The 1,066,828-nt window shown below is 42.2% G+C and overlaps 2 protein-coding genes, 1 long non-coding RNA gene and 1 pseudogene across 3 annotated transcripts; 2 read left to right on the forward strand and 2 right to left on the reverse strand.

The window, feature by feature from the left end:
* Positions 1-53,000: 53,000 nt before the first annotated feature.
* On the reverse strand, positions 53,001-895,189 carry CACNA2D3 (calcium voltage-gated channel auxiliary subunit alpha2delta 3). The gene is made up of 38 exons (XM_055342619.1): positions 895,068-895,189; positions 894,261-894,342; positions 719,139-719,255; positions 647,141-647,200; positions 559,789-559,951; positions 503,919-504,050; positions 496,067-496,127; positions 495,819-495,969; positions 484,922-484,996; positions 441,507-441,596; positions 432,880-432,993; positions 345,857-345,935; positions 334,942-335,075; positions 290,643-290,660; positions 271,338-271,409; positions 269,989-270,069; positions 261,187-261,261; positions 236,731-236,814; positions 229,283-229,354; positions 228,966-229,027; positions 227,512-227,579; positions 223,659-223,704; positions 223,403-223,500; positions 221,273-221,366; positions 218,192-218,287; positions 211,429-211,550; positions 208,728-208,808; positions 143,913-143,974; positions 142,860-142,904; positions 134,182-134,244; positions 131,116-131,186; positions 118,846-118,921; positions 115,892-115,944; positions 114,323-114,378; positions 104,555-104,666; positions 56,319-56,431; positions 56,017-56,099; positions 53,001-53,375 (listed from the first exon to the last, which is right to left on the reverse strand). Exons 1-38 carry the CDS (start codon positions 895,187-895,189, stop codon positions 53,283-53,285), a joined length of 3,276 nt encoding a protein of 1,091 aa, XP_055198594.1. The 3' UTR covers positions 53,001-53,282.
* LRTM1 (leucine rich repeats and transmembrane domains 1) lies at positions 181,016-191,022 on the forward strand. Its single transcript, XM_055343216.1, has 3 exons — positions 181,016-181,022; positions 183,915-184,511; positions 190,589-191,022. Exons 1-3 carry the CDS (start codon positions 181,016-181,018, stop codon positions 191,020-191,022), a joined length of 1,038 nt encoding a protein of 345 aa, XP_055199191.1.
* A 17,609-nt stretch (positions 895,190-912,798) lies between the features above and the next one.
* On the reverse strand, positions 912,799-963,470 carry LOC129522082 (uncharacterized). Its single transcript, XR_008666889.1, has 3 exons — positions 963,322-963,470; positions 921,081-921,203; positions 912,799-913,113 (listed from the first exon to the last, which is right to left on the reverse strand). It is a non-coding gene; the product is annotated as an uncharacterized LOC129522082 (long non-coding RNA).
* Positions 924,735-924,812, forward strand: LOC129522621 (U4 spliceosomal RNA; annotated as a pseudogene).
* Positions 963,471-1,066,828: the final 103,358 nt, after the last annotated feature.

Genomic DNA, 1,066,828 nt, shown 5'->3' on the forward strand with positions numbered 1-1,066,828 from the left:
AATATACAAATCCTTCCCAATAAAAAACTAAGCAACAACAAGGGGTTATTTCTTGCTCATGCCATCCCTCCTAGTTGGTAAGGCTGGGGATTCTAGTCCATATGGGTGGCGTGGGATATTAGAGCTGCCACCATCTGGGGCATCATCACCCCAGTCACCTCGTCAAGGGAAGGGAAAAGAGAAAGGTACCGTGTGGTTCTTACAGGCTTCCACCTGGGAGTGACACACTTATATTCCATTGGCCAAAGCCAGTCCTTTGGCTCTCCTAACTTCTAAAAAGAAGTTCAGTCTTGCCGTATATCTGGAAAGAGGAGAATCACGATATTGTTGGCAGCACCAATGATCACAGTTGTTGTTAAGATGATATTTTATTTATAAAATATTTTGTGTTTGTCTCATTGTCATGTACCCAGTAAGTAACTTCTACTAAATGATAAATCAAATATAGGGAAACTTAAATATGAATATCTCAGCAGTCACTGTGGATAAAACTTTGTATTGGGCCTGAGTTTCATTTTTTAGAGAGAGTAAAAGCTTTCTGAAAAAGACAATGAAAACATTCAAAGATATTTTTAAATGCATCTGTAAAACAAGACCAATTCGTCTTGGCTTTTGCTCTTACTCCCAAATGCACATGAAAAACAACCGCCCTTTAAATTTTCATGGAAGTAGTGTTTGCAAATAACCTTTAGCTTTTTGATCTGAAGGCAGAAATGTCTGATTTAAGATGCAACTCAGATGTGTATGATAGTTTCTACGAGTTAAGGGAGGCCATGTGGAGGGCATCAGGAAGAGTGGGCATGGATGGATCAGAATGGCAGATTTCAAAGGACAGAAGTGAGGGACAAATACCAGAAAGGCCAGGAATTTGCTAAGAAGAGAAACATGATAGCGTTAATCAGCAAATAACCAGATTACTCTGGAAATGACTAACCAAATGGTGTGGTTTTTAAAAATTAAATCAGATTTTTTGCTATGTGTTGATGTATCTAAGAAATGGCCTTTAACTTGTACTTTGTCAGAAGATAATTATATCAATTGGAATTGCTTAGGAATGGAGATGGGGGAAACCTACCTTTATGGATCATTCTTTCTATGCCGGTCACTGTCTATGCCACTTTTAACCTGCACAGTGCCATTATCAACACCATTAACAGCACCTTATTTTACAAATACACAAAGAGTAGAAAAGTGAAGTTATGTGTCTAGAGCTGCCAATGGCACCCAGGACTGGCTGACTCATTCATCACCAGATCCCTGGGGGCAGGACTCTGACATATCCACCAGGACTGTGTTCAGGCTCCATTTCCAGACTTTGTTCAACTGCTTCATTCCATGTCCCCTAAGCTTCAGCCAGAGGACCCCTCTCAGAGCTCCTCAAGCCTAACCTTCAAAGTCTGACCTCTGTGCCCTTGAGAATGCTATTCCTCTTACCCTTTCTTCCTCCTGTGCCCCCAAATCTTATTTATTCTGAGTCCTTGCTCATGTGCTATCTCCTTCAAGTCTTCTATAGGAAGACTTAAAACCTTATAAATACAAGGTAAAGAAGGAATGAATGAATGAGTGAGTGAATGAATGGAGGGACAAATATTACTTTCCCATAAAGGCAATGCTCCATCCCTTCTTTCTTTCCATAGCTGTATCTCTATACTAGAGGCGAGTAGCTATTTCAGTTCAGTTCAGAAAACATTGATTAATTTCTTCTTATTGCAAAGCTCAGTACCCGGTATGGTGGAGAATACAACAGTGGATAAGACCCAGCCAAGCCCGTGCCCTCTAGGTGTTCACAATCACACAAATAGCTGAAACATTTTTGTGAAATGAGCTCGGATGCACTTGAGCGCCCTTGCCAGACTCTCAGCTCCTTGGGAGGAAGTACATATTCAGAGTGCGGGACTCAACTTCATGCCTTTTCTAAGAGAAATCTGACTCACATCCACATCCTTCATCAAGAGTAAAGCCCACTGCAGAATGACCCCATTCTTAGCCAAGTAGAGACCCGCCAGGCTCTGGGATGTATGGCCTCATCGCCCAGGATCGCGAATAGCCTATTGCGGCTTCAGCTGGTCCAAAATGATAAGGTTAGAAAACCAAACAATATCGTCCTGAGTGTTCATAAAAATAAGCAGAAATCAGAGAAGCCTTAACATTCTTAAGAGTTATCATTTATTATTATAACCTTGCTCATTTCAAGAGTGATCCCAGAACATTAAAAAAATTATAATAAAATAAGATGGCAACATAATACTACTATTTAAAATAAAATCATAGATTAATACCAGAAAACTCCAGACTATTCCATTTAATTTCATGTAGGGGAGTCTTTGAAATTAGGTTAAATGACTCCAGGCTTTTTATTTATAGAAGCAACTTGGCTGTTGGTCTGAGAAGTGAGAGATCCAAGTTTTCAAATAAACTCGAGTCGCAGAGAATTGTAAATAATGAAGAGCCTTGCGGATAAAAGACAAATCTTTTAAATACTCTATCTAATTGATAGGGAAAGCATTTCATATTAGATAAAAAACTAATAAAAAGATTTAAAGACAGGATGTAAAGATTGTAAATATAAACACACAAAACCTGCACCACTGTTCTGGTGGAAAGAGGGGGAAAAAAAGAAAAAAAAAAAACAAACAGGAAAGAAAGTTGCATTGCTATAATAATTTTAAAAAAGAAAAAGCAAAACCCCTCACCTCCCCAAGAGGAACCATAGAAAGAAGCTCAGGGTACAGCCTAACTGAGGGCCCAGCTAGCCAGTAGTGTCCCTTTGTTAGGATTAGCAAAAGGCGCCCCCTCTGGGTGCATACAGCACTTGGAACCCATGACTTGGCATCTGAAGAGACTTGATGCTAAGAAAAGGTATGTACCTCAGCCTCCCCAGGGATTGCAGGGAGGCATCCTTCAGGTCCTGAACTCCAGCCTTTAGCCCCGTTGAGGTTCGGAGTAAATCTCACCACTCACCCCACCTGCCCAACAGCATTCTGTGTAAAATATCTGGAGAAAGGCATTGGCCTAGAGTCTTCATTCCAGATTGTGAGCTAGTCTTGACTTCCCCCAGCTCAGTTTCTTCTGCAAAGTGAGAAGGTGATGCCCACTGGGACCTGTTCCTATGGGGGAATCAAATGAGCTTACTATTGCCATCCAATATGCAGGAATATGCATACACGCCTCATTAAATAAGCCAGGTCCTATTTATCTTTCAGGGAATAAAATGTTTTCCCTTTTTACCTCCGAATCCATTCTTATTGGTATTTTGAAGTGTATTCATTCTCACATTTGTCTTCATTTGTTTGTTTCTTTAAGTAAATATAATAATATAATAATAATAATCCAAAACACAGTAATGACTACCAGTGGCTGACCACTTTCCTGGGTGCCAGGCATTGTTGCCAAGTGCTTCCTATAACTTTATGGTCTCATGAATCTTCACATAGTAGGAATGCCATTTCCTCCATTGTACAAATACAAAAACTGAGATCCTAAAATTAAGTAACAAAAAATAGCACAACCAGGGTTTATATCTTCATCTTTGTGATTCAGAGCCTCTGCTCTATATCTGTTCATTGTAGAAAATCTGATGAGATAAACGAAGAGGGAGATAAAGATCATCCTTGCTGTCACTTCACTGTTACCATAATGCTGTTCAGCTTCATGACATTGCTATAACATTGTAGGATTCCTTTTAGTTATGATGTCACTAAAACAGAGAATGATTTTTTTTTAGGCAATTGAAGATATATAACTGTTAAAACTATCTCCCCCACCAGTTTAGGAAGAAGGGGGAAAGACTAATATTGTCTGCATTGTAATCACTTTCTCTTAGCTTCTGCAAGTGCCATTATTGTAATTCCTAACATCATTCCTAGAATCACTTATTCTTATTAATAATTGCAGCAATAACCATTCAGAATCTCTGCAGCTTTGGCAAAGGCAGTCAAGGAAATATATATTGTATTTAATTAAGTCTCTATTAAGAGTAAGTGGAAGGTGCTTCATCATGTACATAAGCCTGTAAGTACTCTCGCTTATCAGAGACTCCACTCTGGAGGTCTGTAGCTTCTTAGAGCTGACAGGCTACAAATTATACCCTGGACTTCCCTGCTGCTACCTTCAAGAAATATCACGGCAACTTGTGCACACCATACCTCCAAATGTTGGGCTCTATTTATGGAACCCATAATGTACAGTTCATCTTGCTTTAAAAAAAAAAACCTTCCCAGTATCAGAACATGGACATCCTTCTTTGGTTCAAAGTATCTGATTCCCTAGGTGTGAGCAATGCTAAGAGTTGCTCTTCAAAAGTCCCATTGCTCCTCCACTGTTTTGGTTTGCGGATGACCAAGACAATTTTTGAGAGATTACTATATGCCAGGTAGTGGACTGGACATTTAAAGATCACCTCCTTTAATGTTCAGACCAATCCTTTTAAATAGTTAATACCCTCATTTTATAAATAGGGAAACAATCGTAGAGTGATTAAGTGTTCTATTTTTCCTAAGCACACAAGAATTCTTGTCAGCTTGGCTTTAGTACATCTTTAACTACTAAAGGATACCAGCTCCCAGGTTAGGCAGCAGCCTCAAAGAACATAGGATGGCTGAGTCCCTCCTCTATCACCCCTTCTGGCTCCAGTGACTGAAAAATGGGCAGTCTCCAATAGCACTTTTTCACAGAAATAGAACAAACAATTCTAAAATTTGTATGGAACCACAAAACACCTTGTATAGCCAAAGCAATCTCAAGGAAGAGGAAGAAAGCTGAAGGCATCACTCTTCTTGATCTCATACTATATTATAAGCTGATAGTAATCAAAACAGAATGGCACTCTCATTAAAACAGACACATAGATCAAAGAAACGGAATAGAAAGCCAGAAATAAACCCATACATATATGAACAATGTATTTGTGCCAATGGAGACAGGAGTAATGGGGAATGAATAGTCTTTTCAATAAAGGTATTGGGAAAACTGGAAAACTGGACAGCCACATCCAAAAGAATGAAAATGGGCCCCCATCTTACACCATACATAAAAACCAACTCAAAATTGAGTAAGACTTGAATGCAAGGCCTAAAGCTTTGAAACCACTAGAAGGAAATACAAGAGGAAAGCTCTTTGGCATAAGTCTTGGTGATGATATTTTTGTATTTGAAACCAAAAGCAAAGGCAACAAAACCCAAAATAAACAAATGAGGCTACATCAAACTGAAAAGTCTCTGTAAAATGAAGGAAACCATCCACAAAGTGGAGAGGACAACCTATGGAATGAGAGAAAATAATTGCTAATTGTATCTCTAAGGGGTTAATATCCAAAATATATAAAGAACTTATATAACTCATTAGGAAAAAAAATTTGACTCAAAAATGGGTCAGCAGAGAAGCTGAATAGGCACTTGTACAAAGAAGACATACAAACAACCGACAGGTACATGAAGAGATTCTAAACATCATTAACCATCTGGGAAATGTAGATCAAAACCACAATGAGAGACCATCTCACACCTGTCAGAATGCATATTAACAAAAAGGAAAGAAATAACAAACGTTGGTGAGGGTGTAAAGAAAAGCGAATCCTCGTGCACTATTGGTGGGAATATAAGTCACTATGGAAAGTATGAAGCCTCCTCAGAAAATTAAAAATCGAACTACGATAGGAGTCAGCAATTCCACTTCTGGGCATTTATATAAAGGAAAGGAAATTACTGTCTCAAAAAGATCAGCACCCCTATGTTTATTTCAACATTATTTACAATAAGGAAGACATGGAAACAACCTAAATGTTGGATAAATGATAAACAACCTAAATATTGGATAAATGGATAAAGATACATCACATGATGTGAAATATATATAAAGAGAGGGAGAGAGGGGGTATTATTCAGCCATGAAAAAGAAGGAAATCCTACCATTTATGGAAGAAACAAGTGAAATAAGCTGGCAGAGAAAGACAAATATTGTATGATATCACTTGTATGTGGAGTTAAAAAAACTAAATCTATAGATACAGAGAACAAATTGGTGGTTCTCAGATACGGGGGTAGGGGGGAGCAAAGCAGATGAAGGGTGTCAAAAGGTAAACACTTCTGGTTATAAAATAAATAAGTCCTGAGATATAATATATACATCATGGTGACTTTAATTAAAAATACTATATTGTATATTTGAAAATTGCTAAAAGAATTTAAAAGTTCTCATCACAAGAAAAAACATGTGATGGATGCTAACTAAACTTATGTTGAAAATCATTTCATAATATACATGTATATCAGATCATTATGTTATATATCAAAAAATAACATAATGCTATCTGTCAATCATATTTTATCCAAAAATAGAAAGAGAGCATGAGAGAGAGAGAGAGAGAGAGAGAGTATTCTAATAGAACCATAATTAATCTATTGGTCAACTCCATTATCTTCGTATTTTACCATTTCAGATCCAAACCTTCATCCATTTCTCTGTGCCATGACCAAGAAGTATTTCGAGAAGTAAGAGAAGATTCACATGGAAATTGCAATCAACCCAACATAGTTTGTTGAACAATTAAAGGACCTGAAAATTACACAGAGTATTTGCTTCCCCTCTTCTAGAGTTATTTGCAATTGCGGAACTTCATCAGAGATTAGATATGAGTCTCTTAGGGAAAAGTGGCCGCTGACTCCATGGTCCACCCAGATACATCAAGGTAAGCTTCTATTGCATCTTCACTTAAGCTAGTCTTAAACGGAACAATGAGAGGGGTGTTGATCATGCTTGCCTGGTGTCACAGCACTCCCAGAGACAGGCAACACTTGGGTCCTTATGGGAAATTCAAATGCTTACTCTTCCAGCTGCACAATGGACATCCTTCTCACTCTGTCTCTGCTGTGGGATAGCTGAGAAAATGATACACTTGTCATCCTTACTTTCAAGGGGGAAAAAAAGTCTCTATTACAAGGCTATCTTATAGTTTTCCAATGTTTTCTCAAAGAAGGAAAAAGAGGACGTGTTGAAAGACACGGCTGCCTGTGGAACTGCTGAATAAATTTTGGCCAGTTTAGCAAGTCATGAAGCTAGAAAATATATTTTTTCCTGGTCCAAGGGAGAAAGAAACAGCTCCACTACTCCACTAGAGATGTGCTGGATTTGACAGACCAAGAGGAAACCTACTCTTGCTGCTTTGCTCTAAAGTGTTTCCATAAGCCCAAATTTCTGGGTGGTTACAAGTAATTTGCTTCAACTTAATTTCTTTCATTCAAAATTATGGAAAAAATGCCTGTCACAGGCAATGGAAAATAATTAAGACATTAGCTTCATGTTGGATGTTCAGACAGCAAAGACCCATTAGCTTACACGTCGATGCTGAACTACAATATTGTCAAACTTGCAGGAGTGACAGAGATTCTGGGAATGAGAGGACCAAATGAGCCCTTGTCCTGTTCCACTCTTTAAGTTCCTTGCCATTCTGAACTGGCCTTCCTCTTATCCATTACTCTGCTGCTATCTCTTGAGTGAATTGACTTTGCCAACTCTGAGGATCCTCCTTGGTAATCTATTCAATATGTGCACTCCCTTTGGAAGAAATACAGTAGTCTGTGTGCGTTTCCTATCTGCTCCTAATTTCCTATACTGTGAATTATGTCATCTAGTTTCTGTGCTGTTGCCAGTGGGAAAAGGCTGTCTAGATCAATCTGGTCAGACTGCCTCATAGCCCAAGAAACACCAATTAGATCACCGCAAAGTTGACTCACGCCCAAGAAGACCAACCCCAGTTTCCTCTAGTGCTCCTCGTTGTTTGAGCATTGAGCCCTATGGAAGGCTCTTGGATAAGTCATTTGACCCACAATACCTCTTCCAAGATCTAATGCTAGGATGGGTGAGATTTACACACATCTTGCAAAAGCAACTGAAATATGATGAGATAGTAAATCTAGGAAGAGATCTATTCAGATTATGGAGGATGAATTTTGGTTCAGGAGCTAAAGATTTTTATTTTTTGTTTTTGTTTATATGATTGATTTCAAGAATAATTAACATATACTGTTATATTAGTTTTAAGCATGCAATATAACGATTCAGCGGGAGGTAAAGGTTTTGAATTCTCACAGTTCTGAATTTAATCAGAGCAGCTGCAGAAGAGGAAAGCCCTGTAGCTTATAGACTTAAAGGTTAAAAGGTATGGGGCAATGTAATGTCCATATCTATACAATCAGTGAAGAGTAAAAGGACCTTCACATCAAATTACCTGCATAATTGTTTCCATCGTTTAGTTTGATGCCCATGGGCAAAGCACATAATTTGAAGCTTTTGAAAAGTATTTAATCCAATCTCATCCCTTGCAGAATCCAGTTAAAGGGACAGAAGATTAATCTCCAAGGCTCCCTCTGAACCTAAGATCCCAAAAAGTCACACCCACAGTTTGGTCACGCCATCCAGGAAAGTAAGAGCCTCTTTTCTACACCTCCCCAAATACAACCATGTTTTTTCAATTTCTTGCGCTTCCATTCAGAAGCATAAAATACTCTACATGTATCTGCTTTACAGAAATATCTGTTATATATATATTTTTTTGACTAACGGGAATGTACTTGACACAATATTTTTTTTACTTTTCTTTATTCATTGAATAACATACCTTAGATCTTTTTGAAAAAGTATGTATATCTTTTCATTGTTCTTTTAAAATTGTATGACATTCTATAATGTGACTATACTAATTTTCATAAATATTTGTTAAAAATCGAATCATTTTTAAAGTATTTCATGCACATGGCTACAGTGCACGGAATTACAGAAAGACACATAAGAAAAATTTGTGTTTCTCTACTTCTCCATACCCCCTGAATTCCAATCCTCAGATCAAATACTTATAGCAATTTCTTCTCTATAATCCTTAATTATATGATAACACAACTCTACCGTGTTGCTTCAACCTTGGATGTTTTCTCTTGAATCCCAGGGAACTCAACAACTTGTTTTTTGAACACCGACCTTATACCATAGAGCTATTTATCCTTTTCTCTGATGAGCTCCAATAAATTCCTCCTGGGTATCACCTGGACTTCCGTTTACTGCATAGTATGAGATGGAATGAGATCTGATAATAACAAAATGAAGTTTGACCAAACAAAAAAACAAACAAACAAACAAAAAAAACCCCAAGCTTGATTTGCAATTGGCTGGATCACAAAAGAGTAATGAAGAATAAAAATAATCATAATAACGTCAAAAACATTTAATATCATGGAAAGATAATCTTGATCCCTGCCTGTGGTAGGAAGAATATATATGAAGAATATATATATATATATAAATATATATATATATATATTTATATATATATATACCATATGCATGTGCATTGTTTTGTGAGTACATCTGCCTTAAGTAAACGAAGTTTTAAGTGTAAACAGTTAACACAATTTCGTTACCTTTTTGAAGCATTTCTTAATGTTTTGATATATTGCAGATCTCAAAGAAAGTGATCTGAGACTGTCTCCTGACCTCTTGGTGTCCAGGGAGAAGGTGTGCCTCCTATCTACCCTGAAGGGAATAAGAAAATAGCATGTAAAAAGATGCAGGCTGGAGGAGGGAAGCAGGATAGTGCGTTCTGTTAGGAAGGACAAATGCAAAGGCAGGGGAAAAGATAGCTATCACAGGCACACAGGACCTAAGTGGAGACCACGCTCTCTGGGGCAGTGTCAGGACAAGTGTGCACAGGTGATGCTGGAGATACAGGCAGGGCCCCTTGGTGTAGGTCCTTAGGGGCTGTGCTTCGAGTTTGGATTTCCCCCTAAGAGAAGTGGGGAGCCACGAAAGGTTTGAGCAAGGAGAAGGGGGAGCATGGTGGACAATGGAAGACACATCCTTGTTTCCTCTCAGCATTACTCCCTGGTTGTAAATCGATGTTCCCACTGGCTGTTCCTTCCTTCTTTATATCCTACCCCTCTTCTGGGAAATGCTTGTATTTTTCCCACTTTTTATGATGTTTTATTTTTAAAATTTTCAAACAGGAAAGTAGGGCATGAGGTAATGAACATCCACAAACCCAAGCATTTAGCAATGCTAACATTTTGCCATTTTGAGTCATCTACTTTTTTTCCTGAGACTGAAGTAAATTACAGATATGGAGATGTCTTGTCCAACAATAGTTCAGCATGCACCCTGAGGAAGGACGTTGTTCTACATAACTCCACATCGCTATTTTGCCTAACATGACTGACGATGACCTATTATCATTCAAGCCCTGTCTACGTTCCCATTTCCCTCATCCTTCCCACATATCCCTTACAACTGTTTTGTCATCTAAGATTCAAAGTCCTGTATCTTATTAGATTATTATTTCTTTTGAGTCTCTTTTAATCAGAACAGGTCCTCATAAGCACCCTTATTTTATGTTTCCCAGGACATTTCAACTCCTTAAAGAGACTGGGCCACTTGTCCTGTAGAATATCCCACCTTCTAGATCTCTTTAATTGGTTCTTGGTGGTGTTGATAAACTTGTTGCTCTCTCCTCTCTTCCTCATTTCCTGTAACCTGGTTTTAGAATCCTTGGGTACTTTTGCCATGAATAGTTCATCACTGATGCTTGGTACTTCCCACTGCCTTTCGTGGGGAACATACCATGTCTGGCATCCCTGCCACAACAAATGGCCAAATCAATATCTACTTAAGGCAATGCCAGTGATCATTCTTCCACTTATGAGCTGCAGATTGGTGCCATGTGAATGTCTAATTCTCCACCAATGGAGTACTTAAAGAATTTTGTAACCATTCTTCATTTTTATTTGAGTAGGGTTATTTCATAGGGGTTGCAAAATAGTCATATAGGGCCAGCTAATGTGGAAAACCTCTAGTGCTCCCCATTTTCCTTTCTTATAGTTGTGCCTCTTGGTATGTTATCTGGAAAGGGGGCACGTTCAAGGTTGTTGGGCCTCGTGTCCCTCGCTGCAGCCCATGTGCACGCATGCACACGCACGCACACACACACACACACACACACACACCACACCTAAGTAACTACTGAGACTGCTTTTCAATTATTGACAGAATTGCGCCAGACAGTGAGCTTTCAGGAGCAGAAAGTGTAAGAGGCAGCAGGAAGCATGGGGCCCCCAACAGGGCTCCTCTCTCATTCATGGCCCTCTCAGGAGAGTAGTCAGTTGCCTATCTCCTGTTTGTTTTATGGGGATCACCCAGCCGAGGAGGAATGGGGGAGTAAGAGGTTCATTCAGCCCTGAGTTTACAGCAAGGAAGGAGGTCCTAATTTGAGACCCCAGAGATTTCTCATGACAACTAGAAATACTGCCAGTCAAATGCAAAGGAAGCTAAACTGACAGATGGTTCTTCTTAATGGACTCCCCTCCCAGTGAATGTCTCTGCCTTCTACTCGAAAACACAGGCACTCGGCAGAGCCACCCAGCACTTTTCTTGTGAACGGGGACTCTGTTAATTAAATACTACTGCGCTTCCGGGAGACATTTTCTAGGCAATTATTGATTCCAGTTCAACCTGGTAGAAAGGTTCCCCACATTCTTGGGAGACCTCCCTGACATGGTAACCTTTCTCTAGTCTTTTTTCTTCTTTTACTATTTTTTTTTACCTTCTTTATACATTTGGAAATTATACAATCCTGTAATAAAACCAAAATGAAAATAATTGGGTTCCTCAGTGGATTCAAGTATTTGTTCATTTCCAGAAGTGGAAACATTTTATCATTTTAGCTGCTTTTATCCCCCTCTGCAAATTTAGATGGTATACCTATTGGCTCTATTTTCTTTAGTTCCTCAACCACTAAACAGTTACAAATACAGGGATGCAGCTCAGGGAGCTTTCATGTGGCTATTTTCTCTGGAAAACCACTGGCTTGGCATCTATCGGCTCAGCCTGTTGGTTTAATACTGTGTCTGCTAAGGTAACATTGTGGTTTAGCAAAGGGAAGGGGGGGGGAAGCACAGGGGGAGTGGAATGCCACACTATGGTGTAAAAGACTTGTTTTGAAAACCATTAAAGATGCATCCAGGTTCAGGAGGTCTTTGATTTCAGAGCCAAGGAATGGGGGTCAGACAGCTCACAAACCCCTGAACATCAGAAAGGCTATTTTGTGGGTCTTTGAACTTGTGCATTTCCCTGGGAAGAAGGGGCATGACTTTCTGCAGATCCTGAGAGGGGTTTGTGGGTCAACAAATGAATGAGATTCTCAATGTTCAAGAAAACACAGCAAAACACACGAAATGGGAAGAAACTAAATAACAGAACAAACTTTACCATATGACCTCCTCGGACTACAGCCCTGGTTTAGTCTGCTGAGCGTAATGAATAACACCTCCTTTCACTCTCAAAGAGTCCTCCTTTGGATGGCCTCCCTTTTTATAATCCTAGTCCCTGCTTTATTGGTGTAAAATTCCCACCCACCTCTGCCAACACCATCCTTTTCCCAGTACATCTGTTTAATGGGACTTTCTACTAAACACAGATTATGTCTTTTCAGCTAAAACTATCCTAGAAATGGTGATAATGGTCCAGATTATCAGATCATAAAATCCTGCAGGGTAAGTCTTGCCAGTACATGGGACACAGACAGAGCTATGGGAAGACTGTTCTATAATGTTGCCCTGCCCAGAAACCACCTCGGGTGGGGTGCAAGTCAGGATTGTCATGGGGCAGGTGAGGAATAGGGGAAGAGCAGAGAGAAATGAAGCCCTCTTCTCACAAAGGGTAGCACATCTAAACCCTTGCCACCATACCTGATACAATCTTGGGTTGTATGCAGGAGACTATAAAAAAAAGTTCTTAGGTACCAAGGCGTATTTTCTCAACTTTTTTTTTTGTTGTTGTTGTTGTTAATATATAAAGATATGAAAACATCCTATGGCACTCTCAACCTCTAGAAAGCCCTAGACCCAAGATTTTTATTCATTGATCCTTTTAAATATGGAGCACCTATGACGTGCACTGGGAATACATTGTGAACAAAGCAGATGTGGGTCCCTGCCCTCCCAGAACTCACGGCTGGTACTTGCGTGGGGCACACAGAGGTGTTTTAGAAATGCCCCCAATGTCAAGCCCTCAGCACAGTGTAGGCATTCTGTAAGCGGTCTTTACTAATGTTATCTGTTCCTGGAATTCTCACAGGCTGGCACTTCACTTTGAACAAACAGGTTAATATTACTTCGTTTTTTTCATGACCAGCAAGTAATTGCTATTCAATTGCTGTTGTCTCCTTATAAAATGAGAATCATCAGAAATCTACAAAGATTTTTTTTTTTTTGAGAACTACAAAGAATTGTCTTTGCTGTTGTTGCAGTGATACATTTAACAGGCTAATTTCCATCCTGTGAATGCTTAGATAGATTAGTTGATATACATATGTATTCTCCAAAAACTCAATTACCTGCATACACACATATAAAATAATAGAAACGAAGGGAACAGACGCCTACACATCTTTTTCATAAGGATTATCAACAATCAAAACCCTAGGTGGGTTTTTTTTTTTTTAAGAAAACATTCCAATTACTTAAAGAACTTGACAATTACTATTATCAAATAAAATAATTCGAGGATTTTCATTTGATGTTATTAGTAGTAACTGGTGCTGCTTCATTAACCCCTACCTTTAAAATCAGAGTGTCATTTTGAAAAATAGTTGGAAAAGGATTTTGAGAGGGCTGTTCCCAGCAATTTATCTCTCTCTTTGGAAATAGCCACTTCAATAAGAAGCCTGATCTGTAATGTGTTGTCTGCACTTGGTGAAAGCACTTTGCGGGGCGCAGATTTCACAACTCTCTAATCTCTGCAAACTGTGAGATCTTTCCCAGCCCAGTGTGATAAATCAAATTAATGTCTGCAATTACAGCCCAGGAAAACGGGAGACAATTGGTTCAGAATGAGCTGGCCCCTTTGCAAATCACAACCCTTTTATTTATTGTATATATCATGCTTGCCTCTTAGGCGTTTTTATTTGAGGTGTCTGTAATTAATGATATGGTTCATTAGTTGGAGAACAGCTCATGCATCTCTGCAACACAGTAGTTCACAGCGTCGTGGGATTTAACTGATTCCACATGGCCCCAAATATTTCCCTAATAAGGCCCTAGCGGGAATATTTTGATGTGTACATAGCAAATGACATATTTCCAACGAAGAGTACACAGTGGAGGTGAGGTACGCAGAACAGTGTTATTTTTGGCTGATACATAATTAATATCACAAGTTGCTTTTTTCCCCTTTGACTTCTATCAAACTCAGGTGATAGCATTTTAGGCTATTGATTAGAATGCTTTTGTGCTTGAGTTACCGAGAATAACACCTGCATCAGTGTGAGGGGGCTTAAGTTAATTGTGTTCCTTTGTACTAAATGCAGCCCAAACAGCAGGGAAAGAAGCCTAGCCCTGTCCCATGCTGGGAGAGGTCTCCCTTTGTTCTGTGGATCCCAGCTCTGGTTTCACAGGAGAATCACCTGCAGGGTACTCCAAAAACACACCATCACAGAGACCCCAATTTAATTGGGGGTAGGGCTCCTGACTTCAGTATTTTTTTTTTATCTCACCCTGTGTCAAGAGCCTGTGATGTATCTTGACCTTGAAGCCATCTTTTCAAAACATGAGCTGGATTAACCCTTCCTTGGTGGCTTCCCAGTATATTCCATGGCATGCAAGCCTCCTGTGCTCTTGAGACCCTAAAAGAAACGGCCTAGCCCCTGGCCTTGAATCCTACCCCATCCCACTACCTTGACTGTACTCTTTATGTGGCTACTTAAACTCACAGAATCCTAGTCCTCCTCAGACCTCCCCTCATGCAATCCCCTGTTTCTTGTGGCACAGCCCCCCCTTGTCTGACCTGAACATTGTTTGGGTCCCCACCGAAATATCACCTGGCAAAGACAACCTTGCCCCCCTCCCCGCCCCTGCAGTTCAACGTATGCCCCTGCCATTCTCCAGGCTGCCCCAGATTCTCCTCCTCGGCAGCCATACGGTACCGCTTGCACTCAGGATCTGTCTGTGACGCTCCATATAACATCCTCTCTCTCCTCCCAGAGCACAGCCTCTGCCCAGCCAGGGACCTGGCCTCTGGGGCTCACGGCTACACACTCGCCGGTCAGTGCTTCGTGCAGCAAAGAGAAGATGCTCACAAGCACTGATGCACCCATCGCTCGCATGAACGCCTTGATGATGGCTACGTAACATCAAGAAATGATGTAGAGCCAGAGAAATTGAACCCATGCTATGGAAAAACATACAAACTTCACATGAATGGTGATGATAGGGTTTAAATTGTGACTCCTTTATAAACATCCTGCTTTTTTTCCAGTAAGATTTACTCTCAGAGGGGCGCCTGGGTGGCTCAGTTGGTTAATCGTCCAACTCTTGATTTGGGCTCAGATCGTGATCTCAGGGTGGTGAGATGGAGCCCCTTTTGAGGCTCTGCACTAGGCTTGGAGCCTGCTTAGGATGCTCTGTCTCCCTCTGCCCCTCTCTCCCTTAAAAATAAAAGATTTACTCTCAGAAAGCCAAAAGGAAGGAAAGCTCTAATAGTTTAGAAAATCAATTGAATTTTAAACTCTTTGAGTTTGAAGGAATTTTAATGCAGTTGTTAGCATGTCAGCATTTCAACTGAGACATAGAAAAATGAAGATTTGTGAGAATGTGTTTTCCCTGTATTTCTCTCTCAGAACCACCCCCCCACTGCAAGTCATAAAACTTTTAAAACTAATTCAGACCACCACTTGAATATATCTCAGTGATATTTATAAAAATTTTATTTATTTATTATTTTATAGGCATTTTAATTTCATCCTTAATGGTCCTCCATTCTCCAAAGGGAATAAAATGACAAAAGAACCAACAGGAGAAACAAAGGATTAATTTAATATAAAAATAAAATATCTCAAACTCTGAGACTTTGGTGCTTCTCTGAAAATATGTGTGTATTTGTTTTTAGTAATGAATGCCTGTCCTGGTTACAGGAAGATAGGACCACAGTACCCTTCAGCTGAATTCTAGAGAAGGTTGCCTAATTTTTCAGGAAGAGGCAGGGAAAAACCTGGATTCTAGTATCACCTCTGCCAGTGACCAGCTGCATGACCCTGGACTGGTGCTGTTTGTCCCAAAGCAGAGTGAAGGGAGTCAGACAGAGTGACTATCAAATTCACTCCTTCATCATGTTTGGTAGTATTATTTGAGATAATTGTTCTCTCATGAGAAAAAAGGAAATCCCAGCTCTTCTGTTTCTAGTAAACATCAATAATGCACCAGGAATCGGGTGAGGAGAGAGAGACAGCTACCCTAGAACCTGGAACCCTCAGAGTGTTCGGGTTAGCCCTTGGTTGGGATGAACCTTGAGTTTCCCATCTATGAGACCATCCGGGAATAAGCCCTCAAGGAAAAGTCCTTCAATGTCACTTGGTGGCAAAATCTTTTCAAGAGCTAGGCCCAGATTTCTTTTCTGTCCCCAGGGAATCCAAAGGGCACTCTGGAATTCTTTTCATTAAAGTCCAAACCGAATATTTTCCACATTGCAGGTAGTCCATTGAGTGTCATGCTTTACCCGCATGCTTTAGCTCGACCAAATGTAATGTGCCTTCCAAACTTTGACAAAAAATAAAATGATCCCAAGTGATTTTATATCTGATCCCTTATTATTACAGCTATTTAGACAACTGTCTTGATCTTTGCAAAAAAGCATGACAAGCCAGAAATGTAATTACTCTTCTAATTTATATCTGGGGAAAGCAAGATCTCGAATTAATGATCACATCTACAGGAAGACCAGCTTCTCCAAAGTACTGCTCTCCATCTTCACCAATGATTCTCCTTTTCAGACCTGTATTTTTCCTTAGTGGCATAAATTGCTGTGTGTATCTATTATATTCATTTTCTTATTTTTTCATCCGTATCCCCTCTAGACCTGAGCTGTCCAACATAGTAGCCATCAGCCACATGTGGCTAGTAAGCACTTGAAATGTGGCCAGTCCAAATTGGGATATGCAATTCACGTTCAATGCACTGTGGATTTCAAAGACTTAGTAGCAAAATACACCTAATTAAAATGTGCCCATATCAATTACATATTAAAATGGTAATATTTTGAATATATTGCATAAATATAAGATACAGTTAAAATTAATATCATCTAGTTCTTTTTACTTTCTTAATGTTACTATTAGAAAATTTTAAATTGGATATGGGGTTAGCATTTGTGGCCTGATGGTTTAGAAAGCATGTTCTTTGGGTTCGGGGACCGGGTCTTATTCACGCTAGTCCTTGCACATCTACTCTCACACACTGTACACACACTGTATGCCAGTTCTAAGCTCAGGACCTGATACACATTCGATGCCCCTCCACCCCCCGAATGCAGCCACTGCTGGTTAAATAATGAAGCAATAGCCACATCAAATACCTTTGTAGAAATTCCATACAGATCCAAATCTGCAAGGTGTAAGCTGTTAATTAAAAACAGTTCAGGGGATCCCTGGGTGGCGCAGCAGTTTGGCGCCTGCCTTTGGCCCAAGGCGCGATCCTGGAGACCCGGGATCGAATCCCACATCGGGCTCCAGGTGCATGGAGCCTGCTTCTCCCTCTGCCTGTGTCTCTGCGCCTCTCTCTCTCTCTGTGTGTGACTATCATAAGTGAATAAAAAAAAAATAAAAAAAATAAAAATAAAAACAGTTCATTAAAAGCTTTAAACTCTTTATTTTAGAGTTTGCTTGAGGCTGCATCTATCAGATCACACTGTGTGAGATCTCTTCCATGGCATCTCAGAGTATCCGTAGTGATGCTCAAAGAACATGGCCAGAAAACAGGTACCCTGTGCACTTCTCTGCGTGTTTCTGAGAGTAGCCAGAGAAGACTGAGGAAGTCAAGGCTCTTGCTGTAGACTGACTATGGTTTTGGAATCTTGATAAGTTATGGCCCTGTCAGTATCAGAAACTACTAGCCAGGAAATCTCATTACTTTATTTGTTGTTGATCCCTTTGGCTTGTGACTTTGACCAGCCACTGACCCTTGGTGTTCTTGGTTTCCTCCACCATGCAGGACACATGACAATATATGAGTTATGTCCTTCCTTGGATTGTTATAAAGCTCTCCAGTGAAATGATAACCAGTACAAAGTAGTTTGAAAATATCAGAATTTTTGATACAGATGCAATGAAACACCGGGACACCTGCACCCTGATGTTTATAGCAGCAATGTCCACAATAGCCAAACTGTGGAAGGAGCTTCGGTGTCCATCAAAAGATGAATGGATAAAGATGTGGTTTATGTATACAATGGAATATTAATCAGCCATTAGAAATGAAAAATACTCACCATTTGCTTCGACGTGGATGGAAGTGGAGGGTATTATGCTGAGTGAAATAAGTCAATCGGAGAAGGACAAACATTGTATGGTTTCATTCATTTGGGGAATATAAAGGATAGTGAAAGGGAATAAAGGGGAAAGGAGAAAAGATGAGTGGGAAATATCAGAAAGGGAGACAGAACATGAGAGACTCCTAACTCTGGGAAACGAACTAGGGGTGGTGGAAGGGGAAGTGGGCAGGGGGTGGGGGTGACTGGGTGACGGGCACTGAGGGGCACTTGATGGGATGAGCACTGCGTGTTATTCTATATGTTGGCAAATTGAACACTAATAAAAAATAAATTTATAAAAAAATATCAGAAGTTGTAACATAGCAATGAAAAAGCAAAGAAAATAAAAATGCCTCATTTTGTCGATAGTAACTCAAAACCTTTTGGCATTCACAGAGGATATTCAGAAACTTCTTCTCAAGGATGAAAACAAAAATTTCCTTAGGGGAATCACACTCACTGAAATTTCTCTTCCTACGTTCCTGAGAAAATGTCTTTGAAGTTAATAAAGGAAATGTCAAGAGCACTCCCAGACAATTCTGATAGACACTAGCTGGGCAAGGAGTTAGCTGGTGCCAATGTAGATGAAACTGTGGGAAAACTCTTGAGCCAACCAACCACCTCACTGGGGAAGCCACTTCAGTGAGTTGATATTTGGATTCTTTACCATCTGCCCGTTATATATCTTTTACATGTAATCCAGCAAAGTGTAACAAATAAGAGTGTTTATTGCCTTGATGTTTGTTCTTTACGACTCATTTTAGACACACCGACAATGTAAATTTATAAGGAAATATTGGGTATAATTTTAACTACCCAGCTTTTTCAAATAAAATTGCAAACATGAAGACTGGTATGCTCTGCCTATGTACACATGTTAAATTTGGCAATAGATCCTGTTTCCAAGATCCTCAACATGTGTGGCAATTTTTCTAGTCTCAAAGCCAAATAAAAAATCAGGGAGAGGGAATAAATATATATAAATTCTTCCCATCATACAGATATTTTTTTGGCTTAAATTACTGTTTGTTAATGAGGATCTAATACCTATGTCTTCCATGAAAGAACATGCTTAATTTATATTCCTATCACTTTGAAGAAATGTTTGCCCCTCACCACCAGGTATGTGTATATAGTCCCTAGTCCTACCTGAATATCCCAGCAAGAGTAGAAATTATTTTCCCTAAGAATCCATGGCTTGCTTAGAAAGTTAACCAGACATTTGTCCTTCATAGATTTCAGATGTTTTGGTTGATATATTTCCTCTGGTGGAATTTCACCTAAAGTCCTTGAGTCACTCCCAAAGTTACTTTGTCAACTGACGGTGTTAGACTAACACTGATATTGTGTTCAAGTATCTCAACCTTCCTCTGGGGCAGCTAAAACATTTGACCGTTACTCTTTCAAGAGTGTAAAATTTTGCCTGCACCCTTGTCTTCAACAAAGGTCTTTAAGACAACCAAAATGATTTGAATATCATTGATATAATTCAAGGGATCCATTTCAAATCAGATGAGCAGGTATTGGATTAGACTTGGCGGTTCTCCAAGTCTCAGTGGCAAAGAGATGGTGAATGAGTGTTTTATAATCCAAACATTATTGCTTACCGAGTGGAATGTTGATAATATGCACTAGACAAGTACAACTGGAATGAATGTTTGGGGTGATAGCACAAATAAAACCAACTTCTGATTTTTCAGTCCTTTATTTCTACAACTGCCTTGTTCTTTATATAAATGCAAGACATGGTTTCGTAATTATTTATTCCATGGATGAATATAAATAATGCATTACCCTTCCTCAGAGCTGGTACCCAGCCCCTAGTAAATCTTACACTAGATGTGTCCTGTTTTCTAGTAACGTCTTGAACAAGTGGCGAGTAGGCCTCAGTCATCTCCAGCTGGGAAAAATGAAGATCCCTAAATCTGTTTTTTTCTTCTAGGTGGCTGGCTCAACCATTAGCTCTCATGTAATGTTTTTTTTTTTTTTTCCAGATTTGAAATCTAGATCACTTCTGACTCTTAGCCTGTGCACAGTAAATAGGATCGTTTTCTTATATCCCCCCAGGTTTTGTGATGTCCCCAGACCTGGACCTGAGTAGTGCTCTCTATTGCAGGTTCCTCCTTGGCTTGTTTCCTGATAATTCCAGGGCTGCTTCTTCAGGCATTGTTAATGGCTATTAACTGCCATCGTCCCCTGTGTCATTTTTGAGCCATTGGCCCTGACTGAGTCTCTCATTAATTCTGGGCCCTCTCTTCTCAGAGAACAGTGTGGCCTCCATTGTCCCTTTGGGCATGGCTTTATAAACTTGTGAGAAAGCTACTTTTCTCTTAACCTTTATTTTGGAGGCTTTCTCTTTGGGTGACGGTAATCCTATGATGAATATCTTCCTTTTGCTGAAGGAAACTGGCTTCTGGGCATGTGCCATTTGTCTCTGTTTCAAGGCCTCACACCCCTTTGCGGTAATCTTTTCCAACTGAATTGGCAGTGTTCTTATCGTCAATGAAAACAATAAAGATTAATCGTTGTTCCCTTCATGGTCTTTGGTAGATCATTAATCAACTGAGCTTCTGCATTGTGTAGCATCATTGGACCCAACCTACCTATTTCCATGGGACAGATCAATCATTACTGCTTAGTGAGTACACTCACTCTTCCCCAATGACGTGACTCACATGGCGCCATCTGCTCTGGGCCTGACTCTAATCTGAACGATTTATTTCATACGAACTTTTCCTTGCTACCTGATACGGAAAGAGCATGCTCTGGGAATGAATCAATGAGACATCCTCTACAGTGTCTGGCACAGGCCGATCTAATCTGGATTTGAATCTGGGTATGTGTCATTTAAGAGGACTTGTGACTGGCCCTTTCTATATGTACACATGTCACATCCCCCTTTCTGTTCATGCTTCACAACGCTGTGAGGTGTGTATACTAATATTGCGCCATTTTGCAGATGAGGCAGTGAAAGTAATGAAGAGGTAAGGCGATTTGCTCAAGATCACAGAATTAACGGTATTATGTCTGGGTATTGTTGACACAACAGCAATTTGCAAGGCATTTATAGCTGAACTTGGACCTTCCATAGATTAACCTATGTAATTAAGGCAGTCATATTGTTCTCATACATTCCTGACCTCCTTTTTCTGAAACTCCTAGAAATGGCTCTTTATTCTCCCCTTGGTTTTAATGGCTACGACCCTTCCCAGCTAAGGATACTAAACCAGCTGACTCTGAGGCATCTGCTCACAAAATTTTGTCTATTGCATTGGCCAGAGAACTTACGCACAACAGTTTCTCAGGACTTCAGGTTTCATAAAGTGTAATGAGCTTCAAGGCCCATTCAGACCCAATCGTTCATATACCATCAACATTTGAAATGGGCCCCAGCTCATGAGTGCCAAGAAGTCAAGAAGATGCTTGTGTGGGTTCCTTTAATCCTTTTTAATAAAAGTTTTCATCTGTGATCAGTTTAATGTTGTAAGTTTTTCTTCCTTTTTTTCAAAGTAAAACTGGTAATAAAAAGCAGAAATGTCATCCGGACAATAAACTCTGCTTAGTCTTCAAAATCACCCGGTAAGTTAAGGAAACAGTTAATGTATTAAACAGAGTGTAGGAAGTGGACATAAATTAACTAAGCTTCTGTATTTTGTTTTAACTTTAAACGATATTCTGAAGGCTGTAAGCACCCAGGAAAGAAAACAGCCTGGCAGGGGCCATTCCCCTTCCCCAGTCCCCCAGACACCCTGCATTCCAGGAGAACTTAATTAAAGTCTCTTGTGTTAATCTCACATTTGCCACCTTCACCCTGACTCTGTTGAAAGAAGTTCTGCCCCAATGATGGGTCAAGGCATGAGCAGGCATAAATTAAATGGTAAGCCAGCAGCTCCGGGTCAGAATAGGGGAACTTGGCCCAGGCATGCCTTTCAAACCCTGGGGATCCCAAGGTGCACCCTGTGCCTCTCTGGCCCCTGGGGCAGGAAATGAGGCCTCAGTGTGAGGAAAAGAAGAGCATGAGAAGACATGTGCAAATTTGGGAGCCTATGGCTCAGGCCACTTCCGGTGGGTGACTGAGGGGATGTGTGTAGGTAGAGACGTCCTTTCTGATGATGTCTCTTGGAAGTTGGGAACATTACTGAGCAGGAAGACAAAATTATCCTCCCCTACGCAAGAGTCTCATACATCTTGAAGTTCCCTTAGAAAACGGGCTGTGCCCTACCAGAGAGGCTTGTGTGTGTGTGTGTGTGTGTGTGTGTGTGTGTTTTTTAATTTGGTATTTATTTCACAAATAATACAGATTCATTGTTGAAACATTAGAAAACTCAAATGAACAAAAATTAAGTACATGAATACTACCTGATGTCTTGCCCACCCTCCCATTCCATGCAGATGACTTTTGTCAGCATTTTGCTGACGGCTTGTCATGTCTTTTTGCTTTTAAATGTGGGAGCGGGGAATACATACAGGCTCACACTCCTCTTCACACCATAGGATCAAATGTTTTAGATCCTTTTCCTCTTACTATAGCTTAAAACACCTTTCCATGTCAGCTTTTATGATTTGCTCCTAGTTTCTGTTAAAATGAAACTGGGAAGAGCAAACTTTCTCTTCACATTTGTGGATCTGCAGCCTGGTTCATCCAAGAGAGCAACTGAAGGCTGAATAGCACATGCCTAAATATTTTAAAGCTGTTATATGAAAATTATTTTGTACTCAAATCTTAATAAACATGACTTTATAAGAACCTGGAGTGCTGTGGTCAAATTTAGACTCGTCAGGCCCCTTGAGTTCGATGCTGGAACACAGTGATACAGAGTGAGCTGGCCCTGGTCCTGGCACCCCCTTCCCAGCCCGAGCTCTTCCTGTACAATAAGTGGATTCTCACACCCCTATGGTTAAATTCTGTCTACACTGCCTACAAGGAGCCAATCACTAGGCTCAGAGATGGGCATACTAGTGACCAAGGCTGACCTCAGGCAATGGACCTGGGAGCTCAAGGGCCCTTTCCAGGTCTTGTGCAGCTGGCATGTAGTCTAGAGGGAGGGGCACAGAGTAGGCCACCACATTGATTCGAGGCTTTCTCACCATGAAAGAAAGGTCAAGGCTGGCTGGAGGAGGGCCAGAGGAGGCCCCTAAAGTAAAGGGCCTCTGGCAGGGTGGAATTGGTAATCAGTATCCTAGTACGCTGTTTGTATGCTTGTCCAATTATTTCCACAGGTGAAAAGTGCATGGGTCATAGCAAAATTAAGACGATTTTAAGGCATTAGTAATGATGTTTTTGAAACAATTTTTCAGTATTTCAATTATTTTAGGTAGAAAAAGATTTCTGGAACATTACTCCTGTATGCAGCAATCTTGAGAAATTTATTCTAATAGTTTGTGGATTCTCTATATTTCTTTTATCTAGAAATTAAAGTAGCATTTTCTTTCTTTCACTCATTGTACATTTTAATTATTTTTCTTACTTCTTTACACTGACCATGATGTGCAGGACAAGCAGAACAGAGTGGTACTAACCAGTATCACTGTCTTTTTCCCCATCAGTGAAGAAAAGCTTTGAACATTTTGTCATTGATGACAATATGTCTTCTATGCCTTTTGCAGAGGCTAGACTGTACTTTTTCTTTCTATAATTTCACTTCATTAGGTGTTGATATCAAGTTATTCTGGCTTCATAATATGAGTTAGGGAGCATTCCCTCTCTATTCTCTGAAACTGTTTGCATTCCATGTTTCCGTCTGAGCGTCATTCTGGTGATCTCATTGGGCTTATCTTCCACTTTACTTTTCAGTTGTGTCTCACATGCTGCCAAGCTATTTATTTCAGTTAACCTATGGTTCTGTTTTCATATCCATTGATTTTATTTTGTCATTTCCTGTTTGCTGGCTATAATTTTCAGTATTACTTTTTCAACAGAAGCTCATCCTTGAGAATCCCATTATCTAAGGCTCCCTGGATTTATTTCTATTATCTGGTATTTCTCTTGGCTTTTTTATTCTAGTGTCCTGTATCCTTGCCCGGGATGAAGAATCAGACTAAGTCACAAGACCAGCCCAGATTCATGATGTGGAAAACATAGAATCCACTGCTTGATGGGAAGAGCTGCAGTCACATTACAAAGGACAAGGATAAGCAAAGCCATAATCCATCTACATTTTGATGGATTAATTCCTAATCCCTAAAATGAGTGGAAATTGATCTTGCTGGTTAATTTCTACTCATCTTAGAACTGGGTTACATTTCCCTATCATCCACTCTCATATTACCACTTATCCCTCCTTTGTCACATTTACCATTATTATAAATTATAGATTTACATTGAGAGTATCATTGATTAAGAGGCATCATCAACACCATCTTCTACATTAATCACATTTTTAATAAGCCACAAGGTGTAAGAAGGTAGCACCTGGACTGTGTTGCCCACTCTGTATCCTCTCCTGAGTCAGTGCATAATGTGTGCTAGGTGAAATATCACTAGAGTGAAATATAAAAATGAGTCTATAGCTTACCATGTAAGAAAGGTACCATTACATATTCCCATTTTCCAGATGACAAAACTAAGGCCCAGGGAGATTACAGAGCCTGTCAGTGATAGCTCTATAATCTATCTGATTATAAAATCAGTGCTGTTAGCCACAGTACATCTTGCTCCCATGACAGACCTCATGGGTTATTTGGTAAGTTGAACGTGGAGTATTTGGTAACAAGAAAACCCCACAGTCCAGAGCAGGCATTATCATATTAGGCTCATTTGTAGATTGGGATTGGATTTTTGTGAAAGATAAGCGATTTGAACCACTACTGGCTTGCCAACCATCACACAAACCATTTAAATGTTTCATTTTGTTTTACTAGGTAATACCAGCTGAGAGATACACCAGATTTATTACCTTTGTGGCACAGGGGGAAGAAAATGGCCAATTTGTCATCTCTCTCTCTCTCTCTCTCTCTCTCTCTCTCTCCTCTCTCTCCCTCTCTCTCTGACTCACAAATGATTGCATGTGGCAGAAGGCAGTTTACATTCAGAAATTTCCCTTTCACACCTGTCAGGCCAGTTTCTCAGGGCCATTAATCCCTACTGAACCACAGCCGCAGAAAGCAGGCTGCTCGTTCAATCTGTTCTCAGGATAAAGTCAGTGGGGACAAGGTGAAGATCGCAGTATGGCCCAGATGGCCAGTCAGAAGTCTACAGAACAGCTGCCTGGCCAGACTTGATCCTCAATATTTTGGCCCTGACAGAAATATTCGTTCACTGAGGTTTGGCATTGGAATCAAAAGACCAAGTATGAGTTGTGACCATGCCTTTTACTAGCTGGAAGAATTTGCAGAAAGTTACTGAACCTTCCTGAATCTCCATTTTATCCTGTGTAATATGGGGATGGATGATACCTAATCCATCAACCTCTGAGGGTTAATTTACAGAATCATAAAATATTGAGGCACTTGGTCAAAATGAGTGTTGTTTTAGCTGAATAGCATCACTTCCCTCTTCCCGAAGGAACAGTGCCCTGTGTCTTCTTTGGAGGAACATCATTCCTTGACAGTCAGGCCATGGGGTTTGGGTTGGCCTGCATGCATGGCTCCGGGGATAGGATGTACAATTCGGGCCTCGGCAATCAGGAAATTCTATCACCCTGACCACTCTCCAAAGTGACTGCTTCATAGACAGACAAATGGCCAAAGTACAATGAGAGTGAATCCTAGACTTTGAGCCCAGAAGAACGTGGGTGGTGAGCTGCTATCTGACCTTGTGCCATCCCATGGAGCCTGGATATGAAACCAGCAGAGAAGACAGAGACTGACGATGGATTGCAGCAAGTCCCATCAATATCATTTCAATTCCTGGATTAAGCCACACCTGAGGGCTGTACCTGGACTCTTCTATTAGTGAAGACAGTCAAGGCCCATTTTCAATGAAGTAGTGCTCATTGACCTTTTTTTGAAGGAAAAACAAGTGGATCTTCTTATCATTATCCCATTTCACAGAGAAAGAAACAGGTTCAGTGATGAGAGGCAGCCACTTGTATATCTAAGCACTTGGCAAAATGTGAACTGCCTGCACAATGACATTTGTCATTGCCAGGTCCTCCTCTCTTCTCTGCACCTGCCAGCTCTCTGTTCCTTCTGCTTTGCTTTCTTTCTCACCAACTCAGCCCACCTGATCTTCCAAGTGCAGCTCAAGTCCTTTTCTCTCAAGAGGTCCTCACTGACCTTGCCTCAAGATGTGTCCCGTGCAGGGCAGCCTAGTCCACAAATACACAGTGTTCTCTCTGACCTGTTCCTCTCTTGAAGTCTGGGCATCTTGAGAAGGTTACCCAAGAAGCTCAGACGCTTAAAGGGATGGGAACACTATCATGCATGGCTCCTGATGTTCAAATTGGGCATCTCTTCCAGCTGATAGATTGAAATGTATTGGTCACCAACATTAAAGTGGTTTTTAGCAAAAGGAGTTGATTAAAAGTCAAATCATGAAAAACACACAGTCTTAGTACAATAGGGAAGGTGTGTTCAGTCTGGTCTTTTCCTCTTTACCTTCATGCTATTTTCTCTTCCTGATGCCAGAGAAAGAGATGGTTGGCCTCTCTTTTGCTTTTTTTGGTGAACAACTGGAGTGTCCCGCCATTTCCGCGCTTTAAAAAATATTAATGGCAAAAATAAGTTCAAGGCAAACAGAGCTATAAAAAGAAACTATAAAACAACAGGAAGAAATAAAGGTAACCCTCTGACTTTGGGAGGGAGGGGCTTTCCTCAGCATAGGGACAAATGCAGAAATGATAAAGAAGCATAAAGTTATAAAGGGATATGTATATAGATTTGGTGCATAAATGAAACCACAATAAGCAGAAATAAATGACCATGACAAATATATGTGATAGAAGAGTAACTTTTCAAGCAACAAGTTCTTTAATCAACAGAAAAGGAACAAAGGACTTAAAAAGGAAATTGACATTGGGGGTGGAGGTGAGGACTATTGATGGCCAATCAGCAGAGTCAAAACATACTCATCTTCACCTGGGCTTTGATGAGCCTTTCTCTAATTGGCTATAGTCATTTTTTTTTTGTCTCTGAAATTGAGATAAAATACATGAAAATGATATCTTGTGAGGGTCAGAATGCAAAGGCATGAGTGTCCAAATATGTTCCTGTGAAGGGTGGTTGAACAGTAAATGTCAAGGTCAGAAATGGGCATGTATTCCCTATGATCCTGTAACCCTGTGGGAATTCATCGTGAGAGAATAATCAGAAAAGATTCCTACACAAAAATTTTATTTTTTGTCTCAGCCTTTTGTAATCTGAAAAATTGAAAATGACTTAAAAGTCCACCACTTTGGGGGCACTGAGTGACTCTGTTGGTTAAACGTCTGCCTTTGGCTTAGGTCATGATACCAGGGTCCTGGGATCAAGCCCTGTGTTGGGCTCCCTGCTCAGTGGGGAGTCTGCTTCTCCCTCCCTCGCCCCTCTCTCCCACTCATGCACACTTGCTTGCTGTCTCTCTTTCTCAAATAAATAAATAAAGCCATTTTAAAAAGTCCACCAGTTGCACATTGCTTAATTAAATTATGACAAATGGTCCATCTACACAAGAGATATGATTAACATCGTATCTCATATCATCATATCTCATATTAACATCATATAGAATAGATCTACATTCACTGATGTAGAAAGTTATGCCAAATATACTGATGAATGAGAAAAGGAAAGCCACAAAATCTAGAGGATCTCAAAATTTTTCTTTTTTCTTTTTGGATCTCAAAATTTTTAAGAAGTGATTCTATTAAATACTTGGAGGATCACAGAAACATATATAACAAGGTGATAATAGCATTGATCTGTAGATTGCAAGAACATAGGTGATTTTTGCTTTTGCTTTTCTGCATTTTCCAAATTTCCATAATAAGAGACTGACGTGCTGCCCACTGCGCTAAGGAGATCAAATTTCTGTAATCAACATGTTATTTTTTAAGGTTAGAAATATATATGTATATTTTAGATGTAAGCTGCATGCCTTTACATGTATCTTCACCAGTGCATCTGATGCCTGTGTCTGTTAGGTAGCATCTAATAAGGATTTATACACCATTGGGCTTGCATCACATGCCTGCATATGGGCCACTTGGGTTTCCTCTTTTCACCAGGACTGGTCTTTGGGGACACAAAGAGATTTGCTACCTATTCCATCCATCCACCAACTGGGCACTGGCACCATAAACATTGTCATTTCCCAAATGGAAGAAGGTATGGCTTTGAAGAGCGGAGCCTTTAATCAGACAAAACATCTCACTTTGCCCTAGTCATTAAACTGACTTCAGAGACAAAGGCCCAAGGCCTTCCATCTGTTCAGTTTGTATAAAGACAGTCAAACGATGCTGAATACTAGGGATACCGAGTGTTTATATTAGAAGTAATGAACTGAGAGCAGAGCATCTAATCCTTTCCCTAGCCAGGAGGTACTTCCAACATTTTAAAAGTCTTTTTAAAAGAGTAATAGAACTTTATAAGCATATTGGTCCTTTCATCTCCCAGAAAGTATACTCAAGGCATAATTCAGACCTTTACATTAGATCATATTAAGCCTAATTTGGTTCTTCAGCTCAACAAAGAGCCTGGGGGTCTTTAGGAAGTTGTAAGAGTCATAGAAGTTAAAGAACCTGACTTTTTAAACAAACATGCATCTTTCTCATATGATAATGAATGTGTTGAATGTACTGCCTGGGGGGTCTCGCCAACAGATTGAAGGGTGTGTGTAATTCCGGCAACAAAGGAGGTGGGGGGAGGGGAACACACCCAGCTGGATTCTCCCACTGGATTTCCATTGTAGTAGACCTCACCTTCCTCCTTTTAATTTTCTAGGCGGTGGTCACGCTGAGGCTGGTTTTGGCCAGCCAAGGGTATATGGCGTCTTATAAACCCCAAATTCCCAAGTGGGTTGCTCTGGGGACCTGACATTTGACTCTCAAACCAGGATGACTTTCATAATCTTGTTTCCAGCCACACCTGAGATCTCAGATGATAGGCATGGTCTGGGTTTTTTTAAAAGAAGAGTTTGATGGCATACTCCTTGCCAACAGTACATTTGTCACTTGTGGCCTAGGCTTTGATAAAGCATTGGGCATGAGCTCTGGTCAAAGGCCTGTGTTCAAAGCCTAGCACTCTCCTTACCTAGCTGTGTGTTCTGGGACAAGCTGCACAGCTTCTCTGAGCTTCAATTTCCTAATTTCTGAGGGGGAGCGACATGGTAATACTTGCCCAGCCTACCTCACAGAGTAGGAACAAATGAACTCATGAATGTGGAAATATTTGTGAACTGTAAAAAGCTATATATAATAACTTATAATGCCAGTTTTGCTGTTTTGCCAGCTTCTTATGTGGTCCGGTAGCAAGTCTCAGGTACTGGAAGGACAGTCATCGATGACCCACAGAGATGCTCAGAGCTGAGCCTGGGAACCTGCAAGAAGTGACTGTAGGAATGCTGTAAGGCTAAATCCACCTGCTGTTGGGGCATCAGCCACTTTGCAAAGCAGCAAACCCCTAGGACTAGTGCCTGTTTAATGGCCTAGAGTTTTGTTGCAACTCCTATTGCTCAAGTCTACCAGAGCTGGCTGTTCCTCCAGGACAGGGAAATCTTTCCAGAGAGATTCTGTTGGCTAATGCGATCTTCTGAAGGGGGCTTGGCCAGCAGCCACCCTCATCTGCCTCCCCTCCCCACGCTGACTCTGCATCTATTAGGATGAAAAATGGGGACGAGATGGGGCTTATATCATCCATAAGTTAACTTAGCAGGATCGAGATCATTTGTCTAGTGCACACAGTCTCGAGTCCAAGGGAGGGCTGCCATTGCTTTTACCAGTGAGGTCATCCTCCCTGTCTGCAGCTTTGACATCTAGCTAACCAGGGCCCTCACCACAGACTGTGTGTTAGCAGAGAAGATAGGCTTTCATCCGGGAGCAGCAGGCCAACTCCGAGTCTCCTTCCTTTTTCTCTGTTCTGTTCTCTAGTGCTATTTGATCTCTGCTCAGGCTGGGTCGATAAGGCTCTTAAGCCTCAGGCGGAGGCACCTCTCTTGGCCCTGAAATGTTCCCCAGGCAGGCCAGGGAACACATTTTCCTTTATAAGTCATTTTGAAGATTTGTTTTTCATGTGGTGTGGCTCACAGAAAGCTTTTCTTTCATGATGGGGCTGTTCATGACTCTCAAAAACACAAGATTTGATCAAAAGGGATGGTCAGTCATATAATGTCTGGTGGCACTATACTCAGAAACCCAAATGTGCCTCAACTAGAACAGTAAAGCTCATTACATCGGGAAGCTGAAAAGCTCCATGCTGATCTCACTATTATAGGTCCCAAGTTGGAGGGGAGATGTATGATCCTCCTACTGTGTGCCAGGCCATGCCAGTGTACACTGGAGCTTTCACAATAACCTTATCTGGTGGGTCCTCTCGGTCCACTTTTGAGACGAGGAATCAGAAGCCCAGAGAAGTGAAGTAGCTTGCCCAAGGTCACACAGCCAGAAAGTCGAAGCCAGATGGATAGCGCCCACACTCTGCACTGTTCTCCAATGTCGCTGGGTTGTCCACTTACTCACTTAGTTCCCACCCACTGAGTACTCTTCTATATCCTGGGAGTGGAGCTCTGAACAAGACTGTGTTCCCGCAGAAATGAACAAACCAAGGACATACGGAGACAATTTCTGATTGTTGGTAGGGATTTCAAAGCCCCAGCAAGGAAGAGATTTGATAGAGAAGGATGGATGGTTGGAGCAGCTGGAGAGAAAACAGAACCCAGATTAAAGAGTGAGAAGCCAGCCATGCCACCTTCTGGAGACAAAACCCAGCAATGCAGAGGCTCTGAAGATGGGACAGGAGCAGAAAGGAGGTGTGAGGGCTGCCAGGCCATAGAGAGCAGGGCTGAATGGGGAGAGAGGTCTTTGGAAGGAAAGCAGGAGCCCAGTTATGGGCTTTTGGTCTCCGATCGGGTGTCTGCATTTTATCCTAGGTGGGATAGGACACCATCTCGGGGGTTTTGGTAGGGGACTTATCTCATGTTCTAAAGAGATCACCCTAATGTCTGTAGGGATAATGGCTCTAGGCAGACAAGAGGGGACTAGGGAGACCAGGAAGGGATTTGGCAAACACCAGTGGCTGAAGAATTTATACTTCGCTCAATTAATTTCACACCTGTGACCTGCTTTTCCTCCCAAGGTATAGCTACATAGTCTGGATTCTGGAGTAGTGTCTGAAATCAGTATCCCCTACTTCACTGAACGCGAGGCATATTGGAAAAGCAAACGTCCTCCCTGGTTAAGGAGACTCACCATAGAGCCAGGCAGGGTGGGGGTGGCGTTTCTTTGTTGAGGTAACTGGGACTCCTGGTGAAATCAATTGGGATCTGAGGATTAGATGATGGGATGTGTCCTTGGTAATTTCCTGATTTTGAGGGTTTTATCATAGTGATGTAGAGAATGTACTTAATTGGTGAAAAGCCATTACTCTCAAATGGCTCAGAGAGAAAGTTCTTTGTACCCAACTTGCAACTCTTCTGCTACTTGTGATTGTTTTGAATTTTTTTTTTGATTTACATTTCCTCAAATCCAAAATTAAGCTGAATCTTAAACTGACAGATTGCAGTTTCACTTGCCTTTTTTCTTATTTGTAGGCTGCAGTTGTTTGATGAAAGAATTGTCACTTTCGGAGTAACTACGTGCTTTCTTTGATTTTTTTTTTTTTTTGTTTTATCCCATAGAATGGAGTTCACTTTACCACCAAAATCAGCTAAGACTTAAAAAGAAATTCCACGTGAAGTCAGGACGAGGATTACGTGGCAAGAATAAAGACTAAGGAACATATTATTAAATCTTAACATCATTAAACCTTCACACCCGGACAATTACCTCATGAAAACAAAAAAGAGCTTTGCAACTTTCAAAAACGATCATAACTTCTTTAGGACTGCAGAATGAAGCTGCCTGGAGAAATAGGTTCTGATTTTGTGGCCATGGAGAGGATTTCCTCTGTGAAGGAAAATAGTAAATTATTGTCTTGGGAAAACTGTACAAAGGTGGGAATAATTAAATTGTCAGTCTTTTGATACAAATGTGGAGTTACAAAGAGATAACTTTTGACAGTATTTACGAGTTGGCTACACCTAATTGAAAATAAAACAGCCATAATCAACTGCTTTACAATTTAAGTAAAAAAAAAAAAACAATAATTCAGAAGTGCATGTTTCTCTGACACTTTAATCGTCGGCATCTTGCTAACTCTTGTTAACTTTAACCACTTTATGAAATACTTTTAAAATTATATTGAATCATGCTAAATTACTTATATTTGTTGAATGCATATACCTATAAAATGGGAGACTTACTGGGTGTATATAGTTGAATATTTCCTTAAAAGATTATTTGGTGTAGAGATCTCCAGAGTTGGGGCTTTCATGGGTAAAAAGCAATTCAACAATTTAAACTAGAGAGAACTGCCGAAAGTTTATGATTTTTAATTTTGCCAACTGAAGGCATAAAGTATAAATGAATTACTATCTTTACACCTTTATAATCTCACAACAAAAGGTAGTCCTTTAAATGAAATACATTTAATTTTATAAAAACTTAAAACAGTTTCCTTCTTTTCTTTTTTCTTTTCTTTTCTTTTATTATTTTTTTAATTACTACTTTTTTTATTGGAGTTCAATTTGCCAACATATAGCATATCACCCAGTGCTCATCCCATCAACTGCCCCCCTCAGTGCCTGTCACCCAATCACCCCAGCCCCCCCCCCCCAACCTCCCTTTCCACTACCCCTTGTTCATTTCCTAGAGTTAGGAGTCTCTCATGTTCAGTATCCCTCTCTGATATTATCCCACTCATTTTCTCTCCTTATTTTCCTTTCAAAACTGGGGAACTGGTAGACACATTTTCATTTGCAGCCTTGATTGTCCAGTGAGTATGTTTACCATACTCCTGGTATGCATCAGCTACTTGATTCTGCAGATGGCATGGTTCATTGAGGCCGTCACTTAAGGGAAGACCAGGATCTTGTAGCCAGGTTCCATGAGTCCTGAGCCAGGGTGCTTGTTGCTACACCCAGCAGTTGGCTTTACATAGGGTCTACGGGTTAGATTTCCTTGGGCTACAATCAGCAGAAAAGTAACCTAAATTGGATTAAACAATAATAAAGTAAATATGTTGGCTCAGATAATGGAAAAATCCAAAGGATAGTTTTAGGCAAGGCTTAATCCAGGATTTCAGTTGCTTTATATTGTCATTAGCCATCCTAGCCATTCCAGAAGGTTCATGTGTGGCCACAGAAAGTCCTATTCTTAAACCATCAAGTCCAGGGGAATGGAAACTGCCTCTGTATAGTTCCCACACATCTTGGAAGTTACTTTCTTAGATGGAATCACATATTCCTTTTTAAGTCAATCTTTGGTGCTATGTGAGTGGGGGAGATTGATGGTTTAAGCCAATCAAGACTTGTTCCTGGAATTTAGAATTGAGTTAACTCCTCATAAACTACACAAATGACCATGGAAATGAAGTGGCTTCCAAAGGAGAAATCAGGATATTGTTTTATTTTTCAAAAAGTGAATGAATTCTGGAGAAAAAGATAAACACAGATGTATGTTACATTGGGTTAGGTGGAGACATTATTCTCAAGGAGTTCCTTGCATTAAAAAAAGCTTTTATGCAGAAGGACAGGGACTGTGTTCAGCTTGTTGATGGCTGCATCTATAGCACCTACAGTGGTATTGGCACATGGACAGACTTCAATCAAAATAATGGGAAAAAATTGAAAAACTAGAAAAGTACATAAAAATTTAACATAAAAAATGTGTTCATAATCCCTCAATCTAAACATAATAACTCTTAAGATGTTGGGATAATTCCTTCCTTTTTTTCTTCCTATGTAAAGATACATATAGTTACTCATACTCAGCAATATAATGTTTACTGGGATTTTATCTTGCTTTTATTTTTCTACTTAGTATTACACCATAAACACAGTCTGTCATGAAAATCACTTGAAAACACAACTTTTAACAACTGTATAACATTTGACTATAAGGATTTAGTGTGCATTATTAAAACAATTCTTGAATAAAAGATAAGTAGTTTGTTTCTAATTTTGCACCATTGTAAATAATGCCGCAAAGAACATATATTTACCAAATCTTTATGTGTCTTTAAATAAGTGTAATACTCATAATTATACATTTTCATAGATACATTGTTTTTTTTCCCACCTTGAATTCTCAGGTTTTTGCTGTTTGACTTAGTGTGCTGACAAGGGTCAGGAATAAAGACAAAAATTGGAAGAAGGGAAATGAGCTAAAATAATTTTTTAAATTGCACTTTTGCAAAAATTAACTCTTCATAAAAAAAAAGACAAGTGGGTTCTCAAGAAAGAAAACAAGGGAACACTGGGAGTTGTTGACCAGAACAAAAAACATTGGTTTTTGGAGAGGTGATGCAGGAGACTCTAAAATATGAGCACCAAAGAGGATTCAGTTTTGCTGTGTATTGCATGGTGTAGTTCTCCTTTGGCCATCTCTCCCAGAGGCTTCAAAAAGGCAACACGTTAGGATTCAGTGTTTTTAAAGTTGGACCTATTTTTCTTTTGAAAACCTGAATGTGAAAGATGAGAAAAAGGTGAGAATGGCACCCTCTGCAGCCACACCTTTTTAAATTAGATATTCAGAGGAAAAACAGCAGGAGAGGTATAGAAATGTATACTTCCACGAGCAGAGAGGGCAAATGTCCTGTGTGCTCTTTGGATAGAAGTTCTTAACTTTTGGGAAAAGCAAATATCCATATGAATTTCCTTCCAGGCATTTTGGATGACTTTTATTGACAGATGGCAAATTCTAAAGTGGGACATCATATGTTTCTTGTAGTTCTTGCCCATCCTGGTTTGGGCCAAGATCAAGAAGGAATGTCAAAAACTTATGATGGCTTCCATAGTTGGGCCGAGCCTGGACTGCACCACCTGATACACTTGAGTTCAACTATTTTTATTTCCTAGGGACATTTTGCATGGTTTTCCCGAGAAACACATCAAAGCAGCACTGGGAGGGGTTTCCAAGAATATGGTGTGGATATGTTCTACCAACTGTTCCCACAGTAAGATGAAAGAGGCGGGTTATGGGGAAAGTGTCCACCAGTTCTTCAAGAGCTCAGGAGCACTTTCACCTCAGTGTGCTGGTGCTGAAGAATATGACACAGTCTCTGACTTTATTTTTTTTTTAATTTTTTTTATTATTTATTTATGATAGTCACAGAGAGAGAGAGAGAGAGAGAGAGAGAGAGAGAGAGGCAGACACACAGGCAGAGGGAGAAGCAGGCTCCATGCACCGGGAGCCGGATGTGGGATTCGATCTCCAGGATCGCGCCCTGGGCCAAAGGCAGGAGCCAAACCGCTGCGCCACCCAGGGATCCCAGTCTCTGACTTTAAAGTGAACCACAGACGCACGCTGATAGAGTTCACCTTGATCTGTTTTTCTTTCACCTGATCTCTAGGAAACCCCAACAGGCCAATGAGACCCACATATTCTCTTGTTTTTGGAGAAGGCCAAGCAAGACAATGTATTCCATTTTACTGCCTAAGACCTCTGAGTCATTAAACTTTTTCCTAAAGTAAAACCTCAGCTAGGAATGTATATCCCCTTTTAATCTGAAACAGCTTTGCCTCAAGGCTTCCATCTCTAGACAAAATGCTTAGGTGCTCATGGAGTTCTTAGCTAGGACTCATCTTCCTGAGACTGTTTCTGAGCCTTGCTGGCCACTAAGTGCTTCTTGTAAAAAATGGTAAACGTAGGGCTCAGAAATGTTTTCCTTGGGGGGGGGGGAGGAAGAAAGTGTTGTGCAAGATAGACAGCTGAGCACACTTAATGATTGCCATATGTCAAAGGATTTTGAGCCTTTAAAATGGACTTGGGCAGTACTTTGCTAAGTGTTCCCATAAAACAGCTGTTTTTATAGGTTTCTGAGGTCTTAACAATGGAAAACATGGAGTCCTGATCTTTCTGTTACTTGTTCAGTTTTACCATTCCTTTGTTCCAATGACTTGGGACTATCTTCCTTTGGCACCAACCAGAATCTATCTGGATCATCCAATTATGGCCCATGAGTTACAATGAAGCATTTTTTTCTTGTGATATTCTCAATTTTATTTAGCCTTTAAAAAGTAGGGAAAATTGCCCTTTCAGTAAACTTTAGAGCCGTTGGATCAGAAGTTGATAAAAATCATGACCAAAATGAACAGCTTCTCTGGCTTCCTGGGTCCCTCTTCCTTTTCAGTGGGAACGTGAGGTGATTAATTTGATGATGAGGCAAAAACCCTTAGTTAGGAGGAACGTCCATAAATCACTTCTTTTATACCTAATCCTCAATCCTGAAAAATTCCCTGTGAAGCACTCCACACAACCAAAAATGTCTAAGTTGACTTCTGTATCTTAGAAAGAAGCAAAGATTCTTTTGATGTTCCCAAGAAAGAGTTTTGATTAAATTTTTCAAATCAGGAAAATTGAATGCTCTGCCCCCAAGCTCTCCTCATTCACCTCTTTGCAACTTGTAAACCACAGCTTTCCATCTCACAAAGACTAAGAAAGTTTTTTTTTTGTTTATAAAAGAGAATTCAACAAAAGTCTTTGTTCTCCTGAAATTTATATCCTGGCCTCAGAGACAGAAATAAAGGAGTAAACAAATAGGATCTCTGTGTAGTATATTGAGTAGATAAACAAGGGAGCATGCAAAAGAGTGATTACAAGGAAAGTTGCTCCTTAAGGTGGGGTGGTCAGCAGAAACCTCTTTAAGAAGCTGATATTTTTATTGACACCTGAAGGATGTGAGCCATGGGAAGGGCTTTCAAGATAGAAGGAACAAACAGGATAGGACAGAAGTCCAAAGTTCAGAAAGGGTTTGGCAAAGAATAAAGCACATCAGCATGGCTAGAGAGCCATGTGAGCAAGGCAGGAAAGCATGAGATGAGGATGAAGACACAGAATGGTGGGGCTCTGTTGAGATCCTACTGGGCCTTGCTGGCCATGGAAAGGAGTATAGGCTCCAGCAAACTCTAGGTAGTATTAAAGCCTTCAAGCTAACTTGAGTCCAGTCTGAATCTTTGTGCCTGGGATTTGGAAAGTCATATGCCAGTAAAGGAAATCTGTGCCACCAGAGGTACAAAAATGATGACTTTGCATGGAGAAGCAAAGGCATAGCCCCCAAACACCATTTACAATAGTCTCCTCACACAGCCCTTTCTGGATATGACCAGTGCCTGTCCCAACCACCCGGTCAATATCCCAGTGGTCTGTCTTCCATTGACTCTGCAGTGTAGATACCAAAAAATACAAAGCACATACAAAGCAAACTGAGTGCTAAATGAAATGGCAAGCTTTGCAAAGGATGAAAAATTTCTTGCGTTCCTTAAATGTTGAAGAATCAAGTTAGCCATACCCAAAGTCATGGACTAAGGACAATTGCAATAAACCAAGAGAGAAAACCAACCACACTGAGGGTTATTATTGGAGCTTTAAAAGAGAATGATTTGAATATCAAAGATTGAGAGAGGCCCTCAGGAAAACTTGTGAAATCCTTGAGTAATGCTGAAAAAGAGAGAAAGAGACTTTATAGCAATGTTGCAAAAGTTCAAGGCTAAGTTGACTTTTGCTATTCTACAACTTTGTCAGAACAACTCTAAAAAGGCTACTCAATTCATATTGTATATTTTCCAAGAGGGCAGAGTTTTCATCTAGCCCTGTTTTGATCTATTTTGTTAAACAGTAAATAAAATAAGCTTGTTTTCATAACTATTAGCTTTGTTTTTCAAGTTTAAGCCCCATGTAAAGTTTTTTACAGTTTATTTTGAAAATTCAGTCCTTATTTTTGATGGATGCATGGTAAGTAGCATTTTTCCAGCACTAATTCTCTTTGGGTAATGAAGACCTCCTGTGCACACAGTGAGGAATGTGCTGCCTCTGCAGATTAAGATGGCAGCCCCACATCACTCACTCATGCCCAAGTACCTTAAGTTACTTCCTGAAGAGGAAGAGGACCCTTCTGAGAGTTCATCCTCTCCCCTGATCCCTCAACATGTGTGAGGGGTGTCTGGGAAAGGAAAAAACCTGGCTCTCAGACTCACTGGCTTCAGCCAAGTGAGTTAATCAACCAGAATCCAGCCAGCAAAGGAAGACACTCTGAAGTAGACATATTTTTGCTTAGCAAGAACTTTCAGAAACTACATCTAAAATTTCCTTGTCCCAGGGATTTTCAGATGTCTGGATAACAATGTAAAGACTTCCCAGAGGGAAGATCCATTCAGGCATTACAAATATGAAATAAATACTCGAAATTCCTTCCCACATTGCCTTTGACAATGTCTTTCTGAGGACACCTCTTCAGAAAGTTTCTGAGGCAGGGCCAAGAGCTTAGAACACAGTGTCCAAAAGACTTGGAATCATACTCAGGTTTCTCTACTTCCTAATTGGATAGTGGACATACCCTCTCATTTATCACAGCTATGGAGCTGGGCATTGCAATACTAACCCCTTTATAAGGCAGTTAGGGAAATGCAAATCAAAACCCCAGTGAGATATTACTTCATATCCACTAGGATGGCTATAAAGAAAAGGACAGAGAAGAACAAGTTTTTGGCATGAATATGGTGAAAATGGAATATTCATACAATGCTGGTGGGAATGTGAAATAGTACAGTCACTTTGGAAAAATTTGGCAGTGCCTCAAAATCAAATATGTGTTACCATATGACCCAGCAATTCCACTCCTAAGCATCTACCCAAGAGAAAGGAAAACATATATCCACACAAAAACTTGTACATGAATATTCATAACAGTATGGTTGATAATAGCCAAAATGTAGAAACAACCCAAGTGTCCATGTGTCCATGAACTCCTGAGTGAATGAGAAAATATGGTATATTCATATAATGAAATATTATTCATTAATAAAAAGGAAGGAAGTAACGCCACATGCTACAGCATGGATGAGCCTTGGAAGCATTATGGTAAGTGAAAGAGCCAGTCAGAAACCACATGTTATATGCTTCCATTTATATGAAGTGTTCAGAATAGGCAAATAGAAATGCAGAGACAGAAAGTAGATTAGTGGCTGCTTTGGGATGGGGACAAGAAAGAGGGGAAATGGGAGTGCCTGCTAATGAGTACAGGGTTTCTTTTTTTTTAAAATATTTTATTTATTTATTCATGAGAGACAGAGAGAGAGGCAGAGACACAGAGGGAGAAGCAGGCTCCATGTAGGGAACCCTGATGTAGGACTCAATCCCGGGACTCCAGGATCATGCCCTGGGCCAAAGGCGGCGCTAAACTGCTGAGCCACCCAGGGATCCCCGAGTACAGGGTTTTTTTTTTTTTTTTGGGCTGATAGGAATATTCTAAAATTAGATTGTGATGATGGTTGTACAATTATGTAAATACACACAAAAAACTTTTGTATTGTATATTTTAAATGGGTGAAGTTCTGGCCTATGAATTATATCTCAAAGCATTTTACAAAAATCAATCAGGTACAACAATACAACTATTCAACAGTTTACATCTATACTTAGACGGTGTTTAGACTTAGAACTTGAATTGACACATCGAGGGTAAATCTTACTTCATCTTTTTTTTTTCACCTTCTCTATTATGACTTACCATCACTGCTTTTACAATGGATACATCGAGTTCTACCTTGTATATCTTCCAAATGAATTCTTTAAAGGAATCATGAATGCTATATATAATTACAGAAAAAGCTCCAGCTCCCAGACATTGCTGGCAACCAGCAAGCAAATGGGTCAAATTAATTTTATACTGGCAATCTCAAATATTTACAAAATCTGTCCTTTAATGCCTATTGTGTTTGAAAGTGGGATTCTAAAGGACTTACTGAGTCATGATTGCATAATGGATCCGAGTGTTAAGTTACTGGTAACTAACTGGAAAGGACTCAACTCTAATTAATTCTAAACCCATAATCTTAAGAGTTTACAAACAAAGGTTGCACTTTAATTCTGGTGGGGTTAGAAGTTTTCTTGCAAGAGCCTTGTCCGTTCAAGAAGAGCGGTACCTCTCACCTTTCTCACATCAGCTGATTTTCTATCATAAGATCTTAAGCTAATTTCGTTCTTTCTAAAATCACAAAACAGTCCTTGTTCCAAACTCCAATTCATTAGGAGAGGTTCCTTGGCATTTGTCAGACCTTGTGCTGCATGCTTTCACTAAAATGGGGTGATGGTCTCCATTCACTTAAGATGGCTACTATGTGGTTGGAATTTTTTTTTTATTATTATTTGAGATTTGGATAGGGAGTTATGTGATATTCAGAGAAGGACCTCTCTGCTTACACTTGTGTCCATGGTGGTATAGAAGGGAAGCATAAGACCTGGTGGTGATATGAATCCTGGGAGAGTAGGGTGAGTCAGACCATGACTACAAGCAAAGGTCTTTGAACTTTATTTGGTGGACATAAGGAAGTCCAGAGTTTTTAAACAGAAAAGTGGAATAAACCAAGATGGGTGTTAGCAAAATTTATTTCAATGGTATAAGATACCATTTGAATAATGGATGGTTATCAATGAGTCTTCCTGTGTGCTAGGCACCATCCTTACACTTGAGCTATGTTACTCCCTATAGCTGTCCTGTGAGGGGGCCTTCTATTATCTCTGTTTACAGGTGAGGAGAATGCATTTCAGGCAGGTTAAGTAATTCAACCAAAGCTACTCAGTTTGCTCAGTAAACTGCAAAGCCAGGATTCAAATTCTCATCCAAATAATTCAACAATTTACTTTATACATTCTTCCTGCCCCAGAGGATGGTGCTGAGGCAGCAGGGCCAGGAGGTTATCCTGCCAGTGAGATATGATATAGGCTTGAAGAAGACAGAGGTAGGGTGAACGGTAAAGGAGATACCAGGTGTGGGAGACAGGGCAGGAAAGGGAAGGATAGGGCCAGGTGATTGACTGAAGGGATCTTGAGATCTTTCTCTTTGTTCCAGCCACTGTGTCAGGAATAGGAATGTAGAACCAATGTTCTTCTGTCTCCTTAAGCAATTTCCTTTCTGATCCTGGGATAGGAGCCATACTGTCAGACAACACCAGGGCTGGGTTCACGGTATGGTAAACTCCCATGGCTGGCAGAGATGGAGAAGCTGGAAAAGTGGGTCAGAGTTCTTTCTGTGAAGCTGGTGTAGGAGGTGGGTAAATAGAAAATAGAAGTTCTCTTGAAAATAGAAGTTCTTATGGACTAAATGTGTGTGTCTCCCCTAAATACATATGTTGAGGCCCTTACCCCCCCCACTAATTATTACTGCTTTGGAGACAGGGCCTTTAAGCAGAGGATTGTTAAATTAGACCATAGGATGGGCCCTGATCTGATAGGACTGGGATCCCCATAAAGAAGAAGAGACACAGAGATTGCTTTTTCTCCAACATGTTAGGACAAAGTGGGAAGGGGGTCATCTATAAGCCACGAAGAGAGTTCTCACCAGAAACTGGAACTTGATCTGGGACTTCCAGCCTCCAGAACTCTGAGGAAATAAATTTCTGTTGCTGAAGCCTCTCAATTTATGGGATTTTGTTATTGTGAGCAGACCAGCACAGAGCATTCCCTCAGTGCCTGTCCCAGGAATGCCCCAACTTCATGGGATGGACAACCACATGAAGAAACTGAGGCACATGGCTAGGTTGTGTACATGATACATTGGCCCTGTAAGAAAATATTTTCCGAGTATAGTCTTTAATATATGTTAATTAGATCTGTATTACTGAGTTAATCTTAGTAAGTTTTGTCCCCTCTGTGGCCACATTCTCAGAGAGGTCAATTAAAGTCTCTCTGCTGTAATATTTCTTACCAATTGTACTCCCTATGGTTCTGCTTTAGACATTTTTATGGTTTCATTTGCTAAAGTGCTGTGTCCATTTTTGTCTTAATGATTTTTGCCTTGAATTCAGCCTTTTGTATTTTCAATATTATGCATATACATCAGCTTCCTTCCTTCCTTCCTTTTTTTAAAAAATATTTTAAACAAATTTTTCCTATTTGTCAATTAGTGGAATATGTGCTTTTTGTTATAGTGACCTGCAGCTGAGTGTTATCACTAATTTCAAGCATGTCCTTTATGCCACACAGAATATACATGGCTTGAGGGGCGTCTTCACCACCAGCTGTTCAATCTTCTCAGATTATCAAACACCTTGAGCCCTAGTATTTTTTGTTTGTTCTGAATCTGTGAAATGGACCAATTCTGGTATCACAAGTTCATGATGTAAACTCATGTGACCACAGATACAGAGCACGAGTTCAGTGGTCAGTGGTTGGTATTCAGTGTCTTCAGAAAATACCCATCCATATGGAAAGCACAGCATCCCTTTCATTTTTAGAAATAGTGCTTTAACTAAATGATTTTCATATGTTTATCAGTTTGATCTCTTCATCCATCATTAAAGAAATCAAGAAAAGATGGAAAAGTTGAAATTATATGCCAAATTTGGTGTACTTATGATTTAAAAAATTATATTTTAAGAACTCACTGTTTATTAAAGGAGAACAGGAAAGAGAGTCTCTCAAGCTTCTATTTTGTCATGAATTAACTGAGAACTTTGGAAGTCAAGTTCCCTTCTTCCTCATTCTCTACTGTCTTACCAGCCTTCTGTACTCTACCCTCCACCTCCTACCCTCTCAATTCTTATTCTACTGGACTGTTACTAAACCCAAGGACAGGTTTCACTGCTTACACTTCTGACCTCATTACTCAATTGACATTTCTGAATGTCCTCTTCCTTTTTGAAGCATACACATCTTATGGCTTCTGCAACAGTACCTTCCTCTATATTCTTCATATTGTCCTGATCAATACTTCTTGGCCCCAATATCTATTCTTCCTTAGCTCTTCAATGCTGGAGTGCCTTGTGGTCCTACACCCTCCTCTTCTCATGCTGGAGGCCTCTGAGACTCCCATTGTTCCCACTATATGTAAACTGATGCCTTTGAAATCTGATCTTCATTCAGGTCTATCTCCTTAACTTGTGGACACATATATCCATTTGCTTGCTGTACATCTTTATTTGGATACTTGACAGGGATTTTAAACCAAGTATATCCCTGATGGAACTCATCTCTTTCTACCTACTTCCCAAATTTGCCTGTTCTTCTATTCCTTACTTCCATGAATGGCACCACCATGAACCTGTTTGCCAATCCAACAACTCAGATGTCGCTCTTGACTCCTTTCTTTCCCTCAGTCCCACAACTGGACCATGATTAAGTCTTCCTCTAAAGTGCATCCCTGTCAATGCCCACTGCTGGATTATCACAATACCTGATAACTGTTTATTTTCCTTTTATTCTTTGCCCCTCCCATCCTTTCTCTCCTCTGTGTTCACAATGACCTCCATAAACTTCATATCTAATGAAGTCACTTCCAGAATTGTCCTAAAACATTGACCATTGACACATTTAGTCAAAAGCTGAGCTTTATTTGTCTTCCATATGCATATATCCCCCCAGGCTCTGTCAAATTCTGTTTCCCTTCACAAAATTTAAGTCATATCTGTACACAGGCTTTGGTGATATGAATATAGGATAAATTGAGAAGTATTCTGAGCATACAATTCCCAACAAGGGGTCAGTTTGGTAAAGACTTGTATCACATTAACATGATCCAGCTCCGAGTATGTAACTAAACTTCAATATCTTAACCTGGTATCCAGCAACCTAGGGGACTGCAAGGGGAATTTTGGAGATTCATCAGACTCTTAGATGTTTAAATGTTTAGGATTGAATGTTGAGGACCATTAAATGCTGTTTGACATAATTAAAATGAATTAAGTTCTGTGGGGACTTGATAGGATGAAAATATTTTAAGATATATAAGGCAATCTTATCATTATGTGGCATAGTAAAGAACAACATAGGGCGCCTGGGTGGCTCAGTGGTTGATCATCTGCCTTTGGCTCAGGTCATGATCTCGGGGTCCTGGGAACAAGTCCCACATCAGGCTCTCTGCAGGAAGCCTGCTTCTCCTTCTGCCTATGTCTCTACCTCTCTCTATGTCTCTCATGAATAAATATATAAAAATCTTAAAGGAAAAAAAAACAGAGTAGAACTTTTTTGTTACAAAATTAGCAATATAAAGAAATACTATTACTAAATTATATGCGGAACAGCAACTATCCCCAATTGGTATGACTGCTAATAGGATGCTAGCCTAGTAATAGTGTTATTGCCCAATATTGGCTGACAATGACTTGCCACTATTAAGTTACTTACATTATAGGCAGAAGAATGTAAAATGTCATGGCATTATTGTCAACAGTATTGGAGATTATGTCACCAACTGGGCAGTATAGTAGCTCTTGGTATAGCCATTTTATTATTGTCACAAATGAGATCAGGGAAGTCCACTATGGTAATATTGTGCTATCATTGCTATTGTAATTACGGGTAGCATAGCAAGAAACAATTATTGTCACTGATGATATAATACATCCAATAGAGTAGAGCATAGTGTGCTGCAGTTATGATTAAATGTATACATTGCATGCTGTTGACTAATGGCATTGAGACTAGTATGAGCAGTAGTAGGAGATAAAGTTATTATACCTATTCTGTTAGACTTAATGTACACTATGGTCTACCAACGTGCATGATGGAATATTATTACTTATCACCATGCCCATATGGGATGCAGTGTAAGTTAGAATAGAATGTGGCACAGTAGAGCTACATCAGTGTTACTGTCTAGTACTAAGTTTAAAATTAGAAAATAAAAATTTAAAAATATTTAAATTTAAAATATTTTAAAATATTTAAATATTGTAAAATTTAAAAATAGAACAATCTGTAGGATATGCTAGATATCTTCTTTTTTTGTCAGCTTAAAAGTCAACATAAAGTGACCAAATCACAGACAGCACAGGATAAACAGTAATGTCTGAATATTGTCATCATTAGAGTTATGGTGTAGGTTAGGATGGAATGGTTTGAAGAGTGGGCAAAAGAAAAAAGTTAAAAGTATCATTAATAGTATTAAAGCAGAAGAAAGTAGAGGAGGTCAATGCAGCACAGGATGATATGCAGCTTTGCTTTTACAAAACTGGTTCAAGAAATTGACAGCCTATTGGGTAGTAATATTATTTCTAAGTAGCCTCGTAGTATGAAAATTACCAGAATAAGGCATTAATAGTAAAGATAATTAACATACTAGCAGCTTATAGTTATTGAAATCACTATATCCTAGGCAATCAGGATTCCTCCTTTAGATAGATGGTCTCATTGAAAGCGAAGAAAAAAATAAAGCACAGAAGAATACTGTAACATGGATCCTGTGATTAGCTCCACCACACGGATGAGAAAACAGAGGGTTAAAACTATCAGGTTCTTCGAGCAAAATCACATAAGAGGTAAGTAGTGAAGCTGTCACTGGAGCCTACGTTTGGCTACATGTGACTTCAAAGAACTTGTGTTATATAATATTCATTATATTCTCTTTGGTGGTGTCAGAGTAATATGTAAAATGTGGCATATTGTAGTGATAGCAACACTCAGACTAAAAATAATACCAGTAAAAACTAAAATAATACTCCTTTTATGGCAGGTTGGTACTTGGCTATCATTGTTACAAGTTAAGAAATAGTGAATGTTATATTTTAGGACACGTTGTCTGGTAACAAATTGATTGCTAAGTAATTGTAAAATAGCCCCATATATGTAAAATAGCAGCATATGTGTTGCTATCCATTTTGGAGGTACCAATTTATTATGGTATCGAAGTTGTTTTGGGATTTATAGAAATAAAAGGGGTAGACTACTATTTACCCTGTGTTAGAGAAGTATATGATAGTAGTACATTATGATATCTCTACCTAATAATGTAAAACAATGTAGCTCTCTCATCATGGCACGCTATTTGTGTATTATTGAGCTGTATTTGTTTGCACTATATCTTATTGCACCGTGTGTATTACATGCAATATAACTATTAAAGAACAATAACGTGATTTTGTGAACATAGCGCAGTATGTGTAATGATTTAAAACCATAAATTACAAACATTAGGACATTCACAATAAGTGCGGTCAATCAGAATCCTGTTTATCACTGCACTAAACCAAAATGCATTCTGGTATATTTTGTAGATATGTGAACCTTGTCAGTGAATACTTGCTATTTAAGTGTTAGAAAAGTCGTGTTAGTATTTTTGCTAAAATTATAGCTATCACACACTAGTTATTATTGTGACCGAATTGCTTCCAGCTCGGAAGCAAGTATGACATGGCTTAGCAGCAACATCATCACAGATGTTGAAATTACAGGACCATCATATACAGTGGTACAGCAAAGGTATTATTTTCAGTATCAGAGATGTCACAGATCCTAAGTGATTGCTGAGTGTCAGGAACTTTGCAAGTTAGCAGTGATGTAAAAATGAGGATGTCACGATCCACAGTCCTGCTTTGAGGCACAGTGATGCTTGGTTAACTATTTCACTGTGAACCTGAAGGTTAAATGGTGGATTTCCAGACACAGGATATATGATAGTGTAGACCTGTAGGCTCCATCAGGTACTTTTGTTACTGCTACTAAAACTACAGGCCACATTAGCACAGTAGCTGTATTGTTCTTATACCTGGAAGGAAGGAAGGATCCTGTATGCGGAGGTGGGGGGGAACAGTGTTATTGTTATACAAAGTTGTAAAGAGTATAGTTGTGCTGTTACTACTGAAATTGAGGACAGTGGCATTGACTCACCATATTGGGGAATCAGGATATGTGAATTTTTCTGTTAAAAAAGCATCACTGAAAGACACAGGAGTAACACTATGCCAGCATTACAGACAACATAAGGCAATGTGGCTCTGGAACTGCTCTTTACTGAGTCTTGGATGGCACGTGGCCTGAAAAAAAAGCCACGCGGTGAAAGCTGACTTGGTGGCAAAGTGAGCACAACACAGTCTCCAGGGTTCAATAAGCTGCCTTCGAATTCTGGCTTTGTCCAGTACTGCCTGTGTGACTTGGTCAAGTAGTGTAATCCCTGAGCTTCAGACCTTTCATCTTCAACGTGCATCTCTCCGTGGAATGTGGCTGCTTGAAGGGTAGGGGATGGTGTGGACAGTGCTCACTGGGCAGCCCTGTCCATGGCCAGCACACTGCCACGCTCCCTCCCTACCCTGAGCTTACTGCTATAGCTTGGAGGCGATGTGGTTCAAGGACATTGTAGAATTACTCATAAACACAAGGGCAGTGTGGCTGCAATCTAGTACTTGTCTACGGTCGGTGGGGGCATGTCACGCCACAGTGACAATATCTTATTAAAAAGATATCGCTCAAATATTTTTCTCATAACTCATTTATTATTAACCATTTGGAGCTAGAATAATTACAACACGGAGCTGTCTGGTTAAGGATTTTGTGGTAGGTTTTTTTGTTAATAAGATTCTTGGCAGGGTGGCCCAGATGGCTCAGCGGTTTAGCGCCACCTTCAGCCCAGGGCATGATCCTGGGGACCGGGGATGGATTCCCATGTCGGGCTCCCTGCATGGAGCCTGCTTCTCCCTCTCTCTCTCTCTCTCTGTCTCTCTCTCTCTCTGTTTCTCATGAATAAGTAAATTTTAAAAATCTTTAAAAAAAAAAAAGATTCTTGGCAGCCTACCATACTGGCTGTAGCAATATAACACACATCTTAGCGTCTAGGGCCACACAGCACAGTGTAGGCTGAGAGGAGGTACCACCCTGTAGACAGCCCCTGCCGGCAGAGCAATGCGATTTTATGCTTCACTTTATTACATATAATTGTGGGAACAGAAATGATGATATACTGTGCTGAGCTGCACGTTACATTCAAGTAGCAGGATTGCCAGCACGCTGCAGTGATCTGTGCTCTTTATATTTGCAGTTACGTGGATATACAGGCATTAGATTATCCTGAGCTGCTTCTAGGGCTTCCAATAGTGCCAGTTTGCATGATGTTAAAATACAAATCATGCGGTCACATGTGTACCCGAGCAGCTCCAGTATTGATGACCCTGATGCTTCTCTACACACACATCTGCATGTTGCAAGGCTTTTTCTAATTCATCGTATTGTGATAGCTTTGAAAACTGGCAGCAACAACAGTGTAAGTCAGGGGGTTGACAAACCATGGCCCATATGTCAAATCTGGCTTTCCACCTGTTTTGCAGTTTGTGGGCTAAGAGCTGTGTCTACATTTCCAAATGTTTGGGGGAAAAGAAACCTCAAAAGAAGAATAATATTTTGTGGCATGTGGAAATTTATGAAATTTGAATTTCATTGTCCTTAAGAAAGTTCTGTTGAAACACCAGTGCTTACGTGCTACTGTGGCAGAGTTAAATAGTTGCACCGGAGCCCATACGGCGTGCAAAGCCTGAAGTATTTACTCTGGCCCTCTGCAGGAAAAGCTTGCTGACCCATGGTTTAAACCATCCTGTGTTACCTGAAATGTGTATGTGAGTAGAAAGTACTGTAGTTTGCATGTAGAAAAAAGGGAGCCATAGTATCTTATTACCATATGCCGTTTATAATCATAGTTAACAAAAATGCCACTCTAATCTACTGCTGCATATTATCTTTATGTGTCCAAATGCTGCTGAATTAGTCTCCCAGAGTAAAAAGTGTTGCCATCTTGACTTACTACCTACCTGGGGGGCCTGGGGTCTGCTGTACTGGAGACCTAGGGTACACAGTATTGGTGCCTGTGTACATGGCACGTGGTATAGCAATAGTGAAAGGTCAAGGCTGTGGAGTAAGACCCTGCCTCGTACTGGCTCTAGAACCTTTAAATAACTTGCTTGTTGAGCCTTGGCTTCCTCCTCAGGAGATAGGAATAATAGCAGGTGTGTGAAGTGATGATGTCAAGTGCTCAGCGTAGTACCTTGTAAATAGAAGGCCTTGATAGATGTGGGGTTGTTCATTCATGCATCTAGCAGATACTTCCTGGGTGTCACTGAAGTTGAGGAGTGATTCCAAGCATCAGGAGTTCTACAGTGAACAGGGCAGGCCTCCCTCCCTGGGTGTGGGAGGAGGAATTGACAGTAAACAAGAAAGTGCTGGCTCTCATGAGCGCCACACGGTAAATGAAAGAGCAGGCCAGTGGACAGAGGGAGCATTGCCGGGTGTTCAGCAGAAGGCTGCTGCGGTCTGGATGGCAAGGAGGAGTCTGCATCTGAACACTTTAGGAGGTGACATAGCTGGCTGTCTATGGAACTGAATCTGCAGTGTCGTATCTCCCACTATGTCAGGGATTCCTGACATTGGTGGGGCCAACATTCATAATTTTGATGCCACGCAGGAATCCAGCAGGCCTAGGGCATCTTCTAATTTATAAAGACTAAATAAATAAATAAATAAATAAATAATTTATAAAGACAAAACCTAATAATTCCTACAGGATTAGATAGAGCAGGATTTCTCAACTTGAGCACTATTGAAATACTCTGTTGAGTAGTTCTTTGTCATGGGGGCTGTCCTGGGTTTTGAAGGATGTTTAACGGCATCCTTGGCTCTACCCACTTGATGCCAATAGCCCTTGCCCTAAACTATACCCTTGCCCTAAACTATGACAACCAAGAAATGTCTCCAGACATTGACAAATGTCCTCTGAAGGGGGGCAAAAGTTGCCCAAGGTTTGTAATCACTGGCTTAGGGAAAATGATGCCTGCAAAGCCCCCAGCAGGAGTGATGGTTACCACAAGCTGGATATATGTGGCCATCATTCATGGGAAACGACCCCTTCTGTCTCTCCAGCACACATTCCAATTAGAAGCATCTTCACAAAGTTCCCAAATTGCAGACACTACAAATACCCCTTGAGTGTCTGTTAAATTATTACAACCTCCAATATTGATAGTAATAAAATTGTGCTCTTCTGCCTATAATTTTAATATTTTACCATGGTCTCTTATAGCAAGAGAAATAATATTATTATCCTCTGTAGTGCTTTACTGTTCACAATTTAAATAATAATGCTACATTTCCTCAGCTTAAACTATTTTACGTATTAAGTAGTAGTTTTTACCACCACTATAACCATCTTACTTTAGGAATTACATTGTCCTAATACTGTGCTCTTGTCTATGCTGTGTCTTATTACTATTCTACCCTAGATAAATATTGCAATTGTTCTACTATATTTTTTCTACTATATTTTTATTAATTTTATCTATTCTATACATATTTTATATAATTATATATATACATATATATATGAACGATTTCTATCTCTTTAGAAGAATATTGCTATAATGTTACATGTAATGAATTATAGGAGCCTCTGAATCTGTTACCAATTACAGATGACCCTTGAACAACACGTGATTGAACTGTGCAGGTCCCTTTACACACTGATTTTTTTTTATATATAAATACAGTACATAGCTGTGAATGTGTTTTCTCTTCCTTCTGATTTTCTAATAACATTTTCTTTCTCTAGCTTACTTTTTATAAGAATACAGTTTATAATACCTATAACATACAATATGTGTTAACTATTCAGGTGATCAGTAAGGCTTCTGGTCAACAGGTCAACCTAACTATTAGTAGTTAAGGTATTGGGGAGTCAAAAATTATACACAGATTTTCAACTGCGTGGGGGTGGGATTGGCACCCCTAACCCCTGTGCTGTTCAAGGGTCAACTATATACTGAATGTCACAGCCAAAATTTTAGTAACTAGTTGTACTATATAATGCTTCCATTTTTGCTTTACATTGGTATTTGCAATAGCTTTATTTTTTATTTCTCCTACTCTATTGTAGCTCTATGAGTCAAGGACTGCTCTTATATCATCTGTAGCTTTGTCTCCAGCTCCTAGGACAGTGTTTGGCATATAATAAAAATAAAATCACCACGAACTAGCACAAACCTAGCATTGAATATTTTCTGAGATCTGACTCTGCCCAGTGCAATTTAAAAATACCTTCCTTGTTTGATTAACCTTGTGTGATCCTCACGTCCAACCTAGGAAGTGAACATGATTACCATCTATTTTATGGATGAAGAAGCAAAGGCATGAGAAGGAAAGTCACTTTTCCAAGGTCATAATACCACATAGCCCCATTACTGTTGAAATGAGACTCTCTGAATGATGGGCTGAGAAGGAATGAGCAGACAAGGGAGTCTCCAAGGAGTTTGTTCTGAGAAGTTGAGTCAGTCGGAAGTAAAGAGTTTGGTGGAAGGGGATCAAGATTTCTGCTCTAAACACATTATTTTGGAGAAAACTATTAGATATCCAAATAGATAAATGGAGTGGCCCATCGATTGGAGTCAGTGAGGGAACAGAGACTCTGAGACACTGGGTAGGTTGTTCACATGAATGTGATGCCTGATGATGCCACAAGCCAACAGTATGACTTAACTATGCTATCTTCATGTCACAAGGTACTAAAAATGATGCCATACTACTGCTCAGAACAGGGAGTGGATTTATATATAGTGAATATATAGGGAGTAAAATTATAAATATTTACCAGACACATATTTTATATCATTAGTATTCAGTTATGGATATTATTATATATAATAAAAACAATAGATTTTGTTGCCAGTTCTTTAGAAATATAAAGGAGAGTGGTAGGTCATGCAATGCTATTTTTTTTTATAAAAAAATACATTATGGTTGTTTGTGTAATTGCATTTTGATACTTGTGTGGGCAACAAATGAATTCATTCACTTAGTGTGCAGAAGTGAATAATATCAATGACCACTGTGGTTACAATACTATATAGCCCCATCCTTGTTGAAATTTTGACAGCTTAGCAGGTTACAGTATTATTACATTATTAACAACAGTGGAGGCATTAGAATTTTAAGAAATAAAGCAATGTATTATTGTTATTCTTATAAATACTGGCATCATTTTAGGATAAGGAAGAATGATTACATCAGTTTTTCTAAAACATCAACAGCATAATGTGGGTTTGTTTTTTTTTTAATTTCAGTGGCATTCTCCCCATGACTTTTAGATGTCTGTCTTATAAAATAAGGCAGTCTCAATTCTACTGAGGCATGGAAATTATTCCACTTTATTTGGTAACCATGATCCAGTGGAATCTGTTTTCTTTGGTTCAGGATCCAGTGTTTTAGGAATGCTTACACGTCTGGGTAGTTTCACATCTTGTAATATTTGAGATCTAATTTCATCCCTTGTTTATGGGGAAAGACAGAAGCCAAATGCTCAAGCAATAAGCCTTGGGAGTCATTTATAGTCATTGTTTTTTCCCTCCATCAAGCCTTTTCAGAATGAATTCCTAGGATTTACAACTTTATTTCTATTCCTAAATAGTTCAACACTTGAGTATTATGGGAGCTTGCATTCTTATCCAAATTATGATGTCTATTGAAGTTTAGATCAAAAAAATTCAGGGTTCTTTGTAATAAACGCTTCCCATGTAGATGATATTTTGGTTTACTTCTGTAAATATTTTTATAACTGAGAGTGAAGCACCTAAACAATTGTGAAATATTTGTCTAGAATCTGCTTTAGAACGAAGTCTCTGTCAACAACCATCCTTTCCCAGTATCTGAAATGGGTGACTTTTCTGTGCAATAGAATTTCTGTATTCTCAGCAATAATGCAAAAATCAAAAGGTGATGATTTTAATATACTTTATTTAAAAAGTACACAGTTTTAAATTGGTTTCAATGGGTTTCAAGCCAAAGGGACACTGCCCATTCGCAGTCCCGTTTCTGATGAAGGGTGATTATCATGTAGCAAACTCACATCAGCATGACTGGCAAAGTAAAAAGATAACTTTTTTGTCAACATATCGTTAAGAGTTTATATCACGCACAGTTTAAAATCATGAGATGCTGATGGTTGGACTATATTTCATGTCTCCTATGTCGCACCATATTTTGGTTCACAGTTTATCCATAATTTAGCATGCCAAGAGAACATCTCAGTCAGTGTCACCTTGAGAAGAGCATTAAGAGCAGAGGGAAGAGGGTAAGGACCATCTTGGCCTGCAGAGTCCGTGCACCTCCACACTCTCTTGCATTCTCCTACAAGGAAAGACAGTCTGTTAGAGCCTTATAGATTCTAAGATGCCTTCAACTTTCCAAGCTATAACGAGTCCCCAGACCTCTCTTCTGCTCTCCAAAGTAGGAATCAAGTCTTTTGGACCCCAGATGATACAAGGAAATGGACTCGTCTAAATTTCATCAAATTTATGATGAGAATTTCTGATTTTAGTTGTCAGTGCATAAAATGTTCCAAATCACTCTGTGCATACTATTTATTTTTTATTTTTTAAAAAATATCTTATTTATTTATTCATGAGAGACACACAGAGAGAGAGAGAGAGAGGCAAAGACAGGCAGAGGGAGAAGCAGGCTCCATGCAGGGAGCCTGACACTGGACTTGATCCCAGGTCTCTGGGATCACACCCTAGGCTGAAGGCCGTGCTAAACCACTGAGCCCAGGGATCCCCTGTGCATGCTATTTATTATGCAGAACACCCAAGAGGCAAAGGGCTATTGGTGGAGGTGTCTGTTGTGATCAAATTAGAACAGCAGAATATCGGCCTTCTAATGTTTTCCTGTCAGAATGCAAGTAGAAGTTGACATGCAAGGGGCCTGATCATTCCAGAAACAGCTACAGAAGGTTTTGTGGGTGTCTTCTTTCCTTTCATTTGGGGGAAAGGAGGACTTTATTTTATAAAAATGAAATCAGAGTATGTAATCCTTTCTACAGAATGCTTTTTACCCCCTGGTTGATGGAAATTCTTCCAATTCCATTTCATTGAGCTGCATGTTATTATCAATGAGCTTTCATTTTCTGCTCTGCCCTTTATTGCTACGAAGAGTGGTAAGTGCAGGTCATTTACCAGTCCATGATGTTCGTCTGTGCCCCTGTCTATGGTAAAGATGCCCAGGAGTGGGAGTGCAGGGCAAGCACTGTTTTTGCTTTTGGTGGCTGTAGCTGGAGATTTCATCATTAGACCTGTATGTGTTGATCACACAGTAACTTGTATTCTTCATGCCCTTGGGTTTATTTTTGTATATGGATGTTTGACTTAGCAATTTAAAAAATCTCTTTATGATTTGGTTTATCAATAATTTTCAAGTTGTTTAAATTGGTTATTGACTTTAAATTATCTTTTTCCAGCGAAAATTATAATTTTTATATAAATAAATTCTGTTTTTCTTCCATAGCTATCTGGTCTTAGATAGGAAGATTTCTCCAACCCCTAAAATTTCTTGTGAGACTACTATTTTATCATTTAAATGTAATTTATATTTTCCCTTTTGAATTGAATCTTTCTCATATCTAAGAATTGCTATGCTGTCCTCCTGACCTCATCTTAATAGGTCTAGAAACCTACAGAAAAAAACACTAACTTTTTGAATGTTTATCTTATATCTATTTACCAAAGTAAATTATCTTATAATTCCAGAAGATTTTTACTCTAGTGGCTCTAGTTGTCTATGTAGGCATTCTGGTTTTAACTGAATTGATTTTAGGGTTTGGGAACTATTATTTGTATTTGAATTTTACATAAAGTTTTTTTTAACTTTATTTATTCACGAGGGACAGAGAGAGAGAGAGAGAGAGAGAGAGGCAGAGACACAGGCAGAGGGAGAAGCAGGCTCCACGCAGGGAGCCCGACATGGGACTTGATCCGGGGTCTCCAGGATCACGCCCTGGGCCAAAAGTGGCAGCGCTAAACCGCTGAGCCACTTGGGCTGTCCATACATAAAGATTTTTTATTTGAATTTTATCATTCAATTTTATCAAAGACCTTTCCAGCACATATTTGTATAATATGTTGCTACTGAACACTCCTTTGAACATAGAGGCAAATATTCTCAATAAATTCCAAGTTCTTCTTTGTACTATATTAATTCTAACATCTTTTTTAGGACTTGGAGAGTTTAACATTAGAATTATTTGCTATTTAAAGGTGGGACGTAGCCCATCAGTTGGCTTTGGTGGCATTTTTAAAAATAGAGATTGTCCCAGGCTCCCTATGGTAATAGGGAGGTCTAGGCAAGCTTTGTATTTTTCAAAATGAAGTGAAGTTAATTTTTAAATTTCTATTATTTTTGCTAGACTAAAAAGCTTCTTTGTGGGTGGTACTTTTAAGTTCACCTTTCTCAATGCTAAGTTTAAATTTTTTCTGATGTAAAACGGAGTGCCTTTGTAAACGGAGTGCCTTTGTAGTCGTGCCTTCAGATGGTGAGGGGGTTTGCAGGCTTATCATTCCACCTGCATCAATTGTGACTCTTGATCTGATATCAGTATTACCACTTCTACTTTACATAAATTTCTTGTAAATAAAAGGCTGTCTAAAAGTAAGCAAGGGAAAATAGTTTGAGCTACAATTTGAAATAAGTAAACCAAGATGGTCAGAGCCACATTGCATGTAATAGCGTAAAGTAATAAAGCTATAGCACATCCATAATAGGAAAGATAATAAAGAGGCTTTAAAATATATACACAGATACAGTAAAACCATTAAGCACAGACTGAATACGAAGGCATTGAGGGGTTGAAAGTAGAGCACCATTAGCTTTCCATTGATTTGCCTGAAAGGATTTGTTTTCTCACAAGCAAACTTCTTAGCTACAGTTTTTTGACAATTATGAGACTCTCATGGTGAATCTGGTGGGAAAAGAGAACAGGCAGGGTTCAAAGACTTACCTCAGGATGGAAGCCATGACAAGACTCCGGACGCCTTCTGATCTTCTGGGACTTTAAACGTTCACACTTAAGGGATTCGTTATGTTGACTGTAGTTAAGGCATATTGCCAAGATGTCACTTTCCCTTACTCTGTATGTTGGAGGTCAAACCTTGGCACTAATCTCCAGTAATGACTTTTCTCTCTCCAACTGTGGAAAGCCTGTCATTTCCCCCTCTCTAATACTTCTCCTCTGGTTTTCTTACTGTCCATCCCCCTTACCAGCTTCCACAGCAGGGGCTGGACCTACGCACAAAAGGATATACCTGATTTCAATGGGCGCCATGGTGATGGGGGTCACGGACTCACAGAGGCAGCTGCTGTCCACCACCACCATGAACAGATTGCTGCTTGGAATTTGTTGGATGACAAAGGACCTGTTGGAACATGAAGCACAGAGACAGTGAATGGTCATTTACCATCTGTCAAGTCAAAGATCCTGAGGAAAACTCCCCTGGGGAGTTAACTCCTCTAATATTTTGGAAAACAGTTTTCAGAGACTGCCTTACTACTAAAGTTGCCTCCTTCCATGCAGCTCTTCATTTTTAAATGTTAAGCTTCACTAAAAAGACAACAGTTTATAACCTATGGCTACAGCTACATACAGCTCATAAAACTCACCGTGGGAAGACTGGTGTGTTATGCGTACAAAACAAGAGAGTCAGATTGGCTATTTCCTCCCAATTTCCAAGGCTATGGAGTCAGGCTTTTCCAAGCCTCACTTCCTTCTCCCAGTTTACATGCAATATTCTTTGTCTCTCTCTTCCCCAAATGAAGTGAACTTTCTAGAGCCTTCCCTGTTCCGCTTTGCACAATGTCTGCCCATAATAGAAGTACAATGTTTGTGTGAGATTAATGCTGGTTGTATAGGAGTTTCACAGTTCCGAGGCCATGTGTGCAGTTGCTCAGGCTGTATGGCAGTGTTGACATCTGGATCCATCAGGACAGCTAGTCCAATGGAAGTAAGCCTAAGGGCACCTGCTCTCTGATCACCCGACGCGGTGAAATGACAAAGTAACACCACCATAAAAACACTCCTGGAACAAGAAATACTACTGACTCTTTGGAGCAGCAAATTAGAGAACAAAATCTCACATTCTTCCAGAGCAAACAGATTAGCTAAATGTTTAGCCCCAAACCTAGACCCCTGTCATATAATTTTTCATGACATTTCACTGAATTCCATTCATTTGGATGAGATAGACTGTAACATAACAAAGTAGTCAATTTCTCTGTTAAGTTTTACCTTCTTTCATCTTTCAAAAAATTTGTTCTATTCTCTAAAGTGTATCACCACAGCTTACTAAAATCATACAACAAAGAAGAATCTTTCTGTTTTGTGGGAAATTATAAAGAAGAGAAAGGACTACCTTTCTTATTTTTATCTATTACCACCTCTCATCCTTATCCAAGGATGGCTCAGAGATTATAACACAACTGGTTTCTTGTCTACAAATACCTGATGCCTATTTATATAAGATCCTGCAATTACGTTCCTTTAAAAAAAAAATCCAGGGCAGCCTGGGTGGCTCAGCAGTTTAGCACTGCCTTCAGCCCAGGGTGTGATCCTGGAGACCCGGAGTCCCACGTTGGGATCCCTGCATGGAGCCTGCTTCTCCCTCTGCCTGTGTCTCTGCCTCTCTCTCTCTCTCTCTCTCTCTCTCTCTCTGTATGTGTGTGTGTCTCATGAATAGATAAATAAAATCTTTAAAAAAAAATCCATAGCAGGAACAAGGCATGCCTTTGCTCAAAGATGTTTCCTCAATGCCTATACCACCATCAATTCTCTGGAACATGGACTCTCTCTCTGACCTCCCACTCTTCTCCACTACTCTACCTGGCTTGAGAAAAAAAATTCAACCTTGCCGTCTGACTAAGACTTTAAAATTGTTGGCTTTACCTCCTCCTTTTAGCACTAGGTACCTTCTCATCTCTGCAATAACATTGCTCTAGTAGGTGGCCTCTTTGTAATGGATTATGCCTATCAGAATAAAAATAACCTACCTGAGATGGCGCTCATCAGAGAACCAATGATTTCCACAGTGGCCGCAAGTTAATAGTCTCAACGGCAAAGTGAAACTGAGATCATACAACTCTTTAAAGAACAAATGATTGACTAGAATATTAAGCCAAATGAATCTAACAGATGGCCAATGAAGGAAAAAGATATTAAAATACGAAATAAAGGCTCCAAAGGGAGAGAATATTTCCCAATTGAAGAAAATTTTGACTTTGTTTTTCATTAGAAGGGCCCATTCATGACGAAACTTCAGATCATCAAGGATACAGACCAATCCTAAAAGCTTCTCTCGAAACAAATTACTTAAGGAAGAATGAGAATGACACAAACTTCTCAAAGGGGGACTTAAGATGAAGAAAACAGAGCAACATTTTTAAAGTTTTGAGGGAATGGAGAAAAGGAAATAAAAAGTATGTCAGAATCCAGAGGAAAACAGATTCTAACAAACTGGAGATATAGGTAGAAAAATTAAGAATAAATACTGAACATAAACTGAAGAATGAAAATCTGATTAACCCAAGAGAGCATGGTAAATAACACACATGTGTGCGTGCACACACACACACACACACACACAACTGCTGGTAGAAGGTAAAATTATTATCAATCACAATTAATGTCTGTTGGTTAGATTCACACATTAAAAGGCAGAAACTCAAAAACAAAATTGATTTTTAAAAAAAGGCAGGGACTCTTAAATAAAAACCTCAGCATTATGCTGTTTGTAAGGAGACACACCTAAAACAGAATGACATGAGAGGACAAGAAAACACCAGAAAAATGCTAACAACAAGAGAGGGACAGGTTTAGTAGTGTTCTTCTATAAAGATTCAGAGGGAAAATGATTAAATGTAATAAAGAAAATAGTTCATACTGAAAAGCAGTATAGTAGTATAATAAGATAAGATACAAACTTTTACGATCAGGGTGTACAAACTGATAGAAATGGCACAAGTGATTGATGAGCACATAATCTATTTAAAAATGGAGTGAAAATTATTCATATCGGAACAACAGAGAATATACACTATATTCAAACACAGGAAACTGTAATGCATTCCAAAGAGGAGAAAGCATCACTGACATATTCTTTTCGGGTAGGGTACAATTAGAAATTAATAGCAAGAAATATATAAACAGTGAAAAAAAAAAGAAATATATAAGCAGTGGAAATTAAAAATAAAAAATAACCACATTCAATTAATTCTTGACAACTTAAGAACAGCCCAGACTCAAATCTGTGCAGTGTGACCTTAAATATATTTACTGGGGAAAAATAGTTTGCCAATGAATGAACTAAGTTTTTGGATGGAGAAGCTGGAAAAAATAAGACCACAAGCCTGCACCTGTGCCCCTACCCTTGGTCTTCCCCCTGGCACCCTGGGTTAGTACTGACGCCTCTCTCCAAAGCCAGTTTTCAGGCTTCTCCAACGATGGGGCTGATGGAAGGGATGAGGGGTGACCAGTGCATAGCTCCCCTCGTCCACCTGCTGTTCCCTTCAGCTCACAAACATGCCGTCACATCTCCCACCTCAAGAAAAAAAACAAAACTCTCCTCTTGACCTCACCTCCAGCTAGCACCTTATTTCTCTGTCCTCTTTCATAGCACAATTCCTAAAAAGAATTCTCTGCAATCTGTCCGATTCTTCTGTAGTCCCCTCCACTCCACTGAATTGGTCAAGGACCCAGTGATCTGACTCCCTTTTTTTTCTGTCTCCTGTGCCTCTGCTTCCTCCTTACTTGTTCCCTGTCCACCCTTCACCAGAGACTACAGTTTCCATGGGAGGAAGGCTGCATCCATCTGCCCCAGCTCTCTGTTATCCCCGGCACCAAGAGCTGTGCCTGGAACTGAGCAGATTCCCAGCAAATATTTGCTGACTCAGTGACAAAAGGAATTTATAAAGATAAAAGTGAAAGAATAAATGCAAATAAAACCGTGAAGATAATTGAAAGAACCAAACTCTGGTTTAAAAGAACATTGGCATAAATCAGCCTTTGTCACAAAAGAAAGAAGTCACAAAGTCACATTAAAACCCAAACGATCGGGATCCCTGGGTGGCGCAGCGGTTTGGCGCCTGCCTTTGGCCCGGGGCGCGATCCTGGAGACCTGGGATCGAGTCCCACGTCGGGCTCCCGGTGCATGGAGCCTGCTTCTCCCTCTGCCTATGTCTCTGCTTCTCTCTATCTCTCTGTGACTATCCTAAGTAAATAAAAATTAAAAAAAAAAAAAAAACAAACGATCCAGAGGCATTTAAGCATTTTAAGTGGCTATTATGTATGCCATGGCAAATAATTTGGAAAGTTAGAGCAAACACACCTTTGGGGATAAAGTATAAATTATCAACATTTGGCCAAGCTGTAAAAACACAAGCAGACTGGTGGCCATGAAAAAAACCTGAAATGCTCATTGAGAATCTACCCACAAGTGAATGCAACCAAGTCACCCAAAGAACAGATATGAATGTGTTCACAGAAAATCCATGTGAACCCACTGACCAGCTACTAGAATAAAAGAAGTCAGCGAGCTGGCCAGTTACATAATCAGCATATAAAAAACCACCACCTCTCCCTGGACACAGGCAATAACTGATGGAAAAAAATATTTATGTAATAAAGAACCATTGAAAGTATCAATAATGACTATGAAATGCCTAAGAAAAAATCTAGTAAAAGACTTCTTTTTGAAGAAAATGACCAAACTTTTAAAAAGACAATCTAAGAATTGGGGAAAAGTAAGATGGCTGTAGAAAAGAGCACTTATCTACAAAAGATTCCATTTCTCTTTCAATGGCCCCTTAATTTAAGCAAAGGAATTCAAACAGATTTTATTGGGATTTTTGACGGAATTCGAGGTAATGATCCTAAGAGTCGTTCAGAAGAGTAAATTCAAAGAATAGTTTGCACAAGTGCATAAACTTAGTTTTAGGAAAAGGGAAGCAAAGCCAAGGCATGTGCCCTCACCAGTATCAAAACCCATGAGAGGATTTGTAGAAGAGGAAACACAGATGGACACCTGACACATAGAGGGGGGTTCAATCTCACTAAAAGTCAGAAGAGAAGTTAAGATGAGACTAAAGTAATGACATGCACTTTGTACTAGCAGATTGGCAAACATTTAATCTATGGCAATGTCAAAGGACGGCATCTGAAGCAGTAAACATCATTCTACACTATTGGTGGGCAAGTGAACTTTTATAGCCACGAGGAGAACTATCTGTTATTATTACAGCAGAAGTCATGGAGATCCTATTTTTTCAGTAGTTTCACTTCTCAGTAAGATACTCCTGCTCAGGAACCTAAGAAGTCAGGTGCAAAGACTCGGTAACCCTTGGTAACTGTTCATTGAGAAGAGAAAAAATTAAAAAAATCCACCTCAAAGCCCATCGACAGAGGAAGGACTAAGCAAGCAACAGTGTGTCCATTCTGTGGTCTAGTTGGCACCAGATGAAAGGGGAAAGGAGGTTGTTTATTGTTGGGAAAGAATACCCCAGACACAGTAAGTGAGAAAGCAGTGTCCCAAAACTGTAATAAAGTATGACTATTTAAGCATATTTAGAAATATTCATCTAAGAATATTAAATTCTGCTACAGAGAACAATAAAAATAAGTGGGGTGGATAAGGTGTATCAGATGTGTTAGGGATAGCAAATCAGTAAGCAATGCGTGACTCACGTTAGTCACAGAAAGAATTAAATGTACTAAATAAGCAGACCCCATGAGAGCCGAACACACAAAACAGAGCACATGAAGTGTCTTCCTAGCAAGGAGAAGAAATGAAAGTACCAAATAAAATGAAATATTTATAAGGCACAGATTATGTCATCTCCAGATTGAGAGCTCTCACTTATGTCATCCTTAAATCAACCCACTGGCAACTCCTATTCTCTGCCTGAGACGCCCGGGTGAAAGTCATAGCTGCCCAGCAGGCCGGAGGCAAGCTTCAAACTTGCTTTCTCCCCCAAGAAGCAAGCATGTGTGGGCCCGAGGCACCTTCTGTCTGCTGCCCCCACCCCTTAAGTCTGGTCCTTCCACCATGTCATCAGGGGGAGGGGGAGCCAGGGAGCAGACCAGAGGCTGGAAGGAAGGGAGGAAACTGACTGGGGGTGGGGGTGGGGGTGGGGGGGTGGTAACTGTCAATAGAAATGAACTTAATCTGTAACACTGAAGTTCTTTAGAAGGAACATGTGCTCCAGGATCCTTCAAACATTTATAAGATGGGATGTGATGCTGAGGGCTGAGTACTGCCTTTCTTCTTCTGCAAGAGAAAACTGGGACTAAGAGAGGGTAAGTCCACCCTTACAGAAGCTGCATGAGCACGACACGCTTGGGCCCATGTTAGAGTTGGGGGAACAAGAGGCTGGGTACCTTCTGGAGTACCAGGGGCTGCCTGCAAGCCTCTGCGGCCCCGACGGCGGGGGGCTTCCCAGCGCAGGGCAGAAGACCTGCTGTCTGGTGTGGGAATCATCCACGCTCTTGTTCGAGGGCAGGCCCAGAGCGATTCCTCGCTTAAGGACGAGGGCAAGATATTATTGTTTGTAACACATTTCTTCTCTTAGGAGAAGGCCCCCCAAGTGTTCTCAATGAAGCCCCAGCAGCAAACTTCTCTTTTTGCCCCAAATCCTAGGAGATGAAAAGCCCTGCACGCAGCTATCCTGAGGTGGAGGGAAACAACCCCCTACAAAGGATTTGCCAGCGGAAAGATTAACTGCTTTTCCATATTTTAAAGACTTACTGTCTGCTTATTAACATGGTGCTTCGGAGGGGTCTGGGCAATGTTAGCTGTACATTTATGTGCACAACGTGTATTTATGGCCCAGGGTGCAGGGTTGAACTTCATAAAACACACCTCCATCCAGCTGGGCCCCGCAGCCAGACTGACATCATTGTGCAAGGAGCTGTGGCCTGGGTTTGCCTGGGGGCCGAAAAAGGCAGCAGGGAAATGCCTCAGCAGAGCATCACAGGCCGTCTCTAAGCAGGGATAGGTCAAAATGCGTGAAATAAATTAGGTCCTCCAGGGAAAGAGGAGGGAAGAGGGAGGCAATTCTGATGTGTCCATTGCCGGAACTGAAATAACCCAGTCCTCCTTTTTCCACTGGATATAGCCTGAGAAGGACTAGTGGGGGGAGAGTGATGTGATTTCAAGACGGCCTCCCCCTGACAAGAGGGACTATTAGCCGCGCGCTCTCCGCTAAGAGGGCTTTGGTGGCCAGATGAGGGAAGCGATCACGCCGCTGCCCTAATGCGCTCCCTGGACAAACATGCATAACGGGGAGGACCGGGGATCAGATACCCAGAGGCCCCACGACGAACATTTGGAGAACTTGGTTGGCTTGTCCTTTATTAATTAGGTATAGAATGGTGGCTTGACAAATGATTGGGGCGGGAAAGCCTCTTTAAAAAATATTTTGAAGTCTTTTACCCTTTATAGATTTTTTTTCACCATTTTGAAATTCTCAGATTTCATCCTAACATAAAATAAAAGACAATGAGTAAGTCACAGGGGATTTATATCAATTCAGCTCTGATCCTGTCCTTTGGAGTACTATTCTCCAGGCGGGCTGGGCACATAACTGTGGTTCTCCAATGGGATCTTACTCTCTTTAGGGGGAGAAAGATACCTGTCTTCCCTCAACATGCTCCCAAATGCCCTACACTGACCCAGACCCATAACTTGGTGGCAGCGGCGGGGGCGGGGGGGGGAATGGGGGGAAGCAAACATTTGGTGACTATTTAAATTTACACTAGAAATTAAATATTGATGATGTGTTTTGGCATAACTCCACAGCCATTCTATCAAACAGCATGGGAGGGGGGAGGTGCAGGGGAGCTCCAGCACCTATTCATCCTCAGTCCAAAGAACATAAAAGAATAAATAGCAGTGCCTCACCTGCTCACCCCCCAGAACTGTCAGGACTTAATAGAAGCATGAAACAATTCCTTCCTTCCTTCCTTCCTTTTTGACTGTTTTCCAGCCTACTATCTTGAGTTCCTGCTTCTTCATCTCGAAATGATATCTTGTAGAGATTCCAGAACATTCTGACAACTTTATGTTAGTACAGTTAGGCCAGGCTAGTTGCCTACTCTGATTTCGTATCAAGTTCAAAGGTCAACGTTATTTTTTCTATAAGCTTCTAGCTTCTAGCTGCTTCAGTAATTACCCAGCTGGAGTGCAACAGTCTCACCATGGCTTGTCTTCTTACAACACAGCTTGGCCTTTGGTGCCTCCTATGCAGCCCAGCATCCAAATGCTGGCTCTCTCCTGAGGCTATGATGGGTTCTTCAGAGAACCCATAGCTCCTCAACATGCCCCAACTGGGCCACCCACACAGCCACTACCAGCAGCAGTTACTGCAAACTTCTTGCCTGATGTGTAGACCGGATGAGGTCCATCTGGAGAGCAGCCATCTTGTTGGATTTAAGGAAGATGACAGCTCTCTTCCACACTGCCCACCTGACCCTTGGGAAACACAGATCTTTGCTGGCCCAGACATAGGCCATTTCAGTGCTACCCCTTCTCCCACCTTTGTGCTTTCCTTCCAGGTCTCTTTGCCCTGTTCAGACAAGCACAAGGACATATTAGTACATCTGTTCCCTAGCATACATTTGACCAGGGCTGGACTTGCCCTACTTTGGGCACCCCCCATATATAGAAGAGTCTCTTGGAGCATTCTTCCTCTGCGCATTTGGCTCCCAGCAGGAAACAGCAGCCCCTGGAGGGAAGCACCTCTTTCCATGAACCCCAGTATCTTTCCTGTTAGGCCCTTCATCAATGTTCACATGGCAGACAAAAAGTGGGCCAGTTGTCTATCCTCAAATAGGTTAGGGGTGGGGAGTAGGGGGATGATTTCCAACTCTAGTGTGAGTTGAAAGACTGGCAATCTCTCTTTTTTTTTTTTAAAGATTTATTTATTTATTTATTTATGATAGACAGAGAGAGAGAGAGAGAGAGGCAGAGACAAAGGAGGAGGGAGAAGCAGGCTCCATGCCAGGAGCCCGACGTGGGACTCGATCCCGGGACTCCAGGATCGCGCCCTGGGCCAAAGGCAGGCGCCAAACCGCTGCGCCACCCAGGGATCCCTGGCAATCTCTTTAGAACCTGGTACCTAGCATTACTTTGCCCTCACCTCAACCCAGAACTACAAGGAAACTCCCACTTGACATCTGTTCACAGCTTCCCCTAAAGTCTATTCATGTGAGATACCTCGTTTGGAGTTGGAAAAGGACCAGTGCCATGTGTTGTGTTCTGTAGGTGCCTAAAAGACATTTAACCAAAATCTTACCCTGAAAACAATCTTTAGGAGAACAGAAATAGGCACTTGATTGTGAACCAAATTTAGCATCAGGTTCAGTATAAACAGCTCAGAGCTGTCTAATTAGAGTTGGAAGAAGGCATAGAGGCTCACTGTCCCCACCATTATTCATCCTTGTTCTGACTATGCCAGTACATGCAATTAAACCAGAGACAAGAGGGATGATTAAATGTTGGAATGAGGGGAGAATTCACAGGTACCTGAAAGTTGCCCTGGATCCCAGTCCCAATAATTAATGCCTGTTTCCCTGGTTCTCTTAACAGTACCACTGCCTATCAGTCACACAAGCCAGAGATCTTGACATGATTCTCAGCATGGTCCTCTTTGAACGTCACCATGCCCTGATTTCACCATCCCCGTGATACCTCTCAAGCCCACCCTCCCATCTGCCATGGCCCAGGGCCAGCCTTATGGACGAGCACCAGTGTGGTATGCAGGGGCCTACACTCAGAAGGGCTCACCATTTAGGGTTTACCACTCTGCAGTACTGTCTTGACATTTTTTAAAAAAAGATTTATTTATTTATTTATTCATTCATTCATTCATTCATTCATGAGAGACAGAGAGAGAGAGAGGGAGGCAGATATATAGGGAGAGGGAGAAGCAGGCCCTTTGCAGGAGCCTGATGAGGGACTCCAGGCTGGATCCCGGGATCATGACCTCAGACAAAGGCAGCCGCCTAACTGCTGAGCCACCCAAGGCATCCTTTGTCTTGAAATTTTTAACTTTATCTTTAAATTTGCATTCTTTACCTATTTCTCCAAGTAGGATATGGCACCTCAGTCCAGTCATTAGTGGAAGCAAGCACCCAGAAGCCACTGGTCTGCACATCCCTGAATGATGGGGGCAGGACCCGGGACTGCCTCTGAGGGTCTATATTTACCCAGTCAGAGTTCCTGTGTCTGAGGGAGCACAAGATTAAATAGCAAATAAAAAATATCATGACAGGTCAAGGGAGACCATAGAAAGAAGGAAAATATTTTTACCTTCTAGGTACCTTTAATGACATTTTTTTTTCCTGCTTTTTGAAGGTGTAGCCCACATTTTCATGGGGTCTCCAATTCTGTAGCTGGCCCTCACAATAATCTGTCTGATTTTTGGCACACCTTTCAACTGCCTTTCCTGCCATAAGCACTTCTCCATTCTTGAGGTGGCATAGTACTTCCCAAATGCAAGGCTGACCACTCCACCCCCCTCTTTATATCCTTCCACGGCTCCCTTAGCATTTACCCTGTGCTGTGCACATGAGGGAAGCAAACAAGACCCTGTATAATCTCAGCGGGCTCTCTCCAGCATGATGTGTTCAACTGCTCCAACCCCTAAGCCACCTTCCTTCCCAACACTCAGGCATGCTTACTGCCATGCTTCTCCTCCCTCAGTGCTGAGACCCAGATGGAGCTCATTAGAATCAACCAGGGAGCTTCTTGTTTTGTTTGTTTGTTTGTTTTTCCAACTGATGCCTGAACCACACATAAAACACATTATATTAGAATCATGGATGTAGGGCCAAGGCACGTGTATTTTTTTAAGCTACTCAAGTGATTCAAATGTGCTGTAAAGGCTGGGACCCTATTGATCTAAAGGAGTGCTCCTCAAACCTAACATGAGGATCTTGTTGAAATGCAGATTCTGTTCAGTGGATCTAGAGCAGGGTCCATGATTCAGCCTTTCTCACCTGCTCCCAGGTAGTGCTGTTGCTGCTGGCTTAGGAACCAGCAAGGTTTTGAGTGTTGCAGCAACCTCTTCCCCGCCCTTAGAGAACATTGTTTCAGTTCTAAAAGACTTACTGAATGTTGTCTTCTCCATAAAGAACTCTCTCTCTTAAGGAAGGATGCCTTCCATTCTCCCATGATATATTATGCATACCTGTGTCATCCATGTAGGACACACGTACTTCCATATGCACTTTGGAACGAGATGCTCAGAGCCATTTTATTACCCTTGTATCACCAACTGGAAAAGGACAGAAGGATACACACTTTCCTCCAGGCAATATTTGGAATGGTCTGTAAACTGCAAGCTATGGAATCTGTAGAAAGTTCTTTTGAGGGGCACCTGGGTGGCTCAGTGGTTGAGACTCTGCCTTTGGCTCAGGTAGTGATCCCTGGGTCCTGGGATGGAGTCCTGCAACAGGCTCGCTACAGGGAGGCGGCTTCTCCCTCTGCCTGTGTCTCTGCCTCTGCCTCTATCTGTGTGTCTCTCATGAATAAATAAATAAAATCTTAAAAAAAAAAAAAGAAAAAGAAATTTCTCTTTTGGTAACTCAGGGAAATACATGGAAGTTAGTCTCTAGGGCAGCTAAAAATGAGATTTAAGAGGCCCCTGTGGGTGTCAGAGGACAAACACATTAATAAGCCATGCATAAACAAAGAAAAAAAATGTTTTCTAATATGAGCTCAAATCAAAAGTCACAAAGGCAGATGTTTCAAAATGTCCCGGAGTTAATTGGACATCTAGTTGTTGCTTCCCCACAGGGCCCTTGATATAGCTTATTCTAGGGTTGGTGGTAGGAGGGATGATTTACTCAATAATACAATACCATCAGTGAGCCAGCTAGTGTCTTTTCTTCCTTTCTTTCCTTCTCCCTCCCTAGCTCCTTCCCTCTGTTATCCTCTTCCTTTGTCCTTCTAGATAACCAGACAGGGAGCCATCTTTTTTTTTTTTTTTTTATAATTCAAATGGTTTTGTTTTCTATTAGATTTCTGAAAACAAGACACAGACCTTTATTTTGTTTTCTATGCACTGGCTCTGCTCTAAAGCTCACTGAGTAATGATGGAAAAACAGTCAAAGATAAAAAAAAACATAATTCAAAGTAGTACAAGCTCCCTGGCAAATGAGTTATACAGAATACAGTACAAAGTTTATGCAGCCCAGAATGGCTAATTCTAGGGACTCTGCAAGATCCAAGCCTCCTTGCTTCTGGTTGATTTCAGAAAAAAGAGGGCCCTGCCCAAGTGCTCTAAAGCAGTTTTCTTTGATATCTAATCTCCCTTCTTTGATACCAATATCCTACTCTGTTCAGGAATCCACCCTTCCTCCAGGCAGCCCAGGTGCTTCTGAAGAGCTAGCCCTGCCCAGGCATGTTACCTGAGCCTAATAAGTTGATTGGTACAATTCCTTCCCCTGAAGAAAGTGACTAGTTCAGAGGTGGGCACTGGACCTAAGTTTTTCCAATGAGACTGAAATCTAGAACTCTTATCTCTACTCCCAACACAGGAGAACAAGAAAGCTTTCAGCCTTAGGAGCCACTGGCAGCTTTCCTGTGCTTGCGAATGAAAGTGTCTGCTAGAACATGCAAAGAGAAAACCTACATCTTGGTGACAAACCTTTAAGAAACTAGAGTAAGCCTTACCTGAAGCCTGCATCTCAATTTATCACTTTATTGTTTAAGCTTGCTTGAGTGGAGCCTTCTTTTATTTATAATGAAAGAATACTAGGTGATGCACACCTAAATTCCTTATGATGATCAATATGCTGCCTGATTGAATTGTAGTTAGAAAACTTAGGCCTTTAGGGAACTGAAACCAGAAGCCCTCAGCTTGGTTCCCATCAAGCGTACTTCGGATGGCCTGCCAGGAACCAGACTGGTGTAGGCTTCCCTTGTTCCATTTCCCTGGCATAAGAAATGTGCTATGTTTTCACAGTTAAGAGCTGAGATTAGATGGAACAGGCATATTGTCTTTGTTATACTTACTTATTCAAAAAAATATACACAATGGACACATTATGGCATGCCATTTGTGACTTGCTGATGAGGAGACCACACAAAAATCCCAAGGGTGCTTTGTTTGCAAGGCACAGCATCCCATGGTGGTGGTATTTATCGTACTGCTGATGGAATGAATCAAAAAGAACCATAACAATGACTTTCACTCCTCCTCAGCCCCACCAAGGATTTGTTGAGATTTCTGTTGCCCACCCAGAGCAAAAAACAACTTTGGCAGGAAGCTCTTTGGCATCATCGGCACAAGGCAGGTGACAAGGAATGGTATTTGTGTTTGAAGTATGGGTGGAAGAGCCCCAGAGAATCAAAGGCAAGAGGAACCCAGTTTGCTTTTCTCATACTAGAAGAGAATCTCAGAAGAACTAACAACCAGAGCTCCTTCAGACCTTAATCTTGTTTTGTTTTTGTTTTTGTACTAGGGTCTCCAGTAAATCCTCTTAATTATGGCATGAACAATTTTTTTCTAAACCCTAGAGAAGAGTAAGGAATTTATTAAATATTTTCACTGGAACTAATAGTGTCTTTTGTTATAAATAATAAAAGTGAGAGCTAACATGTATAGAGGGTTTGCCTTGTGACAAGCACTTTCTCATGCAGTCCCCTTTAATCCTAACACCAGCTCAGGGAGCTACCATCTTCATTTATGCAAGCTCTGAGATGTTAACGCTTCCAAATATGAAAACCCATGGAATGGCAAAGTATCAAACTTCTGTGCTCACCATTACGCTAGAATTAATCACCAGCATCATCATCCTTACCACCAACCCAGTCATCGGCATCCACCTCTAACTGAGCACTAAACTCTGTGCAGTGAGGGACGGTCTTTTACTGAAAACTGCACAGCTCCATGAGCCAGGTGATGCCATTCCTGAGGCTTAAGGAACTTAAGTAATTTGGATGCATCTTGGTTAAAGATAGCACAGGTAATAGGTTTCAGAGCCATGGTCCGGAGTCAGACTTTACAGACTGCCATCTTACCCACTGAACAATAAGATCTCCTATGGAAAAGTGTTGAGAGAGTAGGAATGTAACAACTCACTGGTAACCTGAGAGCAGAGACTCTGTCCCTAGATCTTCAAGGGCCATTTGAACAGTACCTTGGGCTCACAGTTATAATTTTCCATTCCCTAGCTTATACTGTTTTCCACAATTCCCACAGGAATCATCACCTTCATTTACTAAAATGAAGGTGATGAGCAGCATCATAATGAACCACCAGGAGGCCTGAATAGACTCAAAGGCATAAAGAATTCACTGGGAAATTAAATATCTAATTTTAAGTGATCTGGCAAAGTCAGACTCTGACCATCAATGCTTGTTTTCTAAAAAGTTGGACATCTTGCATTATATGAAAAAAACATTTTGTCCAGCATACTAAATTAAGGGCAAGAAAAAATTAGGCTAAGTATGGGTCCACTTTTGTATAGAAAAAGAAAAAGACTAGAAGGAAATATAGCACTATTTAAATATTTCTCCTTACCCCCAGTTTACAGATGAAGAAACTAGGTAACTCCCCAGAGGTTATTAGGCTAATCAGACATGGAGGTGGGATTCAAATCCAGGCCACCTGGCTTTAGAGTTTAAGCGTATAACTTCTCTGCCTCAGTTCTGAGTGGTGAGATTGCATTTGATTTTGCGTTTGTCTTCATACATTTTTCTACTATTCAGTTTTCTAAAATGAGTAGGAATTCCATTTAATTTTTTTTAAATATTATTTGAGAGAGGAGAGCACAGAGGGAGAGTGAGTGGGAGAAGTAGACTTCCTGCTGAGCGAGCCCAATGCTCAATCCCAGGGCCCTGAGATAACAGCCCAAGCCTAAGGCAGATCCCTAACTGACTGAGCCGCCCATGCACCCCAGGAATTGCATTTTAATAAGAATCAAGAATCATGGAATAATAACTCTCAATGTTTTAGACTATAGACATGAATATTTAGAAAACTAAGTCTCAGTGATCAGCATTTTGCTCTATAATCTCACTTGCTAACTACCAGAAATAATAAAATCAGAGTGAAGTTTCTCCAAAATCATTAATTGAAAGAACATGGAAATACCTCCTTAGTTTAGTAGTCTTGCTGTTGTCTTTCATGTACCCAGTTTAACTATATATCCTTATAGTGAGTGCCATCAAGGAAACCTCTCTGAATCCCACTATCATATCAGCTTTAAAACTGGTCTACAGGTGAAGATCAATACATTTTTACTGATTGAAATAAAGGATGAATACATGTCCTTCTTTTCTGACCCTAAACTTTCCAAATTCTTATCTTGTAGTTTTGAATCAATGTTCTAGGGAGAAAGTCAGAGAAATTACGTACTATGCTGTATTTTCTGATCTAACTTCTGAGGCCAATGGTAACAATTCCCATGCCTATTCAATAGTCTCTTATCACAAAATAGCAAGATTTTTCATTTTGAAGAGTACAAGTACTGAGGTGGGAATCTACAGCCATAGGGAAATTTCAAGAAAGACAGATGTATTCCAGAAACACTGTATGAAAGGCAATGTTCTCAATTTTAAACATTGGTGTTCACATAAATTTTCGTGATGATTGGTGATATACTCCACCACAGAGGGGGAAAAAAGTCTCCCAGAACAAAAATCAGAACTAATCTCCCATATCCACACAGAGAATAGCAATATGAAATATAGTGGAGGAATAAAACAGAGGAGCGGGGACATAATAGAAAGCTGACTGGTTCAAAAGTCAGTGGAATTGAATCAACTTTCCATGTGAAACTAAGCAAACCATGTACTTGTCATCTATTGTCCCCTTCTTTCTCTCAACCTTAGTTTTCCTATCTCAAAAGTGATTTCCCTTCCCAATCTAACATTCTAAAACCACATCATTGTTTCCACCTTGTACAACCCTCTTTAATTTTTCCAGCCTGAGATAACAAACTTGGGTCATTTGTAATCACCATTTCTCTCTCCCTTAGCCTCTTCCACTACCAACCCTAAAGGGAAGCAGATTTTTCTTATAAAAGGGAAAAAGAGTTGTTTAGACTCAAAAAAGTTAACGTTTAAAAATTCTTTTTAAGAAAGATTTTATTTATGAGACAGCAGAGAGAGAGGGGCAAGCAGACTACACTGAGTGCAGAGCCCAATGTGAGAACCTATCCCAGGACCCCAAGATCATAACCAGAGTTGAAACCAAGAGCTGGATGCTTAACTGACTCAGCCACCCAGCTACCCCAAAATTTAAAAAATCTGAATGTTCAGTTAACCAAGGGGGACACCTGTATACCATTTTTAACTAGTATAGTCAAGTTCTATAGATGACCAAGGCAAAAAGTTTTAAGCAGTAAATACTATATCCCAGAGTTGGGGGAAAAATGAGATAAAGTCATCTAAGAAAGCCTAAAGCCAAGGCACCAAAAGAGCATAGTGATCTACTGGTAATGTAGGTATATAGTACAATAAAACTTAACATTTCCAGAGGAGGGTAACAAAATCCAAGGCATTTAAAAGGCATAATCCACAATATCCAGTGTGCAAAATTTGCTATACATGTGAAGAAGCAGTAACTGTTGAACCGTTATATTGTATACCTGAAACTAATATAATACCATATGTTAACTAACTGGAATTAAAAGAAAAACTGTAATTAATTAATTAATTAATTAATTAATTAACTGAAGCACACCAGTTAAAAAAAATAGAGACTGACATACTGGTTAAAAATGTAGGAGCCAACTATATCCTGTCTACAAGAAACTCACTTTAATTATAAACACACAGATAAGCTCAAAGTGAAGAGATTTAAAAAGATATACCATAAAACTGCCAAAATAAAGGAAGATGGGATAGCTTTATTAATATCAAAGTATACTCCAGTACAAGGAATCTTATAAGCTTAAAGAGGGACATCACAAAATGATTAAGTCAATTCACCAAAAGTCATAACAATCCTAAATGTGTATGTACCTAACAACCAAATATGTCAAAATACATGAAGCAAAACCTAATGTACACTGAAAAGAAAAATACTAATCCATAATTATAGCTGGAGACTGCAACACCCTTCTCTTGATAGCAATAGAGTAAGTGGACAGAAATTCAGTAAAGATATAGAAAATACTTTTACCTAATTGACATATTTAGAACACTCCAGTCAACAACTGCACTCTTTCTATATTTTTTTCAAGTGCATATGGAACATTCACCAAATTAGATCATCTTATGGGTCAGAAAGCAAATCTCAGCAAATTTAAAAGAATCAAAATTATACAAAGAATGTTCCCAAAGCATAATGAAATTAAATCCAAAATCAATGACAGAAACATTTCTGGAAAATCCCCAAATATTCTGAAATTGAATAACACACTTCTAAATAACTCTAAGGTCAGAAAGGAAGCTGCAAGGAAAATGAGAAAATATTTTAAATTTAATGAAAAATAAAATACACAACACATAAATATTTATTACAAGTAAATATCTGTGGAATACAGTTACACAAGTGCTTCAAGGAAGATTTCTAGTAACAAATGCTTATTTTATAAAAGAAGAAAATTCTTATATCAATAATCTATGTTTTTGTCACAAGAAGCTGTCTAGAAAAAGAGGAGAAAATTCAAAACAAGGAAGATTAAGTAAGAAAACTAGAGAACAAAAAGCAATAGAGAAACAATAAAGCTAAAAGCTGGCTCTTTGAAATGGTCTACAAAACTAATAAATCTTTTCTATTTCTATTATCATGTAAAAAAGAGAGAAGTCACAAACTAAAACTATCAGTTATGAAAAAGGAAACATCAGTAAACCCTATACATATTAAAAGGGTAATAAGAGAATACAAAAAACAATAGCATGTCCTTAAATTTGACAACAAAGATGAACTAGACAAATTCCTTAAAAGATGCAAACTACCAAAGTTCACTTGAAAATAAGTAGATAACATCAGTAGTGCTATATTGGTTAAAGAAATTGAATTTGTAGTTAAAATTTTCCTACAAAGAAATTTCCATGCCCAGAAATTTTCACTGGGAAGTTCTAGCAAACTTTTTAAAGAAAAAATACTACAGACTATCAAAATCCCCTAGAATATAAAGAAGAGAGAACATTTCGCACAACTTTTTATAAGATGAGAATTATCCTGATACCTAAACCAGACAACAATATTACAAGAAAAGGACATGACACAACATTAGACCATATTAACATAGAGCACAAATGCCTCAACATAATATTAGCAATTTGAATCCAGTAATATACAAAAAGAATATTGACCAAGTATGGTTTACCCCAGGAATGCAAGGCTGGCTCAAGATTTAGAAATCAGTGCAATATACTATAAAACTAAACTAGGAAAACCATATGATTATAGTAAAAGGATGACATTTTTTTGACAAAACTTTGTATCCTTTCATGAGAACAACTTAGGGATAAAATGGAACTTCTTCAACCTAATAAAGGGCATCTAATGAGGCTAATAGCTAACACCAGACCTAATGATAAAATTCTAAATACTTTCCTTCTGTGATATGACATGACAAGTTTGTCTGCTCACACTCTCCTCTTCAATATCACTATGGAGGACCTAATCCAGACAATATGGCAAGAAATGGAATAAAAGGTATATACATATAATTGTCTCTATGCACTTATGACATCATTTGTCTACACAGGAAATCCTAAAGAAGCCACAGAAAAAGTAAGTAGAAATTAACAGATTAGTTCATCAATGTGGCAGGATGCAAGCTCAATCTGAAAAGCCAATCATATTTCTATATACTAGCAACAAAGAGTTAGGAATCAAAATGAAAAAAGTTTCACCTAACATAGCAGCAGAAGAACAGGAAATATTTTGATATAATTATAACAAAGCATTTGAAAATCTGTAAGCTAAAAACTATTAAAACACTGATGAAAGAAATCAAAGAAAACCTAAATCATTGAAGAGATACACAATATCTATTCATTGGAAGAGTAAGTAGGATAACAATGTTAACTCTTCTCAAACTGAACTATATAGTCAACCCAATCTCAAACAAAATCCAGGTAGGATTTTTTAATAGAATCTGATCATTTCACTTCAAAATTTACATTGGAAGGCAAATGTACTAGATAGAATAGGCACAGACATTTTGAAAAAGTAAAAAAAAAAAAAAAGGTGAAGGATTCTTATTACCTGATTTCAAGATTTATTTTTTTTTTTTATTTATTTTTTATTTATTTTTATTTTATTTTATAAATTAATTTTTATTGGTGTTCAATTTACCAACATACAGAATAACACCCAGTGCTCATCCCGTCAAGTGTACCCCTCAGTGCCCGTCACCCATTCACCCCCACCCCCCGCCCTCCTCCCCCTCCACCACCCCTAGTTCATTTCCCAGAGTTAGAAGTCTTTATGTTCTGTCTCCCTTTCTGATATTTCTCACACATTTCTTCTCCCTTCCCTTATATTCCCTTTCACTATTATTCATATTCCCCAAATGAATGAGAACATACACTGTTTGTCCTTCTCCGGTTACTATGGCCAAGTTCAAAAAGGGTGTTGCCTGAGTTCTCCTCTGGGATTTTGATGGAATCTTGTCTCACATTTAGATCTTTCATCTATTTTGAGTTTATCTTTGTGTATGGTGCAAGAGAGTGGTCCAGTTTCATTCTTCTGCATGTGGATGTCCAATTTTCCCAGCTCCATTTATTGAAGAGAGTGTCTTTCTTCCAGTGGATCGTCTTTCCTCCTTTATCGTATATTAGTTGACCATAAAGTTCAGGGTCCACTTCTGGGTTCTCTGTTCTGTTCCATTGATCTATATGTCTGTTTTTGTGCCAGTACCACACTGTCTTGATGAACACAGCTTTGTAGTACAACCTGAAATCTGGCATTGTGATGCCCCCAGATATGGTTTTCTTTTTTTAAAATTCCCCTGGCTGTTTGGGGTCTTTTCTGATTCCACACAAATCTTAAAATAATTTGTTCTAAGTCTCTGAAGAAAGTCCATGGTATTTTGATAGGGATTGCATTATACGTGTAAATTGCCCTGGGTAACATTGACATTTTCACAATATTAATTCTGCCAATCCATGAGCATGGAATATTTTTCCATCTCTTTGTGTCTTCCTCAATTTCTTTCAGAAGTGTTCTATAGTTTTTAGGGTATATTTTGAGAACCATTTGAATGGTAAATGGTTCTCCAACCTTTTATTTTCAGGTTGTAGGTGTCCTTCTGTCTAAAATGAGTCTCTTGTAGACAGCAAATAGATGGGTCCTGCTTTTTTATCCAGTCTGAAACCCTGGGCCTTTTGATGGGGTCATTAAGCCCATTCACGTTCAGAGTTACTATTGACAGATATGAGTTTAGTGTCATCATGATATCTATTTAGTCCTTGTTTTTGTGGATTGTTCCACTGAACTTCTTCTTAAAGGGGAGTTTTAAGAGTCCCCCTTAAAATTTCTTGCAGAGCTGGTTTGGAGGTCACATATTCTTTCAGTTCCTGCCTGTCTTGGAAGCTCTTTATCTCTCCTTCCATTTTGAATGAGAGCCTTGCTGGATAAAGTATTCTTGGTTGCATGTTCTTCTCATTTAGGACCCTGAATATATCCTGCCAGCCCTTTCTGGCCTGCCAGGTCTCTGTGGAGAGGTCTGCTGTTACCCTAATACTCCTCCCCATAAAAGTCAGGGACTTCTTGTCTCTTGCTGCTTTAAGGATCTTCTCTTTATCTTTGGAATTTGCAAGCTTCACTATTAAATGTCGAGGTGTTGAACGGTTTTTATTGATTTTAGGGGGGGATCTCTCTATTTCCTGGATCTGAATGCCTGTTTCCCTTCCCAGATTGGGAAAGTTTTCAGCTAGGATTTGTTCAAATACATATTCTGGCCCTCTGTCCCTTTCGGCGCCCTCGGGAACCCCAATTAAACGTAGGTTTTTCTTCCTTAGACTGTCATTTATTTGCCTTAATCTGTCTTCATGGTCCCTTAATTGATTGTCTCTTTTTTCCAGCTGGTCTTCTGGGGGAGGGGCCTGCTGTGCTGATTTTCAGATGTTAGCACTTGGGGGAGCTGCTCTGCCCCTGCCTGCTGCCGGGCTCAGCAGGGGTTGTTTACCCCCGTGGGGCCCCAGGAGGAACAGCAGCAGTTGCTATGGCAACTCTGGAAGCCTGGATTTAGCCTCCGCAGGAATGCCTGCCCGGGGGAGGCCGGATCCTGGGCTGTGTCCCGGCGCCCTGTGCTCCGGGGCCTGCGCTGTTGGATTCGCGCTCCCGCCCTGCAGCTCCCTCCCTGGAGCCCCTCCGAGCTGCTCCGGTTGGTCCCTCCGTGTGCGCTGCAGCCCTTAGGGAGCTCGGAGCACTCTCCTGCGCTCGCAGGTGCCTGTTAGTGTCCCCGGGAGCCCGAGGGCATCCCCGCCCTCCTGGGTCCTGCTCCAACTCCCTGCGAGGCCCTTGCCGCCCGCCCGGGAAGGTTGGTGCAGCTCCTGCTTCTCCGGGACCGGGCTCTCCTGTCCTGGGGACACTCGCCCCGGCCCTAGCCCGGCTCCTCGCGGGGCCCCTCCCCCTCGGAGGCCTTTTGTTCCTTTATTTCTTTTCCCCCCGTCTTCCTACCTTGATAGAAGCGCGGACTCTTCTCACTGTAGCGTTCCAGCTGGTCTCTCTTTACATCTCAGGCCGAATTCGTAAATTTTCAGGATTGTTTGAAGGTTATCTAGGTAATTTGGTGGGGACAGGCGATTTGGGGACCCTGCTCTTCCGCCATCTTGCCCCTCCCTCGTTGATTTCAAGATTTAATATAATGCCACAACATTGGAGAAAAGATAGAGTCTAGACATAGATACACTGAATAATCTAGAGTCCAGACATGGATACACAAAGAGTCATTTGATTTTTAAAAAGGTACAAAGGCAATTCAGTGTAGTGAGGATTCTCTTCAACAAGTGATAATGGAATAATTGGATAACCATATTTGTTTAAACAAAAAAAAGGAAACTTATTCTGTACCTTTTCTCATGTATAAATAATTCAAAATGGATTACAGACCTAAGTGTAAAGCTGAAGGGCATTATAATTTTAGAGGAAAGTATAAGAGAAAATCTTTGTGATCTTGGGTTAGGCAAAGATTTCTCAGATATGAAAAAAAAGCACAGTCCCTTTTTAAAAATCGACTACTGGGGTTTGAACAAAATCAAGTGATTTCTTTCTGTGAAAGACATTGCTAAGAAAAGGAAAAGCCAAGCCATAGGCTAGAAGAAAATACTTTCAGGACATCTGGGTGGCTCAGCAGTTGAGCATCTGCCTTTGGCTCAGGGTGTGATCTCAGAGTCCTGGGATTGAGTCCCACATCGGGCTTCCTGCATGGAGCCTGCTTCTCCCTCTGCCTATGTCTCTGCCTCTCTCTCTCTCTCTCTCTCTCTCTCTCTCTCTGTGTGTGTGTCTCTCTCTGAATAAATAAATAAAATCTTAAAAAAAATACTTTCGAATCACATATTGCTACAAAAGACTTGTAGCTCGAATATACAAAAAATTCTTAACATTCAAAACAGTAAAAAAACAACCCAATTTTGTTAAATGGGCAAAACATTTGAGCACACCTTTCATTGAATATGTGGATGGAAGGTAGGCACATGTATAGGAGCCTAAAATCATCATTCATTAGGATAATGCTAATGCACAATGCGCTGCTACTATGCTATTCTTAGAATGGCTAAAATAAAGATAAATAAATATTAACGACAAAAAAAGAGCATGCGAGGATGGGAAGCAACTGGAACTTCCATACACTTCTGGCAAGAAAGCAAAATGATACAGCCACCTTCTAACAGTTTGGTGATTTTTTACAAAATTAAACATATATTTACCCTACAATCCAGCAATTTGACTGCTAGGTATTCATTCAATTGAAATGATAACTATGTCCATGAAAACACCTATATGTGAATATTTATAGTGGTTTTATTTATAATCACTAAAAATTCCAAGCTGCCCAAATGTCCCTACACCAGAGAATGGATAAACAAATATGGTTTACCCCTACCATGGAATATTGTTCAATAATAAACAGTTCCTACTGATACAAGCAATAACATGAATAAGTCTCAATTACATTATTCTAAGCAAAAGAAAGCAGACTGAAAAAGTTACATTGTGTATGATTTCATTTATATGACATTCTGGAAAAGGCTAAATTATAGGGATAGAAAACAGATCCCTATTAGCCAGGAGCTGTGCTTGGGGGATGGGTTGACAACAAAAGGCACCTCAGAAGAATTTTCTAAGGTAATGGAGCCATTACATTTTGATTGTGATGGTAGATATAAAACTGTAAGTATTCATCAAAACTCAGAGGACTCCATGCCAAAAAGGGCAAATTTTATCATATGTAAATTAAAAATGTGAATGAAAAAAATACAGTAAAATATACCATAAAGATCAACAACAAAAGAACTAAAAAGCAAGACCAAAATGCCTATGTTTCCAAGAGGTGCATTTAAATTTTAAAAAATCACAGACTCTAAAGTAAAAAGATGGTCAAAGATACAATGTGCAAATACTAAGCTGAAAAAAGCTGGTTTGGATATATTAACATTAGACAAAAATGGGGAATATCACCAGCAATGAAGGTGGCTACAACAAAGTTGATCAAAAACACATAAAAATCCTAAGTGCATACAGCTGATAACAGAACTTCAAAACAACAAAATAAAAATTTACAGAATGAAAGGAGAATACTCCAACCTGAAATTGCCAAATACACATTCTTTTTAAGTGCATATAAAATATTTACCAAGATAGCAATATGTGAAGCCATAAAATGAGTCTTAATAAATTTAAAAGGACTGAAATCATACAGAATAAAATATCTAACTGCAATGGAACTGAAGTAGGAACAAAATATTAAGAATCTAAAAATGCCCCATATATTTGCAAAATTAAGCAGGATACTTCTAGATAACATATAAGGCAAAAAGAAAATTATAACGTAGAGTAGAAAATATTTTTAACTAGAAGACAGTAAAAAGGCAACATTTCATATTTGCTATTATCATTCTTAGTGGGAAATTTATAGATTAAATATTTATATTAGAGAAGAAAAATGATCTAGAGATAATGATCTAGGCTTTTAAGAAATCACACAAAAAAGCATATAAAACCAGAGAAAAAATAAAGATGAAAACAATAATCGATGAAACAGAAAATGAACAATAAAGAAAATCTTTAAAAAATAAAAAGGAAAGATTCCTTGAAAAAGGCAAAAGACAAACCTTGGAAAATTATTTGCAACATATTTTGCTACAAATAGTATATTTTTAAAAAGATTTTATTTATTTATTTTAGAGAGAGAGAGAGAGCACGAGTGAGGAGAGGGGCAGAAGGAGAGGGAGAAGGAATCAAGCAGATTCTGCATTGAGTGCAGAGCCTCTTGCAGGGCTCAATCTCAGGACCCTGAGCTTGACTGAGCCAAGATCAAGAGTCAAACACTTAACCAACAGTGCCACCCAGGTGCCCCTACAAATAATATTTCTGCAAATCTCAGTTCTAATAAGAGAAATTAAAATTAAAACTATAATGAAAACACTTTTCTCATGGATTGAGGAAAAAAATCTGAGTTTGAAAGTAATCTCATTGGCAAGGCTAAAGAGTAAGGTACTCTCAGATTTTGCCGGAAGAAAGGCCAAAGTATACAATTTCCATGAGAAATATCTAAGGTAATATATAAGGTAATTCTAAGGAATATTAGTAATATCTAAAGAAAATTACACACACATTTATCCTTTTGCCCAGCAATGCCGCTTCTATGAATCCATCCCCAAGTATTCTGATAAAAAAGTTAAGTTATATATGTGTTAAGCTACTTATTGCAAGATCATACATAATAAGGAAAGACCGGGAACCATCCAAATGTCAATCAACAGAAGATTGAATAAAACTCTGTATCCACACAACAGAGTCCTACTAAGCAGCTCTGTAAAAGAATGAGGAAGGTCTCACTCCCCAAACTGATGAAGATCTATAGCATATATAATATAAAAACTTAGGTGCCAAATAGTATAGACGCTATGCTTCTTTTTTGTGAGAGAAAGGGAAAAATCTGACTACATTTCTTTTTTTTCCCCTTATATTTAAAAATAAAAACAGTGAAGAGCTAAACCAAGAGCTAATAAAAATGATTCCCAATCAGGACAGGGAAAAAATGGGTAGAGAATTGAGGATGGAAGTGAAGTGCCTCTGTATTGCATCATTTCATGGTCATGACCTTGATACCATGAGCACATTTTATACAACTAAACAAACAAACAAAAAACAATCTTCTTCAAATGAAAAACAAAATCCCTTATTGTATATGAAATTGTTGGCATTACCACATAAAGAAAAGAAGCATTTCCACTGACTTTAACACACAGTATTTTCATACTAATTCCATCTTGGGATCTAGCCTAAAAACAACAACAACAAAAAAGACCACAAAGAATTCTTAAACAACACACAGTCATGCTATTGTTAGCAGTAATATTGGTATTGCTATTTCAAAGTAATTTTATGTATATTGTAGCTTAAGCAGATGATTAATATGTTAATGTGGCTAGGGACTGAGACTTTCAATATAAGAGTAAATAAAAAAATAAGAGTAAATCAAAGTAGCTAATTAAAAATCATGCAATTTTGAATTGGAATCAGAATGATTCGTAGAAGCTCTGGATTTATTTCCTCTTTCTAAACAGATATATATTTCCTGGCTCTTACTCCTGAAAAGACTTAGAAAATTTTGGCAAAGCCATGGAATTGAATGCTTGGGCCTAGACTGTGGTCTCTAAATAATATCACCCAATAAACAGAACCAAGCCTCCCTGGAAAATAGCTGATTCCAGATCTGAAGCATAAAATGTACAAAATAAGCCCAGAATATCTTGTTATGCAGAATCGAAGGAAACTATCAAAGACTAATGAGGTCTTGTCACAAACAACACAGGCATCAAACTGAAGGGGCTCCCACAGGCCAAAGATAAAAAAGTTGCATATCAAAATGATTTGAAGTCCATAAAGGATTAAAACACATTTAAATACATCTAAGTCTTTAAGTTTGTTGTATGTTACTTTAAAAGCCAACTTGCTCATTATTGAAAGTTGTTAAGGCACCAAGTCATTATTCTGAAAATTGATACAGGGAAAGAATCAAGCATTTATCCTGCCTTTATCAGTACAAATTATATGTTTTGGCAACCAAATCATTAATCATTTGGAAAAGACTGCGGGATTACCATTTTCTAATTATTTTCCGATTTTCTGGAGGAATAATGGATTCAGAAATGGATCATCAGTGTATCCAAAAGCATCTAAAGGAGACAGAGGGCAACTTGACAGAGTCAGGCTGACTCATGAACCCGAGGATCAGTCTCAGCATCACTAGTGGGAGGATGCTGTGGCCCCGTGTGCTTCCTGATATCACGTAATAGGAAGTACATGGCACTATCTATAGAGTAGTCTCACTGAAAAAAAACTTGATTAGAGTCTAATAAGGGTCGACATCTAACCACCAGTTACAGAAACTACCAGGAAAAGAGAACCTGGTTAACACCCCAGTAAGAAACTGGTCAAGTCCACAATATAGGACATCCTATAGGACAAATGACCTCACAACCCAAGGCAATGCATGCAATTCATCTGGTCTTGCTTCAAACAAAGCAAAAATAACTTTTCTATTTTTTTTGACTTTTACACTTACACAAAAATAACATATTACACTTTGAAACAACTGGTGAATCTTGAATATAGATGGGGCAAAGAGAATATTTAAGAATTACTATTAATTTTATGAGGTGTGATAATGGCATTGTGGTTAAGAAGTTTTTTCAAAGGCCTTTTATGGAAGAGATGTACTCTTAATACTCTAAAGCATTTACATATGAAAAAAATATGTCAGGGATTCACTTTAAAACACTCTAGCAAAATAATAATAGCAGTACTAGTAATGATTTAATAATCATAAGAAGCAGGTAGATGGGGTTAAATGGAACAAGACTGCTAATTGTTGAAACTGTGTCCTAGGTACATGAAGTCCATTATATGGTAATTCTTCATTTTGCATGTTTATCACATACTACCATTGAAAAAGCTTAAAAATTAGTCTTTACCAGTGAGCATTAAAAGGTCAAAAAGATTTATGTGTCTAGTTTTTTTCTGAACTCTGGCATGTTCTACATGTTTTCCCCCTAGTCAATGTGTAAATGATCACTTGTGACAAATAAAAAGAAAGCCACAGTACCACACACTGGGGCATTTTCTAAAGATGGACACGGTCAAGAAAGCCCTGGCTCTGGCACTCACTGTGCTTTGGATTCTAGGGTGGAGTGATGAATGCTTATGCCTCTTTTAAGTTTCCCTATGGTCCTATTTTCAAGAAATGTATTTTGGGAAGGCGCTAGAAGAATCTTTCAGTGTAGCCAACATGTCCCTCCTTTCTGTTCTTTTTAACTAAACAGCCAAGAGTAGCACTTCTTCTTTACAAACCCAGTTGGACAGCTGCTGACTCCATCCTCTCCAACACATGCTCTAGGCTAGCCTACAAAACCTCCCGGCCTCATAGCTGCGTCCATATACTAATATTTACATATTCAGTATATATATGCAGCATCTTGGCTATTTCATTTATCTTAGCATTATGTCCAAGGCATCATCTTAAAAATATCTCCAAAGTCATGACAGACTTCTCTCTCACACAGTTCAGAATGGGAATGAACCTAACAGAGTAGCTCTCAAGATGGGTTTTATGAAATCATTTTGCCAAATATTGATGAAGGTTTGGTGAATTTCTGGTTAAAAAGAACTCAACAGGGTGCCTGGGTGGCTCAGCCAGTTGAGTGCCCTCAGCTTAGATCATGATCTCAGGACCCTAGGACTGAGCCCCGCTTCGGGTTCCCTGCTCAGCAGGCAGTATGCTTGTCCCTCTCCCTCTGCCTGCTGCTCCCCCTGCTTGTGTGCTCTATGTCATTTAAATAATAAAATATTAAAAAAATAAAAATAAGTAAACAAATTTTTAAAAAAGAGCTCAATAGCTTTGTTCACTGTAGGATTTCTCAGAGCTTTTAAACAGGCTAACATGAATTCTAACTCTCTAAGAGGAATAAGGGGGCTCCTGGGTGGCTCACTTGGTTAAGGATCTGACTTGATTTCAGCTCAGGTTGTGATCTCAGGGTTGTGAGATTGAGTCCTGCATCAGGCTCTGCACTGGGCATGGAGCTATTTAAGATCCTCTCTCCCTCTCCCCCTCCCTCTACTTCTTTCTCCCTAAGAAAAAATAAAATAAGAGGAATAAGGAATAACAGCATTTCATACTTGTGAATGCTATTAATATATGCATATACCACATTTCATATCTCTAAATATTCCTATATGCTTATACATCACTTAATTTCATGCTTGTAGATGCATATTCATATGTCCATATACAGCATTTTATTGAATGCTTGTAGATGAATACTTACATGTATACATACAGCATTTCATAGCATATTTGTGACTACAAATTCATACATGGATATATAGCACCTCTTATTTTTTTAAAAAGATTTTATTTATTTATTCATGAAAGATAGAGAGAAAGATATACACGTAGAGGGAGAGGCAGGGCCCTCTCAGGAAGCCTGATGCGGGACTCGATCCCTGGAGCGGGATCGTGCTCCAAGCCACAGACGCTCAACTGCTGAGCCACCCAGGGATCCCCATATAGCACTTCTTAAACTCATTGGACAAACATGACTCAAGAAGCCCAAACATTAAAAAAATTGTAGGTTGAAAAATGGTAACTGGTATGATCACCTTAATAGGTTAAGGTGTGTGTGTGGGGGGGGGGTGGAAAAAAGGTTTAAAAGAAAATGGGCACATTCATAGACTATCTATTCATAGTATAGATTTTATTCTGACTCTTCTAGGTACCACGACCATATTGTTCAACTTCAACAGAATTTGATTGCTTAAGGTTTTCACGTCTATTTGGACAAAATAGCACAACTTTTAGAAGCAACTACTTTGTTATGGATGTTAGTGAGAGGGAAAGAAAGTCTTCAAAATTAGGCAAAATAAATTGTTAAAGGGATGCAATGACTGCTCAGGAAGGTCTGTCAACTAGGTTACAAACTCAAGGGCAAGAGTCCATCTGACATGATTTTTTTTAAAAGGTTTTATTTATTTATTCATGAGAGACATGGAGAGAGAGGCAGAGACACAGGCAGAGGGAGAAGCAGGCTCCACGCAGGGAGCCCAATGCGGGACTCGATCCCAGGACCCCGGGATCATGCCCTGAGCCAAAGGCAGATGCTCAACCACTGAGCCACTCAGGCATCCCTGACATGATTTTAAATCCTGGGTGCTCACCACAGTGTCTGTTACCACACGTGTGCACAGAGAACAAGTTATTACATAAATGAATGCATTTAATAAAATATGTTTACTTTAATCTAAAAGCAGCAGGGTTGTACCTTACAGTTTTTTGCTTTAAAATATATACATGTTTAATGTTAGAGGAAAAAGAAAGACTACATCAGAAGAGGAAAGTGACATCATGGAAGATGATTTAGAAAAAGAAATGAAACATACACTAAAATGAGAGGGGAAATGTCTGCCATGATACACCAAGCAGTTAATTTTCTCATCCTTTAAAAATCACTGTGGCGGTAATCTGGAGAAATCCATTCCTGTTTACTTTCTTCTCTTTCTAAATTGATGGCAATGACTGACTTCCTGCATCCTGGCTTCTGTTTATAGTTGGGCACACCCTCCTACAGGGAGGTATTACCTGCTTTCTTCAAGATCCTGGGATACAAGTTCTAAAATTCCTCCTCCCAAAGATGCCAATGATGTCTGGGTAGATTCTGTGCAGGTTTTCCTGAAGCCCTGGTTCACAGCTCACTCAAGATTGTTCACCCCCTGTGAACTGTCACTCCTTTTCCATAAACTCAACTTTAAACACTACGTTAGCCATCTTTCTCTGAGTCCCATAGTGTGATAACATCCCCCTAATTGTTGGTTGTACACCGCGGCACACAACCTCTGAATCTTTGGGGAGAGTGAAATGAGAATGAAAGCTTTGGCATTACTTCACCCCCGGTTTCATCCTCTTTTTCTCTTAGTTATTTCTGGCCTCTACTTAATATAGGCCAATAAGAAAAAAAAGAGAGTCAAGCTTTTGGCAATGAAGTCCAGGAAAGTAGTGTCACATTCTATTGTATTTATCCTTGGAGATGCTCAGGAAGCCTTGCAGCCTGGCTGTGCATCAGCATCGTCTGGAGAACCTAGCCAAAATACAGATTCTCAGACCCGCCTCCTGGAGACTGGGAATCAGTGTGTCAGGGTGAGGCCCAAGAACACACATTCCCACAAGCACCCCAGATGATTCTGACAAGCCTTGTCCCGTGTTTGAAAACTACAGCTAAATATTCTAAAAGAAAAAAATATATAGAAAAAATGACATCATTTTAAAAAGTGGGAAATAAACTGCCTTTGCTCATAGTGACTATTAAAAATAAATCATATGGGATATCCTAATAATTTAAGATCACCATATGGCTCACTAGCTTGTTATGTAGTTAATAGCCTAAGCCAAATGATTTAATGAAAGTGCCCATGGGTACTGGTGTCCCCTGAAGAATGGCCATTATTACCCTGTCCAATTTTATTTTTAAAACAACTTCACATCACTGTTCGGAAAATACCTGATAAAATTGATGTTGTCTCTTCACAACAAAGTTAAGTGGAGAATGCAAGCTCATGTTGAAGATCTCTCTCCTCAGTCTGCTCCATCACGGGGGCTAACATGAAATTCCTGCTCCCCTAGCCCATGGATTACAAGACAGTTACCTGTATTCACTGCTTCCCATAATACACAGGGATGTAATATGAGAGTATTTTCAGATTGATCCGAAATACCCTGACCATTCCACTCTTCCTTTTCTGGCATGCAGTTTTCAATGATAGAAAACAAGGTTGTATACTATTTGTTTTGCCTTCTTTCTTAAAAGCCAAGTCAATTTCCCAGGCTTGATAGGCATCTGAAGGCCAAGTGAAGACACAAGAAGAGATGAATACCCAAGTCAGGAAATGGTTAGAATCAATAGCATTTGCCCAATTTATTTGAGAGATTGACTGTAGGCTGAAGGAAGCATTCTGGAACACACAGACTCACTCACAGAGCTGTGTGGCTGCATACACCCTGAGCACTTTATCCTGTTTTCATCAGGGCTCATTAGTCTCAACAATTTTTCATGTTGCTTTGATTTTCCTGATTAGTTGTACCTCCAGCCATGCTCACACATTCAGAAAGCGTTTCTGAGGCTCATTTTTCTGTGACTCCCTCCACAAGCCTGTGTAATGTCATTTCAGCGTTGCTTATTATTAAGTTGAAATAATTAACTTGGCACCCCACTAGAAGTCGATACCTTTTGTTAAAAGTAGACTTTTAAAAATCATCTAAGGAGGTTTATAAATGATTACTAACAAAAGCATTAAATGTGTAAACCTGTCTATCACTACTGTGCTTTCTGTTTCTCTTATGTCTTAGGCTAAATTGCAAACAGGCTTCTCCTTGAGCACCTTATTATGAGAAATAAAGGCTTACACCAAACTACGTTTCTACTCTCAGTTGGCATCATTTCTTCCTGAAGAAGATTTTTTTGGAAAATAACTTCTTCCTATTATCTGTTCTTTGTAAAAGTTATGTTGTTTCCCCAAAAGTAAGCAACAGAAAAAGGAATCAAGAGAAAAAATAAACTTTATATCTGTATTATGTAACTAACTGTTATCGAGACTTATCTTAACAAAGAATGGTTCCCAATTCTTTCACTTCTAGGAATTGATACTAAACATATAATTACATGGATATATAGAGTTTTAGAGTAAAGACATTCATTTAAGGATGTCATTGTTTATATAGCAAATATTATAAATAGCCTAAATGGGATTGGCTAAGGAAACTAGTAAACCTACACACTATGTGGTTATTTTAAAAATTTATATTGCAGAATTATTTAAGGGCAAGGAAATATGCTCACAGCATTTCAAGTAAAAGAATGTTATAAAATAATATTCATAATATTGTGCCATTTTTGAAAAACAAAAGACGTAAATAATTTACAGAAAACATGAATGAAAGCAAATACATCAAAATTCTATAAGTTGTTTTACTCCTGAAGGATGACTATAGATACTTCTCTGCTGTTTCCATAAGACCATGTATTACTTTTGTAATGAGAAAATAATCATGATAAGTTCTGTTTTTCACATAATACATGACATAAATAGTTAATATTGTTATTATAAAGCTTAATATAAAAGTCTAATACCTTAAAAGAAGAGAACAAGAAGAAGAAAATAGAGGTACGGACCTAATTGGAGAACACAGGAAAAGAGAAATATAAATGGCTTGAAGACATAGAAAATATAGTTAGTCGCAGTCATGAATAGAAGACAACAATGATATTCTACTTTTCATCTACCAGATTGGCAAAGCGCACAACATTGTGATAACATACTGTGTTGGTAAGAGTATAACTAACGTAAGTCCTCATAAATTGGTAGAAATGCAAATTGGTGTAACATCTCCAGTGTGCATTTCTGCAGGATATCAAAATTACTACCATGTAAACTCTCTGACCCATCAATTCTTCTAGTCATTTATCATACAAATAAATAAATTAATATTATACAAGAACAGTCCTCCCTACTCAGCTTCAAGTAGCCAATGTGTTGTGTCCAATTTAGGTTAAATGAAAATCTCTCCCCAAATGGAATCTCAGGTGATTTTTTTTTTAAATAAAAAGGCAAATCTGTGTAATGATGTGAAGTTTCTGATAGACCATGTGGGGGAAGAAAGGTAAAGTACAGTATGTGTAGTATGCTCTCATTCCCGCAAAAAATTCTCATTCCTGCAAAAATTCCTGCAAATTCAGCAGTGGAACATTGAATTTACCTATGTATTTTTATTTGCAGAAGACATCCTTGGAGGGATGCACTAGGACCTAGGAACAGTATTTGTCTTCTAGACAGGTTGCCAAGGGTCCTGGGTGGTAAGACATGTACTTTTCATTGCATATCCTTATGGTATTTGAATTATTTACTATATATGTGTATCATACTTTGTATAATCACTTATGCGTTCAGTTAATAGTTATTTTAAAAAGTATCAGCTTGGGGAGTAGATTTAATTCTCATTGCATACCCTTATGTACTATTTGAATTATTTACTATATTTGTGTATCATATTTTATATAATCATTTCTTTATGTATTCAGCTAGATAGTTAACAGGTATTTTAAAAATTATCAGCTATGGAGAAGAAACAATGTGACAGAGAAAAATTCCTAAACAGGCTGTCAACTGGGCTTTGCATTTGGAATCAGCTGCTTCTCCCTGTGGGACCTTAAGCTAGCCAGTTCCCTTCCCCAGACCATCTTTTCTTTTCCTAAGGAAAATCACAAAGTTCCCTTTCCACTCTTGGAAATCTGACATTCTAGTTGTTTCCAAAACACATACATACTTGTTTTCAAATATCACACAAAATAACAGGTATCTCAGCTACTAGAAATACACATACCCTGCCCCTTGTTGCTCACTTAAGAGTTAATCCTCCTGGGAAACTTTGTCTCAATCAACAGTTTTCTGAGTACTATTTTATATGCAAAGCCATATTTTAAGTGCTAGGAATACAAGAATTAACATGACATGCCAACTATAGTGAATTCAGTAGAAGACCTCCAAGCCATTGAACACCAACTAAACTTTGCCAGGTGCTGGATGAGGCTTTTGTTGTTGTTGTTGTTGTTGTTGTTGTTAAATAATTGTACCTTGTAATGTTCACTTCAACCCCACCTCCTGTAGGTACTATTAGTGTCATCATTTAAGAGATTAATAGGTGGCAACTGAGATGTGTAATTCATTTGCTGGCAAAGTCACCCAATTGGGAAGTGATGGCATTGAGAATTCAAACCCAGGTTCACATGATACCAAAGCCTGAACTACTTTTTACCATTGTTCCAGCCTACTTCACCTGATTTGGTGGGGGAGAAAGACAAATAAACAGATGCTTAAACAGTTATGTGCTAGGTGCTGTGAGAAAACCTCTAAGTAGATGGATCTGATGGAGATTTGTATGAAACTGGCATTCAGGAAGTGCATGGCACTCATCAAACTGGATGTTTGTAATTTCTTTCCATAGGTCAGGTGAAGAGTGGAAATGCCAGTTTCCAAAGGAAACCTTAATGGTGAGATGAACCCAGTCTGACATAATGACTTGGTACCATGACAGAGAGGCACTCACCTGGATGCCATGGGAATTCACTATCAGGCTTCAGAGTCAGGCAGATGCTGACCTAACTCAAATCAAGTACTTAGCAACTCTGTAACACTGGTCAGGGCCTATACTACTCTGAGCCTCGAGTTCCTACTTTGCAAAATGCAGATGAAATGAAAAAATGGAAAGAATGCTAGACAGGGAAATAGATATGGAGCTCTCAGCAAAAAGCAGACATTCAGTAAACAGAAATCGTATATAAATTCTCAGATAGGCTTGGATGTACTAAAATAATGCAAGGATGCAGGGGCAATCTGTGTGAACAGAAATGGAATCATTTGTGAAATGTCCAATTTGTTTTCTAAAAGCCCATGTTGCAGTGCATTGTTTGAGAAGCACCTGATACAATGATCCTAGCCTGAGAATTTCTCCCTTATCATTTTGACTCATCAGTTACACCTCTAATTATGTGGTCATGGGTGGTTCTGATCCTCATCTTGGAACTTCTCCACCCATTTTTCTACCAAATGCACAAAGAACCTCAGTCATTAGGTGGTGGCTGATGTGTTTGTTAAGGATCTTAGGCTATATCTTCCTAGGCATAAGGATGGTACAGAGATTTTTGTCTGCCACCCCTAGGTTGCCAAGGGCTTTTCCTGTCAAAATCATGAGCAATCCTAAAAAGGTGGAAGTAGAGTTCACCTGAAAAAGAGAGAGAGAGAGAAGAGAGAGAGAGAAATGCCAATCCCAAAGAAAAGCTGATCATTAAAAAATGAATTCCCTTCTTGAGCATACAAAATGTCCCGTGAAAAAGTGGTTTGTGTCTAGAAATTTTCTGTCTATATTCAATATGCTGCATTTCAAGCAGCATTTCTACTTTTGATCCTTTGAGCTCCTTTAATACATCAGATGGGTTTTTAATACCCATAGGAATATATAAACTCTTTCCAAGCTAAACAAATGGAGGGCAAGCTGGAGAGTTAATAAACACACATCTATAGGGTTTTGGCAACTTGCTAAGCCACTTCAGGTGCAGCAACAGGCAGCCCAAGGGAGGCACACAGACTGCTCTTTGAGGTAGGGATGGTGGGCGTCACAGCACAAACAGCCATCGGGATGGAGACAATGCACCGCAGAAATGCAGCTCGAAAACGTCAATAGTGTGGATACAGCTCTGCACTCCTCCATTCCACATGCAAATAAACATTCTAAAAATATTCCTTGGCTATGCTGGTCTCCTACCCTCCGGCATGGAAGAGGAAAGCCTCACTGTGTTGTGAGCCCAGCCAAACTTACATGTGCTCCCACCCCGCTTTCCCACACATTAATGTACAAATGGGAAATTGTGAGACTAATTCATGTCAGGTAGAGACCTGCCTAGTCATTATAGACATGCGCCCCTCTCATTTTGCATCATGGACTCGAGAGGGAAAACAGTAATTTACAACATTTCCTGTACTAAAACCTCTCCAAACACTGATTATCAAAGGGCAAGTAAAGATAGCAACACCTACACAACCACTATTCTATCTGGAACCTCAAAGTTGTAATCGTCCTTGCATTTGGAATAGGGCACCCTTATCCTGTGAGCATCTGAGAAAGAGAACCAGTAAAGTCGTGTCTCCGGTGAAGTACCTCATTGAATTGAGATCCAAAGAACTGGTAGGGAAATCAACTAGAGGTTTTAATCCCAATTATTCTAATGCCTCTGGGACATGTTTTCATCTTCCGGCACTACTTCAACAATTCAAAGTACAACTCCCAAGACAAGCATTTACCTCCCCTTCCCCTTTTTTAAGTTTTAAGCCAACATGTTTTTAGCAACCACACACATACAGCACTAACGAGGCTGTTGACTGTCAGAGCTAGTACTGAATTATTCAAACCTGGCACCACACCCATAATATGAAAAGAAGGTAGCCCTTTATCAAGGGATGAGTGGCACATTCTCAACATTAGATGACCAAGTGTTAAGAAACTTACAGATTTGATAATCATGTTTTAAATCTTTTTTTTTTTTTTGATGAAAATAAATTGCTTTTAGGATCCAGAAGTTATTTCTACCAGCTTTCTGAGATACAGAATAGGAAGCAAGAATTTAGCAAGGAGGAGGAGGCTGGTTTACTTCTGCCACAGTGCGGGTGTGACACTGTAAAATTCAAAGGGACAGGAATTATTTTGATTTGGGTGATCCACAGCTCTGTGGTATAAGTGAGTAAAAATGACACCAAGGGAAAACATGGAGGAAAATAAGATGCACAGCTCTCAATCTCCAAAGAGAAGAATTTGACCTTTGGTGTTAATCTCATTGTAGAGTGGAAAGTTGTCTTGTTTAGAAGTGAACTAAGCCTGCTGGAAAGGGCCAATGATTATTTCATGGGAAATTGAATCACATTTATTTACACATTTTAAACAAGATTGAGTACAGTAGTTTGGCAAGAATCTATAGAGCAGGAGATACAAAAATATTTCAACAAATTAGTGTACTCTTGCAAATTAAGTGGTTAAAACTGTTACATTTTAACGCCTACAAATTACATTATTCATGACACTAATGTACTCCCACGGGCAAAGTCTGTGTCCAATTTGTATAATGAAGTATCTGATCACTATTGAATATATGTGTAGTCTCTAATTCAGATTTCCATTTTTTTTTTTTTTTTAATGAACCAAGCGCTCAAGTAGATCCAGGAAGTGGCAAAAATCCAAGATCTACTTTATTTAGGACGGTCTTCTTGGAGCAAAAACCTCACCAACTCCTTTTCCTGATTGAAACTATTAGTTTTACCTTCCAGCCTAAGAAATCTGGAAGAGGAGCCTGACTGGAGTTCTGTGGTTTTCCTATATCCCTGTCAACACAGATGGGTTTGTGGATTGTGCTCTATAAAAATATCTCCCATTTATGCAGCGTTTACTCTGTACTGGGCACTGTGCTAAGTATGAGCATTGTACTTTTTTTTAACCCACACACAGATTCTATGAGGCAGGTATTATGCCCCTTGGGCAGATGAGCAGAGCAGAACCCAGACATTTAAATAACTGGTTAAATTTTTTGCATGATTAAGTGTGGTAGTCCAGATTGTAGTCCAACCCCAGAGCCCAGCCTCTCAGCCTTGACTCAGGAAGACGCCATGTCCCCATTGTGCAATGGATCCATTTTACAGGTTGTTTCCAGAAGGCCCACTGGTAAGAACACCTGCAGGGCATTCGCTGGGAACAGTCTGAAGACTTGTGGTAAAACGCCCACCCAGTGTGAGACCTCAACAGGAAATTGGAGTAGTTTGTAGGAAAATGGAATCCCTGAACTATGGTTCTCTGAACTGTAGCCCACGAAACATGTCAACACAGCTTCGAGACCAATTACTTTCTTTCAGTTTAGCGGACAAATGAAAGGCGCATGGGGAGAAGTGATGAGAGAAGGAAAGTGTAGCCACAGCTTTTGGGGCTTCCAAGAAGATGAGCAAAGCTTGTGTTCTGATCCCAAAGTGAAACTAATGGCAACATAATTTTTATGAAAAGCGATGAGTGATACTACCCCCCAAAAAAGACATCCGCACACACACACACACACACACACGCACACAAAACCAACCAAAAAAATCTAATTTGCCTTAAAAATTAATATCTTGCCAGCACTGAAATGTGACAAGAATTTTAAAGTTCTGGCATTCTACATGTTACACATGTTTCCCTTTATTCTTGATTCATTATTTTTCTTAACGATCTAGAAGTAGTTAACTTAGAGATTGATTTTCATTCCAAGTGAATCTTGTCTCAGCAAAGGTTGAGAGGGTATCAAGAAGAAAAGAAACGTATTGGAAATAGTAAAACATTACATTCTTTTTAGATATCCAATTTTGTTAAACTTGTTGACAGTCACAAATGCCCAGAAAATATGGGCTGAGTTGTTTTCGATTGCTGTTTGAATAACAGATTAATTTAATAATCAGTGGGATATTGAATGACGAAAATTATTGGTTAAAGCAGCCAAACCACCAACCCTAATGACATTCTTATGTAAATTCTTATTTTCTCTTAGGCTCCTGCATTCTTAATAAACCCTATATTTTTGAAAATCCTTTTTTAAACATTGCATACTGTCCCTCTGTTATATCTGTCTATGATATAGAGATAAATGTCCACTTTTAGCGTTGCCAATTTGAAGGTTTCTATTTAGAGCAACTGAGTCACCTCCTGATGTATTTTCCATATAAAACCATCAAGAGATTCTGGAAACAGGATATAAAAACGAAGTCAGGAGCAGCCAGTCTTCAAAGATCACTGGAGTCCAAAAAGACTTTTACTATATGGCCAGAACAACCTGACATGATTTCCTGAGTTCTGGCAAAATTTTAAGCACCAAGGACATCTGATTTCGTCTAAGAGATGGGAAGATTGTTAATGACAGCCCCAACAAACTGCAGCACAAAGCATGTTCCCGTGGGAAGCACACAGTTCTTTGGGATTGTTGCTCTATGGTTTGTCATTGCTTGTGGAGCAAAGTAATCGCTGCCTTTAGAACGGTTTGTAATGGACACAGTTTTGTATGTTCCATTGCGGGAGGCGAGATGTTTTTCTTTGAAAAAGATCTTAGTGCGTAATTTCTGAAATGCTATAATTTTCACCAAACTCAGTTTCCAGCTCACTCCTGGCCAAACGCTGTAGAATTGTGTTATTTTTGAAAGTCATTGCCCCTGACCTGAAGTTACCTACGAAGTTGGTCGAGAATTAGTAATTGTCTTAGAGAACCAGTTCTGCAAAATCTCACTTTTTCCAGGTAAAGATTGACAAATTTCTACACGAATTAGATATAAAGCAGAAATGTGAATTCAGCTTCCTGGTTGCCACCAAACATGTTGAAAATCTACTGGCCATCAACAAGGGAGAGATGACAAAAGTCAAATAACATTATTTTTCTCCTTAGCATATTTCATTCTAAGAATACAAAGATCGTACAAAATGCAAATTGTTATCTTCATAAATACTTTGATAAATCCTCTGATATACCTTCTAATAAATTTCATTTCATAAAATGAAGCAAAGAAAGAGAGGAAGAGATATGCAAAAGATACTCAAAGGCTTGGGCCTTCAGGTACATCTGAGACTATTATCATAGGCCTTTTTTGGTATGATATGAGAACTCTACATGATTTTATAACAAAGCTTCACAAGGATTTTTGGATTAGAAAAAAAAATAGTCATGGATTGATTTTTTCATTCATCTAATTATCCCCACTGATCTTTCAATTTCTAATCCTTAAAAAAGAGGATGGGATGGAGGAGGAGAAACAAGTGGGTTTTTTCCTCTATTAGGACTGGAGTGTGTGTGTGTGTGTGTGTGTGTGTGTGTGTGTGTGTGCTGGTGGTGCAGGGGAAAGGTGTGGCAGCAAATGATCTATCTGAATCACGACTTTCTGCTTCAAGAAACCACTATTGTCACTCTGCTGCCATTTCTCCCATCATCAGGAATTGGATCATTATTTTTTTTCTCCCTTCTTTACAAGTTTTCTGTTGTGCCATCCTGGTATTGGAGTAGCATCTGAAGTCTTCAAAGGACTAGTTCTTTTTGACGGGAGAATCAAAGGGGCAACATTACTCATTCCTTGCCTTTTCTCCCATCCCTCCTCACCCCCAGCTCTGCATTCCTGTTTCCCTGAACCTCTAACAATCTGTTGAACGAATCACAATTCCTCTTGCCTATGTAAGGCTCTTCCCTCTGCCTGGATACTCTTACCTGCTAACTCTTACATATCCTGGTGGTCTGACATTAAATGCCACTTCTTCCAAGGCACCTCTCTTGATCACCCTCAGCCTCTTTTCTGTGCTTCTGTGTGACATTTACTCTATAATCTTAGCCCTAAGCATGGAGTGTTGACATTGCCTAGTTACCTATCTGTAAACTCCAAGAGGGCAGGAATTATGTGTGTGCCTCATTAGCTTCTGGTCCCTACAAGTGTGCCCCAGTGTGTAGGGCACTTGATATAACAGATAATCAAGAAATGTACACTGAAGCCCTGAGTTATCTTTAATTTTTTCCCCTAAAGCCTTAGTTTGTTCTGTAAGTGGATTCCTTAGAAACTCCCCTCAAGGTCACTAATACATCAGCCTTCATATCTTATGAACTAATTGCCATCTCACAAGCTAGACATTAGAAACAGGTAAAACCAATTGTTGATATTAGAACTTGAGAGAGTGGTTGGCATATGGTAAGTGGGGGCTATACCTAGCATGGCCAGGTAGGGGGCTTCCGAGGGGCTTGTGATGTTCATTCACTTCTCAAATTGAGTGCTGTTCATACAGATAAGTTCACTTTGCGAAAATAAATCATGCTGCAAATGTACGGTTTGTACACTTTTCTGTACATTTTACACATCAATAAAACATTTACTAAAAAAAGAAAAGAAAAGTACAAGTCTTCATTCCTCTCCCTATTCCCACCCCTGGGCCTTTATTATTTTGCTTCTGTTGCATATGATTGAGTTACCAGGTGGTGGTCTTGAAGCTCTGAAATGAAAATTCTCCGAAGCCTGCAGTGTCTTGTCAGTGTTTCCAGCAAATGGTATATGGCTTTACTCAACTTGCCAACCTCCTGTGAGTCTTGAACCCAGTGTGGAATTCAAAGCTCAAAGAAGACTCATCAGAGTGGATGTGAACACCTTGGAAGTCAACTTCATATCTTATCCATCCTTGCATTTCCCAACTCACCTGAGTTCCTGGGCCATAGCAGGAATGCAGTAACCCTCCACTGAATGAAAAGTGGTCTCTCTTTAGTTTAAAATCTTAGTTTACTTATTTTAATCAAACTGCTTTCATATTTTTGGCTTCTAATTACAAGTCAACAAGGAAAAATATTGCTGATTGCTTAGCAATCATCTATCTTGGTTCTATTTGTTTTCTCATTTAGAATGGAAATAAAAAAAACCTAACTTACTCCACTAAATCTGATCACCTATTGTGCACTAGGAAATAGTGGCCACCTTATGAAGTCTGTAGTTATGACTACAGAGGATATATCTCTCTGGTCAAAAAGGTTTGCAGTCAAAAAAAAAAAAAAAGGTTTGCAGTCATTATAAAATCAGTGGAATCTACTTCACAGAGCCACAGAGCCATGACCTGTCAACAGTCCTTAAGTATACATGAACTGTGGCCATCAGAGATATACATATATGCTGTACCTTTCCCTACAGGAATTCTATGATAGCGAAGTGATGTAAGGCTATCAAAAGGAAAATGCACATTTTAATAGAACAGTTAATGGGGGCTAAAATCTTTGCATACAAAATTGGTATGGCATTATGCTGGTATAAAAGGTGGCCATTTATTGAGAACTTACTCTATTCCAGGCACCATGCTAAATCCAGAACAAAAATTTTCCCACCTTATTATCACAACAAGCCTATGATATGCTTACTATTAATATTTCCCAAGTTACCCAGGAAGAAGCTGAGTTTCAGAGAGTTTAGGTTTTTTGTTCAAGATCACACAGCTAGCAGTTACTGTCATTGGGGCTCACACACTCTCAACTCCCTGATGCCACAGCTCCTGCGCTAAACCTCTATACTCTCATGCTTTCTTGTGGTAGCTCTAGAAAGTCCTCGGTCAGAATAGTAAACTATAACATGGCAGATTAAGCCAGTATGGAAACCATCCTGCTCTAAACACTTAGATATGCTGGATGAAACAGTAAAACAGCACAAGCATGTTTAAATATAAAAGAACTACAAGACAAGACACTAAAAGCCAACTTGAACATTTATAGCTAAGTGTAAAAAAAGTGAATAATCTGGTGCTGTCTGGGGTCTGAACAAGCAAAACAGTATTAGCATGAGAAATCAAACTTTAAGCCGAAACTACATGCTGTTCAGGAAAAATATTTACTGTAATTATATGATGCAGAAACTCCTAAATACAAAAACTTACATAACAAGAATTCCCAGGCAGTCAATACTAACAGGATACATGATTAAAGCCCAACTGTAAATTTACTGTGAAGAGAAACTCAGGCTCTATTCTGTTCCCACAGAAATAATAATTAATAGTAAAAATCATTTCACAGTCAAAAGTGACAGCACCATGAGCAAATTATCTACCAGGAAAGAAAGCAGACATAAGAGACAAGGAAATTGGTACCTCTCCAAATCTAAACTACTGAAACAACCTTAGAAGGCCTTTATAATTAGGTCTAGAAATTTTGAGAATATGAATCTATATAAAGAATATACAGATATTTTCAGATCTACTTTCTTAGCAACTTTAAAGTATATAAGAAGACACAGATTTTTTAAAAGAAGCACATAATACATCTAAAAATAAACAGACAGATATCCACATTAAAAATGCAATGGACTCCAAGCAGTGGACTGGACACAACCAAAAGGAAATTAGTGAACTCAAGTTGAGGGAAATTACCCAGGAGAAAGTACATAAACACAGAGAAGGATATTTTTATATCTAGACACATGTCAGTGAAACTTCAGAATATCGAAGATATTTAAAAAGCCCTCTGAGAGGGGGAAATCCAGACCACCTATAGAGGTGCAAAGCTAAAGCTCAGGAGACAGTAGAATAGTATCTTCAAAATATTTCAATTTAGATAGCGTGGAGCTAAATTATCACTGCAGAGTACATAATAAATAAAGCATTTCAGACAAAGAATGAGATCATTTACCATTTCTAGATCATTCCTGAAAAAAAAAAACAACTTCTAAAATACTGTAAAGCAAGAAGAAATGGTTTTAAAAAAATAGTAGACAAACTGGTAAATATCTCATTTACTACAGGCAGCAACAGCAATAATAACATATTTGGTGGGGTAAAAACACAGAAGAGCTAAAATGTTAGGAAATAATCACATAAAAGAGATGAGAGGTAATCCAAGTCAGAGGTTCTGAGAGTTTGTTCTGGGAGAGGGATGCGATCCTGAAACCTGTACAAGGTTAAGGGTAAATACTACAAGAAAAGAGTGCATACCTTACATACTAGGAAGGGAAAAACAGAAATAGAGAAAACTCAATAGGTCCAATTGGAGGCAAAAGAAAGGGAGGGAGGGAGGAACAGGGTGGTGAGAGGAAGCTGGGAGGGAGGAAGGGAAGGAAGGAAAGAAGGAAAAAAGAAAGGAGTATAGGGATAGACAGTCTATAAAATGATGGCAGAAATAAATTCAAACTTATCTAAGCACGGTAAATTATAAAAGATTAAATCTCCAATAATGGAGATAATAAAAATGCCAAAGCCAGCTGCATTCTATTTATGAGACAAAATCCTAATGCAAAATGGCAAAAACAAAAAAGAAAGTTGAAAATGGAAGGAAAGGGGAAAACATGCCTAGGAAATGTCACCAAACGAAGAAATACTGCATCTGTGCTATTAGCAAACAAAATAGACACTGACGCATAAAGTACTTTCCCAGAGAGGGTTAGCCTGTAGTGATCAGAGGAAGCTATACTGGTCTTCAACAGGGATGCCCACAGTAACATAGTTTCCAAATATAAAAAGCAAAGTAAATGAAAAACATGAAGGAGTGGAAAGGTCCATAAGCCTGGTGAGGGCTTGATATCTAAAATAGAACAACAACAACAAAAGTTTTAACACAATAAACACACTTGATCCAATAGATACACATTAATCCCTGTACTCAGCTATTAGAGAATGAAACCTGCTTTCAAAAACACTTGGACAAGTACTAGAATACAAAGTAAGTCTCTGCACAGATCATGTGGTATACAGACCACAATGTCATTTAATCAGCGATCAAGAAGAAAAAGACAACAGCCTCAAAACTTATATACTAGGAAATCTTAAAGCATTATTTAAAAATTTACAGATCAACAATACGGTGAAAATTAGAAAATTATCATAGCTAAATAATAATGAAATCCCTGTATAAATTGAAAGGCAGAGAGAAATTATATATATAGTATGTTTATTATATCTATGAATGAAGTTGCAAAAGCTAAGCAACAAACACAAAATGTTAGAAAATAATAAAAAGGGGATCCCTGGGTGGCGCAGCGGTTTGGCGCCTGCCTTTGGCCCAGGGCGTGATCCTGGAGACCCGGGATCGAATCCCACGTCGGGCTCCCAGTGCATGGAGCCTGCTTCTCCCTCTGCCTGTGTCTCTGCCTCTCTCTCTCTCTGTGTGACTATCATAAATAAATAAAAATTAATAAAAAAAAAGAAAATAATAAAAAGTAAATCCCCAAAACATAGAAGAAAGGTAATAATACAGATAAGAAGCAAAATAAACGAAATGGAGAGTCAAAGAAACAATAGGGAAAAATCTAACAACCTAAATAATGGTTCTTTGAAAAGAAAAAGAAAGCAAATATCTCAGAGGTACAGAGAGGGAGAGAAGGAAGGAGGAAACAATGGAGAGAGGGAGTTAGGGAAGGGAGACTGGGAGAGGGAGGAGGAGGGGGAGGAAGAGAGAGGTAGGGAGAAAGAGAGAGGGAGAGGAAGGAAGGGAAGGGGAGGGAGGGAGAGAGGCAGGAAGAAGGACTGAGAGAGAGGAAGGAGGGAGAGAGAGGAAGGGGGGAGAAAGGACAGGTAGGGAGGGGGGGAGAAAGGGAGGGAGAGGAAGGAAGAGAGGGGGAGAGAGGGAGGGAAAGAGGAGGGAAGAGAGAGGGAAAGAGGGAGGAAGAGGGAGGCAGAGGGAGGGAGGAAGGGAGGGGGTGAGAAGAGGTGGTGTTGGGGAGAAAGGAGAAGGAGGGAAGGGAGAGAGACTGATTTAAAAGGGGACAAAATTGCAAATGTGGCAGCATTTCTAATCAAAAGACAACTCTATTAACAAATGTATGCAATAAACATGAAAAGTGGGAAAAAATAGGCATTTTTCTAAGAAACAGAATTACCAATTCCAAAGATATCTAACCACCGAACGAACTAATTCAGTAGTTGCAAAATTACTCACACAGAAAAAAAAAAGTGAAAAACCTATCTATTCATAGTTTTCTGGTTAAATTTTACCAAACTAAAAGAACCAGATAATTTAATCTTATACAAAATTTATAAGATCCGAGTAATTTTGTGACAATAAAAAGTAAATTTGTGACCTTAATAAAGCCTTAATAGCAAAACCAAATGACAATATATGAAAGGAAAAATATAGCCCATACTTTTTTTTTCAAGATTTATTTATTTGAGAGAGAGACAGAGAGTGTGGGGAGGGGGAGGAAGGCTAGGAGGCTGGGGTGGAAGGTGGGGAGTAGGGATGGGGGGACTTTAGCAGACTCCCTACTGAGCACAAAGGCAGAATCAGGGCTTGATCCCAGACCCTGAGATCATGACCTGAGCCAAAATCAAGAGTCCTGCTTAGCAGACTGAGCCTCCCAGGCACCTTAGCCTCCTCTTATTTTGAGGACAGATGGAAAATTCAATATAACATGAAGACATAGCAAGATGGTTTTGGTTTTCATTTCTTTGTAATCAAGGCAATGAAAGGCCATCTTGGGAAAGAAAGCATGTTTTCACAGTAGATAATTTATCTACCTTTAAAGATATAGTATGTATGATATATTTCATAATTTAAATTTTTAAAAATGTTTATCAATGTAAGTCAACATATTAAAATTTTAGTAATGAATGTGGAAAAAATGTTTTTATAAAATCCAACATCTGTTCAAATTTCAAACAACAGCAACAAGAGCAACAAACACCCCTGAGTAGGTTTTCTTTAACCTAATATAAGGTTATCTATCAAAAAATATAGGGCAGGGATGCCAGGGTGGTTCAGTGGTTAGGCATCTGCCTTTGGCTCAGGTCATGATCCTGGGGTCCTGGGATTGAGTCCCGCAACAGGCTCCCCGCGGGAAGCCTGCTTCTCCCTCTGCCTGTGTCTCTGCCTCTCTGTGTCTCTCATGAATAATTACACAAAATCTGTAAAAAAAAAATCTAAGGCAACTCAGAAAATGGATAACAGTTATGGCTGCACAACACTGCAAACATACTTAATGCTCTTGGACTTTGTACTTAAAAATAGTTACAATGGGGGTGCCTGGCTGGCTCAATTAGCAGAGCAAGTGATTCTTGATCTCAGGGTGCTGAGTTCCAGCCCCACACTGGGTGTAGAGATTTCATAAACAAACAAACTTGAAAGAAAATCACTGTCAAAATCTCCTTAAAAATAGTTACGGAGGCAAATTTAATATTATTAATATTTTACAACAATTTAGAAAACCCAATAGCATACCACATGATTTCACTTACATGTGGAATTTAAAAAATAAAACAGCAAAAAAAAACCCAAAACTCATATTTATAGATGAAGAGAACAGATTGGTGGTTGCCAGAGGGGAGGAGGCGGAGGGAGACCAAATGGGTACAGAGAATCAAGAAGTAAAAACTTTCAGCAATAAAATAAATAAATCATGGGGATGTAATGTACATCATGGGGAACAGAGTTACTGACATTGTATCAATTTTCCAAGGTGATGGATGGGAGCTAGATTTATTGCGGTGACCATTTCATAATGTATACACATGATGAATCACTATGTTGTACACCTAAAACTAATATGATATTGTATGTGAATTATACCTCAATAAAAAAATTGTATAGCAAACATCATAGTTAACATGGAATTATTAGAAGAGATTCCCTTAAATTAGAAACAAGATACAGCTGTCTACTCTCACTGCTTCTAGTCAACAAGTCCAGTTACCAACAAAACAAGTATGGAGTTTAAAAAGGAAAATTTTCACAAATGATATTAGTGTGTGTGAAAAAAAGGTCCAAGAGAAACCATACACGAACTATTAAATCTAAAAGACCATTTAGCAACTGGATACAAGATAGTCAACATACGGAAATCAGTGATATTCTCAGAGTCTAGCAATTACCAATTAGAAGACGTAGTTATAAATGCATGCCATTTCTGGTGGCAGGAAAAACTATATGCTTTCAAGGTATAAATCTAACACAAAATTATAAAACTATATTAAAAGACATGTAAATAAAGGGACACACTTAGTTTATGAATGGGAACTTCCAGTATTATAAAACACAGCAATTATCTTCAAATTAATCTATAACTTTGAGCAATTTTAATCAAAACGCTAGCATAATTCATAGAAATTAATAAGCCGATTATAAAATTAATATGAAAGAGTAGCGACAAGAACAGTCAAGACAACTTAGAGACTATGGAAAAGATATTTTTTTCCCTTAAATATCAAGTCATATTATAAAGCTATATAATAATTAAGAGATATGGGGTTGACATCAGTCCTGACAAACCATAAACCTGGAAACAGATCTGAATACAGATGGGAACACATCCTATATGACACAGGTGCCATGATAAATCAATTGGGGGAAAAAAAAAGACCATTCAATAAGCAGTGCTGGCTAACAGGGCAACTATTTTGAAAAAGATGAAATTAGAAAAAAAAAATGAAATTAGACCCTACCTTATGGCACAAACACAAATACATTCAAGGGATTCAAGTCCTAAATGTGAAAGTCAATACTTTGGAGTGTTCAGAATAAAACTATATGAGAATATCATTGTGACATGAGGCAGAGACTAATTTCTTAAGGCACAAATGCACAAATCACAGAAGAATATATTAGATTACATTAAAATAAAAGCAAAGGAAAATTTCTATGCATGTAAAGACATCATAAAAGGCGAGGAGTCCGATGAAGGATGAGGAAGACACGTATGTAAAGCATACAACTTCAGAGAAATCATACCCAAAACATACACAACCCAAATCAGTAAGAGTAGACTCATCACCCCACAGGCAACTGCCAACAGAAATGAAGAGCTAAGAAACCCAAATGATCAATAAAACCTTTAAAAAGGCCCAATGTCATTAGTAAGCAGGAAAATGCCTAGTAGGTGACCAAGACTCATTCCCCGGACACCAGATTCCAGTGAGTCCCGAAGATTTGGTGCCTCTAGGAAAGACACTGAAGGATTTTTTTCCCCCAACAGTTAGCTGAAATGGCCAACTGTCAACTGGGAAAACATCAATTAGGACCTTAGGACTTTTTCCAATCAACAATAAACTCGACGAAAAGCCTCATGTATTCTAGGATGCGTTCTCAAGCATTTCGGATGCTTCCCAAATTCTAAATGATCTCTCTAGCAAAGCCAAATGATGCTTCTTCCAAGCTGGTGGACAGACTTCCTCACACAAGAGGGCAGCCATGTTTCCATGTCTCATTGTGATCGTGAGCACCCGGACACATGTACTACACTGAGCAGAAGGGAGGCGGGAGGCTTACTTGGAGCAGTCTTCACAAGCAATGTTCCCTGAGGTTTCCTTGATGGTACGCTCAGAGACAAACGCTGGATATTCAGTATCACAAGGCTCCAGGGTCTGTTTCAATTTCTGGGCTGTAGGGATAGTGGGGGGGGGGGTGGAGATAAAGAACACAGGCACAGGCTTTATTATGACTGGCAGCCCACAGTAACTCAGAACCCAGTTCCGCTCCTGCCGCGCTGTGATTTTTCTAGGCACAGCATAATGCATTATTTTCTAATTAGTCAAGTGATTTCATCTGCCAAGCAACTCTATAAGCTATAATTCCTCAAGCCGTTGTGTTGGCTTCATCCACTATCATTTATGCATCACAAGAATACTTTCTGGGACGACATCAGTCAACGGATCTCTGACTTCAGACTTACTTGAACTTAGCAACAACACATATGTATGTCTGAATAAATGTATAAAATAGGAGTTACACCGTATTATTTAGGGTGAGACTAAGGTCATGATACAATTGCGTGGTTTTATTACAGAAACAAAATTGAAATATGGAATAGTAAAATACGTAATGTCTTTGAACCACAGCCATGAACCTAATCCTGCTATTATGAAGTTCCTTGTCCAGTAATACAGCACTAGATAACCCTGGTACATGGATGGGTACCTAGTGGGCATTTGGTAAAGTCTTGGTGGTTGATAAAATAATGTTAACAAGTTATGTCCAGTGGGCAAGTTCCAGAGCCTCTTTAAATTTCAAATTTTTTTTTGTGTGTAAATTGGGGCTAATATAGCCCCTCTATCAGAGGGTGATGTGAGAAGTAAATGAAACAATATATGTTGAGTACTAAGTAGAGTATCTGCAATATAATGAGTGCTGAGTAAATGTCAGTTAATGATAATAATAAATAGTAACAACAGTAATCAGTAACAAGAGAAACAACAACACTAACATTCTAATAAAGTCATTGTAACATTAAAATGATAATGGTAGTAGATACTTTAATACAGGGGTTAAAAGCAAAGACTGAAATCGGGGAAGTTTGGGGTACAAATCCTGTGCTCCATTGCTTCTAGCTAACCCTCAGTATTCTCATCTGTAAAATGAAGATGCCAATAGTATGGGTACTTGTCACTCATTAACATTTTACCACAGGGGGTGCCTGGGTGGTTCAGTTGGTTAATCATCTGACTTGATTTGGGCTGAGGTCATGAACTCAGTGTTGTAAGATCAAGCCCCGCATGGGGCTTCACACTGGGTGTGGAGCCTATTCAAGATTCTCTCTCTCTCCCTGTGCCCCTCCCTACTCAGCTAAAAAAAAAATATATATATATATGTATATATATACATATATATACACATATATATAAGCAACAACACATATGTGTGTCTGAATATACCAGTAGAATGCTCTCATAGGATTCTAATACCCAAACTTTATACAAATTTTTGGCTGATGTTTATATGGAAATATAAACATGTATTTACAAATATATAGAATATATAGTGTACATTTTCCATACCAAAACTCAATAGGATTTTATCAAAATGATGTTTTAACAAAGTCTCAAATTGTATTCCAAATATAGTTGAATGGATGTCAGAAGCATGGGTACATGTTTTGTGGAATGTCCATGTGGAGGCTGCTGGCACTAGGTGAGCCATCACAGGACTACTAGGTGCTAAAGGAGCATTTGGTAACCACCAGATATTTGTTGGGTGATCAGGAAGCCGTGTTCCAAGCATGTATATCCTAGTGTGATTGGGCTTTTTAAATTATATATATATATATATATATATATATATATATATATATATATATAGGCTTTTCACTGAGCTTTAATTATTTTGAGGAGAGCAATTTGGGGTTGGGGTTAAAGCATAATGCATTGTTATTTTTCTCATCTAAAACAGAAGGAAGTGGATCCAGTCAGCTTTTTTACGTATGACTTGTGATTTCCAGAAACAGGTCACTGACATTAAGGCAAGATGCCCATATTAACTCACTGAGTTGTTCTGAGTAATGAATAGACCAGGCAGGTACAGCTTTTAACCAAGAGACATACATGGGCACTTTCACATATATGCAGGTGCGCACACACACACACACACACACACACACAACCTTCATGAAATGCTAGCTGGTGGAGAGCATTCCCACCCACCTGCCAGGAGTTGGACTAATTATATAGTAGCTAAAGCACAAGTAGGCACAATCTCTTTATGACTTAGTGTTCTCCTCTGTAAAATGGGAATAAAAGGGAATAACTTTACATGGTTGTTTGAGGATGAATTAAAACATGGTGAGTGGTGACACACTGAGGGCTGCTTAAGTGAACATATTTACTTGTATGCAGCCACATGACTGCATGTTATTGCACTGAATTCTTAGAAACTGTTGGTCTTTTGGAAGCATTGCTTTTGGGTTAGAGAAGGCCAATCAGGAGTGCCTAGGTGGTTCAGTTGGTTAAGGGTCTAACTTCAGCTCAGGTCATGATTTCAGGTTCCTGGGATAGAGCCCCACATCTGGCTCTCTGCTTAGCAGGGAGTCTGCTTCTCCCTCTCCTTCTGTGGTTCCCATTGCTTGTGCTCTCTCACTCATACTCTCTCTCAAATAAATAAAATCTTAAAAAAAAAAAAAGAAAGAAAGAAAGAAAGAAAGAAAAGGAAAAAAAAAAAAAAGGCCACTGACTCCCTCCTTGACTCCCAGCTCCACTGTAGGTCCAGCACTGGTGAGTGTCACGCTCCCAATGGCACAGGTCCCAGACACTGCCTGACCCCCATGCCCTGTGGTGCGAACTCATAGCAAGTGTCATCACGTGCTTGCAGAAAATCTGAATAATTCCCCTGAATGGTGTTTTTCTAGGCAATCAAATAGACAAATGGAATGTAAGCATCTCAGGCCCTCATGACAAATTGCCTGCCTTCAAGGGGAAGGCAAGGTCAGTTTAGGCGGCCCAGGCCAAACAGCAACCAGAGAGAGAGGCACCTGGTAGAAACATCATTCACTTCCAAGTTCTTTTTCAATGCTTCTGATTTTGTCAGGAAGGTGTCTTTGTTGGATGCTAGGGAACTTTTCCCACCTTTCATTTTCGTTTTTCTTTCATTTGCTCTTCTTCCTTCTTTATCTGGGGAGGCCACATATAAACCTCAGAGCACCTGGCTACAATTTGGTAACACTTTTTATTGTCATGGTTCTTGTGTTCACAATTGACTCCTTTGTATATAGCGAGTGATAGTGAGTTTCAATTTGGGAAACTTCCTTTTAATATTTAAATTATTCAAATTTCAAAAAACGAGTCAGTTAAAATGAAATAAAAGATTAATTTTCAAGAAACCTAATAACCCAACAACAAAGATTATAAGTGGATGTGGTGCACACGGGCAGATGGCACAGAATAACCTCATAATGGTAACAGCTACATTTATTAAGAAATTACTACATGCCAGATGTTGTGCTACTTTACATGTATTCATTTATTTAACAGTAAAACATGACAAAATAAAAAGAAATAAACTATAAGGTGGGAACCACGATTATCCTTGTTTTGCAGATTAGTGAATGGAAGAGCGAACCAAATACATTGCCCAAATTCATCCAGTGAATATGTGGCAGAGCCAGAATTTGAACTTGTGCCGTCTGGCTCCAGCACACATATATTTAACTGCTCTGTGAAGTTTGGCCAATGAAAGAGAGGAAGAAAGGTCTTTGGGGCGGGCTGAGATAGGCAGCACACATGATTTAAATAGGCCCGATAATTGCACCATCTCTAATTGTAATTGTCTGGGCCCAGTTACAATGGAATGAGTCCAGCGCTCTCAATGGTGAGGCTCATTTGGCTCTGATCCTTCCTGGAGATGAAATTCTTCTTCCCTTGACAATTGCAGGGCACCCATACTGATGTGGCGATAAACCGTTGAGTCTGTTTGCAACCCAACTACAGATTGGCTGGAAGTTGCTTGCTGTGCTTTTGGGAAACATGCGAATTATCATATAAAAACCATGGCCACATTTAATCTAAATAACATGGTTTATTATGAAGACTTTTCTTTGCCTGGAGTGCTATGGACACCACATATATTTGCCAATCATTACTGCTTATCTATGCAGTTGTGAACCAATAGCTAAGGCTGCCAGTGATCTAATGAGCATTGTTTTAGCCATTAGGCATTTACAACTCATTATCTTACAAAGGTGTAAGCACAAGAGGTCAGAAATCTCAACGAGGCCGATTCCTTACTTTACGAAAAACTGGGGTTCAGAAAGCAGACAGAGCCTGCCCTGTGTCCCAGAGAAAGTGATTCTCATGACCATCATTTACTTAACCAGCAAAACCATCATCACCACCTTTACAGCCAATACTCACTGAACACTTACTACATGCCAAACACGATGCTAGGCCCTTGGTATGGACAGAGTCCTCACCACCATGCAATGGGGAAGGCCTACTGGTCTTCTGTTTTACAGATGAAGAAATTAGCCCAGAGAAAGTAAGTTACACTGCTTGGCCAAAGTCACATTGCCATGAGCTAGGGGGCCCAGATCCACTTCCGCCAGTCACATCCTGGAGCCTCATTCTGTCCATTACACTGCTCTACTTCCCATCCCCGTTAGGCCGGCTGTCTCAAGCTGAAGCCATGACCTACCACTCACTCACAATGAAGCACCCAATGGAGCATCCACACAATTGAATTTCTTTAATTTTCCCTTAGCAACAAATGTCCCTGATGAGAATAACTGACTTGGGTTCACAGTAATTACGGGCAGACAACTGGGAATGAATAGAGTTGCCATTTGAAAAGCTTTCCCCTTCTTTTGTCTCTGTGAATGCACCCCCATTCATATTCGGTGCCAGCAAGCTCCATTCTCTTTGTGCAGCTTCGCCAAAATGATACCTTTGTGATAATCAAGCAGAAATGGGCTTGCACAGTCCCCTTCATTAAGGAAATGAAGCAGATAAACAGTGTAATTATGGATTCCATTTTTAGCTAAACAAAGATGTATGTCTCAGCACAGGGTCTTTATCTAGTGAGGGAATGGTAAATTTAGAATGAAGAAACCTTGCAAGTCAATACTGCTGTGATGCTTGAAACTTTTCTCTACTGACGCACTGAATCTTAGCATTTATATTTTCCTTTAACAAAGATCAGAGGACAGCATCCCCGAAGATGAGTCTGTTCACCCCCATTTTATTCATTTCTCCATCTATGGATTGGAAATAGTCAGCCCTGCCCAGCAGAAGCCTATAGGCCCAAATGAGATAATCCACATACGGCAGCCAGCTCTGCACAGGGGCTCAAACAAGGTGGGCTGCCTTGCTCACTGCCATCTAGCTGAGCTCTTGGCTTATGTCTGAGCCTATTATCTAATAGCTGTCTGACTTAGGTAGCTCAGAAAGGTTTAGTGACAAATTCCAGAAGTCCCCACCTCTCAGGTATGATGAAAGGATCTGAAGATAGTCTAGCACCAACACTCTGGAAATGAAAAAGCACTACACTGTATATTTGCACACTGTATGGTGATGATATAACCATTTGATGAGGTCTTTCTAGAGTCTAGGGTAAGGTCTCGCAGTGTGGCAACAGAGCAACGTGACTTGGAATTATCTATTAAGGAATTTTTTCAAAAGAATTTTCTCAAAGAAAATGGTGAGCTGAAGCATCTCATTATTCCTCTTAGCTGAAACTCTGCCCTCTGTCCTGGTACAGGGGGAGCAGAGGAGAGGGGATGTAAAATTTCAGAATGGGAACCTTCATCCATTTCTGTAAGCATCATGAGTGCAAAGGCCACCATAATCTTCTTCCTTATTCTTCATTCCCTAACCTATACTCTTCAGTCTACACCAGGGTTTCCCAACATTGGCACTACCGATATGATATTTTGAGTAGGATAATTCTTTGTTGTCAGGGGTTGTGTGTCCTAGGAAGTTTAGCAGCATCCCTGGCTTCTACCCACTAGATGTCAGTAGCAAGCACCCCCACCCCCTATCTGGACCCCCCAGTTGTTCAATGTCTCCAAATATTGCAATGACTCCTAGAAGAAAAAAATCCCCCCCAAGGCTGAAAAACACTGGTCTGAGCAAAGATCACAGTGACTGGCACACAATAAAAATTTGTAAACTAATTTCAAATCTGAAGGGCCAGAACCAGAGTCTGGGCAGATGCCTGGGGCAGCAGGTCATGGGGAAGAGGAGCAAGCCAGGGTGAGAATGGGGCAAATGGAGAAGTTGGTTGGCATGAAGAGGTGGGGCATCCTCATGCTCATCATGGAAGCTCCTCACCCAGAGGTGGGCAGGTACAGGGTAGTGAAGATGGATGCCAAAAAAGCAAACCCTGATGATGACCAGCCTGCTGCTCTCAGCACTGAGTGCACTGGAGCCAGCCATGGTCTCAGTCACAAAAGCCCCCGCTGCCCAAAGCATAAGTACCACCAACCATGTGGGGAGTGCTCTCTCTGTGCTAAGTCCACCCACTGCCTTCAAGGGCACTGCCTAACCCATTTCTCACACCTGCCTTAAGTGCCTGGTTATCTCTGCTGACCAATCAGGACACCAGAGCCCAGACACACCAAGAGACTTGCCCAGAAGCAAGCAGCTAGCAAGCAGCAGATGCTTGATTCCAGAGCAGAACTTGATTCCAGAGCAGAGCAGATGCTTGATTCCAGAGCAGAGCACTTAATCTGGGCAAAACGGCTGCTCCAGGCTCCCAGAGCTCAAAGCCTGATTTGAAGCTGTGGTGACTTGTCTGCAGGAACTGGCGCTGAGGCCAGAGCAGCTGGATGCCCAACTTGCAGTGCATTTTCTTGTCCTCTATTGATCTTCCTTCTTCCACAATTCCCCCTTTTTTTTTTAAAGATTTTATTTATTTATTCATGAGAGACCCAGGGAGAGAGGCAGACACAGGCAGAGGGAGAAGCAGGCTCCCTGCAGGGAGCCAGATGCTCCATCCCAAGACCCCAGGATCATGCCCTGAGCCGAAGGCAGACAATTCAACCTCTGAGCCACCCAGGCATCCCCCACCCCACACCATCCTTCCCTCTTAATCTCATCTAACCTTTTTCATTCCTAATAGTAAAACTGTGGAGAAGCTAGTGGAATAAGAAAAGTAGAAGAAGATAGCAAGCACCCATTTAGTGGGTTCCTTCTCAGCTCTCACGTGTGCAATTTTCAACAAAAGCAGGTCTGTGTTATAGGTAAAATTTTCTTGGGGGACATAATACTCTTCCTTTCCTAGTTCATATTTTGTTCTCTGCTTATTGACTCCCCACTGGCCATACTGATTGTTGACCCTATTTAATTCCATCTCCCCCCTCCCCCATCATTGGATGTTTTGCTGGCATATATACAGTTTTGTATATTGTTTATCTTGCTATGTCACCTAGTTTCATTAGCAGTTTTGATCTTATTAAAAAGATTTGTTTTCAGGGCAGCCCAGGTGGCTCAGCGGTTTAGTGCTGCCTTCAGCCCAGAGCCTGATCCTAGAGACCTGGGATTGAGTCCCACGTCAGGCTCCCTGCATCCCAGCCTGCTTCTCTCTCTGCCTGTGTCTGCCTCTCTCTCTGTCTCTCTCTCTGTGTGTCTCTCATGAATAAATAAATAAAATCTTTTAAAAAAGAAAAAGATCTGTTTTCAGAAACAGAATCTTATTAAAAAGTTTCTCTGCCTCTCTGCGGATGGGCTGTCATTTATTTTGAAATGTCCCTATTAATCATCATTTAAAGAGTTACCAGTATTTGCAATCATCTGTTCCTTAGTGATGATCATCCTGTCAAAGAATCCTTTGCTCCTACCCCAGTTTACTTCCTTAGTTCAGATTTCTAGAAATGGGGTTATGGACATTCAAAGCAGGTATTGACCCAACATGAAGGGGCAAGTGTGGAACCCACACACTAAGGGTCGCCAGGACAGTGTGTGTGTGTGTGTGTGTGTGTGTGTGTGTGTGTGTGTGAGAAAGAGAGAGAGAGAGAGAGAGAGAGAGAGAGAGAAAACAGAGCACAAAGGTGCTGTAATACTGGGCTGTCAGTTTCTCAGGATTGGGCCAACCCCAAACACACTTGGATTAGGTTCACTGTAATCAGAGGCCACCCTGTGCAGCCGCATCCTCACGTACACCTCTCTGTAGGCATTCCTCCGTGTCATACTCTAATAAGAAATGAGGGAATTCCTGAATGTAGGCAACATGGGCCTATGTGTAAATTATAAAGCCATGATGACAGTCACTATAATGGTCATACCCAGCAAAAGGAAGATTTGTTAGGGTATTCAGTATGCGGAGACTGAGCACCTATTAAGCACTGAGCATTAGTTAGGTACTAAGGGATAACATTGGTTGTAAGGCATAGCTCCTGGCACCAAGAAACTCTAGTTTAGTGTGAAGGGAACAAATTGAGACAATAATGGTGCAAGGGCACCTGGGTGGCTTGGTGGTTGAGTGTCCGCCTTTGGCTCAGGTCATGATCTCAGGATCCTGAGATTGAGTTCCACATCAGGCTCCCGACAGGGACCCTACTTCTCCCTTTGCCTATGTCTCAGCCTCTCTTTCTCTGTGTCTTTCATGAATAATAATAATAATAATAATAATAATAATAATAAATAATGGTTGTAGAAGATCTGGGGAAATAAATATGTGAGCTCAATGTGACGAAAGCATGAAGAAAATCCTGCTAACTCTTCCTGGAAGTATTAAAGGAATCCTTTCCCACTAGCATTTTAAGGGATGGGAGAGGAAATGTCAGATTGAAGTATATCCAGCACCTGGAGGAGGCTGAGACATTACTAATCTACCTCTTTGAAAAAGACAGATAATTAAAAAAAATAATAAAAATGGTAGCAGTCTAGTCTTCTGCTAGTTCCTGGCATCCCAGGTAAGAAAATGAACATGAATGAACACACACAGGAAAGAAGAAGCAGAGCATGTCTGAGAAAGAGTGCGTGACGGAGCAGGTGGGGCAGATGGCTGTGAGCCGGTGCTCATTAAAGAGCACTGGCTTTGTAGGGTATGGGGACTCGACTAGTCATCATTGTGGTCAACAGTGTCAGCACCGGTATCATTTTTTTTTTTCGTCAGCACCGGTATCATAAGGTAATTACAGCTATCATTTTTTGAGGGCTCATTATGTTCCAGTCACCATGCTCAGCATATATATGATTTATCATTAAACACACACAAGATAGGAGATAAATATTATTTATTATGTCTCCCATTTTGCTTACTATGGAGAAACTGAGTCTCAAAGAGATCAGCTAACTTGCCAAAGGCAAACCTTGGAGACAGGAATGCAATCTGCTGATCTAACTCCTCAACTCACACCTCTAAGAGTTTCTACTAATTACTGCTCAAATCACTGAAGGCTTTTGAGTAGGGAGCATAATATGATTAGATTTATATTTTAAGAGGATAATTATTAAAAACCATCAAACAAACAAAAAAACCAGAGTGGTTATCCATTCACTCAGCCTGAACAAGGCAATGTGTCTGTCTCCCTTCGATATTAAGCACTGCCCACGAGCTTGTTGAAGAATTCACCTGTGCAATGTACGACCTCAAAGTCTTAGTTAAGGAAACAGGTCCAAGTGTACATTCAACAGGAGCTGAATGAAACCTGTGGAATTTTTGTCAGACTGGATGGCAGGAAAGTCAGCACAAAGGGTGCCTTTCGCTAATGGAGCTAAAAACCATCACTTTTTCCTGGGTAGTTGTATGTTTGTCCATCCTTGGTGAAAAGTAGCCAGGGAACCCCGGGGTTTACCACTCTGAGCTGGGAAATAGGGACTGGTTGCTGCTTACCTTTAGCTGTCATATCTGAGTGCCACCAACTGCAGAGGTTAAATTCCACCAGGAACCTAAACAGGTGATGCAAAAGCCCAGAGTTATTTGGTCACTGGCCCCTTGAACAGAACAGCAACATTCTGTTATTCAGCACTGCTTGCTTCATTTGAAAGAATAACATCATGATCAGAAGGTACAGTATGGTTGGTTGTGTTACCCTTGAATTTTCACTGGGCTTTATCTTCCTTGTGAAAGGCTATTTTATCACCAATGCCAGGCAGCCACACCCTGAAATTCGGTTTCTCTACACTCAAGAACTCTTTTGAGAAATATCCTGCTTGTAGGCAGAAATAGTTTTCCAGTTATAGTCTGAGTCTCTAGGAAAAAGCCAGTTTCCAAAGGCCTTCCTCTGTCTCGGTGCAGAGATACAAATAGCATATTCTCTACCTAGAGTATGATCTATAGTAATAAAGAAGTCTTTCCAAATTTATTCTGCAATGCAAACTTGTTCAGCCTTGTGTGTGTGTGTGTGTATGTATGTGTAGCACAGATGGAACAAGCTTCTCTTTATGAAATTATGCCACAATGAAACTTCAAAAAAATATATCAGAATTTCTCAATTGCTGGCAAAAATGTGAAAGTAATATAAACCATTCTTCAAATGAATAGAGATAGATCAAAATTCCATCATTTCTTTTTTAGGCTCACAGCTACTACCTCCAGCAGCTCACTGTCAATTAAAATCTCACTATTGTCTGTTGCTGTATTTTCTGCCTCTTATGTACATAAGAGAAATGAATTTCAATTTATAATGTTGTTAAGTTAATATAGGTTGCATTAAGGCATAAAGAAGACGATGGCTGTTTATCAAAGGGTAAGAAATCTTCCTCAAACCCCTGGAAGTACAGCTGTAGTGGGCAAAGTAAGAACTTGAGAGTTTGGTGCAGCTTAAGGAATCTGGTTTTCAGGTTCGTCCATGGATTTCCACTCTTTCGTGGGACATGGTATTTCTGTCATGTGTCCAATATCTCTTCTGGGAGTCAAACCTTCCATCTTTGTGTCATTTCAATCTGACCTAAGTCACAGATGCATCTAGCACCCTCCAAATAGGACTGTAGTTTGGGTAAACAATTCACACCTGAGAAAAGCCGACACCCCTGGCCCAGGACTGCATAAGACCCCCTCTCCTGCACATGCCCCCTTTCCTGCACATGCCAACACATCCGAAGGAGCACAGTGCGCAGCCCTGGCAATTTGTTCTTCTGACCACAGCCCACCCAGGCTGCATTAAAAACAGCCAGACATCTATGTTAAATTTAACACTAACCACAATAAATAAATTTGGTTTGTATATTGCAAGCTGTTAGTCTGCTAAACAATGACATAAGGGCATAAGCAGTGACCACGAATGACTTAAAGATAATTTTTTGGTCTCAGCTTTCAATATTTCGAGGTATCCAATGAGGTTATCTCAGAGTATTCTGAATCTAATGGTTGTTCAAAACATGGAACACAGTCTTCCAATTCACTTTATAATACAAAAGAAAAGGAATGTTACTCTTTAAAAATGCAGCAAATTGTACTTACAGGACAAGTTCTGTCATTATCCATTTTACTGCAGCAAGGAAGGCATTATAAGGCTGAAGAGAAGAATTGGATTCATTGAAAACAATGCATCACATATGAAATTTGTAGTTTAACTTAAGGCTTTACATAAAGACAATGTTATTCTTCTAGAGAGATTAATATCACGTTGGAAAACAGCGAAGCCCTTGCTAAAAGAAGAACATGGTTGGAAACCGTATTCTAAAACTAACATTTTAAAACTTTGAACTCCCCTGTAGTGAGATGTGATTTACAAGTAAAATAAACATGATCTAATACAGGGGTTATCTCTGGGAGGAAAAAGGAAGTTCAGCAAACGATGTTTAAACCTTTGTCCTCCAGGGGCTAATATTTTGCAGCCTAATGCTGAGGGGCTAGAATCATACAACTAATTTCAAGTGGTAATCCACAGATCTGCCTTTCAGAAAGGGGATTCCCTGTTCTCCATCACTGTATGTCATTCGCTGAAATAAGCACAAGTTGCATATACTTGATTTTAATGTTGCCCATGAGTTATGTAGGATTCAAGCTGCCTTTTCTCACACATACATATTTGGATTTGAAAAAAAAAATAACAGCCATATGAACATGTGATTTTATCCTTGCAGAAAATTCCCTTCACCTCTATAAAAGAAGGTATTGACAGCCTAATCTTTATTTCAGAATATTTTAATTTAAAAAAGCATTTGGATTGTTTACTCTGTGATATTTTCTATGTGGATAATTCAATTTCCTAAATTCTGGAAAATACCAGGTCTTCCCCTCAGTTAGTTCTTTGTAGATGCCAGATATTCCAGTAGTGGATGCTCTTGAGAGGCTCTGACATTGGCAAAGCCCTCCCTCCAGATGGCAGGTCCAGAAAAATCTCAGAACCTTTAGTGGTTGTCTTTAGGTTTATCAAAACTTGAAATGCCAAATCCTGGTTTCTGAAGTTAAGGGTATTTAGTCCTACCCTCTGAGCATTTTGATGATAAAGACTAAAACTGGGAATAGGGGATTTATCCAGTTTTAAATAAAACAAAAACCAATTTATATACCTCTAACCATTCTCGAAATTTCCCTATCTCAAGTTCGTAAGTAAATGAACAAAACAACAATAATAACAGTCTACTAGGGTTATTCTCAGCCCACACAGATTTCAGACTGGATCCCTTGCTCTGATTTAATTGAGTGTGTCAACATCATTCCCTGAATCACAGAACCCTCAGAATTAGGGTCAGATAAGGATGTGAGCTATTAGCTATTTCCTAAAACCAAATGCAACCTGCAATCCTGTGGTTTTGCCATTATATTTCTCATTGCTTGGAAAATAAGCATCTTTCTTTCAAAAAGTCCCTGGTGGTCAGACCCTGGGACAGGGACGGTTTTGTGCCTTTGTACCTGCTGGGATGGGCAGTTGACACATTGGCAGTCCTAGGTAGTATGGGTCCCTGGGAGGAGGGAATGAATAGAGGGATTAGGGAGGCTGGGGTAGGGGGGAAGGGCCGGCACAGGGGCAGCTCCCTCGGGGGCAGGGGGTGGAGTGGGAGGGGTGGAAGCGCACTCAAGCATTCCATGCCAGACCCTGGCTCAAAGTATGGGCACACAAAGGGATTATGTAAATACAGGATTAAAAATTTAAATGCACATTATCATTCAGAAGAGTAAAGCCATTGAGCTTTTAAGCCTAATGATGAAAATATATCTTGGGAACATTTTAAATTTAGAAATATTCATGCTAAATCTAGGGAAGTTGGGTTTGGAAACTTGAATTTGAATATTGATTCTCACTTAGAAGCAGTATTTTTCAAAACCTTCAGCTTTCGGTCCCTAGTTGCCTTTCAAAAAATTTCCAGCTCCAAATCATTTCTTGCTCCCTCATCGTAGGAGAACCATGTTAAATATTTGGCTTTTAAATAATCTCCTTGCAAGATCTTACATCTGCAAATGAGAAGGTGTGTGTTTATATTTTAAAAACCAAAATGGCTCATAAATTTTGTGCTTCAAAACCAGATTTTAAGTTAATTTTTGGAATTTACAAAATGATAACATGCAAAGGTTATATTTATTATACACGTATACAGGTATGTTGAAGTATAACACGGGTTATGTTGAAGTATACTGTAACTGTTTTTCCTGTGTTTTCAGGTGACTGGTGGACAAACTTACATTGCTTGTACATTGTAAATTATAGTTTTTTTTAATTCTTTTTTTTTAATTTTTATTTATTTTTGATAGTCACACACAGAGAGAGAGAGAGAGGCAGAGACACAGGCAGAGAGAGAAGCAGGCTCCATGCACCGGGAGCCCGACGTGGGATTCGATCCCGGGTCTCCAGGATCGCGCCCTGGGCCAAAGGCAGGCGCCAAACCGCTGCACCACCCAGGGATCCCTGTAAATTATAGTTTTAACTGGGAGTAAATTATAACAGTTTCTGGAGGTCTGTTTCTAATGATACAATAGCTATGTTGATTGGTTCCCAACTGTGACATCACTGATGTAACCAGCTCCAGCAAAAATGATACAGAAGGTAAGCAGCATCCTGATTAGGGTAGAGAATCTGTGATCAAAATGTGAATTTGTCCATAGGCTAATCGGTCTCTTCCAAACCAAAGGTAAGATTTCTGATGAGCAAAACCAAATTCTCTTTTATATGAGAAGGGGAGAATTGCCACAACTTCTCCCCTTTTCTATCCATCAAAAGGGGGCACATTCGTCCCTCAAAGATTTCAGAACTTTGCCATTCATATAATCAATGTCAGTTTGAATGGAAGTGGTTTTTCTTAACCAGTAAAATCAGGAAACACTTTAAAACATTCATGGTTAAAAAAATAAAATAAAATAAAACATTCATGGTTTTGAAAAAGATAAACTATTCACTCCACAGATAAAGATATGCTCACGCTCAGAGACAGAGAAATGTGCCACTGTTTTGTAGGTGACTGCACAGTACTTACATCCAGTAGCCCACTGGCACCATCACTGCTGTCCTTGTTGGCTCTGCACATGGCTTGATAGTCATAAAGGGTAATTCTATAGGAAAGAATAGAAAGGAGGGTCACTAAATGGGAAGCTATGTGTGAGCCATCATGGTGAACAGGCACCACACTGCCATCAAGAGCAACAGCTACAAACACAAATAAATGCAGGCCTAATAAGGATGACAAACCAGGAACATGCAAAGTCTAGGACTGGAGACACAGCCAGGTCATACTTGGAATTTGGGGAGCAAAGAGAGTAAAGGTATTGGGATTGGGTAAGGAGATGGGGATGAGAAACCCCCAACTTGACAAACAGTCATTCTGGTTTAAACAAGGTTGATTTGCATGGACTAGGATACTCCAGAAGGACTTTGCTGTTCGGAACTGGATTCTGGGAGCTGGAGGTCATCCACTTGGGCCATGTCTCCAGGGCTGAGGAAAGCTCAGAAGGGCTATTTTGAGTTCAGAAGTGGCGGGATCCTCTGCCTCTCTCAAGCACTAGGAAACAACTCTGGGCTAAGATAAGTCCAGTACTTTGACAATTTTTTGGAAACCAGTTAGCTCATTGGTTGTAATCCCTACTCCCAACTACCACCACCATAACAGTGACTATATTTTTTGCTTTTGAAAACAGTGCCATTGATGAGACAAGAAAATGGATATATTCCCCACACACTGGTGATGAAAGTATAGCTTTCATTCCCAATTATGACTTTTACTCAATTGCCAAGATGTTTCACTTTATAATTGTTCCAGATATTTTAATTTCTTATCAACAACTCTATAAAGAAAGGTGAATGGCAGTTTCTGGTAGCTAGTTAAAGGTTCTAGACGAGCAAACACCTTATCCCAAAGGCCATATACCTCCCTCCTCCCACCAGCTTGCCTTCCCACTATTCTGGGAACCCCCCAAAAGAGACACTTGAAGTCTGGCCTGAATTACATAACTGCCAGAGGACATGTTAACACTGCAATACATGAACTTTTAAATGATTGCAAGGAATTCTCCCTGAAGGAATTCCTTTCTAGAATAATACAATGCTTAACCTGGAGCATATTTAATGTTGGGCTGGAAACGGACACTAGAATAGAAGTTCCATGTCAGTTCCAGCAGGACTGGGGTTGGACCCCAAGCACTAGCCCAGCACCCAGTATGGGGCAGGCACTTGGCTTCCAAAAGTTGAACGCATGAATGATTGCCTGATTACATAAGTCTTGAAGAGATGATGTCACAACTAGATAGAAGACATCAACTTTAAGCTAAAAGGTGAAGACTTCCTCCTCTGGACAATAAGCTAGAAGCGTCATACAAATGGATTAAATAAAGAACCATCTACAGGCACCAAGTAGAAAATTGGCCATGCTTGACCAAATCAGGATGGAAACCAGCTCCTGACCAGCACTATAGAGGTGTGTCGAGGAGCAGAGCCCAAAAGGGCACCAGAGGTCACACGATCTCCCAGCAAATCCCCAAAGCCTTTCCCTCATCAGAGCATTTAGTCTTATTAGTCTTATTCCCTGTCTTCTGGCTTTTTTCTTTACAGCAGATGCCAGAAGAACCTGAGCTTATTGAGACAGATACAAAGCCTGTGAATTAGCCAAGCATCTGGCTCAGGGAAGTCCTTGAACAAACTTCCACTGAAATGCTCAACATTGGCACAGCCCTGATGCTACCCCAGCTACAGAACCAACTGTGGACCACAAAGGACAACTCTATTAGGTCCCTAACTGTCCTATTACTCCACAGTCTCCACCTCATTCCAGGGATTTCTGCAGGTGTTCCTGAAAGGGCTTTCTAGGACTTGGCAAGAATTATGATTGGCTTCATCCTTTGCATACTGCTCAATTTTGTCCCTACAGCTGGAACTTGACCAGAGTGTGGTGAAAGGCAGCACGGATTGAGTGGAACGTGCTTGTGTTTGGAGTCTCGTAGATATGAATACAGTGTGGTTTCGGTTTGAAAGATTATTATCCAGGTGCCACCATCCAGGGTGGAATCTTGAGCAAGATGATAACCCTCTTCTGAGGCTTCATTTTCTCACTTATAAAATGACTCACAAAGATGTCCTGAGATGTAAATAATCAGACATGTGGAAATATACTACGTAGCATGCTAGCTTTGTTATGATTCTTACAACAGAAGGCCTCATTTTGTTCTTGACTAGAGTTTGGGATCTTAAGGCTACCCCATTCCCAAAGGCTCAAGTGACTGGCAGTGTGGCTTAATGGTTAAAGCATCAGCTCTGAAGTCAATAACACCTGAGCTCAATCCTAACTCATCCACTTATTATGCCTCAGTTTCATCTGTAAAATGGTGAGAAAAATGGCTATCTTCTCAGACGGCTGTGGGATTACCCAAGGTTATATACATATTACATTTAGCACGGGATCCGGTAAGGAAGAACCATTCAACCGAAGGCAGGGCTGCAGCAGCTGTTATGATTTATTAGTCTGGTTTTCATTGCCATTATTAATTAATGGGGTGGTGTTTAATGCAATGGGAATTGACTCAGGCTTTACCCAGCTGGCTGAAGGATGGACAGGCCTCCCGATTTTCTTAGCTCATTGGGATATATGATGCAGCATAAAAATTCACATCTGTTACTGCAGTACAAGACACATCCAGGACTGGCACCAGGGTTATCGAGAGATGATGTGGGAACTTCTGTCATGGGCTTCATAGCTGAGGACCATGATAACAACTGCTGATGTCTACTGAGCTCTATTTAGCAACTGTGAGCAAGATACTCTTGCAAGCATATCCCTACAAGATAGAGTCTAATCATCCCCATTTCACAGAGGGGCCAAACCAAGTATCAGCCAGCCTAAGCGGTGTGTCCAAGTTCACACCCCTAACAAATGGCAGAGCCAGAATTAGATGGGGGTCAAGCTGAATCCCCCTTACTCTGCTCAGTAGCAGGCTCTGACAGATTCTGGGCAATACTTAGAATCCAGCCTGGTGCTTGAGCCCGGTCTCATTGGAATGTCACAGAAAATGCTGCCTAAGGTAAGGTCTCATAGCCGAAGTCCAGAGTCAACTTTCAAGTCAAGCTGAGGGGCTATCTGGGGTCACGGGGGCAGGATGGACCAACTAGCCGGGCTAGTGAGAACCCCTTGGTAGCCACCCTCCTGGGAAGCTCAGGATTCTCCGAGGATCGGTTTCAGAGGTGCTAGTTTATATAGGGAGGCCAAACTCCACCGCTGTGGGGCCGCCTCTGGGCCAGGGCATCCTTCCTGCCTTTCATTTCACAAGGAAGCTCTCCTGATCCCACTGCCATTGAGGAGGTTACAGAACAAGCGTCCCCTGTCTTCTCCACGCTTAGACAGCTTTAACTAGATGTTGCAGAAAGAGAGACTTCCAGATTATTACCCTTTTTGAAGTGATTTTGTTACTGTTTTAAATAACTCCATTTTGTGGCTACCTGTATCCTGTTTGGCTGATTATAGTTAAAGAACATGATAATTGCCTGCTTTCATTCGGCTCTAAAATAAGCCCCGAGCAGCATGCCCAGCCCAAGATTGGTGCTGCACCGCTGCACTCAGCAACAGGGTTTCTTCTTATTACAGATAACATGCCTTAATCCCCATGACATCCCCACCAGGCCACTACAGCCGCAGGCTACAGCTGAGACCTTATCATTAGCATCTCTGGGCTCCCCAGATGGGTCTCTTTGAAACTCTGACGGAAGGCAGATAGGGTGTCTGAAGACAAAACTCAAAGTGCTGTAGAGAAAACCTAGACAGTCCTGTGTGCCCCTGTCCGCGGCAGAGCCTTGGATGACAGGCCCATGACACTGGGACTTGCTGAAAGCTCTTTTGCTGATCCTGCTCTTTTCCAACGACCAAGAAAAATATTTCTTCTAAGAATTAGAAGGTTCAATTTCAAAAGCATGAGCTCAACTAATTTCAACTTGTGAGCAACTGCAGGGACCCGCATTTATTAAACACCTACTGTGTGCCCATGAGGCCAGGTCCTTTATCTGCAATAACTCATTGAATGAGCTCTGGCTCAATGATTTGCCAAAAAAACAGTCTTGAAGCAGCTTAATGTTTGCAACTACAGTCCTAAAAACAGGACAGGGAGGCATTTCACATGGAAACTCACCACAGGACATATTTGAGCATTTTTGAATCTGAAAGTATGAGAAGTAAAGTGACTCACCAGGGTAGCATGTAAAAATATGTATTCTTTGCCGAGCCATAAAATGTGTTCTCTGGGGCAGCTTTCAACTTGCAAGTGGTAGGACATGGCACGGGAACATAGAAAATTCTTAACAAAGCCATCGTCACCATGGGAAGCCCTAACTCGTTCTTACATCTCAGAAACCCCAGAGAGTGGAAGGCTCAAACTGTTGATCTGTTAACAGAAAATCCAAAAGGGGCCGTCTCTTCTCTTCTTTTCTCACTGGTGGCCATGTCATCCCTTAGCAACTTCTTACGGAGACTGCACTGCTCTTCAAGGTCACCTCCACAGGTAGAACACAGCAGAAATGCTGAATTTACATGACCCTGGCCCCCCTGACCCTTTGAGTCCCTGACACAAATCTAGTGAATGAGCACCCATCATTATTAGCAGGGAGAAGAAGCGCCCTGTGGCCGCACCAGCCAGGTGCTCAGTGCACACAGTACTGGGGCCACCAGGGTCCAGTGCAGAACCCTGAGGAGTGAGCCATGGGGAAAAAACCTCCCTCATCCTATAGGTGACTCCGGAGGCCTGTCAGCGCCACTTTTCATCAACAGGTGCTGATAATAGAAAACGAAGGCGAGTTGCAGAGAGTGGTCACGTCAGCATCTCACCCAGGTAATAAAAGCAGTAACAATAAGAAATCATCAATTACTTTCTGCCAGCATGGAGACATTAGCCTTTGTGGCAAGGGCAGGGTTTCATTTAATAGGAAAAGAAATGGGCTCAGAAGGTGAAAACACTGCTCCAAGGTTATTACAGCTCTAAGTGAACCGGCTGCTTCGATCCCTAGGCAAAGGCTAACGTGCATGTGGGAGGTAAGAGCACCTAGCCGGCAGCTTGTTTATCCCTTCACTTGCCCCTTCCATGAAAATTAGCTCAACTGAAGGGGAAAATGAAATCTTGATTAATGTGACTAGAAAAGATTAAATTTCTTTTGACTCTTTGAGTAAGAAATAGAAGGAAACAGCTGAATTCTGCTTGAGGAACGAGTTCATGTAAAACCCATTTGAGACAAGAAACCGGGATGCTGGGGGGAGCTTCCTTGGGCTCTGCCAAGTTCATGCCTACATTTCACAGCCCTGCACCACGGTAATGCCTGTGCTGCTCTCAGCCCGGGGCAGGGCATGGGCCTGAGGCTCGGCGACATTAGGGATGTTGGTTTTGCAGATGCTATTACTGCTACCGGTCACTCCCCACAGGTGTTACCTAGTGTTCCTGCCTGTGTTGCTTGGGCTCCAGCATCACGAATGGAGGGGTTAGTTGGTGGCTATGACCATTTGTGTTCAGGACTGCACTGGGCATGTGGGGTGTGGGGGATACTAGGAGTTGTGAACACAGCCTCAATTCTGGAAGATTTTCCATGTGGATATCACAGGAAACCAGATTCAATATTTAGAGGATGTATGTGGTCTGAGGCAGACAGGCATGTTGGGTGTGGCAGAGACTAGCACAGTCTCCCAAAGTCCATTTTCCTCTTCTGCCAAGCAGAACCCTGACTTTGTGATATGCACATTTCCCAGGTTCATTTTGTAGTTAGGTGAGCCCTTGTGATGAAGCCGAAGTACTGTAATGGGACTAAATACTTGAATAAATAAACCTTATTTTACTTTAATAAACAAATAAAAGTATTCATTAAAACAAATTTCAATCAAGAAATTTTACATAGACTTTGGGACCTCCCTGGATCTTCCTTCTGCCCGTGTAGATTGCAGATGCAATGGCTGGAACTAAGCAGCTGTCTTGGACCACGAAGTAACTTTGAGTTTAAAACGCCAGCAGAGGAAGGTAGAGAAAAAGAGATGTGGTCAGGGTCCATGCTGACAACAAATTTATAATTTTAGACCTCCTTCACATAAAAGAGAAAAAGATTCCTATGTTCTTTAGCACCTTGTTACTCTGGAACTACCTATTATTTCAAGTAAAAGTAACTATTAACTGATATATTGGACTCAAAGTTGAGAAACTTTCACTATCTCTTGAAGCCAAATAAACATAAATGTGAACAAATATCTCTGTAAGAAGTACTTTAGTCTGCTCTAACTAGGGGAGAAGATGACTGGGGGTTGGATAAACAGTCTGCAATCTGGAATCTGAGACACATCAGTGCGAATTCCATCGCACCACTGTGGGTGAACTTGGACAAGGCACTCAGATCCTGGGTGCCTCCACTTCCAGATCTTCCTTTGTCAAATGGAAGTAATGGTAGTAGTCATGTCATGGAGTTGTTACGGGGATTCAGGAAGGTAATACACGTAAACTACTTGGAATGATGAAGAGGGCAGCGATTCTTACTGTTGTGATTGGGGATGCTTGAGCAGCAGCTTTAGTATTTCAAAGAGCCGTGAACTGGAATCTTCATGTCTCTGCATTCCAGAAAGTTTGGCTCAGAAACACACTGAGCCAAACACAAGCCAATCTGTCTTCTTGTTCCCTTCAATGCCACCTCTGACAAAGCATACTTCTGTGGAAATGGTCAGGTCAACAGGAAGCCAAGAAGCCATTACATTCATTACATGAGTGTTGAATATTAGACATTGGGGGGGTGGGGCGGCGGCCGGCATGAGAGAGCAGCCCTCCAAACATAACAGACTTCTCTTTAACACCCTTGAGACTCCAAGTCCAGGGCATTGGCTGAAATGCAGTGTAATTATCAAGGACAGGGAGAGCTCTGGTCACTGGCCATGGAACCTGGACAGTTCCATCATGTAGAGACAGAAGAAATCGTCCAAGTCCTGAATTCTTGATGTGTCACCTTTCTAGAAAGGTATTTTCAAGAGCAGAAGGAGCCACCACAGGGAATTCTACACAAGTCAACTATGTTAATGAAAGTGTGGAGCAAGGTGAGGAAGACAGTCAGCAGGCCCCATAGGAAAAATATAGTCATGGAGGGGTGAGAGCTCAGGCACGTGGTACCAAGTGCATAAAACAGACAAAACCGAATAAAGCAAAAAACACACAGACCAGACAGAGGGGAACTATCAGTAGTTCTCAAAGCAAATGCAGACTATTAGCAAACAGTCCGTTTCTCTGCAAGCCAAAGCCAAAGGCCAGGTGTGCCCAACGGTCTTTGCTTCCTCAAGCTTAATCTGATTCACAAGGAACAAGGGAAGACCTTTTGGCAGAACCCACCAGGATGTTTGGTAAAAGCATGCATTATTCCATTTAACCCCCACCTGCAGGCAGGTGAATAATTCTTTTAGTTCTATTTTGCTGCTGAGAAAACTGAAATTTAGTGAGTTGAAGTTGCCCAATGTCAGGCAACTCAAAAGTCGACAGCATCTAGACTGGTACCATGGTGCTCTTGACTTAATATTTCTTGATCCTGGCTGTGCATGAGAAGCACATGGATGCTTTCAACAAGCATAAAAGCCTGGGCTCCATCCCTAGATGGATTTCACATGAATCTCTTAGGGTGCAGCCTGAGCACAGGCCTGTTTTAAAGGTTCTTCAGGGATGCCAGTTGGATCCAGGCCCAAAGGCCCGCCCCCAAGGCTGTGCCCTGGAGGTAACTGTTGCAAACTACCTTTTGGGGCCCTTAGTGATTCCTTAGTGATTAAAATAACAAGAAGAAGAAAATGAAAAGAGGAAAAAATGATCTCAGACATTTGGAGCTCTTATCCAAGAGCTAATCTCATCTCCTGCCTGCAATAGTTTTGTAATTTGCAGAGCACTTTCACATACTCTGTTTTAGCTAATTCTCACAAAATCCCGAGGTCCATATTTGAGTGAGGAAAAAAATGAGACTGGGAGGGATGGGGAGTCTGGGCAAGGCCACCCAGTATTATTCTGATGCTCAACCCGGAGTGCTCTTAGCTCAAGCACAGCATATCTATCAAGGAGGCCCTATCAGGAACCATGGATATTCACCTATGACTGGCTATGCACACACACACACACACACACACACACACACACATATATATACACATTTCACTTTATATATAAAATATATACATATTCACTTTTCCTGGATACTCAACATTGAATTTGAATCACTGGGGAGAAGAAGGGAGGAGATAAATGAATTCAAAGCAATTATTCTTAGAAGAATTCTAAGAAAAATATTTTGAAACTAGATGTTCTCTTAGTAATCATAAGAGGGGTGATGTCACTGCCAATGACAGCAGAGAGAACCCACAGAGTGTGGATTTTGAGAAATATGAAAGCAAGGCTCTTGTGAATATGAGTGAAAAAGAAAAATAGCTAAATTGAAAAACCCTAAATGAGTCACTACCCAGGGAGTCCACTTTCGCTCTGTGGTAAGAATGAAGAAGTACTTGGAAGTTCTCAGTTTGAAACACAAAAAGCTGAGTGGGGGCATGGTATCTCATGAGAAATTACAGGAAGCCTGGGAACATAGCTTGCTTTAAAGAGTTATCAACTTCGGCTAAAAGAAATCTGCACGATGCTATCGCTCAGCTGGCCTCCCATCCTGAAAATTCTGCTTGTCTAGATAAGACACCGCTGAGCAAACATCTTCCTCAGCCACCTCTCCCTTCTCAAACAGAACTGAAAGAAGCTCCATGCACAACACAATGCTCCTGTACACAGAACCAGGTTAAGGGCAGAAGCTAGATATTCTCTCTCTGCTCAGACTACTGGATGTTTGAACCCAGCTCTCTTACACAAAGACTTAGGGCAACTTCTTAACCTTTCCAAGCCTTATTATTTCCATCTATAAAATGGGCATATTTACACCCAGGGCCAGTGTTATAGGCATGCAGCCTGTGTAACTGCATAGAACCCTGTACCTAGATCCCAAGGTTGGTTGAATGCTCTGCTGTCACTGTCTTGAAATTCTTAAAACATTTTGAACAAGGGACCCCAGATTTTCAGTTTGCACTGGGCCCTGCAAATTATGCAGCTAGTACTGTCCCACAGAATTGTTGAGAAGTACTGCAAGAGGTGAAATGTGTCAGCTGCAGCCCAGGTCTGGTGCAGGCTAGGTGCTCAGGAAAGGTAGCTATTGTGATCATTACTTTCACACTCCTGAAGATACTGGTATGTTCTTTGGTCCCCAGATACTAATGTCACATGTAAGCGGGGTAAACAGAGTCAAGTAAAAAACTTAGTTAAAATGACCAAGAGAGACCATTTTGTATCTAAGATTGCACACGCTGCTGCAGAACTTTCTCAAAGATCCCTCAAGTTGGTAATTTGCACAAATCTATGGCTTCTCTCTCTTCCCCGTGGCCCTGTACACCCAGAAGTAGATATTCTTTCCCTCTGATGGCACTGCTAATTAAAACCACCATCAGGGGCAGCCCGGGTGGCTCAGCGGTTTAGTGTTGCCTTCAGCCCAGGGCATGATCCTGGAGGCCCGGGATCGAGTCCCACGTCGGGCTCCCTGCATGGAGCCTGCTTCTCCCTCTGCCTGTGTCTCTGCCTCTCTTTCTCTCTGTCTCTCATGAATAAATAAATAAAATCTTTAAAAATAAATAAATAAAATAAAACCACCATCAGGTCACCAGGCAAGTGATCAGACAATCAAGGGAAAGAGTCCACTGCCACGTAAACAAGCATCATCTTGTTTTAGAGAGAGGCAGCCAGTCTGGACCATGGGATAGAGCTAAAGGGATATGGACAAAGGGAGGTGTTCTCTGTTAGCTCTTTCTGGAGAAGATGGTTTGTAGGGTTCTTGTCTATGGAACTCAGTTTTCAAAGCTGGATATAAGCAGATCAAATCAAGAAACCTTGTGCCATCCAGGCACTTGTCCAAGACACCGAGAGGAGAGAAAATAAGAGGTCAGTGCAGGGAACCCGTCTTGAGCTCTACCTGGGCTCATCCAGGTCCCCAAAACAACTCAGCCTCCAGGCATCCTGTGTTCAGGGGCGACTTCTATCCCTGAGCACTGCCAGGTACTTTCAGCTACACAGCCTCTCAGTGCTCCTGAAATACAGGTCTTCTCTGAATGAAAGGACTGTCACCCTTGTGCTTGGAGTAGGCACTGCAGTGCCCCAACACAGAGGCCCCCTCACCAGGCATCTGCCATGGGAAGCCTGCTGCGTGTTGTGAGAGTGCAGAAGGAGCACCACCTGGTGCCAAGCAGAAAGCAAAGCCAAAACTGAGCAAAGATCCACAACAATACAAATCACAGCAGCAGCTACCAATTATTGAGCCTTTAATATATGCCAGGCACCGCGTACGAACTTTCTGCTCATTATTATCTCATTAAGTCTGACGGCAGCCTGCGCAAGCAATTGTAATTATCACCTTCATTTTCCACGTAAAGAAACCAAAGTTTAGAGAGGTAACCTGACTCATTCTAAGGCACGCAGCTAGTAAAAATCACAGGCTGGATTTGAATTCAATCCATCCAACTCCAAAATGTAAACTCTCATTGCTCTTGTGGCCTTGATGTGGGCCCCTTCGAAGAGGCCTGTGAGCATTGTCAGCCGACTCCCAGATGACAACAGATGCTATTAGATTTGAGTAAAGTCCCTGGTCCTTCCCTTTTCTCAAATATGTTAGCTACTCTCCTAGGAAAAGAAAGTTCTAGATTCATGCCAACCACACTTCACTCACATCAAGGAGAAGACTGAGAATTTAAAATCCCACTACAACCTTTTCCCTTCTCCCACCAAGCTGAAAGGAGTATCGAAGAGGAAAAAGGAAAAAAGAAATTTGTTAAAGAAGTTGAAAAATATGCTTTCGAATGAGAAACACGTGTGTGATTATTCTCGTCTTTTGTCTTCCCCCACCACTGAGTCGAAAACAAGTGAACACGATACAAACGCACACATTCACATAAAGATAGGAACAACCAGGAGAGCAGACAATCCAGAAGCTGCCCTGGGAAGCTTTAAGAAGTCACGGAAAACTCCATGGCAACCCAAGCCCAGCTCCGAGTGGAGTTTTCAAGCACGTGTACAATGACTCCTGGCCAAAAAAGGGGGAAAAAAACTGCACTTGAATTTTAAAAAGGGAATTGAACACACTGCTGCAGGCGGGCTGGGGGCAGGCGAGTGTGTCAGAGATTGCAGAAGTGCTGGAGTTGTGCCAGTTTTTTATATCATTTCTTTTTTCTCCTCCTTCTGGCACAAACAAGCTATGGAATCTCAAAAATTGGGTCATCATTTTCGAATTCCCTGCTTTCAGCACAGCGCTCAGTTGGTCTTGTGGACTGGCTTAAAAGTCCGATTTCCTGAGCTAACACTTCCTGGCCCTTCAGCTGCAGGGAGTCATAACGAGCGGCCTGCCTTTCCCACCAGCAGCGGCGGTTCTCACAGGCGAGCCCAGGTCCACTTCTGTAGTGCCTGCTATTATGTCCTTAACAGCATCAAATGTGCCCACGAAAGCACCACTTCAAAGGCTGCCATTTCCTGGGAGGCCAAGGGAAGGGTGACATGTTGGTTCCTGGTGAGGTGGTGGGGGGACATTACTGACATCCTGATCTAGTAGGGGGATGGCTTTTCCCATAGACTTTTGTGTCCCCAAGAGCACGGCTGGCCTGCCTAGGAGAGACATGGGGTCATGCAGAAGCTGTCATACGCAAGCTTCACTTAGGGCCAGGTGAGTAGTACCCACTGCCACTGGAATTTGGCACCATCTGGGTTTTCTTCTAGCAGCAGATTTAAACTCCCCTCCATCTGGGAGCAGGTTCTGAGAGCTTTCACTTGATTTTCTCAAATTATATCGACAGGTCTGTAAATGTCACTTTTCATCCCCGATTTCCAGATTTCCAGCAAGCTTCCCCAGTTCGCCAATGTGAGGCAAAATACACTTCTCGTTTTTAACCAGGGGAAAAACGTTTCCTACTTCTTTGCCATCACTTGCTCAAGACTGCTACAATTGCATCCCAGTGCAGGCTCTGACTTCAATATTGGCCTCCAATAAACCCTATGCTGGGTGAACAGGAAACTCATTGTGAGCTGAGTTTCTGTGACTCTTAACACTCATGCAAGAGGCATCAAATTTCAGCAAGATCTTCTGGAGCATGAACACAAGTACAAACCAGCCATGGGGTCAAGTCTGGGCTTGCTTTATTTGACCTTGGTTTGTTTTATTTTATTTAGGCAAACTTTTTTTCAGGGGGCGCAGGGGACCATAAAATCCTTACCTTTTAAAGGAGCCCATTGTTAACAGTTTGTTCATCACAGCTCCCTCGACCTCACCAAAAAAGTCTCCAGTCTGCAGGGAAGAAAAGAAGAGCCCGAGAGGACACAGAGATAAACTATGTGCCCAAGCACCAGAGAAGAATCAGAAATGGACACAGCGTGCGTTCCAGTGCTGACAGAAGCAAAAGGCAGGTTTTCAGGACCACGGTTACATGAAAGTGGAAAATGTCTTAATAGTCAGAAGAAGTTATGGGATTAGGGGCAGACTAGTAGGCAGATGGGAATGTTCCATGGTACAAGGCAGGGGCGGGGGTGGGGGGCATCGCATCACATTGCATAATGTGTGCACACGTGTGTGGGCACGCGCACACGGTCAGATGGGGTAAGCATTAATCTGCGCTCAGTCCCTTGTGATTAAAACACTACATCATAGACAGGAATGGGCTTAGAAAGGGCTTCCTAGGCAGTAATAAAAAGGATTGTTTATAATTCCTGGATGACCTGTTTAGGGAAATACAGCAGCTCTCTTCATCAGCCCTATAAATTTCCTGCTGTTGAGAATACATCCTTTCTCACCATCACTTTCTGAGGATCACTCGTAATTTTGTCCCTGGGCAGTTAACTATGTTGACAAATAAGGCAGTCCAGAGTGCAGCCCCTTCAAGGGGCAGCATGGCCAGGCTGACCAACCTGTGGGGCTGTCTTGGGAGCATTTGGGAACTAGCAGCCCCTTCCCCACCACCAGGCTGATGTTTGAGCCTCAAACTAGATCTTGGTCTTGGCTGAGATTTGCAGACTCTGAATGGTGGGATGAAGGATTAACATCCTGGTGGATCCCTCTAGTCTCTTGGAACTGCTTGCATCAGGGTCTTTTGGGGGAAGGTGAATGCCATGCAGCAGAACAGAGCTTGGGGCAACAGCCTTCCTCTGCCAACACCCTGGACTGAGCCGGTGTAGATCAGTAGAGAGCCCCCAGGTCTACTGTGGGTGCTCGCAGGATTTATAGCTCATGTGTGGGTGGGTGGAGGGCATTACTCTAAGAGCCTGAATTAATAAGTTTCATAGGCTTTGTATTAGCTAAATCCCGATTCAAATTACCACTGAGTGACTTCAACCACGCTCCTGGGAATTTTCAGGCAGAAAGGCATATAAAGACTTTGCCAAAAAGTCAAGAAAGAGAGGAGGAAGTAGAAGGAAATGACATTTCACTGGCTGAATGTGGAGCATTGCCTGTTTCATTCCAGGGGAAACTGGAACCTTTTGCAAAGGCTGTGGGTGTGTGCTGCCGCTGGGAGCTAGGACGTTTGTATTTTGTGTGTATAAATATGCCAGTGTCAATGGAACTGGTTGTTAGATGAAGAAGAATTATCCTAATTGGGGTGCAGGAAAGCAGACAACACGGAACAAGCTGGGGCAGAGCAGGCCGGCAGGCTCCTGGGCCGCGCTGCAGGCCTGCACCCGGGGAGCTCGGCTGGGAGCAGTGCCGCTTGCACACCCATCCTGGCTGGGAACGAATGGTTTACGCTGCTGGCTAGTGGAGAACTCACCACTGCAAGGTGTCCACATGCCCTTCCTCCCCACCTTGGGACAAGGTTCCTATCTCAGCCCTCCACCGTCACGGCACAGGGCAGGGCTCCTCCTCACAGGTGGTTAACTTGGGATCCTGCTCCACTGACTCTTGGATGTCGGGGTTTCTTCTCCCAGCCACACAGACATGTTAACAGGGACCCCTGGGCTCTCCTGCTCTCAGACTGGCCTCGCTTCATGGGCCCACTCGGACCTAATCTTTACCAACTGTCCCAAGTCCGGCGGTGCTCGGTGTCCGAGGAGACAGGGTGTGGGCAGTTTGATTCCTAACTCTGTATTTTTTTTTCACCCATCACAGGTGCATTTAAGAATCCCACAACCTTTTCATGGATAAGAAGGAAAACTGAAGCACGATTCCACATGTGACCTGGAGCCAGTGTTGATAAATTAACAAGGCATTAAGCTCAGACTCCTTAGGGACTTAAGGACAATTAACTAATTTATTTGGCATTAATAGGCCTATCGTACTGCTGACTGCTGAAGAATTTCAAGTGATTTAAATGGGACTTCATTATAAAATGGTCCTCTGCCATCCTCCATTTACAGAGCCTGCCAGGAGGCTCAGGCAGGTCACGTGATAGGCCCACCACACCCTACACCAGGGAAGGAAGAGGGGTACCAGAGACCATGCATCTCCTTCTCTACTGTTACTTTGTCATGTCACACTGCTAAACACATCTGTATTTTACCTTCTTTGAATACGCTAATTTAATTTCAAATTGCAGAAAAGGTTTTCTATGCACAAAGTTTTAAAGGAGAAACCTGTTTTCTCTCTGCCAATACTATTGGTTTGAACTCTTATTTTGTTTTCCAAGCATAGTGGAGATTTCTGTGCTCAGCCCCACTGCTTGGTTTCTTCCCATCTCTTTCCCTCCTGTCCCACACCCCACAAGGCTCAGTCAAATGAAGAACATTCTTTGCCTCTTTCTGGATCCTTGTCCCTCAGTGTTGAGAGCTCAAGTTAATCCCTGAACTCAGGTAGCTGATTTTTAAAAAGCAACAACTAGAAAGGAGCCATAAAGAATAATAAAGTTGGAATACATATATATGTATGTGCATCTGTGTATATATATGTGTATATATATATACATATATACGTGTATGTGTCATATATATATATATTCATATACAGAAAAGTATCTAAATATCAAAAGAAGGAAATCTCCTTAAAATTTCCCAAACTCTTTAAAGTACCTCTATCCTTGAGGCAAAGAGTTCTATAAATTGAATATTTTATGAGCGAGAAAGCAGACCCTAGGCTCTGCCCCCACCCCCCAACTGGGAGGTAAAAACTCTTTGGGGCCTGCTGAGAAGTAGGCTGTGACATTTTTAGAGGGATAGAAATAAGGTTTTATAATCTCCTGGTATTACCTCTTAAATATAGATCATTGTCTCAAAGTTTTAACACCATCCTTTGCTCCCCCTTACCCCAAGCACATCATGAGCTCCTTACTCAGAGCTGGTAGAAATTTCTCACTCACCTGTGTGTAGTCTTCAGACACCAGAATAAACCCATTATTGTCTATGAGGTAACAGTTCACAGTCTAGAAAATCAAAAAAATATACCAGAGTTTTAACTTTGGGTCCTCAGACTGCTTTTACACAAAATGACGTACTTGCAACCTGAGAGAAACCTACTTGAGGTTGTTTTGGGGGGAATTGGAAATGCTTGCTGGCTCTAGGAGTTAAGGCCATGGTTACGCTGACCCCAGTGTTTACTTTGCCAAACTGACAAACAAAAACAAAACATTAAGCAAGCCTTGAACATCTCAGATTAGGATAAAGAGAATACACATTAAAAACTTTAATTACAGGGACGCCTGCCTGGGTGGCTCAGTGGTTAAGCGTTTGCCTTCAGTTCAGGTCATGATCCTGGGGTCTCGGGATCGAGTCCCGCACTGGGCAACCTGCTCAGAGGGGAGCCTGCTTCTCCCTATGTCTATGTTTCTGACTCTCTCTCTCTTTCTCTGTGTCTCTCAGGGATAAATAAATAAAAATTAAAAAAAAATTACAGTTGGTCTTCCTTGGTTTTTGTCTCTCTCTCTCTCTCTCTCTCCCTTTTTTCCCTTTCTATGACCTGAAGACTATTCCCAGGAACAGTGTTCACAGGCTTGGAGTCTGTATTCGTAGCGGCTGAAGTGCAGGCTGTTTTGAAAGCAAAACGCCAGCACAATGTCATTACCCTAATGATGTATTAATGAAAACACTGTGTCAGCTCAGAAGACCATCAGGGGACCAGGTAATATTTTTTAATTTGTTCATAGACTTAGGCAGGGGGGAAGGGGCAGACTTCTGTTAAAGGGGCCCCTCAGGTCTCCTAAAGGTTTTCAAACTGTGTTTTTAATTGGGAGCTGGATTTGGGGGGCAGGGCTGTTAGCTTTTGGTAGCTCAGACTTATAAATTGTAGAAAGCAAGGTAAACCCAAACCTCTGCTTCCCCACACTACTTTAATCTCAAGTGAATGATTTGCTACAGGCTAAGTTTTAATTACAGTGCTGTGGAGTTTAAACTTAAGGTTTAATTCCATCCTTGATGTAACTCAGTTTCTATTTATTGCAGCTTTTCCATACCGACTGCAACATTTAATTTGTAACATATCTTTACCCTGAGCTAAATTCCCCCTAGCTCCAGGCCACCGCATGGCTGTTTTCTGGGACGCTGACCTATCCGTGGAGTGGTTTTAGTTAGACACAAAAGTCCAGCAATGAGTTGGTCCGAAAGATTCATCCTTTATTACTAGGTAGTGGTGGAGAATCAGCAGAAAATTAAAAGCCTTGCTGTCACCTTTCATAAAAGAGTTGGCTGCTTTGGTGAGTAATAGGATTTGTCTCAATTATCCAGAGGAGCCAGAGTGAATGACTTAGGTAACCTGGTTCCACTCTATTTGAAGAAGCTCTTAGCTGTAAGGACACTACCTGGGCCCTGCTGGATGACAGTCTTGACCAACTTTCTCCACTTTTAGGAGACAGCATTATGAATGTAATCCCATAGAGCTGTGCTGTCTACTGTGGTAGCCACTAAGTACATGCAGGTTTAAATTCAATTTTATGTGAATTAAAATTCAATAAAATAAAAAAAAATCTAGTTCTTTAGATACACTAGTCACATTTCAAGTGCTCTGCTCTACCTTAAGCAGATGATTATATTTGTGGACATTCCTATCACTGCAGAAAGTTTTCTAGGACAGGATAGCAATGCTTTCAATTACATTGGTATTCCTATGAGTTTTAACCCAGTCTACACTGGGTCATGTTAGACAAATCCATATCTTTGCTTACTTCAATGTCATGAATCTCGTTTTGTAGATATAGACACTGAAGCAAAGGAAGGTTAACCTCCATTCAATCAATAAATACACAAATACAGAAGTGACCTCCACATTTGGATATTGACTAAATCCTCCCAGTTGTAGAAAGAATCAAAGTCATCACACCCACCTTCATCCCTAACTATAAAATCAGTTCCTACTCAAACATGCCTAGCCAATTAGTACCCTTGCCATTAGACCTGTATATTTGGTCATTATCTCTCTGTCTAATATTGTATATACCGGATAACATAAAGCAAGTACAAGGCAAATAGATTAAAAAGTCAACTGAAAATCTTGAGAAAGATTCCATGAAGTCCATGAAAGTGATGTTGGAGATCATCTCCAATCACAGGATAAGACCCTGGCCCATTAGGAATTCCCAGAGCAATCTCATAGAGTTGTGCTAGGCTATAGTCTAAACATAGACTAGTGATCCAGTCATGTGGATCAGATTAGTCAACATCCTACCAGAAATGATGGGAAGAGGAACAGGAGGGCCAGTCAAGGCTCCTGGAGTATTATATGCCTAAGCTTCCACTTTCTCCAAAAATACTTCAGATTTTGCTCCAACATAGTGGGCATGGTCTTCTAGGTAAGGATTAAGGAATATAGCATTTGTTTCTCTATACCGAGTACCAATTGGCATTTTACTTTTTGGGCTATGTTTCCATTTAACATGTTTTTTTAAAAAATTCACCTCTCCATTCCCTAACTCCCTCTTAAATTAGGATTCCATGACAGGAACTTGGTGGCAGAAGAGATGCTGTACCATGCTTATTTATGGGTAGTTTGAATTTCAAGTTTACACTGATTATAAAAAGACTTGGTTACCCTATCAAGCAAGAAGCAGATAACTGCCAGCATCGTGATTTACAAATCATTGAGAACACCAAGGTCAAAATCAAGGATGCTGTATCATTGATGGACATCTGGGTTACTGAATCTGAAAGTGTCATTTGGTTTTTCAAATGAGACTTTTGGCAATACTGTTTTGTTAGGTAAATTTAGTGACCCTGATGATTTCCTGAACAAACCTCCCTGCCAACAAGAGCTTGGATTAAATTACTGGCAAGTGCAGTGGAGGTGAGTAAGCCAATGGAGTTAGGTGAGCAGAATACACCGGGTTATGGGATGGTCTGGACAGAATTGCCAGATTCCAGTCTGATCAATTGTTTTATTTATCTCTCTTTACAACAAATACCATGCAGTTGTCTTCTCCATACTCTACCTCCCCTCCCAGTAAAAGAAAACAGAGGAGATATTTTCTCAGTTCCCTTCCTATGCCACTTTCTCCCCAAATTAAGTCAACCACCTTGGAAGATGTCCACTTACTGCCCTGTCCTAAGGGGGGACAGACAGGCAAAGGGGCTTGGAGGAGCTGTAAATTTTGATAGGTATTATAGATGCCTACTCCACAGCTACCCTTGATAACATAGGTAGGGATGAGGCTGTTTGAAAAAAATGCAAAGGCAGAGAGAACTTGATTAAAAAAAAAAATCTTTCTTCAACTATTGGGTAAATTCAAGATTGCTCAGAGAAGTTTGATTCCCATCCCTAAGGCAGATTGGGTAGATCTCTGAGGTTAGAGCCCACGGCCGGGCTGTGGGAATTGGGCAGTCACAGGTGGTAACAAGAGCCAGGGAGGGAAGGTACTTGGCAGTGAGAAACACAGCACGGGGCTTGTGTTACCAGGAAGGTGGTTTAGCTCCAAGACTGACATACCTGCTTCAGAATCAGAGGCTCTGACAATTGCTAACAGTGTGACCTTGAGCCAAGTCTTTTAACAGTGTCTCGGTTTTCTTCACTGAAACGTGCAGCTAGCAATAGCTCTGATAGGGTCATGAGGAAGATTCAATGGGTGGATGACTGCAGGGTGCTGAGCACAGTGTAAGGTGCACAGGGCATAGTAAGTCCTCAAAGAACCCGTGCTTACATCCACTCAGCAAACAATGTGCATTGAGCACCTACTATGTGCCATCTTTATAAATACCCTGATGCTACAAATTTAAAGTTCCTCGGAAAGGGACGTTGTTTCATAGTTCATAGCAAGAGATTGGGCAGACAGGTTGGCTGAACTTTTTTGCCTTCTATTTTGCCATTTCTTTCATGGGATGCCTTCTGTTTGTTTTGATTGGTGCAGGCTGAGGAATGATTTGAAACAAGTCACTTAGAAGCCCGGTATCATTCCACCTGTTGTTTTCACTTGTGAGGAGTGAGGGAGAGACAGAGATAGAATGGGGGAGGACTGGTTCTTCCAGTCCCAGGGTGGGGCCTGGGTCTCTGCACTGCAGGCACACAGGGTACCACCACCTTCCTACTTTCCTCCAGCTCTCACAACTTCAATCCTGATATTTGTGGAACAGATGGACCCTTACTTTACACCACATGATGTGTCCACTCATCATTGGTCAACTAGCATATCAAGGCACTGTCTTTGAGAAAATTTGTAGCAAAGTGATTATTTTGGCAAGAAGTGTGGTGCCCTTGCCCTCAATAGCTGTTGCACTGATGCTCAAACCCCCTCCTGACTGGGCTAAGTGGTTCCAGAGATGGAGGCACCAGGTTGCTTAGATTTAGCCCTCCCCTAGTGTATCCTTCAGATTCCAGAGGAAATGCCTATAAGGACTTACAAAGTCTAGTCATGGGGCACGTGGGTGGCTCAGTGGTTAAGCGTCTGCCTCTGGCTCAGATTGTGGTCCTGGGGTCCCGGGATCGAGTCCCACATCAGGCTCTCCGCATCAGGCTCCCCACATCAGGCTCCCTGCAGGAAGCCTGCTTCTCCCTCTGCCTATGTCTCTGCTTCTCTATGTCTCTCGTAGATAAATAAATAAAATCTTAAAACAAATAGACAAAGTCTAGTCATGATTATTAATCTCGATTCCTTTGGAACAAGTGAGGGCGGCAGCTGCAATTGAATATGAAGTTTTAGATACATTCATTGCCCTCAAACAGCTCCTCCAAATGCCCCCAGAGAAGAGAACTTCCTCATCTTCTGCTCTTTGCAAAATTGTGGTGCTCTCATCAGGAGATGCTGGCTGTTGGGAAGGTGAGCAGGAGAAGGAAATGAGAGTGAGAGACAATAGTGCTGTGGGCACGGCTTTCCTTCTCCACTTCCATCTGAATGCCAACCATGTGTCCGTAGATGCAGTGACCGTGGCCACCAACCTCAGTGCCTCACATGTAAGTGTTCTCTGTGAGAGAAGCTCTTCTCATGCTTCAAGTACTGTCTTCAATGTCATCTCCTTCTCCCTCTTCAGTTGACTTCCAAGTTGCCTCCCTAGGGAAGCCTTCCTGACTGTCCTGTGTTTGTTTAATTGTTTAATTCACAGCACTTATCACAGCTGATAACCACATACGCTTATCTCCCCAGCCAACTGGTTCGTTCCAGTAGGAAAGGAGCCATTTCTGACTCTACTTCGTTTCAAATCCCCAGGGGTCAGCAGCTAGCAGGCACATAAGGGCTCAGTAAACATGCTTTGAGGGAATAAGTGTCTTAAGTGTTGCCTCTGGAGCTCTGAAGTTGACTGGACAGAACGGAGTTCCTTAAAAGCCTTCAATCAGGCCCACTGCCAGGCCCCCCCAAGTCACATAGCTCAGGCACTGCCTGGGCCAACCCGAGATGTATACTCTTCAAGATGGGAAGACATCTGGCCATACTGACTCCACCCAGCAGCCCAGGGCACTCCAGCCAGGGCCCAGGGAATCCACTGATGGGGGACACAGAGGGGCTGGAATGGGTCCAACGCAAAGCATGTCTTATAAGTCTGAGGGAGTTGGGCCAGGTCTTCAGCACAGAGGAGAAGCCAGAGCATGTGAACTTAATGAGCCTTCACAGCTGTTTTTAATGGGGCCCTGATCACTGGAGGGCAGTTGGGGGAGAAGGTGGGACACGGTCTCAAAGGCTTAATTAAAAGTCATGAAAAGAAAATGACACACAGAAAGGGTGTGCTGAAAGGGTGGGAAGGGGCTTGGTTGGGAAGACAGGACTGGCATTTCCTTTTTTTTTTTTTTAAGATTTTATTTATTTATTCATGAGAAACAGAGAGAGAGGCAGAGACACAGACAGAGGGAGAAGCAGGCTCCATGCAGGGAGCCTGACATGGGACTCCATCCCGGGTCCCCAGGATCACACCCTGGGCTGAAGGTGGCGCTAAACCGCTGAGCCACCCGGGCTGCCCAGGACTCGCATTTTCATTTTAAACTATGTCAACCAGTTGCCTGAAGCCAAACTTAGAGTTGAAATGGGAAATGAACAATCATTTCACAGGGCAAAAGGAGAACATTTGAGCATCAGATCAAGCTCAGAAAATATAGCAAACTCAATGCTTAATTTTCCAAGCCTGTAAACTTTTCTGTGACATTTGTATGGGGGCTTATCCCAGTGATCACTGAAGATCATTCGGCAGTAAGGAGAGCATGCATTTTGTGCTTGCTATACCTGGGGGAGACTGCAGATGTGCCCAGAGTGCATATGCCATTGCTGTCTGAGATTCAGACCACTAACTCTGAGGGAAGAAAAAGTCTGCAGACATTTTTGGCTTATAGCTGACCTGTTTGCCAGGAGCTGTGCCATGCATTTTTAAATATATTATCTCATTCATTCCTCACCATTATCCTGTGAGGCAGATATTCTTAACCCCACAGAGATGTTCAGAAACTTGCTCAAGGTCATATGGCTGTCAGAGTCACAATTTGAAGCTAGTTATTCTAACTTCATATTCTGGTCCTTTAACCACCATGCTACATATCACCTGTAAAAATATTCATTGAACAACAAATATATACTGGTTGTTTCTAAGTGGCACCCATTTCCACTTCCTTTTATATGTGAGGATGTACAGAGGCAGTATGGATATAGGAAAGTTACTGCTTCTGGTTTTATTCATCAACTTGTTTAACCAGCTATTCATCTGTTTATCCATGCAACCACCTAGTAGCCAATCAACCAATCAACTATCCAAAAACATCATCCATCCCACCAGCCAACCAACCATCCACACTAACCCAACTAACCAATGAACTATCCTTAGATCTCTTGGTGTAAATTGGGATTAGTAGTTGTACCTATTATACAAGTGAGGGCTTAACACAGGGCTTCATGACACTGATTAATCAGTATTATCATTGGGCTGTGTGGTCTTCAGCTGAGTACTCCAATATGTAATCAATGTCTCAAAAGTAGAGAGGTTTGAGGCTGCTTGGCTGTTTTATGAATGGCATTCTCAAACTTACTGAAAAGGTTAATGATCATAACATGCTCTTTTCTAAGGGAAAATTATTTTTAATCTGGTGGTCTGAGAAAATTGGGCTTCTGCTAAAAAGCTCATTGGTTTTTATTCTTTGGATAGTGACTCATACAAAAATTACGATCTTTACGGACTGAGCATCTTGTGTTTTAACTTCATCCTGGACTCCCTTTTATATTTCTCTCCTTGTTTTTGCCTACTTTTTTTGAAATATATTTCTCATTTATTCTTTCTTTTTTTAAAGATTTATTTTAGAGAGAGAAAGCACGCACATGAGTGGGGAGAGGGGCAGAGAGAGAGAGAGAGAGAGAGAGAATCTCAACCAGACTCCCTGGTGAGTGCGGGGCCCAGTGCTGGGCTCCAACCCAGGACCCTGAGATCAAGACCTGAGCCAAAAATCAAGAGTTGGCCACTTAACCAACTAAGCAACCCAGGCACCCCTCTAATTTATGCTTTCTATGTTGAAACTAAATTTGGTTGGGATTTCTCAAATCCCTGTGGTAACCAGAAGGACAATAAACATGATTATTTATAAGTTCCAATTCATGTATTGACTAATGTTTTAACTAATGCAGAGAAAGAAAGGCTACCTGAGCCACCATGAAAGGCCCCTGCACACCTGCTTGCTCTGAATTGAGGGGCAGAGGATGTATGAGATTGAATACTGTGAAAACATAAATCCGATGGGTAGACTTAGGACAGTGGTACAGTTTTTTCTTCTATTGCTCATGTGTGGGATTCAAATTCCTCTTCCCAAAAGAGTGACAGAGTGGGAGAGAGATAAAAAGGAAGGGAGGGAAAGAGTAGAGTTCTGAGAGAGAGCATTACACCAGAATGAATAATTCTGGATTTTCAACTCCTCAGATTTTTAGCGCATTTATTACATGAAATTAAGCAAGTCATTCAATTTCTCTCATTTTCCATTTCCTTCTCTGCCAAACAGTATGAGCATTCCTATCCATTTCATTGGGTTGTTACCAGGATGAGAAGAGATAAAAGCTTTGAGAACTATAATGTGAACTTCAAAGGGCAGTAATTTGTATTATTTCTTATAAAATACCAAAATTCCAATAGTGCTGTCCATGGCATGATTTATTTATTTATTTTGAGATAGAGACAGAGAGAGAGAATGTGGGTGGAGGGGAGCAGGTAAGTGGAGGGGGAGGACTGAGGGAGAGAGAGAATCTCAAATAGACTCCCCACTGATCCTGAGATCATGACTTGAGCCAAAAATCAAGAGTCAGATGCCTAACTGACTGAGCCACCTTATGTGGGACATTTAAAGCACATTTTTCCAGCTCTCAGAAACTAGCTGATTAGGGAAGGAAGGAAGGAAGGAAGGAAGGAAGGAAGGAAGGAAGGAAGGGAGGAAGGAAGGGAGGGAAAGAGAGAGAGAGAAAGAAAGAAAGAAAGAAAGAAAGAAAGAAAGAAAGAAAGAAAGAAAGAAAGAAAGAAAGAGGCAAATTTCCTTGGGTTTTTGCAGCTCGGTCAGGAGCAATCTGTCAGACAAGGCTGTATTTACAGTGGCACTCCCTCTGTGAGAAGGCACCCCCTGTCAGGTCCCCTTGACCAGGGCAGAAATAGGGCCAGGGAGCTGTCTTACCTCATCATCACAGCTGATGGAGCATTTGCCATCCAGAGAGGCACACTGTGGGGTCAGGTGAAAGCAAGGGGAAATGCGTTACTTGGACATTCCAGCATCTGCTATGATTGCCACTTAATTATTCAAGGACAAGCTTTAAGAAGTCCTTGCCTTTTATGCAAATACCAAATTTCAACCAAAGGGAATGCTCCAAGATGTGTCTTGTCTGCCTTCCCCAGGATCAACACCAGTTCCAAAAAGTAATATAAAAGACAATTTATTGGGAGGTAACTGGTTCTTTTTCATTTTAATTTATGTTGTCTATTTTAATTTACATTGACATTCAATATTGATATCTTTTTAAGATCTCAAGTCTTTGAGTAATAAAAAGTATAACTGTGCTGTTACTTAATTTTAAATTAATAGATCCTAATGGCTTTTTTTTTAAAAAAAAAAAAACCTCTGTTTTCTTAGTCTATAGTTTCCTAATGTGTTAATTTAAGCATTTATTTAAGAAATACCATTCCAACAATTCGAATTGAGCAAAATTGCCATTTCTAACAAATTACTAAACAAATACCACTAAGACTGCTCAGTACAGAGAACACAGTACAAGGCAAGAAGGCTCCCAAATTCTCCAAGGCAGAAAAATCCTCTGGTCAAAGAGGGTAGATGCATGCTTAGTCAGATCTAGTTATGCAAAGGCCTTCTAAAGTGAAATAAAGAAATTCACAAATCAACAACCAGACATCACGAGATTAGAGAAAAGTCACTATGGAAAATCACAAAAGTCCCCAACAGGTAAAAGAAAAACTTCTCCTTTGGAAGGTCATTCTCTTGATTTCACAATTAAAACTGTTTATAGGAGCAAATTGCCTGCTTTCCCAGCATGTGGCGTCTAACATGCTGACAACCTTTTATTTTGCAGTGAAATGAAAGGTAATCTGAGCAGCCAGCAGTTCATTTTACAAACATTCATCGGAAATCTGGCACTTTTAGGCTCCGGGTACCCAAATGTGAACACCTGTATAATAACAGTGCCGCTAATGCTTCAATACACTGATTATAACTTACCTGTCTGCTGGCAGTCCAGAACTTCCTCTGGAAAAATTCAAGTTTCATCTGAATGCCTACAGCTGGGACAAATTATAAATAAAACAAGGCATTAGAGATTCCTTCACACAATTATTTAAGATTATCATTGAAAATCATCTGTCACGGCAAGAAGCTGATGCAAGCATATCAGATAAGAACGCTTAAAAACTAAACTTACAGTGAAGTCTACAACCACGACATTTTATCTTTCAGGTAAGGAATTCTCAAGGTTAATTATACTCACAGAACTTTTGACATAGAGCAAAGTGAGCACAGTGCAGGTGACTCTTTGGAGCCATGTGACCTGTGTTTCTAAAACTCATACACTTGTGGTCACTCCCCTCCCCAACCCAGGCTAAAAACAGGAATGAAGAAAAGACAGCAAATTTAGAAAACCACTGCATCTTCAGAGTTCTTGTTACAGTTATTACCGTATGAACTTGCATGTCTAAAATGTATACCATGCATGTGTTTTTGAGATATAACATTTGGAAAGCACTTGTCATGAGGCTGGTGTTTGGAAGTGAGTCACTTTACTATGATGTGACTTAGTTAAACTGGCCCCCAGTATCCACATCTCAATGATGATGATTTTCCCTCCCCAGGAACTTTGAGGGAATTATGCAGTTCTGTTTGGCCATGAAAGGATCCCTCCAGCAACAGTTCCTCTAGTGACGAAAACATACAGAAAGAAGAAGTTAAGAAAGTGACTTGAAATTTTGGGACGTAGCATTTGGTGGAACCTTAGAACGAGGACACGAACAAGCTCATGCTGTTTCTCTCTGTGAAGCCAAAATGATGTAATGCTTGAAACCATTTCGGAAAGTGCTCAAGGCAGAGCAAAAAGCTCATCACATGGTGAGAAGATGTTAGAGGAGTCTGGAAAGACAGAGTGAGATTCTGGGCTGGAAACCCTGGACCCCACACGGGACGCCATTTATCCCAGGGCAGTTTTGCAAACCTCAGTCCGTTGCACACAACCTCACCAATTTTGGCCACATCTGCACACCACCAGTATTGTTAGCTATCTTTCCACACTTTTTCTTTTACTTAAATACCTAAAGTAACTTCAACTGAAATAATAATTCCCACCAAAGGAAATACACAATTATGAAAAAAAAAAGTTCACTCAAGACTCTTAAGATCTTGCATGTCGCCATGTTTGATCCCCCACTCAGGTAATCATTGCCATGCTGACTTCAGGAAGTGGAAGATTCCTAGAGGCTGTTACTCTTAAAACTGTCAAGTGCATTCCTCCTTCCTAGAAGAATTATTGAAGCAAGCCCTGAGATTCAAGGTTGACTGGGGTATGTACACTGGGAGGGACTCATCTTCTACCTTTGGACTCAGCATGTCAAACCCTAGGATAGGGCTAGACCTAAGCCTGGCTGCCATATGCAGGATTGGAAGTCTCTGAAATGCACCATTTCAGCACTCTGGATTCGTCCTGCTTTGCTCAAAGTGTCCTCCATCCTCCAGATCATAAGCTCTCCAAGGGCAGGCACCTGTTCTTCCTCCTCACTGGATCCCTGCCCCCAGCAAGATGCTGAGCACACAGACGGCCCATCGGTAAATGCTTGCTTTTAAGAAAACTTTCAGGTCATATTACAGTCAGTAGTTCTAGAGAAAGAGGAGTAACATAAACATGAACTATAATCACCCCCAAATAGAAGTTTTTCAGGGCCAACTCTCCACATATAAGAGCCACCTGGGGAACTTTAAGAAAAAGTACTGATGCCTGGTTGCCTTCCCCCTCCACACCTAGACCATTTAAATCAGAACTTCTGGGAGTGGTGTCTAGGCACAGGGAGTTGAAAAATAGCCCCCAGTGAATCTAATGCGCAGCCAGGGTTGAGCATGGCTGTTCCAAAGGCCCTGGTTAACTGGCTGTCGAGGCCCTGCCACAACATGGCCCTCTTTGTCAGACTATGACACAAGCTGCTCTTCCTAGCCCTGGAGAAAATTTCAGAGATTACCTGAAGGAACCTGATTTTGGAGGCTGAAGGCTGTTTGCTATGGATTCAAATACTTCTTATCTTCCAAAACAACTGACAGGCTGTATCCTTGTTGGGGATGAGCCAATGGGGGAAGCAACAGACCAGGGTGTAGGCTGGGTTTTGCTCAGATCCCCCAGCCGGCAGAGGTGAGAGCCTTCCCTCAAGAAGTGGCTTGGAATGAATATCTCTGGTTCTACCAAAGACAGGGAGGGATGGCAAAAAGCTGACTTCAGGACAGAGGGCCTCAAGTTGTTGTGACATCCACTCATTGGTATCTAGGAGGAGGGTGGAAATGAGCTTGTCTCTCGTCTTTTGTGTATTTTCTCTGTGCAGCTTCCCCCCTACATTGTTCCCCAGCCAGTTCTTCCCAGGGTGGCAGTCAGAGTAACTCTAAGGGCACTTCTGAGGGACATGGTCAACAGCCATGGCAGGCTTCCAGGTGCTAAAGGATAAAGCAGAGGGTTTCCTGAAAGCGTCACCCCACAGTGGCCTTTCCACGGTGTTTCTTCTTCCAACAGCCCAGAGTTGCCCCTGGCCCACCTATCATTACCTGAGTTCCCCATCAGCAGCCCATGCCCTTTCTGAGAACCCCTTCCATTCTTTGATGGAGAACTCCCACCCCCCAATTTTTACCTCCCTAATGAAGCTTGCTGCTCCCTCCTGGGTGTTTATCCATCTCACATTCCTGAAGCCTGCTATCATCTGCCCCTTTCAGCTTGTACCCCAGCTCCTCAGAGCGCTTTAATCTTTCCTCCTGAGTCAGCCCCTCTGTCCCATTAATCATGCGGGCTGCTTCTCTCTGATCCCCCTCCAGCAGGCTGCGTCCCCTCCCTGCTCCTGATGCCCTAAACTAGACACGGCTTTCCTCGCTCCTCACTCACCCCCATATGGGCTGTGAGGTTGATGCCACAGGGCTTCCTGACAGTCCTGACTGCCTCGTCTGCTTGGTTTTGCCCTGGCTGTGTTTTTGCAGGCAGCCCCTCCCACCCCTCCGCCCCTCCCAGCAACCCTGGCCCCTGGGTCTCCGTAGCACATCTGAGTTTGTAGCATTTTCACCTACAAGCTAACATACTTCTCTGTGATGAGGAGGATCACAAGCTCATTGGGAAGTCAACTTCATGACCATTGGTTCAGTGGCCTTCCCTATGTCAAGCTCTCCATTGAGTACTGAGGGGAATGAGAACACACTCCCATGATGTCTAGCTGGGGAGTAGCCACATGGTAAACTCAATGTCAGAGGCTTCAGAGAGGACTGTGGAGCACAGAGGATGGAGTGGCTTTGGCTTGGCAGAAGCTTTGTGTAAGATTATACCCAAGGACCCCACTGGCAGGAAAAGTAAGAACAGAGGAAAGAAGGTAATCCAAGTCCAGAAATAGCACAGGCGAAATGATGCAGCTTTTTAAAAGACCATCGTGTCTTCTGAAGAGTATCCTGTAGGCCCTTGGGATACTGAATCATTGCAACAGAGGCTGAAGGTGCCCACATAGCCTAAAATACTTATTATTTGGCCCTTTACTGAAAAAGTTTGTGGACACTTGCTATTGGGTCTGAGGAGCCATTTCGGGTTCAGTAGAGAAATGGCAGGACCTCAGATCTATATTGTAGAAGATCCACGATGGAAGCCTTGAAGAAGAAGAAGGCAAAGGGCCCAGACAGTGGAGACCAGAATGAGAGGAGTTAAGCAGCCACAGCCACTTGGTACATTTGGCTAATGATTTCTTGAGCATGAAAATGATTTAAAGTGGGAAAAACACACCGGAAAAAAAAAATCAGAATAAAAACTGCCTCCCCCCCCAAAAAAACAAACAAAAATGCTTCAGGAGCATCCTCTGGCCAAGAAAACAAATATGAGCTTCCACAGATTCCTTTCACTATTTTCCTTTATTTTTGTTTCACATGTTTTTTTTTTCTTTTTTCAACTTTTATCAGAAAAAAGTCATTATTATTACTTCACCAAGTCCCTTTCTCTTCCCCCACCTCCTACATATTCCCAAATGGAACCTGAGATATTTGTCATGCCTGTCTGTTTTGTTCTTTCAACAACATTTTAAGCCATACCAGTATATTCTGATTCAAGTCAATCTTGCTAATTTAATAAGGAAAACAAGGACAGAAAATGCTTTAGTGAAACCCAAGTCCCAAAGAGAATGCAGAAAATAAAAACACCATTCCTGGGGTTTAAAATTTTTTAGACAGTCCAGAAAATCATCAACATATTTCTCCTGGAGTTCATGGTGCTCTTCACTTCCATCTGATTACAAATGCTCTCAGACTCCTACTGGGGGCTTTTATGGAGAGGAGAGAAGAAGAGCCCCCCTTTCCATAATAGCATCTCACTCCCCTTCCAGGAGTGGAACAGACCCAGAAAAATGTATCCTTCCCAAAGTGCTGGTATTGTGTGAGCCTCCAGGACAGTGACCCTGAGATACTGGGATGGTCTTTGGAAAACCAGCAAAACAACAAAATCCTCGTTACGAGAACTGCCATCCCCAAGTGCCCCAGAGCCTCTCACAGAAAATATTCAGGCATCTGGAGCACTGACATCACTTTGGGTTTGAATTGTTCAGGTTACCGTTCCTGTAACTCTCCTCAGTACTCAAGGAAGGCCTCAGTACAGATTTTCAGCTCAGCAGAGCAGACCACATACCTTCAATGAAATAGGTTCCAGGCTTCTTCTTTCCCCAACTTTCTAACTTCCTTACAACCTACTCCCCCCTCCTTTTCTTCCTCCATGTTTATCAGAAACCCAGGATGTGCTAGGTGGTGGGTCTACTGAGATGAAGTCATGACAGCCCGGCATGGGAACCTGAAGAGAGCAATCAAATTGCTGAAAAGAGGATAGCACTTCAGGATTCCCAGAGTGGATGTAGGTGAGCACAGAGCATCATCCACCTAACATCCAGCCATTAACGTCCAGCAGGATGTCAATGACTACTGTGCTTGAATTGGGATGAACAGCTGACCGCAAATGCTATAGTTCTGTCCTGTTCAAGTTAGTGGCCACCAGCTATGTGTGGCTATTTAAATTAAAATAGAATAAAATTAATAATTCAGTTCCATAGTTGTACTAGCCACATTTTAAGTGTTCAATAGCCACATGGTGCTAGTGGCCACTGTACTGGATCATGCAGATCTAGAACATTCCTATTATCACAGAGGGTCCTATTGGACAGAGATCAGTGATAACAGGAACAATCACAGAGAAGAACTGAGTATTGGCATTCTTTAAGGATCAATGGTAAAGTTCTCCACAGACCTGTCCACACTACCCACTCCCTGGAGGTGCAAAAAATAAGGATGACTTAGGTACAGGGGATTTAGATCAGATAGAACTGCCAATGTGAGAAGACCTGGATTTGCAAAGGGAAGTTGGTAATTAGTTTGAGAGAAACCCAAAGAAATCAATGCAATATGCTCAATGTGGCTACCACCCCCAAGATTTATTTATTTTGCTTTATAAAATTTGAGAATACAAATTACATTTCCAGTGCTATTATATTCAAATGCATTCAAGATGAAATCATGCATGCATCTCATATCAGGTTAATAGACATGCATTCAAGTGTAATCCGAGACTCACCAAAGAACAATGTTACATGTAAAATTAGAAATAAAATAACTTTTTCATATTGTATTCATTTAGAAATAATTTTCTGTGGGCTTGGCCTCAACTTGCAACATACCCCTAGGAGCACAAATCCGGTTTGTAAAATGGTGTTCACCATGCCTGGCACGCAAGCTCACACAAACACCCTTACTTCCATTTGCCCAATCCTCCAGTCATACAATATATTCACATACGCTTTGAGAGCTCATCCAGGAGACAGAAAAACAATCTAGCCACCACCAATAAATTATAACCAGGAAAATTTTTACCAAGAAAACTGGATGTGAATCCTGTTTCTAAGATGGCTAAGGATGTGTGCAAAGGATGTATTACTTCACCTCTCTGTCCCTGCAAAGAGAGTCATACTAGCTTTAGCTTCTGAGCAGAACTTTAGTGGGCTGGGGAAAAATGGCACAAAGTACAATGGTGTGCATTAGAACACTCTAAAGGCTTGATGGTGTTGTCAACATTCCTGCTATGATTTGTTCATAGAGTTTTTATCCTTTATTCTTGCTGTTCAATACCATATACAATCTTTCCTGCCAGGATATTGAGACTGAACAAAAATTTCATCCATGATGAATCCACACTGTTCACTGCTAGCAATGTCTATGGTGTAATATTGGTGGATAAACGCCTAACTAAATTATGATACCAAAGAAGAGGGATAGAGACTATATGAGCACTGGCAAGATGAAGCAACATACAGAAAGTGATCATTCTCTTTCAGTTGAGCAAGCTTTTAGAATGGAGTCTTCCCCCTCGGGATTAAGGAATGCTGTGCCCCACTGTTCAAACACTACCACATGCCTCTTCTGGAATTGTGATCATTTATGCACACTCGAGACAAGGCTAGACAGGTCTGCATACAGAATCCAAGAGGGTTACTGTTCTGAAACTGGCACCATCAGCTCCAGGTGCTCGTCAGCCAGGGTACTATCAAAGCTTCTCATTTGACTGGTCACTGCTGGGAGCAGGTGACCATTATTTCAGCCTGGTGCTTGGGCAGAGAAAGGTTCCAGAGTGACCTTCAGTCAGGGTGGCCCACAAACAGGAGCATTTTCTAATAGATTCCAATCCACGGGTTGGGATATGGTAAAACAAAACAAAACAAAACAAAACAAACCCTGCATCTTTATAAGAGAAAATAAAACTCTAATGAGTTGATAAATAAAATATCTGCTAAGAATATCCCACGTATTTCATGACTTAAGATTGGGACAAGATTTCTGACAACCTAAATTCTACAAATAAAAGCTGGCCATACGTTTGTTACCTCATCCAGAAAATGAGCTACTACTGGTCATATTTCTCAAGCAGGGTACTGGCTATTTTTACTCAGCTGGCTTAATATCTCCCATCCTGTCCTCATCCCCCCTTTGACAGAGCCCCTGAATTTTCATTCCTTTGTGTACAATGGCAATGATCGCTAGCGGTGATAGTAACAAGGCCTGGCACATTTGGATTCCAACTTGCCTTAATTAACGGTCAACTGGAATAGCTGTGAGCCAGGCCACATTTGTTTAAATGTTTTCCTCTGTTTGTTTTCAACATAGTTAATTGCAAGTTGAACTAACAATGAATCTGAATGTCACTTTTCGGGGAATATTTCATGATCAACTAGGGGTTTGGAATAAGGCCACTGTTCTGGGGTGTTGAGGAAAAGAATTCTAACCTTCCTTACATCAAATACAAGCCCATTCCAGAGGTCTGCTAATGTCCAGGATAAATGACTTACCACATGAATAACAATTTAAAACCGTAATGTGAATTATGACATAACTCATCTGTTAAATATTTCATGTGAAGATTTTAATGAATTGCATGATGGAATGTTGGACAAAAAAGACAAGTGAAATCCTGGGACTAATTTGGGTGAAACTGAGAACAGAGTATCCTCGCGATGAGGGGGAAGGAAAGGCAGCTGCACTCATGTCCCCCTGAGTGTCAGACTGGCAAGTCCAAAGGCTTTCTTAAAAGATTATAAGGGAGAGAGAGCGATCAGCAACAACTGTTTGAAAAATATTTAGATCAAAGCAATATTCGTTTATTATAATCTTGGTAAAGCCTGAACATTAATCTCTAAGGTATGGTATTATTTCAAATATTGGGGGTGGGGGGACATCCTCACAGCAGCCGACACACCTTGTATCTTAGCCTATGCCAAGTGAAGAAATACAATGATAAAAGGGGAGGAGGTGTTTTAAATATACACCCCCCCCCCACTGAGTGCATATTTCACTTCTGAAGTATTCCTTGTGGTACATGGTGGGGGAGAGTAGACTGTCTTATACATGCTTTTAAGTAATGAAGAGCTACACGATGGATGTCTGTGGTAAGAGAGAGGGAGTGGAAACAGGACTCATCACTTGATTGACAACTCGATAGCAAAAGATTTTCCTTGAAGACTCCTAGCTGTGGAGGCCTATTTTAATCTGCCACCATCCCCACCCAGTCTGCGACTGGCTTCTGGGAACGTGTGTAGGAAGGCCTGATCATTGGCCCGCATATTTCTCCGGTAATCGCTTTGGTTTTGTCCTGCCAGAACTTCTCGGGAGCAGTCACCTCTGGTAGAGTGTAATAAGTGACAATTATGAATGTTTCCTCCATTTGGATTCTAATTACTTGACAGAATCAACGCTGAAAAGAATTAGCGGGGCCGTGGGATGGAATAATAATTTTCTTTTCACTCCTGAGGTAATCTGGAAGCATTTTTCCAGACTTCATCTAAAGAACCCTATATTCCCTCAGCTTTCTGAGGCCATGGGAGCTGGCATCAAGTATTTTTTGTCACATCGTTTTATGCTCACAAACCTCTTCAAATAATATTATTTCAATAAAGTTTTTCAGCCAATACATTTCTAGAGTCAATTCCCATCTTTTCAACCTTTTGGAATAAAACATTTAAGCCTCAGGCTTCATTGTATTTTAATCAGGGTTACACAAATCAATGTCCATTAAGAAAATTATAAGCTTCCAAATTATAGCTCCCCAGTTAATAATTTCTTATTAGGTCACCACCTAATAACAGTTACCAAAGAGATTTTAACAAAATCAGGGGTCAGATTTCCAAACATTTCAAAACCCATAATAGAATGGTCACATTTAGTTGCCAAACACCTCTGAGTTGGATGTTTGTGACTATACTTAATGCAAAGCAGCACTAAAATATCCACGTGGGTGGCTCACAGGGCTGGAGGGATGCATCCAGCTCCTCTGATTCTTTAGCTCATGTTCCAGGGCACAGAGAAGGAAGGGGACTTTTGCAAGAGCACCCAGCTCATTCGAGGGAGCCTGAGTCAATTCCAGAGCTCCTCACCTCAGATCTTTCCAGGGCTGGGTGGGAACTGCAGGGAGTGACATAAAGGGAGCAGCTCAGCTCAGCTGACGCCTTGTGGGAACACAGTTTGGATGCTACAAGTTATTCTGATGCTTGCAAGAGAAGCTGAGAAATCTAGATTTCATATGCAGACAATTCATTGAAAAATTCACAGCACTCCCGTAGTGTTGCCAGATAAAATACTTCTGATTTGCTAAATCTGGCAACCCTATACTGAGGGTCACACGCCCCAGCCCGGGCAATGACCTGGGGTGACCTCTGTTGCAAGCTGAGTAGAGAGCACTGAGGTAGCTTGTGTCCCCTAACAAAGTATCAGGACTGGGAACCCAGGCTGCCTCCATCAACATGACCTTTGTGACTTTGCTATTTGTTCCAGAAAATTCTTGCCCAGAAATACAAGGCTGTAAACAAGTAAAAATACCTCATGATTTACTTGAGAATCTTCTCCCAAAGCAATTTTTTTCTGAACAACAGACTATTCAGGCCAATATGGAAAGTGCTCATTTATCAAACCAAGACTTGAGAGGTCCACTATTCTTAAAGTAGTCCGATCCCCAGATCCCCACACGGAGAGACCCACCAGACCCCAGAACCCTAGCAATATCTACTGACCCTCCCTTTCTAGGAAATACTTAGACCCTGGCAGGGTGGTGTTCTCCTTCACGGCAGGAGGGAACAATCCTGACCTTGCTTGGTCTACAGAATTTTCTAATGGTTTTCTTGTCAACAAGAAATGCTTCTTCAAAGCACTTAACAATACTTGGCATTAAATTATATTATTATTATTTATTATGATTCATTCCCACCTGACTAGGGGTAAGCCCTTTGAGGGGCAGAGAATGTTTACACCTGCATTCCCTGAATCTAGAAAAAGTGCCCAGCACAGGCAGGCATTTGTGAATACATGTGGAATAAATGACTGGACAGTTGGATGTGGTGCTGATGCTGATGTCAGCTGTTCCTAGACAGTTTTCTCTCTATTTTGCTATTCAGGTGGCTTGCATATTGTCCTGAGGGAAACTGAGGGCCTTGGAAAGGTTTTCAGTGAGGCACAGGTGTGAGATGAGAACAAATCTTGCAAATATCTGTAGGAAAAGGTGGGGCTGCATGGTTTGTGTGGGGAGATGAGGGATGATGGAATTGCACTGAGCAAGGGGCACCAGGGATGGAGCAGAGAGGTGTGCTCTTGCTGCTAGGCGCTCCTGACCAAGTGAAGCCCGGGATCTGAGCCTTTCCATTGGTACATTAATCTCCTCTACACTTTGCCAGATACCACCTATCCCTCAACCTCAGGGCTCTGTCATTTTAGCTTAGTAAATTTCAACATGCTGCAATTTTGTTTGCATGTGAATTATTTCATGAAACATGGTTCCCTGCTCGCTAGACATGTCTTGGAATTATGTACAATATATTCCATGATGGGAATTATTTTATAAATTGGATCATAGGAATTATATCACATAGTAATAGTAACGTTAATAATATCAATAATTCATAGTATTTATCAAGCCTCCTACTGTGTGCCAGGTATGCCCTAAGAGTTTAAGATACCATGAGCCAATCCTCCAAATACTGTGCCAGGTGGGCAGTACTCCTAGCCACACTCTTTATATATAAGAAGCCTGATGATCAGAGACTTAAGTTATAGGCCTAAGGTCTCCCTATCAGGAAGTGATCTTCACCTTTGTTTTCATCTCACAGAACAAAGTCAAAGAGGTTTTCTCAACTGTGAGTTCGAACATGCCCTCGTGGGGTTGCTTTTCTATTTTGCAGATAAAATACAGACTGGAGGTCTCAAGTTAAGTCACACATCATTCTCTATTTAAACAATCCAGAATATTTGCACCAATTATCAACATATTCAAATTGGTTCTGTCTTTTCCAGATATTAATGACCAATTAGTTTAGGGGATTGGCTCATTACTTTAAGACAAGTCTGAAAACACATTGCTTGCTCTGCAGGGGACAGTTAGTGAGGTATTCAATAAAGAGTCAGGACCCAAGGATGAGTAGAAATTTATGAGGACCTAGGGACCAGGTGAAGAGGGAGGGTGGAGAGAGCACTTTAGGCCACCTGCCACATCTCAAGCTGCATCCTAGAACTCCAGGAGACCACCTGTGTTGCCAGTGCAAGCGAAGAGGCCGAACTTGCCTAGTCTTTATGAGACAGCGACTGGCACTCAATGAGGAGGTTCAAACAAAAACTGGTGATTATTCTGGGGATAGAGCATCACAAGCACAACTGCCCTCTTCATGGTGGGTCAATAAGACCATCCTTCTCACTCGGTATCCAGTGTCAGAGGTCATCTGACATGAGAAGGACAATAAATGGAAAGTCAAAGGAAGACCCCATACTTAGGAGCATGCTCATGCAGCAAGGTAGCCTGGGAAAGCGGCTCCCTCTGGCCACGTAGGGACCGATTCCATGTTCAGACACCTGGGTGGCAGATGTGTCTGGCTATATCAGACCTGGCCCAAGGCAGATATGCTTGCAGAACAGCTGCACGCAAGGTGATTATGAGCAGGAGGGGAGCAGAGAGTGAGAAGGCAGACGGCATTCTGGAGTAACAGAGCACTGTTTCCCCTCCAACCTCTTGGAATGTCAGGATCTTGGAATATTTGGAAAACAGCCTTACAGTGAAGGATACCAGTTTTGTTCCATAAGCTAATCAGGGGGATGTTGAGGATGGAAAAGCCATCTTCCGTCATTAAGGGATTGCTCCCAAACACGTGTCTGGATCCACCTGAGTCTGTCATCTGGGCTCCCGAACAGGCTTTCAGAATAGGCTGTCCTGGTCAGATCCCTGTACTGGCAAGGGTGGGCTGGAGGGGCTGGGGGTGGGGGCAGGCACCTCCTTTTTTGACTTGGGAGGGAAGTGCAAATCTTTCTCAGCAGGGCCCACACCCAAGCCCTCTCTGACTACGGAGGCCTCCCCTCCATGGTGAGCCAGGCCGCCTCGCCCACCTTCCCTCAACACAGACCTTATCCATTCCACAAAGGTTCCATTAGTACCCAGTATTTTTTTCAGTCAAAACTGAATGAATGAATGAATGAACAAGCAAATATACTATATTCCAGACACTAGGCAGTTAATCAGTTGCTTTTCATGCTTTCTTTGAGGGATAACAGTTTGAAACACAGTTGTTACCAACATTCTTCCCAGTTTCCTGGCACCCCCTGGCTCTTCTCATTCCCTCAGCTAAAGCATTCCAGGCTTCCGGCCTCAGGGGAGGGATGGAGGAACTCAGAGAACAAAGGAGAAAATTCTAGATTTTGACTGTCAAAACTGGAGGCCCTCAGGGAATCTCAGGGCAGGAGGGCCTACTAGGGGAAATGCCTGGGCCCGCGCCTCTCCTTTCCTCCCTGCCCCCAGCCCCCTTAAACAGACCTCTTAGGAAAGATGACCTGACTGGAAAGGGAAGAGAATCCAAGGTCCCAGCCGGTGACCTGAAGGAAAGACCTGAACCGTGATGTCCCTGCTGATCTTTTCCTTCCTTTCCCCTGCCCTGGTCCTAAAGCCCAGGGGGCTCTCCCAGCAGAGGCAAGCGCTCCCCTCCGCACACACTCCTCTCCTGAGTTGACCTGGTAAGTGGAGGACACAGGAGCTGGGTCTCCTCCAGCCCTCCTGCTGCTGCTGGAAACGGGAGGTCTGGGCAGAGGCCACAGAGAACCCAGGATGAGGCTCCCTGTGGGCTGGTCTCCACTGGGCCCAGGGAGCTGCCCAACTCCGGGGGATGGGATGAGGCGGGGCAGTATCACTGACCTGTGCCCAGGCCAAGATGACAGAGGACCTGAGAGCAAATGCCTCCATGATGCCACGAGGAAGTGTGTCCCCCACCCTTCAGCCTCAGGTGAGCCCTGGGGGAGGGCGGGGAGAGAGGAGATCCACTAGAAACCCTCCTGCGGGGGAACTGAGGCATCCCTCCAGATAAAGCTGCAAGGCTGACCCATCTGAAAGGTCCGGCTGAAATTCACAGCCGATTCCTTGTTCACTCAAGAGCGCAAACAGGGACCCCTGGGTGGCGCAGCAGTTTAGCACCTGCCTTTGGCCCAGGGCGCGATCCTGGAGACCCGGGATCGAATCCCACGTCGGGCTCCCGGTGCATGGAGCCTGCTTCTCCCTCTGCCTATGTCTCTGCCTCTCTCTCTCTCTCTATCATAAATAAATAAATAAAAATTAAAAAAAAAAAAAGAGCGCAAACAACAGAAGCCGGGGACCTCAGGAGTGGCTTTTCCCCAAGCCCACCCAGGATGGAGCCTGGCCCCTCTCACAGAGTTCTGCACCTGTATTGGTGGCATGGGGAGGTGTTGCAGCCACCCTGAACTTCCCAGCAGCTTTCCCCACACACAAGGGAAGCAAGGGGCACAGCAGCTTCATCTCTACCTACCTCCCTGGCTCAGTGGAAACTGGACCTTTTGATCTGGATAAAAGTCTTCCAATGGAAGGATTATGGATGTTCCCTTCACAGAACAGGTCTGCTTTGGGAGAATAGGGTCTTCTGAGGGCCCTGCTGTAATAGACAGAGCCTCTAACCTCCCCTCTGTGCAGGCCACTGGCCTACCTTGTGCTGGGACCTCAGCGCTGCCTCATGGCCCCGGCCCCCTCCCATCTGTCTGTATTGGGGGTGGGCTAATTCCTGAGTCCTCCTTCTATAGGGGAGAAGCTTCAGCAATGTGATGAGGCTCCAGAGTTCTGATGCTTCCTTAGCTGCCATCTGTGTCTGTTTCCTTATACTTGCATCCAGATTGGGAAATAACAGATGAACTTGGGTCTGAATCCTGCCTGTCTCCTATACAGGCAGGGCACTGTCCCGGTCCAGTTCCAGTTCCTCAACAGGACAATGGGACAGAAGTTGTGCACCCTTTATTTATTTATTTATTTTTAAAAATATATTTTATTTATTTATTCATGAGACACACACACACACACAGAGAGAGAGAGAGAGAGAGAGAGGCAGAGACACAGGCAGAGGGAGAAGCAGGCCCCACGCAGGGAGCCTGATGTGGGATTCGATCCTGGGTCTTCAGGATTACGCCCTGGGCTGAAGGCGGTGCCAAACCACTGAGCCACCAGGGCTGCCCAGTTGTGCACCCTTTATAGGATTGAACGAAGACTTAAATGAACTCATGAACGTCATGAACCTAGCACAGTGCCAGGAACATGGGGACTGTTCAGTAAATGTCACATATATACACACATACAGTAACAGCTAGTTCAACACGTGCAGTATTTAATACAGTACCTGTCCTGTTATCTTTCCCTATAGCTCAGTCTCCACACAGTTTTTCCAAGACTGACACACTGCCATCGCTCACTACTCCCTGCAGCAGAGGCCCTGAATTCATCCCATTTGCTGGCCTAGATTCTTTGTATACTCTGTTACCTACAGGGACACTGAGCTTCAAACCACCATGTAATGTTTTGTCTTTACTGTTAGAATAAGCAAGTTGGACCTGGTATAGTCACAACTACCTAGAATATTCTCAACTCTGCTGAGAGTCTATAACATCTGAAGATTTGATAAAATCCTCACAGGTACATACTGTCCTTATCACCTCTGTTTTATAGCTGAGGGCATGGACATCTCTAAGTAACCAAGCTGGAGTATTCATACTAGAAATTTCCAATCTGAAAGCCGAGAGGCACCCTGGGGGACCTAGGATTTGAACTCAGATCTTTCTGATTTCAAGGTAGGAAACAAATCTCTAAAATGAATGAACCAGAGAGAATTGCCTAAAATGACTTAAAACCCCACTAGTGTGTATAAGATATTATCCCTCGTAACTTTTCCAGCAATCTCATAAGGGAGGGAATGTTCTATCCATTTTAAAGATAAGATGCAGGGATCCCTGGGTGGCGCAGCGGTTTGGCGCCTGCCTTTGGCCCAGGGCGCGATCCTGGAGACCCGGGATCGAATCCCACGTCGGGCTCCCGGTGCATGGAGCCTGCTTCTCCATCTGCCTGTGTCTCTGCCTCTCTCTCCTTCTCTCTCTGTGACTGTCATAAATAAATAAAAATTAAAAAAAAATTAAAAAAAAAACTTTAAAAAAAAAAAAAATAAAGATAAGATGCAGGCAGGTAAATGATTTAATCAGGGACTCACAGCTGTTAGGACTTGGTGGACCCAGGATAGGACCCCCCACGCCTGACCCAGAAACCTGTTGCCCATTTCCTTGTGGTTCTCAACAGGACTGCATCACCCCCTAGGGGGCTGTTTTGGAAGTTTGTAATTTGTCACAATAACTGGAAGGCTCATAGTTCGTGGTACAGTCCCCCAGTGCTTTCAAGTGCTCTGCTGTGATTGATGTACTTGGAAAGCATGATCCATATCTGGGCCTTGAACTGGATCCTGTCTTACATCTAAATACAAAGTATGTCTTCCACATGGAATTTTCTAGAAATAGAACCACAGTCCTGTGAAAAAGAGAGACGAGTGTATTTTGTTTTGTGCGTAACGTTACTATTTCAGAGACCCCCATCACCAGTGAGGCATGGTTTGGGGCTGAGATGTCCATTCAGCAGCCAGTGTGTTCACAGAGATTCCATACAAGCTTCTGGCTACTTCATTCTGTCTTTTCTTGTAATTGTGCCCAAACATCTATGCACTAAAATCTATATTATCGTTACCAGAAACTAGTCTTCTTTCCTGTCTTGATACTAGAGTTGGAGCATTCTTTAATTTTTGTCTATTTAGCAGCCTACAGGGAAACAGGTTCTATTCACTATGTATCTCCTTTTGGGATCATAAAGGGGATATTACAAATCATTGTTAAAAGGAGGTGATGCACCGATGGGTTTCAGTTTCCCTTCCGCCACTGGGGCTGGTGATTATTCCTCCTTTTCTCTCCCTCACCCCAAGCCCCAAGACCATTTTCTCTGTAGCTCTCCTCTCTCATCTTGCCTTGAAAGCATAGATTTGGCTGTGCCAAACCTCACATGTGGCCATGGCTTCCTCTGTGTTTCCCTTCTCGTTTATTTTGGCCTCAATCAAGGTGCAAGATATTGGTATCTGAGGCTCTGCTCCACTGATGGATTTCCCATCTCAGAGGCGAGCAGTGGAGGGACAGCGCCTTTTCTGTGCTTAGAGAACCAGGTCCTAGATAAGGAAAAGCTGGTCTTGGGGCATTTCTGCTCTGGGCAAGTCAGCTCTGCCGCTGGTGCACTGTCTTTGAATTCCAGGCAGGCTGTGAAAAGGAACGGAGCCTTGTACACTGCTTTTTCTTGCACAAAGCATCTTAATTATCATTATTGTCAGCACTTATGTCACTGCCTTAGGAGATGAAGAAGGAATGGGGGGGGGATATTTTGCGATTTCACAGGGTGCTCCAGGACCTTACGATGAGGAGGGGGGTGGCAAAGTAAAAGAGTAAGGAACAGAGCCCCCAGTAGATTAAAAGAGGCCTTTGTAGTGGCTACGACTGTACATTAAAATAAATCTCTCCCAGCACTAAAATAACATCTACATTCATTTGGGCCAGTGCCACACTCAGCATTTGAGAAATTTGACAAAACATTGCTTCAGCATGTTGAGGTTTGCCAGTTAACAACAAAACAAGAAAGCTACCTTGGCTGCATGGAAATACTTCTCCCGGTTCCCTACTTTCACTTATGACTCCCATTTTCCGGCTGCACTTAAAAGAAAAAGGCGGCCCTTTTTTCAGGTGCCAACCACTTAACATGGCCCTGAAATGGGCAGCAAATTGCCCCGGGAGGTGGTAAACTTCAAGAGGAATCTTTTTCTTTTCCCCTGAAGGAAACTCCAAGAGACTGCGTGCCTGATAAAGCCTTTAATAGCTAGAGAAGCGTTATTTGGGGTGGCCCTCAGGTAGACCAGACGTGAATAATGCCTCGTAAACATAATTACTTCTACCTGGAGCACAGCATACCAGATGAGTTTGGCGGAGGCCCCGCTTCCAAGAGAACTGCAGGCATAAGGAATCTTCCATTGAAGATCCAACAGGATGACTGTGCTGTGGCAAAGGCCACGGTCACTTCTGGGGGCTGTGTCTCTTCAAATCTGATTCCTCATTTTTCGGAGGCCCTGACTACAGCGCTGGGAGATTTTTTTCCAGCTGCTTTTTGTTACTTTACAGCACATTTAGGCCTGAAACAAGCAGGCGATCCACTTATTGAGACTGTTGCCAATGGACCCTGCTCCCAGTACAGTCCATTTGTTTGTGGATTATGAGTAGGTTTGTACAGGTTTAGAGCTGGGATAGTGAAGTGAACCATTGAATCCAACCTACTTATTAGACAAATGAGTAACTAGAGGTCCAAAGAAGTTAGCAACTAGCCTGAGATGATTCAGAGATGGCCCAGACTGATTCTAACCCCAGCTGGTCTGGAATAACAGCTGCTGCTTTTGTCAGCTGGGCATGTATGTCCCCTATTATGGCTGGAAGAGGCCTCCCACTTCCCTCCACACCCACACCATTTTGTTTAAGGAGCTGTCCTGTCTTCAATTTTAATCTGTGTGGTTTGTATAGAATTTGCCCTCTACCCCATGGATGCAGAAACACATCCTTCCTTCTTCTTCCATAGTGATGGGCACCGATCCCAGCTTTGCCAGTGAGAGTCAACCCCTAGGACTTTGGGAACTTTCAGGAAAAAGGAAGCTTCTTTCCATTGAGTTTGCCAAGCTGGGGGCATTGTGTGAAGAGGGTGTGCTTGAGAACAGGGCTGACACAAAGACAAGGAAAACAAGAGACTGAGAACCCTAGTGAGTTCAACTGAGCCCTGGATCCAACTGTACCTGAAGCCAGAGGTAGCTCTAGATGTATTAGTTATGAGACAATGAATTTCCACCAATCCTAACCAACCAAACAATGAACTTCCTTTAATTTGCTGATTTTGCTTAAGTCACTTTGAGTTTGGTTTTTGTTGCTTGCAGCTTATCTTCATGTACAGAGATCTATCACATAAGCACCTCCATGCAGACAGCCAACTACAACAGCTTGGTGGCAGCACTTGGGTAGAGGGCAAATCTATATCATGCATGATGCCCTTCCTGACCTCATGTCAGGCATCACTCATGAATCCTGGTACTCCTTCCTAGGGATGCTTACAATCCACCCCATGCAGCTCCCCAGGCAACCATGGCCACCATTCAGCGGTGTCTGGTCGGTATGACCACACCAGTGCTCATGAAATAATCTTGTGGCAAACGTGGCACCCTTCCCCAGACCAGGTAGACACACGCCCTTTAACTGCTCTTAGTAACCTCACTGTGGACAATGAAGATGGCAAGCACATGTGTCTCCATGAAGGGCCTGGTTGCTAACTTTTGGGGAGTATTTTCATTTCTTCTCATTGATAGTTATCAAGAATTTGGCAGTTTTCATGGAGGCAGGGCGATAAACTGAGAGAGCCACTTAACTTGATGAACTTTCACGAAGTCATCTGGAATGGACTTTAGCCTCACACTATACCAAAACTTTAGCAGGTAAAAAGGTCTCCTATCCCACCCCCTCATCGTGATGATACGGAAAAAGTGGGAGTGGGGGGGCAGCAAATAGGATGACAGGGTAACAATGTCATAGGAAGTTCCAGGGTTATCCTCAACTGGACATCACCACCTCCTCCTTAGGACACCCATCCTGGAGCAAAGAAGAGAAGCCAGAGTGCATTTCCAGAACCTCCCCCACACAGGGTTCCAGATGAGAGTTTGCTCATGAGAGAGCCAGAGCTAGATGTGGGAGGTAGCAAATGAGACAGAGCCCATGATGCTCTGGAGGCAGACACAGGCAGACGTACATTTTGACGCAGCTCCCGAGCGGGCTCTGTGAGAAGCACCTGGATCGGTGCTTGCCCATCAGTGATGGTGAAGACTTCTGCTTTCCTGTATTCAAACCCTTAATAGTTGGAATGCCTAGAGTAGCCTGTGTCCCAGGACCACTTCCTGGCTAATAGAGTCAGGACTCCTGTTCTCATGGGGGTATAGCCCGCGTAGAAATGCCCTGCTCACACTGCCACGTCTCTGCTGCCTCCGGACTGTCAGTAGAGCCCGTCCCCAGGGCACTGGGGGGCTGCCCAGCACTCAGGAGGCTTTGAATCCGTGCTGCTCTCCCACAGACACAACAGTCTCCTGCAGGTCTTTGAGAAAATGCCCCAGTGACTCTTGCCGAGTTCTATCCTGCACCAGTATCCCAGCCTGACTCTGGGTTCCTTTCTTTTCTCCCTGTCTAGTCTTTTTGTGCCTATTGTTTCCTGCATCTCTGAGGTTTGCCTTAGCAACGCTTGGAAGATTACTCCACCCGTTTTCTGTTCCTTCATCCACTGGAAAAGTTGAGAGGCAGCAGAGTAATGGTAGGCTCAGGATTAGAATCCAGCTACTCAGCTCTCTTGGCTCTGTCGTGAAAGCTGTGATGTGAAGTCAGACCTAGCACAGCACCTGGCACACCGTGACAGCACAGTAATTGCGAGCTTTGGTATTAGAATATTTCCCTAGAATAGAAGACCATTCTCTTTATGGGATTCCAGGAAGGATTATTAATGACCCTTCTGCCAGCCAGAGTCAGCAATTTACTGTCCGCCCCCGAGCAACAGGCTTTCAGATCCACAAAATCCCCTTGGGATGGCTCCCTATCTCACCTCTCTTTCAGCAACTACTCCTAGAACAAAACAGTGAAATCCTCCTTGAATTGATGCTGCTTAGAGCCGGCAATAGCAGAGAGCCCCCGATTCCCTGCCTAAGGCTCTCCGGTAACTCTAATCATCTTAAATGCACTACGGTCACAGGCAGATTAATTTCTCACAATGCTTAACTATTTTTATCAACAGAGTATTACAATTACAGCTAAAGATCATGCACACGAGAGCTCTGTGCCTTACCAGTAATCTCAGTTAGGGACTAAATGGTCCCAGGGATTTTTTTTTTTTTTTTTACACACAAATTATGCTGCTTCCAAAATTGCCTTCCTTACCTTTTATTTCTTTGTTTCATGTGTTTCAGAAATGATTAGACTCTTTTCATTCTGTGGAGAAGAGGCAAAGTGATGTGTTTTCCAGTGTTGGGTGGAACACTCGGTCCCCCTCAGTTTGGAGCAGGTTTCCATGAAGGTTCGTGGCCCCTGTCATTATTTGGTATTCTGGAACAAGGCATCGGTGCAGGCGAACCTGCTTGGCCTCTTTGTTAAAAAAGACTTTTAATTTTTCGTATCCACTGGAAGGCTTATTTGTAAGAGCCTTCATCTTCCTTGCTGTTAATAGTTGCTCACATTGCCTCTACCTTACACTTTTTCTTCCCCTCATAAATACTAATTGAGCATCTCCTGTGCTGGGGGATACAGCTAAGGGTATGATTTGTACAGCTCTTGTGTTCTCAGCGTTTAAAATGTCCAAAGCTATACAGATATTACACAACCAGTGTGACCATTGTGAGTAGTTTGAAAGACATGCACAGGATGACACAGGAAGGCAGAAGGGGGCACCCAACTGAGTCCTGGGGGTCATAGGAGAGATGACTTTCAGTCTGCAGCCTGTAGTGGGTGGGAGATAAGCATTAACAGGCAAAGGGAAATGAAGAAGAGGAACATTTGAAGCTATGAACCTCAAATGGAGGAAGTTTGAAGAAGCGAGAGGCTCACAGTACACGCTCATCAATGTGTATTGCTCGTTTCGAAGTTCCCGCTTCTTTTCATGGCAACTTAGAATCAAGGGAATGTGATACTGAGGCAGGGTACAAATTCTCCTAACTTGGAAAGAGCCAGTGAACGGAGTGAGGAATGACCTCTGTGAGGAGTGTGAGCTAGAATAGGGGGTCCGGCCCCTCCTTTGTTCCAATAAGGGGGACTACCTACCAGGGACACCCCAGCCCTGCTGCATTGCCCACTGACTGCTAAGGAGTAACTTCTCTCCATGCTGCAAACCCCACCTGGTCCCCATCTGATTCCCTACATCCTCATAATGTACCAGGACACCTATAATCTTAAGAAAAGGGAAGAGCGGCTCTAGACATCTAATGGAGTAGTGATAAGAAAGAATTTCACACCTACACTTGCAGGGGAGGGAGTGGCTAAACTAGATATACTTGATTGAGATCCACTGGGCTGGGTTACAAGTTAGTGACATCAGAGATTGGAAATGATAAAAAATTTGCTGGTGGCGGTGCTAATAAATAGGAGAGCACAGAATGGACTCTGTTTTCTCTCACTCTATACTCATAAGTCATTGTCCATGTTCTGCAGATGTTCACAGGTTCCTGGAAGAGAGGGAGAGATACTCCTGAACTGTGTACAGAGAGAGGGGTCCAAAAAGAGATGGCATCTTGGCCCCACTTGGCCACTTTCAAGACCATGACTATGGAATAATACGTAGAGAACCAGATCCTCTAGCATTTTTTTTTTTTTTAAAGAGAGAGAGCCAGCAGGGAAGAGGGGAGGGGCAGAGGAAGAAGGAGACTCTTTAGGAGGCTTAATGCCCAGTGTGGAGCCTGATATGGGACTTGAACTCATGACCCTGAGATCATGACCCGAGCTGAAGTCAAGAGTTGGATGCTTAACTGACTGAGCCACCCAGGTGCCTCATGCCCTAGCAATATTCATCACAGCCATCGGTAGGCTGGAGGGCACAGGACTAGCAGGTACCAACAGACATACTCTATTGCATGTCACAAGTATCATCTTATATGTTTCTGAAAAATGCTACTGTTTGGATGAGGTACAAGTGAGAAGCTGAACTGGAAAAATGAAACTGTTCATGCTCTCTGATGAGACTCTTTCCTGTCCTGCTCCCCGATGCTGACAACCAGGCCTTAGAGTTGCCTCCACATAAGCCTTAGAGTTACTAATATTTCCACACACCAACCCCCAAAGTGGCCAGCCCACTGATTTATGCAACAGTAAAGCTTATTTGTGGGGAAATTTTTCGAACAGTATTTTATTTTATTTATTTATTTTTTTTCGAACAGTATTTTAGATTTAGATTTTAAGAGCTTCACTTTTAAATAAGAACTAAGGCGCACGTAGATGTGAGGGACCTTTGACACGAAAAAGAAAGAAAAAAACACCAACAGAAAAAAATAAATGACTTAGAATTAGCAGCAGGGACAGCAAGAAAAAAATACAATAACTTTAACTCCAGTAAACATATTCAGAGGGATCAAAGACCAAAGCCCATACTATATCCTTGGAATAAGAATGGGCTGCTGTAAAAAAGAATTGTTGGAAATGTAAGATAAAAGCATCAAAATAAACACATAAATTGAAAACTAGAAATAAGCTGGAAAAAGAAAATCTGGAAAATAAAACAAAAACACTTGGGGAAACAATATGGGAAAATTTCCTAGAACTGAAGATTATGCATTTCTAATTCAAGAGTTTGCAAAATGCCCAGCACAGTAAATGAGGAGGATTCACAGTATCAAGGAATCTCAGGACACTAGAGAAAAAACCTCCATTCTAAAAGCTTCTGGGATGAAGGCTGGGCAAACCAGATCCTAACAAAGGGTCTAGAATTAGAATGGCATCAGACTTTTTAACAAGTTAACACTGGAAGGCAGAAGAAAAGGGAGCAATGCCTTCATAATTCTTGGGTAAAATGATCTCCAGCCCAGAATTCTAGATCCAGCCAAATGATTGTTATGTGGAGGAGCAGAGTTTAGGCATTTTCAGAGCTACAAGAAGGACTGAATGAAAGCATTTCACCTCCCTTTTCTTAGAAAACGACCTGAGAATGTTCGTGAGCAAATTGAGGAATTAAGTCGGGGAAAAGGAAGGGGTGGGTCTGGGAGAAAGAAAGAAGACTATTTTTTTTTTAAAGATTATATTTATTTATTCATGAAGACACAGAGAGAGGCACTGACATAGGCAGAGGGAGAAGCAGACTCCCTGCGGGGAGCCCGATGCAGGACTTGATCCCAGGACCTCGGGATCAGGACCTGAGCCGAAGGCAGATGCTCAACCACTGAGCCACCCAGGTGTCCCTAAAGAGGACTATTATAGAGGAACATGGAGAGGAGACCATAGGAGCCTAGCAGCCTGGGGACCAACTGTCCAGATTGGAACAGGACAGCTGTGGGTGCTGGGAGTGGGGTCTCTGCAAATACTGGGGAATAGCTAGGAAATACTCCTAACAAGCATCTGAGATGGTTGGTGAAATACATGGGGAAAAAAAATACATGGATAGAAGGAAGGAAAATGAAGCAAATAAAAGGATGAAGGGACTCCTCAGTTCGGGGAAAATATACCATAAAAAAAGGAAACACACAGTAGCACACTATTTAACACAGTAGAAAATATACATGGATCGTCCTAATGGTACAGTGACTGCCTAGTTAACAGAAAGCTATGAGATAGGTATGCAGCTGTGGAATGTGGATAAGGCAAGATGGGCTGGTGTAAAACGTCCAAAGTTCCACGTATTAAAGGAAGGAAGGAAGTGATATCTGAAATTCAATAAAACCCAGCAATCTCACTTTGTCAACGAGAAATACAGATGCTAAGTAAGAGAGGTGGAAACTTTTGCCCCTAGGAAGTGAGACTAGGGTTGAGAGTAGGGAGTGGTGATGTGTCAGGGGCCTCCTTTTTTAATTTGCAAACTTTAAAAAAATTCCACTTAATTTTTAAAATTTGTGTTCATATATTACTTTGCTATAAAACCAAGTTAATTAGAAAAGTGAAGTGTTAAGGAGAGTAAATAATCAGCAGATTCAAGCTCCTGGCGCCAGACTCAGGCCTGAACCTATGTCTCTTGTGTGTACTCCTTTCTGTGCCCAAATAAGGAGTGCGTACCTGGAAAGCCCAGCCACTCTGGGAGATGGGAGCAGGGAAATGTCTACTCCTGCTCTTTGGGTCAGGGACTGAATCTTTGAGCTTTGTCTGACTGTGTAGCACAGCTCGGTCCAGAAAGTGAGTCTCAGACATGCTGTGACCTTAGGACCCAGCCCCACACATCCGGAGACCATACTGGCAGGAGATGTGTGGATGCACCTGTGCAGGGGTGCATTCGCTTATCACTGCCGTGTCACAGAAGTCTTTCTACAGATGCTCTGGGATGCCATGGCTAAGGTGCAAGGAATTGCCAGACTCTCGCTAGCCAATAATCATGAGCCAAACCCTATCTGATCTTTGTATGTGACTAAAGACATATTTTTGCGAGAAGGAAAGAGATCTACTAAGAGCACCTGTGATCTTCTCTGGGTGGAATGGTTTCCAAATAAGTCAAGTGAGACTACTGAAAGACAGCTGACTTTGCCACTCCACTGGGCTGAAGTTTATCCCACGGTGAGCAGTTTCCATTTTTGCTACAGCCCAGGCAGGTGGAAGCGTGAGCTGCAGGGGTGTGTGGTGGGGAAGCCAGTGTGTGCCCTTGAAGCTTCTGCCCCTGGGCCCAGGGACACTCGCCCCAGCCTCAGCTTTGTGCCCTTTCCTCTGGAGGTCAAAGGCATCCATTTGAAACCGCATAGTTAGAATTCTACCAAGATCCCATTAGCAGGAAGAAATTATTACCTTAATAAAACTTAATCTTGTAACGTCCCACAAACCGTTAAATATTATGGGTTACCTTCTCTTGTCACAAAAGACAATGAAAACAATATGGGGTGTTGTGTGGGTAGCAGTGATACATATTGAAAAATCCAAATGTCATCAAGACTTTATTTACTGCTCACCCACATAATCCCGGCATTATAAAAACAACGAACAATGAATGGAGGAGGAGAAGGCAGACGGACAAAACCCAAGTCTTAAAGCTCCATCCCTGTGCCAATAAGTAGTTTGAAAACAGTGTCCGTCAGGATCCATATGTTTTCTGCATGTGTAAGAATACTCTTACACAGGGGGCTTACTTCATAACTGAGATTCTTTTTCATTTAATTCAGTCATATTAGATTATGGGGCTGATTATGATCATATCCACAAATCAGTATTTTAACAGAGTTTCCATGGAAACACTATATGCCCCTGTTTTTTAACTTTTTGGACAAGGCTTTGCCTGTTTAACAACTTGAACAAGTTTGACGAGGGCAACATGTTTTGTTTAAGTTTCATTAGCTGGGGCCAATGTTTCCTAATTGCATTACCAGGAGAAACATTCACGGCATGACTCGTACCATGGAGAACCTCCCCTCGTCCAGCGTTTGATTTGCTTTAATCACTGGAGAACAGGAAACATACCAGGATTGCCTTGTCTTATCAAGTTTTAAATGTGTTAACTGGTTTTAAATCTATGAAATAATCTCCCTTATTAAATGACAAAGTTAGTCTTGTTAAGAGGATCGTCATTTATGCCTATAGATCCATTTATTTCTCAAAATGCAAACATACAGGTACCTTCGGCTCCCTGCTGCAGAGGTGAACTCATTGTGCATAAACGCAGATCCTTTTCTGCGTGTGGATTTCGGAAATATTCTACGCCCTCCCCAAATCCTCCCCCCTCCCAACCCCCACCACGGTGAAAAAAAATAATCAAACTCAGAAGAAATGCAAAAATGATATCCAGGAAATAAGAACTTTTCATAAAACAACTTGTTTCCTTCCTTTTTTTTTTTTTTTTTTTTGTTGTTGTCTTTTTAGACATTAACACCCACAGGACCGGAGACATTTACTTGCAACAGTCCACAATTTGGAAATGGCCTGTATGAAATTTTGAGAATCCTGTACTATATAAAGACATGGGGGAAGGGGGCTTTGCGGATTGAAGTCAGAGTTCACCATGACAGCATATAAAACATATGGCCCGAAGCTCCGTGAGATGTCTGAGTCTGAAATGCTGGTGAAGCTTAATAAAATATCAGCAAGGAATAGTTTAATTTTACAGCATTAGGCACCGGGGCAGTAATTTGAGTGGGGCGAGCTGTATTTCAATACATCAAAGTACACTATACTACAGGGAAGCGGAATATATTTTTAAAAGTCCGGCGTTCCCTGCTCAGAATGACTTGACTCAAAAACTTTGCTTTCTGCAGGAGGATAAGTAGAAAACAGTTTCGCTCTCCCAAGAGCTACCTGTCTTACTTTTTAAACTGCGGATGCACCTCCAAAGCTAGCTGATCTGTCTCTAGGCTGAGGCCTTTTATTCAGGGCCTGCGGTTTCCCACAGAGTAGAAACCAGCCCGAGGAGGAGCGTGGCTCCCGCCTGACCAGGGGATCCAACTGTCCTTGGGGAGGGCTGTCAGGCTGGCTCCATCCCCTGGGCCCTCTGCCCTCTTTCCGGCTGCTTATCCCAATCCTAGCATCCTCTCCTCTGGGCTGTGACCTGAAACTCCTCCGTGTGAAGGGGCTGCCTTTCCAACTCCCACTTTGGTCCAGGGCATGCCCTGTCCTGAGTCTGGCTGTTCTGAAGCAAGCGCAGCCCAGGGGCTCTGTTGGCACGGCTGTCCTAACCCTCGCCCGGGTGGAGGGGCAGGTCCACGAATGGCCATGCTCCTCCTGCTCCCGGTCTGCAGATCAAAGGGAACCCTCTCCTTCCTGCCCAGCCACCAAGCGAGGGTGGGCCTGCGGGGGCAGCTTCTGAGCAGGGGAGCAGCCATGACAAATATGCCCAAGATCTCACCGATAGCAGCGTTCTGGGGATGGACCAGATTAGCGCTAACTCCGTGCACAAAGTGCCCTGCTTTCCTCACCTCCGGCCCCGAATCCTTTTCCCACCGCGCAGCCACAGCACGAGGCGGTGGGCCCTCGCCTTGAGAAGCAGCGGGTGGCAGGGACCTCCTGGGAAGGACACCTTGCAGGCCCAGTGGAAGCATTCTTTGCACCCGGTCTGGTTTGCGTGGGCTGTCTCTTGGAGGGCCCTTCCTGGGCTTCTCCCCTGATGAAGGGAGGGGTCTGAGAAGAGTACATCTGAGATAAAAGCACACAGGACTTGAAAGGACTTTGAAACCAGGCAGCTGGGGGTTCAAGTCCCAGCTCTACTACTTCTAAACCCATTTCTGGCAAGTGACCCACCCTCCCCAAGACTCAGGTTTTTCCACAGTCAGATGTAGAAGATAACAGTCCCCCACTCCTGGACTGGTGGAGGAACCCACGATCCATGATCGTCTCCAGGTAAGCACCCTGAGTCTGAGGCTTGCCGAGTGTTCCGTGGGTTGAGAGGTTTTATTTCAGCCCCAGGGATTCAGGGACTTTCTGTTGTCAGTCAGAGCACTCAGACTTCTAGACAGAGAAAGAACTAAACAAAAAATAAGCTGCTAATGCACAGTGCCCACCACTGCAAATGTGATGGAAGCAGGAGAACAAAACGGGGAACTAGAGTCAGTCTGCGGGCCCTCATATGTTACCCTTTCAGATGGACTTCCTCTGCACCAGACATCATTTTCTTAAGCTGGTGGATGTGCTCTGCTAGAGAGTTTCATGAGACCATCAGCATGAGGCTCCCTGCTGGCCTGCCGCTCCCAGCAAACCCTCAGCAGTCACAGGGAGGTCCACCTGGGGATCACCCGTGAGTCCAAATGTGGGAACACGAAATGCCTGTGCCATCTCCCCACCACCTTTTCTGAAATTCTGTTTCTAGTGCAAACCATCGTTCTCCCATGAAAATGCACAGGCCCCAACTTAACCCCCTCCCACTGTCCTAAAATTGTTTCTCTTTTCAAAAGGTCATTCTTTAAGAAATAAAGACCTCATTTGTATCACTGTAGAAAAAAATACCATGTTCCTGAGGGCAAGGAGAAAATACAAAATCTACATCAAGATGTAAAGTTGGGGATTGGGGGGATGGGTTGGGGGTGGTAAGTGGGCTCTGTCCGTAGCTTCCTAGGCCATGATTCAAATTCTCCCCTCAGCAAAATGGCACTTGGCCAGATTTGCAAATGGTGAGGATCTACTTCAGGAACAGCAGCTAGGATTACATTTGCATGATGCCATCCATTGTCTGCTGGTGTCTGCTTTGAACACTGGGCTAAAAAGCATTCTGAGGCCATGAGGCTGTGGTAGGCCCCATGGAGCTGCTGGAGGTGCCACTGCACCACTTGGGCCTACAAAGTAGGTAATTGTGGCACTTATTTACCACCCCTGGTCACTTATTTACATCCATGCTAACATATACACGAGCACCCAGGAGGGCAAGTTCTGTTGCACCAACGTAGCCTATGAGTGTCAGCAGGGCTAGCTCATCCTCAACCACACTGGACTCGGGCACCTGTGTGGGGGTAATGACAATTCCCTTCTGAGCCTCTCAGGCACGTGTGGAATGGCTTTGCCACAACCCCATGCTGTAAGTAACAGCTCAGGTTTTGATGAACACGGACTGGGATTTCCTCATGCCTGCCACCTCCCTCAGAAAGCATTCTGAGGACAGCAAGATGCAACTCTCTAGTTACTGTGAGCAGTAGAGCTGTCAAAGGACCCTGCCTGTGAGGTGACTGTATTTCCCAAGGTACATTACAGGGTGTATTACGGGGTCTAAACCCAACCCCAACACCAGGCAGCAGGCAGCATTCTTGCAGAGGTGTGGGTGTCTGAGACACAGTTTTCAATATTAATAAAACACTTATAGTGGAAGATGGGGGTGGGGGGCTCCACAACCAGCTTCTTTACCTCTCCTCCAGCGTCTGCTTGCCAGAGTCCCTGCCCTCACCATCTGTGCTGTAGCCACACTGGCTTCTGGGAAATCCTCAGGCACTGTGCCATCTCTCTGGTCTCTCAGCCTTTACCTGGAAAGTCTTTACCTACAATGGCCCTTGCCCCTTCCCTTCTCTGCAGCACACTCTCATCCACACTTCAGATTACAGCCTGGTTATAACATCCATTTAATGGCTGCTCCAAGATTCCCAGTCAGATTCTCTGACTGAATTCTAGGACAGCACATGTACCTCCTCTTCCTAGCACTTTGCATGGCTGTGGTTTTTCAGATGTTTGTGTGGTGGTCGCCTCATACGGGCCATTTGGATTGCAGGTCCACTTGTTTTTCTGTATCTTATGTTCATGCCCAGAACATCCACAGATGCAGAGCTTAATAGGTAAGGAGCACTTAAGATGCCTTAAGAAAGATATAATACACAATGAAACCTATAGCTAACTTCTGGAGAGGAGATGAGATGGGAGTCCCTCTATTACACCCTGTTTTCATGTAAGAGTGTTTTTACCTTTAGGAGACATTTAAAACACCAATAAGAATAGAAATTCTAGTCTACTACTAAGAAGTAAACTCTGCCCATTCTCAGGACTGCCTCAGTAGACTTAACCATCTTAGTTCTTGGTCACATGCAGCAGGGGCATGCCGCTGCATTTCCAAATGCCTTCATGGTAGGAGCAAGTTGAGGCCATGGATAGAAACTTATAAACATCAGCTATAGCAGTGGAGAGCAGTTTGCTGAGTTTATTTTCTCCTTGGCCTTCATTAGAATCACAAATGAAATGTTGACAACACATGAAGGAGCCTGCTTGTTGAACACAAATGTTTCCACTCCTATCAACCTCGAAACTCCGATAGTCATGCTTCCTGATGAAAGCAGATTGCCTCTGGGGAGCTGACGACATACTTTCTCTAATTACCCAAGGATGGGGAGAGGGGCCTCCTACCAGGGACATGCTGGCTAGAGGAAAGATGGGTGGGCAAGCCTTGAAAAAGCAACAGCACAGGCACATAGTAGGTGGCCCATGTGGGCTTCTTGGATGAAGTGAAAGGATAAGAACATTACTCTCACACCAGAATGAGGAGTTGCCCATTATAAATACGGATGGAAGCTGCGTCCATGTCAACATAGGACCTTTATTTTATCAACAAACATCCCATGCCGAGGTACAGTCACATGACTCCAACAACCAACTTTCTTTTGTTTGTGGAACTATTTTGAGGACCATCAGATAGGTTGAACACAAATTCACTTAGACTGAACTGATTCTAGCCAGATAACACTTACATGCACCTGCTTTATAGTCCAAAAAGATGGTCAACCCTGTCACACAGCAAAATGCTCCCTTGCTTAACTCACTTTTGTTCCAAACAGATTAGTGTTAAGTACGTGCAGCCTCAGTGTCTAGTTGATATGTGCCATACAGACAGAATAATAGGAAAGATACTAGCTCCTGTACATTTTTTTTCTCCGAGTCTTACATAAAAATATTATTTAACCTTCCCTGCAAGCCTGCCAGTTGGGTTCCTTTGTATAGGTGATGAAATTGAAGATCAGAGAGGTTAAATAATTTCTTTAAGCTCTCATAGCCAGCAAATGTTGAGGGCAGCCTTTGGATCTAGATGATTTCAGCCCATATTTCATGCTTTTAATAGGGACACTGTTATAGAATGAAATGGTGGGACTGAAGAAGGCTGCAATAATGAAAAGGAGTCCTGAACAGTACTGCATCCATAACTGATGGGTTACAGTGTAAGTCCCACCTGAGACAATTGTGTTTTTTAGGACATTTCCAAGCTACTTGTATCAAACAGTTAACAAAGAGCAAATCTTAAAGAGAAAAGGGCAAAACACAGATTCACTGTTGCATCACCATGCACACACGCTAAATAGTAACTTGAAACTATGAAAACACACTGTCACCTATTTCAGAAACCAAGCCATAGTGTCAACATAAAAGCACAAAAGCAAATATAAATTCACCAAGAAGAGCTGCACAAAACACTCATTTGATGTGCAACATGAGTAAACAATCAACCATGAACATAAATTTGATTCCAATTTATATTTCTGGGGCAGGGACAAAAGTAGTCAATCAAAAGACCTAAGTCAAACAGCATGACAGTGTGAGGCCTTGGCCAAGCCTCCTAAGCTGCCATGTTTCTCCATCTTTTTGTTTCTTTGTTAGCTGTATATCAACCAGCATCTGTCTATGTTTATTCCACCAGCCGCATGAGCTCACTCATTAACCTTTAATCATACTGATCTCAAATGCATCTTTATCTTCATATATGTTCTATATGCAGGCAAACCAAGTGCTGGAAGGCTGAGTTTGGGAAAACCCTGGAATGTGAACTCTGTACTTCTTCTAACCTTGACAATGCAGGGCGGATGGACCAAAATAATGCACAAAAAGCAAAAACCAGTCGAGGTCTGCCTCTGCTCCTAACCAAAGGACTTCTGAGACTTAGTTCCTAGGGAGCTGCACAGTGTTGGTGTCCAACAAAGTCAGGTGCAGTCTTTTCATGGGTAACAGATTCGAGGTGATGAGATGATCAGTACTGACTCTGATATAACAAATAAAGATTGCTAAAGAGCACCCCAGAGACAGGTAAGTTCTTTGAAGGCCAAGAGCCAGGGTGCTGTGTCTTTTCTAGTTCCCACAGCATCTAGCTCAGACTTGGGCTCCATAGACAAGTGGATACTGGGAAGCAGTCTCATACACTTAGGCATTGTCTTTCTTAGTTTTATTTATTTATTTTTTCTTTCTTAGTTTTAGAGAGGTTGAAGGCACACATTTCATACCCACTACTCCACTAATTTTATCCGCTATCTGGAGACCAGGTAAAGGGAGTTTAAACTCAATGGCTGGTCATATAAACTGAATGAGCTGAGGTAGCCCTAGGTAGGAATTTTTACTTTATTAAAAAGATAAGACAGAATGAGGAGGTGTACATGTCCTTCCTACCTTCTCACTGGAGAAATCCTGTGGCAGCCTTGGTTTTCCACTGAGCGGCTCAAAAGGAAACTGTATTCTTATTTTCTGAGTTAGGGAGAGCTTCCACATAATTAAATTTGTAGCTTACTGTCAGAAAGAATGGACTATATATAAAAAAAATAACTTAAGACATGAAATAGGACTTAAGACACAAGACTACAAGTTTCCTGATTATTTTCCTTCATCTGAGGACTCACAATCCACATATTTGCAATACATATGTTGGACACCTCAGGCAAGTTACTTAACTTTTCTGTGCTTCATATCTGTTGTTCGTGCATTTGTTCAACATTCAACATTTATTCTGTACTACATGGTATTACAGAAACTATGAGAAGAAATAAAAGAAACCATCTTAAGCTTATAGGCTAGTGAGTTGTTGTCACCTTTAAGTGAGATAATACAAATAACGCGTAAAGGCAGACATCATCGCTAATGCTCTAGGACTCCTCTTCTTCCAAAGCACGCAGTTAGACTACATTTCCCAGCCTCCCTTGCTGTTAGATATGGTCACGTGGTTTCATTCTGGCCAATGGAATGTAAGCTCAGTGATAAGTACCATTTCCAGACAGGGACCATGCCTGACCCTTATCTTTTCCCACCATCAGCCTGCTGATGGAAAGAGTACTAAGAACTAAGAGGGAGGCATAGTGACAAGATGGAAGGAAGCTGAATAAGTGCATGAAGGCTAGCCCCCTGTCCACCTCAACTAGACTGTGATAAGAGCAATAAATCTGGAAGTTTACTCACTGTAGTAGCTGTTACATTGAGGATTTGTATTTAACCAGTACAAATCCTCAGCGACATCTGGTCCATTATAAGCACTAAATAAATAATATGATAGCCATTGGAAAATATATTCCTAGTTCACTTGCTATATGTTTTATAAGACAAATGAATTAGGGGTGGTGGAGGGGGAGGAGGGCGGGGGGTGGGGGTGAATGGGTGACCGGCACTGAGGGAGACACTTGACGGGATGAGCACTGGGTGTTATTCTGTATGTTGGTAAATTGAACACCAATAAAAATTAATTTATTAAAAAAAATAAAAATAAATAAAAAATAAAAAGCCAGTGGCGGAAAAAAAAAAAGGAAAAAAAAAAAGACCAAAGGGATAAAGAAAAAAAGGAAGAAACAAGGAAGGAAGGAAGGAAGGAAGGAAATAATATTGAGGTCTTTTAAGTAGCTCTGTATAAACTTTATATTTGGGTGCCATTTGGTCATCTACAACACTAGGGAAATATTTCCAAATGCCAAATTTCCTCCACAACCAAATGAAATTTCTGCATGGATTTACAGTGCCAAGGTCTTTCTCTGAGCTATACTGGGCAGCAGCTGTCACTTGGCCTGGCTGCCTCCCCCGAGTCAGATCACTGCAGCACCTGCTTTGGATGGGGGCCTGCTGGTGGGGATGGGGTGAAAAATTTGCCATGATTTTACCAAAGCATACATTAAAACTGGGAAAAATATTCCATGCATTATGAGGTCTGTTCACATGTGGCGATGACTTGGCAGAGAAAGATATGTATGACTTTGGGGACAAATTCTCATAGAGTGAGACAAGCAGAACTCCAGGATTCTATACTGGCACATAAAACTGAGCTTTTTTTTTTAAGATTTTATTTATTTATTAATGAGAAAGAGAGAGAGAGAGAGAGAGAGAGAGAGAGGCAGAGACATAGGCAGAGGGAGAAGCAGGCTCCATGCAGGGAGCCTGATGTGGCATTTGATCCCGGCATTCTGGGATCATGCCCTGAGCCGAAGGCAGATGCTCAACCGCTGAGCCACCCAGGTGTCCCTAAAACTCAGCTGGTTACTAAGAATCATCCATCTCAAATATTCCAGTAGGCGAAATGCTCCTCTACATCCTACTTAACAAAAGTTAACTCTTCTTTTCCTTTGTATTTTAAAAATTACAGATATAACACGTTTGTTGTAGCAAGTTGAATATGCAGAGGTATAAACAGAAAAAGTTAATTTTCCTCTTTCCTTAAAATATCCCTGTCTTCTGGGAAATCAGTATTATTAATCTGGCATCTGTTCTTCCCCACTTATTCCATCTTCAGACAAATCAATGCATATTTTTAGGGTTAATCCCTCCACCTCTGCACTCTTACTTTTTTTTTTTTGGCAACATAAATAGGATTACACAATATATATTCCTATTCAAATTGCTTTATCTAACCTAACAATGTATTATGAATACCTCCCAGGTGAGTATATTTAGCTCTAACTTATTTTTTTTATTAGTCATACATTACCTGGGAGAAAGAGCTATCACATGTTTGCTGGATTTCAAACTTCATCAATTTTAAATGTTAATAATTGTTGATTTTTTTGGATGTGAAATGTTTAAAAGACCAATTTATATTAGGAAACATTCTGACTTAAAAGGGACAAAAGCATATAAGACACACACACACATATATTTACATATATATATATATGAAATATGTAGAAGCTAGGAAATTCTTGACACCTCAGTGCAGCAGTAACCACAGTATTATTCCAAGGGTGTGTCTGAAGCAAGTTGCGGCATGAGAAACCGGGCCCTTGACTAGGTCTTGGTACTAAGAACCCTCACAGCGGAGCCTCCCCTCTACAGAGCGCCTTGGCCTGACCTGACATTTGGCATCTCTGTTACTCTCCTGCATGCACGGTTGTCTTGTCACTCTCAGATCTGTCTCACCAAGGGAGGGAGAGAGGGAAGGCACTATAGGCATTAGCATGCCTGTCACACTCCCCCGCTTTGTTCTTTGGGCTGAGGTCAGATGAAAAAAATCAATCAGACTCCACATCCAAGTCCTTCAACGTTCAGAAGGCTTCCCCTCCAAGTGTGCACTGCCCATTTTTTAATCGCCTGTTAGAGTCAGCAGGAGCAAAATAGAACAGTAAGGCACGTCTCCCAGAAACCCAACAGCTATGTGAGTTCTGTGTGTGCTCCCAGGTTATCCACATTTTAGGTGAGAACAGCCAGTCTAGACTCCTTGGGGCTAATAGGAGATGCCACTTTTGCTCATTTGCTCTGACAGACCCGTGCTGTGCACTTAACACATATCACTTGGTCCTTCTTGTGCCATATGAGGTAGCTGCTATTTGCATTCTATTGATGAGGAAGCCAGGATTCAGAGAGAGCCTGTGGTTTGCCCAAGGTTACCCAGCTTCAGAGGATAAGCAGCATGAAAGTCTACTTCCTCAATTAGCCACACAGTCTGGCTTTAGCTGCATGTGTCATGACTGTCTACAGTTTGTCATGAGAATGACAAAGTTTTAGACATAAGAACACTCTAACAATCATTCTTTCTCAGTTTGTAAATGAGGAGACAGGCTGGTGGGTATGGCTAGCAGAGTGGATGATAGGTGGTGGTGGTAGAGAAGAATGATAGCTGGCTAGGGAATGGGATGGGGCAAGGCTTGCAAACTATGGTCTATGGGCTGACCCAGTCCTCCACCTGTTTTTGTAAATACAATTTTATTAGAGCACAGGCACACTCATTTGTTTATGGATTGTCTATGGCTGGCTCTGCACTACAACATCAGGGTTGAATAGTTGTGACAGAGACTGTACGGCCTTCAATGTCTAAAATGTCCACTATCTGGACCTTTCCACAAAAATGTTTGCCAACCCCAGGGAAAGACACAGACACACAGGTTGATGTAAGTTATTGGTAACTTTCTAGTTCTTAGAGTGAGGGTTAAGTTCATAGGTGTTTGCTATATTATGATGCATTAATGACTGAAGGCTACATAATTCTGGTCATGTATCACTAAGGAATGATTATGATTCTATATACCTGCAAGTAGAGAGAGAAGGGGGGAGGTGGGGAGAAAGGAGCCAGTTAGCCCTTATGAAGGTTTAAAAGGCTCTCAGTCACCTACACCTGACTTTTCTCCATGGTATCGCTAGTACTCAAAGAACTTTGGAGAAGAGGACAAAAGGTAGCAGGGTGGGTAAAGCAGATTTTTGATTTTTCAGGAAGGGGGCAGGATGGGTATACTGGGTTCTGTGAGGCTGGAAAGGACATGGCCAGAGGGTACAAGAGATTCCAAAGAGCAGGCTCCAAAGGAGAGTCACAATCCAATTTTTCAACTTGGTTCACAAGGGTCCTCTGGTACCACCTGAGTGGCATGAGGGGCCAGGTGTCCCAAGCTTTAGCCAGGACCGTCCTCCTACCTGTCAACTGAAGGCTGCCCTTTGAACACTAGCAGCACAGAAGTCCTGCAAGGCATTCTCATGGGTAACTGTGAATGCTTATTAAGGAGTTCTGGGTCATGGCGTTGCTTGCTCTAACTTAATCCTGGGAACAATCCTGGGAAGCAAAAAATACCACTATCTCCCCGTCAAAGATAAGGCGCTGAGGACCCCAGAGGGCGGGCTGCTCACCCAGGGACCTGGAGCTGATGAATGGTGAAGTGGAATTCAAATCCAGACCCACCTAATCCCGAATCCCACACGCAACTGCTCTAGGACGCTGCCTGGGGCCAGCGATGCCTCTTTAGGCCGCCACCGCCACAAAAGCAAGGGTCTTACCTCATGTAGAGGCCCCGGGCACGGGAGCATTTCGCCAAGTTGAAGAGCAGCTCCTGGGATCGAAACCCCAGCTCAGCAAATGACGGGGGATTTGCACATTCAAAGGAATGTTCCAGTCTCTGGTGGGCAAGTTCCCAACGGCTTCAATGAGGGAACAGTCACAGTTCATTGATGCCTGATGCTCACGGGGCAGCTTTATTGTTTTATATGTGAAAAATGAGGAAAGGGCCGGAACCTCGGCATCAGGGAAACGATGAAAGGCTGAGAAGCGTTTCCAAAGTCCCGCGAACCGAAAGGTCAGGCCGGGGAGGCGGGGGTGAGGGGGGTAAGAAAAGAAGCAGCTGAGAAGTATTTGTGGCACCAGCGAGAAGAGCCTGTGATGTCCAAACCATGACTATGAATTTCAGGGCATCAAGACCCTGTCAGCACGGCTAATCCCTACGGATGTTGGCTGAATAAGCCTTCGATGACCAAACAAGCGCGCTGTGGAAACCGTGTCAGCCTCCAGCAGGCCGATTTGTCCTCACATTACACACTCTGCTGGCTCCGTGGCCAGACCCCCAGACCGAGGATCCACGGCGAGTGCCCCCCAACGTGCCGAGGGTTGACACAGCATGGTCAAGAAGTCAACAGAATTCAGAAACCACCACCACCGGATTAAGAAGGCAGTTTTATTTTGGTGCCCTGGACTTCAAGCAGATTAAATAATCAGAAAGGCTGAGCCATCGGGGTCATGTTTGAACGCTACAGCTGTTCACTGAGGTTTGACAAACATTCTTCCTGGGGCTCGTCGTCTGAATGGGAAAGGCAGGGATGATCCTGGGAAGGCCGACACTTTAAGAAAGAAGAGGGGGCACAATCGAAAGATCCTCTTATGGAAAACAGTCCCAGCCAGATGGAGACGGGGGCAGGATTGCTTAAATAAGTGGCCTCCTGAAAGCGACGACCGCTTTCTGCATTGAAGAAAAGCACAAGCGGGATCCTGAGAGAGTGAATGACAAGCTGGACCCTGAGTCTGCCATGCCCTCGGTGGGTTGATCTGCACATTAATAAAGGAGGGCTACGGGTTCCACGAGGGAGTCTGTGGAGACGCAGCCATGAAAGGTGAGCCGTGATCAATCCCCTCGCGCCTTAGAAAGTTCTTATCCGTGGGAGGAAGGGACTCCTCTCAACAAGGTATCTGAGGGAAACTTAACTTTCAAGTAGTCTTTCTCCAAACACCAAACATATGAAAAATGTCTCTGGTGGGGGAATTTATGTTTGTGCCATGTTGGGTCGGAAGAAGGGTGTGGGGACAAATGTACCCAGCCACGATTGGATATGCAGTTGGCATGCCATGGGCCATTTCATAGAGAAAATACAGGGCTTCAAGTTGGAGGGGATATATCATGCCCCTCGGGCAGGCGAGGGGACTGGCACTAAAGGAAGAACGAGCAAACTGGCTATCAGCTCAGAAAGACAAGCCTTTCACTAATAGATTAGCGGATTCTGTGGAAAACGTGTTCTCTGGTTTGAGATTTGATTTCGTGCAACTAACTGCTGCCTGAGACCCACAGTTGAAGTGGGGCATTGACTCTCCTCTCCCAGGAAGGTGCATTGGCTTTGAAAGGAGTCATTTAGATGATTTACAAAATTATAGAAAGGAAGAGAAAGATTTTGCTCTTTTATATTTAGGAAAAGGAAAGGGGACTATGATGTTTTGCATCCCTTGAGCTGAACTAAACGAAGCAGTATCTTCAGAAGGTTCTCCAGACATCTTCCCTGCTGCCCTCAGTCGGGAATTCAAGGGTTCGGTGCATCGGGCAGCCACATTGTTTCTTTCCCTAGTTAAGGTCCAAACAAAACAAACAGACTCTTCCAAGAGCCTTCTTTATAAATAGATAATCATCTTAAGTTTTAAATATTATTGCATGGCCTTGTGAATTATTCTACCAATTGAACAAAACGTCCTTGACAGATATTTGCCATATTTTGAAATTCAAGTCCCAGGAAAAAAAGCAAGGTGTAATATAGCTACTCTGGAGATTGATCTAGCAGTATCTAAAAAAATGTCAACTCAGCAGCCTCTCTGAACCTTGCATGGAGGCTCCTGTTGATTCTAGAGATCCTCTTCATAAAATCTGCATGGCCAAGTTGCTCTAAGGATGCTCTGCAGCATTGTTTATAGTGAAGGAAAATTGCAGCAACTCAAATGCCCATCAGTAAGAGAGTGGCAATATATTAAATTTGGCATGGTGTCACCATGGAATCATCTATAGTATTTAAAAGGAATGAATGGGACGCCTGGGTGGCTCTGTAGTTTAAGCGTCTGGCTTCAGCTCAAGGTCACGATCCCAGGGTCCTGGGATCAAGACCCAAATTGGCCTCTGGCTCCTTGCTCAGCAGGGAGCCTGCTTTTCCCACTCTCCCTTTGCCTGCCGCTTCCCTGGCTTAGGCTCTCTCTCTCTGTCAAATAAATAAATAAGATCTTAAAAAAAAAAAAAGGAATGAATGAATGAACTCTATATTTACATGGTTAGGTTAGTTTTGAGTGAACAGAGTAAATGGCAGAATAAGACATGCCAATGACTATATTTATGTAGAGTCTTAAAGAACACAATATAAAACATTATGTAGTGTGTGTCTGTGTGTAAAAGTTTGACAGGTGGTAAAGCACAGCAGGTAAGGATCCTTACAGACTCTGAAAGCAGACTGGGTTCAAATGATGATTCTACTACTATCTGTGACTTTGGACAAGTGGTTTAGCTTCCCCATGCCTCAGTTCCCTCACCTTTACAATGGGAATCCAACAGAATCAGACTTGCAAGGTTATGAGAATTAAATTAATACATATAATATGTTATAATATATAGTTACATATAATAACATATTAATTGATATATAATAAATATTAATATATTATATAATTATTTATTTAAACATATCACATATTATATAAGATAATCATATACAATTATATGTAATATTAGTTGGTTATATATATAATATTAACATAATACTATAATGCACTTACAATAGTACAATGGTGTTGGGTTCAAAACCTGTGCTAGATGACTATTTGCTGTTGTTGTTGTTGTTGTTGTTATTAAGTGTTAATTTTTAAAGGCCCAGAGGGATACTTCAGTAATGGTAGGGGAGAGGGGGCTTCATGTTGGAAAACATGACTTGGGGGCGAATCAAAGGGATTTCAACTGTATCAGTAATGCTTTGTTTCTTTAAGTTAAAAGAAAAAAAGATGAAAAATATGACAACCTGTAAAGGATTGATTGACAGAACTTTGTTATAGGAACATAGGTCTGTATTTTTTAAATCTCTTGAATAAAAGGTGAGACAATCATCATTCATGGAATTTTTACACCTGCAAAGACGCACATCAATACATAGGAATACTTTAAACTCGCCCAATCCAGGATGGTCACCATCAGCACCATGTGGCTATTTAAATTTAAATTAATTAAATGCAAATAACAATTCAGGACTCGGTTGCAGTAGTCACATTTCAGGAGCTCGGTAGCCACATGCAGCTAAGGAACACCACACTGGACAGCAGATACAGATCATTCCCATCGCCACAGCAGGTTCTTCTGGACATCACTGATCTGGTGCACACTTTTCAGAAATGCGACTATCTGATTGGCCTGTCATTTTTCTAAACTTCTGGCCTCAGAGAATTCCGCTGTCCCTACAACAGACATGTGTCCCCCTCAAGATTTTTTTCACCTTTCTCTCTGATATCATTAAGCCTTTCATCTTCCAGTTAACAAGCTACTTGAGGAGGTAACTTTTCCAAGGCTCTGACAATAGTCAGCACAGAATGTGCAACATTTGACCCCACTGGGGAGGTGCCCGGTTCCCTGATTCTCCTAAGGGTGGGGAATGATAGGCCCTCTCCTGCCTGTTCCTTGTGACTTCAGAGGGGCACATGTCAAGCAATGCTGACACCGCTTACAAATTGGTTCTCCTCTCTCTCTCTCTCTCTCTCTCTGTTTGCTGTAGGTGACCTGCTTCTGCTCTGTGGCGCGATTGTCCTGCTCCAGGGGGTGTGCGGCTGCCCGGAGAAGTGCCGCTGTCACTCATCCTCACATTCTGTAGACTGCAGCCAGCAGGGTCTGGCTGAAATCCCTTCTGATTTGCCTCCGCAGACTCTAACGCTGCACTTGCAAGATAACCAGATACAGCGGCTTCCTGCTTTCGCGTTTAGGTCAGTGCCCCAGCTAACGACCCTGAACCTGTGCAACAATTCCCTTTCAAACCTGGCCCCCGGAGCTTTCCAGGGACTTCATCACTTGAAGGTCTTAAACCTAACCCAGAACTCCCTGCACTCTCTGGAAAGCAGACTTTTCCACTCCCTCCCACAGCTGAGGGAGCTTGATTTGTCATCAAACAACATAACCCACCTTCCCACCTCCCTGGGTAAGGTTTGGGAGAACCTAACCGTATTTGCAGTTCAACAAAACCAGCTTCAGCAGCTTGATCGAGCACTCCTAGAATCCATGCCCAGTGTGAGGCTTTTATTTCTCAAGGACAACCTCTGGAAATGCAATTGCCACTTGCTCAGTCTTAAACTCTGGCTGGAGAAATTTATCTATAAAGGTCAGTAACATCTGTTTGGACTCCACCCCCAGCCCCACCTGCGTGTTACCAGCCTAGTGTGAATCTCATCTCTTGTCTGCATTAGAAGGAACATTGGAGAGTGTGCAAAGGGCCAGTGTAAGCTTTTTCACGCTGATGTTATTTTATGGATGGCAAGAGAGGTAGTAAGTCATTAGACAGGGTGTTTAAATCAGGATTTAAATTCATCTACAAATATGATTCATGGAGATAACTTTCTACTGGTTTTTAAAAGATTTTATTTATTTATTGGAGAGAAAGAGAGAGAGAGAACAAGCAGGGGGAAGGGAAGAGGAAAGGGAGAAACAAACTCCCCACTTAGGGGACAACCTGACGTGGGGCTTGATCCCAGGACCCCAAGATCATGACCTAAGCTGCCAGCAGACACTTAAGTGACTGAGCCACCTAGGCACCCCCTTTCCACTTTTTGATTAACAACATTATTTATATGAGAGCTGCAGGCCCTTAAGAAGGAGGGAAATTTACCCTCTGAATCATCGCTCAACTCCAAAGTGGCACAAAATTTTAATTTTCAAGTGTGATCCAGCATGATATCTCTCTTTAGGAGTTTTTCTCCTGTATATGGTTCTACCAATTTGAAAGCAATAATCTTCCCTGAGATTATCCCTTCTGCTTTAGCAAATACCACTGTTACTGAAACTGGATGCAGTAGGGACTCCTCTCTAAAGTTGCTTTACTTTTTCTTTAACCAGATGATAAAAAAATCAAAGCAAAGGAATCTAGAATAAAAATGAGGGCTCTGGAAATCACCCAGGGGTCACCAAACTACAGCCCAAGAGCCAAATCCAACCCATCTTCTGTTTTGTTTTGTTTTTTTTTTTTTTAGATTTTTAAAAAGATTTATTTATTCATGAGAGACACACACACAGAGAAAGAGAGAGAGGCACAGGCACAGGCAGAGGGAGAAGCAGGCTCCACGCAGGGAGCCCAACGCGGGACTTGATCCTGGGTCTCCAGGATCACACCCTGGGCTGAAGGCGGCGCTAAACCACTGAGCCACCCGGGCTGCCCCCATCTTCTGTTTTTGTAAATATTTATGGGAACACATCCATGCTGATTTATCTAACTCAATGCTCACCTAGAATCAATAGGATGTGGGAGGCTCAGAGATGATCAGGGACTTCCCCAAGATGACAGAGTAGAAGCAGAGAAAATAGAATGAATGACTATTGGGTCTTGGCCCCACATTCTTTCCCCTATATCACAGTGCTTCTTTCCTCTTAATTTTCTTTTTTTTTAAAAGATATTGTTTATATATTCATAAGAGACACAGAAAAAGAGACAGAGACATAGGCAGAGGGAGAAGCAGGCTCCCCGCAGAGAGGACTTGATCCTAGGACTCCAGGATCACAACCTGAACCAAAGGCAGACACTCAACCACTGAGCCACCCAGGCATCCCTCCTTTTGATTTTCAAGCATCATTCATTTATTCCTGTGCTTGAGTGCCACCTATCTGCTAGGCACTTTTCTAGGCAACGAGAAAAGGTGAACAAGAAAAGCTCTACCATCATGGAGGTTACACTCTGGTAGCCGAAACAGATGTTAAATAAGACAGCCAATTCATATCCAAGTTCAGACAGCACTTGGTGCTAGGGAAACAAGGAGGCAGCATGAGTGGAGAGGCAGCAATAGGATGGGAGTCCCATTTCAGAGAGGAAGGACCGGGAAGATTTCTCCAAGGAGGTGCGACAAGGGTGAGCAGAATCTGAACAATGAGGAGAAAGAAGCCATGAAATAATTGTGGGAAACAATAGAAATTGCAAAGGCCCTGACAGGGGAGTGAGCTCGGCTTATCTAAGAGACAAGAGAGGCACACAGAGTAGCTAGGACAGAGGAAGGGACAGAGATGAGGCAACAACACAAGTACTCAGGGGCCAGCTCATGTAGGAACGTGCAGAGTGGGCTGAGTCATCTGGATTTTATTTTTGATGAAATGGAGCTTTCTTGAAGAATTTTAGTCAAGGAAACAATATCTGATTACATTTCAAAAGGTGAATCTGGTGATTGGAAGGAGATTAGACCACAGGATGCAGAAGCAACAGCAAGGGGATGAGGGACAGAAAGTGATTTCACTCACCCTGGGAAGAGAAGATGGTAGCCCAAGCCAAGGTCATGAGAAATGATCAACTTTGGGAGATATCTGGAATACTGAACTGATAGAAATGGCTAATGGATTGGAATGGAAAATGAAGAAAAAAAAAGAAAAGAGTGTATTATGGAAGATGTGATTTGTTTGATCCTGCATGGTTAACCACATAAACAGTGACTGCAGGGGCTGATAAGGGGCAGACTGGGGAGTGGGGTCTTTGCCCTGCATTCTTTGCAAGTGGGTGAGGATGAGGGAGAGATGATAAATCTAGAGTTCAATCTGGGGCAAGTCAAGTTTCAGGTGCCCATTACACATCCAAGGGGTGCTTCTGAGTTGGTGGCTGTATTTGGACCTCTAACTCAGGAAGATCTCAGAGCTATAGACATGAATCAGAGAGTCAATAGAGTCTGGATGGTTGCAGCAGTTACATAGGAGGAAGGTGGATAGAGCACAGCATGAGTTCAGATATACAATATTGAGTTAAGAATCCCCCTCAACAATGTAATAGCAAATAGTCTATTACTAGCCAACTAATCTTCAAGTTGACCTACAACAGAGGGCATAGAATGTGGCAAAAATCGTACTTGTAGGAGGTCTTGAATAAAACTTCTCACACCTAGAGGTGAAGTGGCTTTAGCTATTATGCTCCACCTAAATGCTGATCATCAGCCAAACCTCAGAGAGTTTTCATTGAAGAGCATTTCTTGACAAAAGATAGTTTCCAGGTCCAGGACACTAGAAGCAACATCATATAGGAGACAGGAGATAGTTCCCCCTACTCTGCCACAAACTCACTGGTGACCTTCACACAAATTAATCTCCCTCCCTAGCTCTCAGCATCACCAGGTGGAAGCTGACAGAGTTAAGCCAGAGAGTTCCTGAGGCCCATTCTGATTCTCAGACTCCACGGAGAATAATATATACTGCGTAAGGCAAAATAGGTATTGGTCAAGAGCTTATTTTTTTTTAAAGGATCATAAATGAATACAAACAGTAGTGGTATTAGTCAGGACAGGCTGGTTGACAGGACACCCATCAGTGATGGGTGCAATAAGAGTCTATTATTGCTCACTTGTGTTAGACCCAAGGGAACTGGGGGCTAGGGCTGGGTCCCACACAGTCATTCAGGGACATAAGCCCCTTCCGGCTTCTAATACTGCCACTTTATCCTCTAAGGTTACCATCCAGTAGGAATATATCACATGGAGGATTAAAGCAGGGGACTTTGTGGCCTGAAAGTGGCATTCATTGGTTCCATGGGCCTCATACAACAGTTCCCAACCTGAGCACAAAGAATGGGGAAATTTTGCCTTCCTGTGGGCCCAAGGGCCAAAAAACATGCTTTGATGAATACCTATCAAATGTCTCCTTCACAAAAGCATGCACATAGATTTTGTAATTAGTATTCCTCTCCATTCAAGAGTAAACAAATCATCTTCGTGTCAATAGCTAACTGTATTAAACATTTATAGCTAGGCATTGTGCTGAGTACTTGACCTACTTAACCCAACTGAACCTCAGAGTGATCCTGTGAGATGATTTTCATTATAAATCCCTCTCCCCTCCCTTTCCAGATGAGCAAGCAGAGGCAAAGAATGGTCAAGTAACTTGCTAAGGGTTGTACAGCTAAGTAATAGGCTCAAGATTTGAATCTAGTTTCTTCCAAGACACTGGTAAAGAGCTACCAGTGACCTGACGGAGGACAGTGAGGTCTCAGCAAGCTGGAACTTCTTATGTTATCAACTTCCATGGATCTAGAAGGGAGGGCCACCCACAAGCTGTCATCAGCAGATATGCCTCCTGGGGTCGTGGCTGAGGAGATGGTGGTAGAAGGCTGTGAGGTAAATCCTGAGGACACAGCTGCACTAGTGGCCGTGGAGCTCTTGATGGCTATAGCCCCTAACTTCCAGCTGTGTCCCAGGCTCTAGCCTGTGTATTTCTTGGCACTGTGAGTCCAGAGGCCATGCCTCTCACCCTAAAACTGACCAGCAGGAAGCTTGAAATTGGAGAAGATAGTGTTCAAGCCTGAAGTGATTGGGTGGGCCACCTCAGTCTGGGGATGAGTCAGCTCACAGAACTGCTGGTCCCATGGCAGGCAGCCTTTCTGGCCCTGGGGGGGGTCTCCATGTTCTCTGGCGAGGCTGAATATCATCACTTCTCAAAGCTCCACACTTCATTTCGGTTTCTTTGGCCTTCTGCCTTATAACACATTCCTGGGCAGAGGCATGAAATGGTCCCTGAGGCAGGGATCCTTAGCCTCAGCATAGCCTGATGGCACCTAGGCCCCATCAGGAGCAGCCACTCTGCACCTCTGTCCTCCTGCATGTCAGCTCAGGAAAGGAAGAAATTCCTCTGTTACCTTTTTGATTTAGGGTTGGGGCTCTTGCCTCAGGGGGATCACTGAAGAAGCCAAGAGGAGCCCAACTGACTCTGGTAGTAGGCAATTCATTTTCAAGCAGTGGCAACAAAAAGCTGTGGGTTGAATTTTGCCATTGCCACTAATCCCGGTATGACCTCGGCCATGATAATGAAGGCACTGCAACATGGCCCCATTTACTCATAGTGCCTTGTAGGACTCGGCTTATGAGGCCCAGATGATGGATGGAAGGCATTCTGCAAACTCCGAAGAGCTGTGCAATAGAAGGTTATAATAACATTGAAGTGATCATATCCCACATGTGACTTTCTGGTATAATATCATAATCCACCTGTGGTATGTACAAAGGATCTCCAATCTGACTTGGCTAAGAATGGTGCCAGGCTGCATAGCCATTCTCGGGGAGGAGTTCATGGCAGCCAGGGGAGCTGAGCCACAGGTCACACAGGCCAGGCTCCACCCAGTCACAGGGCTTTACTGAGGGTTATTGCATTAACTCTGCTGACCTCAAAAGACTCCAGAGGGGAGAGGGAAGAGGGAGCAGAATGTGGAGAGAGTCAGAGAGTACAGTGGGAAAACCGGGATCATGGGGCTGGGCTGGGTTTGAGGGCTGATCTCCCCCCTTACGGCCTACCTGGGTGACCTTGGACAAGAATTACCCATTAAAGCAGAGTTGTGAGGACTTACTAAACAGTGCATTGCCAACTATCAAGTCAGATATAAATACGGTGTTTTTATGGCAAAAAATATAGTCAGAGAAATGAATTTGCTTGAGGTCAGAGAGTAAATCAATGGTCATATTTGGCCAGAATGAAATCTATTAGCTCAATGTTCTTTCTAGGAAACAATTACTAGGCACTCAAGTCTTCCCTGAACAACAGGAATCTACAAACCTGAGGAAATCAATCACCTTACAAGAGAGTGGAAACTGGCTCTAATAACGTGTTGGAAAGTTTGGTTCTCAAATTACTGAATGTTCCAAGGCCCGAGGAGACATGTTAATTGTACTTAATCCCATGAACTAAACTAATATTACTGTCAAAGATATACAAACACTCAAAAGGCCATTGACCCCCCATTTGGCATCACCGAAGAGTGTTGGTAGACACATAGGTATTGTAATTAACACACAATGTCACAACAAAGGACATTTGTTGTATTTATTTATTATTTCAGATTTCCGATGGGAATTTGGTACAGTAGCTGTCCTGCATGGCAGGGTTCCTTAAGGGAGTGAGTAGTGAGCTTGTTTTTGGCAACAGTATCTCAGGTTGACCGCCCTTCTTGTCAGCTTCTGCCTCATTTCTCCCTCAGCATTTATAAAGTAGCAGTGACCTGGATTCTAACAAATTCTTGGTCATACACAATTGAGCATAGTGTGTGGCATTTTTAGCATTTAGCCAATTTAGAAATCCTAAAATCATAAACTATGGTTAAGTCCTTTGAATCCAAGGGTGGGGGGGAACAGGTGCTGTATATATTCCATCTGCCTGAGTTTTTGCAGGTTGAGGATTTTGGTATTCAGTTGTGTCAGGGTCTGCTATCATCCTTTGCTTTTGTTTTTTTTAAAGGGGGAATAACAGATAGTGTCATCTGTGCATCACCGGACACCTGGAAGGGAAAGGAACTCCTGAAGATCCCTCATGAGCTGTATCAGCCCTGCCCTTTCCCTTCTCTGGATGTGGGGTCCTTGAGGGGACAGCAGCTGGGTTCTGCCCACCAGCCTGTCCCCAAGCCTCCTGAGAGCCACAGCACAGGGGAGCGAGACCACCCAGAGTGTGAGCTCAAACCCAAGCCAAGGCCGGCCAACCTGCGTCACGCTGTGGCCACTGTTATCATCACTGGGGTTGTGTGCGGGATCGTGTGTCTCATGATGTTGGCGGCTGCCATCTACGGATGCACCTATGCAGCTGTCACAGCCCAGTACCATGGGGGACGCTTGGCTCAGACTAATGAGCCTGTGAAGATGGAAGGAAAAGAGCTGTATGACAGCTCACCAGCCTGAGAGCCTCCATCTCAAAAAGGAAGAATCATTTTAGGTCAGAGAAAGTATATGAGTAGGGTTGATGCATTCACTGCAAAGGTCTTCCTTTTCTCAACAGAAAAAGACCTATCCATATAAATATTCTCCTGGGGAAAAGTTATGTTGATATTTTAAAAATGCTGTATTTGAAATAGAGACGACACTTGTGCTCTGTGCCTGAAAAGTTATTGCAATGACTCTGGGTGGGGGGAAGGCAGTATACAGGGAAAGAAAAGATACACGTCTCAGGTACTCTTCCCTGTGTTAAGTCGCTTTAAAAGAGCAACAGAAATTCAAACACGTGTGTTAGTTAGCATTCCTGAGAGCTTTATGGTCCACTGGAAAACTTCCCAATTTTGAGTGCCTGGGAAGAAGCTGGCAATCTTACCCGAGGGGCAGTGAATGCTTCTATAATTCAAACTCATCTGAGATTGGTGATACTTTTAGATGTTGTGTATGTCTATATTTAATGGGAGAGTCTGTTGGTTGGGAATTGCAAAGCTTGCCACAAGAGTCAGATTATATTTAATTTTCTAAATCAGAAAACCATTTGGGGCTTTCTAGGCCACAGAGGAAGAGGAGGGTTCCATGTCTGGATAATGGGACTCGAGCCCAAGGTCTGGGGAAGTTTTCTGATGCGAGGGTAAATAACATATAAACAAACACAAAGAGGACGGGGAGTTGGAATCCGGGGCACATGTTACCAAAAGGCTGTATCCACCAGGCGATTGGAACCTTCCATTTATAACTCTTACAGCAGGAATGAATTTAGAGTGGGCTGAGAGCAAGATAATGGCTTGTGTGTATCTGTATCTACACACATAGTGTACAGAGTGCACAGACTTGTACAGCCACACCCACACATAAACACACTGAGAGCAATCAGTTTACCCACTAATGAAATGCAGCCGTGGCAGGGTGGAAGCCAGCAGCTGTTGACCACCACCCAGACTGTCTACTCAACACTCTGGGATAGGAAGTAGAAAGGAAGTCTGGAGAGAGTGGGAATTATCAAGAGACTCAAGATAGGTGGCAGCAGCCATCCTGAACATTATTTGGGCCGAGGTTTTAAAAAAAAAAAAAAAAATCAGGTGTGGCTTGCTTTACTCCACAGGCACAGTCCTGAAGAGTTGCATGCAAAGTGAATTTTTGTAAATTAAATCATCATTTTAATGCAGTAGGGGAGCTCGCTATTTAAAGGAGCCTTTCATGGAATCTTTCTGTAATGGCAATAATTGGCTCCAGATTTTTGCATTTTGTAAATGTGCATTTTCTCATGCGTGTTTTCTTAAAATGTCATCTATCTGCTCTCTCTCACAATGCCCTATCTCATACTTAGAGTCACCTGTTAGAATTAAAATCATTTTACAGAGAGGAGTTAAGGACATGTCAAAAGCAAAGAATGGCGAATATAGGGTCAGTGGTCCCTCCAGAGGCCTTGACAGACATCGCTAATCAATCCCAGCACTCCTCCCAGCTGAGCCCTGATGCAACACAGATGCCTTCTTAAGACAGCACTATAGGCAACCAGAACTAATCAATTGGAATCGGTTCAAAGGATAAAACACATTTGCCATTCAGAGTACTGGCTCTACATTCATTCCTTCAGGCCATGTAAAAATCAGTTTGGATCCTAAATTAGTAGTCCATTCCCTAACCTGGAATGTGAATGGGAGGTCCACACAGCAGGAGTACTCTCTCCCTGTCTGATGCAGTCAGAGCCTTGGCCAATAGTATAAAGAGGCCAAGGGAACTACTGAGAAACCTACCACAGCTTACCCTGCAGGACACACACCAATGCTCCCCTATTCATCACAGAGGCCATCTACACCTGCCCAGTGCCTCACAACTAGCACACCACAAGCTAAAGATAAACCATCTTCTTAGAGCAGCAGTTTTGCTACATGATTTTCTAGGGGGGCAAGTATCAAGTTTGGTGTTGATTTTTTTTTCCTGAATGTTAAAATAAACCTCGATATGTTGAGGAGTAGGTTGAAAAATCAGCATGGATTTTAAGATAAAAAACAGACCCCAGAGAAAGCTGACTGTTCCAACTCCATCCCAAGCCCTGGTGCCACATTTCTGCTCCACCTTGGGCAGCACTTCAGTGGGCAAGGCTGAGCATCCAGTCTAAGGACAGAATGATTGCTTTCTAGGTGAAAAAAGTTATTCTTTCCCTTGCCCTGGACCATAAGTACTTGGCCAAGAAGGCAACATGACAAAGGAAAGTTAGAAGATCTTTTTATGTCATCCTCATTTCAACAAGTATTTCTAGAGCTCACACTAGGTACCAGGCATGGTGAGAGGTGTTCTCGTGAGCATTCGCCATGTCATCCTGGCAACTAGCCCTAAGATACTTGAACAGGTATTAAATAAGCTGGAAGCTACCAAGGCCAATAATACATGCTCCCTTTCATTACTGTGGCTTAAGACCAAGAGTGCACAGTGCTCTGCCAGAGGCTTGGTGACACTGCAGGTCAACACCATCCCCCTGCCCACAGTGGGTATATGAGAGAGTTTCCAACACACTGCAGAAAACCCTGAGTGTGGCTAGAATCTTCACTCATCAACACCCAAGTCCTATTAGATTTCTAAGTACAGATGATAACACAGGCAAAGAGATTCCTGTTTTATGAATACTTTTCAAGGAAAATGATTAAAACAATGCCTATGTATATTCAGATTTCTATCTTTTGCCTACAGTCACCACAAACAGCAGTTGGCAATGAAAATAATTACTTACCCTGAAATGTCAACAGCCTCTCAGCACAGAAAAATAGAAATCAAATTGTTTAGATTAACAAATGCAGAGTTATCACTTGTTAATATGAGAAATGAAATGTTTTAACTATAAAAAAACATTGCAGATGAAAGACCCAATTTGCAGGGTATTCTGTGAGAACCACAAATTATCTTTCACAAGGACTACAGCTCATGAGGGGTAATTTGAAAACGTCTCATAGATTATTTTCAGCTGCTTATTGCTGCTGTCATATTCATAAATTCCCCTCTACAAATGCCCTTCTATCATAAAGCCTTGTTGAGGGAATGCTGTGAATAAAATTCATGTTATAGTATTGATTGTTTCTGAGAAAACCATCTAAAATATTGTTTTTTTTTTCATCATATCCAGTGGAACAGCATGACTACAGGCTGGTGATTTTTGTTTTGCCAGAGATCACAAATTCACAATAGCAGGACCCAACAGATGCTGTAGCTGTCTGAAGTGAGGCATATTAAGAAGGAAATATGAAGAATACACCCTGCCATAGAAATTGTAAAGAAAGAAAACCTAGTATCAAATCAATACCCGAAAAGCTTTTAAAACTAAGGCAAATATCTCTGACTTGCAGGAAGAATGTTGTGCTTAAGATGGATAAGATACCAATGGACAACCTTACAAAAATGCAAGACTGAGAAGTGATTTACATGATTTCTTTCTAAAGATTCATAAAAATCAAATTTCATTACCCTAGTTAACCAAGTTACCCCCAGAAATAAAACACTGTTGTCTTAGATCCTAAATATCAAGGAAGTGGATAAATCAATTTCTAAAATAACCTATCTGTAGCACACATTAATATAATGATACAACTGTTAGAAACCTGTAACTTTCAATTGGAAATCAGGAAATAACTGTTTCTGGTTTGGTTAAACCCACTGGTGTATCCATTACTAAATGTTATTGGACAGAAACCTACCAGCAAATGATATTCCAAACCCTACATGGCATCACTGGGATGTGGTTTATATGTGTAACGTTAGGGAGCAATCTTGTTTTCCCTTTTGATGAAAATTCTTTCTTTCTTTCTCTCTCCCTCTTTCTCTCTCAAATTGCAGTGAAGTCTCAAAGAAACCCTCATTCCATTTGGAGAAACAGCTTCATGGTCTCATGGTCTACCACTCTCCTTTCAGATTCTTAACTGGAGTATCCACATCTACTTTTTACTTCACTGATACTAAATACTCATTTGGATGGACAGGATGTCACCAAATTACAAAGGCCCATCAAGAAGACTCAGAAAAGGAACAAGATGATTGGGCATTGAGAAAATCCCTAGAGAACATTTAGTTTAGGCCTGGAATATTTGGGATAGCTGTGACCAACCTCCCTACCCATGCTAGACATTGCTAATAGATTATAGCAAATTTATCTTATGAACCCAGCCACGGCCACAGAATTCTTTAAAACCTGTTTTCTAGGTTCTCAGCACTGTTCAACTAGAGTAACAATAAAGATTAAGCCTATTTTCTACCCTGATATAGTTCTTTGTCCTTATTTTACAAATAGAAGCATGGAAAAGGAATAGGAATTTACCAAAGTGACACAGATAAGTAGTTATAGGCTTGACATATGTAGCTGCAGGATCATGAGGTTAACCTGCATAATACAACCCAACCCTGCCATTCTTCATGCATTCAGTGTGAGCCACAACATCAAGATGATGGCATTATTATATTAATTGTAAGAATACATTCAACATTTATCGAGCACCCAATTTTGTGCCAATTGTTTCCCAAGTATAGTACTTTCATTTTCTCTACGCCTCGTACTGACCAAAGTGTATGGGCATTTTACTGCTACACTACAGTTGAAGAAACATAATCACTGGGTTTGGATTATTTGTTCAAAGTTGTACCACTAATAAGTAGTGGAGGATGAATTTATATGCAGGTGTTTCTAAGGCCAGCACCCAGCAATACTTATTGGGATGTGACAGGTTTGAAGAAGTCAGTGTTGTGATCTTTTCCTAGAATTGGACACTGCCAACACTTACCTTAAAATATGGCAGAGAAAAGAAACTCAACCATTAGCCAGTGTGTCATTGCCATAGCTCTAGTCCCACCAAGACCCAAGAAACCAGATGAAAAGACCAATAAAAATGAAGGTTCGTTTATCACCCAAGACCCTGCTGAGCTGGAAAAGGTATTCTTAGAACGGCAGGGGTAGAAATTCAGCTGAACTCTCTCGCAGCTACTTGAGAAAATGATGAAATTAGATACTGCCTAATAAGTAGTATTGCTAATGAATACAAAGGAAAAAAAAGTCATGAGGATCTCGAAATTGGGAATACTGCTCAATGATATCCAAGTCTCCAGGAAGGATGCCCACTATCCGAAGCAGAGATATGACCAACAGACAGATGAGTGGGAGGCAAAGGAAGAAAGTCTGTACCACCCATCCGTATGTGCTGGTATCTTTCCCCTGAGACAGCAGGCTTCACAAACCGGAGGGAACCATTTCCTCTCCATGTAAGATGTCTGAGGAAATTTAACTTCTACAGCACCTGCCATTATGACCTTGCTGTCTTCCTCCACTAGAGAAGAAGAATCTCAACAATGTAGCATATAATAGGATGATATAAGGAAGGGAGGTCAGTAGGATAAGCACAATTAAGGGTTACAGTTTTTATCTACTGTTTCTTATAAGAAATGAAAACTACAGATGACTTTGGTTTACCTAAGTAGTCAGACCATCAGGCAGCAATACATAGCATCTCTTACCAGTCCTGCAATACCACTCCAGATGGAAGACATCTAGACACTGGACATTTGTTTAGGGGCTGTGCATATTAACTTGCCTTCTATCTTAGTCTCCAAGGAGTACTCTGAAGTCAACAATAAGGGACACTTAAGGGGAAGTCATTCACCCTGCTCAGTGGCAACCATCCTATATTTTAATGGTGGTTAAAATTAAGAAAAAAAAAAAAAAGCTAAATTGATCCTCCTAAAAGATATATTTTAAAAAAGGAACAAAGACAGCATTGCCCACAAGATGCAGAAGAAGCATGAAAGATCTATTTTAAAACATATCCTAGTACGATTTTTGAATTTTCTGATTGGATTTGGTGTCCATTATACCCACTCACATTCCATTGGCAATAACATGTATATGGCTAAGTTCAGAGTTAAGGAAGCACAGAAGCATACAGCTTCAATAGAAAGGCACAGTGAGCAACGTGGCAATGGGCAAGGATATTCGGGTTCTTGTAAGAAACAAAGGAGTAAATCACTGCAAACAATCATAAAATAATAATGACTAATAATGGTAAATAATAAGTGAATAAAAAGATACATAAATAAGTGATAAATGAATAAAATATACTATAGTCACCATCAGAGGTACAAAGGAAAACATTGCAACATACTGGATCAGTGATATAGAACACCTAATAGGGAATATTCACTCCAGGAATATGGAAGAAAGAAACAGATTAAAGCAATAGAAGATGATAGAAATGATAGAGTAATGGTAAAGAACTAGAATATGGATAATTGGTTTTCCTGATAAACAGATTAGAATTTATCAAACAGAAGGAAAGAAAATCTGAGAGGGTATCTTTTCCGAGTTAAAGAAAAACTACAATCATATAGATCAAGAAAGACTTCCTATAAGAGAGATTAATGAAAAAAAATCTTAGAAGTTAGTCTAGCTTAGTGCTTGGTACATGAAAGTCTCAATTAGTATAAATTAGAGAAAAAATACACATAAGCAAAACAAATGGATTCTGGTAAAATTTTCTAATTTTAAAGAACAAATTAAAAATACTGAAGTCTAGAGACCAACCAACCAAATAAAAAATGAAACTAAACAAGGAACCAAATGGAGATGGCAATTCTCAGATATGCAACGGCTCAGGGAGCATGCCATCTACACATTGTGTTTTGAAGAAAAATGACTCAAGATCTCCTTTAACTGGTCAAAGGACAAATTATGAAAAGCGAGGGGGACAAAGAGTGCAAGAAGAACTTAAAAATGTGGGAGTCATGCTGTTCAAGTGCCAGCAATAAGACTTCAGCTAAAGTCAGAATTAAGTATAAATGATTTAGCAAATATGGCTATAAAACAATGCAAAGTCAATAATTTGACAAACCTCAAAGCACCTTCTGCATGCCAGGCAATTTTCTAAATATCTGAGATGAAGTAGAGAAAAAGAAATATAAAGTATATGCCCCATGGAACTTAACATCTCATAGCAGAAGATAAAGACATAAAAAATATGTATCAGGTGATGGAAAAGCAGGTGTGCAGGGCACAGAGTACTGGGGATTCAGGAGAGGAAGAGTTTCTACTTTATACATGATGATCAGGAAATCCCTTTTCGAAAACAGTTGAGCAAAAATTTGAAGGAAAAGATGGAGCCAGTGGTGAAGATATCTAGAAGGAAGCTGTCCCAGGTAGAAGGCACAGTAGATGCAAAGGCCCTGACATACGAGCAAGTTTAATGTGATTGAAGAACATAAAGGCAATGTAGCCAAGTAAGTAAAGGTGAAGTAGAAGGAGCTGAGAATACAGAGTCACTTGGGGTCAAATCATGTAGGAACCTGTGGGTTGAGGAAGCTTTTAAAATGACTCATAAGGGTACTCATGCCTTTGTTTAACTGCCTGTCCTTGAGTGTGGGCAGGAACTAGGGACTTGTTCCTAGCAAACAGAATATGTGATATGAATCATAGAGCATCACTTCTGAGACTAAGTAACAAAAAACTCTGGCTTTCATCTTGTTCACCCTCTCTTGCTTGTTCTAAGGAACATCAACTAACACATTGTGAGTTGACCTGTGGAGACAGCCACATAAAGGAGGCCACTGGCCAAGAACCAGTGAGGACTAAATGTTGCTAAGCTTCTCAGGAGTGAGTGTGGGAGGACTTCCTTTGTTCGTTGAGCCTTCAGATGAGACCACAACCCCAACAACATTTTCATTGCAGTCCCACAAGAGACCCTGGGACAATACTTGGATTGCAGTCTTTGTGAGAGACCCTGAGCCCGAGGACCCAGCTGAACTTTATCCAGATCCCTGACTCACAGAAACTGGAGGTAATGAATGTTTGCAGTTTGGATTCCATAATGAGGAAGTATAGGTAACCTTGAGGAGAAGCACTTCACTGTAGATGAACCTGTCTGGGGTGGGGTCTGGAGAAAACAAGGGGGGAGGTAAGATCCTAGGGCACAATAGAGCAAGAAATCCATGACACAAATAAAATAATTCAATAACAAAAATAATTTTGGCTTAAGAACCTGACTATATCAGCACAAATCTGGAAAGTGGTAGGAGTAGGTTAGTGAAGCAAAAGTGTAGAAAATGACCACAAGTTTCCAAAATTTCTTCTTGTGCTTAAAGACAATGGGGAACTCTCATCTGCTTCAGCCTGTCCACATATTAATTTGGTCTTGAAGTAGGAATGACAGTTAGACTCAAACTTTTCATCCAGAATAGAACCCAGGAGCTCTCAGTAGGCACAGACTTTGGGAGGCCATGGGAATTCAAAATCTTTGATCAAAACTGTTCTTTTCCCACCAACTGGCCAAAGCATTTTCCATGAGTAGGAGAGTCTTCAGAACGATTGGCAGAGCATTTATGTTCCTGCTGCAGACCCTAGTGATGCCTATCTCTCTCTTCCAGGAAGGGGAGATTCACATTAGGTCACTTATCCTCTGTGGGCACTTTGCTTAGCATGAGTCACATATATTCTTGTCTTAAACAAGATCAAGATCCCAACAAGGTCACCAGGAGATTTGCCTGGGTAAAGGCAGCTAAACAAATCCCCAAATCTCTCATGAGCCATGTTGGGGGAAAAAAAATCCCAGAAACTGTTTTCCACCAAAGCATGTGAGGGCATTTCCAATGCTCTACCAAGCATTATGCTGATTACACTGTTCAGAGGTTTATAAACTAGAGAGAAGATTAAGTAAATCACGGTCTTGACTGACAATGAGAGCATATATTTTTAGAAAGCTTAGGATCTTTGATTGGGATTTCTGTGCAACCGCATATACAAAAACATTAGGCACAACTGATGGGCACCTTCTGATACATGAAGCTCTATCTTCAACATTTACTTACATAGCCCCAGATTTAAATAACCAGTTCATTTTTATAAGGTAAAAAGATGGTGAAATGAGTGAGTGAACAAATTAGTGTTTTATGTTTTCCAAAAAATAGATTGTGACATATTTTCATCCAAAGCAGGAGTTGGCAACCTTTTTCTATAAAGGGCCAGGTAGAAAATATTCCTGGCTTTGTAGTCCTTATGGTCTCATCATGTGCTCATCACATCACATCATGTGCTCATCTAACTACTGAGCTCTTCCATTTTAGCAGGAAGCTGTCCATAGACAATAAGGGCATGTTGTTTACAAAAACAGCTGGTAGATATAAAAGTAATTATACCCAGAATATGTAAAGAACTCATATCTCAACAATAAAAAGACACATAACATAATTGAAATAAGGGCAAAGGATATGAAAAGACATTTCTCCAATGAACAAATGCAAGTAGCATAGGAAAAGATGCTCAGCATAATTAGTTTTTAGGGAAATGCAAATCACTTCATGCTCACTAGGATGGCTAAAATAAAGAAAACAGAAAATAGCAAGTGTTGACAAAAATGTGGAAAATTGGAACCCTTAGATGTTGCTGACAGGAATGTAAAATGGTGCAGCCACTTTCGAAAACAGCTTGGTCGTTCTTCAAAATATCAAACATAGAGTTACCATATGACACCAAAATTCCACTTTTAGGTGTCTACTACCCAAGAGAAATGGATATTTATTAATACAAAAAGTTGTATATGAATGTTCATATCAACATTGTTAATAATAGCTAAAACATGGGAACCCAATTCTAACAACTGATGAATGGATAAACAAAATGGTTACATACAAACAATGGAATATCATTTGGCATTAAAAAAAGTATTGACAAAAAAAAAGTATTGACATATGCTACAATATGGGTTGACCTTGAAAACATTAAACTAAGTGAAAGCTGATCACACAAGGCAATGTACTGTGTGATTCCTTATCTGCAGAGTACAGAATAGGCAAATCCATAGAGATAGAAAGTAGATTTGTGGCTGGGGTAGGGAATAGGCTATCAAGAATGAGTGTGTGTATGAGGGGTCCTTTCTGGGATGTTAAAAATGTTCTAAAATTAGACTGCAGTGATGGGTGCACAATTCAGTCAATACACTAGTCCAATAACCTATACTTTAAATGGGTGATTTTTTCTTTTTTTTTTTTAATTTAAATTCAATTTGCCAACTCATAGTATGACACTCAGTGCTTCATCACATCATGTACCCTCCTCAATGCCCATTGGGTGAATTTTATAGTATGTGAAATATATCTCAATAAAACTATAAGAAACATGAAACATGTCAAGATGTCAAAATGGCATCTCCTATGCAAACTTCCACAAAGAAGAGCACATGCCAATAAGCACTGGCTAGTGAGAAGTGGTGGGCGTAGCCAACCATCGTTCTAACAAGAGTAGCAATAGCAGTGATAATTTAGCAGCTACTCATGATCGACCACTCACCATAAGCATCTGCCAAGCACTGTATATATATATTTATAAACAAACTTATTTCTCTCAACAGGAACCAGAGAGGTCCCCCAAAGCCATGTAGAATCTGGGTGTAAGTCATTCTCCATTATTGGTAAATTCCTTTCCTTTTTGGTGATGATGAACCAAATCTACTTCTTTAAAAACTAGACTGTTAGAAATCCAACCAAAGCACCAATCAACCTCATTTTACAAGAAGGGCGAAATGGCCCTGGGCTCTCTGCCAAATCCTTGGTTCACATTGGCTTTAGTGCCCAAATCACACCATATTCTCAAAAAGAGGGGTCTCGACTTGGCGATTTAGAATGTGCAAGCCAGGGCAGCCCCGGTGGCTCAGCGGTTTAGCGCCGCCTGCAGCCCGGGGTGTGGTCCTGGAGACCCTGGATCGAGTCCCACGTCGGGCTCCCTGCGTGAAGCCTGCTTCTCCCTCTGCCTGTGTCTCTGCCTCTCTCTCTCTCTCCTCTCTGTGTATACTCATGAATAAATAAATAAAATCTTAAAAAAAAAAAAGAGTGTACAAGCCAGGGTTGTCTGGGTGGTTCAGGGGTTTGGCGCTGCCTTTAGCCCAGGGCGTGATCCTGGAGACCCAGGATCCAATCCCACATCAGGCTCCCTGCATGGAGCCTGCTTCTTCCTCTGACTGTGTCTCTGCCTCTCTCTCCCTCTCTCTCTCTGTCTCTCATGAATAAATAAATAAAATCTTAAAAAAAAAATAGAATGCACAAGCCAGGCATGAGAACCTGTTATCTGAAAATTTGGCCACTGAGTTTTGGGTGGAGGGTATGTTGGAGCTTTTGATAAGGTTTATAAAAGGACAGTGCCTCTTGGCAGTGAGTATCCTGGAGAGTTAGCACACAGGATCCAGTTTCTCAAGACTCTGGGCTATTTTTATTCCTGGAGCAGTAATCCTTACCATGCCCCCATGCCTGCCTACGGTGGTATGCAGAGCAGCTGTTCTCTATGGCGACTTGAAATACAGCATAACTGGCAGCTAGCTCATTAACCCATTTCTATGATGTTTGTTGTTGTCAGTCATACTGGCTTAGACCTCGTTTTGCCCCTCCATTGCTCCTATTTGTCAGCTTAAAAAAAAAAAAAAAAAGGAAGAGAAAAGCAAATGTCAAACACATCAAAGGCCCTGCCTCATAGTTGACATTTAGAACCAAGACGTGCCTTGAGTGCCCCACCTTTCCCTGGGTCATCTGTCCACCTGTCTGTCAGTCCTGCTTTAAGATTCTAGTAAATACCCCTGAAACTTGAGATACTCCTCTGTGTCTCAGAGTACCCACCTGGAATGTGGCTACAACATGTATGAGGGATCTCATTCAAGATTCTTGGAGAAGTTTGTTCCATCTGCCTGGGATGCCCTTCCTGCAGATCTCTGCATGATGGCGGCCTCTCCCCATTTAGGACTTTCCTTCTGTCAGGCCTTCCCTGACCCACCCCACCCCTGAGTCTGCAGAAGAATGGCCCTGCAATATACCCAGATACACATGTGTGAGGATGAGCATGCATCTCTGCCCTTGCCACTGCCAGCATTACCTCATCTCTTTATCCTGGTCTATTTTCTATAGAGCATTTACTACTCGGGGTCCCTCCCTCTCTCCTCCCTCCTCCCTCCCTTCTCCCTGCCTTCCTCCCATTCATGCAATACGTTGTTGTCTGTATCTCCCACACAAATGGAAGCTCTGCATTGGCAGCAGCTTGGTCTTAGTGTTTTCAGGGAGTGTTGTGGCATTTGTATGGGAGGATTCTTTGTTGGGCAGCTGTCACCCCAACCTCCAGGTACGAAGGCATGCTAACAGTGCCCTCTTACTGTATCACCCAACAATCCCTCCATACATTCCAAGATGACCTCGAGGGGGCTGGTTCGCAGCTGTATCCCCAGCGCTATGTACACAGTACATGCTAGATACACATTTATTGAACAATTTAATTAAAAAATGAAGAAATGGGACAAGATCTTTTCATAAAGGAGCCTATAAGCGAAAACAGTGAATTTGAAAGCACAAAAATCTGAAGCTTATCATTCTTCAATCTCCCCTCTACTGACAGTTTGGACCAGATAATTCTTTATTGTATTGAGGGGCTGTCCTGTGTCTTACTGGATGTTTGTTTAGCAGCATCCCTGACCTCTACCTACGAGATGCCAGTAGCACCCCCTCTTAACCAATTGTGACAACAATATTTCTATATGCTATCAAATGTCCCCTGGGTGGGAGGAAATTGCCCTGGTTGAGAACTACTGTTTAGTGAGTAAATATTAATTTCTGCCAAGATGAAATATTCCTTTTGCTCAAACCTGACAAACTAGAAGTTTACCAACACAGACTTGATACATAACTCCTGCCATATTCGTTAACTCGTATATATGAAATCCCGCCAAAGGAATATTGTTAAACTGAATATTTGCCTATAACATTTTGCCAACACTATTCATCTATTTTTAATGAAAGGTTCATATTGAGTAGTACACTCCATTTAAATACCATATACCTGACAATAGCTGGTGGTCAGGGGTGTTAATTTCTGTCCTAATTAGCTGATTAAAATGAGATCTTCTGTATTAACATCAAGCATTCCTCTTCATTATACTGCCTCAAATTATGCAAATGAGACCACATAACCCCATTTTCAAATTTCCCCAAATGAATGGATTTAATGTGTTTCTCTTTTGAACACGTTTCTTGCAAAGAAACAGACTGGCAGATCAGAGCTCTCCCACAAATTTACTAAAAATAATTGAATTTAACACTTAAATTAGATGGATTTTTGGTATGTAAATCACACCTAAAAAATCTGTTTTAGAAAACTGTTTCTGGAGGAAAACAATGCCTCTATGGTCTCTCAGCTACTTTTTTTTTTTTCCTGCTGCTGATCAGATTAGCTATTCTAAGCATCACTTCAATGCTCAGACCTCAGAAAAGACATTTGCTGATGTAGAGATAACTACTGGGTCAGCACAGTTGCCGTTAGGATGGGGTAGTAAATGGTTTTTCTATCCCTTAAAATACCCATAGTGGTCTGTGTCATATTACAAGGGCATGGATTGGAGTTGCAGCTGCTGATTGCTTCTCTTGGAGTTTTTGTCAAATGCTGTGTTCTCCTTGTCTGGACAGTAAAATTTGCAAACTTCTGCACCTACACAGGACAGGTGAATATGAAACCCATCTTCCTTGAGTTATTTATTCTGTCACTATTTTTGGCAAATTTACCACACATCAAACTTGGTGCTTAGCACTGAGAAGACAGAGCTAATTGGGACAGTCCTTGCCTTTGGAGGGATTTTAAATTTTATTTAAGAAATCAAAGTGAAACATTTGTAGAAGAAGTTCTAGATTTTGATATGCTAAAATTTACATTTTAAAGCAAACGAAAACAATTAGAATTTATTATCTGTTATTTTAGAAATCCCCAAATCTGAACTTTTTTTTTTAAAGATTTTATTTATTATTCATGAGACACATGCACAGAGAGAGAGAGACAGAGAGAGAGAGAGAGAGGCAGAGACACAGGCAGAAGAGCTTCTGCAGGCCCCATGCAGGGAGCCCGACATGGGACTTGATCCCAGGTCTTCAGGATCACGCCCTGGGCTTAAGGCGGTGCTAAACCGCTGAGCCACTGGGGCTGCCCCCAAATCTGAACTTCTTTAGAGAAAACTGAGATGCCATACTGTGTATTTGTCAAAGAGAGTCCAGAAGGAGAAGAGGAGGGTCAGACAGACCATCCAGAGATGGGAGAAGTTCCCTGCATAACTTCACCCTCCCTGGTGGCTCAGTGTTTCCCTCAGTGCATTTCTTTTCTGTCCATGGCATTTCTATCCTCACATGGTAGAAGCAGTGCCTATGACTTCTGTCAGTAGGGCCCAGTCTCCCCAATAAGAGCAGAGTAGAAAATTAACACCATGATCTAGGTAATTTATGGAACTCAAGTCAATAATAACTAAGCGAGGGCAAAACAGGTTTCTACAAGTTCAATTCATTTTGTAGCATTCTTATTGAGGATCAATCCACTCTGCTTCAGGTACTCCATGGGGTTCTGTTCAGAGGGACAGGCGATGAAAAGAACAAAGTCTTTGACCTCCAGGACCTTTTAGATAATTGTCCAGCTTTTCTATTCACCTGTCCTATGTGGACATGGCTTTAAAAATAACTGCTATTTTACAGGTCTCTGGGGGCAATGTCATTATGAAGCTTGGTTCTCAGTTGTGAATATCTAGAGAGCCTAGTAAAATAAGGGGGTCAGGAAATATTTAGTGAATAAATGAGTGAATGAATATTCCACCTGCTTGAAGATAAATATTGGTCACCCCAATTCCTAGCATTTTTATACTTCTTCATAGTCCAGTATTTTATTTGTTTTCTCATTTTATCCCCAAATCAAGCCAGAGTAAGGTGAGGGAGGTAATGATCCCAATTTATTTTAGAGAGAACTTCAGAGACCGGAGACCACACATTTAGCAAGTTACAGAGTGAGTGACAAACCTACATGGACTTTATAGTCCCAAGGTTTGCATTTCTAATAAGGACAGGAAAATGGATGAGGGGCCTGACTCACACATAGAAGGTTCTAGCACTCTGGAGAGACATTGTAGGCCAATGAGAGAGTCCTACTACTTCTTCCTTTGCAGTGAGAAAGCAATTAAGAAAATTCAGCACACTAGTGGCAGCTGGAAAGTTGGCAGGTCCCTCAAGAGAAGGACTGTAAGCAATGTCATAGGCCAAGAAGATGGATGGAGTCCATTTATGCACTGAGGCTGACATACAAATGGAATCCTGCCAGTTTGACTGCTCTTTCTTCAAAGATGTCATTGACAGATGAGTATCTAAATGTTTTTGTTTAAAAAAGAAAACAAGAAAAAAGAAAGAAAGAAGAGAATAAAGCAAAAGCAAAACAAAACAAAACAAGAAACTCTTTCTGTCCCAAACAGACACACATAGCCGATGAATGTGAAAACACCAGATCAGGCCTGAGAGCAGTACAGGCCTTTCAAAGTCATCTTTGATGATTATTTGCAAAGTTGTACACCTTTCCTTCCAGAGACATTTCAATTTAACACAAGGATTTCATTGAAACCCCACATTCCTGCCAGTTGGCTGTTTTCCATCTGCTGTTGGAGGCACACTGGTGGGGGGACAAGCATGCTCACATATTCATCTTCACTTGCCAAAACAAGGCTTCTTCCCCAATTAAAATGACCTTTTTTATTTTAGAGTAGTAAACAATGTCTACTTAACTTGAGGAAAATATACAGAAGAAAGTTATCGAACCTAATCACACAGTGACATGATGAGTGAGTCAGAGTCAATGCAATCTGTGGGGAGAGCTGAAGAGGCCGCTCTGCTTTTGGAGACAGAGAGGTCCTCTTGAGGTCACTGCCTTCATGGTGCCGCATCCCTGGCAGCCTTCAAGAGCAAACTGAGCAAATCTGTTTTACTTCTGTCCACCAAGCACACTTTTAAAAAGAAGGTTAATAAGCACTGGTTTTAAAAGGTAAGTACTAAATACAGTTCCTCAGATAACCTTGCTTCTTTGTCTTCCTCTGTAATTATCTTCTAATGATGGGGATCTGTTGACATACACTGAAGAGCAGTAAAAGGGAGGATTTCTCTTCCATCCACTCAAGGTTCGCCAAACCATGTCCCATGACCTACATGTGGTCTCTGGCCGGCTGTGTAACTCAACAGTAGACCAGTACAGACCAGCAAACCATCTGGAAAATTCACATTCTTCTCCACACTGGACCCAGACTGAGTCCCCATTGTGACCATACTCAGCCAAACAGACATTTATGCAATAATTGGCATTTGGAAGCATCTGACCTTAGTTTGCTAGCTTGGACAGAAGTGGCTGGGATAGGCACAGTGATCTTACAGCCGACACAGAACGTCCTTCATGATGACTGAATGAGAAACCCAAGGAAAGGATTTCCAGAAAATTCCAAACACAGGGGGACAGTCCACTTTGGTCAGACCATGTCATTGACAGCTGCTGCACGTGGCCCCATTCCAGAGAAATAACATGCCTCTGGAACTAGCTGGTTGCATCACACTAAAGGTAAGCAAGGCTGACCTCCTTTGCGCAAAAGTAAACCTTACTGAGTTAAATGATCTGTCTCCTACTTTCTTCAAGGAACATGAGATGCTAAGTTACAAAATTTGAAGACAGCAGCCGTGAATCATCAGAGTCCTTATCTCCTGACTGATTATTTACAGGTCTGCCTAGATGAAGATGATCTATAGGTCAGATACATAAGACAGTCTTCCTTGCCATATCCAACAAGCCAGGAATAACCAGGGCAACTATCCCCAAATCTTTACATCCCTGCTAATATAATCATGATGCATAGGCTAAGTCAGAAATAAAGTGGGGAAAGGAGCCCAGTGTTTCCCAGCCAAAGAACAACCACTTCAAACATGTCTGCTCTATTTGCATTCCTTCTCACAAATATTCACAGTGTGCAAAGACACAATGGTTGATGTTCAAAGTCCACCTATGGTACAACTTACTGAAGGAAATTGCCTGTAGAACAGAACAATTCCCTTTGGTAAATCTAGCCAATATCAGGATGGTGCTTGGAGGGTCTTGCCCATCCATCAACTGATGGCTCCAACAATATCAGAAATAGATGATATGCCAGGCAGACTTATAGACTCCATTTTTGTCAGGAGCTGACCTCAAAGGAACACTTGTGGCAGTGTCAGGCCCTTCAGATCAAATACCAGCAACAAAAGTCCCCAGCTACCACAGACATCTACCGACACTCTTGAAAGTGAGAGAGACAGCAAAAGCCAGAGACAGGATTTCTTTGACAATTCCAGACTCTCCACTGTGAAATGTTTTGGCTTTCTCCTGGTCCCAAACCTGGCACCTGCAGATCCATCTAACTCTAATTCCTCAGTAGGATGAGAGTGGTGACAATCGCAGGCTCTCCACAGAAGGCACATTTCAGCTTACGTGTACGTAAAACAAACCCACACTTTCCTAGTAAGCCCACTGTGATCCTAATGATGTGGCATTGGGAGATCTGGAGCTTACTTTAAATGAGCATGCTGCCTACTTTCAAGAAATTCTCCTCTGCATATACCAACAGTTTCTTACTGGCTCAGAGTTTAAGAATAAGAGTACTGGGAGAGATTTCTTTTGTCACATCAAACATAACCAGCTGTCAGAATCTTGAATTGGTGAAGATGATACCAAGCTAAGAAAGAAGTAATTTTCAATTTTTGTTTTCTTTCAAATCTTATTTTTGAAGAGCAGACATACTGCATAGAAGTAGTTGACTGTCCAGATGAACGTATGCCATGCTTATTTATATTGATTAAAATCCATCCTTTACCTGCCACCACAGGAGATTTCCGTTCATCCAGGAGCTGGATGGAGGTACTCGCTGTCACCACGTTGCTTTTGTTGACTATTCCTGAAAGAAGAGAAACCATCACAAGAATGGAGAGAGTTACATGTACAGCTTAGAGAATAATCATATTGGCTTACAGTCACCAATTCAGATTGTGCTGGTGTTTGGTTCCCAGAACCCAGAGTAGGCCAACTCTGTGAGGCCATAGCTGCTGTGTAGATAATCCTTTCAGTTGAAGGAATCAGTGCACTGAGTTCTAACCATCACACTGGGTGTCCAGGCTCTTTACTTCACATGAAAATTACTAAGTACCACTGGAGGGAACACATTTTTTTTTTTTTTGGTGATTTGTGGTTACTAATTACAATGTTTGCTTATGTCAGTGATCATATTTATATCGCCTCTCTGAATACAGCCATGGAGAGCTACATGAGAGAAGGTTTTGAAACTGTTTCACACTTTGGGAACTTCAGCTCTGATTTGTTTGGTTATGACTTTACTGACTTATAAAATTCTAATTTTAAGCCCAGTTTTTCTTAACAAAATCATTCCAATTAGGGATAGACTCGGAACGCAATCCTTACTCCAAACTATTATTAATGTCGTAACAGTATGGCATTAATCTTAAGAGACTTTCAATTACTAACAATGATTCCAATACCTATGAATTAAAAGACACTGAGTGCAAATTTCAAACCCTCTTGGTTAATAACTGTTAGCACAGCACTTGCCTCATAAAAAGTGTTCGAGGGAATCCAACTGAATTGGGCAACAGGGGGGAGGCAGACCTGAATTTGAATACACGTAGGACTGAAGCAATTGAGAGTTTTCTCCTAGCTTGAATCTAAGCAGTAATGAAACCAGTTTCTTTTCCAATGTGTACAGGTAATCAACACACGGTAGAAAAAATGAGAGAGAGAGTTCCACCACAACACTTGAACTTGATGATGTTTAACATTTTCTCCAAATCCAAAGGAAGAATGAGATCTCCTAAGATGTTAAGTCGTCCTTAACTTTACCATGAACAAAGTAAATTCCTTTTCATTATAGGATTTCACTGAAAGTTCAATGAAAACCCCACTTGCCAAAAACCAATTCTACAACAGTCTTAATTAACCAGAATTTGTTTTTCTCAGGCATAAGCCTCTATAGGAAAAAGACAGAAGAGTAACAAAGCAAACCTACAGAAGGGCCAATCACTCATAACTTTTATTTCCCACTGCTCCTTTTCCCTATCCAGCTTTGAGCAAAATCCATCCTTTCAGAAAAGGCTTCCTGTCCACATCTAGCAAGCTAAGTTCCATTTTTGTCTTAGAAGGTCAAGAAAGAGAAAGTATCGTGACATTGTATGATAAAAGAAGACATTGATAGATTTACAAAAGGAGAGAGTTCACTGTCTCTCAGTTGATATTTTTTGGCAATAAAATGTCATACAAATAAATATAAAGAAAGAGCTTTAGTCACCTGGACATTTGTACGTGAGACACGTATGTGTGTGGGCGTGAGTACAAAGGAGTATAGACTAAGAATCTCAGTCCTAAAAGGAAACTAAGTGATTATCTCCTGCAAAATTCTACCTGTTTGGGGAGTTTCTACAATAATGTTTGGCTTTCCTTGAATATCTTCCTGATAACCCTCTTCCTAATGAGTCAATTCACCTAGTTATTAGACAACCCTTGTCTTCTGTAAATTTTGAAAGCATTCTTTCTGAGGATGTTTTCGCTCATGGAAATGAGCAATGCTAAGACTCAGGGAGGGGGCTTCAACACTAAGCATTAGAGAACCTCCATTAGGGTTGATTTAGGAATGCTTGCAAGAGACTAGGTTAATTGGCTTTAATATAAACCGTAAGTATAGGTGGAACCGTTCAAAGGAATCCAAGCTTATAGAACTAGGTCTTAGTCACCTAAAGTTACTACAATGCACAGTCAGAGCCTTACATAAAATGGACACAAAAAGTATCAGCTGTGGGAGACCAAAAAACCAAACAAACGAACAACAACAAAAAAAAAAACCCAAAACCCAAGGACAATTAAAAACTATTGCAGTTTGTTTTGCTCCTAAACCTGGTTGTAATAAGATAATGTTCTTTTTTGGAGGGAGGCAACCTTAATTTTTTATATATATAATATAAAATCTTAGGATTAGAAAAATCACTGGCTAGGTGCTTTTCCTTAGTCATTGCAGCCCTTAGGAGAGCACAAGGCTACACAAAACCTTAGTCCTCACTCATGCATTTAGATATGAATCAATTTAGTTTTTTATAGGGGTATTGTGGGCCTCCAAAGTGGTGTGACTCACTGATGATTCTGGCGAAGGATGTTATCCCTGCCTGAATTTTCTCTAAGTGGGGCCAGGACAACATAAAAAAAAAAAAATCTCCTGAGAAATTTGTTTTTGTTTTTGTTTTTTTTTCTCCTGAGAAATTTGTATTCAAATTCCACACAATAAAAAAGAGCAGTCCTGCTTCCAGAAATGCTCTTTGCATGCTTTGGTTAAGCAAAAGCTTCATTTTACTTGGGGCCATTATACTCATGGAACTGGTTGGTAGTTCATTGCTAGGCCAATATTCAACACTGGCTCTCAAGACTCACTCCAGCATTCAGACAGCTTCCCTACACCCTGCATGCAATGCGTTGGGGCCAGCAGAACCATACAGAGTCCCACCTCCAATGATACCCACCTGTGCTGAATGGGATGGAGTAGACAAAACTCCCAGGAAGCTGCTCAGCAGCTCTTCGGTACCAGAGAGGGAAATGGTCTGCATTAAAAATGTTCTCCTTGTCTCCAGCTTTCAAGAAATCCCTTGAAATGGAAAGGAATAATAACATGTTAAAAAGCCACAAATAATCCAATTTAAAAATGGGCATTGTACCTGAATAGACAGTTTTCCCCCATAAAAGCATACAAATGGCCAACAGATACATAAAAAGATGCTGAACTTCACTAGGCATTAGGGAAATCCAAATCAAAACCATCTCACACCTGTTAGGATCGCTATTATCAAAAAGACAAGAGACAGCAAGTGTTGGCGAAAGTGTGGAAAAAAGGGAACCCTCGTGCACTGTTGGTGGGAATGGAAATTGGAGCAGCCATTATGGAAAACAGTATGGAGGATCCTCAAAAAATTAAAAATAAGACTACCATCTGATTCAGCAATTCCACTGCTGGGAATATATACAAAGGAAATGAAAACACTAACTCAAAATGATATTTGCTGTTCATTGCAGCATTATTTATAACAGCCAAGATAGGGCAACAGTCTAAGTATCCATCGATAGATGAATGGAAAAAGAAATGGTGGTATATATACAGATAATAGAATATTATCCAGCCATAAAAATGAGGAAATCCTACCATTTGCAACAACACCATGGATGGAACTTGAAAGCATTAGGTGAAATAATCCAACACAGAAAGACAAATACTATATGATCTCATTTATCTGTGGAAGCTAAACACAAAGAAACAAAAGCAAGCAAACAAACAAACCCACAAAAAACTCCACCACAATCAGGAAAAGATCGTATTTGTGGTCACCAGGGGCAGGGAGTGGGGGCAAGGGGAATTGGAAGAAGGTGGTCAAAAGGTGCAAGCCTCTGGTGATAAGTCAGTCCTAGGACTGTTATGTACAACACGGTGACTACAGCTAACCCTGCTGCATGACTCACAGTCAAGTTGTGAAGGGAGTAAATCCTAAGAGTTCTCATCACAAGGAGGATTTTTCTCCTTTTCTTTTATTGTACCCGTATGAGATGAGAGGTGTTAAGTAAACCTATTGTGGTAATCATTTCACCATATATGTAAACCAAACTATCATGCTGTATATCTGAAATTTTTACAGTGGTGTAGGTCAATCATTTCTCAACAAAACTGGAATAGAAGGGAGGAAGAGGAAAGGGGAGGAGGAAAGGAGAGGAGACGAGGAAGAGGGAGAAGATGAGGATCCTGGCACCTCTCAGCAAGGAAAAGCCAGATGCCAGTGCATCCCAACTGCCTTTGTTGGATAAAGACAGTGTAGGCTTTCAGAACCCCACCCTGCCTATCCCAGTTCTGAGACAACCTGTAGAACACTGTGCACCCCAGATTACTCAAACACCCTATGAATTCCGGCAGTCAGACTCCTAGAGGGTGAAATGACTTCTTCCAGTATATCTAGTGAACTGATTATCTTAGCATCTAAAGCAAGCAAGCAAGCAGACAGAGCCTCCAGAAATCATATCAGAAAACCAAAGATAGTCAGAAAGCTCTGTCTTGCCTTATAATTCACACATGATCACATATCCTTGGGAAGATTAACTTCTTAAGCAGATTTTTACTCTTCTTAGAAAAAGTGTAACAGAGGTAGCAGTTGGCCATGTAGAGACCCTTGCTCCTTTCCTTCTTCCTCAGCTTTCCCTCCAGACAGCAGGACTGCCCACCTCCTCTGTAAATCCCTCACTTTGCCGAGCCTCCCACCTGCTGCCTGCCCACAGCACTTTTCTCTACCCTGAAGCCTAGATGCATTTTCTTCCCTATCTCTTCCTTTCAAAATCATATTCCCTTCATGGTATGCCTCAAATCCCACCTCCCACACAAATCTGCAGACATGGGTAAGCTCCTGCCCCACCTGGGGCCCACTGCCTTGGTCTGTCACACAGCCTCCTTCTTCCTTGGCCTCATCTGCACTATGTTGTGTCCCAACCCAAACCTCCTGAGGTCTCTGAGGAAAGAAGCTTTTGGTTCCCTCCACAGAGCCTTACATATCCCAAAGTTCCAATGAGTCTGTGCTGGCTTCATTGAACTCCAAAGGTTCATGTTTACTCTCCAGCACCCAAGTGCTTCGTCTTGGCTGACACAGTAGGACTCAGGGGAGGAAATGACTGCCTGGCTAGTCCCCAGTCTGCAGACAGCTTGCAGGAAGGGAGAGCAGTCAGGAGACAATGTGTATACAGGGGAAAAGGCCACTCACTGAACCAGAAATGGCACCACTCTCTATCCAGCAGTTTGCAATGTGAAGTTGGATTGATTGCACAGACAATGGAGAGAAATACTCAGATATTCTACACTGTTATAGCATGGTTGAATTTATGTGCTAAGTTGCAATTAGCTGGCTCTTAGAAACTACTTGAATTAGCTTCTAAATCAGGAAAGCATTCTGTGGTTTTAGGGTGTGGCCAATCAGTGATCCCTTGATCTCTTCTTAAGATGCAAAGCTCACTCCTAGAGGAAGCCCATACCATTGGAGGCCACCCTTAAAATTCTTAGCATGGAAATAGGACTCCTTTTAACTTACACTAGTATGTCCTAATTTCTCTCTAAGGGCAGAGACCTTATTTTTCTTGACATTTCCAGGGCCTGGCACTCATCAGGCACTCATCGTATGTGTAATGATCACATAATAAATCAAATCTCATATTCCGATAAGAGTTCCTCAAGTATTCAAAGCAATTTGCTATATCTTTTCTAAACAATATTTCTCAATTCTTCCAAACTCCCTCATCAGTATTATGCTACCACATAAAGACTCTCTGCTGTCATTCAGAAGGCCAGCTGTGGAGTCATGAGTGGGACAGAGATGGTGCCTAGACCTCTGGGTTTTTCAAAGTGCTGGGTGGAGGGAGTTCCAGGCATACTATTATAGACAGGCTCCTCCTGGCACTGATAAATTCAGTGGTAATGCTCCATGATCCTAAAATCCCCAGGACTCACAAATATTGAAATGTGGCCTTTGGCATTTTTTTTTCTTTAGACGTGAGTTTCTTCATAAATCTGACTTGGACAGGTGTGTGAAAGGGACTCTGCTGCCTAGCCCCAGGTGAAACGGACGGCTGCCTTCCATACTGTGTCATGGCACAACCATGCATTTTCATTTGTGATAGTCCTGCTCAGCGGCTGGATGTATATAACCATGGGGAGGAAGGCAATCTTTTCATTCAGCAGTTAATGGTGCTATAGGGGCAGCAGGGGTTGAAGGGGAGGGCTCTTTCCCAGTCCTGGAAGGTGGGATAATAGCTTAAACTGATGGGGAACATCTGAGGACGACAAGTAATAGGCTTTGAACACTGCACAACTGAGCACCCAGTGCCTGCTGCCCAGGCCCAGACCATGCTGGCACCTGTTGCAGCAAGCAAGAACCTGTAGTGCTTGATCTCTATTGGCTTTGGTGTTACTAGAAGAGGGTCTGGTTGCCAGGAAACCTTGTGGGTTCCTGACAACTACCAGGTGGTGATTCAAAAGAAAGCAGAAGGAGACAGCTGATTCTCCAGGATCTCTGAAAATGTTCTTCAGGAAGATAGGTCTTTCTGGGTGAGATGAAAGCCTACTTCTGGGTGCACCTGAGTGAGCATCTGCCTTTGGCTCAGATTGTGATCAGCAGTTGAGCATCTGCCTTTGGCTCAGATCGTGATCCTGGGGTCCTCGGATCAAGTCCCACAGCAGGCTCTCCGCATAGAGCCTGCTTCTCTCTCTGCCTATGTCTCTCTGTGTCTCTCATGAATAAATACATAAAATCTTTAAGAAAAGAAAGAAAGCCTACTTCTGGATACTAGGGGCTGGTGTGGTGTTGTGTGAGACAAGTCTAGGTTTTAGGCACAGCTGAATGACCTTGGGTGAGTTACTTGGGTCAGTCACTGAATCTCTGAGCCCCATTTACTCATCTACAAGATGGGAAGAATAAAGTTACTTACCACGATTCTATTAGAGTGCCATGCCACAGTATGTAAACTGAAAATGGCTCCAACAAATATATAGAATTCTTAAAGCTCAGGAGCTTCTTTCGTTCTCTGTGGTTTACATGGACTCCATGAAGCAATCATCTCTTAGACTTAGGACTCTTGGCGGGAGGTGGGATGGGAGGTGGAGCAGAACCGCAGTGCAGAGGCTGACATCGCTGCTTCTATGTATGTGTTATATCTGCTCCAAGAGGCCACGTTGGAGGCACAAGATTCACTGCTGACACTGGCAGGCGCAGAGGCAGTGAACTAGAATTGATGTGCTTCTAAAAGCAGGTGGTGGTGATAGGAGATGGAATCTCAGCATAGGAGGCTGATGCTAATACTAGTTAGTCCTGTGGTGAGGACTTCACATTCTCTAGCCCTCTCCCTGGTACTTTGGACTCTTCTTTGTGTGCTTTTTTTTTTTTTTAATTTATTTATTTATTTTCAGAGAGGGAGAGAGCACAAGCAGGGGGAGCGGAAGGGAGAAGCAGGCAGAAGGAGAAACAGGCTCCCCACTGAACAGAGAGAGCCTGATATGGGACTTGACCCCAGGACCCTGGGATCATGACCTGAGCAGAAGGCAGATGCTTAACCAACTGAGCCATCCAGGTGCCTCCCTTCTTTAAAAACACAGAAAATAAAAATAAATAAAATAAAATAAAACAAAAAAACACAGAAAATCTAAAAGCTTTCTAGCCCTGGCTAAGAGAGTATCTGAATAGTTGGGTCTTAACAAATGCCATTTGGCATTTGGATGGCACAGCTAATTAAGTGTTAAACTCTTGATTTTGGCTCAGGTCATGATTTCAGTGTTGTGAGATCAAGCCCCATGTCTGGCTCCATGCTCAGAGGAGAGTCTGCTTGAGATTCTCTTTCTCCCTCACCCTCTGCCCCTCCTCCTGCACTCATGCACATGTGCCTGTGCTCTCCCTCTCTCTCAAATAAATAAATAAATCTTAAAAACAAACAGATGCCATTTTGCTTGGACGGGATAGTCAGGTACAAGACTCTAAGAAACAGCACTCAATTCTATTATGCCTCTACATGAGTATATATGAATATATAGAGGCACAGTATGCCAAAGGTACTTCTATTTAAGTCAATGGTATGAGTTTCTTGAAGACAGAAGAATTATCTCATCCATCCAGATATCCAATGACTACTCACTCCGGGTCACAGTAGGGTCACAGGGAGCAGAGCTAACCTATACTTGCAGATATTTTTAGCTTCTCAAAGTGATTTTACATTTATAGGTCCTCACAAGAACCCAGGTTGATCATCACTGCCATTTTTCAGAAGCAAACCGGTGGGACAAGCCAGGTGCTCACCCCAGCAGTCCTGAGTGTGACCTACGGGACAGACTAGCAAGGTACACTGTTTTGTTGTTGTAATTGTTCTGCTTTGTCTGTTTCAATCTCAAGATGAACAGCCTTCCTCTTGAGCATGAGAGAGTCAGTTCCTGTGTCTCCTTCTGTTTCTCTAGGTCCAGAAAGGAGAAGGTGATGTGTATCTTGACATTTCTAGTCCTAGGAACTTGCCCTCTGGAAAAACAATTGGGCAGGGCTAAAAAGCTAATGAGGGCTTGGAAAAAAAAATCAAGTCACAACTGTAACCAACTTCCTAAATGACAAATTTGAGATGCTGAGAAAGAGTCCTTGAGTGGGATTTAAAAGCCAAGTCACAGATCATCTAAAAATCTATTGATTTGCCATTTCCCAGACTTGATTTTATAATATCCTATGGTGGGAGTCAGGGCCTCATCTAAGAGGCAAGAGCACTGCTGGATGGGGCTTGCTGGGACAGGAGCATCTCCTCCTCGGGTCTCCTGTGGGCCAACCCCTTTTGGATTGGTGGCCAGCCTGTGGCTTGATTATTCACCCTCAGGTATCCATAGGTTGGGGTGTGTGAGGTCTGAGGGTAGTGTCTGAACCCTCCTACACATACTTGGCAAACTTTCCAACTCTCAGACTAGATCTGTACCTCTTACTTTAGAGAAAAAAAAAAAAAAAAACAAAAAACCAAACTGAGAAATATAGATGGGGTTAGAAAAGACTTCCCAGGCTCACACCAGCTCTGCTCCAACACCAGGTTGAAGAGGTAAGACCCTATTGCTCTATGAAGACACAGAGGCTGAGCAGTGGTTTCCAGGGCATCTGGGTCCTGGACTTGGGGAGGCCCTGCCCGCTGTCCGTCTGGGTCTCTTTGGAAGCACAAGGACACACTGTCAAACCCAAGTACCACCAGCCTGCCCACTCCTGGGCGTGGGGCTCTCCAGGCCCTCAGGCTCAGCGCAGCGGCACCGAGGTTTATTAAAGCATACGCAAACAAATAAACAACAGACTTGAAACACTGATTCTTGGACAGGCAGGAATTCCAATGCAGAGCTGCAGAGCAGCTGAATGCCCCGGGGCCATTCGTCAGGAGTCCTCCTCCTGGCTGCTCCCCCCCCCCCCCCAGCAGCCGCACCATCGCCAGATTCTGCGATGACTCACCAGCGCGGGAGAGGACCCCAGGACAGTGGACAGAAGCCAGCGAGTGTGAAGAACAAAGGGTTGTGGAAAGGCCAGCCGGCAGGTGAACACACACGCTCGGGCCCCCATGGTAGAACAGAGGGGGAGCAGTGTCAGCAGGCCCGGGGTGGCCTGAATTCTGTTTCTACCAGTCATAGAATCAAGAAACGCAAGCCTCCCTTTGATTTTCCCATTTCGGGAGCTCCCTGGGCCCCTGCAGAGGAGCCTTCCTACTTACTGATTGGTGAGCTGCTCAGCCCCCACAAACAGATTGATCCTCGAGAGGCCAGTACGAGTGCCGAGGAAGGCAACCTCCACGCCCTTGTCAGAATTCCTGAAACACAGCAGCAGACAACAGGGGGATGCTTCCAGACAGTCAGCAGATAATGGCTTTTGCATTTTAAGACTCACTGAGATGTTTTCTGAAACAGTAGTTTTGAAACCTGAAGTTTTAAAAGAAATTACAGAAACACACACACACACACACACACACACACACATACTGCACGCGTGCACCAAGCACAGAATGCAAACTCATTCCTTACAAAAGTTCTGTGGTCATTCTTGCAAGAAAAACTAAGAACTCCATTGAGTTCTGAGAACTCCAAAGCACCATGAGAGAATGCACACCCCCTATGCTAAGTAAAAACACCTTATCTAGGGTTCTGGGTGCAAATTCAGAAGAACAGGCTGCAATGGAAATGATTTTAAGGAGAGGAAAAAAATCCTTAGAGCTAGCCTTTTGCATTGACCTACCAAATCCTTTCTTGGTCCTGAGACCGTTAGTGGAATCTGACATTGGTAACAACAGCAACTGAGCCACTAAGTCAAGTCTGCAGTGCCCGACAGATGAGAAATGTCTAGGACCTGAATTCTATACCATTTGAAGTCATCATCTTATAACTTTTACCAGAGCGTAGGTCTTCTTCTTACCACCAACCCCAAAGAGATGAGTAAAAAAAAGGGGGGGGAGTTTCTTCAAATGACCCCTTTAAGATAGCATGCACAGGACTCCCTGAGAGTGGCTTTAGCAAAGAAAATTTATTTTAAAATTCACTACAGGTGTTTTTTTTTTTCAACTTTCAAGGCAAAGTTTGTATGTTTGAGCACATTTGGGATATTCACAATGTCTCCCTCTTCACAAAAAAAGCAACGGGTCTTTTGCCACAAATACATAATTTCATCCTACAATAAAAGTATGAAGAGAAATAGTGGTTCTTAAATTTGCTTCCCTTCCTTAAATGCTAGTAGTCACTTGACTCGAAGCACTATCCATGTCATCTTCAATGTAAGATAATTTGGTTACTTGATCTTTGATGGTAGCCAAAGTGGCCGATACTACCTCTAAGTATTTAAGGGGTGGATAAAAACCAACACTATGCATTTGTTTCTGCTTGCAGCCTACCCAAATTGGAAAGCCAGGCTGCCCAATCAGTTACAGATGTGGACTACAAAGCAAGCTACCATTTTGGAAATCTTTAGCATGTGTTAGGAGTGAATCAGCAATCTTTGCACTGGATTTTGAGTTTCATAAGAGCTTAAAAGAAACATTTCCACATCCACCAGAGAATGCAATTGCAGGAAAGGCTTTGACTCTTCCCGAACCTTCCCAGGGAATAAGATCCATGTAGGTAAGCAGTCCAAGGACACCCTTAAGTATAATGAGAATGGTGATGTCTCTTTGGGGCTCCAGACTCCTGGATAAAATTGCCTACCACATATTTCCACTTGGGAGACTTGAGCTTAAAGTGTCCAGAAGAGAACTCTTGACATGCTTAGTCCCAAACCTGGTCTTCTTTCATTGTCTCTGGTCCTAGGAAATGGTACCACTATCTACACAGGTATTCATGTTGAAAACCTGAGCATGATCCTTGACAGCTCAGCCTTTCTCCTCTTACTCAGCAGACCCACCATCAAATCTGAGGGTGGGAGTAGGAAGGTCTCACTTCTGGAGCATGCCACAAGTGAATCTTTTCTCTCTGTGCCACTGCCTTGGTCAAAGTGGCAAATCCCTCAGAATGCTATAGGAGTATTTATTATTATTCTTACGCCATTCAACTGTATTCTTCACATAGCAGTAGAGGGATGGTCTTTAAAAATGCAAATATGATCATGTCCTTCTTAAAATCTTAAAATGTCCCTCTTAAAATCATTCAATGACTTTCTAATACTTGTAGTATAGAATCTAAAATCCTCACCTGACTCCCAAGGGTCCTGAGTCACCTGGGCCCTCTGTAGTCTCATCTCCCAACATCTTCCAGCCCACCTTCTACATTTCAGTTCTGTTGGCCTTCTTTAAATTCCTCGAATGTGTCAAGTACTATTGTACCTCAGGACCTTTGCACATGCTGTTTCATTTTCCTGAAAATGCTCTCTGACCATTGAATTCTTGAGTTTCTACCCAGAAAAAACTTGTATCTTCCATCTCCACTCCAGGTGTTGTCAAATTTTACATGTCCTTACACTTCTTTTAAAGTAGTTATCACAATTCTTACACACTCATCACAATCTGGCAACTACACATTGCAGATGCCATGATGGCAAGGACTCTGATTAATTGAGTTAGCTCCATTTCACCAAAACCTAGTCCAGTGCCTGGCACATAACAGACATACAATCAGTACCTGATGAGAGAATGAATGAATGAAAATAACAGATTGAAAGATAGAAGAGAATATACAAAAGGGAAGGTAAAGGAAAGAAAGGAGCTAATAAAGAACAGAAAAGGAGACAGAACTAAATGTATGATGGGAAGGTATAGGAGAAAGACACATTTTGCCTCCTATTTTTAATCTTTAATAACCTACTTTAGTTAGTAAAATAAGAATATTAATAAGCTGCTGAAGACTTTGACAACTCCTATTGCCCAGCCCCGCCTTCCCTGCATCCTCTGCTTCAGAAATAAGCCACAGGGTTAGATCCTGACACCCTCATGAAACAGAGCTCTCACTTCCCCATCCTTCTTACAAGCCGGCCTGGCCCAGATCCCAAGTCCCCTTCAGACTGTGAAGCAGTAGGAGCCACGGCGGGGCAAGAAGCTAAGTGCTCCTTCCACCTCCCGCTTCCTCAGAAGCGCCCCCCACCTCGGCACACCAAATTTCATGTAACGCTAAAACTCAAATTATATGTCAAACCCAGGAGCTTGCCACCCAAGCCCGAGCCGCTAATCTGCTCGAGCTCTTGTGGTTTGGAGCTTTGGGGAAAATTAAAGCACTTTAACACCAAGCTCCTAAAACAGTTTAGTTCTTTAAACCATAACCATATTTCGGACGGCTTGTGGGGAAATGACCATGAAAGGGGGACACGTGCAACCACTTACTCAGATTTGTTGAGGGCAAGACTGGTCCAATAGGCTTCAATGGGAGCGCTCACCACGGCATCAAAGAGGACTTCTTGTATCAATTCTTTGTCACCTATTAGGAGGGACACCCTTGAGAAGATGGCTGTGGCTGGGGTCCCCACAGGGGGTACAAGAGGTGCTCGCCTTGCTCACTTTGTAGTAACTGCAAGCTATTTTCTCTCATGGTATATCGCTTTATGCCTTCACCTCCCACCAGCTGAAAATATGGAACAGTTCTGACAGTGGATACACCAGCCACACAGGGACCCCCAAAGCGTTCCGATGACCTGATAGCAAACGGAGAGTCCTGGGTGTGTCCCTCTTCAGTTTTCTGCTTTCTTTGTCCATCTAGTAGTTTGTGCCACAGACCAGCATGCCTTAGAAAGTTTGCTCTGTTCATCCCCATTTCTCTCCTCTATCAAAATCTGCATTTTTTCAGGGCTCTGCTCCCCATGATTTGTAAGAAGAGGAAGGAATGTGATAGCTAAACACTCCTGGGACTCTTATTTTGTGATTCCTTCCATTTAAAAGTTCTTTTTTTTTTCCAGATTAAAGCAAGAAATCTGCCCCTATCCAAAGGGAGTCTTGCTGGCACTCTATACAAGAGGCTAAGGAGTCAGTGGGATGAATCCAGCAGAAGCATCCCAGAGCCCTCCAATTGGTCTACAAAGGGGCCAACTAATTATCACCGACAGTCAGCCAGTTCTCCCCTTGGCTGGGGGCCAACGAGACAGTGGCACTATGCTGTAAAAGCAAACACTGGAAACGACTCATCGCCGGAAAGACAATAGATACACTGAGATATAGTTACGTGGTGGGATACTGTCCAGTGAAAATCAAATAAATGCACTAGAGGTAAATGATCAACACAAGTAAATCTCAAAATGTGATGAGTGAAACACAAGTTGCAGAACAATACATATATTATACCATAGATGATATACAGTATAGCACATATAAATGTTAATACACAAAATAATGAAAATAATGGCACATACTGTTTACAGTACTCTAGTAATAGTATAGATGAATGGGAGGTAAGGAACCAGTTTAGGAGGGAGGGTGATTCTCTCTGGGAGAGAAATGGGACTGTACACGGTGAGTCAGGGGCTTCAATATTATCTGTAATGTTTCATCCCTTAAAAAGCACCAGAAGGAAATATGGTAAAATATTAAGATTATATAAAGCTGGATGATAAATGTAAATTTTTATATCATCTCTATATCTTTGTTGTTTAAATATGCCATTCAGATAGTTAAAGGAAATGAAAAATTAGGCTTATGTGATGCCCGTCTGATCTTTTCTCTATTAGAGCAGGTCCCAAAAAGTATGTCCATTCCATGGAGAGGTGGCTTAGAAAGTTAGATAAACCTCCTTCCATCTCTCACAGGGCTGCTGGGGTTATCCTACGAGAGAATCCATGTAAAGGATGGAAGTGGTACCACATCGCTAAGTGGTACCCGTTGGGGGTAGGGACAGGTGCTGTGTTCATTGTTGGTGAATCTCTCCTTGCCCAAACTAGCTATCGGAACTCATGTGCCAGTCCAGGGACTGCTCTTGCACTTGGTGAGCATCAGGCCTGCTGCTCTCTCCCTGCCCCCTCTGCACTAGCCACTGGCCATTTCTGACTCTGTGAGCTTCCTCAGAGGATCCTTGGTAGGAGCAGCAGCATGTATGTCCCATGAGGCAACATGTCACGGGTGATGATCCCATTCCAGAGAAAACCAGACCTAGAGTATGGCCTGAGATGAGACAAGTCCTATTGCCTTCCCTTGTTTCTTGTTTATAAAATAAAGGAGCACATAGATATTCACAGTCCATTCCCAGTGGTACTGTTTTCATACTACTCAGGTGCTTGACTTAAGTGGTCTGGTAAGAGGAAAAATCCAATGCAAAGGATTAGACCGGGACTGAGGATTCTGCGTGACTTAAAGAAGCCCACATTCTGCCTCTTGTTCCCATAAGAAGCAGCCACTTGGCTGGATTTGATGGGACCGATGATCTCCGTGGAAGCAAAGCTTCCCCTGAAAGCTGAGAGGAAGTAGGGTTTTAAGTTCACTCCCACCATGGCCACATGCACACACAGTATGTGTTGAAAGCACACTCACATTGGAGCAGAGGTTCTTTGCCTTTGAGGTAGAGCTTGATAGCTTCTAGCTGAGACAGGTGACGGTGCTCAGGGTGTAGGTCGGTGTTGCAGTAGGACCTAAGAATGTGACAGGGGCCAAAGCAAGAACATGTGAGTATCTGTGGCACCGCCTTCCTTTGTCTTTGAACCAGGAGAGGTAGGAAGGGAGTATAGAGGACTTGAAATCAAAGATGGCAACAAATACCCATGCTGATGATGGATGGTTTAATTCTTACCATTCATCTGCCAAGGACACGTCAGGGTGCTCTAAGTCATGTAGGCCTGGGGGTCAAGGAGAAGGGGTTAATGTGTAAGGACCACCTGCATGGGGCACTGGCACCCCTCATCTTCTCATGTGCTTTTAATGTTTGAGGGCAGGACCACTGAGTGGTGATGGATAGGCATCAACCCCAAAGATATCTGCTTCTGAAAAGGGGACCCTGAACAAAGGAAATGATGCAGAACTCCCTCCTCACTTGCATCTCCCTCAGCCACCACTGGCACCTTCCTAGGCTGACTATCCTAGGAAAGCCTGAAGTCCGTGAAGACAAACAGCACAGCAGTGAGTCCTGGAGACAAGCTTGGCATTGTGGTAGAAACATGGACAATGGAGCCCCATACAGCCAGTGCACAGAGCTGGGCTGGGGCACATCACTCAGGTGTGATGTCAGCAGGTTACTTTGCTCTTCCAAATGTCAGTTTCTTCATGTGCAAGACAGGAAATAACTGATAGCTGGTTGTGAGAGTAAATATAGGTTGAACGATATGAAATGGCCAATACTCGACCGGTTTTGACCAGCAAAAATTGCTAGTTGTTATGAGATCCTAAGTAAAAAATGAGCCATCAGTCCATAAAAGTAGCTGGAACAACTGAGGTTTGCAAGGAACTGGGGAGTTTTTAACAGAACGCTCTAGATCACTCTAACTCTGAATCACTGTCTTTCATTTTATCTTCATGTGAGTTCATTTTGAAGGCTCATCAGCAGACACACACTTCTGAGTGATGACCTCAGGAACTTGAATGATGCTTATAGCCTCCTTGAGTGTATCAGAGTTTTCCAAATGGCTAAGAGTATCTTATGGCTCTCAAGATTCCAGTTTCCCCTTCAAATACAAATGTATAATATAAATAGCAAAATACTAGACCTGATACCGCACACTCCTGTTTGATTTTATAGGCAGTAGGGAATACATTAGATAGAAAATCATCATATAGGACCCAAGTGTCATTTCCTCATTCCAATACTCACTGGTTGAATGATTTTGGAGGAATCATTGCAACTCCTTGAATTCTCTCTTGCCTGCTCCCTTCCTTTCTTCAACTACATGCCAGATACTATTCTAGGCCCTGAGAATATAGCCATGAACAAAACAAAATCACTGCCCTTGTGGTATTTGTTTTCCTGTGGTAGAAAAGAGGTAAGCAAATAAAACTAAAACACATAGCATATCAGTTAGTGACGAGGGTTATGAAGGAAAACAGACTTGAATAAGAATGGGGAGTGCCAAGAGATGGGAAATAAAGGAAAAAGAGTTTCAACTTTAAGTAGGGTAGTCAGAGAAGGCTTCGTTGAGAAAGTGACTTTTAAGCAAAGACCTGAAGGAAGTAAGAGACAGAACCATGTAGATAACTGGGAGAGAGTGCTCTGGCTGAAGGAATAACCAGTGCAAAGGCCCTGAGGTGGGGTCTCCCCTTCCTGGAATACTGGGTTAATGCTGTCAATGCTATCAATTTCTCTTGTGTCTGTTATCATCCATAAAGCCCTCTCTGGCTCTGTTTCAGAGGCTCTGTAGATGAATCCCTGGAGGGGAGGTCTTTCTGATTGTTTCCTCTCTGAGTTCTCAGGGCACCAAGGAAGTTGAATTGTTTTCTAAGTTGCTCACCTCTGATTTTGGTCCTGCTGATACAACCACATCTACTAGATGACTGATAATGCAGACAATAATGACATAAGCTCTAATTTAATGAACAACTACTGTGTTCTCTCTATATGTATTTTTATATTTATATATACATATATGTAATGTATATATATGTATACAAAGTGTCAAGGAGATTCAGAAGAGAAACAATTTCATCAAGTAGAACTATAGCCCATACCTTCAGCCTTAGTAGCAAACTCTTTACATTTTAAGTAATGTCTACCTCTTGACCATCTGTGCAATATATGACAATGGCAAAACATGTTGAAGATTCCCGCATTCTGTGGAGCAGAATTCCTTATGGAAGGTCCTACAGAAGTGTGGTTGCCATCCCCAAGAAAGCCTGCCTTCTCCAAGAACAGAGCAGAACAATGATTGTGCCCAGCGCTTATGATGATAAGACCCTCTACTAGTTAGTCCAAGGGGAAGCAGCCTTCTTGGGCTTGGCAGCTACTCAAAGCTGGAAGGACTGTAAGCCCTCTTACTGACAGAGGACCAACAGACATAAGATTGGACCTCTTTTGTATGGATAACTATATACTCTTCGCCTTGTAGGGATTCACACTAATTTCTTGGATGGTGATTACGGTTAGTTCTGAGATTCTCTCTATGACCTCTCAGCCTAACAGCTGTGGAACACACAGGGGAAAGATAGTGACTGAACAAATGACCGCAAAGACAATGCAAAAACAACTGTGTATGTGTGTGTGTGTGTGTGTGTGAGAGAGAGAGAGAGAGAGAGAGAGAGAGAGAGAGAGACCTTTGTATTGAGGACTGGCTAACAGAGTGGACACATGAAAGGCAAATAAGCCATTAATAATCTCTCTTTCTCGTATGCTAACAATGAGTTATTTCCTCAGCTTGACCTCAGATAGCTCAGACATGAATTTTCTAGCTTCATGGACATAATTATCTGCAGAGAGACACATGGCTCACACAACCAGAAAATTCTAGAAGTTAAAAAAATAATTTTTGAGAACACATCCTGTTGAATATCTTGCCCAAGTCACAAAGCTCCCTGCTCCCTCTTTCCTGTCTCTAGGAAGAGAGAACACACAACTGATTAGCTATGCAGTGGGCACCATGAAACCTTCTGATCTCCTTCCTACCCCTTAAGATCTTAGTTTTTTGGAAGACAAAAACTAAAACCTGTAAAACAATGCACACAAGCTGGCAGTACACCAGGAAGCTGGCTATGGAACTTGGCATCTCAGGGACCACCGATCTCTTCGTCTCCACTACATCATCGGAGTGAGCCCCAAGGTGGTCCAGCTTCTGGAAGTTCACGACATGCACTTGTAACTAGCTCTGTCTAATTGAAACTGGCTTGTGACTGATCTTCCAGCTCTTGGCCATATTGTCTGGGGACACTCAGGAAGAACACTGGTCTGGTTCTGCTCCTTCTTGTTGGAGATGCAAACTCTAACACCCAGGTTGGGCGAGGGACTTACTCAGGACCACTCAGGGAGGGGAGACTTTCAGAAGTCAGCCTCACCCCTCCCTGTGAGTCCGTGATACTGGGGAAGGCAACTTCTCTACAGTACTGAGTTACTGGGTTGTTGTAAAGGATGGCACAGGTGTGACAGTGTTTTTCAAGTTTAAAGGGCTGTAACAACCACTACCATTTGCCACGAGTTGAAGTGCACCTAAGCTTTATGGAGACAAGAGGGTCTGGGAATCTCAAAGTGTTCCTTATTCCTTTTGACCTATGTGTATCATTTAAATGATTATATTTCCCCTTGGACCTGCAATACCTTGAAGCCCAGATGAAATTTGTAGCCCTACTGTAGAAGACTAAGACTGGCATACCTTTGTTTTCATTTTATTCCCCCGGGGCTTGAATTTTTACATGACTTTGTATTTTTCTTGTTATTGATTTTTATGTATGGGAAGAATATAGTTGGTGGATGATCCTATGAGTTGGCTCAACAGTTTTGTGGATTTAAGCAGAATATAAATAAATGAAATCATAAGGAAGGCCACCACCTGTTGGAGTTCCCACCATTTGGAAGGCAAGCTCCTATCAAGTGGACAATTAGTTGAGTGAAATGGCCGGGGACTGGACAGAGGGCTGAACAGATGAGCAAGTTCTTTCATTAATCCAATGACTGGCTTTGGGGCCTTTCCCCACACTAAAGGATAAGATGGGTCAAGACAGCATCTTACCTTCTTCAATGGTTACATTCCCTCGGAAGAAATATTTCCCGTGACCTCTGGAGAGCGCCACACCTAAGCTGTGCAGAGAAACAAAACAGACCTTGAAACCCATGGCATCGACTGGAACAGACTTGTGGGTTAACTTTTTATTTTCCACGTTCTCATTTCCATTTCATGTTCTGTAAACAACTTTTCCAACAGTTTACTTTCAAAACCCCACTGATTATAGTTGGTGTTGGTTTTTCTTACGTTCAATCAGCTGCTTCAAAGCAATTTCTGATTGGAAGCACCAGCAGCCATGGGCTGCTCTTGTGTGTTTGTAGAGAGGTGTGGCAAACTGCTAGCCCTTCTCTTGGATACCCTTGACAGAGCCACATGCCCTGCTCTTCACCACTACCTTACGCACCCCTACCCTACATCCAGCCACAGATAGGTCTTTCCAGACCTTAGAGTCTAGGACCAGGGAAAATTAACGCCCTTTCAAGGACAAAAATGTAAACTTCCACTACCACTAGCGTGTAGCCACATTATTGTGTTGTGGGCTTCTGTGCCTGACCCTCTCCCTAGTCTAATAGCTGCCCCCCCCCTCCCACTGACACCCCTCATGGGCTTGATTTAAGCTCCTTTCTAAAGGAAAAGAATATATTTTGAAAACCCGGTCTCTTCCTTTGGCAAACCCACTTAGCAGTCATGTGTTCTCTCAATTGCTCTGCTTCCAAATGGAATCAAACTCATGATCCCTGGCAGTCCAGGACAACACAATGCCATGATTTATTTTTCAGATGAATCTACAGTCAGTAAATTCTTTCCCTCCTTAGCTCTGTGAGACACCAGTTCAGGAACGTAAAGCAGCCCCACCAAAATAACTTCTTACAGAAGCATTAGAACACTAAGGTTAGAGTAGCAGGAGACTATTGAATGCCACATGCGTGTCTGAAAGCAGGCAATAGGGCAAAGCCATTTTTTCTGGACTGTTACAGAGAAATAACAGGATTCAAAGGTAGACAAGCACAGAAGTACAGTTCAGAGAAATTAAGACAGAAGCACAACATGTAGGGATGGATATGCTACCTCCTAGTTTGAAGGCTTGTTTTTTGATCATGGAAATAAAAGGTGAAATGGAAGTCACTGGGCAGGAAGTTAGCTAGATGGTTAAGGACCTGATAACCCTCTGAACCCGTCTCTCCACCCTTAGCTGGAACCCCCAAAGCTTATTTGCTTGATAATGAGATGCAAAGCCATGACAAATTGAGTGAGTTCTCCTAGGTGAGCCTGAACCATCTTCCCCCTTCTGGAAAACAGAAACAAAAGCAGCCTGGGAAAAGCCCCTTCCTCACTCTTTCCAGCCTTTTGGCAGGGTGTTTGGTTATCTTCAGATGATGAGCTCTGAGAGCGTCAGCAGGTTTTGTACAAACACAACTGATGGATCTGATGGAATGTCCATGTATTATGGTCAGCTCTACCTGAAAGGAGTACCCTTGATGTCTGTATAATAGTAGTCATTTGTCATCACCAAAACCCGTTTCTAGATTGAAAAAAAAAGTCGTAGAGAGAAGAAAACATGGTTAGTCTGCTAGGTGAAGCTTTCAGAAATAAATAAAAATAAATGGACACACTATGATCAGGTTAACAGTACTACATGAATCTTGTTTGAGATAAGTAAAGACAAGAGAAAAATGATCTCAGCGAAAGATATTTATTCCAGATAGAGCATTCAAAGCTAATTTTTCACAGTGGTTTGTTTTAAATTAAGCAGCAAGAATGTTTGAGAAAAATGTACCCCTTTGTCCACTGTCTTCTTCACCTCCATGGAGAACTTCCCAGTCTTTCGGTTTACCATGGCGTTTCTTAACTAAAATGATAAAAGAAAATTGGTATCAGCTCTTCCCCTGGTTGCATGTCATCTGGACATCTTGCGTCCTCCAGCTTGGGAGCACATTTGGTGGTTTGTGCAAAGCAGAGGTATGACAGGGCCGGGCTGTGTCCCCACAAAATTGTGGGCGCTTTGGCACTAAGTCAGCATGCTGCGCTCAGCCCTCTGAAATAGGGCCTTGAAGAATAAACATTCAACTGCTGCCATACCAGGGGAGAGAGGCTAACAACAATAAATGACTTTCAACTTCAATTTGGGGTGCTCATGTGAACCTCAGGGCAGCACCGAGGAAAAAGCCTCTGTGCTGTGGATGAAGCCTGAGAGTCAGAGAAGTGAGCCCCAGCAACTGCAAAAACACTTAAGAAGCAAAGAACGTCTCTGGGGACAAGTTACATTTTCAAAAAGGGTATTAGTTTGTCATGAAGAAATCACTTTTAAAAAAAATATAATCAAGTTAAAGATGTATTTCTACACAGTAGGTTTTTCTTTTCTTTTTCCTTTTTTTTTTTTAAGACCAACTATTTAGAAGATAAGGACTTCTTTTCTAGAGCACGAAGCATCTTCAAATGCTCTCAGAGAAATCTGAGCCCATTAATGGTCTCGCTTATGGTGACAGGCAGTGAACGGGGTGACTCGGTATCTGAGTTTTGAAGGTTCCTTCCATCTAGGGACGAGGAGCCTCACGCCCTCCCCTCTGCCCCTGGCTGACCTCTTCTAATTATGTGTGGCCCTTCTGTGGGTTCAGAGAAGGACCGCAGACACAGTGATGAGAGATGTGCCGTCGTGGGCACCAATGGGAGACGAGGGGATGCCATTGAAAGGAGTAGGAGCAAATGCTGACATGCCACAGCCTGTCGGGAAAGCCTCTTTCTCGGCCTTTTTTTTTTTTTTTTTTTTTTTAATCCTCTCCCCTCTTCTCTCCTTTGAGGAGCTTGACTAAGATCTGGCCGATAGAAAACTGCAATGCTTGCAAGCAACCTAAATTTGATTCGGGGCTGTCTAGATTTGGGTTCACATTCCCATCTTCTCTGAGAGAGAGTAAAAAGCATAATTTTTAGCTGGAGGCATGTATAAAATAAAACATATATTTTACTCTAGATATTTTTTAACAACACATAATGGGCATTTCTGGAAATATTTTCCCATTTTAACTTTTGTGGTTTTGGATGGGGAGAGCTGGTCCTAATTAAGTCTACTTTCTAACTTTTAAGCACGGCTCGATTTATCTTTAACATGGTTTTCATTTTTCCTCTTTCTGGTGCCTGCCTAAAGCCATTTGGGACCTTCCCCTCTCACATTCCCCAGGCAAGTCGAGATTAGGTAAGCTTCTCCGTGAGTCCGTACCACCCCGCCCCCAGCTCCCAGTAGCACCAAACCATTAGCATCGGGGTTTGGGTAGCGCCAAGGCCAGGGTCACTGAGGCTTTCTGGAGGCAAGTGCTCAGATGATGAGTCCAGGCTTTCTCTTTTCTTCAGTTTTAATGAACATAGGTTACATTTACTGAACACCTACACATGGGGCACGATGGCACTGTAATGAAGGACTCCAGAGCTTATGATCTTAAAAAGAATCACTCTCTCAGTTCCTTAGTTTCCTTCTCTGAAAATGGAACTAAAGACAGCACATCTCACAGAGTTGCGGTGAGAAGTAGATGAAGGGATTACTTAGAGGAGTGCCTCATCCTCCCTAAGCATCCAGTAAATGTTAGCCATCCCCCACCATCATCACCACCACCATCATCTTCAATACCATCCTCCCCCCTTAAAATGTCAGACCTTCCTCAACAGCTTAAGGAATCAGGATTCAAGCTTGAGTTTGCTTGACACAGATGCCCATGCTCTAAACCAACATTTTTCAAACTTTGTGAGTCATGTGAGAAATACATCTTACTCTGTGATGCCCTCCGATGTCTCCTATTTCTATAGATTTCATGGCTTTTAAGTGCTTCTCATGGACCGGTAATGGACTTTGTGACCTCCTGGCAACTCCCGCATTAAAACTGCTGCTCTTTACCACCTGTGGGTGGGCGCAGACCAAGGAAGAGGCAGCCCACGGTAAAGAGAAATAACCCAGGGTACCAACACTCAAGTCTTACCAGTGACACAGACCACTGTTCTGTGATCTCTCTATAGCTCCATTTCTTCCTCTCATTCATTCCATCAAGGAGTGTTCTGAGCGAGGATTCCCAGACCCCAGGGATCCCATCAGGTGCTGTGTCACTTTGTTAATCAGTTCTATAAAGCCCAGATAATACTGATAGATACTGTCTACTGAGCTTTTACTATGTGACTGACAAGGGTTTTAAAGCCCTCAAAATAAGGCACCATTATTTCCCTATTTTACAAGTGTAGAAACTGAGGCACAAAGTTGGGAAACTTGCCTATAGTCGTATGGGCTCTCTGCCCCTTGAGCCCATGCTGTAAGTATTGCTTCCCAAATCAAGAGAGAAAGTATTTGGACAAACTTAAAACCTTAATATGACAATTGTATAGCAAGAATACAAAAGTAGTGTATTGTTATTTCTGGATATATATATGTGTGTGTGTGTGTGTATACATATATTTATGTATATGTATATATATATTTAATTTTTTAAATCACAGTATATATTTAATTTTTTTAAATCACAGTAAAGGTTTTAAACTGGACCATGCAACAGTCTTAAGTTTTAACTTTCCAGTAGGTTCTCCCACAGGCACTAGGTTCTGTGAACTGAGGCTGACAGGAAGGTGGTTTTTGTCCTTGTTGTCATGGGAGGGAAGGGGGTTTTGTGTCTTTTCAGCAGACTGTGTGGTGAGTTGACAGCATTTTGAGATAAGAACAGTTTAGAGATGCCACTTTCCATTGGAGGAGACTGAGGTTTCAGAATGGGAGCAACTTCCCCCAAACCCTATGGTGAGTCAGTGGCAGCACTGCCACAGGGGCAAGCTTACAAGACAAGATGGCAGAGGCACCCAGAGCAGAGACCAGATGGCAGGTGGTAAGGAAGCTCAGTCCCCACTGGGCTGGCAAGGGCTAGATCAATGGTGCTCTCAGAGCTGGCCAAAGAGCCCTTGAAGTTGCCACTCCTTGGATTAGAGCAATGAGCACCTGGCCTGGTGGAGGAATATTCCCGAACAAGTCTGGGTGTGCCCATAAGTTTGCATATGATGTAGTCAGTAAAAAAAAAAAAAAAAAAAAAAAAAATCACACGTGATTCACAGAAGAGCAAATTAAAACATCATTGACATGCCTTTATTTTTCCCTATCAGACGCAAGTGTGATAATGGGGTGGACATTAAAGCAGCTTTCACCACCAGTGTGGTTGATAAAATAAAGCTCAAACATCTTCAAGCTGTGAACAGTTTCCTGGTGATGGTGATCAGCTCCCTGGTCTCTCTGGGAACCACCCTCCTTCTCTAGGGTCCTATGGTCTCCAGGGTCATATCTGTTTCCCCAGAGCTCCTAGGGAGTCTGTGTCTCTCACCTACACCCCAAAGCTGCAACAGCTTCACTGACCATTCAAAGTACCCACAAGCTGACCACAAGCTGCTGGTCACGCTTCTGGTTCCATCCTGAGCCTACGGCTCTTCCTTCTGTGTTAGAGCTCATTAAGGAAACTCTCCCCCAGAGATTCACTGATCGCCTTGCATTTTATGTATGAGGATATAATGATAGCCCATTCTGCTAATGGTGGTTTGCTATCCACCTCAGAACATGAGCCTCACCTTTCCTGGTGCACAGGCAGCATGCACTTCCAGGCCCCCAAGGACATGCAATCTGGGCCAAGCTAACAGGTTAAAGGGGAAGGGAGAAGCAGGAGATAAACAGGTCTGTCCTTTCCAAGCAAGCATTTAACCAGAATATGAAAACAGACTCGGGCCCAGAGCATCTGTATAACAAAATCAAAATCTTCTCTCCCCCTCTCTCAATCTGTCAGGGGGGCTGTGCTTGGTTTGGCGACCCAGGGCTCAAGCATGAGCTGTAGAGACACTAGAGTGGGTGTAAACAAAATCACTGGGCGCAGTTCTCAGAAATTCACCCCAGGAGAAGAGGCTGACGGGGCTTTGAAAAGAAAAGTCTTGAAGGAAATTTTCCACAGAATCAGCCCAGGTAAGGAAAGATGTGAGTTGACTGGAGAGCAGTAGAAAAGGCTCACGCTGCAACAGAAGGGATTTCAGGTGGACTGGAGGCAGAGTCTGACAGGCCGGTATTTGCAGCACCACCCTACGGCGAGCATCTGGTTAGCAGCTGGGTGCAAGGACTCCCCATCTTGGCTGCGTACCCCCCAGGGGAGGATCCCAGAAGGCACTCATACAGAGTCTTCAAGGACTCTTGGACTGAAGGGCTCATTCTAAGACCTAACCAAGTGGTCAAAAGCTTTGGCACTAGGCCGCCTTGGCTGGAATCTATATGGTGTGCCCATGGGCCAAATACTCCCTGTCTCAGTTTCCTTACCTGCAAAATGAGGTTAGCAGTAACACTTACTTCATAGGACTGTTGTATAGGATAAACAAGCTCACCTGGATACAGCACTTAGAACAGTGCTGGCATGTAGGAAGAATTAAATATGTCAATTATTATTATCTATGTTAGAGTTGTCTCTTCATAAATATAATCATGTTCACTGTGGAAAGTTTGGGAATGACTACAAGGTAACAGAAGTAAGAAAAATGTCATCCTAAATTCCTTCAACCATCTCTGAAAATTTATAACCAAAGGATAAACACCCTTTTAAAAGATATTTTTTCCTTCCCAGAGGTGACCAATACCAGTGATTCAGACTGGGCCATGGATATCTCAGGGTCCCTTTCTGGCTTATGGATCCCCAAAGATCTGTCCTACCCATTGTATTGCTGATGTGATGCCTAAGTCACCTGGAGCCTGGGCCAGAAGTCCTATTCATCCACCTCTAAATGATTTCTAATTTTTTTCTTTAAATACCATCATTACAACTGATAAAAGCCGAGTTGCCAAGAGAAGTAGGATGTTCCTTCCAAGAAGTTCTCTGCAGCTGTTAGGCTTGAGCTGCTTCCTCCTCAGTAGGCTCTGCTTGCATAGTCTTTCCCAGGCCTTGACTGAAAGCCTCTGTCTGCTACTTACATGCAAACCCCAATGGTGGACATATGGGCACGTGGGATCATGTGCAAACATTACAAAGCTGCTCTGTATAGGTTCCAGTATTCTCCAGTCAATGGCATGCAAATCTCTAGGAGAGAAATGGTGGCCTGAGTTTTCCCAAATGCGTTGGTGATGAAGGAATTCACACTTTTACTAAGTTACATTCCTCAAGGAAATAAAACAAGAGACCCAAACCAGAGAGACCACGAGAGACTACTTTGAACTTGTAAGAGATGTGGGAACTCTGAAGGTGGACACTGAAAACCCAGTCCTGAGTTGGATAAAGGTGAAGAACATGCACAAGAGGCTGGGAGACTGATGCTCAGCAGCTCCAATGAGAAAAGAAGATCAGGTAAGGATACCACAATTAATAAAAGGAAATATTAGCTCTCTGAAAATTAACTGGAGTGCAGGCAATGGCTAGAGTGTAATAAATCTCTTCCAGCACATGATATGAGGACTCTAAAGGGAGAACAAGCATATAGCAGTTTGCCTCCCATATTCATCCGAATGGATGGGATGATGGGAGCATGTTAACAACAAGGTTCCAGCCTTCTGGGAAAAGAACCAAAAAGGTCCAGTGAAGTCAAAATAAAGCAACGGATAAAGTGAAGATGGAAGAGAAAGGAAAACAGTGGAACAGGCTCTTCAAACACTCATGAGACAATTTAGCAGCTGTACATCTGTGGGACATTCATTAGTGAGGTTACCCGAGGATTAATGCTGATGAGAATAGTATAAAGAATAGCCACAGACATTCCCCATGTCCACACAATGGTATAAATTCACTTCCATCTTTCAGCATATTAACATATTTAAGATTCACAACATCTCCGTGATGTAGGTACTATTACCATCGTCATACTCTTTTTACTGGGTAAAAAGAACAAAAAACAAAATTGAAGCACAGAGAGGATGATACCATGCTTGAGACCAACAGCCAGCAAGTAGCTGAGGTGGGATTTGAACCCAGGCAGGCTAATGCGTGGGGCGGTGTGCCTCACAACTGCGCTAGCCCGCTAGCTTCTTAGTAAGAGCAGGCTGAAAAGGGAGTGTGTGGACATTAGGCGCAGTACAGCCCAAAGACCTCAATGACCACGTTTCAAGAACAAGAAGATGTAAAACCCTACCAGGTCATCGAGCTGACCCAACGGCAGGCCACTGGAGTCTGGAAAATGAGGAAGTAGATTTTATCAAACAGCAGTTATTTTGTCTTGAACTTGAGTTTAAAGAGTCCTAGTAGAGATGAAGGAAATCCTCTTGCATTTTATTGGCCAGGAAGAAAATCCAAGATTTCTGGTAGCTGAGGCATCCAGGGAGCAGAGGACATGAAGAGGAGGGAATGACCACAGGAGAACCCAGCTGGGGAGTCCAAACGGTTCCCCTCAACATCTGGTTGGAAAGCAGGACAGACTGAGGAACAGACACATGGCCATCTCAAGGGAGAAACTGAAGAAAGGACCTGGGACAAGTGAGGGACAGTGTGGGCAGAGAACTGTGGTCCTGGCATGGACACACCACAGAGAAAGAGCGAGGATCCAGCCAGGAACTCACGGGAAGTGACAATTTAATTAAGGACAGTCTGCCTACGTTCACGCAAAGGCAGCCATGTCGAACAAATCTGATTTATTGAGGAAATCACAGGAAGACGGATGGGGTTAAGTCGTGGGCATAAGGAAAGCTTTTGATACAGTGCCGAAGGCTGAGTCTGTGTGGGGAATAAGCGTGTGTGCTACTGCTGTGTGGCCGGAAGGGGGAAGGCTGGAACAGCCAGGAAATGGACCGCCAACCATGTAGAAGGGAGGTAGGCCTGCTAAGCCCTGGTCTGCTCTCTGAAAGCAAGGGCTGTGCCCGTGGCATCCTGACAAGTGCATCTGTACCTGACTTTACGGTGGGCAAAGCCTTCTGCTGCCCAGCCACACTTAGGCCAGGCTCCCCTGAGGGTGGCAGGATCCATAAACACCACCAAGGAAGAGTCTGGAGTAATCCACAGTGGAAGAGACCAGAGCCTGACAAAGGGTGGTTTTAGCCAACTGTGCAAAGCAGGCAGGTGGCTGGCCTATCTGCAATCATTCCAACCATTTGAGAGAGTTATAAACTCCAAATGCCATAAAGAGGGCCCATTGTCTTCATGTCCCCCTGGTGGCCAGGTGTCCTCTGGTGGGCCTCTCGGCCAGCTCCTTGGGTGGCCTCCAGGTACGGAACTGGGGACAGTGGAGCCCCGTAATCACCAGGCTTGAAAACCAGTCACTTACCACATCATCCCGGTCTTCCCACTCCACCTCAGAGAGGTCAACACTACTGTAGTTGGGTTTCCTTCGCTTTTTTCCTTCTTCATACTGGCAGGGAGAGAAAGATAAAGAAAACAAAACATTTCCATGAGATCATCAGCCAGGGCAGCCTTTATCTTCCCAAGCACTGTTTCTCAGACAGAGACTATGAGTGGAGGGATATTGGAGAGAAGCCCAGCAGGGTGGTGCAGTCCTAGGGATTTTAATAGCTGGAAAGCTGAGGCCAGTGGTCGGAGCTGGGGAATAAGAAGTTGACTCTACTTGATATAAATTTACCTACTGGACTCGTTGGCTCCACATCCACCAGAAACAAAGCAAAGACTCTCCCCTCTGCCTGGATGGCAAATGTGTGGAAGAGGGGAGATCCTTCTCTACTCTAAAGTTTTAAAAGCCACCCCTTCATGACAGAGGAAAGGGCTTTTCAGGGGCTTATAAAAAATCTAGTCATATCCCTTTGTTTCTACCTTCATTCCTACCTCCTGGCTCAAACCTGCCCCATACTCCTTGGCTAAGAAACAAAAGCACTGGTCTCCACAGTTGGGCTCAACATCCTGGCAACATTTTGTAGACCCACAGAGCCTTCTACTTGCTATCACATAGGCCACAGCAGTACCAAGACAAGTATGGTCACTGTCCCCGGAGTAGATGTAGGTGTGGTGGAATCACTGCCAGATCTAATGGCCATGAGGGCATTTCCCTCAAGAAAGCTCATGAATGCTTTAAGAACAGGGAGAGTGGTTTTCATCTTTTCTCCCTAAATCACTGGTGTTAGTGACCCCACAAGCCTACCATTTTATCCACTGGACATTTGTGTGTCTGGATGTTCCTGTGTCTCAGGGCTTTTAATGCTGGTTGTTGGGATGTTTATAATGTAGGAAAGTCTGCCCTCTACTGCAGGCTAAGGATAAGCAACCCCTTTACAAGTTCGTAAGATATGGCCAATGGCGTATTGGAAAAAAATATCTACGTATGTAATTTTTTCCCCCTTTTTTGCTTTTGTCTCTAAGTTGGTCATCTTTGGATTGAATTGGTAAGATTCAAAGTGAGATTTGGTGTCACTGTTTTAAGACCCCCAAACCATAGGTTACCATTTTGGACACTACTTGGCTACTGTGGAGACAGGTGCTAAAGGCACACTGGTGTGAAGGAGAAGATCACTGCCAATACATTGAACCAAACAGGTCTGAATGGGGCCCCTCATGGAACCTAGGGGACAGAGACCAGACAGGGTAGATCTGGGGGCACTGTGGGACCAAACAAGGTCCAGTGGTTTTCCTGGCCTCCTCTTCTTCCTGTCAAGAGCATTTCAGGAGCCCTGAGATGTCTCTGGAGAGCGCCCACTCTACCACCCAGGAAGGTTGCATCATCTCTGAAGGGCAGTGAGCTCAGATCATGTGGGTCAACCACCTGTCCACTTTCTTCTCTCAGGTTTTCCAATTAACAGATGTTCAGGGCCAGTTTTATGGCATCAGATCCACTGCAGATGAAGAGGAGGGAAGTGGCTCCCTGAGAGGCCACAATAAATAGCAGATTCACAGTTGGATCCTGTTATGAAAACTTTGTGTGTTCATCATAGCTCTGTCCCTTGCAAGAGCCAGGCTGGGGCTGAGTGGGAGGAACAGGAACGAGGTCAGTAGAGTTGTCACCCATGTCTCATAGTGAGGAGATGTGATGAGGAAAGGGGCGCATGATGTCAAGACTTGACGTGTCCCCTTGAGGAGGAAGAGTCAGACACTCTTGGATTTCTGTTAACTGTCTTATGGCCTCCATATTCCATTTTGGTAAGAACCATTACTGAGAGCCATTAGGTGCCTTAGAAGCTCACACAGCCTGGCTTCTGAGCATTAAAGGTGGAACTTTCACAGTATCTTGGGTGGTGGCTGTATCCTTTGGTCATTTCAAAATGTTTATTTATGTATTTGAATATATTTATCAAACACCTCATAAGGACCAGGTACTAAGGGTATCAATAAAGCCAATTAAGCAGTCTTTCTTTCTTTTCCATGGACTTGCTTCCAAGTCATCATCCTTAATTCTGCCTTTTGAAGGTCAATTTATTGCCCACCCTGAATACAGGAAAAGAGGCTATCATAAGTTAAATAATGGGTAAAATGACACATTAGGTAAGATTGTATAGCCAGTGTGGGGCAGGACAGCAGCCCCTGACCAAATTTTCACAGCTGAGCCTCATGGTATTTCAAATATTCTTAAAAAAATTAAAAAAGACTCCCAAGGCCCTGAGCACCAAATGTTCCCTCAGCCTCAGAAAGCGTCCACTTGTCTTTGTGAGACAAAATAGTTCTGCCATTTACTGGGCATGTGATCCTGGGCAGGGGGCCCAGTTGCTCCATGCTCCCCTTTTTCTCAGTTGGAAAATAAGAAAAGCTATAGTACCTCCATGCAATGGTAGGTTGAGAGAATTAACTAGATACTGTATATAATTGACAAACACATTTCTGGCACAAAATAAATCCATAATATATAGCTAGCATAATTCTTGAGAGCCATGACCTTGTTGGCCAAGACACAGGCTCATTGTATACAGTTGGCTAATATGTCATTTCCTTGAAGTGAAGGGGACCCATTCAGTGATTTGGCAGGTCACTGTTCTGTAAACCATAGGCAGGAAGGAGATGTTTGTTGAAGATGGTTGTGTCAGACAGTCACGTTCATACACCTCCTCCTGGTGTATATCTTATGTGCCAAGACATGTGTACTATATCTCAGCTGGAACTCAAGACTGTCGCAGCAGAACAATTCATACCTGTGCTAAAGAACCCAAGTCCTTGGTATTTGGCAATTCTGTAATCCACAGAGAACCTTTGGCTTCTGACCGTTCCTGGAGGTCTCTTTTTTTTTTTATCACCACTCAAGAAATTCAGTACCTTGCACTTCTGATATTCAGGCAACATGGAGGGTTTAGAGTGCGAGGTGAAGAAGCATTCACATTGTGCCAGTCCACAAGCCAGTGAGTCTAAATATTTAATTTCACTGAAGGAAACAGGTGGGACTGGGGATAGCCACTCTGGAACTCCATTGTAGGAATGTCCCCCTACAAAGTCTACTTAAGCAGGTATGTGACACGGGTCTAAAACACTTCCCATTTGGGTCTTTATTAATGAGTGAGCTCCTTTAGAGTACAAGCAGTAACGTAGCAGAGTGATTATTCTGAGTGAGAGAAAGAAAAGTCAGTGGCTGTTGCATTAAAAACAAAAACCAAAACAGGTTGAGGATGAGGAAACTCCAGCATAATGACCCTACAGCCACCTTTATCTTCTCTCCCGTTAAGAGAACATATCGGAAGGCTAGAGATTAGACCTTCATAAGGAAGACACTTGTGCTGTGTACTGCCACTCATCCTCCACATTTTCCTGGGTAATTGCCTTGCTTTGTTGCAGGGAAGCCCTTAGCCCCACTCTCCATAAATGTAGTTCTCTTGAAAGCGAGACCATCCTGGTTCCGAGAAAGGCAAGTGACCTGAGCATGTGAGGAGACCCATATCTCTCCAGGGCACAGAGACTGGTTCAGAGCTGGGGCTATAACTCATGCTAACCCAAATGAGACTCAACCTGGGATGTTTTATCTGGACTTATCCAAATAAAGGAGCTGGGCATCTGCTAGCATCATTACGGTGATAGGATGTGAACCTGAGCTCCTCATAACCACCTAAGCTTCTGCTTGGAGAGAGCCTTCCTGAAAATGAAGCCAGTGCAGAGAGGGCAGAGAAAAGACAGGAAGAGAGCCCTGTGCATGTCTGGATCAAGCTGTGCCTGAAATCTTTATGCCCTTGGATGTTTCAGGTACCAACTGTATTCTCTCCACATTACCTCCTCCCTTCTTAAAGATTTTTTTTTTTTTTAAAGCTGGCTTGGGTTTCAAGCATAAGTAGTCATTGGAGTTCTGACTTGTATCTATTTAATGCCTTTATTATTTTTCCTTATAAATGAACTGCTTTTAAAGTGCATTTTAAGTGAAGTGTTCCTAACAGTTATTGAGGAGCATGTGGTTTGCAAAATATCTCGCTGTTAAGAAAGACTACTGTGTTTGAGTGCGGGTGATCCCCTCTCCCCATTTTACCCCAAGAGGGTAGATGTGAGGCCACAGTGTGTGAGTGACAGAAAAAGAAGCAAATCTCTAACTCCCAGGCCAGTTCTGCCCTGTCCCTCCGGATTTAGCCCCTGACACATCCTGGATCCACCAGCCCTGCTCCCTCTTTCCCTGCGTGAGGATCTCGTTACTGAGGCTGAGGCATCGGATATGGCATTTGTTATTGTATCTATAAACTGTAACTTCCTTTGAAAATGTGATTAACGAATTGCGAACGGTTTCCAAAGGTTTATAAACAGATACTTTGAGAGCCACGGGTAGGTTTGTAGTTTTTGGTGCCTGTTTTATGAAAAAAATATGTGGGGGAGAATTTAATAAGGAAAGATATTCTGTGCTATGAAATACTTTGAGGTGGAGTTTCAAATAAAGGCCAGATGTGGTGAACACACAAACCAGCCTGTGGGCTAGGAGGATGGGACAAGATGGGCACCCATCTGAGGAGCAAGCTGGACCCATTGGGAGAATGTCTTCTATGCCTGAAACTGCCAGGTGGTGTTTAATTGTCTGCATGTGAGTGCTCTTTCAGGGTTACCTACAGGCTGACTTTGGAAGCATAATGGGATGGGCTAAGGTGATGGCCATGCTCATATTGGTTTGAAAAAACCAAAAATGCCTTTGCTTTTCCTGTGTTTCTTTGGGAAGGGCCAGAGGAAATCAGCTACATACATCCACGCAGCCTCTGTGAAACAAATATTGTGTATGCTAATAATTGATAAATTGTACGTGCCGCTCCATGCTGCCAACAGGAAGGAAGGAGATGGGGGTGAGAGGCCCACAACTGGAGAGGAAGAAACCTTGCCCAAAGCCAATGCCATCTGGCACAGGGGTGTGGCCAAGGGCGGAGAGCCAGCCATTGTCTGGGCAGATGTTCTCTCCCAAGGCAGGCATAGTCCTCAGCTGGCAAACACCTTCGCCACCTCCCCTAAGGTCTGCGTGCCTCTCCTCTTGTCCCAGGGGCTGAAGTGGTCCTTTCAGGAGGAGGAAAGGAGGCACATTTTTTCTCTATGCACAAGAGAGCAGGGCTCAATGGCTACTGGGTACTTCATCCCTTCACTCCTGCCTCCATTCATCCCCTTATTTGCTCTTTTAACCCCCACCCCCTAAACATACCCCAAAATACATTTATCAGACCCTGAGTCAAGCCCAGGTGAGCCTCGGGAAAGCATGGAGATGCTGTCTGAGAAGGGTCATCTCCTGCACTCAAGGTGTAGATCACCATTCACTACGTCCATCAGGGCAGTTAGAAGAGCAGTTAAAAACCATTGCCCCACACTTGATGGGATGAGCGCTGGGTGCTATGCTATATGTTGGCAAATTGAACTCCAATAAAAAAAAAAAATATTGCCCCAGAGCCCAACTCCAGTTCTAATCACACCCAGGCTGTGTGCTTCAGGGCTGGCATGCAGTTTCTCTGAGCTCTGTGTGGCTCGTCTATAGGATGGGGGTAATAGTCTTCAACTTACAGGGCTGGTGTAAGACACAAATGGGTACAAACATGGTTAAGCACAGAGTGTGTCCTGACAAATAGTCTTGAGAAATGCCCACTCAGCCAGCATTAATAACTGCTAATGTCATGACTGATTCATGAGATGTCACAGCCCCTGCCTCCTTCCTAGACAGTATGCTCATGGGATAAAATATTTCCTTACAGTGTGGTTGTTTATTCATATTTCTATTCTTTGAAAGAGGCAGTTCAAAGTGTATGGTGGCCCATTCTTCTCAAAGTCGAAGGGAAATGTCTCAAACAGGACACGGTCCCGAGGCCAGGTGGGCCTGGGACAGAGCAATGGACTCTTCCTCTGGAATTTGCAAATCAAGATCTCTGGATGTCCTGGCATGTCCAGCTTCAGAGGAGGTGGCCCTAGGGAAGGGGAGTCTCAGGGGAGAGTTGGTGGAAGCAGAGTATCCAAATAGTTTAAGTTTTTGCTGTTTTTGTTTTTGTTTTTGCTATTTTGTAAGCTTTTTTCCTCCCCCCGCGATTTTCCATGTAACTACTGCTCATTGCAGACATTTTGGAAAATACCAAAAAGTGCAAGAATGGAAGACAAAATATTAGCCTCACAATCACAATATAGGCAATACAGGGATCGCCACCTGCCGTTCAGCTAACTAAACCAAAGGTAAGTACTTTGAAACAGTTACTGCTTTCAGTTTCTCTAACCAGGAATTTTGAGGAATTTATAAGATGTAGCAACCAATCTGTTCTGCTTTTAAAGGACTGCCTTTAGGAAAAAATAATAATAGAAGTTTTCTGCTGGCCAGCTTCCCCCTCACCTCCTATCATTCCTCAGGAAGAGTGATACTCTTCTTCTAGGCCCCGTGCTAAGTGCAGTGCATACCTCCTTGGAGGGGTGTTTGCCTCACAGATGGGTAAACGCAGAGCCCCGGGGTTGCAGGCCACATGGTGCCATTGCTAATTGACAGCGGAACTGTAATTCAACTCCATCTTCGCCTGATGGCTCAGCCTCTGGTCCTCACCCCCCTCTGCACTGCCTCCTTGTAGGGGGGGTCCCTGCTCAGACGGCCACCACCCACAGGGCTGCACCCAGCAGGTTTATTAACAGGTGCAGAACCGCACCGGAAGCAGAATCCCACCAGCTAATGTCGTGCCCCCGTTCGACGTCGACTCATTCAGGCTGCCTTGAAACCGGCCTTCATGGCCGGGAATGCAGGAGTCAGCTTTAGATTGAGCACAACTACCATACACCAAGTGAGTACATGGAGCTAGTATCGTGCCACGTACCCAGTGCACACTATACAAGATGCAGGAGGCGACATCAGACAAGCCTAGTAGCATCTCATGGTCCCGTGACAGCTGAGATTTCCACCAAAATCCTGCTGGCGCTTTGGTTGTATGATGCCACGGGGCTCAGATCTTGCTAGGTAAGCCCGATGACAGCATGACAGAGGTGTGTGTGGGGGAGGGGGATCCCAATGAGTCTCTGTGCAGAGATGAAATCCTTCATGTTCGTGGGAAGATGAGAAGCCCAGATACACGAGGGAAGCAGGGCCATGAGGGTGTGTCCAAAAGCAGCCGGAAGGTGGGAGAGAGGCAACAGGGCATGTCCAGACAACAAGCCTTTTCCTTTTTCCACCAGGTACCATGCTCTTATTAATTAATGTTTTTAAGTGTCTCAAAGATGAAAAGTTCTATGCGCTCTCCTAGTGTGATTACAAAATCCTTTTGATCGCTGTAAAACTAAAACAGCTTTGGTATTTTTTAAAAAAACAACAATTAACAGGCTGCTTTGAAAACCCAAATGACCTTTATCTTAATCAGTGTCCTCTGAGTCGCTGTGAGTCACCCACTTGGTGTGTGGGGAGGAAGTGGCCCAGCTCCGCCAGTGGTTTTGTAGCTTCAGTGTGGGTTATACATGGCGGCTGGGTTTAAATTCCCATTCTCAGAAAGCCAATCTGTCTTGTCATAGCAAGCGAGTCATAAAAATGAAAATTGTGCTGAGTGGCTGGGGCGGGAGGAGCTTTTGTGCCAGCAAAGGGCCTGGGAAGCAGAGACTCTGACCCAGGGAGGGGAGTGCCGTCTGCAGGCATCTGAGTCAGGTGAAGGGCCCATGCTAGGGAAATAGCAGCCCTTGGCAGAGAAGAAAGAACACGGATGTTGCCTGTGAAGGAAAGATGCCCGTGGGTACCTGGAAGATGGTCCCTCTGATAGGTTAGAACACTCTCAACAAACCCCCCACTACAGTTTTCTGGGCAAAGCTTAGATGCAGGACAGCCTTCAAACCAAATTTCAGGGGTGCTTGGGTGGCTCAGCTGGTCAAACGTCTGACTCTTGATTTCAGCTCAGGTCATGAACTTGGGGTCTTGAGATCAAGTTATGTGTTGGTCTCATGCTGGGCAGGGAGTCTGCCTGGGATTTTTCTCTCTCCCTCTCCCTCTACCCCCTCCCCTCTGCTTGTTCTCTCTTTCTCAAAAAAAAAAAAAAGGAAAAAAAAGAAAAGAAAAAAAGAAAAAGGAGAAAGAAAGTAAAGAAAAAAAAAAGAGAAAAAATCAAAGTTCCAAACAGAGCTGCACTGAGTTCTTGAGCATAGACAGTGCCATATTCCTAAAGCCAATTTCACATAAAGGTTTGCGATACCTGAGTCATTAGGAAATAATATCCAGCATAACAAGAGGACCTCTATAGGTGGAAAGCGTGTCTATGACATTTGCCAAAGCAACTTTTTTGTGCATTTACAGTACTGTAGTTGGCATTACTCCCTCGAGCAGGAGACCCTTGGGAATCGAAATGTGTCAGGCTGTTTTGAACATGCTCAATAATTGGGTACCATACGGTGATTCCAATTTTGGAACTGCAAAGACAATGAATTTTCCTATTCACTCAAGTGAAACCAGAAGATAGCATCAACCAATAGTGCACTGAGACATGTTTCCGGTCCAGGGGCGCTACAGTTAACCACCCACACAGAGCCAGCTTTCTGCTGGGGTTTCCTCCTGTGGCCAGCGACACCTGCCTTCCTTGCCTGCCGCCCCAGTTCCCAGTACCTCTCCTGGCTCAGTCCCCAGGAGAAGTACTCCAGTCTTACTGGCTCTACTTGGAGGGATAGTGCTTCAAACAGAGAGACCTCCCTTAATGTCCAGGTTCCTATGCTAACTGCCAGGAAGCTGGCAATGAATTTGCACATGAAGGAAATAGAGGGAAAGGAATCTTTCCTTCCAAGCCAGCTACCACCACCGCCCTTGTCTCTGATTTATGCCTGTGATGGTATCAATGAAGGCTGAGCCTTCATCAAACATGTATGAGTATGTGCATGTCTGTGGGATTTTATGTAGGCAGACGCTTGCCACGATAGCTTTATTTTGTTTCTCTCTTTCTGTTAAAAGTTTTAAAGATACTTGTGAAGGAGAAGACATAAAGGGAGCCACCTCTGTGCCCACATCTTCCATAATTGTTTCTCTGACCCTTCCAGCTAGAGTTTGTCTGCCTTTTCCCCGGGGTGGCCCTTGTTCTGTGCCCCCAAAGGACACAGGATTTTGCAGCATAAACATACATGTGACCATCTTTCTAACCCATCTGCTCTCTGCCCTGGCCACATCCTGACCACGAAATTGAACAGGTTCTCATCCATTACTGCTCTGTGCAGCCCACTGGACTGGTGACCCAGCAAAATGTTTAGGGGTCTGATTTTTTTTTTTTTTTGCGGGTGATTCTGAAATATACTGATTTTTTAAAAAAAATTCTGGATGCACACTGGTCTGAATAAGCCCAAGAGACTTCTGATGTCACTCATGACTCATAGGAAAACCAGAGATCCCCTGCAAGGCTGACTCAGTCCTCTGGGTCTTATATTTGTCTGCGATCATAGAGATGTGGGCAGAGGCTGGAGATGCAAGTAGAATCAGAGAAAGAGGCAGTGGGCCAGGGGAAGCACGCAGGGCTCATCAAACTACCATGTCCATTGCTTCTATCTTTTATGCGTCTCTTGAGATTGACTCACATCTCTCCATCCCTCTTACCACCAACTTAGTTTCAGCCACAATACCCTCCTCTTGATGAGGGTGAGTGTCTCCTTAGCCTCCGTGCAGGGACTCCACCCCGGCAATCCACCATCCAGGGTCCAGCCAGGGGGATCCTTCCGCAACCAAAATCACCACTTGGCCTGAATCCTCATGGTTCCCCATGCTCTCTAGGATGATATCCAATGTTATGCCACGGTCCCCACCAGTCTGCCCTGTTTGCTGCTCTGACCTCTCTGTCACCACTTCCCGACTCTCTCTGTACTACTTGCCAGCTGGACCCAGCCGGCTGCTAACAATGTCATCACCGTGCTTGCCTTCAGGCCCCTGTCCCTGTCACTCCAACTCAAAGTCCAGCATCCCCTCAGGACCCAGAGGAGACATTAACTCCTCCAGGAAGTCTGTGCTGCCCAGGGCACAGTTGGCTCAGTGCTTCCTGTGTTCTCCTGAGCTTCCTGGCTCTGTCTCCACACCCATCACATTGTGTTGCACATGAGTTGCTTACTTGCCTAGGTTGTTCCCAGCTAGGTCCCAAGATCTTTGGGAAAGAGGCTATTTCTCATTCGGTATTGAACCTGCAGTGCCAGCAGAGAGTGCCTGGCAGGATAGGTTCACCATGAATAGCTGAGTATGTGAATGAGTAAATAGAGTAAATGAACAAATTAGGGTGTATATTCACTTAATGAGCACAGGTATGACACATATTAGGGGCCTGGCCAGTTCTAGACCTTTTGTGAACATGAATTCCTTTTATCCTTGGGACAATCTCATACAGGAAGCACTGTTTTTGCACTCATTTTTCAGTGCAGGAAACTGAGGCCAAGGAGGTTGAGTAACTTGTCTAAGGTCATGTAGCTGATGGGGGAGGCTGGGGCTGAGGCCGACCTTAGCCTCAAAGACTGCTCTGCCCCATGGACAGGTAGTCCTGCCTGCCTGTGATGTGTCCTGTGAGGGCATAACAAAGGGATGATGGCAAGGTGATCTGGGATCACAATCAACCAGCTCCCTGCAACTCTACATTGCACAGAGCTGAGCCTAGATTATTAACTTGCAAAGGAATCTTTCCATTAAATATTCACAAATGTACTATTTATATTTGTATTTGAGCCTGGATGAACTAGGCTTCCACGTAAGGGGCATCATGGCCATTCGATTCCCAATCCCGCCGCTCTAGTAGGAGCTAGGTAAATACCTTATCTGCTCCCAAACCATCTTCCTGGAATATACTAGAAACTTAGACAACCCAAGGGAGGCTTTTGCGGAGAAGCAGGCATTTGGGTCCTTGGGGTTTTGATTTAATTTGGAGTGTGTGTGTGTGTGTGTGTGTCTTCCTTTTAGATGTTCTGGACTTATGTCTGGCAAAGTGCGACCACAGTTCTGCCTAGGTTGGCCTGTGTGCCTTTGTCAGACATTGTTTTTATAGTCATTGGGTCCAACTGGGAGAAGCCAGCTATGGTTGTATAAGTGTCCCCTTGACTTGTTCCTCAGAGGCGTCCAGCCTTCCAAGGAGAGACAGGCACAGAAAGCCTCACATTGCAAACTGGAACCCAGAGCCTCCTGGGTGAAGGCTGGCAGGACCAGGCCTGGCCTGTGGCATGAGGGCTCAACTCTATGAAATCCCCAGCTACAAATGCCAGCTCTTGGGTGGCAAGACCATGCCCTCATCTACTTGGGGGTTCACCGGGGTAAGAACAGGGGCAGACCCCATCCCAAGGAGAAAGGGGCAGGGAGGCTGAGGAGGATGTGCAGCAAAAGCTCTGCCTGGTTGAGCCAAACTACTTTCTTGTCTCTGTATTCCAAGTGTGTTAGTGCTCCCCTTTGCCCTGCGGACATCCACAGAGAATGGAGAAGTGGCACCTGGGAAGTATGTTCTGAAACATACGTGCCCGCCGCACGGTTACAGAAGTCAAGCGAGGAGCGCAAAGGTCCAGGCATCTCCTTGGTGAAGCGCAATGGTCAGCCCCGCGGTGTGGTGGGCATAATTAAATTATTGTGCCCAAAAGCCCATGGTGTCAACCTTTTTATTTGCATTCTTTGGGTCTTATCATTTAGGATTATGTAAAAATGACAGCTGCTTATAATTATTTGGAGGTTGGAGCTGCAATAATTAAAACCATCTGCCTTTATCTTACCGCTACCAAACTTAACCCCGAGAGGTTGGGTCTACTGAACTTCAAAGAGGGAAGTAAGAAATAAAAGAAAACTCCGTACATTACTAACAAATTTCTTGTGATTCATTTAAATGTATAACCAGTTATTCGAACAGCATTCAAACCTTTAATTATCTTTTAAATATATATAATTTGGGACTGCTAATTAGATAGCAATTTAATGCTCTCATGGGGATTCAGATGCACTGTCTTTCTAAAATGTAAACTCCGGGAGGAATAATCATTGGCATTCAAATGATTGAATTCTTCAGTTATTCAAATGAGTGTGGGCATTTTCACTATTGGAATCATTGAAATATTCTGCTGTCAGCCCCAGCTGTAGGGTTTACAGGGTTCCTGCACCGAGCAGGGGTAAGGCTAGGCTTTCTCCTGGTCCAAGTCCAGCCCTCTGGAGAGAAACCAGCCGGGCTCCTTGGGAAAGCCTAACAACACTCCAACAGCTCAGTTAAGTCTTCTCATAGATACAGATGGTTCTGTTTTCCTATTTTAAGGAGAAGCAAACTTTCCTGGAATTTACAGTTATGAAAGCTTTAATGCTTGCTTTGCAGGCCTTCTCCATGCTGGTCTGCCCGCTATTGTCTGGGCAGTTAACATTTTAATTAATAACTCCCTCCCTGCAACAGGCTGTGGCAGATGGAGGAGGTGAGGGCTTCACTCTGCTTTCAGCTTCCACTTCCTGTGTATTCCTACCCCCGTGGAGATGGTCCTTTAAATTATATAAAGATGTGCATCACATGCAGAAAAGCAATTGATCAATTGATGACACTGGGCAATGATAGAAGCCAGCTCTCCCATCTCAGACTCACAATATGGCTAGGGTTTGCATTCCTGAGCCGGGGCTAGTAGCTAGCAGCTGAGGCTCATTTCCCTCACGAGGGGAAGGAGGTGCAGACAAATCTATAGGAATTTTTAAGAGATCATTATTCAACACATTGCATGTAATTACATTTTGATGAGCTTTTTATTGCTAATTCATCATCCAAGATGTGGCACTCTAGATATGAAATTAATCTAGTAAAACAAAGGTCAGAGTGTGTCCAGTGTAAAGAAAAGCTTTGTCCTCATCAAATCCTTTTGCCAAACAATGAAGCGGCCGAGAACGTTATCTCTAAACCGAATTTCCTTAAAGCCCCTACCCCTGAGTATTAATAGCACAAAGCCAATGCTCCGTGGCACTTCTAAGTGCAAGTGTGGATTCTCCAAGTAAGCTGGTGTGATGTGAATTCATGTGCAGGGGCCTGAGATAGGATGGAAAATGTGAGTGATGGCATCACGTTAGTGCAAAGGCCTGCATGGGTTCACACGAAACTGCATTTGAAGCTCCAGACTACAGCAAGTAGATTTTTGCAGAGAATTATCAGTCCACTGGGGTCCTGGCTTTCACTGAATTCCCTCTGACTCTGTCCCAGAGACCAGGATTCAAGGGCAAGGTTTTCACTTGGGAGGGGTTATCAGGAAATGCCTGTAGGGACATGACAAAGTGACTCAGAGACACAGACAGGCAGGCAGCCAGCACCAGGTGCATCATGAAGCCTGGCAGCACTTGGGGGCAGCCAGAGCCCAACCCACGGCGGGGCTCTGGGAGCCACTGCCTAGGAGGCACCTCGAGATACCTAGCCTGAGAGATGGGAGTGCTCAGCAATCTTTGGTGGAGGGATGCTAATTCTCAGGTGCCTCTGGCCTGCTGTGGGCTGCAGAGGAGTGCCCTCCAAAAGCCAGGGAGTCTTCAGCTAGGTGCGGGCAGCTGCAAGCCAGGCCGGCATGAGTGGAGATGGTAGGGGCCGAGGGGACATGGGCAAGCGCTTCACTAAGCTTATTCCCAAGTAGGACCCTATCAGTAGAACTTCCAGTCACCACCCCTCATGCTTTGGAAGTCTGTCCTAAATCTACCAAAAGATTCCAGGCTCACAACATCTTGACCATCCCATGCCTCAGCATCTTTGCTTACACTGTCCTCGTAGCCTGAATGAGTACGCCACATCTCTGCACAGTGATCTTCTTTTCCTTCCTCAGGGCTCAGCTAAACTTGCCATACCCAGGAAGGGCTCTCTCCCTGACCATCCAGCTAAGAGAGGTGCCTCTCCCTACTTTTTGTTTTCTCAGATCTTTGTTTCTTTTGGAGAGTTTAACCAAAATGTGTAGTACTTTTTATTTATTTGTTTACTTATGAGCTTTACAAAATCTCCATGAGATTGCAAACAGGAAATGAAGGAGAATTATGTCTGTCTTGTTTTATCACTAGATCTCCAGCATCTAATAGAGTGCCTGGCACATGGGAAGTGTCTAATGAATAGATGCCAGGTGAGGGAGGAATGGCAGGAAGGAGGGAGGGAGGGAGGGAAGAAGGAGGGAGAGAGTAGAGGGCGGAGGGGAGAAGGAAGGGAAGGAAGGAGGAAGGAGGGAGGGAAGGAAGACTCACAGCACCAGCAGTGCAAGGGCAAGCTAGACTGGACTGGATCACAGACTATGACCTCGGGCTTCTAGGCTGCACACCAGCTCCCCACAGCCTTCTCCAGCCACCCCTTCCACAGTAAGACACCAAGTGCTTTTACAAATTTTATTTATCAGTATTTTCACCTTGGTGCTTAGTAATACAGTGTGTCATCAGTTTCCTAGATGTGAGTCTTCTCTCTCCACTTATTTACCACCCCATCTCTTCTGCTGGGTACCTCACCTGACTAGGGATACACAGAGGTGAGCAAAACACAATCTAATCAGCATTCTGGTTGTTCGCCATGCAGCGAGGGGCAGATGTATCAAGATATTTCTATAACTTGGTACAGAGCCCAAACTCAGAGGCCTATGCAAGAAGCCTGGTCGGATGGGAAGACACCTCTTTGGGGGGGTGGAGGGTGCAGGGGTGCACACTGGGGTCCCCAAGGGCTGCGGTCAGAGCCACCCCCAACAGAGGCTCCCAGACTTAGGGATTTCACTGCTGTATCAGTCCGGCTGTTATTGCTGTAAGCGACAGATACCAATTCTTAATCACTTGAGCAAAGGGGGGAATTTACTGGAAGGGTATATGGAAGCTCTCTGCTCCCACTGCATTGAGAGGAAAATAGATAAACCAATAAACAAGGAACTGATAGGAGGTCTCTTTCTTCCTTCTTCCTTCCTCTTCCCTCCTTCCCATTGCTTTCCTTCCAGCCTTCCTTCTTCTTCCTTTCCGTTTTGGCAGAATCAGGACTTAAGAAAAACAAACCTTCCATCTACTCTTACCTTTGTATCAGTCAGGGCCCCAGCAGGAAGCACATGGCATAGTCATGCTGGCTAATTAAGGAAGGTTTAATAAAGAGGTTATTGTAATGGGGTGCTGTGGGCAGGGTGAGGGAAACGAAAAGAAATGGTGTAGTCCCCTGAAGCTGGGAGCAATGGGGACCCTTCTAGTACTCTGCCTAAAGGGACAGAGGAAGGGGCCCTAATAGTGCCCAGAGAGAGACAGCCACAGAGACAGGGAGGCTAGCATGATGCAGCCAGTCCTGGGGCACCCCCACCTCCCTCCCTGTGCCTCTCGAGAGTGCTCCCCACTAGTCGAACCCCACCCCAGCACCCATCGCAGAGGAGCTGCTGCGCAGTGCCATCCAGGGCAGGGTGCCAGGGTAGAGAGCAGAGGGAGGCTCCCCAGCTCAAACTTCACTCTGCAACAGAACCTTATAACACTGCTTCCTAATTAAGGACATTCTTTCAACAGAATAGTTTTAATTTTATGAAAAATGACCAGGAGCATGTCATGGTCCATCATCATCCTTTTTTTTTTCTCCCCTTGAAGACTGGCCCCCGTTTGCTTTCTGAGGGACAGTCCACGGCCAAGACGTCAGTTACTCCCTCTGGGACGGGCACCAGCACGCAGGACAGTGTGAGGGCTTAAGAAGGCCACACACACAGAGATGCTCAGCACGGAGCCTGGATCCCGACCCACCGAGTACCAGCCCCCCATCTGCTCAACCCCATCTCGGCCCCCAGTGTCCAAGCACACACCCAGCAGGGAACTGGGGGGACCCCGAGGCTGTGGAGTCATTGAGGCTTGCAGAACAGAGGGTAGCTCCCATCCGACAGAAACTCGGGCATCCCACAACCTTGCTTAATGCCCAGGCTCTGGAGGTGAGAGCGTTCCCTGCTCAGGGCTGCACTCCTTGCCCCCAAGTGTCCAGACCAGGGCCATTCAGTGCTGTCAACAACTTCATCGAGAGGAAGGCATGCAAGCAAGGCTCTGTCTTCTTTTTCACCAAATGATGTATTTCAAAAAGAACAGGCTTGCTACACGGGGGTCACACAGGCTTGTTTATTTTTTCTCAGGGAACACACTCCCCTGAGCAGATGCACTTACTAGGCATCCTTTAATTCTCTCTTTTAAACTAAACGGAATGGACTCAGACCAGGCCTGAGCTGGAGTCTCCTGGGCTTCCTTCTGAGAAGGTGCCGCGGTTGACGACACCATCTGTGCAGGGGACAGGGCACAAGGCGGTGCCCGGGCGCCACCTACTGGGGAGTCTCCTTCACTTCATCAGAGGCCTGCGCCAGGGCGAGAAGGAAAGCCAGCCAGCACTTGGGAGAAAGGTTTGTAAATGACCTTAGGCCCCCACCTCCAACACCCCGACCCACCGGGCCCTGCGTGGTTCCCAGACCAGAGCAAGAAGTCGTGCATCTGGTCAGGCCTGAGGACGGGGTCCTGGGGAGGATGTGGGGCCTCTGCTGAGTGGGAAACAATGTCCTTGAGGGTGGTGGGGTGGATGCAGTTGCATACCAACTCCTCTGGGAAACCCTTCTGCATTTCAAGGGCACATTTCCTCAAGAAAAGCATTTAACTTAGCCTTTAACTCCCACTGTGAGCCCATAGCTCTTCTTGGCCTCTCCTGCTGTCCGGGAACTCTTGCTTTGTGCAGTGAGCTTCTGTGGGCAGAGGCACCCTTTGTCCTGCTTCTATGTCCCTACTCGCTAGCACAGTGCTTGGCTCTAGGAGCATCTGATGAATGCCTTCAGGCAAGCAGGAGAGCAGAGAGAGGAGCAGAAAGAGGAGGGACTGACCAATCACATATAATTCAATTTCTGTGCCTGATATAGCAAGGGCTCAATACATGTTTGATGAGTGAATGTGTGGCACCTGCACTTCTCATTTATCATGGGAAATTGGTACCCAGACATGTAGTCATCAACATCATTCAAACATCATCAAAATCATTCAACAAATAGTTACTGACTCTCTTCTGCGCAGCAGCAAAATCCCAGGAACCCTCAAGCGACAGTGGGGGGAAAAGTTGAACACATCAACATTTCCCCAGAGTGATTAGTGATCCAAGGAAACCATAGCAAGGGATGTGAAGGGAGATGACTTAGGAAGGGGGTGGCTCCTTTGGTCCATGAGCAGGGGAGCCTCTCTGCAGGGGTGAAATCTCGAGGAGGCAGGGAAGAACAAGCCAGCCATGGACGTGGACGGGATGAAATTCCAGGTAGAGAGAAAAGCAGGAAGAAGGATTCAGAGCAGGAAGGAGCTTATGGGGGGAGGGGAGGGTTGGAGGAACAGAAAGGACCAGAGTGTACCTGGAACACAGGTGAGCATTGTGGGCAGCCACACATGCTCAGGCAAAATGGGGAGGTGGAGTCAGGTCTAACAGGGTGCTGGGGTCACAGCCGGGAGTTTGGGTTTTATACTAAATGCCAAACAGGAACCCTGCCATCTGATTGGCATCTGTGAAAGCCCCCACTGACCTGCAGAGTGAATCATGCCAGGGTGGCGGCGGGGGAGAAGCAAAACCAGGTACCCAGAGAAGAGCAGAAAAGGGACTGAAGCCATTTGGGAGAGACGGAAGAACAGGGGCCCTGACCAGGGTATAGAGACAGAGAGAGGTAGGAGGGCTTGGGGCACACTTCAGAGCCAGATCCAATGCACCCTGGTGGTGGGGGATGGGGGCATGGCATGGGGAGGCCACGCCCACATCTGCTGACCCAGAAAGGACCCTTAGCATTTGCACTGAGTAGGTGTGGATGAGCAGAAGAAATGAAGGAAAATGAACTGAGGTGTCTCGGTGCAGGGATTAGCAACACAATAAAAGCAGGAGATGTGTGGGATGGGAGCCAGGCCCTGCACAACTGAAGATCTGCACAAGGATCTAAAGATCACATCTAAACTCCACATTGTCAGTTTTTGGAACAATACAGAATCTCTTCATATGATCTGTTGCTTGAGCTAAATCAGTTGGATCCGGACAAGGAGTCTAATATTGCCCCCCCAACTTTATTTTTTTAAATTTTTTTTAAAGTGGTACTTTTTTTTAAGATTTATTTTTTATTCATAAGAGAGAGAGAGAGAGAGAGAGGCAGAGACACAGGAGGAGCGAGAAGCAGGCTCCATGCAGGGAGCCCGACACGGGACTCAATCCCAGGACTCCAGGATCGTGCCCTGGGCCAAAGGCAGGCGCTAAACCGCTGAGCCACCCAGGGATCCCCCACCAACTTTAAAGTTCCTATTTAAATGGCATGTGATAGGCATGGTTTACTTAGCATTTCACATACATTTACATGTGCCTATGCGACTGTCCACTTCATTCCATAGGCGAGGATGGCAGCCTAAGAATATATTTATTAGAACGTCCACATGTTAACCCATGTATTCAATGACCTTCTACCCACTGGCCCAGGCCGAGCAGTTTGGTTTAGGGGGGTCTGCGGCTTAGGAGCAAACTCATGTGGCCTAAACCACCAGAGCTGCAGGGCTCACCCCAGGAGCCCCTCTGCCCCCGCCAGCGACCTCATGCTCCCAAATTCCGAACAACTCCCCATTTCCACTCCACAGACTGAGAGGGAGGGGTTGAGGCCACAAGGAAGGAACTAACTAGCCATCCGCTGTTTGCACAGATGACCAGGATGGAAGAGCAATAGGAGGTGGTGGTGGTGGTGGGGTTTGTTCCAACCCACTTTCAGGAAAGGGCCCGAAATGTCTGGTCATGCTCTAGACCTGTGCTGTTCCCATACGGTAGCACCAAGCCACATGCAGCTCTGCGGCACCTGCACTGTGGCTAGTCTAAATGAGATGTCCTAAGAACATAAAATACACATCAGATTTCAAAAGTTAGTATGAAAATAATGGAAAATAACACCTTCATAATTTTTTATTGATTATATGTTGAAACTGTGTGATTTTGGATACACTAGGTTAACTGAAATATATTCTTAAGCTTAATTCCACCTAATTCTCTTTTGCCTTTTCAGATGTGGCCACTAGAAAATTTTAAATTACATAAGCAGCTCATGTTTGTGGCTCACATTATATTTTTACTAGACAGTGCTAGTCTGGACAGATTCTAACTATAATCGTCCAATGACCCTGTTATTCATCCATGTGGCTGCAGAGTCCAGGCCTCTTGGTCTCCAACCACTTCACCTCCCATTTCCTGAAGATCCAATCAGGGGCGAGGAAGTTGGCACATGTAACTTGATTTGGGTTAGGGCTCCTGGTTCTGAAACTTTCTAGCCCCCTTACCACTTCATCACAGGCAGGGTGTCTGCCTTCCTCATGGAGAACCGTAGCTCCTCAGCTAGGCACGCATATCTGTCAAGTCTCACTCCAGGCTGCCTTTTCCACAGATCCTCTCTGCCCAGGCCTGTCCCTGTAGGCGCCCTTCCTTTGAGCCCCTGGGCCTTTGCACAGCACCTACTGCTAGGTTTCCTATTAAATTACTTAATGATTGAAAGCTTTCACACATGTAAAACATGTAAAACACTTAGCACAGTGCTTATCATAGAAATAGGCATCAATGAATTTTAGAAAAACACTAAAACCACCACCACCAATACCAAACAAAGAGAAATGCACCTTCCCTAGTACTATCTATAGTCACTTAGGCACCCAAAGTATAAAATCTTATCCATCCTTTTAGATTTTGAGTTCTTTGAGGCAGGGCACATCTCTGTAACCACCTCGAGTACCCTGCTCAGGTCAAGGACGTAGTGGGTGCCCCGCAAACACTGCAGGAAAGAACCGAGGTTTCTCTCCATCATTCCTACCTCCCATCTCATCCACCCACAACACTCAGTAGCTGATGCGACTGGCAAATTTTTGTCCAGAATAGAAACCCTCCAGCATCCTTCCCCACCTCCTGGGCCTGCAGACGCAGAGCAAACAGTGTTTGGCAGATGTCAACGTGGTCTCCGTGGAAATGAGTCCTAGATTTTGCCTGTCCCAGGCTTCTCGGTGGAGCCCTGCCTGTGCTGTGGCTGCTGGAAAGGAGCCTTATTTGTGTTCTTTTGGTGGTTTGACCAGGTCCACATTCCAGGCCTCCTTGGGGAAGGAAATCAACTCAGATGACCCTTTCTTCTAAAATGCAGGGGCAGATGGATCACTAAAATGTCAACAAAAATCAGATCACGCTAACGGTGGCACCTTCCCAATTTTATTTCCCTCGATGCCCTGCTGGGCAAGAGAGAAAGAGATATGGTCAGGGCTCAACATTTTAAGAAAAATCCATAAATATTTGGAAGGCAGGGGGAAAATAAAGCACAAGAAAACAAAATCTAACAGTGCTTTGAAATATTTTTAACCGGAATGTTAAAGAGTGGTAAAGATCCAGGAAAAAAAAAAAAACAATTCTACTTCCAGATGTCTAAGAATTATTCAAACAGCATCCCTCAGGGTCTAATTTGTGTCCCTCTTGCTGTGCTGTTGTCCCATTCCCTCACCCAGAGGGACTCGAAGACAGCTATGCAGTGCAGCCCCCCATCCAGCACAGGACCCAGTACACCTGGCACCAGGTAAAGGTTTGCTGAGTGAACGCCAGTCTCTCAGAAGTCACAAGGTGCAGCAAGGATAGAGAGGTTGAGAAACACTTGGAGAAAGACCAAGGAGAACCCCGTTATCAACAGGAAAGTATTATTTTAGCACTTTTGCCAATTAAACCAAAGCAAGTCTGCTGGGTGAAGGCTCCTATATCTGAGCTGTTTTTGGAGACACTTCATGATTCACACCCAAGTCATACAAGATTAAAGGAAATACTGGATAAAATCAAGCCAAACATGAAGTTCAAGGGAGAGATTTTATTGGACAAATTAGAAAAATATTGGTATTGTGCTTCATAGAAACCCACTTCTTTCTTCTGGCTGCAGAGGCAGAAAAGGGCCTCAGTGGCAGAAGGAGAGCAAATCGGAGTTATTTTAAGTGAGCTTGCACCATCCTCCCCTGCTGGCCACAACCCCACACTCACACCCACTGTGCGAATCTGGCAGCCCCGTCCAGAACTGACAGGAACGTCCATTTTCAGTCAGGATTCGATGATATGGTGGGGCGTTGGGAGAGGCGAGTCCAGCTGGACGGATGGTTCCCAGCCCCAGGTAGCCAGGGGAGCTGCTGGCAGCTGGCTGTCCCTAGCTATGTGCGACGGGTCTGAGCAGGGGAGACTGATGTTCGGTGCAGATACCAGATTTCCAGGGCAAGCTCACAAGTTATGTTTTCCAGAAGGTCCCAAAACAAGTGGAAACAGACAGTGGCTTTGGAGGGTCCCTTCTTTGGTTCATTTCCTGAGTCCCTACTGTGTGCCGAGTGGGCTGGTGCTTAGGGAGAAAGGGGGGGGCGGATCTTTCTGCCTTTGTTGTCGAGGTAAACAAAACCAAGATGAACAAACCACTTGTGCACGCCATGCATGCAGGTGGATGCTTAGCTAGCTTACCTATCACTCTTCTGTTACCACAGTTTCTAGTATTACTTTTATTGATATTTTAAAAACAGACAAGCAGCAACAACAATGTACTTGAGTTTCCTCACATGGTAGGGCTCACAAAGAACCTCATTTTATGGTTGTTGTCTTACACAACAGAGCTGGCCTAGAAAACGGACAGTGTGTGTGTGTATGTGTGTGTGTACACAATCCCTCACCAATGTTTATCATAACAATTTGAAGCAAGTGAATAATCAAAAGTGTCCTTTAGGTCCTCCTAAGCATACACCACCATCAAATCCTCCCTACCTTTGTAGTAGCTCAGCACAGATCGATAGAGACAATGTAACACAAGCAGGAAGCTGGTATAACCACCACTGTCCCATGATGTCCCAGGGCCTGCTTTGTCACACAAGGCTTTTTGCATGCATTATCCCATGTACTCTGACAATGAAGCTATGACTTATGCATTAAGGGTATGGCAGGATCACAAGAGAAAATGAAGCTCAGAGAGGCTATGTGACTTATCCAAAGTCACACAGGTAGGATGTGGCAGGACAAGAGTCAAGGGCAACCTGTGTGTTGCTAAAGTTAAGTTCTTCCCACTTAATCCACTGTCTTTTGCCCTAAAGGAAAACACAAAACTCAAGGCAGAGTCAACATCCACTTATCGATCATTCAGATGGATTAATTCATGTAATCCTCAATGGTTGGCATCACTCCAAATCTCTTCTCAGTATCTCATAAAATCAGGGTCAGAGATAGATAAATGGCCTGGCCCTTCCTTATGTTCTTTTTTTTTTTTTTAAGGTTTATTTTATATTTTAGAGAAAGAGAAAGAGTGCATGCTCAAACAAGAGAGAGTGGGGGGAGGAGCAGAGGAAGAGGGTCTTCAAGCAGACTCTCCACTAAGCCCAGAGCCCGAGTGAGTTTCCATCTCAAGATCCATGAGATCATGAGCCAAATGGAAACCAAGAGTCAGATGTTCAACTGACTAAGCCATCCAGGTGCACCCCTTATGTTCTTATCATGGACCAATTGCAAAATGGTTCATCTTGTTTGGATTTTCACAAGTGAGATGCTGAGGCATTTGCCAGGGCCATCCCATTTATGTGAACTTGACACTGGCTATCACTTGGTGAAACCATTCACTATAGTGTTTCAGCAGTGAGAACAGAAAGGACTTGTATTTGTGAGTACTTGCACTGTCATGGGATGATTGGTGCTGGCTGGCTGCCCTGCTTTTCTAAGAGCCTTTCAGCTGCCCCCTTGGTGGCCACAGCTCTGGAAAGTGCCTCAGATGGACTATTTGAGAACAAACCATTTGCTGCATGACCAGGAGATATAAAAGACCAGGAAGGCAGTGTGAGTCAACTGTGTAGGTGGAAGCTGCTCATCTCCATTGCTACAGAGGGAGAGAAGTTACCTTGGTGACTTCAAACGTCTGGTTCCATTTCATTCCTTTTAAAAAAGCTGATAAATAGGAAGCTAATTCATTCACTGGCAGAGGACCCAGGTTTGATTGTTTTATTGACTATGTTCCACTCCAATTTGGAATAAATAAGCACTAGGAGCCCATACTCAACCACAAACACGTAACTCCTCACCACCCCCAACAGACAACCCTAGCTGAGTGGCTTGGAAATGGAGAACTTGATAAGCTTTTTAGACTCAAATATATTTTTAGACTTAAACACCCTTAAGAAATTACTAGCTTTTTCAATCAGACTTTTCAATAATTCTGATTACATTTGGAACGAGCTAACAAGTTAACTCAATCCTTTTCTGATAAAAAGATTGGTGAAATCAAATATTACCATAATTCTCATCTTAAAACATGCATGTGGGATCCACATGATGTGGCCATGACTCCATTAATACCAGGGCAATTAGAGCAAAATTGGGTGATGCCGTTGAAACATGAACTCTCTCTAAACAATGATCGATGCAAGAAGCAAACTGGTCCCCACAATGCAGCACAAACAAACATTTGCCAGCAGACACTGAGCCACTATTTTCTGACCATGATGAAAGAAACAAGGATGTGTGGGGCAGATGAGAGCAAGCAAACCCAGGTGTGTGTGGCTATAGAAAACCACCTACACTTTCCTAACTCTCAGAGACAGAGTTCACAATATTATTTTTTATGACTTTGTATCTTCTATAAAATGAGCTAAATACACTCAAACCCAAAGGGTTATCCTTCTTTCAACACATTGCAACTACTCCAGAGATAGCAAATGTACTCACCACCAACAGCCCTCCAGAATCCACCGGGCAGCCTATCGCTTCCCACCCAAGGAGCCTGGCTGCCCTTCAGACTCCTCCTCAACACAGTGCTCCAGGCAGCCTCTCCCCAGGCATCAGAGTGGACAGGGACATGATGGGCTGTCCTGGATTTGGCCTGGCCCCACTCCAGAAGGAAAATGGTTTACACATCAGGTCACTAAACAATGCTAGCAGCATTGTTTGCCTGAGCCTAATATGGCTCAGGCAGGGAATGGAGAAAATCTCAACTGTTCAAATGAAACAAAAAAAAAGGTTTTGTTGAATATCTTCAATATTGGAGACACTGGGCTTAGGGCATGAAATTCAGGGGCAAATCACACTGTGATGAATTTCCAGGGATCCGGGGTCTAATTTGTTATGTTCAACGTAACTTGCAATGAGTCGGGCTTGGAGTGTGGGAGATCATTTGTTATATAAAGATACCCATTACGATGCGTTTCCAGCTGTCTAGAAATAAATTTTTTGCATGTGTGGGCAGCTGTGAAATAAATAAATGCATATAGATATATTTTGATTTATAGATAAAAGAATGATAGTAAATATATGTATCCTATATTACTTATTTATTATGTATCAGAATACTAGTTATGAACTATTAAAACAGCCTTTAGGAGACCATCCTATAAATTGAACTTTGAAAGTAAACGCTGCTGCAAAAGTGTCATCACTGTAGAACTGACGAAAATCTCTTAAAATCATAAAAGGAGAAACACAGAAATAGGTATTTCTCTTACCAGTGGTCTGAGTTCTGGATGCGTCAGGATATATCCATTATTTGTGATTGCAAAGGCATAACCGTGAATCCCTAACTGTAAGAAGAAGTGAGAAAGAAACCTTCATTAGCTGGCTCCCTGGTGAATTCACAAAGCATAAAGCAGCCCGACATTTAGTAATTTACAGCTTAAACTTGGCATTCATAACCCTTATCAGCACAATATTTCATTAAAATGAATGCAAGGCATTGATCCTTGACATTTGGTAGAAATGAAGACCTGTCACAGGATAAGCTCAGCAAATAGCACAATTTAAAATGTCACATCCCCATGTTGGCATCAAAGGGCCTTACTTTGATTTATTTAAAACAAAAACAATTCCTTTTTTCCTTTTAAATAAAGTAGCTGATGTTTCTAGTAAGACCCTCTGTTGAAGCAAACAGTTTTATCAACCTGGGTGTCTTCCGTCACCCCATGATGAAGAATGAAGAGGAGGCCTCCTCTGATTCACATCTTAGACTTTCTTCAAGTACACACCCATAGGGGCCATCTCGAGCACGCACTAGGCAGTCATTTTCCATAATTCTTCAAGGATGAAAGTGTCCCCACCAGCCCAGACAGGAGCCTGCCAACTCCTTTTATATCCTTTCGTCTTTAAATTTGGAGGCTGCCAAGCTTTTCCATGCATGCTTCCATCGACACAAAGCCTGGGTCATTTTCTATGCAGAGCCTCACTTAATTTATGTTTTCTGACTAAATGGGACTATGGGAAATAGTTTGAGAGCAATGAAATGTTTTATTAGCTTTAAAAAGTATGTAATCAAATTTAACACTGCACTTATTTAAATAATAATCCCGGCTTTTTGACAATATTTCTATTACACAGTTGACTGCACCCATTGGCTACAATAAATTTACCTACAAATCATTCATGTATTAAAATGGCCCCTGGCATAAAACCCATACTGATCTCTCTCTCTCTCCGAAGAAAGAAAATGTAACCCACTTTTGCCAGAGTAGTGAAAGGGGAGAGGGAAAAAAATCCTCTATTTTTTTTTCCAACAAGTGATTTTATAGTTCTGAGCCCTCACTGTTCCTTTTCTTTCAAATTCTCTGCTGCTCACATTCTTGAATATGATACTATTAAATGATCCAGACAACAGAGTTTACAAACCAAGAATGACCCTGTCTGCTTGTTAGCTTAACGTCAAGGTGATGTGGAATTAACTTGAGAGAATTTAACACCAACAATTAAAAGTTTCCCTTGCATTACATAAAGCAAATATGCATGTGGTAGTCAAGGGCAACAGACATTTTTCTCTTGGAGTTACCTTGCACAGCCAATCTTAATAAGATTCTACAAGACTCTAATGATAAAGTATATTTCATTATGCTGTGAAAGATAAACCAGAGATTTCCTATCCTTTGAGATGTATATCGTCTCTTTCATCTTGTCTCTTGGAAAAATGTCAGACACAGTCAACACTGCATTAATTACCATTATTATGTCCCAGTTTAATACAGACTCAAGGGGTCAAAAAGGACTCAGAGACTGTTTGACTTTTTTCCATTAAGGGCAAAAGAGGTATTCGATTGGAAATGCAAACTCAAAATTCGGCCAAACAGGTGATATTTTAAGGTCAGCTAATACATTCAGTGCCTTCCAATGCACTGAATTGCAGTTTGCTTCTAGGAAGTAATACTCAGAAGAAGGCATAACTCTTCATCTATGCTCTCTTCATACTCTATGCTTCTTGTAGAGCACCACTCAAAATGATTATTATTTGTAAAGTTGATTATAAGGAATCAAGACATCTGTCAAGCAAGGCCTTTGATTATATCAGGCCTGCCTCCCCACCTGAATATAAGGCTTCATGATGGCCACGGCTGTGATGGCCACCCATGTGGTCAAACTGGTGGTTGGGATGGAGGGAAGAGGAACAGGGAAAGGAGAAAGAAGAAAAGGAGGAAGCAGAAAACCATGAAGGGAACAGGCTTGAGTATAGATGACACCCAGCTGACCTGAACTCTGCTTCCTTCCCTGGAATGCAAAGGCTGAACTGACTCCCCATCCAGTGTCCTCCACTCATTGTCCGACTGTCATCCTTGCCTCCCCGCTGCCCATCAGTGCCGCCTACTGGAATCTGCATTTGCTGTGTCCCTGCCTCCCACCAAGATGCCACCAGAACAGAACTCCCTTCTTGACTGTGGCCAATGGCCACCTGATTGCTGACTATACCCTACAGAAAGCTCTCTTGAATCTTCTGGGTTGTATTAGCTGACTGCCCTCCCTCCTGACACTCTATTCCTTCAGCTTCCAGGCCCCGTACATCCAGGTATCCTTCTCTTCACGGGATCTTCATCTTCTGCCCACTTTCAAGCACTCTTTTCCCCCAAGCTTGTATCCCCAGGGCCCCTTGTCTACTTAAGCTCTCTCCCCCAATATGCTTTGGCAAGTACCTGGATGTTGCTGATCCCCAGCTCTGTGCTCCAGCTGTAGCCTCAGCCCTCACTGGCAGGTCCAAGTGTCCAACTGTGTGTTGGGCAGCATCTCTACCTGGATATCCCCCAGGTGCCTCAGACCCACCCAGCCCAACATGGTGGATGCTACCCTTTCTGCTCCTTTCTCTCTGTGGGAGCACCACCTACCCACCCAGAATCCTAAGTTAGAGACTGGAACATCAGCCTTGGACTTCTTTATTTCATCCCCAGCTTCTTGATCCAAGCAATCACTAATTTATCTCGCAGAAATTGCTCAGACTCATTACTGCTTCCCCACCCCCACCATCCAGGTAGATTTAATGTAATAGATTTCCACAATGGTCCTAACTGTTTTTCCTGTCTCAAATAGGAGCCCCAACAAAGCCATCCTCCAGATTTATAAAGGTCAAAACCAACTCTGACCCTGTAGCTCCCCTGGGTAAAACCCACTAAAGACCACTTTCATGTATAAGATAAAAACCATACGTCTATCCATCAGGTCTCCTGAGGCCTGGTATCTGCCTAAGTACCCATCTCCACCTCCTTCCACGCATTGCCTCTTAAGGCACATGGCAGTAACAACAACCCGTCCCCCCCACAGTCTTCTCTCCCACCCACACCTCTAACTCATATATGACAGCTGTCTAGAGCACCTCTCCTTCCCATCTTTTCCAGCTAATTCTCACTCATGGTATAAGCTCAGCATCAGGATCATGTCCTATAAAAAGTTTCTCCTGACTCTGCTCATTGCTCCCTCCTTTCCATACCATGTTTCCATAAAACCCTGAGAATTTTTCCATTACTACCTTCACCCTAATGCATAAAAATGTGACACCTACTTTTCTGCCTCTTAGCCCTAGCTGGTTCTATCTCTCCTCTACCTTGTTTTCAATGAGACAGTGCCTCTTCCATCACAATGGGCTGTTTATGGGCATGGAGCATCTCACTCACCTCTGCCTTCTACAGCCCCTTGCATAACATCTGACCCATGGCAGGTGCTCCAGTAAGGTTTGTGAATATTTAAGACATTCATTGTTTTACCCAAATATCATCCAGATCATCTTTAAAGTTTGAACTAAAGTAAATATGACAAATGAGCCAAAAACGGAAAGGTGACGTGCCAAAGCAGGTCCACAGTCCTTGGCAAAGCTCTGCCTGAGAAAGTCATCCCGACACTCAGAAACCATCAGGGTAAAATCCTTTCCAATGTTTTGTTGCTTGTTTGATGGCATGTGGATATAACCTACTAGGGATGTGAGTAAGCCTCCAAACACATTCTGCAGATGAACCTCTCAGAAACCAAAAACTTACAGTAAGACAATGTCCACCCTTGTTCTTGGCCACACACCGGTATCCCAATGAAATCTCTAATTTTTGGTTCATTTAAAGTAGAACTGGTCTTCCTGTCCATTCTACTGTGCAGTCTCATGGAGTAATAGGAACTAATCAAACACAAGGCCCTCCAGCACTTGGGGCTGCCAAAAGGGCCCTCGTCCTGAAGCATGCTCTCCTGGAGGCCAGGAGCCTCGTGGTCCAACACCCCAGGGAAGGAGGTGCTTCCCTTCCAAGTGCAAGCCTTTGGGCTAATGAAGTGAACCCAATTATAAAATAGCTCATTATGTTAACAGAGGCTGTGGTGTCTGGAAGTTATTGCTGGGGTGTCTGGAATTCTTAATAAAAATTACAGGAAGTCTGATTGCTTGTGGGAAAATCTACAAAGCTAAGGGAAAATAAGGAATTCTATCTTCTGGGAAAACCCCAAGAGCCAAGAGCTGACTCATCTTTCCAAGGTGTTAATCAGGAGGAAAAGGTGTGATCCACACTCCGCTCCCTGGAGCTCTTCTGCTCTGGATGAGAGAAGCCTGTTCAGCCGTGACTGTCCCTGGCTGCCGTGCACCCCCTTTCCCAAGTCTTTTTGTGGGAACCAGAAGAGGGCTGACTCAGGTTCAGGTGTGTCAGACCTGTATCTACACTTCCCAGCCTGCTCCTTGGGAAAGCATGTAGCAGAAATGCATGTACTTCAGGCGCTGCTGCTTAGTTTTCTGTAGCCAAGCTTCCTCCATTCTATTGTTAGACTTTATTTCATTAATCTTTGATGAGCTGAGTTGTGTTGAGAAGATTATTTTAAGTGGCTTCAACTAAGAAAGGGGCCAAGTGATACCCACTTCAGGGGACGTAATAATGATTTAACGGGAATGGGGCCTTTTAAAGCCCCTTTACCATACCAAACACACAATAAAAAGCTCAGTGAATGTTTTATTGTCTTCTTTTATTTTAACTCATATTATTTTTAGTATTTTAACTATCATTTCACCTACGACTATTATTATTGCCATTTATTATTCCTAATGGCATTAGGGTAATAGCAGCTAAAATCCTGGCTTGCTAGTTGTGAGACTTGGCATGCTATTTAAGCTTCGGGTGCCTCAGTTTCCTTAGCTATAAGTGGGGGTGATAGCAGCATGCACCTCTTATTAAGGGAGATGATACTATAAAGAGCTCAGCGCATTGCCTGAGAGAGGAAACTGAGGACAAACAGATGTGTAGGGCCATCATTATCACTTCTGCATCATGTTCCTACCATCTGGATTGCTGGGTATATATCAAGTAGTGGCCCTTTACTAGGGATCCTACATCTTCTCACAGGAAATAAGAGGCTTAAGAAATGTTTGGAAACATTCTCTAAAGATGGGCTGCTTTTCTTAACACTGAGCCAGTAATTCTGGGCACCTGGGTTTGGGGATTTCAATAAAAGTAAGGTTCACTATCTTTAGAAGCCTCAAATCCCTCCCTCATTCCCATGGCTTTCCATCTCTGGGAGTGGGGGCTACAGAATTTCCAACATTTGATTATGTGGGTTTGGATCAACCAGCTGTCCTATCATGCCTCTGGAAACTTAACTCCCAACTGTAAAGCCTTGGTGGTGGATGAAGCTGGTTGTCAGAGGCCCAGGGTGGCAGGAGGACAAAGGGCCTTTGTCATCTCAGTTAGCCCAACCAGGAATATTCTTTTGCTAAGGAGGCCACCTTTTGTGAGTCTGGACGCATTTTAGCTTAGAGTTCATTTCCTCTTGTTATAAAGGTGGCTTTCTAATTTTTTCAGCTAAATTGCATGAGAATATGGGAACAGAGATGACTTGCTTATTCAAAGAAGTTTCAAGCAGGTGCTGATGACCAGACAAAAAGTGTGTGGAAGAGTCAGACCCTCTGGGGACTCTGGTAAGACTGGGCCATTGCGCAGGGGTGGCCAGGGGCTTATGGATGGTGGCCAGGGTGCTGTTGTCCATGCTGAAAGAAGCCCCAGAAGGCATCGCCCCAGGCTGAACAATCCCCATGGTGCTAACTCCTCAGCTGTCCATCATCTTCCCATGCACTGTTTTATTTTCTTAAAACAAAAACAAAAATGAAACAAAACCAGAGTATAGAGCAAGATGATTTTAGGTGGCATGTGGACCTGGTATTGAACTTACTAACCAGGATGACTAGTGAGAGCCAGCTCTTTTTAAATCTCTTCCATCCTTCCAATTATATAAAAAAGAAAGTTTCCACTTAGTATATCTTTAACACTTGCCTTTCATATTACCTTGAAAAAAAGAGAGAACAGACCTCAAGTTCAGAACCTTATATTATCAAGCAATCATTTAACACTATTTCTTTCTTTTCTTCTCTCTTTCTTTTTTTTTTTTTTTTTACAATCCTTCTAAAGTGACTGATGACACTGACTTTTCTTTGAAAATGGTGATATGGTGTTTCCTATTAAAATGTAGTTACGTGAAGAAAGTTTTGAGTTGATTTACAAATGAACTATTAAGCTAATAATGGTACAGATGGTACAGAAGCATGGCAACAAATCATGAAGTGTTATGTGAATGGCTTAGATACTCTATTCCTTAAGCACATGGATCTAGGAGTTACACAGACCAGGCTCAAATCACACTCACCACTTCCTACTTATATGGCCCTGAGCTCTGTGAACAGAAGCCCCATGAACCCGAGTTTCCTTATGAGCAGAATGGATATGATAGCACCTCACTTATCAAAGGAGGAGCTGGTACCATGATGTGTGTAATGCACTCTGCACAGCGCAGAGGACTGGCAAATGTTATTTGCTAATATTATGCCACAAGACACTGTCTGGTACCACAAAATGGTGCTTTTGTAAACAGCCATTTTATGCATCCCTCACTTTGCCTCCAACCCGCTGAGGGACAACCTGATTATTTTGGCTGCCTCCATCTGCTCAGCTGACTTGCTCAGATAAGAGTTTGTTGGGATGCCTGCTGACTGGGCTGAGCCACTGGCTTGCTCTTATCCTGACCCTCTGTCCAAAGGTAAGCCTGTCCTTGTCAACTGCCTACTGCATATGACCTTGTATTATAAACCTTTCCTCGTGGCTTTCAAAATTCTTAGAACACCCTATTTTGAAATGGCAGAGGATCCCAGAGTGTGATCACCTAGTCATTGGGTTCACACATTGTTTTGTTGGGCATTCTACTTTAGCAAGGGTTCAGTGGATGTGAAGCCCACGGGTGCCTGAACCTGGCATGGGGAAGCTGTCAACAGCACTATGCTGGCAGCATCCCACAAAGAAGAGGGCCAGGAGGCCGTGGATCATACTGGTTCCCTTGACCAATGTGGAACCATTGTTCCCAGTTAATAATAATGGTCAATGGTCAATTCTTCATGCAAGTTTATGAGCATGCAAGTTTATGAGTTATTGTTATCACCACTGGACAGAAGAACTAAAGATTTGAGAGGCTTGTCCACTCAGAGCTCCTTGGTGATGGAGCTGGGATCCCAGTGTATCTTCCTCCAGAGCACTAACCCCTATCTTCCTCCTCTGAAGCTCAGAAGGACCATGAGCCCCTCACAACGGTGGAGAATCAGGCTCAGCATGTCCGAGAAGGAGGTGGTAAGGAAGGGGGCTCTGTTAGCCAGTCAACAATCTCAGAATCCTGGCCCAAAGGAGCTTGCCTGCCTCCAGGTGAGGGCAAAGGGATCGCTTGTCAATCTATCAGTAGGCCAAAGAAGAGATGGGCAAGCCAGTGGGCTTGGTGCTGGGGAAAGAGGGCCCGGGTGTGTTTTCAACCCTTGTGCAACCAGGGGAAGCATGCCAGTCCAATGAATGCCTCTCAGAACGGGGAGCAGTGCTGCTCTCTGCCCCTCCCTGCCCTCCCACACTTACACACACACACACACACACACACACACACACAGCTCTTGGGCAGTTCGCACAGCTCTACTGGGGCTTGAGGTGACTTTCTTCTGTGGAGTTGCCACCAGGGACCAACTTAGAGTTTCCTATAGGGAGTTCAAGAACTCTCTGGGTCATCTTTTTAAAAGGTCATGTCACTCCCATGGCTAACTTGTGTATCAGAATAATACAATGATCACATCTCAATTTATGATTTCACACGTGATTGTTCAGGCCAGGGTTAGGGTGCTCATTAAGAAAAACAGCAAGTCCACTCACTAAAAGACATGCTCAGAACCTAAGCAGGTAGCATAAGGACAAGGCAATGCTGCTTGATGGTGGTGGCAAGCAAAGGCTGAGTTAGGACCACACTGCTTTAAAGGAAGTGGAGCGTGGAGCCTGGCTGCGATGGAAAGCCGGCCCTGGTATATCCGTTGCTCTGATTTCACTAAAGTGCTGATTTAACCACAACAGTGTACCTTGAGAAGCCAGAGGATATAAGTCCAATCAATGTCATCCTTAGGACCCCACGATGGTTACTGTCACCAGTCACCTTCTTGGCAACTGGCCACCACTTTGTGATCAGTCCCAGTGGCAGTGCCATCCACCAGCTTTAGGTGGATGCTTGTGTTGTGCCCACCTGCCCCAGACGGGGCACACCCCAGTCTGGAGACAGCTGGGAAGGCACCCAGAGCTGAGGAGGCCTGTTCTCATGGAGAGAGAGTTAGGTCTGGCCAAGGGTATTAATTAATTATTTAATTAATTAATTAAGTATTAATTTTCCAAGATAGAGGGAATACTCATGATAGAGTCAGAGACAATTTCTCTTTGGGTTTCACTGGGTTCCTGCTAAGAAGTAACACATTTTAGAGGGTCCTCAGGTTGGGATGAGTTAGGACTGGTTTAGAAGACCATCAGAGATGTAGGACCTGCATAGACCCACATAAATATTTAGACTCCCAGAGATCCAGCATGTGTAGACCTACTCAGATCTGCTCAAACCATTACTGTTCTTATGGAAAAAAAAAAGCACCTACCAGAAAGAGAATAAAGGCATCTCTTTACTCCATATTTTCATTTACTACTATGGCAGACTGTGAAGGTATCTTGGACGCTTAGTCCTGGATTATTAATTAGGTGACACATTACCTTGTATTTGGGAATGGTCTTCAGAAGCTCTTTCACTGGGACATCTGTGCCAACCACACCCAGAAGAATGCCCTTCGATCTCTGTTGAAAAACAAACAGTAAGCAACAACAACAACAGTGAGTTACTTTGGTGGAAGGAATAGAACTGAGGGAGAAGCCAACACACCATAGATCTCCATCTGGTGCCTTCTCAAAGTTTCTAGAGATTGAAGATTAACCCAGATTTCTATGAGGCCCCTCTTCTATCCCCCCCACCCCTAAATATTGCTAGACAAAAATGGTAGTTTCTCAGGTACTACAGTAGCTCTCAACACACACCCATACAAAGATGCCCTAGTAGCCATCTCTTCTCCCTCCTGAAAATTCAAAATTAATGGGAACAAGCACAAAAGTTTCAGCAGCTAAGGACTGTAACCATTAATCAGTTTATTTTATGGAAGCTTTCCTTCTATAGGAAAGACGTAGCATAACTGCTCTCTCAATTTATACTGCTGTTTGGTGCCCAGGGGAAAGACATAATAACTCTTGCATTTATAGCAGCATGTTGGAACCAAGGACCAAGATGAAGGAATAGGCCCAGTTCCCAGGGAGGGTCCCAGTTCCCAAAGTCAGGGTGATGGAGTGAAACTGTCAGAGTCAGAAAGGCCTCCCAGAAGAAGACACAAATTGCTACTGTCCATTGTTTCCCTCCAGTTCAAGCCCACCTGAAACCTCAGAAGGTGACCTTTTTAGAAGTAGGGTATAATCACTTCAAGGAGAAATCATCCTGGATTTAGGATAGGCCCTGTATCCAACAACTGGCATCCTTATAAGAGGACAGACAGACTCATGAGAGGAGAAAGCCATGTGGAGATGGAAGCAGAGATACCACAAATGAGGAGCAGCTGGGCACTGGAAGCATCTTTCCCTAGAGCCTTCTCAGGAGGTACAGCCCATCCAATGCCATGATTTTGGGCTTCTAGACTGGAATTTTGAGAATAAATCTTTCTTGCTTTAAGCCACTCCATTTGTGGCCCTCTGTTACCACAGCTCAAGGAAACTAACACAAGGTTGTGTTAAATCAGGGAGGGGTCATCCCACCACACTCAAGGATTGTCTCTGGGTCTTTCCTTTCTCTGGTAATTTCACACTTAACTTTGGGGAAAGTGCTGCATACTGTCACATGACACTTGCTGGGATTCCTCTCTTCTATTCTCAATGTCATGATTCTAACAACAGAATTCTAACAACATGGAAAACTGATAGATCCCTTATCTTTAACATAAATAATGTCACCAGAGCTTGAGTCAGAGAATGTCTGAAATGGCAATCCTCCTAGTATCACACCAGAGCACGGCTGCAGTACTCACGGTTTCGTTCTGCTTACTAAACACAGGCATGGCGACCGTGGTCATCAGGACGAGGCTCTGATCATCGGCCAGCTGGATGGGGAAAGAAGTCAGTTACCCGGGAATGATTTGAAAACCACACATGGCCGGTGGTCACGGCCCTCAACCACCTCATCCTTTCCTCATCAGGGCCATTGGGAACAGACCAGTGCTCACTCAACCTAGTCGCCTAGAAGAGAGTGCAGTGTTTCTCTACTCTGACTTGCAGATAAAGATCCCAGTCCATGGCTGGGGAAACAAAGTCAGCCACCACCGGTCAGTCCAGCCAATCTGTTACTGCATTCAGCCGTTTGGGTTCAAAGAAAGCCTGCATTGGATCTTAGTGATTCACTTCATTTTATGACCACAGATTGATTTTATCCTTTCACTTTGCAGACATTTATGTGCGATATGGATGCTGCTCCTTAATCTGAAAATTGAGGATCAGAAAACATGAGCATAAGGGGTTTTATGAGTTGTCCCTGCTGGAAACAATGAAATCTGAAATCATTTATTCTCCCCGAGGTAGCTGAGTCAAGGCCTTTTGGTACCTCTACACATTTCTGTGGCCAGTCCCAGACAGAAAACAAAAAAACAAAATACAACAAATAATTTTATCATCTGATCCCTAAAAATCACCTCTAAACAGCTAAACATTTCTCCTGGAATAATGACCTTTGAAGTATGGCAAACAATGCACTTCTGCAACCATCTGAATTGCATACAAATGCACTGAGCACCACCACCATCACATCTGGTTTTCATGAAGTGTTGGGAGACAGACAGGAACTCTACCCTGCCCCAGTAACAAGTGGGGAAACAGAGTTCTGGACCACAGTAGGCTTTGGTCAAAGACAATATTGGTTTTAATTTTCAGCTTTGAATCTTTATTAACTGTATTTATTAAGCCTCCATATCCTCAAATGAAATAATGGCAAATATTCCCCAGCATTGTTGCCTTGAAGAAAAAATGTGAAACTTCCAGCGTGGTACCTGGCATAAGGATGCACTTAAAGGATGCTGGTTTCTCTTCCATGCCTGCAAGGTCACATGGCCAGTAAGTGGCAGAGTCCAAACTGAGCTAAGGCATGTGACACTTCTGACAGGGACCAAAGTTACCATGGCAAGTGTGGTAGGAGAGAGATCCTTTCTGGTTTCATAGCCCATTTTAGCCTCAAATGAAGCAATCTGTGAGTGAGAATCCACTATCTTCAGCGTATAGTGTTTTCTGATGTGTGAGTACTTCTCTATAGCTTTAGTTTCATAGAAAATTCAGGTACTGTTCCCTCAATCTTCTTGGGAATAGGCATTTGAAAGAGAAGATTCTAAACCCTAAGGGCCCACATGGACTGAGGTCTCCATGGACGGGCAGGCCTTTGGTGAAAAGGTTATTAAACTTAGTCCATCTCCCACCTATCTTGTTCTTCCAATAGATTCTTCGAACTATAGAGCCTCACTACTTGTAATGTGGTTCACAGAACAGCAGCACGACTGCGTTAGAAATGAATAAGCCCAAGCCCCACTCTGAATCTGAACATTTTAATAATTAGTATGCATATTAGAATTCAAGGATCATTATGATAGGGCAATCCCTTCTACCATCAATACTCACTAGCTTAAGAGAAGCTTGTGGGAGTAGGGAAGAGCTCCTAACGGAGACAGGCAGGGCCATGTGTTAGGTTTATGTCTCTGTCAGGGTGGACCTGTATCCCTCCATGACAAACAAGATGAGGCAAGAATCTCACCTTCACTCAAGGACTGGGAATTTGTGGCGTGATGATTAATTTTTTTGTGCCAGCTTGGCCAGGCCATTGTGCCTCATGTTTTGATCAAACACTAGTCTAAATGTTGCTGTGAATATATCTTTCTAGTTGTGATTAACATTTAAAAAAGCAAACTTTGATTAAGCAGATTATCCTCCATAATATAGGTATGTCTCCTCCAATTGGTTCAAGGCTTTATGAGAAAAAAAAAAAAACGGGTCCCAGAAGGAAAAAGGAATTCTGCTTCCCCTCTGCCTTCTGATGCAAGTCTGCAACATCCCCTCCTGCTAGAATTTCCAGCCTGCCAACCTACCCTACAGATTTCAGATGTGTCAGCTCCCACAACTATGGGAAGCAATTCCTTATAATAAATCTCTCCGTGCCCCCCCACTCCAGATATAGGATATATATCCTGCAGATAGAAATAAGGTATCTATCTCCTATGGTTCTATCACTCTGGAGAGCCCTGACTGATATACATGCAATCATGTCCTCTATTATTTGAGGCAGCCTAATTTGGGTGAGAGAATAAGAAAACAAACTTATTACCACATCATAATATTAGTAACTAAATAATATTAACCATGAGATGATAATGACAGTTTGTGAAGACATGGTTCCAACATCTTGCTAAAAATACTTAAAGTATCCTATGGCCACCACTGAGTGTATGGAAGGTCATTTTCAAAGGCAGAACCAACCCATAGTAAACATCTCTCTTAGAATCAGAGATCTCCCCATATTCCACCTCCTTGATTAATCTTCAGTGTTATACAGAAAACTGATTTGAGCTGATCCATAACCTTGGACAACTTCCACTTTGCAACTCAAATCAAAATTTCAAGCGATGCCAGCATGTATCATGGATGAAACCAAAACATACCACTGACAGTAATGAGAAATGAAGCTTTTTCCTGCAACCAGTAAGAATCAGTTATAAGTCACTGGTAATTGTTCTGGCACAGATACAAGATCATGGGAAAGGGAAACTAAATTCCAAATATTAAGCCAGAATAATGTATCAACTTCAATCAAACTTCAATCAGAGGCTAATTCCAAAAGTAATTACAGCCCGTCATTACCTTACCAAAAAAAAAAAAAAAAAATCCCCATAATGTTGCATGTGTACTGAAACCACTCAATTCTTTAACCAGCCTCTGGTAAACAAAGGAAATGCAGTGAGCTCGGTCTAGCCACTATGTTGGGAGCACATGTACTGTCTCCCGGGGCAGTTCTGGCCCAGATTTGGACTGGCTTGGCCAGAACCATAACCTGTAGCCTTCTTGATGTGCACAGCTCACTAGTATGGCCATAAGGGCTGGTGGGGCCTGGAAATACTACATACATGACATTAAGATCTTCCTCTACACCTATCAGCTTCTACATCATCTCTTCCAGTCTCCAGAGATCTGAGTTCTGCGAATCTTGAAGGTTTCATGGAGAAGAAACATCAATTTGAAAGTTAATTTGCACTGTGAGCACTTTATGATCAAAAGGCATCCTGTACTCTTGCCATAGGAAATAGCAGCCGGTGGCAAAGCCACTTTGTCCAGACCACCAAGCAGGAGTTATGTAGCCAACCGCAGCCAGACACCCTTTGTCCCCACCCACCAGGGGGTCCCTGCTTTTCTGTGGCCCCCTAACCTGTAGTGGCTGTGGAGGCAAGAGCTGCTTATGATTCATACCCGTGGCTTCCAAGAAAAACGCAGACACAGAGTCAACGTTCATTTTCCAAAGGGTAGGAATGGGAGGGGGAGGTCACCATGGTCCATCTGGGAAAAATCCTATTAACTCAAGTCCAAGTGGGAATCCTAAAATGAACTGCCACTCAATTGCCTTTGCCCAGGCTTTGAACAGGCCTCCGAGATGCTTGGTTGTGGCGCTCTGTTGTATAATAAGTGTATATTATTCCATATCCTTCATTTCCTATGCTACATAATGGGGACCATTCTGGTATCAAAGGAAATGATGAATAATAATACCGAACATCTGGTTTATAAAACACAAACTTGCTCAACAGATTGACTGCTTCCTGTCAGCTTCCCAAGTTAATCATGCATGTGGGCTTGTATGAATATGCATTTGGATTCATGTGTGAGGTACATGCAGTGGTGCCAGGGCTTCTACTCCTAATGCTTGATTAGTTTCCCACCAGTGGCACGAGCTGGCCATGTGGAAAGCTCTCCAGTGTGGCCCCAGATGGGATAACCATCAGACTTGTGCTAGATTGGTGTGGGCTGTGGGTCTAGTCATTATTATACATTGACTCCCTTGGTAAACACTCCTTCAGCATCAGCTTATGTGCCAAGTTCCATGCCAAGTGCTGGAAGATACCTAGGCATGAGACACAGGTCTTGCCCACCAGGAACTTCAAGTCCCCCAGAGGAGACAGAAAAGCAATGGGACAGAGGGAGAAAAGCTGGCTGTGGTGGGCACAGTGGCTCTAGTTACATGAGCAGAGGAACTATCTTCTTCAGGACTAGCCTGGATGAAAATAAAAATGTCCAACAGTTACTGATATATCTATTAAGGTTTTTGTGACAGATTCTAAATGCTTCCTGAAAACCAGTTTAACAACAGCCAGGACAAGTTCCCTGCTACAGAGCAATTTCATCCATTTGCTTTAAACTTAAGAATATGCATCAATGGAACAATGAAGGAGGAGACACTTTTAAAAACTATCTAATACTTCCCCCCCAATCTTTTTTTTTTTTTTGTGGAAATATTACCCCCTTTCTTTAGAGAAATCTTCTTCATCCCTTTCCTCCACAAGGTTCTCTTGGCAACTAACCTCTCCCATCCTGTATGTTACTGGGCATCAGACCCAGGCTGAGCCAACTGGGGCACTACACACACACATACCACATACACCCCCTGCCCAGGCCACCTGAGCAGTTTTCTTTTTCCCCATCTGGAGCTAATAGGAAAAACTCTCTACTCCCCTTTGTGGATGACTATAAGAATATAAGCCTGACAACCAAATCCTTTCCCCATAGAAAAGGGACTGAGAAAATAAAGTCAAGCCAGAGACAGGAGGAAAAGTGTGTGTGTGTGTGTGTGTGTGTGTGTGTGATGGAGGAGGAGGAGCAGAGGGGGAGAGAAAGTGAGGAAGGGGACAGAGCAGAGGGATGGAACCAGTCCCTGGATGCGTTCATTCCTAAACTCTATTCCACTCATGCTGTTTTCCACTACTGGGTTCCCTGAGGCAATGTTTTCTTTTTCTTTTTGCCCAAATAAGCATGGATTAGATTTGTAACTCTTATAATTGAAGAATCCTAACTTGCACAAGTGTCAGTATTGACCATAAATGATCTAGGTAGCTTTAGACACCCATTGAGGTGGCCCCAAGTACCTTGTACAACTAACAAATTTTGGTACACTATTGCTGTAGCAAGAAAGGTCAAAGGGAAGATGGTCCCAACAACCTTAAGATGAGTGGTTGTGTGTCCTTTCCACAACGGAAGAAATTTAGATAACCCTAAAGTACTCAAACACTGAATGGCAATGGGCAGTATTCTGGAGGAAATGAGGACTCTTTATGATGGCATAAAAACTACTGTCATTAGGAATTTGTGTAAAACTTTCCTAACGAATATACATTTGCCTACTTTGAGAAAAGAGCCTGCTCTTTTCCTAGAATGCCAGAGTCTGCTCTGACAGAGATGCAAAAAACTGCTGGGAAAGAGGATAGGAATGGAGGCAGGTTGCAGGCACCGCTGGGGCCCTGGCAGGGCCCTTTCTATTGGGACCAGTTGTGACTACAGGGTTGTGTGGGGAAGCCTCCTACCTTTCAAAGACACCTATTATGTTGCCTCCCTCACACCTCCACTCACAGGAAGCTTGCCAGGACCAGTGGCGGGACCCTGAGCTCCCGGTAGCTGGAGGCCTCTTGGGCTGAGTGTTAGAGAAAGGAGGTAAGCTGGAGCCAGGTGCTTAGAAGGCCTTTGAACGAGTTAAGGGCAGCACGGCTGACAGCCCATTTGAGGGCCAACAGGTGGTTTTCAGCAGTGCCTCCTGCCATCACTGCTCAGCCTTGGAGGCTTGGGCTCAAGCAGATGTTTGTGCAGAAATGAGGAACTTAGCTCAGGAAGAGAATGGCTCTAAGCCAAGAACAAAGGCCAACTCACCAACTCTACATATTGCCCTTCTTACGTTTATGTTTTTCTTTTCTTATTAAAGTCGATCAACATACTATGTTAATAGAGTACATCACATAATGTATACCACAGTAAATACATATTTTATACATGTGTACATAATTTATGAGTACACAGCTGGGTTTCTGCTGTCTTCCTTCCAACACCTGGCATGAACGCCAACCTGCACTCCGTGAAAAGACACTGCCACCATCTAGTGGCAGTTAGGATGAATTGCAGGCACAAGGTCCTGGGAGATGAGACTTTTCCAGAGGATAGCCTTACTGATAAAAATGTACTTAAAAGGCAGGCAATGTCATTTAGTTCCCCACCCAGTGTGAGCAAAGCTAGGCTGTATAAACTCACTGTTCTGTTAATATCCTGTAACCTTGACAGGGAAAAAAAATAGTACCAAGAGGTGAAAAAACACACCGTGTACATCTTTAAATAGAAGATGACACATTTTGAAAGTAGATTGATCCTTTGAGGTGTGCAGGATCTAAGAATGTGACAAGGGGAGGTTTTCTCTTTCCTCTCTCCCTGAGCTTAAGTTTATCAATGACCTGGGAATCCCTAAGGGCCATTCTTTTGGCAGCATATGATGAGGGCAGTGGGAACAAGATGGGAACAGATGGCAGCCACGTCCTTCAGTTTTCAAACTCTGTGGCAAGGGGAGGGTTGACAGTAGGAAGTCACAGTATAGCTCTCTGTGCAAATTGGTGAGAACACCAGGCAGGGCAGTGGGGAAACACAAATCTGGGAAAAGGGGTGTGAGCAGAATATGTGGCTATGTAGAGACACTACACAGGAACGAATCCCTGGACCTTCCTTCCTATTCCCAGACCAAAAAGTCCTCTACATCTACCCTTTCAATTCCTGTCTCTGGTCGCTCTCCCCATTATTCCACTCCTTCCCTCACCCTAACATCCCTTATCTTCAATATTAAAAGGAAATCAGGTGGAAAAATCTAGTAAGGGCCACACTCAATGATGGGTCTTAACTTTCCGTCCTGGAGACATCTCCTGCTGGAGATGCAGACACTTTCCAGAGGAAGAACAAATGAAACCCACTGAAACGTGGAAACTAAATCCTATTGGTGCATCTTATGCCTGAAAAGTAACAGTGTATAGTATCAGCATTACCTGCTTGGCTGATGTTAACACCATCAGATTCTGTGAATTTTACTCTCATTTAGATTTCCACAGCTATTAGTGATAATCATGAAATGTACTGGCTGTTTCAATTGTGGTCAGTTTTAAATGAAAGGCTTTACACATACATGTGTGTTTAAAAATACACTTGCTCAATAACCTAAAAAGCCATTTTGAAATGAGAAGAGAAAGAAAGAATAGCTTGTTCTAGTAATAAATCCAAAAGATTTCTAAATCACCTTTGGTAGTGTATCTGGGTGTGTATCTTTGATCTTTTTTTAAAAAAATCTCTTTTCTATATGCTTGAAAATTTTAAGAAAAAGAACACTGACATGAACTTTCAACTACAGAATGCATTTTATAAATAAAATCACCCAATAGCATATATCTGCAATGAATATTAATGCCTTAAAATAAATAATATGGCAGCCTGGGTGGCTCAGTGGTTTAGCACCACCTTCAGCTCAGGGCATGATCCTGGAGACCCAGAATCGAGTCCCACGTTGGGATCCCTGAGTTAAGCCTGCTTCTCCCTCTGCCTGTGCCTCTGCCTCTCTCTCTGTGTCTCTCATGAATAAATAAATAAAATATTTTAAAAAATAAATAATATTAATAATCCTACTCAAATCTTTTTGCATAAAGATCAAACTAGTCCTTCAAACAAACTATGGTAATACTTTGACATGAAAATGCTATGAGAATAAAGTTTTATATTCTGAGTTAAACATATTATGCTTATCAATATTTTAGATGTTCTTTATGGTAAGAGGTTTAGTAAAAGCAGGCATTACTATTTTTAATTGAAAAGCTGGTTCTTTCAATGTAAGCATCATGAATTGTTTGCCTTTTATGATACTGCTCAGATGAACTGCTACCCATTTAAAATCTAGACAATTTATGAACACCAGCCATTGTTTAGATTCTCATTTTGCTCTGGCATCTTTCAACAATTGTGAAGATGCTTGAATCCTAAATAATATAAGGATAAACAAAGTAGCAGTGGAAAATAAGAAAAAAATAAGAATAAGTAAATCTTCCAAGTAACATTTCCCCTCACTTTGCATCTGATTGTCTTGGTAAAGTGCTCAGTTCTCGAGAATGCTCCATAAGTGACAATTTCCTGTTAGCCAAGAAATTTCTGCTTCTTACTGAATCATTATTACTTGCATCTGAGATCTGAAGGCCCTGAATTCTTCTGAGATTTACTGTATTTTAAGTTGTCTAAATACAAAAGTAAACAGATTTCCCTCTTTGAACTTTGTATCTTGTATGAACTCAATTGTTGAGTTTGTTTGTCCTCTCTTTCTCCTTTTAACAACCTGAAGACAACTTTGTGAGTGATAGTGCTGGATAATGTTGGAACATCTGTATGAGATTCTCAAAATAACTTTCTTCTAATAAAGTTGTTATTATTCAGGAAAATTTTTTATGTTGCTTCCTCTTTTCCCGGCATTTCTGAAAGACGTCATTAAACAGGGAATATGTTTTATGAGTAATCATCTAGACAGATGGAAGATGCGGTCTTTGGCCAGGGACATATACATCAGTGAACCCATGGGCAAGACAATATTACAGATCAACCTATCTGAAAGCTGTTTGAGGAAACTGCTTTGTTTGTTTATTAGGGTACAACATGCTTATTTCAAGAATGTCCCAAAATAATGACAATACAAATTACCACAGGGCATTGGATTTTGGCTAATATTCATGATGAGTTATGACACATAACTGACCTCCCCATCATAGCTGAGCATTTATATTGTCACAAACGTGGTTTAGACACCTCCCAAATAAATGCCTAAAAATACAGTCAACTGTTGGAGCTTTGGGGCCCTGGGATAAAACCTTCCCCTTGTTTAAAGACCCCCTGAAACGTTGCTTCCTCCATAAAACCTTCCCTAACGAAGTGGAAATGGGAACCAGATGTTCTCAAACTTCACTACAAAGATAATCATATTTACTCTACAACCTAAGATACCATCTAGGACCAAATTTGTGCAAACTGTTAATACAGCAGTCACTGAACACTGTAGCTGGAAGAAAAACTGAAAATTCTGTAGGGCTTGTAAACTCCAAGGGCAGAAGCTGGGAATGGTTCCTCTTTTTATCCATAGTATTTAGCACAGATCTGGTATATAGGAAGCGCTGAGCAAATGATCCCGGAAATAATTGATGCCAATCTTCCCTTTTATTTATTTGATAATCAAGGTCCAAGAAGGAAAAAGGAGTCACAGAGAATTGGTACCAGAATTTGGACAATCTTGTCCTTTTATATTCCAGCACCCCCGCTTGCTCATGGCTCCTTCATTTAGTATCTGTGTATATTGTGCCTACGCTAGAGTGCTGAGACTCTAAGAGGTTCTGAGAAGCTGGTGCTTAGATGCTGCTGCCACCAGTAGGGACAGAATGTTCATATAATAGCTAAGTTTAACACTATGACTTCTTAGGGAAGCAGCACAGACAAGAGAATCAACTATGGAAGCATCTGGAATTAAATCCCAGACCAGGTTACCCAAACTTATTGAGTCATTTTTTTCCCTCATTGAGTCATTTTTATTTATACATCCTTCTATTCATCTATCTGGCTTCCAGCCATCTATCCATATCTATTTACAAGCATAGCTTGCAATTATTAGATGTGATTTTAAATGTTTTCATATTTACATAGTCTTAGCTTTAACTGTGACACAGACCTTGCAAAATGCCCAGGCTCATATTGTAGGTGAAGAAATAAAAGCACAAAGTACCTTGTACCAGTTCACAGGGAGCAGCAGGGTGGGGATTTAGACCTTGGCCCATTTGATGCTAGAGGCCTTGTCCCCATCACTGTGCCCTCAGCCTCTTTTCTGTAAAGGACAAAGACAAATGTCATGCTTTGCCTTAAGGAGCCTGGAATGCAATGAAAGAGGCAACCACACTAATCATCGCTAAAGTAGGAATGCCCTCCATAGTTCTTGGGAGGGTTAAGTAGAATTATAGATGTAAAGCACCCAATACAGTGCCTGGCACAGCCAACAAGTACAAACACTCTCATAAGAACCACTCTAGGTGAGGGGAGAGGAGTTCATTAGCTGCTCTGGAATTCCCCCACTGCTCTACTAAATTAGAACACTCCATCCATCTCTCCATTTGAATTGTATAAACAAAATAGAAAAATACTTCTCCTTTATCCCATGATAGATCATCATGGCTTTAATAGTTAAACAAAATGTATTAAAAATCAGTTGGCAGGGAAGGAGGGAGGGTAGCAGTCATCGTAATCATGAATATGGAAGGAGATTAGGAAGAAAGCACCCTGGGAAGGGAATTGTCAAGAGGAAGTGACCAGGGAAGAAGGGGCAGATGCTTCAGAAGCACCCAGCCTCCAAATTAGTTACTGCATCCTAGGCCTGGGCAAACATGGATGGGTCCAATCCAAGCACACAAGGCCTCATGACTCAGCAAGTGGTTCAATTTTGTGAGTCATTTCTGGAAAAAGAAAATCCATACCATGGCATTAGTCCTTCAGCTGACATTTTTCTACCTCATGAAACTAGGTTGGGTTTTCCAAAATCCTTCCAGTTAATTTGAAGGGATAAACATCTAACTTTCTGTTTTTGAACTTGTTAGTTGTACTGCTGTGCAGGATTGCACAACTGCTCTGGTTTAACCCCAGAGGTTCGTTTCAGTCGAATCCTTTGGCGTGAGTTGTCTGAAAGCCTGCACAAAGCCATCCCAGAAGTTCTCATGGAACTAGGTTACATTTGGGCTTGTAATGAATATACAGCAATTAATCAGGGATCTGACCAGCCAATATCATGACTGGAAAAAGGATTAGGCAGCTGAGCTATGACCAGACCAACAAATATCTGACTCAGTTTAGAAGAAAAGCTTTAAAGGCAGTTGCTTCATTAAAATTAAAATCTCATTTTAATGGGCAGAGACAATAGGTAGATAAATTCTGTCAGCAAAAATTAGAATAGTTTATAAAAACATTATGCCAAGAATAAAGAAAGGCAAAGCTATGCCTATAGTGTGTGTGTGTGTGTTTTCTTCTGAGTATTTCATGGCATTTTCATACACACCTGCCACACTGGAAATCTCTTCCTATGAGGACCCATAAAGTCAGATTAATACCATTGACAATGATTTGGTATTGATTTCATACAGACTTGGCTTAGATTTACATTTTGACATAGATTTAGTTTCCAGATGAGTCATGGAATTGTACTGATTTTCATTAGCCCTGTGTTGGAATGGTGTTCTTTACTGTGAATTCTCTCCCACTTCCTTTCTCCTATAGAACTCATAGAAACATAGTAATGCAATCACAAAATAAATGGTTTTCTCATTGAAGCCTACAGTTTATAGGTTCCCTAATTCTTTCCTTCATTGAGGTATTCCATGCAGTTGTCCTCTAAATGATACTCCAGGGTCTTGACCAATAAAGGGCAGACTCATATACTGCTTTCAGGCAACACATCTTAGTGTGCCAAGTGATTAACACAGTTGTCCTAAATCTACCAATAAATACAGAGGAACCCTCAAAATGGCAGTTCTGTGAGCTCATGATCGCCCTTGGGTCAATAAGTGAGCTCTGGAGAAGGATATTTAGAAGCAAGGAAATCAGAACATCAGGTGTCTTATGATGTTCTCTTCAAGAAAGTCCCTAGGCTTGACACAGTCACACTGACATTAATGCTGTCATAGCCAAATTCACCAGCTTTGTGAAATAGCTCTTCTCAATCCTTTGCTTTCCTTTCTGTGTAGAAGGAAAAAGGATGTATATATTTCTTTGAGGAGGTAAGAACAATTGTAATGAAGACAATTTTTTTTTAATTCCACTGTTTTTACTCGATGTTTCTCTGACGAGTAAGGCTTGTATTATTTTAATACCTCAAGACAGTCATATTTTATAGTTGTAGAAAGCATTCACATATCTTAAATACATGAGAATTTTTAAAAGAAGACTTCGAATCCCTAAGTCACTGAACATTAGGTCTGGGACTAGAAAGCTTGGAGATACTAGGGATTTTTAAATCAATTCTTGGATTTTGGCTTTACAAAAATGCCTACTTTTCTTTTGTTTCTGAACATCAGAATACATCAGTGTTTCAAAACCATTTCTAATGTATTTGTGTCAAATCAGTCTCTATTAAACAAGATATACTACTAGCATGATAGGTAGTATTGTTCTTGCCATGGCCAGCTTCCCCTCCAGTCGGGCATTCTGTTAGTGTGCTTCCCAGAAGAGTCCTATAAAGGGAATGTTTTCACCCATTGCTATAGGAAGAAAACCATGGCTCAGAATGATGGTGTCCTAGGCCTAAGTTTGCCAGGAAGGACTGGCAGGGCAGGGCCTCCTCTCTATTTCCAGCCAACCCTGCAGTGGGACAAATGGGCTGTCTTCGCTCTGCCATAAGAGTGGGATGGCTTCATTCCATCATGCGTGCACACCACAAAGGGCTGGACTGTGCAGGAATAGTACTCTCCAAATAGCAACTGGGGCAAATGTCACTCTCACCTGCTCTATTCTTCCCATTTAAAAGTCCACATAGCCTCTCCTTCCGACCAGCCCTGTACTGAACTGCAAGTAGGACAAGCAACACCTCTAAATGAGGTGTGTGTAGGGTAGGTAGCCCCCAGGGTTCAACCAAGCACCAGCATTTCCATGGATTGCAGAGCCTCAGGTCAGTGTTGCTCTAAGGATCTCATGGATGGGGCCTTTGACTAAAGATCAGAGATGATTTCTCTTTCTGTTAGAAAAAGAAGAGTTTTGGTAAACAAAGGTACTTTTTATTTTATTTTATTGTATTTTATTTTATTTTTTAATTTTTATTTATTTATGATAGGCACACAGTGAGAGAGAGAGAGAGAGAGGCAGAGACACAGGCAGAGGGAGAAGCAGGCTCCATGCACCGGGAGCCCGACGTGGGATTCCAACCCGGATCTCCAGGATCGCGCCCCGGGCCAAAGGCAGGCGCCAAACCACTGCGCCACCCAGGGATCCCAACAAAGGTACTTTTTAGATTTCTCCCATGGGACAACACATCATTGATAAACTGCCCACTGTCTGATCAGAGCTGTCTGCACCAAGAATCAATGTAATCGTGTGTGTGTTTTTAAAACCGAGCTTGGGGGCAGCCCTGGTGGCTTAGCGGTTTAGCGCTGCCTTCAGCCCAGGGCGTGATCCTGGAGATCTGGGATCAAGTCCCACGTCGGGCTCCGTGCATGGAGCCTGCTTCTCCCTCTGCCTGTATCTCTGCCTCTCTCTCTCTCTCTCTCTCTCTCTCTCTCTGTCTCTAATAAATAAATAAAATCTTTAAAAAAAAATAAAACTGAGCTTGGATTTCCCAGTATTACATTTGTTTCCGGAGTGAGTTAGGCTCAGCAAACAATTATTGGGCTAAGCCTTGTTTGCCCATTTGATGTATTTATTAGTAGTGGATTTACTTCACTATTATTAGAAATATAACTAGTTAATTATAAAATACATGCTCACCACACAGGGTTTGAGAAGTACAGAAATGTATCAAGAATAAAGCAAAATATTTGTTCTTTACTCAGAGGGGAATACTCACTATTAGACATGCCTGTGCATTTCTTTCCAGTATTGTTTTGTAAATCTGTATGTTTACACACACATGTACACAGAGAACAGAATGTACATAAAATGTTACATTCTGATTTTAAAACTAATTTTTTTATTATATTATTAAATTTCATTTTGACCACAATTTTATAATGGCTTCCTATCCTTCGGAACTTTGATTACTTTCGCCACCACTTTACTATTGTGGGTATTTTGGTTCTTCTTTTCCTCATTATAGATAAAATTGCAGGTCGCTGACCAATTTAGGTTATAATCTTTCCACAAAAGAGGATTATTGGGTTAAAACATGCAAGTGTGAAAATTCTTCATATATACTAGCAGTGTATTCTTGGAGGTTTTTCAGTTTTTTAAACCAATTTTCATGCCTAACAGTGTAAAAGCTATGAACTAAAAATAAATAAATAAATAAAAAAAACAACCACCATATTTTTATAATTGAATTCTGGTTCTTACTTTGCTTTTATCCTTATTATAAAATCCTGTGAAAGCTTCAGTATATATGAAAATGGGATGAAACTTAAACATTTTTTCCAGATATATAAGTAACCACATATTATGAGGTTTTAAAAACTTAACCACTTAGCGTTTTCAAACAAGAAATGCAAACACCATCCTGCTTCTGAACGGAACTCCATGGTCCCCCCATCAATCCACATGGGGCTTACACTGGAGTTCTTGCGTGCTGTTCTTTCAGCCATCCTGCCATTGGGAAGCCATGCACTTTGAATCTGAGGGGTTTGCATTTCTATATTTATGGTCTCAAACACAGAGCTGGATAGGGACATGGGAGAGGGGTTGGCCAAGACTCACATGGATATGAAACTGGCCAAATATACCTTCTTCGTCAGCTGTCCTGGACTGCCATGGATACACCCACACAGTGGGCCATGGGAAAGCTGAAGTGGCTAGACTTGCTCTGGTTTCTGCTTCCCTGGCCTTATTCACAAAACAGATCTATTAATTCGAGTGGCAGCCTGAGTTCAAGTGGCTGCTACCATCTTACAGACTCAGTGTAGTCAATCTTAACAGCCCCAACTTGGGAATGCATATAAAAGATGCCTGTACTTTTTCTCATAAAACAGTAAATGATAAGGGGGGTAAAAACAGGGTTATCAAAACAAGATATAATAATTCATACACAAAGCCAGTAAAGGTAAAAGCAAATGAGTCATAAACCAGAACCAAATGTAAATAGTTACCACCTCTAGTTTTGTACTTCATTTGCACGGATTTCACCAGTATATAACTGTAATGGAACACTAAAATCACTAGACCTACAGTTCTATGAAAACAGCAGCTTTGCAAACTTTCAATTTTCTATCTTCAATGACGATTAATTCAACATTTCAAAGTACAGAAGTTAAATGAGGCGAAGAATGATAAATGATGCCCATGATCGCTGAAATCTGATTACCCAGAGATAAGAACAGGCCAGATTCTACTTGTACAAGTTTGTACCTAAAGCATGAGACAAATGAAAGAAAGAAGAGGGGAAAAAAAGTAAAAGGGGAAGAAAAACTTTAGGGAAATGAATGCTTCCATTTATCCCTCCTAAATATAATATAAACAAGGACACAAAGAAAATGCAAATGGCTTCAGGATCCCATGGACACTCAGGGGGGGATATTAATAAACCAGTTCCATCCTGAAAGAAAACCCCCAAATCGACCTCCATTTAAGAAGCTAATTTATGCACTCCTGAGTCCTCATACAAGTTAAGCAGCACAGAATATCACAGCAGGCGTAGAACAACAGATCTTGAGCCCTGCTGTGTTTGTTCAAGAAGGCAAGTTAGCTATTCCTAACAGGAAACAAAACATGTAGTCAGGCTATTAAACAGGGATCGTTTTGCCATACTGTGCAGTCCTGAATGCATCAATTGCTGTCCCAAACAGGATTAAAGATGTGGTTTTCTTTAACTCTGGTTTTGGGAAAAATGCTTATGCTGCTCAGAATTCTCAGACTGATATTAACTAATCTAGTGCCGGGCAAGAAAGAGCACTTTTGAAACTTTCACAAAACACTCTCTGACAAAGAGTGACAAAGTTGTGTCAAGGCAGTGCAAAATAAAGGCAAGGGGGTACCGATGGGTGAAGAGTTAACCCACATACACAGCCAAATTTGGAATTCCCCCAAGAGTATTTTTGCCTTTAAGTATTCCAGGCCCCCACTCTACAGTGATTAACCATGCAGTGAACAACTGACATTTCTTTCTTATGGACAAAAATCCACCTCAGTGAATAAGCAGTTTGAAAAAAATGGACTATTCTTCCAATGAACGACAATTGCAAATGGTTCTGGGTAATTCTGCTGTGTTATTATTATAAAATGGGATCTCCTCAATATTTTTGTAGAAGTTAAGAACTACTATATAAGGGAAAAAAAGGGCAACTTTCCTTGCATATGGATCTTTCTTCATTGTTCAATTCAAGGACAATCAATCCACTGGAGAAAGTGGTTCAATTTCCACTGTAAAGAACAGATTTGTGATGGCTAGAGGGCATCAGATCTGTATTGCTACATAGTTTTTAACCAAAACTTTAGGACACTTCCCTGCCTTCGGTGAAAATATTTAATACAGATTGGGCATATCACCAGTTGGTACTTATCTCAATGTAATATCAAGAGTTGAAATTTATAGATTCTATAAATGATCTCACAGGTGCTTAAGAATCACAGGAGAAACAAAATGAAACTCTTTTTGCAAACCATTCTTCTAGAAAATAGTCATAAGTTAGAAGATAAGTTTTGAAAGACCCTCAAAATATCAGAATTATGAAAACCATAACCTCTAGCCAACAATCATTAATGACTAGCATACATATGAGGGACACCCAAATGGGACATTTTTAGTGATAGATCAGCTAAGAGATTAAAGTAAGCATGTTTACAGAGACATAAGTATTTAAAATATTTATGGAGAAAACAGTTGCAGATGATACAAAGAGGGATTCCAACAAAAACACAGCACAAATGCAGACACCATATGGTCCAATGTATGCACCCATGACCTCATGTGAAAAGCAGGCCAAAGATGTTAACAGCTGGAGGTGCCTCCTTTTTACCCCCTGAACAAGAAACTCTTGGGTTTGGAAGGGGCTCATTATAATCATGTCCATGGCTGGGTGAAATCTCTGGGTAACGTCAAAGGCTTTGGGAAGAAATCTCTCAAAACAATTGTTCCTGGAAGCCTTTGTTTTGTTAGGGTTTCAAGCCCACTCTGCATTTCCTTCTGACTCTGTGTAAAAGGTGAACTCAGGTAATGCAGAGTATTTAATGAAATAGAGGAGCATCACATATCTTCCTAGTTCTTTTGTCATCTCCTGATTATTTACTAGGCTTGAGTCAGAACCACAAATCATTGTGGAGGCCCCAGACCATCACATCACATAGGATATTCTAATTTGCTCTCTTGACCTGCTGCTCTAGAGCATCAGAAGCCAAGACAAACAAATGGCAGTAGAATCTCTTAAAGTTTTGTGTCTAGTTTATGTCAGGTTCTGTGCTGGGCATAAGTAAGAGAAATAACTCTCAGAACAAAACTGGAAAACTAGTCTATTGTTCTTGTTAAACAAAAGGAATCCTAAAGCTTAGAGAAGTTAATTAATGGTCACAAAAGGATGGAGGCTAGGATGCAAAACCCCCCTCCCCCATAATCCTTTGCTAGTCAAGCAGCAAGACAATGTGTTTGAGGGGAGCTAATACTCTTAAAAACCTTATCTTTCTAAAAGCAGAGTCTTCTGTAAGAGTCACTGAAGTAATGCTTGGGATGGAGAGGGGAGAGCATGAGGGCACAGGTACTCATACATCAGCAGCTGAGACTAGCTGCCCCGAGGGAGGGTGTCTTCCACCTGCAGTGTGACTCTTCAGCTGCCTTCACCTTCTAACCCAGATACCCAAGGTTTATATTTAAACTCCTTCTCCAAAGAACTGAATTGGCCAGAAATGACTCCAAGAAGTTCTGAAACCATTTTATGCAGGGCTCTTAATAATTTTTAAGGTAAATACCTTTCTCTATTTCAATAAGAAGACGATTTGTAGCCATGGTGAGAAATAGGAGGGAAGAGCTATTCCTTGTGATATGGGGCTGCACAGTGAGTCCTTGGGCAGTCAGTCCAGCATCTTTTGGAAAGGCACTGGGGCATCCTCCTCAATTACAAACTTTCTATTTGCAGGGCATGTGATGTGAATGACAGAAGGAAAGAGGGCAGGGAGTGAAGTGCTATTGAAGAACCATGTGTCCCAGCGACCTTTGGTCTTACCATATTCTGTGTGGGTTTGTTTTGAATCTTGGTTTAAAATTCCACGGCTGATGGCACCTAAAATTCATGAGGAATCTTCTACAACAGAATGCTTCTGTATATGGATCAGTGGAAATTTGATGAAGAAATGCCAGGAAGTTGAGGCCGGTCTAGTTTTAGGCACTAAATTTGTTAAGTCTCTTTACAAAGAAATTTCAAATGTGGGCAATTAAGAAAGCATGACCTGTTAAAGATGCCAATCCTTCCAGATAATGTGAAATTTTGACCATATATTTACTCTGGAAGCTGTTGTTCTACTCAAATACTTTAACTTTTAATGAAGTGTTCAGTCTTTTTGTGATGGCACTCAAGTGTAATCAAACATTACCACAAGCCAAGTCACACACTAGCATGTCTCGCCTTGTTTAAATATCTCAAATATATTTGAGTAATTGTGTAATGATTTCTAGGCCTCTGGTTGTCCATATGGTCTGAACAGACTGTCTTTTGTAGAGCAGTTGTGCTATCTCTCTCAACAGGAAGGAATCAAATCATCTTTGCTCCAAACTGGAAAGCTTGGGAGGTACTGCTTACATTTCGGGGAGGTGCCTTACCTCAACTCTTGAAACAAAACCAACCCACATCTGGCCCCCAGAAATCACTGTGTCTTCTGGAAATCTTGCTTGTGTTTGTGAAATATCCCAGAATAAGTCAGCAGGCATCATGTGTCATGTTTTCTTCCATAACTGTCCTTAGGATACAATGACATGCCATGGGGACAACACAGCAAAGCCAGCATGGCAATCACATGGAATCTTACTGGACAGAGAACAGTCTACACGGTGAAACCAGATCATCTCAGACAGACAATGAGGACCAGTGAAAGGGTCTGAAATTGGCAAGAACTTTGCTCTAATGCTCTCCAGGTGGTACAGGCAATGAGACAAGCAAAGGAGCTATTGATTTTGCAATTAATGAAACTCATGGGGAGTCTTCAGAGATTTGGCTTAAGAGCCCAGAATCTATACACTTAGTCACTGGGCCTTACAAATTATTCACATTAGCTGCATCCCTAGGAAAGTACCTCAGGGAAGACCTGGAATGCTATGTTTGAAGGACTGTGCTAAATTTACTCTTTGAGAATTCTTAGTAAAATGGTTGGGTACAGAGCTGTCCTCAAACTACTGTCCATAAGAAGGTTCTTTGATGGGACAAACTGGGCAGGGAGACAGTGGACAGATGAATTTGTTGGCCTTTCTGCTCCTGTCCAACCTCAAGTTTTTGAAGTTTTAAGAGGGAAAACCATTTCACTGGTCATGAACAGTACTGAATGCACAAAATCATGGAGACATGCACAATTTGCAAGTTCTGGGGATGACTGCAATGTGATGGAAAAGAGTTTACCTTTTGTGCCTGAGGGAGCTGAAAAATAACAGGAAAACAAAACAAAAAGAAAAGAAAAAAAACAATCATTACCTAAAAAGTCAAGATTAATCGTAAAACTTCATTTGGTCACCACTGGCAAATGGAAAAACCAAAACTGGGAGAAAAAGAGGGAAATAAAACTAAAGCCAAGTCATTTCCCCAAATTAAGCTATGGTGTTGATTATTCAACCTGCTGTCTGAATCTGTAGGATCAACAGAAAATCTGTGAGCACATGTTTTGGGAATCACCATGCCTGTGCAGGCAGTTTGGCAACTTCCTAGAGTGCTAGACCTGAGGTTCTTCTGTTCTGCAGTCCCAAACACACATTTCCAAGGCCCAATTCCTCCTTCTTGCATGCCAATGGTTTCCTAGTGGAGAAGGACTGCCTAGAGACATTTGGCATTGTCAAAACCGGGGAGGGGAAGGGAGGGAGCCAGAGCTCTTGGCTTCTTGTGGGTAGAGACCAGGGATGCTGCTAAACATCTTATAGTGCACGAAATAGCCCTCACAAAAAAGAATTATTCAGCCCACATGTTGATTGTGCCTAAGGTTGAGAAACCTTTCTGTATATAAAGGTAAGACCATTAGAAAAATGTTCTGTTTTTAAAGTCAATTTTTCTTGCTTTGTAGCACATTAACTGCTCTCTTTATTGGTGGTTAAGGAAGCATGCACAAGGATTTGTGCACTTGAAGTAAAGCTGATACTCTAAGAGCAACGAAAAGACAGTCAGTTAATCCATAAAATAAGACATAATAGCTTTCCAAATGGTACAGGCAAGAAACTGAAATTATAGGTATATGGGAAAAGATGAACATTTATGAGACATACTTGTCTATTTTTCAACATTGAGATTATTAGGCTGTGGTTTAATGCCACTGTATTTGTGACTGCCATTAGAGCATGTGATGTTTTGAAAAGCATTTTTCCACTCTGAAATAGAAATTACATTATCTATGTATTAAATACCAAATCTAGGAGTTACATCATTTTCAAGACTTACTTCCCATCATAGAGACTAACATTTATTGTGTGTGAGCTGGTCACCAGGCACTGTTTTCAGCTTTTTATTTGCAATGTCCCACCAATAAAAGCAACCCAGTACTAGATACCCTTATTACCCATTTTACAGATGGAAAATAAAATGGAACCTGGAGGATAAGTAATTATATACTGTCCCATAGATAATAAATTGTAGAGCTGGGTTGCCTGACTTTAGAATGTGCAAATTCAACCAACTCACACAATAAAGGCCATGAATGCTAGGAAATTAGACAGCAGACTTTTCTCTCTGTCTCTCTAGAGCTTATAACATTGGAAGTGCCAGAAGATGCAAGACCACTAAACCAGAAATCCTAGGGTCTCATTTGAACCTTTTGCCTTTCCCGTTCATTTAACCCTGGGAAGAATGTGCTCTTTATCTGCACTAAGACCAGGGCTTCCTAAAGCCCTGTACCTGTGGATAGAGCCCAGCAAAGGACAGGAGGTATAGACCCAAACCAACAAGATGTCTTGGATCTCAGAGACATCTACAATATAATTGGAAGTATATCCATGAAAAGCAGGCCCAACCTCGCCAACACTCATTTTTCAAGCAATTTTATCCCCAAAGGTCTCCCAATTTAAGGAAACAGGAATAGTACAAGCATACTTTTCTGATTCTTTTATCCTACTTATGGTTATGGTGACCAGTATTCAATAAGGAAGCTTATGAGTTCCTCCAGTGCTTCTTAAAGAGTTCAGAAAATATGTATTAAGAGGTGAGAAATTGAACCTAAAATGAGGGATCCCTTCAAGTAAAGTCTCTTGAATATTAAATATTTTTTCATATGACAGAAAAGAAACCTTAGAGACATGAACATTAAGGGAATGATAAATGCACATTTCCTTAGGAAAGCATTTGTGTTGAATCACAGCTTGTCATATGAAATGCATGGGGGGCCCAGCGAATTACAAATGTTTGATGAACTGTAAAATAAATACCAAGGTTCAGCCCTGCACAAATTGCTGGACTTGACAGGCCTCTGAAAGGAGAGCTACCCTTCCTTTCTTTCTGGAAGCTTCATCTCAGTTGAGCAGGAAACACCTCTTTTTGACTCATGCATTTAAGCACAAGAGAAGGAAAATGAGAGACTAGGACTTTGTGGTGATGTCCTTAGTTTAACACTGTCCTCAGACTCTCCACAAAACATATATTTTCCTCAAGAAATAACTCATGAGAACAAAGAGCCACTTTCCTATCGGTGCCTTGAAGGAAGAGAAATTATAGCTTGCAGTGCCCTCAACAGGTTGGACCTGAGAAGGAGCTTCAGAATAGAACCCAGCAAATTTAGATCAGATCATTAGCAGCCACAGATGCTACTACTTGGGAGTCAGCTCCCCTGTCGATACATCATCCCCCCAACAGTCACAAACTATACGCATGCCTGAGCTGGGAATCTGACCAGCCAGATACTTGAAGTCTCTGGCTGGAGTCTTGAGGCACGTGCCTTCCAGCCTTTGGCCAGATGCTTGTCTGTAAAAAGGGATGGTGGAGGGAGGGCTGGGAAATGGGCCAAATCTGGGATGGCCAATAGATTTCGTCTTGAGAGCCAAGTCTGACTGATTAGTAATGGCTGTCTGGAGGGCCATGTTGAGGAGGATTCTGAAGTTATGTCTGAGTTTTGTTGGAAAGAATGTAAGAGCCAAATAGCAATGTCCTTTGTGGGCTAAAAACTAAGGAATGGCAAACCATATCCCTGGACACGATGATCTCTCAAGGTCTTCCTGCACTTTTTCTTTGTAGTTCTGAGTACATCTACGATTTGTATGCCGATATTTGCTTAATGTCTCTCCCCTGCTTGGTCAAAAGCACCATGAAAGCATGAGGGTATTTACCCTCTATGCAAGTCTTTAAGAAGTTCTCTAAGCTGTTCCTGTAACCGGTGTCCTCCTTGTTAAAGAAGGTACCCTGTTTCTAGGTTATGTTTAAGGCAGATGCTAGGGAAAGAGAATCGGGGTAACTGCCTTGAATCCACATTACCTCCACAAACACACCATGTTGATAATCCAAGCTGGCAGCTTTCAAGAGAAAAAGAAATCTCTCTGCCAGAAGTATGGACATGAACTCTTGGATTCCCACATACCTGGTGTGGGTGTCTATATATGTACCGACTGTCTCACTAACCCATGGATTCACATGAAAGCAGCCTGGAAACTTCTCATCATGTGGCCTATGGTGAGGCAACATCTCTTTTGAAAAAGTCACCTTGTTAGGCATTGTCAACCAGCCTCCAAGTCTCTGGATCTGTTTCTTCACTTACTACATAAGGGTCTACACTGGTAGCTTCAGTTTCCTTCCAGGCTAAACACACCCAAGGTATATGATTCTGTATCCAACTGTGCACACCCTCCAGTTACTTTTTGGAAGGAGGAAGGAAGGAAGGAAGGAAGGAAGGAAGGAAGGAAGGAAGGAAGGTAGTGGTATGCTCCAGGCTCCCATATTCCTAGAGAAAAGCTGGGTCCTAAATGCATCCATGAGATACCTGACATTCAAATGTGGAAAAAAGTGAGAAAGTGTCTTTCAAAAGAGAATGAAGGAGAGGAAAGGTGATGAAGCTGAAGATGACAGCACAAGCCACTCTGTAGGGGACACTCTCAATGGACCAGGTATTTGAGCACTTGTTCACCTTGCACAATGTTGGTCCTCCTCACAGTGGACCTCCAGGTTAGAACTCCCTGGTTGACAGATGAGGAAACAGATAACATCTACCTGGCCTAGGTCACTTAGCTGGGAAATGCTTGACCTGAGGGTCAAAGTCAAGTCTCTCTGAAGGCCCACCTCTTTTTTATCCATCAGGCTCAAGGTGCTGCTCCTCATGCAGACCAAGGGCTTGAGCACCAACCCAAGCTCCTGACGGACTTGGGGACTTCTCAGGCTGTTCTGTCTGGGCATATGCCATACTGGAAAGGGGACCAAGAAGTTCTGGCACCACCCCTTCTGGGAGAGTTTGGATGGAGATGGAAAATCCAGCTTACCACTTTTCTCAGCGTGTGGTGCATGATGTAACCACGTAGCATAAATATTTACCATGTCCTCTCCTGTCACAGACATTTACGCTTGTTCTTTCCTCATACTGGAAGTCTCCCTTGTGCCCCTCCTTGCGGCGCGCCTAGCAAATGCCTACTTCTCTGGTCAGTTGTCATTGCCTCAAAGAAGCCTTGTCTGACCTCTTGCATCATGTGCCCTCTCACATGCCCTCATAATACCACATGCGTCCCATTCATGGTACGGTTACTCCCTCTTGCATTAACTGCTTTTCCTATTTTGGTAATAGAAACCAAACTTTTACCCAGGGTCAGCTAACTGACCCTCTTAGAGCTTGGTGTGCCTAAATTCAGTCATGGTCAATGAGATATCCATGGATGTGGCTTTTCCAGAGAGTGTCCTTAAAAGGACTCCCTCCACTCCATCCTGCTGGTGAAGACAGCAGTAATGACAGGCAAACATAACAGCTATGGCCAGCTATCTACCATTCTAACTGCTTCACTTCTATCAACTTAATCAAAACTTACAGGAACCTTATTAGGTAAATTCTATTATTGCCCCAGTTTTGCAGATGATGGAACTACAAGGTCACATGGCCAGAAAGCAGCAAAGACAGAATTTGAGAAAGGTGACCAATAGGAAGGGCAGTGAATATTCCAAATAAGAAATAATGGAGAACTGAATCAGGGTGCTTGTGGTGGAGGTGGCAGGCAGTGGTATGACCTTAGATCTATTTCAGAGTAGAGACAGTGGAGACTGAAATGGTAATATGTAAGAAGGAGACATCACGAGTGCCTCCAAGGGTTTTGATCCATGCAAATGCAAAAATGGAAGAGCCATTTACTGAAAAGAGGAAGGCAAAAGGAGGAGAATATTTGAGGAAAGCAATTGAGTTGAATTTTGTCTGCAATTGACAGTTTTAGGGTGCCTCTTAGATTTGCAGGCAGAGGTGTAGGGTGGGCAATGTGGTCAATGTCAGTATGCCAATAAGGTCACTCAGAGAGTGCATGGAGAAAGAAGAGAGTCTGTGCCAGGGACAGAACAGGAATATCTCACCAGGTAGAGGTCTGTGAGTCTAAAGGAGCCAGTCAAAAGAGCAGTGAATAGCCAGGGGGGAGGTAGGAGATCAGAGAGTGCTCTGAGTCCCTAAAGCTAAATAAAGGTCCTTCAAAGTGAGACAGTACCTCCAGCAAGGGAAGGGAGCCCTTTTGTTTTAACTTTTGTTATTCATTTCATTTCTATCTCAGATTTCTGCACAGAGTCATGGAGCAATGGAGGGGATGTCCATCCATCACTCTCGCTCAATGAAGTTCCAGAGTTGAATGGACTCCTTTTCAAAAATAAAACTCCAATTAAAGATCTATTGATCAAAACAACACATTTCACTATGAAATATGTAAAGACCAAATGGGAAACAAAGTATTTTCCTGCCAACTGTGTAAAACAAAAAAAAAAAAGCCTGGCCTACATATGTTTATTCCATTTTGTAAAACTGGCCCTTTGCCTCAAGCCTTATGAATGAGCGATAAATCCCTGCTTGCTGCAAAGTTTCCTTGTGTTCATTTATTTTTCTTGTGCATGTTTGCATTTATAATCTTCCATTCTTCTCCATTAAGCAATTTGGATAAAGATCCCTATTCCTCTTATATATCAGAGGAAGTTCTGCTAATTGGCTCAAACTCTAAAACCCACACATCAAGCATAGAAGGTCTCTGATGAGCTAAGATTTGGCAGTGTAGTTTCTGTCCCACATCCATCTACTTCCGCCACCACATGCCAAGCCACCATGGTTGCTCTTCGTCTCCTCACTTTGACTCCTCCCCCCAGTCCTGTCTCTATACTGCGTCCAGAATAATCGAAATATATAAACCTGGTACTTTGCCAGTGCTCACTTGCCTCAAAGGCTTTATATGGCTATTTTATCTGATTGGCTAATGCTCTGTCCCCTGCCCAAGTCAATTCCCTAACACTGCCTACAAGCCTGGCCTTACCAATTCTTACCCATCTGTCAGATTTCAGCTCTGGTGGCATCTACTCTGACTGAAGTCCCTATCTCAACCGAGTGTCTTTCTATAGCATCATTTAGTTTATTCCTCTCTTAGCATACATCACCTTCTGTAATCTTCTTGTTTATTTTTTAATTACTTCTCCACATAAGAATTTAAGAGTCGTCCAGGGCCCACATCTATTGTATTCATTGTTTTATCATTAGGGACTACACCTGTTCTATATCTGGCCCTTGTTAATCGTTCAGTACATATTTGTTGGAGTTATAGAGGAAGGAAGGAAGGAAGGAAGGAAGGAAGGAAGGAAGGAAGGAAGGAAGGAAGGAGAAAGGAAAAGGAGGAAGGAGGGAAGGAGGGAAGGAGGGAGGGTTGTGGGGAGAGGGAAAAGAGAGAAGGAAAAGAAGCAGGAAGGAAGGGATGAAGAGGGGAGAGCCTTAGAGTCTGGTAGACCAGATTTCAAATCCTACGTCTACCACTTACAGTGAGGACGTGGACAATAAAAAAAATAATCTCTGAGCTCAGATTTCTCATCTGCAATACTAATAGTAACACTATAGCAAGGGATTAATGTGAGGATTATGTGAGATAAATACCTGCTGAGAACCTACAACAGCCCTTGGCCCATAATAGTTGTTGTTTTTACCCCTTGACCTTGTAACCTCTGGAGTTTTCAGAGTTGTCCCTAACCTTACAATGTATGAGAGATTATACCAATAACCAAGTACCTCGTGGTCCATAAATAGGCCCACAGACCTGGAATCAGGTGTCTGGATAGCCTGGATAAGTTGTCTTAGGCAATATGTGACTTTTACAATGGACATGTGTCTCTTTGTTTTCATCATAAGCACTTTCCTTTTGTAGTAGTTCCTATGTTTTGGGTAAGGCTTTGCTATAAGCTCCTTGATGTGGACAGTGCCAAGACCTAAGCCAACCAACTCATCACTCTCCTCTGGCCATAGCAACTGGCTCAGAGTGGACATGTGACCTAAAAGAATCTAATGAGAACTTTTATAGAAGTCACCAATAATCACATCCCTTTCCTCATTTCTCTTCTTTTCCCTTTGCTCTCTGAAGTAGAGTCTGAGAGGATGCACCTCTGGGAACAGTTCACCAAATGGGGCCTAAGAGTAAAGACAACACTATGAAAGGTGTGAAGTTAGAGAGGCAGAACTCAGTGCCAATGGTGTCATTTGGGCCCCACATCCATCCATGGGACTTAGCTTCTAGTGGCTTCCAGCTTAGTAGGAGCCATGGGGACATCCTGAGTGAACTGAGTTCTCATTATTCCCACAGATACTTGTAGCTGGTCATCTCTGGTATACACCATGGCTGCTCACAACTAGATATTACCTGTCTAGATCAAGGGATTCATCAGAAATTTCCATATTGTTTGCTCAATTTCAAAAACACTGAGGAGAAATGTCCTCAAAAGATTTCCAATGGCTTATGGGAAATTTCCTCACAAAACACAGGGTATCCTATTTTGGTCTTTATGATAATGTTAAATGAGTCAAGAGACAAGAGTGTGTTTTTGTCATTGTCCTGCTCCTCAGAATCTCCTCCTCGCATGGCTTTTATTCAGTCTACTTCCTCTACTTCTTCCTCCTTCTCTTCCTCCTTAAATGTGGGCACCCTGTTGCTCATTCTACAATCCTTCATTGATGCTACCTGTCCAGTCTCATGGTTCAACTAACCCTTGTTCATGGTGGTGATGGCAGTGTGGGGGCAGGGGTGTGGAAAGCAGGAGAGCAGTGGTAGAGGTAGACAACCCTGCAGACTGGAAGACAAGAATAAAAACTGGGTCAACAAAAGAAAATAAACAGAATTGATTTTTCTACTCTAAAATTATTCAAGTCCTCATTGGAATTTTCTTTTCATATCCGAGAAGTCTTTCAAGCTTTGTTAGAAAGACTCACAGGCAGAATGGTTATCTCTGTAATCCAAATTCTCTTGCTTTTATCAGTTTTAGTGTTATCTTATCTGACCACATACAGTTTATTAATGATTTCTCAACATCTAGTTTGGGGTACAAATAGAACTTCAACTTTTTTTTTTCCAACAGTATGTTTAAAAGCAAGAAAAATATGGATAGAAGGACCTTTCTTTGCAACATACTTGCTTTTTAAAGTGTTTCTTTAAAACAAAAATCATATCAGCAATGCATATTCCTTGTAGAAAATCAGATATCAAAGAGAGGCAAAAGGAGACATTTAAGGCCACTTATGACAAGAACATCCATTTTTTTCCCCTAACATCGATTGTTGTTCTCAGTTAATATTATGTTAAATGACTACACAGTATTCCATTATTCAAATACATGATAAATCACTTATGAACTATCTAGGCTGTATTCTCCTTGTCACTAAAGTAAATGACTGCAATAAACATCCTTGTAGTGTGCACATGTTTGTAATAAACATCTTTGTAGTAAAACTGTTGCACATACTCTCGACTTTTCAAGAAGTGAGTTATTAGTTGAAGGGCATTGCATATTTCAGTCCATGTGCTTTCTAGAATGCTGTCCTAATTTACACTCTGAGCAGGATTCCATGTTCACTTTTCAATGTTCACTTCACCACCCTTAAGTCAGCACTATGTATTGTCATCTTAAAAAATCTTCCAGTAATTTTTAAAGGTTAGATTACATGGATTAAATATTTCCACAGTCCAAATGAGTTAAAGACAGAGGATATTCAATTTTAAAATCCCTGAATGACCAAAGGGTTAGCTCTGTTGTGGGTCTCCAGAGAACACTGTCCTGCTTACTGCAGACTAGCACCTCCAGGTTATTTAGTAGAAAATTGATAACTAAAGGTCAGATTTTTCAAACTTAATTTTGGATAAAAAAGACCTGGTATTTTTGTTGCAGCAGTAGAGCCCTGCCTAGATGAAAAACAAGCATGCATAAATTATTCACTTGATGGCAGACATTTTGGGGGATGCTGGAAAATGTGGATTATTAATGGGCAGGCCAGAACAATTCTCACATTACATATAGCTAAGGACTATCAGCTGGGGGAAAGCCCCAGACATTTTGCTTGTTATAATGTTCTAAAAATTCTCACAATAAGAAGTCATTTCTCATCAGGCTCGAACTCTGCATTGTATTGGAAAAATAAGTTTCCAATTAAAATTGTCATTCTTCAGCTTTATTTTGTGTGGTCATCTTGCTGAAAAATTATCTGGAGTTCTGGCAATGTGGGGGAGCCCACGGTTCTATCAGTTTCCTGTGAGAACATGGATTGGTAGAATTGAAAGGGAATTTGGCAAAGTCCAGATAAAACCACCACCATGATGCATTTGTATTTCCTGTTTGAAAACCACATTGGTCCACATGGCAGTCCAGGGATCAGTGTAGATTAAGGAGGATCTGATAGGGAAGGAAGCTCTTTTTTGCAGGATTCATTTTGGAAATATCTGAACAGGATGCAAACCCACTCAGACCTTCTCCTGAACTCCCATCCTACCAGTGTCACTTTTCAACATTGTGACTGCTTCCAGTTGGATACTCTAAGCTGCTGGTTTTAATTAAAACTTAATTTGCAAAAATGTTTCATAATTTATGCATGTCATATAATTCCTCTGAGACTATGAACTTGGAGCCAACTCAGGGCCATATAAGGAGACATTGTACTGAGAAGGTGGGGGGAGGAAAGGGATGTAGGAGGAGAAGTACCAACAGGGGTGCAACAGAGGAAGGTACTGATACTTTCTTTCAGCTTTCCATCACCTGGATCTGCAGCCACCTGGGAGAGACACGGGCCTTGATGTCTGGAAGCAGAGAGCCCATTTGGCAGGTCACAGACACAGAGACCCAGAAGGGTCAGCAGTGGCGAGAACGGTCCTCCAAGGAAGGTCTTACCAGGGGAGATGATGAGCCAAAGAACTTGAAACCCTCCAAAAGAGATGAATGGGTTCCCACTCTCTCCACAAAAGGAGACATTGAAAACCCACAGAGGAAAATTAATGAAAACTCAAGAGTTTGCAATGAAACCATTACTTCACTCAACAGATGTCTTCCAAGAGGAGAGTTTGCAGGGATCTGCCAAACTGTTGAACCACAAAGAAATCTGTGTAGCAACTTAACTAGAAATATTGGGCCTGTAAGAAAGATGACCAGAAAGACCCTACCTTCAATGCACACCCTTTGTTAATTATAAAGTGAATGAATCTCCAGTCACCCTCCACGTCTGCAGTGGAAAAAAATCTATATAGACAGAAAATATCAAAGGGGCCAAAAAAAAGTACACATGTATTCTGCATACTCAAAAAGGATGGGCCACAGTGTCAGTGCTATACTCTTTAGTGGCCAACCTGGTAAGTTATACATTTCACAGCAGATGATCTCTATCTCTACACTATAACTTAAAGGTCCTTCCATTTCCTGCTGCCTATGGAAAACATTATAACCTATTAAGAAAAAGCAAGAGACTATCTTGTCTATCTGCCAAATTTATCTATCAAGTTTGTATCTTCCAGAAGTGAACACAGTAAGTAACTTTTGAGGGTAAAGGTGTGAGCTGTGGGGGACAGATAATCCTCTGTGGATGTTCAAATTAGGAGACCCTTCAGGAAACCCCATACACACTATGTGATTCTTGTCTGTGATTGCAGTTTACAAGTTTTCTTCTATGAAAAATCTATTAACATTTCCTTCCCTTACATATTGGTTTCACCTTGGCCCATCAATGAATATATTTTATGTTCACCTGGAAAGAGAAAGAACTGCCAAAGCCATGTGCTGAACAAGTTCTTCTATGCACCTGAGCACTTTGCAAGTCAAGACTGGATGTCATTTACTAACAATGAAAACATGCACATGCTGAGTGCTTACTTTAAGCCAGGCCAAGAGTTAAGGCCTCTGAATGCATCCTCATGAGAAATTCCCACATAACTCTAGGGACCAGATCTAGTCATTTATATCCCAAAGATGGGGAAACTAAGATTGACTCCAAACCTTGTTTTTGACTCCGTAGGATAAACAAGTCACATGATCCAATTAGGTTTTTTTTCTAAAAATTTCGAATAACCTGTTAATGGATAATGAGAGGAACACAATATAAAACTAAAAATTAAGTGGTCTACTAGTGGAACAGAAGGGAGCTTTGTCCTTCAGTCAAACCTGCTGACACATGGACTACCAGAAGACTACTTTGGGCTTGTTTTGGTCATGTAGAAAGGAGACCTATTAATATGCTAGAACTGCTGACCCCTCAAAATACATTTTGCTCTCCATCCCCCAAATCTGGTGTTTGGCAATCCTTAAGCACGCTTTGCCAAACACATGTTCCTATAATTTTGAAGTCCATGTGTATTTACAGTGAAGTTTTTCTCATGGTCTTGATTAGTTTATAATTAAATCATAAAACAGAGTAACTCTTATCAAATATCTTTATTTCCTAGTGCCTTTTTTTTTCTATTACAGGATTTTCTTTCTCTTAGTTAAGAAAGTCAGGTCTTACCGGTGACACTTGGTCCCACATCTCAAAGAGGCTAATAAAGTTCTGAAGTTCACATTAAAACATATACTTCTGACAGAATCCAAATGCCAAAACCTGAGCTTTTCATATTGAATTCTTAAGTTAGGTAACATGATCAAGGAATAAAGAAAGAGGCATAAATAAGGCCATCTTGCAATTAAACTGACTTAGTGTAGTATTACATTTCAATAAAAATTATCTCAAGTCATATCCAGTAAATTGTCACTGTCTTAAAAAGTTTTTTTAAAAAAAGATTATCATTATTCTCTGGTAACAGTAATCTAAATTCAATGTTTGTTAATCTTGAATAGGAATAAATAAATGAAACAATATAATTAAGTAATCGTGATGATAAAACAAACTAACCCATTAATCAACTTTTATTTATAAATTTCTACTGTGGTCACGATAGCATAACTAGTATTGGATTAGCCCTTTTGACACAAACAGGTAAATAAGTGGACAGGATACACACAAAAAAATTCCTTTGATTTTGGTCAACAATCAACACAGACTTCACTTCCTAGAAGGGCAAAAAAGCAAAGTGAGACTCATGATCACTCCAATACTCTGCCTGGAAGCAGTTACAAGATTACAAGATCTTAGAGTAGGGAGGTTGAGCCCATGAAAAGCCTAGTTGTTGTGCTGAATTGAGGAGGAATTAATCAGAGTTTATAGAGGCTGAGGTGGCTGAAATTTTAAAGATAGAACACTGAAGAGAGAAAGTTATACAAAGAAAGAGTGCCAGAAACTTACAGGGAGGTCTTCTTGAGTTTTTGGTTTAACACTAAAATGACTATGTTTAGGGTGGGACTCCACAGGACTGGTGGGTAAAGCACAATTACAGAGGCAGTGATGGGGTAGGAGGGGAACTTCAATAAAGCTGAAAGCCAAAAAAAAAAAAAAAAATCTATTAGGCTTCAACTATGGCTGGGAATTTACAAGTTCCAAACAGTTAGAATAGAATTTTCTGTTAAAGACCTGGAACATTTGGTAGGAACTCCAGAAAGGTTGTTCCTTGGATTACAACTAAACTAGCCATGGACTGAAAGACACACCTGCTTAACCAAAGCTTAAAACCAAGCATGTAAAGGGCCAAGCTCATACATAAGTAAATTCCCTGGCTGCCAGAATAGAACTCAACACTCTTTAAAGGAAGACAACAAACCCAGACACTTACCACAATGCCCACAATCATGATGTCATTATATCCAACAGCTAATAAAAAAACTGCTATATACAGAAACAGGAAAATGTGACTCTTAAGAAGGAAAACAATCAATCAATAGAAATATAGCCAGAAATGATGCAAGTAGAAACCATGACTTCAAATCAGTTGTTAAATATGTAATCAAGGATTTAAAGGAAAAGTTGAACATTATGAAGGCAAGACTGAAAACTAAAAACAAATGCCAAAACCAAGTAAAAATAAAAACCATATAAAACCCCTAGAATTGAAAAGGCCAGGGATGGATGGTATTGCACTTTAGACATTTCAGAAGGAAAGATCAGTGAACCTAAAGATATAGCAATGGAAGTAACTGAAATTGAAAGAGAGAGAGAGAGAAATTCAAAGAGAATTTTAGTAGCCAGTAGGAAAATATCAAGCAGATGAATATATATGTGATTGAAATTCCAAAATCATGTGCAGTGGATGAGGGACTGAAAAGAAATGAAAACAGATTGGCTACACATCTCAAATTTGATGAAATTTATAAATATGCCAATCCAAGAATCTTAATAAACCTCAAGCAAGATAAATACATACTAAAAAACCAATACCAAGGTACAGCATTGTTGAAAATCAATCATAAAATCTTAAAGCAATCAATAAGATAAAATACACATGTATAGTGCAAAGGTAAGAATTATCATTGACCCTCACCGAAACAATGCAAGCCAAATGATAACAGAACCACTGGTTTAAAGTACTGAAAAAAAATGTACATCTAAAATTCTATATCCAGTGAAAATATCCCTCCAAAGAAGGTGAAACAAAACACTTCAGACAAAAAAAAAAAAAAAAAAAAAAGAGGGAATTCACTGTCAGTGGAGTTGCACTTTAGAAAAGATTTTTTTAAAAAAATTTTCAGGCTGAAGGAAAATGATTCCAGATGCAAGCTTGATTCTATACAAAAGAATAAATAGGACCAGAAATGGAAACTATGTGGGTAAACATTGAGATTTTTTCCTCACTTTTTAATTAACTATTTTAAGCAAAATAAAAACAATGTATTATGTGGGGTTTATAATATATGTAGGAGTAAAAAGTATAATAATAGTAGCACGTAGAATGGAAAGAGAGCATGGAGTAAACTGTTTTAAGTTACTTCCATTATGAGAAAGGGAGACTGAAAAGTTGAAGATGCAAATTGTTACATTAGAACAATCAGCCAAAGGGCACAACTAAGAGGTATAGCTTAGCCAATAGGCCAATAGTGGAGATAAAGTGGTTGGGGCACCAACCTCCCATGTAGTCAGAAATTCACATGTAACCTTTGACTACCCCGAAAGTTAAATACAAATTGGCTACTGTTGACTAGAAACCTTAAAAATAACATAAACCGTTGATTAACATGTATTTTGTACACTATGTGCATTATATTCTATATTCTTATAATAAAGAAAGCTAGAGAAAAGAAAATGTTATTAAGAAAATCATAAGGAAGGGAAAATACATTTATAGCACTATACTGTATTTATTGGAAAAAATCTGCATATAAGTGGACCTATGCAGTTCAAACATATATTGTTCAGTGGGTGTGTGTACCCGCACAAACATATATAATACATATACTTGTTTATGGCAATATGGTAAAGTTAAATAAAAAAGAAAAATAAGAGAACAGATTAGACAGCTATTTCTAAACAATATGGTGGACTTAAAACCAAACAATAGAGACAATTACTTTAAATGTAAATGGAAAAATGGTGCCCGGGTAGCTCAGTCGGTTAAGCACCTTACTCAATTTCAGCTCAGATCATGATCTCAGGGTCATGAGATCAAGCCTTGAGCTGGGCACTGTGCTCAGCAGGAAGTCAGCTTGAGATTCTCTCTCTCCCTTTTCCTCCGTCTGTTCCCCCTCCATCCCACATGCTCTCTCTCAAACAAATCTTCAAAAAATGTAAGTGGATTAAATATACTATTTAAAAAGTAGAAGCTGTCAGATTGGATAGAAAGAAAAAGAGATCCAATTATATTTTGCCTACAAAAATACCTTTTATGTAAAAAGAAATGTGGGTTAAAGGTTAAAGAAATGGAAATATATACCAAATTTATACCAATATAAATAAAACAATATAAAACAATAATCACAGAAAGTTGGGTGGCTATATTAATATCAAACAAAATAGACTTCAAGACAAAGAATATTATAAGAGATAAATAAAAATAGTTTATAATAATAAAATGGTCCATTCCTCAAGAAGAATAATGTCTGCTCCTAATAAGAGAGCTTCAAAATACATGATGCAAAAATTGGCAGAATCAAAAACTGAAACAGATAAATTCAGAATTTTCATTGGTGATTTCAACAAGCCTCTCAGCAATTGATAAAACACCTAGGCAGAAAGTCAGTAAAGATGTAGAAGACATGAACAGCATTATCACACAATGTCACCCCACTGATATTTCTAGAACAATATGCACAATATCTGCAGAATATACATTCTTTTCAAGTACAAATATGAAATATTCACCAAGAAAGTCTATATGCTGGGCTATAAAACAAGTGTCAGGAAATAAAATTATTGAAATAATAGGATATATTCTCTGAACACAAGAGAATCAAATTAGAAATCTGTAACTAATATATCTAGTAAAATCTGGAAGTATTTGGAAAATAGCACTTTTCTAAACAACCAATGCATCACAAAATCTGCTTATCACAAGCAGTATTAGAAAATATTTTGAACTCAATAAAAGTGAAAATGCAACTATCAAAAGTTGTGAGATGTGGCTAAACTAGTTCTTAGAAATGTATAGTTTCAAATGCTTATAATAGAAAAGGAGAAATGTGTACTATCAATAGTCAAAGCTCTACCTTAAGAAACTAGAAAAAGATCAAATTAAATACAATATAATGAGGAAAATTTAAAAAAACTAAAAAATTAGAGCAAAAAACAATGTGACAGAAAATGAACAAACAAAAGAATAGAACTGGTAAAACCAAAAGCTGGTTCTTTGAAAATATCCCTTAAGTTTAAAAATGTATATCCAGACTAATAACAAATTGTCAGTATCAGGAATGAAATGGGGGATATCACCATAGATCCTAAATACATAAGAGAATATTATGAACATCCTTTTGCTAATAAATTCAATAACTTATATGAAGTAGACAAATTCCTTAAAAAAAAAACCAAGTGAGCACAATTAATATAAGAAATAGAAAACCTAAAAAGCCCTAGATCTGTAAAAGAAAATGAATTTGGAATTAAAAACTTCCCCACAAAGAAAGGTCTGGGAGCAAATTTCATTAGTGAATGCTAACAATATTCACAGAAAAATCAAGCAATCTTACTCAAACTTTTTAATAAGATAAGGAAGGAAATACTTTTTTTAAAAGATTTTATTTATTTATTCATGAGATACACAGAGAGAGAGGCAGAGGGAGAAGCAGGCTCCCTGCAGGAAGCCCAGTGTGGGACTCGATCCCAGGACTCCGGGATCACTCCCTGAGCCAAAGGCAGACTCTCAGGCGCTGAACCACCCAGGGGTCCCAAGAAGGAAATATTTCTTAAACCATTTTCTTAGGTGGCTGTTATCCAAACTTGGCAAATTACAAAAATATGAAACAACCACCACCACCAAACTACAGACTGATATCCTTTGTGAACACAGAAGCAAAGATCCAGCAATATACAAAAAGAAGAAAAGATCTTGACCAACAGTGTTATTACGGGAAGGCAAAGTTATGATGATATTCTTGTAATAGATATCAATCGATATAATCTGCCACATATGCAAGATTGCATTTTCCAAAGTGGGCCATAACTACATCTCCCATACCCCAGTTACTTACAGGGTAATGTTGACACTCCTATGAAGTCTATGTGCCCACCCTTTTGTGACTGCCTCAATAGAGAGTATGGGGTAAATAGTACCATGTGACTTTCAAGAATAGATTATAAACATATCATGCACTTCTCCTTTGCTCTGGAAACCCAGCCACCATGTTGTAAGGTAGCTCAAACCAGCCCACGCGAGGCAACCACATGGAAAGACAATGTTGGTGTGGTCAGTATAGGTATCCTGCAGACAGCTCACCTGGGGTCCTAGCTTACAGCCAATATTAGCAATCTGACATGTGAATAAAGATATTTCTGGGTAATAGTCCTAGCCACTGAGCTACCCTTATCGTTGAGTCTTCACAGTGAGAACCCCAGATGTTGTGGAGTAGAGGTAAGACAGCCTTGATTTTCCCGTCCAGATTCCTGCTTACAGCTTGTGTGAACATATGAAAGTAACTGTTTCACACCATTATGTTTGAGGGTGTTCAGTAAGCAACAGTAGTAACAGGAAGTAAATATCATAACCCCTGTATTACAAAAGAGGACCCTGTGCCTCACGAGAGTGATCAGAACAAGCTAGTGTGGGTAGTGAGGGACAAAGTTGGGGTATCAACCCAAGTTTCTCTCAAAGACACTGCATGCCCTGATCTAGACAAAAGGAGTCTTGAGTGTGGTATTATGCCATTTACCAGGGCTCTAGCACAGGGCTAGCAGAGGCTTTGGTGCCATCTTCACAAAATGATGCTCTGTCCCCAGTAACTCCACTTCTCTCAGGAAGACATTTGAGGTCAGGGTTTGGTATGTATGGGTCACACAGCCAAAACTGTCTCACTATGAAACCTTTCCCAAAGATATGTTCCCAATGTCTACATGTGCAAAGCTCAAGTAGCTCAATCAGCCATGAATTCTGGGCATTTATACAAGAGATGGTTGAAACACGAGCTTAAGGAACTCTTGCCAAACAGCTGCAAAGAGTACAGGAAGTAAAGGAATAAAACCTGTTACAGCCTTGGCTCCCACTGCAGTGCAGCACAGGAGATATCGGGGGTTAACCAGCAAATATTTATGATAACAGGACAAATATAATTGACTCATTTCCTTCCCAGAAAAATGACTGCACTCCGGACAGTTAAGATCGGTTGGCATTTTTTGTTTTCTGTTGCCTTCTCCTCTGTTCCTCTCCATCGCCACCAGTCCTCTTCCCCTTTGTACAAACATCAGTTTATTCCCCACAGAGATAAAAGTCCTCGGTCACCAGACTTGAACAAAAATCTCCATAGATGGAGAAATAAGTAGCACAATTTGCTTAGATTCACAGACTGTTAGATCTAGAAGGGCACTGGATAGAATAGCGGCTTTCTGGCTGAACAAAAGCTGTCCTCTCTTTCGGTAATGGCACTTGGATCTGCCTAGGAGACAAAATCCATCCCCTATTGTCTGGTCTTGTGGTGGGTTGCGGGGGAGAGGACTCTGCCCTCATGTGCTTGAAGCCTGAGAGTCAGCATCAGGGCCTTAACTAGAACCACAAAGAATGAGATTTCTTTCTTCTGAGGACATGGGGCTCCCCTAGTAAGATGTAAACCTGGAGCTGTTGGTGACCATCTTGACAACACAAGGGGATGTCTCACCTGTGAATAAAGCCACAGAGAGGAAAACAGTGCAGAGATGGTGAGAGGCAGATTTCTAACAGCAATTGGACACCTAGATCCAGTCTTGCCTGAAGAGATTACACATCGACAGCACTTCAGTTTTTTTTTCTTTCAAGATTTTATTTATTTATTATTGAGAGAGAGAGAGAGAGAGAGAGAGAGAGAGAGAGAGAGAGGCAGAGACACAGGCAAAGAGAGAAGCAGGCTCCATGCAGGGAGCCTGACATGGGACTTGATCCCGGGACTCCAGGATCATGCCCTGGGCTGAAGGCAGCGCTAAACCACAGAGCCACCCAGGCTGCCCTAGCACTGCAGTTTTATGATTGAAGAGATTCTTCTTAATCATGTAAGTCTGGCTGAGCTGGATTTCTGTCACAGCTAAAGAGACTTGATTCACTAAGACAGCATTTTACCGGTCTGTGGAGCCCCAAAATTCCGTGGAACCAGAGACATTGATCAACAGGGCTGTTGACCCTAATTTAGTCAGAGCTGCTCTTTATTTTTCAGGTTATGGCTATTATTATTTCATTTAAATAAAAGAATTTAGGGATTCCTGGGTGGCTCAGTGGTTTAGCGCCTGCCTTTGGCCCAGGGTGCGATCCTGGAGTCCCGGGATCAAGTCCTGTGTCGGGTTCCCGGTGTGGAGCCTGCTCCTCCCTCCTCCTGTGTCTTTGCCTCCCCACCCCCATCAATCAATCAATCAATCAATCAATCTTTTAAAAAATAAATCTTGGGATCCCTGGGTGGCGCAGCGGTTTAGTGCCTGTCTTTGGCCCAGGGCGCGATCCTGGAGACCCAGGATCGAATCCCACATCGGGCTCCCGGTGCATGGAGCCTGCTTCTCCCTCTGCCTGTGTCTCTGCCTCTCTCTCTCTCATTCTGCGTGACTATCATAAATAAATAAAAAAATTTAAAAAATAAATCTTTTATAAATAAATAAATACATAGATAGATAAATAAATAAAGTTTTGCTAACTGAGAAGAAAAGAAAAGACAGCTATTCAATTCAACCACCTTAGTTTAGAGGTCCAGAAGACCTGAGTGGCTTTGACAAAGCAAGTTTGTGATGGAAGCATGCTTGGTCTCTATTGATCCACCCAGTACACTCCCCAGTTATCCCCTAATGCCAAGGCTGTTGACACTGCTTGTATCAGCTTTGGATCTTGCTTCTTGGATGGAAGCAGATCTGTGGCTTCCAGGCATTTCACTCCAACATGTAGGAGGGACCTCTGGCCTCTGGCATTGGTTGCCTGCACACCCTTGAGTGCAGTGATCCATACCCACCATTCTCTGGGCAGATGACTCAGGTGGCATGCTTCTCAGAGTGCACGATGGACCACAGATTTTCAGGGAACTAACCAGTAAGTGGAAGATAGCCCTATCCTGAAATCGTGGTAGGCTTCATTGGAAGAACCTCCTTAACTACAGTGAATGATGTCACCTATGATAGCACCACGCAGGTGCAATGGTTTTGTATTTTTAAAGATCACAGTATGGGAGAGTTTGGTCAGAATCATCTTTGACTTGTGCTGGGCTCGAGAGGATGTCCTGTATGTTTGCCAGGGAACAAACTCATTTCTGTACCCACTGCCTGTCCGAGTAAAGGGTAGAACTTCTTTTCAGTATTCGAAAATAGTGCTTTGGTTTTTGAAAAGGTTTTTGGAATCTATCATCTTTAAAATTAAAAAAAAAATAAAAAGCAAAATCTGGTCACTTTTGAGACAAGTTAATTAAGTCCCATCTGTCTCAATGTGGCTGCCCTCTATTTTGAAGTGGAAAAAAAAGAAAGAAAATCCAAACCAGCAATAATGTCCTTTTAATTGAATAAACCAACAGTTTTCTCATTCTAATGAGCATAAACTGCTTACAGAAAAGATTTTATTTAAATTACCCAGAGTGATTACTTTAAATTCACAGTTTGGTTAAAAGCTACAGTCATAAATAATTAATTTTTCTTTTTAAAAGAATTATGCAAATTTAAGCCACGAGGCTAAAAATGGAAAGTGTCTAATCACATGTGAATTGAACTTGGATTTCTCTTCTTTGCTACTTCATCACCACATTTCTGTCTTCCCACCTGCTCTGAATATGAACAATGCCTGTCCTCACTCACCATGGTCTCGGGTGGTTCCTGTGACCCTCTGCCAGTTCTTCATATTCCTATGAAACACTGAGTGAGACCAAGAAATGGGTGAGAACAGCTTCATGTCGTGCCCCAAATAATGCAATGAGCATGTGAACATTAGCAAATTCCTCGTGATGGAGGGCAAACTGAATCAAGTGATTTGGACATGTTTCCCGAGCATCTATCCTGTGAAGTCACTCTGTTGAGTGAGGAGAGCTCGGAGGAGTAAACTCCTCTTTCAGGAACTCCATAGACTACCCATAACAGAAAGTTAAGTGAAGACTAAATAAAGGGTAAAGACTAGACAGTAAAATCTTCAAGTGTCCAGAGGCAGAGACCAGTTACCGGTGCACAGTGGGTAACACCACAGAAGCTAGGACTCTTGCTTCAGGCGAGGGTTTTCAGGCCTGGCAACTGGAGATTCCACAATCCCTTTCACCTTTATGGCACTGCCTAGTGACACCCCCCCCCCCCCCAAGCACGGCTGAGAGAGAAGCCCTGTCTAGTTCATGGGCTGTGGCCGCAGGACAGCAGGCCGCACAGGGTAGCTCCTGGAGTCCTTGTGCACAGGAAGTAAGGTGTCAGGGGCTTCCATACTCTGAAGAAGATAGAAGTAGATTCTCGAGGGTGGGAGATGAAGGGGGCAAAGCAAAATTGTGAATGGCAGAGCCAGGCAAAAGGCATTTCTAGCCTCTACCAGATTATCCCCTTAGTTTCATTTGACCATTGGCTACTTTTAAAGCTTGGAAATGCATACCGTTAGGTGGTGTGTGCATACCCTAGGTCACTATAGTGCCGCCACCCCAAACACACTTTCTTTATGCCCAGAGTCCTCCAAGCTTGCTTTACCAGCTGGACCCCTTCAAACACTTAGGTTGGGCCCCTGGATGATAAATAACACGCGGATGTTACATTGTTGATTTTTAGTAGTAACCCTGCTTTGGCTGCCAGGAAATCAGTCCCTCAGGGGAGAAGGCAGGTCTCTAAGGGAGGATGCTACCTCAGGGATCCCTACAATATTCCAGCAGGGCACAATCTATTTGCATCCCTTTTGTATATGATAAAACTAGAAGCACAGAAGGAAGGGTTAAGCCAACAATCCCAGAAGGCACATCTAAGTGGCACAGGGCGTCCGAAGCCAGGTCCATTGGCTCCAGGGCTATGTTCTTAACTGGGATGAGACACCCCTGCCACCTCCGTAAGTGGCACAAATACTTTATTAGGAAGGAAAGAGCAGACATTCCTCACTATGAAAGAAGTTGGACTCTTTCTCCAAAAACTCCATATTGTACTTTGTTTTTGGAGAACAAAGTGGGTGGATGTCAAAGCACAGAGGGACAGGCGCTGATGCTTGACATGGTCTGTGTACCTTCACTCCCTCAGCCTAACGGAACTCTCGGGCCCCAGCTCCATTCACTTTACATGTGACTCAGACTGGCCTCGCTGAATGTGGCCATAATCCACTTTTGGTTTAGAGGAGCTTTAGAGAAAGCTCTAACAGCTCATATAGCTAGAACTAAATAGCAATTTAATGACTAATGAGTAAATGAATCAGAGGCACAGATTAAATTTCCATCCAAATAACCATAGGTTTCTCAATTAAGAGGGGAGAAAGCATGCTTGGCAAAACAGTTTGACTTTGGCCATTGCCCTGTGGATTTTTGCAGCCTACTTGCTGAATACAGCAGTGCACACCAGGCTGGGAAAACCTGGGCCTTGGATGTGCTCACAAACTTCCTTCAGGACCACACACAGGATAACTTTACAGTGTCAGGAGTGGTTATTGTAATAGAAATCCAGTATCGCACCGCTCTCTATGTCGAGAGCTACCCAGGATGTTCAGGCTCAAGGCAAATGTATTCACTTTCAAATAACTCACTGGTTTTATCTTAAAATAGTCACATTCTACTGTAGAAAGGACAGTTGTTTGTTTGCTTTTTTAAACAAAGATCACTAATGGATATTTGGGAAAGTTATTGTTGCTTCAATGCCTCTGTTTCACCTTCTGCAAATGGAGGTAACAGTAGCACCTATCTTGTAAGACTGTTGTGTATTTATACCCAATGATAGATTTAATTTTACATTTAAATACAGGATTAATGTTATATTATTTAGAAATAATTGGACACAGAGTTATGTGTTGACCTTTCTGATGTGCCTGGTCAGCAGTAAGTACCCAATAAGTGTGGATGCAATTATTACCCTTATCTTGTGTTATTCAATCAGCACTGCATGGACCGAGGCAATGGTATTATTTTTCTGCAAGCCCAAACCTTACTAAATGTCTCCTACATATGAGATACTGAGAATTGATGGAGGAATGGTAAGATTTGGTTGTTTTCATCTTTCTGTTAACTGAAATTAATGAATAAAACCTACAGTTCTTTCAAGTAACTGTGGCTTGTGCATCTCCATATATGGAAATCTGAAAACCTAATATAACAAATGATAGGATGTTTAAGCCACATATTCATGAACTCATTCAATCACACAATGAACATTCATAGGAGTTATGGGTATGCAGGCCACATGCAAAGATAAATGAGATAACAGGCTCTTTGAGATACCACCCACTGTAAGTGGGCCCAGTGTTAATATTCATACATAAAATCAGGTGTGTGTGTGTGTATTTAACCACACATGGATCATATATGAACGTGAACTTGCAGTTTATCCATTGTGTTACAACTGAGTCATAAACTCATCACATTCACATCTTTTTAAGTTTTAAGCCTATTAGAACTAATAATGCAGTTCTTTGCTTTTTAATTACTTACAAAAATATCTACTAAGCATCATCCTCTGATCCAGGGAAGAGTACTGGGCATGGAGACTTGAGTATTCCTCTGTCTTGGATGCTACAAATTGTAAAGACATGGAGGTAAATCAAAGATAACCATACTGTGTTAAGTGGGCCATGAAGCCAGAGCAGAGACAGGTCCCCGAAGAGACAGTACTTAAAAAGAAACTTGGTAAATGAATAAGTGTTAGGCAACAAGATTTAACTATAACAAGGATCAAATCACATTACCCTAAGTGGAGATTATTTTACCTGACGGGTATTAGAATATGCCACCCCAAAGTGTATACCTTTGACATAAGGATTATTTTGAGCTGAAGGCACTTGGAAACAGAAGATGTAGGAAAAGCTCTCTACCCACTCCCTTTCTGCCTAAAGGTAAGGTATACATTTCCCTCTGTGAAAGTATCCCTTCTTTCTTCTCCCAAACCAGTAACAGGAAAATGGCTCTTAATCATGACAGACACTCACATCACCCAAGAGACCACATGAAATTGAGTCTGTAAAACGAACTTTACTAAAATAACCCAAACTTCCATTCATTCCCCAATATATTTACCTTCCCACAATTTACCACCAATAGAAGTCCAAAGTCATTTTCCTCTGTCTTGTCACTTCTCCACAAATGTATCACCCATTGTTAAAATGGTGTGTAGGTCCCATCTCCTTCTTCCCACCCCTGGGCCTAACGGTCTCTGAGTCTTCATTTCTTCTGAATTAGGGCCTCCACATGCACACATAATGAATTTTTCTTCCTATTGACTTATCTTTTGTCGGTTTAATTTGCAGGGTCCATGTCATTAAATCTAAAAGGGTAGAGTAAAAAGTATTTTTCCTCTCCTATGTACCATTAGCATATCCCTCCTACTATTTGTATGGTATCATGTTAGATGCTGAGAATACAATGGCCAAAAAAAAAAAAAAGTCAGGCCACTATCATGCATAGAGTAAGCTGGAGAGACATAATTTTAAAAATAGCTTAAGCAACATGTAATAATAAACTGTGTGAGGTACTATTGAGAATCAGAACAGGTTTTATAAGAGAATAAAAGGGTGGTCCCTTTCTATTTGGGAGTTGAGTCAGGGCAGGAATCTGTAATTTAAGAACCAAAGATGAAGTGAGAGTCAGCCAGGAAACAAGTGAGGGCCCTAATGGCAGATGGTGGTGGGTGCTCAGCTCCAAGGAACTGAGACAAAGGCAAGGAGAGAGCCTAGAGGTATAAGAGTAGAGCCAGAAGACCAAATGGGCTTCTACAGGCATGGTCTAAGTGGGAGAGAGGGTGGAGTACACATTGCAAACAGCGAGAAGAGAAATTTGAGATGTATTTTGGGAGAGGAATCAATAAGGCTTGAATCTCAAACCCAGTGACATAGGTATTGCCTCATTTGTCAACAATAAGATGGCAGGGTTCACTGGATTTTCGGGTCACTATTCTTTGGTATCAATCATGGCTGTCTACAGTGGGTCCTTCTCTATCCTAAAGTGAATGACATCTCTATATAATATGAAATGCAAAGCAGGATCTGTGTTTGGGCTTGTTGGCTTCTGAACATACCTACAACAAACGATTAATGTATTTTGCTTGCCATTTAGGTAGAGTGAAGCAATTCACAACACAACAAAATTTAAAAAAAGGCCCATATAGCTAGACTAGTGTTCCTTCGGTTCTCAACATTTGTGGGGAACGATGGAAAATTGCACCAGTTCATGTAAACATTTCAATGGGAGGGATCACAAACTGTCTGAAATTCACACATGAATAGGTGTCGGATTTTGAGATCTCTTGTTCTAGACCAGTCTTTCCATTTTTCAATTGGAGAAACTGAGGAGCAAATGTTCTATAACATAGTAGAAGAAAGAAGGCCAGAAGTGTTATCTCCTGACCCTTTCTCTGAATTTTGTAATCTATGGAGCTTCTGGCAGAAACATACATTTCAGCCATGGTATTCTAACAGAGGGACTTAGATATATCTGACCCGGACCCATCCCATTTTAGGGGAAGCCCCATGTTTCTGTTGGAGGCTGCTGGGATCTTAGGGAAGGATGGGGTTCCCAGGTCTCCAGCCACTACTGGTTCTAATCTTTTTCTCCTGGTGAATTCATTCCATTGCAGTTGACCTAGTCACCCTACATGCATATCCCTTCCCAAGAGTGTGGACATGTAAAAAACTGGAAATTTCCCACAGCTTGCCCTCCAAAACAACTCCTCTGAGGCCTTTGAGAAAATTTGATGGACTGCAGCATAGAAAATAACATAAAATTAAATAAGAGCTATCCCTGCCATTAAAAAGGTCTCAAGTTGCTTTGTGTCTCTGGAGTCAGGTCCCTGCCCTTTTGCTAATAAGCTTGCTGTTCTCTGTCTTCTGGTTTTTCAGCATTTGTCCTATTTTTGTTTGTTTGTTTGTTTGTTTGTTTGTTTTTGTCCTGTTTTCTTACACAGAGCCATATTGTTCTGTTCCTCCTTCTTTCTAGGTACTGACCTGGGGCTGCTCTTTCACATCCTCATGGCCCCAAAGCTTTCCGTAGGAATTCTGATTTGGAGGGGAACACTTGGCAGTGATTGAGCAGGAAGGGAAGAGGTTAAATCTGACTGTCTATTCTTTAAAAAAGAAAAACAACTTAAGTTGGTTATTTGTGGGAAATAAAAACAGAGTTCAGTAATGAAATGCCTGACAACATCACTGCTTCCCCTCCTGGCCCCATCTGAAGCAGTATGTGAGCAAAGGTTCAGACACAAGCAAGGTTTCTGAAGCCTGAGGTTAATTGGACCCCCTCTTGGAAGATCTCCAATATGAACCACAGGTCCCGCTACTCTGTGCAGTGCATGGGCTCCCAGATTGCTCAACTTCCTTGAATTTCAACCATAGAGCACTCTGTTTAGGCTTGTCTCTGGGACACCTTGGCTTATTCAATTTCGTATTTGAGGTTTAGATCTACTTATTAACCCACTGCTTGACTCACCTGACTACCCATCAAGATGGCCAGATTTTCCATACAAAGTCATTAAAAATGCCCCCAAGGAGTTTGATTCTGGACCTTTAATTTCCTTCAGGAGAGAAGCCCTGAGCATATCAGCAAGAGCATATCATGATTTTTGACATAGCGACAGCAGGCAGTTGGAGTTATATAAATTATAGGATGTGATTACAGTGTTTGCTGTGATAACACCATTGAAATCCTTTTGTGATGCAGAACACATTCAAAATGCAAATTCCAGGATATTTAAAAGCCCATCAAATAGAATTGTTACAACTCGCTTTAAACCCAGGAATGCTGGGTTTCTTTTACAAATGGGATGAGCTGAGTTCTCCTTCTGTCACTTAATATAGCACAGAGAACTCTCCATGTGAGACATACATGTTACAAAATTTCAAGTTTCCTATCTCAGGCTGCCAATGCTATGAAACAGGATTCAGAACAAGTCAGGCTCTGGTGTCTTCATATCTCAAAGCAGGCAACATGAGCTTTTCAAAATTCAGTAGAAGCAATGTAACTCAGGCTGATGGGGATGGAAAGGTCATTTCTATCTCACATCAAGCATTTTAAAGATCCTGGCACTCTCTAACACACCCCATTGGGCTTGTGCCTCATCAGAGAACATGCATATATGGGAGACATTTGCTTATATCCCATCAAAGAGCACTGGCCTCACATCCATGAAGGCACCCGAGGGCTGAAGTCCTTTTGTTCCACTAATTATCCCAACTCTTTGGACAAATTCCTCAATTTCCCTAAGTCTTGGCTTCCTCATCTGGAGAATGGAGACAATAGGACTCACTGACCAGGGATGCAACAGCATTTAGCACAATCTGGGGTGCATGTTAACTGTCTCAATGTGGCTCTTATACCCATTATTCTTACAGTGCTGCATGGGAGGCCTGGCCTACCACACTGTAGAAGCATCAAAAAGGATGCTTCGGAAGATCACCGTTAGCTTTTATAGTTCAGCCATTACTCTCAGGTTATTTGGTTTACACCTGCTGGCCACAGCACAAGAATAGGATAGAGGCACATTTCAGCACTGTAATTATGCAATTATGTAATCATTGCTCTAGTATGCTGCCATAGACACTTCTGAGATAGTGACTGCCAAGGGCATCAGTGGACTTACTTTTTTTTTTTTTTTCTCCATTCTCAACCCAAGCATGGAGTGAAGCTTCCAGATGGGACATGTGGATATACCACTTAGAGTAGAGAGTGTGGTGGGAAAGAATGGAAGCAACTTGGGGACACCTCTCTGATGGGAAGGGACGTACATGCATGACCTTCTGTACCCCCTTTCTTTTGGAGAGTGTCAGAATTTGGCAAGTCTAACGTGAAAGAAGGCAAAATTCATTCCATAAGACTGTGTCTGGAACAAGAAATAATGTTATTCTGAGTTTCTAGATAAAAATGATGAGCATTTACATGGAGCACTTGCTATGTCATGGTGCTCAGCAACATAATCTTTTTCTAATCCTCACAATCTATGAGATCAGCACCATTATTATTCCCATGTCACAAAGAAGAAACCTTGATTGTACAGTGGATCCTTAAACAATATGGATTTGCACTGCAAGGGTCCACTTCCATGTGGAAATTTTTTGGTAAGTACAGTAGAATACAGTCAATTCATCTTCATTATGGTTTTCTTAATAACATTTCCTTTTCTCTAGCTTACTGTATTGTAAGAATATAGCACATAATACATATAACATAAAATATCTATTTTAGTTGACTAAGTTACCTGTAAGGCTTTTGGTAAACAGTAGCAGTTTTTTGGGGGGCAGGGTTGTGGAATCAAGAGTTATACATAGATTCGCAACTGCACAGGGGTTAGTGCTTCTAATCCTGCATTATTCAAGTGTCAACTGTATACAATGCTATTATGTGGTAGGTAGTTTACTGTAAAATATTTCAGCATAGATAACATATAAATGCATATGCTGATTTTTTATCTATATCTTAGAGGTATAGTCAATCACCTTAATCAGGAATACAGACTCCGACCATAAGAATGGCCTTAGAAAGGGTTCTTTGGTGGTAAATTGGAGATGTCTACTCTATGTGGATTGGTTCAACAGACTGCAGAGGCCCTGCCTTTCTCTGCATGAACCCACATAACGCTTTGGAAACTCAGCAGCCTCCATCTAGGGAGATCATGTGCCAGGTCTCACTGTTCAACAGATTTGCTGCCCTTGGTCGCTGACTCATGCTTCTCAGCCACCTGATTCCAAACAGATTAACTGACTCCTGTGAATAATATATTTGTTCTGATACAAGATTCCATCAAAACATTTGAAAGGATAGAGAGCTGGGACACCCTTGGGCTCTCAGAACACTCAGTTGACCTTTGTGTATGCTGCTAATAAATGCTTGCATGGATAGCAGAATTTGTCTAAGACTTGTTTTCACCATAACCTGGTAATAAGACTGTGAGAAAGATGACATACAGCCCTTGCCACTAAATGTGGGAAGCTACCAATAGCTATAAAAAAGAAATCTAATAATTGTAAATTACCTAATTGGCTTGGATTGTTCACTTCAGGGACTTAAACTGTATTTGCTGGAAATGATGGCCCTGTTGCCTAGCACAGGGACTGACCCTCAGCTTAGTAGGTGTTTGGTAAATGAACTAGATAACCATACATCTGGTTTCAAAGCTTCCCAGAATAATGATGGCCAGAGGTCCTATTTACTGACACTACATAAAAGGAGCAATCTAGCTGGATATGAGGGCCATGAAGTCCAGACACCCTCAGTGCTCCTAATTTAGCCTGAGGTTGGATTATCATTGCAAGACAAATGGGAAATTGACAAACTTGATCTAGATTCCATGAAGTCTGGGGAAATCAACAGACCTTACAAAAATGTATGGTTCTGCCAATACAGCAAAGGGCTGCTGTGAACCTATTCACTGTGGCCAAGACACAGCTCTCAATGCATATCTGCATTCCCAGCCACCAATTTTCTTTTCCAAGCTTGTCCTCGTTTGCATTCAGCTGTACTTGGTTGAAAATCTGTTCTTAATAATATTAATAGTTAAAATTAAGATTATTTTAACCTTCAAATAACGTATGTTTAACAAAACCACATTATTTTCTGAGTAAAAAGACCCATGCATTTTAATAACAAAATAAAGTCAGAAATCTCACTTTAAAAGGAGAGCTTTTTCAACATAATACAGTTTTGTTACATATGTATTGTCATGCAGTGATCAATATTTCTTAACTTGAGAATTCCATGCTTTCACATAACAGAAAACTAAATAAGAAGCAGATTGTCAAGTGCTATGATGGTGAACAGCTGCCAAAAATCTATGATTTCCCCCCCTCTCATTCCTTAGTATTCTGTTGCAAAAGTTATACTGAAACAGTAATTCATTAAGGATTTCTCAGCATCTTCTTCAGAAAACACACTATGATTCTATCATATCAGACTTTCTGGGGATTTTCCTTTCCAGTCTGGCCCAGAGTAATTAACTTGGCCTGAATAAGGATGGTAATTAAAAGCAGACAGCATTTATATTTTGATGGAGAATTGAATGTTAATGCTAAAGAAGCTCCATGGACCTGAATATTTTTCCCAGCCTCTCCCACTATCAAATTTCTTTGGAGTCCACCTAAATTATGATGATGCCCTACCAAAAAAATCACATTCCACTCTTCATCCATAGACCATATCTTTAGCAAGAAAACCACCGTTAGGAACTTTTCCATCAGACCTAAGTAATGTAGTATAAACAATATGCCTTAAGCAATCAATCCATTTCCCAACATACTGCTGTTAACAATATGCATAGAAAGGGAACATTGCAGAAATCTGGTTCACAACTGAAAAGTTCCCTGTTCTTCCATCGAAAATCAGTGACTGCCACTGAATAGATAAGGCTGGCATTCATAAAAACCAGCTGCTTCAGACCTGAACTTGACAACTATGACAGCTGTATTTTGGGGATAGTATTTTAAACTCTCCTTGGTATCACCATCCACTTTGTAGCCAATATTCTGTACTACTTCTTCCCTAATTCATGGTGTCTTATTGGACACTCTTAAGAGAAATATGGTGTAGAGTAAAAGAAACAAGCTCTAGTGAATAGTAAAAAGAGACTGGAGTATGATGAAGAACAAGCCACTTCGTTTCTCTGAGTTAATATTAAGTATGTGGCACAGTACTAGGATGCAGGTCTGCCAAGCACAGTACTAGGATGCAGGTCTGCATGGCAGACTTTGCCCCAATCCTCATCCTATTTTTGGGAAGACAGACTAAGAAGAATTTTTAAAGAGGGGAAATATAAAAATGCTTAACTGAAGTAATTATAATAGTTACAAATGATAGTAATTTCTATGAAGGAAAGCAACTGGGATAGGAGATGAAAGTTAAGAGTACAAGACAGGTGGCATTTTAGCTGAGATAGAAAATGGAAAGAGTCTCTCCCTCAATAAAGGAGCAGAGAGGGAGGCCAATAATTCAGAAGGTGAAATATGTTCAAAAGCCCCAGGAGGGATACAGTTTGGGAGTGCTCAAGCAAAAAAAATGTGACTAGCATGGCTGACATGTTGACATTGGGAGAGTGGTCAGCAATGGTGGAGCTCTGTTGCACGATAAGATACTTAGAGACAATATCAGGAAAGTATGTTGAAAGCCAGGAAATGAAAAACAAATGTAAAGGATTCTTTTTAAGGATTTCCTGAATGCCAATTATATACCCAGCAACCAGACAGGATTGTGACAGTGCCAAGGTCTTTTAAAAAAAATTCCCTTATCTTTTAACAGTAGGTGAGTTCTGTGGCAAGGAAATGTATATAGCAAACCTATCATCAATTTTATCTTAACAATGACATAGCTGATATGAAACCACCTTTCCCATTCAGAATGCCATTACACTAGCTCCTCAAAGCATGAAAACCGGAATTCAGACCTTTCTGATGAATGTGGTGAATTGTCCCTTGGGTTGGTGCTGCTGAGTACCTGAAAGACAATCCCAGTCATACGGTGAAGGTGAATCCACTTATCATATATATAACAAACATGGCCTTGAGCAAGCAGGCTCAATGAAATGTTGGAGATGACGCCATTCTTACCTAACATCTAGAAAACACAGATATTGTTAGATGCTCTCCAACCTTGAGATGTCTGATTCTATGAAACTAATACACCCAAGTCTTTCTTGAGCACCTACTGTGTGCCCAACCCTACACTGAAGATATCAGAGTGAACGAATATCATTCATCTCCACAAGGAATTTATGGTTCAGTGAGATTTAAAAAAATGGAATTTTTGATATAGAACAAGATTCTAGGATGATGCAAAATGCCTTAAGAACATATCATGAGAACCCCGTTCAAGACTGGGTGTGGATCTGAAGAGATCAGGGGGGGGATTCCCAGAGGAGACATTGATGGAACTGAAGGCAAAGGATAAGCCCAGAGACTCTCAGATGGGGTGAGAGGAAGAGGCTGCTTCTCCCAGAGGGAACATGTGCTAGGTAGGGAAAAAAAAATCTTAAGACTATATATAAATTTGTGGGTTGGGTAAGGTTGGACTGAATGGAGAAAAGCCAGGTTCAAAAAAAAAAAAAAAAAAAGCCAGGTTCAAAGAGAAGACTGAGAGGTAAATATGGATCGGGTTATCAAGTGATTCAAATATAGGTTCCCCTGGGTTCTGGTGAGTCTATCTACACTTTAGATACTCTAATTCACTAGTTAGTACTTAATATAGCTTGACCGATTGTGAAGCACTTTCAAGCTGGACTTGAAGTGTTCTTCTGAGGAAGACAGAAAAAGTCATCTAAGCCTCAGGATGGTCCTGTAAAGTGTGAGGCCACTCCTGCCCACGGATCCCTTCTTAGAATACCATGGGAAGTGAAATGATGAACAAGCAGTGCCTTTGAATCTATTCTCAAAGGCAGGATCTTTCATGATCAGAAACAAATGCTCCTCAACAGCGTGTTAAGTGAGAGAGAAAGAGATAGAGATGAGCACCTGCTCCTGCTTCATCTCAAGTCACCAGCAGTTTGATCAATTCACAAGAGAAATCAGTTATAAGAGCATTTAATAACTGTTTCCATCAACCAGCAAAGATGTTGATGTTCCAGACTTTTTGACTAAACATAATGGAAACTGATTTGAAAACATGTTCCTTTTGCCCAAATAAACCATGTCTTTGTTTTTCCTTTCTTTGTTCAGAACAGAAAAGAATATTCCTGGAGGCACTGAGTGCCCTGCTTGGTTTAGATATTTAACAGTAGAATGTATCATCAGAAACATAATGCTGAAGGAGCCCCCAGTTGCTATAGGACTCACAAACAGGTGTGAAAAGCCAGGAAGTAATGATCTTTGAGAGCCAAGAAGAGGTAAAAGAATGGACCTCTGCCATATTTCAATAGAAGCAGCTGAAGAGCCCAGTTAGGTGAAATACTCTCATCTATGGTATCTCTGAGCCATGGTCTCATAGGCAATTCATTTATAATTGACACAGCCATCCTTATGGAACGAGAGTAGCAGAATTAAATCTTTTATATGGAGAAAATTCTGTGTACAGCAAGAGAAGAGAAACTGGCAGTTGATATCAAACCACAGGCTGATTCTCTGGGATTATTTTAATTGTTCTTCATGCTGGTAATAAGAGGAATGCATTCATTTTAGTTTAAACCAGGTCAGAGCATGAGAATCAGCTCTGAGAATCTAAGTTGCCCAAATATCTGGGCCATTAGCGGGGGAAAGCAGCACAGATCTAGTTGTGGTGGCCAAAATACCTCCCTCAGATCTCAGAAGGCAAAAGGGAGAGGGATTTCTAACCCCTACGTAGCAGATGGATGGGTGAAGAAAGGGCAATGTCAAGGTATGGGAGGCAGAGAGAGGACTGGGGGAAACTTGTTGGAGCAACTGGAGCTAAAAGAATGTCATGATTCTAAGAGTTAGTATTAGAACCCAGCTGGGGATGCAACTTATAGAAGCCTTGGGTAGAAAAACAGAGGTCCAGAAATGCCACCTCCTCTAGACTCTGGTCATCTCCTCCTGCTCATACCTCTTTCTTACAGAATCTGTGATCCATAGCCCTGGGCTGATCTATTTCCATCATATGACCTTTCCCCAGACACAGCTGATTGGCTAAGTGGTACACATATGACCTAGATGGGATGGCAGGCTAGAGTAAGTTATATAATTTTCTCAGAACTGAATTCAGAGACACAAACATCTCTGGTGGCTCTGAACTGGGACATCATGTTAAGCAGGACTTGGAGACCATGTTTCACCCATGAATGAGGGTTGTCAAGAGAACTGGTCTCCAGAGAACATAAAAAAAATACAGATATTTGAAGGAAAAAGCACAGGAAATTTGGTTTCCTAATACAATTATGGTCACAACCTCCCAATCCCCACAGCCATCCTTCTGGCTCAATGCACTACCTTGCTATAAACTTAGGGGCACAGCAGATAATCCACAGCAGAGAATCCCATTTTGCCATTCTCAGAGGTTGACTCACTGATTACTCAGAATACTGTCTAGGCACTGCAATGCCAAGGGGAAGCAAAAAAAGTGTTTCGGAGCTTCCCTAGGCATTCAGGAGGTGGCCTAGTAACTGGGGCTCCATGATCCCACTCCCCACATCCACCAGAGTAGCTCTGCTTCTCTAAGTTTTATACACCAAGTGTCCATGGGAACATTTTACTAGATAATGAGCTCTACTGCTTAAAAAACATGGTACCATAATGAATATCACATGATGGAAAACACAATCTTGGGCATGGATTAGTTTTGGGTTCTATAAACAAGTTCTATGCAGGCCTCTGTTACTTTACAGCCCTCCCAGTATCAAAGACTTTTGGGACTGGTTTCTTCCTCACTCTGTGAGATTCCAGCCATCAATTAGCTCCACCTACCCTCTCAGAATGTGGTTGCAACCTAAACAGGACTATTATGGATTTGATATAGATGCTGGAAGAGAAAGGGAGAAATCAAGGGTATAAAACAATGAAAGCTGGCAGATGTTAGAGGTCATGTTTGCTACTCTGTAGAGTGGGAAACTGCCTGTCTGGGAACTAAGCCAAGAAATCGAGGAACTCGTAGGATTAATCGGAAGTTGAAAACATGGGAGTGATTCCTGAAGCTAATCACGCCTCAAGACAGAACTACATAGATATTTTGGTTCCAAGAGTCCACAAATTCTCTTTTTGACCTTTACTACTTTGAGTTGAGTGCTGTCACTTATAAACAAAGAATACTGAATAATCTATTGCTCTAAATGATTATTCAGGCTTAATGGTCTTATCCATTCCATAAGGACTTATCTATTTCTAGAGGCTTTGTCCTTTCATTAGAGACAGTTACAAATTAATATACTATAGTAGCAGAAACAACCATAAATCTAAATATCTAAAAAAAAACTCTAGAAATCTATTTTTTTATTTTCAGCCCTAAGCTTTTCTATTATAGTCATCCATAATGTATTAAACATCTTTCCTGAAGATATTTTTACAGTTTCAATTCATAGTTTTATAACATGAACTCAAAGAAAAAAAAAGTTGAGCTAGAACCCCCACTATTTAGTAGAGAAATCTAGAATCAAATGGAAAAGGAAAATATTTGGCTAAATATAAATGGTACCAGAAATCAGGAATGCAGTCTTTTTAACATCACCATCTTCTGGCAAAAAAAATAATTATAACAGTAATCTGTTTCAATGGAAATAAAGTACTATAATATTTATAGTCTGTGCCAGAGTTATAATGACTGCAGGGGCAGAAGTGAAGTGTCACAGCATGCTCCACATGTTTTTAACACGGTTTCTAAAGGCTCTGGAGGCTATTAAATTTAATGAACCCATCTGCTATGAAATAGAGGTCCCAACGTAATCAGTTTCCTCCATGCCATGTAATGCAGATGGCATTCTCTGTTCCACGACCCAGCAGGATGGTTTATGTTTCTCTATACGTGTGTCTTTTTGTTTTGACGATTTGAACTTCTTTGATATGCAACGGTGTCTTGGGAAAATACTGTAAATTCAGTTTCCAAGCCCCAACAACTTCCTTATGATGGCTTCAACCCCCTGAGTAATTGCTTCTAGGCAGTAAGATACTGTAGCTTAAAGCAATCACCCAAATGACTCCTAAATGGCCTAGGTACCATTCCTAGATGGGAAACTGAAACAAATGTGCAATTTATCAAATGCAAAGCATTTTCTCCAAGTTGGACTTAGTGGGGGGTGAGGAGGAAGGATACATGTCCAATTTGCAAATACAACTAAATTGGTTTGAAAGTTCCTACAAATTGCATTCTGAATTGCATTACCAGCATCAGGGAGGGGCAGCAGGGCTTGGTAATGAATTCTCATTATTTTAAATGGTCACATTCCCACTGTTTCTAAAAGACTTCTTTGCTTCCCTTCTGTGTGTCACCATGATCTGTGTAAACTCCCCTGGAGGAGTTGATCAGGGATGCTGATGCTTCCTAGGTTTAATGCAGGTCCTACCCTGCACAGCAAGTTGGGTAGCATTCCCGAGATGATTAAGTCCCAACTGGAAAGCACAAGTCATTTGCTTGCAAAATGGAACAAATTCCATTGTTAATGATTTTTTGCTCTGCACCTAAGAGATAATGACTGTGCACAACTTGTATTCAGATAAGAAGCCCATGAATTTCAGAATTCTGGTGTTTGCTGTTTTGTCAATTAATACACGAGATCTTATTAGATTAAACATAATTAACGTTGTTAACATTAATTCATTTATTTGGGCTTCACCAGGAAAGCAAATTGAATAGAACAGCCAGGCAGGAAACAGAATATTTAATCAGACTGGTAATACTAGGCGGGGAGGATGGGCCCTGAAAGGAAAATTCTGTTAGTGCCACGTCTACATCAGACTTAGTTAAATGCAATCCTTGACTCACGTACAAGAATCTATATTTAGCCTATACAAACTTTTATCTTCAGCTTGTCCAGACTCAGAAACGTATGAATCAATATGTAATTAATAAAAAGGGAAAGTACGATACTCATGGGTCATTTTAAGCTATTCATTTAAGTATTAAATCAATTACATAATTATATTTGTTGCTGTGGGTCTTTAGCCGTAATGACCGATGAATCAAGCAAACAGGAATTCCTTTTGCCTTAACCACCAGATAATTAAAAAGAAGGAAGGCTTTTAAGACCATGTTAAGCAAACTTGTGGAATCAAGCATCTACATTTGCTAGATAATTGACAAATACCTACCCCTTTAGTATTTGGTAGAGTACTATAAATAATACATACATAACACATACATAAGAATACATAAATCAGCAGTGTTACAAGTCTTCTGATTCCAAGAAACAAATTGAAAGCCACTTTCAGACTACAATGTCACAAGGAGAATCAGGCTCCTAGAGGCATCAGTGGTAAGTAGCAGTGTTACGATGAAGAGCAGGCATGGCTGCCTGGAGACTTGCTCTTAACAGAGAATTTGCAGGGAAGAGGAGGTGGTCTTTGTGTTTCTTTATGGCATTATCTTTCCCTCTCAGACCATAGCACATGGACAGAGGCTGTTGCAATACGCAGGATTCCAAAACAGCTCCCAAGATTTCTGCCTCAGTAGGTACATGACCCTTAAATTCCCCTCCCCTTGAGTATGAATATGATGGGGTGTCAAGCATGATCAGGTTACTATCACTTGACTGAATTAATGAAAAGACAGATTATCCTGGGTGGGCTTGACCTAATCAAAGAAGCTTTTAAAAGCAGGTGAAGCTTTAGAGGGATGCACTTTTGCTGGTCTGGAAGAAAGCAAACACCATGGTGTGACTGCCTGTCATCAGGCATGTGGCAGGAACATGGAGTTCTAGTAGCTAAGAGCAATCCCTAGCAAGCAAGAAAATGGGAACCCCAGTCCCCAGTTCAAGGGACTGAATTCTGCCAACAATCTGAATGAGCCTGGAAAGGGGCCCTGAGCTGCAGATGAGAACAGCAGTGTGGCCAACACATAACTGCAGCTTCGTAAGACCCTGAGCTGAGGGTCTTAGCTAACTTGTGCTCAGATTCCTGACACACAGGAACCCTGAGATAATACATTTGTGTTACTTTAAGCTGCTGTTACACAGCAATAAAAACTAACACAGGGTCCCAGTATGCTGACATATGTCACAAGAGCACATTGGTAGTTCTAGCTAGAAATCAAAACTATGCATATACCAAGTGGTGGCTCTCCTCTCTGTGTCTGGTAAGGTCATTGTCCACAGAGCCTACATCTCCTAAAGGCTATCAAAAGGCAATAAGACAAGAAGTACATACTAACCCTGCACTGGACCTTCCATATCACCTTCCACTGGAACAAACACATCATGGTAAACTACCCTTATCAAAAAGGAAGGAAGGAAGGAAGGAAGGGGAAGGAGGGAGGGAGACGGGGAGGGAAGAAGGGAGGAAGGGAGGAATAACAGAAGGAAGGAAGAAAGAAAGGCTAAGTATCAATTTCCTCTGAATGCATGGAAAGCTGTCCTCCCTAGTCTTACAGATGCTTTGCCCATAGTTAAGACACTAGTAATTTTTAGCAATTTTCTTTAGAGTCTTTTCAATACATTCATTTACATGTCTACAGAAGTAACAACTTTCCTTTAACAGTCATAAGTTACTGTTTTCAATAATATTTAATTAACTTATACAATTATGATAAAATAACAGCTGGCATCAACAGATTTGGGAAGTTTAAGTATGAAGACAATTAACTTTGAGTAAGCTTGAAACTCAACTTGGAATAGTCGTAGATCAACTTCTGGTACCAGCATGGCCTTTCAGATCCAACATCCAGTATGCCTTGAGCAATAGGCATGAACTGTATTAGGGCAGAGAGGTACCAAGTCCTTTACATGGCAGGTAATTAAGAAGGCTCCTACCATATTTCCTTTCCTTGGGCAACTGGCCAGTACTTACCTCTGTGAGGCTATGGGGGCTCTCATGAGATGGTGCAGCACGCCCACCAGTCCTTCTTGGGGACCGTGACCCTAGGCACTAGTCCCACACATTAGTGCCCTGTCCACAATAGGTAATTAGAGCAAAGTAAATTCCAAGGGATTAAAGTGCATCTCTAGAGGAATAGTGCTTCCAAGGTACTCATTATATCCAAGTGCCAGATTCTACTATCAAAATGGTTTAAGCCATATTGTAGTTACTATGTGAGACCCAGGTCAAAAAGGAGAGGACTTCCAAAACTCCCCGCAGACAAGGAGAAAAATTCACACTGAGTTCCTGAGGTTGGAGAAGGTATTATTTACTGTGTTTTCACCATGCACAGACATTTAATCCTTCGTGTCAACCCTGGAAGGCAGGGTTTATTCCCATGCTGTAAATGAAGAAAACAGCACTCAAAGAACCTAAGTGACTTGCTTATGGTCACGCAGCTCGTATGGTATAGACATGGAATTGAAACTGAGGCTATTCTAACTCTAAATTCAATGCGCTCAATTAATAAACTCAGGTAGATTGTAAATGCTTAAATATAAAAAAAATCCAAAGCTGCCATTGCTAAACCAGGACATTATGAAAATAGGGTCAATGTTAAGTGCTTCAGAATTTAGTGTGTTTCATTATTGCAAGGTGGGACATATTAGGAAAATGCTGGCTTGGGACTGTCCAGAATGTGTCAGGATGGTCATAAACTTGCAATTGCTGGTCCCTCCCCAAACCCATTCATCTTGTGGAGGGTTCCAAAGTGGATGGGCTCAGCTCAGAATTTAGATTCCACAGATGAGTTCAGGATACAAATCCTATTTTGAATCCACACAAACAACAGGGAACCTTTGTCCTTGACCTGGCCAGATCCAGGCCCAGATAAAGACTTTGAAGAGATTGTTGCTTCCTGGCCAGAGAAGGATCCATTGGAGCAGCAGCTGCCTGTCCTCACTGAACAGGCCTAGAAAGAAGGAAGATGGAAAGCGCAGTGCCTTCCCTGACTCAGCAGGTTTCTCAGCACCACCAAGATGAGAAGGGACTCTCAGAACATTGTACGAGGGGAATTATTTATCCGTGCTATTTGCAAAGATATAACAGAAGCTGGGAAAGCATAAAGGAGGTGTTGAGCTATTATTCATTTCAGGGACAAACATAGTCTGGGGGGCTAGTTTTATGTATATCAAAGGATTCTTGAAGAGGTGGAATAAATGAGCTCTGTTATCTTGCCATACCATTTTACTCAATTATGAGCCACTTAGAGCATCATTTTACTTTAAAGTAAGTAACAATGATTATGGAACAGAATGCAAATTTCATAGAATATTGAAGATAAAGCACAAGACATCAAAGACATTTCCTCTAAAATGGCATGTTCAGAGCTGCTCCCAGACCCTTACTTCACCTCTGCTGTTGAGAATTCTTTAGTGGAAAAGCTGGAGTAGTGATGGGTTCTCCTTAGCTCTTAACTGCCCTTCATACATAAGTATATGTATGCACGTATAATATGTGCATGTGTGTATATGATTTAGTAAATCTAAAACAATTGATTTAGGTGATTAATATGATCAAAAGCAAGGCATCACATTAATACTAAGCTTCATCCTCTTCCATGACCTTCAGGTTACATATACCCAATGGAATACTCCATTAAGTGGGATGTGTTCTCCTCCAGAAGCACGTCATGCACATTTGCTTTTCATTAGTGACACTAATTTAGATGACCCACTCTAGCTTTTGTCTGGATTCTCCTACTGTGCAGATACTACTTTTCCCCCATATATCTACTCAAAAATCTATGGGGAAGGTCTTTGAGACGATGAAAATAACCTGTTCCAAATCTTCCCATTAGTTTAGCATCCACTGATGACCTTTGCTCTACACAGTCTTTCCTAAAATGGCTAGAAAGTGGTGCTTTTCCATCTCCATGACACCCTGCACATTTACTAAGTCAGCAGTCCACTGTACACTGCACCCCTGACCACATATCTCATTACCTCTTTAGTTCATTCCTTTGAGATTTGTTTATCTCTTCACTATCTGAAAGAACATATAGATATCTGTTTTATTTCACAGGTTATAATCCATTACTGTCATGTTTATTTTGAGGTTCAAACTGTCCCAGAGTTGACCAGTGAGGGTCCTTTCATATTGACTTCTGTGTCCTTTTCATATGACCTCATTGTTTCTTGAGTACTTCTTAGTTTCTGGCATAAAATATTCCAGGCTTGGGATGCCTGGGCGGCCAGTGATTGAGTGTCTGCCTTTGGCTCAGAACGTGATCCTGGGTACTGGGATCGAGTCCCACATCAGGCTTCCCATAGAGAGCCTACTTCTCCCTCTATGTCTCTGCCTCTCTCTCTGTGTGTCTCTCAAGAATAAATAAAATCCTAAAAAAAAAATCCAGGCTTTTTGGGAGGGAGAGGGGCATCTTCCCAGCCCTAGCCCTGGAATTAACAATTTCTCTAAGGAACCCTGGTTTCTTTTAATGGGGAATGGTTTTTAGAAGCTGGGGTCTGGGTTCCAGATGTGGTCATTGCTACTGGGGTGCCACTGCTTCTAGGCCTTTTCAAAGGACAGAGTTATGGTCTCATTCTGATACCTCCCATCCAGTCTCATCCCACAGGTGTCTGCTTTGTCTTATTTACACATTTGCTCAATCCTATCATACTCTCAAAATAGATTCAGAATTGCTAGACCCATGTTACTCCAAATGACACCATAAGGAGTTTAAAATTTATTTCCCAGGGCAGCCCAGGTGGCTTAGCAGTTTAGCGCTGCCTTCTGCCCAGGGCGTGATCCTGGAGACCTGGGATCGAGTCCCATGTTGGGCTTCCTATGTGGAGCCTGCTTCTCCCTCTGCCTGTGTCTCTGCCTCTCTCTCTCTCTCTCATGGATAAATAAATAAAAATCTTTAAAAATATTTATTTCCCATTCTCTCTCCCACTTAGACTCAGGATAGTCAAAGGACTATATGCTCAACATTTAATATTGTGCATAACTACTATATTCAAAGGTTTACTGCTTTTTCTTCCTTTCTTGATAATTTTTGTAGTTCATTCGAAATGCAGTTGGATTCATTTGGTTCTGTTTGCATTTGCTATTAGTTCCCCCCTCATTCTTGTCAATTTTAATTTTTGAGTGCATAGAACAGCAAACTGCTTTCAAAAGTCCAAACTATGCAAAAAGGTGTATCCAGAGGCATCTCACTCCCTTCACTATCTCCTCCTGTGTCCTTCCTCCCACTTCTCATAGGTAACGGATTCCACTGGTTTCCAGTTTATCCTGACTATGTTTCTTTTTATAAAAAGAAGCAGGTACACGCACATTTTACTTCCTCTTCTTCTTATACAACAGGTGGCACTCTATTTATACTCCTACATTTTGTTTTTCTTACTTAGCAATATATCCTGGTATTCACTCTATATCAAACAATAGAAATAAGTCATCTTCATTCTTGTTTTTAATATTAAGATCCATGATGTATCCGTACCACAGTTTTATCATAATCTGCAATGTTTGGGTATTTAAGTAACTTGCAATATTTTGAAATGACATGTATTTCTGTAATGAACAAGCTTGTTTTTTTCATCTGTATTTTCCTACTATTGGAGGGTCATCTTCAGAGTTCACTCCTAGATGTGGAATTGCTGGGTCAGAGTGTAACTGCAAATTCCCCATCATAGATATTACCCCATTCTGTCTTCCACACGTGACCCATGAGTGTCCTTTCTCCTATCTTACCAAGTGCACAGTTAGGCTTTTAATTTTAGTCACCCTGATAGGTGTGAAATTGTATTTCACTAGAGTATAATTTTCATTTTTCTTCTCTTTCGATGAGCGAAGCCGTACATCTTTCATTTGTCAAAAAGCTATTTTTATTATTTTTGTGAATTGTCTGTTCACGTCTTTTGCTCAATTCTTTTTTTACAGGAATTTTAAGATTTTGCCCTCGATTTTGAAAAGTTCTTTATATATTAGGATTATTAATGACTTAATGCGTGCTCTACATTGCAAATATTTTTTCCCATGTTACCCCATGCCTTTGACTTTGCTTACTGTGGTTTTTTACTTACAAAAGTTGGTCTTCACTTTGTTTTGTCTTTAAGGAGTCAAATTTATTTATGTTTCTTTTCATTGCATTTGGATTTTAGAGTTATTGTTAGAGAGATTTTCTCTGAACCCAGGTCATAGAGGGATTCACCCAGGTTTTGTTCTAGTGCTTGTATGGCTTAGTTTTTTAAAGTTTTGACTGCTTGGCACCTGGATTTCACCTAGATTTCTTTCTTGGGTATGACATGATGAATAGAACTAATTTTATCTTTTCCTAAAATGGCCATCTAGTTTTCTCAAAAGGATTTATTATGAAGATCAGCTTAACCCCACTGATCTGAGATGCCACCTTTATCTCTACTGAATTTCTATATGGTTTTGGATCCCCTTTTTTAAACCTCCTATTCTATTGACCTGTCTGTCTCTCCAGGTGCTGGTACTACTATGTTTTAATGACAGAGGCTCTGTTTTATATGTCTTAAACTGATAAAACAAATAAAATGCTTGATCAAAGTGGCTATTTAGGGTTTGTACACAAAACCACTGGGTGACTAGTTCAATTCATTCTTGGCTAGTTTCACTGCTCCTCTTCATATCTGCTTTTCCTGCTTTACACAGCCACACACATAAGAAGAGGTGCACCCACCCATGCTGATCTTATGGCCATTACTATTAGTATTGTGCCAACATAAATGGGGCAGCTCGTTCATTTCGTTGCCAAGATTCTAAGCAAACCTGGGGTCAGACTAGGAAGATGATAAAAGGCCCAGGTCTCCCTAGCAATCCAACAGGGTTTTTCAGCTTAACACCTGTCTCTATGTAGGGCATTTCTCCAAGGAAGGGGTATCCAGTTCATATTTCTGTGATCCCACTGTGTCCTGTGGGCTGAGGTAGGGGAGGCTGCTGTGGTGTCCCCCAAAATAGGTTCCTACATGCTGCTCCTGCCCTGCATTTGCCTGCAGCTGCCAGAAGGCAGCCAGTGTAAGAGAGCTCATGGAGGGAAAAGCCGGCCCACCGTAGCCATTGAGATCACTCTGGAGGATGGCTGTGTCTGGGTTACAGTGATTAATGTGATGTTAATCCCAACAAAAACGATGGGAGAGAGGCCCCGTGAGAACATTTACTATCAATAAATGAAAAACACCACTCCCATCAGACTCATTATCACTATGAAAAATCACCCTGAAATTACACAAAAAACCCAGCCATTGAGCCACTGCCTGATGATTGGCAAAGCTCCTCCTTTTTTGCTAATTCAGCATCAGATTCTTTTGCTTGGGATTTGGCTTTAGAATGAGCCCATGGCCAGAGTTCTGACATCAATCCATTGCCTATATAACCATCCCTGAAGCATATTTTCATTTGTCTATGGGAAGAAAATGCATCTGTGGCCTCTCCCATGGCTTCAATTCACTGCTGGAACTGAACTTTGGTCACCTTCCCAAGTTGAGCCCCCAAAATTCATCACTGGGACCGCACCTCTCAGATGGCAAGGACTGACTCTAACATGCCCATAATCATGGTTACGGACAGAATTTGCACACAGAGAAGGAAAACAAAGTAATGAGAGGAGACACAGCTTAAAAGCGACATCTGTGTCGACCAGACTCTTTCCCAAAGTGCCTGTGACATTCTGATATTATGATTTTTCACCAACCTTGCTTCTTAAGAGGACCAACACAAACCGTACAACAAAGGAAAATGTCATCGAGCTCCATTATGGAGGAAGAGTGATAGATAAAAATAAAAAAAGGGAAACCTCACTAAAGTGGACTGGGATGCTAGAAGGGGAGGCTGGTGGGAAGCATTGTCAATGACAGACCCAACAGAAGAATCCTCAACAGAAAAGAAGCATCAATTACAGGCCTCCAAAGGAAAAGATGTATATTGCATCTTCTACAAGAAATGAAGCACTCTTGTACTCAGCCAACGGGAAGCCATCATTGCCTTGACCTCTGGGATTCCAGAAGATTTTTGTTCAAAACAACCCTTCTAACTTTCTCCTTCTTCCATAAAATAACATCCCTTCCTTTTGTTTGTTGGACTTGCCTATAGTTTTACTGTAGCATGCTTGCCCTGGATTGCAATTCTTTGCTATTCCTGAATAAATCCATTTTGGCTAGTAAAATAACTGACAGTTTTATTTTTAAGGTTAACACGGTCTTCTGGAATTAACAGAAGAATACCTCTGGCCACCCCCAAGGGCCCTGGGGACTCACAGTGCTGTCGATGTAAGCTTCAGTCCATACCACGTCGTGCTCTTGATCGATGACTTTGGGCCGGCTCAGTACGTGTAGGTATTCCATGACATTTTCCTGTACATCAGCTAAGGTGGAGATCTGGGTGAAAAATCCTGCCAAGAGACAACCAAGGTTAGTAACAGCCTGTGCATCTAGTCACCTTCTTTTGTTTCTTTTCCTATCCTTTATAAACATTGTATCTCCTTTCTACCGTCACCCACTTCATGAGTAATGTGTTCATGGGATCTTGAAAATATAATCAAGCAGAAGGAATAATAAATAGTAAGGTCAACCATAAACCCACCTCTCAGGGGAAGCCCCTGCTCACCCTTTATTTTTATTTTATTTTAATTTTTATTTATTTATGATAGTCACATACAGAGAGAGAGAGAGAGAGAGAGAGAGAGAGAGAGGCAGAGACACAGGCAGAGGGAGAAGCAGGCTCCATGCACCGGGAGCCCGACGTGGGATTCGATCCCGGGTCTCCAGGATCGCGCCCTGGGCCAAAGGCAGGCGCCAAACCACTGCTCCACCCAGGGATCCCACCCTTTAGAGAATGTCCTCCCAGACTTTTTTTTTTTAATACATACACATATACACATACATTTACACATACACCTACACTTTCCCTGTCAGGAAGGGAGAGTCCTCTTTACAGCCATTCTGCAACTTTTTTGCTTGTTTGTTTTTGTTTAGTTGAGTGGGTTTATTTCCAATGGGAAAACTATGAACCACAAAATTTAAAGGCCATCTCATTTTTATAACTGTAATAACACTAGCCACAATTAATTTGAAGGGGCACAAAATCTGCTGAACAGCTGATAAGCTTTGTCTCATTTATTCTTGACAACATGATGAAGTGGACATAACTGTGTCCACGATAAAGGTAAGGTGCTCAAGGCAGACTATAGAGAAGTGTTTCGCCCATGTTCTCACAGGTATCAGGCAGCAAATGAATACCAAAGGTGGACCCATGCTTAGGAATCTCTTCATCTGTGCCTTTTGCTCCTACAGAATTTTTTGCCGTTTGTGCGTCTGAGGCGGAAACTCCAGCTCACACCCCTCATGTGGTTACCAGACCTGCCTTTTGAATATGCTGGGTTGACGTGGTTTCTAAGTAACAGAAAAAGTCCTAAACGTGCTATCATCTTGTGGATAGGGACACCGTTTTGATCTTGAGTTCCTCTTCAGCGTGAGGTCCCATTGGCTTCACAATGGGTCAGATGTTAGAAGGGCAGACATGAACTGAGCAAGATCTGGATCCCTGGTAAGGTGGGGTGGGGGGCTCTCATTCATTCATTGAAGGCTTTCCTGGTGCCTTGGAGTGGAGAAGCAGGCATTAACGAGATGAGCACAGCCCCTGCCTCCTGGGGCCTGGCAGGTCTGAGGAAGCAGACAACTGCAAAATAGCACCATCAATATTATGCTAAAAAACACAGCAGGGAGAGCCTATCAAACCCACCTACCCTGAGGAAGGGTCAGTGCAGCTGACCCCCAAAGGATGAGTGCCGGTTAGCCAGAGGAACAGTGTATCCAGCAAAATGTGAGTAAAGTATGAGTAAGAAGGCCCAAGTCAGGCTTCTTCTAGGAGCTGAAAATAGCTCAGAATAGCTGGAGTAAGGAACTGGGGGAGAGAGGCTGGAAATCAGATGCTGTAAGTCAGAGATGAGCAGGACTGTCACGTAAGGACCTTGGGAAGGAGTTCAGAATTTATCCTCCAGGCAGGGAGTCTTGGGAGGATTTTAATAAGGGAGACACTGTATGGATGGAGCTCATGTTTCCTTCCCATGAAATAAGGACCCTTAGAACTAAGCTCATGCCATGTCCTACTTGCCAGCAAATCAGAGAAGGATATGGGTGCCTCTGAAGCCAGATCTGTCACAGCACGTGCTATAGTGTTTGTAGAGCCTCTTGTCTAAAAGTGTGCTCTGGGTAAGGAAATGCCAGCCCTTCTGTTGTCCAGAAAGGGGCAGGACCCTCCCAGGGCATTTCCAAACAAAGGCCAGCTGGTTTGAATTTGCTGTGCCAACCCCAAACCAGGTTGGGACCATGTGGTTTCTGGCTTCCTGATGACAGCTCTGCACACTGCTAATTAACATGCATTGTCACTCCCGTCTGGGGCCACGGGAAACAGGGCCCCAAAGGAACAGGCAGTGAGTGCCTGTTCTAGCTTGTGACCTGGGAGGGGGCCCATTTGCACCTTGGCACTCCCTCTGAGGCTAGGCACTACGGTTAGGGACATCCATCTGGGTTAGTGCTCTTGTAAGGCTTCCAGGTGGCCTCTTATTGGAGGTAAGGTGGGAAAGGCAAGTTTCAAAGTGTTGCTGGGTGAAGGGGAGCATTCAGAGTTACCACACCTTCATGCACAGCAGCTGCAACCAGTGTCTGAATCAGCAAGAAAACATTTCATCACTTTGCTAGTAGGTAAATCTTAGGCTCTGAAGGAAGATCTTACAGCCAAAAACAAGGCACAGAGGACAAGCCAAGATAGATGTTGCCATGTTAGAGGAGGAAAGAGATGGAGGTTCTGGACCATCAGGATACATGGGTGAACAATTCATCATGTAGAGCAATTCTATTGGGGATCCTGCACCAAATATGCACTGAAGGCAGCAACTCTTAGAAGGAATTTTTCTTGGTTGTCTGCATTTTCATTCTCATGCTCAAAGCCAACAGTAAAAATCCCTGATTTAGGTTTTCCAAAATAGGGCCAAGAGAAGAAAGGGAATGAATGTACGGAGGAGGATGGGAGAGACAGATCATTACATGGGGGAGAGTAGGAAGGAAACATAATCACCCATTTGGAAGGAGACCGAACTGGGACACCATCCTCACTTGGCCTTGCTTATCACACTCAGAGTTCTGAAGAGCTGGCTTCTCCCCAGAGCTACAGACCCATAGCCAACTGTATACCTGACACCTCCATGGGGATGAGGAACAGGATTCTCAGACTCAACTTGTCCAAAGCCAACTCCTGATTTCCCTGTCCAAATCCATTCCTTCCCTGGTGGGTCCTCCCCATCTTAGCAAATGGCGCCACTACCCAATTAGGCCAAAAACATAAGAATTATCTTTGATAGTCATCATTTCCTCACCCCACCCCATAGCTAATCCAATGGCATGTTCCTCTGGCCCTACCTCTAAAATATATTGAAATTCCTCTTTCCCATCTGCATTGCTTCTAGCTGCCCCAGGATTCCACTGTCTCTTTCCCAGAGCCTCTGTGCACCTCTCCCTGTTAGCTAGGCTCCTCACGACAGTCTGAGGGATCGTCTGAAAATATAAAGCAGATCACCACCTCTTTGCTTAAAATCCTAAAACACCTTTTGTTGAGAGAATAAAATCCAAATTTCTTACCCTGAGTATGAAGACTCCCCCTTAACTGGCCCCTGCCCACCTGGGTGACCGAACCCCTTCTGTGCTCCCACCCTTTCTCATTGCTTCAGCTCACTGGCCTTTTTCTTCCTTTCACAGGCCATGCTCATCCTCCTACCCCACCCCCAGGCCTTTGCACTTGCAGTCCCCTCTGCCCTGCACATCTTTTATCCAGTTTTGCCATGGGTGGCTTCCGTTATCTTTCAGAGCTCAGCTACTGGGATTAATTCCTCCCACTGCATCCCACCTTCACTTTCTTTGTTTACTTGGCTTTCTTTCACTGGAATATTAGTTCCATGGCATGTTACAGAAAGCCAGTGCCTATCTTGTCCAGAGTGGCATTCCCAGAACTAGGCACAAGGGTCTGGGGGAGCCAATAGTAATGCAGGGACATTCACAAGGTCTAAATGTGATTCACCTTGCCTCTGTGCACCTGGGCCACTCAAGAGCCCAACTTGTGTGCTTACTGTATAGAGAGGAAATAGCTCAGTAATTTTTCCTGGATCAATTCAAATCTAGGTTCATCAGACTCCAAAGTCATTGCTCTTAACCACAGAAGACACTGTCTCTCCCTGTAATGGGAAGGGTCAGGCACAGTGGTTTAGCGGTCCTGCCCCAGGAAGGCACCCGTCATGGGCTGTTTGTGTCTGGGTGGCTGAGAAGGTTAAGGATGGGGATGGGAAAGGTGTAGGTCTCCCCTGAAGCTCTTGGGAAATGTTCAATACATAGTACCAAAGATCTACTGAAAACCCGGTCACAGTTCTGACTTATATCTCAATATATACACACCAGGGATGCAGATGAATAGCAGAAAAGCTGAAATTATAAAAATACCATTAATAATGTACATGGCAAAGCTTAATGCAAATTTATCATCTAGCCCCAATCCATTAAAACCTACAACTTTTCTGAAAGGCTCTTTTTTTGTTTTTAAATGTTTTCATAGAAGTTTTAGTTAACAAATGTACCTTTTGATGGATAACAGGAAGTCCCTGAGGGCTGGACACTTTGGCCATAACTGTAGGTGCTTCCCTTCTTTTCCCTCTGAATTCTCTGGAATGGCCACTTGCCCCCTTCCTTCACTCATATTTCTTTTAAAATCTAGCCCTTGAATGTTTATTCTCTTCTGTAATGTGCCTTTTTGGACTTCATATATTATGTAAGAAAACAGAATCAGCAATCGTTTGGTAATTACCAAGGACTAATTAATGCTGAAATTAGCCATCTATTAGCAAGTGGTCTGCTCATTTTTCTACATAACATCAATTTATTTACCTTATTCCCTTGCAGAGCCTTCTGTGAACTCTGGGTTATAACTACTCGTGCGATCAACCACAGGCACCCTGGTACTTTGTGTTTCTGAGATTTTGGCACCCTCACTTTGAGATTTTTTAAGGGCCCTCATCTAAAAGATGCCTCTGTGTGAGATGCTCCATCAGCACATCATTCAATACCCAGCTTTGCAGTGATGCCAGAGCCGAGGGCCCCACAAGTCTGCATCTCATGGGAGACCCTGAGCATGCACCTCACACACCAAGGTCCTCTTTCTGCCTTTGATGTGATGGCCACTGCTCCTGTTGGATCTTTTCAAAGGCTTTCTCCCTCTTAAATAAGACAAGCTGAAGATAAGCAAGCTCATACTAAGACTTCAGTCTTGCCTGGGCAATCAGCTGGGCAGTGAGGTGAATGGTGTGACCTCGTGTGCATTCCCTAAGGGAACAGCAGTGTTCTTGGAAGACCCTTGCAGTATTCCATCTTCCTCCTCCCTGTCAACAGCACACACTACTTATTTCTGTAAAAAAAAAAAATGTACAGTTTTACAAACAGCTTTCTGTCTCCACAATTCCTTGTTCTTTCACAAAGACCAAACAAGGGGTCTGCTGGCCCTGAGTGCTGGGGGGTACATGTTCAGTGAATTGGAAAGAACTCACTGAGAGAGAATGCCCCCCAGGGCAGGGAGCCCAGCTGCCTCTGTGAGCATCGCTCCCAAGAGTGAAGCTGTCAGAATAAGCCCCAAACCTTATATTTAGGAGCAAACCTTTCCTTTGTGAATAATATTACACTTTTAATTTCAAATTGAATGTTAGAAAAAATAATTTGAAGGATTACATGGTAGAGCTAGGAAAGTTGGCTTGTCTGCAGCTCTACTGATGAGCCAACTTCCCCTGCCTCATCTCCTTTCAGAGCCTGAAAGTCCCCATTTGTTCTTGACAAAAATGTCAAGACTACATACCTACACAGACTGAGGCAGGACCACTTCTGGGACACACAGGCTGGGTATAAATCCTCATCCAGCCTTTATTAGCTATGACATATTAAAGTCTTGCCTCAATCTCTAAATTCCATTTTCTAGATTCCTCTATATTATGGGAAACAGGCAAGAGTCTTCCATGAAAAGGGACTATCTTCACCCCAGAGAGAGGCAACCTCACAACGTGGTGAAGAGTTAAGCTCAGGCTTTGGATCTGCTGGGCCTGAATCCTGGCTCTGTCACCTCCTGGCTGCTCACCTGGGGCAAGGTGCCAGTCTCTCCAGATCTGTTTCCTGCTCATGTACCTCCTAAAGCTTATTAAGAGGTCAAAAGAGGTAATACACGAACATACTTGACATTCTACCTGCCACTGAGTAAGCAGTTCATCATGCTTAGCTGTAACCAAAAACATAGCTCTGTCTTCAGCTTCATCACCATTATCTTCTCCACTCCAATCTTCATGTTCTATAGGATGTACACCATGGAATATTATTGAGCCACGAGAAAGAAGAAAATCCTGCCATGAGACAACATGGACACTGAGACCACCATGCTAAATGAGGTATGTGCGATGAAGTAAGACTAATACTATTTGATATCACTTATAAGTGGAATTTATATGGAATCTAAAAAGGCAAAATGTGTAGAATCAAAGAGTAGAATGGTGGTTACCAAGGGTGTGTGTGTGTTTAGGAGGGGAATTAGGAAGACATTGGTCAAAAGGCGTAAAATTTTTTAAAAAGAATTACATAAATGTATCTGAATGACATTTTTGCCTTCTCACACCTGTTTCAAAATGGCAAAAAGCTTTAATTTCCATTTTTCCCTAAACCCCACTGATAACCATTCTGGCCTCATAAATTTAAGTTATCTGTTAGAGAACAAGATAGTTGGAAAGGTAGTGTGAAATTAAGAATTTACTGATGGAAAAGACTGTGGGTATGAACTTCTAAGGAGGGCTCAGGCCACCAATTCTTTCAAATGAGGAGAAAATGACCATTAACCCATCAAAAAGGGACAAGCTGAGCAGACAACCAAGAGAGCCTCGTGTGGCATTTCCATTCGACCTAACGATGACTGATTGGTTGAGAACCCAAACACAGAGGTCCTTCTTTATTTGCACAGCTGGAAAACACTCCCTTCACCGTGATTTTTGAAGGAGAATCAGGCAGTGCTTATTTAAAATCTTGGCACACTGAACATTAGAGAAGGTCATCATGGCTTTATGGAATATTGGGGCTAGTCAGTCCCTCTTTTCTGCTTCCCCAGTTCACTTGTTTATCCAATAGTGTGAAAGCAGAGCTTTAAATTCCACAAGCCGTTCTACAGTGGCAATGATTGTTTTAATGTATTTAAAATGGTTTGCTGCTTTGCCTCATTAGGGCTGGTTCCCTCAAGATAGGACCTAGTTATGCATAAAATGAAACAAACCAATGAGCTCCAGGCCTCTCTGGTTTTTGCTAGTAGATTGGACAAGGCATAGAACTCCTGCAAGGGGTAGGAAAATCCCCAGGAACCCATTTTCAAGGGACAGTGTCTGAGGTGTACTGGCTGAGAACTGTCTCCATGGCTACCAGATTTCCTAGCAAGAAGATCTGCACTGATAGTGGGTCCTTGGCCACCAACCTGGGGAAAAGATAGGTGCTGGCCATACAACTCCTGAGTCACTCTGGCCAGCCAGCCAACAGGCTTTTCCGTGGAGTCCCCTGAGCTCTCCCTGGGTCTGTTTTGGTCCTCGAATGCTAATGCTTCATTTCACTGAAGAACTTGGCTGACTCAGGGAGAAAGTATGTAAAGGGGGGCCCCTCTGGACCTCATGTCACTTGAGATGAAAAATGTTATGCTGCCTCCATACTATAACAATCTGAGACTATAAACAATGATTTAATTAATGACCATAGAAGAATACTTGTTCACCGATGTTACGTGGTCAAAAACCCCATAACTGACGCAACGTGAAGCCAATGTTTATATGGGCACAGATGACTGGAACCTAACATTTTGATGGCAACTGTTACTTTGAAGAGTGGCAAACAATGACATTTTATTCTCAAGGCCCTTTAGAAAAGTAGCAGAGTGAGGAAGGCAGAACTCTTGAGAGAGACTTGCTTTGGCAGGGAAGGCAACGACAGATTTGTACAGGAAGAGAAGGAGGATCACTGTGGAATCCAATGGCCTGGCCAGCTAAGCAGCTACTATTACCTCCTTGGGTTTTCCAAGTTGCTATACTCAGAACTTCTAAATCGAAAGGGCTACATTCTATAGCCAGGCCCTGGAATACTCTGAGTTGACTAAATTGTCTTCAAAAGGATGCTTCAAAGATTCTTATAAACAATGACTAAAACTAAATTATGGTGTAATATTAGTTGATTAAGACAAGACTTCAATTTGAGTAATTTTCATCAGCTGGACACAGACAGTGGTAAAAACAAGAACCCATGACTAAAGGCATACTAGCTGATGGGAAGAATTGCAATCTGATGTGGCAGGAATAACAGCAACATTTTTAAAAATTTGAAAATGGAAAGGAACTCTTTCTTTTCAAGACCACAAAATAAAGGAAAAAATGGGGAAAAGTGTAGCTCGCTCAAGGTTTTCAAATCTCAACAAAGTTCCAAAAATTATTTCAACAATAGCCTCTTCACTCAGAGGAAATCTGGGATTCACTCAGCCTCCATAACTTCATGCCTATGTTTCTCCTATACTCCTCCCTGAAGTGAAGCCAGATGCATTATTCTGAGACCATCAGAATTGCTGATAACTTTTAGTGAGGCAAGCCAGCCAATCAACTAAAATAATTATAAAATGTGTTATGTTAGCACTTCAAGGAAATGTTGAAACCTCCCATGCAATTCCCTACTTTGTAGATGAGGGAATTGACATTGGCTTAAAAGACTGTTCCAAGTGGAAGCAGATAGTTCAAGACAATGTTGAACAAAGGGAAAGGTGAGCAAAGGTTATTTACTTGGCCACACACCTTTTCCCGACCCACTTCCCACACCCATCCAGCCATTGTGCTGAGACCCCACAGAACGTACATACTTTTCTCCATGGGCTTACCTCTGCCCACACCCAATTCAGCAGCGGGGAGACCTGGCCCAAGCTGAGGGTCATAATCTTTTCTGGAGGGAGGAAGGAAGGGACTTGAAATCAGAATTTAAGGTGCCGATCAGTCTCAAGTGGAGAAGATATAAACTCTTCTTCTTAATATCCTGTCTTGTCCACAATGTGCTGTGTGGACAGATGAATGTGCATGGCATGGGGTGGTCATTTTGAGATGTGTCCACACCATAGCAGGGGAGGTCTGTCTACAGAGAGGAAGAATGCCAAGGAGCATAGACAGAAACCAAGGAGGAAAGGAATGGAAACACAGCTCCCTGGCCCCTCTTGAGATATGAGTTTCCCTTCCCACTGGGTTCTGAGTCACCCCCTTTCCTCTCCAAAACACTCCTCTTTTTAATTTCGGAGAACAACTTTGGTTGCTTGCAACTAAAATAACTTTGTCTTAAGAACTGGGATATGCAAACTCTTCATGGAATCCTCTTTCCTCCACTAAGGCACCAACGTTGGAACTTTTTAAAATAAAGGATGGCTTAGGAGACAATATTAAAACAACAACAACAACAAAACACCTAAATCCATCAAGACTAGTTTACCATGTGATAGGATATGTCTTCCTTTATAAGTATTTATAGCCAATTTACTCATTTTTCAAACATGAAAGGAGTATTCACTCTGAGCAGGATAGCAGGCTCAGACTCTCCCTGAGTACACATGATGAAATCAAAGCTAAACGCTGCTGTCATGGAGCATGTAGCCTCTGAGGGGAAATAAGACATGCCTACAGACCAAAATGGTACCAGGAAATAATATTGAGCATTTATGTGCCAGGCACCATGCTACCAGTTTTACCTATACAACCTCATTTCAGGTGGGGCAGGTGTCATCACTACCATTGTTCTATAGGTGACACAACTCAGACCCAGATGGGTTTGGTAACTTGTACATGAGTTGTGGATGGTGGAGGCTGGATTTGAACTCGAGTCTAGGTTAAGTCTCTAGGAGTCTCAACTCTACCATCTATTTGCCTCCTATGCTTTGCCTTCTTGGTTGTGTGTAACATGAAAGGAAGCCCTTAATAAACTAGAAGGCCCTGTTTCTTCCCTCCCTCTGGCTTCCCCAAAGCATCATTTCAGACACACGACAGGGGATTATTAATCAATAGACTTCAGAACATAGGAAAGACAAAATTATTGAATACTTACCATGTCCCAGCACTGAACCAGGCACTTAATATACACCGTTTCATTAATCTTTATATTTAGTAGGAATCAAAGGAAGAACTATTACCAACATCCTGATTTTGAAGATTAGAACACTGAGGCAGCTTAAAGTTAGTGAATTTAATCAGTTAAGTAGGCTACATTATGCTATGGGAACATATCAAACTGGAAATATCAGTGGCTTAACACAAAGGATTTTTTTTTTACATATTATTTATTTATTTATTCACGAGAGACACAGAGAGAGAGGCAGAGACACAGATAGAGGGAGAAGCGGTCTCTGTGCAGGAAGCCCGATGTGGGACTCAATCCCGGGACTCCAGGATCATGCCCTGAGCCAAAGGCAGATGCTCAACCACTGAGCCTCCCAGGTGTCCTAACACAAAGGGTTATTGATTAGATACATATTCAGTGTGGGCTGGCAGGGGACAGGGGGAGTAGAAGGGCATCAGTCCCTGATGATCCCTCAGGGAGCCAGGCTGATGAAATTGTTTCATGACTATTCCATCTGGAACATGGAGTTTCAGAGTTCACAAGAGTAGGAGAACAGAGAATGGACACTATCATACCAGCTCCGGAACGCTTTAGCCCAGAAATGACCCAGCTTGGTTTTGCTTACAGCCTATTGGCCAGAACCAGTCTTGAAGTTCCACCTAACTACATGGGGACTGGGAATGGGGAGTGAGTGCTTGGATATCTGATGCACAGTAAATTGCTCTGCCATAGTAATACTCCCAAGCTCACCCAGCTACTATGCAGCAGAGCACAGAGGTTCAACAATTCCATTTGACTATGTCCTCGAAATTTGCAAACACATTTGGGAATTGTTACAAGTCTATTAAAAAACCATTTAGAAACACCCAAATCTTACCCTAGAAATCACAGCCTTCTCTTAGCACTTTCTACTTTCTCTTAATTATCCCAACTTGTGCGCATCCTAGGAGAAGTTACTTGTGAGTTGAGTACAAGATGGCAGGGAACCTACCTTTGTTGGCACAAGCCATCCACTTGAGATTGTCTGCAAAAGCAGCCTCTCGTCCAATGAGGTAGGTGAAGATGCGGACCTGAGAGGAAGAGGAGCACAGACATCAGGGATATGCACCTTTCACCATGCTGCCCAGACCACATGCATGGCTCCCGCACATGTGGTTTACCTCTTTAATGCCCCAGGCTTCCCATCTGTAGGAACATATTTAAGACATTTGAAGTACAGTCAGCTAGAAATATATTCAAAACTGGAGCCTTTGATCTTTTAAACCATATGGCACTGGTGGTAGTTGTTTTTCGGTGTGCAACTCACGACAGAGGAGAACAACTCGAAATGGGAAACGAGCAGCCTCACAGGCCTGGATTTGCTGCCCACATATGGACAAGGATCCTCTAGGTCTGGACCAAATCCGCACCATTTTCCTAATCCACACAGGAAACACAGAGTGTGCTCTTCTTGGGCATATGAACGCCACCAAAAGACCCTCAACATTTCCCCCCAATGGTGAGGACAGGCTACATACACTCTTACCATCTGTGGTGTCTGGCGTGATTTTAATAGGTAATTAACTGGGACCAGAGGCACGGCCGGTAGCCAGGAGACCAAGAAGGACTCTTTCTAGCCTTCCTAAGCTTTTGGCTTCCAAAGAGCCGAGAACACATGTAAAGCCCTGACTCTTCCATTTTGGACTGCTTTTTCAACTCTCTCTCAGGAGGCCTGAATTCTTTGAAATAGAGCACAACCCATCTGCCAAAGTAGTACTTGAAGGTTAGATGGAAGAAAGATAGGGGACTAAAAGGGTTACGACTCTTGGATTCAAATTTAAAACAGTATGTGGATTCAACAATACACGGTCCAAACAAAACTCTTCTGGCAGGCCAGGCATAGTCCTATGACTACTACTCTGTGGCCAAGTTAAAAGAAGACATGCCATCAGATGAAGATGCTGGATATGTGGCACAAAAGGCTTTTTACCAGCTGATGTCCCTTCAGCTCATCAAGCCTGGTCAGGCAACCCTACTGGTCCTTCAGCACTTTTATTATAGTTACAGCTAACTAGTATCTCACATGGTTACACTTGTGAGATTGATCTCCAGTAGACTTTCCACCTGATACAGGGAAGGAAGGGCTGTGTCTCTTTTTCCCTGGTTGTGTCCTGATGGAGCACAGTACTTAGAACGTGAAAACTCAATACATGAATGGATAAAAAGATACGAATGCTCCAGAGTACAGAAATACAGATCTTGCTTTAATTAATTAATTAGTTCATTATTTTCTATTTTCTAAAATAGGCTCCATGCCCAACCTGGGGGTTGAACTCATAGCCCCAAGATCAAGAGTCACATGCTCTACCAACTGAGCGAGCCAGCCAGGTGTCCCCAGTCCCCAGATTTTGTTTTGATCATAAATATTCTCTTATCTGGGCATTATAGCTCAAAGGTAAGTTTGCAGAAATATTAAAATGCACATTCTCACTATGGAGCCTCAGCCTGCCCATGCTTGTGTGCACCAAGACAGTCCTTCTAACCATCACAGCTCCTACAAGGGGGCTTCCCAGGTGGCTGAGCAGGCAAAGAGAGTTTTGCCTCGCTTCATTCCCCTTACTCTTTTCCACACTCTTCTCAATGGAGTCACATTGAGAAAGGATTGTTTGTTTGTTTGTTTGTTTGTTTATTTATTTATTTATTTATTTATAATTGGGAGATTCTGGCTTCTTTTAGGGAAAACAAGAGAAGAGTCAGCCTTATATGCCCAAAGGTAGTTGTCATTGACCTCCCCCCTATTAAAAAGTCACTTCCCTGTTCACTTTTCCTGCCAGGGCACTGTTGGTATTTTGCTGAAGATGTCTGATTTAGGGAGAAACTGAGGTTCAGTTAAATAAAATGATTTGCTTTAATTTCAAGTCCTGATTCAATGGGAAGGTCTTCAGAGACCTCAAGATAACACTGGGTCCTCCCTCCTCTCAAACTCTTGAAGATGCAGGGTCTGTCCATTTAGAAAACCCCAATCAGCCCCATGGCCCAGAGCCAGCATCCATAGGAGCCAGCTCTGGAATCCCATCTTTTGAGACTCAGACTCATGCTTTTTAAATAATTCTTCACCTCCCACTTCAAATTTAGGCTATTTAAAGGGAAAACACAAGACCAATAAAAACTTGCATCCCAACTGGCTCTTAACAAAACAAAGTTTAAGAGATAGCTCTTCAGAAATGAAGCTAGGAGTCTACCTTTGTATGCAAAGAGGAAAGGGTCTGGCAGAGAGCAGCCCAGTTGTTTTCAAGTAAAGATACCTAAACATACCGAACCTCCTCTGCCTTCCAGATAAAGAACCTCAGAATAAACGGAGTTCTCTCTCGGCAGCATAGTTAAAACTCCAGGACAATGCTGTGAATCACTGGCAAAACTTCTATAATTACTCACTTAAAAAGATGGCAATCCATTTGGAAAACCAGTAGGATTGTGCCAAACTTCAGACCAGACATGATTGCTCAAGTATAATTGTGCTAACAATAACTACAATAATGGAAACCAGCATCTCAGCCTCCAAACCCCCACCATGCTCCTACACCACTGCCCTGGCTCCTACAGTTAGCACCATCCCTTGGGTCAGGTACATGATAAGGGATTTACAGGCATTATATTTATTTTGTTGGTTTGTATTTTATTTCATTGCTTATGAAAGAAAATCAGAATCACGTTCAGTATTTCCATTTATGTGGCGGCCTTGGCTCCCTGTGGACTGCCCTCCTTATCTAAGTAGAAATGGCAGGGAAATGACTTGTCACATCTCTGCCTATAAAATAAACATAATCAAATGATACTAGGTTCACGCCTTGGATTTCTCACAATGATGCCTTTCAACTGGCAACAAAAGAGAAGGGATTTTACTCCAAAATAAATATTTTGGAGAGCAATTTAACAATATCCATAGCATTTTAGAGTTGTAATTTTTTTCAGGCCCAGTAATTCTACCTCTAGGCATTTATCTTAGAGCCAAGAAAACAAATAAAATGCCTGTAGGGGACAAGCAGGTATTAGAGATGACACGAAGTGGTAGATATATGGAAAAACTATTGAGTTGCACATCTTCTTAAAACCCGTTTCATTTTTTACATTTTCACAAATACACAAAAATGATAAAAGTACAAGAATGTTCATCTTCATTATTTGTAATAGTCAAAAACTGTTAGAGCTTAAGTGTCTCTTGATAGCTGATTGCTTAAAAATGTTATAGTGTATTCATGGAGTGGACTATCATGCAGCTATGTACTCATGCAAAAAGGCATCTATTACAAATGGGTAAGGGGAAAAAAGCAAGTTGTAGGATATTGGATAGCATAGAACACTATATATCTTAAAAGGGATTTATACTTTTTACTTCACAAATGTCTACATCACTTGAATGTTTTTACAAATGAACAAGTAATGCTTTAAGAATTAAAGATCATTTTAGGGGTGCCTGGGTGGTTCAGTGGGTTGTGTTTGCCTTAGGCTCAGGTCATGATCTCAGGGTCCTGGGATCAAGCCCCACATGCCTGCTAAGCAGGGAGCCTGTTTCTCCCTCTGCCCTTCCCCCCTGCTCATTCTCTCTCTCTCTCTCTCTTTCTCTCTTCCTCTCTCAAATAAATAAATAAATAAATAAATAATCATTTTTAAAAAAATAAAGATCATTTTAAATGAGAATAAAGTAATTACACTATAGTTTCCTCAACCATTCTATAAGGATATGGGAAGAATCAATGTAGCAGTGAAAATTTAATATGAAAATTACGACATTACAACCCAGCTCTACATCTTCTAGGGTGGGCTGCCGTACTCTACTGTTCAGTTAACTGAGTGCAAAACCTCTAGGAGTAACATAACCAAATTGTTCCTCATTTCTATCAGCAGATTCTGTAACCTGAGAGATTTTATTTCCAACAATCAGGGATTTCCCCAAGAAGCACCATTAGAGAAATAGTCACAAATTTGCCTCGAGCCTAACTACTTTTCAGATCAGAGGTGGTTCTGAAAGCCAAGTTCATAGCACGAAATATCAAGGGACAGAGCCATGGCACAGTTCAGACCACAGCGGGATCAGGACACACCAAAGCTCTTCAGAAAGTCAGGCCTTGACACTCATCATCTGGCATGAAGGCACCACTTTCGTTAATGCAGCATAAAGGCAGGGGGAAAAAGCCTGCATAAACCTATTAGTTCATTTTGGTCTCCGATTCAAGTTTGTATGGTCTTTAAATGTTCTATAAACCCAATTAAGCTTCATAAAATGTTAGAATGTGGACATTTCAAAGTTCAAAGTCATTTAATTTAATCTGCTTAGTATAAAATTTCCCAAGTGAAACAAACAAAAAAAATCAATCCAGTTTTTCCAAAAAACAAATTATGCTCTGACTCATGTAGATCCAATTCCTACCAGAAATTTCAGGGGTGCCATTCCTCTTAACTTGGGTGAATATAGGTAGTAATGAACCAAATATCTTCTTTCTAAAGTCATTAAAATAGAGGAAGAAGAGTACATTCTGGTAGAGCTATCATGGACACACTGCACAGCCAGAAAACAGGCTGCCAGCCCCCCCCCCCCCACGTCCTTTTGGTAACAAATGGGCTATCACCAATGATCAGGCTTTTGAGATAGTCCAACAGTAGCAGGTCATCATCCCTCTGTCGCAAGTAGCTTCTGAATACCTACTATGAACCAGGGACCATTCTCGGAGTTGGGGATAAAATGGGTAAACAAAAACAAACTGTCTGTCTTCAGGGAGTTTACATTTTCATGAGAGTGAAACAGATAATTAATAGCAAATTCGTATCTAATATTTGTTTGTTTGATTTAGTGCTTATGAAGAAAATAAGCAGAGTAAGGAAATAGTGACAAAATGTGCTATTTTAGGAAGAGAGGAAGGGAAGCCCTCCCTGGTAAGGTAACATGTGATAAGGGGATCTGGACAAAACAGGGTGGGGCAGGGGGAACAAGACTCATGGCTGCTGGGGGAAGAATGTTTCAGGTGAAGGGAATAGAAGTTGTACAAAATCGTTGAGATAAGCGTGCTCAAGGGATATTGAAAAAACCAGTGGAAATGGAGTGGAGTTAATTAGGACAAGTTGTAGAGAATGAATATGGACAGAAAATAGGGCCCTTGCAACCACTGTCAGAGAACAGAACCACAGAAGAAACTGCATAGAAGCCTGACATGAGCTACACATAATCTTGTAAAAGGGCAAATCTGTCTACAATCTAGAGAACAAGTCATGCTCAACTTGGCTGCACATTTGATTTTCCTGTGATGCTCTTACAATTCTGAATGCTCAAGTCTCATCCAAGTGTAAATAAATCAGATCTTCTGGAGCAGAGGGTCTTTTAAACTCCCTTGATTCCAATGTGCAACCAAGTTTGAGAACTACAGATATAGGGGAACAGGGTAGAAGCAGACACTAAAGCAGGAGGCCACTGAAGTGTTCCAGGTAAGAAGTGAGTGTGGCTCTGGCCAGGATGGGGAGAGGTCTTGGACTTCGCTGGACATCAGAATCCCCGGACCTTGACTCACACATTGCCCCAACACCCATCCTCCAGAGATTTCAACTAAGTAGTCCACAGATCTACATTTTTAAAAAGTACCCATGATGGGTCTGACAGAGGTAGACTGATGGCAACACTTTTAAAGAAACACTGACAAGATGATAAGTCTTGAGTAAAGATAAGTGGAACCAGGAATTAAGAAATCAGTGGAGCCATTTCAAACAAATGGGTTTCTATAGATTGCTAAGGATTGAGGCTAAACTTCCAGGAGTTTAAAATCTGTATGTGGCCTAAGAGAGAGAGGGAGAGAGAGAGAGAGAGAGAGAGAGAGAGAGAGAGAGAGAGAGAGAGAGAGAGAAAGGATCAAGAGGATTTTTTTTTTTTAAAGTTTGTGTCAATCCAACAAGTCAGGAACATCAGACACCAACCAGACTGGGCAACCAAGCATAAGCCAACTGCACTTCCTTTTTCCCCCAAAAAGGGCAGGTCTGTACTCACATGTCCGTAACTATAGCTGAGTTTTCACACCAAAAGGTGCTCCTTGAAATGATAATAACCCCACTCATGCTCCCACATACAGAGGAAAGGACTGAGAACAGCATATTTAAAAGCCTCCAAATACATATTTTTTACATTTATTAAAAAAGAAGACAATCTTTCATTTTAAAGTAACATTTAACTATAAATCTAGTACTTCTACCTTATAAAACATGTAATTTATATGGATTTTCTGTATAAATGCCATTTGCAAAAATAATTGTCCAGTACCTCTGAGTGCCCATATCTACAGGTTCCAAATTTTAATTCACCTAAGTGGCAGCCTCTGCAAATAAGCATGTGGACACACCTTCACATCCTCCACCTGCCCATGGCCCTTTAGGGTCACTGCCCAACTCAATTATCCCCTAAAACACCTCCAGGATTTCTCAAAAATGGTGCACAACTTCGGCTTTAGAAAGGAGTTTCCTGATGTCTTAGGTCTTCAAGGCCAATTTACTATTACTGAATATGTTCTTAATCTGTATCTTCACAAAAGATGCTCCTAACCTACTTCTCTTATTTGCTCATTTCAATGAATTGTGCTTTAGAGAAGCACCTCTGAATAAAATCTTTAAACTCTAAGCAGAAGCTGAGGACTAGAACTTGATTATTCCCCAAATGCTTCATAAATCACCACCAATAATGTCTTCACAAAAACACTGCAAGAGTAGAGGTAGCGCCAGAGAAGGTTGATGCCAGTGGAAACAGTTATACTGAGCAGGCCGCTTTAATCTAGAAGCCATCATGCTCATAATAAAAGATGAAACATCCTTATCCAAAGGATGAGAAATGCACATAAGGTAACACTGCCCTGAGCAGCAGTAAGATGGGACAAATTGAATTAAATTACAAAAGTAATAAAATTTCAACAAATGAATATCATAGATCATTATGATAAATGTGCTGTCATTTGGGGGATGCTCTAAGAGTCTATATAATCTCTTTCCTCTCAAGCACAGTGCCTGATACCTCATGTGTGGTAGTGAAAACATCCCAATTAAAAAAAAAAATGCCATTTGTGATCTTCTGAGCAGGAAGACGCAAGTCCAGTTCTGGGGCCATGTGTTGTGTCAAGGTAAAGGAGGTGTCTCTGAGTCATCCAGAGCCGGCGAACTGGGTTAGCACAGAACACAGGATATGACATGCTGCTTCACAGAGCAGTAAGAAGTCAAGCTACAAACATCCTCAAAGTTGGTGACACAATTCACTAGACTATCCAGCCCTAAGAACTTCATTCAGGAGGCAAAGCCAGTGTTTCACTGTGTCTTTTTATGTTCTCTATTTCTGATGCTCCGATACCTGGGGCCTTGCTGCCTTGGAGGAACTACCCCTCCCAGGGCTAGCTAATTCCTGCAGGTAACAAAGGACTTGCCCACAAGTGCACCTCTGAATGCAAATAAACCAATCCAGGCCTCTTCTTTTTATCAGCTATTCACACTCTGGATCCACCTGCCCTAATCACTCTCTGGTCCGTACTACACAACTAGGGATAACTCCTGTGCCCCAAAGCCCACAGAGATTACTCAGTCCTAAACCTGCTTACTCTGCTTTCTCTCTTTCTCCCCTTGGCAACCACAAGAAGGCTTCACCATCTAGTTTTCTCTCCCTTTCTTTGCCCACTCACCTTGCCTTGGGGCTTCCCCTTGAAGCAGCTCCATGTGGTATGGCATGCTTCTGGTTTCTAGGGGACTACAAGTATACTCAATTTCCTTCACATTAGGCATTTCTAGGTCTGTGTGCCTTACCATATCTGACTCAAGTAAATACTGAGTACCGTTAAAACAGCTGGGAATCAGGAGACCTGGGTTCCAGGTCAGTTCAACTGCACATTTACTGACTTGGCGACCTTGAGTAAGTTAGTTAAACCCTCAGACTGTACTTTCCTCTTGTGTGGGTAACATGTGGACCATCTACCCACTCCCTGTGATCAATAGCAAGCCAGATAATGGATGCAAGGACAGGTCAGAAGCAGTGAATTCTAGTCAGAGAGTTGCATCCGAGTGTATTGGAGACAATTTGCTGTAGTAAAACTAAACAAAGTGAACTGAGGAAAGCCAAATCTCCTATCCCAGACACCCCCTCCACCCTGCCCAGAAGTCTGGTTAAATAGGAAATTGTCTGTTGTGGGTGAAGAAGAGGATTCTTCCTAAGGGAGAGTTTTGAGGAGTCATCACTGCTATCTGCCATTACCAAGGATAAAGGGATTGACAATCCCTAACACTAGAATTACAGCGATGACAACTTCTATTAACCTTGGCAGAGTTGTAAGATCCATTGAGACTTTGGCAAAGGCTGTGGACTTTACCCCTATAAAAAATGCCCAAGCCTGTACACTCACAATTTCAGGTAAGATTGATGAGATTTGGGGTATCTCCTCCACCAAAGACCCAGATTCCCTAGGCACCTCTGGATCTCAGGTTAAGAACCTCTGTTTGATATTTTATATTCTGCACTCTAAATTCCTCAAAAGCAAATTGTATTCTTTGGACAATAAAAATGGGCCCTTCATCTTATGTGATTGCCAAACTGAGAGAGAAGTTCATTTGTTCATTTATATACCCATTCTCCAATGACTGGTGAGTCCCAGATGTTGGCCATTCATGACCAGATCCAGACTTCATATCAAGAATGACTGCTCAATATGTGGGAACAAGGTGGACACACCAGGAGCCCTGAGACAGAAGAGGCACCATTACAAACCTTGAGTTGGCACATCACATCACATCACGGAGCCTTTGAATGACCACATCTAAAGGAAAAGAGATGGAATGGACAAATGGACAGGACACCTGCCTCATTCATTTCTGAATCCATAGAATCTAGTGCAATGCTTGGCACAGAGCTAGCACTCAAATACATGTTGACTAACAATACCATAAAAACCCCCTTCTGCTGATATGAGGGCTCTTAAATTCATTGCCAAGATTCAGACTGCTAACCACCATATGGATTACACATCTGTATGGCTAGGAGGTCCTTCCCTGCTTCCCTTGCCCTCTCAGACCTGGAGAGATAAGTGGTGACAGCGACTCATTCACAGGTATGCCCCTTCTTCCAAAAAAGCTTACAGATTAAACACCATGAACAAAAACATAGATTCATGTGGATAAAGCTGTTAAACTTAGCAGAACAGATCAGAAAGTCTACTTATGTAAAAGAGAAACTAATTATTCTACAAACTGGCATGTTGATAGTCATGCTCGTGAAACATCTTGGGATCACGTCACTCCCTAGCTCAGAACCTGTGATGTCTTCCCATTGCGCTTGGAATATATTCCCAAACCTTGATCACAGCTAAGATGCCCAGAAGATCCAGAAACATGACAAACTCATTCTGGCTTTAGGGTCTTTGCATCCACTTGTCCCACTGGCTGGAATGTTCTTCACTCTCTCACTTTCAGTATCTAACTCCCTCTCATCACATTTGTCTCCTTCATGATACTTGGTACATTTTGTAATTATCTTAATGACTTGTTTATTTTCTTGAATTACATTTATTTCTCCCACTAAACAGAAATGCAGATATTGTGGGGGAAGAATGAGGCACCAGTACCCAACTCAGTGCCCAGGATGTAGTAGATTCTCAGAGATTATCAGTCACCCACTTTCTCTCCACTTGTTTTCATAAATTTTATAAGTCAAAATAAGTCAGCATGGGACACTTGTGAACTTATTAGGGTTAGAGCTCTTTCCTTCATTACCAACTTCATTTTAAATGCGTTCTTATTTTTTCAGACTGATCTGCTAACAACCAGCTGAAATTTCACTTTCTCCTATGATCAGTTCCCTTGATTTCTTTGAAGCTCAGTGATAAATAGGAAGAAATGGAGGGGTGAAAAGCTCTGGTCTTTATTATTACCATCTCATCTTCAAAAGCCAGAAAATAGTGTCTTAGTTGCCTCGCACAGGTGGATCATCAGTTTCATAGTATGTTTCTTTTTTTCCTAGGTGCTGTCCCTTAATTCTAAATGGAAGCCATGCAAAGCACAAAGTCAATTGTATTTTAAATAACTGCTTGGTTCAGGTATTACCTCGCAGGGAAAAGATGACACCCCACAATGGTAATGGTACGTTTGCCAGCCAGATCAGCATATAGGACCAACCAACTTTCAGAGAAATGTCTCCTTCTCCCACTTGGGACAGTTTGAACAGATGGAAAAAGGTCATGAATAACAGGAATGGCTGGGTGGACAGGTGAGCAGAATGCAGTAGATATAAAACAGGGTTGAGAACTGGACACATCCAGTTTTAGAATCTGGGTCTTCCCCAATTGAGCTAGGCAACCTTGGGTGAGTTACTTGATCTTTCTGAGCCTCATTTTCCTTACCTACAAGGCACTGTGGCTAACATAATAGTACCTGTATGACAAGACTGCGGTTAAATAGAACCAAAATGATAGGGGTTGGGAGGGGGGAGGGGTTGTGCTATGAAAGAATTTATATGTGGGGGGTCCTTTCTAAGAGGAGATCTCCTGTGGGGCATTTTGCCTGGACCCTAAAGAGAAAATGTGCAGGAAAGGGCCCAGAGGTGTGAAGCTTGAAGACATGACTTGGCCTGCCAGTCTGGACGTTAGAGGAAAGCTCCTTTTTCCTTAATGTGCTCCCTCAAGTTTGTGTTTGCCACCCAGATGAGGGTACAGGACCAAGACTTACTTGGCCTTGGGCACAAATGTGGTCCTCGTGTGGGATGTGGGCCAAAGCCCCACAGTAAGAAGTAGCATGCATTTGGATAGAACACTCTCTCTGCAGACCACCCTAGTGAATCAGCACAGTGCAGGTTATAGGTCGAGGATTTAGGAGTTTGGAATTCTGCCCAAATCATTCTCAAACTCATTAAAATCAACAGCTGTTGTGAATTCTAAGCTAGTACAGTTCTTGTCACTTCTATTTTCCCAACCAATCCTCCCTGTCACTAAGAATTAGTCTAAAATAGCAGTTTCTGCTGTCAAATTACCTGCCACCTTCTGGGGCTTACTGTCAGTAAGAAAAGTCAAGGACTCATCAGACGACTGCAAGGATATCGTTGAGGGCAGAGTTCATTCCATCTTACCTGTGATTCTCCAAAAGGCAGACAGGTAGGGACATAGCTCTGGGGGTGGGGGGGTGTGGGAGTGGTGGCTATGTATCAGAATCACCTGTGGGGTTTGGGCAATCAGTACATGCTCATTACCTGTACCCCGACCTCTGCCTCCTCCAGGGATTCCAGTGCTCCCAAGACTCCAAACACTCACTATGGGAGCATGCCCAGCTGCAGACCCTACTATGGAGAGTCATAGTTATGACTGACTATGGAGAGCCACTGTTTGGGGGTAGAAAAGTGAGTGAAAGTTCCAGGGGGGAACAGGGGGGCACATGTCTTCTTTCTGAGAAACCCCAGAAGAAAATTTATTTCTTTTATTCAATGAGTAGGAGTTGTATTTAGAATTGTTATGTTTTAATCTTATAGACTGTAAGCCCTACAGCTGTCCAGGGTTCCCTTTTGGCATTGGCTGCCCTCAAGCAGAGGGCTCAAACACCTCCAACAGAGAGTGTTTTTTTGGCTCTACTTTTATTACTATTGGCTCTATTATTATTAGGTCATAAATTTTTTCAGTGCTCTTATCATGAAAGAGGGTTATATTTTGTCAACTGCTTGTAACTGTGAAGTCCTGATAGTCCTTCTCTTAGCTTTGTGCATTGGTTGGAGGGATATTTGAAGTCAAAAGAAGTCTTCCTCATCTTTCCCCCAACTCTTTGCTCCTGGAAATGAACCCTCAGGCATTTCTCACATTTTCTCTCCCCCCCCCCCCAAAGTTCTACACGTTAGAGAAAAACAACTGAAAGTTAGTATGGTTAAAAGGCATTGTGACCAAGAAGCACTGAGGAAGAGGAGGTTGTGCAAGGTAACAGACCATCTCTGTCCTGTAGGAGCTTTCCTGCAGTGGAGAGAAGCCACAAACTCAGAAGAATCAACATGGGATGCACGGGGATGGTGGAAAAAGGTGGCCTGGGAGGCACTGGACAAAACAGCAAAATGTAAACCAAGAAGAGCAACGGGTTTTGATAGAACAAAAAAACGTACACTTGAATGAAGTTGTTAGTCTTGAGAGCTAGAACTTATTTTGTTTCCTCACCATCACATTTTACTTACTCATTGGTTTGTTGTTTTTCTGGAGTCAGGATATTTCATAGGGATCAAGGGCAGAGAAAGAGAGATACTGTGTCCTGGTATCGAGTTCTTTGTTTTTCCCAAAATGTGTTTCTCCTGCCTGGGAACCTCAAGATTGGTCAAAGCTGCTGGCTCTGATGTCAGCAAGGAAATTCTACAGTTTTCCATCTTAAACATCACCTTCTGGGAGATTGGGGCTTTTCCTGGAGGAATACGTTTGAGGACATGAGGCTGCATGGGAAGGAGTGGCCAGAGAATCTGCTGTAGCCTGGAAGCCTACTCTTCCAGAGCACTGGGTGACTTCTAATGACTTGAGGGTTAAAAGTTCCTAATTAATGACATGGGATGGAGAAATGAATTTCTTTGGAAGTTTCTTATTAAATTTAATTCTTGTGATTTTCATCTCCCCTGCCAACACTTAGTCCAAGCCATTAATACCTCTTAACTAGATTAACAGCCAGGCCTCTTATCTGAGTTTTTCCATTGCTATCCAGTCCCAAAGAAAGCTTCTTGCATCTTTACCTTGTAGAAGTTCTAAAGGGGCATTGCTTTCATCTAGAACAGGAATTAAAAGCCACCCTCAACCCCTGTTCTGGTCCCTGCCCTTGTCCCATAATCCTACCTCAGGCTGACCCTCATCATTGTCAAATTCCCACCCATCCACTTCCTCCCAGGATGACCTTTTTCCAATTCACCCAAAACCTGAAGGGTTTTTTCCTGCCACAGGGCCTTTGCACATGCTGCTCTCACAACACTGAAACATTTTAGCATTGCCATTTCCTTCCCATCTTCTTGGTCCTATTATAAAACTTTCCATCTCCCAAAGTCCCTCCTCCATCCTGTTATCTAAAATAAGTCTCCCGGGATCCCTGGGTGGCGCAGCGGTTTGGCGCCTGCCTTTGGCCCAGGGCGCGATCCTGGAGACCCGGGATCGAATCCCACGTTGGGCTCCCGGTGCATGGAGCCTGCTTCTCCCTCTGCCCCCCCCCCTCTCTCTGTGACTATCATAAATAAATAAATAAAAATTTAAAATAAGTCTCCCTTTTATGCTTTGTCTCAGCCCCTATTGCTTTTCTACATGTAATCAGTGCAGTTTACAGTTATTTGCCTGTCACTTGGCTATGCTCTATTTCACATACACACACACACACCAAATACTCATGGCAACACAAATAAACGTGTGTGTGTGTGTGTGTGTGTGTAACCTTCATGATGGAGATCAGTTTTGCTCACTATTGTAACTCCTAATCCTGAACCTGACTGATAGCAGTTGTCCCAAAATATTTGTCAAATAAGTGGATAAGTGTGGTTATTGCAAGCAACTATAAGATACAAACTCAGGCTAAGTAGGGATAATCCATCATGATGTATGCAGTAGGAACATGCTAAGAGAAATAAGGGAATAGTACAGAATTAAAACTATATTGAGCAATTGTCCATTGTCACCTATCATAATGGTAGGATTGCAATGAGACAGGTATTATCATTATTCTTATTTAACAGATGAATAAATTGAGATTTGGAAAAGGTAGGAACCTGTCTTAGGTCACACAGCTGGTAAAGTGAAAGCTGTCAAACCCTTTTATTACGGCAAACGGGACTCCAAATTTCATGTTCTTAATTGCAACACTTTGACGTGAGAGCAAAATAATTGGTTAAAGGACATGAACTGCTGGATCACAGAATAAGAAATACTCATGGTAACACAAACAAACAAAAACTCTCAGAGAAAGGAATGTTCAACCTCACTTTAAAGGACAAATACAAATTAAAATTGGGAATTTGGGGGGTATTTTTGGGTTTTTGCTAGGGAATTGAAAATGGCTTGTTAATGATGATGAAAGTATTGAGAAATCTTCTTTCTACTGGTGGGAATATAAACCGGCAATAACTTGGCCGTATCTTTCAAATATTTGAAGTGCACATGACCTTTGACTCAGCAATGCACTTCTAGGAAATCACTTCCAAATACTTCTTTTTTTTACCAGCAAGTTGAAATTTTTCATTTTGCTAAGATGTACAAACCAAATTAATATAATAGTCCAAATCCTATGGTTTCTAAACATTTATCCATTGATGACTTCCATAAGATGCTGTTGCCCGGCATTGTTCAGAGCAAGTTCAGATGCCTGATATACTCTGCTTTTCCTTCTACCCACCAAAGTAATTTGTCTTTTCAAAAGTCTTGATGGATGTTTTCTTTGTTTGACTCTCCATGTTGCCCAAGGAAACCATCATACAGTGAAACGATTTAACATAAAGGATATATGTTGCAATGCTGTTCATATTAGAGAAAAATTACAACCCCCTAAATGTACCCACAGAAAGGGGATTAAATTATAGTGCATTCATTCAATTAACTTTCATGAAGCCATTACAAATAATGGTAAAGTTGATCGCTTAATGACTTGGAAAGACATCACTAAAAGAACAAAATAGGCTCTAAAATGCCATGTACAGTCTTATCCAATCTATAAATATATATATATATATATATATATATATATATATATATACACATTTCAGAAAAATAATGGAAAGATATATGCAAAAAGTACCTAATGCCATAATCTCTGGTGGTTGGCTAGCAGATGATACTTTTTCTTTCTTGTTACCTGGTTTTTTAAACATTTTCTATAATGAACAAGAAATACTTTTATTATAAGAAATATTTTTCAGAAAGAGACCATAAGAAATTTCCATTCGGTTCCATTCATCTGATATTTACAGAGCATCTTCTAGGTGCCAGGGTCTGTGCAGGCAGAAGGGGTGCAATAGTGCTCCAGTACCCAACTCCATGCAGAAAAGATTCAGGTAGGAAAATGCAGGTTAGAGCTTCAGGACTATGGAAATGACTATACAGGTCTCATAATTTTCCACTGAAGATTAGAAGCAGGCACCATTCTCTAGGTCATCAAGAATGGGCTAGGCCAAGAGCTATGTGAAAGATCACCCAGACCTGTTGAGCACAGCAAGCCATGCTTTGTCTGTATGTTTACAGCTAAAATCTTATTTCTATGGGCATTAAATCATTGTTTCATGTCACGCTTCTTCTCCCTTTTGGAAAACATCTGACCTGAAAGATGTCTTGAGCCCAGTGTCAATATGAAGAGTGAATGTGGGTGCCTGCAGCGCAGCAGAGCCCCTCAGAGGCCGTGCCCTCTGAAGGTCTTCCATGCATTTTTATTGTCTAAAGGGAGCTAGAGAACAAAATCTCAACTTCCAAAAAGTGGTGGGAGGATCCACCAAATTCTCTGACGATAGCAGTCTGTCCAAAGAGGTAGATTTGTCATTAAGAAATCAGAAAATGAATTAAATCCATTTCAGTGCAGCTTACCATAATTAATGCAGCATAATCTGATTTTCTTTAGAGGTGGAAGAACAGAGCAGAAATGCTGCTGTGATACTTGTCTGTCTCCATGCTAGGGCAAGGATGGACTGAAGTTAGTGGCTTTATTGCTACGTACAAGAGTCTTGCATCCCCAGGCCTGAGGCCAGCCTCCTGCCTCAGCAGATAATGAGTTTGGCAATCTCTGATACTCTTTTCTGGATGCTAATCCCCAGCATAGAACTTCTATAATGCATGATATAATTTAATACACCTGGCAGACTCACCACCAGTTCATTCTTTTGTTATGTAATAGCCCAAAGTGAAGTCGAGGGTGGTTAATGCTTTGACAACCAGCTATTATCCCCAATAACAGGCGATTTTCAAAGGATTATTGCCGTCAGGAACTATTTTATAATAGCTGGCAACTGGAAGCCAATGTAGCAAAAAGTAAGATGGTCTTTGGGAGTCACCATCTATTTTGTACAAATCTGCAAAGATGCTTCAAGCATCTCCCAGATGAAACAACTGGAGTAGTGATGGGTTTTGTAGGCTAAGATAAACCCCCTCACCAGAAAAATTAGAGGGACATGGGCTTTAAAGTTACTCTTTAAAATCTTTCTATTTTGTTATTCCCTCATCTTTTCTCTTTTATGATATTCTGGTGTCCTAAAACCTGGTTCCGGTAAGTTACAGAAGCCCTGAGAACTTTCCTGGGAACTCTCACTCTGAAGCTGTTTTAGTTGGTGTCAGGCCCCAAAGGGCAGACTGCCATGGTATCCATTCTGAGGGGTTTCTTTCTGATATGCATGTCCCAACTTAACTGAATCTCACTTTAGGAAGGTCATTCGGGTCAGGTTATGACAAGAGAGGAATAACTTATTGTCCTCCTCAAGCAGGAGGTTGGGATCAGTCTATGGCAAAGTCAGACTTGATTCAACACAGTGAGTGCTACCCATTACCAGTGGGCCCTGACTCTTGGAGGATTTCTTTTTGGAGAACAGTTTTGTTAGCCGTGAGTCCTCTCTTAAAAGAAATGCCTGTGAATGATACATCTCCTTAGGATAGATCCCCCAAATGCACTCATATCCAAACTCAAATTCTGAAACATCAAGAAGGTGGTTTTTTTATGTCACTGCTGTGATAAAAATCATGGAGTTCTTTGTACTCTACGCAGATTGCATAAATCCCAGCTGTTTGAACTTGGGAAATGTGTTCAGTGATGAAATTAAATCGACATCATCTTCCTTTATCTTGACAGTTCAGACGACTGGAGGCAATTGCTGCTCTGGCTGTCGGGTTAGGATAGTCAGTACTAAAATTATTATACTGCCTTTAAGTTTATCTTTGATTAAAAATTAAATTTAACTTCCCTTTATCATTTTCCATACTCCCAACAACATGCATGTGTTCTCCAAGTTAAATCAAAATGGACTAAATATTTAATACCCTGTACTAATTAGCTACAACTGTTACCTGATTTCTCTCTGTAAATGAATGTGAAAGGGCCCGGGAGGCCTAACGTTAACCTTCATCCACTCTCGTTATAGGAGAGAAATTACAGGCTCTAATTAGATGCTTCAAATTGCAAAGAAATAGAATTTTCATAACCAGCTTATTAAAATCCTAGGGCCCCTTTGGGATAGGGCAAATTGCTTCTATTCTGATCTGCTTATCCTGGTACAACACCATACAGAAGACTCATGTTGTCTGCCATACACAGCTCATATTTCTCCCAAATTAATGAGTACTCAAATTATTCCAGCTGCCCTCTTGGCACAAGAAAAAATTGAAAATCTATGGCTGCCAAGTGATGTGGATAACTCAGCTGCTAAATAAAATATGCTTAAGGGGACACAGCTGCTGGGGTGCCTATTTACATTAAATTTACTAAATCCATGAACACAGAACAAATGTCCCAAGTCGGCTAAACAGTGTTCAATACATGGGTTAACCCTTTTATTTGTCCAGGACCCTCAAGGTACAGGTTCCCACATAGTGAGGCAGAAACACAAAGTTTTTACCAAAGGATTTTTCTTCCCAGTACAGATCTCTAAACATTACCAGAGGAGGACCAGGGAGAAGATCCTTAGTGAGTCCTCATTTTGGAAAGTTCTCATAAGTTTTATTGGTTTTGGTGTTTGTCTTTGTACAAGCCAGTCAAAGATTTTATTCCTACTAGAATTAAGAGTAGATCTTACATTTGTTAAATTTTGACATTTCATAAATCTTCAACAAGATCTCTCTACTATGCTCTGACCTCTTAATTGTTTAAAGGGTCCAATAAACTCCAGATGATTAAGACATGAAGGTCTTAGAAAATGATGTCCCAACAGTCAGCAGTCAATGAACTGTGTATCAAATGGAAGTTCTCAGCCATTCGGTGTGAGTTCTTAAAACGATCCCTGAATAACCAATTCAGACAAAAAGAATGAGATAATATGGGACTTCTTCCATTACTGTCTCAAAATTCCAGATGCTAAGGGATTTAATTCAATTGCCTCCAAAATCCTTGATCACTGATATTATCGATGACCTAATCTAGGCCAAAATTTTTAATCCAGAGTTCAATGGCTGAACCTCCCTCCAGATCCAGGTCTCAACCACATAAGCACTTACGTAATCCCTCAAAGTCAGTCTTTGGCCACCAAAGGATGGGTCAATGCATCTTTTCCCACTGGATTTGTAGTTTTTTTTTTTTTAAAGATTCATAAGCTATATCCTGGGTTCTCTAGCTAATTATAAAAACATGTCCTGTGTGCTGTCCTGAATTTTCTACCCTGTGCACTTTGCATCGTCCAAATCATGTAAAATTATAGAGTGATGTCATCAGATAGATCAGGCTCAGGGGAAACAGATGAAGATTCTATAAACACTTTTCGCCCTTAAACACGTAGCCTAAACAGAATGCTTCCTCTCTCTGTAAAAGGGAAATGGCAACAAATGAGATTTAAAAAACAGCATGGGGACATGTGAACATCAATTCACAAACATTTGAAGATGATTAAGGAAACATAGACATAAATGAAGATAAGAGGGAAAATGTTGCTCTTAGAAAGAAAAAAAAAAAAAGCCTTGACACTGGAGGAACCCAATACAAAGTCAGTTTCAATTACACGGTGATGCTTTTGATCCATGCCATTGCCATATATACTTTTGCTTGTACTGAAATGTTTGTCTAAAACCCAAGTGTCTCCAAAGAAGACATTACCTACCTTTAAACAATCCTGCCTCATTTAGAATCTGAGGACTCAAACATTTTAACTCATAGCCACAGAGTCCTGGGTCCTGCTAAAAATAAAAAAAATTGGAGATGTGGTCTTTGCAGTTATTTTCCTAAGATGAGTGGCATACTCCTCCCTCCAAATACAGAATTATCCAGAGTCCTTCACTGTCACTGACTCTTCTAGAGCCACTATGAGCCCTGGACATGTTCTGTATCAAAGCCAAAATCAGTACAATCAGTGTGACCTTTAAGAAAGAGTAGATGTAAATGACCATGACCTGAAAAAACTATTTAGATTTCATCTTGACTGTATCACATTACAGTATAAACATAAAAGTGGTCCTCAACAACTTTCGGGTTTATACCGGGTCTCAAAAATTAGCTCTGATGAATGATGTCAGGTGAACCCATTAAATGAGAAAGATAGAACCAAGTGTTAATTATTGATGCTGGTAACAGAAACAGTGCCATGGATAGTATAAAACATCATAGGTTCTAAGTGTTCATTTCAGAAGGCAGTATGACTTTGAATGAAGGTATATACCTTTCCTAATGATCTTAGAGGAATATAGATCTAGGAATATGAAAAAAAAAAGTATGTACACACAGGTGTATGTCTATGTATGCATTCATTTAAATATATAACTACATAAAATCACATGACAGATTTACATGCAATCATTGATGACTCTTCAGATTCTTTTATTTCTTGCCAAGTTGACTCTTTTAGGATAATTGCCAACCAAGTTCTATATGGCAGATCAAATGGGCCGATAGTTTTTAAAGCATAGTTCCCTATCTTTCAATGCAATGACACCATTATTTGATCTCTTGACAGTTTCAATTTAGAAAATCAAACCAAAAGATGGGCTTAAAGAGAATTTAAATTAATTTTGTTTCAGTAATGCAGCAATGGTTGTTAAAAAGTGTGACAATGCATAGCCAAGAGTCAGACTCACTGTGGTAAGTTAAATATTCTGTTTCAATCTGATATGTTCCCTAGAGGAAGCAAAACACTCCAAAATGACCATTTCCATTAGACATTCTTTCATATCTACATGCTCTAGCTAACATTTTAAAAATAGAGTCAGTGACCACTGGAAGCAGAAATAAAGCCTAGCAGTTGTCCATAGAGACTAATCCAACTCAGTTTTTCACATATATGTCTTCTGTACATGGTCCTGGTGCCCCCAATGTGGATTACACAGGAAATTTCAGTATCCTCAAAGGATTTTTTTCTGTCTTGTTCATTACTATACTCTTAAGATTTAGAACAGCAAAGCTGAATGCATTAATACAGAAAATGCTGGTCTAGGCCTTTAATATGCTAATACTATGGAGTGTATATTTCTTCAAGTAAGAAGTAGGTCTTTCTAAACTTTTCCAAGCTACTCACACTAGTCAGTAAAAAAAAAAAAAGGCTCTACGAACATTAATTTTTAAAGTGTAGAGCACCTTTAAAAATTGGCATTCATAGACTTTCATATGCTAGAAAGAACCACCTCTTGACCATACTGTGGTAAAGGCAATATTCCTATAAATAACTCCTGAATGGAAGAAGCTAGCATTTCTGTGCCAAGCATTTCATCAACAAAGCTGCATCTGATGTCCACCACTACTTGGTCACTCTGTACACAATCAAATAGTAACAACAGATTTGGAGTCCAGCTTCCTGAATGAACAACTTTTACAACCAAATTAAAAAGTTTTAACTGGAGAAATTCTACTTATAGCTTTGATAGACTAGATATTGTCAGGTGAATCCTAACACTATGAACATCTATTAGGACTGGATAAACTATAAACACAAACAGCTTATGCAGGCATCAGAGAATAACTGTGGCAACCAGAACTTGAAGGTATTAGATCCTAGAGGGGAGAGAATTGCATGGAACAAAGCCCCACATTTACTGTCCCTCCTTTTATTGTGGTACTTGCCAATTCCTGGAGCATGGCATGGAAGCCAATCAAAAAACAGTAAACGAGAGTTAATGCCAGGCTTACTAGATGGAACAAAATTGGGTTCAGTGTTACAGAGAAAGCCATAACATAAGGGAAAAGAAAAGATCCCAAATAAAATGGAACCCTACAGAAGTAATTCTATATGATGCAGGCAATTTCTTCTTAAGGCATTTGCTAACCCCTACATTGGGAATTTGTGAGATAAGACTCCACGAAGCCAAGTAAAGAGCAGCTGGAAAGAGATTGTAATATTAAACAGAGAATTTGACAGTTGCCAAATGCTGAGAAATCAAAAATTGAAGTTAAGTGTTCATCAAGAGGGGCATAGGTAGAAACCACAGGCATTCATGTGAAACCCCTAAAAGGGCTATGCCTTAGAAGTAAGAGCAAATCATAAATAAACTAGTCATAATTGGATCAAGGAACTCTGCCTACCATAGAATTTATTCCTTTCAAGAGGAAGGTACCAATATCCAAAGCCTCAACAACTGCCAGGCATGCTAAGAAACAGTCAAATAAATGAAAATCGAGAGAGATAGAGGGAGTGAGAGAGAGAAAGACTTAAAGGTGATACAAGTATTAACCAGGCATAGGCTCTAAAATACCTATTATTAAAATATCAAAGAAAACAGAAAAGATGAAATATAAAAAAATGGAATTTCTAGAACTGAAACAGTGACTGAAATTAAGAATTCCACATATGGGTTTAATTGGAGATCAGACACTGTGCAAGAGAAGATCAATGAACTGAAGAATAAGTCAGTAGAAAATACCCAGATTGAATAGCAGAAAGGAAGAAATAATGGAAAATAAAGAAAGGGCAAAAAAGCAAGTATGTGATATGATTAAAAGTTCTTATATGCAATTGGAATTCCAGTGGAAGTAAGGGAAAGAATAGGACAAAGGAAATATTTGAAGAAAATAAGTCAAAAACTTTACAGAACTAATGTAAACATACAGCTATAGATTCAGGAAAATAAACACACTCCAAGTAGAATGAATACAAAATAAAAACATATTTATCCATAGCATAATAAAAATTCAAAAAACTGAAGGTAAAAGTCTTCAACACTGCTAAAGAAGACAGAACTCTAAGAAGACAGAGCAAAAAAAAGATGGACAATTATTTTCTCAATAGAAACAATGAAAGGCAGAGACAACAGAACACATACTTGAAGGACTAAAAGAGTCTAAGTCTCAATCTAGAATTATATAGTCAGTAAAAGTATCCTTTAAAATGAAAGCAAAAATTTAAACATTTTCAGACAACTTTGTTATTAGCAGAATTCAAATACTTCAGGCAGAAAGAAAAATGATCCCAGTAGTTAGCATGGTAATGTAGGAAGCAATAACACAGAAAGGAAAAAAAAAACTATATGAACAAATCTAAGTAATTAAAGTCTGTTCAAAATGACAATAATCATGGTTTTGGGGTTAAATGGCATGAAGAGCAGGAGGGGTAAAATAGAGTTAAACTGTTCTTAGGTAGATTCATTATCTGAAAAACAGTAGAAGGTAGATTCTAATAAATTAAGGGTAAGTGTTACAATGTCTAGGATAACACCAAAAGAAATATGTAATAACGTATAACTAGCAAGCTAATAGAGAAGAAAGCTGAAAAATAAAACAGTTTTGCCTTCTTTCAGATTAATCAACTAAGGAAGAAAAAAGAAACAAACTACAGATGGGACAAAAAAGCACGATGGTAGATAAGCTCAAATATATCTATAGTTACATGGAATATTGACTTTTTTTTGGTATCTCATGTGTCATGTTTTTCCTTTTGAACCTTGTAATCCAATGTAATTATAAATATCAATAATTATCTTTTAATAACTCTAATAATAAAAGAATCGATTCAACAGAAAAATATGACAATCCTATGTTATATACTGAGAATAACAGACATAGCAATGTATCAAATAAATACTAAATGAAAGGGAGAAATAGACAAATATATAGAAATGGGGGACTTTAAAACACCCCTTTGTAACTGACAAAATAAGCAACCAAAGCAATCAGTAGAGACACAGAAGATCTGACTTGACCTAATTGATCTATATAGAACAGTATATCCAGCAACTGCAGAATGCATTTTGTTTACAGGTTCTCAAGATCAATAACAAACACATCACATGCTTGTCTATAAAGCAAGTCTAAATGCATTTGAAAGGATGAAAATCATACAGAAGCTATTCCATATTTCAGTGGAATAAGCTAAAAATCATAAAATATTAACTAGAAAATTTGGACTCCAAAGTGCTTCAAAATTAAATAATCTGTTTTAAATAGCCCATGGGACAAAAACAAGTTCATAGTGAAAATTAGAAAATCGTTTTAGTATAGTGATAATGAAAATATGATATTTAAAAATGTGGGATTATTGCTAAAGGAACTAAAGGAAAACTTTAGCTTTACTTGCATATAATAGCTTTCCTTGCATATAATAAAAAAAGATGGAAGGCTGAAAATCAATGATCTAAGATTTCATTCAAACAAGCTTTTTAAAATGTCAAATTTAACCCAAAGAAAATGGAAGGAAGGAAACAACAACAACAAAAAAAGAATACAGTCAATAACACAGAAAACAGGTGTATAATAACAAAAGTTGCTTCTTAAAAATCCAGTAATTGATGAATCCTTAAAAAAAAACAGATTAAGAAAAAAATGAGTGGAAACACAAGTTAACCACATTAAGAATGAAAAAGGGAAAGTCCTATAGATCTTATAGATATATATTTCTTTAAATGAGGGTACTTTATAAATAACTTTAGGCCAATAAATACGAGAATTTGAGAGAAGTGGACACATTCCTTCCAAAGTACAACTTACCAAAACCGATTAAAGAAGAAATTTAAAAATTGGAATAACTTTACATCTATTAAAGTGATTGAATCTATAATGAAAAATTTTCCCTCAAAGTAAACTACAGCCCCTTGTGGTCTCAATATTAAATTCTTCCATACAATTAAGGAAGAAAGAACAATCTTACACAAAACCTCCCAGAAAAAGAAGAAACACTGCCCAACTCAATTTGAGGCCAGCATACTCGAATCAAAAATCAGAAGAAAGCTTTACAAAAAAGAAAATTTTTAGACCAGTATCTTTCCCGATCATAGATACAAAAATCTTAAAATCACAGCAAATCAAATTCAGTGAGAGATAAAAGCTTAATATATTATGAAAAAGTTGGTTTTATGCCACAAATGCAAGGTTAGTTTAACATTTGAAAATCAAACAATGTAATTCAGAGCATTAAAAGATTAAGAAGGAAAAAATAATATGGTAATTTCAAAAGATGCCAAAGCAGTACTAGGTAAAATTCAACAGCCATACAGCTAAATTCTTACCAAGCTAGGAAAAGAATAGAACTTCCCAAGCTCAAAAAGAATATGTACAAAAACAAAGAGCAACCTAATACTTAATAATGAAAACACTACCATTAATGTTCACCCTGTTCATCTGCTAATCTCTGTCCTTGCAGCATTGTTCTCATGGTCCTACCCAGGCAACGAGGTAAGGCAAAGAAATAAAGGCATACTGATTGAAAAGGAGGAAATAAACTAGCCATTATTCAAACACAAAGTGGTTATGGGCACAGAAAATCAAAAAAGATATATAGATTATAACAATTAGAGTTAGTAAATGAATTTAATGAAGTCACAGGAAACAAGGTCAATATAAAATATCTATTTTGTTTTCATATATTAGCACACAAAAATTAAAAGGTGAATCATTTATAGTTACAGCAAAACCCCTCAAGTATCTGGTAATAAATATATAAGAAAAGAAAAGATGTGTAAGACTTCCAACACAAAATAATAAAATAAAATATTAATATTTTATAATATTAATATTAAAATAATAATAAAATATTACAGAAAGAAAATTAATTAAGGGATGAACCCAGTTCACAGATTAGAAGACTCAATACTGTAAAAATGCTCAGTTCTTAAATTGATTTTCACACTCAACTTAATTTCAAACTCAGCAGGATATTTCATAGAAATCAACAGATGGAATCCAAAATTTCTATAGAAATGTATCCTATTCGTGTGGAGAAAAATAAACTTTAATCAATTCCCAATGGATCTTTTTTTTTTTAAACGTTTTATTTATTTTTTTATAGATATTTTTTTTAATTTTTATTTATTTATGATAGTCACACACAGAGAGAGAAAGAGAGAGGCAGAGACACAGGCAGAGGGAGAAGCAGGCTCCATGCACCGGGAGCCTGACGTGGGATTCGATCCGGGGTCTCCAGAATCGCGCCCTGGGCCAAAGGCAGGCGCCAAACCGCTGCGCCACCCAGGGATCCCCCCAATGGATCTTAATAACAAAATTTAAAAAGAAGCTTAAGAATAAAGCTTCTAGAAGACAATATGGAGAAAATCATCTACCTTTAGGGTAGGAAAATATCTTAAATTACACATAAAAAATTCATTTCCATAGATATCCATAAAGGAAAAGATTGGTACATTGAACTTTTTCAAAATTAAAAACTTTGTTTATGAAAAGATAGCATTCTAAGAGAAACAGAAGAAGGTACAGAGTGGGAGAAGACATTTGCAGTATGCATATCTAATATCTACAATATATAAAGAAACTATTACAAATCAATAAAAATGGGCAAAAAGCTTAAACAAAAACTTCACAATGGCTTCCAAATAGCTAAGCTGATAAACAGAAGTCATCACAGAAAGGTAAAAGAAAATGATGCTTAAACACTAAAACACATACACAACAGAATGGCTAAAAATAAAAACGTTGGGCATATGAGATGTTGGCAGAGAAGAACTAGACCTCCCATTGTTGCAATCACTCTGGAAAATTCTTTGGCAGTATCCACTAATGCCTAATATATGCATCCCTAATAAGCCAGAAATTCTACTCTCAGGTATATCCCCAACAGAAATATATATGTACCCAAATGCCCACTACAAGACGTGTGGAATAATTTTTATAGCAACATAATTTGAAATAGCCAAAATTGGAAATAACCTGTGTATCCACCTACAGAAGAGATAACTAAATATTGATATATCCATATCACAGAGTACAACATAGCAATGACAACAACAAACCACTGGCACCCACAACAACCTGGATGAATATCACAGCAAAATATTGATCAAAAGAAGCCAAAAACAGAAGAGTATATACCAGAGTGGATACCAGCCAAACAGAGAAGAGTATATATACACCAGTATATAGATCAAACTAATCCAGGGTGATAGAATTCAGAAAAGTAATTACGTTTGGGGGATATAATGACTGGAAGGATGTGTGATGAGGGCAGCTCTAGGGGTTCTGGTAGGTTATCTTGATGTCTATGATGTTGGTGAGAGTGGTCACTTGGTAAAAAAAAAAAATCATAGAGTTACACACTTTTGTATCTTATCACATGTATTTTTGAAACTTTCAGTATATAAGGTCATTCAAGTGTTAACTGACTGGGCTTATGTAAGATATTATCACTAGAGGAAGTTAAGGGAAGGGCGCATGGGAACACTGAAATACTTGGACTTATGAGGAGTCTTTAAATAAAGGAGTCTAATTTTTTTTTTTTTTAAAAAAAGGAGTCTAAAGTTTTTCCAAAATTCAAGGTTTTTATTTGTTTGTTTTTGTTGTTATTTTATGTTATAACAGTCTTTGTGATAATGCAGCACTGCCATCATTCTTGTTACAGTAAGTATAAATGCTCCAGAGCTAAGATACTGGCCTGGTGAGGAAACAATCTATGGTTGTAGTATTTTTGCCATAGAAAAGTGTGAACGTATCTGGAACCTGGAAAAGTGGGGCTGAATCTCAGTAGTTCTAGGTGAAACCAACTGACCTTACCGGTTTCCACTTTCCAAGCATGGCCGTTGCTCTCACCATGCAAAATCCAAAGAGTCCTGGAGTATGTCAAGCCTGACAGTAGCTAAGAAGCAGGCAAAGGTGGCTCCTAAATTTTGTCCTCTAGGTAAGCCATCCTGTAAGGATAGCTCATTTGGAAGGATCCTTGGCCTCAGAGCACAGCGTCACCCCACCACCACCCAGAGTCAGTACAATGTGCTCCTTAAAGAAAAAGCTCCAGCTTTGATGATTTTCCTTCTGAACTATAATATTGAATAAATTAATGCCATTGCTAATCTCACCCGGATGAACAAAGGCTGTCTGCAAACAACAGCACTCTTGTTTCCTGGACTGGTGACATTAAAATATCATCTTGTCTTTCATCATCTTTGTCTTTATCTTCAGTTATTCCTGCTGTGGGATGAAAACAGTTCAAGATATTATTCCTACTGAGTCCAGGTCCTACGACATATTTCTTTCCAACCAAGAAGTTGGGGCTTTCTGCTCTCTATCCCTTGGTCCAATTGTCATAATCCACCTTAACCAACAAATCCATCCTCCTCTCCACAAAGAAGATTCAAAAACTATCATCACCTATGTAAAACTTGAACAATGGCTACTTTCATTCTCCAGACATATTCATCTCATAATTACATATGATGCAATCTGGGGAGGAATGTTTAATGGTATAAACATTCACTCTGAGATTTAACTACATGAGAATAGGATTTTGAAAATAATGCTCAGAATCCTGCTAGCTTGGCCCCAGACTGGCAGGGGAATGGCTCTTTCAACTCTAATTATTTTCAACAAGTTCCTGAGTACAAACAAAACATCCCAGACCTATCCTTGATCTAGCACTTACTGCCAGGCCCGCTGTGTGCCAAGTACTTTGGCTGTTTAGCTCATCTAGTCCTCATCTCTTAAGAGGTAGGAATTATTTTTATTCACATAAAACAAACAGGTAAACTAAGGCTTGAGGTCATCCAACTAGTGAGAAGATAGGGGATTACAATTCAAGAGTCCATTATCTTAACCACACCCTGGACTCCTATATGGGTTAATGATATCCCAGAGTGGGTGGCTCCTTACTTTTCTACCAGCTATTCTTCTGTGAGGATAATGATATCTTCTTGGATCTTACTCAATTTGTTTCATTCTTCTTATTCATAAAATTGGCTTTGCCCAAACCATACATTTTCTTTGCAGAATCACACAATTCCAAAGGAATTTCAGGCCTTGAGCTTTGGCTTTGGAAAGCAGAATGCAGGACTCAAGGAGGAACTAGCTCTCACTCTTATCATCCCATTTATCATCACTTCTACCAGTGAGGGAGGAAGTATGCGATTCTTCCTCAAGACCCAACTACCAGCAAAACAACTGCTCCTCTGGAAAAACAATTTCGTGAAATGAAGTTGGAGAAATGGAAATGGGGTCATGTCTGACATTGAGCATGTGACTGGCTCTGTTCTAAGCCATTTTATTTGTCATAACATTACTATACAGTGGTGCAATAGGCAGTGTAATTCATTCTCCTTCTTCCATCCCCAATAAAGTATCCATATTTTAGCCCCTGGAATTTATTATGTTACATGACAAAGGGGGATTAAAGTGGCATATGCAATTAAGATTGTTAATCTGATGACCTTAAAATAGAGAAATGATTCTGAATTACCCTGCTGGACCAATGGAACCCCAGTGGTCCTTTAGAGTGGAAGAGGGCATCAAATTCAGTACTATTCTATGAGGAAGACTCAGCTGACCACTCGGGTTTTGCAGATGGAAGAAGGCCATGAATTGAGAAATGTGAGAAATCTTTAGAAACTGGAAAAGAAATTATCTTTTAGAGTCTCCAGAAAGGAATACAGCCTTCCTGACCTTTTGAATTTAGCTCAATGAGATCCATGTCAGATTTCTGACCTATAGAAATTTGAGTTAAGTCACTACATTTGTGGTAATTTGTTATAACAGGTAAGTTGTACAGGTAGGTTTTATTATGATCATGATCCCTATTTTACAGATGAAGAAATTATGACAATAATCTCTATTTTACAGATGAAATCTAAGCATTGCAGAGTCTTGCCTATCATCAACCAATTGGTAATAGAGTCAGAACCTGAACCACAGTGTTGAGAGCCCACACTCTTAGTACATTTTATCTTCCTGCCAAAGTCACTCATCCCTATTATTTATTTCATTACAACAGAGGTTTTGTTTAACAAGTCTAATATTTATTGTGTAAAAGGAGGGAGAAAGAAACAATTGTTTAAGATTTTATTTATTCAGGAGAGAGAGAGAGAGAGAAAGAGAGGAGAGAGAGAGAGAGAGAGGTAGAGACATAGGCAGAGAGAGAAGCAGGCTTCCTGTAGGACCCTGATATAGGGCTTGATTCTGGACCCCAGGATCACACCCTGAGTCAAAGGCAGATGCTCAACCACTGAGCCACCTAGGCATCCCAAACAATCTTTATTCGGTTTTCAGCATGCAAGTCTTTGATTGCCTTAGATAACTTTATTCCTAAGTACTTTATTCTATTTTATGTCATTATAAATGGGATTGTTGTCTTTATTTCTCTTTCACAAAGTTTGTTTTCAGTGTATAAAAACATAACTCATTTTTGTATATTGATTCTGTATCCCACAACCTTGTTGAACACACTTATTAGTTCTAACAGGATTTTGGGCAGGGGGTGGTGGAGAGTCTTGACAGTTTTCTGCATGTGAGGTCATGTCATCTATATATAGATAATTTTACTTCTTCCTTTCAGTTTTGAATGCCTTTTATTTCTTTTTCTTGCCTAACTGCTCTGGCTAGGACTTCTAGTACTGTGCTGAATAGAAGTGCTGAGAATGCACATCCTTTCTTTGTTCCTGATTCTTGAAAAATTGACACTAATTCTTATTTAAATGTGTGGTAGAATTTGCTGGTGAAGTCCTCTGAATTTGGGTGTTTCTTTTTTGGGAAGTTTTGGGTGACTGATTCAATCTCCTTACCAATTATTGGTTTGTTCAGACTTTCATGATTCAGTCTTGGTAGATTGTATCCTTCTCAGAATTCATTAATTTCTTCTAGGCTATCCACTTTGATAGATGATAACTGTTCATAGTAATGTCTTAGGATCCTTTTATTCTCCCTTTGTGGCATCAGCTATAATGTCTCCTCTTTCATTTCTGACCTTAATTTAAGTCTTCTCTTTTTTTCCTTAGTCTAATTATACAAAAATCAACTTAGTCTCAATGATTTTTTTAAATTATCTGTTTCTTTCATTTCTGCTTTAAACTTTATTATTTCTTCCCTTTTGCTAACTTTGAATTTAGTTCTTTTTTTCCTAGTTCCTTGAAGTGTCAAATTAGGTTATTTGAAATCTTTCTTCTGTTTTGATATAAATGCCTATCACTATAAAATTCTCTCTTAATATTGCTTTTACTACCTCCCATAAGTATTTTCATTTGTCTCAAGATATTTTCTAATTTCTTTTTTGACTTCTTTGACCCACTGGTTGTTCAAAGTGTGTTTATTTTCCACACATTTGTGAATTTTCTAGTTTTCCTTCAGCTATTGATTTCTAGTTTCATTCCATTGTGGTTGGAAAAGATCCTTGTTATGATTTCAATCTTCTTAAATTTGTTGAGACTTATTCTGTGACCTGTCATGTGATTTATCCTGAAGAATGTTCCATGTGCACTTGAGAAGAATGTATGTTCTGCTAATGTGGCTATATTTAATATTCTAATTCCTGGTGAAAAATATTTGTATAAATATCTTCTGGAGTCTCTAGTCTAAATGAAGTCTTCCATTTGTATAAAGATGCTCACCATCCCCATTTCTTCCTTCTGGGCACTCACAAGGATTGTGTTTCTCAGTCTCATTCAAAGTTAGGTTGGGTCTATGTGGCTAGGTTCTGGCCAATGTAATATAAGCAGAAATGATATACCCACTTCCTAGCCGGCCAAAACCATGCCTATTTAATACTCCTCAATCTTCCTCTCTCTCGACACAATTATGGAAACCACATGTTGAAGTCAGTGTACCAACAATGGAAGGATGGATAGACACCTCCCAAAAAAACTAACGAATCTTATCACATTGGTATGTGAGAAGAAATAAAACTTGTTTTTGTAAATGTATTATACATGTTATTGCAACACAGTCCAGCCTAATTTTATTAACACAAATCTCTCATCAAGACTTTTGCTTTTCCTTCGTTATGCTTATCACATTTGTTATGAAATATACCACTTGGAGTTTGCTTATTTCCTGATTCCTCAGTAACCATTGTTCACCTGTGTTATAACTGGCCAGGTGGTAATTCAGTGTCTGGTACACAACTGCTCAATGAGTACTTGTTCAATGCATGAATACATGGATATTTCACAAATGAATAAATCTACTCTATGATTTTTGTCTCTCACATTCCTGTCCTTTTTTTGGTGAAAAACAAAGGTATATTTTGTTTTTGGAAGACAGGATCTCTACCAGGTGCTAAGCACTGGCCTTTTTTTTTTTTAAAATAAAACTTTAAGCAGTCTGCAGCTGAAGTTTAAAAATGATGATGGGTCAGAATGAGATTTTAGGGTTGATGAACAGATGTAAACAATAGTTAAGATTGGTCTCGTCTCATCATACCAGAACTAGTGGGAAAATTGGGAAAATAAAACCATGTCTTTTCAATTGATGAAGTTAAATAAAAAGAGGAAATCTTAAGATCCAAGATTTTAGTCACCAAATTGGGCAAGGAGGAAAAAATCTGTAACTAGAAGCCAAGGTAAGCTTGTTAGGATCTCACTCCTCCACCAAGAACTGAGGTGTTGGAGGAAATTGTTGGGTCTCTTGGGATGTGGGCACTTAAATTATGCTTAACTTACACATTTGCATTTAAAAGCATTCTTCTTTAAAAAAGTTAGCTATCTATCTCTTTTCCAAATAATCCCTGCCCTCTGGCTCCAGCATACTTGGGCCAAAGCTATGGGTATTCATGTTAGGATTCCAGATTTCATGCATCTCTGCTCAATCAACATGTACCTATTATAAACAACCCAAAATCCAGTTTGGCAGTAATCCCAAGGTCTCCAATCAAAAGGATCTTATTCAATTCCATCCTTCCGAAGAAGTGTTTATTTGGGTTATTTTTCTGTCACTTTGTCTTTGGTAGGCTCTACAGAATAAGCCAAATAGCTAATAATCTAAACCTTAAAACTTGTCTAATTGAATTGAAATTTCTATATTTTATTAGGATATGCAGCCTGAACAGCAGTTTGGTAGCCTGCTACCAAATTAAATAACACCTTTGTATATATAATATGATACTATCCAGCAACTTCTCATTCTCAGAGATAATAGATCAGTAAGTTGAAACAAATTATTCAGTTGCAGACCCAGAGAAGTTTCACTCGATGGTTTTATATATCCTTCAATTGAATCAAGGCAAGGAATATAAGGCCTCTGGGCTCCTTGAATTGTTTCCCACATCCCTGACTTTTGGCTTCATATAAATAATTACCTTTTCTGGATTTCACCCTTATCCATTGTCCAACATGGTAGTATTTCAAAGCTTTAAACAATGCATATCCAAAGCTTCTGTGTGGATACAGGTGGACCTGAAGTCACATATCCAAGCTTTGATTATTATAGCTGGGATCCAATTCCAATTGGAAAAAGGGAATGAAAACAGTATTTGAAGGTACCTTTCCATCAGATGAATGCTTCCTCTGATAGATAAATAGAACATACTACTCACTGTTCTCACCTCACCTCCCTGCTGAAGTCAGACAAGCAAACAAAATCTCAGGCAGCCGTATGCCCCAGAATCCTCCCGACCCCCAGCATTTTATGTACCCCACACAGTGAAATTCTTGGATAAGTTGGCCAAGGAAATTCAATAGGTTAGCAAGAATCCTATGGAAAGCTGCCCTCACTCACAGGCTTTTTCATAATATGGCTTCCAGGTAAGCTTTGGAAACATTAGCCATACGTAGCATTGGGATTACAAAGAAAATTCCACAGATGAAAGACAGAGTCAGGGGTCTTTTCCAGCCAACAAACCCAATGTCAATCTTAAACTATAATGTAGGATCTCTTTCTCAAACTCTAGGTTGCTCTATGAAGCCTTTTCATAGATTGGCACAAAGATGTAGATATCTTTTGCATTGAGTCATTAGACTGATGGCATAAAAAGCCAGGGTTGATCAATTTATATGAACTTTGTCCAGAAATTAAAAGGCAATGGGCACATCTAATGAATGTAATCAACAAACTTAAATATAACATGTGGGAAACACACATGACAAGCTTCAAATCAAATCTCTCCTCTGACCTCCAAAATGCCAAGAATGTCCCCTTTAGAACTGGACTGGACCATGGCCAATTAGGTCTGAATTCACTACATATGTTTTGGGAGGTGGGACTTTTGTCTGGACTCACTCTAATGAATCATTGGGCCTTCATGGAAATGCTCTAACTATAACAATTTTCAGGAAGTTGTTGGTTCTTGCCTTCTTTCACTTGTTACCCCTTAATACACCTTCTATGCATTACTTAGATTAAGGACTTTGTAAAGGAGGTCTTTGTAAGAGAAATAACTCAGGCAACAGTGCAGCAGAGCATGAAATCCCAATCTGGATGGTTGGCTGCTTTGTAAAATGTGACCGAGAATGGAGAAGCCAAAAACGGAGGTAGGGAACAGAGTGATGGAGCTCACAGTAGCTGATGGAAAGCTTCCCAACCATATCATGACAGTTGGCCTGTGCAGGGTTCTGAATGAAATCCGTTATGTTGCCCACAGAGCATGGGATTCTGGCATAGTCTGTGCAAAAATGTTTCCCTCTGTGTGCTGTAAAAGTTATCAAAGCCTCCCACTGCTCTTCACCCTGAGAATGAAGGTCTAAAGCTGGAGAGCTTCAGTTCTCACAGTGCTCCCAATAAAGAGTTACAGGATCATTTTTAAAGGCAAGCAATTGTACAGCACTTTAGGTAAAGGTACAGTCTCCAGAGGCATTGCCACTCAAGGGCAAGTTGGTCTCAATGGCAACCTGCTATGGATTATGGGTGATTAATAACTAATGAAAGTCAAAGAACCTGAATCTGAGAATATTTTAAATAAATACACATTCTAATCCTACTACTAATAATGTCACCGCACCCACTTATATTCTAAAGGATTCAGGAATTCCTGAATGGGAGGGAAGGAGGTAACTGCATAATGCTAGGCAAGCATTGGTACATGTCAAACATGGCAACATGATGCATTACTTATTTCATGCTGAACAAGGTTGTTGAGATCTGCCAATATTTGGAGAACAAAATGTCATTTTAGGGGGTGAGGCGCCCTATGCCAACCATCTGTTGAAATGTTAGTTTCAGGAACAGAACCAGTACGTAGCTTTATCCAAACTCCAGTTTAGCTGAAGAAAATGGAGGATGCTATCTCCTTGTGTCAAACGTTGGCTTTGTTGGATAAAATGAAGTAAGGCATTGCTGGGTCTTCCTGGACATGCTTCTAGTGAAAAAGATACTGGATCATGAAAGAACTGGACTTAAATGGAGGAATGAGGATCTAGTTCTTTTAGCTTTACAGTATGTGAACATGAGGGTGCCTAAAACACATGAATGAGCTAGTAGTGGTGCTATCGCACGAAAGGCAGAGAGTCCAGAGCCGATCAGTCTATTCCTGTATAAGGATTGCGCGATGGGAAAAGAAGCCATGGTTCCTCATAGAGGATGAACCTCAGTATCACTGAAGTGCTTATTCAGGTATGAACAAAGGTATGGTCTTCAGGTACAAATCTTCACACCAAATCGCAAACTCATTAAGTTGGGATCAGCACATTATTCAAAGCAACTTACATTCTAACCAGGAAGATGCCTTATTATTTTACAAATTATATCAGATAATCTAAACAAGGTTAAGGCAAAGGTTTTGCTTACAGAAACAATTAGGGGGGAGGCTCCAACTGTTGAATGAAATAATGATCCTGTGCTAAAATACCCATCATAAAGACTGGTCATCAGTGAGAAAAGACACTGTTAGTGTGCTCTCTGAAACTCCTGAGTTCTTTTTTTTTTTTTTAACTATGCAGTCATCACTCCCTCAACACACACACACACACACACACACACACACACACACACACGCAAATAATGTCAACAAAACTTGTGAAAATTCCCTGCAGTGCTGGCTCTATCACTAGGGGTGGAAAAAGATGACGTTATTGTGCCCCAGGAACAGGGATCTAGAGGGGTCTACAGAGAAGCTACCTTGCAACTCAAATTCAAGAACAGAATTCCTAAGACACTGATACAAACAATTATACTTGGCCACACTAAGAGCTAACTGCCTGGAGAAAGGAAATGACTCTTGGAGAAAGAGAAAGGAAGGACTTAAAATAAGGCCAAAGAGTTAAAATAAAAATGGTAAAGTGTGACTATTTACTACTTCCAGACAGTGAGTATTCAGGACATTTGAAATACTGCACCAATTAAAAACAATGAGCTCAATCTTTTGATGACTGAGCCACTTTTAGAAATAGGAAGAAGTACCCATGAGGTTGGCAGTTCAGGAGCTGTGCCAGCGACACTCAGAGGGGCCCTTGTAGCCCTGTGCTCAGAAGGGTGCGGGACCCAGTGAGACACCACTGGGAATGTCCATTGCTTTGACTCCAATTCACTCTCCACTGTCCACAGGGATCTCTCCCCTTGAAATAGTCTTCCATGCAGTTCAAAGAAATAGAAGTTTCTGGGGTGGGGCTGGTGGGGAGAACTGCCATGCACTTCAACAACAAGTGGATTTGGATCATTTCTTTCCAGATTTTAAACAATGGGAAGGGAGTCCCACATTTGGGTCACTGCCTTACATTAGGTGAGTTATGTTTGTGTCTCTTGGCCTAACTACCTCTCGTTAAAAAGATTGTACCCCAGTACAACTATGTGCTATTTCTGATCACCAACATCTGGGTGATCAGAAAGACTGTTTCTACTAAGTCCAAAAAAGGAAACGACTAGCTCAACAAATTTTTATCAAGACACACAGCCCACAGAGATCACCAAGCCTGCAGGAAGCCACAGGGGGAAAGGCGAAAACTCATTCAGGTATCAAAAATTAGGCAAAAATAAAGAAATGGAAACTATTTACAGAGAGGAGATCCAGCATCTCCGCCATCCCCTCACCAGCCGCCCCCCTCCCCCAGAAGATTTTAGCTGTCCTTACAAGTCAGTTAAAAATGTTTAAGGAACGGACTGCAGCATTTCTAATGCGGCTGTCACACTACATTTAATGCAGAAAAGATGTATTTTTAAATGATCCGGTTACTCCGAGGGCTTTGGCTTATAAAAAGCCTTTTTTATTGAGATTCTAAATTCCAGTCTGAATAACCTTTCAATTTGTTCCAGTAATTTTTCCCCTCCTGCATTTGCATTGGCAATACAGCTGGAGTCATTTCAAAGCCCAGGCCCTGAGCACTGAGCCTTTTGTACCCAGTCTCCCCCTTCAGCATAGACTGTGGGTGCCAGATTTGACATTTCTATGAAGCTGTTTGCACAAGAAAAACCATTTACTTTTCAAAGATCAAGATTAAAGTGAGCTTAGGAAAAGAAAGAGAGAATGTAGTATTTTTCATTACTCTAGTGATTACCTGGGGGCTGAGGTAGGGATTTGGACAATGAATTAAGTCACTTCAAGATTTCTGGAGTAGTTAAAAGTGCTGCAAACAAATGTGGCTCTTGGTTAATAACTCTGTCTACACCCCAAAGCCCCTGTTTATCTCTAACCATCACTTCCCTTTGGACTCTATTTTGAGCCTCCGACTGGAACATTTTCCAGCTTGAGGGACACTCATGACAAAATTTTAGTGTGGAGATATGTATAACATGTGAACACTACCACTTTTTATGTGGCATCTTCTTCCTAGATATCAACAGAAAAAAGAGACCCTTGCAGAAATGGGAACATTGTGCAGGGATTCTTGGTAAATCCAAAAGAAACGTGGTAGGAGGATAACAAATGTGGATCAAAGCACTATCCCATACCCAGCACAGAAATAGTTTTGTCCAGCTTTTTTTTTTTTTTAATCTGAGTAATAGGCCACCATTCCAATTGTGGGGACACTAGGTATTTTGAAGAAAACTTAATACTACTCGAGAATCTGGAAACTGCTTGTACATTCATTTTGTTGGAATAGAGTTAGTCCTATAAGATTCTTAATGGTAAATTCTAGCCCCCAAAATGAATCTTGTGTAGATGGCCTTGAACAAGGCAAACTTCATGGTAAAACTTTTAAATGACCTTTTATAGGGAATGAACTTCTCAATATGTGTTCACATCGTTTTGTTGTTGTTGTTTTAAAGATTTCACCCATTCACTCATGAGAGACACACAGAGAGGCAGAGACATGGGCAGAGGGAGAAGCAGGGTCCCTGCAGGGAGCCCGACGCAGGACTCTACCTGGACCCTAGGATCAGGCCCTGAGCTGACAGCAGACACTCAACCGCTGAGGCACCCAGGCATCCCCGTATTCACATCTTTTAAACACATGTTCTGAACAGGAGCTAGGTATGCTGGGTACAGAGAGAATGGGGAAGGAAGCCCAGTAGAATTCCTACAATTTCTTGCAAACAACTTTTGGCTTCTTATAGTTAGTAGGGCTCATTTTATTTTCATTAAGATCACTAGTTTTCAAAACCTTAACAACATAACCAGCTTCTCATGTAATTTGCTTCTGACCCATTCTTTTTAGCAGTAGCTAACATTTACAGAATATTTTTACATGTGATTGACATGAATTATTTTATTAAATACTCACATGATCTATAAGGTATATATTATAGCTATTCCCATTTTATAGATGAAGGCCAGAGTAGTTAATTTGCCCAAGGCCATAAAGGTAGAAAAATGGTGCAGTCAATATTTAGAGACTGCATAATTCTCAAAGTGTGTTCGTAATCAATTTGTCTCTCTGGCCCATCTATATAGAGAACACTTTATTCTTTTTTTTTTTTACCTTTTTTTTAATAGCTTTTGACATTGTTGCATTGCTTTTGCATTTTTTTATTTTTTAAAAAAATTACTATTGAAACATAATTGACATATAGTGTTATATCAGTTTCAGGTGTATGGCATATTGATTCGACAATTCTGTGTATGACTCAGTGATCACTGTGGTAAGTGTAATCATGATACAACATTATTACAATTTTATTGATTATATTTCCTATGTTGTCCTTTTCATCCACATGATCTATTTATAACTAAAAGTTTGTACATCTTAATCCTCTTTATCTCTGATCCATTTTTGACTATCAGATGATCTTTTTTTGATGGACTGGACTTATTTTTGTTGGTAGAAATAAAGATAATGTATAGGACCAGAGATAATTTTTAAGGCCTAGAAAGAAATTTCAGTTCAGTTGCCAAAAAGGCACTATGAAAAGATTCTGACTTCTTTTCACCGTGGCCCAGTTCCATTTAAATCCAGAACAGAGAATCATGCTTGCTTCTGCCTTTAGAATTGACAGCTCATACCTTTGAGAACTTGCTGTGACTTTGTGGGAGGCAATTCAACAGCTAAGGGCTAGAGTTCTGGAGTCCACTGGTTTGGTGTTAGGATCACATTCTTCCACCAACCAGTTGTGAAACCTCAGACTTTCCAACCCTATTTAAGGGGCTGCTGATAGTACCTACCTCACTGGGCTGCTATAAGAATCATGTGAGACAACTCACAGAAAGCACTTGTCATAAAATCCAACATCCCCTATAAAGTCCATTATGTCAAAATTTAATCTTCTTTTAACAATTTGCCATTCTTCTACCAACTGGTTAGCCAATGTTTCATAAATTATAAAACACTAAGGGTATAACCATGTGTATCGGAAAAAAATAAAATAAAGCCCCTCATCTTAACTGTTATTTATTTGAGGCATTCTGTGGAGCAGTGCTGCCCAATAGAAATTTCTGGAATCAGGAAAACATTATATATTGGGCTAATGTGATTACCATGAACTAAATATAACTACTGAATGCTTGAAATGTGGCCAGTGTGATTGAGGAACTAACTTTTGAATTTTCTTTAATTTTAATGAACTTAAATGTGAACTTAAATACCCATATACGGCTCACAGTCACCGAACTGGACAGTACAGTCAGCCTGGGAGTGTGCAAAACAGGCTGAAGAGCACAAATCAACAAAGAAAAAACATCAGTGGGAAAAACCACGTTTGGACAAGAATGACTGCTTAGCACTCACCCAGCAAACATTTGAGGGGACATAAGGGGTTGGGCAGCTGAAGGTGACAAGCTATGTGAGTCAGGACAAATCTGAACCTCATTCCCCAGTCCTCCCCCCCCACCCCCTGTTGCCCAACTATGATTAGTTGGTACAGGGAGATCATAAAGACTAGGAAAGGGTTCTGCTTCTTAAGGAGCATGCCTGTGTCACACACAGGTGAGGAACACACAAGCTTCCCCATAAACACACAATTTAACATCATGGCTAATGTGATGCTTTTGGTTGGCCCGTTTGTGGTCATCCATTCAACTAGGGCCTAAAGTATCTCATAAAGCACCCTTGTTGTGGGGTGGGACTTAGAAGGATAGAGCAATAGCTAAATTAACATGACTTAGCACATGCTAAGGCCCTTTCATACATCTCCTCCTCATTTAATCTCCTAGCAATCCAGGATGAAATCAGTATTATAATTTGCATTTTACATAGACTATAAACTGAGGCATGGAGTGGTTGGTTAGAAGCTCAGCCAAAGGCACACAGCAGGCACATCAAATCCAGCTTGATAAAGTCTCCATTCAGAAGAAGTACTCCTGAGAACCACACCAATAAATGGAGTATGGCTTAGAACAGAATGCTACTAGCCTAACAGGGAAGGTTAGGTCAGACACAAGACAAGGTAGAAAGTGGTACATATGTTGTCAGGGGGAATAAGAGAAGAGGCCACAAGGAAATGGCTTCTGGGCAGTTTGGATGTAGAGCATGTGGCTGAGTTAAGCAAGTCATTTTCCAGAAGAGGGAAAGGCTTTGATTCATCATGACAAGATTGGGACACCCTCTGCCCCATTAGAGGAAGCACTCATGTACCTTCATGCCTCTGCACCTTTCTTCCTCATCCTCCAGCATCCTGACTCATCCTCCCCCTCCTTTAGGTCCTTTCCTGCCTGTGGCTTCTCCCCAGCACCCCACCACTCTCTGGCACTCTCAGAAACTGGCTGGTTATGGGGTCAATAGGAAGGAACAAAATTTCAAAACTGGACACCAGACACCACCAGCTACTTACGGCTTGTTCCAGGTACTTGCTCACACCCTTGGGTTTTGTCATTCCTTGATGCCTTTGTCTTACTTTTATCTTAAGTCTTCTGGGCAGGTTCAGTGTCTGCTGTTGTCTCTAGGAAGCATGCTGTCAGTATTGAGTAACTGCTAAATAATAACAGTAAGCACAGCCTTCTTACCCAAATGCTTCCTCTGGTCTCATTAGTCTTCAATATCAAACCCTCGCTGAGCTGCCTGCATTTACAAGGTTGTTAGTGATTTGTGCAACTCTCTCCCCCATGCATCCTTGTACTTGCATAAACGGTTATATTTGGAGGAAAAACCAGAGGGTGGGAAGAGAATATATGCAGGCCACTGCCTGGGTACCAATTTATAAAATGCATCATAAGAGATAAAAAGTCTTAGGCAAATGTATTTATCATCTCTATGCTGTTAACATTTTTCCCAGTCACATTGCATCTCACTCCCCAAATGTTCTAATCATGTTTTATTCTGACTGTAGGAATTCTGCTCACTTGAACGTTTTCATCTCTTCAAAGACAACGGCAAGCGGGAGGCACAGATTCTGTTTTAATCCTCTGCTTGCCCTCCCGAATGTCAAGTATTTGTGTTCAGCATTTTCGAAATCAATAGGGACCAAAAACATATCACAATGAATATCAGATCATTCGGAGCAGAATATTAAACATGTCTTAATGTTTTTCTACGGCAACTTTTAAGCACAGGACGGGCCACAGAGAGAGCTGAAAGTTTATGAAAACAGACAGTGCTTGCTGTATTCTATTTCCCTTTGTCTGGAAGCCAGTTCTTTTGAAGGAGTTCAAAGGAAAACAGGATCGTGATTCATCTTCTAAACAAACAACATCATCCCTGTGTGTCAATAAGTGAACCTTTCCCCCAGCTCCTGATGTCCAAACCCCTGCTCCCCCCAATTTGCCACTCACATTCCCCAATCTGCTCCCTGGTTACAAATCCGCTATTGTTGGCATTTCATTCTACAGCCACAGGCAGTTTCCTGGGAAGCACGGCAAGGAATCAATTGTCACTACACTCTAACAATAGCTCGAAAATATTGTTATTTGGATTGTCCACAGTCGGTTGTCTTAAATGAAGGTAAGGAACGAGCAACAGCAGCAACAGCAGAGTGAAAAGGGGCAATGTGCATTACTTTCTGTTTGTGGAAAGTGTTGCTAAGATAACATATTGGGTGTAATTTAGAAAATAAGAATGAACAACAGGCCAACAATGCCGATCCCTATGCCCATCAGTGAAATGCGACTCTGGAAGGAAAAAAAAAAAAAAAAAAAGCCAGACTCTTAAGTCTGGCTAAGAGAAAAAGGAATTAGCTGCTCCATCTTCAAGATATTTAGCAAACACCCTTCCCTCTCCCCTCCCCCACTCCCTTCTCAGCAGTGGCTTTGGCATCCTTTAAAACGGGTGATTTGAATTCATGGAAGGTAGTTAGGAAAGGACCAGAAGTATCTTGCCTACAGCACTCTTGCTCTGACTCTCTCTCTCTGGAATGCATGAAAAATAAGTTAAGTGTGCGTACTGTTCCACTCCCTTCCAGGCCAGAGGAGAGGGGGCACCTTGCAGCCAGGGACGGGGAAAAAGCAGGAAAGAGAAGAGGCCAAGAAAGGGTAGCAAACAGGCATGACTGTGAGCAGAGTTTCCGTGCAGACGGTCGGAGGGGGACTTTTCTCCACAAGCTCAGAATCTTTCCTTGTGCCTCAAAACTGGAGAGATTAGGAATTGCTGATGCTACTGCTACCAAGAGCCCACCTTGGAATGCAGGCCTGCTTTGAAGAAATTCCACAGAGGTCAAGAACCTCCTGGAAGCACGCAGATTCTTATTCCTCTTCTGAGTCTCAGGGGGGTATTAACCGAGGATGCCATGGGACCAGGCTCTTGCAAGAGGCACCTCCACCCTCCAAAATCAGAGCCTCTCTCTCTTGTGAGGCTGTCTGTTCCCCCAAGTCCATGGTCTAAGCCCAGACCTGAGGAGAGTGTGAGAAAGGGACTGCACTGGCCAATAAAGCTTAACCACTTAGTCACCAGGCCCAAGAAATGGTCTCCTGACATTCTTTTATGGTTCCACATACTTGTAAAGGCAGAAAGGGAGCACGAGAAGAGCCACACGTGACCATGCTACCCAACCGCCCTCCCAGAGTGTACTCTTACTCTCTCTGCGGTCTCATCACCGACCTGCCTTCCCGAGAGAGCTCCACTGAGAGGAAGGCAGTCACACCACACCCAAGCTTCACAGGGACACAGACCCGAGTTTGAAGAAGCTTCTCTGAGGCAGAGGGTCTCACACTTCATTGTGGATAATAATTATCATCATGGATACTTGTTAAAATACAGACATGTGGGGACTGAGCCCAGACAGAGTTAGAAGCTTTAGAGGATGGGGCCCGGAACCTGACTATTGTAAAGAGACTGCGGGAGACTCCAAAGCCAGGAGGCCTCGAGTCACAAGTTCAGGAACACTTTCTCCTTAGCACGTTCCCCAAGCAAAAGCCTGTGGACATTCTTGGACCTGTAGGAAACAGGCCAAGAGATAACAGAAAGTAAGAAAGGATGATTTTTAACATAATACTGCCAGCTTATTTAAGAGACCACACTCATTTCAGCATTCTTTAAGATGTCATCTGGAGGGGAACCTGGGTGGCTCAGTCACTTAAACCAGCTGCCTTGGGCTCGGGTCATGATCCTGGGGCCCTGGGATCAAGCCCCACATCGGGCTCCCCACTCAGCAAAGAGCCTGCCTCTCCCTTTGCTGCTTCCCATGTTTGTGTGATATCTCTCTCTCTCTGTCAAATAAATACATAAGATATCATCTGGAGAGTTTAGTCATGGGAGGAGAACTGGGGTCTTCTGTGAAGCAGAAGAATAGAAGACATGGTCTGCCCAGTGATGTGTTGATGGCTAGTGCACAACCAGCCACAGGCTGGATGAATCCTACCAGAGAAACAAAACCCTTCTCCCAAGGAGACAACCTATGGAAAAGCAAACAACGGGAATTCCCAAATCAGTCGATGAAGGAAGACAAATGCATTTCCATACTTTGCTGATAGCATTGAGCCTCATAGGCTTTGAAAAGGCTTCCTCCCTGTCAGTACAGCCAAAGTGGACTCCTCGCTGGTCACACAGAACATCACTGCTCCCCAGGTAGGGATCTTCTCACCAATCATCCCAGGAAAAAATGTGAAGGCTACAATAGTCCCCCACCTGTGAACTTGGGGAGGGACTGGCCCAAAGCACAGATAACACCAGTCATTATTTATAAAGTTACAGCTGTCAGCAGCTATAATTGAGGCTACTAAGAAGATTTTATCTGATTATATGATGGAGTTACTAGAAGAAGCCAGGGCACAGAGATTTGAGAAGAAGCAGGAGAGGAATCAAACCAGAGAGAAAAATAACAATCAGGAACACACCAGCTCTTCGACCTTAGCCAGCCCTCCCACCTCTCTCCCCAGACCCTTGGACCATGCAGGGACACAGTGAAGAGAGAAAAGAGAAAGAGAGGCATAAATATGAGGAAATAGGAAAGCAAAGTTGTCCTTTCAGGAGTGAGCATTAGCCAAAGCAGAAGCCATAAAGAAAATTAGTTGGTCACCTGACTCACCAAAAGTTTTAAATGTTGACATGGCAAAAGCCACTATCATGAAGATCAGAAGGCAAATAAAGAAGTGAAGAAAATATTTGTGGGTGATGGCAAAAGTTAATCACCTTATATAAAAAGGCCTCTTACAAACCAATAAGGAAAAAGATGAATTCCTTAATTTGAAACAAAAGGAAGCACAGGCCCCAGTAAGTCATTCACAGAGAAGGAAATACAAATGACCATACGAAATCTTACAAGTAATGAAAAGAATTGCAAAAAAAAAAAAAAAAAAAAAGGCAATTCCATTTATTTTGCAATTGATCACCTAAGGTATTTTATTTTTAACAGCTTTATTGTCATACAGCTGATATCCAAAGAACTGCCTATATTTCAAACATACAATTTGTTGAGTTTGAACATTTGCAAACACCCAAGGTACTATCACCATCATTAAGGTAATAGACAAGCCCAACAGCTGAACGTTTTTCAAGCTCATCTTAACCCTGAGCTGGCAGGTGATGGGAAGGTGACACCAGCACATGGCCAGTGGACACATGTAGTATTTGGGCTCTCTTTTTTTTTTTTTCTTTTTTGGAGAAATGCCTTTCTTTATTCATATTTATTTATTTATTTATGTAAATTGTATATATTTTTAAAGAACTTATTAAACTCAACAGCAAAGATCAAACAATCCAATCATGAAATGGGCAAAAGACATGAACAGATATTTCACCAAAGAAGACATAGACATGATGGCCCAGTCTATCACTGAAATTATGTTTTTATGAACTATTGCATCACATGACAAAGTGGTAATGATGCAATAGAAAAGAAAGAGTGGTCAAAATGCAAAATGATTGTAAAGATGGTAGTACTTTCATTTTGTGACAAACATGCATGGGAAAAAGGCTGGGACAACTACATCAGGAATTTGGCCATGTGTTCTCTAGGAAGAGAATGTTCATAGAAAAATTTGTTTTTCTCATATTTTTGTCATTTTTTAGAACAAAAATAATACGGCAAAGCTGTAAAAATACACCGAGGAAGAGAAAGGAGTGGAATTGTCATGCAGCGGCAGAGTAGGGGGTTGCAGAACAGATCCTCTCAAAGGGAAGGGACCTCAACTCAGCTAGCTGAGTCTCAGATTATTTCTCAGAGCAGCTCCTTGAGTCTGAATTTTGGCACTTTGAGTGTGTGGACCACAAAGCATCCTCTAGCTGTCTTGTCACAGGACCTGAGTGGTGGGCCCCCTATATCCTTTTGTTAATGGGTCCTGTCATCACCAAATGCCAACAGGTGGAGCAGCTAGTTGATGAGAACCCATCACAGTCCAAGGAAAATGGGCAAAATAATAATAGTGCACAGTCTTCCTTAAAGTTAAATGCATTCAATTCAGAGGACCGTCTTTTATTCTGAGATAATGTACTGCCTATACTTTAGTATTAAATGTCCCTTCTCTGTGAGATAATAGAGAGTTGATAATGGTTGTTCTATTTTGTTTTTCTTAACATCCTGACCAAGCACAATAAAGATGTTCCAACCCCATGCTACTGCGTATTTTTTTTCTTCTGATATTTTATTGGTCCATGAAATCCAGATATCTGGCAGCCAACTCGTCGACCTATAAGCCCTAATTAAAAAGAATTGGCGATTTCATTTGTGGGAACAAAACCTAAATGGCTTTTTTCTTCAGGCCCTTGCTGGGTAAATTCTCAGCAGAGGATGATAGATAACCACGTTACAGTTTAACGGTTTGGCTGGGCAGAGACATCTGTAAAGTAAGAGTAACTCTTTCCAAAACGACTGCTAGAGACATGCAAATCCGCCTGCAAAATGAAAGGAACTGGTAACTGGGCTGCAGCCCATCCTGGCTGTTGGAGATTTGAAACAGGTAATTGGGCTGGAGTCCATCCTGCTTGTTGATGGGTTGTGTCCAGAGAGCTGAGGGCTATGAGTTTCTTTCTTGGTCTGGGGAGGGGTGGTGGTATGAGTTTCTAAGAAAGTCTGGGAAGTCCCATTGTGTTGATGGAAGCTTCTTAAAAAAAAAAAAAAAGATTTTTATCTATTTATCTGAGACAGAGAGAGAGCACACACAGATGGGGGAGGGGTAAAAGGAGAGGAAGAGAGAGAAGCAGACTCCCTGCTGAGTAGGGAGCCCTGATGCAGGACTCAACCCCAGGACCCTGAGACCATGACCTGAGCTGAAGGCAGACACTTAACTGACCGAGCCACAGAGGTGCCCCGATGGAAGCTTGCTTGTAACCACTGTCTAAAGAGCCACCTGGCTGACCAGGGGGAAAAGGAGGCAGGGAGCTTGGGAGTCTCAGTACCTATATCTGCATCTGGCATCCCTGCTTGCTCCACAGGCAGGGTGCTTAGCAGTGCAGCGGGACGTGGGAAAGGGGGATGTGTGAGCTGGCCTTCTCTCAGAATGCGCTCCTCACTAGACAAGTTTGCTTAAGAGAAATTCTTAGAGCAGGGGGTGGGGGAACAAATCTGTACACGGCATCAATAGAAATCAATATTACTAACTTAACTAGCTATCAGCTGTTTGTGATGAATGGCATCATGGTGACTTGTGGGATGTTCACAGAGTCAAAAGATGCAGAGAGCTTGCTGAAGACCTCCACTGAATTCATACTTAAAAGTCAGCTCTTGAAGCTAGGAAAAAATAAAAAAAAAAGCTGCCAATGTGAGCACTTTACTAAGTACATTGTAAATAAATTACAACTATGTCCTTCTGGCAAAGGCAGCCGCACCCCCACTTGCACAGACCCTAGAGCTGGCCCTTCTCCATGCCACTGAAGTCTGAAGGAATTCGGCATTTGCTCATTTTCATGTTAATAAACTAAGGACTTTGAGCTAGAGATTACTATAATTACTTTTCTTTCTAAGCTGTCTGCTGAGAATACACTTTCGGCACCTTCCCCTGGTGCTCTGATAACCTCTTCCCAGCGAGGCGAGCTAATATGGCCAGGCCTCCATCACACAGCCCCCCCGGCCCCCCTTCTTGCTGAACTGAACGCTGCTGCCATGTGTGACTGGAAGCTAATCAAGTGAACCCCCTGCAATATGTTCCTTTGATGATTATACACATTGGGCTATTTATGTGGCATCCTGGAGCCAATGGGAAGTCACCTGGCAGCAAAAGTGACCAGCTGCTGCCGAAATCTGGACGGGATACCCCGGGGAAGGGACGGGGAGAGTCAGTCCAGAGTGGGACCACGCTTTTAGCTGACAGGGAGGCTATTGCTGCAGCCCGCAATGGATATTTCAAAGACAGGTACAGCTCTGTCAGGGTGCAGTTTCATTTTCCTTCATTTAGGGGTCAGCCATATAGGGCTGGAGAGGGCTCTGGATGGTTGGGACCCAGGTGTCTCTTTTCTAAGAAGTGACAGAGTCGACCCCATTAGGGGCGAGGGCTACCATGTTTATAGAGTCATTTATTTATTTTTATTTATTTTTTTAAAATATCTTATTTATTTATTCATGAGAGACAGAGAGGGGAGAGAGGCAGAGACACAGGCAGAGGGAGAAGCAGGCTCCACGCAGGGAGCCCGACGCGGGACTTGATCCCGGGCCTCCAGGATCATACCCTGGGCTTAAGGCTGCGCCAAACTGCTGAGCCACCCGGGCTGCCCTAGGGTCATCTTTAAACACACCAAACAAACTAGAGAAAAGCTTAATTGACAAGCTTTATACTTCCTTGCCATTTGCAGACCACAAAATACCATAAAATATAACCAGTTATCAAGTGAGCAGGAAAGGCAACCTCTCAACTGAGCGGGGCTTTGCTGCATTATCCCTAAAAGGTAACCTTCCTTTTTTAAAAAAGGTTTATTCATGAGAGATGCAAGACTGAGAAAGAGAGGCAGAGACACAGGCAGAGACACAGGCAGAGGGAGAGGCAGGCTCATCACAGAGAGCCCGATATAGGACTCGATCCTGGATCCCGGGATCATGACAGGAGTCGGAGGGCACTCAACCGCTGAGCCAACCAGGTGTCCCTAAAAGGTAACCTTCAGGAGACTCGTCTGAATCCTTCTAGAGGCAGTTTAAGTTTTTCCCCCTCTTATTATAGACACAATGGAAATGAAAAAGCAAGACAAATCAAACAAAACAATACAAAATCTACTCCTCGGTCCCTAATAAATGGTATGTATGAAGTCATATTATCCTAATTTTCTGTTTGATTTCTCAGCATTCACATTTGTTCCTCAATTAGATCTAATTCTGCTATCAAATCACAAGCTGCCTGAAGGAAAAGAATACTTGGTCTAATTAACTGCCCCTAACACAATAACTATTCATCACTAACACCACTAGCCAGGGGACCTGCTCCATGGAATGTGTGCTCAAAATGAGCTGTTGGCACAAATGCAATAAGAGTGATGGGGGTGATGACGCTTACTATGTGTTGGACCCTGTTTTGAGCACATGGATTCGTCAGTGACTAAGCTAGAAAGACCTCCATCCCTATGATGCTAACATTCTATGGGACAGGAATAAACAACAAACCCGTCAAATAAGTAAATAAATGGTGTATGTGAGTAGGTATGTGAGACCTACATACACCATAGTATGTGAGAAGGTAATATGTCAAAAGCTATGGGGGAAAAAAACTAAAACAAATTAAGAGAAGTTATTGAAGCAGACTCAGTGGAGAGATGTAATTTTTCTTAAAGATTTTATTTATTCATGAGAGATACAGAGAGAGACAGACAGAGACATAGGCAGAGGGAGAAGCAGGTTCCCTGCAGGGAGCCCGATGTGGTACTCTATCCCAGGATTCCGGGATCCAACCTGAGCCAAAGGCAGATGCTCAATCACTGAGACACCCAGATGCCCTGAGAGATGCAGTTTTAAATAGGCTTTATCGAGATAGGAACATCTGGGCAAAGACTTAAAGGAGGTGAGAAAGTTAGCTGTGCACATATCTGAAAGGAAAGTATCCCAGGCAGAGAGAACAGGCAGTGCAAAAGTCCTGAGGCAGGAGAGAATGTCTGCTTGTTTCAGAGTAGTAAGGAAACCAGCTGGGCTGGAAGCACAGAAATGAAGAGGAGAGTAGGAGAAGTCAGAGAGCCACCAGGTGGGCAGGTAGAGCAGGGCAAGTGAGATGGGGTTCTTTATAAGGAACCCTTAACAAAGGTTCCCTCCTAGAGAATGGGAAGCATCAGAGGATTGTGAATGGAGAAGAAATGTGAGCTAATACACATTTTCAAAGAATCACCCTAGCTGCTGTATTGAGAATGGATTATGGGGAAAGAGGTTCCAAGGAGGCAGGGAGGCTAGTCAGGTGGCTGCTATAGTAGTCCACGTAGTTGGACTGGGGAGGCAGTTGTGGAGGTGGGGTGTGTGTGTGTGTGTGTGTGTGTGTGTGTGTGTGTGTGTGTGTGTTGGAGGCTGGGTATAACTGAAGCAGAGTCAACTGGATTTACAGGTTGACTGGATGAGAGGTGTGAGAGAAAGGGAGGCATCAGTGGTGACTCCAAGCTTCTGGTCTGTGCTACCAGAAGGACAGCATTGCCATCTGACATGAGGGTGGTACTTGAGAGGGCAGCAGGCTGAGAGGAAGGTGAGGAACTGAGCTGTGGGCAGGAAAAATCCAAGATGCCCAGGAGACATCCAGGTGGGTAGAAGGGGCAAGAGCTAGATCAACAGGTATGAGCCTCAGGTACATCCCCTGGACACACAGGTTTGGGAGCTGCACGCGGAACAGAACAAAGCATGTGGAAGTAAGATCCCCACCCAAGGGAGTGGTTGTGGACAGAGGAGAAAGCAGTACGAAGCACACATCTGGAACACTCAAGGTCAAAGGAATAAGATGCAACCAGAAAGGACCTTGAGGAGAGGCTGGTGAGAGGGGGAAACCAAGACAATGGAGCTCCCTGGCAGCCAAGTAAAGAAAACACTCAAGGAGGCAAGATCATCTGTGTTAAATACTGCTGCTAAGGAAGCAAGGGAAAGGCTACAAACTGTAAGATTTAACAAGGATCACTAGACTTACTAGCATTTGTAAGCACAGGTATAACTGTTGTGAGCCTTCTCTTTGTTGGGTGTTGGTCAAGTGCTCTATGGATATTATCTCCTTCGATCCTTACAACCACCCACAGAGCCCATCTTACTGCCACCATGATGCAGGCTGAAAACTAAGGTCTGGACAAGTAAAGTGAGTGCAGCCAAGGAGGGAGAAAACAAATGTCAGTGCAAACTTCATGGAGTTCAACATCCACGCTCTTAGCAACCTCCTTTCTCGCCCTCCTCTTTATCTTCCTAGACATTCCCAGGAAAGGAGATAGAAGGAAAGAAGGAGAGAAAAAGTAAAAAAAAAAAAAAAAAAAAAAAAAAGTAGCAAATAAAAAATGAGTATGGAGAAGAGGGAGGAGGAAAGAAGGAAATAAATGAAGGGCTCTTTGTGGATACAAATGGCTTCTATTTGGGCTAACATCAGCAGGTAATTTGGAAGACACAGGATATTTAGAATGAATATCTGACCAATTAACAGAAAGTAAGGAATAAGAGCTCCTTGCTCTTGGTGACAAAAAGCTATATCTGCCATTAATTAAAGATTTATCTGCTAATCCTTTTCTTCTCTTTTTAAAGGCTAGTGTGTTTCTTATAAAAATGAAAAAATATGAAACCTAAGTATATCACTGAGGGAGAACATTCTGGTTAATGGCAGTACAAAACAAAAAAATGCAGCGTTTGCCATGGTTTAAAAAATATATCTGTTGGGCAAGGTATTGAGACAAAGGGTGACCGTGGGGGTCTGTTTATTGAAGAATCATTCTCAGTAATAAAGTCTTTCTAGTGATTGTGTGTATCTAACACCAGTGTGATTTCTCTGGAGGAGCAGCTTGCAAAAGCACTGCATTCAATATCCCCTTCGAAAATCAAATTCAGCCGAGTGTGGAAGACACTCAGCGTTTAGAAAGCCAAATCGCTCTGTCAACATGATTCCTACAATGACTCCTGCAAGCACATGCCTTCCTGTTCAGTGTCATGCCTCCAACACAGAACAAGCATTAAATTATTATTTATTGAAGAAGCTGAATCCAAGTTATTCCTTTTGGTTTAGATACTTTTGGATATATTACACTTTTGGATATATTAACCAGCCAGTTTTAGGATAATCGATTTCCTGTTTTCCCTTCTACCAGCATGTTTTATATCCTTTGGAAAAAACTTGGACAATGTTTTCCCAAGAAAAAGGAAAGTCCCACTTGAATATCAGAATATATTGAGTGCTTCTTCCTGACACTCAGATAGCTACTTGTAAAGACCATAGATCAGAGTGCCAAAAACTTTCTTGATTTACAGTTACTCCAGGCCAAAATATCTAATAGTCCTGCTTATTAAGTAGCTGTGCTCTAACAACTCAACAGGCATTGAAAAAAGAATATTTTACATCATTCTTAAGCAAGGATATTTATACCGGATGGACCGGGCAACACATTCTCAAGCCTTCAAGCCATCACACTGGATAGTAACACACTCATTTCCTGTTCCACACTGATTCTCACATGGTACTTGTGTTTTTTAATCACAGCAGCTGCCAAACCCCATCCTCACCAAGATGTGACATCACTGAGAGGAAGTTGCGTGATCCACTGGAGCTAGTAGTTCATGCAACCTGTCAGTGTTAAAGGTTATTGTGCTTTCCCTGGAAATTTAAAATATCCTGCAGAGCTCCTGGGATTTTGCTGCCATGGCCCAGGGTGCCTTGGCAACAAATCGGGAACCGTAACTACATACTAAGCTTAAATTTTAGCATGTCTGAAACCCAATACAGTGTCAATTAGGAAGACATTTAAATTTAAATCCAATAATTGAAACTTCCTTCTGTTAGTTCATACACTCAATCTTAATATTACTTTAACACTTGACCATGAGTATTGAACTAGGCAAACAGCTCTATATCTCTGCACACAGAGTCTGAAGCACTAGGTCAGAACCACCTACAGTCTAATGACGAATATTAGGGTACTAATAAAGAGCCTGAATTCAACAAATTTTTTCTGTAAATATTTTAGGCCTGTGAGCCAGATGGTCTCTGTTTCAACGACTCAACTCAGTTGTGTAGTGAAAAACCAGCCATAGACAATAGATAAACGAGCATCTCTGTATTTCAATTAAACTTTATTTACAAGAACAGGTAGCAGGCCAGGTTTGGCCTGTTGGTTGTATCTGGGAAAACCCTGGTTTAGCTAGACTGAGAGATTTCTCTATTTCCTGATCTGAATTAATACAGTGGTTCTATATGAGAAATAGGACAATTTGAAACATCATAGTAAAAAGCATTTCTGTAATAGCCAGGTAACTCAACAAGCATTTGCTGATCACTATTTGGGGCCAGTACTGGACTGGGATATAGAGACATGGGGGCACTCCTTGCCCTCTATTATCCCACAGACTAAAAGGATACACAAGTATAAGTTAATAATTATAGTTAGTACCATCAGCAAGTTCCACTCATAGGTGAAGAGGAGATACAGCAGCTAGCAAAGCACATAAGAGCATGATGATTTTGACCTGCAGAGGTAGAGGAAAGAATTAGGTGACAGCAGTTGAAAAAACAAAACAAAAACCTCACAAAAACACAAAATGACCCATCCAGGGGTGGCCTTGATGAACAAGATGTCTTTCTATACTTGTTTTTAGTAATAGCTAAACGCCAACAATTATTAAGTAGTTACTATGAGTCAGCTACCATACCAAGCAACTTATATGTATTATATCATTTTTCCCAGAGGAAAAAACGTAAGGTAAAGGTTACATTGCAAGTCAATGGCAACAGCAGGATATGAACCCAGGTGTTATTTCTCTAGAATCTGGCTTTTAATCATTGTACTATTTCGCTTCCAGAAAAGGAAGGGAAATGAGCTCCTACTCCTTCCTTTATAGAATACAGGAAATAGCTTCTAGAAATCAGAAGCAAAATTATCAGATTGTCTGATTCAATCCAGGGTTTGTCAAGCTATGACCTGCAAGCCAAATCAGGCCCCCTACGTGCTCTTGCAAATAAAGTTTTATTGGCACACTGCCATGTGTCTATTTATTTACATGTGGTCTGTGATTGCTCTCACACTACAGTACTAGAGTTGAGTAGGTGCAACAGAAACTGTAATGGCTTGTGAAGCCTAAAACAGTCACTCTCTGGTACTCTGCATGTAAACGTTGAGGACCCCTGATCCATTCACTCAATTTAAGACTTATGTTCATTTGCTGGTTTGTTTTGTTTGGTTTGCTGGCTTGCTTGCTTGTTTGCTTTAGTTGTTTTTGTTCTCTCCAATATTTGGGAGCCAGTCCACAAGCTCTGGCCTCATGGGGTCTGTCCCTGTGCACTTCCAGCTGCTGAGTCATCCTCTGGGATCCACCTCACAGGCCTCTGTTCTCAGAGAATGCTGTCATTTTCCACATTAGGCCCAGGTGCCAAGATGCACATGCAGAAGTTGATAGATCGTAAGGTGACATTTAATCAAAGTCAGGACTTTTGAGTCTTGCTAAATGTGAAGGTAAACAGATGTCTCTGCTGATTTCTATACTCCAAGCAGTGGGATACATGCGTCAAGTGAACAGAAGGGATTGAAGGGTGGGTGACTTTGCAGACCCTTCTCTTATCTGGCTGAGTTTCATACCATTCAGCCAATACTCATCCTTATCAGACAGGACCCACTAGGCTGCTCTTCCAGCTGTGTGATCAGCTGAGAGCTTTTCAATGCAGATACTTTTTTTTGAACATGACAAACATTTAATAATGGTTTTCAATTTTGTATGCTGTCTCCTGGGCCTCACAGGAAATGAGGAAGGTAAGAGTATCTCCTGCCGTTTGATCAAACATCTATGATATCTACTCAAACCACAAAATGTAGCAAGGGAAAACAAGATAGAACAAGTCCCATGAAGCAATTGTGAAATGAATGTTAGTGCCATCATCAAGGTCCACTTGGTGAAGAGAAGATACGGCAGCTGGCAAAACAGGGTCTTTAGAGGATGTGCCTAATCTAAGGAGGAGGTCAGTGCTTCCTTGGGCCTAAAATAAAGATGATGTTTATTGTGGGCTGAATTCTATATCCCAAAAAGGTATATCAAAGTCCTAAGCCCCTGTATCTGTGGTTGTGGCCTTTGTTGGAAGTAGGGTCTCCACAATATAATCAACTTAAGATGAGGCCATACTAGATAAGGTGGCCCCTAATGCAATGACTGGTTATCTTCTAAGAAGAGAGGAATTTGGGCACTGAGAAAAGATAGTCCTATAAAGACAAGAGGTGGAACTTGGAGTTATGCTGGCCCAGGCCAATTAACACCAAGGATTGCTCACAATCACCAGAAGCTAGTAGGGAGGCAGGGAAGAGATTCTTCTTTAGAGCCTCCAGAAACAGCCTAGTCCTGCCAACACCTTGATTTTGGGCTCGTAGCCTCCGGAACCATGAAAGAATACATTTTTGTTGTCTTACACTATCTAGTGTGTGGTATTTTGTGACAGCAGCATAAGAAACAATACATGTTGATGGTGGTGGTCAAAAAATAGGAGAAGAGAAAGAAAGACAGTGAACACAGAAGGATCAATTTCCAAGCCCCAAGTACCATGCTAGATGTGTCCTCTACATTATTGTAAACCTTACCAGTTTTGAGATGAGAATTGATTATGTCCATGTTACAGGTGAAGAAACTCCTGGAGAGCTTATTCATAATCTCAGGGCTAGTGAATAGCAAGGTTTGGATTCGAACACTGGTCACTGGACTCCAAATTCATGCTTGTAACCACTACCTCCTACTGTTGCCCACGTCCACATGGAAGGTTTTTGTGTGTCTGTTTTTGTGTTTTTATTTTGGGACCTAGCAAGCTGATCCACAAGGGAAATTGGCTGCAAAAGTCCATTCCCAGGAAAACACAAGGCTCAGAGATCTTAGCAATGGGAGCCTCCACCTCATCCGTTAACTTCCAGGAATGAAGGTGGAGAAGGTGGGTGGTGCCTGTGAAACTCATGCAGAAATCCGATGGGTAGTGTTTCATCTCAGAAATGAACTTCCAGTTCTCCCTGTTTCCTTTTTATTCCTGTCAGTGAGAAACTTTGTAGAGAGAGTGCAAATGGAGAGGATACAATCTATATTGGTTTGTTTATAGGGACCTTTATCTAGTTGCCTTCGCAAGATAACCAGGATTCAATTTTCGTTTTTCATACTTTCACTGCACTGTGTTGTCATACAATTTAATCAACTCAGAAGTTAAAATTAATAACTCAGCTTCAGAGATATTGTCAGGCCTGACCCAGCAGTGAAGCAGGCAGCACGTCTTGGAGTGGTAAGAACACAATCAGCCCCCAGTCAGTCTCCCCAAGGGAGCAGGAGCCCAGCCCAGCCCAACACTTCTGGCTATTCCCTGGGTTGGCTGCTTTGGCATCAGTATTGATGATCTTGTGAGAAGATAAATCTGCATTTTCAGGTTTCCAGAGATATTAATGAAAAGGGGTATATTTAAAGACCATTCTCTGAGCATTAACATTTGCCTTCTGAACTTAAAATTATTTTCATTTTTTTTAAAAAAGATTTGATTTATTTATTCACAAGAGATACAGAGAGAGGCAGAGACCTAGGCAAAGGGAGAAGCAGGCTCCCTGCAAGGAGCCCAATGTGGGACTCGATATCAGGACCCTGGGATCACAACCTGAGCCGAAGGCAGATGCTCAACCACTGAGCCACCCAGGTGGCCCTGAACTCAAAATTCTTTAATCCTACTCCTTGTTGATTTCATTCTCCATGCGCTAACAATATAAAACAAGAGATTTTGGTCCACACACATAATTATGCTCCTTCATTTTCTTCTCATCTTTATGGAAATACTTTTTTTTATCATTACATTACTAGGCTTTTAGGGTGTGTGTGTGTGTGTAGGATTTTTGTGCTGTTTTGTGTAAATGAGATACAACAAGGAGGCAGCCCAACATCTTAGTTAATGTAACACTTTGCAAACATGCCAACGTGGATTCAAAATCTGACCCCTGTATATTACTTCTGCAGCCTCAGTTAAGTCACTTATTCTCTCTGAGACTAAGTTGTTCATGAATTAAAAGCTTGGCTCATACAAGCATTTGAATGTTAACCCACCTTCTGCACATTAAATCTTCCACCTTCTTTTATGTTTACTCCTGTTTCATATTTTAACCATCCTTTCTATCTGCATACATGATGACATAGTGTCATAGACTTAAGAGATACAGTCAGGAGAAGTCAGGGCTTTTGTCTTTATTTTTCCCTCTCACCCCTAGACAGTCTTATATACTAGAATACAAAGGGAAATGATCACAAATAAGAACCTGATATACCTATAAGGGTTGAGAGGCAAAAAACCATTAGATAATAATGCCCTACGACCCAGCAATTGCACTGCTGGGGATTTACCCCAAAGATACAGATGCAATGAAATGCCGGGACACCCGCACCCCAATGTTTATAGCAGCAATGTCCACAATAGCCAAACTAAGGAAGGAGCCTCGGTGTCCATCGAAAGATGAATGGATAAAGAAGATGTGGTTTATGTATACAATGGGATATTACTCAGCCATTAGAAACGACAAATACCCACCATTTGCTTCAACGTGGATGGACCTGGAGGGTATTATGCTGAGTGAAATAAGTCAATCGGAGAAGGACAAACATTATATGGTCTCATTCATTTGGGGAATTTAAATAATAGTGAAAGGGAATAGAAGGGAAGGGAGAAGAAATGGGTGGGAAATGTCAGAAAGGGAGACAGACAGAACATGAAGACTCCTAACTCTGGGAAGCAAACTGGGGGTGGTGGAAGGGGAGGAGGGCGGGGGGTGGGGGTGAATGGGTGACGGGCACTGAGGGGGGCACTTGACGGGATGAGCACTGGGTGTTATTCTGTATGTTGGCAAATTGAACACCAATAAAAAATAAATTCATTATTATTTAAAAAAATGAAACAAATAATCAAAAAATGTTCTCCTTCACAGCAGATCTCTCTCACTTAGAAGTAACATCCTGTGGATCAATTCCATGAACCAAGGCATCTATACTTTCCCTGGGCTCTTGACCCATGCCCCCCCATTGTCACATAGGAAGTGAAGGCTCACTATATGCTTGGGGGGTAACAGACCTAGAGGAAGGACTCTCTCATATCCACCTCCTGTTGATTATAATTCCACATAAAAAATTTAACAAAAGAGCTATAATTTCCCCAAACCTCCCAAGCATTCAAAGGTCCTCACTGCAATCTGGAAATTAATGTTCTTCTCTGTAGACAATGTCATAATGGATACTCACTGAGGACCATCTTGGCTGGGTCAATTCTTGCCATCCGAGGAGAAAGCCCCCAAGAGCAAATCCACCTTCTTGTGGTCCTGACACTGAGCTTACGGGCGCCATCTTTCCTTTTTCAAATATTTTCATTATAGTAGCATGTGGAGGCAAAGATCAGGGAAACCCTGAGGGTACTAAGGCAGTAGAATGAGTTCCCTCAGACAAGACCCAAACTGGGGGTACAGGGGAAGCTGAAGAAGCTTAAGCACATTTTTACTATCTGAAAGCTACATATAAATTCAATAAAAACTCCATTCATCAGCACAGTCTCAGAAACTTGCAAACATATAAACACACCCAGAAAAATTAAAAACATCTGTGCAGCCAACAGAACAAAACCTTAAAATAAAAAGGAAACGTTGTTGAGCTGGGTAAGATTATCAGCTTCTCCTTTTCCACAATTACGTGTGGGCATATCTTTAGAAGTATCTACACATTTGATCCTGGGGCATAGTTGGTGATTTTATTTTCCCCCCTGGTAGATCATTTTTTTAGCCTCTAAATGAATTTGGAGGCTATTTTACAATCCCAACCTTCCTTAGTCATGCCCTACACCCACCTTTACAAAAGTGATTTGCATGAGAATATTATCTTTTGTCCTTACATGAAAGAAGAACTAAAGCATCTCTTTCTACTGCTATCAGTGTTCACAGAGCATAGGTTTTAGAATTTAAATTAATAGCAACAAAAAACTTCACTCAGATCTATCACAGTGGTTCAGGGTCAGAGAGGCGATAAAAGATTTGATTCTGCATTTTAGAAGTCTCAAAATCTGAATAAATTTTAAAATTGGCAATGGCCAAAAAGGTAATTTTATTCACTATAGGAAATATTTAGCTGTGATTTGCCATTTTATTTCAAAATGAGACATAGTTTCTCCTTTGAATCTAATTCACCTTCTTCATGCTTACTGGTCTCATTTTGTTACCCTTGAACCCACCATCTTGAAGGAATGGGCTACTGAATGGGCTACTGAATCCGTTTAAGTCAGCAAGTGCCAAAAATGAGGGCAACTTTGAGCGGGGACTTGCAGGATGAGTAGGAATTTAACAGACAGATAAGGGGCCATCCTAGGCAGAAGGTATGGCATTGAGCAAACATATGGAAGTATGGCACATTTTGGGAAACCACGAGGCACTAGAGCAAGGCTTGGATCCTTTGCTGCTCCAACTCCCTTTGGGGGTGATACATCTAGAGAAGCCCCAGTCCTGGGCTTGGAGTTCTTGGTCTCTGCCTCTATAGTTGCTAAACTTCTTCCTATTCTTTCAATCTCTCTCCCTGGCATCTATCTGAGGTAGGATAAGAAGAGTGTAGTTTGAGAAGACCTAGGAAGAGCTGAGCCTCTTTGAATACAGTAATACCCAGGAGTACAAGTGTTGAAGGTCTGATTATTTTGTAGTTGTTACCACCTCAGGATTCAAAGGGCCCCAAGGCCCCTTCCATTCCAGGGTGAAGCCCAAGGGAGCCTTAGGGAGGACTGATGGGACTCTATTGGAAAGGGGTCCCAGAGAGAGAGGGATTTTGGTTCCTCTTTGAGCCTGAGGATGTTCTCTACAGAGCATGGTCAACAGGTAAGTCTTGAGTCTTTTTTTATCTATCTTTGGACTCTGTGTACTTAGCTAACCAAATATAAGGGTCATTACTTGTACCACCATGCAATGGATTTTTAATACTTGTATTTCAAAGAACCCATTTCCTGGGGATTCCAATTCAGCCCCTTATTGAGCTGTCACTGCATATTTTTCCCATGAGATCATAAAGCCAGTGTTTTTGCCTGCAATTCTCTGTCAACTGCAGGAAACATCATCATTTATATTTTTAAAGTTAATTTAAAAATTTCCCTGAACACAGAAATGTTTATGCAGTTAATGGGCTTGTTCATCTACTTTTTATTTTGTTCTTTGCCCTCTTATGTGACCGCATTCCTGCTATTTCCTTTATGTCCCTCCTTTCCTACTAAATTCTCTCTCTCTCTCTTTTTTTTTTAATTTTTATTTATTTATGATAGTCACACAGAGAGAGAGCTAGAGAGAGAGGCAGAGACATAGGCAGAGGGAGAAGCAGGCTCCATGCACCGGTAGCCCGACATAGGATTCGATCCCGGGTCTCCAGGATCGCGCCCTGGGCCAAAGGTAGGCGCCAAACCGCTGCGCCACCCAGGGATCCCAAATTCTCTCTCTCTTGAACTCTTCAACTGGAAGCCTCCTTTCTTGCCATGTTATTTTTACATGGACAGCAAACTTGAAATCATGCAGACATCAAATCTTAGCACAAAAAGACTTCAACCTCTGCCATGGCAGGCCATATTACTCTCGGAGACCTCTAGCCAAGTTAGAAAGACCCATTTAAATGGCAGGCAAGCCTACTCTCCTAGGATTCTCTCAGACGTCTCCATCACCACTTATCTAAGCCTCTTGAACTTTTCTCAGATTCCTCAGATTCAGATTATTATATGCAATGGAAGTTTCCAAAAACAAGTCCATCTACAGCTACTTCCATCTACCCCTTGAGTCTTTTTTAGAATTCTGTGAATTTCTGTTCTGTGAATTTCTCACTTCTTGCTTCATTTCTTTCTTGTCCCAAATGTATCACTCAAGATTCTAAAAGTAACCTAACTTCCCCTTCTAAATACTGTGAGCTATTGCCCTCTCCCTGTCTCTGGTGAAAATCTGTTTTTTAAAATTCTTTCTCCCCTATGTCCCCCAGCTTAAACAGCTAAACTCTACTCCTATGGCCACTATGACATGATTTCAATATTCTCTTTGGTTCAGAGATCCGACTTTTTTCCCCACCCAAATAATGAATCAACTGGGATAAAAATGATAATATTTCATAATCATAAAACACAGTTTACAACATATCCCTGGGACAGGAGACCAAAAGAGAATGTACTTTTGCTACATAAGGCAATTCCTCAAATACTACTAAGTTGTCTCAAACTGTTCACTGAATTTTCATCTAGTCACTCTACAGTTCATAATTAATGCCTTGCTTTTGAAGGTATGTTAAACCTTGATGTGTATTTGAAGAGAATTTAAATCGATTTGTCTTGAAATAGGGCAATGAGGCCAATTCTTTTTACTAAAGATTGCCATTTGTTTTTGTTTGTTTTTTGTTTTTGTGTATTTTTTTTTATTGGAGTTCGATTTGCCAACATATGGTATAACACCAAAAGATTACCATTTGTTAGCTCAGGTGATGAGAACTAATTTTTTCTTTAGTTCAAATATCATATCAATCTTACCATTTATAGCTCTTGGCCATGAAATAAGAGAAACTTAGAAGATATCACATACACTTAAATCTGCATTTCCTTTTTATTTTTCACCCTCCTGTAGAACTACCAAAATCAGGCTTCTTTCTATCAAATAAACTGGTGAGTTTACCTCTTAACAACTGGCTAGAAGGCCCATGGTACCAAATACTTCTACTATTTCCCATTTAAGAACAAACGATATTACAACCATTTTAAGTTTAGTACATAAAGTTATATATTTTGGGGTACTAAAAAAGAAAACACAAGTTTCTAAAGTAGATTGGATAAGTTTTTGTCCAGGGACAATATCTATTTATGTAGCTGGGGGCTGCACTCAAGGGCCTAAATATGTCAGCTTCTTTCTGGTTCTCAAACACCACACATTTGAGTTTAAAAAGAAAAAAAAAATGCTATAACTAACCACCACTTCCCTGAATGTGCTGAACCAGAGCTAACATGGTGTGGACACTGGATCACCTACCTGGTGCCAAAAACAATTCCTCTTCCTCAGTCATTTTCAGGGGTCAAAGTTAAATGCAAAGGAAACAGCCTCAAAATTTTTAGCTCTGGCTAATCCATCTTCCCTCCACCTATAAGAGCAATTCCAGTCAAGGTTTATTTTTAGTTTTAATTAATCCACTCTGCCCTCTTTTTGGCAGACAGCTGGCAGCACTCCTCCGACCTTCTCCAGCTAACAGAACATCAGGAGGACTCCTTGGAAAAAGTGAGTTGGATCTCTGCTTGTTGAAATTCCTGCCAGCCTGTGGGAAGGACGGTCCTAATAACCTAAATACCAGGATAAAGCAGAAGTTCATTTCCCCAGATTCCATCCACCTGGCTCATTTATCTGAACCCTTCTGTCCTACAAATAGCTCAGCATGTAGGACCCAGCACACATGTTCACAGATGTGAACACACCTATGTTCACCACTACCTCCCCCCCAACATACACTGTGCTGCAGGAGGGACTGAACAGCCCAATATGCCCAGGACAGAGTCAGCATCTATCAAGGTCCTAGCAAGACTCAGGAAGGCTGAAACCAGTACACCCTTCCCAAGACCCCATTTACCATTCCCTCAATTCACTCTGTTATATGTAAAGAACATGACTCCTTTAATAGATGGAATTTGTGGTTTAGATTACAATATCAAGATACCCCAGAAGCTGCTGGAGAGCAATGAGGAAGGGGATTATCATTTACTGGGAGGAGCTGTAAGTCAAGCATAGAGTCAGGGCTTTTACATGTACTAACTCACAATTCCCACAACCACCCTGCAAATGGTCCATGTGATCAAAGGTGAGACACTGGAGGCTCAGGAAAGTAAGGGATGGGAAGCCTGTGGTTGCACTGGGATTCAAAGCTAGCATGTCCAAAAGCATGTTCCAGAGAAGGCTACCTCTGCAGAATATCAACAGGGGTTCTATGGAAGAAAGGAAAAAAAAAAGATCCAAAATCTAGTATATAACCAAGGAGGCAGGTGGCTGATGGCTGAAATGGGTAGAAGACACCACCTTTGGAAGGGATGGTGTTAAGGAATTCAGAAGCCAGAATGTTAGATGACCCATCTGTGTGGATGTTTATGTCACCAAAAATGACAACAGGAAGATGGTGGGGAAACAGGTAATGAGCCCACTGCTGAAGTCTTTATGAGTGATCAGGAGACGATGGGAGCAACAAGAGGGCACCTGGATGGTCTAGGCTGATGGAAAGTCATTATCATTGTCTACACTGTATTACTGTCAATACTGTGTTACCTCCAAAATCTCCATTTTCTCTACTCAGTTATCAAACCACCAGCTCACTTCCTCCACCGGGACCTCAGCAGAGTAGATCATAATAAATTCGTTGTCCATCACTTGCTTCTTAGCCTCACCTCCTTCTGTACCCAATTTAGATTTTTTTTAAATTTATTTTTTTATTTTTTATGTTTATTTTTTCCCACTTTAGATTCTAAGGCTCATTTCATTCCTTTTGAATGAACTCTTCATTCCATCAACTCTCCTTCCATCCAGCTTGCACCCCATCCCTGATTAGATCCAACTTTTCACCTCTTCTGGCCTGTACTGAAGCAGCTAAATACAGCTAGAAAAAAAACACAACACTGTGCCATCTTATGTGGATAATTAAAGGGGCACCTGGGTGGCTCAGTTGGTTAAACGTTCAACTCTTGGTTTCAGCTCAGGTCATGATCTCAGGGTCCTGAGATCGAGCCCTGAGTAGAACTCCATGCTCAGCACAGAGTCTGCTTGTACCTCCCCCTCCATTTCTGCCTCTCCCCCTGCCAATGTACACACAAGTTCTCTCTCTAAAATAAAGAAAATCCTTAAAAACAAACAAACATCTCAAGAGATCCCTCCCAGGTCAGAGCCTCCTTTTAGTATAACCCTGGTCTATTCTCTGCCCCAGCCTCCTGAGACAACCACTGCACCTGTTCCTTTCCCCAATCTCCATCCTCCCTTCCCTTCTCACTCTTGACCTCCAAAACTTACCCCCTATCCCAACGGCCTCACTCACTCATGAATAAGTGAGCAGATATGAATGGAAGGGGCCTGTGCTCTGCGGGACCATTTTGGGGAAATAATGGTCTGTGTCACCCAGCAGAAGAAAAGAACACTGGGGACCATATAGTCACCCTAAACATGTTCTCAGGTTTTGTTTGCTAAAAGAGATCAATTACCCAAAGTTATTGTATAGCATTATTGATAAGAAGAAAATAATTTCAACCACCTTCTAGATAATACAGAAGAAAAAGTTATTTATTGATGACAAATGAGAAATCAACACAAATCTTTCAATTTCCAGTGCCATCAAGCGCATCCTTGTTATTCTTGACCTGCCATGGAAAACATAGTGACCAGGGCAAGTGTAAAAGACAGACTGGGGCATTTCTTTGCCTCTCAGACAGCTTAGACAGGCTGACGAGGTGACAGGAGTCAGAGGTGGAGAGGAGAGAATGCAGTGTCTCATTCCACAGGTCCTCAGTATAGACCAGCCCAGAAAGGAAAATCAAATACTGAGAAAGAAGTCAAAGAGTGAACCAAACCCTTCAGAATGACTTGCTCCTGAAGTGGAGATTCAGAATGAAGTGTTTATAAATGTCAAGGGTTACTGTTTTCCTAAATATCACCTTTGTTATTTTTCAAAGGTGTTCTAAGCCAATGGAGAAAATCATCATTGAGATGTGGCTTTTAAGAAAGAGTTACATTTTTGATAAGATATGAAAAGCTCATAGTGGGGAGAGGCAGTCATTGAATTATCTGAGTTTTCGAGACTTAACAGCTTTCCAGACTTTGGAGAGCAAGAATGGACTTCAGGGATTATCTCATTTTGTTCATGTGCAACACAAGCCTCACCATTTGCTACTGTTATGAAAACAAATGTGCTCAGGTAAGTTTGGGAAGCATGTCCCCTCTTGGAATTTTAAAGGTTTTGAGAAGTCCTGCAATAAGGAGACCTACTGTGACTTGTTAAATTATACATAGCATTTACAAAACCTACCCGAAGAACATTTTGTACCCCTGTTGTTGCCATCTTCTAACATCCAGCTGAACACTTCCAAGAAAACTAATCTGGCCCAGCCTCCCCATTCTATGTATGCATTAAAAAACGGATTCCAAGAGAAGCGGATCTACCACAGATTACACAGCTACTGAGGGCTGTAGTGAAACATTAAAGAGACAGCAAATTCACAGTGTGCCATCATCCTTTGATGAGTTCTACCTCTAAAGGCAAATATCCCTAATAGATTTGTCACTGAGCCCAGATGCAGGCTCAGCATCTTGCTGAACATAGTCATGTTCATTGCTGAACACAGTCATCAATAGATGCTGGCATGTGGAATGAAATCTACTGCTGGTCTGTAAACTAGCTCCGAGGTCTTTGGGCTGAAGGTTCCCGAGGTAATACTGTCACCATCATTCTTGTCACCCCATCATCATCACAGCTATCCCCTCTTGTATATTTTCTTTGTGCTAGCACCATACTATGGGTTCACATGGCATCTGCTTCAATCCTCACAGCAACCTTGAAAGAGTTCACATGACACTTTCTATTCACACACAGAAGAGCTGAGGCACAGATGCCTCATGCATCTTGTACAAGGTCACCCAGTGTGAAAGTAGCTTAGCTGGCATCTTGGCTACAGCAATCATGTCACCCCAGGGTATATCCTCAGTCCTGACCAAGCCATAAGTGTGATACTGAGTCAAACAACCCAAAATGTCCAGGTCTGGGATAGCCGACTATTTCCAACCAATACTTTTTCTCTTTAATTTTTACTCTGAAAACAACCACCTAAAATGAGGTCAGAGTCTCCATCAGCAGATTTTAGAGAAGAGAAATGTGATAGATGAACAAGTTCTGGGGTCTGGCCAGATCTCAGAGGGAGGAAAAGGCCTAAGAAGGGGTAGAACATGGCCCTGGGTGCAGGGCACTTCTGAATCAAGACCCTTTGGCTGTTTTCTCAGCTTGGCCTCATCCCTTGGGACACATAGCTTCCCAGCCCACTCTGACACAAGGGCGCTCTCTTTCTTTCTCTCTCTCTCTCTTACCAAGAACTGCTCCTAGTTAAGTTGATCAGGAAACCCCAACCAATACCAGTACCACTTGCTCCAATAGCAAAAGCGCTAATTATCTGCTATGGTTCAGCCAATTTCAAATGGAAGCTTTAAATAAAAGCAGCTATGTAGGTTCAACATCCTGTAACAGATGAGGTCTCCTGACACATGCTCAGTCTTAGAGTGAAGTTTCAGATGGAGCAGGTGCCTCACTTGTGCTGAGATCCTGAGGAAGCAGGATGATGAGGGTGCTTTCATTTTACCTGGGGAATCCCTTTGAAGGGTAAACTGTTTTTCCCCTTGGCAGAGCATGATCATCTCAGTTAATACATTAATGTCCCTCTGTGACCCCATCAAGTCTTACTAACTTTCTTAGCAGGGCAGATGGGCAGACCCACTTGTGGTCAATTGCTAACGCCTCCAAAATTTTACTTTTTCCCTGAGTCTTGGGGGGCTGGAACTTGGCAACCTCACAATTTGCAAAGCAGTACTTGGCTTTGGGTCTCTATTTCCAGGGCTTTTTCAGCTAGGGAGTGACTTTGTCTCCTCCCACCCTCCATGGACCATTGCATAATTCTATTGAGAGAGAGCTCAAAATATCCCCTGTGCCTGCTCTGGAGCAGCTGCATTTCTGTGCAGAGTCCATGAACCTTACCTGGCCATCTGCTGGGGAAAACACTGGTGGGAAGGTGTTATGTAAATATGAGGGTAGCTGAGGCTGATGGAGGAGCTCTGTTCTCCTTGTCACTTTTGATAAATCGTGCACTCCCTCACTTGCTTCTCCTCTGTCTTCCCAAAGGCACCAGGTGAGCCTTTATGGAATAGAATAAGTGCAGCCAGATATATTCCACTCTCTGAGGGCCCCCAGAAGCCTCTCTATAAACACAAACAAGCAGCCCAGGCACCTCCAAATCTCCTCCGCAAGCCTCTGAGGGGCAGTAGCACAGACCAGTTAGGGTGAAAATGTAGGAAAAACAAAATAGCTGTTTTGATTTAACTAGATGTAAATTTTTCTCCAATGAATGAGATCCCAGTTATTAGGTAAAAAGGAAATGATCAATATTTGTTTACTTCCAAAATGGGTGATGGGTTCCTTTGTGAAAATGAATAAGCATCAAAAGCAAATTTCTCACTTATTTCTAGGCGCTATTTTTAATATGATTCATTCATTCATTCATTCATTTTACATCTGGTAAACCTCCACCAGAGACAAACTGATTTCCTAGCCGGAATAATGCATTTCTGCCCATCATTGCATAATTAGTAATACTTTCCATATTTACTTGGCTCTCATCACACATCTCTTTGCACTGGTGAGGGAAGGCAGAGAGAGAAGGTGATTCCCCCCTCTGTTTGGCAGCCATGCCCAGTTTGCCGAGAGCACACCTTATTAAGATAATGGAACGTAAATCAAAGTGAATTGGTCCACATGCCATGCTGAGAGTGTGTCCTCTTGCACTGCCTGCAAGACAGCAAACAGGTCTGGAAATTAAACGTGAAAAATCAGTGAAGACCTGAGGCCCATCACAGGAAAGGAGAACAGGACCCTGACAGTCCAGCTAATGCCTATAATCACAGTGATAAAGGCTTGTAAATGGCTTCATTCCACCCTGTCACTCCCATCCCTGGCTGCCCCCCCCCCCACTCCTGCTACCTGCAATGACCTTTGTCATGCTTGAGAAAACAGCTCCCCCTGTGAGCTGTCTCTTACAGAGTGGCCAGATGGGGCGGGTTTGCTCCATTATTTGTGCCTGTAAAGGGAAAATGCCAACAGAAAGATTCATTACGGTCCAGCCCATCTCTGCAAAGCATCTCTGATTTATTAGGGCATAAACTGCTGTATGGGCTGTAATGAGACATAAATGTTCTGGAAGGCCTATGAACTCCAGGAGGAAACGCCTTGCCATCACACTTCTGTGCACCTAATTTATTAACAGCGTGTGCCAGCACAGCCTGGAAAATCCTGCCAACTCCACAATCTGCGGTAGTCACCTTTGGTGGGCGAGGGGGAGCGGAAAACTGTGACCAGCTCCGACAACTGACAGAGAACGTGTGGGCACACTTGCATTTTCTCCACGACTCCTCAGCAGACATTTGGCCAAGCTCGCCGTGCGAGAGAGGAAGGCTTCCCAACTGTGTGATGGGAAGATCAAACTGGACATTCTGCTATTTCAGTGTTTCCTTGGCCCTGCATGAACACGGGGCAAAGTGTTTATATTTACTGCAGAGGAGCCCCAGCCACTGTCTCAACTACCTCTATGGTGTGAAGGATCTTGTCTCCATTGTGGGGTTGGCCCTGGCTTGCCACAGCACCCTTTGCAAGACAATTAGCATTTTTGCTCTCTAGACATCACCCTTTCAGTTCTAAATTTAGAACAAAAATGAACAACAGACCAGCCCATTTTTATACTTCCTATGGTTTGCAACCAATTTTTATTCTTAGATCATAATACGCATGTCTCTTTAATTCAATTTTGGTTGCATTTGCCAAACTTTATGAAAAGAATAAGATTAGGTAGTGAGCTGCCAGGAAAATATAAAACATCCTGACTTGAAATTAGGTATTAGGCATCGTATACTTCATGCACTAATGAAAGGAGATCATCTTTTGTCAATGAAACATTCATTTACAAAGTACTTCTTGAACATATACCATGTGCTGGAGATCTGATAGAAACAGACGTGGCCCCAGCCCAGGAGCAACTACATGATTTGTGGGGCCTTATGTCCAATGAAACTGTGGGTCCCTTGTTCAAGGAGTGTTAAGGATTTCAAGACGGCAACAGCAGAGCATTAGGACAAGCACAGGGCCCTTCTAGACATGGAGCCCTGAGCAACGATACCATAGCATGCCCGAGAAGATGGCCCTGACTCTACCCTGTAGAAAATATAGCTTAATGAAGGAGTCAAACAATAAGACAATGAGGATGTAAGAGGTAGACACTAATGCTCAGAGGGAAAGGAATACTATCCCATGTGAAAGCATGACAACAGAGGCATGGGGCACAGGAGACAGCAGAGGCAAGCCTGAGTCAAAGTGTGAAAGGTGTGTGTGCCATCAAGTAAAAATCAGGAACAGGGAATGACAAAGGATGGGGTAGCACAGGCAAACACCCTCTGGGGGAGGGTGTGGTGCCAGGTTTGAGGTGAAGCCTGAAGCAGAGCAGATGTCAGACCTCCACAGGGCCTTGCAGGCCACCTGACGATGGTAGCACTGAAGGTTCACTGGCAGTGAGAACACAGTAGACTGGTTCTCCATCATTGTATGGGCTCTCTTCCAGGGTCCTGTCCCCTGCATTGAGTGACTAGAGCGACAAACCCATTTACCACTAGAGCAATCTGGGAAGCTTTGGTGATGGTATTTACTTTTATAACCCCAAAAGGAACAGAATGATTTTGTTTTTATTTTATTTTTTAAAAAGATTTTATTTATTTATTCATGAGAGACAGACAGAGAGAGAGAGAGAAGCAAAGACATAGGCAGAGGGAGAAGCAGGCTCCATGTAGGGAGCCTGATGTGGGACTCGATCCCGGGACTCTAGGATCATGTCCTGAGCCGAAGGCAGACGCTTAACCACTGAGCCTCCAGGTATCCATGATTTTGTTTTTAATTTAAAAGATGAAGATCAGGGGACACCTGGTTGGCTCAGTGATTGAGAGTCTGCCTTCGACTCAGGGTGTGATCTCAGGATCTGGGATTGAGTCCCACGTCAGGCTCCCTGCAAGGAGCCTGCTTCTCCCTCTGCCTATGTCTCTGTCTCTCTTTCTCTGTGTCTTTCATGAATAAATAAACAAATCTTAAAAAAAAAAAGATGAAGATCAGGGGTGCCTAGGTGGCTCAGCTGGTTAAGCAACTGGCTATATTTTTTTAAAGATTTTATTTAATTATTTGAGAAAGAGCATGAGAGAACACAAGCAAGGGGAAGGGGCAGGAAGACAAGTAGACTCTCTTCTGAGCAGGGCACCTGATGTTGGTCTGGATCCCAGGACCCGGGATCATGACCTAAGTCAAAGGCATATACTTAACGGACTGGGCCATCCAGGTACCCCAAGCATCTGATTCTTGATTTTGGCTCAGGTCATGATCTCAGGGTCATGGGATCAAGCCCCACGTCCAGCACCACACTTGGTGTGGAGTCTGCTTGCCCCTCTTTCTCTGCTCCTCCCCCAGTGCACTCTGTCTCTCAAATAAATAAATAAAATCTTAAAATTAAAAAAAAGAGGGCGGGGGCTCCTGTGTGGCTCAGCAGTTTGGCGCCACTTTCGGCCCAGGGCGTAATCCTGGAGTCCCGGGATCGTGTCCCACGTCGGGCTCCCTGCATGGAGCCTGCTTCTCCCTCTGCCTGTGTCTCTGCCTCTCTCCTCTCTCTCTCTCTCTCTCTCTCTGTGTGTGTGTGTGTGTCTCAAATGAGTAAATAAATAAATAAAAATTAAAAAAAAAAAAAGATGAAGAGCTACCCATGTTGCAGAGCAAATGCCAAGAGTGAGCTCTCAGAGTGCATTCCTACACCGGAGGAATAAGCCTGTGTAAATAGTGACTAAGATCTTGTCACTGTTATTCAACATAGCAAAAGGCCAAGGATGCCTCCTTGAACAATGGCAGAGTCCTACCCACACATTGACTTCATTATTTTCCATCCCCAGAGTGCTGGGCCAATTGTCCCAGAAGCACCTTCTTGGCACATCCCAGCCTCCTAGACTCTGCCAGACTGTTCATACTTGATTAAATATTATTATGAGAAGGGAGAACAAATGTTAGGGTCTTCAGCCTCTCAGCCACATTCTAAGGACTCAGCATGGAAAAAGAATAGGAATTTAAAGGGATCCCTGGGTGGCTTGGTGGTTTACTACCTGCCTTCAGCCTAGGGCATGATCCCTGGGTCCTAGGATTGAGTCCTACATTGGGCTTCCTGCATGGAGCCTGCTTCTCCCTCTGCCTGTGTCTCTGCCTCCCTCTTTCTCTCTCTCTCTCTCTCTCTCTCTCTCTCTCTGTGTGTGTGTCTCATGAATAAATAAATAAAATCTTTTTATTTTGTAAATAAATAAAATCTTAAAAAAAAGAATAGGAACTCAAGGCATATATGTTTGATTGACCCATTTTTTTTATTAGACCGAATTTATTAATAATATATAACACTTTCTCTCTCACACTCACAATTTGCTTTTTTGAGGCCTACTGATGATATTCCTAAAATAGTTGTTCTTAAACATTGCACAATAAAAAGTTATAGGAAGTCAATAGCCCTTTTAATTTTTGAGTAAGACATTCTTGCTTCATGCTAAATCTGCTTTTTCTCTTTGCCATCTCAAGGTGGTTACAAAAGTCAAATTTAAAAATGCCTATTTAAATAAATAAATAAATAAATAAATAAATAAATAAATAAATAAATAAGCCTATTTTGATTCTTAATTTGTGGTCCCAATATTTAGCACAATTTTCAAAAAAAAAAAAACTAGACTGTGTCTCTCCCTCTAACTTAGCACAAAGTTGTCTGTTGGTAACAGGCAGTGCATCAATTATCAGGGTTCCACACCCTGGCTTGATTGAAAGTGAGGTTGCTATCTCTGAAGGAACAGAAGTAAAATGGAAACATGTTCACGTAATCAATGCATACATCCACGACAAATGCCATCTGACCCTATTATTATTGCTTCTTTCAGCCTCTGCCTTGGTGATGATGATTAATCATGGTTACTGATTATATATCCAATTAGTACAAAACAAAATTACCCTGCAGATGTCATACTTTAGTCTTAAGGACCAATTTGTATCTTTCACTACATTAAGTGAGGTTCTACGGTTCCTGAGGTTCTAGGATCCCAATATTCTATTTGAAAGAACAGTTCAAGGAAAGGTCCTTTCATGTGAGTGTCTCATGAATGGACTCAACTCAGGAGTTTTTAAAACAACGTTCACAGAGCAATTATGCTGTGCCAGCCAGAACAGAGATGAGTGAGTAACACATGGGGACCTGATCTTTGGAAATTTAAGTCAGAGTGAGTTGCTTCTGCTAAAAAACATGAAAGAACTAACCTTTTGGTCAGCAGAGAGTTCATGAATGGCTCTTTTGACGGAAGGAGAATCCAACCCTAGAGCCAAAGAACTGCCCACAGGTGCTCCACTGGAATTCAGCCACCAACCACACAGGGAGGTTCTTGAGAGGATTCCTCTGCCCCAGGTGCTAGCTGGTCGGAAAGTGTTTAATGGCACAAAGTATTTCCAAGTGTGCTGGGGATAACGCGAGCCTAGGTAGCCCTCACACTACCAGGTAATTCCCCACTTACCTTGCATCACGTGTCATGAAACAAGACATCTTTTGTCTTAGGAAAATTTGGTCTAACATCTTTCCAGGCCTTTCTTTCTATATGTATTTAAAGGGATATTTGAAAAGGAGGTGACTTCATAGCCAACAGCAAAAACACGTTTGGTGCCTATGCCCATCAGAAGAGATTCACGACTGCTTAAATTGGGGGAGGAAAACCAGTAGGCATCCCTGCATTTTCTCTATGGCCATGTCAACAACAGGATTAGACAGGGCATCTTCATTATTAGATGTTAAAATTGAGGCAGAAACACTCCATGAATGGTTCCTTCTTGGCTTGGGTTTCATTCACTAATGTGATTTGGAACAGTCTACTTTCCAGGGAAATTTAAGCGGAGCTTTGTTCTAATTTTGGCTATGAATGACTTATAGAGAATAAATTTTTATCTTATATTTTGTGCTATTGGAATGTAATACTCTCTTACCTGGTTTGTCTCAGAGACGTTTCTTTTATTTCTCCTCCCAAGTCAACTTTCCCTAGATCTTTGCTGTTACCTTCCAGAACTGTCTACCAAGCAATTAAAAGAATTTTGAGCTCTCCTTTACAAATAAGAAATTAGAAAAATTCTCTCCTTTTCTTTGTAATTTTCTCTAACAAGGCAGTTTGGAATAATTTATGCAAAGGTAGATTTGTGTGCACTAGCTCTGTTCCATCTATATCCCTTCCTGATTAAATATTCATCCAACTGTTCAAATACACATCTGCCCTCCCATCTTACCATCCACTTGCTTATCCACCCACCCACCCATTTAACTCTTTTCCCAAGTACTAATGTTACAGATCATGCAATTCAGAGTCAAAGAAATCATTCCCTTTGGCCTTGTCATTATTCTCTTCCTATCTCCGGCAGTTTTCCTGGTATTACAAATCTTATTGATGCATTTGGGGGTGCAGTGGACCTTTATGGTTGGGGATTAGTATTGTTACTATACACATGGCCATTTACACAGTATATGAAGCTAAGGACAACTGATTTTCTTAGATGGAATAAGAAAGAAGTACATAACAAAATAACTTTGTATTTCATTTCCAAGTTCTGTGGCTGTAAATAAAGCTTTGCTCGTGGAGCTAGAAGGCAAACCCCAGAGGACTGACTCTCAGCTCAGTGCTAAGCAACAGACGGCTTGCCAGAGAGATGAATGCATTTCATTATCTTGAGCTGATTCCATAGGCATAATTAGAACTCCTTTGAGAAGTCAACTAATTATGTAATATCCAACAAAATATGTGAGGATTTCATTCTGGCATTAAGCAGAATCTATCAAACTCTGTTTTAATTTATGATTTCCTATTAGAGGGGGACCAAACAGGACAAGTCGTTTCCACAGCACTGGTTTCTGATTAGTAGCACTGGATAACATAAAGGTAGAGTATCTATCTTCCCCTCGGGTCATCGCTGGAGAAAAGGCAGCTTAGAGCAGCCCAATATATTATTAGATGTCCCCGTTGTCCTACAGAAACACAGCTGCAGGTATATTATTTCTGGCTGGAACAATGGTAATGTGAAGTATCAGCAGAGACATCAAATGAACAACCTTTACTAGCTGGCTTGTTTTTCCTTTCTATACTTAGTCTGTATGGAGCAGGGCGATCTGGCCCCAGACGTAGAGGTTCCAGCCGAAGCCCCACATCCCGGCCACAGTCAGTGACCGTGAAGAGGAGTGTCAACCATCTCGCTGGCCTCTGGACCCTCCTACTCTGCTTTCTCCCATCTCCTGGGGATCTCACCTCCCACTCTAGGCCCAGGAAACAGTGTTGGCACTTTTTTTTTTCCAAAAAGGAAGGTGAGAAAAATAATGTTGTTGCGACACTCTAAACTGCATTCCTGAGGGTTTCTCAAGTTTGTGTCATAAAAGGCAAACATGGATGAACAAAGACATTTTTCAACAGGAGGAAAATGAGAGTCAAAGCCAGGCAGTTTCATTTGCAGGTAACTTATAAAACGAATGTGACTTTTTCCCCCCAAAGTCCAAGTGACTCCTGGATAAATTAGCTTCAGATGATGCTTAAAAAAAAAAAAAAAAATGGTGGGAAAGGAAGCAATCCAGCTGCTATGTGACTGCTAAGGAGCCAAAAAAATGGTTCGAGGGATTTCTGAAAATTTCTAATGACAGAATTTTTTGGAACATGTAGATCCAGCTTCCCAGGTTCAGAAAGGCAAGGCCAGACTTTCAGGACTCCGAGACCACGGAGGAGAGGGGTGGCAGACGGCTGGTACCCAGGCCACAGCCACCACCACTGCCCGCTTGCACACACAGACACCGTTTTCTGGCACAGGCCTGTCCCCTCCCAGTTGGACAGGGCCCCTACACCCCTTCCCAAGCTAGTGCTGCAGGGAGCCCCCTCCCTAGGTCCAGAGCTGGCCCTGCAGATGAAACCTCTTTGCCATCTCCCACTCGGCGCAAAACAGCTGGAGTCAATGAAAGAGTTAATGTGATTTTCCACTCTTCCCGCTAGCTTAGAGGGACTCTGGTGAGCACTGGCCTGATCGAATCACCTTTAGGGGATGGAAAAATCTAACTCCCCACACATGACGGCAAGCACAGGAAGGAATGCTGGAGATGAACCAAGCACAGGCTGCGTGTAACGGCAGCAGCAGTGTGCAAGGAAGGCACACACAGGCCGGACTGGGAGAGGACGGTGGCAAGGAGAGGGCCACCTCCCTAAAGGCAGAGAGAGACAGAGAGCCGACCCTGCTCGCACGTCCCAGTCCCACCCCGGGGGTGCAGGGCCCAGGCCTGGTGTGCACATGGCACGGAGCAGGCTCAGCCCCCGGTTCCCTTGTGCATCTCCCAGATGTGGCAGCTGGTATGAGTTAGCTGGGCAGTGACCACATTTTGGGGAGAAATCACCCATTGATTTATCACAGGGGCATAAATCATAAATGCATTTAGTTGTCTTCATTGCCTTTCCTGTTATTCTGCCCCTCTGAAGTGAAATGAAGAGGCAGATGTATTATCTGGGATCAATTCCAGATCCCATTTGTGTTTTAAAAAAAAAAAAAAGGAAAGAAAGAAAGAAAAGAAAATGAGGAAGGGTTTCACACAAACCTTCTGCCACAGGTTGATCAAAGTTTGTGCACCCTGAAGACCAAGGCACCGCACAGAGAGCTCAGAGAGAAGCCCGGTGACAAGAGGGGTGGACACCCTAGCCCACACTTACCCTCGGGCCCAGATGGAACTAAGGACGGCACGGGGTCCCTGCCATCCCTAAACGTAAGCCAATCCCCTCTTGAGCTCATAGACACTGAGGCCTGCAGAACCCCATGGTGGCAATGACCCAGGCAAGGACATAGAGGTTAACAGGACAGCGGCCAATCACAGCTGCAGAGTCTAAAATTAAGTTAGCGAAAACAGAGGCCATAGTAAGGCAGAGAGAGAGATCCTTCGAGAAAGGTCTAGAGGACTCCTCTTAGGCATTTTTGCATTCTCAAACCTCAGGTTCTGTCTAGGTCTCTTCAAGGATCCTGTCTCATTCACTTTGTTCTCCTTCCTCTTCTAAGAATTTTGTCCCATTTCCCTCATTGGGTCTGTGGACCAGAAGCCTCAGCCAGGTGCTTTTTTTCTTGTGGTTTTTGCAAGAAAACTGGAAAAAAGCTACTATTAGCAATGCCATTTCAAAAATCAGTAGCTCAGAGATTTACACCCCTGATGTCCGCAGACCAGCTGTCCATCCCTAACTTAAGACAACTCTCTGCTGGATAGTATTTCCTAAAGGGGGTCCTAATGGTTTTTAACGAGAAGAGCTCATAACAGATTGTTTCCTAAGTCCAGAGGAGGAGAAAGGATCAGGATTTTTAGGAGGGTTGAGATCATTAGTCTGTGGGGAGAAAATACATTTCAATAAATATCTTTCTTGGGCTCATAGAGAGAGCCTTCCATTTGGAGTCTGAGTATTCTTCTTTGAAATCCTAAAACCATCATTTTTCTGTCCCATGGAGACATAGAAACAAATCAGGTGAAAGCAAAAGTTAAGTGATCCAAATATTAAAAGCCTTAAAGTTTCTATGAGTTCTAAGGATCAGAGAGTCTTGGGACCAAGGATTGGGGAGTACCAAAAATCAGGCTTCTGATCCAAAAGGCACCAGACTCTTGCCCCCAGCTAGATTAACCCTCTGTCCATCAGAAGGCACCGTGGAAATCTGTTCCAGGGGCTGATATAGCCCGGGAGGCTGCATGGCTCTTTGGCTAATCCTCCCTGCACACCTCACCTTCATTTGGTGTTCCAGCATAATTTCCACATGGACCTCTTGCTCTGTAATAAGGCACACGAGGCAGCAGGCTTCCCACTGGGCAATTAGCATGCAGCTCATACCAGTCTACCCCAGAGAGGCCCCACTGGTCACCACCATCAGCTGTTTTAATCTAGGTAGGAATCCCAGAGGAATGAAGAGCATAGCATGGAATCTATTATTAGATTATGGAACAGTGAACGATGAACCAAAGTCAACCTTGCTGTGATGTGGAGAGGGAGGGGAGGCCCTTTGGGAGGCTCTGAGCTGAGCGCAGTGCCCACAGGACAGGCCACAATGATGGAACGTGTTCAGTCAGTTCTATAAATCTCCCCCCTTAATATTTTTTATGGGAATGATTAAGATAAGGGTAAACAGGCAAATACCAGGTCGATGGCCAGAACTGTTTGACACTGGGAGCCTCGGATTTTATCCCCAGACGTTTGAAGAGGGAATATTTAGCCTATGGGGAATATTGGATTGCCTGATGTCTACTGAAAAAAAAAAAATCTCATTTATGAGGAATAAAGGTGATTTTGATGATTTCTCTACCAAAACAGTTAGCTAAAAAGCAAAGGGCCCCTCCTCTATGATGAAGACACAGCAATATGAAAACAAGCAAGAGATACCAAGGGGTGCAAGTCTCATGGTCAGGATTGAGTTAGGGACCCTTTCTGTTGGGCTATTGGGATCAAGTTCGAAGGGTAAGGGGTACCTGGGTGGCTCAGTCACTTAAGCATCTGCCTTTGGCTCAAGTCATGATCTCAGGGTCCTGAGATGGAGCCATGCATCGGGCTCCCTGCTCACAGGGAGCCTGCTTCTCCCACTTCCTCTGGTCCTCCCCACTGTTGGTATGTTCTTTCTCTCTCTCTCTCTCTCTCTTTCTCTCTCTCTCTCCTCCCTCCCTCCCTCCCTCCCATGTGTGTGCTCTTTCTCAAATAAATCAAAACTAAAAAAAAAAAAAAAAAAAAAAGTTTGAAGCACAAGTCAGACCTCTGTGCATATGACAGTCAAACCTCAAAGCAGCTGGGGATTGAGGGGGATGCAGAAATCCCACCCTGACCTAAATCTAGTTGTTGTTCCCTCTCCTCCACAAATGTTTACTGAGTAGCTACTATTCATCCAGAACCACATCACATTACTAAGCTTTAGGGGAGAACAAAACAGGAGCCAATCTGATGTCTACAGGAAAGATAATCTTTGCAGAGATAATTACATTTATCATCAGTCGGCACTGCATTAAGTGCTGCCCAGGCCGTTAAGATGCTAGAAATTTCATTACCAGGAAGACTTTCAACAGGTCCCAGAGAAGCTCAGTTGAGAAGTCCTCAGGAGGCTTCTATGCTCTGTCCACCCCAGGGCCTCAGACCAGAAGGGGGTGCTGGCGAGTAGGTTAAAGCTAGGGCTTGGTGGAACAGTTACTTAATCTGGTGTCAAGTCAGTTTCCTCACCTGTAAAAGGGACATACTATATATATCTATACCAGAAAGGTGCTGCCAGGATCAAATGAGAAGATACTTGGAAAGAGCTCAGCTAAAGCGCTGCACTAGCACTGGCTCCTTCCTCCTGGGAAGGCTCCCTGAACGCACACTATGTGCTGGGCACGGCCCTGGTCTCAGGGGCACACGGACAAGCAAAACAGACACAGCAACCTGCTCGCCAACAGTTAGGTTTCTAATGGATGGGACACCGGGCACAATTTATTCCTTGTGATGTTTATCTAGTATGTCACAGACCAGACCAAAAATGCTGCCATTAATTACAAGGGAAGCAGTAACTAAGATTGCTCGTGGCCAGGGCTGGGGATAACTTTAAATCTGAGAGTCAGGGTAGGTCTCATGGAGAAGGGGATGTCTGGACAAGGATAGGAAGAAAGTGAGGACTGAGCCAACTGGAAATCTGGGGCCAAATGTCCTGAGCAGAGAGAACACTGAGTGTTCATGTCCTAAGGTGACCATGTGCCTGGCGTGGCCGAGGGCCACAAGCTGGGCAGAGGACATGAGGGGACAGTAGAGGAGGGGAGGCTGGGATGAATGGGTACCTGTCAGACCAGGCTCTGTGGGCCTCTCTTGAGACTCGAGCTGAGTCTCAGCAAGGTGTAGGGAGCCAGTCAGGTTTGGGGGGCTCTCTGGCACAACTGGCCTCTGGTTTTTGAAGTGTCTGGCTGCTGCGTGGAGAACAGTCTGTGGAGTGCCTTCTGATGAAGCCAATCTATCTGAAGCTTGGGAGGAAATGTGATTTAATGGAAATTTATGTGCAGGTGTGAGAGCGACAGTGGCTAGAGAAGCACAGTTGGTTTCTTGGCCCCTAGGCTCCTGACCCCCAGCACACCAGGGCACTTTTCCAGACAGTAGGGGTGTGCTCTGCCCTCCTCTTGGTCCAGTTAAGCAGCCCCTCCAGCCCATCCAAGGAAAGAAACACAACAGCTCACCCAATAAGGTGGCAAACCTACAAGATGGGCACAGAGCTTCTGCCTGGGGACTCCTCTGTTGACTTGGCCTAACCAGCTCACAACCCAAGCTCCCCCACAAGCAGGTGGTTGTGAGGCTTCCTGCCAAACCATCTATGTGGGGAGTTTTATGGAGGTAGCAAAGGAGGTAAGGAAACCATACAAGGCTGCTTACAAGAACTAAGCATTTGCAAACACACTGCACCAGCCACAAATTCTCAAACCTGCTGTGCCAAGGCCGCATCCTCTTTTGCTTCATAGCAGTGCAGGCTGCCTGAGGATATTTGCTCTACGCACCCGCAGAGCCCAACCTGGATTTTTGCAGACCACAATCTCTTCTCCGCCACCAATGTCCACCAAGCACCTGCTGCCCCTGAGGACCTAATACACCTGCCCCCATGAAAACCCTGCTGGGGTAGCGTGATTTTTGTACTGTCCCCTCCTATTTCCTAGGTGACTACACTAAGCACAGGGAGATTCAATCACTTGCCCAAAGTTACCCTGTTCAGACACATTAAAGCCTGAAGCCTTAACCACCACTCTAAAAGAGACAACTAATATAAAAGTAACACTAGTTTTCAAATCTCCTTTTTACATTTCTAATACAAACAGGCTGCGTGTCTCAACTGAGGAACATTAGTTATTAGGTAGACTAATTAATTAAGGACAGTGAATGACCAAGTAGATCCCAGTATATTTTACTGGGTGCCAGAAGTTTACTTGTCTGTATATGTTTATTCATGAAACAGGTAAAAGGAAAAGCTTAAAAATGTTTTCAAAATGCCTCTGAATACTTTAATCTTCTTATAAGTCAACCAAGACACTGCATAAGATTAATCCATATTCAAGGATAAAAATGTACTTTCTATTTTCCACATCTGAAAAACTATTGCTACACCATCTTGAATTCACCCAGTACAAGTACATTTTAACTATAACAGAAGATTTTAACAATACGAGTGTTTGTCAATCATGGTGACAGTGAGGAGGATATAGCATCACGTATCCTTGCCTACTCTGTGCCCAGCACTGATCTTGCTAGCACATCATCGCACTCCCTTCTGAACAACACCGCAAGGTGTGTATAATTAACCCCAATATACAGATGCGGGGGGACAGATTTGTCAGCACCCAGACACCACCTTCTTCCTGTTAGGCCGTGCTGCCTCTCTACCCTCACCCACTTTCCAAGGGCCCCACTCAATAGACCGAGAGGAATAAAACCCAGGAAAATAAGACCTTGACATGTCATTAGCCTGCAAAAAAGGCTGAACTCATTCAGCAAGCTTCCCGTTCTTGCTAGATGTGCCAGCTAATAAGCTAGAGTTGTCTCAGCACCAAATCCACGGGCTTTAAGTGGCTGGGGCTGGGACTCTACAAACCATGTTTCTGCTTTGCCAGCTGTTTCTGGCGAGTCTCTACCAGAAGCCTCACCAGGGGGAGGAAGGAAGAGGGGCCTGTTCCCTCCTGTTTGGTTCCCGTTGGCTTCTGGTTCCCAGTGTCATCACTCCAGCAAGGCTCCTTGCCCTGTACAGGAGCACTTCATCCCAGGAACAAAGAATGAGGCTAGTTTATAGTTTTCCCAACACTCACAGAATCAAATTCATTCTCTCCAGAGACCGCTAGTACCCCCCTCCTCAAAAGCCTGCCCTCCCTTCCAACCAGTGCACCCTTCTCAGAGGTCTGGGTCCCAGCCCCTGAGTGCTCTCTGCCCAGCTTCAAAGTTTTACTAATAACCTCTCCTCCCTCCTTCCCCTCTCCTGCTTCCCCCCACCAGTCATGGGGTAGCAGCTGTGGCCTCAAGTTGCTACTTCTGTGACATTCTATACTCCTTTTGCCCTTTCAGGTCAACAATTTTTAATGCTAAACTCGCTCTGTGAAAATAACTTTAGGGTTTCTGCCCCTGTATGGACCCCGCCTGACCCACTGGGATCCCAACCGTGCTGTGTGGCATTTCTCGGCATGCTCCAGTGTGGATACTTGTCACCTGCCAGGCCCCGAGGGGCATGGTGCTCAGACTCTCCTAACTCACCAAGTGTGGCCAAGGAGCCACCTGCCAAAATATCATTTCCAGGGCTATACCTGCAAAGAGTAGGACCCAGGAAACATTTTTAGCAAGTGCCCACAACCTCCAAACCCTCTGCTTCAGTGCATGTGTATGGAGACAGTCTGACGTGAGTCAGGATCAAAGACCCCCGAGTTTCAGAGCTATGCACTCTGGCCAAGTAACTCGATCCCCCTGAGCCTGAGCTCCCTCACCTGTAAGGTAAGAATGGTACTCAGAGTGTCTACCCGCAAGGCAGCGCTAAGACCGAAATGAGCAGAGAAAGCACGTAACTCTGGGTCTAGCATGGAGATGGGAGGACAGGAAGAAATGCACACCGTCCCCTGCCTGCTTCTTGAGGACAGTGGCCTGTGGGTGGAGGCCAAGGCCCCAACGCTGAGCCCGCAGAGAGCAGCAGCACGTGGCCACTGCAGGGAAGGTGCCCGTGGGGCTGTCTGAGCCCCTGACGTGAAGTGATTTTTCAATGGCTGGCAGCAGCCATGCATCAGTAGGCCGCACTCCTGACTTGTCTCGTCATGTTCTTCTTGCTAGAGTCATAAGATGTCTAATACCAGCAAAAGTAATTAAAAATAAACCGAGAGACAGCGAACCATTTCAACCCTCCCTTTGGCGGCAAGGAGGGCCCATGTGAGCTCTCCCCACGGTGGCCGAAAATGCCTTTTCCTGTCACACCGTTGACTGACCACGAAAAATGAATGTTCCTGCGATTTTCCTAAGACAGCTTCAGGATTTATCACCCTTGAAAAAAATATAGCAACGACAGAAACTGACCCAAAAGTTTCAGACCAAAATGTGACTTCTGTCAAGGAAGGAGAGATGGAGGGAGGGAAAGGGGAGGGGGGAGACAGAGAGATGTAACCACCCAACTGAGCCCTGAAATGAAACTGCAGAGGACACAGGAGCATCTTGGAGCATTCAAAGGCAGTTACATAAAAAAATAAAATAAAATAAAATAAAATAAAATAAAATAAAATAAAATAAAATAAAATAAAATAAAACTCTACTACCTACCTATTACCTACTGCCTCCTTCCACTGAAATCAAGTAAGATGAGGAGTCAATACAAAACTGCAGACCCAGCCAGGTCCATGCCTTGGCAGCTGGTTCCCCATACAGTAGTCAGCACTGCAGCCAACAGCTCACCTCTCTCCCCTGTTCAAGGGCCTCCCCTGGCTCCCCATCAACGCGTGGAGGATCTCATGCCTGCCCGTCATGCCAGCCTCCCCTATGGCACTGCCCCCACGCCCACCAGGCTCCAGCCACCTCCTCTTTATCCAGCTCCTCACGTACACCAGCCTGCTCCTCCAACAGGGCCTTCGGAAATACGGTTCCCTCTGCTCTTCCCTGCCCAGCTCCTTTGACTCACACATGCTCTCTGCAAAGAGACTACCCTGGACCACCCCATTCTCTGATTCTCTGTCTCAGGCTGTTGGTCTCCTTCAGAAGATCCATCATGGATTCTAGCCATCTGGTTTTTTCACTTGTTTGCTATCTGTGATCTGTTATCTGCTCTCTGGGGTCTGCCTGGGGCTGTCACGTCACCCCATGCTCCTGGGATCTGGTCAGTACACCCACAATGGCCTGGGACATGGTCAGTTCTCAGTACAAATCTGTTCAATGAATGAATCACACCCCCCACACCATATGGTGTACGTCCCTTGCCAGCATCCTCGGCCACCCGCAAGCCCCTACATTAATCTGGTTCTATGGCATGAGGGAGAGTCAGAGTACAGGTGGGGTGGGGGAGCAAGAGCACTTTGAGACCCCTCCTCTACAAGCAATATGGCCTAAACTCCTTCCCCAGTTGCTATGCTTTGGGTAAATCCCTTCTCCTCCCGATCAGCTCAAAGGAAGGCAAAGAAAGAGTTTTATAAAATCACTGGAAAGCCAGAAAAGGAAACAATGTAGTTTAGGGAAAAAAAAAAAAAAAAGAAATAACAAAAAATTTCTTCCAAATTGCCTGAGACTATGAATAGGCTGGTTTCTTAAAAGGATAAGCACTGACTCAGCTCAGAAACTCTGCCCCCCAGAGTGGCACACGTCCTGTGGAAAGATGAGGAGGTAGGCGTACCTAAGTCTTCCAGCACCTCCTTCAGGCCACTAAGACATGGCTGGCTTGAGGCTTCAGCTTCCAAATTATGCCAAGGGAGGCAGCCCTGGAGCAAAACTCCCAAGAGAGCTGTTCTCAGAGATCTCTGTGACCCCAAGTCAAAGGACTGTGACTTCTAACAGTGTTTCCAAATGTGCTCCAAAGCATTCTGTGATCAAGGGCTTCTTCCCCCAGGCCCCAAACTGGGAACTGTTTGCCCACCCCTTCCCTGTCCATGCCATCCCTACCAGGTCACCGAGGATCCCCCAAGGGCCTCACGACTACTGTCCTCACCTTTGTTCTGGACGTAGCTGATTATAGAACACACAGCACACATAACTGAAATAGCACTCATCTTTGAAGTTCTTTCTAAAAGAGGAAAACCATTTAGTTACACCCAGACAGCCTCATCCTGAGGCCACACATTTGCCATCCACTTACTCTCTGCAGCCCCGATGGGTTCCACATCCATGACATTCTGCCCCTACACACACACACACTTGGGGGTTGAAGGCCAAGCAAAAGAACTTACTTCCTGGGTGACACTGTGTATGGTTTGGATGGCCAGCTCTTCCTAGGACCCAAGGTCATTTTGTTTTGCTCTTCCCTTCAACATGACTGCATTCTGGTTCACCAGCCTTGCCATTCGATGCTGGGTGGTCAGTTCAGCTCCGAATGCTAGTTGTGGAACCCTGAATCAGTTATGTAGCCTCAGTTTCCTCTTTTGTATAAAGAGGATAGAGTAGTACTCAGCTCTTGGGTTTCTGTGAGAATGAAGTGTATGAGCAGCATTTAGAACAGAGCCTGCTCCTTCGCATTGATAAGGATGAGTTCTCATTATGTTTCATGCATACATTTGGGCACAAGGCATTCTCTCATTGAGGGAGACTTGGGCTTAGGGAGGTGTAGGGAGCATCCTAGGGCTGCCTGTACTCCTCATCGCAGACCCACGGGAAGCACAGATTGTGCAGGGATGCCTACCACGCACAGAAGGGCCACTGCCCATGCTGCACGCCCAGGCAGAGTTCCACAGCTTCATGCACAGCAGAAGCCAGTTGAGACGTGGGGTGTTATGTGGCGCCTGCAGCCACATCTCACTCCCTGGGGCATCACGCACAGCAAGGACAGTGATTACCCTTGAGCAGGGGTACGCTGACAGGGATTCCAGGGATCCTGTTATCCTTGGATTCTGAGAGTCTCTGGCTTCCTGGGTCTCAGCAAAGAGGAATGTGATTCCCTCCAGGGTGCTCCATTTCTTACTCAAGTGACATGAAAGCTGTGACACAACCACGTGTCCCTGTCACCACCAAAACAGGGACCAAGGGGCAGTTAAGTCTGACATGTATGGAGACCCCACGTGCTAGGCACTGGGTCCAGCCCTAGGCTGGGTACCCATGGTGCATCCCTGTTCTGAATGATCCCATTCACATGTCCTATATCCCGGCCCTGGTGGCAGCACCAACGGAAAAGGGGAAAAACAGAAACTACTCAGGACAGAAAAGCAGAAAGCACTGCCCCAGGCTTACAAGAGACCCCAAGGCACAGAGTAAGGGATTTGCCATCAAGGTTCCCAGCTCTCTGCCATTGATTATGTGGTGAGTATAGTTCATTAGAGTGGAAAAAAGCAGTGGGTGACTGGGTGACAGGCACTGAGAGGGGCACCTGACAGGACGAGCGCTGGGTGTTACACTATATGTCAGCAAATTGAACTCCAATAAAAAAATATACAAAAAAAAAAAAAAAGGAAAGGAAGCAAAAACCCACCAAGACCATCTTCTGTTGAATTCAGCCAATGCACATATTTCCAAGGGCATCTCAATAACTTTTAACAACACACTGATTCCTTCAAATCAAGGTTGACAAACAGGACTTCCTATAGGGCTAGATTCTTTAAATTATTTGTCTACCATTTTCTTACCTATCCACTCTATCTTGTGCATCAGGAAAGGTAATGATAAATCATCCCATGACCTTCTTCTTCTTCTCCTTTTTTTTTTTTTTTGTTCACTTGGAAGAGCAACTATATAGGTGGCGGGTATAACCATTTTTCTAATTTAAATGCAGGCAGCTTTATTTCTTGAGCAGATCCTGAAATGAGTCCCTTCCAAGTTGAAGAGTTCATATTTCATCCCAAGTATGTAAGAGCTGCTGTTAAGCTGCTAACCAATAGATATTAGGCAAAAGTAAATGGCATCTAATAAATGAATAGATAGCTCTGCCCTCAGAAATAAAATGCCGGCAAGGGACACATTGCATGGCAATCACGATGTTGTCTTCAGATTCACAGTTAAATCACCAATAATTCATTCCTTCTTCCAACTCATTCTAAAATGTTTCATTTGGCAGTTGCCTTGAGCAAGGCCCTGCCTGGTTAGGTGGTAGATACCTTCAAAAAATGACACCCACAAATACCCTCCTGGTCTGCTCCCCACCTCCTTTTGCTTTCCCCTTCTGGGAACCCAACTGTCATATACTGTAGGCAAGTCCAGGCTACTGCACTGAGGGGAGAGGCCTCATAGTGTGGCCCTGCAGGATAAGATGCCATGTGGAGAGACAAGCCTTTCGGAAGAGAACCAAGACAACCCAGGCAAGCTCTCAGCTCACAGAGGAACCAACTGCTGTTCCTCAGGCTGTTTCTTACAGTAGTCGCTCCCCAGGTGTGCAGCATCCACATCACCTGGCACTTGTGAGAAATGCACATTCTCAGAGCCCACCCAGTCCTACTGGGTCACAAACTCCCAGCATGGGATAATAAGCAGTTGGTGTTGGAACATGTCCTCCAGTTGATTCTGATGTTGGCTCAAGCTTGAGAACCACAGTCAGGGGAATCACAGTCCAGCCTCTTTAAGAGCATTTTCCTCTCTCCTGAACCTACTTGCTGTTTCTATAATCTTGAAGACTGCCAATTACAGTATAACAGAACCCTCTACTAAATATCTAATATCCAGAATAACAAAGAAAGATGACTGCTTAGACATTGCACCTCATCTCCCTTTAACATAGTGCTAAATAACCTGGGGATCCATGCAGACTCATTACCTGCATGTGCACAGAGAAGTCATCAAGAAGAGGGTGTATGTATGTGGACATGAATGCCACAGAACTCTCCAGAATGGAGCAGGAGGGACAGGATCCTGCTATTAATTTCTAATCATAAAAGGAGACATTCTTGCTACAAAAAGCAAATCTACTTCTACTCAATAATACTTTATAAGTAGATGAAACTCCTTGATGTAATGTTGAAATTTCCAAGATCCTGGTTCCAATTAATCCAAAAAAGCACCTGGCCAAAAATCAATATTGTACCTTTGGCAAGATATGTCAAAATTTGTATTTTATCTGAAGAACTATGGCTTTGAAGCCTTCATCCTATGCCTCTCCTGCAAGTAAGGACTGGATATTTAAATACCAATATTACGAGGCAACTGCTATTCATCAGGTGTCACCATGTGGGAGGGATTCATAGAATTTAGTATATGAGATTCATCTGATAATTTATTTGGTCTTAATGGAGCTGCTTATGAAAAGGCCCTTTCACTTTCTTCTTTTATGTAAGATGGTCCTAAATCATTCAAAATATCCTTCAACACACTATGAAATATCATGGCATCCACAAACATTCTACATGACTATAAATGTCTATGTCCCTACCCATGTTTACTAGTGCTGTGGCCTCCCACCCGACTGGCCTCAGTCACTCAGCCATACCTTAGGATTATGCATTAGGTACTGGCCACGTGCCCAGTACCATTGCTGTATGCTCCAGGAGGTAGACACATATCCAGCATGCTCCCTCCCCGCCCCCTTCCCATGACATATGTCTATCTAAGAAGTAAGTCTGGCCTCTACCCGTCCCTGGAAAGTATCACCTGAAGCCCTAAGCTAAAATCACTTTGTCCAGCAGTGAACTCCCATCTCCTTCAAGGGTTGGGTTCTAAAGGCAGTGCTTATTGTGGGAGCCACAATCACCAAATATATATAACTGGACATCCCTGAGGCAGGTTCCATGTCAGAGTCCCACATTCCCATAGGAAGCCCAGCATGACTAACTTTTCCTCCAGCTTCAGAAGTGATGGCAGTTTCCAAGGTTGAGCACCAGGGAAAGGATTTGGCGTCCATTTAAGGACCATGTTGTACAAAATGGATGTTTCTTTAAAAAGCAGGCATACATGTGATGAGGTGAGTTGTCAGTGTTAGTAGAGAAATGTGGGGACCAAGAATGACTAAGGGAACATGGAATGACATTGCATGCTCCCTCAAGGGTACATACTCTCTAGATACAGCAGAAGACACAGCCTTCATTTGTCTTTTTCTTCTTTTTTTTTTCTTTTTCTTGCCAAGTGTTATATGGTTAGTCTAGTTCCAAGAAATCAAATATGCAAAGTAGAAAAAGTAGGGCAGACTTGGACAGAGTAATACTACTGGCTCATGGGACAGGAGAGCACCTTTGAGATACTCCTGGGAGGGCACTCTCTCTGACTGACCTTTTTCCTGTGAAAATTCCACCATTCCAGTGAGATAGGGATTACCAACTGTTAATCTGTTGATTGATGCCCACCAGAGGAAATGATTAAAAACATGGATTACTACCCCACAGCCTTAGACATTTTGATTCTGTAGGTATAGGATAAAGAACAAGTATTCATAATTTAAAAATCTCCCCAGAGAATTCAAACTGCCTAACAGTTTGAAGAACCTCTGGGTTTAAATACTGAGAGGTGCCAAAATGTTAATATTTATCACTGATACCCTAACATATGGGTTCATCAGATAAATAAATGTCACCTGGAAAGCAAAGAAGGAATTTGAGCAGAGAATAAGCTTTGACAAGGGTGGGGAACAGCCCTGGGGGATGGAGAGAAGCTTCTGGGTGGTAATGAGGGTGTAGAAGGAGGAGCCATAGAAACACGGAAGCATCCAGTAGATGACTGTACAGCCACATGGCTGACTTTACCATCTATAAATGCTGGACTCACCAAGCAGCTCTGGCTCCATGGAAAACAAAAGTGTTGCCCCATATGAACGAAGCACAGTTCTCAAAGAATCTTTTCACTGAACATGTTGACCATGTCTTCATGAATTTCTTCTTTTCTCCAAAAAAGTTTCATTTTGAAAACAAGGAGAGCCATAGTATTCGGTTTGGTCAACCAGAAGATACAAGACTGAGAAACCATAGGTCATTATGAGATTAAGTCTACATGAGACACCCATCCCTGGACAACCTGGGGGTTACAGCACAACAGATCCTCTGTCAACTGCATTGCATGGCCGGCATTAGCCACTTACCTTTCGGTCTGGCCAATTGTACTTCGCAAAGATAGTATCATAAGTGTCCACTGCCCCATCGGTGATGAGCATGATGGCCTGGCTGCAGATGCTTCCTTGTCCTGTGTGGTTGAACTGTGGGAAGAAACAAGGTCAGACTAAAAGACACACCAGAGAGCTCTGTGCATCCATGAGGCTTCAGAGGCATGAGAGCTTGGGAAGCTTCTCAAGACAAGAGCTCGTTCTGCAAAACAGAACCTTCACGATAAGCTTTTCCCCCCATGCATTCTCTGTATTTACTTTGACAAACCGGAACTAAATACTGACCACAGAGGGGATTTCTGGAAAACACACACAAGGTGGGAAGTGAGATTCTAGGACAAATAACCTCTCTTACCTTCAAGCACAGATAGTGCCTCAGGATATTAGCCCCAAAGGCATTGGCACAATCACCCTTTAGCAACACATGATATGAGCAGTAGAATGAGTAGCAGGCAAGATCTTTCAAAACCTAAATGAGTCTGGTTTGATGCACTATATAGTAAAATCAAGGAGATTTTGGACACATGGAGAATGAAGTCAGGAACGTGCCAATTCAGACTAGAAGCCCAAGCACTCTTTTTGTAGCATTTGTTTTAAATATATATTTGTTCGCATGTAACATTATATATTAGTTTGTATATGTTACTATTGTAAAACAGACTGAAATTCCAAGATTGTGCCCACTGGTGTGCAAGTCTCTAAATTCCTTCAACTCTCAGTATTACCTAGCATTGTAAAAAGCTCCCAGCCTTGGGGCACCTGGGTGGCTCAGCGGTTGAGCATCTGCCTTCAGCTCAGGTCATGAGTGAGCCCAGGGTCCGGGGATCAAGTCCCACACCAGGCTCCCCACGGGAAGCCTGCTTCTCCCTCTGCCTATGTCTCTGCCTCTGTCTGTGTATCTCTCATGAATAAATAAATAAAATCTTTAAAAAAAACCCACAAAAAAAAAAAAAAAACCACAGAAAACAAAAACAAACCTTCCTCCTAGCCTTTGTGAGTAGTAGACAGGGTAGACTGGTTACCAGAACTTGATGTCCCTCTCTGGAATCAGGGTATAGAATTCCCTTAATGAATGCTATTAATCCAATTCAAAGCAACAGCATGTCCTTTAAAAAACCCTACAGTTAGGGTGCCCTGAGTGGCTCAGTTGGTGAAGTATCTGCCTTCAGTTCAGGGTCCTGGGATCGAGCCCTGCATCGGGCTCCCTACTCGGCAAGGAATCTGCTTCTTCCTCTCTTTAAGCCTTCTCCTCTGCTCATTCTCTCTCTCTTTCAAATAAATAAATAAAATCTTTTAAAAATATAAATACATACATACATACATACATACATAAATACTCTACAATTAATAGGACAGTGCTGAGGCATGAAAACATACAAAAAGTCTAACTTTCAGTAGTGAAAATTCCCACCGTTATAACTGGTGAAATTTGCTCATTATTTTTTTATTATTTACTAAGTGCCCAGACAGAGCTGAGGATGAGACATGCAAAAATCCCTTCCCTTCTGTAGTTTATAATTCTATGTGTGTGTGTGGGGGGAGGGGAGCATAAAAACAAAGTAAATAAGTATTCTAGGGAACCAAAAAATAAAAAAGAAAGCAGACCAGGGGAATAGGAAATGAGGAGGGGGAGATTTTAGAAAAAATAGCTAGAGAAGACCTCACTGAGAAGGTGGCATATGAATGACACCTGCAGGGGGTGAGAATCTAGGGGAGGGTCATCCCAGAGCAGACCAAGAGCACATGCAAAGGCACAGGGTGGGCAAGTTCCATCTGCTGACCAAGGCACTGGGGAGGGATGGAAACTGTTCTTGGATTCACTGCCTGTTCCTGCTGGAGTAGAGTGCTAATAAAGCATTCAAGGTGAAATGCAATGCTTAGTCTTTGTGTACTTAGAATTCTGATGTAGAGATTGAAGTTGCAACTGGAGAGAGAAGACTATAACTAACTGGATGAATGAATGAATAGATGGAAGGGAGGGAGAGAGGGAGGAAGGCACGCCAGAAGGAATTGCTTGGGGTCAGATGGGGCAGAGCGAAGCCACCTAAATACATGCATGGACTGCCATACTATGGTGAAAAACATTCAATCCCATCCTAGCACCACAAGCTGTGATAAATTCTCATCTCAGAGTGTCCTTTTCCTCATTTATAAAATGAGTAACATGCTTACATGGTTGTTACAATGCAGGTTAAATGTTCATTATATGCTGGGCAGCAAGTATTAACTTACTTAAGACTAGCTTCTGAGGTAAGTACTACCGTTATCGGCATTTTACAGGTGGGGAATTTGAGGCAGGGAGAGATTAGTTAACTTGACCAAGGTCGCAGAGCTCCCATCTGTAATGGCCAGGATTTAAACCCAGGCAGTCCAGCTCTAGAATCTATCTCCAGCACACTCTATGGCCTCCCAATAATGAGATGAAGGTCCTTGAGCAGATGGAGATGCATGGTAGGGTGCCATCAACACTTCCTTCACCTGCTTCTTCCTCCCTCCATCCTTTCCAGAGTTCTAGGGTCACATGGTAGTCACCACATCTTCCACCAAGAGTGAGTGAGTGCTCCTCAAATTGTGTGCCTTAGGCACTTGCCCCACTGTAGCCCTGGCCCTGGCAGCCATTCCTGCAATTCGGACTGGACCAGAACCCTTGAATTAATGAGTGGACATGGCCCATGCTGTAATATCATAGAAATTCTCAGGTATGTATAAATACTTGAGAACTAAAACCATCCCACGCAGCTATGGTTCTATTGTCTTCATCAACTACTATTCCAGAAAACTCTTGCTCAGGAAGATAAAATTGCAAATAACTTTATTGCTTATTCCAGGAACATCCTGAAAGGCCCATCAACTCTTCAATAGAAACCATCACAGGACAATTTGTACCCTAAGACTCTTGAAAGCTCTGACCTCAAAATCTTCCCTCTGTTGCACCCACCAATCCTAAACTAGAATGTTAGGATTCTCACCCAGTCTTAATGAAGCCTCTTCCTTCTCCTCCATTCTGAAAGACTACCTTCAATCAGTCTTCATAGTCTCAAAAAAATGACTTTGTCCCTTCCACTCTGAGATACTGCTAAGATTCTATCATCATAGTGCATTTTCTTCCTTACTGCAGTAAGAAGAAACATTGCTGGAGTCCTGTCCTATCAACAGGTTGTTCTGGAAATATTTTGGGGAGCTGCATTCAACACAGTCTTCAGATCATTGAATAAACCCAGTAGTGGGCCCCCTGAATAAAGGTGATCTCTCTGCTTCAGTTCATAGAGTCTGAAGAAAGGGGAAAAAAATCAAGACACCTTAGGACTGTTGTTCATGTGACTCATTGGAAAGCATCCTGGCAAAATTCCCTGAAAGAAAAGGCAAGAAAGAGAGGGAAATGAAGATATCTGAATAACACAGACTGGAAGAAGGGGCTGCCCTGAGCTGTTTATTTAAAAACATCACTTTCCTCTCTGGCTGAGTTCCTGGTATTCTCTGCTGCAATCTGCAGTCGGAGAATTTTGAAGAATGCAATTAAATTCAAATGCTTTGATGAGTAATATCTCTTCTCTTCATATTTGTCTAGAACTTTTTTTTTTTTGAATAGCGGGAGTGATGAAAGTGTTTTCCATAATAATAACAATGACAAGGGCCTGATGATGAACTACAATTAGCTCAGTGATTCATCAGTTAGCAGCGAAAATTTCAATGCATCCTGACATTTAGAGCATTTGGTTGTGATTAACAGTCTTTGAAATGTCACCGAATTTTATTTAATTGGCTAAGAAAAATTTTTAAAAGGTAATCACTGCAAAGATCATATTCATCGCCAAAAAAGATAATTGCGGTTGTCACATGACAAGGTAGATGCTAACTACTGTAGCAAACCAGCTCTGTGTTCTTACAGAAACTAATGAATACAGCAGAGATCAATAGCTGGAAGGGTCTTAGAAGTTTATTTGAATGCTCCTTTCAAAGCCGTTTGTACAACAACTGCAAGTCTTTAAGTCATCTGAGCAAATCCTGACACTGAAATGCAGGTAATTGCAAAACAGAATTTACTTCATTTAGTTATAGCAACCTCTGAACTATTCTGAGCCCCAGCCACAATCACAATTTCAATTGTGTCTGTGAGGATGTGTGTGTGTGTTGTATGTGAGACAGAGACAGGGACAGACACACACACAGAGGGACAATGTGTGTTTGTGTGATTGAGAAATAACTCTTTATTCATACTGGCTTGCAAGGGCAGGAATAATACACAGAAGAGAATTATATCACTTAAAGGTCATATTGATGAAGTGGAAAATAGCGAAAGCTTCATTTTCATGGGAGATTAACCATCTCTGTGTTTTTCAAAATGTTTGGCTATTTAAAAGCCCAGTGGCAAGAGACAGGATGGAAATGTTTCTCTCTCTGAGATAAATGTGCGTTCGAAATATGGTGCCAACCATCAACCAATCTCAATTAGGGATATCTTGTAATATTTTGTTCCTTCCATTTCTACTTTTTGGAATTTACACTGGACCCATTGGGTTTTCTGACTGGCCAGACCCCAGAGGGTTTTACAGGTAAAGGCAGAGAAGAGGTGCTTGGAAGGTTTTCCTGGTTCAAAGTTATTTCTGTTATCAGGATTTAAGAAAAGAAATCCACCATGTGTTGGTGATTTCTCTGGATCTGAGAGGTGCTAGGAGGTTAATACACCCTCTTGCAGCATACAAACATATTATGCCTGAAGGTGTGCTTGGTGAGCTGTGACTTCTACAAGATTCTAACCCTGAGGTTCTGATATGATATAAAGAGTTCCCAAGTCAGTAAGTTTGAGTACTGGCATAAATACATTTTGAATAGGTCTGTTCCCTGCAGGATTTCGAAGGCCCTGAATATGCTCAGGTGCATGGTGGGTCTCCGGGAGAGGAGGATGGCATCTCACCACCTCGACAACATCTAGGCTGGAGTACCTTGCCAGACCAGTGTCAACTGGCATACAATGGGGAAACACTGCTTGGAAGTGTCTCTGGGAAATCTGCTAAGTGACGGGATGGGGAGAGAGAAGGTACTAGGGCAAGGAAAAGGAGAGAGGGAAAGATGAAGGGAAGCTGACATTCCTGAGGACTGGGGCAGGAAGTTAAGACCAAAACACCAAGAGCTCCAGCTGCTTCTAGAAGCCACAGGCACCCTGACCAGAGTTGAGGCTGTCTAGTGTCTCCATGGTCACAGAGATGGCCCTTCCCATCCACCCCAGCCCTGCTGAAAGGCTGGAATCCTCGACCCTGGTCTACCAGAGCCAGCTTCATGGGCGTGAGATGCACACAGCTGCACAAGGCCCCACACTTGGCTTAACACTCTGCTTGCTGCCTTTCTCTTAAGATTCTTAATGAGTTCTGAACAAGGGACCTGCATTTTCATTCTGCACTGGGCCTCACAAATGATGTGGCTAGCGCTGGGTCTACTCTCCCCATTTTACAGATGAGGAAAATAAAGGTCAGGCTAAGTAGAGTTTTCTCAAGGTCGCACAGCAAGCTCTGACCAAGTCAGGCTTCTCAGCCCAAACTGCCTGACTCCAGAGGCCACAGACTTCATATGACAAGCATCCACCAACTCTTGCTCCTTCACCACCTCTGCCAAAGAGCCAGGAAACAGAAATTCACTGCAGGGCACGTTTCCAAACAAGGGACTCATCAGCTCAGAGTAGCCTCCCCCTGCTCTAGACACAAGGCTTTTGAGATAAAAAGAGAACTAATTTTATAACTGTGAGAAGTCTTTCAATATGACCCTCTCGAAAGAGCCCACTGAAGATGCAGAGCTTGGCATCTCCAAGCCCCAAGAAGGGGCCTATCCAGGGTTCAAATTAGAATTTAGAGGTACAGTTTGGCCCTTCACTCTGGTCAGCTATGTTCATAAATTATTCGTAAGCTGTTAACAGGGATGTGCTGTCCCAAACACCGAGCCTTACCTAAATGTGAATTGTCTGTAGCCAGCAGCCCCGTGCAGCAAAGCAGGAGGGAATAGCTGTGGGTTTAACTCGAGTTAATTCGAGGTGCTGATGTGGCACCTTACCTCCTTATTTTCCTTCCCTTGCAGTCTCGACACTGGCTCAGGACCAATACCTCACAGGCCTTCTGTGTGCCAATAGGTATTATTGGTAAAAGGCAGTCTAGAGTTGGGGCCCAGCCTTGGCTTGAGAGGCCAGTGTAGCCAAGTGAGAAGAGCTCCAGATTTGGAGTTGGGCACAGCTGATTCCCAGGATGCGCCATGCGCTGGTGGGCAGGTGCTCACCTGCAGGCTGACACCTGAGCCCCACAGAGCCTTCAGAACACTGAGCTGCCAGCTGGGCTCTCAGCTCCTACGACACCTCGACACCTCGATGGAACTGTAGCTCCCTTTAGTGTCTGTTTCCACTCAATCCCATTCCATGCCTCTCCCCTCATTTGCCAGGCGCTCCAGGAGTTTTGAGCAGGTTCATCTGAAGGAGAGTACTAGAGGATGGAAGGGAGAGGCCAAAGCTTTTCGAAGCCACGTCTCCCTTTCTCCTGATCTGGGGGCATGGGTGCTTTCTGGCAATAGCTGCATCTCTTCCAAGGTACCAGCTTCCACAGGGCTCTCACTGGGCAGCCCCTCCACACTTCGATTCCTATCTGGATGGCCACTGGGAGGGTGTCTCATTGTGACACCAAGGGTGTCCCTCCCTCCTGTTGTCCATCCTACCTTAGATAGGAGCTGCCTCCTGCTGGTGCTAATCACAGAATTGTTTCATTTTCTGCTTGGTTTCTGAGCTTCTCCAGCCCTTATGGAGCCAAACCCCTGAAGTGAACCCCTGCTGTTTGACACATCTAGAGTGATTTCTTTCTTTCTTTCTTTCTTTCTTTCTTTCTTTCTTTCTTTCTTTCTTTCTTTCTTTCTTTATTTCTTCTTTTCTTCCTTCCTTCCTTCCTTCCTTCCTTCCTTCCTTCCTTCCTTCCTTCCTTCCTTCCTTCCTTCCTTCCTTCCTTCCTTCCTTCCTTCCTTTCTTGTTTGTTTCTTAACATTTTACCCTAACTCCCTGGTCCAAGCCACAGTACATGTCACCCAGATAATTTCATGGACTCATGGTCTTTGTTTTTCAGTACAACAGCCAGAGAAATCCTGCTAAAACTCAAGTTGGTCATGTCATTCTCTGCTCAGAAACCAGTGACTTTCCATCCCACACAGAGCAAGAGGCAAAATCCCCACATGAGTCATGTGGTTGGGTCCCTGCTACCTCCATGATCTCATCCCCTACCTCACTCTCTCTCTCTCTCACTTTGCTCCTCACACTGGTCTCTTTGCTGTATGGTAAATATGCCAAACATCTCTGCCTCAGGGCCTTTGTACTTGTTCCTCTTGCTGGAAACTCCTTCCCCAAAATGAAATCACTGTTCCCTTACTTCCTTAAGGTCTCTACTCCAACCAAGGGCATCAGAGAGATCTCTCTTGACCATACTGTAAAAAGCAGCAAGTCCTTATTACACTAGAACAATGGGGCTGTTGTTCTCCATAAGAACATGCACTTCATCTGTCTTTTTCCATTAGACCTGGGGTCAGCAAACTTCTGTAAAGGGCCACATGGTAAATAGTTTAGGTTTTACAGACCATATGGTCTCTATTGGAACTAATCAACTTGGCCATTGTAATGCAAAAGCAGCCACAGAGGATACATAATCAGGTGGGCATGAATGCATTCCAATAAAACAATATTTACAAAAACAAGATGCAGGCTGGATTTGGCTCATGGGCCATAATTCCTCAACCTTCTCATTGGAACACGAGGTCCATTAAAGCAAATACTTTTGTCTAGTCTATTCTCTGGTGCTTCCCAGTGCCTGACATTCCAAAGCATGCGACATATACTAGTTACATAATGATATAGAACCTGCATTAATAAAGATAGTCACTATTTTCCTACTGCTCTCTCTCGGTGTAGCAAGAACACAAAAGTCACATGCAAGCTCTTTTAGCTTAACACAATTGTATTCAAGGAGCAGAATCACCAGCCCAGGACCCTCCAAAGGTTTTCATGGAACAGATTCTTGTTCCAAAAAGTGCAAGAAACAGTTGGTTAAGCAGCATGTACTACTTACTGTAGGACTTACTGGAGTCTTGATTATGCTACTGTGTATTGTGAATCTGCAAAGGGCTGGAAGAGGGGAAGGATGGATATGGCACTCCCTAAACCTACCGCACAGAGAAAGCTCTTCTGCTGAACGTTGCCACAGGCAGGAATTCAGTATTAAACATAATGAGACATGAGTGTACTTTATGAGGAAACTGAAAGTTTCTGAGATGAGATCTGCATTGGAAGGCAGTCAAGTGTTGGTGGCCCCAGAGCCAACAAGCATGGCAGGCAAGAACCCCACTCAGAGGACTCAATTAACTCTGCCCAGCAGGGGGTTGGTTTGGCCTCACTGGCTGGACCTGGTTTCTGAGCTGAGATGATTCAAGTGGCCAGCCTCACCCTCCCATCTGGAGCCTATAGATACCACTCAGTGACAGCCAAGGCTAACCATAATGCTGGTCCACAATTTTTTAAAAATTAAATTAAAAGATAAAATAAAATTCCATCCCTTCTCCTGGATATAAGTAAGTCAAGTTAATGAGGAGCTTACATCACTGAGAATGTTGAAGGCCTCGTTCAGAGCTATATCCAGCATTCCAATTCCTTTGGCAAAAAGTTTGTCCAGATGCTCCCTGAAGTGCTGGAACAATAAAGTAGAGAATTCATTAGCGTCCGAACTGTTACATGAAATGCCAACTTCAAATGAACAGGTGCACACTAAGGCCAACGAGTCTCAGACTGGAATGGTCATAATGCAATTTTATCCTTCAGAATTCAAAACATAAGAACTTAGTCAATATAAAATTTACCTTCTATATGCATTTTTCAGCTTTGACTGCATCCTAGGGGAAAAATTCATTGAATTCTGGCAGAAAGCACTTAATCTATCTGAAGTTCTTACTTTCCTTTCCAGTGTCATCTCCCATGACCCACTCCATCCCCTTCTATCCTCAATTATCCCACTGCTGATCACTTTTAGGACTCTGGACATGCTCTCCTCCATCTGGAACCCACTCTCCATCCATTTCCTTGCTTTCCCACCACACTTTTTCCCACCTACCTTTGGGACCTCAGTTTAGACATCACCCCTTTCCAGACTCCCATCTCTGAGACTGTTTCAGAATGCTTCCTTAGGACCCCATGCTGCATCCCATGCTCAGACCCGCCTTAGAACTTTGGATATACAACTGCCTGGGTAGATCCTGTCCCCACTCAAGACTGTGACATTCCCGAGACCAGGCATGTTCGATGGCCTACTCTGTCTCTCATGACAACCACACATCTGATATACAAAGGGTGCCCAAACCATCTCCAAAGAGCAAGGATAAAGACTGGATTACAAGGTAAGAACTGTGATTACGGCAAGGGGGACCCGGGCTAGAAATCAGAAGAGCTTCAAGGAATATGTAAGAATAGAAACAAATCCCTTCAGAAAAATCCCCAAGGCCCATCTGGCTATGTGGGTTCCACAGAAGCCCAGTACCAGCTGGAAATTAAAGGCAGCAAAGAGGTAAGGGTGGAGCCCATTATGTTTCTGCTTCTCAACAAAGAGGCAAGAGTGGGTCCAAGCATGTGCCCAGGGACACATGATCCTGTGGGATATCCACTGCCCCAAAGCTCGTGTCCACAGTGACACAGCTGCTTGGCATTATTTTCCAAAGGACCTATTCCAAAACCACTTATTTTCTACTGAAATGAATTACTCTTTCCTCAAAGGCATCCACACCCTTGTCTGCTGGAGAAACTGGATGTAGGAGTCACCAGGAGGCAGATGGGCAGGAAGGGTGTGCTCATGGAAAATGTTCACTGGTGATTTCCTGGCTGAGGAATGTCTTTCTCTTCTATGTCCTGGGACCCATCAACACCCCAAGCATTCCAACAGTACTGTGACACCTACTCATGGTTTGTCTGCCTTAGAACCCCAAAAGTGATTGCAGAATAAGAATAGATCATAGAGATTGACCCAAGGATGTGGCCAATGGCTCTCAGATGCTATTCTCTCCGAGCTCCCTCAGGAAGCAGCATGGGCCACTGATCATGGGATGGGCTGCGGGTCTGGTGGCAAACTGGACTGGAAAGTTCTGGTGGGAGAACTAGAGATTCAGGTTTAATGACAACAGACCTAACGTGAATCAAGGCTGGATTTGAAGTTGGCTGCTTATCTTAGGAATATTCATATAACCCACAAGACCCCTTCCTGAGGCAACCTTCCCTCGTGGCAATTGTGCCCTCATGCTCACCAAAGCAGCTATGGTTATGGAAACTGGCTTCACGTTAGGTCCTTAGCCAGTGTCATGCAATTGCATCCTTACGACAACCCTGTAAGGTTCCATCCACCCACTTTGCAGATGGGAAGAGTGAGGCTCAGCATGGCACCCAAATTCACACACCTCCTAGTTGTCTGGCCCAGGTCTCACCCCAGGTCTGTTTCACCCATTCTAATGCCTCCTTCATTCTGCTATATACCTGCTACTTTGTTTTGTTTTATTAGTACTCTGTATGCCAGGCACCAGCCACAAACTCTTATTCTCTACACCTGGATTATGGCTGGGCCTACAGGTAACTAACAGAGTTTACAGGCTTGAGTGATGGGAGAGAGAAATGCTGAGGCTGAGGGACCCAGGCAAACCACACAGCCAGGAACCAAGCCTTGTGCTTCTCTATTCTTGCTGCTGGGTGTCCAAGCCCCAGCAGGATGCTGAGCACTTGGCATGCCCTTCATGAGCACTCAGTCAACAAATTAGACAGTTAACTAAATCTGAGGAAGCCCAGGTGTCCTGGCTGTGGGTGGGCAGGAGGGGATCAAAACACATCAGTCTGCCTTCTCCAAGAATGTCTGCCCTTGAGACCTGACTTGTGGGCAAATAATGACCACCATAAAGGACTTCGGCTCAGCAGGAGTCACCTGAGGGTGGTCCCCACATACCCTACGGGACATGGAGCAGCGTGCCATGCCCATCATACAGCTTAGAGAGGCTGGACTTCAACCATCCCCAGGTTCACACTGCTGTGGCTAGACCCTGCCTCGACAAGTTCATTCTATCCATCTGATGTCATTTCTGTCAACTGCATTTAATTGTGCTTAGCCACACAAGTTTACACAGTATTGTTTTTTTTTTAATAACATAGCAACCCCATTTAATTTTTCTTTTAATCCATGTGTGGATGCATTTTCTTTTAATCCATGTGTCATGTGCCAAAAGACTGCTTCAGGCAATGGTTGCTTTTATTGTCGGACACTTGGAGTAAAATGCAATAACATGTCATGGAATTCCCCTCAATTCAATTTTATAACAAGATCAGCTCTGATTTTATGTCTTCATGGTACAAATCTGGCCCCTATATTACATGGAAAAAAATATGTCCCCAGGTTAAGGGTTTCCAAATGACATCACAGATGGACTCTCTGTTTCTTTCCCTCACCTCTCCTTCATGTCCAGACTCTGTTTTCTCCTATGCCATACCTGGACCAAATCTGCTTTATCACTCTGGTCTTCCAGACTGCATTTAACCCTCAGCCCACCTCTTGTCTTACATAAAACAGGGGCCTTGCCTTCCAGGGAACTATCTCCAGTGATGTGGCTCCACACCAAGAGCCGCCCTGTCCACTATGGCAGTCATGGGCTATATGTAGTCATTTACATTGAATTTAATTAAAATTACATAAAATTAAAAGCTCAGTTGTTTTGGCCCTAGCCACATTTCAAGTGCTCAATAGCCCCATGTGGCTAATGGCTATTGCACTGGACAGTGAAGATCAGAAAACATCTCCATTGTTGCATAAAATTCTATTGGGTAGAATTCATCTGGAGACACTTGGGCTAGACTAGCCTTTCCTCCTCACCAAGCCACTTACCAAGGCTGAGTTGAAGAAAATTCAAAAGCTCATACCCATATATATGATATGTGTGATTTTTGCCTATTGAATACCCATTCCTCTTCTTCTGATTTTCCTTCCCCCCAGCGCCTTGTAATTTGTATGTTTTGGGTGAGGCTAACATCTCTCTCCTTCCCAGATCAAGGGGTGAGCCCACTCATCAGACTTGACCAATTTGTTAATTCCATCCCAAATTCTACTAGGCACCATCAGCCATGGGCATATGACCCAAACCCTGGACCTCTACTGAAATGTGGTGAAGAAAACTCTCTCTACTGAGATTACCCAAAGGTAGGGAAGAAGCCTGAGGCTGCCAACAGCCATCAAGCCACTGGGCAGACAGAGCTCACCTAAATAAAGGTAATGGACAAGGAGAACAGAGCACATAATGGAGGGAGCAAGGGAGCATGGCTTAAGCTCTTAGAAACAGGCATGCCTGGCTTTTTCAGATAAATGAGCCAATAAATTTGCTCCTTTGCCTGACCAGATCTAGCTGGGTTTGGGCCACATAATTGAAAGGAAAGGACCTTGAGGACCACAACCATCACAATGACCCTGGCCAGGACAATGCCTCCAAAGCCCTGTCCCTGGATTACAATGGTTCTTTCCATCCTCCATCTCCCTCCTCCCCTTTCTAATCACTGCATAGCATCCAGTGGTTTACTTATGTCGTGTGAGTGCTTATGCCAGACAGAGTAAGGCACTTCACAACACACTCCTGGTGCACATGCATTTAATGCCCACTGGTTTCACTGCTCATGTCACGAAGTAATTTGCTAAGGAAGAATCCTAACCATGTGTACTCCAAGGGTAGTGTCTGCAAGAGAAGGAAGGGGCCTGGTCCACTGCTCTGCAGCCTCTTCATCAATACAGACTTCTTTTACTCTCCGTTGTGTTTGCACTAAGATTCAAGATGCATCATATTTAATGCAATCACATTATAATTATTGTATGTAAGTAATTGCTATTTAGACTACATGGACTCTGGGGAAAAAAAATGAACTAAAATTCAGGAGACTGAATCCTAGTTCTGGTTATGCTATTTACCAGCTATGAGACCCTAGAGTCAAGTTGCTTTGGCTCTCAGGCCTCGGTTTTGCTCCCTGTGAAATAGGGATGGGAATGCTGCTGCCCAGCGGTGGGAAGAGTAAGTGTGCATCAGTGCCTCCAAGCAGCAGGATGCCAATTCCTGTCTGGCCACTCACCCTCTCTCAACCCCTCAGTCAGACACTGCCTACATCTGGGCCTCCAGCTCTCTCTTAACACAGGGGGTATTAGGCTGACCTCTCACTGATAGAACAGAAAAGAAATCTGAAAGAACAGTGATGACAGAAAAATGGGAGACTATCTCAATTTCATATTCACTATAATAAATACATGAAAAAAAATCCTACAAATCAATCGATTTTTCAAATATCTCCTCAAAGACCTTCTATGCCAACGTCCTGGTTTGCAGCTTTACACTCTGAGATGGGCCTTGGAAAATGACTTCTTGTGCCCTGTGACGGCCAGGTTCTATTACATGGGGAAAGACACATGGTTGATTTCACCAACACTGAGACCCAAGTGTCTTCCAGAGCTAACTACAGAGAACAGAAAGTTCAAGACTGCCTGAGCCAGGAAGGCACACCCCAACTGTGTGCCAGAAGGTGGCTAGTTTTCATTATTTTTCTAAATTAAAATAAACAATTTATTGGGAATGGTGACAGTTCCATTTTATTACTGAACTTCAGCAAAGGAGGAGGAGAGTGGCTTTTTATCTTGGCTTCACGCACTCATGCAGCATATGCTGCTGCCCAGGAAAAGGCTTCGCTTCCAAAGCAATTAGTGCAGCTTAATGCCTGGGGAGATAACCAGGAGCGCCACAGCCCCGCGCACCGAGCGCCAACAGGCACAGCACGGCTGCTTATCTCCATGAAACAGTCACCACATCCAGGCCAGCGGAGGGTCCTGCAGAAATAACCCTCTCCCTCCACCACATTTGATTTAGTTGAATCAACACTGATAGTGCCCTCTGTGATAATAGCAATCATGTTTTTTCCCTGTCTACATATTTATTACGAATGCTTGAGTCCTCCCAATTAAAAGCAGAGGACTAATAGGAAAAGTGGACATCAGGAGACAAAAGTCATCCCTCGTCCACAGAGCTGGTGGTCCTGGCTAGAAGGATTTAGGGGGGAGGCTAACAGCCCTGAAACACTGGCATTCAGTAGACCTGCATTGTGCACCCACTAGGTGTGGAGGAGAGTCACAACATCATCTCATCTGAAATTGTCTGAAATTTCAGAAATTGTCTCACCCGAGTCCTCCAGTGGCGGCCAACATTGGCCAAATAACAACTGTACGCGAGGCACCATGTGCTTTTCATGCATCATCTCTCCTGGTCCTCTTAATATCCCTAAAAGGTACTATCAGGTTCCTGTTTGACGTATCAATGAATGGACTCTCCAGAAGTGGTGAAATGTTTGTCCAAGGTAATAGAGCAAATAAGAAAGGGAGTCTCAAAATACTGAGCCCCATACCTGAACTCCCATCAACATAGCTCCTCCCAACACTTGGAGCACATTTCTCCACACCCCTGACAAAGTACAGCTGCAGGGACACGTGTATGGAGTCTGTAGGATCATGTGCAAAGCCATGACCACATTCAGGGCCTGCTTCATGGGCTAGTGACCCATGCAGTCACACTGGGCCCTGTACTCAGAAGAGCCCTGTGCTTGGTTTAATGCTATATACTATCATTCTCTTAAAATTCCAAATATTTTTACTTTTGAACCTGTGACTTATAAGTGAAGTCCCATGGAACAAGATCATGCATATGAGCAGAGAGGGTATGGGAAGTGTGTGTGTACCCAGTGTTCCTTGCTGCCTGTTCACACCTGGCATTCACAATGGCCGGGAGCACAGAATCCTGGAGAACAGGACCGGCCTTCATCAAATGTGCCTGACTTTGTTACTTAGCACTGTGCTGTAGGGTGGCTTAAGGCACATGTTTATTGACAAACTAAAATTAAGAAGCTAAAAGTGAGGGTACCCTGTACTGGCTCTCCTACTGGCAGCTCTATCAGTAATAGATATGATACCACTTGCCTTCTCAAATAGGGACATCACTCATGTCAGTAAAGTCAGCCTGAACAGACAAGCAGCATCTGTCTCCTTCTAATGTCAGACCCCTCACTGAAATGTCTGTGCTCCTACTGCCACTGAGCTGCAAACACAAAGCACGGGAGCCCGTTGGCCAGGGATCCAGAGGGCAACCATACCTGTCTTCTGACCTGACTAGGATAGATAGGAGGCCACAACATGAGTTAGCAGAAATATGGACTCTTCGTCCTGATATCATTCCTCCTGACAGCACCCCTTCAACCTCAACCCTGGGGTGACCCTCCCAGGCTCCAGTTTAGTCTGAGAGATCCCCTGGCTAAACTTCACTGCATCTTTTGGGTACACACACACACACACCAGGAACCTAGGACAGCACTCCGTCAATACAGTTTACAGGAAGGCACACACCTCATGGCATTGTTACTTCTAAGCCCATGCTCCAGTAAATCAGATTGCCATTTGATTCCAGTGTGGAAAGTAGACAGTGACATGAAAACAGAATGGCCCAAGAGGCTAGTGGTATTAAAGAGCAGGCCCAGATGTTTGCAATTTGGGGGAGAAAGTACAGACACCGAGGGGACTTTGTCTGAGTCGGTCCCAGTCTCTCCTTAACATCATTTATATCAAATTAAAGTGTCTGAAGGTAGCAGCTGTTTAATACTAATGCCAAATTGGAGACAAGATAGATCTCCTGGACGTGAACAGCAAACACTGTTTCATACCAGGTGGTCACATTAGTGACGACATCATTTTGATGGCAAAAACACTACTCATGCCAGATGAGATGAGCCCAGAACTGGTGAATCTCTACAATTGGAAAATACCTCAGGTGGGACAGGTGCCTCCAGCAAAGCCATCCATGGCGGAGCAAGTCTGTGCCCAGGACGCCTCACGCCCATACCTTATTAGTTCATTGTCCTCTCAGTCAGGTGTCTGAGGAAACCTGCTCTGTGCACCTGAGAGAGCAAAGCCACCACTCAAGCACTTTTTGGACAGAAGTACCTTGTTTGTGTCTCAACTCCATGCGATGTTGTGTGTATAAACAGTAGGCCTTGCCCTTCCCATCTTTCTGACATTTCTAAAGGTCCAAGTTCATCCTCTATAAACTTTATGAAAACATTGATTTGATTCAAATTTGCTTCTTGGAGGAAGAATGCTTCCATCAGCTTCAGTGTGCAAGAGCAGAGAGAAGTCACAGTTTTAGTTCATTCCAAACATGGTGCCAAGCTCTGTGGAAGCTTGGACTCTGAAGACATGTGTATTTAGAGTCAGCATCCAGGGAGAACGGAATGCAGAGGCAGCCCTGGGGATGCGGAGGGCTCGTCTTCATCAAACCATCCCCTCCCGGTCAGGGTCAGGAGGACACAGATGCAAAGTTACAGTGGAAGGTGGTGGATGCCGAGAACACACATCTGGAGTCACGGTCCGGGGGCTGGTGATGGATGTGCCCTGACCCACCTCCTGCTCCCCCACTCGGTGACAGCAACACTCATTTCTGGGACAGCCTGGCAAGGATGTGTGACCCCAGGAGATGACTAAATGAGAACTTTTCCTTAGAATCACTTGGAAGATTTGTGTAGCTTTATAAAACTTGAACTCAATTAAAATGTATTTGTTTCAATTATCTCTGTATTTTACCAAATTAATTACACATGGATATCAAATTTAATTGCCTGAATGGAAGAATCCATTCTCAGTCAAGTCTGAGAATAAACAAATACCCCGTATGGCATTGTGATTTTTTTTTAAGGGTAGTATCAACATTTGACCAGTTTCCTACTGATGGAAATTTAGTTTTTCAGTGTCTTATTGTTTCGGATACTACTACAGTAAACATTTTTGTACACACATCACAGTACCACAATGTATATGTGTATAGTAATACCGGTATAACAATTTCACAGAAAGAAAGTTATTAGGTTGATAATTTCTTCATTTAGACCATGCAGAGTTACAATGAGAATTTAATGAGATCATGTAGACAAAGTGCTTAATACAGTCCAGCCTACATATTAAGCAGTCCGTAAAGGTTAGGTCTGACTAGTAGGGCACAGATGGCACTGTATTTTGAGACTATTCAAGTACCCAAATAGAAATTCTAAAAACAAAAACAAAAAACCCCTACAAGTCTACCTACAGCAAAAGGAAAGTCATTGGCTCCTATTAGAGGACAACTGGGAGCAAGGATTCAATGATGCATTCCGGGCTGGGCCTCTGTGTGTCTCGCTCCTGGAACCACCTGGCTTCATCCCCACCAGCAAGCTCTTGAGCACACAGCTGCCTACATCACTGGTGTCACACTTACCTGGGTCAGCCTGCCCAGTGGCCAGAGCTAATGTCAGATGGCTAATGCCATTCTGTTTTGATCTGCCAGATAAAAACAGAATGCCCAGTCTACTTTGAATTTCAGATAAGCAACAAATAAACTTTGAATTTCAGAGAAGCAAACGTGGAAATATACCCAATGTTTATCTGAAATTCAAAAGTAAGTGGGTGCCCTGTTTGTTTATCTGTTTGGCTAAATATGGCACCTCTACACCAGACCAATTTCCACAATATTTTAATCAGAAAAATCCCCAGAAATACTCTGATTAGCCTAGCCTACGTCATGTGTCTGGGTCTACGCCAATCGGGTGGCCAGAAAACAGGACTGCTAATTTACCCAGGTCTGGATCGTGTGCCCATTTTTGAACTTGAGGTTGCAGCAGCAAGAGCTGGGGAAAGTCTCACCTAACCTTTACCAAGCAAATTTGGTACAGACAGAGGGATTTCACAGAGAGGAGGAAGGAGGGGGATTCAGGGAGAGGAGGAAGGAGGGGGATTCAGGACAGAGAAGAGCTCAGCACCATTGATGTATGAGCCGCTTGTGGGTGAGGTGCAGTCCTTCACTGGCTTAGTCCACATTCTGAATGGGCTGACACAGTCAGGGAAGCAAAGACGTGTCCAAATACACACACACACACACACACACACACACACACTTCCATAGTGAGAGCAAGTGCTTTACTCTGCAGCACATTGACAGGCAAACACATGTAGAGAGGAGATAAGAAACAAATGGTAGCTTTTCTCAGAGAAAATCTCAATATGCCTCTAAAAAGCTAGGGTAAAGGATTTCTAGAAAATAGTGGTCCTGCAAATGGTTGAGGTCTAGCAGAAAGAATGCCTGACACAGAAGAAAAGATAACACTGCTGATAACTAGTATTTATTGGGTGCTTTCTGCACACCAGCCTTGGCTTGATCACTCATGAGGAGTGTGTCCTTCAAGCTTTACAACAAGCTCAAGAGATATAGCATTCTCACTACCCTCATTTTATAAATGGAGAACAGATTGAGATGGTTCACATCACTTGACAAGATCTCACAACTAATAAGTGGCAGGGCTGAAATTTAAATCCAAGCATCCTTAAATTATATACATTCACTGCCCCCCCCAAAAAAAACCCCACTTTTTATTACAAAAAATTTTAGTTATCAACTCTTGGTGAATCTTATTTTATCAATATCTCACCACCACTCTCTTCCATCTCCCTGATAGAAGCCAGCCTCCAAGATAGCCTCCGATGATCCTCCCCTCCTGATATTCACACTCTTGTGTAGGGCCCTTACAGGGATCCTGTTCTGGGATCCACAGTTAGGCTTTGTACCAAGAGAAGACAGCAGTGATGATACAACATTTGCAAGGTCTGGTTGTAAATGACACTGTGGCTTCCATTGTGGTGGCTTTCCCAATCTCTATTGGATAATTCACTCTATGGAGGCCAACTAGTTTGATGGGAACAGCCTAAAAGAGTTGCCACATGGTAAGACACTGTAGCTTCCAGCCAACAGCTATAAAGGAACTGAAATATCTTCCCAACAGCCACATAAATGAGCTTACAGTCGATCTTCCATCCTATCAAACATTCAGATGATTGTAGCCCTCAGCCAGCCACCTGCATGCAACCTTATGAAAGACCTTGACCCAGAACCATCCAGCCAAGCCACTCCTAGGTCTGTGACCCTCAGAAAGTGTGTGAAATAATGGATGTTTCTTGTTTTAAGCTGTTACATTCTGGGGTAATTTGCACTACAACAATAGATAATGGACACTTTCAGCCAGATTATTATTTTGAAGCATATCCCAGACATCACATGATTTCATCTGTGAACATATCAATATAATATGTGCCTCTGAAAGAAAAATACTTTTAAAACAAAAAGCATAATAGTCATTCTACATTATTTCAATCACAGTCACAGTATGAATCAGGATCCAAATAAAAGTCCCCACATTGTGCTTTATTTGAGGGGTCTCATATCTCTCATTCTAGAGTTTTCTCTTCATTATTTTTATCACATTTTTCTTTTTTAAAAAAGATTTTATTTACTTATTCATGAGAGACAGAGAGAGAGAGGCAGAGACACAGGCAGAGGGAGAAGCAGACTCCCTACAGGGAGTGTGATGTGGGACTCAATCCCAGGACCCTGGGACCATGACCTGAGCCAAAGGCAGTCAGTCACTCAACCACTGAACCACCCAGGTACCCTTTTCTCATAATTTTTCATTATGAAATCAAGTCGTTTGTCATGAAGAGTGTCTCAGAATCCAAGTTTTACTGATTGCCATTCTGAGGTGTCATTTAACATGTTCTTCTGTCCCCTACACATTAGTAAACTGATAGTTAGACTTAGGGCTTGATCACATTCAAGGTTGACTACTTATGGATAGATGGATATATTTATTTCATTTATGCTGCTGATATTTCCCTATACTGTCTGGTAGTCTTCTTGTGATGCTGACAGCCACAGATGCTCAATGCCTAGATTCATTAATTCATAAAGGATTGTATTTTAATTCTATTAACACTCATAATTTATTAAATATTTACAGAAATTTCTAGAGAGAGAAGCTTCCCTTCTCACACTATTGAACCGACTGAGGAACCATTTGTAGAGGAAATTTGGGTAAATGCTTACTGCTCTTCATTCCTTCATTGGCTTTCAAAATAATGATTGGTCCAAAAGTGACCAATAAGGGGTTCCCTTCCTCTTTTTTTTTTTTTTTTTGAGTATCATTATGAAGTTGTGGTTTTGCTGATTCATGTTTTTTATCATCAGCATGAACTGTGAACACATGAACATATACATCATGTGTTTCTATCAGTTGATAATTTTTTAGGGAGAAATGCTCAATTTATTCCATCTTTGGCCAGTGGGAGCCCCTTCCCTTTAGGGTTGCAACCAGGTCCTTTGACAGGAGTTAATATCTTCTGCTCTCACAATGGACAAGGTGGGCCAGGTTCATCTTCTTCACTTCCTGACCTGTCCTAACCTAGAATCGGCCATTTTTCCAAGGAGCCCAATAAAACCCCCCATTCTTAATCACTCACACTCTACATAGCTTTTGTGGTTTTCTTGTGTAACACCTGGGAAATGAGAGGGAAGGAGAAACAGAAGAAAAAGTAAAAATGCACTGCCTGAAGAGTCAGAGAAGCAAAAGTCCCTGGAGAAGCTCACGAAGGGCACACAATGTGGTGTGATTCTCACAGTGAGCCAAGGACAAGGAAATAAAGTGGGGAAGTACTTCCTAGACACAAGTCTGGAATTTACTCCAGGAAGAGGAAACATGGTAAGACAATAAAAGATGGAGCTAGAAGATGAACTTTATGAAAGGAGCAGGATTTGCATGCTTAACTAGGGTAGGCTCTGTGCTTGGCCAAACAGTAGTGAGAACTCCAATTTTACTACCTCAGTACTGGAAGGGGCCTCCAAGTGTGTCCATTTAATCTAAGCCCCATCTGTACTGGGACAGTGAAGTCTGACTGTATTGACCTCACATCTTTCTTATTACAGACTCTTCTTCCTTGTCTCCATGGTACACATCTTATCTCAATATCCTTAGCTTGCTGCTGGCTCATATGCATTCAATGAATCACCAAATACTGATTAAGAATTCCATGAAATGGACATACTATATTTGATCAATTAAGCAAGAGCAGATCTTGTGTACAGACTGCATTCAATACAGATATATGTGAGAGTAACCAGAGCCATCAAGGAAAGGCTCACAGTAATTTGACAGTACACAGAAGGAGCACTGAGGGAGGGACCAGAAATTAAGTAGGCAAAGACAAGTAGACTAAGCCATGAGAGTTGTAGGTAGAGAAACAGCATGTGCCAAGGTCCTGTGCCAGGAAGAAATGGACCACACATAAATAACTGTAATAAGGTCACTGAGCACAGAGAGGGAAAAGAAACATAGCTTAGAGAGACAGGAAGGATCCAGTTCCTGGTAGGACCTTGTAGGCAACATTCAGGACTGTTTTCAATAAATTATTCATTAGAAGTTATTAAGGCTCCCAAGGCTTTAAGCCTCAGAGCTAAGATAGAATGACATAATGTGGAACAAGAAGCCTTTCCCAGGGACTCCCAGCTCAGCAGCAGGGGGACCATGAGAGTAAACCAGAGCACAGACTTCACAGAACAGGTGACAGAGGCCTAGGGCCATCAATACACTGAAAAACAAAATGGCAGTAATCCACAGGAAATAGACGCACTGATCCTCAATCACAGGACATGAGGTCAACAGAGAGCTTTATAGACAGCAGGCATGCTCTCATTCCAGGAAATTTAAGATTCAGTCACTGGCAAGGTGAACAAAAGAGCAGAAGAAATCACTCCAGCAAAGAATTTTATGACATGTGAATAAAGGAGTTTTAAACAATATTTTATTTATTTATATGAGAGAGAGAGAGAGAGAGAGAGAGAGAGGCAGAGACACAGGCAGAGGGAGAAGCAGGCTCCATGCAGGGAGCCCGATGAGGGACTTGATCCCAGGACTCCAGGATCACACCCTGGGCCGAAGGCAGGTGCTAAACCACCGAGCCACCCAGGGATCCCCAAGGAATTATTTTTTTAATTCACTGTCATCGTAAGATTATATACACAACTCCTATAAATATCCGGGTTGTTTTCTTGGAAGGAAAACGCCTCTTTACAAATGTGAAGTCTACCTGACAAGTAAAAATGCCAATTACTAAACATGTATATGATAAGAAGTCCCGTGTCTCAAAGTCACAGATCAACCGAATAGCAACTCCGCCAAGTCCTGCTACTTTGATCTACTTACTGGGGACAGTCTCACAATGTTCCTTATTGGTATCCCCCCGGGCAGGTCGCCCATGCTGCTTGTCCTCCTGCCCAGCCATGCAGGCAGTGCAGACACACAGGGGATGCAGGGGCCCATCTTCAGCACACAGACTGCCGGGCTGGGGAAGGCCTCTCTGCTGCTGGTGTGCCAGTCCTCCCAGCCGGCTCAAAAATCAGGTTTTTCTCATGGTGATCGGTGTCCTCCCACTAAGTATCTAGCCTTGTCCTCCCCAGGTGTCCGGGCATCCTCCCGGTGCCCTGGATGTTATCTGCTTCTCTGCCTGGCATTTAATTTAATCTCTACTCCCCTCTCATTGAAATTAAAGGGACTTTAGGAAGAAAATCATTATTCCCATCACGTAGAGAAAAAGAGCAAAATATGCTAATCACCTGGCTTCTGGATAATGCTCTTCACAAATCTAATAAAGGCAGGAGCAGAAGTAGGTCCATTATCTGGGGTTCACACCCTCTGTGGGCAGCCTCTGACTTCAGCTGCACGAGTCTGTCTGTTCTCTCCTCTGTTGCGCTGGGTCTCTGCGGGGCTTCTGACCCAGGTGAGCTACGATTACGAGTCAGCAGCACGGTGGTTAAAGTGTTGGTAGCCTGGGTCTGGGATCTCTGGGATCGGTCTGGAAAAGGGACTTGCAGTCCACCTAGGTCAAAGGTGTCCCAGCCAGGAGATGCTCAGCCATTAAAAAAAAAAAAAAAAAAAAAAAAGAGTGTCTCCTCTGACAGGGAGCAGCGCTGTATGGAGGTCACCTTATCAGCTCCGCAGGTTGTCAGGTGTGAGCCCTGCTCCGCTCCCTGAGGAGAGCCGAGGAAGGGGAAGGAGGCCAGCTGGGAGAGGGGGCAGGCTGGGTGATCCCAACAACGGGACCCGACTACGAGGACACCCGCGCGCTTTCTTTAAACCTGTCCTTTTCACCTGCTCCTTCAGAGAATATGCTACAGCACCAGGAGTAGCTTAATACGATGTCTGATCTTTTCGAAAAGATAAAACACAAACACCCCTCTAACATTATGTGTGCTGAAATTCATTTATTTAAAAAAGAAAATGCCACACGACTCACATATGGAATTCTGCAAGAGGCACTGAATTTTTTTTTTTTTTTTTTTACTCTTCTCCTTCCTTCAGCTCTCTGCCAGAATCTGAATGTCATTTTCAGGGTAGCATCATGTATTAAATACAACCTTCCCAAAGATGGTAATTCTGGTCCAAGTCTGCAAAGATTCTCCTGAGTATTCCATCCTTTTTCTGCTACCAAGTCAGGGAAAAGAATGAATGGCCAGGTACCTCAGGCTTCATCCTTCCACGTGTCTAGTTTTATGGAAACTTCTCCTCTGGACTCAAGAGCAAGCATACTACGTAACAAGATGTCCTCTTCTGGTCAACGTGTTAGATGAAAACTGACTTCACTGCTGAATGTTTGGAGTCAAAGTGGCATCCTGAGGATCATGGGGACAAAGACAAGAGACCACCCCATTGAACCCTCTTGCACTGTTGGTGGGAATGTGAACTGGTGCAGCCACTCTGGAAAACTGTGTGGAGGTTCCTTAAAGAGTTAAAAATAGATCTGCCCTATGACCCAGCAATTGCTCTGCTGGGGATTTACCCCAAAGATACAGATGCATGAAACCGGGACACCTGCACCCCGATGTTTCTAGCAGCAAGGTCCACAATAGCCAAACTGTGGAAGGAGCCTCGGTGTCCATCGAAAGATGAATGGATAAAGAAGATGTGGTTTATGTATACAATGGAATATTACTCAGCCATCAGAAATGGCAAATACCCACCATTTGCTTCGATGTGGATGGAACTGGAGGGTATTATGCTGAGTGAAATAAGTCAATCGGAGAAGAACAAACATTATATGGTCTCATTCATTTGAGGAATATAAACAATAGTGAAAAGGAATAAAGGGGAAAGGAGAAAAAATGAGTGGGGAATATCAGAAAGGGAGACAGAATATGAGAGACTCCTAACTCTGGGAAACGAACAAGGGGTGGTGGAAGGGGAGGTGGGTGGGGGGTTGGGGTGACTGGGTGATGGGCACTGAGGGGGGCACTTGATGGGATGAGCACTGGGTGTTAATGCTATATGTTGGCAAACTGAACTCCAATAAAAAAATAAAAATAAATTAAAAAAAGACCACACCATTAAGGGGGTGCCAAGAATTTAGAGAGGGTCATTTCTGAGCTGCTCAACAATGATCTTCCAAATAACTTCCTAACACAGAAATACAGTCTGAGAAATGGTCAACAATGTCACTGGACTCAAAACCATACTCAGTTCCATGTAACTCCCACATAAGAAATGTCACGCACAAAGGACAATTTTAACATGCATTTCAGTCCAGTCTGGCTGTGTTCATGCTTTCCCCAGGCCCAGTCATGACTTAGAGGGAAAGCTCTCTCTCGAAGGTTATTGCTGCAAGAGGCTTGGCCAAACCACACGATCGGGCTCCCAGTTGTAACCCTCACCTATACATACTTCCCTGGGTTCTAGGAGAAGACTGGGATCTCCCCTGCATCATGACCACATGCTTGCAAAGAGGATGACACTACTTCTTGGTGAAGGAGAAACGATGAAAGTTCGGTATTAGAGGTGTTTGAAAAGAAGATCCAAATGTGGGCCCTGGAAAACTCTGGAACATAGAAGCCAGATAGTCATATCTAGTCTTTCAAATGAAGCAGCTTTCAAGCAAGCCTGTGTTGAACTCTATCATGCAGTGTGCACTGGAGTAGAATCTTGAGGTGGGCAGGGGATGGCAACTGACTTTAAAAGTATGCGTGATTATTCTATGCATTACTGACTAAAATCTGCTGTTCTAGGGGCACCTCGGTAGCTCAGTCGGTTGAGCATCTGACTCTTGATTTCAGCTCAGGTCATGATCTCAGGGTGGTGAGATCATGTGCAGGGCTCCATGCTCAGCAGGGAGCCTGCTTGAGATTCTCTCCCTGCCCCCCCAACGCCCCACACTGCTCTGCACTTGCTCGTTCTGTCTCTTAAGTAAACAAATAAATCTTTCAAAGCTCTGGGAAGTCCTACAGCAAAGAAATTTATTTAAATGTGTTTAATCTGCCATTTCTAAGCTTTATTTGATCATAAAACCTCCTGTTCCCTGTTCCCCATCAGTACATCTATTCACATCTCATTCTGGAAGTAATTTTTCCTCAAATGTATTTTTTAAGAAACACTGGCTTGGACAATTTTTTAAAACGGGGGGAACATGGTACAGACTTGCCACAAACATAATTAGATGCTAGATTTCCAAGCCACCCTCTTCACCTGATATGCAATCAGCGCTTAAGACTTTTCTAATACTTCCAGATCCTATCTGAGTTATCCTCTGTATTGGGCTGTGTGATATTGTGACTTATAGTAAGAAGTAGGTATTTGATCTTCATTCATTACCTTTTCTGGCGTAGATCTCCCAAAGCCCTTGGGATTTCCTAGGTGATAAGAGCTATAAGGTGAAAGGAGCATCCTTTTGTTATTCATTGCAAGTCCCTTTCAACCACATCTGAGAGTTTATGTTAATGTGATGTCTTTATGGAAAACCCCCCAAAATGGGGCCTGGTTGTCAGGGAAACCAAACAAAATTAGAGGGTGAGAACTTCAGCCGTCCCACACTCAAGACCTCCAGTTCAATGACCAATAGCCAGTGCCCTAATCAATTGCACCTATACAATGAATCCTCCATAAAAGCACAAAAGGACAAGATTTGTAGAGCTTCTGAGTTGGTGAACATGAGGAAGTCCCAAGAGAATGGAGTTCCCAGGGAAAGAAAGGGCATGGAAGTTCTACAGCCCTTCCCATATACTTGGCCCTGTGCATCTCTTCCATTCTGAGTTGTATCCTTTATGATAACTAGTCATCTAGTAAATAAACTAATTCTCTGAGTTCTGTGAACCGCTCTAGCAAATTAATTGAAACCAAGGAAGGTGTCATGGGAACTTTTGATTTATGGCCAGTGGGTCAGATGCACAGGTACAACCTGGACTTGCAAACTAGTGTGTGAACAGAGTGGGGTGGGGGCAGGTGGGCAGTCTTATGGAACTGAGCCTTAACCAATGGGATCTGATGCTATCTCTAGACAGACGTGTGAGAACAGAGTTAAATCTGTGAGACACCCAGTCAGTGTCCAGTGAGAACTGGAGAGTTGCTTGGTGGTGGTAGGAAAACACAGGTGAGGAGCTGCTGTGACAAAGAACTGCAGATTGGGTGGCTTCAGTAACAAAAACGTATTTTTGCACAATTGTAGGTATGGAGGATGGAAGTCCTAGATCAATGTGTGAGCAAGGCTGGATTCTCCTGGGGCCACTCTCATTGGCTTGCTGCTGGTGCCTTCTTGCTGTGTCCTCACATGGCCTTTTCTCTGTGTCTGCATCCCTGGTGTTCCTTCTCTTATAAGGACAGCCCTCGTATCAGATTATGGCCCCACTCGCATGGCTTCACTTAATTACTTTAATTACCTCTTCAAAAGCCCCATCTGAAAATATAATTACACTGGGAGTTAGGGCTTCAAACTGTGGACTTTAGGGAAACACAATTTAGTCCATTACACTCTTCCGACTGCTCAGTCAGGGAGCACAGGTTTCTGTTTTGCAGGTAAGAAAACAGACCGGAGAAGTCAAGTAAGTTGCTCATATTCACCAGCAAATATCAGAACCTAGATCACAACTCAACAGCCTCAAAGTCAAGGGCTCCTTTCCCTTCCCTACACTGCTTGGCCCCCTATGCTCAACAAGCTGCTTCTAAGGCAAGGGAGTCTTTAATAACGCATGTCTATGATAGATTAAGCATTCTTCTTATGCATTCTTATTCATTTGTTGTGAAACAAATTTGTACAAGACACTTTAAGTCTGCAAGAGCCATGTTCATTGCAGCAAGGGCAAAACCCACATCTTTCAGCAACACCGCTGAGATCCTCAGCAGCGTGGTTTACTCATAGTGTGGTCTACACTAGTGTTTGTAGCTCAAAGCTTGATAAGGGAGGAAGAACCTAATTAAATGCACAGATTCTGGAGCCAGGCCATAAGTATTCAAAACTCTGTTCATTGAATAAGTATTCAATGAATTCTGTTCATTGTGTATGTGTGATATTGGTATAATCTCCTCATAAATGGGGAAAAGAGATCATACCAGCCAGGGCTGTTTGGGAAGGTCAACTGAGATTATAGACGTTAGGTACTGAGACTAGTAAATATTCAGAAATTTTTAGCTGCTATTAAGGACATTTTTAAAACCTTTTTAATTTTAAATAATTCCATACAAGCATGGAAGATGCAAAAATAGTAACAGAGAGTTTCCATTGCTTCCCCTAGCTTCCCCCAATGATAATATCTGTCCCATAGTACAATTAATGAAGCCAGGAAATGGACAAGAGGGATAATACTATTAAACTAAACCACAGACTTTATTTGGGGTTCATCAGATTTTACATGCATTATTTTTTATTGAGTGCACGAATTTATGGAACTTGATCACATGAATAAACTCTTGTAACCACCACCATAATCAGGATTCAGAGCTATTCGACCACCGCCAACAAACTCCCTGGTGCTGATCGCTTACTTCCCATCCTTCCCTCTCTCCTAACCTCTGGCAACCACTGATGGTTCTCTATCACTATAATTTTATCTTGAGAATGTCATACAAATGAAATCATACAGTATATAGCCTTTTAAGACTGTTTCTTTTCACCAACCTAATAACCTCACTATCCATCTATCCAAGTTGTCACACATACCCACAGGTCTTCCTTTTCATTCCACTGTATGGATGTACTAGCACTTGTTTATCCCTTCACTTGCTGAAGGACATTTGGGTTGTTTCCAGTTTGGGCGATTATAATGAAAATTGTTACAAACATTCATGAACAGGATTTTCTGGACATACGTTTTCATTTCTCTGAGGTACATACTCATAAGTGGGATCGCTGGGTCATATGGTAAAGGTTATGTTTAAACTTATGAAAATCTGCCAAACTGTTTTCCGGAGTGGCTGCACCATGTTATATTACCAGCAATGACCTATATGAGATCCAATTGCTTGGGATCCTCATGAACATTTGGTATTGGCAAAATTTTTTTAAAAAATCTGGGTCATTCTGATAGATATGAGATGATATGGGAATTTTAACCCCTTGGGGAGTGTTGCTGGGAGATTCACAAGAGGACCACTGTGAAGCAGAGTGAATAAAAACACTCTCATGCCAGGAGCCACTCCACAATAAGAGCCTGCTGTGCTGTACACTCAGAAATGACTGCTTTGCATGCTGATGGATCTAGAGGTGCTCAACAAGGGGTCAGGGAGAAAGAGATTTGCAGGGAAGTAAATGTGCCAGTGAAGCTACAGCACGTGTGTCCTCTAGTTGCATGGCCCCAGTAACTCTGCCCAGGAATTTCTCCAGTGCTGTTTAGTCTCAGTGGCAGTAAGACGATGTTGTTTGAGTAAAAACCTTAAAATTGGGAAGTTTTGTCTGTTTTTTTCTGCTGATTCCAAGGACCATACACAGGAAAAAAATTTAAGCTCACTTTTAAGGCAAACTAAAAATACTCTTTCCATAAACTCCTACAGAAGAGTGAAGAAGGTGTGAACAGTATCAGAGCAAAGCTAAGGAAAGCATGAAGTAGGCTTCCAGAGCAAGGGACCAGAGGCAGGTGTGTCTTGCTTTAAAGGATGCAGACACCCTGCAAGGGTTTATGTTTTCACCTCTTATACTCAGAGTTGACATACAGAGGGTTTGGAGAGAAGACAAAAAGAAGGTATCAGGCCATGTCTTCTTCAGGTCCAGGATCCAGGGATCCAGCTCCCTGATTTGTGCCGCACGGGACTGTCTCTGCAGAGCCACAGCACCACCAGTGCAGGCGGCCCATGTCCCTTTAGTATGAACAGAGGCTGGTACTAAATGAGCTTAGAAAGTGAGTCCACACTGGGACAAAGTACGTGGTGAAGAGCTTGAAACTTCTTGTAACTGTCAGGAGTTTTAACCAGTGTTAGGTGTTGAACAGTGTACCTCAAAAGAGTGTACCTCAGATATGTTGAAGTCCTAACTTCCACTACCTCAGAACCTTATGTACACGGGTCACTGCAGATGTAATTAAGATATGGTCGTAGTGGAGTAGAGTGGCCACCCTAGTCTGCTATGACTGATATTCTTATGCTATAGACTGAATGTTTGTTAACTCCCCAAAATTCACATGTTGAAACAATCCCCAGTGTGGTGATATTTGGAGCCAGGACCTTTGGAAGGTGTTTAAGAGGCTTATAAAAGAGGCCGCAGAGAGCTCCCTCAGCCCTTCTACCATCTGTGGACCAGGAAGTGGGCTCTCAACCAGATACTAAATCTGCCTACACCCTGATCTTGGACTTCCCAGCCTCCAGAACTTTGAGAAATAAATGTCTGTTGCCAGTCTATGGTGTTTTTGTTATAGCAGCCCAGAGGAAGACACCTTACATTAGGACAGAAATGTAGGGAGAGTATCACGTAATGACAAGAAGGAAGTGACACAGCTGTAAAGATTGCTGGCAAGTCACTGGACGTGAGGATAGAATCCCCTACAGGTTTCAGGGGGAGCATGGCCCTGAGGACACTCTGATTCTCAGACCTCTGGCCTTTATCACTGTGAGACCATCAATCCCTGTTGTTGCAGGCCACCCAGTCTGGCAAACCACCATGCAGCATGACTCAAGCTGCAAGATTTCAAGGTCTCCGAAAATACAAATCAGTGAACTCTGCCAACAGACCCACTGGCTTACAATTCTCCAAGGCCTTGAAAGTCATACAGCTTGAGACATCTGGTTATATTCTGTATTCTCCAGCAGTAGTCTCATAGGTTTTACCTGTGAGAGGCCCACGTCACATGTATTCAGAAGCTGCACTCTGGTGCACACACTAAGGCATACAGGCAGTGAGCCAGAGCTCGGTCCTCTCCCTTCAGAGATGCTATGCCAACTACACAACACTTTTAAAGTGACAACCGTGCATACACTCAAACCCACTAACATGCTCATTGCTGAGGCACCAGCATTCTTTGGTTGCAAGCAATAGAAACTAACTTGGTTTAGCACATGTCAGATAGCTTTCAGAATCCATGGGAAGAGTCGGGGTGCTGGCTGTAGTCAGCTGCCTCCAACTGCTCTTCCCTGTCTTGACCTCTCAGAGTCCTGAACAGAAACCTCAATGATCTCTATGAGAGGGAGCAGACTTTGATTTATCAATTTATCCTGCCAAGTTTCAAATTCAGGGTTCTATAAAAGAGGAGGAGGCACGCAGGGTGGCCCAACATCCACAGATGACCAGGACATAACTTGTAAAGGAATACAGCCCATGGGACACAGTGTCCTGTGACTGGTGGCTCCATACTCAACAGACATTGGTGATGCTTATCCCTCAAGTAAAAAACTCAATGAAGTAAAATGCATCCTTAATATTTTCCTCTCTTGAATAACCACCACGGCTCCATTATAGACCTGCAATATCACATATCTTCTGTTTTTCTGTACAAATATTACACGTCATCCTTTTTTGGAGATATCCCTTATTTTCAAAAAATGGTTCTCCGAATCTCTTTCCAAGCATAATAACACCTTCACATCTGTTTCCCTGTGTATGTAAGGCCTTTCCTTCCCTGAATGTTATAATCAATTCCTTGGAGCAGCTGGGCATCTCAGCTCATCTTCACGTGTAAAGGTGAACTTATAGATTGGAATGTCAAAATCTGAGGTAGGGTGGTCCTAGCCTCTCGCTAGTGATCCTCTCAATTCTTCCCATATATGGATCTTTAATAAGTGGCAAAATCATTTTTCAAGTCTTCAAGTCAGTGACCTTTCTTCCGCAACACTGGTGGTCATTTTTCCATAAACCTACAGAGATTTTCAGAAGTCATTACTAGCTTATTACAAATGAACACAGTTGTACTAATTAATAGTACTGCACTTCACACGTATAACAAAGGGGTTTTTTAAAAAACTGTTTTAGTAGATAAAAATGAACCTTATTCTGATTTAGCAGGGTGAAATTTAAATTTTAAATATGTCATATCTGTTTCTGAAATCCCTTCTATAAGCCCAAATTTGGTTATAATCATGACAATAGATATTTCAGTGTTGGAAGCTCTCTGTCATGGAGAACGATGAATAGTGAAATCACCACCATTGTCTATTTACGACAAGGGATACATGTTTCCTCCCCTCAAATTGCAAATGCAGTCATTTGCATTAATACAGTTCTTTATGGTTTAGAACATCTTTTCACATATCTGGTACCTTCAAAATCTCTCTGGACCCTTTCTTTCCCTCAAAGAACCAGGTTGTTGTTGTTGTTATCATTATTATTAGCTTATTAACTCATTACTGTACTCATCTCCTTCAATATTTTCTTCCTTCTTTCATTTTCTATTTATACAGAGAAAGAGTCATATTACTTGTTAAACCCAGCTCTCATCTTTCCTCTTCCCAGAGAATATTGAGGGTGTTACAATCTATCTGAATTGGCCCTCTTCTCCCTGGACTTATGCTTGCATGAACACTTCAGAACAATTCAAACCCTTCCAGGGAAGAAACAGGAAGAAACCCTTTCTACTTAGTCCATCAAACTTTATAACCAGGCTTATCTACTTTGACATTCCATTGTATCTCCTCATATAGTACACTGTATGTATGTTCATATTATATGTATACTGTGTAGTATATATTCATATAGTTTACATGAATAGTCAACCTCACCTCGTCCTGGGCATCCCCCATATGATCACTGAAAGTATCACAGTCCTCCTGAAAATTACCTAATTTCTTTTCATCATTGTCTTCATTCAATCCACTAGCAAATCCTGCCAAATCTATTTCCAGGATATGCTCCAAACCCATTCCCATTTTGCCCGCTCCAATGGTGTCATCCTGGTCCAAGGCACTCCTCTCCTGCAGAGACCCAGAGAAGAGCCCTCTGTTCTTTTCTGACCTAATATGACCATTCTCTTCATAGCACTCAGATTTTTTTTAACATACATCATGCCACCCCCTATATAATGCATTCCAGTAGCTTCCAGAAACTTTGTATGTAGAATGTGACACCCCCTCCCAGAAGGACATGGCCTCAGCCCACCTCTGACAAGGCAGCAGATGCAGCCATCTCTCACGCTGATTGCCTTACAGTTGGCAATTCCTCCGAGAGGCCCTTCCGGACTGTCAGCCCATCACCACCCAATTGCTCTCTGCCACCTTATTCTGTTGTATTTTTTTAAAACACTTAACTCTTTATTTCTGTTTGTTTGATCACTTCAGTAGACATATATTAGTACCTGTTATGAGCCAGGCCCTCATGGAGTTTGTACTCGAATGTGTGAGGGAGGCACTCAAAGAACGAGTACAAGACAGGACAGGATTCCTGCGGTAAGTGCCCTGGATGACTGTGACAGAGGGAAAGAGGTTAACAAGGCTACAGTTTCGAATAGAGAAGCTAGGAAGATGGTACCGGGGGGACAGCTCTTCAGCAGAGACCTGAGGCATTGAGGGAGCTTGTCACATGGCTATCTGGGCAGGCCCCTCCAAGTACAAGGAACACAAGTGCCAAGACCCCCAGGCTGGCAACATGTTCTGTGGGTCCAAGGAACACCCAGAGGCCAATTGGCCAGAGCTGGGTGAGTGGAAGGTAACAGAGAGATCAAGTCTGAGAGAGACCAACCAGTAATGCAGGTCCTCACTGGCATTACTCTAAGAACCTGAGCCACTGCAGGATGGTACGTAAACAAAGGGCGTGATCTGACCTTTGTTTTAAAAAGATAAAGCACCACTCTGCCTGCTGAGTGAAGAATGGACTATAGGTGAGGAGTTGCTGGGGGTGGAAAAGAGTATTGGCACAGATATCAGTCAGGAGACTGTTGTCACAGTTCAGGCAAGGATGGTGGCTTAGCCCACAGTACAATGGAGGAAGACTCTGAGGATTGGTCAGAATCTGGTTCTGAGGAAGACAGAAGTGACAAGACTTACTGGAGGTAGGAAGAAGAAGAAAACACAAGGATGGTGGCAGGTTTAGGGGCCTGACTCTTGAGAGTCTAGGACTGCTATATGCTGAGATGAGGAAGATGGGGGTGGGGTGGGTGGGTATGGATGTCAGAAACTTGGGACTCCTAATGGGTATTCCAAAGGCAGGGCTGAGATCATGGCTGGAAGTGTGAGTATTGCTATTATTGGAGTCTATAGTGCTGGTCTAATAATCACTTTGGTTATTATCTGTCTCCTCACACCAGAACTTAACATCTCCACAGAAAGAACTTCATGAGCCTTGCTCACATTATGCCCCAACACCCTAATGGTGTCTAGCTGAAGGCAGACGCTCAAATATTTGTTGAATTGGTGAACAAACTAATACATATAAAAAGCCTTCCATGTACATGAAAGTTAAATATTATTTGACCCAATTTCAATTCTATAAATTTATTCTAAGGAATTAATTAAGCAAATACTCAAATGGTTCATATATAGATTTAAATACAAATATTTCTATCACAGCATTGTTTAAAATAGCAAAAAAAAAGAAAGAAAGAAAGAAAAGCAAGCTGTATTTTTCAACAATGAGGAGGCTAGAATGCTACATAGCCATCTAAAGTACTGTAAAAGATTATTTCAGGGTCTGAAGGATTATCAAAACTAACTGTTAATTTTAAAAGGCACTTAAAGAACTTACAATCTACTTTTTATTTTAAGAACATATATCTGATATGTTGGCCTTTAAGATAAAAAAATTACAGTTTTTTTTAATTATAGGACTACAATGCAAATTTAAATTTTTCTTTCTTTTGCTTATCCATGTTGATTATTTTGTATACTAATAAATGATTTTTAAAAATTAGGAAATAATGTGAAAGCATCATTATACAGACAAAGCCTCACTGCTGTGGCTGAGTCTCTCTTCTCAGCCTATCTATATTTGTGGAACAATTTCATATTTTGGAAGCTTGGCCTCAAAGCCACCTTCCAAGTCGCTAGCAACACCAGCGTGCTCCATGGGAGTATGAACATGCTATCAAGTGCCTCCTGGGCATTGGACCCTGGGCTTGAAGCAGTGGGGACTTCAAAGGGAAAGATGGTGCTTGTGTCTGTCGCAGCCAGAAAGACCCCCCAGTGAGAGCATCGGAGGGGCAGGTCCTTGAGAGAAAGGAAGAGATTGGACAGTGGAGTAGAGAGAGCCTGGCAGGTAGGAGGAATTTACAGAAAATAAAAGGATCACAGTCATGAACTCAACAGCTCCAGAGCTTTCCTTAGGAAGGCACTGGGCCAGCACCTCTTCCTCCTCTCTGGAGGAGCACCCACGTGCATGGGAGCAAGGTGGGGCAGGAGCTCCATGGGCCTGGCGGGCAGGTGGCAGGGCCAGCTCCCTAATTCAATCTGCCTGTGCTACAAATGGAATCGACTTGCCAATTAAGGCAGAGCTGATTGAAGCCTGCCCCGCATCTCCGGTTCTTTCTTCCTTACACACGCTTGTTGATAGTGACACGGAGCAGACGGGGACCACCCATAAACACCTTCAAGTTCAGACAACAGCAACGTGTACACGACCCTGGACATTGCACTGCTTCAAATCCCACATTAAGGGGCTGATTTTTTTTTTAATTTATTTATTTATGATAGTCACACACAGAGAGAGAGAGAGGCAGAGACACAGGCAGAGGGAGAAGCAGGCTCCATGCACCGGGAGCCCGATATGGGATTCGATCCCGGGTCTCCAGGATCGCGCCCTGGGCCAAAGGCAGGCGCCAAACCGCTGCGCCACCCAGGGATCCCCCAGGGCTGATGTTTTTTAAAGGGTCCCAGTCCATGTCCCACCCATGTTGTGCGTGGGTAGAAGAGTTGCCTCCTGTATTGGTCAGACATACGTTCACACCACTGCAAGTGAAGTGGAAACAAATTTCATACTGGCTAAAGTGACACCACAGACAGAAGCCTATACTCAGTCTTACCGACCTCAGAAATCTCTACAATAACTCAAGACTCTTTTCTAATTATTTACATAAATTCTCTTTCAAAGGCATCTTACAAAGAGGTAGGAAAAGGAAAATATTTATGCTCAGAGCTAATACATTTGAGATCAATCCCAGGGGTTGTCTTACAGAGGAACCCATCTGTAGAAGAGCCTGGTTCTTGGTTTAACATGCTGTTGTCACCATCTTGAAATTTTTAATATATGAACAAGGGGCCCTGCATTTTCTTTTCACCAGGGCTGCAAATTATGTAGCCAGCCCTGATGACAGCTGGGGCTTGGGGCAGACATAGGGACAGAAGCCTGACATTGTGTTAGAAGACTGTATCCATTCATGGAATTTTTGTCCTATATAAAGTCCACCCATGTTCACCAATGCATGGTTTTATTTCCCAATGTCCTGTAGGCTAAAATAAGAATACAGCATTCTTTCCTTTACTGAGGACTGCTCACAGAGTCCTTCACAACTATAAGTTTGATGTGTTGGCCACTAAAATTAACTATGTCGAACATCAGGAAAAAAATGAAGAGATTTAGAAAGCAACTCATAACTATGAAAATATTTAATTTTTTAACTCCATAAATGAATCATACATTTAAATCAGGCTCCAAAACTTGGATCAGCAATACCAATGAGAGATAAGAAGATACATATTCATGAAGCTCCTATAGTCAAACAAATCCAAGCAGAATTTGCTAGTTTCTGTAGAGTGATCAGAGCAAATGATATGGGGTCATACTAGATCCCAATGATGCTTAATGGTAGATTTATAAACTGACTTACTCAGCCATTAGAAACGACAAATACCCACCATTTGCTTCTATGTGGATGGAACTGGAGGGTATTACGCTGAGTGAAATAAGTCAATCGGAGAAGGACAAACATTATATGGTCTCATTCATTTGGGGAATATAAAAAATAGTGAAAGGGAATAAAGGGGAAAGGAGAAAAAATGAGTGGGAAATATCAGAGAGGGAGACAGAACATGAGAGACTCCTAACTCTGGGAAATGAACTAGGGGTGGTGGAAGGGGAGGTGGGCAGGGGTGGGGGTGACTGGGTGATGGGCACTGAGGGGGGCACTTGATGGGATGAGCACTGGGTGTTAATGCTATATGTTGGCAAATTGAACACCAATAAAAAATAAATTTATATAAAAAATAAACTGACTATAACAGAATTCCCTGGAAACTTGTGTTTTTTTTTTTTATAAAAAAGATTTTATTTATTATTTGAGAGAGAGAGTGAGCATGAGTCGGGGGAGGGATAAGGGGAGAGGGAGAAGCAAACTCCCCACTGAGCAGGGAGGAGGACATGGGGCTCTATTGCAGGACACTGAGATCTCGACCTGAGTTGAAGTCAGATGCTTAACTGTCAGGTGCTCCTCAATACTTGTTTTAAAAACATTCTGGGGTTCCAGTTTGAAAGGTTCTGATCTAGAAGATTTTGGGTGGCACAGGAATCTATGCGTGAGATCCTTCGGCCCAGCTGCCAAGTTCTGATTATCTATTACCTCAAAGACCAGAATGGGAATTTAAAAATATTTAAGTCAAAGTACTTTTAGCCAAATGTAACCAATCTCATGCAGCATGATGCATGTACAATGCAAACGTGGTGAGTGTGTGGACTTGGTTAGCTACTCTGGATCACACAATTCCAAGTGCCAGATTTGGGGCAGGTCAAGTGCAGCCTCCCAGAGTGTAATGACAGGGAAGGCTCCAGATGTCGGGTCTGGGCTGTACTTAGTGAGCTGCTCCTTCTAAGACCTGCAGCTTCCAAGAACAGCTCATTAGATGTACACACAATGAAGCCCTAGCAGGGAGGCTCCAATAGCTGGTGAGAAAGGAAAGCCAAAAACAAGTGCGGCAGGAGGTACCGTTTATGAGGTGTCTCCCTGGGTGCCTCACAGCACACTCCATTATCTCAGTTGCCTGGCAGTCTGCACTTTCACAAACCTTTTGAGGAAAAACCAGGCACATGGCTTCTGACCCCCCAGTGGAATGATCATGAAAAATCAGTTCCAACTGGGGCACGCTGATCTGTGCTGGATGCTCCCCTTGAAGACCCAGTTATCTGTTAAATGAGGTCAATCCAGCTCAACCCAGCAAGAGCTCCCAGCAAATATCCAAGAAAGCTGCCAGACTTAAGGCAAATCTTGTATTACCAATAGAAGAACATCTCTCTATAAACATAAGGAAGAGGCAGTGACCCAAGTGAAAATACTTTCTGCTTTGTGCAGCAGGTGTGTTTCATGGAGAAGAGACACTTCCAGAGTAGGGACAGGATGTAAGGAGGGAAGCTAAGCAAGCTCAGGTGGGAGGGAGCAAGGCTACAGAAGGTTCCTTTCATTATTTGCAGGCCCTTCATCCAATCCAAGCATGCCATTGGATCCCATCAATGGATGAGATCAATCATTGGATCTTCTCCTGGGAGGTGATGGGCTGCATCCCACAAAAGGCTAGAAAATGCAGAGCTGGCAAGGTCCAGGTGAGGCAGCAGCTTCTGCCTGGGAAAGGCATTCTGCACCACCTGAGACTCAACTGTTTGGAGCGACTAGAAACTGCAAAGTCTGGGGCTGTACAGAGCCCATGCCAGCTGGCCAACAACTCCAGGGCCCTCGGCAGGCAGAGCAGAGGGTCTGGGCCTGGCATCAGATGGTCCTCCTCAGGCTCAGTGGTTGTGCTCTCGGCTGAGCCAGGGATCCTGGCAGCCAGTCCTTCCCCAGGCCCTGCCTGCATGGTGGGCAGGCTCATTAATATTCACACTGCATCCAGACCCAGATCTAAGAAACAAGCACAGGGTGTAGTCAAAACCTTCAGTGCTTTCTCATAGCTCATTTTAACCAGGTTTGGCAAAAGCAACAGGTTTGATCTTTCCAGAAATAACTGAAGATAGAGGGCAGACAGGGCTGCTTTCCCACCACAATGGGGCAATCTTCACATGGAAGCCCATCGTTTTGTCTGGCACGTTGATTTTTCAAATTATTAATGAATTGCTTTATGTACTTGTAGGCTCCTGCTCAGTTAATTCATGCAATTAATAGTGATATTAACTGAATCTGCAATACAACCAAATTGGGAACAGATGGGTTAATGGGTCACATCTGAGGTCACCGCCAACGAACAAGGACTGAACAGGGTAATAATATCTAAGAGAAATACTGAACTATCATATCAGGCTGCACTCCCAGGAAATGGCTAACATTCAACCATTTTTTTGATCTACAAACATATCAACGTAAGATAGTTCCTTCTAATAGCTTTTTATTCTGAGCAAGGCTCCCAGGATTCATTTCATCCAATAAAAAGAGAGAGAGAGAGAGAGATAGCAGGGTATGATTTCCTCTCCCACAGAGTCAGTGATGACCAAATGAAAGGAGAGATAAGATGAGGTTTTAGTAAGTAAGGAGTCATAACCCAAGCGTGAGGGAGGCATGATTGTGTTCCCATTATCTTGATCACACTCGCGATGTTCTAGCTAGTTATAAAGAGAGGAGCCAAGCTGGCTGCACCTGCAAAAGCCACTGGATAGAGCAGGATTTTAAAATGCACAGGGGGACCTCTTGCCTGTTGTACTTTCTTTTATATCTTCCTATCCACAGCACCTGCCATAAAAATCACATAGATTTACACGAAAGACAGGAATTTCTCGGCCATTTCATGCTGGCCAGCACCCCAGCCTCTCAACTACAATCATCAATAGTATTATTCGAACACATGTCTGGAGTGGTCTACAGTGAGGGCTACATGCCCTGGGACATTTAGTCACATTTTACTCAAAGATTGTTATATTTACTGATGGCCAAAAACCCGCGTGCATCCAAGTGTCAGTCTATTTCTGTGTCACGTTCTAAGGCAAACTTCCCATCATGATTGACTAAATATTTGTGAAATCGTAGACGGCACACTCTAGCTTACTAGATGTTGCCATTAAGAATGTCAAAGGGTGGGTAGCTTAGGGGTCATTTACGCATGTGAGAACCTGACGCAGAAGGCTGGTTCTTCTGGGAGAGATGATCTGGAAAGTGGCTTATTCTGGAAAGTGCACTTTATCCTTCATGCACTCTGTTTTCCTATATGTCAACCATTATGGGGTGACAGGTGTAGGAAGGAAGGCTACCACGGATGCTGTGGATGGGAAAGGGTGGCTTTCAGAGGTGACACCCTGCCCCACATCTGGTCCCATGGCCAGGACCTACAGCTGTGTTCACCTAGTTCTTAACCACCAGCATTTCTAACTCTAAAATTACCTCCTCACTTCACCAGAGTGACTACTGAGGATAATTTAAATTCGTCCTAATGACTCAAATCGCCAGGCTGCACAGAAACACTATTGGATATATGTACATTGCTGTAACTTTTCCCCAAATCCCAGATGCCCCAAGCTGCTGCCAGTGTATTCCTGCCTGTTGTACCTGAAGGGCTTTTGGTTCTGCCATTGGATCTCATCACCCCTCCTCTCCCAGAGAGGATTTTAAAATGCACAGGGGGAGCTCTTGCCTGTTGTACTTTCTTTTTTACATCTTCCTATCCACAGCACCTGCCATAAGAATCGCATGGATTTTAGTGTAAGACAGGAGTTTCTCGGACATTTCATGCCGGCCAACCTCCTGGGATGCCTGGGTGGCTCAGTTGTTGAGCATCTGCCTTCAGCTCAGGGTGTGATCCCAGGACCCGGGGATCAAGTCTCACATCAGGCTCCCTCCAGGGAGCCTGCTTCTCCTTCTACCTATGTCTCTGCCTCTGTGTGTGTGTTGTCTCTCATGAATAAATAAATACAATCTTAAAAAAAAAAAAGTCTCCTCCTTAGCCGAGTGGTAGAATCAAGGGGGCCAGACACCACACATGCACTCATACGTGCGCAGGCTCCCCCCAACCCCACGTACAGCTTGAGCAGACCTGCCATATGCAGCCACAGAGAAGTTCAAGATAACTCAATGGACTCCCACATAGGGAAAGAAAAATGGCGGACGAACTTCTGGATTATAGTTCTTTCCACTTTATACAGACAAATGGTTCATCCCTTTCTATTAGGGAGAACACTGCAGTTGTGTAAAGGTATCTCATTACATAGATGCCCCCAACACATCATACTCAATGGCATTCTTTTAAAACCTAAATTCGTTTTTATTTTATTTATTTTTATTTTTTTTTAAACCTAAATTTGATTTAGGCTTTCTCTACACAGCAAGGCCATAATAGAATGAAGTAGTGTTGAACTGTGTGAGGAAGTGACCCTACCTGTTCAAGAAGTGAGGGAAGTAGAAGGATAGTATCTGGAACATAAGATGGGTACCAGTGATGGGATTCTGCATGCATCAATTATATGTACCTGTGCAAGTCATTCACACTCCCTCTGCATCTCCATCTCTCATTCTTCTGCCTACTCAGCTGATTGTATGCATCTGGGCCCAGGACTCCAGATGTGTAAGTTGGGAATAACAATGGAAATACCCATGAGAATCAAAGAAGTATTTCCTGAGTTGTAAAATTGATGGTACTGTTTTTTTGTTTGTTTTGTTTTTGTATCCACCACTATTTACAACATACATCTATGTCTTCTTGCCCCTAAGTTAAGTAGTTCTCAGCTCACACAGAACTGGGAAATTAGAAATCAATGAACCGGCTCATCTATTCAAAAAATCAGTCCAAGGCTCAGATCTGCCCAAAACATCATTTACTATAAAAGTTAAATGAGAAGAGTGAAGGAATATGACACAATCTAGCTCTCAACTACCAATTTCCATGTGGCCCTTTCAGAAAGATTTCAACCTGACTATAATGTTTGTTCCTTATTTAATAACAGATTTCTCCTTCTACTCTTGTCCACAGTCTAGACCAGCGATCGGCAAACTATAGCCCATGGGCCGTATGGACCTGTGCTAATTTTTGTAAATCAAGTTTTATTGGAACACAGCCTTGCCTGCCTTAGATATGTATTGCCTATGGCTACTTCCATGCCACAATGCCAAAGTTGAATATTATAGCAGAGGTGGCATGGCCCACAAACCCTAAAATATTTACTATCTGCCCCTTAACCAAACATGTTTGTTGACCCCTGATCTAGACTCATACAAGGAACTCACCATCAGCACACTATATACTGTAGTGGAGATTAACAAAAAAAAATTTGTATTGCATTAATGATTTTAACCCAAACTATACAGTAGTAGTTTGGCTATTTTCAGACAAGTGAATTTTATCAAACAAATATATAATAAAATATAAAGAAGGAAATAATTGAGCATTCTTTCTAGGATGCATTTCCTCTAAAAACAATCATTAGATCATCATTTTGATAAGTTTAACTCTACAGAGCTACGACACGAGGAATTTGAAAAATTAGTAGTAGCAGTATTCTAATTCATGTAAATCTACAAGGTAATATGGATTTAAAATATGGCTACATCTCTTCCACTTGATAAGAAGAAATCAGTCCATTTTCTTTTTTCAGAAAAACTTATCTGGAAATTAACAGAAAGGACATTTTCACAACTATAGGAAAACAACTGGGTTAGTATTCATAGACCTACAGAAATATTTTCTTTTGGTAAATCATCTGCATTAATTTCAAGAATAGGAAACTAATTATTAAAAAGTATTTTATTTCTGATTGCAAAAGTGGCTCACTGTAGACATTTACTATCCAATGGGTATAAAGTCTCAGTTATGCAAGATAAATAAGTTCTAGAAATCTGCTGTAGAACATCACGCCTATAGTTAATCTAACTGTACACCCTTGTGACTCTTTCATAGTAGTCTACATAAACATACCTTATTCTTGTTTAATGTTGCATTATATGAAGTTATACTGGATCTAGAAGAATTTATTTACATTTAAGTTATTCCAAATTTTTCTCTACATAAGTTATTTTTAATGTACTCATGACACTTTAAAAGCAATGCAATTCTTACCAACTTTTATTAGTTTTGAGTTGAATAAAAGTGGGTTGGTGTTTGTTCTCTCTTGGTGTGTGGGAAGCTAACACTCAGTGATGTGCAGAAGGCTACTTTCTACTTACAGTTCATAACACACTTCTTACTTCCCTATCATTCACATGTACTCTGGATGTCTATAATGCCACGGGTGGGAAGTTTTAGAATCTAGGGTGCTTCTTTTGACAGAACTCAGGCTAGGGGAAAAAAATGGTACTGGGGAAAACTCAGGAACTCTGATGTGTATTTTTGTCAATTCACAGAGGTTCTATGTCTCTTGATCCCACTGGAAAAGATCAAAACTGCCAAAGAAGATGAGAGTTACACGAGTTTCTAAGATTGGTTGATTTTGCAGGATTTGTTCTTGTGTGAAGAATCTTAGAGCCACGAAATTCAGTGAATTTCAGAACATCTTCAGTATAAAACCAAAGAAAAAACATATCATTCTCCTTCCTCTCTCCCCCCAAAGAGACCATTTTTAGGTCTGATGAATAGTTCAGAAGGTCTGAAGTAGATTAGTATGAGAGTTTACTCATTTGAATTCTATATTTGAGCTCCAGGCTTACCCAATTTGTCATGGTTCCTTTCTCCTTAAAGAAAAAAAAAATGTCAGCTATTTGGCACATAAAGCAGCAAAATAAAATTCTCCTCAGACAGTAAACAATACCTTTAAAAGACAAAAACAAAATTTTAGAACCTGAAGATCATTTGTTTAGGAATGATGTGTCATAGGCTATTTCAGGCAGAACCCAGGACATCTCTGAACCAGGATGATTCAGTTTGACCCAGGCCAGAATTTTTACCTTTTCTTCTATTTCACAACTCACTGAGATGTCCCCACTCCTGTTTCAAAATTTTTAAATGAATTTTATCAAATACTGTTTTACCTAAAATTATCTAGCTCTGATTTTTTGACAGTTCACCAGAATACTATAAAACCAGAGCCTGATATCACTGCACTAAAGGTACCTGACATAATAATCCCAGATGTCACGTCTCAGAAGCCCTTTCATTAACTGGAAGTAACATTACAGTGGCCGCCAGGGAAACGGTCATGAGATGAAAAGGTATGGGTAGGAAAGGGTCTCAGTTATTTGGCTGTCAGGAGAACTTGTCAGGATACAAATGGATGATTCTGAGTGAAGGATGAAGCTTCCCAAAGGATCTGGCGCACTGCAGTCAGAATTATTGAGCACAGAGGACGGAAGGCTAACACCATTGTGCACACTGCCAGTTCTACACGGGTTCCTACAGAAGGTTATAATCCTCCATTCCCATTTCACAAAAAGCATGAGAAAATGGCTTCCAAGCTGCTATTCAGGAGATTTGGCCTAAACTAATGAGGACTGCCAATGCTGGAATCCGAGAGTTTCACCCACAATCTAATTCAGATTGTTCTAGTTATAGTAAAATGTAATGAGCTTCACGCTTTTGTTTTTAATGTTTTGTGGATCTTCTGTCAAAACAAACAAAAAGGAAAATTTGATTTTCAACCAGAATCCTCTCCCAGGTGGCTCATCTATTCCTTCCTTCATGCATGCATGCTCTACTGAGCTTCTACCTCACAGGTACTGGCCTGGTTACCCAGAGTCTTCTCCTTCTGGAGTACCAAGCAGCTCTTCCAACACAGGCCTGCCTGTTAGCCAGTTACAGACACCTGGCCCAGGCTACTGGCTGGGCTGCTCTGCATATTAGAGATGCAGTTATAAATCCAGAATGAGCATCTAGCCTAACAGAATCCGTCAGAGTCCACAGAAGACACGTAAGGGGGTGGGTGGCAGCCAGGGAAAGGGGGATGACCCCTGACATCATACCTAAGGTATAATGAGTATACAGGTCTTCCACCCGAGGACTTTGCAGGTAGGTGAGCTGATGTAAATTCTCATTTTGCTTTATATGAATTCACTAGCCCTTAGGACACCGAGTCCTAAATGTATAATGGCCTAACATCGATTTGATAATAAACATGGAAATTGGTTCAAAATGGCCAAAGGAGTACACCTTCGTTTTTAACATGTTCCAATGTTTCAACAAAAAATAAATGCTTTGTCTTCTGAGATTTTCTCCAAAAAGGGCCATAAGGGGCACCTGGGTGGCTCAGTCAGTTAAGCTTCCAATATTGATTTCTGCCCACGTCATGATCTCAGGGTCCTGAGATCGATCCCGGCATGATCCCGGCACTCAGCATGGAGTCTGCTTGTCCCTCTCTCTCTCTCTCCAATAAATTAATAAAATCTTTAAAAAAGGCCCATAAAGTAAGAACATTGAAATCATTTGCTATCAGAAACTGAACTATAGTCAGTACTTTTTAAAAGATAACTAAATTTGATTCACAATGATTTGATAAAGTCCCTTTTAAATATTTACTCATTGACTTCAGATGATTTTTAATTAAACTTTCATTTTAAGGTAATTACAGATCCATACGCAATTTTCAGAAATAACATAGAGCGATATTACATATCCTTTATCCAGTATTTTCCAATTATATATTGCAAAACTACACTATGACATCACGACCAGGATATCTCCACTGTCACAGTCAAGTTACAGAATGCTTCTGCCATCACAAGGATCCCTCGGGCTGCCCTTTTATAAACTTTCATCCCCCTATCCCCACTCCTCACCCCTGGTCACCATGAATGTATTCTCCACTTCTATCATTTTGTTATTTCAATAACAGTATATGAATGAAATCATGAAGTATATATTATTTGGGGATTGGCTTTTCTTTTCTTTTCTTTTTTTTTTAACTCAAGATAATTCTCCAAAGATTCAAAGACTCCTTCTGTGGCATGGATATATCAGTTTGTTTAACCATTCACCTTCTGAAGGATACCTGGGTTGTTTCCAGTTTGGGTCTACTACCAATAAAAGCTGCTATGAACATTTATTTGCACACTGCTTTTTGTGTGAAATAAGTTTTCATTTCTCAGAGATAAATGCCCAAGAGTGTGATTGCTGGAACACAAAATAACTGCATGTATAGTTTTATAAGAAACTGCCAAATGTTTTCCAGAATGGCTATACTATTTTACATTCCCATCATCCCACTTTCTCCACATCCTTACCAGCATTTGGTGTTCTTTTTTATTATGATTATTTTTTTTATCTTAGCCCTTCTGATAAGTGTGTAGTAATATCTCATTGGAGTTTTAAATTGCGTTTCCCTAGCTAAGGATGTTGAATATCTTTTCATGTACGTACTTGCCATATTCTCTCCATGTCTTTAGATCATTTTCCAATCGGATTGTTTTTACTGTTGAGTTTTTTATATATTCTCTATATACTAATTCTTTTTCAGATATGTGGCTTACAAATATAACTTGGGAGAAGATATCTGCAAGCCACATATCTATTCATCCTTTCATCAGGGTCTTTCACATGGCAGAAGGTTTTTGGGTCCCCCCCACAATGTTAATGTTATTAAATTTCCCTTTTATGGATTGTGCTTTTGGCATCAAGCCTAAGAACTCTGTTTAGCCCTAGATTCTAAAGATTTTCTCCTACTTTTTTTTAGAGTGTCAAAGCTGTCCACTTTACATTTAAGTCTTTGGTTCATTTGAGGTAGGAATTTGTCATTCTAATGGCTGAGTAATGTAAATTTTATTTAAGTAGGGAGCTTTGGGCCGAGGTTAAGTTGTTTTTTTTAAAAAAAGAAATATTTATCTATTCATGAGAGATACGGAGAGAGAGAGGCAGAAAAACAGGCAGAGGGAGAAGCAGGCTCCCTGCAAGGATCCCGATGTGGGACTTGATCCTGGATCCCGGGATCACACCCTTAGCCGAAGGCAGGCGCTCAACCACTGAGCCACCCAGGTGTCCCAAGGTTAAGTTTTTTAATTTGTTTGTTTATGGATGTTCAATTGCTCCAGTACCATTTGTTGAAAAGAATATTTTTCCTCCATTGAATTATTTTTGCACTTGTGTCAAAAATCAGTTGGGCATATTTGTGGGCATATTTCTGTGTTCCTTCTTCTATTCTACTGAACTACAGTTCAGTAATAACATTGATTCAAAACCAATGTCAAGCTAGCCTTGCATATCTGGAATAAATCCTACTTTGTGGTGGTGTATTATTCTGTAGAAATAGATATATATAGTTAGATCTGATGTGCTAAAGTTTTGTCCTCATGAGGACCTTCATGAGGGTTATGGTTGGTAGGTTTCTCCCCTGCCAGGTAAGTATAGGGTTTTGTTTTGTTTTTTTTTTTTTTTTTCCTGTTCTGTACTATTTTTGTCTGGTTTATTAAGGAACCACTAGCCTCATAAAATTAGTTGAAGAGATTTCCCTCCTCTTTTATTTTTCTGGAAGAGATTTTGTAAAATTTGTATTAATTCCTCTAAATGTTTAGTAGAATTGTCCAGTGAAACCATCTGGGACTCGAGATTTCTTTTTGGAAACTTTTAAATTATGAATTCAATCTCTTTAATATTTATAGGACTATTCAGGTTATCTATTTCATCTTGGTTGAATTTTGGTAGCTTATGGTTTTTAAGGATTTGGTTCATTTCTTTTAAGTTGTCAAATTTATGACTGTAAAGTTGTTTGTAATATTCCCTTCTTATCCTTTTAATGACTGCAGTTCTGTAGTAATATTCTGTTTCATGCCTGATGTTGATGATTTGTGACTTCTCTCCTTTTACTTGTCAAGCTTTCTAGAGATTTACTAGTTTTATTAATAACTTTTTGAAGGACCAGGTTTTGGTGCCATTAATTTTTCCCTGCGGTTTTTCTGCTTCAATTTAACTGATTTCTGCTCTTTATTATTTCCTTCCTTCTGTTTGCTATGGGTTTATTTTTCACTCCTTTTTCTAATTTCTTGTGGTAGGAAGTTAGATTATGAATTTGAGGCCTTCCTCTTTTTAATATAAACATTTATTGCTCTAACTTTCCATCTCAACACTGTGATGGTTTTGTCCCACATATTTTGATATATTGTTTTCTCATTTTCATTCAGTTTTATATTTTTTAAATTTCCTTCAAGACTTCCTCTTGGCCCATGTATTATTTAGTAGTATACTTAATTTCTAAGTGTTTGGAGATTTTTCTGTTGTCTTTTTGTGATTGATGTCTAGCTTGATTCCATTGTCAACAGAAAACATGCTCTGTATGATTTTAACTCTGTTAAATTTATGAAGGTTTGTATTTTGACCCCAAATATTCTTTATCTTGGTTGCATAAGTGCTTGAAAAGAATGTGTCTTCTGCTGTTGTTGGGTACAATGTCCTGAAAATGTTATTTAGATTTTATCAGTTGATGATGTGCTTCAGTTCTTCTATATCCTTGCTGACTTTCTTTTCAGTAGTCTATTAGTTACTGACTGTGCAGTGTACAAGTCCCTAACTAGAACTCTAGGTTTATCTATTTCTACTCTCAGTTCTGTTAGTTTTTGTTTCATGTATTTTGAAGCTCTGTAATGTGGTCCAAACACATTTAGCACTGTTATGTCTTCCTGGTGGATTGATTCTTTTATTCTTCTGTATTGCCCTTGTTTCTAGTAATAGTAATTTTTACTATTTAATATAGCCACTCCTGATTTTTCTTAAAAAAAAAAAGTTTGCATAGTGTACCTTCTCCCATCCTTTTATTTTTGACATATCTGTGTCATTGTGTTTCAAGTGAAATTCTAGTAGTCAGCATATGGTTATATTTTTAAAAATCCACTTGCCAATCTCTGTCTTTTAGTTGCTGTGTTCAGACCATTTACATTTAAGATATTTAGTGATATGTTAGGGCTTACGTCTGCCAATTTATCTTTTTTCCTGTTCATTTCTTCTGTGTCTTAGTTCTTACATTCCTATGAATTACTTGTTAAGTACATTTCCCCCACTATCCGAAAGTAGAACATTCCTATGAAACTTGTTACAAACTGAAATGGCATAAAGCAAAGAAGCAATTACCAGTAATTTATATGGAAAAATGTTTGCACATTCCCAGACCCAAAAATAATCTCTCTTAGGCTTTTCTGATACCTTAGGACACATCTTGCTAAGTGACGCAGAAAATAAATGGAGATGAAGCACAGATGCTCAGAGACACAGTTCAAAGCTATGGAGGTTTCATGCCTTCATGGTTCCTGGGGAAGGAGTTTGGCAGGGCCACTCTCATCGCTCAGGGTGCACCCCATCTCAATAACAGCTTACTGCAAAACAAATGCTGGATGCTATTTTTGCTTTGTGCCTTTCTTCATAAAAGCAAGAAATCCTGTTCAGCTATCTTTCAGTTAGCAAAAGCAGGTGCTAATGTAGCTCTTTTATAAAAGCAAAGTGGTGTAAAGTGACCTTTCAGAAAGTGTGGAACACCTGTATGCCTCTTTTCATTGTTTTCTTAATGGTTGCTCTGGGTGTCGTAATATAAATATGCAATTTATCACAATCTACTGATATCAGCATTTACCACTTCTACTAAGAAGTGGAAATCTTATTTCTAATTAGGTCCTTTTACCCTCCATACTTTCAAAATATAATTGGCTTGTTTTCTTAGCAACAATGGGCCTACATCAGATGATGCTATAATTTCTGCTTCAATTATCCAATAGGACTTAATAATCTCCTGATAATTAGGATAATCTACTATACTCCTATTGTAACCCAATCTAATATTCTTTCCTTTTTGAAGTTTTAAGCCTTTTTCTGTTTTTTGTTTGTTTGTTTGTTTGTTTGTTTGTTTTTGTTTCTCCTTTCTATTTAGAGAACTTCTCTGGCCATTTTTTACAAGTAGATTTGCTAGTAAAAATTTTTTATAGTTTTTCTTCATCTGAATATGTTTTTATTCCCTTCATTCATTAAGGACATTTTCACTGAATACAGAATCCTGAGTTGACAGTTGTTTTCTTTTATTACTTAAAAAATGCTCTGCCACTTTCTTCTGGCCACTGTGATTTCAGATGATAAGTCAGCTGTCATGCAAACTGGTAGTCTAAGCACTGTGCCTTTTTTCTCTGTTGCTATCAAGTTATTTTTTCCCCTTTGTTTAATTATGTTTATAATATGCCCTGCCATGGAGTGACTTGGGTTATCCTATTCAGAATCTACTCAGCCCCTTGACTATGTACGTTTATGACTTTCACTAATTTTAGGAAGTCTTCAGCCAATATATCTTCAAATATATATCTAGTCCTACTCTCCCTCTCCTCTCCTGGGACTTTTGTGATATGTTAGCTAGCTCTTCGGTTATCGCCCCACATGTCCCTGAGACCCTGTTCATTTTGTTCCAGTCTATTTTCTCACTGCTGTTCAAATTGGGTAATTTCTATTGATCTTTCCTGACGTTTACTGATTTTATCTTCTGTCATATCCACTATACTATTGAGCTGGTCCAGTGAGCTTTCTATTTTGGTGACTGTATTTTCCAGTTCTATAATTTCCATTTGGCTCTGTTTAATAACTTCTATTTCTTTGCTGAGACTTTCTATTTTTTTTTTCATTTGTTTCAAGAGAATTCCTAATTGCTTGTTGAAGCGATTTTATAATTTCAACATATGATTCATGTCAATATTAGCTTCTGTTGATGGTCTTTCCTCATCCTTATTTTGATTTTCCTGGTTTGGGGATGACAAGGGGTTTTCTATTGCATTCTGAGCATTTTAGGTTTTATACTGTGAGACTCTGGATCCTATATAATCCTTTTCTTAGCCATCAGTCTCTGTGTTGAGGTATAGCACAAGGGCCAAGTGGGTGTGGGTGAGATGGAAGGTCAATTTCTTGTTCATCCCCTGCTGAAACTGTGGAGGGTTGGTCTATAATTGTTCCATTGGTTTTTCTGGAGTAGAAAAGGTATTATCACAAAGGTTTTGTGTTGTGAAGCTACCCCTTTCCTGGTTGTTTGGCTAGAAGGGACAGGCTTTTCTTGGATTTTTTTTAGAATTATTATTTTTGGTCTCTGCCTGTTGCAGGTGCTGGAGGGAGGTTTCTGGGTGCTACATTCAGATGTCTGGTGGGAATCAACAAGGAGACCCAGAGAACTCAGCTCAATGTTTTTAGGTGGAGGCAGTTCACCTTGCAGTCTTTCTATACTTGTGTGTTGGCTTACATCCAGGGTGTTTTAGTTGTAAGGGGTTGAATCTGATTGTAATGTGGCTACTCCACATTGGCAGAATCATATGTCCAGATAAATGTTTATATTCAAAAACACTCCAGTCTTCAATATCCAGACATTTTCAAAGGTAATTTTAAATAAATGCTCATCCCATTTTCTCCAACAATTTTTTTCCTTCATTAGACCTCAGCTATCTAAATATCACACTGTCCCTTGTTTATTTGGAAAGCAATCTGAAGGGAAGTCTTGATAATTTTAAGCTTCTTTTCTACTTAATGTTGCAGGCACCAACACTGGACAACTATCTGAGGCTCTGGAGGATATTTCAATGCTACAGTATTGGGAAGGAGGTGGAAATCAGACCCAGGCAATGGTCAAATAAGGGGAAGGTCCCTAGGAAAACTGGTGATAGATTTTAAATAAATTAAATTTATTTAAAAAGATAAATGGAGGTCTAAGTCATTATGTCCTACCTTATCCGAAAAATGATTATGAACATACATTCTCTAGATACACTTGTTCTGTGAACTACAATGCACTTCTTTCTCCCTCCAAACATAAAGCTTATTAGGGTGTTTCTTCCCCCTCAAATTGAAGCTTAAATATTAACTCTGGCATAATTTTTCCTTCTCACTCTGTCTTCTAGCTAGAGAAAATTTTTCCTAATCCTCTGTTGTTTGCTCCCTCAGAGATGCCCAACCAAATGCTTCTACCACCTGTACCTAAAATAGTAGCCATGCCATTCCCTGCCCCTTTGAGCTAGGGGTGTCTCCCCAGCACAGGCACTGTGCCTTACAGAAACCTGCCTTGCCACTGCCCTCAGCCACTTCCTGGGAGTCTTCTCTCCAGGAGAGGGGCAGCCCTGAATGACAGATACAACAAAACACAATGAATAATGGTAGTTGTGTGTCCCAGGAGGTGTGATATTGTTGCAGCCACAGCTACACCTTCAACCTAAATTGTTACTCAGCCCTGTATGGGGTGGTAAGGTGGTAGCTGTGGTGCTTTGTACTGACATATTTAAAGATGGCTAAGGGGATGGATGCCTAGGTGGCTCAGTCAGTTAAGTGTCCAACTCTTGATTTCAACTCAGATCATGATCTCAGGATCATGACATCGAGCCTCACATTGGGCTCTGCACTGAGCATGGAACCTCCTCAAGATTCCCTCTCTCTCTGCCCTTCCCCTCCCCACTATGTGCTCGCTCTCTCTCTCTTTCTCAAAAATAATTATTTAATTAATATGACTAAGGGGAAACAGGCTTTATTCTAGAGATAGCCATTCTGGGATTTTTCCTAGAATTCTCCAATTAGAAGAGCAACTTCTATCCCACTTCCTAAGGTCCTCCTTTAACACACCTTCCTTTTGTTCCACAATATTTTATGCAGCAGGCAATGCTCAGAGCATTGAATATACAGCAGTGAACAGACATCATCCCTATCCTCATAAAGCTTACCTTCTAACCTGGGAGACAAGTTACCTCAATAGCTACCCCAACAATTATTTAATCAATTATAGTAGGAAAAAGAAGAAATTTAAAAAGGGGATTTCAATTTTCTTTGACATCTCAGCAAAAGCCATATTCTTTCAAAGGTATCAACACAGGTATCAAGCACGACACAGGATGTGTACACAGCAAGAAAAAAAAGTAAATCAATGCAATTATTTCAGAACTATTGAGCTTCTGAACTCAATGTAATTATTTTATTGCCATGGTTTCATTTGTGCTTCTTCATAAATGTTCTATGCACTGGGGTTCCAAGGCCCTTAATGAAAGGCAATACTTTGATGAATTTGTAAAAATTAGAACAGAAATACTGTCAGCAACCACTGTAAGAGACACTAGGTTTGTATCATGACCCTTGATGCACCTGTCCAGCTGCAGACCCTACCTCCTTGTTTGTCCTGTCAGCTTGCACCAATGTCCCATTCAGGCAAGGTTCCACGTAGTGAAGCTCCTCATTATACTGCAAAGAGATCAAAGAGCCAGGGGGACACAATTAATCATTTGAGGGGTACCAGATAATTTAAGGGTACATGCAAATAAACAAAAAAACAACATAACTACAGGCTCAGTTCATTCACATAGGTGACTTTCTCAATTGATGCCTCTACATAAAATTGTGCTTAAGCACCAAATAGTCTTCTCTTGTTTGAGGGAGAAAGTCCTAGAGCCTGTGCTGGTAGATGGCAATGTTCAGGGTGTACACAGTTAACTGACTATCCTTTGGGGATGGCTCTAAACACTGGGGCTCTGTGGCCATGGCTGACTGCATGATCCAGGTGGGATCTCAAGATCATCCCAAGTTGGGCAAATATCGCTCCAGCTCCCATCTTTGGTTTTCTGGAGCCCAAGGACCTGTGTGTGGGTCACACATGAGTAACAAAGATAGAATGGAGGAAAGGCCTTGATGTCCCTCCCCCCCCTCCATTACTCTGGGAGGCTCTGTGGTTTTTTATAAGAGAGCTGCGGCACCACCTTCCATACAAGTCAGCCAAGGCCAGCCTTCCCATTCCTTTTTATCCCAGAATACCTAGAATGTGACCATTTGTTTTTGTTCAAAGCTCACAATTAGAAAATGGAAATTTAAGCATGATTCTCTGCACTGTGGCTAGGCTGGGTCCTTCTGAAATACAAATCAGGTCATGTTGCTTCCTGCCAACCCCATTCACAATTTCCACTGCTCTGCAGATAAACCTTCCCAGGGTGTGGCAGGGCTCTGGACACTTGGCCCTGTTGATCTTTCCAACTTCACTCCTTCATTAGCCCTCCCTAAAAACTCAGCACTAGCTAACCCCAATTCCCTTCCTGCCCTCTGAGATATCTCATCTTCTTCTCCCACTCAGGGCCCTCTGCCTGGAGCTCTTGCTCTGGCATCTCCCAGCTGACTTCTGTTCATACCCCGGGTCACCTCATTCTGCCTCCTCTGGGAAGCAGCCTCTGGTGTAGGTGAAGCTCCTTTCCTGCAAACTCCCAAATTCTAATAGTCTGGGGCCTGGACCCCATACCATAGGTGGGCCCACATTGTCAGGACCCATATCTGGCCCCTTGGTACACTCCCTGTGATGAGCACAGGGCTGGGCCCAAGGTCGGTGTCCAAGAATCATGTGTTCAATGAGCATCATTACATTTCCCACTCCAGCTACTGGAAGTCCAGCCCAAAGCTCTAGAGGAAAGGAACGAGAGCCATTTCTCACAGGTCCAACTCTCAAGCAAAGTCTGGCTAAGGAGTGCAGACTTCAAGTGGACAGTGAGGACCATGGAGGGCTGTGCACAGGGAAGTGAGTGAATAAAGGGATGAGCATGGGCCCACTGCTCCAGACACACCTCAGTGACAGACTACAGAGGGCCAGACATGCAGCTGCTATGACAGTGACAGAAACACCTCCTGTCTAAGGGCTGAAGCACTTGCTAAGCAGGCAAGGGTGGAGATAATGTCATCAGCAACTCACTGTGACTGAGTACTCTCTTCATCAAGGCACAGGCTAGACGTCATTCAACGGCATACCTCAACCATGCCTCCTTTACAGACGGGGAAACCAAGGCAGAACAAGGATGACCAACTTGTCCAAAGTCACTGCAAAGTCCAGATTCAAACCCAGGCAGCTTGACTTCTCAGCCAATGACCATAGGACCTCAAAGCCCCCAATTTCTCCTCTCTGGCCCCCAAGGCTCTGTGGTTCCCTTCATTCTGACTCTGGCTCGGTATTTAATCTTTGTTCTTAGCCATGCAAAAGCCTTTGAAGAAATTACAGCTCAATGGTCATAGGGCTTAGATTGCCTCTGAGAAGGTACAGAGAAAAAACACATTGATGTAATTCTAGAATTAGCTATTGACAAATGGGAGCATGACTGTTCCATTAGTCAACAAATGGAACATCATCTGAGGATTCAGGAAGCAAATCACAGTCCAACTCAAAGAAGAGCTTCTCCAACATTCTCAGCCCATATTGGACTGATGCTGGAAGTTGCTGAAAAAAGCAGCCATTCCTCTGTCCTCTACCTCCTTTGCTGACTGAGTGAGATGAGGGTCACAAGATGCCCATTCCAAAGCCAGGAGCATAATCATTCTTAGCCAATCACAACTATCCTGTCCTGCTCTGCTGGACGCATGTTTTCCTACCCGCCTTGAAGCTAGAAGTGGTCACATGACCCATTCCCAGCCAACATAAGGGTCATTTTCTCAGGACTTTCACTGAATTGTCTTGCCATTAAAAGAAAACTCTTCTTTATCCACTGCCCACCTTCCCATGTTCCTTCCCACTTGGGATGCCACTGCACGATTGCAGCATCCATTTTACAACCATGAGATGAATTGATTAAGAATGGAGAGCAAAGCTCAAGAAGATGGAGCCAGTGTGGGTCTTTGATGACACTGCTGAAGCATCATGCCAAACCTATAGCTGCCATGCTGCACATCTCTTCCAGAGATTATGAAATGCCTATATGCTGAAGCAGGCTGTATTCAGTTGTTCTGTACCTTGCACTCTCAAACTTCCCAACTCTATTTTCTAGGAGAATTTTAAACTTTACATTCTACTTAATACACACTATCAATATTGACTCCTGGGGTTGCATAGTCTGAGGTGAGAGTCAGGACACGTGGGTCCACGTACCATGTACTTCCTATGTGGTCTTGGGAAAGTCACCTAACCTCATGTCCTGGATTCTTATACATAAGAAGTGCTAAGTCATCTTCCGTTTACCCTCCAGGGGACCCTGTGAGGATCCAGTGAGGCAACAGACCTGAAATTGCTTTTATTAGAGTGAAGGCCTATATATGTGGGGGGCTGCAGAGTGGGCTGAAAAGTAAAGACCAAGATGTTCTTGCCCTCATCAGGGAGGAACATGTGCAGTAATCAAAACCATGCTTTCCATCACTGTGTGAGCCATGGCCACAGTGGAGGAATCTGCTCTTCTGAACCCTCGCCAGCTTGTTAGTGGCATCATCCAAGCTTGCAGTTGACTAATTTCCCTTGACTGCATCAGGATAAAGCTATGCTGAGCAATCTGGTCTGTATCACCGAAGGGAGTTGGGCTCAGCCGTCCATGTGAGGAAAGAGTGCACACCAGGCAGCTGTGCCAAGGAGGCCCGTGGACTGTGCATGCTCACCACACTACCCAGTGCTCCTCCCTAGGGGAACACCAAAGGTACCCTTTATGTGAAACTGTTTCCAAGCTCCCAGTAGCTCTCTGTTTGGAAGCCTTCCAGTTTCTACATTTTAATGGATATTCCCTAGATTTCCACTTTGTGAAACAATGATGGAGGATGGTCATATCAATTCACAACTGAAGATCTGGTCACCTCCAGCCCTAAGATACAGTGGTCGGATAAACAGCTCTCCTTCATCCCTACTTGAACAATCAGATATCAGTAATCTAAAAAAGAAAAGGATGCAGTGCATATCGTCATCATTGACCAGGTGGAATTCTCTTCCACCATCAGCTTGGTCAAGGTCTCTCTGCTCTCTGAGTCTCAGCATTTGCATTGTGGAAATGAGAATTGTAACTAAACTTCTCCCATGAACTCATGGTGAGCATGAAATGAGGTAATTCAGTGAAGAGTCAATGCAGAACTGGGCATAAAAGAAAGAGAAAGAAGTCATCTGGATGCACACACACAAGGAAGAAAGAAAATGAGTGTCATGTGTACTACCTAGAGAGAAAGACCAACAAATACAGCCTCCATCTGGAGCTGACATTTACTAAGTGGGCAGGGGGTGGTGAGGACAGGGGTCGCATGCTCCTGATCTCTGCTGGAGAGCATGGGCTCTGCATTCATTGGATAGAAGTGCTATACCAATAGGCACATGTGACTGTGGGTAAATACCGAAGACAGAAACCACTGAGGTACGTGGCTGTACACTGTCCACTCCATGCCACATTCTGAACCCTCTCAGTGGCCAGGGTCTTTGGCAGACATGGAGCCAAGACTGTGTAGCCAGCTTACTGCCAAATCCCCTCCCAGGAAAGCATCTGCCATGGAGCCCTTCGGTCCTCTGTTTGCCCACCGAATATCCAGTAAGCACCTGCTATGTGCCAGGGACATAAAACACTGGCTAAATTTGCACATGATCATCATTGGAAAGTGATCATGAACCACTTTTTCATACTTTTATCCATAAAATAATGTGCTCATTACATCTAAAGATAATGGCTATTTTTCCTTTTCATGATAAAAAGTGCTCATCTATGATGTTGCCATGGTCCATCCAAAAAACAAAAACAGGTTTAAGGCAAACCCATGATCTTCTTCAGGGGTTAGACTACATCCCACTCCTCTCTTCTCTCAGGAACTATCCTTCCCTTTCTCCCATGCCAACCACCTAACTCTTTACTCTGACAGCAAGGACACATGGCCATCTGCCTTTTCTTTCCTTCCTGTGAAATCCTTGTAACCATTCCTACATCTACCGTTTTAGGGACACAGCAAAATCCTCAATGGGAATTTTAATGATCTAAAATAGGAAAGCCAAGGTTTAAGTTTGATTAAATGAATGGCCAGAATGTGTTGGAGAAGGATCTAAACACAAAGAATAGATGGGCTGGGCTCACCCACCAAGGCTCACACAAGCTTTGATGTCAGTGTAGAATTGCGTCACAGGCTGGCTCACGTAAATTGAAGCCTATAGCCCAAGAGTGAAAACCAGCTGATTCTGGTATCTGGATGATATTGAGAACTCAGCTCTACTTCATGTTGGAAGCTGGACTTGAGGATGAAAGCAATGGAGCTTTCAGACCTAACAGAAGAAGACCATTAGTCACCTAAGAAAGAGGGTAAGGGAAGACCTAGCTGAGAAGGGAGAAACTTGAGGGAGACATCCCACACATCACCCTGCAGCTGACCCTCCATGTCCTCCACCACCTCCAGATGAAGTCCCAATTGTTCTATGTGGCTGACCAGACTTGTCGGGTCTGGCCTGTCTCTCTCCATCCAGCCCCATTCTTTTTATTATCAACTACCTCCATGGCCACCCCACCTCCCACATTCACCCTGCCCCCAACTCCAATATGTCCAGACAATGAATACCTTTTAGTCAATCCCACCGGACCAGGCTGTGCTTCCTGTGGGTGGGAGAGGAGTGACTACTCACCAGTAAATAGCACCTTCCTCCTCAACTGTGTATTCTCCTCCACCTGCCCTACCTCTTGCAGATGCCCTGCTACCTTAGTGTTCCCGTAGTCATCACTTTTTCCAAGAAGTCATCAGTGGGCCCCCAGCTGGTTACTTGCCCAGCTCTGTGCTCTCCAAGGTCCCCTCACCACTCCCTCAAAGACTGCACTGCCCCCACTGGGCTCTGAGCATCTGCTTCCTGGTTGTCCCCACACCCAACACACACACACACACACACACACACACACACACACACTATTCAAGGTCCACAGGAGAGGACAATCTGTCTTCCTTATTTACAGTGGCAGCCCTCATATAATACTTCATTCTTAGCACTCGATAGGATTCATTGAATGAAAAAATAGAACAAACAAATGAAAAGCAAAGTCATAGAGCAGATCACACAGGGAAAAGAAGAGAAACAAAGCCTAGAGAAAAAAAAAATTGACAGAAGAAAAAAACAAAAAAAAAAAGAGAATCTCTCCCCCGTTCAAAAAAACAGATAAACAAAAAGTAAATGAAGTAAGTGGGTACGTTTTAGAGAATCCTAAGTTCCACAAAACAAAACAAACAACAAAAAAAGAACATAGAATTAAAATGCTGGCATGCTCATGCAATACAAAAAACTGATGTAGAATTACTGGAACTCCATTAAATATTTATATGGTTTTATCGGTGCACTTTTGATTAAACAACCTTTAGAATGAAAATGTGTAGGGCTTATGTAACGAAGCAGATGAACCCACAATATTTTCACCAACACAGGCATCCCTGAGATCTTCTGCATTACAAAAGCTTCTTGTGTAATTTGAAACACGACTGGACATAATTAGTAGTACAGAACAAATGAGCACTGCAAGAAAATACCATCCTCATACTTTTAATACGGAATCGATTACTTTAAAAAGCAAATCCATAGCAGACAAAGCACTGGAGAAACGGTTCTAAAGAAAATCCTACAAATTAAAACCAGGGCACCAGAAACTTCTGGGTTGAACTAACAAATGATGCTCTTCTCTATTCAGCTCTGCACAAACACAGGCTGCAGGAGGCATTTAAATTGATTTAACAATATCAGTCCAGTTAATATTGTGTTCATTTAATGCATGGCTTAGGCTTCTGTAAAATCATTTTTCAAATTTCAGCATCGGACAGAATTAGCACCCTCATTTTTATGATAATATTGTTAATTTAATGCATGGCTTGTAGTTAGACTTCAAAGCAAATCAGAAAAATATGCCTTTTCTCTTGTCAGTGACATCTCTCTTCATGCACCAGTGGTTTGACCTTAAATTTTAACTTCGGCTGCACAAAATCACTCTCATATTTCTTCTATTCTTCTATAATTTGATCATTTAGTTCATCAGTCTTAGATTTTGCAATACCCTGCCCATGAAAGCCAAAACAGTTTTTTAACATTATCGTTTCATGTTTATTCTCTGGAAAGACCTGACTTGGAAGCTTTGCAGTATGGCATATAAGATGCATTTAGCCAATGAGCTTCATACAAATATGCAAACATGCAAAACTGACTGAAATGGCCAAGGAAAGGCTTTTCCACTGTTTACCCCTGCCTATGAGGACCCTGAAAACTGAGCGGCAATGATGAAGTAGATGTGTATAAACAAATACCTACACCACACAAGGGCTTCCGCCCCTGAAAAACAAGAATGTATTCTTTACTTTCTCTCTAAAACTCTGAAATGTCTCCTCACACATCTACCCAGCCAGCAGGAGAAAGCTGACAGTGTAATGAAGGGTGAAATGATAATGTCCTCTTCCGTAAATGGAATCCAGCCTACAGGAACAATGCACTCAAACTGATTTGCAGGGCATTCTGGAAAGAGCTTCAGACCTCCCATCCCCCTGCATTTACAAGAGCCTGCAGTGGGATGTCCCTCTAGACGGAGGCAAGTAACCATTTTAAACAGACTGAAGAACCTACATACAACATATTACTAGAGCAATTTTACCAGTGTAGAAAAACATAATGGAGGAAAAAAATCTGCCACCATGATGTGGCAAGGCAATGTTGGTAAAACATACCTTGAGAGAGACAATTTCAGGGAATGCACATGGAGATTCACCATTTATAAATTCATGATTTAGGACCTTCCAAGTATTGGTATTTGGAGATGGGGCCTCTGGGAGGTGATTAGGACTAGATGAGGTCATGAGGGTCAGGCCTCATGATGGGATTAGTGCCCACATAAGAGGAGACAGGACAGAGCTTGCTCCTTTTCTCTTTCCCTCTCCATGAGCACACACAAAGAGAGGGTGGCTGTCTACAAGCCAGGAAGGGAATTCTTACAGAAGCCATACCCTATTGGACCTTGATCTTGGACTTTGCAGTTTCTACAACTATAAGAAAATAGATATCTGCATGTAAGCCACCCAGGCTTTGGTATTTTGTTACAGCAGATGGAGCTGACTGATACAGACATACCTTATCTTATTGTGCTTCACAGAGGGAAACTTACAGGGTTACTTTTTAAAGGGTTGTAGCGACCCTCTGCAGAGCAAGGCTATTGGCACCATTTTTTCCAACTGCACTTGCTGATTCTGTGTCTCACTGTCACATTTTGGTAATTCTCACAATATTTCAAACTTTTTCATTATTCTATTTGGTATGGTGATCTGGGATCATTACTGAAAGCTCAGGTGATGGTTAACTATTTTTAGCAATAAAGTATATTAAAATTAAGGTTCATACATTGTTTTTCAGACTTAATGCCATTGCAAACTTACAGACTACTGAATAGTGTAAACGTAACTTTCATATGCACTGGGAAACCAAAAACTTCATTTATCTCACTTTATCATAATATCTGTTAAATCTTGGTGGTCTGGACCCAAAACCACCATATCCCCAAGGTATGCCTGTATAGTTTTTAGGTGCGTAAACATAATATCCTGCTTAATGGAAATTCTCATAATACCTAAGTATGTGCATACCCTTTGGGCCAAAAATTTTGCTTCTAGATATTATTCAATAGAAGCACACCCGGCCCTACAAAAATACATGGCCAAGTCCATTCTCGGAGTGAAAAAGAGACCCATAATAGCATGATGCCCAGCAAAGGGGGGGGGTGCTGCTTAAATAATTAATGTCAACTAGATGTGATGAAGTGCTCTGGTCTTCAAATACACTTGCTTATGAGTATGGAAGCAAGTTGCTGAATATTCTGGAAAAGAGGATTCTATTGCTGTGGAAAAATTATATATGTTCATATACATGGAAAAATTCAGAATAATAAGTGGCAAACAGCAAGGGAATGGGAACTTTTCTGAATTATTAAAAATTTTCACATGCGTTGCCTATAAGACAATCAACGTGTAAAACTTACTGTTAATTAACGGTTCCTTTTATTACCTCGGGCTTTCAATATAAATTTACTAACGAATTTGATCCATTCTCTTAACCATTAGGGGACAGAGTTCATGATTTTACTATGGAGGCTTCACATAAAAAAGTTCAAAGTATCTTTCTATTCGTCAAAATAATTATGTAAATAGTCTTGAAGCTGATCAATTATGTTGAAAACCAACAAGCAGATGTACAGTGAGGGTTAATGGGACCTCTAATGGGCTTCTTTATATAAGGGGGCAATTGGGGTAAAAAAAATAATAATTTTTCCCTTAACTACTCTAAAATAACTAGCATGCCTACTGCTAATTATCTTAATCGTTCTGTCTTCATTATTGAGTTGACACTGTTTGTATATCTTAATGAACTTACAAAGATTATTTCAATCGATTGGTTTTGTTAACAGAACAATAAATCCTGACTGATAAAGGATCCAGGATGTAATTAGTTAGCACTTCTTATTATGCTAATTTCTGATACTTCTGTAATGAGTAATTAAAGATTAATAAGAAAGATAGTCCCAAATTAGCTGCTTCTTATCTGTAAATGCTTCAGGATGTGTGGGGGATCAAGCTATATTTGCATATTCACAGGGAGACTGGTAACTAGAGTAACTTTGCTTGATTCAGAAACCCAAAGATCTGTCTGAAAGATTCCCTGAAAGAACTGTGCCCTGCGGCCAGTTTTACAGCAAGGTTGAGCTGCTCCACTAATTTTTTCACTTCTGCTCACAAAGCAGACATAAGGTAAAGCCAGTTTCTGAGTTCTTACTGAGCCACTTTTTCTAGCTGTGGGACCGCACGCTGATGGCTTCTACTTGTGGCGCCTCTGTCTCTGTGCTGCATGGCACAGAGCTGGGGTGAAGCCCCAATGAGAACATCGGACACTTAGGAGGAGGAGGCAAGACGGATCTAGGGATTATGCTTTCAACACATATTTAAACTCTTTCTTTTGGCCAGTCACTGTCCCAGGCACTGGGTATAGCTGAATAAATAAACAAGGCTAACCCCTGCTCCCATGCAATGTATTGTTCTCTTTCTCTTCCTTTTCTTTTTAGGGCTTTTTAAAATCAGAAGCTATAAATCATGGGGACCCACAGCTGTGCCTTCTTGCTCAGTCTCATCAGAAGCATGCAGGCAGGACACTAATTCAAGTAATCCCAACGTAATATAAACCCAATGTCATTTAAACACTCATGCTTTCTTCCTAGCAAGTATAAGAAGGTGTTGTGCCCATGCAGAAGGCTGCCCAGATAGAGGGCCTGGTGATGACACACTCTGCTCAGGAGCTGGGGCAAGCCACAGACCACACACTTGGAGCCCATCTATGCTGTTCTTCAAAGAACACCGCTTCTTTCATATCCATTGGTCCAGTGGTCATCCTGTGCCCCAGCTCAGGTAATCCTTGGCAGCAACTCTGTGGGTGATGTGATTACTGAAGCTCCAGCTGATGTCCTAGGTAGAGATGATGTGGCAAAGCACTGCTGACCACTGGGCAGGAGCACCTGGTTAGGTACTCATGGAAAAGAAACAGCCTCATTTTGGCTATAATCTTTAGGGAAAGAGTAGGAGGGATGTCACATCACATAATTGGGACGAAGAGGAAAAAGAACTAGAGATGGAAACCAGAAATCAATGCTCCTTTCCAGGAAGCATGTTACTGCCTGCTTAGGTCCTGGGTCTCCAACCTTCCTGCTCTAGGACCTTGGGCAAGTCAATGACCTTCTCAACCCCAGCATCAACTGAGAGAATGCCAAAACCATCTCCTACCTCCTAGAGTTGCTGTGAGGAATAAAGCAATGAAAACACAAAGAGTAAGCAAATGGCATTCATAGGCACTTAATAAATGCCGCTTTTGTTTCTAAAGCTGAGCTTGAGTGTTCTGTGAGCCTTACACAGCTCTCCACAGTTTAGTTGTTTCATCATCATGATTATTATTACTATCATTGTCATCAGACTAATCTAGCTTAAAATTAATTTCCACTAGCCATTTCAGGAACATCCTGCAAGATCTAATTCCCTAAGGTTTCAAAAAGGTTGGCTCCCCAGGAAAACCAAACCTGGTGCTACTTTTGCAGATGGTAGTGCCCAAGTGCTTGTGGAGAGGAAATGTGCTCCACTGCTTTCCCAGATTCTGAAAGCCATTCCAGCATACGGATTCAGTGAAGCCCCATGGGACTAACCTGTCCTCATCTTAGGCGGGACATCTAATGCTGTATGTACAAAAGCAATGAGAATGTGAATCAGTTGCTATTGAAAGATTAGATGAACCCAAAGTGCAGAGAAAGCACAAAACAGCTGCACTCACAGCAATAATGTTGAAAAAGTCATCATCCCCCAGTGTATCCAAAATAGATGAGACGGTTTGCTTGGCGATAGTGAGACGGAGTCCTTTCATGCTGCCACTGACATCAACTAAAATGACCACGTCTTTCGGAGAAGTCGCTGCCTGGATGTACCTAGGTCAGGGGAAAATTAAGCAAAAATGAGGTAAAAATGAACCTCTCTATAAGTTCTCCCTTTAACAAGTATCTAAGAAGTCTGACCATTTCCTACCATTTTCGGTTCCTGCAGTCAAAGGCAATGACTCCATTCTCATCTGGTTCCCATTTAATCCCTAGAAGAAAAATGAAGTTATGAGAAACCCAGAAACTTCAAATATTTATTCATAGCATTTCAAGGCTGCTCTGCTTTGCTGATTGAACAGACAGGGTGAAAAATCACATGCAATGACCAGCCCTGGAGCTCATCACATGCTCCATCGCCATCTCTGGGAAGGTGCTTTAGGGCTGTAACACTATAACAAACGTGTCCTTAGCTCCATTGCTCTAAGACCTGCTGGAGAGTGGGGACATCTTCAGCAATGTGCTGTCAACAAAGGATGAGACTCCAGCCTCTTCCTGTGGCTAATGGTCATTTCTCACTGTCTCACAAGTTGTTGGATCTGGTAGCATCATTCATAGACTTCTGGGCAGAGTCAGGCCAAGTCCCTGGGTCTGGGCAAAGCAGTATGTGTATCACATGAGTAGAAAGCATCAATACATTTCCATCTCAGAATACACGCAGGTCTGTTCCCCCGTCACTTCTGTATTTATAATCAGGAATACTGGCCTGGCTTTCCATACTGAGATGGAAAAAATGGGCCTAATTATGCTGCATTACAAAGTTTGAATTTCAGGCTTTGAAGCCTGGAGAGTTTTCCCCATGTGTAAGATGGGATCCCATATCCTTCATCTTGTGGTTTGCAGACTGGTCGGGATACATCCAAGGTTGGCATTCTCTATTTACAACTCGGTTTTTGAGAATACAATTTGATTTAAAAAGGAAAGTGTTTGCTGACTAAAAATAAGATAGCGAATCATTGTTTTCAGCCATCAATGCTGCTCACGGATGGAGGATTTAAAATACAGACTTTAGAGTGAAGAAAATAAAAACAGAAAAATTATTTTTGTAGTAAGAAATCCTGACTCAGATGGTAGGTAGCATTGGCAGTCTCCTATCCAATTCCTGATGGCCAGCTTTCTGGACCACACTGAAATAAGAATACGTGCTTGAGATAACACCCCCAAATTATTACTCAGAAAACCATGAGATGGCAGTTTGTTACCTAAAGAATCATTTTATTCTGTTCTCTTTATACCTACATGACCCACCTATAAATAGGCCAAATCAGAAGCCAGAAGTATGAGAAGCCACTGCCAACTGAAGGTCATTAGGCAATGAAGATAAAATAAAACTCACATGATATTGTACACTAAGGGACAAGAATATAACTTATTTAAAAATCATGAATATACTACTTTGTATAAAGTCAAGTACAGTTAAGGTAGCATGGTCTTAACACAGAGTGAAATGATATCCATGGTGAGGCTAGGTAATGTTCCAATTTCACAAAGCATTGGTTTGAACCCAAATAAAGATAATTCTTTTTAAATGTGTTAACCCATGGTAGGTCTTCAGCTGATATTTGTTTCTTGAATTGAATTGTGGTGAATGTTCTTAGGCCAGGACCATACCTGCTCCTGTTCCACCCCTCCCCACTCTGCCATCCTTCCTCCCCATCACACCCCATCCCTGTGTGCCCCATTAGGACATGAAAAGGTATAATTCTTTCTTACAGTCCCAGCATGTAGGCTAGGGCCTCAGGGGAAGAGATTAATGACACCCAATGCTCTCCTTCTGCATTGAGATCATTCCCCTATAAATGGGCTTGTAACTCTTCGGGGCACTGCTGTGTACTTGGTGCTTTTTAAAAAGTTGACATGAAATTAGTCTGTTGGGAAAAATGGTAAAGGATACAATTCCAGAGGAAAGCAGAACAGATGGGACAACCCCAGAGCCTTTTGCCTACTCATCACAATGTTCATCAAACTCCAGTGCTCTGCTAGTCAAAGGAGAGAGCAGTGACTGAGAAAGACAGGCCTAGCCCCTGACTGCCCTCAGGAGGCCTCATGTAAGCAGGGAAGTTGGCACATGATAAAAAATTGAATTCACCAGATATATCACAAAGGAGAAGTGCCTAAGGCTGTGATGGTATACAAAAGGCGATTCCAATCTCTAATGGGAAGAAGGATCTTCCAAATGAGAACAGAATGATGGTTACCCAGAGCTGATGTAACGAAAGTCCTACAAATTGGATGGCTGAACAGGAAATAGCTCTCTCACAATTCTGAAGGATAGAAGTCTAAAATCAAGTTTTGGCAGGGTCATGTTCCCTCTAAAGCTCTAGGGAGGATGCCTTCCTCACCTCTTCTCAGCTTCTGCTGGCTCCCAGCAATCCTTGGTGCTCCTTGCCTTGTAGCTGCATCACCTCAATCTCTGTCTCTGTCTTCCTTCTGTGTCTGTCCTCTCCTCTCATAAGGATATCAGTCATATTGGATTCAGGGCCCACCCTAATTCAGTGTGATCTCATCTGAACTTAATTATATCTGCAAAGAACCCTATTTCCAAGTAAGGTCACATTCTGAGGCTCCAGGTGGACACAAACTTGTGGGGAGACAATACTCAACCCACTGTAGAGGAGTAAGACTTATAAAACAAAAGCGGTCGCCAGAGGGTGCATAAGAATACCCCAGGCATAGAGAATGACCTGTGCAAAGGTACTGAGGTCGAGAAGAGCATGTCAAGTTCAAGGAACTGGAGGAATTCTGGTATGGCTATGCACATGTCTATGCCAGAGGAAAGGAGCCTGGGTAGTAGCAGAAACCATGAGACCCAGGCCATTCTTGGTGAGGACTTGAGGTACACATTGAGTAGGGATGAAGAAAATTTGAGACAGTTCTAGGCATAGCTGCCTAAGGTGGAATAATAAATGGCACACCTTGACTCGTCAGGACTAGATAGGCCCTGAGGGGCCATCTTGCCCAAACTTGACACTTGGGTTGAAATCTTCAACTCGTATCAGGGACTTCAGGTTCTCAGAACTCAAAAGATTTTCCTGAGATTTCCAGTTATGAGTAGGACTTGTCTCCAAGTCCCAACCCACCATGCTCTTCCTTACACAAGCATTTCTATGAAGATGTCCCATAAGAAGTTCTCTGAATTTTAGCATGAGTTAAATGAATAAAGTAAAATTTGTTTCCCTGTCATGCATGGAAAAGACACCTAAGTGCCTTTAATCTTTTGAATCTCCACAACTGGATCTCAGAGGCAGCATTGGCCAAGCTAACTGACCCCTGAGCCCTTCCTTTTCCAATCTCACAACAAAATGTTTGAGGAGGCAAACTTAAGGAAACCTTGTCCCAGATGGTACTACCTCCCCTAGGCTATATCAACTTTTTAGTATGTAATTTTTATATACACAGATATTTTTTAAATGTTCAAATAACTTTAAGTCCCAGAGAAATAATAGTTGGCTCATCTTAAATATTTCAGAACCAGGAAATTGACACTTAACCAAGAAGCACCCTCATGAGCTATGTAATTTCTGGAATTGACAATATGCCTTTTTGGGATGTCACCCAGGTTGGTTGGGGCATGAATTTGAAGATAAAAGGAATGATGCAGTCATTGGCTTGGGAAGACTTGAAGAAAGGTAAGCAATAGAGAAAACAAAGGGAGTATAACTCTATATTTATGCCAGGTCCCCACTTTGTCACTGAATCCCACCAGACTATATAGCTGGTGACCAGCTTCCCAGAGTGGCAGTAGCTCTACTGTATCTGAGGAGGCAGAGCTGCTACTACAAGTGTGACAGGCCAATAGATCTGGTAAACTTTGATCCACTGAGTAATTTCTTCATTCAACAAATACATACTAATATGTATGTTTGAAGATGATAATACAGAGTCAAATATCTCCTTCCTCCTGGGGCAGATATCCTAACAAAGGAGATGGAGACTGAAAGTCTGATGGCTCAGGATTACAGACCAGAGTTCATATTTTATAGAGTAAGAACTACCATGAAAACAAAGCATGAAAGAGGTGGTGAAAATATTAACACCATCATCAACTCGCTTCCATCCTGGTGGTATGACTTGGCCGGCCAGTTAACCTCTTGGTCAGTTTCCTCATTGGTGAAATGTAGATGACAGTAGCTCCAGCTCATAGGATTATTGTGAGGATTATATTAGACAATGCTTCTGTAAGCACCCAGCACAGTACTCAATAAATGGGGGTCACTATCACTATTATCAATGTTAATATTACTATTACTTTTAAGATTTATTTATTTATTTTAGAGGGAGAGAGACAGAGACAGAGAGAGCATGTACTCCAGCTGGGAGAGAGGCAGAGGGAGAAGGAGAAGGAGAAAGAATCTCAAGCAGACTCCCCACTGAGCATGGAGCCCAATGTGGGGCCTGATTTTACCACCTGAGACCATGATCTAAGTCAAAATCAAGAGTCGGACACTTAACTGACTGAGCCACCCAGGTGCCCCTAATATTACATTAATATTAACAGCATTCCTAAAGACTCCTAAGGATGACACTTAAATAAACAGAGCTTTAAACTTAAAGCCTGAGTAACCGTAACCAACCCTGCAGAGCTCAAAGGCCGTTTACTAGTATTTTGTTTCTGTGGTGGTTGCTGGTGTTCCGAAGAGCCTCACTGAAGTTCTCTCTGTGTTCAGGGAGATCTTTTTGTCATACAGGCACAAAAGGTAGACCAGTACCTTGGAAACTGGGTATCAGACTACACAAGTCTTTTCCCATAGTTACATTCTTTAACAGAACATCTACTAGCCACATGTGGCTATTTAATTTTAGATTTAAATTAATAAAATTCATATTTTAGTTGTTCAGTCTCGTTAGGCACATCTCACATGCTCAATAGCTACATGTGGCCTCTGGTTACCATATCAAACGTTGTAGACATAGAACACTTACATCATCCAAAAGACAGCACACTAAAGTGTTGCCACATGCCCTTGCAACCTACACTGAACTTGTGGAGGCCTATGTAAATCTATACATAAAGAGAAAATATCATGAGAGGTATGCTACTAGGCTAATGAATACTGAAATTCTCCTTTTAGAGACTTCATGTTCCTACCTCCAGAAGCTGAGATTTATCCTTTTTGGTGATCTCCTACTGCCTTCTATTTCTCCCTCCTTAGCATGAAACACACTGTACCATCATGACCTGTTCATTTGTGTCTGTCTCCCTGGTGGTCTCTGTTCCTTCCTTTAGGATCCCCTCTAGGCAAGGCCACAGTAATCCTAACCAATCCCCATGGTTTCAGATGGCTAGCCCTACCCACTGTCCAGGCCTCCTCACTTGAGGATGTGGGCATCTGACCCAAACCAGACTAATCCTGGGACCTTCATCTAAGCCATCGGGACAGATGCTCTGTCTTCCTCTGGGACCATAATTGAAAAACAATCCTACATGCACATATCCACATTCCCCATCACGAGGAGATCACCTGCCAGTATAACATGGTCAGAGTAGAGAAAGGTGGAGATTAAAAAAAGAAAAGGGAAGATTCAAAGTCCAAATGACAATGCTGAATACTGGGATCCAGCTGTGTCTCAAAACAGCACATTCCCTAGATTTCAAGTTACATGAGCCAATAAATGTATTCCTTGCTGAAACTAACTGGAATGAGGTTTCTGTCACTTACAACCCAAATCCCTGATGAATACATTTCCCCAAAAGTATGAGCTGCATGAGGGCAAGGACCTTTTCTTTTAAGTTCACCATTTTATCCTCTGGACCTCACATAGTGCTTGGAACAAAATAAGGACTGAGGATACACTTATGTAAGAATGAAGAAATATCCCTTCTGTTTAAGGACACACACACACACACACACACACTTACAACTGATTCACACTATTACACCACTCTAAATGTGGAAAGAAGTACCCTGAAAACAAGAAATCTTAGCAAAAATCCATAAATTGATCACTCTTCTAATGATCATTTTGTGTTCAAGAGACAAGAGATGTGTCCTCTGTTCAGAACCAAGCACCAAGTGACCATAGGGGATTATCAGGGCAATGAAACTCCTCAGGAGGACTCTGATTCATGTCTTTAACAACACAGAAAAGATGCAGGAATTCTATAAAGTCAGAATTCTCCCACAAATGTCATAAAAATGGTAAGCATTTCTGACTCAACCGTTCTGACCGATGAAAACCTTGTAAATTAAATTAATCTCCCCTATTACATACAACCTTCATGAGAATTCCCTTGTTGTGGACTGAATGTTTGCCTCACCCCATGAAAAAATTAATAAGTTAAAGACTAACATTACCCCATGTGATGGTATGAATAGGTGTGAAGAGGTCGGATCTTTGGGGAGGTAATTAGGCTTAGATGAGGTTATGGGGATGGAGCCCCTATCATGTGGTCAGTGCCCTTTCAGGAAGAGTAAGAAATACCTGAGCCTCTACTCTCTATTATGAGGGGAAACAGGGAGAAGGTGACCATCTGCAAGCCAGAAAGAGGGCTCTCACCAAGAACTATTTCTGCCAGCACCTAGATCTCAGCCCCCCCGACCCCAGAACTATGAGAGATGAATGTCTATTGTTTAAACCACCCAGTCTGTGGTATTTTGTTATGGCAGCCTGAGATGACTAATGCACCTTTTTATTTTTATTTTTTTCAAATTTCCCCATGACCATAGTTTGAGGACTTCCTACTGGTGGAGACAATACATGATCTGTGGTTTCTTCTTATTGGTTCTACCTTCATCCAAATGCCACATGGGAAGATGGTAAGAGGTCCCCGTGGCTTCCTCAATGGATCAACCCCCCACCATGTTTTATTTTCAGCAACATCTGCGTTAAATTTACTCTGTTGAGTGTATCAAAGCAGATTGCAATTTGGTGATACTGGAACTTTAATAGACTACTGTTTATTATAACATTATCTTTACTAGGATGCTTATTGTTTAAATTTCTGTGAGCTCCAGGAGGAACTACGCATGCCCTGCTGAACACAGCTCTTGGGAAATGTTGAATAATCTGGCAAAGCAGACACTTGGCAGGCAAGTCTCAGGGGACAGATGCTGTGTGCAGGGCAAACGGCTCCTCGAGGCGGAGGCTGACGGTCCCTGTGCCTCAAAGTGGGAAGACATCAGGTGCCTAGTCTTACTTAATGAAAACATAAAAGACTCCATTTAATTGCTCCAAGATTATGCAGGGCATTTTTTCCTTCTTTTAGGTGGAGCTTGTTAATTTCGGCAGCTGTGATGTTGGCACAATTGTAGCCTCAAGTCCTGTTTTCACAACTTGTGAGCAAAATTAAAACTTCCCTTCTTAATTAACATTCAAACTGAGCCAGAATTAAATTCTTATTGCAAAGCAGAGGCCTGGGGAGGCCTCAGAAGGAACACCTGCTCCAAAGGTATGATGGACCAGCTCTGATGAACATACCCATCGGAGGATACCGTAGGTGGCCCTACTGATGAGTTGCTGACCTTGGTGGTGGATGCTGTGGCCATCTCAAGCTCTTCCTCCAAGGGCAGTCAGCTCTGGAAACTTAAGTTAAAATTTTCCATTTCTTACACCTTTGGTCAGAATTTAATTCAGCCCACAGATGACTTGTTCTTTTCCATGGTAATACGACAATGATATATTAGTTACAATAGTAAGAGTAAGAAAAGCAAACTCTGGTCCAGAAAGATCAAATATGGTATGTCTTACACCCCAATTCCTCACTTTTGGTGGCAGCTCTATACAAGGCTCTATTGAGAAAGATGTGGAAACCATATGTAGATCTAAGTGCCTGCGTGTGTGCGTGTGTGTGCGCACACACGTGCACACAAGCATGCGCATATGTGTACGTGCGGATGCCAGGCTCCCCTGCCTATCTACACCCTGATAAGACATTTAACGGATTTGAATTTAATCTTTCATTTTCCCCTATTGGGAGGGGAAAAAATTAAACCCTGAACATGAAAGAAAAATATCAAAGGATCATTAATCTCAATCATAATTCTCAAGGCAGGGATACTCACCTGGATACTGCCTAAAAAAGCCCTTTGCACTTCCAAAGTATTGCCATATGAGGGACGGGTCACGATCAAAGTTATCGACGAAAACTTTATTTAGGGATTCGGACCAATAAACCCCATTGACGATTGCTGGGTCTGAAAAGAAAGGGAAGAGGAATGTTACAACCCAAAGAGAGACAGAATCCCCACTGGCATCCCTCAGAGCTGGCAATAGCAGCATGAGGTTCATCTTGCAGGAAGTTGTGAAGAAAGCTAGAGCTCCCCAAATGTTCAGCTCCTGGGAATTTCATACAGTAGGTCTTCCTCATCCTGCCCAAGCCTCCACAGCCACCCAGGTGCCTTTATTGGGGGATTCCTTACTTGAAAGACATATCCTTTTATTTGCAACTTTCAAACTTACACAGCACAGAGTTCTCGAGAAAGCAAAGAGAGACCTTCTTAGCATTATTTTCCACCTTTTCCTCAGAACTCAGCATTTAAAACAGAAAAAATGTGTTTTCTCTCATTGCAATGACCTTAGCCAACACTGTCCTATTCTAATTCTCTCCACCTCTGACTTCAAAATTTGCTACTTAAAAAAAAAATAAGTAAATTGGAATTACATAACTACATCTCTCTACTTCTTTCATTCAGCAGATGGCGAGCCTCAGGAGGGCAGAAATCAATTCAATTGGTCTTCTGCTCTACCCCTTTGACCAGTACATGGCAGAAATTCCAAACATTTATGGATGCATGAAGAGATGGATGGATGAGTGAACGATTAAAAACAAAGATTGTTTGCAGATTCGACAACTGTCTACTCTTCTACCCCTGTGATCCTATGAAATCTCTTTTCCTCACTCTTGGTAGCTGAAAGATAACCCCTTACCTTTTGCCCATTGATAATAATGAAGGCCAAAAGACAAAGAAGGAAAATAAGCAAGTATTGTTTGCATACTGGCTGAAGCAAGATAGATCACTAAGGATGACCATCCACTGGAAAAAAAAAAAAAAACTACTGGAAATCCTGTTCCAAAATGATACCACATAGAGCAATATTCTGTTAAGAAGGGAGATCACTATCCAGTCCCAGCATGATGATAAGGGTAAGAATGATAATAGGGTGAGTATGTTAATGGCGAGGAAAAGGAGGGTGGGAGCAGTGGTGCAGGCACTGTGCTTAGCTCATCTCCCATTACCCCCTACATCACAGCCCTCCAAGACTCGTTCCACTGCTATCCTCCATACTCCACAAGTGGAAACAAGTACCAGGAGGTTAGGTTCTTTCCTAAAAGCACCCGACTCATCAACAACAAAGCTTCTGACCTGTGATTTGTATAAAAAGGATAATAATACATGTCTTAAATGGCTGTTTGGAAGGGTAAAAAAATCTACTGAAGAGGACAAATGGCAAAAAGCATTCACAAAGTCATCAGTATAGCAGCTCCATTCACCTGGGTTTCAGCATCCTCACCAGAATTTCCTGTGGGACCTCATGTGACAGCAATCCCACCATGGCATCTTTATTCTACGGATCCCTCCATTCTACACAGTGGGGATGAAGACAGATTTGGTCACTCCAGTCCTCAAGTTGCATAGTACAGCAATGAGCAAACTAATGCTAGAAATGTTCATGTAATTAGGTATAGTGACAAGGAAACTCACTCTTGGCACCAGTGTACCCCACCCCTCCTCCACAGTGGCCTGCCCATTGCCAGCCTGCTGCATCAGAAGAGGTGTGAGACAGAGCCCACAAAATGGTGCCTGACCCAATGGATAGACATGGCTTCTTGTATTGTCTTACCTCTAGCCTGTCTAGGCTTTCAGATCACTTACTCAGATTCCATAGACAAGTGGGATTCTGACTCTTATCTCAAGGGTAAGTGCTCAAAACTCTTATAAACTATAATAAACCACATCATAGGCTGGGAGGCTGAAAATGACCAATTTAACCTTCTACCACAAAGTAATTTTGAGAAAGACTTTATCCTCACAATCCTGGAGAATGGAACCCTTTATTGTTCCTGTGCAAGCCTGACAATAATTATTGTGACTCATTCCTTGCTACAAAAGCCACTTAAATTAATCCATAAAGAGGTAAATACAATAATGACACTGAAAACTCCATGGGGTTCTTGCCTCCTCCATCAATGGCCTCAATTATGTTGCCATCATACAAAAACTTTCCACAATTAGAAGCAAAAATTCCATTTCACTCACTCACTGTCTCAACATGTTAAGTAGCCAGTTTGCAGTTAATTTGTTTCTTGACTGTGGTTTCTTTGGGGGTAGTCAGAAGCTACCCATGCCATCAGGTGGTTCTAGAAACCTAAGATTGCCCCTTGGGTAACTGTGGGCACCTTCAGAAGTACAAAAGGAACTGTGAAGGTCAGAGGATGATTTTATCAATAGTTTGGACATTAAATCTCACTCTGAAATTATGCCTCTTTGAGAAAAGAGGACTTTGATCTTCCCAGGGTATGGTTAACAAGGGAAGTAGAATCACTAAAAAATACTGTCTAGTTAAAATGGGGGTTGTGTTACACAGACCTGTTTGATCAAATATTTGAGAAAACACGTCCTCTGGCTTGTAAAGTCATTAGAGTGTGTTGATTTGACAATATTGCTTAGCAAGCAATTTTAATAGAAAGAATTATCTTGAATTGCTATCCATTATTAGTCATCTAAGGGATAAAAAAAAAAAGAGGAGTACATGGGTGGCTCAATTCAACTGAGTGGCCAACTCTTGATTTCGGTTCAAATTGTGATCTCAGGGCCTGAGATGGAGACCCTTGTGAGGTTCGGTGCTCAGCGGGGTTTCTGCTGGAGATTCTCTTTCCCTCTTCCTCTACCCCTCCCCCTGCTCTCTTTCTCTCTCAAATAAATACATCTTTTTAAAAAGAGAGAGATGAAGAAAAGAAACAGGAAAATGATAACATTATAAAATGAGGACTTCATCTAGATATTCTAGATATCTGGGTTTTAAAAAAGGTTAAAAATAGTTTTCCCAATGTCATTGACAGAGAGCAGAAATGAAATAACCCAAAGGATCCCATTACCCCCATGGAGCCAAATCTCCAGCTCCTTCCACTGCTATTGAGGAGGGAGTGAACATTACATTGTGGATCAGTATCCCAGCTACATGTTCCCTATGGCTGCTGAACAGATGTGCTTTCTTAAGGTCACTTGCAAAAACAACAGCATCCTCCTAAGTAGCAAGTTTCCCTTTTTCCTTGATTGTGTTTTGTTTCAAATTTTGCTTAAAAGCCCCCCTCCCCTGCTGCTGCCTCATTTAGGGTTTTCCAGGAGTCTTCGACTAATCTGAGCTTTGGTTCCACTTCCACCCCTCATCTTTTAGCGGGACTAATGTACTCTATTAGCTTCCTGTGGCTGCTCTAACAACTTATCACAAACTGGGTGACTTAAAACAACAGAAAATTATTCAGGAGGCCAGAGTCCCAAATCGAGGTGTTGGCAGGATGGGTTTCTTCTGGGGGCTCTGAGGGAGACTCTGTTCCAAGTCTCTTTCCTGGTCTCTGGTGGTCAGCAGCAACCATTAATGTTTCTTGCCTTGGAGACACAATTGCTCCAATTCCTGCCTCCATCTATACCCGGCCTTTCCTCTGTGTACTTCTATGTCCTAGCTCCCTTTCTTTAAGGAAACCAGTCACTGGATTTAGGGTCCACTCTAAATTCAAGATGATCTCATCTCAAAATCTTTAACTTAATTATATCTGCAAGACCCTATTTCCAAATAAAGTCATATTTACAGGATCTACCGAAGTTAGGAGTTGGGCATATCTTCTAGGGCCACCATTTGGCCAACTACATGTACACATACTCCCTTAGTTATGCTATATAATATACCCATATTTTGGGATCCCTGGGTGGCGCAGCGGTTTGGCGCCTGCCTTTGGCCCAGGGCGCGATCCTGGAGACCCGGGATCGAATCCCACGTCAGGCTCCCGGTGCATGGAGCCTGCTTCTCCCTCTGCCTGTGTCTCTGCCTCTCTCTCTCTCTGTGACTATCATAAATAAATAAAAAAAATATATATACCCATATTTTGTGGTTTGTACGTACCCTTTTTAAAATCTGAATTAGTTAATGAGTATAGGCCTTTTATTTGGTGAAAGCTGTTTATTTTTATTCTTGGGTTATTTTTTTTATTTTTTAATTTTTTTGTATATTTATTGGAGTTTGATTTGGCAACATGTAGTATAACACCCAGTGTTCATCCCGTTGAAGGCTGTTTAAAGGTCTTTTAATGGAAACAATTCAGATTCTCATGTCTGAATGATGATTTTATTGAGCTTAGCATTCTTCCCAATCTCTGTCAACAGGTCCTACCTATAATGCTCTAACTCAGATTAAAATAGTTTCCCCTAATGCCCAGTGTTATGTGTCAATGCCCAGTATTCTTTGCTCAATAAAATGAACTCCATGTGACACGGTCATTTTCTTCACTATCCCTGTACATTCAGCATCAACTTATTATTCATAGTGGTCAGTATGAGGTTCAGGAATAGCAGTTCTGCTTCCTGCTTCCTCTACCTTCTGAGAGATTAAATTACTTCTGATGCCAGTCAGAAATTTATCAGATGTTCAGCTTTTAGTAGAACAGACTACTAGCAGATGTTTAGAGAGTAAGACTCCCACACCACCTTTGTGATCTACTTGCAATTTGTATCTGAAAAGCAGCTCATGCATCCCTGCTCTGTCTTTGTAATGTATCCTATAACCCATCAAAAATCACATTTATAGTTCCCTTCTCTTATTTCCACCCAAATAACTGCTCTCACCTGTGCCTTCCCACCCCACAATGAGTTTGCACTTTGCTACATGAGGGTTGTCTGAAGTTACAGATGGCTGATGCTTTCTCTGCACACTCCCCCACACACTCACACACCATTCCATTTCAGTTCTGTATCTTTGAATGAGTAGCCCCTTTTGTCACCCTGAGGTCCATCTCCTGAGTTAATGGGTTCAAGCAAATTAATGGATGTAAAGCACTTAGCACAACAACTGGCACATCCAAAATGGTCCATAAGCATGGATCATTATTCATGGCATGCATGAGCCAATAAATAAGTAAGAGCCCAAGAGGAGCTCCCCATTTCTTCCGTCCCTGTTCTCTGCAGCAAGAATCCTGGACACCACCTTAAGAGTACAGCACACATCTCAGACTGAGATGCAGGCTTTGGAGTTGGAGTCTTAGATATGAGACCTCACTTGGCACTTGTGAGCTAGTGGCCTTGGGCTTGTGACTTACCTTCCCTGAGCCCCACTGTCTTTATGAGTAGAAGGAAAATCAGAGCAACTCTTGCTCAAAGGTTTCTGAGACAATGCATAGAAGATGTTTAGCAGTGGGAGGGCTCCATTACCACCAGCAGGTACATCACTAGTCACAGCTCTGGCGGTGAGTCTCCAACTCCCCACTTGAGGCAGTTCACCTGTCCTAGACCTATCCAGGTGAGACTTTATCAATATCTCTTCCTCCCTTCCTCCAATTATCAGGGCAAAGATGCTCTTGATGACTCTGACATCCATTTGTTCATTCAAGGAACATTCCTTGAGCACCTACTACATCAAGCATTCAGCAAAGAACCAGACAGACTATGAAGCTGACATTTCAGTCTGATGAGGGTGAGAATGGGCAAATACAAGGATTCCAGACAGAAATGGGTGTGATGAATAAAATAAAAAAGGACAGGAGGCTTAAAAGTCACCACATGTGGAAAGGGGAAAGGGTGTTAGTCTAACTGGGTGGTCCAAGATGGCCTCTCTGAGGACAGATCCAAAAGTTGAGAAGGTGTCAGTTCAAAACCATGCTGACTGGCAAAAGCTTCTAGGCAGCATGAGCAGCAAGTGCAAAGGCCCTGAGGCAGGAAGAAACCTGGGTCCTAGGGAATAACAAGGCAGTGAGTATTGCTGGGGCCCTGTAACCAAGGGAATGATTTCTAGATAGGGGTGGTGAGATGGGCAGACCATGGTGAAGAGACCTAGCAGATGGACAGTTTCCTGCCAAGCATACATTTCCTAGCAGACATAATCTGTGCTCCACCAGTACCAAGGCCCACCATGCTTCTATTCATGGTTTGAAAATCAAATTTCTTATCTTCTGAAATCTATAGTCAGTATAGCCTACTTCCTTTGAGGAACCAAAATCCTTATGGATGACTTAGCACTTGAGTTTCTCTCCAGACCTCAAAATCACTGGATATGCATGGCATCTTTTTTCTCAATATCATTTATTCTCCAGTGAATGAGCAGCACAATATTAATTTAAACTTGACATTTTCTACCACAAAATACAGGTCCATTTCTAGCAAATCTGAGTATCCATGAGTAATTACAGGCTAACACAGAATTACAAACTACTGTTAACCCAAAAACCATTGTTTGAAGGGTCTGAATTCATATTTAGCTGGGTTTCTAAAGTGCGGCCCTTATCAAGAAGGTTATTTCCAGCCTATAACAAGCTGGAGGAAGGATCTCAAGCTTTCCTAAAGGTCTTTGAAGGTGTGTCTCCTGGATGTGAACTTACAACAGGCACAGGGAGGGCTGGGTGTACTGAGCCCATGCAGGAGCTTTGCTCAGCGCTGCTTTTGGACTACATGCAAGAGGAGAATGTCTAGATACTCTTCATGTCTCCCATTTCAGCAAGTAAATGACATCTCTCTCATTCATTCTAAATAGATCATAGATTAAATAATGAATAGTTTTGATGCTAATTATCAAGCACTTATATGTATTGGAAAATAGCCATTAATGTGTGTTGAATTATAAAATAGATTTATTTGCCAAGCGTATCCCCCTCCTCTAAACTTAGTGATGTGCTAGATGTTAAACACAGGTTGCTTTTCACAAAGCCGGAGGCTATTTCTGGCAATCCTGAAACCAAAGGGATACGGAGGATTCATGGTCCAATGCCAAATCACTCTGCATGGATCTGGAAAGCAAGTGAATGGGAAACACACCTACCACTTTGGCAAATTCCAGAAGGTGCTCTAGACTCTCTCAGACTGTTATCTTAGTGTGCTAGACGTCAGGATTAATTCCCCAGTGCTATTTCACGTCAATGACTCCACATATTTGATTTTGTTTTGCCTTAAATCTATCAACTTTAAATAGCCCTCCTCCTTTATTGTATTTTAAATTTTGTGGTGAAACTTACATTCCTTCCTCCTTGTCACTCCTTATCCTTCTGGAATAAACCATTCCTAAGTCTTTGTTGGAGATACTAAGAAGAGGAAAATTATATGATAGACATCATAGTATAACGATGATGATGACAGCAGCAGAGGGTGTCATTTCTGAAACATTTGCAATGTGCTGCGAGCCATGCAGGACAACTGCAAACTACTCTTCCTACCCAATTTGCCACATGTGGAAACTGACCCTTGGAGCACCAAAGTCCTTTTCCCCAGTACATTACCTAGCCCAAGGGAGAGATTAGTTAAGTTCCTTGTCTAAACTATTAAATGAAAAACTTGAGCAGAGGCCTTGAACTTTATTTATTGCCTACCAGACGGTAACTAGAGGATGGGAGAAAGGGGAGGCAAGGGACCTGTGGTCTAGACACCAGGTAATGTATGGCTCATAGCAGGCTGCCTGTTCCCAGCTGTCAGCAAAGAATTAAGTATGTGGTCCCTGGAGAAAGTGGCTAGGGTCAAGATGTCTTTAGGTCCAAACATAGCATCTTTGCACATCATGCTCAGGACCTGTGCATGGGCTGAAGAGGACAGGGTGAATGAAGATAAGGTAGTGCTAGGAATCAATTTGGGACCCTCTGTGAGAGTCTCCTAAAGCATCCACCTTGGGTTCTCTGCTTCAGAGCCACCAGTAAGGGTCTTTTGTTGCCATCAGCATTTGGATTTGGGGTCTACTTGCAGAGGGAACATATACAAGATATAAAATCGTGGATAAGACACTGTAAAGATAAGCACAACTCAAGGGACTTCTGATTATAAAACAGCATTTTTTAAAATAAATTGTAGGTAAGCTGATGTTCACTAATTTAAAATATCTCCTTTGATAGATATGTAAGAGATTATTTTCCCACTAACTGAGTCTTCCTTCAGGTCTGTAGCAAAAAGCTGAAAAAAACAGAGCCTCATTCCATCCTGAGGATTTTCTCTGGTTGGAAAAGGAACAAACTTCATCTTTGAGAGGTTCAGAATGGGGTCATCACACAGTCACTCTCTTTCCACCAGGAAGTCCTAGAATAACACTAGCCTTGCAAAGACCCTTACAGAAGTTCGCTGGAACTCAGCATCCTGCTCAAAAATCTGTGCTACGTAACATGGCCTGCTCCAGAAGCATCAGTAGTTCCTGCTAACCCATCACGCAGAGACTGTACCCCACTGCCTGGTGCTCTAAGATGCTCTGTTCTAGCCCAAGATCCCTTTTCAAATCCACTTCCTGTCCAGCCTGCAGCATCCACCCACATCTGTACCCTAGCCAAGCTCACTGAGGCTTCTTCTTTGTTGTCTTTTAATTATTCCACTTATGGTAGCTAGTTCTATCACTGGACAAGTTGGTTAAAGGGTATAAATCATGTACTACTTAGAGTACGCATTCATTCACTCATTCATTCATTCTTTCATTCATTCATTCAGAAAATATTTGCTGACTGCCAGGCACCATGCTAGGATTTGGGGATAAAAGCAATGGGCAAACCAGACACGGCCTTTAACCCCACAAAGCATACAGACCAATGGGAGAAGCAGAGAACACAATAATTATCTCATTATGTATGAAATTATAGCCATGATTAGTAGGAGAAGGGGCCAAACATGTTAGGAAGCAGACTCTTCGGGAAGGCCCTGCTAGCACAGATTTGATGGAGCTGGAATCTTCAGAGTGAATAGGCATTCAGAGGGGGAGGGGCAAGGTGATGCTGGCATTGCCAACTGCCAAGTTTAAACACCCACAGTGGGTGGCAGGAGTTAGGGCTAGGGGACCTAGCAGGGCCTTGAAGACCGTGGTCTGCAGCCTGCTGTCAATCTCAAGAATAGTGGAGGTCCCTGGAGGGTTGGAGGAGAGGGCAGTATGACCCTGGTCATTGGAAAAGCAACCAAGCAGGGGCAGGTGGGTGAGGGTGGAGGGAGTGTGTAGAGGCTCCTGCTGTCATTCAAGGGGGACATAGTGGTGCTTGCATTAGGACAGGTGCTTGTACTAGCAAGCCAGTGGTATGTAAAGAGGACAAGCTCAGCACACACAGCAGGGCTCAGGTTTCGTGCTCTGACAGGGCAGAAGCCCTCTTCTTCAATGTCCCAGTATTCCTGCAGGGAGCTCCCAACTACAGGGAGTCTGGACAACAGTCCCCTGAGCACTGCCTGAGAGGGAGCCAGTCCAAGGGGAGCTGCATGCTTCCTCAGATCACACACTCATGGGAAAATCTATTGATGGCAGCAGGGGAAAGTGTGTCCCCAAATAGCCGGATTGTCACAGATTTCGCGAACACCAATTTTTCTGTTGTAAAAATCTTCAGAAAGTACACCCCTGCCAGCCATTCTTGCACTACGCCTCTCACTGATAGAAGCTCTTCATAAGCAGCATGAAAGAACGGGAACCACAAGAACAGGAAATCTGTGACCACCCACACTTGGGTATTGCAAACCTTCAGCGAGGCTTTCTTTCTGGGTGCTGCTCTATGTCCCCAGGAGGGAGCTACCCTCCACCCTCATCCTCCAGCGCATTCACAGCTCCAGGGAAGGCCCATACTGTTTCCAAAAGATGAGGCAACAAGTCTAGTGAAGGAGAGGCCACACAGCCAGTGAGGGACTATGCTGTCCCTTCACCTAATGTGAGGGGACACCTCCTCCTTACGGGAAGGCAGGGGCAGGGAATGTGGGCCCCAGCCTCAAACACACTCCTCTTCAGAGTAAAGCCAATATAATCATACCTGTGCAGTCAATAAGCACTTAAAACTATCTAGGGTATTTGAAGCTTTGTCCTATGTTCCAGGCAGGGGGCAGGGGGATATAAAGAAACAATTCTGGAAAGAATGGATACTGTGACAAGTCACACAGGATAAAAGACAACACCTAGTTAGAGAATATAGAGCTGTCATCATTCAGTAAGGACCTATCCCTGATATTCACTCAGCAAGTCTCCTCTCATTTCAGCCTTCCGGAAGACAGAAAGAAATTTAAACATTCCTTCCCTCCATCTTCTGGACAGGCCTGGCTCCCAGTAAAAGATGATTTTGTGAGCCTGCCATCTGCACTGATGCTATCAGCTTTTTATTGATATTTAATATAAACAGAACCCCGAGGCTAGCAGGTACCCTGACAGGGTCTGAAATATAATTGCCAGGGAACCACACAAATGCGTGTAGCAATTAAGGAGCTGTCAGGGATATTGCTGGTGCAGACACAGAGCTGCGGGTTGGAAAAAGGAGGGATGCATGCAAGCAGAGAAGCAGAGGGAGCAGAGGGCTGTGGGAAGGAAATGGAGTGGACGACTCGCACATCCCTGTTGCAGCAGGCCCAGAAATCCCGCACAGGGAGATAAGGGGCTCATGGACATTCTAAAAGGGAAATGCAGCCCAGTTTCATTTGGTGTTTGTTTCCAATATGCAAAGACCAAGAGCAGGCTCTTCTGTCTCTGCTAGGAGCTTTATACTCAGGAGAAAACATGCGGCCTTGAGTCTGGCTTGGGCGTGGGGCACCAGGGCAAGGGGTACCAGGGCAGGGGCATGGGAAGGAAGTTGTATTCTGCACTGCTTTTAAGAGCTATCCCCACACACACACACACAAAAGAGCTATCACAGTGGTAGCAGCCTGAATAACTCGAAGTATGTGAGAAAGATGGGGTGCATAGAGATGAAAGGTGAGTTCTGAATGAAGGAGGGAAGACGGTCATCTAGAGAGCCACGCCAACAGAAAGGGGATCTGAGGTGAGCTTTGAGGAGGACCAAGGAATGCCTCTGGGCCAGTTCCCATTACAAGATTTACCCACACCTATGCTATCACTGATTTCATAAGCAGCACAGTGGTGGTGGGGCTGGGGATGGGGATGGGGATGAGGATGGTCATGGGGATGGAGGTGCAGACAGGTGCAGAGATGTAGCCCTGTGCCAGGATCTCTAGTCATCCTTTGAGATGCCTCCCCCGAGAGCCTTTGTTTTTGTAAGTGGAAGACCTGGGATGAGGAAGAGCATGGTATCTAATGAATGGCCTGGGTTTGGGGATCAGAAAGACTAGGTTTAGTAACAGAATTGTTTGTGTCATAGTTTGCTTTTAAATTCCCAGGAGAGAAGCACACCTTTTCTAATGGAATGCTGCTTCCAGAGATCTGGGCTGCAAACAGCCAATGGGGTAGTAGAATGAAGGAATCTTAATCTCCTCTTCCTTGAGGAAGAAGGAAATCCCCTCCTCATCCCCTGCACCCCCTCCCAACAGAAATGCACACACACACACACACACACACACACACACACCATAGCCCATCCTAGGCAAGTGCTTTCAGTAGAACACAAAGAACTTGTTAAGACTTCAGTAGTTACATATTTCATGATGTTAGAGAACTTTTAACCAACAGATGCAACAATGGATCCTCATATCATTGCTCAGAATGAGGGTATTTTTATCTAGGGAGAAATAAAGAGTCAATTTAAAGGAAAGCACTAAGAAATCAGACCAGTATTAGGCAGAAATAGGTGAAATCATAACCGAGGCCTGTAAACTACCAGGGCTGGGAAAATGTTGCCCCAGTGGCTCTGCAAAGCAATGTCCACCATCTCCCTCCACAGCTTCCCATGCAGGAAACTCACCTCAAAGTCTCAACAGTGTGTCAGATGACAGGGCACATATGCCCCCATTCCTTGTATAAAGAAAATTGTGTTTTTTCTTCAACAAAATATAAATGCTCTGTGTATCCCTGCTCTGAAACTGGCAAATTCCTGAAGGTATTCAGACCAAAAAATATAAAAAAAATCACAAAGGGCATTTCTAGTTCTGTACCCTGAGAGCATGTAAACAGGAATCAGAAGTCACCTGAGAAAATACAGAAAGAAGGCCCAAGAAGCAGATCCTGTTCTCTGCTAGTAAACTGCAGGGAAGATCTGCCTCCTCACAGAGCTCCTAGGAGGAAGCCAATTTCATGCCAAGGTGGTTTTGATAGATACGGCCCCAGGGGGGCTGGGTTCACATGGTTACAACATTATAGGAATTTGCTTTTGATGCCCAATTTCATGTGAAGATCTGCAGGTCGTAAAGTCCCCTGGACTCCACTACTGGAAGTTCAAACTACCCCCAAAGAGCATGATACACATTGCGAATAATGCCAGGTGCCAATAATGTTGACCAAACACTATAAACACTAAGCTTCCAGCTGTCTTTCCACCAGGTCACATTTATCCTGCAAATACTTTCATCCACTATTTTTTGGCTTGCTGAACAGTAGCGTTTGGGCCCAATTATTGAGACCAAATGATTGAGTTTATGGGTCTTCAGTAGCCAGTGCTCACTGACTCAACAGTGGTGCTCTCTCATGAAAAATCACAAGGTATAGGTTTAATTCTATTATGTGATTTATAGCTAGGATGACTATATAGTTTATCATCCGAATCAGATGACTTTTGAGAAGTCAAAATATCTCTATATATAGAGATAACCAGTATAAAGTAGTGTGTGTGTGCACGCTTTTATCTCTGATGTGATCACAATGCACTGTTGATTATCCAAAAAGCATTAGAAGAAATAATTTCTAAAATAATATATCAAACACCTACTTTTAGCATTTGGCTAATCATTGCATATAGGATCATGGCCTTTGGAACACTGGGGCAGTTTGCTAGCTGTGGGCATTCAGCACACTCTAGATACCAGCCAAAGTGTTTCATTGACTGGAGCATAAATGAAGAACATCAATTAATCTACTACATTGCTTAACTGGAGATTACTTATGAGTGTTCTACTCCAATTAAATCAATACACCCTCTACTTCTTCAAGTTGGGAATCTTTTTAATTTAAAGTACCAAACATCTTACTCAAAATACCTTAAAAGATATTGGTCTATATAAATAATAACACGAGAGGTAGGAATGGTTAAGGGGTAGCTCGATCCCAAGATTGGTTTCACCAAGGTTTCACCAAGGACCTGGTTACTATTTTTCTATCTGCATCCAGCTGAGTTGGCTGTATACTCAGACCCTTTCTTTCACACACCTGGCCTTTCCCCGAACAGCCTTTGTTCCAGCATCTCCAGCTGTTCCTCTCACAGGGTCACAAAACTTCTATAACACTTAGAGCCATGAATCTTTTCCCCACTCTATTCAGGGGTAGTATGTGAGATCTCCAGATGTCTCTTTACTTCTATTGACTTTGATCATTGCAAACACATCCCTGAAATAGTTATCAGAGGATGGGGATGGGGCATGCTGATCCACTTGTCTAAACTTGCTAAGCCCTGGTTCTGATTTCAAGCCTAGAATCCATAAAGCACAGGTCCCTAAAAGACATTCAGGGTGCCACTGGCAAGAAGAGGAAGGTAAGGGTGCCAACCCATAAACATCTCCTCCAAGTTTCCAATATGGTCGCAAACACCCAAAAACTCATCTCAGAGGCCACAAAACCCATGTGACTCAGTAATTCTCCGAGCACTAATTCACTTAAAGAATTTAAATTTGGCAGGACCAATCCCCAAGTGAAGCATTTCCATACCACACTGGTGGACAAGAAGTTTGTTAGGCATTCTATAATTGCATGGCAGACAGAAGGAACTTTATCAAGGGAAGTTTAATGCAAAAAACATAGATCTCTTAGGATGCAAAGAAAAAAAATCAAAGAATGGAGAAAGAACCATTTCATGGGAAACAATGCTACAAGTCCAGGATAACAATGAAAAAGAGGAAAACATTGCTACTTAGATAAAACCAACAAGACCAGATATATTTAATAGGAACCATACCAAAGGAGAAAGAAGTCAGGTGCTACCAAAATGATGTATGATAAGGACAAGCCTTCAGAAATGGAGGTTAATCTCCAAAACCTTCAAGTACTGAACCACTTACAGATTTTTAGCTAGAATTGTTTTTGTAAAAGCATGCTTTTAAGTCAAGGTCTGAAAAATCTTTTCTTAAGAATTTGAGTAGTCCGAACTTCATTATTTTCATACTTATACAAATACTTGTTGGAAAGATCTTCTAGTAAGAAAGATGCTGAAATAAAGATGTAACCAGTTTGATTAAATAGTTTGGAACATAGTTTAGACTGCCAGAAGTACAGAGTAAATGGAAGCTCCAGTAACATTTGGAGTCCTAACACATTTGATGACTAATTTTATTACAGCAGCTTACTAGAAATAAGACAACCATCTCTGCAGCTAGCATTCAATTCCACTTTCTTATTTAATCCACCATGATTTCACCCTTTGGCCTGTTTGATTATCTTTAAATAGCTTGGTTCTATCTGGTTTGCTAGTTAAAGAACATGTAAGTTTGAAGGTGCTGTTATTCCAACACCATTTCTGTGATTAGCATATAACTGTTTGTAAGAACAGAAAGCTATGGTACTCATGGACTGTCCCAAAGCAAAGAAATCCATGATGCCAGATCAAAGTTTACCAGGTCAAAATAAAGAAGGTCAGTGTGGTCGCTGTGTTGCCAGGAGATGGGTCGAATCAGCAACAGCAAGAACAACAAAAGATGCAAAGAGAAGATGACAACGCTTGTTCCAAAACAATAGCCCATCACAAAATGTAGAAATATTTCAGAGAAAAGATGTTACTTAAAACAGATATTTAATTTAATTTTAAATTGTTCAATATGTGTTTTCTAAGACAGATTATGTATTTACCATATAGAAAGAGAGATCTTATCTTTTACAATTGAATTAGGGATAAGACATAGTTAATTATTATATGGGATCAGTACAAATTCATACCAGAGGGCCAATCCAATCCTCTTGAACAACACAAAGTCTATTTAAGGAGAAAAGGGAAGAAGGGCAAGAGAAAATGGGCCCTTTCGTCTTAAAAGTAGCTGACCAAAGAACACTGAGGGGTAGAAAAAATTAATAACTTTCTGGGTCCTTAACTTTCTCCAGACATTGTCTTTAAAGCAAGGGGGAAAAAAGGCTCAAATGTTTAAAATCTCTCCAAAACTATTAGCAAAAACAATATGGAAATATATAACAGATGCACAAAAGCATCTTGGGATGAATATAATATGGACTCACAAATACAAATTCTAAAATCTATTTAATTGTGCCAAAAAGAAAGACCTTTTGATAAACAAAATGCAGACAGTGTTTCAAAAAAAAGAAGAAGAAGAAGAAAAGAAAGTCAGAAAAAAAGAAAAAAAAAAAAAAAACAAACCTTGAGGTCTTGAGCCAAGACTATTCATCAGTTGGATATTTTAGACTCTAACTAGACCACCAAAACAGACCATGTTGTCATGTAGGCCACCTCTGAGAACAGCAACAGAGGCCCAGCCTCAGTCTTACATGGGGAGAGAGTGGAATAACAAATGCATCCTGCAAGAGGTTTCCACTTAGGGCTTTTTCTCTTAGACCAAACATAGAGCTCTTTTTTGTAGGGAGAAGAGAGTGAAAATTGTCCTCTAAAAATAGTTTTATTCTTTCCCTTAAAAAAATAATTTCTCACTTAATTAACAAAAAAACCTAAATAACCAAAAAGAAAATGAAATTCACCCCAGTTCGGGCACCTGGGTGGCTCAGTCGGTTAAGCATCTGCCTTCGGCTCAGGGCATGATCCTGGAGTCCTGGGATCGAGCCCTGAGTCAGGCTCCCTGATCAGCAGGGAATCTGCTACTCCCTCTCCTTTTGCCACTACTCCCTGTTCTTGCTCTCTCTCTCTCTCTCTCTCTCTCTCTCTCAAATAAACAAATAAAATCTTTAAAAAAAGAAATTCTATTTCCAGTTCTACTGAGATTCACTGTTAGCAACCCGGCATGAGGCCACGTAGTCCCCTCTCCTTATGTTCTATCTGTATAACATGGGATTGTGCTGGATACACCCCTTTCCAACCTCAATCCTCCCTCTCTGTTCCAGTGATGACTTCCCTGGGTCACACATATTGCACTGCTCTGTAACAGCAGTCTAGCATTCCATTTCAAGTGGGGAGATGTAAAGGGGTATTTTCATGAGTGACATTCTAAGCACCCAGAATATTTGGAGGGACTTGCTTTAAAATAAACAAATATATCTTCCTCACAAGTATAAAAAGAAAAGTGTGGCTGTACTGAGAAACAATACCTGTGTCTTCACTACAGAAATGTACACAGGAGCCAGTTTACCGTCTTAACTGTGTCCAAAATCATCCCCCAAACCTCTTTCTCACACTCTTACTCCTATACATGGTACCATTATTTTAAGTGTTCATTATGAAATACTTTCAGACAGTAAAACTGTTGCAAAAAAAATGGGAAAAAAGAACTCCATATACCCTTCACCCGCTTCCCCAAATGCTAACCTCTTACTTAGCCATAGTCCAACGACCACAACCACAACACTCACGCTGACAACAGCAGCACTCATCTACAGATCTGATTTAAACTACATCAACAGCCCCCACCGCTGTCCTTCATCTGGGCCTGGAAACCATCCAGGATCACACACGACGCTAGCTGTGCAGTCCCTATTGTCTCTAACTCAGCATGGTTCTTCAAGCCTTTCTTTATCTTTCCTGACTTTGATGCCTTCCACCTCCCCATGCAGCTACACATCAAGGTGACTAGAGAACCTGTCTAAAAGGACTCAGAAGGGTCCTGGTTGGTCAGTCACTTTCCGTGCTGCCAGTCACACCTCTGGAGGCCAGGGTTCTAAAGTCAGGCATCAAAGGCCTGGTTCCTTCTGAAGGTTCTGAGGGAGAAACTGTCCCGTCCTCCTCTTCTACCTTCTGGTGGCTACTGGCAGTCCCCAGCATCCCTTGGCTTGTCTACACATAGCTCCAATCTTTACCTCTCTCTTTCCATGGCCTTCCTCTCTGTGTGCCTCTGCATGCCTTCCTCCCATCTTATATGGATGCCTGCCATTGGATTTAGGGCCTACCCTAAAATCCTATACAATCTCATCCCCAGATCCTTAACAAATTGCATCTGCCAAGACTCCCATTTCCAAATGAGGTCACAGTTTGAGGTTCCAAGTGGATATGAACTTTTGAGAGCAATATCATTCAACCCCCACAGTGTCCTTCAATTCAGTTGTTTTAAAATGTATATTTTTGGACAATTGGAGGTTGAATCCTGTTCAGCAATTTCTCGTATCATTGTAATATAAGATGGTGGGAACAGGTGAAAGGATCATTTTATTTCTCAGAATAGTATCACACAAATTCCTAACACCCACATATCTTGGGGAAGATAATGGCAAATTATATTTAGTTTTGCATTTGGCATTTCAATTATCAATACAACTCAGCAGCAGTTTCGCAGTTCACTACTGTTTCTTATTCTAGCTGAAAATGGACCAGCAATCAGTCTGTTGACAAGGACAGAAATGTAAACACTTTTGTCTACAAAGGCAACAGGAACTTGAAGCTGCTTCTGAATCGGGTGTTCTTGTGAGAGGTCATTACTTCCAGGAACTGCTAAGACTCTAGCTCTGCCTAACAGGCCAAGTGAAAAGGACAATTGGGACAATCACCATGTTCAATCGTCCAGCCACCACTTGATTAAGGAAGGAGAGAAGGCTGGCTTGGCAGAGCTTGTTCCCTGCAGAAATTCACTAGGGGAGAGACAGCAGCTTGTCCTTTCCAAATTGATTTGGCGGTAATTTCGCTCCTACTCATAGAATTTGGAAGCTCACCTGCTTTTGTCCTTCTGAGTAAAATGGACCGTGGTTCTTCTCCAACAGAGCAGCAGAGCCTGCTCCTCAGCAGGTTTGCACATCTAGTCCTGGGAGACCCAGCCACCACCTGGCTGACCCTAGGAAGGCTCCCCAATGCATCTCATCAGTCTCACAGTTCAACATATTTCTTTCTCGGCAATTTCCGTATTCAAGCAGAAGAGACCTCTCAGGCTCAGGATCTGTAAGCTGCTTCTCCAGCCTTGAGTTTCCCAGTTTCAAAAAGATACAGCTTCGAAAAGAAGCATGCACACAGCATTTAACCCACATAAGCACCGTCAGATGTGTGTCCATATGGATGTCAATTTGAGATGAGATGCCCTTGGTCAGGGGAGGTAAAGAGATATGAGTCTTCCCATGGGAACTGGGTGCACATGACACATGTGCCCATGTAGAAGAGGAGGCACTAGTACACACTTATAGCACACATGCATACACTCAAAATACAACAGAGTATAAACAATTTTGGTGGTCTTGGAAAGGGTACCAATAACTGTTCATGAGACTTTATTTGAATAAGAATTAACACAGTAAAAAGGAAAAATGGGTTCAAGGTAAAAAATGTATCACACTAAAATTTATGACAACAGCCATGTACACATGCCTTGCATTTGCCTAAGCACTTTTCATGCCTCGGTCCATTTTATCCTCTATCATTTACAAATGAGGCCCCTGGCACACTAGAGCACTTAAGTCATCTACCCACAGCAGCACCTTTAAAAGGTTGTGGAACATGAACACAGTCAATAAATGCTGACCTCGCAGGACGAGCCAGGAATTACTCTAAGACATCTAACATTTGATCCTCTAAACAATGGTTAGGTAGGTACTCATGTAATTCCCACTTGACAGATGGGGAAATTGAGCTTAAGCCGCTGGGTAGCAGGTCCAAAGTCACACAGTTAGGAGCAGAGCACCCTAGGTAGGTCTTCTGGGCCACATTTTATTGGCAGAAACCAATGCAAGGAGTAAATACATTCCAGGGGTTTCAGTTCCAAGAGCTCAAAACAACCCTGCACACAAAGTGTGGGCCCTTGGGGTCCCACTGTATGGCTGAAGCACAGCCTTAGGAGGGGTAGGCCTGGAATCTCACAGGCACCTGGGGGTGCCTTAAGCAGAAGCAGATGAAGGACTCTGAGACTTCTGTGAATCTCTGTACGACGGCCAAGTGGAATGAGAACAAAGCAGCGCAGGATGACAGCGAATTCCTCAGAACACTGGCTAAGTGTGTTAGGATCAAGCTGGTTTTCCCTGGAGGAAACAGTGATGAATGCCCAGAAATTTGGCATCCTCTCTCCCTGCTCCCCGGAATCCACAAATCCCCTTCGCATTGTCAGAAGGGGCTTATAGCCATGACAGGGTGTCCTGATGACAGAGGACTCCTCCAGCGGAGCTGAGAGGAAGGGGAGGGAAGGGAGATTGAGGGACAGAAGGAAAAAGAAGATTGCTGTGTGTCCTGGGAATGTGCACACAGTATGTAGGTGCTCGGTTCATGAAGGGATGAGGCGAGATCAGAGTCCACATCATCTAACTCGTCTAATGTTGCTCTAAGTCAAGACTCTTAGAGCACTAGAGGGCAGGCCCTGGTGAGCACAGAGGCAGCGCTGGCAGGTCCTTAGTTATCTGAAAGGCCTAGGGAGGTAATGGGACCTGTCCAGAACCAGTTCTCAGCAACTCAGAGGCCAGAGCCCAGACTGCCTCCCGGGTTCAACTCCACAAGTGGACACAGACTGGATGGGACACTCCTGAGTGTGAATGATGCTGAGCAAGGAGAGTGTGGCCACAGTCATGAGCCTGGGTCACAGAAAAGAACTAGTGCCACCCACTACACACCTCTACACGACAGGACCAGAGCGGGGTGGGGATCTCCAGAGGGGAGGGGGGTCTCCATGTTGTTTCTCTCCAAGGGGATGCCACAGAAGCTACTGATCCAGGCCGGAAACCAAGGCAGAGGTGCCACTCTCCCAGGGACCCAGGCACCAGGTCAGGTCTGCCACACTGCAGTCAGCAGCCAGCGCTCTCCCCACGTGCTCCATCACTGTCTGTCTAGTTCTGCCTAAGCATAAGAAGCAGAGACCTCATGTACTCAGATCGAATCCCCAGTGGATTCAGGTATGAACCCCTGAACCCCTGCAAAACAGAGTACGTCTTCTTCCCACTGTGAGCATGTGCATCAGGGGTGCCTCAGGAAAAGTGCTCAGCGCAGCACCTGGTCTACAGCAAGCACTCAAATGTTACTGCTGCTATTAATATCTAGCTTCTGAGGTGGTGGGGCTTAAGGGACAGTCTACACTCCATGTGGGAAGCACTGCCACACACAAATCTTCCCAGTGGGAGGGGCAAGCTAAGGGCAGAGCTGTCTGCTCATGGCCAGGGTTGCAGAGGAGACTTGAGGGAAGAGGAAAGATGCCAGGTAGGATGGAGTACACGGGCTATAATCCTCCCCGTGACAAGTCAGTAAACGCTTGCTCCCAAGGAACTCTTGTTCAGGCTACGAGGAAGACCTGACCCCTGGCCTTCCGGCAGGCAGACCCACCTGCAAGACCCTGCCCCCTGTGAGCTGTTACTGTCATCGCCAGGATGTGCTTTTTGCCCACACTCTTAGAATCATCCAGAAAATGAAACAGTCTGGGAGCCAGGCCTATGTGGTGTCGGACCACAGCCCCGTCCACGTGCTCAGGGCACAGTGGAAATCCTGAAGAAGCCTCTTTAGAAAGTCACTTCACTTGACTGTGTCCTCTACATCATGTTTTGAAATTCCAGAACCAAAGCTGGCCAAATGGTTGGGGAGCAGGTGAGGGGAGTCAAAGTATCTTTGCTAAGTACTTGCACACAATGGTACTTGCTTTCAACACATTACCTCACCAGCACCTGCCTCACTTGGATTTATGCACTTATGTGTGTGTTCACTTATTTGTTTTCTTGCCCCCTGGGAGGCTGGAAATGCCACGAGAGCAGAGAACTATGGTCATTATATTTCCCAGCGTTTGCAGAGACTGCGGCTCGCTCAGTGTCGTCAAGCTCCATGAACAGACAGAGCAACTCAAAGCTAGGACTCATCTGATCCAACAGGGGGACATACAAAGAGCCACGTTTAGACCTGGGCAATGTGTTGCTTACCTAGACAGAGAAAGGAAGCCACAGTGCCAGCCAAATCTCTGTGGTTCTGGTCCCGCACAACAACAGGAATGACATGAAATAAAAGGGCCACCAGATAACTGCAGTGCTGGGACCCACTGCTAAGGAGCCCCATCTAGGCCACAGCCAAGCGATTTTTATATTCTGCAGGTCTTTTTGGGTGGGGGAGGTGGGGAGGTGGGGTGCAGAGATCCCTGCTTATCAGAACCCAGGTGGAGAGGGCAACTGTCTCAGGACAGCCTTCCAGGGAAGATAGCAGCTCCTCACAAGCCCCCTGTCCTCTTCTGTTCCAAGAGGATCCCGAGGTGTCTGGCCAAGACTCAGATTCAAGGTAGCTTAAGGCTTTGTTTATGTGGTCTATCTAGATAACAAGCCAAGTCGCCAGGGCATCCTGATGGGGCTATTTCCCTGAATGTGCAGGGCATATAAAAAGTGTTTGATAAATACTTCCTAACTAGGTGACTCTATGAGGTGGTATTATTAAAACCCCCCTTTTTACAGAGGGGCTGGTGAGGGACAGTGCCGGGAAAGTACTCTCCCAAGGTCGTTCAGGATGGGAATGAGAGAGTAAGAATCGCACCACGCCCTGGTTAAGTACGGGAGCCTCCTTCCTTCCCTACCACGCGGTGCCTCTGCACTCAGAGCCAGAGCACGGGCGTCCCCGGACAAGGTAACCATCACCCCTCGGATAGCAAATCCAGAAACTCTTCATACGTGCTGATCCACATGCTTGCATCCCTGTCTCTCCACCGCTCTTTGCCTGGCTGTCCCTTCCTCCTTCCACCTCTCTCTCTCTCTCTCTCTCTCTCTCTCTCTCTCTGACTCAAATTCCTCATCTGTAAAATGAGGAGAACAACACTTAGCTGATAGGATTGGAGGGAGATTACTGTTATTAACAAGAGTCATGCCCATTTGTTGAGCATTTGTTCACACATGCCCATCTGTTCAGGGCCAGCACCGCATCTTACTGAGGTGTGGTGGTGACAGCAGCATTTCACCAGTGAGTGAGCTTAAGTGCTTCTCCAGGGTTAAAACAGTGCTGCACACCTGTGAACACTCAATTCATGGCAGTTGCTCTTATAATAAGAGTAAAAATAATAACAATAACAGAATAACCTTTAGTTATTCTATCAAATGAGAGAAAAGAGAATGAGAGAGGGGCACCTGGGTGGCTCAGTGGTTGAGTATCTGCCTTTGGCTCAAGTCGTGATCCCGGGGTCCTGGGATCAAGTCCCGCCTCAGGCTCCCCACAGGGAGTCTGCTTCTCTCTCTGCCTATGTTTCTGCCTCTCTCTCTCTCATGAATAAATAAGATCTTTTAAAAGAGAGAGAGAGAGAATGAGAGAAAAAGAAATAAGAAAGATCCTTCTCAGAAATGCCTAGTGTCTCCATCTTATCCTGTACTTGGCCAGAATCTCTCCTCTCCTATGGAAAACACACTTGTTTACTGATGGTCTATAGGTCGGATGCTATAGGCATGGAAAGAGTCATTTCAGTCAGGAGGTCTTGGATGATCGCTGGTGGGGAGGGTCCAAACCATCCTTGCGATGACCCAGCTCACTCTCCAAATATCTCAGTTCACTAACAAATGGAAAGTGACCCAGCCTACCCAAATAATTTTCCAAACACACCCACAAGATCTTTAAAAAATGTTCACTGTCTGATTTCACTCATATATGAAATTTAAGAAACAAAACAAAGGAGCAAAGGAGAAAAAGAAGAGAGAGAGAGAGAGAGAGAGAAAGCAAGAAACAGAACTCTTAACTATAGAGAACAAACTGATGGTCACCAGAGGGAAGGTGGGGAGGGTAGGTGTGAAATAGGTGATGGGGATTAAGGAGTGCGCTTATTGTGATGTTTGGAAGGGATGAATCACTATATTACACCTGAAACTAATATAACACTGTATGTGTATGTAATTTTAATCACTGGAATTAAAATTTCTATACATGTTCACTGTAGAAAATGCAGAAAGAGACAGAGAACTTAAAAAGCAACCCACAATCTGATGACCCATGATGATCATTGGTAGCACTGGGAAATGCCTCTCTCATCTACCACCAGCCCAGCCCCACCACACAGAACAGTGCAGTTCATGCAACACACATGCCAACATCAGCTTGGCAATTTTTTTATTGGCTCTATACCGTCGGGTTAGAGGTAGAGGTAAAGACTGGATGTCTTTAATAACCTTTTTCCTGCTCTGAGGTCATTCAAGTGGAAAGCCCACATTTTTAGATGGCTTACTTAAGTACCACCACGATTACTCGTGTATAAATAGCTCTTAGCAGAAAAATCTCTAAGAGATTCTCTTTAGGTTGAAACTTAAGATTTTCCAACGAATAACCTTTTAGTCCCTTTTATTTTGGCTGTTCCACCTGCTGGCCAATTCATCTGTTCTCTAGACAAGAATGGATTCAGAGCGGACAATGACAAATTGACCAGCAGAGGTTCTGGTCACACCAGACATTACTCAGCATCCTGACAGGTGACCTGTCCACCTCAAAACTTCTACTTTTAGCTGAGCAGTGAGGCCCTATATGAATCCTGTCTTGGGCCATTCACCGGCTCAGGACACAGCTTGCCATCATATATTCTTTCAACAAACATCAGCACAAAGTGCCATTTCTATAATTATTCATAATTTGGACCTCTCGATACGATTTCCACAATAACACTCACTATCAGAAATGTAAATCAAGGAATAATATAACAGCTCGGCATCAGCATAAAACAAAGGAGGCAACAGGGACAGAAAATAAAAACAGAAGTCCTATTTTACCCGTGAGTCCTCACAAAGTCTGAAGTTGAAACATTAATATTTTTATGATGAAAACCTTATGTTTTTATATTTTTTTTATTTATTTATGATAGTCACAGAGAGAGAGAGAGAGAGAGGGGGGCAGAGACATAGGCAGAGGGAGAAGCAGGCTCCATGCACTGGGAGCCCGACGTGGGATTCGATCCCGGGTCTCCAGGATCGCGCCCTGGGCCAAAGGCAGGCGCTAAACCTCTGCGCCACCCAGGGATCCCCTTATGTTTTTATAGATTAGAATTTTAAGATTCCAAATCAAGAAAGTAACAGAAAGTGGACACTGTAACACACACAGGAACCAAATATTTGTTTATTCATTTAAATATTTCTTAGAATTGGGGCACCTGGATGGCTCAGTCGGTTAAGGAACCGACTCCTGGTTTCGGCTCAGATCATGATCTCAGGATGGTGGGATCAAGCCCCACATTGGGCTCTGCACTTAGTGCAGAGTCTTCTTGAGATTCTTTCCCTCAAGTAATGTGAGGCATCATTTGAAAGCAGTGATTCTCATATTTTAAAATGCATCAGAATCAACTGAGGGACTTATAGAACATAGATTGCTACTCTCCCCTCCCCACTGTTCCTGATTCAACAGTTCTGGGAAAGACACAGGAATCTTCACTTCTATCAAGTCCCCAAGATGATTCTGAGGCTGCTGTTCTGGGACCATAGTATGGGGACCACTGTTCCAGGCTATGAACATACAGCAGAGAGCAAATCAAAGCCCTTCCCCCCACAAACCTTACATTCTATTGATGCAATAACAATTATAATTTCATTAGTGGCAAACTTACCTTTACACTGAAAAATAAAGTCAGAAAAGAACTGAGAGTGAGCGAAGAGGTGGGGATTGTTGGTTAAAAGAAGGTGGTAAGAGAAGGCATTTCTGAGGAGGTAAGATTCAAACAAGTGAAGTGAATGAAGAGAGAGGAAGCCATGCAAAATCAGAAGGAAAAGCACTGCAGACAAAGAGAGCATCTCACGGGAAGAACCCTGTGTGGTAGCGAGCTCTGAACATTCCAGAATAGCAAGACCAGTCTAAACAGAAATGTGCAGGAGAGGAGTTGCACGCAGGCAGAAGGGTGGAGTAGATTGACAAGACTTTTATGGGAAGGGAGTGAGTGGAAAAGCCGTGTGATATGACTCCTGATTAAAAAAACAAAAACAAAAAACCTTGGCTATTTTGAGATGTAGAGAGAAGACTGTCCAGAGACAAAGATGGAACAGGGAAGACCAGGTGGGAGGCACCTAGAGATGACTGATGCTTGGACCCGGGGGGTTCCCCACAGTTCTGGTTGGGAAGGAAGATGTCCTGCAGGGGGACCCCACAGACTTCCTGCAAGATGTGGGGTGGGGGAAAGAGAATGTTCAAGGATGGCCACCGTGTTTTGTCTTATTTTTACTGGGGCTTGGGGAGGGTGGGTAGAAAGAAAACATTCATTTGGAAACATCCTCAATCCTACAGAAAAGTTGCAAGAATAAAAATAGCATGAAGTACACCTGTACACCCTTTAAGATGCTTCTACCCTTGACACTTTATCCCATTTGCTTTAGCATTTGCACACCCTCCCCACAGACACACACACACACAATTTTCCTTTCCAAACCACTTGAGAACCAACCACGCACATTATGGCCTTTCCTCCCTAAATACCTCAGAGCCACAGTGCTCCCTGCCTGCTATGTCCAGTTGGATATATTATGCATAGAAGCTGGTGTGAGTGGTGATGACACTGGGCTGAAAAGAAGACACAGTATCAGCCCATGACACAGTCCAGCTAGGAACCTGCACAATGGACAATGCAAGAAAGTCAGTACTCGCCCTGGGTTGTGTGATTCCACCAAGTTGTGTAAGAGCTCCGAGGTCAACAGGATGCAGGAGGCTTTCAGAGACACAGCAGAGCCTAAAATGAGGCTACATGGGGACAGGATTTGGACAGACAGGGGACAGAATGGAAGAGATGCCAGGCAGTGGGGAGGGCAGTCTGCACAGATCGTGAGGAGAAAATAGGTATGGCACACACAAGTGACAGACAGAAGGCCACCCTGTGCTGGCAGGAACTTGATGGCAGGGGTACAAAATGAGGTCAGGGCGAGAGGGTGGGTACATCAGAGAGAAAAGGCACAGACAAGCACCCCAGGGGCGAATAGAGAAAGGCGACAGCTCTGGGTCTACTAGTCCCAGGCACTCTGATCACTGGTGGAGGGATTTTATGTTTTGAAGAGGAAAATTAGCCTGACAAGGACAGTGGCCATAAGGCAAGTAAAGTGACCACAATTCCCTTCCTAACATTTTCCCAGGTCGTGAATTTCTAATATTATCTCCTGTGCCTCATTGTCCTCTTGGTCAGGATCCCACCTAAGCCATTCAAGTTTCTCAGTGCCCAGCCAGTCCCTCTGCCTTTGAACGGTGACATCTGACGTTCCCAATGTGGACTTCACAGAAACACATTTAACTTTGCTCCTCTTGAGCCCCGCGGCACAGCAAGTGATGCCATCCTCCCCCGAATGACATTTCCCGAGCCTGGCACTCGCTGGCGTGCTCAAAGACGAGCTTATTCACTCCAACTTGACGAGTACAGGCAGTAATCAAAAGTTCTGCTTGCACAAGGGAAAAAAAATTCTTCTGAGGATATAGAAGCAGCTCAAAATGAGATTGAAATGTGATGAAGCACTGCCATTTTATTTTTAATAAATAGGGCTTTTCAATTTGTCACTTAAAGCAAGCTGTGAATATCCTTCCATCATACACCCCTATCAACTTTGTCCAAAAGGCAGCTGGTCCAAGAATACCTGTGCTTCTGCAGCACTCGAACTCCCGGCCCAAGTTTATCCCCAACAGGTATGGAGAGATGATAATCTACAAAGAGCAGATATGCAAAAATCTTTCTGCAAGGTACAGAATGCAGAAATAAGAATCAGACCAACTGCTAGAGCATACCCTCTGTTCCCACAGCTTCTGATAATCCATCCTCAGCCAGAACACAAGGCGAAGAAACAACATCTTGAAAGCCATGGCAGCTGCCAGCCTATGTTTCTATAGGCTTTTCAAGGGTTTTAATTCTGGTGTCCTGAACTCTGCTGTTTAAGCCAAAAGAGGATCCATCTCCTCCGAACTAGAGCACAGGAGGAAAGTATTCCCTGGCTCGCTCAGCTCATCTGGCCAGTCCAGGTGATGCTGGAGTGAGTGTTGGGGCAGGGGCCACAACAGGGCATATTTATTCTTTGTTCAGCTTGGACAACATGACAGAATTTTCCAGGTGTCCAGGTCCTACAAAAGATTTCACATACAGGCTATATAATATATGGTTGAGTATATTAATGGGTTGTGTGACCCCAGATAAGTTGCTGGGTATCTCTGAGCTCCATTCCTCATCTATAAAATGGGGCTAAACAGAGCTGACCTTCATTGGGTTGCTGTGAAGATTAAAGAAAATGCAACTTAACTACAGGAGGGCACTTGTGTGGCTCAGTTGGTTAAGCATCTGCCTTTGGCTCAGGGCATGACTCTGGGGTCCTTGGATTATGTCCCACATTGGGATCTATGCTCAGCCAGGAGACTGCTTCTCCCTTTCCCTCTGTCACTCCTCCTGCTTGTGCTCTCTTAAGCATATACTCTCTTTCTCTCTCAAATAAATAAAGATCTTAAAAAGTAAATAAAACCTTAACTCTAGGAAACAAACTAAGGGTCACGGGAGGGGTGGTGGGTGGGAAGATGGGATAACTGAGTGGTGAGCATTAAGGAGGGCATGGGATGTGATGAGTACTGGGTGTTATATACAACTGATGAATTACTAAACTCTTACATCTGAAACTGATGATGTACTGTATGTTGGTTAATTGAATTTAAAATAAAAATAAAAATAAAAATAAAAAAAAAATAAAAATAAAAAAAATAAAATAACCTAGCCCAGTGCCTGGTTCACAGAAAATATTCAAAATGTTAATATTAGGGGGATCCCTGGGTGGCGCAGCGGTTTGGCGCCTGCCTTTGGCCCAGGGCACGATCCTGGAGACCCAGGATCGAATCCCACGTCGGGCTCCCGGTGCATGGAGCCTGCTTCTCCCTCTGCCTGTGTCTCTGCCTCTCTCTCTCTCTGTGTGTGACTATCATAAATAAATAAAAAAATTTAAAAAATAAATAAATAAATAAATAAATAAAGTTATATATAGTTGAGTCTAGATTTCCTATCTTACTTTGAAGACACACAAGGCTTGGTCTGGGCTGCTCTTGTGAGGAGCTAAAGAAGGGAAGGAGGAATTTCCCTGGGGTTGCTTCTTTTTGCACTATACACATGTGTGTCCGGTGTCTCTCAGAAAAAAGACAAACACTCCTGTCTTATTCTCTTCCTACTTAATCACATGTATGGAACAGTACCCATTTCCAGCTTCAAGGGGCTCATGAAATCTACCCGCGTCCTTCAACCAACAACTACAAAGTACCCACCAAGAGCTGGGTTGGGGAGCTCCCTGTAGAGGGGATGGCAGAGCTGCCCCAGAGGTGATCACACAGAGCACAGTCCAAGACTGGGGCACTGCAGGTAGCACAGGAGGGACACCTAGTCTCACCTATGCAAATAGAAGGGTCTTTCTTAAGGAAGTGACCAACAAACTGAGCTATGCTAAGGCACTCCCAGAAGCCTCCCAAAAGGAATTCCAGCCTAAGATCCTCTCATTCTCAAGTCTCTGTCCTGGGCACTGTCAGCTCTTCCCTGAAGGCTGCTAAAAATCTAGGACCTCACCCAAGGCCAAAGGAAAATGCGTATACCCACCACTGAGGAGGCCTGGCAGTCAACAAGCTCCATTTCCAACACAGAGATTCTCACAGCCATAGAGCCATCCCCTCCCTGCCCATCCACTTCCCCTCCATGCCCAAATGCACAGCCCTGTATTCCTGAAGACCACCTCTAAAATCTAAAACCTCCAAAGTAAAGCAATTTGAAAAATTACATCAGTGAACATTCCAAACTGGATAAAAAAAAATAAAAATAAGAGTTACAAATAAGGTAAGATAGTCATATAAGAATATGATCTTTTCTTTAATCTCAACATATACCAATTCAAAGAAATAATAATAGTTTGGTTAATATTATATGACACATTATTACATTATATTTTTTTTCTACTTCCATGTTTTCCTGCATTACTTACTTCAATACAACAAATTTCTGAGGTGGGAACCATTCTCATCCCTATTTTATAGATCAAGAAACTGATCTATAAGTGATATGGTGCCTAAAATAGCTAATTGTTAAATGTCAGGGCTGTGACTCATATCCAAAACCCACTCTCCCATTCATATTACACCAGTAACCCTAACCCTGGATGCACATCCTGATCTCCTGGGGTTTTCCAAGCCCTATCCACATCTTAGACTTTCTGATATTCCAGAAAGATGCTGGGCATCTGGGTATTTAAGAAATACCTTTAGAGGTTCCACTTTTGGCACATCATGTGGAGCTTCTCAGACCTGCTTCCCAGTGAAACTGGTATAAATTATGTTTAAAAAATAATCATTTAAAGTGTCTAGAAATTGTCCTAATGCCATTTAGTAACTTAAAACATTTGTTAAAGAAAATCCACTAAAACTCAGCAAGAGTTTTACTGGATTAGCAAGAGTCTACTATGTATGAATCAAGATGTACTTCTTCCCTCTTTCTTCCCAGCCCAGCAAGACACAAACTCTACTGCCAACTGGTACAAGATATAGGGCTCTCTCTCTCCCAAATTGGCAATTGTGAGGCCTTCATCCTTGAAGGGGCAATATCAGCTTACCTGTTGCCAAGGCTAATTTCTGAGCCTGTACAGCTGGTAGGGAAAGGGTCCCTTCTTCCATGTTGCCTACAACACCCACAAAATGAAGACTTGCCTTGGGCTCAGCACACAGAGAAAACTGGGGCTCTGACTCCCTTGACTGGACTTGTAAGGTGAAGGTTCCATGCCAGGAGAGCCAAGCTGAAAACACTTGAGGATACTGCTTCACATTCCAGTGAGCATTAAGCTCTTAAAACACAGGTGTCACTCAGAGACAATCATGCTATTGTCCCCACCACCTGCCCCAAAGCCATGACTCAGAGATCTTGCCCAGGGGAAAAAAGCTATAGAAGAGCAGGTCTCAAAACAGAGAATAAATAACATCTTCCCAAAGGAACTGACTTCATTTGCACCCAAGTGTGGAGAAGTTCAAGCCTAAGGGAACTCTCAAAAACAGTAGAGGTTATAGTGGAGAACACTGAGAAAAGCCTGACAGACTCACTGGAGATAGAAACTAAACCGTGGGCTGGAGAAAATCTCGGGAAGGGACAACTGGGAGGGAATAACCTCAAACACTGCTTTGCCATCCATAGGAGACACTCTAAATTTAAAGCACCTGGGTGGCTCAGCTGGTTACGTGTCCAACTCTTGGTTTCAGCTCAGCTCATGATCTCAGGGTTGTGAGATGGAGTCCACCTCAGACTCTGCACTCAGCAGACATTTTGCTTGAGATTCTCTCTCCCTCTCCCTTTGCCCCACCTCTGCTCTCTCTCTCTCTCCCTCTCTCTAATTTTTTAATTTAAAGGTGCAAACAGATTAAAAGTAAAATGATGTAAAAAGCTATTTAAGACAAACAGCAACCACAAAAGACTGGAATGGTTACACTAACATTAGACAAATTAATTGACTATAGAGCAAAAAAAAATGTTACTAGAGATAAAGAGGAATATTTCATAATGATAAAAGAGTAAATCCATTAGGAGGATGGAACAAATGTGCACATATACCCACTGAACAAAAGAACACCAAATTGAATGAAACAAAAAGTGATAGAAATGAAGGTAAAAATAGATAACTCAACAGTAATAGTTGCGGACTTCAATATCTACTTTGAATAAAGCATAGGACAACTCGGCAGAAGATTAAAAAAAATAAAAGACTTAAACACCACTATAAAAACAATAAAACCTAATAGACATCTGTAGAACACTCCAACCAACACCAGCTGGGTACACATTCTTCTCAAGTGCCCATGGAACATTCTCCAGAATAAGCCATAGGCTAGCCAATAAAACATATATCAGTAAATTTAAAAGGGTATAAATAATAAAGAATATATTTTATTACCATAATGAAATGAAATTATAAATCAGTAACAGGAAAAAATTCAGGAAATTCACAAATATGTGGAAAGCAAATAATACACTCCTAAATGACCAATAGATCAAAAAAATGCTTTGACATGAAGGAAAGTGAATATACAACAAACCAAAACTCATGAGATGCAGTTAAATCAGCACCAGAGGTAAATTATATAAATCTGTAAATGCTTAGAGAAAGAAAGAAAGAAAGAAAGAAAGAAAGAAAGAAAGAAAGAAAGAAGAAGAAAGCTAAATTCCTTCCCTAACACAATGCAAAAAGAAAAGCAAACTAAATCCAAAGCAAGCAGAAGGAAGGAAATAAAGTTAGAATGGGAATTAATAAAATGGAGAATAGAAAAACAATTGAGAAAAATCAATAAGACCAAAGGAATATCCTTTGAAGTGATCAATAAAGCTGATAAATCTTTACCTAGATTAAACAAGAAAAAGGAAAAAAGAAAGTCAAATTATTAGAAACATAAATGAAAGAGGGGACAATACTACTGATCCTATAGAAACAAAAAGAATAAGAAAAAATACTATGAATAATTATATACCAATAAAATGGATCACTTAGATGAAATAGACAAATTCCTAAAAGATCATATACCACTGACACTACTCAGAAAGAAACAATCTGAACAGATTTCTAACTAGTAAAAAGATTGAATTATTAATCAAAAATATACTTCAGAAGGAAAAGTCAAGGCCAAGATGGCTTCATTGGTGAAACATTTGAAGAAGAATACCAATTCTTCACAAGCTCTTCGTAAATAACAGAAGAGGAAGGAACACTTCTCAATACATCCTGTGAGATCAGTAGTAACTTGTTAAAAAACATCACAAGAAAAAAAATACTATAGGCCATTATCTCTTATGAATATAGATTTTAAAACCAAATACTAGCAAAACAAATTCAGCCACTCATAGAAAGAATCATACATCATGACCAAAGGAAATTTACCCCAGGAATGCCAGGTTGATTTAATACCTGGAAATCAATTAATGTAATACATCATATCAGTAGAATAAAAAACAAAAGCCACATGATCATCTCAACAGATGCAAGTAAAACATTTGAAAAATCCAGTATCATTTTGTGATTAAAAATAAAAGAAACTATATCAGCTAGGAATAAAAAAGAATTTCCTCAACCAGATAAAGAGCATAAATATAAAACCTACAGCTAACACCACACTTAATGGTGAAACACTGGATGCTTTCTCTTAAGATTAAGAATAAGACAAGAATATCTGCTTCACCACTCTTAATCAGTATTGTACTGGAAGTTCTACCCAGAATGAGGAGGCAAGTCATTAAGTAAATGCATGGGAAAAAAGGGAAAGGAAAGGGAAAGGGAAAGGGAAAGGGAAAGGGAAAGGGAAAGAAAGAAAGAAAGAAAGAAAAGAAAAGAAAAGAAAAGAAAAGAAAAGAAAAGAAAAAAGAAAAGAAAAGAAAAGAAAAGAAAAGAAAAGAAAAGAAAAGAAAAGAAAAGAAAAGAAAGAAAGAAGGGAGAGAGGGGAGAGGAAAGTAGGGGAAAAAAGAAAAAGAAAGGAAAGGAAAGAAGAAGGAAGGAAGGAAGGGAGGAAGGAAGGGAAGGGAGGGAGGGAGGGAGGGAGGGAGGAAGAATCAAGATTAGGAAGGACAAAGTAAAATTATCTCTTCACTTATGGCATGAGCTTGTACATAGAATATCCTTAAAAAAACAGTTTAAAAAACTAGTAGAAGAGTAAACAAGTTGAGCAAGTTTCAGAACACAAGATCAAATATATTAAAATGAATTGCATTTCTATATACTTGCAATAAACCCAAAAATGAATCAAAAAAACAATTTCATTCACAACAGCATCAAAAAATAAATACTTTGAAATGCATTTAACAAATAAGTGCAAAACCTATATCCTGAAAACTACAAAACTGTGTCGAAAGAAATTAAAAATCCAGGTTCATGGATTGGAAAACTTAATATTGTTAAGATAGTAATATACTCCAAAGCAATCTACAAATTCAGCAATCCCATCAGAATCCCAGCTGACTTCTTTGTAGAAATTGACAAGCTAATTCCGTAATTTAGATAGAGTTGCAAAAAAATCCAGAATGGACAAAACAATCTCGAGGAAGAAGAAAACGTTGGTGGATTCACACTTGCTTATTTCAAAGCTTATTAGAAAGTAATAGTAGTCAAGACTAGCATAAGGATAGACATAAACATAAATTAAACTGAGGATCCAGAAATAAACCAATGTGTCTATGGTGAATTGATTTTCCACAGGGAGCCATGACCATCCAATGTAAGAAAGAATAATCTTTTCAACAAAGAGTGCTAAGACAATTGGATAGCAACATGCAAAAGAATAAAGTTAGACCCTTACCTTGCAATATATTTTTAAAAAGGAACTAAAAATAGATCAAAGACCTAAAATTAAGGGCTAAAACTACACGACTCTTAGGAGAATACACAGCTCTAAATCTCTACCACCTTAGTGGAGCAATGGATTCTTAGCTATGATACCAAAAGCATAGGAACAAAATCTTAAAAATACACAAATTGTACTATATAAAAATTTAAAACCTTTGTGTTTCAAGGAACACCATCATAAGAGTGAAAAGACAACCCAACGAATGGTAGAAAATATTCACCTATCACAGATCTATGATAAGCAATCATATCCTATATCTAAAATAAATTAATGACTCTTAGAACTCTATAATAAAAAGACAATCCAATTCAAAACAAAGGATCTAAATAAACATCTCTTGAAAGAAAATACACAAATGGCCAATAAGCACATGAAAAGATGCTTAACATCATTAGTCATCAGGGAAATGTACACCAAAACCACAATGAGATATTTCTCACACACCATATGGTTTTAAACAAAAAAATAATGATAATAACAAATGTTAGCAAGAATGTAGAGAAATCAGAACCCTCATCCATCACTCATGGGAATGTCAAATGGTGCAGCTACTGTGGAAAACAATCTGGCCGTTTCTCAAATAGATAAATGTAGAGTTACAATATAACCCAGCAATTCCACTCGTAGGTATATGCCCAAGGGAAATTAAAACATATCCACACAAAAACTTGCACTTGAGTATTTATAGCAGTATTATTCATAATAGTCAAAAGGTAAGAGCAATCTAAATATCTGTCAACCGATGAAGGGACAAAATGTAGTCTATGCTACCAAAGAGTATTATTCAGGCATGAAAAGGAATGAACACCGACACATGCTACGGCATGGGTACCTGGGAGGCTCAACGGCTTAAGTGTCCCACTCTTTTTTTTTTTTTTTAAATTTTATTTATTTATGATAGTCACACACAGAGAGAGAGAGGCAGAGACATAGAAGGAGAAGCAGGCTCCATGCAGGGAGCCTGACGTGGGATTCGATCCCGAGTCTCCAGGATCACGTCCTGGGCCAAAGGCAGGCGCTAAACCGCTGCGCCACCCAGGGACCCCACATGCTATGGCATGGAAGGACCTTGAGAATTCACTAAGTGAAATAAGCCCATCACAAAAGACCACATATTAAAGAATTACATTTAGGGGATCCCTGGGTGGCGCAGCGGTTTGGCGCCTGCCTTTGGCCCAGGGCGCGATCCTGGAGACCCGGGATCGAGTCCCACGTCGGGCTCCCGGTGCATGGAGCCTGCTTCTCCCTCTGCCTGTGTCTCTGCCTCTCTCTCTCTCTCTGTGACTATCATAAATAAAGTTAAAAAAAAATTAAAAAAAAAAGAATTACATTTATATGAAATGCCCCAAAAAAGGCAAATCTGTAGAGATGGAAGATAGACGAACGGTTGCTTATGGCTGGGAGGTATGGAGAAAGGACTAAGTGGGTGATCGCTAGAGGGTGCAAGGTTTCTTTCTGAGGTGATGAAAACGTTCCAAAATTGGCTGAGGTGATGGCCACAAAACTCTGATTATATTAAAAACATAGAAATTTACAGCTTGCATAAGCAGACTCTATCTCAATAAAGCTGTTGTTGGTTGTTGTTTTAAGGAAGCTCTCTCAGTGATTTTATCAGTAAAAGGTCTGAGATGGGAACCACCACCCCACCCTCTGCTGCCCGATGTCCCCAGCTTCTCTGTCTAGCGAGGAAGGTTATTTCTGATTCCTTTATACCTTCGTGACGCTGGCTCTGGACTGAGTTGCTTCTGGGCTTTGTAAACCGCTCGCACGTCAGAGCCAACGATCCGGACAAAGCAGGTACATGAAGCCCCAGCCTCATCTACTTCTCAGGTTCAACACTATGGCCAGTCTTTGGGCTGCAGGGCCCAGACACTGACCCCTCAGCTCTCAGGCTGGGAGAAGTGCCAGCCCAGCACCTGGGATGGAAGAAAGCTACCTCTTCGTGGTCACCTAGTGTGTTACCATCTGAGAAAGGCTGGGGGTACTGCATGGGGCATTCTTGGATTATCAGATGCTGCCTATGTAAGTATCTATGCAGAGGGTTCCCGAAGCCATTAGGAATTTCACTTGTATTTTTGTGGCCAGCCTCCTCATGGCTAGCTATTGCAACTTCCACAGTATTGAGATCCCTCATCTTGGTATTTTTAACTCGGACACACCAAAACATAAGAGATGTGTTCAAACTCCTTGCTTCACTTCCTGGCTGGCATTGCCCTGACTCCAGGAATCTTCCTTCTACCATCTAAGGCTGGACAAGCCCCAGTGGCCTTTGCTTAAGCTACTCAGCGCCCACATACAGTTGTGCTTGTCACCAAATAAGTTAATAATCACTACCCATCTAAAATCCGTCCTTGATCTCCATCCTTTGTCAACACAATGTCTGACTTAGATTTCTGACAGCTGAGCTAATATAAACCACATCCCTCCAGAGACAGAGTATCTCTGAAACAGTTCCTTCTAACCTGGCCATCCATTATCCAGAAATATATGCCATAGGCCTGGAAATGGAAGATAAAGCTCTTTCTGGCACAACCTGAAAGTGTATTACGTGTCTCCTATGACTAAGCTATTTATTAAGGAAAAAGACTCCTTAAAATGGGAAAAACACACTATCTTTGTTAACGCATTATCTGCAAAGGGGCTAGAGCTCAGTGTAGACTCCACACCGGGCCCTTGGAACGTCTGACTTCATCTCCGATTCACTCTGGTGTGGGTCTGCTAATCTCTAGATTTTGATTCCATGAAAAGGGCCATCCCTGCCTTGCACATACTACTATGTGTGACCAAGAGCATGTCAAGATCCTGGAGGATGGACGGCAGTGCTCACCCGATCGCATCTGGGCTGGTGGCAGTCTATACCCTGTCCTGTGTGTGAAGTCTCTATCCTTGGCAAGAGTACCCATTACTAACACCTGGAGATGAACCTCTAAGTCAAACATGGCCCCTGGGGAACACCCCTCTTCAGTGATAACTTGGCAAGTGTGGAACAATTGACCTTTGGGGATCCCTGGGTGGCTCAGCAGTTCAGCGCCTGCCTTTGGCCCAGGGCCTGATCCTGGAGTCCCGGGATCGAGTCCCGCATCGGGCTCCCTGCATGGAGCCTGCTTCTCCCTCTGCCTGTGTCTCTGCCTCTCTCTCTGTCTCTATCATGAATAAATAAATAAAATCTTTAAAAACAAAAACAAAAACAATTGACCTTTGTAACACCAACACTGCAAATGTGTGTTGGCGTGTCATTTCTCATGCCTGTCACCTGATGGAGGCTGGCAGGTAGAAGCCACCTGCCCCAGACACACTGGCTCGGAGCTACTTCATCACGCCTTCTTTACTCAGGCAACACATCAGCGCCTGCACCCTGGCCGATTCATTAATGTTCCACCCTCTGAGTCCTGTTTTTGTCTCAAGTGACAACGTACTTGCTAATTCCTAATATTAGCTAATAAATGTCATTTCCAAATACTTTATGCAACTCTGAATTTGAAGGATGAAGATGGCTTTTCCTGCATAAGCAAAAAATAACCACCAAACCCCCATCCTATCTCCTTTTTTATTAACTTGAGTGAGACTTGGGAGGGGGAGAATGGGTGAAAAAATGTCAAAAGATGTTTCATATCTTGACAATTGAAACAACTTCTGGTCGTATCGTCTTCTTCAAACTCTTGAGAATGAGCTACAGGGGGAAAGAAATCTCAACTCTGAACTGAAATGTGTCAGAATAAGCAGAGAACATTTCTGGAGTCAGACTATCAATAACACAAGCCACTAAAATAACGAGCCAAGGGGCACCTGGGTGGCTTAGCTGGTTAAGCATCTGCCTTCAGCCCAGGTCATGACCCCAGGATCCTGGGATCCAGCCCCATATCCGGCTCCCTGCTCCTCTGCTTCTGCCTCTTCCCTCAGCTCGTGCTCTTCTCACTTGTGCTCTCTCAAAAAATCTCTAAAAAATAAAAATGAAATAAAAGAAAATAACTACCCAGGTGGCTGAGGCCAAGGGAAGCCTGGCATGGACCCTCTCCCTCTTCTCTCCTTCCCTCTACCCCCCATTCCATTCCTCTCCTCCTCTCTCCTTCCTCCCTCCTTCTCCCTCCCCCCTGTCCCCCTCCCTTCATACTTCTTCTCTCTCTCTCTTCCTTCCCCCTCTCCATCCCTCCCGTCTTCTCTCTCTCTTCCTTCCTTGCCCTTCTCCCATCTCTCCTGGTCCTGCTCCCCTCCCCCATCCCACTCCTTTCTTCCATTTACCCTCTCTACTATCCTTTTCCATTCTCTCAGGTAGCTCCTGGCCATCACACTACGGGGATCCTGGGCCCTACAGTAGTTGACCAACTCTCACAGAGGTTAACAACTGGTCCAGTCTGACAGCCAGCCAGTGGAGGAGCAGGGACTGGACCCCCAAGCCTGTATTCATAACACCTAAATATCCAGCAGCTGTGGTGCCAGGTCTACATGGCCAGTGAGAGATTCCACCCCTCCTCTACCTACCCCAGTGTAAAACCAAAACGTCTCTGTAGACCCTGAAAAGACTATATCAAGGACAGTTGTGGGAACCACTAGGTTTTATTAGAAGGACACCAGGAAGGTCTACTCCAGGGATTCTGAGGGCTACAAGCCGGTGTGTAGGCTACCATCATCATCCTCTCTGGTGTGATGCCCAGGGAAACCCTCAGCTGGCTCCTCAGCTGCGTAGGTTCTTGGTCCACTGGCCAACTCCAAGAGTATGTGAACCAAGCAGGGAGGCAGAGCAGTTGGAACCTTGGGTCATGGCCAGGCAGCCAAGGGGTGCATCAGGAGAAATGACACAGAGGCTTGGACCCATCAGAGGAGAGTGAGAGCTCCCAAGGGTCCAAAAGAATACACACACTTATCCACTGCTAAGGTCGCTGCCATTGTAGCCAACGGGACGCAGAGCTACCACGCCCAGGTGATACTCAGTGTCTAGAACCTGGCAGGTGCCAACCAAGTACAATGGGCAGAAGCCTCAGCCCTGAGGGCTGCTCACCAACTCCACACATTGTTCCAATATTCGAACCACCCACTTAGCCGCACTGATGCTTCTTGGCTGCACGTCAGCCTGGCTACAAAAACTGTGATGGAGAACGAGCCCTCCTGATCCAGTTGTGACCAGGCTCATTTTAAGTGAGGAGCAGCCTGGGGGCTGGGCTTCCCCTGGACCTTTCTCTTGGGAGACTCCCAGGGCTCATTAAAGCATGGCAGATACGACAATGAGTTTGGAGTCTAGCAGAACTGGATCTGAATTCAGACTCCACCTCCCTGAGCCTTAGTCTTCTCATCTGTAACATGGGTGAGCAGTGATCATAATGGCAGCTAATACTTTTTGAGACTTCTGATATGCCAGAGTATCTCTCTGTCTATCGCTCATCTAATCCTCACAAAAACTTCAACTTGTATTAGGGTGGGTATAGTTATTCTCCCCTGAGACACAGAGTGATTAAATACATTGCCTGAAATCACACAGCAGCTGAGTAGTAGAGCCTTGATCCTAACTTGGCTGTTTGGCCTCATGGCCCATCCATTGACCCACCAGACTTGATGACCTCCTGAGCATGGAGGTGGCTGTGCACATTGAGGGAAACAGTGTAGACCGAGCAATTCACACAGTATGTACCCACAATCAGCACACAGACAAGGCAACTGCCGTCCTGCTGATGATATATGGTTATCCCTTGGGAAGAAGGAGCATCTTGATGGAGCTTATATTGGTCCTTGTTGAATTTTTCCCTCAAAAGGAACGATGAGAATGAAACTTCTCTGAGAGTTCAGTGTTTCTTGCACACAAAGCTGACAGTTCTGTTCCTCAGTGTCCTTCTTTTCATTCATTCATCAACATATCCCAAACAGTACTTAAAATTTAACTAGTGCTTTTGGCGGCACAGCAATAGCTCTAAGCCATTTGCTATAGTCAGTTCACAAAAGAGAGGGTGGGGCAAGAAGGGTCAAGAAGAAAGACCTTTTGGGCTCAATGGGAAAGGGATGATTTGGCCACTTTTTACTGAAAATCTTTGGAAGGAGAATAAATTGGCAATTAAAAAAAGGAATAAAGCCTTATAAGTTGATCCATTTGAGCTAGGCAGATATCCTATGAAGGAAAATATCCCCATGGCTCACAAATGAAGGATGGGCAAGGATCTTGAGGCAGGTGCTGCCAGGGGATGGAGGGAACTGAAGAGATGGGAACAGAGAGTGTGACAACCTGTTCTTGAAATCCAAGATATTATTACAGGAACATGTCAAATCTTACTGAGCAAATAGCTTCTAGATATTCTTTAAAGTCCAGTGTATGAAAAGGCAAACCACCAGCAGCCCATTCTGTGTGAAGCTTAGGAGAGCACAGCCAGGTCCTTCCCTTTTCTCAAGGCTCCTGCTACCGCCAAGGAAACCTGCCCACCATCTCTCTAATGCTGGTCCATCATAGCATTAGAATGGTCCTGAACCTGCCTCCCAACAGCCAGCCCCACATCCCCACTTCATCTGGGCTCCTAAAGCACTTTACCCTGGTATCTCCCATCCTCCATTCTGCCTTTGATGTCAGTGAACAGAGGAAAATCCAACTGAGAAAAGTCTCTGAAGGATGAGAATGGTCTAACTTCATTTTTTTTAAAGATTTTATTTATTTATTCATGAGAAACACACAGAGAGAGAGAGAGAGAGAGAGAGAGAGAGAGAGAGAGAGGCAGAGACACAGGCAGAGGGAGAAGCAGGGTCCACGCAGGGAGCCTGACGTGGGACTTGATCTCAGGTCCCCAGGCTGAAGGCAGCCCTAAACTGCTGAGCCACCTGGGCTGCCCTGCTCTAACTTCCTTGAACCCAGCACTGTGCCTTGAATAAAGTAGACTTAATTGAAGACATGTCCAAATAGATTCAACTGCAGAGGCTTTGCTTCAAGCTCTAGTGAAAAAAAAGCCCAGATTGTGAGCTGGAAAATTTTTTTTAAAGCATGGAGCCCAACTCAGCGCTTGAACTCATGACCCTGAGATCAAGGCCTGAGATGAAATCAAAAGGATGCTTAACTAAGCACCCAGGCATCCTATGAGCTGGAAGACTTTTTCACTCCAGTCCAGGTTCCACCATGTAGAGTTGCTTCAATCTCTCTCAGATGTGGATTAATCCATCTGCCAAAAGGTAAAGTCACAGTGTGATGAGCCTATCTGCATATGGAGATACCCAAATATCTACATGTGCCTCTGACACATGGTAGCAGCAGCTGAGGAGACAGAGGACAGTGAGGAATTGTAGTGTCATGAAGTAAGGGGGGCGGAGAGAGAATACGATCAGAAAAGTAGCTCTCCCACTTCAAAGTGCAAGAATACAAGATGGTGGCCCTTGGAGATTATAAATGGAACTGCCCCCACTGAACAGAGAATGATGTGTTGAAAACTAAGTAAACAAAGTCATTTTTACTAGAAATCCACCCAAAATATCTGAGGCACAAGTTCTAGACATCACAGCTTTCACTAGCAGGCATTTTGAGGACCCAGTGGCACTGGGCAGAGAATACACCTAGGAGTGGGTATCCTGTCCCCAAGGCCTACCTGTGCTGTCAGGCATCCTTCAGATAGTGAAGATGACACATCTGCCTCCAATCCTCCATGACACATGTCACTGATGCAGGCCAGGCTTGACGAGGGGGCCTAACACAGAGGGTAAAGCAGCAGGGAGTGGCTGGGATGCGCCCTTGGCCACTAAAGTGGCCCTGGGCCTCCTCCAGGTACATCCTCACCTCTGAAGGGTCCACTGAAGCCCAGAGACAGCTGATCTACATGGCCCAGGGCTAAAGTGCAACTTCTCTGAGATGATGCCAATAAGAGAACATAAAATGAGACTGCACATCGCATGCCTTTGGCTGGAAACCAGAAACCCTCACTTCTAATCCTGGTTTTCCATCTGACCCTTGGAAGCACTGATACATTTCTTTTCCAAGTGCAGGATGTTCTTCATATTTGAGGCAGGGCATCCCCATGTCTGTAACACCCGTCAGCGGGTGATTGGAGTATTATGGAATCACTTTAGAGAGAACCCATTTCTCTTTTCCTAGGCCAACATCATTTGTATGAAAATAATCACTGCCACCATAAGGACACAATATGACACTAACTACAACCTCCAGCAAAGGCAGTATCCATTCACAGCATACTCAACAGCCCTCCTGCCTCAAACAAAACCATCATCAACCATGGCCACCACGAAGCAAGAAGAACCATCAGCTGGAAAGCCAGTGACATTTGACAAGCAGGTGTCTTGCTACAGACCTGAAAATTACTTGTAGATCAGTAGCTTTTATAAATCATCTTTTATCCTTTTGCTTTTAACAACCTCCCCCCCAAAAAACCCCACATATTCATGATAAAGAATTCAAACTAAACAGAAGGGTGGAAAGTGAAAAGTACTTAAATTCTTAAACCTCTCCAGAAATGTTCTGTGTATAAGGCCATTTTCTTCCACATCTTTCCCCCCCACCTTGGTTATTTGTTCGTATACTTCCAGACCCTCCTACCTGAGTATACAGAGCTCCAGCTTCCCAGAGTCTCCTAATCCCATGAAACCCCATGCCTTCTGAGACAGTGGCTGTTCCATGGTAACAGGATAACAATCACATAAGTTTGGAGAGAGCAGACTCATACCTCTAAGGGGCCTTCTCTATGGTAGAAACACATATTCCTTGAGTATCCCACATGCACAGTTGACCACCAAGTGTTTCACAGCATCTCCTTCCCTTGTTTCAACCCAAAACATTTTCTTCATGGGCCCCTTAACACTGTATTGTGCAACATGATCCCTCTTCTTGCATTACTCCCTGCCTTGGCCAAATCATTTCCTACCCATCCTTCCTCAGGAAAATGCCATCTGACATGACGATTCCCCACTCTTAGATCACCCTGGGCCCAGAATGATCTCCATTCTAGGCAACATTGTCGCAGAGCCACACCCTCTCCTCCACAGGAGCCAGCTGGTTTCATCAAATGTTTGTGGTGTGCTTACTTCCCGTGCTTCCCCACTGGCCTCTAAGCTGTATGAGAGCATGGGCAGTGTCTGCCTATTCATCACCACACCAAGAGGTGCTCTGTAAATATCTACTAAATCAATATATGGCAGTGGGGTCCCCTAGAGCCCAACTCTACAAATGTCATCCCAGCCACTACAGTGGAGAAATGTGCTTCTCCTGAACACACTGCAGGGATCTTTCTGATGAGGTGAAAGCCTTTCTGCATCGTGAATCATTACCTCCTTACTCACTTGCGCTGATTCTGGTACGGCAGGTTTGCAGGATTAAATGTGGAATCATCTCATCTCCTGACAGAAATATCGCCAACGTGTGAGCAGTTGGCACCCACTGACATTCTGATGTAGAATTTGCTTTACATTTTTAAAAAAGGCTTTCTGCCGCAACATTTATTTTGATCGGGGGAAGAGATTGGGAATGTTTATGTAAAATAAGACTAGTTTTCATTTATGATGGATTTTTGTATGCTGCGAGGAAAATGACACACTTTGACAAAACAGAGCCTTCCATTTGCTGCACATGTGAAGTGTGCCTGTCCACAGGCGTGATGCAGCTAACGGAACACTCTGGCACGGCCAGTGGGGTGCATCAGTGGTGTACAGGATACAATATAAAGAGGCAGGTATCCCAAAGGTTGTGAAGTCAGTGTCAGGGTTGCATGCTGACTTGCTCATCTTACCAGATGAGTTATCCTCAGCAGGTCCCAAAACTTCAGTATCTCCTCTGTGAAATGGGAACAATGAGTGTTCCTGCCTCACTGGCCTGTACGTAGGACCAGATTGTATTAAATAATGCTTGTGTCTGTACATAGCACATTATCTAGAGGGTAAAAACTAATAGAGGGAGACATCTGTGGACTAATGAGGTGAGTGTTTCCAAGGACAATGGGTAGTACATCCTGGACACAAGGTTCCATTAGTTTGGAGCTACAAAGAGGGGAAGCAGTATGAGAAATGAAAAGGAAGAAGGCTTCCTTCGTACCCTGCCAAGGGTGGTGTCCTCCTGAAGTCCTGGGTCCCAGACAAAAGGAAAGCAAAGAGCAAGATTTGAAGCCCTATAATTGACGTTGTCAACTGACATTGACATTAAGCTTCTCAGCAGCCACACGGTCAGAGTAGTAGGGCCTGAAGCTACAGGGGCCACCCGTGTGTCTGATTATGATGAGTGAAAGAAGGGCAGGTGTGAGGATCAGGGATCCCACGGCTTACAGAAGGTGCTCATTGGCTCCCGACACCCACGAGCAATTATAGCTCCACACTGTTTGCTGTTCGTTGAATTTCTGGATGTAATCTCCAGTAATAAAAGGGTTTACAAGGTGCAAGAGAAAAGTTACCTTGTTCAGTGTCAGAGATATTCCCAGGAAGAAGCCACACCACTGCACTTCCCAATATCATTCTTATAACAATACTAACAAAGGGGAGACTTAGTCAGCTTTTACAACGTACTAGCGCCATGCTGATGGTTTAACAGCGCTTTATTTAATCCCCACAAACCATGGGGGGAGAGGTGCTGTCATCATGCAACACCCCTGCTATCATCTCCAGAGTACTGAAAGCAGCTCCCTACTCTCCCTCCACATCAAAGACAGATCAGAAAGCAAGCTCTGATGAGTGATGTTAGCATAGGAAGGACTTTTAATTCCCTCTATGTCATCAATATTTTTTAAAGTAAATCACTTATCAACTCTGGCTCTCTATGATTATTTTGACATTTCACAAATGTGGGGACACCAACTGAAAAAAAAAAATTAGCAATCATTCCTGTTCTTACATTGTCCTTTACTGCCTGGGCACTTTCAGAATTCCTCTTAGCCCAGATTCAGCTCCTGACCTATTGCAAGCCTCCATCTCAATTTCTATTATTCATAAAAACAGAGAGAGATTACAAAATACAAATAGACCATGGAAGTATTATCTTATTAGGCATATATCTAAAACTGTTGTCTCCTCGGGCAACCTGGGTAGCTTAGTGGTTTAGCGCTGCCTTCAGCCCAGTGCGGGATCCTGGAGACCCGGGATCGAGTCCCACATCAGGGTCCCTGCATGGAGCCTGCTTCTCCCTCTGCCTGTGTCTCTGCCTCTCATGTATAAATAAATAAAATCTTAAAAAAAATAAAAGTGTTGTCTTCAAAAGCAGCACTCCCTCCTAAAAATCAAATTCAAACAGAAGAAGAATGGACAGACCAACAAGCAGAAAAAAACTCCAAAACCCCACGCACTAATTCATTTGTGAATGTAGAATTCAGGTAGCAATGTAGTAAAGCAGGATTCAGGTAGTAATGTAGTAATACAGGATTCATACAGTAATGTCATGCAAACTTCAGGGAGTAATGTAGTAAAGTAGGATTCAAGTCGTACTGTAGTAATGCAATATCCATATAGTAACGTAGTAAAGTAGGATTCAGGGAGTAACGTAGAAATGTAGGACCCAGGGAGTAATATAACGTAGCATTCAGGAAGTAGTAGAGTAATGCAGGATTCAGGTAGTCATATAATAATACAGAACTCAGTTCCGTTCAATGGATAATCTTTTCTATTCTATCTCCTCTACTAAGTTCCCAAGGGGATGAAAAAACAAAAAACAAAACAAAACAAAACAGCCCCATCTTCAAGTTCTAGGGGAGAGAGACAAATGAAAAAGAAAGCACTACACTGTGGGACATAGGACAGGTGGCTGTTCGAGAGTGGAGGGCTGAGCCAGAAGGAAGGGTGAAGCACCAGGGAAGCTCTCAGGAAAGGACCAGCCTGGCCATGGGGTTCAAGGAGAGCAGACCTGGGGGGACAGCAGAGCCTAAGGGAAGGCTGCTAGGAGAACTGGAGTCCTCAGACCGTGACCAGGAGAGGGAGGATGGGAAACGGGCATCTTGGGATCCCTGGGTGGCTCAGTGGTTTAGCGCCTGCCTTTGGCCCAGGGCTTGATCCTGGAGTCCCTAGATCAATTCCCACATCAGGCTCCTGGCATGGAGCCGGCTTCTCCCTCTGCCTGTGTCTCTGCACCGCCCCCCCCCCCGCCCCCGCCGTCTGTCTGTCTCTCAAGAATAAATAAAATCTTAAAAAAGAAAAAAAGGAAATGGGCATCCATTTGTGGGTGCACGTGCCCTTCACCCTACACACAAAGCTAAAGGGAGGGGCGAGGCTGGGCCTGGGTTCTGGGCAGAGCCACATCACATCAGGAACCCACCTCAGGAAGAGAAGGTTGGAAATGGCTTTGGTGGGAGGAGCCAAAGAGCATCAATCAAGTTTCTCCATGTGCCAGATGCTGTGCTGGGCACTGCACAGTGATGCTCCATACCCTACACATGGGGAAACTGAGGTTCACAGAGTTAATTGCTCTAGTTCGCCAAGCTGGCACTCTCTGACCGTGATGCCAGTCAGGCCCACCACACTCCAAAGACACCTGATGCTCTAGAAGAAGCCTGGGGATGGACAGAATGGAGATAGTGGCTCCTGCCTGGGTCAGTGCCCAGGGTGAAGGTCACTGGAGGAGCACCGAAGGACTTCAGAGAGCCTAAGGAAGGGGCTATAAATTCCTCTCACTTGCTTTTTAGAAAACTGCCCACTAACATCCAAAGTCGTTGAGTCTTACCCTGTTCAGTGTGCCAGACCTGATCTAGTACAGAGGCCATGGAAGGTGTGCCTTGGAATTCCGTCATAGTAGGTTGTGAAGGACGGTGGTCCCCACCACTGCCTATGGCACATGGGTTAGTGGCAGGTGAGGTGATGCAGCCAGGGTTCTCAGTACAGAGTAATCATCTCATCTGTTTATTTGCTCATTCATTCATGCATTTATTCATTCATTCATTCAACAAGCACAACTTCTGTGTTAAGCATAAGCCTAAGCATTAATGGGCCACCGTGGGCACAGGACACCCTTCTTCCACCAACACCACTTCTGAAAAAATATAGACACAAACCCATCATATACACATGCACATCTATGCAGACCTATGTTGGTGTCATGCATACACACACATACACATATACACACACACAGGTGTGAAGGAACCGCCACAAGAACATGAACAAACCCTGAATGTTAAGACCAAGTTAGTTATTCCGTGACACAAAAATATGATTTCTGAACTAGAAGACAGAAACTGTGAGTACTTTGGGGTGACAGCTGTGGAATCACTTCAGCAGCACTAGTTAGTGGGTATCTTGCCAAACACTTTGGTCCTGCCACTCTTGCACTGACAAAACAGGGGTTGGGAAAGGTCACCTGGCCCTGGTGAGGATGGTGGATCAAAAGGCCATGGGGTGAGGGTGATCCTTTCCCCGGCCCACAGCAATATGTTCAGACCTGCCCTTCTGATTTTGACGCCTGATTCCAATTCATAGCCACAGCACCACCACACTCAGCTAGGGTAGGGAGACAAACAGGAAAGCAAGTTCAAGCCTATTCTGAAAGCTTCAGTTCACCGTTCAGAGGAGAAAACATACCATTCAGAGTCCAAATTTGTTTCTAATTTCCTGGAGCCTATCGGTCTGTCTCTCTCTCATACACACACACACACACATACACACACACACACACACACACACAGAAAAACAAAAAAGAACCAAATTTTTAAAAATTTGCCTTTCTCTTTCTTGTTTGGCTCTCGTTCTTCTTCTCTTTTCTTCCACAGTTGTATTGAGAAATAATTCACATACTTCACCATGTTTCAGGTGGACAGCACAATGGTTAACTTTGAGATGATTAGTGCAATAGGTTCAGCTAACATCAACTCTGAGTGATCCTTGACTCCTGACATTGGTATCTGTGCATCTGAGGAATGGGGCTCCTCTTCCAAGTTTACTTTGCCAAATTTGACTTTACAGGTTTGCCTTGGCAGACACAGCTCTTCACTAGTCAGCCCAGTTTGGGTTTCTGGGTGTGTCTACTGGTAATGTGTTTGGGCAGGTGGGACCTGCTATTTTGGTCTATTTTCAGGCAAGGCAACTCTGAGGACCAGGACAGGGATGTGCCTGGCTGAGAACAGATGGGCAGGACCCCTGCCTTGGCTCCCTGCCCACGTGAGGCTGCAGGATGGCCTCCGCAGGGGCCTGGGTTCTCCAACTGGCCTTACAGGATGACCGGGAACTGGTGCTCTATTCAGTAGTAGGGGAGGCTATGAATTAGCTTCCCAGGCCCTGGCAGGGGATCAGACCACAGCTCAGAGCTTGTACAGCTCATTGTTCGGGAACCCGGGTCAGGCCTGGGGGTGCACGCAATTCCCAGGTCAGGGGAGGCCACCAGTTTTGCTCTGTACACGTAGGAGAAGCCACAGGCTATGCTCTCTGTGCAGAGCGCCAGTGTAGATAGGGCTGCTGAACGGGCCCCACAGCTTCCCCTGTGCTCTGCTGGGCTCCCTGGTCGGACAAGCTGGAGACTGTCACCAGCAATGGTCACAGCTACAAAGCAGATTCCCTGCCAGAACGCAGTGGGAGAAGCAGCGCTGCAACCAGTCAAGCTCTCTGTTGTCGTGAGTCCAGCCTACCTGCAGCCCCAGTCCCCTGCTGACCAGGGCCACTGGCTTTGCTCTGCCGGCCCTTGTCTGGGCTCCAGTGCCACTGGGCCACAGGGCTTCCAGGAGCTGTGCACAGCCCCCTGTTCAGCTGGGCCTGCAGCTGGGTGGGGGCTAGGTCTCAGCCCCTCGCCTGGGCGGGAGGTGGGGGGACCATCCAGACTACTCTCACTTTCCCAAACAGGCTCTCAGGGTAGGAGGGGCCGCGAGCTGCCCTCAGCCTTGGCTATGAATCAGTCTTCTTGCCTGTGCACAGCTTGGGGGCCTGCACGCCCAGTCCTGGCTTTGCCCTCGGGGGAGCAGCTCTGCCATCCTACCTCTTGAGCCCAGCTTCTAGGAGCTGGGGCCAGCCGTCTGGTCAGATGGGGCCAGGAGGCACCCTCCGCAGCAGGTGGGGCTGTGACTCAGCACCCTGACTGTGGGCAAACTGGCCTCAGGGCAGAGCGGCACCGTACCAAGTTCTCGGGTCAGAGTGCACCCGTCCAGGTGGTTCTGCAGAGGAGCAAAGCTACTGGTTGGGGTTGCTAGTTGGGCACCACAGGCATGAACTCCGTCTGCCAAGACCCAGTGCTGGTCCTTGCAAGCCCCTGCCCCTTCTTCATCACAGTCAGATTCCCAGGGGCTGGGCCCCAAAGAGTCCCCTGCAATCCCAGCGGTGTGAAGTCAGAGGAGGGGCTCCCACAAAGTGCCCCATAATGCTGGGAAGGCCGGTTGCCACCCTGGGCTTTTTCTGGCTGGAGGAAGCAGAGGCTCCGGGTGAGGAGGTGGGGGGGGGGGCACCTCCTGGTGTGGTGCTGCGCTGGCAGGGGTGGATGGTGTCACCGTGTAGCTGCTTCTCTCACCCCCAATGCTGTCTTGGTCTCTGTGGTGCAAGGGGTGCTTCCCCCTCACCTCCACTTCTAGGTTTCTCTCACTGGTGTCTTTTTCTTGAATACAGGTTAGTGGTTCTCATGAGAGGGAGCAAAGGCAGGGAAAACCTATGTTACTGTCTTGGTGATGTCACTTTTAACACAGCTCCTTAAAAGGTTCATGAGCCTTCTTGCACATCAAATGGCTCTTGGAAAACAATGTTTTAATGATTTCCGTGTAAACAGATCAGAAACATATGGATTAAATTTCCCTTAAAATATATATTTGTAATTAAGGGGAAAAGTGCTTGGCAAAGACCGTTTTACGATTTATCCAACCTAACATGTGAAAAATAGTTTGAGACATCTGACAAACCCAAACCCAGCAATCTTGACCATCCCTTACAGTAGCACACATACTCTGCTTCTATGCAGGGGACTCAAGTCCACCTCACCAGACCTCTGCCCTTCCCGGGCTTTTTAGAAGAACCTATTAGATTGTAGCAGACAGGCTGAATCCTTGGGCTCTGCAGTGGTAGTTATGGTTCACCCTTTCCCTAGGCCTGGTTTCATTTTCAGGGGCTATGCCCACCCCTTGACCATACCCCCCCCACCCCGCACACACGGGAGACCTTTGCAGCCCACTCTGCTGAGGAAGTCAAGAAGAGGAAGGGGTGGCCTAGGTCATGTCCTCCAATTCAACTTCCTCCCACCTCTTCCAGGCAGTCCACCTCTCCCTGCTATCTCCCCCTTTCTGTCCTAAGCCAACATATGGAGGCTTTGTATTTCTTGAATCAAAAATGTTTGCAGGGCTGAGATGCAGAAGGTGCATGAGTCAGCAGCTCCCCCAGGTCATGCAGAAACCTTAGGTCATTGAAATTATTAGGCTGCATGTCATGGAGGAAAAAGAAATGAAAGCCAGCCAGAGACTAGCCTCTGGAGCAAGTTCTTGGGTCCCACTACAGTGGCAGCCTTGTGCTCTGGCAGTGCCCAGAGAGAATCAGAGCTTCAGATGGGCCTAGGGCTGATGTTCTCAGCCTGAACAAAAATATTCCTATATCCCAAGGTGTCCAGGAAGTAACTGAGCCCCAGGCACAGGGGTTGAGGGACCAGGTCCTTCTTCTCTCAACGCTCATATCCAGAGAGGCAGCAGAGTAAGCTGGACTCATCAGAAAATCGAGGTCTACCCTGGTATGAGCCTTTCTACCTGTATGACCTAGAGTAAGTCATTGTGCTATTCTGATCTTTATTTTTTTTAAAGATTTTATTTATTTATTCATTTATTTATTTATTTATTTATTTATTTATTTATTTATTTGAGAAAGACCATGAGAGCAAGAAAGAGCATGAGCGGGGGGTGGGGGGTGGGGTGGGGGAGGGAGAAGTGGATTCCCCAAGGCTCGATCCCAGGACCCTGAGATCATGACCTGACTGAGCCACCCAGGTGCCCCTCTACTCTGATCTTTAGTTTCTTCATCTGAAAAACAGAGGCAAGAACACTGCCAAACCACTCTCCTATGGCTGAAGAGGGAAGAAAACAAGGCCAAAGTGGTAAAATGATGAAAAAGTTTAAACCAACTAATTTCTAAAATTCATGTTTTTCTTAATCCAGCCTATAACTGCTGAAAAAGAAGCTATGACCTCTCCGCTCTTCTGCTTGGTCTAAAATTACTCAGAAGCTACAGGCTTCTTTTCCTCCCCACTAACCCCCACCCAAAGTACAGTCATTTGTGTTTACTATTATCTGTAGGCATCTTTGTAACCCAGCACCTTTTCTATCCTGCTATTATCACCTGACTTTCTTCTGTGTCAGTAGTAGCACCTTTACTTCATAGTGATGAGGAAGGGGGAAGTATGGGAGCCAAGAGGGACAGGAAGTAAGGGGAAAACCCTCAGATTAGAATCCAAAAGCCCCAAACAATACAGAATCACAGAACACACATTTCTGCTCTTCAGTAGCTATAAGAGAAGATAGAAGCAGAGGCTTACAATCCGAATCCTGGTCTATTTCCAGGTCTTGGGCTTCAGACCTGAGAGCAATTGAGAACAATTGCTCTTAGCCTACCAGCCCAGGCACTGAGGTGCAGTGCAGAGAGGAGACAGTGAAAATGCCTGGTTCTAATCCTGCCTCTACTTCAAGTCCCTCCTGTCTTAACCATAACTGCCCCCGAGAACTGAACAAACTCATATGGCCGTAACAATAACAGGGTGTGAAGGCCTATGTCAAATACCAGCCTCCCCTCATTATCTGACCCCAACCCTGTGATATGGGTCTTATCTTTCCCTCCAGCAGATGACAGGAGCCAACATCAGTGGGCTAGCCACTGTTCCCCAGCCCACATGGGCATTATTCCTACAGTGCTCACTGCAATCCCATAAGGCTGGCACTGGTATTACACTCATTTTATAGCTAAGGATGCTGAGGATCAGCGGGGAAGAGAAACTTGCCCAAGTTCACGTACTGGGCAATCACTGTACACCAGGCTTCCTTCTAAAAGTTTAATCCACAATGAACTAGGGGTGGTGGAAGGGGAGGAGGGCGGGGGGTGGGGGTGAATGGGTGACGGGCACGGAGGGGGACACTTGACGGGATGAGCACTGGGTGTTATTCTGTATGTTGGTAAATTGAACACCAATAAAAATTAATTTATAAAAAAAAAAATAAAATAAAAGTTTAATCCACTCTGCAACCCCCTGAGTCAGGCCACAGGGATTATCATTTCCAAAGCATGTTTGGGGAAAATGAGGCACAGGCATTTTATGCAGTTGCAGAGGCACCAGCGGGGCAAGTCACAGTGCAGGACCCTCTCCAGCCTGGCTCTGGGAGTGGCGCTGGCCTCTGGCTGCCCTTCTTCTCCACCATTTTCCAAGCCTTATTCTCAAGCTTTCTTGGAGAGTCTGTGAGCCACCCAATGTACTTTCATAGAGTTTCTTTTCCATTTAAATCAGCCAGGATATGTTTTTTGTTGCTTGCAAACACCACAAGAATAGCCAGGTAGGGTAGACTTCTCACAGTTCAAGAGGCAAGGACACTGGTATCCTCCAGCTCATCCCCCATCTCTGGAAAACCCAGTAAGTGAAGAGCATGGTGTTTGGGGCAAAGTGGAGCACCAGGCTGAAGCAGCAGGGTGCTTTCTCCCTCAGAAAGCTCCAAGTGGAAAAGGAAAAATAAAGTATGCAGTGGACTTCTGGAATACAGCAATGCTGGAACAAAGAAATAAACCAACGTCACATCACAAAAGATGCACAGGCTAGGGATACCAGGGCAGTCACTCGGCAACATCTCTTAAAGAGGTTTCATGAAGAAGTTGCTACATTGGGCACCATGAGAACCCTAAGACACATTTCTAAAGACTGCAGTATGGCTCTTTGAATTCTCATGGTTAGTTGGACCGCTTTCCCACATGCCATGAACTCTGAGACTCCAGTCTCTTGTAGGGCTTATGAGAAAGGCACCTCAGGCACAGGCAGATGCTGACCTAGTTGAACAACCTGGTTGCAAGGCCCAGCCAAGGAGGTGAAAAGCAGATTGCAGAGAACAGGTAGATTTTCTCAGTTACATTCAGCTGTGACCAGAAGCTACGCCCAGGAGCACAGTGCACAGCATCTCCTAAGAAAATATCAAACCTCTCTGCCATGGACCCACTCTGCTATGTCCAAGCCGCCCAGAAAGCACATCCTGTATTAGTTTCCTCTGTTGGGGCAAGATTTCTAACCTAAGAATGTCACAGCCAGCCAACGACCGAGCTCCAAGCACGTGTTCCGAGTACATGTCATCAATAACTAGATCTGAGTTGGCGGGCCCTCTTAACATGAAATACATTTCTGCAGCTTGAAAAGGAAAAAAAGACTGTTTGAGGCTGGTTTGAATTAGGTGGAATGGAGGCAGGAATTTTCCTGAAGTCTCCTCTCTCCCTTGGGCAGCTACTCACTGCTTGGCAAAAACAAGACATAGCGCCGGGCTGACCTTGGTCCATGACCCCACAGCCTCACTGAGGGACCACCAAGTCTGGGCAGGGGTGGTAGGCAGGCCCCACAAGGGCTGTTGAAATTGACTTCAAATATTATTACCTACCTCCACGGGCTCAAGCAATCTATTAGGATACTGCCTAGCGAGCCTCGTAGCCATGATTCCGCAGCCTATGTGATCAATGGCAGAGCTGGTCCCTAATGTGTCGCTGCCATCGAAAGGTACAATTATGCCTTTAAAGCTCAAGGTGCAATTAAATCTCTATAATGGTGCTAATGGCTCGAGCAACCTTGAAGCAGCTGCCATATTTTAAAAGATCATTCTGAATTGCTTTATGTCTGAAACTGCTCTGTAAAATCTTGTTAATTTTTCATCTTCAGTTGAGAATGTATTTAATACTGAGAGGATGGCTTCCTTCCAGCCACACTGCACAGAAGGGGGCTTCCTTCCTCAGCTGACAGGATCGATCACCCCGGAGGATTAGGGCAAACTCCCCTGGATGAGGTTGATCTCAGTTCTCTAAGGCTTGGGTTCTAGGGGATCTGCCCTAAGGAAGAGTCCAAAGTGAAGATTAGGTCACAGGATACAGTCTAGTCCAGAGCCCACTAAGGACAGTTCAGATTGGCATCACTGAGAGAGAGAGAGAGAGAGAGAGAAAGAGAGAGAGAGAGAGAGAGAGAGAGAGAGAGAGAGAGAGAGAGAGAGATAAATGCAATTTATATTCACGGTATTTTCCAATAATAACAATGGTAGCTCAGATATACTGAGCACTTTCTGTGAGCAACCCTTGTTGCTAAGGCTGTGCACACATCACTCCAGAACCTCACAGTAACCCTGGGAGGAGGTAATATCCTTATCCCTATTTGACAGAAAGGGAAACCGACACTTGTGGCAACAAAGCTACCTTCTTAGGATCATGAAGCCAGCCAGGGGAAGAATAGGACTCAAACCCAGAGCCCTTCTCTGGACCACTGTACTTGATATGATGCTGAAACTGGGTGGGTGAAAGAAACCAGCCCCAATGTTTCTGAAACCTTGATGGCAGACAAGGGAACAGCATTTTATTTTGAAGATGCCATGGCTTTCTGATTTATTTTTCAGGGACGATGGCTCTTTGTTTATGAGCTTCCGGGATCTAATGAGGCAGAGCAAACTCCTACCCACTGATGGTGAGGATGAGGGAGGAACATCCTTAACTCAAACGCATTGTTAACATCATCTTGTGAGGTTTAGCCCTCACACCCACCCCAATAATGTGGACACAATTATTATCCACATCCTAGACATGTAGAAACTAAAGTCTAAAGAGACAAGGTGGCATGCCAAAAGGTGCAGCCAGAGATGGAATGCAGGACCAACCAGAGCCAGTCTGAGGCCAGAGCCCATCCCTGACCATTATAATTCCAACTTACATGGGCAGATGAGAATTTTGGGGAAAGAACTCCAGAGTCTACATGAAGGCTGAATTTGAGTGGCTTCTACATCAAGCCTGAAAACAGGGGGCCCCATTAAGATCCATCTGGCTTTGTACTCTAAGAAAAGACCACAACTGATTCTGTTGCAACCCTAGGGGTTCCCAAATCCATAAGAGCATTATAAGGAATGGGAGGGAAGAGAGAAAGACTATACCAGAGGTCAGTAAACTACAGCTTGCAGGTCAAACTTAGCCATCTGTTCTTCTAGATAAATGGATGAAAGATCTAAATGTGAGACAAGATTCGATCAAAATCCTAGAGGAGAACACAGGCAACACCCTTTTTGAACTCGGTCACAGCAACTTCTTGCAATATACATCCATGAAGGCAAAAGAAACAAAAGCAAAAATGAACTATTGGGACTTCATCAAGATAAGAAGCTTTTGCACAGCAAAGGATACAGTCAACAAAACTAAAAGACAACCTTCAGAATGGGAGAAGATATTTGCAAATGACGTATCAGATAAAGGGCTAGTTTCCAAGATCTATAAAGAACTTATTAAACTCAACACCAAAGAAACAAACAATCCAATCATCAAATGGGCAAAAGACATGAACAGAAATCTCACAGAGGAAGACATAGACATGGCCAACACGCACATGAGAAAATGCTCTGCATCACTTGCCATCAGGGAAATACAAATCCAAACCACAATGAGATACCACCTCACACCGGTGAGTATGGGGAAAATTAACAAGGCAGGAGACCACAAATGTTGGAGAAGATGCAGAGAAAGGGGAACCCTCTTACACTGTTGGTGGGAATGTGAACTGGTGCAGCCACTCTGGAAAACTGTGTGGAGGTTCCTCAAAGAGTTAAAAATAGACCTGCCCTACGACCCAGCAATTGCACTGTTGGGGATTTACCTCAAAGATACAGATGCAATGAAACGCCGGGATACCTGCACCCCGATGTTTCTAGCAGCAATGTCCACAATAGCCAAACTGTGGAAGGAGCCTCAGTGTCCATCAAAAGATGAATGGATAAAGAAGATGTGGTTTATGTATACAATGGAATATTACTCAGCCATTAGAAATGACAAATACCCACCATTTCCTTCAATGTGGATGGAACTGGAGGGTATTATGCTGAGTGAAATAAGTCAATCGGAGAAGGACAAACATTATATGTTCTCATTTATTTGGGGAATATAAATAATAGTGAAAGGGAATAGAAGGGAAGGGAGAAGAAATGGGTAGGAAATATCAGAAAGGGAGACAGAACATAAAGACTCCTAACTCTGGGAAACGAATTAGGGGTGGTGGAAGGGGAGGAGGGTGGGGGGTGGGGGTGAATGGGTGACGGGCACTGAGGGGGGCACTTGACGGGATGAGCACTGGGTGTTATTTTGTATGTTGGCAAATTGAACACCAATAAAAAATAAATTTATTATTAAAAAAAATTTTAGTGGCACTGTGCCCCATCTGCTGATGGATGTAGTGTCTATGGACACTTTTGTGCCAGAACAGCAGAGCCTAGTCATGGTAACAGAGACTCTATGACCCTCAAAGCCTAAGTTAGTTACTATCTTGCCCTTGACAGAAAAGGTTTGCTGGCTCCTGGATTGCATGTTAGATTGCTTGATGCAAACACTAGCTATGGAAACAGCAAGCCATCCCTAGGCAGAACAAGTACACCTTACCTATCCAGTGGATGCTGACACACCCAGCTTGCAATCGTATTTTTCAAAAAACACAATACCCCAAACCATCAGGTGCTGTCCCCCATACCCTCTGTTCCCCACCCTCCAACAGGAGTAGTAGCAGTGAGTCTTACCTTTGTTGTACATGTTCGTTGGCACTTGGACGTCACTCAGACTGATGTTCACAGGCAAATTATTAAAATGGTCATTTGGGGCTAAGATGAATTCTTTCCCCAGCTCCAAAAAATTACCATCTTTGTCCCTTTCATTTATCAGCACAGCATTGAAGTATTCATACTGAAAGAGAAGGTTAAAAAGCATTACTTGTGGCTTAGTTGAAGGAGACTGGAAGTAAAAAAAAAAAATAACAAGTAAATCTATACTCATAGCCATACTTGCTACAGAAAAATAGCAAAGCCAGGTAAGGGTGACAGCAGCAGCAAAAGGGCTGTGTTTACATATGGTGCTCAGGGATGGTCTTGGTGCTATGGTGACACTCATGCAGAGACTGAAGGACAGGAGGAACAGGCTGTGTGGGGCCCTGGGGGAAGCACCCCAGGCAGAGGAGATAGGACAGGCAATGATGGGAGGGTGCTGGCACATGACACAAATGGCTGTCTCATCATCATCCTAGTCACTGTCACTGTCATCATCATCTAACATACACAGAATGCTAACTTTGTGCTAGACATTATTCTAAGTTCTTTTCTTTTGCATTTATTTATTTATTTATTAGTGGAGGGGGAAGGGGAGAGGGAGAGGGAGAGAAAGAATCTTAGGCATACTGAGCATGGAGCCTGACTTGAGGCTTGATTTCACAAACCTGAGATCATGACCTGAGCCAAAATCAAGAGTCATATGCTTAAATGACTGAGCTACCCAGGTGCCCCCTTAGTGCTTTTCCTGTGTTAACTCACTGAATTCTTCTAACAATTCTATCAAGTAGGTTTCGTGAGTATTCTCATTTCATCAACAAAGAAATTGAGGTAGAAAGAACTGATATATCTGTTAAAGATTACACAGCTGATGAGCAGAGCCAGAATTCAAACACAGGCAGTCTACTTTCAGAGTTTATGCTCTTTTCTACTGAGCAGTATTCCAAGATGGCAGGTACAGTTGGAATTAGTAGACTGAGAATTTAAAACAACTATGATTAATATACTAAAGGAACTAATAGGAAAAGTAGGAAATAGGTAAGAACAGATGGATAATATAAGCAGAGAGATGAATATTCTAAAGAAAATCCAAAGGAAATGCAAGAAATCAAAAATACTGTAACAGAAATGAAGATTGCCTTCAATAGCTCATTAGCAGACTGGACACAGCCAAGTAGGTAATGAGTGATCTTGAAGATATGTTCAAAGACACTTTCCAATCTGAAAAGTAAAGGGAAAAGAACATTCAAGAACTGTGCAATTACAAAAAGTATAACATATATGTGATGGGATTAACATTAGGAGAAGAAATAGATAAAGGAACAGAAGAAATATTTGAAGTAATAATGGCTAAGAATTTTCCAAAATTAATGACACCAAACCATAGATCCAAGAAGCTCAGAGACCACCAAGGAAAGGAATATAAAGAAATGTACACCTAGGAATAATATATTCAACCCGAAAAAAAAAAAAAAAGACCAAAAGAAAATCTTGAAAAAGCCAGAGAGGGGGGAAAAAAATCTTACATAGAGAAGAATAAGGATAAGGATAAGGATTATGCCACATTTCTCTTCAGATACCATGTCAGCAAGAAGAGAGTAAAGTAAAATACTTAGTATTCAGAGAAAAGGCCCACCAACCTAGAATTCTATATTTAGCAAAACTGTCTTTCAAAAGTGAAAGAGAAATAAAGACCTTTTCAAACAAAACAAAATTTTAAGTAAGGAATAGACCTGCCTTGCAAGAAATGGTAAAAAGCTCTTTAAGAATAAAGAAAATGATATAGATCAGAAAAATCTGGAAAAAAACAGAAAAAGAAAAATCTGATTTACATAAAGAAGAGTGTTGAGGAATAAATGAAGTAAAATAAAATATTCATTTTCTTATTCTTTATTAGTTTCAGAGGTAGAATTAGTGATTTATCAGTTGTATATAACACCCAGCACTCATTATATCAAGTGCCCTCCTTAATGCCCATCACCCAATTATCCCTTCCCCCTCACCTTCCCTCCAGCAACTCTGAGTTTATTTCCTGGAGTTCAACATCTCTCATGGTTTGCCTCCCTCTCAATTTTTATCTTCCTTTATTTTTCCTTCCCTTTCCCTATGTTCATCTGTTTTGTTTCTTAAATTCCACATATGAGTGAAATCATATGGTATTCATCTTTCTGACTGATTTATTTTGCTCAGCATAATTCCCTCTAGTTCCATCCATATCACTGCAAGTGGCAATATCTCATTCTTTTTGATGGCCACATAATATTCCATTGTATGTATATATACCACTTCTTTATCCATTCATCTGTCAAAGGACATCTGGGCTCTTTCCATATTTTGGCTATTGTGGACATTACTGCTATAAACATTGGCGTCTATGTGCCCTTTCAAATTAATATGTTTTTATCCTTCGGATAAATACCTTAGTGCAATTGCTGGGTCATAGGGTAGCTCTATTTTTAACTTTTTGATGAACCTCCATTCCAGAGTGGCTCCACCAGCTTGCATTCCTACAAATGGTGTAAGAGCATTCTCCTGTCTCCACATCCTTGCTAAAATCTGTTGTTTCCTGAGTTGTTAATTTTAGTCATTCTGACTAGTGTGAGGTGGTATCTCATTGTGGTTTTGATTTGTATTTCCCTGGTACCAAGTGATGTTGAGCATTTTTTCATGTATCTGTTGGCCATTTATATGCATTCTTTGGAGAAATGTATGTTCATGTCTTCTGTCCATTTCTTGACTGGATTTTTTGTTTTTTTGTGAGTTGAATTTTAAAAGTTCTTTATAGTTTTTGGATATTAGCCCTTTACCTGATAAGACACTTGCAAATATCTTCTCCCACTCCACAGTTTGCCTTTTAGGTTTGTTGACTGGTCATTCAGAATAGGGAGAGATAAATAGTTTCCAGGACAAATAAAAACTAAAGGAATTTGTGAATACTAAACCAGCCCTGTAAGAAATATTAAAGTAGATCCTTTGAGTGGAGAGCCCAAAAGTAAGGAAAGAACAGAAAGGAACAGAAACAATATACAGAAACAGTGACTTTACAGGTAATACAATGGCACTAAATCCATATCTTTCAATAATCACAGTAAATGTAAATGGATTAATTGCTCCAATCAAAAGACATAGCGTATCAGATTAGACAAAACAAAACAAAACAAGATCCACTGATATGCTGTCTACAAAAGACTCATTTTAGACCCAAAGATACCTCCAGATAGAGAGTGAACACATGGAGAGCCATTTATCATGCTAATGGATATAAAAAAAAAGCTGGAGTAGCAATCCTTTTATCAGACAAACTAGATTTTAAAACAAAGACTATAATAAGAGATGAAGAAAGACACTGTATTGTAACAAAAGGGTCAATCCAACACGAAGATCTAACAATTACAAATATTTATGCCCCTAACTTGGTAGCAGCCAAATATATAAACCAATTAATAACAAAATTAAAGAAACAATTGATAATAATACAATAGTAGTAGGGGACTTCAACATCTCATTCACAGCAGTGGACATATCATCAAAGCAGGAGATCAACAAGGATATAAGGGCTTTGAGTGACACATTGGACCAGATGGACTAACAGATATAGTTAAAGCATTTCATCCTAAAGCAACAGCATACACATTCTTCTTGAGTGTACATGGAACATTCTCCAGAATAGATCTCATACTAGGTCACAAATCAGGTCTCAACCAGTATAAAATGATTGAGATTATACCATACATATTTTCAGACCACAATGCTTTAAAATTTGAAATCAATCAAAAGAGAAAATATGGAAGGAACACAAATATATGGAGGTTAAAGAGCATACTACTAAACAATGAATGGGTCAACCAGGATATTAAAGAAGAATTCAAAAAAATTCATGGACACAAATGAAAATGAAAACACAACTGTTCAAAATCTTTGGGATGCAACAAAGGCAGTCCTAAGAGGAAAGTATATAACAATACAGGCCTTTCTAAAGAAACATGAAAAGTCTCAGATACACAATCTAACCTTACACCAAAAGAGCTGGAAAAAGAACACCAAATAAAGCCTAAATCCAGCAGGAAAAGAGAATTAATAAAGATTAGAGCAGAAATCAGTGATAAGAAGTTGTTTTCTTATTCTTAACTGACCAACAGATAAGTTCATTCAAAATAATAATAGAAATAAATTGTTGTGTGATATAGGTAACAGATAAGTGAAATGAATTATAGCAGTGTTATAGGAAAAAGAGCAAGGAACTGGGAATACTCTGTTAAAAGCTACCTGTAGTACCCATGAAGTGGTACAGGGTTATTTGAAAGTGGGTTTGAATTAGCTGTAAATGTATATTGCAAACTATGAAACAACCACTAAAATAATATTCAAAGGAAGCATAATTCATATACCAAGAAAGAAGAAAAAAATAATTCATATAAGATGCTCAATTAAATATGGGGAAGGCAAAAAAAAAAAAAAAAGAAAACAGGAAGAAAAAGAGCCAGACAAGATCAACAAACAGAAAACAGGTACAAATATGGCAATATTAATTCAACTATATTGATAATGACTTTAAATGTCAATGGTCCAAATACACCAATTAAAAAGCAGAAACTTTAAAAGTAGATGAAAAAAACAAGACCCTACTATATGTTACCTACAAAAAATTCACCATATATAGGAAAAACAGATAGATTAGAAGAAAAGAGACAGAAAAGGATATACCATGCTAACACTAATTAAAAGAAAGCCAGAGTAGACACATTAATTTCAGACAAAGCAGACTTCAAAGCAAGTAAATTTACTAGGGAAAAGGATGGGCATTACAATATGGTAAAGGGGTGATTTCTCCAAGAAGACATAAAATCCTTAGCATGTATACATCTAACAACACAGTGTTAAGATATGTGAGGTACAAACTGATAGAACTACAAGGAGAAGTAAAAGAATGCACAATACTTCAATACCCCTCTATCACCAATTGATAAATCCGGCAAGCAGAAAACTGGTAAAAATATAGTTAAACTGAATAACCCCATCGATGATATATAATTGACATGTATAGGATACTTCATCCAACAACAACAGAATATACATTCTGCCTAAATTCACATGGAACAATCACCAAGATAGATCATATTCTGGGCCACAGAGCACACCTTAACAAATCTAAAAGAATAGGAACCACACAATGTCTGCTTCTATATTACACTGGAATTAAACTAAACACCAGTAACAGAAAGATAGCTAGACAAATCCCAAAATATTTGAAGATCAAAGAACATACTTCTAAAGAATACATAGGTCAAAAAAGAAGTCTTTTTTTTTTCAAGATTTTATTTATTTATTCATGAGAGACAGAGAGAGAGAGAGAGAGAGAGAGAGAGAGAGAGAGAGGCAGAGACAAAGGCACAGGGAGAAGCAGGCTCCATGCAGGAAGCCTGACATAGGACTCGATCCCTGGTCTCCAGGATCCACCCTGGGCCGAAGGTGGCGCTAAACTGCTGAGCCACTGGGGCTGCCCCAAAAAAGAAGTCTTGAGAAACTATAAGCTAAAAAAAAAATTAAATGCAACTTACTAAATTTGTGAGATGTAGCAAAAGCAAAGCTTAGAAGAAAATTTATACATTGAACACATGTATTAGAAAGAAAAAATAATTAATCATCTAAGTTTATACTTTAGAAAGCTAGAAAAAGAAGAGCAAATTAAATCCAAAATAACCAGAAGAGCAAATTAAAACCAAAATAACCAGAAGAAAAATAAAACTGTTTTTATTTGCAGAGCAGAAGTCAATGAAACTGAAAACAGGAAATCAATAGAGAAAATGAATGAAACCAAAGTTAGTTCTTTGAAAAGATTTCTTACAGTGAAAAGATATACAGAAAAATGAGCCAAGAGAATAGATCCCACGGGACAAAGTCCCCAGGAAACCAGATGCAGATTTCCAAGAGTTATCTTCTGGTGCATAAGATGTACTAATTCTTCCAGTGATAAACTGTGCCAATACATTTAAAACACTTCCCACAGGGAGGCTTGATAAAGATGAAGTGCTAAGGACATTTATTGGGGCATGGTCATGTGACATTATTTACCATTGTGACTTCTTGAATCTATAGAATTCTACACCCAACACTGCAGAATACACATTCTTTTCCAGATCACACACTGGGCTACCGAACAAGTCTCAATAGGTTTAAAATGACTGAAATCCACATAGTATGTTCTCTGATAACAATGGGCTAATTTTAGAAGTCAATATATGATAATGATATGAAAAATATCAATGATATCTAAGAAAAGATGGTATCTAGGAAAACCCCAAAGTTTAAAAATTATTCAGCACACTACTTCACAATACATATGTCAAGGAAGAAAATGATATGGGAAATTGGAAAATATTTTGAAATGAATAATAATGAAAAAAATCAATATTTGCCAGATACAGCTAAAACAGTTTAGAGGAAAATTTACAGATTATAAGCTTATAATAGAAAAGAAGAAAACTTTAAGATGAATAGTCAAAGATACTCTTGTAGAAAGATAGAAAAAGAAGAAATGAAACTCAATGTTAAAAGAAGGAATGAAATAGAGATAAAAGCAGAAACCATAAAAATAGAAAAAATAACTGGAAAAAAATCAATAATATCAAAAGTTGGTTCTTTAAAATGATTAATGAAATTTTAAAACCCTAACTAGATTGATGAAGAAAAATGTAAGGAAGTACAAAATACTAGTATCAGGAATAAAAGAGCAAACAATATTATAGATCCTGCAGATAATGAAAGGATAAAGAAATATTACAAACAACTTGATGCTAATATTTGATAATTTGAGTTAAATTCCAATTCCTTGAAGAACAGAAACTACCAAAATGGACACAAGAAGAAATATAAAATATGAGTGGCTCTCTCTATATAAAGTACAAACCTGAGTTCACAGTTACCAGCCAAACTAAAACAAACAGTTCCAGGTTGAGATGCCTTAAATGATGAGTTCTATCAAATATGTAAGGAAAAAATAGAAAGTATCTTATATAAACTCAGAAAATTAGACTATTTCCCAACTTATTTAATGAGGACAGCATATGACACCAAATCAGACATGAACATTTAAAGATATATATTACATACCTACAGTTCTTGTTAACCTAGATGCAAAAATGCTAATGCAATATTGAATCAAAACCAGCTATAATTAAAATGATAATACATCATGACTAAATTATACATATCCCAGGAATTCAAGGTTGGTTTATTTGAAAAATCAATCAACACAGTTCATCACATTAAAAGAATAAAGAAGAAACAAAAATCACATGACCAAATCAATGCAGAAAAAGCACTTGGAAGAATTCAATTTCTGTTCATAAAAACTTGTATGACATTTGGCATAGTATAAAATGTCCTCAATCTAATAAAGAGTACCTTACAAAAACCTATAGCTAACATTATATTTATGATGAAACACTGAGTATTTTTCCCCTAAGATCAGGAACAAGGCAAGGGTGGGTTACTATTTCTGTGTAATATTGTACTGGTGGTCCTAGCAATTGGAGTAAGATGAATGAATCAATGAATCTGGGGGTCCCTGGGTGGCTCGGCAGTTTGACACCTGCCTTCCGCCCAGGGCGTGATCCTGGAGTCCTGGGATCAAGTACCCCCTCCCCTGCATGAAGCCTGCTTCTCCCTCTGCCTGTGTCTCTGCTTCTCTCTCTCCGTGTGTGTCTCTCATAAATAAATAAATAAATCTTTTAAAAAAAAAAGAATCAGGGATCCCTGGGTGGCGCAGTGGTTTGGAGCCTGCCTTTGGCCCAGGGCGCGATCCTGGAGACCCGGGATCGAATCCCACGTCAGGCTCCCGGCATGGAGCCTGCTTCTCCCTCTGCCTGTGCCTCGCCTCTCTCTCTCTCTGTGACTATCGTAAATAAATAAAAATTAAAAAAAAAAAGAATCAATCAATGAATGAATGCCATAGAGGAAAAAATTGTCTTTACTTGCAGAAAGCTTGATTGTCTATGAGAAAATCCTAAGGAATCCACATAATATACTACAACTAGTGAGTTTACAAAGTCAAAGGATATAAGATCAATATGCAAAAATACATTGTATTTCAATATACTAACAAAGAACAATTGGAATTTAAGATAGAAAGAATAGTAACATTTACAATGGTATAAAAAACCTGAAAACTTAGCTATAAATTCTTAAAATTATGTGTAATACCTGTTTACTAAAGCCTACAAAGTATTGCTGTGAGAAATTTAAAAAGGTTTACATAGATGAAAAGAGATGCCTTATTTAAGGATTAGAGAACGTGGTATTAAGATGTTAATTCTTCCCAAATTGATCTAAAAATTTGATGAAATCCCAATCAAAATCTCAATGGGCTTTTTCTAGAAGCTGCCAGGTTAATTATAAACTTCATGTAGAAATGAAAGGGATCCAGGGGCATCTGGATGGCAGTGAAGCCTTTGCCTTCAACTCAGGTCATGATCCCAGGGTACTGGGATCAAGCACAGCATCGGGCTCCCTGCTTAGTGGGGTGTCTGCTTCTCCCTCTCTCCCTCCTCACTCCCCCACTTGTTCTCTCTCTCAAATAAATAAATAAAATCTTAAAAAAACAAATGAAAGGGATCTAGAGTATCAAAAATAATTTTGAAAAAAGAAGAAAAGAGTCTAAGGAGTTACATTTCACAATTTTAAGTCTTACTTTATTAATTACTATGTAATTAATCAAAACAATGTGGTATTGGCATTAGAATAGACAAACAGATCAATGGAACACAGAGAGTCCAGAAATAAAGCCATACACTCAGTCAACTGAGTTTCAGTAAAGGTGCCTACATAATTAAATGGGGAAAATATTTTCAACAAATTGTGCTAGAACAAATGACTAACCAATGAAAACAACATCCTCTCCTCTAATTCACAACACACATTAATTCAAGATGGATGACAGACTTCAATGTAAAAACTAAACCTGTAATATTTCTTACAAACCAAAAATGATAAATATCTTTGTAGCCTTCAGGTAGGCAATGATTTCTTAGGATATACAAAGCACTTAAAATTTTAAAAACTGATAATTTAGACTTTAAAAAATTAAAAAATCTTGATAATTAAATTCACTCTTATTTTTAAAAATTGAAAAATCATTATTGAGGAAAAACAATTCATCAAACAAATGACTTATCCCCAGAATATGTAAAGAACTCCTATAACTCAAAACATCCATAAAAATTTAAGTCACAAAAACTTCAACTTTTCTAAATTATGAAATCAAAACTTTATAGAAATGAAACTCAGTTTAATAAATTCCAACCACAACTAATTTTTAAAACATAATTTACTATGATATGACACTCCAAAACAAAAGAAATCACATCTTTCTGCTGAAACACGAACCAAGGGAACACCTTACCAGGCACAGACACTTTGACCAGCCCATGAACTGCCCACACCAAGGGAGAGCACCCTTCTTCTCAAAGGCTCTGCTTTGAAGGAAACATGTCAGTGGGGTTTCCTCCCACAGCTCCATGTTAATGGAAGTCTCAACCTTCCACAGACCCAAGTGCTTCACATAATACTATGATGCTCTTAAAAATGTAAGCCTTCGGGCCATTGGGTGGCTCAGTCAGTTGAGCATCTGCCTTCAACTCATGATCTCAGGGTCCTGGGATCAATTGCCATATTGGGCTCCCTGCTCAATGGGGAGTCTGCTTCTCCCTCTACCCTCCCTACTGCTTGTGATGTCTCTCTCTCTCTCTTTCTCATGCTCTCTCTCAAATAGATAAATAAAATCTAAAAAAAAAAAAAAAGAAAAAACCCACAAGCCTTCAATGCCATTGTTTCATTATAACTGAATGCTAAATTAACACACAAAGCCTCAGCCAGCTTGGCGAAGGCCAGTACAATCATGGTTCACACACGGGCTCTCTGGAGGCAGCTTCTAAATTGCTATTTAATTGAATAATCCTCACGGACCAGAATGCAAATGAAGGAAGGATGAAAAACACAGGCAGGATTCTGTTCAACAAAGCTCATCATTCACTGGGAGTTTGGTGCCTCCTCCCCAAATCCATTTGTCCATTCTGTATTGATTTTGAAAAGGCTGACTCAGTGCAAACAAGAAGAATCATTGCTTGGTCCTTGGAATTCATTGCTATAATTATGGGGTTCAGTGGCTTTGTCTATATGATCAAGGAAAAGATATATTTACTCCCTCTCAGAATTTCTGAATCTCTGTCACCCGTGGGGTCAGAGTACATTAATTCTTTTGTGAGTAAATCTGATAACCTACTAAGTGTGGTGGGGTACGAAGGACACTAAACCAGGGGACAAAACGTGGCAAAATACACTAGGGGCAAAATAGGGGTGTGTTATTGCCCACAACCTAGCATGGCACCAAGCCACAATGAGTAAGTGTTTAAAAGTGATTTAATAAGGCAGGGGTAGGTGTAGGCATACTTTTTTCCATAAAGGGTCAGATGGTAAATATTTTAGGCTTTATGAGCTATGGATTCTTTACCACAACTCCTCCATTCTGCTGTTGTAACATGACAGACGGCAGCCACAGACAATACATAAAAGAATGGGCCTGGCTGTGCTCCATTCAAACTTTATTTACCAAAACTTTACAAAATTACAAAATAGATTTGGCCTACAGGCTGTAGTATGCCAACCCCTGCAGTCGGGTGTTCTGAGATTTTCCAAAGAAAAAATAAAATTTTCTATAATAAAAAAACAAAAATAAGATTTTCAAAATAAAAAATTTCTGGCTGAAATAAATCAAGCACTTCTCTTGCTAAAATTCTGGAGCATAATATTGAACAAGAATTAAGTTGGAAGAATGAAGCTACCCGACTTCAAGACTTTCCATAAAATGACAATAATCAAAACAGCAGAGTATTGGCAAAAGAACAAACAGATCAATAGGACAGAATAGAGAGCCCAGAAATAGATCTACATAAATACAGTCAACTGATCTTTGACAAAGCAAAGATAGTCTCTTCAACAAACGGTGCCGGAACAACTGGATATCCACATCCAAAAAAAAAAAAAAAAATCTATACACAGATCTTATACCCTTCACAAAAATTAACTCAAAATGGATCAGAGACCTAAATAGAAAACACAAAGCTACAAAACTCCTAGAAGATAACACAGGAGAAAACGTAGATGACCCTGGGTCTGGTGATGCTTTTTTTAGATACATCAAAGACATGATCCATGGAAAAAGTAATTCATAAACTGGACCTCATTAAAATTAAAAGCTTCTGCTCTGTGAAAGACAAAGTCAAAAGAAGGAGAAGACCAGCCAGACTGGGAAGAAATATTTGCAAAAAGTCACATGTGACAAAGGACTGTTATCCAAAATATATCAAAAACTCTTAGTAATAAGAAAACTAACAACTGGGTTAAAAATGAGCTAAAGACCTTAGCAGACACCTCCACATAGGATATATATACAGATGGCAAGAAAGCATGTGGAAAGACGTTCTACTTCATACGTCATCAGGGGCATGCAAAAGAAAACAACAAAATACCACTACATGCCTAGTAGAGTAGCTAAAATCCAGAGTTCTGACAACACCAAATGCTGACAAGGATGTGGAGCAGCAGGCACTCTCTTACATTACTGGTGGGAATGCAAAATGCTGCAGTGACTGTGGAAAACAGTTTGGTGTTTTGGGTTTTTTTCTTTTAACAAAGCTAAACATTGGCTTCCCATATGATCCAGCAAACATGCTCCTTGGTATTGACCCAAAAGAAATAAAAATTTCTGTCCACATAGAAATCTGCACATGAATGTTTATAGCAGCTTTATTTATACTTGTCAAAACTTGGAAACAACCAAAATATCCTTCAGTAGGTTAACAATTAAATTGTGATATGTCCAGACAATAGAATATTATTTAGCACTAAAGAGAAATGAGCTATCAAGCCATGAGAAGACAAGGAGGAACCTAAGTGCATATTACAAAGTGAAAGAAGCCAACCTGAGAAGGCTAAGTACTGTGTAATTCCAACCATATGACATTCTGGAAAAGGCAAAACTCTGGAGGCGGTAAAAAGATAAGTGGTTGCCAAGGACAGGGGCAAAGGGGATGAATAAGCAGAGCTTGGAGGTTTTTTAGGACGCTGAAAGTAGTCTGTATGATATTTTTTTTCCCTCTTTCTTTTTTTTTAATAAATTAATTTTTATTGGTGTTCAATTTACCAACATACAGAATAACACCCAGTGCTCATCCCGTCAAGTGTACCCCTCAGTGCCCGTCACCCATTCACCCCCACCCCCCACCCTCCTCCCCCTCCACCACCCCTAGTTCATTTCCCAGAGTTAGAAGTCTTTATGTTCTGTCTCCCTTTCTGATATTTCTCACACATTTCTTCTCCCTTCCCTTATATTCCCTTTCGCTATTATTCATATTCCCCAAATGAATGAGAACATACAGTTTGTCCTTCTCCGGTTACTGTGGCCAAGTTCAAAAAGGGTGTTGCCTGAGTTCTTCTCTGGGATTTTGATGGAATCTTGTCTCACATTTAGATCTTTCATCTATTTTGAGTTTATCTTTGTGTATGGTGCAAGAGAGTGGTCCAGTTTCATTCTTCTGCATGTGGATGTCCAATTTTCCCAGCACCATTTATTTTATTTTTTTTTTCTGATTTTCTCAGTATTAGTTTTATTTCCTTCTGTTACATGGGTCAGTAGAGACCCTGGGTGTAAGCATTTCCCACGTGAGTCCTGTCTCAGTCAATTTGCACCTGCTGATTCTTCTTCCTGAAATGCTTTTTCTTCCCTTCTCTATCTAGAAGGTGTCCTAGAGCCTCTCAGAACTCAGCAACAGCAGCATCTCTTCCTGGAAAGCTTCTCTTTTTAAGAGACCTACATTTGATTTCCTACATCTGTGTACTTTTGTTCATTTCAGGGGTACAACATAGTAATTCAGTACTTACATATATATTGCAAAATGATCACCACAATAAATCTGATTAACATACATAGTTACAATATTTTGTGATGAGAACTTTTAAAATTTTTCTTAGTGACTTTCAAATACACAGTACAATATTGTCATGCTATAGATTTATGTCCCTATGATTTATTAATTTTACATGGAACTTTGTGCCCACTTTGCCCACCCCCACACTGCTGCCTGTAGTAACCACCAATCTGTTCTTTGTATCCATGAATTTAGGACTTTGGTTTCTGGTGTTTTAGATTCCACATATACGTGAGATCATCTCTTGTCTTTCTCTGTCTTATTTCACTTAGCATGATGCCTTCAGGGTCCATCAATGTTGCCAGAAATGACTAAATTTCCTTCCTTTTTATGGCTGAATATTTTCCTCCTCTATGTTCTTTTTTTATAATAAATTTATTTTTTATTGGTGTTCAACTTGCCAACATACAGAGTAACACCCAGTGCTCATCCCGTCAAGTGCCCGCCTCAGTGCCCGCCACCCAGTCACCCCCACCCCCCACCCTCCTCCCCTTCTACCACCCCTAGTTCCTTTCCCAGAGTTAGGAGTCTTCATGTTCTGTCTCCCTTTCTGATATTTCCTACCCATTCTTCTCCCTTCCCCTCTATTCCCTTTCACTATATATTTATATTCCCCAAATGAATGAGAACATACAATGTTTGTCCTTCTCCGATTGACTTACTTCACTCAGCATAATACCCTCCAGTTCCATCCACGTTGAAGCAAATGGTGGGTATTTGTCGTTTCTAATGGCTGAGGAATATTCCATTGTATACATAAACCACATCTTCTTTATCCATTCATCTTTTGATGGACACCGAGGCTCCTTCCACAGTTTGGCTACTGTGGACATGGCTGCTAGAAACATCGGGTGCAGGTGTCCCGGCGTTTCATTGCATCTGCATCTTTGGGGTAAATCCCAGCAGTTCCCAGCACCATTTATTGAAGAGACTGTCTTTCTTCTAGTGGATCGTCTTTCCTCCTTTATCGTATATTAGTTGAGCATAAAGTTCAGGGTCCACTTCTGGGTTCTCTGTTCTGTTCCATTGATCTATATGTCTGTTTTTGTGCCAGTACCACACTGTCTTGATGAACACAGCTTTGTAGTACAACCTGAAATCTGGCATTGTGATGCCCCCAGATATGGTTTTCTTTTTTTTAAATTCCCCTGGCTGTTTGGGGTCTTTTCTGATTCCACACAAATCTTAAAATAATTTGTTCTAAGTCTCTGAAGAAAGTCCATGGTATTTTGATAGGGATTGCATTAAACGTGTAAATTGCCCTGGGTAACATTGACATTTTCACAATATTAATTCTGCCAATCCATGAGCATGGAATATTTTTCCATCTCTTTGTGTCTTCCTCAATTTCTTTCAGAAGAGTTCTGTAGTTTTTAGGGTATATTTTGAGAACCATTTGAATGGTAAATGGTTCTCCAACCTTTTATTTTCAGGTTGTAGGTGTCCTTCTGTCTAAAATGAGTCTCTTGTAGACAGCAAATAGATGGGTCCTGTTTTTTTATCCAGTCTGAAACTCTGCGCCTTTTGATGGGGTCATTAAGCCCATTCACGTTCAGAGTTACTTGAACTTCTTCTTAAAGGGGAGTTTTAAGAGTCCCCCTTAAAATTTCTTGCAGAGCTGGTTTGGAGGTCACATATTCTTTCAGTTCCTGCCTGTCTTGGAAGCTCTTTATCTCTCCTTCCATTTTGAATGAGAGCCTTGCTGGATAGAGTATTCTTGGTTGCATGTTCTTCTCATTTAGGACCCTGAATATATCCTGCCAGCCCTTTCTGGCCTGCCACGTCTCTGTGGAGAGGTCTGCTGTTACCCTAATATTCCTCCCCATGAAAGTCAGGGACTTCTTGTCTCTTGCTGCTTTAAGGATCTTCTCTTTATCTTTGGAATTTGCAAGCTTCACTATTAGATGTCGAGGTGTTGAACGGTTTTTATTGATTTTAGGGGGGGATCTCTCTATTTCCTGGATCTGAATGCCTGTTTCCCTTCCCAGATTGGGAAAGTTTTCAGCTAGGATTTGTTCAAATACATATTCTGGCCCTCTGGCCCTTTCGGCGCCCTCGGGAACCCCAATTAAACGTAGGTTTTTCTTCCTTAGAGTGTCATTTATTTGCCTTAATCTGTCTTCATGGTCCTTAATTGATTTCTCTTTTTTCCTCAGTTTCCCTCTTTGCCATTAACTTGTCTTCTATGTCACTCACTCGTTCTTCCACCTCGTTAACCCTCGTCGTTAGGACTTCTAGTTTGGATTGCATCTCATTCAATTGATTTTTAATTTCTGCCTGATTGGATCTAAATTCTGCAGTCATGAAGTCTCGTGAGTCCTTAATGCTTTTTTCTAGAGCCACCAGTAGCTGTAGAATAGTGCTTCTGAATTGGCTTTCTGACATTGAAGTGTAATCCAGATTTTGTAACTCTGTGGGAGAGAGGGCTGTTTCTGATTCTTTCTTTTGAGGTGAGGTTTTCCTTCTAGTCATTTTGCTCAGTGCAGAGTGGCCAAAAACAAGTTGTATTGGAACACGGGGGAGTATCACTGGTCCGTCCAGCTGGTCTTCTGGGGGAGGGGCCTGCTGTGCTGATTTTCAGGTGTTAGCACTTGGGGGAGCTGCTCTGCCCCTGCCTGCTGCAGGGCTCAGCGGGGGTTGTTTACCCCGTGGGGCCCCAGGAGGAACAGCCGCAGTTGCTATGGCAACTCTGGAAGCCTGGATTCAGCCTCCGCAGGAACTACGGGGCTCGGGCTCTCGCTCTCCGTCGCAGGGCCTGGAGGCTCCGGGGCGGGGCCGCTGATCTGCTCAGCTCGGGCAGGAGCGTCCTCGCTGTCCTGGGCCCTCCCGGCCTCTGCCTGTCCCGGGGGAGGCCGGATCCTGGGCTGTGTCCCGGCGCCCTGTGCTCCGGGGCCTGCGCTGTGGGATTCGCGCTCCCGCCCCGCAGCTCCCTCCCTGGAGCCGCTCCCGAGCCCCTCCGAGCTGCTCCGGTCGGTCCCGCCGTGCGCGCTGCAGCCCTTAGGGAGCTCGGAGCACTCTCCCGGGGCGCAGGTGTCTGTTAGTGTCCCCGGGAGCCCGAGGGCATCCCCGCCCTCCTGGGTCCTGCTCCAACTCCCTGCGAGCCCCTTTCCGCCCGCCCGGGAAGGTTGGTGCAGCTCCTGCTCCTCCGGGACGGGGCTCTCCTGTCCTGGGGACACTCGCCCCGGCCTCAGCCCGGCTCCTCGCGGGGCCCCTCCCCCTCGGAGGCCTTTTGTTCTTTATTTCTTTTTCCCCGTCTTCCTACCTTGATAGAAGCGCGGACTCTTCTCACTGTAGCGTTCCAGCTGGTCTCTCTTTACATCTCAGGCCGAATTCGTAGATTTTCAGGATGGTTTGAAGGTTATCTAGGTAATTTGGTGGGGACAGGTGATTTGGGGACCCTGCTCTTCCGCCATCTTGCCCCTCCCTCCTGTATGATATTTTAATGATAAATACATATCATTATACATTTGTCCAAACCCCGAGAATGTAAGACATCAAGAGTGAACCCTAAGGAAAACTATAGACTTTGGGTGATTAGATGTCAATGCAGGTTCATCCTTGGTAAAATGTACCATTCCTGGTAGGAGATGTTGATAACAGGGGAGATTGTGCATGTACAGGAATGTGTGGGAAATCTCTGTACCTTCCTCTCAATCTTATCATAAACTTAAACCTGCTCTAAAAAAAAGTATTTTTCAAAAACGTTTGAGTTGCATTCCCCACTCTATTTATAACACACGTGTACTACCTACCAACTATTACTCTAACATGCACATTATCAAACTACAAAAATAATAATAAAAGCAAATAGGAATAAAAGTGACATATACCCCTCAGGCATTCCAGGGGCTCACTTTGCACACAACTGGGTATTGCATCACTTCTCAGCAGTGCTCCAAAGCAGCATTTCCAAATTACGACCTGCGCAACAGAAAGCCACTCCGTTGGCTTATTCATAAGGAATATTTTTTTAATGTATGCCATGGTAAGTAAAGTTTGGGAAACGCAGAAAGAGCTGGGGTTTAAAGAAGGGCAAGGGGATTTCTTCATTTTGGGACTTCTCAGGGCCTTTAACCCATTCTGAGAGTAGACTATGTACATTTTGAATATCCGGAGTGAGAGGTGTCATACACAGTAGTCCTCAAATACAACTGATCCAGTAGGCATCCTTCTCAGCATTTACTGGGGGGAGGGGGTGGGGGTGGCGCTTTACAAGTTGACAAGTCCTCATGCAATGTTTTATTAAAGCAGCCCCCACCCCATGAGACTAGCTCTGCAATTGCAGGAACTGTGTTTACTTACTGTTGCATCCCAGCACCTAGCACCTGTTGGCCAAATAACTGATCAAATGACCATCACAATCCATGTGGTCACAAGGTCTCCCAAAGGAAGTACATTCCTAAGATTCATCTTCACAGTTAGCCCTCCTGGGCCATGTGGTTCTGGGGAATGTTCTCAGCAGGTTAGGAAGATCATGCTAGGGATTCCTGGGTGGTTCAGTGGTTTAGCACCTGCCTTCAGCCCAGGGCATGATCCTGGAGTCCTGGGATCGAATCCCACATCAGGCTCCCTGCATGGAGCTTGCTTCTCCCCTCTGCCTGTGTCTCTCTGCCTCTCTCTCTCTCTCTCTCTCTCTCTCATGAATAAATGAAAAATCTTTATATAAAAAAAAGGAAGATCATGCTATAAGCAGTGTTCCCCATGGCCTGGGGAAAAGGAACTATAGGAGGCCAAAGCTGTATTGTTATACAACTAGTGTCACATATTTAGATAGAAAAGGGCATCCAGAGCAATGGAGTAAAGGTGACTCCAGAGGGGGCTGGAATTGATGGTCTGTACTAACCACCATAAGACCAAGAGGACGAAGCAGGAGCTCTGTGGTACCTCCACCCCCTTGCAGCTTCCCCAAGGGCTGTCTGGGCATCCCCAACTTGCAAAGTCCTTCACCTTCAGTGTCACTGTCACAGAGTATGTCCAGTTCAGTTCTGATATTAGTGCTTGCAGGGAAAATAATTCATTGCTCTACCCCTCTGTCAGCTGTAGAATCCAATAGCTCAGGCCGTCTCTTGATTCAACTAGGTTCCCATCACCATGTAAAGTTTCAACAGGAAATATCACTAGATGGCAAAAAGGCTTCAGTTTGTGTGAGCTCTCTGACTGGTTGGTGGCGACTGTCTATATGTATTGAGAAGGCTTCCGAGGCCGTATCTCAACCCAAGGACCATATGCTGTCTCAGTAATGGTGGCCCAGCCTCTCCCACGCCACCCACATCCTTGAAAACTCATCGCTTCCTAGTTTAGGGGTTGGCAAACTGTTTCTGTAAAGAGCCAGATAGTAAATATTTTAGGTTTTGCAGGCCAGACAGTCTCTGTCACAACATTCAATTCTGCTGTTTTAGCAAAAGTAGCCAACTGTAATACATAAACAAATGGGTGTGGCTGTATTCCAATAAAACTTTATTTACAAAAACAGGCAGCTGGTCAGACATGTAGTGTTCTGAGCCCGGCCCTAGTTCCCTCTTTACTCTTTCCAGGTGAAAGCCAGCTCATCTCCTAGTCAAGAAGATGTCCTAAGGCAGTGCTTTTCAATTCCAGCTGGGGAGCTTTGCGACATCCAGATGTCCAAGCCAAGCCTCAGAGCAATTACATCCGAATCCCAAGGCAGTATTTTTTTTTTCAGCCTCTCCCAAGTGATCGCAATGTGCAGCCCAGGCTGAGACACACTCTTTTCAAGGGTGACTTCCGCTTCCCCTTCCTGCGGGGTAAGTTGCATAACAGCACTACAAGGCCCCACCACAGAGGGCCTGCTTCATGGGCGGGAAGTATCTGCTCCACACATTTTGGCTTTAATTAATTCCTGCCTGTAAGGTTCTCCAGTTGTTTATGTGTGTGTCCCGTCGAACCAACACTGAACTCCCTAGGAGCTGGGCCTGTGCCTCTCTCATCTACTTGCCACTGATCTGAGGACAACTCCAACTGGTAAAATCCAGCCAAATGTTGGGCCCAGAACACACGGTCAGGAAAGCAAGTACCCAAGTAGGAAGTGTCTACCTTAGTCCAGGTTCTCCAGAGAAACGGAACCAGTAGAGAGAGGGAACCGGGCGAGAGGGAGATACAGATTTATTAAAGGAATTGGCTCATTTGACTGTGGGAACTAGCAAGTCCAAAATCTGTAGGATAAGCTATGGTAGTCTTGAGTCTAGGTTCCTCAGGGCAGGGCAGGCAGGCTGGAAACTCAGGCAGGGTTTTCATGTTGCACATGGAAGCAGAATGCTTCTCCCTCCAGTCTTTGCTCTTAAGGTTTTCAGCTGATTGGATGAAGTGCCCCTCGTTATGGAGGGTGATCTGTTTTACTCAAAGTCCACTGACTGTAGATGTTAAATCACATCTGAAAGATACCTTCAAGGCAACACCGAAACTGGTATTTGACCTAACAAACAGCTGGGTACTGTGGCCTACCCAAGTTGACACAAAGTTAAATTCACGGTGACTGTCCCCTCAAAATGGACTGTGGCCACTGCCTATCAGCTGGGCTTCCAGCCAACTCCTTGTCCCCTGCCATCTACCCAGGCAGCAGTCAGTGATTATTTAGAAATGTGAATCAGACTGTGTCACTCCCCATTGGTTTCCTGCCACCCTCAGGAAAAGCCCTTCCCTGGGCTTTGAAAGGCTCTGCAGTCTGGCTGCTGCCCACCTTGCCCACCTGGTCTCCTGCACGTTGAACAACCCCTCACCCCACTCTTGCCACATGGCCCTCTTGCTACTGTTGGAACAGCAAGCCTGTTTCCACAGAAGGTTTTTGCCCCAGTCCCCAACCCTTCCGGGCAGGCAGAAGCAGGGCCCTGGGATTACCTGAGGCAGTCTCTCCTCTCGGTCTTTATCATAAATTCTGCTGAGCTCACTTGAGTGGGTTTCTGTTCCTTGCAAGCACTGAATCCTAATTAGTACCCTCATCACAGCCTGATGATGAAGGACCCCCAAGGACCTCCCAGGAAGACTTACCTCAGCACCCAGGGCCCACAGGGATGAGCGCCTCCAGCCCAGGCTGCTCCCTGTCCTGTACACATTCCGCACCTGGCCCATCACTGCCTTCGGGCTCTACGCAGCCCCAGACCTGTCCGCCCCATCACCCCATCTCTCCCTACCTGATCGTCATGTGCCTAAACTCCCTCACCTGCAAGGTGAAGCGACTATGAGCTCCTTCACAGCTGCACATCAGCTCCTCTCACAGGCGAGAACTCAATCAAGGGCAGCGGAGGGGCAGCCCGGGTGGCTCAGCAGTTTAGCGCCGTCTTCAGCCCAGGGCGCGTTCCTGGAGACCCAGAATCGAGTCCCACATCGGGCTCCCTACATGGAGCCTGCTTCTCCCTCTGCCTGTGTCTCTGCCTCTCTCTCTCTGTCTCTGTCTCTGATGAGTAAATAAATAAAATCTAAATAAAAAAAAAAAGGCAGCCGAGGTTCATGCTCACCAGCAAGGTGAGGTGCAGGGCTCTCCCACTCCCCTGCCGCCTCTCCCCTTCCTGGTTACCCTGCCTGCTCTCATCGCCTCTCCCCACTCAGGAAATCAGTGGGGTTTGGGGCTCTTTCTTTCCCAGCATTTGCTCTTATTCATCCTTGGGAAGTCCTTAGAGGGTTTGTTTGGGGCGGTAAGCCCCCTAAAGGCAGGCGGGCATCCATGCATCCCAAGACGTCAGGAGCCCCTGTCCAGCCAGAGACACAGAGCCTTTCTCACACCCCCATCCCCGGCACCGAGCGCAGTGCCCACACGTCCTCAGTCAGATGGTGGGACGCATGCATGGATACAGCACTCCCTGTCTGTACCACTTGCAATCTCATGTTTCATCACCCCTTGGGAAGAGCCCTCCCACTCCCCACCTGGAACTCAGTTCCCAGCCAGGGGGGCAATCTGTGCGGGCCTCCTGATTCCACCTCAGGACCCCAGTGCCTAGATTTCATGCTATGCTCCACTCATGAAGCAGGAAACCAACCAGGTATGGGAAGGAGAAGGGGGGGCTTTGGTGCCTGATGCCCAGGGCTGAAACCACATTTGCTTCCGAAAGGCACGCTACCAGCTCTGTGACTCAGTTTCCTTGTCTGTGAAAAGGCAGTGGTGACACCTCTTAAGATCTTTCTGTGGATTGAATAGGATAAAACATACAAAAGCAATGGGCACAGGGCCCAGAGCAGGCTCTTAATATGTTTTGGTTCTCTCCTCTTTTCCTCATTTTTTCCCCCTTCTCTGCTCTGGGATGATGGCCAGCTTTTTACAACTTAGATTAAAAAATAAAAATTACTAGGAATATTAGTTCCAAATGAGCCAAGCAAATACCAAACTCCCAGTGCAGGCGTATCCTGTGGGGAAGCGACATATATTGCTACGCATCCATGCCCCTCTCCGAAGGTCTAGTGCCGTCTGGTTACTACTCAATAATCTCATCTTCTCCTCATGTGTGAAAATTGATTTTTTAATGATCTGTTCCAGAGTATTTCTAGGTATTAATGTTACATTAACTCATTTATAATTCCCCAAGTGTCACCGTCCTTTGAAAAAAAACCAGATAATGAATATCCCCCTCCCAGCCATCTGGAATCTCTGGCCGCTTGAGAATACCCCAATACAAGTATTAACGGGCTATTCGCAAGCTACTTATGCAGGCCTTGGGCTGAGGCTTCCTGCAAGCTAGCTGGCCACTTGGCATTTAGTTTTAAGAGCCTTGGAGTGTGGGAGCACTTAACTCCAGTGTTCTGGGTTCAAATCCCAGCTCTGCTGCTTAGCCACAACCTCTCCATTACATCGTCCGTAAAATGGAATTACAACCACTCACGTTACAGTGGAGTTATTGTGAGGCATATAAAGGGTGAAAAACAAAAAGCACTCAGAATCAGGTTGTACTGCACAAAGCTGCCTTTTTTTTTTTTTGTCAGTCAAAAATGGTTGTTTATTGGCAATTTCATTTAGTTCTAGCTAACAGGATTTTGACAAGATGGTAGAAGCCGCTATCCTGGTAGAGCTGACTGGCAGACAGACAGAGGGAAGCATTTGAAAAAGCAAGGCGAGGTATCCCTAGATGGCGCAGCGGTTTGGCGCCTGCCTTTGGCCCAGGGCGCGATCCTGGAGACCCGGGATCGAATCCCACGTCGGGCTTCCGGCGCATGGAGCCTGCTTCTCCCTCTGCCTGTGTCTCTGCCTCTCTCTCTCTCTCTGTGACTATCATAAATAAATAAAAAATTAAAAGAAAAAGAAAAAGCAAGGCGAGATCACCATCATCTTCCATTCCACGGTGGTGGGCTTTCCAGCTGGTGTCTCTTTGTTCACTTTGCCCAACCCCGGAACTATCCTCTTCTCTGTTCCCTCCACCTCTGCCTCAGTGGTCTCTTAGCCTGTCCATTGCCCTGTGGTCCACGTGGCCTCTGCCCATGCTGTTCCCTCTGTCCCAAACACTTTCTCCAGCTGCCACTTCCCTAATCCCTATTCCTCCTTAAATCCAGTCCAATTATCACATCCTCAGGGCAGCTCCTCTAACCTCTCGGACTGAGGATATCCCCACTAGGTGTTCTTGAACTGCTTACTTATCCTGGGGTCATTACACACTTACCCACGTGATTATCTGGGTAAGACAGTCCCCATCTACAGTGTGTGATATATATGTTTGCAGAGACCACAGCTGCTGCTTCTTGTGCCACTGTAATCCTAGCACCAAATACAATGCCTGGCCCACCACAGATTAATGAAGGAATATGAAGGGATGAATATCACACAGCAACAATGCCCTGCAGTGATCCCCAAAATATGGTAGGAGTTCAGAAGAGCTGAGGGCAGCCAACAGTGAGCCAACCTCTGACATTGAGAGAAAGGGGGTAATGTTGAGGGAACTCTCATACCCTGAGGGCTCAGGGTGCCGTGGGGTTCATCTGGCTGACCACTTGATCTGACATCATGATACGAGATCTTTCAAGGCAGCTGGAAACCCCTCTGTGAGCTCTATCAAGGCCAAAGCCCTACTAAAGAGATGTCAGACTAATGGACACCCTAGTTTGGTTGGGTCCTTTCATCATTTTTTTTCATTCATCAAATGATTTCTAAAGCCTTCTATGTGCTGCTTTTAACCCTGCCACTCCACTTCCCCACTTGCAGCCAGAATGATCCTTCAGAAATTAAACAGAGCTGTCTCTGTTTTTTGCTTAAGCAATGGTTTCCAATGGTGCAGGATAAAACCCAGGATCATACTTCACCAGACTCTCTCCTGCCTCCCCAACTCAATCAGAGACACTGGCCATCACTGAATCTTGAAATTGGCCAAGATCACTTTCATCTCAGGGTTTTTGCATTTATTGTCTGTTCTGCCTGGAATGCTATTCCCCGAGACCTTGGCATGGCTCACTTTAGGTCTGAGCATAAAATCTAGCTTTGCAGAAACCCTTCCTAAGCACCTCTGGCTATATATCTTTGCAGTCACTGTCAAGCCCAACGCAACAGAACTTTGAGCAATGATGGACATATTCTGTATCTGCGCTATCTATATAACAGCCACCAGATACTTACGGTTATTGAGCATATGAAATGTCACTGGTGTAACTGAAGAACTTACTTTTTAACTTGATTTTATTTTAATAAATTTTAATCTGACTTAAATAGCCACACGTGCTTAGTAGCTACCATGTTGGACAATAACAAGTCCAATACCCTGTTTTATTTTCTTTATTGCATGCAATATCTGAAGTCCTTTTTATTTGTTCTTAAGTTTATTTTTCCCTCTCCTCCCCATTAAAAACTTGATCTCTCTTTTTTTTAAAAAAAAAAAACAACTTGATCTCTCTATGAATATAGTCTGTCTTGTTCATAGCTTGAAACCTAAGTCTACATCAGGGTCTGGCTATTGGGAGGCACTCAAATGTGCTTTGATTAGGTAGGCTTGTGTCAAAAAAGATATCAATACCATTATCCTCACCATCAATCTCAGATGGATCCAGATAACATCCACCTAAAAGCAAGGTTTTCCACCCCAGGATTTGCCCCCCACCCAAGCAATTTTGAGATGTGTCACACTTGTTACTAGTAATGGTGAAAGTACTCACATTTGCAAAGGATTGTCTTTTCTAATTAGAGTAGATTTTAAGGTTATCTGAATAATAAGCTGTAATCATCTGTATCCAGATTGATTTTCTTGAGTAGGAGGGAGTGGAGGTGACTCACAGCTGGAGGAGAAAAACTGCATATGGGAGTCTGTCACACAGATGAGCATCATCTGTCACTTGTACTCAGGTAGGAAAAAACAGCAAATGTGAATAAGATTGTTTTTGGTCTGCGCAGCATCTCTTCTCCCTTAATTCAGTAATGGAACCCAAAATTTCTAATATAGGGGGAAATGCCAATCAAGGGGGCCCTCACACGCCAGCAGTGACCCAGGCTGATCAGTCAGAGTTCTTTCTCAGGCAATGCAATGGACTCTGAGACACTAACGTTGGCACGACCTCCAACAAGGGTTGCAGTGTTGTTGCTTCCAGCTGCCAAGAGCCATTTTGCCCCACACTCAGAGATCACAAAGCCACACAGAAACAAATGGAGCCAAGAGCTGGCAAGGAAAAGTGAAATTCAATCAAATGATTCTGGTCAAATCCTTGACTCTAGTCATGCTTAAAGGCAGAGTTCTACCTTGGAATACCCAGATAAGTGAGCCACAGATCCTTTTAGTTTTTGACTTTGACCAAGAGTTCAGAAACACTGCCACCCACTCTTGCCATAAGATTGACTTCCCTGAGCCTCAGTCTTTTTCACAAGTGAAAGAGAAACAAAAACATCTACTTATCCTCTTTTTTTAAGAAGTAACAAAATTTATCCTAAGATATAAAAGTGCTTGATAGGATTCAAGGGACTGAAAGCAGCCAGGCCTCAAGAAAGGCCTGAAACCAGGGTCAAGAAAGCCACCAGGCTCCTGGGTCAAGTTCTGTCATTTCTCCTTTTTGTCCCTTGCTAGTCTTCTCTAAAGACTGGCTTTCCTGGCCCACTGGCTCATAGAGCAAAGAGAAAGGTCCACAGACTCTCCATGTTTCCACCTTTCTACTCAGAGATTAGCCTAGGATAAACCAAAACTTTTGGTCCAATTCCCAAATTCAAGGTGAGGAATATAATTGGTCCACCATGTATCAGATGGTCCTGGGATGGTTGGAATGGTGATGACATCAAGCTACACAAACATGGTTCTTGGGCCCCACCCTCATGAATGAAGGGGCTACTGGGTGGGGAGAATCACTGTTAGCCCGGAAGGAGACCTCAAAAGATGTCAACTATACTACACTACAGAGGTTTTTATAAGAACCTAACTGACCTAACATACTGTATATGAAATCATCAGTGAGAAATTGTTGATTCTTTCGTGGCTCATACTCAAGAACTGTAGGCTCAACCAGAACATGTGACCTCTGGGTCCAGCCAGCAAAGCAGCTTACAAGACTAACCAATCATCCTATAATGAACTCCTTAAGTGTCCAATAAATAGATTATCTGGTTCAAGTAAAAAAATTCATCTATGAATTTGAATCCATAACTAGGTAGCAAAATATGGAAGAGCAAGACTCAACCAGGGTACTTGGTCTAAAATGAGCATGATGCTTTACGCATGATGATATCCCCTGCCTCTAAAGCAAACCCATATTCAGGGCACTGCCTATCAGTAGTATTAAAATGTCTTTAAAATTATATACCTAAACTGTTCTAAAAAGGAATTCTCACAATTCTCTATAGATTAAAAAAAAGTTTCTTCATAAATCCCAATTTAAGTAAGAACTAAATCACACCCTAGTCTCTACATCATGGTAACTTTGCCCTTCTTGCTCAAAGGGTTAAGAAGCAACTAAAGGGTACACACAGAATATGTGGCCTTATTATCATGATTAGGACTGCTATTTAGAACATTCTAGCACTTACTATAAAAGTGGTCCAGTTGGTCTTGCTGATTCACCTCTGCATTTCTCACAGGATGTTAATTAGAGAAAGAGACATCCAAGGCTACAGCATACACACCATAAAAGGAGGGGATGTCCACTGCCAGTGACCAAGGTAACAAATTATAACAATGTCTTTTCCATCACTACCTAGAATCCTAGGAACAGCTTCTCAGATAAAGAAAAAATAAGTGATAACAAGTGTAGTGACCACTAGGGTGCCTAATGTGCAGGGTTGGGTGTCCAAAGGCTGACTTATTATACTTGGAGGTAGGGATATCACTGGGGGTCAGGGAAAAGAATAGAATGAAGAGCCATCCTAAGCTTTTCCAGACACATTGAGAATAGATGGAATCTTGCAAAATCTAGAAAAATGTTATTGTATTTTCAATACACAGTAAGTTCTATGTCATTTCAGAAAATCCCAGTGTTATCTGAATGAAGCTACATGGAGGCTGATGCGTCCAGATACTGTACTGTGTCCTTGCTTAGGATCTCTTAAGTTCCTCCACATACTCCCCTGCACCCATCTGACCCCATGAGGAAACTGCAGCTCAGAGTGATTAAGTGATTGTCTGAGGGTCCTATAGCTAGGAGGTAGCAAAATCCACATTGGAAACCAGATGTGACCAAGTCCAACACACTGAGGCCCTTTTTGGTTGCTCTGGGCTGCTTTCCAGAATTGCAACTTAACAAGGTATCATGGGAAAGCATGCAACTATTGCAACATATCTACATCATACACTGTCTTGTATTTAGTGAGTGTTCTGAATATATTTGAGTGAACTGACCTGTTTGAATCACAATAATATGAGGAAATGAGATGTCATGAGTTAAGAAAAGGAAAACTAGAAATTAAACCTAAGGACATTCCTTAAGGATTCTGCAACAATTACTCAGGATTAAGATGGAAGATTGTGAGGGTGTGATCTTTTTCTCGCTCAGCCTCCCCTGTTTATTTCTGTTACTGTTTTACTTCATATGACAATAAATAAATGGGATTAAAAAATTGAACATCAAAATAACAAATAAGAGAAGACGGTAAATCCATTTAGTGCTCTGACATTTCATTTGAGATAATGTTTTGGAGAAAATGGATACACTCTTCCGTGCTGACAATACAGAACGGGAACTGTTCTGTGGCAAGAGAAAACGGCTTCAATTTCATCTTGTCAATGGAGGTTAACCTGTTCTGTAACCTTAAAAAGGTCCATTCCTACCCTGCACACTGCAAAGGCTCTGAAACACTTCCACCTAATAAACTGCAAGACGCTGTTTGCTTTGGATGCCTTGAGGATCAAAAAGTGGAATGTTTTCAGGCTGCCTGTGTCGGGACCTTGAAAAAAAACAACATTGTGAGGCAGAGCCAAGATGCCTAGACTTAAAACTAGCAACCAAATCTTACAGCTGTTGATGATGCAAATATACACAAAAACCCACTTAAGGTTAGTATTTCTCCAGTGCTTTTCAAACCCTTCTCTATCGATTTAAAATCGCAATAGCATTCTCCAACTGCCAGGCAGTTTAACAGGATTCATGATTCATTCGTTCGTTCTCCCAATTCACATTTGCCAGGCACCTGTGATGTGCTGGGGTGGTTGAGAAAGTAGTGCTGAGTATCCCGGTAATCTCCTCCATTCCCTGGCATTCCTTATAGTTTGTGTGGGCCACGTAACTAGTTTGACCAATGAGCAGTGAATAGATGTGACAGGTATCACTCAATATGTAAAGTACTTGACAGAGGGCTCAGTATCACACACCATCTTTTCCCTTTGTAGCAATTCCAGTAGCTTCATATTCCAGATAATATAATGGAAGGTTCCTGGGTGCCTGAGTCTCCCACTGGAAGAGAAATGTCCTAGAATGCTCATGGGCACACAGGGGCACTTACAGTAGCAAAAAATAAACTTCTGTGTGTTAGTCCCCTGACATTTCGGGTTTGTTTGTTAAACTGACTAATGCAGTTGGGCCCCAGGCTAGGCGTGTTTTTGAAAAGATGAGAAATAATATAAATCACTGCCCTCATTTATTCAAATCAAAGAAAACAAAATAAACATAAATTATGGGTATCAGTCTTTTATAAAAATGTTAAATTAGTTTAAACCACCTCAATTCACATTCAGATGTCCCTGCTCACTAGTAATGAAGGCATTCTATTTGGTTGAAAGCCTTCCATTAGTTAAAAGCTCCAATTGTTGAACCATCAACGTCTATAAGAGTGTAATAAAGGACAGAATAACTAAGTGTTATGAAAGCGGAAGCTATAGCCAGATTAACATTCATGAGTTTACCCACCACTGTCCCATTCACAGTCATTTAGAAATACAAATACAATAATAAAAATTTCAACTTACAAAGAAGCCAAATGCTTCTTATTCCCCACCCCCTCCAACAAATGACAGCAAAGTCTGGAGTTTCTTTTATGGCATCTCAATTCTGCTCTAATTATTATGGAAAGAAACAGTATTAGAGAGTTACCAAATACAGCAAATGCAGTTTGTTGGAAATTGGAGTTATAACTTACATACTTATTGATGCATATTTCTCCCAAGTGTTAGCTTTAAAAGGGAAAATATATTTAATCCGCCAACGCAATCCAAAGAAACATAAATATATGGCTGTTCAAAGGGAAAAACTCATTTTCGAAATCCCCATGTGTGTATTTTAGGATCACTTAATGAAAATTTTATATAAACCAATAGACCTGATATGATAACGTGGTGTGAGGACATTTGCACTCATAAAGATCCATTTATATAAACTAACACAGACTTTGCTTAACCCCTCAAAGCATCACTTCCCTCTCCTCAGAAAGCTACAAATTAATTCAAATGTATTCATTTCATAAAGTCTAAGCAAATGGAATTCAGATAAACTTATCTGGCAATAGAGTTGCCTGTAGTCGGGGTGGAATAAAATGAGAATGTCTATTAGCTTTTCAGCTGCTTTAGAGAACGAATGCCGTGTACAATTTTTGGAAAAAGATGTAAAGGCTGGGCTTTCGAGAACAAATCACTGTGGAAGAACCGAGAACAGTTAGCAATCATTTCACATGCTCGGGCTGTTTTGAAGTCTTTGATCTACCCCAGAGAAGCCACGGAAGCCAGGTCACTGAGAAGCTACCCCAGATTCCAGGGCCACTGTGGAATATTAGCCACAGGTTTTCCAGAGGGTGGTGATGGAGATCACACAACTTAAACAACTGCTTGAGGTTTCCGAGAAATCCTGCAGGCAACCCAGAACACATTGAAAACACAACTCTACTTGGGCTGTGCAAATGAGACAACAAAGGGAAGTGAAATTTTGGGAGAAGCTGGTGATTGTCTCAAAGCCTTGGAAGACAAAATACATGTGTGGCTTCTCATCAAATGTCCTTCCTGTTTCATTACCCAAGGGTGGCCTAGCCAGAGGCCACTCTTTCATGTTTGACCTCTACATTCTCATTCCCAGAAGCAACAGCAGAAGTGCTAGCCATCTCCAGGGATCTTGGATTCCGGGAGGCCATTGGGAAACGAGTATCTCCAGACCTCGCTGGCAAAGGCACACACAGGATTAGAAAGTATCCTAGGACCCAGGAATTCCTGTGATCATCACAGACAGGAATGATCTCAGGCCTGAGTCAAGAAGGCCTGGATCTCCTGCAAAGGATTGTTTTCACACCTGGATGAGTCTTCAACTCTTGAAGCCTCTGCCTCATGTGTCAACAAGGCATTTCTACCAGATGACCCCAGGGTTTACCTCCCTGCTTCCATACACTTCAGATTCTGGAGTTTGTTCCCAGGATTTTCAGGCTTTTACCACAACCCATCACACTGGTATATGGAAGCATGAGTCCACATTTTCCATCAAAAGTGCCCTGAATGGAGAAGAGATGAAAGTATCTTTGGATTTCAAGAGGCAGCCCAAGGGGACCAGTTGCAATCATTAAATTCCTCAAAGTTCCATGTTGAAGCTTAAAATTTTCATGCACATTTTATTCTATAACATATTTGTTTGTGACCCTGCTTTTATGATTTGTCTTATTATAAGACCCCCGTTTTCAGCAACTGAAACGTGTATTTGCTACTGCCCAGAAACCAAAAGCAATGGTGGGGCAAGGCAGTAAAATAGGGTAAGAAAGCATAATGAGGTGATCCAAGACACAGAAAAACATTTTTGATTATGGGATGCTGGCTCAGTGGCTGCAAATCCACATGGCTCTGTACCAAGCAACAGTCTCAGCAAAAGCATTTTATCTTCAAAATTCCAAGAAGAGGCATGATGAGAAATCAAAGAAATGCTTTCTCAGGGTCAGCAAACTCAGTGCAATTGCTTCAGAAGGAGCGCTTATAGTGTAAGCTGAGAGGTGCACAGGAGGTGTTAAGCCCTATTATAGACTTGACTTGTGCAAACCTGTGCAAGTATGTGAGATTTAGGAATGAGTAGTTTCCTGTGATTCTCATATTCTGACAAACAATTAAGGGAAAAAGAAATTCTCCTGGAGCTTTATAGAATTAACCCTATAAAAGATGAGACAGCCTGCTCAGGCAGAGCTGGATTTCCCAGCTTCTGATGATAGGATGTTCCATTGAATAAAAACCTATAAAAAACTTGAATAACAGCTGCCCACTAAGCATCCTAGAGCATTTATTCTCCTAAGGTATGAGAATACATTATTCAATCATTTGACCACATGTTTAAAACATGACTCAAAGAACTTACTTTAGTGAACTTTTTTTTTTTAATTTATGATAGTCACAGAGAGAGAGAGAGAGAGAGAGAGAGAGAGAGAGAGGCAGAGACATAGGCAGAGGGAGAAGCAGGCTCCATGCACTGGGAGCCCGATGTGGGACTCGATCCCGGGTCTCCAGGATCGCGCCCTGAGCCAAAGGCAGGCGCTAAACCGCTGCGCCACCCAGGGATCCCTAGTGAACTTTTTAGTACAACAATTTCTCCCCTTGACAGTATTGTGGCCATAAGACATAAGAGCTAATATGGGATTTTTTTTTTCCTACTGAGCTCTCATGTCTCTGAGAAGGCAGGGAGAAGAGGTTCAAGTGGCACACAGGACTCCATTTTCATGAAACAACCCAAACATGGGAGTTGAGGCCAGTGACACAGGCAGGGAGCAGGTTCCAGAAAGTGCTATAACTGAGATTCTCCAAAACCCAAGCTTCTTACACCATGATCAATTTTTACTGTATTATCTCACCTGTTCATTCATTAAGAATTTCTATCATGCTGTTATTTTAAAACTTAGGTATACTCTTTTTAAAAGACAACTTTATATCACTACTGTAACTGGAAAAACTTGTATCATGAACCATAAAGTAGAAAGAAACCTTAAAAATACAATAAAAAGCAGCAGCAATATTAAATTATAACTGACTACAGCTGCTTGCTCTCTCTTTGGTTAGAAATGGAAGATAATCAAGAATTCGAAAGATCTTGAAGACATATTAATACTAAATTGAGACTTTCTTCCTGAGGTTGTCAGAGGCATTAACCAAAAGAGTAAGTCTATCTATCACTGCCGGTTCAAGTTCCCTACCTATTAAAGTCCCCACAAACTCCTCTCCAGGAGCACCCATTAAGTGATCATGCAGGTCACATGGGGAATACGGCTCTATGTCATCAGATGGAGGATCCATTGAGGATTTCAACCTCTGAAAGGGTCCGATTTGAAGTTCAGAAATCTGCAGGAACTGTGGAGATCAGACTGGAGGATGGACAACCAGAAGACAAGCTAGCTTATGGAGACAGAATCTCAGGCAAGATACCAGGACATCTTAGACCAGGACAGTGGCCATGGGTAGGAGAGAAGGGATCAGGTGAGATAGTGGGGATGTGGGGCTTGACAAAATATGGCGACTGATTGACACAGGTGAATGGTAGGTGGCAAGTCAAGGGTTCTCCTCAGATTGCTGGTTGGTGTAAATGAACGATGGAACAGAGCGAGGAAACACAATAAGAGAAGCAGGACAGGTGGGTGGGGGAGGAGATGATGGCTGTTCAGTTTTAAATAAGCAGTAATGGGAAACAGAAGGCCTGGAGCTGAGTTGAATGGTGTCAAATCCCTGCTCTGCCACTTACTAGGTATTACTGTGATGACCTTGGTCAAGCTGCTAATTCATTTTGTGACTCAGGTTCCCCATCTCAAAACACTGAGAATAGTTCCCTCCTCTCAGGATGAGGTATTCCATGCCAGGTACCTCTCTAGCCACTTTACATATGAGCCAGTACACTCTGAGATCTGTTAGCTATCAGCATCATTCCTGGAAACCCAATTTATTCAGATAATATTTGCTGATCAACGAACATCCTCAGAGTGACCAATAGGAGCCAGGCCCTGGGCTAGTGTCTGCTGACATTCCGTGACAGGCTCCAGCCTCCCCTGCGTCGCCCCTAATGGGACATTCAGCCACTAAATTGCCACCCTATCTACTGTTTCTTTTTTTAAGATTGATTTATTTATTTGAGGGGGGGTAGTGGTTGGGGGAGGCACTGGGAGAGAATCTCAAGTAGGCTCCCTGCTGAGCATGGAGCAGGATGCCAGGCTCCATCTCACAACCCTGAGATCAAGACTTGAGCCGAAACCAGGAGTCTACCACTTAACTGACTGAACTACCATGTGGCCCTATCTACTGCTTCTTGACAGGCCAACTTGAGAAAGAGGCTCATGTTCCTATTTACCACCCACCTACATCTTTAAGAGTAAAGGGAAAAGGGTTATTGAAGCCTTCATGAACTATAAAATTGCCTTCAAATCTAGGCAAAGCATTAGTTACAACCTAAAAAGCCCACTTTTTATTTGGTTTGACTCTCAAAGTGGGGTTGGAATAGAGACATAGTTGGAGGTGGAGAATAGTAGTTGATGTCAGTGGCTCCCCCAGCACCCCAGGAAGACCCCAGGGAAACCGACGGGACCTCCCAAGCATATTGGCTAACTTTCTTAAAAGGAGATTTCTTCATTTATCCTAAACGAATGGATTTCAGTACCAACATTCCAAAGCACAACAAAGCCCAAAGCCGTCTTTTCCCGTCTCTTCCCTTGCTGCAACGGAGACTTTCCACCCCATTTGCCATTTTGCCGAAGGAAGTGATTCAATCCTCTTATTCTCCAAAAAGCAGAATCACTGGCCGACCTTGGAGATACTCTGCCCGAGATTAAATCAGGACTCTGGGGCTCCTGAAAAGGGCGTCCTTTGCTTTACAACTCACCAAAGGACAGCTGTGACGGCAGTGAGCCCAGGAGCAAAGCTAAGACTGGGAGGGGAGCTCAGGCCCACGCTTCAGTCTCAGGATCCCTGGGGACAATCTCTCCCCTGAGCTACTTCATTTGTTCCCAACCTGCCCCACTCTTCAAGGTCGTATTTAACTTAGATTACAGTTATCCTGAGATTCCATGCTCAGAGTCACAGTGAAAAGTTTGATGCCTACTCTACATTTTCAATGTAGAGTAAGTTTACGAGTAAGGACTGGTGATTACGAAATATTTCCTGAGCTCCACTAATCACCATGGGATTACAGAGGCATCCTGTGGGCCATGCTGGCCAGTCCCTTAGAGCTTCAATCAAAGAATAGAGAAACTCAGCATCTCAAGGGATATATGCAGTAAACAGTGTTCATCCGTGGAATGCAAGCTCACTAGGCCAATGAAATATTTAATTTAAACACTTATTCTTCTAAGCACATCAAATTTTGGTGACCTAGACCAACCCTTCTTCTGTCTGTCCCTAATAGTCTCATTTTCTCATATTCACTTTCTTCCTTCTCCTAGTTCTCGCTTTCTCTCAATCTTTCCTGCTTCCTTCTTTCATGAGTCTCTTCAATTACAGCCAACATTTGCTATGTACCTGCATGCCAGGTCCTCTGGTAACTACTTTTATGAATCACTTGATATAATCATCCAAAGCTAAGAGGTATGGTCTTAGCTCGTTTGGACGGCTATAGCAGAATGCCTTTTATAAGACCGGATGGCTTATAAACAACAGAAATTTACTTCTTACAGTTCTGGGGACTGGAAATTCCAAGATCAAGGTGCCCACAGATTCAATGTCTGGTTAGAACCTGCTTCCTAAGCGACTTCCTTTTTGTTGTAACTTCACATGGCAGAAGAGATAAGGAAGTTCCCAGGGGTCTTTTTTATAAGGGCACTAATCAGATTCATGAAGCTCTCTCCTCATGACCTGATCACCTCTTAAATGCTTCACTTCCAAACACCATCACATTGGGGGTTAGGATTTTAAAATATGAATTTGGAGGGAAGGGTACAATATTCAGCCCACAGGTATTACTGTTGCTGTTGTTGTTGTTGTTGTTATTATCATTTCTATTTAAGATATGAGGACCCCAGAGTTTGAAAGATGAGGCAACTTACCCACAGTCTTACAACAACTTGCCCGGCTCTCCTTCAAGCTACATCTTTTTTTTTTAAGATTTTAAAAAAATTTATCTATTCATGAGAGACAAAGAGGCAGAGACATAGGCAGAGGAAGAAGCAGGCTCCCTGTGGGGAGCTCAATGCAGGACTTAATCCCAGGACCCCAGGATCATGACCTGAGCCAGAGGCAAACGCTCAACCATTGAGCCACCCAGGTGTCCCACTTTCAAGTTACATCTTGAAGCCCTGTCTGGCTGGCTCCATAATTGCTACTCTTCAACCACTGAGTTTCTCTCTCCTTCACCTCCTCCTTCCCCTTTTCCACAAACCTAGTGGGTTCAGGCAGCACTGATGTACTTCCAAGACTCTTCCCAGGTTTACAGCTCACAGCTCAAAAGGGAGCCCACATGGGTTGTCAAGGGCAGCCCACAGAGCTATATCTCCATTCGGATGCCATTTGGTGCTTTACTTTGAACTTATTTTCCTAGAGACAGATCAACTGAGGCAGTGGTCTATATCTTTTTGCCAGCTAGGACCCCTATGGTTGTTCATTTGATATGAGGAAAATGATGCACTGGACCTCTCACTTGAAGACAATATACACACAAAATAGTCACTTTTCTATTAAAAAGTTAAAGTTTAATTTTTAGTACTGAGGATTTAATGGTGCTTCCAGCAAGTAGGCTACAAGCCACAATATGGCAAAATCCACCAGGAATCTCTGAACTTATTTTTTTTATATGATCCTTGTTTCTCAATCCAAAGATAACACCACAAAATGCACAAAATGATGAAGCAAACCTTTCGACACTGGATTGCCTACAAAATCCCAACCAATTGTCCCAAACTTTTGAAGGGCACCCACTTTCCTAGCTCTACTCATAATTATAGTGTTGGGCAACTATCGAAACTCAACACGGCTCAGAAATCACAACATTATAATGAAGCGGGTCCCTTATTACAACTATTTTATATTGATTGTACTAACCTTCTTCTTTTAAACTTTTCCACATGTTTAAATCCATTTTTATTTAAAAAAATAAGTAGCTTTTTTTTTTTTGCCCAAGACCCCAAAATAAATAAACACTATATATGAATAACATTTGTAATGTTACTGAGCAGTGCCAGCCATTGAGGGGAAAATGTTGGCCCAAATCAGCAAATTCTCTTCCTTCCAAAAATAAAAAAGGCAACAACATAAGCATAATTACTGGTTTGTTTGGGTTTTTTTCTGTTAAGTTGTGGTTTTCTTGGTTACAACAATGGGCAGTATAACCAGAGTAACACTAATATTATATTAAAGGAGTTCTGAAATTAGCAGAGGTAAAATTCAATTAATTTGATACTTTATTTAACAATTTTTTCTGTTCTCTCCTTAATTCAATACCAAAATAATAATAATAATAATAATAATAATAATTTTATACAACACTGCTATGGTAACTGGAGTTTTAAACATGGATCCTATCCAAAATTTCTGTCCCTTAATTATTCAATTAAACATTAATCTGAAAAAAAACATTAATCTGAGGCTATTTTGCTGATGGAACTGAACTCAAGTCAGCTGACCTAAAAATATGAGATCTGGACCTGATCCAGTCAGATAAGCAGAGAGTTTTTTGTTTTTTGAGATTTTTTTCCTACTCTTGGCCAAAGAGGAAGTCAGAAATATTTGAAGTGCAAGAAGGATTCAGCGTGTCCTTGATGTCTCTGAATATTGAAGAGTCACATGTTTGGTTCAAAAGTCAACTTTTAGGGACTGAGAAAGTCCCCAGTTGGGTAGTGGGGACCACAGTCCTACAACCACATGGAACTGAATTCTGCTAACAATTTGAATGAACTGGAAAGTGGATTCTTTCCAGAGCTTCTAGATGAGAACCAGCCCAGCCTCCACCTTGGTTTCAGATTTGTGAGACCCAGAAACCAAGTCAATCCTACCTAAATATCTGACCTATGGAACTGTGAGATAATGCACTGCAATGATTTTAAGCAGCTAGATAGGTGGCAATTTGTTATGCAGCAATAAAATAGCAACACACCTACCATGTGCATGGCTCTATGCTAGAGGATTCCAAGAGGAAGTGTATTCACTTCGGTGTGGTCAGCTACTGAGTAGTCTTCCTCCCAGAACATGAACTAAGAGCATCTCTTCCTCCTATAAGTCCACAGACTTGTGTGGCACCAAGTTATTTTGTGAAGAGTCAGAAGCAAATGAACAAAGGAAGAGGTGCAATCAGACAGCAAATAGCAGGTGGAAAGCCCTCTGGGATTGAGCAGGTTGGAGGATGGCCAAGCATCCTGGAAGAGTAACCGTGCACTGAACAACCAGGTTCCTTATAGAGCTATTTAAGGATTAATTTTTTTTAAATTATAGGTCAGCAATTAAATTCTACCTGACTTAAATAATAGGGAACTGTATTATGGGACATAACAGGAAGTCATATGTTAGGGGAGCATAAGACTGGTTTGGTTAACAATGACTTGAAAGTCCCAGATTCTTTCCACCTCTCTGCTCTGCCAATCTGTGATGATTTTGTATTCTAGTTGGTGGAAGATGGCTATAACTGCTTTAGTCTTTGCATTTAGAAACAATACTATCCAGAAGCATATTAGGATCAAGGGAACATTTTCCCAGAGGCCCCCTAATAGATTTCCCCTTGTAGTTCATTGCCCAGAGTTTGGTCACATGCCCAAGCCTGAACTAATCATGTGCAAAGGAAACAGAGGAAGGACAAGCTTCCCCCAAAGGGAAGAGACTACTGGAAAAACATGCAGGGATTTCCAGAAAAGGAATCAATTCCTAAACGAAATCAGGGTCCTATTAGGATAAAAGAGAGGGGCAGGGATGCTGGGTGGGCAACCAATAGAATCTATTGTAGAAGTTCTTAGCACAGGGCTGGCACAAAGTACATACTCAAAGTTGGCTCTAATGCTCATTATTTGGGCCTTATCTCACTTAATCCTCATAGTAATCCTAAAGGAGAATTATCATTATTATAGTTAAAGATAAATAAACCTAGTTTTTTAAAAGATTATTTATTTATTTGACAGAGGGAAAGCACACAAGCAGGGGAGAGAGAAAGAAGCAGACTCCCCACTAATAAAAAACTATAGCCCCAAGAGTCTAGTGTAAATTTTTCGAGTCCCTTTCAATCAGGCTGGGTGACTGTGACACAAATATTGTTGAGAATTAGGACTAGGAAGTGGAACAGGGCACTAGTGAGAACCCATGCCACGTATTCAGCCTCATCAAGAGAAGAGAGCACTACAATAGACCTGAAAGGGGAAAATACAATCTTTCTTGGCACAAATCACTCCCAAATGGAACCTGGGGCTTCCTCAGACTGCTTCCTTGATGCTATCTCACCCTTGTAAAATAAGAGATGTGAAAGTCCATAGTACCAGATGTTTTTCTTCTACCAATGTTTCTCCAAAGCATTATTATAGCTTAACAATAGATTAAAGCAAAAAGATATTTCTTTTCTTTAAAATGTTTGTGTCTGAGAGAGAGGACAGAAAGCGCTAGATTTTCTCTTCATTATCAGATTCAACCAAGATAAAAGATTTCCTTTTTTGTTAGGATTAAAAGGGATACATTCTTCAAACAATTTTCGCTTTGATGCCCATTGAGTACATATTTTAAATAGTTTCCAGAGACATGATCATGCACTTATCTCTTTGGGATGGCATGCTACAACAGACAGGACTCTGCAGTTGCAAGTGACAGAAAAAGAATAAGTTTAAGCAAAGAACAGTACTGGCTTATGTAACCGAGATATCTGGGAATATGACTCTCAGGCACAGCTGGACATGACAGAGCCTCAAATAATGTCATCTGGATTATGTTTCACTCTTTGTCTCTCAGCTGTATGTTCTTCTATGTTAAGTTCTCTTCCCAGTCAGGCTGACTCCACAGAATGGCTGGATGGCTTTCATAGCCCTGGGCTGAAACCTTTGCGTAGAAGGGAGCTTGTCTTCCTCTGTAGCTCCAGCAAAGTCCTAGGGCTGGGCTCTGATCGGCTCTAACAGGGTCATGTGTTCATCCTTGAACCAATCACTGCATCCAAGAAAACATCACTCTTTGACCAGGCCTGGAACAAGGCATAAACCCTGTGAACTGATGGGTCCCCAGTGAAAATACCCCCTAATATTTAGGGGATATTACTAAAAGGAGAAGGATAGAGACTGGGTGGGCAAATCACCTCCACAAAGACAGCTCCTTTCTTACAATGATAACCCATTCTTTCTCCTTTCGTGCCAGCACATCACCACGCACAAAGCCACATGTATCAAATAAGTAAAAGACAAGGGACAAGGATGGTTGACACCACGTTCCCTATGCAACAACCATTAGGAGTAGCATGAGCAACTTCTTTATCCTACTCTTATCAGACTGAACCTACAAAATTCCCATTTTTCATATGTTAAAAACTATCAAGTATCAGCAATGGCATATGGTTCCTAAAATGAGTGGGTTCTCCCTAATTTCACCAAGCCCATTCATATTCATAAAGGCTAAAATTTATGTAGATAGAGCTTGTATCAGGGCTTTAACTCTAGCACTAAAAAAAAAATTTTTGTGTGTGCCGATATAATACCATTTTAATCTATTTTGCATGAAAATTTCCTTTGACAATTATTCCCTTGTTAAAATTTTGCCACTGCATTTTCACTTTGTTTTTTTTTTCAGTTTTTTTTTAAATTTAAATTCAATTTACCAATGTACAGTATAAACACCCAGTGCCCATCCCATCAAGTGCCCTCCTCAGTGCCCATCACCCAGCTATCCGATCACCCCACCCACCTCCCCTTCCACAACGCTTTGTTTGTTTCCCAGAGTTAGGAGTCTCTCATGGTTTGTCTCCCTCTCTAATTTTTCCCACTCAGTTCCCCTCCTTTCCCTTATAATCCCTTTCACTAGTTCTTATATTCCACGTTTGAGTGAAACCATTTCATGATTGTCCTTCTCCAATTGACTTACTTCATTCAGCATAATACCCTCCAGGCCCATCCATGTCAAACCAAATGGTGGGTATTCACCTTTTCTGATGGCCGAGTAATGTTCCATTATATGTACCACATCTTCTTAATCCATTCATCTGTCAAGGGACATCATGGATCCTTCCACAGTTTGGCTATTGTGGACATTGCTGCTATGAACACTGGGGTGCAGGTATCCCGACGTTTCACTACATCAGTATCTTTGGGGTAAATCCCCAGTAGTGCAATTGCTGAGTCGTAGGGTAGCTCTATTTTTAACTTGTTGTGGAAACTCCACACTGTTTTCCAGAGTGGCTATACAAGCAAGCCCTAAAAATTAAACACCAAGTACTTTCATGGATTATCTTAAAAGGAAAAAACATGCAAAGCTATACTGTTAGGAAGTGGATCAGTCATTATCAGGGATGAGAGATGGGGTAAGGAGACTGACTAAAAGGGGTGCAAGAGAACTTTTGGAGGTGAAGGAAATGTCCTATCAGTGATTATGGTGGTGGTTATGCAACTGAATGCATTTGTCTAAACTCATCAAATTAAAGCCTTATCATTGGCAGATTATACTGTATGTAAATTATACTTCACCAAAGCTGACCCTCCAAAGAATTAAATTAAAAAACACACAATGAAGTAGTGTTTTATTGACAAAGAAACTAAAGCTGCCATAATATAACTATTTGGCCAAGAATCAGGGGAGGGTATGCAGCAAAATCTGTAGCAAAGTTAGAGCTCAAGGGCCCTTAGAGACCAGCTGATTCAGCCCCTTCAGGTACTGATCTAGACAGCCTGCAGTGGCAAGCTCTCCCTCTCCTTTTGGTAATGGCAGCTTGATTTATGTGACCTCAGCCCATGTAGGTGACCCTGCTCCTCTGGATCCAGGGGAGAACTCAAGGTACATACCATGCAGCCAAGTCCATCGGCCCAATGTCCAAGGCAGGGACTTTGCACAGTGGGAACTAATGACAGGAAGGCCTAGGACTTTTGTGCAAGTATCGTGATAAGAGCATCCTTTTCCTGAAACAGAAGCACTTGGGGATGCAGTGGAGACAAAGCCAGCATAGCTTACCTGAGAATGAAGATGGCATGCAAGAATAAGGAAGTAAGAGAGCAAGAGTGCCCTGCCCTACTGCTATCTGCACTACCCAGGCATATGTCAACTATGAGAGCTAGACAGGCTCTTTTGGCCTGAGCCAGTTTGCTTTGTGTCTTCTGTCATGTGCACCCAAAAGGTCTTGTTCGTGTCAATGGGGGAAGTGAAGACCCTCAGAAGAAGAGCATTTTGAACTGAATCATGTCTCTCCAAAAGATGTGAAGTTCTAACCCCAGCTACCCATGAAGATGGCCTTATTTGGAAAGAGAGTTTTTGCAAGTGTAGTAAATTGAGGTCACACCAAATTAGAGGGGTGCCTAAATCCAATATGACTTCTGTCCATGTAGGGAGAGATGCAAAACATGGACCCACACACAAGGTGAGATGGGAATGTTGCAGCTGCAAGCCCAACAATGTCAAGTATTGCCAGCAAACCACCAGAAGCTAGAAGAGGCAAGGAAGGACTTTTCCCTAGAGCCTTCAGAGGTAGGTCAGCCCTGCCAACAACTTGATTTCAGACTTTTAGCCTCCAGAACCGTGGGATAACAAGTTCCTATGTTTTCAGCCACTCATCTGTGGCACTTTGTTGTGGCAGCACTAGGACACTAACACTGATTCTGGTACCAGGAAAATGAGGTTTGCTATAACAAATACCTAACGATGTGGAAGTGGCTTTGAAATGGGGTCATGGGTTGAAGTTGGAAGAATTTTGAGGTATGATAGAAAAAGCCTGGATTGCTTTGAGGAGACTGTCGGTAAAGTAAGGACATTACACACAATTCCAGGAAGGGCTCAGAAAGAAGAGAGAGCTACAGGAAAGCTCCATTCATCTTCATGAATACATATATCATTAGAAACAGAACGTGCTGGAAATAGGAATGGTGGAAGTTCTTCTGGTGAGGCCTTAAAAGGAAATTATGAACATGTTATGGACAGTGGAGGAAAGGTGATTCTTATATACACAGTGGCAGAAAACTCGGCTGAGTTATGTTCTGCTGTGAGGTGGAAAGTAGAGCTTGTGAATGATGAACTTGGATTATTTTGTTGAAGAGACTTCAAAGCAAAGTATGGAAGTTGTGGCCTGGTTTCTCCTTGCTGCTTATAGCCAAATTTGAGAGGAAAGAGATAAATTGAAAGCAGAATTGTTAGAAAGAAAGAAAGAAAGAAGGAAGGAAGGAAGGAAGGAAGGAAGGAAGGAAGGAAGGAAGGAAGGAAGAGAGAGAGAGAGAGAGAGAAAGAAAGAAAGAAAGAAAGAAAGAAAGAAAGAAAGAAAGAAAGAAAGAAAGAAAGAAAGAAAGAAAAAAAGAACCAGGACTTAGTGATTTGGATAATTTTTTGCCTATCCAGATAACAAAAAATGAGCAAGTGGGCTCTGGAAAGAATACTACGAGTGTGTGGATGAGCCAATTCTGGCTAGAGAGATTAGATGTGTGACTCTCAGGTCCAATCAACCATCTCTGCAGGAGCAAGGAATAGAGATGGGATCATCCAGGAAAAATCTGTGGAATACCCTCCAGATTATTGACACAGATCTCCCTAACATTCGTGGAAGACTGTTATATAAGCAGAAACACCGTCAGCCTGGCCTGGAAGAGACAGAGGTGAGATGAAAGGAAGGAAAGATGACTCTGAGGGCAGAGCCACAGATTCAGAGGCCAAAGGAAGTGGGATGCAAAGGATGGGGTTGCTACCCAGGGCCCAGATAGTGGTGCCTGGAGTCACAGAAGATTATTCTCAAGCCTTGAACCTAATAGAACTTGTCCTGCTGGGGACCGTCTCTTCAATAAATGGTGCTGGGAAAATTGGTCAGCCACCTGCAGAAGAATGGAACTAGACCATTCTCTTACACCATACACAAAGATAAACTCAAAATGGATGACAGACCTAAATGTGAGACAAGATTCCATCAAAATCCTAGAGGAGAACACAGGCAACACCCTTTTTGAACTTGGCCACAGCAACTTCTTGAAAGAAACATTTATGAAGGCAAGGGAAACAAAAGCAAAAATGAACTATTGGGACTTCATCAAGATAAAAAGCTTCTGCACAGCAGAAGAAACAGTCAACAAAACTAAAAGACAACCTTCAGAATGGGAGAAGATATTTGCAAATGACCTATCAGATAAAGGGCTAGTATCCCAGATCTGTAAAGAACTTATTAAACTCAACAGCAAAGAAACAAACAATCCAATCATGAAACGGACAAAAGACATGAACAGAAATTTTACCAAAGAAGACAGACACGGCCAACAAGCACATGAGAAAATGCTCCGCATCACTTGCCATCAGGGCAATACAAATCAAAACCACAATGAGATACCACCTCACACCAGTGAGAATGGGGAAAATTAACAAGACAGGAAACAACAAATGTTGGAGAGGATGTGGAGAAAGGGGAACCCTCTTGCACTGTGGGTGGGAATGTGAACGGGTGCAGCCACTCTGGAAAACTGTGTGGAGGTTCCTCAAAGAGTTAGAAATAGAGCTACCCTATGACCCAGCAATTACACTGCTGGGGATTTACCCCAAAGATACAGATGCAGTGAAACGCCGGGACACCTGCACCCGATGTTTCTAGCAGCAAAGTCCACAATAGCCAAACTGTGGAAGGAGCCCCCGTGTCCACTGAAAAATGAACGGATAAAGAAGATGTGGTCTATGTATACAATGGAATATTACTCAGCCATTAGAAATGACAAATACCCACAATTTGCTTCAACATGGAGGGAACTGGAGGGTATTATGCTGAGTGAAGTAAGTCAATTGGAAGACAAACATTATATGGTCTCATTCATTCAGGGAATATAAAAAATAGTGAAAGGGATTAAAGGGGAAAGGAGAGAAAATGAATGGGAAATATCAGTCAGGGTGATAGAACATGAGAGACTCCTAACTCTGGGAAACAAACAAGGGGTGGTGGAAGGGGAGGTGGGTGGGGGGTTGGGGTGACTGGGTGATGGGCGCTGAGGGGGGGAACTTGATGGGATGAACACTGGCTGTTATGCTATATGTCGGCAAATTGAACTCCAATAAAAAAAATGTACAAAAAAAAAAAAAAAAGAACTTGTCCTGCTGGGTTGCAAACTTGCTTGGGATTCCTGACCCCTTTATACCTTGCAATTTCTCCTAACTAATGTAGATAGACTTACCTAGCTCCCCAGAGCCAATCAGTGGCAAACCTGTACACGGTGGCCCTGATTTATACATTGATTTGGCTTACAAAGAAAACAACAAAATTGCATAAGTAAATACTTTAATAACTGTTTCTGCCATAAACAACTAGTTGTTACAATTATTGCATTTATAGATAGGATTCTCGAAGAAACAAATAGTAGTAGAGCTTGTGGGTGTATATTTATTTAGATACAGAGTGATGTAAAATTGGCACTGAGTTTATTACTTTCCTTAATATAAAGAAAAGCAAACTTGAAACAAAACTTAAAAGGCCAAATTAGCACATCTTTTTCATCAAAAACATGAACACACTATGTTCATTAAATGGAATGAATTTGAATTGCCCTATATATTCAGCCACATGTAGAGACAAATTTCTGTATTTAGCCAATTCTTCAATATTAGCCAACGAGAGCAATTCTTTTCCTTTATACTATGTATGCCAGGAGAAGCCAGAGCTCTCACTCTCTCCTGAGTTTTGTACAATCCACTCTATAAGAAGTATTAACTGAGTGTGATTAATAACAGAACACATACTGATTCTTGGATCCAGCTACGTCGTTCCATGTTATTCCAACGTAGCATGCGGAATGGAAGGATTCAAAAATACAGTTCAACTATCACATTAAAAGTAGTTTGCTTTTTCTTGTATTTCACTGAAAGGCTGATTGAGTGATATTGACCACTCTAAAATAAATAAGTATAAGATAAAGTCTCCTATGGTTCCAAAGTACCTATGATTAAATTCATCTTGAGTCAAACTGAGACGTGAGGAGCCGCGAAATAGCTAAAGATGAACGAATCTCTGCAGAGATGATGTATGGCTCCCCTGACAAATAGAAGAACGTAGCTCTCCTTGCACTTGGGAAGTTAAGATGCCGTTAAGGATGAAATAATGCAGAAGTGAAACACCTGTCATGAAGCCCTGCGTTCTGGACAACAGAAACAGCTGAATCCATCTGCTCCACAAGCACACTGGAAGTCTGGGGTGGTTTGATACACGGTTCAGTGGTGACCGACGAGGTGCAGACAGACGGCACTGGTGAGAACATGAGGTCCTGCTTGCTCATTTTTCCTCTGGTTAGCTTGCTGGCACTTCCCTGCAAGGTGTGGGTCTTTCAGCAGCCCTGCTCTACCTCTTATTTCATCCTCGAGGTTTTTAATAGAACCAGACCTCTCCTACTTTTGACCTAGCAAGGACATAACTTATCCGGAGTGAAGACAACCCACAGGGAGAAGAAACTGAGAGATGGTTCCTGAGGACATTGTTTGAATCCCTGGATGGAACATGGTCTAGACTCTGAGCCTAGAGAAGATGGTTCCTCTTGTTCCAGGGGAGAGGTCCCTGACCCAGGCCTCAACAACCAGTGCTCAATGCTGGGTATGTGACATGGGCTAAATTTGTCAAGCCAATTAGAGGCAATGAGCTTCAGTTCTGAGCTTCTTATGTTGAGCTTCCAGGGAAGCAGATTCTTCTTTTCCACTTGGCTTTGGGCCTGGAAAATAAAGCTAGTGCTGTGGGTACCTCAGCCTGCTTGAGAATGAACTAGCCCAGGAATGTGGGGACTAAAGTATGAACACAGGATTTGGGTGTTCTTATGACCTATTCTGAGACCCTGTATGCATCCTCCCTGGAGCCACATATCCCCTTGAACATTTTTGTAAATTTCTTTGTTGCTGTGTTACTTTGGGTTGAGTTTTCTATTTCATACAATCAATAAATAAGGCCTTTCCTACTGTTAAATTCAGCGTGAGCTGGCCATTTCTGGAACCTTCTCCCAGAGCTATTATTGAAGGACCTGAATTCTATCACCTTGGTAATGAACCCACTGCCAAGGACTCCAAGGCCAAGATTAGAATTCTTCCTCTTGGAATGATCAGAAGTGTCATCTAAAATAGCTGAAAGGTGGGGCGCCTGGGTGGCTCAGTTGGTTAAGTGTCCAACTCTTGATTTCAGCTCAGATCATGATCTCAGGGTTATGATATCAAACTCCACGTCAGGGTCGGCACTGGGGGTGGAGCCTGGTTAGGATTCTCTCTCTCTCTCTTTCCTTCTCCCTCTGCCCACTCCACCTCCCTCTCTAAAAAACATGCCCCCCCAAAAAAAAGAAAAAAATAGCTCAAAAGCCAGTTCTCAGTGACATATGCCATTCATTATAAGAAAGACTAATCCTCATAGCTTTCTTCCACCCTTGCCAAAGCATCATTGTCAAAAGAATAAGGAAGCTGGACTCTCTGGCCCATAATCTGATGTATAACTGTGACTTAGTAAGAACCAAGCAGTGTGCTGGTGCCGACTGTCAGCAGAAGCAACAGATGGGTGCCCTCCTGTCATCGTTCAAGGCCAAAGAGAATCTAAACAAACAAAAGCGCTGCATGGCTCCCAGGCCACAGAGGCCCCACCACACCACATGAGATATCGAGTCTTCACTTCTGTGGTCTGGCTTACCAGCCTGTGTATTCTACATTTGACTGACATGAAAACAAAACACTGGAAATAGTTCATTTTCTGGAAACTTCCTCTCATAGCCACTTGAGGTTCTTGATTTGAACCAGCCTCAGTACCCTTCCATTTTGAAATAACCTTTGAAACTACTGAGGTTCTCCCCAGAGAAGTTGCTTTTCCAGGATTCCTCTTTTACTCTCCTTCCATACATTCCCCATATTAATCATCTTGGCAAAGAATTCATCATTAATACTTTCACCCAGCATAACAGAATTTCTCGGATTTTTCCCCCTCAGACAATTTTTAAGAAAAACAAAAACCTGCAGTTGCCATTCATGTGGCACTTTTAATCTATTTTGAATTGGAACAGATTAGCACTCAGAGAGGTTGTGTAACATGGATCAAAGGAAAAATGAGCTTGGGACGTCTGGTTCACAACATTTGCAAACAAGGACAGTCCTGTTGGCTGAAAGAAGTGCCTATTGTGTAATTAACTGAGATGTCAGCATTCGGCTGGAAAAACGTTCCTCCTGAGGGGCCCTTTTTTCCCAGATCCCACCTTGAAGAATCTGGAATGTGGAAGGAGCCTCATCTGTGGAGCATTCCATTCCAGGGGAGTCAAAGGTGCAGAGAATACTGTCAGGGGCTGGCTTGAGCATGCTGGGGCAGCCACGCCAGACCCCACACAGCGCAGGCGCCCCAGCACGGCGGCGGGAAGGATGAGAACGTCGTTCTCGGCCTGGATTCAGGGATGGCTTAGCTCCATGATGCCTCCTAAGATATCATCATTTAGGAATCCAGTTGTTTGGAAAATACCACAAATATGATTTGATCAAGAAGATGTCATACTTCTTAAGGAAAAGAGACAAAAGGATACCCAAAAAAGGAAAAATGACCAATGGTGAATACCTATTAATTCTAGGGGTAATCCAGATGTTTATCACATTATTCACTATCCTCTTCTGAAAGTTTTTAAAGAAAAGGCAACAACACAGTGTGGAAGAGGCCTGACTTGTGAGCCCAAAGACCTGGCTTCTAGCATCTTCCTCTCCTTACCACCTGTGGGGTTTCACCTGAATCAGGTCCTTCTGGAGGCCTCCTCATTCCCATCTCTGCAGAGAGTCTTTCTTCTCTCTGTGCTCCATGGATGTCCCCCCATGACAGTTCTTGACCAAACTGGCCAAAGTTTGGGAACAGAGATCCCAAACAGGTAAGGGCACATACTTATACATATAGCCTATACATATTCTTCTGCTCTTTGCTTAGAAAGTTGTTTTTTTCCTATGAATTAATATAGTTCAGGCCTTGTTATCTAAGGGTATAAAGTTCTTGAGACCTCAGGCTAGGATCAGTCTGAAGGTATGTTCTATTTGGTCCAAGCAGTGAGGTCTATACAGTGTTTTAAATTTCAATCCATTGCCAACACTTTTTTTTAATGGGATGGTTCACTTTAAAATATGAATTTCCAACTCTGACAATAGGGGACCTTCCTTTGCATATGGCAGCACTGGCTGGAGATGAGCAGTGGTGGTCTATCTCAGAGGAGACATGGGCCTGTCCCAGTCCCTTGCCCCTGCCATCACATTCCTCACCTGAAGCTCAGAATCACCACTGTTTATCATCAGACACCTGCCCAGCTCGGATGGATTCTGAGCTTTGTATCCTATGGCACACAGAGCTCTGACTTCTTTACTGTAGGGAGAGGCTCATTGCTCAGGGCAAGGATAGGAGTGAAGAGGAGATGATTTCATGGAGGATGCAGAATTTTAGCTGCGCTTGGAGAGGTAGACTCATCTTCAAGAAAAAAGAAAATATCTATTTCTAAAGCAGTAGTAAACAGAATTGTTATTTTTAATAAGGAAATCCTAAAAGCAGTACTGGGTAATGAGCCAAGTTCTGAGTAAGGATTCGTTAGCCCCTATGAATAGCCATGCTGTTCAAAAATATATATCTCGAGGATCTCAAAATTCAGAATGACATCTAACTTAAAGCCAACAAAATTGAGAGCTGTATGCTGCTCTGAGTGCCCCCTGGGGAGGAGAGGTTTAGCTCTAAAGGGCCGCAACTCATGTTACATGGTCCTTTTGATTTGTTTACCATCTCAGGAGGTAGTTGTCTATGGACAAAAGGAGATAGAAATGTGCAAGAACTACTGGGTATTTACCCCCAAAGACATAGATGCAGTGAAACACCAGGACACCTGCACCCCAATGTTTATAGCAGCAATGTCCACAATAGCCAAACTGTGGAAGGAGCTTCAGTGTCCATCGACAGATGAATGGATAGAGAAGATGTGGTCTATATATACAATGGAATATTACTCAGCCATTAGAAACGACAAAATCCCACCCCATTACCATTTGCTTCAACGTGGATGGAACTGGAGGGTATTATGCTGAGTGAAGTAAGTCAGTTGGAGAAAGACAGTCATTATATGTTTCCACTCATACGGGGAATATAAGAAATAGTGAAAGGGATTATAGGGGAAAGGAGGGAAAATGAGTGGGGAAACTTAGAGAGGGTGACAAAACATGAGAGACTCCTAACTCTGGGAAACAAACAAGGGGTAGTGGAAGGGGAGGCAGGCAGGGGGATGGAGTGACTGGGTGATGAGCACTGAGGAGGACACTTGATGGGATGAGCACTGGGTGTTATACTATATGGTGGCAAATCAAACTTCAATAATATATATATATATATATATATATATATATATATATATATATATATAAAGAAATGTGCAAGAAAAGGAATCGGCTAGTTTATGAAAGGCATCAGACAGGGTTCTTTTGCTAGCAAGCAAATGACATTCACTATAGCAACCGAAATCAAGATGGAATGTTTTGAAAGTATACAGGACCTCACAGAATCAACGGGAAGACTGGAGTATAAGATCTGAGAAAGAAGGAATGACAGATACCATGGATTTCCAAGTGGCAAGAATTGGTCACGTTATGGTCAGGAAAATGACAAAGAAAGAGTATCTGGGACATTCTGCTTAAACTGAAGTCCTGGAAGAGTCTGATGGGCCATGACTGGGTCAGGGGCTTCTCTCTAAGGAAAAGCTGAGAAGCTGGCTAAAGTCTTCAGCCAAGGACATTCATTGAGGAAGCATCCAAAAGAACTGGGCATCACCTGGTGGTTTCACCTTCACCTTCACCATTGAACAGCACAATGAGGAAGTCCAGAAGCAAAGAGAAGTGGAGTACATAAAAACGAAATCTTCAGCCTTCTCTCCCCAATAAAATGAAACAGCAGCATGTTTTAGAACTATTCTATAAGGCAAAGATGACTTTGTGGCCACTTTGATCTGTGACCCATGACTCAGATCAAAGGAAGAAACCGTGAAAGTCATTTTCCTGCCCAATCTCTTCTATCTGCCTGTATTAAAGACAAGACACAGCAAGAAACAAACAAGAAGGCTGAACACAATGTGACCAACCCTGCGAGGAAAATCCCTGTCAGCCGGCTGCAGATGGAGAGCAGAGTCCAGTGCCGGGTGGTCTGTGGAAGCTCTGTCTCTTCCCACCACGTCAGGTGAGGGGAAGAGAGCATCCCAGTGAGGTCTTTCCCTTCCCACCTTCCTAATTTTCCTAGCAAAGAAGCCTTAAAGAATTAACAATCATAGACAGAGCTACCTTATATGGAGATCCAATATACAGAAACTGGAGCCTGCCAAGTTATGAGTTTTGCAACAAAATTACCACAACCTAAGACACTGCCTAAAATGAACTGTGCCTCATGACCATGTCCGCCTGGCCGCCTCCCCACCACACACAGACACGCATATACTTAGACGACAAAACTAAACAACCCGGGAAAAGGCAGACAGCTGGTGGTACAGAAGAATTCCTGGTCTAGCCTGAATTCCCCGGAGACTGGTTCTGGCACAGAAAGCTGCCTCTTCTATCCCTCCTCTTATGCCCATGTATTCCCCTACTGTAAGTAGTCTCTTCCACCAATAAAATAAAAGAAGTTGAAACCGAAGTTCATTAACACTTTCCCTTTGGCTTCTTCCCTACTGACTTTCATTCAGTACCTGTGTGGTAGGCCAGGACATACATAACATCTTGAAACGTTCCACGCAGCCCTGCCCTACAGGTAGGTACTGAGAGCCGTGTCTATAGACAAGGCAGGCTCAGGGAGATGTGAATCATGTCCAAGTTCCCAAGCAGCTAACATATAGGGGGATGGTTCCACCATGCACTAGAAGCCCAAGCTCCTTCTCCACCAGGTCTCTGACTTTCATCTGTGGCTGGCCACAAGTGAGACAGGAACCCCACTTCTCAGAGGACCTGGCCCAGTGCTGCATATACAGCAGGCCCCTGCTCTGTTCACATATCCTGAATGGACATACAGATGGTTGCCTGGATTGATGGATGAATAAATGATGATTTAAGGAGCAAATGAATTAAGTTAGATTAACCAGGCGGCATGATTCTCATCACTCTTCAGCTGAAGAATTGATGCTGTGTGGATTAAAATCCAAGGATTCAATTGCAAGGAACAATTGCCACCCAACAATAACTTATAATAAGTGAGTGTTTTGCTTTTTTTCATGAATAAAAATGTCCGGAAGTGCACAATGAAGGGCAGGTGCAGCTGCTCAAGAATACCACTGAGGCACCAGCTTCTCTCATCTTCCTGGTCTACCACCCTTAGCCTATGGCTTTCATCTTCATGGTAGTAGAATGGCTACTGCATCTCCAGGCATAGGATCTGTCTGTGTTCCAGGCAGGAAGGAGGGAGAAGGGGAAAAGCCGTCTCTTTACAAATATTTATGCTGTCAAGTGGTGGGAGAAACCTTCTCTAGGAGCATCTGTCAATTCGCCACTGGTCAGAACTAGGTCACCTGGCCATTCACAGGTGCACAATAGGCTGAGAGATCACGGAGAAGACAAGGAGAAGGGGATGGAAATTGACTCTGTGAGTCATGATATAGAGTCTACCATGATGGGCCATATCAATAATTTAAGCAAATTCAAGCAAAGGGAACAATTCTTTACAGCTTTCTTCGTTCAAGAACCAATATAAAACCACGCATAATTAGAGACTTGAAAGTAAAAGTTTTTGTGCTGCTACCATGCCAATCAAATATATCATCCTTCATAATTTATTCACTCCATGAGCCCTTGTTGGGTCAAGGATAATTTTTTCAGTGAATGATATCTGGCACTTAAAAGGCACTTCAAAACGTTTATTGAGTTGAACTAGATCATGTTTATCTAATAATGAAGAAGAAGCATTTCCTGAGTGCTGGGTGCTATGATTCAAAAGAAACAGATGACACTGGGATCCCTGGGTGGCGCAGTGGTTTGGCGCCTGCCTTTGGCCCAGGGCGCGATCCTGGAGACCCGGGATCGAATCCCATGTCGGGCTCCCGGTGCATGGAGCCTGCTTCTCCCTCTGCCTGTGTCTCTGCCTCTCTCTCTCACTGTGTGCCTATCATAAATAAATAAAAAAAAAATTAAAAAAAAATAATAAAAAAGAAAAAAAAAAAGAAAAGAAACAGATGACACCATTGCTACCTGTAAAGAGTTTGTAAATCCAGCAAGAGGGCTCAGGAACACAAGTATATACTATAAAACAGTCACTTGCTATACTATGGTAATGAGATAGGCAGCTTGAAGGTAGGAAAGAGAAGTATGTTTAGGGTGGGGTTTGATCTGGACCCAACAGATAAACACCTACCACTGCTGATGTGACTCCTAACACCACCGTCAGCCCCAAAGAGGAAGCTTCAGTGCCCGCTGCTTTTCATACCAATCCTTCAAGTCGGTATGACCCTCTACACACACTCTCCAGATGCTTAAACCCAGTTCTATCTGGGTTGAGCTGGATCTCCAGAAATGGAGAGAAGAGAGGTTGGAGGCACCTCAAAGAAGAAGCAAAGCAGTAACACAGGTCTGGAGTATGAGTAAGGAGAGGGTGGGTCACAAGCCTACTGGGTGTTACAAAGGTTCAGAGGGAAGTAAAGCAGAATCTGGTCAGACAAGGTCAGAGAGCCATCCGAATGCAAGAGGAGGTCTGGACTTGTGGGTATCAGAGTATCAGAAAGACCCTAGTTATTGTGACAGTGATATGAGGTCACTGTGGACACTGGAAAGGTGTATCAGATAGCTATGTGGCAGGAAGGAGAGGAGGGGCAGATGGGAGAGGAGGAAACTAGTGAGAGCTGGCTCCAGCTTCCCAATGCAAGAGGGTGAGAACTTAGTTTCCTGTGGCAAGGAAAGTGTATAACCCAGGGCTCAAGGGCAGACTTACTTGGGTGCTTTGCCAGCTACCAGCCTTGTCTGCATGTTTTGTGACAGAACCAGTCCCCTGGCCACAGCCCACTGAAACACAGCCCACTTGAACCACAACATGATAAAAATACAGTCACAGTCTCTCCCTCCTAGGAATCTGGGGTGGAAGTCAAACCTTCACTACCAGCACTGGCCTCAGAAAGGCAGGTGAGTTCAGGGCTGGGACCTATGTTCCTGGCAAAGCCCAGAAAGCCATGCTGCAAAGAGGTTGAAAAGAGAAGCAACAGTTGCTAGTGGGCAGGAAAGAGTGCCTTGGTTTCTAAGAACTACCCTTATCCTGCCACAGCCCCTCAGGAGACCTTGTTATTCTACTGCTCTTGGTTCCGTAAATTAACTCTCTATCCTATCTGTAGAGGCTAGCTTGAGTGGGTTTCTTGCATTTGTAAGCACAGTGACCCCAGTAGAGACAAAGATATTTCAAAATAAGACACAAGAGGGGCTGGACAAAGGTGACTCCAGGCTGCTAGCCATGATGTCCAGTAGATGGGAAGGTGGTACCTTCAACTACCATAAGGCCAGCATGATGGGGCCCAGGGGGAGAGTAATGCTGTTGATCTTTGGACAATGGCGAGGTTTCTCATCCATGACAGGTGGAAATATGGAGCCAGGCAACCAATGCCACCAACCCATACCTGATTAACAATTGGCTACTGGTATGCCCATGTATCTTGCACAGAGTTATAGCACAAGCACTAAATTCATGTTTGTTCATTCATTCCAATATTTCTTTTTTTAAAAAAAATTATTATTCATTAGAGACAGAGAAAAGCAGAGACATAGGGAGAGGGAGAAGCAGGCTCCTTGCAGGGAGCCCAGTGTAGGATTCGATCCCAGAACCCTGGGCTCATGCCCTGAGCCAAAGGCAGAGGCTTAATCACTGAGCCACCCAGGTACCCTCCCAATATTCAATTCTTAACAGAAGCTACCAGAAAATGGAAACAAAATGTGTATTTTATCAAAGTAAAAATGGCAGATTAATCTTTTTGGTATTATATAAAGCTTAGATCAAGTACATCATTTGTAAAACTGATCACCAATCTACTAGTGCCTCCCTTAATGATTGTTAAATTACCCCTTTAATAGATAATGCATTTAATGCCTCTCACTCTAATGATTACTTTTATGCAAATTTGACTGATAATAGCTGGCAAACACAATACCCCCTTTATCATGATTTAGCCATCTAAATGCCCTTACTACAAAAGACAGGTCACCTTAAATGCTTTTAATAATAATCCAGTTCAGCTTTTCCTCTAAACAAAGAAATATGCATTAATTATACATTGATTTCTCAAAGAGTTTTTCCACCTCCCGGAGAGTTGCTCTGAAACTCTGCAATAAGAGGTCATCCTAATTTCCCAAGGATGGATTTTACTTAGAAAAATTACTTAGAACATTTACTTAGAAAAATTTTCACAACTTAAAATTAGTTGTAAAAGTCTTCAAGCCCCTGATGTGGGAGCTGATAAAGGCAAATCACCCACCTTAAGGCATATCATGAAACACAAATTAGGAACTAAAATCCCCTACAAGTCTGCTCTCAAATTATTTTGCTATCATATTTAAGAAGTAACCCACAAGGAAGTTAAAAGGTTTCACTGAGAAACCAATAGATTTTCCTGATGTAAAGGGCATTATGATCATAAAGGAGTGACTGTCCCACTTTCTATCTCCTTCCCATGGAGTTAACAAAGCCCTCAGAAAAATTTTAGTTAGCCATTCAATCATCACTAATTTATTATACTTCTTTTTGTCTCTAACATTTTCCTGAATACAACCACTACAAAACTGACATACACACTATGTGTACAATTTACACCTATGTTTCTTCTCTCCATACTACCAATGAGTCATGGGGTATCCATACTGTCTGTCCACTTGTGGCCAGTGAGTGATGGTGTACCAACCTGCAAACATTCTCAGTCACAGACTGTTTCTCTTGCTACCTGCATGCAGTGTTGGCACCCCTGGCTGCCATTCATTTGGGTTATTGACTAGCAAGTTTAACCGTCTTGGCTGACGAGAGAGCTACAAGGGTCATGTCCACCCATGCTGTAAGGAATCAAGAAAATAATTCATAGTGTCCCTAGGAATCCTCAAGGAAATGGACTTTTAGGCAATCAGGGATCCTTGGACACAAAAGATTTCTTGAACATCTCTGCAGTCTGGGAGAAGCAACCAGCAAGGTCTGAACCCCTTGGCTGAAGGCCTACTGTGATGCAGGCACGTATCTTCTGATTCTCTTACAGCTTGCATTTCCAGGAATGCTACCCCTTGCAAAATGGAATCTGCAAGAATCTAACTTAGCACATGAGCCAGAGTAAGCCAAGCAAACAACACATGAGAAAATACCCAAGGGGCTTTATTTCAATTAGAAAAATTCAGAAACAAACACACACACATGGACTCATAGAGCCTCCCAACAAGCATGCCCATTATGCATGGCTTGTAATGGTTAAACTGAAAAAAAAAAAATGTCTTGAAAATCATCTCTCAATAAAGAAACAGAAAAATAAAGTGATGCATCCATACCTAGAACAGTAGTTATGAGGATTCATTGTAAAAAAAAAAAAAATCATACTGAATAACAAACAAAAAAGCAAATTGCAAAATATCATAAAGAATATGGAACCAATTATAGAAAATCCTCTTCAGCCAACACCGTGCATTTTATAAGGTACATGCACAAGTGTATAATGTTTTGAAAAATGTCAGAAAAGAGAGTGACCAATTTGAAATAGTCATTGTTCCAGGTATTACAATATGGATACATGATCTATCAGCATCTACTAAGCAGAGATGTTTCTAGTGACGTGTGGAACTTACTTGCATTTAGCACTTAGGGCCCTCTACCCCCCCCCCACTTTTAAGTTTAACTGTCTTATTATGCCTCCATATACACTGAGTACCACATTAGGGTTTATAACTTTTGCTTCAACCATAAAACATCATTTAAGGAAGGATAGTCTATTATATTCACACCTGTTTTTACCCATCCCAACATTCTTTCCTTTGTGAATTCAAACCCTTCTTCTCCTACTATTTCTTTTCATTTAGAGAACTTTCTTCAGCCATTCTTTAAAGGTAGACCTGATAGCAATGAATTCTCTCAGTATTTCTTAGTCTGGGATCCCTGGGTGGCGCAGCAGTTTGGCACCTGCCTTTGGCCCAGGGCGCGATCCTGGAGACCCGGGATCGAGTCCCGCGTCGGGCTCCCAGTGCATGGAGCCTGCTTCTCCCTCTGCCTGTGTCTCTGCCTCTCTGTGTGTGTGTGACTATCATAAAAAAAAAAAAAAAAAGTATTTCTTAGTCTAAGAATCCTTGTACCTTTGCCTCATTCCTGAAGGATATTCTTGCTATAATTGACAACCCTGTCTTGTTCCTGACCTTAGGGGAAAGGCTCCCAGTGCTTCCCCATTGAGAATGATATTTGCTGTGGGCTTTTCGTAGATGGCTTTTAAGATGTCGAGGAAAGTTCCCTCTATCCCTACACTCTGAAGAGTTTTGATCAGGAATGGATGCTGTATTTTGTCAAATGCTTTCTCTGCATCTAATGAGAGGATCATGTGGTTCTTGGTTTTTCTCTTGCTGATATGATGAATCACATTGATTGTTTTACGAGTGTTGAACCAGCCTTGTGTCCCGGGGATAAATCCTACTTGGTCGTGGTGAATAATTTTCTTAATGTGTTGTTGGATCCTATTGGCTAGTATCTTGTTGAGAATTTTTGCATCCATGTTCATCAGGGATATTGGCCTGTAATTCTCCTTTTTGGTGGGGTCTTTGTCTGGTTTTGGAATTAAGGTGATGCTGGCCTCATAGAATGAATTTGGAAGTACTCCATCTCTTTCTATCTTTCCAAACAGCTTTAGTAGAATAGGTATGATTTCTTCTTTAAACGTTTGACAGAATTCCTCTGGGAAGCCATCTGGCCCTGGACTCTTGTGTCTTGGGAGGTTTTTGATGACTGCTTCAATTTCCTCCCTGGTTATTGGCCTGTTCAGGTTGTCTATTTCTTCCTGTTCCAGTTTTGGTAGTTTGTGGCTTTCCAGGAATGCATCCATTTCTTCTAGATTGCCTAACAACCTTTTTCTTTTAGTATATGAAGAGTATTATTCAAATAGGTGATCCCCCTAGAAATAATGTCAATTTTTTCTTTGCCTTTAGTGTTCAGAAGTTTAATTTCGATGAGTCTTCATGTGAATTTCTTTCGGTTTCAATAGTAAACCCTATCCGGGGTTTACTCAGCTTCAGCTCCTTAGATCTGTAGGTTTATGTCTCTCACCAAATTTAAGAATTTTTCAGCCATTATTTCTTTGAATACTTTTTCAATATCAGTCTCTCCTCTCCTTCTTGGTCTGTGTTGATATAAATGTTATTATATCCATAACATTCTGTATTATATTATGTTCTTCTGTTATTGTCCCACAGACACTCCCTACCCCCAGGTTCTTCTAGTCTTCTTTTCCTCAATCTATTTCTCTCTGCTTTAGAGACTGGGTAAATTCCTGGATGATTCCTACTGATCTGTTTTCAAGCTCACCAATTCTTTCCTCTGTCATTTCCACTGGACTACTGAGTCCATCCAGCAAGGGTGTGTATGTGTGTTAGAGAGAGAGGCTATATTTTTCAGTTCTATGATTTCCATTTGGTTCTCTTCTTATAACTTCTACTTCTTGGGTGAGTTTTTCTAATTGTCATTTGTTTTAAGAGAATTTGTAATTGCTTTTTTTTTTTTTTAGTATTTTAACATCCTTGTTAGATAATTCCAATATCCAATTCATTCTTGATTCATATTAACTGCCTTTTCTCATTTAAGTTGTAATTTTTCCTGGTTCTTGGTACAATGAGTGATTTCCACTATGTCCTAGACATCCTAGTTATTATATTATGAGACTCTGGCTCCTATTTAATCTTCCATTTAGCAGTCATCCCCCTGTTGAGGTTCAGAGGTTCAGAGTGTGTTAGCTTCTCACTGGGCCCTGTTAACACTATCTCAGCAAAAGTGACATGCTGAGTCATGTTCTTTTATTGCACTCTGGTGAGATGGCAGTTCAGCTCTCCTCTCAGCCCTGCTGACATCTTTCTTGTGAAAGTGAGACTCAGCTCACCTCACCTTGTTGCCTATGAGTAGGCATGTCCTGAGTAGAACAGCTCCCTGTTGGACTCTATAGCCCTTGGAGGAGAGAAGGACTGAGAGAGAAATGGTATAGAATGGGCAAGGACACTCAACTGCCAGCTGGGCCTCATTTACACTAGGGCTGGAAACTCTGGAGTACTGACAGCCCCACCTCATACCACCTTGATCAGTGTCACTGGTGCCATGCAGGACTCAGCCAATACTAGCAGGGGATAGAGGCGGGCCAAAGCAGAGTGCCAAGTAGCTCTGCTTCACATCATCTCATTCAATCTCATTGCTGCTGCATAGTTGTGGAGGATGGAGGCTCAGTTTCACACTGGAGTGGCAGAAAGGAGAAGGCTAACAACCCTCAATTTGTACTGCCTCATTTAGTCTTGATGCCAGGCTTGGGTGGAGGTTCATCTCACTCTGGACCATGGCACCAAGCAGAACATGAAAGGCCAGGTCCCTGGCTCAGCTACCCAACCAGTGAGAGAAGCTGACACGTTAGGCAAAGAATTGGAGATTAGCTCCTTGCTCAGTTCTTCCGACACCACCAGGTAGGGGGACTGAAGCACTGCTGCTTGATTCTGCTGTTTAGGAGCATGGAAGGGGGCAGGTATGAGGGAGGATTGGCTCTCTGTTTGGTTCTATAAAACGATAGGGAGGTGAGGGATTATTTTTGCCATTGTATCTGACTGGCATAGAGTGAATATTGCCAAAAACGTTTTCTATTAGGCCATCCTTTTCCTGGTCCTCTGTCTAGAGGAAACTGACTTTTCTTATAGTCTGTGTTTACTGGAGGTCCAGGTGGGAAGCTTTTGGAGTGTTCTGTACATGATGTATGACAAGTAATAAGGAAACCCAGGGGACCCACAGCTATGTGGTTCCTCATGTGTGAAGGTCCTTAAGCCATCTGTCTTCTTCTTTCTACCCTTCAAAGTCTTCCTATGCTCATTTTTTAAATGATTTCTAGAGTCTTTTAGTTTTAAAAGAGAGGACCTGAGTGTAATGAGGCTATTTCATCTTTGCTGGAAATGGATGGATCAGTAACATTTTAAAATTTCTTAAGGAGGATGGATTCTAAGGTGTTGCTTTGCAGAATTCAAAGTCTAATTTTTCAAAGACTGAAGAACATTTTATCAAAGAAAAACTAACTCCTGGCAAAAATATCTAAAGATGACAATACCTCCATTTCCAGAATATATTCATTCAGTATTTATTTACTGAACATCTACTAAGTTGCAGACACTAGCTAGTTCCCAGAGTTACAACAATAAAGAACATAACAGACACTGTCTCCATTCGCATACAGCTTATGTATCCAGAAAGAGAGTTAGACACTGACCAAGTACATAAACACCTAGCTACTCATAACAATGGTTAACTGTCCCATTGAGCAGATTATATCCCTTTCTCCTCTCCCCAACCTCCAATGTCAAATTAAGCTCAACACAGAGTCATTTTATTATCGATTTCATAAGTGGATTTGTGTGCATTTTTTGCTTTGAAACAAAATATCAGCTCCATAATATTCTGATTAAAAATGTGTTAGCCGACCCAAATTAAAACCTTTTGATTTTTTTAAAAAGAATTCCTCCACTTAATTATTTTAGCCCAAGCAAAAGGCATGGTGAAAAGGCTATGACATCAAGCAAGACCCACTAATCCTTGGTCTCCATTTACAATTGGAACGCAGAAGACACAATGCAGACAGCCTGTTCAGAGAACTTCCCAAAGTGTCAACCTTTACTTCTTTCTCATTTTATATTTTAATTAAAATAAATTGAATCCAGGCAGGCTTTCTTAAAATTAATGCCTGAAGTGATTTAGAAAAAAAAAACATAATAAACAGCAACAGCAATACGTGTATGCCAAAAGCCTCACATTCCTAATAACTTTGTAATGTTTCGATAAAACCTTAACAGAATCCTAACCAAGCCTGGATGGAAAGAAACACACAAAGTGGATCTACTAACACAGAAAACTTAGGGAAAGTGATTTCAATACTATTGTTTTCAAGGGAAAACTCACAGCTTGTTAGGAAAAGAGCAAGGTTTACTTCCTCCTTTTCGAAATGAAATTACAGTATTTTGGAGATGACACTGTATTCTAGAATTCACTTTGGTAGAGAATTGCACCTGCATTTTTTTGCTTTAGTTCTATTTTGATATCAGTCTCAAACACAGTGAATTAAAAGATGTAAAACGAATACCACATTTGTTTATCCCCAACAGAAAAGAATTTCCTATTTATTTTCTGATAATGAAAATAATATAATTTCATCATAAAAATTAGAAGGCATAGGAGGATCAAAAACATATAAGTAGCTATATTTCCACTAGTCTACTGACATATAGTCTTTTAGATGTGTATCTATGAATACACACATTTATAAAAATGGAACAACAGTACAGGGCATTTTGCAGTTTTTATTTTATTTTGTTTTGCCTGAGCATGTAGCATGGCTGTCTTTCCACATAAATGAATATAGACCTTCATCACAGTTTTTATGGCTGTAATTTATCTGAATCCCTTATGGATGAACATTAGGTTTGAACAACCTGCTTTATTAATCCATTTTACAAGCACGTATTTTGATAAAGCTACAAGGTTAGGTTTATTTCAAGGACATACATTTAAATTATAATATTTTAGGGACATCTGGGTGGCTCAGCAGTTGAGCATCTACCTTTGGCTCAGGGCATGATCCTGGAGTCCCGGGATCGAGTTCTATATCAGGCTTCCTGCGAGGAGACTGTTTCTCCCTCTGCCTGTGTCTCTGCCTCTCTCTCTCTGTGTGTCTCTCATAAATAAATAAATAAAATTTTGAAAAATAAATAAATAAATTATAATATTTTAGGGACGCCTGGGTGACTCAACAGTTGAGCGTCTGCCTTTGGCCCAGGACATGATCCTGGGGTCCTGGGATTGAGTCCCACATCGGGCTCCCTGCACTGGGTCTGCTTCTCCCTCTGCCTGTGTCTCTGCCTCTCTCTCTCTCTCTCTCTCTCTCTCTCTCTGTGTGTCTCTCACAAATAAAATCTTTAAAAATTGTAATATTTTAGAGAGTGACATTGAATTCTAGAATTCATTTATTCCAGAAATGCATCTGCACTTATACATATATGTTATTGTATGAAAGAATTAGTTCTCAAATTTCCACAATATTCAAATAAATGTAGAGAAGATCTCCATGACAGAGTCTTCATAGATTTAAGGTATTCACTGTAGTCTGAAAGTGTTGGTCTTGCCAAAGTCATTACAAATCTGGAGGATACTCAAGGGTCTGGCTGGTTTGGGAACTTCCTGCCACATGGACCCTGGGAACATCTGAGAAACCCAGAATACCCAAGACCCATCAAGAAACCAGACCATATTCAGGACTAGGTCAACTTCTGAGTATGTTAAATAGGAAGAGGAGCTTTAATCAAAGACATAAAAAATGGTTACTTGCTAGTTTAAATTCCAAATGTTGCCTTTGGGGACAAAGTTATAAATTACAAAAGTCAAACGATTCACGGGGGATCTTTGTAATAGACGCACAAATAATTCTAAATGAGCCCAACAACTTGATCAAAGTTGTATTGTTGACCCAACCCCACTACTTTTAACACTTTGATTGAAGGGGAGACAAAATATCAGTAATTTTTCTGAAAGTGAAAAATAGCGACACTACATCTTGGTAAATCCGCAGAGAATAATTTGTATCAAAAGGGACACATAGCAAATAACAAATTCACATGTACAAGCTCATTTTAAAACTTGCTTGAGGCTTGGAAATGTTTTCACATTTTCCCACAATTTACACAGGAAGTTGTTGTGTAGCAAGGACATAATTAGTATTAAATATGATTAATTCATACTGTGGGGAAACTCAGGAAGTGTTTTGTGTTTTGATACTGTGTTGCGGCTTCTTTTTCCCCAATCTCTGTCCACAGTGCAGTTGAGGAGACATTTATAGGGCATTCATTCCCTGAAACTCTAAACAGAATGTCAGATTATAATCAGGGAGCTTGGGCTTTTCTCTTCCAGTGACTGGGAAATCTAACCCTCTTATGATTACATTATTCTTATTTCATGGATGTTAAATTTTCTACAATAATGAAATCCATAGAAGACTATGTAAAAATTAACCCAAGCAAGTATTTCATTCCATCATCCAAATAAAGTTCCTGGCAAAAGCCAACTACTTCACATTTTAAGGGGCTTCATATTGCTGAGAACCAAGGTAGGCAAAGGAGAGGAACAACAGAGGTTAGCACAGTGCCACTCACTACACAGTTGTCCATGAAGCACCACCAGTATAACCCCCAGGAGATGTTCTAGTCCCTTTCAACTATTAAATCCCAGCTACAGCTAAGGAGTGTCAGTCAGGCTTCTCTTATAGAAGGTACTACAACAGCAGGGCTCTCTTGTAAAGACAGGATCTAGATCAATTCCTAATCTAATAGAGAGTTGTAACATCCCCCTCCAATCAGGTGGTATGCTGTTTAAAAGAGAGGAGACTTCTCTTTAACAAAACAAAAAAGGGGGGGGGGACTGCTTACCATTATAATAGTTAAAAAAGAACTTTCCATGGGTCTCAAGCTTTTCCGAAAATTAGTTTTATGATTTTTTTTTTTTTTGGTTGATTAAAGCTAACCTTACTCACTTTTAACATTCCTTTTTTAAATTTGAGGATCCCATTCCATATTAGCCATGCTCTGGGGGAAAAATGTAGCTCATTAGGAGTGGAAATCTATAGCAGCTGCCAATCTTTCTGCTTTTGTTGTTGCCCAGCCTAGAACTTGCTCTGCATACTAGAGGGACTGGCTTCATAACCCCTACAGCCAATCATCTCATCTGCCTCCAGGAGCATCCATCCCTCCAGTCCTAGTCTTTAAGCCAGAATGGCTGACCCAGAGATTCACCCTCTTTGGACAACAAGAGGCATCTGATCCCTCCTATTATCAGGGGCAAATCCCTAAAGGCAAAGGCATATTTTTCCTTTCTCAAAAAAAATCAAGCATAGATCTGTAAATGGAAAATCAGCTTCACTGGTGTAGGAAACATGCATTAACTAGATATGTTGCATGAATACACACTAACCAAACTGAGGAAGCTCACAAAAGTTTGAAAAAAAGCAACATACACAAAGAGCAAGATGGTTTCAATAAGACAGCCTTTCTTATGCTCTCAACTTGATTTTTTGCTAAATTCAGAAAGATAGAAAGAGATCACAGAAAAGACAAAGTAGGTTCATTTGGATGAACACAAAAACGATATTAAAAAGTCAAAGGTAAAAAAAGGAAAAAAGAAAAAAAGGAATATTTGAAAGTTCCATATTTTTAATTCCGGCTTGCCATTTTTAAGGACTTTTTTTAACATCCATAAATGGGCTCACAGTGGCACTGGTGTGAATCGTCAGCGACATCTAGTGGATCGTAATGTTATGGTGCGTAGCTGCAGCTTCGATACAGATCAGATCTTGGACTTCAGTGCCTCACCCCCTACCTTAACATTTTCTTTTTGCAGAAAAAAAATAGTAATCAGTGACCTTGATTTAGCTTAATTCAATAAGTCTGTCTGAGTTTAGTCTGAAGATAAGAACACGAAAGAAACCGTTAAGTTGCTTAGTCAACCTGGAGAGGAACATGGTTGGGAAGAATCGGAGAAAAACCTAACTGTTGGACGTGCCGAGGCCCGGGTTTTATGAAGCTGCATGGTTGCTCAGACTGAGTTAAATAATCCAAGTGCAAGAAGAAAGGGCCGCACCGTAAGCAAACACCAAGGTAGTAATTACGCGATGATGGCCAATGCTATTTCACCCCTGTCAAGCATATTATGCTTCAGACATTTTTCAAAATGACTTGACATTTTTTCTGCGTGACATGTTTTGGGTTTGATACAGTGAAAACAGCTGGTTGCCTCCTGCTGCCTAAAAAACCCAGCAGCAGAGAAGTGATGATGAAGGCTCTTCACTTTCCTGCAGGATCTCTTTAAAACCCTGCAAAAGGAGCTCACTGCTGTCACATGCTGGTCAGGAGGCAGGAGGGTACAGTGGAAGGGCAAAAGCTTTGGTAGGTAGCTGGCTCTGAGGTCCTGGTCCTCATTCCCTACGCTGCACACCCAGGTCCTAATATCTGACCTTGGGGATGGTATTAACCTGCCAAAATCCTCCACTGCTGAGCTGGGAAGTGGATGAGCACCATCCACTTCCCAGCATTATCATGACAGGTAAAGTAATCAGCATAGTGCCCGAGGTCAAGTCTGGAGTTAGGATCACTAGACTGTAAACTCTGTGCTGGCAGTGAGCAGGTCTCAGGCATTTATGAGTACAAATAGGGCTGCCAGCATAACAAAAACAAAGGACGCCCAGTTGAAGTTAAATTCCAAATTTAACCGGGTGTCCTATATTTTACCTGGCAACCCTACCATTTGCCCAGGCTAGTCCAAAACTCATTATCAATAGCTCCTCTTTCACTTTAAAAAGTATCTTGATTTGGAGATAACTACTTTTGGACTCCTAACTCCAAGCCCATGCCAAGCACTGGCCAAAAATGGAAGAGGCCCTCCACCGTGCATCTATATGACTGAACAAACGGCTCTTTTCTGGATGGGAGACTCAAGGGAAGTACATGTGTCTGAGATGGTGGCTAATTTGAAAACCACCCTCTATTACACACTTTGGAAACTCTGTTTTATGAGAAATTTTACTTGTTAGTAGATATGTATTGATGACCCACACATGCAGGATTTTCGGGCACTCTTCAATGCCAGATGACAAGGCAGGAAGCATTTCCCCTTCATCCTGAGCTGAGTACAGTCTACACATAAACAATCAGTCTCAGTACTGACTTCTGATAACACACTCCAAAGCAAATAAAGAGGACAAGAGACCATAAAGAAAGAAAGGGAAGAGGGAGGGAGAGGGGGAGGGGGGAAAGGAGGGAATAAACAAAGAATTCAGGAAGGAAGAGAGGATAGAAAAAAAATAGCAACTCAAGAGTAAAGGAAGACAAAGAGGTAGACAGTACAACCAGACATAAATAAGGAGCTACATGGCATAATATCTTTGAATCAAAAAAGGATTTTCTGATTTAACAGAATGGAAAGAAACCAAAGGACAAAATTTGCAAACAGACATCGCAGCCAACTGTGGTTACAAATTATTTTGTAAAATGAAAAAAAAAATCAAAGAATGCATTTTTTTCACAAAGAAAGCCATTAAGAATTCAGATTTGACAGTTGACAAATTCAGTTGTTCCTCAGGGACAGACACAGCACCTACTCTCTATTTGTGGCACATACATTTCACTCCTCAACCGATCTCACTTCTGCACACTAATTGGGGCTGGTATTTATGATGGGTTAATGACAGAGCCAGTCAGGAATGCCAAAACACTATCGTTAATATCACCAGGGAAGAATAGCTCAGCGGGGATGTGCATCATAATTAATGTCACCTAAGAAATTATTTTCAATATTCAAAATATTTAAGTGAAGAATTGGTGGTTATTTAATGTGAGAAACAAAGAACCGCGTAATTGATTCCAAAATATCCCAACCCATTAAAAGGAGTGGAAAGGCAAATATTATGACAGACACATAAAGCACAGTTTATAACAAAGATGGAAGGCTGAAAAAGATCAAAATAATTTGGAGCTATAAAAATTATTGCTGTTTTATAGCATTCTTGAAAAACAAGTATATTTTAAATAAGACTTTGGGGTCTAACATAAAGTTTGCAGACATCCTATATCTTTAGAATACAAATAAAAATGTGTCTACTGGCTCTCTCCTACCACCAAACTGATAACACAGTTTACCCTTCTCTTGCTTACTGTAAGTCAGAGATCGGCACCTGCCTGGAAAGTCATCCAAGATACACACACTCGGTTTATAGTCATTAAATCTAACTGTCTGACCAAGAGGACCAACTCAACTCTCATTTAAACCAACCAACCTCCAATATGCCCTGTGATGGTCAATGTCTTCACGGCTAAGAATATGCTGATTTTAACTGCTCTGCTGCTTTAGAGACCACATGTCCATCATCAATATAGGTCTGTGGAAGGGCAGCAAGATCATTCATTGAAGCACGTCTCCCAGTCTGTATTCTGTGAGGGTTAACAAGGCAGAGCTATGAGATGCTCAAGGGCTGGGGACTGGCCCCTGCCTCTACCCCCAGTGACTGACCTGGGGCCTGGGGCCTCAGAGCTGCTTGTACCTTAGGGGTTATTCACTGAAACCAAAGGGAATATATGATAGTGGAGGAGAGTTAAGTACATTGATTTTTCTACATTTTTAGAGGAAAATTCAGACTTCCTCTGCCTGGATCATCTGTGAGCCTGGTGTCCTTCTCACCTAATCCTTCATTTGTAGCTCAGAGGAGTTAAAAGGACTTGCCCAAGAACGCACCCAGCTATTAAATGCTATACTGGGCTTTGAAATTAGATCTGTCTTACTCCTAAATTCCTTCAATAGTTGAGGCTGCTTCAAGGAGGAGAAGCAACTCTGGGTACTGCTCATCTGCTCCTCCTGCATCCCCTTTTTCAGCTCTATCAACAAGTCAGATGGGATAGAGGAATGCAAAGGATGCCGGGATGGGGGAATGTCGTGATACAGGGATGTGGGCATGCAGAAATGTGGATGTGTGGGGATGCAGAGATATGGGGGAGCAGGGATGCAGAGGTGCATGGGTGTGGGTATGCAGATGTGGGGGTGTAGAGATGCAGATAGACAGGTATGTGGGGATACAGACACACAGAACTATAGGGATACAGAGATATGGGGGTATGGAGATACAGAGTCAGGATTGTGGGAGATGCAGGGTTGTGGGGATATAGAGACACAGAAGTATGCAATGAAGAAATGTGGGGGCGTGGGGCTGCAGGGGTGTGGGAGATGCAGGGATGTAGGAATGTGGGGAGAGGATGCAAATGGTAAGCACAGGCAGAATGGAGAAATCCAAGTGCAGTGGACGACAGCAGTCCAGAAGCTGCTGGGCATGTGGCAGAGGCAGCCTCCTGGCTGCTTGCCCCATCACCAGAGTGCAGAGCCCACCAGAGGTCCTGGTTCCATCTACAGCTCAGGAGTAAAATGCAAAACAGAGTCCTCCACTGGCGGGATGAGGACTCATCATCAGTCATGTAGTAAAGCCTTCCTTCAAAGAGGAGCAGGCTCATCAGGAACAGTGGTCATCTAATATGCTTTCAGGCACAAAGGGAGAAAGTGGTTGTTGCCCTCAGGGTGAAAACACAAACAGATTCCACAGTGTCCTTGAGAAACATGAAAGTCCAGGCTGTCATAAAGAGTTCCTTTTGTTGCTTCAACATCAGAGCTGTCTGCTTTTTCTGGGGCCATGAGCCAGAAGCTTCTCTTCTCTTCTAACCAGGGTCCAGAGTTTTCATCAGCTGTGCTCACTGCTTGGCCAGGGGTAGGCACCATAAGTCACTCTAACCATGACTGAATACCTAATTTGTAAGGTCCAGTACAAATGAAAATGCAGGGTCCCTTGTTCAAAAATTATTAAGACTTTCAAGACATCACTAAGACAGTGACAAAGGTTTTTCCTGGCTTTGCTCCCTCTCATGAGAACAGGTAACTTGTACTCAAGAACACATGAGAGAAATCTAGAAGCGGAGGTGAGGAGGAAGCACCCTTTGTACCACAAGACCGAGACAGATAGCAGTGGGGTAAGAGAAGCAGCAACCTGCTGCTTGGTGACACCCCGCCACCTCCCACCCCTGCCAGAGGCACCACTTCCTCCAGCCAGAAAAGAGAGCCCATGGTGGCAACCAGCCTTCCCAGCATTGTGCAGCACTTTGTGGGAGCCCCTCCTCTGATCTCACACCGCTGTGACTGCAGGGGACTCTTTGGGGCCCAGCCCCTGGGATTCTGACTATGATGAAGAAGGGGCAGGGGTTTGCAAGGACCAGCACTGGGTCTTGACAGACGGAGTTCATGCCTGTGGTGCCCAACTAGCAACCCCAACCAGCTGCTTTGCTCTCCTCAAAACCACCTGGACGGGTGCACTCTGACCCGAGAACTTGGTATGGTGCGGCTCTGCCCTGGAAGCCAGTTTGCCCACAGTCAGGGTGCTGAGTCACAGCCCCACCTGCTGCGGAGGGTGCCTCCTGGCCCCATCTGACCAGACGGCTGGCCCCAGCTCCTGATGGCAAGGCAGGATGGGGGAGCTGCTCCCCCCAGGGCAAGCCAGGACTGGGCGTGCAGGCCCCCAAGCTGTGCACAGGCAAGAAGACTGATTCATAGCCAAGGCTGAGGGCAGCTCGCGGCCCCTCCTACCCTGAGAGCCTGTTTGGGAAGGTGAGAGTAGTCTGGATGGTCCCCCCACCTCCCGCCCAGGCGAGGGGCTGAGACCTAGCCCCCACCCAGCTGCAGGCCCAGCTGAACAGGGGGCTGTGCACAGCTCCTGGAAGCCCTGTGGCCCAGTGGCACTGGAGCCCAGACAAGGGCCGGCAGAGCAAAGCCAGTGGCCCTGGTCAGCAGGGGACTGGGGCTGCAGGTAGGCTGGACTCACGACAACAGAGAGCTTGACTGGTTGCAGAGCTGCTTCTCCCACTGCGTTCTGGCAGGGAATCTGCTTTGTAGCTGTGACCATTGCTGGTGACAGTCTCCAGCCTGTCCGACCAGGGAGCCCAGCAGAGCACAGGGGAAGCTGTGGGGCCCGTTCAGCAGCCCTATCTACACTGGCGCTCTGCACAGAGAGCATAGCCTGTGGCTTCTCCTACGTGTACAGAGCAAAACTGGTGGCCTCCCCTGACCTGGGAATTGCGTGCACCCCCAGGCCTGACCCGGGTTCCCGAACAATGAGCTGTACAAGCTCTGAGCTGTGGTCTGATCCCCTGCCAGGGCCTGGGAAGCTAATTCATAGCCCCCCCTACTACCAAATAGAGCACCAGTTCCCGGTCATCCTGTAAGGCCAGTTGGAGAACCCAGGCCCCTGCGGAGGCCATCCTGCAGCCTCACGTGGGCAGGGAGCCAAGGCAGGGGTCCTGCCCATCTGTTCTCAGCCAGGCACATCCCTGTCCCGGTCCTCAGAGTTGCCTTGCCTAAAAATAGACCAAAATAGCAGGTTCCACCTGCCCAAACACATTACCTGTAGACACACCCAGAAACCCAAACTGGGCTGACTAGTGAAGAGCTGTGTCTGCCAAGGCAAATCTACAAACTCTGGAAGAGGAGCCCTACTACTCAAATGCACAGATGCCAATGTAAGGAATCAAGAATCATGAAAAATCCAATCAATGTTAGCTGAACCTATTGTCCTAATCATTTTACAATATATGTAACTTAAACCATCATGCTATATGCCGCAAACCAATACAGTGAAGTATGTAAATTATTTGTCAATAAAACCAAAGAAAAATGCAAATTGTAACATATTTGCCAAAGTACATAATTTAATATTTTCAGTATATTTGTACATAAGTCTCCATATCTTATTTCTGTCTTTTATCCAATGTATAACTTATATACAATAAAGTAAATCAATGTCAAATGTACAGTTAACAAAAAGAATGTGCTGTGGGCTCAAAATTAAATTAATTATTTAATTTAAAAGAATAATTTCAATATGGCAATAGAAGAGCATTAAACCAAGCTTGGGGCCCTGTGTGCCTACATAGGATGCAGGCCCAAGAATTCAGGCCTGGCTCTAATACTCCCCAGCAGGTCAGAGAGGAGCCTTAGGCCAGGGGGACTAGAAGCTGCTTTATTACATAAACTAAGAGACATTCTGCTCAGGAAAGCAAGTGAAGGTTTATGTAAACCCAGGGCCTGTGTACAGAGTACACACTACAGAATCAGAAGCCAGGATACCTCTGATGGTAAGGCAGATGGCAACAATCTATCACCAGTTCCAAGTCTGCAGCCACAGTCAACAAAGCACCCCACATCAGATCTCCATGTTCAATGCCAATCCAAAATGTGATTATCCAGTGCCAGCCTCATGCCAGGCCTCATGCTCAGGGCCCAGGATGAAGGGAAGCCCAAGAGGCACACAAGACTCACTTGATTTTCACCAGAGCCCCTCAGGACAGTGGGATCCTGAGGCTTAATAAGAGAATGAAAAGGTGTGGTCTGATGTTGGAGGCTCTGAATCTCTGGCTTCCTTGGGATGCTACTGTAAGGCAAGCAGCAGAGCTAATGGATATTTACCACCAATCCATCTCTTTTCTCTCTCTTAAGAGAAAACTTTTAAAAACTAAATTTTGATTATCCCAGATAATTTTTTGTAATAATCTAAAAAGCATCCCAGAAAAGACTCACATCTCCTTTGACCCCACTGCTAATAACAGGCCCTTCCCCAGATGCTACCAACAGACCTTTTCATCTGTAATAACAGACATACATAAACACTCACTAGTTGTATGATCTTTGTGTGTGTGTGTGTGATGAACATCTTGACTTTATTTTTTTTACTATTTTATTTATTCATGAGAGACACACAGAGAGAGAGGCAGAGACATAGGCAGAGGGAGAAGCAGGCTCCCTGTGGGGAGCCCAAAGCAGGACTCCATCCCGGAACTCCGGGATCATGCCCTGAGCAGAAGGCAGAAGCTCAACCAGTGAGCCAGCCAGGCATCCCTATCTGTATGATCTCTTTAATATAAGTTATATTACATTGTACAAATAATTCTTAACCCTGCCTTTCATTTTTTTAATAATTTTTTTTAATTTTTATTTATTTATGATAGTCAGAGAGAGAGAGAGAGAGAGAGGCAGAGACATAGGCAGAGGGAGAAGCAGGATCCATGCACCGGGAGCCCGACGTGGGACTCGATCCCGGATCTCCAGGATCGCGCCCTGGGCCAAAGGCAGGCGCCAAACCTCTGCGCCACCCAGGGATCCCCCTGCCTTTCATTTTTAAAGTTAGTATATGTTCTGGGCACCATCCTTGCAATCACCTGTACATTTGCTTTATTCCTTTTAGCTAGTACCTAGAATCCCATTCCATGCATATGCCACAGTCTCAATCAGTCTCTCCCATACAAGTAGGCATCGTAGTGCTTCTACAGGCAGATGAAAGATGTGGGGTAGATGGTTCATAGGGTCTGTGCATTTTTAGTTTTATAAACTTTTGCAAACCTGACCTGCAGTGTGGCTGCTGTCCCAGCAGAGTCCCATTTCCCCACACCTCACCAACATCTGATATCACCACCACCACTACCACCTTCATCATTATCATCATCAACCATCATTGCCATTATTTTGCCAACTGGTCAGTAAAAATGGTATTTCACATGCTTTAATTTGTTCTCCCTTGATTATTAGTGAAATTGAGCATCTTTTCTTTGTCCATGCAGTTCTACTCCTGTCAACTGACTGTTCATGTCTGTTGCCTATTTTTCTACTGCTTCTTTGTGGTGGATTGATATGAAGGAGTTTTTATTACGGTATCTTTGTTATTGGCACAAGGAGTTCTGTTTCTATCCTAGATACTAGTCCTTTGTTGCCTGTATTGCAAACATTTCTTTAAACATTTCCAAATTGAAAACATTCTCTTCAGATGTCCCTAGCACCAGAAACTGTACAAACCCAGAAAAGGGTACAAACATCATAGCACTTAGGGATCTTAAGGGCACAAACTCCAATTTGCTGTTTCCTTTGGAAAATCCTCAGTGTGACAAGGATGCTGGAAACCACCATGAGGGATGATGCACAGGGACCAGCACAACCCCAGGGGATTTCTGACAGTAATCGTTACCAGGTTCAATTATCTGCTTTACAAAAGCAGGGCTCATTCTCTCTCTCTAGCCAGTGAACCCTGACATGCAGACACTACAATTAGAAGCAAAGAATAAATTAAAAGCACATCTTCTCTGCCATGGGGAATAATGAGCACGAGGGCAGGGCTAATCATATGTTTTAAAGCTGTAAGTGAATTAAAAAAACAAAGACAATGGACAAAACCAAGAGGTGATTCACAAAGCTCTCAGTGATGTGGACTACCTATCTGCTGTTGAAAACATGGATGACAATGTATCTCTCACCCCAAGGCTCCTCGCATATTTTTTCTTCCATGATCATCTGAAATTTACTCCCCTAAATATCTCACCAACCTGAAATGAGAAGTGGCCTAGGGCAACATGCTGCTCAGTGGCCTGAATCTCTTCTTCTCATATGTATTCATTAAATCCTTATCGCCAGCGTGCCCTGGTTCCCAACCCTCAACATGATAACTGTGCAGCAGGAAATAGTTACCTCTCCCAGAAAAGCAAATATGACAACAGCTCTCCCCCCACGGAGTCTAGGTGAACTTTGCAAATCAGATCTGGATTCTGGCACAGTGGAAGGACTTTCATCAGTAACTTGAATCCCATCAGCAGACACTCCCAAGGGACCCCTGAGGACCTCCTGCTCAAGAGCAGGAGTCACCTGCTCTGTCTTTTCCCCATTTTTAGTCTATTAAACTTAAAGATAAGAGAAAAAGGCAAGGGAAAGAAACAAACAGCACAGCACACCTGACTCACTGTATCAGGCACCTCAAATTGCTGCTGGCTTCCGGCTTGCTCTCAAAAGGTTAAGAGAAATATTCTGAAATCTTTTCTTTGCAGGTAAATCTAAGAAAATAATGAATGAACGAATAAATGAATGAGTGAATGAATGAATGAATGCATACTCAGGGCCCTTGGTATAGAAATGATGCAGATTACAAATGTCCCCATACACTGTCAACAAGCTTGCTGCAGGATCATCTCTCAGAAGGTGCCTCTTGCTTCATCTGGGAGCACAGCCCCCCATCCCCTGGGAGGAGCATCCTGTGGATGGTAAAGGGTGACTTCAGAAAATGTAGGAGCAATAGCATCAAACACTGCAGAGACAATGCTATAGCCCCATGGAGCAAGAAAATAAAAACAAAACAAAAATAAATAAATAAATAAAAAATAAAAACAACACCTACTGACTCTACTGAGTTCAACATATATCTTTGACAGTCTGCTTTCCATATTCACTACAAATTCCAATCACTCATTAACACCAGCTCTAAGAAAGACTCGGGAAATAAACACCTATAAACAAAGGATGCTTTCTGGAAAGTGTAATATTTAAGACCTGTTCATAGAATCAAAACCAGATCATTTGTGACCCTAGGTCCACCATGTGGTCCTGTGTAACTCTGGGTAGTTTAGCTAACTTTCTAAATATCCATTATGTCACTCCTGAAGTGGGAGCAATAATAATACCTACCTCTGCCAGAATGGTGTGAGGATTAAATGTGATAGTGATAAACCCCAACTGCTACCTCACCTGACAGTCTAAAGTATAAGGCACATCTTATGATTCTAAGTCAAGATCCTACAACCCCTCTCAAATGATATCCTGAGGCAGGATATGGACCTAGCAGGGGTATGACTGAGATTTAAGGTTAAAACCTGCAGTTGGGGGTATGGCCTAAGAGACCTCTAAAGTCTATTTAGGTGGCTCCAAATCAAAGAGAATTTTGCTGAGTTTAACCTGATAGTTAATGTTGTCTCTGGAGTAGAACACACAAAGCCAGAGACTCCAGACATCTGTCCCTGCTAAAACATTTTTAAGAGCACAGTGGTGCTCCTGAAAATTTAAATGGGAAGGCATGCTCCCAGAAACTACCTGCTCTACAGTTCAATGTCGTTATTTACTTAGAAGGACACAGAAAAATTTGGCACAGAGAGTCAAAAAAGCAGTGTAGAATATAATAAATGCCTGGTATTTAATAATGAAGACAATACTTAAGGCAATTATAAGAGAGATTTCCTTTGGAGCCATTAATGAAAAACTGGAAAAGGAATAGAAAATATGTCCTAGCAGCAGTCTCCTGTTTGTGTTTCTTGTCTGACACACATAAAGAAACCTGTTTAAACAAACAACGAAACCAAACTGAACAATTAGCCTAGTGCTCCAAAACTGGCTGATGATTATGAAGGGAAATTATTCCAGGTCTTTTGCTCTCTCTGCCTACTCTGATGCATGACTGTCTGCCATGCATACCCAGGAGGGTACAGGTGTTGCCCAAGGTGGTTTTGAGTTCAGCCCCTCTGTGGACATGCAACACCCAATCCTGTAGCCCACCAGGTTCCCAAAGAGGCTTGAAATGGCTCAGATGCCAAGTCTGGGCAACCCCCCCAACTGCAAAAGAATTCTAGAATTCCAATTCCAGGGACGCCTGGGTGGCTCAGTGGTTAAGCATCTGCCTTTGGCTTGGCATGATCCTGGAGTCCCGGGATTGGGTCCCACATCAGGCTCCCCATGCTTCTCCCTTTGCCTATGTCTCTGCCTCTCTCTCTCTCTGTCTCTCATGAATAAATAAATAAATAAAATCTTAAAAAAAAAAAGAATTCCAATTCCAGAAGCATCACGTATCTTCTCTTTGGCAAATTATGCTTCTTAACCTCCTTTCACATGGGTATCTGACTCTTGAGATGATCCTTCCTTTCCTCCACTCCAGTCATTCAGTCCTTCTTCAGATATTTATTGAGTGCCAGCTGTGTGCCTAAGCCCCAATCACAATGTTGAAAAATGGATGTGGTGTCTGCCTCACAGAGCTTACAGTCTGCAAAGGAGGCAGAGACTAAATATGCAATTACAAGTATAATCAACATCTCTGTATTGCAAGAGTATTGGTTAAAATAATAATCACAATGGTGACAATGGTTACCCCAAACTGGGATCAGTGTGCTGAACTCCATGTGGTTAAAAACCCCTTGGAAGCTCGACGTCCTTATGGGAGAGTATCACCAACCTAACTATACAGAAGAAACTGGGACTCCAATAGGCTAAGAAATTTGCCCTGCATCTTACCACTAGTAAGGAAAAAAGCCAAGATTCAAATCAGGGTCTTTTGGCCTTCAGAAGACATTCTCTGGACAGCTAATATCTCCTCATCCAGAATGTTAATCAGCAGATATAATGAATCCTCTTTCATTTCCTCATAATAATAAAAATTAAAAAAAAGCATTTTGACCAGACTAAAGCTGGTCGTAGTTCATCATGCTCTTAACCTGAGTTTCAGAAAATATTGCTATGAAGCTGTAAATCCTTCTCCTCTCTATTCTTGATTCTTTTAATCAGAACCACCTCTACATTTCAGCCAATTTCATGTAGAATGAGAAGACAAAAGGCTTTCAACCTAGAAAAAAAATTTTCATGGTGTTATATATTCTCAGCCACCTGAAACCTCTTAGGAAGAAACATATATTATTAATATGTTCATATGTGCAACATAATCATCACTTCCAAGTAAGTCAAAGCAAAGGTTTGATTTGGTTCTGAATTTGTTTAACTATATAGCAAACTAAGGTTTAGAGTGAAGCAAGTCATTTCAGTTCCACAGTTAAGTTCTTAAAATCACACAGACACACATAGACAAATCCATACACACACACACACTCATACACATGCATACATGTACAGGTACATGTGCACATGTGCACCCACACTCACAAAGTTCCTTCTATGTTATTCATAAGAATCTCTTTAAACATAAATAATAAAATTATTTATGGGGTGTCTGAAAATGATCCAACCAAGCAATCTTTTCTTGAAATTTACCTTTTTCAAGTTTAAAGTAGGGAGTATATATCTATTTAGAAGGAGGGGGAAAAAGAAAGAGAATTTTTTTCTCATTAATGTTTCCCTCAGGACAAAGCTTTGCTGTAGAAGTAGTTGGATTTCCCATAAGAATGAGCATGCAACCTACAGAGAAATGACTGCTATCCATACCATGTGAAATGTCCCAACCTCACCAACTTAAGTAGTTCTGATCAGGAAGGAAAATCAAGCCAGGTCCCCTCACCCCACTCCCCTGTGACCTGAAGTAACTTGAAGTCTGACAGGTCATGTGACTTTCCCAAGGTCACACAGTTGATTAGCAAAACTTCCAGGCCCCTGGCTACCTAATGAAATACTTCAAGGAAGATAATTATCTTTCCCCCATTAATGACTACCAGCATAAGAAAGGTTGTTTTGTTTTCAATGTTGTTTATTTTTGTGTGTGTGGTTGTTTGATTTTGCTATACAAGTGCAATGTAAGATCTAGGATTTTCCATGAGGGGCTGGCTGACTGTTAAAGCTTTTAAAGGTATTCTAAGGGGATGACATCATTAGAAATTCACTTTTTGGTAGACACAAAGTTCAGATGACTTCCAATCACAACCATTTTTGCTGTTGAACAGTCACTCTTAGAAACTGATTATGTCTCCCTCAAAATTCCTACTTATCCTTTAAGTATACAGTGTCCCTACCACAGATATACTGTACCTGTAGCTCTGATTTTGCAAAATAGGAAGGTGGGTGGGAACCTGCCAAAAAGAGGAATCAAGTTCTAAGTGCATGTTTCCCTTCTAATTTTTCTCCTTTCCAATTTTAAACATATTTTCTCTACAACTACATATCTGTTTAATGAAATAACTTGATACTCATTTAATATTAATTAAATATAATTAGTTTACAATTAATTAATATATTCATATATTTGTAACTACACATTGAATGGCAGAAAAATATTATTTGGATGAGTAAAATTAGCAAATTCATTAATTTATTAACAAGTGACACCAAAAGCCAACTTTTTAATAAAAGGCTGCCATTGATATATGAAAACATCTTTAAATATTACAGCAAATACTGAATTACGTCTGGCCAAGCCATTAGTATTTATTTGAAGGAAGGATCAGATTTTTTTCCAATTAAAATAAACAGATGACAACTTCATGAATTACTAACAATGTATTATAGCGATCATCAGTCAACCAGGGATTTTAATAATCACATTGCTATTATGAATTTCAGTTAATTCTTAAAAGCACCTGTCAAGCAACGTCAGGTGTCTGCCCTCATGGAGCTTATTTTTGCGGGAGGAGATAGAAAAACAACAAGGAAAGCCTACTAGTGTGCTCAATGAACAGAAGAAAGTGAGTCAGGAAGTAGAGCAGACACAAAGACAGTTGGAGGTAACTGTTAATCCACATCTTGGGCAGGCTGTACAGTACTCTGAGGGAACATTTTTTATTCTAAGTATGAGCAAAGTGTAAGTGTAAGCAATTACATAACCTGACCCTATTTACATTTTAAAATGTCACACCAGTTACTATGGAGAGGATAGATCTGATTTCCAAACAAGGAAGGGTCTCCCTTATGCATGTGTTTCTAATAATATCAGTCAAGCTGTGTTTTATCATTTTTATCAAGCCCTTATATCTTATTAACAGATATTTTTCAGGGCATCTGGCTGGCTTAATCAGTAGAGTATGCAAGAGTATGCAACTCTTGATCTCTCAGTTGTGGGTTCAAGCCCCATGTTGGGTGTAGAGATTACTTAAAAATAAAATCTTTAAAAAGAAAGAGAGAGAATGAGAAAGAGATTTTTTTTTCATTTCATAGGTTTCTGAGTGAGAATTTATCACTTTAAAGAATTTCTTCTTGAAAAATTTGGTAGACCTTTTCAATAATTGGTAACTTTCATCTTAAATTTATTTCCTTACAAGATTTTATCTGGTGTAAATTAGGGTCAATATTACAACTTGTGGCTCCATGACCCAACATAACTTATTGGTCTGTGGAGCCATCAGACTTGAATATGAATTCTGGCTCATCCACCCACTATTGTAAAACCCTGGGCACATCACGTGGTCTCTTAATCCTGTCTCTCCATATGTAAAACAGAGATAATAATAGTATCTATCTCCCAGGATCATGGAGAGGAAAATAAATGAAATAATGTCTTTTAAGCACTTGAGTCACTGCTTACACTTAATACATATTTCATAATGGTGTCTATTTTTCTTATCATTGTTACTATTCATATTAATTAACCAGCAAAGAGAAATATCCTGAAGTTGTTAGTCATGAAAGAAGTTCTAATTTGAAGAGTTAGGATTACCATATCAAAGGCATACTGTAGGCATCATGAAAACCTACATCACAAACTAACCTGAAAATATAAAAGGTCAGGATTAATTCATTTGAGAACATATTAGGTGCTTTATCAGCAGGCTTAAGTGAGATTGAAAAATTTCTGTTGAGTTTTCTACTTTCTGGATTGCCACCAAGTTCAAGTTTTACTTAAAAAAATCAACAGCAGTTGCCAAATCCCTAGACCACAAAGATCCTTGGTGAAAAATCAGCAACCTAAGGATATTGCCACTGCTGCCAAAGAATTTTCTGGAGAAAGATCCAAGGTAATTTCCGGAGTCTGTCAATGACCTCTGCAGTTAGCTATCTTAATGAAAGACACTAAGGTTTCTGGAAATGTGCTGTGGGACTCTGAATATTATGATTAAGGAACCACTAAGTGTTTACCTAACATTACTGTAGATATAGCAAGGTGGCCCTGGTGTCCCAAAATGTCCTCTTTAGCCAAAGTGGCTGATGTTCAAAATACCACAAATACACTGTGCATATGAAAACAATGAAACTAAATTTTAAAAGGATTTGTTAATTGGAATGTTCAATAAAGTTTAAACTGGTAATGTTTCATTGTGTTTAAAATATATTATTTAAAACAAATGTGTTTTAAACAAATATTTATTTTAAATAAATATTCCCAGCTTTGAGAAAGCCCAATTGAGAAAACCTGTAAGTTAAAAGAATCACAAAAGAACCAATGATTTTGGTAGGAAAGAAAGTGCTATCAAAAGTAATAACTCAGACTTCTATAACCACTATTATCTACAAATTAAGATATACATGGTCATAACAGAAAAAAAGAATATTGTAGCAAGAAAACTAGGACAGTGAGGAAAACACACAGGCATTTTACTAGAGTGTATTTGTTAATGAAATTAGACAAAGGATTCAGAGTTTCTAAACACAAAAGTAGCAAAGAAAAAAGAGGGTTTCTAATAATATGGAAATGTACAGGCAAATAAAAAATAACTTTGAAAGGAGCAAATAATACAATTTTTCCCTTCTGATCTATAAAGTAAGATGACTGGTCAAACAAAACCAAATCAATTATTCTTGCTATTAAGTTGCATTTTTTGTCTTTAAGTTTGTTAATACTAATACCTTTATTTGAATTTAGAACACATAATGGCACTAATATGATTAAGCTGTAAAAATGATATGTTTTTGAGAAAGTGTTTATATCTTAAGGTTATCAACAAAAATGTACTTTTTTCTGTCTTTCAGCTAGAAAATGACCTCATATAGTACTTTTGAAACAAAGAAGTCAATGTTGTACTCACAGTTTATGTGATGTTAGAACACAGAATATCAAATCACTGTTGGCTGTCCTGCTATATATGATATATCATTTCTGTCTCTTCATCTCTTTAGTAATGTTTCCTACTACCAATGTAATCAAATTCAATAAACTTGGCATTTTTAGAACATCTATCACATGGATGGAACTATATTGTTACAATGAGGAAAAAAAGAAAAAAATATTGATATCTGTTAAAGATTTGAAACAAATGCAATAAAACTAAAACACCTGTCACTTTCCTAAAAAAAAATTTTTTTTAAAAAGTTACAATGAGGAAATTTATAAAAATCAGTCAGCTATAAATATGATGTCCAACATACAATAAAAAATCACTAGACACATGAATGAATAAGAAAAAAAGTCGTTTTAAAAGAAAAATAGAGTTAACAGAAACAGAAATTACCCAGGTGCTGGGTCAGAAATTATCAGAAAAGAAATTTAAAACAGCTTTGTAGCTGTGTTTGAGAACAAAACAGCAACACGACTATAATCAGTTCACAGATAAGGAATTTCAGGAGGAAAAATAAAATTATAAAAAAGATTAAATGAAAATTCTCAAACTAAAAGTATAATTTATAAAATAAACCATTCACTAAATAAGATTAGCAACAGATTAGAGACTACAGAAAGAATGGGTTAGTGAACCTGGAGATGAATTAAGAGAACATATATTGGAAACAAACAAAAGACCCACAGTGAACTGTGGGACAAGATAAAGCAATCTAACACAGATGTGACTTAAGTTCTAGGAGGAAATGTAAAAAGAATGGGGTAGATAGAATTTTGAAGAAATCATTGTCAAAAAGTTTTCAAAGATGTTGAGAATATTCAACAGTCTCTGCATACTCCAAGTAGAATAAATAAAAAGAAAATCACATCTAGAGACATCCTTTACTTATCACACTATACTGTATACTGAAAATCAAAGATAAGGAGAAAAGTCATGAAAGTAGCAAAGAAAAATGACTTACTGTATACAGAGGAAGAAAGATAAAAATGATGGCTGACATCTCATCAGCAACATTAAAGATCAGAAGAGAATGGGATTATATCTTCAAGGTGTTAAAAAAATAATAAACTGTCAAGTTAAATTCTATATCCATTAAAATTACCCTTCAAAAATGAGGGAGAAATAAAGATATTTTTAGATAAACAAAAGCTGAGAGAAGTTGTGGCTCTAAGATCTGCAATGTAAAAATAAAATAAAATAAAAATGCCAAAACAGGTTCTTCAGGCTGAAGAGAAATGATAATAGATGGAAACTTAAATCCATTGGAAGGAATGCAGAGTGCCAGAAATGACAAATGTGTGGGTAAATATATTGCTGTCTTTTTTCTTATTTGATTTTTAGAAAATAGTTGATTAAACCAAAAATAAAGCCAAATAAATTTAACATTTATTATGGTATTTTTAACATATATATAAGTACAATATATTATAATACCACAAAGGATGGTGGTAGGTAGAATTACACTGTTGAAAAGTTCTCGTTCCACATGAAGTGGTACTTCATGCACTAAATTAAGTCTAGATACACTGTATACTTAAGGATGCTCACCTTAATCCTTAAAGCAACAACTAATATATATATATATATATATATATATATATATATATATATATATATATATATATTTTAAAAGGTAGATTAGAACTTTCCTGGTGGATAGGGATCACCTCAGTTTGTAGAAGTCCCACAACCTAGAACAGGGTCTAAATATACTGAGTCCTGGATAAATGTTGAATTAAAGAATAAATAGAGATATGTAAATGAAATGAACAGGACTGAAAATGGTAAGCATCAGAAAAGAGGCAAAAATAAAGTATCATTAGAGTTCAGAAGAATTATTATATGGAAAGCAGATAATTATAATTTTTAATTATTTTTGCCACTTAATAGAAAATAAAAGATATTATGGGTTCTGTGTGTCTGAGGACATTTCTTCTAGCTGTGGCGGAGGTGAACTCTAGAATTTCCACTCAATGAAGACTCACTACAGAGGGCTTTGCTCCAGAGTCCCTTGAACTCCCAGACTACGTGAGGTCTGCTAGTTGTGCATTGTGATAGTGCCCTGTACTTCTCTTTCATGTCGTTTATCATGAGTAAAATGTAGTAATTGTTTATGTCATCATGGCTTTAATAAACATCACTGCTGTTGGACGGTGTGCTTTGTGAGAACAAGGACAGCATCAACTTAGCTTGTGGTTGTGGCCATATCCACAGCACAGTGCTTGACACAGAAGGGGTTATAGAAAGCTACTTGTTGAATTATCACAGCACGTAAGAGGTGGATGAAATCTCAGAAATCATCTAGATAGGACAAGGGTGTCATTTCATGGATAAGCAATGAGACTACAGCAGCTGATCTTTGAGCACATAAATGGTCCAAGTGGGACAAGAGCTACCAGAGTCTACATTTCTAGACCTCCAGGCCAGGGCTCTCTGTGTTGGGTCAAGCTGAGGCTCCACCTGCCACCCCTTCTTCCACTTTCACGTGACCAAAAGTCAGGGTCCTGTGCATAACATGTGAACACAAGACAACTGATCAACACAAAGCTCAGTCATGCTTTGAAATCACCTTATGAAAAGTTAGAACATTATGAAAAGTTAGAACATTATGAAAAGTTAGAACATTCTAGCCAAATGAACAAAAAACATAGCATGCCTTCACAGTGTGTGTGTGTGTGTGTGTGTGTGTGTGTGTGTGTGACAACGCAGAAATGACTTTAATTTTTAAATGTTTGCACCTGAAGACTCTGGGGAAGTTATTTTCACATCAGTCTTGTGCATAAATGACATATGGCCCCTAACTAAGAAATATCCAATGCAATATCTTAAAATACAGAAGACTGTGACCCCCTGCCAAGCTGATAAAAAATAAGAAAAGAAATAGGCATGTTCTCATAAGTTAGATCAGAAAGGGAGGGGGGGTTATTTTAATAGAAAGAATGAAAATTTCCTTCTCTTTTCATCTACTTTCCTATAGACGTGACCCCTTTGTTTCTTGTTTATGCACAAAAAGTCAACTCACTACTTCCATGAAAAGCATCATTTCTAATTCTGGGGTCTGGGTCTTCTGTGCTCCCTCCCTCTGAATGAACAGAACTCCTCACTCAGGCAAAGAGGACAAGGATGGATTGTGGTTTGAAAGGAATACATAAAAAAGCCCATAAGGATCGTGATTTCCTCTGCTCAGAAAAAACTTCTACTAAACCCATCTTTTGCTCACATCCACAAGGTGCAGGTTTCCCCAGGGCAAAGCCTCACTGGCCAGCAGGGAAATGGTGCCAGGGAAAAGGAGAGCTCTGCTGCTCGCTGCTCCACTGCCCTTTCTAATCCTTTCCAGGAAAGCCCAGTGAATGGTGATATAGGTGTCCTACAGTGGAGGACCCCAGAGGTCCTGAGCCACTCCCTCTCTTCACCTGGTCTCCCTCAGCAGGGACTTCCCACAGTCACAGGTATGGCCAGGAGGCAGCAGTGGGAAGCTTCTCCTGGGAGTATGGCGTACCACCAGCTGTCCCACTTGGAGATTTCCCATCACGGTCTCTGCATCCTTCCCACTCTGAACCCCTCATCCCAGCATTGCAATTAGGCCATTGCATTTGCAAGGTAGATGTCTGTGGCTTGAAGATGACCAGGAGGGGACGTTCAAGACACTCCATTCCCCAGCTCCTTCCCACTCATACTTTTGTTATCCTTCTGCATGTCACCAGGCTTTTTATTTTCCTATTACTTACAAAATAACAAAGAAAATTTATTATAGAAAACTTTGCAATGGAAAACGCTTCTGCAAGATACACAATTCAAAACCACATTTTTTTTCTGCTGTGCACCAGCTCTGTGCAATTGGCACTTATTGGAGACAGCTTTCAAAGAAAATATGTTTGCGGTTCAAAGATAAGCAGGTTTTTAGTAAACTGTCAAAAGGACTTTTTTTTTCATCTTCTCCACTGCCAATGGAAAAACCCAAAAAGAAAGTGTAAGTAAGAAGAGGAAAGCATTCTCTCCAAATTATATTATATCTGTAGACCTGGTTTTCTGGAAATTCATCAATGGATAGGGTAATCGGGGCTAGGGTCCGCTCCCATCACTCCATCCTCACCTTGAGTTGGGTTTGACATCAGAATAATGAGGGCGAAACACTAAAATAACCCTGTTATAATTAAGACACAGGGTTTTTTCTCAACTGTTTTCATTTAATTATCAATTTCATATGAGCTTTACATAAAAAAAAACCTACGTTAATTCAAAGCACAAAATAAAAAAACAAAGATGCCATTTTAACAAGGCCTCTGTTCATATCAATTATTATAACTGTAAATTGCCAAAATGAAGAGATATCAGAGAGTAAAAAACAAAACCAAGAGAAGACTCATCTAGAACCCAAAGGCCATCCATAGAGAGGGACAAGCAAGAGAGAGGGCTGAACAATAAAGTCTTTCAGCCAATAAAGACGACCAGGCAGTTCTGGTTTCCATGGAGGGCGCTGTATTATAGGTTGTTTGCCCACACTACCCTTCCAAAAGCTGCAGTTTGCCTGTTGCCCCAATATAGCTCTTGTTAAGAATAAACTAATACCATGTTAGAGAACCTTCCGAAGGTGACTGCTGATGTCAAGGCCATAAACCCATGAGAAAAATGTCAACCTCTGGAAAGATTGTCAACCTCTGGAGAAATAAAGACAAATTTTTTTTTATAAAGACAAAATTTAATTGAAAAACAAAACCCTGATAATAAAGGAGGCATGACTTTCTTCTGATAACAAGTAATAATTATACCAGTGGAAAGTAAATTCTTCACTTTCAAAGCACATGAATGGTACAATGAAGCAAAGGCTCCAACCTAAATGGAAAGAAGAGGCAGACCCACCTTTTCTTTTCGATTTTGGGAACAGGGGGGCTAAGACTCAAAGCTACAAAGTTTAGGAAATTTTTACAAAAGCACTTTTTTTTCTGTAGGAAAAGACTCCCAGCTCCCTCTGAACTAATAGTACAGGGGCATCCTCAGCATTATTTCACTGTGAGCAGATGGTAGTCTGAAATTTTTTTGATAAAAACAATCCACTGGCAAGGGTTGCCAAGAGGTCAGTGGAACCCAGATTAACAATTGATCAGCTCTAATGGACTGTTGTAGCAATAAACCCAGAGCCTGTGCGCAGACCTGCTACCCCAGTGATAGCAATGGGGCTGGCATCCAAGCTGTTAAGACTTGCACTTAATGGCATCGAGGCTTCACAGCTTCAAAACCTTCATCTAAGAAGACGTGCATTCTTCCATGCACATCCATTTTCTCCAAGGCTTCTCTTTTATAGGTTCTCACAAAAGCACACATGGTTTACTCAGACCCAGAGAAGATTTCACCAAGGTCTGAGGTCCAGGCAGTAAATGACATTCCGTAATATTGACAGATTATTTCAACCTCTACTCTAGTTCAGACCACAACAGTATTCCCTGATGTTTCCCTTGTACTTAGAGAAAACAGATCACTGGAGGAGAAAAAACTGGGCTCCCCTTCTTTGTTCCCAAGAGAACAAAAACTGTAACAATCCAAAGACTCATTTTCTCAGTCTAGACATACACATACACACACACACACACACACACACACACAGAGAGAGGGGGGGGGGGAGGGTTAGAGATGTTAAAGCTGCATTTATGCCTACAGCACCACATTTGACAAGGGAATCATCTGTGCTACATAAGAATTCCACTGTAAAGCTTCAATAATAGGAAGTCAGAGCACTCTTGAAGGTAACACCAGCTTCCCAGGGACAAAAAAAGAGTGGCTCTAGGTTACTTGAGTTAAACCACAGAACATCTGTCCTTTACTAAAGGATAAATAATCCCTTCAAGTCATTAAATCATCCCCTCCCTTACCCACTCATGTGTTGTAGACAACTGATCTCAGAATAAAATTGACTGTATGAGCCATAAACACCACCAGATTTTCCAAAATAGTTCTGACTTCCAATAATTCTTCACTCTCCTATAAACTCACTTCTTCCTGTTGAACCAATGAATGCAAATGTTTAGTCCAGAAAAACCCAAGAACAAGGATATTCTCTTCCACAAGCACCATACAAGGAAACCAGGAAATTTAACATTTATGCATCATTATTATCTATTGCAGAGTCCATTTTCAAATCCTTGCTTTTGGTTCTAGATCCAGTTTAGAATCAAGCATTGCATTTTTCTTCGTCAAGTGTCTTTGTGTCCTTTAGTCTGGAACAGGTCCTCAATGTTTCTTTGTCTTTCTTGACCTTGGAATGTTTGAAGAGGAGTCCAGCCAGTTACTTTGTACAACATTCCTTCATCCAGATTTGTCTGATGTTTTATCCTGGTTAGATTCAGGTTACACATTCTGGGCAAGAATTCTACATATGGATGTTGTCCTAAAGCTCAACACACATCTGGAGGCACGTGTCGTCACTTTGTCTCCTCTATGGTGATACTAACTTTGATTACCTGTTTAATATGGTATCTGCCAGGTTTCTCCATGGTAAAGTTTCTATACTCCCATTTGTAATTAATAAGTAATTTGTGGGCAGAAACTTTGAAGCTCTCAATGTCCTGTTCTTCATCATACTCTTTCCTACTAGTTTTAGCATCCATTGAAGATTCTTGCCTGGAATTATTACGATAATCTTCTATCCACCACCCCGCCCCAATCTCTTCTATATTTATTAGTTGGCATTCTACTGTAAGAGCTTTTCCTTCTGTCATTTTTTTAAAGTAGGCTCCATGCCCAGTGTGGAGCCCAATGCAGGCCTTGACCTTACAATCCTGAGATCAAGACTTGAGCTGAGATCAAAAGTCGGACACTTAACCAACTGAGCCAGCCCGATGCCCCAAGCTTTCCCTTCTCTTTTCTGCATATATGTATCTATCATCTATTTGTACCTTATTCAAGTGGACTTGGGGATTCTTATTTTATTCAATGTTATAATCTCACTTGAGTTGAGCTTCAGTAATTTATAACCAGAATATTCCCCAGGAGAAGGAGATAGTTTCTACTGACAACACATTTAAAAGGTCCCTACAATCCTCATAGTTACAAAGTTGCTTCCTGATGCTTCCATTCAACCTCTGTGGCCCACTCTAAGAATTCCAAACCCTCTGAAGAGGAGGCACTTTGAAAATAAATGTGGCTAGTAAACAGCCTCTGGACCTTCCTACAGCCACCATGTACGTGTGGCTATAGGAAGCAAGGTACTTCTTGCTATATTCTAACTCCTCTGCCCCTTCCCTTGCAGCTCTGCCCTCTTCTGATGTTAATAGTCCTTGGCCCTTTTCCACCACCGCCCCCATCCCCACAACCTCTTTCGCTTGGCTAAAGTCCTGGTTCTATTTGTTCTGTATGTTGGTGTTATGCCTGAAAATGAACACCAAATGGCAGGCTTTATAGTTTCTCTTTCCCCTCCAGACCTATTCCTCGTCCTTCTACACCTAGCTCAATTTCAGAAGACTGAACTACATCAACCATGCCAGTAGTTGGATTCAGCCAACAGTGGGTCAGCAAGACATCAGAAGGCTAGACACTGTTATTGGAATATTATTCCCCCAAATTTCATCCTTCTAGCTCACCATGATAGACTACATATCTCTAACAAATACTCTTTCCACATAGCTATTCTCCTTTGGTTCTGGAAACCACTCCTCCTTCTTGCTACTCAGGCCAGGAATGTGGCTTGCCCTGTGGATAACATCATTGCATGTTAGTTTCTCTAACCACACCTTTGAAAATACTCCCTTTATTAGACTTGCCTCAATTACTCCATTTGAGTGTGCATTCTTTCACCCATAAGGCAAAAAATATAGATGGGGAGGGATGAGAAGAGGTTCACCATGGAAGGAAGACACCAAAGGCTATTTTGGTATCACTATTTTTTTTTCTGCTTGATTATTCATGTCTGCCTTTATCATTTCCAATAAATGAAAACACAGCAAAATAAACACTACTTCCTAATTGTGACCACATGCCACTAGAAGAGATACATTCTAGCAAAGCACAAACTTTAGGATTAAGATTCACTCCTGTTTACCTAGCAATGAGAAAATATCACAGAACTCAAAATGACAATACAGATAATATTTCCATCAAGAGGAAGAGGACTCAAGGAACTCAGGTATTATTCAATTCACTGTTGCCTTTTACTATGTTTTCTATATACATGGCAACATCAAAATCCTTCTCAGCCAAACACAGGCATAGCCATAGTTGGATATAAGATCTATTACAAGAAGTTTATTAAGCAGATGTTCAAATCCGACGTCAGTGAATGATTTAATTTTTAGATACAATTAATAGTCAATCCAAGATTACATCATCGCAGTTTTGCTTCCAATCACCTAAAATGTAGCCACGGAAGTGGGATTAACAAATATTCTGCTGTCTATCTTATCAATATACCATTAGGAGTTCTGGTGATTGTTGTTAGTTGACTGATTACAGCCTCCAGAACTGGAGAGGAGTTCATCAAAATCTGGTTTTGTGCATATGCATGAGTATGTGTTATCACTCACTATAACTATCCTGGTGGAAACTGGTTGAGGATCACCACCCTGCCCCATCGAGAAATAAGCACATTTATTTCGACTCTGTACCATCCTCCTGAAAGCCTTTTTCTCCCATCCACTGAAAGCAGGTGTTTCTGTTTCTCTTACCATTTCTTGTTTGGCAGCCAACACACAAAAAAGCTTAACTCAAACTATAATCAGTTACCTGCAAGTCTGCATCAAATTCATGTTTCAGATGTGCCTCTTCTGCAGCCTCCACAAGACGCTGAAAAGACAGAAGGCAAAATGAAGGATCAGAAATGTGGCCCAGACCTTATCCCAACAATATGAAAAGACTAATGTTTCCCCATTGCCCCAAAATGACAGATTATATCATGACATGTGCATTATGACCCGGAGCCTTTGCTCCCATGAAACTGAAAAGAGCAACATCAGCATAAAATCTGCTTTTTGTCTTCATCATTCAATCACAGTTTTTTCAGCACATATTTATTGTTACATGTGCATAAATGCACACAAGTTTTGCATTCATTTTCATTGCAATTTGTAACAATTCAAACACTGGCCCTGAAGGCCCAACGGATGCCAAAACCTACCCAGACTAGTGTGTTCCTTAGATACAGAAGGCTCTTGGTCAAGATTTATTAAATTGAGTCCAACTCTAAGTGGGCTAACTTTCTTTCCCTTTGGCTTGAGAAACACTACTTATTTTAATTCTCTCAGTCATTCAAAGCAACTCTTCTTGCATCCAGTTCTAGTATATAATTATGAGGTGACAATTATTTGAATTTATGGTACATCAATGCCATTTTGGCAGTCTGCATCCCAATAAGAAAATAACTGAAATTAAATCAATAGGCAGTACCCATAAATACACAACTCTTGTTATTCTTCTTAGCCAACTAAATTCAATCAATCCATATTCTTATAAAAGCAATTTCATGAAATTCCATTTAAAGGCAATTGGTCAACCTTCAAAATTATTTATACTTTAATTGGAATTTGCCAACATTAAATTGACAACATAGACTAGAGACTATTGCAGAAAACTCATTTATAAAATAATAGTTCACTGAAATTTCATCGGACTAAAAGCAAAATCTTCAGATCTAGGTACAAATTCAGCCGTTTCTATTTTTCTCCTGGTTACTCTTGTAGCCTAGGCTGTCTTTAACCTGTTTTTAATTGATATAATACAGACCTGAGTTTAATAGGCCATGTTTGAAACTTGGTGACATGGGTATTAATCTCTAAATGATTACAAATCAACAAACAAATGTTCCATGAATAATTATTAAATTGGATATGGAAATGAGGAGTTTGAAATATATGGGATAACATGAGGTACCAATAGAGACCACTAAGGCATCTCTTCCCATAGAACATACAAAGAACGAGGTAGGCCAGCCAGAGACATTGTTGCCCACAGACAGGAATCCAGGAGGGGTGGCAAATCTTCTTCCGGATGGTCAGGAAGGGATTTCCCCTTCTCTGGTCAATCAAAGAACAGACCCCAGGAGAATATTACAGGGCCAGAGCCAGAAGGCTCAGTTCTAATTCTAGGCTAGATGCAATCCACTTCATCTTTTAAGCTGAGCCCTTCTCCTCTCAGGCCTCGGTTTCTTCATCTGAAACCCCTGAAACAGTGACCCTAGTGTAGTGCTTCTCCAAGGGCAGAAGCAAGGGCAAGTAGCATCAGTTTCACCTGCAAGCATGTTAAAAATGCATGTTTTCACGCCCCATCCCAACTTAGAGAATCAGAAGCTCTAGGGGTGGGGCCGGCAATCTGCTTTAACAAGCCCTCTAGGGAATTTGGAAGCCGCTAAAATTTGAGAACCAGTGGCAAAAAACAGCACTCCTCCTAGAGCTGAACTCATCCCTGCTGCCTTGATTAATGATACCAACCAGCCCTTCAAGGTTTTTCAACTTTCATTTGTCTTTTTAAAATCCGTGTATTTTCACTATAAGACATTAAATGCTTTCTATAAGAGCAGCATAAAATGGAGAGGATGAGAAACAGAGAAAAAGAAAAATAAGGAGAGACACTATATGTAGATTGGATCCATTGGCCCCAAGCTTTTGCTAGGTCACAGTCTTCCTAGAATCATCCTAGATAATGAAGCTTGTCAGCCTCCGGGGATCACATGACCCAATCTGCAAATGCATCCAGGTGGACCCTGACAAATGAGTGACAGTGGTACAAGGAATCTATGTATTTGTGAGAGCTTGTTCTTTTAATTTTTGTAACAGATTTAGAATATCTATGCAAGTATCATGAAATCAGTTACATACTGAGATTTATAGAACGGTTATAAATAATTTGCATGTCTGGACACTTACATTATCAAAACAGTCATGCATTTTGATTATGTATTTATCTAAACACAAAAAAGTTGCTGTTTCATGGTGTCTAAGTACTCTGAGAACCCAGAGAAGAAATGTGGATGACATGTACAAATGATCAAAAGAACAAAATAAAATTTCATGATGACCAGGACAGATAATATTGAAAGAAGTGAACAACTGGAAATGAAGAAAACAATAAAGCAGTATAACAGCAACAAATAAGAGAACAAGATGGAAATAACAGGTAGTTGAAATATCACAAAATAATACAGCACAAAATATATTACATGTATCTAGAAAAATACATTTGCCTTTGCCTTTGTGTGTATATATGTATATCCATATCATAAATACCATATAACATTCATATATAACCTAACATGTAATGTATTTCAACCACTGCAATACATGTCATGGTATTAGGAGTTAGTTGGGGGCAGCCCCGGTGGCACAGTGGTTTAGCGCCGCCTGCAGCCTAGGGTGTGATCCTGGAGACCTGGGATCGAGTCCCGCATCAGGCTCCCTGAATGGAGCCTGCTTCTCTCTCTGCCGGTGTCTCTGCCTCTCCCCCTCTCTATGAATAAATAAATAAAATCTTAAAAAAAAAAAAAAAGGAGTTAGTTGGACAGTTAGGTAGTCAGGGCCAGGGTCCTCAATGAGAAAATATGGAGTCAGGACAGCTAAAATAAAACAGCAGTGACCTCCTCTTTTGCAGCTTAGAAAGGACCCCACTGACATTCTGCTTTGCAGCCTTTGCAAAATGTCCTAAAATAAGACAATTAACCACAAAAGCATATGTCAACATCACCGCAAGGAACAGTTAAGACATAAGCCCCCAGATGTCTTTTATAGACCATCATCAGCATGTGGACATTAACCTAACAGGTGACCAAAGCCCCAATTGCCATGATTCAGCACACCCTGATTGCTTGAGAAACTCTGCAAAAGAGCTCGTAAAACCCCCTAAACTTAGAAACTCTGAGGGCAACCCAATCAGGTCACCCTCGGCCCCTGCAAGCTTTGTACTCTTCCTCACTAAACTTCGCTTTGCTGCCCACCATGTCTTCATTTTTTTGAAGAGGCCTGACCCAGGACCTGAGCATTGAGAGGACACAGATCTTGTAACAGTGGGTCACAAGAAGGCAATATATTGGAAATAATTCAATACTATCCTACTAAGTACTAAGATCAGCCTGAGCACCGTTCTCTATGTGGAGCCGTGAGCGCGCTTCTAGCCAGTGTTTATGTTCATTCTCAAGTTAAATTTGCCACATGCTTTTTTTTTTTTTGAACTTAATTTAATTCATATATTTTTGGTTTCCATGAAGATATTTTCCCATCAAGCTCACTACAAAGCCTTAAGAAATAAGATTCAAAAGAAGATGATCCCCTGGCAGTGACACATAATAAGTATCTTATGTAAAGCAAGAAAGTATGTTGGAACAGGGCTCTTTGAAAGGATACACGCTCCATGCAGTGAACCATGAGGTTATCCCAATCTGCCCTGTAATGCTCCTGGAAGAGAGGCCTATGTTTTATGGCAAAATTCAGGGGAAGTCCCCAAGAACAAGCATATCTGTTGTGCACAATGCTACTGACAAACGGCACATCAAGAACTGTACACCTTTTGGAAAGAACAAAGGATAGTTGATCTTTCTTCTGAAATATTCTTATAAAGATACATCAGTTAAAAGAAATGTTATTTAAGAAGAATATCATGTGCCATAAATTTATCTAAAACAGAGTCCTGGGATCCCTGGGTGGCGCAGCGGTTTGGCGCCTGCCTTTGGCCCAGGGCGCGATCCTGGAGACCTGGGATCGAATCCCACGTCGGGCTCCCGGTGCATGGAGCCCGCTTCTCCCTCTGCCTGTGTCTCTGCCTCTCTCTCTCTCTCTCTCTGTGACTATCATAAATAAATTAAAAAAAATTAAAAAGAAAAAAAAACAGAGTCCTGAGGACAGAAGTTTCTACTGTTAATGAAATTAACAGAAATTGAATCACCATTTTAAAAAGTCAAGGCCATTCAACTTCCACCTCTGACGTTTGCCTGCAGAAAAGAGCAGCTCTCATGTCTCTTTCCTGAGCAAATACCTTTATCATCTAAATCGAATTAAGTATGTTTTAAAAATAAGTTTGATTACCACTTGCAGGTAAGGAAAATCAATTAAAATTTGCTAATATTTTAGTTATTATATAAGGAACCACTGAGCCCGAGGGAAACCATTACTCTATTATACCTATTGGAAAGGCAGTGTGCTTTTAATAATAATAAGTTAATTTTCTCTTGTATGAATTCCCCTTTTGGATCCGCAGATGGGATTATAGAATTGTGAATGTGGTTTTTAATTAAAACTGAACACTGGAAATAAAAATTGCTTTGAAGACTAGTATTCAAAACTGAGCTCTGAGGCAAGGGAAACAGCAGTGTTGTCCACGGATCCTCCCCACTTTAATGCCAAAGCAATCCCTCACTCAACAAAAATGATAACAATATACTGGAATATACATGCTGGCCTTGGAACAAAGCATCTACAAGCCAAAAAGTTGTAATTCATGAGTTGATGTATGTTTCGGCGACATTTTATATTTCTAAATAACTCTTCTCTTTTAGTGAAATAAATACAAACAAAAGCTATCTTTATAAATAAGAAATGCTAGAAGCCATGAACCATGGACTATTTATAGCCATGGTGAAGGCAAAACTGCCAAGGGGAATAGTGGGATATTAAAGCATTTCATTTAAAATCACATCTTATTTCTTGTTACAACGACCCCACATATAATCAGTACGATGCTACAGAATGAAGTCTCCCATCTCCTCCCCCAAAACACTTAAATCAAGACTATATAGCTCAAGACATCACAGAGGTCAAGCTATTTCCGTCATGGTTCAGGAGGGGGAAAACAGGACACCAAGTCACAGTAAAAATTGGATCACAAAAAGAAAATGATTTCATTTGTTCTACTTGTATTTTATTTTATTATTATTATCATTTTTTTATTGCTGGTCATCTTGGCTTAACGAGAGAAAAGATAGAACAGTGCAGTGGGGGGTGGGGGGAACAGAAAATGTGATATACAACAAAGTAACCTACTACTAGACTCCCACTGATTCTATCAGAATGAACAAATTATGTACAAATGAAAAAACGTTTTTTAATAAGAAAAGAGGAAGGCGGGGGAGGGAGCAATTATAGATGAAAATCCTTAAAGCAAAACAGAAATATAGAAACCATATGGAGTAGCAAAGAAAAACGTTATTTTTATTTCTCATGTTAAAACTAAAAAGCTTTGGCTTGTAAATGCTGTTATAATGGGATATTGGAATTTAACAAAGATTTCAAAGCACTTAATACATTTTGTGGCTTTCATTTAACATTTTGCAACAACACATTTAATAATCAGACCAGTGTTTTTATTGCTTTTTTTTTTTTCTGGAATGAACACATAATTCTTTCTCAAAAAAAAAAAAAATAGAGTTAAAGTCAACTGAGGGGTTTCTAAGGAAAATCTATAACCATTAATATGGCTTTGGGCTGTGCCAAGGGTTCGCTTGGACCTAAGGATTGAATTGTGGAGACTACCAGAGTTAGAGACCATGTGAGTCTTCCTTCAAATCCAACAAGCACTAAACTTAGTGTTAGAAGAACAAACAGAACCATCAAGAAGACATGATAATTCCAGGGACAATCATACCAAGTGTGGCACGGTTCATCTTTTCCTTATACTAGAGTCAGCCACTTTTGCTTTAAGGGCCACAGTTTAATGAAGTTACTCCTTTTGCCCATCAGTGTGTTCCTAGCACCATATCATGTGGCAGGGCTTAAACTCAACAGGTTGACCATCTACATCTGTGAGGACAGAGAAGACCCTGGTCCTTTCTGCATCACAGATTTCAAACTCAATTGATCCCAGGAATAAAATGAAAAATCTCTATCCTCATTAAAATGCTGTCAGCAAATGAAAGATATCTCTGGGAATCTGGACAAAATGAGATTGATTTGTTCCCAGAGCTCATTTCAAACACCCTTTCTTGAATAAAGGGTCAGAAAACAACAGTTTAAGAACCATTAAGTTGGGGAGGGGGTGAGTGAAAAAAAAAGAGTAAATGTTCAAATTTACATTTTCATTCCTTCTGGCCTGGAAATCCCTTCGCTTTTGCTCTCAAGATGGAATTTTTACTACTCTGTAACAGCGCAGATTCACCTTTGCTACTTTTGTAGCTGGACTAGTCAGATCACTATTTCCTAAAGTGCTGGGCTCATAGCACCAGTGAGCCATGAAACAACACAAGGCGCTTTAAAGAAGGGTGCGGCCACACACAAGGAAAACAGGATTTCAGTACAAAGGGACAAGTGACAAAGAATGCTGCCAGAGGGCTAGGAAGCTTCCCGGAGGAAGTAACATCAGAGCTGTGCTCTAAAGGAGAACAGGAGGCTCTTCCAGAACAAAGAAAGGTGCTGAATCAGGGTTCCAGCCGATGGGAACATTGCAAACAAAGTTCTAGAAGCAAGAAAATGTGTTAAGAAACAACCAGATCTCAGGGCAAAAGTACACAACCTGGAAGGATGGACACAAGTAAACAAGAACTCTTTCCATCCCACCGTAGAAGGCTGAATCCAAAGTCATACCTGAGAGCCTCCTAATATTTGGTAATCCTTATTGATACAAATGTTTTTGCTTTTCAATTCCAATAGAAATGACACATATAAATCACCAACTATCAAGATGATCGTTTCTTTAGAGAAAAACAACTTTTAAGGAGCCTTCATTATTTCTTTGTTCCTGTAGAAGAAATAAGCTTTGTTGCACACGAATGAATATTTTGTATAAAATGACCTTCTGCCTGAAAGCTGTGAAGATTGCTTCTGCTTTAAAAACGGCAAACATTTCAAAGTGGATTATAAAAGCTAATCTATAAAGTTTCCAGAGAAAGCAGGTGACGGAACAAAACAGCACATGCATTCAGCATGTACCTGGTGCTTTCTCTTCCTTTCCTCCACTCCTCCCCCTCCACCCCTTCCTGGCTCCTTCGGATTACATAAACCCACACCAGACTTTTAGAAGACAAAATAAGCCCAGAGCTCACATCAGAAGACAGGATCACAATCAATCACAAACTATCTTTGTTTCTACAATAGATACCTGTTATCAATTTGCAACTGATTAAATTAATGCCTGTTATCAACATGAATGGCCAATCTCCAATGCAAAGCCACCACATTCTTCAGTGAAGGCTGCATTTGCCCAAGCGCAACTTGTGCAAAGCTACTGCAGATAAGAACCACCAAACTTTGCTCGAGGGGCTGCCCAAGGGCCATGGCCACAGGGAGGAATTAGGAAGAGAAGGCAAGTAATTCTTCCAAAAATGATCTGGCATTTTATGGAACGGCCTTCCACTGATGGAGCCTTCTAGGGAATGGCTTAGCTGAATATCAAAATCAAGTCTACTTAACCATAAACCTTGAAAAGTTCCCCCCAGGACTCTTCAGTTGAGGGATAACTGGGCTATTTCCTTTGTGGGCAATGGAACTGTCATTAATTTCCTGAGGGGGGCAGTTCAGGAGAAACGGGATTGTGAACAAGCTGTTGGCACCAGTGAGAAAATCTGTCCTCCAGAGTTTCTATTCGGAGTAGTTCACTTCTGTTCAACTTGGTTTAATAAGTATTTGATGGGAACCCATTAAGTAACCAGAATGGCACCAAGAACTGAGAGGGACACCAAGTTCAGGACGCCATGACTTAGTCCTGACCCACGAGAAACTTTTGGTCCTGTAGAATGAGAACAGGTCTCAGAGCCCAAGGACAAGGGTTTGAATCCAGATCACCCTACTCACTAGCTGCCTGACCTGGGAAAATCTTAACTGCTCTGAGTCTCGGTTTTCTTATCTGAGGCACCGAAATAATACCATCTTTGCTCTCTACTTCAACGTGTGAATTTGATGAGAATGTAGTCACAAAACATTTCCTAAAGGATTCCGCACAAGTGCAAGAAATTATTGTGATGGGGCAGGGGAAGAGACAAGATGTTCAGGCATAACACAGCTTGATTGTAACAAGGAAGGCTCACAGAGTCGATGCCTCCCACGGTTGGCGCTCAGATGGGGAGAACTTGGAACAACTCTTCAAGTTCACAGTTACATGGAGGTTATGTGAACGTTAATTCTGCTGCCAAGGAAAGGACTCCAAACTTTGTGTTCACAAACACAAGGCTGTGCACCTGCTCCTTGAGGACTGGTTTTCAGAAGCCACCAGTCTTTTCCAGCTTCAGCAGCACAATCCGTGATCAGTGAGGCTGAAAATGGAATGAGGCCAGGGACTTTATTGAAAGGTTTGACTGATGTCCTCAGAATGGCACAAACACAGAAATTAAGCTGTTTGCCAAAGTAACCTCCTTCGCCAGGTGGCACCTGATACATGGAATAGGCCAGCAAGCATGGTAGGCAGCTAGCTCCTGGCCCCTGGGCTCTGACGATGGCCAGGGGAGGAAAATTCTCTTTCTCCTTAAAAGTGGAAAATCACAGAACAGTTTCCATGTCCATTCAGACTTTACCATCTCAAGATGGACTTTTACATAAATTTTATTCATGAAAATGAATCAATCATTCTCTTTTTATTCTGTCCTTCTATCCACCCAACCAACTGTTTACCAGGCAACTTCAGGAGGGGGTCAGGAGGCAACATATTTTGGACCAGAGAGCAGGATCTGGAGTCAGACAACCTGACTCTGAAATCTGGCTCTAGGTATTTCATGAGAGTACTCTGGACAAAAGTTCTGGTACACAGTAAATGTCCATTCATGTTAGCTCTTATCTTTGCTGATGATGGTGCCAATGGCAACAATGATGATGATGAAGCATATCAGAAGAATTATGCCAGGGCTTGAGCCATGAAGACAACTGGCATATCTGTCATCTAGGTAGGAGGAGAAGCCAGTAATCAGACAGTGTGCTGTGGGCTGTCATAGGAAGACCACACAGGTGACAAGAGCAAACAGCTATTGAGTTTCACACCTCCTGTCCCCATGTGTGAAGCTCCTCTAAGTGTTCAAGTCAATTAATCCAGCTATTCCTTACAACCATCCCACAAAAGAAAGCACAGATATTATCCTAACTCTACATGTGGGGAAAACAAAGGCATAGAAAGAGTAAAGTGTAATGAAACCTCAAAGCAGGGAGCAGACAACCCTACCAGGGTACAGGAAACCATAGGGAAGGTTTCATAAATGATGCGACCATGAGCTTGGGTTAAAAGATGAATGTGAGTTAGCCACACGGCCAAGAGAAAGGATAGGGAGGAATCAACAAAGGCTCAAAGGTAGGAGCCCATGTGTCTGGCAGAGCTGCAGGTGTTCTGGAATGGGGCAGATAAAGATAAGGAGGGTGCCAAAAGGCAGGCAGGTAGGATTCAGGTAAGCATGGGCAATGAGCTAGGCAAAGGAATCCTGTGTCCTGTGCACCACAGGGGCAGGGTGCTGAAGAGGTCTGACTGGGCAGCAGAGTGATGTGATCACTTCTGGACATTAAGTCATCTTTATATTAATCTGGAAGCAGTGTTGAAAAAATAAAGTAGAAGGGAATAAATCTGAAACAAGGAAAGACTGATGCAGGGAAACTGCTCAATTTAATGCCACTGACTGCACAAATATCTCGACCCATCAGCAAGTCGTATGTATGCCTCATCTTTACCATCATGATTCATCATCTTCCTGCAGAACCTACTCAAAGCCACAAAGTTGAAGTCCCTAGAGACCCAGCCTCCTAACAGGACCCCAGCTTCTGCTCCAAGCCCTACCATCCACACAGATGGTAGGGCTTGGAGAATAATTTTGATGTCATCCCTCCTCTATTGACTTCCATCACTCATGACCCTCCGAAGACTTCCCATCACTCATGACCATGACTCAGAGGCTCTTAATGATCTGGCCCTATACCCTGAGTGGCCCCCTCTTGCCCTGGTCCTAGACTCCCAGCCACCTTTCTGGCCCTAAGCCACCACACACTCACCTCTGCCACCTTTCCTGTTTTCATAGGTAAGGATGTTCTCCTAGATCCTCAGATGTTTGCCCCCTCTTCCTCATCATTCATTCTGCAGCTCCAAAGACCCCTCCTCAGAGATACCGTCATCATCCCACCTCCTACAAAATGGTGACCTGCTTTGTTCTTAAAACAGCACTGGGCACATGGCCAGCAGTCAAAATACAGCCACTGCACAAATTAAAGACAATTATTCACCCTACTATATGCCAGGCACTGTGTTTGACTGGGAATATAGAATTTATAAGATGCATCTCCTTCTTTTGAGGACATTACAGTCTAGGGAAGGAGACAGAGAAATAGGCAACCACACTCAACATGATAAAGTCTCGACAAGAAAAAAGCCCACTGAGGGATCAGCTAGACCAGATTTAAGGGATACAAGGTGGCTTCTCTTCTATGTGGAGACCTGAAGGACTAAGCCCAGACAACAGGAAGGTCCTTCCAAGATGAGAAAACTGCATGTACGAAGACCCTAAGGCAAAAGAGAACATGATCTGTTCAGGCCATTGCAAGGAGTTCAGTATATGGGCACACCCAGAGGTGGGATTGCATGGAGGGAGATAGCAGAAAAGGAAGGTGGAGGGTTAAAAGCAACTAAATATTATTGAAGTTATCTAGATTTTTAACATTTTTTCAGAGAGTGATCCAAGGCAATAGTGAGAAAGACTGTAGAGAAAAGACATGTTAAAGCAAATCTGCAAAATTCAGAGACCAACAGGATAGAGAGAAAGAAATGGACAGAGTAATAGTAACTAGCTGGGTACCATTAACCATTATCTAGTGCCACAAAGGCATAGTCAGAGAGGGAGTTGGAACTCAGGAGGAACATAAGAGGAAAGAAGGGTGGTGGGTGTTGTAAAAGTTCACAGTAACACCAAAGAATGTAATGATAGAAAATCTGTTGATTCAGGGTATGTGTTAGATGGTCCCTGCTGGTTCTCAATATCACCTAAGCTACCCCTTCTATGGCAGTGTCCAGAAGCCTAAAAACCACATGTTCTAGAATCGCTTACCAGCAGGGCTTCAGATTGGATCCTGGAGAGACCAGCGAGGCAAAGACAGGAGATACCAATATTCTCCAACTGAAGCCACGGGCAAGTGTGTGGGCATCAGCCCATGGCACTTATCTTTTGCTGGTGTCACCCAGATGCCTTCTTGAGAACTACCCACTGAGTCTACAGAGGCTAAGGCCATTGGGGGTGGTTCCCTGTGACCGTGGCACTTCCTGAATCTATACACACTTAGCCACTTCCCTGAACCTCATGCCCCCATTTCTTCCATTTATCAAGTGAGCTTTTAATTACCTGTATTAATCCTTGCCTACTTGGAATACATAAAAGCTTTTTGGCTTTTCTGACCAAACTTGACTGAGTGCACTACAGGGTGACTGTGTAAGAACCATTTCAAAGCAGAGGAAGGGGCAGGGGCCAATGTACAGAAAAGTTAGAGGAGGGACTGGAGTTTGGGAGAATAAATCCAGACTCCTGTATCAAATTACTAGGAAGGAAAGAAGGGAGGAAGGAAGGGAGGGAGGGAGGGAGGGAGGGAGGGAGGAAGGGAGGGAATGGGGGGGGGAAGGATGGTGGGAGGGAAGGAGGAGAGATTTGGGCCATAGCAGGAAGGGAATGCAGGGTGAAGGAAGGCTTTAGGATGAAAACATGCTTATTAGTAATAAAAAGAAATAAGAACTGTCCTGGGAAGCTCTCTGAAGACCCAACTCAGGGTAGCTCTAGGATCCTTTCCAGGGACCAGCCATTGGGCTCAGGCCTCCAATTCAAAGATCCTTAAACTTAGACTTTTCACTTTACCTCCTAAGGAGATGACAAGTGGAGTCACAGAAAAACCACTGCTCTGGAAGGCGAAGCTGTTTCTGCACCATTCCCTTCCTGGACCACACGGTCTAAGGTACAACTTTTTTTTTTTACTGTATCTTTTATTTTCTTGGGAAAAGCTCAACTATACTATATAGGTACTCTTTGTTAAAAAGCAGTAACTTGTTTAATATAAATATTTAAAATAAACAATTTGAACTATGCTTTGCCATTTCTTCACTTCATAACATACTGGGAGCCTTGGGGGGAAAAAGAATCCGAATAGTTTGGGTCATTTGTGACTTTTGAAGGACCTTGAGAAATAGGGCCAAGCTGGCTTTTACTCCTCCTCTACGGTAAAGTAAACCACATGTACTTATGTGTGAAGTTTATTCCAAATGAAATCAAGAATGAATAATGAAAAATAAGACGAATCCCATGATCCTAGTCTCTAAACATTTTACACAAGCCCACTGCCCTGCATCAATGTCCTCAGGAAAGGCCCTCCTCCCACAATGCAGAAATAAAATCCTGACGCCGATACTCTTAACTTTTTTTTTTTTCAATACTCTGAACCTTGACCAATACTTTCAAGAAGATGACAGCTCCAACTCAACACATGGGGTGTGGCAAGAGACCCAGCCCCAGTGGCATGACACTATGTGCGTTGGGAACTGAACAAACCAAGGCGTAGGTTCAGCACAAAGTGTATATATCTTAAGCTCATTTTCTGTTATTTTTTCCCTTCTAATTCTCATATGTTTCTTTGTATTCAAGAAATGACATTTTTACCCTCTGGAACCAAACTTCACATTTTTAAATTTCCAAGGATGAGATGCTAGCTTAAAAGATAAGCTGGCTCTCCCCTTTTTAATGCCCAGGTAATGAACTGAAATTACACATAAGGTTTGAATTTTTATGGGAAGTTAGTCTTATGCTTTATTCTCTACAATTCTGTCAACCCTTAATTTTAACTTTATTTCAAAATGGCAATAAAACAAGCAGATATAAGAACACATGGTAGGGGTGCAAGATTGGAGGATTTTATTTTCATGAAGAAAAGACAGAGTCCCTGAAGGCCTAAGTCCATTTTACATAAAAGTAAATTAGGACCAAAACCTCAAATCCCCTCGATGTTTCTGCAATGCCTCATTTGTAAACCATGCTTGCTCTTGACATTCATCATGCTTTGCTCATGCACACAGCCCTCCTCAGCCCCTCATACCCCACGGCTCAGACTCTTGTAATTCTTACAATGCTCTTACAGGACCAAACAGAATGGAGTCTTCAGCACAAAGCATTGAGCATGCCGACACTCCTTGTTCAGCTTTCTGCTGCCTGCTCTCCTTCTTTTACTGTGAAAGAGACACAGAGAGACCTACAAAGTTTGACCAAACCAAATTTCCACTTTGTGAATCAAAAGGAGTTAGGATCAGCAGTTCTACATAGTTTAAGCAAATTCACAAAATATATTTGAGCTTCAGTGGTTTTTAATTCCCCATTGATATTCAGAAGGAGTGAAATGACTTTGAGCAAATCAAGCAATCCTAGGGAGATGCTAAAGGGAATGGACATGATCAAGGTTCTTCTCTGTGCCAAAATTTACAAATGTTTGTCTATTTAAGCTTTCCTATTAGCCCTCAGAGAGCGATGACCTCCCCATTGCACCAATTAGAAACGGTCTCAGAGGGATGAAGAGACTACCCCATGGAACCATGGACAGGGGCAGCTATCTCAACTGGTCCCTCAGCAAAGACATTTAAATTTAATAAGCAAATAAACTGAGGCCAGGATGTCTTGACTGGACCTTGACTTTCATGAGCATTTTGCTTTAAAACCAGGTATAAATAGAGGAGCAAAGAGCTAGAACAGAGGAAATTACACATTCTCCTATGTTGTGCATTATATCAGAAAGCATGCCTGTCATCTATCTGACCAGAGAAGAGCAGACTAACTTTGGTCACAACTTTCTTCCTCATCCAAAAACATGGATGAAAATCTAGCTTGGAAGAAGCAAAGAAGATAATCTGAAGGCTTATGATTGTTTAATATCTCTCAGTGCTGAGTGGTCCTCCCTTTTGGGCCTGGAAACCACTCAAAGAACTTCCTGTCTCCATCTCTACAGTGACAGAAGGTTGGCACAAGAGCGAAGACCAAATGTTTAGTTTTTGATGCACTGGGAGAGGCAGAAGCCGTAGGTAGCAGCTCCCCACCAGCACTCGTTAGGTCAAAACCAGCTCTCTCTCCATGGGTGAGCCAAGCAGAATTGGCTCAGTAGCAGCCATCATGCCAGCAGGGACCGGCTGCAGGAGGCAGGAGGTGTAGTGCTCACACTGCACTGCTCAGGGCCTCGTCAGCGGCATCTCAGTGAATCAACACCTTTTAAGGGGCTTATGTCAGAAGAGACACAGATAGCAAACAAGGGAACAAAAGTGTTAGGATCCTAGGATGCCTGGGTGGCTCAGCGGTTGAGCATCTGCCTTCAGCTCAGGGCGTGATCCTGGGGTGCTGGGATCGAGGCCCACATCGGGCTCCCTGGACAGAGCCTGCCTCTCCCTCTGCTTATGTCTCTGCCTCTCTCTGTGTCTCTCATGAATAAAGAGATAAAAATCTTTAAAAAAAAAGTGTTAGGTTGTATCAGGTGAGGATAAGTATCCTAAAGATTATAAGACAAGGCAATGCAGTAGGGGGTGACAGCAGTACAAATGTCTGGGGTGGTCAGGAAAGGAATCTCTACAAAATTGATACCTGAATAACAAGAAGGAGCCCAAAGGATATGTGAAGGAAGAACTTTCCAGGAAGAAGAACAGCAGCACAGCAAGTGCAAAGGCTCTGAGGTGCTGGTTGCTAAAACCAAAAATAGGTCCAAGAGACCACATCTAAAACTGTTGGGGCCAGGTATGCTATGCTAGTTCAGTTTATTTGGATTTTTGAAAGAAAATGACACATATTTATTATCCATATTTATCATAAGTCTTCAGTGAGACCTGGGGCAGCACCTCATTATCAAATATTAATATTTCTTAAGACATGATTATTCACATTAAATAGAACAAATAAATATTAAATATATCCATTTGTCAGTTCAGATCAAGCTTCTCCATCAAATGAGTTATGAAAAATTCTCAATTTTCAGACTTTCTGGGTTTCAAAATTGCAGTATGAGATTGTGAACCTACTCAGACTTAAAAAATAAAATTAAGTTGATATGAGTCTCAGTTTTATGTTGTTAGTCATGAAGTTTTCTGAGCCCTTTGGCTTAGCTATCACTTGTGCCAGAAAATCACAACATTAAATGAGTAAGGACAGATCAAATAAATGACAATGGGAAGAGAAGTCTTACTGCTGTGATGAAAATGCCCAGACAATGTGATGTGTGTCAATTACCACATTATGATACAAGCACAACTTGGCAAATCTACTAAAGTCACTGAATCACACACTTAAAATGGGCGAATCATACTGGATGTCAATTATACCCCAATAAAATTGTTAGAAAAAAAATATCAATGGGAGAAACTCAGAAATGTGAACTAATGCACTATTGTGCAAATGTAAAAACCCCCTAACATATTACGTGATTGCATTTTCTCAGATTAAACATGTTCCCAGTAATGTAAAATGATAGTTACTTTGGGAAACAATCTGGCAGTTCTCCAGAAAGGTTAAACACACACTTGCCATATGACCCAGTAAATTCCCTCCTATGTACACACTCTAGAAATGTAAAATACTATATCCACACAAAAACTTATACACAAATGTTCATAGCTTTGCTCTTCATTAATAGCCAAAAATGTGGGCAGCCCACGTGGCTCAGCGGTTTAGTGCCGCCTTCAGCCCAGGGCCTGAGCCTGATCCTGGAGACCCAGGTTCGAGTCCCACATTGGGCTCCCTGCATGGAGCCTGCTTCTCCCTCTGCCTGTGCCTCTGTCTGTCTGTCTCTCACTCTCTCATTAATAAATAAATAAAATCTTTAAAAAAAATACCCAAAAATGTGGAAACAAGCCAAATGTTCATCGAGCAATGAATGGATAACTGTGGTATATCCCTGTGATGAATATTATTTAGCAATAAAAACGGATGAAATACTGATTCATGCCACTACACAGATAAACCTTGGAAACATGCTAAGTAAAATAAAGCGAGTCAGTCACAAAAGACTGCATATTGTATGCATAAAGATATTGGGTTTCTTTAAAGGGGATGAAAATGTTCTAAAACTGATAGTGGTGATGGTTGTACAACTGTAAATAGGCTACAGTCAATGGAATCGTACACTTCATAAGTGGGTAAACTCTATGGAATGTGAATTATATTTCAATAAAACTGTCAAACCCCCACAAAAAGGTGTTTTTCGTATACTAGGGTGGAATTAAATATGTATTGTCGTCTGATATTCTTCAAAGCATGCGAAGACGACTCCTTGGTACTTGCCCCGTTAGCGAGTACAACCTGCCGATCACCACCGAGAGAGAGAAAGTTCTCATCCTGGGCCAGTCTGTGGAGAGATCTAATCTCCTTTAATATTTTTTTTAATTTTTATTTATTTATGATAGAGAGAGAGAGAGAGAGAGAGAGAGAGGCGCAGAGACATAGGCAGAGGGAGAAGCAGGCTCCATGCATCGGGAGCCCGATGTGGGATTCGATCCTGGGTCTCCAGGATCGCGCCCTTGGCCAAAGGCAGGCGCCAAACCGCTGCGCCACCCAGGGATCCCTCTAATCTCCTTTAAAGATTCACTTACTTATTTACTAGGTTCTTAATTCGGATCTTTTATGTGTCTTTGGCACAACAACCCATTTCAGATGAACTAGCTAAATTACTATCACTTGCAATAAATGTGACAAGAGACACTAAATAAATATTACGCAGATAAAAGTAACTTAAATATATTAAAATGATCCTTAGAAGTGTGCTATATTTTGAACATTCAACCACTGTAGTCTAAGAATTACAGCTTCATGGCATCTAGCTCAATTCTAAGGTCGATCCGGAGCTAATATACAAATAGCGCTAATTAAAAATTTTCTCACTTCTTGGGAAAGAAAACACCAAATGGAGGAAGAGATCATAGGTTAGCAATAACATTTTGGAAGGCTTATAATAACTTATTACTGTTTATTTATATCCCACCTCATTCCAAAAAGATTTCCCTATTGTTTGTGTGCTCCATTAAGGGGGGGGGGGGAGGCCTCTATTATTAAATTAATTAAGAACAGCTCATCTTAAGGGACATGAAACCATCAACAAATATTTGCTTATTTATTTATTTATTTATTTAGTCAACAAATATTTTTTAATTTTTTTTTATAAATTAATTTTTATTGGTGTTCAATTTACCAACATACAGAATAACACCCAGTGCTCATCCCGTCAAGTGTCCCCTCCGTGCCCATCACCCATTCACCCCCACCCCCCGCCCTCCTCCCCTTCCACCACCCCTAGTTCATTTCCCAGAGTTAGAAGTCTTTATGTTCTGTGTCCCTTTCTGATATCTCCCACACATTTCTTCTCCCTTCCCTTATCAACAAATATTTATTAAGCGACTACTACATACAAAGAACCAGACAGTGGCCGGGCACTGAAGGGAGCTAAAAAAAGTATGTGTGACAGTCTCTGCATCCCAGGAATTTATCGTCATAGCTGGCAACGATAAATAATTACCCCTGATGCTATCTGCAGATCTCAAATTCAAGAGGTGGAAGAATTGAGGGCAGGAGTGTCGAATCCCACGACTGAGGCCAGGAAGGCAGAGCTGATGGATTTTGATCTCACGTTACAAGATGTTTAGGACATACACAGGTTCAGAGAAAAGAAGACAGATGGGCTTCAGGAACAGAGGGCATGCTGGTCTGGGGCAGAGAGCTGGAGAGAGCAGGGCAGAAAGCAGAGCAGGGGCCAGTGTGGGGGCAATACCTAGGCCCTCGGTGTAAGGACTGAACTTCATCCTACGTGAGTTCAGAGAGGTGCTGGAGGAGAAGTACCCCAGGACAGTGAGAGGCCAGGGTGCCCTGGCCATGGTGGCTGGATAAGGTGAAGGAGATTCAGAGGAAAGCACAGGCCCTTGGCCTGTCCCACAGCACCTGAGGTGGTGTGTGCAACCCTGAACAACACGCAGATGGCTCCCCAGCACAGCTGTGGCTCTCTGTGACACCCACCAACAGACTGAATTTATTCCTATTCTAAACTGCTTTTTTAAAAAAAAAAAAAAAAAGTTTGTGTCATGAAATTATATTAGAGGGTTGTTGTTTTTTGTTTTTAAAGAACAATGCTCCAGGACACCTGGGTGGCTCAGTGGTTGAGCATCTGCCTTTGGCTCAGGGAGTGATCCCGGGGTCCTGGGATGGATCCCCTATCAGGCTCCTTGCAGGGAGCCTGCTTCTCCCTCTGCCTATGTCTCTGCCTCTCTGTGTGTCTCTCATGAATAAATAAATGAATAAATAATTTTTAAAAAAAATTTTAAAAATAAGAAAGGAAGAAAAGAAAAGAAAAGAAGAAAAAGAAAAGAAAAGAAAAAGAAAAGAAAGAAAGAAGAAAGAAAGAAAGAAAGAAAGAAAGAAAGAAAGAAAGAAAGAACAAATGAATAATGTTCCTTCATAAAGTCTCAGGCCTGGGTGGAGGAAAAAGACAACACTTTCAGTGAACTAGGATAGACCTGAGACACTGATATTATGGATATACTATCTGTGATTATTTCTATAATGTTGATCTAGCTGTCACTATTTGGGGAGAATGGAAGCAGGATGAGTAACATAGCAAGTAAGCTTATATAAAGGGAACCACACCCCCAGATATTAGCTTGCTTCAGGACACATACACTAATGATTAAACTGATGATACGATACAAGCTGGTTACATGCTGAAAATTAAGGTTTACACAAACCAGAAGAGACCAGTGACTTTCCTGGGTTCTGTCTGTCTCCCCCTCTCTCCTGTTCCCTGACTCTCAAAAGAAGTTAACTTCAACCATTATCTATTAAGTAAAGACCAATAAGACACCGTCCTATCTCTTGAAGAATGCGATTGCACAAAATTGTAAAGGAAATAAGTATCTAACCAAATAACTACTATTGGATAGGATGAATGTTACAGGTAACATTCATACATGGTGACTTTATAAACATTAAAATAATAATAACTGTTAATAAAATAAGTTAAGACAAGAATACCAAGTCTTACAAAGTCAAGGACATGGAAAGAGGGAAACAGTGTTATAAAGCCCCAAAAGGCCAGAGGGAATATAACCCAGAACAGTCTGGGAAGACATGATGCTGAAGTAAGATCCTGGCCCTGGCAAGATAAGTTTATGCAAAAAGGCAAGCTGGCATGGTTTAAAAAGGAACTAAGAGAGGGATGCCTGGGTGGCTCAGCAGTTAAGCATCTGCCTTTGGCTCAGGGCATGATCCCGGAGTCCCCAGATGGAGTCCCACATCAGGCTCCTGCATGGAGCCTGCTTCTCCCTCTGCCTGTGTCTCTGCCTCTCTCTTTGTCTCTCATGAATAAATGAATAAAATCTTTAAAAAGGTGGAGGGAACTAAGAGACTAGAAGGAGCTCTTCCAGGTACTGAGTTAGTGGGTAAGGGATAGGGTCAGGGCTCTCTTGCCCTAATCCCCTGGGATGATGTTTTTAGGTACACTGCGGGATAGCATTTCCCATGATGCCTGCACTCCCTTTGTACCAGGAACTTGGATAGCTACGTCTAGTGATCAGGTTAGGGGTAGTCAGAACTACACACTGCAGCTCCTGTCTTTATAGATGGCAGCTGTCAGGAAGGCCACTCGGGGCTGACAACAACATCCCTGGAGACAGTAAGTTGGGAGCACCTGGCACAAGGTAGGGGCACATGAGTGCCCGATGGGCAGAGAACCCCCAGTACCCACAGCAGGTTGAGGGCAGAACCAATACTCACAAGAGAGAATCTGCTCTTCGGTAATTTCATTGATTTTAAAGAAATATTGTCTTTGATGAAGGATCAAGGAAGTGAGTTCATTGAACACAATTTAGTGTGCAGAAATATTGGTTTAGTCCATAATTGAAAAAACAAACAACTCTAAGCAATATTACTGGACAGCTATTAGAGGACAAGATTATTGGAATAGGTGAGCTGGTACTAAGAGAATTGGACTTGGCAGTTTATCAAGTGTGAACAGGGGAGGATGCATGAATTCTAAGTCAATAAGCATTTCATCACTCCCGAGGACTTCCACCTGGCAGGTGCCTGGATTCCTGCCACCACATTTGCTTTGTCTCCCTGTTTTCTCTGCTCTTCGCTTTGGATGTAGAGCACCCTTCCATTGGGAGGTGACTTTTCGCTTTATAAGCATGGTAGCCTCTTCTAAGAACCTTAACCATAATTGTGAGAACATCTTTAATAATGCAAATATGCACCAAGTTAGACAGCTGCCTTTTTCTCATCAAGAGGCATCCTGGGAAAGAAGGATACGGAAGGAAAGTTAAGGAAAGCTGAGTGCAAAATCCAGGGTCCGTGTCCACTGAATGGTTAAGCTGGTGGCTTCCAGAGTAAAATGCTTAGGCCTTCCTCAGAGTTTCCTCTCCTGATTTTGCAGTTACATCAAGAAGCCTTACTCTATGGGCAAAAAGCCTGTATCATTTCAAAAAAAAAAATCATAATAATAATCTAATACATATGTGGAGTTGGCATATCTCCTGTGAATCCAATTTAAGCCCCTCATCTTTGTGCCCTAATAGGTTTACATATTTTCTGATGAGGGGGAAAAATGTGTTTATATCTGCTTTCCAAGTTTCAGGGCTGAGTATTCTGCAGCCCTAGGGTTACTAATTCTCAAAAGGAAAGCCTAACTCCTCTTTCACTTTGACAGGTTTTCTAAATAAAGTGCAGAGTAGGGGAAGAAGGAAGTCTCATGTTGTAATCATTGAGCGCTACGTGCTATCCAAACTCGTAAAAAGCAGGTGTGTCTTTTCCAGAGGTGGTGCCTCTGGCTAGACTCCTCTCATCCCTGCCCAGCAAGCTCCTATTCCTCCCTCAATACCTTCATCAAATACCAACTGCTCACCGCTCTGTGAAACCTTCATTAAACCCTCCAAAGCAGAATGAATAGGTCCTTACTCTAAGGCCCCAGAACCCTTTCAATGGAATATCTGACAAATCTGTACTGAGCTGAGAGACACGCTTCATCTATATTGAACTGAAAACATGGCCACAGAGCTGACCCATCCCTCCTACTACCCCTGGATACCTTGGGCTTGTCTACCGCCGCATGCTCAGGGCTTAGGTGAGCAATGCCCTCCCTGCATGGTGATGTTCCAGCAGTGTCTGGTCAGCAACGAATGATTCTTCTCAACTTTCTCTAGCCCTATCCCTCTCCTTATCAGGATGATCTCTGGGATGGTAGATTATCTTGTCCACCTAGATTTTGCCAACCTCTGGCAAGTTAGTAGGGGCTGAGTGTATGAGCGAATGAATGAGTGAAAAAATATGAAAGCATACAGCGCCCAGTCTCCGTGGAGCACCCAACACATGGGTGTTGGAATGAATGGTTCCCTCCTCAGAACTTCTTTATCTGCCTATTCCTCTTGTCACTCCACATTTTCTTTCTTGTTTTATTTTAAAGATTTATGGACATACCTTATCTGCTGGAACAAAGGCCCCCTGAGGTCTAGAATTTTCCTGATTGCTCAGCGTATATAGTGGAGTATACTGAACCCAGAAACCACTCACGTGTCTGTTGACTACTCCACAAAGGGTACATGGGATTGTAGCATATTTGAGGTAGCCCTCCTTTACTCAAAGAAGTCCAACAATATGAGTTGGTAAGTTGAGCTTAGGTTTGGGAAACACAAGTTTCTCTTCTAATTACAGATCACAAAACTCAGCAACTGCTGCCAGGTCTCTTATTTCTCCATTCCTCCCCTATCAGACAGAAATAACATAAAATTTATCTTCCATCTACTATAGAAAATAACGGGGATTATGCATGAGATGGTACATATTAAGAAATTCGAATTTCTCTGACAAGGGGAGTTCAATATGTTATTAGTCAAACACAATGCTTAGTAAAGCTAAATATGATTATTTACTCAATGGTTATTCATTGATGTCAAAAAATTTACTTTTCATTCACCACCTTCCTCATTCCACTTCCCTGCACTTATTTTAGTTTAGAACAAATGCAGTCTGTGAATTACGATCTATATTGTAATAAAGAGCTGAGGAGAGTCACTGTAATCAAGCGAAAAAATAATCAATATTGGGAAATGCAATGGTCTTGCTCCAAATGCCTAAAATTGTTGTATAATTGGCTTTCTTCCATTTGCCATCCTTTTTTATTCGCGATTTTTTTAGACTGAAGGAGTAACTTGACCTACATGTGTTAAGAGGAAAAGAAATCACTTAAGTAGCAGCAAATGAGATACTATTATCACAGTTCAATATAAAATTGCCGTCCATCATTTAAACAATTTGATCTGTGGCAGGGACAGGAAATTTCCATAGACATTCTTAAAGACTACAAACATTTTTCAAGCTATCAAATTAACAGGCACAGGAATAATTAGATGTCGCCCAAGGTCTTTCTATTCTGAAGGGAGAGATTTTTCAGGAAGATAAAATTGTGTGTCCCTGTTGTTTTGATATTTGGTCTTAATGAAAACAGGACCATGTTTCAGACAATGATTGAGCTACAAAGTGTCAAAAAGGTCTTCACTAATTATTTTTTTTAGGAAGCTAATCAACATACCCTACACGGAGAGAATGTTAATGTGTCCTCTTGAAGTCTACACATGGGCGGATTTAAAAGGCATTCTGCAGGGTCTGACCAGCCCGTGATTCCCATCTGAGAGCGGGTCAAACACCCTGCGGAGGGGACCCAGACACCATATTGTCCTAATCAATCTTGTCTCAAGAGCAGACGTTTGACCGAACTGGGCTCCTCAGATGCTCCTCCCTGAGAATTTGGAATTGAGGTTTGGAGATACTCATTCAACCCTGTGGGACATTAGAAGGAAAGCATGAATTTGAGAAAGGGGTTGTAGCTGTCATTGTCAACAGTGCACAGAGACCCAAAGAAAGCCAGGGTTCGGACAGGACAGTGCAGTAGGAGGCAGGGCAGCAGAGGTAAGTGACGGGGGGCAGCTGGCCCCAACCACCTGGCCCCAACCTCTCTCTGTAGGCTCCATCACACACCTCTGTTGCTTCACCATGAAATCCTAATTTTTACCAGTCCTGTCTCCTGTGGGTTCTGGTGACCTGTCACCAAAAGAAGCTTGAGACAATCTTGTCAACCAACTCTGACCATTGGGCAGGCCAGCAAGACAGCTTTTCTATGAACTCTGAAAACAATGACACAGTAATAACCATCAGGGGCTTCTGAATATCCCAACTCAGAAGGCACCCCAAAATGTTGAAAAGTCAGTAGAAGTATTTTGAGGCATGGCTAAGCAAGAAGCAAGGTGCAAGAGCACTGGCCAGAAAAGTTTCAAAGATCTCAGCTGCTATTTTTAACCCAGGAAACCAAGGTGGCCCTATTGCCCAGGTGCATTCCAGAGCGAATGGCATCAGGGCCATTTGATGACAACAGGACCTATAAGCTGTGCTCTAACACCAAGATTCCTCATGCTATCAGGGGTTAAAGGCCAAATTTGGGGTATTTTTTGTTTTGTTTTTATTCTGGTGTGTGTGTGTGTGTGTGTGTGTGTGTGTGTGTGTGTGTGTGTTCTAATGGGTTGGAGTCCAATATTCCTGTAAAGCACAAAAGTATAATGTGCTCAATGTCCCAGCAATGTCATATCGTTATAAATATGTTTAACCACTTGCTCTCAATTTCTTAATTCATTGCAGTATTAAACAGTTCCTGAACCAACACCAGCCCATCCATGGTCCACAATTTGAGGAGCTCTGGTCTATACTGCAGTTGTCTCAAGGCTCAATATGCACAGATGTTCTGGTATCCTCACCCAGTGCTTTCTTGAAGACATTGTGACAGCCCACTTGGTATAATATGAAGGTGCAACCTGCCTGGAAGGCTATTAGTAGCTGAGTCCCTGCTTTGTAATTACCAGCTTTATGACTCTGGGCTAGGAATATAAGCTCTCTGAGAGTTTCTCCCCATCTGCAGAACAGGGGTATATGATAGGCAGGAATCTAAGATGGTACCCTAAGATGCCCATTCTCTGGTCAATCCATCCTGCATAATCCCCTTCCCTTGAGTGTGAGCAACACTGGTGAATTTGATGGGATAGCCACTCTCTCAAGGAGGTTACATTATACAAGATGTTTTGTAAGCAGAAATGGGAGAGACTGATTCACTACCATCTTTGAAGGAGTAAGCTGTCATACTGTGAGAAGGGCAGGTGGTTAAGGCCTAAGGGTGGTCTCCAGAAGCCAAGAACAACCCTGGCAAGAAATGGGGACTTCAGTCCTATCACTTCAAGGGACTGGGTTCTGTCCACATCCTGAATGAGCTTGGAAGAGAACCCCGAATCTCCAATGATACTGAAATCCCTGCCAACACTTTGGTTTCAGACTGGTAAGATGCTGAGCACAGAACTTAGCCATGCTGTGCCCAGACCTCTGATCTACAGATAATATAATAAATGGTGTTGCTTTCTTATGAAGCAATAGAAAACTAATACTAGATACCTACTAATCATAGGGTCGTTGCAAGGGTTAGAAACCATCTATGAATGGTGTTGAGCATGTCCTAATTGTCCAGGACAATCCAGGACAATGTCCACTGTAGCAGTTATGCCATATTAATGATTGGTTTTCATAAGCCATAAGTAGGCTTACTTACACGATGACTGGAGTGTATATATGTATAAACACACACATTCGCATACATAAGATTCTAACAGACTTTGTAAGCCTTCCCACAGAGAACAATCTGCCTAGCATTTTCAAAAACTAGCTTACATCCCTTAGATCCCTCTTGCGTCTGTCTTTCCTGATACTTGTCATAAGACTGGGAGGCCAGTAAAGCAAATACTCCCATTTGCATTATACCAGAGAAAAATCTGAAGCTCACTCCACCCAACCTCACAGAGCCAGTTGGCTCACAGAAGAACCAGACCACAAGCCTAGTCTTTTAAAAATAATCTACAGCAGTCTTATTTTTAAATGTAAAGATTTCTTTAGCTACAATAAGCTGCCTCCTACAGGTTTTAAAAATAAATTTTACAAACATCGTGGATGCCATTGATTATATATATATGTCTCTGTCCCTCCTGAAATCACAGAGTAAACTGTATTTTCTGGTTCTCAAATGAAAAAAAATAAAGTGGATATTCCCATAAGCAAAATCCCAAAAGCTGAATGGAGTCTAAAATCCACCATTCTTAGATAACTGCCTTTTGCAGTGAGAATTCAAAACCAGTCCAACCCTGGGGGGAATATGAAGACCCAAAGCTGCTCTGCCAAACCTGTTCATGATTTCAGACCTTCTAGCCAGGTATGCGATGTTTTCAATTCATTTCACAGGCTCCGCGTCAACTTTTGCATTTCATTTATGACCACCTATTTTATAAGCTGTGGAATTCTTTGCTGGTACTTAACTTGCCATAAAAACAAATACTCAAATCAGGATTGGATGGTGAACATTTTCACTGGAATGTTTCACAGCCAAGAAATATCATATATTTTATGTTTTGTGTGCAGCTCCCTGAAAATATGGGATTTTTAAAGTACATGCTACCACAAATAAAGTGACAAATATTAGCAATTCTAATAGATCTTCTCCTTCTCCTTCTCCTTTTGCTAACTCTGATAGATTCTCAAGCACCATGGAAACAATATATTTTCAAGTTTCTGGATAGCTATATGAATGAGACAAGACAAAATAAAATATATACTGGATGTTGGGCAGCCCCTGCCTTGAATGGGCCACGTCAATCTGTCTTGCGGGGTTGATGGAATTGAATGGTACCATTCTACCTTTTGGAACAACACATACTCTATCATCACAAGATTTTACATTATAAATGGTCTATAAATACATGTGCCCCAAGGAATATGTATAGAAATCTGCTCTCCAAGGGGCAGCAGGCAACATCTGCCAGCATAAACATTATGTAGAGGCAACTGGGTTCAGAGGAACCGGAAACAGCAGTTGAATTCCTTCAGATTGTGATACAGCTTCTGGCACTAGGACTGTCAAGGGTACAAGTGGCCTTCTGATGTCCCTGCTGCCTGGGTCCCACCAGACAAAGGATACCAAAGCCAGCCAGAGAGGAAGGCAGGTCTTTGGTTCTGAGAAAGCTTTATATTCAACATTCGAGTTAGGGCAGACTCCTAGAATGTGATATTTGGGATTCTATTTATACATTTTTTTTTCATTCATCTGTTTGAAGAAAATGGAACTGAAAAACCCAAATAGTTCTCTTACCCTTGCAAAAACAAAACCAACCCAACCAACCACCCAGATCAGGAGTCAATAAATGTTTCCATAAAGGGCCAGATGGTCAATATTTTTGGCTTTGCAGGCTACATGTTCTCTGCCACAGTTACTCAATACTGTTGTTTATAATGTAAAGACAACATGTAAAGGAACAGGTGTGGCTGTGTTCCAATAGAACTTTATTTATAAAAATAGGTGGTGGATTGATCAGATTTGGCCCATGGGCCATCATTTGCTGACTCCTGATCTAGGTCTCTGAAAACATATCCAGGATACTCATAATTTTTCCGTTGGCACATCTTCAGTTCACATAATGGTGTTCCAATGCATGTCATTCCTCCCACTCCATCTTCCACCTGCCACTAGAATTCTACAGCACAGATCTGAGTAGGTCCACCTTCTGTCAACTCTTATGTGTCCTCTGTGGTCTGGAGTTGCACCCCCAAATCTATGCCAGGGATACTATAGTATTAGCCCAGATAATCATGGGTGAGTTACACACAAAAGGGTACTATCATCAATACCATGTGTTTGAGAAATGCCATCTTCAGCTTTAGCAAAGCTAAAGACCCCTTTCCTGCAGGACATCGAGGACTTCACACTAATGGCATCATGAAGCTATCTAGGAGCTACAATCGTTTCTCAAACATGTTTGACTATAGAACTCTTCGTTCCCAGAGTATTGCTAGGAACTTGCATTCCCAGGGGGTATGCCTTGGGAAATACCCCCACATGATACATTCCGTAGCATGACATAAATTTTTTTTTTACATCTCTACACTGTAGCACACACAGAAACACAATCAGTGCCTACTAAATTCTATCCTGCAGGGACCAGTGCAATGTTTAAGCAGCCCCTCCCATTACATTTATCTCCCAGGTCTTAATTTCCAGAGAACATTGGAAATAATAACTCAATTATCCTGTATAGTGTGATTTACTCCTAACCTGATGAGAAGCAACATAATCCTGGAGGAAGCAATATGTCCCATTTGAACTTGTGACCTTAAATGACTAATTTGAGGAAAGATCTCGAATCCTTATCTATTAGTTTCTCCAATCTGGTGCAATGTATTCAATTTACTAAGAGGTGATATCTCTGGGAGCCTGGGTGGCTCAGATGGTATAGCCTTTGGTTCAGGTCATGATCCCAGGGTTCTGGGATCATGCTCCACCTCAGGCTCCTAACTCAGTAGGGAGCCTGCTTCTCCCTTCCCCTCTGCTTCTCCCCCTGCTTGGGCTCATTGTGAATAAATAAAATGTTTAAAAAATAGGTCATTTATCCTATAATGCATATGTTATGAATATACTAAATATACTTCCTCATCTTTCTCTCTACCCCATATTATTTCCTGGGGACTCCTCAGACAATACAAAGGGGTAACTGAGTGGGAGGATATGGGGAATGTTTATGGGAGGAAGCAAGAGGGTAGGAATGAAGGAAATTATCCTAAAACACATCCAACAAATACCAAGTATAAACTATTAAAATTAAGTATCTTATTTGATGCTCCAACTTTTCCCTCTACCTTTTGACTTTAAATAACTGCATATTGGTCTTCTGGCTTGCTTCTGGTTAATACCCAATTTGCCGTGTTGTTGATTCACAGGCAATTTCACACGCTAAGTACCAGAATAGGAATGACTGCATGGCCAGGGCTGGAGAGAACAACACAGTCATTTTTCAGATAAGAAAGCCATGGGCCAGCAGGGAGGCGCCTTGCCCCAGCAGCTCTCCCATGGATGCCTCACATTTCAGGAGATTGTTCAAGGGCTGTGAGGCACCCCTCCTATCCTTCCACAGGCCTCTGATTTTAAGTATCCTCAGGCATTACTGCCCTAATTTTACAGATGATGAAACTAGAGCCAGAAGAAATTGAGTGGCCTGCCCAAGCGACACACTTGAACACTGAATGTTAATGCCAAGATGCCACAATCGATGCCTCTTACTGCCATGGCTTCAGAGAGACAACATTTCCTTTACTTAAATGAAACCACATATTCCTTTTCACAAAGAAACAATTTTATGAATTCTGGGTTCAGATAGAAGTAATATATTTTTTTTGGTAACACCAATGACAAAAAGGCATGATCAACCCTCTCCTTGCAACTCCTTATGTTTCTACAGCATTATTACTTTTGAAAAAATATACTTTATTTTTCATTTTTGTTTTTTAGAGAGAGAGAGGTGTGAGGGGCAGAGGGAGAGGGAGAAAACCTTAAGTAGGTTTCTCGCTGAGCATGGGCTCAGATCCCACAATCCTAAGCCCATGCAAGGCTCAATCCTACCTCCCTGAGATCATGACCTGAATCAAAATCAAGAGCCAGACACTTAACCAACTGAGCCACTCAGATACCCCCTAGACTTTTTTTTTTTTTGGCAGTTTTAGATTCATAGAGAAATTGAGGGAAAAGTGCCAAGAACTTCCATATACCACCTCAACTTCCACTACACATAGACATGCAGACAACATCTACTAACATCTTGCATTTTGTGCTACATCTGTTGCAATTGATGAGACAATACACCATTAACTAAAGTTCATAGTTTACATTATGGTTCATCCTGTGTTTTGTACATTTTATGAATATGATAACACATACCCACCATTGTAACGTCATACAGAATAGTCTCCCTACTCCAAAAATATCCTATACTTCACCTGTTCATCCTCCCTTCTCCAAACCCCTAGCAACCAATGATCATTTTACTGTCTCCATAGTTTTGATTTTTCTAAAGTGTCATAGAGCTGGAATCATGTAGTATATCGTTCTTTCATATTGGCTTCTTCTGCTTCACATTATGTATTTTAAGTTCCTCTGTGCCTTTACATAGCTTGACAGCTCATTTTTTAAACACTCACTAATATTCCATTGTCTGAATATACCACAGTCGATCCATTCACTGCTGAACAACATCTTGGTCGCTTCCAAGTTTTGGCAATTATGAATAAAACTGTTATAAATATTCATGTGCAGCTTTTTGTGTACATATAAGTTTTTAACTCATCTAAGTACTAAGGAGCACAATTTCTGGATTGTATAGTAAGAATATGTTTCCTTTTATAAGAAACCACCACACTATCTTCGAAATGACTGTACCATTGTTCATTCCCACCAGCAATGAATGAGCGTTCCTGTTTCTCCACTTCCTCTCCATCATTTGGTGTGGAGTATATCACATTTTTATAAAAGACGTAAACATGACTGCCTCAATCTACAACAGCTTTTACGGAATATATCTGTTGTGTTTCAAGGGACATGATCTGCTATTTCATATACCTAAATCCATTTGTTCATTCCAGGTTTCTTCAGGGCCAATTGTATTCATGGACTACTCAGCACTTACTTAATAAATATTCATTAAGCCCCTCCTTACACACTGGGCAATGTGGCGGCCCTAAGGATAGAGGGATTAACAAGACATATGGTTCCTGTGCTCACAGAGTTCATGGCGTGGCATAGACCAGGGAGGTGACACTCATGATCATCTCAGATCAAGGTAAACCAAAGGTAAAGGAGAAGCCCAATGTGGCCACTACTCGGGTGAGCCCTCAGCCACAACAGCCCACAAAGAAGGGGTTCTACATTCATCGCTGGGATGGCAAAACAAAGGGCCTACCATTCCTGCAGTTGAGTTTTTGAAAAGTTGCCAGAAAGAATTTGTTCTGCCAGAAAGACCAGGGAGAAAGGTTACACAAAAGCTAAAATAAGGAAGTGCTGCTGGGAGTTTCTGAATCAAGAATATATATCATCCCTGAAAGTGTTTTGACAACACTAATCCTCCAGAAATGTAATTTTTTAAAAACTAATACCACTGTTAATGGACTTTTAGACCCATTTGGTCTATTTTCAATAAACGGCACTGACTGGGGCACCTGTGCAGCTCAGTTGGTTAAGCATCTCCCTTTAGCTCAGGTCATGATCCCAGGTCCTGGGACCGAGCCCCACATGGGGCTCTCCACTCAGTGAGGAGTCTGCTTCTCCCTCTCAACTCTTCTTCTATGCTCTCTCTCTCAAATAAATAAATACAATCTTTTAAAAAATAATAAACTGCAGTAACAAAAATTTTTTGTGGGGTGGGGGTACTCTTCAACATTCAATATTGAGTATTCCTTATACTTTAAGGCTACCATTCTATCTCTCCTCTATTCTTTAGGATTACTCATAGACTCTGCTGTGCTGGGAGCGTCTCTGAGCCAGCCCACATTATTTACAAAGGGTTTCAATGAGACGGGAACACAGTGCCTGACAGTGGCTGCCAAGTCATAACTCACCACACAGTGTCAAGGTTAGACCTCAATGCCAATAAAGATTCATTAGGTTCAAAAAACTGAATCAGCAGTGTCTTTGCAGTGACCTGAACACTCAGGTTGGCACAGCTCTAGAAGTTCTGAGCAAAAAGAAAAAGTAAGATGAAAAGACAGTTTTTAATTCATATACCGCATAACAAAGATAGGGAACAGCCCACACAAACATGGAAGACCAAAGAAGAAGATTAAAATGATTAAAGAAACACCACCCCATTAGCTCAGCTCAGGTTCCTTCCATGAGCTCGCTTTTGCATGCTCTCTCTCTCTCGGGAATGGAAACTAACCTACATTGACCCTCATCTTGTTAAGAATTGTCTAGATTACATTAAGAGAACTCCCCTCCAGGTCTGGACATTAGGGTACATTAGTAGGTGGTCATCACAAATCAGACTGGGATGATTTTAGCCAGCCCTTGCAGATCTCCAAATGTCCTGCTGACGAAGAAATGAGCAATTCCATGGTCACTGGTCCCAGCTCTCAGAGCAGTCAACAGTGTGGCCATATGTGCACTTGTACAATGGACCTTCCAGTCTAACCAGAATGAGCAAATAAAAAGTGTAGTGCAGTCCAACTGGGCTTCCTCCCCATTTATAGATTCTTACTGGTGACATGACTATGTTACTATAACATGCCATCTCTATGCCAATCTTCCCAAGCCTCTATCTCCAGCTTGGACTCATGCCCAGGGCCTAACCCCCTTGGAGCCAATTGCATCTTTTATCTCTCCCCTTACATGTCTAAGAGACCTCTCAAACTTAAGGGGGCCAGGGTAGAACCAAAGGCCTTAAAGTAAAATCTAGCAGTTATCATTTGCTCCTTCCCTCAACTTTCCCGTACACAGTCACTCCCCCATGGCCAATCTACGTGCCATCCCTGATGACTCTAACTTTAAATGTACCCTGACCAGGGTACATTTCTCTCTATCTTTACTGATAAACCCTATTCCCTGTTCTTTTCACTTAATGAGTGTAGATGATAGTTTTAAACTCATTGGAAACTGACACTTCTAAGAGCCCCCTTGCTAGCTTCACTTCCACTTGCACTGGTCACAATCTGGTCCTCCCTGCATCAGCTGGAGCAACCAGAGTATAAATCACATTACATCTCTTACTGCTTGAAATCCCTCAATGGCCTCCAATTGTACTTCAAGTAAAATCTCTACTCCTATCCCTTGACGGACAAGCTATATATAACCTGACCCCTGTGCCTCCCCTCAACCTCATCCTTCATACAGATCCCAGCATCACATTGTCACTCCTGCAGAGATTGTCCCTAATTCCCCCTCTAAAAAAAACACCACCCAGTCACTCTCTCATAGCCTGTTATTTCCATTCTCTGCAGCGTTCTTACCATTTTTCCTGCACGCACACACACACACACACAACTATAAAGTCTGTTTATCACAGTATCTCCACTGCCCAGGACAGAGAACATCCTCAATAAATATTTTGTTGAAGGAATGGAAACTGATAAGCTGTCATTCATAAGTCCCACATATGAGTTCTCCCCTCAGCTGCTGTAAAGGATTTTTGTTTTTGTTACTGCTGTTGAAAGATGTAGTAATTGGCTTACATTTGTGGACCATGTTGTACAAAAGATACATATCGTTAAATGCTGGAATCCCACTCAAGCCCAAGGAGAGACATGTGGGAACCTAGCAGCCTGAGGGGTCCAGCAGACACAGGTCTTAGATCTCACATTCTAGCCACTGAACAGAATGACAAGTGGAATTAAATTTAATATTTAAATAGTTTTGCCCTTTGTTGTTGTTGTTGTTCCTTTTGGCTGATTTTGCATGATTGAAATTGGTTTTGTTGAGAAGTAAGAGCACTGACAGAAATTTCTGAATGCACAATAAAGAGACTCAAAGACACTCAGGAGGGGCCCACGGATGGAAACCACTGGAACCCTATTAAACTTGCAGCTCACCACAGCACTGCTCGTCAGTTTTTATTACACTTGCTTTTTTTTTCTTTCTTTCTTTTTTTTTTTTTTTTTGGTTTTAGGCCTCTAAAAAAATCCTTCATATTTTATAAGCTTTAAAGTAATGGAAACACTAGTCATTGTTGACTTTTGCCCATGCCTCAAATTCAATTTAAAGAGATACCATCGGGGGGGCTGAAGGGCTCTGTGCCGTACTTAAAACAACAGTAAACTGGATCGTGTCTCCTTAATTCCCTGCGTGAGTGTGTTTGCGGCAGGCTTAGAAAGTGCACAGCAATGCCAATAATTCTAAGGAGAAAAATTCCTCCACTTCCAAGACCTAATCCAAAGCAAACACTGCACAGCACGTATGGGTAGGTGTTGAAGGGCTGGGAGGCTGAGATTTATGTGCAAAAACGAGAAGGCTTTGAATGTGTATAGCTTGGCTAAAGAGACATGATAACTGCCCTTAAATTTTTGACAGAGCAAACACCGAAGGGGAAAGAAAATACTGACCAGAGCTAGACAGAGGAGGTAATGAGGGGTAACGGGAATCTCAGGCAAAGTGGACAAAAAGTGTCCTGGTGGGAAGACCTTCTAGATGGAAAAATAGTTCTGCTGAGTCCAGTGGGGCCTCTCCTGAGGCTCCCCGACCTCGCCTAGAGCAAGCTGGCTGGCCTGACTTTCCAATCAGGACGGGGTGGCAAGAAGCCCACGTCTGCGGGGAGGTCGGCTTGGCCCAGGGCTCCCGCAGCTCATCACCACCCCCCCAGGCCTGCCAGCCGAGAGGAGGCTGCCCCAACGGGTCACTTCAGGTCCCGGAGTGGAGGCGGGCATTCTCGTACATTACTCTCGCCTGCTACAGTGCTGAGGAGGATGGAGGCTGCATTACTCACCAAAGTGCCCTGCCATTTACACCACTTTTGTGTCGAGCTGTGGTTCCCAGTCTCGGCTGACAATCAAAACCACCTGGGAAGTGGGAGCAGGGTACCGGCTTTATAAAAACACCATTCCTGGACGTCCCCACACCCATGCCTGCTGCAGCAGGGCTACATGGCTGGAAGGGGGCAGAGGTGGGATCAAATCTGCTTCGGTCTGGCCGTGAGAATCTGCACCTAGCTGCTGGTCAGGGATCATGAGGAGATGGTTCTATTTCCCAAGAATTTCAAATTTCAATCCCTGTTGTTGGTGGTTGTTTTTTTTTTTTTTTCCCAAGAGCTACCCAGAAATTCTGCTGCCCTAATTGTCCTGCTGTTTCTGACTCTGAAGAAGCAGCTATGTCAGGTTAGCCAAGTGACTTAAACGAAGTGACTAGAAAACCCCTAGATTGTTGGCCAGAATTTATCAGGATTTAGAAACACAGCTATATCCCCAAAGTTCTAGAAGTGACTATTTCTAACATTTGTGGATACAGCCTTAGAAGAAAGTACCATTGCCTTCCTACCCACCCATAACTGAAATTGACATATTTGGAATAACCACAAATTGCTGGAGCTGCGTGCCATCCAGGGCCTGGACTCCCCTATTGTCCCAGGAACATGAGATGTCCGATCTGGTTAGGAAAAGCCTTTAAAAGCCTTAGCGGTTGCTGCTTCCTTGTTTGTGACCTCTTCACACATGGATTATGTGCTGGTGACCTCATGAGTTCTAACTGACTACCCCCAGGTTTATGTCTATGATTGGCAATGATCAATTTGTTCATATTCAAGTCACTTTACCAAGTATTTATTGAATATCTTGTATAAGTAATAGTAGTACTGCCACTAGGAGTAGCAACAACAACACAACCACCAACTACTGAACCCTGAGACTCTACCTTGACAACAGTCATATGAAGTAGGTGCTACTATCATCTCTATTCCTGTAAATGGCTCAATAGTAGTTCATGAAAATTTAAAGTAGCTTGGATGCTGGGGGCAAAGAGGCAGAGCCAAAACTAGAAATCAGGTATATCTGCTGTGCTCTGAATCCTGTGCTCCATGATCTTCCATGATGTCAAATTCAAGGGGTCATAAGAACAGAGAAGACTGCCCCGGCCATCCAGAGCCTGGCAGTGACTAGAGAAATAAGACAGCATATGTACTCATGTGTCAAGGCAGTACAGGTCATCAACAGCAAAGCACCAAGAGCCATAAGGACCAGGAGGAAGGAGGCTTAGCTACAGTTCTGACAGTGTGGCAAAGGTGGAATTAGACTCTGAAAAGGAGGGATTCGAGACAAGTGAAAGTGAAGCAGGTGAGGAGCTTGGGACCAGTCTGTGGGGTGCCAAGAGGGAGCAGAGCCAGCAATGATAGAACTGGGATGTGCTTTGGAAAAGTCATCTGGTAGCAGGGTGAGCCTTGAATGTGGGGCAGTAGGCAGGGGGGCTGGTGCTCACTTTCCAAGAACTGCCTCCACAAAAAGTAATGTACCTGGTGATGACAGTGAGTCTGAAAAGGAGGCTACCAACTGGCGTATTGAAAGAGCATCTCTCTCTGGAACACAAGGTGGAACCACATGAACTGCTGAGATCAATCACTGTTTAAAGGTATAACATCCCAACCACCCTTGGCTATCTAGAATGTTCAAACACAGAGACACAGCTCAGAACGAAAGAGTTGTACAAAGCAGAGGACGTGAATGCATGAAGGCTTTTTGACTCTCAGCTTAAACACCATTCTAAAAAAAATATAAAAAATGGCAGTGAGCATCATCAACAAGCCACCAATGGCTATCAGACAGGAAAAAAGGAGACAGAAAATGGTGAAAAATCAATCTCAAAAACTCAAAATCCATAGCGGCCTGGAAACATTTGACCCAGAAGCAAACAAGCTCCATATGCCTTACTAAATAACTGTGTCATGATTAATGGATGTGAAGTATCATTGATGAGACCACAAAGGAAATATTAAATAATGATGCCATTCAGGTAGGCAGACCGGTAAAGAACACATTAAAAAAAAAAAAAAAAACAGTCACACAAAACCCACACTATTTTACATGGCTTGATGTTTCAAGTATCTGGAATGCTCTCTTCTGCACAGTGTTCACCTGGGATGTAAACAAGAAGGCACAATACGGCTAGTTGAAAGCTGAAGTGTTGAGCCAGTCATCTCGAAATTTCTAGATGCTTCTGACTGTACTCTAGTAAAGCACGCACAAAATGTGAAACTGGAAGTTATTTTAGAAGAACCTAAAATATTTCACACCTTTGGGGTGGAAGTTCTCTGTACGCTAATCCTAACAAAGTCCTTGACTCTCCCAACATCCAGACCTTAAACTCAGGGAGAGATCACTCTGTCTCACTCACTTCTCCATCTCGGGGTCTGGCACAGTACCTGAAGTGTAACAGATGCTTAATAAAGGCTGCACTAACAAAAAATAGAAAAGTGATTAACCTTGATCAGTAAAATACTATACTGGGGTGCCTGGGTGGCTCAGTGGTTGAGAGTCTGCCTTTGATTTAGGTTGTAACCCTGGGATCCTGGGATTGAGTCCCACATCGGGCTCCTTGTGGGGAGCCTATTTCGCCCTCTGCCTATGTCTCTGCCTCAATCTCTCATGAATGAATGAATGAATGAATGAATGAATGAATGAATGAAATCTTTAAAAAAAAGGAAAATACTATACTTACCTGAAATTTCCATTTAAATAATAAATGAGCGCTAAAGTCAAACTGTACAACTGGAAACCCCTTTGGAGTCTCTAGTAAGAGTGAAATTATTTGAACATCTTTTTTAAAAAGGCGAGGGGAGTGCCTGGGTGGTTAAGCATCTGCTTTCAGCTCAGGTCACAATCCCACAGTCCTGGCATCATCAAGCACATGTTGAGCTCCCCGCTCAGCAGGGAGGCTGCTTCTCCCTCTCCCTTTACCCCTCCCCATTTGAGCTCTCTCTCACAAATCAATAAATAAAACATTAAAGACAAAACACAACAAACCAACCAAGGGCAGGAAGGCAGTCCCCTTCAATATCCCCTCACAGGGGATCCCTGGGTGGCGCAGCAGTTTGGCGCCTGCCTTTGGCCCAGGGCGCGATCCTGGAGACCCGGGATCGAATCCCACGTCGGGCTCCCGGTGCATGGAGCCTGCTTCTCCCTCTGCCTGTGTCTCTGCCTCTCTCTCTCTCTCTCTCTCTCTCTCTCTCTCTCTCTCTGTATGACTATCATAAAATATATATATATATATATATATATATATATATATCCCCTCACAACACCAGCTGTGGAGGGACAGGCTCTGAACAGGAAGGGGGAAGGAAGCACTGCCCAGTGGGCAGCTAAGTCTGCCCTGATGAGTAGCCAGAGAAGAATGTATACCTACTTTGGTCGTAAAATGTCAAAATATGCACCAATAGACAAAATACAAGACAACTGCACAGGCAACATCTGAACCAAAGGGCACTCTGTCCAAGAAATGTATTTAAAAAAACCTGACATGATGGCAGCCAGCATCCACAGACTCATCACAGAAGGCAAGCTACTGCTCTGCACACGGGGTGAAGAACAGAGGTTCCTGATGTTCAGACACAGAAAGGAGGTTGGAAAAGGAGGTGAGAATTTAAAGAAGTCATGACTGGACAGTGCAGGGCATCCGTCCTAACAAAGGAGAGATGCTGAAATGGGGAGGACCATCCCCTAACAAAGCCAAGCTGTGTGCTGTACTTGGTGGACACCTCGCCCAGGGTTGGGGGGCCTGGGGCGGGGGGATGGGTGGTGCTTTTTCTGGAAGCTTTGTGGACAAAAGAAGCTTAAACCTAATTAAAAAGAAAAAAGGAGCTTATTGGTGATTTTAAAGATAAGGAAACAAATAATGAAAAGTTAGACAGACAAAAATTAAAGGAGCATAGTGAAATAAAGATAAACACAGCAATGCTCTGCAAAGATAAGGAGGAAACAGCTTGGCGCAGAGTCAGGGGAGCCATTAAGAGCTGTGGCGAGGAGGAGTGACAGATGGGGCTGGTACTGCTGATGGGCTCCATGAAGTCTTTGCTTTGAAATTCCTAAAAGGAGCTGCCTCTTAGGAATGTCTCCTAATGAGAGATTCCTAATGAGAAAGTGCAATGTTCAGAACGAATGGCTGCAGAAAGTCAGGCCTGAACAGATTCAACGCACAGGCTCAGAGTTCTCGGGGTGTGTGGATGCTCCCCACTTTGCTTCCTGCCATCCTCTGGTCTCTCTCCCTGAGTCCTGCAGTTTGGCTGTGGAGTTGAGAGCTATAACCAGGAGAACAGCTCAGAAACTCAGCACCTCACTCTCTGCAATGCCTTTCTTTCTTTGCCCCCACCATCCCCACCACCATCCCCAGACCCATTTTGCTCCTCCCTCTCTGGGACAGAGCCAGGAGCCTCTTACTCTTACTGCAGGATGCTAACCGAACCACAGTGCAATTAGGTGTTTCTGACGTGAGAATCTCTCTGCTGAACAGAAAAGAAAGATGAGCAAGTAATTTTAGTGCCATTTGCAATAATCCACAGAATGAGGAAAAGTTGAGTTATGGGTAAAGAAACAACAACGTTTCTTCCAGAACAAGACACCCCTGATAATGTGCTTTGAATTTCCATTTCGATGGAAATAGATGTCTCTGTTGAGTTCGTTGTTTCAAGCATTTTCTAACTGAAACATAATATTGTAGATATCATGGAATTGGCAATAAAATCACCAGAAAATTATCCATTTTGACATGAATATGGAGATTCTGTCAATTAAAATATATTTTATCTTGCAGTTAAAATGTTTCAGTGAATGATGGGTCACAGTTCTTCCAGCAGCAATGCCAGTCAATGAAATAAAGAAGAACACCATCAAAATGCATCAATGCTTGCTCAGGCTGAGAATGAGGGCCACATTTCAAAAGGAATAGTAATTGGTTATGTTGAACCCATTCACAAGGCAGCAAAGGGGTGTATAGTTCAAGGATTACATGGTTCAAGGATTATATGGTTCAACTTGGATTACAGGTGTAATCCCCTGGCTGACACACTGGGTCTTCTTGATCAACCCTGTGCTGCAGTCAGCTCACCACTCCAATGAACCCAAGAGCAGAAATAGTCCAAGAATTTTCTTTGAAGAAACATTAACTTCTTTGCATTCATACATGTGAGACAAATAAATCTTAAGATGTGATTTTCTGGGCAGCCCCGGTGGCCCAGCGGTTCGGCACCACCTTCAGCCTGGGGTGTGATTCTGGAGACCCGGGATCAAGTCCCATGTCAGGCTCCCTGCATGGAGCCTGCTTCTCCCTCTGCCTGTGTCTCTGTCTCTGTCTCTGTCTGTGTGTGTGTGTGTGTGTGTGTCTGTCATGAATAAATAAATAAAGTTAAATTAAAAAAAATGTGATTTTCTGTACACAGATCTGCTTTGAAAAGCATATAGCCCTGTACAATCATATTTACTAAATAAGCATTTGCAAGTCCCTCCAGGGTACAAGGCCCCATTAGGGTTTCTGTTCCAGGGGCTGCAGTCTGGGATAGGAAGGTGGGCCCAGACCACTCCACACATGCAAGAGGACTGAGGCTCTCTGTGCATGCACAGTGGACCCCAAGCAAGGAGGCACCTCCCCATTCTACCTAGGACAGGGAAGAGGGGAGCCTTGCATCACCTTATCAGATCCATGGGATCACCTGGTATACAGACTTCCAAAAAAGAGCTTTTATGAAGGAGGGATAGATTAAAAAGAAAACAGCCAAAACAAGTTATTTTTGATCCTGTTGCTACATAAATAATCTCATTTTTTATTCTCTGATCCCTGAAATCTCCGATGTTTAGTATAGAAATAAACAGGTTCTGTGTTTAGGGTGTTTACCACAAGGCATCTATCAAATCTAATAGAAAAACAAGCAGAAGAAAGATAAGTATCAACTTATCATCTAAAGGACTTAATAAGATAGAATAAAGATCTCCATTTCAGCTGGTCTCCAAGGGTGTGAGTATCACAGTCCCAATAAAGCATCTAAATGTCCTCTCCCTGGGCAGCCCCGGTGGCTCGGCAGTTTAGCGCCGCCTTCGGTCCAGGGTGTGATCCTGAGGTCCCAGGATCGAGTCCCATGTTGGGCTCCCTGCATGGAGCCTGCTTCTCCCTCTGCCTGTGTCTCTGCCTCTCTCTCTCTCTCTCTCTCTCTCTCTCTCTCTCTGTCTGTCTCTGTGTCTCTCATCTGTCTCTGTGTCTCTCATGAATAAGTAAATAAAATCTTAAAAAAAAAAAAGTCCTCTTCCTCAAGTTCTCATGCCTGAAGGAAAATGCACTTGTGAAGAGGCAGAACTTTGGAGCTGGGCAGATAAAAACTGAATCCCAGCTTTGCCATTTATGGGCTCTGCTACTGGCCTCCCAGCCTCTTTGTCCTTGTTTGTAAGTGTGAGAGGATGTAATAACTAGTGGGATTAGTGCCCTATACGAAGAGGCCAGAGAGCTAGCTTGCTCTCTTTCTGCCACATGAGGGTACAGTGAGAAATCAACAGTCTGCAACCCAGAAGAGGGTCCTCACAGGAACCTGACCTTGCTGGCACCCTGATCTGGGACATCCAGCCCCAGAACCATGAGGAATACACTTCTGTTGTTTATAAGCCTCCTAGTTGATGGCACTTTGTTATAGCAGCCTGAACTAAGGCACTGGATAACACAGAGTGAACCCTAACATAAACTACTGACTTTAGTTAAAAACAATGTATCCATGTTCACTCATCAATTTTAACAAATGTACCACACGTTAGACCTTGATAACAGCAGAAACTGTGCAAAACTGTGCAGGGGAAGGGGAGAAAACAGGTATATGGGAATACTCTGTACTTTCTGCTCAATTTTTCTGTAACTCTAAAACTGCTCTAAAACATTGTTTATTAATTTAAAAAGATGCATGAGAAGAATAACAGGTAGCAATTATGCCATCTCAACAAATTCACAGAGATCCCACGTACAATTAACATCTAAATATTATGAACAGAAAACAGAAAAGTCTGGCAAGGCTATTTGGTATTCTGAAGGAGAAACAGACCCCACGCCTTGCTCCCTGATGGAGGCTATTCTGACAGCCTAAAAGGATCTCTTCAGACAGCTGTCCTCCCTGGCATTGAGCTGGACCAGACTCTGGAGGTGCATGTCACTCAGGAGCCTTCTGGGTCATGCCATCTCTCCCCACTGCCATGCATTTTATGGTTATCCCAGGAAGTGACACTTACAGCAGGATCACTATAAATCAGGCCAGAACTAACAATACTTCAACTTCGAAGCAAGGTCATCAAACCTCTTGAGCCAAGATTTGGCTTCCCCTTCATCAAGGATGGGAGCTTTAAAAAAAAAAAAAAAAAAAAAAAAAAACTATTGCATATTCCTAGCCTGCAGCAGGAGTCTAAGGCAGGAGGTTAGCTCAGTCCATAGATATGGGACAGCACCCTATAAGTCCTGACATGGGTGGACAGATGCATGACGCAAGTGAGATCTTTCCAGTCCCCTATGTTTATTTAAAGTGAAAACAGCTGTAAAACACATCTGGTTTCCCAGGAAGTTGTGATTCAAACACTGCACTTGCAGTTTTGCAAAATAAATAAATTAAAATAAATTAAAAATGGCAACAAGAGAGACCCAGTAAACTACCCTGGAATCCTCCATGACCAGAGACAGAGACCAGTGGGGATGCATAGATTTAAGATGCTTTGGTGGAATGCCAGTGGATAGTCACTAGCCACCCTTTTAAGTATACGTTCAGTGTACAGGGTGAAAGGTATTTCTTTCCTACTTCTGTAAGCCTTGTGATAGAGACAAGGGGAAGGAAGAGCTCCACTGGCCATTCTGGGCCTTAAATGCCTTTCCAATCTGGACTCAAGTCCCCTCTCACCATAGGCCTTGGGTTCCAAGCCCTGCAGGGCCTGCTCAAGAGCTGAGCAAAGCTGTTTGGGGTTCAGGCTACTCCCCAACTACCTTCTTGTATGGCTAACTGGTTTTCTTTCAACAGTAGGGATTTAAAGACTACTTTTAATTTAAGGGAAAAGGAAATCAATGCAAAGGAAAACACCTGTTCAACATTTCTATAGGTTCTACCCAAATAAGGCAAAAAATTATGAAGGCAAAATAGGAAGAGCTAGAGTTTGGGTGACTCCAGTTCCCATTTTTCACATTGGGGAAACGGAGACTCCCCAAAGGACAGGGAATTTCTATAAAGGCCACAACCAAGCTAGAACCCAAACCAGATCCTGTGAGTCTATGTATGTAGCCAAAGAGACATTACCTAAGGAATAGACACTTTCAAGTCAGATGGCATATGAGGAAGAAAAGAACTACATGGGGATAAATGATTCATCATTGCCAAAATGCAGTTTGCTCTTGTGGTTCCCAGCATACCAAGTACAATGAATAGAGGTCTCCCCACCTTCCCTCCCTCCTTCCTGCCTTTTCCCCTCCATCCCTCCCCCCTCCACTTCCCCTCCCCTATCCACTTTCCCTCCTCCAGCCACCAAACACTTAGGAAGCCAGGGACTGTGGTGGGGACAAAGACACAAAGTGGAAAAGACACACTGGCTCTGCCCTGGAGGAATTAATAATCTAATCAGGGGTCCAGCTACCAGGTAATGAAGCACTCCCTGCTGTAACTACAGGGAGATGGGCCCAGGGCGCTCCTGAAAACAGAAGTGAGAGAGACGCCTCACAAGCATAATTTAGCAGTGTACTGTAATAAAACATTTATTATTTGCTAATTATAAGTGAAATGTAATACTTCATTACTATTTCTTCTAATTATCTGTGACACAGTATGTCCAGTCTATTTCTGCAAGATAAATCCTAAAATCTTCCTTCAAACTACCTGCATTTTTTAAAATGTATTTTCTTATCAGCAAAAAAAAAAGGTGAGCATATGCCTGCCAATAGGTACATTTATATACACATTATATAAATAACACTACAGTGTACATCATTTTAATGTACTATTGCTCTACTATGTACACTATAAAAGATAATAACTCAAAAATAGGCATTTTAGAAGAGACATTCTAATATTTTCTTCCTGCACCACAGAGGAACATTTTATACACCCTCTTTTAGAAATTACTGTTTTGGGGGACGTCTGGGTGGCTCAGTGGTTGAGCGTCTGCCTTCGGCCCAGGGTGTGATCCTGGAGACCCGGGATCAAGTCCCACATCGGGCTCCCTGCATGGAGCCTGCTTCTCCCTCTGCCTGTGTCTCTGCCTCTCTCTCTGTGTGTCTCTCATGAATAAATAAATAAAATCTTTAAGACAACAACAACAAAAAAGAAATTACTGTTTTGGCTCAGGTCTTCTTAAAATGAGACCCCATGACCTCCAAGCTGGACCCTGCCTGGCAGTTTGGGGGTAGGAGTGGCAGTGGGGATGGTATTAAAACTCCAGCGTCCCAGTCCTCCTCCTAGCTTGTGGAATCAATCCTGCGAGTGGAAGCTATGAATATGCATTTTTTGAAATATTTTATTCATTTATTCATGAGACACACACACACACACACACAGAGAGAGAGAGAGAGAGAGAGAGACAGAGAGAGGCAGAGACACAGGCAGAGGGAGAAGCAGGCCCCATGCAGGGAACCCGACGTGGGACTCAATCCCAGGTCTCCAGGATCACGCCCTGGGCCAAAGGCGGCGCTAAACAGCTGACCACCCCGCCTGCCCTGAATGTGCATTTAACAAGCTTCTCAAGTGAACCCTACATTCACTTAAATACATTTTCCCAAGAAGGAAAAAAAAAAAGTGTTTAAAGAACTTCTTTAATGTAATAAATCTGTTTCAAGTGTTCACTACCCAGGAACCATCACACGAACAACAGACACAATAAATTGTTTTGATGTGTGGCAGCATCTGTCCGTAGGCAGCTACACGGGAAGTGACGCCAGGGCCCCCTCACCCCACGCTCCTCTGGCTAGGGAAGGCTGCCCGCCAAGCACCAGGCGACCAGAGAGCCTGGAAGCGGTGTCTACCCTTCAAGGTGGTCCCGGCCCAGATCAGGCTTCAGTGGGCACCTCTCCACCTTCGCCGGAAGCCAATTATCCACCTTGTCAACTTCCATCCAGCCCTGGTGGGCCACCTCAGACACTTTCTTTATTGATGTCCGTTTTATCTCCTGGGACCCAAGAGCATTTTCGAAGTTTAAACTTGTCAGTAATTTGTTCAGTGCTGTTCTTATCAATGATGTGTCATCTAATCTTCTGGTCCTGGAGGAAACACAACGCTCCAAGTTCTGAAGCATCTAGCTTCACCCAGGAAGACATCCTGCTCCTAAATCACTGAGCAGCCCCCCTCATGCTGCCATCCCCACCTCCCACAGCACTGCCAACCAGCCCGCCTGCACCTCTTTCCAGAGCCCTCTCCTGGTGCACAGACCAGCACCGATCACCATCTCCCATATATTTCAACAGAATGCTATGTCTTTATCATTATACTCAGTCCCATCACCTCACAGGACAGCATTGTGCATAGCTATCACTAACTCAAGACTGTAAGCTTCTGAGGATCCTGAAACTGCCTTATTCATCTTTAAATTTCTCTAATGCCTATCATTTACCCACAAGGGTGGTTGAATAAATGGTCAGGGGGGGGAGCAGCCTATGATACTCATTTACAAACATTCCCATATAGGTCTAGGTAACACAGTAGCGTTATATGACTACTATATTATTAATATATATAATTTGTGCACATTATAAAAACAAATATTATATGGCTATTGATGGGCTCAGGTTGAAACTCATTCACTTGCCAGCTGAGTGATCGTTGGCAAGTAACTTAACACCTCTGTGTGCCAGTTTCTTCATCTATAAGACAGGGAAACAGTACTACCCATCCCCTTAATATTGCTGCAAATACTAAATAAGTTTATATATGTAAAGTGATTAGAACCATGCTTCGGCATCGTCAACACTCAATAAATGTTATTTATGATTCTATTAATTTGACAATTATTGAGGATTATTATTGACTAAAGCATTATGTTATGTCCTTAGACTACAAAAAAAAAAAAAAAAAAGAAACAAAACAGAACAAAAAAGACCCCACTCTAGCTTAGAAGACAGAGGGAGTGCAGCTAATTATGTACGCTATGCAAGCGCCATATAAGGATTCTGCAACACAGAATCTATTGTAAAAATCAGCAGGTGGATGAATGGAAAAAGGTCTCAGTATCTAAGGCCTATTGATTGCTTGGAGATGCTGCAGCACCTTCAGCCTGTCAGGGTTTTGAGCTCCTTAGAGAAGGGGATACCAGTGGCAATAATGCTGGGGTCCCTTTCCCATTCTCCACTATGTAGTGTCATCCCATGTGTGTGTACCAGCTGACAGGGTGAACCAACTCCCTGATCCCTTCAGGTCAGCAGGGGAAGCTGGGCACCACCGCTCTACTCTAGTTTGTCTCTACACCACACCTCTGTGTCTCATCCTCTCTCGGCACAACCTCCCACGAAATCTCCACTGAGTGACCTTGTTAAGAGCAAACAGGCACTACTGCTCTGACTCAGGTGCTGGGCCAGGGATCTACCTGGGGCTCAGCTATGGGGAGGCAGGATCTGCCCCCAGTGGAGTCTGAGTGCCAGGAATCCTGAAGGGCAGTGAGAATGCATAGGGAGGGAGCCTGAACAGAGGCAGCATCCTCACCTGGATCTCTTTAGTAGGAAGGAACAGAAGTCTGACCCAACGGTGCTTACAAAACACAGGGGGTGTATTAGCTCATGCAATGAAAAGGACCAGAGATGCTCTTAGTGAGGATGAGCAGGAAAAGCATCTCTAAGAATTGACATTTGAACAGGGACCAGAATGAAGAGCAGGGCAAGCCAGCTGGCACTCTGGGGGAAGAACAGTCTGGGCGAGGGGGCAGCAGGCACAGAGGCTCAGAGGCAGGAGACGGAGCAGAGGGAGGGAAGGAGAAAATGGCAAGCAGCAAGATCAGGGGGTGATGGGGTCAGAGCGGCACAGACCCCGTGCACCATGGCAAGCACTATGGCAATCTGTTGACTGCACAAGTGTGGCCTCGTGTCCATGCCTGCCCACCCAAACCCTGTGGCCCGGGGGGTCAGGAGAGGGCAGATGCCCACAGAACTCAGGAAGCACAGTATCAGGAAGTAGAATAATGGGTGTTATCTAGAAAAAAAAAAAGATTAGGGGAAAAAAGCCAGCATCCATTACCAGGAAATCACAGAAATCCAAAAGCCAACTTTAGCTGGAATAAAGCCCCACTTTCCCAGTGACATTACATTTTAACTGCACAGCCTGCTGATGACTTGAGGGTCTTGGAATGACAGTGTTAACAGAGCTCTCCCTCTATGTAACACAACTCTGAATGAACAACTCCACTGCCCCGAATAGAAAACACACATGCACACACATACACGCACAGAGTCTAACAAAAAAAAAAAAAAAAAAAAACTTGGTGAAAGACATTAATAAAACGACATAGTGATTCTTGCATGCTTGTAATTACTTTGTAACCTTCTTATCTAGGACTGGAAGCAACATATATTTATGTCTGTTTCGATTTGGGCACTGTTAGTACATGATCTGATCATGGAAAGGTTCTACCCTAGAGATTAGAAAAGAAACTATGATTGTATGAGAGAGATCTAAGCCAGAGGCATCAAACAGCAAAAGGTTGGCCAAGAGTCCTGCAGCCTGGTGGTCACGATATAACCAGGAGGTATATAAGCCTTGAAGAAGTTCTAAGGCTGAGGTGGCCACGGACCCTCATGCAGGTGAGGGTCAGTCAGTGGGACCCCTAACCCTTACTGAGCTTCATGCAGTCACATCCCAGTGCTAAATCCTAAAAGCAGGAAGAGTAGAAAGGAGTCCATGGACTATTCATTCATTCAAAGCAGATTCAATTCCTGTTATGTGGAGTTTACAGTTTTATTAAGTATTGAAGAGCAAAGTACCAAGCCTGTTCTCAGGGGATTATAGTTCAAGTGGACACCAAAGGAGGAGGAATCAGAGTCTCAACACAGAAACCTATCCAAGTCTCTAAGAGGTACCCCACTGTGAAATCATAGGATGGTCTCAGATTTGGGTTTTTTTATTTATTTATTTATTTATTTATTTATTTATTTATTTATTTATTTATGATAGTCAGAGAGAGAGAGAGAGAGAGAGAGAGAGAGAGAGAGGCAGAGGAGACACAGGCAGAGGGAGAAGCAGGCTCCATGCACCGGGAGCCCGATGTGGGGATTCGATCCCGGGTCTCCAGGATCGCGCCCTGGGCCAAAGGCAGGCGCCAAACCGCTGCGCCACCCAGGGATCCCTGTTTTTTTTTTTTAAGATTTTATTTATTTATACGTGAAAGGCACACACAGAGAGAGAGGCAGAGACACAGGCAGAGGGAGAAGCAGGCTCCATGCAGGGAGCCTGACATGGGACTCGATCCCAGGTCTCCAGGATCAGGCCCTGGGCTGAAGACAGCGCTAAAGCGCTGAGCCACCCGGGCTGCCCCAGGGGGTTCTGTTTTTTTTTAATGAGTAGTATATAGGACATATTTAGTTGTAAGTGACGAGCAAACTGGTTCAACTAAGAAACGGGGGAGAAAAGAGGAAAATTAGCTCATAAAAGTAAAACATCCAGGCTAACGCTAGCGTCAGCCATAGCTGGATTCGGAGTGTTCAACTGTGTCACCATGCACCTCCGTGTCGGCATGTGTGAGACTACACACATGGCCTGTATCAGCTGTGGGATTTGTTCTGGGGCACGCACTACCTGTAAGAAAACAGAACAGTGGCACCTTCCAATTATATCCTAGCAGCTCGGCCACCCTGGTGAAAAGAGAGTGCCTTTGTCCTCATCTTTCTAAAACAAGGCCCTGGTGAGAATGTCTTTGGGCTGACCCAAGTCAAGCACCCATCCTGACACAAATGAGGAAGTCAGAGAAAGTATACAGACTGTCCAGGCCTGGGTCATGTGTCACACATCACCCCCATCCCTGTCCCCACCCATACTCTAGAAGGAGGAGGGAAAGTCAGGGTGTGGCCATCTGAGTAAGAGGAATGGACACCTGGAAGTCAGAACACAGCAGATATTCATGCCAGAAGAGTCAAGTGTCCTTTGAGCTCAAATCCATGCAAAACATGCATTAAGCTGATTGTATGACTCTAACATAGAATCCTGGAGAACTCCTGGGGATAGTGGTGGGGAACATCGGTCCAAAGCCACATAAATGATTTCACACGGCTTCCAGGCCAGACCTTCCCGCCCAGTAAACACAACCCTATGTTGCCACTACATCTCTGCCACTTCATTCCTCTGCATGCTGGAAGGATCTCCACCCCCTGGCCCCTTAAGAGACCATTTGAAAATACATGTGCTTTGAAGAGGCGTCATTACATAACGTCTTCTTTTACCAGTCACTCATCCACCTGTCCAAATACATCTGCTTTGGGTCAGGGTGAATTTATTAAAGTTCAAAATGACAGAGTACAGTTCATGAATTTTAATCCCAAACATTTGTAAAAACAAAATCCTATTACTTGTATCTCCAAATGACACTAGAATACTACACATAGTATATAAAAACACAATACATAAATACACAAAATACCACACATAAATATTCTAGGCGTATAAAACTTCTTTGTTTCTTTTTTTTAAAAGGCTTTATTTGTTTATTCATGAGAGACACAGAGAGAGAGAGAGGCAGAGACACCGGCAGAGGGAGAAGCAGGCTCCATGCAGGGAGCCCGACATGGGACTCGATCCCGGGATTCCAGGATCACACCCTGGGCCAACGGTAGGCGCTAAGCTGCTGAGCCACCCAGGGATTCCCAACTTCTTCGTTTCTGATAAAGTTCAGTAAACATGTTTGTGCAGACTTGTTGGTCATTTGCTTGCCTCTGGATTGCAGAGGCTGGAAGCCTAGGAACTACATTTCCTCCAGGAGGGTCCAGGCTATATTCAGCCAGAGAGAGGCCCTCCAGAGAGATAAGGGAGAGCTAGAGAAGTAGAGCAGATGTACTGGCTCCAGGGCAGTGAGGAGCCAGCATGTGGGCCTCAGCTGAGGGCTGCTTCCCACAGACTCCAGTGAACTGCCCACTTCAGCATCACAGACAGCTGAACTCATGAGTGGGATCCTCCCACGTCCTGGTTTCCTAAAAGCCCGAAGTAGGCTTTCCCTGGTGTTTCTTCCCTCGGTGCTCCCGCTGCAAGCCTGGAATTCTGTGTTAAAGCTCTTCCTGTCTGAAATACCTGGGGGCATTTTTGTGCCCTTCCTCATACTATAAAAACTTCACAATTTGTCAGCAGTGTATTTGTCGAAAATTGTGCCCACAATATTAACAGGTCACTTCAAACCTAAGGTTAGAGCCCAGGAAGACCCTGGGCTCTGTCTAACGGGGCTGAATATTTTACTAACTCCACTTCAAGTTTCGCATTAACAATATTAGACTTATGTATCAGCCCAACTTCTATAAAACGTCTGTTTCTTTTTCAATGACAAATGGAATATTGAAAATGCCATCAACAAGTCTGCAATGTGCTTTGAAATGCATCAAAAATAACATGTATTAGTGGATGGATGGAGAGATGGGTAGCTGGGCAGAGACGTGACAAATCCAGTACACTTTATGTCAGTGGTAGAAAACGAGTGATGGGTATATGGATGCTTGTGGTAAAACTATTCTAGTTCACTATATGTTTGAACATTTCATAGTAGACTGTCAGGGTTAGGGAGGGGAATCCTATCAACCACACCTAAAGAAGAATACTGGTGGAAATAAGATTTCCTAAGTGTTTTCAAAAAATCAGTAGGATTGGGGCACCTGGGTGGCTCAGTGGTTGAGTGTCTGCCTTTGGCTCAGGCCATGGTCCCAGGGTCCTGGGATCAAGTCCCCCATATGGCTCCCTACAGGGAGCCTGCTTTTCCCTCTGCCTATGTATCTACCTCTCTGTGTCTCTCATGAATAAATAAATAAAATCTTAAAAAAAAATCAGTAGGATTAGCCTATCACCTAAATTTTCGAAAACCATTTCTCTCTTGATATTGTCACTTTTCTCTGTCCTCCAGCACCCTCAAGAGTGAGATAACCATGTGACTCAACACCTTTAGGGAAATCTTTCCTTCCTCTAAAAAATAACCCTACAGTATCATCAAATAAACCCATTTAAAAATCATAATGAATTATTCAATAAATATTTACAGGTTGTAGCAAATTATACCATTTAAAGCCATGAGAAAATTAGGGTTTGACGATTAAATCTCATATTCCTCTTCACCCTGTAATTACCATGAGCTGGAGGTGTCATTAGTAGTTTTAGTTCTTCCCACTAGAGTGCATCTCACAACCCACCCCCAGAGAACAGTGTTGTTGAATAATGTGCTCAAAGGTTATTAATTAATGGCGGTTTATTTAAATTGCTTGAGTTTGCAAATATTTCCGTGGGCAAAATATTCAGATCTGATCTCCTGCACATCAGGGAAACATCTCTTCATTCTCTCATTTGATGAAGACTTTTTGAGCAGCTGTGCCACAGGAGGCGCTGTGCTAGGTGAACACATCACACACAGTCCTCTTGCTCTTGGGGCTTCTGCTCAAAAAGGTGACTGGTGAGTTCCATGAGAAAGGCATGCGGCAGCAATGGAAGAGGAATTCTTGGGTGAGGTAGCCAAGGAAAGGGAATCAGAGCTGAACCCTGAGCAACAAGGAGGAACCAGATCTTAGCAAAGACAATTCCACCCAGAGAGAACACCATACACAAGGGCACTGAAGAGAGAACAGGCTGCGCACGGAACAGGCGGGAGGTCTGTGTGGGAGCTCAAGGCTATGGGAATACGTGTACTGATGCTGCTCATCACTGCTGCTCCTTGACCCTAATAATGTGAGGGGACAATTACTGGGCACCTACTATGTGTCCAGAATTGAGACACATGTTGTTTTAGGCCCTTGTGAGTGAGATAAGTCATCACTCTCATTTTACAGTTGACGATCCTGAGGCTCAGACAGAGAAATGACCATCCTTGCATCACACAGCTGTCAAGAGGCAGAATCAGGTTTTGAACCTGGATTCAGGAAGCTCTAAAGTCCATCTTCTTCATGACTGAACCAAGTGGCCCATAATATACAAGCCCTTCAGGATGGCATACTGGGGAACTTAAGAAAGATGGCATCTGTAAGCTGGTGATCACTGGTACAGGCATTGTTCTCTGGTTCATTTTATCTTAGCTCATCAAGCCTGAGCAGACACACACACACACGCGTGCATGCTCAGGGATGGGGATGGACATAAGGAAAGAAGTCAAACATAGCTGTAAGTTGTCTTCTAGTCAAGTTTATCTTCTTTTCCTGTGGCAACATCAATGCGCTCACAACCTGCTTGGTTCATAAAAGAAAAAGAGAGCACCCACCTTGCAGTGCCTATAGCTCCTATCTTCCCTTCTGGCCTACGGTAAACAAGTGACAGTGTACCCATCACCCAAGCCATGGGAGAAAAACATTGTTCCCAAATGTTTTCTTACTGCAGCGCCTTTGTGCAATGATGATTGCTGTAATTTAACCTCCATAATAAAACAGAATCATCCCTGGATGACAATTTATAGCACAGTTTCAGAGCTGTTTACCTCTTCCATTGTGCTCCATTTGTGATTACGATTTATGGGCGTTGTCTGCCCCTGGGAGCACTCATAGAGCCCTGCCAACAGCCATCAGGCCAGACCAGCCGCTCACTTAAGACACCCAAATGCTTTGGATGCATGAGCCAGACTACATTCACATGACCAGGAGTGGCTCCATGGCTTGATCTACTCGTGTGAAAAGTAAAATAAACCATAAAGCATTCCGGGTGATTCAACTGTCTACTGTAGAAGTCATGCATCTTCCTGGTAAATCATTTTGAAGATACACATGTGGAAGCCCAATGTTATATACTTACCTGCTTAAAGCAGTGAACTTAAAGATGCTATTTGGAATGCGGCCATTTGCCTGGCTGGCTCATGGCTGGGGAGGGCAGGGGGAGACAGCATTATTGTTGCAATAATACAAATGACAGAAAAGAGGAAGGAATAAAATGGTAAGACACTGGACTTCAGAGGCACAAAACCAAGTATCAGGAGTAGTCAAAAGGCTGCAGCAACGAATCCTCCTCCACCCAAAAAGGTCCAAGGTAATATTGCTAACAGGGCCTTCAACTATGGTGGGACCACCATTTTCAACTAATGTAGAGACAATAGACCTCAAGCAGTGCAGGTATTAATGGGGGGGGGAGTAAAAGTGCACCCATTTTAAAGGAATCTTTAAGCTACAGGGGTTTCTGCACAATATGAATGGTGGGCATGGGCTTTGGGGTCAGATGGACTGGGGCAGTGTTTGCTCTACCATGCTTTCCCTCCATGACCTTGGACTTGCCTCAGTTTACTCAGTAAAGAAGGGCATCGTGATGATATTGCCTACCTCACAAGGTTGTTGAGAAAAATGAGTGCAATCTTGTGTGTAAAGTGCAAGTTGGGGGGGGGGCAGTCTGAAGAAAGTTTAAGAGAAGTTCACTATAAATGTTATCATCTTACCTTTGCACCACGGCTCCAACCCCATCCATTTGCATAGCCCCATCACTATCTCCCAGTTCAGCCTACCATCCTGTGTGCAGATGGATACTGATATGTCCATCTGCAGCTCACAGCTACCATTCAAACAGAAGGCTGAGTAGTTCACACTCAGCATATCATCATCACTGATCCATGCAGAGCCCCCTCTTCATTTACATTTTCCCCTGCCAGCCCTGACCTATACTCTTATCCCCCACCCCCACTGGCACCCACTCCAATCCTTTTGATAGACAGCCTTAACTATGCATGCTCTTTTACATGCTTTTAATTTACATAGATGCTATGATTCTATTTCTTATAGATTGTTTCACTCAAGATCAACCCAGCTGCTTTTTTGTACATCTGGTTCATCACTTACCAGTGATGGTAAGTGGCCACATCCAGCACATCTGACTTGTCTGTCCCCTTCTCTAATGGTGGGGGGCCCCAGGGAGTCTCCAAATGCCCCCCCAAAAAAAACATGCGGCAACTGGCCTCATCTCACCTTTCCTTTCTTTAAATTGATTCATTTCTTTAAATTGACTCACATGGCTTATGCGATTTTGCTTTAAAGGGTGGTTATATTTTCTCTAATACAGATTAAAATACACATATAACTATTAAAATTGTCTGTGTGGCCCCCTGGGCTCCCCAAAGTGCATCACCCCATTAAAGGCTGGCCTAATGCTGCCCACACTGGACAACCACTCTCCCTTGGCTGAAAGGCAGGTGCTGATGAGCTCAGGTTATCAATCTAGTTTTCTTGTTCAAACTGTTGTTTAATCTGCAGTTTTGCCTCCTCCAAGATACCAGGCTAATGCTGCATTCATGTTTCTCATTTGACCTTCATATCAGTTCTGAGGTCAGCTGCATCAGTGTCTCCATTTCAAAGACGGAGGGATCTGGGCTCAGAGCCCAGAGTCTGATAGAACCAGCAATAAAGCCAGCCCTGAGAGTCACGATGCCCAACGTGTTATCCTGTCCATTTCGTGGATGAGAAAACTGAGGCTTAGAGGGAAAAGGTGTCACACTCAGTAAATGATGGTTATCCCCAGGTCCCCAAGCCTCCAAAGCCCAGGCAGGCATGCTACCTCCCAAAGAAGAGATGAACCAGTTTCCCAAGGGCCAACTGAAGTGCCTCTGAACTCTACAGGCAAAACAAATGGTGTGGGCAAAGACCTCATGCTCCCCTTCTATAGGAGAAGATGATTCCCAAGGCTGGCCTTCTTCAGTTGCTGAGGTCACTGAGACAAAAGGGGCATGCTTCCAGAAGCCACTGATGAAGGAAGGCAATTCCACACCATTTCCACAAAACTGCCTTTGAAGAGGTGAGCCCCCCTGGGAGACAAGCTTGTAGAATTAATGGGTGCTGGCCCCCCTGGGCTGGCCCGTAGAAGGTGCCTCCACCCACTTACTGCCTGAGTGGTGGGTCAGATTCTCCAAAATAGGACAACCCAGAATGGAGCCATCTGCTAGATGTAGCGGAATTTTTTCAAAAGTGGGGCTCTTTGCTTCCACGGAGAACAGACCTCATGGCTTCTCCCAGCACAATAGAGGCTGCAGACACTTTTCATCCCCCTCCTCCAGAGTGCTCCCTGGGGGCTTCTCACTCCTGGGGCTGTACAAAGGATCTGTTCTCTCCACCCTCAAAGTGCACTCAGCTCAAGGAGAGGGGCGGGCGACCAGGGAGCTGAGCCTCCCGCTGCAATCTAGAGGAGCAGCTTCCGATTACTGAGAGGACAAAAACATTTCTGAAGGGGATGCAGGGGTTGGATATAAATCAGCTGCGCAGAGAAAAGTGAGAAACACGGCAGCTTTGCCCTAGGGACAGTGGGAAAGAGAGACAATGAAAATGGAAATGCAAACCCTCGCTTAGCTTCCTGCATCCTTAGCATGACACCCAGACTCTTCAGTGAGCACCCGGTACCCACGGAGCCAAGTGTGCAAGGTACTGGGGGGTGAGGCGGGGGCAAAGTGACCCAAACGCTACCCTGGTAAGAGGAGCATTCAAACAACCACATGAATGGACCACCTTGACCCATGTGCACCAGACTCTGCAGCGTGTCCTCTCACCTGGCGCATGGCTGTGGAGGGCCCCTTCACTTGTTCTCCTACTTTAGCCCTACCTTGCTGTCCTCCTTTCAGCTCCATCAACTGGCCCCACTCACTCCCTGCTCCCTCTCCCACTTCCATGTGCTGCTGCTTCTGTCTGGAGCCCTCCTCTGCCATCTCTGGGCCCCAGGCTCTGCTCCTCACCAATCCTCAGTTCCCCTGGGGGCCCACCCAGGCAGCAGAGCTTCCAGCCTCTAGGCCTGTGCCACTCATCTAGCTTTGGACTCAGGATCCAGCTCCCAAAAGAACCAGGAAACTCCATGTGGGGAGGGAACTGGCTTCTTCCTCGTGGCTGTAATCTGGTTCCCACAGCAGCCAATGCCAAGGCCCAGGTTGTCCATTTTGGGAGATACAGCTCATGGTCCATAGCATGTACAGGATGGTCAAAGCCCATGTGGCCAAGTGCAGGCAAGGCAGGCAGGGTGAAGGCCCACAGCCACTCAGCCTTATAAGGATGAAAGCAGCTTAGGGCAGGAAGAGTCAACAAATAGATTGCACCACTACTCTCAACTTTTATTATCTCCTCCTTAAAATGGCAGGGATTCTCAAAGAAATGAGCACTTTGCCCCACTCCCAACAGGCATTAGTTCAAAGCATTGCTCACCCTGTCCAATTCCCTGAGGAAGAAACCAGATAAAGGAGAAAAACTGAACTTGATTTATAAGTATCTGGGTCATTTCAGAGGAGCAGGAAGTGAATAATGCACGCAAGTCCCATAGGCACCCTAGGAGAGAACAGAGGCCCCTGTGTGGGGAGGGTGAAGGGGCCCAGCAGCCCGGCGCAGGGGGCAGACAACCGTCTCTGAGGGCTGGCTCAGGCCAGGGGAAGTTCCAGGTAAATCATCCCCTGGAAGTCACCCACATCACTCAGGCTCCTTTTCAAATTGACTGCAATAGGGAGGCCATCATACAGCATGACAAGAGAGTTGGGAGCTGCCCTTGCAATCAGGCCTGGACTGGAATCCCAGCTCTCCTGCCCAGTAGCTGTGTGACCAGCCTGTCAGCTAGCCTCCATAAGCTAGAGGCCTTGCCTCTGAAAGCAGACTGAAGTGCCTCCTGGTGGGGCTCTCTGCAGGGTGGGATGAGATAACTCAGTGCTGCTCAGACTTGGCTGCTCATAAGAACATCCCGAGAGTTTCTGGAAATCCCAGAAACCCAGTCCACATCCTAGACCAAGGCAATTAGAATCCCTGGGGGAGCTGAGCATCCATAGTTTTTAAACCTCCAGGCGATTCCAATGTGCCCCACACACACCTTCCAAGTGTGAGAACAAGTGAACTAAATCTCTCCTTGGAATGCGATCCCCTGACCAACAGGGTCTGCTTTTGTGAATGAATTGGAAATGCAGCCTCTCAGCCTATGAAATGGAATCTTCATTCTAACAATTCTCCTGGGCTATTCTGATGAACTGTATACTCTGAAAAGTGCTCAAATGTTTCACCTTAAGTGCTTACCTGGGTCCCTGACACCTGAAAGCCACTGTTTATGTGGTCTTAATAAAAACCGGAGGAGAAGCAGTACAACACGTGGGTTGAGGGGAAAAACTGCCTGGGATGGAATCTCAGCTGCCTACAATGAGAAACTGGGCCTCAGCTGCCTCATCTGTAGCCTGGGTTAATAACTGGTAATAACTCTACCCAACTCAAAAAAGGCCTGTAAACATTAAAGCAGATAACATATGAAAAATGCTTGATACATGCTTGTCAGCATCGGCATAATAGTGCCATTGTGATCACAGCTATAGGGATCAGCTCTTCCAATAATAACTTTTGGTAGATTTACATGTCAGAGTGGAAAGGAACTCACTCTGAGTGACAACGATTCTTTTCAACAGGTGGCGCTGAGGCTAGTGATTTCCACATGCAAAGAATGAAACTGGATCTCCACCTCACATCATATACGAAAACTAACTCAACATGGGTCAAAAACCTTTATGTAAGAGCTAAAATTATAAAAATCTTAGAAAACAATATAGGCACAAATGTCTACAACCTTGGATTAAGCAGTGACATCTTAGATATGACACCAAAAGCACAAGCGACAGAAAAGGAAAAATAGATATGTTGGACTTGGTCAAAATTAAAAATTCTGGCTACAAAGGACATCATCAAGAGAGTGAAAAGACAACATATGAAATAGGAGAAAATATTTCCAAATCATATATCTGATAAGGGACTAGTATCCAGAGCATATAAGGAACACTTAAAACTCAATGATGAAAAGACAAATAACACAGTTTTTAAATGGGCAGAGGATCTGAACAGGCATTTCTCCAAGGAAGACATACAAATGGCCAATAAGCACGTAAAAAGATGCTCAATAGGGCAGCCCCGGTGGCTCAGTGGTCTAGCGCCACCTTCGGCCTGGGGTGTGATCCTGGAGACCGGGATCAAGTCCCACGTCGGGTTCCCTGCATGGGGCCTGCTTCTCCCTCTGCCTGTGTCTCTGCCTCTCTCTCTCTCTGTGTCTCTCATGAATAAATAAATAAAATCTTTAAAAAAAAAAAAAAGATGCTCAATCTTATCAGCCGTTAGGGAAATGCAAGTCAAAGCACAATGAGATACCACTTTGTACTCACTAACGTGTGTGACACATAACAAGTATTAGCAAGGATATGGAGAAATCAGAACTCTCAAACATTGCTGGTGGGAACATAAAATATCACAGCCATGTTATAAAGCAATCTGGCAGTTCCTCAAAAGGTTAATCATAGAGTTACCATTTGACTACCAATTCCATTCCTATATATACCTAAGAGAAATAAAAATATGTGTCCATGCAAAAACATGGATGCAAATAATTACAGTAGCATCAGTCAATACAGGCACAAAGTGGAAACAGCACAAGGACCTCCAACTGATGAGCAGATAGAGAAAATGCAGTAATCCATACAGTAGAACATGATTTGACCATGACAAAGAATGAAGTAGTGATACATGTTATAAAATGGATAAACCCTGAAAACATTATGCTCAGTGAAGCAGTCACAAAAGACCATGCATATACTGTATGCTTCCATTTAAAGGAAATGTCCAGAATAGATAAATCTATAGAAACAGAAAGTAGGATAGTGTTTGCCTATTAGCCATGGAGAAAGCAGGTTTTGGGGCATGTGGACAGTGACTGCCACTGGGTATAGGATTTTCTCTTTGAGTTGATGAAAAGCTGCAGTTGATTGGGGTGATGGTTTTACAGTCCTGCAAATACACTAAAAAACACTGAATTCTACACTTTAAATGAGTGAATAGTGTTGTATAGGAATTGTATCTTAGTAAAGCTGTTAAAAAATTGCAAAGGTAACTGTGCAGTGTGTTCAGTTGGAGCAATGATGAGATAACTGTTTTTTAAATGCTAACAACTCAGTTATTACGACGAGTTAACACACATGACAAACATCAGAGAGGCGATGTGGGACTCTAATTTAAAATCATTGACTATGCAAATGTGAAATTTCAAAATATGCAAATGTACCGCACCATGATAAAAAGGGAGGATACATGGGGCTAATTTCTTCCTGTTAATTCTGCTAAAATAACTCCTTTATTGTCCCGTTCCTACCATGGTGAGCTCTTGATGTTGTTGTTGATGAAGATGTAATGTTCTTTTTTCTTCAACGAAGTTTGATGAATTATTTTTCTATAAGGTGCCTGCACAGAGAGATAAGTGCCACATATTCAAATGTAACCACTTTGAGCATTTTTCATTCCCTTCTCCCTGTGAGAGATACTGTCTCAGTCATCATTCTAGTAGGAAAGTGTGTGCGGTGGGGAGGGGCGGTGGAGGGACGGGGGGGGGGTGCGCTCCGATTTTTGTTTCCTAATTCCATGAATGAGACCAAATGGGAATTATTTACATAGATCAGGTCATCTTTGAGATGGGAGAAAATACCCGAGAAAAGAAATAGAACTTCTTGTTTGTAAAAGCCTAAAGTCCTGAAAAATGTTAAAGGTGAAGAAAATTTCGGAAAGCATCCCATCCAGTGGTTTACAAACTTAAAGACAGTCACACACACGCATAGGTGCTTACACACTCACACACACACAGAGAAAGAGAGATCCCATGCCCTCTTATAACGCTTATCTTGTATCCTGTGAACAATCTTCCCCCACCCCCAGGCAAGAACTGTTTAATCCAACTTCACAGGGATATAACACTTAAATGAGACAATACACGTAAAGCACTTGGCTTGGCTGCCAAGAAGCGCTCCAAACTGTGATGATGGCGATGAACCTAACAAGGACGAGTCCAGCTCGCTTTCTTTTTTTTTTTTAATTTTTTTTATTTATTTATGATAGTTACACACACACAGAGAGAAGAGAGAGAGAGAGAGAGAGAGAGAGAGGCAGAGACATAGGCAGAGGGAGAAGCAGGCTCCATGCACCGGGAGCCCGACGTGGGACTCGATCCCGGGTCTCCAGGATCACGCCCTGGGCCAAAGGCAGGCGCTAAACCGCTGCGCCACCCAGGGATCCCTCCAGCTCGCTTTCTATAGCATGATTTACAAACAGCTCTGAGTATCTGCCTTTGAGCTTTCAAATTGCACAGACTCGAACACTCTGTCTGCTATGTTCCCGAAAAGAGGCTGTGGCCCTGATCTGACTAATCCGGAGGCTGCATGTTCAACCCTCTTTGGGGCCAGAGCAGCAACATACGTGGCTGGCGGGCAGTACAGAAATCAACAAAATAGTCTGTGCAGATTGTTGTCGTGTGGGGAACAGGGACCTCTCAGGGGTGCACCTCTTAATTTTTTTTTAGCTTTAAATCTGGATAGTTTTATATCACTTCATAGTTTTATATGTGATTTCATTTTTTTCCCCCAAAGGCCCCATGGACCAAGTAAAACCTGTCTGTGGCCAGGACTGGCCTGGGGGGCCACAGCTTTGGAACAGTGACAGTTGCTTCTTTTTGACCTGCCCGTCTCCACTGAAGCAACCGCTGTGAGGGTGAATGTCAATCCATTGATCCCCACTCTTCAGCTCCCATCCCCAACACCAGAGGTGCACTCAGGTGACGCACATGTACATACACGCATGCACACTCACACACACAGCTTTAGGAGAACAGCCACTGACTCCACCCCGTACTCATTTTTTGCCAAGTGAAGAAGGGAGAACACATGTCCTTGGAGTAAAATCATCTCCACTATGTCTGGCGTCAGAGGCCACCTCTGATTTCCTGATGTGGACCACACTGTCCCCAGATGATGACCACACCGATTGCAAAGACAGACACCCAGCACAGCAAGGGGAGGAGGTCCACTGAGCCTTTGGGGGTAGTCCTCTTGGGGACAGGCTGCCTGGCTCAACAAAGCTGCTCTAACAGAGGCTGCCATTTAGCTGTCCCAACAGCTGCCTACAGGCCCTGCCCTGCTCAAGTCTGGCCCTGCTCCTGCCTTGGGGCTGTTTCCACTGCCCCTCCTTGGCTGGTACCCAGCAGCTCACCTCTCAGTAAAAGTGCTGAGGGCCAGTACCTTTGCCTCGCCCGAACTTCTCCCAGAGGCACCTGCTTGAGAGAAGGGGACTCCTCCTCACTGGCTGGCGTTGGGGTGTTTGTAGGCAACTCCCCCACTGTGACTGAGATGAGGGTCTGCTTTCTGATGCCCATGCCTGCCTTCTAGGGGCTGTGAAGCCCATTAAACAACCTGATGAGATGCTCCAGAATCACTGGATACAGTGAGAAAGGCTAAGTATATTTCCATCGACATGATTCCCCCCGCCAACTGACACACAAAAAACAATTAAAAAGCACACTAGAAAAAAAAAATTCCATTTGCCCCTGATCGTACAAAAGCATGATATGTTGTCTATTCGAGCATCCAGTACAGCTCGAGATGTGCAGTCAATGATCTCCCAGCTGATTTTCAACAAAGACTCTGATTACCCAAAAGGGCTGTCATCCCTCTGCTGAATGCAGTGTAAATGAAATGCCAATGAATTCCCAACTACCTTTTCATTTTCCCCTCATAACCTAATTTACAAAACGTAAATAATCTCGCTGTGTTTGTGGGACCAACTGCTCCTTACCTCCATATGGGAAACTGAGCAAAGACCAGAAACAGACAACTGATGCCACCGACACATCCCCAGTTAAACATACTAACTATGCATTCAAAATATTGCTGAAAACCCTTAATTTGTTGCCAGTAATTTATACAATTATAGCCAGTGGTCTTTTATCATTACTATTATTATTATTATTATGGCATTATTCTGTCATTTTGATCTATTGATGGTGACACTCCAGTGATTCACCATAATTTCCTCCCACCCACAAACCTTTTAAGATTTCTCTTGCCTCGCCTGAGTATAAATTAAGTAGCATTATTCTCTACCTGGTCTGGTATAGAAACGACACCAGTCTTTGAACAATCAGCAGAAGAACCAGCACGTTGGTGTAATGCTGCTGTGTAGAGCTGCCCCCACCCATCCACTCTGGCTCAGACAGTGTCCTGCAAGTCTCCCACCTGCAGACGACACCTCGCTCTTTTAGTTCTAGCAAGCAAGGCAGTCAGAGGAGGCGGTGAGGCAAGCTCAAAGCTTCCCTGCGGGCGCCCTGATGGGACGTAATTGCTACTTGGGCTAAAGGCAGGGATCAGCACTATAATTTCACATGGGTCTCCATGGTCACGAGCCTCTTCTCCAGGCTGTTTGGTCCACTTGGTCTTGACCAAAGCGACAGGAAATCTTTCAAAACTCAGTCTTATAAATGGAGAATAAAAATAGGCAATGGAAATGGAAAGATGACTTTAAATGATGTTTCACTTTGGATGGGAAAGAGATTTTTCTTTTTCTCTTTATCATTGCACAATAGAAAGCAAATCCAAACTTCTGAGATGGAGAAGAAATGGATCATTTGGTGAGGAAGAGGGGCCAGGGCACAAACATACAGGAAACACACAGGAAACCTTACCCAGCACCATGTCCCGGTGACCAAATGGTCTTGCCAGGCATGGGAACCTTAACCCCATGACAGCGTTGTTACCAGGGTGGCAAGTTCACTCATTCACAGATACTCACCAAGGGCCCAGCCTGAGTCCCAGGGCTATAAGGGGAAGCATGACCATCATGGTCCCTGTCCTCATGACACAGGGGTTCAAGTGGGGAGACAGCAATTCTCAAGTCAACACTGAGCGAAACAAAGTTAGGTACAACGTTCAAAAGTTAATAAAGGAAGTAAGCAGGATACTGTTATAGACCATGGTGGCACGGTGCGGTAGGGCTTTAACAGGTGTCCAGCCCAGCCATGCTACAGCTGGGACAACACCAAGCCCAGAAGTGGGGACTTTACCAACTACTCTCAGCATGACTCCAAAATTCTCCTTCATGACACCATGCTCAGATTTATGAAAAGCCTCTTGAACCTGCTTGTATGCCAGTTTGTTACATTTCTGGGGGTAGCCAGCTGTCTGTGTTTACTGCCTGCCACAGGAAGAAAAACATCCGGCAAACCTAAAGGCACACATCCTAGCTCTAGCATCCAGCCTGTACATTATGACCAAAAGATCTCTCACCTGGGCTCAGAGAACACCAGGGAAATTCACTGTCATTCTGCTAATCATATCTGCAGTACATAGACTTCCTCCTCTCTCCTCTGTCCAGGAATCAAGTTTTCCTTCATCAGTTCTGGCCAAATAGGAAGGAAGGAAGGAAGGAAGGAAGGAAGGAAGGAAGGAAGGAAGGAAGGAAGGAAGTTAGTTCTTTATTTGATTCCCTCTATAGAAATTGTTTTCTTTCTTTTTTTTAGAGATTTTATTTATTTATTCATGAGAGACACACAGAGAGAGAGGCAGAGACACAGGCAGAGGAAGAAGCAGGCTCCATGCAGGGAGCCTGACATGGGACTCGATCCCCGGTCTCCAGGATTACGCCCTGGGCCAAAGGCAGACGCTCAACCACTGAGCCACCCAGGCGTCCCCATTAACTTTTATTTCCACTCTGAGCAGCTGGCCTGATTTCTGCCCATTTCAAGTGCCCCATTCAACTAGTTCCAGGAGGAGGGCCACATAGGGAGGGACTGGGCTGAAGCTGAGAAGTAGAGTCTAGGAAGGTGGCAGTCTGACTTAGGACAGCATGTAAAGGACTCATTTACTGGAACAGATGGTGAAGGGTTCTGGAAGGCCCATGAGCCCTGTAGTTGTTCCGCAGTTAAGCTCTAATACTTTTCTTTCCCCTTCATCATTCAGGAGTTTTCTGGTCAAAAGGAAGAGGTATAACCTATTACCACTCTGACTTTAAGCTATCCCAACTCCAAGATGAAGATCTGTGAGTCAATCAACAAATGCTTAATGAGCACTTAACTGTCGACTCAGACCCTGTGATAGGTACTGGGGCTAGAGTGGGGACAAGCTGGGACATAGAAAAGAAGTAGATAGTACAGGAAATGAGAAAAGGCATTAACAGTTTATAAGAAAAAAGGAAGAATAAATGACTAATGAACATATAAAAAGATGGTACCATACGGAGAACAGACCCAAGGTGACCCTGGCCCTCAGTCTAAGTTTCCAACAATGAGCTGTCTGGAAATTGAGTCCTTTCTCAGTGAGAAGGGCTATACCAAGCTCAACTTCTCTCAGGACTAGTGACTTTCTCCTGCAGTAGGAAGGTCTAGAACACCCAGACACCAAAGTGTAGTCCCCAGGTGCTGAGCCATTGGTATTCCCAGAAAACTCTTTCAAACTGGCATCCCAAATCCAGGCAGTTTGGTGCAAGTCAGTGTCCCACATCCCTACCCCCACAACCAGGCTATTCTTACAATACAGTCCAGGAAGAAGGAAAAGGTAGGGAGGGCCTCCAAGTGTGTCCAAGTGAGTTCCTGAGCCCACACACCTCTTTGAGGTATGTGGGGAGACAGTAGCTAGACCTCTCTATGCTATGACACTGATGTTTATTCTCTAAGACATTGTGTAATTTGCCACAAACCCTGCTGCACAGCAGGTGGGGAGCCAGAAAAGATCCACCATGCTAAACAGCAAGCAATTAGAGAAAACAAAGTAAAATGAGATACTACTTTGTGTCTGTAAGACGGACAAAGATCAAAAGTAATAGCCGAATGTCAGAAAAGACAGTGGAGAAAGAGAGCCTCTCTAGCCTAACAGGTGGGAACACAAGTAGATGGATGCTGCCTGGAAGACACACTGGCAAGGGATACCAAAAGCCGTCATCTTATTCCTAGGAATACATCCTAACAAATGCATCAAATAAATGGGCAAAATTTCTCTGCAAGAATTTTTCATATCATTGCTTATCATAGTGAAACACTGTAAATAACATCGTAAATAACATCAATGTTCACCAAAAGAGAATTTCTTGATTGGAACATCCAGAAAGCCGACTATTATACAGTCATGAAAAATAACGGATATGTGTGTGTGTGTGTGATACACAACACACACATATTTTTCATATATATATTCTGTTATTTTTCATATATATATATTCATTGATACGGAATGATGTTCACAATATATAAAATTAATTTTGTAAAAAAGCTGGTTACAAGAAAGACAGTCCGTTTCTTGTAAGAAAGACAATCCAGTGTTATATAGAAGTATATATTATATATAGACACACACATATATATATGCATACACATTACAAGTATATATATATGCATATACATGTTCACAAATAGAAAAGACATCTGGAAAAATAGAAATTAAGATGTTTAATAAGAAACAGTATTGAAAGACATCAAGTACCTTTTAATACCTCTTAACGCTTTGATCTTTACTTTCTCCATTATCATTTTCCGCACATTCTTCTTTTCTTTTACAATGAATATGGATTAGGGTTCACAATAAATAATTGTCAAAAGGTTTCAAAAGAAATAATGAATATGTATGATCACGGAAAAAACAAATCAAAACAAAGCAAATATGGGTGAAGTGAGTTACATGGAAAACCCAGAACTAACTCTTCTATAAAGTTTTAAAAATGGAGAATTTTTAACCAAATGGGACAAATAACCATGAAGTTGGGAAGAGTTTGGTACAGTGGTTCTGTCCACAAACAAGAACTCCTCCTAAGGGCCACCAGTCCCAGAATAAGCAGGAAAGCCAGGGTACAGTTCACTAAGCCAACCCAACTTCTGGCCCGAGGCTGATGGCACAGGCAGAGCTTGAGGACACAGGAGATGAAATGTCACCTACAAAAAGGTCCAGTAGCTCTTTCTTCTCTTGGCAGGAAGCTTATCTCCCCTGGAAAGCAGGAGAGTGGCTCACTCTCAGCATAGGCGGGAGAACAGCCTTGTGGGCCTCTGAGAGGAGACTCAGGTGGATACAATCTCAAGTATGTTAGAGGAAACCCAACCCCATTTGGAGGGAAACCCTAGAAGACCATGTGGTTCCTTGTGGTTTTGACCTCATCCATTAACCAAGGATGGCTCGCTGACCTCATCAAAACTGGTGAATCCAGATCGGTGCTATTTTTTAAGTTTCTTCTGGTTTGAGGTTTCTGCTGTAAATTGTCTTACGCATATGTATGGGGTTTTGCAATCCAGTTTGCAGAAGGAAGGAAAGGAGGGAGGGAGGGAGGGACAAAAAAAGCACATAGGCCAAAAGATACAGCAACATAATAGATAATAGTCTTTTCCTCTGTGACTTAAAACATTTTTTGTGCCTGAAACAAATTTACTTCTCCTTCAAGGAACACATGTTGAAACTCTGAGTGAGATGAGAAATGAACAAAGGCAGAAAAATCTTTGGGATCTGTCCAGTCACCTCTACTGGCTCATAACTAAAGGCCCTCCTAGCAATGCTAGTATATTCGGCTCCTGACACTTCTACAGCACATTCTGGACTTAGAATCGAAAGAGTCCTTATGATCTGAGAGTCCTTGTATACAGGAAGAACCAGTTCTGTCTTAAGAACCATCCTGTAACGTAGAAATTTACAAACAAATTGGTTGGTTCCATTTCCAACTTAAGGGATATCCTTCTAAAAATATTCCTCGCCAATTTTCACAACGCCTGCAGATACAGATGAGTTTTTAAACCAGAAGTATTCATTCAGTCTCTGTGGATATTAATCCCTTATATCACATATATGTTTGGTACAGATCGTGCTTTCCTCGAGTGCCTCCTGCTTTCCATGCCTCGGTGTATATATTTACATAAAGACATAGATGTGTTTTATAGTCATACATATGTAGACACACACCAGTCAAAAAACAGCTAGAGAAATTTGCTTTAATAGTACCCTCTAGCTTTTTGGAAGATTGGCGTAAATCTCTTCTGCAGGGGGAAGAAATCCATTTTTCTGAGAAGGTAAATGTTTATTAAATGCAAATACTGATATTCGTTACCTAGGAAAAAAATGTCTTGCTGCATGTGGAATTTCTCGATAAAAAGCTTTCAAGTCCCAGGTTTGTCCAGATAAACCCCTATCGGTGAACCGATGTGTGAATGCACCGAAATTGAATTACTGTACAACAGCAATTACTTCCCACAGTACAGCTATAATGGGAATCAGTTCTGCAGCAAACAGCAGGTAGCTATAGGAGGAGAGAGAAACTTAATATATAATGTAGTCTCTTTTAGCTTTCCCCAAGAAGCAAGGATGTTTATTTTTAAGCAAAACACTCTTTTTCAAGTGCCTGATTTATCCTTTTATCAATGTAAATCAGAAACTAAGTAAAACAAGATTATTTACAGGTCTGAGCTTCAGAGTGTTATCAAAATGTATGAAATATCTTTATCCAAGAGAGGAAAACAACAGATTCACTTAGAAAGTTTAGGGACAACTTGCTTTTTCTGTCTTTTCATAGTCCCCCAGAGATTTTGTTCTTTTAGACATTTCTAATTAATTGTTTTGGGGAGAAGATGAATTTGAACAGCAAATAAAATAATGTTTTGCCCGATGTGCTACCAAAATAGATGGCATCCTATAATCCTCTCTCTGTGCGTGAAACATATTTAAGTTTGCGGAGGCCTGAGCTCAGTCCCGCGCAGCGGTGAAAGCCCTGTGGATCAGCCCATGGCCCCAAAAGCAGGAAGAACTTTCAAGCCAGAAGAAGGCTACAATTCCAGCCAAGACTGGTGTGATGAAGGCAGTGCCTGCCCCAGAGCTGCTCCACAAGACTAAAGGCAATAACCATCCTGGAGAACTCACCCTTAGAAAGCCATTCTTGAAAATGCTAGTATACATTTATAAATTCTCCAAAGTCCTTCTGTTTGTTATTTCCTGGTTTATCTACTTTATTCTGGTCGTGCTGCTCATCTCAATTATATGGCCATCCCAAAATCCCAGGATCATGACATCCCCTGGCTGTGTTAGAATCTGTCCTAAAAGTATATGGGTAGAGTCAGAGATGCCCACAGTTACTCAGAATTACTTCCCACAGATTCTTCTCCAAATGCAGGCTTGTCTGTGCCTGCTCAGAGCTCCCTGGGGCCTCAGATGATCCTTCCAGCTGTGTAATGGTTTGTGCTACTCCCTGTAGAGGCTTGGATTTTAAAGACAAAGAAAACGCTGGGGCAGCCTGTCTGCATAACAGCACCACTGAATGCACTTCTTTGGCTTCTCGCTCCCCTCAAATCATCAGCAAGGCAGGAGGAAGGGGAGCTAGGTCAAATGTGCCTCCCATCAATATTTCCGATGAGCTCTCACTAGTGACACAGTGGTGCACTTCCAGGTGTCACTTAGGAATGGCCCCCCCAGGAGTCCACTGCTGGCAGAGGCTTGATGTGTATTACATCTTCCATGTCCAGCAGATGGAATATCTTCCTTGAAATGTTAATGAACTAAAAAAGCAAATGGATTCCATCCCTTGTCCATTCATTCAAGGACTTCGAACTTGATAAATTGCTTGGCAACATCGACTAAGGGCCTGGTAGCATGAATATTTCCCAACAAAGAAGGTGGGAGATAATGCTTTGGGTACAATTATCCTGTACACAAGCAAGTAGCAGCATCGCTGCATCAAACCCAATCTGGCTTTTAAGTTAAAATAACCCTACGCATCAACTCTCAGAGTGGATTTGAAAAAATTACTTAAACCACCAATGGTGTTAAAAAGTGCTAGAAAATATTAGTTAAGACATGCTACCATAATGATGGCACCATTATGTTAATGGGAATTATGGAAGCTAAGGTTATTTGTAATTTGCTAGGCTGGAAGAAAAAAAAAGTTACATATAGTCCATTACCAACCAGATGACAGAGGTTATGTAATGGGCAGGCCACTTCGAGTTTCACATTTACTCCAGACATCTGACAGGGAGAAAATAGGACTTTCTGTGATAGGATAATTGCATAGTGAAGAGTAATTCAAACAGGGGACGAGTATGATAAAATCACTCTGATTCAACTAATCACTGGGAAAAGCGATGGGGGAAATGATGAAATCAAGCCAGAAGAGACAGAGAAAAGATCAACATTGTTTAACAGCCCAGAGATGACAGGCATGCGAAGGGCTAAATCACTAGTCCTCCTCTGTTTCCAGGCGCCGAGGGACTGCACCTACCTTCACGCACCCGACGAGTTAGTGTTACTTTCTCAATTGCAACCGTCAGTCTCATAAATATTTTATAGATATCCATGGAAATTTTAACCGTCTGTGTTGTTCATCAGCCAGTTCTTTCTTATGTATGTTCCTGAGTCCTCCCACCCACCCACCAGTGATGAGCCCCTGGCCCTGGATCAGTGATGGGCAGGAAGGCACCAGGACCTCCCACCTGACTCAGGTTGCTGGTGTTGGGGCTGGACGCTGGGAAACAAAATTTCTAGATGTGGTACATCAAAATGATGGAGCAAATTCTAACCTCCATTCTTTACTGGGCCATTTGAGAAAGGGGTCCCTGCTCAGAAAGTGGGATGGATTGGGACAGGAAGGGCCCCTTTGCACTGTGGTTCATTCTAGTGCCTCTGCCTCGTGGCAAAACTTGACTCCACTGCAAACCCATGGGCAAATTTTCATTTGATGTGTTTGTTTTTCAAAAGCTCACCAATCCCAGGGGCATACAGCAACCTTTCCCGGGTAAGAAATGAGATGTCACTATAATATGAAAAACAGTCACACCCACTGCTCCTTGGCTTTCACCGAAAGCAACGTCCAGAGGGGTCTCTCAGTGGCCACCTCCTCTTATTCCAAATGCCACAAGGTTGGTGACTGTTGCCAATAGTGCTGCTTGGCTCACAACAGGACCAGGCCCATCCCAACAGCAAAACTGCCTCCAAACCAAACCCGAACTTGACATACAAGCCCTCTTTCCTGTTTAAAGACTGGGAGCAGAGTGCCACATATCACTGAACCAGTTAACCTAGATTTTATGGCATCAATTGTGTTTACAAAGGGCCTCGCACATCTACTTTAAAATACAGAGTTCAGAGAATCCTGGATGCCTTTTGTCTGGGTACATTTCAATTCAAATAAAGCATCTTTTTTTTTTCCTTCTCAAAGGAACCACACAACCATTTCAGTCTTTTTTTTTTTTAATAACATTAATTTAAAACAAAAGGTTTCAAAATTAAGTTCCCTCCTGTCATCATCCTTGAAGCTTTTGAAAGCTTCAAGCTTCTCTCATTATTAAATACTTACAGACTCCAAGGTCCCTTCACCAGCAATGTTAACAGCAAACATTTACTGAGTGCTCACCATTTGCCAGTCATTGTGTAAAACACTTTGCACAGATACATCCAGAGGCACTGCAATCCTCCCCTGTGGGGTGCCAAAGGAAGTCTACTGAGCCTGCCCATGTGACCTGGGCCAGTAACCCCCCTGCCGAGCCTGCGTGCCCAACTCTAAGCCACGATACAGGAACAGTATAAAGTGCTTAGCATGGAACCTGGTGCATAGAGACTCATAAGCATGAGCAGAGATCAGTACATCTCCTATGCCTCCTAGCCTCTCCATGGATGGTCCATTGGTTCCTTAGTTCTTCTCACCAACCTTTCACCTGCCACATGGGCCTCCTGCCTCTGAGCGACATATCCAGGTTCTGGGGCTGACATGACCTGTGTGTCCTCCTGGTATGTTGCACAGGCCCCCTGAGTGCCAGGTCCTGGGGCCTCCGTGTCTGTCAATTGCAGAGACAGAACCTAAGAGATTTCTGTCCTTTTCTGCTCTAAAATTCTGTGATTCACAAAGAAATCCAAGTTCAAACAAGAATAGCATTTCCTTCTCTCAAACTAACATTGTTACTAGTATTTAAAACCAAATAAAACATTTTAATTTTTTGCAAGGATTCGAGCAAATGAGTACTCACAGGCCACTCCTGCCAGAAGAAATGTGAATTGGCATCACCTTATCTGGACAGAAACGTCCTCAAGTGCAGAAAGAGCTCTGAAGATGAGCTTAGTGTCTCTGAACTGTTCTATGTTCAGGGATTCATCTCAAGGAAATTCAAGTACCCTGCAGGATGCTGAGGGCATGGATGTGATGAAGAATGTGGACTTAGATCCGGGTACGTGGAGACCATCCCTCACTCCCCCATGTGACCCTGGAGAAGCGACTTAACTTCTGCCTCTCTCACTTTTTTTTGTAAAAGTGGGATAGTAGGATACCTTCCTCTGGAGGCTGTTCTAAGGACAAGCAAATGAATGTAAAATCCTTAGAGAACACCAAACGTTTAGTAGTGCTGAGTCATTTGATCTACTATTAATATACAAGAAGAGTCACTGCAGTATTATTTATATCAAAACTTGCAAACAACTTAAATATCCAGATTTGGAGAAACAGTCAAATCATTTACAACACATGCATAGACTGGAATGTGACACAGTCATTTAAGAAAATCATGCAGAATAGTGATGCCAAGAGCAGCTCACACTGTAATGATAAAAAGAAGTGAAAAGGGGATGGCCTGGGTGGCGCAGTGGTTTGGCGCCTGCCTTTGGCCCAGGGCGCGATCCTGGAGACCCGGGATCGAGTCCCACGTCGGGCTCCCAGTGCATGGAGTCTGCTTCTCCCTCTGCCTGTGTCTCTGCCTCTCTCCCTCTCTCTGTGTATGACTATCATAAATAAATAAGGAAAAAAATATTAAAAAAAAAAACAAGTGAAAAGAAGCTGGACACAAAAGCAAATGCGCAATAGAACTGCAAATTTGAAAAAGAAAAACACACAACTATATGCATAGAAATGCAAATTTAAAAGACTGATAGGAAGGAAACACAAGAACACAGGCCTGACTTTCAGTTGATTTTTTTCTCTGATACTTTTCAATACATTCTTAAAGTTCCACCAAAGGGGTATTCATTTTATAAATAGAAAATAATGGTAATGGTGGGCTTTTAATTTTCTTGGTTTTGCATTTTAATTTCAGGTCCTGAGTGTTAGATGTGAATGGCCACCATGTCTATAAAGAAGAGCACTTGCTTTGGGGTGCCTGGGTTTAAGTCAGTTTAAGCTTCTGACTCTAGGTTTCAGCTCAGGTCATGCATGATCTCAGGGTCTTGGATTCAAGCCCAGCATGGGGCTCTGCACTCAGCGGGAGCTCAATCTGCTTTGAGATTCTTCCTCTCACTCTGCCCCCTCCCACTCATGCTCCTACTCACTCTCTCTAAAAAATAAAATAAATAAATCCTTAAAAAAAAAAAAAAAAAAAAGAATAGCACTTGCTTCAAAGTAGAGACATAAGGATACACAGGGATCAACATGAAGCTCCCAGGGCTGGCTGTCAGAGCACTATTTCTATAGCAAATAAAAGTATTTTTTTTCTTCTAAGTCAGAGTTCCCACCAAAAAGTCTCAACTTATTTAATCAATAATAATCAAAGTGGCAGTATGAAGCTGCCATTCACTAGGCACTGCTAATGTGCCCAGGATCTGTGTTAAGTAGCCCAAAAGCATAACTTTGTTTGATCTTCACACAGCCTATTTGTTTTTCCTATTTGATGAGAAAATGGAGGCTCACAGAGTGATTTTTACTGAAGTCAAAGCTCAGTAAGTGACCAAGGCAAGCACCGAACCTAGGCTAAATTCACCCTCTTACCTACTAAACTACAACCCTCCCCCCCCCGAATCAAAATAGCACAAATGTTTTAGAGACAAGCAAATGTGGGGGATTGTCAGGTCTAAAGCAGAAATAACATGTAAAAATTTTGTTTGGGCAATTAATTGTGAGAGAAACTAAAGTAGGAAGTGCTCTTTTATGGCAAAGTAATAATCATGAAAACCGAAAGGTAGAAATACAAAGGTTAGAAATAAAGGTTAGAAATAAAGAACTCTTCAGACTGCAATTCTATCCCATAACCCTGGGCCAATGTGGCACGAATGTGGGATGTTACAACATTCCCATGTTCTAAAGCAAGAATGTAAGATGCAGTGTTTAGCGGGCAAAAAGGAATAAAGTTGGAAGCCATCTTGGAAATCCAAAATGATAGATTTCCATTCATCCTGCTGACAATATGAAATTTCAGGGAGCTCTTACTGGTCAAGACATTCATTATAATTATAGTAATATTCCAATAGAGGCAAGGAAAACCTCCAACTTCATCTGAACCATTCACTCCATTTAGATTTTCAACTCCACATTTTGGCAAGCATGGCTTAAATTTTTCATAGTTGCTTACTTGAACTACGATGTGCCTTGGAATGACTTTTGGCCATTAGTGAATGTATCACACAGTCCCAAGCCATCCTCTGAGGCTGCACACTTAGGGGCACGTCCATTGAAGACACAAAATTATAAGATGAAAACTAGCATCCGAACCCTATCCTGCCCCTGCTAACTCTCTTGCTGCTTAATTAAAGAAAATAAAGTATTTACAGAACAACTGAGTCAACTTCACTCTTTGAGAGCTGGAGTCATTAATGCCAGTTCCCTGAAGGGACCTCTGTGTCTTTGGGCGACACACAGCAGAAACCAGAGGCACTTACCCGAACTGCTTCAGACTTTTTGTGAAACATCTCTTCCATGTTCTTTGCCAGCTTTTTCACCAGTTGGAGGCCATCAATTTCTTCTATGGCAACATCTTTCTCATATTCTTTGTATTTCTGTAAGGAGGGAGGGCAACAAGAAAAGCATAAAATACCATACCTATGATTTCAGAACATATCTACTTACAAGGAATAAATAGGACTGCCTCTCTTAGATTTGAGATTTTGGATTGTATTTCAAAATTATTAAACCAGCCAAGGAGAAATGTGAAAAATTGGCGCTGGTTCTCTTAGAAACTTAACTAGCACCCAGGAAAAGGAAAAAACCCTAAAGCAATCAAACTCTTTATCACCCATCCTCTTCAGCTCTTGAAATCAACACTCTATACTTTTAACTTGACCACACTCAGCCGTTCTTCTGGAGGACTGCCCTAGATTCATTAGCTATCCCACTGGCAACGCCACTAGAAACTGACTATTCCAAATGTGTCATAAAATAAAAATGAAGAAATTTAACTCTTGTGGTTTTTTTCTTTGACCATCGCTAACTTAATTTTTTCATGGCCAAAGACTGCGGACTTAGGGAAAAATAGTTTCAAGGTGATGACTGTAATGTACAACTACAGCAGAGTAGGCAATCTATAACCCTTGGGCCAAATCCAATCCATCACCTATTTTTATAAATAAAGTTTTATTGGGACAAAACTACACCCATTTGTTTATATATTCAATCAAGTTTAGTAGTCACAACAGAGACCAGATGACCTACAAAGACTAAAATATTTACTCTTTTTTACAGAAAAAGTTTGCCAACTCCTAAACTGGAATGGGAATTGAAGAAAATCACATGGCAGAGCAACTTATAAACATTTTATAATGAGAGAGTCTTTGGTATAGATTTTAGTATTTCAGTTCAATCCACTAAATGTTCATCAATGTACCCTCAATGAGTTCACACGAAAGAGAATGTACAGTAAGTACAAAAACCATAAAAACAAATACTTTAGATAATATTTCATAAGGTGTTTATCTGTTCATAGAGATTGATCTGACTCATAACTTACTCAAATCCTTTTTTTTGAAAGCTATCACACCTTCTTGACTTAGCTATTTCAACCAGCAGTTCTCAAAGTGACCCAAGAACCCCTGAGGGTTCCCTGAGGCCCTTTCAGGGTCCCCATCAAGTCTTCTTTTTCCCAACTGTGTATCTATGTAAAGCCATATTTTCTTCATAAATCTCAAAAAAAACCACAGAAGCAGATAGGAGGATCCACTTGTCTTCTCTTTAACCATCAAAAAGAATTTGCAAAAAAAAAAAAATTGCCACTCCCCTTTCTTTTGTTTAGTAAAATATAGTTATTTTTTCATGAAATATGTATTTATGTTAACATGTAATGTGTTTTTATGCTTGAATTCATTAATTTTTAAATGCCTCAGGTTTTTTTTTAAAAGATTGTATTTATTTATTCATGAGAGACACAGAGAGAGAGGCAGAGACACATGCAGAGGGAGAAGCAGGCTCCCTGCGTGGAGCCTGATGCAGGACTCAATCCTAGGACTCCAGGATTACGACCTGAGCCAAAGGCAGACGCTCAACCACTGAGCCACCCAGGGACCCCCAAAAGCTTGGTCTAACTAAAGATTTAATTTTGTTTCCAATGGAAAGAAATATGTTTATTAATAAATACCTCCCAAAGGTAGTTTGAAATACTTTCAATGTCAACAGAAATCCGTTACATTCATGTAGCTAATACAAGCCTGGGGAACTAAAAATACCGGGGCTTTATATTTACCCTTATGTGTGAGGAGAACCCGAACCACTCACTAAGCCCTCACCCCAACCTCCTATTTAGAAAAAACAAGGGGCTCCACTTCTTATATAGGTTCTAGAGACCTTGAGAGTCATTTCTGAAGTGGAAGATATAATGGCTTTTTAATGGAAAGATAATTTTTACAATAAACATTTGCATTTTCTCCCTATTTGCCCTTCTTTACTTCAAAAAGCGTAAAGTGAGAGGAAGCTGTTTTCCCTTACCCAAAGGAAGGGTGTGTGTGTTTGTGTGTGTGTGCATACATGAAACAAGGCACTTTCCTTCCTAGTTCAGATTTCCAAGTCTGTTGAGAAAATAGTAGTGGATGTCTTAAAAAGAGTAGAGTTTGAGGACAGAGAGAATGACCCTATGTGAATGAATATAAGAGAGAATCCTTCTGATCCCTGAGATTAAAATGAAATCCCTGGAGTCTGAGTGCATCTGATTAGAGTCCCCAGAGCCCAGTACCTGATACTGACAGAGCAGAAGCAAGAAGGGCAGGAACGGACCCCCAGACTGGGCACTGGGGTTTCTGAAATGTCAGGCCTAAGAGTTTGGTATTTCTGAGAACTAAGGTGAGCCTAAAGGAAACATACTAATATAATTCTAGACTGTCTGAGTCTGGACCAAGACAGACATCCATCTGCTACATTATTTGTAAGATGTTCTGATCTGCTCTGCATTGTTCTGTAACAGACTATGGGTGGTAAGTGACACACTTCTCCTTGCTCCCTGAAAATATCCATAAAAATCTTAACACGTTTGTCTTGAGAGTCTCTCTTGCATCTCACCTGGAAAGTAATTCCACCTTCTAGCTTCCCCTTCCTCCTTGACAATGCCGTACTGGTTCTCTAAGATGATGAGGCTGTACCCTTCCTTTGAGCTCCAGAGCACTCTGTGCTCATCTCTCCTGGCCCTGTGGATTGTGTGGCCTGGGGGGCAAGCCCACAAGCCCACAGCAGACACTCATAGGACTTCTCTGAATGAAGCCTGTTGCAAAACAATTTCAATGTTACAGTACAAGGAAGATTCAAGTAGGGATGCAACTGCAGTGTTCTGTGTTCCTATAATGGTGACCTCTCCACCCCTTGAGAGGTTGACTGGATTGGACTGAGATGCAGGCTCTAGCCAGCCCAACCCTGGCTCAAGCTAACAGCGTCCTCTTGTGTATGAGTAAAACTTCAATGACAATCACTGGAAATGTTCCCTAAGTTGGAATGCAAGCCAATGCCTTTGGAGCCAAAAATCCTGGGGTTCTCTGCTGCCTTCCAGATGTGTTCCAAAAGCCAGCAGCTGAGGCCAGCCTATACTCAAGGCTGATTCATTACCAAAACTCCAAAGTTCAAGAAGTGAGTAAAACAAAACAAAATTGCCAGTCTAATATTTACAGAGTCAATATAATAAATCTTAAGTAATTCTGTAATAAAAGGTGATCTAGAGGCATAAGATAAAGAAAAAGAAAATGCCTTTCACAATTAGCCTTTACCTGAATCTTTTGTTTTTTAGATAGGGCTCCATTATTCTGGTCATATCTATTCCTGGGATATGTTTTTCTCCCAAGAGACCTCAAGAAAGGAATCAATTTATTTAACTATAATCATCCCTCAAGTTTTTAATGAGATCTTCCTGCATCCTCTCTTCCTCTGAGTCTGCTCTGTGAAAAGGAGCCAGCGGCTTCATGGAAGGCTATCAGTCTCCCAGGACTACTTGTGCCTGGTGACCTAGCTAACCAATCTCAATACAAAGCTCTTGGCCAAGCTAAGGACTCCAGATCTGGGACAAATGTAACCATTCACTGGTTCCATTCCTCTGCTGGCCTAAGTCTTCTCCCTTCAGGACATGTGACAATGGGTACTCCTTGCCAATGAGGACTGCACTACTTTCTCCCCACCCTGGGGTAGTTACTCTATAAACAAAAAAAAAAAATTCCTTCTTTCCAAGATGTGTTAATGTCCATTGGAATCAGGTCAAACAGCTTAACGCCTTACTCTTACCAGGAAACATTACGCTTTGCTGCAATCAAAGGATTTTGAAGAACAGAGAGAGTAACACAGTGATAGCCATTCACCAATTGCAAGCCCTTAGTGCAATGGTATAGTCATATGTATCAGAACCTTTAAAAAATGTGCCTACTGTGCAAAACCAAGCAATTTGACATCCAGCAACCAAACAGAGGAAGCTACAACAGTACTGCAGAATTCCACAAATCCATCCCGAATTGTGTAAAAGAATGTAGGAAACATGCACAGAGAGTATGTTATAATACCTCACAGATAGTAATCAGTAACTTTTTGTTTTAAATTGCTAATCTGCCGTATACACCCATACACACGAACCCCCCTGCTAGAAGGATATATGCCAAATGTTCACAGCTGGCTGTATGATCACCGAAGATTTTTTTCTTTCTTTTCTTGCTTACCTGTATTTTCTAATTTTTACAATGAAAATACTATTTTGGAACTTAGAAAATATAAAAGTTGTAGTTATATGCGAATAGCATATGGGCACCTAATAAACAGATTTCTTTAGGGAAACGTGGTCCCAATTAGAATCTGTGTAATTAAGCAGCATGTCTTCATTAGTGGAGCCTAAGGAAGTCAGTAAAATGAGTCCTCCGTGTATCACGGGCTCAGCATGGTGCCAGAAACTCTTCACATATTAATTTGTCTAATCCTCACAGCCACTCTGATAGGTAGGTATCATCCCCAAGTTGCAGATGGGGAACTGAGGCACAGAGAGTCAGTAATTGGAAGTTGAATGGCTAGAGTAAGTTTTAAACCTATTAAGGTTCTAATTGCTTGGTCTTCTTGAACTTGGCAGTAGGGGGTAAGGGACCAACAGTCCAAATATTTGCAAACTTATTTCAGAGGGCCCATTTCACTGCCTTTGTAACCCTGTCTCATTACTCTTGTAGCCAATGGTGGCTTGGATTCACCAAGAGAGTAAAACACCAAAAACCGAAGATGTCACCTGTTTAACCAAGGCTGTAGCAGCTCACAAGGCTGCACCAAGTGAGCAAAAGCCACTCAGTCTGATATCACAGCAGCGGACTCTGACCCTCCAAGGGCCACTGAGGGGGTGAGCTTGGAGCCTGGCCTCAAAGGAGCAGACTAGCTCTTGAGAATAAAAATATCTGGAAAGAGAAGAGCAAGCCCATTCTGAAAGGAGCTGAGGAGCCCTAATCACAAATGACTCTTGGGCAGCCCGGGTAGCTCAGCGGTTTGGTGCCACCTTCAGCACAGGGCCTGATCTTGGAGACCCGGGATGAAGTCCCATGTCGGGCTCCCTGCATGGAGCCTGCTTCTCCCTCTGCCTGTGTCTCTGCCTCTCTCTCTCTCTCTGTGTGTCTCTCAAGAATAAATAATAAATGAAATCTTTAAAAAAATAAATAAGTAAAAAATAAATTACTCTCTGGTGGTGTTTGGCCTACAAAATGTCTTTTGTTCTCCAAGGTACCAAGAAAGACCTGGAGGCAAATCACCCCAAACTCTTTTTCCTCCAGGATTTGCCTCCCCACACAGCTGAGCAGGCAGTGATGCTTTATTTCCTATAGCTCCAAGGACTGCACTAGCAATTACATCTGCTTCATAAAAAAGCAGCAGCCTTTCAACTAGGAAAAGGAATTAGGAAAGTATCAGCAGGTCCCTGTAAATACACAGAGGAAGGCAGAGGAAAAGACAAACATAGAAGAAATACCATGCCACCTCATTAAAGATTCAGGCCAATCAGGATTTGACTCCTGTCTCCAGCACATCTCATTTGTTCTGCAAACTTCTATTCTGTGTCTCCGCTCTGCCAGCCAGGGTACTACACACAAGCACAATAAGGAGTCGAGCCAAGTTGAAGAAAGCTGGCAGTCTATGGGTCAGGAATGTTCTAATGAGTAAACAGGCTAAGAAGGTACAACATCACGATAAGTACCCTGATTGGGTGGTCAAGGCAGCGACTCTCTTCTTGCTAGACCCTTACTGGATGACAAGGCTGGCAAGGTGGGAGATGAAACAGGCAGGAAGCATGCCAGGCAGAGGGAGCAGCAGGGACAGAGGTCCAGGGACAAGAGGCTGTCTGGGCCTCCTGGTCCACTTTACTGGTGCATGGATGGCCAAGGTGGGGACTCTGCTGAGACGAGGCCAAAGAAGTAAGCAGGGCCAGGCCATCAAGGGAGGGTGCCAGGATTAAGATTTTGGACCTTATCCTGATTTGGGTAGGCAGGCAAGATGTGGAGGTGTGTAGGTTATGGAGCTAGACAACAGCCAGAGCCCAGGAGGGTTCAAGGGTGGGGGGCTCAGCAATCCCTTGTGTGCTTTTAAAACACCTCAGTATGCAGTAAGGGTAGGAGAGAAGTAAAACTGGATAGAGAAAAGGATTTGAGGGACCTGAGTTGTCAGGGTATGGGAGACAGCATGGCAGAAAGGCCATAAGGGCCAGAGGAATGGGAGGGAGGTGGCCTCCCTGTTAGACATCCAGAGGGCTGACGGGTGGACACGGCAGCAGTCTGGGCTAGCTGGCCAAGTGACCTTAAGGAAATCACTGAACCTCCTGGGTGGCCTGAGTCAGAGCATCAGGGATCATGAGGCCTCTCTTCCAAGGCTTCAGACTGGGAGGATGTCCGTTACAGGTCCCAGCCCCATGCCTACACCTAATGCCCACCACAAATCCTCAGGCTCCCCTGCTTCTCCCTCTTGGCATTTCTGCTACAGAGGCTGCCCGGGACTGTTGTATCTTCCTACTAACGCCTTCTGGAACTGAAGCTCTTCATGTAAAAGACAAATTCCAACAGGTTGGTTGGCTCTATCGGTGCTCTTTGGCTGGCCACCCCCAGCCCCGGGGGCGTCCTCCGGGTTTGAGGCAGCAGCCAGAGAGAGAGAGATGTGAACAACACAGCCCGGACCAGGTGGAGGCAGAGCACAGCCCTTCCCAGGAACACCTCTCTGCATTCCTGACCCAGAAGGAGGGCACGCCTGAGACGGTTTCTTCCCTCCGTCACAAGAGAACATCTGAAGCTCCCATTCCTTCTGTTAGCAGCATCAGCACTTGGCAAGGAGTCCTGTGATGCGCCAGGAACATTCATCATTGGAGAAGGGAGACACAGAAATGCATTATTTCTGCAGCATCTATTTTGCCAGATCATTTCACACAAACACCAGGAAGAGAAAAGCACTACTTCACTGTCAGAACGCTTAATGTCGTTCATACATTTGGGTCATTTTTTTTTTCTACGTGGTGACTGCGTATCTAGAAGTGAGTCACCTGGAACAGCCCCCAAGGAGGGGGCTCCGGTCAGGAGACTTCTGACCAATCACAGTTAATTGGGATAAAAGCCAAGCACAGAAAAAGGGGCTCTGAGCACCCCCGCAGCCACACCATCAATGAAGTGCCTCCTGCCGAAGATGGAGAGGGGGATCGCCCTTAGCCAAAGAGCTGGTGCATCCGAACATGGTCTCGTGGCCAAATTTTCCCAGCAAAAACTGAAATCACATCTCTAGATTCCGCATAATTAAATCACTAGATGAAGACTGGCAGAAGGTCCAGGGGAGGAGATGGCAAAGCAAGGACCTGCCCATCCCCAAGTGAGAATCTGGGGAGCTTGCCTCAAAGCCCATGACTTGAGAAAAATTGTGAGAAGTTGGCTTGCTTCTCCATCCCTCCCCTAAGCTTCCAGCACTTCCCTTGAAATCCCTTGACCCAGATCCCCCAACAAACCTTGTCACTGGGAAACCCCGGAGACAGGCTAAGCTCAGAACCCCTAAAGGTGGCTTGTTAGCATAAGAGCTGACGACACTTCATGTTTCTACCTTAAGGTTCAATTTTCGATCTTATTCTCCTTCCTTCAAGCTCTGAAACAGTCGCAGCACAGAAGCTAAATTCATTAAACCAACCATTTAAATAAGGATCACACCAACACACACACAAAAAAAGAACCTAAACTGAACCCACTGCTATTTTCATTCATTCAACAAATATTTAGAAATAGCCTGCCACGTGCCAGGCGGGCGGAGGGAGTGGAGGACTACTGACAAATGCATGTGTTCCCATGGGGTATAGAGAAGCCACGTTTTGGTCCATTTTATTAAAAGTAAGTAATAAACAAGTTGGAACAGAGCTGCATGGATCATTTCAATATAAACTTGAGCCCCGATATCCCACCTAGCCATTCTGTGTAGGTCTCCTTCTGAGGCCACACCTGTCTGCCGGTGCAGGTAGATCATGTCTGCCATAGGTGGGAAGATATTGTGTGTCTTCTACTGAGTGCATCACACTCTATAAAGCACAGACATACATTTTTCCTTGAGTAAGGAGGGATATGTACCAGGAATTATGGTCAAACCAACAGTCCTATAAACAATGAAAACTTGGCCAGGAATAGGAAGGACATCAGTCACCAGAGAGGTAAAAGGTCCCAGGGAAGGATATAAAACAGTGGATTTGCCAAGGGTTGTAGAGAAGGGGATGATGGTATCACATGTATAATTCCTTGCCTCCTGGGAAATGAAGTCTATGAAGTATGCTACTAACGTACTGAGATGGTCATGAGCCACCACAAGGTGGCTGATAAACAGAGGCAGGACACCTGTGCCCAAGGCTTGATGGACAGTGGGAACAAGGGTAGGTTGGGGAGAAGGGGAAGAAAGGGAGGGAAAAGTCTCTTTAGATGTATGTAAACTCATCAGATACCCCTCCAATGGGGAGAAAGTGATATAATTCCTGCTGTCTCCTCTGTCTTATTTCTAGCAAAGGTGGCTGACCACGATGGGATGAATGGGAAAGAATTTGCATGGATTCTGCTGGGATGCTACTGATTTGGAATCTGGTAGCAGTATCCTACTTGGCTTAGAATCACTGGCTGAGGTTCAAGACACAGGAAGGTGAACAACATGCTTCCCACTTGCTAGGCAGTCTGGCAAGGTGCTAAGACCAGGGAATTCTCGGCCAGGTACACTAGGTTCAAGCATCACCATGCACTAGCTATGTGACAAGTTGCTCAGCCTCCATCAGCCTCTTTTCCTTCCTTAGTAAAGGGGATGACATCAGCTCTCACAATGTGCTTAGGATGATCAAGTGGGGTCAAACGGATAAGGTACCCCGCAAAATGTTGGACACGGAGCAATGCGCTCCAAAAATGGTGATGGTCTTGGTGGAGGTAGTAATAAATTCTGACATTTGTTCTATAACTTCTGAGAATGGTCATTCTCTTGTCTCAAAAATTAGAAAGAACCCTGAACCAATGTTCACAGTGTAACTGATGAACTAGCCCTTGATGCTGCTCTGGGCAGGGCATTTTTAAAATACATTCCCACAGCACCAAGGGGTCTTCAACAGTAACTCTTTGGGGAACATCTCCCTGCTAGCAGGAGCCTGGTGCTAGAAGTCTCTATTTGTATAGTGTAAATGACAGTTTTTAGATATGGTACTAAAGGTGTTGTAATAAAAACTAATCATCTACAATTTTTGGATTCTCTACTTATAGGCAGTGTCATTTTCTTATTATGACATAAAAATGTACTTAGTATTCCTCTCGACTCAATTATTGCATACAGAAGTGTCACTTCAAAATACAACACTCCAAAGCAATTATGTTTCTAAGTAAATATATTTCCAAATCCTTTAAGCTGATGTTAGGAACGCTTCTCCTTAACCATAACAACGAACCTAACTGAATTCACAGAACTCTAGGTCACAGAAGAATATTTTTCTATTTGAAAATGGAAAGTGCCATTTTGTACAAATAATTCTGTTTCACTCAGGCATTCCAATCAAATGTCTCCAAGGTTCAAAAGCCACCCACTATAAATACAGTGCTCTTCCCGATATCTAGTTAGGTGGGGAAAATCCTCACAGATCCTCACAGAGCGCGGTTTTTCTCTGTCAAAGCCATTGGTACGAGAGGCAATTTGCAGGAGAAGGAGAGACCCTGTTTAGCAATAACAGAAGGAGCACTACAGAGTAACAGAAGATGCGGCACTGCATTACAACCCAAAAGACAAACAGAGAGCTGGCAGGGAGCAGCTGGGCTCCAACCTCCATTTCTCCAACCAAGTGGAGGCCACTTGCAGAACCTAGAAGATCACCTGCAAGCCATTCCTAGCTCTCTGGGGAGAAGAGCAGGGGTATGGACCACCACTGAAGGCAGTAGAGTTTGTTCAACATGGGGAGGAGGGCGTGGTCTGGTCTAAATTATTTCTCCAAGTGCCTTCTGGTACTCACCTGGAAGGAGCACTACCACAAGAATTACCGAGGTCTCTGGCCCTCATGTCCCTGGAGTCCTTTTTCCCAGCTAGTTGTCTGGAGTGCCCTCCTAAATCAGAGTTCTGAGGACACTACTCTTCAGAGCAGCTGGCTCTGCAGTGGGTGGTCTCTGACAGATTTCTAGTACTTTCAGATTGTCAGGTCCTGAATTAAAAGATGGATATCTCTCCTCTCCCTGTTTTACTCTCTATACTCCCTCTTTTTCAAACTTGGTAAGTCTCATAAGCTTTTACTGTTCAACACAGTCAACTGGACAAATGCTACTGATAAATTTTAGCTCTGTGGAGATAAAGTTGAGTGTGAATGTTGTATTCAATTCCTGTTTTGTATGAGGGAAATTCAGTCAAAGGCAAGCTACTAAACCAGCTGTTGATACAATCATCCTTGCTCTAGCATGATGGCATAACGTACTGCTTTAAAACAGGGAAACTCATCTGCCTACTGAATAAAATCAAATGGTCTCAATGCTTCTTAAAAAAAAAAATCCAATTCCTGGGTATTTTCTGGATTACTGCATGGGATCTGAGGCTCTGAATGCACATTTTTATGCTGTACATACATCCTCACAACACTAAAAGCCAGAATAATGACTACAGGTCCACATGTGTTAAAGAGGAAAGATCTCATTGTATGCATTTACAAGTGTGTTTTAAGTACACCAGCAAATTTAAATACAGCCAAACTGCAAATAATAAAACATTACTTTACAAAGCCTGGACTACTTGAAATAGATGATTTTCTCCAGCCTATTCTTTGCAAACACATTTTTCTGATGTTCCAATTTGAAATAACTCATCCTTTCTTGCTCCCCAAGAATCAGAGGGAATAGCAACAATGACAAAAATAATAATAATGATTTATTTTTAATAATAAAAACCAGCACTTACTGAGCTTTAGGTCAGATAGCTACTTTTTCCTCCCATTTTACAGGTTAGGAACTGAGGCACAGAGAGATTAAGTCAAGTTACCAAGGTTGTACTACCAGTAAGTGGTTTTATTAGTTATGGGGATAGTACCTACTATAATAAAAATATCCCAAAATCTCAGTGGCTTAACACAATAGATGTTTATTTCTCATTCATATAACTACCCCATCCTTGTCTTCAGCCTTCCACATAGAGATTCAAGGACCCAGGATCCTCCCCTAGTGTGCCTCTGCTCTCCCCCTCAGGCCCTGGAGTCTGCGGCATTCGGCCAGCAGACAGGGAGAGAGGGTGTGGAGGAGATGCACCTGCTTACCCACTCCCCAGCCTGAAAACGACACGCAGCAGCTCTGCTCACATTCCACTGGCACTTACTAGCCACATGGCCCAACCCAATGTATCAGAGTCCAGGAAACGGAAGCAGGGGCTGGGGAGCCATATCCAGGCTCTAAGGCAACACCGTGGAAATGGATGCTTAAGTCATCGGGGACCTGTGAGCCGTCCGTGTTGCTGTCACAGAGCCAGGATTCGAACCAAGGCAGTATGGCCCCGGAGTCTATACTCTCAACCACCACACTTCAGTTTAAAAGCTTGTCATAAACCGTAGGTAGATGAAACCTCCGATTAAAACTTGGCTGGGCACCAACTGCAAGATGGATCATTTAGAGCTGGCACAATCAAGTCACAATCTACAGAAAGGATAATATGATCCAATCACTCGTATGTGTAATTACGGCCAGGCTCAGATGTCAGAGACCAAGATATTCCAACACAGAGAGGAACACATTATAAACAATTCTTAGACCTTCTGTCCGATTTCCCTAATCCCAGCTCAAATAAAACTGCTATTTGAATAACATCAGTGACCTTCTCCAGCATACGATATTAGTTGCCCAGGCGCCACAAAAGTTAATTGGCTTAACTAAAGTCTCTTTAATTCTATATCCAAGATGTCCTGGAAATCGAAGGCGATCAATGAATGAGTCTGCAAGATCCGTAACAAGCTTAGAGCTAATACTATTTGCAGCTGCTCAAGTGGGTTCTGTACTTACAGAGCCAAAAGCTGGAATGAGGGTTAGGACCCTGCATCTGAATGAACATTTAACTCCATCCACTCCAAACTAAACACAGATGCCCTGGTTTATGGCACAGCCAGCCCCTAGCTTTTCACTGGGGAATACAGACAACTGCGGTGGGATCATGCCCCACAGTTATGAACCTGCCCTCCATTCTGCTAAAAAGGAAGAGCCGAAATCTCAATCTCCCTTGCACAAAGGTTGGGGAGATTTGTTCCCTACTATCGACATCAGGGGCTAAGAGAAAATGGTCCACAGTATCAGCATCCTCCATGCAAACATCTCCTTGCCTCACATTTGCAGGAGTTTGCAGCAGGTGACACCCCATTTTATCTACCATTAACAGTGTCAAAAAAATGAAACTCTTAGAGCAGAGCCACCCGATGCTAAGATGCAAAACATAATCAGAGCCTTCTAGGAGTTCAGCTGTCCCAAACCCTAGAATCCAGTGATTTTCTGACATACTTCACCAAGCCCAGCGCAAAGCACTTCTCCCCAGTATCTTGAAGCTCACACTGCTAGAATCCAATAGGAACTTAGGAACAATCCATTTCAGAAGCCACCAACTCAAACACTTTCAGAGGCCAAGACAGGTTGTATGAGGTGAGGGGGTGAAGCCAGGCTGGAGCCTGCAGCAAAGAACAGAGCTTCTGTCCCATCCTTAAACGGTGGCTACTTTTCTGCTTCTGATGATCTTTGTGGGATAAGGGGCACCTTATGGGTCCCAATGTTCCATTTGTTAAGAAAAGCCAGAAATCTATGTTTTCTTGTGAAATCTGCCGCTGAGCCCATTTCTCTGAGCACTCTGGGACCCAGATACAAACTGTGTCTAAACGTCTTCCTCATACATCTTCACACGAGGAGTCCAAGACAGAATAACAAGGGCTCACATCTCCCACAGGCAGAGATGTGCTGGAGGGTCTGAATGGTTTCCTGGCATCTACCACCAACTGTTGAAGCAGCCACCACTATGATCTTTACTGTGATATGAGAGGGATGCACCAAGAGGGCAGCCCAGGCCAGTAAGGGACAGGTGTCCACCTCCTGTTTTACCAGCGTCCCAGCCAGGGGGGACAGAGCTAGGGTCCTCCTCACCATCTGGGTCCACTGGGGCTCAGAACTTGAGGCTGGGTTCCCCAAGAGACCCCCCACTGACTTATGGCCAGAAGCACTAGATTCCTCGGGCATTTGGAGTTGCTAGGCTTGGAAATACAGCCCTGAAACTGAGGAATCTAGACAGGCTGAGAGAAGCCCACACATTACTCCCGAAATAGGGTTTTTTTCTGGGGTGGTTTGAAGAATCCTAGAGTCCTAGGGAATGTTAACTAAGGTTTCTTTCTCTCTCTCTCTCTCTCTTTCGCGCGCGCGCACACACACACACACACACCCTTCTCTCTCTCCTTCTCTCTCTCTCACACACACACAAAATCGCTATGCAACCAATATTTTTTTTTCCTAAGATGTGTTTAGGAAAATATAAGGAAATTAACCAATACATCTTATTTTTATCATCATGCTGTGATGTGCCTTTTAGATGGGGATTTGGGATGGTGTGGGGGAATGGCTGCTCTGGCATCTGGTGAATCCCACTGACCCCTTCTCAGAATGATACTTTTTTTTTTTTAAGATTTTTAAATTTATTTATTTGAGAGGGAGAGAAAGAGAGAGAGCAAGGGGTGGGGGAGGAGCAGAGGAAGAAAGAGAAGCAGCCTCTCCCCTGAGCAGCGAGCCTGACATGGGGCTCAATACCAAGACCCCAGGATCATGACCTGAGCTGAAGGCAAACACCTAACTGACTGAGCCACCCAGGGGCCCTAGAATGATAATTTTAAATGAAAAAAAGAAAACACACCGGAAGGAAATCGGTTATACTGAAATTCAGTTTTCAAAATGTTTACAACATAAATTTGCAGTGCGGTAATGTTGGTGTTTCTTCATCAGTGCCTTTAAATGACAAGATCTCATAGTGAGCTGTAGCCGCTGTATCACCCGTGCCAAGGATTGAGTGGCAACAGCAAGGAGCTATCTGCATCACGTGTGGTATGATATGAAGATATCTGTGATTTCTGTCAGTGACAAAGTCACAGACACCGTTATGGCTTGTTACCTACCTTTGTAAGATAAAGTAATATGTTTTGGTTAGAATTTAGTGAGAATAAAAGATGTCTCTTTTTCCCACCTAAGTTCAGAGCCCCCTGCATTCTCTTCAAGGCATGCACACAGGTTCAGCACTCCTACACACTTCCCAAGAACAGCAAGAGGTCCCAGAAAAAGTCAGCTGATGTACGAATGGTGAAAGGGCATCCACCTGTTCCCTGCTAGTCTCTGTCACATGGACCACCTGGTCATTAGCACATATTCATAATCCGATGTAAGATTTCTTTCTCTATATTAAACATATACATCAAATTGTGGACATTTCCAGCAATAATTAATTCTCCCAGATGGCTCTGCTGTCTATGTAAGTGAAGATTATAGTTTATGAGTTTCTCTGGGTGCTCTGTCAATAAATGATGATTTCTCAAATGGATCAGGGAAGGGTAAACATTAAACTGGAAACAATATTTATCTCAGGCCATGGTATTAGAGCAGAATTGATGGGAACGATCATTTTCTTTCCTATATAAAACTGGGTTATTAGAATTCTTCACAAAGACCATACATTCATGTATTATTTGTGTGATTAAAAATATATAAAGTGTCAAGTTCAAAGAAATTTAGTAATCGCTGACATAAAAGTATAATAAATGCCTCATAACATGCAAAGAGAAATATGACTACCTCAGAAGGCTACACTCGAGACATGAATTAAACAGCCCACTGAAGAAGCTCAGCCTTTCTCTACAGCTAACTACATGCCTGTGTCAAAAAAATATTTCACCCAAGTCTGCTATTATAGAAACCTGCTCATAAAATAATGCTAACTGAAGTGCATTATGTTTATAACTAAAGCCATGTCAAAACCCAAAGCAAAAGACAGTGCGAGGGACCACAGCAAAATTCTAACCTGGCTGGGGTATGGTGGCAGAATTTTGGTTTAATTTTTCCAGTTTCCTGAATTTGTTATGTGATGCAACTTTTCAAATGGGAAGAAGTGGGGCGCCTGGGTGGCTCAGTGGTTGAGCATCTGCCTTTGGTTCAGGTTGTGATCATAGGGTCCTGAGATCAAGCCCTGCATCAGGCTCCTCACAGGGAGCCTGCTTCTCCCTCTGTCTGTGTCTTTGCCTATTTCTGTGTATCTCTCATGAATAAATAGGAAAAATCCTTAAGGGCAGCCCCGGTGGCTCAGCGGTTTAGTGCCACCTTTGGCCCAGGGCATGATTCTGGAGACCTGGGATTGAGTCCCACGTCGGGCTCCCTGCATGTAGCTTGCTTCTCCCTCTGCCTGTGTCTCCGCACCTCTCTCTCTCTCCTCTCTCTCTCTCTCTCTCATGAATAAATAGATAAAATCTTTTTTAAAAATGGGAAGAAGCAAAGTCTAAAATGGTGAAAAACAGAAAGGTAAGGGTGGATTCAAGTCCAGGCAGGCTGATTCCAGAGCCCGTGTTCTGACATCCCCAAATCACTCTCCTAAGGTAAAATGAGATTTTTTTCTTATTATAAAAGCAAAATGTTCTCACTGCAGGTAGAACTGTCAGAAGGTAGATATAAGCAAATGTAAAACAAACAACAAAAAACTCTTAGTCCCACCTCCCCAAAATACCATGGTTTACCCTGTGATTTATTATCTTCACAGATTTTTTTAATAATTATTTCTTTATAATCAAAGTGAGATCATCCTATAGATGACAACATGATATATTTCCTAATCATTCCTCCAAGAAGCTTAAGTACAAAGTAATTCATCCTTTGAAACACCAAAGTAAAGAAAGGGAATGTTCAAAGGTCTGACAACCCCAGGGCACTCACTGGATTACACTGGAACCCTTGGGGTAGAAATGGTCAAAATGACCAAATAGGGGCCTCTCACTAAAGAGGAGAGGTACATTTAGAGCAGCAGTACACTTAGGTTCTCAAGGGGAGGCCATTTTGTCCCTCAGGAACATCTGGTAGTATCTGGAGACATTTGGGGTTTTCATACCTGAAAGGGGGTTAGAGGAAGAAACTGCTACTAGTACCCAGTGGGTACAGACTAGCTATGCACAGGATAGTTCCCACAAAGAATGAGCCAGACAAATACGTCCGTGTGGAGATGTTGCTAAGGCCTAGGTTAGAGACTTGTTTTCAAGTCCTTTGTTTCCCCCTCCAAAAGCTAAACTTCTGTCCAATATATCCTGGGCAAGAGAGGCCCCTGGACTCTTGTAAGGAGCCTCCTACAGCCACACTGCTGGGTAGTACTGAGCAATAGGAAACATTCTCAACTTGAATTCTCTGCCCCACTAGACTACTGCCCTTAGAACCCAGTTTTGCCAACTACTCATACACAGCAAGTCTCATCCTGCCTTGACATATTGTAAGAGAGATGGGGAGGCCATACGGCAGAGGGGTAAGACCACGGACTGCCCAGATGGGAATCCCAACTCCACCATTTCTCCTCTACTTCCTCTCCATGGGCCCTTGGAGAAGATGTCACAGCTAGCCCCTGCTTCAGCCTCCTCATATGAAAAAAATGAGGGTTAGTAATAACAGTGCCTCATAGGATTGCTATGAACATAACAAGAGTTTCTTTTTTTAATATTTTATTTATTTATTCATGAGAGACAGAGAGAGAGAGGCAGAGACACAGGCAGAGGGAGAAGCAGGCTCCATGCAGGGAGCCCGATGCGGGACTCGATTCCAGAACTTCAGGATCACGCCCTGAGCTGAAGACAGATGCTCAACTGCTGAGCCACCCAGGCATCCCTAGGAGTTTCTTTATATACAGAGTTAAAGCAATACTTGGCACTATCTGCTGCCTGTTATCACCTGTTTTTTCAGGGTAAACACATTCCCCATGATCCTTCAGGGAACAATGGACTCTACACTCCTCTTGCCATCCTATTTGTCCCTATTCCTCTTCAAACCTGGAGACTGCATTTCTGACTGTACCCTTCAGGTGCACTGTCTTTTCTGCTCTACTCCATCAGTGCCATCATGGCACCTGGGATGACACTAGTTGTGGGGCAACCGCTAGCTTCACCACCTGTTATGGCCCCATGTGGGCACAGACCAGGAACACCAGAAAACAGGTGAGCTTCAAGGAACCTCCAGAGATGGACAAGCTGTTAGGTCAAGGCTTCTTGGAGGGAACTGCCCTTAGACAGGCTCTTATGATGAGGACCATGAATGGTGGGAAACTGACCAAGAGTGCCTGGATTCCTGGAGTAGAGAACCTCAAGTCACTAATGAGATTGACAGCAGATGAGCTGACTTTTCACCCCAAATCAACCACCTACTCAATCATGCTAGCAGCTAACAATAGCTGAGCATGTCCTCTGAGTTAGGCCTCCTGCCGAGTGGTCTCATGGCCCATTGCCTTCTCACAACTCTTGGAGAGCTGCTACACTGGATGGGTGAGAAAACTGAGAGTCCAGAAGCCAAAACCCTGGGTGTGGACATCCTAATGTGAAATTTCATAAGGGTCACCAAATTGCACAAACTCAGCAATACATTTCACAGCACAGCGCATATATGTCAACACACTCTGCCATGAAAATCAGGGTTTTGAAGATGAGAGATTTCATACAGGTAATTCCTTAGTAGAATAAGGAATTCTGGAGACACCTGGGTGGCTCAGTGATTGAGTGTCTGCCTTTGGCTCAGGTCATGATCCTGGGGCCCTGGGATCAAGTCCCACATCGGTCTCCCCACACGGAGCCTGCTTCTCCCTCTGCCTATGTATGTCTCTGTGTCTCTGTGTCTCTCATGAATAAATAAATTCAATTTAAAAAAAAAGAATAAGGAATTCTGACTTAGTTTCTTCTCAGGAAACAAGCCAACAAAGCAGCATTCATTAGGAAAACAGGTATCATTGGAAGAAAACCAACACTTTCAACTGGATCACAGCACTATCAGGAAAGACTATTGAATGAAGTCAACTACTGATCGTCTTAAATGTTTAGGAAATACTATGTTCCAGATACTGTGCTAAATGGTGGGACTACTTTAAAGAGCAGAAACAATATACTCTCTGCACCCCTCGCCCCACAGAGCTAAGAATCTATTCGGGAGATATTAATCAGATAAAAGCATAGAACACATGTGTCATTATATACTGCAACAAGTAGCACCCAACAAGGAAGACACAAATGAGACAGAGAGAAAAGGCTTCTCTGAGAAACGACTATTAGAGAATGAGTTGAAAGAAGAGGGAAGCACTGAAGAGGAGAAACTAGCAGGCAAAGACAAGGGCATGTCTTCGTGCCCTAAGCAAGGGGGACCAGAACAAAGACAGCACTGTCATGAATGAGCTCACTCCCAGTAACAGAGGGCAGGAGACCAAGGAGAGGAGAGCAGAAGAGAGATCCCAGGACCAAGCCCAAAAAAATGCCTTTATGTACAACTGGATGAGGAGGAAAGACAAGGGAAATGGATGAGGGAAGAGTGGACAGACAGGATAGGATGAGGTCATGGAGATCAGCCACAAAAGGCCATCCATCCTGATACCCACTGGTGCATGGACATAATCTCCTCATAGGTCATCAGACTTTGTGAAAGCCAGTTTCATTTTGAGCATATGCAATTATGAAGAAGGTCCTGGTGGGTGGGAGAATAAGTATGGGGACGAGAGTGCATGCTCAGCTGGTGCAATGCTCTTGGCCAACAGCCTGGAAAAACTAAACTCAAGATGAAGAATTAGAAGATCCACCAAGTTCCATTTCCATTCTATACTCAAGGCCCTTCAGAATTTTTCCATGGAAGTTTATTAATGTTCTGAGAAACACCTTCTGTTGAAAATACCACCTTCCTGATACCTGAGAGACGTGGTGGAGAATCCTCCCCACAAGCAAAAGTTTTTTTTTTTTTTAAACAGATTCCTAGACTATGCCAACCACTTCCATATCTCCATTCCTTAGCTCTTGTATAGAGATTTAACTTTCTGGGGGCCATTCATCAATTTTACTGTGCCTGGGAGATGCTGGAACTATTCTCGGCAGAGAAATTATAAGGCTAGAAGCCTTGACTGAAAGATTTTACCAGTGAGAGGAGAATGTGCTGTTCAACTACACAGGTTTGGTATAAAACTGAATATAACACTAAGGGCTTTCAGGAATTCTGAGCTTGTGTAGTCGGATGCCAATGCTAAGCTGTACATGACAGATCGGGAATCAAAACGGCGACAAAGACAGACAAGAACTTCTAAGGTTGTGTGTGTATCTGTTCCACAGGATTTTGCAGTTCCATTTTAGGAAAGTATTTTCTTCTCTTCGCCTAAATTACATATTCTGTAATGTATATCAAAACTAAAAAAGGAATCTTAAACAATGGTCAGGTGGGAGACATATGTCTGCTTGAGTCATGTAACTCATTTTTTCCAAACATGGTTTGATCCAAGGGATACAGTTCCATGGGAATCACTCTTCTCTTCCCTTCTACCCAAAACCTGGAATATATGTGTCTGTGTGTGTCCACCTGTGCCCAAGTGCATCCTGTGTTTCATGGGACAAAAAAGGATAGATAGATTTTGGGAACAAAGGAAATAGAACACGTAAAAGAAATTAGGATTATTTCAATTGGTACAATGATCAAGTTTTGTTTGAAAATCCCTAGCTGATATCTGCAGTATCTTTCCAATTTTAATACAATAGTCTCCCCTTACCTACAGGGGATGCCTGAAACCAAACCACAGATAGTACCAAACTATATATACATATACATATATATATATATATATGGTTATATATGGTGTGTGTGTGTATATATATAGTACCAACATATATATTATATACTATATCTTTTCCTAAACATACATACCTAAGATAAACTTTATAGGTTAGGCACAGAAAGAAATTAAGATAACAAAATAGAACAATTATACTGTAACAAAACTTATGTGAGTGTGATCTTTTTCAAAATATCCTTTGTGCTATACTCGTCCCTTTTTGTGATGATGTAAGATGATAAAATGCTTACGTGATGAGATAAAGTGAGTTGAATATGTAGGACTGTGATGTAGAGTTAGGCTACTAATGATCGTCTGATGAAATGGCAGAAGGAGGAGCATCTGCTCCCAAACTGTGGTTTGACCATGGGTAACTGAACCTATAGAAAGTGAAGTGGCGTACTAGGAAGCTACTGTAATATGTAGTAATTTCTTATAAAAATTATTGTATCTATAGACTATCTGTATCAATTATTAGATCTGTAATTAGAATCTGTATACTTTTAAAATATGTCTTCTTTTCCCTTTTCTTATCTCTGAACACAAATAATTACAACTTAAAGAGACCCAACGGACCATCAAAAATAAGAATTGGTAACAATGATGTGATTGGTAACACTGGTATCCAGAAAGCAGCATAGTCAAAAGCCAAATATGCAATCAGAGATCCATTTCTTCCATTAACAGAATGAGGGGGAAAGAGGCATGAATAAAGAATAATGGTAGAGGATTGGAATGAAGTCAGGGGCTGGTGCACACAGTCGCTTTTGTCTTCTAACAACCTCCAAACAACCTCCATCCCCTCTCTGTCTGCAGCGCAGCCTATATCCTGAAGGCGAAGAAGCTATAGATCATCAGAAAATCAATAATCCTTTGTGAATTAATGAGTCAAACAATCCAACCCAACATTCTCTGGAAGGGTCAGAGATGGGAATGCACGCAAGGGCCGTTTCAGAGAATGGGCCATGTGGCACAGATTGCCGGTGGCATCTCCTACATCAAGTCCGTCACCTGATGACAGGGCATCACATCCTATAAAACCTCCATCAGGTAAACTGCTATGTTCTGCTGTCAACAGGCAAGATGGGTCTCAGGACACTCTTCTGAAAGCCACAGCAATGCTTTCATGGCATTCAGGTGAAGTGCAGGGAGAAATGAACAAAAATCTAATACAAAGCCCTTAGTAAAAGAATTTCCTCTGTTAAAAATATGATTTAAATTTCTGAATCCGAATTATTCTCAGTAAGGTTTAAACTAACTCCTTTGATTAGAGGGGAAATCCTCTGAATTACTAGAGGAAAAGAAATGTATCTGAAACATACAGAGATGAATACCTGGAGAGAAAGAGTCCCGTATCCATTTTATAGGCTCTACACCACTCTGTGCTCATCAGCCATAAGATGTTCGATGTGGGCAAAGCTTCCCTGGGTAAAAACCAGCAACAAAACACTTACAGGTTTCAATTACCAAATATTTATCTTCCAAATAAATCTTGTGTCTTCTAACCCTTACAAAAAATCGATTTGTTAATTCACTTCTATTTCATTGTATAATGTCTCCTTTGTTAATCCTCTTTCCCTGGGGGACTTGTTTCAAATCCTGTCACTTACCCTTTACTGAAAAAGTTCTCTTTTCTGAATTCAAGGTGAATTGTACTTAATAAACAAGCCCTGAATTTATCTGCCTTTTCTTGCATTCATTTTGCATTCTAAGGCCTCTCTCTGTAATTGAATGCTTTTTGAGCTGTTCCATTTTCTTGTTATCATCATGCTTCTTTTAATCCATTCGTCTTCCATTAAAAATGGTGGTGGGCTACATAAGGCTAACCAGGAAAAGGAAAGCGAAAGGGAAAAACTGGAACATCAACCAAAAACAGAAAGTAAAAATCAGCTCTGAAGACATGATGTACACATTAGTTGAAGAAGCACCCAAACAGGGTGCCTGGGTGGCTCAGTTTGTTGAGGCCTTCGGCTTAGGTTGCGATCCTGGAGTCCTGGGATCAAGCCCCATGGTGGGCTCCTTGTTCAGCAGGGAGCCTACTTCTCCCTATCACGCTCTCACTCTCTCTCTCTGTCAAATAAATAAAATCTTTTAGAAGAAGGAGCAGGGGTAGAAGAAGGACAAAGAGATGGAGAGGAAGAGGAAGAAGAAGGGGAAGGAGAAGAAGAACCGCCCAATGTAAGGTACTTACTTAGGCAAACACTCTCCTTGCAAATGGAATAGAGGGTAGCTCTCCATGGCCCCAGCAGTGGCAAATGCATGATTCTGCTCCCCTTCCCCTAACTTTATTATATTTCAGATAGGCTATACAGCACTGACTTAAAAAAAAAAAAAAGAAGAAGGAAACCACATATCTGAAGGTCAAGAAGCATGAATTTCATGATTCTTATTACAAACCAATTAAGTTTTCCCAACAAACCAGTGAAATATCCAAAGTTATGTGCCACAAATGAGGACTAAGGCACGTGCAGAAGCTGCTAACTGGCCCAAGTTTCTTCCCACAAGTGGCAAAGTCTGGATCCAGACCCAGATGGAGGACTCTAAAGCCCACCCACCCATAGTCTTTCCTTCTTATTCCCAGGGAATCAAAGCACTTCTGCACTGTTTAAAAATTATTTCCCATGACCCAAGCATATCCCCTGTGTGAGTGCTAAAAAGGATCCAGGAAATGATAAATACCAAATTGAGAAAAGAATTGTCAGGTCACAAGATCTCACCACCACTGGCTTTGTGCACTCACTTTTTTCTTTTAGAGGCCCCTCTCTCCTCAATTTGCCCTCACCCCACCCTCTTCCAACCAACTCCTACTCCTCTGTCAACACCCTGATCGAGTGTCAAGACCTGTACCAAGTCCCTTCATCCCCCAGGACCAGGCTTTGGTCTCTCTCACTAGAGGTATCTACATTTTGACTATACTGGTCCATCTTCCCAAAGAGAGCAAGATACCACAGCACTTGACACATTTTAATATGCACATGAATCTCCCAAGGCATTTTGTTAAAATGGGGGTTCTGATTGAGATCAAGGGAGAGGCTGGAGATTCTTCATTTCTAATAAGCCCCCAGGCAATGTTGATGCTATCTGTCCAGGGACCCCAATTGGAGTTCTAAAGGAAAGAGACTGTGGATTTTACCTCTATATTCTCCATGCATGGAGCTGTGGGAAAGGGGGTGATAGGGAAGGCTTGTTGAGGGAATAAAGAGGAATTCCTGCCTACATAAATCAGGAACACTGTTTAGTGGTGCTGCCATTTGTCCAGCTTAAAAAAAAAAAAATCTACATTAATATGCAAAGTACCCTGATTTGAGAAGACAGAATTTATGAATCAAGGACCCAGTTTAACTTCAGAGTTATTTCCTACCATATGCAACACACTCAGAATATGACAGCGTCTTCAGCATCTCAGGGAGCTCAGAAGTTAAAAACAACAGGTGAGAAAACACAACACTCTGGGGGAAAATAAATGAGGTTGTCAATGTTCTCTGCAATTTGTGGCTCCAACCTGCTGATTCCCTTCCCCTCACTGCCCACGGGGTGATGAAATAGCAATCTGCATCTGTCCTAAAGCCTCCCCTAGGACTCTTGCAGGGGCTAATAATAATAACAATAATAACTAAGCAGCTGCAGGAGCCCTGAGCTTAACTGACCTGTGCACCTTCTAGGCGCTTCCCATAAGAAGTCAGTAGTTCAATCCCAGAACAAAGCTGTGAAGTGGCTACTATTATCACCCCAATTTACCTGGGGCTGCAAGGAATGTCATGGCTTGCTCCAGGTCACAGAGCTGGTTCACAGCAGGGCAGGACCTGAACCCAGGCTGTCTGACTCTTAAGGTGTTCATCTTTGAGACACACTCTCAAGGTCTAAAGTTGATCCTAAAGACAATTCTGAGACCTGGATCACAAACTTTAGATAGGATGCTGGGGAGGTATTCCCTGGAGTGTGCACAAAGGCACCCCAATCTCAAAAAATGCAGAATCCAGCCCAGACGCAAATCCAGCTCTGCCCACATCAGCCTGGTCACTGGGGTGTCTGCTGAGCTCCTGTTTTATTCCTTTGCCCCTTACTGTGCGTGAAACACACTCCTGTCCTTTTCCCCCACAGTGCAATTTGTCTCTCTCTCACTTGGCTTTTTAGTTAAAAACAAGAGAGATGAAGCTTGAAACCTAATTAAGGAAATGGCCCATGTACAAAGAAAACAGCCAGGGATCATTATTCAAACGGCAGCCTCTCTTTTTATTTTTGAGGGAAAGCTAATGACTGCTCTGCAGCCCAGTGGCCTCTACATCATATCGTGTACACATCCTGTTATTAGAGAATAATGCCAGCAATTGGAAAACACGGTGAATAAAAGCATGCATGGATCCCTGTTCTCCCTTAAATGCTGTTTTGATGATTTAAAATAAAGACAAATGTTATCCTGGGAAATGCAGAACGCCCTGTGGCCAAACCCATCCATCTTATGTTTTTTGTAAGATTCCCTCTCCAACAGACCTGAGTCTGTGAGATGGGGACTGAGGGCAAGAAAAGACAAAGCAACAAGACGGTCTGTACCTTCCTGAGAAGGGGAGGGAAAGGAAGAAAGCCAAGCAATCTTCTGGAAAAGGTTTGGTTGATCTTCCCCCTGGATTCTGCTGAGACGTGTTCACATTAAATCATTCCAACCAAGCCAAGTGCAATTCACACCCATGTCTCTGCCTCCGTGTCAGGCACCTCCCCAGGGTTCTCCCAGCCTTGCCATGTCCAGTCCACCCTCCTTCAGCCCCAGGAATGTGCACCTGAGAACACATGCTCCTCAGAGGCTGGGCAGAGGCAGACACAGCCTGGGAGATGTCCTCCACCTGGACCCCGCTAACCTCTCCTTCATCCATCATCACACCATCTTGTACTTGTGCTCCAGCCACATTCAGATGCTTCTTCTTCTTCCAAAGCTTAGGAATTCCCTGAACTTGGGGACAGCAGCCCTAAAGAGTTCACTACAACTGGAATGTTCACGCAACACAGTCCCCCCCTCACCCACCTGTCTCCTACAGGTCAGGTCTACCCTGGAGCACCACTCCCTCCACATAAGCTCCTTGCACCCAACTAGATGAAATGTGCACTGTGACCACGTACAGTGGGACTGTGGGACCCGGACTCCGGACTCCGACTCTTCCAACTATCACAGCCCTTGCCACCTTTCCAGGGTTTGGGGCTATTACGAATAATAAATAATAATAAAGCTGCTATGACCTCTCAGGTACAGGTATTCATGTGAACATGACTTTTTGTTTCTCTTGAGTAAATGTCTAGGAGTGGAATGGCTAGGCCACAGGGCGAAGCGTATGCCTGACTTATAAGGAACTGTCCCACTGTCTTCCAAAGTGATCGATCAACACCATTTCATGGTCCCTCCAGCCATGTTTGTTAGTCTCATTTGCTCCACATTCTCTCCAGCATTTGTGCTATCAGGGTGTTGTGCTGTTTTGGCTCTTGGGGGGAGGGAGAGAATATCAGCCTTCTTGTGGAGTAGTATTTCTCTGTTACTAATTTGCATTTCTCCAATGACTAATGATGTCAAGCACCTTTTCATATGCTTATTTGCCATCTATATAGCTTCTCTGGTAAAATGTCTATTCAATCTTGCCTAATTTTACTGGGTTTTTTTTTTCTCATTCTTGAGTTTTGAGAGTTCTTTATATATTCTAGATACAAGTCTTCTGACATACACATGAATTGCAAATATTTCTCTTAATCTGAGGTTTGCCATTTCACTTTCTTTTCTTTTTTTTAGGATTTTTATTTATTTATTCATGAGAGAGACAGAAAGAAGGGTAGAGACATAGGCAGAGGTTCAAGCAGGCTCCCTGTGTGGAGCCTGATGTGGGACTCAGTCTCAGGACATCGGGATCATGACCTAAGCCCAAGGCAGACACTCAATCACTGAGCTACCCACGTGCCCCACCTTTTCACTTTTTTTTTAATAATAAATTTATTTTTTATTGGTGTTCAATTTGCCAACATACAGAATAACACCTAGTGCTCATCCCACCAAGTGCCCCCCTCAGTGCCCGTCACCCATTCACCCCACCCCTCGCCCTCCTCCCCTTCCACCACCCCTAGTTCATTTCCCATAGTTAGGAGTCTTTATGTTCTGTCTCCCTTTCTGATATTTCCTACCCATTACTTCTCCTTTCCCTTATATTCCCTTTCACTATTATTTATATTCCCCAAATGAATGAGACCATATAATGTTTGTCCTTCTCCGATTGACTTACTTCACTCAGCATAATACCCTCCAGTTCCATCCACGTTGAAGCAAATGGTGGGTATTTGTCCTTTTCACTTTTTTGATGGTGTCTTTCACAGAGAAAAGGTTTTAAATTTTGATGAATTCCATTTTTTTTTATTTTATGGATGCTTTGATGTCATGTGTAACATCTTTGTGCCTAATCCACAGTTACAAAGTTTTCCTCCTCTGTTTTTTTCTTAAAGTTTTATAGTTTTACAGTTCACACTTAGATCTATGATCCATTTTTATTTAATTTTTGTAAAAGATATAAAGGTTGAGGTTCATTTATTTTATACATGGATATCTGATCATTCCGAGCTTCATTTGTTACAAACTAATGCATTTATTGAATTACAAAATTTAACATTAGCATATTAATAACAGGAGCTCACTTTTTGTTAAAAAATAGAATTAACAACAAAAATTCTGGTAATTACTCATAAATTAACCATATTAAGTAAACTGAGAGAATTCAAGACGAAAATTTGCCTTGAAGAACTCAAGATTCCTCTCATATCTTGTTTAAGAGGGTATTTTATAGGTTGTTCTTTGTGTGTGTGCTAAAATATACATAACATAAAATTTATCACTTTAGCCATTTTTTCTTTTTCTAGAGAGGGAGAGGTGTGGAAGAGGGGCAGAGGGAGAGGGAGAAAGAGAGCATGCCCAGCATGGAACCTGACTCAAGGCCGGATCTCACAACCCTGAGATCATGACCTGAGCCAAAATTAAGTCAGATGTCCAAATGACTGAGCCACGCAGATGCCCCTCATTTTAGCTACTTTTAAGTGTACCATTCAATGGCAGTTAGTACATTCACAATGTCATGGGCTATCATCATTATCCACCTCCAGAACTCTCTTATCCCAAACTAAAACTCTGTCCACATTAAATAATAAAGCCCACTCCCACCTTCTCCATCCCCTGAAACCTCTACTCCACTTTCAATCTCTATGAATTTGCTTTACCAGGTACTTCATATAAGTGAAATCATGCAGAATTTGTCCTTCTATGTCTGGTTTATTTGACTCAACAGAATGTTTTCAAGCTTCACCCACATTGTAGCAGGTGTCAAAACTTCATTCCTTTTTATGGTTAAATAATATTCCATTGTATGTATTTAACATATTTTATCCATTTATCCGTTAAAGAACATTTGGATTGTTTCTACCTTTGGGTAATTGTGAATAATCCTTTTATGTACATTGGTGTACAAATATCTATTTGAGTCCTTTCTTCAATTCTTTTGGGTATAAACTTAGGAGTGGATTCAATGGGTCATATGGTAATTCTATGCTTAATTTTTCAGGAAACACCACACTGTTTCCCACAGCAATTGCACCATTTTACATTTCTACCAGCAATGTATGAGGGTTCTGATATCTCTATATGCTTACTAACACTTATTATCTGACATTTCGGTTATAGTTATCCTCATGGGTGTCAAGTTGTATCTCGTTGTGGTTTTGATTTACATTTTCCTGATGCCTAATGATTTTGAGCATCTTTTCATGCAACATTTTTCATGTGTTTATTTGCCATTTTGTGTATCTTCCTTAGAGAAATATCTATTCAGATTCTTTGTCCATTTTTAATAGGGTTATTTGTCTTTATATTATTGACTTGTAAGAGTCCCTTCTATAGTTTAGATATAAGCCCTTTATAAGATACATGATTTGCAAATATATACTGTCATTCTATGGGTTGTCTTTTCACTTTCTTGATGATGTTCTCTGAAGCACAAAAGGCTTTACTTACACTGAAGTCCAATTTATGAGGTTTTTTTGTTTTGTTGTTTGTACTTTTGGTATCATATCTAAGAACCCATTGTTGAATCTGAGGCTATGAATATTTAGCCCTATGTTTTCTTCTAAGACTGTTTTAGTTTTAGCTCTTACATTTAGATCTTTGATCCATTTTGACTCAGGTTTTATATTTGGCATGAGGCAAAGTTCTAACTTCACTGTTCTGAATATGGGTATCCAGTTGTTCCAGGGCTGTTTGTTTAAAAGACTGTTTTTTCCCATTTGGAAGATCATTTTCAAGCCTTGTTGAAAATCAACTGACCACATATGTGAGAGTTGTTTCTCTGGCCTCTCTATTTAACTAATTTTTAAAGAATGTTTTGGTTAATAATAAATGGCCTCCTTTATTAATTATCAGCAGGCTTCTCTCCCTTCCTGGATTGTGTTATATTTCATAATTTCTAACACAGCATCCTGCACATAACATGAACTCTCTCAATAGTTGAGGAAATGAATAAATGAATGAATGAATGCTCTTTTCCTAGACATTATGATAAATCCATCCAACACATTGCTTGGGATTAACCATCTCCACCAGACATGTCTTGCTCCAGGGACAGATCATAATTTAGGTTCTAGGAAATGTCAGAAACCTACCAACAAACCATATCAGGTAAATAGGATACACCACTAATAAAAGTTACAGAAAACCAACTGCTCCAGACAGATTCTGTTGCATGGAATGTTTATACTTTTTAAAAAAGATTACAGATTCATCGAAGCATTCTTGACATACAATGTTATATTAGTTTCAGGTGTACAACACAGTGATTTGACAAGTCTATACATTAAAAAAAAAGATTACAGATTCAGATCATTTAGTGACATAAAACATCACTGGCTAAAATGACAGGAGGTTTTGATGAACTGTGGTTTGAGCTTTCAGGAATAAGAATAGAAGCTGAGGAAAAAAGATTATGTGTTTCAAGCAAAAGGAACCTTAAGGGGATCCCTGGGTGGCGCAGCGGTTTAGCGCCTGCCTTTGGCCCAGGGCGCGATCCTGGAGGCCCGGTATCGAATCCCACGTCGGGCTCCCGGTGCATGGAGCCTGCTTCTCCCTCTGCCTGTGTCTCTGCCTCTCTCTCTCATTCTGTGTGACTATCATAAATAAATAAAAAAAATTAAAAAAAAAAGGAACCTTAAGGGTTATATTTAAGGAACAAAATTTGGACAGTGTTTACATAGTGGCACATCATTTTTACTGTGTGAGGTAAACAGTATTAATCAGACCTGCTTTTTAAATTTGTGTACTGATGGTGGGGGCAATTAATTTTGTCTTTGTTAAATAACTAATAGATGTTCATGGTAGGTAAAGTAGGAAAATGACATAAGCAAAATATAAATAAGAATCATTCATAACTTACATGATAGTTATAATAATACAATTTGTGTTCTGGTACACAGCCTGCCAGACCTTTTTCTATCCTCATTTGTATGTAGCTGTGTATTTTATTCACATACTCCTTTATGTCCAACCTTTTCCATGTATCAAGAACATTATTAATTCGACACCATCATTGCTCTTGCTGCATAGCATTCCAGGATACTGAAAGGCCATTATTTATTTAACCAATCCCTTATCTGGGAGCATCTTTTGTCCTTGTAAACAATACTGCAATGAACATCCTCTTCTGATTCTGATTTTAGAAAAATTACAAGAGCAGGCAATCTGATGTCTGTTTTCATTAAAATGCTCTAGGGCTTTCTCCCAACTAAATTTATTTTTCATGCCTTCTGTTCACACTGAGGTTGTTCATCAAGACAGGGATGTTTACTGCTCAGAATATATTAGATATCATCCTTATAATTAAAACACATTTTGATAAAATTTAATCCTTAGATGGACTTATTTTGAAATAATTCTAGATTTACAGAAAAGTTGTAGAGGAAGTAGAGTCCCCACATACACTTCACCTAACTTCCTCTAATGTAACGTTATACCAAACTGCATCACATGCATCAAAACTAAAAAATTAACATTGGTATGAAACTTAATAAAGCTTTCAATGATTTAAAAGGAAAAGAAGAAAAGTTTTAATATAGCAGATATCTATGTACATTCATATCTCAGAGCAGTAGTGAAGAAATTAGCAGTCTCCCTCTGGAGATATATCTGCACACAGAAACGCCTCTGGTGTTGGAAGATCAAGAACAAGACTGCCCTTTTCAGCTTCCACAATGTACAGAGAAAGTATGATTCACCAGTGACTTAGCCTAACTCGTGGAACTATACACATACACAACACTTGCTTTCTGATAACATTGACTAAATCTTCAAAACATCACTCTGGACAGTGAAAGCCAGGCACATACAGTAGGCCACTAAAGCAACTTCATTCCCTTACCATGAACAATTCCTATAAACATTTTACCTGTTCTTAGAGTTAGTATCTAAACTCAAGACACTTACCCACTAAGAATCTTCTACTCATGTTTAATATTTCAGATAAAATTACCTAGAAATCCAACCTTCACATTATAATCTGTGACCATAAACACTACCTAGCATCATGGGCAACCTCAAAGTCAGAGGAAGGATTCTGATCCTGGAGATGGGAAGGGTTTACTCCAGAGCAGTCGACAGCTGGTATTCCTGCCCGGATGAAAACCCAGAACCTGGGACAGCTTGACTGGCATCTTTTCCACTACTTGACTCTGCCTTTCCTATTAATTCTCTTTGGACAGATTTCTTCTCACTGAAATTCTGCAATTTGCATCCTGTAATTATAATCATGTTTCCCAGACCTGCTTGCTCAGAGCGTAAATCAATCCCTTTCTTTTTTTAAGGTAAAAATTACTTGAGTGTCACATAAAGCCACATCTTTCAGCACACAACTGCTTCATTGCAAGGTAAATTTGCCTTCAGAAATAAAGACCTATTTCTCATATACATGGCTCCCTATTTGATAACAGACGTTAATCTATAAGCACAAACAATGCTAACCACCATGATATGGTTTGTGATTCAGCTAATAATGGCTGCATTCAACTGCAAAGAAGCCAAAACTAAAAGTCTGTGCTATCTTGGTGGGCAGATTCCCAGGAAAGAAAGAGTTTTTATTCCCTCACCTTGCAACCTGCTTTCTGGCTTATACATCTATCACAGTATATTTAGATATTTACTTGCTTAGTGTATTTCTCACTCATTACAGTGTAGCTTATGAAGTTATAAATGATCACTACATCCTCAGAGCCCAGCACAGACATTGATGACTTCAGAATTGGGAGGATAGTATGTCCCTTGGCATAGGCGCTTCTTTTCTAAGATCCCATTGGAAATCTCGAAATGCACAGGATATTGACATGAAGACTCCTAAGCTCCCATTCCTTAGCTCCACAAGCACATATGACCACTTTCCGTGAGGGTGTACAGCCCGTAGAACCATGCACACAGCACCCCTTTGTCTCTTCGTTGACACATCTGTTCTTCATACCTAATGGTCTGTTACTTAACTAATGACTACTATCCACAAGGGCTATTAGCATGTCAACCTCATCTTATAAGGCAGCATAAAAAGCTTATATTTACTCAGTTCCAATGTCTAATTCTCCATATCTTTGTTTATTAAAAACTTAATAAATGTTCATTGAAAAAAATTACATATAATCAAAATGGGAAATCTGGTGATAATTTACCAACCCTCCCCCCTCACACCACCAAAAAATAAAAACTAATATTTTGATGTGTCCCTCATTTTATTCTCTGTATTCAACATATATTTTAACCAATTGGAATTGTACTATATATTCCACTTTATGAAGTATTTTACATATTATGTAATGAAAAGCTTTCTATATCAGTAAATAAATCTATTGTCACCATTGCTTTGGTTAGTCATAGTTTGATTTCCTGAGACCACCTACAGAATAAGCTTCTGTTGGGGGTCCCTGGGTGGCTCAGTGGTTTAGCACCTGCCTTCGGCCCAGGGTGTGATCCTGGAGTCCTGGGATCGAGTCCCACATCGGGCTCCCTGCATGGAGCCTGCTCCTCTCCCTGTCTGTGTATCTTCCCCTCTCTCTCTGTCTGTCATGAATGAATAAATAAAATCTTAAAAAAAAAAAGAATAAGCTTCTGTTTAATATTATAAATGTTGAGAGAGAGAAATGAATGGTTTTCTTTTTTTTTTTAATTTCTTTATTTATTGGAGGGGGGAGTTGCAAAGGGAGAGGACAAGAGCATCTTAAGCTGACTCCAAGCTGTCTGTGGAGCCTGACCTGGGGTTGGATCTCACAACTCTGAGATCACAACCTGAGCTGAAACCAAGATTTGGATGCTTAACCAACTGTATCACCCAGGCACCCCATGAATGGTTTTCTTTAACACATGGATGAAGGCCTCCACCCTGCGCAGTTTGGTGAGCAATGCTGGGTCTGGACAACATGGTAGAAGCGCTCTGCCAAATGGTCACATAAGACCCACTGGAACTGCACATCCCTCAGAGCCAAATATCTATTCCTCACTGCCAGGAAATTCTATTGATTCAGACCCACTTCACTGCCTGATATGTTGTACTAACACAGGGCTCAAGCTCCTCATTTAAGGCTTTCTTACACAACAAATTCATCTATTCCTAGCAAGAATCTGCAGAGAAGGGAAAGTACACATAAAACATAACCACACCAACTGGACACTCTGTGGATTCTCTAAGGTGTGTGAGGTTCCACATGACTGTCAGGAACACATATCTGTGTGCTTGGTAGTTTAAGGAGTGAAGAATTACCTCATTACAGATTTGCCATGTTTGAGTGAGCTCTGGGGTCTGGGGTCTACCACCCCTCCTCAGAGCCTGGCCATTCCCTCCCCATATGGTCCATCACAACAACACAGGGAGGAACAGGGATAGATTACCAGAACTCCCTGCACATCAGCCACCTGGTCTTTCTAACCAGTTAAGTACCCACGGGCTTTTTGGCCACTTGGGTGCACAATTGGAAGACATTAGGAGTCATAAAATAAATGAAGAACCTACACAAAAATAGTGACACCTTCCTGTTTCAGAAATCGTGAAACATTCCCACTAGCTCAAAGCCAGGGAGAAGGGGCGCTGCTCTTGATGCTGCGTTATCCTACACAGCTCTTCCCATATCTGACTGAGACTGGTGAATGACCTGCATGTGCTGTCAGACTTCCCACCATCCCCTGTGTGCTCCTTCCTCCTCTCAACTCCAAGATCTTCAGGAGCCAAGCCACATCTAGCACCCATTCGCATGTATCTGAGTGTGCCAGCCACCAGGGTGGAGGCCAGAGATGGAGGAATGAACAAGACAGCCATGATCCATGCCCTCTGGAAGTTCACAGCCTCAAAGAAGGAAAGCAAGACAGCAGTTTTCTCAATACCATGATAAGGGAAGCTCAAGATGTGCAATTTCTGGGTGTGGCGCCCATTCCAGAAAAAAGGCTGTCCAGAAGTGTGCCTATGCTGACACCCAAAGGATGAGCAGCATATGGGTAAGAAAGAGGATGGAATGAGAGGATCATGCAGAGGGCTCAGCAATGCAAAGGTAAACCAAACAGGCCAGAGATTGAGGGGCACATGAGAGAAAGCAGGCTGGTGGTATGTTCTCACTGAACCTAGAGGGGAAACATCAGTGAGAGGTGTTGAGGCAAGCCTGAGACTAAAATCAGGTCTTACCTTCCATGTCACCTCCTCTCAGAGGCCTGCCCTGACTACCCACTCTTCTCTCTCTTAGTACAACTGCTCATGGGCTTCAAAGTACTTCATGCTTCATATTTATCCATTTACTTATACCCCCTCCACTAGATCAGAACTTTCACAAATAAGAATTATTTGTGTGTTTCTCCCCATTGCACACCAGCACCAGGCCTGAGCTCCAAGAGGCATAGATGTACAACGAATATGTGTTAAATGAACAAAAAGTCATCTTTACTGGTGTCATGTATTCCTACTTGTTTTATTAAAGAAATCACTGTTGAAATGCTCTACAGGTGGAGCTAACCTTGGATTGACTCTACTACTGAAAACTTGGCATAAATATTTCTATTACCATCACTCCCTACACAGCAGCCACCTGGTCTCTCTAACACAGTTAAGCAGCCACGTGCTTTTTCCCAAAATTATAGGAACCTCTGCTTCAGGGTGCAACCAAAACAGAACACTAGACAAATGGACATGGGTCATACCCTAATCATGTCTCCTACTCCTTTGAGCAGTTGAGACAGCTACATAAAGCACAAACCCCCGAGCCAGGGTCCTCAGTCCTCAGTTTGAAGGCAGAGACAGCTCCATGCATGAGACTGGCTTAAAAGAATTTCAATTATTAGGGCTAACTCTAAGTTCTGCTCACACCTGTGGGTATAGCATTGCTCACATTACATAGTGCTCTCCAGTAGCAAAGACAGTGAGATGGAGAAGCAAAGTGCTAGAAAACCAAATCTCCTCTAGCCACATGCACACAAGGCCTCTTTGTGAAAGCCCCACTTGCAATGTGCAAGCCAACTGTAGTCTCAACATAGTCAAGGTCATTTCTGGGCAGGGCATGTCACCAGAGAGACAGAGAGCAACAGAGCTTGTCAGGATTCCAATATTTAATAAACCCACTGTCCCCGGGGAAATTACTTAGCACTACTCGGGTATGCATACGAGCAGGGCCATCCTGTTCGGTCCAGCATTGTGCACACGCAGAGAAAGCCATGACCACCTGCCTGCAGCCAGGGCCGAGAGGTGCCCCTGAAATCACTGGTGATGTTTCAATTCTTTAGTCAAAAATCCATGCCTTACCCTTGCCTTGGACTTGTGCATTCCCCTCATGTAGCTGGAAATTAAATGAGTCATCAAAGTGACACAGCCAATCTCTTCATCGCCAGAGCCTCACAGGGGAGGGGCAAAGCTTTGGGAAATGAGGAAACAAGTCCATTTATAGCAGGGAATTAGATATCTTCACAGAATCCATGTACATTAACGAATGTTAATTTGATTCTGTCAGTTTGGTAGCTGGGCTGGCAATGCTGGCACGTTTGCAAGATGTAAGAAAAGTGCAGAAGTTTTGTGAAGCAGCAGCGGCGCAGTCCTGCAGGGCGGCTTTGTGCAGGGGCATGATCAGAAGGGCAGGAAGTTTCCCACTGGCTCTCCATCTCTAAGCACCACCTCCACGCCACGGAACAGCACCCAAGCAATACAGCATCGGGGAAAGATCGTGCCCCCAATTTGGGAACTGGAGCTGCACAGGGACAGGCAGCTGGCCAGATGTGGCCCTTGAGACACGGTACACAAACCCTGGTCTCCATAAAGAATCAAGCACAGGGGCATGAGTGAGCAAATCCGATCCAAGAATGCCCTCTCATGGTCTAGCTCTAGCCTAGGGATGGGCTTGCAGACACAGGAGTTGGGCAGCCCGAAAACACACAGTTTGAATCTTTACCTCAATCTGACAGAAATACATAGGACAATGCCTTCCACATCACGTTCCCCCTCCCTCACTCTCTCACACACCAGCACTGCGGCTTGTTCCAGCTCACCCCAACCTCTGCTTTCCCTGCTGCATACACCAAACTCTGCTACACAATCAGGAAAGACTCCCTGATTCACCAGGTCCTCTTTCATTTTCTTATCCAACTGTTCTCCCTCTTCTCTCATGTCAGCCTCATGTTTCCAAAGGAACCCTGCCTGCCATTCCACTCTGCAGCAAGAGGTCAAGCAAGGACCCCTGAATCTGGGGGTGGAGGGAGATGGGTACACATGGGGAAAAAGAGAGGGTGAGGGGTACACAAAGACAGCTAACCCATTCCTCCAGGTGGAGGTTCTTAATCAGGGGTTCAGGATGTTCAAAAAAGAATCCTATTTTGATTTTTTAATTATGGCTCACTGAAATTTACCATTCCCTTGAAATTTAAATGTAAACAGTAAAGTTTGTATTAGAAGAACCCAAAACTTATGACCAATAGAAATCAGATACTTTCCTACCACATTTTAGTTGTTTCTGGTATATCAAAACTGCATTTACTGTCATCACTATCTTGAAATTAAACCTGCTACTGGATCTTGCTATTTAAGATGTTAATAAGATGATATAAATTACTGTATCGTATATCCAGGAGATTATATTTTGATAACTGTATTTCATTATGATTGGGCTTCCTTATAATTCTATTCATTTTGCCTTATGAACTTGAACATATATTTTTCCTAATAAAGAGTAAGCGTCAGACTGTCCAAGTGGTCGATGGCATGAGAGAAGTTAGAACTGCCCACCTGGAAAAGGGGTACATGAGCTGAGACCTGAAAGTCTGACAAGCATTTCCCAACAAGGCACAGAGAGAGGATGGGGCAGAGGCCACCAAGAAGAAGACATATGTTCTGAGTCCAGAGGGTCAGGATTCTGAGTGCCTGCCTCTGGTGCAAGATGCATCATCTGACCAACCTGTGGAGGGTAGAGATTTGAACATAATCAGTCAGGGCTCTGCCCAAGATGCCACAAAGTCCAGTGTGTAAAAGACAGCAGCTCATAAATAAACCTGTCTGCAGTGGACAGCTTCTAGGTGATCCTGCTTCCTGGTATTGATGCCTTTGTGGAATTCCCCTCTGAGGAATGTGGCTAGGCCTGAGGACATCTTTGAGGACTTCTTTCTAATGAACAAGGTATGACAAAAGTAATGTGATGCCTTTTCCAGGATAAGATTATAAAAGGACTCTGGAACCTCTCTTGCTTGCCTCTCTTGCTCTCTAACATGCTCCATCTGATGGAAGCCAGTCACCATGTTGTGAACTGCTCTAAGGAGAGGCTCACAGGGCAAATACCTGAGGGAAGCCTCCAGCAAACATCCATTAAGGAACTGAGGCCTTCAGTCCAACAAGTGAGCTTAGAAGCAGGCCCTCCCCCAGTCGAGCCTTCAGAGGAGACTACAGTTGACTGATCATTTGATTATAGCCTGTAAGAGATCCAGAGGACTCAAGCTCTGCTATGACTCCTGACTCACAGAAACTGTGGGATAACAACTTTTTGTTGTTTTAAGCTACTATATTTTAGGGTCATCTGCTATACAATGAGTACACAGTCATGAGCAGGGACACCAACCTTCTAGCGATATCGAGGAAGATGTCATCCCTCTTAGCACAGAGTGACTATACACAAAGAAATCTGAAGAGACCTGCGCCTCAGGTGGACTTCAGAATCAAAGGTACCCCTCAGACAAGTTTATCAGAAAGCTTCGAGAAAGAAAGAAAGAAAGAAAGAAAGAGGAAAGGCAAGACATCAAAATGCTTATAATTAGATGATAAAGTTAGGGGGTTTTTCTTTCAACCTGATATGTCTCTGTATTTCCTAAATATTTCTATATAGACAGAAATAATTCTATAAATACAGAAATATGTATGAGTGTACTTTCCAGACTTTCTACACTTTATACATACTGCTTTATACAAAATGTCTTGTAAAAAAATGGGAAAGATTTACACTTAGGTGTCACAAGACTTTCTCATAAGAGAAGATCATTTCCAACAGACTGTATAGCACAAAGAGGAATGAAGCAAGCACAGAAAGTGATTTAATTTATCCAGATGATTGGTAGCTTAAAGAAAGCAGTGGGAACTAAATCAGAGAAGCTAGAATGGGATCAGGATAGGGAGGGGGGCATGTGTGCGAGAGGCAGACAGAGACAGAGACAAAGAAACAAAGATAAAGAGAGACAGGGAGGAAAACAGAGAGAAATGGAAACAAAGATCTTTCTCAACTTATGAGAAGTTGAGAAAGGAGGAAGGATTTGGCAGCCAAGAGTAACTAGACAAATCCAAACCCTCTTTCCAGCCAATAAGCACAGCTGGACGAGAAGAAAGAACAGAGCTGAGACCTTCACAGATTCCACAGCAAGTCTTCTCACCGACAGATATCCAGTGTTGGGCATGTGGAACCACGAAAATCTGCTTTCCCTTCTCAAGTGACATGTTTACAGTAAGCAAGACGGAGTAAGAATATGATGAAGCAGAGTAATGTTTTAATGGATTAACCAGGAGGAAAGGCTGCTTCTCCTTACAGCCCATACCAGGACCCAGAACAACAGAGTGTAAGCCTTGGCTTTGAACTTTCTCTAATGGAGAGCTTGGGGTTAAACTAAGCCTGGGAAGAATAGGTTCAGAGGCAGCTGGAGCCACTTCTCCCCACTCACCCTGCTCATGTCCCTAGGAAGAGTCTGTGGGAAGGAGCCCTGAGTCCTCACCATCCTACATTGGCTGAGTCAGAGAGGACAGGACGAAAAGAAGTCCCAAATATTTTTAGGTTAGGGAACCTGGAAACACCTGCACTTGCTATTCTCATAGCACTGTATAAAGCCAGCAGGGGCCCACACCAGCATTTTTTTTTTTTAATAGAGCAAGATGTTTACTATTCTGGCTCAGTAGCTTCTAGGGGCTTTGATGTTAAGCCATACATAATTCTTCAAGAAATAGCAGAAATCTTAATCTCAGTGACCATGTTTCACACAGCCTCTGGAGAGGTCTTATTGCCAGGTAGGGCAGGTATACCAGTCATGAAGCCCCTCAAAACAAAGGCTGGGATAACTTTGGCATAAAGAAGGCTGCTTTTGAGGTGGGTCTCTATCAGAATGTAGTGGTATCAAAATTACCAGCATCTGGCTGACTTTTCCAGCAAACTCCCAGGGAATGTTATGGGCCTCAAAATCAGCTCGACATAAAGTACTAAGCACTCCTATTGTCAAGAAAGTGGGCAAAAGACATACATGTATGGTACAAATGGGCTGAAGAGCATGACAACCCCAGCACTTACCCAAGCCCAGAGGCATAGGAGGAATAGGAAGCTTCCCTCGCTGGCTGAAAGCAGCTTGAGAATAACACAGAGAGCTGGCAACCTGCTCAAGACTTGCAGGCAGGATGGGAAAATGCAGAAGCAACTCAAAATGAGTCAACTGTTGTACACTGCAGCAATGCTTGCTTGATATCCACATGTCACCCTTACGCACGCTTTTTTCCAGCCCCCTGGGGATGGGTGAGGCCCTAGCCAATGGATATAGGAAGGCATGCGTCACATTCAGACCAACACAGTAAAGAGGCACCCAATGACCTTTCAGTTCTGTCTTGTATGCCTGAGGGACTAGAGGCTTCATGATGAAACAAGACTGAAACAACTAGCTCCTTGATGACTGTGTGAATGAAAGATGCCCTGGATAATCGCCCAAGACATGGAGGACTTTGCCTGAATAAGAAAATAAGTTATGTATTACTGAGTTTGGGGGTTTGTTAACCTAATCTCTCTTGAAAAAAATCAAAGACAACTGGGAGCAAGGATGCCTCTGCAAGAGGGGACAGCAAAGTACCAGCAGCCCCTCCTGGGGTTGGGATCTATGCGGGTCCATGGAACTTGGAACAGACCCAAGGAGAGCCAAAGGGAGTATGGTGGATTGACTGAGATTTCATTTCAACAACTTGGCAGAACAGGGGCTCAAACTAGAAATGAAGTCCAATTAGAAGGAAAGAAAGTGACTTTTTCTGCACACCTCAATTTGTGGCTTGAAAACTGAACCCACTCCCCAGATGTCTGTATGACAAGCAAAGCCATGGCCAACTGGCTCTTCTCTGGCTGTCTGCAATTTGGCCAAGGGAGTTGATAATTTCTCTTTTCAGAGAATCATCGCATTTCAGATGAAACAGGACCTCCAAGTGCTAGGATGACACACAGGTTTCATCTACAGTGCCAACTCCAGTAGATTGCTGGTGACTCCCTGGAGAGCCATGTCAAAAGGATTCTAGGACAGCGTCCAAGCTCAGTAGGAAAGAGTAAGATGGTTGATTAATGAGGTCTGCCAGAGGAAGGCAGAATGAGAGCAGAGGGGAAAAAAAGGAAAAAGAACCCTAAGAAAAACAACCCTAAGAGCCCAGCTCTCTCATTTTACAGATGGTGAAATCAAGTCCCAAAAATCATACCCAAAGCTCTCCAGACTGATGATCCTACAACCAAGACTTGAACTCCCATCTTTCATTCCCATCTATTGTCTATTGTATTTTATTGCCAGCTGTGGCTTAGAAAGAATTACTTCTAAGAATGCAAATGAGATTCAGCTCTTTTGCTTTTCTCCAGTGTCTCTTGGTAGCCCACTGTTCCCGATTTTATATTAAAATCATACATAAAACTAAATAATCTCTTAAAAGCAGACAACTTCCTCTGACTGGTGACAAAGTCAGAGAGACCTGAAGCATGACAAGGCCTCTGCACACTACTGCTGTCTCTGAACATGGAGGGACCGCAGGAGAAGTATTGAGAGTGCCCTTAGGGTTGCTGAGCAATGTCCTCAACTGAGAGCCAGCCAAGAAGTAGAGACCTCAGCGTTATGACTGCAAGGAACTGTGTCCAGCCAAAACCTAAATGAGTATGGAAGAGCATTCTTCCCCAGAGCCTCCAGATCGTGACTTAACCTAGGAGTCACCTTGATTTCAGCCTACAATGAATGTGGACCTCCCAGAACTAGCCTGGACTCCTGGCCAGCCGAACCGTGAGATCATCAATGGAAGCTGTTTTAAACCTCTAGGTCTCTGGTAAATGATTAAGCAAGAACAGAAAGCCAATAGACTTGGCCGCTGAAATGGGCCTCTTGTGGATGGCTGGCAAAGCCATGTTTGAGAAATGAAGACTATCAATATCTTGTTGAGTGGTGGGAGTGGTGAAAAGCAGCCCATGAGGTAAACTTAAGAGAGGTATTAATGTAATGGCTGGACCAGGTCAATTGATTCTTGCGACATCCAACATACAGTATTTCTAGACTTTATATTTAAAGAAAGCAAGGTTTGTAAGGTCACAACAACAATCGATCCTAAATAATCTCCAAAGGGAAGGCTAAATGGGACCAAAAGAAAGAAGAAAGAAATTCCTTTTCTCATTCATATTTGCAAATTAAGCACGTAAGTTTGCTAAAGACTGCTTTAACAATTAAATCTGCAGACATGTGAGGAGGATGCTAAATGGAGGGAGAATAAGGCAAGTTCAAGAATACTTTCAAGCTGAAGATCCCAACGTCTGAATTAAATGGTATCCACATATGACCTTGCCCAACCTCAAACTCAGACTAGCTGCTCCCGCTTCTGGTATATCAAGCCAAGAAAAGCTTCTATGTGTCTGTTCTCAAGGACCAATATTATTAGTAGTAAACAATGACAACAGAACAGATACCATATACTGACATCTTTCCTCTTGTGAGAGGCACTTTCCAAAGTAGTAAACACCATTTTAAGTGTCTTTCATCAATCAAATTCATGAAACAAAAAATAAATGGTTCCAGAACCACTGCTTCCAAGGTTACCGTTCCCAAATACTCTACTTCTTTTATCCTCTTCCATAGTTGTCAGAATATAAAGACAGGCCTGGCTTCTGGTCCTAGCTTTGCCAAACTCAGAGGCCTCAGTTAAGTTTTTTCCCTCTCTAAACCTCAGTTTTCCCGTCTTTCAAAGGAGGACAGTAACTGGCAAAGTTAAATCAGGCACATGTCTCAGTTCAGTGGCAAGCAGCTGGTCACAGCTCAGTATTGGCAGCCACTGGCCACAGTACCGGCAGAGAAGGAATGAGGCCGTGAATGGCCATCCCATGAAGGCTGTTCCATCCAGAACAGATGAGCAGTATTTCTTATACATGAGCACCAACTTCCTTTCTATTAAAAATTGGTCATATGAGCTTTTTCTTCAAACCTCTTTCCCAAATTCCCACGCCACAACTCAGAATATTAATATTTCCCAATTGCCAAAGCCAGTGCACTGTTCTGATTCTGAATATAAACACATACCAACGTTAGGTTTCAGACCATTAATTTCTTTCCTTTTCCATCTTTCATTTTATCATTTCTAACTTGGAGCAACCAAAGAGATTTATATTTTAAACATAAAAAACATCCCTAAAAAACCCTTTGCTCCGAAGCTGAAACCTTTTTATGCCATTAGTTTAAGCTCAAACATCAGTATATGAATGAATTTGCAAACCCCTAAAAGTCGTACATGTTTAGGAAGGAAAAAATAACTCAAGAGCAGTAGGCTCTGGAATTATCACATATAATATTCTGCCCCAATTGCCACCGAAATATTATAGATACTCATCTTCCACATTTCATCTAGGGTATTCTTTCTAAGGCTTATGAGATGCTTAAAACAGGGACTAGGTGTTCTTTGCCCTCAACACCAGCCTTCAATATAAAAAAGCATCAAATGAAGCAAATGGTGGGTATTCATCATTTCTAATGGCTGAGTAATACTCCATTGTATATATAGACCACATCTTCTCTGTCCATTCATCTTTCGATGGAATACCCACCATTTGCTTCAACGTGGATGGAACTGGAGGGTATTATGCTGAGTGAAGTAAGTCTATCGGAGGAGAACAAACATTATATGGTCTCATTCATTCGGGGTATATAAAAAATAGCGAAAGGGATTAAAGGGGAAATGAGAGAAAATGAGTGGGAAATATCATTAAGGGTGATGGAACATGAGAGACTCCAAACTCCGGGAAACGAACAAGGGGTAGTGGAAAGGGAGGTAGGCGGGGGGATGGGGTGACTGGGTGATGAGCACTGAGGGGGGCACTTGACGGGATGAGCACCGGCTATTATGCTATATGCTGGCAAATCGAACTCCAATAAAAAGATATACAAAAAAAAAGCATCTTAATGAGTGCAGATCACATCCAACTTTTGACTCATGAGAAACAGCAACTAAATTCTTTCTGATTCAGAAAGAGGACCTTTATTTGTTTTTTTTTTAAAAATAAAGTATTGAGTACTACATGCTAACCATGTTTCTGAAACTTGCCAAGTGCTCCTCCCTGTGACTGGATGAGAGAGTCCACCTTGCACCTCCAGCGGACACCTATGAAGTCCCTAAAACCATCCACTTAGGGACTGAGCAACCCGGAACAGGAGGTTCTGGGCTTTCAGAGCCTCCTTCACAACTCCAACACACCATCGTTATTAAAGAGTACTTATGGAGGGTTATTCAAGGAGGTTAAGTGCATATTCCTCACTGAAAATATCACTTCACAAGACCCTAGCTATAAAAGGTAAAAATACACCATTGAGTCATGAATCAGTATGTAAAGATACTGTTTCCAAACTATTAGAATTGTACCATCACAATTCTCATGTCTGTATACACCTGCAATATTTGTTTTCTAGTAAACTTATATCATGCTCTTACTGCCTACTTTAGAGGCCCAAATGACACTGACATCATGGTTGTGCTTGTTATGTTCCCCCACTTTACATGACGATAAATACAAACTACCAAAACATAAACCAGCTGTGGTTCATGCTCAGGGCCAACTTAAGATAAGGGGGTAAAGGATCAAGCAGTGCTGCTAAAAAAAAAAAAAAAAAAAAAAAAAAAAAAAAAAAAAAAAAAAAAAAAAAACTCCTGGACTCTCTCCACACTCTTCATACAAAGGCCTGCCCTGTCTGCTCCTGGAAACCATCTAAATGTGTCAGAGTTTCTGCTGATGAGCTCACTGGGTACCAAGGGCCATTGAAATGACAGTGGAATAAGCCAGACATAGGCCCATGGTAATGGAGGGTGACCAGGAGGCCAGGTCTAGCTGGGTGTCATCCCAGGTCATCACCTTGCCATGTTGTCAATGGTGCCCTTCCCAAACTGAAACCCAAAGGGCATGGACTGACCCTGCCAATGTTGCTCTCTGCACCCTTGCATCCCATTCCTTCAGCATGGACCAGGCAGCTGTTGCAACCCTCCATCAGTCAGGCACTCGCTCAATTAGGCAGGTATCATTACTCCATGAAAAGCCACAATGCCCTGCAATGTACAAGAGTAAGTTCTTTTGGAATGCCTGAGTGGCTCAGTGACTGAGCGTCTGCCTTCGGCTCAGGGTGTGATCCCAGGTCCAGAGATTGAGTCCCACATCAGGCTCCCTGCGAGGAGCCTGCTTCTTCCTCTGCCTGTGTCTCTGCCTCTTTCTCTCTGTGTTGCTCATGAATAAATAAATAAAATCTTTGGGGGAAAAAAAAAAAAGAGTAAGCCCTTTCGCCACCCCACCTTTGTACTTACATTCCTGAAGAGTCCACTTCGAGCCCCGGCCATGCAACAACAGAGCCCTCTGTTCTACGTAGCCATAATCCACCTCCTTTATTTAGCAAAGAAGCCTCCTTTATTTAGCTTCAGACAACATTAAACTCCAAAAACATAAGAATTTGGGAGATTGGCACTCCAGGGCAAGTTTAGAGGACTCTTTATATACCCCATCGTACCTGTCTCGACCTTATTTTGCCTTTCAGTTACCTGGCATGATAGCCAAAAAGACATCAGTACATCTATTACCGACAGCAGCTAGTAGGTGATCCAATTCTCATTCTAAGAAGTATTACCACAACCTCATGTTCCAACAACTCTTGTGTGAATTTCATACATCATAGAGACAGCTAAAGGACTTTTCACTTCTATGAAGCTCAAGCCAAACCGGACCATTTTCTGGGTTTGGCAACAACCAAAATTTTCCAAGACTCACTGATTTAAGTCTCAGGTCTCTAAGACCTAAGAACTTTTCCACTGCTTTTAAATGTGATTATATATAAAGAAAAAATGGCCCATGTTTTTCTAATTCCTGCATCCTCCATTCATCAAATGCTTTCTCTGAGAGCTATTTGATATCTAAGAAAGCATTTGAGTATCCTGTAAGTCTTTAAAATTTCCCCCCTTTTGAACTGGGAAGCTGCCTTTTTTGCTAAAAGCAAACTAAATTTGAACCTCAAAAAGCTTTAGGTCTGAAATTTGAACCTCCTCAAAGTATAAGTGGGTTTTAACCCAAGATAAAAACTATGCTTTCTTCTCTTAAATATATATTTTCCCATTTTTCCCTTCATATGCATACCAAAATGAAAAAGATCTCACTGAGGAGGAAGATGTCTCTCAAAAAAAAAGTGATAATAAAAGTAATGAAATGAAAGTAATGAAAGAAAAGTTGATAGTTTTTAGTTCAATGGGCTAAAAAACAGAAGACCATAATTTAATGTACCCAAATAAATAAGTGTAACCAGATAAATAAGAGTCATGTACCTCTTATACAGTAGCTAGTATAAATTCACTAGTACATCTAGCCCATTATAAACTAAAATTCTAGATAAAAAGTCTGGTCAACATTTCCTATGAGCTGTCCTTCCACTCCATTTATAGAAAAAAAAAAAACTCAAGAAAAGGAAGAGAGTGAGGACTTTAAACCTTTTCCACTCCTAAACCAGAAGATTATTATAGACCCAAATGAAGAGAAGAAGATGAGCACGCCTCCTTCATCCTAGCCTTTGGGACAATTAATGCATCTCAGAGTTCAAAGCCAAGTGTCTTACACTTCCTTCCATCCTTAATTGTTCTGATTTTCAAAGAAAAAATCCTAGGCACTGTGATTATCTTTCATCATTATACAAGACACATTAAATATAAAAGAACCTTTTCCTTACTTCATTTTTCAACACGAGAGCAGAAAAATCAACCCCCAGAAGTGATACGAGGACAGGAAGTAAGAGCGGTTTCCTGAAATGCCTGGGCTACAATCTTTGTAATCAGCTGAGGACACCACCCACCACATCTGGGTGGGCACCAGAGCCCATTATGCTAACTATGATTGGGCTGGATGAATAGCAAATCTGTCATATTGTGGCTGGGCAGCAAGTGGGGATAAAACACCAGCATCCAGGACAAGCTGCTGCATAACACAGAAGGCAAGAGTGTCACTACAGAAAGGCCAGTCTCCTTCCAGATACATCTACGGACCCACATTCATAATGCAATTTAACAAGTGCCGTCTAGCTTGCAAGAAAATGAGACAAAACAGCACCCAGATCCTATAATCCCAGAGGGGACAAGATTCCCACCCTACCAGGGCCAGACATCATGCCTGCTTTTATACAGGTGGTCTCAACATTATCCTAGATCTCTGTGAGCTCCGTGAGGCAGGGCTGTGTGTTGTCCCCGCAGTATCTTTCTACAGGGAACTCACAAAGTCCAAGGTGCACAACAGGTGTTTGCTGAATCAATGAACTGACAAATGTGCAAACCAGCCACTGGGCCCCCCAGTGAGTCCTCAGTGAGTTCTGTGCCATCCTGCCATGCACTGCCGCCTCACTGGTTGCATTTAGCATCGACATTCCTGGAAGTCACAGGTATTCAGGAGAACTGAGAAATCTCAGGCTCTGGTGTTGCACTACCTGGCTGCTAATCTTGGCATGACTTTTCAGCTGTCTGCAAATTACCTTATCTCTCCTTGCTTCATACTCCCTCTCCTGTAAACGGATGATAAAAATAACAGCCCACTGAAGTGCTCATGATTAAATGAGATAATCCACGTAAGAGACTTAGAATAGCCTGGCAAACATTAAGCACTCAATACATACCAACTATTTCTATTACTTTCACTATTGTGGGTCAGTAAACAGTCACCAACACACAAGCTTCCAAGTTGTAAATAAGCACTACTCTCAGTAATTGAAATTAACGAACTATATTTCCAGTCATTAACACAAACTAATGTAAAAATGTACTAGAGAAGAAAAGAAGCAAACTCCATACATATGTGCACATCATGTGTTGCATTTGTGTTAGAACAATGGCAGTAGCTTTCAAGGGTGGTAAACACACACGTGTGGAAATATAACAAAATTCTCCGCAAAGCCAAATCTATCGTAGTGCTTACCTGGGATGGGAGCGGGGGGAGTCTAAAGGAGCATAAGTTTTATTTGTAATGTTCTAATGCTAAAACAAGTGGATTCCTGAATTATTTTCTTAACATCATTAAAAATTTAAAACAAACATTTAAAATGTACACCAAAAATAAACAAAAAATAGAACAAAAAAAAAAGGAAAAAGAAAATTGGTCTCCTCTAGCAGCACCAGGAGGGAGCTCTCCATGTGGTTGCTGGAGGAAGGAACTGTAATTACTTAAGCAATGGCTTCTTCTTGGCTGGATGGCAGGTTCTGTCTGGCAGGAAATCCACTTGCCTTGTCATTACACTTGTGTCCTCAGCACTGATCACGGCACTAGGCACACAGTGGGTGTTCAGTGTGTGTCTGTAGACCAAATGGATGCATTTAAGAGAAAAAATTCCAAAATCCTTTAAGCAACTGGATACAGTCTTTCATTTTTCAGTCTCTCTTTTTCAAAGTCTAAGTATATTTAATTATTCAACTTTCAAACCATGAGAAAAGACTTCTGGTCAGTCAGGGGTTTAACTAGCATGTTTAAATCACAGATATTTGGAGACCTCTCCCTGCCAAAATGGTGCTCTTTTTATTATGTTCTCCCTCTCCCTGCCTCCCCCATTTCATGTCATGACCTTGGAGGTACAAAAAATTGCTTTCGGTGTGGGTCCCACACGGCCTGAGGTTATGATACGCTATGCAGACATGGTCTACCAAGTCTTGCAGGCCGAAGCAAATGCGTCAGCAAAATCTACCCATCGTTGCTATAGATTTATGTCGGTCCAGCAATTATACAGGCTGTCACAGGTTCTGGGAACACGCTAAAGTGAAATATAGAAGAACTCCTCAGAGAGTAGCAGCAAAAAATCGAAATTCCTGCCTAACCCCTCCTGACTCCAACCCCCTCTCTTTCTAGACTGAGGTCACCCCTCCTCCCCCCAAAAAAACAACCCTGTGGAGCTGCAGAGAATGCCCCACCTTAACCGACTTCTCAGGGTGGGTTATATTCAAGCACCATGGAGGGAGCTGTACGATTGCTATGGTAGGGCAGGACATTTCAAAGAGGACATGCCCTCTGTAAAACTAGGAGAGTGGGGGGCAGACTCTAAGATCCAGTATCACTAAACACACAAGACATGGATCTTTCTGAACTTGGCCTGCCTGTGCTCGTGAGAAAGATTTTATATTTCCTTCAACCTCTGCAGAAGAACGGGTGAACAAAGAATTTTTAAAATGTTCTTCTAACCATGAGGAATCACAAATTTGTTCAGAAGGAGTTCTGCGGTCACAAAATCCTGTGTCCAGACCAGGCAAAGTGAGGAGTTCAGCCAAGAGCCTCTCTCCGCCCTCATCATTAGCCCCAAAGGCCTGGAACGCCCACTCCAGGCCAAGCCCTCAGCAAGGATCAGAGGGTTCAACAGTGGACATAATAGTCTTAGGACCACACTTACAGGTCCATCAGGGAAAGAAGAGAGAACACATATAATCACAAATTCAGCTAATCCACACAGTAGCAAGTGCCAGGAAAAAAACCCTAGGTGCCAAAAAATGAAACCAGACTCCGGATATGGAGAGAAGATGGGCTTCAGTACTGTTGGTTCCTTAGGTTCTTATAAGGATTAAATGAGATCATTACAGCATCCAACTTAATGTGGAGTCTCAAACATGAACATCCCATTCAACCTCCCTCTCTATATCAGAGAAGCTGGAGAGGGATGCTAAAATAAATTGCTTACCTTGCTTGAATGAGCTCACTGCTCAGAGGAATGAGTAAACCACTCAGCCATTTATTCTTTCTGGAAATATCACTGAGCATCTACTATGTGCCAGGACAAAGGTGCCAAAAATACAACAGGGAATAGGACAGACTATGCCCTTACTCTCATGATGCTTATCTTCTAGTGGGAAGAAAGACCCAACAAGCAGGAACTGAGTTCAGATCTCAGAGAAAGCTATTAAGGAGAAAAGGAGTCAGGATTGCACAACACAAGTTAGTGAGTAACTGGGCAAAGGTTGTTAGATCACCTGGTCAGTGCCAGCTCCTCTCCAGAGGTGACATATGAGCTGAGATCTGAGTGATAAGCCAGATATGCAAAGAAAAGTGAAGAAAGACTGTTCAAGACAAGAGGGAACATGAGAGTCAGAGTCCTGAGCAAAAAGAGGTTGGCATGGTTAAGAGAGGATAAAGAAGCTGGGCATGGCCAAAGCCTGGTTGAACACTGGAAGAATGGATGGGGGACACATCCTAGTGGCTTTGTAAATTTGAGGCACTCGATTCCACGGGTCTACTCCCTGAAGGAAAAACAAGAGCAATATGAGCAGTCCCAGGGAGTGACAGCTCAGCGTGGATACAATAAATGCAGTTTCCACTAGAAAGCAGACAAATTTGTCATGTGCCAGCTCCATACAAGGAATGGCTCAAGTAACTAAGTAAATAGCTGACATCATTCACAAACACCAAACATTATGGGGTTCACTTCTTAGAAGAAGTCAGGGCTAAAGATCTTGATTCCCAAGGAGGAGAAGGAGGAAACATATTTATTCAACACTCTTCTGCCCATATATTACTGAATCTCAGCAGAGCAGCTGGTTCACAAACACTACTGAAAAATCCCTTATTACTGCAAAAGCTGAACAGCTACAACCCAGCGCTTGGCATAAGCAGCTGCAAATTTTGTCTCTTCTCAGAAGTCCCTATTTTGTAGCTACGTAAATGTATCGGCAGACTTCAGTTTTCGCTAAATGGACCTTTAATTGTATACGTTTCCTTTGCAAGAAAGCCTTTATGACATACATTTATGATGCCGTCATCATAAAAGTTACTTAGGAGGATCTTGGAATCACAGTGAGTGCCTCCAGGGGCTCTGACATGGCTTCATGAGTCCTGGGAACCAGGAGCCAGGTGTCAATCGTTCCCTCCTGGAGAAGGTCTCTCGGTCCCACCACACGGAAAAACACTTCCACCTGGCTATTCATACAAGAGAAATGAACTCTCACCAGTGCAGCTTAATTAGGTGGAGGCATATTTCCATTTTGTTTTTGGAGAACTTTTTTTCCCTATTAAATATGTATGTTGGTTTAAGCAAGGCAACCTGAAGAACCAAGAACTCACTAGTGTGAGTTCTATCTACATCTGTGGTGTCTGTTTCTCCCTCCATTACGGCTCTCAGCTCTGCCTCACTTGCTTCCATACAAGCACTTCCTAAGTGGCCTGTTAGGCTCATGTCCACCGTGCCAGACTCATTCCATCAACTTAGGCACCCTGATAGTAAGAATGTCTTTCTCACTGGCCCGTGGAAAGCAGTCCAAGGCAGCTCTGATTGGCCTAGTATAAGTCACAAGCCCTCTTCTGAGGCAATTCCTGTATCCAGGGGGATCTAGGACCTTAGTAGTGGAGCCTGGGCATTCTTTCCGCCTTGTGGCTGGAACTTATAAGGACTCCAGCATCAAAAGGAAGGAGGAGATGATACCCAAAGACACCCAACATTGGGAAATAGCATGATGACCAGGTTAATACTTTAGCCACCTCAGTCCACTGCAGCAGAAATGTGAGTTAATGAGGTCACATGCTGCATCTAACCACATACAACTGAGTAATGTGGAATCCTCCTTCCCGCCTAGGCAGCATCATCCGAAGCTTTATAATTCTCTGAGTTCTGCTTTTCTAGGTTATTTATTATTAATCACTCCTGGTCCCTTCAGGTGTTGCGAAAGTGTTCGATCAATACTTTCAAACACTCATGACTGAGCAGAAATAGAACCACTTACCTCTGGAGCCATCCCCAAACATTCGCAATTGGGTATTTTATGTTGGCTCTTTCCCTTACACTGACCACTGATAGTATAAAATCTCTTCCTTCAAGGTGTAAAAGGAAATCTCTGCCACTAGAATGTGTCAAAAACAAACACGTTAAAAAAAAAAAAAAAACACAAGTTTAATGACGAAGGTGGTTTGAAGCTCATGAGCTGGGCAGAGTCGAACCTACATTATGAACCCTTTCTTGGCCTTTGTTCTCCAACATCCAACAATCACTACCTTCCATCATCTGCCATCCCAGATGCTATCTGACATGACCGGACATATCTGAGTGTATAGTTATTGTCTGTTCCACAAGAATGTAAGCTTCATGGGCCTAGGGCCTCATGTCCTTGGGTAGCCCCAAGGCTCACACATGGCCGGTACTTAATAATTCCTGGTTGGCTATAGGATTAGTTGTCACAGAATCACTTTCTTCTACATCATTTCCTATAGTATCCCAATTGGAAATGCTATAATAAACAACTTTTAATTTAAAAAGCATTGCCATACCATTGCCTACTAGAAGAACTAGCTTCTGACTTATCCCTAGAATCTAAGCAATCCACATCCTCAGCAAGATCTTCCGCTAACCAGGATTTCAGGAAACACTTGAGGCCTTGAAGGTTACAGTGTTTTGGTGCCTCTCTGTTTCTACAGCCTTTTAACCCTTCCTAGCACCAACCATGAACTTTCAAACTTGTTTTTTAATTTGTTTTTTGTTTTAGATAGAAAGCTGAGGGGGCAGGGAAGGGCCAGAGAGAGAGGGAAAGAGAAAAAAAAATTTTTTTAGATTTTATTTATTTTATTCATGGGAGACACAGAGACACAGAGACACAGAGAGAGGCAGAGACATAGGCAGAGGAAGAAGCAGACTCTCCACTGAGCAGGGAGCCTGATGGGGGACTCAATGCCAGGACCCAGGGATCACGATCTGAGCCAAAGGCAGATGCTCAACCACGAGCCACCCAGGCATCCCAGAAAGAGAGAATCTTAAGCAGTCCCCACCCTCAGCACAGAGCCCAGCACAGGACTCGATCCCAGAACCCCAAGATCATGACCTGAGCTGAAACCAAGAGTCAGGTGCTTAACCAACTGATGCTTAAACACCCAACTGATGCTTAATCACCCTGCATACTTGATTTTCTTATAAAAAATATTTTATGATACCTCTCTCAAGTTGTATTGAGATCTTGAATTTACCCAACATAAATTGGTGGTTGATGAAGACTGAATGACCAGCCACTGTCAGGACTATCCCCATCCACTCTCCAATTTCCTCAGTTGTCCTTGACTCACCACCTGCAATGTCCTCATCATTTCACCAGCTACAGGCCTCCAATGGCAATCGTATTCAGAAGATTCTCAGCAAAATGAGCACACTTCTTGAATTCACCTACAGACCATGAGAGAACACCAGGCCCATTGTCATTTGCCTAATTATTTATATACCTTCACTGAAATGCTTCGAGATCTCCTTGGCTTTGGTGTTGGCCAACAACCCCCCTCTTTTTTATAAACAAGCTTTTCAGATAAGAAATTTACACCAGCTGCAATCAACCTTTCTAGAAGGAAACCATTCTCTCTGACATGACAAGAGCCACTAAAAAACAACCACGGCAGTAACAGCAGCTTGTACGATACCGCTGACACCTCAAAGAGTCAGGGAAAAAAATAGCTGGTAGGGGGAAAAGACCAAGTCCATAAACACTGCAGAGAGGCTAGGCTCCCCCAGCTCTCATGCTACATGCGGCAACCAATTACTCTCTCAAAAGAAGAATGCAGGTCTTACATGAAGTGGAACAATTAATTTCACGCTTGTCATCCTGGCCTCAATAGTAAGTTGATTTGAATCAAATATTTGCGGTACATTACGGCTTGCAGGGGACAGTTCTGGTGCCTCCTGAGCTGACGGACTACCTTGATGGCTACCATTGTAAAACAATCCATCAATAAGAGTAATTATGGTATTGATCAAAGCGGTTGGCTGCCTCAGATTGGAATCAATTCTCAGGAGTTGCTGGGAACAGAAATGTCTAATGGACTATTCCATCACTAGTCACTACGGCAACTGAAACAGCTAATATTCTGGAAAGTTCTTAATAATTACTCATTGAATCTGCATTTCTGCTTCAGTGCTCATAACTAGACCCTGCTTACTGTAGCCTGAAAGTCAGTCCAAGTGGATGAAGGAAGGGCCAAACGCAGACTGACCAAAAAAGGCAGAATAATGTGGAATACTACCTTCAATATTCTATTGTGTCCTGTTAATCAGAGAAGATCATTATTTCTTTTTACAGAGTTTCTGGGTAAGAAAGTACCACTGGGAAGAAAACAGCATATTTTATGGGTGCAGCTCTTACAGAGGTCCCTGACAAAAGGAAATTATGCATTTTGATGTTGATGGCATCAGTAACAGAGTAACACAATATCATTACTGTAAAGTTCTCAAGCATGTACCTTTCTAGACGGTTCCTAAATTTGCCTAGCTCATGGGGGAAAATTTGGAGTCTCTGGGAAGCCACATAAACTTGGGGAAACGCACAGTAGCACATAAGTCTAATAAACCTCCTTCCTTTTTCTCTCACTCAAATGCATTTCGATTTATAACCAGGATTTGCTGTACCCAGGGCAGCCCCTGCATGGAAAAGGAAGACCAGACCCTCAAAGCTGCTACACTCTTCATCGGGTGGTCTCTTGACCAGCACAAGTTGGAAAGAGGGTAGCTGTTCAATCTTGAGGACTTCCTTTTCTGGGTCTGGCAAGACCTGACACAGTACTTCCCCCATACAGCACAGAATGCACACTTCCCTACAGACAAGATTACAGATCCACCAGTAAAGCTGTGGCCGCCTCCGACTTAGAGGCTTTCCCTCTTCAGGACTTAACATACACAACCTTCTTTCAGGGTGCAGTCCAACATTGAGTCCTCACAAAGCCTTACCTTTTGTCCCAAAATTTAACATTGACATGTTCTTTCTAACTCTGCTTCTGCATTTTCATTTTTTCATTGAGCATTTCATTGCCCATCCAGCTCTGACACTTAACCTCTCTGTGCTTCCCTACATCCATTTACACTCCCACAAAGGGTGAGGAAATGATTAATTCTGAGAGTAGGGTGTTCAGAGAAGGCTTACTGAAAGACATTTGAGATGACTTGAGGGATTCCCAAAGTTCCAGAGTACCTGGCAGTGGAGGCAGGGGAGGAGTTTTGGGAGAATAAACACCAGCAAAGTCTAGAGAGGCAAACAAAGGGTTGGCTAGTGTTGTCTACAGCACAATGGTGTTGAGGTAGAGACAGCCCATGTAGGGTGGGGTAGAGATAGCCCATGCACACCGAAAAGGGCCTGTGATACAGGGATGCTCCAAGGATTATACTTTGTTAGAGGCAGCAGGGAGCCAGCTGATGGAAACACTGTCGTACAAAAGGTACCCAGAATCCTTGTGCAAGATGAAATGAGAAAGGAAAGGGAGCCCGAAGGCTAGTTGGGAGGAGAAATGATGATAAAACACCAAATCCTTCTAAAATAAATCTTGTGTAATTGGGACACTATTTCAAATAACAAGTTGATGAATACTCACATGGACGTTTGCCAGAGCACATCGTCGTCCTGCATTCTGTTGTGTTGTTTGCATACTGCAAGAGTGGCCACAACGTTATTAGGAATTTACAGGATCATTAGCTGTCCTCCTCTTATTTATCAAAGTGCTAGAAGATGCCTGAGTGAATTCCAAGTTCAGTTTGGAAAGTTTCAAGATAACAATGTATTTATTTAAAGGCTTAGAAGGTTTTCACGCCAGAATGACTCTTAACTCTCCTTAGCACTATAAACATTACCATTAAATCAAACATGATTCCATCTTAAAAGGGGGAAATCAGGTTTAGACAGTTTTTAACCTGAGAGAAAAATGTGTGCAATAGAAACCAAACAGCCATTCCACCAGGAAAAACTTACAGATGTTTGTCTTCCCTCAGCAACCAAATATTAATTTCACTGATGGTGAGATTAAGGAGGCAGACAATAGGCAACTGAGATTACTCCAGTGCTTTTATCTGCAATTGGCAGCCCCTTTAAGCTGAGGCTAGAGGACAGGATAATGTCCTATTAATGCTCTGCACAGTAGATAGCTGATAAAACCTCTACATTGCAGATAAGGGCCGTGTTCATCCTAGAAATCCACCAACTCCTTAGAGCATGCAAGCCACTGTGTATCATTCCTGTTGATTTCTATGAATTTCTGATATGGAAGAGTTTTACTTCAATTCAAAGAAGTTTGTAACAATAATAATGACAAAAATACTAATAGCAACTAACAGTGATACAGCACCTATTACAGATTAGGCTGTATTCTTAACCTGTAACCTTTCCAACAACCCCATGCGTTATGTACTATTATTACCTCCATCTTCATGCAGGGGAACTGAAGCTCAGCAAAGTTCAGTAATTTGCCCAAATCCTTATCTTCCCCCATTTACACTCACAGACATATACAAGTAATCACCTGGAAGTTACCAGAAGGTTGCATTTGGTGGACACATCATTGCACTCCTGCAGAGAGAATATACTATCATTCCCAAAAGCAACAATGGTTGATTCCAAGCTAAAGGTTTCAACTGGTCCCTATGCCAGCCACCCAAAGGAGAAATGGAAGGGAAGGGAGGAAAAGCCAAGTGTGAGATAAAGAACCACCATTTAACCCATCTCCTATCTGGAAATGGAAAATGACCCTTGAGAGATCAGACTCATCCCTGACAAACCCAAACCTGTCATTTGATGGGAGAGCATCCCTCCTCAGAGAAGTGCTTCTCAAGTGGTCTCCAACTGCATCAACATCCTCTAGGAAAATGGGGGAAAAAATCCACATTTCAAAGCCCAGCCCCTGCCCAGTGACTCGCTATGAGGAAATATGAGGAATGCATCTTAAACAAGATCCCTGCATGATTTTATGGTGATTCCTGGATTAGAAACTGAAGTCATCCCAATCTCGCTGCCATGACTCCTCCAAAACACACACACACATAACATGAACCCGCCAATACCTTCCTCCCAAACATGTGTAACAGGAATAAAGAGACCCACCCACAACCTCTTCTTTGCAAAAGAATCAATACCATAATACCATAAAGCTCTTTGTGCCAAAAAAAGAAACACCTTACAGCCACACGTTGTTCCAGTATTTTGAAATATGTCGCACCGATATGAAGAGGTTTTGGGCAACACTGCCTGAAACAGCTGGTCAAACAGTGCAGTTTTGAACCCTCACTATTACATTAAAGGTCTGATTTCAGAGCCACGTGTAAAAAGGGAGGACAAAGAATGATTCAGTGAGAATATTAAATCAAATCCTGACCTTAAAAGACCAGCCAAAAGCACAAGGTCACAGAAAAGGCAAAAGTTATGTGACCCTACGATGGATAGCAAAGGCTCAGAGAGCATGGACGGGCTGCTGAGGCCAAGAAATCACTGCAGGTAAGAACCATGATGTCTGGCAGCTAAGATCCACTGTGTTTTCTTGAGGTCTACTTTTTCTTGCTGACCCTGCTCTTCTGGCCACTCCAACACCTCTCCAATGCTTCCCTGGAACCCTCGGTCAACAGCAGGTTCTGGAATAGGAGGAGCACAGGAAGTGTTGCAGGGATCCGTGGCACAAACAAGCTGGGTGATCACAGACAGACAACAGGGCACCAGATGGCAAACGCCTGGTCCTGGGGGACAATGGGACAGAGAGCAGAGAAATTCAGTTCTGTGGCCCAGGGTGGGCAGCCCGCATGAGGACACCTGAGAGAGGAGCAAGACAACAGAAGCACTGGCAGGGGATGTGCAGATACGCCTTTAGACAAAAATGTCTACTTATAAGAATTGTGGCCACGTCCTAGTTACAAAGTCACTGACCAGGGAGGCCTTTGCAGAAGCCCCTGAAAGACTTCCAAAACAAAGAGAAAAAAAAAAAAAAAAGATCCTAGCAGACAGAAGAGAGCCAAGATGCCGGCCCACTGCCCCAGGCCACAGAAATGAGACTGCTCCTTGTTAATCCCGATCCCACGAAAACGGCATTTCCATAAGAGGTAGGGCTGATGTCATCTACTAGTAAATCTATGTAGACCCACAGTGTAATGAAGGGATTCTCACATAATGTTTGGTGTGAAATCCTATACAAGGAGCTCAACCTCAATCTAGTGCTGTATTTTCTGACAATTGCATCACCAGATCATCCCTGAGAAATCAGTTTTTTCCTGTAAGGACCTGTTTGTCCTTTAGTGGAACTGTATAAAGGGAATTAAAAAAAAAAAACAAGATTATTGTACTAAAAAAGCAGATCTGCAAAAACAGAAATTGGAACCACTGGAATCCAGGCACTTTACATACATGTACCTTGGGGTCCCAATTAAGGAGGATTTCTAGAGAGATTACCGTGTGAATAATATGTTTCAAATGCTGCTAATAGATAGTACCTAAATACGAGAACCAAGATCTCAAAGGAGAGCTGAAATTGTAAAACACCAGGGCCTCGCTATAACCCCATGGGTCCTCAAACTTCACATTACTGTTCTGCTTTATCAAAGGAACCATTTTATAACAATATCATTTTGATATTGATCTAACTAGTCCCTGGGAGCCAGGTCACCTAATAGTATTTCTGCTCCTTATCGGTGCCACACTCATGTTCCAAAGGAACAATATTTATTTAGATTCAAGAGAGAAGACACAGATTCCAAGGACCAGAGCAGATGCGAGACAAACACCATTTAGGGAGGCAATAAAGCTACTCCATCTCTGAAATTGCCTTAAGAGCTAGATGGGATGGGATCAGTGTGGAGGGGAAGGCTCCAAGAGCCCTTTTTGATCAAAATAGGTTGACATTAGAATTTTCCACTCACTTGCACTCACTACAATGCCACGGTCTGCAGATTCTAAATAAACAGTGGCAGATGGCAGTAATGATGCTTCCACGAAGAATCCTGCATTTGTCACCTTATTCCATCCTAAATAATCTATGGTTTCAAATTAAGTTGGTTATGCAGACATCCTTGTCACTTAATTTCAAAATACAAAGACACTGATTCTCACAATAGAGTTGGAGATACCCCACAATTGTGCTCCAGAGGTTGACTCTACTTCCCCAACTCTTGCAGTGATTTGAGTCTATCCCTTTCATCTTTCAAGAAATCCTCTTCACTGCACTCCCTGCTTCCCTCCTATGCCCCAAAGGCATCCCATCCCCTCAGTGCCCCCACCCCACCCCACCCAGTACACCCCTGTTTCAAAACTCTGCAGCAGGATCTACACCATGCAGGAGCCAAAACTGGCTTGATCCCCCCATTCCCCCGCCAGGGTTCCTATTTCCCAGCCTCTGTACTTAATCTGGCTCTGCCTACATCTACCTTGCCCCTCCCCATTCTCCCCTCTACATTCTCTGGATCAGATGCCTGTACCTCACAATCTGCAGGCTGTGATGCCTTTGGGCATTTGTACCTGCTGGTGCTTCTACCTAGAATGCTTTTTGCTCCTGTTTCCACTTCCCCTTGTCATCAGGTCTCAGGTTGAATGTTATCTTCATTGCAGAGTAAATGATATTTTCTTGAACATACAGACTGAGTCGCTACCTAGCTGCTCTCTAGCAGATGGCCTGTTGCTCTGGACAGTTCTTACCACATCTGATACTTTCTTGCTCACTTCTCTCTTGCCCGCCTCCTACAAGACTATAAGCTTCCTAGAAGCAGCAGCACCTCAATAATCTTTGTAAATAAAATGGAATTCTATTTCTATGAAGCCACATGTTCACCACTGACCACAAAACAAGAGTCGGGCCTGATCCCAGTATGTGTATCAGAACAAAGTAACTGGTCTTAAGAATCAAGTTAAGAAAAGTAGTAGGAACAGTCACTGGGCTAGTAGGACTCTTGCTGATCACGGCTGCTTCCTATCAGACTTCAGACTTCATAGATAGCATGTTCCAAGAGCACATAATGATTTAGAGAAAAGCAGGGTTCTCTGAGCACACCTACCAGATGCATGTGTTTGTGTTCACTGCATTTCAGAAAAGTCCTGACCATTCCACCACTAACTGAGATTCGGGTCACTGATTCCACCGTATCAAAAGCATCATAATATGATCTTTTCAAACAGCAAAAAGGCAATTAAAGAGTCATCTGTAGCTATTTGGAGTCACTGTCAACCACCTTTATATTATTAAGAGACAAGAAAAGGAATGGTCCTACTCATCCCCCAAAAATCCAAAGTATTTTGGTACACAATGTTGAATACTTGTATATTTGTCAGGGTTCTCTAGAGGCACAGAACCAACAAGATGTATGTATGTAGAGAGTAAAAGATCTACTATAAGGAATTGGCTCACCCAATTAAGGAGAATGCCAAGTCCAAACCTGCAGTATGGACTGGAAGCCTATAGACCCAGGAAAGCCAGTGGCGCAGTTTCAGTCCCAAGGCCAGCAGGTGGAGACTCAGGAGAGCCAACGGTACAGATGAAGTGTAAAGGCAGTTTGCTGAAAACTTCCCTCTTGCTCCAGGAGGCTAAATCTTTTTTGTTCTATTTAGGCCTTCAACTGATTGGATGAGACCCACTACCTCATGGAAGACAATCTGCTTACTCAAAGTTCATTGATTTCAATGTTATTCTCCCCAAGTTGACACAGAAAATTAACCACCACAAGTCTACCCCTTGTCAACTTGGTACTCACATGCATCTCCTTAAATCATACCTAATCTCCAAATAAAGGCAATAACAACGTAGCATTTCCACCTAAGATGACACAACTGATACAACTACTCTGCATACAACCAAAATGTACTAGCCTTTCCCCCCGAAGGGGATGCAAAATCCTTGCATGATGTTTACTCTTCTCTTTAATATCCAGTAATTTAAATACCATGATGGAAAGTTAACAATACTGAAACACTATGATATAAAGTCAACACATCTTATGTTACATTACAGGAGAAGAACATTAAGGAAGAGAACAAAGATGTGCTACACACATGCACACATTCAAAACAAAATAAGGAGACACTTGTGACTATTATAGTCCTCATTTCTGTAACTAGTCCAGTGGTCATAGCTGGCATTTATATTCACTCTCTTCCAATACCCACTCTGTATTCCCTTTGCATTTAGCAAGCACCTCATGCTGTGGTTCTTTACTAGACAGAGTTAACCAAACCTTAAAATCCTAAAACTGGGGAGGTCCTAAAAAAATGCCAAAGACTGGACAGCTTAAACAACAGGAATTTATTTTCCAGCAGTTCTGGAAACTGAAGTCCAAGATGAAGGTACAAGCAGGGCTCCCTTTTTGGCTCGCAAGTGGCCGCCTTCTTGCTCTATCCTCACACGGCCTCTTCTCTGTGCATGCACACTCCTGGTGTGTCTTTTTTTTTTTTTTCTTATAAAGACACCTGTCCTATTGCCCTCTTTTAAATTTGATTATCTCCTTAAAGGCTCTATCTCCAAATATAATTTACATTGGAGTTATGGCTCCAATCCATGAATTTCGGTGAGGGAAAAGCACAATTTGGTATGTAATAGATTATAATAATATTCCTACTCTCATCCAGGTTCATATGCAATAATCAATACTTCAGGGAAATAAAATTCTGAACATGTTCTAGGCATGTCATAATCTTAGGTCAGTATTTTAGAGAGTATTTTATGCATTTACCCAACATCAATACATTAGGTCAATCATTTGAGCACCTACTGTGAACCAGGCACTGTTCCAGGCATGGAAGATATGAGCAGTGATGAAATGAGACACCAGAATATGTCCTAGCTGTTAGTCATTGTGGGCCACTGTTCGCAGACATGAGGTCCCAGTACAGAATTTCAAATCTTTTTTCATTTCAGATCATTTTTCTTGAATTATAGATTCTATGCTAATTCTGTTCCTTGCTTTACTTTTTCAGGGGCTCCAATTAGTTATATGTTAGATCTCCTGTGCCTGTCTTCAATATTTGTCCCTGTCTCTTGAATTCTTTTTCTACTGTTTTCTGCTTAAAATGTTCCTAATTTGTAACTTCTCTTTCTTTTAAGGCATTACCTATTGTATTTACTCTTGTCTTCCTTCTTATTTAATCTTTATTTCTAAAAAGTTTTTTTTCTTTTATTTCCAATGCTCTTCCTCACTTGTCACTTCATTTCTCATCTCTTTTATTACTTTCTTAATGAATTTTAATCCATTTTGACAAGAGAAAATTATAGTTTTAACTTGTTGAATGGGTTCTTCTATTTAGTGTGTTATATGTGAGATGTTACTCTGCTCTTTATTCTTTTTGTCTTTTTTTTTTATCTTTCTTTGTCTTTATATGAGATTTTTACCTCTATCCTTTTCTATGGCTTATATTTATGTGAAATTAATTCTCCTAAACTTTTAGGAAGAAGCATGGTTCACAGTAGCTTTTCTAACTTCAGAGCTCCCTCTTCTGTTGTTTTCACGCAGTATTAAAAAAAATATGTTGGGTGCTTTCTGAGATACCCTGGCTCTAGTTATACCTTCATATTCACTTTTATTACTTCTAAAGAGAAAGAGAAAGATTCTCTGAGCCTCTGGGCAAAAGAACAAGAGATTTACAAGGGGAAAAAAATGTTATAATCAGATGTTGAAAGTAACATTTAAAAAACTCAAGGAAATAAAATACAAGCCAAAGATTTTTAAAAATATTTTATTTATTTATTCATGAGAGGCACAGAGAGAGGCAGAGACACAGGCAGAAGGAGAAGCAGGCTCCCCACAGAGAGCCTGATGTGGGACTCGATCCCGGAACCCTGGGATCATCCTCTGATCAAAGACAGACACACTCAACTGCTGAGCCACCCAGGCATCCCTGAGCCAAAGATTTTATAGTTAGCAAAATTATTTTCAAGTATAAGGGACATTAATACATGTGAAAACCTCAAGGAATACAGTCCCCTTGAACCATTTCTGAGGAATATGCTAGAAAATAAGCTTGAGGCAATCGAAATGGCTAAAGAGGAGAGATTAGGACTAGTGGTCAAGATTAAATATGTAGATTCTTGAAAAATTAAGACTAAATGAAGGTTACAAGGGAAAGTATAGTAGGAAATGGAAACATGCTGGGGCACCTGGTAGCTCAGTTAATTAAGCATCCAACTCTTGGTCATGATCTCAGGGTCCTGAGATTGAGCTGCATGTTGGGCTCTGCGCTCAGCAGGGAGTCTGCTTGGGATTCTCTCTCCCTCTCCCTCCCCTTACTCATGTGCTCTCTCTAAAATAAATAACAAAAATCTTTAAAAATATGGATACCTGCTTTCAAAATGTAGATGTAGTAACAACAATTATTTTTAAATAAAGAGAATAGGAAAAACAAATTTAAAAAATGTTTTAAGCATGACAAATCATATTTGTGAAAAAAATATTATTCTGAGATGTTTTATATATGAGATCAAGCACATGAGTTATTAAAAGTTATAAGATATTCTAATTCTATCTTCCCTTTGTCCTTAGAACCAAGTTATCTGATATGAAATCCAAAAGATACAGATATATATATATATATATATATATATATAGTCAAAAACTCTATGGTCTTATATTTGAATTAAAAGTATCAATATGGAATTATATTTTTTAGACACATACACACACACACACACACACACACACACAGCTATATAGATATATCTGTATCCTAGCCAGCATCTAGCTTTTCTTCTAAATAGCTAGAAACAAAGACTGACCAAGTAACACTGAACACTTCTAGCACCTAGACTCTGGCCTTGATATACTAATTTCTCACTAAAAAAAATCAAAATATCTTGGAGAAATGGCTGATTCCAGGTCTGGGGCAGGAAATGTACAAGAAAGGCCTAGAAGATCTTGCCATTCCATATAGCAGGGAAGCTGTCAAAGACTCTTAAGGCCATGTCAAATGGAGCCAGCTTGAAGAGGCTCTCCCAAGTCAAAGAACTATCCTTCAATAAAGATGATAACTGCAATTTACTGAAACCCATAAAATATGTTTAAATCCATTTGTTGGGCAGCCCCAGTGGCCCAGCAGTTTAGTGCCACCTTCAGCCTGGGGTGTGATCCTGGAGACCTGGGATCAAGTCCCATGTGGGGCTTCCTACATGGAGCCTGCTTCTCCCTCTGCCCGTGTCTCTGCCTCCCTCTCTCTCAGTCTGTGTCTGTCATGAATAAATAAGTAAAATCTTTTTAAAAATTAAAAAAAATAAATCCATTTGTTCACAATAATACCAAAAAAAAAAAAAAAAAAGCATACAACTCATTGGCTGCCTTCAAAGGATGATGGGGAAAGAGTCCCTAGTTTGAGCCTGATAAATCAAGGATTTATCCTGCCTATCTTTTATGAATTATGCTGGATAAGAAAAACTTCGTTATAGAAACAGTCCAGCTAATAAATGAAAAATCAATGATACGCACTGCTCTGCAATCCTAGAGGTCTGATGAATATAGGCACAGAGCACCAATAGCAAAGAGAGCAGCAGGGGCCATGTGCCTCCCAGAGAAAGAACACTCTGCCACTACCCAGAGTCCTGCCAAGGAATCAGACCTAAGGCTGGGCAAACCTGTGGACTGCAGCTCCCAATTAATTTATAGGAAATTCCAAGGACAGAAGAACAGTGCCAACTCCATCATGACTGAGCAAAATGCAAACTGTGGTAACCTCTACAAGTTAAATGGCCTGATTTTAACTAATAAATTGTAAGGGGGGGAAAAGAGGTATGGAGGAGGAACATGTGGGTTAAAAAAAAAAAGGTGTAAGAAATATCAAATTAAAAAAATAAGTGAAACAAAACAATAGTGTCTCGAATGCACACTTGAGTGACCAAACTGCAAAGAAACACAAGAAGGCAATTAAAATGAGAGACAGAATATTTGTGTCCTTAATATGGGGAGAGGAAGACAAACAAAAATAAATTAAAAAACACATAAACTCCCAAAGCAATCAGGTTTATTTATTGAAATTCCCTGCCAGGAATTATCAGGTGACAATGACAATAGAGAAGCAAATCCCAAACTAATTATGAGCATATATTCTTTACAAAGTATCCACTTTTGTGTTCCATTTCCATTTGGAGAATTGACAAGGGGTGGGGACACTGGTGATAGCTTCTGATTTCCCGAGATCAGCATTTACTCATGGTAACAATGATGAGGGTCTGAGTGAGAGAGAACAGTGTCAAACCCCAAAAGGAGGCTTTCTGAATAACGGCTGTTTCTCAAACTCTGCATTACACTGATTGACAACTGCATTACACAAAGGATCAAAAGTTGGCTGATGGAACCCATACCCCAGGTCAATTGCCACATCACTGGAGTGGGAAGCATCCAAAATACCAGGCTTTGGATAAAGGATGGGAGGGGAGGCCTGGTCTCAGGTCAAAGGCCCTAGCCCTCAAACAGAAGCCAACCTTAGAACTAGGAATCTACACTCTGTTCAGTACAAGCTACCATTAGAGTCCCCAAGGGAATGATCATACACACACACACACACACACACACACACACACACACACACACTCACTCATTCACAACCATTAAAACAAGCAAATCCATGTTCTTTGACCATCCAGCCAGCCACTTGTGGGCTATGACCATATAATTTATTGTTCAAATGAAGATACCGCTGAGCTTGACAGGGAGTGACATTAATAATTATGCCAGACAACTAGCATAAACTGGAACAGCCCTGGGCAAATTGGGACAAAAGATTACCCTAGGTATGACCCTCCCAAAAGATGTTAGACTATTCATATGTCACCTAAATCCTTCCAGAATTCTTGTTTCAGTCTCCACACAAAAGGTAAAAGTATATAATTATCAGACTATCAATGGATCCCCAAGGGTAGGAACAAGATGATTTTGAGAGGTACATGGTCAAACACATACTGTTTATTTGATTAGTCAAGTATTTCAATGTGAATTGAATAATGTATAGATAGTATCTTAAACACACGATTTCACATATTTTATTACTTACAATGAAGCTAAAGTCTTCCAAAATGTCCACTGATTTAAATTAAAAATAACTGGTAAATACCTCCACATGCTTTAATACCTGCTTCTCTTTTTCCTTCAGCTCGTCAGTCAACAAACCTTTGCTGAACCCTTACCAGGAGCAGGGCATTATCCCAGATTCTGGGGTCATGGTGGTGACTTTGGTCTCTCCTCAGGGAACTGACCAGCCAGTGAGTCTTTGGCACAAATGATGCTATTTTTAAACTTAATGAGGCATTTGATAGTTTGATTTAATAACGTGGAAGACGGTATTTCATGGTTAACCATTTTGACATAGATAGTCTCATTCAAATAACAGTTACCAATTTACCTTAAAGGCCAAAAGGAAACATTCTTTTTCAAGATCACCTCCAATGCCAACTGCTTCTGGCTCATTTTCTACTCTCTCCAGGCCAAGATTCAGCGCATTTCCCCACCCCCTTCCCAAATTAATTTTGCTCATCTGTAGCCATCGGGGCACCTTCTCTCAGCAGCTGAGTGCTTACTGGAAGGACACATGGTAGCTGTGCTTGGATGCCATGATTTCCCAGTTCCTCTCCACCACGTCATGCATGGAAAAGGACGTGCATGAGGAGCCCTATGAGGCTCCAGGGGGGAAGGTGCTGTAGAATTAGTCAGGTTGCTCTCAGCAGAGGCTGCGGGAGTACTTCATCTGAATCTGTACTCCCTACAGAGGGGAAGCAGAAGCTCCAAGGTTTGCCCACACGGTATATCTAAAGACACACATGTCAATCATTACCAGTGACTTTTCTACACACTATTGCAGGCTGACTGCATGTTACATGGGCCACACAAGTACACATCATGAATGTGCTAAACTCTGTGACCCTGGGGTGGTGGGCGGGAGGGGCAGAAGAAACCAAAACTAGTATTGTACCATTTGGAAAGGGCCTCCAGAAACATTCTAATTTCAGTATCTATGAATCCAGCGAGGAAGGCAAGGCAGTATCATTATCCATGCTTAGAACTAAGGAAAATGAAGTTTGGAGGGATTAGTGACCTGTGCAAAGTCATGCTGCTAAAAAGTGTCCAGCCTAAGTCAGAGCTCAAGAACTTTCTGCTCAACTGTATCATCTGAAGTCTGGAGCCAGGCAATAGGTGGCTGACTTTGAGGCTCCACCACCCCAACAGGTCCTTTATGTGTATGCAGGAGAGGATGTTTTGTTTTTGTTTGGTTGGTTCTCCATTTGAATTCTAATTAGTCTTTTTTAGTCAGAAGTATCGAATGCTTCACTGACCTTAAAAATAAGCATAATGAAAAACACTATCATTTGCACAGCAACGTATAAGACATGCAATATGAATAGTCACCAACCTTAAAGTTTTTGAGTGCTGAAAATAATGGAACTATGTGAGCTTACAATAGAAGATTAAACACTGAACATAATCAGGAGTATCCACTCTACTTTTGGCCAGATTTGTCTGGCATCGACTGGTGTTTGTCAAGCCTTGAATGGCTCCCTCAGTCTTGAGTCTTCCCACACCACTGTCTGACAGACACCTCTGTCTTCCTGGGTAGTGAACCCAAGGTCTCTACAGGCATGGGTATTCCAGACTCCACAAGGACATGGGATAAAGGGGCAAGCAGTGCCAAGCTAGGGAATAAATGAACCAGAGGCAGAAGGCATAGTCTTGTGCCTTGGAATCAGAGAGCAGCTGGTTGGGAAGCCTGGGGTGCTTAGTTGGTTAAACATCTGTCTTTGGCTCAGATCATGATGCCAGGGTCCTGGGATAGAGCCTGCATTGGGCTCTCTGCTCAGCAGGCAGTCTGCTTCTCCTTCTCCCTCTCCCTCTGTGCTCACTCTCGCTCTCTATCAAATAAATAAAATCTTCAAAAAAGAGAGAGAGAGAGCACACCTAGTTTATGATCTGAAACTAGGCATCAGGCTAATTGCGGAAGCTGATGACAATTCCCCTGTACCCCAATCCCCTCCAGCATCTCTGTTGATAGGAAGAATATTTTCTACAGAACGCTTCCATATTTTGACAGTTGGTAGAAGTTGCTTTACTGTCCATCATCTTCAAAACTTCCTCCTTGCCCTAGTGGCAACCAAAAAAAGCCAACCACCACTGATGACGCATTTACCATGTTCCAGGCTCTGTGTTAAAGCTTTTACGTGTTTTCTCTCACTTCATTCTTGCAGCAACCCTATTTCAGAGGCACTCTTATCATCAGAGTTTGGATGGAGAAACTGAGATTTAGGAAGTTAACATAACTTGCCCAAGTTCACACAGGAGGCAAGTCTTAGACCTGCTAACCAGCTACCACCAATACCCTCCACATTTGGAGCTGAGAGTACGTGTCTCCAGAAGCCAAGCTCTTAATCATTGCCCCACATTGGTGCCTTCAGCCACAGGAGTTTCCTAGAAATTGCCAGCCTGTCGTCCAGTCTGTCCAACTCTCACTTCTGAAGCAGCCATGCAGTGTATGCAGTTCATATATCAGCCCACTATCCTGAGTGATAGGGCATGCCCAGCCTGGCCTCCATAAGGCCCAGTTTGCTCACACTCTGTTCTGCAGGTTGTGTCTTCACCTCAAAGTTGCCTCAAAGCCCCTTTGCAATTAACATGCTTTCCTAAGACTGTGGACTCTGGAGTCAGATGGCTGGGGCTTAAATTTCTGCTCCACAATTTAGGAGCTATGTGGCCTGGAGCCACACACTTAGCCTCACAGTGCTACTTTTTCTCATCTAAAACATAGCATAAGACGCACCACTCGGTAGGCTATGAGGAAGCCCTCAGCCATGGTCACCTAGACGACAGCCATATGCAAGTCAGCGCCAAGAGTTTCTGGATAAAGGTTCCGATTTCTCTGACAAACTGAACACTTGACAGCAAATAAAAGCGAAGAGAGAGTGACCCAGGGGGGCTGTCTCTCAGCTATGGGACCCATTTGCCACTAGACTCAAGTTCCATTTTGAGGTCAGCCAAGAGTAAGCAGAACCAGATAAAAGAATAAAGACTCCAAGCTTCATTTTTAGATAGCTTTTTCTTCAGGAACTTGGATGATAACAACTGGCACCAGGTCCTAACGTATTTTTTTTTCCTTTGTACCAAGATATTTCCAAGCATAACAGCACCTCCAAAGTTTCCAAGGCAGAAGCCAGCCTACTCTCTGGTGTGCTTCCTCCAAGCATCTCTTTACAGAAGCAACAGATAAGAAGAATGAAGAGCCTGAAATCAATGTACAGAATCACATCATGAACCATAAATCAGGTAAGTCAAATTCTTCCTCCGCCACTTCCTGTCTCATCTCCACTGACTGGAGGGAAATGCATTGCTCAGCTGCTGATCCATATTCCTCATACTTCACCTAATTAGCATTCTGAGTGGCTGCCTCTCACAAGGAAAATCATCCTGCAACTTCTGTCGTTCTGATTATGCTGAAGCAGCAGAGGGTTTTCAGTAACCGCCTTTGACAAGCATTATTATATCTGGTAATTACTGTTCTCTTGGGTAGGCTGGAACAAAACAGACTAGCTTATCGTGGCTGATCTTTTAACCTAAGCCACTGAGCTTTTGACCTGTAACAATCAACCTACAGGATCTGCTAACCCCTTTTCTGGCCCCTGTCTAGGTTTGCTTTCACTTAAAAGAAAAAAAAAATATCCACCTAATATGATCATCCCTGGTTAATTCTTTTCTCGTATCTTAATAGGTTGAACACCCCAAATTCCCTCTTACAGAGAGAGCCCCTTTAATATCTTGTACTATTCCAGATAGTCCTGGCATAAATCCCAAAGGGTTATTTTTAAATTCAAAAATTAGAAATTAGGGCAGCCTGGGTGGCTCAGCAATTTAGCGCCGCCTTCAGCCCAGGGTATGATCCTGGAGACCCAGGATCAAGTCCCACGTTGGGCTTCCTGCATGGAGCCTGCTTCTCCCTCTGCCTGTGTGTCTCTGCCTCTCTCTCTCTCCTCTCTGTGTTTCTCATGAATAAATAAATAAAATCTTTAAAATAAATTAGAAATTAAGTTCCTTAACTGTATGTTCCTTTTTTTAAAGATGTTTATTTCTTTATGAGAGAGAGAGAGAGAGACAGAGACATAGGCAGAGAGAGAAGCAGGCTCCCTGGGGGAGCCTGATACAGGACTCAATCCCAGAACCCCAACATCATGACCTGAGATGAAGGGAGATGCTCAACCACTGAGCCACCCAGGCACCACATGTTCCTTAACTATATGTTCTATTCCCTATCCTGTAAACTTTATTCCCAGCCCCAAGTAAGAGTCCACAGGCATTCTTTACAATGATTCTTCTAGTGCTTGATGTTTAAGTGGGACCTTCTCAAGAGCCTAGCATAATGTAAAACTGTTTCCTTTTAAAAATGTTATCTGATTTTATTTCATAGAAACTATGCTGGAAAAAAAAAAGAAACTATGCTGGTAGTTAGTACAGTTGTATTATATTTTCACTATCCTTGTTTTTTAAAGATTTTATTTATTTAAAAAAAGATTTTATTTATTCATAGGAGAACAGAGGGGAGAAAGGGGAGAAAGAGAGAGAGAGGCGCGCAGAGAAGAGACACAGGCAGAGGGAGAAGCAGGCTCCATGCAGGGAGCCCAACCCTGGGGCTCCAGGATCACACCCTGGGCTGAAGGCTACCCTACTATCCCTACTTTAATGCTGAATAAAGGGAGGATCAGAGACTCAGATAACCTGCTCCAAATGCCACATAAGTTTGCCTTGAGGCTCTCGTGTTTACTTACTCTACTCTATTACCTATGCCTTTATCTTGAGCAAGGCTCAGATTTTCTGCTTTGTAGACAGATTTTTCTGCATTCCGAACCATGGTAGGCAGTAGAGCCACATCTGTTCTCCCAAACCTCTTCAACATACAGTGATCTTTCTTCTTCTGACCCAGCCCTTTTGACCGGGATTCCACATTTGGCAACTGGAGCCACAACATGTACCATCATGCTTTTCAAGTGCAGTTATCCAAAACCTGGAGCTGCCTCAGCCTTCTTTGAGAATCTTGCATCGGCAATGAACTTCGTCAATGAATTTATATCTCATCTGTCTGTCTGAATTACAAAATCTCTAAAGGCTAGAGATGTTAGGTTTATTGCTCTACACCTTTCCTTTTGCACAGTGGTTGCCCTATAAATACCTACTAACCGATTTATTTCCACATTTAACTAATCCAATAACTGCATTCTTATTTATAGGGTTGAAAGCAAAGCATGTAAAAAAAATCAATTCCTTCTTTTTTTTCCTGTTTTTCAAGAACCTTTGAAAGATCTTGACCACACTCCCAGCAAAGCCCCACCTACCCCATTCCCACCCTAGCACTCAGTTAACTCAATAATTACTGTCCCGTACTGCCTTGTGTCCTATATTTTAGCCACAGGGCCAGACATCCAGTCCTTTTTACATATCAAATAATATTTTGACAAGCATTAGGAAGAATGACTGATAATGACTTTATAAGCATCATCACCTCTAATACGTTTATGGTTTACAACAATCAACTCATCTGTTAGTTTATAAGTTGCTAATAAATAAAACATTCAAAATTATCTAAAGACCTCAAATGAGTTTATGAGAGCTGTGGCTCACATTTTTGGTAAACAGCATTTTGGAGGCATAAGAAAATTAATCTCCTTGGACCACAGAAAGAAAGAGAGTTGATGTGAATCACTGTACTGTGTTCTGGTTGGCCCCATCCTGGGCAGTTCAGGTGGCACTGGGGAGGTAACGACATTCTGTTTTGGGTTAGTCTTTTTCTCAGCAGCTCTTGCAAAACTTTTTTTTTTTTTCCATTTAGACTTAAGTCAGGAATGAGAAAGAAAAGCAGGATATATTTGCTTCATCATATCCACTTCTCTACCATTACTTCCACATATAAAAACTGACACCATAAAAACTAGATGTCTTGAGATTTACTGTTTTCTCCCCACTAATAAGAAGCTCTATGATGACAAATGAAAATATCTTAGCAAGCACATCAATGTTTCGAGGATTTTTTTCTATTAAAATAAGTCCACAATGTGGGACTGCTATCTGAAAACAATTATAAGACGCAAATTGGATTTTTTACATAATCATTTGAGGTGATTTGCTCTACCTCTGGGTTCAGCAGCAATTTGCTTCTACCTCCTTAATATGCACCAATGACTGACAACTCACTAACGCCAGCATAGGCAATTATGTCACTAAAATAAAACCTGAAGTTCTACAGAGGTTCAACTATGCTATTTTAAAAATTACAAATATGTATATGGGATGAAGGAATGATATGGAGGAAAATTTAATAGTGTGTAAATTTTGCTACAAATGACTTGTAGCCATAAAAAAGACAAGTCTGATGAGTGCAAATAAATTGAAAAATAGTATAGAATGGGAATGGTGTTTTTTGCATATACAACTCCAAGCCCTGATCTCTCAGCATCAGGCTCGAGAAACACTGCAAGAAGGTAGGTTTCATGAGTGTTTGGAGATGAGCCATACCACACACATTCTCAGAGACTCCCAAGGCACATTAGGAAAGTCAAGGCTCTGAAAAGGCCTGCAAGAAAATAAACCTGCTTAACTTGGCCTAACTCTGTATTTCCTAACCCTATTTATGCATGAAGCCATTTTTATTTTTTTTACTATCTATTAAAAAGTGTTGAACTCGTGTAGCTTTGTAGAAATCCTGCAACAGAAAGGGGAAAACACTGGGAAATGTAGCCAAGGGGGAAGTGAGCCAAAGCCATCATGCAAATTTTGCTGCAGCACATGCCAACAGCAGACACACTCGGGTTTTCAATCAAGGTAAAAAGATGTTGATGTATTAATTCCTGAGAGGCAGAAAAAAAGGCAATTAGAAAGTTGAGTCCATTAAATGAAGTCTTGGTGGGTCAGCTGGTGTTCCTCTTCATCAGAGTCAAGTTCCAGAGATCCAGCTGCTTGGGTAAAGATTAATCTTTACCATGAAAATTCATAAAAATGCTTTTGACCTACATTTCATTTGTACAACTTAGAGAAATCCAAACAGCATGGATACCCAGGGTAGCAGGAAATAGAAAATACTGACTTATAGATTGAAAGCACTAGGGCCATCCCTGGGTAGAAGGAGGTGGATTTGGGAAGCAATGGGAGGCCTTCACTCTCTTTTCTGAACCTTGTCTCCTCTCCAAACACTCCAATCTCTTGGTGCGCTTGGTTTCTCCCACACAGCAAATCTTGTAAGCCCTTTCAAGCCAGATGTGTTATCCCTTCTAGGGACACAAGCAGCTTGAAAGAGGTACTATAATGTTTAATACAAGTTATTTAACATAATTAATTCTCCCAGGCGGAATAGAGGCATTGATAACAAATATTTTGCAAGAGAAGAACTTCCTCCTACCCTTGAAATCAGATCAAAGTCACCACTGGCATCATCTCCTGCCATTAAGCAGAATCACACAGACTACGTTAATGGAATATTTTTTGCACATTTAAAAGAAAGAGAGAGAGAGAGAGAGAGAGTCAAAGTTACCGGCAACAATGGTAGCTGCCATTTATAGGTCAGCTAATAAGTACCGAGTACTATGCTAAGTGCTTAAACACACAACCCCCCTCATTTTATTTTTGAAACTGCTGACGATATGGTGTTGCCATGATATTCATTCTATTGAGGAGGAAACCAAGGTTCAGAGTATAAAACCACTTGTGCAAAGATCTCTTGGCTGGTATTGTTCAAGGCTGGATTTGAATCCAGGACAGTGTGCCTTAGCCATATGTTGTACAGCCTGCTTGCTTTGCCACCTTGGAACAATGGTATTTCATATGAGGTTTGCATTATCTTAAGTGTCACCTAACTGGTTCTGGCAAAAAGTTTCCACATCCTTAACAACTTCCATGCAGAGTCTGTATTCGTTGAGCTAGGTCTTTTAAGCCACCCCTCAACCTTCATCTATAGAACACATATTGGCATATTGACTTGGCATCCCATTCTTCAATCAAAAGTGACAACAATCCGGGATTTAGCTCAATAGGTATTTTTCAATGAACTTTTTATATAGAATAGTTTTGGATTACAGAACAAATGGTAAAATAGTACAGAGTTGCTATATACGCCCTGCCCAGTTTCTCCTACCGCTATTCTCTTACACTACCATGGTATGTGTGTCAGAACTAATGAACCAATATTGATATATTACTATTATTAACTAAAATTGCACTTGATCCAGATTTCCTTAGTTTTTACCTAATGTCCTTTGTCTGTTCTAGGATCTTATCTGGGATATCACATCACATTTACTCATCTTGTCTCCTTGGGTTCCCCTTGGCTGTGACAGTTTCTCTTAAACTTTCCTTGTTTTGATGATCTTGGCAGTTTTACAGAGTACTGGTCAGGTATCTATCTCATAGAACGTTCTTCAAATGGGATAATGTGTTTTCTTGAGGTTAGGCTGGGGTGATGGGCTTTTTGAAGAGGAAGTACCATTCCTATCACTTCACATGACTTCTCACTGTTGATGCTAACCTCGATCTGAGGTGGTGGTGATCAAGTTTCTCCACTGTAAAGCTATGTTTTCTTTCCTCCCTTTCTATACTGTACTCTTGTAAGGAAGTCACTATGATTAGCCCACATTTGAGGAGTGGGAATTATACTCTACCTCCTTGAAGGCAGAGGAGCTATATACATTATTTTGAATTTTTCTACAGGGGAGATGTGTCTCTTCCCTCATTCATACATATCATTATTTATTTGACTTTTACTTTATGTTATACTTTAGATTGCAATCCAGGACTACTTTATTTTGTTATTCAAATTATTCCAGTGTGGCCATTGGGAGCTCTCTCTTGTGTTTCTCCGGCATTAACTCAACATTGTGTTTTTATTGTTTGTGTTTTGAGCACTTGCCTATTACTTTCTGACAGTAAAAATCCTCCAGGCTCATCTTATGAATTCCCTGCCCCAGTCCAAGAATCTGCTATTTCTCCAAGAAGCCCTAGTAATTTTATCGGGAAGCAGTATTAGAAACTAAGATCTGGGAAAGTAGATAATTTTTTTAATGTTCGTGAAAACCTGCTCAGTTTTATTTTTACCAATAGTCAGTCCGTCCTTAATCTTCTAAATAGAATCAATCCCTGTCTATGCAGCCATACAAGACAACTGAAAACAAACTGTATGATAAACAGAGAACTTAAATTCTCCATACCAAATGACTCCCTACTTCCCTTGGAGCTGAGAAAGGATCCAGATCTCCTCCTTAGATTGTCAAAGAGCTCACTGGGTCCAGCTTTCTCATTTTCTCAGTGCTATGAGAATGTTGTCCCAAAGACTGAACATTCCCACACTCCTTCAGAAAACAGAGCACAAAGAGCCACTGTCCTTTTTAATCAGCACAGTATCATTTCATGTGCTTCTAAAGGTGCTTTTTAATCAGCACAGTATCATTTCATGTGCTTCTAAAGGTGCAGAAGACCACAGAGTGCCAAAAAGGCAAGACAGCTTCTTTGAAAACACACACTCAAGACACATTCACCTATGGTGTCTCCAGGCTCTGTGCCTTTGGGCAAGCTGATCCTAAGGCCTGCACTGCCTTTCCCTACCCTCTGTGTGGGGCTCACTCATGTCTAACGGGTAACCTGTTATGTACTGTCCACAGCATATAAATGATTGCTCTGTGGCTCCCAGGTAATGGCTCCATCTATCATTCATCCATTCCAGAGTGCACCAGGCTGGCCCAGGCCCTGGGACCTGAAATATATAAGGGTGAATGCTAACACACTAAGGCCCTGTTCTCAGAGCTGATATTCCACAGGAATTTGGGGCAGCAGAAAAATGGCAGGTAGTTATATGTGCTAGGAAGAAAACTGGAGCCAGTGAGGAAGGACACCCAGTCTCCATTCCAATGCTTTATTAGAGAACCTTCCTGAATATACTCCACCACTCTCCCTCACCTTAGCCTGCTATATTCGTCTTTCTAGTACTATCCATCATTTACTAGGTTGAGTTTAACTATTTGTTTGTCTGTCTCCCCCTGTGGACTGACAACTGCTTGGGAGCAGAGATGGGTTAGGTTTATCTCCTCAGTCCAGCACTGTGCAGAGAACCAGCACCCAGAAAGGATCAGACAAATTCCCAAGCAACTGATTGACATGAAATTCTGCAAGCAAGGAGGGCATGGACTGCAACATGCCTTTGTACCCTAATTATATAATGTGAAGTCTACATTTTGTGCTTTCATAAATCAAAATGCCTATAGTGTTCTACATCTGGATTTCAAAGAATAAGCAATTCAGTTTTAGGAAAAGATTTATGAAGAGCCACGCAGGGAAAAATCAAAACATTGACAGGAAAGGAACAGACCTTGAATGCAGGGCAAGTTTGAGGAGTATGTCCAGTGTGGGGATGAGGGTCAGGGATTGCCTGAGTATGATATCTGTAGAAAGGAAGCCCTTTTGGCCAAAACCAAGGGGAAAAATCCTTATTTAGTTCACCACTTGTGACATGTTTCCTCCTGGGCTTAAAAACTCGCCTCATAGTATTGCTAGGAAAATTAAGAAAGATTATGTGTGTATGATTCTACACCCAGGACCCAGCTCCTAGTAATCCTACCGTAAGTGGCACTGACATGAGAATGGTGACAACTACCACACTCTTACATGTACTACCACTCAGTTTGCTAAATTCTTTTATGCATGAACTCATTTAAGATCACAGTAACCCTAGGAGCCAGGTGCCATCATCATCTCCCTATAGCCAAAAATCCCAAGTTCCAAGAGACTCAGTAACTGTTCCAAGAGCATGAAACCAGCAAACTGCTGATCCAGAAGTGGAACCCTTGAATTATTTGACTCTGTAGCTAAACTCTTCATGCCAGACAAACACACAGTACACACACATATACCTATATATGTTGCATATACAAACACATGTATGTATTTACAAAGCTGAGGCTACCGCCACCACAGCACAGAGGAGGCCACCCTTGCGAAACATGCCCGTGCTATGCTTGGAAAAGAAAGTAGTGGACCAAGACTTGGGGCTGTCATGCCATGCCATGTGGGAACAAGCAATCCCAGATGTGCCAAAGGACAAGGGGTCACATCCGGTACAACAGCTTTGGCATTGCTACCTGAGTTCCTGTGAACTCTCCTCTCACCTCACGCCAGGACTACTCCTTCCATTCATCATACAGCTGCTTGACATTAGGCAGCTGCCTGTCTCCATGGAATGAAATATAACAAAAGTGTCTTTATAACCATGAAAAATCTATAGCCTTGCCCTTGACAAAACCCTTGACAAAATTATTAACTATAATGCCCTTGGAAACCATTCATTTATTAATTCAACTATAATGCCTATTGAATTCATTCATTCAACAAATCTGTGGAACTACTAGTATATACCAGACACTTTATTACATACTGAAGATACATGGGTGAGCAAACTGGACAAAAATCCCTCTCCGCTCCAAGATGGCATTCTAGCAGCATCTAAAAGAATTCTTACAACACAACTACATATTAATTACACATATGTGCAACAAGGCTAGCCCAGTGCAAGGCCTGCTTCTCTAGAAGATGCTCGCTAACATATTAACTAATATACTGCTTTAGATTTTTTGAGGAGCTCTGATAATCATCACTTCAGAGGGCTCCTTACCTATATAGAAATGTAGAAACAAGTCACATGGCCCCTACTTTGCAGATGGTGGACCTATGGTTCCATGTGGCTAGCTATCAGGGCAAGGACCAAAGGTAGGCTTTTTAATTCTGACTTACGAACTTCTTCCATTCAACCAAGATTCTCCATTTCAACAAACAGAAACCCTCATAAACACCCAGATATTTGGCAGCTAAAACATTTGAACCACTCATTTCCCAGAGACCCCAGTCCCCTGACCAGTGAGCATTTCCCCTTTGTCATTTCAATGTGGTAACACCTTAAAGACATGACATGAAACCACTGACCACCAAGCCCCAGCTTATACACTGCTGGGGTGGATATTTTTTTGTAAACCGCAACCTGAGGCCAACATACTCCGGCAGAACCCAGAAGTGGAATCTATCCAAGTCACCATGTGTCCCCATTACCATCTATCATGTTTACCAGAGCTGGATATCTTTTGGCAACAGACTCAATTTATGCAATTAAAAAGAAGCTTGGAAATTTTGGATCATTTAATTAATCTTTATGTATTTTGTCCTATTAAGCAGCAGAGAAAATGTTTACAGCTCAATTGAATGAATTAGCATTTATAATCCTTCCTTTTGCAAAGAGATTTGTCTACGTCTATCTGTATAAAATATTGTTGAAATAAAAATGTCAAATCTAGATTCTTTGGCAAGATAGAAGGAATTTTATAAGACTGTGGAGGTGACATGCAGCCTGAATAATCTCTCATACAAATTTATTGCATTTCTTAAGCTGTAAGTATAACATGCTTAATGAAGCTCAACATTTGCAACCTGTCTCCCACAGAGTCCAGCAGTTTGCCTTTAGAATCTCCTGTGTCTAACTGTGGCTCAGAAACAACTTACACGCTAAGATGAGTTTTTCATTCATAGATCATGGGATATACTCTTCAAAAATTACCTACAAAAATTATTACGCCTTTTCAGAAATTAGCAACCCTCACAATTTGCCAATTTACATGTATTGGCTTAGTTAATTCTTGTGAGAACTGGGAAACACTTTCTTGAATATAAGTAAGGTTCCTCAGTGCCTGTATCAGTTTGGGCTGCTATGGCAAAATCTACCATAAACTGGGTGGCTTAAATCACAGATATTTATTTTTCACCATCCTGGAGCCTGAGGAGTCCGAGATCAAAGTGCCAGCACATTCAGTGTCTGGTAAGATCCCTCTTCTTAATTTGCAGATGGATGCCATCTTGCTGTATCCTCACACTGACGAGAGTGAGCTTGCTCCCTGGTTCCTTTTAACCAAGACTCCACCAACCTCATGGTCTCAATAAAACCTATCTCCCAAAGATCCCAAATACTGTCACTTTGGGGGTTAGGACTTCAACAAATGAACTGGGGGAAAGGGACACATCATTAAGTCCATGGCAGTTGGAAAGGAGGGTTTCACAGACTCTTGGGTCTTCATCTTTTGGGGAGCCCAAAGAAGGGCCAAGAAATATTCCACTGGCAAGAATGGAGGGGAAAAAATGAAATCTGGCATAATTTCCCTACAATAAAACTATGCTGTCTTTTAAATTTATGTCTATTTTTAGGGCCAGAAACTGAAACACTAATAAATTAAAAATACTTTAAACCACATGCTAGAAGAAGCAATTAAGCCATCTTAAAGTCAGTGTTGTTAGTAGGCCTGATTTTTTTCTCTTTTGTTTACAATTAATTAATTAATTATTGCTTAAAATTAAACTGACCTTTGACAAAGCTTCCAGCTTACGTAATATTTTGTCATGGTTGGTGCTCCTTCTACCCTGGGTTATTTAGAAGCATCATGTGTTGAAGCAGCAAATAACAGATAACAAGAAGTTATATCAAGATAAGGAGGGAAGGGAGGTATCTGTAATTTGGAGCCATCCAAATGATTAAAATTTCCCTCTCTACTGAAACAAGTGCTCTGAACAAGATGTAATAAAATGGATCCCAGAACAGTAAATTTGGTGCATTATATGAAAAGCTTGCCAAGGCAACTGGTACTCAGGAGGAAAATTGGCATTTTTATAACTGGGTACCTGCCATGTGAGCAAAACAGAGCATAAGAAGAGAAAAAGAAGAAATGAATCTAGCAAACTCCACAGACTTCAGATTTCCTTATTAGTAATTATCAAATTCTAAAAATCACTAGCCCTTTAAGCCTTACAAAGATCAGGTAAAGTGAAATTATCTGTTACGGAACAAAAGGCTCAAACAAGAAAGAGAATCAAGTCTCCCCAGACTAGACACAGCAGCATCGCTAGTTCAAGAAATGTCTGATTCATTCCTAATGTTTCAAAACAGTACAAAGAAAGGTCTAGCACAGTCGGAACAACACATGGCCCTGGAGGTATCCAAGACACACAAATCTTCAGGTGCAAGTGGCCTCCAGAAAGATCTCAAGGTCCTCCATAAAAATGAATAAATAAACAAAAAAGTGAGTTCCTAGTGGAGAGAAGAGCAGCTGAGTATCATGTCACTATATCAATGCACTTCTGGCATATCTGAAAGCCATATGTGAAAACCCAAACTCCTCTCATGACAATATAGGCAATCACGGTACATCTTCGTTCCCCATCTGTGAAAGAGTGATTCTTCCATCTCTCAATTCAGACTATGAGGATATTGTCTGGCCACCACAGTGAACACCTTAGAAAAAATTGGTAGGGACCTGCTGAGAGCAGTAATGGGGACAGAATAAAATTGCAGGTAAAACAGATCATAGGTCCTTGTTCTCAGGGTTCTGACTCAAGGTCTGAATTCCATGTGTGAAATAAAGCACTTGAAATAAGACTCAAATCTTTATGAACTTGATAAAGAGATCACTGCTACACTATGGCCACCTCCTCAAAGACAGGGCCCATGTTCCCACTAAGGAACCTGGTCAGAGTCAATAAATACTTATTCAATCTCTTAACATCATTTAGTGGTGCCCTGGGCTAGGTGATTGATGTACATTATGTCTAATCCTTGGTGCAAGGCAAGTATTATCCCTATTGCACAGGTGATGAATAAAAACTCAAAGAGGTCAGATAATCTCCATAAAATCACACCCAGTTAAGTGGAAGAGCTAGGTTTTGAACCTAGGCTACTGCTCCTCCATCCTGATAGGAAACCAAACTGCAGAACTGTTAAGGCTCAAAATGTAGACCTTTGAACATTGAACAGGTCTCCATTTTCTGAACAATAAAATCAGGAAAATGGACCAAATCTCTTTGCACCCTGGAAGTTCTGAAAGTGCATTATTCTACTGTCCCTAGTGTCTGAGCTACAAGGTAAAAATTCAGTCTTAGCAAAGGTCACATGATATCCTCCAAATCACATAAATTTTAAATCAAAATTAAAAAAAAAGAACCACAAAGAGTTCCTGGAACAAAGCTGGACAAAAGAACATGAAAGTCAGTTTCATTTTATTCAAGCTTTGCTGCCTCAGAAAAACAACCTCTTTTAAGATTGATGAAAGGAAGTGGGAGAGGTGACCAAAACAGTCCTGGGCAATGGCTAAGCTGTTTGGCTTTGCTTTTTCCTCTTGTAAAACTCTATGTATTATTTAATAGATGTATAGAATAGAATTAAACCCATGTACCAAAGGCTGAGAGAAATTAATGAAGATTTGAGCAAACCATATGAGCCTCAGAATGACCCCTAAACCATGCATGTGAAGGACGCTCCAAATCAGCATACCACAGCTGAGAAGGCTGGACCAAGATCTGAACCACCATCTGCTGAAGCTGGGACAGAACTGACGCTCCAAACCTAACTGGATTGCTTGCCTGATGAAATAACCAAAAAAAAAAAAAAAAAAAATCACCATTTCCTTAGGATTCTAACTAGACCTAGTGTTTATACAAGATAACATCCAGAGTGTCCAAGATACAATCCAAAATGACTTGAGGAAAAGTGCAATCAACAGATGCATCAGGTGTGGAAACTATCAGAGATTTTAAAAGAGCTACAGTTCACGAGGTGAAGGAAAACAGTTGAAATACATGCAAAAAAAAATAAGAACACTCAAGAGATCAATAAAGAATCAAATGAAAATTTAGAAACTTAGAAAAGCAGTATCTTAAGTGAATAATTACTGGATGGGCTCCATAACAGAATGGAGATGACAGAGAAAGAATAAGTAAACATGAAAAGAAAAAGAGAAAAACTATTTACTCTGAAATGGAAAGATTGAGAAAAATAAACAATGCTTCAGGAACTATGAGGACAATCTCCAAAGGTCGCTGAAGTCCCAACAAGCTGGGAGTAGGAGATCTGGGCAGAAAAATATGTTGAAAAAAAATAACTGCCAAATTTGTTCAAAGACACAAATTTACAGATTCAAGAAGTCCAGCTATTAAGTAATAGGATAAATTCAACGAAAACCACACCTGGACACAGCACAATCAAATGGCCAAAAACAAAAAGAGAAAACTCTCTACAGCAACTGGAGAAAAACTACACACTACATACAAGGAAATAACGATGTAACTCATTGCAAATTTTTCATCAGAGCCAATGACTCTCTCATGAGAAATTATGTAGACCAGGGGCACCTGAGTGGCTCAGTGGTTGAGTGTCTGCTCAGGTTGTGATCCTGAGATCATGGGATCAAGTCCCATATCGGGCTCACCGCAGGGAGCCTGCTCTCTCTCTGCCTATGTTTCTGCCTTTCTCTCTGTGTGTGTGTCTCTCATGAATAAATAAATAAAATCTTAAAAAAAGAAAAGAAATTATGGAGAGCAGGAGACAGTGAAACAATATCTTTGAAATGCTAAAAGAACTGTCACCCCAGAATTCTATGTCCACTAAAACATCTTTCATGGATAAAAGCAAAACGAAGCCATTGGCAGGTGAAGGAGAACAGAGAGAATTTGTCACCAGTAGATCTTCTCTACAAGAAATGCTGAAGAAAGTTCTTCAAGCCAAAGGTAAATGTTAATGGAAGAAAACATGGATCTTCGGGTATGATGGAAGAGCAAGAGAAATGTTTTTTTAAAAACCTGCTCAAAAAAAAAAAAAAAACACTGCTCAAATGTAATAGACTGCCTCTTCTAGTCTTAAGTACTCTAAAATATGTTTTGAAGCAAAAATGATAACCTGCTGGGGGTTTTCAATGCATGTAAATATAATATATATGACAACTAGGAAGATCAGGAGGTGGAGGGGCTGACACAATTGCAAGTTTTCTACATTTTACATGAAATGATATAATACTCTAAGTGGATTGTGGAAGTTTACATGGTCGCTCTGGGAATCACAAAATGCATGAATGAGTGAATAAATGAATCAATTTATAAGAAAATATTTTCTTCTGTAATTATAAACTGTTGAATATGTCAATAGCATAGCTTTACAGATATCTTGCTGGGATAAACTCATAAATAAAAAAACTAGTCTATAATACATTAATTTCATAATTAACCATATCTTAGTGGATTTTGATTTAGATTAACTCTCAGAGAGGTGTACATTTTCACCTTTCAAACAACTCCAAAAAACTCTCATAGTCTCTAGACTACCAAGTTAGAAGCTCAAAATTATAATGGTACCACATGTAAATATTCAATTGTGAAAGCGGTTGAATCTATCAACCTTAAACACATACAGGAAAATAAACTACAGTCATAAAAAATTCTGATTTTTACCCAAAATGGAAACTAAATTATTAATATACTTTTTATTCACCACTGTGCCATTCCCAAGATCCTAACATCTCATCTCTAACATTTTAATATTCTAGACTGTGTGCCAGAGGAAGGCAGGAATTCATTGATTTTTATCTCTATATCCCCAGCACCCAGCAAAATGCCTGCCATATGGTAGGTGCTATGAAAGAAGACTCAAAATAAAGTAAACATTGCTAAGAGTTTCTCAAATTGAGTCCAAAGGACACTGGGAAGGTAATTCTCAGAACAGTTAACTTCCAACTTTTCTCAATTGCAACTTTTCCATTGCAACTGAAACACATCCTTCCACTTTGGACTGATACAGAGATGATGCAACACTTGTTAGCTAAATAATCAATCATGTATTAGTCACTTTAAACCCTGCCAGCAACAGCCATAATCCTTTCAGAACAACTTATGTAGCTGTGCAGTTTTTGCCTTTATTAAGCCTGCACTCCCCCCGTGGAGCAGGTCAGCTCTGTGTCTCCCTGACTACAATCCCTAAGACCCCAAATAAACTCTTTGGTTGTTTTACAGCCTCTTTTTCTTGATTGACACTAATATTGGCAAGATGAATTAAAGAATACTTCCCAGGGGAGTGTGGAATGAAATGCAGAAATGTAGTTAAGGCACTTCACCTGATGCCTAGCATGGAGCAGATAGATAAATGTTGGCTGGCTGAAAGGCAAACTCTTCCTCATCTCCATCTTCTCCTGTCTCCACTCTTACATAAAGTCTCTCATAAGCAAGGCTGGCATGTGTGGACTTGGTGAGCTTCCAACTCTCTCAGCCCAGAAGAGGCCATGTATATAGTGGGAAAAGCAAGAAATGGAAGTCCACATACCTTCCACATACCCTCAGCCTTGTCCCATCTTCAGGTGGCTTGATTTTCTAAGCCAATCATCTGCCATTCTTTTAGGCTACCTGTGTATCAGAGCTTTTGTAAATTTAGCAATATTTTGGTCAATTTCATTTTTTTATAAAACTTAAGAAACTTCATCTATAAAGGGAATATTAGATAATAATCAGACACCTAATGAATGAGGCTTTCCTGAGAACCTAACACGTAAAAGTAATTGTGTTCCAAAATGCTAGCCATCTGTGCAACAAAAATACTGGTCCTATCAGAGCACTGACTAAAAATGAAGATGGAAGAAATACTCATAGCAGCCACCAAGAAACAATTAACCAAATACCGTCACAAAAGGGGAAAACTGTAATTTTCTAATATTTTAGATAGACCATTGTGAAAGCTCTTGATCAAAAAGTTGCTTGAAATCCTATTAGAAAAGAGAATAAATAGCAAGCACAATTTTAGAGACTCAAAAGGCACAGATAGCATGATAAAATACCAAGTACAGAAACAAGCTTGAGGTTTTGTTAGAATATTTACAAGAATCTTTCAGTAAGGATAGTTTTATTAAGAAGAATCCTTAATTAATTGTCCCCCACATTGTTTAGCATGCTTCAAGATATGCCCTATTCCACCAGGCTCTGTGGATGACTAAGGAGCATAATCACCAAGTTTTCAGCAGGACTGCACACATCTATCAAAGTCAAAACATGGAGAGGGAGACTGACAGTCCCTTAACATTGGGACACAGAGGAAATAGGTCTGAAATGCTTATGAAGGGAGAAGGTCATTTATTTCAAGACGGCAATATTTATTTAATGTTTCTTTTCTGTGAAAAAAGGAGGATTGTAATGCCAGCTAGAAATAAGCATAAATTCTCTAGATTCCTTTGAAGAAAGGAAAACCCAAAGGGCACGTAGTTTATTACCCAAACCTACAGAGTTCAAACAGGTGTCAATAACAGTCTTCATACCAAGATCCCCATAATGCTTCTGAGGCATCCATATCTATCTCCCCAAATGTGAGACAATAATTCATAGAAAAATGGGAAAGATGTCCCAGAAAACAGGAATCTGAGACCAAACATAGTAGGTGGAAGTACTGGTAAATGTTTAACATCCAGCTCTCCAGGACAAAGAATGGAAGGAGGCAGGGTGGAAAGCCCTGAATTAAAACATTTGCCAATTTCCATAGTGTAAATACTCTACCCTGGCCAACTTCATGCTACCAACATGAAGTCACTGAACATGAAATTGGGAACTAACCAGCACAATGGGCTCTTGAGACCTGGAATCAGCCAGCTCCAGCACAAAGTGGAGCGGGTAGGAGGGAGACAAGGCAGTCCCAGGGGTCTTTCATATGCAGGGTATGGAGACCTACAGGCATGTACTGATTACTGACTGACTATGGGAGGCATTATAATGGCCCTTGAGGCTATCCACATCCTAATCCCAGAACCTGTAAATATGTTACCTCAAAAGAGGTAACAAAAGAGACAAAAGAGATTCTGCAGATATGATTAAGTGAAGGATCTTAAAATGGGAAGATTATTCTGGATTATGTAGAGTCACAAGGGTCCTATATTCTGGGGACAGAGAGATGACAGAGAAAGGGATATGACACAGATCAGAGTGTGCCATGGAAGGGAACCATAAGCCAAGGATGACCTCTGGGAGCTGGAAAATACAAGGAACAGATTCTCCCTAGAGCCTCTAGCAGGAGCATAGCTCTACAAACATCTTTATTTGAGCCCTATAACGACTATTTTTGACTACTGACCTCTAGAACTGTAAAATACAAAATCTGTACTGTTTTAAACAACTAGATTTGTGGCTATTTGTTATAGCAGCAGTAAGAAACTACTACATTAATACACTGCATACCCCAGACTCAGAGAAATGCAGGTAGAAATTCATATGCCAACACTGAGGACAGACACAAACTCTAAGACAAGTCACAAAACTGAGCCTTTCACCTCACCCCAGGGTCAAATCAGACCTGCAACTAAAAACCAGCTTTCAACAGCAGGGAATTTCATGTTTAAGAAAAAAAAATAATAATAACAGATTTTTTTTTCAGGCTAATCTGAGAAAACCAGGGCATTTGACCCCGCTGGCACCACACCCCATGGGGCAACACATCAGCTGAGGGGAGATGCACCTGCCCAGGGCATGTTTGAGCCCAGACAGCCAGTTTCCCTTGCCCACTGCCCTCATCAACAAGGTATGGCCAGTCTGGTCCCCAGTGTATGAAAGTGTGAAACCCCTGCTCTATACTGAGCTTGGCTGGAACATAAAGAGGGCAGATATGAGGCGACAGTCCCACAAAGTGGAAGGGTGGTCTCTCATCACCTTCAATCCTTCTTCCCCTTCCATCCCCACCCACAATGCTGGGGTGTGGAGAGTTCAAAAGAGAGGAGATGACACACACCTCCATTCCCCCACCACCACCACTGCTCCCTGGACCTTATATTAGTTTGCTGGGGCTGCTATAACAAGTTACCCCAACTGGTAACTCAAAACAAGACACTTCTTCTCTCACAGTTCTGGTGGTCAGAAGTCTGAAATTCAGATGTCAGTAAGGCCACATTCCCTCCAAAGGCTCTCAAGGAGAATCCATGCCTTTTCTCCTCCAGCTTCTGGTGGCCACTGGCTTTTCTTGGCTCTGTCTTCACCCCCTCCCCTCCTTGGGGTGTCTGTACTTCTCTTTGTCTCTCTTTTATAAGAACACTGGCAATGGCATTTAGGGCCCACTCGAATAAATCTCCTTATCTCAAAATCCTTCTCTACATCTGCAAAGACCCTTTTTCTGAATGAGGTGACACTTCCAAATTCCAAGGAGTAAGACTCAGTATCTTTGGTATCTACCACTTAGCCTATTTCAGTGTCCACTAGCTCCCTAGGCCAGGGTGGAGTCAAGGAAAGAAACCCTACCATTGGCTGAGGCTGCCAATATGAGGGGGTGGAGGAGACTCAGGAGCCAGACTCCCTGTGCCTGGAGACCTCACCTGCCCTCATAGTTTCTGTCCTGCTGAAAAATCCTCTGGGCTGCCTCCCCATCATACTAGAAATACAACCTTGCCTCCCTCTCAGACCCGAGAGCTGCCCTCTCCCCCCACCTCTGACTCCCCAGCAGGGTGGGCTCCCTCTTGTCTCAGCCCAAACAGGACATCCTTGGAAAGGCCCTCCCCAACCCCCTACCCAGCATCAGAGCTATCTTACCTTTTTTTATGGCACTCATCACTACATGGAATTACTCATCTCTTTCTACTTTGTTCTTGTTTGTCTCCTTCCATCAAACAGAAGCTCCAGGAAACCAGGGAACCTTGCCCAGCTTGATCTTGCAGCACCTTCCAAGCCCACAGGGCAAGTGTTCCAAATAATCAAAGCTAAGTGAATGGTTTCCCCATTTCACCCCACCATGATGATTTCAAAGTCCTGCCTGAATACCGCTGTCTTCCACCTGCGCTTATTTTTGACAAAAATAAAATAGTTAATACATTATTCCTGGGTTTCCTTCAAATGTGCTCAGTTAAATCACTAATGTTAAAAGGCTTTTCTAACCAGACAATTATACGGTGCTGCCTTCCAGCTGGAGTGCAAGAAGCCATCACGTTTTCTTTGGAACGCTTTTTCCTTACCTAATTTGTTTAAAATGTTGATATTAATCCAGAAGTTCAATTGTAGGTGTGGCACACTCACAACCAACCTCCATACACCTGTGGGGATGACAACTGGGTAGCAACCTGTCCGTGTAAACTTCAAAGGAAAGCAGGATATTTCAATAATTAAACAAACATTAGCTTTTATTTATTATTATATGAAATACATATATATTTGATTTAATTTTTTTAATTTATTTATGATAGTCACAGAGAGAGAGAGAGAGGCAGAGACACAGGCAGAAGGAGAAGCAGGCTCCATGCACCGGGAGCCCGACGTGGGATTCGATCCCGGGTTTCCAGGATCGCGTGAAATACATATATATTTGGAATAAACATCATGAAAACATGAATTTTTAAAAATCATTAAAATGTGAAAAAATGTTTTATTGCAAGAAGATCAATACTAAAAAGCCTAGAAGTTTGGAATACAAAGATCCCATCTTTCAAAGCCTCTGCTTCCTCAGCTGTAAAATATCTTCTGCAAAGGGTAGGTGTCAGGCTTCTTAAATTGTGTGCCCCCCCCCACCTCCTAGAAACTGAAAATGGGAAAGTGAATATAAAACAGAGAAGAATAGAGGCACAACTCTCAAAGGGAGTGCACAACCCAAAAACAGTGAGGACCAACTAATTTGGCAGACCAGCACAGGACTACTGAGATTTAATTAACAAAGAAATTAGAGGGAATGCCTGAGCACACGCACGCGCGCGCACACACACACACACACACACACACACACACACAAACACCTACCACCTATTATTATGATTCTTTCTTTAAGGATATTTTAAATCAAAAAGAAGAGCAAGCTCAGAATAAATAACCTTAGTCCTTGAATGGGATGTTTACATGGATGAACACCAGCACCCCCACCCCCACACTATTTTTTTTTTTTTTTTTTTTTTTTTGGTTCATTGAGACCAGAGGAAATAAATTTCATACCCACAGGCACTGGGCAATGGACCTGAGTTTGGAAATTACTTGTGAAAGGCTGAGTGACAGAGTAAAGTAAAGAATGTGTAGTCCCACTTCCCACCCTCACCAGCTTTACTCACTTGGAAGAGAGGGAAGTTACCCCCAGGAAGGCATGAAAAACCCAGCAAACAAAGACAAGATAAAGCTTGCCTTCTAAAATCAAAAGGTCAAATCTACATGTACAGAGAGTATTTGAAGGGAGATGAAGTGGGGTGGAACCTTTGGCTCCCGCCATCAACCCGGGGCCTCCAGGCCCTGCTCCGAGGAGCTGACATCAGCTGAGAAGATAGGAAGGATGCAGCGGATGAGATCTGAGCCGCATCTCCGCTGACAGATGCTTGGCAGATGTCTCCTCTGAGGATCCCTCCTCCAGGGCACTGTGCTTTATGCAGGACTGCCTGCTCCCATCAAGCTTGTGAAAAGACTCCAGCCAAAGGACAGAGGGTCTGGGTCCTGCACCCCAGCCCTTGTTGGTATCAGCCTCTGTGCATCAGATGATAAAAACCATGGTGACCAATTCTCACCATTCTGACCACAGGGTCATTAATACCAGTAGTTAGGTATTACAAGACATAAAAACACCAGTGATGCTATTTTTGTCTGGTGTTGTCAACTCTAGACGCTGGCATGGGGCAGAGGTCAGAGCTGCTGCTTTCTCATGATACTGGGATGGCCTTTTCAAGCCCTGGGATGTTAAGTGGCTATACAACTATGAACTATTTAGAACAGGAGCACCCATCATACCTCCTTAAAGCTCTAATACAGGCACCTTGTGTGATTCCACATAAGACCTACAGCAGAAAGCACGACCATCATGACAAGGGCCACAGCAGACAAAACCTATTCACTTCTCCAATTCACCTTTAGTGACAGCCCACTGTGTACTAACCAGACCCTGCCCTTTGGCTCCAGATTATGCTGCTTAGAGACCAGGGAAGATGGACCTCCTACTTGTCTTTCCTGATGGCTGTGACTTCAAGATGAATTTTAGAGCTCCTCTGTGTGTTTACTAATCAAAGGGTATAGAAAATATTAATATAGTGGCACTTGGAAATACTTGCAAGAGACAAAATGTTAATGCTGGATGCTGGAGGCATGGTAAATGATGGGTCTAACAAATTGATTAACTCAGCCAGAGTCTTCGGGAATATGAGAATTTCCCCTACGAGAATTATTAAATGCCAGTTTCCTCCCTGCCAGAGGCGTCTCGAGTCTTTACGAGATGCTCTAAGGCACCATTCAAACAGGCCTAAACTCCAGGGTTCAAGGGATCTCAGCAAATGCCTTTATCTCATCATTTCCATTTAAAATGCCAAGGCTCAGAGCACTCCCAGCAAGGAAGGGTTAACCTAGCAGGTGGACCAGCCACTCCTCTGATTGTTGGGGCCCCTCTTCTTCTGATACTCTGCTACTGAATGGGCTATGTCAGCAGCAGGTGCCAGAGAGGGTCTCAAGTCCAGAAGCACCCCTCTCCCACCTGCTCCAAAGAGACACCAAGATAAAGAAATATCCCCATGTGATTCCATTTTTATTTCTCATGTCTTCTACCATTAACATATGTCCCCATATCTCCCTTTCTCCATTGCTAGAGGAAAACTTGATAACTGTACACTATTTGACTCCGTTGTGAATGGTGTTCCACATCTAATCCCTGCACTTGGCCACATGACAGTAGCAGGCCACCCCGTGGGTCCAGCATCACATCTCTAGGAATTCCTGAATTCAGCCTACCTTGTCTGAGCAGTGCAAGGACAGGAGCCATCCATAAGGCCAGGGCCAGAGGAGAGAGGAATGCTGTTATCTTCCACAAGCAGACTCTGATGGAGACATCCATTAAAGAAGCAATAAACTGTGACCCAGGAAAAAGACCAAAGGAGCAACTATTCCTGTATTATTGATATTCCCTGGCAGGGGGTGTGGAGGTGGGAGAGAGGCTTTAATGGCCCAAACCCAGGTAAATAGCTGCATTAACATTACAGAAATATACTAATTAATACAGCCAGAAAGATCCTGAAGAAAAGAGGTTTTATCATTTCTATTGAAACAATCCCATTAACAACCTTACAAAAGGGTGAAAAATAAGGCTTTCAGGAAGCCAATGGCCTGAGCATTTTCCTAAAGGAAGGAAATGTGACCCAGTTTCAGACACCATGAGCCATGTGTGGATGCATCTGTGAGTTCTGGGCCCTCTTCCCAGCCACTAAAGCAGGTCATCTGGAGGCTTCACAAGGAACAACTGACAGTGGATATTCTTGTTGACCTTAGATCAACAAAGTCCACATTATATGCACAGGTTAAAGGCTATTTATGAGGGACCATTTACCATTTAGTGGTAAATGTACAAGGTGGGGTAACCAGGAGGCCTGGAGGGCATCCTGATCCCAGGCCCTGTTCTGAGGGCATCACACATCATTTCCTTAATCCAAGTAGAACATCCCCTGAGGAAGGTACTCTCATCATCCCCATTTCACAGATGAGGAAACGGAAGCCTAGAGCCAGAGGCTGAGTCCTACCTCACCCCCACACCTGTCTGAGCACAGATCACACACTTTTAGCTCTCAGCTGGCCTGTCTCAGCACTGTTGGCAAGGGGGTGGTCCTGTTCCCTGAGCCTTCAAATTTAAGATTCCTCAGAGAGTCTGGGGGATGCCTTGGCAAGACAGAGGGGAGTGGAGACAAGGTTTCTGTAGTGTTTGCTGTGGTCTTCCTAGCTAAATAAATTCATCCAGCTTCAATGGCACCTTTCCTCCATTGTGCACCTCATCTTTGTTTTATAACCAATATAGTGCCTACGAACCTACAATATAAAAAAAAAACAGTGAAATAATTTACACCTTATAAATATATTTTCGTGAAGCAATTTGTAAGTAACTTTAAAAACAGGTTCCCTTTCATTAATTAGGCATTAATTTACAGATGACTATCTACTGCAGTGAAGAAGCTAATGGCAGAGAAAATGAAAGAACTGAGTCATTATCAACTAAGACAGCAATTAAGAACACCTAGACAGTAGGAGGAAAGTATGCAGTGGGTAAAAAATAAATGGGTCTGAGTTTTGCATACAAATTTAAAGAATGCAATGTAGCACAGAGCAGGTTATAGGATTCAGAGGTAAGGTTCTGAGGAGCTGGTAACCTGCTCTTCTGGGAGAATGCAGAACAGAGAGGACCTGGCAGTGCAGAGGGCACAAGGGGATTCAGCAAACCCCTCCTTCTAAACACTGCATCTTTTTTAACATATCAGTTGGGCAAAAGTCCAAAAGCTCACTGGTGCACAATCCTGGCAAGGCTGTGGGGAAACATATGACAGTGTTCATGGCTGGTGGGGTATAAACTGGTACAACCTCTTGAAGGGGTAATTTTGCAAAATCTAGCAACACTACCCTTGCATGCAGCCTTCACCCCTACACATCCACTTCCAAATTGAAATAAAGGTGCCACATGTGAAATGATGTCTGTGCAAGGTACTCACGGTAGCATGTGTGGATGACATCAGAAGGAAGGTCTCTCAAAGGGACCTGGTTAAAATTATAATGACCCATTTGTACAATGCTCTCCTGCGAAGCTATAAAAAGTACATAAGTATTTGCTCTGATACGGGACGACTTCCAAAATGCGTTTTTTTTTTAAATTCAAATTAAATTTAGTTAACATATATTGTATGATTAGTTTCAGGGGTAGAAGACAGTGACTCGTCAGTTGTATATAATACCCAGTGCTCACCACATCACGTGCCCTCCTTAATGCCCATCTATTACCCAGTTACCCCATCTCCCTACCTCCCTCCCCTCAGGACCTTCAGTTTATTTCCTAGAGTTCATTGTCTCTTATGGTTTGCCTCCCTCTCTGTTTTCATCTTATTTTATTTTCCCTTCCCTTCCTCTATGTTCATCTGTTTTGTTTCTTAAATTCCACATGAATGAAATCATATGATATTTGTCTTTCTCTGACTGACTTATTTCACTTAACATAATACCCTCTAGTTCCATTCACATTGGTGCCAATGGCAAGATCTCATTCTTTTTGATGGCTGAGCAATACAAAATGCATTCTTAAATGGAAAAAGCAAGGCTTATAGCAACATATTCATTGTGCTATTGTTTATGTAAAAAAGAGGGAAATGAATAGATATTTGTGGTGGCTTATATATGCATAAGCACATATCTAGAAGGACAAATTAACTAATAGCAGTCATTACCTGTTTGGCTGGGGAGCAGAAACTGAACAAATGGAAACAGGTAAGAAATAAACTTTTTCTTTGTTTTCTTTTTATACTTTTTTGATGCTTTAGTCAAGTGTTTTGCCTATTTTAAACATTGAATATACTCAATAACCTCCCCATCATAATATATTTGTTTCTATTAACATATCCCTTCTTGTGCTCACTTTGGCAGCACATATACTAACATATCCCTTCTTTAAATCATCAGTACTTAGTCCCCTTTCTCAGTATACAGCCTATCAGTCATTTACACACTATCAAGAACTACTAGAATTCCCTCCCTGTCTTCTGCCTGATTTAGCGTCTCAGCAAAGGTTGGAAGGTGTGAGGGTAAACCTGGATGGGGAGCTCCAGGGGGCTGGTGGGCCTGGGAGGAGGGCCCATATGGGAACAATGGGTAACAAAAGGCCCAGACCATAGTAACCTGATGAGTTTATGAAATCCTCCTTAAAGAGGTTTTCATGAACTGCTGTGAATCCCACATAGCTTCACTCCAGGACATGAAGAGCTGCATTTCACAGTATTTCCATGTCCTTTACCTCATTTACTCTTCCAAAACCTGATTCATATCTGACAGATGAGGAAACTGGGTCCATAGAAGTCCAGTGTCCTTATCAAGTTGATATAAAACCAGATAATTTTTCTGAGGCCAATTTCAGCTATCTTATACCATAAGCCACATAATTTTGCACAGTAGACAAAATTTCCTATGAAGAAATACACTAGGTCCTTTTACCTGGGTATTTAGTTAACCTTACAGGACAATGTTTTTAGAAGCTACCTAATTAGCAAAGCAAACAAACAAAAAGAACTTAGAAGTCATTTCTCAGCATCCTAATTTTACATGATGGAAAGTCAAACCCAGACAAGCTGGGCCACAGGTGCTACTCTGGCCTTACACGTTCCTATCCCCATCACCACTCTGTCCCCAGGGACTCTAATTCTTCCTTACTTCTCTACTTTTGCTTTGCCACATCACTTACCACCTGCCAGCAAACTTAATTATACTTATCTTTACTATTAGTCTTCCCCTCACTAGAATATAAGCCCCTCCACCCCAGGGCATGGATCTTCTTTCCTGTTCACTGGTGAATCCCAAGGGACTAGAAGAGTACATGGTGCATAGCAGATGCTCAATAAATGGTTGCTAAATACAACTCAAAATCAAAGATCAAAAATCCCCATGGGGTAAAAGGTAACACACATGCATCATTCATCTCTAAAGGGATTCTGACTTTTCAAACAAAGTTAGATATTTGACAAAGTAATAGAGGCAAGAAGAGCACATAAAACTTACACAACAAAATAATAAAAAGTTTAAGATCAAAGGTGTTTAGAGAAAGTGAACTCACACTTCAGATTATCCCCTGGAGGGATCTATTAAGGTATGTTCCATTAATATAATCCACGGGACTGCCTGAGTCCAGGTTTTAAAAAGATCTTTGTTCTCAGAACAGACAATCCTACCATTACTGACTAAGGCTCCTGTCTTCCCTCCATCAGAGTTAAAAGCCTTTCACATTACGCTTTCTTTAAATAAAGTTGTAAAGGAGCATACATTGGAACAGAACACTGGAAATGTAATTTAATGGGTGAACTCCCTTCAGCCTCACTCTGTACAGAATGGATATAGGCATAATTACTTCTGACCTCTATTTTCATTAGTCAAAAGTTCTGTGCAAAGTTCTCTCATATCCCCTGAGATGCAGCCCTGGTCAGAGCTGGAGTCTGCAGCAAGATCACCAGGTACACACAAAGGGACTGGCGGGTGAGGCATGATGGACAACTGACCTTATTAAAGAGCTTGTAAGGGGCCAAAATTATCTCCAATCTTATCCTGCTGCATCCTCAAGGGCTGCCAATTATTTCGATACATATCTTGAAATTCTCTAAAAAGTGTGTGAGCCCTTAGTTCAAGATGGTAAACCAAACATTCTGAAACTTCCCTCCCCACCTCATTCTCTACAACAAATATACTGGGATAATTGAGGGGAAATTATATTAATCACCACACACACCACGATGCTCTTAAATGAGAAAGAGAAACCTGTATAGGCCCAAACGGGCTATGTCTCTCCAAAATAAAAGAAGCAGGGAGGAGCCCAAATGCCACTCACCATCAAAAGCAGAGATAACTGGTGGAGTAACAGGGGATGAACACCAACAAGCCCATTCCAAGACCAGAACCAGATATTCCCTATCTGGTGAAAGTGGGCAGGCAGGGAGGGGAGGTACCACCTAAGCCCCCAGTCCACATGGGGGCCCATGTGGGGCTTGTCAGGAACCAACCCCTGCCACAAAACTGGAGCCTTCCTAAGTCATTTAAGTGGGCTTCCTGGAGAGCCAACTCCCCTGGGAGATCGTTCCTTAAGGCAGACCAGTATCTTAAAAGGCAGTTGGTAAACAAGACCAACCAACTACAGAAGTTCCAGAACATACTCACCACTCAGACATTTTTAGGAAAAAAGTAGAAGAAATGCATCACCAAACCAAGTCAATGACACTAAGCTATACCAACTTCAGTGGGGGCTGTGAATCACCGGGCTGGACTGACAGGGACGTGAGAAGCAGGATTCATACCTAGGCAGCCACTCAGCCAGCTGGGCTATAGATCACTTTTCTGGATAATGGATAAGTGTCAAGGGAACACGTGCAACCAGGGAAGTTAATCCAAAGTAATCTTGTGGAAATGCTTTCTGTCAAGGGGCTCCATCTCACCGCTCTCATGATGAAGTTACAGAGAGAAGAGATTCGTCACTTTCCCTTGATGCCATCAGCACTCTTCCTCACTCTCTAGTGACCACGCTCCACGGCCCACTCCCCATATGGTACAACGTGCAGAGCATGGTCCCTGCCATTTCCAAGGTAAGTCAGACAAATGCAAGTTTCTCCTCTCTGCTGGCCTGGAAGACTACCACGGGGAATCTTACACCAACTTCTATTCATCCAGAAAGGTTGGCAGTGGGTTTGCTGCAAGGGGGAGAAATGCCTTGTTCCAAGCTTCAGTATGGAAAAGAGCATAGGAATTCATCCAAGAGTGATTTTTAAACATGACCTAAATTTGCTCATGATGTACTTTCTTTTTAAATAATTTATTAAAATGCAAGTAGAGGACCACTCACAATCAGTGTTGCCAGATGTCCAAGCCCCATTCTCCCACTTGTGTGTGACCTTGGCAAATGGCAATGTTTCCAAACTTCACTTTCCTGGTGAGGAAGAGAGATCTTAGAACACATCTCCCAAGATTAGAGAGAGAATGTTTGTAAATGGTTTAATATATTGTTCATATGTTACAGTGAGAGCTCAGCACACAATAGCTCTTACGGCAGACAGTGCCTAGTGGCTTAGGTAAACCCATTCTTCTTCCTAGGGACCCAAGAGGACCACATTTCCCAACTCCCTTTGCAGTGAAGTTGGGGCCACATGACCAGATTCTGGCCATTGAATGAGAGCATAAGTGACATACATCATGTTCTGGCCTGACACCTAAAACATCTCTTCTACCCTGTGTCCAGCCCTGTTTGTCCACAGCTGGCCCATGCAGTGAATCCTGCTAAGGGCTCTAGTAGCCCTTTTGGAGCTGTGGAGCCTCCAGAAGAGAACAGCCCAGGTCTCAAGTCACTCCTGATAAACGACGACCATGAACACACTACGCACTGCTAAACCAAAGAATGATTTTTTTTTTATTTATGATAGTCACACACAGAGAGAGAGAGAGAGAGAGAGAGAGAGGCAGAGACACAGGCAGAGGGAGAAGCAGGCTCCATGCACCAGGAGCCCGACGTGGGATTCGATCCCGGGCCTCCAGGATCGTGCCCTGGGCCAAAGGCAGGCGCCAAACCGCTGCGCCACCCAGGGATCCCCTAAAGAATGATTTTTTTTTCCTCCTATCTCATCATATGATCTACTAGACTCATTCCCCCCCCCCTTTTTTTTTCTGGAGACTTCACTCTGCTTCCCTACTTCTTCCTGCTCCAGCCAAAAATGGCATCTCCAGTCCATCCTGCTGGAGCTTCCTGGGGACTACACTGGCTTGGCTGTCCACTAGATTAGATATCCTCCACTTGACAAAGAAGAAAAATGGTGAGGTTTTGCTCCAGTCACTTCTGAGTATAACTACTCTACCTTTGCTCTTAACCAAGAGTTTATTAGAGCACAGAAGTCTGGCTTGGAAGTTACATTCCTAGTAGATTATCTACCAGCTGCCACGGTTACTGTTGAGAACTTTGATGCCAATCAGATTCCTGATTCTTTCTCTGCAAACTTGAGAATTCTTTCTACCCCCGGTATTTCAGATCTTACTCTGAAGTGCCTAGGTATGGGCTCCCCACTGATCACTGTTCCCCCATTATGCTAGGTGAGATCTTCTCATCTTGACATTCCTGTCTTCAGTTCTGAAAAACCGTCTTTTATATCTGTAATGATTACCACTACTCTCTTCTTTTCACTGTGGGCCTATGATTAGTCAGATGTTATACCACCTAGATCAGTCTTCTGACTTTCTATTCTTTTCTCTTTGTTTAAGATTTATTTATTTATTGGGAGGGGAGGGGGACTGAGGGTGCGGGAGAGAGCATCTTAAGCAGACTCCCAGACAACCACAAAGCCTGACGTGGGGCCTAATCCCATGACCCTGAGATCACAACCTGAGCTGAAACCAAGGGCCAAATGTTGAACCAGCTGAGCCCCCATGTGCCCCTCTTTTTTTTAAAAAAGTAGGCTCCACATTCAACATGTGGTTTGGACTCACAACCCCGAGATCAAGAGTCTCATGCTCTACCAACTGAGCCAGCCAGATGCCCTTAGGACAATGTTTTGAGGTTCATCCATGTTGTTCATCCACAACCCTGAAATCACAACCTGAGATGAAACCAAGCATCGGGTGCTTAACTGACTGTGCCACCCAGGTGCCTCCTTTATATTCTTTTCTTACCTATTTCTATAACTTTGACATTCTATTCTACTTATAGGTAATGTTCTTAAATTTATATTCCAAACTGTCTATTGAATTTTTTTATTTTGTCTATCACTTTTCAAGTCCAAATATTTTTCCGTTGTCTTCATATTCTTTTGTAGTTTCCTACTCTTGCTTTTTATCCTCAATATATTTTTTACCCTTGACAATACATTTTTTAAATGTTTTCTTGTCTTCCACTTCTGCATTTCTCTGGGATTTTTCTTTTTATGGTGGTTTGTCCTGTCTCTTTCATGTCAGTGGTTTTCTTCAACTCTGGTTATGTATGTATGTCTATTCATAAAGGACTGGGACCCCAAAACCAACTAGAAGCTCTCTAAGCATGTGCCAGATGCTGGGTTTCCTTAGAGCCAGTCTTTTCACCAGAAAATAATTCTCACACCTTCTACCTGGTGAGCTCATTCTCTGCACTGAACATGCACTCTCTCCTAGGCCTAGCTTAATGGCAAAATTTCCTACCCAAACAGAGACTCCTTAGAGAATAAAGTCCAGAGCAAGGGATGGGACACTATTAATGACCACAATTGATAACTATTCATAAATACTGGGACATCAGGCATAGACCAGGGCTGTCCTAGGACACCTGGTCTTCTTACCTATATCTATTTTCCCATTTCCTTATTGCCTGCCAAGAACTGAGGAATCAACAGAATTCTCACTTTGTACATATTATTTTTCTTTCAACAAAAGTGAATCCATGCATCAACTAGACAATTAAAATATGTATTCTGATGAAGGCTGCCTTTCTATTAATCATAGTAAATAGACCACATGCACTTTTCTCTTCTTCCTGAAACCACATTAAAAAACAATAAAGGGGGGATCCCTGGGTGGCTCAGCAGTTTAACGCCTGCCTCCAGCTCTAGGCGTGATCCTGGAGTCCCGGGATCGAGTTCCACATCAGGCTCCGTGCATGGAGCCTGCTTCTCTCTCTCCCTGTGTCTCCCATGAATAAATACAATCTTAAAAAAAAAAAACAGTAAAGGAATAAAGTGGATTTATAAACTCACAGGACAAGGACAAGGGATGAGGAGAGTCTAGAGCAAACAAGATTCACGTATTTTAGAAGATGGCATGGTAACTGGGACTTACGGCTGGATTGCTCCACTCTGCTAACTGCCTGCAGCAGTGTCAGCTGCAGCCAGCTGATCCTGAAGAACCCTGGGCAGGTTTAAAACACAGAAATGCCTTGTTTTCCAGGAGCCAGAAATGAAGTGCAGAACTCAAAGGGGCAATTGGTTGAAAGCCTAGCTGCAGGGCAGGTGGACCCCAGGTCCTTTCTTCCCTGTGAGGAGCCATGTCATGACCCTCCCTTCTTTCTTCTATGTACTGTGGGTTGAAATACTCAGGCCTAGGTTTGCCAAATAAAACACAGGAATTTGTTTTATTTAAATTTCAGATTTGAATTTCAGATACACAACAAAAATTTTTTAATAAAACTATGTCCCAGATACTATATGAGACATGCTTATACACTAAAAATTGTTTCTGAAATTTGAATTTAACTGTACTATATTTTACTTGTTAAATCTGACAACCCTATTAATGAACAGAAGACTGGAGGAACATGGCCTGGAATTCACACCATTCTGATGTCCATTAAATGTAGTCAGGAGAAGCTGAGATGAGTTCCCTGTTTTTATACTTAACTTGTTCAACTTTTTTATTCTGATTTCTTCTAAAGAATGGAACCCAATTTCTCTGTTGTCAGGTTAATTTTTTCCTTTACAACTTCTTCTACTGCTTTTGTTCTGGAATCAAATATACACTTGACTAGACGACGTTCTGTTTCTTTCTAATAGTTTCATTTCTTACATTTACTTCCTTAATCTACCTAGAATTTATTTTGGGTTAAATTATAACATGAGGCTCAAACTCAAATCTTTTTCCAGTTAACCAGTAGTGGACTGTTTGTTAAATAATCTTTTCCTAGTGATCTCAGACCACATTTACATTTACTGGACACAAATATGAGAGTTGGTTTCTAAGCTAGATGCTTTGTTCCATCAATCTATGATTCGTGAGCCAATGCTATATCCTTTTTGTTATTATAATTTCAAACATTATAGCAATACCCTTCAGCATCAATTAAGTCAAGCTTCCTTATCATTGCCTGAATTGTTCAAAATTTACTTACTCTTACCTTAATATTCAGCGTGTTTCAAAATAAATATATGATAATTACATGTATGATTTTAAATTTCTAGATAGCCATATTTAAAAGTTAAAGAAAAAATGAGATCAATTTCAGTAAAATACCTGGCTTAATCCAATACATTCAAAATGTTATCATTTCAACATGTAATTGATACTTTTAAACTATGAGGTATTTCCCTTTTTTGTTGTTGTGTACTGTGTTTTCAAAATCCAAGGTTTATGGACGAGTGGATGGCTCAGTGGTTGAGCATCTGCCTTTGGCTCAGGCCCTGATCCCAGGATCCAGGATCATCCCAAATCAGGCTCCTTGTGGGGAGCCTGCTTCTCCCTCTGCCTATGCCTCTGCTTCTCTCTGTCTCTCATGAATGAATGAATGAATGAATGAATGAAATGAATGAATAATAAATAAATAAATAAATAAAGTATTTTTAAAAAATCCAAGGTTTATCTGGCATTTATACAGCATGTCCATAAACACCAGCCATATTTCAGGTACTCCATAACTAGAGGTGGCCCAATGGCTATCAAACCAAACTGTGCAGTTCTAAGTAAACCACAGAATAATTTAGGAAATTGTGTCTCCCACAAGATATAATAATAATAATTTTGAACTATCATTAAGGAAAATATTTTCACACCAAAATCTTGAAATCTCATCCAGAAAATATTCCTGTTTTCCTAGCACTTGCCTAAAATATGAAAGAAAAAAAAAGGGAAAACATCAGAAAGTCTACAGGTCAATATAATTTCATGGCTATTCGACCCTAAGTAACAGAATGATATGAAATATAACACCCAGGAACAGTTCTCCCTACAGTTTTATACCTGCTCTGACAATTATAGCAGGAGTGGATACTGAAATGAGAAAATCACAAGTACATGCTAGAGATCTTTTACATTTTATTTTACCTGGTGCTTTCTTCCCAGCTGGGTATCTGTCACAAAAGCTAGAAGATGAAATTGATATCACAGAGAAAATCAGCTCAGTATTCCATGTTCAGAAACCCTCAGTGTATTTTATTTGGTAGTAAATTATTCAACTTCACAAATACCCTTCTTATGTCTTTGAAATTACTTTTCTTCTAGTCTGTATAGTAACTTGAGGGGCTACAGCAACATGGACTTAATACAAAGCATTTTATACTAAATTACTGAAAACTAAAACCCAGGAATGGGAGCTGAGAGAGAGGGCTGCAGAATAAACTTCCCACCCTACCCCCAACTGTGTGACCCACAGCAAACCTCCTGCCTGAATCTCAGCTGTATCAGATACAAAGCAAGCAAGTGGTTGGGTCTGACTGGCATTTCTAGCTATTCATGCGCTGTTTATGTGCCAAGGTTGTGATATAAGCTCCAACCGCCTGCTTCCTATACCCTGGGTCACAGCGAACATTTTCCTGTGAAGAGCCAATAGTAAATGTCTTCAACTTTGTAGGACAACCTCTGTCACCACTACTCACCTGTCATCATTCAATGAAAGCAGCCATAAACAATAGTAAACAGATGAGAAAGACTATGTTCCAAATAAAACTTTATTTACAAACTCAAGCAGCACTAGATGTAGTCTTCCTCAGGTTATGGGTGTCTGACCCCCTGTTCTCTTCTAATATTTACCTAATATTTTTATTTTAAAGATGATTCAGGGCAGCGCGTGTGGCTCAGCGGTTTGGTGCTGCCTTCAGCCCAGGGCATGATCCCGAAGACCCGGGATCGGGTCCCGCGTTGGGCTCCCTGCGTGGGGCCTGCTTCTCCCTCTGCCTGTGTCTCTGTCTCTGTCTCTCTCTCTGTGTCTCTATGAATAATACATAAATAAATATTTAAAAAATAAAATAAAGATGATTCACTTTATTAATACTAAGATCACAAATGGAATAGCATTCACTTACCATACATAGAGTATATTTAGGAACATGAATATATAATAATTTTTTAACGATGACACGCCACCTCCATCACTTTGTATACTGCACTTTGAGAAATGCTACTTTAAAAAAAAAGATTTTATTTATTTATTCATGAGAGACACAGAAGGAGAGAGAGGCAGAGACACAAGCAGAGGGAGAAGCAGGCTCCATGCAGGGAGCCCGACATGGGTCTCCAGGATCATGCCCCGGGCTGAAGGTAGTGCTAAACAGCTAAACCACCAGGGCTGCCCCGAAATGCTACTTTTAATGACAGTTAACAGCCTCAGAAGAACCAAGTTTCTGTGATGTCCTTAAGATTCTCATCAAAAAAAAGAGAAGAAAGAATCTTTCTGTTTTAAAGATGCATGATGAAATACTAAGAGAGAAAATGATGTGGTATATGAAAATTGCTTCAAAAGAATACAGGGGGCAGAGGAGGAGAGCAGTGGGGGTACAATGAAACCAGACTTGGCCAAGAGTTGAACTGTTGAACTTGGATGATTTTATTATTGTTTTATATATGTTTAAAGATGTCCATAATAGGGAAGCCTGGGTGGCTAAGCGGTTGAGCATCTGCCTTCGGCTTGGGTCATGAGCCTGCGCTCCTGGGATCAAGTCCCACATCGGGCGCCCTGCATGGAGCCTGCTTCTCCCTCTGCCTCTGTATCTGTCTGTGTTTGTGTGTGTGTCTCTCATGAATAAATAAATAGAATCTTAAAAAAATAAAGATGTCCATAATAAAAATAATAATAAAACAAAAATATGTAATATAATCATTAGCCTGAGGAGAGGAGTCAAGGAGAAGGTAAAGAAGGAACATAAGGGCTTAAAAGGAAGAAGAGAGGAGGGAAACAAAAGGAAAGGGGATAGGAGTAAGAGAAATGCAGTAAGTTTCACAAAGCCAATAGCCTTCTACTGCACAGCAAATGTAAGAAGCCAGGCACTTAGGAGCTGCTAGCCATCACTTAGTACAGGAAAATCAGCCCAAGAACAAAGGCTTTGATGAATGGCACCAACCAGACCTATGCACACTGGCTTTAGATGCAGGAAGGCCTCTCTAAGCCCAGGGCTGCAGATGATGCCATCAGACAAATCCAGAGAGCCAGTCACCAACTGGGCCTGACCGGCAAAACCACGGCCTTGAGCTGACAGATATGAAGCCTTGAATTCTACTGTGCTCCCAAGCAGACAATCTTCCTGTTTTTTGGGTTTTTTTTTAAGATTTTATTTATTTATTTGAGAGAGTGACAGAAAGAGAGAGAGCATGAGAGCATGAGCAGTGGGAGGGACAGAGGGAGAGGGATAGAAGCAGACTTCCCACTGAGCAGGGAGCCCAATGTGGGGCTCCATCCCAGGACCCCGAGATCATGACCTGAGCCAAAGGCAGAGGCTTAACAGATTGAGCCACCCAGGCACCCCCGAGAGTCTTCCTTTTAAACAATTCCATGTGCGGCTCGGTGCCAAAGCAGGAGAACAAAGCCATTTAATGTGCTAGAAATGGGCCAGTTTAATTTCATTGTCCAAACGTACTGGAACTGAAGCATAAAAGTGAGCAAATGGTATAAATTAGCAAAGAGAGCCCCACAGAGCGGCTTGCCCATCAGCACTCTCTTGAGGGAGCCTGGCCAGCAGCCTCCAGCTGGTTCACAGAAATACCCTGGGCCACAGGAAGCCGGAGGCTCTGGCCTCACACCAGGCTGCTGGCCCTACTTGGTTCGCATGAAGAGGGTTCAACACATACTAAATGCTCTTGGAAAGGCTACCCCAGCAAACAGAAGTCAAACAGAAGTCAGACCTTTCTGGCAACAGCAGTGGGTGCACTGCATGGGACCTGTTGTGGTCAGATTGGCAGAGCCACAAGGAGCCTATTAGAATGAGGGCTCTTTCAGGTATTACAGAGACAAAGACACACAAAGACAGTGACTCACCCTCTCCTTTGTTATGCACAGGTAAAGAACAGAACCAGCCTTTTAGATCTTTTAGGTTAAAAAAAGAAAAGTCTGATAAGAAAGAGGCACCAATTTAGCTTCTGGTGTCTCTCTTTCCTTGGAACCTCACACACGCTGTTCTGACTTTCATGGTGAATGTGTCCAAAGATATATACAATTTCACTTCGCAAATCAAAGCCCAAACCCAAGATTCTCACCTCATAGAGAAAGTGGTTCTCAAGTGAGTCTCTAACACCCAAAGGCAAGACACTTTTACCTTCAGGTTGGAGACAGCGAGAAGGTGAGAAAGGAGGCCTTTCAGACATGGCCCACCAGAGAATGTTCAAGAAACCAAGAAATGGAGGAATGAATTTGGAAAGGAGGAGTCCAGTGACCGCTTCTGTCCAGCCACGGTCCCTCGATGGTCCACATCCACTCGTGGGACAGCTCCTCCCAAAAGCCTGTGCACCAAAGATAGTCACACACAGAAGCAGTTCTGAAACGGTGAGATCCTAAACAAGTGTAAGATGTCATCGTGATGACTTCCCTCGAAAACCTGACACACAGCTCAAGGAAGGAATTTTATCTGCCAGCTCATCCTCCTTGCTTCCCCCAAGAGATTAATGTAAGACCAGACGGGAGAAAATAGTACCAGTACGAATGGATGAATGAATGAATAAAAAGAAATTAACAGGTTTTGAAACGGAAAAACTGCTGCAGGTAAATCCACACTGGAAAAAAAAAAGATAAAAAAATAAAAATAAAAAATAAAAAAAAATCCACACTGGAGTCGGGCATATCATATTTTCTGGGAACTAAGAAGGGAGGAGGACATGCTGCAGAGGGCAACACCATCCTGTAGATGCTCAAGTAACCATGGCCAGGACCAGGAGACTTGCAGCCGCAATGAAGACATTTCCCGCCATGCCCAGTTCAACTTCTCCAGGACTTTGCTAACGTTATTAACAGATCCTCTTTTCTGCCTTAAGAGCTCATGAGTGGAGATGAGGAAAATCTGAGCTAGAATTGCCTTTCAAACTTGGCCCTTTGTACAATAAATTTTAAAAGTGTTTACTAATAAGTCCCACAACGGGTTTTATATAAACATTAGTGAGGAAAAGTGAAACACATTTTACATTGGATCTCATAAATAATGCAAAAGGTCTAATTTACCATAATCATGCCTGGCATTTATCTTCTGTGGATAACGTATCGGGCACTTGCATTATTCTATTGAAGCAACTGCACGGCAGCAGCATCTCATCTGTGTTTGGAATTCAGTAAATCCCGCTGCCCCTTGAGCCCATGTGCAAAAATTGCCATCTCTGAAGACATTCACCTAGGCAGAGGCTGGAAATGTCATTATTTTCTATGTGAAATTAAGTGGGAAATTACCGAAAATGCAATTTAAATGAGGAATTTTTTTCTGAAACATAAATATTCATAACTCCCAAACTGACAAAGCCCTGCAGATACCATAGGAACCACTTTATAAGAAGAGCTGATTCTTCCAGATTCCGTTTGTCAGTGACAAGATAATTTTCATAGCAACAAATTAACATCTCAAAAAGAACTGGGAGGGCAATGATGTGTAGGCAGGAGGCAAGCAGAGGTCTAGCAAAGGTATTCCAGACTAAAGTTTTATTTTAACAACTTTCCCTGTGAGGATCCACCCATAAAGTGTCCAGGTGTCAGTCCCAGGAACTCACTGCCTTCCTACCCCTTCAGAAGCCAGATTATGTATTCTTAATCAGATAAAACAAAAGACCTCCTTTTTAAACAATCATTTTGTGATGCCTCCTTGACTACCATGAAATGAAATTCAGAGAATATCAACATATAACATTTTTAAAAATCAGTAATATTCCTGACCTATACATAAAAGAAAATGAACGGCATGTGGTTTATAACAAAGTAGTACGGGGACATCTGGGTGGCTCAGCGGTTGAGCGCCTGCCTTCGGCTCAGGGCATGATCCCAGAGTCCCGGGATCGAGTCCCACATCGAGCTTCCTGCATGGAGCCTGTTCTCCCTCTGCCTGTGTCTCTGCCTCTCTCTCTCTGTGTTTCATGAATAAATAAATAAAATCTTAAAAAAAATAAGTAGTATGTATTTCAGTAGGTAAACACTTAGGCACAGCTACATAAAAAAACATTGAGTCAGATGCTTGTACCTCTACTCAGAATCACCAAAAATTCAACAGCTACAAATGTAGGTGGACACAGGTGTGCCTTTAAGGCTATTAATGCTGCCCTCAGTGATGTGACTCCCCCCAAATACTGAACAACTACTGATGATTTACAGTGGTCATGCTCTAGGAAAACACAGTGTTTATTAAAGCCAGGAAATTTCCATAAAGTGCGTTTAGATTAGATTCTAGGCTCGAATCATTATGATCGGGTGTTTCAGCTGCACGAACACCCAGCAGAATATCTGCTTCTCATGAGGGATATGGGACAATGTCTCCATAAACAGGGCTGATCTGCCTATTGGAGAGTGTCTGGCATTCCTGAGTCCTGCACCCTGAAGGCCAACAGTGTCCTCCAATCATTGTGACACTGTGACAGCCTGAGCCCATGCTGCAAAGAAGTCCAACGGAAGGTGCCTCCACCCACCCACCCAGCTGAGACCTGGACCACATAGGCTCCCCCCTCGCTCACTGGCCACAGGCCCTAGATCAAGTTACTCAATTTTCTGCCACCTCACTTTCAACATCTATGGAAGTGAGCCCAGAGGGCTACAAGGACTCAATAGCTTACTACCTGTAAAAGCTTCCACCAGCATAGGGTAAGCCTTCCATGAATACCAGATATCATAATGACCATCTCTGTCATTGTAATTTTATGTCAGTCTCTCTCAGAACTGAATCTTAAATCACAGAAGCCAGATGGAAGGGGAAGCAGAGGCAGGGAACAGAGTGGATAGCCTCGCAAAGACACATGCAAAGAAATAAGCCAGTCTGAGGAAGTGTGTTCAGGAGCTTGGAATTGATCCTCATAGGTCAGTGTTCCAGCCCAGATGTCATGCTTCAGAACCACCTTGGACGACAGCTAGCCCAACCCAGATGTGCTGAACTAGAAGTCTGGGGAATGGGGTCTCAGAACATGCACATTAGGGGACTTCCCCCAAATGATTCTGAAGCCCTGTGAAGTTCAACAACAGCTGGCTGTAAGTGATGAGGTCAGAGGTGCTTTGCTGCCTGAGCAACATGGTGGTCATGTGAGAAATGGATCAAAGGAGGTACAATCAGAGACAAGGAGGCTGGGCTGGAGGCACCCTTCCACAGGAGACCTAACTTACCTATCCATGTGATAAATGGCCAGGAGGAATATTCCAGACAAAAATGGTGGAAAGATGAAGTAGAAGAGAGGCAGGAAAGAAAATTGGGTGTGGATTTCTTGCTTCAGCAATTGGTAGATAGTCCCACTACTAGGACTATCTCTGGGTCTCTGCTTCTCAGCTGTGAAATTAGTAATAGCTCCTCTATATTGTGAGCTGACTACAGGTCAGACCCTAAGCTTTCAACATCCCAGTGAGGTAAATACCGTCTCCCATCTAAGATAAGAGGAAACCAAGGCACAGAAAGGCAGTAACTTCCCCATGGCCACATAGCCAAAGACCCCACGGTGGAGGCAGTGCTGGAAGCTAAGATGCCGACATTCCAAAGCATGCGCTCACCGTAGACTCCTGTCCATGCCTCTAGGTCTCTGGTTTTTAAATATCCCAGGAGTCAGTCTGGGCATTGCTGTGGTTTACATGGTTTTGCCAAAGATCACACTAGCCTTGCCTCAGTCAGAACTTGTCACCTACACGTTGCATGGAGAAACGAGTGTCAAGTCCTATTTGCAGAAGAAAAAAATAACTACTGTTTGTAACAGCAAGCATTTCCCATTTAGCATAAACTCACCACGGTGATATATTTTTGTCAAAACACATCATTTATGTTAAAAAGAGAAGTCTTCCCCTCCACCCCCAAGCAATCTTTAAAAGAACTTTCTGGAAGTGGGAGGATGAAGGGCCACCCACTCTTGAATCACTTGGCACTGCTGACTGACAGGAAATAAAAAAACCCACTGCATACCAGTTTTTATCATTATCGAAGACATACAACATTCTAAAGACAACTTGCAGGGAGAACATGAATGCACTAGAAGGCAGCTGACAGGTCCCAAATAAATCTAAATCTCCTCCAAATAAAGCCCCTCAATGTCGATGCACCCTAGAACCTTCCGCTTCCAAATTCAGGGTAGAAACAGCAGAGGAGGTATAAGCGCATAATAAATGTCGGCAAAAGCAGCGCTAATGTTGATGGGGCTCTTCATCACCTGCTGGCTCTGCATCCTACCCACATTTCCTCTTTATCTCCACCACAGCCCTATGGAGGCCAATATCATTACCCATCATTATCCCCAAATATCAGAAAAAAGGAGGCCCAGACAAATTACATAAGTTGTTCCAAACCTAGCTCTTCAAAGTCAAACTGTCCAGAGTGGGACTGAATACACACACACACACACACACACACACACACACACACCACACAACATGAGCACAGAATGTGTCACCCAGTTCCATGCCCTCGGTCAGTTCAATGTGAAAACATAGGGAAAAAAAACCAGCACATTTCTTTCCAAGGAGCTCCCTGGATACCAGATTATGAAGTCCATTTAACGGTTTGGATGGCTCAGCATGATTATAAAACCAAAAATACTAAATGAAGTAGTATTATGATAATATCTCTGCTGATGGTGTTTTTTTTTTTAAAAAAAAAAAAGGCATTAGAACATTAAATATGGCCAGAAGGCAGAACAATACTCATTTTAAAATCATTAATCTGATGTGATCTCTCATTACAAAAAGACATTGAAGATTACATGTTTGTCCCCTACTCCAGCCCCTGCTTGTTGAAGCTGCTTGAGTTCTGCTTGTCATTCAGGGGATGAAAATGGCTGCTGTGTCCAAGCTTTGGAGTTATCTTCCATTTTCCCAAAGCAGGATTGTGAACTCCATAGGAGTTTTCCACAACTGTCTTTGAGTTGGTTCACTGTAACTAAGACAAATCCAACTCAATAAAGGGAACATTTTCTTCAGCTTCCACCAACCTTTATCAAATAGCAATCCATCCCATACACCACAGACCACACCAGGTTCTGATATTATCTGCCTTGGTTCTACTGACAGTCCTTGAATGGCTTTCTTTTAGGCAGTGGTCTCCACTCTACAGATGACAAAACTGAGGCCCAAGGAGGTTCAATGTTTTGCCCAAGATCATATGACTACAAAATGGTAGCATTGGAATTCAAATCCAGCTCTACAGATTCCAACCCTGTGTTCTGTCTGCTGGACCGTAACACCTCTGATGTTGCAACAGATGCTGGGGAAATGTTTCTAGAACATTTTACTTATAATCCTACATGATCTTAGGGCGAGTAAGAAGAAAGAAATCTGCTTTCCCTAGAAACACAATGGCTTACTGCCAATGGCACCATTATGAAAAAGATGAGAAAACATACCAGGAGGACCACTTTGAGGTTCATATTCAAAGCGTTCTATATTCAGGACCTCTGATAGTGACATGCTTGGAGATTTAAGTTGGAGCTAAAATCAAAGTTATACGGATTTGAGGCTTTAAATCTCTAGATTTCAGGAAGGAGGAAAGTAGCATGTGTACCAGTGGCAGGGCTGGGAGAGGCGTCACTCACCTAGAACGTAACCTTCTAACCACTGGCAGTAGGTCCTAAGCCTTGTATCTGCCCCAATACCTCTCTGCCTTCCCTACAGGGAAGATTTTCAGAAACACTTGCCCTTTCTTTGTGGGTACTTCACCTTACCTACCTGCTGCTAACACATTGTATAACCTACCTCTGGTGAGGGATTCTGGGAAACAGCATTTATGAAGATGGATTGCTACACATAAAGACTAAAAAGTAGAAAATTATGTGTGTGCATTAGCCTTCATGACACAAGAATAAAAAGTTCTCTTTGTAAAACCTCTAAGGTGAAGGCACAGAGGGTCTGAATTCAAGCTAATAGGGAAGACAGTCCTGCCCGTGGAATCCAGCTACTAGGATAGGGCCTCTGGCTTTCCTGCCTTTCCTCATGCCCAACGGGAGGGGAGGGGCTTCCAGCAGGCTTTCTCAAACTCTCACAGCTCCCCACAACTTCTTCCTAAAGCTGAGCAAGAAGCAGCCTTCATCCCACTTCACACAGCACATTCATCTAGTGAGTGCCACCTGGCAGGGCTAGGACCCCTCCTCCTTGTGCCTCCTGGGCTTTAGATCTCAAAGGATGTTCGGAGGTATGAGGGAATGAGGAAGAAGGCCACCTGGAGATCTACAAGACCACTAACTGCCTTTGTGTTTGAATCTGATTCTACCCTTCACTGGCCTCATGCTAAAGCTATCTACCACAGAGAACACTTATGTAATCTTTTTTTATGGATAGCACATCTATTAAAATCCCTTGTCCTCTATGGACTCAGAACTCATCAAGTCTCTACAAGGTTCTGGTACTCTAGTTGTTATTCTCTTTCCACACTAGATTATGCCTAGGACTGACTACATAATTTATGGAACTGCATGTGAAATGAAAATGTAGGGTCCCTTATTCAAAAGTGATTAAGAATTTCAAGAAGGTGGCAGTAGAACATTAGAGCAAAGGTGAGCCCTTCTCAGGATGGGGCTCTGTGTGACTGCACAGGACATGTGCTCATGAAGCTGTTCCCGATTATGCCAAATTGCAAAAGTCCATGAGTATAATTAACGCTTATGAGTCTGTCTGAGATATTCATGTGAAATTTTATTTTAAAGACACAAACCCTTTCAGACTAGAGATACCACACATGGAATTGGTGGACTAGTTTCAAGGAAAGCCTCTTTTTAATCCTCTAGTTATGACTATACAAATATAACTTTCTATTGGGTCTCTTCAGGGAACCGAGTCCATATGCAAAGGCTTCCCAGTCAACAACCTGGCTAGGAGGGAATGAAAAAATCAAAATTTATTATCATAAAATCTAAGAATTCTTTCAACAAGTTTGAGCCCTCATTTCCAAAGTAAATGTAAAGGGGTTACATTAGCTAAAGTTTCCCAAAAAATATGCAGAGTCCTGTAGAAGGCTCAGTCACCTTGGCTTCCCTTCTGGCTGAGGCTAGACGTATTCGAGGAGGATTAGGAAAATTCTATTGACTTATCAAAGTCAGTAAAAGGCCGAATCCATTATCTTAAGTTGCTGGGGGGGGGGGGTGCAGGACAAACACTACAAATGACATCAGAGTAGCCTGCTAAGTACTAAATGAGTGACACTCTATAGTCTACACAATGTGGCAGTTAATATCACTACTAATGTCACTTAGCTGATAAGCAAAAAAACTAGCCATTTTGGAGATTTGGGACCTGTGTGTCTATTACAGAAGGGGCCCTTGTGTCCCTTATCTATGACCTGGAAAAGGCATGGAAATTCCTCATATACAAAGGAATTGAGGGTAAAATTATTACCTTTGGCCTACTGTCTGGCACAAAACAGCAAGAATGGCCTTCCATTTATTTCAGGAGCAGGAGAAAACTTGTAGTCTGATTCTAACTCCAAGTGGTCTTACCAAGGGAATGTGGACCCAGGCACTTGGCCTCCAACAAAGGGGCATCATATCCTAACCTATGACAGATGGTCAAAGGTGGCTTGAGTATGTCCTGAGGGCATGGTGAACACAGACCCTTTTGCAAAGAATGCCATTCCTCACTACATTCAACACCCATGGTATCATCAACAGAGGATTTATGGGATCCTGGAGCCAGCCAGGCTATGTGTCGCTGTCCTCGGTGCTGAATCATCACCTCAGCGGCCTTGTCTCTTCAGGGTAATTCCTGCATATCCTCAATTGCTACTCCCAGTTTTCATTAGTTCATCTCTCACACTCAATAAAAGTGAGCGTAACAATGAAAAAGATGGAACAAGCACAACCATGACCTATGTTTAGCAATCTATATAATAAGTTCCCAGTACACACGTTCCTTAGCTATAAATGCTCTTCTGAGTGGTTGACTAGGAAAGCATGACCCCCTATGACTACCCTCATGCTGTATCTGGGGACTATACAGTTATCTGAGAATTCTACTTTCTTTGTGAGGAATGTCTGGTACCCTGTACCTCTATATAGTGAACATCTGGTCATCCTTAAACACTGAAGTCAATCGTGACCTCACCCAGGAAGCCCTTCCTGACTGCCTAGTTACCATTTCAGACAGATAAGCAGTGACACTTTCCTCCATACCCTCACATTGCTTTATACATTGTTATCCTCTAGCCCTTAAGTTCTGAGTTTGTGTGTCCACTTCCTCTATTCAAATATGAGTTCCTTGAAGAAATGACTTATAAGAACACAAATACAGTATCCAACTGTTTCAATTGTCAAGGCTTGACAATTCCTTCAATTGTCAAGGAAGTCTCCTTCTACCCTGTTCCTATGGGATCAAAGTAAGACACAGACATGGTGGTGTTTAATATTCAACTGGGGGATCCCTGGGTGGCGCAGTGGTTTAGTGCCTGCCTTTGGCCCAGGGCGCGATCCTGGAGACCCGGGATTGAATCCCTCATCAGGCTCCCGGTGCATGGAGCCTGCTTCTCCCTCTGCCTATGTCTCTGCCTCTCTCTATCATAAATAAATAAAAATTAAAAAAAATTAATATTCAACTGGGTACATGGACTTTTATTGCTAACATCAAAAACAACCCAGACACAACAACCCAACAATCAATCACTCCAGACACAAATGGAGTCAACTGGAGGCTGAAGGCCAAGATGTCAAGTGACTCTCCCAAAGTCACCCCATTCATCAGCAATGGCATCAAGACAGGACCTGCCTTGGTTGCCAGGACTCTGAAAGCCACTTCACCCTGCAGTGTTCCTAGGGACAGGCCAAACTGCTGAGAGGTTATTGAATTCCCATTAGTGGACTCTGGGACAGTCATGATGTCTTTTCTAGATGAATGCACTTTAGACTTTAGGAGATGTCAAGCCAGCCTTCTTCCCCCAGCCCCCTCACCAGGCTAGCTCAGGATCACAGCCATGCCTAGAAGACAGTAGAGCTTCCATCAAGGAGGCAGGTGAGAGTGAGGTTATCCTGACTTCAGAGATGGAGAGAACAGTCATTGAATGAGCACTTGGGCTGGATCTGAGATTTTAAAGGCTCATTCCCTTTTAATTCACCTACTTTATTTTAATATTAACTCAGTTAAATTTTTTTCCAGAAGGCATAAGGAAGGAGAGATATCATAAATCCAGATACAGCAGAGAGCACATTAAAAATGCAGTTCTATTATCTTAAAACTAGAGATGTAATTAGAGCAGTCATGTAATATGAAGAGAAATTACCAGAAAAAAAATATTTTAAAGGCCTGGGTGAAAAGAGAAAAAGGTCTATATCATTTAATCTCTAATACATGGAGAAAGACGGAGAAAAATACGCCTTCAGATCTTTCAAATACTTCCCCATTGCCCCCTAAATTATCATTTTCACTCAGCTTTTCTGTTCCACATGCATAATTTACCACCATGCACAGTAGCCTCATTTCTTCCTTTCTTTGCTTGAGAAGCATATATCCTGGGAGGATGTAGAATTCATTCCCAGCTTCATCCAAATGATCCATGTCCTTGGAGAAACTTGAAATTTTTGTCTGGAAAGAGCATTTCCTCCTGCTGTACTTACTATTAACTCTAAGAGTTCCCCAAACAAAACAAAACACTGTATCAAGTTATCAGAACACTGTATTTATCTAACAAGTTCTCCTGAGTTCCTGCAGTGTCTTGATACAATGTCCTCATTGTCTGAGCTGAAGATACACACTAGTAGTAAGATCTTTGCCCCAAGAGCTGGCAGTTGGGCCAGAAGCTGGGAAGAAAATGAGCAATGATAGCACATTCCTTAGGGCAATGATAGAGGAGTCCATGAAGGGCAGTTCTCAAGCTGTCCTGGGAGTCCAAGAAGGCCTTTAGGGAGGAGACCGAGTAGGAGTTGTTGAATCAAGATATGCATTACAATCAGAGGGACAGTATTGAATCTGCAGCAGAGTAATCAGAGATCAGAGACCTATCACGGATGGGCAAACTATAACCAACAAGCCAAACGCAGCCTACCATCTGTGTTTTTGTAAATAAGGTTTTATTGGAACACAACTATGTCCATTCATTTATGTACTGTCTCTGCTTTCACACTGTAAGAGCAGAATTGCAACAGAGACCTTACAGACTGCAAAGTCCAAGATATTTACTCCCTGGACCTTTAAAGAAAAAAGTTTGTTGATACCTAAACTATTTGGTTTTGAAACCGTAGACTAAAAAGCTTGTGAATAAATATAATTTAACCTTTAGATGTTGTGTGACTGGCTTCTAAGTATTTAAAACCCCATTTCTAGAAGTGTGCTTCAGGCAAATTAAAATTTTGGGGTGGTAAATAAGGTTGGAAAATGCCAAGCAGCAAAATTAAACAGGTTTCTTTCTCAGGACTTTTCAGACCCTTTTAATATGCAAATGCACAACTGCCAAGAAAAAAAATTGAGAAAGTAGAATTTCCCCCAGTTACTTGTTCAAAAGTCTCCTTTTGTGCAGATCCTCTCTTTTGCAAGAAAGTCATTTAGTTCTAACATAAGTATTTCTTTTTTGTACCCAAAAGAGCCTAGCCTGTGTGTCAGGACAAAGCATAGCTTGGAAACCTCTAGATTCAGCATGCCATTTGGAAAAACCATAACCTAAAAGGAGAAGAATCACAACTTTGTAGTACTCAAACAGGTTTTTCCATTAGTTCACTCCCCAAACCAATGGGTTCATTACTGTCCAGTGAACAGAATTCCAACATTTATGAATAGAACCTACCAGAAATATACAAAAAATCCCGTCTGTCCAGGGTATGAGGATCTCTGTCTCAGGCTCTTGGGGTGTTAATAATACAATGCCAGATGAATGGTCTCCATCTAGAGCTTCTCCACCTAAGTCACTCACAACTTAGAAGTCATTTCTTCACCCAAAATGGTAATGGCTGGGATTCTCACCTCACACAGAATGTTGCTGGCAGAAACAAACACTGCGGCATACTGCTATTAGCTCTGTAAAGCTCCGGAATCCCAGTTCCAGAGAAAACCTCTCTGTTTTTGCCCACGTTCATTACTTTCAATCAAAGGAAAAATAGAAATGCAAACCAAGAAGGGATGAGAACATGAAACATGGTTAGGAGGGGTGCTCATCTCCCAAAATGGATTCAATTCCATCTGGTGTAATAATAACCTGTATAAGCCATAAAGAGTTTCCACATGTGATGGCTCATTTCAAAATAGGAATCGACCATAAAGGCAAGGGGAAAACAAGGTGGGCAGGGGAGGGAACTGTCCTAATGGGCATGAATGTCCTGTTCTCCTATTACTAGTGCTGAGCACAGCCTATGTTTGAATCCAGATATAGACTCAGGGCTGGTGACACAGACTCTTAGACCTTGTATCTGTGCCTCTAAAATTGGAGAAGGGGAGACGATCATAAGGTTTTATTAGCACAGACCCTGGCACATGGTGAACAACCACAGGATTGGATAATATCCACTCAGATAGGAAATGAATACCTAGCATATTCTGGAGATGGGGCAAACACCAAGGCCCCAGCATCTGCACGTAGCAAATGTGGCCAATATTCAAACTAACCCTTTTTGGTCTCTAGCTTTCCCCAACTAGTCAGAACCTCTGGTCACTCAGTTCTCCGGCTCTGTAAGCACATTTATGTCCTGCACTCAAAGAGACTGACAACTGCATGTTCTTGTGCTCATGACAACTACATCCCCTTTGAACTTGACCTCTGACGGCGGAGTCTCATCTAAGATCATCACGAATGCACAAGGAGAGATGCCCTGGAAAAAGCAGGGTGACTCTACAGTCTGGGCAATTCCATGTTCCCTGAACTGAAAGGAAGTAAGTCCAAGACAAGAGAAGTGCTCCCATCAGTCACTGCTGAAGTCTTTGCTGAAAAGTTATTTATTTTCTGGTTCCTGTTAAACTCATGTAAATGTGAAGCTAGAAACAGAGAACACAATGCACTGAGGTATTAAAAAATAAATAAAATAAATAAATAATTATTTTAAAAAACCTACAGGCTTCCCCCCAAAAAAAGTTTTAGAGAGGCAAAGGGCACCTTAGCTAACAGCCTCCAAGTACATGGACCAGGATGCAGATCCAGGCCTTCCCCCAGAGCACCCATGTGATAGGCTTCTAAGGTTCCAGGCTCCCTCCAGCTGGACCAGGAGGGAGACCACTACCAAGTCCATGACTATCCACCACCCTCAACGTACACCATGCTATGAACCAGAGATGGATACAAACTACTATGGAAAAGTGGGATCTCCCTACATCTCCTTCAGTATATTTATTTTTTGAACAGTAAAAAATAATTCATTTTTTAATCCCTGATTCTCCAAAACCCAATTTCACTTTCTTGTTCACTGGTAACTGTGGTGGTTTTTATTCCAATTTTGTTGGGTATAAGTAAATTACATTTCGCAGTGTGAAAATGCTCTTTGGGAGGACAAGGTTAACTTCAGGGGGGTGGGAAGAATAGGAAAGCTCTGTCTCTGATTATTTCCCAGGAGAACATGTGGATTATATTTTTAAATGGAGATGAATTGTGATTTAAGGAAATGTTGTCATAATGTGCTGTGAAATAAAGTCAGAAATAGGCTTTCCAACCAATGCCTGACAGATTAGCTCCTCTGTTTGTTAACTGATTTTGTGCCTCAGCCTCTACTCACTGCTCTGATTGTTATTTTCGAATTGTCACTTGAGCTCTGTGTGCTTCCAGGATTTTTCTGTCCTGTGCTATGATAAGCAGCTTCTGTCATCCCAAAGGAAACCTACAGTGAGGAAGGGATCGCCAAGGGCCCACTTCCTCAGTAATCAACCCCAGCATGGGAAGAGCACTCAGCGATAACAAGAAACCCAACCAGAATTAATTGTGAAAGTTATCTAATTGCAACCATTCAAAATCAAATAAGGTAGTAGCATTCATTTCAGACTTCAGCCTCTGGATTTTTCACAGGCAGCATCAAATTTCTCCAGAGTTACACCAGCATGCTCTTCCCCTTCGTCCATTAAGAAGGAATGTATCTATTTATGCCAGTGACAAGAGGACTCCCAGCATTTTATTTATTACACGATTGCATTGCAGAAAGCCGTTTGTTACCTCTCCTTTACACTTATAATAAAGGGTGACAATATTTATCAAAAAACTCATTATTATGGGAGACAAAGAGCTAAAATTGGATTTTCAAAATAAAAATAGCAATCAAGCAAAATCTCATTTAAAGCAAATAGACTTTTCCACTCTGACGGGGTTATTGAATGCTGATGAGCTCTCCTCAGTGAATGCTGGAAAAGGTTGTACGCTAAGTGGCTTACCCAAAACACCCTCATTTTTCACCAGTCCCTGGCATAGAAAACACAAGTATGTGCACTAAAATTGGTTTATAACTTCAGTTTGGGGGCAAAATAAAGCCTAACTTTGATAAATATTGTTGCCTGTAAACACATGTCCAGAAGGGTTTATTTATCGACTACTTCAAGCCCACCAGATTACTCAAGGTATCAAAACCAGCTTCCAAATTTAGATATTTCCTTCAAACCACTAAAAATATCATTTTAAAGGAGCTCACATGTTGGGACAGTTTACTATGCACCATATTCTATGCCCAGGACGTATACAGTTTCACTTCCTCTCCTACCCTAAGGGCCCCCAAGCACAAGAACACAAGGACAGAGGAATCAACTCGAAAGCCTGTGTCCACACACAGCCCATTTCCTCCTTGATAAAATGTATGTGAAACTTGGGCCAGCTCCCAAGAATTATCTAAGAAGTAAATGGCAAAGCTCTCGAAAAACATCCCGAAATAAAAGTGACAGGTTCAGATCCTGACCCTGCCCATCAGCTGTGACACTAGAGCAAGTCACATGACTTTCTTGATTAGGACAAATTTTAATAGGAGCATACATTTTAAACCCAATAAATGTATTTATAATTAACTGGAAGTAATTAGCAATGTGTCCTTCTGTTGGTTTGCCTAACCATAACTATTGTTTAAATGCATGCAGACTTACTACTTTTTTAAAAGTCTAATTGTAAACAGCCAGTGCTCTTAATAGGATGCTAATCATTAAATGGTGTAATTCATCCTTGGGGAAATTTATTTACTTTTACAATCCCTCACGGTAGCTGTTACTGCTAAATATGAATATCTTGATTAATAGCAGCAACATAATTGGTGTCCAATATCTATTCATCACTACAGCTCAATTTCTTTATAAAGTACCTTATATAATAAATAAGACCTTCATGTTCTACCTGACAGCTTGATTAACGACCCTACAATCAAATCCTTTTACACAGTAAGTGAAGGGTGAATATTGTAAGTGTCAGCTGTTCTGCTGTTTCCACTCAGACTAGAACCGTCCACTGGTCACAATGAAGAGGGACAACTCCAACTTTATGTGGTAGGGCAGGGACTGTAGGAAGCCTGTTATTCATCACTATGGGGTCAACCAGATGGTTTGCTAGCTCACAGCATCCACTCAGAGTTTACATCTATAGGGTAACCTCCTTACACAAACATTTCCTGAGCACCTGCTGGATGTTAGGGTGAAATATGCAGCCCTAGCCCTCAAGCACCTCCCAGGCTGGGAGGCTGGACAGACAAGTACAGGCTTCGTACCCACCACACCCCCCTGCTCCACACAAACTGACCACTGACCACACAAACTCCAGATCATCAGCAGGGGAGCAGACGGGCCTCCTGAAGCAGGAGTCAGACATAGTCCTTAGAAGACTCCAAAAAAGCAGTAACACATGACCTGGGTCTCGAAGGAAGACAGGACTGTAGCTACATAGGGAGCTGCTAATGAGACTGGGGGTGGGAACAGCAGCTGGTGGACAGAAGGCCTGGGTCCCAACCCCGCTGTGGAGCTGGGACCTCTCTGGACTGAGGGAGACCTGGATTGGACTCCCACTTCAGCAGTGAGATCACATTATCTCAGGGACTGTGTGGCTTTGGGGGTTTATAGAGCTGAGCTGACACCAGTCAAGAGCTATAGTTTCTCTATCGGTGAAACGCAGATGGTAACATTCATTCACTCACAGGACAGGTCTGTGTCACACACCCACTCAGGGTAATTCCTGGGCATTAAGTGAGGTCACACTTGGTATCCCACCTGGCACAGAGCCAAGTGTGCAGCACACACACCTATGCGTGGTCCCATGTGACAGCCTGAGAGCCTCCACAGACTCTCCACCCAGCTCCTGGCACCATTGGCCAAGGGTCTCAGAAACAGCCAAGCTAAGGCTGTTCTTCATATGACATCCATATTTCTGAATGATTTTCCTTTTCCTTTCCCAATCAAGGTTTAACAAAAGGAAAAAAAAAACCCACAAGGAAAAAAAAAAAACAGAATAGAGAAAAACAGAAAAGAAAAAAAATCTCTCAGAAACTAAAACTAAGAAAATCCATGGCACAGATAAAGATGGCCCTGGCCTGAAAGGGGCCCAATCTACAGACCCAACTGAAGAACTTTGGAGGATCTCAACAAAACTCCACCAAAACTCCAGGTGAGGTTCTTCCACCACCAGGTGGGAAAACAGAAGTGCAGATCATTTAGCCAAACATCCTGGAGAGTCAAGATCAACCTGGGTCCACACTGGAGAACGAGGAACATATGCCCCAAGCAGCAACAGGATTCCCACAGAAGGGGCTTCCTTGGGGAGCAAGAAGTGAACAAGGCTACCTGAAGGCCTGGCTCTACAGGTTTTCTACACATCAGTAATCCACACACAACTACTGAGGTGTTAACAAAGATGCAAGTGTTAGCATTCCCATTTTGGGTCAAACAGTTTAATCCTCAGTGGATTCATCGCTTTTCTCACTCCCTTCTCAGGATGCACTATGTTCAGCCTCTCAGGGGAGCACTTCAAGCCACTACTCTCCCCTCCTCTCCCAAAAAGGGTTGACCACGCAGGTGGACACAGTGCAGGGACCATCAGCCACCAACTCAAATTAATCTACTTGCTCAAGTGTAGGAAACAAGCTTGCTGTGCAAATGACACTTTAAGACCAGCACCCAAAGTGCCTTCCAAACAAAGGAATCTTAGAAATTCTGGAAACCGACCCTTCCCCAAGTAGCCTTACGGGTTAAGGTCCCGAACTGTGCCCTTCTGTAGCCCAGGGCCAAAAGCCCCAGATCCAAAAGAGGAGAAGCCCATTCAAACATCCCATTTTATCCTTACTTATTTTAAAACTGTTTTCTTCAAAGGACATCATTTTTTATTTTGACAGATAATTTCTGCTAATGGTATCAGTTAGTGGGCTACGGACCAACTATTCTGTTACAAGTGCAGACCAACTGGATTTAAGTAAAAGCATAAAGGTAATTTCATAATTTCAAGGTAAACAACCAAAACAGCCCTCAGAAATAGAAGGCAGTTTGCGACAGTGCCACTCAACCTTGCCTTTTTGTTCTTGTGTCTGCTTTGTGAAAGCAGACAGAAAATCTGAAAGCTTCTGCCAGTGTGTGGACTCAAGGAGGCCAAACTCCTGGCAGACAAAAGCTCATTTCTCTCCTCCTGCCCACCTTGGGAGACCAGGGATACCAAAATTGCCTGGCAGTCAATAGCTGATTATCTCAATTGCTTTATAGACGATTGTAGAAAGAAGGAAATAATAAGTATCCAAGAGAGGCAAAGCTGTCACTAAAGCTTCTAGAAGACAAAGGGAAGTGTGGAAAACATAAGAGCTCTCATGCTAGGGTGAAGGCCATTTTCTGGATATTTCCTGAGCTTCCAGCAAATACCAGCATCATAAAAAGTTCATAACCCAACTGAGCACATAGGAACCCTCAGAGGAGGGTCTGGGCTACAGTCCCACAGCAGCTCATCACTTGATGGAATCTTTTCTACCTTGTCTTCACCCATTTGCTTCCATCTCTATGGAAACTGGAGTGGGAATCAGGAGCCAGCCCTGAAAGCGATCGTCAGAAACTATCTCCTAATTCTATTTCCATGGGAACAGATGACAGATCAACGGAAATAAGGTAATATTTTTAAATAAGGTAATCCTTTATAAGAGAAATTCTCACCTAATTTTCCACCACTTTCCAGAGTTGAAATTTGAGACTGTACGTTGCTCATAAATTACACAAGCAGCAACATACTCTTGAGGTTAAAGATAAATGTTGAGACAAAGAAACAAGACTCCAACCCCAAGGGAAGCTGGTAAAACTAAGAAAAGGCCATCTCAGCAGCGTCCACAAGAGCCTGTATAGGACAGTCCACGCCCACCATACAGCTTGGTCTTGGGTCCTTCATCGATTTTGTAATAGCATCTCCATCATGCTGTACTGTTTGCAGTACAGAAAGTAAAGACGTTTCGTAAAAACTATGCTCCAATGGAAGCTTTACAATAAGAAGGATCAAGTGCAATGATCGATTATCTTCCAAAGGCAGGAACTCTCCAAAGCTAACTATCCCATGAAAGGGCCCGAGGATCCTCCACTATCAACAGAATTGAGAAAACATCCCCTGGACAGACCTGGCCATGAAATGTGACTATTGCATTCTGTTACAAGGAGTGAAACTGAGGAAACTGAACACATCCTGCCAAATCCTTCTTGTGAAATGACTGTGGGTCCAATACCAAAAATAGCGAGCCACAGAGAAAGAACTTGAATTTGCAAGCTGAAAATGTAACGAATCACAGAATTCTGGTTGAAAATAGGCAGGGCTCAGAGGAACTAGCATATTCAGAGGGATGGCATTTCTTCCCCAGGAGATGAGAAGGGATTTGGTTGTGGGGCAGATAGAAGGGATTCATCTGTGTCTCCTCGTTATCATGGTAACAGCTCCTGCTTCTAGGACGCTGACTCTCTGGCAGACCTGTGCTAACATTTTTCATGCATAGATACAACCTCCTTCCAGAAAGGTACTGTCACCTTTGCTGTTGCAGAGAAGGGACCTGAGGCTCTGGGTCACCTGGCCAGGGAGTCGGGGCTGCACTGAAACCCCAGACCCTTCTGACTCCTGACTCCAAGCCTCCTAAGCCCTCACCAGGTTGTGGAAATGCTCACTCCAAACACCTCCAATCAAGGGAGAAAGCACAACTTCATGGAAACAGGTTAAGCGAAAGTCTGTATAAATGACTAGAGGGATGTATGTTGCCCATAGAAGGCACTGTGTAAATGTTTCCTGGGTGAAAAGTAAAAATCTATTGGAAAGAAGACATTTAAAAATAAAATCAAGAGAGAAAATGACATACAACAGACACAAAGCATAAATGTTCATAGTTAAAAATATATGTAAGAGCCAAGGTTCTTGAAAAAATAAACAACAATCAACTAGAGAAGTCTTTAAATCGCTTTGCGATCCATGAATGCAAAGTAGGTTTGGAAGTGGGTATAAACATATCAAAAGAAAATGTTCTTGTATTTGATAATACGCGATGACAATGACATTGCAAAGCTACACAAGCTAATGACACCATAATATACAGACTGGAATCATGGGGGAAATAGATTTTAAGGCTGAATCAAAGAGAACAACTCAGGTGTGTGTGCCATTATGTCTCCAGCTGCAGTGTGAGCATAACTGAATTAAAATCATAAAATGCACAAATTGGCCACCATCATTACCCCTTCAAAAGAAATCAGAAAATAAGATAATAGCAAGGGATTGTTGCAAGACAAAGAAGGGATGCTTCAGGGATGTGACCAGAAACACTCAAAGCCCATGCATTCATGGCTGTGGTCCAGAGGAGTAATTTCTTCCTTAAACACATAAAAAGAAAACTTGAAATGAAGCAAAGTCTTTGGGAAAACAGAATCCTGGAACAAGGGATGCAAAGCTCAGAATCTGGATGGATGGACGTAGCTGAGACAAACATGGAAGCATGCAAGGGCTCCCTTTCATGTCAGAAGCCTTTTCAGGATGCTGAAAAGCTACCCGAGGGCAGATGTAATACAGAACATGCCATGATGGCACTTGAAAATAGCAAGGGAAACTCAAGTTCCTGGACTTGTGTGCACTCCCAAAGAAGAGTTCGACATTCCCTGAAGTTGGGGCACAGACAGACAAAACTTCAGCTCTGAGAGTGGAAGCAGCTTTTGCATGGCTCCAAAGGCCAGGCCCAAGAGACAGAGCAGGTATTCCCACACAAGGGCCCGAAGTAGCAAGTGGGGCCGAGGACAAGATGCGAAAAGGTACCTCTCAAACCAGCACCAACACCAAACTTCTATCTCCTTCATGCTTCAAAACAGATTTCAGGGCAGCCCAGGTGGCCCAGCGGTTTGGCGCCACCTTCATCCCAGGGCGTGATCCTGGAGACCCGGGATCGAGTCCCATGGGCTCCCTGTGTGGAGCCTGCTTCTCTCTCTGCCTGTGTCTCTGCCTCTCTCTCTCATGAATAAATAAATAAAATCTTAAAAAAAAAAAAACAGATTTCAGTTACCCTGTTCCCTTCTATTCTAGCCCCCCCAACCAGGAAAGCACCTTATCCACAATTAAGACGGGTGCTAAGGAGATTCCCATCCGAATTCAAAACTCATCTCAGCAAATGTGCTTATCAGAACGCGAGGGACCAGCAAATCCTTTGTTTAATTCCCTGCCCCGACTCCCCACCAAAGGCATGGTCTCCTTCTGCCTGTCTTCCAGCCAAACTGAAGGGGGTTATCTGGATGACTGGTTGACTTTTAGCACAAGCACCTCTGACAGCAGGTGTCCCATCCAGTGTGCAGTACTCTGAAGATTCTGGAGCAAAGGTCAGTAAATGACAGCCAAGGGCCAAATCTGCTACTGCCTGACGCAGAGGGCACTGAAACACAGCCACGCCCATTACTTTATGTATTGTTTATAGCTGCTTTCAGGCTACAATGATAGAGCTGCAAAGCCTAAACTACTTATAGAGGAAGTTTGCCAGTCCTGGAGCAAAGCTAACTCTCAGAAGCAAGTAACAAACTCAGCTGGAGAGGGCTTGTTACAGAATCCAATTCTGAGGGACACCTCGGTAGCTCAGCGGTTGGTTGAGCATCTGCCTTTGGGTTCAGGGCATGATCCCGGGATCCGGGATCGAGTCCCACATCAGGCTCCCTGCAGGGAGCCTGCTTCTTCCTCTGCCTGTGTCTGCCTCTCTCTGTGTCTCTCATGAATAAATAAATAAAATCCTTTAAAAGAAAAAAAGAATCCAATTCTGAGACCTCCCCGCAGTGGTCTGGCTGAGCGGGTGTGAGAGGAGTCGGAATCTGCATTTTCACGAGCTGGAAGAGGGTGGCAAACCTTCTGAGACACTCTACAGGCTTAAGAGATACCTTTAAAATGTTTAATAGTAAAAGCCAATTACCATAATATTAAAGAGTGACTTTCCTTTTTGAAGTAAGGAAAGACTCAAAGCCTGAACTTGCCGGGCTATTTCCAAATTAAAATTTTCTCAGGCTGTAAAGTGCAAAGGCCAAAAAACACCTGTTCAATCTTTTAGGCTTACCTGTGCTTTGCAAAGATTAATCATTTCCACTAAAGTTTGCTCAGCCACGCTCTCTAATTATTAGCAAGGCACTGTTCTCAGGCAGGGGAGACCGTTTCTGTTTCCATAACAACTTGGTTCAGCCTTCAGTGCAAAAAACCCACTTTCAGAAAGAGGTGAGCAGCCAGCCAGGCTCTGTGTGTGTCAGCTAGAAAAAATAGCCTTGCGGTAACTCACGACCCTCCAGAGCACATTAGCAACCCTTCTGAAAAACCTTTTAATCCCAAGATCGCATTATTATTACATTTTCTTGTGATGGGCTATTTAAATACTAATTGTTGCCCGAATCATGGATAAAAGTAATAATATAAGGCAATAACGTGCACTTTAGGACAGAGAATGATGCAATTTTTTCCCCAAAAGGACAAAGAGGAGAGAGAACCCAAAGATGTTCATAGGATGTTAAATACAAGAAGAGTTCCAAAGTCAAATAAGTTGGAGAAATCCTGCTTAAATAAATTAAACAGCTTTCTCCACTGAGACTTCACAGAGCCTTTATTTTGCTAATACGCTTCTTGACTCTTCTGGATGGAGGGATGGGCTTCATCTCCAGTCCCAAACTTCTTTAGCCATGGAGTTGTCCCCTTTTTGCACAGAGCTGTAACTGGGATTCCATCACCCCGCCCTCGTGCCCTACAGTAATCTGATCCATTTCTCCAGGACTTTCAGTTAAAACTGGACAGTATGCAGCCAACCAAAACAGTCACCCCACCATGCCCTCAGCACACTGAGAAACTTTTCTCAGAACCCCTCATACCTGGACGAGAGTTAGTTTGGTGTGGCCTTCCTGGATAGAGGGCAGAGAACAGATCAATTTCTTTCTGTAACCCCAACACCTACCAAAATGCTTAGAATGAGAAATGTGTTCCATGGGTGTTGTCTTGAATAAACTAGTTAATGAAACAGAAAACAAAGAATCCTTTTAAATAAGGCTCATTTCCCCCTATTCATTCAATACTACTAGGTTGAGCCATATAAAATTACCATTTTTATAGGTCAAAAATAGTCAAATATTGGGAATTTCAAGTTTCAACCTAACGTACATACTTTTATTCAAGAAGTAAAGTTTTCATGTGCAAAATAAATAGAGTTTGGAGCCACTTCCTCTACATATTCACCATTAGGTAGGTACTAAGCCCACAGTTAAATGCAAAAGCTTTGCCCAACTGGGTTTATATCACCTTAACCAATATTTCAAGGGCCACATCGACAGTGAGACCACCCTTTATCATACCAAGTATGGAGAGGTCATCAACATTCAAGGTCCAAAGAGGAAAACCCCGTGATATTGCCATACCCAAGTGGTGCTGTGTGTAGGACCAGGGCTTGCCAAAGACTACATGTCAAAGGCTCCACAGAAAACAAGCACAAGGGCCTGATATGAATAACATGTTTTCTGCCAAATCAACTGAGCACCTTTCAACATGGATTTACATTGGCAGCACAAGGAGAGTAAAGAGCATCACTGTGTTTTTGAAGGCAGAGAATGCCTGAAGAGAGGCATTGGGAGCAGAACTGCTGGATCACTTTGCTTTGCAAAGGATGGGGGCAATGGGAATGTTTGAGGGAGCAGTGTTGCTTTCTCCAAAGAGTAGTCAATTGTGGAAGCACGAGGGAGCTTTCTCATCAACCCCTTAGAGGATATGGGAGATGAGGAAGGATCTTCTTCCCTGGACTCTAGCTGAGGAAGGAAGGACACCCAACAACAGCCAGAAATGAGTGTACCAGAGGCCAACAGACAAGGAGAACAGAAGAGAGAGGGAAGTGGACAGAAAGAGAGAAGGAAGAAGAGACAGACGGATGCACAAACAAGACACAAGCAAGGATCTCAGTTGAGAATAACTCAAATTTTAATGGAAAGACTCATGGAAGTGATATGCCTTTCTTCAACAGCTGACCATCCTTGACCACACGGGCTAAACATTCAGAAATGCAGAGAAAGAGCTCAGCTCCTCAAACTCTGGCTGGCAGCCTGAATGTGTTAAGCCTTCAAGCTGTTTGTGAGTCCACCTTACCTAATCATTTGGGACTCTAAGCACCAAGAGATATCCGAGTTTCTTTAATTAACCTTCATTTCAGATGATCATTTCTTCAATAGTTTTGGACATAAAACATTTCACATCTAGAATGTGGGTGTTGGGGAGCAAATTTTGCCACCCCAAAATATACCTCTTTGGCATACTGATTATTTTAGGCTGGTTATTTTTCAGAAACCATAAACACCAGAGAAGCTCAGAAAACTGAGTGGAAGTTACCCTTTTGTAAGAGACATTTGTATGTAGAAGAAAACTCTCCATTTGTAAGGACATCTCCCTCTTGTACTAGGAAGAGGGGGATGACTCTAAATCTCTAAAACTCTTATCAGTGGAGAAGGCAAGTATTTAAATCTGCATTATAACCATACCTTTGGCTACTGTGCTTTTCCCATAACCTCCTATATCTGACTCCCCACCTCCAACATCTTTTTTCATCTTTAGCTTAAGATAGCATTTAAGGTGATGGCCTCAGTCATTTCTGGGAGTTACTCAGTTTTCTCAGGGTCTCTCCCATGTCTGTTATTAAACTTTCATGTGATTTTCTCCTGTTAATCTGTCTCATGTCAGTCTGATTCTTAAACCAGCTAGAAGACTATTGAAGAGCAAAAGAAAAGGTTTCCTCCACAACACAGGGGTTTGTAAACAAGCTGCCCTTCCTCTCTGATAATGATGTGCATATACATCAGAATGACCTCTGCCACCTGGATATACATCCTGGCATGAATTGTCCCACTGCCAGGGGTTAGCCCTACCCCCAAGAAATTACAACCACAGCAACTCAACTGTAGGGCCTCCAGTATATACCCTAGAGTCTTAGAACATTCAGTTTAAGAATGACCAAAGCTCTTTCTGGGACTCTCTTCTCAGTAGCTCAAGATCACTCAGGCACAGCAAACTAATTGATATATCCTAACAAATATCAAAGTGCATGCTACAATACAATGACAGAATTCAGAAAAGCCCTCAACCAGTAACTTCACTCAACATTTAGCTATTCCTAAGAAATGGCTATAATCTTTAAAAAGTAAACAAAAGTCTCCTCTAAAACAGTTCCACAGACATGCCTAAAATAGAGAATCCTCAAAGCTCCAGACTGCAAGGTCCTTTAAGAGTTTTTCTTTGTGGACCACCTACTCCCCCACGCCCCCTACCCCCAGCCCCAGCCACCCTGTCAGATCACCTGTCCAGAGTCTGTCCATCAATACATAGAGTCTCTGCTTATTTTGTCTATGGTTTTTATAAAATTACTCCATCTATCCTTTTTTAAATTTCTTGAAGATTTTATTTGAGAGAGAGAGAGGAGCACATAAGGATGGGATGGGGAGAGGGAGAAGCAGACTCCCCACTGAGCAGGGAACGTAACTCAGGGCTCAATCCTTGGACCCTGAGGTCATGACCTGACTGAAGGCAGATGCTTAACCAACTGAACCACCCAGGCGCTCCTATCCTTTTTTTTTTTTTTTTTTTTTTTTTAAGATATCTGACAAAGCCTACTGAAAGACTGAAATCCACTGGTATAGCAAAAATTATAAAATCTACTCATCTTTCCAGCTGAGCTCAAGTTTGACAAAAATTTGGTTTCTTAAGCACAAGAGAAGCTTTAAAATGTAAACTTGCCAGACTTCATATAAAAAGCCTTTACTGAACAAAATTGATTCCAATACGATTAAGGTTTACCCCCTGATCTGTCCTTGGGCAACACTGATGAACAGCAATGAAGGGGGAAGGAAGGGACGTTTTTTTACTTTCTCAGAACAAAAGTATCAATACAGAAGAAGTCCAAAGCAGCAATAATCTGAACTTTCAAACTGTGCCTCTGAGTGCCCCAAATCTGGTCATTAAGACTTATGTGAATAAGGACTTTTTTATCATCTTGTTTAATTTTTAATTGTGATTTGAATTCTATTCATAATCTATTTTGTACAAGGAATCAGAAAACTTCTGCTCCTAATGCATAGAATGTGAAAACTTCTATGTAAAGAGCAGGCTATCTCAGTGGGTCTCTAAGCAGAACCTGGGGCCTTTCTCACCTTCTCCCTCTACTTTTTTTTTCCCTCTACTTTTTTATTTTTTTCAAATATTTTATTTATTCATTAGAGACAGAGAGAGAGAGAGGCAGAGACATAGACAGAGGGAGAAACAGGCTTCTTGCAGGAAGCCCGATGTGGGTCTCAATCCCCTGAATGGGATCACACCCTGAGTGGAAGGCAGATGTTCAACCACTAAGCCACCCAGGCATCCCTCGCACTACTTTTTTACTTGGATGGTTCATTCTTATCATTCCGATGTTGGCTGAATTGTTCCCTCCTCAGAGAGAGGTCTTCCTTCACCACCTTATATAAGAAATGCATCTTCCCACAATGCACCATCACCATCAGACAGACACACACACACACACACACACACACAGCTTCTGCATCACTATGCCCTATTTCCTTTATTGTATTTGTCACAATTTAATTTTTAAAATTTATTTATTTATTTTCTGTTTCTTCCAGTAAACTGTAAGCTCTTGGAGGGCAAGTATCCATTGATGTTGGAAAAGACATTAGAGTTTGAATGTGATGACCAAGAAAGAATTTTTGAGACATCTTTGGTGCAAAAAGCTGGTTTTATTAAAGCATGGGGACAGGGCCCATGGGCAGAAAGAGCTGCACTGGGGTCATGAGGAGGGGCCCATTATATACTTCCAAGTTAGAAAGTGATTAGGAATAGTGTAAGTCTCTAAGGTATTTTGAATCAAGGTTTCCAAGACCTTGAGGGGCTAGCTATTGTTGGGAAAAGGTCATTTACTACCGTCTAATAAAACCTTAGTCATGAGACCCTTCAGATACGTATCAGTGGGTCATATGCTTGGGGGATGATTACCAACACGTTATCTTAGGGGAGTTAGAGATACAGACAATTTCTAAAGGAATCTTTATATGTTAAAGCAGACCACAGGATCCTGGGGGTCGGGCTAAGACTGCCTTTTGCCCTTAGCAAAGTTTTAGCACTGAGACAGTTGAGTCCCTGGAGGAATATCACTGTTTCAAGGACTTGTCAGTTGGCTATAAGTAATAAGGAAATTTAATAATTTCTCTTCTGCCTCTGTTTCCTACATCATCCAGTACATAGTAAAAGTGCAATAATAAACTGTAAAATAAAGGCATGAAAGAGAATCAGAAATGAGAGACCATGGCCCACTGAGCAAAATGTAACTTGGTTTCTGATCCCTTTCACAGACCATGAGGCATAATTTTCAGTCTTTAGATTCCAGAAGAAAACTCTATATCCTAAAAATAAACCCACTTCCCTTGAGCTGGGCATGTCCACGGCCTTGCCACCCAGACAGCATCCCCCACTCCCTCACACAGGCTGCTGTTCTCTTTAGAGGTTTAGGATCAGACACTATTTTTCAGCCTTGATACTTATGCTAAAATTTGAGGAACTGTGTTTTTGTTTGTTTTGTTTTTTAGCCTTTCAGTTTTGTGTTTTTAAGACCAGTGACACTTAAGGGCTCTCTTCCCACAACACACTAACAGCTTACAACCAATCTCCTGCAAGAAGCAACTTCCCCTCTGCCGTTTTTGAAGTATATTCCTGATCGTATTCTTGATGGTCCTGAAATGTCTGCTTCAATATAAGTCTTGGACATGAAACAATATATACCAATACCGAGAGGGAATTTCAGGCCAATGCACAGAAGAACATTCTGGCAAAGCAGGGACTACTCAGAATCAAGCCCCAGGGAAGCAGTACTTATAACATCAAACTTCCTGACACCGAACACTAAAGTAGGTAAGCCCCGCCAAAGTCTGCTCTGCGGAGCCTCTGGACTCTAAAGAGGGGGATGCTTGCATTTCTCATTTGCATCAATTCGTGAATTCATTTACATAAGCAAACTCCAGAGAGTCAACAGTCATGTTCTAGAAGTATGGCCTTGGCCAGGTGCTCCTAGGCCAGCCACAGTAACATGGGCAGGAATGCTACGAAGGCTGCAGACCTTGGCAAATATATCTGGAATTTCATTTTGATTGTAAATAGAATTAAGCCAGCCTTCATAAAGTGGCTTCTCAGCACCCACAACATCGTGGGAGGTGAGCATCCTTGCATTCCAAATCTGGGCTCTCTCCTTAAAACTGCCAACAATTTCCACCCCAAATCACCCTAACCTGTTCAATATCCACTCTAGATTATTCACTGATCTTCACATTTTATACGGTAATTACCCCAATCAGGAAGAAAATTCAAAAGATATTTTTGCATGGATTACTGACAAAATAAAATGTACTCACCATTATGCAAATGTGAAATAATGTCAGCAGAAGTGAATAAAACTTACAAAGTCACTTATTCCACAAGTCATTATGGACAACCTACATGTCCCAGATTCTGTGCAAGACGCTCCCATTGACCTCATTTCCACCACTTGCTTTAATTCTTCCCCTTCTCACCTATTCCTTCAATCACTGGGAGTCAAATAGAACAGTCTCACATTTGCTCTGTTGAAGGGCTCACTAACAAGCAAAATATAGAAAAGGAGAGAAAGAGAAATGTACATTAAAAAAAATTAAAAAGAAGTGCATGAAAGAGATTAGAGTAAAATGACAAGAGGGTGGATTGAAGAACAGGGTCCTAGGAAAAAAGGAAGACAAAGAAGAGACTGCCATTTACAGAGGAAGAAAGTGAAAGCCAAGAAGAATCTACAAACCCAGTACTCATCCTCTCATTAGGCAAAATATGAGAAAACTGTTCAGAATCTAAAGGGCATCCCTTGAGGTCCTCTGCACCAACCCCCTCCCCAGAATGTCTCACCCCAACACCTGAAGCCGCTTATAACAGACGCAACCAAATGGGCTTCCATTCCTCATTCTTCCTGAGTCTCTCCAGTGAGAGACCCTCACTCTCCCATCAGGAAGCTGTGTCCAACTTCCCTATACTGAGCATCCATTTCCCACCACCAGTTGCAACTGGTGAACAAGATGAGTTCAAACACCCATCCCTTGCCTGCTACACTCTGATTTAAAAAGTTGCCTCTGCGCTTAATCAAAAACCCACGGATGTGAATGCAGTCCTCCTTGCACCTTACCAAGGCTCTACTGGAGCCTGCCATCTTGAATACACCCCCTTCTCAACTGTGGAGATGTCATGGAATATCTCCACAGACTCCACTCTGTATGACAACAACAAATGGTACATGGGCGTAAGGAACCCACTGGAAGATGCCGTTTCTTAATGAGGGAAAGGCAGAAAGCTGGGGATGACTAGTCAGAGTTGGAGGGTATCAGCTGGTACACACCAGTGCCTTCGCAGGGCTGAGGAAATCATAGTTTTTCTGCTTAGACAAACCTTTACTGAAAACATTCAACTGTGGGCCAACTACGTGTGCCTGGTCTGGGAACATCTAAACACCGTCAGAGAGCTTACCGTCTAGTAGGGAACACAGCTGTCTCAATCACTACAGGCGTGATAACTCAGAGTAAGAGAGAAGTAAATGTGAGACAGGAACCAGCGTGTACTGTGTAAGGAGAAATGCTCATTCTATATACAAAATGAGAGAAAATTCTCCCTAGACCAAAGACTTTTTCCCCCAAACCTTTCTTACTAAATTATTAGTAATCCAGGTAATAACTTACAAAATCTGCCAAATGTTAACTTTCACCAGGTTTTCTTTGATAGGAGAAATGACCTGACATCTATCATCAAATGTAAATAAAAATGCCAGAACTTTTCAGACCATTAAGTCAGCAATCTTCATCTTTCTGCACTAGAAAGATGTTCAGAATATTGTCACAGAAAGTCTCATAAAAACTCATTAAAAATGTTCCCAAAGGCTCATAAAATTATCTGACAAATGCAACAAACTCTTCAAAATTCATCTTCTATAAATTAGTCACCACAGAGGCAGAGGCCATTGCTGGAGATGCTTGTGATGAAAGGTACCAGGGAAGAAAGGAAAACCTTCCCCCAAATTAGCACATTTAAATAATTTAATTAGATGAACATCCAGGGCTAAAATAAAAATAAAAAGCACCAGCAAACTCCCATATCTTGAAATTAATAACACTCTCTGTATTCTTCTGCCACATATTCAATTAATAAAAGGCCCTGGACAGTAGGGTAATTTTCTTCTCTATTCACAGGATTTCAAGGTGAGCAGCTAATAACTTGCAGTAAGTTGCTTGCTTAAGATTAATGGTATGCAGCAAACAGCATTATAATTTAGCACTGTCGACCCCAGGAGAATAAATGGGCAAAGGGACATGGTGGACTCACATTGTCAATGGTCCTCAAGACCACAAAGCACCAGCTGGAGAAGAAAAGTCCACCACAATCAAATTTCCAGCCTTGGACTTTGTTTGAAATGTGGAGACTGTCAGAAAGGAAACACGGCCAGCTCCACTGGGATCCACGCTGCAAATTTTAAGGGTTTGCACAAAGCCCCTGCCCATCTCAATGGTTCTTGGCAAACAGGGCAACCAGGACTTTAGGTTGCGTGGCTCAGTTCCTCTTAACAAAGCACTCAAGACACCGTGAGTTGCATACTTCAAATCATACCACTAGAGGTCAAATGTATTTTCAGTGATCATACAGTCACCTCTCCACTGTCCCAGGAGGACATCATATATCAGTTACTGAGAATGTGACTAGGGGACAAAGAGGCATCTGTAGAGCAAAATCTGGTTTGTGTTTTCATTTGCCGGAAACCCCTTCCTTCCTCCATAGATAAGGGCCCAGAAGCTTCTGACTCAGAGGAAATGAAGCTGTCTCAGGATCATAAAAGTGGAGGGCACCCATGAACTACTCAACTAACTGCCCTACTAGATCCTTACTTCGCCACCCACACAGGATGTCAGACAGAACTGAAATTCAGGATGCTCCTGTTTTAGCACTTCTTAAGGGGAAGTACCATCACCAATGGCTAGGAGCATTTAGAAATATTTGGTAGGGGGGGTGCTATTTTGGGTTGTAACAGTGCAAGGAAGCAAGTGGCACTTAGTGTGAACACAGAACCAATTATAGTCCCTCCTCAAATGCCATTAAAGTTTCCATTAAAAAAAGACTAATTTTGGGCAGCCTGGGTGCCTTGGCAGTTTAGTGCTGCCTTTCAACCCAGGGTGTGATCCTGGAAACCAGGGATCAAGTCCCACGTCAGGCTCCCTGCATGGAGCCTGCTTCTCCCTCTGCCTGTGTCTCTGCCTCTCTGTCTCTCTCTCTCTGTGTGTGTGTGTGTGTGTGCATATCTCATGAATAAATAAAATCTTAAAAAAAAAAAGACTAATCTCCTTCATTCACTTTGTTTGACAGGCATGCAAAAAAAGATCCAGAGGAGTTACCCTGTCCTAGCTCAACCTGCTAGTTAAGAGGCAGAGTTGAGGCTAAAACTCAGGTTTTCTGGCTTCTTCTCCCTCTTATGCCACTAGGAAAGATGGACACAGCAGTAACAGAGGTGATAGGTATTATAACTGAGCTTTTTCCAGGGCTCTGGGTGAAGCGCTTTGCATACTTTATTTCATTGAATCTACAAGGTTCCTGAGAGGGGGCTCTAAGTCACAGAGAGGGTTGCTAACTTGTTAAAGGCCACAGAGCCTGAAGTGGCAAACCTGGGGCTCTCACTGAGAGTCTTGTCCTGTTCCAGAGCTGGGCACCACTGTCTACGCCACCCAGAGGAATGAGAAGAGGCTGAGGATATACCCAGCCATCCCTCCCCTCACCACAAAGTGCCCACCTCCTAAGGACTTGGGAAATGCAAGGACTGGAAGGTTACATGTTCCCTTCCTGAAATTTCAAACGATTTGAAAATTGAATCCAGAGGAGGAAAACCTCCTTCAGAGGTTTAGTTGCTGACTGGACAAAGGTCAGACACAAGAATCTAAATGGAACCTGCAGAGCCAAGAAAGCAAAATGACAAAATGCCAATCGAACCTCCAGGAGGAGGAGAATGTGGTAGAAGGCCCAGTCTTGGGATGAGCTCTGACTGCTTGCTCAGTGTGTTAATCTCTGGCCATGGCAGGGAACTGTTCTACACTTCAGTAGTGTGGACATATTTCTACGGTTGAGACTGCAGCTTTACTGCATGTGGAACCAGGATCCCTACCAGACAGACATGTAAGCCTCCTGGAGAGATGAAGGAAAAGGAAGAGCAGGAGACACTCAGGTCTTGGCTAATCCCCCTAATGTAGAGAGAAGGTAACACAAAACCAACCTTCTCACCTAGGAACCTCTGCTGATGCTGGTCCCTCTATCTATCCTCAATTCCTGTCTCTACTGCATCTCCTCCTCACCTGACTAACTCCTACTTAATGTTGAGTCTTGGTCAAGGGGTCATCTGCCCTGACATCTTGATTGGATTAGGCACACCACAGGGGGCTGCCATAGCCCTCTGGGCTGACCTCTAGCCAAGAACCAATCACACTCTACTGAAATTGACTATTCACTAGTCTTTTCCCAGCTAAACCATGTGGTCTGTGTGGGAAGGGGCTGAGCACCTCCTACTACATCTGACATTATGGCCAATATACTGAGTCTCTAGATCCATTGACACCTCCTCTTCCTGCAAGATCTCTGCTCACCTGGCACTCCAGGAACTAGAGCACCACACTCTATCCTACCTACCTAGCTTTCATTTCAACAGCAGTGTTACACGTGTTTTTCCAGGGGATCTTTCTGATGCAAGATGTCATTACCCACTCAAAGCTTCCAATGACTTAGGTAGAGTGTGATGCTTGTTCATAACTATCTTCTACCCCCTCGCCCCCTTGGAGGATTGTCACTCCCATCACACTGACATCAGGCTTATAACTATATGACTTCCTTTGGCCAATGAAATGTGAATGGAAGTGACATGCCCATTTCAAAGCAATAGCTTTATGAGCGATCACGGATTCCACCACTGCTCTCTCCTCCTGCCAGCAGGACAGCACTCTTCCAGAGAAATATGACTCCCTCAACGTGGATCCTGAGAAGAAGAGGATGTAGAGCAGGGCCACAGTTGACCCACAAAAGTAAAGTAACCATAACAGTCTTGGTTAAAGGTTGAAAGGTGAACTACAACCAATCCCAAGGCTTACCCAAGATTTTCTTTCACAGAACTTAACACAATCAGTTGTTGTCGTAGGACACTGAGATTTGGTTGTTACTCCAGCATAACTCAGCAAAAGCTGACTATTATAAGCCCGCACTGCACTTACTGACAAATCCAAAGTCGTAACCATAGCCCGGCCCCACAACATCTGACCCTTGACTATTTCTCCAACTTCATTTTCAACCACTCTTCTCTTTGTTCATTCTGCTCCAACTGTGCCAGTCTTCTGACTACTTTTCAAACATGTCAACCATATTTCTGCCTCTGGACCCTGCACTCACTCCTCCCTCAGCCTAGAAAATGCCTAATCAATAAGACCCTCTCAAACAGTCCTATCTAAAATAGTACCTCCCAATCTCCCCTGTCTCTTTGCCCTACTTAGTTTTCTTTATTTCACTTAATCACTATATGACATTACATTATATATTAATTTTAACTATTTCTTATCAGTTTCTACCATCAGCAGTTAGGCTCCATCATCAGCAGATACACCCATCCTATTTATCTCTGAGTCCCCATCACTTAGGACAGAACCCGGCACACTGCAGGTACTTAGTAAATGTTTGTTGAATAACAAACCCAGTCAATGTCTGGCTGCCTTATATATAACACTAGGTTATGAGCTCCATGAGGCCAGTACCTGGGCCCCTTTGAGACAGACTGCATTTTCCAAAGGTGGCCACAATATTTCCCATCCCACAAGTTCTTTTCAAATCTTACCACTCCTTCATCTTGAATGTTGGTCGACCTTTACTGAGTCAACCAATGTGGTAGAAGTGAAGTCAAGTGATGCCAACTAAGACTTTCAAATGAGATCCTAAGGTGCCACTTGCTTCTTGTTCCTTTGGAACTCTCCTGTCACATTATGGGGAAGTCCAAACCATCCTACACAGACAGACCACATGAATAGGGCACATATAGGGCTCCTAGAGGCCAGCTGAGGTCCTGGGATATACACATGAGTGAAGCTGACTTCAGAAAACTCCCAACCCCCAGCCACCAAGCCATCCCCAGTCTTCATGTCTTCCCAGAGGAGGTCCCAGCAAAAAATAAGCCACCCTGCTATGTTCAATTCCTTACCCCAGAATTCATGAGTATGATAAAATGGTGTTTTGCATCAGAATTTTGAGATATGTTTTCACTCAGTAATAGTAACTGAAACATCTCCATGTCCAGCACATGACCCAAAACCAGCAGACAGTAGGCACACAATAAATATCCTTGAGTGAAAGACAGCTCTGGCTCATTGTCCTTGCCTTCAGACTGAGGCTAAATTCCATCCTTTGCCTGCCTCCAAAAAGTGTGGGGAAGAGTATTGTTTGTGAGCTGAGCCTCTCCAGGATTTCTGGGGCTCCATACACCTCAGAAATGGCCATGACCATGGATATAAACCTAGATAATGAGCCAATGAACCTCTGCACCTATGACTGGTAAGGTACAAAAACACATAGTGGCTACTACCCAAGGAGAGATCATCACTGTCTTAATGTCAGGAAATAATGAGACCCAGAACTCCTAACCAGGCTGGTTTTGGTTCAGCCTTTGCTATACTTACCAAAGGAGCCTCTTGTCAAGGTACACAATGGAAACAGGATGGCAGCCTAAGAATGATGATTTTCATATCATGATATTCTACAGACTGTGTGAGGCTGCTGCCTCAAAAAGCAATAATTGTTTCCCATACAATGAAAATAGAAGGAAAGACACAAAGTCTAAACTTTTTTTAACGTCCTACTGCTGAAACTTTGTCATCAGTAGCTCTTTCATTCCCTTATAGATTTCAATTTGACCCACACATATGACATTCAGCCACAAATTCATGGGCTAAAGCATAATTGGGTACACTGGGAAGTGGAGACTCAACGTCCAGGGACCTTCACTGGCACAGGTCCCTCCCAGAAAACCCAGCACTGTGTTCACATGCATGTATTTGTCAAGTTAACAAAAAAGATGTTTCAACCTCAACTGGTTAGGACCATTGCCTTCCTTCCACCAACTCGCACCTGTTTACTCTCTTCCTGGCATGGGGCACTGGTATGGCCAGGGGCTTGTTGGGATGCATTGTAGGGCAAGTAGAGTTGGAGATCTTGTGTAGAGGGCTATGCGTATGTCTAGTTTCCGTGGATAGTCATTACTGCTCAGTAGTTAGTAATATTGCGGAACTGACACAAAGCTTTGCAGTGCCTCTGGAGGGAATAATCTTAATACTCCATGGTACTGTCTTCCTATGCTTACTGATCCCTTCGCTATAAAGTAGTGTCCATTCTCCAGCACTTGCCAGCAGGTGGCACCTTCCCATCTGTTCCCAGTTTCCCTGGCCTAGCCACAGGGCCCCCAACTGCCCCACTGGCCCACTGCCCTATATCTATACTGCACTCACCTGCTGGACTTGGCCTCTACACACATTCCTCCTTGAGCTGAAATAGTCTCATCCAACCACATTTCTTCAGGCCATTTAATTTCCTACTCCTTTGACACAAAATACTGATCCCATTGAAAAATAGCAGAAATCTCATAAAATGCCTGGATGAAATGAGGACATCAATGACAAACTGGTGAATGAGTGCCTTCAATTCAAAGAACATTTAAGATTAGCCACTGCACAGAAAATTTGAAATGCTCTCCAGCCTCACAGCTTATATACGAAAGAGATTTGATAGGGGTTTTCCCAAATTTGATAACAGGCCTAAAAATATACATGACAATACCAGTAACAAGTAGTAAAGCTGAAAGGTTTGCTAAACAATCAATAATAAAAGTCCAATTTCCACCATCTGTTCTGAGCTGCGGTTCTCACCCATGCTTTTACTGAAGACTAACGCCTGTGTCCTAACGATCCTGATTTCATTGGGAGCATCTTGGGCTTCAGGATTCCTATTAGTTCCCAAATAATTCTACCGGGCATCCCGTGTAAAGAAGCCCTGCCAAAAAAGAATGAATCATCTTTCTATTCTCTCCATAGAAAACGATATTACAAAGTCATCATCATATGAAGAGCATGCTGATCAACAAGCATTCAGCCAAAAACTGTAAGGAGATTATGGAGCATGTCAGGCAGTTAATTAAAATAATAAGAATAATTTTGTGTTATTTTCTGGGTTTTGTTATGTTTGTGGTATGTTTGTTACACAAATGACACTTTTAACTTGTAAATCAAATAAAATGTTGTGATTTCTATTCATAACGTTGGGTTCTTTTTCATAAAGTGTACTCCCCAGATTGTATACACTTGAGTCCTCCCCTGGGAAAAGGGCAATTTTTGTGTGTGTTGTTTTTGAAAACAGGTGGATTCCATTAGCCAAGTTAAGACAAAGAACTCGGTAGGTAACAAATCCAAAGGATTCGAAGCAGAATCAACGTTTATCAGCATGAGTCCTGTGAGAATGTGAGAATTTTGCCCTATATGCCTCAATACCCAGGCACAAGCCTGGCCCATGAGAGGCATGTGTGAGAAACACATCCCATCTGTTTTATTTGTTTACTTATTTTTTTCACTTACCTCCTCCTCTACTACTGGATATACTATGGCTGTGCAGAATATAATTTTTATGATTTTGTAATTTAAAAAGCCCTTTTTATTTAAACTGCATCCCTTACTCCACAGTCATTAAAAGGGATTTTAAGAAGACTGTTCAAGAACACTGAGAACAGGGACACTCAGGCGACTCAGCTGGTTGTGTCTGACTCTTGAGTTCAGCTCAGGTCACAATGTCAGGGTTGTGGGATCGAGCCCTTGTCAGGGCTCTGCACTCAGCAGGGAGTCTGCTTAAGATTTTTTTCCCTCTCCTTCTCCCTCTGGTCTCTCTCTAAAATAAATAAGTAAATCTTTAAAAGGGTAGAAGAAGGAGGAGGAGGAGGAGAATGCTGAGAATGGTATAATGTTCATGAGAAAGGAGATAAGATTGTATATACTGAACAACTGCATCCAAGTTAAAAAAAAATCTGCACTGTGCAAGGAAAAAACTATAGGAAAAAAAAGGATGTGTTAATAGTAGTGGTGTCTGAGTATAAAATGATGGATTATTTCTTCTCTACTTCCTCATTTTTCAGATTTTCATGAAAATCTACTACTTTTCATGTACTAGTTTAATGATGACTGCACCAGCCAGGACCTTAACAAGAAATAAATGGCTTGAGCAGACAGAGATAGTTTGAAGAGAACTTGGTTCAAAGGGACAATCTGAAAGGGACAGGTTGACAGAGCCTCTAAAACCATCTGAAACCCTGCACTTGCTGTGCTGGCTCACCGGATGTGCGATTCCTTCAGCCTTCTCCCTGGAAGGAACGCACATCATCTCCACTCATATTCCACTGGCCAAAAGCAAGCTACATGGCTGCACTTAACTTCAATGGCAAGGGAAGAGCAATTCATCACTCACTCTGAGGAAGGACAAATGGAGTATCTGTGAACACCACTAATGACTGTCAGAAACCTTATTTCTTTTACATTTATGCAAATGAGTGAGTCTGACTGAAGTTTTAAGCAGCACAAATTCCAGAAGTTATTGCTGGGTTAATACATGAAAAATATTTCCACAGGAGGAAGCACCTTCTCTCCACTACCTCAAAGGACACAGAAGTAAGCACAGCGGAAGGGACTTCGATCAAACCCTTGAAAGAAATAAGGGAAGGAGCACCTGGGTGGCTCAGTGGTTGAGCATCTACCTTTGGTTCAGGCCATGATCCCGGGGTCCTGGGATCGAGTCCTGCACTGGGCTCCCCACGGGAAGCCAGCTTCTCCTTCTGCTGATATCTCTGCCTCTCTCTGTGTGTCACTCATGAATAAATAAATAAAATCATGAAAGAAGGAAAGAAAGAAACAGAGAGAGAGAAAAAAGAAGAAAAGAAAAGAAAAGAAAAGAAAAGAAAAGAAAAGAAAAGAAAAGAAAAGAAAAGAAAAGAAAAGAAAAGAAAAAAGAAAAGAGAAGAAGGGAGGGAAAATCCACCACCAACCCTGGAAAACTGAGCACGGCCAGCCATCTGATTCCAAAAAGCCAATGCGGCTTCCACACTCTTGTTATTCAAGAGATTGGGTTTTATGCAAAAAGGAAGAGTTGGTTTATCCTGGAAAGAAGACATATCACATGATTCTGCCTAGGAAGGGCTGGATGCAGAGAGGCCCCCACACATTGTTCTGAAAGCTCAGATGAACTCCTTTTTTTCCTGGCAAGTGGTGGACTCCGGTATATCGTTCAAAGACAGAATCGATACTGAGAACATGTTCAGGTTGGTCTGGAACAAAATTTGCACAGAAGGCATCTGAAATAAAATAGCTCACAAAGGAAGCTAAATTAGCAAGTATGCGATCTTCGTCCTGCACCCAGGGTGACTTCAGAGCTGCCACTGTAAACATACCCCCTAGAGAGGACACATAAAAGCCCACAGAAACAGCAAGCTAGGGGGTTCCTAATCCCATCGTAGCCCCTGCAAGAGCATCACAAAGCTCTAAGCAGCTGGACTGCGGGAACCAGAGATAACAGACAAAAACAGCACAAGGGACAATCTCTGGTGCTTCCAGCATCCTGGATCTGCTGTGCTTCGACCCTGGGTGGCAATGTCCTTCTAAAACAGTGTGGCTCCTTTTAAAATTATTTGTTACTTCTCCCCTCCTCCCAGAAAACTTCTGAATGTAATAATTACTAGCAAGTTGCTACCTGAAAAGAGCCTTTGCACAGAGAATTTCTCCTTTCTTCTTTCCATTCCCACCTAAGTCATCAGCTTTGTTCAACACATCCATCACCCCTCACTTAAAGAAGAAATCACCCCAGCACCGGGACCTTGCAAAGCACTCAGAGACTTTGGTAAGCATAAAAGTTATCTATGGCTGTATTACAAGTCGCCCCAGAACCTACTAGTTTAAAACAGTAATGATATTTTCTTATCTCTTGCGGTTTCTGTGGGTCAGGAACAGGGGAAAGGCTCAGCTGCGCAATTCCCATGTGGGGTCTCTCAGGTGGCTGCCATCAGTCTCAGCTGGGGATGCTCTCGCTCCAAGGCTACACAAGGTCAGAGGCTCCATTTTCCAGGTGGCTCACTCACCTGGCTAACAAGTCAGAGCTAGCTGTCGGCCAAAGGCTTCAGCTCTCCTCTCCTTGGGCCCTGCTGGCATGGTGGTTGGCTCTCCCAGAGCAACAGATCCAGGACACCACAATAGAGACCAAGCCTCAGACGTCACACATCATCACTTCTCCCAGGGAAAGGCCCACCCTGATTCAGAGTGGGAGAGGATCATTTAAGAGCATGAAGATCAGAAAGCAATGAGGGACCATCTTGGATTCTGGCTCCCAGGGAGTCAAAGAGATTGATCATTAGGAACTACAGATGCAGTAGATATCATTGACGCCTCACCCACAATTCCCCCAAATTCCAAATGGCAGGAAGTTCTAAGGATTGGCCACCTCCCAAGAGCAGCCCTCAACCAATGGCTGGTAGGCACCAGTACACAAATGCCTCAGTCCCCTCACCCTTTGAGATGGATAATTCCACCACTACACTGGCTCCCAGAGTCCCCCAGCGAACTATGTGCCCACGGTGACTGGCTTGATAAAGCACCCTTTATCGTCTACCTTCACATTCCTTCCTCACTTCTGTATCCCACTAATCATGTCTCCTGGGTGCATCTTACAAATAAACTATTTGCTCTCGCTAACTCAGGATCTGCTGCTAAAAGCCAACCCAAGGCAATGAGAGAACCAGTTTCCTCTATTCATGGTGCTTTCTTTTAGCTGGGGAGACATAACGTGCACATAAATCAGGCTACACAGCCTCAAAAAAGAAGCTATGAACTAATATTAGCAATTATGTTCCAAAAGAGAATATGTTGGACAATATAACATGAAAAGCAGAGGATTTTCAATAGAGTAACAACAAAAATGACATTCTATGTACCTTTAACCTATAATAAATAAAAAGTTCTGGGATGTATCTATTTCTAAAACAAACAGTTTATCTGAGTAAAAATTTCTTCAGGTTGAATCTTTGCTCCAGGAAACGGCCCTACACCTGAATGACCTTCCTCAGTTGCCCCATCGCCACGGTTCTGGCACTGGGACCTGCAAACATAGTCTTCCTGCATGCTGGGCGTGAGTGATGACCCAACATGAAATGGCATTCATCCACACCACGAGAAAGTTGTCCTCCTACAATGTTTTTAATTCTTTTGCTCACATTAAGAAAAAAAAGAAAGCTCAATGTTGTATTCAAGGTTACCTTTAACAAAATATCCATGTCCCTCACCATATAATTGATTCTGGGCAATGAAGTTGAATAGAAGTTATATGTCTCCCTTCCAAGCCAAGGTAGGTAGAGCCTGAGTGAATCCTTATTCTCTCTCTCCCCTCCATAGCAACCTTCCTCTCTCTCTTCTAGGCTATGAGATGTGCTGGTAGAGCCAGGATGTAAGTGGTCTACAGCCCTGAGTGTAGATTCAGGATGGACACTGCCCTGGAGGGTCATCTGCTCTCAGCAGGCTTTGTGTGAATCATAGGTAAAGCTTCGTTGGAGTAAGCCATGAGATTCCAAGGTATATTTATTCCTGCAACACAGCTTGGCATCGCCTGACCAATAAAACCACCTCTCTAAAAGAGAGAACAGATCTCTTTGGCAGGCAAAAATAGCCAAGTTAGAATTTAATAGAATTGTTTTGTTTTCATGGCAGCTTCTTGCACAATGGCGGGTGATAATAGTTTCTTATTAATTTATAGCATTGATGCAGGGTTTCTATTTAACTAATTTTACTGAAATTAAAGTAATTTATGGAAAAACAGTAAATATCATGAAAAGGCAGGAAGGTAAAACCAAATAACTAAAATGGAGGGAACATGGCACTGACCTTGCAGGAGGAGAGGGAATCACAGAAGCATATTCTTTTGTTGACAGGTCTAAACTGTACATCCACAAAAAGACCATGGATTTTTTTAATGGGCTGTACAGCACCACACCACATTAGCTCAAAATCAGGTTGAACAAAATCTCATTTGGCCGGACATTACAGGGCAAGCTGAGTTGAAATACGTCCAGAGTGCGGAATTAAAGCAGAGGTGCTTGGAGGTTGATGGCTGTCCTTGGGACAGGCAACTTCGAAGAGAAAAAAATTAAACAGGCATACTGAGACTATAGTTGAGGAAATAATAATTTGGAGGGAAAAAAACAGGGGCATTCAAAGCATAGAATGTATGTGTACTGTTTTAATATATATATTAGCGAATAGCCCAATGGTTAAAAATACAATCCTGGGCAGCCCCGGTGGCTCGGCGGTTTAGCGCCACCTGCAGCCCGGGGTATGATCCTGGAGATCCGGATCGAGTCCTACGTCGGGCTCCCTGCATGGAGCCTGCTTCTCCCTCTGCCTGTGTCTCTGCCTCTCTCTCTCTCTCTGTGTCTCTCACGAATAAATAAATATTTTTTTAAAAATACAATCCTAAACCCCAAGAGCTCTGGGTTCAAATCTAACTCCATTACGTGATGTTGGACACATTATTTTACCTCCCTGAGCTTAGTTCTCACTTATAAAATGGGGATGATAAGACTATCTCCCTAATCAGGTTATCTAGAGTATTAAATGAGTGATTATGTATAAGTGCCTACTTTAGTACCTCGTACAGAACAAATGCTATGAAGTACTAGCTATGTATTTTTCCTTTTCTTAAAAAAACCTAGTACATAGTTAGACCTTAGTAGAATTTAAATTTGAATGAAAGAAAATAATGATTTAAATGGAAATAGCATTCAAATTAGCTCCTTGTATTAAAAGAGCTATTTTAGGGCAGCCCGGGTGGCTCAGCGGTTTAGCGCCACTTTCAGCCCAGAATGTGATCCTGGAGACCCGGGATCGAGTCCCACATCGGGTTCCCAGCATGAAGCCTGCTTCTCCCTCTGCCTGTCTCTCTCTCTGCTCTCAGCAGGCTGTGTGTGTGTGTGTGTGTGTGTGTGTGTCTCATGAATAAATGAATAAAACCGTAAAAAGATAGATAGATAGATAGATAGATAGATAGATAGATAGATAGGCAACTTCGAAGGTATCTACCTACCTACCTAACTTCGATAGGTAGGTAGGTAGGTAGGTGATAGATAGATAGATAGATAGATAGATAGATAGATAGATAGATAGATACATACATACATACATACATACATACATACATACATACATACATAGACAGACAGATAGATAAGCGAGCCATCTTAGGAGCACCTGGGTGGCTTATTCGGTCAGGTGTCCAACTCTTGACTTCTGCTCAGGTCATGATTTCAAGATCATGAAATCGAGCCCCACCTCAGGCTCCACACTCAGTGGAGGGAGTCTGCTTGAGACTCTCTCTCTCCTTCTCCCTCTGTCTCTCCCACTGCATATGTATTCTCTCTCAAATATTTTTTAAAAAAATCATTTTGTGCATCTATTCTAGAGATTTTTAAAATATGTATTTATACACACACACACACACACACACCCCTCCTAACAATCTTATGCTGATACAAATCCTCATATTTTGCAGCTAAAAAGCTGGAAGTAGGTCTAAAACTCGGTATTTGATTGCAATCTACCACATTACTTAGCTTTTGATTCTTCACTGGCTAAATGCCCATACTACCCAATGTGGAGGATCTGAAAAGATTTTAGATTGCATTTCACTTTATGGTTAGGCATGCACCAGCCAAGTGCCAGCAAAAAAGTTTAAGGATTTTTCTACAGAAGTTATTTAGACTGCAAGTGGAAATCCAATAATAGGGAATAAAATTAATTTAGTGGGTTGGAACTACCAGTTTTTAAAGAAACAGAATAAAAGTATCGATGCAATGCACATATAATGACAAATAATTGGGGCACACACACCTATTTGCCATGTAAATATATTTCTTACTGTGAGTCATGTTAAAAAGTTCTAAAGATAAACTACAGGCCCTTTCAGGGCTCTCTTTATAGTTATTATATATGTATTCCTTTACTTAGCATCTACCCAACCAGCCTCCCACCCCCAACTAAATATCTTGAGATCACATTTGCCTTGTTCACCATTAATAAATTACAGCACAATCATAGTGCCTGATATACAGCATATAGGCAGTAATGTTGAATAAATAAATGAGATTTAATTTATTTCACACACCCCACAAGACCTAGAGTCCACCCATTTTTCAGCATATTTATTTTGACTTCCAAAGTAAATATGTGTGTATTTCTCCTTTGCCGTTTTCTTTCAGTGTTTTCAACTAAGGGATTCGGGTGGGGTGCTAACATTGATTTGTGGCTCTATCAAATGCAGAATCAGTATATACATTAGTGATCCTAACTTTCCCCCAAAGCACACAGCTGTCTTATTACAGATGTGATCACTGAGGCCCAGCGTAGTGAATTAACCTGCTCAAGGTCACAGAACTACCACATGTCTCTATCACCCAATAGGCTATATGCCCCACATAGTCTATGGGTATTCAACACAGAGGAACCCCCTGGGTTCTGCTCCAGGATACTGGGGTCTCAGTGGGCCTGGGCCTGTGGCCTAATGAACTCATGAGGAAACAAAGTGTGATGAAGCTCTCCCAAGACCCTGGATTCCTGGTGACATCCCTAGAGTTACCTACATAAGTCCGACTTCCAACAAAAGCTCCTTCCCACGGGACATCTTTGCTTTACCAGCAGTTCAGAGAATAGGCACTGCCTCAACAATCGGCTCACAATAAATGAGCACCAAGTCACACAACCACATCATTTTTTTTTCTCACACTTAGATAAAAATTCTTCAAGTATTAAGAAGATCAATCATAGGTTATGGTTACAAATATCTACAAATGTCTCTTCAAAATACTTTCCCATGTGTTTCTGTTATAAACACTATTAAAAATGAAGAAGGGAAGATGGGACAATGACTTTCTGAGGTCTCATTTTGCCTTTGTCTCTCCCCTCTCTTGGGCCTGGAGGGATTCACATCTCTCAGTTTATCCATCTCCCAACCCATGGATCCCTCAACCACAGTGTAGACAACCAACTTCTGAGAAACACTGATTTATTCCTTAAAAAATATTCGAGGCACCAACTTAGGTACTAGATTGTGGAAGAATTGAGTTTACATGCATTTAATCGATGAAGGTTTGGGAAGGAAGTCAAACTGTCTAATGGATTTTTTTTAAGTGAGCATTACTTAAAAGTCTCACCAAATAAGAGGATCCATCAATAGAAATTCTTTTAAAGAAACAGACATAAGCTCAACAGCCAAAATAGTCCAGGTGTTGCATTTGGTACAAACTCAGGCTCAAATAGCATCCCCTTCTCCTGAGACTGAGAACATTCCGGTTAATGGCATTTGCTTCAAGGATGGAATATTAACCACTACATGTTGGTGCAGACCATGTAGGGGACAGGGGCAAAGCAGAGGGGCCCTTCCCTCCAGAAACTCAGTGTCCTGAAAGAGATGCCAAGGGCAGAAATAGTCAAACAGAAGTCAAACTTGAATCAATGCTCCAAAGTGCCTGTGACAATGGTGTAGATGAGTCCTAGAGAAGCACAGTGGTATAAACACATTTCTGATTCTAATACCTTTAAGGAGCCTAGCAAACGTTTCATAGAAAAGGTAACATTTGAGCAGAGCCTACAAAGATGCCAGGAATATTAATAACTCTGAGCTGGTTTGCCAGGGAACAGGATGGTTGACAACAAGCAGGGGGAAAATATATAACTTTTTAGGAGAAAAGGGTTTCTTCTTGGGGATTGGAGTGCGAGTAAGGAGGTAAAGGCAAAGAGATGAAGGTGGGGTCCAGAAAAGCAGGCTGTGGGTAGCATTGTGTGTGGCACCCTATGTAGAAACAGCTGAAGGAACAGATAGCACATCACAGATCACAGAAGAATCCATATGCCAGGTACAGAGGCCAAGCATGTTCCTGATCCCTGGACTGGTTATTCTCTCAGCACTGCCTCTTAATGGGCATCACAGTGCCCCTTGTGACCTTGCTCAACACTGGCAAAGTTAAATGGATAGATCAACTTGGGTAGGGGAACAGAACAACTGTCCAAGAGAAAGGCCAAGAACTCCAAGGCCCCTGAGGATACAAGAATGCAAAATGGTTTGAAGGAGCTATTTGTGTTCAAAACTTCATTCAGCCATCCCTCTCCCTTTCCATCCCTCATCCACCTACCTACCCACTCATCTATTCATCAATCCCCCTTTCCTTCCCCTCCCCTCCATCCAACCACCCTTCCGCCCATGTATCCCTCCATCCCTTCAACCACCTTCCCAATCTATCCATTCATCCATTTAGTCCTTCACCCAACCATTCATCCATTCATCCTCCCTTCTTTCCTCTCCCCTTCATCCATCCGCCCCTCCATCCATGTATCCCTCCCTCCTTCTCCCCCTCCCTCCATGCATCCATCCACTCATCCCTCTATCTCACCCTCCCTCCCCCATCCAGTTATCCATCATATATTAAGCACCAATTATGCAGCTACTTCAAGAGCTATCTCATCTTAGAATACTCCCGAATTTTGCCTGAATTATAATTATCACTTTATGTATTGCTCTGTAATATTTTTGTTTTAATATATGACTCATGCTTCTCCCAGAGTAATGTGACAGTCAGCGCTACCATATAAGGGAACTAAGTTACAGTAATTACAATAGTAGAAATCATAATGATGTTATTACCATTTGCTGATAATTACCTTGTCCCAGATTATTTGGTGAGCCCTCATAATGGCTCCCAGAGACACCACATTCATCCCCAGCTTAGCCCTCATGGGCACGGGGTTGAAGCACGGCCAGAATGGAGTGCCCAGGCCTTTTCAGCCCCTGCCCATGTTCTCAGGAGAGGGAAGGGGGCTGGGCAGGAGTGCCTGGCTCTCCTCCTGCCCCTGGAATAAGGCTATCCCATCTGCCTTCTTTTTCACTCTATTTTTCCCTTAAAATTCTCAAAGCATTTCCCAGAAAGCTTAAGCCTTTAACACGTAGAGTAAAAACTGCAAGAGGGAAACCAGACACTCACTACAAAATGACAGATTCAGTTGCCAACAGGCAAGCTGCATCTTAACTCGCTGGAGTTTCAGGGATTTTTTAGGTTTTTCATTTTTGTTTTTTTTTTTTTCTCCCCAAGGATCACCAGAACTCTTTCCTATTCCTATGGAGAGAAGCAGACCCTCATAAATGAAGTTCCTCAGAGAAGGTTATATCTGTTCTGATTCTTAGTGTATGTTTTTATGTAGCTCTAAAGGAGACACACAAAGCTGAGAGGAGGGGGGAAGAAGGGAGGCCAGAGGGGAGATGGGGCAAGGGCGGGAAAGAAGTTCCTTCAGGAACTTCTACTACACAATATGTTAATAAAAGAATATGAAGTGCAGCACCCATTCAAGAGCCAGACACTAGGGACGTCTGGGTGGCTCAGAGGTTGAGCATCTGCCTTCGGCTCAGGGCGTGATCCCGCGATCCAGGATCGAGTCCCACGTCAGGCTCCTTGCAGGGAGCCTGCTTCTTCCTCTGCCTGTGTCTCTGCCTCTCTCTGTCTCTCTGTAAAAAAAGAAAAAAAAAAAAAGAGCCAGACACCAAATCCATCTCCCTCTTAACCAGACTTCTGACAAACCCAGGGCACCAGCAAGCATATGAGAATGTCCTATGGGCAACCAAAACTCATCAAGTCTGAAACCAAGCTGGTCATCCTCACCCTACAATCTGCTCCTCTTCCTATGTTCCTTAGTTGGCTCAGGAGACCATCCAACAGTGAAGCCCTGCTCTGTTCCCCGAGCATCAGAGGGTTTCTTTCTAGCCTTCCCAATGCCATGCCTCCCCAAAGCAAAGAAGGGCCTAAAGGCCCAAGGGGATGTGCCCACCTAGAACCAATACTCTTCCCCTTTTATTTTTTTTTCTCTTCCCCTTTTCTGCTCAGCTCCACGCACCAGGGATCCTGAAATTCCCTGCCCAAATGCCTTCCCTGAGCCTGCTTCCAGGATTTGCATGAGTCCCTTCCCCAAGCGGTCTTCCTGAGGGCAGACACCACCCTAGTGCACGGCCCTAGGTCCACAGTAGCCAAGAGGTGCTGCTGGTTGCAGAAAACGGAGTGTGGAGGGAGCACAGAAGTTCCAGCTAGAGTGTTCACACATGCTTGTGTGAGACCCCTCCACTGCCAACTAGAGCCAGGAGTGGGTGGGAAGAGAAAGAAGTCAGGCCACAGGCTTGGGGGTGGGGTGTCTCAATTCTTGCTCCTTCCCCAAGCCCACAAATGCTAGTGTTAGGCCTGCATTCTACCTCTAAAACATCTCGCTGGTGCCCATTCTCCCAGTCCTCATTATCCTGGTATAAAACCTTCATCTCCAGACTTCCCGGCTCTCCCCAGGCCTCCCTATGTCTTATAACCTATACTAGTTGATGAAAGAGTTGTCTTAAAGTGTAAAACAGATTACATCCTGCTCTCATCCTCTATGGGACGCATGGATAAAGCCTCCTACTTAGCATAGAAACAAGTCCTCCCACTCCCTGGCTCTTGCCCACCTCGCCAGCTCCATCTCCTTTTCTCTGCACCCATATGCAGGGCTCTGACCGCACTAGACTCCTTGTCCTCACCCCACCTCACTTCCCTGCAAACAGGCAGTGCCCAGGCTGCCCCCTGGCCTGGGATGCACCTAACATTCAGCATGCCCATTGCAGCTGCCAAGTTCTTGGTGGTTTGACGGTCACTCCCTTCGGAATCTCCTGCACCCCAGGGCCTCCCAGGAAAATTTAACCAGGTGGCTCTTCTCTCTGAGGCTGCCATCTGTACTGGAAGGTGCTTCTAACTATTCTGAAGTCAGATTCTGTGTCTACCTCTCCCACTGCCCTACGAGCCACAGCTTGGTCTCTGCCTCCCAGCCCTGAGAGTGGCGCACACCAAGAGGCAGCAAGAATGGAGGAGGCATTGGAGGCCAAAAGCCCTTGGGCACTTCAAGGATCATATCTGGAGCACCATGGAAGCTAGTGGTCGAAGAGTATCCCAATTGTAAGGAATCCTGAAATCTCTGGAAAAGCTCACCTTGGCTCTCAAGCACACAGCCAAGCAGGATAATAAAAGCAAACAGTAATACAGTGCTCACTGTGTGCCAGATGTGCCTGTATTAACACTGTGATAATCCTCACAGAAGTCTTAGGACTATCCCCATTTCACAGATGGGGAAACAGAGGCAACAAGATGTTGTGTAACTTGCACAAGGTCACACAGAGGCTAGAAGAGTCAGGATCTGACCAAGGTAGTTTGTCTCCAAAACCTGCTGTGTTTCCTTCTACACAATACCACTGCCAGTAGCGGAGAAGACCAGAGAAGGAAAGGTCTGTATCGGTCCTTTTTTTTTACCAGAGCTTAGTGGGAAATTCTCCAAGCAAAGGCTCCTGTGAGTCATTCACCTGCTAATGCTATGTACACCAATATTAGTTCTTTTTTAAAAAAATATATTTATTTATTTACTTGAGAGAGACAGCACGAGCAGGGGTAAGAGCAGAGGGAGAGAGAGAAGCAGACTCCCAACTGAGTGCAGACCCTGACACAAGTCCCAGTTCCAGGGCTCTGGGATTATGACCTGAGCCAAAGGCAGACGCTTAACCAACTGAACCACCCAGGTGCCCCAACCAAATACTAGTTCCGAAAGAGTCAGAGCTAACAATTCCTCTATGCCAAGCACTATGGTGACTGCCTTAAATTCACATTTCTTACTCCTCACAATGACCTCATGATGCTGAGGGTACTTTCCCATTTTACAGATGGAGACCCCAAGGCCCCGAGAGCAAAGCCACACGCCCAAGGGACAGAGCCAGCAAACAATGCAGGGGGTACTCATAGCTGTCCCCTCTTATCCTGACATTCGCTTTCCACCTTTTTTGGTAGCTGTGCACCAGTTTTCTCAAAAAAGTATGGGTTTTGGATGCAGAAAAGACTAATTAGAAATCAAAGTCTATTATTAGCATTATTCACTAAAAAGGGTAAATTTTCATTCCTCCCTGAACCTGCAATGCAGGCAAAAAAAGGCCATGAGTGACGTGACGAGTGATGCTGAGCCTCGCCTCAGGCCCTGCCTAGGACAGTGAGTGGGTCCCCAGAGCGCGGAGGAGCCAGAGCTCTGTCCAGGGCTGCCGGGAGCCCAGCTGCAGCCTCGGCGTCTGACTCTTGCTGCCACCCTGTGACCAACTGCAGCAATCACAGGCCGGGAGCACGTGGACCAGCCCGGTCAGGGACAGAGGGGGCCCCCAACACCGATTCCCCCACAGAAGGCCTCAGCATCTCCCCCTGCAGATCCCAGCTGTGGGTGGGAAAGCACGTGGCCAAGCCGGGTATGGGGACCAAGAAGGATAAGAAAAAGACACTCTAGCCTCCTCTGGGGGGGGGGGGGAGGGGGGACCTGGGCTCAAGTCCTCCGAGGGGTGATGCCCCAAGGCTCCAGGTCAGGTTCCTGGGGAAGAGCCAGACACCATCACTGAGACCTTGGAGACCCAGTGACCCTGCTCCCACCTGTCCTATGAGGAAGAGAGAAGGCCCCCATCAGCCTCACCGGAGGTGACAGGCACAGAGAATGCGCCTCTCACTGGGCCCACACCTCCCTGGAAGCGGAGCTCTCCCGCCACACTCTCTCCTAAATGTACTGTGTGACGTAGACTTATTTTTCTCAGTGAGATGAATCAGACTTTATTTGCTTTGGAGCCACAGAGGGAAACCCAGAGCTCTCAAGATCAGGGAAACATCTCGGTTATAGACAGATCACAGAACAGCCAGCGGCTGGACAGATGGGAGTATAAACCCCCCATGCAGATCCTTCCCTGGGTGACCCAGGCCCACCGCTGCCCTCCCTAAGAGCATAGCTCCGGGTCTCCTCGCGGGGGGGGGGGGGGGGTTACACATCTACTCCCCGGGATCCTCAGGAGGCCTCAATGAGAAGAATGTGAGTCCTCCCACACGGTGGTGAGCGATTACAGGCTGGGACATCCCTGGCTGTTATCTTGCTTACCGTGTCTCCCTCCAACTCCACATGCTCCAGCTTCAAGCTAATTAAGCTCCCCTCCTGCTTCCGCCTCTCCAGAGTCACTTACCGATTGCAGAACATTGAGCAAGTTACTTGGAGGCTCGTGCCTCAGTTTCCCCAACTGTAAGGCAGGCCAAACAAGACTACACCTCTCTCAGAAGGGATGTGGTGAGGATTCTATTAAGCAATGCAAGTCTGGTGCAGAGCACACTGTCCTGCTCAGGGAAGACTTTACTGATAAATATTCAGTGATGGGAGAATGCTGACCCCTCTGAAATGCGGGGTGCTAGAGACGGGGCCAGGGAGAGGGACACAAGCTCCCAACTCCTGCCAGGGGTGGAGGAGAGCCTCAGGCCAGGCCTCCTCAAATGTGCCTCACCAGAATTCCACTGCAGGGAAAATGGGGCTCCAGCTTCATGTCTGTCCAAAGGGGCTCCCACTGAGCTAACCACAGGATCCTGGATTTGTCCTCAGCAGGAGAACAGAAAACTGTCTCCTGCCAGGTTATAAACCATCTCACCGGATGTCTCCTTTGAGAAAAGAGATTTCCATAACAGGACAGTAGAACATCGGTGGGAACAGAGACTCATCAGAGGCTGATCCAAGCAGCAAAAGGCATCCATCACCTGGAGGGACTAAGGGGCGGGAATCATAACCATAAGTCTCCTGCTCCCCAGATGTTTTTTTAATTTTTATTTTTTTTACGTATTTTTTTAATTGGAGTTCAATTTGCCAACATATAGCATATCACCCAGTGCTCATCCCGTTAAGTGCCCCCCTCAGTGCCCGTCACCCAGTCACCCCCACCCCCCGCCCACCTCCCCTTCCACCACCCCTTGTTCGTTTCCCAGAGTTAGGAGTCTCTCATGTTCTGTCTCGCTCTCTGATATTTCCCACTAATTTTCTCTCCTTAGATTTCTGCTGCTTGATCCATGGCAATGGTCTGAGAAGCAGCGAAGCACTCTGAGCAATGGGAAGGGTGAAGGCTCTGACATGTTCTGGGGTGTCAGGCGGCTCTTTCCAAGCCTTTCCACGGGGCAAAGCAGCCACATGAGTCCCTGAGGGCTGCAGATGTACACGACCGCCACCGAGGTCCTGGCACCCAAGGGCAGCTTACAAAGCACGACTGCTTCATCCTCCTAACAAGCCCCTTCCAGGCAGGTGCAACCTGCATCTTATTTCTGGAGAGAAGGGGAACAGGGCTCAGAGTGTCAGTGTCATCCGAAAACAGACACAGCCTTCTGCAGTGGCTCCCTTGGGCCCTGCTGGGTGTGTGGAGGTGCTATGGTGCACGGAGCTCACTCATGAAAAGGGACTCTCATCATCCCTGGAGGGACCACACCAGGCCACTCTCCCTCTCCCCACAGCCACACATCAGCCCAAATATCAGAAGTGAGCAGCAACCACCATGTTCTCAGCCTCACCCTCTCTGCCCCACTGAGAGATCTCTCTTCCCACCAGTGTTGTGGTGCTCTGCGATGTCAAACTCTTCTCTGGAGAGCCCCTGGGGTACGGGGATATTTAGTGGCAGAGCCAGGCTCTGCTATTTATGACCACTAGCATTCAGAAAGTGTCTGGATTATTCTTCTCCTTTTTTATACATTTTAGTGATATTAAATGAATAAGGGGACACTTCCTTAAAAGAAAAAAATGCAACCCTTTATAACAGCGTCTAGAGTCCTAGTTTTGCAAGCTAGGAAGAAATAGTTTCTAGTGTAGCATCCAGATTCCAGAAGTCTGTATATAAGACTACCCAGTGCTTTCATTATCAAAATGTAACCCCCCCCCCCCCGCCAGCCTTCTGGCATTGTGCAGTGCAAGCTCACATTTGCAAATACCTCCATTTACTCTGGGGTTTAGATACCGCCACATAATTGGCAATATAATTCATTTTATAATTAGTCATTGTTAATTCCTATTATTACTGTTGCCCTTAATTTATTTGACTGCTAAAACAACTGCATTTGGGAGATTAAGAAAGCAGCTTGCACTCCCCCAGCCAACACTTAGATCCCGGTCTATCTTTTTAAAGCCAGTCTTTTAGGGTAGTAACTAATTCAAAATTTCCCAATTATTTGGGGGTCCCAAACATTGGTATTTAAAGTGACACCTAATACCCTAAGACCTCCTTCTAACCCATACACAGGGTACCTAAAATACACAGACAACTGATCTCTAGGATGTTTTAAAGCTCTATTTGTATGAATAATAGTTTTTACAATGAATCAAATTCCTATAGTCCTAAAGTCTGACAGTTAGAATAAATAGTAAAAATAATAAAAATTACATTTGTCATTACGGAGTCCTTTCTATATGCTAAGCACCTGACATATATTATTTCACATAATCTTCTAATAAGTAGATATTTTTCTTAGTAAACTGAAACTCAGGGAGGCTGACTCACTTGCTCAAGCCCACATATCCAGTAAGCAGCACAGCCAGAGATGAGCCCAGTATGCCTGACCATAATCCCTTGCTTTGAGCCCCAAGTCAATTGTCCTGCAAATGTAGGGGGAAAGAGAGGATATTTAGTCCAACCAATGCCATCTGGTTTCCCATGCAAGCCTAAGCATGGAACAGAGCTGGATGAAACAAAGAAGGCAGATGGGCACATGCACACAAGTGTGTGCAAATACACACACACAACAGCAAGAACGGAGAGCACTAACAAAGTTCACACACGCTGGCCAGGAACTCCCCTTGAAAGCACAGTTCCAAGGGCATAATCAGAAATGGGACAGACAGACAGGATCCTCATGAAAGCATTGTTTACACTGAGGGACAACCTGTGTTGGAAAACCTTCCTGTTGGAAATAGGGGAAGGTGACATAAGTCACACCACATTCGCATGATGAAATATTTTGTAGCCAGAAAACCAATCACTCTGAAGAATGCTAAATGATAAGAGAAGATGTTCCTGCTATAAAGTTAGGATAAAAAACAAAAACAAAATAATTCCATATCTACAGTTTAATTCCAACTTCAAGCAGCCCAAAAGAAATGCTAAAAAGTTTTAATGTGATTATTCTTGCAGCATAAGGTTAGGAATAATTTTTTTCTTATTATGTCACTTGGTACTTTCTAATTTTTCAAAGAAGAGAATGAATTTTATTTTTCATAGAAAAAGAATCATTTTTAAGCGGCCCCTACCCTGCCTGAATCCACTTGAAAATGTCTTGCCATTTTAAAATAGTTGGTACAATAGGATCCCACTTATGTAAATATGCATATATGCATACACACATATTCAAAGGCAAAAAGACTAGAAGAAATGGACCTAAATATTAACACTGATCAGGCTGGAATACCAGTTGTTTATAGTTGCTCTTTCAAAAAAACTTCCACAATAAACCGATAATGTTTTGTAATTCAAAAAGCAATAATTTGTTGTAAGTAATTATTTCTTCCTCGGTGGTCATCTGGCCTCAAGGCTGGAACACCACAGTGAAAGGAAACTCTGGTCTCTGGCACCTGCAGGACCCCATGTGGTTGCACAAAGAATCGGCACCTGTAAGAGTGAACTGGGCATTTCTGTTGAGGAGAAATCACCTCCCTGACAGCTTGGTCTGGTCTCAGAACTTCTTCGATCCTGGGAAGGAAAGCACTAGGGAGAAAGAATCTGGCCAGGACCCAGAAGGGCTGCTGGCATGATTGATGTGCATTAGCTCCCTACTTCCTGTGATGGGAACGAGCACCAGGTTTAGTTAGTTGCCCCTTGACAACTAGGGTTGCTAGTCCTTGTGCACACTCTGGGAGAAGGGTGCCTTGTACTTGTGGTGAGTATAAGGCTGGGCCAGGATGGGCGAGGAGGCATCACAAGGGACCCAGGGTCCCTTCCTCTACTTTGTCATATTAATTCCTGCCAGCCCTCAGGTCTCAGCTGAAGCACATCCCTCTCTCCAATGCCTTCGCCAACTCTGGGCCAGAGAAGGTCTTCAGTTCATATGCTATCAGCACAGCCTCTTGGCCCCACAGGGAGACTTGCATGTGGTAGTCTAAATCTTTGAGAAGGGATCCCTGGGTGGCGCAGCGGTTTAGCGCCTGCCTTTGGCCCAGGGCGTGATCCTGGAGACCCAGGATCGAATCCCACGTCAGGCTCCCTGTGCATGGAGCCTGCTTCTCCCTCTGCCTATGTCTCTGCCTCTCTCTCTCATTCTGTGTGACTATCATAAATAAATAAAAATTAAAAAAAAAAATAAATCTTTGAGAAATGCCTGATTTCTGCACTAGGTTGTCATCTCCCTGAAGGTGCAGACTATCTGACTTCTCTTGTCCTATACCCCCTAAGTCAGCATAACACCTAGGACAGAGTAACAAGATGCAAGAATGTCTCTTCTGTTGAAAGATGAATGAATGGATGGATGAATGAATGAAATCATCAAATTCAGACTGTTTTCTTGTGCTCCTGCCAGGGACCAGCCATGGTCCGAGGCAGCCATGTGCTCTCTGGAGACGCTCTCCACCTCCTCCCTACATGTGAGATGGAGAAATGGAGAAAGAATGTGTTATTGATGTATTTTGACATCCTGGACTAAAAGCTGCTATACAAGAAGCAAAGTATTAATAGCCATCATCTCTCAAATTTATACTACACTATTCAAGGACTGAATTCAAGGACTTTTCAAAAAAGAACAGAAAGTGACTCTCTCCACATTTCAGCCCCTCTGCTGCTCCTTCTCTTCCTCTCTCAACCCAGAAGTCTTGCTCACAAAACAGATCTAAGAAAGAGTGCACGATGAAGCTTCCTAGCCCATTACAATGGGAGTGTGCAGGATTTTGGGGGTGAGCTGAGAGGTTTAAAATCGCTTCTGCAATACACAAGAGAAAGATGACACATACACAGGTAGATCAGCGGGGAAAGCTTTCCCTTACCAAATTCTAGAAAAAGCACTTTGAATGGGGCCTTGATGAGTATAGGCTATTTCAACATCCTAGTGGGACTTTGCTGCTAATTCAGAACATAAGAGCTTTTATGGAGCTTTCTTCCTAAAGAGATAAAGGTTACCAGTCTGTCATTTTACCCCAGAATGAACACTAACCAAATACTTTGTTTCTACACAGCCATGAGGCTACATCTAATATGACCTACCTTCTTGGGATGCCACCCTGGAAGTTCACGGGCACACACACACACACGTGACCACAGGCCCCACATATCTCACCTTCAGAGGGCGGGGGACAAGTGAGATTTCTCTCGGGGATTTAGGTAACACTAAACTGAGGAGAGAACAGCCTCTATTAGCTGAGGGTCATGACTGAGGACAGAGCAGACCTGGTGTGAATCTCTTTTCTGCCCTTTATGATCTCGCTGATCTCTCTGGGCCTCAGTTTTGTTAGCCTACCAAGTTCATTCATTGCCTGCATCATTCGTGTATTCCACAAATGTTTACTGATAGAGACCATCACGGAAGCCAGATATAGAGCAATGAACAAGCCATAGGTCTTGCTCTGGAGAGTGAACATCCTCTGGATGAGGCAGCACCACTGACTTAGGGGGTGAGTGTATGACTCTCAGAGGTACGAATTACCATAGCGGTCACTGCCCTCCATTGAATTCCTACAACCGCCAGACACTGAGCTGAATTTTGCAGTCATGATCTATTTAAAAAGTGTTACAAGAGTCCAGTGACATCGGATCACTTAAAAAAAGAGGGAAACAAAAAAAAAAAAAAAAAAGAGGGAAACCCATCCACAGGTAGCTTCTGGCGCCATGACCCCAGCAGCAGCTCCTCTATTTATGTGTGGCCCAAGCGGCTGGTGTTTCCGGGATATGCAAGTCCACTTTCCTATGCTGCTCAGGTTATATCTCAGCCCTCCCTCCCCAGGAGACCCCAGTTCTTCCTTCCTAGCTCCAGCCTGAAAAGAACACAGCATACTTGTTGAATAAATGCTGGCATTTTTTTTTTTGGCAGTTTAAAGCAATTAACGTCATTTAGTTGGGCACATTATTAAGTCAACATCCAGGAAAGGGTAGATCAGGGGAAATGAATATACCAGGTTATATAAATGTCAATTTACTCACTGTCTAAAATATCACAGAACTTCATCATATGTCAAATATTTTAGTCCCTTTTATTTTTGCCTTTTATATCTAAAGATGATTCCATTCCCTGACACGACTCTCAGAACAAGTCTGTGGTACAGGAATGCTTGGGAAAAACATCAGCAAAAATGGAGAGGAGGATTTACCAGGATGTGATGTCATTTTGGCCTTCTCTGGTATCGGTGTCACTCTGGCTTCCCTTGGCCATTCAGCTAAGTTCACCTCATCATCTACAAGAGTTTGCACTGGTGTGAATCGCTGCCCCTGCTAGAGTCCAAGTACCCTGGTGGGGCCAGCAGCATCTCCATACCCCCCTCTACTACTGCAGGCACCTGCTGCAGACAGAGGCAGGGCAACATGTGTCGGCCAGATGTACAGACATTGATATAACATGGACAGAGTGCCACCCATCTCCTGGTGGAGCATGCTGGTAAACCAGGTGAGGCCTGCTCTCCTTTGGAAGCATGCAGAGTCTCAGCACTGAGGATGACCTTCACGCTTTATCATGCACAGGCCCAAGGAGAAGCAGCGAGCTGCTCCAAGTCTGTAAAGTGCCAGAATCAAAGTTAGAACCTGGACCTGAGACTTGCAAGCAGGGCCCTGCCCTCTCTAGCCCTATGACCCTCTGATTGAACCACATCACACCCAAATAGCTAGGAGGGGGGGAAAAAAGGAAACCAAGCTCAGATAGACTTAATCCAAATGGTAGGAAGATAAATTCTTGGGAGGAGGTGGAATCACCAAATCAAACTTCAACAAATACGAACATAAGAGTCACATCTGCATCTGGGGCTGGTGGTCTTCCACCTGGATCCTCCATCACTAGCTTCATGATCTTTGGCTCCATTTTCTCAAATACAATATGAGGATAAGGTACTACACATGGGCTAGTGTAAAGATTAAGTCACAGGATCTCTTTATCCACTTGCTCATTCGCCAAACCCTTATGGAACATCTCCTCAGACCAGGTCCTGGCTGTGCCAAAAAGGACAAGGCATTGTTCCTGGCCTCAGAGAGAAATGAACACTTGGTCAAAGAAAGAGATACAAAAACAAGTAACTGCTCAGCAAGTAAAATAACAAATACCAGATGCAGAGATGCTCTAAGAGCAGGAAGCCAGTATAACATAGATGGGCAAACTCCTTGTAAATTCCATAAGTGCTAAGTAAAATGCCAGGTGTTTTGAAGACCACTGCTCACCCTGTGCTTCCCAAACCTGCCTCTTCCACTCTCCTCCCTGCCTCTCACATTTCATCCCCAGTGCTCCCCATCATGCCACCCACATATTCCCTCTAGCTGGGCTGCCCACATGGCAACACCTGTGACCAACTAAGTTGGCTCCTGACAATAGGAAGAGGCAAATGTAAACATAAGGAAGAACAGGATCACAGTCAGACAGCCCCAGGTTCAAGAACCAATGCCACCACTTATTAACTATGTGACCTTGGTTAAGTCACTTCACCTCCCTGAACCTAAGTGTCCTCATCTAGAAAATGGGGGTATCAAAGTACCTGCCTCATGGGATTGGTGGGAAAGTGAAATGAAATTTATACAGAAAGCTTAGCATTGCAACTGGCTGATTAATGTTATCTACCACTATCTATCATTATTATTAAGGAAAACACAGCATTAATCCCCAAATCAATGCTGCCCCTCCCAGAATGAAAATGAACTATCCTATTATTTACCCTGGTAACACCGAAGGCACTGTTCTTCCCTTCATATATTTATTAGGTTGTAAAATCAATCTATTGTTCACAGCCAGCCTTCCAAAATGAATAGAAGGAGCAGAGTAGATTAGAAATAAATAGAATAGAATGGAATAGAATAGAATAGAAAAAAATGAGTCCTGTCAAATAGAATAGACCAGATTGCACTGCAGAGAAGAAAGCTAAGTAATGTTGCATGAAACTTGCATTGCACATGTGAAGTTGTATGCAACGGGTAGCACTGAACCATGTATTTCTTTCTTTGGGTCATGGTCAAAAAAGTATGAAACCAGCTGACTTAGGAAAAAATGTAGTTTTGTGCCCAACAGGCCCCTGGGGGAGCAATTCTTGTACCAGGGAGATTAGGAGCAGCCTTTTATGGGAAGCAGATGGCGTCTTTCATATTGATGTTCACCAAACAATTTTCTGCTAAAGGTCCCTGTAACCCATTTGGTAGGAAGAAAAGCCATTGGTGACAGGTCAACAAATTTCTCTCCATCTTACAAATTGGAGAATGGCCACTTCAACTCTGCTCAGTGATTTCTAAATAAACTGCTTCAACAATCAGGCGTGCTCCTGGGTACCTTCTGACTTAAAAGATAAAATGCCTGACTTGTTCCAAAGCCCCCACTTCTACTGCAGAGAAAACCTCCATTCATGCCATGCACACTGAGGGGGCTGGGTTTGGGGACTGATCAGCCACAGCCTCTCGCCCAGGACAGCACAGACTTCACCCACACAGATACATAAGCAAACCACAGTAGGAAGATAGGGAGTCCTCTAAGCAGGGGAGATAGGGAGTGATTCGGCCTCTTTAGGGGAACCTGGAAGCCCTCCCAGAGGTGGGATACAAACAGTGCTTCTCAAAGTATGGTCCCTGAACCACCAACATCAGAATTACCTAAGATATTCGTTAGAATGCAGGTTCTCAGGCTCTGGGCCAAGCTTACTGAGTCCGACTCTCCCAGCATAGGACACTGGAATAGTGCATTTTAATAAGCTCCCCAGGTGATACTTCAGCATGCCAAAGTCTGACATCCTTGAGAGGCAGGGCTCAGCAGTCAGACAAGGGCAACAGGGTCAGCAGTGTGGATGGCGGGACTGGCGTGGGCCGAGTCACGGAGGCGTGACACAGCCTGATGTGCTTGGGGAGTGTGAGCAGCGTGCTGTCACTGAAGCATTCGGGGTGAGGATGCAAAAGGTGGCCACAGCAGCAAAGGGATTTTGGCACCCAACACAGCTCCACACGCCTCACTGAGTATTCAATGGGTGTTTGTTGAAGCAGGAAGGGAGTGAGGGAAGGAAGGAAGGAAGAAAATATTTCCAACATTTGGTCAAAAGCAAATGTGTTCTCGTGAGTCTGTTAAGACAGCTGAAGATTTTCCCAAACCATGGTGTTCTACCCAAAATGAAGCAATTGGTCATGTGAACCTCTATTGCAGAAAAGGGGAAAGTTGAGGCCTCGGGTTTCCAGACAGGTTTCTCAATGCTGAATAAACACTTTTGTTGACTAAGTGTTCTGTCTCCTGCTCCCCGCACTCAGTGGAGATCATGCTAATAAGAGGAATGTTCCCCACGACACACTGGGACAAAATACTCTGGCTATTAAAAACAGACACATTGGGGCACCTGGGTGGCACAGTGGGTTAAGCGTCTGACTCCTGAATTTGGGCTCAGGTCATGATCTCAGGGTTGTGAGATCAAGCCCCGCATCGGGCTCCCAGCCAGGTGTGGAGCCTGCTTGAGATTCTCTCTCAACCTCTCGCTCTGCTCATCCCCCAGCTCTTGTACATGTGCTAGTGCACATTCTCTCACTTGCTTTCTCTAAAACAAATTTTAAAATAAAATCTTTAAAAACAAGCACACTGGGGAACATTTTCTCCAGGTGAAATCCAAGCTTCAATGTGGCTAGATCGGAGGAAAGGCTTTGCAAGAGCTGGCTTCCAGGTTTTCCACCCTGGAAGAAGCCCACTGTGGGACATGGAGCCTTCCTTCCTTCTGTGGTCTACATGCCCTCGTGAATGCACAAGCTAGCAGTAAAAACGCCAGGGCTTCAGGCCTGGCCCATTCTGATTCATGGTGACACAGGGCATGCCACCAGGTCCGAGCACCCAGAGCCGGACAGACTGGGGTTCCCAAGATCTGGCCCCACTCGGAGGTCCTTTCCCTCCGCTCTGAGTAGTCAGTCTCACAGCAGGAAAGTAGAAGGTGGGCTTCAGATTATCATCACTGCCGGGGCCACGTGGCAAATCCAGGTGTGATGTGACACAGGGTACTCCACAGAGCAAAGACCATCTGAGAAAGCCTCACAGCCTCCACAGAGTGACGGCCGAGGAGGAGCGGGATGGAGACTCCTCCGTAAGCCGCAAAATGCAATCCTGTTGGGCCTGATATTAGGGCAAGTGGGACCGGAGCTGAACGTCTTCTGGCAAAACTGCCCCCCATTAAATCCACATAATCTAATTCCCACTTCCCAACCAGCTGCCCCCCTCATCTCAGAGGAGCTGTGCTCCGTGCAAGCTTTCAGCACATCCAGGGGCCAGGCCTGGGGAAGAAAGCAGCCAGCCGCACCTGCAGGACACAAAAGCAAATGCAAATCACCCCGCCAGGCTGTATGGCCTGTCGCATGGTTCCCTCCTACGTGGAGGTGGGGGAGCCAGCCGTGCAGGCTGCAGCCAGGACGCTGTCCAGGAGCCGTAGCACTGCCCTGTGGATGCCGCAGTAACACGAGGCGGACGACAGCGCCCGGCTGCCCTCAAAGCACACGCAGGAACCCATCCCGGGTGATAGAGAGAATAAAGAAACCAATAAATAAACAAATGCAAAATAAAGCCAGCTGCACAGAGAAGGTGAAATCAAGCCCAGCAGATACTGTGCGGCATCGTGACGCCAGCAGGGCCTCGGAGAAGGTGAAAGGGATAGAAATTAAAATTCCCATTTCTCCCTGATGTCCCTGGGAATGTGGCATCCGAGCACTTCATGGAATTAGCTGCCGCAGCTCCCTAATTGCCTTTGCCGGGTTGCCTCCCCCAGGTTGATGGCGGCGGCTGCGGCAGAGGCCTCATCAGTCTCGCCCAATGCTCCTCGTGCACTGGCGCGGCGCTGCGGTGCTCCCGCCCGGCACTGCGGTGCTCCCGCCGCAGCTGCTCAGCCCCGCTCCACGCTGCTGCGGAGGTGCCAGGACCCCTCAGCCGGGCTGGGAGGCTTCCAGGGGAGACTCGGCCGAGTGTTCGGGATGCTGCCGGGATGCTCCCCGGGGGCGAGGAGGGGGTCGCAGGCTGGAAGAAGTGGGGACCAGCTGGCTCGGATGTCTGGCAGTCCCTGCTGGCACCAAGAGCGCTGTGGGCGAGGGACCCGCCTGCAGGGCTCCAGAGCTGGCTTGCCTCAGCCAGGAGGCATCCACGCCTGATGCTGGGGATTCATAAAAGCCAGCACTATAGCGTAAGTGGGGAAAGAGATGTGAAGGACCCGGTTCTTGGCCTGTGCGCAGTACTCTTCTTATTCTGATCACCAGCATGTGAGTGCCAGAAAAAAGGTTCTTCCTTTGTTTCATCTGCACCTCCCACAAATGCCCGTCATCCCACCCGAAGACAGCTCCACCATGCTAAGCCCCGAAGGAGGACCCTCTCCCAGCAGAAAGAGCAACTCTGCCCTTGGGGAATTTTTAAGGTCTAGCTACCTGCCTCCTTCTTGACATCCCCCTCAGAAAGAGATAAGGGGGTCCTCAGGATATCGCATAGCTCCAGGACTGCCAGGGGCACGAGCAGACCTGCCAGACTCATCCCATGCAAAACAAAACTGACCCCAGTGGGTCCAAGGGCTATGGCCTTCAAGCTAGCTGTCAATCAAGCAGAAAAATAGAACTGTGTTTCTCCCCCCCAAAAAAAATAAATAAATAAATAAGCACCAACAAACACCCAGGAAAGATAAGACAAAGAATGAGCTTATCAAAAACCAAGAAGTTGAAACTAACGGAGCACGAAGACACAGCTAATCCTCCCCGTGACCTCATTTAACAGGGAAGGAACCTGAGGCCTGGAAGTTAACCCAAGGGACACACTGGGTCTCCAAGCCAGACCCATCTTGTACCAGGGTCCTCCACATGATCCTCCATTGCCGTAATGGAGAATACAGAAAGGGAAGCTGAACCAAATTCAAGGAGATTCTCAGAAAGGCTTCTTCAGAGTCAGACCTGAAGTGGAGAGGGCAGGCTGACCCTCAAAAGAAATCAAAAGGCAAGCCACATCATGGTAGTATAATAAAAGAGAAAACTGTGAAAAGCTAGAAGGTTGACTGGGACCTCCTCTCATCACTGCCCCCTTTTAGCTGTATTATGAAACCAAATGACAATGCCTCCAAATAAGACTAAGAATCTCACAGGACAAAAGACTAAGGATGAGGAAGAGATTTCCACCCATGGTCCTAACGAGCCAATAACAGGCTCAGACCAAATCATGCTGGCCCTGGAAATACCCAGGTGCCCCAGCCCAGGCACCTGAACAGGACTCACAAGACCCAGGCTCCAAGCCTGCCTTTGCGACTTGGAGCTGGGTAACCTTGGGCAAAGTTGCATTCTCTGTTTTGGCTTCGTCTAAAATGGAGGGGATGACAGAGCCGACCTCAGGAGTGGCTGTGAGGAATTAAAGAACACAAATAAAGCACATGGCACAACACACAAAGCACATGCATTGTTGTTACAATTACTGTCTAAGACACCTCTGTGGAGCTCAGCGGTGGGCAGCTTTAACACCAGGTGACCTGATGTTAGCTCTCCTCCAAGCAGACGAACTGATATCTCCAGCAGCCAACACGTCCTGGTAGGCCAGAGCAGTCCCTGGGGACAGGAGCCCACCTTTTCTAAATGCTTCCTATGAGCCACTTATTGCTAAGCACCCTGTGTCGACCTCATTTGGACTTCTCAGCTCCACCCTAGAAGTTATCACCATCGTGTCCATTTCACAGATAGAAACTGTGAGGTTTCATGACTGACCTCTCAGGGTCATAGGATTAATCAGCGGTAGCACTGGATTCAAAACTGGCTTAATCTGACTCAGAGCCAGACTTTTACCTATACGTTTCTGCCTTTCCGAGACCAACCCTTAAAAGTCGGTTTTTTTAAAAATCAATAATCCCTCATTTCTTTCTATTTTTCCTAACATTCACAGGGCATTTGTTTCACGTGAAAGAAAGAAAGAAAGAAAGAAAGAAAGAAAGAAAGAAAGAAAGAAAGAAAGAATAAACAAACAAACAAACATGAAAATCTTGCTATTTAAGTAGAAAATCCAGCTGTGGCTTCATAATTCTGAAATTCCTGTTGTGCAAAATGTATATTGTTGGCTTTTTCAAAAGATTAGTGAGCTGTGAGCCCTTTCCTGAGAGGATTACATCTTATTTCAGCGTGACCAGATGACTCCTGATGCTCTGAAACACTCAAAGTTGGCCACAGACCTTGGGATTTTAAAATAGACATCAGTTTTTATTCACAAAAGAAAACAGGTCATGTATATTAAAACACACACACACACACACACACCTTTTACTGGTTGTCTGACAGGGGCACAGGCCAAAACTGAGAAAAAAAGAACAAACTTCAGCATTAGCATCGAAGAAAACAAACGACCATCACTGGGGCAGAAACCTGTGCCCATGGAGCTGTTTGTACATGATGTGATCATATTGTGTTAATAGAAATTTCACTGATAATGAAAAGTGGTAGGAGACCAAGAGGGAAGCTATATATTATGACTCGTGGCCAAAGATTACCTACTTCCAATGGGTTTATTGCCTCCTACACCCATTGTTCTTTTTACAATATTTTTCCGCCTCTGCCTCAACAAAGCACAATAGAAAAGGCATTATGGATGGTGCAGGTACAAAGAGCCAAAGCCCTGGCCGGGATTTCTGACTCCCCCCCTGGCTTTGCAAATTACAGTACAATATTATAGCAAGCACAAACCTGAATCCCCAAATTGCCCACCTTTACTGTATAAGGGACCGGTTTAGAAAAATTTGGGAAAGAAAAAAAAAAGAAAAATTTGGGAAAGAAAGCAAAAGAAATCGATCTCCTTGGGGACATAATAAATGCTTTTGTTTCCAACCGTGCCCTTGTCACATGAAACGCGTGTGCCATACATTGTTTTAATTTTATGAACTCATCACGGGGTCGAAGTGACTAAAATTCCAGAAGTCTCTTTTGCTCTTTATTAAAAATGAAGCAGGACACTATAAATGAGAGAGTAGCCAGAGAAGTAAGGCTTCCCATGTGCCACATATTGTTCTAAACTACTTCATGTGGGTTATATCACTTAATCCTCCCCAATGCCCTATAACACAGGTGCTTTTATTATTAGTTCTGTCTGGCCGATGAGCAAACCAAAGCCCAGGGAGGTAAAACTAGTGACTGGCAGAGCAGAATTCAACTCCAAAGCCCATGCTCTTTTTAAAAATCTCTTTTCAGCTGTGCATGCTCACTGTAATAGAAATCTAGATTTTTCTAAAACCAGACACTTGGTTCCCTCCTGGGAGCCAAGAGTTAGCAGCTGTCAAGAAGGAAATATGCAGGGTCAAGTTTACATCATGGGAAGGTCTAGACTCGGGGGGAATTCCACAGGCCAATTACACCTTTCATTCCATTTTAATGCAAAACACCAAAGTCTCAGGAAAATATGTCAAGTCATTAAGTATATGACACCACACTTGCCATATTTAGAGACCTGAGCAAATAGATGAAGAGCAGGTTTGACTTTTCAGGGAAAACACGAAGGGAAACGCTCCTCGGCTTTTGCAGAACGGCTGAAACCTCTTGTCCTGGCTGAGACAGCATCTTGCTTGGGGATCCCACAATTGTTCTCTTCCTTGGCAGCTGTGCCCTCCAGGCTGAGAAAAGGCGTAAGCTGCCCGACACTGCCACCTCTCCCCTGCCAGCCGGGGCCAGACCAGCCAACCCTGCCCGATCTCCCCTAGAAACCGTTCCTGTCCCACGGCAGGCACATGCACGTGCCCATGCTAGCGGTTAGAGAGTCCTTCCTAGCCTCACCGCCCCAAGAGCACACATCTGAATACCCCACCTGAAGTCAGCACATCTCGGGGAAAGAAAGTGGCGAGGGCGCTGGCATCCCAACCTACCCAGCCCTTTTCATCCTGCTGTGGTCCTGCGGACCCCGCTGAAACCTGTGCTCAGGTGGTTTCAGCCCACACAGGTGACATGTGCTATAAAGAAGAATCCCAGGCTGGGGGGCGGGTGGGGGTGGTCAAAACAAACCATTGTGAGTCCCAGCCTCACCACGTGGCCGGCTGCTCCACCTCCCTAAGCTGCAAGACCCACCTGCGAGAGGTTGGTAATGTGCGCCACCTCCAAAGAAAGCTGAGGACCATGTTAGATGCCTTACATGATCTGCTTTCATACAAAAACTGCTTGGCTCATACTAAACACTCATAAGAAAAAAAGTCCATTTCCTTCCTATACAGCCCCCATCCACCATCTGTTTACCTAAGCTGGTTATGACCTTGGTGGATTTCAAGAAGCTGCCAGTACAGCCAGACTCTGATGCTCTGTAACTTTCCTGGGCACTAATGGTTCTTGGGCACTCTTCAGAACTACCTGGGCCAACTGGAGCTACCACAGATTTGTAGGTTTACTTTTATTCTTAACTTCTTACCAACTTTCACTGCTGATTAGAATGGCTTCATGCTTAAACAATTTTTTTAAAGTTACGCAGCTACAATAACACCCTCCCCACACCATGATTTCAAAGTATTGGTGCCTATGTTTACACAAACAGGGGTGGCCCGTGTCACTCCTTCAACATCTTCAAGGAGATCAGCAGAGGACTGCAGATGCTCACAAGCCAAACACAACAACAGAATGTGCCAAGCAAGCTCTAAAACAGAGGCGGGCAGGGCTAGAGGGAAGGGCCAAGGGACACGGGATGCCCTTCAGTGCCTCCTGAGACTTGGGGGCACATGGCAGTCCCCATGCATCACTGCACCTCCTTGCCCTGACTGGAGGAAAGACCACCAGTGAGGTGCCCTGTCTCCTGCTTGACTCCAAAGCCATGTGCTGCCTCCCCCACCCCACCCCACCCTACTCGACCGCTCGCCCCAGGGATATCATTGGGAAAAGTCTAGTAGGTGAGATTCTCATGAGAGGAAATGCCTGGAAGTGCTATCCAAGAGGGCATCTGGATTAATGCATGCCCATGGCTGGCTCCTGAATGCACCCCCACACCAGGGGGATTTCTGAACGCCTGCACTCTCTTAAAGTTCCAGCCACAGTCAGAACACTGGGGCACACTCAGCCACTCCTCAGCCTGACCCACCACCCCCACAGCAGGGCAGAGTCATGGAGGCGACAACAGGGAGACTCTGAAGCAGTTCTTCAAGCCCAATTCCTTGCATGAGGGGTTCCTGTACCCTCACAGAGTAGAGATCCTCAAGAAGAATGAATGTCTGGGCAGAGGCTGTGCCCCCACAACCTCCTCCCCACTTGGGTCCACTAGCTCTTTCCCATCAGGCACCAGGTGGAATCACCTACCAACACACCAGTACCCTGCACTCACCCACCCATTCATGCACTTGCTCATTCACCCAGGCACACAACTCTGTGCAGCCAGTCCCCACAGATGCTCAGCGAAGCTTCCCTAAAGACCTTCTATTTGTATCATGCAACCAGTAATGACCTCAGCAACTCCCTGGCAGGAGCCGCTCAGGTGCCAGGCACCATACTAAGTGCTTTTTGTACTTTATTTCATTTAATCCTCATCACAGCCTATCATGTAGAAGGTGTGGTTTCCTTTCACATGTGAGGGTACAGGTTCAGAAATGTTAAACAACAAGGCAACCCAGCTAGAAAATGGCAGATCTGGGACTCCAGTCCAAGTCCCTCTGACTCCACACCTGTCTTCTCTGCTGTTAGCCCAGGCTTTCCGCTTCTGAAGTCACTTCTCAGCAGCTACCTCATTTAATCCTCCCAAGTGCCCATGAGCTAGAGAAACACAGGTATTGACCACATTTTTCTCAAATGGGAACTGAGGCCCCAAGACAGGTCACACAGAGACGAGGGGAAATTGCAGCACAGTGGCCAGGTAAACAGACTCAGTCACCTTGGAAAGGCTGCTTAACTTCTGGGAGCCTCAACTTCCAAATCTGTAAAATGGGGCGAATGGTAGTCCCTGACTCACTAGGTTATTGGGAGAATTTAATGGGAAGGCATATATAAAATCCTTAGGACAGTACCTGGAATGCAGGAACTGCAGAGTGAATGAGCAAACACTACCTGTTTTTACTATGAGATTAAGCAATTTACCCAAATCCACTCAGGAAATGCCTCCAGAAAAGATGAAAAGACAGATGTCATGGCTCCTAGGCCAGTGACCTCTCCTTTAACAACACTGCATCTCCAAAGACGCGAGGCTCTGAAAATGTTCCAAGCTCTCCACCTATTATGATGATGAACAAAGACGGACAAAGGACACCTCCTAGACTATGGCCCTGAACGTTCAATTAGGCTGAGAAGACTGAATTACCCATGGGGGGGGGGGGGAGTGGAGAAAGCCAAAACGAGGAGGGCCTGTCTTCGTGGGGGACCCAATGGGCCCAGTGCTTGGATGCTCTGCTGTCATCATCTTTAAATTCTTCATAGTTTTTGAAGTCAGAGTCCCCTATTTTCCTTGCTCATTGGGCCCTGCAAATTCTGTAGCTGGTCCTGGTCAGAGCAGATCCTCACCTTCCAGCTGCCTACACGATCTCAGGTGCCAGGTGCCCTGGTTTTGTACCAGCACCCCAGTTGGCTCCCTCAAGCCACGCTCTCTAGCAGCCTGAGAGGACAAGAATGGTCTTTTCCATCAGCAGGCAGCATCTGGCACATTCTGTGATGAGCGGCATCCACTTTTATGGGCATATGCACGCATGCACCAAGTTAATAAGTATAATGGTAATGACATGTGGGAGCCCCAAATATCAACTGGCAGAGGCTTCACCTGATATGGATAACCAGAGGTCTGTTCTGTGAACCCACAGCCACTTACGGCCTGCCCAGCTTGCCTGCTCTGATCATTTACATGGATAACAGCTCTTTTAACCTTGGGAGGGTACCATTTTCCAATATCAGGTGCCAAGATAAACACACTGAAGTGCACAAAGTGAAGAAACAGCCATCTATTTCTTGTCAAGAGATAATGCTCTCCTTTCCAATATTGCCTTGAAATGCCCATTAATAGTTTGGCTATTCTGAGTTATTTTCATAATCTTGATCTGAGGTCACCAAGAAGCTATGCAACATACAAATTTAATACACCTTATAAATTTAATGCCTTATTTAAACAGCCTTGGAATGAACACCCAATGAGTGTTGTTCAAAGCAAATGGAAATTGAAATGTTTACCCTTTATTGAAAACACACTGGACTCTTTTCAAAGTTGTATCAGTAAAATAACTTTCTTCTGAAAAGCAGACCTGCTGGCTATGCACATAGAAATCCCCTAAAAATACATCAGCTATGCAGATGCCTAATCCGTCAAGGGTTAGTTGTGGTCCAGGGCAGAGGACTGTGTCACAGAGGGGTCTTTGGGCCGGCTTGACATTTCAGGAACAACCACCTCGATGTGCTGGTCACTAAGTACTCGGGAGAATCAAAGGAAATCAAGCAGCCCTCCTCTTCCTCTATATCATTTCCTTCTCTTGAAAGAGAAGCTAACTTTTGTTTAACGGACCAAAGAGGGCTGATAAAGATTCTGTCAATGTTTCCAGAAGTCTGACGCGAGGAACTCTTTCTCTTTCTGAATGATACACAATAGCACGACTGTAGTCACCTGAGATAAAACATAGGCCATTATATCTCTTGTATAAAAATTGCATTAAAAGGATCTCATATGCTAATTCATAGGCTGGCATTTACAACATCTATTTCATTTTTTCCTCAGTCTCAGCCATAGCAAACCTCCCAGTCAGATCACAGTGTCCCAGGGAACACAGAATCTGCTCAAAATCTGTCTAGAAGATGCTGTGGGTCTCAGCTAAGGAGGCAATTTCAATAAGCACTGTGACTGCAAAAGATGGGGGACCCCAGGGCACCTGGGTGGCTCAGTGGTTGAGCATCTGCTTTTGGCTCAGGTCGTGATCCCAGGGTCCTGGGATCGAGTCCTGCATCAGGCTCCCTGCATGGAGCCTGCTTCTCTATGTCTCTGCCTCTCTCTCTCTCTCTCTCTCTCTCTCTCTCTCTGTGTGTGTGTGTGTCTTTCATGAATAAATAAATAAAATCTTAAAGAAATAAAAAAAAGATGGGAGACCCTTGACAGATGTGAACACAGATAAAGAAAAAGCCCTTTTGTTGGCATCTATGATGGTAAATGTGAATGAATGACAGACCAGACACAAAAGATCCTGGTGAGAATGTAGGCTTCTTTATAGTAAGTTCACCACATCAAGTCATGGACTGATCAACGTTTAAGTGTGAGCATCACCACCACCAACTGAGGATCCATCAAAGATTGAAAAAGGTTCAAATCTCAAACTTGCACCTCCTTAAATATGTGCTTCAGGCTACAGGACAATTAAATACCCGGTGAGGCCACAGGTCCTTGGGGTAATGAGTCCACATTTCTTTCACTTTTATTCATCCTCATACCCGGCTTTCTTCATCACAAAATGGAAACATTGATTGTGTTTCCACATGCCCGACAGACTTCATAATTGTTAGGTGATTTGGTACTCGTGTGTTTGCCTAAAAGCACACTGGTATTAGAAGAAGATAAAACACCAAATGAAATAAAAAGCCAGCATGATATCACCATAGTAATTGATCAAAATGATAACTACATTGAAATAAAAATCTGAGTTTGCCTCTGACAAGAAAACAATGCCTCTATTTTCATTTCCCTTAATTTTGACTAACATCTGTAAATCTAGCAACAGAGGCTGCAGCAGCTCCTAATGAGAGAAGAAGCAAAGCAGAAATATATCTGGCAGCAAAGAAATTTTGAGAGGAAGAAAAAGAAATGAACAAAAGGAGCTCACACAAAAATTTAGCGAAGCCATACAAAAAGTGCTTTATCTGGTGGGCAAGGGACCGTGTGTGAGTTTACAAATGCAACAGTTAGATACACGTGTGGGTAAGATGCATCACTGAATTCCAACTGGTTCACCCTTTTCCGCTAATGTCCTGGTGACTGGGATAATGAGACCGATAAACTGTCCTGCAAGACTGAAAACTTTCATTTCTGAGATTTCAAGACTTTCAAAAATAAACTGCCAAAGAAAAGTCCAGGAATTGAAGTGGTGGTGCTGTGAATTAAAGCGTTGGCCATTGGCGGCGTCGGTTGAATGCATTAATCTTGTAGAATGACAAATAACCGTGTTTACTCAAAAATGTTCAGCGAAGTAGCGCCTCCCCTAGAAAAGTAATCTGTAGAGTGTCAGGCTTCCTACAGGCAGCACCGCACTGCTACCCAATTCCTGATAAGTGAATACTCCTATTATTTAAAGGTCCATCGATTTCCACATTGATGAAAAGTCATAATTATCAAAATGGGTTAAAGAACCCACCTTTTACTTTGCTGACTCTGTCTTGTGGAAAGAGACATCACATTTATGTATTAAAGCTGCCCTCTCAATAAATAGTTGATCACGCAAAAACCTGGTTGTGCATTCCAAGAAGTGCATGTTTGGTACGTGATGCATGAGGCATCCAAGGTAAATGTCCATTATTTTCCTAGCGTTGATGGCAGAGACACACAGAACCTGTATTTCCGCTGTGTATTTATCATCACGATTCTGGAAAATGTAATTGGAACCCTTCATTCCCATAAACAGAGCAACCTCTGAATGCGGTACTAAACAGAATGAAAAACCCAGCTTCTACACCAAATTCTTCCTAAGGAGGATGGAAACGAGAACCACGCCACTTTAATACCTTGTATTGTGAGTGTTCAAGGCGTGGAACCCATGAGTTTAACAGCCTAGGTTACAGGACCTACTGGAATGCTGGGCGCTGAATCCCAAAAGAGAGGTAATAAAACCGTGTCTCCCCCGAAGAACCCAAACAATGTGCATTATCTGAGGAAAATGAAGCAAGCAAGAGGCAGCTGAATACTGGCATGAATATGTCAAATAGGAAAGTTAATTAAAAGTTGAAGTGAATTGAAACCTCTGCAATTTCTGCCAGCTATGGAAGGCAGGCAGGCGGGGTACAGACCCACAGCGGGGTACAGACCCACAGCAGCGAGGCAGCACTTCCCTTTGAGGGGCCGTTGTTCTGTAACAACCTCTCGAGATCTCCTCGGAGTCCAACATACAAGTCTCATGTTCTTCCACACTGTCCTGAAAGCACAAGCACGCGAGTGTGCAAAAACACGCTCACGGTGTTCTGCAAACTCAAAAATATCCTCTTTTAAAGAAACTAATAGGTTGCTATTCCTGTACTCAGCAAAGACAAAAAGGAGGAAAAAAAAAATAGGGAAAGTCTGGCAGAGAATACCTAACATATTATCATAAGCTAAAATAGTGAAAGCCGTGGTATTAAACACAGAAACAATTGGGGAAATACTCTTCTTTTTGAAGCCATGACAATGAGGCACATTGTTAAACACTTGTATTTATGTTGATGAAGTCAGCGATAATTCTACTAGCTCAAATTATATTATCTAATAAAAACCTTCCCAAAAATGGCAGTTTTCCCAGTCTCCAAACACCTTAAAATAAACAGCCAATTGTTATTTGACTTCAATTCACAATACCTGTTTTGTAAAGTTTTTTGCCTTGGTGCAGAAATTACTAAAATCCCCATTCTAAAAATGAACATACTACATTAATTCACAACATGAAGTGTCAACCAGAGAAACTATACAGAATATGTAAAATTGTACAGTGGTATACAGTATGCCTACTTAACTGAAAATCAAATTTAAATGTCCGTGCCCTGAAAGTGTAATTACAGTCTGTTATGTATTGTCACCTTTGAGTCCCTTCAATACAGTGTTAACTTCATTTTTTTCAGCCCAGTATTTTTTTTTAAGCTCATCTTGAGAGTATCTTAATTGTTAAGGAGGCAGTGATGTGATGGAAGGATGCATAGAGTTTTGACTTAGAGGAGTCTTTCCTCATGCAAATGGCCCGAAACCTGAAAACAAGCGAGAGAGAAAGGCAACTGTCTGCCTCCTTGCTTTTCCAGATGATGTTATGCCTCCAACACTCTGAGCACCTTAGATCTTTTCTTATACTTTCATATGCTCTGAACTGTCTAAATCAATGGTTTTTTGCTAATTTAAAAAATGCTGTCATATTTGGAGGCAATGGACCAAGATGGCCAAAAGGTACCTACAAAAGTGCTCCCCAAGTTGTCTGACACGCTCTAGCCATGATTCAAGGAAGTCCTTGCCTATCAAGCCAAAGCCATAGGTGTCTCAGGACTCCATGGCAGATGACTGCATTCGAAATGCAAGAGCAGGTATCTACCCTGGAACCTAATGCTGAGCAACACCCCACCTTCCCCTTGCATCAGATTACAAAATGCCAGGCAACAGCAAGGAATGACAACAAAGCCATAAACAGCTGGAAATAATTACACAATTGTCAAGCTGCAAACATGACAAAAGCAAAGCTAGGCTGGTGAATTCAATATCAGAAAGGATGCTGATGAGAAGGTAAGAGAAGCATTTTAGTTGTTTCCAATTTGCTATTATAGAGTAGCCAATAATATGGCTGATGGGGTTTTGTGCACTGCGTGTGTGTTTGTGTGTTCGAGCGTGTGTGCTAACTTCAGAGAGAAAGAAAAAGCTTTTCTCCTGCGCTCCTACAAAACGTGAGATAAAAGATATGTAAGCACAACCAAAAAAACCACTCACAGGCTCTGAAGGGATACTTTCAGAGTTGCTAGGACTCAACTACAACATGCGGATGAAAAATATTTCCTTAAAGTCATACAAAATGTTCTCTTCTTTAAAAGCATAAGGAAAATACACAAGGATGCAATACAAGCAGCGCAACAGTCCAAAACTCTTCACGTAAAACATCTGACACGCAGGCAAAATGCCAAAGCAGGATACAGACTGGTCCAGATTCAAAGAATACTAGCAGGAGAAGCAATTCCTACAAACTGACAGGTGGCTCACAGGTATATAGATTATCATTTTTCATAAAGGCACACCGCAGCCTCAAGTTTTTTTATCAACTGCCTGTAATTCAACGAAATCCTTCCCCAAGTAAGGGAGCTGAGCAAACAATCCTTCCACAGTTTCAGAGAGTATGGCTATTGGCGATTTTTAAGAATATCTTCCCTCATTCCATTGTGGGCTGATGCCTTATTACGATATTTGGATTTCATGTGACAAACTGTTTCATATAATGTCCCCAAAAACGCTACTCTCTGAAGTGGAATGCCATAAATAAAATACGTACTTGGTTACCAGGCAGCATGCATAACACATATGTTACATTGGCCCAAAAAGCACATTTAAAAATGCTTAAAAGTTAACTTGACAATTTAATCTGTACCCATTTTCAGAGAATTATCCCCTAAAGGCCAATTTTATTTTCTACCTTTGAGAGAATACTTAGATTGGTCCCGTTGATTTGTTAACTTGGGATTCTTTTAACCCCTGTCATCTCTCCTCCCAGTCTATTTTCTTTTTCTTTTTTTTTTTTTTTTCTCGGAGGGGAGGGCAAAGTACCATATATCTCACAAGGTAATTTTAAGCATAATGCTGCCTGTTTGAATTAAAATTGATGCAGCTTCTGATAAAAGCCTAATAATCAATTCTCCATTCTCATTACTCTCCGGAATTATATGGACGCAGACCAATTTCTTAAGTTTGTGGACTGGACTACTCTCCTAGGTTATTACCCGGCAGTGCAGCTGAGTGGAAAGATAACCACATTCATTCTCCTTATCTGTAATGATGTAATGCATCCCAGCCCTGGGTCTAGATGATTGGGGAATAATGGGATTGTACAACGGCAGGGATGACAAACAATAGTGCAGCGGCTTTCTCAGAGACGCTGAACCCCCCCAGTCTCCAAGGCGGGCAAGGTGAAAGACATCATAAAGCAGGTACTGAGGCTGCCCCTTGGAGGAAGTTAGCATTTTTTTGGCCAGAGGAGCATCTGTTCTCACACAGTAACGGCAACAGCGGCACTAGAAGGAGAGAGCCATGCAAACACACTCAGTTTCCCAGCCCCGGCCAGGACAGTGCCAGTGAGGATCCTGCTTTTTTTTTTTCTTTGTGTTTGGAATCAAGTGTCATCTAAAAATAACCAGGTGGTGGGGAGAAATCACCGCACGGTGCACTGCCAAGAAAGAGGGGGATCAGAGACACCTCTGATAACTGATGCTGCTCGGGGGTTCACGTTTGTTTGGAAAACTAAATCTGCCTCCATTTTCTGTGCTGGGGAAAAAAAAAAAAAAATCATCGCTTCCTGCCACCACAGAAACCTTACCTTTTGCAGGAGCTGCGAGCCGGAGTACTTAGCGGCGATGGATTTTATCTCCCCACCAAAAGCCGAGGCCCAGAGCTTCACCCTACAGGGAGAAAGGGCACAGGAACAAATGTAAGACCCGTGTCATCGGCAACACGCTCGCACACACGGGGCTGTGGCTGGAGGAGCCGGGCGACAGAGCATTGGAGGGAAAAAAAAAAAAAAAAAAAGATAGCAAAAGCGCCTGGGTAGAAACTGCCAGCACCAAACTGCAGAGCGCAACGCGGGAGGGGGCCCGAGGGGGGTCACATAGTTCCAAATGCGCAAAGTCTCCCGAGCTCCCTGAACACATCACCGGGTTCCAGGTGAATAATTGTCTGAGAACTTGACCCCCCAAACTGGCCATCACCTGGCAAATACTGGTCGGAAGAAGCCCCCCCATCCTCCCCCACCCAAAAAAAAAAAAAAAAAAAAAAAGAAGTGAGATGATGGCAAGACAGCAGAGAGGGAGTCAATAAGCGGCCCGTGGAAGTTGGATTCGGTAAACAGGCTCCAAAGTTGGCGCCGTCCCTTGCGGGGAGCCCGTGCAGGTGTCCGCGGCCGACCCAGCCAGGCGGCAAGGGCAGCCCCGCGCAGCCTCGCCGCCCCCCGCGCGCGTCCCGGGCGGCAGGTGCGAGGGCGAGGGCGGGGGCGGGGGCGGGGGCGAGGCCGGCGCCCGCCGCGGGGCCGCCCGGGCCGCACCTGCAGGCGCCCCAACTTGGGCGAGGCGGGCGGCGGGCGGCGGGCGGCGGGGTCCCCTCCCCGGGCGGCGCAGGCGCCGGCACTTACACGGAGAGCGGGATCTGCTGCTCCGAGCGCGCCGCGGCCCCCAGCGCCGCGTAGAGAAGCGCGGCGGCGAGGAGCGCCCGGGGCCCCCGGGACGCGCGCCGCGGCCAGCCCGGCCCGGCCATGCTGGGCTCCTCCGACTCCGCGGCGGCCGCGGGGAGCTGCGCCGGGCGGCGGCGAGCGCGCTGGGCTGCCGGCTCCGCGCCGCCCCGCCTGCCTCTCGCGCGCCGGGCTCACTTGGGGAGCAGAAAAGGGAGCGGGGGGCGGGGGAGGGCGGGAGGCGGAGGGAGCGAGCGAGGGCGGGAGGCGGGGAGGCGGGCGGGGGAGGGGCGGGGGCGGGGGCGGGGGAGCGAGCCGCGCCTCGCGCTCGGCGGCCCCGGGGAGTCCGGCGGGAGGCGCCGCGCGGGCGGGGACTCGCAAACTCCGGTGTCCTTGGCGGCGGCCCCGCCCGGCCACTGCGGCCGCCGACTTCTTGGCAACTCCGCAGTCCGCCGCCGCGGGCCGGGCAGCGGGGGGCGCACGCGGGGAGGGGGCGCACGCGGGGAGGGGCGCACGCGGGGAGGGGCGCGCGGGCCGGCGGCCGCGGAGGCGCGGGTCCCGGCGGGGAGGCTGCTGCGTGGCCGCCCCTCCGGCCGCCGCGCCCGACTCGGGGAGGCGCGCAGGGCGGCGCTGGCCCTCCGGCCGGGGCTCGGAGCCCGGGGTGCGCGCGACTGCGGCGGCGGCGGCGGCGGCGGCGGCCGGGCCCTGCGGCCCCGCGCACTCCCGAGGTCCCGGGGAGGCCCGGAGGCCACCCGCGGGGCCGGGGCACCCGAGAGGCGGAGCGAGCCCGGGAAGCCCCGGGGCCCCCCGCGCGCCCCGACCTGGCGGCTGGTGGAGCCCCCCCCCCCGGCCCGCGCGCGGCGTCTGGGGTGTGACTGCGAACTTTTGGGGCCCTCCGCGCCGGCCGGCAGCGAGGACCGGCCCGAGGGAGGCTGAGTCATCCTCCCCCGAGCGCACCCCGAGGGGCCCCGGCGAGCCGCGGGGTCTCCGGTGCGTCCAGCCGCTGTGCGCGCCTCCCCCCTCCCCGGGCGTGCGCTCCGGCCTCGGCGACCTGGGGCGGCGGGGGAGCCCGCGAGGCCGGCCCCCCCGCGCCGTGGCCCCTGGAAAGAACTATGCCCGCGGGCGCTCGGCTTCCTCGGACGCGGCCGTGCGGGGCCCGGAGGCCCCGGGCTCTCCGCGCTCCCACCCGGGGCTCGGCGCCCGACACAGGCCCCACCGGGGAGACGCCAGGTGCGTCCCCGCCCACGGGCAGCGTCTACAGTCTCCACGGATGACTAACCGGTTATAATGAATTCTCCGCTTCTGTGCACACCTCCGGTCATTGGAGGCGTGCTAGCCGTTCCAAACCGAGCCGAGCGTGGCCTGACCCCGGGGCAAGGGGTCCCGATGACTTTGCTGCTCAAAGTGGGGGCTGGCAGAAAATTAGGTCTCCTGGAGCTTTCTTTCTAAATGAATGAATGAGTGAATGAGGGAGGGCAGGAGGGAAGCGTCCTCGTCCGTCCTCATCCGCAAAGCGCCAGTCCCTTACCTATATGGGGTCTATAGAATAGCCCTTCGTGCATTGGCTCACTCATTCATCCGGTGAATTGTCAAGCATCTGTGTGATGGGATATATGCTGGAGACCCAGTAGCCAACAAATGACACCTGCCTCAGGGAGTGGATATCTAGCCAGGGAGACAGGCTGTATTCAAAAAGCCATAACATGGTCAATACATAATGATGAACTTTGACAAGAGGTCAAGGACAGTGCATATGAAGAAAAAAGTGCCTGTAGCATCCATAGTATTGTCTTCCCTATTAGCTGATAGGGAAATTGAGGCACAGCAAAATTGTACAGCTTAGTCAAAGATGAGCAACCTCCGGACTGCTGGACTGTATTGAAGGTCACTTGAACGCCGAGGTCACGATGACATTTTATAAAGTCATTATGCTCTGTCACCCTGAACGTCACAGGCATTCTGGGCAACTGGAATGTAACCAGGAGGAGAACCCTGGCACAGGGGATCACAGTCCCAGGAGGTGACATCTTAGCATTTATAACCTTGGATCGCCTTATTTATGATAACAAGAACCACTGTAAACAGCATGATGCATAATATGTTTAAGATGAATCCCACTAAACACTTCTTACTCTGTCAAAAATAAAAATATTTAAACTATTTGATACCAAGAAATTCGGAGCCCAAAGCATCAGAAATATTTGGGGTTTGTGAACCACATCAGGATAAGGGACCAGAAGCGCCTTGCAGTATACCAAGCGCAATATCGGGCAGTGGGTCCTACTTGCCATTCTCACCCAAAAGCCTGTATTTCAACACCCGGCTCTCAGTTGAAGCATTGAATGCAGCCAAATGAACCTTCCACTGGCAAACTTGCATGCTCTGTCCCATCAGCTGTGGATGCTGTATTTGTCCTACAACGAGGAGCTGCTGTAGGGCTTTGAACGGAAATCAAACATGGTGAAATGTTTCGGAAATGTTCACCTGCTCCTGGTCTGTGGAATGGACTCCAGAGGAGATCCCACAGCAGTAGTTCTCAGGGCAGGAGAGGACATTGCTGCAGAGGCATTGTGAACATTGGGGACTTTCCTCTTTGTCACAAGGACTTGGAATTCTACTGGCATTTAGTAGACAGAGGGAGGATGGTCCCACACAAGGAAGAATTGTCCTGTGTCCCACAGGACTTTCAAATGACCCACTGGACATTCAGGTAGGAGAAAAACCTGGTCATCATTATCTGAATCTAGAACTTAAACCCATTTTATATAAGAATACAAAGGAGTTTTTGCATAGATTTTACAAGCGCTGAATTTTCCAGAAATGCAACTGCTGTGTAAATAAAGAGAAGGTTGTCCTCAGTTTCATTTAGCACCTTAACCAGAGGCTTTCGTTTGCTTGCTTGCTTGCTTGCTTGTTTTACCATTTTGGGAACTCATTTCTCCAATGGCAGCTGTGCTCATAGGTCCTGAGTCACCAACAGAGCACATCTGTATTGGTCAGCATTTGAGTGTGGCATTCACAGTCTGCATATAGGTGCAGACTTCTAATGAATTCATAACATCTCGCAGTGTAACCTTGCATGAGTGTTTCATGTAGTGAACTCTCTTGTTTTATTATAAATTACTTTTATTTCTCTTTGCTATTACCAGATAAATCATCATATTGATTTTTTTAAATTCTTAGTATGTTATATTGTCTCAGAATTTCATATGAGGATGGTCAAGAGGGTGTTGGGTCTAACTGGGTAAAGATCTACTGTTTCAGATCAGGAAGAGACACTGGCTAAAAGGTTGTGATGTTACCGGTAGGGATATAAAATACTACACCCTGAAGGTGCAGATTGACAAGTGCTTTAACCTCTGACCTGGCAGTCCCTTTTATAGGAATTTATCTTATAGTTAGTAAACTGCATACATATATAGTTATTCATTACTGGATTATCTCTAAAAGCAGAAGACTGGAACTGGAAAAAACCGAACTGGCTATTAGTACACAATTAGTTAAGCAGGCATCCACACAATGGGGTATTATGAAACTATTTAAAGAACAAGGATACTTTCTACATATGGTTGTAAAAATATATATATATATTATTTTTTAAAGCAAGGTTCATAAGAGTGTGTATGGCATGCTACTTTTGTGTAAGAAAGGGAGAAAATGACACATATTTTTATTTGCTTAAAAAATGGAAAATACACAGGAGACTACGAATAGTTGTTACTTGTTGGGGGGATTAGGAGGAACAGGTAGATGGGGACAGGACTGAAAGTGAAACATTTCACAATGTTTAACACTTTAAATCATTTTTACTTTTGAGCCTTGTAAATGTATTACTTATTCAAAATAAGAAGAAGCAGTAAGACTGCAAATAGGTCCTGTAACAGTTTTGATACTGGGGCCTAAACTAGGATAGAGGGAATGGTCATTGGAATGAAATGTGAGACACGGTTCAAGTCCTTGGTCCCCTACAGAATGGATCTCAAACCCTCAGTGGTTCCGGTTCAGTAAGTTCCAGTTGGGGCAGGGGGTAGAGGGGGGATCTTTCTTTCTAATAAACCCCTCCAAGGATTCTGATGCCACTGGCCACGGACCACTTTTTGCAAGCACGAGGCTTCTCTTACATGAAGTGTCATATATAGACATTATATACCTTATAGACTTTAGGGCCAAACAAAAGTAGGTCCAGGTCACGGCTCTGCCTCACACTACCTGTGAGAATTGAGCATGTTGCCTGTCCTCTCTGAGCCAGCCTTTTCTCAACTGCAAAAAGACAGGCAACAGAGCCAAGTTCACACAGACATGAGGAGGGTGAAATGGGGAGTACAGCTCAGTATTCAACAAACGTTGGTTGCTACTTTCATTCTGCAGACACAGCAAGTATTCCCATACCTGGACTGTTGCTCTGCTTTCACAGTGCCTCAGAGTGTCAAAGCCACAGAGCCTCTGGCTGAAGCACAGCTTCCTGCTCACCATTTACCACACGCACAGAGCCCATCTCTCCATCCCAACACACTGCCTGGCCCAGACCTCTCTCATCTCCTCTCCTCTCCTCTCCTCCCCTAAAGTCGTGACTGACTCCTAATAAGATATCCCTTCTCCTCTTGCCCCCTTCAAATACATTCCTTCTTCCTCCTGTAGCCAGAGCTCTCTCTTTAAAAACAAAAATCAGGGTGCCTGGGTGGCTCAGTGGGTTAAGGATCTGCCTTTAGCTCAGGTCAGGCTCCCAGGGTTTTGGGATCAGGCCCCACTGGGGCTCCCTGCTCTGAGGGGAGCCTGCCTCTCCCTCTGCCAATCCTCCTGCTTGTGCTCTCTCGCTTGTGCACTGTCAAATACATAAATAAAATACTTTAAAACATTTTTAGAACAAAAATCAGACCACAGGAATTCTCCTGCTCAAAATCCTCTAGTGGTTTCTGTTTTAAATTAAAATGCCAACTCTTAACCAAGGCACCCAAAGGCCCTTGACTGGTGCCCTAATCAGCCTCACTTCCCCCTCCCACTCTCTCCCCACCGTTCACTCTGCTCCTACCTGCCTCCTTGGAATTACTGGGAAATGCTGAGCTTGGTCCCCACCTTGGGCCTCTGCGTGGGCTATGCCCTCTGCCTGGATCACTTTCCCCTGATGGCCCCAGGGCTGTTTTGTACTGTGCTCAGGCTTCCGTTCAAATATCCCTTCTGCGGGGACAACTTCCCTGACCACACCAGGTAAGAGAGGAGCACATACACACACACTCACACACACTCACACACCTATACAGTTCTGTGTTTTGACCTTTCTCCATCTTTCCTTCTGGCGGTTATCACTAACCCACAGAGTGATTTATTTGTTTACATTGTGCCTCCCCCGTGGATGGGTCATGTCCAACCCTCTGTCATTGTCACTGTAATGGCTTCAGCAAGGCCTCTGATATTACGAGGGCTCCATAAACATCAACTGAATGGCTAGAATGGATGTCAGCCTGAAATTCCTTCCTCCTAGAATCCTGTCTGTTGCCCTCTTCCTCAGGCTCCAAGCATCCACCTCACCCAAGGCACAGAGTCTTTTAATAAGCACTAGATTTGCTAAGAAGCAGAGAATCGAGGAAACTGGTTTTCCGAGAATCCCTTGGTCACATCTCTGTGGGAAGACGCTGGTTGGAGAAAGAAGCGGAGCAATAAGGAAGATTTCTCAAAAGCTTAAAGACACTGGGAAAACGCCATAGAGAATGCTGCTTTTTAAAGAATTAGAGGAAAGAAAGTTACTTGTTATCTTCAAAATTCCATTTACCATATAACAGTGGCATAACTTCTAACCCCACAGTGCTGCTCAGGGTGCAGATGGGTACAAAGGGAACCACTGGGAGCATCGAAGACTGTTCTGCTCTTAGGAGCAGTTGGGATAGGTCTGAAATGCAGCCCTTGGGAAAGATAATGTCTATTCGCTCTGCCAAAGCTCCCTCCAGGGAGTAGATACGAAGGCCACTTCCCCCGACATCATCCAAACTGGGTGATCCTTTCACCCATTTTTAAATCTTCCACTGAAAAAGGAGGGCTCTTGAGTCCCCAGCACAGAAACAGGCAATGGATGCGGTGGGGGTGGGGGTTTACTTTGTATTAGGTGTGCTCCCACCATCCAAGAGCCATTCTTGACTCTGAGAAGGGAAGGACCTGGAAGGACCAGCAGGCCACGGAGGAGCATACCCAAGCCTGGTGATCTTTCGGCCCCCAGATATCAGAGTCACTTGTCCACTCCTCCTACTCAGGGACAGGAACTGAGCTTGCAAGGCTGTGTGTTCCTCCATCCTCCCTCTCCTCCCCTGCCTATCCCCAAACCCAAACCCTAGCACATTGTGAACCCTCATAGCTTTTTATTGAATAAGGTGATTCTGTATATATGTGTGTATATATATTTATAGTATATATATATATATATTATGTGTGTATATATACTATATGGTGTATAGTGTATTTTATATACAATGTATATACTACATATAATATATAGACTTTATATTTAATGTGTACACATGCACAGAATGTGCAGAATATGTCTCAGTATGAGTGTGTAATATGGAAGTGTGGATCTGTGTATGTGACTGTGAGTGCCTATATGTATACGTAATTGTATGCATAAGTATATAATTGTGATTTTTTTATGCATGTATGTGGACTGCATGCATAACTGTGCATGCGAATGCAGTAACCCTCACCTTGCAGTTGTCTTGTTTGCAAAAGGCAATCTGTTTTATGGTAAGGCAGGTCTAGCATTCAATTGAAGGGATTCCTTTAAACCAACTCCTACCTTTGTCCCTGGAGAACAACAGCCTCATACTCACATAGCCACACTTACACACACAGTGACACAGATTTTTCAGCAACCGTTCTCTGGTCAAAAGAAGAATGTTTGTATGGAAAGAGGAGCCCTTAAATGAACAGTTGCAACATATGCCATGGCTACTATATGCCATGGCTACTATTCTGGTTTTATTTCAAATCCAAAACATCACGCAAAATGGAGAAGAGGAAAGTGTTGACACATAACACACTTCTAATTATCTGAATCTGAAGTTGCCTGGTTTCAGAGAGGGCAGACTTGCCTTCTGGAGTTTAAGGATGTAAGAAATGTCTTTCCAGGATTGAATCCATTTCTTTGAGAATACCAAAGAAATTACAGAGTTTCCAAGTGTCCATCAAATGGGAACTGGTTAAATTAATAGCAGTTTATCATATAATGGAATTTCATAAAGCCATTAAAAAGGAGAAGGTGACTCCTATGAACTGACATGCCCACATGGCAAGCTGTCCATGATAAGCAAAAGTGTTAAACGGGAAAAAAAAAAAAAAAAACAGGTCGTAGAGCAAAATAATGTGTAGTGTGAACCCATTTTTGTCTTTTAAAAACATAAATATAGGCACATATATATCACTGTATAGCTTCGGAGTATGTAAGCATGGAACAGACTGGAAGATCACAAGCTAAACTGTTAATGCTGGTTACCTCTAGATAGCAGGATTGGAAAATTGTGAAACATTTGGGAAGTGAAACATTTCACTCTCTAATTTCAACATTTTGGTATTGTTTGAATCTTTATAGAAAGCATGAAGAGTAGAAGAGAGTATGTCTGTAGGTGTTATTACAGGAAGCATCTGAATAAGAGATATTCCAAGATGCCTTGTGTGTGATCACCTGTTTTCAGAATCACAATAAGGTAGGTGAGGAAGATCTATCAATGCTAATGAATGAGCAGGGGAAGAAAAGGTCGATCATCAGAGCTGAGTTCCCTCTGGAGGAAGTGATATATGTCTTCTAAACTGAGAAAGATGACCGTACTTCAGCAGGTGCAGATGGTAGAGTGGCTGGGGCAGTGCCCCACCCCCCACCTCTAAGGCAGTGCAGGCATTTGTGGCTTTCCCCTCCGTGAATTGTTTTCACTGATAACAACTGTTCTTGAAATGCTGAATTGCAATTACGCAAATATCTATTGCATGTTAAAACATTTGTTTCACCTGACCAGGACATAAGGTATTTAAATTCCAAGAATATCAATAATAAAAAAGGGATTGTTTTCTTATATAACTTTTATAGTAAAGATAAACATAGTATTTGAAAGTCTGCATGAAATAATCAGGTTTCAAATATATATTGTAAACGATCTATGGGAAGCCAATTTTTGGATGATCCACCCTCGGCTTCTCATCCCAGGTTATCTTCCCCAGAACTAGTAACTCCTTCCACTATTCAGTAAGGCTATACGTTGGAAAATAAACCAATGTTTAAATAGGATCAATACAATTAATTTATGTTGGTAAATGATCTATTTAAACACACACACATTCTGAAAGCAAATACAAATATGGATGAAATTAGCCCGTTTTTGAGTGCTCATTGTCTATAGCCCTTTCTCTCATGGACTACATCTGGTAGTAACTTCTTGTTGCGAACATAGGAACTCTAAATCCTCAGCTCATTTAGAGAATATAAAGCCCCTTCACTAGATGTCCATTTCATTCAGTCATGACTTTGCATCGAAACATTTCCTATTACATGGTTTGGGGAAGGGTTGGTCATTTATCACATGAAAATAGCCCAATTACTCAAATATTCTAAGTAGTCATATGCAAAGTCATTTCCATAGTATATCTTAGTAATCATGTATTTAAGGAGAAATGTTTGAAGTTAAGGACTCTGGAGACTAATCTCAAACTTACTTGAATAATTAAAATTCATTTGACAAAATTGTTAGGATGTAAATTAAAGTGACAATATCAATTAATCAAAATTTTATAAACCATTTGCACATTTTAATCTTAAGAATTTATCTTAGAAAAAAAAGAATTTATCTTAGAGAAATAATTCATGAGCAAAAAATATTTAGCTGTAAGAATATGTGTCATAATATTATCTAATGAAAGAAAGAAACCACTGAAATGCCTAAACGTTGGGTATTAATTAAATAAATAATTGTTGATTCATGTCATATTATGCTGATTTTAAAAATGATGCTAATGACACCTTAATTACCAAAAAACATGATAAGAAAAAACAACTTATAAACGTGTGTAGCAATCCAGTGCTACCAATGAAAACACAAACAATAAAAAGCTCTCAAAAGTATTTGTCAGTGACTGCTTTGGGTTTTTTCTCTCTTTTATATTCAATCATTTCTTTTAAATTATAGAAACTATATGTGAACTTCAACCAGTACAGAAAAGTAATGATGAAAGAAATCTCTCTTCTCTTAAATAAAAAACAAAAATGAAAAAAACACAAAAAAACATTGTTCCCAATTTCTATTTTAATGATTTTTATGATTATCATTGGAACTTTAAATAGTGTATCTGTATTTCAACTTTTTTATTTGTGTAGTCATCAGCTTAGCCATTTTTACAGTGCCCTTAACATGTGCAACTGTGACTTTAAAATACCACGGATGTGAGGGCGTGTGAAGCAGCCTGTGCCCTGGCAGAGTTTACTGTCCAAGTTTATTTGCTCTCCAACGCCGCTTTACCCAGTATCCTTGTACACACCAGGATGAAAAAGGACTTTCAAATTTATGCACTTGCCCTCCCTTTTGCGTTTTTTCCTCTTAAAATAGGGATATTTGACCAATATATAACAATTTTTACATTGTCAAGGTTTATAATGTTTACGTCTTATAAGTCATTTTTCCAGGCTTTATTTACAGATTCATTATAAAAATTGCGACCCAGAAGTCACATTTACAATAACAGATGGCTATGTACTTTATTATAATCAGCCTCTGTGAAACCATGCAGGGTGTCTGGACTCACAGAGAAAACAGACTTTGGGTAGGAACATGGCTATATCAATTCAGCTTTTTTTTTCTCTCATAGAGAAATCATAAAAAAGCAACAAAATTTTTTAAAATCCACAAACTTTATTTTCATCAAAACCTAAAGACAGATGTAGTCAGCAGACTATAAAATACAAGTAAAGGCCAAAGGAGCAGAAATATTGGGAGTGTTTATGGGGTATGATATGGGCATATGTATATGGTGTTTATATGGGCATGATAAAGATCATCTACCAAAAACTATGGATAGGGGAGGTCGTGGGTGGATGGGTTAAATAGGTGATAGGTATTAAGGAGAGCTCTTGTTGTGACAAGCTCTGGATGTTAAATGTAAGTGATAAATCACTAAATTCTACTCCTAAAACTAATATTACACTATATGTTAACTAACTATAATTTAAATAAAAACTTGAAACAAAAAAAATTAAAATTAAAAAACAACTACAGATACATATTAATGATGAAACATCAAAACACTTTCCCCTTCCATTTGGGAATAAAGCAAGAATGTCCACTCTCAACACTTCTATTTAAAATTCTACTGGCATTCTTAACCAATGCAATAAGGCAAGAAAAATAATGGAAAGAAGTAAAATTTTTGTGATTTGCATATAACTTGGTTATAAACATATAAAACCCCCATAGAATATATATATATAATATGTATGTATGTATATATATATATATATATATATATAAAACCAAAACTAATAGGTGAACTTACAAGTTGACATATACAAAATCAATGTATAAAAGTCAACTGCATTTCTATATATTAATAGCAAACAAAACTGAAATTTAAAAAATAACACAAATAGTTAATAATAAATCTAAGAAAAGATGTGTAAAGCCTCTAAATGAAACATCTTGCAAAAAAATAAGGAAAACTTAATAAACATAATTAAATATCCATTTTCCCAAAACTGATCTCTAAAGCCCAATCAAAATCCCAGAAGATATTTTAACAGAAGTTGAAAAGCTGATTCTGAAAATACAAACAAAAAGAACCTATAACAGATTTTGAAAAAGAACAAAGTTAAAGAAATTATATAATCCAGTTTTTTTTTTAAAGATTTTATTTATTTATTCACGAGAGACATGCAGAGGGAGAAGCGGGCTCCATGCAGGGAGCCTGACGCAGGACCTGATCCTGTGTCTCCAGGATCAGGCCCTGGCCTGAAGGCGGTGCTAAACAGCTGAGCCACCCAGGCTGCCCTATAATCCAGTTTTAAAACTTACTTTAAATGTGCAGTATCAAGACAATGCTGTATTGGTGCAGATGTAGACATAAAGATAAAGAGAATAAATAGAGAGCCTGGAAATAGACCCATACTTATAAGGCCAATTGATTTTCAACAAAGATTCCATGGTAATTCAATGGTGGAAAGAAGAGTCCCTTGTACAATTGGAATCCATATGGAAAAAAATGAACCTCAGCCCTTGCATCCCACTGTACATAAGAATTAACTCAAGTGAATTATAGATAAAAGTCTAAAAGCTAAAACTAAAATTTCTAAAATATAAGAAAAGCTCTATTACCCTGGTGTAGGCAGAGATTACTTTATGCACACAATAAACACTAACCAAAAAAAGAAAAATATGATGCTTTGGACTTCATCAAAATTAAAAACACCTACTGCTTGAAAGACAACAAAATGAGAAGACAATATCTAACAAAAGTGTCTAGAATACATTTAGAATTTCTACATCTCAATATTAAGAAGATGCATAATTTACAAATGAAAAAAGATTTGAGCAGACACTTCAAAAAATGAAGATATATGGATGGCAAAGAAAACACATGAACTAATGCTCATCCTTATCAAAAGGGAAATACAAATTTGAAACCACAATGAGAATACTACATACCCACTAGAAGAGTTAAAATTGAAAAGCCAGACAGCACTAAGTGTTGATGAAGTAGTAGAGTAACTGGAACTCTCATACTGATGACTGTAAAAGAGTACAATCATTTTGGAAAATACTTGAACAATTCCTTATACACATAAACCTTTCCTATAGCCTAGAAATTCCTAAGTATTTACTCAAGAAAAGTGAAAACATACACCTACAGCTTATAAACAAATGGTCCTAGGCCCTAATTGAAAACACCCCAAGTATCCATTAATAGGTCATCAAATACACAGATAGTGGTATATTCGTATACTGAAATACTACTCAACACTGAACATGAATTACTAAGACATGCAACAAACAACACCAATGAACCTCAAAAACTTTACATTTGAGTGAGGAAAGCTGGGTTCAAGAGTATATATACTCTATGAAGTCTAGAAGCAAATAAAAACTAGTCAATGGTGACAAATCCAAAATGCTTGTCCCATTGGGAAGCATTGGATAATTTTCTATAAAGTGCACAAAGATACTTTGTAGGGTGATGCAAATATACCACATTTTGTTTTGTGTGGTGTTTGCCCAACTGAATATAATTGCCAAAATTCATAAAACTGAGTACTTAAAATCTGTGCATTTTATTGCATGTAAATTATGCCTCAATAAAAACAATTATGATTATTAGATTTCTCTGTACAATATTGTTGCTCAGCAATAATACCATTGTTTTCAAGAGATGTGATAGAGGGGCACCTCAGTGGCTCAGTGGGTTAAACAGCTTCTTTCAGCTCAGGTTGTGATCTCAGGGTCTGGGACCAAGCACCAAGTTGGGCTTTCCACTCAGGGGGAGTCTGCTTCTTCCTCTTCTTCTCTGTGATCTCCCTCACTCTCCCTCACTCTCAAATATATAAATAAATAAATCTTTAAAAAGAGAGAGAGAGAGAGAGATGTTAATGGAGTACCTTGTATTATGGTTACTCTTTTTTTTTTTGTATTATAACTGTAACTTTATGAAATCTTCATAATGGTAATCACTTGCAATAATAAAGTTGTGAAACATTTAAAAATGACAACCAGCAGACGGGAAATACTTGTAACTCATCTTTCCAACAAAGGACTAATTGCCCTTATACACAAGAAATCTTAAACACTTATTTTTTTAAAGATTCTATTTATTTATTCATGAAAGACACACAAAGAGAGAGGCAGAGACACAGGCAAAGGGAGAAGCAGGCTTCATGCAGGAGCCCAATGTGGGACTCGATCCTGGGACTCCAGGATCGAGCCCTGGGCCAAAGGCAGACGCTAAACCACTGGGCCACCCAGGTGTCCCACTTATTTTTAAAATACCCTAAGTTACCAAAGTGAAAATAGCCTCTACACTAGGAGTGAAATGTTCTTGTCACAAGTGGATTCCACTCTTGGGTGTAGCCTCTTTTCCTGTTACTGGTTTTGTTTCCATGTCTAATGGTGTTCTGCAAAAATGGAGGGAGGGATGGGAAAAGATCAGTAAGAGAGCGGGAGAAGAAAGTAAAGAAAGAAGATAGATAAGTATCTGTGCTCTGAAAAAGTACTGGGTAAACGTATGTCAACATATTTATAACAAGGGGTGAAATTATGGGAGATTTTTTCCTTTTCGTGGATTATCTGTGTTTTTTACAATGACTGTATATTACTTTCTGCTCATTTATAGGAAATGCTATCATGCAAATGAGAACTATTTCTGGTGAAACTATTATACTTACAAGTACTTTAAATAATTTCCATGGAGTTCAATTTATGAGTTGAAATTTTATTCCTTCAACAGGCAATGCTTTTATTATTCATTTATCCCCACCCACCCACAGAACATGGATGAATTAAGAAAGCTTCATGAACTTTTACTTATAAATGCTGCATAATTTTATATTCCAAAAGCAGAGAATATCTTTGAAGTCATTTAAATCTATCTAACTTATATTTGGAGTTTTATTCTATAGTTCCATCAAAGATGGTGCTTATATTGGTTTCTTAAAATACATGTAGAAGAAAGAGGAATCCACAGAAAATTTGTTTGTCCTTTAAAAAAAGCCTTTGTATTATATTTCAAACACATATAAAAATAGAAAATTCTTTAGTGGATCTTGTGTAACCATAACCTAGATTTAACAAACATTTTGCCATATTTGCTTCATCTTTTAAAAAAATAAATTAAATGGGGGCACCTGGGTGGCTCAGTGGCTGAGCATCTGCCTTTGACTCAGGTTGTGATCCCGGGGTCCTGGAATAGAGTCCCACATCCGGCTCCCCACAGGGAGCCTGCTTCTCCCTCTGCCTATGTCTCTGCCTCTCTCTCTCATGGATAAATAAATAAAATCTTTAAAATAAGTAAATAATAAAAAATGAACTAAATGTTATGAGATTTCATCCTCCAATACTTCAGCATGCATTTCTTTTTTTTTTTTTAAGATTTTATTTATTTATTCATGACAGACACACAGAGAGAGAGAGGCAGAGACACAGGCAGAGGGAGAAGCAGGCTCCATGCAGGAAGCCTGATGTGGGGACTCGATCCCGGGACCTCAGGATCATACCCTGGGCCAAAGGCAGGCGCTAAACCACTGAGCCACCCAGAGATCCCTTTCAGCATGCATTTCTAAAAAAATAAGGACATCTTCTTATATAACCACAAAACCATTTTCACAGTTAACAAAATTAAATATAATTTCTTAATGTCATCAAATATTTAGACCACATTCACATTTACCTTATATCTCCTCAAAATGTATTTTGCAGTTATTTGTTCAAACTAGGATCCATATAAGGTCCACCTGATTTAAATTTAATGAATTTCTAAAATCTAGTCATTTTAAAATCTAGAATAGTTCCCATCATCACCACCACTATTGTATTTAAAGTTTTTTTTATAACGTATTGACTCAAAGACATTTTTGGTCAGTTGTTCCAAAAGTGTTTTCTGGCAATCTAAACAATGGTTTGAGAAAACCACCAGAGAACTCACTGCAAAAATCATCATCTCTAAGCACAACACCAGAATCATATTTTAACATCTAAATTTTGCAAATCTTGATCTTGGACATCAAGAAGGTAATTGGGGTGGGGGTGAGAAATGGGGTGGGGGGAATAATATCTTGAAACTGGCATGTAAGAAGACTGATCCAGATCGGCTCATCTTTTGTTATATAAGACCTGATTTGGGGAAGAAAGCTATCTCGATTTTGGAACCTCCAAACCCGGAAGAGACTCACAATTTCCCTTCTGGCCTGGAGGAACACAAACTTAATGTAGCTTGCAGGAAGCCTGATTTCAGCTGGCTTTAACACCCCCAGAAGGAGTTACAATGTGAAAGAACAGCACTTTTCCTTTTAAGAGTCCTATCTTATCACAGACACCAGGGGTAGGAGAAACCATTTTAAGCTAATGATGTTTACAGCTAACCAGATCTGGTTGAAGCAATCTGCTGGACTTGAGTCTGCAAGTCTCATTTCGTATAAGGTCCATTTATCTTAGAATGCTCAACCACCAAAAGTACCCTGTCTTCACATTTCTCTGAATATTAAGCTAGACAATGAATTCTTCTCCCAGCTGGTTAACTATCTTTAACCCCGCCCCCCCCCAGGCTGCTACAGTGTTGTGTGTTAACTCAACTGCATTACAAATTCTCTAATATTGAACAACAACAACAAAAGAGACAAATACTAAGCAGAATGAAAGGAATGTTGCTAGAAATATTTTTACATGATACAACCAAGAAAGTCCTCCATGTACAGAAGGCAGAATTTTTAAATCATCCAATGTACAAAAATTGAACATCTGTTGATGGGGTCAGACACCCATCTCTATACTGGCCTAGAAGAGAGTGTGGCCCTCCTTGCCAGACCTGGGTCACATGCCCACCCCGGAGGTGAGAGGTAAAGTCAACAACATCCAAACCAAAATCTAAGACTGCTGAACAGAGCCTTCTGTTCAGGGAAAATTAGAGAGCAGTCACCAGCAGAAGGGGGAATGGATATTGGGCAGGTAAGAACCAACAGGTAGGCATCTATAGGCCCAAGAGTAAATGAAAGCAGGACTCTACAGACACGGAAAAGGGCTGGTCATTGGTGTATGTGCCCTCTTTCCATTCAAATGGCCCAGGTCCCTAATATTTCATAACTAACTAGTCTTGGCCCTTCTCCCAATGGCATCTCATTCTCTTAGGACTCCATCAGGTCTGTTGGCCTATTGGGCAAGATTCCTAATGTATCTCCTCTCCTAGAGAGACAAACATTATCTCTAGCTAAGTGCATTTTATAAAGTTCTTCATGGAAAGCTGTACTAGAAAGAATGTTTGGGTTCCAATGGTTCCTGGAAACACATCAAGTTTCAGCTATCTAGGGTATTGGGTCTAGCGTTAGTGGGAGAAACTATTTGTTCTGGATCTGGTTTTTCTAGATCATGGGAGGCAATGTAAGAAGCAGTCATTTAATGTTTTAGAGAAAGAGGAAACGAAAGCAGGGAGGTGTTTTTAAAGACTTTATTTTGAGGGAGGAGAGAAGTAGGGTGGGCAGGATGGTAAAGGAGGTCAAAAAGTCCAAAATTCCTATTATAAAATAAATAAGTCACATGGATATCTATACAACATGGTGACTATAGATGATAATACAATGTTGCATATTTATGCTAAGAGAGTAAATCTACAGAATTTTTTTAAAGATTTTATTTATTTATTTGAGAGATAGAGAGCATGACTGGGAGAAGAGGCAGAGGGAGAGAGACTCATAAGCAGGCTCCATGCCCAGCAGGGAGCCCAACTCGATCCCAGAACCCTGGGATCATGACGTGAGCCAAAGGCAGACGCTTAACCAACTGAGCCACCCAAGTGCCCTACTACAAGAGTAAATCTTAAAAGTTCTTATCACAAGGGAAAAATGTAACTATGTACAATTATGAGACAGATATATTTTTTAAAAGATTGTATTTATTTATTCATGAGAGACACACAGAGAGAGAGAAAAAGAGAGAGGCAGAGACACAGGCAGAGGGAGAAGCAGGCTCCATGCAGGGAGCCCAATGTGGGACTCGATCCCGGTTCTCCAGGATCCCGTGCTGGGCTGTTGGCTGTGCTAAACCGTTAAGCCACCCAGGCTGCCCCAATTATGTGACAGATATTAATGAGATTTACTGTAGTGATCATTTTGCAATACATAGATATTGAATCATGATGTTGTATACCTGAAACTAACATAATGTTATATGTCGATTATATCTCAAAAAAAATCTCAATAAAAGTAAAACAAAACTGTTTCAAAAAGACTTCATTTTTTAAGAACAGTTCTAGGCTTACAACAAAACTAAGAGGAAGGTACAGAGATTTCTCATATACACCCTGCCTGCCCACACACACGGCCATCTCCATCATGTGGATCCTCCACCAGAGTGGTACATTTTTGGCCAAGAAAGAACCTATAGTGACACACCATAATCACCCAAAGTCCATAGTGTACCTTAGGGTTCACTTTTTTTTTTATATTTCAACTCTTCTTAAAGCTGGAGTACGGTAAACACACAATTTATATTAGTCTCGCATATATAACACAATGATTTAACAATTCTATACATTAAAGAATGCTTACCATAAGTGTTGTTCCCATTTTCCTGGTGTTGGACATTCTACGCATTTAAGCAAAAGAGTAGTGACCTAAATCCATTATTATATCACAGACAGCATTTTCATTGCCCTAAAAAGTCTCTGTGCTCTGACCATTCGACTCCGGCATCTTCCTTTCCTTGAACCCTCCATGACAGAGGCAAATCTCTAAACAGACTTGTCATTCTAGTAAAAAGAGATCCCTCCCAGAGCTTTCCTAGCTCAATGAGGTTGTTCGGTTCTGCCTTAAGGGATTTTCCTCTTCTCCTCCCCTCCCGCTAGCAGCTCAGAAGAAGAGGGAAAACTCTGTAAACACGGGTGGGCATACAAGGCAACACCGAGTTTCCTCCAGCTCCCACAGTCACTTATCAGAGCCCTCCAGTGAGGGCGACACGTGTGCTGAAAGATGCATGGCACATGTTAAAGGATAAGAAATAAAAAATAAAAAGGAAAATGAGTAATGTTAGCAAGTGAATTTATGTCTATACAAAATATCTGTAGAAACATGCCTTTCCACTTTGGAGATTCTGCTAATCCATCACCATGACACTAATGTTGCAAGAAGCAGATCCGTCAGGCGGCGGTGACCACTGCTTGTTAATAGACCACTCCATTTTCAGCAATCACACTAACAAAATCAGGACACAGCCCGGTCTTCTCGCAGGAGAAGCAAACTTGAAAATGCTTCATAATTGCTCTCCTACACACCCAGGGGGCTTGCACGCCAGGTAGCCTAGATGTAGAACAGGAGGGGAATGTCAAGGGAACATCCCACACGTAGATTCTTCCAGAGTCTGGCAAACATCTGGCATGGTGCCTGAACACCTGGTGCCAAGTGTACCTTTGTTTTTCACAAAGCTGTTCTCATTTTGCCTTTTCTGGGCTCTGCTCAAGGCCTGGGTGCGTGGTCTTTGCTTTTCGATTATGTAAGATGCTAAAACACACGATCTGGATCACACGGGCTAGAGCATGATTTTAAAACTGCTTACCAGCAGACACTAGAAAGTCCTTTTGTTTTTGTTTTTAACTTTCTCATGTATTTGTGACTACACCAGAACGCTCGCTCATTGATGAGTACCTCCTCGATGGTGGGAACTGTGCTTGGTATTATGGAAAAACGATATTCATAAATCATGGTCCCTGCTCTCAAATGAGAGGAGAAAGGTACAATTGGCCATGTTAAATATCAGAACCTATTAAGCGTGAAACCAAAAGCACAAGCAAGGATCTATAGAAGCATAAAAAAAATGAGCTTCATGTAGATCCAGAAAAACTTGAGGGAGGAGATTTTTTGGGACCCTGACTTTGAAGGATAATGAGGAGTTACTACCACATTATCATGATTTTCTTTTATTGCCCTATTTCAAAGGAAATATGTTTGCATTAAAAAAAATGTACATAAGCAAAGTCCCCATAATTCTATAACTCAAGTATAACTATCACTGGTAGTACCATTTTTTTCCAGGAATATGAATTTCTCACACACACACACACACACACACACACACACACACCATACAAAAAACGTGAAGTGATCATACTTCATGACTTGACCTGCAACCTGCTTAACTTACCATGTATGTATGTGTGTGTGTGCACATACACACCTAATATTACAATAGAGACTCTCTTATATGACATAATCAGAAGTACTAGCTAGTCCATCAGGAAAAAAGAAAAAAAAATCAGTGCACCCTGGGGGGCTCAGTCAGTCAAGCACCTGACTCTTGATCTCAGCTCTGGTCTTGACCTCAGGGTCATGAGATCAGGCACTTCACTGGGCTCTACTACTTAAAAAAAAAAAAAAAAATCCACAAAAAACCAAAACAACAACAAAAACAATCAAAGGGAGGAATCATCAAATATAATAAAAACCAATGCCTAAAATCTTTATTTTAATTTAAAGTCATGTGCCTTCATTCGCCATTCTTCTGGTGTATTCCTTTGGGTGTGACATCGCTGACGGAGTGCTACACCAGCATTCTTGTATAAGCCATCCTCCCAAAGCATTAGGGACAATTTCTAGTTTTAAACTCTTTACCAGGGACAAAGAATTTAGAGAAACCTTCTAGAACTTTCCAGTTCTTTTCTGGTCTTCCAGTGATCTCACCCACCTAATTCCATAGCATTTTTTAGGGACTTACCATTTATCTAGTCATTACAAGTCAATCAATTTTATCTTGGTAGAAGGATGGACCCTCTTACATGTTTACTCTTACATCCCGTTGACAATAAACACATACCAACGTGTACATATAATAACCAGTACAATTACCTGTCGGGAGATTTGGGAGCAAATGACTCACCCAACAGCAGTAGAAGAGGACAGGAATATTTTCGGGTTGCCAGCAGCAGAAATGTGCGGCTGCCTGCGTAGGACTTTAGTAAGCAATTCTTACACATGGTATCTATCAAGCCCAGTAAGTTGGTTAAAGGTCATTTCTACTCTATTTGACAACCCTCTTTCTATGTCACTGGATTCATTTTCTATTATCACTGTAACAAATTACCACAACTCAGCAGCTTAAAGCAACACCCACATTTATCTCACAGGTTGGTAGATTAGAAGTCTTAGATGAGTTCAACTCGGTTTTCCCTTTAGGATTTCACAAAGGTCTCACTGAAATCAAGGTGAGATTGGGCAAGCTGGGCTCTTATCCAGAAGTTCTAGAGAAGAATCTGCTTCCACACTCTAGGTTGTTAGTCAAATGCAGATCCTTGCAGTAGTAGGTCTGAGGTCCCCGTTTCTTTGTTGGATGTCAACTGGGATTACTTTCAGCTCCCAAAAGCTGTCCATATTCCTTGGCATGTGGCCTTCTCCATCTTCAAGCCAGCCTTGTTTTGTTCAAATTCCCCTCATGTTTCAAATCCATGACTTCCCCTTCTGCTACCAGGAAAGTCTGCTTTTCAAAGGGCTCATGTGATTAGCTCAGATGCACCTAGATAAACCTATGAAAGCTAATTGCCATATGACAAAGCATAGCCATGGGAGTGATAATTCATCATATCAATAGGTTCTGGGGATTAGAGCACTGGAATCTTGGGACCCATTTTTCGCATTCCACCTGCCACAATCATTAAAATGGAGACAGAAGGAAAGAACTTTCCAGGCAAATGGAGAATGCAAGCAAAGACACAGGGAAATGACAGTGCACCAAGTGATTATTTGAGGTAAGAGCAACACTGAACCCCCTTTAGTCCCAGCTATGGCCTCCTTCTCATGTTCCAGCTAAAAGTACAGAGATGTGAGAAATTAAATTATGCTAATATATCTAAATAGTATTTGTCTGGGTTGTGTTCCAATTATTAGTTTAAGAAATGATGAGTTAAGAATTGAGAAAACTGTCATCACATTCTTTCCTCAGAGAGCAAGAGTAAAGACTTGGAAATAATATCCATTAGTCTATTGACAAAGAATGATATGATGACATCAAAAGGCACCCACTTTTCAGCCATTCAAGAAGAAAAAAATTTAAATGAGAATTCCCAATGCTAACTAGTAAAACTGATATGGTCAAAAATTGCAGTGCAAATGAATACAAATCATTAAGGATACAAAATTGCACTATTCTAAAAAGGATAAAAATATTCATATCCTTTGACTTTGGGGACTTTATACCAAGGAAATAATCCAAAAGAACTTTTCTAAATTATGCAATAAAAATATACTGTGTAACAATATTTATATACTGAGATATATTTCATCTAAATATTCATAGTTGAAAAATGATTAGTTCTATTATGGTCTCACCATTCAAAGGAATACTATCCAGATATTAGAATTTTAATCATGAAGAGCAAAATGAAGTACTGAAAAATGTGTATGATACCTTATGTTTATTTTATTTTATTTTTTTAAGATTTATTTATTTATTTATGATAGACAAAGAGAGAGAGAGAGAGAGAGGCAGAGACACTGGAGGATGGAGAAGCAGGCTCCATGCAGGAGCCTGACGTGGGACTCCATCCTAGGTCTCTAGGATCAGGCCCTAGGCTGCAGGCGGCGCTAAACTGCTGCGCCAATGGGGCTGCCCGATACCTTATGTTTAAAAGTAAAATGCAAAACTGTACCTATCCTTCTATTGCAACTATGTGAAAAATACTGTGCATAACCAAGATTTGGGAGGGAACTTGAAAAATGAAAAAAATTTGAGTAGGATGATGAATGAATTTTTTTCATTGTGATTTATATTAACAGTACTGTAAGGTTTTTTGTGCAATAAATAATGATAGTAAGCTTTTAAAAAAATCCATATATGAACTCCAAAAGACTCTGACTACCATGAATGTCACTGCACCCTCACTGGTTTTAAAAGGACCAGAGACAATTAATCAAACAAACAAAACACAAATTACAAGTCAGGGCCATTGCAAAATGACCCCCTCACCCCTGAGCTCAATCCCTCGAAACTCTCAAACAAAACAGAATCACAAGTACATTTACCCTCTATGACTTTTTTCCTTTTACTTAAAGGAAATAAGCATGTGTCGTATTGAAAATCCTATCCTCTGCCATGTAATGCAATCAGGAATGTGAGGAAGTAAAGAGAATCCATATGATTCACAATTTCTGGAGAGAGAGAAAAAATGTGATTATCTGCAAGACTGTATGACAGTGAAGAGGGAGTCAATCCTCCTTAAGGAGACCCATCATCTAGAGTTATTAATTAAGAGAAGCTTTGTTTTTCATTGACCACTTGGTAATTCTGCTTAAAAACAACTCTTATAAAAATTCACATTCCTAGCCTGAATTGGGCAGATGATGCATTCGAACACTGGAAAGTGATTTAAAAAGCAAACAAACCAAAAATCATGCCTTTTAGTCAAAAGTTGAAATGAACTAACCTGTGTCTCCTGTCGTATAGATTTCACTGTTTGCAAATACATAGTAACATCTACTTCTTCCATTCTAAGGTAAAATTTGTTTTCATTCTGTTTTGCTGGGAATGGGCTCTTTTTAGTCCTGGGACCAGCACTGTGGTACCTGAATTTATAAGGAGAGGGCTTCTGGATGGGAGATGGCAGTCCCCATTAAGATCAGTGATTCATCAGAGGGCATTGCCCTGCCTCATCCCTGTTGGTTTCTATTCCTTCCGGTTTTATTCCCATCAAAGAAGCAAACATTGGGAGGAAGTAGTTCTAGTACCATATTTAAAATTCCTCCGCTAGTCAGCAGCATTCAGGAAAAATTCATGTCTCTTCCAGCTCTAGGGGATCTATTGCAAATCCTTTAAATTGTCGTATTATCCTCTCATTTGCTTCTATTTTAGCAAAGCAAATGATTAAAAATTAAACTTTCATTTAGAAGCATAATTATTTTAAAGAATGTCAAGGCTTCATGTTAAACAAATTTACCTCAGCAAATAGAATGGGGACTTGGAATTCAATTGAAGAGTTAATGAAATAACCATAATTTAGTTAGGTGAATCAACCAACACCATCTTATTTATTTAAACAGATTTCTCTCTTATTCAGTTTTCATGTATGGAGTTGTGTTTTTTATTCCTTCAGTAAATGTCTTAGCTTCACAGAGTGAATCAGAGAAACATTTTTTGTTTTGTTTTGTTTTGTTTTTGAAGATTTTATTTATTTATTCATGAGAGACACACAGAGAGAGGCAGAGACACAGGCAGAGGGAGAAGCAGGCTCCATGCAGGGAGCCCAATGTGGGACTCAATTCTGGGCCTCCGAGATCACACCCTGGGCTGAAGGCAGGCGCTCAACTGCTGAGCCACCCAGGCTTCCCACATTTTTTGTTTTCAATAAGGAAGAGTATTTTTATATACGTGGAAATAAAAATTAATGAGATTTTCCTCAAATAGGGTGAGAATTTATAAAATAGGAGAGTAGTGATAATTCTAATCCAAATTTCTAATCCTTAAAAATTTCCCGTGGAACACGAAGTTTAGACCTGAGTTATTGAGATAAACTAGTTCAAGTTATGAGTTGAAAAGAATGCCCAGTGTCCGGAGAGCTCTAGATGGAACAAATGAACTAAATGTGATAGGCAGCCTTCTTATGTTGTCTCCAGTGATCTCTGCCTTCTGGTATTCTTACTCTTCCATAATCCCCTCCCCTTGGATATAAGCTGGACCTCAGGACTTGCTTCTAAGGCACAGAATGTGGCAAGAGAAATGGAATGTCACTTCTGAGACTCACAAAAGACCATAACTTCCATCTTCTTGATACTTCTCTTGTCTTGTCTCTCACTTGCTCTGATAAAGCAAGCTGTTTTGAGCTACTCTATGGAAAGATCTAAATGCAAGGAACTAAGGGTATCCTCCACCCAAAAGCCAGTAAAGAAATGAGACTCAGTCCCATAGTCCACAGGAAACTGAGTTCTTCCCCACTAGGTGAGTGAGTTTGAGAAGTGGGTACTCCTGCCGTGGGACCCTGAGATGACCACAGCCTCAGCCAACCCCTTGACTAGAGTCCTTGACTAGATCTGAGCTGTGCTCAGATTTCTGATTTGCAGAAACTATGACATGATAAACGTTTTTTTAGCCACTAATTTCGGGGTGATTTGTTACACAGCAATATATGACTAACATGCTAACCAATAAATTCATTCATGGCAGAGCATCTCTCCCAGGGACACATTCATATTGAAATGTCTTGATTTGTATTGAAATGCCTTGACCCTATCTAGCAGATAACACAGAATTATTTCAGATGATATGGCCTCCATGCTAAAATATATGCTAACCAGTCAATTGTCTAGGCAGTCAGTACCAGGAGCTGGTGGGGAAGGAGGCCATAGTGGAGGTCATGAGAGATACATGAAGAAAGTGCCACCTCTTTGTCTCTTCTACCATAAAATTGTATCCATCTCTCACCAGTCCAATAGGCCTACTAGATTTTACTAGAGGATGGGGAGTTAGAGTTGTGGTAACCTATGTTTAGCATAGGCTGCTAGTCTATTATTAATAACATACAGAAAAAGAATCTATGACTAAGGGGTAAAACTACTTACTTAGAAAGAACATTAACAATAGGGCTATAGCTCTGCCTTGCATCTAGTAGACATTCAATACACAATAAATGAAAAAAAAGGTTTTTGTTTTTTTTTTTTAATTTTATAAGCTGTAGGGTGTGGTCTTGGGTGGCCATTCCAAATGGCCAGAGATAGGGAAATCCTATCAGCAATAGACCTTTCATAAAATGATCTTTCTAGAATTTTCCATGTCATGACCCAAGCTGAAGGCAGACGTTTAACCAACTAAGCCACAGGTGCCCCTAATGTATCTCTTAATGTATATCATCTCTACCAAGTACAGGTACTTTGCCTCTGGTGTGGGACCCATACCAAGGGTGACCTTTGAGAAGATTTTGGTGGAAGATGGATGTGTCACTAAGTGGATTATCTTTTAGTCCTTCATATTCCAAGAACAAGCCTCATTTGGGCATAGCCTTTGACATATCTCTAATAACTTGTTAGAATCTGATTTTCAGAAAGAGACAATAAGGGGCACCTGAGTGGCTTAGTTGCTGAAGCCACCAACTCTTGATTTCATCTCAGGTCATAATGTCAGGGTTATGGGATTGAGCCCCAAGTCAGGCGGTGTTCAGTGGGGAGTCTGCTTGTCCCTCTCCCTCTGCTCCTGTCCCTATTAGCACTCTCTCTCTCTCTCAAATGAAGAAATAAAATAAGAAAGAAAGAAAGAAAGAAAGAAAGAAAGAAAGGAAGGAAGAAAGGAAGGAAGGAAGGAAGGAAGGAAGGAAGGAAAAAAGGAGCCTTAGGCTGAACAACTGTAGTTAACAGCAAGACCAAATTAGAATTAACTATATGGTTTTATCCTTAATATAGTCATTTATTTTTATTGTTTATGATAAGGATATAAAATTTCTTTCCATTTTAAAATAGTGAAAAGCTTTAAATAAATTATTAAACTGTGAGTCTGTCACCCTGGGCTAGTTTTCTCCTCACCTCCCTCAGCCCCTAAACACAATATCTCATCCCCTCTCCCAGGTGGGCCAAAGAAAACTTCTCTCCTCCAACAGAAGGGCCATTGCCTTGGTCCTGGCGCTCCTTGGCCCATGCCAGTCACACTTCTTCCCTGCTCCAAAACTCACGGGATGTATTAATAGACTTGGGTCAATGGAATCATCGGAAGGGGAATGAGGTCACCCCTGAGCAAACCTGCTGGGAGTGAGGGAAGAAAATTTCCCAAGGTAAATGTCTGAGGAATGGTCGCTGGGGAAACCAGGAGTTAGTTCCTGAGCCCTTGCCTCTTCATTCTGACTCCAGAGGGTGATGCACGCACACGGGATGTGTATGAGGAGGGCTGCGTGAGACACATGCAAGTCACATTGGAGCCTGGCGCACAGAAGGTGCTCAAGGAGAATGTGTTCAATCAGTCAGAGAACACATGAATAGTCCAAGGCTGGCTGCAGTCGCCTTGCTGCCCTTTTCTCTGCACCGTATGGAATGTTAACTGTTCTGCTTTCCTCATTTAATAAAAACAGGGGTACTACTTCCAAGTGACTTAGAACTGCTAGAGAGTTCACACACACACACACACACACACACACACACACACACCCTGTTGCAGGGAACCAGGGACCCAGGATGAGGGGCAGGGGTGGGCCAGGGTGGCAGGGTGGGGTGGGGTGGAGGGTAGGTTTGGGGGACTCACTGCTGCCCTCAAGGGTGCTCAGCATCTCCCATCTCTGGACCTGCCAGGCCTGCAGCGGGCTTACCTGGTGGCTGCCTGGCCATGTGTTTGAACGCTTTGGCATTTCTCTGGACAGGATGTCAGGGTTCAGGAACCATGTCTTGGGACCCAGGTGGGAGCAGTGGAGAATGCTGGGCGGTGTCCTGTCCTAGAGGGCATGGGGGAAAAAAGCCATTAGTAAAGAAATAAAGAAAACAGCAAGCCAATTAGTGGTAGGTTGCTGATGCCAGAGAGCAAGCTGAGCGCCCAGCCTCCAGGGTCTACCCAAGGGAGCATCTGGAGGCAGTATAGGGTCATCCCCAACCGTACACCTGGGGCTCCTGCGACCCCTGTGGACTTGCAGCCACGGGCATGGACACCCTGACTCCTGGGCCATAGAAACACGCTTCCCCTCTGAGCTGCCAGGCACCAGCGGACAGAGAGCTAGTGATCTATCTGACTTAAAAATGTTTTTGTTGTTTAAAGTAATGGCTGGTCAGCCTGATGCATGACTTGCCCCCCTTTTGCTTTCAATGTTTGTCTCATTGTAGTCTCCTTTATGCCTGCCCTCAATGCTCTCTTAAGTGCATTTAGTTGGAGGAAAAATTGACCCACAGAAGCCTTTGCATTGTTCTCAAGACAGTATTTGAACTTCCTAATGGCCCTAGGAATCCTTTGAGGGCTCTGCTCCCAATAAACCAAACCTGGAAAGTGGAAGAAAACAGTTTTCTAACCCTGCTGACTCTCTTTAAAATTGAGACTCAACTGGAAGGCTCAACTTGGACTTTTTTGGTGACTCACTGCATATGCCTCCAGGCTAGGGACCTGTGGCCCTCAACACCTGGGAGCTGAGGGAACAAAGAGGCATACCAGTTTCCCTGGGAGCATTTACTGGGGCCAGGTCCCCCTGGGTGTTCTACATAGTAAATTTGTGCCTGGAGGTATTACTAAACCCATTTTGCAGAGAGGAAAGTGAAGCCCAGGGGAAGAGTGACTTGCCCAGGGTCCCCTCTGTTGTAAGCTAGACAGCTAGGTCTGGAATCCTGGTCTGTGGGTCTTCAAAACCTCTCCTCTTGCCCCATGAGATTCTCACTGGTTTATCAGCAATTTTAGCTACTGCTTGATTTAAAGAGTCACTCTTATTTCCTGTCAGTGCCTGGGTTAACCACTCACCCTTTGTAGGCCATTTGCAGGCAGTTGCAGTTTCTGGAAGGCCATGTGAAAGAAGGCTGTATTTCATTCTGTTGATTCTCTATGGTAGAGACTATGGCACTGGTTAATTTTCCCTCAGGCTAGTAAATCAAGGTGCCACCCGGCACTTTACATAGAAATCATGTGCCCATACTGATGTCAACACCCCAGAAAGTTTAGCATCATGAAAGCCTATTTCCTTGCTTACATTTTCTGGTGCAGATTTTTCTCTTTTTTGGTGTACTTGGGCTTAAAGCCCTCATAAAGCATTGTAATCTAAAGTCACAATGACAATGTGTATTTTCTTCTCAAATGTGAGAAATGAGAAAAGCCATAATCATAGATTAATACTACAGGGTTTAAAATGGAGTGTCTGTCCAAGTCTGAGATTTAGAGCAACATCTTCACCACTTCTTCAGTTTTCCCCTTGAAGAAAATTTTCCATTCTCTTAAGACTTGCTTATTATGCCAGAAGAAAATTTGCTTATTTCTTTAGCTGCATTTCTCCTTCATTAGCCTGAATGATGTGGGTAAAACTAGATATACTAATAAAGAAATACCTAAATGTCATTGAAGCAGGGAAAAAAAGGACTGATAATCTAGGGTTAAAAATGAAATTCAATTAAGACTTGTAACTCCTAGGATATGGCTAATAAACTTTTGGGGGCACCTGGGTTGCTCAGTTGGTGAAGAGCCTGCCTTCTGCTGAGGTCAGGATCCCAGGGTCCTGGGATCAAGCCCCGTGTTGGGCTCCCTGCACAGCAGAGAGTGCTTCTCCCTCTCCCTCTCCTTCTGCTACTCCCCCTGCTTGTTTTCTCTCTCTCTCTCAAATAAATAAATAATCTTTTTTAAAAAAGGAATAAACTTTTTGCTTTCCCATGGTTATCAAATCTCTATTATAAGCCAAGCCCAGGGCAATGTGCTAAAGAAAAAAACAGACTCTGTACCAGACTTCATGGATCCACACAGAGCAGTGGGGAAGACAGACCTGAGGCCCATAGTTACTAATTATGAATTAAACAATACAAGGAAATATGGGAATCAAACCCAATCTGGGATCAGGGAAGCTTCCCCAGGGAAGGGAGAGTCTCAGGTGAGTTGAAAAGGAGATAGCCAGGCAAAGAGCAGTCTAGGTGATGGAGATACAGCCTAGCAGGATGGAAGAACTAGGAAGATTCCAGAATAAATGAAGGGGAAAGATAGGGAAGCAACAGGTGTGGTTGGAGAGGTCCTAGCCTAGCAGTGGATATGACTTTTGCCACAGGAACCTACCCCAATGGTGTAGAGCCAAAAGGGTAAGCTCTGTGAGAACAGGGAACAAGCTTGCCACATGTGGTAGACTTGCTAGCTCAGTGTGAAAAATAGTAGGTTCTAGTAAAACAACATCTATTTCTACACTATTGTCATAAATCCTCATGCATGATAATCTCACTTTTTTCTTCTTTCCTTCCACCCTTGAAACTAAATGTTGTTCCTGTTTTTCCCATTTTTCTGTTTCTCACTTAAAGGTCATGGATTCATGAGGTTTCTCTCAACTTCCCATATTCTTCCCTCTTCTTTCTTCCCATTTGGTCATGTAATGTACTTAACAATTCCTTACAGTGCCAAGCAGGAGGAGGAAGTCATCCAGGTAAATTACTAAGGTGAAAAAACAAGAAAGACACTCTTGCCTCTTAAACAAATATCCATTCCCTTTAGACTGGCTCAAATCTGGGCAAGGCTGGTGGCTTTTACACAACCAACTGGCAAAACAAGGAGGACTTTCTAGTCTGTGCTTTAAAAGACAGGTAATTTATCCCCAAAGGGGATGTTCTAATTCATCATTAAGTTCCCCTCCATTGATTATGATGCCAAAGCTTGAGGTGGCACATAGAAAATGTTGTATGTATGCCCTGAATGCCAAATTGGTCCCTCTGGGACTAGAAAAGCATTTGGAAACCATGTTCAAGGCTGATGTACACACATTTTTGAGTCATCAAAGCTCATCTCTCTATTGTGGCAGAAATCACCAATAGCTTTGGCTTCTCAGAGAAATTGGCACCGGGTACTCTCCAGACACTTGTGCATATGTTGCATTTTATTTTGTTTTGTTTTCAAGTACTTTGGAGTCCGGGAGACCTTCCTAAAAACCTACATAATAAGCAACTTGTCTGAAGGCTTATATGAATTTCTTTATGTTAATTCCTCAGCCTTCTGGAACAGTCACCCTTCGTTTTAATAGCCAACTAAGACAACCTACGTTATTGTTCCATTGCTGGTGACAGGTGCAAAGGCCTCCCTGAGAGTTCAAGGGCACAGATTCTTGTACCCTTTTGCTCCGAGTTCCTGCTCAGAACTCATGCCTCCAGCCCCTTCTTCTCAAGCAGGAACAAAGCCACCTCGCTCGTGGCCCAGGTGCCACCAATCAAGGCCCTAGGTATAACAGACCTGTCTCAAATCTGGGGTCAACAGAAGGTAATTACAGCACAGGATGGAGGTGGGGGAGAAACATCGACTGAACGCTGGGCAGAGCTTTGCGCCGTGGCAGTATCATAGCCAATGGGATTTATCTGAGGCGCGATTATTGCTAATTGAAAACTGAACACTGGGCAGGGACAGTTACTGAAAATCCATCAACAAGACCCTGACTAAGACTCTTTTACTGATTATCATCTGTTTGGGCCCTTGGGTTACTAGTCATTTTTCTCTCATCTCCAAAAGCTTTTCCCTCTCTTTTTCTCCACATGAATTCCACTATTAACCTATCATTCAAAAAGCAACTATAGACATTTCGTGTTATCAAATAGCAATTATTTCTTCCTAGTCGCACATTTACTAGAAACTCTTCAAGAAGAGAAGGCTACTTTTGGGACCCCTGGGTGGCTCAGCAGTTAAGCATCTGTCTTCGGCTCAGGGTGTGATCCTGGAGTCCTAGGATCGAGTCCCAATTCGGGCTCCCTGCATGGAGCCTGTTTCTCTCTCTGCCATGTCTCTGCCTCTGTGGTGTGTGTGGGTGGTGTGTGTGTGTGTGTCTCATGAATAAATAAATAAAATCTTAAAAAAAGAAAAGAAGAGGAAGCTGCTTTTAAAAGTCAACATCTATAAGTTCTGTTACAAAAATTCAATAGCTCCCCTACACCTCAGTCTTCCTGCTTCTCCAGCATCTCTCACCTCTCAAGAGTGAGATTTCTAACATAGAGAAATAACCCCAAAAGGCCATTTTTTGTGAGAACTTTCTAGATACCAGGCACTTAACAAGCCTTGTTTCCTTTCATCTTTATAATGTCTCTCTATGATTAGCATCATTCTTTCCATTTTACAGATGGTGATTATAACAGAGCTAAGATCTACTGAGTGCCTACTATGCATGAAGGTCTATGCTAAATACATTGCATGGGTCACCTTGCTGAATCCTTCACAACTCTGCAAAGTTGAGATCACTACCATCACCATTTCACAAAAGAGGAGACTGAGGTTCAAGGAGGAGAAATGATGAGTGTTAGTAACTCTATCCAAAAAAAAAGAATGGAGCCCAGGTCCCCATAGCTCCAAATACTGGGATTTTTCCCTATACCATAGGGCTTTAGTATGACCTAGCTTCAGGAACTTGGGGAACATTTTTCTAAAAGAACATGGGCAGGGTGCCTAGGTCACTCAGTGGGTTGAATGTCTGACATTGGCTCAGATGGTGATCTCAGGGTCCAGGGATCAGCAGCCGTAAGGTTCCATCGCTCAATGGGGAGTCTACTTCCCCCCTCCCTCTCTCTCTCTGTCTGCCCCTCCCTCAGCTCATGCTCTCTCTCTCAAATAAATAAATAAAATCTTTAAAAAAATAAGTAAATAAAAGAACACAGACAACGATGATCTTCCTGAACCAACTCTGAGTTAGCTCATGGTATGCTTCAAAGCAGGCCTTCAGTAATTAGTTGTCAAATGATCAAGGGATAGTGGTTCTGGATTCAGTATGCAGACTCCCAGGAGCACACCTCTTGGTTAAGGGGGCTTGATCACACTGGGTCTGTTCATAGCTATCATTTGGCGTCCCCTGAGATGGTTCAGTTAACAGAGTGCCCATCAATTAAGAAGAAGCCTCCTTGCTGAGAGTGTAGCATTAAATTTTCATGGGGAGAAAGAGGGAAAAATAGTAATTGGGGCAAGAATTACCGAGGCTTTGTTCTAGTAAAACTCATGCTGTAATCATGCCTGATCTGCTTGGATCTCTTTAAAGCAGGTTGGACCCTGGTGTGATGAAAGACCCTGCTGTCGCTGTGTCACTTGAAAACTCCCAGTTTTTTCCCATCAGCTACCAGGACCTGCATGTTTATTCTTCTCTGTTTCCACACTGTGTCAGGAACTTGGCACCCTAAGCTCTCAGAAGAAGAGTGTCATGGTACTAATGAAAGAAGGAGGTAATTCTCCTGGAAACTAAGACTGGAAAGATGAAGTTCCTGGCCTCTTCAAACCTAGGAGCTGGGTTCCTATAGGGAGCACCTGCTCTTCTCAGCAGACCCATGTCTAGGAGAAATGTTTTCTTGTCAGGCAGCTTTATGGGAAGGGACAGGAGGAACCAGCGTGACCCTCTGCCACACTATTGGCAAGGCCACACCTTCTTGCCCTTCATATCCACAAAAGAGAAGGAAAAATAGTAACAGCAAGTATTGGGGAGAATATAGAGGAGTAGGCCCTTTTGAGAGTAAATACCAGAAGTCAGACTTGCAGTGTGTGTCACAGAGCTTTAAAAGCATGCATTTCATTTGACCCAGAACTTCCACTTCTAGGAATTTATCCAAAGGAAATGATTTAAAATGTACAGTATTTTAGCTATGAGGATATTCATTCACTTGCTGTTTTTATAATAGTGTACAACGAGAATCAACCTAAATGTCCGACAGCAGAAAATTGGTTCAATTAGTTTTGGTTCATCCCTATAATGGAATACTCAGTGGCCATTAAAACAATAATGTACAGCTCTGTTTGTTGACAAGGAAAGATATGACACAACAGGAAAGTGAATTAAATCAGTACAGTTCCATCTGTGTGTGTGTGTTAGTAGTGGTAATTTCTTAGTGGCAGGACTACAACTCTGTTTCTTCTTTATATTTTTTATGTACTCCAAGAAAATTTTGTGGGCACAGAAAAATTATAATCAAGAAAAGAGTCAATACTGACATTTGTTTCTTTAAAAAAAGACTATGTGTCAAGAAACCCAAGGACAAAGACTAATCCTAGGAGGTTCCCATACAACCTGAAGATAGAAACCAGTTGGCTGTTGAATATGCAGGTAGAACTGAGTTCACTCCTCTACTCTTTAAACAGTAAAGCACCCCCTCTTTCACCAGAGCATTGAGTCAATACAAACCAAATACAAAGTTGGTCTGTGACTTCCAACTTTTCCGCCTTGAGGCTGACTCAAGGGTTCAGCTGTCCTATCTCTTAGTGTTACACCCTCCACAAATTCATTCATCCTTTGAAGATTTACTGAGCACTCATCCTGTGCCAGGTACTGAGCTGAGCATCTAGATTCAGAGGACAGGAAAAAATGGTCCTGTGATTAGAAGAGAAGCCTTCCCTTGGTGTGAGTGTTCCCCCACTGGATCCCTCTAGCATATGATCTACATCTCTTGGGGCATCTTCCCTTCCCACCTTGTTTTACCCTTGTCTTCTGCTTCAAATCCTCTTTCAATCAGACCATCTGTCCCTTAAGAGCTGCTCCTGAATCTCCTACAGCACGTAGGAGAGTGAATGGCACATAGCAGAAGCTCAATAAATATTTATGGAATGAATGAGTAGATGTAATTGCTACCAGAAAAGCATATTTCCTTTATTCAGATTTATGTGAGTCTGATGTCTGATATGCTGGGTCAGTTGGAATTCTTTTCAGATTTAAGTGACAAAAAAAAAAAAGCAATCCAAACCACATTAAGCACAAAGGGAGATTATTGTCTCCCACAACTATGAAGTTTATAAGCCTAGTTTCAACTGGTCCAAAGCTCAAACATGCAGGACTTGGTCTTCCTCTATCTCTCAGCCATGTCTTCTCCATGTTGACTCCATTCTCAGATAAGCTCTTCCCTTATGAAACCAAGTTGCCTCCCAACAGCTCCAAGCTCTTACAGATCCAAATCTCAGGGGAAAAAAGGAAAAGTACATCCTTTTTGAAATCCAAGCAAAAGTCTCCAGATGGGGTGATGGGACCTGGCTGGTTGGCTTGGATCTTGTGTCCATCCTGAACCAATCACTGAGCTGGAGCATATCATGTCCTGACTGGCAGGGCTGGGTCACTATGTCTTCCGCAGAGTGAGGGAGGGAGGGCCAGCTCCCCCAGACACTATCAGTGTGCCCTTACTGAAAGGATGGGTGGATTTGGGGAACAAAACAAATAATGTCTATTAACCTTCTCTTCCTGGCAGAAAGCACATCTTGCTTGTTTTTCTAACCCAAACTTACCCAATCTCCTTTTAAGCATCAACATCTTTATTTCCTCTCCCTCCCTAAGTGCACAACAAGTAGCCAAATCCATTTGAGGAAAATTTAACTGTTTCAAACTAAATCTCCCCACTCCAACCAAGTGCTGCCCATGGAGTTGGGTTTGCATGTCTGAGAATAGCCATTCCCCCCAAACCCAGCTGTAGATGGGGATCATCTGGAGGAGGACTTTTTTTTATGATTTATTTATTTATTTTGAGAGGGTGAGCGGGGAGAAGGAGCAGAGGGAGAGGGAGAGAATCTCAAGTAGGCTCCCCGCTGAGTGCAGAGCCCATGTAGGGTTCGATGACCCTGAGATCAAGACTTGAGCGGAAATCAAGGGTTGGTCGCTTAACTGACTGAGCCACCCGGGTGCCCCAAGGAGAGTTGTTAAAAGCCTCGGGATGCCTGGGTGGCTCAGAGGTTTAGCGCCTGCCTTCAGCCCAGGGCATGATCCTGGAGTCCCAGGATAGAGTCCTGCATTGGGCTCCCTGCATGGACCCTGCTTCTCCCTCTGCCTGTGTCTCTGCCTCTTTCTCTCTCTGTGTCTTTCATGAATAAATAATAAAATCTTTAAAAAAAAAAAAAGATAAAAGCAAATGCCTCTGTGTGCTCTCTCCCATTCTGGTTTGGGTGGACTCTTCATGTCTCAAAGACACCACGTCGGCTGTGAAATGTAGAACAGTGAAGGAGAGACAGCCTCAGTTTTCAGCATCAGACAGTGCTGAGACCAGGACCCTGCCCTGCCACTTACTAACCCAAGGACAATAGACAAATCAACCCATCTCTCTGAGCCTCACTTTCCTCATCTGTAAAACGGGAATGACAAGTCCTAATTCGCAGGGATGCTGTGAGGATGAAACAAGATAAGGGAGACAAAAATTGTGGCACTGGTAAATGCTTAGAAATGTTTAGATGTGGGTTCCAAACAAGATTGCCAAGGGGCATCTGTCACTCATCCATGCAGGAACGAACCTTGCTTTGTTCTGGACTAGTTTTACACATGCCTGCCACCCATTCCATGCTTCACCAAGGAAGTCAGGATGCTTAATTTAAGAAATCCCTATTAATATTATCATAATGTGAAAGGATATGTATTTAAAAAAAAGTGTGAACCATGCTTGGACAGCATGAAGTACAAAAGAGACATGCATATGCAAATTAACATTATAAAAAAGGTACTCCAAAGACACTTACTGAATAATGAATGTGAATAATGGCAAGAACGCTGGTTACCCACACACCAAAACCTGTCTTGGAAACTTCAAACGTTTGTTTTATATATTGTTGACATTGTATGAAAGGAAAGGTCACAGGTAAAATGTAAAGAGACTTTACTGTTTGACTGTGTTGCAAGAACAGCCTCCCTCTAGCATCAGAATATCTAGAAGGGTTTAAATGTCACTAACAGTCTCAAAATTATTGCAGTGGATTTGCAGAAAAGGGGATGTAAAGGGGTTTTTTCATTAAAAATGTTCTTTGATTTTCACTTGTAGCTTTGGTGGTATTATTGGCAAGGGAGCGACAGCAGGGGACTGATTCCTAGATGGTGGCAGGGCGGGGGTTTGGGGAGAATGGGGGACAAAGCTGGAAAGGCATTTGGGGCAGTTTCCACATGAAAGAAGTTTCTGCTCAAAGAAAAAGTGTGGAACAGCTGGCCCAGCTCACATGTAGCCGGTTCATTAATTTCTACAAAGAAAGGACATTGAGAAGAATACTTTGGAGCACTCGTCCCTGTAAGGAAACCAGCCTAAAAACTCTGCTGGCCACCACAGCATGGCTACAATGCACACCTGCTTGCCAGTCACACTGATGAGTATTTGTGCAGGTCCCAGAGTTACAGCAGGGGAGGAGGCAGGGTCCGCAAGGAACTCAAGGCCTAGGGGTTGTGAGGATAAGCCCCACGCCTCCCAATCAGGCTGCTCCCCGCCTCCACTCAGTGTGGCCAGCACACCAACGCAAGCCCATGCCAGAGAGGCCCTGGGGACTCCTGGTCTACTTTGTCTTGAGGTCTCTGCTGCAAACAGAGGTCTAAAAGGTGGCCACTCTACCCTCCTTCCCTCTGTCCTTCTCGCTGGATCAGGCTGGCTTGGCTCATGATCTGAAGTCTCCCCAGGCTCCCCATCTCCCTTCCCATTTTCTCCCACAAATGTTTCCCCTAATGAAATCCCTGCATGTTTAATCTCATCTTGGCATCTATTTCTGGGAGAATTCACACTAACATACGGCCCCACAGTCAAGACATACTAGAGAAACTGGAGAGGAGAACACAGGCATTAGGAAAGCTTTCAGAGTGCCAAGCGCTGTTGAGCGCTCTACATAGATGCACATGGTCAATGTTTCCCATATTCTCCTAGGTAGCTACTGCTCTCATTTTTGTTTAAGGCCAAGGAACTTTGTCTAGCTGGTAATAGGTGGCTCCAAGGTTTGCACCTAGGCCACCTGTGTTCAGGACCCATGTGGTTAGCTAGAGCAACCATCGAGAAGCACTTCAGTGGGACAAGTGCTGGTTTTCCTTGGCCAGCAAATCATCCCCTTCATCAGGTAACAGAACTTCTTTTTTTGAGAGAACACACTTAACATGGAGCTAACAGAATGTCCCACCATGAGCACCTGGCCCAAGCAGGGCCAATCAACTTCTCTCCCCTGGATCAGGATTTTCCTGCCAGGATTTTCCACTGTCATTACTAAGTTCATCATATGCGAGGCTTGAGCTGCCAGCAGCCATCATGGAAAAAGCCCATCCTAGGGCCATAAAGAGAGACAGCTGGAATAGCACCACTTGATCCAACCATGGCTTAAGTTGGACACCCTGGGAGGAATCTGAGGTTTTCAATTACAGGCATCACTCAATTCCCTTTCTGCTTATGCTAATTTGAGTTAGGTTTCATCTTCTACAACCAACAGAGACCAGAATAAGAAAGGTGCTCTTCCTTTGAGTAAGGATTTTAAAGGATGTGGGAATCTGCATCAGTCTGCTAGTGCTGCCCTTACAAAGTATTATGAACATAAGGTGTAGTACTACACACCAAAGCACTATAAAGTACTTTTTTAAAAAAAGATTTATTTATTTATTCATGATAGACACAGAGAGAGAGTGAGAGGCAGAGACACAGGCAGAGGGAGAAGCAGGCTCCATGCTGGGAGCCCAACGTGGGACTCGATCCTGGGACTCCAGGATCACTCCCTGGGCCAAAGGCAGGTGCCAAACCACTGAGCCACCCAGGGATCCATTGTGTAAAAGCCGATCCAGCCTTGTACATAATGGAGGTGCTCTATAAATACTGGTCAAGTAGATTTGATTTTCATTCCGTTCAAATGTGCCGAAGTAAACATCACGTGACTTTGTTTTGCTCAATCAAATGAAATCTAACTTCAACTTCCCCCTGACAAAGATGGTGAGAAATATGGTAAATTCAATCTCAGCTATCCTGAAAGCTTCCTCTCAGGATCCCTCTCCCTCCACCGAGCCATTTGAAGGTTCTGGTCATATCTAGTCATATCTGGTCTGCAACATTTGGCGAGGGCCTTCTAGCCTTTGGTCACCACAGATCACTGCTGCTACTCAGAGCCAAGCCAGCATGGTGCATGGAAGGTAGAGGCTCATCTGCTCCTCTGTCTAGTATGGGTATAGGAATCTTGGTTGAGGAGGGGAGTCACAGTGCCTGGGAGGGGTCCAGCCTTCTAGGACCACCATGCAGTCCCAGCCCTCTGCAGCTCTGTCATCTCCATGTGTCCTTCAGAGAGCTGGACCCAAGTCCCCATCGATACATTGGGGGGAATAGTGAGGCTGTTCGTGAGACAGGAGGGTGAGCTTCCTAGCTGCCTTGGCAGGGTGGAGGAAGGTGGTACTTATATGGCCTACAAACAACCCTGAAGCCAGAAGCCAAGCCAAAACTACTGGTTTTGGGCTTTCTGGACTGCCCTGTGCACTGGATACTGTGGTGTTTCCACCTCTTTATCCTCTTGTTGATGGTGCCCCAATTTCCCTGTGGTGGACACGCCTCTCTCCCATTGCAGCCCATGTGTTCTGCATAGAGTTCGATTAACCTCTGATGAAATTCTGCTGGCTGGGATAATTGGTTCAGGAATGGGCTTGGGATCTAATCAAGTCAAAGATATGTAGTGGGATTTCCATGGCGGCTGACAGAGAAGTGGCCTCTCATTCCTCACTGGACTTTTGAACCTGCCAAGGTACAGACCTAGAGCCCTGGGAAGTCATTCTCTCTGAGAAGGAAGCCATTAAGGAGAACAGAACTGAGAAATGGTAACACTGTTTGAATCCCTGGATCCAGCTGAGCCTAAAACCCACATGCCCCTGGATTTCTTAGTTACCTCAAAGAGATTGCAGTGGGTTTTGCTGTAATTTGCAATGGAAAGCTTTCAACTACTCAAACCTTCCCTCCCATATTTAGTCCATACCTCCTAACTTTCCTGCCAGATCTCTCATTCCCGCCAAATAAAAAGATCCCAGAGCTCCCTAGTCTTCCTTAATCCTGCATCCATGCCTGCAGATAACTAGAGTTAGGACAAGCCTGCAGCACCTCGGGAACCTGCCTGTGACCACCTTGCAGAAACTTGTGACCCCAGGGACTTCAGCCATCCTGCTGAGGAGGCTCAGACTCCACAATGAGCCCTGAGGTTCCTGCCAAGACCAGTTGCAGAGGTTCCCCTGATGAGGACTGGCCCCCTCCCCCTTCCTGGAAATCCCCACAATACTGGCTACGAGGAAGGCAGATATAAGGCTAGAAGAGCAGGCTATATGCAGAATCTCAGTCATGGGCTTTTCACTAATGAGGACAGGCAAATTTACATGGCTACAACCACGTGCCAGGAAGTGGGCTGAGCCTTCTTCACATACACCCAGTGATGTCGGTGCTATTGCTACCCCATATTACAGGGACCTTGCTCATCCTTTTTCCAATCCATGATAACTTTGCTTATGTTGCATTATTTTTTTTAACTTAAAAAAATAGGTGATATAAACATAATCTAAAAAATGCAACCAGTACAAAAGAATCTAGTGTGAAATGTCCTTCTCCCATCCCTGCCCCTGGCCCCACTATATATTGAGTGCTGACAAGGCACCCAGCCCACTGCTAAGCCTTTTACATTCTGTTTTTAATCCACAGAACAACCCTATGTGGCGAGTATTATTATTCTTGTCCCTGATTGAGATGATGAAGTTGAGCCTGACGGAGATGGTGAGGACAAAGCTGGGATGTGAACCTCATTGCTGGCCTCCAAGCCCATCCCCTCTGCACACTGAGCCCCCTCCTTCTAGGCCCAGGACTTTTCTGCTGCAGACTCTGTTTGCAAAAAGTACTCCCAAGCCTCAAGGTCACTTGGATTCTGTGGGTTTATTTCAGAAATAAAAGCAAATTATTGCTTCCCACTGCATCTGAAAGATCTTTGCACAACCCTTGCCATTCCCCACTTCTCACTCTAAGCTGTGTCTGTGCCCTTCCTAGGCCCTCATCAGCCAGCTCAGGGGTGACTGGACACACAGCAACATTGTGGGGCTTCCCTGTTCATTGCTCAGGGGAACATATTGGTCTGCAGTGATAACCAGGATCTTATGTCAAGGCTGCTGGGCTCTTTGCTAATCCCACCCACTCCAGCAGCCCAGGTGTGGGTATGGGAGATTGCAGTAGACCAGTTAATTAATATTCTCCATGACATCATGAGTAATTCCAGCCTACCCCTCCGGGGAGAAGGGGCCAGCAGGTGGAATGCCTGGCATCCCTCCAGTTCACAGCTGGCAAGGCAGAGGAGGGGTCTCGGCACTGTCTTCTCCGTAGGTGGGGAGAGAAAGTGTGGAATTGTGTCCACATGCCATCTGCACTTAGCAGCAAGTGGCCCAAGCGCCGAAGACTTCTCTAGTTTCTGCTTAGACAGTGCCTCCGGCAAGCAAGGAGATAGAGAGAAGATGTATCCTGGCTGCTCCGTGTTAATTAAATTGTAAAGAGCCAAACAGGAATGCAGTAATGATAACAGTCCTGTGGGCGAATCATGTGTATCTGCCTCTTAGAAACAGGCCGGGAAACCTTTGCTGTGAGCAAATTGTATTAATAAATGGGTGACAATCACAGAACAGCTTCCAGCCTGCGGGCCATGCTGCCTTGCCAGTGGAACTGAGCATGGCTTATGTGTTCTCTGATAATGCGCCTTTAGGAAGCCCACTCTCTTCCAGTGCCTCTGGGCAGTGGTGTGCTGGGAAATGTTTAGCAACCAGCTCTCAAGGGGGAAAGCCATGATTTGTAGCATTTGCTGATTTCTAAGGTGTAAATACTCCCACCGTGCCTGATTTCAGGCTACCAACATGAAGTCACTGAACGTGAAGTTGGGAAGAGATGCCATAGCACATCATGATATAGAGAAAATATAAATATGATATAAATAGCCTCGAAGGCATAGATAAGAGTAAAATGTACAAAATAATTGCGTAGAAATGAAATTTGAGTGTTTATTACTTTTGCTTTTAATGTAATTTACTCAATTACAAATGTATATAATTCAATGTTTAATAATGGCTCTGCATAATAACCACCTTATCAAATTCCCAAAAATCTAACAATCTAATTGGCTCTTACAAGCCAGTATAAGCCAGTCCGGCACACCACTAACAGGTCAGGAAAAGCAATTGTAACTGAGTCATTGAGATTTCAAGGAAGAATCAGATATGGATCATCCTAGGGGTAGGGATTCAGTGTAATGATAGGATAGGAAGTGAGGTAGCCCCACTCATCAGCCACAGGTTTACTGGGGTTTTCAGAGGCGGAATGGATATATCGAGCCCTTTGGAGAATTGGAATGATCTGCTCAGCATGGTTGTGGAGACAGCCCGACCCCTTTGTGAGCCAACTCATGGTATAATGACAAAAAAATCCCATTTTCGTGCACGTATGTTCTTCCTATCCTGTGTATATATGTGGGAGGACACCTAACACTACGGAACACGCCAGTTGGAGAGTTTTGCACCAAGGCATGTTGGGGCTGAGCTGGCCTCCCTTGGACCAGCCCACATCTGGATGGCCACAGCTCAGGCCATACTGCCTGGTCCAACTGGTTGTGCCTAAAATTCCTGAGTTCCCAGGGACATACAAAGCCTGAGTCTAACAACCTGAAGGAGAGAGTCTCTTGGGGCCTCTTTCCTCAGAACATGATGTTGGCATGGCAGGCCTTTGGAGCGCCACAAATCCTGTGCTACACTGAAGCTCCTTCATCTCATCATGCCAGGGAAGAGCTATGGAGCTCTTTGAAGGGTTGTGGCTTATTTGATTTTGAACTAGTGCTGAGTAAATAGAGAGCCAGTTGCTGCTAGATACCCTATAACCTGAAACTCAGACCCTTGCAGATAAAATACATCATTTCCCGTTCCTACTGTGCTGTACGCAGGAAAGAAATGCACCAACTCTCAAGTACGAAGCTAAAGCTACTATCCCCCAGGCCATCCTGGTGCTTGGAAGGTTACCGCCCTGTGCTCCTCCCTCCCCTGCTTGCCTTCAGACCAACTCCTATTTGTTTTTAGGGCATTTTGCTAAAATTGAAAAGCAAGCAACAACATAGTATGCAAACTTTAGTCTCAATTTTGGATATGTCCCCCCACATATATACACAGGATATGAAGAACATACATGCACCAAAATGGGATTTTTTTTTTGTCTCTCTATGCTTTTCTATTTGTTCTATATTTTTTCCACTTTTACGAACAGTGAAGAGGCTCTTTCTCATTTTCTCTGTGAAGCCCTCTCCTACCCCTGCAGCAAGTAAATCTATCCATCTTCTGCACTCTGTGTCCTCTTGCACCTCGGCCACTACTGCCTACACCACAGTGGGTTGAAATTAGCCTTGTATTTCTTCCTATTCCTTCTACTAGACATGAGCAGCTCAAGGGCGGCAACCTGGCCTGCCCACTCCTACCCTCAGCATCTGACCCCATGCCTGGCACCAGGAAGGCCTAGTAGAATGATTTGTGGAATCACAGTGGTTCAGCGCAGAGCCCAAGAGAAGACTGCGTCCACCTGAGCAGAAGGGAGGCATTAACTCTGACTTTCCAAGAGTATCTCTCAGGAATGTAAATTACAAGACCCTTTCAGGGACAGAACTCATTCATTTCAACTTTTTCTTCTGTACTCTTTCAGAAATAAGAAAATTGAGGCCAAAAGAGGTCTGGAGACTTTCCCAAATCACATAGCAGGTAAGTGGTAGAAACAAGTAGGAATCCAGTTTCTTTAATCTTAATATTTCCTATTTTGCCAGCTAAGAATATAGAGGAAAAATATAGGGTGCTATATAATGGTAATAAAAATTAGCGTTGGTTGAGAACTTCCTGTGTACCATGCCCTTTGCTGGGCCTTTTTCGTGTACTATCTCATTTAAACTGTATAAAGGTCGTAATTATCTTTCTCATTCTACTGGTAGGAAACAGGTTCAGAGAAGTTGGGTAACTCTCCCAAAGTTGTGTGGCTGGCTCAGCCTAATATATCCTGGGTCCAAGCCTCTGTGCTATTAGCAACTAAAGAAACAGGAAATCAAGAGTTGGGTGGCATGGAAGTGCTACCTTGAAGGAAGGCGTGGGGCCCCAGGAGGCTGTGTTAGGATGAAAATAATGACATTGAGGTCTAGGGATGGTTGCACCAGACTGGTCAGAGTGACATTTTTCTCCGACAGAAAAGTGTTGAGATGGGCCAATTAAAGCTTCACTACATATCAAGAGCCTTTCTTCTTGGTCACTTCCTCTTCTGCTTCATTATTTTGCTTTCCTTTCTGATGAGCTGTTCTGAGTAGGCCCCCCCCCTTGTCCCCCTCCCCTGGCACTGCAGCAGGCCTTGCCGTCTGGGGGACTCCCCTGGCTACAGAGTTGGGCTGGTGGCCTCATGCAGAACACCCTCCTAGGGGTGGCGTTGCCTCTTCCCCTGCCAGCTCTCACTTCTTTGCTTAGCCCACGACTCTTTGTTCTTCTGCCTCAGACTTAAAGCTTAACAGAGCATCTGTCACATCACCCCTCTGTAGAGCGAGCTTAGCACTTTTGATGCCTCCCTTCTTTATTTTGCTAAAACAGCCCTCTCTTTTCATCCCTATTCTTGGGAGCTCAGGATTCCTGCAGCCCTTCTCATCTCATCTTCAAATCCTTACCATTTAGGGATCTTTGTGAGTTAGTAGGATGGCCAAAAGGAAGCAGGTCTAGCCTTTCATATGATAAAGTTACTCCAATTTACTAAAGTTTTTAAGAGGTAAGAATGAGCTCCCCCCTCCCCCGCTCGAGATATTTCTTAGCACAAAAATCACTTTTCTGTACTTAGGAACTTTTTCAGGTACTTTAATCTGAGATAGAGCAGTCCCTACCCAATGAGGCAGCATGGTACAATGACAATTTATCAAACCTGGTTCTGCGACTTCCCAGCTGTGTGACCTGAACAAAGAAGCAGCTTCTTCATGCTATAATTTCCTCATTTACACAGTTGGATGATCATGTCTGCTCTGTAGGGACTATGTGGGGTCTCAAATGATGCCTGGCACACAGTGCATCCTTAGAAGACTTGCTCTTGGTAAATTCTTATTCCCTAGGGAAAAAGTATTTTCTATTGAGAGCACTATGTTATGTTTCTAGGGCATCTTCATTTCCGCTATCCAACTTGGGCCCATGTTCCCATCAGAGTTCAGTTGTAGAGTATTGAGTATCCTCTGGCAATTGTAAGTAGAAGGGATTCATCAGGGTCTCAGATGGCTTACAGAATCATTGGAGACTTGGAAGAAAATGGCTCTAGCTTAAGTTTTCTCAAATGGTAGAACTGAACCATCCAAAAGATAGCTGCCTCTTCTATGACAAGGAAGCACTACCAAATCCAGAAACTTCCATTCCAACTGTTGGCCCCATAGCCATGCAACCACTACCATGATCAGAGAACCACTGTGGTTAGGAAGTCTCCACTGCTGCTGCCAACTCTACAACCTCACTACCCGCTACAATCTGCCATACTAAAATGAATGCCCTATACACTGCCTCTTAATATACACAAAGCCCATGGTAACCTTTCACTTCCTTCCCCCACCCTCCACAGCTCTATCGCTGCTGCTGTCCACAGACACTTTGGAAATATGGCTCTGCCCCATTTCTACCTCCTGGATTCTACTTGAGCATGTGTGCTTAGCTGAAGTTGGAGCACATCTAGAAACCTAGCTGCAATGGGGTCTGGGAAATTCTGTCTTCACCTTTCCAGGAAGACATGCTGCAAAGAGGTCAGAATTGAAGCGGAGAACCAGTCTTCCATTCCCATAAGAGCCTGACAAGTGATCTTCTGGTAGAAACCATCTAGTATGGCTTCCTGTTCTATTGCTCTTTCCTTGCTAATAGCACTAAGTGGGAGCTCAAAGAATCTATTAGCACTGCCTGCTTCTGAAAGCACACCTTTCCTTCCTTCAGGTGTCTCAGGTGGGACTTGCTTTATTTCCCAAAGGTGGGGCCGGTATCCTCTTTGCTCCTCATTGCCACATCCAGACCATTTCCCCTCCTTTCTCTCTCAAAAATCCCAACTCCTGTGAAGTCCAGATTATCCTCTCTCTCCATTTTTAGACACATTTTTAGAATCTTTTGACTTTTCTTGACAATTATGACTCATTAGATTTTATCCCCTTGCTCATTATCTTCCTCTCCACCACTACTCTCTTCATCATCCTCAGTGACTTCAACATCTGCACAGATTATCGTCTTGCATTCAAGCACTGTCCCTTGAAGTGTACGTCTGCAGATCTTTTCCTCTACCCCACTTCGGCCACCATCTCTCAGCATACCCTAGACCTTGACATTTCCAGTATCAGCACCCCCTCAATATCTCAGCTACATCACTTGCTGAACACCACTTCGTGAGTCTCCAGCTCACTTACTCAGTGATACCCACATTCTTTGAATCCACCAGGAGCTGAAGTCCATTAACCTTTTTGCTTCTTATTATTTATCATGTCCTTTCTGCTTTCATTTCCCTGCTTAGATCCACAGGTCATCACTTCACTAATTCCTTCACTCTATTCCCAACTTCCTGTCTCTCTAACCTGCTCATCAAATCACTTTAGCAAAAGTCCAATGCCAGTTAAACACAAACCACCCAGCTCTGCACCTGAGCAACTGAATTTGGCTACAGGAGAATACACCATATTAACAGGTCTCACTTTAACTACACAACTTCGTATCTTTGCAGTGTCTAATAATTTCCCTAGGAAATCTGTTTCCTAACCTTTGAGACTATTTTCAGAACTTCTCCCTTCTCTTTATTTTAATTTTTTAAAGTAGGATTCACACCCAGCGTGGAGTCAAATGTGGGGCTTGAACTCACAACCCTGAGGTCAAGACCTAAGCTGAGACCAAGAGTTGTACACTTAACCAACTGAGCCACCCAGATGTCTCTATTTTACTATATTTTATTGTAGGTTTTTAAGAGGAAAATGATGAGTTCAGTTTTGCAGATTTTGAGTCTGGGATACCTATAGAATGGAGAAGCATCTAATTGGTACTAGAATATACATTGCTGGGCTTAGGATATATGTTTGAGTTACAGGTAGAGAGGAAGTATCAGCATACAACTAATAACTGAACTGTTTCTCCTACAATTCCGATTATGACCCTCCCACACATACCCAAGTGTCCAATTGGACTCAATTGGACTCAACCTCAGAACACCAATTGGACATTTGAGGCCACAACTAGGCAAATCTTGCTAAGTCTTTCCCCTTAATCATCTCACCTTCTACTTTTTCTTGCCTTCAATTCATGCCTGTTTAGGAAGAGCATTTAGAAGAGTGGGACCCTGTCATTACTACATCTGATCCACCAACCTTATTAGCTGGACCACATACACTGCCTTCCTCCTTCCATGGATGGCCTGTCCCCACCCCACCCCCATCATACCTATTCCATTTCCTCACCTCCTATTGTTCTCTATTTAACTCACTTAATTGAATCTACTTTTGTCAAAGACACCAGTGACCTCCATCTTGATAAATCCAGTGATCCATCCACTATGCTCACCTTCCCCATTCCAGGCATGGAATTCTGGACCCTGCCCCCACCCCAATCATTAACTTACCTGCCCTAGGGGATGCTGGCCTTGTTGCCTATCCCTGGGAAAACCATTTCCTCCAAAAGATATTTCAGATTTTACAGAATACTCTTGCCTTTAGGGTCACACAGGACCTAGTGGGTTCCATTCTCTTTAGGAGTCCCCTGGGGTGGGGATGGAAAGAGGCAGAGAAAAGTAAGCTCACACTCTCTTGAAGTTATCCCACCAGGCGCAAACTGCCAAACCAAATGTCCCTCTTTGGGCATAGCCATAAAGCTATCTACAAACAAATGGATTTTTAGAAGGTGGAAATATCAGTGGTTCTCAGGACTAGAAAAGGCTCTGGGGACCATCCATTCTATTCTGCTCATTTTGCAGAGCAGGGATGTGAGACCCTATAATGTAAGGGACTCACATAAGGTCATGCAGACCAACATAGTGATACTGCATCCCTGGGAAGAATTTCTTCAGCAATTCAGTACCCTTAGCATAGTGTACTGTCTCTGGTCAGGTTCACTAGAAGCAAAATTCTGAGAGGGGATTTATTTAAAAGGCATTTATTAAGGTAAAAATATCAGAGAAGCTGCATGGCAGGGAGTGAAATAGGATAGGAAGGAGAAGAAATTAAGCAAGAATGTAGTTCAGGTGATGGTAATGTCTAGCCATAGCCTGATTGTGCAGAGGGCTCTAGAGCAAAACTGTATCACAGAATTTAGCCATCTTAAAACAAGGCTGCCGGGCTTTTATGCTTCTGCTCCAGCTACTTATTAGCTACAGGCTGTTCTAAGATAGTTGTCACTACTCTCAGGTACTTCCAGGCCAAGTGGCTCTAGACTTTGAAGGGCAATAATTCCAAAAGGGTTTCCAGTGTAATCTGTTAATAGCAACACCTCTAGCATTGAGGGAATGGATGCACTGAATGGTCAAAGGGGTCCCAGGAGATCCCAGAGGGGGTAGCAGCGGGCACCAAAATGTCTGCTGCAGAGGTTAAGAGAAAGTTCTCTAGATCCTAGCGTAACAAGTAGGAATTACCATCAGCTGTGTGACCTTGAGCAAGTCACTCAACCTCTCAAAGCCTTGGTTCCCAAGTCTGAAAAGTAAGAAAATAATCCTCCTTCGTAGGGTTGTTGGGAACATTTAGTGAACGAGTTCCTGTGAAGTGTAAAGCCCAGCAACCACAGTTTAGCAAGGATTATTGTGATTATTAGTACTTATTAATAATTATATTACTAAAATGATAAGTAATTAGAATGATGATAAAATTGATGGGCCAAAAAGTGGAGCTATATGAAGTCATTCTCCGTCGCTCACTGTCCAAGGGAACCGGGTATGCATGGTCCACATCTCGACAGCAAAATCAGAATTATCCAAGGAGTGGCATTATTTTTATCCACAATGTGGGTATAAATGTGTGCCTTTGGTGCTCCCAGCTCACCACTGAGATAATTAACCAGAAGCAATTACAGTGCACTTGGCAAATTGCAGCTTTGCCCTCTTTGCGAGGGACATGTTTTATTTATACTTCCTCCCTCGTGGCTTGCTGATTGATCACATCCCAAGTCCAATATTTAAAGGTGAGTTGCTGACACAGACTCCACCTGGGTTTCCCTTAGGGTTCTCACACACTTGAGTCTGGGCGAGAAATTTCCCCATCTTTATGAATGCAGCCATCTCTCTTGACAATCCACATTTGGCTGGGTCCCGATGCCCCTGCCCCTGGCACATTTGCAGAGTCCTCCTTGTTGAGTATCGTCAGTGAATCAGTGCCATGCCCTGAGCTAGACATCTCATCTCCTCTGCTTTTTCTTCTCCAATTTCAGAACTGCGGTAAGCCAGCGCACTTTTAGAATATTGAATTCACAGAAGGCTTTCAAAGTGGATGTTAAAAGTGGAGATCCCAGTAATGCTATTTCTGGGAATCTGGAGGACATAAACTGGAATGTGAATTTATGCTGAGATTTATGTGCGAGTTGGTCATCTGAGTATTTCAGATGGAGGCAGGGAATGAAATGTCCTAACAAAGTTTGATATGGCATGTCCAGACATGAGATAGCAGTCAGACATTAAGATAATAAAAACAAAGTGTTTAAGTATATAGAAAAAATATTGATGAGTGGCTTTTCTGTATAAAATGAGTTTCTTTCAGATATTACCCCCATGACCATTTGTATTCATATTTTTATTGATAGAAGTTTGATATTAATTCTTTGAAGTATAGTGATTACTGATATTTTAATAAACAATACTCTTCCAAATATTAAAGGCTCAAAGCACATAAACTCTTCCTTTTTTTTTTTAAAGGATTTTATTTATTTATTTGAGAGAGAGCATGCACATGCAAGAGCGAGCGGTGGGGAGGGGCAGAGGGAGAGGAAGAGAGAATCTCAAGCAGACTCCCTGTTGAGCACAGAGCCTCACTTGGGGCTCCATCTCACAACCCTGAGATCCTGACCTGAGCTAAAATCAAGAGTTGGATGTTTAACCGACTGAGGTATGTACCCCTCTTGAATTTCTGAACACAGCATCTATACTTCTGCATTGAATGAAACAGAAAAATACTATCCATAAGAAATCCTATATCTTGACTATGTTCTCATTTCTCATCAAAATCTATAACCATGACTTTCTCTTTCCTCACAGGAGCAAAAAAAGAGATCTACCTTTGATGGGTGCAAGGTAAGAAAGAAAAGGAGGAATGGCGTTATTTTGTCCCCATGAGAAATGCCAGAACAGTGTGGTGAGTTTCATTTAACCACATGGTATTGCAAGCAATTACCACATCCTCTCCTTTCCCTGCCTCCACATTCTGAGTACCTCCAGTGGTGTCAACTGTAAAATATCATCTCTATTACTCTATAAGAAAAGACTTAAAGTAAACAGGATAAACACTTACTTCATACTTTGAACATTATATTTCATCCTGATACACTGGCACCTAATCTCTGTTTAAAACGAGCTTCAGTCACTCATTTTTTATTTAGAAATTATTTATTTATACCCTACACATGTCAACTACTGTATTAGGCCCAGAAAATAAAAATGAAGATGAAGTAATCTCTGCCCAGAGGGAGCCCAGAGTTAGTGGGGAAAAAAAAAACCCACATGTTATTTTAAAAAAGAGAGATTATTCACTGAAGACTGACACTAACACATGCTAGAAAGAAAAGCAGGAATTTCACCTAGTTGAAGTAAATGGAAACTGAGCTGACATTTGAAGGATGAATAAGATTTAACTAAGAAAAAAATAGGAGAGGAGGGGAGAGCAGCCCAAGAAGAGAGACAGCTTGTGCAATGGCCCTGAGGTAGAGCATATGACCTTGTCAGTAGAAACTGGATTCAAGGGACACCTTGGTGGCTTAATGGTTGGACATCTGCCTTTGGCTCAGGTCGTGATCCCAGGGTCCTGGGATCAAGTCCTGCATCAGGCTCCCCACAGGGAGACTGTTTCTCCCTCTGCCTGTGTCTCTGTCTCTGTGTGGATGTCTCTCATGAATAAATAAATAAAATCTTAAAAAAAAAAAAGAAACTGGAATCAAGAAAGAGTGGGGGAAACATAGCATAAAGTGAGACTAGAAGGTTTGGGTAGGCAGGAGTAACACTGTAAAGGGCCCTTTTACTGGACAATGTTGGATGCCTATCCAGCATTGAATCTACCTTTTTCAATAGAATTCCAATTTTTTTTTAGGTTATACCTTCCACACAGCTTATGTAATGCAGAAGAGGATAGCACCCTCAGCTCCAGGGACGGGTTCTAATAGGTCTAACTTCATCCTTCCAGATCCCAGGTTTAAGCACTGCAGAGGGACCAGAGTAGGAATGTAACCTAAACTAGGCCAATAAGACCCCCAAAGGATGGGAAGAAGTTCGTCCCTTGATGGGGAGAGGCCTTTCTCTCCCTCTAGGCATAGGCATAAAGAAGGAAGCCTGTTGACCTAATTGCTGCTGTCAGCCATGGGATGAAGCCAATTGGGTGGACAGCAAAGAGGACAGATGGGAAGAAACTTGGTCCTTGACCATATTTGTTATGTCACTAAATCAGGCAACCCTGATTTACCTCTGGACGTCTTATAATGCAAGATAATAAATTTCCTTGTTGTCCAAGCCAATTTGAGCCAGGTTTTCTGACGCCCGCCTCCAAAAACATCACACTGGATATGTCCTTGTGCATAAGGATTGTTGCCTTTATCCCAAGCAGAACACTGTTCTGGAATGTGGGTGAAGAGTACATAATTCTGAGAAAAACTTTAGGAACGGGATCTGGTACATTCCCAACTATTCCCAACCACTGCCCCAACTATTCTGATGTTAAATGAAAATGCAGAAGATAAAATTCCTTGTACACAATCCCATCTGAGTTAAGCACCCATGTACACGCACAGACACAGACACAGACTTAAGGAAAGAGTGGCAAGAAATGTTAAATGCTTGCTCCAAGGTGGGGATTATTACTAGAGTTTTAATTCTGTTAGATTTGGTTTAGTTTGGTTCTTTATGTTCTTCAGTACTTCCTGACTTTCCTACATGAATATACTCTCCTTGTTATAATTAGACATCAAAAAAATAGGTCTGTTTTCCATCTAAATTTATACTCCCTGTCACAAAAGAGGCTTTTTAATTTGTTTAATATAATGGCCAAAAGGAAACAAAGAAGTAGCATATCTAACATAATCTATTGGAAAAGATGAACATTTCTAGTCTTTATCTATACAGTTATGGATTTTTCATTGGTCATGTAATAGAATAGACTATCTTGAGAGCATGAGAATGTCCCGTGCTCACTCTAAATCCTCAATTTATAAAATAGTTATTCTTGCTCATTTTCAAGTCCCATTATATAAAATAGAGACACTTGCAAATTGTGAGACCCTCAGGAGATATCATTTAGCATCTTTGGAAAACATAATATTTAATTATCATAGCATGAGGTAGTTTTAATGGCACATTCTAACATTGAGATTGAAAACTGATTTCTGAGAGGAAAATTAAGTGATATTTCCACTCACATGCTTTATTTAAATACAAACTGCATGCATAATTATCCTTGATCTCTACTGCCACTTAAAAATAAAAAAGTGAAAATATGAAATACTCATGGAGTTTTTCTTTCTCCATGACGACAGTTACCAAAATGTGTGATAATTACCAAATACCCTCTACATGGTTCATGTACCACTTATGGGTTGGAAGGCCCTGTTTGCTCTACTATAGGATTAAAATTCCAAAGCTAATCTTCCTGCAGACTCATTTGAGACAAGTTTTATTGCAGGAAGGAAGATGGTATATTTATTAATTATCTTTAGATATAAAATTTGCATTTTTTATGTCTTTGCTTACCTATATACTTCCTCCCTTTCCCCTTCTCCCAAAAGTAATACATTGATCTTCTTATTTTGCATTGCCCATCTACTCTCTAAAATGGCAGGGGCATTTGTAGATTAACAAAGCCAGACAGCCTAACAGATACATCAGAGGTAGTATCTCCCTCTACAGGTCCTGCCTCTGTAGTAAGTGAGAGATGATAAAGGAAGAGCTGGTAGGCCCTAGGGTGGGACACAGATACTCTGGTTCTTACCCCTGTGAGCATGTGGTAGGACTGCACTTCTCTGAAAATAGGATGCTTGGGATGCCTGGGTGGCTCAGTGGTTGAGCATCTGTCTTCAGCTTAGGTCGTGATCCCAAGATCCTGGGGTGGAGTCCCACATCAGGCTCCCCACAGGGAGCCTGCTTCTCCCTCTGCCTGTGTCTCTGCATCTCTCTCTGTCTCTCATGAATAAATAAAATATTTTTTAAAAAAGAAAAGAAAATAGGATGGTTGTATGACTTCTCGTGGCCAATGGTTTGTGTATACACGTGATGAGAGTCACTTCTAAGTAGAAGTTTAAAGAGCTAAGCCTGGGAGGTGGTAGAAGCAGATGTCAAGGTCAAACCTCCATCAGTGTGAGTCCACCATGAGCAGAGGCTTACCCCCATCCAGCACTGGAGAAACAGATTCTGTTAAGTTAAGCCACTGTGATTTGGGGATTGTTTGTTACTGCAGCATAACCAGCCTATACTGATTTTACAGAAGAAAAAAAAAAAGGAAAAGAGATTTTGAAGTCATTCAAAGGCCTTTCATGTTTCTGTTGAGATGCTCATTCCCTATTTGGTAAACTGTAAGTAAACTCAATGAACTCCATACAAAGTACAAAACCATCTTAGAAATGCTTAAATGTCATGATGTTATAATCAAAATCTTTTTGTTATAAGCCTGAGTTAAGTAGTTTAACTCTGACACCATGTTTACTGGGTTACTGGGATGAATTTATGGACAGCTGTGAACTTTCAAAAGGGGAGTTTTTAATTTCAGGTTTCCATGTTGATGATAAAAAAAATCCATCCATATGAGCATATTCTGCATAACTTGGATGGCCAACCTATTCAAGGCAATGCCAAAGCCCAAGTTTACATTAGTGTTTACATTTCTCCTGGCACCCAATGGTAGTATTTTGTCAAGGCCTAGGGAGTAAAGAACTGAATTAGACATAACATTGAAGTGCTACATTTGTGCCAAAGGAGCTATCAAGAAGCCAACGTGGTCAGCATCTTGTTTTGAGCAAAGATTTGGTTCCAGAAAAACCATATCCTCTTATAACATTAATGTTGTCAATTTGAATTTTACTGCTTTCATTGTTTGGTTTTAATGTAACCTGTAAATTTGTGGGGGGGGGTTTCTTTTACAGTTTTATAAGAACTACAAACATATGAAGTACCTGCCTACTTTTCTGCAATATATGTTTAAGTAATATTATAATACAAACAGTAAAAGTCTACACTTGAGTGGTGTTTAGAGTGTGGTTCTAGGATCATTCTTCCTTTAAAAAACCCATAAATAAATAAAAAACAATTCATTTAGTTAGAGGTTTAAAATGGCCCCAAACATTGTTCATTTCAGACAGGCTCAAAGCAGATCTCCCTCTTGGAGTAAGTTGTTGAGTTACTTGAATTTATTCTCCCAAACTTTATCCACAAAAGTTATCTGAAAACAAAAGTTAGCTCTAGGGTTCTGTGAATCTCCACGTCATGCTTTTGACAGAAGTAACCAGAGAGAAAAAAGAAAGATGAGAGCTCTGAAAACCAGAAAAGAATCAGAAAGGATGAAATGAAGGCATTTGTGGTCCTTTTCAAAGGCAAGACCCATTGTAGCAAAAGAGATCTTTCCTTGCACTGACGTCAGTGGGACAGGAAGGCTGCTCTCTCACCATCTTTATACATGTAGTTCTTTGTTACCTTGTTAAGAGCAAGAAGGAATTAATGTGATATTTAAGAATTGGGGCATTCTCCACTGACAACGCTGGCCACAATAGGGTCAAAGCAGACTATTCCAACCAGACACAATGTAGTTCCAGTCCCATTTTTATTAGAGATTGAATCATTTATTTTTGCTAAGCTTTTTAACTCATAAACACTAGCTTTTGTTTCCTGAGAGATGTTTCCTCATTACACCTAAGCTACCCATGCCTAAAGATGTACCTAGAGAAGCAGTGGCACATACTAGAAAAGAGGGGCCAATGCAGACCAGTCCCTAAATCCCAGCCACATCAGACAGAGTGCACATATGCACCATCAATAGGATCATGCATATGAAAGTACTTAGAAATTAGCACAATGCTGTCCTAACGTAAAATGAAATCAATGAAGGAGAAGAGAAAGATGGTAGTGAAGGTGGTGAAGACGATGATAGGCTGGATTCTCTTACGGGTTCAGAATAACTGAGTATCACGTATCATGTACCAGTCACTCCGGGGAGGAGAAAACCCTGGTGAGACAAGCGCTCTGCCCTCAGTCAGCTTCCAGGCCAGGAGGGAGGTAAAACAAGAAAATACTCCATCACAGGAGAAGTCTGTGGAAAAGAGGGCTCAGTTCTGCTCAAAACAAAGGTTCTTAGCCATTTGGGTTTCTGGCCTAGTTTGAGAGTAGGCCTGGACAGAGCCTCGTCTCTTGGCCCCTGGGATGGTTAATTTTATGTAGCCACTTGACTGGTCATGATTTGTTGTTGTCCCAACCCCATGCTAGGCAGTGGGCTCCCAATTCTACGGGAAACCTTGAGCTGCAGTCAGCCTTCATGGAATTTACAGCAGAGCTGTTTGTGTAGAGTTGTTTCCTGCTCTGACCACACTCTTTTATATGCTCGGGAAGCACAAATCTCACACGTTCCCCATATTACACCATCTTTCTTTGGTGCCATTTACTGTGAAATTGTACCTTGCACCTCCATGTGGCAGGCAGTAGCTGTGCGCTCAGCTTTGTGCTCCATCCACTCAGTCACTATGCTTGGAATCTCCTCATTGTTAGAACAAATTAACTTCACGCATTCATCAAAATGTGATGGTTCACCTGTAAAGGACCGAGGCCATGCACACCATTTGAAGAGTAGGAAGGCAAATTCTGTCCATACTCTGAGTTTATTGACTGCCACTCAGTATTCTGGATTTGAAGAGCACTTCTGCAAAACACTTCCCCACCACCTTAAATCTGTTCAACTCTGTATTTTAAAGGGAAAATGCAATTCATCTGATCCTGATTTGTTTGCACTTAACTCATCACAATGTTGTTTTGAAGAAGCTGATGTGCAAAAAGCCTTTTCATCAGCTTTGTGAAGAGCTTTTCTCTTCAAGGGGAAAAAAGAATCAGACAGTGTTTACTGAAGGTAAACAAACCAAAGCCTTAAAAAAAAAAAAAAATCCAAGTTTATTTCTAAAGCCTGAACTCACCAAAGGTCAAGGGGGTTTGAGACTTACAGTCCCCGCTCCCTCACTTGAAAAAAGAATGTGGCCCAGAATCAACTGCCTGGCCTTCCAGGCAGAAGCTGGCAAGGCCCTACCGAATGTTCCAGAGCTTCGATGTATGTTTGCTGCAGCCAATAAACACTCCTAATGATGCTCTCAACAAAAGCCCATATTTTGAGCCTTGTTTTCTCTTTTCTTTTCATGTTGTTTCTCTCAGTGAAAGGATCAAAGCAATGAGGCTACTTTTTCCCCACTCAATCAGACAGGAGTTCTTTGAAGTAAATGTGGTTTTTTGCTTTTGCTTTTTTTCTTTTGCTCCTTAAGGAAGAATCTCTATAATCAGAGGCTGACTTTGTAAATTTCCTGACACTAGTCCCTTAGCAGGTGCGTGTATGTCACAGGAAGCAGAGCCTGTGCTGTCTTTTTCTTGGATTCCCCTTCTTGTCTTCCACTTGATGAGATCCACTGGGTGATTTTAATGTGCCCAGGATGGTTGAGAACATCTAAAGACAACATCATCCATTCATCAAAAACATATAAAGACAAAGACACAAGAGTTCAGCTGAACAGAAAAATAAATCAGGGACTTTTGAAAAGGCATTTGTAGTTACAGCTTAAGGCTGTCTTGTAAAAAAAAAAAGTATCAAAATAACTCCATTAATGATCATCTCAGAAGCAAAATGAAGCTGAAAGCTTGTTACTATGGTTCTTGCTTCCAGGGGGAATTCAGAATATCTTATAAAAAATAATGGGATGGTGAATAAAAAAAAAAAAGATGCTGAAATCAAGTTGAACATGAGTTCTTTGGGAGCCTTCCAGTGGCATGTAAAGTATAAAACCAGAGATTCACCAAGAATGGGTATCTTCTCATGGGTGATGAATAATTAATACTAGTAGCTAATGCAAACTGAGCACTTACTATGTTCTGGCAGTCGTACCAAACACTTTAATTTCTTTTAAGCTTCAAACCAGCCCTATCAAAGCCAGTGTCCGTGTAAGTCCTAGTTCCTTGACAAGCCTCCCACCTGAGGTTTAAAATACCCAAGATCAACACAGATTGAAAGTGGCTGGGCTGGAACCCAACCCCAGGTCTGTCTGATGCCAAAGCCCAGGCTCTGGTTTATCATAAGTGGTACATGCGCTTTATCAGCAACCTGTTACTTATAGTCACATTCTTGCTGCTCAAAGGCTGAAGTCATGTCTGTCCGGGTTAAACACACTGAGGCAATAATCAAATTGATTTGAACAAAATTCCTTTTTCACTATTAATTAACTCAAGGAAAGAAAATGTTTTACAGATGTTTCCAGACATTTCTCTCCACACTGCCCTTTGTCGAGTGGTAGTATGGACCTACTTCCCTGTACATTTTCCACATCAAAGATGCAATAGGATTATTGAAACCCATCAAACTACATTTAAAATGCCAGCATTTTATCATATGTAAGTTATAACTCAGAACAAGTTGTTTCAAAAAAGAAAGATCCCAGAACATTCAATGGGACATGCTGTCAATATGTTTTCGGATATGTCCTCAATTTTACATCAAATTATTCTTTTTTTAATTTTTATTTATTTATGATAGACATACAGAGAGAGAGAGACAGGCAGAGACACAGGCAGGCTCCATGCACCGGGAGCCCGATGTGGGATTCAATCCCGGGTCTCCAGGATCGTGCCCTGGGCCAAAGGCAGGCGCCAAACCGCTGCGCCACCCAGGGATCCCTCAAATTATTCTTAAGTTAGATGCTGCGACATTGCCCCTTGTGCATGTTAGTTCCCTATAGATCAACTTTTAAAAGCTTTAATAAAACATGCTTGTGCCATATAATCTGCAATGATTTTCACCTTCTGTTCTAGGATACATTCTAACCTAAAGGGAAGATTTTCTGTGCCAGTAAGTGCACTAGGTGAATGGGACTTCTTTTACTGTCTTCCTTCTTTTCCTTCCTTCTAGCTTCCCCTCCTCCTGCCCCAACACTCAGCTGGACTACATCTCCCAGTCTCCCCTGCAGGTAGGTCACAGCCCTGTGACTGAGTTCCGCCCAATAAGATATGAGAAGTGATGTGTGTCAAAACCTCCTCAAGTCTCTGCTCCACTCTTTTTCCCATCTACTGTCTGCAAGTGACGAATTCTGAGACCTTTGAGGCACAAGACACAGAAACCTGGGTCTCTAAATCGGAGTGTAAGAGATCACCTTCCTATCCAGCACCTTTAGAGGAGCAAGGACTCACTTCTGTGGTGTTAAGCCAGTGCAACATGGGGATTTTATATTACAACTAGTGCTAGTGTACCTGTAGGCTTTCTTTCTTTGCCTTTCTTTCTTTCTTTCTTTCTTTCTTTCTTTCTTTCTTTCTTTCTTTCTTTCAATAATATCTGCTGTGGGATTGTCTACATCCCTTAGAGACCAGCTCAATGTACCAAAATTAAAAGACTCTTCAGAGAAATGCTATAGAACTTTGAAAAATGGGAATATTCAGAAAAGAAACTTCCCATTTATAAAGGCTGTTATCTGACTCATCATTCATTCACCCTCTTCCTGGAAATAGTCTTCCCACATTCCTTTGGGAAACCACCCTCCTCTGAGCCCAGCCATGTGATTTATTTTTTAAAATTATTTTCTTATTATTTTTCAAATGTTAAATTCAACTAATTAACATACAGTGTATTATTAGTTTCAGAGATAGAACTCAGTGATTCATCAGTTGCATACAACCCCCAGTGCTCATTACTTCACATGTCCTCTTTAATGCCCGTCACCCACTTACCCCATCTGCCCACCCACCTCCCCTCCAGCAACCCTCTGTTTGTAATTAGGAGCTAGAGTCTGGAACCAGCTACGTGATTTGGATGAGATGGAAACCCCATCAGTGTGTGAACCCAGACTGGCTTAGGCCAACCAGTACTCCTGACCCTCTGGCTCCAGTTGATTGGCCACTGAAACACAGGAGGGGCAGTGCTGAGTCCTTCTAGCAAAGACAAGATTCCTCCCCTTCTGCCTAAGCTAATGCAAGAGGCCCTCTCACTCAGCCCAGAGAGTGCATTGCAATGCACTTTCTTTCAAGATTTTTCTTGAAAAATTAATCTTTTTTTTCTTTCAAGATTAATCTTTTTTTTTTTTAAGAACAGTTTTAGGTTTTCAGCAAAATTGAGAAGAGATAGAGATTTCCCCTATACCTCTGGTCCCATACATGCTCAGCCTCCCCCACTACCAACATCCAACACCAGAGCAGTATATTTGCTATGAACAATGAACCTACACTGACACATCTTTACCACACAAAGTCCATAGTTTACATTACAGATAGTTCTTGGTGTTGTACATCCCATGGGTTTGGACACCTGCATAATGACATGTTCTACTATTACATCATTCAGAATACTGTATCATACGGAATGGTTTCACTGCCTAAAAATCCTCTGATTTTTTTACTGATCTTTTGTCACCAGAGTTTTGGCTTTTCCAGAATGTCACAGAGTTAGAATCATACAGTTTTCACATTGGCTTCTTTCACTTAGTAAGATGCATTTAAGTCTCCTCCATGTTTTTCCATGGCTTGATAGTGCTTCATTTTAGAGCCAAATAATATTCCCACTATCGGAAAGTGCCACAGTTTTATCTATTCACCTACTGATAGACATCTTGGTCATTTTCAAGTTTCAGCAATTATTAATAAAGCTCCTATAAACATCTATGTGCAAGTGTTCATGGACACAAGTTTTCAACTTCTTTGGGGAAATACCAAAGAGCATAATTGCTAGATTGTGGTGTGGTAAGAGCATGTTTAGTTTTATAAGATACCATCAAACTATATACCAAAGTGGTTGTATCATTTTGGATTCTTACCAGCAGTGAATGAGAGTTCCTGTTGCTCTACATCCTCTCCAGGACTCAGTGTTGTCAGTGTTCCAGATTTCAGCCATTCTGATAGGTATATAGTGGTATCTCATCGTTGTTCTAATTTGCATTTCCCTAATGACTTATGACATGGAACATCCTGCCCTATGCTGATTGGCCATCTATACATCTTCTTTGGTGAGGTGTTCTGTGGCTATTTTACTGCTGCCCGAGAGAAGCCAGCCTGCCAGGTGTGCTGTGTGAAGCCTGCAGATGGAGATGCTGCTCCATGGGGAAACTCTGAGGAATTAGGAGAAATGGGTCATAAAGGACTTCATCTTACTATCAAGATCAGCACTGACCTCTAGCATCTGGTCTTCTGAACTTCTCAGATTTTTAGGGCTATTACTCTCTTACAGTTCAACCAATTTGAGTTAAGTTTTCAGTCCTAAATTATGCAAATTTTCTATTCATTCATTCATTCTGAATTTTGCTGAGTAAGGGAGTATAATAATTACTATGAATTTCAAAGTGGACCAAGGAAAACTCAATACTGAAGATACTTATTGAAATGTTCATATTATTGTCTTCCTTATGAAGATCGTTTTGGTTTTTTTTTTCCTTCTTTCACAATTAGTAAAGCTTCCAAATCAAGCCTAATGATAATGCTACAATCACTCCTGAAATGATCATGGAGCCTCAGAATTCAGGAAGAATTTGAGCAGGACCATAAATGACTGTCGAAGCATTAACAGGCAATGCATTTATTTGTACCTCCTGCACTGTAATATATACTCGTCATGCAAGTTAAAGTTATAATCACTTGTTCTAATGCATCATGTTTTCAAACCTTATGTGGAAAACAATATGTAACTCTAGCTCAGGTGGTGGTGTAACTCTAAGACCTTTCACCAATTGCTCTGAATCTTAGTTCACTCTCCCTGTGTCTCTGGCCCCCATGACCGTTTATTCATTCATTCATTCTATCATTTGTTCATTCTAAATTTGAGTGGGTACAGATTGATGATGTAGAAAAGTGACTGCCACAGGAACCTGTGATAGTGAGTGTGCCATTGAACCTGTAGCTACTTTTACTTTGTTTTCGTTCAGTCCTTTCTTATCTTGACTGCCTGTATAAGTCAATATTCTTTTGGTGACAAGTGACAAACCACATCTCCCCCAAATGACATAATCAAGAGGGAGATAATCTACTGGCTGGGCAACCCACACACCCTGGGAAGGTCCAGCATGATTGGACCCAGGGCTTGGGCAGCACCAGGAGGCCACTCAGTCTCAGGCTCCTTGGGTCGTGTCTCTGATCTCTATGACCGCTTTCTCCTGATGTGGTCACCCTCTGCAGCTTGTGCTGTAATCACAGCTTCAAATCTAGCAGAAAAGAGCCTTCCCCAAGGGTACTGTTCAGCTCAAATGTCCATTTCTGAACCAATCACTGTGGCTGGCGTGGGAGGTAGGGTGGGGAATGCAATGCTCTGATTGGTCAGGACTGTATTGCTTATAAATCTTCTGGAACATCTTCCTGTCCTGTTCCCACCATAGCAACCAGCTGGCTGCTGTTTGCTCTTATCAAGCACAGGATAGGGGAAATGTGGTTGGTTTTACAGCCAGATGAATCTGAGTTCAAACCTAGTTCCATCTGTTTCTAGATTGAGTGAGCAATTAAGCTCTCTGAGCCACAGTTTACTTATCAGTCCAGAGTAAACATGCAACAAGCATTAGATTCCTGTTCTCTTCTCATTATTTCTTATTGCAACACCAGTGACACCTAGAGTTTTCCAGGCATGACCGATAGTCTCTGAGGGTCCTAGGGGTATAATATAGCTTCCCAAAATTTTGTGGCTAGGGCACTAAAACTAAACTGTACAAGTTCTGAGACTAAGAGAAACCATTTTTAGTGGAGAATTTGCCTTCATGTAGTAAACATTTTACTCCCAAAACGTATTTTGCTGACACAGTCATCACAGTTCTACAACTCAGCTAGCTAAGCTAAAAATGGAGAAATGGAGATAGACTAGCTTCTCTCCAGCACTCAAATGAGGATAGCAATCTTTTCCTGGAAGAAAGTGGCCCCCATTGGGGAGGTGACCGAATTCTAGGTGCTTTGCCAGCCCTTGCCCCTGACACTGCCACCTAGCGGGAGACGGGACTCTGGCTATTTGAGCAAGTTCGACTCTGACACCCCCTCCCCAATGCTCCCCACCCCTTACCCCCTTACCCCAGGGGAGTGGTAAACACCATGCCTGCAGCTTTAAGCAAACCCTCTATCTCCAAGTTTCCAAGTATTTTTAAAGGAAACTAAGCTGTTTGCAAAGACAACGCCTTGACCACAGTCCCAATAGGGCTAGACCAAGAGACTAGCTTGGTTTCTAGTAGTAGTAATAGCCACCCTAGAGTTGCTCACTGCAGAAGCCCTCCCAACTCAGGGTTTTTCTTCCCTTCCTCAATGCATCAAAACTTACCTGTTGTATGGCTCTTTCCCTCAGATCTTTGCCAACCACTCGATCAGCCAACCAACCTGATAATGTAATGCATTCTTGCCCATCATAGCATTTCCCAAATAATGTGTGGTTTTTCTGTTTTGTTTTGTTTTTAAGCAGAAGCCTGTTTGAGACAAACTAGCTGCCTCAACACAAAAAAGTACATCTAAAAATTCTGGTGGAGTAAGTGTGGTTGAGAAGATTCTCTGTGTGTCCTAGAAATCCTATCAGTTTAAGTTTGGCTCAAAGTACACCATACCATAGACACTGGGCTCAGGTCTTGAGGCAGTTAGAATTCCAGAGGAAACGTAGCTGTTGGTACATCTAAATTCCTGCCATGTTGTATTAAGCTTCTGGGTAGGGGGCTTTATAATTGCAATGCTTTCATCATTCTGTGCATTTTCTCACCAGGCTACATAAAACATCATTATAAAGTTCTCTTTTTTTGAAAATCTACGGAAGGAAGTATCTATTTTATCAATCTACACTTTTAGAAACATCATGGTTCCAAGCTTTTTAAAGGAACTTCTTTTTTCTCTTCTGTTTTCTTTAGCTGACCTTCAGAGACTGACCCATAAAAGTGTGCCTGAAGTATGCAAAGCCCAAATGGAAAAGAGACATGTATTCATTTCACCTTGGGTTACTCCAACACTCTAACTCCTGCTTTTGAAAGGTGCATAGCAGTATTACCCCCATGGAGGTTCCTGTTCAAGATCCTGATAGACTGTAATTCTGGCTTACCAAAAACCACTGAGGGAACGCTTCCCAGAGGAGTTTACCCTCCTCCCACAGGCTCCAAATCTTAGTGATTTGCACCCCAAAATAGACTGACACACATACCTCACTGCTGCTCAATTTTAGTCCCAGTCACACCTGGATCTTATGCATTTTATAGGCACTTTAATATTGAGGACATTTCTTAGAAACAGACCTGTTTAAACTTTCATAAAATTGGCCAGAGAGAAGGCATTGACATGGCTGGGGCTGAGGCCACGAATTTTGAGAACTGACCTCTAATAACAGCAAGGATTGTCATTTTTGTCCAGGTTAGGAGGGATGGAATTGTTGGTTCAAACCTCTGCTTCCCTGTGCCATGAGACAGCTCAAACAGTGGAGAGAGCCCCAGCTGAGGAATCAGGAGACCTGAGACTCTGCCAAGAGCTAGAATGCTGTGAAGGTGACAAACTGTCCTCAAAGGCTCAGTCTCCCTGTTTGCAAAATGAGGTGGGGCGTGGATAGTTTGGCCTAAATCAGACTCAACCTCCTCATTGTTGGGACGCTAGGAGGGGAAGGCTTTCGCTTCCAAGAAACAGAGGAGAGGTGTGGACCTTCTCCCTACAAAGTATACTGAGATCCAAAATATTACCTAGAATTGAAGGCCCAAGAGTTATCAGGTTCAAACTGCCAAGCAAGGTACCCTCAAAACTTCCTTCTCCCAGCAAAATTACAGTAAGACAAATAGTTGATTCTTCTTTTTAGAACTCTGATGGTCATTCTCAAGTCTTCTTTTCCTCTCATCTCCACCCCCACACTTCATCTGCCATGATTACCTGTCATATGAACACAAGAGAAATGCAAGGTCCACTTCTCTCTACCTGCTTCACTTCCTGCCTACTGCATGCCCCCCATGACAGCCCTCACCCTCTCACTCTGACCTCCTATGGTCCATTCCATCACACACATGACTCCTCTTCCCATCGGCTCTCTCAGCCCATTGCCCACCACTCTCTACCACCAGCCTTACTTTCCTGTTTTCTGTACCCTTGTCTCTGCCAAACTCATTCCTGCTCTGAGGTCCCCTCTGCCCAGACCGCTCCATCCCTATAGGCTCACATAAGTCTCAGCTCAAATGCCAACCCCTCACCTCACATGGAGAAGCCTACCTCCAACACTTGCTTCCCATCCTCCTGCCTTGATGTCTTCACAGACATCACTCATCATGCATTCATCATTGGCCAGTGTGATCCTGTTTCTGTATGGTTTCCTAGTTTACAATCCATCCCCCACCCCATCCTGCTACCAAAATGTAAGTCCTAGAGGAGGTCCTTGCTATGTATGGATTGTAAACTAGGATATTTGCTATGTATCTGGGCCATGGTGTCTGCTTACTACATATTTGTTAAATTTATTAAATAAGATAATAGTTAAATCATTCCTTTGACATTGTATAATAAAACTAACAGACTGGCTCCTGTTTTAAAATATTTTAATTGATTCTCATGAAGACATCAGTGGAATGCCATTAATTAGCCCTTAGAATTTATTTCTCTAGATTAAATTACTCTTATTCCTCTGAGCCTTCTCACCAGTGTCATTCTTGTCCTCTTAATCACTTTCTAGGACCTTCCCTGGAGGCTCTCCAATTTCTTCTTGTCCTCCCAAGAAGCTGGATAACCTTGTTCTTAGTGGAACCCATTCTGAACCTGCAGAGAAGTTAGGGCAATAACTCTGCATGGCAGAAGGCTTCAGAGTTTGGTTTTCTAAGCTGGCATAACTTCAGATCTGGCCACTTTCTAGCAAGGTCGCCTTGAATGAGGCCCTCTCTCTGCCTCCATCTCCTCCTCTGTAAACCAGTGATGACAAAATCATCTCATAGGGCTGTCTGTAGTGAAGCTTCGTGGAGTTTTCTCCTACATAGCATTTAGCACAGGACCTGGTACACATAAAAACCTCAGTAAATACTAACTATTGCTACTTGAAATAAACAGGAGAGCGTAAAAGGGAGCTGAGCTGCTGAGCTGTATGCAGAAGTCATGTTAGATGATTTGGGATTTTGTAGGGAAGAAAAGGTAAGTGAGAGAACAGGTTATTTATTAGAACTCTGAATAAAGCAAAGAGGAAAAGAAAGCCTATCTGCAGCCTGTGGTTGGAGTGGCACTCATGAAACAGACATCACTAATTGTAGTGTGCACAGTGAAAGAGCGTGGAACATGGAGTGGAAGCGTGTATAAGGGGGCAAAAGGTGAAGCTGCTCCAAAGGAAATAACACCTCCTTTCACTTGGTGCAAGATGAGCTAATGCAAGGATATCAACCGGGTTTCAGATTTCGCATACCGGCCTTTTCGAATGCAGAGACCCTCAGCCCCAGAGGAGAGGCAGAGGCCTGGCTTCATTTCCTTCAGGGCCCCGACCTCCACAGAGACACTGTAGCAGCCATCCTTGTCAATGGAAGGCCTCGGAGGTCCCAGTTGGCTGTGAGAGTCCTTGGGCATCAAACTCAGACTATTTTGAGGAGAGCACACACTTCGGTAATGATGAAGCACAAGTGGGCCTACCCTGAAGGCCCCCCAGAAATTACAATTTTCAAATGGAGTTGCGTGAGCCTCCAAAGACCTAGAGAGCAGGTTCAGTCAGGGCACCCAGATGGTGGAATACTAAACAGCCACAAAAAAGCATGAATCTGATCTCCACATTTTGACATAGAAAGATGCCCAAATATGTGGTTTACAGACAAAAGCAAGGAGCGAGATTCTCTGTGGGATCCAGGTCAGAGAGAACCTTTACCCTCCTCCTCTTCTTTACTCTACGCATGCAGAGAGGAGTCCTACAGCAAACACCTCCCATCCCTGTCTACACCCTTGACTCATCCCTGACTCATGCCTCCCCAGGACAGCTGGCCGTCCCCTGCGCCATGTTCCCTAAAGAGCAAGAAAGTGGAGAAAGAATCCAAGGCTTCCTAGATCTTGAGCTGCCTGCTTCTAGATGTGATAGGTGCTCAACCCATCTCTCCAGCTATCTCTCAGCCCTTTTCCTGGGCTTCATGTCCCCAGGTTAGAAACCTGTAGGATGGGGGCAAAGGAGAGGTAAGCAGACCCACCCTTCTCTCTCTCTGTCTAGCTCCTCTTCCTACATTAGGGAGTAGGGATCAGGCCAGCCCTGCCCTGCTATGAGCCTGGCTATCTCCAATTTGAGGTGTCATTATGGCCTTACCCTCCACCAACTGCTCCAGTCCAACCATTACCAGAAAGCTGTGAAAAATATAAAAGTTTAAAGATAAGAGTATGCTCCTGTATAATTGAATGCAGGCTAGCCCGGGGACTTGTTTACAACCAGTAGAATATGACAAGAGTGATGGGATGTCCCTTTGTGATTAGGTGATATCAGACAGTAATTTCCAGATTGGAAGACTCTCTCTTGCTGGCTCTGATAAAGCCAGCTGCCATGGACAAGCCCACACAGTAAGGAACAGAGGGCAGCCTCTGGCCAATAGCCAGTAAGGATCTGAGCCCTCCTCAGTCCCAGGGCTCACAAGGACTGCCAACAACCACAGGCACTTGGAAATGGGTCCATCCTCAGTCCAGTCTCAGGGAGCCCCCCAAGGCACCTTCCTTACAGGCTTGCAAGATCCTGAGCAAATGGCCCAGCAAGCTATACCTATCTGGACTCCTGACCTGCAGAACTGGCAAAATAATAAATGCGTGTTTCCTTAAGTCCCAAAGTTTATGGTATTAATTTGTTATGCAGCAATAGGCAACAGAAATAAGAAGCAACATAAAATGAAAGGCTCTATAGTCTGGTGGTTAAGGGCCCAGGCAATGGAGCCCAATTGGCTGCCTTCAAATCCTGCTCCCCACCCCTTCTACTTGACATCTCTAATACTAAATTTCCTCATCTTTAGCACAAGGGTAGGATTCGATGCCCACTCCCATCCTTACACTCAGCCTTGTAGTAAGGATCCTAAGAGTTAACGCAGGTGAAATGCTTGAATCAATGCGTGTCCCGTCACAGCCCAATGGAATATTGGTGCTTGCTGGTTTGTGCCCGCTCATGCTCCTTGCTCTTGCCTCCAGAATACTTGGGCAATCATCTCTTAGGAATATTGTGGAAATTTCCACATTCAAAGATAAAACCTTTCTATTTTTTATAATAAGCATTCATAAATTTATATTTGGAAAAAGCAACAAAATTCTTTTTAAAATTCTCATTAGCTTTCTGATGAGCCCTTCTGAGGATGGGATCTCTCTCAGGTTGCTATAAATGACAAATATCTGTGCAAACCAGCTTAAACAAAATGGGGAAGGAGTTATAGAAGGGACTCTGGGTGTGGCACAGAATAGGAGGCTAGTAAATGTCTAGGAGCCTTGCAGGAGGCTGCGCTGGGGCCAGTTAGTATGGCTGATACAGCAGGCAAGGCCTCAGCCTCTCTTGGCCACGTGATCTCTCCCTGCACCTTTTCTTTTGGCTTCTCTCAGTTCAGAGTGAGAGGTGGAGATGACCTATGTTGTTTCTATGACCAGATATCCAACAAAACTGATTAGCTACTCCTTGTCCCAATCTCAAATTCCCTCAGAAGAGAATCTGATTGGTCAGATGAACCCTCATGGTCCTATCAGCCATGATGTGAGAGGGAAGTAGGGTCCCCTAATATAAACTGGATAGTTAATACTATACCAGGTAGTGGCAGGACGAGTTGCAAAGAGGAGGGGAAATGAAATCCCCAAAGGGTGTCTGTATCTAGTCCATTCCTTCTTTTTGCTAAGGAACAGCAAAGGAATTGAGAGCAATGCCCAAGAAGTTTCCAGAGACTTCTGGACAAGAGACGGTGTTTGCCATGAATATTGGAAACCACTAGAAATATCTCATTTGGAAATGGATTTAACAAGTCTTTTTAATTGGTTGGATTCATCCTTTTCTCCTTGATACTCTAATCTGTATGAAGTTGTTGCTATCCTATTGGGCATAGAATATCAAAAGTAAAAGTAGGTGGCTCTGCCCAGTTGATACTCAGCCTCAGTGCCGCAAGTTCAACAATGTTTGTGGGACCATGGGAATTGGTATTTACTATGCCAGTTCGTGGGCCAGCGTGCACATTATCCATAACTTAACTTAAAGGAAAATGTGTCCCTCTTGCTTTATTCTCATAAAAGTAACAATTTTAAACAAAGTATGGCCCAGGTCCAAGGCAAACTCTGCATCTCATGCACTGATGCTAAAGATAAAAAAAAAACCCAAAAAAACCATGCAACTTGAAATTATACCTCACTTAGTAGAAACATTATCTGCAATTAGCATAATTATCCAATGAACATTCAAAGGGGAAAAACTAATTACTAGGATCAGAAGTTCTCTGGGTTGGAAGGAAACTCATAGGTCAGTGTAAATACCTGCCCTCTCCCTTCACCCTCCCCAACCTCCAATAGGTATAGGAATTCCCTTTACCATGTCCCTATCCCCTACCAGGTAGACATTGATTCTGCTTCCCACTACCATCAAAACAGCACCTTCCATTTCTGGGTAACTCTAGCCATCAGGAAATCTTGACTCAAGTAGGACTAAAAGTTGACTTCCTTATAAAGTCTACCAGTTGGCACAACATCTGCCCAAACTTTGTGTCTGGAGCCTCATAAACAAATCCTTTTCTGCATACCAAGCAGAAATATCTTCTTACATTTGCAAAGTAAGCTATGCCCAGTGGCAGATATACTTGGTTGCCCACCAGGCTGCCATTTCTCACACCTCCTCTTTCTGAGCTAAGAAAATGCCAGTTTTGTTTCCTTATAAGATGGGCAGAAATACACCTAAAGGGGCGCCTGTGTGGCTCAGTGGTTGAGTATCTGCCTTTGGCTTAGGTTGTGATCCCAGGATCCTAGGATCAAGTCCCACATCAAGATCCCCACAGGGAGCCTGCTTCTCCCTCTGCCTATGTCTCTGCCTCTCTCTGTGTGTCTCTCATGAATAAATAAATAATATCTTTTTTTTAAAAAAGGAAAGAAATACACCCAAGAAGGAAAGAAAGACATCCTTTCCCCAGCCCCAGAGATTAAGTTTAGTCAGTCTTTGAAACTGAAGGGCCAAAGGGATGGGCATCTGACACAGCCTGCCTACAGATATAAGGGAAGCCCACTGAGAAACTTTTGAAAAAGTTTTTGGTCCCTAATGGAAGGGTAATATGTTTGAAAGAGCTCAGGGACTGTGCCTCTTCCCACTCCTCCCTCGAATGCGTTTGTGTGAAGTGTGATGCTTGGATCTCTGGCAACCATCTTGTTCCATGAAGTGACAAACTTCAGATCAAGAAGCCAACATGCTGAAAATGCAGAACATAAATCTAGAAGGAGCCCAGGCCTTAGAAGATACTGGTAAGTCACTGCTGCTTCCCCTGGAGTGGCCTACCTCCAGACATCTTGTTCTATTAGATGATCACGTTTTTATCACATAACCACTATGAGTTGAGCTTTCTATAAGTTGTAATAAAAGCATGTTTTAACCAATAACAGCTCACCAGAGCTGTAGTTTCCATATGCCTAGATTTATATGACAGTTCAAGCCCCAACCTCAGCCCCATCATCCTAAACTGTCCCCTCAATACAATCCCTGTTACTCAAGTGTGGTAAAGAATACTTACATGGGATCCCCCCCCCCAGTGAAAGCCACCCAAGACAGAGCTGTGTTGTCTCCATTCTCACACCACAACTTCACTTCCTTAGCAGCCACCTCATCTTGAGGTTGCCATTGGCTACAAAGCATGACTATTTCCCAGATGCCTAGGCTGCGTCCCTTACCTGCCATTCTCTCTGCAAGATGTCATTCAGACGCAAGTGCTGAACTTTGTGTTGGTCTCTTCACAGCTGAAAAATATTGCTTTGGCTCATTATTCTCTCATCCAGTCTATTAGCTCTACTCACAACCCCATGGCAGCCTGGAAATCTGATCAGCATGCCATCAATGTACTCACCCACTCAGCTCTGAAAAAAAAAAGAAAACAACACTGAATAAGATAGCAAGTAGAGACTAAATGCAAACACAATACTAGCAGTTGGTCTGACAATAACAGACCTACCAGTGTCTCCAAAAATACACCAACTTGATATCCATTTGGACTGAACCTTTTCTGGTATTAATACCAGCAGGAGAAGAAGAGGAGGTTCATCCCACAAGCATTAACAGTGCTGAGAAGGGAATAGTAAAGGGTGCTTGACATACCCCATGGGTCATTTTTTTTTAAGATTTTTATTTATTTATTCTTGAGAAAGAGAGAGAGAGAGAGAGAGAGAGAGAGAGTCAGAGACACAGGCAGAGGGAGAAGCAGGCTCCATCCTGGGAGCCTGACGTGGGACTCGATCCTGGGTCTCCAGGATCACGCCCCAGGCCAAGGGCAGGCACTAAACCGCTGAGCCACCCAGGCTGCCCTCCCATGGGTCATTATTATGGCAGCCATCAGCCTCCCCATTCTGGGTGCCCTATAATTGCAGCTTGTTAGGTTATGTGCAACAAAACATAAGTTGAAAGGAAGTCCTAGAGATTTAAGGGCTTTGTTCCAAAAAGACTGCATTTTATAGAATGCAGCTATTTGTTCCATAACAGTAGAACATTGTCATGATTTATAAAGCAAAGCAAAGATATATAGTCTGCCACCCTAATAATATATGTTTTCATTCTAGACATAATAAGCAGATCCAAATAAGGAGAACTCCTAGATAAAATCAGATACCAAGAATGTGAGAGATAAAGAAAGAAAGAAAAAAATGGGAAAAGGAAAATAAATTCTAGAAAGGTAACAAGAATACCTGCTTTTGCACTTCCTAAACTTTACCCTTCAATCCTATTGATCACATTCAGGTTCATCTCCAACTCTCATCATCATTCCACAATATAGCCTCTAGTACCATTACCACCACTGCCCCCACCATTACTGCTGCCACTACCAGCACCACTACCACCACAACCATTACTGAGGCTGCTACCAACACCACCACCACACCATCATTACTGCTGCCACTACCAGCAACACCATCACCAACTTCATCACTCCACAATTATCAACACCACTAACACCATTGTTGCCACTACCATCATCAATACTGTCACTTCACCTACCACCATCTGCATGAACAACATCCATGATCTTCCCTGAGCCATCGCCCCATGTTCTCTAGAGGACAAGAAGACCTGGGCTATAGTCCTGGTTCTGCTTATTAATTGAACTGATGACCTTGAGCAAGTCAATTTACTCCTTTGCATCTCAGATCAATAAATGCATTTTGAATGTAAGAAAAAATATCATATGGGACTATTTTGTGTCTGTCCTTCTTAAAGTCAATACAAATACAATATAAATTATACTAATAAGCTCATACTTTTCTGGTACTTAGGGTTTGCAAATTAAGTTCCTATATGTGATATCATTAAATACAGCCCAGAAAAAAACTGTGAGTTACTATTCCCCTCAGTATCTTTTATGTCAGGGTTGGCTTTTATTTTTTTGTTTTGTTTTGATCCAGGATCTAATCAATATGGCAGTTATTTATCTGCCTCTCTAGTCTGGAATAGTTCCTCATCTTTGTTTTGCATTGCTTTTCATGACATCAATATTTTAAAAGAATTCAAGCTAGTTGTTTACGTAATACCCCTCAATTTGTATTTGCCTGCGTTATTCCTCATAATTAGATTTAGGTGAAACTTTTTGGCAAGAGTATAGCATGATAGGTGCTGTGTTTTTCTCAGTGCATGACATTAGGAGGCACCAGCCCTCTTGCTCCACCACGTCTGATTACATGGTTAACATGGTAACGATGATTTCTCCATCATAAAGCTACTTTTTTCTGTTTGTACTGAGTAAATAATCTGTGAGACATATGAAAATCACTTTTAAATATGAAGGGCTTGAGAAATCTGTGAGAAGTATAAAACCTTTTTCAATATCAAGAGTTCAAGGAATTTTAAATGTTATAGAAGCAAATCAACATAAGTACTATCTCCCATCACTTTTCCCCCCCAGGGAATAGAGACTCTAGCTGAGCTGGGCCCCGTTCCCCATGCCTCCTTATTCCTCCAGGATGTGAATCCTTAACCAGGAACTGTGAAGCCCCCTGAGACTGTAGACAGGAAACAGTGAGCACCCATAGCTTTTAGTGTGTTCTCAAAGTGGTCCCTGTCTTAAAACATTAAGGATCACTCTTATGTGCTAACATTGTTAATGAAGACCTAGAAGTCACGGAGGAAAATCGGACTGAGGGAAAGAACGGAGTTTTATTTTTGACTGACTGATGTGAGGTTATAGAAGGTCATCTAGGAAGACTTGTCTCAAAGATACTTAGAAATATTCATTTCCTTCATGGCACTTGATATATTGAAATCACTTGGTTCGTTTAATGTCTGTCTTTCTTCCTTAGAAAGAGGTCCCTTGAAGGCAAGAGGTCTGTTTATGAATGTTTACTTCAGCCCTGCATCACCAGGACTGGGCACACAGGAGGTTCTCAACTAATTTTACTGAATTAAAAAAAAGAACAGACAGATGCACCAATGATAATGGTTGGAAGAGAGAAAATGGAAAAGCTGAGAGCAGAAAAGGGAACATTTTTTAAGTCTAAAAAACCTTGGTTGAAGGAGCACATGAATGAATTCATATAGGCACGATTTTTTTTCCACACAAAAAGAAAATGGAATCATAGTTACATGAATCCATTTTGACATTATATGCAATACTGAATTCTCCTGTTAACTTTTGATACCACCTGAGCCTAAAATCAAAATGAATTTACATTATTCTTAGGTAGAACCAGAAATTTACATTTTAAAATGCTGATACAATAGAGTGTAGCCCAGGGCATGACAAAGCAGATGGTTTGGTAAATCAACTGCCATGACTAAGGACATTTCCAGCATTAGGGATACAGGTGTGTGAGGCCAGGTGGTAAGGTACTCACCCAGAGAACATTCCCAAATCCAGCAGCTCCTCTCTGGCTAGACCCTTTCCTGCACCAGCAGGCTGCTTCCCCTGCCCTCATTCTCTTGCTGACAAAATGAGGAAGCTGGACTTGGTGGGAAGAGGACCAGCTCGGGGTCTGAGCACTTGAGGCCAGGTGCCCATTCTGCCCCAAGCCAACTGACCACCCCTGGACAAGCCACTGCTTTGTCCTCAGTGTCCCACTCCACTAACTGAGGGCTAACAATATCTCTGACTTCCCATCCAGCACCAAAGTTAACTGCCTCCATGAAAGACCAAGTAAGCTGCCAAGCACCCCTCCTCTCCTTCCTCCTCTAGGGATTAATGCCAAGGTCTAACCCAATGGACTTAGTCAGGAAGCACTTGACTGCTTGAATCATAGAAGCCAAGTGAAAAAGCCAGATTTTGCTTCAAGCGGTGACCTTCTTTATTGAAGCCCCAAAACAGACTCATAAGGGAAAAAAAAAATCCTTCTAAGTAAGGCTGGTGAAGGCTGCAGTGCCTCCCACACCAGACACAATGACTTCACAAAGCCTTTACCCCAAGTACCAATTCTACATGAAGTTGAATGTCAGCGAGTGCAGGTTCCTGGGAGACTCGAGTCACCGTGGACTGTGGGAGAAAGGAAGTCACCCTGCCTCCCCAGCTCCCAGCAAAGTGGGATTGAGTTTGTGGGGAGAAACCAAGACCAACAAGAATTCAGTGTCTAAGTCTGAGGAAATGAGAATCTCCTTAGAAATACTTTCATCCTTCCTTCTTTTCTCTCTACTAACCTGACTTCCTACCAGTTTTTCCCAGTAATTTGGGAAGACTAAAAATTCAATCCTTATTCATCATTCATTGAATATTTAAGGACACTCTTCTGAGCACTCTGCATGTATGAGACTTCTATAATACAGGGTAGGTAGGTATGGTCACTACCCAATTTGTGTCACAGGAAACTGAGGCCCAGCACAACCAGGGAGTCAATAGTCTGTACTCCACAAACACAGTGGTCAACAGCCCTGACTAGTGCCTACCCTTAAGGAACTGATTTTTCTAGAATGGGGACCCAGGAAATTAGAAAAAAGAACAAACAAGATACTTTCAGGAACAAATAACATCAGTGGAGAAGTCAAATGGAGAAGACTAGTCCATCTTGTCCAAGGTCACATAATGGGTAGCAGGGCCAGAATCTGGGTTGTTCTTCTCAAAGTGGCTCATCTGTCATTTCCAACCTGGCTCCTTTGGGGGAACTGACATGAATTATTACACATAAGATAACACAGAAAAGAAGAATTTCAAAAAACCCTCTTTTTAAAAACTTTCAGCAAGTATATAATAATTGTATGAATGAGAATTCTCTTAACCTACATATTTGCCTAAACTCTGTACTCTTTTTTTTCTTTTCTAATTTTTATTTAAGTTCTAGTTAGTTAACATACAGTGCAATACTGGTTTCAGGAGTAGAATTCAGTGATTTATCACTTACGTACAACACCCAGTGCTTATCAAATAGACAGCCCTCCTTAATGCCCATCCCCCATCCAGCCCATCGCCCCCACCTCCCTCTACCACCTTTCAGAAACTCTGTACTTTCTTAAGATGCAGACTGAGGGGTGGGATGTCTGGTTCAAAGTTTATGTAAACAAACAAACAAACAAACAACACAACACAACAACTTATCCAAAATAAGTTACTGTTTAAATTATTCCCACAAAGATTGTACCTACACGAACTCCTGCCATTGATACGAATTTTTGAGAGTTTGGTGGGAGAAAAATGGCATCTTGTTGTTGCCTTCCTTTGTATCTCTTTAATTATTAATAGAGTTTTTAAATCCTTATTTTAAATAATTTTTCTATGGCTTTAAGAGAGAACTTGTCAACTCAGTGAATAGGATATTCATAAAAGGGATAAGCATTGCATATTTCTAACTTAATTCCTACACCATTAAATGAGCTCTGTACAATGTTTCTGGAAATGGGCTTTTGTCTGAGAGACAGAGAAAAGCATGGGTATTTTCTTTTCTAAATCAGAAGCTGAAAGCCCAGGCGGGGTCCTAGAAGCACCTACCACTTCCATGTCCATCCTGGGTTAGGACCTTGCCAAACGGCTCCCCTCAGCTCATAGCCGTTCCTATCCTAATTCTTTACAGCACTGTAAAGTTTTTAAGAAGAAAGAAACAAGAAGCAGTTCTCCAGTTTTTTTCCCGTGGCTAATTTAAGTTGTAGTAACACAAAAATACTTTTCACTTGAATAGCCTTTAAGATTCATTTTGAAAACAGCAGTAGCCACCTTGAGACATATTTATTGTGAGTCTTCAGCACTCCAACAGTGGGGGTACAAAGAAAAATTCTAAAATAACTACTTATAAAGCTCAAACGAATTTAATTAGACTGCTAAAAATGAAAAAAAAAATACTAAATTATAAACCACCATAGACATGATTAATTACATTTACATTATGCACAAAGCACAAGAATGAAACCACCCCACGCTTGTTCCTCCCAGATTCTCAGAGGTATGTATTGTCGCCAGCCAGACAGCTCCCGGTGGAGGCAGACGGAGAGCCAGCAGCTGCAATCAGAGCAATAAGAGTTTGATCACAAAGGGCCCTGTGGGCTCTGCAGCCTCCTGACCCCCAGGCCACCCTGCTTCCTAGAGCAGGTCCTGAAATTCCTCCCTTTGGTGTTCCCAGCTAGGTTCCAAGCTGTCTCCGCTGCCAGAATGGGCCTTTCCTCATCCGTCCTCTCCCATCCCCTGTGGACGCATGACAAACCACTGCTTTTGATCTATCCTGTCCACTGTCAGTATAGTAGGTGCTCACTACGTAAGTGCTGAAGAAGTGAATAAGCAGCAGCCAAGTGAGCTCTCCCTCAGAAGATGGGGGGGACAGACACATCAGGATGTCTGTGACATGGTAAATGGGGGGGAGGGATCAATTTTCAAACAGTGTGTAAAGAGGATAATCTGAGTTTTAATTTTATATTTAAAAAATGTGTCAATGAGGGATCCCTGGGTGGCGCAGCGGTTTGGCGCCTGCCTTTGGCCCAGGGCGTGATCCTGGAGACCCGGGATCGAATCCCACGTCGGGCTCCCGGTGCATGGAGCCTGCTTCTCCCTCTGCCTGTGTCTCTGCCTCTCTCTCTCTCTCTGTGACTATCATAAATAAAAAAAAAAAAAAGATTAAAAAATGTGTCAATGAATAAATGTCTTTCAAATCCTTGCCCATGTTTAAAAAACTGGGTTATCGGTCTTTTTATGACATAGGTTTTAGAAGGCTTATTTCAACCTCTGTGTTGAATGGTGTGTACACAGAACACAAATCACTTTTGAAAATGTAAGAAAAAAACTTTTTTAAAAATACTTTTTAAAGGTCCTAGTTTGGGAAATCAAAGGAGTTGAGTACCTGGTTTGGCCCCCACAGTCCATCCTTGGCCAGGCATGGATTCTGGACCAGATATAGGGCCAGAAAACCAGATTCTCCCTGAACCTCAGTGCCCTCACCTATGAACAGAAATACTGGGGCCTAATTAGGATGTAGCACTGATGGAGGACAAAGGTGAGGAAACAGGGCACCTGGGCCTTGCATGTCATGGCACAAGATGCAAGAACAAAATTTCAGGCTTACATGAGTAGAGAGATGGTTGCATTACCCTAGAATCTGAAGAACCTCAGACATATATGATGGTCCTGTGGGAAATACACTCTGCCCACTGAATGCCTGAGGTTTGAAGGACTTCTCAAATCAAAGGAGAGGTATACAATGGGTGGTTTGTAGCTTGATTGTCATTTTTAATTAACATTGTACTGTAATTTGATGGTGTGTCTGGATTCACTGGTCCCTAAAGAGGATCATAAAATATGAGGAAAACCACAAATACCTAAGGGGGTCAGTATGTGAAAAACTACTGTACATATATATATTCCAAAGGAAGAAAATTTAGAAGAAACATATCATAATAGTCAGGGAAAACTGCTATAACAAAGGGATGCAATAGTACAATGACCTGAAAAATAAAGAATTGTATTTCTCTCTCATGCAACAGTGTCAAGGTGAAGGTGGGCAGTGTAGGAGGTCAGCACCTCTCCATGCATGTGTGTCTCCCAAACACCCCCCAGCATTGTCATCACAAACATGGCTGAAGCTGGATGGCCGCACCTGCAGGTTTCAGCCAGCAGGAAGGGGACTGAGTGCAGAGGACTCACCCCTACTGTCACCCCAGGCCCAAGGATGTTCCACATCGCCTCCACTCATGCTCCACAGGTGACAATTGCATCACCTAGCTGCCAGAGAGGCCAGGAAAGGCTGTCTAGCTGAGTGGCTGAGGCCTATCATTCCATTGCTACAGAAAAGGAATGAATGGCTTTTGGTGGACAGTCTGAAGTGCCTGCCACATGCATCAAAATTCTTAAGTGGCTTACGGGCTTTGCGTTGGTATATCTGGATTTTTTTTCTGAAAATTTCATATTGCCCTCAGGTAGTGTTTGAAATAACAGTCACGGATATAATAACCTTGGGTTCTGGAGCCAGAGTGTCTGGATGCAGATCAACCGTACTAACTGGATGACTTTGGACCAATGCTTTCTCCTCCATGACCAATTTTCTCCCCAACTGTGTTATGGGAACAATGGAACTTACCTCGCCGGCAGTGTGAGCATTAAGGGAGCAAAGACCTACAATGTGCATAGCCTCAGGCTCAGTCCATAGTGACCAGGGGGGACAGCACTGGGCCTCACTAGCATCACACAGTGATGACGGTGACCGTTAGCATCAGACTGCCTCACACATGGGCCTCGGTGGTGCTGGAAGCATCACTCTTGCCTAGCTGGGACCTCTTTCCCTTGCCTCTCCTTCCTCATCCTCAGCCCCTTCTTCAAACTCATGCATTCACCAAAAACTAAAGGCTCTTCTCTGTCCTCCCTCCCTCTGTCCTCCTCACCACCCTCAAACTCTGATATCTCCCTCCCCTCCCTGTAGATTTCCAAGTTTGGGAGGCACTCGGGTCCTACTTGCAGGTAGAAGTGATGATTGGCCCTCAGGTCCTGAGTTATTTAGATCTGATCTCAAGGGTGAAACAGTGCTCCCTGAGCATCCTTGAGACATCCTGCAAGGACATTAAACTGCATGCTGGTCCCCTTCCTGCACCCCAGCTAGTGGGCCAGAACCCCTTCTCCTGCATCCTCCTCATTCCCCTTTCTTCATCCCTTCCTTTCCTCCTTACACCCAAACGTGCAAGTTTGGATGAGCACAAGTTGAGGAGCCTCTTAAACAGCTCATTAAAACTATTAAAAGCAGAAAATTGACCTTGGGAAATGATTGTGCAATAGCTTTATTAGATTGCTTGGGGAAAAAAAAAGTTAGAAAGCTTGGCTGTCTTACTACTGATTTCTCAGGCCTCTCCATACAGGCTTCTAAATTTGGAGCTCAAGAATTATTGAGCTTTGACTGGGAAAAAACAAAAGAATCTGAAGTCCTGCCAGAGCCCAGAGTAATTCTCCAGCTCTTTCTCCCAGAGCCCTTGAAAAAGGAAGGGCCTGGTTTGTCCTCTTGGGGGAGGGAGGGTCACTGTTGAGTATTTGGCAAGGGGGGGTGTCAGGGGAGGGCGGTTTGTACAAACAGGTTGAGGCTTTCCCCACTAAATTGCCCTCTCTCTTTACAACCTTGAAATGAATTTTTGCAATCATTCATAGTTGATAGATAGGAAGAGGAAGGTGGACAAAACACCAAAACCCCACATAGTAAAGATAGGCAAATGCTTCAAAACATATTCAAAGACAAAGGTGCAGGGACAAGTGGGTGGCTCAATGGTTGAGCATCTACATTCCACTCAGGTCATGACCCTGGAGTCCTGGGACTGAGTTCCTCATCAGGCTCCCCATGGGGAGCCTGCTTCTCCCTCTGCCTATGTCTCTGCTCTTTCTCTGTGTCTCTCATGAATAAATAAATAAAATCTTAAAAACAAACAAAATGCTGAGGAGTGAAGACAGACAATGGAGCTGAAGAAATCCCCGTAGCACCCTCAAGGTGCTAAAGGAAGCAGGCAAAGAGGTTTTTTTCCCTCTAATATCCCAAAGCAGAGCAAAATCCATGTTGTGGAGGATCCTGGCTTGCGCTCCGTGCTCCGTAGAAGGGGCTGCATCTCCTCCTGGCTTCCAGTTCTGCAGACAGAGCCCATGGGGGCACGGGAAACGCAGGTTCCCTCTACAGCATGGCTGGCCACAGCCCCCACGCTGGCTCGCTGCTCACCAGCTGGAGTAATATTGTAAGGCTAAAAAACCAGATCTCTGATGTGGATTGGGAAAGGTATGAAGCACTATTTCAGGAATCAAAAGGCATTGGTCAGAAGAGCACTCACTTAGAAGTCTGAATGTGGTAGGTTTGCATTTCTGAGTTGGTTCCTCTTTTCTAAAATCCATTCTTATTTTCATGTCTTTTTCTTTAAGAAAAATGGAGGGGAGGAAAAATCCTGTTCTAATATCATAATAACAGGGGCTCCAAAGTACACCCTGGAACTGTTGCAGGGGTGGCTCCTTGTTTCCCATCACCAGGCCTCATCCTCCTTGGCCTGAGAGCCCTGTCAACCACTAGCTGGTTCTGGCCACCATGGACCCAGCCATTATCATCAAGGAATTGCTTGTGATGCCCCTCTCCTTGCTCTTAAAGCTGCTGGGACAATGATTACTGTTGCCAGGAGCTCTGTAAGGTGGCTCCAAGTAAGAAAGAAGGATGCACCTTGGGGGATGCTCACACTCTGGGACTGTGCTGTCCTTCAGGTCAGCAGAGCAGCTCAGATGCTGTTCCTGAACACACCACCATGGCTTCAGTCTGGTCTCTACTCCCTTTTTGTAGGACCCTAGACAAGGGTGTATGCACCCTTTCGGTGCCTCAGTTTTCTCCCTGTAAAGGGCAATATGACTTTCCATCCTAGGAGGACTGAGGATTAAGTAAGATAAAATAACATGTGTCGGATGGTAGTTGGCAATATTATTATTTCTATGCAAATTGCTTCTTTCCTCTGCAGACTCAGAATCCACCCTGAGCCCATTTTCTTTTGAAACTTAATTTAAAGAAATGAAAATTACAATGAGATACCACTTCTCATTTATCAGATTGGCAAAAACCCAAAAGTTTGATAATATAGTCCGTTGGTGAGTCTCTAGGAAAAAGGACACTCTCTCCAATGGCCAGTGGGAATGCAAACTGCTACAGCTCTGTAGAGGGGACTTTATAACAACTAATGAAATTACACACATCCTTATCCTTTGACCCAAGAAACTTCAAGCAATCTATCCCAGAGATATACTGGCAAAAATGCACATTAAGAGACTCTTAACCAATTGCAATGTATGGACCTTATTTGGGTCCAGATTCGAACAAATTGTAATTTCAAGACAAGGGGATGTGAACATCGGTTGGATATTTGATCATTCTAAGGAATTATTAGTAGTACTCTTAGGTGTGATCATGGCATCATAGTTATGTTTTTCTCAAAGGGTCTCTGTTAGAGATACTTACTGAAAAACTTGTGAATGAATACAATGTAATATAATGTCTGGAATGTGCTTATAAATAATCCTGGAGGAGAGAATATGTGGGTGACAGGTACTCGAGGGTTTATTACAGTGTCCTATCTTTGTATAAGTTTGAAAGTTTACATACTAAAACTAAGATGTTGCAGATAAAGCTGAAACTCCCCCCCTTGGCCCTGCCTAATCAGAGTACTTGGAGCAATTTGTAATAATACACATACATTTTGATTAATCTAATTAATTTCCACCATTCCCATCAGATCTCAAGCACTAGGAGGGCAGACATTGAGTGCAGTTTTGCTCACCAGTGTCTGCCACGGTGCCAACAACATAGTAGGACCTCAGTAAATAGTCACTGGGTAAATGAATTAATAAGTGAAGGAACTATAGAATACCTATTCACATATGGACAACTCCTTCATTTGCATATTTTCACTAGACCCCTACCTCTATCAAATGACAATTCACGCATAAGGTCCAATGGCAGAACAGACTCGAGCACTTAATGGGGCCATTGGCCAGGATTCTCTTCAAAGCGCTTTTGCAGATCTGAAGTTCCATGTCCTAGTAACATAGCAGCTCCTTTATGAAATATTCCTCTAGCCCTAAGAGATGCCTTGCAGTTGCCTGCCTCTCAATCCCCACAGCCCCTCTCAGAGGATGGTTAGTGTTTAATCTGGTACACCATCATTCACCGTCAAGCCTCCCTGTCAGACCTGGTAGGCATGGTCTAGATCTTAGTTGTCTCTGTTTCCCCTGGGCTTGATAGCTGCATGTCTCCTAATAAATATTTGCTAGAACATCATTGAGTGAGACAGTGAATGAGTGAAGGAGTTATTGTGGGGCCCTTAAATACTAATTCTCTCCTAGCTGTGGGGTCTCACTGAGTTCTGGTCCAAGAGCTAGAACATATTTCAAAGTGCTTTCAAGAAGAAAAAAATCCTCGCCCTGCTGCATCCTCTCCGTAGTTTATTCTGTGTCTGCCTGGTTGGAATGTCATCCCAAAAGGCTCTTTATTCCCACAACACAGTGCCAGCCAGGCCCCTTGCTGCCACATCTGCCTTTGCCAGCAGTCCAGAGTCCCTGAAGGTGTTCTATGAGCACTGGGCATCTTCTCCCCATGCAGTTCCTTCTTTAATTTGGCTGCCAGAATGTTGAAAACCAAGTTATTCTGGGCAAGCCCAGCAACTTTTGTTGCTGGCATATATGTTTTTCTCCTTTTCCTACCATTTTTTTTCCCTTTGGAAATTTTTATTTCGTAACTTTTTTTGTAGAAGTTTTTTTTTGGTAAGTTGCTTCAAACTCGATCAAGGGGGGAACAGAGACCCACACAAGGATCTTGAATAAAATTATTCATTGAAAGTCTCCCCTTTCTGTTTATACCACATGAACTTGGAAAGAATCTCAAGATTGAAATGATTTTAGCACCATGTGTACCTTCAGAAAGCTGCCCCCTTCCCTGGAGAAGTGGATGACTCCAAGGCTGGGGCACAGAACATACAAAATGATCTTGGAACATCTTGTGCCAGAAGTAAGGAAGAATCAAAGAATGATGGGCGACCAGTCAAAATACGGCCCAGCTCAAAAGGGCCAAATTTGAGACAATATGAACATCACAATAAGTAATGATAAGAGTTTAACCCTTTGCATAAAATAAGAATGAAAAGCCCACACTCAACTAATTTATTAATTGGTTGGGGGAGATGTTGTTTACCTTACAGGAAAAAGAAAGTAAACAAATGTAAAAGGAACAATGGGATTAGGATAATCACTATTTGGCAACCACACTAATCACTTTCAGGCAAGAAACATCACTGAATGAAAATGCTGGTGGGTGAAAGTTTGAGGAGTAGCAGAATATTTATACAGTCTCCAATAGCATCAATTATATTGGGGGAATCAATACCATGTGCTTCTTGATGTGATGCATTGAGAAAAACACAACATCCCTTCCGTGGTATTTCTGTGAAAGAATCACAGTCTGAACCCAATTGTGGGGAAACATCAGATCCAATGTAAGGACCCTTCTATAAGATAATTGGCCTGAGGAGTGTACATCTAAAAAGGAAGAACTTGAGTGTACAAAAATGACATCTTGATACACCTGATTTTTGAAAAATAACTGACCTGTACTCCTTCCAAATAGCAATGTCAGGGCAAACAAAGAAAGACTAGGAGAAATTCCAAATCATAGGATACTCAAGAGTCAAGACAAGTGAATACAACATGTGATACATGATTTTCTTTTGTTATAAAGAACATTATTGGAACAGTGGGTGAAATCTGAATAAAATTTGTACAGAGATAATAATATTGTGCAAATGTTAACTCTGATTTTGATAAATCAAATGATTATGTAAAATAATGATCTTGTTTTCAGGAAATAGATGCTTTAGTATTAAGCAGCAAAGGGTCATTTTATCATGTGTACAACTTAAGATCAAACCGTAAATGGATAGACAGATTGGATGAATGGATGAATGAATGGATGGATGGATGGTTAGTATTAAAATAATATGGAAACCAGGCTTGCCAACCCTCTAGCAGACAAAAGCAGTTAAGCCACATAGGAAATGTTCATTCCAATTAATTTCATCAACGGAGGCAAAACTTAACTTAGGTCATCTGTTGTCAATGCCTCTGATAATCATAAACAAAACTTAAGGCATCTCCCTAAAATGATATAGGATAATCACTTTAACCAATCCCCTCCAACCAGAAAACCCCATTGAAATAGCCAATCATTCTAAAGTTTAGGCAACGTCCTTATTTTCACTATGTAAGCCATCCCATAATGTCATACTTCTGTGCTTCATATCACTTTTGGGTTTGACATCTCCATGTTCATGAACACTTCATTTCTCAATCAAAACATTCATATCTAGTAAAGCTCTCTGAATTTCCTTTTGACAATGGGTGGTTGGATGGATAAGATAGATAAGACAAACAAAATAAAATGTAACATCTGGATGAAGGGTATATAGGAATACTTTGTACTCTTCTTTCAATTTTTCTGTAAGATTGAAATTATGTCAAACTAAAAAGTTAAAGGAGAAAATTCTCAGAAAAAAAAAAAAAGAGGAAAGTTTGCACCCAAAGCACTTGCCTTGACAGGTAGATATCCTCCTAATCTTTATAACCTTGAGGGGGAAACTTGCCCTCCTTTCAGGAAACTCTGCATTGGTCTTTCACAATGCTCACTTTCAGTGGGCCCTAATTCAGAAATGATTAAGAATTTTGAGACAGCAACAGCAGAGCATTAAACTAACCGCAATTAAACTAAGAGCATGGGGTCCTCCTTGTTCAAGTGCCAGGGCTGCTCACCCAAAAAGCCAGCACTGTCCAGTACAGCACCTGGTCCAGAAAGGGGTCCTGGTAAGTGTTTGCTAAGTGAATAGATGAATAAATAAAAGTTCCTGGAACACATTTCCAAGCTGTATATAAAGCTGAGGTCTCCTACAGTCACAATTTCAATATTGGTAGTTGATGTGGGCCTTCATAAACTAACTCTAGAAGGATTCTGGATTGCAGAGGGCACCAACCCCCACTAGGCAGCTGGGATGGTGAGCCCCCAGAGCCTCACATGGTCCATCCTCTGCTGTGACCTGTCACAGGTCACCCCAGGCTCTCAGATGCTCTGAATCTCCATGCAGGGGCGCAGCTCCAGCTAGCCCTCTTTCCCCACTTCAGTACCTCCTATTTCCACCACCACTCTCCATCCCTACATCTCTTCTGACTCAGTCCTACTGCAGAGCATTCTGAGGAATGTGAGCCCCTCAGGAGCCCCCAGCATGAGCAGTCCCCAGTTATGCCAAACTGAGGCAAAGCCACCAAATCCCTTTTCATTCGTGACCTACATTGCCATTGGCTCCATGGACTGTGCATTCTGCAAGTGGAGGGGGAAATGTTACTATGACAACAGCTCCTGGAGCTGCAAGGATGCAAAACACCTACTTTAAAAAAGTTCACTTACCCATATGGCAAATGGACTTCATTAGTGGTTTCTAAATCAAATATTCAAACAAGGTGGGCTGAAAGGGGCATATTTTTAAAGGACTAATTCAGATTTATGGCACCAGAGCTACCCGTTGAGAGTGAACATGGAGTATCATAGTTTTGTGGCTTTGTTCTTTTAGAGACAAATATTAATATGCATTAGCAACACGTTTATTGGGTCACATGAACTTGCCTGTAAAGAGAATAAAACAGACTTCTATGAGTAGGGGATGATACTCTATTTTCTACAAATCCCAATCTTGGTTGGTCCCTACTAAGTTCTCATGGCTGTCTGGATTTTCTAGCTCTTTCCATGCCGGCATCCACCAAATGCTATGTGTGACGGAGAGAGAATGAGGTTCTCAGGTCTGAAATCCAGCTTTGCTACTATGGGCTGTGTGGTTTTAGGTAAGTTATTTCTTCTCTGAGGCACAGCTTCTTTGTGAGAGACACTGTTTCCTCATTCATCCAAATGTTCACAAATGTTTCTTGAGCAACTGCTCTGTGCCTGAAGTAGTAACATCTTCCTCAAGGGGTTGTGTGGCCTGAGACCACTGATGGGGCTAAATCATTGAGGAAATCATGACCACTCATTATCCTCTCTTCCTTTCTCTGCTCCCTGCCCCAACCACAGTTAGTTACAGCCTCCTCTGACTTGGACAGCCCCAGGGCCAAGGTCCCCAATCCCAGTCTGATTTGATTGCATTATGTTATCAACTATGTGTCCGTTGCCCACTTAGACTCTGAGAGGGCTCCCTGGGATAAGATTGACTCCTACCCTGGCCCTGTCTCCCAGCACCTGGCCCTTAATCATCGTGAGACAGATCCTATATGATTAAAGTAGCTGTTAGAGCCAGTATCAATAAGTAGTTTTGCACTTTTTCAACAAATTCAAATCATAATCACATTCCAATGGTGGTTTCAGAATTCCTATATGGTGGGTGCTTAAGAGGGGTACCTGAGTGCTTCAGAGCAACACGTGATGATCAGTGGTCTTGTTTCAAGTCATCTGTACTGTCATCACTGTTGGCAGGAGCTTAAAGCTGCATTAACATGGTACACAGTCCACCTTTGCTTGTGTTACTGGTATATGGGGTGACTTGGGTTGAGTATGCTTGCAGATTATGAAGGAGCTTGGAGCTCCCAGTTCTCATTATGTTCTAGCTGAGGGTCTGTAATCTGAGTTTGTGCACCCCACAAAGTGACCTATGACAGTCACCACTACCTTCTTCCAAAAGGACATCTTTCTTTGTTAGCTGAAAGCTTGGTCCCAGGGGGAGCTCTACAGGGAAGAAAAATGCAACATAAAACAGGGCATCAAAACTTTGAGGGACATGAACCTGAATTCATGTCACCCTTCCTTAATTTCAGAGTCTCCCCATCAGGGCTTGGAGAGAAATGTGGAATATCACTCTGGTTATCCCTTCTGGACACGATTATACTCTGCTTACTGCCTCCAGGAACCTACTTGATATTTCTCATCTTACTCTGATTGCATTCAAAACTTGATTAGATTATATTGATTCTGTCATAAAAAGAATAAATAAATAAAGTCCGTCTGCCTTCCCCCCTATAGTCTTTTGCTTGCTTAATATAAAAATCCCACCTGTGCCTCATGGGCTTAAACCTACATTTATTTGCTCTGTTCCACCTCTAGTCCTTTCTCTTTCCCTTCTTAAAGCTGACATCTTCCCTTAGTCTAGTGCATGGACTTTAGTTTTTATTACTGTTATTTGCAGATCTCTGTTAGGGCTATTTGCTATCCCAGCTACCAGAGGGGAAGGGAGAAATATTTCTCCAATTCCCAGATAGTTTCATTGGCCAAAGTGTTTTTCAGTGAATTCTTCTATATTTCTTGGCTCCAAGTACTACATCTTCCCATTATAAGGAAATTCCCTTGTGATGAAGGAAAAGCTGACAGTGCCCTATGGCAGAGGTCAGCCACCTCAAGGGGTCTGTGGGCCCACTCTCTATTATGTGGCAAATGCTCACTCATCCAACTAAACGTCATACTGTGTGAAGTTTTCGTTGGCTCCCCCAGGTAACTGAAAGTAGATGAGAAAGAAGAAAGAAAGCTAGACTGATAACCCAAAATGGATTCATGAGTGATAATCATATAAAGATACAGTTATAAAGAGCTCACACTGTGAGGCACCTGGGTGGCTCAGTTGGCTAAGTGACTCTTGCATGGAGCCTGCTCAAGATTCTCTCCCTCTCCCTCAGCAACCCCCTCCCCCTGCTGACTTGCATGCACTCTTTCTTTCTCAAAAATAAGAAGCTCACACTGTTAGTGACCATGAGACCTGGGCTGCTTGTTATGTTACTTGTATATCACATCATGATTTTTTTTATATTCTTATTTTGGGTTTTTGGAGTTATTGTTTTTTTCAAGATTTTATTTATTCATAAGAGATACAGAGAGAAAAAAAAAGAGAGATACAGAGAGAGAGGCAGAGACACAAGCAGAGGGAGAAGCAGCTGCCTGTGGGGAGTCTGATGCGGCACTCGATTCCGGGACTCCGGGATCAAGCCCTCAGCTGAAGGCAGACGCTCAACCACTGAGCCACCCAGGAATCCCCTTTCCATTTATTTTGAAAGAAATCTTAGCAGGATCTCTTGCCATAGCCAAGAGGTAACCAGAGGACTTTAAACACAAAACAGTCAAAACAAAGCAATGGCACTAAATTGTAGCCTCCTGGACTCCAACCCTGAGATCTGCTCTCTCCTCATTACAAGGGAAATTGGAAAATGTTAGGTGTTAAGACTATCCCAGCACCAAACTTAGACTGGCTCCTTTAAAAATATCAGAAGGACCAAACATGAATTAAAATGGAAATTATTTTCTCATCACATGATCCATGTCCACAGAACTCTACTGAAAAATCATCTTCTATAGCATTGGAATCCCTCTATTCACCACTGGGGCTGATGCCACAGTTCAGAAATGGGGTGTATGCTCATGAAAAAGTTCATACTACACTACTCACAAATTGCTCTCATATTCCATGAGTTCCTAACCCTTGCTCAAGGCTCTAGACCTACAAATCTAAACTAGAAAATCTAGAAAATCTAAGCTCAACTGTCCCAGAACATCAGGCCTTTCCTGGAATGGGCAGAAGCTAGGCCAGAATTCTGGCCATAGACACACAAGATCAAAAAAATGTATTTTTAAAAAAGTTTTAATAATCTAATTTAGCAGCAAAACCATTCCCTCTTCCTACCCTTCTACTCCTGCTGTTTTATACCTTTCTCTCTTTCCCAAGTGTTCCTAACAGGTTTAAAGTCAAGGTAAAAACAAACAAACAAAAACACTCATGAAGAATCAATCTGCAGATACTACTCCCCAAGAAAACCAAATTTCACTCGAAGGGATGTTTTAGAGGTGGGCCTTAGTTCACAATAATAATATTCATTATGACTGCCAAAATGGGAAAAATCCAAATCTCAGCAATGAGGTATTGATTCTGCAAGCCATGGGACACCCATACAATAGAATTCTATCTAGCCATTAAGAATTACGTTTTAGGAGTGTGAAACTGACATGGAGAGAAATTTACTTTATAGAACCTATTCAGGCAGTCTTTCTAGTATGACTGCATAGACTGAATATGAACTAAAACTTAAGATCAAGTATTCCCTACCTCCATTGGCTTCCATGAAATATTGCATTTATTCCTTGAGTTACAGAAAAGAAGGATTCCATGTCCAAGTACATTGGAAAAACTCTAGATTAATCATAGTGAATGAAGTTCTTTGCTACCAAATTTCTCAAATCTTTGAGTATGCTGATGTGCATCATAAACTTCCAAGAGGAGATGCTTTAGTGACCCACCTCCTAGACTTACTTAATCATGAGGCTAGTGTTCTAGGGACCATACTTTGGAAATGATAGATAGATGGATGATTGAATACATGCATTGATGATCAATACAGAAGTCTAGAAGGTACACACAAAATGTTAACATTGGTTCTTCCTAGTTATAAAAATATAGGTGACTTTTATGGGTATCTTATTACCCACAATGGACATTTCTTTTTATGTAATTTTAAAATAACAAAGCTATTCTGTTATTTTTTTTTATTCTGTTATTTTTTAAGACACCTGGAGAAGGGATAGAGATGGGAAAGAGAGTTGTCATTCTCAAAGCCAGCTGTGCGACTGCTTTGTACACATGCCAATGTTAAATATTGCTCTTCTAAAGCAATGAGGCAGACTCCCTGGATGACTTTCCCATGGTTCCCATTGGCCATCATGGAAAACACTTTGTGTTTGATTAGTGTCTAGTCATCACCATTATCATCATCAAAGTCACTGATATGATTTCTTTCTCCATTTTTTTTATTGAGGTAAAATTCACCTAACATAAAATCAACCATTTTAAAGTGTACAGGTCAGTGGGATTTATTTCATTCACAATCCTGTGCAACCATCACTTCTCCCTAGTTCCAACTGATAAGCATTGACGAGGATGTCTAATGCTGCCTTAGACTATGCCCCACTCCCCATCTTTTTCCAAACAGAATTGAGGTGAGCTGTCAAAGGAATGGATATATACCAAGGTTAATAAAGCTAGAAATCAGGGCCATGGAAAGAGAAAGGGACAAATATACCAACCACGAGGTTAATACAATGCTTGTGATTGAGCATCATGAGTATCTCTGAACTTCCTGACAGCCAGGGCAAAATGGGAAACACAGAAATAAATGGCTATTATCAGAAAGGAGAAAGCTTGGTGTAACTCAAGAGAGCTTAAGTATTTTTCTTGGGACTTAATTCTTAAACTTTTCATGTGGATTTCATGCATAGAGCAATAGACACAATAGGCATTGCCCTTGACTATAACTGTATTAACAAATGCACAAGGAAGAGTTTTCCTATGGTTGTTTTTCAACAAATATTTACTAGATGAATTAATAAATGAATAAATGGATGAATAAAAGGTAAATCTCTAACAGCTCAGTTGTATTGCCATCACACAAACCCTTTGTAAACTTGTCAGGATGATAGAACTAAGTGCCCCGTGAAGATGGCAAGCATTGCTGGACCAATAAGGAAATTCTTTTTACGTAGACCTAAACATTGAGGAAGATATTAACTATTCTAATCAAATAAAAAAATGTTAGGAAAGTCTGGATTATCTCCTAATGGCACTAACAATGTAGGAAAACCATCAGTCCTTGAGTGCTGCTTAATTGCTTACAATTTTAGGGAGGTTTTGGAATGACGTGGTCTCCATTGTTCATTCTGATACTCTTACATTGGTTAAAGCTCAATTTTTGTTAAAAAAGATTTTCAGGGACACCTGGGTGGCTCAGCGGTTGAGCATCCGCCTTTGGCTCAGACCGTCATCCCAGGATCCAGAATCAAGTCCCATATCAGGCTCCCTGCATGGAGCCTGCTTCTCTCTCTGCCTATGTCTCTGCCTCTCTCTCTGTGTGTGTGTGTCTCTCATGAATAAATAAATAAATCTTTAAAAAAAAAAAAAGATTTTCACGAGTTCCTGGAATATATCTGCTCCCCTAGACCTTGGAAGTATGAGAGTTAGAACAATCACATAGGCACAATACCACCTTTCACCCTGCCTCATTCCATCCTGTAGAGTTGACTCATTCCCTCCAAAGCTCCACTGCCTCAGTCATTCTTATCTTAGACTTTAGGAGAAGAAATTCTGCCATCCAATGGTATTTTCGTGATTTTTCTAGGTTCTAGCCTCAAAAACAAGTATTTCTCCTCCTTCCACACTTCCCAAATGAGGGAAACATACTAGCAGCTCCCAGTGAGAGATTTGCAGGAGGATTACAGTGGAAGCCGTGAGAGGAAATGCCCTAGAACGTATGTCCGAGATGTACACATGGATTTCCCAGTGTTGACATTACAGACTACTTTTTATTTCAGAGTGGGGTTTTTTTCTTTGTCATTTTCTCCCTTCTGTAACTATTCTAAAATTGATTCATGGAAAGTTGTTTGGTTTTATTTTAATAAGAAGGTTTAAAGTGAGAGAAGCCAAGGTGTGGAAAGTTGCTTGTCTGGGTTCTCAGAGGCTGTGGGAGACAGATGCCTTTACCTCTTGCCCACGTACCATGCGCCACCTTAGAGATGTGCTGGGAGGATTAAATGAGATAATGCAGAACTCAGTGGCTCAGATCGAGCATACACTAATTACCATATTGTTAATATAACTACAAATAGTAGCTATCAACATTACTTGATATTTTTTGCATAATGGTAGAAACATTGACACAGCGGTAGTAAGAAGAAGAAAAAGTCGTCTCCAATCGCATTTCCTCAACAAATCAAACTATTGTCATTTGCCCACAGCCTCTTCCAGTCCTGACCCACGTGATTCATAAGTTATAATCATATAGTAAATGAAATTTTGCATTCTGGGTTTTTTTCAGCTAACATTAAATGATAAGCATTTTCTGCGACAAATGAGTCATTAAATGGTGATTTTATTTTATTTATTTTTTTTAAATGGTGATTTTAAAAGTCATACGTATTCAGGGGCAATAAGATTCAGTGACCCTCTCTAGAGCATAAGTTGTCTCCTTCATATTTTTTAAATTAAAATCCCTCAAGATGACCGATGCTGGCCCTGGAAGTAACCAAATTCGGTGTAAGAAAACCAATGTCACAAGGAGGCAAGCAAATCACAAGGATGAAGGAACATTAACCTTTTCCAAACTTGAAAGGTGATGGGTTTCAGTTTGCTACAATATACAAATGTACCTCTAAATATGATCGCAGGATGTACTGCCTTTCTGATATGAGTGCAGAATCTGACCTCCCAGACGAAACTAAGAGTATTTGAAACCTGCAGATCAAGGAAGGCCAGCTGGGGAATGCAGGCTGCTGCTTCTCCCTCCCCACGTGCCGAGGTCTGAGCAGGGAGAGGCAGGACAAGAACGGGGCCAGCCAGAGCCACAGAATGGAGAGAGCACAGAGCCTGCCTAGGAACAGAGATAGAGTGCATTTAGGCAGAAACATCAGGTGTGGGTCAGGAAACGTAGGGCAAGTAGATCGGCAAAATTGATTGGCCTGGAAAATGGAAACTCTTGAATTCCACCAAGGAGATTTTGAGTGTAATTGGATGGGTGTTGGAGGGCCCCTGGGAGCTGTCGAATAAGGAAGTGGGCCAGCTAAGGTGCTCAGTTGGAAAGAGGGGAGAACAAAGTGGTAGAGGTAGACAGAGGAGAAAACTTGAACAGGGGTCCAGAAGACAAGGTTGATGGTGACTGAGAAGAACCAGGAGCCACATTCCAGACTTCCAGACTCTGTTCTATGTACTCACTAATTTAATCTTAAAACAATCCTCTGCCTTAGGTACTATTACGATAATTCCTGTTTTCCAGACCCCCGCCCAAAAAAAAATGTAAGTCCAGAATTATTGGGTGACTTGGACGTGCCAAGGTCACAGGTAGTAAGTGGCAATGCCAGAAGTCCAAGCAGGCTGGCTCCAGAGTCTGAGGGCCCCTGTCCACCCCAGCCCGCCTGTACAGAAGCATGAGATGTGTGATGGAGGCCAGGTAAGGAGCCACCAGGTCGGGGGAGGCATTTCAGGCAGAGGTGACAACACACGCAGAGACACAAGAGAGGAAAAACAATGTGCTACTTACGGGGAAGGCAAAAGTTCCAAGAAAGAAATATCCTGGTGCAGATGGACAGGCCAGAGAAGGACATCTCGACATCTTCTAATCTCTGGCTGGCAGTGTGGAGGGGCCGGTGACAAAAGCCAGGAAGCTCTGCTCCCCCCTTTGTTTCTCCAGACAGCCGAGCCCAGTAATCTGCACAGGAACTTGGTTTCACATGCTGGTTTTCAGTTGGGAAGGATTATTTTAGTTGAGGCTGCCTCCATTCGGGCCGGTCTCAAAAGAGTCATTCATCCACCTATCAAACATTTATTGTGTGCCTCTCAATAAAGCTCACCAGCTATACGGAGCTTAACAAAATGGCACAGTGCCTGCCAAAATCCACACCTGAGGTGAACTTCCAGCCAGCGTGCAACTACCTTGGGCAAAGGGTCTCCCTCTAAGCCACCTCAAACCTCTTTGTCCTTTCTTGGGAAAATCTCATCCCACAGAGCAGTGAGCTTGCATAAGCTGCTTCCTGCTGAAGAAAATCAGGTTTTACTCCCTTGCCGCTGATAAAATAAACAGCTGGGATACATGATTTCACCTTGAATACAGCTGCCTAGAAACCCCATGATCCAAACTGGTGCGTTTCTTATTATACTCAGATACACTCAGCCCAAAGTGTAGCCAGGAAGCCAGCCTCTCCTTCCAGTTCCCTGAGCTGAGGGCACTGAAGTTGCCTCCCAGCATGAGCTCTAAAGACGGAGATGCTGGAGCCCAACGCTCTCTAAGTCTCAGGGTGCCTATTCTGGGAGAACTCAGAGGTCCTGTCAACAGTGGACCCTAATGGGGCAAAGAGAGAGTTTAGTGGGTTCCCCGAAACTGGGCCATCCCTGGGATCACGACTTGAAAGCCATTGCTCTAAACTTGTTTCTTTCCAACAGCCCACTGGCCCACGTTACGAACATCCACCAGTCCATTCTCAAAACTACCATTTCAATTACAACCTGGCTTAAGGCTCTTTAGATGACCTCATTATCCCGGAGTTGGGGGGAGTGAACTTGCACTGAGTAGGGGGCATGCAGAGAATTTCTGAGCCTCGGCATGAGCAGCAAATGGCCCAGACACAACTCAACACGCCAATGAGCAATTCTCACGGAAATAAAGGTGCATTTATAAAAGCAGCAGCAGCAAAGATTTGTCTAGCACAGGTTTGCAAAAGGACCTACATCTCTACTTCAGAAAGACTGCTTCTTATGCAATTAAAATGAGTCTTCCATCTGTCTAAAAACCACTTACATAAAGCGCCCCCTTCTCCCTCGCCTCCACAGGTTCTTCATCTGTGGGTCAGGTCAGGCTTCTGGCCAGCATGCACCCAGCCAACGGCTAATGTGTGCACAGCCACGCAGGGAGGAAAGCCCCTTAGGGGAGAGCTTGCTTTCAAGTACATAGGAGCAGTCCTCATGGGGGGAGCATGCTTCTCCCACATCCATTAGCATATAGTTCCATCTGCACCCCTGCTGTGAGCAGTTTGGAAGTAGATAAAGTCTGAAAATATTACATATGTATGTCTGTACACACACTCACCCAGAGCATGTCCCTGAGCAGAATGGATGAAGGGGTGGCTTTCCTGGAAAGAGCTCAAATCTTCCCTCTCTCTACCTACACACGGACACATGCTCATTTGTCCCTTTAAAGATGAGGAGACTGAGAGGGTTGTTTCCCAAGATGGACTTGCAGACTCCAGGATAATACTGGTGGCCTGCTTGCCGCCCACATCCCAGAGGCTCAGGAAGTGGCAATGCAAACCAGGCCAGCCCACCAGGGCGGGAGGGCTCCCGGGGCTCCCGGAGAACAGCTGAGCCCCTTCTCCCGGTGTCCGCCTTCCAGGCAGCCCTCAGGCTCGCACCCCTCCGGCTCTGCCTCTGCGCCCCATCTGGGAGAAGCCGCAGCAGGAGGGCCTGAGGGAGAAGTTGGAGCCAACATCCGGCCTGGGCGTGGGCATCGGGAGGGATGAACTCAGCCTGGGCTCGGCACTTACTAGCTGGGTGACCGCCACGCAGCTCACCCATCCCTCCACGCCTCACCTCCCTCATCTGCGCCATCCGGACCACAGTGCCTGCCTACCGGGCCTGCTGACGGGTTGAATGAGATAATGCACGCCAAAAGCTTCCTCCAGAGAGGAAGCACACTCCACCAAAGGCTCTCCACAGCATTTGGCAGGCTCGTGGTCTTGCCTGCCTGGTTACTGCTTACAAGATTGTCACTTCTTTGAAGGCAGGACTGGCAGCTTATTCACTACCCTATTCCAATGGCTAACACCTAGTTCCAGGCGCACAGAAGGCACTCTTTAAATATTCACTGAATTCATAATTAAGTTATGAATTGGACCCAGGCCCATAGTGTACCTGTGATAGTTAATTTTAGGTGTCGACTTGGCTGGGCCATGGTGCCCAGGTATTTTCTAACATTATTCTGGATGTTTCTGTGAGGGTGTTTTTTGGCCGAGATGAACATTTAAATGGGTAGACTTTGAATAAAGCAACTTGCCCTCCATAATGTGAGTGGGCCTCATCTAATCAGTTGAAGGCCATAGAATGAAGACGGACCTTCCCTGAACAAGAAGGAATTTTGCTAGCATACCACCTTTGGACTTGACTACAACTGTCCCCTGAGTCTCCTGACTACCTACCCTGCAGATCTTGGACCTGCCAAGCCTCTACAATCACATGAAACAGTTCCTTTAAAATAAATTTCACTCTCTCTATATATATACACATTCTGTTGGTTCTGTTTCTCTGGACAACCCTGAAAAATAAAATACCTAATATGCTAATGGAGAAACTAGCCACAGGAGTATGTATGTACCCTCTTTAGCCTAGATACACAGTTAATACCGGTTTCATAGCACTTTTGTGAGCTTAAATAGCCATGAATCACACCCATTCAACCCAGTGCTCTCCTTTGATCCTCACATAGTCATGATGGCTAGGGATCATGAGTATTCTCTTTCAAAAGGAGAGGAAAGTCAGGCTCAGAGAGGTCAAGTAACTTTACTAAGGTCACACAGTGTAGTAGATTGCAAAAATGATTGAAATTTTTCACCTCTCTCTGTTTCCAAGCTCTTAGTCACATAACTTTGTAGGGTTCCATCCACTCCAACCCTGGATTCAGCCAGGTGACTTGCTTTGGCCCATGAGATGTTAGCAAATGTGATGCTTACACAAGTGCCTATATGACTAGGGCCAGCCTTTTTTTTTTTTTTTAAGATTTTATTTATTCATGAGAGACACAGAGAGAGAGGCAGAGACATAGGCAGAGGGAGAAGCAGGCTTCCCACGAAGAGCCCTATGTGAGACTTGATCCCCAGACCCCGGGATCATGCCCTGAGCCAAAAGCAGATGCTCAACCACTGAGCCACTGAGGTGGCTCACCCAAGGCCAGTCTTGCTCTTGGTCTAGCATTGCCATGAGAGCATGCCCAGGCTAGCTTGCTACAGGCTGGGAGGTGGTGACACAGAGTCAAAATATCCCATTAGCCTGGCCCAGGCCATCCTAAATCAGTGGTCCCCTAACCCCTAGCAATGCAAATAAGATTCTTAAGATCAACAGAGCCACCAAGCTGACCATCTCTAAAGTATGAGTGATAAGTCGTTTGTGCACCATGGAGATTTCAGCTGGTTTTGTTCCGAAGCATTATCTTCACAACTGCTGGCTGATACACAGAATTAATGAGTCATCTGACCAAGCCTAACTCCACATGCCTCCCAAGCCTAACTCCACATGCTTCCCAATGCACCAGTGTTGGGATGTCACCTGAGGGCAAGTCTCCCAGGTGGGACAGAACTCTGAAAAAGTTAAGAAGAGGTTCCCTTGCAGTCTAGGCTAGAGAACATCATGCCTCCTGTCACGGGGCTGCCCAAGAGGCAAGCAAAGCACGGTGCCAGGCATGCTAGGAAAGGAGGGGCAGCGACACGAAGATGAAACTTTTTTTTTAAAGAACTTGATATTTCAAAAAATAGGCATTGAAGTAGTCATCATAACTTTTTCAGAATTCCTTATGCTATTTTATGGTGTAGGTTTTTTTTTTTTTTTAATGAGAATTACATCTGAGGCAGTGGGTGTGTCCCCAGAATCTGTTGCAGGTGTAGGATCTTAAAGGGCCAGCGTACCCCCTGCTCCTTACAGGTGTGGGGAGTCAAGGACTGTATTTGGCCTGAGCAGCCAAGGCAGGGCAGGCAGGAAGTAGCACATGAAGCTGCCTGGGGGGCTGGGGGGGGAGGACACCCAAGGCAAGGAGTTGGGCCTCTGCAATCTGTTTCCAACTGCTTGTGCCTATGAATCATCTACATCCACACTCCCTCGCAACCCGCATGTTACATAAATAATGTACAAAATGAGCAAAATCAAGCCGCTGCCATGGATGAGCTTGACCTTGGATTGTCATGGTGGGTGGAGCCGGGGGCCAGGGCTGCTTTAGAGAGTTGTGGGCTCTCTCCAGAAGGGTAGGTCTTGCTTGGCTTCTCTACATCACTAATAGCTTTTAAAAAGTCAGTCACCTTCAAGGCCCAAGCCCTGAGGAAACTGTCTTCAATGTCAATTTCTCACCTCGTAAAATCCCTGAAAAGGAAAATAAAAGCAGGCTTGACTTCCAAGAAGAAAAAGGAGCTCAGAGCAATCTCAGAAGATTTGGAATGCTGGGGAGGGTGGGTGGAGGAGGGGGGGCGGCCACTAAGTAAATGAGCAAAAAATGTAAGTGCTGAACCCTTTTATAAAATCTAGGGATACAGAATCTCTGTGTGCTTCCTCTCCAAACATTCAGAAGCCATGCAAAAATATGACTGCCAGGTGGGGCTGCCTAGCGGCCTCCAGAAAGTTGCCCCGCACCTGGCCTCACTTCCAGGGGAGATCAGCTGAGGAAGTGAGCAGGAGAAATTGCCAATGCCCAGCTCAGTTAGCAGGAGGGAAGGGATGGAAGGAAGGGAAAGGGGCAGAACTTTCTACTGGACGCTTACTTTGTGACAAGCATTGTCTCATTCAATCTGTCCGATGACCGTATGAAGTCATTCTTATTATTCCCATCTATACAGATGAGAAAACTCAGAGAGCCTAGGTAGCTGAGCTGAGACCAGGGAGCTGGTGTGTGTCAGAACTGGGTTGAGAGCCTGACTTCTCTGACTTCAATCCCATGAGCCAAGTGATGGGCCTATTCAGACCCCTAGCAGACAGCTCAGTTTCCTTGACACCTATTTGAATGTTTCCCATTTGGAGACATGAAGCTAGAGCTGCAAAGCAGTTTACTCCCTATCAATACAGGAAGTGGTTTATTCTCAAAACACAACATTGATTTTTTGAAGTGAACTTTGTATTTAACAGAGTCTTCCTTAGCATGCTTTAAATGAATACCATATGAGCTTATTCTGGGAGAGGAGGCCTCCTTCTCCATCATGGAAATGCCATTCACTTTCATGCTCCTTTGTTCATTCATCATTCATTCCTTCACTTAGAAATATTTATTGAGGACCTGTTAAGTACCAGGCATCCTGCTGATTCCTAGGACTTAGCAGACAAGGGTCCTTCCCTGAAGGGGTTCGTGGTCTGTATTCAGGGTTGTTCAAGACGAGGCATCCAGAATTCCATCTATTAGTGAGACTTCAGGTGTCAAAAACAGAATCTCAGCACAAGAAGAGAATGAATAGGTTCTCTCAAGCTGGAATCCTAAGAATTTAATGTAGCTGCCACTAAGTGACCAAATGATTATCAAACTTCTGACCAAGTCATCCATATTAAAAACAAAAAACAAAACCAAAAAAAGCAAAAAACAAAAAAATCCCCACATTATGCTCACAACTCACTGCTTCCTCATTTGATTCCACCAGTATAGTACACGCCTAAAATAAAACAAAAAGAGTCAAACATTTTAGCTTTCCAAAACTGGACCAAAGCCAGTACACTGGGCTTCTGCTGTAGAATAACTAAGACCCTTTCTGTAAACCTATAAATAAATTCCAGCAGATGCTTGGACTCAAAGAGTCCAAGTGGAAAGCCAACCCTCTGGTCCTCAGAATCTACATGCTGCCTTCTGTCCTGACCTCTCTCCAGCTTTAGAAAGCTGTGCTTTGGGAAGCTATTAGTGCAGAAAACAGTATTTTCAAAATGATGAGTTACTCCAGAAAACTCTGCAAAAATAGGTAGCCCCATAGAGAAGAGAGCGAGTGCTATGTCCTAGTTCCAAGAAGTCTCTTCTACCCTGAGGTTCCAAGGGAAGCTGGGAGTGAGAGCCACGGGCCTCTTTCAAGATGCTCAGATGAGCTCCCCAGTGAGCTGCTCCATCTCTATCATTAACCACTCAGAATGCCAAGTCACAAACTGTAAATGCCCACCCCATCCTATCACAGGGTTAGAAAAGACACTGAATTGTCAGTTTCCAACTCGCATTTTGCAACATCACTGGAAGGATCAGATATCTAAAGGGTGGCTGGCACATGGTTTTCAAAACAAATTAACTTTAATCCATTTCCTGTGAAAAAGATAAGGAGCCAACAACCTTTTTAGAAGGAGCATGAAGAGACCCAATAATGAGTAATAAAAAATAATAATTAGAATAAACTAGAACCTAAGCTTCTTAAGAGCAGAGACTGTCTATCTTGTTCCCTGCTGAATCCATGGTGCCTGAACATTCAGGTGCTGAATCAGTCTATCAAAAGGAATGGACATACTAATAAGGCGTGTTCACCACATCCCAGATTCTGTGTTAAATACTTCATTCATCCTCATTACTTCTGTAAACCTCTTGACCTAATAACTGGGAACCTGTACAATCCTCACTCTGTCATGAGGAAACTGAGATTCAAAACACTCACATCCTTTCTCCAATCTTAGCTAGCTGTGAGGTAGATCCAGGATTTATAGAGTCTGAAATTTAAACAGTTTGAAGATCCCTGCTTTAAGGAAAGGAACACAAAACTCCAAATATGAATTTAGGTATGTAAGAGATTATTTATTTAGGATGAAGAAAGAAATTGCAACAAATCACAAATGTAAACGTATTACAAATATCATGAAATCTGGAAAAATGATTTTTATCATCTGCCAGACATACTGCTATCATATTTTTTCCCTATCTTTGTGACTATATTTTTTCTTATAAAGAGAAAAGAAAGATGATTTATCTTTCCTGTATTGTACTTGGTCAAAATTTGCTTTTATTATTGATAGTTGAGGAAATATCTTTTAGCTTCATGATTCATTATAGATGATAGCAGGGAATTCCTTAGGGTTGTCATCAAATTTGGGTGAAAGCTCTTTCGAGACTCTTTCATGTCTGAGCCACAAAGATTTCAGGGCACTTCAAGCTTCCTTGTCAATGACCAATCTTGAACCAACACTCATTAACCTGTTTGCTGTCAACAGACATCCTCACTATAATGATGTATGTATGAATTTTATATCGTCTTTGCTCTGTGTCAAATCAGCAAGTAATTTAAATCTTTGCCCAATATGCTTATATGATTCACTCCTCTTCACTAACTGAATTATCAAAATTCTAAGTGCTTCTCCATTATTTTTAGTTGATATTTCTTTTTTATTAAATGAATGAATAAGACTTACCTTCCTTTTACTGAGTCCATTTGATATGATCTGAATTTTTCTGTTATAATTTGCTGCTCAGTATCTGCCTCTCCTCCAGTGAGGGAGGCACCCTAGACTTGAATTATCACCAGCTCCTGGTAAACTGGACTCTGCACAGCACTTGTGTGGGGAAGCCATAATCCAAAATTGATTGGCTCCAGGCCCTGAGCCCCTGCCCTCCACTCTACATACTGCTTACCTAAGAAATTAACAAAATGGAGTGTACAACTCCAATTAAGCTAGGTGTTCTCCTCTAGGAATGGTCTTCCATGAAGTTACCAAAAGAATATCCAAGATGCTTTCTCTAAGGTCACATACACAATAAAATTTCCACAGGAGCCTTGAGTTCAAAAGGGCTATGCTAAAAACCAGGTAAAGAGTACTTAGACAAATTCAAGTTCATCAAATGCCAAAAAATAAATAGATGAGAAAGGAAGTAGTAACCAACTCTGCATTCCCTTGGGCTCCCATTTGGAGGAGTTCAGCTGGGAGGGCTTGCTGGTCAACAAAGGCCACAGCCAGCCTTCCCTTTTCCCAGGTGGTTTCTGCCTCTAGACACCAGCACACCCCCGTAACCAAACTCATCCCCTGGGAGCTGTGTTTCCCCAGCCCTCTGGGAATAGCAAAACTTTTACTCAGTGTTGGAATTGGGGACACATCTGTTCTCCTCCCACAGGGGCACAGTAGGATCCCCACTCCCTTCAAAGGTCTGTGTATGTGAGTGTGTGTATGTGTTTCTGTGTCTCTTTAAATTTTACATATTCTCTGGGAATCATAAATATAAGTAACTAAAAAAAATTGGCTTACAGATGAAACATCCATCTCTTCCTCCTACAAATTATTAAAGATATAAATGGAGTATGAATTCTCCATCTCAGAGTCACCAAAACATACCTTCCATGAGAAAAATTCTCATTATAAATTTATTTTATAACTCAATTTTAAAAATCATATTCTTAAAATAAGAACTCCACCTACTCATGCCACTAGAGAATCCACTGTTGATAAAGCACATACAAGTATGTGTCTACTCTCAATAAATTTACCATCTAGCAAGGGAGTGAAATCATGGACACAAATACCAATAACACCATGTAGGAAGTGAGGAATGACCAAAGAGTAAAACTGACACAGAGCTCTGGGGATTCAGATGAAACATATTTCTAAAGAGGGAATACCAGAGGCATTTAAAGCAATATCAATCATCTAAATCAGAATTGTATTTAAAAAAGAAAAACCCAACTAATACAGTTCAGAGAACTTGAAAATATCTTGAAAAATGGAAATTAAAAAAAAGGAAAGATGACAAACAGCCTCCTTCTTTTCCCCTTCCGTGGGTGATTTTTACACAAAAATCGATATCATATTTATTCCGTGTAATTGTGCTTCACTAATCAGAGATCCTGTTCTATCATCCTCTCGATTATCTTGTTTTCCTGCCTCATTTGCTTTCTGCTTCCAAACTCTGGCAATATTATCCTACAACATTATCGTAAAGTAGATTTTAACCGAATTTGCAATTTGAAATCATTGATTTTTCTAAGTTTAAACAAACAGAAGCAACTGCCAGATATTTCATAAGGAAAATCTTTTGAAGCAGAGTACTAGACTGTTTCATGGAATTCCAGTCTGGAAGGAGAAATGCCAAAGGGTTAGGATTGTGAAATTGTAAAATGAATATGAAAAATGAGCAAGAAGCAGAGGAGCACGAGTAGAGAACTCTCCCGTAGCAGAGAGATTTTGAGATGACCTTCTCTGAGGATGAGTGCACAGTGAACTTTTCCATGACACACTGCAAAGCTGTGCAACCACTCTTGGCAGTAACTTGCTCCTAAGTCCATTGCTTGCAGAGGCTATCAGAAGATTTGGGAGCAGGGGCACCTCAGTGGCTCCATCCATTAAGGGACCAGCTCTTGGTTTCGGCTCAGAAGTCCTGAGATTGAGGCCTGAGTTGGGCTTCCCAGTCAGTGCAGAGTCTGCTTGACATTCTCTCTCCCTCTGCACCTCCTGCTCATGCTCTCTCCCTCTCTCTCTCAAATAAATAAGTAAATCTTTTTTAAAAAAGAAGAAGATTTGGAGCAAAAGATACTATTTTGAAGAACCAAGGAAAAGTTTACCTCTGATGGCGCTAGAGAGCTCCCTGCCTCAGCAGTGTTGTGCTTGGCGTCAAGGTCTACAATGGTAGAAGCACCAACATGGTTGTGAGAAACTAGAGTCTGTGCAACAGGAAAAAGCAATGAGGTAAAACCTCAATGGCAGTATCAAGAAGCCTGTGTAGAAGGACGGGGAACAGCCATGAGAAAAAGAGCAGAACAGGGCAGGCAGAAAACTTTAATAACAACTTGAAGAAGGCTCCAGAAACCTGGAAAGGAAGAGAACAGAGCTTGAGGGTGTTGGTTCCAAAGAAGACTCTGGACGGGGTTTCAAAGCCAGAGGCTGTTACCATTGCCACCACACCCCACACTCACTGGTTGCTCTTCTTCTTGAGGTAGGGAAAGACTTCAAAATAGCCTGAGCTTCCCCAGGCACCTTGCAAGTCATATCAATAGGTCTCCAAATTCACTGGCTCTTGTCCCACACAAGGTCCTATCCAGTGACTCCTGAGACTTCCTGAGGCATCTTGCTTGGATCACAAACAGCCTTTTGGTGCTCTACTTGAACCCGTGGTTGATGTCAACTCTCTGTGAAGACTCATCCTTCTTGCTGCTGCTGCCCACCCTCCATGGGAACATGGCCGTGCTCACTGAGGCGGCCCCAGAGGGATACTCCCGCAGGTGCCAAGGTGAGCCGGGTTCGCTAAAGTTTTCACCACAGCAAAGCAGCTCCCTGTGGCACCTCTCTGTCCCATTCTGTGCTATCCTGGCCTGAGTCTCCAGGGCCCTGAGGGGCAGACTTGTGCTGCCATAGGCCACCGTCCTAATGAAAACTGCTGCTCTGCGTGTGCCCATAGCCTCTCCAAAGGGCTCAGGTGAGGCCCAGGGGCCCAGTGGGAGGACACATGCTTGAAATATACAACATGCTCTCTTTCCTGTCTCCTGTCCTCCCTCATCCCCGTCTCTTCACAGCTGTACAACTCTGTCTCTGAGCAAGTCAACCTTGCCTATGTAAATTAATTTCCTCAGGGACACACGGACTGGCTACTTGCCCATTTAACTCATCAGACACACCCTGTTGGATTAGAATCCCAACCATGGGCCCAGCCTGGACTCCTGCTCCTCATTTAGCCACCAGCATTGTGGGGCTGGGCACATTGATAAGATAGGGACAGGGGTGCCAGGGGAGAGTGGCTCAGAAGGCCCCTCTCTGAAATACAGAGAGTGAACATGACCTCTGGACTGTTTCCAAGAGCCATTTACCCCATATGTCCCTAAGCAGCAGGAGCTAGAGATGTGGGGCTTAAAGTCAGGATGAACTGAACCAACTATGCTGCTTAGGCATTCCAAGAAGATGCAAGAACCAGAGCAAACTGCGCCAGTGTCAGAGTAATTTTTTTTTCAATTCTAAATTCACTAATAACTTTTGGGGTCAACCCACCCACTTATCACACAAATGTGCATTATATGAACTTCCTGGAGAGTAAACAAAAGCTCCAGATGAGTGAATTCCAGACATGAAATTATTAAAGCTATTTTGCTTGTAAATTCGTGGAACCTGCCAGGCCCAGATGGAAAATTGGTAATTGATATTTATGAACAATACTTTCCACAGCTGGGGGAACCTGGCTGGCTCATGGTGGCTCTTGCACTCCCGCAGGCCTCACTTCCACACCCCTCCATGCCCATTTCAGCATTAAGAGCCCCACAAATGGCTTTCCTGAGTCCTTTGGCTGTTGCTCCTTTGCTAGAAGCCTATGTGGACTCCGGGGCCTGAGCAGCTGACCACGCGTTCCCGTTCCACTCCACTCACCCAGATTCTGTTGATGCTTGTCAAAATCTTAATTCACAGGAACACCCTGCACCAGATTCTTTGGAGTTCTCAGAGATCTGGGATGGAGAGTCAGCTCTGCTGCCAAGACCTCAGAAATAGCACAGAGTGAAATCTGCCAGCTTGTGGCTTTAAAAAATCCGCTCACCTTTCTCAAGAGAAATTAGTGCATAGCAAATGAAAATCGCTAATGTTCCTATTTATCTGGCATATTATTCCCCTTGGATGTGAAATAGCTCTTCTCAAGGTTGCATCTAATGGATGTCTTGACCTCTGACGTGCAAACTCAGAAGTGGCTCACCAAGTCAGGTCATCGGCAACAAGGGAAGAGGAGGACAGGCAAGAGCTCCAGGTCCACCACTAACTGAAGGTTCTTTCTGGCCCTGGGCCTCAGTTTCTCCAGGTCCAGGGCATAGACAAAAACTCCTGGCCCTCCTCTCCACCTTCCACCCACCCCGGCCCCCCGATATCAAGATCCTATTGGGTCTAAGAGATCCGAACTATTTGAATTCTTTACAGTCAGAGAAGGGATCAGATGTGGGGCTGATCACTAGCTCAGACTTGATAGTTTTGTGGCCTCAGATGAAATCTATGAACAGATCTGGAGTTGATTTGGGGGACAGAGAGGGGGGAGAAGGTTTTCTAGGACATCCAAGACTGGCCTCACAGAGCAAGGAAGGCCAGGGAGGTCCTATGGTATTTTTTACTTATTAAATTGGTTAAGACAACAGGACAAGAGGCAAGTGGCTAGAATATAGGGAAACTGACCTCTTTGTACCCTAATATTTAAAAATGTGAACCACCAAGCAGATAAAGTAAGAGGTGATTATTTGCATTGTAAAGGAATCCTTAGTACCAAAGAATATCAAGCACCAATGCATATGAACTCTCGTCTCTGGGCAGAATGGGGAAACATCTTTTGATGGTCTTCAACACTATGAGCTAATGATGGCTCTAAGTGCTTTCACATTATTTCCTCTCATCCTCCTGCTAACCTGAATCTCACACAGGTCACATAACTTGCCTGAGGTTCCAGAAGTAAAAACACTGGCAAGATTTCAACTCAGGTTGTTTGACTTCATGGTTCACATCTTTCTCACCATCCCATGCCCGTCTCAGGCACAGGGAGGCTCGATTTAAATTAATAAATATTTAGGGGTCTCATTTGTGAAATGTTTCCCTAAATCTAGACATAATGTGGGTTAAAAGAAAAATAGCATGCTAGTGAAACAAGTATGTCATTTACATTTCAGGCCTCAGAAACCTATTGCAGACCACGATGCTCACCTGTACTGCTTTACTCTTGAGACCCCCTCAGAGTTTGTCCCCTTGGGTAATTGGTACAAGGCTCCATGCTGGGGAACAAGGGGGAAGATTACCTCTTCACCGACTGCCTATCTTACCAGGCCTGGCTCTCTGCACTTAGACTATAATTCCAAATCCAACACAGAGCTTTTTAATTTTCCCCAATAAAAAATATTTTATGTGAATGTTAGCACTTACACCAAAGGGAAAGCCTTATAAGAAAAGAGAAACAGATTTGAGTGTATTAAGTTTAATTTTTTTTTTTACATGGCAGGAACACTGTAAATGAAGTTAAAAGAAAGCAATAATTTGGAAAAAACATTAGAACACATGATAATCATCAAGTGCATATTAAATATGGAAAGAAGCCTCTTCAATTATTTTTTAAATGAGTATTACAATTTTTAAAAATTGGGCAAAAGATCTCAACAGGCAATTGGTGATTCATGAAAAAAAGCACAAATTAGGGGCACCTGAGTGAGTTACTCAGTTAAGGGTACGCTTTCGGCTCAGGTCATGATCCCAGGGTTCTGGGATTGAGTCTCACAACAGACTCTCTGCATAACAGGAAGTCTGCTTTTCCTTCTCCCTCTACCTGCAGCTCTGCCTACTTGTGCTCTCCCCTCCCCTCTCTAAATAAATAAATAAATAAATAAATAAATAAATAAATAAATAAATAAATAATCTTATTTAAAAAGTATAAATTAGGGATGCCTAGGTGGCTCAGTGGTTGAGCATCTGCCTTCAGCTCAGGACATGATCCTTTGAGTTCTGGGATCGAGTCCCACATCAGGCTCCTGCATGGAACCTTCTTCTCCTCCCTCTGCCTGTGCCACTGTGTCTCTCATGAATAAATAAACAAAACCTAAAATAAATAAAAAGTATAAATTATTTTTTACTTATTAAATCGGTTAAGGCAACAGGACAAGAGGAAAATGGCAAGAATATAGGGAAACTGACCTCTTTGTATGCTAATTAAATTGAACTGGCACATTTCAGAGTGGTGATGTATATTAAACCAGGTGATCTTTCTACTATTTTGGATGTTTTGTTTTTCAACAAGCATCCAGCGCTTCTGCAACAACAACAAAAAAAGTGGAAAATATTTTTAATGTGCTCATCCCTGAACTGGTACAATTATTTCCTTAGCATAAATTCTAAGAAAGTAGTCATGATTTGGCTAGAAGGCATACTCAAGAGCAGTGATTGCAAGGGCACAAACTGGTGTTGCAGAAATCGCTAGTTGCTACACCATTGTTGTTGTGTTTTTTTTTTTTTTTTCTTTTCACAGAACTCTTTGACTCCCCTTCAAAGTCTCACCAGCACCTGAATCTGCCCAAGTGCAAGAAAGCAAAAGTGTTAGGTGGGACTTCTAGGGAGGCTATCTAAAGTCTGGGGAGGAGCCCTTCAGAGCCTACTTCCTTCCTCCTCTGTGCTACATAGAACTTGGATGTGATATCCAGGGCCCCTGCAGTCATTTTGGGCCGAGAAGTGACCCTAAGGCTGGAAACTATCCAGGAAAAATGACAGCATGAAAAGGTAAAAAAAAAAAAACAAATACAAAAAAAGCCTGAGTCTCTGGATGGCTGCCACACTAGCCCATTTCTGGACTATTTTACATTAAGAAGAAACAAACGTCCACCTTGTTTAAACCTCTGCTGTTTGGAGTTTTCTGTAAATGAAGTTGATCTGAATTCTAGCTTGTACATGGAATTAACAAACTTAAAGTCTGACAGTGGATATCTGGTACAATAAAATATGTGCAATCCACATGATAAAACCTAAGTAGCCATTTATAATGATACTATATAGAGGTTCACAATATATTGGTATTTCATAAAGGCATATTTAAAAGCATTGTGCACAGTATAATATCATTTTTATAAAAGATGAAAATCGATCTTCATGTATTGAGAAAGGTCACCAAAATGTAATAATAGTTATCTAGAAATAGTCCAACTACTTCTAGATAAGTATAAGCAGTCTTAATTAGCCTGTTTTTTATGCAGAATATCTAATTAACTTCACATCATGAACACTATTACACATCTGACCAGTGTGAGACAACTAAGTATCACCTAAATACCTATTCATTTCCAGTGGAACAGGAAGAAACAGAAAGGGATAGTTAGCCATCCCTACAGGCAGTACGGCCACATAGCACATGGGGAACATGAAGGGAGCTAAGTGGACTTTTAGGAGGGTATATTCACTCTTGTAGATCATTAGGGAACGGCTAAATAAATTAAAGCTCAACTCCACAAAACAGTTCCTTTAAAGACCCGAAGGGTTAAATACAAAGGCATATTATTTTCCAGGGGCCATATGTGTTTCAAGCAAAGGAAGGAGCCTGCAGAGTTGTTTTCAAATGTTCAAAGGACAAGTTTCCAGGTCTACAGCTGTGCTTTATTAAGGAGCTACAGGCAATATCTCTAAGAATTTGGCGTGAACTTATTCGAGAAAATGTTAACGTGCATTGAAAGCAGATTTAATATGTATGGAAAGGGGGGATTGATCATCCACTTTATAGAACACAGAAATCTAACAGTCTAATCAATGCATTTAAAAGCTTTCTGTGGGTCATTCCTAACTTCGTAGGTATCTTCTCTTCTGTCACCACAGAAGTCCATTTCCTGGTACAGGAGGCCAAGGGGGACTCCGTTCAGCAGAAGGGAATTGTCCACGAGCCCTGTAATTAGCATGGCACCTCAGCAATGGCACGATTAGAGGCCTCCTCAGGGGCTTCTACACAGGCCTCCAACTTTCAAGGGTTATGAGTTTTTGCCCTAACAGCTCTTCTTTTCTGAAACAGCAGCAACGGAGCTGGCAACAAGAGCATGTGGGCAGCTCTTCTGTGCTGTGGTCACTCATTTCTCAGTCATGTGAAAATCAACCAGGAAAGAGCACTGGGGTTTCAAACAGTTTTATGTTCCCATCTGGCATCCAAAAAAAAAAAAAAAAAAAAAGGCTCATTTAACTTAACACAGCCACATTTCTCAAACACCTGGTTCTTTATTGGCATTCTGTCTTAAAAAGTTCTTCCAAAACAAGAACAAAATCTCAGTTATCATTTAACCATTCCCCAGTATGTGTGGTGGGAAATGCTTACCACCCATGTGTTTCAGCTTCTGGTATGGAACTCCAGAGCTGACAATAATAATAATTTACCACCGCTACGGACACCTCCACATCTATTGAGTGCTCACACTTTGTGCTTAAGTACTGGCTAGGTAATTCACATCCTACCCGCCTCCTGAGCTAGGCATTATTATTCCTATTTTAAAATGAGAAAACAGAGATTCAGAGACACCAAGTCCCTTGCCCAATTCAGACAGGTAGGAGGCAGATCTGGGATTCATACCTATGTCTGCTTGACTCTTTCCATCCTGTAGGACTTTCTTTTTTATTGTAGTAAAAATATACATAATGTGAAGTTTACCATTTTAATCATTCTTAAGTATACAATTCAGTGCGATTCAGTCCACTAGCAATGTTGTATAATTGTCACCGGTACCTATTTCCAAAACTTTTTTCAAGACTCAAAATGGAAATTCTATGACCCAACTATTCCCTAGTCCCCCCTCACCTAGTCCCCCTCTCCTAGCCCATGATAACCTCTGTTCTACTCTGTCTCTATGAATTTGCCTATTCTGGATACTTCTTAAAAGCAGAATTATACAATATTTTCCTTTTGTGACTGGTTTGTTTCATTTAGCATAATGTCTTTAAGGTTCATCCAGGTAGTAGCATGTGTCAGAACTTTATCCCTCTTTAAAGCTAGATAATCTTATGTTGCATGTAGATATTATATTTTGTTCATCCATTCATCCATCAGTGGCCACTGTGAATAATGCTGCAACGAATATTGGTATACAAGTACCTGAGTTCCTATTATCAGTTCTTTTGGGCCTATACTTAGGAGTAGAATTGCTGGGTCATCTGGGAATTCTCTGTTTGACTTTATGAGAAATCTATACTTTCTCCATATATAAAGTATGGCTCCAATTTTATATAGATATAAATATAGATACACCACGTATGCACGTACACACACACACATGATCCTTTATTGATTCAGTGTGGGATGAGAATGCCTTTTGAATCAGACGGACCTAGGTTTAAAACCTGGCTACAGTACTTACTAGATCTGGAGCAAATCACTTCATCTCTCTGAGTTCCAATTTCCTCATCTATAAAATGGGAATGATAAAACTTGTCTTGAGGATGTAAAAATTGGGCAAAATGACTAGCATGTGCCTGGACAGAATGGGCAATGGATAGATAGTAACAATTTTCCCAGTTTTCTAAAATAGTAAAAGACTGTATTTTGAATGTGTAAGATGCCATGCCTCTTTATGTCCAATTTATAGGTGATGAGCAAAAGCAAAGCAACATCAGGACAAGTCTGGGGACTTGGAATGCCTTGAGGACAGCTGGAACCATAGTCCACCAGTTACTGCCCGGGGCAGCAGTGAGTGGGACGGACACACTTGGATGGCCATCATTAGCTCTCCCTTGTGCTTTTCCTGAGGCCAAGACATTGTGAATCAATCAACGTCGCTATTCAATAAAGCTCCTAGACTGCACGTGGCTCACAGCACTAAACAACTAAATTCAATTTACCTGGAATACAAAGATATGTCACACCTTCCCCAGATGAGAATAAAAGCCCTCTAAACAACAGATTATTTTTTATATATCGATGGGTCCAAATTGGCTGGAGTCAGTGGAACCACTGACACCTTGAGCAGCCAGGAATCCAAATGGCCAACGATCCTCTTCCCTCTCCTCCTCCTAAGCCCCAACCAAAGAAAGACCAGGGCTATTCTCAGCTCTGGATGTGCCGCCCTTGAAGAGAGGAACAGCCAGTGTCCAAGAGCAGTGATCACTTGCACTCGGAGGGCACTTCCAGAAATGTAACTTGATGAGGGTGATTAACTCTTCTGATCAATTTTGCTTTGGGTTCATATGCATTTAATGACTTTTTATCCCATTTAATAATGATAGGGCTGCTTAACACCATCACTTGTTCCTCAATGTCAAATTGGTAATTTTCATCTTGCTTTTGCAAGTTTCCTGTGACCTTCCTAAATGACTGCTTTGGATGGGTCTTTGCTTTCTTTTTGGTAAAACAGGAATACATATTGAAAGAGGAAACGTTTACTGAGGATATACGATTAATGCAATTCAAGAGTGTCCACCGTACGTTATAACCACAGCTATAGATAGAACCCATCTGTGAAGAGTACCTAAAATCCTAAAATCCAGAGGGCTACTTGTTCTTATTTACATTTGAAATTACAGCACTAATCAGACACTCTGATTGGTGAATTGCTTCAGGAGCTGCCTCCCTAGGCAGAGTCCCTGTCCTGGCTACTCCTCTGTCAGTGAGACTGAGAGAGAAATAAGGGTATGCTACTAGAAGCTGGATGCCCATGTTTGGGATAACATAATGAAGTTCAGAGCACCATGTTTTATCTTTTCTTCCTCCCTCCAAGTCTAAAGATGTAGGCTGACATTTAGAGCATGTGAGTACTACTTCAACCTCCATCTGTAAGCGGAAAATAGTTCATTAAATAAATGTCTGTCGGTAGTACAGCTTGAACATAAAGTCTGGTGTTTTACTCGGCCCTGAAGTTTTCAACAATGATAATGAGCTGGTTCATGAGCCTCCTCATTATGTTAATCCAGATTCCTTCAGGAGCAACCAGGATAAAAGCTGGGGCTGACAGGACCTATTGGTGGATGAACAGAACTCCCTGCCCTCACATGTCTGTGGTACATGTTGGTGTGACCCGAATGCTTTGTTCCTAATCTTTTGAGCTGTTCCTTCATTAGACATGTAAAGCCTACCCTGTCTTAATTTGGCTAGAAACAGCATGCAGATCATTTGTATTTTAGGAAGGGCAATGAGCACCCAGGAATGTGACCGAAATATTATTGCTGGACTGATTAGAGACGTTACAAAGCTGCCTGTGTCTGCTTTCGACAATTGTAATAGGGTGATTGCTCTCATGATGGTTGCATCCAGCAGCTAGTGAACATGAAGAAGGGGATCAGAGCATTTAGAGCACCGAATCACGCTTTTGCTACCCAAATGATTTCACTACTCAAGGCTTTTAAGGACAATGCCAAGTAAAGGTTGTTATTTGAGGGGAGGTTTTAAACTCTGAAGACATGCAAAGAGAATTATGTTTTTAAGTTCCTTGATTTGACGAGTTCATTCTTTAAGTCCAAACTATTATTTTAGATCTTTTCATTCATTCTCTCAACAAATATTATTTTACCTCAAAAATTGTATACACTTAAGATGCACCAGCACCATATTGGGTGCCACGATGAAACAACAAGAAAATCACATCCTCTATCTACAGAACACTTAGAGTTTTGTAGATGACAAATATACAATAGAGATTCACAAACGTTGTGATGGAGGTGTGACAGATGTGATGAGGTACATAAAACTCACTAACCCAAAATGGGGTCTGAGAGACATTGGTCAGGGAAGGGTAGCCAGGAAAACCTCCCAGAAAAGGGTGAAAACTGATCTAATTCTTGCAGGAAGAACCGGATTGGCTCGGGGTCTACAGGGCTGGCAATCAGAACTTGGGGGACAAGGATGTAACTTCTATGAACCACAAATTGGGGAAGGGGAGACATGGGGCTGGAGATGCAGGAAGATATCTAGCCATCTTGCAAAGAGTTGGCTGCATCATGAAGGCTTAGGAGATTCAGTGATAAGATTTGCACTTGGGGGACACCTGGGTGGCTCAGCAGTTGGGCTCCTGCCTTCGACTCAGGTCGTGATCTTGGAGTCCCAGGATCAAGTCCCACGTCGGGCTCCCTGCATGGAGCCTGCTTCTCCCTCTGCCTATGTCTCTGCCTCTCTCTCTCTCTCTCTCTCTCTGTGTGTGTGTGTGTGTGTGTGTCATGAATAAATAAATAAAATCTTAAAAAAAAATTTGCACTTGGGAAAGAAGACCCTGCTGATCTGGGGAAAATAGCTAAAGCCAATATCTGAGTCTCTAGGCAGCTAAACTAAAGGCAACTAAGTCCATGAAAAGGGAACTTTTTCCCTTATACCTTAGGAGAGCCCTGCTGGGAGTCTTACTTAAGTCTAACATGAATGGCAGTTCAATTTTCTAGTTCACAGACTATTTGCGATAGAGAGGAGGAAGGGGGGAGGGTCAAACCTTAGCGGTAGTAGCAATACCAGCTGCCATTTACGGAGTGGTGACCTTGTCCTGAGTACCATGTCCAGTTTTCTAGTCCTCACTACCATCACATGAAGTAGGTAGGATTATTCTTTCCATCAGACAGATGAAGAAAGTGAATTTCTGAAGGTAAAGTGATTTGGCTAAAGTCACACAACTGGTAAGGATGTCAGTGGGGCTGGCCACTGAGGTCTTTGAAAGCCAACAGCTACATCCTCAACCAATATGTTCCTGAGATGAAAGGAAGGCACATCTGGTAGCTGGAGTACAATGTAAAGTAGACACCAGGTAGTGAGTAAAGTCAGCCAACTGAATAGACCTATCTAATTTTGTTTCCTTCTGAGTCCCCACTAAAATTATTGTTAAAAAAAAAAAAAAGTATTACCCAGATTTGGAGGACAGGAGAGAAGGCCATAGCACATACTTTAGGAGGCCAGAATGGCAGGTCATTTAGCAGCCAGGAGAATGCTGACTCCTATGTCAGCAGAAAAGAAAGCAGAGAACTAAGCCCGTCTACATGAGAATCCCCACAGAACAGAGCTTTCTAGCAGGTCCAACATCCAAATCATAACATTTCCAGCAGGAGAAAACAATGGAGAGAGAATGAAAGAAATCATTCAAGAACATTTCCTAGAACTAAAATGGTTCACCAAGTGCCCACCATAATGAATACAAGTAAATCCACACCATGTGAAGTATCTGACAAACTTCCACCAATAAAAACAGGGCATATCAAGAATTTCTGCAAGCAGCATGTGTTCAGGCCTTGCTACCAGGGAGCTGAAAGACAAGAAAGCTTTTCTAAAGAAAAGCCAGCTCCACCCAAGAATTCCATACTCAGCCAAATAAATGGTTGAGAGAATAAAAAGAGAACATTCTCAGTCCTTGACATTTGAGGTCTCACAAGATTTATTTTCCACACTCCCTTTTCCAAGAAGCTGTTGGAGGATATGCTCCATAAAAACAAGGGAGTAAATAAAAAATGAGGAAGGTATGGGAACCAGAATAAAAAGGAGGCAAAAGGAAGCCTGAGGCTTACAGAGGAAAACTCAGACCCGTGAACAGCTGAATACCTGGCATCCAGAAGGCAATCAGTCCATAGTGGCACATCAGAAGGCTCTGAACAGGCTCCTTCCAGAAGACAAAACTGACAGAATGTTCAATGTGTCCCTATACGATAACAGGAGATCTCTCCATGCTGCCCAAAATAGGGTGGGTGGACTGCTGCTATCTACGAACTGTTCCAGAAATGTACTTTTTTGGTATTTTATAGAAGTATCTATCTGTAACAGATTAGAAATTTAAAAAAAGCTAATCCCTCATCACAGATCGTTTGAGAAGCACTAATTTAAACAATAGGTTGAATCAGAAATAAATACACAGAAATCTGAAGCAAATTTTTTTAAAAAAAGACAATTATTGACTTGAAAGAAAAGAAAATTGTGCAGGAAAGCAAAAGCAATTATTGTTTTCTCTATGGTTAAGCCGTGAATAGCATGTAGAGTCATAATAATGTAAACACTGAATGTTGATTTAGCTGAAATTATGATAAATTATCTTTGGAGGATGGAAAGTGAGCATGTGTGGTAGGGATGGGAAAAAGCAAGAGTTAAATCCTCATCTTCCCTCGTGGAAAGTCAATAGATAGAGCCAAAAAAAGAAAAATAAACAAGTAGCATACAACCATGTTATTTACAGATCTGGAAGGAAACTTTTAAGTCAGTTGAAACTTTTAAAAGGGGGCACCCGGGTGGCTCAGTAGATTAAGCATCTGCCTTCCACTCAGGTCATGATCCCAGGGTTCTAGGATCAAGCTCCACGTTAGTCTCCTTGTTCATTCGGAAGCCTGCTTCTCCCTTTCCCTCTCTCTGCTGCTCCCTCCGCTTATGCTCTTTCTCTCTTTGTCATATAAATAAATAAAGTCATTTTTTAAAATTAAAAAAAATATTTTGAAGGGCTTCCCTATGGTGGAGGGGTACTGGGGGCAAGGCAGGCTGGGGACTAGTGTTTTTCTTTACAAAACCTACAGAACTTATTGTCTCTTTGAAATAAATGCCTGTGGAACTCGAGTAAAACTAAAAATCTGTAGTCCAGAATTGCAAACAATTCTACATATACTTCAATAGGCAATAAGATTACCTAGGCCTATAGATTGTTAAAAACTGTCACATAATATATAATAATCAATGCTATTGGAGGGGGGCTATGTTCCAGATAATCTGTTTTAGAAGGCACTTAAGTATATAGTATATTTCACAAAGATATCTCTGTAAAATGGTTAAAGAAAAAGAAAAGATTTCATACTTCAAAGGGTACTCAACCAATTAGAAAATGTCACTATCTAAACCATATCTTTCCATAAGGATTCCGGTAGTACACAGAAACCTAACCTTGACTATCAAAGGGTCTTAAAGAACACTAAGTCTAATGATTAATCTTGATAACTTCAAATAATTATAACTTGATATATAATAATTATAACTTGATAACTTCAAATAATTCTTGAATATATATATTCAATATATAATTCATGAACATATAGTCTCTCTCTCTCTCTATATATATATATATATTCTTATATATTTGTAAATATATTCTTATATTCTGTGAAACTTGGGTTCTTAGAGATAAATTCCTGGAAATGCTTCATTAACTCTATACCGTATTGAAACACAAGTTTCAATTATATATATTGAAATATATATATATATTTGTATATATATATATTTGTATATATATATAATATATATACAATGTATATATATATATATTTGTATATATATATATAATATATATACAATATATATATATATATATATATTCCTGTATATATTCCCTTATGTGTTGTCTACCTATTTTGCACAGGTTTTTAAGATATTAAGAATCTGTGCTAAATTTATCAAGGTTTACAGAGGACATTGTATCACAAGCCATATTATTATAATTAGGCAGTGTTAAGTATCCAACTGCATTCTATCTGCTGGAACAAATACAAAGACAGAGACAGCCTTTGCCCCAGGGACTCTACTCTAAATAGATGGCTGGGTAATTCAAAGGGGAAAGAAAGAACAGAGAAGCTAAGAAAGGCAGCACCATTTTACCCTCCTTTCTTTGGGAGAGATAAGGTGATTTAAAATGCTGAAGAGGCACGCCTTTGTTCACAGAATCATAAAATCAGAGAATTTAAGAGCTTGACAAAGAGCTTTGGATACCACCTAATCCATGAGCATTTTGAGCGTGAGAAGAAGGGGTAAGTTCCATGAAAGAGTGTGTGAACGCTTCATGCATTTTCCTAGGGAGAGAGTCCTTGGTGTTCATCAAATTATCAAAGAAGCTTGTGAACCTTTGTGTAATCCAACTCTTTCATTCGGCAAATTTACGCGTTTGAGAGCTAATAGGACTCAGACTTGTCGTGTATGTATTTATTCAAGAGAAGGGAGGCCTGGGGAGGAGGCTGGATCTCTCCAGCAGATAACTAGGAAATCAGTGGCCAATCTGGGAAAAGAACCTGGTTTCCTGATTCCCAGTCTGGGTGTCTCCGCTCCAACTCTTCGCTGCCACTAGCATCTGACTATTTACAAATTACCACATGTTTAGCTAATTATATCAGTCTTACATAAGGAGTTAATTTTCAATAAGTGGTTTGGAATTTTTTATGTAAAACATATTTCTACCCAGTTGTCTAAACCAGAAATCTAGGCAACATCCCTGGTTCCTTCTCCTCCCCTCAACACCCTCTTCCCCGACATCTAATCAGTCATTAATCTTACCGATTACTGGGGTGCCTGAGTGGCTCAGTATGTTAAGTGTCTGACTCTTGATTTAGGCTTGGGTCACGATCTTATGGTTGTGGGATAAAGCTCAACGTCAGGGTCCGCACTCAGCGCAAAGTCTACTTGTCCCTTCTCCCTCTGCTCCCCACCCTCCTGTCTCCCTCTCTCTCTCAAAATAAATAAAATCCTTAAAAAAAATAAATTTAAAAAATAATCGTACCTGTATCTTTGAGATTGCCTCGATTTCCCCCATCCAGGCCACCCACCATTGCTGCCTCTGACCATGGCAGCCTCCTAACTTGAAGAGATTGCCAAGTAAAACATAAAAGGAATTCAGAATCCAAAGGGATTGTAAAGAAAATAATTTAATCCAGTCAAATGACAACAAATTAGCGACTGCTTGGGTAATAAGTTAAAGGAAGTGAAGGGAAATAATAAGCAATTGTGAGAGCCTCTCAAGAGAAATGGAATGTACTAGGTTGCAACAAATCCCAGTGGAAGGTATGGCCATGAAAGGCATCTACCAACAATGGAAATCAGAAACTGACTCTAAGGGCCCAGTGTGTTCCCCAGTACCATGGGTAGAATCATCCAGACGGTCTGTAGTAGCAGGTCTCTATGACTGAGAGGTAACAATATTTTGGTCATAATTTTTTTGACATAGCATTCTGAGCCTGCTCCTCTTTGTCAGGTTTAGTCAAAAGTAACCCGCCCCAGGGGGCCATTGAGCCTGGTGGTGAGAAGAGAGAGGCTCCCCAGGGGTAAGGGATTGTGTGTCTGTACGGGATGATAGGTATTAGGTATATTACTAGTAAAATCAGCCTGGGGCAATAACTGCCCATGCCCTTATATGGGGTCTGGGTAAAGTACGGTTCAGGTTTCCTGCATAGGTCCAGTCTCCCCCAATGATGTGTCCTCGGGTGGTCTGCTGGTGGTGGGAAAGTTCTGAGGTGGGGGCAACAAGGTAGGAGGTCCACCACCATTTTGTTGGTGCCTCCCGATCCCCCTTGATTCTGCTGGCCCAACACTCTTAACTTGAGTAAGTGACTTTACAGACTGAGCTGGTTTGGAAAGAAGTACCTTAACCCTATGATTTAATACTATTAACTAAGACTAATCTATGTACCTTTGCTATTTAAAAATGCAATGGTTGAGGGTGTCTGAGGGCTCAGTCAGTTAAGCATGCATCTTTGGGTCAGGTCATGATCCTGGGGTCCCTGGATTGAGTCCACATCAGGCTTCCTGCTCAGCAAGGAGTCTGCTTCTCCCTCTCTCACTGCCCCTCTCCCTGCTCCTGCTCTCTCAATTAAATGAATAAAATATTTTTTTAAATGCCACAGTTGATATGGCATATTGATGAACCTATACAATTTATTGCAGATGTGGGATTTTTTTTGTTAATTTTTAAAAGGTGCACTAAAATTTGACCAGGTTGCTAAAGGTATTTAGAATGGTTTAAAATAATATGCCTCGTGATACATAAGATTTTGATGTATTATATTTGCAAGAAATGCTTCGATGCTCAAGAAGCTATTGCCTGTGAGGTGTGAAGTCTTCCCCACCAGGCATTTGAAATGCTTGAAAGAAGTCAAATATATTAAATAAACCTATACATGTAGCATAATGTGTTTAAGACCACTTAATTGGTGAATGGTATAATTAGGGATAAATGTTTAGGGGAATTTAACACACATTAATGAAAGTGATTGCTCTTATTTGCAACTCTAAATACCTGCAACTGTAAATAGGTTCTCACTGATGATAACAAGACACTCTATACACAGAAAATGTTCAGACCATACATAAAAATAGATGTGTTTTGTAAAAATGGAATGGTGATCTATAACCTGCAGCAACCTGCCCAGGAAACCAACTCCTTCTCTGCAATAACCAGCCCAGGAGACTAGCCTGCTGTGAGACTTGTCAGAGGTCAGACTGCTATCTCTAATAATAATCCAAGAAGTCAAACAATAACTTTAACAATCAACCCCAAACGGCCAAGGCTTGATGAATCAATCACTGACAGCTTTCCTAATTGTTTTCCCCGCTTCCAACATAGGGCCAACTAGAATAAGCCAAATATGCACCCCTAACAAATCACATATGATGTCCTCCTTCTAGTTAGTCTGCCTACAGCTCTCCATGACAACTGTGGCCTCTCAGGACACATCTGAAACCTCTTCCCACTCTAAAGCTTTCCCAGTCCTCTGCCTGCCATTGAATCTCTGCCAAAACATAAGTGATGGTGGCTGATTCCCTTGTATAGCAAGCTCTGAAAAAATAGCCTTTGCTCGTTCTCATTTGGTTGGTCTTCATTTCTTCCCACAATAAAATGCTCCCTGGATATTAAGAATCCATATTGACCTAGGTGTACTGTTCTCTCCAATCCATTCTCCACACTGTAATCAGAGCCACCTTTCCTGCTTCCCCTGCCCCACCTCAGTATCCACTCCAAACTCCACCATCGAGGTAACATGGCCTCTCCACCACCCTGTTACCAAACGGTTGGTAACCACCCCACTGCTGCCTCTCCCCTCTCTGTGTCTTTCTCTCTAGGCTCTGGCTCTACCTCATTTCAGTCACTTGTACGTGGAACATTTTCTCAACCACAACACCTGACTAATGTCTCCTCATCCTTCAGGTCTTAGGTCAAACATCACTTCTGCTCTTGTCCTGAAACACCACCCTATCGGCACTTACCACACTTTTGTTGTTTCTTATTCCTCTGCCTGGCTTTGACTGTGAGCACCACAAGGTCAAAAATCCCATCTGCCTTGCTCACTATATCCCCAGCTACTAGCTCAGTGCCTGGCAAAAGATAGGCACACAACAAATGGACTTATCAGTGGGAAGCCAGAGTTCCTACAAACGGCCAATGACCGGGGACATTAAATACAGTAATGGTTTTAATGGACGATACTAACAAGAGGATTTTTTTTTTACAAGCACAAAAAATCCACACTATTTCCAAAGAAGGAAACTTATATTTAGCTATTTCAATTCAAAATATTTTCTGAATGCCCCCAAATGCCAGTCCTTCGTGCCGAGGGTTAAAGAATGTAAGGCATGCATCCCGCTATCAACCCTGCTACTGGATATTGGAGATACACAGATGATTAAGATGTGCTTCCTGCCAGCAAATGACTCACATTATAATGGTTAATAACAGACATGAGAACAAATGGTCATAACATATAGAGTACAATAGATCGAATCCCAGAAATATGTACAAGGTTTAGAAGCAGCACCTGCTGTTATGCCCACACACATCACACTTTGTCTACCTTCCTCTCTACACCTTATATCTTCCTGAAAGGTTGTGTGCAAATTAAATCATTTGAAACGCCTCCAAGTTACCTTTCTGTTTAAAGAAAGCTTGTGGTGAGTCTTTTTAAAATCAATTCCTAATTTAATTCTTTTGTAAATTTGACACTTAAATAGAATAATCTTTTCTTGCAAAGCAGATCACAATTGTATTACATTCTAAGGAGCCAGAATGACCAGGTGTAGGGGAACACAGTAAACCTTAAGAGGAAGACTTTTCCCTTGGGAGCTTCCTTAGCTGCATTTAAAATACCCCATCACAAGAGGGCTTCCGGGGTGTGTGTGTGTGTGTGTGTGTCTGTGTGTGTGTGTGTTTGGGCGCGCCCACGAGGAGGGGAGGGGCCAAACACAACCCCATCACTCTGCCTGCCTTCTTAGGGCCAGCTCTGGCCCTGACTTACCGGATTGATCGATCGCCTGAATAAAACACATGCCACTACTGATACCGCCTCCCTCTCTCAACTCCCAGAGCTGCTCTCAACACCTAGATGCTGGTGAGAAAGCTCTACCAACCATGATGTGCTCCAAAAGCACAAGGGAGAGCTAAAATCCAGAAAGCTGCTTTCAAGGGCAGGGGATAACCCTTCCTAGGGTCCTAAATTCCAATGGCCAGGAAACAAATAGTCTCATTTTCCAGCCTTCTATCATTTTAGGTCTTGCTGGAACGTCTCACAGGGAAAGAACATTATGGAAGACAAGTCACCCTTGAGATATAAGCCTCCTGAGCCAGACACAGCAAGGAAGCTCTGCCCTACTTCAGCAGGGACTGCTGGGCAAAGGAAGGAGAGAGCTCAGGTACCCTGGCTTGATGCAGTGCCTCACTGAGCTCATGCTTCCTTCCACTGGCATGCAGAGCACAAGCAATGAAGCAAAAGCAAAACCCTCCTCTAACAGGCAATAAACTCAGGGGCTTGTGGGGAATCTGCGGTTCTGTGTGTGTAAAATACATAGTACAGTGCCTGGCATGTGGGAGGCTGTCTTAGTTCTGCTGCTATAACAGAATACCATAGATGGAGTGGCTAAAGGACAAACATTTCTTCCTCACAGTTCTGGAGGCTGAGAAGCTCAAGATAAAGGTACCAGCAGATTCAGTGTCCGATGAGAACCTGCTTCGTGCTTCATAGATGGCCATCTTCTCGCTGTGACCTCACATGGCAGAAGGGGCAAGAGAGCTCTCTGGGGGCTCACTAATCCCTTTCATGAGGGCCCTTCCCTAATACTAATGCCCTAATTGCTTCCCAAAAGCCCTCACCTCCTAATACCATTATTAAAAGATTAGGTTTCTACACATGAATTAGGGGTGGGAGGTAGGACATAAACATTCAATCCCTAGCAGAAGCACTCAGTAAATAGTGGTTATTATTGCATACTTGTCATTAACACTGCTCACTAACTATTCTGGTTCTTCATGTCCTGAGCACGTAGTAAAATTATATACTTCTTGGTCTCCCGCAGTTGAGTGGGAACACATAACCAGTTTTAGCCAATGAGCTGTAAGCAGAAGTGACATATGTCACTATCAGGCCAAGCAGTGGTTGCTGGTATGAGACCCTCCAGAGCTCTCTCTGCCACAGCAACCAGCCAAGTTCCACCAGCCTGGGTCTCAGAGTGCGGATGACCGTGACGTGGAGCACAGTACTCACTCCACCAACCCTGGACATGTGGGACAAGGGAGAAAAGCATCTTTGTCCTTGGCTGCTAATATTTTAGGCTTATTTCCCTGCTCTACATTTATGGTGCTAATATTAGTAATGACACCAAGAGAGTAACTAATGGAAAACACTTATCAAATGTCACTTAGTTTTTCTTATGCCAGAGATAATATTAGCTGCTCTGTATACAGTTTGCCTACTGTGTGCCAGGAGCTGTACTGGTATCTTGATATAAGTAATTGTATTTAATCTCCACACACAAACAGTGTCATTATACCTACTTTATAGGGGGATTCTGAATTCAAACAATCTATACACTTACTCAATATGCTGCTGCTGTTGTTGTGTTTGTTCAAATATTTTATTTATTTATTTGATAGAGCATGAGCACAAGCAGGAGGAGGGGTGGAGGGCGAGATAGAAGCAGGCTCCCCACTGAGCAGAAAGCCTGATGCTGTGGGGCCCTCGCAGGACCCTGTGATCATGACCTGAGCCAAAGGTAGATGCTGAAGTGGCTGAGCCATCCAGGTGCCCCACTGCTGTTGTTTTTAATGGAAAGGAAAGAATACAAATTTATGTCTGTCTGATATTATACTCATGTTCCTTCCACTGTGTCCCAAAACGGCACACAAAAATTTGTCAGCCTTTTTGTTCCATCTTAGGCAAATTTAGGTCTGGAAAAAGGATGGAAGGCAGGAGAATTCTACATATTGAAGCAAAAGGTCTTTTGATCTCTGCCTGGAATGTTCAAAAGTCTAGTACAACTTAAAGACAATTCTAGGTATGAACTCATGGACATAACCAAACAACTGGCAAGTTGGATGGTCCTTGAGGACATTCGCAAAACCTGCTTTCCTTCCTTTCTACCCATGACACATGGGACATGTGACTACCAGGCTTCACACTCAAGGATCCTCGACATTGTACAGAGCCATAGTCTGGGCCATTTTGCTGAGCCCCAAGGAGACAGTGGGAGCAGCCAAAGCCACTGCCTTTGGGACGTTTACAGTACAAAGGACCAACTGGCAATGCCTAAGTAAGTGAGAAGGAAGGCAATCACCCACCAATCAGGAGAAGGACTAAAAAGATCTGGCAAAGCTGCCTCATGTTCCTTTTGGGACTATCAATAGCTTTGGGTGGTTATACGCAGCTGGATGTGCTGCAAACCCCCACTGCGATCCCCTCGCTGCCAGGTGAGAGCAAATCTAGACCAAATTCTGAGCATAAACAGACTTTTTATTGCCAAGCAGGAAAAGTCTCCAGTCTGTTGGTAAGCAAGAAGAGCCGCCTTTCTGCCTCCCGTATGGGGGCCAGCACTTTACTGGGAAAGACAGACACTTCGTGCACTTGGGACAAGATCTATAGGCTTTGCAATAGCCTCCCCTTCCCCCCTCACCCCCTCCCACTTCCTGCTCCCAGCCCTGCACTGCTGCCAGGTGTTGGGCTTCCTATTTCCCACACCTTATCCTGCCAAGGCCAGGAATCTGGCTACCTCACTCCTGAGCCATCATATGTCCTCAGGGCCAACTTTATAGGCATGTCAACAGTGCAGGCACCCAGAGGAGAGCTCAAACTTGAACTTAAAATTCTGCAGTCACCATATTGAATTTCCAATAATTTTATCTTTGGATTTGTGTTTTGCAAGTGAAGTATAGAGACAATGGAATTTATCCCAGAGGCTTGGAGCCATGGTCTGGCCTCCTACGGCCTCCCAATGGACAGGTTCCTGGCCCTGGCCTCCTCCTCTGGACCTTGTCCCATTCCATGACTATTGCCACTCTTTGCTCCCATTGGGGACCAGGGCCTGAGTATGGATATTTCTGGGGTTGGCACAGGTGCCCTGCAGTGTTTCTGGTCAGAACAAGGCATGGACTGTCCCTATCCCAAGTTGCAATGTCACAGGGCGAAACTTTTTGCCCAGTCCAAGCAGATACCTAGCAAGTCCCGGCCAGAAGTTGCAATATTTTTGGAGGGTACCCACCCACTGTGTGCTAGGCAATGGACCAATGGAAAGAGGAGATGGCTGGTGCCCAGCTGCACAGTGCACTGGGACAGAAATGGGCAGAAAGGAAACATGAAGTCAATGGACCCTCTGAGCAAATTGAGCCATAGAGGAAGAACTTTCACCCCCACTGGCATGCCTGTGTTGGATTTGCACTTCTCTACATGTATCCCTGTTATTGAAGGAATATGGAATTAAATTTAAAAAATTTTAAATTCCACAACAGGTCAAGAGAGAGATCATGGAAAAAAGGAAAAAGCATTGTGTCTCTGTCTTTAGTGGCACTTTTTCCTGCTTTTTGAACAAGGAGCTCTGTATTTTCATTTTGCACTGAACTCAGCCAACTATACAGCCCATCCAGCAGACCCTAACCACCACATTTCACCCCAAACATTACTTCTAATCTTCCTCTGTTTATTAACCAGGGCTAAGGGGTAGATTCAGATTAGGACTCTTCACATGCTAATGAGCCACCCCCAGGGTGTCAGATGGAATTAATTTGTCAGTACATCCATTTCAAAGCCAAAAACCAACCAATACAGTGTAACAAAGGAAACACACAGGGTCTTGAGAGACTGTAAAGATGAGGGGGGGGGGGGTTGTTGCCTGAAGCTAGTTCCTTCAGGCTTCTGTAACAAAAATACCACAGCGTGGGTGGGTTAAACAACAAACTTTCATTCCTCATAGTTCTGATGGTTGGGAAGTCCAAGATCAAGAGGCCAGCCAAGTCAGTATCTAGAGTCTGCTTCCTGCTTCATAGACTGCTGTCTTCTCCCTGCGTCCTCACATAGTGGAAGGAATAAGGAAGGGCACTATCCCATTCATGAGGACCCCACCTCCCAAAGAGGCCTCCTAATACTGTCACCTTGGGGATTAGGATTTCAACATATGAGTTTGGGCAGTGGGGGAGATACAAACATCAAATCCATAGCAGGATTGTTACTTTCACAAAGATGGTCAGGGAAGACCTCCTGGGTAATAAGCACAGGGAGGTGCTGGAATATTGAATTCTCTTGCAATATACTTGTCTGCAAAAGACACCACCGGATATTCCATTCTTTGTTTTGCAAAATGGTTCCAGTTTTGTTGACATATATGGGAATATTTATCAAAGGCTGGGGAAAAGGTTAGGGGGACCCTTAGTAAACTGTGATCAGTAGTTACCTCTGGTGAGGGATGATTAAGTGGGGGTTGGGAGGATTTACTCCTTATTTTTTAAACTTCTTCATCATTTACACTTTTAATAATGATAGCAGAAGGTCCAGTGGCTTTGGAGCTCATCTGTGTTCTAAGAATCGACTTTTGTTGTATACATGAAGCAGCACGGAGCAGCTAAGAAACTAGGGTGTGCAGTGTGGGTTCAAACCAGACACTACATAATTTGGGGCAGTTATTTTCTCTGTGCTTTCATATCCTCCTACATAAAATGAAGACGACATTAAGGCCTACTTTATAGAGTATGGGTGAAGAGTAAGTGAAAAGACTTAAAACAACGCCTGCACATAGTAAGCACTCAGAAGTGTTAGTGATTATTATTATCAGTAGAGCATATGGGAAACCGTTGTTCAGATAGGGCTAGTCCCTGGAAAGGGGTGGTATATCCTAAGGCTTCCTGAAGGGAAAGAACCAAGAAAGCCTCCGAAGTTCAAAGACACAGATACATGTTAGGGCATTGGGGGGGGGGGGGGCTATAAATAGGCTGAGGATCAGGGAGGGGCCAGGAGATTAACAGCATCCTGATCTCAAGGTTCAGAGAGCCAGGTCCAGAGGTCTGGCTCTCCAGCCATGAGCAGAGTGGATATCAACCGTGGCTTGCCCACTCTACCCTGGCTCTCCTGAGAAAGAAGTGTCGCTGTCCTGAACAGAATGGTCTCACTAGAGAGCTGGAACCGGAACCTCGTACTGTCCACTTGACTGGCTATGCCCGTAACTGAGTGGACCATCGGCAAGGGAGAAGGGAGGCTTCCTCCTTTCCCAACGCCTGAGGAAACTGGCAAGACCAGACACAGGGACTTGCCACTGGGCCCCCACCGTGCCCCCTGCCCTGGATGGGAGCTGCCCAGTATAGGGGAAGAAGTTTCACTTGACCCTCTGAGAGCCCTTGGTTGGGTTTGAAAAGTAAACTGACAAAGACAGGTTAGCAGGAGAAAAGCAAACAAAGATATTTAATATAAGTTTTACAGGACACAAAAGCCTTCGTAAGGAAATAAAAACCCCAAGAATCAGTAAGACCTATGTATTTTTATACTAGGTTTAACGAAAAGAGGAGTAGGAAGTGAGTGCAATAAACCAGGGCTTTGTTCAGATTCTTCTAGGCATCCCTTGGTCTTCAGAGATACTGAGGCTCCTTTCCTCTGGGGTAACCCTCTCAGATGAAGCTTTTATGACCTGCTCCAGGGATGAAGGGCAAGAGGTAAAGAGGTCAGAATGACCTTCCTGCTTGAAATATTCAATATGCTAATGTGCCATATTTTAGGTAACATGTCCTATACTCTATCTCTAGAACCCCTGGACTTTCAGTTTTCTGCAGTGACACTAAAGGCAATGAATACTTTGAACTGAGTCAACCCTGGGGTTCTTGGACTTACTAGAAGAGGCGGGCCTTGGGGAGAGGTGTACCAGACTTCCTCCCCATATGGGACTGTCAGGATACGGTGCTCCAGAATTTCCACTTATTACCTTGGGTCACTTTTTGAGGCCTCAAACTGTAAAGTGAAAAGCTCCAATTTCATGAGTAAAGGCACTACTATCCTACCTAAGGATTATCAGAAATAGAACCATGCTGCTTGAGATAGTGAATTCTATTTCCCCAATTTCACAAATCAATTAGACATCATGTCTATTCATTCCTTCCTTTCTCCCCAGACAATCTGATAGGTGATTGCTTTCTTACTATTATATGCTCACACCAACGTACACACAAAAACTGACTTCTGAAGAGACACTTTAAAGACATAGCTGGCTTCTAAAGAGAAAAAAAAATTCATTCACCACTCATCTCCTTGGACTCAGAGGCAGGTGCCAGATGTGCTATGGAGCTGCGGTGCCAGGACGAATGGCAGCGCATTTTCTCTCTGCCCCATAAAGTACCAGTAACAAGTCTTTAATCAGAAAGCCTCATCATCTAAAAGGAGGCTTGTGCCTTTACGGGCACCTGTGATTACGAACCTCTCTGCTCACAATGAATGCCTTCTGTGAAAAGAACCAGCGCTCTTAGAGGGGCTTGCCTGGCAACAGGAGCAAGCAAGGCCTAACTGCTTGCTGGCTCCCCCGACACCAAGTCCTGGCACAGCGGGGGAGAAGCTTTGAAAGGACACTCATCTACATGACCCACTCCCTCCTCCAGCCAAGCACTGACTGACTCTTCCTACTCAGGAGGCAATCACCTGCGACCAAAGTGCCAGGCACGGTGCTGGCAGAGGGTGTAACAGTAAGCAATGCTGTCGTCTTCCTTCTCCCCACTGCACTCAGAGTCAAGTGGAGTCACAGGTCATTAAAATAAGTGCTTCGGGAGCTTGTGTGCCCCCCAAAATTCATGCCCCAACTTCTGTATCATAACTGTCACTGAGCAGCAGCTGCCTCTGGCAACCAGGCAACACCACGTTCATGCCAACAGAATGGGGGCGGATGGGACTCAGGGCGCCTTCACACGGAGGCAGCAGGGAGCAGATGTGCCCTCAGGCGCCTCCTTCTCCTTCTGCCCTGGCTAGATGCTGAGGACTCAGAGCTTCTGGAAGATGGCAGAGCCATAATATGGAAAGAGCTTGAGGCTTTGAATCACTCTGGAGAGAACTGCCTAACAGCCAGGATCACCGGCACCGGATGGTTAGATGAGGGAGAAATACAATTCTACTGCTTGAAGCCACTAAGGTTTGAGGTTTGCCTCTGCTGCTGGTGTTTTGCTAACTAATACAACGCTAGGGTTGGGGAAGGCAAAGGATGCTACAGAGCACCCAGCAGAGGCCCAGCCAGGACCACTTCCCCCGAGAGATTGATTTCTGGGCTGTAACCTGAAATGTAAGCAGGTGGAGGCCAATCTAATGGATGAAAGTCTAATGACAGTTTTCCAAGAGGAAGGAATAGCACATGCCTGGGCCTGGATGAAGGAAGAGACTGTGGGAAGCTCAAGGAACTGAAGAATGTGGCCAACTGCAGAGCAGCAGGGGTGAGGCATGGGGAGAGGGCTGGGGAACGGCAGAAGGGCCAAGGGTCCAATAAGCATACTCAGACCTGCGGCTTCCTCCTGAGGGGCATGGCTATCCAGTAGGGAGGTGACACGGTAAGACTTATGCTTTAGAATGATCACGGTGCCTGGAGCATGGAGAGTAAATTGAAGTATTCTTGGAAGAACAAGATTCATTACTTCCTCCTCCTGCTGGAAGTGTACAAGAACAGTGCCACTGGAAAGATATGAGTGGCCAACTGCAGGAGCCTGGGGGGGACCCCAGATCCCATGAGGGCCTCAAGAGGTTTGGAGAAGCAGGTATTGGGTTGCTGGAGGGCAGCATTGGTGGTCTTTGTTTACAACATGTCAGGGTGTCAGATGAATACCCAGGGCCTGCAGAAGCAGTGGGAGATGAGGACCTCTGGACCTCACTGATGGCCAAGGGGCACCAGCCGACTGAGCTTATGGGGCACCCACTGCGATCCTCAGCATACCAAGGCTACTTCCTCTGCCTGTTACCTGTGGACCCAGGTACCCTTCCAGGCAACTACAAGGATCTGAATGCTCTTGCTGTTGTAAGAGGACTCTCCCCACCTTGAAGAAGCATGAGACCCAACTACTACCATTCTGCCTCCAATCCCTTGCAACACATCACACGTGCCCATGCACCCTTCCTTCCTCCTGGTGGCTTCTTCTGGGCCTGATAGGTTCTCTTTTTAAAGCTCCCAAACACAAAAAGAAAGATTGAAACTCTTTCCCAGAACTTGATGCCCTCTACAAATGCCTTTGACTGTGTCCTCTTTCACTAAAGCATGGGAAAGAACGTGGACACACACATGCAACTTTCATAGGGCTTGGCTGAGAAGAAACAGTGTCTGTGGGCAATTGCTGGCCCATCCATTCTTCCAGATGCTCTTAATCTAGGCCTTGGTTGAACCAGCAAAGCACAGAGAACCTGAAATACCTCCCTTTGATCCCTGTAGGGAGTTTTTGCTGAATTCTGGCTGGGATATGATGTTGCAGCCAGATACAAGTGATAAGGCACAGCCCTGAGGAAATTTGTCATTTCTTCCGGGAGGATGTTGCTAAGAATTCTGCTGGTTGAATTCCACAGGGGTCCTCTTTGTGCAGAAGCATGGGAAGAAATTTCTCTCTGGTCTACATTCCAGGGATTATTGAACTGCTTCTGACCAACTGACGTGTGACTCATGAGACTGATCGTTTCCCTCCTTTTTGAGCTGGTTGCTAGGAAGCCAGGACCAAATTTGGGGTGCCCCTACTGGCCAAGGCTCAGAGCCTCATGGAGCACATTCTGTACTCCCATTTTCTTGTTTTTCCCACCTTTATCTTCCTTTGCCTTAATTTCCTCACTTGGCTAATCTTTGCTTCATCTTGTCATAGTGTGTGTATATTGGCAACCCCCCTTAAATCCTATTTGGAACAAAGTAGGAGGGGAAATAAATAAATAATAGAACGATTAGCTATCTTTTGCCATCATTATTGTAGAGCAGCTACTATTAACCAAAATATAACACTCTCAAGTGGAACATGGCTCCTGCTAATTAGGATAGAAAGCGAGGAGGAGAATAATGATGAGTGGCCTAGGTTAGCAAAGACAGAAAGGAGCTTTCAGAGTATTTTCTAATTCTGTTCAATGCAGAGTTTTGGCAAATAGAGTAGAAACAGATGCTTGTATATCAGGACTTGGTGAAAGATAGATGATTGTTACAACCAAACTAGTTGAGTGTCTAGCATTGGTAATCTCCAGGATCACTCCATGAACAGACTTAAATAGTTTTTTATCCTGAGTCAAATTCTTGTCTCCACTACAAAGCAATATGCTAAGTAACAACTTTGCTGTATTTTTACATTCTTTGTTTAGGAATTCTTTCATGGGAATGAACATATATATATATATATATATATATATATATATATATATATACACACACACATGAAATATGTTAATTATTATATATTTATTATATATAGTCATATATATTCACACACATAAACAAGATAGTCATGCATTAGTGCAAAAATAGTTTTTTTGGCACACACAGTCTTCTTTGGAAGCTAGGAACTTTGCTATTCACCTAAGGCAGGTTTTACACATAATACATAATCCTAATCTTTTCTTTTCCTAACCAAATAGAGCATCACAAACAAAGTCATCTTCTAGCCTATCCACCCTAGCCCTCAAAGCCACCTATCAGGCACTCAGCTGAACACCTGCTAAATTTTAGCCAAAAGCTTAGTTCTTCCAATGCCACGTGGAATTCTTACAAAATCAGTACTTTCCATTATCTTTCCCTGTCATTCTGCATACACTTCTCAACAGATCAATGTGCCTATCTAGAGGAGAATAGAAAAGATTCATCTTTACAATCTTCCCAGAAAATGTGCTTTTCCAGCTTTCTCTCCTTCCTCCAGAAAGAATGCTGTTTGAGGCTGCGTGGAGGGATATTGACAAAAAAAGAATATAATTCCATAGTTTTCATGCATAGTCTTCCAGGAAATGCCAACCTCTGCCATAATCCTTATGGAGAAGTCGGGATGCATATTAGTTTCCCACTGCTACTACCACAAACTACCATAGATTTAGTGGCTTAAACCAACACAGGCTTATTATCTGATAGTGCTAGAAGTCAGAAGTCTGACATTGGAGTCTCACTGGGCTAAATCAAGGTGTCAGAAGGGCTGCATTCCTTCTGGAGACTGTAGGGGAGAATCAACTTCCTTGCATTTTGCCAGCTACTAGAGCCTACCCACATTCCTTGGCTTATGGCCCCCTTCCTCCATCTTCAAAACCAGCTATATCAGCCTAAGTCTCCTTTAGCCATCTGTCTGGTTCTGACCTCCCTCTCCACTTTAAATGATTCTTGTGATTATATTTGGCCCATCTAAGAAATCCAGGATGATTTCTTTATCTTAAAGTCAGCTGATGATGATCTGTGTGCAACTCGAAGTCCTCCTTGCCCTGTAATACACACAACATATTCACAGTATTCACAGCTTCCACAGACTGGGGCATGGCATTTTCGGAGTGGGGGGCGGTCATCATTCTGCCCACCATAGCACATGAGTTCTCTAAAAGGAAGTCCAAGTATAGCCTCCCTGAAGGTATTTAAGAAGTTCATATTTCTGAAGTTATCAAAATATGTAAATTATCAGTAATTATTTTTGGTTTCTATGGCATAGCCATTTCAAAAATTGAGAAGCATTGGGGTGCCTGGATAGCTCAGTCAATTAAGCATCTGACTCTTGGTTCCAGCTCAGGTCATGATCTCAGAATCCTAAGATCAAGCCTCACATTGGACTCTGTGGTCAGTGAGGTGTCTGCTTGAGATTCTTTCTCTGCCCCTCCCCTCCACTCACACACATACTTGCATGAGCTCTCTCTCTCTCAAATAAATAAATAAATAAATATATATATATATATATATATATATATATATATATTAAAGAATCGAGAAGCATTTCCCACATTTATTTCATTACTATCACAATAAAGAAAATTTCACTGGGGATGTTTATTTGTTTTTCCAGTTCACTAATAAAAGGAGAGACAAAAGTTCTTTTGGATTTTCTAATGACCTGAGGGAGGCCAACGGACAAGTATCCTTTCCATCAAAGTCTGGAACCCTAAGCCTAACCCTAACCCTAACCCTAACCCTACTTTCAGGTTCATAGCAGGATATCTTACTACCTGAAGATGAACATGGCCAAGTGACCCGCAATCCTTCTATAAGCCTGGAAGTGGCACATATCTCCTCTGCTGCATTTCATTGCTAAGAGCATTCAACATCATTGCTCCACTTCCCAGACCTCCCTTGTTTTCTTTCTCTTGTTAATTTCTTTTATTACAGGGGTCTCAGCCAAGAACTCAGAAGGGTAAGGAGAGAATTATTCCTATAGTTGCCATAACATAATATTGCCTACCTTAATTAGTAACTGGCCCATCCAGGAGCTAAAAGTATCCTCCTCAATACCACCACCAAAAGAAGGGAAATAAGAATATCATTTAAGGATGTTACTGGCATAACACTCAAGTTGGAGTTTATCTGACACACATCCTAACCTGTCAAGTTCTACTTTTGAAACATTTATGAAAGTCCACCACAATACGGTAAGGAATGAATATTAATCTATATATTCTTATATTAATAAAAAATGAGTTTCAGAATTCCCATTATATAACAAAATAGTTTGCTTTGTTAACAGAATATTGATTATGAACTTAATCATAATTGATACTCCTTACTTACTAATGATGCACTAAAAATTCAGGGGGAAAATGTTTTCGCTGAGAGGCTTACTGCCAAATGCTGACAAATGTCCAGGAACCAGGGGATTTCAAAGCACTGATGATAGTCTAGATTGGGATCTAGAAACCAATTCCATATTAAAGTTCAGTTTCTGTTTTCTTTACTGCATTTCTAACAACCATTAGAATAGCTGGTGCTTTGGGCACAAGTGTTCTGGGCACAGTAGCAGGTATACAGTAGGAATCTAATAAACACTTGTTGAATGATAGGCTAATCTTCATGGCACTTGATATTCAGAACAAGTCTGTTATTGCATTTTTTTTACCCCCAAAAAGGAAAAAATCTATCCTTGTTCTATGTCTCCAGCACTGGCCATGAGAGCATCAAAATACAAATACTAACCCATTAGTTTATCCCATTGCAACCCAAACTTCTCCTCAAATCCACAGGCCTCCTCCTGTTGGCTTAGGCTTAAATGACTGGACCAATCATATGAAATATTAATTCCGCAGGCAAATGAGGCATTACTAATCATTGACTAGTATGAACAGTGAGCCATTAATTATTTATCAAACTCAAGAATAAGAGACAATTTAGATCAAAAGTCCTGTTGCATGGAATTTAATAAAAACTTCTCTAATTTTCAAAACAGAAGAGAATGAAATGTCATACATGATCTTCATTGCCTGAGGAATTGAGGTGTCCTGGAAACCACAAACTGGGGTGTGCTCTTCAAGCCTTAGACTTCCAGGGCACCTTAGGGGGCAAGGATTAAGAGAGGAATCAGCAGCTATTGCAGAAGGCACAGACAGGATACTCAGTGCACTGGTATCCAGGAGCTAAAGATCTGCCGGGCCACGGATCTCCCATCTGCCACCCAGATCTGCTGGGCCACATCTACACCTGCAGCAGGTCTCAAGTTCATGAATAGGCAGGTCATGCACATTCACACAGAGGTCAATCAGAGGCATAGGCAGGAGCTAAGACTAAAGTGACTACGCCCTAGGGTGAGGACACATGGGGACAGGGACAGGCCTTGGTGGTCGGTAAAGAAATAAGAATCTAAAAATGGAACCCTTCTTTTGAACATCATCTCTCTTCATTTCATGTGTTTATTTCATATTGTTCCTGTTCATGTCTTTTCCCTATCATCTAAAGTCTTAGAGACTGTGCTTGGGGGAACGGTTGCACCCCTGGCCTCCCCACCTCTGTTTCTGTCCCTATCAAAGGAAACTGAGAGGGCATAGCAAAAGGGGGACAGCTGGAATTCTGAATCCTCAGTGGTGAGCAGTCTAGGAGATTGCCAGTTGTAAATTCTAGGACAAAGTCAACAGTGTTGGAAGAAAAGAACAAAACACATTCCATAGCTCCCAAGTGCCATTTACCTTGACCATTTGTGCAGCTACACCCCACCAGGCTCTTAAGCCTAGGTGGATGACAGTCTGGTAAGGCCAAAGAAAAGACTCAGAGACAGTGATGGAGACACAGGTCTGTTGAGGGAACTTACTCCTGTACAGGGAGTCCAGGAGCAGCTGAATGGACAAAGCATCCGTTGCTGGGATCTAAGTGCAGCAAGTTTTTATTATCATAGCAACTAGCCTAGCAACTCTCTGTAGCCTTTCCCCTCCTTGCACAGCCAACATTCCAAGGAGAGCAAGGTCTGCCATCCGGACACTGTTACAAAGGAGACACTCCACCTCCCCAGAGCCCCTGACCTTGAACAGTGAACAGCAGGTTCCTCTGAACATTCTGCTTGATGGGAATATAGTGGGAGCACAGGATCTTGACATTCTCAAGATAGTCATTAACAGGAACATCCAGGCTGTGCTTGCACAAACTAGCAATCCAGTGTGTACGGTACACACCACGCTGCTAGAGATGGGTCTAAAGTATTTTTATGCCCGTCATTGGTATGTGGCATGAGGGTCAGATTTATTTCCCCTTTCATACTAAATGAACCTACATTGTAAAACTACTCAGCAGTAGTGAATAGACAGGGAAGATCTCCAAAAATGATGCCGGGCCACAGATCTCCCATCTGCCACAATGCTGGGACATGGTGATGAATTTTCATGGGGCGGAAAAGAACAACTATCCTATACCCCGAGAGAACAGCAATGATCGAAGGTCAGTGAGAAATCTGTTTCAAAGCAAGAGAAGTTTTGAACACATTCACACTTGCTGATAAGATACTGCCTAAACATGAACTGTTTCACAATTAACTTTACTTCATGTAATGCTACTTGTACATTGTATTTAATGATAGAGTTAGTTGTTAAGCTTTACCAATGTTGTATTGAAACACTGGTTTAAAAAGTAAATGTCTTTGCCCCAAATTAACTGTATTTATTTACATTGTGCCCAAAATAATTTGGCTTTTTTTTTTTTTTTTTTTTTTTTTTTTTTTTTTTTTAGTGAACTAACTGCTTTGGCGGCTGAACTGCCTCAACTGGCTAGAGATGTTGTCAGTATTTGATAAATTTTGGAAGTTTGACTGGTTTCCTACTCTGTATCAGTTGACTGTAAGAAGTTCCCAGGAGCTCCCATATTTAAAGGGATTCTGAGATCACACTCAGCTAAGTGGGAAGACAGTTATTAAATGTTTAGTGATGCCCATCATGATGTGTGGCAGGGGGGCGAGGATGCAGGGGTGTGGGGTAAGGAGTAGGTGGGAGTAGGATTTGAGTGGGCGAGAACCAGCACCTGTTAGACATTGAACCAATGATAGTGCATCTGATGTTTACAACACTGGAGAAACCGTACTGGATAATTGTTACACTTAAGGGAATCCTTGGTCCTTTGTTGAAGACAAATTGTTTCAAAAGCACAAATGTACTATTTACATTTCTTCACTGAAGGGCAATTTCTTTCCAAGTACATAGTCTTCTCCATTATTAAATGAAATTATTAAATAAATCCTACCAGAAACACAACAGCCTCCTTCCTATGATACAGAATAGCCATGTATAAATTGCTGCCTGGCTTTCCTAACTTCTACAGCTGAATTGGCTGCTTGTCTGATTTGACCTTTTTTTCCTACATGCTGGTGAAGTTGAAGCATTAGGGAACCAGGAAAATCATAAAAACTGCAAGTCAGAGTTACTCCATTTTGGGAGGGCAATGCATTAAAAAAAGCATCTCTTGTAATTATGAAGCTATTATAAAACATTTTAAGAAGGTGGAAGTGCATTAATTCTACCCAAGAGAGCAGACACAAGAACATGGCCTAATGTCATCTCTCAGAATAAATTTAATGTGTCAAAAGTTGTTTCATTTAAAAATAAAAATGTTCAAAAATCCTATAAGACATTTTAAAATTAGAAGTCTATGCTGAGGAAAGGAACAGATACTTTTGGGGGCCTTAATGACTAATACAAATTATCAGATAAGTAATTGGGCCGTGTTAAGAGACAAGCCAAAATGAACAAAAGATTCTTCTTCATACAGACATAGAACATAAGCTGTGATGGCTTAGCTTAAAATCTTAGATAATTTTGTCTACTTCCAATTCCATCTATCAAATTGCTTTCGAATGCTACAAGGTGGGAAGCATAAATAAAGAAAACATAGGCTTAGAAAAATGGGGATTTGATCCTGAATCTTTCTAAAATATTAATAGCAGCAGTGGCTTCCATTTAAGAACCCTGACCATGTCCCAGGCACTGAGCTAGGCATTTTTTAATACATTACGACATATAACACTCAAAATAATCCTTTAAGGCAAGGATTATTATTATCCTCTAATGATAGATGAGGAAATCTCCTTTCCTTCAGAGACTCACCCCCAAATCCCACGATCGTAGTGAAAATAGTCTGTTAATATCCAAGAACAGAATTACATAGGCCTAGGCTGTCTGTCCAGTGGGCTTTATGGTGTCCATGAGAAAGGAAACAGCTGCAGATTTTGCTCAGTCCTCAACTGGATCTTTCTGGGCTCCTGCTGGAACTCAGAGAACAACTCTATCCAAGCAAAATCTCTTCTTGATACATCCAGTCACATGACTTACTCTCTCATTTTCATCTTCTTGGAGACTGATAAATATCATTGCAAAATTCAAACTTTCCTATCAAAAACTATCAATAGTTTAGCATCTAGATTGTGTTTCGATGTATACTCATACACACACTGTTTGTTTTTACAACATTGGAATCGCATGAAACATGATCTGTGACACGCTGTTTTTGCTTGATCAGTGTGCTTATCTTTCCACATCAGTATACAAAACACTCCTTATTCTTTTTAAAGACTGCCTAGAATTTCACTGAATAAATGTCTTGTATCTATTTAAACATTTCCCCACTGTGCCACATTTTGTGTATCATTTTTTGCTGTTACAGTTTTTTGCTTTTGTAAGTACGCTGCCATAAACAACCTTGTAGGGGTATTTCTGGAGTAGAGATACCCAGAAGTACTACTGCTGGGTCGAAGAATTAGGAATGCAGATTTTTGATAGATACTTCCCAATAGCCCTCAAACTGACTTTCACAACCAATGTCTTCTGCTTTGCAGGTGCTCCTCTCTTGCTTTGGGGCATGATGTTTAGACTATGTCTCCCTACCTTCTGCCCCTCTAATCTGTCTTCTTCACCTTTGCCTCCTCCTTTTGGTTCTTCTTCCTTCTCTCCTTGTCTGTTCTCCACTTCAGACTACTTTTATCCCACCACTGTTTTTACCACCTGCTTACCTAACTATAACATGACATAAAGGCATATTTAAAATTTTAACTTACTTTCAATGAAATTTTCTATTTTCACCTGTTGAATAAATAATCCAGTAGTTTTATCTTTCTTTTGTCCTTCTTTCTCTCTCTCTAAAAAAAGAAAAAGAAAAGAAAAGAAAGAAAAGACAATATTAAGTTATTTTTGTGTGACCTTTGATTTCAATGACCCAAAGCAGGAAACAATCCTCCACCTTCACCCCAGTTACACAACTCTAAAGTACAAAATGTCAAAATACATCCACATAGAAACTTTTAAATTCAGTTCCTTATCACAAATTATTTTTGATACATGATGCCGAAACATCCAGATATCTAAATTTTTCAGATTTTAAAAAAATTTTATTTATTTGAGAGAGAGATAGCATGAGCAGGGTGAGGGCAGCGGGAGAAGCATACTGCCTGCTGAGCCAGGAGTCTGATGTGGAGCTCGATCCTGGGATTCTGGGATCATGACCTGAGTCTGGCTTAGCCAACTGAGCCACCTAGGCACCCTAAATTTTTCAGGTTTTAGATATGCAATGTCAGTAGTCAGAACAAGATATAAAGCTATCATGATCACAGAAAGTGCTTGCAAGAATTATTTTTTTCCCCCGACAAATATTTTGAATAGCAGAATAATGATCAAGGAGCATCTGCTTGACTTTCATTTCTCATAACTGGTCTCTCCAAGGACAGGGCTCCACCTTGTATCATATACTTATGTCTCTTTAGGAGTCAGTAAACTGCCCTGGGCAAACACACAGAGGGCAGTTCAAGAACTTGAAACACCATGGAAACCAATCTTGCAGACTTTTATCCAGAAAAAACAAAAAAAACAAACAAACAAAAAAAAAAAAACTTGATTTTCTGTTTCTAAGGTAAACACTATAGAAAGGAATGCAAAATGGCTAACTTTGTTTTTCTTTTAATTTAAATTCAATTAGAAAAATAGCTAACTTTGACGGAAAAACAGAAAAAACATCTATATGTCATGCAAAGCAAACAGCAAAGTTAAAAGACAATACCTAATAAATAGAAAAGTTGAAATTTCCTTGAACTACATAGAGCATAAGAGATGAAGAAATTACATATACATGTATGTTAGGGGAGGGAGGCTGTTTACACTTACTAAAAAAAAAATCTACAAAGATATCCAAATGCTAATATTGGTTATTTCTGGGGGTTGGGATTATAGGTAGTTTTCTTATGATTCTGCTCATCTGAACTTCCTAATTTTTCTCCAGGGATCACAGATAGCTTATTTTTTAAAAAAATCAATAAAAGTTAAAAACACAAGTATTTGTAAAAGACTCAAGATATTTGAAGTTCTTGGCAAAATATATCTAAAACTCTGTCGAACTCCAAATACTTGACACTTGACCTGATCAATTTTGCTAGACCCCCAAATTTCCACACTTTAGCAAGTAAAAAATGGTTCACAGAGTTGATAACTAGTACAATAGAATGGACATTCCCAGAAATATTGATTAAAGATGGCCAAGCAATTTGGTTGTAGGTATTAAACAATGCAGTATTTGCCTATGATGGTTAATAAGAAATGGCATTTTCTATCACCGACTCGTACCCAAAATATTTTAGGAGCTTAGAATAATGAATAATTTCAAAGTGATTCAAACCAATATGTACCCCAAGTGGAATTTCTTCACAAACAGTACTGGGTCTGTTATATAAGCTATAGCCGGTTTGGCTTGCCAAAGGACAAATATATTCAGATGCCAAGGGATGTTTGTAGTTTACACCTTAAATTTACTGCAACTTCAAGGCTATGCATTGCAGCATTATGTATAATAGCAAAAGCCTGGAAACAATCCAAATGATCACAACCAAGAAACTGGCCAAATAAACCATGGTGCATCTATCCCATGGAGGACTATGTTAGCGACGAAGGAATGGGCGCCGTGTCTCCTCCCATAGTATAATCATTAGGATATCTTGTTAAGAAGGACAAAAAGGAGTAAGGGACAGATTTATAGTATGGTATCTTTGGGTGAGAAAGGAGGAGGGAAAAAAATAAAATATATATGTTAGCTTATATTTTCAAAAAAATGACATAATTGAAGTGAAAATAAATAATTGAAATGAAATAATCAAAAAAATTTTTTTAATGATTACCTAAAGAGGGAAGAAGGAGACAAAGTAGAGTAAATGGGTGTGAGGATAGAAGGTAGATTTCTAGAACTACTTTATTGGGTAGTTTTGGGCTCAGGAACCATATGAATGTTTTGCATACTTCAGTGTTTTAGACAAAAACAAAAACATTTACTGGGCCTTGATTGAAGTTTGCTTTAGCTAACAAAATCTTTCACTTTACCTAAGTTGGAATTTCATCAACGAAAATTAAAAATGATGAAACTGGGCAGCCCAGGTGGCTCAGCGGTTTAGTGCCGCTTTCAGCCCAGGGCATGATCCTGGTGACCCAGGATCGAGTCCCACATCGGGCTCCCTGCACGGACCCTGCTTGTCCCTCTACCTGTGTCTCTGCCTCTCTCTCTCTCTGTGTCTCTCATGAGTAAATAAATACAATCTTTAAAAAGAAAAAAAAGGAAATGATAAAACTTTCTGGTGTCATTATTCCTGAAACTGAATTTTTTGCCAATTTGATCTGGGAAGCCAAATTTTATATTTCCATAAGTATTTGTTTCTCTCCTACCAGTGTTTCTGTGCTACAGATTGAGAGTTTAGTGTCAGAAAATAAGATAAGTGGGATTTGGGGGGTTGTTTTTTATTATTAAAACTTTACTCTTTAAGAATAGGTTTAGGCTCACAGCAAAACTGAGAGGAAAGTATAAAAGTCCCACATACCTTTGCCCTACACACAGATGCACAGTCTCCCTACCATCCACATCCCCAGCAGAGTGGTACAGTTGTTACACCTGATGAACCTGCACTGACATCATATTCACCCAAAACCCATAGTTCACATTATGGTTCACTCTTGGTGTTGTACATTCCATAGGTTTGGACAGATGTAGGACACATATCCATCATTATATCATAGAGAGTGTTTTCACTGTCCCCCCAAAAATCCTCTGTGGTCCACTAATTCATCCCCTTTTTCTCTACCCCATCCCCCAGCAACCACTGATCTTTCTATAGTTTGCCTTTTCCAGAATGTCATGTGGTTGGAATTATACAGTATGTAGTCTTTGCAGATTGGCTTCTTTCACTTAGTAATAGGCATTTAAGTTTCCTGCATGTCTTTTCAAGTGGTTTTTAATATACCAGTATCATCTATAAAAGAAACAAACCTCTTATTCTTTCAGACCCCTGTTCTGATGTTTCAAAATAATCATAGAAACTGATATTTAAATGAGTGTTTACTATATGCCAGGCACTCTAACTTTAAACATTACATTTATATTTTCTCACTAGATCTGTCCAATGATCTACAAGCTCAGTACTCTCATTGTTTTCATTTTACAGATGGAAGGCTAAAAATCATAGAGAAGTTATTCTCCTGCCCAAAGTCACATCCTTTTTCTTACAACTTTATTGAGGTATATTTCACATATAAAATTCTCTCCATTCAAGTGTACAATTCAATAATTTTTAGCTAACTTTACAAAGTGGTACAACCATCTTCATAATATTCCAGAACATTTTCGTTCTCCCAGTAAGATCCCTCCTGCCCATTTGTAGTTAATCCTTGTTTATATCCCGAGCCACAGGCAACCACTAATCTACTTTCTGTTTCTGTATTTCTGAGCATTTCATATAAATGAAATCATACCATATGTGGTCTCCGGTGTCTGGCTTCTTTCACTTGGCATAATGTTTTTGAGGTTCACTTACAAGTGGCATATGTCAGTAGTTCATTGGTTTTTATTGCTGAACAGTATTCCACTGTGTGTGTGTGTATGTTTATCCGTGTTTTTCATTTTTGGTTTTCTTTGTCTACCCACTTTCCAGCTGATGGATGTTTTGGTTGCTCCAGTTTAGGGCTATTATAAATAATGCAGTTATGAACATTTGTGCATAAGTCTTTATGTGGACTTATGTTTTCATTTTCCTTTTCCTTTCTTTCTACCAAAGAGTGGAATTGCATACTCTATAGTGGTTTTATGTTTATCTTTTTGAAACTGTCAAAATGTTTTCAAAGTGACTGTACTATTTTACATTTCCATCAGTAGTGTATGAGAGAGTTCCTGTTTCTCCACATCTTTATCAATATGTGTTACTGTCTTCTTTCTTACAGCTGTTCTAATGAGTGTGAAATGGGATCTCACTGTGGTTTTTATTTGCATTTCCCTAATGACTAATCATGTTGAGTATCCTTTCATATACTTCTTAGCCATTCATTTGTGTGTGTGTGTGTGTGTGTGTGTGTGTGTGTGTGTGTAATGCCCACTTTCATCCTTTGCCCTTTCTTTTTTGATTTGGTTATTTATCCTACAATTCAATTGGGCTTTTATGTTTATAAACTTTTAATACAAGTCCTTGATTGGATATGTGTTTTGCCAATATTCTCTCCCAGTCTAATTCCTGTCTTTTGATTTTCATAATGGTATCTTTTGAAGGGCAAAGATTTTGAATTTTGATGAAATCGAAATTATCACTTTTTCCTTTTACTAATTATGCTTTCTTTGTATTGTACCTAAGAAATCTTTGTCTAATTCATAGTCTCAATGATCCTCTTGAACGTTTTTTTTCTAAGAGTTTTATTGTTTTATCTCTTACATTTAAGTCTATAATAAATTTTAAGTTAATTTTTGTGTATGGTATGAGGTGAGAGTCTAAGCTTCTCTCTTGCATATGGATATCTATCATCCTAGAACCTTTTGTTAATATATTATCCATTCCTCAGTTAATTACCTTGGTATTTGTTTTTTTTAAAAATCAATTGACTATAGATACAAAGATTAATTTCTGGACTCTCAATTCTATTCCTTTGTTTTATATATTTATCCTTGTGATAATAGCACAGTATATTGATAACTGCAGCTAAATGGTAAGTTTTGAAATCAGGAAATGAAAATCCTCCAATTTCATCCTTATTCAAAATTGCTTTGGCTAGTCTAAGTATTTCCATATAAAGTTTAGGATGCCTTTGTCAATTTTGCCCCAAAAAGATATGCTGGGATTTTTACAAGAATTGCACTGTATCTGGGATCCCTGGGTGGCGCAGTGGTTTGGCGCCTGCCTTTGGCCCAGGGCGCGATCCTGGAGACCCGGGATCGAATCCCACGTCAGGCTCCCGGTGCATGGAGCCTGCTTCTCCCTCTGCCTGTGTCTCTGCCTCTCTCTCTCTCTCTGTATGACTACCGTAAATAAATAAAATTTAAAAAAAAGAATTGCACTGTATCTACAGGTCAATTTAGAGATAACTGACATCTTAACAATAATGTGCCTTCCAATCCGTGGACATGAAATGCCTCTCCATTTACTTAAGTCTTCTTTAATTTTCTTCAGCAAAGTTTTGTTATTTTCAGCATACAACTCTTGAATTCCTTTTTAAAAATTTATTCCTAAGCATTTTAATATTTTTATACTATTGTGAATGGAATTATATTCTTAATTTCATTTTTGTATTACTAATTGCTTGTTTATATACACAAATACATTTGATTTCTGTATATTGATTTGTGTCCTGCAATCCTGCTATACTTGTTTATTAGTGCTAAGAGTGTGTGCATGTGTGTGTGTGTGTGTGTGTGTGTGTGTGTGTGGTGTATGTACAGATTATTTAGAATATCCTAAATACAGGGTCATATCATCCATCGATAAAAACAATTTTACTTTTTCCTTTCTAATCTGCATGCCTTTTTTTTCTTTCTCTTGGCTGATTTCACTGGCTAGAACCTCCAATATAATTTTGAATAATAATATAATGTTGAATAAAAAAGATGACAACAGATATTATTGCTTTGGTCCTCATGTTAGGAGGAAAGCATTCTTTCACCATTAAATGTGATTTTTCAATGTAGATTTTTCATAGATGCACTTGCCAGATAGAAGAAGTTCCCTTATATTCCAAGTTTGCTAGGAGTTTTTTTTTTTTTTTATCAAAAATGGGTATTGAATATTGGTGAAAGCTTTTTCTATGTCTACTAAGATGATCACGTGGTTTTTGGTGTATTACCTTAGTTGATTTTTAGGTGTTAAACCAACCTTGCATTCTTGGGATAAATCCTACTTGCTTATGGTGCATAATCTTCTTCGTATATTGTTGGATTTGGCTAATATTTTGTTGAGGATTTTCACATCTGTATTTATGGGCAGTATTGGTTTTAGTTTTCCTTTCTTATTATGTCTTTTTCTAGCCATAGCATCTGTGTGATATTGGTCTCATAGAGTGAGTTGCAAAGGTTTCATTGTCCTCTATTTTCTGGAAGAGTTTGTGCAGTACTGGGATTATTTTTTCTGCAAATAGTAAAATTTAATAAAATTCACCATTGAAACCATCTGGCCCAGGACTTTTTTTGTGCAAAGACTTTTAAATACTCATCAAATTTATTTCCTTATTGAAAGTCCATTTAGTTTTTAAACATTTCTTCTTCAGTCAATTAGTTTGTATCTATCTAGGAATTTGTCCATTTCATTCAAGTTATCAAATTTGTTTGTATAAAATTAGTCCTCAAAGTCACATGATTTTAAGGAGTGGATCTTAGATTTAAACAAAAGAGGTCTAAATCACACCCCTAAGCTCTACTGTTATACATACTGCCTCCCATTCATTTATTATTCAGTATGCTGATGGAAAAACCAGGCATCAAATGGCAGGCATGACGATGGTCATTCTGTCTAGTTCTCAGAAGTCATAGCAATGACATGACCCATCTACCAGGGACATGATGTGCAAGATAAACTGGAACATATACATTACAAATGGATCCTCCTGGTTTTAAAATTCTTCCTAGATGTTTTCTGATGTGACTTCTTGACTACACTCTGAGGTCAAAAATCATTAGGGTACATGCATCTGAATGGGTGTCATTGAGCAGGAGCAGACTGTAAACATAATATGTGCAATAATGAGCATTCTCTGTGATGGGGGCTTTTCATGGGTAGTATATACTCCAATTTTTAGTAGTTTTGTGCATTCCTATTAGCCTAAATGGAAAAGCATACTTGTTAATAAACAGAAAAATACAAATTCCAGTATATTATGATTAAGACCCTAGAGATCATCTAAGCTAACTCTATTTTTTATAGATAAAGAGAACAAACACAGTAAAAAGGAAATAGCTTTTGTGAAGGTCAATAAGGCACTTGATAGCAAAGTCTTCACTGAAATGTAGTCAGGTTGGTTGGGGTAACAGATATACAGAGGAGAAAAATAAAAGACAAGTTAAGTTGTTCAGGATGGCATGGTTACTGTCTTGGTGACTCACCATCTTTTAACTCTGGGATTATTTTAAAATAACTATAGAAATATTTAAGAATCTCAAATGTATAGTATTAATATTTTCAGGTTAAGAGGTCCATGGGTTTGGGGCCTTTTATGTATGTATAATGTTTAAGAGAATTTGGCTTAATGAAACAAGAGGTCACCCTTGTGATTCTAATTTCAAATGTGTACTTGATTTAGGCTTGTGATTTTAAGTTCAAATCATAGTAAGGCTTGTGATTTTAAGTTCAAATCCATAGTATTATGGAACTGAATAATTTAATAGAACTGAAGGCTTACCATATTTAGAATTTTAATGTATTAGATTTATAAGTTATATAAGTATTCAAGAAGATTTTGTTAAGTCAGACAGTTACAGTACTTAAAAGGAAACTGAATAAATTAAATGTATAAAAGCAGTTTAAAAGGAGTTTAACCAAGTTTGTAAATAGGACCAAACATTAATCAAAGGCCCTTTAAAAGTGACTTTCTGGGCATATAAGCAAAATAATAAGATTTGTAATATAAACTTAAAAGCCTAAGAAATACAAGGTATTTTTAAAATTCTAACTTTGATATATCTAAGATTTTTAAAAAATCAATGTTACTTATAAATAATCTCTTTTGCACACAAAAACTACCATTGAGGACCTTAAAAGTCACATTTACCAAGCAGGAGCAGTATATCTCTTGGTTTAGATAGGTTGTCATTTAACAGGCATGTATGAAGTGCCTACTGCATACCAGACACTATGCTGGGTGCCAAAGATTGAGGAGTTCACAACCTCCTCATTGTGGCACTCACACGAAAATTCTAAAGCTAATCTGTACAGCTAGTAGCCAGGCAACCCAAAGTAGTGAGTTGTTTAAAGTTCTTCATAAAATAAAGCCCTGCTACTCTGTCAGGGAACCATTTTGAAATAGTAGAACATGACAAATATAGGGATCTTTTGAGTTTCAAGAGTCTCCTTAAATTAGTCAAAAGATTTGTAAGAATGTATGGTAAGAAATGGCTTATCCTGTCCAACAACACTTTCCCTCCCCTGCTCCAGGCTGGATCAAAATTCCCCAGGCCTGGAGCAAGCTGGAAAAGGGGTGAGGGGCAGGAAAGATACTGATGCATCACTTGCGAAGGGGACCTATATCTTGTCATTCTGGCCAAATTCCTGGTAAAGAGGAGCACAGGTCTCTCCTAGATAATTTAGAACATTTGAGAATGGAAGAGCAACGTGCTTGTCCCCAGGGAGCCTATAGGTCACAAGACCCAGAATTCCCCAGGACCTGTGTGGTGAAGTTTATCTGGACAGAGTGATCCTTACTAAGTGGCTTGAGAACAGCAACATGATCCCAGGTGGCCCTGAAGGGCACAGAAGTGGAATCTTCCTCACCAAGTGTGGGGCTGGTGTATTGGCACTGTGCCGAGCATCCTCTATGCCTATTTCAACCCACCCTGACAATGGCCATCGAGAGAGGCAGTCTCAGGATCTGTACTGAATGCATGAATAAATCAAGGCTTTGAATTAAATGAGGTGCTCAAGGACACACAGCTCGACAGTGGTTGGAACGAGGACTGGAATGCATCCCTCTAACTCATATGTTATGTTGCTCCCCGTTAAATTATATATAAAACCTATCAGCTTTCTTGAGAGATGGATGAGGTGGAGACCTGCCTTCATCCCTTGTAGCACGCAGAGAATGGCAGCAAGCCAAAGGCAAGAACCTAAGCAGAGAAAAAGATAATTCAGGCCCTGACTCAGCATTGTTCTTGATGACAGTTAAGCTAATGGAAGCTACAAAACAAAGCCAAGAAAATTCTTTTTTCCTCCCTTTGCTGAATAGGATCTGGCTGCTTGGGGGTCATTGAAAGGCCCTGGTCCATATCATTATTATGAGCCCCACACTATCCTTGTGCCCGTGTCAGCATTCCATTTCTCAGTCTACCTACTTGTACAGGAAGAACCCCACAGAAGGGGAGTCAGGGATTTTTTTTCAAGATGGAGATAAACTTTTGAGCATATTATTAGGAGAAAGAATGATTACAAACAGCACACATAGTGGGATCCAATTTTGTCTACTGTATGCATGTGAATGCATCTGCACAAGGAATAGGCTCTCTCCAGACAGTAGAATGAGAGGTAATTCTATTAGCTTCAGGGCCCCAGAGCTAACTTAGGTAAGGTGCAAATCTTGGTGCCAGCTGGCTGGAATGTGAATCCTCACTCTGCCTCTTTTTGTCTGTGGGACATTGAGTTAAATGACTGAAACTCTTGGCATCTCAGGTTTTTCATCTGTGAAATAAAGGTACTAGTAAAACTTCTCTCATAGAGCTGTAATGAGGATTATGTCAATTGTCCCTGAACTGTGCTTAGCATATTCGGCACATGCAAGCACCCGGTTATTAGGAAGAATCTTTCCCCCTTCTTGTGAGAAGCCATAATCCAGATTCCTGGCTTCATACTTACTTTACTGACCACCTGACCCAACCGCCTTCTACAGCTATGGGGTCCCAGAATGGTGAAGCTCACTCCAGAGCCCAGAGCTCCAGCCACCATTCCAGTCTCCCTCCATCCTTTCAGAGACTTCTCCCCCAGAGCATCCTCTGTCCCAAAGTGCCTCAGAGTGTCTCTCTTGCCACTTGTCAGTGCCCTCAGGTTCTGTGAGCTTAGACAGGGAGAACCTGGCTGTAAATAGCTGTGTCATGGGGAATCTATACCAACCCCACTGGATACTACTAATCTGAGAGGAATTCTGAATTCCGCCTAATTTAAGGCACTGACAATGCAGACTATAAAGAACTGCAGAAACTATTGCGTTAAGAACCATGTCACCAACATACAACCTAAAGAGAAATATTCTATCAGATTGAGATAGGAGACAGAATCTAGATAGAGCAAGAAAGAGACTTATCTCAACGTCAAGGTTTGTTTTTTGCTTTGAGTCACAGAGGCGTAAGACAAGGAGAAACAGAATTCTGTGAGACCAGTTTCAGGGACCTTGCATAAAACATTCTTTGAACTTGTGCCTCAGCCAGCGGGGGGTGGGGGGGGGTTTGAGAAAAAATGAGACAAGACTAAAGATGATTTGAAGTTCTTAGAACTCTACATCTGAGGGCTATGGAAGTAGACAGACTTTGCTTTAAATGCCTTCTTCTCTGCTTGCTGTGCAACCATGGACACATTATCTGACCTCTTCTGAGTGTTGGTTTCCTTACGTTAATGATGAGCACAATTCCTAACTCACAGGGTAAATGTTAAGAGTTATTTAAAAAAAAAAACAATACATATATGATAGTCCCTTCCTTACTTATAAAACTCAGGGGCAGCTAAGTGGCTTAGTTGGTTAAGGGTCTGACTCTTGATTTCAGCTCAGGTCATGATCTCAGGGTCGTAAGATGGAGCCTAGTGTTGGGCTCCACACTCAGAGGTAGCCTGCTTGAGATTCTCTCCCTCTATTCCTCCATGCTTCTCACTTTCTCTCAAATAAATAACTTAAAAAAAAAAAAAGAAAGAAAACTGCACCCAAAAATCAATTAGCAATTTCTGTTTAAGGCTTATGTATTTCACTTTGTGATAATTTGGCTGTGAGGAAAAGGAATATATATATAGAACACCTGGAACCTGAAAATATCTGGACTTAGATTTAAATCCTATGTCTGCCATTTACTTCCTTGTACCCTTGAATAAGTTGCCTCAGTTTCCTCAAGTGTCCAGTGGGACTCATCACAGTGGCTAACTCAACGGTTAAGGATAAAGCTTGTAAATTATTTGGCATGACCCCTAACATTCTAAAAAATTTACTATTTTTGGTTTTGTTTACATTTTCCTAAGAATTATTCATATAATTGCGTTGTACCTTTCTTTTACTTATACCTTTCTTTCAATTTATGCCTAAAGATTTTCCATTTCAGAGCCTGGCACATTTCCACTGCAACAACTTAATCCATATAAATCTTGGAAAAAAAGAACACACACACACACACACACACACACACACACGTTTGCTTAGATAGACCTAAGAAACTGACATGGAAATAATAGAGCGAAACAGTTTCTCCATTTTAAAAGCATCTGACCCAGTCTAAGACAGCTCAAAGGGTCCATCTGCAGACTAAAATGAAGAGATCACAAATATGTCCAGTAGAAAATTACTACTCCGTCTGCTCAGAGAGAGTCTATAAAGTCCCTGCTAGCCCAATTAAGTGTGAGTGAGGAGGGAATGAATGTTTGTTAAGTAACTACTAGGTGTCAAGGGCTACACTTATATTCTCTGACTTACCAATCATATCACCACATCCAAGCATGTCACAACTAATGCCAGGCACAGTGGGCTTCTTTGTTCTCTTTTGTTCTTTTGAAACATTTCTTTGAACACTTAAAAGACCCTAACTCATCAATTCCTCTCAATAACCCTTCAAAGTCGGATTTATCATCATGTATTAAACAGGGAACTAAGGCACAGAGAGGCTAAGTAGATCCACCTTAGGTCACACAACTAATAAGTAACAGAGGCAGAATTTAACCCCAGCACTAAATTATACTGTCCTATTAGTTGTGAAGCTGTGTCACCCAAATGAATCATCAATGGGCTGGCCACTCTGTGAGAATATTGTATATTAGATTGCTTCCGTGACTATCACACAGCTTGTGGGGAAGGGATGGGGGTGGGTACGAGGGAAATCTGGCCATTATAAATATTAATATTATTGTTGTTGTTATTAGATTAGGTAATACGTTCATGTAGTTCAAAATTCAGAAGGTACAAAAGATATGCAGTAAGTGCCCTCTATCTCTGTCCATGCAGTCAGCATCTTGCCCTGGAGAAAACAGTGCTATTAGTTTCTTAAGTATCTTTCCAGAAGTTTCTCACATATATACAGGCAGTTAAATACACACACACACACACACACACACACACAGATATTCGAGGTAACATATTATTCACCCATTTTTGCACCTTACTCTTCTCCTGAGACCCTGTACTAGAGACCACTCCATATACAGAGCTTCCTCATTCCTTTGTGAGGGCTGCCAATTACTCTATGTGTGATTCATCCTCTATTGGATATTTAGGTTGTTTTCAGCCTTTTGCTATTACCAATAACACAGCAATGAATAACTGTCAATAGATCATTTTTCATGTTTGATAGTACATCTAATAACATCCTAGAAGTGGAATTGCTGGGTTAAACACTATGTGTATTTGATATGTATTCTCTTCTTCCCCTCTACAGAGATCACTCGAATTTCAAAATATGTGATTTCTGTTATTCTTATTTATGAGTGTCTGGATCTGTCTGATTAAAATGTCCTTAAAATTTCAACTACTGGGATCCCTGGGTGGCGCAGCGGTTTAGCGCCTGCCTTTGGCCCAGGGCGCGATCCTGGAGACCCGGGATCGAATCCCACGTCGGGCTCCCGGTGCATGGAGCCTGCTTCTCCCTCTGCCTATGTCTCTGCCTCTCTCTCTCTCTCTCTGTGACTATCATAAATAAATAAAAATTAAAAAAAATTTTTCAACTACTTACCTGCATGACCTGAGATGCTGATGCTGATAAAAGGCAACTTTCAATCATAGCTCATGATTTCAAATTTTTATTTTCATCAAAAGGGTATTTCCCATTGATCAGCTGTGCAGACAACAATATAAACAGCACCCCCTAGAGTTGTGCACAACTGTATATGGCGACTCTGGTTCTGCCTGAGATTTCTTTTAGAAGTGCGGAGGAAGAGATGTTCTGTTTAGTGTAAAACACATTTAAGACCCCTGTGGCCCCACATTAGACACAGACAGTTACCTTATAAATGCTGCTTGATGCTAATAGTGGTGGCTGAATTTCAATACCCTTTCTGAGAGCTTGCAAACTTCCAGGACATTTTCACAGCAATCTCAGATGACCTAGCTGAAATGACACTTTAAACCTTGCGCCAAAAGGAAGGCCAGATGTCGGTGGCATTTTGTCCTTGTCAAAGAATAGAACACAGAGTAGTCACTGACCTACCAGCTTTTGACTCCTGAATGCTGAATTATCATCCATAGGAAGTAAGATGGTGGTACCCAGGGAGTTCTGTCTTGGAGACAGAAGGGGTCAGCCTAGCAGAGCTAAGCTTCATTAGATTTAGATACATTCACAAGTGTTTATCACTCATCCTGTGAGATACATAGAATTAGATGTGTTTTGCTTTCCACCAAGCATCCCGATATCCTAAATTAGATTTGAGATCAAGCTGATATTCACAGGCCTGGCCTGCAGAGGTTGGATGTTCAGGGAATAGGAAGGATCTTTTATACTACCAGCAGGACAGCTTGGCAACTGGGGTGTTGGGAATGAGATGCTGTGGAGGCTGCCATGTTCACTCCTCCCTTGTCTCTGGCATCTTATCTTTGCCTTCACAGAAGAGTGACCACAAAGGAGGTGCTGGGAGGAGGAAGGATGTAAAAGAACTGTGGATGGAGAAGGGTCGTGTCTAATCCTCAGCAGCCGCAAGAGCTCAAGCTCTAGTGATAAAAAGATCTAGCAGTAATCCAACCTCTCAACAAAGAGACTTAATATCCTGAGGGGTGAGATCCACTCAGCCGCACAGGGTCATCAGCTGATTTAATCCAGCTGGGTTTTGTACAGATACAGTAAGTGACTGTAAACTCCTCTCTGCTTGGGTTTCCGGGACTGATCACATTTTAAGAGAGTGAGTGAATGAAGTAACTCACTCTCTGGCCTGATTTTATGTGATTTCCATATCTTAAAGATACAGTTTATTAAATAAACGAATTATGCCCACTTTGTTGCTAACCTAAAGGCAATCATTTCTCTAAAGTCTGGAAGCCTGTCATTTCCTTTCATTGCTGTGTAGTGTAGTGACACCTAGTGGGAGCACCCGAGCAGGAACCTGACAAAAATCTGTATTTTTGGTGGCTATTTCCAGAAGGTTATAGAAATTGGGATGTTAGGCTGGGGTACCAAATCTAATCTAAAAGCTCCTGTGTGTTTCCTCCATTGCTGATAACAAGTGTAGCCTTATCTCCTTTTAAAATCTTTATGACCTAAATAAGGCAGAGAAGTGCCAGTCAACCCTGTTCTGCCTAAAACATTTCTCCCACAGAAATGACACTTGTTTTAGGTCCAGAAGAGACCCCAATACAGCCAAAGACTGGAATGGCTAAGGCAGTTAAAGAAAGTAGCCCTGTGTCTGGCCAGGGTGGATATCAGCAGGATCAGCAGGCTAAGAAACAGCCTATTTAGTCTCATATTAGCGAAGCTTTGAAAGACTTCTCTGCTTCCCTCCCAAATATTTCTTTCCTCACCCATCAGTGCTTGGATTTCGATCTCTTTGTAGCTCATTCCTTTGGCACTGGAAAACTTTGCACGGCCCTCAGTAACACATACTAAGTGCAAATGACCCTGACATGGGTAATAGCTGGGGCCTTCCTAACATTCCAAGGAAGGAAGGTAAAGCTGAGAGCAACTGACTTATAAAGAAGCTAGAAGGGGAATTTCTACGTGGGATCAAACTGGATGACCTCAAGAGTTTCTTGTATGGTTATAGCAACTTGCTGAGGTCTAGACCCTGGTAAAAATAGAACAAACACAGTCATGGGGAAAAGGATAGAGTCTGGGGGTGGGGTGGGGGGAGGGACAAGAATTAAAAGGAGAGGAAAGGTAGGAGGAACCCAAGACCCTTTGTCATCTCCAGACTGTACTTACACACAGCACTTTTGATACCAAATGCATAGTATCTTTTCAATGCCACTTCTCCAACTCCCTAAAACCAGCAAAGTGTTCTATGATCCAATTCAATTCTCACACTATCTACCTGGAGTAGTGTCAGATCCCACAGGTAAACAGTTCAGTCTCACAAGGCTGTCCCCACTTTACGTGCCAGTACCAGGCTATCACTTCCAACCACCTGGCAATACATTCAGGGGTTCCCACCATCTCTCCTCAGGCTCAATAACTTACCAGAACATCTTACAGAAATCAGGAAATACTTTGCTTACTATCACCAGTTTATTATAAAGGATATTTAAAAGGATACAGCCTTTATAATATATTATAAATGAACAGTCCAGTGAAGGGGTGCATATGACCAGATCTAAAAGGGTCTGGAGGACAGATGCTCCTATCCCATGGAGTTGGGGCATGCAGACTGTTCATCAATCCAGAGGTTCTCTGAACCCCATTTTTAGGGAGTTTTATGGAGATTCTGTTACACAGACACAACTGATTAATTAATCACTGGATATTTACACCAAAGACACAAAGGTAGTGATCTGAAGGGCCATCTGCACCCCAATGTTTATAGCAGCAATGTCTACAATAGCCAAGCTATGGAAAGATCCCAGATCTCTATCGACAAATGAATGGATAAAGAAGATGCACAATGGAATAGTACTGAGCCATCAAAAAATGAAATCTTGCCATTTGCAATGATGTGGACAGAACTAAAGGGGATTATGCTAAGCAAAACAAGTCAATTAGAGAAAGACAATTATCCTATGATGTCATTCATATGCAGACTTTAAGAAACAAAACAGAGGAACATAGGGGGAAGAGAGGAAAAAATAAAACAAGACAAAATCAGAGGGGGAGACAAAACATAAGAGACTCTTAATCATAAAAAACAAACTGAGGGGATGACTGGGTGGCTCAGTGGTTTAGCGCCGCCTTCAGCCCAGGGCGTGATCCTGGAGACCTGGGATCAAATCCTGTGTCGGGCTCCTTGCAGGAGGCCTGCTTCTCCCTCTGCCTGTGTCTCTGCCTCTCTCTCTGTGTCTCTCATAAATAAATAAATAAATAAATAAATAAATAAATAAATAAATAAATAAATAATCTTTAAAAAAAACAAAAAAACCAAACTGAGGGTGGCTGGGGTGGGGTGGGGAATGGAGGGATGGCGTAACCAGGTGATGGGCATTGAGGAGGGCATATGATATAATGAGCACTGGGTGTTATATGAGACTGAGGAATCACTGACCTCCACCTCTGAAACCAATAATACATTATATGTTAATTATTTGAATAATTAAATAATAAATTTTTAAAAAAATCATTGACTAACATTGGCCATCAGTGATTAAGAATTATTTCTAGAAGTCAGGGAAATGGGGCTCCATCCTCTCATCATGCCTGGTCTTTCTGGAGTGATGACCAGCCCTCATCCTGACATGATCTAGGAGCCCCCAGCCACCAATCATCTTGATAGCATACAAAAAATTCTCTTGTTGATGTGGTAAACAAAGACAAAAGAAAAATTAAATTTCTTTGATACCTACAGCCCACTGACAAGTCCTTGAAACAGACAGAATGACATTCCTCTAGGACATAGCTGCCTCAATGCTGATGCTTTGCTAAGGGTAAGAGGCAATCTTAGCCTGACCCCCAGGATCCTGTAGGTAAGTCTACTTTAACATAAAAATTCCTTTGGAAACTTCTTTTATCTCTACCCTGTAAGATATATGTTGTCAGTCATCCCCCAAGCATATGACCAACTGATACACATCTGAAGGGGCTCATGACTTAGGTTTTATAATATAATGGTAATAAATGACCATTTCCTAACAGCAACTAGCCCCCTCGAGGTCCTGGAAACCTTGTTTCCAAAATTCCTTAGAGATTTATACTCTCCCTAACCCCCTTCCAACTTGAAAATATATAATCGGACACTCCTCATTGAGGTAGGAAAGATACTATAGGGCTCTAAGCCCACGATCAAGAAAGAGCTGCACTGGGGTCATGAAGAGCGGTCCATTATATACTTTCAAGTTGGAGGTAGTTAAGGATAGGGTAAGGCTCTAAGGAATTTTGGAAGCAAGGTTTCCAGGACCTTGAGGGGACTAGCTGTTGTTGGGAAAAGATCATTTATTATGTCTAATAAAACCTGAGTCATGAGACCCTTCAGATGTGTATCGGTGGCTCATACGCTTGGGGGATGATTGCCAACATGTATCTTGGGGTGTTTAGAGATAAAGGAAATTTCTAAAGGAATTTTTATATGTTAAAGTAGGCCTACAGGATGGGGTGGAGTCAGGCTAGGATTGCCTTTTGCCTTTAGCAAAGTGTCAACATGGAGACAGGTGAGTCCCTAGAGCAATGTCACTGCCTGTTGCAAGGACTTGTCAATGAGCTGTAAGTAGTAAGGAAATTTAATGTTTCTTCTGCCTTTGTTTCCCACATCACTCATGACCCCAGTGCAGCTCTTTTCTGCCCACAGGTCCCATACCCATGCTTTCATAAAACCACCTTTTTGCACCAAAGACATCTCAATAATTTTTTTCTTGGCCATCAACTTCAAACCCTAACATCTTTCCTACATCATTGTAATTCCTCGGATTCCAAAGGAGCTGTATACCAAATACTTGGGACTAAAGTCAATTATTTATTTGTTATTATATCACACACCCTCACAGTCCCTCACACTCAAATTCCAACTTTAAATACTCCAGGAGAGCATTTTTAAAAACCTTTCTCGGGATGCCTGGGTGGCTCAGCGGTTGAGCACCTGTCTTTGGCCCAGGGCATGATCCTGGAGACCTGGGATCAAATCCTGTGTCGGGCTCCCGGGATTGAGTCCAGGGATCTAGTCCCACATCGGGTTCCCTGCATGGAGTCTACTTCTCTCTCTGCTTATGTCTCTGCCTCTCTCTCTCTCTGTGTTTCTCATGAATAAGTAAATAAAGTCTAAAAAATAAAAATTAAAACCTTTCTCGGTGAATTTTGCAAGGTTTAAAACTTTGCAACTGATCCTTTTATTTATTTATAAAAACAGAAAAATCTGCCCTCAGAAGCTAAAGAGCAGCAGCAACCAAAAGAGAATTCACTGAAAATTTAAGCACATAGGCATTATATGGGCCATTAGAACTGCAATTCAGGAGACAGGAACTCAAGTAGAAACCTGATCCATGCTCCAAGAAAAACAGAGGAAGTAGAGTTACAGAGGTAAAAAGTCCTCTATGCAAAACAGGGATCGGAATTCAGTTAACTGGAAAGCACCTGGGTGGCTCAGTGGTTGAACATCTGTCTTTGACTCCGGTACTGGTCCCAGGGTCCTGGGATCAAGCCCCCCACTGGGGTCCTCGCAAAGAGACTGCTCCTCCCTCTGCCTATGTCTCTGCCTCTCTCCGTGTATCTCTCATGAATAAATAAATAAGATCTTAAAAAAAAAAAAAGAAACTCAGTTAATTGGGATTGGTTGGGTTAATATGCAAATGAGGGATTGAATCACATCAAATTGCACTGGCTCTTTTCCAAGTAAAGAATGCAAAAGAAGCCAACTCAACAGAATGCCAAAGATTCAGGTGTTATGGTGATGAGCAAGTTAGGTGCAGGCTTGAGAGCTTGCTGGCAAGAAGTTCATTGGTTCCTCTGATAAGAAGGCAAATATCCCTCCTCCTTTATGGCCTCCTGACCCTATTTTAAGAGATGCACAGCTAGGTTTGCTTGCTCTATTTTAAAATCTCTTTTTATAATAGACTTGTGAATTGTATGAAATATTTGAGTATGAAAATATATTAAAGAATAACATATCATGATCAAAGGTGGTTTGTCTCAAAACACAAGGTTGTCTTAACACACAAAAATTGATCAATGTAATTCACAATATTAAGATAATAAGAGAGAAAATCCATATAATCATTTCAACGTATGTAGAAAAAGCACTAGACAAAATCCAATTCATGATGTTTTTAATAACTCAGAAAACTGGAAATAGAAGCCCACTTTCTCTAATAAAGTGTATCTATGAAAAACCTACAGCTAAGATCATTTTTTTTTTAAGTTTCTTAATCATTTACTTATTTTTCTGTTGGCTACTTTTTTATATTCTTTTTTTCCTTTGCTTTTTTCTTTACTACTTTTTTCTTTACTACTTTTTTCTTTACTACTACTACTTTTTTCCTATCTTTCTTTCTTTTTTAAAAAATTTAACTTCAAGTTAGTTAACATACAGTGCAGCACTGGTTTCAGGAGTGGAATCCAGTGATTCATCACCCACATACAACATCCAGTGCTCATTCCAACAACTACCCTCCTTAATGCCCATTACTCCCTTGGCCCAACCCCTACCTTCCTCCTCTCCAGCAACACTCAGTTTGTTCTCTATATTTAAGAGTCTCTTATGATTTGCCTCCCCCTCTGTTTTTATTTTAATTTTCCTTCCCTTTCCCTATGGTGATAGGCTTTGTTTCTTAAATTCCACATATGAGTGAAATCATTTGATATTTGTCTTTCTCTGACTTATTTTTTTGATCTTTTTTTTAAAAGATTTTATTTATTTATTCATGAGAGAGAGAGAGAGAGGCAGAGACACAGGCAGAGGGAAAAGCACGCTCCATGCAAGGAGCCGGACGAGGGACTCGATTCCTGGTCTCCAGGATCACACCCTGGGCTGAAGGCAGCGCTAGACCGCTGAGCCACCTGGGCTGCCCTCTCTGACTGACTTATTTAGATTAGCACATACATTCTAGTTCTATCCATGGTATTGCAAATGGCAAGATTTCATTCTTTTTGATTGTCAAGTAATATTTTTATATATTATGTTATAAGAGATAGATACAGATACAGATCTTCTTTATCCATTCAGCAGTCAATAGACATTTGGGCTTTTTCCATAATTTGGCTATTGTTGATAGTGCTGCTGTAAACATGCACCCCAATGTTTAAGATCATTCTTAATGGTAAACTATAGAATACTAAGATTGTGAACAAAATAAGGATGCCTCCTCTCACATCTATTCACCAATGTACCAGGGGTCCTAGCCAGTGCAATAAGGCAGGGAAAAAGAAAATAAAAGGCATAGATTGAAAGGGAAAAAGTGAAATTGTCTCTACAGAACATACTTGTTTATGAAAGTTCAGAACAAACCACCCCAAAATATGCCACTTTAGTGTATTGACTATTTTGAGCTGAATGTGTTTGAGAAACAATAGATGTGGGAAGGGTTCTCTGACCTCCCCCCTTTGTATCTAAAAACAGGTTATGGGATGCCTGGAGGGCTCAGCGGTTGAGCATCTGCCTTTGCTCAGGGTGTGATCCTGGAGACCCAGGATCGAGTCCCAGTCCCACATCGGGCTCCCTGCATGGGGCCTGCTTCTCCTTCTGTCTATGTCTTTGTCTCTCATGAATAAATAAATAAAATCTTTTAAAAAATAAATAATAAATAAAAACAGGTTACAAATTTTCCAGTGAGACTTCACTGTGGCAGGAAGAAAATATGCTTATCACCAGGCACTGGGATAGACCCGGAATAAAAACCTAACTAAGATAACCTTATCTTCTAGTAGCTTCTCTCCAAATATTCTCTAGTTACTCTCCCACAATTTACTGCCCCTTGACCAAGCTCCTTTGTTTATTACCTCCCCAAAATTTAGTGGTTTTGTTTACAAAAGGTATACAAGCTTTGGTTCTAATGGTTTGCTCAGGTCTTCATTTTCCTTCTGAAGACTATGAAATAAAATGTGTATTTTTGTCCTATTAATCTGTCTTATGTCAGTTTAATTTTTAGGTCCAGCACAGAACTTAAGAGGGTAGAAGGAAGGCTTCTTGTAAGATCTCTATACTGAAAACCATGCAATATTCTGAGAGAATTTAAAGATAACCATACCATGCTCAACACATTAGATGATTCAATATTATTAGCATGTGAATTCTTCCCACATTGATCTATAGGTCATAATTTCAGTTATACTCTCAGCAGCCCTTTTTTGTAGAAATTGAAAAGCTGAGTCTAAAATGTATCCAGAAGTGAAAGGACCTAGAATATCCAAAGAAATCTTGAAAAAGAAGAACAAAGTTGGAAGTTTGAAATGAATGAAGAAATGAAATACTGATAGATGGGTACAGGGATGGATTGACTGAAAGACAAAGAGACATTTTCTTTCTTATAACAAAATGTCAACAGTTGAAACTAGGCAGTAGATATATGGGTTTTCACTCTAACATTCTTTAGATTTTTCTGTACATTTGAAAAAATGTCATCATAAAATGTTGGGGAAAACTTCTATGAGTCTTTATTGAAGGTCTTTTGGAAGGGACAGCTTAAGTCACATAGGAAAACCTTCTAAAAACTCTCTTCCATTTCCTAAAATCGCACACCTAGTTTATCACTGTAATTATGCATCATTCTCCTGTTCTAGAACATGAGGAAATGTATCTACTTTTTTCAACAAAAAAAGGAGATCTTAACTCCTTTGATAAAAGGGAGATGGAAGTAAAAATTCAAAGACCTAAGGCAAGTAACCAATTGCATTCCTCACTTGATAATCATAGGTTGTTTCTGACCTCAGATAGTAATTTAGACTTGGTTCCAAGTAATTACCATGTACTTCCAAAAACCAAATTTACCTTCAACACATGAGTTGATTCCACCACTAAGGAAATCTGTAGCAATATGACTAAGGCTAAGGAAGAATTTCAAACATGTTGTACACAATAAGAGCATCATCAGAATAGTATAAAAGCTCACAAGATAACTATTTTGAAAAGGACCTTATCCAACCAGAGGTATACATTAAAAGAGTCTTCTAAAGTAATTATATTAGTTCACATTCTGGCACAGAACAATAGTGGATATTCATAATGATAAGCTTGTATTATCAATATTAAATTATAAGCTGTATGCTCTTTACTACAAGGCATTATAAATAACCTCAAAGACTTCCAATAAAAAGAATAAATCTTTAAAAGTTCTGACGTGGAATGCCTGGGTGGCTCAGTGCTTTAGCACCTGCCTTTAGCCCAGGGTGTGATCCTGGACTCCCAGGATGGAGTCCCACATCGGGCTCCCTGCATGGAGCCTGCTTCTCCCTCTGCCTGTGTCTCTCCTCTCTCTCTTTCTCTCTCATGAATAAATAAATAAATCTTTTAAAAAATAAAGAAATAAAAGTTCTGATGCTGGGATATCAGTTATCTGAAGATTTTACCATGTGGAATAGCTCAGTCTATTTCAGAATATCATATATTACTAAATTCATTTCAGAATACATCTTGGCATTTTTTTTCCTTCTAGCCTGGGATATGATCTTCAAGCCGACACTCCAAAACATTAGTTATTTCTACAAGTGTACCTAAAGACATCACAATGTGACCATCGGAGATTTATGTTGTAGCAGTAACAGAATGATTAAAAGAGAATAAGAAAATCATGTCTATTTCTGTTTGAACAGTCATCAAATGGATAGTAAATCCAATGAAGGATGTGTGCCCAACGATGTTTTGTGGAGTTTGGTATTTATGACATATTCCTAAGAATAACGCATTTGATGTAGATGATACCTATGTGATTAACTCTCTGACATTCACTTTTTTTCCTCCCTAGGATTCTGGTGAGGACTGAAGGTGAAGACTTTTGTAGCACATTTATTGCAGTGTTCAACACATTAAGTAAGTGCTCAGTTATATGCAGGCTACTATAATTTTTTATTGATTATGGGGACCGCATTTTAAAAGTGTAATATGAGAATCAGGAAAACAAGAAAATTATGTTTCTGTTCATCAGTCCATGCCCACTTATCATTTTCCCAAAAGGTATCCCAAATATTTCATGTTAATTACCCAAGTATGTGGGGGTTTGTTTTCATTTTAGTTCAAGATTTCTATTTTTATCTCCATTGATTTTTTTGTTTTTGTTTTTTTTTTAAATGGTGTAACGCAAATACTCTCATTCCCCATTCCCCCCCCCCAAAAAAAATCAGGGGCTCCTGCATGGCTCAGTGGTTGAGTGTCTGCCTTTGGCTCAGGTCATGATCCCGGGGTCTTCATGGGGAGCCTGCTTCTTCTTCTGCCTATGTCTTTGCCTCTCTCTGTCTCATGAATAAATAAATAAAATCTTAAAAAAAAATCAAACCAAATTGAAACATGTAGGATGAGATGTGAAAGCTCCCTTATCTGCCTCCTAGTCCTTTTCCAAGTCTTCCCATGAGATATCAACCTGTACCTGTACTCCCAAGTCACTCATCTCCGTAGCAAACAGTGTTCACATTCCACAGCCTCATCCTGGGCATTTCAACAGAAGATTTTATTCTCTTAGTCACTGCATAAAAATTTCAAGTCCTCCCACAAGTGCAGTTCCCTCTGCAGCTTTGATAATAATCTCTACACATTTGTAAGGAGTTGGCAAACCCACCCACCCGCATTCCCCCAAATGCATGTATCTCTGGGTTAATTTAGGAATTCAAGAAATTCAGATACACCAAAAAATTTTGGAGGCACAATTCTATCAAAGAACCTGGAAATAGGAGACTCAACAGCTCACTGACACAGCCATCCACATAAGTCATGTAACTGTTGGAACCAGCTCATTTCTTCCTCTTCTGCTCTGAGGAATATAGCAAATGTGGGCCACAACCTAATGAAAGTATCATGGGGAGGTTCCACAGGGCGAGAGGCCTCTGTTTGTCTATGCAAGTTTTCACCCAGGCTGTGAAATGAAGAAAGTGGCTACCAAATTAAATGATGCCACTTATGTGGCATATTCCACATAGCAAATATGCCAAGTGGATGTTTAAAATTCAGCAGGTTATACTTGCTGCCATTCCACAGGTGGTTTTCTAGGCAGTCATTATATTTTGTGAGCAATCTGTTCTGTAGCTTTTGATATTCTGGAAGGATTGACGACATCCATTTCCTTTCAAATAGAGCAGTTTTCAATTTAGCTACATTCAGCAACCTACAAATCAATCTGCAAGGCACTGTGAGGAAGATGGCTTTCAGACCTTAGCTATGTTGCCGGTGAATTCTGCCGAGAACCATAATGTATAGATGCTCTGGGACCTCTGATGAGCCATAAGTAGAACAACATCAAAAGTCAGTTTCCCTGAGTGAGACACATACAAGTGAGAACTAAGCTGAGGCATTACATCACAGGGCTCTTTTTATTTTTACTATTTATTTATTTATTTATTTATTTTTTTAGGACTCTTTTTATTTTTTTTAAGATTTTTTATTTATTTATTCATAGAGACACACACACACACAGAGGAGAGAGAGAGAGAGAGAGAAAGGCACCATGCAGAGAGCCTGACGTGGGACTTGATCCAGGGTCTCCAGGATCACGCCCTGGGCTGCAGGTGGCACTAAACTGCTGCGCCACCAGGGCTGCCCTAGAACTCTTTTTAAATAATGAGAAGAAATGATGCAAGGGTGGTATTTATTTCCTCATTGCATAAAAGTAGGTCCCCACTAAGAAAAGATGCATGGGACGCCTGGGTGGCTCAGCAGTTGAACGTCTGCCTTTGGTTCAGGGTATGACCCTGGGGCCCAGGATCAAGTCCCGTATCCAGCTCCTTGCAGGGAGCCTGCTTCTCCCTCTGCCTGTGTCTCTGCCTCTCTGTGTGTCTCTCATGAATAAATAAAATCTCTATAAAAAAGAAAAGATGCATGACATAGAAATGATCTGTAAATTCTTGTGAACTTTAAACATGGTAAAATGAAAATAATCACAAAATATTTCCATTTCCATAGCCTTCTAGAGCATTGTTGAAGAGCTGGTTGGGGGGAGGAGGGTGGGGGGTGGGGGTGAATTGGTGACGGGCACTGAGGGGTACACTTGACGGGATGAGCACTGGGTGTTATTCTGTATGTTGGTAAATTGAACACCAATAAAAATTAATTTATAAAAAATAAAAAAAAAGAGCTGGTTGGCCTCAACAAAATCTTGTAAGTAATGTGTTACTTTGCTAGCACTGCCATAACAAAGCATCATACAGTAGATGTGGACTTAAGAAACAGAAACTTACTGTCTCACAGTTCTGGGACCTAAAGGTCCAAAATCAAGGCATTAGCAGGGCTGGTTTCTTTTGAGAGAAGGATCTGTTTCATGCCTTCCTCCTTGACTTGTGATGACCATCTTCATACCATCTCCTTTCTATGTGTATCTCTGTGCCTAGGTTCTTCTTTTTTGTAAGAGCACCAGTCATCTTAAATTAGGGCCCCCTCTAATGACCTCATTTTAACTTTGTTCCCTCTATAAAGACCTCATCTCCAAATAAGGGCACATTCTGAGATGCTGGGGGTTACAACTTCAACATACGAATTTTGAGAGGTACACAACCTGTAACAAGTAATTTAAACATTCTAAAACTATCTTCAGTGATGCAATACATTTCAAGATATTCCTAATTTTCCTTTTACTCTGTTCCCTTTAGAGTCTCTTCAGGAATATAATTAGCCTCAGCAAAATCAGTTTTGAACTACAACAGTGTCTCACATATAGATGTATACAATAAATGTGCTGATTTGAATTTGATTTTATCATAACCCTAATAATGAATCAAAGTCATTGGATCCCATGGCATTAAGCAGATTCCAACTGACTACAAAACACTTGATATGTCCAACTGTTCAGATATAACATGAATTGTCTGAGTGTGTTGGCCTTTGAATTTCTGTCCTGCAGAATTTGCAGGTTAAATACAGTCACAAGTCATCATTTTTTTTTTTTTTGTAACTAAACATTTCAAATAATATAGAGTGGTAACTCCACAAATAAGGTTCTTCCTCCTCTAATTTGTTGTTGCTGCTTGTCGTTTGTTTAGTGACTTTTTGGAAGAAATTCTGTAAACGCTGTATCCTTTTTATATCTCATCACTGAAGTCCTTGCTGGGTTATCTGAGTGCTCAGAGATTTATTTATTTCAATGTTTGGAACCATTAAGTTTCCCACTGTGCTGAGGCACGCTGTGTGTTGGGGAATGCCTTCAATGTTCAGTCAGGCAGTTGGGAATTCCATGTTACCTTTTCTGTCTTGTTTGTGCAGAGTCTCAAGATCAGCCAGGGTTGAGAAATTAGGGCCTTCTGGGGTCTTTCTTGAACATGCAATCAGATATAGGCATGGGCATCTTCTAGATTCCCAAGAACACATCCGAGCTTTTCAAAGCCCCTATGGACATTGCATTGCCCAATTTTTTCTGCTAAATTTTTGCTTAGCCTATTGTTTTTCCCAACTGTTATCCTCTGCCTCAGGTGGTCACTAAGTTAATCCATTGCTTTTAATTGTTTTCAACAAATGCTCCCAGAAAGTCTCTCCTACACTCTACAAGTCCTGGCAGCCTTGCAATTGGTGCCTTATAGGGAACCTCTAGACAGGTCAAATAATGACGATTTTCTATGAATGCACCAGCCCCATTCTGTCCCTCTTCTGGTGGTTAGGCTATCAGCTCCCAAAACAACTGCAGAGCCAGAGTGGAGAATGGAAACAGGACAAGTTAAGAAGCCAGGAAGATTGCTATTCTTACTGATATTCAGCAATTTTTCTTGATTAAATGCTCTCCAGATTGCTGTAAGCCTTTGGTTAATTTCCACAATTCTGAAAAATTCTCCCCATTTTTGGCTACTTTTCTCATTGCTTTTATGGAGAAGAGAATTTTTGAAGATTCTTACTCCACTGTCTTTGCTGATGTCTTTCTATTGTATTATTTTTATGATTTTTAAAAATTAAAAATAGTACTTCTTAAAAAGTACTGTGGCGATAAGGTAATGGTGGGGCTATCTACATGGTATTGGTACTCTCCTAGTTCCCGTAAAACTTATCGCATTATCATTCATTACATTACCAGAACAGTGGATTTTTCTCCCAGGGGTATCAATTTTGTTTTTTTTTTTTTATCTTCTTTATTAAATTTTTATTTGTATTAAAATGTTGTGCTCATCAATAGATTAAAAGAGATTTATCAAGAAATATCAACCAATTACAATGTATTTCAATCCTGAATTGCAAAATGAAAACTGAAAAAAAAAGTGATAATTAGGAGGGGAATTTTGAACATTGGATGTTTAATGATATTAAGAAATAATAGTTAATTTTTGTCAGTGGGAAAATGACATTGCAGTTACCTGTATTTTTTTAAAGTCCTTGTCTTTTATTTATTTAAAAAAAATTTTACTTATTTATTCATGAGAGACACACACAGAGAGAGAGGCAGAGACACAGGCAGAGGGAGAAGCAGGCTCCATGCAGGGAGCCTGATGGGGACTCGATCCTGGGTCTCCAGGATCACGCCCTGGGCTGAAGGCAGCGCTAAACTGCTGAGCCACCAGGGCTGCCCAAAGTCCTCGTCTTTTAGAGATGCATGCTGAAATATTTACAAATAAAACTATATGATGTCTAGGAATTGCTTCAAAATAATCGAAGGAAAATAGGGCAAGTGGATGGAAGTATGGTTGAAGCAAGACTAACCCCACAAGCTGATAATTGTCTAAACTGGGTAATAGACACCAAGTTATACTATTCTGCTTCTTGATGTTTGAAATTTTTCATTAATAAAAGGCTTGGTACATTGTTTTTGTTGTTGTTTGTAATGTTATGTTACTTCAAGCTTGTGCCTGTGAGGAATTTTAGCAATCTCTAGTGGGTATATCTTAAAGCAAATCTTGTAAACAGGTGGTCATTGCGTTATATTCAGCCTTATAGGCATGTTTTGTTTAGCCAGCACTGTTTCTTTTTTTTAAAGATATGAATTAGTTACTAACATTTTAATACTGTAAAACAGAGAAATTTTAGATAATCATCTGGAGTACAAGCTTTTCTTGAAATCATGAGAAGCGCTGGCTACACTGGACTTGCATCTCACACGGTGACAACTAGCTGGAATGGAAAAGTTTCTGTACCCTTTAGAGAGGAAAGGGACTCTTCATTTGCCACAGATCACATTTTCCTGGCCTTTGCAGTCACCCACATGTGTCATTCCTGTCTCGCTGTGCTTCAAAATCTTGTTGACAACGGGAGATGACAATGAACAGTAATCAATAATTTACTTCACTTTGTTCAATGTACAGTAGAGCTAGACCACTGTTGTGAAGAACAAAAAAAAAAGGTTTAAGATATAACATTTCACCTGTTTACAAAAAATTCAAAAGAGACAGGAAAATATCTTGCATAAGACTTGATGCCAATTAGAATATTTCTAAGGTGATAGTCTACGAGCTAGGCTTCAACAGGCAGACTGCAAAGCTAAGTCAGTGACAGAGCAATTTTCTTTTATAAGATAAACTATGGAAACAGGATGCTTAAAAAAACAGCCAATTCAGTTAAGGAGTGCATTTTTTGTGATGAGCACCAGGTATTATACAGAAATGTTGAATCACTGTATTGTACACCTGACGCTGATATTATACTGTATATTAACTAACTGGAATTTAAATAAAAACTTTAAAAAACAGTCAATTCATCATAAATCTTATTAGGTTTAAGGCACGTGATCACTTGGAGATCTGGCTAAAGTGGAAGGATTTCTGAGTGACAGATGCAGTCTCGTGCATCCTTCATTTCATTTCTAGGTCCTATTACCCTTCTCAAGATACGTTTTAAGTTACAAGATACACTTCAACTGTCACTTTTCAAGAATTCTTTTCTGATTCCTGCCAGGTAACATGTACTCTCCCTCCTCCACATCATAGGGGCACTTCATGTGTCTTTTTTTTTTTATGACATTTGACCTTCCTCAGTCTTACATGAGTGCTTTCATCAATCCCCTTCTCCTTGTGAAGAATGGAAGACTGGCAGAGACTCTGCAGCCAGACTGCCTGGGTTTCAATCCCAGATCTACCACTTTCTAGCTGTGAACAAATTACTAAATCTCTCTGAGCATCAATTTCCTCATCTATGAAGTGGACATGATAATCATACCAATTTCAGAGTTATTAGCAGGATTCACTGAAGTCATACATGTTCAACAGGATGTTAAGATGGAAACTTTGACTGCATAGGCTATAGAATGGATCCAATATTTTGAAAAAGGAATTAGAGCAAAATGTATCTTTTCAAAGTAGCCATCTGAAAACTAGCTCCTAGTCTATGGTTGCCAGCGATACTTGAATGTGTTTGACAACCAGTTCCTGAACTCCTAAGCCCTTCTTCACGTGGGAATACAGAAGGGTTCAAGGTATGAAATTTTTAAATAGATTTTTAGGGGGTGAGTTATTCTGATTGGGTAGGGAGCTTCACTACTTTCATCTCAAGTCATCAGAGGGAGGCTTTAAGGAAACCACCTAGAAAGATGAATGTGTACTCCTGAGTTTTGGAAGGACTGTTAGTGTGTTTATTATATTTAAACTATGCAATTCTGTGATAGAAGAAAAAAAAACAGGGTGGATGTTAGAAAGATAGTATGTTAGTAATTTCTAAGATGTGTTAAAGATGAAGGGAATAATGGACTACATGATTTCTAAAAAAAAAATAGAACACACACACACACACACACACACAAAATAGAACAAACGAGAGTACTGCTTATGGATAGAAAATGATGGGAAGACCAAGTGATAAGGTAGGTAGTGAATCATGCCACCTCCAGACTGACAACTGTGTTATCCCTAAATTTTTCATCCACCTGTGATACCCATTATGGTCCCATTATGAACCCAGTGTTCTTCCCAAGATATGGACATAAAACCTATTGCTGCTCAACAGCCTAACTGGCAAGCTGTGGCTCATGGCCAGGCTCAAGTGTGTCTCTGATAGAGCGAGCATGTTGGCTCTAAGCACCTTCTACATGCTAAGCCCTTTGCTCATTTTCAGATCTGGTTCTTATAACCACACCATCAATGGGGAAACTGTGGTGGGGGCACTGGGGATGGGAGGGGACATACAAACAATGAGAAACAAAGGATGCAGATAACATAGTCCTTCCACCCTGCTTGTATACTACCCTATGGTGTGATAAACCTTTCCATCTGTCTCCCTTTGTTCTTGTGTGTTTTAAATTGATTGACTAAATTATGTCATTTGAGCATCATATTTTTGCCTATGAGTGATTTTATTTTGTACCTCTGGGATAGCTTGCCAGGTAGTATACTAAAAGCTACCTCTGCATCAAGGTAATTTCCCACATGACAGAGACACACAAAGCAGGTGTCTGATTCCTGCCTGGAAAACCTAAAAGGTGAGGAATGGTCTGGATGGCTGCCTTAAAAGCAGGACTGAAGACATTGCTGCTACTATAATGGATTTGGCTGGCACTCTCACAATTTTTCAGGCAAAGGATGTGGGAGGGACCTAGGATTATGTTGACCTGGCAGACTGGTAGTGTGCTGGGACATCAGCAGAGAAGGCTGCAGGTAAAACATGGATTACCAGAAGCGGAGGAATGAACTCTGAGCAAGCCAAGAGCAGGAGTAGAGATGCTTTTGGTCTTACCCAGAGGGCTATTTGTGATGGACTCCCCAGCAATTGAGAGAATTTCCAAAGGGCTCACAAAAGCTGAGTTTAGAGGCCACCAACTCATATTATGGAGGATCATAGGTAATAATTTTTCTGGTTCTCTTTGCTTCTCCTTCATCCCTGGAGGAGTCTGAAACCACAGTAAGCCAGCTCCAAGAGGTGGAGGAAAAAGCTGGACTGGTAACAAGAGGGATCTACCAAGTCATAGACACTTCTGCCTACAGTAAACCTCACCTGGGGAAGGGAAAAGCCTTAATTTTCAATCACAATCAGTAGATTTACGCTTACTTAGAAATGGACATTTTTCTTATTATATTTAGATAGTGAGACCTATGAGAAATCAAAAAGTCTTGGGACTTGCCCAAATTTTCATTTAGGCTCATAGAAGAACTAGCCGCACCTAACAAAATGTAAAGGAGTGGAGGGGGGCAAAAATAAAATTATTATCAGAAGCTGTAGTTCTAGCTTGCTCAATACAATGTTTACATATGGAAAGTGCTTAACATAGCACCTGGCATATAGTAAGTGCCAAATAAATATTAGCTACCATTACTATTTGTGCCATTGCCTAGCATGACTTGTACACAATAGGAGCCTAATAAGCGTTTTATCAAGTTAAACTAAATTCATAGTAGAGTAACTGCACAAATTAATGGATCTTTAAGATCTAGAGCAAAAAGTAAAGTGTCCAGAACTTTTTTTTTGTCCAGAACTTTTTTGAGGCTCACTTCTGAAATCTACAGCTCATTAAAAAGGATATAAAAGAGAATACCATAAAGCATCCTAAGGTCTTTTTTTTTTTTTTGGCTTATATCATAAAAACTTGAGAAGTTCTGAAATCGGCCTCACATCTTCCAGAGGATCAAAGGAAATCATTTCCTTCACTAGTCTTAAATTTCAAAAGTAGTTTATTTACTCCTGAAATACTCAAGCTGAAATACTGCTTGAGAGAGAACTAAAGAAGACAAATTGCCCATAGAGAATATTCCAGAGCACACTGGGTGGGCACTGTGAGGACAGATCCCCCCAGATTTCTCAGGCCTCTGTAGAACTGAGGCATAACTCAGGGTCTCTGCAGCCCTTCTCCACTCCACTTTAGAAGGCAGCTTAAGTCTTGCATTTTACTATGTACATATTTAAAAGAACTTAACTTGTTTTCTGTGTTGACTCCCTGCATGCTATTTCCAGAAAGTGCCTTCTAGCTGGGAGGCAAAAATCATTGAGTTGGACTCTGATTTATTCCTCTGGAAGTAAGAAAGTTGCCACAGCATATTTCTTATAGCCTATAAATTCTATTCAAGGAAAGGATGTTAGATCAAACACTTATACAACAAACTTTTGAGTTTGTTTTTGTTTTGTTTTTGAGGATTTGTGGGTGTGGTTTTTTTGTTCTTAAGTTACTTACCACCATAGAACATTCTATAAACATTCTTGATTAACAGTCTATTTTTTTCAGCATGGTCCAAATACCATTAAGATGATTCTACTGTCTGTCTACAGTTAGCCACCTGAAGGCAGGGCTCAAGATCTATAAAGGTCTATAGCTGTATTTGAATGCTCTAAAAAAGTTTTACTTAATAGTATAACAGGGCTCTGAAAAAGACACATTTAAAATCAATGTTTTTGTTCAGTAACCTTGCCAATGGATCATTCGCACAATCTGAACATGCAAGTCTGCATTTTGATCAGCTGTCAAGATTATATTGAGCTAACTAGCAAAGAATTTGAAACTACATTTACTTGATTCTTACCAGACTCTATCAGCACTTAGGGAAAACCAAAAAACATTGACTTCTCCAGGGATGGGAGGGGAAGCAAAGAGGACCAGAAAGCTTCTTACCTACGGTCCTCCATAATCTGAGTTGGTGGTCTCTAAATCCAGCTTTTGTGGGTCCTTTGAGGATTCTCTCAATTGCTGGGGATCTATCTTCCATATGTAGCACATGTATACTTTTGAGTACGAGGGCACTTAAGGATAGCAAACACAACCTTATGAAATAAAACATCTTTTAAGTTGTACTCCAAAAGTTAACAACTACCTGAGCAAATCCTTTAGTTATTAATTTCCTATCAGTTCTGCTAGAAAGACAAATTTGGAGACAATTTTTAAAGAATTGCCCAAACCATTAAATGAAACTAATGATGAACCCTTAGTGTCTAACAAATGAACTTTTAAAAATTATTGGTATTTTGATTTTTATTGCTATTTGACATTGTTTATATGTCTAATAACAAAAAGAATGTATATTTCTTGTAGAAAATTTGTGAACTATAGAAAAGCACAAAGAAAAATTACAGCTCTTATAATCCCACTTTTAAAAAGGATTTTTACTTATTGACAGAGAGCACTAGATGGAGGAGCAGCAAGCAGAGGGGAAACGGAGAAGTAGGCGCCTTGCTGAGCAGAGAGTCTGACATAGGGCTCTATCACAGGACACTGGGATCATGACAAGGCCAAAGGCCTTTGCTTAACCAACTGAGACACTCAGGCACCCTTCATAATCCCATTGCAGTGTATTTTCATATACATGCATTTCTTTTTTTCTTGTTGTGCACTGACACATTGTACATAGTTGGTAATATGCTTTTTTTCACCGAACAGTAGTGTGAATGGTTTCCCATTACTTTAATTTACGTGTGCTATTGTTTTCTAAAATTTAGCCAATCCCCATTGTTTTAGCTTTGTGGCTTCCATTTCTTTATTTCAAATAACATGGGGTAAATATCCTTCCACATAAATCTTTTTTTTTTATTTTTATAAATTAATTTTTATTGGTGTTCAATTTACCAACATACAGAATAACACCCAGTGCTCATCCCGTCAAGTGTCCCCCTCTGTGCCCGTCACCCATTCACCCCCACCCCCCACCCTCCTCCCCTTCCACCACCCCTAGTTCATTTCCCAGAGTTAGAAGTCTTTATGTTCTGTGTCCCTTTCTGATATCTCCCACACATTTCTTCTCCCTTCCCTTATATTCCCCTTCACTATTATTCATATTCCCCAAATGAGCTTGCACATAAATCTATTTGAACTCTCTCATTGTTTCTTTAGAAATTCTAGAAATGGAAATGCTCGGTTAAGGATATGAACATTTTCAAAGCTTATGATGGAAAATGTAATTTAGCACAGTTTCTTTAGCATTTTACACTTCTAAAAACAGTGACTCCAGTGAAATGACTAGACTCATATGCTGGGTGGCTTCCCCCTGCAGGAACAGTCTCAAAGCTGAACTCCCCTGGTACCTGGTAAGCCTATTAAATCCCAGTGTGAACTGTTTGTGCTGGCACCTCTGCTGCAGCTGTAAGCCTGAGCAACAGTCCTTCTGTCTCATGTGCCAGCCCTGTTGGCAGCCTCTACATCTGCTCTGCTCCCCTGCCAGCCGGCTGACTATGGTACAGGAACTGCAGAGACCAGACAGGTCAGCCACCCAAGGTGACCCTATCCATTGCCACTTGCTTCTCCACTTTTCTGGGCATATGGTCTTCAGCACACTTGTAAAATGTCTCAGTCTGAACGTGAAAGACTGGGTGCCACTAAGGAGAAGCTAAATACGTTCAAAATGAAATGAGAAAATAATATCAAGCAACACTTCCTCAGTTGCCAGATTCCATTTTCAGAGTCTCTGTTTCATACTTTCCATCAAAAACAAGTTGGGGTTTCATAGCAAAAGAGATGAATAACTGATCATTGTGAAAGATGATTTTGTGGAGAACCATATTTGACCTTGTGTGATATTAACCAAGCTGCTGTGTTGTGCAATTAGTGAGGAAAAATGATGTCGAGGCTCAGCAACAGCCTGCCTAGCCACCGAGTTGAGGTGACAGCAACCTCCTACTTCACAGTATCCCTTTGAGCCTGGCTATCAATTTTTCCAAGGAACACTCATCACTGGCCCACAAAGAAATTTCCTTTAGGAGGCTATAAAATAAACCCTTTTTCAATGAACCCACCAACAAAGGAACCAAGAATGTCAAGACAAAGTATGGTTTTAGACATCTGTTTGGTTATGGAAAGATTAAAAGAATGTCTATTGGTAAAATAATTTTTTTGAATCACCCACACATTTTAACTTACTACTTATAATGATCCTTTCTGCTCACAAGAAAGAATGTGTTTTGACTATATTAGGAAAATAGTTGTTCTAGAAAATTTATTTATATATACATAACAGAATTTTTAAAGCAAAAGGCAAAGCAGTGTTTAAAACTTAACCTAGGGATCCCTGGGTGGCGCAGCGGTTTAGCGCCTGCCTTTGGCCCAGGGCGCGATCCTGGAGACCCGGGATCGAATCCCACGTCGGGATCCCAGTGCATGGAGCCTGCTTCTCCCTCTGCCTATGTCTCTGCCTCTCTCTTTCTCTCTCTGTGTGACTATCATAAATAAATAAAAATTCAAAAAAAATTAAAAAAAATAAATAAAAAAATAAAACTTAACCTAAATTGTCACTTTGATTTGGTTAAATAAATGCATCCATCCTTCTGCTATGGAGGATTAAGTAATTTGTACTAACTTTCCTTCAGAGGACAACTAAAAAGAACTTGGCCAAAATAATGAGAAAAAGACATTTTCAAAACGTTAGAGAGCTAATAAATGATTGAGGAATTGCTTGGTAAAGATCCAAGAGAAGATGCACTTGAGAGAGGTGAGTCTGTCATGAAGGTTACTATTGCCCAAGAGGAAATTTGCCAAGAAGAGCTTCCAACAGCCTCAATGCGCTAGAGGATCAAAGTTTAGCATCCTGAATTATAGGGGAAGAAAGGAGACGTGTTCTTCACATATCCATTTTTTGATTTCTTATATTATGTTCAGGTATCACATTAAAAAAACAGATCTAAGGACTTTTATTAAATTCTCTGCTCTGAATCATTTAATGAATAAGAATAATGAATCATATACTCCTTAACATCAATGGGTACATATCCCTACTTTTAATTTTTCCAAACATAAACATCAATGTTATCTTGAGACTTATAAACATAGTAATGGAATGTACATTTCTATTTCTTTACTCCATTTTTTGGAATCTGTAGATATGTCTTAGAAAGCAATACTTTTTTTGTATTAGGGAATGCAAGTATAAAAGTATTAAAAATCTACTTTTAACGATCAGTCAAAAAACAAGACAATTAAAGAACTAAGATTTGAGTCCAAATACAATAAAACAAAACAAGGCAATAACTATAAGAACAACACATAAACATGTGTAAAAAATAAAAAGAATAAAAATAAAGAATAAAAAAAAAAGAATAAAAATGCCAAGTGTTGGGCAGCCCTGGTGGCTCAGTGGTTTAGTGCCACCTTCAGCCCACGGTGGGATCCTGGAGACCTGGGATCAAGTTCCATGTCAGGCTCCCTGCATGGAGTGGAGCCTGCTTCTCCCTCTGCCTGTGTCTCTGCCTCTCTCTCTCTCTATGTCTCTCATGCATAAATAAATAAAATCTTTAAAAAAAATAAAAAATAAAAATGCCAAGTATTTTCCATGTTCCTAGAGGCAGTATTGAGGGCATCTTATTGTTTTGATGCAAACCAGTATCCATTCACTACCTTGTAGTAAACACTACCCCTCTTCAACTCCCAAACCATGTGGTTTAAGCAGGATTGACTCCAGCTCCAGAGGTAGTGGTCTTTCACAAATAGACCATCCCTCTGGCAAGGGATTGGTACAGAAATGAGAAGGTATTTAACCTTGGTGCTTAAGGAAATTTTATGCTTTGGGATGTCTAGAAAAGAAAAACTATGGGAACCTATTTTGCAACTTTGATAAAACTGAGATACATTCAATCTCCAGAAACTACCTCCCTTTCTATGTGGATTACTACTGTTTGAACAGCTGTTAGTGTGTGGAGAGGCAGTATAGTAAAGGAGTCAGGAGCACAAACTATAGAGCCACACTCTTGGTCCTAACCTCTGCTTTGCTTCTTAACTAGCTGTGTGATGTTGGGCAAGTCACCTGAGCTATTTATGACTCAGTTTCCTCAACTGTAAAATGGGAATAGAACCAACTTAATAGGGTTGAAGTTTAAATGAATTAATACATGAAAAGCACTTAGAACATTGCATGGCACAGAGTAAGTGCTATACAAATGTTAGCCACCATTATTGTTGTAAGAGTTAAATGAACTATTAAATTAAATTAAATTAAAGTGTATAGAACAATTTCTGACATATAGTAAAGCCTGTGTATTATTCATTATTGTGCTGACACTGGCAGCGCATATACTAAAATATTATCCAGTATTAAGACCATTCATTCATTCAACAAATATTTGCTGAGTACTTTTTCTGTGCCAGGCTGGCCAATATCTTCATTCTAGACCAGCAGTATTCAACAGAAAATGTAATGTGAATCATAAATATAAGCCAAGTATATAATATTAAATTTTCTAGCAGCCACATTAAAGAAGTAAAAAGAAAAATAGAAGTACCTTTATAAAATATTTCATAGGGCACTTGGCTCAGTGGTTTAGCATCTGCCTTTGGCTCAGATCTTGATCCTGGAGTCCTGGGATTGAGTTTTGCCTCGGGCTCCCCACAGGGAGCGTGCTTTTCCCTCTATGTCTCTGTCTCTCTTTGTATCTCTCGTGAATAAATAAAATCTTTTAAAAAATAAAAAAATATATTTTACATAATCGAATATCCAAAATAATGACTTCAACATGCAATCAATATTTAAAAGTTGAGATACTTCATATTTTCTCATTTTAAGTCCCTGTAACATAGTGTGTATTTTATATGCACAGTAAAATTAATTCAACCCAACCACATTTCACCTGCTCAACAGCCACATGTGACTAGTATTTAACATGCAGT

Source organism: Nyctereutes procyonoides, unplaced genomic scaffold, assembly GCF_905146905.1.
Source record: "Nyctereutes procyonoides isolate TBG_1078 unplaced genomic scaffold, NYPRO_anot_genome, whole genome shotgun sequence".
NCBI classification, from domain to species: Eukaryota; Metazoa; Chordata; class Mammalia; order Carnivora; family Canidae; genus Nyctereutes; species Nyctereutes procyonoides.

Excerpts from the sequence above, each read along its gene's own strand:
- LRTM1 (XM_055343216.1), top strand. Across the intron at positions 184,512-190,588 it reads GGAGAAATTTATCTATAAAG|GGGGAATAACAGATAGTGTC; the intron begins GTCAGTAACATC and ends TTTTTTTTAAAG.
- CACNA2D3 (XM_055342619.1), bottom strand. The coding sequence starts at position 895,189 with ATGGCCGGGCCGGGCTGGCCGCGGCGCGCGTCCCGGGGGCCCCGGGCG. Across the intron at positions 496,128-503,918 it reads CTTTTTTAGGCAGTATCCAG|GGATTAAATGGGAACCAGAT; the intron begins GTGAGTATCCCT and ends TTTTTCTTCTAG. Across the intron at positions 114,379-115,891 it reads ATAATGACAGAACTTGTCCT|GTTCCTGGTGGAATTTAACC; the intron begins GTAAGTACAATT and ends TCACCTGTTTAG.